This window comes from Oryx dammah, unplaced genomic scaffold (assembly GCF_014754425.2).
Source record: "Oryx dammah isolate SB20612 unplaced genomic scaffold, SCBI_Odam_1.1 HiC_scaffold_11050, whole genome shotgun sequence".
Lineage (NCBI taxonomy): Eukaryota > Metazoa > Chordata > Mammalia > Artiodactyla > Bovidae > Oryx > Oryx dammah.
Window position 1 is genome coordinate 7,734,623 of NW_024080444.1, and position 1,021,141 is coordinate 8,755,763.

Consider the following 1,021,141-nt stretch of genomic DNA (forward strand, 5'->3'; position numbering starts at 1 on the left):
TCTTGCTTCCACCCTTCAAACTGGCAATTAATAGACAGTGAAAGGATTAAAGGGCCATACTGAGTCCAAAGTAAATAGATGTAAACACTTCCAATGATTTTGCTAATGCTGTTCAAAACTGAGTTCGATTATTTCCATTTCAGTGTCATGATTCATACCCCTCCCTCCAGAAATACACACGTGCACATGCACACAAACTCTTTGTTGTTTGATGTGTTTTTTTTTTCTTTTTCCCACCAGTCCTTATCCACTCCCTCCATATTGTCACAGGTGGTCTCTAAAAATGAAAATCATTTATCCTCCTGGCAAAGACCAGTTCTTATTCTCATGCAAAGATAAAATGTTCACTTTTATTGTCTCTCTCATTATGGCACATGTATCTAAATGGAATTAATAAGGTACCTACCACAGGTTTTCTTAGCTGATTGCTTACAAGTTTGAAAATGTTAATATTCAAGGACATTAAACCCAGAGTAAAAGAAATTAGATCCTTTCAAATAGGAGATATTTTAACGTGTGGTCCCATAAAATAAAATAAACATTCTAAAAAATGAAGCCTATAAACATCAGGAAGATGGATAACTTGACACCTCATTCTGCATATCTCTGTTTAATAATATTATATTTCATTTCCCGTGCTAAGAAAACAGCCATTACCCAAAGCAGCCATTCGTAAACAGGCCTTGTGAACAGATTGCATCCTTGTTGGTGGTATGATAATTGAAATAAGTTTTCCAGTCTTTTATGAGAAAATACCAGATGTATAAAATACCTATTAATCAACTCACTCACTTTTGCAAACATAAGTTTCAGTACTGATGGCTATTAAAGAATAAATTCTACATGAAAAAGAGAATTGTGAGAAAATACCAAAGAATTAGCTAAGTGATTCATCTTTGTGCTGCTTTGAGTTGCTCCTGACTGCAGTATGGGGCAGTATAATTATAGACCCCCTCAAGGACAGACTTGCAAACATCATGCCCAGTATTTCTCCACTTTTTGTCCTAAAGGAAAATAGGGAAAAGTGATTGTCAGTAAGTACGTGAAAACTGTAGTCTGTCATCTAGTTTTATCCATGAGTCTACTCTATTCATTGACATTTCTGATACATTTTCCTTTTCTGTCATCTGTTGAAATTGTAATATTTAGGGTTAGCATGTCATAGTGCTATTAAACCAAGTCTTTTCAAATTCTAACAGCAACATATTTGCACTATAATTTATGTCATCTTTTCTAATCCAAATAAAGAAACAAAAGAATTGGGAGAAAGGGAAAAAAAAAAAAGGAAAAGGTCATGGGAAAGAGCACAGGGAAGCTGGCCTAGAAATGAAATATTAAAATGCCAAAAATTTTGCCCCAAAATGTAATTGTACATATTGGCGTTTTTAGCTAAAACTGTCCAAGGATATATTTTCCCTCATGCAAGAGATGAAAGACGTTGCATTCCTAGAGGAAGAAATAGGTAGTTTTAGTAACCATGATTTTCTTTTTCTGTTTGAATCATGGCTTTCAATATATTCCCTTTACAGCAGTCTCTAGAGTCAAGACCATGTGCTTCAGTCTCCTGTTCTTAATGTTCTCATATTTCAAGTTCAGGAATTTAGCTAATCTTTCATTCAGACTACTGTTCTGGGTTAAACCACTGGTTTCTTTTAGCCTTTTTCACTTTTGAGAGTCAACAGGCAGATGATTTTTATCTACTTGCCTTATTTCCATGTATAGCATTTATTTTCAAAAATATAGTTAGCAATGTCATTTAAAGCTAGCTCAAGAAAATAATTTTTCTTGTTGAGTTCTCTTCTGGTATCCCTTCCATTCTCTGTCTGTTAAATTCTGAGTAATTAGGGTGAATATCAGAGGACCATTTATCACTTGAGGTTTTCTCTTTGAAAGTCACTAAGGCATGGTCTAGGCCAAGGCTAGGAGGTTGAGGATGTTTTATCTTAAACTCTGTTTATGTCACTTTTCATAACTTCATCTTTCCTAGACATTTAGTGACCTCTGACTGCCATCCTTTGGGACATGTGAGGGAGGGAGGAAGAAATTTTCTTCTACCCTTCTAGATTCTTCTGGTTGGTCTAAGAAGTAAGGTGATGAGAGACAGATTAACAGCATAAAATCAAACAAAAGTTAAATAACATGTAAATGTGGGAGAGATGCAGTAAAATTAAATAACTCACCAAAATGGCAGGAACCCTCACCTTCAGTCATGTCTGACTCTTTGTCTATCCAGTCAGTAATACCATCCAACCATCTTATCCTCTGTTGTCCCCTTCTCCTCCTGCCTTCAACCTTTCCCAGCATCAGGATCTCTTCCAGTGAGTCAGTTCTTCACATCCAGTGGCCAAAGTATTGGAGTTTCAGCTCAGTATCAGTCCTTCCAATGAATATTCAGGACTGATTTCCCTCAGCTTGCTGCTGCTGCTGCTGCTGCTAAGTACTGCCTTTTTAACCTCACCTTAACTACAGCCTTTAGCTCAAGACAATACAGAATGTTGGGGGTTTGGAACCTAAAAGGGGAGGAAGGAAATTGACATGGAAATGGAAAAGCAAAAAGTTTCCTAAACGAAAGTTTGCTGAACCTTCCAGAGACAATAGGACTTAGAAAGGAATTTTAACAGAGTCTGCTAATTGCTGCCTGCCACACCTAGTGTATATTTTTGGGGCCCCAAAATCATTGCAGATGGTGACTGCAGCCATGAAATTAAAAGATGCTTGCTTCTTGGAAGAAAAGTTATGACCAACCTAGACAGCATATTAAAAAGCAGAGACATTACTTTACCAACAAAAGTCCGTCTAATCAAAGCTATGGTTTCTCCAGTAGTCATGTATGGATGTGAGTTGGACTATAAAATAAAGCTGAGCACTGAAGAATTGATGCTTTTGAACTGTGGTGCTGGGGAAGACTCTTGAGAGTCCCTTGGGTTGCAAGGAGATCCAACCAGTCCATCCTAAAGGAAATCAGTCCTGAATATTCATTGGAAGGACTGATGCTGAAGCTGAAACTCCAAAACTTTGGCCACCTGATGCAAAGAACTGACTCATCTGAAAATAAATATCCTGATGCTGGGAAAGATTGAAGGCAGGAGGAGAAAGGGATGACACAGGATGAGGTGGTTGGATGGCATTATCAACTGGATGGACATGAGTTTGAGTAAGCTCTGGGAGTTGGTGGTGGACAGGGAAGCCTGGTGTGCTGTAGTCCATGGGGTCACAAAGGGTCGTACATAACTGAGTGACTGAACTGAACTGAACACCCAGTTGTAGTGAGAGCTCCTTCATTGAAACAAGTCCTCTATCTATATTCTTAAGTCAGTTAGGGGAAAGGTCAATGTTTCTTTGAAAGTCCTTTGGCCTTGATTGTTTTCAGCTCAAAATAGTCCTAAGGAAATATTTTAGAGTGGCCAGTTTTACTCTGTAGACATTATATTCACAGATCTCTAGATCCTAAAAGTGCATTACTACACAATTCTCTGAACCTTTTTTTCTCCTTGCCACCTGTTCTAAACTTACTATTTCTAAGCACTTGGTGCTTATTGGTGATAATCATATAGAGTTTATATAACGTGACTCAGAGGGAGGCACTAAAGGCAGAACCATTAAGTTCCCCCAAAACCTTATAATGAAGGTTTTTTCATTACTTTCCTAAAGATGCTAGAGCTTATGCATTGTTCAGTGAGATACCTGAGGTGGATTTCTTTCAATTTGGTTACTTAAGGTAGTCATCTACTTCAGACCAGATTAACTCAATATGTGATCCAATATCTCCACTTAAACTTCCATTTTTCTGAGGCTTCTCACTTATATATGTAGCTACATTCATTGAGTAAGGGGGGGAAAGTCAGCTGCAAAATAAAGGCAAAGAATCTCTAGAAAATTGTTGTCAAGTTCCAGATCTTGAAATCATTAATCAAACATATATTTTTTTAAATTTTTTATTCTATTTTGGCATGCATGCGTATGCTAAGTCACTTCAGTCATATCCAGCTCTTGTGTGACCCTCTGTACTGCAGCCTGTCAGGCTCCTCTGTCCATGAGATTCTCCAGGCAAGAATACTGGAATGGGTTGCCAGGCCCTCCTTCAGGGGATCTTCCTGACCCAGGGACTGAACCTGCATCTCTAACGTCTCCTGTATTGGCAGGCAAGTTCTTTACAACTAGTGCCAGGAAGTCTAGTTGATTAACAACGTTGTGATAGTTTCAAGACTACTGTCAAAGAATTTTCACCAAGTCATTTTCATCTCCCTAGTCCTCAAGTGTCCTCTTGCAATCAGGGTAGAATTTTTAACAGTTCAGTGCTTGAGATTGAGTAAGAAAGCCATAAAATTCTTGAAAATCAAGGATTTTAGAATCATCTAGTGGAAATAGATGAGACTTAACTAAATGGTCCTTTCTCATACTCACCACAGGAGATTCTAAAAAGCTTTCCCTAACCGTTGAGAATCACTCTTATGATTAACAAAGTCCATAAACTTTTTGGAAAATGGGATATTTTGAAAAATTATATAGTGACTTATATTCTCCATCTCCAAAGAAATTAATTTATACACCAAAAATTGGAAACATTTTTAAAATTCATAGATACTCCTCCCCTGAGGTGCTGGCACTTCTAATGGTCTGATTACAGTATATCTGGTTGAGACTTCTGCTGTATAATATAAAACCATTACTTAGCCGTAGGTTTTATTGTTACTCTGCCTGTGTACAGTTATTGACTGTTAAGAAATATTTTGGAAAAGTTGAGTTAGAAATCCCCAAATTATACTTATTGACTATTAAAATGCTTAAATTATCATATTTTCAATATAATTCTGACCTCAATGCTATTCAAATATAAGCTATTATTACTGATTTTAAAATATGACTTCACTGCAACCTGAGGCTTAACAGCTTTTGCAAAAAAACAGCATCCTCAACTGCTGATATTTGTCTTCTTTCTTAATAGAAGCCTGCAATGAATTAAATGAAAAACTAACCAGAACAGCAATACTGATTACTAACCATAATAGCCAGCTTCATATGTGTATCCTGGGGTTTCAGATGATGTCATAAACTACTACTGCAAATCTAATAGTATTGTTGCCTGGAAGCTAAGCTATTATAGTATGTTTAATTTCACTAAGATGTAAATTACGTGCTTCAGCCTTGAGTAGTAGTGTTGGCTACTGTCACTTTCAGTTATTTTTGCAGCTGTCAGGCATTGCAATGTTTATGGCTGTTTTGTTTATCTAGTAGCCTGTTGTAGCTATTATTTTAAAGATATATACATATATATGCATGTTGTATATATAAGTTAAAAATATGTATTAATTTGCTCGTACTCTGCGTTACTCTTTAGATTCTTTCATAACCACTATTGCTAAAAGCCGTTATTTTAAGAGTGGGAATGAATGCCCCTCTACTAGCACTTCTTTTCATTGTGAAGTCCCTATTTCAAAGAGGATCAGTTCAGAAAGCTCTTCTTTAGACTGCTTGTCCTGAATATCCCCACTAATAGATAAACTTCACACCTTCTTTTCCCTGGCACAGAGGTTATTAAATATTATGTATAAAAAGCTTACTTTTTATCTTTCTATCACTCTTAAAATTAAGGTGTGATTAATTTAATGAACAAAAGCTTGGGCTTGGAAAAAATGAAAACCAGATCTTCATTCCCTAAATCATGTCTCATACAGTTTATATAACTACCATATTCTCAATATGTAAATTGGAAATGCAACTATATATTATCTATAATTTCCTGGCCATATAAAGAAATTGCATTCATTTTCTTTCTTCTCCTCAGATTTCTCCATAGACCTGGAATCCTTTACAAAATCACATACCTCCTCTAGAGTGTTATTTTTGACCCACTCAAAGAGATTTTACTAGGGCATCTGCAGGTGTCCTTTTCTTTTATCCAGGTGTCCTTTTAATATGACAACATATGGCCCACAATTGAGATATCAATAAATTTCTTTTGGATATTTTACATACATTCAATACATTATAAGGGAGAGAGAGAGAGACTGATAGAGGATGAATTGAATTATCTTGGAGAGTTGGGGCAAAAGTAAGGAGCTTTGTTTGTTCTTGGGATGTTAAATAAAACAACTTGATCCTGAAAGGGAAATAAATATAGTAGACCCACTGAATGTAGAAGTCTACAAAAGTTAGACAAAAAGAAATTTGATGATTTAATTATAAATGGAGAAGCAGTTTGGTCTTCTGTATTCAGGCTCTTCCTTTGTAAGAGGACAGGGAAATTGTCAATTTCATATAAGGGGATGGAATTTGATAGTGTAATTTTATCCATCTTTGGGATTCTTGGAATTAATCAGGACATTGTTATTTCCCTTACAATGTCTTAGAATAGAAGAACCTAGACTGGAACACAAGAAATCTGGGTTCTAGTCTCCAGACTGTCAGTCATGGGTTGAAACATTTTTGCACGTCATTTTCATTCTCATTCTCTTGAGAAAAATGATAAATTTTTATAAGGTCAGTGTTTGGAATTCGATTAGAAAAACATGAATCACTTAGGCAAGAATGTTAGAATCATCTGCAGAAAAAAATAAAATACAAAAAAAGAAAAAAAGGAAAAGAACAAAGGTAAGAGCCTGAATGCAGATATTCTCAGAAGAGAAAGTGAGAGATGAATGTGAGGGAAGTGAGAGGGGAATAATATGATTTGGGATATATTTTCAAGGGGTCTTTCAGTTGTATTTTTCCAGTGATGGAGTCTGAAAGTCTTGAGATCTTTATAATTTCAAAGGCTAGCAATGTTATTGTCATTTTTTTTTTGTGGTCTTAAAACCAAGCACCAAAGGAGTTGGATTCAGCAAGGGAGTTGGATTTTAGTCTTTGGCTTTATGATTGATTTCCAGAGTCACTGGGGACAAGTTGCCTTTCTTCTAATTTTTTCTTACTGTCAACAAGGAAGATATTAACTGGGTGAAGTCTGAGATACCTTCCTACTGTTTTGTTTTTTATTTCTTTATTTTTTAATTGAAGGACAATTGCTTTACAGAATTGTGTTGGTTTTTGCCAAACATCAATATGAATCAGTCATAGGTATACATATATCCCCTTCCTTTTGAATCCTCCCACCTCCCTCCCCATCCCACCCCTCTAGGTTGTTACAGAGCCCCAGTTTGAGTTCCCTGCGTCATACAGCAAATTCCCACTGGCTATTTAATTTACATGTGGTAATGTAAGTTTCCATGTTTTAAAGTTCAAGGCAGCCGTGTTCTTGCCTCGAGGGACTTTGCTCCTGGCAAGAACCTTTTTAAGGCTCAGCAGTTTATTTTATTTACTTATTTTAAGATAAGGAAGGCTTTATTTTCTCATTTCACCAATAATGCTGGTCAGGTTGGCTGCTTTTTGGTGATTAGTCAAAGAGACTGAATCCCATATCCTCCTCGGACTCCTCCGACTCCTCCGACTCTTCCTTTGTTTCAACCTTGCCTGGGGCTACACAAATGCAAATAGATCAGCCAAGAAGGCCTTGACCTTTTCAGCAAGTGGGAAGGTGTAATCAGTCTCCACAGACAAAGCCAGGACCCACTTGTACCCATTGATGGTAGAAAGGGGTACAGATGCAACAGTCGGGTAACCAGTCTGCAGGCATAGGCTGGGAACATTGCGGACACCCTCCAGGAAGCGGGAATGCAGAGTTTCCTCTGTGATGTCAAGCACTGCAGGGTTGTAGATGCTACCATTGTCAAACACCTGCTGGATGACCAGCCCGAAGGAGAAGGGGGAGATATTCAGCATGTTCAGCAGCGTGGCTTCGCTGGAGCCCACCTTGTCTCCGGTCTTAATCAGCTGCACTTCGCTCAGGATTTCAACGGTGCCCCTGGAGATCTTAGTGGTGATGCCTAAAGCCTGGAAGAAGGAGGTCTAGTCGGGCCCCAGACCAGTGTTCTGGGCCGGCACAGTGACTGCACACGGCGCTATGGCCCCAGCACGGGTGACAGCTGGCACCTTGCTGGCCAGCAGCATGTCCCTGATCTCAGGGAGGTCCTCCTTGGTGAACACGAAGCCCACGTTCCCCCGGATGTGAGGCAACAGTTTCTCCAATGCTGCGTTGTTCTCCGGATGCCCTCGGATGGCCTTGCGCATCATCCTGTCCTTGCCCATCAGCACCACAGCCTTCCCACAGAGGGACATAGGGTTCTGCTGCCTCTGCTTGGAGCCCGTGTTGTCTGCTCCCACAGTGAAGCATTTTGGATAATCATCCAGAAGTTGGATGATCTTAAGGAAGTAGTTGGACTTCCAGGTCACCCTGTCTTCCCCGGGCATCATGGCAGTGTGTCGGGGATCGCCATGCAGGGTTAAAAGATGGTGTCACTCACACGAGGACGCCTGGCAAGAGCGGGGCTCAGCAGTTTAAAGACTAAAGTCGTCGACCCACCTTCCTGGAATCTTAGGTACAGAGGTCATTGAAACAGAGGTTTGGGCTAGCTCTCTGAAGCATGGAGTCAAAGAGAACACTGCAGACCAACAGAGAAAGTTTGGGCCAGACAAGCAGGGTGTTAGTTTTTCCAACTAAAGACCTTTAAAAGCAAACTGAACTATTTTCTAGAAATAGTCTACCTTCTGCCCAAAGCAATAGCTTTCACTGTAAACGTGTATGTCTCATTACTCACATGTATAACACTTTTAAATGTTAATTTAGCAAAATATTTTGAGCACATATTTCATAAGCCAAGGATTGTTCTAGGTACAGGGTTTATAGTCAGGAGCAAAATGAACAAAGTCTATGCCCTCATGGCTATTTTTCTTCTCATGGTAGACAACTGGCTTACATTTTACCATCATGTTTCCCCTATTACAAACCTGTAACTTGGTGGTGGTTTACAATGTTTTTTAGTATTCGTGCCAGACTAATTCCCTTCAGACTAATTATTCTGCCTTCTCTTTATAAACCTATCAGTGCTAGGAGACAGTGTGGTTCAACCACTCCGTTTACATGACCACTTGCAGGACAGGAGAGAGAGTTGTCTCATGTTACATACCTTCTCTTTGTTAGAATCACGTTGTGAGTTTTCAGAGACAGTGAGATCACTGTCAGGTTGGATCATCATTTTATTGAAAATAGATAGTAATCCTTTGGATATACAAAGGTATTTTCATTATCCTTACCTCTCTTCAGGTGAGTTTATAAGTAGGCGTTAAAAACAGTATTTTCTGGTCAGCTTAAAAGGCAAATGGCTTTTAAGAAAAATGATTGATATAGATGAAGTCAGCAATACTGAGATCAAAATTTAAACAAAATCATCATTGTAATCAAAGCAAATACAGTTTTATTCTCCTTGAAAACCTAAAAGCAAATTAATGCTCCAATGGCACTGAACTATAGAGGTTCATTGTTTTTCTCCCATATCTGTTTGCATACAGCAAGATCTCGTCTATATTTGACTTGAGCTCTGTTTATTTATTGTGCTTAGTGCACTTGTTAGTTACCTACTTGAATTTTCTTCTTTATGGAGCTAGGAAAGCTTATTTATATCATGGAAGCATCAGAAAGAGATCTTTGTCAGAGTTTTACAACCAGTTTCTAAGTAATGAATACTGTAGAGTAGATATAAAACAGCAATAAATCAGAAATATTCTAACAGCCATGGAAAGTGGAGATATTATATTGTTGAGAATATTTGGTAGCTATGGTGTCTACAGATAGGGGAATTCAAATTTAGGACCTGTATACATGAACAAAGAGTGAATGGAGTAAGAGTGTGCAGGGTTTTATAAGACTGTTATAAAAAGAAGTGAATTATTTTCAAATGTTTGTATGCCTCTTCCATTGAGATTTATCCAACAAGAAACATGTGCTGATATTTCTCCTAAATCACTTCTAAGACTTCCAGATGTTCATCATGAATGTTATTGAAACCAACTCCAAATCCTCGTCATCTTTGGGATTCTATCCTTTCACTATTGAAAGTTATATAAACTGACAGATAATTCAGAAATGAAAAAGAATCTTCCATTTGGCCATCCTTACATGGTAAAAATATATCTACTACAAATAATTCAATTTATTATAAATAAAACTGCAATACTTTGTTAGGTAGCAAACAAAAAGATAGCAAATAAACAAGCAAACAAAAAGCAGCAATACAGAGTTCCTCACTAAATGAATTTATTTCTACAACCAATCTCATTTCTTTTGTTCAAAGTCCCCAAACTTGTGCTAATTTGTTATGGCAGTCCTGAAAAACAAGTATAGCATGAATTCTATCAATCACTGAATCTCAGTACAACTAGGACCATTTCACTAAAAGGAAAGAGAACTATTAAGATTGCAGTTCCTCATTCAGAATTATTCAAATGATTTCTTATTGCTTTGGCATAAATTGGAATTTACTCCAGTAGACTGTAAACCCAAATTAAATTTCAAACATATCAAAAATCACTCAAACTGAAGCAGTTTGAGAGGGATTTAGGTAAGGAAATAAATAAGGGTTTATACATACCCTTTTTACCCCCAAAAACACATGCAATTAAGCTCAAAAATATGATCCACTAAAATAGATAATGAATGTGATATTTGCCTGTAACTAATTTTAATGAGTAATTATTGTGTATTAATGAATAAAATAACATTTCATCAATAATTCCCAGACTCAATGTTGGCAACTTAGAACTTTAAAAAGTAGTCAATGAAGAAGACTTAAATTTTCAATTAATAAGCTTATACTGAAAGCTCACAGAATTCATAGATACTTTAGATCCTTTAGGGGAAAGATCAGATGTCATGCCTTTGACCTTCTGAGAGCATTTATCCTGGGAGAAAGCACACCTAAATACCAATAAGTGAGTATGTACTTCAAAAATTAAAATAAGTATGAGTTCTCAGATGTTGCAGCTAGACATTCCTGAAACTCTCTTGGCCTTTGCAAATTTTGTGATAGTTCTTTTTATAAATTTCAAAGTTATTTTACTTTTCTTCTATTCCCTAAATCTGGTCTTATTTGATAGGCATATTATTCCAAATATTTTTATTTTTGTGGAATGTTTTAAAATTTAATTTCCAAATGATTTTCAGATTTGTTTTTATGCCATTCTTTTTTTTTAAATGATAGGGCCCCCTAAGAAGCAAGGACTCCCATAGCAAAATTAGCTGCTAAGATAAAACGTTCCCTAAAGTAGAGGGTAAATGACATTGTACAACTTGTGAAAGCGACAGACAAGTTAGGTTAATGGTTTCTGGTAAAGACATTCTCTATAGAACATTGTATTTCACTGGGGAAAAGAAGACAATGAAATAGCATCAAAGTGGCTCTAGTCATGGTTGAGACTGTAGCAACATCTAGATCTGAGGTATTCCAAAGACATGGTAAACAATATTTCTGGAGAAGTCTCTCAAACTACCTATTTTTTAAAACACTTTATCCAACAATTACTTTTTGAGCATTTAAAATGTATGCAGTACCCTATTATTCTATTGATTGAGATGTAGATGAATAAGGCACCTTTCTTACCTCAAAGAGTCAGCCCTATGTGGAGAAAGACAAGAAAAATAAATATAGCAATATGGTGTGAGAAAATCTATAATGACACAATACTCAAGACATAATATTTTCCCAAAAGAAAATACATTCACCTGCTGTTTAGTTCACAGAGAAACAGATCCTCAAGCTAGCTCTTGAAAATTAATAGTAGCCATTCTATAAAGAAGGCTGAGTGCCAAAGAATTGATGCTTTTGAATTGTGGTGTTGGAGAAGACTCTTGAGAATCCCTTGGACTTCAAGGAGATCCAGTCCATCCTAAAGGAGATTAGTCCTGGGTGTTCATTAGAGGGACTGATGTTGAAGCTGAAACTCCAATACTTTGGCCACCTGATGCGAAGAGCTGACTCACTGGAAAAGACCCTGATGCTGGGTAAGATTGAGGGCTGGAGGAGAAGGGGATGACAGAGGATGAAATGGTTGGATGGCATCACCAACTCGATGGACATGGGTTTGGGTGAACTCCGGGAGTTGGTGATGGACATGTAGGCCTGGCGTGCTGTGGTTCATGGAGTTGCAGAGTTGGACATGACTGAGCGAGTGAACTGAACTGAACTGAACTGATTCTCAAAATGAAGAAGGAAGAAAAAGAGTTACTAGAAGGCAGGAATAGTGTGGGGCTTCTCCAATGGCTCAGAGTAAAGAATCTGCCTGCAATGCAGGAGTCATAGGAGATGAAGGTTCAGTCTCTGGGTCAGGAAGATGCCCTGGAGGAGGGCATGGCAACCCACTCCAATATACTTACCAGGAGAATCCCACAGACAGAGGAGCCTGGTGGGCTGCAGTCTGTAGTTCTGCAAAGAGTCAGACACAACTGAAGCGACCTAGCACACACACACACAGGAATAGCATACGTCAAGCCATAGAGCTGTGAAATTTGCTAGCAAGTAGATGTTCACACCTGGGGGTGTGTAAACATGTATTAGGATAGTGGGGGAGATATTGCTAGGAAAGTAGGCAAAAGTCAAGCCATGAGAGAACTTTGCACCATGGAAAAAAATGTTAACTTTACCTTGTGGGTAATAGGGAGTCACTGGGGGTCCTTTTACATGCTACTAGACTCAGGTGCTCATCCCTCTCAGGGAAATGCTCAGTGGGCTTCCTGATATGGATCTGAAATGGGATCATAACCCTGGAATCCATAATTGGCAACATCCCTGTTACAGGGCTCCACATCTTAGCCCTCAACCCCAAATCTGGCACTTCGACTTCCTGATCCTGAATTTCTTTCTTTTCCTATCACAAATACTATAAGGGGTGAAATAGCATATCAGAGGTCTTTAGACATGGTGAGGCAATAGAGGAGATCAATTTCAATGCTGTTCACTCTTAAACTGATCCACACTTCCTGAACAGGAAGGCTGAGTTCTCTCTTGTTTTCCTGAGTTTGCATCGACATGTGATCCAAAAATAAAAATCAGTGACTTAGACAGATGGACAGACAGACAGACTTTTTACAAGGCTGCTGCATCGGAATGCACTGGAGGATGATCATCTGGGGACTCGCTTTATTGCCAATTATGTCTGTTGTTGTTATTTTTTGTTTTTGCTTTTACTTTTATTGTTTTTAAGTTTTGGGTGTGAGTCTGCGTGCTCTCAGTCATGTCTGACTCATTGAGATCCCATGAACTGTAGCCTGCCAGGCAGCTCTCTCCATGGGATTTTCCAGGCATCACATTTCCCTAAATGAGGAATTCCCAAAACCCAGAGGTTGGTGAGCAAACCCAAGAGATAGGCCTTATTTTCTGATTTTGAAATGCAAATCATGTTACCCACTCAGTGCATATTAGACTTTAAATAAACTCGAGAAAAATGAATATCATGTCTCCACCTGCTGTTTGAAGAGACACTGGGTCATGTATGTTAATCTTCGGTCAGTTGGGAGTATTTGTTAAAATCTGGAGAGTTGGGTAACATGATTCATGGCAGAGGGTTTGCATTCCTCATCTGACCTAATTATAGCCGCTTGTGGTCAAAATGGCTGACTTATACCCTCTGAGAGATTTATTGGGCTAAATAAGGTTGGGTAGGTATTAGTATTTATATGCAAACCATTCAAGCAACACATACACTCCTTCACAGGTGAGGTGTTCTTACTTTGGGGTCAGAAAGCTCTATTAGCACTAATATGTGATGGGTGAAAACACCCCTCCAGGGAAGAGAAAAATATGAAGACACACACGCACACACTTTTGACCAATGCCCTAGAGCTTCCTGTAATTGTAAGGCTGTCAGCTTAGCACTGTGACCATGTATTGCAGAATCTGTTTATACAGCTGTTAACAGTGTGCTCAGAAGTTCTTCTGAGAAGAGGCAAGTTGCAAGGCATGCAGCTTTTTGCCTTTATTGGTCATGATAAAAATGATTTCCCTTAACTGAACTATAGTTGTTCAAATAATACTTAAAGTGAATATAGAACATTTAGACTTTTTTTCACGTTTTGCTCAATTTCTGCCTATTTGTTTATCCATTTTTATTGAGACAAAAAGTACTTTAAATGCATAAGAACTATAATTCAATTACCTGAGACTATGGAGTTAAAAAGAATATTTGATCCTTTCTGGTGATGCTCCTAATTCATTCCCTTACCTTAAGAAGGTCTGTGTAAATTCATGACCTTCAAACAAAAAAATGCAACAGAGAGCTCTTTGAATTTGCCTTTTCTGGGACAAAGGCAGTGACAGAAAACCACAATGGAGGACCTCTCTATGAAGAATACAGAACAGAAATTTTAATAATTGATTCCAATCATTAAATTAGGACAATGCAGGGAAGAGAAGAGAGAACTAGAGGTGGGCAGAGACAGAAAGGCACTCCAAGTAATTTTATGAAGCATGATAGGCACTATTTTTTCTTTGACCTGGGCAATATTTTTTGAAAACCAAATTGGTAGTTAAAGTTTGGAAATCAGGAAATTTACTCACAGAAATCTTGCTTTGCAATTCCCATGATCTGATAATATGGAATCTGTGGATTTGTGATACAATAGGCCATCCTGATAGCTCAATTGGTAAAAAATCTGCCTGTAATACAAGAGATTTGATTCCTGGGTTGGGAAGATATGCTAGAGAAGGAATGGGCTACCCATTCCACTATTCTTGGGCTTTCCTTGTGGCTCAGCTGGTAAGGAATCCGCCTGCAATGTAGGAGACTTGGGTTTGATCCCTGGGTTGGGATGATCCCCTGGAGAAGGGAAATCTACCCACTCCAGTATTCTGGCCTGGAGAATTCCAAGGGGTTGCAGAGTCAGACACAACTGAGTGACTTTCATTTTCACTTTCTTTCAGGCCATCCAGGGCTGAGTGCTTCATGTTATTGCTGTTCAGCCGCTCAGTCATGTCTGACTTTTTGTGACCCCATGAACTGTATAGTACGGCAGGCTTCCCTGTCCTTCACCATCTCCAGAGCTTGTTCAAACTCATGTCCATAGAGTTGGTTATGCTATCCAACCATCTTGTCCTCTGCCACCCATTCTCCTCCTGCCTTCAATCTTTCCCAGCATCAGGGTCTTTTCCAATGAGTCTGGTCTTCGCACCAGGTAGCCAAAGTATTGGAGTTTCAGCTTCACCATCAGTCCTCCCAATGAATTTTCAGGGTTGATTTCCTTTAGGATTGATTCCTTTAGGTTGATCTTGCTGCCCAAGGGACTCTGAAGAATCTTCTACAGCACCACAGTTCTAAAGCATCAATTCTTTGGCACTCAGCCTTTTTTATTGTGCAGCTCACATTCATACATGACTACTGAAAAAACAATAGCTTTGACTGCACGGACCTTTGGAAGCAAAGTAATGTCTCTGCTATTTAATAAGCTGTCTAAGATTGCCATTATTTTTCTTCCAAAGAGCAAGTCTTTCAATGTCATGGCTGCAGTCACTGTCTATAGTCATTTTGAAACCTAAGAAAATAAAGCCTGTCATTATTTCCCCATCTATTTGCCATGAAGTGATGGGACCAGAGGCCATGATCTTTGTTTTTTGTATGTTGAGTTTTAAGCCAGTGTTTTCACTTTAGAATTTCTCTTCCATTAGCCTAGCCCCGACCTGAGCTGTTTTACTTGCTTGTGTTAATTTGCCATGGTCCCTGAAGTCATTTAATTTGTGATGTCTGAAGGAATTGTGTCTTTTAATTTACAACACCCAAAGGTCACTATTATATTTTAAAGATGATAAGAGATGGAACATTCCCAGTATACAGGCCATGACTTCAATGGTGAACAGGACTATTTAATACTGAATCTGTATAGCCTCAGAATCTTCCTCAACACAGATCACCATATAACCACTAATAATCTGAGATTAATATAAGATTAACTCTATCTGTTATCCTGTGTATAGAGCCAAATTCAAATATTAGTGGCATTGACCATCAGCTGGATATTAACTAATATCAGTCTCCTCCAGTTCTTACTAGCTGTTGCCTTACTGTTAGAAAATTTGAGGCTACTTATAAGATGATATTTTAAAAGATAATTTAAAATGTTATGAAATGTAACTTCAATGTGTTAAAAAAAATTCACTCTGGAGCTCATTCATTCCACCGTATATTCAACCCTTACTCAACACCTACTGTGTCCCACAAAGGGTATAAAGATAGTAATGAAGACACTGCCCACCCTCAAGAACTGTCTTTAACAAGAGGTCAAAGAGAGATAATATAGTTCAGTTCAGTCGCTCAGTTTTGTCCAACTCTTTGTGAACCCATGGACTGCAGCACACCAGGCTTCCCTGTCCATCACCAACTCCCTGAGCTTGCTCAAACTCATGTCCATCAACTTGGTGATCCATCCAACCATCTCATTCTCTGTTATCCCCTTCTCTTCCTGCCTTCAATTTTTCCCAGCATCAGAGTATTTTCCAGTGAGTCAGTTCTTCACATCAGGTGGTCAAAGTATTTGGAGCTTCAGCTTCAGCATCAGTCCTTCCAATGAATATTCAGGACTGATTTCCTTTAGGATGGACTAGTTTGATCTCCCTGCAGTCCAAGGGACTCTCAAGAGTCTTCTCCAACACCACGGTTCAAAAGCCTTAATTCTTCAGCACTCATCTTTCTTTTACATCCATACATGACTACTAGAAAAACCATAGCTTTGACAATATGGACCTTTGGAGGAAAAGTACTGTCTCTGCTTTTTAATATGATGTCTAGGTTTTTCTTAGCTTTTCTTCCAAAGGGCAAGCATCATTTAGTTTCATGGCTGCAGTTACCATCTGCAGTGATTTTGGAGTCCAAGAAAATAAAGTCTCTCGCTGTTTCCATTGTTTCCCCATCTATTTGCCATGAAGTGGTGGGACTGGATACCATGAAATAATATAAATAATTGCAAAATAAAGAGGAATAAGTGAGATAGAGATGCAAACAAAATGGATGACAGTGGTTCTCAAATTTCAGTATACATACACATCAGTTTAGATAGTCGTAAAAGTTTAGCTGTCCTCATTGACTGTGATTAGGAAGATCCACAATGCATCTCTGACATCTATATTTTTAACCAGTGATGGAGAACTATGATTGTGTGGGATTTAAGAATCAATAGGGTTGACTTCAAGCTAGAGAATAGACTTCCTAAAAGAGACATGTTTTGAGTTGGGCCTTAAACTGGAGAGGACGTGGTCATGAAAAGTTAAAGCAGGGGCATTCCAGGCAGAGAAATTAGGAGCTGTATATAGAAAGAAATTAAAGATTCAATTTGGTTCATGCATATTCACAGATTCTGAGTGCCAACTGTATTGCTTATACTGTGTCATTTTATATACAGGACTTGAGCATCTGTGGATTTTGGTATCCGAGGGCACTTCTGGAAACAGTCCACTCAAGATACCAAAAGGCAACTGAATAAGGATGATAAATACTTAAAACTATACAAAGGGCTTTATGAAAATACAAAGTTACACATATTAATAATGCAATTCATTGGTTAGTGTATCTGTTTGTTTAGAAAGAGCTTGCATTATGAAACTTCCAGAATAAATGTCAAAAAGTAGCAAACTGTCTTATACTGTACCACAGTGATCTTTTGACAATTTATAGAAACCTGTAATTGTAACCTTTGTATATAGTGAATTGGTTAGAATTTAATAACATTGAACTAGATTTTACAAGGTAGATATTAGAATATTGTTGGCTTGAGTGGAACAACAAACCATGGAAAATTCTTAAAGAGATGGGAATACCAGACTACCTGATCTGCTTCTTGAGAAATCTGTATGCAGGTCAGGAAGCAATAGTTAGAGCTGGACATGGAACAACAGACTGTTTCCACATAGGGAAAGGAGTCCATCAAGGCTGTATATTGTCACCAAGCTTATTTAACTTCTATGCAGAGTACATCATGAGAAACACTGGGCTGAATGAAGCAGAAGCTGGAATCAAGTTTTCCAGGAAAAATATCAATAACCTCAGATATGCAGATGACACCACCCTTATGGCAGAAAGTGAAGAAGAACTAAAGAGCCTCTTGATGAAAGTAAAAGAGGAGAGTGAAAAAGGTTGGCTTAAATAAAGCTCAACATCCAGAAAATGAAGATCATGGCATCTGGCCCCATCAACTTCATGACAAATAGATGGGGAAAGAGTGGAAACAGTGGCAGACTTTATTTTGGGGGGCTCCAAAATCACAGCAGTTGGTGATTGCAGCCATGAAATTAAAAGACACTTACTCCTTGGAAGAAAATGTATGACCAGTCTAGATAGCATGTTAAAAAACAGAGACATTACTTTGCCAACAAAGGTTGTCAAAGTCAAGGCTATGGTTTTTGCAGTAGTCATGTATGGAAGTGAGAGTTGGACTATAACGAAAGCTGAGTGCTAAAGAATTGATGCTTTTGAACTGTGGTTCTGGAGAAGACTCTTGAGAGTCCCTTGCACTGAAAGGAGATCCAACCAGTCCATCCTAAAGGAAATCAGACCTGAATATTCATTGGAAGGACTGATGCTGAAGCTAAAACTCTAACACTTTGGCCATCTGATGTGAAGAACTGACGCATTTGGAAAGACCCTGTTGCTGGAAAAGATTGAAGGTATAAGGAGAAGGGGATGACAGAGGATGAGGTAATTGGATGGCATCACAAACTTGATGGACATGAGTTTGAGTAAACTCCAGGAATTGGTGATGGACAGGGAGGCCTGGCATGCTGCAGTCCATGGGGTTGCAAAGAGTCAGACACAACTGAGCAACTGAACTGAACTGACTGAACTGGCTTGTTTGTGATGATGGCACATAGCAAAAGATTCATAGTTCTTTAGTACTTGAGTGTTCTAATACTTGATAGTTCTCATCTCGTGTGATTCAAAGACAACAGTTGTTGTTCCACAAGTGATCTTTAATAGTTGATTTTGTGCAACTCTGCTAGAAACTCTTTTTCAGTAGCTTAAAGGATAAGTGGCCATAATGCACTCTATGTACTAGAGAATGTAGTTTTGAAGCTCAGCATACAAAAGGGTCTTCAATCTATGTATTCTACAGAGCAACTTTTGTCCTACTGTACAATAAAATATAGGTAAATAATGACATTGCCAGGAAAATATACTTTTTTAAAAAACTGGAAATAAAATTGTAAAGAATGTGAAATAACAAAAAGCAGATGTGTCTTTGGACAGTCATATGTTATTCTGCATATCACCTTTTTTTTTTTTTTTTGGCCTGCCTACCTATCTCTGTCTCTCTTAATGTAGTGTTATGTACTTTGGGGGAACTGCTTCTCTCTGTCAGGTTTAATTTTGGTATATGATTAATGGCCTGATTATCAGAAAAGGGAAGTACTTTCTGATATTCATTTAAGTTTCATACTATGACTCTTCTCTAAACTTTATTAACAGAGATGGCAAGTAACAAAAATGATATAGAGAATAAATAAAATATCCAACTTGGGTACATAACTAATTGTATGTACTGTGCAGATAATTATTGTTTGGGAAACTAGATAATTTTCAAAATGCTAAGTAGTACTTAGATGGGAAGCCTTGCTATTTTAATTATATATAATAGTATAATTTGTATATATAAATATATTAAGTAAAATACATACTTTGAATATACAAACACTAAAATACAAATGTTTTAAGCACCTCATTCTACCATTTATTGTATCACTTCTCAGGAGTTCTATTTGTCAAATTCCTAGACACATACAAAATCTACTTTGTCATCAATAATATACTCTAAGTAGTCATTCATGAAAATGTATTGCCTTGCTAATTTGGCTCTTCCAGCCAGAGAGTACAGTGTACTTTGGGGTTAAGTTTGAAGAGGGTGAGAGGTAGAATTCTTTTTGTGTATTTAAGTACATCTCATTAACATTTGTACTGAAACCATCCTTTTTACTCATTCTCTCTCCTGTATGTAACAGAGAGTAGAGAAATAAGTCTGTCACCAAAACTAGAAAACCAGGCATTTTAACTATGTCCTTAACTTGTTAGATCACCACCACCTACCTCATTGATAAGAATCTAGGAGATAGGATTTTCAAGTTTCACCTCTCGTAGTAGAGTAAGCAAGTGTGAGACTAGCTTTTTGAAGTATTCACATTTTGGGCTGAACAGTATAAAGTGATAAACATCTGTTTGCCTTAGCTCACAAGATTGAGCTGTTTGGAAGTGGGTTGTTTTAATTAGATTATCCAACAAAAGATGGTAATCTCAAGCTAAATTTCCCTAGTCAGAATCTTTTTTAAAAGAAAAGATACAGATTTATCCCTTTAGTATTTTTAGCCAGCTGATTATAGTATCTCTTGGTTAATTATGATTTAACATGCAACATAGATAAATATTTTATTGTTGCTTGAATGATATTTTTATTTAGAAGCACATTTTTTTAATAAACGAAATCTCAAAGACTCTAATATTTTCTAATTGTTCTCCATTCTAGTTATCTTAATTCAAATGTCTCTTATTTTCATATTTAATGTTTTTATCAGTGTTTTAACCAAACATGAAATAATTATAAAAATCTGCCCCCGCATTTCATGCTCCCTCTCGTTTCTGTAAACTTATTGGCACATGTAACTTCTGTTCCTTTCAAATGAATCAATCAAGACACGACAAGTTAGAGACTTAAGTCTTTTTTTTTTTTTGGCCTGCCCACCTATCTCTGTCTCTCTTAATGTAGAGTCATGTACTTTGGAGGAACTGCTTCTCTCTGTCAGGTTTAATTTTGGTATATGAGTAAACCCAGGTATCCGCGAACCATGATAGTAGCCAAAGGAGTCATATTCTTTTTCTCACTATTCTGGTACAGCCATGAGGAGACACATGACCTAAGCCCAGCAGATTAAATATAGGTTCACTGGGCTTTGCATCTGGGTGGGAGGTGCAGCAGCAGAAGAAAAGATTACAGATGACTTGTCAGAGCGGGAACAAGCTGACCAGACTTTCTGCTCTGAGCCATTGCTGCTCTTCCTATTCTCCCCTTACGTGGTCTCCTGTCTCCAGTAAACATCTGATCCCTCAGTGGCCTCCCAATAATTGGTCTTTGGCTTAAATCAGAGAGACACTTGCTTGAAATGCAAAAAAAGATACACAACTATAACCTATCAGTTATAGGCTATTTCTTTGTTTTATCCAATTTAAGTAAGCATAATTAAAAAAAAAAAAAAAGATGGCCCTTCAAGTTGAATATTGTCAATTTTTAAAAAAATTATTGCAATTAAACCAAGAATATAGAAATGAAATGTGGTATCATTCTACTGGAACAATTGTGTGGGATATGAGTATTATAGGGGGGTAAAAAAGCCAGTCCATGTTAACATTTTACTCCTAGGGTTGACCATTTACATTACAGAATAATTCCTATCATGAAGGAATGATATGTATGTGATTAAACAACAGTATTGCATTTAAAGATAAAACCCTTCATTCTTTCTCCTGAAAAAGCATGGGTGATAATGTACACATATAAAACTGTCTTCTCTTTGTATGCTTTTCATATACTGTTTGTGGAGACAGCATAATAGAATTCTTTCTTTTTGATTAGTAATGTCAGGTTCAGCTCAGTTCAGTCACTCAGTCATGTTGGACTCTTTGCAACCACGTGGACTGCAGCACAACAGGCTTCCCTGTCCATCACCAAACCTGAGAGCTTGCTCAAACTCATGTCCATCGACTTGGTGATGCCATCATCCTCTGTTGCCCCTTTCTCCTCCTGCCTTCAATCTTTTCCAGCATCAAGGTCTTTTCTAATGAGTCAGTTCTTCACATCAGGTAGCCAACATATTGGAACTTCAACATCAGTCCTTCCAATGTCTATTCAGGACTGACACCCTTTAGGACTGACTGGTTTGATCTCCTGCAGTCCAAGGGACTCTCAAGTCTTCTCCAACACCACAGTTCAAAAGCATCAATTCTTAAGCACTTAGGGTCCAACTCTCATATCCATACATGACTACTGGAAAAACCATAGCTTTGACTAGATGGACCTTTGGAGGCAAAGTAATGTCTCTGCTTTTAAATATGCTGTCTAGGTTTGTCATAGCTTTTTTTCCTAAGGAGCAAGTCAGGTTAATTAACTGTAATTAGCAGGTAAATTATAAAAGGAGCTTCTCAGGTGGCACTAGTGGTAAAGAACTTGCCTGCCAGTGCAGGAGATGTAAGAGATGTGGATTTCAATCTTTGGGTTGGGAAGATCTCCTGGAGGAAGACATGGCAACCCACTCCAGTGTCCTTGCCTGGAGCATCCCAAGGATAGAGGAGCCTGGCGGGCTACAGTCCATGGAGTCACAAAGAATCAGACATGGCTGAAGCAACTTAGCACATATACAAGAAACAAAAAGGAAAGGTAAGAAAAGGGAAATTTATACTTTATGAGTGATATCTATGAACAGGTTGCTCTGTTAGGCATTTGAGACACATTATAACATTTAATTTTTATAGTAACTCAATTGGAACTGATGATCAATTAACTTTTGAAAGATTATGTAGCTGGTATACACACGTACTCTAAATATCTACAGACACACACACACACATATATGTATATGAAGGTATAATTAAACAATTTACTTGTATATATTTAGAAATGAGTGAGTTTAAATTTTCTCTTGATGTTTACTTCATCTAGGAACTTTCCAGTGCCACTTTGAAAGAAACTTGATTATATCATATTTAATTGAATTCAATACTATGAATATCAACTTCTTCAAGTATTCAGTGTTGTATGAATGGAAATTATTTAAACAACTGAGCAAATATATAAGCATAGAAATATAGGTACATACTTATACAAATATATGTAAAAATAATTCAGCTATGTATTTATGATTTGCACATTTTACTGTGTAATCTGTTGTGCCCAGAGAGTTCAACCAGCGTGACCAAATGATGTGATTTAGACAGCCTACATTCTCCCACTACAGAAACAGAAATGCTCAAAAAAATATGGTTTAATTATCCAACACTGAGTAATAAATTATCCCCAAATATTATCTCATTATTTCATGGCCCTAGAATCTGAGAATAACTAAGATGGATCATTCTGACTCTCAGTCTCTCACTAGGTTGCAATCAGGTATTGGGTAGGACTACAGGATCCACTACCAAGATGTTTTATTCACACAGCTATTGGCAGGAGGCCTTTTTCTCATTACGTGGATTTCTCCATTAGTAAGCTACCCTCTCCCAGAGCAATTACTCAGAAGAAAGAGAATGACCAAGTTAGAAATCATAGTATGTTTTTATGACCTATTTTCCTCAAGGTCACACATGATCTTTTGTGCTGGGGTCCAGCCCTGGTGGATCCAGGGTAATTCAAAGCAGGGACAGCGTGGTGAGGAAAAACTTATTTATGTAAAGAGAGATTAGGAAGAAATAGTGTAGTAGGAAAATTTAGTGGAGAAAAGATGCTGAATAACTCGGTTTACGTGGAGAACTAATAAAACCTCAGGACAAGAGGTTTGCACCATCTATGTGAAGCCACTGGTGCCCGTCTGAATAGTGGAGGGTGCCCCACTTTGGGCTCCCTCTCTCGTGGGTCTTAGAAGCCAGGGCAAGTAAGTAAACATGGCGAGCCTCCATACCCCAGATGGGAATTCAGCCTGAAAATAGAGTAAGAAAAGACACAGGGGACCAGTCTTTCCAGTGACTTGACCATCCTCTATTATCCGGAAAGGTCTTTTATGCTTTTGATTGTACATAGAGATCAATGGATAATACAAAATTATGCAGCATCAGCAGCCCTGACTCATCGAGACAAGACTTTCTCTCTGCATACATAACTGTATACACAAGTCTTAGGTGATTTACATCATCTTCTGGCCAGAAGGCCAATTAACATTTTACGGCCCTTTTCTGATAAGGGTCTGTCAACCAGAGAACTTATTTGTGTTGTTCTTCCCAAAGTCTGGTGCCACTCTCAGAAAGCACTAAATAGAGTTACATTCTTACATAGCAAGGACACAACAATTTATAACAATGAAAGAGGTACAGTGATTTATAACAAAGAGAAAAGTAATTAACTCAAAAGTCTAGTATTGCTAACATCAAAACTACTATATTCCTGTTTCTGCATCCCGATTACATTAATTAATATCCTCCCAGGTGCCTGAAAGATAAAGGATATGGAGGCCTGGTGGCAAACATTAACTCAACCAATGAATCCCTTCACCAAACTAATTCTTAACTCTAAAAGGCTCTATATCTATACGATGTTTTAAGCTTCGTGCCTCTCGCTGTTGGGGGGCTGTAAACAATCACAAGTTGTAAAAGTCTCCAACTGTCAGGCAAGTTAGAGAGCCATTAGAAGGATTTAAGCCAAGACATTCCTTTCATATGCAGGAGATCAGTTGGAGCTCCAAGTTAACTTTTTCCAGAGAAAGGTGGTGGTGTGTGGAAAGCACAGTACAATAAGGCAGGCAGACTCTGGTTTTGGGGGGTAGATGCTCAGGCAGAGGACCCCTTGAGACCTGACTTGCCTTGCCCATCAGGTCTCTCCACATGACCTTGTCATGGGTGGGATCTCCCATGCTGGTTCCCAGCACTTTTGTGCTTTATTCATTAGAAGGAAGTCCACAAGTTCAGGCCACACTAAAGCCTCCATCTCTTGTAGGAAGAAGTATCAAAGAGATGCAGATGATTTTACATTACCAAAAGACACTGAAAGCCAAATCACTAGGAGGAAACTAGGGACAGAGAGTCAATGAGATTTCTGATGAATATAGTTTCAGGCTAGGGACTGAGGATTTAATTTTCACATAGGAGGAAAAATTAAACCCCCAACTTTGGTCTTCTCCCATGCCAAATAATGCTACCACTGACCCCACTACATAAACCCAGTCTTAGAGGGGTTGTGACATATATAAAAATAGGAATAGAAAAATTTAATAAAGAGCCTATTAAGTATTCAAGGAAGCAAGCCATATGTCCATGGTTGTTCATAAAGGGTCTTTGATTAAGCGTTTTACTTCACTTACTATAAAATGGAGATGATAGGTTCCTAATCTACTTCAGTTCAGTTCAGTTCAGTCACTCAGTCGTGCCCAACTCTTTGCAACTCCATGAATCGCAGCACGCCAGGCCTCCCTGTCCATCACCAACTCCCGGAGCTCACTCAGACTCACTTCCATCGAGTCCGTGATGCCATCCAGCCATCTCATCCTCTGTCGACCCTTCTCCTCCTGCCCCCAATCCCTCCCAGCATCAGAGTCTTTTCCAATGAGTCAACTCTTTGCATGAGGTGGCCAAAGTACTGGAGTTTCAGCTTTAGCGTCATTCCTTCCAAAGAAATCCCAGGGCTGATCTCCTTCAGAATGGACTGATTGGATCTCCTTGCAGTCCAAGGGACTCTCAAGAGTCTTCTCCAACACCACAGTTCAAAAGCATCAATTCTTCGGCACTCAGCCTTCTTCACAGTCCAACTCTCACATCCATACATGACCACAGGAAAAACCATAGCCTTGACTACACAGACCTTAGTTGGCAAAGTAATGTCTCTGCTTTTGAATATGCTATCTAGGTTGGTCATAACTTTTCTTCCAAGGAGTAAGCGTCTTTTAATTTCATGGCTGCAGTCACCATCTGCCATGATTTTGGAGCCCAAAAGAATAAAGTCTGACACTATTTCCACTGCTTCCCCATCTATTTCCCATGAAGTGATGGGACTGGATGCCATGATCTTCGTTTTCTGAATGTTGAGCTTTAAGCCAACTTTTTCACTCTCCACTTTCACTTTCATCAAGAGGCTTTTTAGTCCCTCTTCACTTTCTGCTATAAGGGTGGTGTCATCTGCATATCTGAGGTTATTGATATTTCTCCCGGCAATCTTGATTCCAGCTTGTGTTTCTTCCAGCCCAGCATTTCTCATGATGTACTCTGCATAGAAGTTAAATAAGCAGGGTGACAATATACAGCCTTGATGTACTCCTTTTCCTATTTGGAACCAGTCTGTTGTTCCATGTCCAGTTCTAACTATTGCTTCCTGGCCTGCATACAGATTTCTCAAGAGGCAGGTCAGGTTGTCTGGTATTCCCATCTCTTTCTTAGCATTTTCCACAGTTTATTGTGATCCACACAGTCAAAGGCTTTGACATAGTCAAGAAAGCAGAAATATAGGTTTTTCTGGAACTCTCTTGCTTTTTCCATGATCTAGGAGATGTTGGCAATATGATCTCTGGTTCCTCTGCCTTTTCTAAAACCAGCTTGAACATCAGGAAGTTCACGGTTCACATATTGCTGAAGCCTGGCTTGGAGAATTTTGAGCATTACTTTACTAGCATGGGAGATGAGTGCAATTGTGCGTAATCTACTTCACAGAGGTATTATAAAAGTAGAAGGAAATTATGATGATGCTACTTTGGAAAAACAACAACAACAACAACAAATATGTATAAATCTGAAGTAAAGCAAAAATAAAATCTGAAGTAAAGCAAGAGGCTCAAGTTTCTCTTACTGTCAAATGAAGTCCCCTTTTAGTATCTTGGAGGGAAAATTTAGATATAGTTATCATTTGGTGTAGCTTTCAATTCAAACTAGAAAGATAGTGCAATCATCATCTGGATGGGAAAAGTATCTTTAACTCAGTAAACACTTATCAAGTGTCTAAAATATGATATCCATACTTTGAGGACATACTGATAAACAGCATAGATGAAGAGATTATGTCCATTATAGTGTTTACAGTTTAGCTGTTCTGTTCTTATTATCTCCATAGATGGGAAGACTGTGGCTCATTCCAAGTGCCTCAACCAAACTCCAAGATCTAACTACTCCCCTAAACCTTGGGATTATAGTGTGTTCTCTCATCTTTGCCAGAATTTTTTTTTTCATTTTTACCTCCCTTCTTATTCAATTCCCTCACCCCCATTCCCTCACTTCCCACTTAACTCCTTCTGCTGATTTTTATCACCCTGGTTGATTTGGTATCATCAGTAATGTAAGAGTAAATATTTGTGAGCCAAATAAAAATAGTAAAAATAGTAAAGCAAAGGTGAGTCTTTTGAGACAGCTAGGGATTCCAAAAGTGATATATTGGTAGCAAGTAGACGGGTCTAAGTAAAAGTCAAAATTGCCTGAAAGGCTGTTATTAGATTTTTCATCCAAATCTTAGCTTTGAACCAAGGCCAATAAGCATTTCCTCATGAGACTACCCCTTTGACAGAGAAACAGACTGCTGTCTGCTACATTTCTCTCAAGGTATCTCCTAATCCCCAAATACAGCATTTTAGGGACCTGAAATGACCAGCATTCTTCCTCCACGTTGATTATCTCATATAAAGAAGCCATTAAAATGCATATAATGTCCTGGAGAGCTAATGTCAATTCATTTTTAGACCTAGATAAATTTCACCCAACTGGCTTATCATTTTCCTATGTAGGGTAGGAGCCTAGAATTCCAGAAGAGGGAACCATAAATTTTTCTCAGCCACAAGCCCCTGAGGTAGAGGGAAATGTCAAGAATGCCTGCTGCTGTCTGACCCTGTGAAGGAGAGGAGGTGTTCATGCTCATTTGAAGATGGCAAGTCTGGGTGAGGCACACCAGTGTGATTGCTATATGGTGACTTTCCTAAACACCCAAGGTAATCGTCTTTGTCTAGAATAGTCACAATTAAAATCTTCCAGTGCTTTCTTCTCCTCTCGTAATTTGCATTCACAGGACAGAATTTTCTGTTGATTTTCGTAAAAGCTGTCCTTTATTTCTGTCTTCCTTTCATGAAAACAATTCAAATATCAGAATCTATCTTTCTTAATTGTTCTGTCACCTAAACAGGAAGATGACTTCTCACCGTAAGTTTCTGAGCTAAGTGATATGCCAATAAGGGCTCTGGTTTGTCGTGAGGACCACACTGGACACAGGACACTGAGAGCATTGGATGATGTACAGGGAAGTGGATCCCCTAGGATCAATGGTACAGGGAACCAAGCATGCTTCATATTTCTTAATGTCTTTGATAAGGTACAAATGCTAGTTCGCCATGTGCTTTACTTTACCTGGTCAGGTGATTTCTCTGTGGTTGTTTCTTATGACATATTTACTGTTTTCTAAAGCTGACATATAAATAAATCAGAAAAGCTGATTATAAAAATAAAAAGAAATATAAGCATCTAGGAGAGTTTTATAGATCTCTACCCTGGTCCAACTTTTTTATTCTTTTGTTGTCTGATAATAAGATTATGAAATTATATATTTCATATCAAGAAGATTCACAAGATCTTTATCATGACCTTCCCTAGGAAAAACAATGTCTGGGAAATTTCAGTTCATAGCTACTATCATAGCTACTACACAGGGATTAGCAACTAGCAAATGTACTAATTTAAAGCCTGCTATTGTTATTTTATCATGAAGGATAACCATCTTTTAGGTTAAAAAAGGTCTTATGAATTCCCCCAAATTATTATGCTATAAAATAATGTATTTTCTTTAGAAAACATAACTCAGTAAACACTCAGAAAATTTAACTGCCGTATCTGTTACAACAGCTGTTAATGAATTTAATAAATTGGGTAACCCAGTTTAAATGAGTTACTTTTTGTCATGATTAAATACAAATAAAATAATTAATGCATGTATCCTCAATCATTAGTAATGTCTTGGTCTAAATTCCCAAATTTCACTCTGAAGTAGACTGTTAGAACCTCTGAGCCAGAACAGAGATATTTCTTGCCCCCATTCATAACTTTTCTTTCAAGCTTTTCCAACTCTAATCTTTGATTAGTCATTTTAGAATATTCTGACATACAAAACCAACAGTCTGCAAATCAGATGCAAATGAAATTAGTAGAAATATTTTTAATAGTTTTGCTTCCTTTGAATATATATAAACATGGTATTCTGGATTCAAGTTATTCATTTCTGTCATGGAGGCACAATACCAGGTGTGTAGAAGAGAGGACTGGACATTTAGTGAATAAAAATGGAAAGCTAATGAATATGTAATGTACTCACCCAAACCTTTCACCAGAGACACATCATTTATAATCCCTAGTTCTTCAGTTAATACACAATTATAATTAAACCGTGTGCATTTGATTTGCATTGTCAATGTATTTTGCCTCATAATCTTTTGGTTTTATCCTATTTTCCTCAAGTACCAGGTTTTTCAATAATACTAATTTAGCTTTAGTGGGATTGAGTCTACTTTCATAGAGAGATGTTCTTTGATAGTAACAGAATCCATAAAATACTTTAAAAAAATTAATGAAGGCATTTTCTAGACACTGACTGTCTCATCAGATTGTACCTAGTTTATTTTACAATGGTAAAATTGCCTAGACTTAGAGAGCATTCTGACTGAATCATGAATATTCCAAAGGGGTAGATTAATCTGTGTGAACTACAGAACTCTGCTGAAACTGCTGTTTAACATTCTAAAGTGTGGAATTCATCTTCTTACAGCACAAAAGAGCTTCCTATAATAAAGATTTTTTATAACAGCAATAAGGCAGCTCAGTGGGGTGTGGTTTCCATGAAATAATCACACTTCTGCCCTGTGCTGTACAATCCCCCGAAGTATATGATGACATGTTGATGCCTCCTCTCCATATGGCTCTATTGCTCAATTACTCAATGGGTCCTTCCAAATACCTGCCTACTTCAAGCTATATTATAAATAACCTAGGAGATCTAACACAGTATTAATACTGTATCACACTATAATATTCTTTACAGTTCTTATGAATACAAATCATCATAGCTTTACACTGTAGCTCCAATGCAAAACAGACCAAACAAAAATATAGTCAAGTATACAAAAAGTCACGGTTACCAACATGGACTGTATACTTGTTGAAGTTTGGCTAATAATTAATAATTATGCAAGTCATACCCTTAATAATCTACATTGCTTTTTTCCATGAACCATTCATTAAGAAGTCAAGCATAAATTTGAATATTGTGCTATAACCCAGAATGTGTACTAACACTAAAATATATTTCTTCAAATTCTTATTAATTATTATATGAGAAATATGTCACTTTTATTTTCCATTCTCCTCAAACTAGAATCTAAAATACATCTATTGATGATTTCAGTGATCTCTTTGTTTTAATATTTTGAAAAGTGATAGTTGGGTGTATCTTTTATTTCTCATTGTCAGAAAAAGTTGTAGTCTCTTACATATTTCATCCATTTTAGTGTGTAGGCAGAATATTAAGGAAATATATATAGGGACCTATAAATGTCAGCTATAAGAGGGCTTTTGATTTACTAAACACTTTTCTAGGAGCATGCCAAAATATTAAGCTTTGTGGGCATATTTCTACATTTTTGACATTATGGAATAAATTTTTAAAAGTTGCTTTGAAATGCTACATAATTGAAATTTCTGTTATAAGTAACGTCACACTCCCTGTGTTATAGAAAATATATGCCTACTTTAAAGAGTTATTTATTTCAAAAATAATATCATTTTTAACCACAAAGCACTTATAAAAGATGAATAGGATGTTTTCAAGCTAACAGTACCATTAACCAAGGTTTTAGTTTATGGCCAGGCGTAGAGGGTTTTTTCCTAAAATTTCTGGGCAAGGACTCTAGTGATCTATTGCAGACTATATTCAGAAAAAGTCAATGTTTGAAATTCAGTCGATAGATTACTTTTATCTACAATAGCAGAAATAATACTAATGAATTTTCTGACCAAGTTTTTCCTGAGAATATCAACATTGTTATAATATATAATTTTGCCAATTCCAGTTATGAAAGAGGTTCCAACACAATGGGCATAGTTGACTCTTGTTTTTATTATGAATTCTATGACTTTTCAAACTTTAATGTGTAGAGGAATCATCTGGGGATCTTGTTAAAATGCAGATTTTTGAATTGGTGGGTATAGGTGGGGCTTGAGATTCTGTGTCTTTAACAAGCTTCTAGATAATGACAATATTTCTAGTTCAAGGAGGGCCTTTGAAAAGCTTTATGTCAGACTCACCTTTCATTCCTTTGATTTGCCTCCTAATAATGCACATAACAGATTTCTTATGGTCTGGGTGGTTACTTTGGACTGAAGTGTGTCCTTCTAAAATATGTGTATTGAAGTCCCAACTCTTAATATTATTATATTCAGAGATAGGGTCACTGTGAACTAATTAAGGTTAAACTAGGTCATAAGGGTGCAACCATGGTATATGATAGGATTAGTGTTCTTGTAAGAAGATAGCTCTAAGAATTAGCTCTTACTGTTTCTCTCTGCAATGGAGGACATTGCAAGAAAGTGGCGATCTTCAAGCTAGGAAGAGAGCTCTCAGAATGGAATCTACTGTCGCCTTATCTGAGAATTTCCAGCCTCCAGAACTGTGGGAAATATATATTTATTGTTAAACCACCCAGTCTATGATACTCTGTTATTAGAACCTGACCAGACTGATAGGAGGGTTATTTTTGCTTTGTTTTTTCTCAGTCCCACATACCCCATGAAGAAATGTGATTAACCAGATTAGGAAGCTAGAGTAAGCAAGGCAGAAGCACGGTTTCAACTGTTGCTCCAAATTCTATCTTGACTTTATCATGCAGCAATATCATTAGACTGAAAATGAAGTGTGATTTTTTTTTAATTTGGCCTTACAAAAAAAATTAATTTTCTTTAATTACTACATTATTCATGTTGTCAAAGTCAATATTTGAGACTCCTTTCTAAAGCCCTAGCGAGGGGATCACCAACTGATTAGTTGAAGAGTTCCACCTGGTTGATTTGAGAGCATCAGCCTCTGCAAAATCCTCCCAATTCATATATGGACCAGAGAGAGGACTAGAGCTAGAGCTGTTACCATGTCTCTTTCACCTCTTGAAATACGGAGGCACCATCCTGGCTGCTGCCAATCAGTTAGCCTCCCCCTCCTTTCCCACTCATAGACCAGGCCATCAATCTGCAAGTGTCAGGGAAATAAATTACAGTACCTTCTCAAAGAAAGCTGGAGGGATCTGCTAAATAACATGGCTATAAAGAATATCTTATGAGTTATGAAGGAACAAAATGTCCATGGAACAAACTTATTTTGTGAAGTAGAAATTTGCCATGATGGATACAGTCAAACTCTTATTATTTTGCAGTGTATGTCAAATGTAGTTGACTCTGCACTGGGAACATTAAACATCAATATTTGAATTTAACCAAACATGTAAGTTAGTGCCTAATTCAAAATATGTTTTTTATACTTCAGAAAAGGCTAATGTTATATGCTATCATAGAGTACTTTGCTGTTAAAAAAAAAAAAAGATCTATTTCCAAAAGTTTCAGAAACAGCTTTGTAAGAAATATATACACAGGATACAAACAGGAAAATTAAAGCAGGGTATTGAAACCAATATCCTAGCTACAAGGGCTAATTTAGTTGCTGTATTGGCCTCCACTTGGCAAGATTTACCCACAGCCTTTTATGTCCCCCAGCACTAAACTCCCTTCATCAAAAGTGTTATTTGAAATATGAAGCCTCATGAATAGTGTGCTCAATAGCAAGTACAGAAAATATTTGCATATAAGTATTTCTTATAATTACAAAAAAGTTATAGATTTGATCTATCTGATGTATCTTTATCCAAATATTGATTTTAAGTGACCTAAAGAAAAGGTGCAGAGCATGATTTTTGTCCCATTTTCATCTGATGAAATTTCTTTAGCTAAGTCCTTCAATCTAAGCTTTTCCAAGCATATTCAAAATATGATTTTTCACACCTAAATATGAGTTTGTTCATCACTTTAAAAAGTCTGCATTAAAAGGATGAAAAAATTACCAAACACATATCCTGTTGAACTAATGCAGAACAAAAATCTTGCCTTTCTCATAGTACCAGGCTTTAGCTGAAAATGAGGCTGATGCCCATTTCCTACAGAGGGAATTGCAGACTTGGAACATGCAGCTGTCGGTTTTGACTCTCTGCCATGTGCAGAATTGGTACACCCCATGGTGTGGAGGTTGGGATTTTGATCCACCTTCCACCTTTACTGCACAGAAAATTCCTCCAAAGGTTCAGCTGTGCCAGTGTTGAATCCTCCCTTCAGAGTCGAGTTCAGTGTTGATACAGGTTTTATGGCTTACTGCATTCAGACGGTTTTTGTTTGCTTGATGGTACATAGTGAGAGAATCATTGGGAAGAGTTTTTAATTTATCTCTGTGATTTCTCCTGAATACAAACCAGACAGCTGCTTTAAACTTTTAAGGAATTATAAGCAAGTGCTGTAATGTTTCAGGACATGTTTTCGATATTAGTTTCCTGGATATAAAGTTCTTTAATTTAATAAACATCAGGAGATGCATTATCATTACGGAATAAATCTTCTGTGAAATTTGGTATTCTGAATGAAACAGTTCCTGAAATATAGTGTATTTTATTTCTCTTTAAACCAGAGCAATCTCTGAAAATTAGCTATATAGTATCAGTCTGTACATCTTGAGAACTATTTTTCTAAAAATATTTTTGAACAGTATTTTAAAATCTATAGCAATGTTTAAGTTTCTTATTTCACCTAGGAATTTTATTTTAGCAATTGTATGTTTCTAATATTTTCACTTGTAAATATCTCTAAATTTAAATCTGAAGAGGATATCTACTCACACTTATGCATATGTGATACTGTGATATATTTTAAGTGGCATGCAACATATAAAAAGGAAAGTCAGCTTAGTGGAAAAACTTTGTACCAAGGTACTCTCTTTTTTTTTTTTTTTTTGTATTTTCGTTGGACAACATCTGTGCTTTTTATTTTGCTACTTAACAGCTGGGCTACTCAGATGAAACATAGCTAAAAGGCCTATTTGGCTTCTCCTATTGAGGTAATGCCAAGATGATGCCCCAGGGAGGTCACAGTGTTGCCTCTGGAGAAGGTTGGTTGGGATATGATTGTGGTGTTTGTTACCACCACAGCTGCAACTGGCCGGCTTTCATGACAGCAGAGAAAGCTACTCTTTGCTTGTATTCCCAGACCAGAAGAATAATGCTGATGATACCACCACAGACAAAAGTCCTGGGTTTATTTGCAATGCCTTGCCTGTCCCATTATGCATGTGACTAGAGAGCTTGGCCTTAGTTTGTCTGATTTAGCAGCGTTGTGTAAAGGAAGAAAAACAGAAATGTCCTCTTTGTACCTAAGATTATCAGGTGTGTTCATATTGGAAATATACTTTATTTGATGTTTGTGGTCAGAATGAGACTGAAATATATTTTGTTACTGAGAAAGAGAGGTGCAGGATTAAATGCAATGATGAGATCTTAAGCCAATCGCCACTTCTCTTGCCTTAGCTTTGAAATATGTTTTAAAAATGAAGTATGACAAAGAGAAATAAGTTAAACTGAGCATCAAGCGATGTTCAAGGCTCATCTACACCTGGGTCTATGAGTTGCATAAGAGTGATTTTAAAATATATATATATATAAATTAAAAGCAAAAGGCAACAAAAACTTGACATTTTGTGAATATGGAGAAGGGTCAATAGAGCTGGAAAATGAAACAAGCAATCTCCCAGAGATATTTTATTTTCTTTATTCAGTATACCACAACAAGAATTTATTAAGCTCTTGCTGTGTTCCAGGCCTAAAGTCAGGTGTTCTATAAACAAGTATGTTTCACCCACTGACCCTGGAGGGTTTAGACGGGAACAGAGTGTACATGGAAGGAGTAACCGTCATACAATGGAATGCATGCTCTGTTAGCAACAGGAAGAAAGAGCTATTGCACTCAAGAGATAATAATGAATGTATGTCTTCTGTAAGAGAGAATAGGATCAGAAAAGACTTCCAAAAGGAAGCCATTTCTGAAGTATTTTGTCAGAAAACATGTGGAGAAAACAGTACAGGCCAAACAAAGGCAAAAAGGAAACTGGCTGAAATGTAAGGTGCTACTGTGGCATTTTGTTGGGAATGAGGTTTAATTGAGGAAAGTGGCTCTGAGGAAGGTGCTGTTAATATTGCTGGTGCTAGATTTCGAAGAGCATTGACTATTACAGGAGGAAGTTTGGATTTCATACAGCTCTTGGAAAATAGGACCTTAATAAGATCCTGAAAGATAGTTTTTTGGTTTTTTTTTAGAAGAGGAATAATTCATACATATTTGTGTTTTGGAAAAATAACTGTGTAGATGGAGCCCTGAATGAATTAGAGGAAGGTCAGAAGTAGCCAACACATTACCAGATGAGAGGGTAATGGCTGAGCTAAGGCAAAAACTGTGATATTGAAGAGGTAATAATGAATTTGAGGGTTTATTTGTTTTATTTCAATATTTCTAGTCTAGACTGATACACATTGAAAGGGGATTTTGAAGATGAACAGGTTTGGAAAATACTGAATCACATTTTAGTTCATTTTATTTATAGTGCACATAAAGCGTTTAATTAGATGCCAGTTACTCTTCCTAAGTAACTACTCGTATTGACTCATTTATTTAATTCTCATACTAAAACCTTATGAGGTCCCATGCCCCATTTTGCAGTTGAAACACAGCTTACCTACCTAGAATTCCACCTTAGAAAGATGTAGAACTGTGGTGGAAACTTGCTGGCTCTAAACTAGACCCGCAGCCTTCTAATAGAACCTCTTTCGGCCAAGGGGACTTTCAGTTCTCATCTGCATATTAATGCATCTAAGTGGATTTAAAGATTTTCTTTTAATTTACTAATTCTATCATTTCCTAAACACATTTTTTTTGTAAAAAAATTTCCCCCTGTATTTTAAAGTTCCATAGAACTCATGCCCCATGGGATTCAGTTTAGGAAATAATAGAAGAGAAATAATTCAGATGTAGAAAGCACTACATGCTGGTAATCATAATTGACTTAACTATTCTCTTTTAAATTGTTTTATTATATTATTATTTCAACACACTTATACATTATAAAGTCATTTGATTATATCAACATCTATACTCTTAATTTAATAAAGAAGAGAGGGTTGCTTCATTCTAAAATAAGAAAATTAGAAGAAAAAGCAATATAAAGCACAAAATAGAAAGAAAACACAACTTATTTTCTAGATCTAAGTCATTAGTGTAGCTAAAGTTTTATAGGAACTCCCATAATTTCCAAGTTTACTCTTAGGCTTGCTCCCAATCCTGTTTCATTGTTCTCAGCTTCTTTACTTCTCACTCTTACTTATTCAAACATCACTATGAATGTGGAAGTGGATGGCAGTGTGGATAATTAGGCTTAGTCTTTTAGGGAAGTTGAGGCAAAAAGAGATGAAGGAAGAAGGGGCAAATAGGAAGTCAGTTCTATATAGCATTTGAAATTTTAAGTTTCTAAACCCAGCATTACACATTTGATCCTTCTTCCAAGTAACCCTGTGAGGTAGGTATTATTATTAACCCATATTACAGAGGATGAAGCTGAGGTTGAAAGAGAGAAATGGCTAGGGCTTGGCAGCAGGTGGCTATCAGTTTTGGCGTCACTATCAAAACAGTTAACATTTGTTGGAAACATTTTCCAAGCACTGCAATGAGCTCTTTACATACATAAGCATATGTGAATTTTACAACTCTGTGAGGTAGGCTCTATTTCAATTCTCATTGAAAATGTAAATAAAAAAGCCTTAGAAGGTTAGTAACTATCCCAAGGTCACATAGCTAGCAAATCATGGAATCTGGATTCTAATCCAGGAGAACGACAGCAGAGTGCATGCTGATAATCACTCCACCAGTAATATGTGATACAGGTAACAGTCAAGGCAGAGGCAAGACCATCACATGAGCTTTTACCGACATGTTTGCTCCTAAGCCAGCAGGGTATATAGTACTTGTCTGTTTACTAATCTGCCTTCTCCACTATACTGTCGGCCAAATACGATGCTATTACACTACTGTGATGGTCTGACCTCTTAGCATGATTCTTGTTATCTAGAAGTCTTCATGAATGGTTCTTGAATGAATCAATGATTGATTGAATGAGGAAAACCATGGGCAACTACATGTGTTAGTTGTTAGTTGCAAAGAAGGGTTTTAATCTAATTGTTTGAAATTAACCTGGTGGCTTCTCCAAGACCTGAGGAGCTGGTTTCTTCATCCCAGCTCTGCCTTACAGTCTCTCTGCTTCATGTTTGTGTCTAATTCCCACAGCAGTGGGGGAAATTCCTCCCATGTCTGCCCCAACCTGCCCAATCCATGGAGCAATTCACCAATTTTACAATTTACCCATTGTAAAACCTCCCATTTTGTCAAATATTTTCACATATGTTATCACATTGAATTCATGTAGCAGCACTGTGCAATAGACAGGGTATTTTTATTTCTTTCTAGAACTGAGGGAAGGGATTGGCAGTAAGTGGCAGGTTATAAATTCAGTTCTCTGGTAGCTTCATAACTTTCCCATTGAATTTGTGTACATATGCAACTATTCCACTACAAGTACTGTAGAACCACTACAAGCCATGACTCACACAACTATCACACACACAACTATCACACACACAACTATCACACACACGACTATCACACACACGACTATCACTTACACAACTAATGAGTCAATGAAGAGACACGAGAAAGCAGGCATTATATGTTTCCTACCAGCGGATGATTTTTAAAGGAATTTCCTTCTCAAAAATGAATGGGCTGGTTTCACCAGGTTGTTGTTCATTCCTATCATTAGTACACAACTGAATCATCAAAATGATTCTGTACTGAGTGATTATTCCCCAAAAGTGGGCCCAACAGTAGTGCTGTATTTAAACAAATATCAAAGTACTGTGACTTCAAGAGGTGGCAGTGTATAGTGATTAGGAGCACAGACTCTGAACCCAGAAGAGCTGGTTCAAGCTGTGGTACTGTCACTTACAAGTCTGGTCTTGGTTATATTACTTAAACTCTCTGGCCCTTAGTTCTTTCATTTGTCAAAAAGTAGTAGTGTTAGTACTTGTCACAGAGGCTTACTGAGAGGATTAAATGAGTTAACATGTATCTATAGTGCCGACCACACAGGAAGCATTTTGAGAGTGGATCTATCAGTATTTCTGCTTATGGTGCATTTTTACACAGGGCTTTGCGGAAAAAATGAAAATACTAAATATTGAATTTTCCATCTCCTATTTCCCAGTTTAAAACTTTATAAATGTGCACCAAAAAAAAAAAAAAACCTCACGAGGAGATTTCATTGACAGGTTTCACCCTCATGAAGATGTTAAATGGCCTTATTTGCTTTCTCCTAATTGAGCAGCTCTAATAAGCTTGATCAGCTTTCCCTCTCCCCACCTCCCTGCTTTGTAGAAGTTAAAAAAAAAAAATCCTTCCCTTAACTGCTTTAACGTTTAACAGTCACCAAGAGAAACTGTTCCATCATGATGTCTTCCGAGTTAGTGGACTAGAACAAATTCAGCCCGTTTAATCGCATGGCATCAGGCAGTGCTGAAAATGCAATTTGTTGGGAAATTTGTTTTTGCATTTGCTATTAGAAGCCAAGTGTTCAGCTCTTTTGCAGCTCTCCACTGGACCTTATCAGAGAACACACTAGCTGGTGGGCATCGGTAGCACTGATCACTCAAAAGGAAACCCAACAGCTGTGTTTTTGACAGCTGGAGCAGGCCTGGTGTCCATCAACAAATATCCTGGATACCTTGCACTTCTCCTTAGCTACTAGGAGGCAGGCAGCACTGTGTTGGTTTGGGAATGAGATTTCTTTTATGGTTCCCATTTGGTTTGGGGGTGGTAAAAAGCACTAGAATCAGTTTACAATTATCTGTTTGCCAGATATTTGCTATCATTTTTATTATAAAAATAGGTAAGAAATAAAGGAAGATGAAAATGTACCAGGAACATGACAAGGCCTTACACATAACTACACCTATTCAAGAAAATAAAACTAAACAAGGGGCAAGCTCTGCTATGGAAAATGGAAAGGAAGCCCTTAGGATTTGCTGCATTTTTCTTGCTCATGTATTTTCTTCTCAGTGAACATTATTTTAATCATAAGAAGGCAAGGATCACCAGTTGTTCTTTAGTTTCTTTTAGCACTTCACTTTTATCTATCCATCTTATTTGAAAGTGGACCCATATTCAGGAACATTAGGGGCCCGCTGTTGGATGCTACATACATTGTTTAGCATGATGTGCCAGTATATCTGAATACAAAGGGACTAAAATTTACACTTTTACAATATGTTCTTAATAAATACAACTTAATCGCCCAAGTCATTTGGACCTAATCAGTGGTGGTCTCTTACAAATCAAGAAAGGATAACCAAAAAAAAGAAGATGAAAGGTAACAACAGCATTTGGTTTCTCAAGTGCAGCTTTAAATTATTTTTACTATAATTAAAACATAATACATTTAATTTAGCACAGAGTGCTTTAAATACCCATAACCATGTATAAACAATAGGGCAACACTATATCTTGTGTTCAGTTCAGTTCAGTCATTCAGTCGTGTCTGACCCTTTACGATCCCATGAACTGCAGTACACCAGGCTTCCCTGTCCATCACCAACTCCCCAAGCTTACTCAAACTCATGTCCGTTGAATCAGTGATGCCATCCAACCATCTCACCCTCTGTCGTCCCCTTCTCCTCCTGCCCCCAATCCCTCCCAGCATCAGGGTCTTTTCAAATGAGTCAGTTCTTCACATCAGGTGGCCAAAGTATTGGAGTTTCAGCTTCAGCATCAGTCCTTCCAATGAATATTCAGAACTGATCTCCTTTAGGATGGACTGGTTGGCCCTCCTTGCAGTCCAAGGGACTCTCAAGAGTCTTCTCCAACACCACAGTTCAGAAGCATCAGTTCTTCAGTGCTCAGCTTTCTTTAGAGTCCAACTCTCATATCCATACATGAGCAATGGAAAAACCATAATTTTGACTAGACGGAGCTTTGTTGGCAAAGTAATGTCTCTGCTTTTTAATTGCTGTCTAGGTTGGTCATAACTTTTCTTCCAAGGAGGAAGTGTCTTTTAATCTCACAGCTGCAGTCACCATCTGCAGTGATTTTGGAGTCTAAGAAAATAAAGTCTCTCTTTGTTCCCATTGTTTCCCCATCTATTTGCCATGAAGGGATAGGACCGGATGCTAAGATCTTATTTTTTGAATTTGAGTTTTTTCACTCTCTTCTTTCACTTTCATCAAGAGACCCTATAGTTCCTCTTAGCTTTATCGTCATTTAATCAATAGTTGTATAATAATAATTAAAATTTCAATCAGCATCTTACTCTTAACCTGACCTGAAAACATAAGTCACCATGTTGGAAGTTAGAGCCTCTGTATGGTTATAGAGTTCCAGGTCCATCATTCCTTTTAAGGTGAGAATTAAAAGACTAAGCGACTTACAGCAAGGCACATGGTCCCGGAGGAAAGCCAATCTAGCTCCTGCTTCAGTATTTTTTTTACACATCCACTCCCTAAAAGCAAAGGTGAAACTGTGTACGACTGTAACAGCTGAAAGATCGCATCATAGGAGAGTGATACCCTGAAAGATCGCATCATAGGAGAGTGATACCCTAACTGCTGTCTTAGTAGGATTGATATTGAGGACCGTACTCATCAATACACAATACACAGAACTCATCTGTGTATCACTTCCTTATCTGGCAGTCAGATCATGCTCATTGAGTCTGAACGGCCTTGGCTATGCCTACGAAATACTTCTTTCTCAACATGCCAGATTTCTTGCTCCTTCTTACATTTTTCTCCCAACCTTGTATTGATTGGCCATTCAGGGCATTTTTAAGATGGAATGAACTAGCAAGCAGTTAAAATAAGTATTTGCTTTGCTGCTCAATTGATTTGACCCAAGAACTCTTGCAGGAATACACCATCAATAGATTTAAAATCGCAAATTGTAAACAAACAGACTAAATCATAAGGAGGCATGACAGGAAAGTGCAAAGAGTGGCTGGAAACATCATAAGATCTAGCAAAAAATAACTACTTTAGCCTAGGGGAAAACTGCACAGAGGTCTATGGATGGCAGGGGACATTGCATGTGGTTTAGTGAATTTACTATGATTTTCCTAAGTCTTTGGCAGTGATGTTATGGCAGTTGTTAATTTTATTTTTTTCTACTATATATGTGCTAATATATTATTTTAAGTAGTAAAGAACATTGCTAAGAATACAATATTCACCAAACAGTGATAGATATTATTGTAGTACAAACATCTTCATCCATCTGAATAGCGGGTATTGCCCTTATTATCTAAAACAGCAAAATAATTCTTCTGTTTTCAGGCATACTGTAACTTTGGTGCTGTTGATTTTATGAAGATTCAGAATTGACTAGTATATTTGAGTAGCAAAAAAATGTGTGTTTCTAAAATTATATGGTTCATTACGTTGAGAAGGCAGCATAAACACTGGAAAGGGAAAAATTCAGATATTAAAATTTTATAAAACTGTTTCTAAATCCTGGCTGGCTGAAACACTTAAATAGTTTTGTAACCTAGGGTAAGTTACTTAGCCTGTCTAGGGAATAAAGTTCTTTATTTTTAAAATCAAATAATGAATACCTACTTCCTAGAGTAGCTGTGAGGGTTAAGAGAGATAATAAATCAAAACATAGCACAGAGTCTTTGACGGCATAAGTACCACAAAAAATAGTATTGCTACTTCACAAAATAGGCTACATGTAATTATTTATTTGAACATAATTATTAAGACTCTTTGATATATGTCAAAAATCCATCGCTTAAAAATCTTATAGTTTAATTTCTTTATGTTGCTCATAAGGAAACTCAGCCCTGGAGAGTTTAAATAATTTTTTAGTGTCAATTTCACGGTAATAATAGGGATTATTATATTTAATTTAGTTTTATAATTGTATAAAATATTTATGTAGTTTCAAAGTGAAAAACAACAAAAACCGACAAAGGGGACAGATAGTACATTTATCTGATTTCTTCCAAATGAGTTAAAATGTAAGTGTAAATCTTAATTTCTGTTTCTGCACTTTTTCCTCTTTCTCTTCTGTCCTACATTTCTCCATCAGTAAACTTAAAAATCTGATTTCTGGTTTGTACTCCCAGTTTAAAAAAATATATAAACAGATACATACCTATAGTCATACACTTTCTTTCTCAGATGATTAATAGAACACTAGGTACTAGTCTCTTCCTTGACATTTTCAATCAACAATATATCATGAATATTACTCCATAACAGTATATAGTGGTCCTTTCAGTTACATGGCTCTCTATCACATGAATATACCATAATTTATTCTACCAGTCCCCCACTGATGAACATCTGAGTTGTTTCAAGTACTTTACTATTGTTGTCATTGTTTTAGTCGCTAAGTCGTATCTGACTCTTTGTGACCCCATGATCTGTATTCTACAAAATAGGCTACATGTAATTGGAAAAGGTCAGTTTTCATTCCAATCCCAAAGAAAGGCAATGCCAAAGAATGCTCAAACTACTGCACAATTGCACTCATCTCACAGGCTAGTAAAGTAATGCTCAAAATTCTCCAAGCCAGGCTTCAGCAATACGTGAACCATGAACTTCCAGATGTTCAAGCTGGTTTTAGAAAAGGCAGAGGAACCAGAGATCAAATTGCCAATATCCACTGGATCATCAAAAAAGCAAGAGAGTTCTAGAAAAACCTCTATTTCTGCTTTATTGACTATGCCAAAGCCTTTGACTGTGTGGATCACAATCAACTATGGAAAATTCTGAAAGAGATGGGAATACCAGACCACCTGACCTGCCTCTTGAGAAATCTGTATGCAGGTCAGGAAGCAACAGTTAGAACTGGACATGGAACAACAGACTGGTTCCAAATAGGAAAAGGAGTATGTCAAGGCTGTATATTGTCACCCTGCTTATTTAACTTAAATGGAGAGTACATCATGAGAAACGCTGGCCTGGAAGAAGCACAAGCTGGAATCAAGATTGCTGGGAGAAATATCAATAATCTCAGATATGCAGATGACACCACCCTTATAGCAGAAAGTGAAGAGGAACTAAAAAGCCTCTTGATGAAAGTGAAAGAGGAGAGTGAAAAGGTTGGCTTAAAGCTCAACATTCAGAAAATGAAGATCATGGCATCTGGTCCCATCACTTCATGGGAAATAGATGGGAAAACAGTGGAAACAGTGTCAGACTTTATTTTTTGGGGCTCCAAAATCACTGCAGATGTTGGTTGCAGCCATGAAATTAAAAGATACTTACTCCTTGGAAGGAAAGTTATGACCAACCTAGATAACATATTGAAAAGCAGAGATATTACTTTGTCAACAAAGGTCTGTCTAGTCAAGGCTATGGTTTTTCCTGTGGTCATGTATGGATGTGAGACTTGGACAGTGAAGGAAGCTGAGCACCAAAGAATTGATGCTTTTGAACTGTGGTGTTGGAGAAGACTCTTGAGAGTCCCTTGGACTGCAAGGAGAGCCAACCAGTCCATCCTAAAGGAAATTAGTTCTGAATATTCATTGGAAGGACTGATACTGAAGCTGAAACTCCAATACTTTGGCCACCTGATGTGAAGAACTGACTCATTTGAAAAGACCCTGATGCTGGGAGGGATTGGGGGCAGGAGGAGAAGGGGACGACAGAGGATGAGATGGCTGGATGGCATCACCAACTTGATGCACATGAGTCTGCGTGAACTCTGGGAGTTGGTGATGGACAGGGAGGCCTGGAATGCTGCAATTCATGGGGTCACAAAGAGTCGAACATGACTTAGTGACTGAACTGAATTGAACTGAACTGAACTGAATTATTTTTTAAGAATATAATTATTAAGACACTTTGATACATGTCAAAAGTCATGTCCAGCTATTTGCAACCCCTCCAGACTCCTCTGTCTGTGGCATTTTCCAGGCGAGAATACTAGAGTTGGTTGCCATTTCCATCTCCTGGGGATCATCCTGACCCAGGGATTGAATTTTCATTTCCTGCATTGGCAGGCTGATTCTTTAGTGATGAGCCCTAAGGGAAGCCAAGTAGTCTTACAATGAATAACTTTGTACATATATATTTTTAGTTATTTTTGCCAGTACTTTTTGGGGATAGATTTTTAGAAATGAGATTTCTGGGTCAATTTGGCTAGACGTTGCCAAATTTTCCTGAATAGTAGTTGTAACATTCTGCATTTCCACCAGTAATGTAACAGAGAATAATTCTCCACAGAGATTATGTTCACAAAGTTCCATCAATACTGTATGTTGTCAAACTTTTGCATTTTGGTCAATCCAAAAGCTTTCATGTGTATTCCTTATGAGCTAGATTTGAGTCTTTATATAAGGCAAACAACCATTTGTATTTATTTTCCTGTGAACTATTTTACTAATACATTTTTCTATAGGATGAGATATAGATATAGATATAATTTTAGGAGCATTTTATATTTTAGGAAATATAAGCCCAATCCATATACTAACACCTCTCAAATTCATATGCCTAGCTTTGATGTCCACATGAAACTCCAGATTCATGTATCTAACACTCTATTCCACATCTCCACGTGGTTATCTATCATGCATCTAAAATTTAACAAGATGGAAATCCTGATTTCACACTGCATGCTTAAGACTTCCCTCTAGTCTTCTTTCACTCAGTAATAGCAGCTCCATCATACTAGTTTTTTCCGGCCAAAATGCTTATCCTTGACTGTCCTCCTTTTCATTTTCATGATGATTCCATCAACATGGTCAGATGATTTTATTCTCATAATATATCCAAAATCTTACCATTTCTCTTCCAATCTGTTACTTCAGCTCCACGTTGAGCTCTTATCTCAGAGCTGTTTCATTGCAAACGCCTTCCTGCTGATCTGTCTTGCCTTTCCCTGCCGTCTCCCCGGTATGATCGTCACATAGTAACCAGTGTCACTTTAAAAACACGTGAAATCATGCCCTTCCTCTACTCAGAAGTCTCCAGTATCTCTCCCAGGATAAAACTGAAAGTCCTTTGAGTGCTCTGTAAAGCTGCTTGTCTTCCGGCCAACCATATTCCATCGCCCCCTCTCTGACCGTAGCTCCTCCTCCCTTTCCTAGCCCTCAGTCAGGTCCAGCAACACAGGTCTCCTGTTGCCTTTTGAGCAAACGCATCTTATGTTAGCCACAAGCCTTTTAACCTTTGCCAAAGCACCTGTGTATCTGGAATGCTTTTCCTCCAGGGTATCGCCGTGGCTCACTCTCTCGTTTTCTTTTAATTTGTGCTTATAATGTACCAAGTCCCTAAGTATTTTCATGACATCCTCCCACCCCCAAATAATAAGCCTACACTGGTATTCTCACAGCTCCTCTTATCATGCTGTTCCCTTCAAGACCTTAGGACCAGCTGACCTAATGATTCGTTTACTCTGTTGTTTGTCCCCCCAACCAGAGGCTAAGCATGAAGATATGAACTTTGTCTACTTCACTGATGTTCTGAAGCTTCTAGAATAGTGTCTGGCAAAAGTAGGAACTCTAAATTTTTATACAAGAGTGAATGAATGAATAAAAGAACAGATGGATATAAAGTTTTATCTTGTATATCCTTTTCAATTATATCAGGCAGAAATAACTGTCAACCAGCCTAATGACAAAAACTAAAGTCTATAAGAAAGATCAATAAGTGAATACTTGGTTTTAGGAAAAACGTGGTCAATGTTACCTTGGATAATGCAAAGAGAATAAAAATCTCTTAATGACTACTTTGTTTTATATAATTATATGGAATGATCATTTACACAGAATCCAAATTTTGGAATACCTTTGTAGACTTTTTTTGGACCATGATCTGGGTGGGCATCATAATTATTATTACTATTATTCTTATTATTAGAAGCCATTGAGCATGGAGGATCCTGAGCAGTGCATTACTAAATATTTAGAATTAAACACACATTCCCTGCTCATTAGGTGGAAGGAGGTAGTATATAGTTAAATATGAACTGGAAAAGGTCCTAGTTGATATTTACAGAATTATATAATTACATGAAAGGCACCAGTTTGAGTTGTCTGAATCAAATATGGTTACTTAATGTTTTAGCATGAATATGAAACTTGATGAGAATTTATTTGGAAACAATAAGAATTCTTCCTACCTGCTGTTTGTTAGTTAAGAGAAGATTCAAATTCAATTCAAGAAGATAATTTTTTTTTCTTTCAATAAGTGATTTATAATTTCACTGGTTCTAATTTACTGTAAGCAAAGCATCAGATTAGTAATGTATTTAATATGAGTTATTAAGTTCCCATTAGACTAAATTACCACCCCTAGAGATCTGCAAAGCTACTCTGAATTAATTTGCATTCTTCAGGAGCCACACACTTCACCTTTTCTTAAATGCCACAGATAATTTAGGATGTCTTATGCTAACATGCTTCTCCAAGAACAATAATTTATTTTATGAACTCTGAAATTCCTAGTTCAGTGTATTGTTTTACAATAATACTAATTTTTAAAATTTAGAAGTGGTTCTTGAAGGTTTCTTTTAGTTTTTCATATGTGTATAGATACATATGTGTATATGTATATAAATGCACAGTTTCCAGGTAATGTATATCCAAACCCATGTTCACTAAGTTGCAGCAGGGCCAAGAATATATTGACTATATTCTTCCTAAATGCATTCAAAGCCATCAATTTAGAACCACCTTCTAACTGGCTGATTCAATATTTGGTTGCAATATCTTGTGTAAATATATACAATCTAAACAATTCATCTGTACATTTTATCAAAACTGACCTAGAACTATGTCAGGCTTACCTACTCCATAGCTGTAATTAAGGGGTTTGTGAGCATTGCATACAGAACTTGAGTTCCCCAGAATGCTTAGAAGTGAAGAAACTTTTTAAAGTGTCTAAAGTAGGCTTTGTATAAACATAAATGGATTAAGCTAGTCGACATAGTCTTAATAGCATACTAACACTATCAATGAATTTATGGTTTTGATTTTGTGATGATAATAAAGATAAAGCCAGAGAATGAGGGAAAAATCCAGGAACTGTTTATAGAGAGATATGTTTACAGTGAAAAATGTGGTCACTGGAAGAATCAGGCATATTAACTAATGAAACGGCCTGTGCATGTTTACGAGCCATGTTTCTGCAAAGCAGATTTACCAACTCAATTCCCCAAAGCTAAAGAGGATATCAGGCTGGATTAGAAATCAGAAGTCCCTATTCTTGAACTCACATGATGACCTCACATCTGTTCCCTAATGTACAGCATCAATTTTTAGCAGTATTTTAATCAGTATTAATCTGAGTTGACCCAGAAAGGCACTGGATCACTTGGGGCAAAATCCTCAGTGTTCTCAACTTAATCTGATCCCCAAATCAGAGACATATCGTGCCTGTATTTATCCACACTGTAAAGACTAAGAGTTTACTGAACAGAGAAAGCCAGCTTCTATAGCTTCATTTTCTTCTTCTTCCAATCCTTCTTTAACTCTATGTACAACTGATCTTTTCAGAGCATTTCTCTGAAAGAGGCATTTTTTTTTCCTATGCAAAAATTGAAGGACCTTCTTCTGTGTTTTAAATTATGATTTGTTTGGGTTTGTAAAAAAATACCTCCTTGATATATCAGAAACTCAAAGAAAAGTCAGGGTACATAAAGAAGAAAATGTAACTACCTGTAAACCAATGTGGATGCTTTAGAGAATACGACTGTGGCAGAAGTTGAAAGAATGGATTAAAGAGTGGAAAGTTCAGGGACAGGAAAAATGGCTGAAGGCTCAGAAAAGATGGAATAAGAACCTAGCTGTAACAGTGAGATTTAAGGAGAATTAAAATGATATTTAAGAGACTAAGTTAATGATTTATAGAGGGATAGGAGAAATAATTTCAAGTTTTCTAGTTTGAGAGAATTGATAAGTGGTTCAGTTCAGTTCAGTCACTCAGTCAGGTCTGACTCTTTGCCACCCCATGGACTGCAGCAAGCCAGGCTTCCCTGCCCATCACCAACTCCCTGAGCTTGCTCAAACTCATGTCCATTGACTCGGTAATGCCATCCAACCATCTCATCCTCTGTTGTCCCCTTCTTCTTCCTCCTGCCTTCAATCTTTCCCAGCATCATGGCCTTTTCCAGTGAGTCAGTTCTTCGTATGAGGTGGCCAAAGTATTGGAGCTTCAGCTTCAGCATCAGTCTTTCCGATGAATATTCAGGACTCATTTCCTTTAGGATTGACTGGTTGGATCTCCTTGCAGTCCAAGGGATCTCAAGAGTCTTTTCCAACACCACAGTTCAAAACCATCAGTTCTTCAGTGCTTACCTTTCCTTATGGTCCAACTCTCACAGCCACACATGACTAATGGAAAAACCATAGCTTTGACTAGACACACCTTTGTTGGCAAAGAATACCTCTGCTTTTTAATAGGCTATCTAGGTTTGTCATAGCTTTTGTTCCAAGGAGCAAGCATCTTTTAATTTCACAGCTGTAGTCACCATCTGCAGTGATTTTGGAGTCTAAGAAAATAAAGTCTCTCATTGTTCCCATTGTTTCCCCATCTATTTGCCATGAAGTGATGGGACCAGATGCCATGACCTTAGTTTTCTGAATGTTGAGTTTTAAACCAGCCTTTTCACTCTCCTCTTTCACTGTCATCAAGGGGCTCTTCTGTTCCTCTTCATTTCCTCCCATAAGGGTGGTGTCATCTGCATATCCGAGGTTATTGATATTTCTCCCAGCAATCTTAACTCCAGCTTGTGCTTCATCCAGCCTGGCATTTTGCATGATGTACTCTGCATATAAGTTAAATAAGCAGGGTCACAGTATACAGCCTCTAAGTGCTCCTTTCCCGATTTGGAACCAGTCAGTTGTTCATGTCTGGTTCTAACTGTTGCTTCTTGACTTGCATACAGATTTCTTGGGAAGCAGGTCAAGTGATCTAGTATTCCCATCTCTTGAAGAATTTTCCAGTTAGTTGTGATCCACACCGTCAAAGGCTTTGGTGTAGTCAATAAAGCAGAAGTAGATATTTTTCTGGAACTCATTTTTTCTATGATCCAGTGGATGTTGGCAATTTGATTGATGGTAATGATGTGAAAAACAGAGACAATGATACTTCTGTGAGATGTATGGTAAAACAATGGAAATTGCGTGGATTTCATGGGTTAGATTTTAGGATGGACTCTCATCCTAGTTTCACCAGCCGTATGACCTTGAGTGCATGACCTAGACTTTCTGATATTCGAATAAAAGAGGAAAAATGTCTGATTTTTAGAAGTCTTTGACATTTAAACTGAATGAAAAATGTAAAGTGCCCAGGCAGTGCCCAAGCACATAGTATGTGCTCTATAATTCATAGTTATTACCATGATTGTTATTTCTAGATTGAGATGGCCTATAGACAGCTGGAAACAGGTGTCCAAGTCTCAAGAGGAGGAAAAGGAAGGGGAATGTAAAGAAACATTAAAATTTAAGAGACAAATTAAAGAAGAGTCAGAAAAGGACTATTAATTAAATGGAGGTAAGAAGTTAGTGTTCAAAGATCAAGACCAGAGGGGCCATAAAGTCTCTGTGCTGTGCAACTGTGCTCTGTGCTAACTGAGCACATCTTTCTGAGAAGGTCATGATATGGGCTGCAGTTCAGCTGGTCACTTCTTGTATCTCCTCAATGCAAATATGAGTCATGCTGTGACTTTACACCTGTAAGACTGAAGTTCAGGGTAGCCACTAATAATACACCACTTTTTCCTCCAATTAGACAAGATTCTGATAAGAGAAGAGACTGTTAATCAAACTTGCATCTGATATAATATGACTTCATCAAAGTTTGAACTTAAAAATGTATGACAGTTTTCTTTGTGAATTTGGTGTAAGAAAAAATGTCAACTAGGTTCAACAGTAGTAGAAGACTGAAAAACAGCTATTAGGGACAAGTTTCATCTCTTGTGCGTGTGTGCTTTCTCAGCTACTTCAGAAGTGCTTGACTCTTTGCAAAGCTATGGACTGTAGCCCGCCAGGCTCCTCTGTCCATAGGATTCTCCAGGTAAGAATACTGGAGTGGGTTGCCATGCCCTCCTCTAGGGGATCTTCCCAGTCCAGGGATCAAAACCTGTCTCTCATGTCTCCTGCTTTTGCAGGTGGGTTCTTTATCACTAATTCACCTAGGAAGCCCATACCCAGTACAAAAGATTTCCAGAATAAAATGGAAAGCTTTTAAATACATAAGAATGCTAAGGGAAATACATAGTTAATTTCTAACCAGCTTACCTCAGACCTTGTCATCAATCTGTAGAAATGTAAGAGAGCAGTAGATCAAGCAGGAAGATCCATGTTACAATAGCGTACAAATTCAGCAGAGTGAAGAGATGCCACCAATATTAGTTATTCTTCCTGGAAAACTGGGATTCCTGAGCCCTAGTCTCTCTGCCAACATGATCCCTACATCTACATGTCCTCTCCATCACACAATCCAAAGTCCATCCAGATGCTGTCTCTACCATGTGGCCTTTACTCACGTTCCAATTGAAAATAAGCACTTCTTGCACCAGAACCCAACTAAAGTTCTCTTAGTGAACTCAACACATTCTGCTGCTTTTAATAATTACAAGTGTTTCATACTCAACAAAGTTCTTGAAGGTAAAGACTATAACTCCTCTCTGTGGTCTTTTTTGTACTGTGACTATTAGACCTGTGTTTTGTATATGTCGATGATGAGTAAACATTTGATGACTATCGTTAAATAATTTAAGGACTGTGATATGATTATCACCTCAAAATTAGTCAAAATAAACAGTTAATTTGAATTAAATTAATCAGAATTGTTTTGCATAATATTTTGGAGTCAATAGAACATTATGTTCACTTTTTAAATGCATTGCTATTCTCATAAGACATTTGTTAATTGTTTTTATTGGAAAGATTATTATTTTTTTTAGTCTGTTAGAGAAGTTTGACGTCTGAGCATACTCATAATCCTATAGTAACAAATCAATGTTTTCTTTCTTTTAAATCACAAAGCCTCCAATATTGTATTCTATTCACCACTGGATTTTCTATACTGTTGCTTTATTACCTAAAGACATTCCAGTTAATATTTGCATTGTTCTTAAAATGACTGATCAAAATAAACTTAGGATCAACAGAATTATTGATTTGGAAGCTTGATTCATTCACCTTTACCAAATATAACTTGTCTAGACAAACATATTCCATGCTTTTTTCAATAAGATAAATATAGGAAGGACCTTGACACCAAATGCTAATACAAAAGTTTATTTCTATTTCCTATTTTCCTGTTTCCTTCCACTCAGCTCAGCATTGCTTTTTAATGCTCCCTATTTTCAACATTTATTTTAGTTTTCTTCTTCTTTTGACATGTGTGTGGTAGAATCTGACAGTTTTATGTGTTGCTTACAAAAAAGAAAAGAATGCTTTTTTGAAGATGTCACTGTTTGTAGTTAAATAAGCCACTTTTCATGATAAGAATTTTCTTATATTATTCAGAGGTTTCTATTCTTTTCCCTTATGTCTTGATAATAGTCCTGCTATTCTAACCCTTCAGTGGAATCATGTTTAGTACACATTTTGAGATATTTGTAGCTTATACTGTTCTTCATGTAAGAGAAGATTAGCTTTTTAATAATAGCTTCTTTTGAATTAGGAGAGAATTTCTACAATAGAGAGGGAAACCACATGGGGAAATGTAATCAGTGATGGTTTTATGCAGGCTTTTAATAATTTCTTTGTTCTGAGGCTTTTTACAGTTTTTGGTTAGAAGGATAAAGCAACTGCTACCACTATCTGTCATTATTTTATTCACTGCAAAAGCAATAATGATTATCCAGGGTACTCCCTGATACCTTTTAAAGAATCAGTTTTTAGCAGACATCTACCAAATAGGAATATCTTCCATAAAGACTTATAATCTCTTTGATCAGTGGCATAATGAATAAGAATTTTTTTGAAAAATGAGATCTGTAACCAGACAGTCTTGGTTAAAATCCCATGTACCTTAGGCAAATCATTTCACTCTCCTTGCCTTCGACTGTCTTATCGTATAGTTTAGGAACTGTAAAGTTAAATAAGATTGCATATGTGAGGTATCAATTAGTACTTAGCCCATAAATGGGTCTAACATATATAGACTGTCTTCATTTGCAGAGATTTAATACCTGCTTGATCCAGACAGAAAGGAAAGAGAGTGCTCATTTTGGAAATGTAAGAAGAAACTACCAATAAAATGGATTGCACTTGTTCTTACGTAACAAAAAGTTTAGAGGTCAGAAAGACTCCTCCTGTAGGATATCATGGTTTCTGCTCAGATTCACAGTGATTCTTCCCTTCTCTCCTCCTCCTCGTGTTGGTGTTATTGCCAAGTTTCCTTCCTCATAGTCCCAAGATGGCCACCAGAAAGAACCAGGACAGCTCATTTCCTTGATCACAAACAGTGATGGTCAAAGTTCTGCCTCAACCATGGCCTATTAGTCTGCCCCTTTGATTTAACTGGGTCATCGGTTAAATGCCCACACTGGACCAATAACAATCTTGTATAGGTAAAGTGTTTTGTTGTTGCTATTGTTGTTATTGTTGTTATTGTTCAGTCACAAGTCCTGTCTGACTCTTTAGCAACTCCTTAGATTCCTGGTAGCTCACCAGGCTCCTCTGTCCATGGGATTTCCTAGGCAAGAATACTTGATTGGGTTGCCATTTCCCTTTCCAGAGGATCTTCCTGACCCAGGGATCAAACCCATAGCTCCTGCTGCATCTCCTCTCCTGCATTGCAGGCAGTTTCTTTACCATTCAGCCACCAGGGAAGCCAATATAGGTAAATAGTATTATCAATATACAGTCAGAAGTTCAAAGATTTGCTAGACTGCACTGCAAAAAGGAGGAAACTTGGAATCACAATGCAAGTTTCAATGTCATGTCCAGTGATCATAGCAGGGACATTCAGTTTCATCACTAGGATTAGAAATATATACATACATACCTATATATGTATTGTATCTGTAAAACAATGTTAGTGTCCATTTTCATAAAATCAATTTTGAGATCTTGTTACTTTTTAAATTATTTTACCTATTTCTTAAATAATTGACCTATATAGCTTAAATGTTCAAGAATTTTTTAGTCTTGGTATATCTCTGAAATATTTTTTTTGTTCAGATGCTTCATTCACCTTTCCAACAAAGTGACCCATGGCTAAAAATTTCCTTAGGTTTAAGTTTATCTTGGTCTTGTTTATGGTACTCTTGTCATTTCCTACCACTTATACTTTGGTTCTGATCTGCTTGTCTTTATTCCTCCTAGGAACCAAGGTATATAATTTGACATTTGGATTAATAGTTTTACTTAAGGTAATTAAAAGGTATTTTTCACAATAGAGTTTTGTTCTAGGTCCCTGAATGAGGGATTGTGCTTAAAGGTCTTCCTTGTTTTCTAAAGTCAGTTCCTATCCCAGCAGTAGCACATGCAGAGCACCCAGAACCCTTCTTTGAGGAATCAGCTTAGTTTTACATATATTGCAAAGTATTCTGGATACAACAGCCAATGATCATCGCCTCTTCTGTGTCTTCTTACCTGGAAGGATGATATTACATCTCTTTCAGCACTCATTTTCAGGGAACCCCTTCCAGTCTTAATCAACTTTCAATCTGTGCCTTCTGGATAACACTTAACCTGCAGGCCAATGGATACCTTTGGTGCTATATACATAATTAATCATAAGTTAGATCCTCCTCTGTGGCTGAGAAATTCTCTAAAAAGCACCCAAGCTGTGATGAAACTGGAAGCCAGAAGCTTGACCTCAGAATCAAAGGCAGACCTTATATAATAGAATACAGGCAGGGCTCAATTAAAGAGTTTGATACATCTGCCCCCAGTTATATGAAGTAATACTGTATAGTCATCCATCCAGAACAGAAGGGAAATTCAGATGTGTTCTGTTAAGATGAGACACTGCTTTTGGACACCCTCAGCCAATGGAACCACAAGGTCTCAGTCCAGTTCATTTTTATTTTAGAACATGTAGGAATTAACTTTAGGTTAAAACTACCTCCATATGTTTCCATTTGGGCCAATTTCCCTCAGTAACACTATCCCATTGAAATATAAAATCTTGGGCATTCCAAGTTGAGTTACTAAAAATATTTATGGAGAATATATTATCTAAAATTCTCAGGACTGACTTTCTTCAGAGTGAGAGAAAACTAAAGTGGTGTATTTCCACATCTCATGTGTCTACCAGCAGCTTTATCTATCCAAAAATATCCTTAACTTCTAAGTGGTTTCATGTTTACTAAATGGATAAAATTCAGAACAACAGCAAAAATAAAGATTTAACAAAGGGCTACAAACTCCCCACGTGAGAGCTAATTTCCAGTGAAATTTTAGTTGGATACTTAGGATAGTGTAGAAGAATTAACAAAATTTACATTTTAAGTTTGCTTTGATTTTATAATGCATGTTTTCAACCCAGTTAATTCCAAATGTATTTATAATCCCAAAAATCACCCACTGGAAGATTGAAGAAATACAAAGCCACAGATCTAAGTGAAATTAAAGTAACTGAACTCAAGTAAATATAAGAGATTTATAACTAAAAATATGAGTAAACCTATATGCTTGCTTTTATTCTCTTAGAGAAATTCAGAATCTCCTAGCAGTCTTCCAATGTTCTTTCAGTTCTTGCCTGAATTCTAAGAGACTTCAGTATCAGAGATCTTGATGCTGTGTAATCTCCTCCTTGTCTGACGGAAAGGGAAAGTGACATTGCTAAGCCATGTCCGACTCTTTGCCACCCCATGGACTGTAGCCTACCAGGCTCCTCCGTCCATGGGATTTTCCAGGCAAGAGTACTGGAGTGGGCTGCCATTTCCTTCTCCAGGGGATCTTCCCAACCCAGGGATTGAACTCGGGTCTCCTGCATTGCAGACAGACGCTTTACCGTCTGAGCCAGATGAGCCAATTTTTTCCTGAGGCAATTTTTTCACAACCTAGGCTAAGGCTATAAAAAAGAACCATAACGATTAGATACACAGAAAGAAAACATTCATTCTTTCTTTCAGGAACCATTTAACATGAAAGGAGTAATGACAGGAAAAGGAAGTTAAAGTGGTACGAAAGACTTAGTACAGCAGGGTAGACAAATAATAACATGCGGAAGCAAGAGAGATGGCACATAGATGTGTCAAGCCATCCAGCCAGTCCTCCAGAAACATACCTGTACTTGAAGAGTTGGGTATATTGATTTTTTTTTAAAGCCTGGGAAACCATATATCATGGAGTGTTATGGGATATTTTAGTAAAGGTGTGATAGTATTTTGGCTTGTGTTAAATACTTTGGGGGAGGGTATAAGAAATGGGTCCTCACTCTTCATTAGATGCTGCCAGAAAGTAGAGGTAACTCTTGGATTGGGTATCTTAATCTTACCTAGAAGGAGGAAAGACCAAGCAAGGCTTAAACTGTAACTAGACAGAAAGCAACAGTCCAATCACTCATATGAGCCAAGACGGGGAGTGTTTGGTCATTTTTTACTTTTCACAGAGTTCACATTTTCATTGATTTTCAGACATGATTATGGAGTGGTCTTATTTTTGACGAGTCCGTCATGGTCAAAGAATGGTCTTGTCTGATGTTGATACGGTATGAAAATAGATCACAGTAAGAAGAGGTGCAAAGAAATATAGCTATTTGTTTTATTGAACACAAATTGCATGCCAGGCACTATGCTGAATGCTTTGTGTGTATGATTTTAGCACACATACTAAAATAGTACTTATTTCATTGAACTGTTGTGAATATTAAAAAATAGCTGTATTTCTTTGCACTTCTTCTGACTCTGATTTTTATATGCTTCCTTTTAGGAAAGAGAAAACCAGCACCTCATGTCTAGGAGCCAGCATGATACTGTTATATAGGCCTTAGGGTTGGTCTAGTCTTCAGCTGTGAGTTTCAGAATTCTCTGGTTGAAACTAAATATTTTCATAGCATATCAACATCAGACAATATCACTCTTTGACCATGATGGTCTAGATGAAAGCAGAGATACTACATTTTTCATTACTGAATTTTCAAACAGTGACTTGTCTACAATGGTGCTTAATAAATATTGAATGATTGGTTAGATGGGTAATGAATGGATGAACTGATGGATGGACTCAAAGTTCACATTTGATCAGAATCATGACTATTTGATATGATATCTATTTTTATTATTTCCTTTTCTTTTTTCTTAGCACATGGCACAGCACGGGGGATCTTAGTTTCCCAATCAGTAGAGTTTTAACCTCTGGATTGCCACGGAAGTCCCATATTTGATACAATTCATTTTGTATCCCAGACAGTAGGAAGAAACCTTAAAATGATGATGATAGCAATTATTTAGCTTTTTGATTGCTTGTGATTTTTACCACACAATGCCATGCAGATATTCTTAAAGGTAGAAACATTATCTTATTTTCCACGTAAGAATGTGAAAGCTCAGATATGTTAAATATTCACTCAAAATCTCAGAACTGGTAAGTGACCAAACATAGGCTAGACTCCTGGCCTCCCCAATTTTCAGTCCCATGAACTATAGAGAAGTATTTTTTCCTCATATTTTCCAAAATAATTTATGTAAAGGAATGAATTTCAGGTTGCATAAAATGTTTTTCTCATGTTTCTAAACATCAGCATTTATGAAACCTTTCTATTTAATTAGTCATGATTTATCTATGACCTGCCCACAACTGTGTTTCCAGCATTACTTTTTAGGTAATTGTTCCCACTTGCCCTTGACAGCCTTCAGTTATTTCACTTCCTTAGCACTGTGAAAAATCAATAATCCATTTATATTTTTTGAAAAAGTATCTTTTCATGCACAGATTTTTTTTGCATTTAAATAATGTTTGTGATTGAGGAAAACTGTTAATACCTGGCTAAGAACAACAGTGTTGCATACTCTTTGAAAGAGAAGAATGTTCAATTCAGATGAAAAAGTTCAAGTTGTGTGATGACTTGAGGGGAAAAAAACCCCACAATATTGTTGTTTAACCAATAAGTCATGTTGGACTCTTTGCAACCCCATGGACAGGCCTCCCTGTCCATCACCACCTCCTGGAGCTTGCTCAAACTCTTGTCCATCAACTCGGTGATGCCATCCAACCATCTCATCCTCTGTCACACCCTTCCCCTCCTGCCTTCAATCTTTCCCAGAATCAGGATATTTTCCAATGAGTCTGCTCTTCACATCAGGTAGCCAAAGTATTAGAGCTTCCAATTCAGCATCAGTCCTTCCAATAAATATTCAGTGTTGAGTTCCTTTAGGATTGACTGGTTTGATCTTCTTGCTGTCCAAAGGACTCTAAGTCTTCTCCAGCACCAGAATTTGAAGGCATCAATTCTTTGGTGCTCTGCCTTCTTTATGATCCAACTCTCACATCCATACATGACTACTGGAAAAACCATAGCTTTGACTATACAGACTTTGTCAGCAAAGTGATGTCATAACTTTCTTCCAAGGAGCAAACATCTTTTAATTTCATGGCTGCAGTCATCATCCACAGTGATTTTAGAGCACAAGAAAATAAAAGCTGTCACTGTTTCAACATTTTTGCCATCTTCATGTTTAAAAAAAAACCACAATATTTTAATTAAAAACCTGAATATGGTAAAAGTTCATATTAATATCAACTTCATTGAGGAACATACTAAAACAGAGGCAACCATAATTCCTATGTGAACCCCTAGAAATAGGTCTTCCTCTTGGCGTGGTAGAAATAGGCCTTCCTGTAGGCCTCTTATTAGGTTGAATTTGATATTTTATTGATAATGGACACTGAGCTCCAATCACCAAAACAATTCTTCCATTTTCATAGGATCATTTTTGCATTCCACACACAGAATATTCTGATTCATTTTGTAAACCTGAACTTTAAGCTAAATTTATTTGCAAATTACTTGAGTAGCATTGTGAAATTGAGCTTCAGTGTGAATTATCTTTAGCTCAGATTTTGGGTAAAGTTTTCATAGCTTTGAATGCTGTCACAATGACAGCTTAATGTTTTGTTTTTTAAGGGGGGTGTGTGTGTGTGTGCATGTGTGTATATATATGTATGTATATATGTGTGTATATCTATGTATATGTGTATATGTATGCACACACATACATATATATGCATGTATATGCACACATACACATATGCAAATACATAGATGATATATGTAAGTTATGTTCTATCATTGTGATATATCAGGTTCATTTGTCAAGTGTTAGATTTGTCCTTGATGATATTATTCATTTATTTATATCTTTCATCTGGTGAAATGAGAAAACTAAAGATAAAAATGTTTCACTGATTGACTGAATATACCAGTTTGATAAGCTGGAGAACTCATATTAGAACCCAAGTTTTTAGATGCTTAGAGAAACATTTTGCTCCTTGGTTGTTGTTCTTAAGTCACTAAAATGTGTCTGACTCTTTGTGACCCCGTGGACTGCAGGACTCCAGGTTCCTCTTTCCTCCACTGTCTCCTGGAGTTTGGTCAAATTCATGTCCATTGAGTTAGTGATGCTATATGACCATCTCATCCTCTGCCAACCCTTTCTGCTTTTGCCTTCAGTCTTTCTCAGCATCAGGGTCTTTTCCAATTATTTGGCTCTTTGCATCAGATGACCAAAGTATTGGAGCTTCAGCTTCACCATCAGTCCTTGCAATGAATATTCAAGACTGCTTTCCTTTAGGATTGACTAGTTTGATCTCCTTGGAGTCCAAAGAACCCTCCACTGCAAGAGTCCAGGAGTCTTCTCCAGCCCCATAGTTCAAAAGCAATTCTTCAGCACTAAGCTTTCTTTATGGTCCTACTATCACATCTGTACATGACTACTGGGAACACCAAAGCTTTGACTATATGGACCTTTGTCAGCGAAGTGAAATCTCTGCTGTTTAATATGCTATCCATGTTTGTCATAAGTTTCCTTCCAAGAAGCATCTTTTAATTTCATGGCTGAAGTCACTGTCACCAGTGATTTTGGAGCCCAAGAAAATAAAGTCTATCACTATTTACACTTTTCCCCCTTCTGTTTCCCATGAAGTGATGGGGCTGGATGCCATGATCTTAATTTCTTGAATGTTGAGTTTTAAGCCAGCTTTTTCACTCTTCTCTTTCACCCTCATTAATAGACTCTTTAATTCCTCTTCATTTTCTGCTATTAGAGTGGTATTATCAGCATATCTGAGATTGCTGGTATTTCTCTTGGAAATCTTGATTCCAGCTTATAATTTACCAGCCTGACAGTTTGCATATAAATTAAATGAGCAAAGTGACAATATAAAGCTTTGCCATACTCTTTTCCCAATTTTGAACCAATCCCTTGTTCTATATCCAGTTCTAACTATTGCTTCTTGATCTGTGTACAGATTTCTCAGGAGACAGGTAAGGTGGTCTGGTGTTCCTAGCTCTTTAAGAATTTTCCACAGTTTTTTGCAATTTGCAGAGTCAAAGGCTAATGTGTAGTCAGAAAAGCAAAAGTAGATGATTTTCTGAGTCACCTTGCTTTCTCCGTGATCCACTGAGTGTTGACAATTTGAGCTCTGGTTCCTCTGCCTTTTCGAAACTGAGCTTGTACATCTTCAAGTTCTAAGTTCATGAACTGCTGAATCCTAACTTAAATGATTTGGATCAAAACCTTAGTAGCATGTGAAATGACCACAATTGTAAGGTTGTGTGAACATTCATCATTTAGGATTTTAAATAGCTCAGCTGAAATTCTGTTACTTCTGCTACCTTTGTTTGTAGTAATGCTTCCTAAGGCCTACTTGACTTCACATTCCAAGATGTCCTACTGTAGGTGAGGGACCACACCATGGTGGTTATCTGCTTCATTAAGACCCTTTTTGTATAGTTCTTCTGTGTACTCTTCTACCTCTTTTTAATATCTTCTGCTTTAATTAGGTCATTAGTATTTCTGTCCTTTATCATGCCCGTCCTTGCCTGAAATATTCCCTTGATATCTCTAATTTTTTTTTTGGAAGAGGTCTCTAGTCTTTCCCATTCTATTGTTTTCCTCTATTTCTTTTCATTGTTAATTTAAGAAGGCTTTCTTATCTCCCCTTGCTATTCTGTGGAACTCTGTATTCAGTTGAGTATATCTTTCCCTTTCTCTCTTGCCTTTCACTTCTATTCTTTACTCAGCTATTTGTAAAGCCTCCTCAGACAAACACTTTGTCTTCTTGCATTTCTCTTTCTTTGGGATGGTTTTGTTCCCTTACTCCTGTATAATGTTACATCGTTCTGCAGGCACTCTATTTACCAGATGTAATCCCTTGTATCTATGTGTCACCTCCACTGTTTAATTATAAGAGATTTGATTTAGGTCATACCTGAATGACCTAGTGATTTTCCCTACTTTCTTCAATTTAAGCCTGAGTTTTGCAATATGGAGCTCATGATCTGAGCCACAGTCAGCACCAGGTCTTTTTTCTGCTGACTTAGAGAGCTTCTCTATCTTCAGCTGCAAAGTGAATAATAAATCTGATTTCACTATTGACCATTTGGTGATATCTATGTGTAGCATCATCTCTTGGGTTGTTGGATGAGGGTGTTTTCTATGACTAGTACGTTCTCTTGACAAATCAATGTTAGCCTTTGCCCTGCTTCACTGTGTGCTCCAAGGCCAAACTTGCCTGTTATTCCAGGTATCTCTTGACTTCCTATTTTTGCATTCCATTCCCTCTAATGAAAAGGACATCTTTTTTGGTGTTAGTTCTAGAAGGTCTTCTAGGTCTTCATATAACTGATCAACTTCTTCTTTGGTATCGGTGGTTGGGGCATAGACTCAATTACTGTGATCTTAAATGATTTGCCTTGGAAATGAACCAAGATCATTTTGTCGTTTTTGAAGTTGTACCCAAATACTGCATTTGGGAATGTTTTATTGACTATGAGGGCTATTCCATTTCTTCTAAGGGATTCTTGCCCACAGTAGTAAACATAATAGTCATCTGAATTAAATTTGCCCATTCCCATGCAATTTAGTTCACTGATTCCTAAGATGTTGATGTTCACTCTTGCCATCTCCTGCTTGACCATATCCAATTTACTTTGATTCATGGACCTAACATTCCAGGTTTCTATGTAATATTGTTCTTCAGAGCATCAGACTTTACTTTCCCTATCAGATACATCCATAACAGAGTCATTTCTGCTTTGGCCCAGCCATTTCATTCTTTCTGGAGCTATTAGTAATTGCCCTCTGCTCCTGCCCATTAACATACTGGATACCTTCAGAACTAAGGGGCTCATCTTCCAGTGTCATCTTTTTGCATTTTCATATTGTTCCTGATGTTCTCCAGGCAGGAATACTGGAGTGATTTGCCATTTCTTCCTCCAGTGGACCACATTTTCTCAGAGTTCTTCAATGTGATCTGTCAGTCTTGGGTGGCCCTGCATGGCATGGCTCATAGCTTCATTAAATTACAGAAGCCCCTTCTCCACAAGACTGATCCATGAATGGATAATAATGCACAATATATGTATAATATTTAGAAATACTACACAAATAAGTTCTTCTAGAACCACTGTCTCACTAAGACTCTGGATCCCAGGACTCTACTTCAACAAGTAAAATCAAACCCATATAATTTGGTTGGGAAGCTACCTACTTCTTATCTTTGTACATTTATTTTGTCTATCCCTACTTGATAAAGCAACCTTTAAATATGTGTACAGGTTTACAAAATGACAAGAGATCATATGTTATGTTGTTCCCTTTTTAAACTAGACTTCAAATAACATAATTATCATTTTCATGTGGAAATTTTCCCTCTGGATATGATTTTTAAATATTATATTTGACCTTGAATAAAACAATATTCATGATCTCAGTCCTTCACTGTGAATATCAAGTTATATTTACCAAGCTGTGGATTTTAATTTAGCACAAAAAAAAACACATAAAAAACATGAGCTAGTCATTCATTATTATTTACTTACATCTGATGAAATATTTGTCTATAGAATTTCATAGTCAGGTCATATGCCTTTAAATAGGCAGGCAAAACAGAGGAATAGAACATTCTGTTGACAGGTAAATGTGAATCAATCTGGTTTCTTTCAAAGGAAAATAATCAAGCTCTTTTCAAATAATGTAAAATGCAAAATGATTGCCTGTTGGAGGGGGTTGGGGGGCTTATCAGCTTCTCTTCTCAGAGAAATGATTGCCGTATTCTAGCTGGAGGAACATATGCTAACAGCTTATCTTGTGATTTCTCTGCAGTCGCTGATATTTATTAACAGTTGACTTTCTGTCGTTGCTCTTCTTCTTCCTCTTTCCTCCAACAGTGTAAATTAGTTTCCCCAAATCTACATCTCGTCTTCATTTTCTTATCAGTCTTGCAGAAAGGGTGATTATTTCATTATTGGTTTTGAAGAGCCTTTCATATTAAGTGGTGCAGCTCTGGTTTCAGGCAGACATTTAACAGACTCTATTTGTTTTATTCTTTGTCTCATCGTCTTAATCAAAGCCCCTGAGATTGAGTCTTTTGTAGTAACAAACAAGAATAAAGGGAAATTATGAATTGTCGCTTCCACAGAAAATGCAGTATTCATCAGGAATGCCTGGTGGGATTGAAACAGGGTAGGCTTCAAACATGTGAAAACAATTGTATTCACCAATGAAAATCCTTTTAATAGATAGGATACCTGTCTTCCAATCTCTTATTAGCTTAATACCTAAGCAGTGTCCCTCTGTGGGGTTAAAGCCTTTTTGTATTGTCATAAGGTTGCTAGTGGAAAATTTTTCAGAGTGAGAGTTTATTTTTTCACATGAGACCTGCTGTCTTTCTTTCTCCAAAATACTTTGTAATTTTTTCCCCAGAGCTTTTTTTTTTTCATCTTTGCTATATAGATTTAACATTAACTCTGATTTACCGAATATGCACTGTCCTGGATTCTTGATATTGAACAGCTATGGGAAAATGTGTAGGTGTCATGACCTCATTTTCAGATTCATATGATTCAAAATAGCCTGAGAGCCCTCATTGCTTACTGTCCCTGCACTCTTTTGACCATATTTTGATAAATTTTTCAGAAGCAGTTCAAGAATTGGGTTAGCTATTTAGGTAAAATCAGTTTATATAGGGGCAACATGAAAAAGGTCTAATATAGCCCATGTTTCTTCTTAATGTACAAATCAAGTTTTATGGTATCTGGAAAAATCAAAGAGGTCCTAAATACCTGACTTCCTAGTATCCCAAATATTGATCACTATTATGTTTGTAATTATCTTACTTAGATTCAGAAATCCTTATTCACATCTGTACATTTTTTATATCATTAACTGATTCAAAAAACTAAAGTAAGAATTTGATTCTGATATGGCTTTGGATTCATATATCCATCATTAAGGTATAAACTATATTATGGTTCTTCTATAAATAAAGAATTAAAAGAGAAATTTTTAATTCTGACATAAACTAAATGCATTTTTCACTATTGTTAACTGTGTACTTACACAGGGAATTACAAAATGTGCTAGTTGTTTATTGCTGTACAACAAATTATCTCAAAACAGAGCAGCTTGAAACAATACATTTTTTTAATTGTCTCATAGTTTCTGTGAGTTGAATTAAGGTTGTATAGTTGGATGCCTCTGACTCAGGATCTCTCACAATATTGCAAAGTATCAGCCAGGAATGGGATCACTTCAAGCCCAAATGGAAGATGATCCATTTCCAAGTATACTATCATGACTCTCAGCAACGCTCAGGAGATCCACTTTCAAGCTCATTCATAAACCATTTACAAACCTTACATCCTCCTTGATGTAAACCAGAGTCAGTCATTAATCACTTGCCATGTAGGTTTTTCAATAAGTTAACTCACCAAATGACAGCTCACTTTCTCCAGACCAAGGGCTGCAAGAAAGAAAACATCAGAAGAATGATCAAGAAGGAAGCCACAGTCTTTTAAAAATCTAAATTCATAATCAACATCCTATCACTTTTGCATCCTGTGTGCATGCATGTATGTGTGTATGTGTAAAAACAAATCCCAGGTCTAACTCACATTCAAGGGAGAGGGAATTCCACAAACACACAAATGCCAGAGAGGAAGACCTTTGAGATACATTTTAGAAGCTGTCTACCACAGTCCACCCTTTGGACCCAATGGTTCATACCTCTTCCACATACAAAGGCTCACTTTCTCCTGGAGTCCCTGGTCTCTGCCTGTTCCAATTAAGCAGGTCATGCTAGGTTATACTTCAGTAGCAGCTCTAAAATCCTATTGACTTAAAACAATAAAATTTTACTTCTCAGTCATCCTACGTGTCTATTATGGGTTGGCTAAGGACTGTTTTCCTCACCCAGAGATTCTCCAAGTTCATTGGAACTAGAGGGAGGGAAGAGCAAGTTGATGGCAATTAAAGGCTTCTCATTTAAGTAACACGTGTTACTTCTGCTCAAATAGTACTAATTTCAAGGGCACAAGTAACTATATTTCTACCATGTGCCTGAAAAGAAGAGAAGTAGAAGTATCAATAAACAGCCCAAGAGACTAACACAATGGGTAAAATCTTGTCTTCCATTTCTAGCTAAATACATATCAAACTGATTATGAGCCAATTTCTCATACATTTAGCTCATTCTACAAATATTTAACAAGTACTAAGTTTTTACGAAATGATAAGGCCTAAGAGCAGAGAAAAAAGCAGTCCCTATCTTCTGGTTTCTCAACATGGTGGGCAAAGAGATAAGTATATAGATAATTTCAGGATAGAAGTCATGATAAAATGTCAGTTAAGGCATAATATGACATTTAACTCAGACTTGAGGAGAGAGGAGATCAGAGATCTTAAAGTAGATGAAAGTAAAGAGATCAGGACATCTTAAAGTAGATGAACTCTGATGAGTTCTGATAGATGTGTAAAAATAGGCCAGGTAAGGAAAGTCAAGAAAGACACTTTTCACTGTTTCTTTAATACAGTGAATTTATGATGATTATCTTATAGAGCAAAAGGCCTGGATTCTTCTGCATTAGCATTAACTAGTACCTTAGCCTGATCAAGTAACTGGGCAATTGTGCACCTAGATTGCTCATCTGTGAAATGAAAAGGTTTAACTAGATGTTGTCCAAGATCTCCTTCAACTGTAAAACCTGTGATTGCTCCTGCTCTAGAGGATATTTTTTAAAGGCAGACTTTATTGGATAATCATAAAATAACTACCTTATAAAGCAATCACTTACTAAAACAGTTCAGTAAGCACCAATGGGAAATTCCCTTATCAAAAAATAGTATAATTAGATATCCCTTCTGAGACACAATATGTTCAAAATTGATCACAAAAGAATAAGATGTATTCTTGATAGAATGATATTAAAGTAGTTCTTTGTAGCAAACTTACTCTTGTGATATTTTTCCTCTTTAATCTATCACTCTAGATATTTCTAATGATTCTCATGCATAGACTCTTCCTATTTTATCTGTTGGTTTTATTTACCTGTGAAAGAACATCAACTGTGTCTATTCTACACACACAATTTATTTTGCACAAAAATTATATTGCCAGATTAATTTGCACCATCATAATCCTACATATTACCATGCTTTTCACTTGACTCACCAACCCTTCTTGAGTTCTCCAACTTTTAAGGGAAGATACTTGCCAGTGACTTCAAATCTTGACCCCTCACTGCACGGTCATTGTTCTCTTACCAGTCAACAGGACTCTAGATCAGCAGTCTTCCTTTTTCCACCTCAAGCCTCCATTCCTTCTCTCCTATTTCACTGATATGATCTAGACATTTAAAGCAAGTACCCCTACCACGTACTGGCAAAGAACACGTATATTTCAGGGGAGTTTAATTGCTACAACCACTTTGGAAAACAGTTTGGCATTATCTACTAAAAGTTGAACATATGCATACCAGATGATCCAGCAATTCCACTCATTATATACAACACGTGTACCAAGGAATACTTACAAGGATGTTTATTGCAGCATTAATTGTAATTGCTCTAAACTAGAAAAGACCCAATGTTCATCAACAATAGAAAGGGTATAGGAAGTGTGGGAGACTTTCCTGGGAATCCAGTGGTTATGACTCTCCACTTGCACTATAGGAGGTGCAGTGCTGGGCTTCATGGCCACACACACACACACAAAAAAAAAACAGCCAGACACGATGCAATAAGTAATATGTGATTATATTTATTAAGGTTCAAGGCAGCTCTGAACTATAGGGTTAAAAATGAAGATAATGCTTTGTCTACCTTTGATGAAGAGGAGAAATGGACTTGTGGGGCAGCATGGGGTTTCTGTCGCAGTGGAAATATTCTATATTTTGACCTGGGATGTGGTTACGCTGGTGTCTGCTTTTGTGTGATTCATTCCTTATGCACTGTACTTTAAATGCTTTAAAAAGTACTTGGGCTTCCAAAAAACTCTTATTTAAAAAAAAAAAAAATACGTGAACACATGGTCAAAAAGCCTCTCATCCTTTAGTGATGAGAGGCCCACTTGCTATCCCAGTTAGTATATCCTGCCATATGTGTTACAAAACTCTTATACTACAGTACCCTTTATTACTGTAGAATATTTTTCCTCAGTTTCTATGTTAATTGCAATGTGGTTTAAGATAGGATTCGTTGTTCAGTTAATAAAGCTCTAAATCATTCAATCTACTACATATATAGTAGAAAAGGAATGAAATAAAAAAGAGAGAGTGCAAGAAGGAAGGGACAAATTATGTTACTTAGGGGTTCTGACATGTTTGACAAGACAAAACTGTAAAATATATTTTCTTCCTGATCTAACCTGCTTTTCTACTCTATGATATGCATATGAAAAACAGATCTGATACTTTTCAACACAGGTACTTTTAGATATTTCAAGTTTTATTTTTTCCTGAATGTTTGCTTACCTACCATTGCTCATCTGGTACCAACTTGAATCTATGAAAATGGCATCAAAGAAAAACATGTGCGAACAATTCCGAATAAAGGTGAATCTCTCCTGATGAATAAAACCTCTCCTGATGAAATCTTTTTAATATTGATATTAAAAGTCATTTTTAACTAATTTAAAGGGTCACGTCTACTTGTGTTAATGGTTAATGTAGAAACGGCTTTAAAATGACATGCTATTTTGATAATCAAGATTTGGAGGTGTTTTAGAATAGGGTTAACAGCAGAAAATTTTTCATATGAAGTAAACTTTTTTCTAGTTTAAATAGAGTTGTAAAATGCATCACACTAGAGCATATATTTGAATTCCAGATTTTCTGTTAAAATGCCTTTTTAAAGTTTGAAGTATTTTAATTAAAATATTCTTATTACATAAAATAAAGCTACAAGTCATTAATGAAACTTGGAATTTTCACATTATAACAGAAGGGATGCCATATAGCAAAGATAAAAATTACAGTGAGGAAACCTAAAGCATTTTTTATGAGTAAGAAAGTAAAATAATGTGATTTGATTCTAGCTCACTCTGTTTAAAAAATAAAATAAAAGATGATAGTCTTTGGATGTAAAACACACTAAAGGAAAAGCTATTTATGACATGTTTGTTTTTTCTGTGGAGGGAAAAAAATAAGCCATAGGGTTTTCCCAAAGTAAAGGGAAACCTTCAGAAGTTCTTAGAACAATTTTCAGTATATATCCGTAAATACTAAAAGTGCATCAGCCAAGATTTTACCTCACCATGGACAGTTCTGCTGTTGACAGTTATTGACTTTAGCTCTTACAGCTTCCTTAGCTGCAACAATTAGTCAGAACTCGGTTTCCTAGGTGGTGATGCTAGTGGTAAAGAACCTGCCAATTTAGGATGCTTAAGACATTCCGAGTTCCATCCCTGGGTTGGGAAGATCCCATGGAGTAACGTATGGAAACCAACTCCAGTATTCTTGCCTGGAGAATCCCATGGACAGAGGGGCCTGCCAGGCCACAGTCCATAGAGTTGCACAGAGTAAGACATGACTGAAGCAGCTTGGCACACACACATACACAGAGATGAAAGAACCTACCCCATTATTCTAGTTCCTTTCTTGCGTGTTCATTCTCTCACCTGCATCAGGCATATTCCATGAGCTGAAGGGCATGCTTTCTTGGTGAAATCAACTGCCAAAAATCCATTTTCTACCACTTAGGAAAGTTTGTGATCTATTTTATCCTCAGCCTTCAAAAAAGAAAAGATAATTGAGAATAGTTTGCACTTTGGCCACATGTACGAAGTTCAGTTGACCTAACCATGAAGCATGACTTAGAAAGAATTGAATCTTTGCTCTTTCTGGCTGGTGTTACATACTTTCTGTTGTCCCCTCTACTAGATCAATAGGTGATTACATTGATATTTGTACTCAGAGACGAAAGGTAGCTTTGGAATTGTCGGAGAAGCAAAAGAGTTGCATTCATGTCTATAAAAACTCTGAGAAATGGCTTCAACTGGCAAACCCAGTTATGCATTTGCCTGACACTAAAGAGACAAGTGCTTTGCCAGTGTAAATGATATATTAACACTGATGCAAGTGAACTACAAAAAAGCTATCATAAAATCTAGCCTAAAGGTGTCATTCAGCAATAATCTAAATGAGTTGTGGAATAGGGCTTGAGGATTTTTACCTCAGGTTAAAAGGCAGTGCAGTTGCATGTCAAGCAGGAAAAGCCTCCTCTTTTTAATTCTTCAGAAAAGAAGCAGGGAGATCTGACCATCTTCCCTATATTTTCCTTTTTTAAATAGGGCTGAGAGTAAAGGAACTATATGTCTGAAAGCTAGGTTCTGCCAAACAGAACTAAATTTAACCAGTATGTGGACGATAAAAAAAAGACAGATGGGTGAGATTTATGAAGAGCCCTTTCGAAAGTGGCCTCAAACAGGTGGTTTCCCAAAAGGAGCCAGTGTATAAAGTGTTTCTGGCTGTAGAATGAACGGGAGAAAGAGATGTGTTGGCAATAAGTATACGGGTGCTTGCTGACTGAGGCTCATATTGCTTGTCAGGTGTCTCTATTTTGTCTGAACTTCAAAAGCTATTTCATTGTACTATGAGAAGAGCAGAAGGTCTTGGATTCTGTGATTGGTTATTGTTTTGAAAAGGAAAGAAAATTACCTTTCATTTTCTCTCCATTGGCGCTAAATCCCCAGTGGCGGTTTGAAGGACATTTCAAATCACTGCAACTACGGCAAGGAGCTTTTGAGTCAGTTACTTCTGACTAATATTTTACAAATGCTCTCACCATCCCACCCAAACCTGCAAATAGAAGTCTGGAAAACAGTTTTGCAATTTTTTTTTTTTTAATGTTACCACTTGCTTTGAACTCTGAAGTAAAATCAAGTTCTACCTTTAAGATCTTTACTAAAAGGTATTTTGAAGACTGTGCCCAGTGAAGTCTTGCATCACCCCTCCCCAATGTAAAAACTGTGAACACTGTATTTAGGACAATATTTCCTATGAAATCTTCCTGGTACATTTTACCATACACTATTCAATTTACTTAAAAATAGAGAGAAATGGTCATCATGTGACATATACTGTGTTCCAGCCATAATCTAGAACAGAACAAAACCTGTTTCTATGAGAGTACTCTGGTTTATAGTAGGGGAGACCAAGCAGATTAAACAATCACAGTCTGTGCAGGCTAAGTGCTGTAATAATTTACTCACTATTTTAATGGCTCAAAGAACTATAATTTATCCATTTATCTATTGGCAAACTCTTACATCATTTCCATATCTTGGCAATTATAAACAATGCTGTGGTGAACATTGGGGTGCATGTATCTTTTTTAATTAGTGTTTTTGGTTTTGTTTTTTTTTTTTTGGATATATACCCTTATTGCAATTGCTGGATCATCGTTACTTCTATTTTTAATTTTTTGAGAAAACTTCATACTGTTTTTCACAGTGGCTGCATCATCGTACGTTCCTACCAACAGTGTATGAGTTCCCTTCCACATCCTTGCCAACATTTGCTAGTTTTTTAATTTTTTTGGCAGTGCAACTTGTGGGATCTTGATTCCCTGGTCAGGAATCAAGCCCTTACCCTCTGCAGTGGAAAGGCAGAGTCTTAATCACTGGACCACCAGGAAAGTCCCCTTGTATTCTTTTTGATGATGGTCATTCTGACAGATGTGAAATGATATCTCATTGTGGTTTTAATTTGCATTTCCCTGATGATCATCAGTGTTGAGCATCTTTTCATATACCTGTTGGCTATCTGCATGTCCTCTCTAGAAAAATGTCTATTCCAGTCTTCTGCCCATTTTTTTTTAAACCAGGGTGTTTTTGTTTGTTTGTTTTTGATGTTGAATTGTATCCACTGTTTCTATATTATGGATATTAAGCACTTATTGTTCATAGCATTTGCAAATATTTTCTCCCATTCAGTAGATTGGCTTCTTTTTTTTAAATGGCTTCCTTTGATATATAGAAAGCTTTTAAGTTCAATTAGGTCCCATTTGTTTATTTTTGCTTTTATTTTGCTTTAGGAAACAGATCAAAAAAAGAAAGAAAGTATTGTTATGATTTATGTCAAAGAGTGTCCAGCCTACATTTTCCTCTAAAAGTTTTATACTGTCTGGCCTTACATTTATGTTGTTAATCTATTTTGAATATATTTTTGAACATAGTGTTAGAGAATTTTCTAATTTTATTCTTTTACATGCAGCTATCAGTTTTCCCAACACCATTTATTGAAGAGACTGTCTTATTTCCATTGTATATTTTTACCTCCTTTGTTATAGATTAATTGACCATAGTGCCTTGGTTTATTTCTGAGCTCTCTATTCTGTTCTATTGATCTGTTTTTGTGAAAGTACCACACTGTTTTGATGACTACAGCTTTGCAATGTAGTCTGAAGTCATTAAGCATGATTCCTTCTTTCTCAATTTTGTTTTGGCCATTTTGGATCTTTTGTGTTTCCATGAAAATTTTTAAATTATTTGTTAAGATGTGGCATATATATATATATATATACACATATACATACACACACACACACACACACACATACATACATACATACACACACAAAGGACTACTTTTATAATCATAAAAACAAAGGAAATTATCCCATTTGCAACAACATGGATGAACTTCAGGGGTATTGTGCTGAGTGAAATAAGTCAGACAGAGAAAGTCAGATACTGCATGATATCACTTTATTTGTGGAATCTAAAAGCTACAGCCAACTAATGAAGATAACAACAACAGAAAAGAAATAGACTCACAGATATAGAGAACAAATTAATGGTTACCAGTGGGGAGAGGGCACAGTGGAGGGGCATTAGAGGGGTAGGGTGTTAAGAGATACAAACTATTATGTATGAAATAAACTGCAAGGCAATATTGTACAACATAGGGAATATACCAATATTCCATATTAATATTCAAAATAACTATGAATGGAATATAACCTTTGAAATTGTGAATCACTGCATTGTACATCTGTAAATTATATAACATTGTACATCAACTAAACTTAGAAGAAATAGCTAAAATTTAGTTCTTATTTACATGAAATCCCAGAGCCAATGATGTTTCTAGTCAGGGTCAGGTGATAGTCATCTTTGTAACACTCTGGTATGAAGATTTTATTAGTAGAAGTAAGGAGTGATTCTGAAAGATGTGACCAAAGGACAAGGTGGGCTTCCACAGTGGCTTAATGTTAAAGACTCTGCCTGCAATGCAAAGGCTGCAGGAGATGTGGGTTCAATCCCTGGGTTGGTAAGATCCCCTGGAGGAGGGCATGGCAACCCACTCCAATATTCTTGTCTAGAGAATCCCATGAACAGAGGAGCCTGGCAGCTACAGCCCATTGGGTCTCAAAGAATCAGACACAACTGAAGCAACTTAGCACGCATGCACAAAGGACTAAGCTCTTTCCTTCTTAGGAATCTTTCCTTCTGTAGGTCCTCAGGGATTGCAGCTACAGATAGGAACAAAGAATAAAGAATCATGTATAAGATGTTTTTAAGGCCTGGACTGACATGGCATGGTTTATATCTAGCTATATTCCCTTGTGAGGAATCAGTCACATCTCACATCTATCTGGGGAAAAAAAAATACATATATATATATATATATATAAAACCTGACTCTGTAACAGGAAGAAATTGAAACAGTTTTCTAAACAACTAGCCAATTTCTATGATACAAGATAATGTGATAAGGAAATACACAGAGCTGTTGTATTATCTAAAAAATACATTAAAGTATAACTTGGAGGAAGCAGGATGTTAAGGAAGGCTTTTTCCATGAGATGATGACTTCTCTGTGAATTGAAGAAGAAATAAGAATTGAACATGAGAAAAAAGTTTAGAAGAAGGTGGTCTAGACAGAAGGAAACTATTCTAAAAACAAACAGGAATCATTAGGGTATTCTATTCTAAATTCCATCAGGAAATTAAAACAAAGTGCTTTTTTATACATTTCAGTGTATGAATTTTGAAAAATTAATAATGAGACTATTTTCCATAAATATAATGCTGATAAGATTTAGAACTCTTCCATGTGAGTCAGTCCCAAGATCAGTAGGAAAGGCAAAGATGTGCTTTGTATTGGCTACTATGGTTTAAGTGATTCCCTTAAGAACCTTAGAGGCTTGAACCACCATGTATTATGTAATTTCAGGAAGCAACTATGACACTCGTTAGACTTGATGAAATAGATGTTGTAAGTAGCTAAGGTAACCATTTTATGTTAGACATGATAATCCCATTCAAAATTGCAAAGATGCTCAATAGTCATTACTTTCCAGCATGTGAACAAACAGATATTTATATTGAGTTGATATTTCACTCTTTCAATTAAAAATTGTATGACATAAAATTGATACCAACTTCTTATTAGCCATCTTGTTTTTTTTCTCCTCTCTGTCCCCCCACCTAAAAAAATAATGGTGAAAATATGATTTTGTGAAGATAACTTATGGTTTGAATTTTTTTTTCACTTACAATTTTAGAATATAAATAATTGTATTTATTTATTTATTTATTTTTTATTTTACTTTATAATTCTATATTGGTTTTGCCATACATTGACATGAATCCAAGTTTTTATTTCTTTTTTTCTAATTAGGTATTGAACTTCCTGAGGCCAGGGACTGTGTCTGAAACCACAGTGGCTATCACAAGGTAAGTCTACAACACGTCTGAACTCCTTCCTTTCATTAGGTCTTAGAACCAGTTGTAATGCCTGATATGAAATTGGCACTCAACAAATATTGGTTTGAATGGATGGATGGATGAAATATTTGAACATTGTATTATTCACTTGATATTCCCCTTATAAAATATAATAAGATTGAATTGTTTTTTACTCAGGATGGCCATTTCTTCTTTTTAAATAAAATTATAACACACTCAAAACAATGGAACAACTAGGAAAAGATTTCTCAATGAGAGATTTAATTTTCATTTCTGAATCATGGGTGGCGTTCATCATGAGTATGTGAGAAATCTAACAATGGGTTAATGTTTTGATCTGGAGCAGCAGATGCCTCTAGATTTAAATGTTGATTGAATTGAGCTGCTGCTGCTATGAAATTATTAGCCCTCAGCAGTGCTCTCGCCTACATACTTTATTTTGGTTCTTCTAGAAGCTACAAGCTATTTATTGTTAATGAGAGAATAAAGTGAGAAAACAGATTAGCAAATAGATTAAAAAATTTAAATGTCTAATCTCTGTTAAACAATTACAGGGTTATCAATTTTTACTGCTTTGCAACAAAACTTTGCTATTAACACAGCCTTGTTATCTTACATATCTTTTCTCTAATGTGTTATTTATCATAATAATACTTTTTGATAAAATTCTCTACCAAGTACGTTTTTATTGCAGCTTCACAGTTAGCTTCTAATCTTAAAATGATAATTCTTTAAAGTAATTATTTCCTATGCTTGCTAAGATATTTGATTCATCAGCTCACCACTTAAAACGATTACTAGTAAAAATATGTGATGAATTATAAAATAATCTAAACTGTTTTAATTGATGTTTCTAAATGCAGATTTTGTAAATGAAGGTTACAAAGTTTAGAAGTTCCCTAGCATACTCAAATACTCTTATCTGCTAAAAATATTGCATTCTCAACATAAAAGACAGGATCCCACCTCCCATATTCCCTGTGAACTTTATTTTGGGATTAATGTTTATGACTGTAATGAAAAAGCAAGTATCTGTATGTATAGAAAAGGTACACAAAGATCATTCAGAAACCAAAATGCCGTTAAAGTCAAATAAGATGAGGATTAAACAAACAAATGAGATGGAGATTGTAGAAAATTTAATTTCATTCTCTCCTGTTTCCCCTTTGGCTCCTCACTGTTTCTATTTTATATATTAAGATTCAGCTCACTTTCACCCTAAAGCTTTCTTGGATATTCCCCATCAAAACAAAGCTTTATTCTTCTTCTGAACTCCTATATGCCTTTGTTCATAATAACTTATGATACTGATGATTCTGCTTTATGGTTCAGCTATTATATAGAATCAGCATTTTCTGAGTACGTTATGTTCCGGAGTTAATTTAAAAACCAGTTGTTTGGGAATCCAAATGACTTATTCCCATAGGACTAATAATAGAAATAATGCTTCTGTCTTTTAGTTTTTTTAATTTCTGTTGCTGTCTGATCTAGTGCGAATTGAAATATTTCAAATATACCTCCATTTTGACATTGCTTCTTCAGAACAAATCAATTCTATTCTCAGGGGCAAATTGCATAGATTCTAAACCTGTACTTGCATGGATTCTTTGTTATTTACTAGCTGCTGAATCTTAGGCAAATCATTCAGATATATGTGTTTGAAATGTCTTATTTTCAAAGTACAGAAATAATTGTACCAACTTCTTTAAGCTGTTGTGAAGATTAAATGAGTTCATATATGAACAGTGCTTTAGATCAGTACCTGACTTATACTAGAGTGTGTATAAGTTAACTATGGATGTCATCATTATTGTTTTCACTGAATCTTGGAGTATCAGGAACTTATCCGCCCACATATAGACATGTTTGAAAGTAGAAATATGCAATACATTTTAGAAGCTCATCTTCTATAGATAGGGTAGATACTAGAATTATAGAATACAGTGTCTCATGTCAGAAAGATCATAACTAACTATCTCTTATATAAAATACCAATCAAATGCTTTTTTAGTACGCCTGTATTTCCAGGATGAGTTAAAATGGAAACAAAATACTGTAGCCATCTTCACCTCATCACAAATATGAAACGACAGTAAAAATAGCAGTGGTTCTTAATCATATGATTTATTGAACCCTTTGGATGTGCCAAGCAAAAGGTGGAAGGCTTTATATGTTATCCACACATCCTCCAATTACAGATGAAGATATTGGTAGTCAAGGAGGCAAAGATCTTTCATTGCTAATGAGAGTTAGAGTGAGAATACAAACCCCCTTTCTGACTTTTCAATCTTATGGTATTTCTACTCTACCCAAAACAGCACTCTAAGCCAAGTCCAAAAGTTTGTTGATATTTGTTGTTTTCAGATTAATATTTACATATTCTGAGGTCTTTTTAGGAATTGTTCTGCCACTTAACGAGTTTATCTAGTTCTTTGTAGTTCTGCTTTTTCTGTGTTTTCTACAAAAATCTAAGACATTTTAATCAAACCATTGGGTGAAGCCCAGTACACTTATTTAGGGTATGATAGTTGATCAGTATTTCCCAAATTGTCTCCTTGTTCATTTATCCAAGATCACCAGCTCACTCATAGTATTGCCTCAGAGCACTGAGTTAGAAATTCTTCTTTCCCTTTCTAGTCCATGAATTCTATATCATCCATCTTGAATGTAGGCATCTAAATCTAACACTTTACAAAGTGCTTAACTTCTTAAATCTTGCCAAAGAAAAGACAGCTTTATTATTTAATGTATCCCTTATTCCTTAAATATATTTAACCTTTATTTGTTGCTACACATATTATGTGCCAAGCAATCTGCACACCTATCTTATTTACTTTTCACATTAAACCTCTGAGGTCAGTACTATAATTATTTCCACATAAGGATGAGGGACCAAAGAACTGAAGAAACTATCTTACCCAAAGTCACACAAGTGGTACACGTATCAGATTTCAAACCCAGTGGAACTCCAGAGATGACAAGTGCCTCTGCATTTTAACATGGTCCTTCATTGCTCTGGGTTGAGAAATCCAAAACCATCCTACTAGATGGCAAAAGCGTGAGGCTTCCATTATCTTGCCAGTCCCTGCTTAACTGTTTGGATTGTAAATTTTTTTGAAAGGAGGGTCTGTGTCTTTTTATTCGTGTTTCTGCTCCTCACAATAATAAATACACTATCCTGTAATTAAAGGTTCATAACACTTTATCTTAAAGCCATTGATCAAGTTTAGTCAATTTGGTTAAATTAGTTTTCTTCTTCATGTAATTGTCAGTTTAACGTTTCATAGTTGGATCAAGCTAATGCTAGCCAGAAACTGTGAAAATGTCATAATCTGAAAATTCACAGATTTGTGGGGTGAACATATTATTGTGAATTCTATAGCCAAATGTTTTGCTTACTTTGGCAAACATGATTTAGTGTCTTGTTAATGAGAATATTTGAATATTTGCTGTGCCACAGCATGTTTTATTATAAGGACCAATGCCAACACCTATAAATATTTTCGTATAACTAAGAGTAACCGTCTGGAACTTTAGTCAATTTTGGAATCTCATCAGTTAAGAAAGTCAGAAATACTATGATTTCTTTAGGTGATGTTAAGAGCTGTTTATAAAATTCTGACTAGCACTATTTTAGAGAAACAAACCAACTCTGTTAACAAAGGCAGCCCATTTAGTGACCCTGATATTAGGGGTTTTTTAGTGAAGAAGTAACAATTATACAGTGGAAGTGACAAATAGATTCAAGGGATTAAATCTGAGAGAGTGCCTGAAGAACTATGGACAGAGTTTCCTGACATTGTAGAGGAGCCAGGGATCCACACCATCCCCAAGATAAAGAAATGCAAAAAGGCAAAATGGTTGTCTGAGGAGGACTTACAAATAGCTGTGAAAGGAAGAGAATCAAAAAACAAAGGAGAAAAGGAAAGGTATACCCATTTGAATGCAGAGTTCCAAAGAATAGCAAGGAGAGATACAAAAGACTTCTTCAGCAATCAATGCAAAGAAATAGAAGAAAATAATGGAATGGGAAAGACTAGAGATCTCTTCAAGGAAATTAGAGTTACCAAGGGAATATGTCATACAAAGATGGGCTGAATAAAGGACAGAAATGGTATGAACCTAACAGAAGCAGAAGATATTAAGAAAAAGTGGCAAGAATACATAGAAGAAATTAAAAAAAACAAAAACAAAAAAAAAAACTTCACAACCCCATATAATCAAGATGGTGTGATCACTCACCTAGAGCCAGACATCCTGGAATGTGAAGTCAAGTGGGCCTTAGGAAGCATCACTACAAACAAAGCTAGGGGAGGTGATGGAATTCAGATTGAGCTATTCAAATCTTAAAAAATGATGCTGTGAAATTGCTGCACTCAATATGCCAGCAATTTAGGAAAACTAGAGTGTCCACAGGACTGGAAAAGGTCAATTTTCGTTCCAATCCCAAAGAAAGGCAATGCCAAAGAATGTTCAAACTACTGCACAGTTGCACTCATCTCACATACTAGCAAAGGAATGCTCAAAATTCTCCAAGCCAGGCTTCAACAGTACGTGAACTGTGAACTTTCAGATGTTCCAGCTGGATTTCAAAAAGGCAGAGGAACCAGAGATCAAATTGCCAATATCCTTTGGATGATCAAAAAAGAAAAAGAGTTCCAGAAAAACATCTATTTCTGCTTTATTGACTATGCCAAAGCCTTTGACTGTGTGGATCACAATAAACTGGAAAATTCTGAAAGAAATGGGAATACCAGATCACCTGACCTGCCTCTTGAGAAATCTGTATTCAGGTCAGGAAACAACAGTTAGAATTGGACATGGAACAACAGACTAGTTCCAAATAGGGAAAGGAACATGTCAAGGTTATATAGTGTCACCTGCTTATTTAACATATGCAGAGTACATCTATGCAGAGTACATCATGAGAAAACACTAGGCTGGATGAAGCACACACTGGAATCAAGATTGCCAGGAGAAATATCAATAACCTCAGTTATGCAGATGATTCCACCCTTATGGCAGAAAGCGAAGAAGAGCTAAAGAGTCTCTGGATGAAAGTGAAAGAGGAGAGTGAAAAGTTGGCTTAAAGCTCAACATTCAGAAAATGAAGATCATGGCATCTGGTCGCATCACTTCATGGCAAATAGATGGGGAAAACAGTGGAAACAGTTACAGACTTTACTTTCTTGAGCTCCAAAATCACTGCAGATGGTGACTGCAGTCATGAAATTAAAAGATGCTTGCTCCTTGGAAGAAAAGTTGTGACCAACCCAGACAGCATATTAAAAATCAAAGACATTAGTTTGCCCACAAAGGTCCATCTAGTCAAAGCTATGTTTTTTCCGGTAGTTATATATGGATGTGAGAGTTGGACTATAAAGAAAGCTGAGTGCCGAAGAATTGATGCTTTTGAACTGTGGTGTTGGAGAAGACTCTTGAGAGTCCCTTGGACTGCAAGGAGATCAAACCAATCAATCCTAAAGGAAATGAGTTTTGAACATTCATTAGAAGGACTGATGCTAAAGCTGAAGCTCCAGTACTTTGGCCACCTGTTGTGAAGAACTGACTCATTTGAAAAGACCCTGATGGTGGGAAAGATTGAAGGCGGGAGGAGAAGGGGACAACAGAGGACTCAACCGACTCAATGGACATGATTTTGAGCAAACTGCAGGAGTTGGTGATGGACAGGGTAGCCTGGTGTATTGCAGTCCATGGGGTCGCAAAGAGTCGGACATGACTGAGCCACTGAACTGAGCTGAATTGACATTACACATAGCAGCGATCTATTCAGGTCTCTCTTCAAGATTTTTGATTACAGTGTTAACTTGACAATCTCAGATAAAAAACAAAATAATCAAATTAAAAGAAGGTTAATTGTGTATGCATACTCTATGGCCAGATGAAGAAAGCTCAGCAGGATGTTTTCTGGTCATTTCTACTGAGAGAATTACATTTTTTTTAAATTCAGGGGTGATAATCAAAACTTTCATATTATACACATAGTATTAAAAAGAAAGACTTTTTAAGATTTACTAGCAAGACAGTTTAAGAACTATATATATATTCTAATGATGTTTATGGGAGTTGACTCAATGCTCTCCAGGTCTCTAATTGTTAACAGTTCTTCATCATGAGTAGACTGAGTCAGATTTAATGTGTATATTTGTATGGTTAGATACTATTGGAACTGAAATACACCTTAAAGACTCTTGTCTAGGCTTTGTATATAAATTTAGACCTGGAGAAGAAAAATGGGCTACCCAAAATCACAGAGATATTTGGTACAATATCTGTGATTCAGATATTTTTTCTTCCTTTACTCTGCATTGAAAACAATATTATTCTTTGATGAATGAAAAAAGAGGAAAGAAAAGTTGAGACATAAAGACAAGGTCACATAATTCAGTCTCCTACTCTATAGGAAACTTCCTCATGATACATAGTCATTCAGTCTATGATTAAAACTATATATAAATCTCATTTTCATTACTGAGTAGCTCTAATTGTAAGAAAAGTCATCTTCATACTGATACAAAAATATACATACCTTTATTTCTTCCTTTAGCCTTTTGTTTTCTATGCAAAATATCCATACCTACTTCAACCATTCCTTTATGATGTGAGTTTCAGATATATTTCATCCTCTGACCCCTCCTTACAGTATCAATAAAATGTTTCATGTTGATGCTCAGAATTAAACATAATGTGACATATGGTACCTGGAGGCTACCATAAGCTTGTGGGAACACTATTATCTCTTGATCTGACTATTGTACCTTTAGTTCTTAAAATAAATTGTGCCTTTTGCATGAGTTTGGTTGCCCTCATGAAACAACTAAAACCTAAAATTATTTTTCTCATAGACTACTATGAAAAAAAGGCGGGGGGGGGAAGCTTCCCTTGTGGTTCAGCTGGTAAAGAATCCACCTACAGTGCAGGAGACCTGGGTTCAGTCCCTGAGTTGGGAAGATTCCCTGGAGAAGGGAAAGGCTACCCACTCCATTATTCTGGCCTGGAGAATTCCATGGACTGTATAGTTCATGGGGTTGCAAAGAGTCAGACACGACTGAGCAACTTTTACTTTCACTTTCTTTGCTATAAAAATAAGGTGTCCATACTTATTTTAAAATTGGATTGTTTGTTTTTATCATGTTAAAGTCAATATTGACAGAATTAAACATATTTCCTATCATCAGCACCATAAACATCAAAACAGGGTTATATAAGGAGAGATATGTTCCTTAAAATGAGCAGTAAGTATTATTTTGAGTCCTAAGTTTCTAAGAATTGTTAAGATAATCTTTTGTATGAATATGTATAAAAGATAATATTTTGATAAATATGCCATGTATGATCTTAGATAATTTAACAAAGATTTTATGGGTTAATTGCTTTGGTGGTGAATGGCATAGACCTAAAGATTTTTTTATATAAAAATCTCATTTTTTTAACAAATCTTGGAATGATTTCAAACTTTACGGAATAGAAAGACTTCTGAATCTGATCCCAGATTTTACTGTGCAAAACCATATTTTTTAAATCATATTTTAAAAGATCAGAAATCACTTGTAGTTGCAAAATGAAATTATGAAATTTCCTATGTAATATTTTTGGTTTGAAACAGCTGTCTACAGTTTACTTGAGATGTTCATATTACTATAATTTAAAACCACAGTAATGTCAAAAGAAGATTACATCTGTATAATATTTTCTCCTTGATTGCAAGGATTGTGCTCCTAAAAATCTTTGAGACAGATAAATTTTTATATTATAAATATATACTTTATAAGGTTATATTTATACCAATATAAGTTTGTATACATAATTTTCTCTTCATTAAAAGTAGGTAGACATAATAAAGGCATAGTTGTAATAATTTATCTTAGAGTAATTGTGTACAAAGTCATTTCTTCCTTCTTCTATTCATTGAATATTTATTAACTAGTCAGTGCCCTAGATGATTGAGATAAAAAAATGGGAAAAAAAAAAAGTGGAACTTGCCCTCAAAGGAGGAATTTACAATCTTTTGCAGGGACAACATGAAAGAAAATAAGTGAAACAGTGTTTTATAGTACTTTGGAAGTAAAAGCACACATAGGCTAAAACTGGGGCAAACCACTACAGTGCCTTTCAGTACACTGCTCCAGATGCTGGTGATACAGAGCTGAACAAAAAAATTTACATTAGAGTGGGGGAGGCAGATGGTAAAGAAAAACAGAATATATTACATAGTGACGAGCAGGAGTGAGATTTAAAATATTTAGTAACCAGCACAAATGGGTACCTAGCTGTCAAATAGACATGTAGCCACTCAGAAGGGAAGTTTATTCCACCTGCCAAATATCAGACTTGTTAGGGAAAATAGTCATCAGCACTGATAGGGAAAATAAAGGGAGGGCACGTTAAAGCATCAAGTTAAGAGAAGACTGAAAGTTTAGAAATGTTGGACTGAGAGATGATTTCTGAGTAAAACTCTCAAGAAGGGAGAAGAGGTATTCATGTAGATGTTGGTGGCAGACAGGGTAACAGCAGGTATAAAGGCCATGGGGGAAAGCTTACATGAACTGAGCTACAGCAGAGCTCAGCTGTAGCCCAGCATGCCTGTAGCTCCTAGTGAGAACACTGACTTTTGTTCTACATGAGATACTCTGTCACTAAAGGTTTTGAATAGCAGAGTGACGTAGTTAGTCATATTTAAAGAGGATTTTTTTTTTTTTTTTTTTTTGCTTCTGGGTTGAAAACTAATCAAGACAGAATCAGTGGCAGGTATACTAGGACAGGAATGGTTGCAATAATGCAGGCAAGGGGTGGACCAAATTAGGTTTTTGCTAGTTGGTGGGGTAGTTGAATTTTGGATCAGCATTGCTTTGAAAGAGCCACTTGGATCTGCCAACAAACCAGATGTGGGATATAGGAAAGTAAGGCCAGGGATGACTATCTGGAAAAAATAAGGAGTAGTTGTCCATGTGAAACTCTTTACTGGTGCCTAGGGAGCACAAAGGGAGATAAGACAGACATAATCTATCTAGGAGGGACAGCCAAGTAAATAAACCATCAAGAGAGTTCAAATAGTCCCTAAATATGGGAAGAACTGGAGATCATGATAAGGTTGCTTAACCTAGTCCAAATAGGTGGGGAACTGCTTTTTCAAGAACAAAAAATGATATCTCAGTCTAAGGGTGAAGCTAATTCATTCAATGAGGAGAGGGCTTTGGGGAGAGGGAAAATGTGCTGAACTTACTTGCTTTTGATTCCAAACACTTGAAATTTGCTATTAGCTTATTAATAACTTCATTGCTATGTTTCTTTAAGAGTAGTATATCCTTATCAAACTATTTATCACTTTGGGCAGGAAGTTATTTTAAAGGCTATATTCTAATACATTCTGTTTTTCAAAGAATATTTGTGGATCACCCATTTTGTGCTTGGGTTTCTGTCCTGGGTTCTGGGTGCCAGGATGAATTATATCTGAATCCTGCCCTCAAGGGGCTTAAGATACTTACTCTTAAGTTAACATCTAAATTGTTAAGTTCACTAAAATATGCATTTATTGTTTCAAATCTCTAATACACTACATTTATAATTCCGTACATGGTATGAGTTACCTAAGTTACTAACTACTTAATAGATTACCCTAAATGCATGCTGTTTGTTTTTATCACCCCCTGAAAAATATCCTTAGCACCTATTAAATGTTGTAGCCTACAATAATATTGTTAAGTAATAAATATATGGCTTTCCCAGCTCTAGCCTATTTTTGCTACAGATCATTGAGACAGCCATGAAAAGATTATATACTTTTATATTTTGTGGAGATTTATTATATGAACTTTACTTATAGGATCTATGCCAAGAGGCTCTTACATCATTGCTCCTATTAAGGGTTTTTTCATATATGTGTAATCAATCATTAATAATCTTGAATTTAGTTACCACTTAGAGAAGATTAATTTTCTCCTCATTGACACATTTACTTGCAATCTCTCTCCCCTTTCTAATAGCAAATACTTCCACAGAATTCTAATTTCTATCAGCATATATGACATTAATATATGCTTTCCATATATTCACAGTTGTTTCTCTACTTATAAATTTCCATTTATCATGCTTATTTAAACATTGATTTTAAAGCTTTATGATTCAGGAACCCAGGAATCATTTTCTTCAGTTTTTGTCATGATCATTCCCTTTACTTGAGGAATAAAGATTCTTCTTTCTAATTCTCTGTAAAATCAAGTATAATTGTGTTCGTATTGAAAAGAAAGACCAATAATGATTATAAATACACTTTAATGTGAATATAATTTTATAATCAGAGTTACTCCATCCCACACCAATTTTCCCTTCAGATTTTGTAGGAAAAAGGAATTGATCTGGCAGCAAACGCAAAGTTATGGATCTACGAAAGTTATTAACCTCTCAATGCCCCATTTAGCTTTTCCTATTTCACAAGAATCAATGATAAACACACCCATTCATTTTATGTTTCTCATTAAAGCAGAAAGTTAACACAAAATGAGTGCCTCTTGCTTTGTCTTTCCAGTTGATAATGTGTATATTATTCTAAGAACGTGGCACCACCACCCTGCTAGTACCATAGCCTGGCAGGTGCTCATTAAGCTTCCCTGGATAGCTGTACCTGTGATGTAGCCAAGTCAATAATCCAGTTTAAGTTGTACTTGATTTGAAAGTACATAGTCACCATGTTTCTTCTGAATGGACTTAATTCCACTGATCCAAATGTTGGCTTATTATTATTCTGGACCATCTTTCTACCCATTTGCTCTCATCCCCAAGTCAATTGTTACATAGTCAGCATGCTTCTTCTGAATGGACTTAATTCCACAGATCCAAATGTTGGCTTATTATTATTATGGACCATCTTTCTGCCCATTTGCTCTCATCCCCAAGTCAATTGTTTCAAGACTGGGAAGTCTGAGGTTGAGAAGTGATGTATTTTTTTTTTTTCACTTCCTCTCTTCCTGCCTGTTTCTCTAGATTGGAGAGAGATCATCAGTAAGTGAATATTTATTATATTTAGGGCAATCATTTTTTGTCCAACTGTCTTTTGAAAGCTTTTTGTTTCCCCAGCACCCACTTAACCACAACAGTGAAAAAGCGAAATTGCTCGTTGCCTTCCATTGAAAATTAGATTTTGGCCCTAAGCCAAGCTGCCTGAGCCAGCACTAATATAATTCACAACTGGAAGAAGACAATCAATTAATCAATACTATAATTTGGAACTGACCATGGTAGTAACACTCACAGCTATTAGACTCAACTGAATGACACCATTTAGAATTAATGAGGTAGCAAGAGCAGGCAAATCAAAGACTCATTTAAAGACTTTTTCCCCTAAAATCAAACTGCCCACTCTATTTTGTTATTTTTTCCCCTTATTTGGTGATACTGAAGTGAAGTTTAATGTAAGAATTTGAAGGACAAAGAATCATATTCATTACAGTGATTTTGAACAAGAATTTTAATGAACCTTTTAGGTATGGATTTCAGGAAAATAATTCAGTTCATCGTTAAGACTTTTTTCAGAAATCTAAAAAAAAATGACTTAAAATTAGTTTTTTAATCTTCTTTGGGCTTTCCTGATCCAATCTTATATAATCAAAAAATGGCATATATTGGATAAATAACCACCTTTGAAATTTCAAAATTTTAAAATAAGTTCCAGAAAACCTCTATGGTTCACTCTGTTTTAAACCTACAAAAAATAAATAAATAAAAATGTAAAAACATACAGGACCTGTGATGTTTGCAAAATGACAGCAAATACCAACTCCCCCCAGTACTTCCTGGCAAAACCATCAAGTCGTACAGATCTTGTTAATAAGACAAGGGTTTCTCTAAAGCCACTGACTAAATATTTATAATGATATGTCATTAAGCAAACCAGGAAGTTTGAGCCTTTGTTGGTGTATCAATTTTCTTTGGATTGGGCATCCCTAACCTCTGACTAGATAAATTTTTATTTTTATTTTATTTTATTTATTTTATTTATTTATTTATTTTTATTTTACTTTACAATTCTGTATTGGTTTTGCCAAACATTGACATGAATCCACCACGGGTGTACATGCATTCCCAAACATGAACCTCCCCACCCACCCCCCTCCCCACAACATCTCTCTGGGTCATCCCCGTGTACCAGCCCCAAGCGTGCCGTATCCTGCATCGGACATAGACTGGCAATTCGATTCTTACATGATATTATACATGTTTCAATGCCATTCTCCCAAATCATCTCACCCTCTCCCTCTCCCTCTGAGTCCAAAAGTCCGCTATACACATCTGTGTCTTTTTTGCTGTCCTGCATACAGGGTCATCATTGCCATCTTTCTAAATTCCATATATATATGTTAGTATACTGTATTGGTGTTTTTCTTTCTGGCTTACTTCACTCTGTATAATCAGCTCCAGTTTCATCCATCTCATCAGAACTGATTCAAATGTATTCTTTTTAATGGCTGAGTAATACTCCATTGTGTATATGTACCACAGCTTTCTTATCCATTCATCTGCTGATGGACATCTAGGTTGTTTCCATGTCCTGGCTATTATAAACAGTGCTGTGATGAACATTGGGGTACATGTGTCTCTTTCAATTCTGGTTTCCTCAGTGTGTATGCCCAGCAGTGGGATTGCTGGGTCATAAGGCAGTTCTATTTCCAGTTTTTTAAGGAATCTCCACACTGTTCTCCATAGTGGCTGAAATTTTTAGAATGTGTCTAAATGCGAAGTCTCAAAAGTTAGCCCAGGGACATTTAAGTGTGGTAATTTTTGTTTTTCAAGTTGGAAGCAAAATACAAAAGAATTTCCATTAAATCTGGCAGAAAACAGGAAGGAGGAATGACATAGCTGTGCATTTTGTATTACCAGGCATCTGAGGGCTATGATTTGACCAGCAACATATCAAAATCCATATAGACAGATGCTCCACTTTTAAATAAAATTATAATTGACATATATTAGTTTCAGGTGTACTACATAATGATTGGTATATGTATATATTTCAAAATTATCACCAGTTAATCAAGTTCATTGTTTTGAATTAGAAAACTCAGATTAGAATCATCCCTCTTTAAGCTCCTAATTTTATTACAACAAACTGAAGAAAGGTAATTGCAGGAGTATAGCCCTGTAATTTATATTTTTTTTCCAAATGCTTATCATATATTAATACCAAAAGGTCACTGAAAAAAATTTAGGAGCCCTCACAGTTGTAGATTCAGAGAGCATATGATATAGAGTTGGTTAAAAATCAAGATAGAATTATTTTTAATGTGAGATTTTAATATATTATCTGTGGTATATTTTTAAATCTTATAAATTAGTAAGTTTTTAGAAATATTAAAAATTTTAGATGAGAAAATTAAAGAAAAAAAGAAGGGCTCTAAGATTTGCTAAGCCAATAGCATATTAAACAAAATGGGAGCATTCGATTGGAAAGTCAGTGTAATTTTTTCCATATTTATTTCCATTTATATGAACATATATAATTTATATAAATTATATATGTATATTGTATATAATGTATAGCATCCAATGATTGTTTCCATAATACTAAAAGAAGCATATATTCTAAATAAATGACACTTCATGAAATGGAGCACATGTTCAATTTAATATATCACTTTTTATTGTGAAGAGACACAGCAAAGCATTCATTTTCATTCTACTTGACTTCACTAGATTAGGGGTTCCATGGTGGCTCATTGGTAAAGAATCGCCTGCCAATGCAAAAGACGTATGAGAGGCAGGTCTGATCCCTGGGTCTGGAAGATCCACTGGAGAAGGAAATGGCAACCCTCTCCAGTATTCTTGCTTAGAAAATCCCATGGACAGAGGAGCCTGGTAGGTTACAGTCCATGGGGGTGCAAGAAGTTGGACATCTCTTAGTGACTAAACAATGACAATAGTTCTTAGATTGCCAAGCTTTCCAGAACAAGGCTTAGTCATCTCTTTTGTTTTTAGAGAGCCACATCACAAATATTTTAAGACCTTGTGGGACATACACACTATGCAGCAAGAGACTTAGAGCCTGGTAAACTCTGCTAGTTTATATGAAAATAATTATATAAGAATGACTAGCCTAGTGGGCTGCCATCTATGGGGTCGCACAGAATCGGACACGACTGAAAGGACTTAGCAGCAGCAGCAGCAGACATGACTTTGCAACAATGAAACTATTTACAGAAAGAAGTAATAGGCCAAAGTTAACCTATGGACTGTGGTCTGCCCAGTTTTCTTGCAGAAACTAAAGCAGAGTCAGTTATCTGATTTTAAGATAAAAGTCTACTCCAAGGAATGGTAGCTTTCTCTGACCCCAGAATGTGAGCCAAAGCTCACTAAGGACAGTTTGATAGTGGAAAGTGTCCATTATATCCCTGCAGTGATTAAAAGAACATGTTTCATGCAGCAGCTGGTTACAGCACATGAACATCTGTGAAGTAAGTGTAAAATTCAGCATTAAATTTGTAAACCAAAATAATAGGTTGTTCTCTATTTTTAATTGGATATTATGGCAATGGCATTTTATGATTGGGGATCTTCGATCTCCTTAAGTCTGCTTCACTTTGCTTCTTTTGTTTGTCATTGTTATCAAATGGAAAGATGACTCTCCTTGCGTACGAAGCAATATACTATCTTGCATTATATTTAAAAAGCTGAGAACCACATCAGTGTTAAAACATGGCTGAGCATTATTATGGGATTAGTGAAGAGTATAAGAAAGGAATTAGAACCCGACAGGGAAGATGGGATTTAAATTTTTTAAAAAGTGTAATGAGTACTCTGATAATGAGGAGACTCGTGTTCTGGATTTGGACTCCTTGGTTTTGAATTTCTGGTCCACTATTTATAAACAATGTGACCTTTAGCATATTCCTTAACCTCTGTCTGTCTTGATTTCTTCATCTTTAGAATGAAGATGGTAACAATGCCTTTCTCACTGAGTTGAAAGTGTTGTCAAGACTTAGTACACTGGCACATTGCTGCTGCTGCTGCTGCTGCTGCTGCTAAGTTGCGGCAGTCGTGTCCAACTCTATGCGACCCCACAGACGGCAGCCCACGAGGCTCCTCTGTCCCTGGGATTCTCCAGGCAAGAACACTGGAGTGGGTTGCCATTTCCTTCTCCAATGCAGGAAAGTGAAAAGTGAAAGTGAAGTCACTCAGTCATGTCCAACTCATAGTGAGCCCATGGACTGCAGCCCGCCAGGCTCCTCCGTCCTTGGGATTTTCCAGGCACATAGCTAGTACTTAGTATTTAACTTAGCTAGTGCATATATTCCAGAGTGAGATTCTGGGCTGTGATGGAAGTTTTCAGAGGCAGATGTCTGTGATCCAGCTGAATGACTCCTAAATCTTTTACATCCATAGGTAGATTTTTTTGAAGAGATATTTTGTACAAGGTGTTTTCTAAATGTCTTCTTCTAGTGCACACATACAGACACACAAGCACACACACACTAAAGGGCCTCTAAAAAGACCAGTTAGGAAGCATATGTATCCCTTCAGTTAGAAGATGTAGTGGACAAGTGTCTGAGCCAGGCATAAGCAGTCTATGAAAGAGGAGCTGGTTAAGGTAGTCTCTTGGAGCAGAGGGGAATTTGAAAATGTTAATGGCACCTTCGGAGTTTATAGGGACAACGGGTTTGTGAGCATTTCCTCATGACCACTTTGGAAATACACAGGCAAGGAAGCCGCAGCAGAGTAGTCTAAACCTTCCCAAGCAGTTCAGCTAGAGGGCTGAAGGCCCTTGGACAGAAAGAAGGGTCTGAATTCCAAGTGCCTGGGAACTGTGCAAGAGAGCTCTCTGGGGCAGGAGTAGGAGGGGAACTCCCCCATATTACACAAATGAACACAAGAAAGTCAGCTTTGCTGCTGCTGCTGCTGCTGCTGCTGCTGCTGCTAAGTCGCTTCAGCCGTGTCCAACTCTGTGTGACCCCATAGACAGCAGCTCACTAGGCTCCCCCGTCCCTGGGATTCTCCAGGCAAGAACACTGGAGTGGGCTGCCATTTCCTTCTCCAATGCATGAAAGTGAAAAGTCAAAGAGAAGTCGTTCAGTCGTGTCTGACCCTCAGCGACCCCATGGACTGCAGCCCACCAGGCTCCTCTGTCCATGGGATTTTCCAGGCAAGAGTACTGGAGTGGGGTGCCATTGCCTTCTCCAGAAAGTCAGCTTTAGATATCTTCAAAGGTTCACAAAGTACTGAAATTGCCTCACCTCCACAGATTCAGCTAAGCAATGACTTTGTTTTGCTCTCCTGTGTTCCCTTTTCTCTATCCCAACTTCAAAGGAGTTAGAAACCTCAGTAAATAAGATAGGTGAGAGGAACAGAAGTGATACAACATAAAAGCAAACCCAGAATTTTGACACATTCATGAGATGAGGTATTTTAATTAACAAATTGAAACTGTGTTTTGTGATTTAGAGTCAATATAGGTTGTTTTAATGCCTAAAAGTGGACAGAAAAGCAGTTATGTCTGCCTGAATTTTCATCTGGGGACAGAATCAGAACTGACCCCTGTGAAAAATGTAAAAGGTCAATGAGTATGAAAAAAACTATTTTGTTAATACATTTGGCTATTTTAAGATTATACTTCATAATTTATACCTATTCAATGTTATAATCATTTATTATATCTGTTTCAGTGGATTAGAATCACATTTAGGACCCTGTATTTCTTTATGATAAATAAGTCCTGAACATTTCTTATGCTCCAGGCACCATAATAAGCACCAGAAATAAAGGAAGGAATAAAGTACATTTCATAAGTCTAGTAGGAAAAGTGGACATCTAAACAAATGTGCAAGAAAGAGTAATGCCCACCCCTTTCCAGATATCAGCATCCTAATCCCTAGAACCTATAAAACATTAACTTGCATGGCAAAGGGGATTTTGCAGATATGATTAAGTTAATCTCTCCATATTGAGATGGAGAGATTATTTTGGGTTACCCAGGTGAACCTGGTTTAATTATTAGGATCCTTAAAGGAAAAGAGGGAGGTGAGGGAAAGTCAGATAAGATGTGATAACAGAAACTGAGGTCTGAGAGAAATTTGAAGATGTTATCTAGCTGGTTTTGAAAATAGAGGAGGGGGCCTGAAGCAAGTGATGTAGGCAGCCTTGACAAGAAAGAAAAAGTAAGGAAATTAATTCTTTCTTAGACCTTCCAGAAGGAACACAGAACTGCTGACTCATTTTAGACTTCTGACTTCCAAAACTGTAATAATAATAAATTAGTGTTGTTTTAGCCCACAGATTTTGTGGTAAATTATTACAGAATCAACAGGAAACCAATACAACAAGCAACAGTAATAAAACATAAAAATATGATAGGAAAAAAACATAAATGTTTAAGTCATATTTCAGTATGATTTATTTAACTAATTCAAGAATCCAAGAAGGGCTACTTCAGAAAGTGATATATAAACTAAGATAAAAGGATGAATAAAATCACCTAGGAAAGAGGAGTAATGAAGAATATTCCAAAGAAGCCAAAGAAGGGAAATAATATGTGAAGGCTTAAAGGTGGGCAAGAGCAAATTATTAATATATCTCAAAAAATTGGAAGAAATTCAATATTTCTGGACAACAACATTTAGGAGGAGATTGAGTGATGAGGCTGCTGAGTGTACTAAGACCAGATCATGAAGAGTCTAATCATTATTATGTGTTTCAAAGCTTGAACTTAATTATAAGAGCAATGGGAAGGTTCTAAAGGATTTTAAGCAAGGGAATGTCATAATCCCTAATGCACTGTAGGGAGTGGAATAGAGGAGAGAGATGTTGAAGAAAGGAAGGCCAATTAAGAACAGGTGGGATTGATTGAGTGACCACAGTGTATGGGTTTATCTCTGAACTTTCTATCCTGTTCCATTGATATATATTTCTAGTTTTGTGTCAGTGCAATACTGTTTTGATTATTGTACCTTTGCAGTATAGTCTGAAGCCAAGAAGCTTGCTTCCTCCAGTTCCATTTCCCCCACCCCGCCTCAGGATTGCTTTGGCTTGTGATGGTCTTTTGTGTTTCCATACAAATTATGAATTATTTTTGTCCTAATTCTGTGAAAGTTACAAATGTAGAAAATAAGCTTATGGTTACCAGGGGGAAAAGGGGGGAGGGATAAATTGGAGGATTGGGATTGATGTATACACAGTACTGTATATAAAGTAGATAACTAGTAAGGACTTACTGTATTGCATGAGGAACTCATTACTCTGTAATGGCCTGAATGGGAAAAGAATCTAAAAAAGAATGGATATATGTATGTGTGTGTATATATATAATTCACTTTGCTGTGTGCCTGACAGTAGCACAACATTGTAAATCAACTCTACCCCAATAATTTTACAACAACAAAAAAAAGAGGTGGCAATCATTCAGAAGGGAGGTGGTATATGCTTGGATATTGTTTGTTGCTAGGGAATAGAGAGAAGAATCCAAAGAGCAATTTTACAACAGAATCTAAGACTTGGTAGTTTACTAGAAGTGAAAGTTGTTTTAGGTTGCGGGTGGCAGCATTTCAGGGAGACAGAATGCAAAAGGAAAATTAAATGTGAAAGATGAATAAGGATATCATGAGTACATTTCTCAACATATTAGACTGAAGGTGTTTCTATGAAATATACACATGGAAATATTTAGAAAGCAGTTGGAGGTGTATATATATATATATGTATATATATATATATATATGCAGAGCCTAGAAAAGAAGTCTGCTGGTAAGTATATTTAGCAGTCATTGTTTTACAAATCTTTCTTGAACCTTTGAGAATAGATGATTTATCAAGGGATTCCTGGATTAGCTTAATAAACTCTTCACAGTGAGATAGAAGAAAAGTCTGGAACTGAGTCTTGATGGTCATCAATATTTAAAGTGCAGGCAGAACCTTTAAAGCAGAATAAAAGGCCAGAGAGAGGCCAGGATTTTACCTTAAGAGGAAAGGAGATAGAAGTTCATGAAGAAAAGATTCCAACATTATCAAATGCTTCTAAAAAGTCAAGCAAAAAAATAATAAAATAAAAGCAAAAATAAAAAAAATAAAAAGTCAAGCAAAGTAGCTTAAAATTCTCCATATTTGCAGTATGTAGGCATTGAGAGCCTATGTGAGGACATGGCCCATGATATGCTGCAAGAAGAAATAACACTGGATGAGTTTAGGAAACTCATACAGAAAATATAGATAACACCATAAAGAATTTTTTACTGTGAAGGGGAGACAAGAGAGAGTAGGATTTGTATAGGTAATTTGGATTGAAGAAAGATTATTTAGTTTTTCTCTTTTTTTAATGTTTAAAACCCATATAGGATGAAATTCTGCTATGACTCATCCAGAAGTAAATGAAAAATTCAAGATGTAAGCAGATGGAGAACAGACAATTTACTATATTGCTAGGGAATCCAGAGAGGAAGAGTTTCAAGGTAAAGATAGATGGTATAACAATTATGCAGATGGAAAGTCAATTCTTCCTCAACTCAACAGGAAGAAGGGAAAGATGGATGTAGGTGGTGTCCTCTATAGTGAGAAGTCCAAGAGTTTCCCCCAGTGGTTTTAAGTAATCTTCTGGGTTTGAGGGAGCAGATGGATGAGCCGAAGATTTGAGGAGAGTTGGGAAGGTTTGACATAGTATCTGTGGGGAATGTGAATTACATTGTATAATGGAAAGCTAATAGGATTCACAGATGCTATGGAGAGCCTGGGTGAGATTAGCAATCAAGGGTGTATATAAGTACCAGTCTAACCCTTTGTGTGACATTCCTTAGCTCTGTTCAGCAGAGCTAAAAAGCCTTGTATGAATGTATAAGGAAAAAATGGTGCATGTATAAGGAAAAAATGTCACTGTAAATAAGTTTCTATTATATAACTTTCTGTGTAAAATGACTAAGGCAAATAGGTCATTGGATGCTCAGATATTGGCAAGAACAGAAAGGCAGGTCCTCATATTTCCTTCTTTGATGATGCAGAGTTATGTTATCCTGTGGCTCTTTTAGGATTCAAACCCAAGAATCTCAATATAAAATACCTTTTAAGACTCTACTATAAATTAATAAGCTGGATCCCATTTCATGAAAATTAAAAATTTTGGCTAATTATGATATGTGTGTGTATAGCTTATGCAACAATGTTACCATTACATGTTCCATTACATAGTTTGCCATTTAGAAATAAAAGTGTAGTATGATACACAAGTATAGATATATTTTATCTTAAATATATTTTAAATGTACCTATAATTTTGCCACTGATGTCAATATACAGCTTTGTCTTTATCACCAGTAGACGTGAGGAGAATAATGTGAAATGCTGATATTCTCATTCAGAAGTCTTCATAAATCTTTGTGTGTGCTCCCCTAGGATTTGATCTTATTTTTTAATTTCCATTTCTTTAATTTGGTTACCTCTCTAGCTTCTCCTTTTAATTAAAATTAAATTTAAAAATTAAATCTCTACCACTAAGCCACCTGGCTTGGAGCCCAAATAAGAGCCACACAGTATTTTCTCTTCATCTCTTGATCATGTTAGCAAATTAAATATAAATAGAAGGGAAAGTGTTCTATGTATGAAAAGGAAGCGTTAGCTCTCCAATTGTATCTTATGACTACTCTTTATGTTCTTATAGAGAAGAGGTTAATAGGTGAATAGCTTTGCTACTTAGTCTCATCTGAAAATCAGAAAATATACAAAGAGGCTTCAGCTAACCAACCTGTGATGGGGAGTGTGGAGTTGTTCCTGAGAAGCAGCTGTCTGCAGGGAATATATATTTTCCAACTCCCTTACCTCTAGATGAAGCCATATTACTTACTTGCACCAATGGAAAATGATAGGTACTGATGAATGACATTTCCTAGTTGAAATGATTAAGAATCAGGTATGTTTTCCCTCTGATTTCCTTCCTAATCTGTCCACTTGTTGAAGACTCTAAGACTCTTAACAAGATAGAGCCATAAGATGGAAGCAATCCAAATAAAAGATGACTGCATCTGGAATACCTACTATGAATCTGATGTGAGCAAAAATATATCTAGCCTCTGGGAATCATTAAAACAGATACCCCCAAATCTCTTTAGCCATACATTTACTGATATCTCTTGTTTACTGCTATAGACAACTTATTCTAATCAATTGTGTATTGGTTATATCCATTTTTCCAAAGCTTAATTTATTTCCAAGTTCTGGGTGCTTCTTACTTAATCATTCTTATATAAGTGTTTAATTTGTTGAAGATATAAATTTACTGACTTTAAAACCATTCTGAGGTCTTTACCATAAAAATGTAACAAGTGAAATTTGTTTAGTCATGTCCAACTCTTTGCACCCCATGGACTATACAGTCCATGGAATTCTCTAGACCAGAACACTGGAGTGGGTAGCCTTTCCCTTCTCCAGGGTATCTTCCCAAACGCAGGGATTGAACCCAGGTCTCCCACATAGCAGGCTGCTTCTTTACCAGCTGAGCCACTAGGGAAGCCCAAGAATACTGGAGTAGGTAGCCTATCCCTTTACCAGCAGATCTTCCCAACCCAGGAATCAAAGCAGGGTCTCCTGCATTACAGGCAGATTCTTTACCATTGATCTATGAGGCAAGCCCTAAATATGTGAAGATACATACAAATATCTCAGAAGGTAGAAAATGGAATTTTTACAAGAAAAATAAGAAAATAACTTTTCCTGCCTTGTGAAGTGGACTAGAGGTATTTTTCCTTTTAATTTTGGAACTAGTCTAGAAGCTTGAAAATATAGTCATAGTAGGTTGTTCAAATTACTTTAAGACATATGCATATCTGAAAGAAAGATTGCTTTTCTCAGAGCAATTTTTTGAATACCCTTCAAAGTGAGGTATTTGATTCTCATAGTGACTCAAATAAAAGGGATATCTACTTTACAAGTAAATAAACAAGAACTGTAGATAAATTTTGCCCAGTTCAGAAACAAAAGTTGAAGGCTGCAAAAATACTCTTCATTAATTTGTAGGAAAACTATTTTAGAGTTTCAGAAAGTAAGAATGGTCAAGTTATAAATTATGAGGTAGAAGCTCATCCTGAAGCCTCTACTCAAGGAAGCAAAAAGTAGGAGTAAAGACAAGGGCAAGGGTCATTCTTCAATATCTGCAAATCAATCAATGTACTACCACATTAACAAACTGAAAAATAAAAATCATATGATTATCTCAATAGATGCAGAGAAAGCCTTTGACAAAATTCAACATCCATTTATGATAATAATGATAATTAAAAAAAAAAACTTCCAGAAAGCAGGAATAGAAGGAACATACCTCAACATAATAAAAGCTATATATGACAAACCCACAGCAAACATTATCCTCAATGGTGAAAAATTGAAAGCATTTCCCCTAAAGTCAGGAACAAGAAAAGGGTACCCACTCTCACCACTACTATTCAACATAGTTCTGGAAGTTTTGGCCACAGCAATCAGAGCAGAAAAAGAAATAAAAGGAATCCAAATTGGAAAAGAAGAAGTAAAACTCTCACTGTTTGCAGATGACATGATCCTCTTCATAGAAAACCCTAAAGACTCTACCAGAAAATTACTAGAGCTAATAAGTGAATATAGTAATGTTGCAGGATATAAAATCAGCACACAGAAATCTTTTGCATTCCTATACACTAATAATGAGAATATAGAGAAATTAAGGAAACAATTCCATTCACCATTTCAACAAAAAGAATAAAATACTTAGGAATATATCTACCTAAAGAAACTAAAGACCTATATATAGAAAACTATAAAACACTAGTGAAAGAAATCAAACAGGATACTAATATATGGAGAAATATACCATGTTCATGGATAGAAGACTCAATATAGTGAAAATGAGTATACTACCCAAAGCAATCTATAGATTCAATGCAATCCCTATGAAGCTACCAACGGTATTTTTCACAGAGCTAGAACAAATAATTTCACAATTTGTATGGAAATACAAAAAACCTCGAATACCCAAAGCAGTCTTGAGAAAGAAGAGTGGAACTGGAGGAATCAACCTGCCTGACTTCAGGCTCTACTACAAAGCCACAGTCATCAAGACAGTATGGTACTGGCACAAAGACAGAAATATAGATTAATGGAACAAAATAGAAAGCCCAGATAAATCCACGCACCTATGGACACCTTATCTTTGGCAAAGGAGGCAAGAATATACAGTGGAGGAAATGCAATCTCTTTAACAAGTGGTGCTGGGAAAACTGGTCAACCACTTGTAAAAGAATGAAACTAGAACACTTTCTAACACCATACACAAAAATAAACTCAAAATGGATTAAAGATGTAAATGTAAGACCAGAAACTATAAAACTCGTAGAGGAGAACATAGGCAAAACCCTCTCTGACATAAATCACAGCAGGATCCTCTATGACCCACCTCCCAGAATATTGGAAATAAAAGTAAAAATAAACAAATGGGACCTAATTAAAATTAAAAGCTTCTGCACAACAAAGGGAACTATAAGCAAGGTAAAAAGACAGCCTTCAGAATGGGAGAAAATAATAGTAAATGAGGCAACTGACAAAGAATTAATCTCAAAAATATACAAGCAACTCCTGCAGCTCAATTCCAGAAAAATAAACGACCATTCAAAAAATGAGCCAAAGAACTAAATAAGCATTTCTCCAAAGAAGACATATAGATGGCTAACAAACACACGAAAAGATGCTCAACATCACTCATTATCAGAGAAATGCAAATCAAAACCACAATGAGGTACCATTTCATGCCAGTCAGAATGGCTGCTATCTAAAAGTCTACAAGCAATAAATGCTAGAGAGGGTGTGGAGAAAAGAGAACCCTCCTACACTATTAGTAGGAATGCAAACTAGTACACCCACTATGGAGAACTGTATGGAGATTCCTTAAAAGACTGGAAATAGAACTGCCATAAGCCCCAACAATCCCACTGCTGGGCATACACACCGAGGAAACCAGAATTGAAAGAGACACGTGTACCCCAATGTTCATTGCAGCACTGTTTAGAATAGCCAGGACATGGAAGCAACCTAGATGTCCATCAGCAGTTGAATGGATAAGAAAGCTGTGGTCAGTTCAGTCAGTTCAGTCGCTCAGTCATGTCCAACTCTTTGCGACCCCATGAATCGCAGCATGCCAGGCCTCCCTGTCCATCACCAACTCCCGGAGTTCACTCAGACTCATGTCCATCGAGTCAGTGATGCCATCCAGCCATCTCATCCTCGGTTGTCCCCTTCTTCTCCTGCCCCCAATCCCTCCCAGCATCAAAGTCTTTTCCAATGAGTCAACTCTTTGCATGAGGTGGCCAAAGTACTGTGGTACATATACACAATGGAGTGTTACCTAGCCATTAAAAAGAATATATTTGAATCAGTTCTAATGAGGTGGATAAAACTGGAGAGTAAGCCAGAAAGAAAAACACCAATAGAGTATAATAACACATATATACGGAATTTAGAAAGATGGTAGCAATAACCCTGTATGCAAGACAGCAAAAGATACACAGATGTATAGAGCAGTCTTTTGGACTCTGTGGGAGAGGGCGAGGGTGGGATGATTTAGGAGAATGGCATTGAAACATGTATATTATCATATGTGAAACGAATTGCCAGTCCAGGTTTGATGCATGATACAGGATGCTAGGGGCTGGTGCACTGGGATGACCCAGAGGGGTGGGATGGGGAGGGATGTGGGAGGGGGATTCAGGATGGGGAACACATGCACACCCATGGTGGATTCATATCAATGTATGGCAAAACCAATACAATATTGTAAAGTAATTAGCCTCCAATTAAAATAAATAAATTTATATTAATAAATAAATAAAATATAAAATTCTCTGGAGAAAAAAAGACAAAGGCAAGGGTCGGATCTGAGCTTCTGTGTTTTTGTGCTGAAAGGAAGCGTCTGTATTTTAGAGGGTTCTGAATGAATCAGTTCAGGTTATATTTGTTCAGATAAATTAGTGGTTTTCAAACTATGTGCAAGAGTTAGCACCAGGCCTGCAGGGTAACCTCTTGCTCTTACAACAGGCTTTTAAAAAATAAATTAATCTTTTTTAAAAAATTATGTATTTAGCTATTTAGCTAGTTATCTAGTTATTTGACTCCATCAGGTCTTAGTTTTAGCACCCAGATTTAGTTGCTCTGAGGCATGTGGGATCTTAGATCATGTGTTAAACCCACTTTCCCTTCATTGCAAGGCAGACTTTTTACCTCTGAACCAACAGGAAAATCCCTCACAACCGGCTTTTGATGTCTGTCGAGATTATCCATGGATTCAGAGTCTCTATTGGTCCATACAGCACCACAGATGAAACAAAGGATGGTTTCTTCTCAGGACAAATAGACCTGAAAGTGCTGTCTTAGCTTAGTGTCAGGCTAGAAATGCATAGTCATACTGAGAGGTCCTATGCTGAGAAGCTATTCTGACCAGGTTGATTGTTTAGTCAAATGTATCACTCTCATGATTTTAGCTACCAACATATAGTGACCCACAAAATTATTTCTGAGAATATTATCTTCCAGTGGGTCCTCTTTTGCCTTTACCTGCCCTTCCCTCAACAGTGTAAGTGTCCCTTAAATTCTTATATTTTAGGATGTCTGTGCCTACTTAGATGACATCTGCACAATTTAGATGATTCATCATATTGAGATCTAATTCTAGCATAAAGAGGACAATGTAATGGGAACACACAATTTTAATTTAAAAAAAAAATAGCACCCTAGTTACTAGATTTGTACGTGTGAAAATAAAGAAACCAATGTATTACTCAACCCCTGAAATCAAAAGAGAAACACGCTCCTCAGTGTATCTTAGAGTAGACATCTATAATAAAGCAGTAATCATTTCAGGCAATATAATAAACTGATATTATTTTGCATTCCTTGATCCTATTATTTGATTTTGAATATTACCCAGTTGCATTTCTGAATTCAACAGACTGTACTCAACAGATACGACTTGTTTAAAAAAATCCATGCAATCTCATGTTGCAAATGTGCACACATACAAGCACGCAAGAGAAAAATGAGATCAGTCTGGTTTTTTTCAGCAGTAAAATATATGTACCTCTAAATGTAGTGAATTCAATCATTTTACTTAATGGAAAATATTTTCTAATGGTAAAAATCATTTATATGAGTATAAAATATAAAAAATGGTATAAAACTAGAACTGGCCACATAAACCAGAATGATTTTGTTGTTTTCATTGTCCACCTAAGAATACGTGCTCCTTTTATTTCTCTGGTTCATTTTTTGTTGTTTTAGGAGAAAACTGATGCAAAGACCTAGGACAAGCCTTTGACATATGATTCTGGTTATGCTCTAATGAGAGGCTTCCCTGGTGGCTCAGACGGTAAATCCCTTGTCTGCAATGTGGGAGACCCGGGTTCGATCCCTGGGTCAGGAAGATCGCCTGGAAAAGGAAATGGCAACCCACTCCAGTACTCTTGCCTAGAAAATTCCATGGATGGAGGAGCCTGGTCGCAAAGAGGAGCCTGGTGGGCTAAAATCCATGGCGTCACAAAGAGTTGGACATGACTGAGCAACTTCACTTTCACTTTCATGCTGTAATGATACTGTGCAACTGTCATGGTTTGAATGATTCTGTCCCTGTAATATTCATACATTGAGTCCCAAACACAATGTGACTACTTTTGGAGGTGAGGCCTTTACAGAAGTAATTAAGGTTAAATGAGGTCATATGGATAGAGTTCCAATCCCATAGGATATTATTCTTATATAAAGAGATACCAAGAGCTGACTTGCTCTGTCTCATCATTTAAGAATACAATGAGAAGATGGTCATCTGCAAGCCAGGAAAAAAGTTCTCACCAGGATACAAACTCTGCTGGAAACTTGATCTTGCATTTTCCAGTCTCCAGAAATGTGAGAAAGTAAATTTATGCCATTTAAGCCACCCACTCTCTGGTATTCTATTATGGCAACCCAAGCAGGCAGACAGTAGCAAACAATTCTAAGCAATCTCAGATTATTACAATAAAGTATCAGTTATTATTGACAAGTCAGTGACCTATTGTGACAGATATATTCCAAGTTCAAGATCACACTTGGATCTTTCTGATGATCTGAAGTAGCAGCAGCTACCACAATTACCTTGTTCTTATGGTTGATGACAAGAGTGCAAGCAGTAAAATCAAGCTGCCTAAGATTCTGAAAGTGAAAGTGTTAGTCATTCAGTCATGTCCCACCCTTTGAGACCCCATGGACTGTAGCTTGCCAGGCTCCTCTGTCCATGGATTTTTCCAGGCAAGAATACTGGAGTGGGTTGCCATTTTCTTCTCCAGGGGATCTTCCTGACCCAGTGATTAAGCATGGTGCTCCCACATTGCAGGCAGATTCTTTACCATCTGAGCCACCAGGGAAGATTCTACTCTGAGGTATCTATGTCATGTCTACATACATTCCATTGACCAGAGCAAATGATGCCCTAAATTCAGTATCAGTGTATCAGGGTAGTATACTCATCTGGGAAGGATGGGAGTGCCAGAGGTGAATATTTGCTGAACAATAATATTATCTGCCTCAATAATCAGCAACTTAAATCAGATGAGAATTTGTGTTGTAATCGTTGTTGGGCCCTTAAAATTCCATGAGAGAGTATGGTCTGAGGAGATAGATTTTTATCCTTTTTATCCTTAATTTTATTGGCTTTTAGTTTGGGGACACTATAACTATAGTAAATGAATCCTGACTTTTTAAACTCTGATACCTATTAAACAAATGTGTTCCTTATCAGAAAGAAGAGTTTTGTGGAGATCTAGACACTTTTGTTAATATCTACAGAACATAAATTTTTAAATGTGTGTCTAATACCACTGTTTATTATTAATAAATTAAATAGATCACTTTAATCTGCCAAAATTAATTGATACTAATTTTTCTGCCTCATGGCATTTTGAGAAACTAAGACCTCACACTTTAAAAATTTGATAATTTTTATATATAATTTTATTTCTTAGCTTTGTAACACTTGAGAAGAAAATGATGTCATTTCTCGCTTTATCATCCTCAATACATACATCCACACACGAAAAACGTACACACTCATGTTAGCATGCATTCACTCACACACAAACCTATCATGCTGTGTATAATCCAAGAACATAAACTTATTCCATCCTGGCTAAATAGAATTTTATCTTTAATTAAAACAAAAAAGCTGTTAAATATGTCTGTTTTTGTTCATTCCATCTATCAATTAGGGAAGATTTATATTTAGTTGTTAGTTTACTGTGGCCATTAGAAGCTGACTTCAAAACTGACTGAGTTGCAGGTTTGGTTCTCATCTTCACAATTCTTAAAAGTACAGGAGGAAAGCCAGGTTTCCCCTAATCAGAAAGCCATTTGTAGACTAACATGTGACTTGCAAGAAAAGCATGGTCAATATTCCAGTGCTGCATAATGATGGGAAAATTCCGCAATGTGAAATAACCCAGGGTTTACAACTAGTGAATGGCACACCGTGGGGAGAAGCTAAATATACGTGTCAGCATTCGGTCCCAGAAAGATGTATTTGTTTCTTAACTCACAAGTAAATGTATGTCCCTCTCATCAGTTCTGGTTCATGGAGATTCTAATCAAGCAATTTATCTGGTTCACTTCTCATATGCCCTCATCAACTGAAGTGCAAAGTCTCCTCAACTGCCAGAAAAGATGAGGTCAGCCTTGAAAATAAGTCTTAGCCCATTTGTCCAAGGCCCAGAAGAAACCAGGATGAGACAGATGAAATCAGTTGCTTTTGGACAAGTCTCCATAGTGCCACAGCAATATTTGAAAGGTGAAAATGGCAGGTATGCCATTCATTTGGCACCACTTATATCCCCACCACCACCACCCAGTGATAAAATTGGTTGATAACTTTTCTTTTTTTCTGAATTACATGTTTGAATATTTGTCCTTAGCATTAATTACTCCCATTAGGATTCTACAGTCTGCTGGAAAGAGTGTGTGGATATCATAAATTCCTCTTAAGATTTAAAAGCAAAGCAATGAGTGAAAGTGTTCACTATTTACTTTAGAATGTACTTTCAGTGATGAAACAGGAGACAGTTTTACCTAAGTATACAGGAGAAAATACTAGGTTATACATGTTAAAATGAAGACTAAATAGCATATCATAAAGAGAAACTTGAAGTCAGAGGTGATGTCTCTACATGTACCTTCACATCAAATAACCATGGATGATGCCATGACTCTGATATGCCAGAAAGCTTGGCTAAAGGATTAGACATGGCACTAGTTGGTATTAACTGGTACACGCAAATGAGTGTAAGAGTAAATCAGTGACCAACTCTTCATTTACACACACGGGTATCACATAGAAGGACTCAGTCTAAGTCATCAAGGCAGGAAAAAAAAAAAAGTTGCACAGTACATTTCCTTTTAAAGAAATCTTCTGGCTGGCTGTGTTACCTTCCATTCATTCAACTATTTATAAGCAGTGAGATATAAATCCAATTCAGTCCTTACATGATTGATGAAAAAGTTACTCTCACAGGTGGATCAGAGAACAGTGATCACATCGTTAGCAAATGACAGCCCCTCCTAGTTCTTAGTGACACAGTGGGTGCCATTGCCGAACTGGCCCTGGTGTGATCTGAAGTACCACTTCATTTGCCTCTTTATATCACATTGTGATGAAAACTGTCACAATGTGCCTCCTTAGGCAGTAAGCAATCCGTGATTTATCAAAGTGCCATCTTGCTGATGAGCTGAAAAACAAACCCTGTCTCGTCAACAACCAAAGCATTTTACATTAAAATATATTCTCTAATAGCCTCTAAAATTAATCTTCCAGGATGGTTTCCTCAGAGAGAATATTTTCAGAGATTTTACTAGTCGATATTTGACCCCCAAATTTTAAAAAACTGCTTCATATAAACAGAACAGATTTGTAAATCCTTGATCTCAAGTTCTTCAGATGAAGTCCAATCCGAACTTATTGGGGAGACATTCTGTACCCCTCCCTAGATACCTGCCTGCAGGCATTGGCAGTATATCAGATGATCACTCCCACCCAGGAATAGGGGCTTCAACACCTCTGCCAGGCAAGGTCCTGGGGTCTAGAAAGCTTTAGAGGTGAGTGGGTGTGAATCATCTGCTTCTGACCTGCTAAGTTCAAGGATGAGGAAAAGAAAACCCAGTGCTATAGCACAGAAGATGCTCAAAATCCCCAGATGCTCCAAAGTGATCATAACTCTGAAGGGCTAGAATTCTTTAGGATCCAAGAAAGTACAAGAGAGAAAGTACACCATTTGAAAAGGATGATGAGAGTGGAGACTACAGCCCTTACTACACCTAAAGGAGGGTAATTGTCTTTGACTTGGAAGGCAGTGTTTAATGATAATGAATGTAGAGTGGTAAAGGATTTAGTCTGGTGGTGACGTTTAAAATGTGGTTACGTGTGATCTGGTTTTCAAAGTGTATCAGCAGGTACGTAGTAAACTTGTGCTTTTCAGTTTTCCACTAAAATATCCCTATGGAAAACTGGCCTGAACAGATTTGCCAGGGAGAATTTAATTGGGCTTCCTTCTTATATCAGAGGCACACATTGAAAATGTCCACTGTAAGCTGTAGCGTATCTGCCCAGGCTTGTTTTAATACAAAAATACACTTTAATTAAATGATTAAGCTCCATGACATGAGAAACCAGCTTATATTCTTTACCACTATATCCCCCAAACCCAGACTAGCACAAAGTATGTACCCATAGTAAATATTTGACATCTATGTTAGGACTCCAGGAAGATGCAGAATGGTCATCCTGGGGTTTCTCATGTATATGCCAGAAAACACAAGTTGTACCTTCTGATGGTAAGAGATAAGTGATAGGACATATGTGTGTTCACAGTAACTTCTGGTTAGGCATGATAGAAAGCAACCTTTTTATGTTTTCCAAAAATAAGGTACTGTCTGGCTCTGTTGCTACAATAGTCATGGATATGGGGATCAAATAGCTGTTGCCCTGGTGATGGGCAGCAGCCCTAGTTCAAAGCAAGGAGTTACCACCCATGTCCATAAAATGGGTCTTCATATATAGTAGCCTGCCTGAATATAAAGTTTTGCGTGTGGTTACTCTTTATACTAAGCCTTATGACCTCAGACTCTGAAACAGAAATTCTCTGTTGTGCCTGGGCACTGAGGTCAGGCATTAGAGCTGCCTGGATGACATACCCTTAGGACAGAACAGCACAGCAGGGCAGAGGCAGCATCCAGATGCTGCTCACCCCAAGGTGGAAACAGCTTTGGAATTTACAAGTCAAGGTCTAAGGGCAAGAGTGTTTTCACTGAGTCTGTCTTCATTGGGAAATTTTAGCAAAGAATCTGAGAGAACTTTTCTTCTCATATAAAAGTAACAGCTGTTATCACCCACTTGGATTGGGGTAGAGCCTGGATGTTTTCACCCAGATGATCTCCATATTTGATGAACATGGTTGCTGAAGCTGATTGCAAGGTTTGAGTTTTTCCTCTGAAGTCACCATGAACTGCTTGCTAACACAGCTTCTGTGGAAGAGGACCTCTAAATGGTTTCAAAGCTGATCCAGAAAGTATTTTTAGTGATCTGATTAATGAGAGAGCTCTGAGTTTGTTGGCAAAGTCTTTCACTTTGTATCTCCTTGTTTATGACCACTACTGCCTTACAGATAAGCGATCAACACTTAACAAGTGACAACAGCAAGAGCTTACACTCTTAAGTGGCCACTGTGTGTCCAACAGGGGCTGAGGGCTTTATATACATATATATCTTCCTCACAATAGATTTCTGATGTAGGCAGTGTTATTATCCTCTTTACTGGTTAGAAAACTGAGATAGGGGACTGCTTTTGGACCTTGCCAATTGTTAGAGATAGGAATGGGTGATGCTGGGACCTCCAACCTAAACAGACTGCAGAAATTGAACTTTTAACTACTCCAGTTGAAACCATCCTTCTAGCACTGAGAATGAAGCCTCTAATGTAAGTTTACAATGCTCTTCGAAACAGTAAAGCTATTGTCTCATTTGATTATCGGCTTCTCTGTAGGCAGTGCTCGCTAGCCTACTAAGAGCAGCACAACCCTTATGACAGTCTCCATTTTCAACTGCAATATTTTGTTCTAGCTTTAGTAAGCATATCATTTTCTTATTTTTTATCACCTCTGGTTTTATTGTACTAGTAACTATAACTGAATTAAATATTCATTAATATCCTAAAATAAATATCACTGAATGAGAATGGAATGGTACATTGAGCCATTCATTTCCTTAGAGCGGAGTATTAAGAATCATTAACGAGTTTTCTTTAGCATGCTTTTCAAAGCAATAGCCTCATTTAGACTGGATTATTTTCTTATATTTTGCTTTTAAATGATTAGTCTTTGTGCTTCCTTTCTTCCTCATCTGTCCCCACAGTTTCAGTTCAGATTAGGACCAAGCAATATTTTCTTCAGTAGTAGATGCAAAAATGTCAGCCATATGGGGGTGAGAACTTGGTGTTCACAGTGCGTGTGTATCAAATGACAGGACATCAGGAACAGGTTCTTCTGCAAAAAGAAGCTGTGTGTTTTCTTCCCTTCTACTGAAGTCAGTTTGATTTCCACATGTAATTTCAGGTTGGGTCCTTTAACTTCATATATAAATAATTGAAGCATATTGTATTTTCTTCTTTATAAACCCAATGATAAGCCCTTTTAAGTACCACTCAGATTCAGCTTCTAGAAAGGTTGCCATCTCATTTTTCTGATTTATCAAAGCTACTCTGAGGTAATTTTATAAAGGCTGTTAAAATTAAAGTAACCCCTAAAGCAAGATGTGCAATTTTTTTCTCTACCTATTTCTCTGCCAACAGAATGTTAACCAGTGTTCATCACTCTCTTCTATATCTTTTTATGTTTTCCTTGCAAATGCAGTATAAGAACTAAATAAATCACGTTTATGCATATTAACTTATAATTTTAAGTAATTTTGTTTATTGCCTCCTTACAACAATCCCTGGCTGACAGTGGTCCTCAAACAATAGCATGCCTCAGAATTTATTAGAAAGCTTACTAATGCACAGACTGCTGAGTCCACTGCCCATACTCAGACTGCTGAGTCCACTGTCTGTCTGCTATTTCTGATTCAGCATGTCTGGGATAGGGGCTGAACTTCTAGAAACAAATTTTCTTATAATACTAATACTGCCAGTCCAAGGAGTACATTGAAAATCACTATTTCAGAAGAGGAGACTACAAAGTTTTTCTGTTAGGTTCCAGATAGTAAATAGTTTAGACTTTCTAGGGTATTGTTTCTGTTGCACATACCTGCTCAAGTCTCTGGTTGTAGCCTAAAAACAGACATAGACAATAGATAAGCAAATGAACATGATGATTTTCCAATGAAACTTCCTTTATGGGCACTGAAATTTAAATTACATACAGTTTTCGCATGACAAAACATATTCTTTCAATTTTTTGCAAGCATTTAAAACATGTTAATTTATTTTAGCATGTCTTTAAGAAAACATGTTTTTAAATGTTAGTTTAAAACATTCCTAGCTTGCGGGCAGTGCAAAAACCTAGTCATGGGCTGGATATTATCCTTAGACTAGAGTTTGCCCACATTGGACCAAGAAGGAGAGAATGAGTAGAACCTTCAGTATCAAAATTCATGGCACATGATAAATAAAGACCTCATACTAAAAATATATTGATAAAATTCATGTCCTCAGGAGGCTCTTATCTACTACAAAAGAAAAAATGGGAAGTTCCAAATTGGCAGTGATTACTCTAATTTTTCCAATCTACAGATTGGGTCATTTATCATTATTCAAGTTTCCATACACCTATAAATAATAGTTTAAGAGTACTCCCTGGATAGGGAACTAGATTGAAATTTATAGTGTCAAGTGACAGAAAATAAGGATCATTCCTGTTAAGGTCTACTCTCAAAACTCAGCATATTAGGTTAATATTTTAGTTTGATGGTAGTTAAATATATATCTTCATATACAATGGGTTCAAGAATTTCAAAATCTATCGTTTTAAGAATCAATCAAAAACACAAAAACACCTAAGTGTGAATATTTTTGAATGACACCCATTATCACAATAGCCACTTAACATGCATCCTTAGATGTTATTGCTTTTAAAACTTTGTGGAATAAGTGACCCCTGTATGTAGTTGAAATGTCCATCAGTTTATAAATTACACTTCCTAAATCACTCTCCTGACTGAGGACTTTTATTAGTAAAAATGCCATACTACTTACCAAATATATTTTCAGTGCCTTATAAATGGTACTTACTACTTTTACTAGGTCAGAAACAGTATGTAAGGCTGGCTTCTCATTGAAATAATCAAATATTTCTGGAATTTCAAACACATCTTTATTTAATCATGTAGATGCTGAACAAGGTGATACCCAAGGTCCCTTTGAGCTCTAAAATAAATTAGTTGTGAAGATCTATTCATTGTGACTATAAGCCCTAATCAAAGGGAAATGTCTTATTACAGTGGTACTCAAATTTCAGTGTGTATAAGAATCACCTGGAGTTATTGAAAATGTAGACTCTGGGCTTCACCCTAGAGGTTCTAATTCAAAGGGTTTAGGGCTCCAAGTATTGCATTTAAAACAATACCCTAGGTAATTCTTATGTAGTTGGTCCATAAATCATACTTTGAGAGATACTGACTTACTACAACCAAATATATAATTGAGCTTGACAATGGAATTAAATAAAAAGAAAATTAACAAAGTTGCTTTGGGCCATGCACAGCAATGGTCTAGCACAACAACTACAGAATAAGTAATCTCAATCATAGGATTCAACAGGCAGGTTCTGGATCACTTCTGTTCAGCTTGATGAATTATGACTGGTGGAAATTGGTTTTCAAAACCACATTTTTAAACCACCTCTTTAAGCCACATTCATGGTCCGATATAACTGAGCACTTGTAAGAGTGAGGTGAGTGAGAGTGGTATCAAGCCCTGTTGCCTTATTTTCCATGCTGATTACAAAGCAGGATATCTTCAGTCACAGTGTTTTCCTTGAGTTGCATTGATTAGTGATGATTGTGTTCATTACCTTTCCTTGACTGTTGCTGGTATGTATTCTTAAGTGCATGTTCGCAAAGAGAAATCATATCCTATAAACAAGAACAAGGAACAAGCACATGTGCATGGTCCCAATCTTTGACTCTAAGTTAGTTCTATTTTATTGCACTCACTCAAGCCAAAGTAGCTAACTCCCCATAGCCTAGCTGAGATATGAAGTGAGATATGAAGATACATCACTCTATATTTCCTCCTAAGATCAACTCTAAGAAGACAAATTCGTATTATTATGGGCTCAGCAGTCAGTTTAGGGGAGGGAGTTAAATTTTAATTCATATTTTATTGAAATAACATTTAGCTTAGAAATGGAAGTGTTTTGAAGACCGGGTATTGTTGACCAGTTCAAAGGTATCCTTGATAATTACATAGTCTCACTTAAAAACACACTTACTAATTGAAACCTAAAGGCATTTAGTATATACCCTTTTTTCAAAGGAATATTATCATAAGCAATAATCATAGGAAATTATCTGGAAACAGCGTGTCACCTACTATCTTAGTTTCATTTTTCCAGAGACAGTGGTCTCAGAGAACTTTGAGAAATTTCTACCCATATTTGACAGGCACATAAATTGTTCCCTTGTGGCTCAGCTGGCAAAGAATCTACTTGCAATGTGAGAGAACTGGGTTTGATCCCTGGGTTGGGGAAATCCCCTGGAGAAGGGACAGGCTACCAATTCCAGTATTCTGTCCTGGAGAATTCCATGGACTGTGTAGTCCATGGGGTCGCAAAGAGAAACTTTCACTTTCACTTAAATTGTATGGTTTACTTGTGTGTTCAGTAACTTGGACAGTGATTCACAGAGGTCAGCATAGATATGTTGCATAGTAACACATGCTTAGATTCTTGAGGAAAAAAACAGGATATGAGCTATAACTTTACATTAGTAATATGTTCAGGAATTTAAGCTATCAGGCCTATGATTTTCAAAGATATTAAATTATGCAAATCATAGTAATCCATTTCCACTTGCAAATATTTGCTAAGAAGTTGCTTGCTAAATTTTCAGCATATCTTTAAAGTGATAGATTTCCCAAGTGGTAAAATGATGCAGTTATAATCAGAACATAATATAAACACTTTTAAGATGTGATGAAAAGATTTCCTCATGCTTTTCATAACAATATTGCTTTTGTGATATACCAAATTACCATTAAAGGGTATTTTAAATCACTTTAATAAATGTTAAAGTGATTTTCAGATATCACTTAATGTTTCCAGTTGACATAACAAATGAACCATTTCAGATTTCATTGAAAGCTCTTTAGTACATGTCAGCAGACTATTTTGGAACAGTTTCAAAATGTGACAAATTGCAGTAAATCATCTTGAGGCAGCTCAACACCACTGCAGCCATTACAAGGTGGACTGCGAGGACTTTGTAAATCACAGAAGATCACATATCAACTCAGTTTTGTCACAGAGCAGAAACAGCAAATAAAAAGCTGTCAGGGTGGGATGTTCCCTTTCCTAATACTTCAATTTATTTAACATTCATTTTAATGTTGACACATTAGATGGGTCTGTAATATAGGAAAGGAAATACTTCCTACATTCATTTATCAGACATTTGGCTGGGTTGCCAAATATCACTGTCATAGTGACAGTTGACCTTAGAAAAAGTGTGCCGTATAGCTCTATACAGAGAACATCTGTGCCTAGAAGGAACAATAAGAAACTTCTTAACACCCCTTGATGAATGACATAAGAAAACCTCACAAAACCTGTACTAAGATGTTACATGACATAAATTATTTTTGGTTCATTTCATACCACTTGGTGCACCAAGCCAAGTTTTTTGTTTTTTGTTTTTTTGCTTTGATTTTCATAATAGAACATGCTACTGTTCAAACCACAAGGACTGGTAGTATTCAATCTTCCATCCTCTGAAAATGGGTCAATTGTTCATTCCAAATTCATGACCAAATTATTGGACAAGTTATTTTCACATCACATTCAATGTTTGTGAATGCCTGATATACTAAACTTTTAACAGTAAAGATTTTGAAGAGATCTATGTTGTGATGATCTCTTATGATCATTAATTATGCCATTATAAAACATTCACTCTTTTAAAAATTACTGTGATTAATATCCACATTACCATAAAAGATTTGCATCAGTGATTTTCATTCTAAAAAAGCTTTCTTTTAATGCCTGATCTTTATTTGAGAAAATATAATAGAAGGTGATAACTAGTTCAACGTCTGTGCAGTAGAATGTGGTTAACATGATTAAATAATTGTAGTAAATGGAGACATTGCAGTTGTAGAAGAAACATTGTAATAAGAATCAAACTTTCCGAATTCCAACCACTGCCTAGCTTTGTGACCTTGGGCAAATCATTTTCTTTGTCTGCATATCAAATCCTTCTATTATAAAGTGGGGCAAATCTTTTGTAAAATGGACATAAACATCAAATGAGATGGTTGATCTGGCAGTGTCTCAAACAAATGACGTGATACCATCAGGATTTTTTTTTCTTTTTTTGTTAATTTTTATTTTATATAGGAGCATAGCAAAGTGACTCAGTCATACATATTATTGTTGTTTAGTCACTAAGTTGTGTCCCACTCTTTGGTGATCCCAAAGACTGTAGCTCGCCAGACTCCTCTGTCCATGGGATTTCATATATACATGTATCCATTATTTTTCAAATTATGTTCCCATTTGGGTTATTACAGAATATTGAGTAGAGTTCCCTGTGCTATATAGTAGCTCCTCATTGGTTATCTATTTTAGATACAATAGTGCATATATGTGGAGAAGGAAATGGCAGCCCACTCCAGTATTCTTCCCTGGAGAATCACATGGACAGAGGAGCCTGGTAGGCTGCAGTCCATGGGGTCACAAAGAGTTGGACATGACTGAAGTGACTTAGTAGCAGCAGTGCGTATATGTCAGTATCACTTCACACCCATCAGGATTTGATGGGAATGTAATAAAATGACAATTTGCAAAGGAGAGGAGTAGGGACCAAGGATAGTGAAGTGTTACCACCTGAAGGGATGAGGGGAAGCAGTGGGTACTGGAATCTAGAGACAGAAAGAGCTGTGTGGAGAGAGCAAATTCCAGGGAGCTCCCTCATTCCTTGGAGGGATACAGCCAATCTCTAGCAAGCCTTCCCTTCCTCTTTTCTTTTCAGTGCTTTCCAGTGGTTGGACATAACAGGAAGCCAGAGCTAAGAATTCCAACAATGTGGCCCCTTTTGGTCAACCTCCCTGGACTAGAGTAGGATGCAAAATGGAAAGAGTAGAGTTTGAGAAGCAAATGGAATGTATCCAGGACAAAGGGTGTGGGAACAAAGTTGAAAATATAAATCACCTGAGGTGTAGAATTTTCTAATAGAAGTCAGAGATTCTGAATACTCTCCTTTCCTCTTCTACTGTGTGACTTCAGATAAATGTTGTGGTTCTCTTTTGTGTCAAGCAGTCTATAGAAGATATAGGTATCTTTGCATGCTTGAATGCTAAGTCGCTTCAGTTTTGTCTGACTCTTTGTGATCCTATGAACTGTAGCCTGCTGGGCTCCTCTGTCCATCTTAGACAAGATTGCTGGGCACTGATTTCATAGCAAAAGGGTGAGTACATTTTAAAGTTATGGTTGGCAACCACATCCCCATCAAGCTTCAATACGATTACCAAGTTAATGAAGTTGTGAAGACAACATTTTTTTAAGAATGAGTCAAACCTCAAAAAGTTCTAGAAGAGCAGCATAGCAGGTATTCTGGTACCACCTCCAAAGGACTCTGATATCTCCATCCTTAGGAAGTCAGCATCAGGCCCGGTAGAATAGTTGCCATAAGGGACAGGAAAAGAGGGCTAATGGGCAGTAAGTTACAGTTTCTCTAGCTGAGGTGTTACACTCAATGTGTCAGTGAATTCAGAAAACTGAGCAGTGACCACAGGAAGGAAAAGACCAGCTTTCACTGTAACTCCAAAGAAGGGCAATCTAAAGAATGTTCAAACTACTGTACAATTGTGCTCATTTCAGACGCAAGCAAGGTTATGCTCAAAATCCTTCAAGCTAGGCTTCAGCGATACATGAACCAAGAACTTACTTTACAAACTGGGTTTAGAAAAGACAGAGGAAACAGAGGTCAGGCTGCTCTTTAAAGGCATTCTATTTTCACATTTTAAATTGCTGGAATTCCATCACCTCCATTAGCTTTGTTTGTAGTAATGGTTTCTAAGGTCCACTTGACTTCACAATCCAAGATGTTCTACTATAGGTGAGTGACCACACCATTGTGATTATCTGGGTCATTAAGACCTTTTTAATATTGTTTTCTGTGTATTGCTACTGCTTCTTAATCTCTTCTGCTTCTGTAAGGTCTTACCATTTCTGTCCTTTATCATGCCCATCCTTGCATGAAATATTCCTTGGATATCTCCAGTTTTCTTGAAGAAATCTCTATTATTTCCCATTTTGCTGTTATACTCTATTTCTTTGCATTGTTCATTTAAGATGTCTTTCTTATCTCTCCTTGCTAAGGACAAAACCATCCCAAAGAAAAAGAAATGCAAGAAGGCAAAGTGACTGTATGAGGAGGTTTTATAAATAGCTGAGGGGAAAAAGAGAAGGGAAAGGCAAGGGAAAAAGAACTAATGATGTACCCAACTGAATGCAAAGTTCCAGAAAATAGCAAGGAGAGGTAAGAAAGCCTTCTTAGATGAACAACGCAAAGAAGTAGAGGAATACAACAGAATGGGAAAGACTAGAGATCTCTTCAAAAAACTGGAGACATTAGGGAACATAACAGAGATAATAACATAATGAAGTTAAATATTATTGTTATTATTATGCTGCTACTAATCCCTAGTGTAGTTACAATTCAGTTCAGTTCAGTCGCTCAGTGATGTCCGACTCTTTGTGACCTCATGAACTGCAGCAAGCCAGGCTTCCCTGTCCACCACCAACTCCCAGAGCTTGCTCAAACTCATCTCCATCAACTTGGTGATGCCATCCAACCATCTCATCCTCTATCATCCCCTTTTTATCCTGCCTTCAATCGTCCCCAGCATCAGGGTCTTTTCTAAGGAGTCAGCTCTTTGCATTAGGTGGCCAAAGTAATGGAGCTTCAGCTTCAGCATCAGTCCTTCCAATGAATATTCAGGTCTGATTTCCTTTAGGATTGACTGGTTTGGTCTCCTTGTAGTCCAAGGGACTCTCAAGAGTCTTCTCCAACACCACAGTTCAAAAGTATCAATTCTTTGGCACTCAGCTTTCTTTATGGTCCAACTCTCACATCTATACATGACTACTAGAAAAACCATAGCTTTGACTAAGATGGATCTTTGTTGGCAAAGTAATGTCTCTGCTTTTTAATATGCTGTCTACACTGGTCATAGCTTTTCTTCCAAGGAGCAAGCATCTTTTAATTTCATGGCTGCAGTCACCATCTGCAGTGATTTTGGAGCCCAAGAAAATAATGTTTCTCACTGTTTCCATTGTTTCCCCATCTATTTGCTGTGAAGTAATGGGACCAGATGCCATGACCTAGTTTTTTGAATGTTGAGTGTTAAGCCAGCTTTTTCACTCTCCTCCTTCACTTTCATCAAGAGTAGTTATAATTACCAAGTACTATATTGAATATGTAAGAACTATCACTTCAGCCTATGGTAGCATTATATTAAACAGCTGCTAAAGAATCCGCCTACAATGCGGGAGACCCTGGTTTGATTCCTAGGTCAGGAAGATATGCTGGAAAAGGGATAGGCTACCTGCTCCAGTATTCTTGGGCTTCCCTGGTGGCTTAGCTGTTAAGAATCCACGTGCAATGTGGGAGACCTGGGTTTGATCCCTGGGTTGGGAAGATCCACTGGAGAAGGGAAAGGCTACCCACTCTAGAATTCTGGCCTGGAGAATTCCATGGACTATACAGTCCATGCAGTCACAAAGATTTGGACATGACTGAGTGACTTTGAGTGATTTGTCACTTTCATGACAAATATTTAGCAGTGATTATTATTGCCAGATATTAATAGTTGTCTATGAAAATATAGACTTTAATATAGTTCTATATTAAAATGCTAGTTCTCTATTAAAATGTATAACATAAACTTGTTCCCCAAGATGCTCAGCTGGTAAAATGCAGAGTGAGGACTACCTTTAAATCTTTGGATTTTCATCTTTCCTTCCCACATAAACACAGATCCCATGTGTTCATTCCCTTAGCACAATGAATACACTCTAATATTAGGGGAATTTTATTTTGAAAACAGTTGGCATTTATTAAAAGTAAAATGTATGGAAACTGTCAGGAGTCATCTTAAAAAGCAGTTAAAAAGAAATACATTTGATATTTATGAATTTCCAGTATAGCCATCCTAAAAATAGGAACTTCCTCTACTTCAGGATGAATTTCTGCTTCGTGTACAAATATGCTGAAGAATGATGATGGTGGCGATGATAGTAACTTTAGTAGTCATTGAGAACATTTCATGTCACATGGTTGTACTTATTTAACTTTCAACCCATTTCCTGTGCCATCCCCATCTTTGAGATAATAAAGCTGAGGCTCAACCTGGGTGATTTAATTGATCTTGCTTATTTCTTTTTTATAGTTTTCAGATAAAATAATTTACATTTTAGGTATGCATTTTTCCAGAAGATAAAAAGTTTTTAGGTACACAGTGTTTCCAGAAGGAAAAAAAAAAGGTGGGGGGGGTTGCAATTCATTCAACTGGTATAATTTATTTACATTGAAAAATCAAAGCCTAATATAGCAGAAGAGTCTTGAGCTTTAGCATCAGACAGTTGAGTAATAGCCAACTCTCCCCCTTGCTAGGTGTGTTGTTCTCATTACATGAATAAATATCTCTGAGTCTGTTTTCTCCACTGCACAATAAGATAATAAGAGCTATTTTACGAATAGCTCTCCCTATTCTTCCTAGGGAGAGTCAAGATATTATATACAAAGAGTGATGCTCAATAAATGGAAGATGGTATTATTTAAACCAGAATTGGGGCCAGATATAATGGAATAAAGAATTCCTTAATTCCCCTGAACTGCATAAATTTTTCAATCTTGTGAAATAGATTTTTGCACCAGGAATCTGACTATAATACACAACTGACAAAGAAACACTTTTAACAGAAGCATAGTATATTGTAAGATTACAGAAAAGGAAATATTAATTCTGACTTGCTTAACATTTTTTGTTTAATACTTATAGTAAATCAGCTAACCTCATTGGAAAAAAATCTGAGTCCTTAGCCATAACATTTATGAAGAGAGTCATCTACAGATTTGTTATGCTCCCGTAGTTATTCTATAGAGAGTTAAAAATAGTGGTTTCATAACCTCAGAGACATTAGGGAGAAAAAGAAACTATATATTAATTTGGCCAGTCTCCTATATGTTCAGCAAGAAATATAAGGACAAGAAAAACGTTTTTTGCACAAGTTTTCCAAGAAAGTTATTGGTAGATCTTTAACTTCTTGAGCCAGATTTGATAGCATCCGGTCAATAAAGCCTTTAAAAGAGAGAAAGAGAATGGGAAGTACAAGCACAATTGTCAAACCTGGTTTAAAACAACATAGACCAACAAAGTTGACACAGAAAACTAGAGGCTAAAATATAAATTACTGCTACAATAGGAATAAAATTCCATATATCAAAGCTGAAATGCACCTATTGTACCGGGAGAATCAATAATTCCTCTTCAGTAGCAATTTGCCTTACTTATTTGACTCTGCATTCCATAAATCGTGCAAACATTTTTCTGTGATTCCATTAGCAATAAATTACATTTTGAGCAAGTGAAATCATGTTATTGGGCTTTTGAAATTGTTTGTTGAAAAAGCTGATGCTTTATACTTAATGACTAAACAATAAACAAGAAAAAATACCACCTTCCTCTCCCTGTACTGCCATTAGAGATCCAGTTGATATCTGAGTGAGCCAAAAAGAGGATAAATCCCTTAACAAGTGACAAACCTTAAAAGTGATCTCAGATGGGCATTTCACGAATTGGAAATATTCTACTCATACTGATATGCCATTTATTTTGCTTCCAAAATTATTCCACAATTACATTCTCTCTTTACATTTGTATTAATCTCACCATATCAGCAAGAACCATAATGATTGATTTTTGCTCAGTTTCTTTTCAAAAAAGTTTTTTGCAGGGCCAAATATATACATTTAGCCTACTGATTCTTATTTGAAAGTCTTAGACAGTTAAATGGAAGCACTGTAAGTGGCTTACTAAAATTGCAAGATTTTAACCCAGAATATTTGCTTTGCCAAAGGAGAATTATGAACAGTTAATCACTCTTGATTTCATATATTATTATTAGATTTGCTAGTCTTTTTCCTTTTAATCTTTCCATCCTTAAAGCCTAATATTGGTTATATTCTGTTAATTGAGTTTTCCTCACCCTCAATCACATGTACACAAAGGAGAAATTCAGATAATGATTTTAAAGTATGTTTTATTCTATGAAACTATAATTTATTACTTGTATATTTAATAATCAAGAGGAAAATGTCATATAGAATGCTACCATCTTAGAGTAGTTAGATGACTTTAATCTAAAAACTACCTTGATTAAAAGTAGATGTTAAATAAAGACTTAAAGATCAAGGTGGAAATAAAATACTTGAGACCCTGATGCTTGCCATTTGCTTCTCCTTAATATGAACATAAGCCCCTTGCCACAGTGAATTACTCTCTATTCAATATTTGATGAGGTCACAAAAGCTGAAAATTTAACTTTGAATATCACAACACTACTTTATGGTATTGGGGCTTCCGTGGTGGTTCAGATGGTAAAGAATCTGCCTGTAATTCAAGAGACATGGGTTTTGGTCCCTGAGTCAGGAAGATTCCCTGGAAAAGGGAAGGGAATGGCAACCCACTCCAGTATCATTGCCTGGAGAATTCTATGGACATAGACCTTATGATATTGATATTAATAGAAATGTTTCATTAACAAAATAAATACCTTGTTCTCTCAAAATACTTTGGATAAGTGTCTGGGTGTGTGTATGAGTATTATGGTTGCACACATATGTATGCATGTACATAATGACCACATATAAGACAATTTCTTATTTAAAAAAATTGAATTTCAAAAATTTTACACTTTTACTACTTTACACTTTTAAATGTGTCTTAGACTAATGAACTTATTCCAAAATACCTAATCAACTACTGGATAATAAGAGGAAAAATAGAGAAAAGTTTTTTTTTTCAACCTGAATATTTCTAATTATGACCAGGTACAATTAACAGTCTACCTTTAAACTTTTAAAAATTAGTTAACAAAATAATTTCTTGTAACTTGTCATTAGTAACCAAATTTCTAACATATGACATATGCTTATAATATTTTGATCCAAAGAATTCTGCATAAAATGAGTTCAATGTTGAATTAATGTCAGCACTTCCTTGGTAATTAGTTTCAAACCCAATTGTTTCCCTTTTCAGTGTCCTTTATTATGTTTTGCATCCCTCTGGGCATGTAGCAGAGAAATAAAGCTTTGGAAGATTTTTTTTCTTTCACTTTCATACTGTCTCTTGCAATAAGAATTAGTTGACAGCAACATGAAGATCTCTTGGTGGCAGCCATAGCAGAGAAAATGATCCAGTCATCTTCAATATCTCTGGACACTGTGTATATGCACATCGATTTTGGCTGTTTCGCTCAAACAATTCAATCCAAAACTAAGGATGTCATGTTTCTCTGAACCAGAAGATTACATGGTTAATAAAGATCTAAGATAAATCAAGAAATAGTTAATGTCTTTTCTACTATATACAAAGCATTGTACTAGGTGCAAGAGGGATAATGTGAAGAAGTGTAAAATCTTCTGAGTCAAAAGTGTTAAAGCAGAGTAGATAGACATGAAATCCCCTTCTTAGCTCTCCTGAGAATGGGGGTAAAGCACTGCATTTCTCTCAACTGAGGTAAGTTGTAGTTCCAGCTGTGAACACTCATAACCTCAAGGGATTTACAGTCTGGTTAACGTAGACATTTTATATCAAATTAAAATAATACCCAAAGTGAAGCATGGTAAGGTTTCTGTGAGCGCCATCACTGCCATCGAGGGGTAGAGTAAATACAGTCACACATCCACACACAAAATATCCTGTATATAAAAATTCCTGATTGCATGCAGCTTGTAGTCTGTGGTGAGGAACCAAAACATAATGAAATAAGTAAGTAAAAGATAAAGCAAGGTAGATGATAAACAGTGATATGGATAAAAACAAAGTGTCCAGAAGGAAGCAGGGAGCACTATGGGGAGGAGGGATGTAGGATTGCTGTAGGGCTTTGTGAGACATTCCAAACGTCTAAGCCTTTACTCTCGGTAACTGGGAAATCACTGGACTTTCATTGAAAGGATACAGTGTCCAGTTATATCTATCATTTTGGCTAGGTCAACACAGAGAGGCCTATATGCAGGCTGTTGTAATATTCCAAGTGAGCAGTGATGGTTAGCTTGGACCAAGATTATAACCATGGAGGTGTGAGGGGTAGTGGGGTTATGTTTTGAAGATAAAGTCAACAGAATTGCTAAGAGATTGACTGACTGAAATGAAGAGAGGGAGGAATAAAAATGACTCTATACAGACTATTGAAATTGGCGGATTCATGTTGATGTATGGCAAAACCAATACAGTATTGTAAAGTAAAATAAAGTAAAATTTAAAAATAAATAAAAATGCACAAAAAATTATAAAGGTATATTAGAAAATATAGGGGAATATTATATACCTTTGGGGTAGAAAATGGCTATCTATATAAAAAAAGAAAGAAAGAAAGTGGTAGTTGCCATTAAAACTGAAGGACTAGTAAGATTTGGGCACAGAAGTGGGGCTTTGACAATATTCGTGGAAGTTCTAGTTTAACCTGAAATCTCCTTTTCACCTAAGCTATACTCTGCCTCATCCTTTTCATCACTGTTGTGGTTTGAATTTACTGGGCTTGTGTTAACATCCTCAGGAGGAAAAAGTAGGGCCCATCTTCATTCTGCATGGGCAGCTCACCCCCTATGCCTTAAAGCCCTGCTGCTGCTGCTAAGTCACTTCAGTCGTGTCCGACTCTGTGCAACACCATAAACAGCAGCCCACCAGGCTCCCCTGTCCCTGGGATTCTCCAGGCAGGAACACTGGAGTGGGTTGCCATTTCCTTCTCCAATGCATGAAAGTGAAGTCGCTCAGTCTTGTCTGACTTTTCAAGAAACCATGGACCGTAATCTACCAGGCTCCTCCGTCCATGGGTGTATAATAAGCCAAAAGAAATCTATGCTATATATTACAAATACAGTGACTGTATATGACCACTATTGTACAGTGACATAATGATTCTCAGATACCTATGTATCCGACAGTGATTTTAACCCAGTACTCACATCTTAAGTACTTATATATCTGTGTCTTCAAAATGAGCTTTCTTATAGTAACTCTCTGGATTTAAAAAGCTTATCATCACACACACTACTCTTTTTTTTGTTTGTGAAATATTTTGTGAAACTCCATTTGTTTTTCTTTTAGTACATACACTCTAATTCTTAGTTCCTTAGAATGAATTGATCACTATATATTAAATTAACACTAGATCAATGTCATTCATTTGAACATCACATTGATTAATAGTTAAATGGCTCCACGTTCTGCAAAATAAATGTCTCTGGGGAGGAGGTTGTTAGTGAAATACATGTGAAAAAAACTTGCCAAGTCTGGAATATCATCATAATACCCTAGGGAGAAGTTGTCAAATATTCAGATTCTATCCCCACCCACATATCTGCCATCCAGTTCCTCAGTCATACCTCCATGAAATTCTCTTCTGGTGATTCTAGAATGGGAATCTGTACTTCATACATACTTTCCCACATGTTCTGATCAGCCACACAGACACCACTAGACAAAGCATCCCTTTAATGCTTCTAAAATTAACTTGATAGCATGATATGAAATGGACCAGGAGCAAAATTAATTGATAAAATATCTTTTGTTAAATCACTACTCTTAAAGTACCTTAAAAACAAAACTAAAAGCAAAGTAAAAGCTAATGTCTTTTATTTCATATATCAAGCTTTATTTGATATGAAGAATAAATATAACTAAATTTATATTGTATATGCAATGTATTCTCACCTTCACTGAATTCTCATTCTTTGCATCATATTTTTAATAATACATCACCTTTTGGTGAAGAGAAGTGTTTATTTAGTCTTATATGTTTTCACACAAATATTCTGTAGCACATTCATTCCCTGAAGCATGGAAAGGAGAGGATTTGGAATCTGCAACATTGCCTACAGTTCATTTAATTATGATTGCATATTTGGTTAGGGACAAAGTAAATTCAATGAAGCATTAAAACCAAACATCCCTTTAATTAAACTGGAAAAGAGACTGACTTCATCTTAGATGTTGTTTATTTTCATTAATAGAATGAGAATACTATGTCTCCAAAGAAAGTATCATGATTTCTATGAAATAAAGATACTTCTATCCAGCCGCATTGTCTGTAAGCTTGAGTCTGACCCATGCCTCATCCAGTTTAATGTTTTCTGAACAGACTATGAAAGCATGAAATGTTATACAAATTATTGTTGTTATTCCTAATTTATATAGTATTAACTTGCATACTTTGTACAAATGGACTTTACCCAGATCATGAAGGATTTAGGAAAATTCACAACTTTCATAATGACTGGCCCTTTCTTAAGCTCAGTAGACTAAACAAGTCCTGCTCAAATGAGAGAAACTGTACAGCTGCCTTTCCAATTAATTAAAACAAAACTCACAAAGCCTTTATCTCACTGATAACTTGATTCTGCTTTTAACATTTTTGGTGTCATAGGGAGAAACACATTTTATTGCATGAACCCCTACCTACACACATCACCCACCCTACCTAATTCTTACAGTTAAATCATTTATCTTTCCCAGCAGATGTTTAAGTTGGCTATTCATATGTGATATTTACATTATAAAGAATTTGTCTATGAAGAAACATTTGGAGCATATATTGATCTTTTGGTTAATTTCAAAAACAATATATATTTCTCTATAAGCAAAATACAAGTGGTGATTAATGAATGTATATATATGTATATACACACATATATATATATACACACACACACATATATACAGATAATGCTAGTGACACACTCCTATGGCGTGTTCCATGTGATTTTAGTGTTTGAACATATCTGTTTATAAGCAATATTTCTGACATATCTATTTGCTGATTCCCTGATACACATTTTTAAGGTACACAATTGTACATACTGATTGTATAAACAGACAGTTATTTACAGAAACAGGATAACTACTGAAGAAGCTTTCCTCAAAAAGATATTTTTGTTCTTTCAGAAGAAAGAAAATCTAAAAGAAAAAAATAATTAAAATAAAATTTAAATTGTATCCAAATGTAAATAGCACAGACAAATGAGAAAGAAATAAGGCATTAAAAATGTCCATATATGTAGGCTTTTCCCTAAGTATCAGTTTTTATTGCCACAGCTTATTTTATTATCTCAGACTTTCCATTTCCTTTTTCCCTCCCCACTCTTCTTCAGATTTCTCTTGCATTCTAGAAAACCACTGGATTTGTTTTTAGGTAAAAGATTTATCTTGCATTAAAAAAAAAAAATCCAAGTTACAAAATTCAAATTTTCAAAGATAAATAAATGAAGTAAGAATGAAGTATTCATCATAGAGACTATTTTAAAAGCTATTTTTAAATGGACATTTGATTTATATGCAATTTCATAGCTTATTCCTGATGCATAAGGTGGAGTAAAACTCTATCATCATAAAACTGGCACTTGTTGAGGCCAGCTCAGTGAAATGACTAACCCTTTGTCAGCAACCAAATATTTCGTTTCACTTGTTTTTAATACAAGACACTCAGGTAATCTCAATACAGTGTGGCCAATAGAAAAGACATGTAGAACCAAATAATTCTACAAATGTGTGTGTGTGTGTGTGTGTGTGTGTGTGTACACAGAGGGAGAGAGGGGGAATATATGTGTGTGTGTGTGTGTGTGTGTGTGTGTGTATTCCTTACAAAGTTTACCCTTCACTTTAGGCTAAGTCTGAATAAGAGAACAAGAAATAGATGATTGAGACTCCATAAGAGCTTCATATGCAGTATCCCTACTTTGTTTTCTAAATAATGATTTCTCTGGGATTTATTAGAATACTTTGTCTCCACAAGGAATATATGACGCCTATTTTGCTTTAAGCAGAGATCATTAAATTAGCAAAACCCTGAAAGAGAACGGTGAAACTCTTAAAGAGTTGAAATGATTCCATTGGCATGATTTCTTGGAATTCCAGTGAAAATTATCTCAAGAAACTTTAATTTTTATCAAAAATTTGATGCTTAATTATAAACAGATGAGAAGTAAATGCTGCTTTTTATTATTAATCATTTCCTGTTAGCTTTCATCATTAAACCACTTTTCTGTTTTAGAGTAAATATTCCAAGATGTGGACTTACTCCTACAAAAATACACATTATTTTGAAAATAGGTATCATTCATTCATTTCCCATCCAGAATGAAAGTATTTTCAATGCAGGGTTGTCTTTTTTTAGAAATGTGTCCCTAACCTTTAATATAAGATAGATAAGCATATTTGAATAGTAACAATTAAAATGATAGCAATATACATTAAGAGCCTAATATGTCATATTCTTTTATGTATCTTAAATAATACTTAATGTATCTTAAGTATTATGTACTTATGCTTAATGTATCTTAAATAATACTTATCCTCAAATGCTATTATTATACTTATTTTACAAATAAATAAACTGAAGCAGCAAAAGCTTGTGTAACTTGCCTAGAGTTAAACTGGTTAAATGGTAGAGCTAATATTCCAGACTAGAAATCTATACTCCTATATACTCTGTAATATTCCTTTGAGTATAAGTAAATCCTTAATAAATATATGCTGATTGGACAAATAAATGTAATCTTACTATGAATGTAGAACACAGTAAAATAACACCTCTCAGTTACATAGTAGAAGGGAATAGAATGAGGCCAAATAACTACTAAATCAAATAACTGATATTCAGAGAGAGTATTTGTTAGATATGTGATATCTCCTACCTCTGTTGGGGCATTGCAGTTACCTTTTGAAGATGGAATATTACCTATAGTGATACATAAAATTTTAAAAATTCTATCAGCAATTGAAAGACATACCAGTTTTCAAGGCTGAAAGCCTTGCCACTTTCCATAGTTCTGTTGGAGGAGTAAGGGCCAGGGATGATAAATAAGAAATTAATTATATATGTAACAAGAGAAGAAGAAGAAAATTAAGTTTCAAGAATTGAATATTTACGTAATAGTTAAATAAAGTCTTGTGTTAGGACTATTTGTAAGAGTGGTAACCTCACTGAATGTGGTTGATATGGACATGCATTGAAACATTAAATTAAACTCTTTTAAAATTTCCCAAGTAGACTCTTATGTCTTGTTGCTAAGTACCTTGTTCCTTAGTACCGTTTGGAATTATAGAAATGATGTTGCCTTTAGCATTTTTTAAGAGTCATAATTTTTAAATTGTTTTCAGACCACAGTGAAAAATACTGCTGTCCTAAAGATGTGATTCTTGCTAACTTCTCTGTTCTGATAGTTCAGAGTGACCCACAGGAACATAGCTACTGGTACAATTTAGTCTTTTCTTTATAGGAAGCCCAAATGGCTTTGTATCTAATTATACTGAGTTCTTGAAATCATTTGGTGGGCATCAGTCACATCCTATGCATTATAACCTTAATAGTCAAAAAAATCATTTAATATTCAGAAAAAGTATATATGTTTTAAGAAGCAGATATATATGTGTATATGTGTATATATATATAATTATACTCAGAAATCCAAGATCTGTTCATTTTGACTCCTGAACATGCTAGGATTTACAAATGATCTCATCATTTTACATTAAAATAAGTAACATAATGGGCCATGATGCTATTGAACATGTGTACGTAATTGAATGTGTTTTTTATTTTTTTTTCATTTTTTATTTATTTATTTTTATTTTACTTTACAATTCTGTATTGGTTTTGCCATACATTGACATGAATCCGCCATGGGTATACATGAGTTCCCAATCATGAAGCCCCTCCCACCTCTCTCCCCATATCATCTCTCTGGGTCATCCTAGTGAGATGTGCTTGGCCAGCCCCAAGCATCCTGTATCCTATATTGAACCTAGACTGGTGATTCGTTTCTTACATGATAGTATACATGTGTGTTTTTTAAAATGTGCATTAGGATGTAGGTTTTTGCCATGTAATTCTGAATTAGAACCACAAATCATCTATTTACTGACAGCATATGGATGTTTGTCCATGTATGTTTAGTTCTCTGTCCATGGATGTATGGCTTGTAAAGGTAATAAGGAGGCTAGTTAGTTAATATTTTGAATTATAAATATATCTCTTATTCAGAGGGCTTCCCTGGTGACTCAGCTGGTAAAGAATCTGCCTGCAATGTGAGAGACCTGGATTCTATTCCTGGGTTGGGAAGATCCCCTGGAGAAGGGAATGGCTACCCACTTCAGTATTCTGGCCTGCAGAATTCCATGGACTGCATTGTATAGTCCATGTGGTCACAATGAGTTGGACACGACTGAGCAACTTTCACTTTCTCATGTCCAGAAGGACCTATTAACAATGGTCTTCATTTGTGAGTTTCATGAAAGAGTGAGACGGCCAAAGCATCATGGTCAAATACATGCTTTAAGCTGATGATCTGGCATCTATTTTGTACTTAAAACACAAACATCTAGGGTTAAATATTGGAGAAGGAAATGGCAACCCACTCCAGTGTTCTTGCCTGGAGAATCCCAGGGACAGGGGAACCTGGTGGGCTGCCGTCTATGGGGTCACACAGAGTCGGACATGACTGAAGTGACTTAGCAGCAGCAGCAGGGTTAAATAAACAAATATAAAACCTTTGTCATACCCACATATTTCAGACATGTGGTGTATTGATGAGTTTATGGATGTATTCTTCAATTTGCAATAAAACTAGCAACCAATTTGGAAGGTGCCAAGATGAATGGAGAGCTTCAGGTACTTTGTTAACGAGATATTCTGACCAGACCAAATTCTGACAAAGTTAGATAAACGAAGTTTAACCAGGGTGCTAAATTCCTGCCCCAAGGCATTCTCTCTACTTATCCTCATTGGTTTATTTTCTCTGAGCTTCTTTCCTTTGCTGTCTCCTGAAATGGCCTCATCCAGAAGCTTGAATAAATTCTGATAACTCTTAAATGTATATCTCCAGCCTTGGCCACTACCCTCACCTCAAATGTGGAAGCCTTGTTATTTATTTGACCTATTCATTTGAAATGGCATAAAGAGATCTAAATTTCTCAGGTCCAAAACAGACAAATTTGACTCTTCTTCATTTTAATGAAATATATATCCATGCATTTGATTGCTCAAGTGAAACCTTTCAGTTTTATTGACCAGAGATCCCTCCCTTGTCCAGGGATCCTTTATATCCATTCTATCTCTGCGTGCTTTCAGTAATACCTTACAAATATCTTTAGTATCAGTTCGTTTCTCTTCATCTTTATCCACTTAGTTCATGCTACCATTTTCTTTCACTGCATGCTACAACATTAGCCATCTATCTTGCTTCCATTCATGTATCATGTCCTATGAACCAGTGTCTGTCCTGATTGTTTGGTGACTTTTCTGATATGTGTCAAAGGCTATAGAAGTTATTAAATTATTCAAATCCCATTCCTAGTTGTTTTTCCTGATTCCTCTCTTGTTACCCTCCATCCATTTTCTACATCACTGATGACGACAGTATCTATATAAAACACAGTATCGGCTTATACTGCTCTCCTGCTTAAAACCTTTCAAAGTCTTCCCATTGCTTACAGAATAAATCCCAACTCCTAGCTTTGGTTTAAAAGTCCTGTATAATCTGGCATTGCCTGTAAATCTCTTCTCTCACTGTTCTTCCCTAATTCACAGCGCTTCAGGAAAAGCAGCCTCCTTTGTATGCCTGCCAGAAATAACTTTCTATGCCTGAAAGATATCTTTCAAGATCTTATTTATCATTATACTAACTGTCTCTTCTGCCTGGACCATTTTCTCCTATCTGTTCACTTGACTAACTCCATCTCATTCTTCAAGTCTCAACTCAAATGTCACCTCTTAAGAGGCTTCATAATCTAAAACAACCTTCCCCCATCAGACTTTATTTGATTATTCCCTTTATTTTTTAATTGCTGTTTCCACAATGTATTTGTCTTTTCTTTGTTACTTGTGTCCTCTCTTGAAGTATAGTTCTATGAGAAATGGATCTACTATATTGCTGTACCAAATGCTTAGAATATAGTGCATGCCCTGTAATATTCGTTGAATGATTTTGTCAGTGATTCTCAACTGGAGAATATAGTTTCTAATGAATTTCCTCACAAGTATTTCTTGAGCAGTTACTGTGTACCAATCAATATTTGGTTAGGTGTTGGGGACTGAAATGAAAGGCAAAGTCGGTGGCCTGAAAGCCTGTATCATCTGAAAGGGAGATCTCTCTCTCTTATCAGACGACTGCTACACAGAGGAAAATGCCAAGTTAGAGGTAAGCACAGATGCTATGGGAAGAAAGAGGATCAGACCAAAGCAGAATGGTAATGGAGCAGGAGAGCAAATAAGAAAAATGCCCCACAGGTGATTCCTGAGCCGAGGCGTAACGGCTCGTAGGAACGGCGCGAATGTAGAGGTATCTTCCCTCCTCTGACAGCATGGCACTTCCACGACAGGCAGCTCAATCGTGGAAGCTAAAGTGAAGCAGGGCTTTGTGACATCTTCTGCTTAGGAGTTGCCCAGTCTGTCTAAGTAAGAAGTCAGTTCTAGTAATAATTGCTGCCATACTGCTGAAACCCAGGCTCAAGTATTTTACACTTTAGCGTTTCTTTAGGGAGAGGTGTCTTTTCCTGTTAGACAGTGAGAAGCTTAAGAGAGCCTGGCACACAGAAAGAACTAGAAGAGGTGCCAGATGGATAAAGAGAAGGGAGGGAGAGAAAGAAAGAGAAGGGAGGGAGAGAAAGAAAGAGAAGGAAGGAAATTTAAAAATTAAAAAAAGATAAAGGGGGGAAGGGAGGGAGGGAAGAGAGGCGGGAAGGAGACACCAGTTGTGGAGTACAGCAGTTTCTTGTTATAAGGAGTGACAAAATAGCAACAGGGGTTTTCAGTGTCTGGGTTATTTTCTGCTATCAAGTATGTTCAGTGTTGGCAAGTTTTGTAACAATTTTGAAATCTGTGTAAAACAGGGAAAATTGCCCAGATTTGTGATTTCTTTGTGGTTTTCCTCCTATAACATTTTTGATGCAAACATATAGCCTTATAAACTGGCAAACAATGCAACAAGGCTGAATGGAAACTGGCTGACTTCAACTTTATTATTTGAGGTCAAAAAGAAATGAGGCTTGAAATAGCAGCCACAGGGTCTGAACTCACCAGGAATCAAATGAATCAGATTTGGTATGAGCTGAATAGTTTGGTTTTGTTCGTTCTTTTTACTAAAAGAAAAAGAAAATTTTAGAGCATAGATTCTATAATTGCTTGATTTCTTTAGTCTTATAATTGTCTTGAAAGTAATTATGGCCATTTTGTCATTCTGCTCTGGGCTAAATTTCAGTCTGCATTTGACCAACCATATCAGAAATGCATCAGTAAATATATTGATTACATCGTGGTATTTTTAAAATCTGTTTCAAGATTGTTATTCAGAGAAAGCCAGACATTTTCATTTGGGCACAAAGAAACACAGAAGGAAAGTGTGTGTGTGTGTGTGTGTGTGTGTGTGTGTGTATAATCTTCTTGGTATATGCAAATAACATCAATGAGAATGACTTTAGCAGTCTAGCTTCTTTTCTAGACCTGCTCAAAGTATTTACTATCGAATACCTCTTCCAGAAAATGTCTACTGTTGCGTCAAAGGCATCAACACCATAATACTTCATCATGCCTGATGGGCACTTAACTCTGATATGGCTAAATGTATTTGCTTCCTATGTATAGATACACAGAAAAAATTTCCTTTTCTTCTTGCCTGCTTTATGCGTCCTTTACTAGACATAATCATTCCGTAAGCAATTTTCATAGTTCCCTCCCTGATCCTGCCTTTTAAACAAAACGGTTACATCAACCTATAACTGTGCTGTGCTTAGTCTCTCAATTGTGTCCAACTCTTTGCAACCCATGGACTGTAGCCCTCCAGGCTCCTCTGTCCATGACGATTCTCCAGGCAAGAATACTGGAGTGGCTAGCCTTTCCCTTCTCCATAGGATCTTCCCAACCCAGAGATCAAACCTGGATCTCCTGCATTGCAGGCCGAATCTTTATCAGCTGAGCTACCAGGGAAGCCCCAAACCTGTAGCTGTACATGGGTCCATTTACTTTTTCCAAGGTGTGCATTAGCTTAGATAGATTCCATTTTTTCTATTTGTCTGATGTTACATCACTATTTATTTTGAGTGTCTTGGTCTTTCTACATGGTGTAGAAATATGTGAACTTTAATATCTTTTTAGAGGTTTAATGTCCATATCTACTACACCAGTTTTAGGCCCACCAACTTTCTTTTATTACTGTGATAAAAAAGAATGTGATTTCATATAAGTAACTTTGTCAGAAGTGGAAATACTTGCTATTTCTTAATAGCAAAAGGAGAGGCAGTGAACTGGTATTCAGCATTGTTTTTATTTTGCATTGTAACATTCTCTGACATTTAACAGAGCTACATATAACCAGCACCAAAAAAAAAAAAAATCACAGGTGTTTTGGGTTTACATTTTATTTAAAAATATAGTGCTCATAATTTCCTTTATGGTAGAATGAGCATACCATCCTTCATTGATCACATGGGATCAAAATTATGGAAACTAAAAAAATAAAAATAAAAGGGCATAGTTTATTGAGCTCACTGCTTTCTGATGACCTTATTAGTTCGACTAACAGCTGCCCATGCTTGCAAGTACCTTCTGGGCCACCGGCTCAACCCTGTTGTCTCAACAGAAGGAGGCTGCATCTTTCTGCATTTAAGAGCCTTATTCTCAATTTATTTTTAAAGGTTGGAGGATATGAGCATAATAGAAAGATTCTAGTCTCTTTGCATTGTGCAAGCCAATAGAGATGGCCATTTAGATGGAGAATAAAAATGGACATTCCTAGAAGGTAGATAGAAAACCAGAGTGTGACTAAAAAGTTGCTGGGCACTAAATCACAGCATGTACAGTGTGAAATCAGGCAGGATTTTTCTATTCCCACTTTAACTTCTGTATAAAATGGTCATTTAAGTGGGGCTAATGGGATTGCAGCTGTTGTTACTCAACCTGTGAATCCCTGTAGTGTTGGGATCAAGCTTGCCATGTATTCTTAGGGAGATCATTCAGTCATGCTAATAATTGATAAAGTATTTTTACTATGTTATTTTGTGCTGAAAACATATTTAAATACTTCTATAGTGTCTTTAAGTTTTCAAATCCTGCAGAGCCACTGTCAAAGGCTGTAACATTGATAGTTCTGCAATGACCAAAAGACACAAGGGTGGACAACTCTCTGGTCTAGGTGCCAGAGGCAGATTTGGCCTAAAGTTAATGAAGGTCTTGTTTCAGGTCCCTCTATTTCACAGACCCCACTAAGGACTTGCACCTAAATTTATAGTTGTAATTTTCAAAATTATTTTTCTAACCAAGGGACCTCCACATTATATAAATATCAGATGCCACAAAACCTGGGTCTATTCTTGTTTCTTTCTTTTCTTTACCTGCACCACTATATTCAAGGTAATATATCAATCTAATTTTTCAGGCAATGTAACAAATGACAGCCTCATTATTTCTGAAAATATTACTACCCATGATATTACAGTTAATTTCAAGCTGTAAAATACTTTTTTTCTCAACACATTAACATTAAAATAAATTTTCCCAAATTCATTTATTCTAGGAAAACCTAGGTATCATTTCTTACATTCATTTATTTCTTCAGGAAACATTTATTCAGTAACTGTGCTGCAATATGGGTCTAGGCCCATATACAAAGATAAAGTGTAATTGAATAAGAAAAAATTTGGCTCCTCAGTTTACTCACCAGCTCTGCATTGGGGATGGGCAAGGTACTTAGCACAATTCTCAATTACAAAATAATTTTATAATAGCTTTCATCCCTAATTTTGGTGGAATATCTCTATTTCATGTGCATTATCTCCTTTGGATCATTTTATTATGCTTATGACAATGCATGTTATGTTATTAAAAATTATAAATCAATAAGCAAAGCAAGATGTTAATGAAAGTACTAAGGCAAATTGCAGCTTTGTTTTACAAATCTAACAGTCTTTTTACCCTCAAGAATTATTATTTGAATATAAGTTGAGTGTACTCTGAAAAAAAACCTCAATTTCCTGATCTCTCAGTCAGAAAAAGTACTAATTTTAGATCAGATTTCACTTACTTATAACATGCTAAAAATTTATGAAGAATGAAAATCACTTCAAAGTTTCTACTCAGTGTCCAACCATTGCCCTTCTTTTCTCAGTCATCACCTTCCTTTAATATAGTTGGAAAGGAGAAAGTTAGACACATATCTGTCCTGCTACTCCCATCTCAGACTCTTCTCCACCACTCTGACTCCCTCTCTGGGGCATTTATCATTTATTTGACAAATATCTAATGAACTTCTACTGTGTATTAGCATTGCACTAAGTACTGAGGAGCCAACATTTATCAGACTATGCTTCTGGATTAATTATATAATCACAAACATATATTTTAATTTGAGGCAAATGCTTTGGATGAAAAAACCACAATCATGTCTGTAAGACATGATTGAAGAACTTCATCCTCTGGGCATAGGAGAGCTTTTCCTATACAAGTGATATTTAAAGTAAAATCAGAAGGATGACTTGAAAATTATTATGCCTCTCCAAAAATTAAGTCAATACAAGATTTTTAGCTATATCAGACTTTGCTATGATATGACCAACCTAGAGAGCATATTGAAAAGCAGAGACATCACTTTGTCAACAAAGGTCCGTCTAGTCAAGGCTATGGTTTTTCCAGTGGTCATATATGGATGTGAGAGTTGGACTATAAAGAAAACTGAGCACCCAAGAATTGATGCTTTTGAACTGTAGTGTTGGAGAAGACTCTTGAGAGTCCCTTTGACTGCAAGGAGATCCAACCAGTCCATCCTAAAGGAGATCAATCCTGGGTATTCATTGGAAGGACTGATGTTGAAGCTGAAACTCCAATATTTTGGCCACCTGATGTGAAGAGCTGACTCATTTGAAAAGACCTTGACGCTGGGAAAAATTGAGGGCAGGAGGAGAAGGGGACGACAGAGGATGAGATGGTTGGATGGTATCACCAACTCGATGGACATGGGTTTGGGTGGACTCTGGGAGTTGGTGATGGACACAGAGGCCAGGTGTGCTATGATTCACAGGGTCACAAAGAGTCAATCAGACACGACTGAGCAACTGAACTGACCGAGACTTTGCTAAAATGTGTTTAAATATGGAAATAATTATTTACACCATAAGATTGTTCCCAAAATCAATGAGAAGAGCATCTCAAATGAAACCAACTACTCATAGGGATATATCCCAATTTCTACTTTTGTTTCACTCCCCTGAAGACCTGCTTCTTCATTCTTCACCTCTAGCATATGTCCTCTCTTCAGGGAATCAGCAAAGAATAGCCACCATGAAGACATTTCCTAAAGTCATTTAGCTTAAAACAGCATCAGAGACTATGAATAAGGGAGAAGATCTTTCTAACCCTCAGCTCTTGACAGCAATCCAAGCTAGATTTGGTCACTCTGAATCTGGTCTTCTCTAAAGTCAGCATGAGATGCAGAGACCCCATTTTGTAACCAGTCTTCTGAGAACAATGCTCATCCTTGAGCTCAGCAGAGTTCATATTCAGGAGGAAAATATTCCTCTAAAAGCCTCATGATGTGCATAAAGGCCTCCAATTAGAATAAAGGTAGCACTTCACATGGTTACTCAGAAAACAGCTTGTGAGTTGTGCTCAAAATATGAAACTGGGAGTCATATCAAAGTCATCTCCCCTTAATGCCAGCCACCTATCTAGCTACACTGAAAACAAGGCAAAAGGTTTTCACTGATTTTTCCATTATGTTTTGGAGCAGGTAAAATTCTTGATCAGAGAGTGCTTTGTACTCTTTGTAGGGGAAGGGAGGCAACTCAAGCATTGTTTATCCCCAGAAGTGGATGATGGTCCAACACATATACAAAGATCATGCAATGCAATTAGGAGAAATGAAAATCCTCCTGCTGTTGATATGATTAAGAAGTTTTTCTCTAAGAAGAAGTCAGTCCACCCATCTCCTTTATTCAGGTGTTTTTGGATTGTGCCCACCTGTAGGACCAAATGTTCTCACTAAGGGATTCTATCTCTGACAGGCTTTGAATAGGATTCTCCCTGGGTAAGAGGCCTTTCCCAGGCTAAGCCTTATAAAGACAACCCTTGTGGTTTTACAACTCATCAGATTCATTGTTTCATTATGGAGCTATCAAATAACAGGGCACATAAGCAGACACTCATTTCAGCTGTTTTACCATCAATAACCATCCCTGTGTGCACCCAAATCACTCTGTAGAAAGCCTAAAGATCTGCATCAGACCTTATAGGGAACATAATTGGTCTGTGGTCTGCTCATTTTGTTTGCATTGAGTAAGCTTCAAATGACAGTTTGTGTTTGACACAGGCCAGTCAGGTGTGGGCTACAGCTCTCCTGTTTGCTTTCTTACACTGATTCTCACCATTTTATTTCACTTGTCTGAAGCAGCCCGTTCACACAGAGGAAACCTAGGAGGGAGACCTGAGAGCTTGTACCCTGAATAGTCCTTTCTTCTCACATTGTCTTGCCACAAATATCAGACCTTTTTATTGGTGAATACTAAGTCATTTGATACCTAAACATAGCACACTGTCATTTAGAAAGAACACTGAAGCTTTGTTGTCTCTTGGGCAGGATTTTTCAAAGTATGAAAGAATTGCTGTGCGTGCATATGTGTGCGCCCAGTTGCATCCGACTCTTTGTAACCCCATAGACTGTAGCCTACCAGGCTCCTCTGAACATGGAATTTCCCAGGCAAGAATACCGGAGTGGGTGGCCATTCCTCCTCCACGGGATCTTCCTGGCCCAAGGGTCAAACGCACTTCCCCCGCGTCTCCTGCATTGGCAGGCGAATTTTTTTTTACCACTGAACCACTCATAGTAGTTTCTAAATCTATTTGGCAGGTACTTGGTATTCCTGGGTGGTATCCTGGAAGCAATAGTAAGAATCTTGCAGTGTCAGTCCACATGCCAGCCCTAAAACAAAGTGTCACATGAAGAAGCTTGAATTACACCACTTCCAAATCACATATCTTATAGGTAGGCATGGAAATCTGTTCAATTGTCAATTCTCTAAATTTGGAACCAGAGTTCTGGATGTCACTGCTTTGAAAACGTCCCTTTGCTCACCACATTTCTTTTTCCCAGAGCCATAGGAGTGATTGAATCAAGGGAAAGCCTGACTTTGAATGTTTTGATTTTCTGGCCCTAACTCAGAATAGCTCTGTCAGTCCTTATTGTAATACCAGAGCTCCCTCAGGACAAAGTTCTTCCCATTCATGGTAGATATGTATATTTGTTAGTACCTTGTGCATGATCACTGTATATTAAATATCGAATCAATTCAATTTAAACATCAAATATCACGTGCAATGGAGAATTATACACAAATAAAGAGAAGAAGCCGGACTCATATGGGGGGTGGGTGGGTTGCCTTATGTTCATCTTATCTGAGAGAAAAAACACAGTTCTTTTCCCTCATCAAAAGTTAGTGATCCATACACCTGCTAAAGCAATTCAAAAAGTGCAAAACACATTTGGTATGGTCTCTTGGATTTTCTCGGCTTATAAGTTATTTCACTGGACCTAAGATTCAGACATCTGATTTCCTAATATTTTTTTTTCACAATTTTATTAAGACTAAAACGCTATGTGGTTTTAAGCCTGCACATTTATTCTCTTTCTTAAAAGCTTTTCATTTTGCTGTTTGATGAATACTGGAACAAGTGGATTATCTGGATAAAGAGAATTAGTTAAGGTTTGTATCAGTCAAGAGAGTAAAGCCACCAGAGGCTTTGAAGGGAGTGCCTTATAATATAAATAGTCCTAATCTCCTGCAGCACTGACTTTCAAGAAAGAGAATTTTCTCAAGACCAGTGTTTTTAATCAGCTAGATCTGCAACAAGATTGAAAGTAATGCTGGTGATAAGGGAAGCAGGCTGTGCAGGTGAGCAAGTAGCAAGCAGGCAATGATCTGATTAATGAGGAATGCTAGAAGTTGGAGAGGAGGGGGAAATTAGAAGTCTCTCAGACCCCCTAACTATTTTTACCTCTGAAACAACCATCTAAAGACATCCCTGCCTGAAGTGAAAATGCACCATTTGGACGGAAACAAGTTCTTAGCTGGAGGGGGGCACCCAGTGAGATGCTGGAAATGTAGACAGCGTTTTAACGGTCCCAGTGTTTCCATTTTTCATGCCAAAAGAGATCAGTGCCAGCCACAAAACAGGTGGAATTATTCTAGTATGGCTTTGTAGGCAGAAAAGAGAATGGGATATGTGTTTTACCTGAGATGATGGGGCAGCAGTAAAAGCAGATAAGGTTACAGCAAAATGAAAAGAAAAATGGCTCTGCTCTCAAATTGTTGGAGTCTCAACTTTCAGCAACAGTGGCGTGGACCCCCTGTTTTTGCTTTTTTTTTTTTGTCCTCTCTCCAAGAAGAAATAGGAAAGGGGCTTATGAAGTTCCCATTTTTGGTGAAGAGAGGAGAGATTTTTTAATTTAGTATCATGCAATTAAAAAGGGGAAAAAAGTAAAAGAAAAGTAAATGCTCTATAATTATTTCAGATATATTTTCCTGAGTCTATGAGGGTTTTTAAACGTTTCCTTAAGTGTCTCTACAGAGACAAAAAGACTTTTCAGTGGGGAAAGATGAATGTGTAACCAAAACCATTTCAGATCTTGCATGAGATTTATCTTGAAAAACCAGTGGTGCGTATGTATTTTTCTACAGACCCTGGGGGCAAAAGTGTTAGACCAATATTCTCTCTCCAGGTCACTTGGTAGCTGCTGTAAAATGCAATCTGATAGTCATTACTTTACGCAACTCCCGAAGTGTATATCGGGCTTTCAGGAAGAAATTTGTTTACTGTCTTAATATGGAGTGTCTCATATGCTCAAAAGTAGTGTTCCCACTGCTGCTCTGAGTCATGTCGAATCACTTCTAGAACTAGAATTCACTGTGCAGTAGGGAACCGCCTGGAAGGGAGTGATCTGAAGGTTTCTCCCCTAAACATTTAGAGTCATGCTGGATTATAAATTCCATAAGGACACATATGCTATCCATCTTTCTCTCCATGAATGCCCAGTGCCTACCACAGTGGTCAGACTTTTTCACTATGGGGCCAGATACTACATATTTTAGGCTTTGTGGAGCATCCAGTCTCTTTTGCAACTATTCAGCTCTGTCATAGTGCAAAAGAGGCCCTGGCAATATGTTAACAAATGAATGTGGCTGTATTCTAATAAAATCTTATTCACAAAAATACATCATGGCCTGGATTGATCCTGCAGTCATGAGTTTGCCGACTTCATGAGTAGCCTGACACAAAGCCTAGCATATATTACCGGTTTAGCAAAAAAGGCTTTTCAACAAGATAGCCTGAGTTTGATGGTAGTCCATGGGGAGAAAGAGAAGATGATATACAGTTGATCCTTGAACACAGGGTTTCAACTGCACAGATGCAGTGAAACACGATTCATTTTTTACTAGTAAATAACACAGTACTACACAATCCATCACTGGTTGAATCTGCAATTGCAGAACCAAGCTATGGATAGCAGCCTATAAGTTAAACCTAGATTTTTGAGTCCATGAAGGATCTGTGCTCCTAACCCCACACATTGTACAAGGGTTAACTGTATTTGAAAGCTATTGGGTAATTGGTGATTGGTGATCTGATATGAGGAGTCAGTAAGGAGAAGAGGACAAATACAATTTTCTGGCTTGAGCAGCCACCTTTAAGAAAGAGACATGGAAGTTAAAAGAGCGGAACTGGGTATATTAGCAGAAGTGGGGAAGGAGAGATGAATTATGTTTGGAGCATACTGAATGTGAAAAACCTGTCATCTATAACAATGGTTCTTAAACTCTAGTGTGTATCAGAATCACCTATAGTATCTCCTTGGACCCCCTGCTATGGTATGAAGCTCATTTGATCCAGTTCTACCCGATTTATCTCACATATCTTTTCCTCTCTTCCTGTGGCCTCTATACAAATGATCCTCCCATCTTCAATCTACATGTTGATTCTCAATATCTGAACCTTCTCTATAGTTGGTCCAGTGTTTCTGACACACTCTCTGACTTTTCCACTGAGATGGGAAATCTGCCATTTCTAGGATGAATCGAAAAGAAAATACACAAAAAATACACATTGGTATTAAACAAAGTAAGATGAAGAAAAAATATTGGAAAGATGTCAAGCGAGAGAAGTAAAAGAGGAGGGCTCAAGTCTCTGGAATTGCAAGCTCTGTAGTTAATATTTTTGTTAATATTAATTAAGTATTGACATTTGTAGGAAACTTCTTGTAAACTTTTCAACTAATAAAATCAGAAATATCTCTCAGGTCTAGACTGTCCTTTTTGTTTTCCTTTCTTTGTTTCTGTAGTTCTTCCCTTTCACTCTGTATTATAGCTATTATAGTTATTAAATTAACAAATATATCAATAACTACAATTCACTGAATGCTAAATGCTTTGCTAAGTATATGTACTGGTTATGTACACTTTCTTGTTTCATCTTCACATCTACCACTTAGATAGGTATTTGTACCTCCATTTTAGAGAGATTCTGAGAGGCTAACTTCTTATTGTTTTTCAATCTCTAGGTCATGTCTGACTCTTTGTGACCTTACGGACTCTAGCATACCAGGCTTCTCTGTCCTTCACTATCTCCTGGAGTTTGCTCATACTCATGTCCATTGAGTAAGTGATACCATCCAACCATCTCATCCTCTATCACCCCCTTCTCCTCCTGCCTTCAGTCTTCCCCAGCATCTGGGTCTTTTCCAGTGAGTCAGCTCTTCACATCAGGTAGCCAAAGTATTAGAGCTTCAGCTTGAGCATCAGTCCTTCCAATGAACATTCAGAGTCGATTTCCTTTAAAATTGACTTTTTTGATCTTCATGCAGTTTAACAGATTCTCAAAAGTCTTCTCTAGCACCATAGTTTGAAAGCATCAGTTCTTCAGTGTTCAGCCTCCTTAATGGTCCAACCTCACACCCATGAATAACTACTGCAAAAACCACAGCTAATTAACTTACTCAAGACCAAATGGCTAATAGGTAATGCTGAGAGAATTTAAGCCTAGAATGGACTGGCACAAAAGCCTATCCTCTTGACCAATCTTCAATACTTCAATACAGATTTCCTTTATCCTTCTTATAGTCATCTAAAGAAAATGCACAGATGCTGTGTTTTTAAGGACTTTACTGCTAATCTGTACATGGATATAGATAAGATGTAACAAGCTTAGCAAGGTTTCAAAATTAAGAAACTTTTACAATTCTCAAGATCCTGGTCCAAAACAGGATACAATCTTATAGATAACGAGGCCAAATTGGAAGACTTCCCTCATCACTTACTGCCAAGGAAAGTGCTCACCAAAACTGCCCCACCCCACCTATGCCTACATCATGAGTCTTGTCTAAAGGAGAGGAACAGGCTGACTACTGCTTTAAAAGAAGAGCCCTTTCCTTAGCACTTCTCAAGGAGTAGGGGTAGGGAAGTAGAAACTGAATTTGATTTGATGAGAGGCCAGTCATACATATCTCTAAGCAGATGTGCCAATTACAAGAATAACTCTGAACAGTGGATACAGGCCCATCTCAGGTAGTTGTTAGGGTTCCAGTGCTTTGAGTTACATTCCTATCAGAGGGTCTCAGCAGTCACACAACTCTTTCTCTATGAAAACATTAGGCAGAGGCAATCACTGCTCACCTGGTTTTCTTAGTTCCTTTGCAGTTAAGCAGGCACTGATGACTAGGTTTGAACCATATACTCTGAAAAGGAAGATGTATTGCTTATGGGTGAAGCACTTAAGGTCTAGAAGATCACCTTCTAACTGTGTCTGCCATGGACTCAGAGACCACATAAGGCAAGGATTTTAAGTGTCATAACCACAAGATTAAACACAGCCTTGATCCCTAAGTTACTAGTTGGAAGAGCTCTATCCTTGACTGTCCTTCAATCTTGGGTAGGCTTTTTTATAAGTGAAAAATAATACTGTGTGTGTTACTGTGGATTATTTTTACTGTAGTACAGCATCACTTATCTAAACTAAGGCAAGTGCTCTTGTTAATATTAATTTATTTTTTCTGGACTGGGTCAAAAGATTTCAGCTGGTTCCATAATATATCTTTACTCTTAGTTGAAAAAGATCACAGCTAAGCCCAGTGCATAAAATAAAACTAAAAGGGGAGGAAAAAAAAATCAAGAAATAACATTTTGAGTAGAGAATGCTTAATTCATATAGACAAATGCAAAGAACACAGATATTAAGTGAAAACCTATAATTCAAGAAAACCATGACTCTAAAGGCTTGGGAATAGTGCTGGATGATATAAGTCCTAACAGTTTGGAGAAGTATTTATTATATTGTTTACTAAATGGCTTTCTTATTTTAAAGACATGAGAAAGAAGCATGGCAACATTAGAAGAAATAAAAAAAGCAACAATGATAGAAATTTAGAGAAAGAAAAGTAGTTTGAAATTTGTCACACGTAAAAAGTAAAAAGAATAGCACTTAAACCAGATTTTCCATGAAATATACACAGCATGGGCTTTCAAAGAACAAATAAAGGCATGTCAGCTGAAGAGGGTAGACTAAAGTAGAGTGCATTTTAACTATCAATCCTAGAGAGGACAGAGATCTGAACAACTGTAGTTAAGTGTGGATCATAAATCACGTGTTACCATCTCAAGAGCGAAAAGACAAATGACTTGCTCACTGGTAAGAAATTCAGGAGAATTTGTGGATGAAAAACTTTCCAACCTAAGGGACAAGGATAAATAAGCCTGTATATAAACAGCTGGCAGCCCCAGTCTGTCTCCTACTCCATTCCTCCTGCTTCTCCATTCTCCTGTTAGTGTACCCTTGTGTATGTATGCACACACATGCACACTCATGTGTACTGGCCTGCACAAACTCCTGCTGCCAACTGATCTAAGGCTATCAATCATGCACAACTAGTAGGTTCCTTTTTGGGTTTCCCAGGTGGCTCAGCAATAAAGAATCTGCCTGCCAGTGTGGGAGACATGGGTTCAATCCCTAGGTCAGGCAGATCCTCTGGAGAAAGAAATGGCAACCCACTTCAGTATTCATGCCTGAGAAATCCCATGGACAGGGGAACCTGGTGAGCTACAGTCCATGGGGTCACAGAAGAGTTGAACACAGCTTAGCGACTAAGCAACAACAACAAGTTTCCTTATGATAAATAAGACTTCCAAGATTTAGATGCAGGTAAGAGTATTAAGGCTCCTATAACTTGCAGTAAAACAAGGCTAACAGAAGGAATTTTACTGTATATACAAATATGTATTAGAAAATAAGAATTCAGCCTATTTTGTAAGCACCTTCTTAGTGTTTTGACCTCACCTGTGTGAAAGATTTGCTTGAAGCATATGCAATAGATATTCTAGCAGCAAAATTTAGTATGATGACAAGTTTCCACGGGATCAGTGGGTGTACAGTAGACCATTTCAGAAGCTGGCCTGAGGCTTCCTGCCAAAAGGTACAGATAATCTGATTTCTAGATTCTTACACCTCTTTCCTACAAGGACAAGAAAGCCTACACGATATTTCTCTCACTCACGTTAGTAGCAAAAACTAATTTCTAATACCCATTGTGCTCATCTATACAAATCAGACATAAGAATATTAACAATAAAATAGCTGATGTGAATACCTTTTTAATGTGGACTTTTGATTAGAAAATTTTAAATGTTAGATACCATTGGAATATGTTCTCTCAAGTAGGCAATTGACCTCCCGTAGGGTATGAATTCACACACACACACACACACATGTATATCACACTGTCACTGCAGAAATATTTTCAAGGATAATAAGAAACTCTACATAAAAATTACAATCTATGGAGCTATGGGAATGGGAAAGGCATAGATATCATGATAAAATAAGGGGAGAGAACAATTATCATGTATTGGAATATATCTATTTTCAAGTGAACATTAAAATCACCAGTCACAGATTTTGCTCAATGACTTGAGTTGTTTTGCCGTCCTACTCTTTAGCATTAGAAGTGGTAGAAACCTTAAGTAACTGAAAGCAAAATATGTAAAAGTTTAAACTCCAAAATGGTACTGACACTTAAGCAGAGCCACATCAATTTCACTTTAGTTGAATAGATTTGAAAAGCTAAACTGATAATCCCCTAAACATTTTCCGTGTAGCTCTCTCATTCAGTATGTTTAATCCACTCTCCTAGATCATTATACAAGGGTTTTGTTTTTGTGCCATGGGAAATTCTGACTTTGGTTGATGAAGTACTCAGTCACCTATAATCTTGTGAGAGCCACAAGTGACAATAATTGCAATTTATTGAGTAACCTGGAATGAAGAAAACAATATGCTGAGTCTGAGAGCTGAGGCAATTGCGTTTTTACTTCAGATCAGCAGAAAATTCAAAAAAGGTAATGCTGTTTGAGCATCATTTCCAATTTCATTTTCTTGGTTTTTAACAACTATAGTCATTAAGAAATCACTAAAGAAAAGATAAGAGCTCTACAAGTTGACTAGAGAACCTACATAGAAAAGAAAAAATAAACAATGTACAATCAGTAAAAAGCTATGGAGGAGGTAAGAGAGGCTTGGTGTGGAGGACACAATATTGAACTGGCATAAAGAATTTAGAAGTTTAATAAGCCCACCTCTAAAGAGCTGGGTAACCTTGAACTTAATTTTCTCAGTGCCACGTTTTTCATTAATTAAGTGTGATAATCCAAATAAGTCACCACTAAGATATAACCCTAAAACTTCATGATCATACATGCAGGCAGTTGCTGCACTATTGTATAAATAATAAATATTCTATGTTTTATCTGAGGCTATTTGGCAATAAGTGTTCCCTTCTTTCAATATCTTAAATGGATTCTTTCTCTGAGATTTCCTTCATACTTTCTGTCTTGTCAAGACATTCTTTCTCTTCCATGGTATCCTGGGGCTGTCTTCTCATATCTCACACTTATCACAGTGAAATTCAGCTATTAGTTTGCTTGTCTCACAGCTATTATGAGTTCTTCCAGTTTAGGAATTGTCTAACTTACGGTCTCCCCAGTGCTTAGGAAAGGACTTGGCGTTGAATGTGGAATGATGGCATAAACAAAGGAATGACTAGGTATATAAATGAATGGAGGTTTGAGGTTTGTTGTCAGTAAGCCAGAAAGTAAATAAAAGAGACACTGAACATCAAATCATTCAATGCAATTCACCATGAAAGATTATCTTTCAGCTTCTATTCTTATTTTCAGGACCTAATAAGATACCATACAAAATGATTGTTGTTTAAGCTGACAGTAATGGCCTTCAGTGAAAATTATAGTAGGCTTGAATATCTATAGAAATAACTGTTTTACAAACCTTATTACCAGCAAACAACCTTCACAAAACACCTACCTGTGTAGGTAATCAAGAGTTGCATATTCCATCAGCTCCACGTAGTGATTCTTCTTAAAGCCCACGTGACTTCTCATTCCAGGATGTCTGGCTCTAGGTGACTAATCATACCACTGTGATTATCTGGGTCATGAAGATCTTTTTTGTACAGTTCTTCTGTGTATTCTCGCCACCTCTTCTTAATATCTTCTGCTTCTGTTAGGTCCATACAATTTCTGTCCTTTATTGTGACCATCTTTGTATGAAATGTTCCCTTGGTATCTCTAATTTTCTTGTAGAGATCTCTAGTCTTTCCCATTCTGTTGTTTTCCTCTATTTCTTTGCATTGATCACTGAGGAAGGCTTTTTTGTCTCTCCTTGCTAGTCTTTGGAACTCTGCATTCAGATTGGTATATCTTTCCTTTTCTCTTTTGCCTTTTACTTCTTTTCATAGCTATTTATAAGGCCTCCTCAGAAAACCATTTGCCTTTTTGCATTAATTTTTCTTAGGGATGGTGTTGATCCCTGCCTCCTATACAATGTCACAAACCTTCATCCATAGTTCTTCAAGCACTCTGTCTATCAGATCTAATCCCATGAATCTATTTCTCACTTCCACTATATAAGGGCTTTGATTTAGGTGATACCTGAATGGTCTAGTGGTTTTCCCTACTTTCTTCAATTGAAGTCTGAATTTGGCAATAAGGAGTTCATGATCTCAGCCACACTCAGCTCCTGGTCTTGTTTTTTGCTGACTGTATAGAGCATCTCCATCTTTGGCTGCAAAGAATATAATCAATATGATTTTGGTATTGATCTGGTGATGTCCATGTGTAGAGTCTTCTCTTGTGTTGTTGGAAGAGGGTGTTTGCTATGACCAGTGCATTCTCTTGGCAAAACTCTATTAGCCTTTGCCCTGCTTCATTCTGTACTCCAAGGCCAAATTTGCCTGTTACTCCAGGTATTTCTTGACTTCCTACTTTTGCATTTCAGTACCCTATAACGAAAAGGACTTTTTTGGGGGGTGTTAGTTCCAGAAGCCTTCATAGGTCTTCATAGAACCGTTCGACTTCAGCTTCTTCAGCATTACTGGTCAGGATACAGACTTGGATTATTGTGATATTGAATGGTTTGCCTTGGAAACAAACAGAAGTCATTCTGTCGTTTTTGAGATTGAATCCAAGTACTGCATTTTGGACTCTTTTGTTGACTGTGATGGCTACTCCATTTCTTCTAAGGGATTCCTGCCCACAGTAGTAGATATAATGGTCATCTGGGTTAAATGCATCCTTTCCAGTCCATTTTATTTCACTGATTCCTAAAACATCGACGTTCACTCTTGCCATCTCCTGTTTGACCACTTCCAATTTGCCTTGATTCATGGACCTAACATTCCAGGTTCCTATGCAATATTGCTCTTTACAACATTGGACTTTACTTCCATCACCAGTCACATCCACAGCTAGGTTTGTTTTTGCTTTGGTTCATCTCTTCATTCCTCCTAGAGTTACTTCTCCATTCTTCTCCAATAGCATATTGCACACCTATCAACTGGACAGTTCATCTTTCAGTGTCCTATCTTTTTGCCTTTTCATGGGGTTATCAAGGCAATAACACTTAAATGATTTGCCATTCCCTTCTCCAGTGGACCACGTTTTGTCAGAACTCTCCATCATGACCCGTACATTTTGGGGGGCCCTACACGGCATGGCTCATAGTTTCACTGAGTTAGACAAGGCTGTGGTCCATGTGATTAGATTGGTTAGTTTTCAATGATTGTGGTTTTCATTCTGTCTGCCCTCTGAGGGATAAGGATAAGAGGCTTATGGAAGCTTCCTCATGGGAGATACTGACTGAGGGGAAACTGGGTCTTGTTCTAGTGGGCAGGGCCATACTCAGTAAATCTTTAATCCAATTTTCTGTTAATGGGTGGGGCTGTGTTCATTCCCTGTTATTTATCTGGAAATTTTGGAAAACTCAGTAGTTGTCACAGGACGGGTAAAGGTCAGTTTTCATTCAATCCGAAACAAAGGCAATGCCAAAGAATGCTCAAACTACTGCACGATTGCACTCATCTCACGTGCTGGCAAAGTAATGCTCAGAATCCTCCAAGCCAAGCTTCAACAGTATGTGCTCTGTGAACCTCCAGATGTTCAAGCTGGATTTCAAAAAGACAGAGGAATCAGAGATCAAACTGCACATCCATTGGATCATCAAAAAAGCAAGAGAGTTCCAGAAAAACATCTCCTTCTGTTTTATTGACTATGCCAAAGTCTTTGACTGTGTGGATCACAACTATGGAAAATTGTTGAAAAGATGGGAATACCAGACTACCTTACCTGCCTCCTGAGAAATCTTATGCAGGTCAGGTACCAACAGTTAGAAATGGGCATGGAAAAACAGACTGGTTCCAAATAGGAAAAGGAGTATGTCAAGGCTGTATATTGTCAACCTACTTATTTAACCCATATGCAGTGTACATCATGAGAACGCTGGGCTGGAAGAAGCACAAGCTGCAATCAAGATTGCCGGGAGAAATATCAATAACCTCAGATATGCAGATGACATCACTGTTATGGCAGAAAGCAAAGAAGAACTAAAGAGCCTCTTGATGAAAGAAAAAGAGGAGAGTGAAAAAGTTGACTTAAAACTCAACATTCAGAAGACTAAATCATGGCATCTGGTCCCATCACTTCATGGCAAATAGATGGGGAAACAGTGGAAACAGTGACAGACTTTATTCTTTTGGGCTCCAAAATCACTGCAGATGGTGACTGCAGCCATGAAATTAAAAGATGCTTGCTCCTTGGAAAGAAAGCTATGATCAACCTAGACAGAATATTAAAAAGCAGAGACATTATTTTGTCAACAAAGGTCTATCTAGTCAAAGCTATGATTTTTCCAGTAGTTATGTATGGATGTGAGAGTTGGACTATAAAGAAGGCTGAGCACCGAAGAATTGATGCTTTTGAACTGTGTCATTGGAGAAGACTCTTGAGAGCCCCTTGGACTTCAAGGAGATCCAACCAGTCCATCCTAAAGGAAATCAGTCCTGAATATCCATTGGAAGGACTGATGCTGAAGCTGAAACTCCAATACTTTAGCCACCTGATGTGAAGAACTGAGAGACCCTGATGCTGGGAAAGATTGAAGGCAGGAGAAGGGGACAACAGAGGATGAGATGGTTGGATGGATGGCATCACCGACTCAATGGACATGGGTTTGGGTGAACTCCAGGAGTTGATGATCGGCAGGGAGCCCTGGAGTACTGCAGTTCATGGGGTCGCAAAGAGTCGGACACGACTGATCAACTGAACTGAATTGAACATTGTCATTCTTTTCAAATTTTTGGTAAAATTGGAGAGGATGTGTTAAACAATATAAGTAGTCAAAGGTTGTTTTTATTGTATTATTTTTATGAAATTTAAAATGAGAACAAGTGTGGACTTTTTTAAAACAATATGTTTAACTTTTCATGTTAATAACCTATTTATTTATTCATTCCACACTTTCTTTTAATCCAAAATGATTTACCAAGTTTCTTCTAATTTAAGAGGAAGTCTGATGAATCTTTTTTTAAAAGACATTGAATTGGGACAGTTTATGAAGTATCATTATGCTGTCCATGCAGTTGATGTAATGAAATAAACAACTCTCTTCCAATGAAAATAAGTGACTAAATGAATTCTTCTAAACCCCTTGCTCAAACTGTGTCTGAGAGTAAACCACTAGAAAATGTTGATTAGATTTTAAAAGTTAGTTAACTCCATCAAATTCTGGCAATTCACAAACATTTTTATAGTTATTTTATATGTGCCATTTTTTTTTTCTCAGTGTTGTTCCCAGAATTGAGGGAAAAATCTCCACCAACTTAATTCACTAAAATGTTCATTTGTTCAATGGGATCAGAATCACTTATGATAGATTACTTCCTTGTATGATCATATTGTAAAACTGTTGTAGTCTGTATAATTAAGAAAATATTTTACACATGGGCCAAACTATATCATGAACAACCATGATGGGAAAGCAAATCCTTCAGCTCTGATTCCATGCAAGGGTAAGTGGTTATCTTGCTGATTGATGATGATTAGGTTCCTAGAGCAAACTGGCCTACATGCTGGTAAGTGCCAAATGGCTGAAGGCCACCTCTCTGGACACTCCTTTGCTGGCAGTTATCTTTGCATGACTTGGAAGAAGCCACAGTTGCAGCAGCGTGACTCTGGTTCAGTGGTTCAAATTGGCTGTTTTTGTTTTGATCATTGCCCCTACCCAGGCACTCCCTGTTGGGGATCATAAAATGGTACATTTAAAAGAAAATAGGGAAAAAAAAAAAGAAAATAGGGGCATGTCAAGACTTCCTCTTTCTTATTCTCCTATCTGAATGACAGGAAGTAATCTAAGAGACTCTCTTAAAAATAAAAATAAATTCTTAGAAATAAAAATAAATTTATCAGAAATAATGTAGCAGCTATAACCTAGATATTTGTAAAATAAATGGAATAAACCCTAGCTGTGATGTTTAGTAATCATATAAATGTCCAGGCAAATATTTAAAGGAAGGTCCTATTTGCCTGCCTTTTAAACACTGATCAGTACAATTTTGTCTTTACAGATATTAATAGTTCATTTTGTATCATGTATGATAAGCACTAAATCAAATCAACTCCCAAAGGTTTGTGATTTTGTTTCCACTTTTTTTTTTTTCCAAATACCAAATATGGCCTTAAATCTTCTTGGCACATCAGAGACTGTCATTATTTAATTTACATCAATTACTCAAGATAGTAGATTTAGAGAACACATTTTAAATTTCTATTAATTCTAGAATTCTGGAATAATTAAAATGGGATTTTCTATGGGTATAGTCAAGGAATAATTTCCTCTCATATTAAAGATGAAAAATAAAAGTATACCTACTAGTCTAACTAGTTTAATCATATGGTTATTTAAGAATAACTGAGTGGGGTGGCATACATAAGTGACAGACATATGTGACATCTCAAGTCTTCAGCCTCACAAGTTGTTTGTAGATAAGGGCATGGTTTTAATGCTTCAGAATTTTTTTAAATTGAATGTTATGAAAGATAATAATTCTCTTACTAGTTTTCTGTTTTGTAAATGTCAGTCATGATAATCTCGTGTAGACACTTTGGTTTTATCATCACCCCTTGCTCTGCTGTCTCATTAATGCATCATGAATATCTTCAGAATCCTCTTCCATCCCCCCTCTTGATTTCATGGAAGGGGAGGATGCTAATCATATCTGTGCAGGTGTATTTTTGTTGATCTGCCAGCAAAATCCTTCTGCTCATTCAAGAACATCATCTGTCTATAATTAATATTCCATCTTCTTGAAGATGAGAAATTAATATCTGCCTAATATCCCAAATTTCATCCAGCAATTGGGTTCTCAAGCATCTATTTAAGCCTCAGTCTTTCTGAAAATACTTTATTACACCTACAATATTAGTTATTTGTTTGCTGAACATCGTGATCACTCATTTTGAGCCTCTCATTCTCTTTCTCCCTACTCTCTCTCTGTCTCTGTCTCTCTCTCTCTTCATTGATGTTGGCCAGTTGTTTCAAATTTCATATCAACTTCTTGGATACTCTGATTTTTACATGCTTTTCTTCTTTATTCTTTCTAAACAAGCAGGTATGATAAAACCTAACAAAATAAACCTGCTTTCATATCAAGGAGTTTATGTGAAATCAAATTATTGCATTGTGAAGTCTTAAACAGATTACTGTGAATGATTATAGACACAGAGAAAATAAGAATTTGGAAATCAAAGTAACATAATATGGGATCAGCAGGTCCTTCAGATTAAGAGCTATATATTACATCACTGTGAGTTCACTACAGATTCTTATCTCTAAGACTGTCAATACAAAATATTGAAAGGAATGGACCTGCTTAGAAATATCCCTGGAAGCAGGACAAGAACACTCCCTTCAGAATGTGGCTATTATTTTCCAGGACTTTTTACCCTACCTGTAAAGATGCTAATACATCCATTTTCGTCATCAAATTATTGCTTTGTTTTGTTCATTTCATTTATTTGGTACAAACAAATACGTGTGGTGATCATCTTTCTGAACAATGTCCTGTCTACCTGCTCATTCCAATAGGATGTTCAGTTTTCTGGGTCATGTCATCCTGTCCCAACATAGAAGAAGAATGGTGGGAGTGGTGCTCCCCAAAAGAAACAATAGTGGTTGAAGTAAAACAGCTATTCACACAAATCCGTGTCACTAAGTATATATTTTTCAAGGCTCTTCAGAAATCAGTGTATTTTAGGATGTCATACTCTTCCTCATAAATTTGGGTGCCAAAATGGAAAAGCTACAGGGTTTCAGGCATATTTGGGAGCAGATGGTAATACCTACTGCTGTGTCCAAATAGGCTGGTGGGCTTATTTATCTGATATGTTTTTGAGCTATGATAAGAAGCCAACCATCTCTTTTATTCACCACCCAGAAACATACACTTTCAAGTAAAGATAACCTTCTCTGTAGAGCCTGTTTGCCAGCTAAAAATAAATAATATATTGCTGAGATTTTGTGTCCATTCAATTACAGTCATCACAAAGAAAGGGATACTTTTATTGCTCTTTTAATGTTTTCTTTTGAAAGTTTTTCTTTAGAGCATTTGTATATAAATAAGATCATTGCATTAATGTTTTTGCTGATTAGAACACATTTTTCCCAGTGTTGCTTAAAATATAGACTTTTTCAAGTTTGCAGTGCATACTAACCCTGCAGTATAGCTCTCTCCGACTCTAATTAATTCGCATTGCAGAAGCAATGAGTTTGATCTCAGCTGTAGATGTCACAGTGACTTATCCCTTCGATGAAGTGATAATTGGTGTCTGGTTAATTCTATTCATAGAAACCATGGGGCATAAAAAGTAATCCTCACTTTCATTACACAGCATGAAGCTTCCAGGAGCACCTATGCTGTTCCTAGCAAGAATATTTTTATTCTTAAGACCATAATTCACAATTGCGAAAATGCATCTTATAAGCATATATCTACTGTCTGCTTGATAGTTACTCAAGAGGAGCTTTGAATATGGTCCTTTGGGCTATACAAAAGATTGTCAGTTACCTCCGAAACACAAAACCCAATCAAGCAAATGATAAGCTATTTCCTTGCAAAATAACTTCTTAGCACTAAGATAGATCCCAGGCCATCGACATTTATTCAATGCAAAGATGATTGGTGTTTATGCAAGACACTTTAACATGGATGCGTAATATTAATATTTTGACATATATGAAAGTATACACATATTCTTGCTGTATATATTTGTAAATTATGAAGCAAAAAAGAGAATGAGTAATCACGAGCCAGCACCTAAGTGAAGAACTACAGTATCACAGATGTGGCTGCATTTACTGCTTCTTAACTGTTCCATCACCTGCCCCAAACTAATATGTATAAGATCTGCTTGTGGTCAGATATAATTGTATTGGCATTTATAAAGTTTTGTCACATGTTTATACACACACAATTTTTTTTTAATTTCATTAAAGTATTTCTGTACTATCTGTCACTTGCCTTTTCTTTTTTAAAATTCATTTATTTATTTTAAATTCATTTATATTTTGGCTATGCTAGGTTTTTGTTATATCAATATAACACATGTATTGATATCATTAGAAATTCATTCAATTCTGGTAAATAAAGCCCTTGACAATCAATTCCAGTCCTCTCTCTAGCACTAACCTGTCAAGAATTTGGCAAGAAAACATTTCAGAACTTTAAATGATAATATCCATATTATATGCACTCTGGTAGCTCAGTTGGTAAAGAATCTGCCTGCAGTGCAGGAGATTTAATCCCTGCATCAGGAAGATCCCCTGGAAAAGAAAATGGCAACCACTCCAATAATCTTGCCTGGAAAATCCTATGGACAAATAAGCAAGAGTACTGGAGTGAGGTGCCATTGCCTTCTCCAATAATATGTTATAGATGTTATATATACATTAAAATATAGATATCTAATATTGTGGATAGTTTCGTGCACATGGTATTGTACCAGAAGCATCATATAACTTTACATCACTTCAGTTTTCTTCTGTTACCTAATATAGGTCCAGAAAAACTTCCCACTAAAGTATATATAGCTTGACCTCATTTCATATAACCAGTTGTTGTTGTTCTGTTACTAGGTCATGTCCGACTCTTTGCAACTCCATGAACTACAGCATGCCAGGCCTCGCTGTCCTTCACTGTCTCCCAGATTCTGTTCAAACTCATCTCCATTGAGTCAGTGATGCCATCCAAAAATCTCATCCTCTGTCGCCCCCTTCTACTCTTGCCCTCAGTTTTTTCCAGTGTCAGGGTCTTTTTCAGTGAACTGACTCCTCTTATCAGGTGGCCAAAGTATCGGAGCCTCAGCTTTAGTATAAGTCCTTCCAGTGAATATTCAAGGTTGATTTCCTTTAGGATTGACTAGTTGATCTCCTTGAGAATTGGCTAGTTTGATCTCTTTGCTGTCCAAGGGACTCTCAAGAGTCTTCTCCAATGCCACAGTTCGAAAGCATCTATTTTTCAGTGCTCAGCCTTCTTTATGGTCTGACTCTTATAATCGTACATGACTATTGGAGCTTTGACTATACAGACCTTTGCTGGCAGTGATGTCTCTGCTTTTTCATATACTGTCTAGGTTTGTCATAGGTTTTCTTCCAAGAACAAAGCATCTTTTAATTTTTTGGCTGCAGTCATCGTACACAGTGATTTTGAAGCCCAAGAAAATAAAATCTGTCACTGCTTCCACTTTATCCCCATCTATTTGCCAGGAAGTGATGGGATCAGATGCCATGATCTTAGTTTTTCGAATGTTGAGTTTTAAGCCAGCTTTTTCACTCTCTTCTTTCATCTTCATCTAGAGGTTCTTTAGCTCCTCCTTACTTTCCGCCATTAAAGTGGTATCATCTGCATGTCTGAGATTATTGATATTTCTCCCTGCAATCTTGGTTCCGGCTTGTGCTTCATCCTGCCCAACATTTCTCATGATGTACTCTGCATATAAGTTAAATAAACAGGGTAACAATATACAGCCTTGACAAACTGCTTTCCCAATTTGGAACCAGGCTGTTGTTCCATGTCCATTTCTAACTGTTGCTTCTTGTCCCGCATACAGGCTTCTCAGGAGACAGGTAAGGTGGTCTGGTATTCCCATCTCTTTCAGAATTTTCTAGTTTATTATGATCTACATAGTTACAGGCTTTAGCATAGTCAATGAAGCAGAAGTACATTTTTTTTTAAATTCCCTTGCTTTTTCTATGATTCAGCAAATGTTGACAATTTGATCTCTGGTTCCTCTACCTTTTCTAAATCCAGCTTGTACATCTGGAAGTCCTCGGTTCACATACTGCTAAAGCGTAACTTGAAGGATTTTGAACATAGTCTTGCTAGTATATGAAATGAGTGAAGTTGTGCGGTAGTTTGAACATTCTTTGACATTGCCTTTCTTTGGGATTGGAATGAAAACGGACCTTTTCCAGTCCTGTGGCCGCTGCTGAGTTTTCCAGATTTGCTGGCATATTGAGTGCAGCACTTTCACAGCATCATCTCTTAGGATTTAAAATAGTCAGCTGGAATTCCATCACCTCCACTAGCTTTGTTCGTAGTGATGCTTCCTACGGGCCACTTGACTTCACACTCCAGGATGTCTGGCTTTAAGTGAATGATCACACCATCCAGGTTATCAAGACCTTTTCTGTACAGTTCTTCTGTGTATTCTTGCCACTTCTTTTTAATCTCTTCTGCTTCTATTAGGTCCTTGTCATTTCTGCCCTTTATTGTGCCCAAGAAATACATTTCTTTGCAAGAAAAACATTTTTTGCATGAAATGTTCCCTTGGTATTTCCAATTTTCTTGAAGAGATCCCTAGTCTTTTCCATTCTATTGTTGTTGGGGTTTTTTCCCTCTATTTCTTTGCATTGTTCATTTAAGAAGACTTTCTTATCTTTCCTTGCTATTTCCTGGAACTGTGCATTCAGATGGGTATATTTTTCCCTTTCTCCTTTGCTTTTTGCTTCTCTTCTCTTCCCAGCTATTTATAAGACCTCCTCAGACAAGCACCTTGCCTTCTTGTATTTCTTTTTCTTGGGAATCATTTTGGTCCCTGCTTCCTATACAATGTTACCAACCTCTGTCCACAGTTGTTCAGGCACTCTGTCTACCAGATCTAATCCCTTGAATCTATTTTGTCACCTCCACTGCATAACTGTAAGGGATTTGATTTAGATCAGACCTGAAGGGTGTAGTGGTTTTCCCTGAAGGTGTATATGTGTGTGTGTACATGTGTTAGTCGTTCAGTTGTGTCTGACTCTTTGTGACCCCATGGACTATAGCTCACCAGGCTCCTCCTCTGTCCATGGAATTTTCTAGGCAATTATACTAATTTGAATTGTCATTCTCTTTCTGAGGGGATCTTCCCAGTCCGGGGATCGAACCTGACTCTCCTGCATTGCAGGCACATTCTTTACCATCTGAGCTGCCAGGGAAGCCCCAGCGGGTTTCCCTCCTTTCTTCAATTTAAGTCTGGATTTTGCAATAAGTAGCTGATGATTTGAGCCACAGTCAGCTCCTGGTCTTGTTTTTCCTGACTGTATACAGGTTCTCCGTCTTCAGCTGTAAAGGATATAATCAATCTGATTTTGGTGTTGACCAAAAAGTTCACTGAGTCCTAAAATGTAGATGTTCAGTCTTGCCATCTCCTGCTCGACCACATCCAGTTTACCTTGATCCATGGACTTGACATTCCAAGTTCATATGCAGTATTGTTCTTTATATCACCAGACCTATGACCAATAGCTGTCCTATAATTTAGCCATTATAAACATGTGTGACTAAGTCAAAGGACATTATATAGTTATTTCATGTAACTGATAAATGTTCTGTAATTTAGCCAATGATTTAGCCAACAGAGTTATCCTTTGTGTACATTTAAGTTCAAACAATGTTGTAATAAACGTACTAGTATGCCTTTATGCCTGTAACAGAATATAGCTCTAGATTAGAAACCTAGAAGGGAAATGCCTTGGTCAAATTGTGTATGCGTTTTGAATGTTAACAGTTAAAACCAAATGTCCCTTAAAAGGCTAGAACTGTAAAGGGTCTGACATTTCACCCTACTTGCAAGTTATTAAATTAGTCTACCACAGTTTCACAGATACTGGTAGAAGATACAATACTCCTGGGTCAGAGACAAAGGACTTTATTACTCACAGCACTGGCAGTAGCCAAAGGATTTGCATTTTCTTTTGCAGATTTCTCAGGGCCGTGTGAAGAGGGCCAAGTGATACCTGCCCATGGTAGTGTGTTACGTGACAAAAACCTTGAGCTTAGGGACTCTTTTATCATGGTTGGTAGGCGTACCTGCCCTGTATTCCAGAGCAAGATACTATCTTGATTGTGTTGGATAATATACAAACATAACCTTATTTTCTTAGGAAGATACCTCCTCTTCTCTTCTAAGGCTGTTTGTTCTACAAACATCTTGGAGAAGATACTCTCTAACACAGTTAAAACTTCTGCTTACAGAATGTGCAGAAGTAGGAAACCAACAAGAATTATTCCCAGCAGTTTCCCTCACAGAGGTTTTACACTGGCTTCCTTTGGGAATCGTGGTGTGCTCCTAACCTGTGGCTGTGTTAAACCCTTCCCAGATTAATCCGGCAGTATCCAATTCACTCTCCCCTAACTCTTGTTGCCACTCTATTCTGAATCTCCTAATGAGATTCAGTGCTGATACTACGTTTGCTTTCAAGAAAACCAAATTTTCCCAGGTGCTTAGCTACCATGCCAGTAATCAAGAAAATATAATTCCTGTTTTTCTGTGAATCAGAAAACATTTCTCTTATGTATATGAAACATATACCGCTCATATCCAGCTAATTGTTGCCCTGTATATATGCAAACCAAGCAAATAAAGTGTTGCCTTATATTCCAGTGTTCCAAGAGAAGAGAGAAATCTGTATTTTGATATGCAATCATCCAATTTTCAAATGTGAGTAAATTAATTCAAGTTGATTAATAATATTTTCAGCAATATGAGGGCTTCTCTGGTGGCTCAGATGGTAAAGAATCTGCCTGCAATGCAGGAGACCCAGGTTCAATCCCTGGGTCAGGAAGATCCCCTGGAGAAGGGAATGGTAACCCACTTCAGTATTCTTGCTTGGAGAATTCAATGGACAGAGAAGCCTGGTGGAACACAGCCCATGGAGTTGCAGAGTCAGACATGACTGAGTGACTAACCCTTTCACTTTTCAGCAATGTGACATGCAGCCACAAAACTGCAGGGAATAATAGAAAAAAGTTATGATATTCAGGATCTCACTGGTAATGCACCCTCCTATACTCATGAAATTAAAAGACACTTACTCCTTGGAAGAAAAGTTATGACCAACCTAGATAGCATATTCAAAAGCAGACATTACTTTGCCAACTAAGGTCTGCCTAGTCAAGGCTATAGTTTTTCCTGTGGTCATGTATGGATGTGAGAGTTGGACTGTGAAGAAGGCTGAGTGCCAAAGAATTGATGCTTTTGAACTGCAGTGTTGGAGAAGACACTTGAGAGTCCCTTGGACTGCAAGGAGATCCAACCAGTCCATTCTGAAGGAGATCAGCCCTGGGATTTCTTTGGAAGGAATGATGCTAAAGCTGAAACTCCAGTACTTTGGCCACCTCATGAGAAGAGTTGACTCATTGGAAAAGACTTTGATGCTGGGAGGGATTGGGGGCAGGAGGAGAAGGGGACAACAGAGGATGAGATGGCTGGATGGCATCACGGACTCGATGGACGTGAGTTTGGGTAAACTGCGGGAGTTGGTGATGGACAGGGAGGCCTGGCGTGCTGCAATTCATGGGGTCACAAACAGTCAGATACGACTGAGTGACTGAACTGAACTGATACTCAGTTATGGCCCCATTCACAAAGCTTCCATAACATTTTATATACCTTTCTCCTAAAGTGTATCACTAGGTTCCTGATTTTTTTTTTTTTTTGACAATTTAGATAAAATATGTTCACTGTCCTAGAGAAAATTAAACAGAAACCTTTGGGATTAGCCTTCTATACCAAACAGACATCATTTATCTCATCTGACAAATGTAATTTATATGTTATATAGTTTTTTGTGAGTTAATATCTACTTCCAGAATTATAAAAAGTGTAATGGTACACAAAAATTTTTAGTCAGTGTAGAAAATAGCATTCAGAAATTATTTTCAACACTTTGCTTTTAATTATAACGTCACATCCCATGGTGTACATAGTTGTCTTTTGTGGAGTTGGTGAAGTTTTTCTGTCGTGTTTTCTATAATTGCTATTGTATATTATTTTCAAAAAAATAATAGAAAGTGAGAGAAAGTGAAGTCTCTCAGTCGTTTCTGACTCTTTGAAACCCCATGGACTGTAGCCTACCAGGCTCCTCTGTCCATGGTGTTTTCCAGGCAATAGTACTGAAGTGGATTGCCATTTGCTTCTCCAGGGGATCTTCCCAACTCAGAGATCAAACCCAGGTCTCCCACACTGGTCTGAGCCACCATTGTATATTATTTTCAGAAGGAATTTAGACATCATCTTGAATCCTTGAGAATTTTTTAAAATTAAAATATAATTGACATATAGCAGCATATTAGTTTCAGGTGTATCACATACTGATTTGATATTTGTATATCAGTTCAGTTCAGTTCAGTTGCTCAGTCGTGTCCAACTCTTTGCGACCCCATGAATCGCAGCACACCAGGCCTCCCTGTCCATCACCAACTCCCGCAGTTTACCCAAACTCACGTCCATCGAGTCCGTGATGCCATCCAGCCATCTCATCCTCTGTTGTCCCCTTCTCCTCCTGCCCCCAATTCCTCCCAGCATCAGAGTCTTTTCCAATAAGTCAGCTCTTCGCATGAGGTGGCCAAAGTATTGGAGTTTCAGCTTCAGCATCGGTCCTTGCAATGAACAGCCAGGACTGATCTCCTTTAGAATGGACTGGTTGGATCTCTTTGCAGTCCAAGGGACTCTCAAGAGTCTTCTCCAACACCACAGTTCAAAAGCATCAATTCTTCAGCACTCAGCCTTCTTTACAGTCCAACTCTCACATCCATACATGATCACAGGAAAAACCATATAGTGAAACAATACATACAAATAATAATAAATCTAATTAACATCCATCATATTTTAAAGATATCCCCAGTAGGAGGCCACATGGAGGAGTGAAATAGGAATTCCAAGTTCTTGTTCATGGAACCAAAAAATGGACTCCAGGACCATGCAAACACTCACAGGAACAAGCAAATGGGATTTATTAGAGAGAAGGAAAGTACAAAGCTCACAGTGTAGACACTGAGAGTGGGTCAATAGTCCCCCGAAGGTGAGACTTATAGCAGTTTTCATATCCTAAATCTGTACATATCTGGTTGACTCCTGTCCTTATTTCTAAATGATCAGTTGAAAGGTTAAGGTGCTTGACTGAATACCTTCATGGCTTCTTCTGACCCCTTTTTCCTGCTCCCTGGCCACTTTACAATGGACCAGATACGTATGGGCTTGATTAACGATTAGCAGTTGTTTTTCCCTCAGGCATATGGAACAAAAGCTAATTACTACTCTTCCCTGGATCTAGTTCAGTTCAGTCGCTCAGTTGTGTCTGACTCTTTGCAACCCCATGAATTGCAGTACGCCAGGCCTCCCTGTCTATCACCAACTCCTGGAGTTTACCCAAACTCATGTCCATTGGGTCAGTGATGCCATCCAGCCATCTCATCCTCTGTTGTCCCCTTCTCCTCCTCCCCTCAATCCTTCCCAGCGTCAGGGTCTTCTCCAATGAGTCAACTCTTTGCATGAGGTGGCCAAAGTATTGGAGTTTCAGCCTCAGCATCAGTCCTTCCAATGAGCACCCAGGACTGATCTCCTTTAGGATGGACTGGTTGGACCTCCTTGGAGTCCAAGGGACTCTCAAGAGTCTTCTTCAACACCACAGTTCAAAAGCATCAATTCTTTGGAGCTCAGCTTTCTTCACAGTCCAACTTTCACATCCATACATGACCACTGGAAAAACCATAGCCTTGATTAGACGGACCTTTGTTGGCAAAGTAATGTCTCTGCTTTTGAATATGCTATCTAGGTTGGTCATAACTTTTCTTCCAAGGAGTAAGCATCTTTTAATTTCATGGCTACAATCACCATCTGCAGTGATTTTGGAGTCCAAAAAAATAAAGTCTGATATTTTTCACACTGAGGACACATTCCAGGAATTCAGGACAAAGGATATAGCTTTAGGCTAATATTTATTGAAAACAAGACTGATGTCTCAGAGTCCTACACTGACTCCCTAGCAATTTCTACCTCAAGAGGATCTCAGAACCTTCTGGATATTTGCACAAGTGTCCTTCACCACAAGGAGACCCAGGAAACCTTCTTGGGCCTTGCCTATCACCACACATATTCATTATTATACCACAAGTGTGTTGATCTTATATTAATAGATCAGTTTGGGGAAATTGGCATTTTACAAATAGAAATACATTTGATTTTTGTATATTGGCCTTGTATTTTGCAAGTTTTAACTTAGTTTAAGCATTGTTTTGTTTCTTTTTAAAGATTTCTTCAGACTTACTATGTATTGTCTGAAAATAAAGACTATTTTATCTTTTTTTAATTTCAATTAGCTATAGTTTTGGTTTCTTTGTTTTTGTAAATACTATGTATTTGCAAAGATACTCCTTTCTATGCCATTTTGCAGGTTCCCTGGTGGCTCAGAGGTTAAAGCGTCTGCCTCCACTGCGGGAGACCCGGGTTCAATCCCTGGGTCGGGAAGATCCCCTGGAGAAGGAAATGGCAACCCACTCCAGTATTCTTGCCTGGAGAATCCCATGGACTGAGGAGCCTGGTGGGCTGCAGTCCACGGGGTCACAAAGAATGGACACGACTGAGTGACTTCACTTACTTACTTACTTATTGTTTGTTTTTTGGTTTGTTTTATTTGCTTTACCATGAATGAATATTATCGACACTCCCAGGTTGATTTTCAAATTAGTAAGTCTTATATTCTTGAGATATGGCCATTCAATCTTGATGTCTTATCACTTTTATACATTGTTGGATTTGATTTTATTTAGTTTTGTTCAGGGATTTTGCATCTGGAATCATAGGAATATTGCTTTATAATTTTCTTTTTCTGTAATGTCTTTTTCTGATTTTTGGTATCAGCATGAGATGAGGTCACCCTCATAAAATAACTTCCTCAATATTTTGGAAGAATTTTTGTGGTATTTTTCTGGTGTTGTTATTGTGGTTTTTAAACATTTACTTGAATTTAGTAAGGTAGCCATCTGCACCTGGAGTCCTCTTAGGTTGAAGTCTTTAACTTCTGTTTCTTTAATTGACATCAAACTATTCAGGTCATTTGTTTTTTCTTAAATGATACTTGGTACTTTGTATCTTTAAAAGAATTAGTCCATTTCATCTAAGTTATTGAATTTATGGTCATTAAATTGTACCTGCTGCTACTGCTGCTGCTGAGTCTTTTCAGTCGTGTCTGACTCTGTGCGACACCATAGACGGCAGCCCACCAGGCTCCCCCGTCCCTGGGATTCTCCAGGCAAGAACATTGGAGTGGGTTGCCATTTCCTTTTCCAATGTATGAAAGTGAAAAGTCAAAGGGAAGTCGATCAGTTGTGTCTGACTCTTCACGACCCCATGGACTGCAGCCTACCAGGCTCCTCCATCCATGGGATTTTCCAGGCAAGATTACTGTCTGCTTACTCTGTCAATTGTTGAACAGACTGTTGAAGTCTCCAAATATAATTGTGGATCTATCTAATTCTCCTTTTAGTTCTGTTAGTTTTTGCTTAATATATTTTAAAGCTCTTAGATGCTTATACATTTAGCATAGTTACATTTTCTTGGTGGTCTGACCTATTTAGCACTATGCAGGTGGCACAGTAGTTAAGAATCTACCTGCCTGTGCAGGAGACATAAGACATACAGGTTTGATCCTGGGTTGGGAAGGTCTCCTGGAGTAAGAAATGGTAACCCACTCCAGTATTCTTGCCTGAGAAATCCATGGACAGAGAAGCTGGTGGATTACAGTCCATGTGGTAACAAAGAGTTCATGGGGTCGCAAAGAGTCAGATTATGACTGAGCAACTGACCACACATATACACCATGTGTACACATATACACAATATCACTACCTTGTTCTGAATCCTACTTTGTCTGATATTAAAATCATCACTTTCTTTTGTGCGTTTGAAGGATATAACTTTTCCTGCACTTTTAATTTAGCTGTGTCTTTGTATTTAAGCCAGATTTCTTTTCAACAGCATATACTAGACTCTTTTTTTTAATCCATTTAAAAATGTTTATATTATAATTGATGTGTTTAAATCACTTGTATTTGATGAAATTATTGATATGATTGATAATCATAATAACTTTTACTTTGTCTCTCTAAATTCTAAATTATTAACATCTTTATGTTTAATTCACCTTGCACACAATATGAACTTGATAAGTTTATTAAGTTTATACTTCTTTCAAATCAATTCTTTTTCACTCTACTCTTGATTTGTTCTAAATATAGTATGAATGTTCAAATCATAATTTTTCTCACGTAAGTTATAAATGAATAGAATATCTATTACAGGTAAATTTAAATCACATTTTATTATGATTGCATTTCTCATGTCTATGCAGGATAAAAGTAATATAGTAGCTGCTGAATATATCAATCAGTGAATATTAGATCACTTATCATTTATCATCATCTGCCCCTTATGTGTTTTACTTTTCATAATAACAGTATGAATCTGTTGAAACAGAAGAAGAAAAAAGGAATAAATTGATACATGATTTGGTGCAAAAATCAGTAGCAGCATATGGTCATGAATAAAGTATCGCCATTTCAATATCTGTGTCTGTTTTAGTTCCCAGTAGTATTATCTGCAGAGAAAACCTTTGCCTTACAATAGACAATATCCTTAGCATTTGAAAAAGGTGCACTATCTGAGAAGTAGGAGGACATGATAATGGTTTAACATTAGCATGTTTATAACAATAGTGAACCTAGTATTTTGTTTTCATCCAAAATACTATTAACCTTCCCTGTGGCAAATAAAGCTTTAATGGAAGTGTGAATGTTCTAAAGAGGCGTTGGTGGTACATTATTTTCTAACTAGAGGAGAATCCCAAAGGTGAGCTGAGAGAAAAGAAGTTTGCAGAGACAATCATTCAGTAACCAGTATATAATCCTGGCAGATGAAAGGTGGCATTATCACTGACTCGATTGACATGAGTTTGGGTAAACTCCAGGAGTTGGTGATGGACAGGGAGGCCTGGCATGCTGCAATTCGTAGGGTCGCAAAGAGTCGGACATGACTGAGCGACTGAACTGAACTGAAGAATATTTTAATTTAGAGGTTTTGTTGAGTCTTATTCCCATATTCTGCACAAAACCTGATAGATTTTTAAGCACTGCTGCTGCTACTGCTGCCAAGTCGCTTCAGTCGTGTCCAACTCTGTGTAACCCCATACACGGCAGCCCACCAGGCTCCCCCGTCCCTGGGATTCTCCAGGCAAGAACACTGGAGTGGGTTGCCATTTCCTTTCAGCACAATGGTATATAGTGAAGTGAAGTGAAGTGAAGTCGCTCAGTCGTGTCCGACTCTTTGCCACCCTATGGACTGTACCCTACCAGGGTCCTCCCATGGGATTTTCCAGGAAAGAGTACTGGAGTGGGTAGACTAATCTTGAAAGTAAGCAATATCCCAATTGTCCCAAACCTGAAAGAAAGTTCTTTCCAATTTTCCAATGGATCACAGACTATTACATTTGTTTGCTTTGTTAGGTTTTGTTTCTTATGACTTGGAATTTGTACAAATTTAGTGTTTATCACAGGGCTTCCCTGATAGCTCAGTTGGTATAGAATCCACCTACAATGCAGGAGACCCTGGTTTGATTCCTGGCTCAGGAAGATCAGCTGCAGAAGGGATAGGCTACCCACTCCAGTATCCTTGGGCTTCCCTTGTGGCTTAGCTGGTAAAGAATCCACCTGCAATGCGGGAGAACTGAGTTTGATCCCTGAGTTGGGAAGATCCCCTGGAGAAGGGAAAGGCTAACCACTCCAATATTCTCACCTGGAGAATTGCATGGACTGTATAATTGTTGGGGTTGCAGAGTCAGACATGACTGAGCAACTTTCACTTCACAAAACTGCTTTTTATGGCAAGAGCCCTATTCAGTATCTACAACAGTACCTAAAGTCCATAATAAAATATCTATGGAAAGAATAAGTAAATAAATAGTCATAGAGAATAGCTCAGATATACATCTGCATGTGATAAGATATGATTCTTGGGCCAAATCTGGCCCACTTCCTGGGCCAGATCTGAGATCCTTCCTGTAGGATCTGAGATTATGCTGACCTTTATATTCTTGATTTTCTATAGTCTTTCTTTGTTTCTCTTTGGTCAGTCTGGTTAGAAGTTTATCATTTTTTTTAATCTTTTTTATAGAACTAACTTTTGATTTTACCAATTTCTTTATCATCATTTATTTTCACTTTTCAATCTAGAATAATGTGTGTAAAGTGTGTAATATTTAAGAAACCATCACCCTTGTGGTCCAGTGACAGAATGATGTTCTCATTAAAGACACACAAGTCATTATCAAAAAACAATTCAAATGTGTTGCAATTTTCAGACATGTTGAGAAGAATAAATAGACCACAGCATCAGTACTTTATTTCTGTTTTACTTTTTCACATATTATATGGTATGATATGATACAATGTTGCATTTATAGATATTCTGTGATTTCCCACATGAAAACCTTACAGAAAACTATTTTCTTATCCCCCTGCCCTCTCCCTTTCCTACTTAAATCACATAAAAATCTTTAAATCATCTAGAACACAATTTAAGGGAGGAAAATCTAAGTAGGAATAGCAAGATTCCATTTTTGCTACAGGGGATTTCTAGGCTTTTGCATTCTTTAGTAGCATCTTAATCTTAAAGGAGTGTCATGGAGCATTTACTCCAACTCACAAATGAGAAACTTTTATCATAAAGTTTAAAGATCTGCTGCCAATTAGTAATAGTCAAGGTGTATCCAGGAAGCCAAGGCCCCAGAGATATATTCATTATCTGAGCACTGTACCCATCTTTGCCCACAGAAGTTTTCAAAAATTCTTAGGCCAAATCGGGTCCACTTCCTGTTTTTGTCAATAAAGTTTTATTAGAACTCAACCACATTCATTGTTCATCTGTTATCTGTGATTGACTGCATAGTCCAACAGCAGAGTATAGTAGTTGCAGCAGAAATTATATGGTTCACAAAGCTAAAATTATTAATGATCAGACCATTTACTGAAGGCCCCTTTTCAAAAGTAGACTATTAAATTGTCAGATCCTTCGATATAGGAATATCCTTCACCACCACCCCCCCAACACAGGATCACAGTCGCACTGTGTTCTGTCAGCTTACCAGGATTCTGTTGGCTGCCCTGATAAGTCACACATGATCTAAGAAAGGCCTACCCTTTCCTAAGAAATAAAGAATGGGAGTGATATTCAATGAAAATGATCTGAGGTTCCTTAAAATAGTTCACATTTACTTAATGCTTATCAATTTCCTGACGCTGTTCTAAATATTTCATAGTACTAACTAATTTAATATCCACACCAAACCTATCATCTATTATTAATTCTTTACAGTTCAGGAAACTAATTAAGTAATTTATGGTAATGCATCTGTGAAGTGGCAGTCAGGTTTCAGATACAGTCTCTCCAGAGTCCACAGACTTAAGTTCTAAACGAGTTTGTCTCTCCAAAAAAAAAAAAAAAAGTAAAAAATAAAAACCACCAAGCTAAGCTGCATTTGGATTGCCAAGGCTGATTTGGGGTAATCTGCAATAATACCTGTTAAATAAACCTCCTTTGAAGCATCTGTTCAACAAATATTTCTTTTTTTCTTAATTTTTATTTTTACTTTATTTTACTTTACAATACTGTATTGGTTTTGCCATACATTGACATGAATCCGCCACGGGTGTACATGAGTTCCAGTGTGACTGATTCCACTTTGTTAAGTGAAGACAGTCCCATCCTTGACAACACTTAGAATTTAGCAAAAATTTCCTTTCTGGAAAATTCAGTAAAGGAGTAAATACACAAAAATCAGGAGTCAAGGGCTCTAGTGGGAATGAGGTCAATGTGTTCTCTTTGATATCAGATGATTATGCTGAATGAAGAGCAGTCATATTGGTAAGATGAAAGGAATGTGGGCTTTAGAGCCAGAAAGTAATGTGTTTCAATTTCAAACGTGACTTTAGAGAAGTTACTTCAAACTTCCTGAGTCTTGATTTTCTTATTTTTATAATTTATAGTATAAAACTTCCCAGAATTTTTTGTAAGGATTAATTGAGATCATATATATGACGACCTCTAGTATAATGTTAGAAATTTACAGATGTGTATAGCGGACTTTTGGACTCAGAGGGAGAGGGAGAGGGTGAGATGATTTGGGAGAATGGCATTGAAACATGTATAATATCATGTAAGAATCGAATCGCCAGTCTATGTCCGATGCAGGATACGGCACACTTGGGGCTGGTACACGGGGATGACCCAGAGAGATGTTGTGGGGAGGGGGGTGGGAGGGGGGTTCAGGTTTGGGAACGCATGTACACCCGTGGTGGATTCATGTCAATGTATGGCAAAACCAATACAGAATTGTAAAGTAAAATAAAAAATAAAAATAATAAAAAGAAAAAAAGAAATTTAGCTTGCACTCAATTAAAATTCTCTCGTACTTTCCTTGAAAACTTTTATATATAATTTATCCTATTTCAGTGCTGACTCTGAGTTCTTCCTTCTTGAAACACCATGCACATTTCTTTATGGGAAAACATGCCCTGCCAGGTAGGCAGGGTTAGAGTAGCTGCTGCATTTGATAACATATCACAGTGATGCTGGTTCTTGGATTTATTTGTGGGTTTGTATGTATGTCTATATATCTATAGATTATTAAAAAATGATTAAGATGGATTATGTGTATATCTTTACCTCTATTATGTATGATTTATCTTTTCCTTTAAAAGTGTTAGTCACTCAGTCATGTCCAGCTTTTTGTGACCCCATGATCTATAGCCCGCCAGACTCCTCAGTCCATGGGATTCTCCAGGCAAGAATACTGGAGTGGGTTGCCATGCCCTCATCCAGGGGATCTTCCTGACTCAGGGAATTGAACTCAGGTCTCCTGCATTGCAGGCAGATTCTCTACCATCTGAGCCATGAGGGAAGCCCATCTTCTCCTTTAGGTATGTTCTAGCTATGATATTACAAACTTCAGTGTCGGAGATCTAAACTCTGATTTAGTAACTCACTAGGGCAGTTCATAAATATTTTGCACATTTGTCATAATGAAATATTTAGGCTCTTTCAATTGAAAGGAACAAAGACTCGCTAATTTCACCTTAAAATAGTGGATATTTACTAGAAGACTACAGTAGAAAAATAACAGAAAAATCTAGAAGCAGTTGCAGAGCCGACTTAAGAGATAATAGAAATCAGGGGTTTTTTTGGTTTGGGGATTTTTTTTTTTTTTCAGAAATTTGCACCTCTGATATAATTAGGGGAGAAATATGAGCTTGTCTTTCTCTCTGTGTATCACTTCACCCACAGTGACTGTATTTCCTTATTTATCTTCTCTTCTGTGTTATGTTGTCTGTATATTCAGAGCTTCAGCTGTGCAGTAGTTCCTGTGTACTGTCTTTCCTCAGTCTCTTTTTGTTTCTGTTTTCCACGGTGAACTTTCCACCTACTTTGATTTAAATTCTCCAGAGAAAGTTTGTGAATGACCTAACCAATCATCCTTGTCCATACTTGATCAAAGGTTTTGCTCAAAGCCACACCAGGTGCTGTTATTCAGCTAACAAACTGTCAAGCTTGGATAGGTGCTCATCTTTAGTCATTTCAGCTCTGGGTGAGGGGATAGAGTCCTGATATGTAGAATTTGAACACATATTTTCAAAAACAGACTGCGGTTGAGGGTAAGGAGTGAGGACAGGAGGACTGGCACTTAAATACAGGATATCCTTGAAAAAGCATTTAAGGATTTAGTTTTCATTCTGGGTCTTTGAATAGTTTATAAAAGTCATCATAATCCCTTGGGGAAGATAAAGACACATCATTACAGAGAGTGTCATACAAGACAGATACCAGCCTTTAGAAAACTCCTGGATTTCTTGAGAGAAGCAACTTTTTTCTTTGTTTCTCTAGTAACTAGCTCAATATGCAGTACTTAAAAAGATTATCAATATGCTTGTTGAACAGGTAATGAACAGTGTGACTTCTGAACTAAAATGAACATTTCCATGTTAAAACTACCATCATATGATGTTTTCATTGTCTAATATTCTCAATGGATGATATGAGCGAGCAATAAGTTCAATGTTTCATGCCCATAGACTTAGAATATTTTTTGTATTTGAGACCTCCCAAGCAGAGAGTCTGTGTGGAGGGCACATTTTGGTTCACTTAATGCCATTCTGGAATTGATCCTGATTTAAAAAGAAATTTTGATTCCTAGTTATGTCAGTTAGTTCATCTTTGATGACATCACCTTGACAATGTATTCAGTTTCATATGTAAGAGCATACTGCCATGTGTTGGCTGCATTCATATTTGCTCTTGTAAGACTAGGGCCAAAATGTTTCCACTGATCTAGAGAAACAAATGCACAAGCATCTGCTAAAAATTGAGCAGCTTGTAGTTGGAATCAAGTGACTTACAATTCTTTCTGGGGGCAGTTTTTACCTAAGCAGAAGACGTTCCCATGTCCAAATGTTTAAACTGGTTTAGAACTTGGAAAAATCCAGTAACCACAATACATGAAATCTTTAAAACTTTGAGACTTAATACCTTATGGAAATGCAGGAAAGAGATGCATTTGACCTTCAGTCCCTGTGTATGGCAATGAGGCAGCAAACAGACAATTACAGAGAAAAATCTGAAAGCCAGATGTCAAAAATAAGTGTTAACCCCAAGTTGTGACATTTTTAAAATGTCCTTGGCTCATATTGAAGTGCAAGTGCTAATGTGGTCATTTATTTGTCTATTTATAAGCAGAAAAAAAGCCCTGAGATTTCTAAAATGTTTAGAAATGGATCTTATTCTTCCTGAAAAATAACAACAAGCTGTTATTTTCAACCTAAGGGTCAAAACTAAGAAGTATCCATTAGTACTCATCAAAGCTTACACATACAGAGTACATGTCTCGAAGCAAGAATTTGCACACTATATTTTTACTTTGCTAATATTTCTCTGAGATATAGGAGATAATCTTTATAAAATATTTGAGCTTACTGGCAAGAGTAGAATATATTTTCTACTATGTGTGGTTATAAAATAATTTAAAAGGTAATGTGTACATATTTTCACTCTTTTTTCCCAGTCTTGATCATTAGTACAGTGCCATTATAATAGGGGGAAGTCCCTTTAAACTTGTTGTTGTTTGGTTGCTAAGTTGTGTCTCTTTTGTGACCAATGGACTGTGGCTTGCCAGGGTCCTTGGTCCATGGGATTTCCTAGGCAAGAATACAGAAGTGGATTGCCATTTCCTTTTCCAGGAAAAGGGAAAGAGATCATAGGACCTTTAACTCATGGTCAGACCTGTGACTCCTGCACTGTAGACAGATTCTTTACCACTGAGCCACTTGGGAAGCCCCTCTTTAGACTAAGTGTTGATCAAATAATCACTAAATATGTGTGTGTGTGTGTGTGTGTGTATTCTTAGGAGTATAAGAAGCTGGAAAAAAATGTTTTCTAATTAAATAACTATAAATTACAGAATTTCATACTTTAATCAATATCCTCATTTTGTTCTCGACTATTCTTTTGAACTGTTGTGTTGGAGAAGACTCTTGAGAGTCCCTTGGGCTACAAGGAGATCCAACCAGTCCATTCTGAAGGAGATCAGTCCTGCGTGTTCTTTGGAAGGACTGATGCTAAACCTGAAACTCCAATACTTTGGCCACCTCATGTTAAGAGTTGACTCATTGGAAAAGACTCTGATGCTGGGAGGGATTGGGGGAGGGAGGAGAACGGGACGACAGAGGATGAGATGGCTGGATGGCATCACTGACTCGATGGACATGAATTTGGGTAGACTCCAGAAGTTGGTGATGGACAGGGAGGCCTGGCGTGTTGCGATTCATGGGGTTGCAAAGAGTTGGACATGACTGAGTGACTGAACTGAACTGAACTGATTCAGTAAAAAGGAAAGAAACTTTAAAAAATATTATTTTTGTAGAATATACTATCTTGCCCTGTATGTGCAAAAATGATAGGTTAAACGTGTATTGCATGTCCTGTAGTATTAAAAAATACAAGATAGTGGCTAAAAAATATATATAAGCTTTAGAGAAAGTACAGTGTTGATATTTAGATAGATGCAGGGAATTTGGGGGGATGGGGGTTGGGGGGAGTAGCTCTTCTGATGAGAGCTCAAAATAATCATCCTTAAGCTGTGGTACTATCTACTCTTCCTCTCTCATTGAGTGGCCTTCTTCAAAGCCTTGCCCACTTTGGCTGTACTGTGTGTCATTTGAAGTGCATTTTTACTACCATTGTTAGGGACAATGGCTGATGCATTACCTCTGCTTAAAAATGACATTCTCAAATCCTCTTCATTTCAGTCCTTGAAATTTTCTAGATGTTATACACATTGACTTTGGCTCTGAGAAATATGTGTCAGTGGGAACACTTTTTTTTTTTTATTAAAGCAATGTGGTACACCAGCACTTAAAATATAATACATCAACACTTAACCCAAAAAGGTGTAGAACTTTGTAGTTAAGTGGAAGATTTTGATATTAAACTATAGGAGTCTGATGCCAACTCTACTGCTTAGTGTTGTGTAACCTTGAGAAATTACCTAACTCCATCTATGTCTTATTTTAATGATCTCAAAAAAGGGGGGGTGTGCATAATACAATGATAGTATATCCTTTCTAGACTGTAAAACATCTATTCAATTAAAGTCCTTCAGACAGCATGTGGCATAGAGTAGCAAGCTATATTTGCAATGGAATTAGTATTCACGTATAGCTTTTCTTCACTTCATTGAGCATAATTTTACATTATTTTTGCATGCATTTTGAAGGATTTTTAACAACATCTTCTGGACTAAAGTAGCAACGTGGTATATTAGAGAGGAAAATCTGGACTGTGGAATAAAGATGTATAGAATAAATTCTGTCATTCATGTCTTACAACTTATTTGAATTTGGCCAACTTATATCAACTCTCTAGATTTTGTTTCCTGTTCTTTACAGTAAGAGTCGTAAACTGAAAAGCAATTATGCTTTTAGGGTTCTAGCCCAATAAGAGATGCCTGATGGATAATAACAGATTATGATATGCCCAAGTTAGATTAAATCCAGAATTGTACATGTCTATTTTACACTATATGACAGTATTTCAGAATTTAGAGTGATCAAGAAGTCTTTGATAATTTAATATTGCATTGGTAGCTTTATGTAGCACACAGGTTACACTTTATATTAAAGTTCAATAGAAACCCTTACCCAGAAATACATCGTTACCATTGTATTAATCTGATAGACTAATGAACTGGGTGAAATCCCACCTCTCCCCTAACTTGCTTCTGTCTCACTGTAACATATGGGCTGGATTGTGCTGTGAGGTAATCTAACACTCCATAAAGTACATACATACGTGATTCTCCATGTCCACAGTCGCTCACTGAAGTGTTTTCCTCAGTGTCTAGAGCTGCTTGCCAAAAGTTATGTCCCCTGCAGGGGGAGTATGACCAGTAACTGGCTGATGAAGGGATCCAAAGGCTTTGCTTTCTGCCCCAGTTTGGGGACAACTCTGAAGGGCCATCCTAGCACCACAGCTCATTGTATCAGCTGGGTCATCTCTTGCAATCCTAGTGTAGAGAGCTTGCCTTCTGCCTTCCTAGGGGGTGTATTTCCTAGGAACACTTCACAATAAAACTTCTGACCAGACACAGCTTGCAGAGAACACAGTCCCAGGCCTACCCTAGTTTGAAAAGTTTTAGAGTAGTAAGGTGGCTTAGATGGTAAAGAATCTGCCTGAAATGCAGGATATCCGGGTTGGAATGACCCCTGTGAGAAGGAAATGGCAACCCACTCCAGTATTCTTGCCTGGAAAATTCCATGGATGGAGGAGCCTAGCAGGCCACAGTCCCAGGGATCACAAAGAGTCGGACATGACTAAATGACCAACACAGTAAATCATGGACCAAATACCTGTGTCTTACCCATCATGGCACAGTAGGCAATAGATCAATTGAAAATAGAACTGCTTTAAGAATTTGATCAGGCCTTTCAGAAGTCAGAGCACACATCATAGCAAGCCCAGGAAAGTATACCTGCATTCAACAGCAATTGTTTACTGTGAAATTTGGAGAAAGAAATGTTATATTGGTTTTCAAAATAATTTAAGTATGTATAACTGATATAATTTGTGATCGGCTATGATTTTTTACATTCTGCATGTTTGGAAAATCTTGCAAAGTGGAAAAAAATTTGTCTACAAAACTGTTTTCAAATGTAATAAATGTTCATGAATACTAAATTGAGTAATTAATGCAGTTTACATAATATTGTTATTCAGACATTTAATTAAACATTTATTCATTTTGATTTTGTGGTTTTCTTATCTTCTGGAGCCAATACATTAAATTATAAAGACTCAAATTTTGTATGATGATCTTTGAAAAGTCTCATAGGACACTGAAAATGTTAAGGCCCTTGAATATATCTGAACAAAAATCTAATATACATTTATAAAAGGCAAAATGTGAAATCTTCTCTTTTTCTCTTCTTTCTAAGTTAAAGCAGGTTGCTACATCCTCCAATACTTGCAACGGAGCTCATTCAAGCTTGAAAGAAAAGAAAAACAGACACAGGGCTTGGTGCAGGGCGTACCATATGAACACACAACTAACTCAAGTTAAGCTGCATCTTTCTCTTTCATTTTTCCAAATAATTTCCCATTTCCTTCAACTTTATCTTGTTCATATAAACATATCTGTGTGTTTAACAATAGCCAATCACATGTGGCTACTCCAGTGATGTGATATTTCACATGGCTCCCCAGCTATGGCTGGTTAAAGTAGAACATAGATACACCTGTCTATTCACAAATCTTTGTGTGACACTGTCCTCTATTAGTCTCAGAAAACTGTCTCTTTAAACTAGTCGTTTGAATCCCTATAAATGTATAGAGAAAAAGAATAGATTCTGCAGTGTGTGTGTGTGTGTGTTCAATCAAGCGCAGTTAACCACCTCTTATATTCATTTTGCTCAATCATAAGAATACCAAAGTCAACAGTGGAAAAGACTTAATATGTTAGGAAATTAGGTCCATCAATTTAGCAAAATATGTCTTTTGCAAGTATTTTCTCCAATTCTGTCTTCTAATTCTCTTGATATTGTCTTTCACACAGAAGTTTTTAAATTTAATGAAGTCCAACTTAACAATTTTTATTTTCATGGGTCATGTCTTTGGCATTGTATCTTTAAAAAATCCCATCATTATACCCAAGGTCATCTAGGTTTTCTCCTACGTTATTTTCTGGGAGTGTTATATCTTTGCATTTTGTTTTGAGTCTACGATCATTTTGAGTTAATTTTTGTTAATAATGTAATGTCTATGTCTAGATTCACTTTTCTTCACATGTACTTAGTTGTTCGGTTGTTCCAGCAGTACTTGTTGAAGATGCTATCTTTGCTCTGAGCTTCGCTGGTGGCTCTGATGGTGAATAATTTCCCCGTAATGCAGGAGATCCAGGTTCAACCCATGGGTCAGGAAGATCCTTTGAAGGAATAAATGGCAACCCACTCCAGTATTCTTGCCTGGGAAATCCCATGGACAGAGGAGCCTGGCAGGCTATAGTTCATGGGGTCACAAAGAGTCAGACAGAACTGAGTGACTAAGCACCACTTTGCTCCATAGTGTAGCTTTCTTATGTCCTCCTTTCCATCATATTCTGTTCTATCTATATTCTGGCTCAATCTTTGTGTAAAATAAATTGAAAAAGAAGTAATGTACACAAAGCCAAAGGTGACTCCATGTGATAGTCTAACACCATGTTTTGAAGTTTGAGTTCAGTAACCTAAAACTACCCAGCAGTTTTAAAGCTTTTCCTTATAAGAGTAGCTTCCAAGTGAAAATCTATAGTCTGGTTTTAATCTGTGACAATGTTATGTCTGTTCCATCGAGGGCAAATGGGAAAGTGAAAGAGTGAATGCATGTGTATGTATATGCGGGTGTGGGTATGACATGTGATGGTGTGTGTATGTCTACACAAGTTACAAACTTTCCTTTCTTGTGAAAGTCTCACCTTTATTCTGAGATCATATCCATAGTTTTGGTGTTATAGCTTACTTTTTAATGATAAAATGCTTAGATATTTTTTGATGTTTTAAAAATGCTGCTGCTGCTGCTAAGTCGCTTCAGTCATGTCCAACTCTGTGTGACCCCATAGATGGCAGCCTACCAGGTTCCCCGTCCCTGGGATTCTCCAAGCAAGAACACTGGAGTGGGTTGCCATTTCTTCTCCAATGCACGAAAGTGAAAAGTGAAAGTGAAGTCACTCAATCGTGTCCAACTCAGCAACCCCATGGACTGTAGCCCACTAGGCTCGTCTGCCCATGGAATTTAAAAATGATATTATGTTAAACTAATGGTTGAAAATACTGTGTTTATCCCCAAAACATTTTTAAATTATCCTGGTTTATGAAATCACATGTCTGGGAACTGCTGCCTGAGGGACAGTCACTTCCTAGCATACAGCACAGTTGAAGAAGGGCTGTGATGCAGAAATAAGACTCCAAACAGTGAATCATGTCTATATGTTACAAACAAGCAGGTTAGAAACACAGTTTACTCTCAAATGACAGAACTAAATGCTCTAATTTAGTTTTCTATAGCAGAGTAACAAATTATCACAATTTAACACCTTAAAATGAGACACACTTATCTTGCAGTTTCTGTGGGTCAAAATTTCAAATTTGGCTTGGCTGGGTCCTTTCTTCAAATCTGACAAAGTTGCAAAATATTGGCTTTATGTTTTCATTTGTAGGCATAATGAGAAGAATTTGCTTCCAAGTTCATTCAGATTGCTGTCAGAATTCACACCTTTTTTATCTGTGTGACAGAAGGCCCTCACTGGTTGTAGGCTAGAGACCAATCTCTGATGCTCAAGACCACCTGTAGTTCACAAGGACCACCTGAGTATCTTGCCACTTGTGCTTCCTCAGCATGACTGTTTACTTCAGCATGTCCGCTGGGAAATTCTCTCTTGTTCAGAGTCTAACTCAGGGAGGACCTACTCCCTTTTAATGTCTTTCCCTTGATTAAGTCAAGCTTCTCAGGATAATCTTCCTTTTGATTAACTCAAAATATATTTGGAAACTAAGTTACATTTCTGTAACATCTCTGTGGAGAAGGAAATGGCAACCCACTCCAGTTTTCTTGCTTGGAGAATCCCAGGGACAGAGGAGCCTGGTGGGCTGCCATCTATGGGGTCGCAAAGAGATGGACATGACTGAAGCAGCTTAGCAGCAGCAGCAGCAACATCTCTGTATCTTTGCTGTAGTCGAAGATAAGGAGCAAGTCACATGTCTTGTCTACCCTTAGGAGTAGAAGATCATACCTGGTGTGAACAGAAGGGAAGAGAGTAGATGGGAAAAAGCCATGAGAGTCACTCTAGGGTCTGTCCTCGTCAGAAAGGATTAAATATGTTTTCCCAAAATTTTTAAAGCTGGCATTAATAGTGTAAATACCAAACAGCAGCACTAAGATACTCTGTGAAGAAAGCTGAGCACCGAAGAATTGATGCTTTTGAACTGTGGTGTTGGAGAAGACTCTTGAGAGTCCCTTGGACTGCAAGGAGATCCAACCAGTCCATGCTAAAGGAGATCAGCCCTGGGTGTTCTTTGGAAGGAATGATGCTAAAGCTGAAACTCCAGCACTTTGGCCACCTCATGCGAAGAGTTGATTCATTGGAAAAGACTCTGATGCTGGGAGGGATTGGGGTCAGGAGGAGAAGGGGACGACAGAGAATGAGATGGCTGGATGGCATCACCGACTCGATGGACATGAGTTTGAGTGAACTCCGGGAGCTGGTGATGGACAGGGAGGCCTGGTGTGCTGCAATTCATGGGGTCGCAAAGAGTGTGACACAACTAAGCGACTGAAATGAAGGTACTCTGATTTCTAGCTTTAGTGTCACCATTTATTAGCTGGTTAAACTGTACTGGTTGTTTGGCACATTATGAATTTTACTTACAAAATAAATACAAATCTTGAACTTAACAGGTCTTGAAGTGTCCATAGAATGCCAAAATGCAATAATTGTAGGATCTTTAATGGAGTTTCAGTCAGATAGTAGAAGATGTATGTCTCTATAACAGATTTCCAAAGATTAAGTAAAAGAGTCTGGTGCTTTTAAGAGATTGCAACTAATCAAAAAAACTGTATAGAGCAAGATGGGTTTTGTGTCCTTTTCAAAATATACAAAATGGAATTTACCTTCAACTTTTAACTTCTTGCATTTAATGACTTTTGAACTTGGATAATGGTGACTGGATCAACTTGAAATTTTTAAATCATTTAGATCAGTTCAGTCACTCAGTCGTGTCTGACCCTTTACAACCCCATGGACTGCAGTACACCAGACTTCCCTGTCCGTCACCAACTCCCATAGCCTGCTCAAACTTATGTCCATTGAGTCGGTGATGCCATCCAACCATCTCATCCTCTGTCATCCCCTTCTCCTCCTGCCCCCCATCCCTCCCAGCATCAGAGTCTTTTCCAATGAGTCAGTTCTTCACATCAGGTAGCCAAACCTTGGAGCTTCAGCTTCAGCATCAGTCCTTCCAATGAATATTCAAGACTGATTTATTTTAGGGCTGACTGGCTTGATCTCCTGGCAGTATGGATACTTATAATCCAAGAAAAGTGAGAATGAGTACATGTAATAATTTATTACAATGATATTCCTATACTTCTATGAAAGAATGAGAGAAAAATAGTGTGTTATTTCTTGTAGAAGCCTAGAACCCTTCATGTAAAACTGGCTTTATGAAAATCACCTTGATTTAGTTTTTGACAAGTTGGCATCTTTGAATTGCAAAAATAGCTTCTCCAACCCCTGTGTAAATCTAGATAATCAAGTGACGACAAAGCAGAATCTGGCTAATTTAAGTCAAGATTTCCTTGTGAATAAATAAAATGCTGAGAGTAATGCAACTCAGCTGGTCTCCTAAGCTCTGCTGATACTTGAAATACATGACTGATTCCTCAAGGACTTTGTCCATGGAAGAAATATCTAGAGAAACATATTGTAACAAAGTGTTGATTTACTTAAAACTATATTGTCTGACAGATAATTGGAAGAAAATGTTCTTTTTCTTTCTTTTCATTTTATTTATTGACTTATTTGGCCGCATTGTGTGGAATATGGGATCTAGCCCCCAACTCAGGATCACATCTGTGACCCTTGCATTGGGAGAGGGTTTCCCTCAGGCTCAGAGGTAAAGAATCTGCCTGCAGTGCAGGAGACCTGGGTTGTATTCTTGTATCGGGAGCACAGGGTATTAATGATTAGACCAACAGAAAATTCCTTTTAAAAAATGATAATAATTTTAGGGATTCTTTTTATCCTTTGGTAAAATAATAAGCTATCAGTGATCCTCAAGCTAATTGTGTAATCCTCAAGTGATTACACAATCACTGGATGATTGACCTGTCACTGCTGGAGTGAACTCATATTTATACTGCTGCTCTTTCAGTGCTTCCAGCAGGATCAGTTGTGGATAAAAATTGAGGTTTCTATATTAAATTAAGAGGTGTACACATTTCTTTCATCTTCACATTCTAGCACTGTCTCTGTAAACTCAGGATTGTCAAGTTTAGGAGAAGCTGAGTCAGGTACTACATTAATTGCTACAAGAAGTTAAATGATGGGCATTTAATGAAAGAATTGATAACTTTGCTGGCTTGAAGTCCTCAGAAAGAGGCTCTATCCAGCAACCTAGGGTTGTAATTTAATAGCTAAGCTCTCATCATAACTTTTCTCGCTTTAAGTTTGTGACCACTGTGTTTTATCATTAAAACTTTGAAATCAAGCTTATATTTCTTCTAATCAATTATATTTCCTTTATAAATAATAACGCTATTTTTATTTTGTACAAATAAATAATTTGAAGATATTTTTTATTTAGCAATAGTATTTAAATGTCTTACTATTTTACCTAAAGTAGTTCTTGGGAATTTAGAGTTCCAACTTGGGAAAATTTATTTAAGTATAGTAATATTTGTATAACTTCCTTTAGGTCTTCATATATACTGTTTATTATAAAATGAAAGCATATTCTTAATTTATTTTTAAGTAAATGCTTTCTATTTTCCTTTTTATATGTAAAAAGTTATTATAAAACAAAAATAAGTCATTTTTATATCTCCTGAAGCTATTTAAAAGTTTTCAAGTAGTTTCCCATAAAGAAATTTATTGTACAATATAATTGCAAGACAGAGACAAGAAAGTCTCACTGAATACCCAATGAATAATCGTTTACAGTGACACCAAGTAAGTTATTAAAATATTGGAAGATAGAAATATCAGAAATTTTATAACAAATATGAGGTGATGTCTTATTGTGACTTTGATGTGAATTACCCTAATAATGATTTTGAATATATTTTCATGTATCTCTTGACCATCTGTATGTGTTCTTTGGAAAAATGTTCAGATCTTCTGCTCGTTTTTAAATTGGATTTTGGGGGGTTTTTTTGCCTTTCAGTTCAGCTCAGTTCAGTGGCTCAGTCATGTCCGACTCTTTGTGACCCCATGAATCACAGCAGCCAGGCCTCCCTGTCCATCACCAGCTTTCAGAGTTTACCCCAATTCATGTCCATCGAGTCGGTGATGCCATCCAACCATCTCATCTTCTGTTGTCCCCTTCTCCTCCTGCCCCCCATCCCTCCCAGCATCAGAGTCTTTTCCAATGAGTCAACTCTTCACATGAGGTGGCCAAAGTACTGGAGTTTCAGCTTTAGCATCAGTCCTTGCAATGAACACCCAGGACTGATCTCCTTTAGAATGGACTGGTTGGATCTCCTTGCAATTCAAGGGACTGTCAAGAGACTTCTCCAATACCACAGTTCAAAAGCATCAATTCTTCAATGCTCAGCTTTCTTCACAGTCCAACTCTCACATCCATACATGACCACTGGAAAAACCATAGCCTTGACTAGATGGACCTTTGTTGGCAAAGTAATGTCTCTGCTTTTGAATATGTTATCTAGGTTGGTCATAACTTTCCTTCCAAGGAGTACGTGTCTTTTAATTTCATGGCTGCATTCACCATCTGCAGTGATTTTGGGGCCCAAAAAAATAAAGTCTGACACTGCTTCCACTGTTTCCTCATCTACTTCCCATGAAGTGATGGGACCAGATGTCATGATCTTAGTTTTCTGAATGTTGAGCTTTAAGCCAACCTTTTCACTCTCCTCTTTCACTTTCATCAAGAGGCTTTTTAGTTCCTCTTCACTTTCTGCCATAAGGGTGGTGTCATCTGAATATCTGAGGTTATTGATATTTCTCCTGACAATCTTGATTCCACCTTGTATTTTTTCCAGTCCAGCATTTCTCATGATATACTCTGCATATAAGTTAAATAAGCAGGGTGACAATATACAGCCTTGATGTACTCCTTTTTCTATTTGGAACCAGTCTGTTGTTCCATGTCCAGTTCTAACTGTTGTTTCCTGACCTGTTTTCTCAAGAGGCAGGTCAGGTGGTCTGGTGTTCCCATCTCTTTCAGAATTTTCCACAGTTTATTGTGATCCACACAGTTAAAGGCTTTGGCATAGTCAATAAAGCAGAAATAGATGTTTTTCTGGAACTAACTTATATGAATTCTTTATATATTTTAGATATTAACCTCTTACAGTTTCCAAGAATTTTTGTCCAATTTAGGTTTCCTTTTCATTTTGTTTGTGGCTTCTTTTGCTATACAGAACTTTTTTGGTATAATATTGTGATGCTTTTTTTAATTTTTGCTTTTTTTGATTTTGTCGCTTTTGCTTTGAGTGTTGGATTTTTTAAAAAATCATGACCAAGACTTACATCAACAAGCTTACCACCTATGTTTTCACCTAGTTTTATTGTTTCAGGTCTTATGTTCAAGTCTTTAATTCATTTTGAGTTAATTTTTGTGTATGGTATAAGTCAGTGGTCCCCAACCTTTTAGGTACCAGGAAATGATTTCTCAGAAAACAATTTTTTCCATGGACAGTGGTGGGATGGTTCAGGCAAAAATGTGAGCAATAGGCAGCAATGGGGAGAGGCAGATGAAGCTTTGCTCACTTGCCAGCTCACCTCCTGCTGTGTGGACTGCTTCCTAACAGGTCGTAAACTGGTACTAGTGTGCAGCCTAGAGCTCAGGGACTCTGGTGTGACCTAGTGGTCAAGTTTCATTCTTTTGCTATGACAGTCCCGTTTTTCCAATACTATTTATTGAAAACATTGTCCTTTTCTTGGAGCATATTCTTAGCTCCTTCATAAATTAATTGATCATGTATATCTAAGTCTATTTCTAGGCTCCTAATTCTTTTCCCCTGATCTATGTATCTGTTTTTATATCAATGTCATACTGCTTTAATTACAATAGCTTTGTGTGTGTGTGTGCATCAGTTTAGTTCAGCTGCTCAGTTGTGTCTGTTTCTTTGCAACCCTATGGACTGCAGCACACCAGGATTCCTTGTCGATCACCAACTTGCAGAGCTTGCTCAAATTCATGTCCATCAAGTCGGTGATGCCATCCAACCATCTCATCCTCTGTTGTCCCCTTCTCCTCCTGCCTTCAATCTTTCTCAGCATTAGGGTCTTTTCCATTGAATCAGTTCTTTGCATCAGGTGGCCAAAGTATTGGAGTTTCAGCTTCAGCATCAGTCCTTCCAATGAATATTTAGGACTGATTTCCTTTAGAATGGACTGGTTGGATCACCTTGTTCTCCAAGGGACTCTAAAGAATCTTCACCCACACCACAATTCAAAAGCATCAATTCTTGGCACTCAGCTTTCTTTATTGTCCAACTCTCACATTCATACTTGACTACTGGAAAAGCCATAGCTTTGACTAGGACCTTTGTTGGCAAAGTAATCTCTCTGCTTTTGAATATACTATCTAGGTTTGTCATAGCTTTTCTTCCAAGGAGCAAGCGTCTTTTAATTTCATGGTTGCAGTCACCATCTATGGTGATTTTGGAGCCCAAGAAAATAAAGTCTGTCACTGTTTCCATTGTTTCCCCATCTATTTGCCATGAAGTGATGGGACTGGATGCCATGATCTTAGTTTTCTGAATGTTGAGTTTTAAGCCAACTTTTTCACTCTCCTCTTTCACTTTCATCAATATACATACATATTCTTATATAATTCACGCCATTATCATATGGATTAGTCACTGGTTTTAACCCTATGAACCAATAAGAAAACTGAGATATAGTGAGGTTAAATGAATTATGTCTATATCAGTTAATGGATTCCAATAGTGAGAACTACTAGAAAAACTTTTTAGAATTTTCCAGATACATTAGTATATGATTTCAAGGAAGAGAAACTATGTCTGTGAGATGAACAGTTGTGGTTTAAAACTTGGGTACAAGCCACTAACATCTCACTCCTAACTGAATATTCCTTTTCCTTTTTTCCATCCTAACCTGAAGCCCCATAATTCATTTTTACTCATTTTGAGATGAGTAAATTAAATTGTAATTCAGATATAGTCACTCTTCTGGTCAACACCTCTCCCCCATGCATTAACCTCACATTGCATTTGCATAAAAGACAATGTTTTTATGATGGTCTACAAGGTCCTACAGAAGTGATCTTATACAGTATTCCTACCCTGTGTCACTGCACTTCAGTCACACTGACCTCTTTACTGTCCCTCATAAAAGTCAGGTACAGTCTCGCCTCCTACTCTGTGCACTGGCTATTCAGTCTACATAGGACGTGTTTCCCACTGATGTCATAGATTGCCCTTCACAGAAACTTTTCAGTCTCTCTTCCACTGTCATTTTTAACAAGGTTTACAGTGATCTCTCTAAAATTGAATCCCTTACACCAAGGCATTCCCATCCACATTATTCTGCTTTGTTTTTATAACACTATTACTTCCTAACACATGATTTAATTAATTTCATTAATATCTTTATTATCTATCTCTGCCAAGTAGAATTTCCGTTCCAACAAGGAAGCGACTTCTGTTAAGTGTATGTAGGTATATACATGTACACACACATGTATATCCAGTTCTAGGAGAGTGCCTATTCCTTAGTAAGTGCTCAGCGAATATTAGTGGCATGAGCACTTCAGCCACAAGTTCTAATATATAAAAAATAAATTTGAGTGTGAAACTGACAGTTCAGAGGACAATCAAAGACTCCTCCACAGTATGTACATTTGTATTAAAACATGTGAGATTGCATGGCATTATATTAGATCTCTATGCTTATTGTCTTGGAGAAGGCAATGGCACCCCGCTCCAGTACTCTTGCCTGGAAAATCCCATGGAAGGAGCAGCCTGGTGGGCTGCAGTCCATGGGGTCGCTAAGAGTCGGACACGACTGAATGACTTCACTTTCACTTTTCACTTTCATGCATTGGGGAAGGAAATGGCAACCCACTCCAGTGTTCTTGCCTGGAGAATCCCAGGGACGGGGGAGCCTGGTGGGCTGCCATCTGTGGGGTCACACAGAGTCGGACATGGCTGAAGTGACTTAGCAGCAGCATGCTTTTTATCTGGGTTCATAAGCTGTGTGCTCATTTCAGTGTTAGTTTTTCCAAACCCTCTATTCATATCACCTTCCGAACACCAAACTACAGTTCTTTAAGGAACCATTATTACCATCATGATTTTCAGGAATTTGACTGAGTGTCCACACTGTGCAACTCCACCCTAAACAGTGCTGTCAAATGAAATTACAGAGTTACCATTATTCAGTTTTAGAGAGTCTCAGTAAATCTTTAAGCAAAATGATTGAGATGTATTTGGTGTGGGGCAGTTTTTGAATATAACGAACCCTTTTTATCTCTCAATGTTGCATGCCATGTCCATCAGTCTCAGACAGAAATAACCTGACCTTGAAATGTTTAGTCCAGGTGCCATGGATGAACTGAATACGATCAATCAAACAGCTGATTGGATCACTGTGTGACAATCAGATCTCAAGATGACCCGAGAAAGGCGTCATGGAACAGTGAATTCTCTGACTACATAAAATAAAACTATACATTCCCTTTTTTAAGAAATCCTGATGACCTATATACAAATTACTATGCTGTAATAGAGTGGTCTGGAGCAATGCAGATGATATTCATATTTTTAATTCTGCCAAACTTGGGATCCTTAAAAATAGATTCACACAATAAATAGCAGTAACAAATAGGACCCACATGTTGTTTGAGGCCACAGATGCTGAGAAAAATGCAGAAGTCATTTCTTATGTCTTAAATTTTGTTTTAAGCCCAGTAATGTAAATTATTTTTCTGAAATATAATATATAACAATTTGTATGTTATAATATATCATTAATACAAAATGAAACTGATTCAAACACTCAGCTGAATTTTTTTGGTAGCAGTTGGCATCTCACTTGTATATTTTTTATGCCACTATCAATAAAAGTGATTATTCTAGGCTTAATAACATCTTCTATTGAATTAATCTGTGTTAATGGATACATGTATATGTATGGCTGAGTCCCTTCACTGTTCCCTTGAAACTCACAACATTGTTCATCAGCTATGTTGCTTCAGTCATGTCTGACTCTGCAACCTATGGACTGTAGCCCAGCAGGCTCCCCCGTCCCTGGGATTCTCCAGGCAAGAATACTGGAGTGGGTTGCCATGCCCTCCTCCAGGGGATCTTCCCGACTATGGGACCACACTCATGTCTCTTACATGTCCTTCATTGACAGGTGGGTTCTTTACCACCAGTGCCACCTGGGAAGCCTATGCTCCTTGTATTACTGCAAAATCTTTTCACACACGCCATGTACTCTCCAGTGACCTGGAAAAAGTGATTTAGACTAGGAATCCTTCCAGATGTGTTTTATTGATCTAATTCCAGTGCATCATCTTTCCTTTTGACATGTCTAAGTCAAGTCTTGAATGTACTAGTATTCACTAGACATCTTTCTCTTAAACAGATCTAGCCTTATGCTATACTTTTTTAAATGATCCTGGTATGTATTAAGTTATTCAACATGCTGGGTTGTTTTTTTTTTTTTTCTTAACTTTTATTTTGTATTGAGGTATAGCCAATTAACAGGCTTCCCAGGTGGCACTGGTGGTAAAGAACCCAACTGTCAATGCAGGAGATGTAAGATACATGGGTGGTCCCTGGGTCAGGAAGATCCCCTGGAGGAGGGCATGGCAACCACTCCAGTATTCTTGCCTGGAGAATCCCAGGGACGGGGGAGCCTGGTGGGCTACAGTCCATAGGGTTGCAGTCAGACAGGACTGAAACAACTTAGCGTAGCTGATTAACAATGGTGCAAGTTTCAGGTGAACAGTGAAGGGACTCAGTGGTACATAAACCTGTCTCCATTTTCTCCCAAACTCCGCGCCCCCCCCCCATCCAGGCTGCCACATAACATCAAGCAGAGTTCTGTGTACTATACAGTAGGTCATCATTGATATGCATTTTAAATACAACAGTGATGTTTTTGAGCCGTATCATTTGCTAAGCTTTGCTCTCAGCACTAAACATTCCACAGTAAGCAAGACAGCCTAAACTCTATTTGAGAAGGTAATTTTTTTTTTTTTAATGGAGAAAAAGATACAGATTATGGTGAGTTGAGGGAGATAAATATGATGATGCACTGGGGTAATTGGGAAGGCTTTTCTCAAATCCCGAGTTACCATCAAAGCTAAATTCACTTTATTTTATGGGAGTAGGCACTTCAGTGAAAGTAGAAGCTTAACTCCTAACCACCATTTTTCTATTTACTTTCAAAAACAATTTCTTACCTTCTTGAGTATGAAGAATCACATTGAATAATAGAATTACAGAATGCTGAAGCTGGAAGCTACTGTCACCTTCATGTAATATCTAGTTCAACTTAATTTTAAAGATAAGGTACCAGATGCTCAGAGACATGAAGAGTTTTATAAAAATTTGCCCTGGTTGGAAGTAGAGCCATAACAAACACTGGAGTCTCCTGAGTTCTAGTTGAGTGTTCTTTTGTGTACACTTCTCTCTCATAGGACATACAGTTAAGGATGGCATTCCATTGATAGGGAAGCCCAAGATATCCTACCCAATAAATATAAGACTCAGGATCACCACGTGAAACCCAAAGCCATTGTAGTATCACATTTCTTTTACGCATTACCTTTGCTCCAACAACTTCAAATGCTTTCTGGCAAGTTATCACATTTATTCTTAACATATTCTTGTGAGATAATCAGAAGTCTTTTAATTCTGAAATTTTATAGCTTAATGGGATTGGGAAATAAGTCGTATCAGTTCAGTTCAGTCGCTCAGTCTTGTCCGACTCTTTGCGACCCCATAAATTGCAGCACGCCAGGCCTCCCTGTCCATCACCAACTCCCGGAGTTCACTCAGACTCACATCCAAGTCAGTGATGCCATCCAGCCATCTCATCCTCTGGCTTCCCCTTCTCCTCCTGCCCCCAATCCCTCCCAGCATCAGTCTTTTCCAGTGAGTCAGTGGTGCCTATTAAAATCAAGTCAGGAAGTTCATTCTGAGTAAAGGCAGAAATCAAATGATAGATATAAGCAGTCGTGTGATATTTGCACAGTAGCATGACATTTTAAATCACTTATACTGTGTTCACCATTGGCATTATTCATCCACTGAAACACATATTCAGTCTTGCCTTCGAAAGAGCTAAATATTGGACCTCATTTTTTCAAGCGTAGTTAGATGATAGATAGATATTCAACAGATAGACAATATCAGTTGTCCTTTTAAGATGGAGTTTCTGGGAACAAAGAGAAAGACTGTGATAATTAACAAGAATTGAGAAACGTATATCCAAATCATGAAAAATAATAATCCATCTATTCTATCACTTACAAAGTATGTAGATAAATTCTATGTGATATTTGTGCATTATCAGTTGTTTAATATTTTTTTCATCTCCCCAAATTATTAAAATGAGGGTCAAAGTGTGTTTTGACATGTAATCTACCTAGTTTCTTTTGTGATTTGGTTAGATTGTGTTCAAACTATGTGGGTTTCTGTGTGTGTTTTATACGTATATATACAAACAAAGCTAGTGGAGGTGATGGAATTCCAGTTGAGCTGTTTCAAATTCTAAAAGATGATGCTGTGAAAGTGCTGCACTCAATATGCCAGCAAATTTGGAAAACTCAGCAGTGGCCACAGAACTGTAAAAGGTCAGTTTTTACTCCAATCCCAAAGAAAGCCAAAGCCAAAAAATGCTCAAACTACTGCACAATTCCACTCATCTCACACACTAGCAAAGTAATGCTCAAAATTCTCCAAGCCAGGCTTCAACAGTATATGAACCATGAACTTCTGGATGTTCAAGCTGGTTTTAGAAAAGGCAGAGGAACCAGAGATCAAATTGCCAACATCTGTTGGATCATCGAAAAAGCAAGAGAGTTCCAGAAAAACATCTATTTCTGCTTTATTGACTATGCCAAAGCCTTGGACGGTGTGGATCACCTCAAACTGTGGAAAATTCTGAAAGAGATGAGAATACAAGACCACCTGACCTGCCTCTTGGAAAATCTGTATGCAGATCAGGAAGCAACAGTTAAAACTGGACATGGAACAATAGACTGGTTCCAAATAGGGAAACGAGTACTTCAAGGCTGTATATTGTCACCCTGCTTATTAAAAGTATATTGCTGGGCTGGATGAAGCACAAGCTGGAATCAAGATTGCTGGGAGAAATATCAATAACCTCAGATATTCAGATGACACCACCCTTATGGCAGAAAGTGAAGAGGAACTAAAAAGCCTCTTGATGAAAGTGAAAAGGAGAAGAAAAAGTTGGCTTAAAAAGCTCAACATTCAGAAAAGTAAGATGATAGCATCTGGTCCCATCACTTCATGGCAAATAGATGGGGAAACAGTGGAAAGAGTGTCAGACTTTATTTTTTGGGCTCCAAAATCACTGCAGATGGTGACTGCAGTCATGAAATTAAAAGACACTTACTCCTTGGAAGGAAAGTTATGACCAACCTAGATCGCATATTGAAAAGCATAGATATTACTTTGCCAACAAAGGTCCATCTAGTCAAGGCTATGGTTTTCCCAGTGGTCATGTATGGTTGTGAGAGTTGGGCTGTCTAGAAAGCTGAGCACTGAAGAATTGATGCTTTTGAAGTATGGTGCTGTAGAAAAGAGTCTTGAGAGTCCCTTGGACTGCAAGGAGATCCAACCAGTCCATTCTAAAGGAGATCAGCCTTGGATGTTCTTTGGAAGGAATGATGCTAAAGCTGAAACTCCAATACTTTGGCCACCTCATGCGAAGAGCCAACTCATTTGAAAAGCCCCTGATGCTAGGAATGATTGAGGGCAGAAGGAGAAGGGGACGACAGAGGATGAGATGGTTGGATGGCATCACTGACTCAATGGACATTCATTTGAGTAAACTCCAGGGGTTGGTGATGGACAGGGAGGCCTGGCATGCTGCAGTCCATGGGGTTGCAAAGAGTTGGACACAACTAAGTGACTGAACTGAAGCATATATATATGCTTCGCTGGTAGCTCAGCTTATAAAGAATCTGTCTGCAATGCAGGAGACCCAGTTCAATTCCTGGACTTGGAAGTGTTCTTGGACTTCCCTAGTGGCTCCGATGGTAAAGAATTCACCAGCAATGCAGGAGACCTGGGTGTGATCCCTGGGTTGGGAAGATGCCCTGGAAGAGGGCATGGCCACCCACTCCAGTATTCTTGCCTGGAAAATCTCCATGGACAGAGGAGCCTGGTATGCTATTCCATGAGGTCTCCAAGTGTCAGACATGACTGAGCGACTAAGCACAGCACAGCACACACGCGTGCGCGCACAGACACACACACACACACACATACATATATGTAGAATTTTCTGCTACTAACTTGAACCTCAGCTATAAAAATTTGAAACCTAGTAGAAAAGAAAGGACTGGAACACTAGGGACTGGAGTTGATTTTTGCAAAATGTCACTGGATAGAGGAAACATATTGTAATAATGCTTGGTTTGTTATTGTTTCATCTTCAGAGGCATCTTTCTGTTTCTGCTCCTGCAGCTGACTCTCAGTATCCACATTCCTCAAAGCAGTGGGGTTTGGTGTGTTTTCTTTGAACTTGCCAGGAATTTTGTTTGAAGGGGATTATTTGAGCTTGACAACTGAGAGCAATCCTGCCTTGTCTACAGAAGGAGAGGAGAGCTGTTTATTTGACCAGCTGAGAGAATTGTGCACAGAGGCAGACCTGCTAGTGTCATTGGGTCCCAAGGCCCTCAGTAGGATACAGAATAACAGCTGTTTGAAACAGTGAACAGATCAGAGGATTTTCATTTAATAAATCGGTGCTCTACTTTTATTAATATTTTTAATGGAGCCTGGCTTCATCCTGTCCTTCTGTGACCCTTATCTACATTTTAGTGGTGGTCAAGCTGACCAAAAAGTTGAGCCACTGATGAACAGCCTTGGGCTTCTTAGAAATATTAGCAGGCCTGGGCTATCTGTGGGTGAAAAGGAGGCAGATACCTAGAGTAACTGTTCTGAAGAGTTATGACATATACAGTAGTTATTTTGTTTTGTTTTTTTATGAGCCCTCATTTTCATTTTTTTAAATAAGTCAAGATTCTAAAAGCTAAGGTTCAGTTCAGTTGCTCAGTCATATCCGACTCTTTGTAACCCCATGGACTGCAGCATGCCAGGCCTCCCTATCCATACCAACTCCTGGAGTTTACTCAAATTCATGTCCATTCAGTTGGTGATGCCATCCAATCATCTCATCCTCTGTCATCCCCTTCTCTCGCCTGCAATCTTTCCCAGCATCAGGGTCTTTTCAAATGAGTCAGTTCTTCACATCAGGTGGCCAAAGTATTCAACATCAGTCCTTCCAATGAACATTCAGGACTGATTTTCTTTAGAATGCACTGGTTGGATCTCCTTGCAGTCCAAGGGACTCTAAGAGTCCTCACCAACCCCACAGTTCAAAAGCATCAATTCTTTGGTGCTCAGCTTTCTTCACAGTCCAACTATCACATCCATACATGACCACTGGAAAAACCATAGCCTTGACTAGACGGACCATTGTTGGCAAAGTAATGTCTCTGCTTTTTAATATTCTGTCTAGATTGTTCATAACTTTTCTTCCAAGAAGTAAAAGTCTTTCAATTTCATGGCTATAATCACCATCTGCAGTGATTTTGGAGTCCAAAACAATAAAGTCTGACACTGTTTCCACTGTTTCCCCGTCTATTTCCCATGAAGTGATGGGACCAGATGCCATAATCTTTGTTTTCTGAATATTGAGCCTTAAACCAACTTTTTAACTCTCCTCTAAATCTCCTCTAAATCTAAAATCTAAGGTTACAAGCCCACAAAATGTTATTTCTTGTGATAGAAATGGGAAATTGCATTTGAAATTTATCACATTGTAAGAAGAAATGCACTGTCAAAAATCCCATTCACATGTTTCTTTTTTTTTTTTTAACATTTTTTGTTGTTGTTGAAGTATAACACATATAGAGAAGTGCACAAAACAAATTTACAGCTGAAGGCATTTTTACAAAGTGAATGCTCTGTATAACCACCATCCTAGACAAGAGATAGGACATAGCCTCTTCCCTGAGAGCCTTTCTTTGGTTCTCTTTCAATTATGACTCTTCCCCTTCCTTCCTAAAAATGTTCACTGCCATGACTTCTTACAGGAGACTTCCAATAGACTTGATTTAGAGCTTTACATCAAGTTTAAACATGAACTTTAATAAATATATGCATTGTTTTGTGTTTGGATTCTTTTTCAACATTTGTGAGATTTTACATTTTTGCAATTAGCTGTAGTTTCTAATTTTTATTGCTGAATATGCTTTTATTGTATAAATATTATGTGATTTGATTTTTCTATTGTATTATTTATTGATGAGCACTTTAGTTGTTCCATATAGTCATCAACATATGAAACATGTGATATGTCAGTGATTTTAATTTTAGCCATCATACTGAGTAACGTTATCTCTTTGTGATCTCTCTCAGTACTGGAACTGAGTATCTCTTCACATGTTTATCAACTATTTGGATACCCTCTTTTAACGGTCCATTCAAATATCTTGCCCCTTTTTTATTCTCCCTATTGGATAGATGGTCTTTTTTTTTGAATGATTGCTAAGAGGCCTGTTTACTGTGTTTGTTGCATGTATTGAAAGTATCTTCTCCAAGCCTTGTAACTTTCCTTTTGACTTTCTTAACTTTGTCCAGTGAAGAAGTTCATAATATTCAGTTCAGTTCGGTTCAGTCACTCAGTCATGTCTGACTCTCTGCAACCCCATGAATCGCAGCACACCAGGCCTCCCTGTCCATCACCAATTCCTGGAGTTCACACAGACCCATGTGCATCGAGTTGGTGATGCCATCCAGCCAACTCATCCTCTGTCATCCCCTTCTCCTCCTGCCCCACATCCCTCCCAGAATCAGGGTCTTTTCCAATGAGTCAACACTTTGCATGAGATGGCCAAAGTATTGGAGTTTCAGCCTCAGCATCAGTCCTTCCAATGAACACCTAGGACTGGCCTCCTTTAGGATGTAATGGTTGGATCTCCTTGCAGTCCAAGGGACTCTCAAGAGTCTTCTCCAATACCACAGTTCAAAAGCATCAATTCTTCGGTGCTCAGCTTTCTTCACAGTCCAACTCTCACATCCATACATGACCACTGGAAAAACCATAGCCTTGACTAGATGGACCTTTGTTGGCAAATTATTATCTCTGCTTTTGAATATGCTGTCTAGGTTGGTCATAACTTTTCTTCCAAGGAGTAAGCATCTTTTAATTTCATGGCTTCAGTCACCATCTGCAGTGATTTTGGAACCCAAAAAAATAGTCTGACACTGTTTCTACTGTTTCTCCATCTATTTCCCATGAAGTGATGGGACCGGATGCCATGATCTTCGTTTTCTGAATGTTGAGCTTTAAGCCAACTTTTTCACTCTCCTCTTTCACTTTCATCAAGAGGCTTTTTAGTTCCTCTTCACTTTCTGCCATAAGGGTGGTGTCATCTGCATATCTGAGGTTATTGATATTTCTCCTGGCAATCTTGATTCCAGCCTGTACTTCTTCCTGCCCAGCGTTTCTCATGATGTATTCTGCATATAAGTTAAATAAAGCAGGGTGACAATAAACAGCCTTGACGTACTCCTTTTCCTATTTGGAACCAGTCTGTTGTTCCATGTCCAGTTCTAACTGTCGCTTCCTGACCTGCATATAGGTTTCTAAAGAGGCAGGTCAGGTGGTCTGGTGTTCTCATCTCTTTCAGAATTTTCCACAGTTTATTTTGATCCACTAACATCTAATTTATATGAAACTATTATGTGTTTGTATTTTTATGTATCTTTTATCCACCTCTATAGGTTTTATATATTTTAAGTCTATGAAATTTTTCCTGTGCTCCAAGATTATGAAATTATTCTAATACATTATTTTGGTGGTTTATTTTATCTTTAATATTGTGACACAATTTTTTTTTGGAAATGATTGTTTTATGATGTGAGTAGGGGTCAAATGAATTTATTACTAAGATATTTCTTTTTCCACTGTTCTGCTGTGCACTTTTTCATAAATCCAGTATCTGTATATGCATGGATCTCTAAGGCTTCTGATTGCCTCATTGGTCAATTTTTCCATCCATGAAACAATATTAGTTTTAATTAGTGTAATTTCAAACTCACACTTGATATCTGATTGAGAAAATCCTCCCCATCATTATTATTCAAGAATATTTTAGCTATCCTTATCCCATTGATTTCCACATAAATTTTAAAGTCAACTTGTCAAGTTCTAACAATAAACACAAACAAATAAATCTGTTTTATTTTGTTGGACTTGCATTAAACTTATAAAATGATTTGAAGAGAGTTGGCATCTTTACAACATTGAATCTTCAAATTCACAAGCATGATATACTCCTTATTTTATTTAACAATTATTTATACTTTATATAGAGAGATCCAATATATTTATTGAATTTATTTCATACATTTATAATTGTTTTTCTAAATATTTTCTTTATTATTTTATTACCTATCCTTAGAAATAATTTTTGTATATTGACCTTGTATCTAAGAAAGTTACATTCATTTATTAAGTGATATTTCATCTCTGTACATACAAAATAACACCAGACACTTCTGTTTAACTTACTGTTTTTTCCTACTCCATTATTATCATTAACTTTCAACTTTTTTTTTCTAACATATACTTTTAAGGACACAGTTATTTTTTTTTTAATTTTCCCAAGAATGATTTTAGCTTCATCTGACAAGTTTGACATGGTGTATTTTTATCATTGATAAATGTGTTCATTGAGTGGGGTTTTTTTTTTTTTTTTTTGAGTGTTATTCTTTATACCCCCTGGAGAAGGCAATGGCAACCCACTTCAGGACTCTTGCCTGGAAAATCCTGGAGGAGCCTGGTAGTTTACAGTCTACAGGGTCATATAAAAAGGTTTTTCTTTCCTTCTTCCTTTTCTCTTATTGATTTCTAACTGAACTTAGTGTGTCTAGAGTTTCTCATTTCTGACTATACCCATATCATGATCCAGCCTCCACCCTGACACTTCTCATCCCTTCAAAAACCTCTCACTGGCCTCTTAAGGTCTGAGGCTTTTTCTGCAGTTATTTATTTCTTATCTGGCTTGAGCCTGATTATGGTTTGTTTCTTGACTTTGTTGGGTGTTTACCTACTCTAAGCAGTTCATATTACTTTAGCTCTGACTAGTGAAAACATAATCAATAGAAAATTGGATTAAAGATTTAATGAGCATGGCCCCACCCATCAGAACAAGACACAGTTTTCCCCTCAGTCTCTTCCATCAGGAAGATTCCATAAGCTTATCCATCAGAGGATGGATATCCATCAGACAGAATGAAAACCACAATCACAGAAAACTAACCAAACTGATCACATGGACCACAGCCTTGTCTAACTCAATGAAACTATGAACTATGCCATATAGGGCCAACCAAGATGAACGGGTTGGAGAGTTCTGATAAAGCGTGGTCCACTGGAGAAGGGAATGACAAACCACTTCAGTATTCTTGCCATGAGAATGCCATGAACAGCATGAAAAGGCAAAATGATAGGATACTGAAAGATGAACTCCCCAGGTTGGTAGGTGCCTAATATGCTACTGGAGTTCAGTGGAGAAATAACTCCACAAAGAATGAAGAGATGGAACCAAAGCAAAAACAACACCTAGTTGTGGATGTGACAGGTGATGGAAGTAAAGTCCGATGTTGTAAAGAGCAATATTGCATAAGAACCTGGAATGTTAGGTCCATGAATCAAGGCAAAGTGGAAGTGGTCAAACAGGAGAGGCAAGGGTGAACATCAACATTTTAGGAATCAGTGAACTAAAAAGGACTTGAATGGGTGAACTTAACTCAGATGACCATTATATCTACTACTGTGGACAAGAATCCCTCAGAAGAAATGGAGTAGCCATTAGAGTCAACGAAAGAGTCCAAAATGCAGTACTTGGATGCAATCTCAAAAACAACAGAATGATCTCTGTTTGTTTCCAAGGCAAACCATTCAATATTACAGTAATCCAAGTCTATGCCCTGACCCATAATGCTGAAGAAGCTGAAGTTGCATGGTTCTATGAAGAGCTACAAGACATTCTAGAACCAGCACCCAAAATAGATGTCTTTTTCACTACAGGGGACAAAAACAGGAAGTCAAGAAATAACTGGAGTAATGGTCAAATTTGGTCTTGGAGTACAAAACAAAGCAGGTCAAAGGATAACAGAGTTTTGCCAAAGGAACCCACTGATCTTAGCAAACACCCTCTTCCAACAACACAAGAGAAGACTTTACACCAGATGGTCAATACCAAAATCAGAGAGATTATATTCTTTGCAGCCAAGGATGGAGAAGCTCTATACAGTCAGCAAAAAGAAGACCAGGAGCTGACTGTGGCACAGATCATGAATTCCTTATTGCCAAATTCAGACTTCAACTGAAGAAAGTAGGAAAAAGCAATAGACCAATCTGGTATGACCTAAATCAATCCAATACAATTATACAGTGGAAGTCAGAAATAAATTCAAGGGTTGAAGAACTATGGGTGGAGGTTCATGACATTGTACAAGAGGCAGTGATCAACACCATCCCCAAGAAAAATAAATGCAAAAAGACAAAATGGTTGTCTGAGGAGGTCTTACAAATAGCTGAGAAAAGAAGTGAAAGGCAAAGGAGAAAAGGAAAGATATACCCTTTTGAATGCAAAGTTCCAAAGAATAGAAAGGGGATATAAGAAAGCCTTCCTCAGTGATCAATGCAAAGAAATAGATAGAAAAAATAGAATGGGAAAGACTAGAGATCTCTTCAAGAAAATTAGAGCTAACAAGGGAATATTTCATACAAAGATGGGCACAATAAAGGACAAAAATGGTATAGACCTAATAGAAGCAGAAGATATTAAGAAGAGGTGGCAAGAAAACACAGAAGAACTATACAAAAAAAGATCTTCATGGCCCAGATAACCATGATGGTGTGATCACTCACCTAGAGCCAGACATCCTGAAATGTGAAGTCAAGCGGGCCTTAGGAAGCATCACTACAAACAAAGCTAGTGGAGCTTATGGAATTCCAGTTGAGCTATTTCAAATCCTAAAAGATGATGCTGTGAAAGTGCTGCACTCAATATGCCAACAAATTTGGAAAACTCAGCAGCGGCCACAGGACTGGAAAATATCCAGTTTTCATTCCAATCCCAAAGCAATGCAAAGAATTTTCAAATGCCAAAGAATGTTCAAACTACCGCACAATTGCACTCATCTCACACGCTAGCAAAGTAATGCTCAAAATTCTCCAAGCCAGACTTCAACTGTACGTATCCCATAAATTTCCAAATATTCCAGCTGGATTTAGAAAAGGCAGAGGAACCAGAGATCAAATTGCCAACATCCTTTGGATCATCGAAAAAGCACGAAAGTTCCAGAAAAGTATCTACTTCTGCTTTATTGACTATGCCAAAGCCTTGGACTGTATGGGCCACAACAAACTGTGGGAAATTGTTAAAGAGATGGGAATACCAGACCACTTGACTTGCCTCTTGAGAAATCTGTACACAGGTCAGGAAGCAACAGTTAGAACTGGACGTGGAACAACAGACTGGTTCCAAATCAGGAAAGGAGTACGTCAAGGCTGTATATTGTCATCCTGCTTATTTAACTTAAATGCAATTACATCATGAGAAATGCTGGGCTGGATGAAGCACAAACTGAGCATCAAATAATTGATGCTTTTGAACTGTGGTGTTGGAGAATACTCTTGAGAGTCCCTTGGACTGCAAGGAGATCAAACCAGTTAATCCCAAAGGAAATCAGTCTTGAATATTCATTGGAAGGACTGATGCTGAAGGTGAAACTCTGATACTTTGGCCACCTGATGCAAAGAGCTGACTCATTGGAAAAGACCTTGATGCTAGGAAAGATTGAAGGTGGGAGGAGAAGGGAACAACAGAGGATGAGATTTTTGGATGGCATCACCAACTCGATGGACATGAGTTTGAGTAGGCTCCAGGGGTTGGTGATGGACAGGGAAGCATGGCGTTCTGCATGGGGTCGCAAAGAGTCGGACGACTGAGTGACTGAACTGGACTGAGTGAAAACATACCTCTTGATTTCTAACCTCAGCTGGATCCTCAGAACTCCCCACCACCCTTTCTGTTCCCTTCTAGTATTTTCGTCCATCTTGTATGACTCACAGTCACTATTTCAAACCATGACTGCAAGGAGATCCAAGCAGTCCATTCTAAAGGAGATCAGTCCTGGGTGTTCATTGCAAGGACTGATGCTAAAGCTGAAACTCCAATATTTTGGCCACCTCATGTGAAGAGTTGACTCATTGGAAAAGACTCTGATGCTGGGAGGGATGGGAGACAGGAGGAGAAGGGGATGACAGAGGATGGGATGGCTGAATGGCATCACCGACTCGATGGACATGAGTTTGAGTAAACTCTGGGACTTGGTGATGGACAGGGAGGCCTGGCGTGCTGCAATTCATGGGGTCGCAGAGTTGGACACGACTGAGTGACTGAACTGAACTGAACTAACACTCAGGAACACCAAGTTTTCCTCCATCTCTTCTCCTTCATCGTAGTTCAGTTAGTTCATTCTTCTCCAACACCACAGTTCAAAAGCGTCAATTCTTAGCACTCAGCTTTCTTTATAGTCCAACTCTCACATCCATACTTGACTACCAGAAAAACTATGGCTTTGACTAGACAGACCTTTGTTGGTTAAATAATGTCTCTGCCTTTTAATATGGTGTCTAGGTTGGTCATAGGTTTTCTTCCAAGGAGCAGTCATCTTTTAATTTCATGGCTGCCTTCACTATCTGCAGTGATTTTGGAGCCCAAAAGAATAAAGTCTGTCACTGTTCCCATTGTTTCCTCATCTATTTGCCATAAAGTGGTGGGACCAGATGCTATGATCTTAATTTTATGAATGTTGAGTTTTAAGCCAACTTTTTCACTCTCATCTTTTGCTTTCATCAAGAGGCTCTTTCACTTTTTGCCATATGGGCAGTGTCATCTGCGTATCTGAGGTTATTGATATTTCTCCTGATAATCTTTATTCTAGCTTGTGCTTCAACCAGCCTAGCATTTTGCATAATGTGCTCTGCATATACATTACACAAGCAGGGTGACAGTATACAGCCTTCACCATAAGACCTACTCTTTACTCAGATAATAGTTCTCTGGTCTAGGTTCCACCAAGTCCTCTCTATTCCAGATGAACATTTTTGAGCAATTACAATGTATTTCTACTATAAATATATTATGTATCCTTCCTTTGTCTCCCCTCCTTTGTTCTGTCTTCAGAGGAAGCAGTCTCTTTTCTTTTCCAAAGCTAACATCACTGTCATCCATTCCTTTATGATTTGCCTTTTCACAATTCCTCTTTAACTCTCTTTCCTGTTGCTTAAAGGACCACCCCTTATAATATTCCTCTGACTCACAGTATTACAGAGAAATTATCTTCTAAGCTATCCTTACAGGAGATTTGAACAGTCCAATTCAAGTTTATACCAATTGGAACTGAAGCCAAATATCAGTGCTCCTTTAATATTTTATAGACCATTGCATTGCATAGAACATTGCTTTATTCTAATTTACTCCTCTTAGTTGATGGGTGAAGTGGTGACTCCATCATAAGCATAATGCTTAAAAAAAAAATAGTCATGAATGTAAGCCTTCACTGCTCCTTTATATTCTGTTCTTAGTATTAAAATATTTATTTAACTTTTAATGTTTTTCTTTCCAAACATGGTAAAGTAGATGATACATGTTTAAGGAGTTCTAGGAATTTCTTTTTGTCTTATAATTTTTGTTTTAGGTTATTCTTTGTAAATTTTAGGGAATTTAAATCTTTGTAAATGTTAGCAAATTTTACAATAAAGGAAGATGTGAATAGAATCTACTTATTTTGCCTTAAGAATGCAGCTTATGTTATTTTTTATGATTTTTTTGTCCCCAATAATGTCTTACTTAGGCTAATATTTAAAATTATTTTTCATTCTTTACATCCATTATGATTAATTATAGGGAATATGTACTCATAAGCATGTTTGGTGTACTGGAAAGGTTGGAATTAAGCATATACCCTGTGAACAATATGGTATAACATAGAATTAGGAATTTCACTGATGTTCTCCATATTCTCTGCAGCTCTATTCACCATCATACCTGTCAGATGTTATTTGACAGTGGCTGTATATCCTTTTTATGTGGAAATACTTGACCAGACATTATTATGGTAATGGTCAGATATATATTATGGTTAGATATACCCAACAACTTTCTATTTTAATCCTTTTCATTCATCACTTACCAAAATCCCTTAGGAAGTTTGATTCTTAATCTTGAATCTAAAATTTCAGGCTTCATTTGTGTCCTAGTAGAGTCTAAATGCATTTTAACATGTAGTTTTCAAAGAGAAATCCATTTAAACTGTCTAGAAAGTTTTATTTTATGTTCACATTAAATTTTACATTATGGTAAAATGGAGAAGCGAGTATTAAGGGCATTATGTTGGATGCTTTCCAAGGTTCCTTTCAGCTCAAATATACTCTGCTTCTGGAAAAAGACAAAAACATTGCCAACACTGACAATCCTGAGAAGAATGGATTACTTTTAAGCCTATGGCAGAATAATCTTTTTTTTTTTTTCAGAGTAATCTTTTGATTCATTTTAACTTGTTCATTGGTGTAGTGAGAAAAAAAAAAAAAAGAAACTTTACACGTTGGAATATATGATCCTCTGCTTCCTGTAACGAGATTACTGTCTGTACTGTTAACTGTATCTGTACAGTCCTTTAAGGTTTACGAAGAGCCTGTCAGGAACCTTTAATCATTGCAGCCTATCTACAACACATAATCCTGAGGAAAGAGAAAATATTAATATAAGAGTTTGAAAGTTTACAGATCTACTTAAGGTCATCAAGTTAGTAAATAGTGAAGTCAGTGCCCACAGAACTCTCTGAAAAATGCATTTATAGTTGATGGAAATATCTTCATAATATATTATTTTTACTTCCAACATACCTACTAGGCAGTTGTTTACTTAGATGATATAATAGATTATGATTTAATAAATAACACTAGCATTGTCAAATAAATAATGCAGAAAGAAATTCAATCAAGTTCACAACTCTACCTCAAACATGAAAAAATTGGCAATGGTGATAGTAAAACTTGGATGCCACTAAATATTTTATAGTCATAAACTTCATCCAGCCTAAAATCCCTAGAGTCTTATTGCCCAATAAGAAAGTAAAATGAGCCTGAGAAGCTTGAAACTTCTCTCTTCTTAAAAGGGAAATATACTCATTGGCATACATTTCCTGTAAATGACATTTAAAATCTACATTGAGAAGGAACTGGGGAGTGAACACTGAGAATGACCATGTTAACAGTTCTCTTGAGGAGATGAGAAACTCAAGTTGCAAAGTAGATTTTCAGCACTTATTTTACACTGATAATGTCTGTATTGTGCAAATTATGAGATCCAAACTTCTAAGCCAACCTTAGAAACTCAAAATCTATGACTCCTTTGCTTCATTCAACGATGGTGTTTAATATGTTCTTTGTACTTCTTATGAATAAGGTCCATGGTATTTCTGGTTGTCCGTAATTTTATTAACAGATAATTATCTTCTCCTGTGCTTAGTGGCTTGTCATGTCTGACTGTGAGACCTCATAGACTGTAGCCTGCCAGGATCCTCTATCCATGGGGATTCTTCAGTCAAGAATGGAGTATTACTCAGCCATTAAAAAGAATACATTTGAATCAGTTCTAATGAGGTGGCTGAAAATGGAGACGATTATACAGAGTGAAGTAAGCCAGAAAGAAAAACACCAATACAGTATACTAATGCATATATATGGAATTTAGGAAGATGGTAATGAAAACCCTGTATGTGAGACAGCAAAAGAGATACAGATGTATAGAACAGTCTTTTGGACTCTGTGGGAGAGGGAAAGGGCAGGATGATTTGGGAGAATGGCATTGAAACATGTATAATATCATATGAGAAATGAATCGCCAGTCTAGGTTCAATGCAGGATACAGGATGCTTGGGGCTGGTGCACTGGGATGACCCAGAGAGATGGTATGGGGAGGGAGGTAGGAGTGGGGTTCAGGATTGGGAACACGTGTACACCTGTGGTGGATTCATGTTGATGAATGGCAAAACCAATAGAGTATGATAAAAAACATGACTTTAAAAAAAAAAAAGAATACTGGAGAGATTTGCCATGCCCTCCTCCAGATGATCTTCCTAACCCAGGGATCAAACCCAGATCTCCCACATTGTGGGAAGATTCTTTACCATCTGGGAACCACTAGGGAAGCCCAAGAATACTAGAGTGGGGAGCCTATCCATTCTCCAGGGAATCTTCCCAACCAGGAATTGAACCAGGTTCACATGGATTGCAGGTGGAATCTTTACCAGCTGAGCTACCAGGAAAGCCCTTATCTTCTCCTACAATTATGTTATTCCTTGAACAGATAGCTCTTTTGTGGTCAGTAACAATGATGGACTTAGATGATTTTACCTTGTTGGAAGATTTTTCTGATTATTAAGATCTGTAGATGTAGAAAACAACTAATTTCCACTTGGCAATCTCAAAATTTAGTCTTTCTTTGTGGCAAGTCCAGCAGTACCCTAGTACATTTTATCAAATATTATGAATTAGAACTGTTCACCTGTACAACACACAAATGACACAGAAAGAAACCCAGCAAAATTAAAAAACCTGCAAAATATTCCCAAAGTGAGTTAATGAGCACTCAGCTGAGAATGTATAGTCTGCCACATTAATACATGGCATGTGTGGTGAACGAAACAGCAATCCACTCCAGTATTCTTGCCTGGAGAATCCCACGGACAGAGGCATGTGCTGGGATACAGTCCATGGGGTTGCAAAGAGCTGAACAAGACTGAGTGACTTAGCAGCTGCAGAGCAGCAATATTTACTGTTTTTGAGGCTCTGAATTACAAGCTTGGATTATTGTAGTCATTCTTTCTAATTAGTCTCCTATCTCTATTCTTAAGATGATTAATTTTATTTTTCAACTTGACTAGGTTTCAGTGCCCAGATATTTAATCAAACATTATTCTAGATATATCCATGATACTGTTTTGCATGCAACTAACATTTAAATGCAGAGTTCCAAAGAATAGCAAGAAGAGATAAGAAAGCCTTCTTCAGCAATCAATGCAAAGAAATAGAGGAAAACAACAGAATGGGAAAGACTAGAGATCTCTTCAGGAAACTGAGAGATAACAAGGGAACATTTCATGCAAAGATGGGCTCGATAAAGGACAGAAATGGTATGGACCTAACTGAAGCAGAAGATATTAAAAAGAGGTGGCAAGACTACACGGAAGAACTATACAAAAAAGATCTTCACGACCCAGATAATCATGATGATGTGATCACTAATCTAGAGCCAGACATCTTGGAATGTGAAGTCAAGTGGGCCTTAGAAAGCATCGCTATGAACAAAGCTAGTGGAGGTGATTGAATTCCAGTTGAGCTGTTTCAAATCCTGAAAGATGATGCTGTGAAAGTGCTGCACTCAATATGCCAGCAAATATGGAAAACTCAGCAGTGGCCACAGGACTGGAAAAGGTCAGTTTTCATTCCAATTCCAAAGAAAGGCAATGCCAAAGAATGCTCAAACTACCGCACAATTCCACTCATCTCACACACTAGCAAAGTAATGCTCAAAATTCTCCAAGCCAGGCTTCAACAGTATATGAACCATGAACTTCTGGATGTTCAAGCTGGTTTTAGAAAAGGCAGAGGAACCAGAGATCAAATTGCCAACATCTGTTGGATCATCGAAAAAGCAAGAGAGTTCCAGAAAAACATCTATTTCTGCTTTATTGACTATGCCAAAGCCTTGGATGGTGTGGATCACCTCAAACTGTGGAAAATTCTGAAAGAGATGGGAATACCAGACCAGCTGACCTGCCTCTTGAGAAATCTGTATGCAGGTCAGGAAGCAACAGTTAGAACTGGACATGGAACAACAGACTGGTTCCAAATAGGAAAAGGAGTACGTCAAGGCTGTATATTGTCATCCTGCTTATTTAACTTATATCATGAGAAATGCTGGGCTGGAAGAAACACAAGCTGGAATCAAGATTGCCAGGAGAAATATCAATAACCTCAGATATGCAGATGACACCACCCTTATGGCAGAAAGTGAAGAGGAGCTAAAATGCCCCTTGATGAAAGTGAAGGAGGAGAGTGAAAAAGTTGGCTTAAAGCTCAACATTCAGAAAACGAAGATCATGGCATCTGGTCCCATCACTTCATGGGAAATAGATGGGGAAACAGTAGAAACAGTGTCAGACTTTATTTTTCTGGGCTCCAAAATCACTGCAGATGGTGATTGCAGCCATGAAATTAAAAGACGCTTACTCCTTGAAAGAAAAGTGATGACCAACCTAAATAGTATATTCAAAAGCAGAGACATTACTTTGCCGACTAAGGTCCATCTAGTCAAGGCTATGGTTTTTCCAGGGGTCATGTATGGATGTGAAAGTTGGATTGTGAAGAAGGCTGAGCGCTGAAGATTTAACTTATATGCAAAGTACATCATGAGAATTGCTGGACTGGAAGAAACACAAGCTGGAATCAAGATTGCCGGGAGAAATATCAATAACCTAAGATATGCAGATGACACCACCCTTATGGCAGAAAGTGAAGAGGAGCTAAAAAGCCCCTTGATGAAAGTGAAGGAGGAGAACGAAAACATTGGCTTAAAGCTCAACATTCAGAAAATGAAGATCATGGCATCCGGTCCCATCACTTCATGGGAAATAGATGGGGAAACAGTAGAAACAGTGTCAGACTTTATTTTTCTGGGCTCCAAAATCACTGCAGATGGTGATTGCAGCCATGAAATTAAAAGACGCTTACTCCTTGAAAGAAAAGTGATGACCAACCTAAATAGTATATTCAAAAGCAGAGACATTACTTTGCTGACTAAGGTCCATCTAGTCAAGGCTATGGTTTTTCCAGGGGTCATGTATGGATGTGAAAGTTGGACTGTGAAGAAGGCTGAGCACTGAAGAATTGATGCTTTTGAACTGTGGTGTTGGAGAAGACTCTTGAGAGTCCCTTGGACTGCAAGGAGATCCAACCAATCCATTCTGAAGGAGATCAACCCTGGGATTTCTTTGGAAGTAATGATGCTAAAGCTGAAACTCCAGTACTTTGGCCACCTCATACGAAGAGTCGACTCATTGGAAAAGACTCTGATGCTGGGAGGGACTGGGGGCAGGAGGAGAAGGGGACGACCGAGGATGAGATGGCTGGATAGCATCATGGACTCGATGGACGTGAGTCTGAGTGAACTCCAGGAGATGGTGATGGACAGGGAGGCCTGGCATGCTGCGATTCTTGGGGTCGCGGAGAGTCGGACACTGAACTGAACTGAACATTTAAATTGGTGGACTTTGAGTATAGCAGATTGTTACCATAATGTGAGTAGGCCTTAGCTAATTAATTAGAGGCCTTAACAGAACAGAAAGACTTGATTTTCCCTGAGTAAGAAAGATTCTGCCAGCAGAAAGACTCCGACTTGATCTGTAGCATCGGCTCTTCTCTGACCTTCCATGCTAATGACTTTTGGACTTGAACCAAAATATTGGTGGTGCTCTCTCATGGGCTTCCAGCCTGTGGGCACACTCTGCAGATGTGGACTTGTCAGCCTCCATAATCATGTGACGTGCATGCATGCTAAGTTACCTCAGCTGTGCCCAACTCTTTGCAACCCCATGGACTATATAATCTACCAGGCTCCTCTGTCCATGAGACTCTCCAAGCAAGAATACTGGAGTGGGTTGCCATGCCCTCCTCCAGGGGACCTTCCTGACCCAGGGATTGAACCCACATCTCTTCCGTCTCCTGAATTGGCAGGCAGGTTCTTTACTACTAGCACCACCTGGGAATCCTATTCCTTAAAATCAATTACTCAATCAATTAATCTGTGTGTATGTTTCAATCTCTTGCTCTCTTTCTCTCCAGACATACAAACACATCCATCTTATTGGTTCTGTTTCTCTGGAGAACCCTAATACAACTCTTACACTTTCACAAGAATTCCTCAAGCAGCCATCTATGTGATCCTCCAGAAACGCTTATCTAATCATGGTTCTCCTCCTCAAAACAGGCTTCCCAACACCTACAGACACAATCCAAGTGCCTTAACTTGGCCTGTAAGGCCCACCACAGTCTGTCCATCCATTTACCTGTCACATATTTCCCACCCCCCCACCCCCCCACCCCCGCCATTTTCTCACTACTTCATGCTTCATACTCCTGAAGTGAATCTTGGACCCTCTGAAGACCAACCTTTCTTATACCTCTCTCTGCTTTTCCACCCTGTTGCCACTGCCCGGATACTCCCCTCCCACAACTTCAACTTTTCTCAATTCACCCATCCTGTTCTTGGGCTCACCCTCTTCTTTTATTTCTTTTCATTTTGAGATTTCTAAACATAATTTAGGATTTAAAACTTGACATTTTTAGTCTTTTTTATATTCTTGTTCTATTATTTTATTAAAAGAAATATTACAATGTTGATGTCCCTTTGAACTCTAGCTTCTATCTATAGTCCTTCTTCCTCCCCAGAAGCCACCTATGCCACATAGTTGTCTATTCTTACAGATGATGTTTTATTCACGCACACACACATGCAGACACAGACATGCACTGTGTGCTGTGCTAAGTCACTGCAGTTGAGTCCGACTCTTTGCAATCCCATGGGCTGTAGCCCACCAGGGGATTCTTCAGGCAAGAATGCTGGAGTGGGTTGTCCTTCCCTCCTCCAGGAGATCTTCCTCACCCAGGGATCAAAACTGCATCTCTTTTATCTCCCGCGTTGGTAGGTGGATTCTCCAATAATAGTGCCACTTGGGAAGCCTGCATATACATACCCACAATTATACAATATTGCTTATTTTAGACAAGTGTACTACACTGCATTTATCATTCAGCAAAAAAATTTTGCTCAACATTATGTTTTGAGTATTTGTCAATAATGAGGTATATGGAAGTGGGCGGGAAGTGAAAGTGAAAGTCGCTCAGTCGGGTCCAACTCTTTGGGACCCCATGGATTGTAGCCTGCCTGGCTCCTCTGTCCTTGGAATTCTCCAGGCCAGAATGCTGAAGTGGGTAGCCCATTCCCTTCTCCAGAGAATCTTCCCAACCCAGAGATCAAACCCAGGTCTCCCACATTGCAAGTGGATTCTTTACCATCTGAGCCACCAGGGAAGCCTAATGAGATATAAAATCTGTCTATTCCATCACTTTGAAGTTTAGTATTGTGTTCCACATATGGATTTATCTATTTACTGATGAATGCTGATGTTGCTTCTGATTTGGAAGTCTTATAAATGATGCTGTAATGAATATCTTCATATATATTCTCTTTTTTAAAGCATTTTTTTAAACAGATGAAATATAGTTAATTTACAAGTTATTTACAATGCTGTGTTAGTTTCATAGGTACAATAAATTGATTAGGTATATTTATATTTTTCAGATTCTTTTCCATTATGGCTTGTTAAAGGATATTGAATATATTTCCCTGTAATATACAGTAGGTCCTTGTTGTTTATTTTATACATAATTATGTGTATATGTTAATCCAAAACTCCTAATTTATCTCTTCCCCTACCCTCTGCTATCCCCTTAGGGAACCTTAAGTTTGTTTTCTATATATTTGAGTCTATTTCTGTTTTGTAAATAAATTCATTTATATTATTTTTTAAGATTTTACATACAAGGAAATATTATATGTCTTTCTCTGACTTGCTTCACTTAATATGATAATCTCTAGGTCCCTCCACGTTGCTGCCAGCAGGATTATTTTATTTTTTTAAGACTGAGTAGTGTTCCATTAGGTGTATATGCCACATCTTTATCCATTCATCTGCCAATGGACACTTAATTTGCTTCCATGTCTCGGCTATTGTAAATAGTGCCAACAAGAACACTGGGGTGCATGTATCTTTTCAAACTATGGTTTTCTCCATATATACACCCAAGAGTAGAGTTGCAGTATAGTATGGTAACTCTATATCTTTTAGATTTTTAAGGAACCTCTGTACTATTCTTCATAGTGGCTCTACCAATTTACATCCCTAATTATACATATTTTCTTAAATATTCAAGTGAACATTTATCTAAATGTATACCTGGGAAAGATTATTATCGCATATTTGCATTAGTAATTTTACTGGATATTGCCAAACTGTCCTTCACCATGGATGCAGTAATGTCCACTGTCACCAGCAATGTATGACAAGACTGAACCTTTGAAAATACTTGATATTATCAACTCTTTAATATTTCTATGTTGTGATTAATAGTTGAGGCTGGATATCATGTTGTATATGCATCCTCCTGATCCTATTTATGTATCAGAATTTAGTTCAGTAATCATCTCTTTCAGGACATTTTCACCAATCTCCTTTGCACTCCCTTGCACAATTCTAGCAAAGTACATAAAACAGAGTCTTGAAATTACCAGTTTTCCTTCCTGTCCGGACTTTAGGACTATGCCTTTTCCTGTTATTTATCTTTGAGTTTCAAGTTCACACAATAATGCCATACACATTCATGTATCAGTAAATGTATGTTTAAATTAACTAAAATGGAATCATGAATACATGACTTGGCACACACACGTAATGGGTTCCAAATGAAATATTCACTGAATCCAGACTGTGAGTTCTTCATGCCTAATACTGCATTACCTTAAAATTAGGTTCCCATATTTATATAGTGGTTCCAGTACTCTTTCATTGAAGAACGATTTTTTCAAATATCTCCATATCTCAACAGCATATAGAATCAAATTCCAAATAGATTTGGAGCATACTTCATGCAGACTCCTGGATGAAAGGATAAGAGGACATCAGGAGTAACCACCAGATCCCTGGCCTTGTATGCTCTCATCCACGGCCAAGAATCTTTCCATGAACCTACATTTAGGTATGAGATCTAGCAAGCCATGAAGGCCTAAGGGCAGGAGGGATCACAAGCAACAGCTAGTGAAAACCATGTAAAAATAATTTTACATCTAATAGTTCAGTTTTGTGTTTATTCAGATAGAAGCACTTGCTGAATGGCATCAAAAAATTGGAAAGTTCCCAAAGAGACCTCATATACTTTCATACACACTTTGGCTAAAATCTTTATAGTTTTGCAAGGTGTAATGAATACCTAAGTCGATATATTGAGTTGAATACCTAATTTATTAGCTTCATGACAATAGGAACATGATTGAATTCCTCTGAGCCTTATTTTCCATTATGTAAAATTGAGATAATGACAACTTCTCTCATAGGATTGAAGTGAGAATTAAGTGAGAGGTAGTGTTTAAATGTCTCACATGATATCTGGGACGTTTACCTCTTATACTGGGTACACACTACATTAACTGGTAGCTTTAATTATTGTTGTTCTTATTTGACTTTGACCTTAAAGGAGAAAAAAAAGAAAAAAAAATGTGCTTTTTTGTTTATAATATTACTTAATTGGCCCTTCACTTTGTGAGTAATATAGATCTTTTAATAAGGAAATTAACAGAGCATCCTTTCTGATCTCATGTACTTTATAAAAATTATCTAGCTAATAGTTAGATCTTGGCTTCAACCCATAATAACTGATTAGACCATGAATACATTAGAATTACTTTATAGAACCAATCTTCCAATTAAACTACTTCATTAATCAACATTTTTCATGGCCTCCAATTTTTGTTCCCAACAGAACCCAAGCTAATTTTGCATATGCATTTTCCTTTTCTTCTGTAATCATGGTGTTTCGGACATTCCAAACACATCAACCTTAAACCCATTGATTCAAACATGTTGAATTAGTTGTGTAGCATGAACATTATCAATTATCATCATCAACATCATCAGCACCATTAAATTTGTTACTATCATCATAGACTGAATGTTTGTGTCCTTCCAAAAATCACATATTAAAATTCCAATCCCTGATGTGACTATCTTCCCTGGTGTTTCAGACAGTAAGGAATCCACCTGCAATGCGGGAGACCTGGGTTGCATCCCTGGGTTGGGAAGATCCCCTGGAGGAGGGTATGGCAACCCACTCTAGTATTCCTGCCTTGAGAATCCCATGGACAGAGAAGTCTGGTGGGCTACAGTCCATGGAGTCGCAGATAGTCAGACACGATCGAGTGGCTTTCACACACAGCATTTCCTCAGCACTTGTATGACTAACACAAGGATTAGAATTTTCTAAATATTCTCTCTTACTAGCCCTGCTAAGTCACTTCAGTCGTGTCCGACTCTGTGCGACCCCATAGACGGCAGCCCACCAGGCTCCCCCGTCCCTGGGATTCTCCAGGCAAGAGTACTGGAGTGGGTTGCCATTTCCTTCTCCAATGCATGAAAGTGAAAAGTGAAAGTGAAGTCGCTCAGTCGTGTCTGACCCTCAGCGACCCCATGGACTACAGCCTTCCAGGCTCCTCCGTCCAGGGGTTTTCCAGGCAAGAGTACTAAGCATGTACAATTTTAAATGGAAAAAAACAGAATTTAATCTCTAGCCCTCTGTGATGAGATCCCATGATCTGAACCACTTTGCCTTACTATTATGTCAAACATTATGAAATTGCCAGTAAGTATTCAAACACTTTGCAAAATGTTCAACCAAATACATGTTACTATTCTTCAGGAAAAAAAATACCAGTATATTTAGGCTGTACACACATACCTAAGATATAAAACATCATTCTATAGAAAATACTTTTATATTTGTCATCATTATCATGGTATATAGGCAAATTTAAAATATGTATTTTTATATATATATATATATATATATAGTGTCCAAGGGCTTCCCTGGTAGCTCAGCTGGTAAAGAATCTGCCTGCAGTGTGGAAGATCCTGGTTCAATTCCTGGATTGGGAAGATCCCCTGGAGAAGAGATAGGCAACCCACTCCAGTGTTCTTGGGCTTCCCTGGTGACTCAGCTGATAAAGAATCTATCTGCAATGCAGAAGACTTGGGTTTGATCCTTGGGTTGGGACGATCCCCTAGAGGAGGGCATGGCAATTCACTCCAATATTCTTGCCTGAAGAATCCCCATGGATAGAGGAGCCTGGCAGGCTGCAGTCCATGGGGTTGCAAAAAGTCAGACACAACTGAGCGACTAATCACACAGGGTGTCCTATGTGATGATTAATAAATATGTACATTGTGAGATGAATACCATCAAGTTAATTAACACATCCGTCTCCTCCCAGAATTACCATTTGTATATAAAATGAGAACATTTTTGGTGATTTTTCTTTTTTGCGATAAATGAACTGAATATATTATAGTTCGTTTACAATGGTATGTCGGTTTCAGGTGTAGAGCAAAGTGATTCAGTTTTATATATATCATATATCCATTCTTTTTCAGATTCTTTTCCCTATAGATTATTAAAGATCATTGAGCAAAGTTCCCTGTGCTATACAGTAGGTCCTGTTGATTATCCATTTTATATACAATAGTGTGTATATGTTTTTCCTAAACTCCCAATCCATTTTCCCATCACCTTTCCCCTTTGGCAAACACAAGTCTGTTTTCAAAGTCTGTGAGTCTCTTTCTGTTTCATAAATAAGCTCATCTGTATCAGTTTTTTAGATCCCATGTAAGTGATGTCATATGATATTTGCCTCTGACTTATATCACTTAGTATGATAATCTCTAGCTCCATCCATGTTGCTACAAATGGCATTATTTCATTCCATTCTATGACTGAATGATAGTCCATTGTATATATGTATCGTATCTTCTTATCCATTCCTCTGTCAGTGGACATTTATGTTGCTTCCATGTCTTGGCTATTGTAAATAGCACTGTCATAAACTCTGGGACGCATGTATCTTTTTGAATGGTTTTCCCTGGATATGCTCAGAAATGGGATTGCTAGATCATATGGTAGTTCTATTTTTTTAAGGTTTTTAGGGAACCTCTATTCTGATCTTCATAATCGCTATGTTTACCAATAATGAGGACTTTTAATATCTGCTCTCTTAGAAAGTAGGAAATAATTTTTGATGCTACATTTTATTTTGCAGTTGGAAAATTCCATCTACTATCTAAAATTGCTTCAAGGGACACTAAGCTCATTACATAAGAAAGTTAGACATAAATTTTCAATAAGTAAAGTGATTTGCTATAGACGGTGAAAGATGGCAGTCAAACTCAGCCAACTGGCTAGAATGAACTTATCCTTTACAATGTTCATTCTGCTTAATATGATTATTTTGTAGTGCCATGAGGATACATATGCCTCCAATGGCATGAACTATCTAATGCAACTTCCAAAGGAAGTGTATAGTTACCCACACAGAGCCAATGACTCTTTTACAGCTTGGTTCTATGTGTACACTATACTCCAGTGGACAGTGGGTTTGAACCCCAGAGGCATAGGTTCTGATCTTGAATTCAGTCTAGAGTCATAGATAAGTAAATATGCTTTACTGGATTTCAGTATTCATATTTATAAAATGTGTTAGTTGTATTTATTTCACTTGTCTAGATGGCAAATTTGGTATGTTTATCTTAGATTCATTGTGGCATTGTTTTGTGGCAATAGAGCAATGAGATCTGGAATACATAAGTTTGGCTAGGTAGGAATAAAAGAGAAAGAAGATCCATTACCTTTTGAGTGCCTGTGTAAAGTTTGCTGCAAAACAATTTGGTTTAAATGAATTTGATAGAAAACACCTTGGTCAGTCCTAAAACTAAATGAAATAAAGACTTGAAGTCACTTGGCCTTCTCTTACCTTTAAATTCTCTATAACCATGGTCTCTAAAAGCAATCAAATCTTTTATTTTCCCCCTAATAACCATGTTACAACCTAAACATTAATTTATATTTTATACTTGCATAAAAAGTTTTCTAAATGGATTGGGTATATAAATTTCAAATGTTCTATTTTTACCAGGTTTTCCAAAAATTGCCATTGATTTCTGGATTTCTATGTTAAGAAATGAAAGAATACCTCTAAATTTTGATGGCAGAATGTAAAACCAAATGACACCAAGGTTGGATTTTACATTTAACTGCATTTGCATTTAGATCAATGTATTTAGAGATATGCAATATTCTGTATACTTTCACCTGAATAAACATGATGTACTGCATAATGAAGCATTTCAGGCAATGCATGTTGGGCAATTTGAAATCATTCCTTTTAATAAAGTAGTTCCTATTTTAAATAAATCCCCTTGATGCTCAAAAACAAATATTTTTATTATCCCTTTATATTTGTTAAATATCGAATATGTACCAAAAATGACCTTGATAGCTAGGAGATAGTAGTGAAAGTAAATGTGTTAGTCATCCAATCATGTCCAAATTTTGCACCCCCATGTACTGCAGCCCACCAGGCTCCTCTATCCTTGGAATTCTCTAGGCAAGAATACTGGAGTGGGTAGCTATTCCCTTCTCCAATGGATCTTCCTGACCCAGGAATCAAACCCAGGTCTCCCACATTGCATGTGGTTTCTTTACCCTCTGAGCCACCAGGGAAGCCCCACTTAGGTGACAGAATGCTAGGGTAAAAAATTTCCTATTTGGAAATCAGAATATTATGTCTTCTATGTTGAAAACTGTGCCTATAAATAAATTCCATGTAGCTGATCTAATTTTTGTTTTAGTATTTTTGAATGATAAGCAGTTTATCCTTGGTGATTAGAGACAGGGAACACATCTCCTTTTAGTGCTGGGAGACTATGTAGCAAATTTGGAAAAGAGAGAAGTCCTTTCGAACTTGAAGAAAAGGTTTAAGTTTGGGCCCATTATTTTCTGTTAACTGCATAACTTAACACTTTTGCACTTTACTGCTTTCCTCTCTAAAATGAAACTTCTATACTAATATACTTCTCAGTGTTAGGTCCCTATGTTTACACTGATACATTGAATACAGCTTTACCTCCAGGATTAATGTGAAAGGGAGGGCTTTTCAAATGTGGTATATCATCTATGTCTCCCTCCTGTGGCAGGACAATATGTTTTATAGCTTTTGAAGATGAGGAGGGAAACTGAAACTTAGTTTGAATTGCATGAGTAAGCATAGATGTCCACTATGTAAGGCAGGAATCTGTGTCTTCTCTTCCTAGCTCAGTATGGCTGCCTTCCTGTTGCAAAACTTCATATCAGAGCTCGTCACCTTCTAGATCAAAATGAGAAGTGATATAGGAATGTTTCCCAAGTACACATTCATCATAGTCATCAGTTCAGTTCAGTTGCTCAGTCATGTCCGATTTTTTGCCGCCCCATGGACTGCAGCATGCCAGGCTTCCCTGTTCATCACCAACTCCTAGAGCTTACTCAAACTCATGTCCATCCAGTTGGTGATGCCATCCAACCATCTTATCCTCTGTCATCCCCTTCTCCTCCTGCCTTCAGTCTTTCCCAGCATCAGAGTCTGTTCCAATGAGTCAGTTCTTCACATCAGGTAGCTAAAATATTGGAGCTTCAGGTTCAGCATGAATCCTTCCAATGAATATTCAGGACTGATTTGCTTTAGGACTGACTGTTTGAATCTCATTGCAATCCAAGGGACTCTCAATAGTCTTCTCCAACACCACAGTTTGAAAGCATCAATTCTTCGCCGCTCAGCTTTGTTTATGGTCCATCTCTCACATCCATAAATGACTACTGGAAAAACCAAAACATCATAGTCATAGCTACCAGCAGATAAGCATTGGAAACTTTTATGTCATTATAATATTATCACTTTAAAAAAATACCCTTGTATCCCATAAGCTACATTTTGGAATGATGTCTTTTATATTTAATCAGTTCAGTCAGTTCAGTCACTCAGTCATGTCTAACTTTTTGGCACCCTATGGACTGCAGCATGCCAGGCTTCCCTGTCCATCACCAACTCCCAGAGCTTGCTCAAACTCACGTCCATCGAGTCAGTGATACCATCCAACCATCTCATCCTCTATCATCCCCTTCTCCTCCTGCCTTCAATTTTTTCTAGCATCACGGTCTTTTATTTATTTCTCCACTCTTCTACAGTAGCATATTGGGTACCTACCGACCTGGGAGTTCACCTTTCAGTGTCATATCTTTTTGCTGTTTCATACTGTTAATGGGGTTCTCAAAGCAAGAATACTGAAGTGGCTTGCCATTTCCTCCTCCAATGGATCGCATTTTGTCAGAACTCTCTACTATGACCTGTCCATCTTGGGTGGCCCTACACAGTATGGCTCATAGTTTTTTTGAGTTAGACAAGGCTGTGGTCCTTGTGATCAGTTTGTTTAGTTTTCTATGATTGTGGTTTTCATTCTCTCTACCCTCTGATGGATAAGGATAAGACTTACTATGTCTTTTAAATCTAATAAGATGTTTAATCTGTGAAACAGAAGTGAAAGACACGTATTTACATTCATTTCATCCTGTCTTCAAACAGGCTGTCCTTGCTCCTGCAACTTGAAATGTCACCTTGAAGTGGGACTGAAACAGCAGAGGCAGGTTGTGCTGAGGCCTTACTCTCTAGGGTTTCCATTGACATGATCTCCATACCCATACCCCAAGGGCCACAAACCAAAATTGTATATTTAGTGATTCAGATAGTTTTGATAAAGCATCTATTTTTTCACGTCTCAAATAGAGTTCCATGAGAAAATTAAGCCTTACAGAAAATAATTTAGGTGACCTTTTCTCAGTCTTCCAAGGACAGTATAGTTACTATCATTTTGAAGGCATAGAAGAGAAGTTACCTATTTCTTCCACTGCTGCCTTGAAGCAGTAAGGCTTCATTCCCTAGAAGCAGGTCCCTGGAGATGGGGTGCTAGATCTCAGATGTTGAAAGGAAACAAAAACCCAAACCGTCTTGAGGAGAGCAATAATGACTAGTGTTGCTTTCCAGGTCATTAGATGCTCGGTCTAGAGCAAGGGTTGGTAAATTCTGGCCTGTAGCCCACCAATTTTTAAAAATAGTCTCTTTTATTTTTTAAAACATAGCCAGGCGTGCACCTGTGGCTCCTTTCCCACTACAACTATGAAGTCACTTGCATGTTGCAAAAGAGACCCCATGTTCTGCAAAGCCTACTATCTAGTTTTTTAAGGGAAAAAATACAGCCCATATTGTAGAGTATTCTCATCTATTTGATTGGTTTTAAATCCCCCCTAAAAAGTATCAATATAATGAATAGGAAGACATGACCAACAGAATGTACATAAATTTTCTCTTCAAACTATTTGGTGTGTAGATATGAATTGTGTTTTTCAGATATATCCTGAATTAAGTATCTGAACAGAAACAGGATTTATTCATTTCCCAATAACAGCCACCTATATTTTTAAAGAAAATCTCTCATTATAAGCACTGCATCTTCCACTTTGATCTATTGTTTAAATTACATATTATTGAATATCTTCTGTGTAGGATGGCAAATACTAGCATTTTAGTTAAGTAATTAGCTGCAATTTATGTAGACTATGTCTTTGTATAACTTCTAATTATAACAACTAGCCATCCTGTGTATTTGAAGCATGAAGTGTGCATTTAAGTAATTAAAGAGACATTATTAAGTGACTTCCACATTCTTTTGAAGCTGAAAAATACAGATAATAAGCTGTGGCATTTTTACATGAAAAAAGGCATGAACGCTATGTAAAAATAATTTTATCTTTCTTCATATTTTTAAGCTCAGAGTTTATCCTTTCTTTAGCACATAACAAACAAAACTGGATTAGTTTACAGACTGTGCAGAACCAAGACAGCTCAGAAGTGTCTAGATAAAACTATCTCAGCAGACTGTTCAACAGTATAATGATTGATGGAAGCCTAATCATTTCTTTTATGCAGGTCAAATATTCACCACCCTAAAACCTCTGCATATCTTAAGAGTTTGCAGTTTTACAGCTTTTTGATCATCTCTTTTTTTCCCCCCTTTAATATAAAATGTTTCCAGGACCGAACAGCTGGTGCTTGCTGGCTGAAGGAATGAACAGGAAGACAATGTGTTCACAGGATTATAGAACAAGCTGAGAGGGAGAATTTATGCAGAGTTTTATAAGCTTAGTCAGGCAGAAAATAGATTGGGGTGCACACAGGAAATAATGTGTCATTCAGAGCTCATCTCATAGGCATCACTTCTATAGCATAGGAGCCCCCATAGGCTGTCCTTGCTCCTGCAGCTTCAACTTTTACCTTGAAGTTGGGCTGCAGCAGGTTGTACTGAGATCTTTCTTTCCAGTGGCTTTTATTGTTCACCTGTCAAAGTCAGTCAAATCACCACCCTCCACCCTCCACCCTCTACCACCAATCCCCACTCCTAACACACACACAACAAAAACTTGCAGTAATGGCCAATACTCAAGCACCATATTATCTGAGAAATGGTGAAAAGAAATGGATTCTTTCTAAGGAACGTGAAGAGCACCCTCCACTCTGTATGACTGACCTCTAAAGCCTTGTTTAAAATGCTCTGATTTCCAGCCAGCCCCCTGGTACATATAACTTCACCTTTAATGAGCTCCCATATGTCACTTGTGATTCATCTAAGCGCTCTAAAATCCCCTAGGTTGTAGAGTGAATTTCATGCTTGTAATTTGGACCATAACAGAACATGTCTAGTTATGTGGCTGGAAAAGACAATCATGTTTCTTGAGTATCTTTTTTTTTTTTTTTTAATGACTTGTCTAAGTTTCTGTCATCAAGAGTCTGCACTTGATTCATTGCTAGTTTCTGTTCATTATCTTGATTATGTTTTATAAGCAAAATTATGGTCCTAGGTGCTTCTCAGCAAATCATCTCAATGGTTCTGTCTTAAGTAATGCTTATTTAGAAGCCATTAAGACAAAATATTCAAAGTTAATATTTCATTGGTATTCTTGAGGCTCAAAGTTATCCGTCATTCCTTCTGAAAGGTGATTAGCTTCCAGTAAAATAGGAATAAAGCAGAAGAGAAGAAGCTGGCAGCAAATATTTGTAAAAGGCAATCATTGTGTGTTCTCCCATGCTGAAAAATGATTTGAAGTTCCCAGTGTGGACAGTTTGTAGTGATTTGATAGCTCCTGATAAATTCCAAGTTAAGACCTACTTCTCTGAAGAACAGCCTTTATTTAACTGTGTCATTATTGTTAAGTTAGATAGCCACTCTTTTTACATTTTCTGCTGCCCTAGAAAAGACAGAAATGCCTAAACTAGTTAATGTTCACAAAATGAGCCAACCACCAAACACACATATGGTTCATAATCTGCTAGGTGGCAGTAAGCAGTCACGCATCATCCCGTTGGCTGTGAAAGTGTCCTCAACAGCACTGGGCCAACCAGCGTGTGTAGATACTTGGGGCAGATTAACAAGCGCCACTCGCAGGGGTCAATGACATTTACCCGTAGCAACCATGAGTGTAAGTATTCTTTTTCCAAACAAACAAAGTCTGGAGAGAAGATAAATTAATAAATCCTTTGGTGACATGTAGGATATTTTCATGTCCTATGTGTATTTGGCCTTAGAAACAATTTCCTGTCATTCCTCAGCAATGCCTGTCTAAATCTTACTTTCCACTTAAAACTTTAAAAAGAAGACTGGAAGTTCATGCTGTCATATTAAAGACAGCTTTTAATCTTCATTTTTGTTTGTGGCAATTTAAGATACACAGTTCTGTTACTACTATATCTGCCTAAGGAAAATATTATCTTATTTAAATTAAACACTGACTCTATATTAACAGTTTATCACTGAAGTTTTAGTGTTTCTCCTTGATGATTTTACTTTTAGTTTTTGAGGAGTTGGTACTCAGGACATTGGTTGAGTCTAGGTTACTTTTTTTCTGTCACAGTTGGGATGGCAGCTGAAAGTTGAAAATGGACTACTTATTCATATCGATGAATTAGTAGAACTAAAAGAGAAAAACAGAGGTTATGGTGACCCTGAGGTCATCCTGATAGTGAAATCCAAGAGAAATATTGAACTCCATGTGTTTAACAGTGATAATGCCTATATAATGCCCTGTGGATTGCATAGACTAATAGATATGATTTTGAAATTATTTGATATGAATTGACATAAATAACATTCATATTAAATATAACCTACACTTAATGTAAGCGAGTTGTTAACCAAAACTCCTCAAAGAAGAGAGATATTAAGTTTCTCAACAACACAGGATGCTTCCAGGGTTTTTTGGTGTTGGGATATTGAATTACATGATTTTTTTTTTTTTAATTGTAGTTGTGAGCCACAGAAACTAGTTCTAGATAGATTAAGCTGAGAACTGATTTGTAGTAAAGTTTCTGGGAATTTATAATATCACCAAGACGGCTAGAGAACCAGGTTCAGAAATGCTCAGGAACATACCAAGATGGGTAACAGGCATAATCACCTTCTAATCCAAACTACAATTCTGGTCCTGTTAGGACATCACTGTAACTACTCCTGAGTACTGGGTACCCAGCTTGTATTCATTGTGTTTACTGCTTCCCCTGGACTGGATATTGTAGCTGCTATTGCCTGTGAACTCAGTACTGGGATCACTATTCCCTGACTCAAAGTCCAAGACATTGGCTGAGTCTAGGTCATGTTCCTATACCTTAGTTTCAAAGCAGGGCAGGAAATCAAGTATTTGGCATTTTCAAATTTTCTAGAAAATAGGTAGTAGAAAATAGCTTATGCTTCCCATTAAGATTCATAAGATACATACATCCATGCTTCCATAAAAGGGAAGAAACTATAGGTGACAAGACTTTTAAAAAAAAAAAGATTGCTACTTGCCTAATATATACTCTGGGCTTTCCTAGCAGCTCAGCAGTAAAGAACCCACCTGCCAGTGCAGGAGATAAGGGTTCAATCCCCAGGTTGGGAAGACCCTCTTAAGTAGGAAATGGCTATCCACTTCAGTATTCCTGCCTAGGAAAGCTCATGGACAGAGAAGCCTGGAAAACTACGGTCCATGGAGTCACAAAGAGTTGGACACAAGTGAGTATCTAAACAGCAACAGCAAATATTCTCTAGGGTCAAAGTAGGTCTTCATTGAATCCAACTTCTCATTCAGCACCTGCTGTTTTGACTGGCCACACACCTTTCCTCCCTCCTCAGGTAACGTCACTCCTAGGTCCTTAGGGAAGCTGCATCTCTCACATCCCAAATGTGAGTTTGAGATGAGCGTCAGTCTTACTAGCCTGCTGCTTCCTGGCACATAATTACAGTCAGAGTTGTCCAAGAACCACCCTCTCAACCACAGTGATTAGTCCAGAGACGATTATTTGTTCTTAGCAGAATCCATACACATTTTCCTCCAGAATGTTCCTCATTATACACTGGCAGAGAGGAATTCTGTTTCCTGTTTAGTTAAGAAGCAGGAAAAATGAAGCCTAGAGCTACCTGACACTTTGATGCCAGCCTCACAGAGACAATTAGCCTCAGAGAATAAAACTAGCATCTGAAAGGACAGAGATGAAAGATGTAGAAAGACAGATCCTAAGAGTGTTTGAGTCTCTGGGTCAGATCACCCGTAGCCAGCACCACACATAATTTGGTTATATGAGCCAGTGAGCGCCCTCTTTAATATGCAAGTGAGGAGAAATTGGATTTCTGTTCACATCAAGAACATTTCCTGTAAGAAATATATTGTCCCTCTTCTGCCAACACTGTTAGTCATTCAGTCGTGTTCAACTCTTGTGACCACATGGACAAGAGATCTAGAAAAACTTCTTGCATTTTAGAGACTTCTTCAAACACTTCTAAAGGAACTATCAGTCAGTTCAGTTCAGTTGCTCAGTCGTGTCCTACTCTTTGCGACCCCGTGAATGGCAGCACGCCAGGCCTCCCCGTCCATCACCAACTCCCGGAGATCACTCAGACTCACGTCCATCGAGTCAGTGATGCCATCCAGCCATCTCATCCTCTGTCATCCCCTTCTCCTCCTCCTGACCCCAATCCCTCCCAGCATCAGAGTCTTTTCCAATGAATCAAGTCTTCGCATGAGATGGCCAAAGTACTGGAGTTTCAGCTTCAGCATCATTTCCTCCAAAGAAATCTCAGGGCTGATCTCCTTCAGAATGGACTGGTTGGATCTCCTTGCAGTCCAAGGGACTCTCAAGAGTCTTCTCCAACACCACAGTTCAATTCTTTGGCACTCAGCTTTCTTCACAGTCCAACTCTCACATCCACACATGACCCCTGGAAAAACCATAGCTTTGACTAGACATACCTTTGTTGGCAAAGTAATGTCTCTGCTTTTCAATATGCTATCTAGGTTGGTCATAACTTTTCTTCCAAGGAGTAAGCGTCTTTTAATTTCATGGCTGCAGTCACCATCTGCAGTGATTTTAGAGCCCCAAAAAGTAAAGTCTGACACTGCTTCCACTGTTTCCCCATCTATTTCCCATGAAGTGATGGGACCAGATGCCATGATCTTCATTTTCTGAATGTTGAGTTTTAAGCCAACTTTTTCACTCTCCACTTTCACTTTCATCAAGAAGCTTTTGAGTTCCTCTTCACTTTCTGCCATAAGGGTGGTGTCATCTGCATATCTGAGGTTATTGATATTTCTCCCGGCAATCTTGAATCTAGCTTGTGCTTCTTCCAGCCCAGCGTTTCTCATGATGTACTCTGCATAGAAGTTAAATAAGCAGGATGACAATATACAGCCTTGACGTACTCCTTTTCCTATTTGGAACCAGTCTGTTGTTCCATGTCCAGTTCTAACTGTTGCTTCCTGGCCTGCATACAGGTTTCTCAAGAGGCAGGTCAGGTGGTCTGGTATTCCCATCTCTTTCAGAGTTTTCCACAGTTTATTGTGATCAACACCGTCAAAGGCTTTGGCATAGTCAATAAAGCAGAAATAGATGTTTTTCTGGAACTCTCTTGCTTTTTCGATGATCCAGTAGATGTTGGCAATTTGATCTCTAGTTCATCTGCCTTTTCTAAAACCAGCTTAAACATCTGGGAGTTCATGGTTCATGTATTGCTGAAGCCTGGTTTGGAGAATTTTGAGCATTACTTTACTAGAGTGTGAGATGATAAGCTTTTGTTTATCCTAGAAAGACAGTAGAGTTTAGATTAACTCTTATAGTAGGAGATTAACTTGGATTCAGAAGTCCTGGTTGTTCCTTTCCATTGGGTTACCAATGAATCCTGTGGCCTTGAACTGATCTCTTCATGTTTCTAGGGTTCATGTAATGCCTTTGTATAATGGCTTGAATTTGGCAGTCTCAGAGGTGCCTTCCTGTACAAACTGTGTGTGATCAGCCTTTTCCAAACAACTTCTAGTTATTGACTTTATGGTTCCTCAGAGTTTAGTTCTGCTTCCCTATTTGTAAAAAAGGAAGGGAGAAACTAGTAAAATGAATTCTTCATAGAGTTTTCTTTCTGAGTACTTTCATATATTTTTCCACATCTGATCATTTTGTCTAAAGTCTTTCTAACAACAGTATTATGCATTGCTGTTGTTTTTAAACACCCACCATCTGCATAGCAGTAAATCAAATGTCATTGCGATACACCACACCTTGCCATCTAAAAGTTTTCAAACTAGGTAAGACAAGAAGTACACTCAGGTAGAATATTTACAAATCAAAACCAGGGCTGTGCACAGTTATTGTATGAGAGGGTAGGACGAGCTCTATCTCAAAAGGCTGGTTTCCTGTAGCATTGGAAAAATAATAACCAAAAGCTTTTCAGAGGTTCTGAACTCCTAAAGAATGGGTCTCAGCAAGCAACATTAACTTTACTTTTACCATCTATTTTATGTTGACATTTCTTTGAGTTTGGCTTGAAGAGAACATTTTAACTCTTTTCAGTGTTTTATTTTAAACAGATATTATGACTGTGATTATGCTCATATTATAGATAAACTTCCACTCTGTGCAGCTTTTAGGAATTCTGAAATATGTTCTCACTGCAGTGAATTCAAAGTACAACATTTAAATCACTTCAAGTACAAAACCAGTTTTGAAAAAAAAATTTTTCAGGAACTGTTATTTATGAACATCAGGCTGTGGTGGCACCAATTACTTTATGCAGGAGCATGCTTGAATATGTAAAGTAGTTGGCTAAGATTCTAACTCCAGTATGAATGTTCAGGATTTGTTTTAAAATTTTATACCTTTAAAATCTCTAGGATTTTCTAACTTAATGGTGTTTATTAAAGAGCATCAGTACACCTCAGTGGGAGGAAGTGACCTTGGCATATGGTGTTGCTTTCTTAAGCCTAGCATCAGAAGACTCTGTCAAGCATTCTAGGCCAAGTGAAAATGCCACAAAGTATTTGAGTCTGAGCACCTGGTTTCAGATCCTGGCTTTCCTGACAAATTAGTATGGCCTTATCCTTTCTAAGCCTCCAATTCCACATCTGTGATAATACACACTTGAGTTTTGTATCTCTTGTGTGGATTTGTAAAGATTAAATGTCATTACATAAGAAATAGCTATGAGCCTAGAAAAGAATAGATGTTCAATAAATGCTTTCTTTCTTCCTCTCTGAATTTTAGCTTCCTCATCTGTAAAGTAATCACTGAAAAGCATGCTGCCAGAAAGAAAAGATGCTCTATAATTTCCAAAGTTATCCAGAGAAGATGGACTGACCTCCAAACAGACCTAGGACACAATGTCCTTCTAGCCTAGGTCAAACTGTTCTCTGCCCAGTCCTCAGCTGGTTCTCTCCCCTCTCACCCCTTTACCATGTTATCAAGCATAGAGAACTTTCTCACTTTCTCCCTTCCTTCCCAATCATGCACTTTTGGATCTCTTATTCACCCTACATCCAGTGACTATTTAGAAATATTTTGTGTCCTTGAGGTTTTTGCATCCGGACTTGAAACAGGAAGCAGGAATGGAAAAGGAGAAAGGAAAAAAAGGTTCATATTTTATGTATTTAGCACTTGCTATGGGTTTGCAAATCTTATGCATTCATAGTTTGTTAATTTGAATACCTTATCCTATTCTGTGAAATTATTCACATTTTATAAATTATGAAACTAAGGCTCAGAAAATTTAATTGATTTTCCTAAAGGTACAAAACTTACACAAGTTACAATACCACACATGCCTACCACCAAAGTGCTTGCTTAAACTAGTCAGCCAGTCATTAGTTCTGTCTCTCGCTGTGCTCCTGGGTAGCCTGAAACCAGATCTCCTAACAATTTGGCCCCTGTAAAAAGCAGATTTGTCCCTCTCTTCCCAGCTTATTTAAATGCTTATTCCTCTAGTGATCTCTGGATTCCCCACTGGCCGTCTTTGTTATTCGGCTTCTCTCTACCACTTGATGAACTTTTCAAAGAAGGAAAGACAAAAAGAATCATTCCAAAGATATATGTATATTTTTTAATTTACTTATTTTTAATTGAAGAATAATTGCTTTATAATATTATATTGGTTTCAGCTATACATCAACATGAATTATGAATTAGTCATAGGTATACATATTTGTCTTTTAAGCCCCTAATTATGGGATTCAATTGATGTGGCCCACTAAAGAAATCTCAAAGTTCAGTTGGTAGAGTAATTTTTAGAGGGAACCCTCTTCACACTCTGAAGCTAGAATAGGCAATGCTCCGTATTTGAGTGAACCAGCCTGCTGTCTATCATATTTGTAAAACTTAGTACTTCTGTGAAGTTCCCACTTGAGAAGGTAATTTCAATAATTGAATCATTGCAGTAAATTCTGCTAACAAAAAGACTATTGTCTGTATATTCTTTTTTCATTCTACTTTAGTCTTTCCTCATACTCTTTATGGGACAAAGTGACATAAACATAAAATTTGGGGGATTTTTGATAAACAAGATAATCTCCTTGGACTTTAGTTTACTCACACATAAAATGAAGACACTGAAATAAGTAATCTCTAAGATCCTTTCTACCTCCAAAACTCTGTGTTTGTTCTATCCTGAGATACAGATTGGTAGGCTATCTACTTTGTACTTGGCTTAGATTTAAGGCCCCAATACAAGGCACAGGGTGAACTACTTCCTGATATTAATAGTTTTATTAAAGGGACTTATCATCATGTAGATAACATTTTATTTTTAATGCAGTGTGGCAATACACTCCAGTATTCTTGCCTGGAGAATCTCATGGACAGAGGAGCCTACAGTCCATGGCGTCGCAAATAAGTGGACACAACTGAACGATTAACACTTTCTTTTTCACACAGTCTTTCATACTGTACCATGGAAGCTTAAATCTTTGTACATTCATGTTCACACCAATTTAGCTTTTGTTTTCTTTGAACTATAAGAAAATAAGAGCCAAAGTTGTCGGTATAGCTATGTTCTATGCTTTATTATTTTCAAAACCTGAACAGTGTCAACCAAGAAGCATAGATTTTTATCAACAGCATGGAATGTATATGTGGAAAGGAACAGAAAATAAAGAGTAGGAGGAGAGGAAAAAGGGAGGATATTAAGCAGATTTTCATTCAGTATACACTATTCTGAGCCTAGGGATATTAAGACAAAGAAGATATTTTTCAGGGGAAGAGGGGATAAAGAATACATTCTAGGAAGACCCTGAGCTCACTTCCAAACATGGACACACAGAAACTACAGCAACATAGAATAGAAATCTATTACAGAAGGAAAAAGAAAAAAGGCAAACATGTGGAGACCAAACAATAGGCTACTAAACAAATTAAAATAAAAAAATGAATCATTGAAGAAATCAAGGAGAAAATTTAAAAATTCCTTGAGAGAAATGAAAATAGAAACAAAACTCTATCTATAGGGTGCAGCAAAAGTGATTCTAGGAGAGACGTTCATAAGGAATCAGGCCTGCCTCAAGAAACAGGTTTAAAATTTCAGATAAACAGCCTATGTTTACAGCTAAAAGGAATTAGAATAAAGCAGAACAACCAAGCCCAAAGTTTGTAGAAGGAAGGGAATAATAAAATTTAGAGAATGTAGCAGCAGCAGCAGCAGACTAAAAAATAAAAGAGGTGATCAATAAAATTAAGAGCTGGATTTATCAAAAGATAAATATTAGTAAACCTGTAGCCAGACTCATCAAGAAAAAATAGGGGCCCAAATAAATAAAATTATAAATGAAAGAGAAGGTAAGACTGATTATCACATGGGGAGGGAGGCAGGAGGGGGGTTCAGGATGGGGGAAGGGGACACATATATATCTGTGGCCAATTCATGTGGATGTATGGCAAAAACCATCACAATATTTTAAAGTATTCTCCAATTAAAATAAATTAATTAATTTTTAAAACTGATATTACAGAAGTACAAGGAGTCATAAGAAAATACTATGAATAATTATTGCTAACTGCTTGGACAAGCTAGGAGAAATTCCTAGGTTGTCCAAGACTGAATCAGGAAGAAACAGAAAATCTGAATAGACCAATTATTAGTAATAAAACTGAATTGGTAGTACCAAAAAACGTTTCAACAAACCAAAACCCAAGACAAAATAGCTTCACAGGGGAATTGTACCGAACATTTAAAGAAGAGTGAATATCTATTCCTTTCAAACTATTCTGAAAAATTGAAGAGGAGAGAAAACCCTCAAATTTGTTCTACAAGTTCAGCATTACCCTGATAGGAAAGCCAAAGATTCAATGCAATCACTCTCAAACTACCTGTGATATTTTTCACCAAACTAGAAGAACTGGTCCTAACATTTGTATGGAACCACAGAAGATCCTAAATAGAAAAATAAATCATGAAAAAGAAGAACAAAACAGAAACTGTAATACTCCATGATGTCAAACTATAGTACAAAGATATAGCAATTAAAACAGTATGGAACTGGAACAAAAATAGACACATATATCAATAGAACAGAGTAAAACCAAGAAATAAGCTCATGCACATATGGCAAACTAATATATAATGAAGGAGGTAAGGAAATACAATTCAGAAAAGAAATTCGCTTCAATAAGTGGTATTGGGAAAATGAATAGCTACATATAAAAGAATGAGATTAGATCATTTTCTCATACTGTAAAAATAAACTCAGAATAGATTAAAGACTTAAATGTAAGACTTGAAACCATGAAACTTCTAGAAGAAAATATAGGTAATATTCTTTGTGACATTGGTCTCAGCAATATATATATATATATATATTTTTTTTTTTTTAATCTGCTCAGGCAAGGGAAACAAAAGCAAAAATAAACAAATGGAACAAATCCAGCTAAAAATCGTTTGCACGATGAAGGAAGCTATCAGCAAAAAGAAAAGGCAAGTTACTGAATGGGAAAAAATACTTGCAAATAATATGGCTATGAGGCATAAATATCCAAAATATATAAAGAACTTAATATCAGAGAAAACAAATAATCCAATTTTTAAAATTGGCAGAAGACCTGAAAAGACATTTTTCCACAGAAGATACACAGATGTCCAACAGGCACATGAAAAGATGCTTGACATCACTAATCATCAGGGAGATGAAAATCAAAACTGCAATGAGGTACCATCTCACATTTGATAATGGCTATTATCAAAAAGACATGAAACAATAAGGTTTGACAAGGACATGGAGAAGAGAGAACCCTTGTACACTGTTGATGAGAATATGAATTAGTACAATTAATATGGAAAACAGTATGAAGTTTCCTCAGAAAACAAAAATACGATTACCATCTGATCTAGCAATTCCACTCCTTAGTGTACCCCCATAGACACTGAAACACTAATTCAAAAAGATGTATGCACTTCAGTGTTCATTGCACCATTATTTACAGTAGCTAATATGTGGAATCAATCCAAGTACTCATCGACAGATAAAGAGTTAAAGATGTGATATATATACAATGGAATGTTAGCCATAAAAAAGAATGAAATAATATTATTTGCAACAACAGTGATGGACCTAGCAGAATGATTATAAGTCAGATATGGATGAGATAAATCAACATGGATGGACCTATACTAAGTGAAATAAGTCAGACAAAGACGAATGCTGTATATTTTCACTTATATGTGGAATCTAAAAAACAAAACAGCAAGTATAACAAAGCAGATTATCAGATACAGAGAAAAAATAAGTGGTGCCAGATGGGAATGTGGGGGTTGGGCAAAATAAGCAAAAGAGATTAAGAGATAAAAACCGCCAGTTATAAGACAGGGGCTCTGTATCAACCTAGAGGGGTGGGATGGGGAGGGAGATGGGAGGGAGGTTCAAAAGGGAGGGGATATATGTATACCTATGGCTGATGCATGTTGAGGTTTGACAGGAAACAGCAAAATTCTGTAAAGCAATTATCCTTCACTAAAAAATAAATAAAATTTTAAAATAAATAAATAAATCACAGGGGTGTAATTGCAGCACAGGGAATGTAGTCAGTAATCTCATAATAATCTTTAAAGATATTGAATCACTGCCTTTTATACCTGAAAGTATTGTAGTATTGTAAATCAACTATACTTCGATTAAAATAAAAAGGTGTTTTAGGATTTTCACCTAGGGTCTTTGTCTAAATTTTACTCCCTCTCTGATAAGGTGTTCCTTGTACCTCACACTGTCTCTCTTATTATTAACATCTAATGCTAGAATGGCATATTTAATTACACTACAATTAATGGACTAATACTGATGCATTATTACTAATGCATCAGTAAAAGTGCATACTTTACTCAGCCTTCCTCAGTTTTTTATATAATGGCCTTTTTCTCATCCAGGATTCCAACATGTAACCATGTTACATTTAGTAGTCCTGTCTCACCTTGTTTTAGTCTTGGCTAAAAAAAAGACTCACTTTGTTTTAAAAATTATATATTTTCCTTTCACCTCAGTGTCTTCACTTGCTTAATTTCTTTGTGTAAGCAGTCTTAAGTCTTACTCTATCTAGCAGAGCATTACTGATTTCCCCCACAATTTAGAAAAGCTCTGGGAATCCCCATACTAACTGCCAAGCATTTTTTTTTAATTTCTAGAAAACTTGCAAATAATGAGGGCAACCCTAGCCAGAGACCAATGAGAATTTATGATTAGGGAACTGGGATTTTCTTTGTATGGCAGAATGAGAATAATCTTTATTAGTGAGTCAGTCAGTTAAAACTCTTAAATCTTAATTATAGAATAACCAAGTTAAATTTCAAAAGAAGTAGGCATGTTTAACTATATAATGTTTATAGTTAAATAAGGAAATAGCACTTAAATTAGCACTTAAACTGCTGTCATTAGTCTTGAAAAATCTCACCTCCTTAGAAGGAGTAAGCGTGGTTCACACCTTCTCAATTCTTCCCATTCAATCTGTTCAACAGATTTATTAAACTAGGTACGAAATTGAGTTTGTATCTATTTCAGATGGAAAGGCCAGGAACTCCAGGGCTGTCTATTCCCACTTCAATAATAAAACCAATGGCAGCTTCTGAATGAAAGATGCTAAAAAAACGCAGTTTATTGTGTGATACACAGCCTAGCAGAATGAGGTTGATATGAAATCCTGCAGGCCATTCTTTGTATCCATTTAGATTGGAAAACGTGATGCTCTGCTTAGCAAGTATTGGGTAAATATAATTTAAAAAGAAGCTTTTCCCAACTCAGAATTCCTCTTCACAAAGGTAATAAGTAGAGAAAGAACATACCCTTGTTAATAAATTAACATTAGACCAGTGTATGATATGCATCACAAACAATTTGCTGAGATAGCAAACAGAAAGAAATCTCACCCTTTGATACAGCCAAGCAGATACATCCCATCACATATGTATTTTCAAGGTCAACAATAATTATTCCTCGTGTAAGAGGACTTCCCTGGTGGCTCATATAGTAAAGCGTCTGCCTACAATGCGGGAGACCCAGGTTCAATCCCTGGGTCAGGAAGATCTCCTGGAGAAGGATATAGCAACCCACTCCAGTATTCTTGCTTGGAAAATCCCATGGACAGAGGAGAGCCGGGTAGGCTACAGTCCATGGGGTCACAAAGAGTAGGACACAAATAAATTACTTCACTCACTCACTCACTCAAGAGGACTTGATGCTGGAAAGACTGAAGGCAGGAGAAGAAGGGGACGACAGTGGATGAGATGGTTGGATGGCATCATCAACTCAATGGACATGAGTTTGAGCAAACTCTAGGAGATAGTGAAGGGCAGGGAAGCCTGGCATGCTACAGTTCACGAGGTCATACAATGTCAGACCTGACTGAACAACTGGACAGAGGACTCAACAGCATTATTGGTCACCCCCCATTCATTCTGGCTTTACGTCATGATTGGAATAACTGTCTGCATTGGTGGTGGTGGTGGTTTAGTCACCAAGTCATGTCCAACTCTTGCGATCCCATGGACTTTGCCCTGTCAGGCTCCTCTGTCCATGGGATACTCCAGGCAAGAATACTGGAGTGGGTTGCCATTTCCTTCTCCAGGGGATCTTCCCAACCCAGGAATCAAACCCAGGTCTCCTGCATTGCAGGCAGATGATTTACCGACTGAGCTATGAGGGAAGCAGCTTGACTTTATCCAAAAGGAGTATGGAGAGGAAACAAAACATTTGTATCTTTTGATAGGAAAGGATATGGAGCAAGGCCCCACCAAAATGAGGCTCCTACCTCCCCACAGAAACTAGAATGTAAGGGCACTCCCTCCCTAAATATTTACATTTCCAGGAGATGGCTGCCAGGTCCTTTAGAGAGATATTCTTAGGTCCTAATGTTAACAAGGGGCTTCCCTGGTGGCCCAGAGGTTAAAGCATCTGCCTACAATGCGGGAGACCTGGGTTTGATCCCTGAGTCAGGAAGATCCCCTGGAGAAGGAAATGGCAAACAACTCCAGTATTCTTGCCTGGAGAATCCCATTGGTGGAGGAGCCTGGTGGGCTACAGTCCACGGGGTCGCAGAGTCAGACAGGACTGAGCGACTTAACTAACTAACTAATGTTAACAAAAGGCTTATGTATCTAAATGTATTTTAAAAGATACGTTGAAAAAGACAGTGAATGTAATGGCATTTTTAAATTCCAAAGGTCAGTATTCTGACAAAAAGGAAAGAAAAGGAAATATCTTCCCTTATTTTCAATAGGAGGAATTAAGCTTCATATTTTTCATTCCAATTTGTCCTTTCACAGTCAAAAGATTTCTTTTCTCATCCTTGTAAAACATTTACCATGCATCTAGCTTTTACCATGTATGCCAGACTCTGTGCTAGCAACTGTGACTGCTAATATTGGTGGGGTGCAAAAAGTCTAATCCCATACTCTGGGAGCTTGCTCTCTAATGAATGAGATCCCATGGGCTGCAGTGTTTCAACAGTCTTCTAACAGGTCCTTAGACATCTCTCCTAAGAGAGAAATCTGAATAATTTTGGCCAATGCTTCAGACTATATTAGGCACCAAAATCTCTTGCTTGGTTCAGAACAAGGCAAGATAGGGATATCCCTGCATGTTTCAGTTATTCTCTGCTAATAATAATAGGTAACATTAATTGCATGGTGCTCACGTTCCATACACAGCACTCTTGATTCTCACCATAGCCCTTGAGGTATTACTTCTTTGCCCATTTTTAGGTGAGTCTTGGCTGTTGACTATCTTGACCCTGGACACAGAGTCCAACCATCTCATCCTCTGTCATCGCCTTCTCCTCCTGTCTTCAATCTTTCCCAGCATCAGGGTCTTTTCAGATGAATCAGTTCTTCACGTCAAGTGACCAGACTATTGGAGTTTCAGCTTCAGTATCAGTCCTTCCAATGAATACTCAAGACTGATTTCCTTCAGGATTGACTGGTTGGATCTCCCTGCAGTCCAAGGGACTCTCAAGAGTCCAACACCACAGTTCAAAAGCATCAATTCTTTGGTACTCAGCTTTCTTTACAATCCAACTCTCAACATCCATACATGACTACTGGAAAAACCATAGCTTTGACTACATGGACCTTTGTTGCTAAAGTAATTTCTCTGCTTTTTAATATGCTGTCTGGGTTGGTCGTAGCTTTTCTTCCAAGGAGCAAGCGTCTTTTAATTTCATGGCTGCAGTCACCATCTGCAGTGATTTGAGAGCCCAAGAAAATAAAGTCTCTCACAGTTTCCATTGTTTTCCTATCTATTTGCCATGAAGTGATGGGACCAGATGCCATGATCTTAGTTTTCTGAATGTTGAGTTTTAAGCCAATGTTTTCATTGTCCTCTGACTTTTTTATCAAGAGGTTCTTTAGTTCTTCTTCATTTTCTGCCATAAGGGGCCAAGATGGTAGAGGAACAGGTTGGGGAGACCAATTTCTCCCCCACAAATTCCTCAAAAGATCTTTTGAATGTTGAGCAACTTCCACAAAACAACTTCTGAACACTGGTGGAGGACACCAGGCACCCAGAAAGGCAGCCGGTCTCTTCAAAAGGGGACAAAATATAGAAGACAAAAGGAGAGACAAAAGAGTTAGGGATGGAGACCTGTCCTGGGGAGGGAGTCGTGAAGGAGGAGAAGTTTCCACACAGTAGGAAACCCTCTCACAGGTGGGTCTGTGGGGAATGTTGGAATCTCAGAAGACAACATAATTGGGAGGGAAAAAAAAAAAAAACAGAATACATACCTAACCGCAACTGCTGAAAAGAGAACTTTCCAGCGAAAGGCTCTAACCTAACAACCTAATGCACAGCCTGGCCCACTCACAGAACAAAGGATTGAGCGAATACCAAAGGAGAGCTAGCTGGCTGTGTACCGGCCCCTCCCCGCCCAGAGGCAGAGACGCAGGAGCCAGAGCCAGAAGGCAAGGGGCTGCTGCAATCTTGTGCCAGACGGCATCCTCCACCAAACTGTGAGCAGGCTCCCAGATGCTAACCACATCTTTCTGAGAGCCTGGATGGTTGACATCCACCAGGAGGTTCACAGCCGGAGATGAGCTCTCCAGAGGAGACATACGGCACACCTGAGGCAGTGCTCTCCCAGTGCACCCAGGAAACTGAGCAGCCGGTGATTAAGGCACGGCCCATCTGAGACAGTTCCCCCAAGAACCTGGTCACTGAGCTGCTCAGGCGTGGGAAAGGCACAAAAGGCACAGCCAACCCACAGAGACTGAGCCAGAGCTGTGTCTGAGTGTCTCCTGTGGAGGTACGGGTCAGCAGTGGCCTGCCGCAGGGGCAGGGGCTCTGGGTCCAGTGGACCTGGGTATGGCACAAGTGCTCTTGGAGGAGGTCTCCATTAACCCCACCATAAAACCACCAGAATTTACACAAGACTGAGGAAACAGACTTTTTGTGGAGGGCACAAACAGAACCTTGTGCACACTAGGACCCAGGAGAAAGGAGCAGTGACTCCACAAGAAACTGACGCAGACATGCCCATGAGCGTCCAGGAGTCTCCGGCGGAGGCGTGGGTTGGCAGTGGCCTGCTGCAGGCGCGGAGGCACTGAGGGCAGCAGTGCATGCATGGGACCTCTTGAAGGAGGTCACCATTTTCTTACTACCTCCACCATAGTTGGACCTCAGGCCAAGCAACAGGGAGGGAACACAGCCCCACCCATCAGAACAAGACCCAGTTTCCCCTCAATCAGTCTCTCCCATCAGGAAGCTTCCATAAGCCTCATAATCTTATCCATCAGAGGACAGAGAGAAAACCACAATCACAGAAAACCAATCAAACCGATCACATGGACCACAGCTTTGTCTAACTCAATGAAACTGTGAGCCATGCTGTGTAGGGCCTACCAAGACGTACAGGTCATAGCAGAGAGTTCTGACAAAACATGGTCCACTGGAGAAGGGAATGGCAAACCACTTCAGTGTTCTTGCTTTGAGAACCCCATGAACAGCATGAAAAGGCAAAAAGATAGGACACTGAAGGATGAACTCCCCAGGTCAGTAGGTGCCCAGTATGCTACTGGAGAAGAGTGGAGAAATAATTCCAGAAGGAATGAAGAGATGGAGCCAAAGCAAAAACCACACCCAGTTGTGGATGTGACAGAAATAAAATCCGATGCTGTAAAGAGCAGTATTGCATAGGTACCTGAAATGCTAGGTCCATGAATCAAGGCAAATTGGAAGTGATCAAACAGGAGATGGTAAGAGCGAACAATGACATTTTAGGAATCAGTGAACTAAAATGGACTGGAATGGGTGAACTTAACTCAGATGACCATTATATCTACTACTGTGGGCAGGAATCCCTTAGAAAAAATGGAGTACCCATCGTAGTCAACAAAAGAGTCCAAAACGCAGTACTTTGATGCAATCTCGAAAATGACAGAATGATTTCTGTTCATTTCCAAGGCAAATCATTCAATATCACAGTAATCCAAGTCTATGCCCTGACAGGTAATGTTGAAGAAGCTGAAGTTGAACGGTTCTATGAAGACCTATAAGACCTTCCAGAACTAATACCCAAAAAAGATGTCCTTTTCATTATAGGTGACTGGAATGCAAAAGTGGGAAGTCAAGAGATACCTGGAGTAACAGGCAAAGTTGGTCTTGGGGTACAAAATGAGGCAGGTCAAAGGATAACAGAGTTTTTCCAAGAGAACACATTTGTCATAGCAAACACCCTCTTCCAACAACACAAGAGACGACTCTACGCATGGACATAACCAGATGGTCAATACCAAAATCAAGTTATTATATTCTTTGTAGCCAAAGATAGAGAAGCTCTGTATAGTCAGCAAAAACAAGACCAAGAGGGGACTGTGGCTGTGGCTCAGATCATGAAGTCCTTATTGCCAAATTCAGACTTAAATTGAAGAAAATAGGGAAAACCACTAGACCATTCAGGTATGACATAGATTTAGCTGACTCCAAAGTTCAACTATACCTCAGCCATTGTGTATGAGGCCAGATCAGGAAAAGAAGGCCAACCTCATCATTGGCTGAAATTTGTATTTTGAAGAATTGTGCATAAACTCGATAAAAACAACTGACTCGAAAAAGGCACATCTTCCACTTACCAGTTTTCAAGTCACATTTTGTACATGGTTTTATCTGATCCTCACAACAATCTTGGGAAATGAGCAGGGTTGGTATTTAAAATCCAAATTAGGTCATTGAAACCTACAATTCTAGAAAGGTTAAATTACTTGCCCAGCATCATACAGCTAGTGAGTTAAGATATGGGACTCTTCTCCAGGTCTCCCAACTACTAGTTATCTGTGGCTTGGCATTAGAAAATCTCAAACTGTGAAATTATAGTATATGTGAATTTCTAATAGAGCCATAGAAGTTCCAGGATTCATCAGCAGCTCACTGTCTGTCTCAAGAATTAAGCTTGAATAAGTATGAGCTCTGTCAATTCTGGACTGCATCAGGCAGTACTCACTTAAGCATGCCTTTATGTGACTTGTAAATAAAATTCTGTTTGCTTGATATTCCCTGTGGCTGGAGAGTAACGTTTAAACGTCTTCAAAGTTATTTTTACTGTGCTTCCTGAAGCATCTTATACACTACTTACCCCAAATTGGGCCCTGTTCTGTAGTTTTTATTCAGGTAAAACTAATGGAGTTTCCCCAGAGTGAGAGATGTGTAATCAATCCCATTGTTTGATTTCAATGGCTTATTACTGGGTGGGAGAATTGTTATAACAGAGGCAATTTAGAAAATCAGGTACGATTGACTCTAGTCAATTTGCATACTGCAGTCCCAACAGCAAAAAGTCATGGTGTTTCATGCCTGAGAGAGTTCAGTCATTAATGAGACCACCTGGGCAACTAACTAATCCTGAGAGAGAACAGGAGAACTGTGTGTGTATATGTGTGTGTGTGTGTGTGCACGTGCGTGGAACTGTGCCCATGTGTTTCTAAACAACGGTGCATTCAAAATTGTCACCAATCAAAGAAGGAAAAAATAATCTAAGAAGTTAATGCTGGTATTTTCCAAAAAATAGTCACAATCAGAACTGTCTCTTCGCAGATCCTTATGTGACTGGCCTTGAATGTAACATTTGGATTTACTGTGGTTATACATTCTTCTTAAAAGTTGGCAAGATGCTGCTCTCTGGGAGGTATGAGAACAATTGGAAAGCTCCCTGAACTGAACGGCAGAAATATGAGTTCCAATCTGAACCCAACCATTAATTTTCCTTATGTCTTGGGCAAGTACCTTAGTTCTTAGGCCCCTGCTTCCTCATCTTTATGAAGAGTTCAGATCAGATATTTTCCAAGGCCTTTTCCAGCAGTAGCATTTGGTATCACATCCTTGGAAAACAAAAGCCTTTACCTGAAAACAGACTTGATCACTGCCAAGTTGTGTGTCATGTCTATGGAGTCAAATGAGAGATGAAGATTAAAAAAGAACAGAGGGAAAGAGTCCAGCTGCCTATCCTAGCATACAAATGTGTCTCCATCAGGAATGGAAAAGTACGGGCACAAACGCTACAGATGGTGAGTGCGTAGCGCCCGTCTTTGCAGTGAAGGATAATGTAGCCCTTATTCCAATTGTGTGCAATGAATCCACTGATCTGTGAAGTCCCTGACAGAGAGGTTTACTCATGCATTAGATGAGGAAGGGAAAGCTGGAGGAGGGGACACCAACATTGATGAACTGACTAGTTTCTGACGTTATCTCAAAACTCTCACTGCACCACTGAGAAATAATTAATACAAGCTCCATATGCAGGAACCTGAACTTAGAAATAGTAAGCAACTCAGCAACTTTAAAATATACTGTTAAAGGGGCAGAACTGGGAGGAAACCTTGTCCTAACACTCAAGTTCTTTCCAGCATAATACCATGTAAGTGCAGAGAATGCCACATTCTTCAAATCTTGTCTATTTTCCCTTTGCACTCATTCCCCACCCATACTTATGCATATCTTTTCAGAACATCATACAGAAAACATCACCTGTCCTGGAGGACAGGAAGGAAGGGCACTCATAGGTCTCTACTTTCCTCCCTAATTATCCTTTTTACTTCACGACTGCCTATTTCATCCATTTCAGCTTATTAAAAACAAGACCTCTTTCTTTTTGTGGAACACTTTATTGTTGGAAATGAAATATCTTAAACAGTTCAAAGGCAGGCTGGTGCCGATGACAGGAGCTGCGTCAGCATGGAGATAGCAACGGCCGCATCCTGAAAAGCAATTGCAGTTTTGAGAAGCAGCAACTATTTGCAATCCTCCTTTCAAAAAGATCACTTTCAGAATGTGGCATGGGCTGGAAATGGATGCAGTCATCATTTTCAGGGGTTTTGTTGGGCTCTGGCAGCTGGGAATTCTCTTTTCTAATCTCCTACAACCCACAGACCCTCACACAAAACAGGAGGTAAAAATGCCATTGTCCTAAAATAAAATGTGGCTGTGCAGCTACATATTGTAAGGAACTTTTTTTATGGAAAAATAACTTTTTTATAAAGGAAAGATGATCACATGAGTTTAAATAAAAACTAACCAGACATGGAAAAATAGGTGTTTTTTCTTAATAAATAAAAAGGGATAAATATTTTGGGGTAGGGCCAATAATTGCTGTTCCCTTTAGTAAAATGTCCCATTTTCACCCTCCCTCTGGCCTTGCTCAAATGCCAGCTTCTCTGGGAAGCCTTCTCCCATCCCTTATGTGAGGCATTGTTTTTTTCTTTCACTTAACTGCTAATATGGTTTTATCTGTGTCAGTAGCTCAGGCATGTCTGACTCTTTGCAACCCCATGAACTGCAGCCAGGCTCCTCTGTTTTTATCTGAGTATTTCTTTTATCAGGCATCTCCTTCCTATTTGTACTCTGGCTACTTATACATATATTGGCTTCTCTTCTCAGCCTGCAAGCTCTTTCAGAAAGGATTTCACACTTTCATTGATTTATGTATTAATTAAACAACTGTGAGTTGACAGTCTACTTGATGCCAAGAACTGTTTGGGCATTTAGAATAAAAGTATTGATAAAATGTATAATAACCAGTTCCTTTTTTCCAGGAGCTTACATTCAAATATGGAAGAGAGACATGTGAACATGTATATAAAAATTGCAATTGAAGGTATGTAGGATACATATGAAATTTATTTCTAAGTATTTTAGTACCTTGTTGAATGAACAAATAAATGAATGCAGGTTCCACTCTTAAATAACAGTTCAGTTCAGTTCAGTCACTCAGTGGTGTCTGACTCTTTGTAACCCTATGGACTGCAGCACGCCAGGCCTTGCTGTCCATCACCAACTCCCAGAGTTTACCCAAACGCATATCCATTGAGTCGGTGATGCCATCCAACCATCTCATCCTCCGTTGACCCCCTCTCCTCTTGCCTTCAGTCTTTCCCAGCATCAGGTTCTTTTCAAATGAGTCAGTTCTTTGCATCAGGTGGCCAAAGTATAAATAACAGTGAAGGCCCTAAATAGAAACCAAGCATCCTTGTGGAGATATGAACTGGCAGAGAAATGAAAAACCAATGATGACATATGGGTCCTTGGGAGCAGTGTTGTTCTCAGAAGTCCAGATCAAATATTCCTGCTAGCGTAAGCCCTGAATCTTTATCATCTCTGTTTCCTCTAAGAATGGAGTATTTTAAATATTAAGGGTGATCCTACAGAGAGCAAGGTGGAATATGAAAAATGTAGCTTTGGAATCAGAAAATGTACTATGCACAGAAAGAGAAAATAGGCAGCCTGATTGAAGTAGTGCTTATTGAGGATGCAATATTAAATGCTACAGAAAACAATAAATCTGACACTATTCTGGAGAAGTTTTATGGAATAGGTGTGCTTACCAGAGAATGATACGAGGACAAACACATGTAGAGAAAATGTGCCATGTGATCCAAAGGCAGAAAGACAGACCATGGAACATCTGGTGTCTCTTAGATCTCAGATGAGGATTGTGTTCCTACTGACTAATATATTGATGCTAATTAGTAAATGCCATCTACAGTCTTTTATACATTTCTTAAAACATTTTCTCTTGTTAGTCAGCTCCTTCTCTTGATATTTTTATAGTTTCCTAGGCGCCGCAATCCCACATTGTCTTTTTTCTTTTCCTACTTCCATAACTGATCAATTTACCTGAATAGAACATCCTGCTCCAACCTGCAAATGTCCATATTCTCTATGGCTCAGTTCTTGGCTCTGTGTTTGAAGTCTCAGAAAAATTACCACCTGAAATTACACTATCATCCTTCAATCTAGTATTGAATTCTATCAAGATGGTTATCTAATCATTATCATTAATTTGATTACTCCCTCCCTGAATTCCACTTGTATTTTACAGAAGCCTTGAGTACATTTACTCACTGATATATATAATATATCAGACTTAGCCATCTACCTGTTCCTCACATTCATTCCATGGAGAGATTAATCATCATCACAATTCCACCACTACAATACATTACAGGGCTTAAAACCTCTCCCTGCAAAACAGGCTCCCCTATCAAATCCTTCACTTTCATGGATGGCATCATCATTCTCTCTCTCTTCTCAGTTTGCAATGGCAGGCATATTGGAGTCTTCTCTCTTTCTACCTCCATGTCTAGGCACCAGAGTTAGTTATTCCAAAAGTCTCCTTGTATAATGTCTCTGGCATTAGGAACTTATATATATATAAAATTCAGCAAAAGTAACTAGACACAGAAAAGTATGTATTGCCATGCCATCTTTCCTCCATTGCCAACCCCTCACTTGTCATTTCATTTGTTGGTCTTTGAATAGGTGGTAATCATTCATATTTCTATTCTCTAGCCTTTCCCAATCAGTCAACACTTTTTTTTTAGCCTGATTACTTTTCTTTAAAATACATATTTAATAAACCCAGCCTCTTGACAATTAGTCAGTGACTTGATATTTTCCGGTAGACATATAATGCATATCACAAATGTGACTTGACACAAAAGTAGCTTAAATGTCCTAATAGCCACATTAGAAATGCAAAAAGAAGCAGGTGAAAATAACTTTAATAATACTGTTGTTATATTTAACCCAATATATCCCCAACATTATCATTTTAATATGGAATAATTAATATTAATGAGGTATTTCACTGGTTTTTTTCATACTAGTCTTTGAAGTCATACATCTCAATTCAGAGTAGATAAAGTTGAAACGCTCAAAAGCCATATATGACTAGTGGCTACCATATTAAGCAGTGCATCTTTACAATATTCCTGGTGCCTTCCATTTTCATCCTTTGCTCATGCTCTTACCCTTGTACCCCTTCTTTTACCAGCATTACTATATCTTGATAATATCCCAAGATTCTTGCAGTTTAAGTTCTGACTCTTCTGCGTGGAGAATCACCGCAAGACTACAGTCATTTCATGACGGGCGTTAGTTATATGTATTAGTTATGCTCTGTAGCTGGCATGTCTTATGTGCTCCTTTCTTTTGTGCACTACTTTTTTATAATTAACGAATGAGAACTACACTCTAGTCAGATTGTCACTCTCTAGAGGGTTGATAATTCTCTCAATCCCTGATATTGTTTAGCAGACTGCCTTTCACAGGGAGAGTGAAAATGAAAGTTCTTCAGTTGTATCTGGCTCATTGCAGCCCCATGGACTTCTCCAGGCCAGAATACTGAAGTGGGTAGGTATTCCCTTCTCTGGGGGATCTTCAGAGATAGAATCCAGGTCTCCTGCATTGCAGGTGGATTCTTTATCATCTGAGCCACCAGGGAGTCCTAGAATACTGGAATGGGTAGCCTATCCCTTCTCCAGCAGATCTTCCTGACCCAGGGATTAAACCAGGGTCTCCTGCATTGCAGGTGGATTCTTTACCAGCTGAGCTACCAGGGAAGCCCTTTCACAGAGAAAATATAGTAAATATTTGTTGATGAAATGTTGATAGTACCAATTACCAAAATATAAGTGTAAAAATAGACTTTATTAATCAATACTCTTTTAATAGTGTTTTCAGCTCAGTTCAGTTCAGTCGCTCGGTCATGTCCGACTCTGTGACCCCATGAATCGCAGCACGCCAGGCCTCCCTGTCCATCAACTCCTGGAGTTTACTCAAACTCACGTCCATCAACTCAGTGATGCCATCCAGCCATCTCATCCTCTGTCGTTCCCTTCTCCTCCTGCCCCCAATCCCTCCCAGCATCAGAGTCTTTTCCAGTGAGTCAGCTCTTCGCATGAGGTGGCCAAAGTACTGGAGTTTCAGCTTCAGCATTAGTCCTTCCAAAGAAATCCCAGGGCTGATCTCCTTCAGAATGGACTGGTTGGATCTCCTTGCAGTCCAAGGGACTCTCAAGAGTCTTCTCCAACACCACAGTTCAAAAGCATCAATTCTTCAGTGCTCAGCTTTCTTCATTGTCCAACTCTCACATCCATACATGACCACTGGAAAAACCATAGCCTTGACTAGATGGACCTTTGTTGGCAAAGTAATGTCTCTGCTTTTCAATATGCTATCTAAGTTGGTCATAACTTTCCTTCCAAGAAGTAAGCGTCTTTTAATTTCATGGCTGCAGTCACCATCTGCAGTGATTTCGGAGCCCAGAAAAATAAAGGCTGACACTGTTTCCACTGTTTCCCCATCTACTTCCCATGAAGTGATGGGACCGGATGCCATGATCTTAGTTTTCTGAATGTTGAGCTTTAAGCCAGCTTTTTCACTCTCTACTTTCACTTTCATCAAGAGGCTTTTTAGTTCCTCTTCATTTTCTGCCATAAGGATGGTGTCATCTGCATATCTGAGGTTATTGATATTTCTCCTGGCAATCTTGATTCCAGCTTGTGCTACTATTTACCCATTAACTGTGATAAAACATTATCCTATTACTAATTTTTTATAAGGTTATCATTACAGGTTTTAGTAAAGTTTTATTTTCCAAAATATAATACTTCCTGTTCTGGAAGGATACATATTAAAAATAGAAGAATAATATACACTAAATGGAAAATCAAGTGAGCCTCGTATAATTTCAACTCTGTGATTTATTTGTAAATGGAGTGATGAGAATGTTGATATTTAAAAGAGTATGCATGATGATATTATGAAAGACATACTTTAGTGACCTCCAACAAATATTGTCTGATTGTCTTATCAGTTTGGAGGAATTTCAGAAACACATTTAGAAGATTTAATAAAAGAATGTGTTGGGGTCCTCCATGTTTCATAGGGAGGCTTTGTACAAACACTCTGTGGGCATGTTTAAAGTCTTTGGCAAATGCTTATCAGGGATTGGTAAGATGTGATGATGGTTTTATAGGTTTACATATAGGAGAAGTGCTTGATGAGATTTCACACAAAGAATCTCTGATTAAAGTAATGAGTCCTGGGTATAGAGGATAAAGAGGCTGAACGTGGCTAATGTTTCCTTGAGATGGGGGTTTTGTTCAAGTTAATAATATTTTATATAAACTGAAACTATCAGGAGACAAAATGATTAGTTTGAAGGGCATGACTTACTAACATACTATAAAACATGTGATAAGTTTGATGAAACAGATCTTACATAAAATTATTAAATAAATGAAATATGTACTTTGAGACTCAATTTCAACTGTCACTAAATGTTCTGGTCTCCCTTCAAGCCTATTCATTCACCCCATGTCACCTCCATGATATGTGATAGGACTTTCTTGTGTATTCCAATTTTACTGAGAACTTTTGAAGTTAGATGATTTCAAGATACAAATGTAGAGTACACTGATTGGCATTAAGGAAACGAATTTAGGTTGAAGCCCCACAAACATGATATCACTTGTATGCAGAATTTAAAAAATAATACAAAGGAACTTATTTGCAAAAAAGAAAAGAGTCACAGATGTTGAAAACAAATTTATGGTTATTAGGAGGGAAGGAGGATAAATTGGGAGATTGGGATCAACCTATATAGACTACTATATAGAAAATAAATAACTATTAAGGACCTACTTTATGGCACAGGGAACTTTGGTCAATACTCTGTAATGTCCTACATGTGAAAAAATCTAAAAAAGAGTAGATTTATGTATATGTATGTGTAACTGATTCACTTTGCTGTACAGCAGAAGCTAACACGTTGTAAAACAACTATACTCTGACAATTTTTAAATTTTTTAAAAAGTCCTTTAACCATAAAAAAGACCGATGCCGAAGTCTAAAACTTATAATTTTTACAAGAGTAACTTAAAAGTAATTCAGAAAAAAATACTTTTTAAACTCAATGGGGAAGTTCCCAGGTGGTGCTAGTGGTAAAGAACTGGCCTGCCAGTGCAGGTAGACGTGAGAGACATAGGTTCGATCTCTGGTTAGGAAAGATCCCCTGGAGGAAGGCACAGCAACCCACTCCAGTATTCTTGCCTGGAAAATCCCTTGAACAGAGGAGCCTGACAGACTGCAGTCCATAGGATTGCACAGAATCTGACATGACTGAAGCGACTTAGCAAGCAAGTGAACTCAATGAGTGTGTGTGTATATATATACTCCTGTTGCTGTTGCTGCTGCTAAGTTGCTTCAGTCATGTCCGACTCTTAGCGACCCCATGGACTGCAGCCCACCAGGCTCCTCCGTCCATGGGATTTTCCAGGCAAGAGTGCCGGAGTGGGGTGCCGTTGCCTTCTCCGATATATATACTCCTAGATGACTGTAAACAAAATTAGAGTATTTATATTTGTATAGTATATAGATGGGTATGTTTCCATGTAGCAGTTATTGTCAAATGGATAAAACCCTAATTTGTGAATACGTGAGTTGTGTTTATGTGTGTATATATGTGCGTGTGGGTGTGTATTTATTTATTTATCTGTCTTCATATAATTGAGGTGGTTAATTTAAATGAGGACAAAGATTGCCGGGGTCAGGGGAAGCAAATTCTATCCTGGTTGACATCTAATTTGGTGAATCCAATTGGGAAATGGGAAGGTGTCGGTAGAAAATGGGCTGGGAAAGATGCATGGTGTGTGCCAGAGACTGTGCCCAAAAGCTGACGATAACCTGAAATAGTGATGGGGAGAACACGAAATACAGCAGGTGACAAAGCAAAGGATACAGAGTGGACATTACAGTAAAGGGAAAAAGCCATAATTGGGAAAAAGAAATAGGCATTCAAGCAGGTGAGACTTAAAAACACGCAAAAGGAATAGCTCTGGACACAATGCATTAGAAGGGGAGATTCCGTTTTAGATTGTCAGTTCAAGCTTTTGCTCTGTGTGTTTTGGCTGGTAGGGCTAAAATACGTGTGTAGGAAAGCCTGGCTTAAAATAAACTGGTTTGGGATAGAGTGATAGGTAAAGAATGAGCAAGCTAGAAAAATGTCTGTTAATTATAACTCATTAAAATAGTTTGAACTTCAGAAAATCTGTAGAAGTAATTCTTAAATAATTCTGTTCAGTCCTGTAAATGCTTCTCCAGGACTAAAATCAAGGCAAAACCTGGCAAACTCCTTGAGAAAATAAAGAGAGCCAAGCTTAAATCAAGAGCAGTTACCACCTTTAGGCTTCAAGGGTGAAAAACCATCACCACTCTAGGCAGGAACAAAATGTACAAAAAAATAAAACTGACTAGAGTCTGAACAAGAAACCAGACTCAATGACTGGCTTGCTATATAATATTTAGGTGAAAAACAGACAGTTTTCTAAACTGCTGAATTCATAGTCAACATGACCTTTATTATCTCCATCATCTTCATCTTCATCATTATCATCAGGGTAACTCCCAATTACCTTACTGTGGTCAAGTTCTTATGATAACTAAAAAGCCTTACATAATCTATGATCCCATCTATATCTTCTCCTCCACTCTTCCCACATTAGGCTCTTCCTAGCTCACTATGCTGCAGCCACATTGGGTACATTTGTGTTCTTCATACACTGAAGTTTGTTCCTGTGTCAGAGTCTGAACATATACACCCTTTCTAGGGATCTTCTGTCTTCTTAACATGATTGCCCTTTCTGCTTTTCAAGTCTAAACTCAGATTATTACTTCTCAACAGATTTTGCTGACTATCCTATTCAGCATTACCCAATACATTCCAAACTGTCCTACTTGAAAGTAACCATTCTTCTCCTTGTGTGTGTCTGTCCATCTAGCTACCTTTGTTGCTTAATACCTGTGTTACCTGTTAGCATATTATTTATATCAGAGCAGAAACTTTGACTGTTTTACTTCAAACTGTAATTAGTACTATCTATAATTGTAGATGCTCAAAAATACATGTTGACTCTATTTTAAGTGCTAAAATCCACTGCATTTTTCAAAACTCATAACTCAGATAAGTATCATTTTGTTTTTTAATCTAGTTTATTAAAAAGGAGATTGACTTTTTTGAAAGATTAGCTGACTTGACAAGATTCCAAGTTATTTAAAGAGTTGCATGAGATAGGAAACAGATTATAATGCATAATAGTAATGTAAGATATTTCAATTCTCATTATTGGTACAGCACACTTATTTGCTAACCACTAGTGAACATCAGCTAGTTTACAACCTCTGAAGCTACCTAAGTTCTTAATTTTCTAGTTTTCACCACTGATTAAATAGATCTAAGTTAATTCTAAAGAGCAGGCATAGGAATCACAATTCCTTTGTGATTACATTTGTGTTTATCTGCTGACCTCAAAGAAGTCACATTCTATGTAATGATGACAACACCAGACAGCGCATTAAGGTCCTGACTGAGCACAGAAAAGTCTTACACAAAGATAGTACACAGTTTCATTCTGCTCTTAACCTTAGCTACACCAGTAAGTCTTCCCCCTTAGGGTAATGCATCAAGAAATATTTAGTTAAGCCAGTGTATTCTTTTTGGGTAATCAAAAAAAAAAATGTTCATGCAGTTTCAAAAGATATTTTCAAAAGATAAAGTAAAATATAGACATAAGAGCGAATAAAAATATGTTTTTATAAAGAATCAAAAAAAAATTTCAAGGCACTGTACAGAATAGACTAAACTTAACATTTAACATAGATTCAAATTTGAATGAAAAATAGAGCAATAAAAATATGAAGCATAAAACTGAAATTCCTTAAATTTATTCATCTAGTTATAATCACTTTTGCTTCTCAGTAAACTAAGAAATCTATTTCATTTTCTCTTGGGTTTTAGGACAAAACTTTGCATAAGCTATCCTGAAAATGCTAAGGTTATCATCAGTCTTCTTAATCAAAATTTTATGTTTTATGAATAATAAGAATAATATTGTTAATATATAAGAAGTTATTACAAGTGATTATACCAAAGACATAGATAACTATGCAAATTATATAATCATTTCAGAAACTAGCAAATACAGAAGAAACCACACAAAAAAAAACTTCTCAATACAAATAGTAACCAAAGAAACATGTAATAACATGATAAAAGATATAATTTGATTTATCAAATTGACAAAAATGTAGACATTTTAAAATGATAACATCTACCATTAGCTATAGTGTGAGGAAGGAGGCACTTTCATATCTTGCTGGTAGGAATGTTGAATATTATGGAGTTCAATTTGGCAGTATATATTAAAATTTTTGTAATTTGGCATGCAGGCTTGACTGAGTCCTGCAATTTATCCTAAGGGTACAATCATGATTCATGCAGATATATAGCCTTAAGATGTTTATCACAGGACTGCTTATATAAGAAAAAAGAACTGACAACAACTTTTCTAACGGGTCTAAAAAATTATAGTTCATCCATAAAATTAAAATTTAAAATAAATATGTATGCAGTTCCTAAAAATGTGGTAGAAAAACCACTCATATCATTTAAAAATATTCATAGGATAGTAAGGAAAAGTGAAAGCAACAAGATGCCATTATTGAGCGGAGAAGGCAATGGCACCCCACTCCAGTACTCTTGCCTGGAAAATCTCATGGATGGAGGAGCATGGTAGGCTGCAGTCCATGGGGTCACTAAGAGTCGGACACGACTGAACAACTTCACTTTCACTTTTCACTCCCATGCATTGGAGAAGGAAATGGCAACCCACTCCAGTGTTCTTACCTGGAGAATCCCAGGGATGGAGGAGCCTGGTGGGCTGCCATCTATGGGGTCACACAGGGTCGGACAGCAGCAGCAGCAGCAGCCATTATCGAGTTCATAAAATATGTATCAGTACATAGAAATGAGGCATTGTGGCCATATACCAAAAAATCAATAGAAGTTATCTCTTGGTAATAAGATTATGAATGACTTTTTGAAAATTATTTTCTTCAGTGTATTTATATAAATTTCAGCAATGCATATTATATTATTTTGTATAAAAATAAAATGAAAGCTACACATAAAATTAATGATTTAATCTCAATCAAAGATGAACTAGTGTAAAAAACAGCAATATCACAAGGAGTAAAGAAGGAAAATAAATTAGAAAATTATCAAAGCAAGCACCAAAGGAAGAGATTCAGAATACTGTTTCAGTCCAAGAAATGGACTGTGAACAGGTACTAGATGCGTTATTTTTTTATTGTACATGCCAAAATTTTACAACAATTCATAAAAAAACTTTTAAAATGTGTTTCTTCTGTGTATTTTTTTATACCAACATCTGAAAAGATGATGTTATTTCTTTCTAGGTAGGCTTCATTAATGACTTGGAAAATTGTAAATGAAATTGAATACATAACATAAAATTAAATTCACTGAATATTTCTTTTGAGCAAAATAGGTTGCCACCATTAGCTGTGATGTATCATTATTACTATTGTAGTGCAGTCGATGGTTCTTTGCATTGTAACAATAATTTTTGTGCTCAATTCAGTTTAATCGTTCAGTTGTGTCCGACTCTTCACGAACCCATAGATGGCAGCCCACCAGTCTTCCCTGCCCACCACTAACTCTTGGAGTCTACCCAAACCCATGTCCATCAAGTCGGTGATGCCATCCAACCATCTCATCCTCTGTCGGCCCCTTCTCCTCCTGCCTTCAATCTTTCCAAGCAACATGGTCTTTCCCAATGAGTCAATTATTCCCATCAGGTGGCCAAAGTATTGGAGCTTCAGCATCAATCCTTCCAAAGTATATTCAGGACTGATTTCCTTGAGGATTGACTGGTTTGATCTCCTTGCTCTCCAAGGGACTCTCAAGAATCTTCTCCAACACCACAGTTCAAAAGCATCTATTCTTCAGCATTCAGATTTCTTTATAGTCCAACTCTCACATCCATACGTGATTACTGGAAAAACCAAAGCTTTGACTAGACAGACGTTTGTCGGTAATGTCTCTGCTTTTTAATAGGCTGTCAAAGTTTGTCATATTTTTTCTTCCTAGGAGCAAGCATCTTTTAATTTCGTGGCCACAGTCACCATCTACAGTGATTTTGGAGCCAAAGAAAATAAAGTCTCTCACTGTTTCCATTGTCTCTCCATCTATTAGCCATGAAGGGATGGGATCAGAGGCTATGATCTCCGTTTTTTGAATGTTGAGTTTTAAAGCAGATTTTTCACTCTCGTCTTTCACTTTCATCAAGAGGCTCTTGAGTTCCTCTTCACTTTCTCCCATAAGGGCTGTGTCATCTGAATATCTGAGATTATTGATATTTCTCCCAGAAATCTTGATTCCAGTTTGTGTTTCATCCACTCTGGCATTTAGCATGATGTACTCTGCATAGAAGTTAAATAAGCAGGGTGACAATATACAGCCTTGATATACTCCTTTCCCAATTTGGAACCAGTCTGCTATTCCTCTCTAGTTCTAACTGTTGCTTCTTGACCTGCATACAGAGTTCTCAGGAGGCAGGTCAGGTGGTCTGATATTTCCATCTCTTTAACAATTTTCCACAATTTGTTGTGATCCACACAGTCAAAGGCTTTAGCATAGTCAATGAAGCAGAAGTAGATGTGTTCCTGGAATTCTCTTGCTTTTGCTGTGATCCAACGGATGTTGGCAATTCGATCTCTTGTTCCTCTGCCTTTTCTAAATCCAGCTTGGACATCTGGAAACTCTTGGTTCATGTACTGTTGGAGCCTGGCTTGGAGAATTTTGAGCATTACTTTACTAGCATGTGAGATGAGTGCAATTGTGCGGTAGTTTGAGCATTCTTTGGTATTGCCCTTCTTTGGGGAGGGGGGTGGGAGTGGGGTAAAGGATTGGGAACTCATGTACACCCATGGTGGATTCATGTTGATGTATGGCAAAACCAATACAATATTGTAAAGTAAAATAAAGTAAAAATAAAATAAAAAAAGAAAACTGACCTTTTTCCAGTCCTGTGGCCACTGCTGAGTTTTTCAAATTTGCTGGCATACTGAGTGCAGCACTTTTACAGCATCGTCTTTTAGGATTTAAAATAGCTCAACTGGAATTCCCTCACCTCCACTAGCTTTGTTCCTAGTGATGTTACCTAAAGCTCACTTGACTTTGGACTCCAGGATGTCTGGCTCTAGATGAGTGATCACACCATTGTGGTTACTGGGGTCATTAAGATCTCTTTTGTATAGTTCTTCTGTGTATCCTTGCCACCTCTTCTTAATATCTTCTGTTTCTGTTATGTCCATACTGTTTCTGTCCTTTATTAAGCCCATCTTTGCATGAAATGTTCCCTTGGCATCTCTCATTTTCTTGAAGTTATCCCTAGTCTTTCCAATTCTATTTTTTTCCTCTATTTCTTTGCATTGATTGCAGAGAAAGGCTTTCTTATCTCTCCTTGTTATTCTTTGGAACTCTTCATTCAGATGGATGTATTTCCTTTCTCCTTTGCCTTTTCACTTCTCTTCTTTTTTCAGCTATCTGTAAGGTCTCTTCAGACAATCATTTTGCCTTTTTGCGTTTCTTCTTGGGATTTTGCTCACCACCACCTGTACAATGTTACAAACCTCCATCTTCTTCAAGCACTCTATCTATCAGATCTAATCCCTTGAATCTATTTGTCACTTTCACTGTATAATCATAAGGAACTTGATTTAGGTCATACCTGAATGGTCTAGTGGTTTTCCCTGCTTTCTTCAATTTAAGTTTGAATTTGGCAATAAGAAGTTCATGATCTGAGCCACAGTCAGCCCCTGGTCTTGTTTTTGCTGGTTGTCTCCATCTTTTTGTGTCCTTTCCCCATTTATTCTCATCAAAATACTTGAAAGTTGTTTGTGTCATTTCTACTTTGTACATGAAGCAATAAAAATCTAGCAAGGTTACATGCCTTCCCAACATCCCAGAAATGCTGAAAGCTTCTGGAAACAAAACCAAGCCTACCATAGATCACAATTCTCATACTGAGAAATACTTTTTGGAGAACATTCATACCAGACATGAAATTCTTTTTTTTTTTTCCCTGTGCTAATAAACTTAACTTCAAAATTTTTTGCTTTGTTTCTATGAGCAATCTCTGTGAGTTTGTAAGAGCTGCTGACACAGTACAGTAAAGAGTTTCCAACTACTTTATCAAATCATATCTTCACAGTTTTTTCCACATTTCCTATACATTTTGCATAAAGAATGTTCTCCAAAAATTTTGACTTCTTATTGAGAATTTTAGCAGAGTTTTGTTCTTCACCTCTAATTTTATTTTAAAAATTTGTATGTAGTAAAAGACATATCAAGATCATTTAACAGATGAACTTTAGGTAATTATAAACACCTATTAATTAATTAGATATCTAAGAATCTTTAAGGATAATTTTGAGATTGAACTGGAGATAAATTTGGTTTAATTTACTAAAAATACTGTATTTTTTTTCCCTATCTATGAGTGAAAGTGAGTGAAATCGCTCAGTCGTGTCTGACACTTTATGACCCTATGGACTGAGCCCACCAGGCTCTTCTGTCCATGGAATTCTCCAGGCAACAATACTGGAGTAGTTTTCCATGCCCTTCTCCAAGGGATCTTCCCAATCCAGGGGTCGAACCCAGGCCTCCCACATTGAAAGCAGATTCTTTACCGTTTAAGGTACCCAGGAAACCCTATCTATAGTGTGGTCTTTTCTAACCAAGAATTAGAAAATAGCCTCTAAGAAACATAAAAAATAATTAAAATCAGCCTCAAGCTCCTTTTCACCTTCACTGTAATTATTTAGAGGAAGGAAGAGAGATAGAGATATAACTATCCCAGTAGATAAGCCATGTACCATGCTGATCCTAGGTTTCCTTCTGTATCCCCATTCAGTGATATTGCCTCCATTTCATAGATTTATCTACACTTATATATATATATAAACTGGAAATTCTCAAAATTACTTATGTAGCTCAAACTTTTCTCAGAGTTCTAGAAACCTTTCTCCAACTTAACATTTCTGTTTGGTTGCCTCGTGGAATTTCACAAATAATATGGCCAAAATAGAACTCTTCTGTTCTCCTTCAGTATTAATATATTTTCATTTTTCAATATCTCAAGAAATGACAGCACCATACATCCAGTTGTCTGAGCGCATCATCCTTGCCCATCATCCTTGGTTCCTTACTTTGCTCCTACCTTCACATCCAGTACCTCAGGAAGCCTTTTCTTTGTACTTGCTAATGAATCAGTCCAGTATCCATTAGCTCCACTACCAATATATTAGTCCAAACCTCCTTACAGAATTCTATCTCCCCTTCCAATAACCATCTCCCCAAATTGGTCATCACACAGCAGCCAGATAATCTTTTAAACAAAAATTGAAATAACAGCAACCTCTATTAATCTTTCAGTGGACTAACCATGCAGTTCACACCCTAGATAAAATACCTATTTCACATGATTCTAGTTATTTTCTAAGAGCTTTATGAAGTCATACTTGTCATAAAATATACTGGACATGTTAAAGCACACACTTTGATGAGTTTTGACATAGGTATATATCTGTGAAAGTGCTGCACTCAATATGCCAGCAAATTTGGAAAACTCAGCAGTGGCCACAGGACTGGAAAAGGTCAGTTTTCATTCCAATCCCAAAGAAAGACAATACCAAAGAATGTTCAAACTACCACACAATTGCACTCATCTCATATGCTAGTAAAGTAATGCTCAAAATTCTCCAAGCAAGGCTTCAGCAATACATGAACCATGAACTTCCAGATGTTCAAGCTGGTTTTAGAAAAGGCAGAGGAACCAAGATCGAATTGCCAACATCTGCTGGATTATCTAAAAAGCAAGAGAGTTCCAGAAAAACATCTATTTCTACTTTATTGACTATGCCAAAGCCTTTGACTGTGTGGATCACAATGAACTGTGGAAAATTCTGAAAGAGATGGGAATCCCAGACCACCTGACCTGCCTCATGAGAAATCTGCATGCAGGTCAGGAAGCAACAGTTAGAACTGGACATGGAACAACAGACTGGTTCCAAATAGGAAAAGGAGTACGTCAAGGCTGTATATGGTCACCCTGCTTATTTAACTTATATGCAGAGTACATCATGAGAAATGCTGGGCTGGAAGAAGCACAAGCCGGAATCAAGATTGCTGGGAAAATATCAATAACCTCAGATATGCAGATGACACCACCCTTATGGCAGAAAGTGAAGAGGAACTAAAAAGCCTCTTGATGAAAGTGAAAGAGGAGAGTAAAAACATTGGCTTAAAGCTCAACATTCAGAAAATGAAGATCATGGCATCTGGTCCCATCACTTCATGGGGAATAGATGGGAAACAGTGGAAACAGTGTCAGACTTTATTTTGAGGGGGCTCTAAAATCACTGCAGACGGTGATTGCAGCCATGAAATTAAAAGACACTTACTTCTTGGAAGGAAAGTTATGGCCAGCCTAGATAGCATATTGAAAAGCAGAGACATTACTTTGCCAACAAAGGTCCGTTGAGTCCAGTGGTCATGTATGGATATGAGAGTTGGACTGTGAAGAAAGCTGAGCACCAAAGAATTGATGCTTTTGAACTGTGGTGTTGAACTTTTAAGAGTCCCTTGGACTGCAAGGAGATCCAACCAGTCCATCCTAAAGGAGATCAGTCCATATATGCTTCCTGACCTGCATATAGGTTTCTCAAGAGGCAGGTCAGGTGGTCTGGTATTCCCATCTCTTTCAGAATTTTCCACAGTTTATTGTGATCCACACAGTCAAAGGTTTTGGCATAGTCAATAAAGCAGAAGTAGATGTTTTTCTGGAAATCTCTTGCTTTTTCTATGCTGAAGCTGAAACTTCACTACTTTGGCCACCTCATGAAAAGAGTTGATTCACTGGAAAAGACCCTGATGCTGGGAGGGGTTGGGGGCAGGAGGAGAAGGGGATGACAGAGGATGAGATGGCTAGATGGCATCACCAACTCAATGGACATGAGTTTGAGTGAACTCCGGGAGTTGGTGATGGACAGGGAGGCTGGCATGCTACAATTCATGGGGTAGCAAATAGTCGGACATGACTGAGTGACTGAATGGAACTAAAATGAACTGATATATCTGTAAAGCCATCATCACAAAATAGCAAGATGTCTGTTAACTTCAAAAGTGTATAACCTTTTTAATGCCTCCCTCCTTTTTACCCATCCATGGTAACTGAAAGTGAAAGTTGCTCAGTTGTGTCCGACTCTTTGAGACCCCATGTGCTATACAGTCCATGGAATTATCCAGGGCAGAATAGTGGAGTGGGTAGCCGTTCCCTTCTCCAGGGGATCTTCCCAACCCAGGGATTGAACCTGCAATCGCCTGCATTGCAGGTAGATTCTTTACCAGCTGAGCTATCAGGGAAACCCTTTACCCACCCATATCTACATATAACCACCTATCAGCTTTCCTTTCTAGAAATTTATGAGAATTGATTAATACTTTTCTTTTACCTAAGCCACTCACTGAGTCCAGGTTGATTCCTCTGGTTCCATTCTTACCAAAGGTTGGGGGCGGGGTGGACTGGGAAGCAAGTTTAACAAAAATCATTGGGAAAATACCAACATGGTTGTCTAGTTTTAAAAATGGCTTATGAAACTTCGGAAACACCTTAACACTTTTATGTACTTGAATCTTTATCCATCCTAATAAAAATTTTATTCATAATAAACCCTCATTTCTATTTAGAAATTTAATGTGTCTTGGGGCTCAATTTTAAAATCTAGATTTGTCTCTCTCTTTTAACATTATCATCATGGATTGGTAAATTCTGTCTAGAGACTTTGCGATATTAGTGAAAGCAGTTGAGTGTGCTTTGTGTGTGTTTACCAAAGAACTAAATCTTAACAATGCAAGGAATTCTACACAATGCAAATAATATTCCATTTATGAGAATTATTCATGGACTTTTCAATAGAATTTTTTATTTAGTAATATATGATGATTATATGTGTCATTTATTTCAGAATATATATAGTTTTGATTATATAGTGTGTTCAATTAATATTCTAAAACTATAATTTCTCTTCCTAGAGTAATCACAGCATGTTTTACTTCTTGTTGCTTTAAAAGGTGGCTTTTAATTGTTCTTTACAAAAATGAAAATGAAGGAAAATGCCAAAATACAACTAATTTCACTTCTTTTTGAAATTTGACATTTTCTACTAGCTAAGTAATATAAAAACACATCACCTAAAATAGCAGTATTTTGATAGCATCAGTTTCACAACATTTTAATTATTGTCACATTTCTTCATTCTTTTAGGGAGACTTCTGGTTAACAGCCGTGGGATCTAAAGAACAAGTAAGATTTAAAGCATACTAGTTTTTTTTTTATTTTTCTGGTCTAGTTTTCACATTTTGTTTGTTTATTACTCAATAGTATTTCTTTACTACTATAAGTTGTAACTTCTTAGAAAATTGTTAGCAATTTTATTCTGGAGCATGAGGAATAAAGTGAATTTTCAACAGGTTCAGATTATTTGGAGGCTTTAAAAACCTACATGAATTTTCTGTGTATAGTAGGCAGATAGAAAAATATTACAGATAAAGTCCAGGTCCAAAGTAATGGGCATGCTTTTATGCTAAGTGTATAGAAACCCTTCAAGTGAAGTTTTGTAAGACATTTGTTTTTGTAAAATGTCTACTGCTGCAGTTGTCTTCTTCTTACTTGCCTACCAGTAGAATAGGTCACAGAATGATTCATTTGCTTCCCCAAACCTACCTCATGGAGAACCATGACTCAGAATCAGAGTTAGGGCAATGTGAGGTGCATCCTCCAAACTGGAATGAGATGTGTTGGGATGATGAGGGAAGGATCTTCAGTTAATGGAGTAGAAAAGAGAACAGGTGAAATAAGAGATGAAAGGAAAGCAAATGAGGAAGGGGAAAATTGAAAACAATAATAGGGAAGAAAGCAGGTCACTGTACAAATAAAGAAAGTGAACAGCTAGATTACATATACTTCATTGTCAATATTTAGAAGAAAGGAAATAGAGGTAGAACAAACTTAGTAGATTGAAAACTGAAGAGAGGTAGAGACAGGGTATAAATAGGTTGTAGCTGAGAAAAGGGGAGCGATAAAATAGTTAGTGACCAAAGAGGCAGAAAGTTCCTCTTTAATTTTTCCTACTTCTTTGACAATTTAGTCAGTTGAAACTAGAACTTGAGTGGTTTAAAAAATAGAAACATTGAATACTTTTATCTACTTCAATGAAGAAGAAAAAATTCTGGTCCTTATTTGCTGTCTCTGAGCATCTTGCTTCATGCTCAATTTAAGCCATGCTCAAATGAAGAAAATGTTTCTTGATTTGTTTCCAGTTTACTATGAGTGTTCTAAACCTGATCTACTCTTGCAATCACTTGACTTCTAAAAAGGGGAATCTCATGCATTTAGACAGGTGAAATAAGTCATTAAAATGTGTTTCTAATCTACAGAAAGCATATGTTAAACAATTCAAATTTATAGTCAGAAGAGTTCAAATTACTCCTGCATTCATGGACACAAAGCTCTAGATTCACCCCGTAGTTACCCTGTAACTGCTATTTGCAACCAAAGGAAAAGTGAACACAGTGCTGATCTCAACTGTAATGTACAGATTTACCAAGGAAGCTTGTAGAATTGACAGTCTTTCTATCCCAAAGTGTAAATCACAAAGATTCAATAACCTTCCCTTTTATTGCCATAAAGACATAAGTAAGTAAAAGTTAATTTCTAGCAGCATTTTCACAGTACTTTAATTGGGAAGTATAACCTTGAGTTTATGGTTGTTGCTTGAGGTTCATTGTTGTTGTTGTTGTTTGGTGGCTATTTAGTGTTAATCATTTATCATCATAATAAGAGGTCTCAATTTGAAGTATCTCAGGGAAAATAATTTGTTTATTTATGGTGTATATATAAAGTTATCATTAATAGTCCATCATTCATTATTTTCCTAATTATAACATAGACTTTGATGTTGGTAGAGTAGAAAGTGCATGTTGATTCCAACTCCAAAATACTGAGTAAAATCCCAACACCAAAATCCACTTAGTCTCCTGAGGCCTTAATGTTTTAACGTTTAAAAACAAGGACAATACTGCCTACACACGGGTGTGGTGGCATTTGAACAACTTATCAACCTGAAATTACTTGTGACTTGTCCAAACTTAGTAGATGACATACTTGATGACACTTGAATTCTAACTTCCTAAAGGTTCCCATCCAAAATCCCATGAGCCATACAAATGATTTTGCAAGGATTGTTGCATGTGTTTGTACTTATGGTTTGACTTTATCATCAAAAAAGTTGTTCTGGGGATAAATCAACCTACCATTTAAAAAGCTTTAGTCATCCTCATGTCTCTATATCTGGAATGCAGGCAAAGTCCTTTAGCATCATCAAAATTTCCACCTACTTTCTGCTACTTTATGCTTCTCAATGGAAAAAAAATCTAGAACTCTCTCTCTCTCTTATTTTAATAGTGCTCGGCTAGGTGGTTTTACAAACATCTTCTCAGATAATCTTCACATCTGTCATGTAAAGAATATCTGATTGTCCCTTTTCCAGATGATTCTCAAAACAGCTGAATAACATGACTGAGGTCACCTAGATAGAAAAGAGAAGCAACTGGAATTGGGACTAAGAACTCTGCCCACAGTTGGTGTACATTGTAAAACACTCTAGTACCTTCCTTAGTGAAATATAATAAATTTAATATGAATATTCATAGAAGTACTATCACAGTGATTTTATCCATATTTGTGTAAAGAAAGCATTTAATGAAAAAGAAGAGGGGAAGCAAAAATGGTTGCTAGTTCCGAAAGAGGATGGGGACTGCTGGAAGATAAATAGAAAGACAGTCTCACTAACTCAGTATTGTGCCAGGAACAAGCTCTATGAGGAGGCATCAGTCAGCATTTTGAAAAAGTGCTTCCTGCTTAGTTGACAGCAGAGTGAACCTGAAGTCCTCCCACATGTACCTTAAGAGCCAATTCATCTGCATTCCTCTGAAAGTTTAGCAGAGAGAAACTTTATTTTCTAATTGTTGGCATTCTTCTTCTTAACAAAACCCCAAAGATTCTCTTTTCTAACTCTGCTTTTGGCTGATGGTGTGAAGTGTGTGGTTTTTCCGAGTTGATCTAGGTATACTTGTTGAAGTCAGGAAAGAAAATAATTATTATATAAATGCACATTGAACAATCCCTTTGAGAGACTAGCCTCTTGAACATCATTAAGAAAGAAAAAAGAAGCTGTTAGAAAAAAATAAACCTGAAGTTCCTGCATGATTAATCAATTCATTTTTAAAATAATTGCTACTAATTAACTTCATTAAAATAAACCTGTTTTATTCTTTTGTTAGAAAAATTCTCCTAGACTATTAAATAAAGTCAACAAACACTTATCTTTCTGGTCCTTCACACACAAACATTCACAAGCACAGAAATACATACAAACACACACAACTGCACACATACTATGACAAAAATTTTCCACCTTCCAATGAAATATTCTATATTATCTGTTTTGTAGAATGTATAATGTTGAAAAAGTGATTTTTGGAGAAGAGTTGAAATGATTGAGCCTTAAATGTGTTTTGACATTTTGAAACTTTAATCTACGCCTATCTAAACACTGTGTTTTAAGTAGTCATCATCTTGTTTCATAAATGAGGGCTGCCTGTGTTTAGAAATACGCTTTCATTGTGCTGATATCACAGCTCAGATTTCTCTTTCCTCAGATTGTCTGCAGTGTAAACATGCTGCTTGATAAAGATGACAGGGAGCTTAACTTGATTGCTAGGCAACTGTGTTCTTATTACCATAGATAAACACACTTACTTCCTCTTTGGTGTTTTCCTGGTAAGGAATTTCTGGAGGAGCCTAATGCTTTCTTTTGGATAGATTATTATCTCATCCTTTCTAAGTAATCACATAGGTATCCTTTATTCTTTTGGATTTAATGCAAGGAAAAGTTCAGAGGCAAATGGTGAGGTATTAGATGGTGTGTATCAAGGCATGATGAGAAACAGGGATGTTGTTATTAGGAAACATTTTGAGTACATGAGAAAGAATCTGAATTATCCCACAGAAGCATGTTTCCATCTAGACTCTGAAAACTAAGTGTTATCTTGGGATCATGGGGGAGTTTTCTTCACATTATCAACTTCGTTCATGAAATTCAAATAAATGCTTCCAGAATGAAATGAGGTAATAGCAATGGACCAAACAGTTGTTTATTTTATATGACAGTTGCTTATTTACATTTTACATAATAATCTACCCAAATAATCTACCTCTTTATTTCCAAGGAGAGTTATTGTTCCTCTGTGAGTCTTACATAGAGCTTATAGTTTACTTGCTGTAGAAAAATGTTCATTATCCACAGGAACTACTGATTATGAGGATCCGAAGGCATCGAGAGGGCAAAAGTGCAGCAGCCAAGAGGAATTCAAGTCAAAGGGAACTCTCAGAGTGCAGTCTCATAGTCAGGCTGGTTAAACTATAAGATGCAAAAGGATTCATGTGACCCAGGAACCCCAGCTGCTGCACTAACCCCCCAGAGTGACTGAATGTCCTTTTGTGAAGAAGAGTTGAATTACTGGGACAGAGTAGTGGAACTAATGCTGGCAGTAGCATTTTCACCACCACTATGAAAAAGCAAAGTATACAACCCCCAGTGCCTGTGACACCCAGGAATTCCCTGAATTTTGATGTCAGTTTGACTATCTGGCTCAGAGCAAAGTTGTCCTGTCTGCAGTGCCCATATATCTGTAACCGTGCAAGTGCTAATACTCGAATTTTCCATATTCTCTTAGAGCCACATGTTTTTATCTGGAAAAAAATCAGTATCCAAAAAGGCTATTTCAGAATAGTGAATGAAGTGGCCTCCAGTGCCACTAACAATGCAGTAGGGAAAGGAAGAGGGAAGGAAACACAAATAAATAAAAACACCATTATTGATTAAACATGGATTGTTTCCAAACATAGACGTGAGTGAGGACCCTTTCGTATCTGAAGACTGTTGTTAGTTCTGTTTTGTGAGTGATTGCCTTTTGGCTATCATCAATGATCAATGATAGAACACAACAATGATGGTGTAACCCTAAGGTGTGCCTGTGGCACATTTATTTTCCCCATCACCTTGAGAGTGGTTTCCAAGATTAATTCTAGTGTCAGTGGCTCTATATATTAATTGTTACTGCAGAAGCTCTTTATAATATGTCAGAGTTTAGCCACTCCTGTGTTACCTTGGTGTAAAGTCCCTAAAGCCTCAGAAATCAAAAGCAAACAAGCATAAGACCTGGCAAAAGTTTTCAAATATCATTGCATAAATATTTTAAAAATTAACATCTGTACTATCTGCATCCTTATCTTTAACTCTTTTTCTTTCTGCCATTGTTAGTGTGGCTAGTTGCATTTATCTATTCTGTTCAAGACATTCATATACTCAGAAATCTTTGTTGAAAAACTTAATCTAGTGGACAACTTTCTGATATAGATTTGATATAGATATTTGACAGTATAGGCTAGTGGATTGTGAATGCAAAGGCAAATGACAGTAATCCATTCAACAGCACATAACCTAAAAATGGAACCATATAGATAATGTTCGCATGGACCCTGAGCAAAGACAAATCATGAGGTTTCTTTAAGCACCGCTGAGTTTTGTGCAATTTTGTGAAGTTTTGCTCTTCTATCTGATATTATAGGATGCAAGGGTAAGGATATATACCATCACAGATAATGGTGATCCTTTCTCCGAGATTGCAGAATGGCTAAAATACATGCATATGGCATTAGACTTTAACTGATAGAGCTTGATAAAAATTTCAGTATTATTTCATAAATCTACTTTGTTCTCATATCCGCTTAAAGCAAAACAGTCATTTGACACTGTAAATAGTTTCCCTGTATCTGTGTGTAAAAGTAAAGCATCTTACCTAATATAACTTCCTGGAATGCATGAATGTATCATTTTTGTAATCTTCTCAAGTACTGTGAATAATGCTTGGCTCATGGTCCTTACTCAGTATGTACTGGACAGATGTTTTAGTTTTCTATGCTGTATAACAAATCACCACACATTCACTGGCTTTAAAATAACATTTATTATCTCACAGTCTCTGTGGGTAGGTACAGGCATGGCTTAGCTGGCTCCTCTGCAAGGATGCAGTCAATATGTCAGCAAGGGCTTAGTTCTCACCTGCAGGCTAAACTGGTGACGGATCCACTTCCAAGTTCACTCAGGTTGTTGGCAGAATGTACCTCCTTGTTACTGTTAAAATGAGGACTCTAGCTTCTTGATGCTTGTTGTCTGGAGGTTTTGCTCAACTCCAAGAGGCTACCTGAAGTTCACTGCCTAAAGGCCCTGTCCAGAGCCTTCTTACAGCATGACACTTTGCTTCCTTAAAGCCGGCAAGGGAGAAGGAGAGCCCCTATGACCAGAGCAGGATGAAGTTTTATATAATATAGCATAATCAAGGTGGTGAAATCCTATCTCCTTTGCTAAGCTCTATTGGTTAGAAGGAAGTCATAGGTCCTGTCCACATGCAAGCGGACAGGATTATACAAGAGCATAGACACCAGGTGGAAGAGGCCCTGGGGACCACTTTAAAGCCTGTTTGCCAAGTAGGTATCATTATTAAAACTAGTATCAGAGCAACCTTGATTCTCGACTTTGAACAAGAATTTAAAATCACATTAGAGAAAAAAACATGTTTGGTTACTGAAGAAAATGTAAAATAATTGTTAAAATAGCTGTAGAGTTGTCACTACACTTGATTTACAAAGGCACCATATCCACAGCATTCCCAATTGCAAGAGGCTAAATCTTCAGGGAATAGAAACATATTCTTTGCTTACTTTGACAATGAGTAGTGTGTGAGCCTCTTTCCTTTCTGAGTATGTTCTGAGTTTCAGGGCTTTGAATAACACAGCTTGTTCTTAATGTACACCTCACTGTCTACTATTGTTTGGCCTATAGTAACCACTGAGGTTATTATATACTATGTAATTACAGGCTGCAGTGACTAAGCATTTTACCATCTATTTACCCATAGGTCTGTTTTCTCACATAAGCACTTAATTCTATAATATTAAAATCAAAAGCTCCAAGCTTACTGGTCTTCCAGAATATGAGAATAATAGTTGAATAGTAAGTCATTCCCCCAGGGAACAATGTACTGGGACATGTGGAACCATGTAACCTTGGAGCATATACATCCAGTGATCTCTATAAAGCTCCCCAAATTTATATCTTCCCAGAATTCAAAAACATACACTTTCTGAGGGCCCCCGCAGACCATAATTGCCACTTTCTACTTAAGAAAAGCAGTCTCTAAGGTAACCAGGATACACATTCCATACCAATCTACATCTCAGGCAATCTAACTTAAAAGCGTGCTACATATGAACCCGAATGCAAAAGGGAAGTTTTCCATGCTAAAATAATCAACATAGACCATTGAAATTTAAAAATAATTATCTTATCCATATTAAGTCTTGGGGATACGCTTTGCACCTGTTGCGTAGTACCCACACGACATTTTCAGTCCACCTCTAATCCTTGTCACATACAACAGTGACCATGTGACAGTCCAGGGTATATGTATTAGTCAGGGTCCTTTCAGAAAACTGATGGCACACTGTAAAAAGGTTGAAGAGCCTTTAGTACAGTGACTTATATGGAGGGATAATTAGGGTTAAAGGGCAGTGAAGTATCCCAGGTTATATAACTAACTAGTTATAGTTGTATTAAGCCTCACATAGTCTTAATAGAACATAAGCTTATAAAAGCCAGAGAGACCTGTATTATTAAAGACAGCCAACCAACAAGACCTTGACTAAGTTAAGAAAACAAACAAAAAACATATGACAATACGTGTCCTGGCAGGTAGAGAACAAGGAAAATAAACACCATGACTCCTCATTTCTTTTACCTTCTAATATTCTACTGATGCCTCACATTGAACCAATAAGAGACTGAAAGGCAGGGAGGGCCAGGTTGATGCCATCCTTAAATGTTAACCTCATGAAGCAGGGGTAAAAGGTTGAAGAACGGATCAGGAGGGACAAACAGGGTTTATCCTATAGCATGGTAATGTGCATCAGAACACAAAGAGAGCTGTAGATAATTTTGTCCCCTCCCCCTCCAACCTTTTTTTTTTAATTCTAACTTTTGTTCATCATCTGATTTCTAACAGTCTCTTCCTTTTATGCCTGGGAATATTGATCAAAGATATATTGAATCCATTGCTTATTTCTTAGGAACTATAGCAATGATATATTTCATTTATTGCTCATATTCTGACCTCTTTTCAGAAGTCATAGAGATTTTAGAAAGGATTGTTGAACTATTGAATGTTCTTCTAACCATTCATAACTGGAGTTTCTCCTGAGGCAGTTCCTAGTAATTTCCATTTTTCTATAAGCTGGCCAACTTTAAAACAATTCATTACCACCACACACTTTTGAAGTCTGCCCTGGCTACTCTTCATGCAGAGGAAAAAAATAAATAAATAAAAAATAATAAAAAACAGAAAAACAAAAACTTCAGTTTAGATGTGAGATAAAATTAAAAATGGCACATACAGTTCAGAATGAAATCTTCCAGTTTTACCAGTGAAGAGGCAAATATCTACTGTATCTACTGACACATTGTATTAACTCTAATCCTAATATTTATTTGACTTGTTTTTTACTTCTAAGCACTCATACACATTTTTACATCATGTTTTTCTCTATGCCAACTGACTTACCTTCATAAAATCTTTTGCCCTTCCGGTTTTAAATTAAAAGTTACCCTAGAAATGTGTAGATCATTTAGACATTAATGTTTGGACTGTGACAACTATGCAACCCAAAATTTTGATACTGTTAGGTTTAAATTTAGCCTTTGTATGTCTTAGCATAAGTCAAGTTTTATTAATTCTCAATTTCCTCATTTGTTAAATAGATATTTCTGGTATTCCTTTGTTGTTAGTTTTGATAATGTGTGTTTAAATAGTGTTTTGTAGATGTCAAGCAAACTATTGAGGATAATGGGAAAAAATTATAAAATTGCTATTAGGTGAATGGGAGAATTCTTTGTACTTCTGTAGAGAGGTCTACTAGACATATGTACATGAGCTTAATTTCATGTGTTTTGTTTTTGTTTTAAATTTTAAATACATGGATTTCTTCCAATGCAGTATGCCAGAACCTACTTTGGTTCCTCCTTTAACTATAAGTATGTAATTAAAGATTTTTCTCTTTCAGCACAATGTCATAAAATTTATCTTAAGCAAAATTGTTCTTATACTTTATCTGACATGATACTTACTCCATTATTATTATAGTAAAAGAAAGGAAAAAAATAAGACTGTATGTAATTCTTCAGAATGTAGATGTATTAATATAGTGTTTTTTTTTTAATTCTATAACTACCCATTCCCAGTATATGATTAATGAGGCTAGTTAATACTCTTGGCAAAATTTCAAAAATCATGTTAAACAGTGGATGAAATATTTTAACCCAGAATTTCACCATTCAATTTCTGTATGCTTCCTTTTCCTCATCAACACCAGAGACCAATGATATAAAAGATTCGTACCTTTCCTTAGAACTACCAGGTCAGAGACTCTGGAAAACACTAATACTAATAGGATGGAAAAGGTATGGGTCATTTGACAGATTATTGTGAACTGTGGTTTTCTGAGCTAGCACACAGGATAAGTGGAAACCCAAAATGTTTAAAAATATTAAAGATACCTTCTTGTGCTGCTGCTGCTGCTGCTAAGTCACTTCAGTCGTGTCTGACTCTGTGCGACCCCATAGACGGCAGCCCACCAGGTTCCCCCGTCCCTGGGATTCTCCAGGCAAGAACACTGGAGTGGGTTGCCATTTCCTTCTCCAATGCATGGAAGTGGAAAGTGAAAGCGAAGTCACTTAGTCGTGTCCGACTCTTAGCGACCCCATGGACTGCAGCCTACCAGGCTCCTCTGTCCATGGGATTTTCCAGGCAAGAGTACTACCTTGTCTTATTATCAGTTTTTTCATACATTTTTCCTCAAGATTTTTTAAAATCCTGATTTTTAACTGACGCTTGTTTTCCATTTTTAAGTGATTTTAATTAGCCTCATCTTCCATGACTTTGGTTAAGAAATTTTATTCGGGGGGCAATAAGAATGTAGTGACTTTCCCAGGAAAGATAGTCTCTACTCTTCTATAAGAAGGATTATCCATGCTTATACAACTGGGTACCATTCTTTGAATAGAATTGTCTCTATGGAACAAAGACTTGATTTCTCTCTATAATTATTTTTATTCTGCTAAAATTATGGTTATAAATTACATATTATTGTATATCTCATTCCTGCTTAGACACACACTGTCTACAAAGAATACAAGGCTTTTCGTGAACTGATTCCTTTCTCTTTGTCTAGCTTTATCTTTCTACCTTACTTTCACTTCCAGATATCCTATGCTTTAGCACTACTAAACTTACATTGCTGCCAGAAAAACTGGCTTCTCCTATGGTACACTGACTTATATATGTATCACCTTAGCTAATCCCATGGCATTCTAACTTCTAATAGCCCTACTATACTCTATATTAATGATATGTTTAAATGCCTGTACTTCCCAAATGTTGGAGAACAATTTGAAAGTAGAGATATCATTTCATTCTTCTTTGTATCACCATTGGGGTATCTAGTATACAGTTGGGTTCAAAAAATGTTTATAAATAAGTAAATTGTATCACAGACAATTAGAAGAATGCTTCTGAATGAGCTGCAATAATGTACTGACATTTTAACAAGCAAATAGAATCAACCTAAAAATTTTTATTATAGTCACAATTGTTATGTAGAAAAGTGAGTGAAAATTTGGTTAACTGATAGGAATTGTACTTTGTTGTTTCTGGTTTGAAATCAGATAGGTTTCTGGTCTGATCTCTAACTTTGAATAGTTTTCTAGGACAGCTGCTGTCTTTTCTAGTGACAAGAAGGAAAGAGCCTCAGAATGCAACATTATGCTTCACTGTTGTAACAGAGACAAAAATTACTCTTTGTCAATTTAATCATAACTTGTATTTTGAACTTTGGGAAATATAATTAGTAAATATAAAACAATATAAATGCCATATTGATTTAATGTCACTATTATAGCCAGTATCAGTCAAAAGGAATCCATAGGGATCCTTAGGCATACCACATACTCATTGTATTTATTTTTAAGTTTGTTTCCAATTTAAAACTTGGAATTAGTTTCCCTACTTAAATCATAGTTATAAACTCACTATTCAGGTCCAAGCTGAGGCCTTATAAGTCTAGTTGATCCTATTTTTTTTCTAATTTCTATTGGAATATATCTGCCTTACAATGTAGTGTCAGTTTCTATTACTGCAAAGTAAATTAGCTATATGGATACCCAACAGCTGTGAGTTGTGGGCGGTGAGGGGATGCTGTGCTAGCAGATTTGGACCACATTGTGTATTTGCTATATTTTCTACTTCTAAATGATAAGGTTGTGTTCTCCAAGTAACATTCTTATAAATATGATCTTAAACTAAATTTGATATATTATTAATTCAGTAAAACACTAAAGGAGGACAGAAAAAAAAGTATGTATATGTCACACACTCAGTATACACACCTGTACACACATAAACCTAGTATATTTACAGCATCTTTTCACCCAGTCAAGAAAATATAAAGTTTAATATGTGAAAAATAGTTTTAAAAAATTCAAGAAAATGAAATTTTAAAAAATAAAATAATAAAACAGGTAATTGTAGGAAAAAAGGAAAGTTTAAGTAAAAGAGTTTATTTTTGTATTTGTTCCCTGTAAATTCTTTGGTCATTCATATATTAGGAAAATTATTATTTAAGTACTTTTTGCAAAGAGGAACGATTAAATTACATGAATTGGTAAAGACATTTATCTTACTGGGTAGAAATGAAGTCATCATTTCCTAAAAAAACTCAACTTTCATGTTAAGTAATTCCCAGTCCAAATCTTAATATCATATAGCTAATAAAACTATTCTATCTCTTATTCTTTTGTTTCTCATTTGAATTTATTCTTATATTCCATTATATAACATATCAAGAAACATTTCTGTCTGGGTGGTATTATGGTATAAGGAATTAATTAGGATGCTAAATCTCAAAATAATACACATCATATGATCAACATGTGTTTAAATATAGTCTACAGTCTTCAGGTAAAACATGGCAAATGGAATTCAAAGTCTATCTCTGCTGCCTTAAAAAACACCTCTAAGATAAGAGTTTAAAAATTTAAAAACACAATAATACAAACAAAGTTAATAATAGAGGGATACAAATTATCAGAGATGTCAAAGAGTTCTGGAAGATGCAAAGTAGGTAAATCTGAAGCCTAGTGCCAGTAGCTTAGATAACTGTGATATTTGTCAACTCACTCACCACTCTCAAAACCTGGAAAGCCGCAGGCAGGACTTGGAGTTATCAAGTATGTAAGAGTAACAGAAGGTGCTTGACACTAAGAGGATTGTTTCAAAACAATAAGATTGTTTCTGGGATATGCTCAGTTCAGTTCACTTCAGTCGCTCAGTCGTGTCTGACTCTTTGCAAGCCCATGAATCACAGCACGCCAGGCCTCCCTGTCCATCACCAACTCCTGGAGTTCACTCAGACTCACATCCATCAAGTCAGTGATGCCATCCAGCCATCTCATCCTCTGTCGTCCCCTTTCTCCTCCTGCCCCCAATCCCTCCCAGCATCAGAGTCTTTTCCAATGAGTCAACTCTTTGCATGAGGTGGCCAAAGTACTGGAGTTTCAGCTTCAGCATCATTCCCTCCAAAGAAATCCCAGGGCTGATCTCCTTTAGAATGGACTGGTTGGATCTCCTTGCAGTCCAAGGGACTCTCAAAAGTCCAACACCACAGTTCAAAGGCATCAATTCTTCGGTCCTCAGCTTTCTTCACAGTCCAACTCTCACATCCATACATGACCACTGGAAAAACCATAGCCTTGACTCAACGGACCTTTGTTGGCAAAGTAATGTCTCTGTTTTTCAATATGCTATCTAGGATTCTCATAGGAGACTGGAATGCAAAAGTGGGAAGTCAAGAAACACCTGGAGTAACAGGCAAATTTGGCCTTGGAATACAGAATGAAGCAGGGCAAAGACTAATAGAGTTTTGCCAAGAAAATGCACTGGTCATAGGATATGCTAGATCACCAAATTGTTTCCTGTCTTTGTATATAGCTAGGAGAGTAGGAGACCAGAGGTATAAAAAATTAGAGAAATTGGATTAAAGATTAAGGCTATCAAAACAAAGAAGGCTAGAGATGAAGCACTGTTCAGAAATCATTTAAAAAACTCAAATATCCTCCCTGGACACCAACTCCCTACTCCCAAGATATCAGAACAATGAATAAATTAGAATGTTCTTTTGATAAACTTAATTGTCCTTGAGAAAATAACAACATATAATATGCAGGAATTCTTATCCCAGAGTCAAGCTATCTCATTCAGCATTAACCTTTTGTCAAACCTTGACCCGCACACACTAACACAGAATTTCCATAAGATCTTCTTAAGTCACCACTCAGACAGTCAAAGATGACCAATATATAAGGAACAGTTTCAGTGTAAAAGAGAACAAAACAAATAAAGGCACAAATCATAAAAAGAACAGAGGAAAAATTTTAATCCCAGATATTTAAAATTTTATAGTAGATATGCAGAAATACAAATGGAGAGATGGATGATGAAATTGAGAAAACAGGAGCAAAAAGGACTAGTAATGATCAAAAGTATTTTAATGACAAAATTAATCAAAGATATCCAACATCTAATATCACTTTCAGAAAGTGAGACCATAACTAAGGAATGAAAATAATAGGAATGAAAATAGCAAAGATATAACCAAAAAACTGCTGAATAATGAAAGAACTTGATCCTCAGATTGAAAAAAGTTCAATTACTTCTTAACATATTGTGTTTTCAAAAAAGGCTTACTATGAGGCATGTTGGGGAAATTATGGAGTAACCAAGTTAAAGATGTGAAACCCACAGAATGTAGACAGCAGAAAGGGTGGAGGTGATCACAGCTCACATACCAAGAAAGGGAATAAAAATGGCATTTCAATTTTTGAAACAATATTGAATAGTTGGATGCTAAATGACAGGAAACCTTCAAACTTCTAGGGTATAAAAGTTTCCCAATTTACAGTCTTATATCCATCCAAACTATCAATAAAATGTGAAGCTATAATAAAGCCAATTTCAGATAGGCAAAATAGTTTAAGAATTATGTTCCATCTACTTGTTCAGAAGATACAACTGGAGAGTATACTTAAGCAACACATGAGAGTAAATCACATGAAAAAAAAAAAAAAAGTTCCAAGAAACAAGAAACCAGACACAGAGGTGAAGAAAAAAGAGGTGAAATGAAGCCCCAGACTTATATTGGAGTAGGAAGGTAAAAGCATGAAGACATCCAAGAAGGGAATGGAATTGATGGAAAGTTTCCAGTCATTTCTGAATTTTTAGAAAGAAATATTAACAGGCTTGAGTTAGATCTGTAAAACCACATAAGAAAGACAAAAGTAGGGTGAAGCACACAAAAAACTAAACAAAAAAATTTAAAGCAGTCAGGGATGTACCAAAGGAATATACATTTGTATAATACTATAAAGATAAATACTGTATTATATCGTTTATATGTGGAATCTAAAAAGTAGGACAAACTAGTAAAAGTAACAAAAAGGAAATAGACTCACATATAGATAGAACAGTCTAGTGGTTCCCATTGAGGAGAGGCAAGAGGGAGGCACAACACAGGGGTAAAAGATCAAGAGGTACAAACTATTTTGTGTAAAATAAGTTTCAAAGATACATTGCATTTCACAGGACATAGAGTCAATATTTTATAATTATAAATTGGAGTATAACCTTTAAAAATTGTGAGTCACTATACTGTACACCTGTGCTGCTGCTGCTGTTAAGTCGCTTCAGTCGTGTCCGACTCTGTGCGACCCCATAGACGGCAGCCCACCAGGTTCCCCCGTCCCTGGGATTCTCCAGGCGAGAACTGGAGTGGGTTGCCATTTCCTTCTCCAATGCATGAAAGTGAAAAGTGAAAGTGAAGTCGTTCAGTCGTGTCCGACTCTTAGTGACCCCATGGACTGCAGCCCACCAGGCTCCTCCATCCATGGGATTTTCCAGGCAAGAGTACTGGAGTGGGGTGCCATTGCCTTCTCCAGTTGTACGCCTGTAACTTATGTAATATTGGACATCAACTATATCTCCATAACAAAATTATTCAGGGATTTTTTTACTGAAAGAATATACATTTGTATAATACATACATTATTTTCCCTTAGAATTTATTATTTGCAGAATCTTCAGGGATGATAAGATTATACTCTCCCTGTTCTTCCTTCACTCTGAGCTTTCTTTGGAACTGCCAGAAAACACAAAATAATTTGGCATGGAAAACAAAAACAAGTGGTTGAGGGTGGACGTGAAAGGCACTCAGTTGTGTACAACTCTTTGTGACCCCATGGACTATACAGTCCATGGAATTCTCCAGGCCAGCATACTGGAGTGGGTAGACTTTCCCTTCTCCAAAGGATCTTCCCAACCCAGGAATTGAACCCGGGGATCCCATGGACTGAGGAACCTGGTTAGGCTACAGTCCCTGGGGTCGCAAAGAGTCAGACACGACTGAGTGACTTCACTCACTCCTGCATTGCAGGCAGATTCTTTATCAACTGACCATCATGGAAGCCCTGAGGGTGGAAGGGTAGAGCTGAAAAGACCTATTAGAACTGAATTTTTATATTTTCCTAAGACCCTACACCATAAATTTCTGTGTATACCTCTACTCACAATTTTATCCATGGTTTGAAATGAAAATTAATTTATCTTTCCATTTTTATTTTTCTTAATGTATGTAAACACAGTTTCTTAATTTTATGCTTTAAAACAACCTTGAAATCAGAAGAGTTAATATAAGATGAACTTACATTTTTCCTATAAATACATCAGTCAGCTTCTTCTACCTCAACTTACCACAGGCTGCAGTAGAGGAAAAGGAAGCTATTAAGTTTACATGATGAGTCTACTTTTACTTCACTGTAGTAAATGTAAATATATCCCAGCAATCTTTCAAATAATCATTTCTCTTTTTTTCTCATAGACACACACTGCCACATTAAATAAGATTTCTCTACTATTAAAAAGAAAAGAATAGGAAAAAAATCTATCAGATCCTTTAAACGCCAATTAATTGTACCATTGATTCCTTAAAATAAAATGTGATTTTTTCCTTAAATATCAGGGATATGAATTTACAATATGATTAATGCTTCTTAAAATTAATGATTAGACCAGCAGGTAGATGCTTCCTTAATATCTTTTCCCAAATTCAGAGTGAAAATAACAGGTAGATTATGTGAATAAATATGGTAATTGAAGCCCAATGGGAATTGCAAATTTAGAGTTCAATTTCCATTTTAACAAGAAAAAACACTTACAGATAGAACTCTCGGGATCAGTGCTTCTTCAGAATAACGTTAGCCTCTCCAAATTTAAGTCATAAAAGCAAGGGAATTAACTCTTGCTGTGTCTGCTCCCCAACACAGAGTTCCCTTTTTAAAGGATATGTTTTGTTCATTCTTGAGAATAAGAATGACAAGAAAAATAAAAACAAGAAGAGAAGAGGAAGAAGAAAAGTCAAATTTATAAATTATTCATCATTATATTTGCTCTCATAGCCTTACTATTTTAGGAGGACCTGGAATGATAGATTCAGACTTTAATGTTAAAAATCATAGTATAGCACCAATTGGATACACCTCCAATCTTTTTTTGACAGCTAAATTCATGTGCTTCAGACAGGAAAGTGAAAGAAGTCTTCATTGAAACAATTGCTCTATGCTTCATTCTAAACCAGACAGCAGACAGCTTATCGTTCACTGATGCGTTTTGTTCTATGGAGATTAAAAGTCATTTAATTTACAGAGAAGAAAAAAAAATCTAGGTTATTCAGAGAAAAGCACCCAAAATTCTCTAACAAAGGAAATTCCAGAGCCCTATATTTTCCAGAGAATCAGTGAATGTCTTTATTTTTCTATATCAAGGACTATAGCTTAATGAAGCTAGTTAACTCTTCTAGAATAGTAGCCCAGCCACTGAACAATGAGAGGCATGAATTTGTCTTCCAGACATACCCAATTATGCTAAGAAATCTTGATTCACTCCTCTGAGAAGAAAAGGTATCTCTCATTTAAGAAAGTCGCGGTTATAGCTAGTGAAGCTTACTAAAATGTATTAGAGAATAATGAAGTGAACTTTATTGAAAGGTACCCTTGGGAGCAATCCCATCATCCTACAGCTGAGAACAGCAAAATTGTCTACTAGCCTTTCTTAGCTTTGTACAGAATGACTTTTCATGAAAAGGATTGGCAGAGTGTAATTGCAGTCACCTTTTTAACTCATCTATTAATGTTGGGTGGTTCACTTAGGAAACAAATTAATTTCATACATACTTATTTTGTTAATCAATTATTTTAGGCATGCTATTCTTTTCTCACATATGAGAATTATCATCATCAAGTAGATATTATTCATCAAGCATCTAATAAATGCCATTCACCATGCTACTTTCATTCACACATGCTGTTTTTGTTCCCACAACAGCCAGGCAAAGTAGATGCTATTTTATCCCCAATTAGCAGAGGAAGAAATTGTAACTCATACTTAATTTTCTATTTCTTCTCTATCATTGAAAATGTCTAGTAATGAACTAAGCAGATAGACAGTGATCCATCCATATTGTTGGCTGACTTATTACTAGTATCTCCTAGTTTGAATTTGCTTCCATTTCAGCAGGTACAAACAAACTGTAGCCATAACAAAACTATGTAGATCTTTCTTCCTGAAGGTCCACTCAAAATATATACACTGGAGGACATAAAGAGAATGTGGTTAATGAAGGGATAGATGATTCCAGCAAATGATGCTGTGGTCTGTAATGAGTTTAACACCTAGCAGATAATGCAAATGGCACTGAAAATTAGCTCATTTTTGGCTTCCCCATGCACTGTTCAGTTGAAGAAAATGTGCATTGAAAAGAAGTCCAATTTTCCTTTTTTTTTTTTTTTTTTTGGATACACATGTTTTAAATCTGAGCTATAGCTCAGTTCAGTGAATTTATTTAGAGTAATTTAATTAACTTGTTCCTCTTTTCTTGCTCCAACAGGAGATGAGTTTTACAGGTTCCAGGGAGGTTTGATTTTCACCCCTACTTGTTACTGGGCAGTTTTGCCTTCAGCCCTTTAATTTGCAACATGGTTGTTTTCATCCAAGCGTAAATTTCTTTCCTCTTTGGCACTTTTTCACCTTTTAAAAATGAGAATGATCCATATGGCTAAAGAATGTCAGGAAAGGAAACATTTGGGAAGAATTATATGGGATGCAGTCATTCCGGATCTTGATCATCTTATCCAGCAAAAGCCAAGTAAGAGAACAGCTATAGAGGGTTATGTGCCAAAAGTTTAGAATTCCAGAGTGTTTAGAGCAGATAGGTGACTTTAAATTATATAGCGCCAACAAGACTCATGTGAGATGCTTGAAATGTAGGAGGGAGACAGGGATATGTTTTTTATTTTATATGATAATTCATTTTAAATATTTCAGGGATAGCCTAGAGATATTTTAAAGCCTGGGGTGGAATATTCTTAAACTTTAAAGTGGATTAAGATAATATGAGTGTTTCCTAAATTATAGATTACAAATGATATTGAATGTAAAACATAATAATTTAGAGAGTTCAGGTTGACGAGAGCAGTTTACCTTAAATTCTTTTAAAGAACAATACTGTCATATGTAAGAGTCCATAAGGGAACAGACAGATTTCTCTAAAGAAGTATAAAGTGTGTGTATACTCCATCTTGGTCTTTGCAGCACGTGCTTTATGGTGGTGGGGTGGAGTCATTCCAGGGATTGGTTCTTTTAGGGGTGCCATGGCCAGGAAGTACATGACTTATTTGAAAGGTAACAAATTCACCTGAAAGTTTTTACTGATACATTTTCATGGCCCTAAATGTTATACGGTTATCAAGCATTCAGAAAATGTGATTTTTTTTAAATTGCTTATAAAGGTAAATCTTTAGTAAGAAAGATAAAGCAGAACAGCTTTTTTCCAGGTATCACAGGCCAGTTTAAAAATTATGGTTGTTAAGGAGATATTGCTTAAAAAAGCAAGTAGCCAGTTTTCTTGCTGATGGTGATATATAAGCTCAACCTGTCATCCACATTTTACTATCCATTCCTAAAAATACGCCCATGCTAGAGTTGAGTAGAAGACTGTTTAACTGGCATTGAACATCTAAAATGAACACTTAGATCCAGTTGACAGTCATCTCATAGGACCAGCCGTATCTTAGCTAACCTCCCTTGTAGTATGCACTTCTCAAAGCCATAGTCAGAATGTATTTATATTAAAGCACAATAGGTATTTTTAGGCTTTTACCACACCCTGGCAATTTAGTGCCTAAATACAATTAGGTGTATATTTTTCCACAATTTTTTTTTATATTGGAGTATACTTGATTAATAATGTTGTGTTAGGTGTATGTTAATAGATGGGGCCAGCAGAGGGAGGCTTTGGTTTACATGACAGGCCCAGCTATAAGAGATAAACTCTCCAAACTGCTCAGAGGCTCAAGTTTCATATTCAGCTCTTCATGTCTCAGTTACTCATGGAAAAATTGAGGAGAAAATGAGGGAACAAAAATATAAAACCACACGGTTTACTGAAGTGAGGTAGTCACTTTAAGGTAGTTCAGTTCAGTTCAGTCACTCAGTCATGTCTGACTCTTTGTGACCTCATAGACTGCAGCTTCCCTGGTGGCTCAGATGGTAAAGCATCTGCCCACAATGTGGGAGACCTGGGTTCAATCCCTGTGTTGGGAAGATCTCCTGAAGAAGGAAGCGGCAACCCACTCCAGTACTCTTGCCTGGAGAATCCCACGGACGGAGGAGCCTGGTAGGCTACAGTCCATGGGGTCGCAAAGAGTCGGACACGACTGAGCGACTTCATTTTCACTTTCTTTCTTTCAGACTGCAGCTCACCAGGCGTCCCTGTCCAACATCAACCCCCGGAGCCTACACAAATGCATGTCCTTTGAGTCGGCGATGCCATCCAACCATCTCATCTTCTGTGGTCCCATTCTCCTCCCACCTTTAATCCTTCCCAGCATCAGGGTCTTTTCCAATGAGTCAGTTCTTCGCATCAGGTGGCCAAAGTATTGGAGCTTCAGCTTTAGCATCAGTCCTTCCAATGAATATTCAGGGTTGATTTCCTTTAGGATGGACTGGTTGGATCTCCTTGCAGTCCAAGGGACTCTCAAGAGGCTTCTCCAATACCACAGTTCAAAACCATTAATTCTTTGGTGCTCAGCTTTCTTTGTGGTCCAACTCTCACTTCCATACATGACTACTGAAAAAGCCATAGCTTTGACTAGGTGGACCTTTGTTGGTAAAGTAACGTCTCTGCTGTTTAATATGCTGTCTAGGTTGGTCATAGCTTTTCTTCCAAGGAGTAAGCATCTTTTAATTTCATGACTGCAGTCACCATCTGCAGTGATTTTGGAGCCCAGAAAAACAAAGTCAGCCACTGTTTCCATTGTTTCCCATCTATTTGCCATGAAGGGATTGGATCAGATGCCATGATCTTATTTTTCTGAATGTTGAGTTTTAAGCCAACTTTTCACACTCCTCTTTCACTTTCATCAAAGGGCTCTTTAGTTCTTTACTTTCTGCCATAAGAGTGGTGCCATCTGCATATCTGAGGTTATTGATATTTCTCCAGGCAATCTTAATTCCAGCTTGTGCTTCATCCAGCCCAGCGTTTCTCATGATGTACTCTACGTATAAGTTAAATAAACAGGATGATAATATACAGCCTTGACATACTCCTTTCCCAATTTGCAACCAGTCTGTTGTTCCATGTCCAGTTCTAACTGTTGCTTCTTAACCTGCATACAGATTTCTCAGGAGGCAGGTTAGGTGGTCTGGTATTCCTATCTCTTTAACAATTTTCCGCAATTTGTTGTGATCCACACAGTCAAAGGCTTTGGCATAGTCAATAAAGAAGTAGATGTTTTTCTGGAACTCTCTTGCTTTTTTGATGATCCGGTGGATGTTGGCAATTTGATCTCTGGTTCCCCTGCCTTTTCTAAATCCAGCTTGAACGTCTGGAAATTTATGATTCACGTATGGTTGAAGCCAGACTTGGGTAATTTTGAGCATTACTTTATTAGCTTGTCAGGTGAGTGCAATTGTGCGGTAGTTTGAGCATTCTTTGACATTGCCTTTCTTTGAGATTGGAATGAAAACTGACCTTTTCCATCCTGTGGCCACTGCTGAGTTTTCCAGATTTGCTGGCATATTGAGTGCAGCACTTTCACAGCATCATCGTTTAGGATTTGAAATAGCTCAACTGTAATTCCCTCACCTCCACTAGCTTTGTTCGTAGTGATGCTTCCTAAGGCTCACTTGACTGCATTCCATTATTTCTGGCTCTAGGTGGGTGATCACTCCATCATGGTTATCTGAGTCATGAAGATCTTTTTTGTATAGTTCTTCTGTGTGTTCTTTAAGATATTCTATGTTTAAGCTAAGGCCAGTTCAAAGTACTAAGACAAGATCTACTAGAATATGACATAAACATTTCAGTAATCGTTCATGGTCCAGAGATTGAAACGCAGTTATCTAACGTCTCTAAAGATTGCATCAACTTACCTTTTGGCCACAATGATTCTGTGGTGTATTGATAAACCAGCCTTCCAGGGGTTAGAAGCATTTGATGATTTCCCTGCTTTCAATATTTTTACTGTGGCTGCTCTCCCCCTCACAGAATCTGTGAATATTTAATACCAGGCTTTTGCAAGCTAGGGCTTCCCAGGTGGTGGCGGTGGTGGTGCTGCTGCTGCTGCTGCTGCTAAGTCGCTTCAGTCGTGTCCGACTCTGTGTGACCCCATAGAGCCAGCCCACCAGGCTCCCCCGTCCCTGGGATTCTCCAGGCAAGAACACTGGAGTGGGGTGCCATTTCCTTCTCCAATGCATGAAAGTGAAGTCGCTCAGTCATGTCCGACCCTCAGCAACCCCATGGACTGCAGCCTTCCAGGCTCCCCCGTCCCTGGGATTCTCCAGGCAAGAACACTGGAGTGGGGTGCCACTGTCTTCTCTGCCAGGTGGTGCTAGTGGTAAAGAATTCCCCTGACAATGCAGGAGACACAAGAGACTTGGGTTTTATCCCTGGGTTGGAAATTCCTCTAGAGCAGGAAATGGCAACCCACTCCAGCATTCTTGCCTGGAAAACTCCACTGACAGAGGACCTGGCAGACTACAGTCCATGGGGTCGCAAAGAGTCAGACACCACTGAGCACATGGAGGAGCTGGTAGATTACCCCAAAGGTCGCTAGATTATGCCCTTCTAGGAATCTTTATTGGTGTCTCTCTCCTTAAGCCACGACCTCTTTTCAAGTTCCAGTGCCAACCTGACCTTTGCAAGCTGGTGAGAGTTGAGCCAATATATCACTGAAATTTACATAGAAAATCTAAGGGTGGAGGTTGCACTGAAAAGCCTATGTGAAAAGCATTCAGTCGTGTCTGACTCTTTGCCACCCCAAGGACTATACAGTCCATTGATCTCCAGACCAGAATACTGGAGTGGGTAGCCTTTCCCTTCTCCAGGGGACCTTCCTAACCCAGGGATCGAACCAAGGTCTCCCACATTGCAGGCAGATTCTTTACCAGCTGAGCTACAAGGGAAGCCCAAGAATACTGGAGTGGGTAGCCCATTCTTTCTCCAGAGGTTCTTCCTGACCCAGGGATCAAATCGGGGTCTCCTGCATTGCAAGAAGATTCTTTACCAACTGAGCTATCTATCGGGGTCTCCTGCATTGCAAGAAGATTCTTTACCAACTGAGCTATCTATCAGGGAAGCCTATAAGCACATAGTAATCCTTGGTGACTGTAGCCATGAAATTAAAAGACGCTTACTCCTTGGAAGAAAAGTTATGACCAACCTAGATAGTATATTCAAAAGCAGAGACATTACTTTGCCGACTAAGGTCTGTCTAGTCAAGGCTATGGTTTTTCCAGTGGTCATATATGGATGTGAGAGTTGGACTGTGAAGAAGGCTGAGCACCGAAGAATTGATGCTTTTTAACTGTGGTGTTGGAGAAGACTCTTGAGAGTCCCTTGGACCGCAAGGAGATCCAACCAGTCCATTCTGAAGGAGATCAGCCCTGGGATTTCTTTGGAAGAAATGATGCTAAAGCTGAAACTCCAGTACTTTGGCCACCTCATGCAAAGAGTTGACTCATTGGAAAAGACTTTGATGCTGGGAGGAATTGGGGGCAGGAGAAGGGGATGACAGAGGATGAGATGGCTGGATGGCATCACTGACTTGATGGACATGAGTCTGAGTGAACTCCGAGGCTTGGTGATGGACAGGGAGGCCTGGCGTGCTGCGATTCATGGGTCGCAAAGAGTTGGACACAATTGAGCGACTGAAATGAACTGAACTGAATCCTTCCTGGATGGGATACAAGCATGGCCTCAAATGTCTTGGAAAGAGGCTGTCAATCAAGAGCAGCTACTTTAAATTCCAGAGGGAGGAGTATATTAAGCAGATTACCAAGACATGGATTTAGGCAGGAATAGTAAGCAGGAGGCCTGTAGCCAGATTGAGGCCAAAAGGTAAGTTGATGTAATTAGAAAAAAATAATCCTATTATATACAAAATTTTAAGCAATGCAAATTACAAATTATACATTATAAAGTACCTTATTGTAGATGTAGAAAATTCTATTTATAAAGGCAGATATCATAAATGTTCCACTTCTATAAAATATTAGTTACTTAAAAACAGGTATAACCTCTAAAGAAGGCAAAAATACATTTATATAATAGGATAATTAATTTTATTTTTCACTCTTACTGATATAGCCTCCCTTTGAATTTTGCTTTTGCAAATGTATCTTTCATATGAACTAATAATTTTTTGTCACTAGCCTTACATTTAATTCCTTTTAATGTGTTAATTTGTACATGGCAATTTTTTATATACTTTAATGCCTTATTAATATTAAAACTCACACATTATTTTTCTGAAAAATCTTATAATAAGTACTTCTTTATATTAAACATTTTGCTTTTCCCTTTACCTTCTTTTTTCTCTAATCATTTGGAGAGGATAAATATCCTATATTCTATACAACATATAGTATATGATTTTATTTATCATACTTTATTAATAATCCTTATAAAGAAAAAAAACTGTAGTTTATGATGATTAAAGTAATTTTATTAGAGTTCCAGAATATTGAGATATAGAGGTTTAAGCCCTACCCCTTACACCAGGCATTAGAGACAGAAATCAATTATTGAATCCCAGAAGTGACATGGGAAGAAACAACAGATTGGTACTCATTGGGAAGAAACGACAGATTGGTACTCATTGGAAGAGAAGAATTCTGAAAGGAATAAGAATAGAAGAAAAAAAACTGTGCTGAGTTGCTCTTTTTGCTCAGATGGGCATGAATTGTAAACTATCATGAAAAGTAGATTTTAGAAACCAGACCATTAGAAATCAGAAATGGCCTTTCCATTTGGAGTGAGGGACTCCAAAAGTTGATTTGTGAATCATTAATTTAAAACTCTGAATGTATATTTCCCATAACAGCAATGTGGTTCAAAGTCATAGTCCAAAAATCTTATCATAGTCCTAAAATAGCTGAAATTAAGCACAGAGAGATTCTGCATCCCCTTCAGTTCACTTTAGTCGCTCAGTCGTGTCCAACTCTTTGCGACCCCATGAATCGCAGCACACCAGGCCTCCCTGTCCATCACCAACTCCCAGAGTTCACTCAGATTCACGTCCATCGAGTCAGTGATGCCATCCAGCCATCTCATCCTCTGTCGTCCCCTTCTCCTCCTGCCCCCAATCCCTCCCAGCATCAGAGTCTTTTCCAATGAGTCAACTCTTCGCATGAGGTAGCCAAAGTACTGGAGTTTCAGCTTCAGCATCATTCCTTCCAAAGAAATCCCAGGGCTGATCTCCTTCAGAATGGATTGGTTGGATCTCCTTGCATCCCCTTAATGTCTCCTAAATCTCTAATGTGTGAACTCTGATCCCAAGAAGCCTTATCTCAAGGTGCCTAGAGTAAATAAGGCAAGAAGTCCTTGCCTGAAGCATATTTCCTAATTATATAACAGAAGCTTTATGTTGGAATCTTAGATCTTAAAGCAGTTTCTAATGACCTGCTAGTTGTACAGTCTAGTAGAAGTCATTCAGTCTTCCTGAGTCTGTTACCTGATTTGTAGAAGAGGGAAAATATCTAATTCACAAACCCACAGATGGTCTAAAGGCTCCAACCTTCTGCCACCCCTTCCCCCAGGCTCCAGATAGAACTTAAGTTCCAAAGATGTAGAAATATAGTCTGTCTTGATTATCACTGCATCTGCAGGACCTAAAATTGTACTTTGCATGAAGTTGTATGTAAAATGTTACTGTTGATTATATTGAATTGGTGGATACATTAATCAAAAATGCCTCATACATAACAGATGACCTTTAACGTTAATGTTTCCACCTTTCCCCATAACCTGTGGAGGTTTAAGGAAGTACTAGCCAAAGGGATATCCTTTGGTACTAAAAGGCAGGATAACTGTGACTATTCATTGACTAGGTCATGTCTTAGCTGAGCTTTCTTTGCCGGATTTGATTGTAAGGCAAGTGATTATTCGTCTGCAATGCTGACATCTCCCTATGACCTCTTCATTGTCAGGATGCCTTTGTCCAAACTCCGGCAGGTTATTTTTCCCATGGTTTGGGTTTCTGGGACCATCACTCTCATTGTTATAGAGGGACTCTTCAATTTAAGTTTTCTTTATAAATCACTCATGTTAATTCTCTCAGTGTGATATTTCTGCTTTCTAAGGTATAACATGGTGAGATGAGCCTGTATGTTCAGCAGTCAGACCTGCATAATAGCCACCCAAGGTAGATTCATCTATTATGCTGAAATGCTTGTTTTTAAAATGTCAAGTATCCAGATGGTGCCATGGCAATGGGGGTCATTAAAAATGCTTAGACACACAGAGAGTCTTAATAGAGAAATGTTGTTACTGGTTGCACAAGTCTAATATTTTTTTTAAAAAAGGTTAATAGGTTGAAGCTTTCTTTTTCAAAAATGAAGTTGAAACAAACATCTTGAGATGAACCACAATGTGACTTTATTCCATTTTTGTGTCTCCTCTATCTATTCCATTTCATCTTCAGCCAAGGAACCCATCTCTCTTCCCCAAATTGTACATTAAAATGGCTTTGAAAAATAGAAAATTTATGTTGATAGAGTCAACATTGGTGCAGTTGCTGTTTGTGATTTATCTAATTAAAGACCTTTAGAGAGACTTGGGTATTAGCAAGACTGCAGTTCTAAAAGGTTGTGCGTCTAGAGTAATTCAGAAAATATCTCTACCCCTAGAGTCAATGATGGAATTTAAAATAATCAGTGGAGACATCTATACTCTCAACCTTCTTTGACATATCTCTTGCACAAGCCCATTATTATAGATCTTGCAATTACACACAGAGCCCCCAGTTAGCCATAAATCAGCATTTGGCCAGAGTACAAATTAACCACCAGCACTCTGGCATGGGAACTAATATTTCTGATCAGGAAATGAAGCCCATTGAAAAGTTATTCTGCTTCTCAGATGTTTTGAATCTAGTTATGCCAGATTCTTTTTGTTTAATAATTTGAGGAGGATTTCTTTTCCTTTGGGCATCTCTTGTGGCTCAGCTGGTAAAAAATCCATCTACAATGCGGGAGACCTGGGTTCAATCACTGGGTTGGGAAAATCCCCTGGAGAAGGGAAAGGCTCAGTATTCTGCCCTGGAGAAATCCGTGGACTGTATAGTCTGTGGGGTCTCAAAGAGTCAGACATGACTGAGCAACTTTCACTTCACTTCTCTTATTTTTCTTTAACTGTCAATGTTCTACCCCCTTATTTCATTCTATTACTCTACAAATGTTGGTTATCAAAATATGAATTTACAATGTTCTCGAAGTTAACAAGAATATTTTGAATATATTTTTTTCAGTTTCTGTAGAATCTACAAGTCCTGGTTCATAAGCAAATTAGAAATATCAGTTACATAGGACTGTCAAAATATTCCCAGCCATGTTAACATAGCTCAAGAGGAAATAATTCCATTATTCATGTATGTTTGTATTCAATTGTTTTATAATAGTGAAAAGATAGCTTAAATTTTCAAATGGAAGAATCATTATGCCAGTGACCATTCACCCAAATGATAGAATATTATATATCCTTTAAGCTTTTCTATAAATAAGGAAACAAGGGAAAAAAGGAAAATATGGAGCAGGAAATGGGAAGGATTCCAACTGCTTTGAATTTTTCTCTATCTCTTTTTGGTAGGTTTATAGATATATAAATTGCACATGGAAAATTCACCCTTTTTTTAGTGTATATTCTGAATACTGAAAAGTGTATACAGTCATGCAGCCACTATCTCTACCAGGATTTACAACAATTCAATCAGTCCCTGAATTCCCTCAAGCCTCTTGGTAGACATTGCCTCCCTTAACCTCTGTCCCCTGGCAGCAACTGCTATCATTTTCTGTCTCTAGCATTTTTTCTTTTCTAGTGACTTCATTTTCACTTTCATGCGTTGGAGAAGGAAATGGCAACCCACTCCAGTGTTCTTGCCTGGAGAATCTCAGGGATGGGGAGCCTGGTGGGCTGCCGTCTATGGGGTCACACAGAGTCGGACATGACTGAAGCAACTTAGCAGCAGCAGCAGCAGAGTGCTATATAAATATAATCATATGATATGTAGCCTTCTGGATTTGACTTCTTTCACTTAGCATAATGCATTTGAAATCCAGCATCATTGATGTGTGTATCAGTAGTTTGTTTTTGCTTTTTAAATAAGTAGTATTTCATGTATGGGTCTTCCTGGGTGGCTCAGTGGTAAAGAATCCTACCAGTGCTGGAGACATGGGTTCAATCCCTGGGAGGGAAGATCCTTTGGAGAAGGAAATGGCAACCCAGTCCAGTATTCTTGCCTGGAGAATCCCATGGACAGAGGAGACTGGCAGGCTACAGTTCATGGAGTCCAAAAGAGTTGGATACCACTTAGCAACTAAGCAACGAGAGCAACAACAGCATTTCGTGTATGGATGTACCATAGTTCATATATCCACTCACAGCTGAAAGTCTTTGGGGTTGCTTTCAGTTTGGAAAGATGATGAAGTAAAACTGCCATCATATTTGAATACATTTTTTTTATGAGAACATAACTTTTCTTTTCTCTTGAGTAAATACTTAGAAGTCACATGAGTGGAATAGTTGGATTGTATGTTAAGTGTATCTTTAACTTTATAAGAAGTCACCAACTCTTTTCCAAGGTAACTGTACTCTTGACCTCCCATCAGCAATGCTTAATGATTTCAGTTTCAGTTTGCCCACCAGTTTTCTCCACCAGTTGGTAATGTCCATTGTTTTTACTATTTTAAAAAGTCTAGCCATTCTGATAAGTATATAGTATCTAATTCTGCTGGTTAAGCAGGGGAAATATATTGAATCTGTGTCTAGCAGTACATATTTAATAAAAGAAGAGGTTTTGCTTTTCTGAGGCCTCACTATAATCTCATGCTAAGTCACTTCAGTTGTGTCCAGTTCTTTGAAACTGACTCTTTCATGTATACACACACACAGAGTCCTGGAAACTGGGGAAGGATATCTTGAGTTTTTCTCAATCTCTTTTTGGTCAGGTTTATAAATTGCACATGGAAAATTCACCCATTTTTAATATATATTCTGAATGTTGACAAATGTATACAAACAAATGATTTTTTACCACAATGTAGTGCCACTATCATTTCTAATGCACCAACATAATTATTTTACATTGCCTAATGCCAGCCCATGTCCCAATTTTCCTAAAACATTGGGTTTTGTTGTTGTGTCTCTTAAGTTTCTTCTCTTTTTTTAAAATATCACAATAAATAATTGAAGAATATTGTGTCTCTTCCTATTGAATTTCTCTCATTGCATCTCTGTGGTTTGTTGATTTTGTTGAAAATGTTTCTCTAGCCCCATGTCTCCTATATCTAATAGCTAGATCCAGAAACTCTTTTAATTACTTTAATTAGGAGGGCAGATATGGAGAGATTTTAAAAATGCACCACCACCACCATCTTCTCAGCACTGCAGAGTAATTGCAATGTATTCCTTTTAGCCAATTTTTGAGCCATGGGATGTAAATAGAGTAAACAATGATATTTTCTGTTGTGTATAAGATGAAAGCCAACTTATTTAACATTTATAAGAGTACAAACATGAAAAGAGCCATATACCTATAAACTTGATGAAGTCCCAAATGTCCTTTTAGGCCCACTTATAGCATCTTGTGTGAAAGTTTCATTCAAGACATGGCATCATTAGCTAAATTTCTAGTCATAACCAGATAACAAAATCCTCCAATAAACATTTAAATGAAGAACTGGATCAGAATCTTAAACCCAGAGTGATATTCTAAAAAGCATAGTCTCCTAGGCTCAGAGTGGCCCTGTAAAACTGCTAGCAATTCAGATATCTTGGAAACCCACACTTGTCACATCAGAATAATCACATTTTATATTCAGTGTGCTAAATAATCAAACTTCTGGTGTTGCAAAAGACCCAGATTCAATGCAGGAGACCAGAGTTTGACCCCTGGGTCAGAAGGATCCCCCTGAAGAAGGGAATAGCTACCCACTTCAGTGTTCTTACCTGGAAAACTCCATGGATAGAGGAGAATGGCAGGGTGCAGGCCATGCAGTGGCTGAGTTGGACATGACTGAGAGAATAACACTTTCACTGTCTGGTGTTGATCAGCAGTGAAAAGAGCAGAAGTTTTAATAGTAGTAGCCTCCCTAGTGTATGGGCTTCAGAGTAACTATCCTGCTAGAAAAAAAAAAAATTAAGCACTAGCTCAAATGCTAACTAACTCTCATCAGCCCTTACTGGAGCAGGTTGCCATTCCCTTCTCCAGGGGATCTTCCTGACTCAGGGATCAAACCCAAGTCTCCTGCATTGCAAGAAGATTCTTTACCCTCTGAGCTACCAGAACCACCAAAGCTCCTTACCAGGGTTAAATGAGCTCTAAAATGTAAATCTCACTCTTTCAGTATTGTAACATAAATTGTGGAAAAGATAACAGGTAAGAGTGTAGAAAAGCCAGTGTAAAAAAAGTCTTTTCTAAAAAAGGAGGGTGCTTTGTCAATTTTAATTTTTATTAGTTCAGTTTGATATGCTGACATGGCATTTCAGAATATTTCTTTATTTTTAATCTCCATTCTGGGTTAGAGTTATTTGCATCAGCAAGTCATAACAGTTATCATCAGACCTCAGTTTCCTTTCTGAGCCCCCAAACAGAAGACTGTTCATTGCTGCTGCTAAGTCGCTTCAGTTGTGTCTGACTCTGTGCAACCCCACAGACGGCAGCCCGTCAGGCTGTCCCATCCCTGGGATTCTCCGGGCAAGAACACCGGAGTGGGTTGCCATTTCCCTCTCCAATGCACGAAAGTGAAAAGTGAAAGTGAAGTCGCTCAGTCGTGTCCAACTCTCCGCGACCCCATGGACTGCAGCCCACCAGGCTCCTCTGTCCATGGGATTTTCCAGGCAAGAGTACCGGAGTGGGTTGCCATTGCCTGCTCCAGACTATTCATTAGGGGAAGGTAAATATGCAATGTAGGCATCTATGCTCCAACCTCTGATACTGAAGAAGCTAAAGTTGAGTGGTTCCATGAAGATCTACAACACCTTCTAGAACCAACACCAACAAAAGAAGATGTCGTTCTCATCACAGGTGTTAAAATGCAGAAGTCAAGAGATACCCAGAATAAAAGGCAAGTTTGGCCTCAAGAGTACAAAATGAAGCAGGGCAAAGGCTACCAAAGTTTTGTCAAGAGAACACACTGGTCATAGCAAACCCTTTTCCAACAACCAAGAGATGACTCTACATATGTACATCACCAGATGGTCAATACTGAAATCAGATTGATTATATTCTTTGCAGCCAAATTTGGAGAAGCTCTATACAGTCATTAAAAACAAGACTGGGAGCTGACTGTGGCTCAGATCATGAGCTCCTTATTGCAAATTTCAGGCTTAAGTTGAAGAAAGTAGGGAAAACCACTAGGCTGTTCAGGTATGATGTAAATCCAATCCCTTATGATTATACAGTGGAGGTGACAAATAGATTCAAGGGATTAGATCTAGCAGACAGAGTGCCCAAAGAACTATGGACAGAGGTTTGTAACCCTGACAGGAGGCAGTGAATAAAATCATCCCAAGAAAAAGAAATGTAAGAAGGAGATGTGGTTGTCTGAGGAGGTTTTACAAATAGCTGAGGAAAGAAGTGCAAGGCAAGGGAAAAAGGAAAAGATATATCCAACTGAATGCAGAGTTCCAGAAATAGCAAGGAGAGATAAGAAGTCCTTCTTAAATAAACAATGCAAAGAAATAGAGGAAAACAATAGAATGGGAAAATCTAGAGATCTTTTTAAGAAAATTAGAGATATCAAGGGAACATTTCATACAAGGAGAGGCATGACAAAGGACAGAAATAGTAAGGACCTAACAGAAGCAGAAGAGATTAAGAAGAAGTGGCAAGAATATACAGAATAACTATACACAAAAGGTCTTAATGACCTGGATAACTATGATGGTGTCATTCCCCTAGAGCTGGACATCCTGGATTGTGAGGTCAAGTGAGTCTTAGGAAGAATTGCTTCAAACAAAGCTAGTTGAGGTGATAGAATTCCAGCTGAGCTATTTCAAATCCTAAAAGATGATACTGTGAAAGTGCTGTACTCAATATGCCAGCAAATTTGGAAAATTCAGCAGTGGCCACAGGACTGGAAAAGGTCAGTTTTCATTCTAATCTCAAAGAAGGAAAACACCAAGGAATGTTCAAACAACTGTACAGTTGCACTCATTTCACATGCTATCAAGGTTATGCTCAAAATCCTTCAAGCTCGGCTTTAGCAGTACATGAACCAAAAACTTCCACATGTATAAACTTGGTTTAGAATAGGCAGAGGAACCAGAAATCAAATTGGCAACATTCATTGGATCATAGAAAAAGCAAGGGGATTCCAGAAAAAAAAATCTATTTCTGCTTCATTAACTGTGCTATAGCATTTGAATGTGTGGGTCACAACAAACTGTGGAAAATTCTTAGAGAGACAAGAATGCCAGACCCCCTTACATATCTTCTGAAAAACCTGTATGTGTGTCAAGAAGGAACACTTAGAACCAAACACAGGACAACTGACTGTTTCACAATAGAGAAGGGAGTATAGGCTGTGCATTGTCATCCCACTTATTTAACTTATATGCAGAGTACATCACACTAAATGCCAGGCTGGATGAATTACAAGCTGAAATCAAGATTGCTGGGAGAAATATCAACAAATTTAAATATGCAGATGATACCACTCTAATAGCAGAAAGTGAAGAGGAACTAAAAAACCTCTAAATGAGGGTGAAAGAAGAGTGAAAAAGTTGGCTTGAAATTCAACATTAAAGAAACGAAGATCATGGCATCTAGCCCCTTCACTTCGTGGCAAACAGAAGGGGAAAAAAGTGAAAATGGTAAGAGTTTATTTTCCTGGGCTCCAAAATCACTATGGACATTGACTGCAACCATGAAATTAAGATACTTGCTCCCTGGAAGAAAAGTGATGACAAACCTAGACAGCATATTAAAAGACAGAGACAACACTTTGTCAATAAACGTCCATATCGTCAAAGCTATGGTTTTACCAGTGGTCATGTATGAATGTGAGAGTTGGACCATAAAGAAGGCTGAACACTGAAGAATTCATGTTTTTGAACTGTAGTGCTGGAGAAGATTCTTGAAGATCCCTTGGACTGCAAGAAGATCAAACCAATCAATCCTAAAGAGGAGGATAATGAATTTACTTCTGAGTTAACCCTGAATATTCATTGGAAGAACTGTTGCTGAAGCTGTTTTTCAGAAAAGTAGATTCAGCTTTTAAAGAAAAGCCACTATTTTTTGGTATTAGCCTAACACATTAGATATTGAAAATCATATGTATTTATTTCTCTGAATTAAGACATATAGACAGAGTTCCAGAAGCTTTATTAAGAACTAGCAAATAGGTAATTAGCTATTTTTAAATATTGTTGATCTGATAGACAGGGGAAAATTACCTTAGTTAAAATTACCCTAACAAGTATATTGCACAGAACTAATGTGTACTCATAGTCTTTCAATTAGAAAAAATAAATAAATAAAGCAAGAAAGAAATTAGCTTTCCCAATCCATTTTGTGGAGTAATTGATGCTTTCATTTGCCTGTATTTTTCCACTTACTCCCACATATATGAACCAGAAATGTACAGACACATCAGTTCTTCACAGAGGACTGCCAGTATTTTTTGCTAAATAAACATTAATAGACTAAAATGAAAAGTTAAACCACACTGAGTGCTCACTCATTCAGATACTTACTGACCACCTTACTCTGTGCCAGGCACTATATTGGGCATTGTTGATAAGTTCAAGGTCCATGATCTCCATGAAGTACATTTTAGGTGTTAAGTGGAAGAACATATTCTATAAACCTAGGACCTATTCTCTCAGATGATAATATCTTACCATAGCTTACATAACTGACACAAGATCACTTTGTATTAGTTGTTTCTAAGCTTTCCATTGCTTCTGGATAGTTTTATTATCTTTCCTTTCTCAACGGATCCTTTAGTTCACAGACTAATTGAATTTGGTCAAGTGTATTCTGTGTGAACTTGTACTCAGTGTGCATAGAGGTTCTTGAAGATATTCTCTCAATGTTTTTTTGTTTGTTTGTTTTTTGCACTGTTAAATTTGCTTAAAAATCCTTGCTTCATAAATTATAGGGGGGGGTCTAAACTTGTTTTTACTACTTTAAATTCTGAGTGACGTGCAAATTAATATGATTTTATTTTAGTTTCTTTTCAAATACGTCTTTTATTTAAAAAGAAGTGTCTGAGCAAATATTGCAATTAAAATGTAGAAGTAAATTCATATTGGCAATTTGATATCACTTCAAGAGAAAATAGTGTTTTTTAAAGGTATCTTAATGTTTATCCTTGCAAAGTTCCATGATTTCCTGTCATGGCTATTAATTCTCAGGAGCACTTTATCTACCTTTATTTTTTTTAATTTAATTTAATTTTTTATTATTTATTTATTATTTATTTTTTAACTTTACAATATTGTATTGGTTTTGCCACACATCAACATGAATCCACCACGGGTGTACACATGTTCCCAATCCTGAACCCCCGTCCCACCTGCCCGCCCCACACCATCCCTCTGGGTCATCCCAGTGCACCAGCCCCGAGCATCCTGTACCCTGCATTGAACCTAGACTGGCAATTCGTTTCTTATATGATATTATGCATGTTTCAATGCCATTCTTCCAAATCATCCCACCCTCTCCCTCTCCCACAGAGTCCAAAAGACTATCCTATACATCCGTGTCTCTTTTGCTGTTTCGCATAGAGGGTTATCGTTACCATCTTTCTAAATTCCATATATATGCATTAGTATACTGTATTGGTGTTTTTCTTTCTGGCTTACTTCACTCTGTATAATCAGCTCCAGTTTCATCCACCTCGTTAGAACTGATTCAAATGTATTCTTTTTGATGGCTGAGTAATACTCCATTGTGTATATGTACCACAGCTTTCTTATCCATTCATCTGCTGATGGACATCTAGGTTGCTTCCATGTCCTAGCTATTATAAACAGTGCTGCAATGAACATTGGGGTACACGTGTCTCTCAATTCTGGTTTCCTCAATGTGTATGCCCAGCAGTGGGAATGTAAATAAATTAAAGCATATTCGTGAGGGTCACATCTAATTTTTCTAAGAGTGAACGCTTTCTCATGGTAAATATTTATCACACGTTCTGCAAACCTTTAATATCATGGAGTGTAGTTTAGTTGTGTAATTTTACAGATTAGGAACTGAAATATATATGGTGAAAATCCAGATTCATAATATTCACCAATATTAATTATGAAATTCAAAACAATTTGAATAAATATATTTGTACTAAAGAAAAAATGAACTCAATTTTTCCAATTCTGAATGAAGCTATTTCCATTAATTCATACCAGTTTTCCTCTGAATTGATACCCCTAAGAACTGACTTTGCTCCTTTGGAATAATTCTTTGTAGAAGAAAACATTGATATTTTCTTGTCTTCAGGAGAAAGATATTAAATTTCCAATTAGGACCACAAAAACAAACAAATGAAAACAAACCCCATGCCAATGAAAGAGACACAAAGAGTGAAATTTAGCTTTTCTCAGAAAACAATATGTTAGGGAAAAGACTTAAAAACAATTTTTGTGGTGTTCTGAAATTTGAGGATTATGATGTTAAAACATTTCTATGAAAATTAATAGAAGAGATTTCTTTTTGGAAATAAAACCCATCATGAGAAGGGCTGGTAAAACCTGTTTTTATCTCCAGTAGCATAAAATTCCAAGTCACACTGACAAATATAGTCATTAAATAAAATGCTTTACTATCTGAACTTAAAAGTGAACAGTAGGCAGTGATACCATCCATAGCTTTGATTATAAAAACTAGGGTTTTGTTTTGTTTTGTTTTATAGTTTTTCTAAAGAAAAATTCTGATACGTTACTGCAACAATCAATAAAGTAAAAGAAACACATTAATTGGCCTCCAGATTTAATATCTTAAATATAAGTATGCAGGGACAATGGCTGGTTAATTACTTTATTTAAATATATTTTGTCTGCAGTCTGGTTATTGATTCTTTTGACCAGTAACCTTTCTTTGCTGGCCCTAGAGGAGATTATGAGTGATATCTTTGATTTTTATAATTGGACTGCAGCTACTTCCATGACATGTTTTTTTATCTTAGCTATCATATATCTTCACTATTCTCGAGAATTATCTGCATTTCCAATCTCTTTCTCTCTTCCCATCCCCCTCCACCACCACAAATACCTACACAACAACACACCCCTTCAATAGTAACCAGTCATCTGACAGCCTATGAAATCTGACAGCCTATGAAATATGTCAGGAAAATTTAATAGCACTAATAGCAAAGGCATTCATAACAAATATCTTTCTTGTGAGGGTCCATTTAGTAAATGAAAAATATACTTCAAACTCTGGTAATGTTTAGAACATTTCTAAAGGTGGATAAATTCCAGCAATACCTTATTCTTCTAAGATAAATGGGCTCATGTTTTATTTTGTTTTCAGTGAGTAACTAATTTTTGGATTACTATTAAAAATATAAACTAGAAAGCAAACAATTGACAGAGAAAGAAATATTAACACCTTCAGTTCCGTTCAGTTCAGTCGCTCAGTCGTGTCCGACTCTTGTGACCCCATGAATCTCAGCACGCCAGGCCTCCCTGTCTATCACCAACTCCTGGAGTCCACCCAAACCCATGTCCATCGAGCCAGTGATGCCATCCAACCATCTCATCTTCTGTCATCCCCTTCTTCTCCTGCCCCCAATCCTTCCCAGCATTAGGGTCTTTTCCAATGACTCAACTCTTTGCATGAAGTGGCCAAAGTATTGGAGTTTCAGCTTCAACATCAGTCCTTCCAATGAACACCAGGACTAATCTCCTTTAGGATGGACTGGTTAGATCTTCTTGCAGTCCAAGGGACTCTCAAGAGTCTTCTCCAACACCACGGTTCAAAAGCATCAGTTCTTCAGTGCTCAGCTTTCTTTACAGTCCAACACTCACATCCATACATGACTAATGGAAAAACCATAGCCTTGACTAGATGGACCTTTGTTGACAAAGTAATGTCTCTGCTCTTGAATATGCTATCTAGGTTGGTCATAACTTTCCTTCCAAGAAGTAAGTGTCTTTTAATTTCATGGCTGCAATCTCCATCTGCAGTGATTTTGGAGCCCAGAAAAATAAAGTCAGCCACTATTTCCACTGTTTCCCCATATATTTGCCAGGAAGTGATGGGACCAAATGCCATGATCTTTGTTTTCTGAATGTTGAGCTTTAAGCCAACTTTTTCACTCTCCTCCTTCACTTTCATTAGTTCCTCTTCACTTTCTGCCATAAGGGTGGTGTCATCTGCATATCTGAGGTTACTGATACTTCTCCCATCAATCTTGATTCCAGCTTGTGCTTCTTCCAGCCCAGTGTTTCTCATGATATAAATAATTATAAATTGTCAAAACATATGTAGAAATACATATATACATATATATTTAAATCAACAGTTTGGGTAGATTTTTTATGATACTGTATTGAAGCAAAATGAGAGTACTAAACTGATTATGAGGTATTATACAAAATAAAAAATATACAGACATGCATATACTTCTAAAACATGTATACAGTTTTATTTTAAATATGGAAGAAAAATATATGAAATGAAGCCAGCTGTTTTCTCTTGATTTGAATTATAGGTAGTTTCATTTTAATTTCTACATTTTTGACTCTTTAGCAGTGATTCTATATCACTTTCATGAATAAAAAATAATATTTCTTTAAATTAAAAATTAAATCAAAGTCTATATATGCATTTACAAAGAACAATAATGTTGGAATCTTTTTAGAGAGTTCATAGAAAGTTGAGAGAGAGACACATCTGTAGCAAAATTAAAATAACAAACAAAAACCAGTTCTGCATTCAGCCCATGCTGTAAAACCTAGTTTAATTGTAGAGCTCACTTTAAAGTTTGATATTATTACAGACAGATCTTTATATAACTAAATTGTAAAGATCCTCCCAAACCCTTATGAACATACAGAAAATATTAGTTTTATAGTTTAAATTGATCACAAAAAGGTTATCATACCTAATATTTGATAGAAATTAGAAAAATATAAACAATAAAGTAAAAATACATATTTTGCTAATAGAAGAAAGTCATTTTGTTTTACAGTTGAATTTTTTTCATGAGAGTTTGTTTGTGTGGACATAGTCCTCTAATAAGTATTTTTGTTTTAAACCAGCATTTAATAACTTCATTAATCTCAGGTTTCAGGTGCACCACATGTTGTTGAAAAATAGGAAATTTAATCAAAGCATACATAACATCTGATAGCTATTTTTAAATTATTTTTTAAAAACGCAATAGCTAAAAATGTATAGACTCTGGAAACAGAGTGGCATGAGCTGCATCCCAATTTCACCCGCTAATACCTGTATATTATTTTTAACTTTTTATTTTATATTGGGGTATAGCTTATTAACAAACAATATAGTGATAGTTTCAAGTGAACAGCAAAGGAACTCAGCCATACATATACATGTGTCTGTTCTCCCTCAAGTTCCCCTTCCATCCAGACTGCCACAAAACATTGAGCAGAGTTCCATGTGCTATACAGTAGGTCATGTTGGTTATTCATCTAAAATATAGTAGTGTGTACACGTCCATCCCAAACTCCCTAACTCTCTCTTTGTCCCATCCTTCCCACCGGCAACCATAAGCTCATTCTTGAAGTCAGAGAGTCTGTTTCTGTTTTGTAAGTGTGTTCATCTGAATCATTGCTGTTTAGCTTCCACATATAAGGGGAGTCGCACAGTATTTCTCCTTCTCTGTCTGACTTGCTTCGTTCAGTATGATGATCTCTAGGTCCGTCCATGTTGCTGCTTTATTTCTTTTCTTTTTAATGGCTGAGTGATATTTCATTGTAATACCTTTATAATTTTGAGCAAGTGTTGAACCATTCTGCACTTAGAATTCTTGGAAGATTAAATGATATAAATAAAGCCAAATGCTCAAAACAGAGCCAGGTCCACACTCAAGTTCACTGTGAATGTTACCTGTTGTTGCTATTTGCTATTCCAACCGATATTAGCCAACCTATTGCTGGTCATAGTTAATCAATAATTATCAAAGGTTGATAAGTATGAGACTTTATTTCAAAATAAGTTATAATTTCACAGGATATGAGATACAAAATTTGATATTGAATAAAACATCTAATCATTCAGTTCTGCCACAAAATAGTATTTATCAGCAATAATTTACATATGTATACATGTTTAGTATATTCTTAGCATGTAAGATAGGCATTCTCCTATCTGCTTTTTAAAGTCTAAATGAAATATATTCTAAATCTAAACGCTTTAAGTAAATATGTGCCTGTTTACAACTTTGCATTTCTGATTACACAAGGGAAAAAATATCTCTAGTGAGGAACTTTTTTTTTCAGCTTATTGAAACAGGTTCTAAAAATTGAGCCTGCAGGAAAAGTTAGAGTAAATTTTATCTAGCTCATTTCAAACATTTCCAAAGCCCAAACAAAATAAGGCCCAAGTAAATAATATTAAAAATATACAACTATCAAATTATTGACTTAGTGTACCTCACAGTAGAAAAAAGAATCCATGTTAAAGGAATTAAAGATATTTTGTTTAAAATATGAACCCTGTATCCATGCTTTTTTAAAATGAATGATTTTCTGGGTCACATTCTCATCTTACATAAATTTCCCAAGTGGCACTATAAATACAGAGCCCCTAAAAAAAGGACTAAGACCAAGGAGAAAGAAAACAGTTAAACTCAAGGCTGTAGATGACTTCTGTGACAAGAGTGAGAGGTTAACTTGCCAATTGGCTGGATTTATTTCTGGAATTAGTTTAATGTGGCTAAGTCAAAAGGAAGATGGATTTCACCATGGCTTACTTGCTTGTGCTTCTAGAAGTCCTCACATCCAAAGGAATTTATTGTATGCTTCAGAACAGTTCATAAATTACGTTTCAGTTTCCATCATATGGTGCTTTATCATTTTGTGCTAAACTTCAAGTGAGCTAAATAGTTTTTAGGTTTATACATCTGGAAAAGAAGCATAACTCTCAAAACTGGAGGCTCTATTTAAAACATCCATTTTATTTTATTTATTTTTAGGGAGATTATTCACTTCTGCTCTTCACCTTTCCCCTTAGGACACATTTTATAATCCAGAACTCATTAAAAATTGCTAATTGTAGTATCAGATCTATACAGTTTTTGATACTAAAATGTTAAATAGCTCATTTCACTTTAATAAGATATTTTTATTCTTTTTTTTATTGTATTATTGCAGTTATGCTTACAAAGTGAACTTTTAAATATATGATACACTTTTTAACTGATATTCTATATTAAATAAGACACAAATATACCAAATGTATATTATAGTACAGAGATTGTCTATCATTATTTTGAAATACATTTATAGTTAATGGAGGTTCATTTTAGAATTTTTAAATATTGGTATTTAAATTTAAACAGACCAGTTTGAGACAAGACTCACATCATTTATCAATGATATAAAGTTTTGGCACCTCTCTTTTTTTTCTGGTATATTAAAAAAGCATGTTAATATTTAGTTTATAAATCTATAAAGATATTGTGGGAAAGTGTATAAAATAAATAACATGTTTCCTAAACATAAAAGAGGCATGTAAGCAATATCTTGTATTAAAGAAACAAATATGCTGAACAGGAACAAGTTGAGACTTTTGATATTGCTGAAGGAACATATAGTTATTCTCAATGAGATAAGAGTAAAAAAATATGAATTGAGGAAGTTTGATACCAGCATCAGAAGGTTTTCTTCTATTAGCTTGAAATTATTATTGGTTACAATTCCTAATGGAGCATTATATTTTTCATCATTCCCTCAAGACAGGAATATCTCAATGAAATTTTCATGATGTAAAGAATGTGGTAAATTTAACTCAGATGACCATTATATCGACTACAGTGGGCAAGAATCTCTTAGAAGAAATGGAGAAGCCATCATAGTAAACAAAAAATTCTGAAATGCAGTACTTGGAAGAAATCTCAAAAACGAAAGACTGATCTCTATTCATTTCCAAGGCAAACCATTTATCACAGTAATCTAAGTCTGTGCTGCAACCAGTAATGCTGAAGCAGCTAAAGTTGAATGGTTTTCTGAAGACCTACAAGACTTTCACCCCAAGACCTACAAGACCTAACACCCCAAAAAAGATGTCCTTTTCATTATAGGGGACTGGAATGCAAAAGTAGGAAGTCAAGAACCACCTGTAGTAACAGGCTAATTTGGTCTTGGAGTACAAAATGAAACAGATCAAAGGATAACAGAGTTTTGGAAGAGAATGCACTGGTCATAACAAACACCCTCTTCCAACACAAGAGAAAACTCTGCACATGGACATCACCAGGTGGTCAATACCAAAATCAGATTGATTATATTCTTTGCAGCCAAAGATGGAGAAACTCTATATAGTCAGCAAAAGAAGACCAATATCTAACTGTGGCTTAGCTCATGAACTCCTTATTGCCAAATTCAGACTTAAATTGAAGAAAGTAGGGAAAACCACTAGACCATTCAGGTATGACCTAAATCAAATCCCTTAAGATTATACAGTGGAAGTGAGAAATAGATTCAAGGGATTAGATCTGATAGACAGAGTGCCTGAAGAAATATGGATGAAGGTTCATGACATTGTACAAGAGGCAGTGATCAAGACCATCCCAAGAAAAGAAATGCAAAAAGGAAAAGTGGTTATCTGAGAAGGCCTTACAAATAGCTGAGAAAGGGAGAGAAGCGAAAAGTAAAGGGGAAAAGGAAAGATATGCTCATTTGAATGCAGAGCTCCAAAGAATAGCAAGGAGATATAAAAAAGCCTTTCTCAGTGATCAAAGCAAAGAAATAGAGGAAAACAATAGAATGGGAAAAATTAGAGATCTCGTCAAGAAAATTAGAGATACCAAGAGAATACTTCATGCAAAGATGGGCAAAATAAAGGGAAGAAATGGTATGGACCTAACAGAAGCAGAAGATATTAAGATGGGGTGGCAAGGATACACAGAACTATACAAAAAAGATCTTCATGACCCAGATAACCACGATGGTGTGATCACTCACCTAGAGCCAGACATCCTAGAATGCAAAGTCAAGTGGGCCTTAGGAAGCATCACTACAAACAAAGCTAGTGCAGGTGAGGGAATTCCAGTTGAGCTATTTCAAATCCTAAAAGATGGTGCTGTGAAAGTGCTGCACTCAATATGCCAGCAAATATGGAAAACTCAGCAGTGGCCACAGGACGGAAAAAGTCAGTTTTCATTCCAATCTCAAAGAAAGGCAATGCCAAAGAATGCTCAAACTACCGCACAATTGCACTCATCTCACATGCTAGCAAAGTAATGCTCAAAATTATCCAAGCCAGGCTTCAACTGTATGTGTACTGTGAACTTCCAGATGTTCAAGCTGGTTTTCAAAAAGGCAGGGGAAACAGAGATTAAATTGCCAACATCCATTGGATCATAGAAAAAGCAAGAGAGTTCCAGAAAAACATCTGCTTTATTGACTATGCCAAATCCTTGGGCTGTGTGGATCACAACAAATGTGGAAAGTTGTTAAAGAGATGGGAATACAAGACCACCTGACCTGCCTCCTGAGACCTCTGCATGCAGGTCAAGAAGCAACAGTTTAAAATGGACGTGAAACAACAGACTGGTTCAAAATTGGGAAAGAAGGATGTCAAGATTCTATACTGTCACCCTGATTATTTAACATACATGCAGAGTGCATCATGCAAAATGCCAGGCTGGATGGAGCACAAGCTGAAATCAAGATTGCCGGGAGAAATATCAATAATTTCAGACATGCAGATGACACCACCCTTATGGCAGAAAGTGAAGAGGAACTAAAGAACCTCTTGATGAAAGTGAAAGAGGAGAGTGAAAAAGTTGGCTAAAACTCAACATTCAGAAAACTAAGATCATGGAATCTGGTCCCAACATTTCATGGCAAATAGATGGGTAAACAGTGGAAATAGTGTCAGACTATTTTTCTGGGCTCCAAAGTCACTGCAGATGGTGATTGCAGCCATGAAATTAAAAGATGCTTGTTCCTTGAACAAAAAGCTATGACCAACCTAGACTGCATATTAAAAAGCAGAGACATTACTTTGCCAACAAAGGTCTGTCTAGTTAAAGTTATGGTTTTTCCAGTAGTCATGTACGTATGTGAGAGTTGGACTATAAAGACGGCTGAATGCCAAAGAATTGATGCTTCTGAACTGTGGTGTTGGAGAAGACTCTTGAGAGTCCCTTGGACTCAACCAGGAAATCAGTCCTGAATATTCATTGGAAGGACTGATACTGACGCTGAAGCTCCATACTTTGGCCACCTGATGAGAAGAAGTAACTCACTGGAAAAGACCTTGATGCTGGAAAACACTGAAGGCAGGAGGAGAAGGGGATGATAGATGATGAGATGGTTGGATGGCATCACTGACTCGATGGACATGAGTTTGACTAAACTTCCAGGAGTTGATGATGGACAGGAAAGCCTGGTGTGCTGCAGTCCATGGGGTTGCAAACTGTTGGACACAACTTAGCGACTGAACTGATTGAACTGAAAGAATGTGGATTTCTTCTACAGTCTATTAGGTTAATTTTGGCCCTTGAATTATTACAGGTCACAGTTTTCTATGTGCGATTGAAAACTACCAAAATATTATGTAACTCATGATGCAAGTAGATTCAGTTCAGTTCATTCACTCAGTAGATTAAAGCAAGTTAAAAAGGATTTATGAAGAAAAGAGGAAAATTGTATAATGACAAATAGTTTTTTTTCACAGTACATTACAAAGTAATAGAATATGATATCATCTGACTTACTGCAAGTGAAGTTAATTGCTGGTCCACTGTAACCATCTGACAAGTCATCCCTAAATGTATCACTATCCAAAGATTTTAGTCTCACTTCTCAAGTCACATCATCAGCAAAAACTTGACGCTTACTGGCCAGTGGTTTGCATGTGAATATTGACCCACCCCAACCCCACCAAAAGACAATATCTGAATATAATTACGTTGAACATTTTTAAAATTATGAAGAAAATGAATAATATTTGGGTATATTTATAGTCTACAGATATGGTATTCGCTGCACATGAATGATAATTTAGAAGGAAATAGTGAACGTGTAGAAAGAATGAACTAGACTGGTGTAATGGAATAATATTAGAAACTTCTTACCTCAAGAGCTATAGAATTGAAGGTAAAGATGATGATTTCTGAATTTTTTTGTTTAGCTTTGTTTTCTGTCCTTTTCCTTTAGGTAGTATATTCATTCTCTTAAAATTGAAGTAAGAATCATACTTTAATGTCATATTTAAAAACCATCCTACAAATGTGGCAGATCTCACTTATAATGATTAAAATGATGATTTTGGATAGAGTTACTGGGGAAACATTTCCTTAATCTAAAAAGTAATTTTTGGCAACAGAACAGAAATAAAGACTTCTCTTAAGAGCCCTGTAGAAAGAAGCAAATGAAGGTTTAAAACCTATATGATTTATTTCCTTAAAAAAAAAAAAAGAGCTAATGCATGGATTTGGAACAAATCCTGAGCATAAAATGGAAGGAACTGTCATAAAATAAGTCACTGAGTTATGTGCATTTCAATTAAACAGCATTCAATACTAAGTAAGTCAGATCATATGTGTGATTTGATAATTGCATAATAATACTTTTAACCTCTTCTCCCTTTTACAAGGCAGCATTATTGATTTAGTGTATTAATTTGATTGTGAAATAACTCTACTTTCATTTTCATTTTTGGCTTTTTGTTATTCAATTTGTAGGCCTTTTTGCTCTGACCCAGTGTGTGATGAATTAGAAATTTTCTTACTCAGACTTAATTCTCAGTTATAAAAGACATTTACTAAGTGTTTTACCTCTTTCTCTGATGAGATTAGCTGATTTGTGAAAATCAATGGAAAAAACAGAAATTTCAAACATTAAAAAGATCAATTATTTTGAGATTGATTCTCAATTTAGCCTATTCCTTAGCAGAAAAATTCTTTTTTCCAACTTTGTAGAAAGTTAGGAAACCAAATAATTACTTTACCTACTTACATGTTGTTGCTGTTTAGTCACTAAGTAATGTCAAAACCTTTGCACCCCATGGACTGAAGCCTGCCAGGCGTCTCTGTCCATGGGATTTTCCAGAAGGAATACTGGAGTGGGTTGCCATTTCCTCCTCCAGGTACATTCTTACATGGTATATTATAATTATATTGGATTTTGTCTCTTTTCAGTTCAGTTCAGTTCATTTCAGCTGCTTAGTCGCGTCTGACTGTTTGTAACCCCATGAATTGCAGCACGCCAGGCCTCCCTGTCCATCACCAACTCCCGGAGTTCACTCAAACACATGTCCATCGAGTCAGTGATGCCATCCAGCCATCTCATCCTCCGTCATCCCCTTCTCCTCCTGCCCCCAATCCCTCCCAGCATCAGAGTCTTTTCCAATGAGTCAACTCTTCACATCAAGTGGCCAAAGTATTGGAGTTTCAGCTTTAGCATCAGTCCTTCCAATGAACACCCAGGACTGATCTCCTTTAGAATGGACTGGTTGGATCTCCTTGCAGTCCAAGGGACTCTCAAGAGTCTTCTCCAACACCACAGTTCAAAAGCATCAATTCTTTGGCACTCAGCTTTCTTCACAGTCCAACTCTCACATCCATACATGACCACAGGAAAAACCATAATGTCTCTGCTTTTGAATATGCTATCTAGGTTGGTCATAACTTTCCTTCCAAGGAGTAAGCATCTTTTAATTTCATGGCTGCAATCACCATCTGCAGTGATTTTGGAGCCCAAAAAAATAAAGTCTGACACTGTTTCCCCTGTTCCCCCATTTATTTCCCATAAAGTGATGGGACAAGATGCCATGATCTTAGTTTTCTGAATGTTGAGCTTTAAACCAACTTTTTCACTTTCCTCTTTCAATTTTATCAAGAGGATTTTTAGTTCCCCTTCACTTTCTGCCATAACGGTGGTGTCATCTGCATATCTGAGGTTATTGGTATTTCTCCCAGCAACCTTGATTCCAGCTACTGTTTCTTCCAGCCCAGCCCAGAGTACATTATGAGGTACTCTGCATGTAAGTTAAATAAGCAGGGTGACAATATACAGCCTTGACATACTTCTTTTCCTATTTGGAACCAGTCTGTTGTTGTATGTCCAGTTCTAACTGTTGCTTCCTGACCTGCATATAGGTTTCTCAAGAGGCAGGTCAGGTGGTCTGGTATTCCCATCTCTTTCAGAATTTTCCACAGGTTACTGTGATCTACACAGTCAAAGGCTTTGGCACAGTCAATAAAGCAGAAATAGATGTTTTTTTGGAACTCTTGCTTTTTTGATGATCCAGCAGATGTTGGCAATTTGATCTCTGGTTTCTCTGCTTTTTCTAAAACCAGCTTGAACATCTGCAAGTTCAAGGTTCAAGTATTTTTGAAGACTGGCTTGGAGAGTTTTGAGCCTTACTTTGATAGCGTGCAAGTAGAGTGCAATTGTGCAGTAGTTTGAGCATTCTTTGGCATTGCTTTTCTTTGGGATTGGAATGAAAACTGACCTTTTCCAGGCCTGTGGCCACTGCCGAGTTTTCCAAATTTGCATGCAGCACTTTCACAACATCATCTTTCCCGATTTGAAATAGCTCAACTGGAATTCCATCACCTCCACTAGCTTTGTTCGTAGTGATGCTTCCTAAGGCCCACTTGACTTTGCATTCCAGGATGTCTGGCTCTAGGTGAATGATTACACCATCATGATTATCTTGGTCGTGAAGATCTTTTTTGTACAGTTCTTCTGTGTATTCTTGCCACCTCTTCTTAATATCTTCTGCTTCTGTTAGGTCCATACCATTTCTTTCCTTTATTTTGCCCATCTTTGCATGAAGTATTCTCTTGGTATCTCTAATTTTCTTGACGAGATCTTGAATCTTTCCCATTCTATTGTTTTCCTCTATTTCTTTGCATTGATCACTGAGGAAGGCTTTCTCATCTCTGATTGCTCTTCTTTGGAACTCTGCATTCAGATGCTTATATCTCTCCTTTTCTCCTTTGCTTTTTGCTTCTCTTCTTTTCACAGCTATTTTAAGGCCTCTCCAGACAGCCATTTTGCTTTTTTGCATTTCTTTTCCATGGGGATGGTCTCTATCCCTGTCTCCTGTACAATGTCACGAACCTCAGTCCATAGTTCATCAGGCACTCTATCTATCAGATCTAGTCCCTTAAATCTATCTCTCACTTCCACTGTATAATCATAAGGGGTTTGATTTAGGTCATACCTGAATGGTCTAGTGGTTTTGCCTACTTTCTTCAATTTAAGTCTGAATTTGACAATAAGGAGTTCTCTTTTAGTATTCAAAAAATTTCTATAAGTAAGCAGAAAGAGAAACTAAGTTCAGAAACAAAATTATTTATTCCTATTTTCTTTTGTAGACCTTTCTTTCCCCTAAATTAGCTATTATTTCTTCATTAACAGAGGATGTGAGTCCTGACTTGGCACGTATAGTTGTGCCATGTACATACTCCACAAAGGTGGATACCTTACAAAATGTTCCCATAATTCTTTTCAAAATATTTGAAACCCAAATCCTATGGCTCCATGAGAATGCCTTAAAGAATGTAAACACTTGGCTTTACCAAATGATACCAGTTCAAAAGCATTCAAACTAAAGAATTGAATCATATAACAGCGTATGCTTTGAAATAATTTGAGTACATTTGTAAATCTCTAGTATTTAGTGTATAGACACATCTCCCTACATTTAAAACTTTTCTTAAAAAAATTATAATCCCATTAACGGTAAGCAGTAAGGTCAGCAGTAATAGAAAATATATTTTTTATTATGCTCAACCTTTTATTAAGTACCTACAGAGAAGTATGGGCTCACCGAGGAACAAAATACAATTTATATTTTATAAACTAATTTGAGTGACAAATAACTCACATATCAGGATCCTGGAAGCACTTGGCTCTTGGAAATAAAAGAATAGGAAATTCTGTTAGAAAGTTGATGGAGACAAGTAATTCAGAATGCTGATCAAAGATTATGGGGAGATTTTAGTTTTGATTCCTATGAGGCTTATACTTATAATACTTATAAGTATAATCAGTCACTCAGTCAGTTCAGTCACTCAGTCGTGTCTGACTCTTTGTGACCCCCATGGATTGCAGCACACCAGGCCTCTTATAATAGTTATAATACCAAGGTTGATGTCAGTGGCAGTTTTATACCTATTATCTCCATATAAACCCACACAATGGAATCTTGGCCTGTAAAAATGCATATGTTATTAGTTCATGGTCCTTTTATTTCCTGTTTGGATCCACCCTTTGCCCTGTATGTTTCATAAATCTATACCATGAGTCCCCAGAGATCCTCTTTGAGAAAGTGCTCTAAGCTCAGAATTCACCTTCAGAAGGTTTAGCCTTTGTTATTACCTGTTACTCAAGGTAGGGGCTTGGGGCTACATATATTTAAGATGATGCTCAATGTCTTTTTAATGGAATGCTAGAGCCATTTTCTCTAATGGGAAAATTTCCTTTGTTTAGGAAAACATAAGTCTGAATCTGTCCATAGGGAACTTCCTTAGATATTTTATTATCCTTAAGAATGTTGATAAAATATCTAGAAATCTAATGTTACTATCCAATAGATTTTTGTATTATATTATTATCTGTTAGATTTATTCTCTAATACTTTGAAAATACTTCAGAGAATGTCTGAATATTTTAGAATAATTTCATTAGCTGTAGAGATTTTCAAAAGCCATCTAAAACTAATTTTGAAAAATGATTTTTTTTTTATTTAAAGGACTGTGGGCTTATCTAGTGTGTGTATGGACATGAGCAACTGAACTGCTTTTAACCTTTAAAAAGAAAAAACAAAAAAAAAAATGAATTGCAAATCTCGATTTATTGCCAAAGTTCAGATTTTCAACTTCACAAGAATCTGTAATCTAAAGTAAACAGATCTATGAAAAAAGATTTTTTAAAAAAAAGACAATAACCTCCATGGATTGAAATTAATGTCACTCAAAGCCAGTTCTAAATAACCAGATGTGCACTACCTTGTGATATGTTAGATACTGCCTGGAAACTCTAGTGGAAAAGAGTTTTTACTTTACTTCTAACAGTAAAGACCTTTTACTTCCAAAACTTTTCATTTAGGGGACCTGTTTACCAGATCACATAAGATTCTTTGTGGCTAATACTCTCCTCCATTACCCCTTGTATCTCTAACTCCAAACAGGAGCCTTCCACCTAAGGCTCTGTGAGCTATACCTGTGTGCAGGGCAAGAACAGGCAGGGTCTGGGGAGGAAACTGGCTAAAGTCCAGCCCACGCTGCAGCCACAGAACCTCTACATTGAATCAGGCCTATATACACCTGGATTTTTTGTGTTTTTTTTTTTTTTTTTTTTACCAGTTAATGGTGCCTCTCCCTAAAGAGAGTGCTTTTTCAGTTTTGCATGGAGGCAACCTAATGATCCTGATTCCATGTACCTAAATTTCCCTCTACAGTTTACCATTAATTCATTAAGTAGATATTTATTGAGAGCCTACTGTGGTCAAACTTTATGCAAAATACAAAGGCAAGTTCTGCAAAAGTGGACATTTGCACTCTAGGCTGATAAGGGACTTATACAGTAATAACTGTAATGTAGGCAGGAAGAAAACTAGCTATCAAAGATGTTCCCCATGCATCAGCTAAAGCCACACTGCCCTAGAGATTTAGACAAATTCAACTCAACATCCTATTCTATACCACTTGAGAATTTAAAGGACATCTCCACCGTCATGCCCAAAATTTAATTATGGAGGACCCTGGGCTCAAATTCACTTCTGGCTTCCAGTTTCTGTCTCCTTTGGGATTCATATCACACATGTCTCATCAGCCAGAATTGTTCCCTTCTCTCTGCGCCATGCCAACTCTTTCCTTGAATTATACGAAAGAAAATAAAATGAAACACCCTAAGGCATTTGTATGTGTAAAAGACAATATAAGAAAATTGAATATTAGGTATTTCTAACTAAGAATATTTTACTGGCCACTTTGTTTCTATATGACCCCTGCTACGTTACATCCTCATCCTCATTTTGTCCCTCCCTGCAATCTTTTCTTGCACCCTGTCCCCGCCCTCCTCTCCTCCTGCCCGCCAAAGTTGTCTCTTCATTTCTCTGATAGGTTGACTTAAATCTTTCTAAAAGTTGCCCTTGGGGCCTCACTTCCTATCTCTAAGTGGCTCACCAGGGTATTCTCCTAAACAAAGATGGTGATCTTCCTGAGAGACAGTTGAAAGAAAGCAGATAAAATAACATATTTTTTTACCTCCTTGCAGACTAGTATAGATTAAAATGGTTTATGAATTTTGAAAACTGAGAAAGTTTATTTAGGATGGAATTTAAACAGGACCTTAAGGGATCAAAGAATGATTGTATGACAAGATTGAATGGCAGAGAGTTATTCAGAGAAAATTGATAGCTTGTACAAGAGTGCTTGGAAGCCTTGTAGGAGCAGTCTGATTTAGTTTAAATGGAGCCTAGGTTAACTAATGTATGAAGAAAGCTAAAATAAGAAAAATTGGAAATACAAGGTAGAAATGGATCATCGAGGCTGGTATGTTCCATATTAGGTCTTTTGGAAAGCCTGGGAGATTTTAAAGTATCTTAATTAGGAAGTGATAAGGCAGTTTAAAACTATGAATCTGGCAACAGCATGTTGGATAAATTTTGCCAAATGGTTAAAATTTGAGTATAGTACACTAGCCAAGTAATAGAGGCCTGAGGTTTTTGTTTGTTTTTGAGGTCTGAGTTATTTTAAGTTGCTGTGGGAATGGAGAAGAGGAATGTATATTAGAAATTTTTCTAGTATAGACTCAATAAAACTTGGTAATTGATCATTACAGATGGTAAGGAGGATAAGTAAGAGAAGATGTCTAAAGAGAAGCATATTTGGGAGGTGAGAGAAAGAGCTCATGATTGTAGAGCTTTTATATTGTAAAGCCAGTGGTCAGGTAGAGGTGCCCAGCAGGCAATGAGAGGTAGAATTAAAGCTTGGAAGAGAAGTCAGGTTTAGAGATCAAAACCATCCCCATAGTGAAGACAGTATCTTTGCTTACACCTTTACAGGCAAGTAAAGTGTCCTCCTCTAGTTCAGTTCAGTCTCTCAGTTGTGCCTAACTCTTTGCGACCCCATGGACTGCAGCTCGCCAAGCTTCCCTGTCCATCACCAACTCCCAGAGCTTGCTCAAAGCCCTGTCCATTGAGTCAGTGATGTCCTTTTCTAATGACTCCACAAAATCAACAATATCCACTTCCAATCAAGGCAAAGGGCTAGAAATATTCTTCGGTCCCATTGCTCTGGGGAAAATCATATTTGTCTACTAAAAACCATGTTGTCAATAGGACATTAGCAAAATACAGATCAATACCAATAGGAGAAGGAAGAACACAGTTTCAAAACTGAATTGAACAAAATATTTCTTTACATTGACAATCTTATAAAATTGTTTTAAATCTGGGAACTACTTGGTATAGCCAAGATTAAACAAAGTTAATTTTTTGTGGGAATATGATCTTAATATGCTTGTTTTTACATTTTATTTATGAAAAGACTAGCTCAAATGCATTGCAAGTTATTATCACTCACGTAGTCCTTTTACATACTATCTTGGCCTTGCAAAACACCATATGGAGCTTCATGTTTGATGGTGATTATTTAGCCATTCTGGAAGTATGAATTAGATCCATGTGCAATCATGAAACTAACTCGTTATTTCACAAACATTTCTTAAGCACTTACTGGGTGCAAAACACTGTGCCCTTTCAGTTATAGTAGTGCTCAGTTGCGTCTGATTCTTTGCAACGCCATGGACTGTGACCCGCCAGGCTCCTCTGCCCATAGGAGTCTCCAGGCAAGAATACTGGAGTGGGTTGCCATGCCCTCCTCCAGGGGATCTTCCCGACCCAGGGCGGGAACCTGCATCTCCTGTGGCTTCTCTATTGGCAGGTGGATTCTTTGTCACTAAGCCAGCTGGGAAGCCCACTAGTTACCAGAATATGACTCAAAACTAATTGTAGTAATTATACAGGCTTTCAGAGAATGTAAACGTGGTGGATTCATGTCAATGTATGGCAAAACCAATACAGAATTGTAAAGTAAAATAAAAAATAAATTAAAAAAAAAAAAAAAACAGAGTGAGAGTAATCCAAATAGGGCAAAAGGAACTCAGGTTGTACAAAGAGAGTTGAACTGAAATGAGATATAATGACATTCATATAAATCTTGCATTTATGAGAATTGTTTTGAAAAATACTTATTTGCATCCCAAGAAAACAATGGCTAGTGAGGGCAAATTTTTCTTTTATTGAGTTATTTTATAACAATGGCAAAATGGAAGCAAGCTAAGTGTACAACCATAAAGGATGATTTAAATGAATTAAGGCATATTTATATAGTATAAAACCATTGAAAATCATGTTTATGAATATAATACTTTTTACTTAGTATTTACATACTTTTTATTATGATATAATACTAAGTATGTGATTTAATACTAAGTATGTGATATAATACTATTATGATTTGATACTAAGCTTTCCTGATGGCTCAGATGGTAAAGAATCCACCTGCAATGCAGGAGACCTAAGTCCGATCCCTGGGTAGGGAGGATCAGCCAGAGAAGGGAATGGCAACCCACTTCAGTATTCTTGTCTGGAAAATCTCATGGGGTCTCATGAGTCCATGGGTTACCAAGGAGTCGGAAACGACTGAACAACTAACACACACATACACAAAGTAAAAAGCTATGACTAGATAAAATTTATAATAATAATTTTAGACATTTATATGTATTGAGTCCATTTTATCTTCAAGGAAGATGTAAGCCTCTAACAATATTTTAAGATACCTAAAAATATCAGAGGAAAATATTAATCTAAAATATTTATTATACTGTAAATACATATATTAAGGTAACTGTGTGGGTATTAGTTTTTTACTTAGTCTTTGTAGATTGGAAAAAAACTCACTGAATTTTCCTGAAATTGTCATCAACATAATATTAATTTCAAATTTAAAAAATCTAAACGTTGTGAATATTTTGACTATATATCATGTAATTAAATAGTCTTGCTTAAAGTGGGACTTCATTTTGGAATTACATAGCTATATAAATGAATCATTGCCTTTAAATGGAACAGTAACACCTACTTTATGAAAAATACCTAAACTCCCTGGGCCTCAGTTTCTTTACCTGAAAAGCTGTGTTGAGAGCATGTTGCACCATTTTCAAAACAGAATGATCATTCAGTAATTATTAGCAATCATCATTATTTACTTTGTGAAGTTTTCTGATGACTAAAATACTGTAGATAGGCAACATAGGTAGTTGTTTATACAAAAAAAATATATCAATATATGTCCATTTCCCCATCACCTTTTCCATGGAGCTGCTTAGATGAATGACTTCTAAAAATCTTTCTTGATTCTTAGGGGTATGTTGTTATTTAGGTACTATTTCTGCCTGCATCTTTATTCTTTTAATGCATTTCTAAAGCTGGTTATAAAGAGCATAAACTAAGCAAATGGTTAAAAGTAACTAATAAATGAAAGCAAAATATGTGGTCAAGCCAGATAAAGAGGAAGGACTCTTCTCCAACTGATGGCAACAGGTGCCATCTTGAAAACAGTCCCTATGAACTTGGGAAAGTGAAGATTGTAAGGAATATATTCAGGAGTCCATGTAGTAATAGGGTGCAAATAGAGGCAATTTCCTTAATATGAATCATGATGCATATCCCTCCTAGCAATAACTTTCTGCTATGAGAAGAAATATATTCTCCTAGGAGTAGTCAGTGAAGAATAATATGCCTACAAATTAAAAGAGAAAGAAAATTAAATTTCATATAGTAGATCATTAAAGATCTCTAAAACACGGTTCCATCCAAAAATAAGTTGAGAATGTGTTTCCTAGTTGGATGTTGTCATCATTTTTTCTACAGTATATGTTTATTTCTCAAGAGAGAGAACATGCAAACATTTGTAAATTTTCTTTCATTAAATGTTCTTGGGAAATTTACAGACTAGAACCCAAGTCTCAATTTGATTGTAAAGCATCACTGGAAGCTTTAAATTTATCTTAGTCTCAGTGTCTTCAATCATAAAAAAGGAAATCATTTGCCTCAGATGAAGACTTTTTTGTAAGAATTAAATGAGACAATGCATGTTAATATCAAGATCCTTAATTAGCAGTTATTCCTCAATAAATATTCATTTCCAGCTCTTCTTTTCTTCTTTTTCCTACCCTTTCCTTCCTCTCTACTTTCCTTCTAATCCTTCAATATAAATTCTTCTTCCTGGTTTTGAATACCATATAAGATAAATAATATGTATATATGACTTCACTTAAATGTCTTTATTTTCATTACTTTGGGGGGAAAATCCTTTAAATTGGCTTGGTTTATATTCCTTCATTATATTTTCCATTATTTTGTGTATTATTCATGTCTAATAGAGTTATTGACAAATGGCTTTAGAAAATGTTATCAGTGGTCCTCACACATTTACTAAGTAGCAGACACTGTATTAGTCTGCTGAGAAAGACAGACATGTCAAAAATGTATGAGTAGATATGTTAATTTGACTATAGCCTCCCTTTTACCATATATATTAACATATATGTATACTTGATACACTTATATATCAAAATGTTATGTTATACCCTTAAATATATACATTTTCATTTTAAAAATAATTTTGAAAATGCAAAAGAATACATGAGAGAAGGTATAATAAATGCTGTCATAGACATACATCTGGGGTCAGTTTATCATTCTGTGAAATAGCCCCATTAGAACTGTCTCCTGATTGGGTTGTTTCATGTTAGGCTATTTAAGAATATTTTGTTTGTTTGTTTTTCTAACTAGCTTGCTATAGAACTGTATGGTGTTTACTGTAATTACACTATATTTGAATTTAAAAAATATACAATGTAATCGTTTGTTTGACCAAATTCTGGTATAGGATAAAATGAAAAATAAATTTTAATGAACTAGTATTCAGCTAGCAGAGAAAAAGTTTAAATCCCAGCTCCATTGCTTGCAAATTGTGTGACTTTGAAAGTTGCTTATTTCTCAGGCCTCATTTTCTTTATCTATAAAATGGGATCATGACAGTACCTCCTCAGAGTTTTATGAGGATTAGATGAAATAATATACACAAAATTCTTGCCACATAATAAATGTTTCAAAACAGGTATAACTGTCATTAACATTATTATGACTTCAATGTCTGTTGTTTCATTAAAGCCATTAGCTATGATGGTTGTTGCGAGGAAATTAGTCAGAAGAAACTTTGCCATAATTTTCCATTAAAATCTAAAAATATATGTTCTCAAGCTTTTCAATAACTACAGATCATATTCTTTTAACTTTTACTATGTACCAGACCCTCTGACACACTTACATGTATCAATTTGTTGATATTCACAATAACTCTGAAAGTCAGAATTAAGCTTCTGTCTACAATGTGGGAGACCAGGGTTCAATCCCTGGGTTGGGAAGACCCCCTGGAGAAGGAAATGGCAATCCACTCCAGGACTATTGCCTGGAAAATCCCATGGACAGAGGAGGCTGGTAGGCTACAGTCCATGGAGTCGCAAAGAGTCAGATACGACTGAGTGACTTCACTTCACAACCATCTCACAGATAAAGAAAATGAGATGCAAAGAAGTCAATTAGAAGACCATTTGACCCAGTGTGCTTAACAACTGTACCATAAGATGTAGACCGTTAACAGGCAGAGAGAGGTAGGGATTTTTGTTTGTTTTCTTTCAAGTTCAAATTTTTCTCAGTTGTGAATTATTTATATCTTAGCCATAATGATTGGCCATCATCACTGGCTAATGATTTTTAATAAAGACATACTTCTAAGTTTATTTATTTCTAATATAGTTTTGTTTTGTTTTGCTTTTATGCATGAGAAGAGCTTGGCTCAAGTTAAAACATTTGAGTAAAAATATATTTTTTAAATAAAATTATGTAGATTTGAGAGAAATACTACAAATTTGAAGCTTAGTCTTATAACATTTTAAAGTTGTAGAAGAAAAGAATAGTGGCATCATGATATTTCTTTGTCAACAACCTAAATTTCTATGAAGATGCTTTTAAGCTTTCTTAAAACCTTGGTAAATTAAAAATGTGCTAAAAACATATCTTTAGTCTTTATGCTGCCTCTGCTGGTATTGCTTCTCCTCCACACCTCTTTTCCCCTCATCTTCCCCGCCTCCCACCCTTCTCCTCCTCCTTTTTCGTAGAATGAACTTGGAAGTGTCTCAGAAATATGTTTTCAGATAACCTACTTCCATTATCACATTTTTTAAGGTTTCTTCCATTTGTTTTAGTTTCATTTTATTCAGTGTTCTTTCGCAAAAACCACTGAAATGTTTAGGTTGAATTTAGGTTTTCTATTTATCAAGTTCATTTTGAAATGCTTTTTCTTTACTTCACTGATTTGAATTTCTGCAGTGTCCATTTTATTACTTCAAAGTAGATTTTTTATCATCTTTTTAATCTCTACTTCTATGTCTTTCGGGGTAACCTATTGTTGTTTCCTTGTCACTGTTTTCTCTGTTTCATAAACTCATGAAATCTTATATTTTATAATCATTTTAAAAATAATTCTATTTCCTTGCCATAATGTTTTATGGATATGCAGACAGTAAGGCGTACCTTCTTTTATTTGATAAGTTAATCATGCCAGTAAGTGCATAGCATTAGCCCTGAGACTACAAGAGCAGTCATGTTACTTCATAACATATATTAAGTAAAATTTTGAGTTAAGCACTGAACACAAAGAAACTCCACACACCCCTCAGTTTTAAAATGGTAAAAACCATCTAACTCATAGTTCAGCTTCTTATATCACATAAGCATTTATCTAATGTCTTCTGTTTAACTGTGATATACTACTTTTTGCTTACACCTTACCATGCTCTCATAACACTTTGTGATTTCATCTCTGATAGCAGTTATCAAAATAGCAATTTAAAAAGCAATGTTATGATTAATTTCATATCTGTCTCCTTCCTTAGAATGCATTCTCCATAAAGTCCCAGTATGTGTTGGTTTTGCTTTATTTCTTTTTTTTTTCCTTTTCATCAATGTCAAGGGCAGAAGTAGGATTTTATCAGATTCCTGTACTGACTGGCATACTACCATCATTTGTTGATTTTATTCATCCATTTATTAATTTGTTCACTTCCTTTTATTTGCATTCCCCATTCCCATTTCTGTCCATCCACCCATAAGCAATGATTCTAATGTGTTTCATGTGTGCATATTCTTATAAAGTACATAAGAGCTCATTATATGACTTGCTATTTTTGCTCAGCACTGATTTAGAATTTCATCCATATTGCTGTAAGTCCATTGTCTATTACTTCTAACTGATTTAACATGGTCTGTTGTATGGAACTAGCACATTTACGATAACCCATAACTCTTCACTAACACTAACAACCTACTGATGAAGTTCCACGTATGTGAATCCTTTTGTATTTGAGTGGCATTGCTGGGTCATAGTCTGTGCATATTCTGGATTTGCCAAAGTGCAGCCAGATTTTTCTCCAGAATGTCTGTCTCAGTATATAACATCTACAGGAATTTAATGAGTGTTCTTGTATCACTGCCAACACTTGGCATGATTCAGCCTTCTAAATTTTTTTTCAATAGGATAAGTAAAAAGTGACATCAGTGTTTTAATTTCCATTTCTCTAACTACATGAATTTGGACATCATTTTCTTGATTGCCAGGCATTTTTCCAGGGGGTTTCCCTTTCACTTATTGAGTGTTCTTTATCCTTTGCTTGTTTTTCAATTGAGTTTCTCTCTTTTTTCTGTTGACTAGCTTGTTAATATAGCTATAAATCTTGTCTGGTTTGGACATTGCAAATTAAGTTTTCTCTCTCAATTTGCCATCTGATTGTGATTTTTTTCCATTTGGTCTTCAGCAAATAAAAATCTTTAATCTTTATTTTATAAAATTCATTATCTCTTTGCCTTAGTGTTTTTGGAATTCTTTTGGGGATATCTTTCCTCAAATCTAGATGATGAAAAGTTACTCTTATGTTTGTGGTTTTGCCTTTATAATATAGTAATTAAGACCAAGATTATTGCAATCCTTACTATTTGAATTTACCGTCTTGGCTCATTCAATTACTAGCTGAGTGTATTTGGACAACTTAAATTCTACAAATGGCGTGTATGAAAATGAGAATAGTAATACTAATGGACTTATAAGATTGTTGTGAGAGTCAAAGGAACTAACATATTTAAAAAAAACTTTATAAACTGTCCATCTGTTTATGTAAGTACTGCATATATGTTCCTATTTTGAACATATATATATTCAGTAGAAATGCAGTTTTATTTTTATACATACTGTAAAACATTTTTCTTAATATCATATGCTAAAAATTCATTAATAGCCTATGGATTTTTTTGATGGCAGATTATCAGATATTGACTTTCCAGATATTCAAAGATTGGTTAGTAAACTCACTATTTTGTTTCATTGTTTCACTTGGGTCTTCCTGAACCAAAGCCATACTGGTTTTATTGCCAGAACTTTTATCTTATTATATGAGAGAGCAAACATCTATTCTTCGCTCTTCTTTTCCAGAGGGGAAAAAAAAAAAAACCAGCTATTTGTCTTTATCTTTCCATATAAATTTTAAAATGATTGCACTGAATTCTAAAAATCATCTGGATGAAATTTAACTTTTGATTGCATTGAATTTATCTATTAATATGCAGGAAATTAAATATTTTATTATTTAGCAATTCTAAATAATGGCACAGAATGTTTTTGCTTTCAAATATTTGATGTTTTTTAAAAGAAATTAATGTTTCTTCATTGAAATGTTGGGCTAAGATTTTAGTTGTTAAGTTAAATCCCATAGATACTGTGTAATTTTGTACTATTGAAATTGCATTTTCGCTTTGGATAATGCTGATGTGAAAAGAAATTACTATTGGTTTTTTAAGGTTGTTTTTCTATCCAACAAGAAGATAAAAAATACTCAGAATTTAATCATGCTGACTCTTCTTACTATTCATATCATTTACTAGTAATGACAACTTTATTTCCTTTTTTCATTTTTCTAACCTTTTAGTTATTTTGCTTTTCTCATAGAGTTATCAGGACCCTCCAGGTCTCCTTTAAGCAGTTGTGATAATAATGAGTGTGATGTCTTTCTGCTGTGTGTAGAAGGAAAGTATCTAAGGTTTCCCTACTGAGTATAACTTTCACTTAGGTCTTGGTATGTAACCTTTATCAAGTTTCCTTCTTTGATAAGCATTTCTTTTTAATCACATAATACTGAAATCTAGAGAATTCTGTGAACATGTATATTGAGATAATTCATGATTTTTTCCTTATAATTAACTTTTGTGATAAATTATTATGATAGATTTTCTAGACTGAATCTTCCTTGCAATCCTGAGCTAAATACATTTGGTCATAGTACATTATTTTACTCCAAAGTATAGCACACATACCAAAAAGTTCATAAAACCTGCGTAAACATAATTCAATGAATAACTATGAAGTGAACACCAAGATCAAAAGATTTTATTAGCACCAGCTCCTTCCATGGGTTACTTCCTGATCTCAAACCACTCAAGTCTTAGAAGTAACTATACCCTAACTTTGCCGATGATCATTTCCTTGCTTTTCGTTATTGTTTTACCAATATGCCCAAATAACATTTTTGGTCTTGCTTTTTTAAACTCTAGATGAATGGAATGATATTTATACATTTCTTGGGTCTAGATTTGTATTTTCATATTATGATATTATACCATGCTCTCAAATATAGTTATAGTACATTTATTGTTACTGATGTATAATATTCCATTATATATTTCTTTATACATTTTACTCTTGGTAGACAGCTATTATTTCTAGCTTGTCTATCATAAACTGGTTCTGCTAAGAAATCTTCTGTGCATGCACTCTGATGTGTAGATATATACATATATACATAAAAGTATATATAGGGCTTCCCAAGCGGCACAGTGGTAAAGAATCCACCTGCCAATTCAGGAAATGCAAGAGATATGCTTTTGAGCCTGGGGTCAGGAAGATCCTCTGAAGCTAGAAATGGCAACCCACTCCAGTATCCTTACCTGGGAAATCCCATGGACAGAGGAGCCTGGCAGGCTACAGTCCATGAGATTGCAGAGTCAGACACAACTGAACACAAACATGTGTGTACATACACACACACATATGTATGTATACAGGTACCTAAGGAGATGAGTTGTTGGTTTACAGAATATACATGCCTCTGACACTAATGGATGATGATGCCACACCATTATTTTTTGAATAAATCTTGTATCAGTTTTTCAAAGCTCTGTCTTTGGTACCCTGAATCCTGAAATGTAGTAAGTATGGATTAACTGGTTTCTTGGCTGTAGTATAACCAAATTTTTGTAAAGAAGAGATGAATTATTTTCTCCATCCCTCCTCAGCTAAGATAATTTGATATTTTAAGATCTGACACTTGAAACATCCCACATTCAGATTCTCAATTAAAGAAACAAACTGCTATTAGAAGTCAATTCTAAGAAGTACGGATTTAGCCTCACTTGATACAAAGCTCTGCATATAAGTTAAATAAGCAGGGTGACAATATACAGCCTTGACGAACTCCTTTTCCTATTTGGAACCAGTCTGTTGTTCCATGTCCAGTTCTAACTGTTGTTTCCTGACCTGCATATAGGTTTCTCAAGAGGCAGATCAGGGGGTCTGGTATTCCCATCTCTTTCAGAATTTTCCACAGTTTATTGTGATCCACACAGTCAAAGGCTTTGGCATAGTCAATAAAGCAGAAATAGATGTTTTTCTGGAACTCTCTTGCTTTTTCGATGATCCAGCAGATGTTGGCAATTTGATCTCTGGTTCCTCTACCTTTTCTAAAACCAGTTTGAACATCTGGAAGTTCCCGGTTCATGTATTGTTGAACCTGGCTTGGAGAATTTTGAGCATTACTTTACTAGCATGTGAGATGAGTGCAATTGTGCGGTAGTTTGAGCATTCTTTGGCATTGCCTTTCTTTGGGATTGGAAGGAAAACTGACCTTTTCCAGTCCTGTGGCCACTGTTGAATTTTCCAAATTTGTTGGCATATTGAGTGCAGCACTTTCACAGCATCATCTTTCAGGATTAGAAATAGCTCAACTAGAATTCCATCACCTCCACTAGCTTTGTTCGTAGTGATGCTTTCTAAGGCCCCCTTGACTTCACATTCCAGGATGTCTGACTCTAGGTGAGTGATCACACCATCATGATTATCTTGGTCGTGAAGATCTTTTTTGTATAGTTCTTCTGTGTATTCTTGCCACCTCTTCTTGATATCTTCTGCTTCTGTTAGGTCCATACCATTTATATGCAGAGTACATCATGAGAAACGCTGGGCTGGAAGAAGCACAAGCTGGAATCAAGATTGCCGGGAGAAATATCAATAACCTCAGATATGCAGATGACACCACCCTGATGGCAGAAAATGAAGAGGAACTAAAAAGCCTCTTGATGAAAGTGAAAGTGGAGAGTGAAAAAGTTGGCTTAAAGCTCACCATTCAGAAAATGAAGATCATGGCATCTGGTCCCATCACTTCATGGGAAATAGATGGGTAAACAGTGGAAACAGTGTCAGACTTTATTTTGGGGGTCTCCAAAATCACTTCAGATGGTGACTGCAGCCATGAAATTAAAAGATGCTTACTCCTTGGAAGAAAAGTTATGACCAACCTAGATAGCATATTCAAAAGCAGAGACATTACTTTGCCAATAAAGTTCTGTCTAGTCAAGGCTATGGTTTTTCCAGTGGTCATGTATGGATGTGAGAGTTGGACTGTGAAGAAAGCTGAGTGCCAAAGAATTGATGCTTTTGAACTGTGGTGTTGGAGAAGACTCTTGAGAGTCCCTTGGACTGCACGGAGATCCAGCCAGTCCATTCTGAAGGAGATCAGCCCTGGGATTTCTTTGGAGGGAATGATGCTAAAGCTGAAACTCCACTACTTTGGCCACCTCATGCAAAGAGTTGACTCATTGGAAAAGACTCTGATGCTGGGAGGGATTGGGGGCAGGAGGAGAAAGGGGATGACAGAGGATGAGATGGCTGGATGGCATCACTGACTTGATGGACGGGAGTCTGAGTGAACTCCGGGAGTTGGTGATGGACACGGGAGGCCTAGCATGGTGCGATTCATGGGCTCGCAAAGAGTCGGACACGACTGAGTGACTGAAATGAACTGAACTGCACTGATACAAAGCTCAAGTATGTAATAAGATTTTCTCTACTATTCTATCTTTTATCTCATCCTCCAATCTTCCCTCCCCCTTTGTCTTTTTTCACTCACTCCCCCCAGGTCTCGACTATGGTCATTGTGTTAAAGCAAGTGACTGCTGAAATCACAGAGCACCGTTTTCCCACCTTAGCAATCGACATGGAAAGAGAGAAGCTATCCCGCATGTTTTCCTGGGAAAGTCCCAACATGCACACGTTAGTTTCTCTGTATCATTCACCTTGCCTGATTGTGAGGATTTAGAAGGATTGACCATCCAGACTGCCCACTTTATCAAGAATATGGAGTGGTTCCACAGGGGAAATGATATCTGTGCAGATACATCACTTGTTCTCATCAAGTAGTTCTTTGTTCACTTATATCTTGCTTCCTTTCCCCTCTTTATTCTCATTGTCCAGCAGGATGGTTAGTACATCAGGTATTCAAAAAAGTTTATTTATGAATGAAATATAAGAAATGTCTCCTTTTACTTTCCCCAACGTAAAGGATATTTTATGTAAAGAGGATAAAATCTAAAATTGCATACAGCAACCTATCTTTGACTAGACTTTTCCTTACATGATACATTCTATATATATTCTTATATAATTATTTCTGCAGATTCTGTAATTTTACTTATTTCACCTTGTTTGAGAGCTGAGGATTTGTGCTGTCATGGTAAGTAAATGTTTTCTAAACTGTTACATGACATACTTATAAAAATTGAAATCACAGCCCTGGATTCTGTATATTTCAAATAGTGCCAAATGCCATGAAGTCATATGCAGATGTCTTATATCTATAAAATTATCACAGCAGTTGGGTTTCTTTCATCTGAATATTTCTGCTTGGAAGGGTTAAGTAGCCTAGCAGGCAGTGGAAAACTGAAACCTTCTGTTTAGCCAGGGGGCTGAAATGAGGCAAACAACCACATCAGATGCTCAGTTAATATCCTCAACTGGAGGAGGGGCTGCCTCGATGAATGTAGAACTTGTACTTTGGAAAGATCAGAGAAGAGAATATGTTCATTGTTGATTCCTAGAGACAGTGATCTTTGCAGGTGCAAGGCTAATTCTGACCTAGTTGAATGAATTACAGAACTTTGCCAAACGGGAGGAATATTTCAGGATCAAGGTCAGTCATTTCCCGACAAATTCTACAACTGAAATGACGGTGATAACACTGGAAAAGATTGTAGAGCCTCAAGTAGCCTGTGGTTTGATTTACTTGCAACTTTTGTTTCTAATTCAGTCCAGGAAGATAATTTTGTGCTTTGTATACATTCTGCCCTTTCTCCTGGGGACATCTTTCCCTCCCCCATCTACCTGGAAAACGTCCAGTGCTCATATGAGCTCATGTTCTATCTCTTCTATGAGCTCTTGCCTAAGTTTCCCTAAGCAGATCTGGATGTTCCTCACACACTGGGTCCTTATGTATGTCTTTATGAAATCTGATATTTCATTATAGGTACTACATAATATAATAAAATACCAGATTTCATTAAGGACCCAAATATGGGGCTTCCCTGGTGGCTCAGCAGTAAAGAATTTACCTGCCATGCAGGAGCCACAGGAGACATGGGTTCAGTCCCTGAGTCAGGAATATCCCCTGGAGAAAGGAATGGCTATCCACTCCAGTATTCTTGCCTGGAGAATTCCATGGACAGAGGAGCCTAGCAGACTACAGTCCATAGGGTTACAAAGAGTTGGACATGACTGAAGCGACTTAACATGCAGTGTGTAGTATATAGTGTGGTTGATTATTGATATTTGACACACTGAATACAGCAGTAGAATGTTTCTTTTCATCTTTGCACTACAATCCCAGGAAAAGGATAAAGAGTCAATAAATATTGTTAAATGGATTTACTTGTAATTTAATATATTTTAGGTCTTTAACATTTTTCAAGTACTTTTTTATCCATTACCTCGTTTAAACAATCAAACAATGCTGTGTGGTAAGCAAACCAGATATAATTATCCCCATTTTATGGATGAGAAAACTGAAACATAAAAATGATATGTATTTTGCTTAGAATCAACAGCTTATAAGTATCAGGATTAAACTAGAAAGCAGGTCTTCTTAGTTTAGCCAGAGTCTATGTGAGCCTATAATTCTCTCACAGGCCGAGTCACTGTCTCAGGGCCACCAGATCTTTAAAATGTAGCTAGACCTGTTGGAACGCTTTCTCTAATCCTTCAAAGCCCTATCTTCTGTTCTTGTTTTCAGTGCCTGACATCTTTCTGCCCTCCACATGTACTTGGATTTTGGATTTCAGGTTTCTGGGTACACATGATATCATTTGCCTGGGTTGCTTTTGCTGATCCCTCTGCCTATCCAAAGCACAATGTCCTAGTATGCATCTTTGTTGCTGGCCCCACGTCTCTTTCTAAATATACCTTGTCTTCCAGTGCAGGGCAGCCCAATGACCTTTCCATTTCACTGTTGCTCCATATGGATTGATATTTCTACATGTTTTATGGATTAAACATAATGACTACTACTCATAATTACTAATATTTCTGAGAGCATGCTGTGTTCCAAGCAGAGTGTTCAATAGGCATTACCTCATTTGATCCTGAGAACAAAGTCCTGACAGAGAACTAATATTATATTCACTTTACAAAGGAAGAAACTGATGCTTGGAGAAGTTATATAACATATGCCCGCCTTGACACAGCTAGTAAAAATTTCAAGATGGTTCTAACTAAATGGAATCAAATTCCTGAAGGGTGTCTTTACAGTATTTGTGCATGCATGCTTAGTCATTCAGTCGGGTCTGACTCTGCAACCCCATGGATTATAATCTACCAGATTTTCTATAAAAACAACTAATATACAGAATGGTGTAACGTGAATAATATGACTGGGAAAAAAATAGGTGATGAAGCACACTCATCACTTGATAGGTGAGGTGCTCAAAAAATGCTATTGGAGTAAAACTTCATTTCCAATCTCTAATTTTATTAACTTTATAAAAGTGAGTATGCTTAAGTGGCCTCATTACATGCCCTAGAGGTAAGTGTTTGTTTTGAATATTCTAAAGCACCCAGAAGTTTTCAAGATCATGAAACTTTTTCCATCTGGCTATTAAAGGATTTGAGTTGCTTCCCATGGATATACTCATTTGATTCTTTTGTTAACATGAATTCCCAACTTCATATATGTAAATACAGATTTTATTTTAAACAACTAAAAAATGCAAATAGAACAATGTCGATCTTATGAAATTTGTGTCTGACATTTGCTCTTGTGGTATCTTTAAGAGTTTGGATGAAGGACAAAATGCCTGCCGTGACTCTCAAGGCCACCAGTGTCTTGGTGCTTCCCTCCTTTTCTCACTCTCTCCATTTGAGCTCTTCAGGTTTTTCCACACTCTCTTTTGTCCAAGACTTTACATGTTGTTCCTTTTGTTCCGCTCTTCCCGTAGCTCTCCTCTTTTCAAATCCAATCTTGGGGTAAAAGTAAATTTCCAAGGATTTTTTCTTAGAGCCCTTACCACAGGTTTGCTCTCCTATTAGGCTTCTTTAGCATCCTATTCTCCTTCCTAACACTCATAGCACCTATCACTACATGTTCAACATTCATCTTCTGGATGAATTCATGATTCATGGAATCCTTCACCATGATTGCACATAGTCAGTGCTCAGTAAATATTTGATAAATTGATGACTGAAGGCATTTCTGTGCTAAAGCCAGTGTTGTATAACCATTATTAAAACAAGACAATTTAAAGCAAACACATCTGGACTTAGTGAGCCAATTGGGCATTGGAAACATGCATACCCTCACTTTAAGATCTGTCTTAGTTGCCACAGTCATCATATTACTTAAGGGACCTTGGACTGTAATTCATAGAAAACCCAACTCAAACCAACTTAAGATAGAATTCATGGGCTCACATGGTAGGAAGACAGGAAGGAAGAGTGGGCTTTTGGATAATCTGATCCACCTCATGTCTCAGACACTAGCCATGGTACTAGCGTAATATCCTGTCTTGTTCCCTTATGGTTGGGGGTTGTAGTATTAAGGCTACATGCTTCTTTAGCCATGTCTAGTGGAAAAGAGGGAGAGACTCTCTCTTCTTTAAATTTCTCACAAAAACAACAAGTTTTTTTTTTTTTTTTTTTCTTGAAATAGCTAGGCTTACTTCATTTTGTATCTTACTGGCTCTAGTTGGGCTGTTTGCCTCTTTCTCATACTTTCTATAAGGGAAAATATCATTGATTTATGCCCTGGTTCCTGGGTCAACCATTCTCATCTCTTATATGGGAGGAGTGGGTTTATCATGATTGATTTTCTGGGCCTTCTTCTGGAGTATCATATTATTGATTCTAAATGGCCAGAGATGAGAGAAATGGCCCACTACTATCATACACTCACGATTACAGAAGTATTACTCTCATATCCACTAATAATTTTTTAAGCCTAAAAATCAAAGTTCAGTCAAATGTTGTATCAAAACCAAGATTCATTCTGGGAGAAACGTAGAAATTATCCTTATGAGGGAGAAGTCCAAGGAACATTTGTGACTCCATGACTTTCTTGCTTAAGACAGTCATGGTAAGCAGGGCAGGGAAGGCAATGAAGTGTTGTGGATCCACAAATAAATCAATTTGTTCTGTAAAACAGTCAATTTTAGCACCCCTCTCATATTCAAAAGAACACATGTAATACCAAAAGGATGGAAGGATCTTGAGTGGTCTCTCAGAGTGTTGAATTAAAACAAAGATTAATTTTTCACATAAGAGAAATCTAGTACTACATTTTAAGGAGCTTAAAATTGATGTTTCTTCTGTGCTGAAGTCATACTTTCCATCACTTGTTTTTTTTTTAAAACATGATCTTCTGGAGATCTAAATGCACTGTAAGGTTAAAAATGGTCTTCTTTTTCTGAGAACTTTTTTTTTTTTTCCTTTTTGGACTGTAACTTTCCTTTCTGTTTTGTCCTCCATATGTCCCCTCATAAATATAATTCTGGCACTGGGATCCAAGTAGCACTTCCCAGCACTTGCATAGTCAGCATTAAGCCACTAAGATATGAGATCATGTTAGCTCTGTGCCATTTAATCATTTTATATTCCTTCAGCAAATGAATATTGAGTACCTACTATGTGTGAAGCGCTGCACTGGGTTCTCAGAGCTCTAGATGAGATACATGTATTGTATGAATAGCATTAGGAACACAACCAAGCAAATTGGATGATGCCCAGAATAAGAGCTAAAGAGAGTGAAATGATGGGAGGTTGTTTGCATGGTTGAGAAATGCTTTAGGAAGGAATACTTGAGCTAGGATGTAGAGCGGACAGGGTTTGATTTGGACAGAGCAGAGGGTGAGCATTTCAAGAAGAGAACAGAGGAAAAAATTCAAAATGTAGGGTTGAGTAAGGCATTCACAAAATGTTGGATATAGACAAGACTAGAAGGAATTGAAGATCCCTGCCATGGAATCATGAACTCTCAACGTAGAAAGAAAATTGGGACCAGATCTCAAAGGGCCTGGAATGCTCTTTGTAAGACACTTAAATGTTTTTCCTCATGGAGTAGGGAGTCACAGAAAATTTGGTGACTATGTATAGGGAATAAAATGATAAAAGTCACATCTCCAGAAGATCTCTGTTTATGAAAAGCCTCAGTGAGGAAAGAGTCAAGATTAAAGAATATGTTCATAGTTCTAATATGTCAAGGGAAAGATTTGACTGTGAAAGTGACAGAAATTATTGAGGAAGAGAAGGATCACAGAGAACCAAGAAAGAATGAGTCACTAGAACTTAAATTTTTAGCTTATACGATTGAGTTATTCTTAATGAGATTAATAAAGTAGTAGGGTAATGGGTGCCAATGGGCTAATAGTTGCTCCCAGCCCTGCTGTCACATTATAATTACATGCAGAGTTTTTAAAAATGCTATTGTTTGAGCCTCATGCAGATAATGTCATGGTTGATGCTTGGGCATTGACTTTTTTTTTTTTTTTTTTAAGCAAACTATGTAAAGGATTAAGAACCACTGGGAAAGATGATGATGAGTTCAGTTTCTGAGAGAACATTCTCTCTTTATATCAGGGTATATTTTATCAGATATTTTAGAGGGAGAAAGGCAGGGAGAGAATGAAAGAAATGTCTGCTTCTGTCATGGTTAGTGGAGTTCAGGAGCTTGATGGCTGTTCCCCTATTGTGAGGCATATTACACAGCTCCAATCCTTGATCATATTACACAGCTCTGATCCTTGATCTTGCCTTTAAAAAATACAATCCAACTCAAGCAATTTGCTATTATTTTTCAAAAAAATTTGCACACAACCCACTAGTCACTTCTATATTCTAACATTAAAAATGCATTTTCACTTTCAGGATTGTTCATTTGCCTCTTCTTTGTTAAAAAAAAAAAAAAAAAGATTACTTCATTAGTTTCAAGGGGGAAAAACACTAAAATTGTAGTAATCAGATGCATTAAACATTTATAACTTTGCATATCAATCTGAAATATGGGGTTTTTCTATTTCCTCTTTTCCTTCCCTGGAAGGGAAATCATCTTGTACTTTATATGGATAAATATCAAGAGGTGATAGATTTTATTCATGGCTGTTTCCTTGCATAAATGCTTTATTCTTCAAGAAAAACATTTCTAATCAAGAGCTTTATCCTCATCACCACCCTCACTCTGTTCACACTGGGAGGTCAGCACCTTCTGTTTCTGACACTGTAATTTATTGCTGTTGGAGAGATTGAGTATTTGTATAGGATTTCTACCATAATTCAGCTTTGTTGCAAAGTCTTACCAAGTATAACTTCTTAAGAATACTTTCTGAAGAATACTTGGTAGAATTCAAAACCGACCAAATATATTTGGACTCAGCAAATGGGTATAAATATAAATAGGATAGAGACAGATTTAATGTAAAATAAGGTGTGTGAGTATATGCATAGATATGCAAATGGATGCTATATGTAGGTCTTAGACATGAGTTTCTTTTTTTTTCTTCAGCCAAAGGACAGTTACATTTGAGATGATTTGACGAATTAGCACTATATCTGTCGCAGGACTTAAATGTGTGTGAAGGCTTTTTTTTTTAATTAAAAGACACGTTTTAGATTTTAAATTCAGATTTTCAAATCGTGATGAAAATTGAGAAGATTTTTGCCCTTTTGCCTTGTGTTTTGAAAATAAACTTCTGTGGAAGAGAGTGAAAAGTAGAAGTAGCCTCTTCAGAGGAAATATCATTCTGTAAAAAGCTGGGGGAAATTTACAACCAAAAGCACACCTTGGAGGGAACTTGGAAAAGGGCACTTGCATTTCCCTGAGAGCTGAGAAGTATGCAGGTGATTGTCTTCCAAATGAGCCCTCTCCCCTTTACCAGTTACCCAGTGGTTTTGATACTAGAATAAGTGAGTCCAAGAGCCTGAAGCAATACCTCTGAGTATCTGTTCATCCAAACAGATGGTATCTCAAGATCTCCTGTTAAGAAGACAGCCTGTCTTCTGTCTCCGGGAATCTATAAGTAACCTTTACTTTCAAGGCGTTCTCTCAAATGTTTAAATAAACTCAGCCAACTTTTTCTTATTCTGACCTCAGTGGAGCTCAAAAACAGCTGGCCTACATTTTCCTAATAATAGCCCCTCATATATTTGAAGAGAGTTATAATATCCTTCTTCAGCCATCTCTCTTCCAGACAAAATGAGGCAAACTCCTCTAGCCTTTTATCAAGGGTCCTCTTCATCAATGTATTGCTCTTTCCTTAGATGTTGCCTGATTTTTCAACATCCTTTTTAAAGTATAACAATTCAGAATGAGCATAAAATTTTTCCACAGGACTACCGAAGATGAATCTGAAAATGTGGTTGTCTGTATTTTGCATCTGTAGTAATGATAAGTTTTGGTAGGTTTCTTTAATATAATTTGTATTTCTTAAATAGTTTATTTACATTATTTATTTATTTATTTATATTGCTTATTTTTCTTTAATTAAATTTTAAGTGTGGCTCCCTGAGGCCGTTGTTTTTATCCACGTTGTTTAGCTAATGAAGAAACCACCAGCAGTTAACCAAATGCTCAAGAAAACAGAAAGAAACAAAATTAAGACTGGGACCAAGGACTTCTTTGCATACTAACTAGTATAACCAGCCTTCCCAGTCCATGGTTTCACATCCCTGGATTTAACCAACTTTAGATCAAAAATATCTGAGAAAAATTCCAGAAAGTTCCAAAAAGCAAAATTTGATTTTTGTGTGTCCCTGCAGCTGTTTAGTGATACACAGCATTTACATTGTGTTAGATATTATAAGTAGTCTAGAGAGGATTTAAAGTATTTGGGAGGATATGCATAGGTTATATGTGAATACTACACATATTATTTAAGGGATTTGAGCATCTGTGGATTCTGGTATCCTTAAGGAGTAGACAGGGTCCTGGAATCAATCTCCTGTGGATACTGAGCAAAGAAAGCTTCATTTACCCATACTTTTGGTTTGAAATTGTATGTGAATATGCATGTATGCATGTGTTAAATTATCAGTCCAATACTTGTATTTATGTTTAGCTGATATGGTTTAAGATTAAAGGTGGAAAATAATTGTTGTATGGTTAATTCAAGAAAAATAGTCCTGGGCACTTTTATAGGATTGTACAAATGAAATGGAAAACTTTGATTATAATTGTTTACATTAATATACTAATGTTGAGTTATATGTTACAAGTTCCATGAAATTTAGTATATAAAAACAAACATTCACCATCAGTCTGTTTCTTAACAACTTATTTAGACAAATGAAGTTCTTGATGTCATTGAAGCTCACATGTTAGTAGAGAAGGAATTAGGTATATATAATGATTTGAGTGCAAACCTGAATGAAGTAAGGAAACATTATTGTACATGATGATAAGGACTTTGATAAAAATCCATTAGAGGTTTTGGAGAAAGAGAGCTTTTACTAATGTGCAAAGCATATAGGAAGCAAGAAGTAGGCGGCCCATTTAGGTGATTCTTGTTGTGGTCCATACAGGAGATGATAGTGGCTTGAACTTGGGTATTATGGTAAAAGTTCTGAGAAGTTAGTCCCTGGATGTATTGCGAAAGTAAATCAGACAGGATTTCTTAATTGACTGAATGTGGAATGGGAAAGGAAAAGAAAAGTCAAAGATGATTTCAAGGTTTCTGGCCCAGGTAACTGGGTGTATAGCAGGGCTATGTACTGCAATAAAAAAACACGGAGACAGGAGTTGGGAGATCAAGTTTGGCTGAGAACATACTATATTGGGGATGGCTCCTAGATAGCAAAGTAGAAATATCCTAGTATTATTAGCTAAATAAATCAAGATTATAGTAGGAAGTTCAGTGCTAGAAGTTGTGTGAAGTCAACAGCCTACAAGTGATATTGGGTTGATTACATAACCCAATAGTTAAGGAGGAAAAAGAAAAGAGATTGAAGACTGAGCACCCCCACACTCCCATGTTTAAAGAACTGGATAAAGAAAATCTGGTAATTAAAAAGGGGTGGCCCAAAGATAAAAGGAAAATTTAAGGAATGTGATTAAATCAGAGTGGGGGAGTAGTATATATCTAGCAACATTTTCTCTGTCTCTCTGTTCTCTTTCTCTCTCCACCACCAGTCTGTCACACACATACCCATATCCTAAATGAATGGCTTCATGCAACCACTCCAAAACTCATCCTTTAAATAAGGAGTGCTTCCAGGTAGTCCCGAATAGAATTAAACTATCAAAAGTTTTCTGAAATAACTCTGTACCACAAAGCAAGTTTCAACACAGAGCTGTCTTCCAAAGTCTATTTGCTATGGTTAGAAACTGGAATTAAAATAGGAATAAGAAGAGTAAGTGACTTGGGTTCTAGACTAGGTAATTATTAGCTTAAAGAATTCAACTGATCTCTCTGGTCTGTTTTATCTTTAAGAGATTCAGAGTAGCAGAGGAAGAGCTTTGACAGCCTTTCTAGCTCTGAAAGAACGTGATTCAAGTTTCAATGACTTCAAAAGAGTGTATAAAATTCTGGGGAGTTCTATATACTAGAAAAATTAGATGCTTTCTCTATTCTATATCATTTTATAACTGCATGTGACATCATGGTATATTATATTGTGATATCTAGAAATATATTTCCATTACAGATAGTTTCTACCTATTATGTGAGAAAACCTTCCTCCTCCAGTATGATGACAACCTGTTTAATAAACTGCATCACGCTCCTTATTTTTTCCAGAAGGTGACTGAATTGGTGCCTATAAGCAGATGGTTTTGCCCCACAGCTTTCTCCTCAACTGGACTCACATACCCTTCTCCATATGTTCCCAAATTAAAACGTTGGATGTCATTTGTGAGGAATATGCTGGAGAAGTTTTAACTTTGAGCATAACATTGTGTCCTAGCTTTTTTTTCTACTACAAGTTTCCTAAACATGCATAACCTCTAAATTAAGACCTAGCTAAGGACGTGTTGGCAGGCAGTCAGCAGAGATGTTCTTGGGTTCCATCCCCCACCTCATCTAGTGAGAAAAGTGGGAACAACATCAGAAACTCACAAATTTAGATTTCATTAATAGTTTCACCTTGGCCAAGTCACTTAATCTCTCTGCTTTTCCATAGTCTCATATGCAAATAGATGTACTGATATCTGGTTGTGGAATTGTCATAAGGGTTGACAAGTTAGCATTTTCAACATACCTCACAGTGTCTCAAACATGGGAGGCAATCAACACATATTAGTTTCTGCACTACCCTTCCTCCTACACCTCCATTTGCCTTTCAACTCAAGGATGGACAAATGGAAGCAAGCAAGGTGAGCAGATGAAAATTCCCTTCTGGATCAGTATTTTCATTCAGTTTATAATTCCAGGCAAAATAAAAATTCAAATAGCATCAATTTTATGCTATAATTCAAATAACAACACATGGAGGGCAACAGTGCCCTCCATGTTTACATTTTGTCTTTGCTAAATATTTGGATAGATGTGATCTTTTCAGTAGCAGTTGAACTCCTAAATAAGGACTTTTAAGAAAAAAAATAATAAAGCGTTCTTCTGTGGGTGAGATAATGTTATAATGAAAACCATAACTCTCTCATTTGCTGACCTTAATGTGTTTAAATTTGTAACCTCAACATCATATTTGAAGGATGCTTTGCATTTAATTTGTAACCTCAACATCATATTTGAAGAATGCTTTGCATTTAAATGGAGAAGGAAATGGTAACCCACTCCAGTATTCTTGCCTGGAGAATCACATGGACGGAGAACCCTGGTGAGCTACAGTCCATGGGGTCGCAAAGAGTCGGACACGACTGAGTGACTTCACTTTCACTTTGCATTTAAAATTGAGTGTATGATTTTAAAAGTTAGTAGCTGTCTAGGGATCTTTTCAAAGGTGTTATATAAATGGAAGTGATTATTATTTATGACTAATTCAACTTCATTTTTACTGTTTTTCCTACAGAGGCTCTTCATGCAGATTAGGCCATGAACTAGGGAGTAGAGTTGATAATGTCTTAATTTAAATAAAATAAAATGGTTTTTAGATGAAATGTAGTTTTAAAAATAGTAATACAACAGTTAAAATCATAAATTACTTTTACCACTTTTAACATGTATTGTCTGCCATTTAGTTCCTCTCCATGGTGGAAATAAGTCTTACTACACTATTCTTACAACTAGAAAAAGCTTTCTAGTTTCTGCTCAAACTAGAAAAAAAAAAAAACAAAAAACTGGAAGCCCTTATCCAGCCATGATTTCTATGGCCTGAGTTACATCTATCATGTCATCTATTATGTTAAATCTATTATATTCTTTTTGTTCTTTAAGATCCTCATTCTATAAGCAGGGGCATCTAATCTAACAGAAATTGTGAAAGACGCACAAATTCTGGGTCCTGTTCCTAAGGTATATTGTACTTTATAACTTGGTTTTGCGCCACCATGGAGATGTTTTATAAAATAAATCCAAAAATGTCCCACTGTTAAGATCAAATATGATATATATATATATAATTGTATTTTATCTAAAAGAAAACTAAAACAATGAACACCAGTTATAATCAGTCATACTGTTAAAGATGTATGGAAATGGTGGTTAAGAGTCCAGATTCTCTGGGTATACTGTCTGGACATAACTTCTTTATGTGTAATCTTGGACAACACACTGAACCCGGGCCCAATGGTAATAATAATAACACCAGTTCCTAGGTAGTTGTAAGGATCAGGCAATTCAGTAGAAGCCCAAGATTTAACATAGTGTTTGGCACATTGTAATAATTTCATAAATACAAGTTATTGTGTTGTTATTTTGCCAAAGATACATCTGATATGACCTGTCACAGCACTTTTTCCTTAGACCCATGGAAAGAATTATATAATTTGTCCATAAAACAGACTGAAAATTAATTATAAGCTGAGGTATTATACCACCTCCCTACCTAAAACAACCTAAACAGAAGTACAGACCTCTTAAGTTATCTGGACCCTATACAGTTTTTTTTATTTTTGTTTTTTCTATGCTGGGGCAGTGTGAATATCCATGAACACTGAACAGGATGAAGGCAATGTTGGTCACTTTTCATAAAGCTAAACTCAAGACTCAGTTCATACTGTAGTGATTTAAAAATAAATAAATAAAAACCATATAAAGGCACAGCTTTCTAGGGAGTCCCAGAAGAAAATACCAAATATAAGAGAGAATATTTAAAGGAGTAAAAGAAATATAGAAAGAGAAATTAATAAAAACAAAGATAAACAGAGAGAAGAGAAAAAGAGTGGTAAAAGGATAGAGTCAACAAAAAAGCAGAGATAGAGATGCAGGGAGACATACAGAGACAGAGGTTTAAAGATAAAAAGAGATCAACAGAGAAAGGGAGAGTCTGAGAGAGGATAGAGACAAAGAGGAAAGGATAAAGATCTAGAAAGAAAGGGATGAAGGGTCAGAGAGACTGAGCAAGGGATTGATCTAAGCACAGCCTGAACTGTGCTTTTGTCTTTTCCAAACTCCTGCAGGAGAGTAGACTGGGGATCCACTAACCTTTAACTCCAAAGCAGAGTAGAAGAAAACCAAATAACCCCACTGACTAGTTCTTTGCTCTCAAATCAAGCATGCTGGCACCTGCCTTCACCAGCACTCCGCTTTCTAGGAGACAGAAGGCAAGAGTGCTGAGTAAAGAGTTTTCTGCCTCCTTTGCAGGCCATCAGCTGCAGTCAGCAAGCCCACATTATATGATTAGGGCTTTCCTCATATTACATCATTTAATCCTTCTCCACATCCAGCATTAATAACCCCATAAATAAATTGAGGCTCGTAGAGGTTGAGTGACTTTTCTGAGGTCACCAAGGGGAGCCGGTGCCCCCAACAGCACTTCAAACCTATACTCCACTGACTCCTGGGGAAATTTTCTCCTTTTTGTTTTTAACTGACCTTTAGCCCTGATGAATTTTCTGACACAGATCATAAACTGACACCAAAATGAAGGAATAGAAACAAGCAGTAATTGATATAAAAATTTAAGGATAGCTAGGTCATAGTGTTGGTTTAATGGTTGGCTTTTTCTTGAACCCAAATGCACTTGAATCTATTTTATATTGTGTTATAGGTGTGCGATTAATTACATTTTACTAGCAAGAATGTTCTTAGTTTTGTATGAGTATATTAGATCAATACCTCACGCTCTTTCTACAAAAGTGACATGACTTAGGGATAGTTTTCCAAGGCAATAAGTCTGAGAAAACTTGAAGTGTTTTTTTTTTTTTTTTTTTTAAGCCGAGGTGAAGTGTATTATAGGAATTAAGAATAATGTGATTTTAATGTAACTCTGTAATTGTTCACTGGCTTATTCAAAGAAGATTTCCTAGAGGGAGTGGGCTAAACTGGGCCTTTTAAGAAAACATAGAATTTCGGGGACTTCCCTGGTGGTCCAGTGGTTAAGAATCCACCTTGTAATGCGAGGCATGGGGTTTGATTCCTGGTTGGGGAACTAAGATCCCACTTGCCGCAGCGCTACTAAGCCTGCTCTCCACAACTACTGAGACTGCATGACCCAAACTAGAGAGGTGGTGCACAGCAACGGAAGATCCTGAGTGTAGTATGCATAGCATCAGTGTGGATGGGATTGTGAGTGACGTTGTGGAATCATGTTGCCTAGTAAGTAGTGATCAAACTGGAAGATAGAAGGAGTTATCTTCTATCTTCTATCAGACAAACACATACAGCACTGGAAGGTCAGGGTATGGAGCATGGATCTGAATCCATTACTAATAAGGAGTTTATTAAGTCTTTTTGCAAGAGTGTTATATTTAAAGTTGTACTTTAGAAAGATTCTAGTCCACAGGATGAATTGCTGCAAGTGGTCCAGTGTGACATATTGAAGTGACAACAGTGGTGGGAATGAAGAGTAAGGAAAGAATATGAAATATGCTTTTTGAAAGGCAGAGCATGACTGGCAATGATCTGAAATGGGCAGGAGGTGAGAATCAGGGAAAGAAAGAGTTTTTTTTTTTTTTTTTTTCAAAAAAAAACTGTCTCTGACAAATTATTCATAATTAAACTGAAGCTCAGATTCTGAATGTGTTTAACTAGTCAAGGGCAAAAATTAGAGGGAAGTCACTTATTTGTGGCATCAAAAAAAAAAGTCAGACTCACAGAAGCAGGAGGAAAGTGGTTGCCAGGGGATGTGGCAGGGGAGAAGTGGGGGGACGTTGCTAAAAGGGTACAACCTGTCAGCTATAGGATGAATGAGGTCCGAGATCTGGTGCAAGCCACAGTGACCCTGTTGATGACACTGTGTTATATGGTTGAGGTTTGCTGGGAGGGTGGGGCTTAGATGCCACCATTTTTTTGAAAAACAAGGATAGATATGTGAGGTGATGGATTCATTAACTCAATGAATCCTTTCACAGTGTGAATGTGTGTCAGGTCACCATGATGTGTACTCTAAAAATCTTACAAGTTTGTTTGTCAATTTTACCTCAATAAAGCTGAAATTAATTTTTTGGAAAAAAGAAATCAGAGTCACTCAAGCCCATCGCATCCCCTCGACTTTTTTTTTTAACTTTGTTTTGACTGTGTGTAGCTGTTGCTGCTGCTGCTGCTGCTAAGTCGCTTCAGTCGTGTCCGACTCTGTGCGACCCCATAGACGGCAGCCCACCAGGTCCAGGCAAGAACACTGGAGTGGGTTGCCATTTCCTTCTCCAATGCATGAAAGTGAAAAGGGAAAGTGAAATTGCTGTCGTCTCCGACTCTTAGCGACCCCATGGACTGCAGCCCACCAGGCTCCTCCATCCATGGGATTCTCCAGGCAAGAGCACTGGTGTGGGGTGCCATTGCCTTCTCTGGTGTAGTTGTTAGATTTAATTAAATTGAAGCTCTTTTAGTAACAGGGATGGAATTGTCCTGCCTTCCTTTGCCTTTCCTCAGTGTTAATTTATAACTGCTGTTCTTTTCGTTTCTGAAAAGGATTTGCTCCTTGTTACATTCAGTCATGTGTCTGATATCATCACTGACAGCAAGCCCAGGCTGCTGATTCTGGCTGGTTAATGTCCTCTCCACCATGCGCCAGATGAAATTTTAATGTCCATGTCACCAATCAGGTGGGACAGTAACACCCTGTCACATAAACAGGGGTTGGGGGGAGGGCCCAAAAGTGGTGACTTGTACCTGTTTTAGACCAGCTTTATAAAATAGCTTAAACCTAACAACCGCAGGTGATAATATATTATTAAAATAATGACTAGCAATGGGAAAAGTGGACACAAACTCTAATTTCAGTCATTGATCAAAATGATGCCAGCACATTAAATTAAGACATTTATTATCTGTTACATATTGACCCATTAATTAAAGCACTTTAAGAAAGTCCTGTTTTGATTGGGGTTCCTGTCCAATATATTTCAGCCACCATAATTGATAGACAACTATCTTTCTATCAAAATTGTGTTATTTATTTTGTCAAATATAATGTTGTTACTTTTCACTACTATAGTACTTTGAATTTATACCTTCAGTATAAACTCCCTCCTCACAACGATACTTTAAGGAATTATCTTCCTTATTTGATAAAAAGGAAACTGAAATAAATGAGGTTGAACTAGTTACCCAAGGTTTATAACTAATAGAATTAGCAGAGCTGGGACTCAAATGCAGATTTGTTTTACTAAGAAATATTTTTAAATATTATATATATGTATATATATGGATTATATATGCAAATTATATGTGTGTATACCTATAATTATATACACACATATATGCATTTAATTATATACATATATATCACACATATGTATAATTTTGTTTGTACTCTAGGAGCAGTTGTACTTATAAATATAACCGCTATTTTGTTTTCATTTTACATTTTAAGTTCATTTTAGTGTAATAGAGGTATTTACAAACAAAGGGAGCATAAAAGTCATTTGCACCCTGGCCTGGTGGAAGGGTCAAGTAAACCTCTGCAAACGGCACTTTGAGATGGGTTTATCAGTAGTTCCTGATGAGTGATCACCGCTATGCCAAGACAAGGTCTTAATCTTCAAGCTCAAAGCCAAACCTTCAGTCTATAAACATTCTTTTTGTTTCCTTGCTTGAAACTGAGTCTTATCATCAGTATAAACAGGGTACAAGGAATGTTACATCTGGGCAGTAATATGAGTCACTAAGACAGCACAATGTCTGATGGACAGTATCATCATCATTATTGCCATTATTTTGCAATGGTAGTTTTGAGAAGAGACAGTGGAAGGTGCAGTGCCAAAGGGATACTGAGGTCAAGTTTATTCCAGAAAAGTATTGGTAAGAGAAAGATGGAGAGGCTCTCCAACCAGCAGATCAATCACTGCTTCAGAAAGTTCCTAATGGAGAGTACTGATGAAGTGCTTAACTTGGAAGAGATACTGAAGTATTTGGTATTACCTCTTTCAGAGACCCTTAGTCAGGGATTGAGCATATGAGGGATAAAATTTAATCTTGGGAAAAAGAAACTACTCGATTTAAAGCAAAGTATCAGGAACTAAACCATGTAGGCTGAGGTTGGAACCTCAGCTCTTAATGAATTGAGATAGAGATACAGGACATTCTACAGTCTCAAAACCTTTGCTTTTACAAGAATCCAACACTCTTTCTTTTGGCAAGTTAGATACATAATTGACCTAAGTTTTAGACACTAATATTTTAGCCTATTCTAACTTTATTTTTCATTGCTTTGTAAATGAGACCTAAAGACAGACATATCAATTTTGCATTTTTAAGGAAAACTTTACAATTTTTCTAAGAAAGCAACTATAAAAAATGAAGACTAAAAGAAGAATTTGAAGAGACTATTGGTGGGTACACAATTAAATGGACCTCAGTGATCATATTATTGCCAGTATTTATCCTGTTGATTTGCTTCAGTTTCTATTTAAATGGTTGATCATTTTTAAAATGAAAGATGAGAAGATACCTAGTTGTTATTCAGTTTTTTACAGTAGGAAAGAAATATTCTTTTTCAGGTTACATTTTAATTAGATTTGGAAGGATTTGCAGTACAGACACATTTGGGAATAAACAGCTATGTGTATGTGTATCTGTGTGTTCTTAGGTACATAACACACATACAGATATATAGATGAAGAACTAATATGTAAACGAAGAGCTAATATAATATGTTATTTCCACTGATTCTATAAATTTTATTTCTATAGTTCTTGATGGAGGAAAAAAATATTTCTTGCTCAAAGTAAATGATAGAGACATATTCAATGTTAGAGAATTTGTTATCCTTCAAAAATGAAGAACATGCCTCTGTATTTCTCCTGCCTATCTACTTGATGTAGTTAATCTACATCTCAATGCAAAAAGAAAACTTTGAAGTGACTCCAGAGCCTTTACTAATATTCTATTTTCTTCCCTGCAAGCAATGTAAAACACAGAACTTAAATAACCTGTTCAAATAAATACCAGTGGCAGTAAGGGAAAGTATCTCATTCTATGGGGAGTGAACAAGAGTTCCAGTGGCATAAACGACAGACTTAAATTACCAACATGAATAGTAGCAACATTATTATACCCATTAAGAGATTCTGAAAGATTCTGCAGTATTCTAAATTCTTAATCACATAATGGGCATTTAAAATTCAATTACATAGTCCAAAAACATAAATAAAGCACCCAATGGTCAGGAATCGTTAACATACTTCAGAAATTTTAGAGCAGAACTATAACCACCAGCAACCTCGGACAGATTCTATGTAATAGAATGGTGCTAGACAAATGTTCAGCATGTAATACTCATATAGCAATGAAGAGAAGAGGGCATTATAACTTGTCTTAATTAATATGCTAACTAAGCTAATGTCTTTACTGAAAGCTTAGGCAAGCTTAGCTCAAATTTACTTTGTAGAAAATTTGTCCATAATTTGTGTCTCGGGGAGAGATTTAAATCTTCAGAGTAATGGTCCTGATTTTTTTGTCTATTTTTTAGGACACTTAGTTGATTCTTTGTACTGAGAGAAATTCCTGTCTAAGAAAGTTCATGCTAGCAGCCTTCATCTTTGTCCTTCACTAATATGTTCTCAGATTAAACAACAGCATTTTACCAGCTTTCAATTATGAGTCAGTGTGTATCTAAATAGTGTATGTGCTATGCTAAATTTGACTTCCCTGGTGGCTCAGACAGTATAAGCGTCTGCCTACAATACAGGAGACCTGGGTTTGATCCCTGGGTTGGGAAGATCCTCTGGAGAAAAAAATAGCAAACTACTCCAGTACTCTTGCCTAGAAAATCCCATAGACAGAGGAGCCTGGTAGGCTACAGTCCATGGGGTCACAGAGTCGGACATGACTAAGCAACTTCACTCTATATTAAATACTATGGTAAATGTATTCCTAAAGCATAAATCAAGTATAAATCCTGACAAGTTCAAGAACACTTATGAACCAACAGGGAAGATACTGCGATATTGAGATTAACGGTAAAGATATAGGCTTCTTGGTTGCTGCATTTAGTATGTGATTATATGTTGCAACTCCTATATTACATATCTTAGTGAATGGTGCTTTTACCAAACTCAGCAATCCTAACTGTATTTTTAATTAGTTTCTCTGTCCTGTTTACCTCTCTCCTACCCTCCCTCCTCTGTCTCTCTCTCTCTTTCTCACCTTCAAAATTCAGTAAATTTACAACTCCTTTAAATCCTAAGTCTTTAATAACTCTCTCATCCATGTACTCCATAGCGTCTTACCATTAACAGGTTGATTACCCTGGACTTTTGTTAATTCTTACAAAACTTCTCCCTGTAGTCTCTTTTGAAATATGACATATTATTAAAATCATTCATGTATCTGCTCCCCCCTCTAAGCTGTAAACTTGTTGAGGACTGTATAAAACTAAGTCTATTCTATGAATATTAAGACTAGGCATTTGTTCTCCATCATCAGAGAAATTGGCACATAATGGGAAACTCAGAAACAAATGAATGAAAAGAGATTATACATTGACCTAATTTTCAGTGGAAAATGCATTATGTAAGTCTTTACTTATCATTTGAACCAGAAAATAGATTATGATATATAGCCATAAGATTCTTGGTCCTTCAAGTCTCCTCTCCAAATGTTCTAAGTCAATGGATAGAAAGATAAACTGAAACCAAACTGAAACAAAACAAAAAAAGCACACTTATTTAATTGTAATCTTTAGAGTAAAGGAGGAGGAAAGCCCAAAGTTCAAACATTTATATATTGTTACTTTAAGTCTGGAGTGATTACCAAGCATGAGAAGTCAAGATTAAGGACATTTTCATCAGCACATGTAAAGCTGTAGAGCTGAAAGGTATGGGCCCTCTCAGAAGGACAGCTGTGCTAAAACACTGCATTGGGTATATGAAGATGAGGACGGAGAGGCACAGCAAACATTGGAAATAGCTTGTAACAGTCACCTGAATATTTTCTTTCTGGATGAACTAGGGAATGAGTGGATGCAAATTATAGGTAACTTGAAAACCTAAACTCTGCTTATGTTTGTCATACTCAAACTGTGATTTTGAAAATGTGGCTTTATAAGAAAAGGAATCTGGTGGGAGCTCGCTTGAAATTAAACATTTCTTTGCGTGTGACTAGATGCAAATTCCGTGTATGTTCTTATATTCTGGACAGTTCATAACTGTCTTAACTACTGTAATGTTATGATAATAGTAATGTTACAGTGCTGCTGCTGCTGCTGCTGCTGCTAAGTCGCTTCAGTCGTGTCTGACTCTCTGCGACCACATGGACAGCAGCCCACCAGGCTCCTCCGCCCATGAGATTTTCCAGGCAAGAGTACTGGAGTGGGTTGCCATTGCCTTCCCACTCCAGTACTCTTGCCTGGAAAATCTCATGAGTGGAGGAGCCTGGTAGGCTGCAGGCCATTCAAATTGGACACTTTTAAAGTTGTTATTCAACTTTTTTGTTGTTCAGTTGCTCAGTCATATCTGACTCTCTGCAGCCCCAAAGACTGCAGCATGCCAGCCTTCCCTGTCCTTCCCCATTTCGGGGAGTTTGCTCGAATTCATGTCCATTGAGCCAGTGATATTATCTAACTATCTCACCCTCTGTCACCCGCTTCTCCTTATGTCTTCAATCTTTCCCAGCATCAGGGTCTTTTCCAATGAGTCAGCTCTTTGCATCAGGTAGTCAAAGTTTTGGAGCTTCAGCTTCAGTCCTTCCAGTGAATACTCAGGATTGATTTCCTTTAGGATGGACTGTTTGATTTCCTTGCAGTCCAAGGGACTCTCAAGAGTCTTCTCCAATACCACAGTTTGAAAGCATCAATTCTTTGGTGCTCAGCCTTCATTATTATGGTCCAACTCTCACATCCATACATGACTGCTAGAAAAACCATAGCTTTGACTATATAGACCTTTGTCGGCAAAGTAATATCTCTGCTTTTTAATACACTGTCTAAGTATGTCATAGTTTTTCTTCTAAGGAGCAAGTGTCTTTTAATTTCATGGCTGCAGTCACCATCCACAATGATTTTGGAGCCCAAGAAAATAAAGTCTGTCACTGTTTTCATTGTTTCCCCGTCTGTTTTGCCATGAAGTGATGGGACTGGATGCCATGATCTTAGTTTTTTGAATGTTGAGTTTTAAGCCAGCTTTTTCACTCCCCGCTTTTACCTTCAGCAAGATGCTCTTTAGTTTCTTTTTGCTTTCTGCCATAAAGCTGGTGTCATCTGCATATCTGAGGTTACTGATATTTCTCCTAACAATCTTGATTCCAGCTTGTGCTTCATCTAGCCTGGAATATAATATAGCTATTTGACACTTTTCTCAGGGGGTTTATAAATTATGATGATCATCATCTCTGCTGTCTAATATTAGGAATATGTATTATTGGAAAGTGGTAATGTATATAACAGGGGCTTCCCTAGTGACTCAGGGGTAAAGAATCTACCTGCAATGCAAAAAATGCAAGAGATGTGGGTTCAGTCCCTGTGATGGGAGAATCCCCTGGAGGAGGGCATGGCACCCCACTACAGTATTCTTGCCTGGAGAATCCCAGGGACAGAGGACCTGGCAGGCTACAGTCCATAGAGTCACAAAGAGTCGGGCACTACTAAAGCAACTGAACACACAGGCACATAACATACATAACATCCATCCAAGTATTTTATTTCTTACCCCGTTACCAAAACAAACCAAAAAATGTGTTCCTCTCACTACATCACTACATTGATAAAATAGATTAGTAAATAACATCTAAATTTCTCAGTACCATTGTTATTGTTTACTTTTCATTCTCTTAGATTAATGCAAATCCCAAAGGGCATTCAGTTCAAGAAATCATTTTTAATGTCCATGATTAGCATATAATCCTTATCCTTTGGATATCTATCAATAAATTGATTTTAGCTAGATCTAAAAAAGAAATTGGGTTAGTCATTCCTAGAACTGGAGCATAAAATTAAGCTAATATTATCAAATGATTATGAATATTTTACCATAGACAAATAAAGCTAATACTTCCATTCCTATCTCCTAGTGATCATTTCTACTCCACTTGAATAGTCAATTGAACTTTCTGGTTTCTCAGAGCAACACTGTCTTAGCGGTGAATTACTGAAAACTAAGTCAATTATAATCACCACATATGCTAAACACCAAATCGCTTGTTTCACACACCAAAGATTGCATAGATCAGAAATTATATGGAAGTTTTGTTTCTCTCAACCTTCCATCAGTTGATTTGAAGAAGCCTTCTGTCATCCAAGATAATGTGTCAGAAGCAAAGAGAACAACACACACCTCTCTAGGAGTTGATGGAGTGAATGTCAAGCCATATCACCAATAGGCTGGCCCTCACCAGAGCTGTGTCAAAACTTTGAGGGGGGGGGGGAAGTTTCAAGATTCACATCATAGATTGAGGCTTCCATCAAAATTTGAGACACAGGGATTGTATATCATTATTCAAATCGGTGATGTAACCCTAAGGGCAGTTGTTTGCGCACTTTTGGAAAGAAAGAAAAAGGCTAATTATGAGAAGAGGACTAAATTACTCAGAGTAAGACTGATTATACTGTTCTTAAGCACAGCTTTTGAAAAATATCTTTTTCCAACTTCTCGTTTCATACCACATTAAGTCTCGTGTAATTTCTCAGTGCTAGAGTTTTGTCTAGAGAAGCAAACAGTAGACCTTCAGATGCCTTCTCCTCCAGGGCTTCTAGGAAAGCGAGCTGGTCATGTGAAAAAAACATTCATTCTTCAGGCTTCCTCGAGATCTCTCAGTATGATTGCAAGGGCATGAAGATAAAGAATAGACAGGCTTTCTCTTTGAATGGTATTTTAGAAATCTGGTACTTATCAATACTTTAAATCCCCCAAATACCTTACTTTAAAGATAGGGACAAGCTAAACTTCGGGTCTGCGGGACCTGATTTGGGTTGTTCAAGTTGAGTTTTGAGCCTTTTCTTAATTACACATGATTTTATGTAAATAGCCTACGCACCAAAAAGCTTTCTGACCTCCCCATTTTGTTTTCTGTATTCCTATTTTCTCAATCTGCAAATATGTTACTTAATAATGTTTTCTCTCCCTCCCTCATCAGTTCAGCATTAGCCATTTGCTCATCTGGAGGTGAGAAGTGGAGCCTAGATGATAACTGGGGCCACTGGAGGCTTGAGTGACAAAACCATTGACCTTAAGTTTTTTGTCTGAAGCTCTAGGCTCTAATCTTTCACCTCCTTTCCTAGTCCTTTATGTATGTGATAAAAGTTTAATGCTGCCTCACTTATTTGAAATGAAATGCAAAGACCTAAATATGACCACCTAGAACACTTACCACAAGGAATTCTAGGTTTGTGATTTACTATTTTTAAAGTCTTTAAAGCTTTTGAGCATTAATGGTGAGGAAGTTTAAGATATAAACTTGTACCACAATTTTTTTCCTTACAGATGGTCAAAATGCTACCAAGTGTAAAGTCCTCAGCTTTCTATGAAGTGAAAGTGAAAGTTAGTTGCTCAGTTGTGTCTGACTCTTTGCCTCTTTGTGGCCCCATGTACTGTAGCCAGCCATGCTCTTCTGTCCACGGAATTCTCCAGGCAAGAGTACTGGTTGCCATTTCCTTCTCCAGGGGATCTTCCTGACCTAGGGTTTGAACTCAGGTCTCCCGCATTGCAGGTAGATTCTTTACCTTTGAGCCACCAGGGAAGCACTGATGTCAATATATCGAGCACAAAAATAGACTTGGCTGAAAGAATAAGAAGTAGCACATCAGCTGATGGCTTTGAGCCAAATATTCCTGTAGTTAGAAGCGTTACAATACTTTGTATTCACTTTTAAAATATATTGGGTTTGAATAACTGTATCAGGTATCCATTAGCTCATTGGAAATCAGTCACATGCATTAGAGGACTGATTCAGCTCATTCTTTTGCTGTGAACTTGAGAGGCATGTTTTTGATGTCTGATAAAATATAATCATGTATGTTATAGCTAATGCTTTTGAAATCATTCAGAACCAAAGCTTAACTTGGTATGACTAAGGAATAAATAATTATCTGTGTGTTACTCTCAAGCCTTTTCATGGGGAAAAAAAAAAAAACAGTTAATATTGAAGTACATCTTAGAAGGAGGGAGATAGAGGAGAAGAATCTTGCTTCACATTGTTAAACTGCAATGTTGCCTTGTTTCTGTGTTATTAAGAGTTGGTCCAAATGTAGCTACTAACTTGCTCTGTAATCTTGTACAAATCAATCTCTCTGGACCTCAGTCTCCTCCTCTGTTAAAAAGAGAAAGAGATTCAGAGAGAGATTGATTGAGAGAGGAATTAGATGACATGATTTAATAGCTCTGTTTGAGCATTTAAATTCCATATTCTAAAAGAAAGGAACCTAAACTATTTCAGCATTCTTTTCTGGGTCCAAGTGCCATTCCTACCATAGATAATCTTAATATTTAAAATTGTGAAATATCAGAAAGAGAAGATTTGAGTGGACATCAAAGTGTGATTCCCAAAGGTCTTGGAAGCTGCTGAGATTGTCAAAAAAGATAATAAAGAAGGAGTCATCCATTAACTGCATGGCCTACATAGGGCCAGCCAATTTATATATGTGAGAATATTAATATAAACAAAGGAAGAATGCAAATCCTGTCAAAGTGGAATTCAGGCACAGGAGTGATTATTGCTAATAGAAAAATAATCAGGAAATATCCCATGAAGAACATAGTCACAGCTGCCCAGGACATGCAGCCATTCAATGAACAATGCATTGAGTTAGGCTCTGAGAATTAAAAAAAAAAAATCAGTAAGACATAGGATCTTACTTTTTAGAGGTCAGCAGCTCATGGGAGATATCATCAAGTTGAGAGACATTCTCTGTAAAGTATTAAGAACTCTATTGAAAATGATTATTATAGTGTCTAGAATCTAACTCAATAACTATTAATTTTGACTATTATTACTATTACTACTATTTTTATTGAGGTGAGCATAAGAAACTTTAACCAGTTGTAGATGGAGAAATGAATCCAGATTGTGTTGGTCAGGTAGGGCTTCCCAGGGGAGGTAACATTTGAAATAAGTTTTGAAAGACACATCAAAAATGATTTGCCAAAATCTCACAGCAAGGACAAGGAAATACATTCCAGTCATGAGATACAGTCTAGGCAAAGGCAGTGTGATGAATAGGGCATGTCAGGTTAAGGAGCCTCCAAGAAGCTTGATGTGACTAGAACTTGTGATGGTAAGAACATCAAGAGGAAAAGCTATCATTCCTTCCCAGGGCAAGACTCTAAGTAGTTTTGGTTTTGCCTTGAAAGCAAGGAAGACATTGAAATATTCGAGGCAGAATTATTATTCTAACTATAATATAGAATATGGATTCAATGGGGGCAAACTTTTAAGCAGGTGATCAGCTGGATAGTTGTTGCAATAGTCTCTAGAGGACACATTTTTGTTTTTGTTCAGTTGCTCAGTTATGTTTGACTCTTTGCGACCCCCTTAAATGCAGCATGCCAAGCTTCTCTGTCCATCACTGTCTCACTGAGTTTCCTCAAACTCATGTCCATTGAGTCAGTGATGTCATCCAACCATCCTCTGTTGCCCCCTTCTCCTTTTGCCCTCAATCTTTCCCAGCATCAGGGTCTTTTCCAATGAGTCAGCTCTTCGCATCAGGTGGCCAAAGTACTGGACCTTCAGCTTCAGCATCAGTCCTTCCAATGAATATTCAGGACTGATTTCCTTTAGGATTGACTGGTTTGATCTTCTTGCCATCCAAGGGACTCGCAAGAGTCTTCTCCTGTACCACAGTTTGAAAGCATCAATTCTTCAGTGTTCAGCCTTCATAGCTCTCACATCCATACATGACTATTGGAAAAATCATAGCTTTGGGGACTTCCCTGGTGGTCCAGTGGCTAAGACTCTGAGCTCCCAGTGCAGGGGGCCCAGGTTCGATCCCTGGTCAGGGAGCTAGATCCCACATGCTACAACTAAGACCCAGAGCAGCCAAATAAATAAATAAAAATTTAAAAAAAATCATAGCTTTGACTAGATGGACCTTTGTTGGCAAGGTGATGTCTCTGCTTTTCAAAACACTGTCTAGGTTTGACATAGTTATTCTTCCAAGGAGCAAGTGTCTTTTAATTGTGTGGCTGAGGTCAATGTCCACATTAATTTTGGAGAACAAGGAAATGAAATCTGACACTGTTTCCACATTTTGCCTATCTGCTATGGAATGATAGGACTAGATGCCATGATCTTAGTTTTTTTATTGTTGAGTTTTAAGCTAGCTTTTTCTCTCTCCTTTTTCACCTTCATTCAAGAGGCTCCTTAGTTCCTCTTTACTTTCTGCCATTAAAGTGGTATCATCTGTATATCTGAGGTTGTTGATATTTCTCCCAGGAATCTTATTCGAGATTGTGATTCATCTAGCTCGGCATTTCGCATGATATACTCTGCATATAAGTTAAATAAGCAGGGTGACAATATACAGCCTCAACGTAGTCCTTTCCCAATTTTGAACATTGAGGAGAACTTAAACTTGGCAGTAGTTCTCTAACAGTGAGGCTGCAGAAGAAGAAAGTGATATTCCAAGTTGGAAGCACTAGGACTTGGTGCCTACTGGTGTGAGGTAAAGGAAAGCAAACATTGAGGATGACATCTAACTATTGAATTGTACTGCATATGTGCCATGTTGAATTTGTGGTCTTTGTAGATATCCATGTGGAAGTAAGCATCCTCATTTGATGAAAATTACTCGGGAGAGCACAGATTACCTAAACATGGTGGTGGTAGATTTTTGTTCTGTTTTGCCTTTTTTATCTTGCTGATTTTTTGTTTGTTTATTTATTCCATCAGGACAAATATATCCATGTCTTATGCTTCAGATATTAAGGTGAACTTGTGCACTTTTGAGTTTTTTAGCCTTCTGATATTTGCATTTATTTAATGTAAAAAATTTTAGAGAGCAAAATGTACCTTCCCCAATCTCCTCCTTCACTTCTACACCATCCTACTGATAAGAGCACCCTTTTAAGTAGCGAGAGTACTATCAAGTAGTTGTATGTATGTGTTTGAGTCTCAAGAAAAGAACTCCACACTGGAGGTAAAGACTTGGACTATGTTACCACATAGGGAGTAACAGAGCCAGGGAAATGAAATTACTCAGAGGAAAGATTGTCTAGGAAAGAGTTAGACAAGCACAGAAACCTGGGAGAGTATGAATACTCATAGATGACTGAGAAGGAGTAGTTGTTTTAGCTTTGTTACCTGAACCCCCAGAACTTCTTAAAGTACTTAGGGAACATTATACATGCTTCCTAACTAGTTATGGTGTTCATGTTCATTGCCATCAGCAGAATAAGCAAATGGCAACTGTAACATATCACAAAGGATGGCTTCTTAGGCCAATGTAGGTTATTCAGCATTTTGAAATTACATGAATGCTAAGTACTGTCATTTTTTTTTTTAACTGAGAAAAGTTATAAGAAATATATGTTCCACCCTATATCTCATCATATTTGGGTGGCTGATTCATGCCAAGCCCTGCTGGATGACCAGAAATGGAGGAGGATGAGGATGATAAGGTAGAATTGTACAAGGAATCATTAAAATGCCCTTCTCCACACAAGATCAGTCCTGCAATTACAAGTGGGAAGTTGGTGAACTGTCTAATGATGGAGAGCCCTCTGGACCCATCTGTCTAGGGAGCTGAGGTGATGAGAAGCTAAGACAAGAGAAAGGGGCTGGCAAGTTCTGTGAAATTCAAGTACTACTTTCGATTCCCTTGTTATTAAAGGAAATGTATTTGCCTCCCCAGATAAACTCTAAATTCCACAAAATGATGTGATGTGCTGAAAGTACCTAGCAGGAAACTTGACACACTCACTAAATATTTCTCTTTCTGTCCCATTAAGGACTAGATTTTGATTTGGGGGGTTTTGTTTGTTTTCTACTTCCTTATGTACTAAGCAGAGAGCTGAGCAGCTGTTAGGAGTTTAATAAATCCATGATTAAAGTATTGCTTGTTAGGGAAAAAAATCAAGAACATTTTTTGCATTAGTAGAATAATTAAAATTTTTGGTTGGTAGACTGCCAATGTTAATCCTTTACAGTACTGTAGACTTACTTAAGGAACTCCCTTTCTGAGAAGGCACTGAATCTTAAGAGTGATGAGAGAATGCTGAATTTAATAGTATCTTAGGCCCCTGGGACTATGGCTTATTAAGACAGATTATAGACATAATAATAAAATTAAAATGTTTCTGTTGTTCCAAATTTAGAAAATGACTCTCTTCTTTTTATAAATGATAATGACTTCCAAACAGTTCTGTGTTTGTTTTAGCTATGTAAATGGCATAATACAGTTTAAAGAATTTTTTTAATTAAAACATTGAAATATTCAAACATAGATTGTATCTTCCAAATTTTACAATGCTTACTCAAAAATGCAGGATATAAAGTCATATATGACCCATTGTATTGTTTTGAAGGAGTCACTGACTACATTAGAGATGTGTTACATCCATCTGGCAGGTAGAGCCACATGTGCTGGTATTTATCATTCCTCAATTAGATACCATGTGTTTATGAACAGTCTACCAAAGATACTGACAACATTAGGGGAACGTGGCTATGTTCTGTTATTGTTTAAAAGAGATTTAAGGTTGTTAAGCCACATTTTTATTTTACATGACTAGCAGCAATTTCTAAATTTAAAGGCGTCTAGGGAAATTCCCTGGCAATCCAGTAGTTAAGACTCAGTGCATTCACTTCAGTGGCCCAGGTTCAATCCCTGCTTGGGGAACTAAGATTCCACAAGTCTCATGGTATGGCACAGCCCCCAAAAAAAGCAACTAGAAGTTACAGAGTTATGCAGAACGTTCATTCTAAACCAAGCTCTCATCCCTTCCTGTTGGGCCTTGGGCCTCTGAACCAGTTCTCCTGCAGCTGGGGGCAAAGATGATAAATTAGAGCTACCTAGAACACTGCATGTTATTTTGACACTTGTGGGAGAAATCAGAACTTCCATGATTACCTTTCTCCTCTTCATAGAAAGTAAGTGATATGAGCAAAGAGAAATAGTATTTTATATGATATGTGCATGTGTGCATTTGTACGATAAAAGCATTAAAAAAAACTTTCTTATTCAAGGGCCATTGTGTCAGGAATAAGATGAGTTTATTAGTCTCTTTTCTAAAAGTCTTGGAATTGATAAAAATTTATCAATTGGATCTACTCATTTCATAAAGATTTCTGCAACAATATAACAGAAAAAGATATATAAACAATAGGTTTTAGAGAAAACAAACCAAAACCAAAAACATAGTTGAGAAAAATGCACAAAACATATGCTTTTAAATATATATTAACAGGAGGATTCGAAATAGTATATTGTACATGAATATCTTCCAGTTTACAGTATGAATCTGGAGTTAAGTACTAATTCCTTCTCACAATTCCTTTTTGCTAGTGTAAAAAGGACTGCCCCATAGTTAAGAGAGACTAGATTTGTTACCTATCTTGGCTTTTGGCCATATTTCCTCTTCTCTTGTTCTGATTATGGATCATCTTCCCTGGTGGCTCAAACAGTAAACTGTCTGCCTACAACGCAGGAGACCCAGGTTCAATCCCTGGGTTAGTTCAATCCCTGGGTTAGGAAGATCCCCTGGAGAAGGAAACGGCAACCCACTCCAGTACTCTTGCCTGGAAAATCCCATGGACAGAGGAGCCTGGTAGGCTGCAATCCATGTGGTCGCAAAGAGTCGAACTCGACAGAGTGACTTCACTTTCACTTTTTCTTTGTTTACCCTTAGATCCACGTCTCACTCTGGTCCATTCTAATTCACATTAAACTATTTAGTTTACCAAAGCTCATATGTTAATTGCACAAGACTATGGCTTCCTAACACTAGGCTGGATTTATCGTATCAGATTGTCAAGGGATAACATTTTTAAGATACAGATTCATGAGCCCTACACCCATATGTCCAGATTCAATAGGCCCAGAAAGAGGTACTGGGAAGTGAGCATTTTAAAAAGTCCCTCAATTGAGTCTGATAGGTAGATATGCCCAGCAGACAGTCTTGTGTGAATGTGTGTATATATATGAGCAAGTTCAAGCTTTCACACAGAGGGAATCACTGCACAGGACCGAATGAAGAATTTGTATATTATTGTACTTATATACTAATAATTTTGTCCCTACTTGGGATGATACAGTTCTCTTCCAATGTGTCAGTGCATGGCTGGAGAGATGCCAGTGGCAGCGTTTTTAGACTTGCCAGGTTTGAGAAGCAAAGTATAGCTTCCAGGCTGAGTAGTTACTGAAGGACTCATGTCACTCGTGCTCCTCACTGTGTGTTCAGTGAACATGCTGCCATCCCCCATGAGACACACAAACACACATACACACACCCCACAGTGACTAGGGTTAGTCTGTTCTATCACAACAAAAAGAAGTTTTGCCAATAGTTTTCCAACCTGCAAATTACAACTTTGAATGTATAATAAGTATCAACTAAACAAAGACTAGGAGAGTAATATTTTTTTATCCCTTGAAATGTGTTTTTTCAATTTATTTTTAATTGAAGGATAATTGCTTTAAAATATTGTGTTTTTTCTCTGTCATACATCAACATGCATCAGCCATAAGTACACAGATGTTCCCTCCCTCTTGAACATCCCTCCCACCTCCCACCCCATCCCAGCCTCTAGTTGTAACAGAGTCCTGGTTTTCCCTGAGTCATACAGCAAATTTGCACTGGCTATCTATTTTACATATGGTAATATACATGTTTCCATGCTGCTCTCTTCATTTGTTCCACCCTTTAAGAGTAATTTTTATCCACAGAGATATGACCATTGTCAATATCTGATAGATAGATATAGATGGATGGATAGATAGATAGGTAGGTAGATAGAAGGAAAGAAAGAAGGGAAAGAAAGAGAAAGAGCAAACAAATACTTGACTTTCATTTCAGATATCTCAGGTGTCATAGGATGGACCATTTGGATGCAGGTAACAAAAATGTACCTGATTAGTTTAAGGAGAAGCGAAAAAGGAGTTTCTTGAAGACATCCAAGAACATTTTATGACAGAAGAGCACAGGAAGTGTAGCCAGGTCATACACAGGGACAAGCACAGCATGGAAGTACTTTGGGTCAAAGTCAGAATATTTTTCCCTCCATCTCTTTCTCATTCTGGGACAGTGTGGTATCTAATCCCAATCTCTCTACACCTTCCCTAGAAACCTTTCTGTATACATTACAACCCCAAATATCTCTTCAGTTCAAGCACAGAGACAAAAGGGAATTCCTATGTTCAAATCCCAAGTTCCTGGGAGAAAAAATCAGATTCTCCCACTCTGTATCTATTAACTGAGGCTGGAAAAGTAGAGTCTAGTAGTGTATCAGCCAAGCTGTCTGAGTATATTCTCTGAGAAGGGGACTTCAGCAGTTCTTTATCAGGATGGAGATATGGACAAAAGATGGAATGAATGACAGGAGAAAATACATTCATTACTTGAACATCAAAATCAAATGCATGTCCATACAACGTTTATTGCCATCATTGAAGTTCCTATTTCTCTAGTAGTAAATTCGCTGTTGTTGCTTAGTTGCTATGTCGTGTCTGACTCTTTGTGACCACATGGACTGTAGCCTGCCAGGCTCCTCTGACCACAGGCTTTCCCAGGCAAGAATACTGGAGTGGGTTACCATTTCCTTCTCCAGGGGATCTTCCGGACCCAGGAGTCGAACCCCCAGGTCTCCTCATTGGCAGGTGGGTTCTTTACCACTGAGCCACTAGGGAAGCCTGGTAATAAGCAAGTAATTTAGCCACATGTATGGTGAGTGGAATATAAAACTTAATAACTAGTTAGCTAGATAGATAAGTGTGGAAAGACTTCAACATTGTCAACTAGCTGTAGGAAAACATTAAAGCCACAATCAAAATTATGCTACTTTTAGCTGATATTTGTATCCTGGCTTTCAACATAGATAAAAACATTTTCAAAATCCATCTGCTAAGACCAACAATATATAGATATTTAAGTAGAAACATGCATATGTAAATATGATCTAGGCTGTTGAGCACAAGAAGATGCTATGTATTGTGATGCAGGATAATGTTTCATTACACGTATTAACTGTCATTTCTTTTCTGGTGTTCTAAGATGCAGCAATAAATAAGTATTCCTGGTGCTCATAAAATAATAGTATAGCTAGCAGATCTATACATTTTATTTCTTCAGAAATATTATCTGAAGAATATTATCTCCCATCTCTTTCATTTAAAGATGTTTTGTACCTTTACCTAGTACTTATTCCAAGGAAGACAAAAAGGATTTTGTTGCCACAGGTTCTCTAGTTTCCTTTAGCAGCTGGCCATTCCTGAGCAGCCAATCAGAACCTCCACTTAGTCAAAATTGACAGAGATTAATAGGTGCCTTGGAGATCTACTTACTGATTATTTCCATCAGAAAACAAAGCAGCTTGTTGGGAATTATAGGCTCTGTTGTAGCTTGTTTTAGTTTTCTTTCTTCAGTGCATCAGTTGCATATAAGCGCCTAGGGAAAAGGTTTGGTTTGGCTGTTAATCATTTTGATTCAACTATAAAATATGACCTAATCAGATATTTTCGATGTTTATCCACATTTCAAATGTATTTGAAATATGAACATATTGTTTTGTTCACATTTTACATACAAATATATATATTAGTAATCATTAAATATTAGCATTTAATATTTTATAATATTGTATGTACATATATGTATATACACATATACTTTAGTGATTATAAAATGCTATAAATGTGAATATACCTGATGAACATCTGTACATGGAAAAGTTGGGAAAAGTTAAATATTCATACATGACACAGAGTATTCTCAGTATACACAATGCCCTCATTAGTCAGATTGTTTACTTAAGCCAGTTTGCCAGAATAAACACTTGAAAACAGCAAGTTTATATCTAAACAGGCAAAGTGAACTGGAGAAATAAATAGTAATTTGATGAATGAAGCTTTACCAACAGAATTTAGTAAGTTCATAAATGAGGCTTTTAGTTTTACAGAGAAGATCCACAATAAAGTGGTAAAAAGTAATTAAATGTATCTGTATGTTTGGAAATCACCAGAAACAAGCCTTATGCTTCTTAGGATGTACTATAGTTTGGAGTTGAACTTCTTAGTTGTTCTGAGGTTTTTCAACAGACCAGTCCTGGTTATAAAAAAAAGAAAATTACAATGAATGTGACTTGTGTTAGATAGAAAAATGACAATGCAAGTGGCCATAGTAATGCAATCCATCAAATAGACAAAGTTTGACTTAGAGAATTATGTTATAAACTATCCTTTGTTTGACACCTTTAAAATGTCTGAGATACGCAATATTCCTTCCCATCAGTCAGTATCTAATTAAACAAAATTGAATGTTTTGGGAAAAGTACATTTTATAATTCAGAAAAGGAAGATCTATAATACGTCTTCAAAACAGGTAAAAAGTAATACCCCAAAATTATATATGTATGTTCAATGCTACTTAGTCTCATCTCTACAGATCAAGCTGTTACTTGGTCTGATCCAGATTAAATAACTGTTGCTTTGAAAGTGAAACACCTATTTCCCCCCCACCCTGCTCTGGAATAAGAATCTCTTAAATCCAGTGTTTAAGAAACAGTGGAACATGTTAACAACCAGTCCCAAAGTTAATGCTGATTTCCTGACAATTCATTATGTACTTCCAGTCTTCTTTGCTTATCGTGTCTCCCCTTCTAGGCCATGGGAGGATCTGCTTTCTGTCTGTTTTAGGAGTTTGATTTCAGTACGTTTTGTTCGGCTGTGTAGGTCAGCAGGTGTGCATGAACACATTACCCAGGTGGCCACTTGATGCAGTGTGATTGAGCGCGAAGGAAATAAGCAACCTTTCCCAGCACATAGGGCTGTCTGACTGCTCCTGCAAGTGAACGCGATTAGCAACTGACTTTGGGTAGAGACTCCCCATATTCCCAACAGATGTCCCCCTAATTGAAAGCTTGCTGTGACGCTGTTGATTCTAAGAGGCCCCAATTCCCTTTAATGTCTCTTCCTCGTTAAAATTATACCTCCAGTCCCTGAAAGGAGAAGCTCATTTAACAACTACACGCATGTGGTAGAAGAGTCAGCCTTCACACATACACTATGCAAAGTCAGTCTTTAAACTCTAAATTCCTTTCTGCCTTTCTGTCAAATGACCTCTAGCAATAAGCTTTGAGGTCTGAATCGTGCCGTGTTGCCAAACATTCCATTTATAGGAGTGAAAAGAAGCCAATGCTATGTTCTAGAATAAAGCAGTGCAACACACTTAACAGGTCCATCCTTCCAAATTATACAGACTGCTGATTCTTTATTATTTATACCCTGTTACAGTACAAAAAATTAGGAAATATTGCAAAAATCCATAAAACAACAACTTTTTTCAGAACAACTAAGAAAATTGAAATGATGAGAAAATAAAGGTAAGAAAAAAGAAATCAGGGAGAAATGTATAGCCAAAAATCATGCTCTGTGGTTGCTATTTCTGATTGTTACAAATGGACTACAGCTTAGCCCTAAGCTTCCTTGCCCCAAAGTTAAGAGGAAACTACAAACAGTTATGCATTTCCCATTGCCTCTACAATAAAGCAAGTCTGTTCTATATACTGAGAAAAGAGAGACTTTTATCCCAGGAGGCCTCATAAAGAGAGTACTGTTATATGCAGAATCTGCCTGAACCCTGTGGTTTATGTGTAGTTTGCCTTGAGTATTTGATACCACAGGAGATTTTATGAGAAAAGTTTAATCATATGGTACATATAAATATTTGCTATAATTCATTATGTATAATAGAGTGCATTTTATAGCCTACCATTTCCAATAAAAATATAGCAAAGCCATGAGGTTGTGAATGGTTTTCCAGAGGGAATGATGTCAGATATTCAAGGATGTATTCATTCAACACATATTTATTGAGCACTTTGTGAGCTATCTTGCTGCTCTGATTATATTAGGTGGTTGATTTCACTGGATTTTGTAAGGAAGGATAATTCTATATCCTGAGAACCTTGGAATGCATAACCCTGTTTCTCTGGTCTCGTTTATAGTCAAAGTTTTCTAAAAGCTTTCTCTGCACAGTATCCAGTTATCACTGATCATTCCACCTTTCCCCTTCTCCATATTCTGCACGCAGCGAACCTCCCCTCAGTGTCACACCCTGCACCAATCCTGCCTTAGGTTCCATTACACAGTCCTCTCTGTGATGGGCCCACTACTTTTCTGGCTGTGATTCCCAGGTTCAGTTTGGTGTGGTTTGGTTTGTAGGAGCACATTCCTGATCTAGTCATTACATATCATAATTTCGCAAGGACTAATTTTAGGCCTTCTTCTTTGACTCTCTTCCTATATTGAGCCATTTCTTCTCTGCCCATGCTGATGACTTCCGTTATCATCTGTGGGCTGCTGATTCCCACATCTTTCTTTCTAAACCAAGCTCTTCTTCTGTGTCCCAGACTATATATCCATTAAAATACCCACTTAGATGTTGCTAAGCCATCTCAGATTTAGCAAGTCCAGAGTAAAATTTCTGATCTTCCACCTAAAACCTGGTGCTCTTCTAGTTTTTCCTAGCTTAGTGAATGCAACTACCCAGACAGCAACTTTTTAAAATCAGGAATAGAAATCTTTCTAAATGCCTCTATCTTCCTCACCCTTGAGTTCAGTGTAATGGTTAATTTTGTGTGTCAATCTGATGGCCACAATGTGCTCAGATGTTTAATCAAACATTATTCTAGGTATATCAATGAGTGTTTTTATTTTCATAGAGATTCCTTTTATTAAATGTCTGGTGGTTTGTACCATCCAGAAAATATGATCTTTATCAATTCTCTACAGAAAATTTACCTGCTTATTCTTTACTTATTTTTTAATAGTAAATTACAGTATAGTAGATTTACAATATTATGCTAGTTTCGAGTGTACAGCACAGTGACTCCGTATTTTTACAGATTATACTCCACTAAACATTATTACACAATAATGGCTATAATTCCTTATCTGATACAATATAAACTTGTTGCTTATCTATTTTATACATAGAAGTTTGTATCCTTAATCCCATGTACCTAATTTGTCCCACCACCCTTTCTTTTCTCCTCTGGTAACCACTAGTTTATTTTCTATATCTATGTAGTTGTTGCTGTTTAGTTGCTAAGTCATGTCTAACTCTTTGTGACCCCATGGACTGTAGCCTGCCAGGCACCTCTGTCCATGGGATTCTCCAGCCAAGAATATTGGAGTGGGTTGCTATTTCCTCCTCCAGAGTGTGTTGTTGTTGTTTTTTTTTAACTTTTTATTTTGTATTGAGCTATAGCTGATTAACAAACAATGCTGTGATGGTTTCAGGTGAACAGCAAAGGTACCCAGACATCCATATGCATGTATCCATTCTACCCCAGACATGCCTCCCATTCAGGCTGCCCCATAACACTGAATGTCCTTCCTCTCAGGAGCCATGATCTATGTGTGTGTTTTCGGACGAGTGGCATTTGAATGGGTAGGTTCAGTAAAGCAGATTGTCCTCACTAACGAGTGTGAGCCCCATCCAGTCAGTTGAAGGCTTGAATAGAATAAGAAGACTGACCCTTTCATGAGTGAGAAGGAACATCCTCCTACCTGACTGCAGGGAGCTGCAGTCAGGTAGAAATCAATTTTCTCCTTGCCTTTGGTTCCTCCCCAGTTTCAAGACTACCAGAATTTGGACTGGAACACTACTGGCTGTTCTGGGTCTCCAGCTTGCTGACTATAGATCTTGGAAGTTATTATCCTCTATAATTGTGTGAGCCAATCTGTTATCCTTAGAAAAAATATTTCTCTCCCTTTTAGTTTTTCTCACATACCCTGACTTATACATTAAATGAATCCCAAATTCTGTGAATCTTACTTCCTACAAATGCCTCTTGTCATGAGCCACCTTGTTTCAAGTCATTTTGTCACAAGTGTAATCCTATCTTCTACTTACACTAGTGATGTAGCATCTTTGACCTTCATTAACCCTGATTTCCATCCAATCTGTTCTCTGTAGCTAGAATGAATTCTTCAAAATACATATCTGTTATGATATCCCCTCACCACCCACACTATTCTCCCCACCAAAAATAAAACTTTCAAAGGCTTTTAGCTGTTTCTAGGATAAAGATCAAAATCCTGTATATGACTTATGAGGCTATACATCATCTCATACACATATTTCTACAAGCTGTTTTCATATTCCTCTCCGTTTTTCATATAACTGCCCTCATTGAATGTCTTGCACTTACTTGAAAATGTGTTCTCAGACAAGAGCCTGGCACATGCTTTGCAATTCAGTTCCTTTTGTTATTTATATGCTTTCATTGTATCTATGGTGTACCAAGGACAGGATGGTAGTCTTCCACAGTGCAAGCAATAAAGGGATGTATTGTCTGCAGAGAATTTAATAACAGTAATAAAACACATTAAATGTAAGTCTGCTTTTTCTTAGAGACTTGTGCCAGCAAATCTAAACAATGTCTTTCCTGAATAAAGCTTTTGTTGGTCTAAGTTCTCAACAATTGATGTGACTGCGATTGTGTACTATTTATGTACACTTCAAATTAGTATTTGAAAATTATCTTTCAATAAGGAATATGTTCTGCATGGAATTTAATTTAGAAAACTCCAAGTTCCATGTAAGTCCTCAACATGGACTCAGCTACACATGTTTGTTGAAAGAATAAGTTTACAGTGGTTCACAATCATTTTATCTCACTTCAGGTTTAACTCCTATTATACATATTTTTTAGTTTAAAGAATACATTCTAACAAACAACAATAGTCCAGTAATTATAAATAAAATAAACAATTTGAGTTACTTCAGTTTTACAATCCTGTGTGACCACTTGGAGTTTTGTTTTTGTTTCTGTTTCAAAACCATGACAAGGACATCCCTGATGGTCCAGTGATTAAGACTCTATACTTTCATAGCAGAGGCAGCACATTCAATACCTGGTGGAGGAACTACGGTCTTTCATAAGGCATGTCACAGCCAAAGAATAAAAACTATGGCAAAACCAAACACAAATGACATAGTATAATGCTTTTGTCTAGAAAGAACAGATTTTAGTCCACATATGAAATAACGTGCTGAATTTGAGTAATATCTGCAAAATTAGAATATATTCTTCTTTCTTGCTTATTTTAAAATTAAAGAATGACTGAAACATAAATTCTTTATAATTATAGTATCCATATTATTGGAAAAGTTTCATCATATGAGACAGGTGTTAAAAATATCTACTCCAGATGTGAAGTCTCTAGGAATGCCACTATGTGAATCATATTCCTTTCCTTCAAAGCACTTACTGTTAGTTATAGTCCATATTCATTAGTCTGATTGTATTATTAATATCTTAATCCCTGGTTAAACCAACTGCTACCTGAGAGTAACATCATGTTTCTTTTTACTTACTACTGCATTGATGCTAGCACAATGCTGACATAAAGAGAGTACTCAATACATGTCTGCTAAATGAATGAATAAATGAACAGATAGTACTTATATGCATGAGTTAGTCAGTCAGTTAATTCAATCATTCAGTCATGTCCAACTCTTTGTGACACCATGGACTGCAGCACACCAGGCTTCCCTGTCCATCACCAACTCCTGGAGCTTGCTCACACTCACATCCGTCAGGTTGGTGATGCCATCCAACCATCTCATCCTCTGTTGTCCCCTTCTCTTCCTGTCTTCAATCTTTCCCAGCATCAGGGTCTTTTCCAATGAGTCTGTTCTTCACATCAGGTGGCTGAATTATTGGAGTTTCAGCTTCAGCAGTGCTTCCATCTCCTCTTGAGATGCATAAGGCCTCTTGGAAGAGTTTGCAATTAACTCCCGCCACCCCCATAGAGCCACCAGAATTTACACAGGACTGGGAAAACAGACTCTTGGAGGGCACAAACAAAATCTTGTGTGCACCAGGACCCAGAAGAAAGGAGCCATGGCCCCTCAAGAGACTGATCCAGACTTGCCTGTGAGTATCCAACAGTCTCCGGGTGAGGCGTGGATCGGTGGTGGCCTGCTGCAGGGTTGGGGGCTCTGAGTGCGGCAGTGCACGCACAGAACCTTTTGAAGGAGGTGGCCATTATCTTCATTACCTCCACCATAGTTTGGTCTCAGGTCAACAACAGGGATGAAACACAGCCTAGCCCATCAACAGAAAACTGGATTAAAGTTTTACTAAGCATGGCCTGGCCTATCAGAACAAGACCCAGTTTCCCCCTCAGTCAGTCTCTCCCATCAGGAAGCTTCCATAAGCCTCTTATCCTTATCCCTCAGAGGGCGGACAGAATGAAAACCACAATCACTGAACACTAATCAAACTGATGACATAGACCACAGCCTTGTCTAACTCAGTGAAACTATGACTATGCTGTGTAGGGCCACACAAGATGGTCGAGTCTGACAAAACATGGTCCACTGGAGAAGGGAATGGCAAACCAGTATTCTTGCCTTGAGAACCCCATGAACAGTGTGAAAAGGCAAACAGATAGGACACTGAAAGATGAACTCCCCAGATCAGTAGGTGCCCAATATGCTACTGGAGAAGAATGGAGAAATAAGTCCAGAAAGAATGAAGACAGAGCCAAAGCTAAAATAAACGCCCAGTTGTGGATGTGACTGGTGATGGAAATAAAGTCCAATGCTGTAAAGAACAATACTGCATAGGAAGGTGGAATGTTAGGTCCATGAATCAAGGCAAATTCAGTTCAGTTTGTTCAGTCGCTCAGTCATGTCCAGCTCTTTGAGACTTCATGAACCACAGCACGCCAGGCTTCCCTGTCCATCACCAACTGCTGGAGTACACCCAAACCCATGTCCATTGAGTTGGTAATGCCATCCAACCATCTCATCCTCTGTTGTCCCCTTCTCCTCCTGCCCTCAATCTTTCCCAGCATCAGGGTCTTTTCCAGTGAGTCAGCTCTTCACATCAAGGTGGCCAAAGTATTGGAGTTTCAGCTTCAACATCAGTCCTTCCAATGAACACCAGGACTGATTTCCTTTGGGATGGACTGGTTGGATCTCCTTGCAGTCCAAGGGATTCTCAAGAGGCTTCTCCAACACCATAGTTCTAAAGCATCAATTCTTCAGTGCTCAGCTTTCTTTATAGTCCAACTCTCACATCCATACATAACTACTGGAAACACCATAGCCTTGACTCAATGGACATTTGTTGGCAAAGTAATGTCTCTGCTTTTGAATATGCTATCTAGTTTGGTCATAAGTTCCCTTCCAAGGAGTAAGCGTCTTTTAATTTCATGGCTGCAATCACCATCTGCAGTGATTTTGGAGCCCAGAAAAATAAAGTCAGCCACTGTTTCCACTGTTTCCCCATTTGCCATGAAGTGATGGGACCAGATGCCATGATCTTAGTTTTGAATGTTGAGCTTTAAGCCAACTTTTTCACTCTCCTCTTTCACTTTCATCAAGAGGCTCTTTAGTTCCTCTTCACTTTCTGCCATAAGGGTGGTGTCATCTGCATACCTGAGGTTATTGATATTTCTCCCAGCAATCTTGATTCCAGCTTGTGCTTCTTCCAGCCCAGCATTTCGCATGACGTACTCTGCATATAAGTTGAATAAGCAGGGTGACAATAAACAGCCTTAACATACTCCTTTTCCTATTTGTAACCAGTCTGTTGTTACATGTCCAGTTCTAACTATTGCTTCCTGACCTGCATACAGGTTTCTCAAGAGGCAGATCAAGTGGTCTGATATTCCCATAAATTTGAAGTGATCAAACAGGAGATGGCAAGAGTTCATCGACATTTTAGGATTCACTGAACTAAAATGGACTGGAATGGGGAAATTTAACTCAGAATTTAACTTAGAGGCATGATTCCATGTGGGTCTGTCTAACTCCAAAGCTGGTCTTAACTACTATGCTCCACTGACTTCCAGCACCTTCTCTTCATTGCCCACCAATAATCATAATTTAACTGAAGAATATTGGTAACATTGATTTCTTCACTGTTTTCTTCATTGGGGAAATGAGGGTGGGGGGTGGGAAAGGAGAGTATGTCTTCATGTGACTCTCATTCTTGCTAATCATATTCCTAAATTTGGGACAGAAGCTTACCAATATAGAGCAATTAAATGAAAGGCATTCATTATAACACTTAATTAAGGGAAAATATGAGCTATACCAGATGTACACAGACTCAGAATAGACCTTTCATGTGTAGATAATATACTTTACTTGATTTTTGAGGCTTTATAAAAACAGATTGATGTGGCAAAATGTGGTGTTTTTTGTTTTTTTTTTCGTGTTTTTAACCTCTGATACATTTGTGAACATCCACCAGAGGGATGCCTTTAGCAACATGTCTTATGAGGGTGGATTCTAAGTATAGCAATGACTCCAAAGGCTAGGAATATTCATATTTTATCTTACAAATAGCTATACAATACATGGTATTTTCCTTTTTATCTCTTTGCCAATTGCTAGCAACCATTTATCTGGTAAAGTTTTACTACACATGCTTTATGAAGATCAAGTTATGCTCATAAAGCTGCTGAGGGGATTTTTGTTTTGTTTTGTTTTGTTTTAAAGAAAATTCTATAGTATTTATTTTGAAGGAGGGGAAAGTATGTTCAAAAGTGACATTACGGAGCTTCACACCAGAGTGGCACATGTGACCACAGAGGCTTTAAGCTATAGAACAAAATAGACTTTTCAAAATTGATTCTTTAATAGACAATATCATCGTCATTATGATTAACATTTGTGTAGAGGTTGATGGTTTACTATGCTCTTTTATTTCTTGTTTGATCAGTACAACAGTGATCCCATAGGCATATAGTTATTAAAATCTCTGATTATACCAGTTAGGAAACTGAGCTTTAACCTTGGTAATTTGACCAGGTTTCTGTAGAAATGTACTGAACCAAGATTTAAACTCAGCTCCTCCACATTTGATTTCTATTTTATTTAATTTAACTAAACAAAATAATCATTAAGAAATTATACATTTCCTGAATTAATCATTTTCTTGATTTTAGTAGAACTTTTTTTTTTTTGTTAATTGGTTTATTGGGGGTATAATTTACATAGCATATAATTCACCATTTGTATGTGTATAACTCAATGCTTTTTCATAAGTTTATAATTTTGTATACATCACAATATTTCTATCACTTCAAAACTTCCTGCCTTCAGTAAATTTCTGTTTCTATCCTGGTACCAAACAAACCTCTATCTGCTTTCTCTACAGATGTGCTCTTTTTGGAAAGTTCATATAAATTGAATCATACAGTGTGTGATCCTTTGTGTCTGTGCCTGGCTTCTTCCACTTTGCATAATGTCTCTGCAGTTCATCTATGTTGTATGGTTTATCAGTAGCTTACTTCTTTTGATTGCTAGAAAAAATTCCATTCTATGAATATACTGCATAATAATGTTTCTCTGTTCAACAGTTAATAGGTTGTTTCCAGTTTGATTATTATTACGAATAATGCTGCTATGAGTATTTGCATACACATCTTTTATTATGACTTGTGTTTTTATATCTCTAAAGTAGACATCTAGGAACGAAATTCCTGGGTATATGGTAAAATCTATATTTAACTTTTTATAGAACTGTTGAAATATTTTACATTTTATCTATTTACTGTCCTATTTTTCATTCCCATGTGTAATGTAGAGACTTCCGCTTTCTACACATCTTCACACTATTGTAAGTCTGTTTTTACTAAGGATAGTCCAGCAGGGCTATCTTAGTACCTAATTGAAGGTTTAATTTATGTGAGAACCCCATGAACAGTATGAAAAGGCAAAATGATAGGATACTGAAAGAGGAATTCCCCAGGTCAGCAGGTGCCCAATATGCTACCAGAGATCACCAGAGAAATAACTCCAGAAAGAATGAAGGGATGGAGCCAAAGCAAAAACAATACCCAGTTGTGGATGTGACTGGTGATAGAAGTAAGGTCTGATGCTGTAAACAGCAATATTGCATAGGAACCTGGAATGTTAGGTCCATGAATCAAGGCAAATTGGAAGTGGTCAAACAGGAGATGGCAAGAGTGAACGTCGACATTCTAGGAATCAGCGAACTAAAATGGACTGGAAAGGGTGAATTTAACTCAGATAACCATTATATCTACTACTGTGGGCAGGAATCCCTTAGAAGAAATGGAATAGCCATCATGGTCAACAAAAGAGTCCAAAATGCAGTACTTGGATGCAATCTCAAAAATGACAGAATGATCTCTGTTCATTTCCAAGGCAAACCATTCAATATCACAGCAATCCAAGTCTATGCCCCAACCAGTAACACTGAAGAAGCTGAAGTTGAATGGTTCTATGAAGACCTACAAGACCTTTTAGAACTAACACCCCAAAAAGATGTCCTTTTCATTATAGGGGATTGATATGCAAAAGTAGGAAGTCCAGAAACACCTGGAGTAACAGGCAAATTTGGCCTTGGAGTACAGAATGAAGCAGGGCAAAGGCTAATAGAGTTTTGCCAAGAGAACGCACTGGTCATAGCAAACACGCTCTTCCAACAACACAAGAGAAGACTCTACACGTGGACATTACCAGATGGTCAACACCAAAACCAGATTGATTATATTCTATGCAGCCAAAGATGGAGAAGCTCTATACGGTCAGCAAAAACAAGACTGGGAGCTGACTGTGGCTCAGATCATGAACTCCTTATTGCCAAATTCAGACGTCAATTGAAGAAAGTAGGGAAAACCACTAGACCATTCAGGTAGGACATAAATCAAATCCCTTATGATTATACAGTGAAAGTGAGAAACAGATTTAAGGGACTAGATCTGATAGATAGAGTGCCTGATGAACTATGGACGGAGGTTCATGATGTTGTACAGGAGACAGGGATCAAGACCATTCCCGTGGAAAAGAAATACAAAAAAGCAAAATGGCTGTCTGGGGAGGCCTTACAAATAGCTGTGAAAAGAAGAGAAGTGAAAAGCAAAGGAGAAAAGGAAAGATATAAGCATCTGAATGCAGAGTTCCAAAGAAACAAAGAGAGATGAGAAAGCCTTCCTCAGTGATCAATGCAAAGAAATAGGGGAAAACAACAGAATGGGAAAGACTAGAGATCTCTTCAAGAAAATTAGAGATACCAAGGGAACATTTCATGCAAAGATGGGCTCGATAAAGGACAGAAATGGTATGGACCTAACAGAAGCAGAAGATATTAAGAAGAGGTGGCAAGAATACACAGAAGAACTGTACAAAAAAGATCTTCACGACCAAGATTATCATGATGGGATCACTCATCTAGAGCCAGACATTGTGGAATGTGAAGTCAAGTGATGATTTGGGAGAACGGCATTGAAACATGTATAATATCATGTAAGAATCGAAATGCCAGTCTATGTCTGATGCAGGATATGACACGCTTGGGGCTGACACGCGGGGATGACCCAGAGAGATGTTGTGGGGAGGGGGGTGGGAGGGGGGTTCATGTTTGGGAACACATGTACACCTGTGGTGGATTCATGTCAATCTATGCCAAAACCAATACAGAATTGTAAAGTAAAAATTAAAAATAAATAAATAAATAAATAAAAAGGAAAAAAAAAAAGAAAGCATCACTATGAACAAAGCTAGTGGAGGTGATGGAATTCCAGTTGAGCTCTTTCAAATCCTGGAATATGATGCTGTGAAAGTGCTGCACTCAATATGCCAGCAAATTTGGAAAACTAGGCAGTGGCCACAGGATTGGAAAAGGTCAGTTCTCATTCCAATTCCAAAGAAAGGCAATGCCAAAGAATGCTCAAACTACCGCACAATTGCACTCATCTCACATGCTAGTAAAGTAATGCTCAAAATTCTCCAAGGCAGGCTTCAGCAATACATGAACCATGAACTTCCAGATGTATAAACTGGTTTTAGAAAAGGCAGAGGAACCAGAGATCAAATTGCAAACATCTGCTGGATCATCAAAAAAGCAAGAAAGTTCCAAAAAAACATCTATTTCTGCTTTATTGACTATGTCAAAGCCTTTGACTGTGTGGATCACAATAAACTGTGGAAAATTTTGAAAGAGATGGAAATACCAGACCACCTGACCTGCCTCTTGAGAAACCTGTATGCAGGCCAGGAAGCAACAGTTAGAACTGGACATGGAACAACAGACTGGTTCCAAATAGGAAAAGGAGTATGTCAAGGCTGTATATTGTCACCCTGCTTATTTAACTTCTATGCAGAGTACAACATGAGAAACGCTGGGCTAGAAGAAGCACAAGCTGGAATCAAGATTGCCAGGAGAAATATCAATAACCTCAGATATGCAGATATGCAGATGACACCACCCTGATGGCAGAAAGTGAAGAGGAACTAAAGAGCCTCTTGATGAAAGTGAAAGATGAGAGTGAAAAAATTGGCTTAAAGCTCAACATTCAGAAAACTAAGATCATGGCATCTGGTCCCATCACTTCATGGGAAATAGATGGGGAAACAGTGGAAAGAGTGGCTGCCTTTATTTTGGGGGGCTCCAAAATCACTGTAGATGGTGATTGCAACCATGAAATTAAAATGTGCTTACTCCTTGGAAGGAAAGTTATGACTAACCTTGATAGCTCTTGATATTCAAGAGCAGAGGTATTACTTTGCCAACAAAGGTCCGTCTAGTCATGGCTATGGTTTTTCCAGTGGTCATGTATGGATGTGAGAGTTGGACTGTGAAGAAAGCTGCTGCTGCTGCTGGTGCTGCTAAGTCACTTTAGTCGTGTCCGACTCAGTGCTGAGCACCAAAGAATTGATGCTTTTGAACTGTGGTGTTGGAGAAGACTCTTGAGAGTCCCTTGGACTACAAGGAGATCCAACCAGTCCATTCTAAAAGAAATCAGTCTGGGTTTTTATTGGAAGGACTGACACTAAAGCTGAAACTCCAATACTTTGGCCACCTCATGTGAAGAGTTGACTCACTGGAAAAGACTCTGATGCTAGGAGGGATTGGGGGCAGGAGGAGAAGGGGACGACAGAGGATGAGATGGCTAGATGGCATCACTGACTCAATGGACATGAGTTTGAGTGAACTCCGGGAGTTGGTGATGGACAGGGAGGCCTGGAGTGCTGCAATTCATGGGGTCGCAAAGAGTCGGACACAACTGAGTGAATGAACTGAACTGAACTGAATGAAATTAAATACCTTTATTAACCATTCATATATCTTTTGTGTGAAATGTCTACTCAGGTCTTTTTCTGAGTTTTTAGTTCCCTAATTTTCATGTTTGAGTGTTTTTTTTTTTTTTACTTTATTTTACTTTACAATTCTGTATTGGTTTTGCCATACATTGACATGAATCCACCACGGGTGTACCTGCGTTCCCAAACATGAACCCCCTTTCTTATCACAAATATAGCTTGCAAAAATTTCTTCCCATTCTCTCAATATGTGGCCTTTTATTTCATTTTCTTAATGACCGTTGAAGATAAAAAGTTTTCAGTTTTGACAAATTGAACTTATTTTCAAATTTTGATGAAGTTCCTTTCATTTGTTTCTCTTCTGAGACTCACATTACACATATGTTGGCTGACTTTATATTATCTCATTGGTCTCTAAAATTGTGTTCACTTTTCTTTAATCTTTTTACTCTCTATTCTTCAGACTGAGATTTTCCTACCGATCTCTCTTGAAGATCACAGGTTTCTCCTTCTTCCATCACACGTCTTCTATTAAGTCCATGTTGAGAATTTCTGATCTTTGTTATTGCATCTTTCAATACAAAAACTGTTCTTTCAACAGTTTTTTCCTTTCAAAATATATAGTCACCACTTATTGATTCAATGTTATATTTCCCTATGATTCTTTAAACATAGCTTTATTCTTTGAACATATTTGTGATGGTTTTGCTTATTGGGACCCTTTGCTTTATAATCTAGTGTCTAGGCCAACTTAGACAATTTCCATTGACTGCTTTCCCCCCACCACCCTTGAGTATAATAAAACATCTTTCTGTTTCTTTGCATATCCTGGATTTTTTGTTGACAACTGGACCTTTTAGATAATACTATGTACTAATTCTGAATTCTGGTTATTTTTTCTCTGAGAGTCATCATTTTGTCTTTTTGTTTGTGTGTATGTGTTTGCTTTTAAGAAATTTTCCTGGGCTGAATCTACAAAAATCTCTTGCAGTGTGCAACGTACTGACTGGAAGTGTACTGATCAGTTATTCCCTCCCTATTTTAAAATTTTAGCCAAACTTCCAAAGCATTGCCACCATGTCTGCTTAGCTCAAGCATCTGCTTGGCTCAAATGTGTTTTCAGATAGTTGTAGCAAGGCTTCCACACTCTGCTGATGGATATGTATGTGGATGGGGGAGCGCATGTCAAAGTTCAAGAGATTTTCAATTCTAACTTTTCTTTTCCATGGATCCTTTGAAGTCTTCCCTACATATGCACAGACTTTGCAGAAGTTGATTTGTTTTTTCAAGATCATTGCAAATATGTCCACTAAGCAATATTCTGTGTCAATACAAATTATCCTGGGCCAATACTGGAAGGAGGAAGGTAAACTTATTCTCTGTTCTCCAAAGTGTGTCCATAATCCTTCATCTTTTTGCATATCCCAAGGAAATGCATCTGGAAAGCCATAATGTACACAGAAAGAATAACACTGCCGAGGGCAACCAGAGGATGCCCAAGGGAGGAAGGCCAAGGGAAAAGCCAAGTTCATACAAGTCTACAAAAATAGGAACAGAAAGGCAAACCTTGATAGAATTAAAATCACCACAGAAATCTTTACTTTAGAACTGATTGATTCACTTGAATCATAAACATTGGATTGACTTGCACATTACTGTAAGTCCTTAAACTTCATCTTGACTTTGGGTCTCCCAATCAGAGGATATGACTGGTAAAGGATGACCTTAATGATAGGCAGTGTTCCATTTAATATTTCCATGCTCATAATTCTAATCATTTATGTCATGTAAATTTTGAAGAGTTTTTCTTCTAACTCTGGCCTTATTTTCTTACAATCTTGCCAAGTTTCAAGTATGTATCCTTAGCCAATTTTAGTGTGTATGCACACCAGAAATGTGCAGACATGCTCATTTCAGTGGAAAAATATGTGTGTGTTTTCATACCAGAAACAAATTAGTTGGGTTTATTTTTACCACAATTTTATGAAAATGGGCATTGTAAACTCATGATCACAGATGGCAATTTCTCCAAAAGTGCATTTATTCTTTCAGAAAAATGTCAAAAGGTCACAGTAATACATGTTTATCTAGATTCTGGCAAGTAATATTTAACATGACCAACTAAATGTAATGTGTGACCTTTTATTGGATGCAAGGTTGAGAACTAAATAACAGTAAAATTGAAAATTTGAATGTGGATTATATATACATGATAGCATCATATCAATATTAAATTTTCTCAGGTTTATAATTTTACTTGTTATGTGAAAGAATGGGGCTTCCCAAGTGGTGCTAGTCGTAAAGGAAATGGCTGCCAAGGCCAGAGACACAAGAGGTGTGGATTCAATCCCTGGGTTGGGAACCCTGGAGAAGGACATGGAAACCCATTCTAGTATTCTTGCCTAAAGAATTACATGGACTGAGGAGCCTGGTTGGCTATAGTCCGTGGGGTCACAAAGAGTTGGATACGACTGAGGTGACTTAGCACACAGTATGCAAGTGACAGAATGGCCTAGTTCTTAGGAGATACATAATGATTTATTATACTCTGAAGTGTCATGATGACTAACTAACTCAAAAGTTATTCAGAAAGAAAGGAGTAATAAAGCAAATATGACAAAATACTCACAGTTGATAAAGACAATATGAGTGTTCATTGTAGTTTTCTTGCATATTCTGTGTAGGCTTGAAATTTTTCAAAATAAAAATGTTGGACGAAAATAAATAATTGAAACATAACATGCTATACACATAAATGGACAAGTTTAGTCTTGTTGCTTTAAAATTTTACTACTATAAACCACCTTGAATCAATTTTTTCTTATAAATGGAAGTGATAGAAATATATAAATAATTGAAACATAAAACAAGATTTAGTTCAAACATTATTGCCATGAACTTAATCTAATTCACTTCTGCCATATTGCATTATAGAGTAGTTTTTTAAACAGTAATTAAATTTCACAAAAAATTTTAAAGGTAAAGCTTCATAAAAGTTTCAGCTAACTTTATTGATATGGAAAGTAAGGCCCCTGGAAGATAATTGCTTAATATAATTAATTTATTCATTAAAATGTCTTGTTTACTTGTATTATAAAGAGGTTTACAAAATATTTTGTGATGTTTGAGGATACTTAATTTAGATCTGTTATTTATACTCCATATACTCCATTCATCCTGTGGTTGGGAACTATTTTCAAACGTAATGATTTGAAGACTGAAAAGTGATTAATATGGTCAAAATGTATATCCCTCCAGGAGAACATTTAACTTGGAAAAATATTCATTAAATGAATTTGGTTCAGTTCAGTTCATTTGCTCTGTCATGTCTGACTCTTTGCGACCCCATGGACTGCAGCACACCAGACCTCCCTGTCCATCACCAACTCCCAGAGTTTCCTCAAACTCATGTCCATTGAGTCGGTGATGCTATGCAGCCATCTCATCTTCTGTCGTCCCCTTCTCCTCCTGCCCTCAATCTTTCCCAGCATCAGGGTCTTTTCCAGTGAGTCAATTCTTTGCATCAGGTGGCAAAATTATTGGAATTTCAGCTTCAACATTAGTCCTTCCTATGAACACTCAGGAATGATCTCCCTTAGGATGATCTCCTTGCAGTTGGATCTCCTTGCAGTCCAAGGACCCGCAAAAGTCTTTTCCGAGACAAAGAAAGCCTAATAGGATAATGGATAACTAAAACTGAACTTCATGTATTTCTGGCAATAATACAGTTTTCCTTAGACATGTTCCTTATGTTACATTTTTCACAAGTCAGTTGTCCAGTATAGAGAACACAAGTAGATTTTGGAATAAGATAGACTCCTAAACCACTAACTAACTGTGTGACCTAAGGCACATTTTCTGCAGTGAAACTGGATTCCTGAAATTAGTGAGACTGTTTCACTACTGACTTCTCATTATTCAGACAATTAAGACAAGATTGTCTATTGTCAGCATATTAAGAAGCAGAGACATCACTTTGTCAACCAAGATCAAAGCGACTAGTCAAAGCTATGGTGTTTTCAGTAGTCATGTACAGATGTGAGGGTTGGACCATAAAGAATCAAAGAATTAAATGAGTGCCAAAGAATCAATGCTTTTGAATTGTGGTACTGGAGAAGACTTGAGAGACCCTTGGACAACGAAGAGATCAAACCAGTCAATCCTAAAGAAAATCAACCCTGAATATTCATTTCAAAGACTCATGCTAACAGAAGCTCTGATAATTTGGTCACCCGTGACTCACTGGAAAAGGCCCTGATGTTGGGAAAAATTGAGGACAGGAAGAGAAGAGGGTGACAGAGGATGAGATAGTTGGATAGCATCACCAACTCAATAAATATGAGTTTGAGCAAACTCTGGGAGATAGTGAAGGACAGACAAGCCTGGCATGCTGCAGTCCATGGGGTCACAAAGAGTCAGGCATTACTTAGCGACTAAACAGCAACAACAAAAGGATAAGATCAGATTTTGATTCTTATTCTAAATTCTTATGTTTTCCATTACTTCCTTTAGTCAGTTCAGTCGCTCATTCCTGTCTGACTCTTTGCGACCCCATGAATAACAGCACGCCAGGCCTCCCTGTCCATCACCAACTGCTGGAGTCCACCCGAACCCATGTCCATTGAGTCGGTGATGCCATCCAACCATCTCATCCTCTGTTGTCCCCTTCTCGTCCTGCCCTCAATCTTTCCCAGCTTCAGGATCTTTTCCAATGAGTCAGCTCTTCACATCAGGTGACCAAAGTATTGGAGTTTCAGCTTCAACATCAGTCCTTCCAATGAACACCAGGACTGATCCCCTTTAGGATGGACTGGTTGGATCTCCTTGCAGTCCAAGGGACTCTCAAGAGTCTACTCCAACACCACAGTTCCAAAGCATCAATTCTTCAGCACTCAGCTTTCTTTATAGTCCAACTCTCACATCCATACATAACCACTGTAAAAACCATAGTTTTGACTTAACGGACGTTTGTTGACAAAGTAATGTCTCTGCGTTTTAATATGCTGTCTAGGTTGGTCATAACTTTCCTTACAAGGAGTAAGCGTCTTTTAATTTCATGGCTACAATCACTATCTGCAGTGATTTTGGAGCCCAGAAAAATAGTCAGCCACTGTTTCCACTGTTTCCCCATCTATCTATTTGCCATGAAGTGATGGGACCAGATGCCATGATCTTAGTTTTCTGAATGTTGAGCTTTAAGCCAACTTTTTCACTCTCCTCTTTCACTTTCATCAAGAGGCTTTTTAGTTCCTCTTCACATTCTGCCATCAGGGTGGTGTCATCTGCATATCTGAGGTTATTGATATTTCTCCTGGCAATCTTGATTCCAGTTTGTGCTTCATCCAGCCCAGTGTTTCTCATGATGTACTCTGCATAGAAGCTAAATAAGCAGGGTGACAATATACAGCCTTGATGTACTCCTTTTCCTATTTGTAACCAGTCTGTTGTTCCATGTCCAGTTCTAACTGTTGCTTCCTGACCTGCATACAGGTTTCTCAAGAGGCAGGTTAGGTGGTCTGGTATTCCCATCTCTTTCAGAATTTTCCACAGTTTATTGTGATCCACACAGTCAAAGGCTTTGTCATAGTCAATAAAGCAATTACTTCCTTAAAAACTTATAAAATCTTCGGTAAAAAAAGAAAAACCAAAACACTAATCTCTTAATTACTACTATTACCTGCTGAAAAATTACAGAGATTGATGTTATACCTGACTTCAAATGAGTTTGTAAATCATGTGTTACATAGACAGATTAATAAAGTCTTGTGTCTCCTTCTTCCTAGAAACTCATGCTATATGACAATAGTTCTCAAACTTTAAAGAATACGCAAATCACCAATCATCTTGTTAAAAATGCAAATTATGGCTCAGTAGATCTGGGATGGACCTTGAGATTCTGAATCCCCCCAGGACACACTGATATTGCTGGTCCACCAGCCACACTTTGAATAACAAGGGAGTCTAATAAACTAGAAATGCCACAAACAAGCACATGGATGGAAATTCAGGTCAAAGATATTAGAATTAAGTAATATATGAATAAATATATGTGTAGTATGTAATAATATAATAATTTACAGCTGAATATATGTGTGTGTACGATTAGTTGGAGAAATGTTAAATCAAATGGCAACCCACATCCTTGCCTGGGAAATCCCTGGACAGAGGAGCCTTGTGGGCTAGAGTCCATGGGGTCACAAAGAGTTGAATACAATTTAGTGAACTATGATGTCAGATCTAGAATGAGAATATACTGATCTGAAACAGTGAATACTATGATGCTGTTCCAAAGTGACTCCAAGCAATTTAGTTTCTGTTTTAAGTCACGCTGCTGCTGCTGCTGCTAAGTCACATCAGTCATGTCCGACTCTGTGCGACCCCATAGACGGCAGCCCACCAGGTTCCTCTGTCCCTGGGATTCTCCAGGCAAGAATACTGGAGTCGGTTGCCATTTCCTTCTCCAAAAAGTGAAAGTTAGGTTGCTCAGTCGTGTCCGACTCTTCGCGACCCCGCGGACTGTTGTCTACCAGGCTCCTCCGTCTATGGGATTTTCCAGGCAAGAGTACTAGAGTGGGGTGCCATTGCGTTAGTTTGGTCTGTTGATGAGCAGTAGTCACAGAAGTTAGGGGAAAGGGCTAAGTGCTGGCAATCAGGGGTGCTATGTTCTAGCCTCAACTCTACCATTGTTATACTATCAGAAGCTTGAACAAGTTACTTAAATTTCTCAAAGCATTTTGTATTTTTTCCCCTCTGTTAAATGAAGATAAAAATCATTGCCCTACTTATCCCATGCTCTTGTGAAGCAAGAGATGTATGAAACAGATGTGCATAATTAACAGTGCTCTACAAATGTATCATTTTTGACATTATTATTATTTATGAATAATGTCCTTTCAGATACCATCACTGAGGAAAGGAAATTTTGCCATCTACCTACTTCTTTCTTTTCTGAGCTACTTGCTTCTCTCTTTTCTGAAACTTGTCCCTGCCAGTTTAGGTAACTCTCTGAGCTCAAGTTCCTATCCACCAGAGATGATCAGATGGATTCAGAAAGTACAAATGTTGGTTTTGTGTCATGGTGTACATTGCTTCCTCCCTGAGACATGTGCAGAGCTATTGAGTTCTAACGAAGCCATCAAGATCACTGAATGCTGTTCTTAGGCTTCTTCTCTCCCTATTCCTTTTATTCTCTTTTTCCCCTTTCAGTATTCTAATTTGCATTTTGCATGGCTCCTAATGTCTTCTTCCTCCTTTTTTTCTGTATCCTTTTTTCCAATCTGATAACACCTGCTGATATGAACACTATTACTAGTCAGTTACCTGTTCTTATGTCAGTAGGCTATTTTATTTCATTTTATTAAAAAAATATCAAATTGGAATGATTCGGCTTTCACTGTCAAAAATAGTTTTTAAATCAATATGGCTATTAACTTAAAATCAGCATTGCTGAATCTTATGTTAAACTGAACATTTGTTTTACTACTCCAACCCTATTTAATGATAGAGTCTTTGGGACTATATTCTCCCACATTTAATTTGCTTTCAGTACTAGTTTGGTTTATTACCTAAAAACATAACAATCTTTTCCTGGCATTTTGAAAACTCTACAGAAAAACACTGTAGCACTCATATTATGCTGTCTTTTCCACCACAACCTACTTAAACATATCAGTATAACAACAACTGGAAATTGGTGGAGTACCACCCTCTAGGATTAAACTCTGGCTAAACAGTGACCTGAGTGGAAGGTTGATGATTCTAAAGTTCATAGTAGTGTAACTCAACATATTGGGTTGCCCCAAATGTTCATTCAGGTTTTTCTGTAAAGTGTCATGGAAAAACCTGTATAAACATTTTGGCCAACCCAAATAATTTGGACCACTCAAGTTTGGAACATGGAATTTGTATTTCTTCTTTCTTAGGTATATGATTATGCTTTAAAATTATTAATTTACTGTTTTCAGATGGGCAGTTAGAAAATTTGAAAATTCTAAGCAAAATCCAAAACGTTCTTTTGCTGCCAGATTCTTGAAAAGTCAGTATCTCTATTCTTGTGCACATTTTAATGGTATGATAACCTGGAAAGAATGATGTTAAAGCTGAAGCTCCAGTACTTTGGCCACCTCATGGGAAAAGTTGACTCACTGGAAAAGACTGATACTGGGAGGGATTGAGGGCAGGAGGAAAAGGGGACGACAGAGGATGAGATGGCTGGATGGCATCACCGACTTGATGGCAGTGAGTTTGAGTGAACTCCAGGAGGTGGTGATGGACAGGGAGGCCTAGAGTGCTGCAATTCATGGGGTCGCAAAGGGTCAGACATGACTGAGCGACTGAACTGAACTGGACCTGTTGCCACCTTTAAGAATACAGTTTTGATTTATTAAAAGATACTTTTCTTTATCACCTTCTAATAATGTTTTTTCTCCATGTAATAACTCCCTTGAACCTTAATTATCATACTCACATAATATTAATAAATTACTTATATACTATTGTTGTCTGAGTTCAATCACTGCATCAGAGGTAGCTAACAATTGCTCAGTAGAAGAGCATATTACCATGCTTATTAGTGTTTTGATACACATCCACATTCACCAATTATCTTAACAAAACTTTGCAAAAAGTAAGAAAATTGCACTTAAAAAGAAAGATGTGTCCAAGCATGTTTGGAATAATTTGGATTTGTTTTCACAAGGGTTCATGTTTCCAAATCCTTTGTTTGTTCCCATCCTAAAAACTTTAGCAGACATTTATTGCTCTTTAAGAGTCTAGATTTCAACAGGATGAACTTCTCCCACTTTACTATCTAAGCCACCATGCTGACTGCCAAGCCGTCAACCACCAGGACACCTAAAACATGCACACACTAGCATCGTGGCAAGATTTAGCAATCCCCAAGGTGACACATTGCAAATGCTTAGAAGAAATGCTCATTTCTGCGGGTCCCAAGCATCTACTCCAGTCTAAACACAGGCTGTTTCCTTTAAACCACCCTCAGCAACCTTCCCACAACTGCTCTGGCCACAAAACTGGCACCACTTGCAGGGTTGGAAGAGCAAAAATGGAAACAATCTGTTTTGCAAGCACTTTTCCAGCAAATTTCTGCTTCAGTACCTTAATGCCACCATCCAAGAATCAACTGCAGTTGCTCTCTATCCACACTCAGAAATGGGAGATGCATTGAACAACAGAACTGCAGAAACCTAAATCCTGTTCGCTTGAATTGTGCCACTGCTTGAATTAAAGTCTCCGAGCACAGTCAATTTTTAAATTACAGAAATACCGGGTCTGTTATGTTCGACTCGCTTGCTTTCTTTCAAGAGGGTCTGTTACCTTTAGTTTTAAAGTGTTGTAAGTTGAAAGCGAAACACCACTTGAGGGACCCAGGTTCAGAATGATTATTATGGCGCTTCTGGATTAGACCTCTTCAAAGTGTACGCCAGATGACTTTATAAGCCACACTTAGCAGATGAACAATCCTTTCATCTTATCTAGTTCTCCATTAGCTCTGTACCAGAAGGCAGTAGCTTTAAAGAAAGAAAAAAAAATGACACAAGAGTTTATGTAGGGAGACATTTGATGGGTGGACCACTGATGCAGATAATTCAAAACAATAAATTTTCACAAAGTGCAATTAAACACTATATGACATTATTGCCAATTTTCCTTCCTAGTTATATTTTTCTCTTTTCAGTGAGTTGATATAAATGTAAAAAGTAGTTTCATATATATATATATATATATATATATATATATAAAACAATGCATTTTGTTGAATAGTAAAATCCAACGCTTTACTTCCCCTACTGAATATGACCTTTTACAAATTACATGTTTATCTGACACGCATGATTTTCTTCATTCTGTATCATCATGTCAGGGTTGGCAGTAATTGAACAATATATGTCATCAGTGGGGAAATTTAAGCTGATTGTTTCTGAGAACTGGAAAAATATTTCACTCAGATCTTATCCTCGCCCAAGTCTTATGGATTAGATATTCAATTAAAGTATTTGATGCAGAAAACATAAATCCCATCCAACCTCTGTTTTTCTAAATCTATTTATTTTTTTAATCCATTTTGTATGTGTATAATATAAAGCAACATGTTTATTAATTCTGTTTATTATTTTCAGTTGAGTATTCATTTAACTCAATTTATAGATAATGGAGATCTGGATCAACTTCATCATTTTTAAATGTCAAGAAAAGAGCCAGAATTGCTAGGCTGACTGTGATGGGGTCAGCCTGCACCTAGATTTTCCTCTCCCTGAACATTCAGTGTCCTTCAACTCCTCTTTATCCCCAACTCTTGGTATCCAAGTATAAACGAGTTCTAGTGTCATTTTACGGAGAAGGCAATGGCACCCTACTCCAGTACTCTTGCCTGGAAAATCCCATGGATGGAGGAACCTGGTGAGCTGCAGTCCATGGGGTCGCTAAGAGTTGGACAGGACTGAGCGACTTCACTTTCACTTTTCACTTTCATGCATTGGAAAAGGAAATGGCAACCCACCCAGAGTTCTTGCCTGGAGAATCCCAGGGATGGGGAAGCCTGGTGGGCTGCTGTCTATGGGGTCACACAGAGTCGGACACGACTGAAGCGACCTAGCAGCAGCAGCAGTGTCATTTTAAAAATAATAATAAAAAAAACTCCCTTTCCTTCAGGAGTTTATAATGCAATTGAGAGGTAATACATCCTTATATAACAGAGACATGAGTTAAAATGGATGTTGTTGTTCAGTTGCCAAGTCATGTCTTACTCTCTGCAACCGAATGGACCGTAGCACGCCTGGCCTCCATGTCCTTCACTATCTCCCTGAGTTTCCTCAAACTTATGTCCATTGAGTCGATGATGCCATCCAACCATCTCATCCTCTGTCATCCTGTTCTCCTTCTGCCCTCAATCTTTCCCAGCATCGGGGTCTTTTCAAATGAGTAAGTTATTCACATCAGGTGGCCAAAGTATTGGAGTTTCAGCTTCAGCATCAGTCCTTCCAATGAATATTCAGGGTTGATTTCCTCTAGGATTGACCAGTTGGATCTTCTTGCTCTCCAAGGGACTCTCAAGAGTCTTCTCCAACACCACAGTTTGAAAGCATCAATTCTTTGGTGCTCAACCTTCTTTATGGTCCAACTGTCACATTCATACATGACTACTGGAAAAACCATAGCTTTGACTACATGGATATTTGTCAGCAAAATGATATCTTTGCTTTTTAATACACTGCCTAGGTTTGTCATAGCTTTCCTTCTAAGGAGCAAGTATCTTTTAATTTCATGGCTACAGTCACCATTTGCAGTAATTTTAGAGACCAAGAAAAAAAAAATCTGTCACTACTTCTACTTTTTTCCCTTTTATTTTCCATGAAATGATAGGATCAGATGTCAGGATCTTCATTTATTTAATGTTGAGTTTTAAGCCAGTTTTTTTCACTCTCCTCTTTCACCCTCATCAAGAGGCCCTTTAGTTCCTATTCACTTTATGCCATTAGAGTGGTATCTATCATCTGCATATCTGAGGTTGTTGATATTTCTCTGGTCAGTCTTTATTCCAGTTTATGATTCCTCCAGCCTGGAATGTCTCATCATGTACACTGCATATAGGTGAAATAAGCAGGGTGACAATATACAAGCTTGCTATACTCCTTTCCCAGTTTTGAACCAGTCCAGTGTTGCAAATGTGGTATCAATCATGTGTATGATTAGAAGGCATGAGAAGTAAATTTGACAATGGAGATGAGATCTTCTTGGCAAAAGTGGATATAATACAGGGAAGTGAGAAATGGATGTGGGTTAATTGAGAAGAGTGGGAGAAGGCTTTTGATGTCTATGATTCAGCCAAGGAATCAGAGACATCATGTCCTGGATGTTGACTGCAAGCTTGAAATCAGTCAGTGCTTAATTTATACAGCATCTTATAGCTTACAAAGTACTTTTACCTACATTATTTCATTTGCTTTTCAGAATTGCATGATATGAACAGAAGGAGTGTTAATAAGCCCCACCTGGAAAATAAAGGATGTGAGGGGTAGGGAAGTTTGGGGTCAAGTTTTAATTTCCACAGTAAAAAAGTGCCAGGGCTAGAATCAAATGCTTGGCCATCCAACTCAGCATTCTCTCCTGCAGTGGGTGTCCCCATCCTTTCAGGTTGCCAAACTTTCCCCTAGATTCCAGAGGAGGCTCTTTCCTTCTCAGTCAGGCCCTTTCTTCAGAAACCCATCAAAGCACTGTTCAGCTAAATGTTGAACTCTGGGTTCACTCAAAAGTTTCCTTTTACTGTTTTTTACTTATAGTACAAAGTCACTCATGATCGAGGACCCCTTTGGTGATTCCTGAAATCTCTAAGTCCAGGTCCAAATCTTTTGCATTTCTTCTGCGTCTGCTTTTATGGCAGACAGGTGTATGGCAGTTCCCTCACAGCTTTTCTTCATGCTTCAGACCTCGGAAATTGCTTCCGATCTGTTTAGTCAGCATGTTTTCTTCCTATTTAAATCCTAGTAGCCCACCTTAGGCCATACCTTCATGAACATTCTGAAAAATACATATTATCTTTCTTTTCTAAGCTTCTCATATACTCATTGCCTTTTCATTCATTTAACCCATTAGTCTTCACGTACCTTTGAGAAGAGTGTCAAATCTTCTGCTGCTTCTATATTCTCCATAGCAGGGAGCCCATGGACTTTTAACAAATGTTTCTTGGTTAATGGATCTCGGTTTCTGTTTCTATGTCAACAAAATGAAATAGCATGGTTATACTGTGAGAGCTTCATACTAAAATTAAATTCATTCTTAAAATGACCATCAACAAATATGATTTATTATCATGCATTTAATAGGATTTTATATGTGTTAAAGATCCTGCTTTTTAAAAGCTTTTCTTTTTAACTTTTAAGAAAGCAGTATAGTTTCATTCACTTCAGTTAACTATATAAAATTGGAGCTAACCTATTTAGATCTCAAAACAACTATAGCTGTCCCTTGGGCTTTACCAGTTTGATTGGAATTATCAATATTCTGATCTACTTTTAGTGACAAAATATGAATCTATAATATAGATTCTGAAGAAACTAAAGGAGATTTTTTTGTGTGTCTGAGGGAAGCTATAGCACTATACAAATTAGCTGTACCTTTCCATAAGCTACCTGGAAGTTACATATTCACAGGCCAATTGAATTGAGAAATTAAACTAAAAATTTTGCAAGTTACACAGACCATATGATGATACTGTCTTAGAATAATCTACTCCTCTTCATTAATCTATTGCAAAAATAAAGAGTTTTATTACTTTGTTCCTAGCATTTGTGCATGGTGGCAACTAGTTCCAAAATTTTTACTAAATTTAGGTATTAGATTGTGATCCTTTACAATGATATTTCATTCATCACCAAGCCAGTGTTAAATTCCTAGTGTTCCATGCGCTATTTTAAGCTTGGGTAAAATTTCTACCATTTATATTAGTTTCAGCAAATGAACAAACCACAATTCTGTAGTTTTCCACTATATTATTTTAAGCTTAATGTTATTAGAAGCTATTGTGCTTGAAGACAAAGGCAATCATGTCCCACAGCCAATTCTGAAGGCAATAGAAAATTGAGAAAGTAGTTTAATAAACAGATGCTTCCTTTGCCTTTTTAAAGAAAATCATATTTATTTGAGCAGCTTTCTCTATATAATACAATCTGCATGTTTAAAAGGCAATCATTTTCCCAGTTTATTCTGTTAAATGAAATCACAACTGCTCATAGAAGTATTCCCCTGCCTCACCCCATCTCATCACTCTAATGTGTCAAGTTAGGTGGAAAAGAGATAGAGAGTGAAATTCCAGAAGTGCTTAGGATTTAGAAGAGCAATTGAAGTTTTAAATAGCTCTCTTGATTATGTTTTTTTAAGAATTTTTACAAGAGCAAACTACAGGGGGCAGCAAATATTAACAGGCTCTGAGGATCATACTAAACCTGGGAATTAAGGAGTGCAGGACTACTCAACTTCTGCTTGATGGAAATGCCCAACTTTAACATGAAACATACAGTATTCTCATAGCTTTGGTTTCGTGATACATTACAGTTAAATCTAGAAGGCTTTTCCCCATTCATCTTTGCAGAGTAAGTTGAAGTCCAGAGGAATCTGTCACATTTCACCATGGTTTTTTGTCTTCTTTAAATTCCACAATCGAGTGTGATGTGCTGAAGTGATATGGATTAAACAGCTTGGGGTCATCTGAGTGTTAAAGTAAGGGCAATCGCACAAGAGCTGTACACATGGAGGGATGTGAAGGGCATTTAGTATGTTTTATTTACACAGAGTGAGTTGTGTGCTGTTGAAATTTCCTGAAACATCTTCTGCACTCTTTGAGGGATTTATTATCTGAGAGACAGTTTCCAAACACTTGGCGTATTTACAACCAAATCCACTATCCCTGAGTCTCTCATATGAAACTCATAGTCTATTCTTAATAAAGATAGAGAAATTGAATACATATTACCTCTTAATAGTGTTGGAGTTGACTCATACTTTTATTTTGAGGACCAGAGAGAGAGAGAGAATGCCAGACTCTCTCCCAGGGCTTTGATCTTATATCTTGGTGCATCCTAGAAAATAATATATCACAGAAGCTTGTCGTGGTCTATTCTCTCTCTTTTCTGGGAAAGTGTAAACACCAGAGATGGAAGCACTGTCCTTCATCTCCCTCAGACTCTGTGTTTTAAAATCTCAGTGGCTACTAGGAAGGTTGCAATATTCTTTAATTGTTGATATGATTACATAGAGTAAGAGCCCCACACAAGACTTAGAAGCCAAATCTGTTTCAAAAATAAAAAATGAAAATGTCAAGCTTGTGACAACATCCATGCAAGAGGACAGCACAAAACTGGAGTAAGAAATGAGGAGACTGAATTCATGTTTTGGTTCTGCCTCGGCAGATCTGCTGTGATCCCTGGCTTCAGATTCCTAACACTACCAACTGACGGCATTACCTATCGACGGCATTACCTATCTGTAATTCTTCATTTAACTGGCTTCTGTGTTTCCTTTTTACTTGTAATAAAATATTACAAGTAAACATCAAGATACAGAAAGTATCATAAAAACACCTGGGAACCCATCAACTCAGAGTAAGTGAATGTTAATTTGCCATACCATCCTCAGCTCTTTTTCCTTTGTCAAATAGCATTTTTACACATTTTATTACAGTATAACATACATTCAGAAAAGTTAGCATTTAGAAAGTGTACAATTCAACTTTTTATAAACTGAAAACATCTATGTAACCAGAATCCAGATCAAGAAAGAAGACATTCCAGCACCCAGAAGACCTGCTCTGTAGGATACACTGGCTTTGCTTTTTTATTTTAATAAATCACAAGGAGGTACTCTTGGTCTCTGGTTTCATTTCTTCAAATTCATGCTTATGAGATTCTTCCAGACAGTTGCATGTGGCTGCAGATCACTTATTCTTGTTGCTGCCTAGTATTCCTTTCTGTATATATCTTCTAAACTACTACAAAATAAAATATAGGATGTAATAAAGTTTGAGGAGTACTTTTTATTTTTTAACTTGTTCTATGTAGGTAGATGCATTTATACATTGTATTTATACATTGTATGCATTTATACATATCATTCAAAAGCTTGCATTTCCTCTCTCAATATTTTGCTACAGATGTGCTTCCACTTTAATATATGCATACTTCATCCATTTGCATTTCTGAATAGTGTTTCACTGAAAGTGTACCTCATTTAAACATCTAATCCTGTCGATGGCCACTGAGGTTCCACTCTCCTGGTGCACATCCATGGCGCATACCTGGAAGCATAGTCATTGGCGAGGGAGTTTGCACACTTCACCTTTACTGCGCGGTGCTGCGTTGCAGAAAGCTATGGGAGCTCCTGCAGCTCCACACATGCCAACACTTAGAATTAACAGGTTTCTGTCTGTTTATTTGTAGTTTGTTGGTTTTTGCCAATTTGGGGAGTGGGCATGGAATGGCATACCTTTGATGACTGGTAATGTTGCATGTTGACTGTGTAGACCACAACAAACTCTGGAAAATTCTTAAAGAGATGGGAACACCAGACTACCTGAAAAACCTGTATGCAGGTCAGGAAGCAACAGTTAGAACTGGACATGGAACCACAGAGTTGTTCCAAATAGGGAAAGGAGTATGTGAAGGCTGTATATTGTCACCCTACTTATTTAACTTCTATGCAGAGTACATCATGAGAAACCCTGGGCTGGAAGAAGCACAAGCTGGAATCAAGATTGCTGGGAGAAATATCAATAACTTCAGCTATGCAGATGACACCACTCTTATGACAGAAAGTGAAGAAGAACTAAAGAGCCTCTTGATGAAAGTGAAAGAGGAGAGTGAGAAAGTTGGCTTAAAGCTCAACATTCAGAAAGCTAAAATCATGGCATCTGGTCCCATCACTTCATGGAAAATAGATGGGGAAACAGTGGAAACAGTGACAGACTTTTGCAGGGGGGAGGCTCCAACATCACTGCAGATGGTGACAGCAGCCATGAAATTAAAAGATGCTTACCCCTTGGAAGAAAAGTATGACCAACCTAGATAGCATATTGAAAAGCAGAGACATTACTTTGCCAACAAAGGTCCGTTGAGTCAAGGCTATGGTTTTTCCTGTGGTCATGTATGGATGTGAGAGTTGGACAATAAAGAAAGCTGAGTGCCGAAGAACTGATGCTTTTGAACTATGGTGTTGGAGAAGCCTCTTGAGAGTCCCTTGGACTACAAGGAGATCCAACCAGTCCATCCTAAAAGAAATCAGTCCTGAATATTCATTGGAAGGACTGGTGCTGAAGCTGAAGCTCCAATACTTTGGCCAACTGATGCAAAGGACTGACTCATTGGAAAAGACCCTGATGCTAGGAAAGATTGAAGGTGGGAGGAGAAGGGGACGACAGAGGATGAGATGGTTGGACGGCATCACCAACTCAATAGAGATGAGTTTGAGTAAACTCTAGGAGTTGGCGATGGACAAGGAGGCCTGCTTGGCGTGCTGCAGTCTGCGGGGTCTGAACTGAACCGAATGTTGAATATTATGGTTGTTTTTGGTCATTGCACTTTCTGTTTTTCTACAAGTTTTCTTTTCCACACATTCAGCCCCTTTCTCCTCACTCCTTGCAGTTTTTGCTGATGACAATGCGGGTTTTTATCTCCTCTCTACCGTTATTTAAGAAAAAGGAATTGTACTCTAGTATAACGCTAATCCATCCAGCATGATTCTGTTGACTTCTCTTTATCGTCTCGCTCTCGCCTCATGTAGTTGGCCTCTGCCATTCCCCTAAAATTGACAAGATTTCCAATGGCGTCTTCATTTCTGTAACTCCCTTTATTGTCCTCATCTTATTTCATTTCTACAGACTTCATATCTATACCTCCACTCTTCCCTCATTTATTAAATACTTCTTTGTCCTTCCATTTCTCTGGATCATTGCATAATCTACTACCTGGTAAAATTTCCCAACTCCTCCCAACCTCAGAAGTGTGGTTCTTTTTCTGAGCCCCCTAGAACCTTGCCAGCACTACAGATATGCAAACTAAATATCTGTATACATACACACATGCAACCTGTGTTTTGTACTTACAAGTAACTATGATAAGAGGAGTTCTGAAGGATTTACAGGTCTGCATCCCCAGTGCCTAATGGAGAGTCCTGACACATTAGTGGAATGAATCAATACGTTGGACAAACATTTCTCTGGGGTCTCTTTCAGTTCTAAGACACTAGTTCAGAGTCTACAATGATAAGAAAGGAGCCTCAAATCACTCTTTCCCTGGTGGGAAAGTCTTGTGTCAGAACCCAAGAAGTTCTACACTGGTTCAGACAAAATTCCTGTCACGAGTTGAGCATCTATGCAGCAGCCAGGGTAGAGGAGTCAGTCACACTGAATCCTCCCTGCTTTAGAGTTGGGGCTGGTAGAAAAGCAGATGAAACCCCTTGTGCAGTCCAGTTCTCTTCCATTCCCCAAGCTCCATTCACCGAGCAAAGGGAGACGGGAAGTAGGGCAGAGGGAAGGGTGAAGTGTCTGAATGAATAAGAGGAGAATTAAAGCTCACACAGGGTTGTTAAGAAGGTGATGATACTCACAAGGATTTCTGTTTGTTTGGCTGGTTGGTTTTAGCCTGCTCAGAGGAGCAGGAATAAAATTAAATCTATGAGACTTAGATTTTTATTTAAGTCACATAAGTCTGCCCAACTCTAAGACTGCTGAGTCCCAAGGTGATTTAAGCTGCCACATAGTGATGCTTTTTTGCTTCAAATGTTTCCTAGAAATCTGTGACCATTATTAATAAACACTGACTAATAAACATTGTCATGATCTCACACCTGGTGAAAGGCATCGTTAACGTATTACTTGGCCCAATCCTGCTGTGTATGGTATATGAGTAGATTTTGCTTTCGTCACTACGTGAGTTAGCAGCGAGCAGAAAATTCAGGCCATTGTGTGGCTCTTCTGCTGAGAAGAAACTTATTTTCCAGAATCATCACTTGCTAATTTTGAATTAAATTGTATGCTGCTAATTTGTGCACATAACAAATGGCTCTTTTATGTGTTAGTGTTGCTTTTTTAAAAATACTGTGCTTTTCCACATGTGCTAAAAAATGCATATCCAGGGAAAAAAAAAGAAATGTTAGACTGATTCAATGCGCAGAGAGGTGTACAGCACCCTGTCTGTTCAAATACAAGGGCTAATTGATTCCCCAGAGACCTTGATCCTTATTCTTAAAGCAATAAATTTCACTTCAAAAAAACCCTGATTTATTTACACTTTAAAATGACAAATGTCACCCCATCAGTAATCCTAAAATGCTGTTGAACCTGGTCTATGACTGCAAAGGCCTCTTTGACTCATTTACTCATTGAGACAGGCAGCTGCCAAATGTGGCCTCCTCACTCCCACGTTAGCCTGCTTTCACAATGAAATAACAAATGAAAATAGGCAATTATAACAGCATCTTGCCTTCTAGAGTCCAGCATTCTTGGAAAAACTGCTGTGCTATATAAATAGCAGATAGATTATCTGCTTGCCTACGGTGGTGTGAGAGACAGGATTCTCTAAAAGAAAAGAGTCAAATGTAGCACAGAATGGAAATGGAGATAGCTCTAGGAATCTTCAAGGGCATCTGAAAATAGGTATCTAATAAGTACATGAAAATAAAGACCTGTCCATGCAAAAGTCCTAAGGCACCCTTTGTTTCATGCACATTTTTAACCACCCTGCCACAGTGATTTGGCCCTGACCAGGAGGTGAATTCTACTTGGTAAGGGTTCTGTGTCACTTGCAAGTCTCTAACCAGAATCCAGTGACTTCCCAGATATGTATATATCCAAATAAGAATGGGGAATGGGAAGAATTAAGGCCACCTACTCCCTGGCATATTAAACCTAGAAAAGGAACAGTTTCCTGATCTAAGTAATGTCATCCTTCTGTATGTTTCCTTCTGAACTCATTTTATTTGAAATGCAATGCAAGTCCTTTATTGTGGCTGGTGATAAAAGCATACGTGCCAGGTTAGATATTTACATTTTCTGGTAAGAATAGTCAATGAGATATATATTATTCATTCAAACACAGTCGTAGAATTAGGCTGATTGACCTAGTTCATGTGTCCTTTGATCATTCATTCATTTATTAATTCCAAATATATGTATAGGGAAATATTATATACATATAATATTTCCTAATATGTGCCAGAGACCTGGTTACAACATGGGTGAAGAAGAGAAATGCATTATGTGATGTAATCTCTTTCTCCCAGTCTTGCTTACTCTCTCTCCTTCATATCCTTCTATTTCTGGTTTTACTGAATATCACCATCAGCATCATCTACATCCCCAAACTACAATCCAGGAAACCATCTTGACTAAAGCTCTTTTCTTCTCATTTCACTAAAATACATTCCTTGGTATACACCCTCTTGGATTTCTGTCTGGAACATTGCAATAGCAAAAATATGGATCTAATAATAAAATGGTAATGATTTTACTCATTATTTAATATCTTGGACCCCCACTAAATGTTTGCATTCAGTATTACAATCGATATTCACAATAATCCTATGAAGAAAGAATATTATCACCACCATTGTAGAGATAAGAAAACTAAGGCTCAGAGAGTTTACATGAGCTGTCCAAGGCCTTCAAGTAGTAAGTAGAAGAGCTTGGATTTTAATCAAAGGCATTTGGATTTCAAAGGCTGTGTCCTCTCCCCTCTGCCACATGCTTAGAGTCCAACCTGATACTTCTGGTTGTGCTTCTCATTCATGGAGTGTCCCAGTAGAAGCTCCTTCATACACACCATTAGTTCATCCCTTTGAGGTGATATTTTATATCTAAGGTGAGGCACCACAGTTAGAAGCAGTCATAAAAAAACCTCAAGGTGAAGCACTTAATCTTACAAGAACAGACTGTTAGACTGTAGCATGGTACAGTTGAGAAAGGCCCTTTAACAAGAGCCCCTCCTGTAAAGTTCTTGTAAATTTCACCATGGTTTTACAGTGGGTGATATACGATTATTCATCTTCTCTTTTCTTTGTCTGAAATCTCTTTGGGAATAGAACAGTATTATTTTATGTTACTTTTTTAATCAAGGCAGTGCCAGAGAAGCATATCTACCTCAGTTTAATACTCAGAAAACAGTTATAGGACTGTGTTTGAGGTATAATTTCAAGTGTCCAAATGATATCACCCAATTATATAATAAACGTGAAAGCAACTTGGAAACAATAAATAGCGACATAAATGAAAGGTGTTATTATGTTGGTAGGTAAACACAGTCTTTCATGTGGTATTTGATGAACATTCTTTTTAAAGAAAGCAAAACAAACAAAAAATAAAGAAAGGAAAACATCCTAACTAATGCCACGTGATTATTCTGTTAAATAGTGATCTATGTAATTATTCTTCCTTTTGAATCTTCACAGTGAAAAATGCAACCATTTGGCTAAAAATCCCCAGCTGTGTGGATGTGTATAATGACCTTTTTTTATTGAAGTGTAGTAGATTTACAGTGTTGTGTTAATCTCTGCTGTGCAGCAAAGTGACTGCATGCATATATGTATACATGTATATATGTATACCGACATTTCTATATACATATATATAGTTTTTCATACTCTTTTCCATTATGATTTATTACAGGATATTGAATAGAATTCACTGTCTTATACAGTAGGACCTTGTTGTTTGTCCATCCTATATATAATAATTTGTATCTCCTAATACCAAAATTCCAAGATTTCCCTCCCCCATCCCCAACCCTTGGCAACCACACATCTGTTCCCTGAGTCTGTCTCTATAGATGTATTTGTGTCGTATTTTTGATCCCACATATTATGTAGTATTTGTCTTTCTCTTTATGACTTACTTTGCTTAATATGATAATCTCCAGGCCCATCCATGTTGCTGCAAATGGCATGTATCATTTTATGGCTGAGTAATACTGCGTGTATAACCACATCATCTGTTGACAGGCACTTAGGTTGTTTCCATGTCTTGGATATTGTGAATAGTGCTGTTATGAACAGAGGGCTGCATGTATCTTTTTTAGTTATAGTTTTATCTGGCTATATGCCAGATAAAATGGATCATATGGCAACTGTATTTTAGTTTTTTGAGGAGCCTCCCACTATATTCCATAGTGGCCACACCAATTTACATTCCCACCAACAGTGTAGGAGGGTTCACTTTTCTCCACACCCTCTCCAGCAATTATTATTTGTAGACTTTTTAATGATGGTCATCTGACTGGTGTGAGGTGGTACCTCATCGTAGTTTTGATTTGCATTTCTCTCATAATTAGCAATAATGAGCATGTGCCTTCTGAACATATGGGTGTCCTTCCTCGGAGAAACGTCTATTCAGGTCTTCTGTCCATTTTTTTTTCTTTTTTGAAGTAGGTTTGTTTTTTTGGTTGTTGATTTGTATGAGCTATTTGTATATTTTGAAAATTAAGCCTTTGTCCATCACATCATTTGCAACTGTTTTCTTCTAGCCTGTAAGTTGTCTTTTCATTTTGCTTAGGGTTTCCTTGCTGTACAAAAGCTTATAGTTCTTGTTTGTTTCAGTTCAGTTCAGTTCAGTGGCTCAGTCGTCTCTCTTTGTGACCCCATGAATCGCAGCACGCCAGGCCTCCCTGTCCATCACCAACACCTGGAGTTCACTCAAACTCATGTCCATCGAGTTGGTGATGCCGTCCAGCCATCTCATCCTCTGTCGTCCCCTTCTCCTCCTGCCCCCAATCCCTCCCAGCATCAGTCTTTTCCAATGAGTCAGTTCTTCACATGAGATGGCCAAAGTACTGGAGTTTCAGCTTTAGCATCATTCCTTCCAAAGAACACCCAGGGCTGATCTCCTTTAGAATGGATTGGTTGGATCTCCTTGCAGTCCAAGGGACTCTCAAGAGTCTTCTCCAACACCACAGTTCAAAAGCATCAATTCTAAAAAAAAAAAAACAAAACAAACAAACAAACAAAAAAAAAGCATCAATTCTTCGGCGCTCAGCCTTCTTCACAGTCCAGCTCTCTTTGTTTAGTTTTGCTTTTATTTCTATTGCCTTGGGAGACTGACCTAAGAAAACATATAATGACATTGTTAATTTCCTACATGTTCAATGCACTAGAACCAGTGGTTTTCTGTGATGGTTCTTTCAGTACGTTCTAGTTTGAAAAGATTAGACTTGAGGTCAAAGGGCTGATTCACCATTTTTCCAACTTGTTTGCATACATCACTGAAATTAGTGGTGGAATAATTTAAAAAGGTGGATACTTCATTATGTACAGTGCGATTCGTTTAAATGGAAACTGCCAAATTAAGTGAGGTATCAACCACTGAAAAGCCTTAAAGTGGTAGTTTTCTGTTTAGCAGGTGCAGATTTCATAAGTGCTTCCTTTGAAGTAAAAATCTCATCTCTTTGTAACTGGAATAGATTCTGAAGAAACAAAGCTTCAAGAGGTTCAGATGGGCTATAAAAAATGTTGTAATCTCCTACAGGAGAGATGTGATTTATAAGGCACTGTATTTTTTATGACATGTCAATGTTTGCAACAGACACAGCCAGTAAGTAAGAAGCTCAGATTTAAAAGGAAAGAGCAGTGACATAACTTTCTTTTACAGGTGTCATTTGGCTTGAAACAACCTTTGCTAACCCCCTGACTGAATCGTTTTGAATGTGTGCAAGTGGGGTTTGTGTAACAAATGTATACTTCTTCCCTCTAGGTACAGGAGCTAGCAACTTTCTCCCAAGATGATAGGCTTAAAATGATCTGTGCATGTCTTTGTTTGACAGTGATCTTAAACTAGTCTTGGGGGTTTAGCAAAGCTGGTCTCTGCCATCATATACTCATTTTAAGAGGAGGCAGCAGATCATAGCAGGGGTTATGAAGTCAGATAAATCTGGGTTCAAAAGCCTCTTCTGCCGTATACTAGGTTGATATGACCTTGGGTGAGTCACTTAACATTTCTGCACCTCAGTTGACTCATAATAAATGAAGATAATAAATCCACTTCAGGGAATTATTTTGTGCATTAAGTAATACTTGGGCTTCCCTGCTGGTTCAGATGGTAAAGAATCTGCCTGCAATGTTAGAGACCTAGGTTTGATCCCTGGGTTGGGAAGATCCTCTGGAGGAGGGCATGGCAACCCACTCCAGCATTCTTGCCTGGAGAATCCCCATGGAAAGAGGAGCCTGGCGGGCTATAGTCCTCGGAGTCACAAAGAGTCGAACGTGACTGAGCGACTAATATTTAAGTAATACTTAAACTAATACATATGTAATATCTAACTAATACTTAAGTAATACTTAAACTTTAAATGTTTAACCCAGTCTCCAGTACATGGTAAGCAATCAGTTAAGGCTTGATATTATTTTTCAGGCAATTACAAAGCATTTATTGAAAACCTACTATGCCACAGAAAAAGGATACAAGTGCAGTTTGTGTGCATATCCTCAAGTAATGAAGCACACCCCTACACCGCCTCTGCATTATATGAAAATGTATAATTAGAGTTTTTATGCAGTTTCTAACCACTAGCACATTAGCAAACAACAAACACTATTGCATGGTGCAGAGTTTGTTTACTTGGCAAAATGCAGATAATGCAGCTGCTTCACACAACAGCCGAACCAAAGGGTGCACTGATTGCAGAATAAATGGAGCCCCGGGACTATCTTTAGTTAGAATGTGACACCATTTTAAAACGTGAATTATTTGAATCATTTTTTTAAATGTTTTAAATAAGTTTAGTTATTTAAGAAGGTCTAGGCAATCCAGGAAATGTCCCACTCTTCCTGCCTGCATCTAACCAATTAGAACTTGAAAAGGGCTATAAAGTAACTAACTTCAAAATCCATAATATCTACATCATGGCATAGCTATCCAGGTCAAAATATATGTCCTGGAACATAATAACCATATGCTATAAAATATAATTGATATAATAGTATAAGTCAGAGTCTTCATTCTGTCCACAGACATTAGCATTATGAAAGGGTTCCCTATGGTCATTACGTAGTGAAATACCATTTATGCATATCTTTCCATGTATATAGTTATGACTGTGTCTCTGTGACACTGAACATCTGTATGAAAATCAAAAAGTTCAATCAACTCTCCAGATGTCCCCAAATATCAATGTGCTTCATTGACGGACAAAACAGCTGGACTTTTGTTTCTCATTTTATTTTCGTCCAGATGTTAGTTTGTTAGTCACAGCTTCTTTTGGAGTTGTGTCCTATCACTCACCTTTAGGATTATAACTGAATTACTGAAAAACAAAAAGGTTTATACATAATATGTTTCTCCTGTGTTAAAGGAGGCTGTCAGTCAAAGACTTGCTAGATGATACATAGGTATCATTAGTCCAGGCAGCAGCAGTGGACAGCTTAACGGAAGAGACAGCATGAAGGTTATTTGATTTGTGAGATAAACATTTTGTTTGTATTTACAAAAAGCATGGGACTGGCTATTGCTAAGTTCAGGAGTTTTAGAGCTCAAGGCAGTGTGGTATAGTGGAAAGACACAGGTATGGGCATGAGGAAATCTTGGACATAAGTTCAGATTTTGTCCTTGACTTGTGACATTGTGATCTTTGGTTTTCTGGAAGGGGATCCACCACTCCAGTTGCCTTAGGTTAGCACTAAGAGTCCAGTCTCCGGGAAACCTTTCAGTCCCAGGCAAATAGTGTTTGGTCACTGTATTTCTTATCCATAAAACAAGGGTAGTAATAACTTCCTCAAAGGGCTGCAGTGCAGACTGATGAATAAAGTAAAGCATCTGGCAGTTGAGAAGTATAGGGTCCCCAAATGGGAACTATTATCATCATTGTAAATCTCATCCACATTTCCTCTTCTGTTTCCTCTTAGAATGCGGGCTCGTCTGTTTCTATTTTATTCAACACAATCAACACTTCACTTGCACTATGAGAGTCACTCTAATTGATCCCATATCATTCCCCAAAGCACTTACGTGTCTACATTGTATTCTCCATCATCAAGTCAGTGGTCATGAACTTGATGTCATCCTCACTGGAATCTAAGGGATGATTTTGTTTCTTCCATGCAGACCTGGTATGCTGCTTTGGTCCAGATGAACACTGTGGATACTCTGCTTCCCTCAGTGAGCCTGAAACACAGTGGGCCTACTTGTTAAATAAAAGACTGATGCATGAACAAAAAATAGAAAAATATTGGTTGAATTATGACGAACCAATAAAGGGAACACTGAACTATGGCCCTTCTCTACAAATTCATCTTTTCTATCATGGATTTCACTTTACTTACTGCACAAATTGCTTACTATTAATATCCTTTGAATCAAACAGAAATATTTCTTTTCCAGAATCTGCAGTGTACCTGTTGATTTTTACCAACTAATCAGTCTAGTCGGTCCCTTATCACTTTCTGGTTTCCATGCTGGTCTTTGGGTCTCAAGCCTCTGTTTGCTCTCCTGCTGTGTTGAAACAACTACAGGTCATCTCTAACTTTGTTGCTTGGTCCAGCTCTAAATCCAAAGAACTTGAATCTTTCAGATTTCTCTCTTCACTCCATCTTATTTTTCTTTTGGCTTATTTAAACTAAGACACGCCCTGCTTCTAGTCCTCCCTAAATCTGCAGTATCAGAGACCAGACATAACTAGCAATAGGAAATCAATCACATATTTTATCTTCTCTGCCTTCCCAGGGCCCACTTTTTCTAGGAAGGATTCCCTGATGAGTCCAACCCAGTGTCTAACCTACCATGACTATGTCAAGACAGCCATCCACTCAGAGTTCTGACTGCCAGGGTTAAACAGAGCTAGACTTTGAATAACAACTCTGTCATTTGTAGATGCATGGCATTAAATGGCTGTTTTTACTTCTCTAAAGTTTAATGGCTCCTTTGATGAAATGAGGATAAGAATTGTACTTGTGATAAAATGGAAATAATAATTATGGGAATTAACTGAGGTAAGATATATAAAGCTTGGGGGCAGAGCAGACAATTCATTCACTCTTATTCATTCTAATATTCCTATCATGTTTGAAATCACCTACTTCCCTTTCTTAAGAGTCTGTGGAAGAAAAAAGTTCTGAGAATTATTGAATATTTATCCCCAAGCACTGTGTGCTTCCTTTGGTAGACGCCTATATTCATTACTGGACTAATTCTAGAAGCTGTAGAACTCAAATCTGTTAAGAAAGAAGATGTTTATTTGGGATGGACATAGAACCAAAACTTTTAGTTTCTCCATGTTACTTTAATAGTGAAAATACAAAACCTAACTAAAAGAAAGCCTCAGTGGGGACTTTTCAGAACCACAGGGGAGAAAAAAGAAAGCTTACACCGCTGACCTCTCACCTAAGCATTTTTCTTCCTTCTACTTTCAAGTAGTGAATAATCAACATGTCAGAGTTCATTTGGATCTAAATCCAATTAAGTCTGACCAAAGGGATAGTTACTCATAGCTTCCAGCAGGTGTATGCTTGGAAGAAATCTTCATCTGTGCCCTTTGTTCCATTTTTAAATCACCTAAGTTTATGGTCCTGGCCGATAAAGCCTAGCAGCACCTCCCATTGAATATCCAAGGAGAACAGCTGCTAGTTTAAGCATCTAGATATTCGTGCTGTAAAGTATTTTAAGAAATCACTTCTCTCTATTTATCTGCTTAGAACAAGTCTGAGTTGAAAATTCTCTATAATTTTCTTCTAAATCCTCATGGTAGTTGCTAAACCATGGGTAACATAACCACTGTGCCTCTTTTTTTTTTTTTTTTAATCATCTGTGAAGTGTTTTGCAAGCTTGTTGCCAGAATTAAAATTAATGCATGTGATTCAAGTGACACACAGTAGGTGTTCAATTAGTGGTATTCATTATTAATATAATTGGCATTACTGACTCATTCCCAAGAATTTTAAACATTTCATTATTATTCACCGTGGAAAGAAACTGTGTGTGTGTGTGTATGAATTTCAATCAGTTCTCACATTTATCTTCCACTAACAATGTTCATGATTTTAGATTGACTTCAGAAGTCATGCTCTGAAATATCTTAATCACAGTTTCTCCAGTTCCTCAGCATGATTTTTGTTGGGTAAAGAGGAGAAAAGTGATGCTTCATAGGTGAGTAGCTACTAAGTTTTCAGTACTCTGCTAGTACTCTTCATGTATTTTTGTCATCTATTTCTCATCACTTGTCTGTAAAGTATTATTATTTCCATTATACGGAGTAAAAGCACACAGATATAACTAAGAGCCCAGAGTTAAACCAGTCTGAATAATTTTAAATCACTTTCCACTTTGGCAGTGGGGGAGGGGGGTACAGATCTGGTTTCTGGTTTCAATTTTGCCCGGAAGTAATTGTGTTTTTGAACAAATTATCTCACCACTCTGATCTGTAATTTGTTAATCCATGAAAAAAAGGGGTTGCATTAAACCATTTTAAAGATCCTCTCCAGAACTACAAGTGAAAACTGAGACGCTGCAAAATAAATCTAATCAAAGAGAAATAAAATGAAAGGGGCACCTCCCTGGTTTTAGTCAATAAATCAACAATATTTCTTCCAGAGCCAATCTTTCCTGATACTATAAATAGAAGGAAAAAAATAGAAGAAATTGTTGGTTCTTGCCCTAACGTGCTTTTTTCAGACCACTTTATTGGTGCTCTGTTTGACCTTGGAGGCCTGATCCTCAGGATCCCAGGGTTCTTTCCTCCCTGTCTTTGTTTTTCTACCAGCGTGTGTCAGTTAACACTGAATGGTATCATCCTTCTCCTGTCCTTGTTCTTCCGAATAAGAAGACAGGAAGGAGCCCAGGGAGAGTGGAGGATAATGTCTAGAAAGGTAACTGAGGCTTTCCTTGCATGAGGGGATTGATGAGAATGGCTGAGAAAACCATGACTTGATGTCTTTAATCCTCTGTGAATTTATTTCTTTTCTCACCATTTTTTCCTTTCTCTGCTCAGTTCTATTAATCCTTAAGATCTGGGTCCTAGAAGCTTTACGTTTTTACACTCTGCCCCACATTGCCCCACTTCTCACTCTTTCTGCTCAGCTAAGCTCTCATTCTTTTAGTAAAGCACATACATTGGATTGTGTTTACTTGTCTATGTGTCTGCTCTTTATGTAAATCTATACCACTGTGAGTTTTTCAGTGCACTGCAAGATACACTAAAACATCTTCCTTGTCTTGTATGAAAGCGTATATCTACATGATACTCTTTTGCACAAACCTTGTAGAAGGAAGGTATCCTCATATTTGAAAGGAAATATGTGCCTAGCTTTAATAAAGCCTGATATGTCTGTCCTAACCAAATAGATATGTTACAAGTCAGTGTTTTACCTTACACTAGTATTCATGGAGTACTCTGCTGTGAGACCAAACTACATATTGAATTTTAATATGAATGTATAAAAATTTGATCAATATACAACTTTTCAGGAATGTTCTCTCTCACTAGTCTTTTAACTCCATGAGAGTAGGAAACCTTTTCTATTTTTTTTCCATTGCACCCCTGATGAGAGCATAAAATAAGTGCTTTATGAAGATTATTGAAAGAATGAGTAAATGAGAAAAGGAATGAACAATTACAGCTATTCTTTTAAATGAAAGAGACCTTGTTCTGCTAGTCTCTGCTGCATATCAGAAATGACCTTAGTAGTATTATTTTAGGCTAACTGGTGTTTTCCTGGGTTCAGCAGTAAAGAATCTGCTTGCAATTCAGAAAACACAGGCTCGATCCCTGGGTCAGGAAGATCCTCTGCTGAAGGACACGCAACCCAATCCAATATTCTTGCCTGGAAAATCCCATGGACAGAGAGGCCTGGCCGGCTACAGTCCATGGGGTCGCAAGAGTCAGACACGACTTAGCGACTAAATCACCAATGAAACAAAATGCATTAAAATATGTTAATTCTCTTTATTGTGTGTGCATAAATGTGCTGCTATACACATGAATAGTCACTTCTTGTTAGTGCTCTGCAATGAGGAACAGCAGGCGTGAGTTGATAGACAAGTGCAGGGTACCTGGGCCATTTTCTTGTTTCTGTCTTTGCAGTAATAGCATTACTGTTAATAGGCGGCCTCAGATTAAAGTAATAGTTAGCTCTGAGCAGTTAGAATTTTGCTCAATAAAAATAATGACATTAAAAGCAGTGAGGATGAGTTGATTGGATGCTGTGCTGGGCCATCATCTTCATGAAAAAAAAAAGCAGACGCACGTGGCTGGTGATTTCCACAGATAACGCTGAATGGGGGTTGAGCCAAGACTTGAGGTGAAGCCTCGCTTAGAAACAGCAGCTTGAGGATCTAAAATCCTGCCTTATCTCTCAAACACTTGCCATTCATATGCTGTTTATTTAGTGATCGTCAGTGTGGCTACCATACCAGCATATATCAAATATCACCAGGTAGATTCCTGAAGAAGATACTGTGGGGTTGCTTAGGGATATGGCTGGAAAAGAGATGACTGTCTTAATTTTTTTCCAATTTGACCTCTTTTCACCCAGGAATCCCCTCCTGCCTTTATTTGGAAGGCTACATTCCAGACCCCACAGCAAACATACGGTGTATTTTCTCTGTAAACAGTGTTACAAGAGGAAGGTTGAAAGTGTTTGCTTTGAAAACTCTTACTTAAGCAGAGAGACCAAAAATGTTCACTCTGTCAATAAATTTCTCCTCCTCTGTGATTTGGAAAGATCACTCTTGTCTCATTACACTTTTTACTGTATCAGGAAACATAGAATGGGTTGTTGAGCAGTCTCAGAAAATGGATGATGAGAGCCTGGGCCACCAGATTTGGTCCAGCCTCTGTCTATTTCAATTTCTATGAGAAAAGTTGAAGCAAAATCTAATGAACTTTAATGCTGGAAGGTGGTCATGGTAGTTTAGTTGCTAAGTTGTACCCAATTCTTTTGCGACCCCATGGCCTATAGCCCATAAGACTCCTCTGCCTATGGGGTTTCCTAGACAAGAATACTGGAGTGGTTTACCATTTCCTTCTGCAAGGGATCTTCCCCAGCCAAGGATCAAACCCACAACTCCTGTATTACAGGTGGTCTGTTTTGCAGGCAGATTTTTTAACAACTGAGGCCCTGGGGAAGCCAATGCTGGAAGGTTGTCCTGCCAAATTAAAAGAAGTTAGCAGGACTCTTCTTAGCCTTCTCAAACTTTAGACTCTTAACAAATCTATAATTCAGAATTGGGATAAGGAAGAGGATGTTAATTTTAAAGAGACATCCAAAACCAAAATAATAATCAGAACTCTCACTGGCCAGCAAGTGGCCATTGAGCCCTATGATAATGGACCAGTGACCTGACTGTGCCTGTTTTTGCTCATTATTGCACCCTCCATGTTTTTTGGAGTGCCAGGTACCTAGTAAGTTCTCAGTAGATATTTGAGTAAATGAATGAATGAATGAACAAATGAATGGATGAACAAATGAATGAGTGCAGAGCCAAACCTACTGGGCCCAATCATGTTGTTTATTCACTACTGATATCCCACCTACATTCAGCACTTCTATTTATTGTGAAACCAAGGAAACAAACTTCCAGGACAGGTTTGAAGAGTGTTTTCCATCCCTGCCTTTCACCCATTTCATGGCCAACATCTTTCTTACCTGAGCTCATAATGGACCCAAGAAAGGATAGTACTTGCTTGCAGATACCTGGGGATATAAGCCTTTCTCTGGAATAATAAAGCTGTATTGTATTATGTAAGTCTGAATGCATATACCCTGTGCCTCCCAGTTTATTCCTTGACCAGTATAAAGGAGTTGTTCTACACCAAAGAGAGCAAAAGTTCATACTACTGACCATAGTAACATGGAAAATGTAGAGAGAAAACTAATAATGACCTGGAGGAGGTATAGGATTGACAATTACTTAGAATCCCTTAGGGCACTGATGTGGCCATTCTATCTTGTATTACATACCCTATGAGGGCTTATAGGGTACAAAGGATTAAATTAGCAGTAAATCAAACCACTTCTCTTTTTTTTCTTAAGCATTTATAAACCTTCTTTCTTTATTTAGTTTCCTTCTTCTATTTTTGTTCTCCAGCATCCCCTACCCTGCTCCCACACGCTGGTCCTGTGCCTTTTAGTCTCTTTGGATGGTTAGAGAGGCAGCTGAGAATACAGCAGGTACAGTAGTCATTTTATTTCCCTGCAAGTATTGTCTGTGCCTGAAATGAAGAACTGCACAGAAGGACAGAGTGGGGACCAACTCCACTTCTTTCCAATATTGTACAAATCATCCAGCTATTAGGAACAGAGACACAGTGTTTCAGAAAGTTCCTTCAGATGGCTTCCTGAGAAGTGAATGGCATTTGGCAATGTTAGCTGACTATCATTTCCAAGTGTGATTAATATATACCTCTTCAATTGCTGTAAAGCACTTAATAAGTGCTCATTCTTAGGGAACTCTGGTCAATCGGCAGAGCCAATCATATGAACTGTACACTGGTAGGTACTGTAAACGTCCCTTAGGATGATTTCTATCAATAGAAATAGGAGGAGTGGACCTTCTTTCTGTTCCATTTTAGGTGGATCATGAGCAACATTTCCACAGAGTTATGTCAGTAGACATCTTTATTTCTATCCCATGCCCTGAATAGGCTTCATCTTTAAGAAGTGGATCATCTGAGAAAAGTTGGAGGCGCTTGTTTGTAGTGTTTAAATGTTAAAGGGACAAAGGACAAAATGATGACCCCTGGAAGCTTTGTCTATTGGCCTGTCTCCTTTGTGAATGTGAAATGTCACTGAGGGTTATCATTCTTAGCAAACATTGCCAGAAAAAAATGTCAAGTGAGATCTGAAAGTTCTTTTGCATTTTTTTCCTGATAAACTTCTATCATTTTGTAAGTGGTAGCAAATGTGAATTTTTATAATTTGACCTATTGTCAGAAAAAGAGTCATCAAAAAAATACCAAAATAGCCAAAGACTATTTGCTCATTAAAATATGTAAATCTATTTAGACATTAATTTAATAAGCTAATTTATTGTTGCTCTGAAATTCTTTATAATAGGAGAAATACAGTACCATTGTAAAAGTCCTTGTATGTCAGTGTGTCATAAAATTCTAAAAACAGCTAAAAATAAGATGTTTACTTACTCAGGTAGATAAATTTCCTTTAGTTCTAATGGACTATTAATTTGACATAGAAGTTACTCTGGGTTATTCATGTTTGACTTTTTGGAACAAGGCCCTGATTAGGTTTTTTCTTCTAATTTGGCTAATACAAATTATTTAAAAAGTGAAACAGAATGGTAAGAAAAGGGACAAGAATGACATAATTAAAAGGATACATTTAAAATACGTTTGCATGGCCCATATATCATGACATGATCTTGAACTTTGTAAATTTTAAAGATGCATGCAAATATATTTGTGTTTTTCACTCACATGATTTCAAACCAAGTCCCTCTTTGCAAAGGGTACCAGGTCACTCAGTAAAGTTTTACTGCAGTCCTTAAAAACACCAAATGTGCTGAGTTATTTTTGCAAATGAATTTCCCAGATTTAAATGGTCAAAGTATATTAACTCAGAATTAAACAGCCAATGAATTCTTTCTGACTAGGTTTCTGCCAGGAGAAATAATGAAACCTTTAACCAGGAAATAACAAATCTCCAAATTCTTCTGAGGATATTGCAGTAAAGTGATTATCCTGTAATATTAGAGTACATGAACGTACAAAGGAGGTTTAGAGGCATAAGCAGTTTTCAGGATTCATAACATTTTTCCCACAGAAAACTGGTTTCCTGGTCTATTTCCAGAGTTGAAAGGGGAAGGGAAACTGATGTTAACTAGAATGCAGGCTTTTCATCAGTTCATTTGGTTTTATGACTACTCCCCAATATACACCAGGGGTATACTGTTCATAAAACCAGTCCCAGTGAATTTTTTTCAGCTATGTCTCATGAGTTGTTTAAATAACAAGAGGTACATGCATGTACACACTCACACACATATACTCACTCACTCACATAAACGCTCTTCATTTAGATTAACCTAGTAGAGAACATTAAAGCAAAAGTGGTAAAAATAGAAAATTAAGGTCATTCTGTGCTCCATTCTCTTTTGAGTATCCTCACTTACTGAAGCATGGAAAAAAGATGTACCTTGTAAGATAATTGGAGTTCCAAGTAAGAGAAAACCTAACAAGTGTTAGTTGTTCAGTTGTGTCCAAACTCTTTGTGACACCGAGAGCTGGTCTGCAGTCTGCCAGGCTCCTCAGACCATGGAATTCTCCATGCAAGAATACTGGAGTTGGTAGCCCTTCCCTTCTCCAGGGGATCTTCATGACCCAGGGATTGAACCCGGATCTCCTGCATTGCAGGCGGATTCTCGACCGTCTGAGCCATAACAGTGGTTCTTAAACAATAAGGACTATTATTATTTCATAGGGAATCAATGGATAGGACTAGGATTCATTAATTTGGTGGCTCAGCATCATAAAAAAATTTTTATCTGTCTTTCCACATCTCACCACGACAATAAAAAGTGAATCATGAGGTCCAGAGAGGTTAAAACACAGGCATAATGTTTCTCAGTAAGCGACTGAGCCAGGATATCAGGCCACTCTGTCTGAGTCTAGAGCCTATTCTTCTAATTACACTGAAACCATGGAATATGTTATCGATGTTAAACATTATCTAAGGAAATGAGTAATTCCTATTATTAAACGTAGTAATATACATGAGCACCCAAACAATTAGATTGCTTATTACACAACTCTTGACACCCTGGTCCTTTTAAACATGTTTGAAAATACACATTGCTTACCTATACTTAAAAAAGAGTTGTCAAAGATTATAACATCTTAGAGATAACATGAACTGTGTCATGAAGGAAGCAAAAGTAAAGAGTTTCTGAAGTCATTCTACTAGTCTTCAGTCAAGTTTATTGTGATTATACTAGGACTTTCAGAGAGATTTACCATCCACTAGAAAGAGCTAGACACATGAGCAATTATGTTATCATAATTACTGCTTATACATTTAGTGACTGGAGTCCACTATTTCATTTACTCATCCCTCCCAAGCCCAAATAGGGTTTTTTTCCCTCCATATTATCTGTTTCATAAGTATTTGTCTATCTTCAGTGTGCCCATGTATGGTTTTATAGGTTGGACACTGAACAACTATACCACATACCCCTAAATATTCTACTTTGTTCCCATGCTGCTTTTGCTCCAAGTGAAGGAATGCCCTCATCATCTGCTAGAAAAATATCCTTCATTTATCTGTTTTGAAAGTTTCCTTAGAATCACCATCTCAGGTCAGAACAAATATCTAGACATTGTAAGCTAAACATTTATCAAATATTTCCTAGGAGACAGGCTCTACATGACAGTTTCAAGTACAGTTTCAAGTACTACAATTGTAAGTAGTTTGTGCAATAACTCTATGAAATAAATATCATTATCTCTGTTTTACAAATAAACGTGGGCTCTGGGGATTTTAACAGCTCACCCCAAGATACAGAGCTATTAAGAGTTAGGGATTATGCACTTTCATCTCCAGTGCAATTTCCACTCTGGAAATGAGTGGAGAGATAAGATTCATTAGGAGAGCAAGGCAGCCAAGTGCATGGTTGGCCAAAAGTATTGACTGCATTGGGATTAAGGTAGAGAGTATGAGATGCTCGAGGGAGAGAAGGGGCATAGTGGGAAGGCCAATGACAGACTTTTTCTTAGTTAGCTTAGTTGTGTCTGACTCTTTGCAACCCCATGGACTGCAGCATGCCAGACCTCCTTGTCCAACACCAACTCCCGGAGTTTACTCAAACTCATGTCCATCAAGTTGGTGATGCCATCCAACCATCTCACCCTCTGTCGTCCCCTTCTCCTCCCACCTTCCATCTTTGCCGCATCAGGGTCTTTTCCAATGAGTCAGTTCTTTGCATCAGGTGGCCAAAGTATTGGAGTTTCACCCTCAGTGAAACTGATTGGAGCGTCACCATCAGTCCTTCCAATGAATATTCAGGATTGATTTCCTTTAGGATGGACTGGTTAGATCTCCATGCAGTCCAAGGGACTCTCAAGAGTCTTCTCCAAGACCACAGTTCAAAAGCATCAATTCTTCAGCACTCAGCTATAAAGTCTATAAAGACTTTTTCTACTTCTCTGTATATCCCAGAGTCAGACTCTGCAGCTAGGCCACTTTCCTATTTATCCCAGGTTCATTTGGTAGTAATCAACGTAAGAAATTTCAAAAGCTTGTCTGCTCAATTGTCATCACACATCGTGAGCGTCTACAAGGAACAAAGAACTTCTGCTCTCTATTGGCTTGAAAGAAAGAAATAATATCTGGAATTTGCAGTTGAAGTTTTTATATTTGGCAGGATCACCAATCACATGTAAATAATGGTCAAGTCACTGAACCATCTGGTCACTGATTTTATCAGCCATTAAATTAGGTGGTAAAATGAAACATTATTAATAGCTTGTGAATTGTTATTCATTCACATGTGGGGAAAATGCAGAAATGCTCAAGGGAAAGAGTATTACATTGTCTTATTAAAATTTTACCCTAAGTTTAAAAGTCATGTGTTAAGAGAACTCAAAATTTGAATAAGATGTTTTGCTTCTGTAAACCTGAAGGACAAGAAGACCCTGCCCAGTATAACAGAAAACCCAGTGTTTTTTTTTAATGATGATGTACACACACAGAATCTTAAAAATGGTGCACAAATGTGTTTTACTATTCATGTGGGGCAGCCCATCAGTTCATATGGCATCCACCACTGATAGCCTCCAGGAGACTCTTTTGTTTCTTTCCTCTCTCTTTCTTTATTTCTTGTCATTCATAGTTCTCTGCAAGTTGCAGACCCACAAGCATGGCACCAGCAATACCTGGTTTCCTGATTTTTCCATTCTTTAGAATAAATCACTATAGAATAAAGAAACTTTCTTCTGTTACTATTAAGTTCATAGTATAATTTTCAGGCTTTATTAAGATAAAATAAATGAGAATGAAGAGAAAAATTAAAGAAAAAAAGAATGTCATCCATTTATCATTCATGCTTCAATCAAAAATCAAACACATATTTATATATGATCTGTGATATGCCAGGCACCATTCTAGAAACCAGTGTAGAGAAATACAAGAAATCAGTTATCCAGTCCCTACCCTCAGGGAACTTAGATTCCAGTGGGGATAAGTAAATAATACACAAATAATAAAAACAACCACGTATCACATGACAGCTGGCAACAATACCTTAGAGAAAAAATAAAACAGTGCAATAAGGATGATGGAGGTGGTGACATTTTATGCTGGGGGTCAGAGAATTTGGCAATGCAGGTAAAGATTCTTTCATTCAATATTTATTGACTGCCTGTGAAGAGCTTGGTACTGTATGAGATCCAAGATGAATAAGACATGGTCCCTACCCTCCAGGAGCTGACAGCTCAGTGGAGAATCTTGCCACCTGCTCCATTAAGCAGACAGATTAGAAGTCTCAGGGCATATTGAGGCAGTAACATTGTACACAGCTACCAATCTGAACAGATTGTAAGTATTCCAAAACTCACAGTGGTTTCCATAAAATAATTCTCACTTCAAGTAAACATTTTCAGTTGGTGAGTAACTCTATTTTCCACCGACAGCCCTCATATTTGAGGGCTTCCTTAATGCAATGATGACTGGTTGTTCTGACTGGTTGCCAAGGATTGTTTGGGTCCTTATTGAAATGTACTTGCTCAACTCCTCCAAGGCAACTTGGCTGGATTCTTGTTGCTGTACTGGCAAACACTGCCTCCTGTACTGAAAAATTTGTTCTTTCTGAAAATCTAGACTGTCCCTGGATGGGTTTCATGAAAATCAAAGATAAAAAGAATTACAGATTTTTTTTTCAAGTGATGAAGCACTTTGTATCCACAAGGTTTACATAAATGTAGGTCACATCCTAGATGCTGTGGCATTTTATCCTCGTTCTATCAGGATTTGTGCAGATACCTTGCTCAAAATGTCCCAAATCATCAAGAAGACAGAAAAAGGTGTAATTACGGTCAAAATACTAGCTTGTATCAACAGCTGCACTTCTTTATTGTGCTTTTAATACAATCTCCATGACCCAAGCTTTACAAAGTTTGAAATAATATAACATTGTTAAAAAAGCTCAATCATGGGAGGGGACAGCCCTGAGTAGAGAAGTCTTTGTTTTCCTGAAGACAGAGCCTTTTTTGATAGGGAATGGGAGATGATATCACACACAGTTGTTCCAGAGTAAAGGAGACAGACTTGCTGATCTCCACCAGCACAGACCGTGATAATCCACTCATTCTGCAGGCTCCACGTTGGAACCTTCCTCATCTCCATGTTCTCACCATCTCATGCCTCACCCTTCACCACCGTTGGAAGACTCAGGAGAGTACATTATTGTGGCCGAGCTGAGACACAAGCACAGGGGCTACCACTTGTTATAAACTTTCAGTTTTTGTTGGGGCTATGAGCTGACTTTTTAGTGGTTTGCTCTTCAGAGAAACAAAAGCAAGGGCTGCAGCTCTGGCTATTGATCAATTGCACCGCTGCTGATTCCCACAGGTTGCCACCTTGCAGAGAACTTGTTTCTTTCCCTATGGGACCTGAGGACCATGGTGCCAGCCTGAATCACATCCAAAGATCCTCATTTCCTTACTGCTCCAGACAGTGCATTTGTGCAGTCCTGCCTATTCTATGTTGGGGAAATTTCACATCAAAATTGGAATTTTGTTGAGCTATTCCTTTTTTTTTTTTTTTGCTGTACCAAGGTAAAAATCAATTTATCATAAATTCTTTTTTCACATGTTAGAAACCTTCCCATTGGTAAAGTGTTTTTTTTTTTTCCCCTTATCATGGCCTCATTTATAGCAGCTTCCACTGCTGTGATCATGTCAGCTTTAGGGGTAAATGACAGACAGGAATTTTGCTATCAAAGTTACTTCCAAAGGCCACGAAAAAGTCAATCACTGGATAAGATCAAGAACTTAGTTCTAAATATAAACTTTCTCAGCACTTGCAAATAATAACTTCTGCCAAAGTTTAACCCTATGTTAAAATTCCCTTAGGAACTTTGCTCCTCTCTAAAAATTTTCTTTTCTAAGGATGTCACTCAAGGTAAAATTCACTCCATTGAATCTTAAGTAGGTGATTCTGTGGTTTATTTGTAGGTTGTACATTTCTTGGGTGATAGAGGTGCTAACATAAAACTTCCATTATCAGCTCTGTGAACTTCAATTCACAGAATATATTGCAATTAACTTCTGTGTGGCCTTCCAAAATGGGAAGGGTGTCCAGTTGTTGGTGGGTTTGGCTTAGTTTGTGCAGTTTATTTGTTTGGGTTGTGTGTTTTGAAAATGTGCCCAGGGCTTTTAAAAAGAGTGATGGGAACATTTGTATAAAATGGAATTGAAAACAAAGGAACAGGCATTGCCAACACTCTAATTATGAACCTAGCAAGGTGGGTACAGAGTTTAAAGGGTATAAGACAAAAATAGATGGAAAGGAGTGGAACCTGGGGGTCTCAAGTAGGATGGCTGCATTTTCTTCTTAGCATGCAGGAGATAAAAAGCACAAAGCTCTCATACCCTTTTGGATAACCAGATTTATGGCAAACTGGGGCCCTTTTCCCCAGTATCCTTGTCACTCTGAGGCACTGTCTGGACAGAGGGTAAAGTTCTGAGGCTCCTAGTCATTTATGTCAATAATCAGTATATCCACTTCTCCCTCCTTCCCATAGTGTTCCCTTCAAGGCCAAAAGAACCAATGCTCCATGGAGTGCTGAACTAGAGGAGAGAGAGGGAGGACGATCACGTTGGTGCCATAACCCTTATGATGTTCAGTTGCCCAAGAGGAAAAATACCAAAGTCTTTGGAAACTTTTGACAGACAAATTTCCCAGAAGCTGTAACCAGAATAGCTGGAGGGTTGTTAAACAAAGGGTATTTTTGTATTTTCTTTTTGTATTTCAAAAAGAATTTGGAAAGTTTGAGAATCAACAAGATACGGGTGGTTGACACACACTTTCTCTTAATTTTTGAGGTTTCTTTCCCCTTGCGTCGTCATTTCCAGGCAAGTGTGTTTCATTCCAGACTTAAAATTCTCTTCTTTCCAGTCGCTGCGTGGATTAGGAATAATTCTAAGGTAAACATAACATTGCCGCTTCCCCTTGAAATGCATAGTTTTATTCTAAAGAAGATTTCATTGAGGGTGTCTGTTTGACATTCCCCCTGCCCCAGGTTGTACATGAGATCATATTTCCAAGGTAGCTATTATGCTGTTCTAATATAATTTAAGGATGGGAAGTAGATATAGTTAGCTGAGAGTATCTTTTAAGGCTTTTTTAAAACAGGTGGAGAAAAACACACACCAACACAAATACTTCACGGCCAAGTCTCCCTGAATCCAAAGCTAGAACCAGCATGTTCCCAAATAGAAGGCTAAAGCCCACTGAAACCTCCCAGCAGGCTACTGGGTTTGCACTACAAGGTCCGGTAAATTTCATGTAATTACAGCTGCCTGCTGAAGGAGTCCTGTGGTCTCCACAGGCTGTTAAGACCTTAGTTATAGCCAGAGAGAGAGAGAAGGTGGGGTTCAACCCCCCAACCAGTGCCAGGAGCTAGGTACTTCCTGCAGAGCATGGACAGTTAGAAAAAGACAGCTGTGCAGAGTAGAATTTAAGACATTTCTCCAAAGAAGACATACGGATGGCTAACAAACACATGAAAAGATGCTCAACATCACTCATTATTAGAGAAATGCAAATCAAAACCACAATGAGGTACCACTTCACACCAGTCAGAATGTCTGCGATCCAAAAATCTGCAAGCAATAAATGCTGGAGAGGGTGTGGAGAGAAGGGAACCCTCCTACACTGTTGGTGGAAATGCAAACTAGTACAGCCACTATGGAGAACAGTGTGGAGATTCCTTAAAAAATTGCAAATAGAAATGCCTTATGACCCAGTAATCCCACTGTTGGGCATACACACAGAGGAAACCAGAATTGAAAGAAACACATGTACCCCAATGTTCATCGCAGCACTGTTTATAATAGCCAGGACATGGAAACAACCTAGATGTCCATCAGTAGATGAATGGATAAGAAAGCTGTGGTACATATACACAATGGAGTATTACTCAGCCATTAAAAAGAATACATTTGAATCAGTTCTGATGAGATGGATGAAACTGGAGCCGATTATACAGAGTGAAGTGAGCCAGAAAGAAAAACACCAATACAGTATACTAACACATATATATGGAATTTAGGAAGATGGCAGTGATGACCCTGTATGCAGGACAGCAAAAAAGACACAGATGTGTATAGTGGACTTTTGGACTCAGAGGGAGAGGGAGAGGGTGTGATGATTTGGGAGAATGGCATTGAAACATGTATAATAACATGTAAGAATCGAAATGCCAGTCTATGTCTGATGCAGGATATGACACGCTTGGGGCTGACGCGCGGAGATGACCCAGAGAGATGTTGTGGGGAGGGGGGTGGGAGGGGGGTTCATGTTTGGGAACGCATGTACACCTGTGGTGGATTCATGTCAATCTATGCCAAAACCAATACAGAATTGTAAAGTAAAAAATTAAAAATAAATAAATAAATTAAAAAAAATTAAAAAAAAAATAGAAATACAAGTAATTTTTGTATATTGACCTTGTATCCTGCAACTTGGCAGAACTTATTTGTTAACTCTCACAGATTTGTGTTTGTCCGTGTGTGTATTTCATAGGATTTCCTTACAAAGAGGATCATGTCATCTGTAAAAAAAAAAAAAAAAAATTTGTAGATTTAGATAAAATAGTGCCCTGTTTGTTTTCCTTTTAAGAAGTATAGAAGAAAGAAAAAGGCAAATCCTAGAAAAAGGCAGCTAGCCTTTTAGGAAATCTCAAAACCTGCTCCACTGTACAGGGTCATTTTTCTAGGAGCAATACGTACAACAAGTCATGGATTTGAATTGAGTTAATCATGGTGGTGTTCAGAATGACCCAAAAACATGCCCCGAATTCTGACTCCCAGGAACTAGCTCAGAGGTTCTAATTCAGAGCATCCAGATGAATTCATGGGTTATCTGGTTTTTTTTTTTGTTGTTTGTTTGTTTTGCTTCACTATGTGACATGCAGCATCTCAGTACTTAGAGCAGCCATAGAACCCATGCCCCCTGCCATGGAAGGACCTAGTCTTAACCACTGGATTGCCAGGGAGGTCCCTGGGTAATGGGTGTTTTACCATCCACAAATTATTAGGAGCCTTGCAAGAGGTGGTCATCTTAAAATTCTTTGTGAACTGCAAAGTGCCACATTAATATTAATATTTAACTAATATGGTGTGGACAGTGTTCCTCGAATTTGTTAGCTACTGTGCTAAGAACTCTTAGAGAAATAAAGGAAGTCTGCTCTAGTGGCGTAGTTTGCACAGTTGATCATTTTCTACTATGAGGGTTTACCAAGAATACTCTCCTCTCAAGAAAATGAATTCCTTAAGCAAAAATTTGTGAGCCACATCTCTCTCTCAAAGTAGTAGTTGTGTTGTTCCTGATTTAACTCACAAATAACACATGAACATCAAGACTTAATTCCAGATTTTTTCCAAGGGGAAAGGGGTTTCAGTCTTTCTGATTCTTTATTTTAATCACAGGTTTATTTGGGGGTGGGATGGCTAGAATTTAGGCTAATTTGATGACATTGCTTCCTCTTTAAATTGGATGGCAGGGAATGAAAATCATTAGGGGACATTTGCATTGTATTTGGATGAAAGGGTTTTCCTTAATATGTGAGCCTCACTCACAGAACACATTCTTTAGAATGACTTCAATAGCGCATAGTTGACATACCTCACACACAGCGGAGGCCTGAATGAGTGAACTGTGGGATGAATGAAAAGTGAAAACTAAGTACAAAGAAATACTAAAAACATCCCACCAGTATTCAAAATTTGGACTATGTTTCATTTGTAGTTACTACTTAAAAACGGAATCTAATTAAGCGGACATTTCTTTTTCACTTATAAAAGTGCTTTCACAAAAAATCCTGGAGCTGGGAAATAGGTTAGAAAAACTAGTGTTTTTCAAATTGTGTTTCCTAGAGTTGTAAAGCAATGTTACTTTACCTTGGTTAACATTTGAATCACTTGGGAAGTTTTTTTTTTAATTACACTAATGCCCCATTCTCAAACAATCCAATTCAGATCATATGAGTTGACTCTGGGCATATGGTTTAAGTTTTCCAGGTGATTCTAACGTATAGCCAGGGGTGGCATCCACCTTTCTAAGGGTTCAACACTCCCAACATTTAGACTTGTATTGTGATAAATGCAAGTATACTCTCTGGAGACAACATGATGGAATATATTAAACTGGGAAAACTGTGATATGTTTGTGCCCAGTAGAGTTTACACTCATATCAGAGAAAACACTAGACTTCTGAAAAATTCAATAGCATTCTCTCTTGCCCTCTTTGTATAGGACCTTCTGCAGGTATACAGCGGACACATGGATGATTAAGGCCCAGTCTCTCTCTTAAAGATTTTATATTCTTGCCATCTGAAAACATACCAAGGGTTTGCTTGTGGCAGAGGCACAGGGAAGGAATGAGAACAACAAGTATAAATATAACTTTAATAAAAAGCAGGTGTGTTATGGATGACACAGGAAGGATTGAATCATGGACAAAATACAGCTTTCAGCATTTGCTCTACTTTCTCATCTCTTCTTTCCCCAGCCTAACTGACCAAATTGAGCAGTTCTGACATGCACAGTCTGGGAACACAGTCTGCTTTGGGGCAGTGCAGGAATAAAAAGGAAAAACAATACAGGTGCCATGTTCTTTCTTTCCTCTACTTGCTGTGTGCTATGCTTAGTTGCTCAGTCGTGTCCAATTCTTTGTGAACCCATGGACTGTAGCCCACCAGGCTCCTCTGTCCATGGGGATTCTCCAGGCAAGAATACTAGAGTGGGTTGCCATGCCGTCCTCCAGGGGATCTTCCCAACCCAGGTATGGAACCCAGGTCTCCTGTACTGCAGGAGGATTCTTTACCATCTCAGCCACCAGGGAAGCCCACTTGGTGCAAGGAAGGCTATTTCCTAGAGCCTGCCACCAGGCAGAAGTTTCTTCTGGTGGAGAAAGCATGAGTGCCAAAGGTCCATTTCAGGATGGCTTCTAGATGTCTCACACATTTCTTTGTCAAGGGAAAGACAGAAAAGCTCCTGCCTGACTTGTTTTGCTTTTGTGCTTCTCCAGGTCAAAGATTGTTAATAGTCCCAGTTTTGTTTATCTCCTGGCATGAATAATGAGCAAAGCTAAGTGGAAGAGAGAGAGGGAGAGAGAGGGAAAGGAGGGAGGGATGAACGAAGGGATTAAGGGAAGAGAAGGAAGAGAGAGAGAGAAAAAGAGTTAAAAGCTTCCATAGTCTTCAACTCCTCATATTCGTCTTAACTCAGAATTTTTGGAATTTCATTGTTCTCTTCCTAAACATAGTCACCTGGCAAAAGAATTTCAAGGCATGATTAGACATAAGTTCATGTAATTTCCCACTGACTCTGTCCAGTGCATTCTCATATTTATAGTATGTTACGGTTCCAATCATTGATAGATACCAATTAAACAAGCCATGAAACACATCTTGGGCACGAGTGCTTTCTGTGATCTATCATCTTACTTCAGTAGACTAACAAAGAATCAGATTTTTTTAAACAAATAAATATACAAGTTTATTACCATGTGAGTTTCAAATCCAGCATAGAGAATTAATGCAACAGAGAAACAATGTTCTAGGGAAATCCAAAGAATCAGATGTTTTAAATGAAATAGTACTCATGCCTGGGTAGAAGAATCAGGAAGACAATAAATGCCCAGCTAGTTGATGAGATTTGATGAGATGGCCCTTAAAGGCTGGGCAGGGGTTCAACATGTAGGCAATCATAAGCAACTTGAGTAAGAAAAATGTACAGTTTTGTTCAGACAGTTCTGGAGTTTAAGGTATTGGTAGTAAAGCAGTGGAAATTTAGAATGGAAAAATGAGTCGGGTAGCATTCCATTTGTGGTGGCCTTTCAATGCTGTTAGAATATTTCTACTTAGGTTGGTCAATAGTCCTGAACCACTGAGATTTTGGGGTGTTTTTTTTTTTGAGCATAGAACTTATATAATTAAACTTGTGCTCTATTAAATTTAATTGTGCAGCACAATGGAGAATAGATTGGGGCCAATAAGAAAAACATTAAGAGCAGAAGAATATACAAAAGATTATTGTATGAGTCCAAAAAAGACATTTATATTAGAAAAATGGGTTTTGGTGGTAAGAAAAGGAAACAAAATGTAACCTTTAAAAACTGAAAAATAGATAATAACCAAGAATGATTTTTCTATATTTATAAAACAAGCACTGACTTGAATTGATGATTTAAAGTAATCATACATGTGGGAAATAATAGTTTTTGTTTTGCCTGTTTAAATTTTTGCTGGACTTGTTTAGTGTTACTAGTAATCTTGGACATGTGATCAATGAGTTTTGAAAATCAGGATGTTTTGGAATAATAGATGATGATACAGGAAAAGAATATTTAGAGATAAATGAATGCTTGATCTGCCTAATAGAAGTGTACCTAGTTAGAAATGAAAAGTTCAGTACCAATCAGAGATATGATGGATTTTCATTCTACTGAATTGATCAGTTATTCTGACATCTAGTAGGAAGCCATGGAAGTTTGTAATTATATTAAGAATTCTGTGGCACTATGAATTCATCCACTCCTGTTCAGATTCTACTATTATTTATCTGTGACATTTTGTGGTATCTTTTAGTTAGTGAGGCCTAACTCACGGTTATTTTACCTTTCAGCAGAGGCCCAGTAAGAGGGACTGTGAGGGTAACATCTGACCAGCCTCAGGGATATCTAAGCCCATGTTACCTTCCATTGAGTCATTCAGCAGAAGTCTTGAGATTTTGCTTGTTGATGGTGAAATATGAGTGTGGAGATGTTTAGAGATTAATAGGGTGCAAATATACACATACAAAATACAGAGAAACAGGAAATAAGAAGAAAAAGAATGTGAGACCAGAGGCAGGACAAATTCATTCTCTTTAAGTGAACTGCAGGAAGCTTTGTAAGTAAAGTGATGTTTCTCAAGGAAAGACTAATTGACAACCAATTCATTTCCTCTTTCTCTCTTCCTAGCTTCATCCTTCATTTCCTTTACTTTCTCAAATATTTATGGAATACATAGAGAGCTGAAAGTTCTATTATAAGAGCTTTCGGCTCCAGTCAGACATGAATCTGCTGTCAAACAACTAAAAAGAATATTATGGACACATCCAGTAGAAATTGTTAAGTGGCATAATGAAGTATAAGAGGAGGTTATAATGAAGATAGAGAAAGGTTTGAAAAGTGGCTGAAAAATAGTCATCTTAATGTCTTTGCTGTGTTCATTGTCTTGAAAACTGCTCCTGAATTTCTTCAGAAACACCCACAGCTATGCTGGGAAGCAAGGTGAAATCTGTTAACTGGGGGTCCCGATCGAGGATAAAAGCTCTGGTTGGTCACCAGTCATCTATAATTCACAGCCTGTGAAGAGGTATGCTGCTGCTGCTGCTGCTAAGTCGCTTCAGTCGTGTCTGACTCTGTGTGACCCCATAGACAGCACCCACCAGGCTCCCCCGTCCCTGGGATTCTCCAGGCAAGAACACTGGAGTGGGTTGCCATTTCCTTCTCCAATGCATGAAAGTGAAAAGTGAAAGTGATCGCTCAGTTGTGTCCAACTCTTCGCAACCCCATGGACTGCAGCCTACCAGGCTCCTCCGTCCATGGGGTTTTCCAGTCAAGAGTACTGGAGTGAGGTGCCGTCACCTTCTCCGGTGAAGAGGTATACTTCCATGGAATTCAACTTGTTGTGTTTTGCTTCTGAGTGAGTTTCTGAAAATCACTTTCTGAAATCTCTTTTGAAAGACCCTTTACAAACAACTTTGTGACTCTGCATGGTTTTCTAGGTAAAACTGTGGACTGAACTTGGTTTGTGGGCACAGAAGTCTTACTCATATTGAAAAGCTACTGCACTTTGGGTTTTACCTTCTTGGTCTTATTGTTTTTCGTCTCTCTCTCCAACCATTGAGTTTCAAAGCACATTCTTTAAGGAGATGCAGCACCCTCTACAGTAGCGGATTGTGAGTCATTAACATCCTGCAGCAAGTTCTAGTCTTGACAGATAAGAGTCAGCCTTGTGCACAAGAAATGTTAAACAAATGCTGCTTCATTTTTCTCTCATTCTCTTACACAATACCAACTTTGGTTGGCCAGGGACCCAATCATAAAACTGTAGTTTCAGAATTTAACGTCATTTCCAGGTTAGGTCCCATGACGTTGATATTGAAACCAAACTGTTTCTCTTTTTAAAGAATTTTGTTATCACTCCCAAGAAATCTCGGTGACTCATTTCCATTCTTGCCCCATTCTTGTGCCATTCAGCAAAATGGAGGTTGCTCCATCAGTTTTTGGTCTCCCTAGATTTCCCCCTCACTGGTGATTAATTACTGGCTTTCTGGTGACTTCTTAATCGTTTTTTTTTTTTTTTTGTATTTTAAAATAGTCTTTATTTTCAGAATTCCCTAGTGTAAGATACAAACCCTAAATGGAATGTAAGTAATGACAATTACTTTTCTCACCATTCAGCTTTACCTTTACTACCAAAGACACCATTTGAAAATGTGTACAAATCATAAAGTTTAAAATTTCAAAATAAACACAAGGCAATTAATTTCTTCAGTGAAAACATTAGCATTTAAAGGTTAAAGTCTCAGAAGAATGTGCTTATTCCTTAAAATTACTAACAAATTACCCATTTGTGTTAGCATGTGTTGTCTTTTTAAAGTTGCTGTACATATATAGAGAGGTGGCCTTTGACTATTTAAACACAATCGGTTTAAGTCAACAAAACTGAAACACACTTTTATTGCTGGAAATACTGAAATCCACAGCTTCATGTATGAATTAATGCAACTTCTTGACAAATCACCTGTTAAATTTTAGCTGACAGCTTGTCATATATTAATTATAAATAATTGTAATATACGGCTATCATAATGCATGCAACACAAAAAAATAGGAAAGGTAATTAGAGTCTATCCTTTGTTTCCCTCCTTCACTTCTTGCTCACAAGAAAAAAAATGACCCAATGTTTCACTTGGGTTGGTATAGTGCCAGTGGTTAATGGAATGCCCCACTCTACTAAAGAATTTAATGGGAATATCCATTTGTCACAGTCGCATGCTGTAATCTCCAGTAGCAGAGCCAATGGAAAATAGCATCGTATCATAACGTCCTCTACATACAGCAGGTGAGGCCAACAGTCAGGAGAGAGGGCCTGGCTTTAGAGAAAGATGTGGAGTTTTTAAAGAGAACATTCCTGCCTGACAGCAACAAGAAATGCTGCCTTGGAGAAAGAAGAAAGTACATTTCCTTCATATGGAGAAAAGCTGGAATGTTTGCATAGCATGTCTCAACATCTCTAACCACCTCTACTGGAAGCCCACCTGTTTGTAAAGAGACTTTAGACTTTAGGTAGTGTAATCAGAAAGATCAGGATTAGAGGCTCATTTTGATCAGCTCCTACTTCTGAATTTGAGCTTTCAAATCTGAGGAATGGGAATAACAGCACCTAAACCTGCAGTGTTAATGGTCTATAGAGTCTCCATGTAAGTTAAAAATAGTAGCATGGCATCTGAATTTTCTTCCTTTCTTCTTCACAGTTTACGTAGAATTATAGTGTCGTCTGAATACTTTATATGTGTATGTCTTGTGTTCTGAAATGAACAGAAATATTGTTCAGTTTAGGGACTGTGTTTTGCATATGGGGCTTCCTTGGTAGCTCAGTTGGTAAAGAATCCGCCTGCAATGCGAGAGACCCTGGTTTGATTCCTGTGTCAGGAGGGTCTGCTGGAGAAGGGATAGGCTACCCACTCCAGTATTCATGGACTTCGCTGGTGGCTATATTATCTTTCTCGTGTGCCAGGTCTGTGTTTGATCAATAAATAAGCTACTGAGAAATGCCATATGAATTAAATTTGGAAAGCTCTCGCAAACATTTTAACACTTGTAGAGATTAAGTTATTTGAGGATTAAAACCATTAATTGTTATTCCATGTGTGCATTTAGCAGCAAATTAATGAAATATATTAGGCATAAGTAGCACCTATAGGAAGAGGTCTCAAATACTCATTTCAGTGCCTTAGGAAAGGGTTTAATATCTTCAGAACATGCCATTTGAACCTATGTCATATTTCTCCAATCTACTTGGATTTACTACAGATCATTGCAGTCTTCACAAAGGAAATATGACCAACAATTAATGCAGTTCCTTGGATATTAATTTATAATCAGAATAGAAGTAAAAACACAAAATTTTGAAATAGAACAGTTGTTTCTAAATTCTAGCTTGGCCACTCACTAGCTGTGTCAGATTGGCCAAATTACTTATACCCTTGGCTTCTGCTTCCTCAGTTATACAGTGGGGCTAATGATACTTAAGTAACAAGGCAGTTGTTAAGATTGGAGGTTTTGAAACTTTTTCTTTTAATCACTAGCCGCATGATGGGACCAAAAGTTTTACAAAACAATATTTAATAGAGATAATGCACTCTTTCTTTCCTACTTTCATTTAAAAAATGTTTCATGACACACCAGATTCATGACCCAGAAAAGGTCATGATGTGCTTTTTGAAAAACAGTGGGCTAGGATGATGTTTAGTACATAATACAAGTGATTACTGTTATTGTCCTTAAACATTATTTTCAGCCTTTTTAGGATGCTTCATGATGGATAAGAATAAAATCTTCCCAGTACTTCTAGGAATTAACTTCCTTGGATGGGGTCCAAAATAGACTCATACTCATCGTATGCTGAATTCTGCACTAGAGGGGGTTGTGCTATAGCAAAGCTTCTGTGTGCTGTTCATCAAAGAATGTGAGAGCTAGAAAGGAACTAAGGAAATGTCTAGTACCATTCCTTCATTTCCCTTCATGGAAGTATTTATAGTTTTAAAATATTCTGTATTTATTGCTCACTGATAAGCTGAAAAACTGGCTTCTTGGATCCAGAACTGGGCAGCAATTAGGAGTAGCTGAGGCGGTGGGTGGTGGGGACACTGGACGATGCCATCTGGGGTTTTGTTCTCCTTCTGCCAACCAATAGTTGGGTCACCTTAAACTCTCTGGGACTCAGTTTCCTTACTTGTAAAATTAGGTGATTTGGCAGATTAGTCCCCCTCTGATGCTTTTTGACCTCAAAGCTCCAAATGGTTAACTCTCTCCTATACTGTAGTAGATGCCACAGGGAGCTATTTTGTTACAAATCTGATCTGAATATGTTAATATGTGTATATGGGGCTGCAGTCTTATTCCCAACATGACTTAGATGTACAGAGGAAGCTTGGCTCTTCTACTTGTGCATGCTCTCTCTCATATCCCCCTGAACAACACTCTTTTGTATTGGGTTGGCCAAAAAGTTCGTTTGGGTTTTTCTGTAAGACGTTGCAGGGGAAACCCGCACGAACCTTTTGACCATCCCAATACAATAATAGCTCAGACTCTCTAGTCCCTTCCTTTCATTGCTACTTTTTTCTTTAAGATGTTTGGTTGTAGCGGGGCAGGAACATTGGGGACCTCATGGTGTCATGAAGTTGGGTCCTTGGGCTTGTATCATTTATTTCTGCATCCCTTTTCTTTTTGCTTGTTGCTCACCTTGGTAACCAGCATCACTGAGTTCTCTAGGCTAGTTCTCATAGCCTCTAACTTGCTATGAGTGGAATATATTGATCCTATTTCTTCTTTGACAGCAATCAGACTTCCCAGCCAGGATCTCAAATAAGGTCAGAACTAGTCAGATCTTCTTAATGAGGTAACTGGATATGTGTCTCTCCTTCAAAGACAACAGCAGAGGAAATACCAGGGTTCTGAAAAACTTTGTTTGTTCCTCTAACACCCAACTTTGCAAGAGGAAAGTGGGCCTCACTGGTTTTCAATGAGAAAGCCAAGTTTGAGTTTATACCTTCAATGAGAATCACCTGTGCAGAGGCTCCACTTTCTGAATTCATCCTTAGGGCATAAGGAGCAGGTGTTCAGCAAACCTGCTCAGCCTTTCAGTTCCTTGGTTTATCAGAAAGTTCTGGAGGCTTGCTCAGGAATAGCTGTCTACTTCATTCTGACTATAAGGCTAACCATTTAAAAAAAGAACAAGGAATAGTCACGCTAAGATGATACTCCCCCTTGCCCCACAAATTGCTGGAAAACTAAACTTCACTTAGCAAGAAGCCTTTCAAATATGTGTGATTTCTTTCTAGAGCACAAAGGGGGCAGAGGATTACTGACCAATCCTTTAGTGGCTTTCAGGTGCTCAACATACAAAGAGTGGGAACAAATGGCAGCTTGAGACAACAGCTGAATCATTAGGCTGATTCAGTCTAAGGAGTTGGCTTACCTTTGGTCTTTCAAAGACTGCCTACAGCCTGCAGGAATAAGTATTATGTGTATATGCAGCCTTGAGCACACAGTGAGCAAGGCAGGTGACTGGAAACCTTGACTTTCCTTTAACCTTTCTGACCAAGTTTCTATTAACATTTTGGTAGGCCAAGTGCCAATGGTGGCTTCCAGCTGCTGACTTTTTGCGCTTGCTGGAGATCCTTGAGGTGTAAAAAAGGTAAAAAGGGTAAAAAGGTGCCTCTTCAGCTAACAGTCCACACAGTGTGTTCTGTTGATGAAGCCTGTGTAGCCCCACAACTGAGCGCATGTCTAGGCAGAGGGTTATACGATGTCCTTCAGACAAGCTGGGGAGTACTGCATGTTCAACATCATAAGAGCAAGTGGCATGGAAGCAAACGAGTTATTCCACTAAGACTGATTCGATACTTCCCTTTCTTCCTCCCTGATTCCAAAGTGGATCCACCAAACATCCCTGAATGGAAGCTACAAAGGTGAACCGGGGTTGTAGACACAAACCGTCTCATCACCGTGCGCGCCTTATATTGTTACCGCTGCTTGAATGGGATGCGACCAGAATCTCTCCTCCCTTGTGCCAGGACCCAGAGCAGGAAGCACCGGGTGTGCAGCTCTTAGGAGATGAGTGAATTTGTTAGAGGGGGTCTTTTCTGGATGGATGCTGGGAAGTGACGTCACCCAGCCCCCTCCTCTGCAAGTGTGTGTGTGTGTTTGTGTGTGTGTGTGGGTTGCGCGCCTCCTTCTCCCAGCTCTCCTGCCTCCTTCCTTCGCGGTCCAGCTCTCTGGCCCTTTCAGTGGGTCAGTGGTCCAGATTCAGGGATTCGCCAGTGGGCGCAGCGGGCCTGGCCCTCCCCTCGCCCGGGCGCACCCATACTCACACTCTCGCGCTGGCAACGCGCACGCACAATCCCTCAGCGCTGGGGCACCGCGATTCCGTGGGATCCCCGGCACGTTACGAGGATTTTCGAAATCACCCAGACAAGGAAACAAAGAGAGGAGCTTTTCCAATCACTTTCCTGAGATTTTTTCATTTAATTTCCCCTCCAAACCACCTCGCCTTCAACCGGAGCCGCCAGGTTCAAGCCAGGTCCGAGGACTGGGCTGGCCTGGCCGTCCCCTCTCCGGGCCCTTGACTCCGCGCGGGCCGGTCTCCAGGCGTCGCCTCGCCGCCTCTCCCCCGCCTCCCCTCTCCCCCCGTCCCCCGCCGGCCTCAGTTTCTGGTTACCTCTCGAGTGCGCTTCACTTTTTTGGGGGGAAGAAAAGAAGGACAGGGAGGCGTTGAGGGGGGCAGCCGAGTTGCTATTTGTGGCCAAAGAATCCTCTTTAAAAGAAGCAGCCCCGGGAAGGAGGAAACAGGAGAGGCGGAGGGAGGAGAGGCTCCGCGGCCCCGGACCCCCCAGCCGCGAGCGGCGGAGCGTCGAGGAGCGGGAGGAGGAGGCGACACACAGCGGCGGCGGCGGCCGGAGAGCGAGCGCAGGGCGAGCAGGAGGAGCGGGAGGAGGAGAAACCGCCGCGGAAGCCGCGGGCTCAGAAGGGCCGGGAGGACGGCCCGCGAAGAGGAGGAGGCGGAGGAGGAGGAGGAGGAGAAGAAGGGGGTAGGGGTGGAGGGAGGGCGGGGGGACGCGCTCCTCTGGATGCTGGATTTCGGCTTTTTGGACTCACTCGCAGACTCTCCTCCACTTCCTCGCTCTGGACTGGGCTGGCCGCGCGAGGACCGGGCGGAGGCGGCGGCGGCGGCGGCCACTGGGGGTGCTCCCGCGGCGGGGGCCGCAGCTGCGCGGGATTAAATCGGCCGCCCGGACTCCGGCGGCTGGGGCAGGCGCGGGCTGCGCGGCCGTGGCGGGGGGCGAAGGCGCTGGAGGAAAGTGCTGGTGGCGGCGCGAGAGGCGGTGGCGGCGGCTGCCCGGAGCCAACATGACCAGGTGAGTCCTCCGAGCCGACCCGGTCCGCCCCCCCTGAGTCCTCTCGGGTCTGCGCTCGCCAGAGCCAGGCTCCCGCAGCCCGCGCTCCGGGGGCCGGAGCTACACTCTCCCGCGTCTGCGAGCCCGGCGCCCCGGCACTGGAGCGAACAGTTTGCTCTTCTGAACCTCCTTGGGCAGAGGTCCTCCCCTGCACGGTTCGTTTCTCGCTGAAAACCTCAGACCTGGGAGTGTGGCAGTTGTAGAGAATGAGGGTGTTTGAGTCTGGGTGTTTGTGCCATCTCCGCTTTCTCCTCCTGGGGTGGGCGTAATATTGGGGAAATGGTGGAGCGGCGGGGCAATACGACCCTACCCAGAGATTCTGCCACTGCATTTTTTTTTTTTTAAGAGGCAGTGAGTACTGTTTTAAGGAGGGCTGGTTCGGAGAGGGGGGCGATTTCTTTTTCTTTCTTTCCTCTGAACTACTGGGGAGAAGGAGAAATAGCAGGAATGAAAGTCTACGCGGCTGCCAAAGAGGAGGGGGACTGTTTTGGAGACCTTTCCGTGGCAGGATCAAAGCTCGTAGTTTTGCTGTGGCGATCTGCCCTTCTTACACACTTATTCCATGGGGAAGGTAACGCAGAATTTATAATGCAAAGTCCAAGTTGTAGGAAACAACTTGAAAAGAAAACCAAGAACAAACCAAACGTTCTTTGCTTTCCTTATTTATTGTAGCTTTCTCACTGGCATGTAGAAAACTTGAATCGTTTATGTGTGAGGTTGATTTTCTTTTAAAAGCAGTAACAAATTAAGTCACTTTTCTTATGATTAAAAAAAAAATCTTGTGAGCTTGGCTTTCATTAATTGGGTGCTCCAGTATTGTTCCATTAGCCAAAACCTGGATGATCACAATTCATTTGTATTGTTTCCAGCTTTTCCAGTACATCACTTGTCTGATGTCTCCTCTGTTTTCTAACAGTGATCTCCAGAACAGCTTACACTTTGTAGGATGCCTTAAACCTCCAGGAAGATTCCTGAGGGAGTCAGGAATTTTCTCTTAAACTTTTTTCCTCCACCGTCCCCCCCCCTTTTTTTTACATGCCCACAGTCATAGTACCAGTGACTTAGAGCAGAGCACATACATTTTGAGCCTGTCAGAGACTAGTGACTGCTTGTGACTTGAGATAGATTCGCTGCTGGACTTCTAGAGCTTCAAACGTGGACCTTTCCTTTTGGTGTGTTCTTTCCAACCATCCTGTAGCACACATATGGGGAGTTAGTCCAACCACTGATACTTCTAACCATTTTGGCTATTCTATTTCTGTTTCAAAGTGTTCACAGTCACCACTCAACTTGAGTAAAACCAGAGTGATCTACCGCCAAGATTTGAAATATTCTGAGTTAAAGGAATATTTAAGTGATACCAACTTAAAGATTCTCATGTTGTTATTATGATGATATCCAGGACAAAGCTTAATAGATATTATAGGTATTTAGAAAACATTTTTTTGTATGCCACAGATGGATGTTACATTATTAGCTTAGCAAAGAGAGAATACAATTTAAATGCTCAATGTCCGAATTCTTGAAACAGATCTCCAAAATGGACAATAGAAGGAAAATTTTCCTACCTCCCACCTCCCATAATTATATACTGTACTTTGCTTTTCAATGGAGCTAGCAATTCTGTGACAGATTTCTTATATTCACCCTCATGCTATCAGCTATTATTGTACTTTCAAAGTGTGAAATTGACAAGCTGGTCAGTTCTATGAATTCAGCTGTCAGACTGTGTCCAGTTAAAAATTGCTAAAAGCTGTAAAAATCCCTGCCTAGAATTTTCTTTTTTAAAGGAAAGGCAGCTAGGAGATGAGGATTAAGTGGTGTTATTAATTGTAGATTTTTTAAAATAGGTGCACTCTAACGTAAGTTTTATCACTAGCTTTGTTTATAAAACATTGGTTTTATTTCTTGGGAAGCACATTTTAGATTTCTATTATTTTAAAAGTGGCATTCAGTTTGTATCTATATTTCATTTTAAATAGCACTTTATATAGAAATAATCTGTTCTTAAAGCTCTCAGTAATACTAGTATAATAGAAATAAGATTCAAAGAGGAAAAGTGTGTCTGGAATATATTTTATTGTATGAGTAATATATTACTTTTGTAATGACATGCAAAGAGGTGAATGAATTAAATATTTTATTGTGGAGGTTATGTAACAAATTCTTCTTAGATCAGTGCAGTTGTAGTTGCTAAAGTAATGAAATTCAGTGCTCTATTTAATATGTATGTATTTCAGTGGATAATCATAAAAGCAAAACTGCTTAAAGTATTAACTACCATGATTTGATTTTCTTTTTAAGATTGACATTCATTTATAGTCAGAATATCTCAAAGTCCAGAACTAAGAATTGGAATCCCCTCATCTGCTGCTATTTGCTAAACCACTAGGGGCCTGTATAACTGTTCTTATATCCAGGAGATAGCTTGGTATGGCATAAGCAAACCCTTCCTAGAGAAACATTTAAAAAGAATCAGGTAGGCAGTCCCCTGTGTTTTTGTTTTGTCTTTTTAACCTATTAACTCATGCTCTGATGTTAGTCATAGACATTGATTGAAGGGTTTTTCAAGACTATTGTTTAGAACATTACACTATGGTGGTGCAAGGATGACTTTTCACAGAGTGTGTGGAACATTGGAGAGGTATTTCTGCAAATTCATATGTGATCCAAGTTCTCAGTGTATGTCAAGGATAAACAAGTAGGAACGTTAAGAAGTTTTCCTTATTGGACTGAAAAGGGTGTTATTTGCATAATGTAAGGTTAAAAGAGAAAGGAAGCAGAATTACTTTAAGGAATGTGTAGTCATAGATTGATGGTGTGATTAAACTGGCTTTGTAAGTGCTGTGCAAGTTGTGTGGAAGGAGAATCTGAGGCTGTGACTACAGTTTAGTCAGCACTTGAGGGACCTGCACTGGGGATGCATCGTACATTTTTAAGTGTCAGTTTCACAAATTTGAAATCGACCAGCTGTGGCAATCTTGATAGACATTAGGCAATAAGGTCAAGTATTCTTACATTGTTCTTCTGTTGATTTTCAGTTTTTCAAATTGACAAGGGTGACTATTTGTAAAAGAGCACACTGTAAGTATTTGCATATTGAATTTCCTTCAGACCAAACTTGATTTATCAAGTCATTGAACATTTCTATTTTTAAAAGGATTCTATGGATAAATAATAATTCATTAACACAATCACGTATTAAAAGTGCCATTTCAGGAGTGATGGATTTCTCAAGGTGATTTGGCTTCAAAAATACCCTTTCAGTGTGTATTTGTAGGTAGTCAGAGAGTTGGAGTATGCATATGCTCTAATTTATGATTCTGAGAGCATCAAACTTTTAGGCTCACATCTTTAAATATGCTTTTAACCTTTGATCATGGGTGCCCTTTTCCCAAAGTTTCTGGTCTTCATGAAAATAAACTTTACCTTGAATGTAATATATTCAACTTAGAAGCCACAAAGTACACTTTTAGGATTCATTTTATAAACATGAATATATGAAATGCTAAATAGAAAGATATAATTATTCAGTTTTCCAGAATATTCAGAGACTGTTTTTTTCCCCTGTTTTCTTAAAGGGCCAGTAGTTTTTGATTGAAAAGGTTAGTTTGAGTAAATGAGTTATATTTTAAGCAAGGCCTACTCAGTGTGTTTTTGCCTTATGGAGTTATTTTTCAGGTCTTTGTACTGTTTGATTTCTTGGAAAAATCTTTAAAGAAAGCTACTTACTTGTGATGGCATAAAGACAACTTGCAGCTGCAAGCAAAATCAGCGTTTAAAGAATTTTTACATTATCAATGATTTGCAAAGAGAAGAGTTGTTTTTTTTCCGTGAGCTACAAGATTGAGGACTCCTATATAACGCATCAACAGAAGAAACCTGAAAATGTGGAGGAAGATTACTTAGGAGGGAATTATCAGTAAATTTCATTGCAACAAACATCCCTTGTTTAAGCTTCCATAATATCATGGCACAGTGACATTTCCACCAAAGGATAGGTTTGTTTGGGGATATGTTTTCTGTATGGATAATTTCATTTGCTTCTAATTAGTAGCTGGTAACACTTATTAAAATGGCATGTGTGGCTTGCATTTGTTTTGACAATTTATAGTGTCCAAATTCTCCCACCCCTATTTTAAAAATAAAAATGTGTTTCCAGCTCTCCACAGTCAAGCCCCTAAGAAAGATAGCTAAAAGAATAAGTGGTCTATGCTTACTGATTGTTCATTATATGAAACTGTAGCCTCAGATGTAAAAGTTTACTGTTTTCTTTACGTCATAAGTCTTGGGAGGTTAAAGAGCAAATGCTTATGCATTATAGAGGTCTCTGACCTAATGTAACCTAAATAATTGAGTCATGACAGTGGTGCAAGACTGAAACGTTAATGAAATAGAATTCTTGAAAGACGTAACTCACAAAATTACATTTCAGGCCTATGCCCCTCATTTTCCGTTTAATAAATCACCCATTTGCTTTTATGTAATCAGCGGTTTGCAGTTTCTTTTCTTAACATTTATAAGATATTCTTAAGACAGACATTAAGGTAATTTAAATATTGTGTCTGGTTATACTGTCAACTTGTTGGGAAGAAAGAATAACTGAAATAGCCTGCTATGTCCTGCCTCCTTCCTCTGAAACTAATACATTTGATTTCTTTCTGTTCATTGTTTTCTGTTTGATGCTGACATCTTTAATAGGGTCATATCAATACTTGTCAGTTACTCTATAACTTTTAAAAAATTACAAGAAACAAAGAGCAAAACGGAACTTTTTCTTGGCTTTTCGACCTCTGCTGCCCCCTAAATCAAATCCATGTATGTCATGGATCAGTAAATTAAATGAAAGAGATGCCAATTTAGAAAGCTAAGATGGCTGATTCTGTCTGTGAGGCAGCAGATCAGGTGCACCCATACACAGACAGTGTTGAGACCACTTGAATAGTCCTTGTGGTTCCTACCTGCAGCAAGCAAGTTCTGCTCTCCTTTGCAAATGGGCACTCTTAGGTGGCAGGCTCCCCTTTGGCTTCTTCAGCATTTATAACGAAATATAAGAGCAAAAGCAGCTGTCTGAAGCTGGATTTTCTCCTAGTTCTTTGAATCCACTGCCCAGAAGCAGGACTTAACTTTGACATTCAGGTAACAATGTCAGGGGCCTTGTGACCTTTACCACTTTGCTGTTGACTGACTTTAACCATTGTAACTGTCGGTGTCATGAGGCTGATTGAATTTATAAATTCTTAATTGTCTTTTTCCACAGTCCTCAAGGTATATTCTTTAATGTAGCAGTAGCTAACTAAATTGAGATTTGTGAATTGCATTTAGAAAATTGTGTTTCTCAGTATTGCTTCGGGACTAGGGGAAAGTGTGCTTTCAGATCTATGAAATGGTCATCTTTAATCATTGGGTCCCAAGTAACAAGTGACTTTTTTTTTAAGCTTCAGTAAGCGGATTCCTTTTATTAACAAAAAGGTTTATATTAATATTGATTTTATTAATAATTGAAAAACAGTTATTTTAATCTTGTTTAAGCATGTAGGTGTATAGTGTATGTAAATATAATGCTAAAGGTTGCAAAATCTGGACCAGCTTCTTCTTTTTTTTTTTGACTACAGTAAAAAAAAACATAAATTTGATGCAAGAAAAACTAAATTTATACCTTAGTTTTGTCACTTATTTTCTGTGGAATCTTGGCAGAAATTACATAACATTTTAGGGTCTTGTTTCACCATCACAACATGGAGAAAATAGCCATAGATGTGATGAAGATACAATTAGATAAGAATTTGTCTTATTTTGTATTTTAAATTAAAAAAAATTCCTGGATGCAGGAGTAATGTAACGGACATGCTGTATTCTATGACGCGATTTTGTATGATAGTGTCCTGCTATCTTTATCTACTATAAATTATTGCTTCCTGATTTGAAAATGAAGACTTGGGTATGAGTCGTGTACACTCTTGTGTACATGGTGTAATTACTACAGATTCTAGAATTACCTTTTCCTGTCCAGCACCGTTTCTGAAGTCTGTACACATCAGTCTGCCATAGTACGCTGTTTATCTCAGAAAGCTTTTAAAGGAAAAGCTAGAAATGATTTTACCTACAACGTACAAAGAGAAAATTTTGCTTAAAAGTGAAAAATATCTTAATAGATTCTTCATATTTGATGTTGAGCTAAGTCTCGAGGAAGAAATGTTTAGAAAAGCCTTTAATTAAAACACCGAACCGACAGAATTGCCTTTTTTTTTTTAAATGGTGGTGCATCTTAGAAAGCTCCTTAGCTCTTTGCCCATCGCAGCTGTCCTTCCATGAAAGATCAGGTTTCAAGAGCAATGATGGATGGTGGGTGCCTGTAGCCAGTTGTGGGGTTTGCTCTGAGGTCAAATGTATTGATGGAGGATAGGAATTTACTGCCTTCTGTCTGTCCCTAAAATCCACCAGTACAATTTAAATTAGACTAGACACATCAAATGCTGATCCAGTGTTCCATTATAGGCCCAAAAGACATTTGTTCACAAAGTTTAAAATATATTTTTTTTCCTCCAGTCTCCTTCCACCCTAACTGAAAGGACATATCATGCATGAGCTAATGGTTTCTTACTGCACAAGTGGAACTCAGCCTTTCTGCAAACACATATTTGAACTGCTTATACTAGTAACTTAATTAACAAACTGTTAAAGGATTTTAAGAGAGAAAATATGGCTACTCATTTTGACTTTTCTGATTGAAATAATTCAGTGTGTGATTTTTAGATACTTGGTTTTATATCCTTATTTATAAATTCTGTTGTATATCTTAATTTAAATGGAGTAGTAGGCTAATTGGTAATAATAGTAATCTACTGGAAATGTCTTAAGTATTCTAAATTCACTTAATGGCTAACTAATGATTTTCACATTTTTCTTGGGGGAAAAAGAAAGGCGTTATAATATTTTCCTAGAGGGATGCATTTTGGGGAGCATCTTCCATTGGAAATATCTCATGGATGGAGGGTGTCTCTGAGTCCTTTTTTTGATCCTCACTTTCTTCATCAACATTGCTTTCCCTTCATTGTATGCTTTTGGCCTCTGTGTCCCTTCTCCATTCTAAACTCTTACTGTTTTATCCCTGGCCCTCTTCAGATCACTGTCTATACTGTCTCATGAGCTGTTCCTATCTACTTCTCATAGAAGCAATAATTTCTGCATAGATGACTCTGAAAATAAAATTTATAACTTCTCTCTGGGGTTCCAGATCTGAATTTTTTAAAATCTGCTTGTTAGATAGTTGAGAAGTAGAAAGCTCTCCTTTGTCCCACATTCTGTATTTTATAAACCTAAAATATAATCTTTCATCCATACTTTTTTCTTGGTACCTTATTTTCTCTTTTTTCCTTTTCAGTTCTTCCTAAAAACTTTTGCTTTCTGAAACTCAAGGCTTTCAACTCTGCATCCTCAAGTGCTGAATTCCCAGCATAGCAGGCAAAGCCCCTTGCAGTCTAATCCCAGCTTGTGTGTCCAGCCTCCGTTCTCTGTGGAACCTCAAGAGCTCTGACCTGCTGCAGTGTCAGAGCCCCTGCCCTCAGGCACCTTTTTGGTTCTACCAGTGCTGTTCTTAGAATCCCCTGTCTCTTCTTGCCAGCTGTCCTAACTTGGAGCTGTTGAAATCCTAATTATTCTCTCATTTTCTGATTCTCAAGTGCTACATGTTCTTTGCTTTGAATTTATTTTGAGTAGAATTTAATTGAAATCATGAATGTGAAGAATAATTATTCAGTTGAAACCTTTGGTGATACTCAGGACATTGAGATAGGTGGAAAACTAATTTCTTTTTATTTTCTTTAAGTACAATAATAGTGATTGGTATATAAAGTTGTAATTGTGATGGTTGCTAAAATTTGCTGAGCACGTACATGTTCTAGACATTCAGCATAGCACTTTATTTTCACTGTCATGTTTAATGTCTAAAACAACACTAAGTCAAATGCTTTTATTATCATCAGTTATTCAAGAGGGGACTCCCAGGCGGTGCTGGTGGTAAAGAACCTGCCTGCCAATGCAGGAGAACTAAGAGAGGCGGGTTTGATCCCTGAGCCAGGATGATCCCCTGGAGGAGGAAAGGGCAATCCACTCTAGTATTGTCCTGGAAAATCCCATGGACAGAGGAGTCTGGCGGGCTACATAGTCTATGAGATTATAAAGAGCTGGACATGACTGAAGTGACTTAGCAGGCACATTGAAGAGACAGCTTGAGGGGTTAAGTATTTGCCTAAGGTTGCATAGCTAGATATAATAAAGATGTAACTTAAAGCCAAGATTTTAAGTTATGATCCCAACTATTATCCACTCCACTCTTATACCCTCAATATACTCTTGTGAATGATATGAATTTTTTTTTTTAAGAAAACTACTTCATATATACCAGGCACATATGCACAATAACATGGTACTTTCTTAACCAAATTCAGGAAGAATCTTAAACATTATGTAGGTTTTCCCATTATTGTTTCTGAAGAGTCTCTGTGTTTCTTTCTCTGCTTGGGACTGAATTTTTTTTGAACTTAAACTGTTTGGTTTGGATTGGTTAACTTTTTTTTTTTTTTTTTCCTGCAGTTGCCTTTCAGCTCTAAAATTATATGCTTTCAGGCCAGTCACACAACTTCCTGAGCTCTTGGGATAGTCCTAGAGTAGAAGTGGTTAAATAAAATATTTCCACCAAGAATAGTTTTTTTTTAAATCACCAAGGCTTGCATTTTCATAGCTGCCCAACAGGTAGGGAATCAAAAGCATTTTTACAAAGAGAACTATAGATGGAGCAGAGATATCTGATGAACAGCCTCCTGTCAAAGAAATGGAATTATGCCAAGTGACTGATACGTATGTGTTCTGTTTACTGGCAGCTTACCCTGCACAACTGTATCTGGGAAATTTTGCCAGTTATACTGTCTTCTAAAATATTCTTTTTGCAACTCACCTGTTAATTTCATGTTAAGTAATGGATGATTTTATAACATTTTTCTCATTTAACCCATCTTTATAAAAATTTAGCTTTTTTGGTGGGAGAGGGATCAGGTAACAGATAACCTATCTCTGGTTAATTATGGTCTTATAAATAATAATACAAGACAGGATGTTGGATTTGTTTGATTTGGAAAATTATTTTTTTCTCTGACAACAAGGCACCCTGAAGTTTTAAATCAGACATAGTACATAAAGTTACATGAAAAATGCTTTGGTCACTTATGGCTCTTACAGTATGTCAACAATTGAGTCTTCTTTGCCCAGGTTTCTGAAATGCCCAGGTCTCTCACATGCGTGTACTGTCCTATTTTGTCATGTTTTCCTGTGGGTTAATCTGTAAACAAAAATCTGTTAGGAGCCTGGAGCTGTGTGGACTGTGTAGTGAAGGTTTGAGTACTGTGTAGTGAAGGTTCTTCCATAATAAGGCTCATAATAAATGTCTTTTGATGATAATAGTTATAAATTAAGAGTGAGAAGTTCAATAAATATTGTTAAAAATATCCAGGTACTATAAGAAATGGTTGGCTAAGTGCAATTGAATAGAATCTGAGTTTTACTTTTGCCTGGACACACCTTGAGTCTGATCTCTTTTTATCAAAAAAACTAGGAAATATGCTATTTAAATCTTGATTTTAAATTTATCATTTAAAACTTGTTTTCTCTAAATGAGCTCTTGTTACTCCAGTATGCCAAAATAACTGTTAACTTTCTTTCAGCCAAATTATTCACTACCTTTTAATATGTTAGCTGGCGTCTGTTGGCAAGGCCTTCATCCTCTTTTGCCCAGACTGCAGCCTCTCTGTGTTTACTTGGGGTCACAGTGTGGTTGCTTTGGTGCTCTGTAGCCAGCATATTCATTAAGAAATTCACATCTGATTCTGTCACCCTTCTCCTTCAGATACTCCAGTGGCTCTCTCTTCTGCTCTATGTAAAGCTTGTAATACTCAACAGAAGTCATTTGGCCGTTGATGTCCTTCTCCCTTCCTTGTCTCTTGCCACTTTGCCATTCTCATAATTGTCTTTTCTGTTTCTTCTCCCTCACCCCCAACACACTTGCAGCCCAGCCATACTAAAGTATTTGCTGTTTCCCTGATGTGCTACTTTGACTCTTCTGTGTATAATTCTGAGCATGCTTTCTCCCTTTCCTGGAAACTCCTTTCTGCTTCCATCTTTGCCTGATTCCCCTCTTCCTTCAGGGCTTAGCTGAGCTGAAAACTCTTGCAGGAAGTCTTCTCATCCTGACAAACCTGGATACCCTTTCTTTCAGCACTTAGAGAAGCAATGCCTTTTACATATGGCATCTTTTCGTAATGCATTGTAATTGCTTGTTAATGGCCTGATTCATTACAAATTTCTCAAAGCCAAAGCCTAAATCCTTTCTCCCATTGCATTTCTAACACCTAACCCATGGCCGCCTGACTCAGTGTCCTAGTAATATTGTCATATTGTTACTGAGTAATTTGTGAAAAAATTCATGTACCTAGAAAAAGCAGAGGTCAGTTAGCTCATAGCCCAGATCTTACAACCCATATGTTTAATGTGTAACTTTACCAGTTATGATTATATTGTCAGTTGCTCTTAAGTAATTAATTTTATTTTACTTGAGCTAACTTCCACTTACCTAGCTCCCTACCAAACCAAGACAAAGCTAAATCTGTGTGTACTGAGTGTATCTCCTCATATGCCACTAGACAAGACAAATCTGCCTTTACATCTGGCTGTGGTAGGAATTCCCAGATGCACTTAATTCTGACACATGGTCATTATTGAACCAAAAGCCATTGCCTGGCATCATTGTAGCTTGTATTTGTTTTCTTTTTAAGGGGCCTCAATGAGGCTGCCAAATGTACAACAGGTGCCTTAGTTTTATACTTGCCAGTCTGTTGTTATTCAAATGACCGCCCTAACAGAGACTAATGGTATCTAATAAAATTGATCTCAGTTCTGGCAGGCCCGGCTTGGGCAAGCAGGAGCAGTAGGCGCTGCAGTGTGGAAACATGCTGGTGCTGAATGCTCCCGGTGAAGCAGGCATTTCTCAGAAGGTGACATGTGTCTCACACGTAGGCCCCTTGTTTATGTTGAGCCATGGAAATTTCCCACTGCCCAGTATTATATGAACACTAGGATTGGCAACCTCTAATCTTATTTTAGATGGGTTCCCTGGGTGGCATGGGGACAGGACTAGCTGTGCCAGCTTATCAATGAATGTCTGTGCCACGTCTGTAAGGCACAGCCAGACAGTCTTTTTAGGCCAAGCAGCTGGCTTGTATGACTGCTTGTATTTCCTGTTAGAAATTTCGCCTCACTGATTTCATAACGCCCTGCAAAGACTTCAATATTAAACAGAGAGCTGGGAGAGGACTATGTCAACTTGCAAACAGGAGCTGATGTTTGGACACTTGTATTTAAACACTGAATATCATTTTGTGGGTTTTTTTTTCCCCCATGCTTTATAGGAAACTGGCCTAAGGAGAGCTTTGTCACCAAAGGAAGTGACTTCTTGGCAGCTGGCCATCAGAAGGACTCAAAAGTTTGAGTGATAAGTGTTAGAACCAGGTCTCACAGGGATATGAAATGCATTTTTTTGTCTGGTAAGGATCTTAGAAATCTCATTTTATACACTTACCTGCTCTCCCATTTTTGTGTTTATTCTTTGAAGGATCATATATTTATCTTTCCTAAATGGCAAGGCACTGTGGGAATGTAAGGACGAGCCAAATGCTGCCAGGTACAATTTACACTGACAGGCGGAGATCTGAATTCTTAAGATTTTGGAAAATTAATTCTAGCATAATGTACATTTCTAATTGGAGACTGAAAGGAATAGCTACCCACTTCAGTATTCTTGCATGGAGAATGGCAATTGGACAGAGGAACCTGGCAGGTTACAGTCCTTGGGATGACAAGGAGTTAGACACGACTAACACTGTGTTGCCATGTGGAAAAAAAAGCTACTCAAATTACTGTGACAGGAAAGCTTACAGGTTTCACTAAATAATACTAATAATAATTGCTAGAATAAGAGGAGGTGGTTAGAGCCTAACCACTCTTGATTGCCTAACCACTCTTCACTTGGCTCCATAGTTAATTGAGCTCATCTAATTTCCTGTGATCCAGCATATAGAATAGTTCTTAGGTTAGGATTTGGCTATTATTGGACCATCTTTTTGTATTATTTATACCCATCTTACTTGAAAAAGAATTTGTGGCAGCTATTAAATCATATGCTTCATTATCCTTAATAAATCACCTTGGTAGAGCAGACAATGGATTATTGTATAGATGGTTAGTTTCTATGAAAAAATTTAAAAAATATGCATCTTCTTAGCCTCCTTCTAAAGGATATTTTATTTCAGAGCATTTAAAAAATAATATCTATTATTTTTTATCACTATCCACGTAGTGACTATTGGTAGTAATGGGAAAAAACTGTACTAAGTGAAAGTAGTATAGAGGTGAATAATACTTTTAAATTAATGTTTTTAAAAGGCCAGCTACCGTTTCTGTTTGTGTTATTTTTCACAGTAGTTTTCATCATTTGGAAGAAAAGATGCACATGATATAGTAGGATTTTATAGTAGTAACATTCTTTGCAACTAGAATTGAGAAAAATAATGAAATAAACAAAAGAATAAAAGCTGGCATCCACAAACCTACATGAATGTGGTATCACTGATAGCCAAAGGGTACATAAATGATTTTCTAGATATTTTAAACATAGGACTCTATTTTTTCCTTTTGGATTTTTTAGGTACCAGAGTGACACATTACATTATGTTTTCATATCTTGCGATGAGAACTAAACACATCTTTGTCTGTAAAATGGACCACAGTAGCCTCTTTGTCATAAAGATAGCCATTTCTCAGAGAGTGAGTGGGAAATCTTCCAACGGTGCTAGAAAGGATGTTAGTTTAAACTTTATGTTGAGGAGACTTCACTGTCCCAGCTAACCTTTCTGGCTTGGTCTCCAGAACCCAAGTGAATTTGTTTGTAGTTAATGCTGTCCCTCATATACTGCAAGAAATGGGGTTCTGTCTGACACGTTGCTGGTTCTCAGATGAAGGAAGGTTTTGCCTCAGACAGCATCTGCTTTGATGAGAGACCTACTGCTTTTTGTCAAAAAAGACTCAAGGGAAGAACAAGAGACAGATCTTTATGCTATATATTTTTTAACCATCAGGAAACAAATCTCCATCTTAATTAAAATTAAGTATAATTAAAAACTTAGTTGTAGTAGCTGTGTTTCAAGTGGTCAATAGCTACATGTAGGTAGGAGCTGTTGTATAGAATAGTATAGACAGAAAATTCTGTTGTTGCACAAAGTTGGTTTGGACAGTACTGAGCTGCCTAATGGTTCTGAGACATCATGTGATATTTTCAAGGTTACATATGTAGTAAAGATAAGCCATTTGTATACTGAGAATACCCATTGATCTTACAAGCAAAGAATCTACTTGTCACATGTAAGTGAAAGATGCTGTCTCAGAAATAATCCTCAAGGGAAGTGAATTAATAGCCGATTCTGTGCTTTTTGTCTAATGACATACATGCATACCCTCTGATTTTTGTATTTGTCCAATGTGGAGAAATACTCTTCTATGGAAGTCACATATGGAAACAAATTCAGTTTTATCAGTTCTGCCACGTCACGTCTCAGGTTTCTTCTTAGTGAGTCTTTTCTGTTGTTTTCCAAGTGATTTCTGTCTGTCTGCAGCTACTTTTCACTGACGGGCTGTAGGTGATCATACAGTTAGCGTTCAAACAGGATGCTATGAGAATGAACGGGGATGCTTTGAATGGGGCAGCTGGTGTAGACGGGCTGTTGTCAGCAGACCCATGAATCTGACATCTTAAAGCTTCATATGCAGAGTAGAGCAAATGTGTGTATTGTTAGGTTGGCCAGGGCTGATCAGGAGGGCAGCTTGACGGAAAACCTGGCGAGGCAAAAGCATTACAGAGCCTTCTCTAGTCATCGTTCCTACTTTCCCATATTTCCTCCTGTCCTTTTGCTTTATTACACACTCTGGAATTTTGTCAGGGATCAGGCCAATCCAGTGTCACATGTAATTAATGCTGACAGACACATATCACTGCAACCTGTTAGAAGTCATTGAAAGAAATGTGGGGGCAGATGAGCACCTCCAGACTCACCTCTGACAGTCCAGTGGGGATGAGAGGCAGGGCAGTGGAGGCAGAATTAAGGCAGTACTTTAACTGCTGCCTCGCATCTCTCCACTCATTTCCTGCCACTGAGGCAAGGGTTAAAGGCCCCACTTCAGGTTTCTGGAGAGCTGTCCTAGAGCAGCCAGGGGAAGGAGGAGGGATGAAAGCAGAAGGACTTTGTAACAATTCCTGGGAACAGAGCCCTGCTTTCTCCTAACTGGCTTCTCTCTTAGTCATGGAACCTGAGCTGATTGTTCCCGACTGTTCTCTTCTCCTTTCACATCATGAGTCACTATCACTTCCCATGGAGAGCATCAGCATGTCTGGTAATTTTGTTGTTCAGTCGCTAAGTCATGTCCGATTCTTTGCGAGCCCAAGGACTGCCCCACGCCAGGCTCCCCTGTCCACTATCTCTGGAGTTTGCTCAAACTCATATCCATTGAGTCGGTGATGCCCTCCAATCATTTTGTCCTCTGTCGCCTCCTTCTCCTCTTGCCTTCAATCTTTTCCAGATCAGAGTCTTTTCTGATCACTGGGCTCTTCACATCAGGTGGCCGAAATAATGGAGTTTCAGCTTCAGCATCAGTCCTTCCAATGAATATTCAGGGTTGATTTCCTTATGATTGACTGGTTTGATCTCCTTGCAGTCTAAGAGTCTCTGATAATGTTAGTTGCTGCATTTGTCTTTTTCAGGTAGCCTTTTTATATTGTTTTTGTTTTTGAATTGCAAAATGTCGACTATAACTATAGTTATATCGAGGAATTGTTTTGTTTCGGTATGCTTTGGAAAGTATGTAGCAGCAGCTAGATGTAGGTTTTTTGTTGTTGTTTGAGTCTTAATCAGTTCTGAGACTGTCCCCATGTACCTCCAGTTTTTATAATCAAAATGAACAAAAACAGGTTTCTGGGGGATGAGCGTTTTTAGAGACAGTTGATTAAGAAGACAGTTGACTGTGTATTAGGTGATGCTTGTAGCTTTGAAAAAGCTATGAAGAGGCAGGGAACTGCACACACGAAGTGCCGAGGGTGTTCTGGTGTTGGTTCAGAACCATGGACTGAGTCTGCCACTACTCTCCCCAGAAAATTTGTCCATTAAAAAAATGAAGCTTTTTTCTGTTTCTAGCAGATTTGTTATTATTACTTTAAATTTCCTTAGCAAAGAGGGTTTCTGGAAGGATGGAAGTGTTTCTGCTTCACGCATCCTCAGCCCCCATAACAAAATGGGAAAGTGCAGGGGCTCCAAGCACTCTGAGCCAATTAATCCATTGGAACCTGGGGACATAAACCTCTTGCAGCGTCTCATTTTTCAAGTCTTGGCTTTTTATTGTGATTATACGGACTGTCTCTATCAGTAACTGAGGTGAAAATCAGGGTCCTCTTGTAATTACAGATCTAAATCTTGATGATCACAGGAATATTAGGATTGGGTAGAAGCTGTATAAAACAGCCACACATTCTCACCCCAGAGAGATTAATATTCTAAATGCTCAGCCCCACCGCATGGCAATTGTGGGACACAGTGCTCTAGGTAATAACGTAGAACTTAAATTTGTCATTACAGAAAGGATTGTAAGAACTCTCAGTTCAGGTGACATGATGGGAGTCTCTTGTTCATATTGTTACATGCACTGTAGGAGATACAATATTGGTCTGGTATGGTACTGTAGTTAATTGATGTACTTGGTGAAAAAGGGTTGCTAAGTCTGTTAAAGGGCCAGTTTATCATTTTCAGTTGTTTAATTATCTGAAAAAAATTAAGGATGGGCATGATTAGGTTTCAGAAATGTGTAGTTTATGTTTTAGTATGTTAAATGTATGTAATTATAGCCTTACTGAATTAAATACTGAGCTCCGATGATAGCTCACACTCAGAGTAGAGAACGGAAAAGCACAGAAATATGGAACATTCTACTTGGGTATGTTTGACAAATAGCCGACTAAGAAAAGTCTTTCTTACTTTTTTATTGGGTTACAGTGAAGCGATTTGAAAGAGAGCATGAACCCAAAGTAGTTTTTCTAATATTTTACTCTAATACAGCGGTCAAGTGGTATTGTTTACACATTTCTATATGCTGACTTTTATTTATCTATTTTAAAGTCGTAACAGTAGTATAACCTCATTATAGGAAAGTTAGATACGAACTAAAAAAAGTCACTAAATAATCCCATCGCTTGAAAACAACCCACTGTTCTGACTTGAGAAAAATTTCTATACCTTTATACTGTATGGTGAGCTTGTTTTTTAGCACTTTGTCAGTTGTCATTTTGGCATAAATATGTATATATATATATATATATATTTTTCATCTTGCCTCATCATGATTGTCATCTTTAATGGCTACCCAATCATTTGTTGACTAGATTTATCTATTTTCCTGTCAGTAGCCATTGTTTTTGTTCTTTTCGCCCCCTTTTCCTCACTATTCCAAATGCAACGTTTTGAGGAACATTTAATCAGGATAGGTTTTTCTGTATTTTGCATTATTTCTTTTAGTATTGACACATAAAGTGGTATCCTTAGGTCAAAGAATATGAACATTTTTATGTCTTTTGAAACATTTCACCAGGTCATGTTCCAGAAAGCATGTATGTGCTAATAATGCTACCAGTAATTACTGAGTTTCTTTCTTCCAGTTGGTCAGTTTAAAAATTTTCATCTAGATTTTGTTGATTTAATAAGCAAAACATTGCTTCATTGTCTTAATATGAATTTCTTTAATTATGGAAGTGATGCTTTCTCCCTAATGTTTGTTTGCAAGTAATTATTCCTGTTACATGAAGTATCTGTACATTTCCTTTGCCTAAGGATTTTTGTTCATTAGTTCCCATTCTTTATCTATTAAGCATATTAACTCTTTGTCATGTTTGTAACAAGTGTGTCTTGAACATGGTTATTGATCTTACTTTAGTAATTGATCTACATATGGAATTTTATTTCTAACGTTATATAGTCAAAACAGTTGATCTTTTTCTGTGTTGTTATTCCTTGTACAAGAAGTGTACTTCTTGGACAGAAGTGGAGACTTTTCTCTTTTCCTGAGATTTTCATCTTGTTTTTCTGGTGTTTTATTCTCTTTGTTACTACTTGTTATTTGTTCTTTAATTATATAGTTTCCTGTATAAGTGGTAAAGTACTTTAAAGTATTAAATGATTATTATTTATATAATCACGTTTAATTCTAGCACACGAAGCAAGTACTGCTTTGCTAGAAAAAAAGTGTAAGTAGAGCATGTTATAAATTTCCAATGTAGAGTTACATGTATACAGATTTTTTTTAAAGATGTTGAGTTAAATGGCCAGTTTTTAATCAGTGTTTTCTGTCGCTATATATAAATGGTATCTTTTTAGTCTCAAGCAATTTATTAGAGAAAAGTGTTATGCTCAGTAAAAAGATCTGCATGAGTTAATTTTGAGTTGAATTTCAAAAGGATTTTATTAGTTGATTTTAAAAGTGAGACGTTTCAAAGTAGCTCATAGTATCTGGATGTTTTCAAAGGGAGGAATGTAGTTTAATAATCTTACCTTCAAATCATCTGTAAGGGACAAATAGTTGTAATATAGGGCAAGATTTTAAATAGATTTAAAAAAATTGCCAGTTATTTATCCTCAAACTAAACATTCCTTCCTTCCTCAGTTTATTTGCAGTGTTCCTTAAAATAATCTGAAACCATTGATATTTCAAGGCTTATCTCTGGTTTGCTCATTCAGTTTTATTTTTCTGTAGGTCCATGACTGAGTCAGTTATAATAGTCCTTCAATTACTGTGGGTTTTTCCTGCTATTATGGTTAGTTGGACTGAACCCTTACCCCTTGTGTTTATCTTATAGATTATTCTTTGTTAATTTCTCTGATTTATTTTTTACAATGAACTGTAATTGACCCTAAAATTTTGAGTTAAAAACCAAGAAGCCTTAAATCAGATTTTGACATAATATCATGCCAATTACTTATGTTCTGAGACATGGTAATATTATATACACATATATTTATACACATGCATGTGTGTATATGTATAATATGTAATTTAATTGTAGTCAAATGCTTAACTACAGCTTGAAATTTCTTATTTCTCTTTACAACCTCACAACAAAATAAGAAAGCAAATAAATAAAACTACTTTTGGTTTAAATGGTACAGTGTTGTTTCATTTTAAAGTTAGATACTAGATAATCGTCTACCTAGAAAATTCCTGTTTTGACTTCAAATTCAATTTTCATGATTTCAAAATCTTGTTTCAGTTAGTTGTTTTATGGTTAGAAGAAAAACAGCATATTAAAGTTCTGAACTTAGGACCTAAAATTATTTTAAGAATTGTATATAAAAGATGAGAATTTGAAAGTTAATTTCTGTATTTTTATAAGGCAACATTTTGATTATATCTGTCGTACATATTGGATTCCCAGATGGTGCTAGTGGTAAAGAACCTGCCTGCCAGTGTAAGGGATGTAAGAGAGGTAGGTTTGATCCCTGGTCAGGAAGATCCCCTGGAGGGAGGGTATGGCAACCCATTCCAGTATTCTTGCCACCTGGAGAATCCCATGGATAGGAGCCTGGTGGTCTACAGTCTGTAGGGTCGCAAGCAACTTAGCACATATGCACGTGGTACATATCAGTTGTTTTGTAGATGTCCTAACATTAAAGACCTTTTTATTTTTAACCAAAAAAAGAAAACAGTCCATGAGGAGTATGGGTTTTTAGTGATTAACCAGTAACTCTGGTCTTTTAGAGATGTGCCAAGGGCTCTCTTTCTTTGTGAAATAGAGCATATCTTGTAGTTTGCTTTGTCAGTATCCTATTAAACTATCAAAACATTCAAGTTCTGCATTTTGAGCAGTATTTACGCCTGAATTAATTCACAAGTTTCAAGGTCACTAACTTTGATTATATTTATTTTCATTTACCAATTTAGCCATCTCTTAATGTATATCATAGAACACGTACCAGCCCATAAAACCCCAAACTCTAGCAAAGGAAGAATGGCATTTAAACAATGTTGCTTTGAAATTTATCTTTGTATTAAGCAGATAACTACTTATTGAGTTCCTACTGTCTCCCAGACATGGATCTAGGCATTGTAGATACAGTAGGCATCAACAAAGATGAGATTATTTTTTTAGGGAGCTTTCATTCCAGTAGGGAGATAATCAATCGCAATAAACCGACAAGAGTGTGTAAAATAAATGAGATAGTGATTAAATGCTATGAAGACAACAGCTTGGAAGGGATATAAATGACTGAGTGTGGGGAGAGGTGGAAACAGGGCTCTTTTAATGAAGGTGGGTATCTGAGAAGGTGACTTTCTGGGAAAGAAGGTAGGCAGAGAGACTAGTGAATGCAGTATCCTGAGACAGGCCTTTGCTGGGATGGCATTCCTCAGCTCTTTTGGAAAGCAAATTTTATTCTTAGATCTGTTTATGGAGGCTACAGTTCTGGACTTAGCCCATTCCCTGTGCCCCCAGACCTTCAATGAAGTGCCAGGTCCTTCTTTGCTCTCTGATTTCCCCCCTGCTCCAGCTGGTGCCAAGATCCTGGGTCATGTCTATTTGCACAGAAGGGCCAAGGCCATCCAGTCCCCCCACCCACCCCACACTCCAGCTCTGCTTTGCTGACTCTCTGGGTCTGCAGCACTGGCCCCCGATTGAATATTTGCCTAGATCACTGCCTTTCCTGATTAATTCACTGTAACCTGCGGGTCCTTTCAAAACCTAGATTGTATCAATTTGGCCCTTTCCACGCAGTTGGATTCCTCAGGTTAGTCATGTTCACCCCTTTAGGCAAAAGCACCAGCTTTGCTCCGAGTTGTTATTTGCTTTGAATAACGCCCCCCGCACCCCTCCACACCCCGCCCCATAAATTCAGGAGTTACGAAGCTGCCTGCTATAAAGCAATTCTGTATTCACTTTCTTTTCTGCCTTTATTTTATATAGCAAAAAATCTGAAAAATGGGAAGTTTCAATGTCTTGTCCAAAGCTCTAGAGGGAATGCCCGAAGGTGTGTTTGTTAGAAATCTTTGATTTTGCATATCTTAGCTCATTGTATCTTCTCTACATGGACTGGAGTTTAAATTCCTGCTGTGTAATAGCCTCTTTGATCCCCTTTTTCTTATCTCTAAAGTAGGAAAGACAGGAACACCTGCTTCCCTCTTAATATTGCTGTGAACATTAAATGAGATAATGCATTTAATGAATGGTGTGCTCTGACATGTGCAGTTTTCAGTAAATAGAGCCATTTTTATTAGTATTGATGCTACAATTATTATTACTTTTGCTGCTATTGCCCTCTTTGTGGAAACTTTAGAACTTAGGTGTATAAGCAGTTATTAATAATAACATTATTTCTGAAACAAATGAAAACAAATTATAAAAGGTGGTGAGATGTTTAACAAAAAAAAATTGCAAAATTACTGAATTTCTTATACGATTCTGGATATAAAAATTATATCCTGTCTTAGTGTTAGTCTCTCAGTCGTGTCTGACTCTTTGCGACCCCATGGACTGTGGCCCGCCAGGCTGCTCTGTCCGTGGGATTCTCCAGGCAAGAGTATTGGAGTGGGTTGCCATTTCCTTCTCCAACCCTTGCCTCCTATCACCTAATTACTGTTTCTTTATTGTGGTGAGAGCATTTAAGATCTGCTTTCTTAGAAACATTGAACTATATGATGCAGTATTATTAGCTATAATTGCTGTGCTTATCGGAGAAGGCAATGGCACCCCACTCCAGTACTCCTGCCTGGAAAATCCCAGGGACGGAGAAGCCTGGAAGGCTGCAGTCCATGGGGTCGCTGAGGGTCGGGCATGACTGAGCGACTTCACTTTCACTTTTCACTTTCACGCATTGGAGAAGGAAATGGCAACCCACTCCAGGGTTCTTGCCTGGAGAATCCCAGGGACGGGGGAGCTTGGTGGGCTGCCATCTATGGCGTCACACAGAGTCGGACACAACTGAAGTGACTTAGCAGCAGCAGCAGCAGCAGCTATGCTTATGGGCTTTCCTGGAGGCTCAGATGTAAAGAATCTGTCTGCAGTGCAGGAGACCCAGGTTTGATCCCTGGGTCAGAAAGATCCACTGGAGAAGGGAGTGGATACCCACTCCAGCATTCTTGCCTGGAGAATTCCATGGACAGAGGAGCCTGGCGGGCCACAGTCCATGGGGTTGCAAAGAGTCTAACACAACTGAGCAACTAACGCTTTCACTTTCACCATGCTTATTCTCTGAAATTTTTTTTACAGAATCTAGAGGATAATGAGAATTCTTACGTAAGACCTACTAAGGTGATAAATGAGTAAATTAAAATACATTAATACTCACTGGACCCAATTCTGTCTCCATCTTTTCGCCTGTCCCTTCGTGTATGTAAGGCTTGTAGATCACCACAAGTAGCTATGCTAAGACATTCTGCAAAATTTCAAAGGTCACATGTTCAAATCCATGATAATCACCTCTTGGAGTACCATTCAATAAGATTAAATTTTAGCAAAGTCTTCTTAGATAGTAAGTCAGAAAAGCTGTAAACATCTTATCTTAACCTTTAAACCTTGATTGTTACTATTTTTTCTTCTCACCATTAGCTGTGTGGCTGTGGCCTCTAGATGAATTGGATATGTTACCACTGTTAAGATTTTTAGGACCCACAGAGATTATATCAGGTCAGTTGTACTACTGATTGTTTTTTTCTTGTGCAAAGTTAGAATAGGAAAGAAAATGTCTTTTTGTTATGTAGCTCTCTGTATAATGAACAGTGGCTATTAAATTTATGAGAGTACCAATATGAAGTGAAGGGTTGCATTTCTTTTCATTTAAGATATTTTCTGTTCTTTGCAGGGTATGTGTAGTTATTCAGTTCATGGGAAAAAATGAAGCCTCAGGCAACCTGGAAAAGAAAAAGATAACTCCAATTTAGAGAAATATTTAATATCCAACCTCCTTCAGACGTGATTACTTTTACAGTTGAAAGATTTCATATTTAAAGTAATCCTCTTTGTGAAGTCTTGTGATCCTGCAATGTGACCATAAACTCAATCAAAATCACTTTGTTAACAAAACACACATACTGGGCGCAAACACTGGTTAATTTTCTGTTTCAGATAACTCCAAGTGTATTGTGACCCTGTTCAGTCAGGCATTTCTGAAATGTTGTGTGGCTGTTTTGGTAATCGCCATAATTGACTTTCTTCCTTGTGATTCATTGCCTGTTTCCCCCATACTTTTCAAATTGTGGAATGTTTTTAATGAAAAACACATTTTTGTGTGTGTGGTTCTGCTTTCATGACTATGAAAACAAACGACTACCCGTCATCAGATTTCACTGTGTCTTGCAGGATTTTTCCCAAAGCAATCCTCCATTAAGGTAAATTAAAGTCAGATTAGGAGCTTTGGGGATTACTAGATCAATGCACACAATTTTACGTAACATTAATATTGCAGGATCCTTAAATACATTGAGACACTATCTTAGTACTCATCAGGCATGTGTATATATTATATATATAAGTATATATCATATATATATTTTAATCATGAGTTGCCATTTGCATTCAGTGCACATTATAGCTCTCAGAAGACTGGAAACACTTTTCAGTATTGGCTTTTATCTGTCATGCTGTTTGAATGATTTTACTGGACACTAGTAAAGTAGGAAATGGATGCAAGTAAATTACAACTTGTACCCATTTCCAACTGTCAAAAAAGCACTAAAGGAAAAATAGAATATGGCTTTTGTAAAACATTGTGATTTGAAAAGCAGTTTTTGCCAAATTAGTATATGTAAATGATCTTTGCTGTGTGAAACTCTCTCTGAGGTTTTGCAGTGTTTACAATACCGTTGACTCATAAAAGTAATTCACTGTTGAGATGAATAGCAGAGTGTTTTCAGAATCATCAAATTCATTCTAACTTGGATGAAAAAGACATATCTTGTATGAATTCTTTTTTGTTTGTATTTGGAGATGTCTGATTCAGGACTTTGAGTTTACATTTTAAAGGATTTAGTGTGCAGTTTTTAAAAATTTTAGCAAACTTTACTTACCTTGTGGTTTCTCCTCCTATTTTACATGACACACTTTCCTGAGGTTTCCATTGTGACAGTTCATCCAATTATACTTAAGATCTGTACACTTCACTGCGTGAATTCTACTTTAATTGTAAAAATATGAAAAAATAATTTACGTGAACAATCAAGAAAATGTTAGTGGTAAGTATTTATTCAACTTGGTAAGCGCTCAACAGTAAATGTAAAAAGGGTGCACAGGACATACGGTGTTGTCACTATAGTATGGTAGAGTCTTTCTAAGAATATTTGTTTTTTTTTTTTTTTTTGCAAGTGCTACATTATATGGAATACCCTTGCCGACATGTGCTCTAAAGATGAAAATGCCCTGAGTTATTCTAAAATACTAACAAATTTTTCATGTCTTGAGTTATTTCAGTTTACTTGAGAGTAGCATTTCAGAAATGTTATATGACTTCATTGTATCCTGTTGCAAATGTTAAAGATTTACAGTGACCCCAACAAACATGTCCTTGATGTTTTATGTTTTATGGTTTTAAAAATTTATGGACAATAATAACCTCTGTTACCATCTCACTTTTGACAACCAATTCTGCAACTTCCATAGAAATTGTTATCAATTCTTTAACAACTCTGTATATTCTTTAGTGACTTTGGATATTTGACTGTTCTATAGTACTACTAACATGCTCATGTTAAATGTCACTAGTTTCAAAGTATTGAATATCAGTCTTTTGCAGATGGAAGTGATTCCATTCCAGGTCCTGTGTGTTTCATAATCATTGCATGAAATTCATCACCTGCAGTTAGGCAAACAACAGACTTTCATAGGGTTTGCTTCCTTTTTAGATAATGGAATTGCTGGCAAAATAGATCTCAGTGCCCACCACATTATTAAATATCTTATCATCTTATTATTATATTTTTAGGGTGGTGATAAGTACTAATGAAATGTACTTTGAGGTATTACACTAATAATTATGAAAATGTAGCTTTCCAAAAAAGAAACTCTTCCACCTAATTTCAGGCCTATTATTTTAAATGGATCCTATTCAAGTTCATCTAGGTATTTGGCTTAACTGGTTTAGAACCATATTTAGTTAATTCAAAAATTTTAATAACCTCTAGAGAATGAGTACACTTTTGAGTGAAGGGACATGATAAGTATCCTGTCTGTTAAAGGTGTACTCTGTTTTGAGATGTAAATGGTAATTTGATTTACATTGCAAAGTCTAGGGTTGGGGGAGGATAGGAATTTGGTGACTTTTTTGTGGCAGGAAATTAAAATTCCTTGAGTACCAAATAGATTGGTGGGTTGATTCATTTATTCCTTTACCATAGAGTGTGCTGAGCTTTGGGAATTGAAATATAAATTGGAGATGATACAATTCTGAGATCTTCTCTCTGTACACTCTGAGAGAAGTACAGAGAGTACTCTCTGAAGATCTCAGAATTGGATCCCAGGAGTGAGCAGAAATCTACCAGTTTAAACAAGGAGAGAAAGAGGATTCCAGAGAAAAGGAGCAGCATATGCCAAGCAGGCATGTTCCTTGGGTCACCCTCAAGTCTTTTAAAGGTATGATGGGAATGGGAGTACGGGGTTGGAGGGTTGGGAGTGGTAGTCAGGGACCAGATTATGCTGTTGCAGGAGGATGATCATGTTCTAGGTCTTAGGTGAGTCTCTGGAATAGGCTGCCGAACGAAGGTCCTTGGCTTCATGCGAGCTGAAGTAGAGTGAAAACAGATTTCTTCAGGGAGATACACCCTCCATAGATAAAGTGTGGGCCATCTCAGAAGGCGAGAAGCCCCAAAATGGGGGATTAGTTTCTATGGACTAGGTAATTTCGCAGGTCAACAGGTGGGTGGGTTATTCCAGCCATTTTGGTGGAGGGGCAGAAATTTCCAGGAACTGGGTCATTGCCCACCTTTTGGTCTTCTGTGGTTTGCCTCAGAACTGTCATGGCCCCTGTGGGAGTGTCGTGTAGTATGCTGATGTATTACAGAGAGTCTCTAATGAGGTTCAAGGTCTGCTGTAAGTCCAGTCTTCTGGCATCTTGGAACTAATGGATTATAACCAGTTTTTGTCATACCCTCAGTGGCTAATGGGCTTCCCTGGTGGCTCAGATGGTAAAGAATCCACCTGCGATGTGGGAGACCTGGGTTCGATCCCTGGGTTGGGAAGCTCCCCTGGAGGAAGGCATGGCCACCCACTCCAGTATCCTTGCCTGGAGAGAGTCCCCACGGACAGAGGAGCCTGGCGGGCTACAGTATGTGGGGTTGCAAAGAGCTGGGCCTGATTGAGCAACTCAGCACAGCACAGCACAACGGCTAATGGTTGTGCCCTGCCGCTTTCCCTCTGTCTCAAAGGAAGGCTTTGAATTATAATATTTATATTTATTAGAATGCCTTCTATATATCATAGGCACTATGCTACAGACATTACTTTGCCAACAAAGGTCTGTCTAGTCAAAGCTGTGGTTTTTCCAGTAGTCATGTATGAATGTGAGAGTTGGACTATAAAGAAAGCTGAGCACTGAAGAATTGATGCTTTTGAACTGTGGTGTTGGAGGTGATGCTTGAGAGTCCCATGGAGTGCAGGGACATCAAACCAGTCAATCCTAAAGGATATCAACCCTGAATATTCATCGGAAGAACTGATGCTAAAGCTGAAGCTCCAATACTTTGGGCACCTGATGCAAAGAACTAACTCCTTAGAGAAGACCTTGATGCTGGGAAAGATTGAAGGTGGGAGGAGAAGGGGACGACAGAGGATGAGATGGTTGGATGGCATCACCGACTTGATGGACATGAGTTTGAGCAAGCTCCGGGAGTTGGTGGTGGGCAGGGAAGCCTGGCGTGCTGCAGTCTGTGGGGTCACAAAGAGTCGTACACGACTGTGCGACTGAACTGACTGATGCTAAGTACTGAACATTTACTAGTGGTCTAAGCAGATACCATTCTTTCCATTGGAGAACTTACCAACATACAATTATAAACTGCTTAATGCCTCTGACAAGAAAGAAAAAAAAAATGTGTTAAAATGTGTTGCCTGCCTTCTTAGAATCTTGGTCTTGTAAATTCTTTTCAGAAGCAATATGTGAGCAGATCTGAAGGTTGAGAAGTAATCAGCTGGATACGGATAGAGAGTACTATCAGTGTATATAAAGGACAAGAAGCAGGAAATATTAATAGCTGTTTGATGAACTGAAAGGAAACCAGCTGGGCTAGAGGCTGTTGGACTTGTAGAGAAACTGATTAAGATTGGAGGGAGCTGGTCAGGAGGTCTGGTGGCTCAGGGTCTGCAGGCCGTGGTGGGAAGATTGGATTTCATTTAGTGCACAGTGGGACACTATAGAAAGGAGGGCTGTAGATGGAGGAGAGACACATTGGATCTTTGTTGTAAAAAGATCACTCTGGCTGCTGTGTAAAGAATAGATTGGGAGGTACAAGAGCAGACATAGGCCGTTTAGGAAGCTGTTGTAGGCAATCCAGCTGAGAGATGGTGATGGCAGTTGAGATAGGATTTCTGATGGGCTGGGATATGTCCATCCTTCAGCGGTATGTGGTGGTGGAGGAGGAATAGCAGAAACTGAGGATAGATACAGGTTTTTGTCCTGAAATAGTGTCATGTACCAAGATGGGGAAAGCTGGCAAAGCGACATGTTGGGAGATGGGGAAGTCATTTTGGAAAACTTTTGTTTGGGGGTCCCTGTGAAATATTCAGGGAAAGGGGAACTGTGTATTGTAGAAGTCCGTAGATCAGAGGTGCAGTTTTCATGGAGATAAAAATTTGAGAATCACTGGGACATAAAGCTAGGTTTGAAGGGATGGAATGACCCAGGAATGTCAAGAAGGGAGGGTCGGTGGGACACCCAGTATTTAGAGGCCAGGCAAAGAAAGCATAAGTTGTAAGAAGCCGGGGAAAGAACTGCCCCAATGATAGAAAACTAGGATAGTATTGCATAGTAGGATACCAAGAAAGAAGAGGGACTCAAGAGGAGGCTGAGGGGAGTGGGCTGTTAGGTTTAGCGGGCTGGAAAAAGAACCCTGAGTGTTTGGAATGTTACTGGGACATTTAGTTGTTCTTTCTTCAGATGTAGATATGAAAGCATTGAAGGATTTCATGCAGAGGACTGACCTGACCAGAAGTGTATCTTAGAAAGATCATAATATGGGCTGTGCCAACATTGGATTTAGTGTAGAGAAGCAGAAGTCTGTTCATACTTCCTGCTCTCTAACCTGTTAAACTGCCTTATCCTAACATACCTGAGTACAACACCAGGCTTTGGGAGATGGGGAACTTTGCCGTTTAATGGAACCAGATTCAACTCATCTTCCATTGTCAGCTATGGGACATTGGGCAAATTGGTTAACCTCTGTCAGCTTGTGTTTCCTGATGTGTTTATGGGGGTAAAATATACCCCCACCAGAGAGTTATAAGGATTAATGTCTAGTAGGAATAGGTCCTCAATAACATCACTTATTATCATTGATACAGCATAGGAAGCAAAGGTAAGCCTTTTTAAAAAAATGATTTTACCACATTAAATCATTGCATTTCACCCATGTCTTGGGGAAGTATTTTAACTTTAGCCTTCACTAACCTTGTCCTTAACCTTCTATCCGAGGGATAAATGCAACATTTCTACTCTCTCTGGGAGAATTACTAAATTGTAGTGAGTGCCTGGCTGTGGACAATTTAAAGTGCACTTTCTCTGACAGAACACATGTTGATATTGGTTTGTACTTTTAACACTTTATTCCCATTTCTTATAGCCTTTTATTTCTTGGTCTACATTTACTTTTGTAGCACTTAGGATTCTAGAACCCTGGCTAACACAGACATTACCAGGGTGTGCAGTTAACTGTTTCAAGGGCAAGGTCAAAGAGGACAGATGTCCTAAATCACTGGGGAAATTGGCAGTGACGCTCCTTGGTACAGAATACAAGCATGGGAGGGGTGTCACCCGCGGTGCATTTAAGGAATAATGGAAGCTGGAAAATGCTTACTAAGGAAGACAAAAAGCAGGACAAGACAAAAACGACTGAAAACATGGTTTCCACTTTTGCAGGGACTTTCATGTTTAACACAGTGGTAGCAACCAATCCTGTAGCTACATGTGATCACAGAATATTGAAAACCTCTTGCTTTGTTCCTGCCTTAGCTTTCTTAGGAGACTAAGGAAATACAGCATAAGTAGAAGATGATATGTATCCGTGCAGGAATTTGTCACCTAATTTCTTAATATTTTTTCTGTAATAATGAGTCATTATTTTGCAAGACAAATGTGTGGAAAATACAGTTATGTTAATAAACAAAGAGTAAAAATGTAAACTATCAAATTAGTCTCAGAGATTTCCTTTATAATGACATATTCATAATTGATATTTAATATATTTCTTAAAGCAGTAACACCAGTGTCTAAAATATCTTACTTAAGATTAACCTATGGTTGAGACATCCCTGGTGTTCCAGTGTTTAAGACTCTGTGCTTCCAAGGCAGGGGATGAAGATTTGATTCCTGGTCAGGGAACAAAGATCCCACATGCTGCATAGCACAGCCAAAAAAAAAAATAATACAATAACAATAAGCATAATAAAATGTTTAAAAAGATTAACTTATGGTTTAAAATTGATTTCAAACTTAATTTGGATAACATCACAATGGCCATAGGATTAATTATTAGGACATAGGTAACAATATTAAAATGGTAGTTTTGGCTGTGATCCAGAGTAGAAAGACACTGGATACCAAATTCAAATTCCAAAGAGAGAGACTGATTTTCAAAAGAAATATTGGAAAAGTGTTTTAGGGGCTAGACTTTAAGGGTGGAATTCACAAAGACAAGGTTTTTGATAAGGGCTATTCTGAGTGCCTTTTCCAGCACCTTGTCTAAACCAATTAGGAAAAAAAAAATCAAAGGAACTTCTTTAAAGCTGTATGTTTCCTAAAGTTTAAAGGATCTGGTGAATAGTTATCCTTATCCCTGCTTTGAAGATCTAAAAGGATTAAGAGCAAGTCTGCTAGCTGTTTATCACAAAGCAGAGGAAAGAAGAGGTAACTGTGAGGATTGATCTCCCTCTGTTTCCTGTGGACAAGGTGTGGCCCACCTGTAAGAGAGATGAGGCCCTCTTTGGCCCTGTTTAGATTGCTGCCAAGAGATAGGAACAATCTCAACAGATGTGCCCTGGATTCCTAGAGGCTGTGTAAGAAGTGCGTGATGGGTAGGGGAGATGATAGCACCTACATTAAGTGTAACAGCGGGGTAGACTTCCAGGAATGAGTGCCCTGTGAAGAAGTCATGATCTGAGAAAAAGCTATTATCATTAGCCAGAACCTGAGGATATGTGGTCATGTACCAACTTCAGCCGCTTAAAAATATTCTCATTCCTGTTAAGTTTCCTCCTCCTCACCGTTTCAGCCTGGTGGTTGAGAAATGTAGCTGTCCATTGAAGTAGTAGTGGAAGAAAGGAGAAGTAGGAAGAGAAGAGATTGACATCCTTTTCTGTAGAGTGCTGGCCTATAGCCTACTCTAGTGTGGAAATGGAAGTAGCTTTAACTAGGATGCTTCTACTGTGGATAATGTATTTAACTGAGCACTCTCATTTCTTAATTAGGAATGTATTTGGTGAGTAAAGTAATTGTACATCCTCATGCTGTTCAATGGTTAGAAAAGTTATTGGACTGCTTTATTTTTCAGGCAGAGAAGAACTTTCCCTAGAGAGTAGATTTTAAAGGAATGGTGGAAAGTAAAAGCATTTTGTGATTATACTCCATGACCCTTTATGGATCCAGAGATGTATACAGTCATCCCTCATTATCTGTGGGATTGACTCCAGGATTCCCCCATATACCAAAACCCTTAAATGCTTAAGTCCCTTATATAAAATGGAGTAGTATTTGCATATAACCTATGGATATCCTCCTGTATACTTTAAATTATCACTAGGTTACTTATAATACCTAATATAATGTAAATGTAAATAATTTCCAGAACCTGGCAAATTCATTTAGGTTTTACTTTTTGAACTTTTCTTTAATTTTTTACAAAATATTTTCATTTCAAGATTGGTTGAATCCTCAGTTAGTTAAACCTCTGGAGTTGGAAGCCACAGATACAAAGGGCCTACTGAATATGTAAACAAATGTATGTGTGTTATATAGTGCGTGTTTTTTAACTTTAATGAGGCATTCATTGAGAAATAGAATTCTTCATTTAAATCCTAATAGTTTCTAATGAGCTAGTGAATATGATCATATTTTGTACAGTAAGAATATATTCTGTTTATCCTTCCTTCAAACAAAAAAGCTGGATTGAGGGCAAAAACTCTTCCTTCATCTTAAATGCTGAAGTTTAAAGAATGGATTTTGGAACTTCATTGCTTAGGATAGAATTCTAGCTCTACCACTTACCAGCTGAGTGGCCTTTAATCGAATTAATTTATTTGTGCTTCAGTTTCCACATCTGAACAATGGGCATAATAGCTGCATCTGCATTATAGGCGGTTGCATTAAATTTATTTGTGTATAAAAATATAAATATATGTAAAGTGTTAGCAAATTTTGTCTTCTATCTTGGCTGTTAAAAAATTTATTGATTTATAGCTCCTCCTCTGTTAGTACAGAGAGAAAAAGATATTTTAAGAATATCTAAAATATTGCCTCAAAAGAAATGTCTGCTGTGAAATGACTACTTTAAGAATCTTGAATCAAGGGCACTCAACTCAATTGTCATGGGGCTGACAATTGTTACTGTTATACTTTTATAATAGGCTGGCTTCCAGAGTGTATCATTGTGTAGACCAGGAAAACAGGACACAGGAGAGGCCATGAGGGATCTTTCTACTCATTTTGTGCTCTCTGATTATATGTCAGGGGAAAGAATTATCAGGTAATTCCAGTTATCAAGAATTTTACAATGTCTGGTAACAAAGGAATCTGGCCTTAACTAAGATTCTTCTGGATAATTTTATTGGAAATGATTAAGATGTCTGTAGAAGGTCAATATGTGTTCAAGTTTTCTAAAGACCTTTTATATTAGAGACATTTATGTAAAGTATAAATTATTACATTAGTAGTAAAATGTATCAATATAAATATATAAAATATATTACTTTAGAGTTTTTATATTTTTCATTTATTCAACAGAGTCAAATGTGTGACAAACTTTGATAGATATTAATCTTTTCAAATTAGTGATGAGATGGTCAGGACTCAGAAAGCTTGGTGTTTTATACAAAGCTTGTGACATATTACTAACAGGGTTAAACGTAATATGTTCTTGTTCTTGTGCCTTTTCATTTTGAAAGTGCAGCTCTTGTTGAACATCACTTCCTATACCTTGTTCTGGTATAGTGATATTTCATATTTAACACAGCAGTCAGACGTGGCAATTGGTTGGTTGTGTCTGTCTTTGTTGTTTGTAACGGTACTGTATATTCCTAAATAAAAACAGGGGAACCGGTTCCTTCAAGAATAATTGTTTTAATGTTGGTGAGAACAACCAGCTCTGTTTAGAATTACTGCATTTACATTGCTATAAAAATGGCCAGATGTATCCTTGAAAGGCAAAATTGCAGTTATCAGAGCCAAATTAACAATTTGTCTGAAATTTTATGTCGTAAATGTTTTGTGAACAACTATTAAATATCATATGTATAAGAGACAGTGATCTTGTAGGGAGCACATGTGAATATTTAATCTGTTCCTAGAATAAATGAATATACCAATTCAGTGGATCTGACTTGGAATTCTGTAAACAAAGTTTTTGGTTGTGTGGCTTTTGGCAGACTGTGTATTACCTCTGAACCTTAGTTTTCTCATTTGTAAAATGAAAATACCATATCTCAAAATTATTGTGAGAATTGAAGACAAAAGTGTATGTGAATATACTCATCACATAATACGTAGTAGACAATACATATGTTATCATGTATTAATAATTTAAAATATATTAACAATGAAGAGAAAAGCTCTTAGGACAGTATCTAGCCTATAATAGGTGCTTACTAAGTAGTTCTTAAAATTATTATTATGAAGGATAACATTATAAGTAAATGAGTTATTAAACCTAATTAAGCCTTATTTTCTACCCTGTTTGTTCCATACCTATCTCCTGCAGTTGCAGAGAGGATCAAATAAAGTGAGATATAGAATATACATTATAGAATTTCAAGTGAACAAACAAATGTAAAGTGCTATTATTATTTCATATTAAGTGTATAGTTTTATGTTTAAAAGTAAAGTTAATTAAAGTGATATTTTCTAAAGTTTTAAACTGACATGTAGCTTATTCATATGAAAAGCCTAGAACTTTAAATGAACAATCTTAATTTATGCAGTGTTTCAGATTTTAAAATTGTAATTCAGAGTTAGTTAACTCAAGCTAATATTTCTGCCAAACTACCAGTGCGTCAGATCATAGCCAGACAATTGTTTTGGAAGAGAGCTGTGTACCAGTATACATATTTAATGGTATTGAGGATGTTTAGCCTTTTAAAAACTTCTAAGCAGTTGAGTTTTATGTGGTCCAAACCCTTATCTTGGTTATTTTTTCTTATATGGTCACAGTTATAAGGTGTTTTGGAGCAACGTCTGCTTATCAGATGGAGAAGGAAATGGCAACCCACTCCAGTATTCTTGCCTGGAGAGTCCTGTGGCCAGAGGAGGCTGGTGGGCTGCTGTCTATGGGGTCCTGTGGGGTTGCGGAGTCGGACATGACTGAGGCGACTTAGCAGCTACTGCTGCTGCTTACCAGAAATCTTTAAATTCTGCCACTGAGTCCAGGAGAAAGACAATGCTTATTTAAAGCTGAAGGTGTTTGTTAGAGCAGAGGCTTGCCCCACTCTTCTTCCATAGTCAGTTTCCTTGTTCGGGCCCTAAAGAATTCCATCATTTATATTCTGTGAAAATAGTATAAGGTGTACTTTCTGTAAACATAAAATATAGGATGCGGATTTAGACCTTCTTTAGTATTTCTTAATAAAATTTTAAAAAGGAATATAAATTATTTTCGCAATACAGGGAAGTAATATTTTCTTATAAAATCCATTGGCTTTAAAGCTAAGTGTCAAATTATTAAATTCACTGAAGTTATTGTTAGAGTTTTTGTTATGCTTTTGATAAGTGAATTTAACTAACAGGAGGAGTATCCAATAGAAGTGAAGTTACCCTAGTGTGAAACCATGTCACTAATATAAAACAGTCTTCAGATTTAAGGCTATATAATCAATATTATAGCTTCATCAAGCCATAGTGAAGGAAAATATCCTTTAATAAAATGGATCTGCCTTGCTTCTCCATCTATTCTGCTTATCTTAAAAATGCTAGTTAGTAAATGCTGCAGTTTTTTCTATGTAAGTTATACCTATAGTCCATGTGTATTTGAACGCATATTTTTATTTGCAAGGAAATGACTATAAAAGATTCAGCAAGATTTAGGAATTCTCTTTGTGTTCCCTAGAAGATAGGGAAAGATTCCATTTTTAAAAGACCAAGTACTGCCAGGTGAATTTCTTTCTTTTTATTCCTGTTCCAAAATGCATGCCTTCAAGAGGCTTTTTTTTTTTTTTTTAAACAGACTGAACTTGACTAATTTAAGATGTTAATATGGAAGGAGTACATATTTCCCTAATTTTTAAACAGATTTGTGCCTCTCACCTATCTCTAATAAGGTAACAAATGTAGTGTTAATTTAGATGAGTTATACTTTCTATATGAGTTTGCTAACAGAACTTGACATAAAAGCCGTTGTGAAGAAGCGTGATTGGTTTGGTTACCATAGCAACACTGTTGTATGGAAGAATGATTTCCTTTAGGAACCTTTCCTAAATGCTGTTTTGTACCCTGTAACGATATTGCTGGCTTGCCATCCCTTGTGAGGAGGTAAGAAGAGATGACTTCAAGGGTCAGCATGGTGTCTCGTGTTTATAGATTATCCTCAGCCATCAAAAGACTGCTTGGCTCATCTTATTCTTCCCATTGCTGAACCAATTCTGTTCTTCAGAATACTGTGATAATAGGAGTCTTGAACAGACCTTTATGTGTTAGAATACACAAAAGGAAAAACTGGATCTAGACCAACGATCATGTTATGTTAAGCTCATTTCCTAAAGCTAATGTCTTGTTATGGATTTTTAATTCCTTGCTTATCTTTGAAATTCTGCAATTTATCAATAATTTGTCCTGTGAGTGATGTTATCCTTTGGAGGAGACGAAAGGGTTTAACCAACAAACAGATCAGCAGGGGCTTCATTTAAAATCCTTTAGTGGTGGTTTGGTATTCTGGAGTTACTATAAAGCCTAAGGCTTCCATTGAGATTTCCTTTGTTATGGGGTAAATGTCTGCTCCATTAGCACAGCAATTGTGTACAAAAATGCATCAAATCAGTCAAGTACCACCATAGGGTGTTTTCCAGTGGTTAAAACAGGCTAATGGTTATTTCACTTGTACCTTCAATAAAAACAGCAGTAAAGGCTATTATAACTATTTTTCTAATCAGCCACGTTTCTAATTTTTCATTTTCACCCCTTGGTTTAGGTCCTTGGTTTAGGTTCCTTGATTTAGATTCTTGGAATTAGATCCTCCAAAATAAACATCATGGTTTAACTAAAAAATTGTATCAGTACTGCTGTTGCTAGTAATAGAGTGATTTAAGCTGCTTAGGAATAATTTTGTGCAGAAGGTGAGGGAAAAAAACAACATAACCTCAAACTGATATGAATATTTTAAAGATTGTAATACATAGTTTCAAACAAAATGAGTAACAAAATAGGTATGATTGGTAACAAAATTCATATATAGTAATGTGAGGTGATTATATTAGGGTTATTGTTTTGTTTTGATGAGTAAATGCTAGAACTCAAGTTTTTTTTAATGACTTACGGATGTTCATTTTCAATTTCTAACCAGTTCTTTTATCTAAGTTATCTGAAGTGTCCCTGGCAGTTAAACTATTTTGAAAAAAGTGGTTCACACTCATCCAACTCACTCAAATATTTATTATTGTGTATTTTGGACTGTGTGGCTTCTCTTGGAAAATATATGTTACAGTAGCATGTCATTCTCTGATTATAGGTAAGCCAGTTAAGTTTCTGACAGTAGAGTAGCAGAAACATGGTGTGTGGACTGGGAAACAAGTTATAGTAGATGCGGAGTTTTCAAATGACCAGTTTACTTCATCTTATTTTTCCACATTGCCCTCCTACTGCTCCTTGCCTTAAGAAAAATGAGATGGACCTTGGCAAAAAATAGCCAAATTCTATAAAGTGATGTCCACTTTAAATGTGGCATGGGACAATTCCCATATATCTGCTGAATTGAAGCCACAAGAAAGCTGAGACAGATTTGGCCATATTTGAGAACAGAATTGATTGAATAAGAAGTGGTAGTTTCCGATAAAGTTTATATATTTGCTTGGAGTTACTCTACTGAAATGAACATCCTTTCCAGAAGATTACACAAATGCCCATGCAAACAGAACTTTAAGTTCATCCGGGAAGCCCTCTCCTCGATTAGGGTGAAGGATTGCTCTTCTAACTTGTGTTTATTATTTTTTTACCCTCAGTGCATTCTCTTAGTAGTTGCAGAGTTTATGCTATATGTATGTGAATGCACGCGTCTGTGTATGGACACCATTCTTTCCGCTAAGAACGTCTCTTCTTAGTCATTATTATTTAAGGTTACTTGGACCAGCGTATGCCACAGTTGGTTTTGTGTTCTCCAAGTCCATTCCCATGTCTTATCCTTGTCCTTGGATGTCTGTCTTCTCTTTTTACTCACAGTTTCAGCATATTTTGACTTCCTCCAGCTAACCAGAGTGTACTCCCAGAGTGCCACTGCTGGTCTCAGTCTTCCTGAGATTCTTATTGGTCTTAACCTTCAGGTTGCCTGCCTCCCCTTGTTCTCCAGGTTCCCTGAACATACCGTCTTTGGATTCTTCCCCATCTTCCTATTTTTATTCTCTCCTCCACTTAAAGCAGTTCTCCCACAGATCAGCTTTGTTTGTCCCACCTTCTACCCACATTCATCCTGAGGAGGGCTTCTCCACTGCTTTCCAGTTTAGTCACTCAGTCGTGTCTGACTCATTGCGACCCCATGGACTGCACCATGCCAGGCTTCCCTGTCTATCACCAACCCCTGGAGCTTGCTCAAACTCATGTCCACCGAGTTGGTCATCTGAGTTAAATTCAGAGAATGACCAACTCAATGGACATGAGTTTGAGCGAGTTCCAGGAGTTGGTGATATCACTTCATGGTAAATAGATGGGGAAACAGTGGAAACAGTGGCTGACTTTATTTTTCTGGGCTCCAGAATCACTGCAATGATGGTTGTAGCCATGAAATTAAAAGACGCTTACTCCTTGGAAGGAAAGTTATGACCAACCTAGACCGCATATTAAAAAGCAGAGACATTACTTTGTCCACAAAGGTCCATCTAGTCAAGGCTATGGTTTTTTCCAGTGATCATGTATGGATGTGAGAGTTGGACTGTAAAGAAAGCTGAGCACAGAATAATTGATGCTTTTGAACTGTGGTGTTGGAGAAGACTCTTGAGAGTCCCTTGGACTGCAAGGAGATCCAACGAGTCCATCCTAAAGGAGATCAGTCCTGGGTGTTCATTGGTAGGACTGATTTTGAAGCTGAAACTCCAGTACTTTGGCCACCTGATGCAGAGAGCAGACTCATTTGAAAAGACCCTCATGCTGGGAAATATTGAGGGCAGGAGGAGAAGGGGATGACAGAGGATGGGTTTTGGGTGGACTCCAGGAGTTGGTGATGGACAGGGAGGCCTGGAGTGCTGCGGTTCATGGGTTCGCCAAGAGTCAGACATGACTGAGCAACTGAACTGATTGAGTAGTGATGGCATCCAACCATCTCATCCTCTGTCATCCCCTTCTCCTCCTGCCTTCAGTCTTTCCCAGCATCAGGGTCTTTTCCAGTGAGTCAGTTCTTCACATCAGGTGGCCAAAGTATTGGAGTTTCAGCTTCAGCATCAGTCTTTCCAAGGAATATTCAGGATTGATTTCCTTTATGATTGACTGGTTGGATCTCCTTGCAGTCCAAGGGACTCTCAAGAGTCTTCCCAACACCACAGTTCAAAAACATCATTTTTTTGGCGCTCAGCTTTCCTTGTGGTTCAGCTCTCACATTCATACACGACTACTGGAAAAACCAGGGCTTTGACTAGATGGACCTTTGTCGGCAGTGTAATATCTCTGCTTTTTAAGATGCTGTCTAGGTTTGTCATAGCTTTTCCTCTTAGGTTCAGTCACTCAGTCGTGTCTGACTCTTTGCGACCTTATGAATCACAGCACGCCAGGCCTCCCTGTCCATCACCAACTCCCGGAGTTCAGTCAGAGTCACGTTCATCGAGTCAGTGATGCCATCCAGCCATCTCATCCTCTGTCGTCCCCTTCTCCTCCTGCCCCCAGTCCCTCCCAGCATCAGAGTCTTTTCCAATGAGTCAACTCTTCGCATGAGGTGGCCAAAGTACTGGAGTTTCAGCTTCAGCATCATTCCTTCCAAAGAAATTCCAGGGCTGGGATCTCCTTTAGAATGGACTGGTTGGATCTCCTTGCAGTCCAAGGGACTCTCAAGAGTCTTCTTCAACACCACAGTTCAAAAGCATCAATTCTTCGGCGCTCAGCTTTATTTATAGTCCAACTCTCACATCCATACATGACCACTGGAAAAACCATAGCCTTGACTAGACGGACCTTTGTTGGCAAAGTAATGTCTCTGCTTTTCAATATGCTATCTAGGTTGGTCATAACTTTTCTTCCAAGGAGTAAGCGTCTTTTAAATTCATGGCTGCAGTCACCATCTGCAGTGATTTTCGAGCCCCCAAAATAAAGTCTGACAGTGTTTCCACTGTTTCCCCATCTATTTCCCATGAAGTGATGGGACCGGATGCCATGATCTTCGTTTTCTGAATGTTGAGCTTTAAGCCAACTTTTTCACTCTCCTCTTTCACTTTCATCAAGAGGCTTTTTAGCTCCTCTTCACTTTCTGCCATAAGGGTGGTGTCATCTGCATATCTGAGGTTATTGATATTTCTCCCAGCAATCTTGATTCCAGCTTGTGTTTCTTCCAGTCCAGCGTTTCTCATGATGTACTCTGCATATAAGTTAAATAAGCAGGGTGACAATATACAGCCTTGACGTACTCCTTTTCCTACTTGGAACCAGTCTGTTGTTCCATGTCCAGCTCTAACTGTTGCTTCCTGACCTGCATACAGGTTTCTCACCACATACACAGAAGGTGTCCTGCTCTACACTTTTAACCTTGACACTCCGTCGGTGTTGAGGGCATTAACTCTTGAGTTTCAGGACAGCACCTCTAGTTTTTTTTTCGAGTTTCATGAAGCCTACTTTGCATTTGTATAGTTTCAGTTCCAAATCAGTAAACATTTATTGAGTATCCATTAAGTGTCAGGGAATGTGCTCTGGGAATACAAAGGTGCATAATCTGTGGCCCATGCCCTTTCTTAGACTAGCAGTTTAGAGGGCAGACACATAAATAAATCTGATTACACTGTAGTGTTCAGTGATGGAGGAAGAAGGCCAAGAGAAATATGAAAGCACCTAGGAGAAGAAACTGACTCAGCCAGGGAAGGGAGGAGAAAGATTGTGAAGAAAGTCTTTCGGACAAAGTTCTATCGCTATTGTAATATTCCACCCTTTACACTGTCACTTCCTTTCTATTGTTTTTCTCAATAAGCAAGCCATTTCTGTAATGTTACGAACTAGAACCTGTCTCATTCAACAGAGTTCATCTTGGCGTCTCATATATATGTACCAAATGAATTAAAGTGGTCATTTGAGAAGACCTCAGAGCCTGTGAACTGAAAATGTTGGGAGAGAGAATAGCATGCATTCTGCTTGTTCCCCGAAATGCATTTTGTTTGTGCTTCTTCAAACTCTCAAGGTCGTTTTGAATTCTGATTCTGTACTCTGTAATGGCTGGTAACTCCCTCTTGCCTCTTTCCTTCCCTTCCCCAACCTTTCCTTCTAGTCTGGTCTCTTATGCAGATTTAATGATGGTACTAATTATTCCATGCCCCACATCATTAATGAAAAAGATCCACCAGTGTGCTGCCCAGAATTGACCACAGTGGAACCCCATTTGTTATGCTCCCTCTGAGGCTGACACTTCTCCATCGATAGCTCCTTGCCGGGCATGACCTTCTGCTGTTTCAGAGCTGCTCAGCGTGGATCCTATTTTCTCAGTTTATTGATGATTATGTCATGAGGAACATAATCAAAAGCTTTGTTAAAATCCAAATATAAATAGTCTCTAGCTGTTGTCCCTTGATCTACTGGGCTGGTCACTCCATCAGAAAAGATCAGGTTATTTGACAAGACTGGGTCTGCACCAGGCTATCTGTTATTACTCAATACTCTGTTTTCTTGAAGATGTGCCCAGCTGCATTTTTAAAAAATGATGTTTCTGAGGTAATGCCAAGATCATAACCTTTAAAAATATGTTTACATAGTTTATTAGCCTTTAAGGCACACACAGTCCCCCAAAGAGTTTATAATGTTTATCACTTTGCAGTGGGATGGGCTAATTCCTTTAACAATGGGTTGAAGGTCAGTGTGGACTACAGACTAGAAGATTAGAGTGAAGTTGGTTTATTGAATTCTTATCAAACTTCTTCCACCCTCTATCAGTCTTGATTGATCTTTCTGAAGGAGTTTCACATGTTTCAGAATCTATTAGAGAGTATTATTATCAACAGAAATTATGTCTTCCTACAAGAGTAAAAATAATAATATATAGGACTAATGGACATAAGTTTACTAAAGCAGGGGATTGTTAATTTTTTAAAGCAATTACAGGGAAGCTTTACCCAAATCTTCCTAGTTCTATAAATGTTACTTTTATTCAGAAATGATCTAGTTTGTTTTTTCTTTAGAAAATCATTTATATTGATTCTTATGTGTGTATGTATGTGCATGTATATATTTACTCTCTGAGCCACCAGGGAAACCCTATATATACACTCACAGTGTTTCTAGTTGCTAAAAACAGTACAACAGGTCTGTAACCTGGACTCCTTTCCATACCTTTTTTCAAGAACAGAAGAGCGTAGGGCATATTTTCATTGTGTTTTAGGCTTTCTCTATTAAGTACTTAGTTTTCTGTTTTGCTTTCACCGTATGTAGAAGTAAGAGAAAAATCAGCCTGTTCTGCTGTTTATGTTGAGGTACCCGCTCAGTTGATAGAAAGAAATCCTTTATTTTTGTGGAATGTTCCAGACTCCCCTCACTTGGGTTGATCTCTCTGAAGCTTCCTTATGCAGATCTGTCACTCAGGCTTTTCCCTTGAGGGCCAGCCAGACCAGATGTCTTTCAAAGAAAACGCTGTCAGAGCCTTAAAGGTAAAAACATCAAGGTAGAGTTAGTATGGTAAAGAAGGTGAATTTCTAAGTCACAAGTAAAGAAAATTCAGGTTCAGTGGTAGAAGATGATGAAACTGAATTATAACTGTTTTGTTTTTCTAGGGAGGAGCAAAGATAATTTTTCTAAACATTTTAATTAACATTTTTGAAAAAGCACACATGTTTAAAACATATATTAGTTGAAGAGCTGTAGCCTTTTCAGAAAACAAAGTTCATCTTTGTCAGTGATTAATGATTTTGAGTCATGAGGCTCTTTGGGTACAGGAGTCAAGAAATGATTGTTTCATTCATAAGTGACCTTAGCACTGTTTCTCCTTGTTGAATTTGGGTAATAGTTCTAGCTAGTTGAGCAATTAAAAATTATGTCATATTTGTTTATTTAGTCCCCAAAGCACTAATGGTCCTTTTCTGTGAACTAATTCAGTCAGTAGATTTTTACTGAACATTCCAGTATTCTTGCCTGGAGAATCCTAGGGACGGGGGGAGCCTGGTGGGCTGCCGCCTATGGGGTCGCACAGAGTCAGACACGACTGAAGCGACTTAGTAGCAGCAGCAGCAGCAGGTTAAACCAGGTCCTGGGAATAATGAACAGAGTAAGGAGTCTTTCCTCAGGGTGCTCATGGTCTAGGACATCAGTAGTCATGGCCAGCTCAGGGTGTAGATACTGATAGTGTGGAGAGTGGGCAAGCTTCTTCCAAGGGCCTTTGTTCCAGGCGGTGATCAGGGAGGCTTTACTCCAGATGAAAAGCAGAGGGACCCATGAGCCAGATCAGGCCTGTGTCCATGAGTTATGTGACCTGCCCTATGTTTGCAGTTTTATTAGTTGCTGTAGTTGCTGCTTTCGGTGCAGTTCAGTCGTAGCTGTGGCTGTATGTGCGAACATCGGCTGCATCCCACATCAGGAGCAGTCATTGCCTGTCATGTCAGGACTCTCTTTCAAACTGAGGAAGCCACTCGGCACTATGGCAGGTACAGTTGGAAAGTGTAGGGGAGTTAGGACTCTGAGGAAGAATCCTTAATCGAGAGAGGACAGAAGCTGGGGGTTAATGTTCCTGCTGTCCGTCATTCACAGGGAAGATTCTCGGAGCCATCAGGTGACAGGGCTCTGACACACCCTTGGTTGGTTTTTGTACATTTTATGCCTCACTTTTCTCTCTCCTGCTTCTTGGAATCATTTCTAAAATAATTGACTTGCAAGTCCTACTTAATTTCAGGGGAAAACAGTTGCAAAATTAAAAAAAATGAAATGGAGGGTAGCAAATAAAAATTCAGATTTCTGATTATGTTCTTGAAACAAGGAGGATCTAGTAACCCTGAAAACAGATTCCTCTGGTGACAGCCAGCTGAGCAGAGGCATGGCTGTTGATTAAGATGAGGTAATCTGGCTTCTTTGGTCCAGCCTCATCTCCATCCAAGGAGTTCCAGTGCCTCGGCTCTGAAAACAGGGGAATGTTACACCCAGGATAACACTTGGGTTGAGTCTTTCAGAGAAAGCAGGATTTGGCCCGGCAAGAGGGATCAGGCACTACGTGGTGAAAAGAAGATTGGTGCAGAGCCAAGGAGATGGTATAGGCACAGCGGCACACCTCAAAGACATGGTGGGCCCTGTTCCAGACCACTGCAATAAAGCAGACACCCCAGTAAAGGAAGTCACATGAAGTTTCTCGCTTCCTGGTGCATGTGAAGCTATGTTTACACTATAGTGTAACATTTTAAGTGTGTAATAGCACTATAACCAGAAAAGTACATACTTTAATTAAAATTGTATTGCTAAAAAATGCTATCTTATGAACCTTCAGTGGGTCATAATCTTTTTTGCAATATAACATCTAAAATCACTGATCAGAGATTACCATAATAAATATAATAATAGAGAATAAGTTTGAAGTATTGCAAGCATGACCAAAACGTGAAGCAAATGCTACTGGAGAAATGGTACTGACAGACTTGCTTGACAGAAGTTGCTACAAATCTTCAATTTGTTTTTTTAAAAAAAGCAACCCAAAAAAACCCCTAGTATCTGCAGCGCACAAAGGGAAATGCAATAAAATTAGTTATAACTGTATATTATTTATATCTTGGCAGGATTCTGTGTCTGTACGTATGCTGCACACATGTGTAGTAGTCTATCTTGTTCTTTACAAAGTCCATCCCACTGTGGCAATGAATATAGTCATTCAATACATTTATGTAATTCTGGTTTTCCATCAATTACCAAAAAACATGATTATCAACACTGATTAATTGGATTGCTATACAAACAACCCTGCAGTAATAAACACCCATGTGTGGCAGGGAGGCATATGTTTGTCATACCCATTAGGGGAGCACTTAGGGCCCAGAGGACTGATGAATTGGCCCGCATTGTCTTACTCCACAGCTGTCATAGCAGCTCTGATAGCAGGTGATAGTTCTGCAAGAGCATGTCAAATTGGTGATTATCTGTTATGACATCCACTGATGGAAGCTCCCTTTTAGGTTTGATCCAGACAATGACCTTGATATTCCCGGTGAAGAATAAAGACTCACAATTATTGTTTTAAGGAGGAGAGACTTGTCGGTTGTGCCTCACACCCGTCATATCAAATTATCAGACTGAAACTGATAATACAATGAACACTACTTCTTCGTCAGCAGTGTAGTATCTGCTGGATTTGTACGTGCATGAAACCTTCCCCCAGCTCTTTTATAGAAATCCATTGAGATCACATGTAATCATCACCCAGAATTTCAAGTATGTGCATGGAGACTCTGGTGGAGGATAGTTGTATCTGTTTTAGGAAGAGATGCTTGAGAACTGAATGTTTAAGAAATGAGAAAAATTTTATGGTTAAGCTGAGAGTATGTATAAATTTCAGTATAGTGTGAGTAGAAGAAAGACTAAACTTTGAGAGAGATGATCCAAATTGGATTACTGAACTGGGTTTTAGGGCTCTGAGACTTTAGGGAAGTCACTAAACCTTTGGAAACCTCAATTTTCCCATATCTAATATGGAGATACTAATACCCATCCTGGCTATCTTACTCTGGTACCTCAGGGAATTTTAAGAAACTTGGAAATATTTTTTGGGGGGAGGATTGGTAAAGAGCATAAAATGGTGCTTTGTTTTAGTCCTTTTAATATGGAGATATTAATATAATTGACAGTGAAGTTTAAACAAGTAGTGTTTTCAAGCTGTTATTTTGTAGGGAGAGATGGAGAGTAGGCAGCTGGAATGGGTATCACAACCAGAGTCTGGGGATCTGGTTTCAAGTTCAAACAATATAACAACTAGTTTGGTTAGCTTGGACATGTGTGCTTTGCTCTTCCCTAGCTTCCTTGGACCGTGGTCTCTGATTTTCCTTCCTTTCTCTCTCTCTTGTTTTTTTTTTTTGTTGTTGTTCTATGGCTCATGGCTCCTTTTGCTAACCTGGCTACCTGGGCACTTCTCTTCCGTCTCTCAGTGTTACTTCCATTTTTTTATGATCATGAAGTGCAGATATTCTGCTCATGCCAAAGTCAGTGGTACTTACTTGCATAAAAAGTATCTGTGAAGCTCTTTAAATGTGTGTATTCCAAGTCTCCACATCCATAAAGTCTGATTCTGTGAGTCCAGTATAGGTCCCAAGAATCTAAGTCTTTATAGGCATCCCATTTGAATCTGATGCAGGTGATTCTTTGAAAAACATTGGCTGAGAACATATGTGTATGTTTTATAAAACATTATGATTTGCAAAGTCAAAATGATATGGTTTTGATGACTTGCTCTTTTGAATAGAGTCTACTTATTTACTTGCATCGCTGAGCTAACTTTAGATAAATACAGTGGGCCAGCTGATTAACAAGATTATTGAGTGTCTCTGAGGTTTACTGTAGCATATTAAAGGTTTGTATACTTAGTTATAATCCTTACATTTTTTTTTGCCATGAAAGCAAAAACAAAAAAGCCATGAAACCAATATGTGCTTTTAAAATTCTACTAGCACGTGAATTTTGTGTATGTGTTTGGTGTTTCATTATAGACATGAGAGTGAGTAAATGTGAAATTGGCGTAGTTCTTTCCCAGAAGTGCTTACCATGAAAAAAGGTTGTGATGCATTGTCTGCAACGAGTAGTATTATGGTGAAGGGAAGGAGTAGGGGCCAGATTGTGGGTGCTTTTGGTTAATTCTCAAACAATCCCCCTCGATTTAAGAAATCATGCTTTATGGTGGCATCCTTTAATGAACTGTTTTGAACTGCGAAATACCAGATCAGTTAGAGCTGTAAGTGGGATGCTGGTAAGAGTGAAAGAGGGAAAAGCAGTTGATGCTTTTGGGTTTTAGGTAGTGTCCGAGATGAAGAAGCAGAGGCAAAGCCACTGGGGACTTCCACTGCCTTGTGCAGAGTGTATATGATTTTTATTTTGTAGAGCAAATGTGTCCCAAAGCACTGTTTGACATTTAGGTTTCTAATTTATGTAAAACTTGATATGCTAGAGTGAACTAGAGTATTTAGTGGAATCTAGACTCTATTTAGATCCATTATTGCCTCCCTGTCTCCTCACACCACACCTGCCCATTCCCATTGTGTATTTTGTTAAGGTAGGTGTAGCTCAAATGGTAAAGAATCTGCCTGCAGTGTAGGAGACCCTGGTTTGATTCCTGGGTCGGGAAGATCCTTTGGAGAAGGGAATGGAAATCCACTCCAGTATTCTTGCCTCAGGAATCCCATGGACAGAGGAGCCTGGTGGGCTGCAGTTTACGAGTCACAAAGAGTCAGACATGACTGAGCTACTAACACTACCACTACCTCTAAGGAAAAAAGACTGTCGATAAATGCAAATCAATGAAGTCACAGACCACGGTTGTTGGACTTTTTAGTAAAATCAAGTTCTGAGGGACTGTGATGGACTTTCGTGTTTTATTTTATAAACTCACAGGGGGACAATAAAGATATGAAGTGAGCTCTGATTAAGTCCATATTAAAAAGCCAAATCCTTCAAAAAACAAAGCTACTCTTAACTCATTAACGATTCACAAGTAAAATTACCCATACAGAAATGGAGTGAAACTTTCTAAATAATAGTTCATTTCTCTCCTAATGTGTAGTTGCTTTGTTTGTTTGATTATAGTGATTATAGTGTTCATTAGTACTGACTGGGTAGGTACAGTGGTTCATATCTGCAAATAAATTATAGTTAGTGAGTGCTCACAGCTTCTCTTTTCATCTTTAAAACCATACTTCCCACTTTGTTCAGTGTCAGCAGCTATTCCCTTAACATAAATATTTTTCTCACTGTGATTGTGATGGAACAAAGGCAATTCATGGGTATTTCTGCATTTCCGTTGTCCTAGTTACTCCTATAACAGAATTAGGTTTTATTTCCATTGACTAAGTTGTATCAGTACAAATATATTTCCGGCACCAATATAGTATATCTCAGTAAGCAACCGAAAGGAGGGAGCAAGTCTGAATACTTAGTTTTAACAGAGATTTTAAAAAGACATTTTCATTAGTAATCCAGGTATTTCTTCTATCAAAACCCCTTTAATCAGATGGAATGCATAAAAAAAAAAGGTCTGAATAAAATCTGTGTGTTAGTTACAGAAGAGTAATCCCCCATCTCTAAGCCAGCCAGAATGTGAAATTAAAATACTGTATTGCCTTAACCCGGGTCTCCTGCTTCACAGGCAGATTCTTTACCATCTGAGTGACCAGAGAAGCCACTATATTGACATAAACATATACAGTTAATTTCAAGAATACTTTGTCAGTACATGCTGGTTATTTACAGGTAATCTCAGAGCATGTACTCTTTAAACTACATAACTCCTAGAAGGTAATGTAAAAAGGGATGAGGTGATTTTTGTCTGTGTGTGGAAGGTACTGTTTAAATCTTTAGAAGTGCTGATGAGTGGTAGGTTTGAATCTGTTTATTACACGTGAATATAGGTTCTGTGTTAAATAAAATCACCTTGTAATTTGAATTTTAAAACTAACCTACTGATAGTGATGTCAGGGTTTTAAAATCTTTGAAAATGAAAGTGTGATATTTATGTACATTAAATTGGTTCAGTTATCTTCTAAGATATCAAGAAATGTATGCATTCATAGCATTGACATCCAGAATTTCTGTCTCTGTCTGTATATTTCTATTATTTTATACTGCAATTGAGGTTTATATATATATATATCACTATACTATTCACTGTATATATATATATGTGTGTGTGTATATATATATATATATAAATGACAGACTAGTGGCTTTCTTACCATAATCACTGTATGGAGATGATTTGCTTAAGATATTCATTTCTGATATTGAGGTTGGATTACTTTGATGTCTGTGTGCCTTCAAGGATACATAGCTTTTAGAGAGAGATCACTTGACCTGAACTATCGAGTGGGGAAAATGTGAATTTTAATCCCAGCTCTGTCTTACTGTGTGGATTTGAACTGCTCAAACTTTCTGAGCTTTAGTTCCTCTATAATAATTTGGATTATACCAACTTCAAAGAATTATTATGAAATTACATGGGGCTTTGCACTGAAGGAAGATGATGTTGATTGGCTTTTATTTCACTCTTCTTATATTTATAGATAGTATCTGAGTGTACAGGTTCTGATCCTATGACTTTGATCTGATGAGCACATCTGTCATTAACGGAACAGAAGTCTAGTAGAAACAGAAGTTTCTACCATCAGGGTAATAAAGTCCCTTTTCAGTCTCCCTTTTTTCCCTCTTACACTAGAACCAAAAAGCATATCTCTAATGGAATAGCATCATCAGGATTCTTTTTCACATTTAGAAGGCTTATGATGTTATATGATCTGAGAGGTATTAAAATATCTCATTGGCCAACACAGCCCTTAGGCTTACTTATCTGTCTTTTCTACCAGGCTTCAAGCTTCCTGTGGCCAAGAATCATGCCTTAGTTCCTCTTACTCCTCCAGGATACTGCGAGGCAGCCACTGTGTAAGGTCTATGGAATTAAGAAGTAGAAGGAGGAGTGCAGTATTCTGATTAAGAGAAAGTTCATGCCATATGCTTTTCAAGGTTAGTTGCTTTTAAAGTACCTAGAGTTTGTTCTTTTAATGATAAATGGTGGCTATCAAACATACTGAAAAAATTTTAAAAAGATCAGCCAGTTTTGGTGTATGCTTTAGAGTATTTTTTAGCAATCAGTGGGTTTTTGATGTTATTTTTGGCTGTAGGCTTTCTTTTTTTTTTGACCAAAAATATTGCTATGTATAGGCCTATATCCAGTCTTCTCTTCTTCCTTTCTTGTGATGTATAGTGTCTCTAGTGTGCAAAGAGGAGAAGGCGATGGCACCCCACTCCAGTACTCGTGCCTGGAAAATCCCATGGGTGGAGGAGCCTGGTAGGCTGCAGTCCACGGGGTCGCGAAGAGCCAGACACGACTGAGCGACTTCCCTTTCACTTTTCACTTTCATGCATTGGAGAAGGATATGGCAACCTACTCCAGTATTCTTGCTGGAGAATCCCAGCAAGACGGGGGAGCCTGGTGGGCTGCTGTCTGTGGGGTCACACAGAGTTGGACACGGCTGAAGTGACTTAGCAGCAGTGTGCAAAGAATTGTGATAATACCATTAATGTTTGAAATTTAGACTCAGGAGAGGTCAAACATGACACAGTGGAGCATGCAATGCTGTCAGCCAGGCACCCTTACTTCACATCATCAGAATTAATGAAATTTATTCAGAGTGTCTCATATGTTTCCTAAACATCAGTAAAATAATTATCCAAGCACCATTTTTAATGCTCTCAAGAGAATACCAAACGATCAGTATGGAAAATGAATTAAATATAGCAAGGTTTGAGAATTAGTAATTACTACATGAGTTAATAATAGCTTCTAATGCATTTTTATTTCTGGATTTATTCATACATTTGTAACCTTTGGAACAATAGTGCCTAATACCACCTTCATGATCTTATGACCTCAGCAAGAGAAATTCATAAGGGAGCAAATATTTGTTTAAGAGGCAGGTTTATGTAATGTTTATCCCTTGCAAAACAAGTGTAGTTATTATTCTGCTTTTCAGGTGAGAAAACTCTTGCTCAGATAGATTAAATATTTATTTCAAGGCCCCATAGCATTGATGTTTAAATACAGATCTGTCTGACCTAGAATTCCATGCTCATTCATTTGTGATATCCTTCATACAGTTTTTACTAATATTATTTTCTATCATCTATCTTTTGATCATTTCAGAAAAAGAATTGAATGGTTTGTATGATGTACTGTAGAACAGGAATAAATTTAAAAGTCATGTAGTGTGTAAGATAGAATATTATTCAGCCTTAAAAAAGAATATCCTGCCTTTTGTAACAACAGGGATGGACTTTGAGTACATTATGCTGAGTAAAGTCAGAGAGAGAAAGAGATGTTCTTTGTGTTCTCAACCACAGGTGGAATCTGAAAGAGTTGAACTTGTATAAATAGAGTGTTACGAGTAGAAATAGAGAATGGGAAGGGATGGGGGAAATGGGTCAAAGGCTAAAAACTTCCAGTGATAGGATGAGTATGTTCTAGGGATCTTACGTACAGTATGATGACTATAGTAAACAATACTGTGTTATATATTTGAAATTTAATGAGAGAGTGAATCTTAAATGTTATCACCACAGAAATAAAAAAAGGTATTTTAATTGTGTGAGCTGATGGAGGTGTTATCTGACCTTATTATGGTAATCATTTTACAGTATAAACATGTATGAAATCATCACATCATACACCTTAGTTTCACACAATTAACATGTTAATTGTATCTCAATAAAGTTAGAAAAAAATTTAAAAATAAAAATATGCATATATTATAAGCCAATAAATAAGTTAATAAATTTATTAAATAATTAAGCTCATGAAAACTGTTTGATGTCTAGCAGTCATTAGAAATCCATGCATGCATACAAACATTTATACATATATGTAGAAGGCAAAAAGGGATGAAATTGTCATTATTCTCTGATTACATATCTGTGCCTCTGAAAAATAGTAGAACCATCTCCCTATACTAGTATACTTTTTTCTTGAAAACTCATGTATATGAACCTTTTTTTACCATCTCACACAAGATTATGGTGTAGTACTATATTTCTTATTTTTTTAAAAAATTTATTTTAATTGGAGGCTAATTACTTTACAATATTGTAGTGGTTTTTGCCAAACATTAACGTGAATCAGCCATGGGTTTACAAGTGTTCCCCATCCTGAACCCCCCTCCTTCCTCCCTCCACATACCATCCCTCTGGGTCATCCCAGTGCACCAGCCCTGAGCACCCTGTCTCGTGCATCAAACCTGGACTGGTGATCTGTTTCACATATGATAATATACATGTTTCAATGCTTTTGTCTCAGATCATCTATATTATTAATTTACAGCTGTCTTATTTTTATTTGCCTGGAAATAAGTGGAGATTCTTTGTTTGAAAAAAAAAACAATAAAAAACTGAGTCTGAAAAAAATCTGCCCTGGCTTGGCTTGGAATCACGTACCATTTTGGGGAAAAAAAAAAAAATTCTGTGTGTATGTGTGTTTTGAGTTGAAGGGAACAAATATTAAAACTGTAAATAAGGAAGGATGATTTCTTTGTGAAGAACCGGTAGAGTAAGTAAGAATGATGGATATTCATTGCAGAGTGCATCTAAACACAAAAGAATAAAAATTACATATTAATTGGAGCTGACTGCTTCTGCTACACCATCTTTTTTGAGAAGGGCAGAAGTTAGGCAGGCAGCTGGGATTTTCAGTTGGTTGCTAAGTCGTTGAGCTTGATTGTTCAATTCTGGGAAGAGATATAAGCAAATTTTGACTTTGCTAATATTAAAGATATTAGGAGTTTGCAAGGTAACCCTCTCTTTCCCCCAACTTATGTTTCAGTCAAATGGTTTCCTTTTCTTTTAATTGGGGTGACATGGTTAGTGCTTATATCTTCTAAACTAGGCACTTCTTGGTCTACTTCACCTGGGAAACTTTAAAACGCCTGAGGGACTGTTTTATGAATTCTGAGATGGCTGCCGAAATTCTTTCTCATACCAACCATAACCAAATTGAAACACATTCCAGCATCACCTACATGGGGGTTTCTTGAGGAATATGAACCTTTGTATTTTGCTACCAGACTGTTGATAATATATGCAGGTAAACAGATGCATTCATTTAAAAACAAAAACTCAAAAAGTAAGTTTCTTACAGATACCTATGTGCTTGGACATGTAGATGGCAAGAGTATTTTATTGCAATAGCGTAGGACTGTAATTAGTATTAAAGTAATGTATGTAAAGTTAGTACTGTATCTTGTTCATTGTATTATCACTTCATAACATCATTTTATTAATCCTCATAGTCACCCTGTAAGGAATGCAGAATGAAACTTATTCACCCAACTTTACATGTTAGACTGAGGCTGGGAATTCTCATGAGGCTTCTGAAAGATTACTCAAACTGCAGAAATGAGACTAGAACCTAGGTGCTCTGACTCATAGCTAATTGTAACTAAAGTGTAAATTTATATCAATGAGAGGTCTGTGACCAAAATAACTATTTCTTTAAGACCGGCAAAGCCTAGTAGGAGTCAGTATTATAGATTAAATATAGTTAACTTCTTGTAAACTTCAATAGGACACAACTTGTTGTATTATTAATAACTCCTGAATTGCCACCCCACCCCCCCCACCGCGCAAGCAATACATAAGATAGAGTAAGTGCTCAATAAACATGTATTAAATGAATGGGTAAGTAAAAAATGTCACCACTTTTAGATGACTTGCTATGCTAGGTTTAGAATGCAACAGGAAGCTTCTCTTTATTAAAGATGATTCAGAATGATTTTGGTAGATTTAAACATCTTCTATTTATAATCTGTTTCCTGTTAGTAAATATCAGAATTCTGCTGATTTATTGTGCTTAGACCAGCAAACCCAGAATTGTTTGGTTTGGCATTCTCTAAATAATCTCTGTTTGAAAGCAGTATTAACCACATTCTTGGCACAGGGGATGACAGGATGACACATTGGTATGATTTAAACCTAGATAGCATATTGAAAAGCAGAGGCTATGGTTTTTCCAGTGGTCATGTATGGATGTGAGAGTTGGACTATAAATAAAACTGAGCGCCAAAGAATTGATGCTTTTGAAGTGTGGTGTTGGAGAAGACTCTTGAGAGTCCCTTGGACTGCAAGGAGATCCAACCAGTCCATTCTGAAGGAGATCAACCCTGGGATTTCTTTGGAAGGAATGATGTTAAAGTGGAAACTCCAGTACTTTGGCTGCCTCATGCGAAAGAGTTGACTCATTGGAAAAGACTCTGATGCTGGGAGGGATTGGGGGCAGGAGGAGAAGGGGACGACAGAGGATGAGATGGCTGGATGGCATCACTGACTCGATGGACGTGAGTCTGGGTGAACTCCGGGAGTTGGTAATGGATAGGGAGGCCTGGCGTGCTGCGATTCATGGGGTCGCAGAGTCGGACACGACTGAGCGACTGAACTGAACTGAAACTTTAAGAAGTATTTTAAATGATTATTATATTGATATTTCTTTAAAAATTTTATAGAGAACTGGACTTAATGATCCTAGGTTTACCCTACATCATCAAGTTGTTCACTTATTTAAAGGCTTAATGTATTAAGATTTGACTGGAAAAGAAATACCAAGGAATAAAAAGGAAACTTTGTCATACAGGTGAATACTTCTTGATTTATGTAAAATGTTTAATTAGCATATTAATGAAGCCCCAAAGGGAGGAAATCGAGTCTGTAAATTATAAAATGTGTAACTCCATGTAAGCCCATCATGGGCTATTTTATACAACTTTGGTCTGAGAGTTCTGAGCCTAGTTGCAATGCCTCTTGAAAGAAACATCCTATGACATTTATTTTTTGAGAATCTGCACTGTTCCAGACACCCGAAGAGAGTAAGTGTAAACATGAGAATTCATACTCTCTGTTCTCAAGGACCTTACCGTCTATCAGAGAGCAGAAGCCAAACATAAACATCTCTAATACGAAGTACAGTGGGTTCAAAGTGACTCAGCTTTTGACCCATGTGAAATCAGCAAAGAGGGAATCAGATACAACAGTGGGTAAAAGTGAATTTCACCAATGTGGTGGTGTTTGAGGGAGTCCCATGGAGTCTGCGGGATAGTGGGGTGTTTGACAAGAAAGTTAAAAACCTCTTTATTGGGAAGTGCCCTTCTTTGCACCTCATCACATCTAGCTTCCTTTTAGGTCATTTCACTAATTCTGGGACTTGTGTTGACATAGAATGAACTTAACTCAAAGCTAAGCAATTTCTTTGATAACTTTGGAAAATGAATTGGTGGTAAAAGAGTTTGGAACCCATGCCTAACCAAGGTTTGGGTCTGACTGCATATTACAGCTATAGTCAGGACAAGTGAGAGTAAATCTCTTGACCACAGCACAATCATGTTAGGATTTACCTTCACTTGCAACTTGAATTTATTTTATAACATTATCAATTTTGTTTGCCTAAAGTCATGGCAACCCACTCCAGTACTCTTGCCTGGAAAATCCCGTGGATGGAGGGGCCTGGTAGGCTACAGTCCATGGGGTTGCGAAGAGTCGGACATGACTGAGAGACTTCACTTTCACGCATTGGAGCAGGAAATGGCAACCCACTCCAGTATTCTTGCCTGGAGAATCCCAGGGACAGAGGAGCCTGGTGGCCTGCCGTTTATGGGGTCGCACAGAGTTGGACCCGACTGAAGTGACTTAGCAGCAGCAAAGTCTCTTGAATGTGGACTAATATTGAGCAATAATATGTGTTATGGAAAATTTCAGTTTATTTTGAATAAACATTCCATTTGGGAAATGGAATGTTACAGTTATCTAATATGGTAGCTAGGAGATTGCAGAAATATTTTACATAGGTTATTCAACTCCCTATATAAGAAAAAAAGAAAATAATGTTTAAAATATTATGAACATAACTTGAATTTAATTTCTTGTTTAATTATTCAGAAAGCTCTTTGAAATTCTATAGGTGTTCTAATTTACCAAAAGATGTAGGGGCTGTCATTCTTTATTTTCTAGGAAATAAATCATGGCCATTTGGCTTTTCTGGTAATTTCAATTCTAGATTAATGAAACTTGAATTTCTCAACCATAAGATTGGAGTGTCTGGTTTTAAGCTACTATGTAAATCTATTATGTGAATTATATTTTTCTTTTAAGCTTTAAATTACCAAGCTCATGGTGATTTGATGTGATAAATATGGCTTTTAAATTAAGTTAATATAGCCAAAATCAAGAAGCCAAAAATTCTATGGAACTTTTGACAGAATTAAATATTGGCAGGGGTTAAGTCCATATTTCTGTTTCATGGCTGCAGATACTAGGATGACTAATAAATATTCCAGGGAGTGCACTATTCACTTTGTCTAAGGTATTGATAAGTGAGGGTCATTATAATTTAGTGAGCCCATTCTTACATCTGAGTGTCAGCCTGATGAAGAGCATATTGTATTAATATTAAAGTTCAGCTATAGAATACTGTTCATTCTCAAATACTTAAATACCCTCCCAGAAAGTATAAAATATTCCATTCCAATATTATTAAATTTTATTTTTCAATATTTCTTGGCAATTAAAAATTCAGGCAGTTTGGTACTTAATTTATTCAGATGTATTTCCTGATCAGTGTTAAAGGTTCTTTGCTATCTCATATATGAGATAAAAAGTGTCTTTTTATTTTCTTATGTGCAGTTTGGCGGATTCTTTCTGTACATTTTGTTTGAGTTTATTTTTCAAAGTGACAGTGCATTAAGAAGATATATTGCTATTCTTTAGATCTTACATATAACATGGTGAACAATAGCAGAAATTGCTGCAGATACTTTGACTTTGGGATGTCATCCATTTTTCCTGCAAGAATCTGATTTTGTGGCAGTTTTCTACCACTAAAACTTTTGGACTGTTCTAAAAGGATAACTCTGGGAGATAGTGAAGGACCGGGAAGCCTGGCGTGCTCCAGTCCATGGAGTCCCAAAGAGTTGGACATGATTTAGTGACTGAACAACTGAAAAGACCTTACAATTTATTCTAAGGTGGACTCTGATTAAAATATTACTGAGATAGTGATAAGCATGATAATGGTTGGTAGTATTCATTATTCATTCAATGAAATTTTTCATTGATTAGTCCAGTGACTCATAAATTAGTTGTATTATCAAATATGTAAAAAAAACTAACTCACAGTCATTCTTTATTTGTTGTAATTTTTAAGTAGCCTATTTTATAACATAAAATAAATAAGCACAGTACTGGGCAATTGTACTATTTCTAATTCGGTTGTGCCAAAGAAAATCTAACAATCTTCAGATGACTTGTGAAAATGTAAAAAGATTCCATCCTTTAGGATAAATGATACTGTGAATTAAAGAGACTTAAGTATATGCTGAAAAGATAATCAACTTTATTGTAAGATTGAACCAAAAATAAGTCATCTGCTATAGAAAATTTCTTTGTATACTGTCAATCATTTCAAAAGCATTTGGACTATTTGTTGGTTTTTTTAAGCTAATCATAAGATTGCATAGCGTGTCCCCAAATCCTGAGCCATTGCATTGTTGGCTGTCAGTTATCTAAGATATTTCATTCCTTTATTTGCTCTTTCTTGTTAAGTCCCTGTGAGGCAGATTAGTGGAATTAAAATTTCTTTGAAACCAAAAGACAGCTCTAGAATTTCTTTCTTATTTTAGGGGAAATAATGCTGCCCCCAAATTTGGCTTCTGTCAAATAATGTATAAACTGTAAACACCATTAGATAATCTATGGTAATTATCTGGAATTCTTTCATAAGAGTTTGATACAGTTGAAAGGTCATTTTCTATGTATCTTCTTACTAAGTAGAGTGTAACTTAATAGGCAGCAGTATGTAAAATGGGCTTTAGTATTATTTCTGTACTCTCTGGTTCCTCAATTGCATCTTTTCTCCCCTTAAATTAAACATATTGCACTTCCATCTGCTGTAGTCTATAGATGATTCACATTTATTTTTGCAGGGATATTTTTCAAATGGGTTTAGGGAGCAGATGTTTTTGCATTTGTACCCGCCTTCCTAGTCCTCACGCTTTCTGTCTATACATGGGAAAATGCATTGCTCCTGTCCTTGGCGAATTTTGCATCTCTCTTTGATTTGGGCTGCCGCACTGTAATGCATGATAATGTGGCGACTGCAATGAAGCCAGACTGTTGCTTAGTTTACTAGTCCTCGATAGCAGTATCCTAGTTGTGCTGCTGAGATTTGAAGAACTTCATCAGCTCTTGGTAATTCCCTCCAGGATTCTTGGGCAAAACCCTGAATCCTACCAAACCTCTCCTCTGCTAGTCTTCTGTTTCAAACCTGAGTTTAGACAATTTATGGACTTATAAATGAAGTCATAAATACAAAGATTCACGCAGGATGTATTTTTAGCACAGGTACTTTTACCATGTATTTTTTCCTGCTCTAGGATACAATTAAAACACCTCCATTTTTAAAGATTGCATGTACAAATTGTTGTCAATCTTACCTATTTTTCTAGAACATGGTACCTACCAGAATATTTAGCAAACCTCTGCAACCAAAATTGTGTTCTGAATACAGGTGTAGTTTGATAGGGTCAGAAGAGGGAACTTAGTTTGATAGTTATCCATTGATGTCTAACAAATTACCCCAAAGTTAGCAGTTAAAACAGCTCACGTTTTTTAGCTCATATAGTTTCTGAGAGTCAGGAATCCAAAAGTGGTTTAGCTGGGTGTTTCTGGCTCAGGATCTCTCATGAAACTATAGTTAAGATGTTAGGTGGGGCTGCAGTCATCTGAAGGTTTGACTGGTATTGTAGGATCTGATTTCAAACATGCTTGTTGACAAGAGTCTTTAGTTCCTTGTTGTCTGAAAGAACTTTTAATTCCTTGTCCCTCAGTGGGCTGCCGTCTATGGGGTCGCACAGAGTCGGACATGACTGATGCGACTTAGCAGCAGCAGCAGCAGCAGCAGTGCCAATGAGTACCTTTTGTCACTGGCATTCTCCAAAGTGAATGATTCAAGACAGAGAGACAAAGATGGGAGCTGCTGTGCTTTGTATAACTGATTTGTGGAACTGATGCATCATTGTACTACATGCTATTGGAGCAACCAAGTTACAGTGTGTATTTATTACCAAAATGCAGGGATGATTAAGGGCCAACTTGGAGGCTGTCTATCATAGTCATGAATTCATCTATATGCCACTTATGACCTTAAATAAGTCACCAACTTTAATGAACTTCAGTTTCCTTATCACTTCTACTGATGAGCTGAAATGTGATGATGTTATCAGATGATAGATGCAAAATCACTCTGTAAACATAAAATAGCATCCATTTATGAGGGTTAATTAAGGGACTGTCCTTATTTTTCGGAGTGATAAAAGAAATAAAAGCACGAGGGAGTGAGGAATATAGGGAAATGGGAAAAAAGAAGAGAGAATGACAAATTAGAAAAGAAAGCATCTCAGTTAGCAGGGACCAGAGGTCTTTACCCTGTTTTTGCTTCTCCTCCTTGTCTGTAAGTTTGCACACAGAATGGGTGCTTATGTCCTCAAAATTCATAACACCATCTTTTTGAGCATTACACAAAGAAAAGCTATTATGAGCTCTTCTTAGCTTGGGCAGATTTGATTAAAATCAAATGAATGTAAATCAGTCATCAAAAAGGCTGGATTTAAATCACCAGTGGTCATACTCCCTCATTACTTCATCAGAACCAGAATTGAATGCGGACCTCCATTATAAATGCTCTGCCATTTGTTAGGAAAGAACAGTAAGATAGTCATTAGTGTTTCCGTAAGCCACTGACCTTGGCTCAGTATAAACTAGAATCTAGAAAGTGGCTGTATTTATTATCATTTTTAATGTGTTTTCTGGAACTCATTTTCCCTATGGATGACTTTCCGCTTCATTTTAGCATCTAATTTGTGGAGACATCCTCTTAACTTTTAAGACTGTTTTACCTTTTGCTTTTCCCCTCAAGAAATAATTACAACAGATAATTCACATATTGTCTGCTCTTGCCTATCTCTTGCTTCTTAACGTACTCGGTCCCTGACCTTCACATTATCTCATATCTGAGATACATATTAGGGAAAGGATGAAAATCTGGGCATACACTGCAGTCATTCCCTGGCCTTAAAACATATTTTTGCATTTGATTTGACCTTTTTGAAATGTCTTCTAAGTCGAAAAGCCTAAGTCAAAAGAGCCACGTCAGCCTGCCCAGTTTCCATCCAGTAAAAACAGCTTTTTCTCACCAGTAACCTACTTAGCCAGCCTGTATCCTTAGTCAGCTTGCACTCCTTCCTTCCCTCTCAGCTCTCTAGTCAATGATTCCTGATGATGCTGATGCTAACTCTGCAATTCCTTTAAATTTCCCCCTTCTTCCACCTCTGACTACTTTGTCCTTTTCTCTCACCTGTTTGCCATTTTAACAGTCATGGTATTCCTTTCTCTTTCTTTTCTCTTCGTCCATTCTCTCCATTTTAAGTTGCCTTAAAACACATAAACACACAGTAGCCTTAAAACACACACACACACACACACACGTGATGTTATTCCCCGGCTGAAAATACAGTGATGTCGTTTTACTGTCTGCATCAGCACTAACCACTAGAACATTCTGTAAGGATGGAAATATTCTCTATCTGTGCTGCTCGGTATAGTAGCTGCTTACCACATGTGGCTACTGAGCAGTTAAAATTGGTTAGTAAAACTAAGGAACTGTATTTTCACTTTTATTATTAAAATGAAACGGCTGTATGCTGCTAGTAGTTGCCACTCTGGGCAGTGTAGATCTGTCAGATAAAAGTATAACCTTCTTGTTTGTATCACTTTTTTCTTTTTTTACACACAAAGCATATATACCAATTATATTTTCTAATGTAGAACTTGAAACCTTTTTACTTTAATCCACATTAAGAAATCTGTTTTCTGTTGTGATTAAGACAAGCTTAGATAGTCGTATATGTACAATATATATTTATTGAGGCACCTACTCTCTGTAAAAGTGGGGATGTATGTATACTTATTTAACTTCTATGCAGAGTACATCATGAGAAATGCTGGGCTGGAAGAAGCACAGGCTGGAATCAAGATTGCTGGGAAAAATATCAATAACCTCAGATGTGCAGATGACACCACCCTTATGGCAGAAAGTGAAGAACTAAAAAGCCTCTTGAAAGTGAAAGAGGAGAGTGAAAAAGTTGACTTAAAGCTCAACATTTCAGAAAACGAAGATCATGGCATCCGGTCCCATCACTTCATGGGAAATAGATGGGGAAACAGTGGAAACAGTGTCAGACTTTAATTCTTTGGGCTCCAAAATCACTGCAGATGGTGACTGCAGCCATGAAATTAAAAGACGCTTACTCCTTGGAAGCAAAGGTATGACCAACCTAGATAGCATATTGTCAATGTATGGCAAAGCCAATACAGAATCGTAAAGTAAAATAAAAAATAAATTAAAAAAAAAAAAAGAAAAGCAGAGACATGACTTTGCCAACAAAGGTCCGTCTAGTCAAGGCTATGGTTTTTCCAGTGGTTATGTATGGATGTGAGAGTTGAACTGTGAAGAAAGCTGAGTGCAGAAGAATTGATGTTTTTGAGCTGTGGTGTTGGAGAAGCCTCTTGAGAGTCCCTTGGACTGCAAGGAGGTCCAACCTTTCTATTCTAAAGGAGATCAGCCCTGGGATTTCTTTGGAAGGAATGATGCTAAAGCTGAAACTCCAGTACTTTGGCCACCTCATGTGAAGAGTTGACTTATTGGAAAAGACCCTGATGCTGGGAGGGATTGGGGGCAGGAGGAGAAGGGGACTACAGAGGATGAGATGGCTGGATGGCATCACTGACTCAATGGACATGTGTTTGAGTGAACTCCGGCAGTTGGTGATGCACAGGGAGGCCTGGTGTGCTGAGATTCATGGGGTCGCAAAGAGTTGGACACAACTGGGCGACTGAACTGAACTGATGTGTACTTATAGGTGATTCATATTGTTGTACGGCAGAAACCAACACAACATTGTAAAGCGGTTATCCCCCAATTAAAAATAAATTTAAAAACCTTGTAAATATATCTATGAAGAAGATAAGATTCCCAGCTCTCTTGAATCTAACACTTTATTGACGAGAACTCATGTACAATAAATAATAATAATGAAAGTCAATTATATAGTGTTAGTGGGTGATGGAAAAAAGAAAAAGCAGAATTGGATGGAGGGAATCAAGACCTCTGGTGAGTTGAGGAGCAGGTTGTAGTATTAAAGAGGATGGTCAGGGTAAGCCTACCCAAGGAGAAGCAAAGACTTGAAGGAAGTGGAGTTAGCAAGCAGATGTTTAGAGGTGACTTATTTGTTCCACACACAGGGAGGGGCCAGAGCAAAGGTCCTGGTCAGGTATGTACCTGACTTGTGTAGAAAACAGCAAGGAAGGAAGGGTGGCTAGATGGAGGGGGTGGGGTGCGAGGAGTGGTGAGTTTTGGCGAGGGTGGACGTGGACCAGAGTAGTGGGAACAGTGGCAATAGTGACTATATTTTTATAAGCTTGAATACATGTGTCTACTGTTAGGCACTCTAGAAATTGTGTCTGTCTGATCCATCAGAATCCTCTCCCTTCCCTCAGAAGGAACCACCATCCTTGTTCTTATAATTATCTCATTCTTGCTTTTTTCATCAATTTATTTTTATAGATGCATTCTTAAATCTGTATACAAGGAATGGTGGCGTACGGATTCCTTTTTGTAACTTTTTTGTTAAAGATTATGTTTGTAAGATATATTGATATTTTTGCATTTATCTCTAGTATCTTCATTCTCGTGGGTATATACTCTTCTATCGTATGCATATCCCACAGTTTATCTATTCTGCTATTGATAGTTCTGTTTAGTTTTGAATATTTATGAATAGTGTGGCTGTGAGCATTCTTGCCTTTATTTTGGGATTCATAAGCACACATATCTCTATGGTGTGTCCTGAGTGACTAAATTCTGAGTCATAAGATCGGATATGCAGCATTCAGCCTCATTAGATAACACCGCACTGTTTTCCAAGATGGTTGTGCAAGTTTACATGTATGCAATCCCTTTTGTCTTACATTGTTGTCAATACCTGTGATTGTCAGACTTAAATTTTTGTCAGTTTGACCAATTCATGGTAGTATCTCTTTGAAGTTTTTCTTTGCATGTTTATTCTCAGTGGACTCGGTTATAAACAAAATCTTAATCTGATATCTAAAAACGAAAGGCCAATAACAAAAAAACAGAACAGGGTTCCCCAACCTCTGGGCCTTGGACTGGAACCTCCTGTCAGATAGCGGGGGCATTAGAGTAGAAACATATTGAATTTTGAATACCCTTTCCTATGTGTATTAGCTATTGGATTTCATCCTGTGTGAAGTGCCTGTTTAAGCTTTGGTCCGTTTTTTTATTTGATTGGCACCATTTTCTCATTGATTTGTACAAGTTCTTTACAGTTTCTGCATACCATTCTTTGTAAGCTTTATGTATTGAATATATATATTCTCAATATATGTAGCTTTTATTACACTCTTTAGTGACACTATTAGTGTCTTTGGATGAACGATACTTTAAATTGTAATGTAGTAGAACTTATCAGTTTTTTCTTTTATGGTTAGTTCTTTTAGTATCTTGTTTAAGAGATCCTTTTCTATTCTTCAGCTCCAAAGGTGTTCTGTAGTCTCTTCTAAAAGCTGTATAGTGTGAATTTTCACATTTAGGTCTTCAGTTCATCTGGAATTGATTTTCGTATATGGTGTGAGGAAGGAGTTGAATTTTTTACTCAGTATGTGTGGCCAATTCTATTTTATTTTACTTCTAAAATGTTTCTGATTGTGACTTATTAACTTTATTTCATGTTCTACTAATAATGACACTGCTTCAGTCTTACCTAACCACCTTTTAAAATTCTCGGTGGAATCAGTTATAAACAAAGTCGTAATCTGATATATCTAAAAATGAAAGGCCAACAACAAAACAACAGAAGAGGGTTGCCCAGCCTCTGGGCGGTGGACTGGAGCCTCCTGTCAGATGGCGGTGGCATTAGAGGAGAAACAAAGTGCACACTAAATGTAATGCACTGGAATGATCCTGAAACCATTCCCCTCACCCTGGCCTCTGGAAAAATTGTCTTCCATAAAACTAGTCCCTGGTGCCCCAAAGGTTGGGCCTGCTGAAATAGAAGATAGGAATATGTACATAGCTAGCCAGATTGGAATTCTGCTGCTCTTTGCACATCTGATTCACATGTGTTTCTCTGCAGAGCAGGTTAATGGAAATTATGGCTACTGATAGTTCTTGAACTTTACATACCACATGCACAATTACTGTGGGGAATTTATTTCCATATATGTCCCGCATTTTCTCCGGAACATTTTGGGTCGGGTGATCACTTCTGTGCTGATCAACTGTGAAAGCTTCTCCTGTTGGGGAAAAGCTTTGTGGGTGATGGGGAGAAGCGAGCAGCTTCTCCAGTTACTGGACAAATAGGTGAGGCATGGAATACGTCCATGCCACCGGTGCTCTCACCAGTAGAGCCTCTGACTGAGATTCTGCCCTTAAAATGGCATATTTGGTGGCGCTTTCTTAGTTGTTCCAAAGGTAGTCTGTTGACTTCCTCTGCTACAGAGGCCTCTTAGAGTTGCCTCCAGTAATTGAAATGACTTACTTGTGGGTCTCTTTTAGCTATACCTGAGACATAGATAGCTAGTTATTTTTGTGAAAATGTAGCATGGATAATGTCCAATAAATATGAAATTGGCAATAGGAGAACATTATAATATGTGAGACATTTTACCTGCATTCGATTAGAATTCCCATAAACTTCCCAAGTTATACTTTGCACCAAGTTATAACTTCCCAAGTTATACATTGCATCAGCTTCTGAGTATGTAGTTGATTACTAAATAAATTCTATCTTCAAAGATTGGTTTTATATGTTAAAGCAATGGGTTTGACTCAGACTCAGTTTCCCAATACATTTTTATTGGATTTTGTGTTTGAAAACAGTGATAGCTAATTTAAATGGTAAGAAATGTCATCACTGTAAGTATTTGTTTTTACAAATGCTCTATCAAAACATTTTTATTTTTGATTTTATGAAAATTATCTTTAAGTTCAAAAATATTATCTTATGTAAACTTTTTTCCACCATGACTGTTGCTACTCATAAGTGTTTGCTTCTTGCCAATTCAATTGTCCTAAATGAATTTTCAATGCAGAATAACATAACAGATGTGATCAAGCACAGAATGTTTTCAGTACGTCCTGTTATTAAGAAAAGAAAATTCTGCCTTATTTTGGCATAATTATTTTCAGTCACTAAACTGCATCCTTTTGCTTTCCAAAGGTAACAAAATGCATCTTTTAAATGGGAATGGCAGTGTAGATAGAACTTTAAAATAATAAAAAGGGAAAGTCTGTATCTAGGGAGCAAAAGGGCTTCCTTGGTGGCTCAGATGGTAAAGAATCTGCCTGCAGTACAGGAGACCCAGGTTTGATCCCTGGGTAGGGAAGGTCCCCTCGAGAAGGGAAGGGCTACTCACTCCAGTATTCTTGCCTGGAGAATTCCATGGACTGAGGAGTCTGGCGGTCTGCAGTCCATGCGGTCACAAAGAGTCATATATGACCAAGCGATTAACACTCACAAGGAGCACAAAGCTTCTTTTCTGTAGGATGAACTTAAAACCACATTTATCAGCCATTTATTTGATTGAGAGACGTCAGGGGTTTGAAGCCACTTGTGCTGGTTCCCTGGGAACTCAGATCATAAGGGCCAGAGTCTGTGTCCTTCTTCTTTCTCTGCTCCTGCTCTTTTATCATCCTTAGCTTTTGGTGTTTTGCATACTCTTCTATGAGGAATGAGCTATTTCCAGATGGATCTAGGCTTTATCCAGCATCTTTTGTAGCAATATGCATTACTGTGCACACCCCTGTTCTGGACTTTAATAGACTAGAAAAATGTATTGATTCCACAAACTGAACTTGTCAGTTGAAGAAATGTGAAGACAAAACTCTTGTGGATGAAATGGAGAGAATGTTATCGTTCTTATTAAGTAGGGAAATGCAGAATGTTTTGGGAGGTTAGTACCCGTTTCTAATATTGAAGAAGCAATGTTAATCAAATAATCTTTGACTCCATATTGTTGTGGCTCAAGCAGAGAAACTAGAAGCTGAATAAAGCCAGCAGATGATTGTTCTCAAATGGTAGTGCTGAATTGACAGAACCGTTCTCATTAAGCATCATGAATATCTAGCTTCCCAAGATAACCATGGTAAAGGGTTCAACAGCCATAGGAATGTGTAAGTTCTGGGCTGTTTGGAATGGTTTTCTTACCATGCCTTATAGTTCTTCAGCAGAAACCTGGGTGTCACAGTTGAAATAAGTATTTTTATCTATCTTAAAATAAATATTAGGTGTCAAACACTGGGAATAAGTTTCTAGTTGTCAGTGAAAATATATATACTTTTTTCCTGAGGATTCAGATACAGAACTCTAAACTTTTCATTTTCCGTCTTTTTGCGACAAATCTCAAAAGGACCTAGTACCTAACACCTGCAAAAGTAGGAATGACTACAGTATTGACCACATTCCAATAATTTTAAGTTGAGCTTACAAGATTTTGGGGGGGAATTTCCAAATTGTCTGTTTATCAAAACTAAACTCATACTCAAAACAGGAACTAGTGGAAATGGCAACCCATTCTAGTATTCTTGCCTGGGCAGTCCCATGGACAAAGGAGCCTGGTGGGCTACAGTCCATGAGGTCTCAAAGTGTCAGACACGACTTAGTGACTAAACAGCAAACAGTAGTTGTCTCTGAGTGCCATGGTGATTTACCACAGTAACACTAACTTTCATATTGTTCCCCTCATGTTCTGGGTGAGTATCTGAGACAGCGCAATATCTATATGAGGTGTGTTTGTGTGCAGACACGGTGCGTGTGCGTGCACACACACATATGTACTCACAACAAATTAAAAGGCTTCTCAGACTCTTTCCTGTCTGGGGTTCGTTATCCATCTGTACCAATTAGAAATGACTCTGGGGAAAAAAAAAGAGAAATGACTCTGTTTTACAATCTAAAGTGCACATGTTATTCAGAAAAAAGATTTAATAGCCTTCTTTCCATATTAGGAGCATTAGAAACTGTATTTTTTTAACCTGGTAATACATTACAGGAGAATTTTCTGTCCCTTATATATTTGCTAGTTTCCCTTTGTACCATCCTTATTTTGACTATAACCTCAACTAGCCTAGTGGGAAGCTTTACCTTAAACTTATTGGACTTTCAGGGCTTGTAGGTAATTTAATAAAATCCCAGCATAACTACTCCTTGTTTATTTTCCTTAATCTTATCCTGTCAACAAAGGTCCATCTAGTCAAGGCTATGGTTTTTCCAGTGCTCATGTATGGATGTGAGAGTGAGAGTTGGACTATAAAGAAAGCTGAGTGCCGAAGAATTGATGCTTTTGAACTGTGGTGTTGGAGAAGACTCTTGAGAGTCCCTTGGACTGCAAGGAGATCCAACCAGTCCATCCTAAAGGAAATCAGTCCTGGGTGTTCATTGGAAGGACTGATGTTGAAGCTGCAACTCCAGTACTTTGGCCACCTGATGCGAAGAGCTGACTCATTTGAAAAGACCCTGATGCTGGGAAAGAATGAGGGCAGGAGGAGAAAGGGACAACAGAGGATGAGATGGCTGGATGGCATCACCGACTCAATGGACATGAGTTTGGGTAAACTTCAGGAGTTGGTGATGGACAGGGAGTCCTGGCGTGCTGTGGTTCATGGGGTTGCAAAGAGTCGGACACGACTGAACGACTGAACTGAACTGATCCTGTTTCAGTGAGGTTTTATTTTATGCCACTTCATTCATTAAGCCAATTGACAAGAACTCTGGACGTGGCTTTGACTAGGGGAGTTGACGCTGGTAGTCAAAGCCCATTTGAGGAAGGACATCAATATGGAGACAGAGGAATTGGCAGAAAGCAATGGCAAATCCATTCAGATTAGTTCCCCTTAGTGCAAGTGTGAATACAAACTGTCAGTCCTCAGAAGGGTATTCAGGATGTTTATTGTGGTTTGGATGGAACCATGACTACATGAATTTACTGAGAGGGTTGTTGTTTGCCTCCAGTTGTAGCTCATAGTATGTATTAGAAGTCAGCGATCCTTCCTGGATTAAAACGCATGCATGAATCCTTTTGCACTAATCAAAGTGACAATACAGTCAGCCCTGAAACTCCTGCATCTTGGGTAGCTGTGCCAGATTTGAATGTGACAGGGTGTCTTTTCCACTGATTAGCCTCTTTCTTCCCTGCTATTCATTGTCATCTTATTTCAGTTCTCTTTGAAATATACACTCCCCCTTACCGAAGCTCCTCTCCCGTGCATTTCTCTGTCTATGCACCAAGCCCTTATTTTTGGTGGGCTGTGGGAGGCCTAGTCTTTTCTATTGAACAGCTTCATAAGGAGCCCAGCTGTTAGCTGTCAAGGGTTTTCTCTTTTATTAGTCTCAGAAGGCAGGACTGGCAGGGTGTAGCATGTTGGTACAAGATCCCAGCTGTTGTAATGGTGCTCTCGGAGTCCCTGATCATTTGAAACTTGAAAAGAAATTTGACCTTATCTTAGCAGTTGTTTCCGTGTGTTCATTTGTTTATTCTTGATAGGCTCGCAGTGCAAGAGAAAGAGATGTGGATGATAACTATAAAACATCAAGGCAAGAGGAAGGAAATTTTGTTTAGCTTTTCATACGTTTTAGAAGTCGACATTTTTGGTATGGAGTATGTAATATACTGGAGGGAAATGTTAACTCATGTGAATGCAGGAAAATTAATCTTGGCGTACCTTTATTTGGTAAATGGGCTAAGCAATCTTGGCAACATTTATTCGTATTTTAAAAACAGGGAGATAAGAAAGCTAATTATTTCTCAGAGGCACACTCTGAAAGTTTAACAGAATTAAAAGTTTTTGATGCTGTTTAATTAAAAGAAAAAAAAATGCAGTAAAACCAGATTCTGCTCTAAAGGGACTTTGCTTCTTTATGCCGTCTTATCTCTCTGGAGGTTTTCTTCATGCCAGGATCCTTGGGGATAGTTTAATAAGCAGACCAAATTGTTGAACGATGGAATCAAATACCTTAAGCAAAGACAACATCTGCTTTTACTTTGTTGTGAAAGATTGACAGACAAGAGCGCGCATCGTAGCATAGATTTTATATTGAAGAAACGTAACTTATTTAAAATGGAGAACCTTGAGAGAAATGCTTGGTTGGGACTGAGTCATTACCCAGTTAAAAATAACCTTTCCAGGTCATGTCGTTTTGTTTGCCGCAGTGAAATAAGTTTATTTCAGCAGAATGAAGCCATTATTAGCTTGGCAGAGTCCACTTGTCAGAATTTTATGGAGCAGAACACCGTTTGGCTGGGAAATTCAATAAATACTGTAATGTGAGAGGAGTTAAACTCCAAGGGCTGAAGGGGCAAAGAGTGGGGGATTTGTCGCTAATTCATTGTTTTACAGCCCTGGTAAGAAGGCATTAGGATATATGATGAATTATCATTAGAGGTCAGACACACAAACCTTTTGCGGGATACCAAGACAGCAGAACGTGTGAATAAAATCAAAACCTTAAAGTATGTTAAGATGTATCACACTGGTGGGTTAACATAAATATTGAAGTGTCTTGATTCTCGAGTTTTTTAAATTTTTATTTTTTAATTTTTCCATGTTTGGAAAGTAATATATTTTCTTTACCTTCTCTCCTGCCCCTTCTGAGAATCTCTAGAGGAACAAAATATAAGTGAAAGGCCTATGATAGTATAACCCAGTCATCAGACCAGTACTGCAATGTCAGAATGGAATGGAGTCATTTGTCACCTTAACAGTGTAAGAGACCAAGCCAGTGGCCACTCTCCAGCTACAGGAGACTTCACCTTGAGGCAGTGTCGGAATGACTGGTGTGGGGAGACTGAATTTCCAGCTTTGCCCTTGTGTCATCCTAGGCAAATTAACTTCAACAAGTCTCAGTTTCCTAATCTGTGAAGTGGAACTAAATAGTACTTATCTCACAGAATAGTCAGTAGGAGATATAACGAGAGAGTACGTACCAAGTTTTAACACAGAATCTTGTTGTTGTTGTTTAGATTTTAAGTCCTCTTCTACTCTTTTATGACCCCATGGACTGTAGCCCACCACGCTCCTCTGGCCGTGGGATTTTCCACGCAAGAATAGTGGAGTGGTTGCCATTTTGTTCTCCAGTGGCTCTTCCTGACCCACGTCTCCTGCATTGGCAGGTGGATTCTTCACTGCTGAGCCCCTGGGGAAGGCCTAACGCAGAACCTAGCCCATAGCAAAAATGGCAGCAACTGATTACTTGTAACACTAGGAAGAGTCTTTAATTTTGTGGTGGGTAATTAATGTATGATTATGCTCTACTTATATCATTCTACATTCATTTCTGAATGTCACTGTACAAATGTACTTTAAAAAACATTATTACAGTCATTTTATAAGTACTTTTTTGTATTCTTAACCTTTATGAGCATGTCTATTTGTTGCTAGGATTGGTAAGATTCAGTGGGCTAGAGAAAAATGGGCAAAGGTTAGAGTGGAAACTTATTTTGAGGTAAAATGTCACTGCTTACGGATTTGGAGATTATTTCCGACTGTGTAGGCTGTTGGGTTTCATATGAAGAGGATGTATAAAGTCTTTCTGTTTTCATGCATCCTCATTTCAGCTCTCGATCAGTTGAGGCTTCTCTTCATGTTTGTCCTTGAAAGGAGTATATTGGGCATGTCTTAGCCATGTTATTAAAAGAAATCAACAATGTTGGCGGCAAACACCATATGTTTAAATAAAATGACTTACTGGAAAGTCTCCTGGACTGACCGTGGGCCTGATATACTTGCTGGACATACCTGTTAGACATACAGAGTGAAGTGGAAGGTCCTTTCACCTTGTCAGAAATTATTAGGACTTTAAAGATAAAGCGCTGAACGTCTTTAGGGAAAGGGTGCTTGGTGTAATATGTAAGTATAGCTTGCATCATTTGCTCTGCAGCTTGACCTTCCCACATCCCCTGCACAGTCTGATTAAGATTCAGAGAGCTCTGGAATTCATTTAATTAAAGCACTGCCCTGGAGTCCATTATTGCAAAATATTAGCATAGTGCTCTGTGTGACCTTTAAAAGTTTAGAAATTGGTAGCAAAATACAGAGGTTCACTATTTATTCCTTCCTGTGTAATACTTTCTCCCTATTTTCCTATACTAATTAGTTGTACTCTAACGTTCAAAACCTGCGTTTCATTTTTGGTAAATATTTTAACATCTTTTCCTCAGTTGGGGTGCAGATCTCTTGACCACCTCTCTCTTCTTTCACTTAGTACCTTTATCTCCTAAGGGTATTATCCTTGAAACTGATAAATTTAACTCATATGGAACAGTCACCTCACTCTGGGCTTCAGAAACCACCTTTAAGCTTTCCAGAGAAAAGATGATTAAAAAGCAGCCCCTTACCCCCTGAGATGCTTTAGATAGCGCCTCTTGACAGCTGATTGCTGCCTGCTACAATACATTGTACTTCCTGTGCCGTTCCTTCAGTCTGAAGGTGTGCCAAGGCAAGGCGTGGGGCAGCTCGTGCACTACAGAATCTTTTAATCAGGGATGTAAGAAGTGATCAGGGAAATCAGAGCTCACCATCCCCCACCCTCCCATTGAATTCTTCTAGTAATTACAGTTAAACCTAAAGAGAAGATTTCTTCAAAGTGGAATGGCTCCTGTGGGCATTTTTCAGTGGAGCAGGTTAATTTATACTTACAATATCTGACCACAGCGGATCAATAACAAGTCTGTGATGTGCAGGAATGCGCGCAGGAGATACTGTAAGCAAACACAGCTCAGGAATTGATATGTATCCAGCCGCTTCTGAGCTTAATTTTGGCATGGTCTCCTTCCTTTTCTGGCATCTATAAACTGGGTTTTAGGATTCTTTGCTTGCTTCTATTTACTTATATCAGGCTTCTTGGGAATATAGTATCTCTTGGCCTTAAAGGTCCGACACGATTATTCATGTTCATTCGAGGAAGATCATCAGACCTTGCCCAAGATTCTAGTAGGTCTTTCTAGGGATTGACACTGAAGTGCCCACCTGACTATGAGGTGACTGCAGGTACCTCCTGCAAAGAAGAAAAGCAGAAGCGCTATGGACATTTTTCTTAAGACGCCTTTGGACTCCACTTCTTCCAGTGTTGTGAAAGTTAATCCCCAGTGTCTGAGGGAGCCATCACCCAGTCCTAGGGCAGACCAGGAGGCTCCTGACAGTTTGTAAACCCGAGTTTAGCAACAGTGTTCTCATTCTTTGCAGTCCTCTGCAGTGCCTGGCACAGTGTGGCACTCAGGATTGATGCTTAAGGAATATTTTTACCTGTTTGTGTCTCATCTCAAAGGGAAATGGTTGGACTTGAAGCAGTCCCTGAACTTATCAAATGAGATCCTGTTGAATAGATGGTCTGATCTGGTGTGGTGGAATAATTGACTGGATTTTTTATTGAACACCGAGTATTATACTTTATAATTTTGTGTCCATAATTATGGTCTGGTGAATTTAGAATAGTTTTACTTCCATTTATTTGGAAGAATCTTATTTTAGTTTTTCCCCCAGACGGAAGATGTTTTCCAGATTCTCCTAGAACTGGAGCAGAGGTTTAAGACTGAATATGCGACACTAACTCCCTACCCTCACTAGGCTGTTGATATTACATTGTGGGGTGACAGTCAGAGAATGTTACAGTTAATAATAGTAATTAACAGTTTACCTGGTTACCTACCACAGCTAATCCAAACCCAGGGAAATTAAAGGGTGTATAAGTTAAATGTCATCTCTTGTTGAGCATACCCTCTGTTCAAGAAGTATCCCTAGGACAAAAAAAAAAATCGTCAACATAATGTGTGAGCAGATATGCCTTCTTGGGGCCCCACTGACTGCAGCCTTTACAAAACCCGGGAATCTGGCTGAGTTTGTGGAATGCCAGTCTGAGGCACAGAAGCTTGTTTACTGCGCAGATTAAATGGAAAGTCTGAAATAACTGAGGAGAGAGTGACATTTTGACTCGGGTATTGTGTGTGCTGGGGGGAGGGGCTCGGTAATGGTATTTGTAGTTGTAATCGTGTGTTTGACACTCCTGGATTGGTGAATGCCGGCTCTAAATTATCCCTAAATAGGGGAGGAAAATTTACCTGGGGAATGCACATTCTTTGTTGGCTCTTTTTGACCCTTCCCTCCCCCTCTCCCTCCTCTGCTTATCTTTCCTGAAGACCTGTGAGGTTGAAGGGCTGAGAGATGGGTGGGAGAAGGTTGTTAGTTCCTAAAGAAAGGGTTGAAGGAGGCTTCCGTTGCCTTGGTTGAAGATACAAGAGGCTCAGAAAAGAAGAGAACTAGACACTGTGTATTAAAAAAAAAAAGAGGGTGAATTAAAGTTGCTTCAGTTTGTATTTTGGTTATCAGATCAGTAAGTAGTTTTTCACCATTTCTTCCTTCCTTCTTCGTTTCCTTCCTTTCTCTCTGTCTTCCTTCCCTCTTTCTTTGTTTCCCCCTTCTTTCTTTCCCTCCCCTCCTTTTCCTCCCTCCCATCTTCCCCTTCCTCCTTTCCTGTCTATCTCCTGTTGTGAACTGTGGGTAGATTGCTTTGAGTCTGGGCTAAAGGGGCTCATTTTCCTCTCACTTAATACATTTATCTGAGATCTTGTCTTCCTTGTCCCCTTCTCCATTACTTCATTTCAGAGTGGATCATTTCATATAATGTTAAACAATTTGGGGTGAAGGTGTAATAAAGAATCAGAGTTTTGGCTTTTTACCCTGGTCTTGAAAAGTAGTAGTTTTGTTGGTGGCGGTGGTAATAAAATAGCTTTTGAGCCAAGTACTATGGTGAATTCTTTACCTGCATTACCTCTTTTGATCCCACTGAGCAGTCCTCTGAGCCCTGTTTTGTGTAATCTCCACTTTCCTGTGATAAAACCAAGGATTGGAGTGGATGAGTATTGTACCCGAAATCCCAGAGTGGTAAGTGGCACAAATTCAGACTGACTGAGTCTGTGTAGCTACTACAAGCCATGTTGTGGTATTACTGGTCTTTCTAAGCACAGATGTTCTTTCTGTTTCCAGTGGAAAGCGGGATGAATTGTAAACTTAGGCAAACAATGGAATAAACATCTTCTAGGTATTCAATAGTGCTTCCATTAACAAAGCCAAGTTGGTCATTTGGGGCTGGGACTTTGTGGCCCAAGATCTAGGGTAAGGGTGAGACCAGATCCTGCAGCATGGATGCTTCTTCAGCGCTGGTTAGATCTAGGGTCAGTCATCTGTCCAGATACTGTCACTGTATTAGCCGAAGGAGAAGGGAGCATCTCACAGTGAGAGCAGACTGAGCTGTGTGGACTGTGACAGATATTGCCAGGCTGAAAATAGGAAGGAGGCTTGATGATTCCGATGACAATAAAAAGGCAAATTATCTCAGGTTGTAAGCATGGAATACTTTTTATTACTGATGGCTGATTGGCTTATCATTGTCAAAATGTTACCCATTGTACATTAGCTTGGGTGGTCCAGCCTGTCAAGCTAGCCTAAATTTAGAGAGTGTGTATGTATATGTGTATATATGTGAATAGAAATGAAAACATGTAAATACTAAAAAGTAGAATGAAGCTTTTAGAGGGAAATGCAAGTTATTAGCACATGGGACACAGTTGTTTTAAAGCTGAGAGCCTATGTGAATTACTTCTTTTGAGAAAGTAAATAGCCCAATCAGAGTCATCACCTTTTATTCTGAAAGCTTTGTTCTATAAGATGCTCTGTGGACTGGTCCATACTTCAGGATGTGCTCAGAGTTTTTTTTTTTTTTTCCTGTTGTAGTTCATGTTGACGATGTTTCCATGATGAATTGTGGAAGGCTTTTATGTGAGATGACAATTGAATAAAAAACAAGAGTTATATAATATCCTTGAGTCCAGTCATTAAAATTAGGTCCTGTCAGGCCATATCTTAGGTTAAATGAATGTAGGACTACATAAATCAGGAAGTGTAGTAAACAGGATTTCAATGAAATTGAATTTACGATCATCTCTCTTTTACCTCTGATGTTTATACCACTGATGATTACAGATGCATAATTTATATAAGATTTCTAAGTGCTGGAATGACTTATAAAAATCAAAGTATGGCTCACTCACAATAGCAAACACATTCCCAGGACAGTTTTGGGTATTTTTTAAAAGTAAAAATGCCAGCTCTATTATCTTTCCTAAGTTACAGATTTTTTTTACACAGAAAACAAAATAATCTTTCTTACCACATTTAGTGAAGGAGGCTTGTCAACTATGTGCAAGGTTATGTAAAAGTCTTGCTGTTAATTAATTACTACTATTGTGCCTTGAACTCATTTCCCCTTTAATGCCTGTTTTTCCCCAGAAGGAAATATAAAGGACACATGTGTTAATTTGTTAACCATTTGGGCAATGCTTCTGTTTAAATTTAATTCTAAAATGTATTAATTTAACAAGAAAACTGAAATGCTTTAAGGAGTGCGTGTGTGCATGCTAATTTGCTTCAGTCACGTCCAGCTTTGCGACCTTATGGGCTGTAGCGTGATAGGCTCCTCTGTCCCTGGGATTCTCCAGGCAAGAATACTGGAGTGGGTTGCCATTTCCTCCTTCAGGGGACCTTCCCGACCCAGGGGTTGAACCTGCATCTCTATGTCTCCTGCATTGGCAGGAGGGTTCTTTACCACTAGTGCCACCTGGGAAGCCTCAATTTAAAGGATAGGACTTATTCTAACGTTTTAGACGTGTCTCCCTAAGTAGAGTCCCTGCCTCCCATTTCTTCTGTTGTATGGATATCGAATATACTGTTGCTAGAATAATCTTACAGAGCATCTTGGATCATCACCATTGTTGCTGCTATTTTGTTGAATGCTTGTTGCCTGTAGTATCTCATTTAATTTCGGCAACATTCATTTTGCCCATAGCGAACTGAGTCTGAGCACAATTTCATGGCTCACCTAGGACCTGATCCTATTTTCTTACTGTCTTAACATCTGGATGCTTCTAGTTTTCCATCAGAGCTTCCCTAATTCTGTTTGGTTGATGAATCAAGAAAACTCTGTGATGGTCTATGTAAACATTTGCTATTGTCTGCCTTTAAAAATTAAAAGTAAATAAGACAGAACCCTCAGAAAACTATAACTTCATTTCTTTTTGTTTTAACTCATAATAATTTTCAACATTTCAATCATTTTCAAATTCAGTCTTCACAAATTTTGGCTGCTACCCAGATTTGAATTGTGCAGCCTAAATGATGTGCCCTGCTATTTATGTGCATAAAAATTAATAACATTGATACAGTCCTTCATGCCTACAAATTTTTGCCTCTTAGAAATTGCTGGTTTTTAATAGAGATCATACAAAGAATATGTGGTTGAGGCCTTTGCAATTTTTGGTTCTTAACCTGAAGAGTGTGTCTATTTCACACCTACGATGTATGGTGCCTTACCTAATTGGCATTTCCGGGGGAATGGCTTTCCTCTACATATTGTGTAGGGAGTTCAAAGTTATCCATCCTTGTTCCCATCTCAGGCCACAGCAAGAAGAATGTCTCAGTGTCCCCAGTCTTACAGCCTCAGGAAGCGTGAAAGCTTAGGGAGCATTTTAATTAAATGTCGCCCAAGGCTTTTATTCTTGCTGAGAAAGTAAACAAATCTTAAACAGACCCTTTCAGGGAAAAAAACAAAACAAAACAAAAAAATACCTCTTCCCTTACTTTTTTTTGAAATTGTGCTTTACCTTCTGCTGTTTGCTCTGCACTTTTTTCTTTTTTCTTTGCTCTGACTTTTTTCTAGCTATGTATTTTAAATACCAATATAGTCAATTGATTAGAAGTTCCTTTTAAAGTTGTTAGAGTGTCTGCTTCACTTAAGGCATTGGTGGATAGAACAGCTAATGGACGTAGGCTGATTGATTTTTGTCTGTGACTCACTACCAAATATTGCTCTCCTCTGTTCCCTATCCTTGCAATATAGAGTGGATGGGTGGAAACTCCAATTTTGCCTTTAGATTCACTGTTAATTCGTTTGATAATATATGTTGTTTCATTTGATAATAACTTATTTACCTAAGTTATTATGTAAATAAGTGTTTCTGTAATCAGTAACCCGATTATTGCTCACCTCTCATGTGTGTATTTTTTCCTTATTCTTCACATGTTTCATGACCCTTGCACACAAGAATGTACAAGAATGGTGACATCCTTTGCATGGTCACAGCTTGGTCTTGTCAGCTCAGCACTGTGGTCTCTCAGTTCAGTTCCGTTGCCCAGCCGTGTCCAACTCTTTGTGACCCCATGGACCAGGCTTTTTTGTGACCCCAGGATCCCATGCCAGGCTTCCCTACCCATCACCTGAAGTCACTGAAGTCTTTCCTATTTTAGGAAATTCCCTGTAGCATTTTTACTACTTTTTTAAAAAAAGCATAGCAGTTGGACCCAATTTTAAGGTTGTTGCTGCTCAGTTGCTCTGTCATGTCCTACTCTTTGCGACCCCATGGGCTGCAGCACGCCAGGCTTCCCTGCCCTTCACTGTCTCCTGGAGTTTGCTCAGATTCATATCCACTGAGTCAATCATGCCATCCAACCATCTTATCTTCTGTCGCCCCCTTCTCCTCCTGCCCCATATCTTTCCCAGGATCAGGGTTTTTATTTTCCAGTGACTTGGCTCTTCATGTCAGGTGGACAAAGTATTGGAGCTTCATTCAGCATGAGCCCTTCCAATGAATATTCAGGGTTGTTTTCCTTTAGGATTGATTGGTTTGATCTCCTTGCTGTCCAAGAGACTCTAAAGAGTCTTCTCTAGCACTACAGTTCAAAAGCATCAATTCTTCAGTGCTCAGCCTTCTTTATTATGGTCCAACTCTCACATCCGTAAATGACTACTGGAAAAACCATAGCTTTGACTATAGGGACCTTTGTCAGCAAAGTGATATCTCTGCTTTCTCATACAATGTCTAGGTTTATCATAGCTTCTCTTTCAAGGAGCAGGCGTCCTCTAATTTCATGGCTGTAGTCACTGTCCACAGTGATTTTGGATTGAAGAAAATAAAGTCTGTCACTGTTTCTATTTTTTTCCTATCTATTTACCATGAAGTGTTGGGACTGGATGCCATGATCTTTGTTTTTTGAATGTTAAGTTTTAAGCCATCTTTTTCACTCTTCTCTTTTCACCTTCTTAAGACAAGAGGCTCTTTATTTCTTCTTCATTTTCTACCATTAGTGTGGTGTCATCTGTGTATCTAAGGTTATTGATATTTCTCCTGGCAATCTTGATTTCAGCTTATGCTTCACTCAGGCGGGCATTCTGCATGATGTACTATGCACATAAGTTAAATAAGCAAGGTAACAGTATACATCTTTGAGATACTCCTTTCCCAGTTTGAATCAGTCCGTTGTTCCATGTTCAGTTCTGACTGTTGTTTCTTGACCTGCATACAGGTTTCTCAGGAGGCAGGTAAAGTGACCTGGTATTCCCATCTCTTTAAGAATTTTCCACCATCTGTAAGACAAACAGATTAAATGTAGTAGTTGAAAATGTAACTAATACATTTATGGTTTTAAAATAAATTCAATCTGTGTGTGCGTGCTAAGTTGCTCAAGTCTCCAACTCTTTGCTACCCCATGCACTGTATGTAGCCTGCCAGGCTTCTCTTTTTATGGAATTCTCCAGGCAAGAATACCGGAGTGGATAGCCATTCCCTTCTTCAGGGGACCTTCCTGACCCAGGGATTAAACCTGGGTCTCTTGCATTACAGGTAGATTCTTTAGTGTCCAAGCACGTCTAAAGGCCCCAAATTTTCCACACTCTGTATCATTTCCATTTTATGGATGAGAAAATGTTTTAAGTGTGTGAGGAGCTTTCCAGGGTCATAGCTAGGGAAGTAGATGTTTAAAATATAGCTGTGGTACAAAGTAATGAACAACTAACAGGAACAGGGATGTTAAATTTTCCTGTGCATTGAGGAGGGCTTATTAACCCCTCTCTGGGTGGGAGCAAAGGAGAGGGAAGATGGTGGTTCCACATATGTCAGGGAAGGAGAGCTTTACACAGAGGTGCATCTGTGTTGATTATTTATGAATGAGAAGGACTTTTTCAGCCACAAAGACAGGGAAGAGCATTCTCTGCAGAGGGAATAGCAAATACAGATGTACTAAAAGAATATTTTGTATTTGTGAAACTGTAACTTATTTTGTTTGTGAACTGTGACTGTTGAAAGTAAGTGACAGAAGATTAGAGAAGCTAGAGAAGTAGACAGGTTTAAATTATGAAGTCATTTTCTAAGTCTGGTTCAGGAGCTTGGACTTTATTTTAATGATGGAAATTCAATGAAGTGTACAGGAGTTGTGAAAAGATAATTCTGATTTTAGCTTTGGGGAAGTGGGATGAGAGTCGAAGTTATTCTTCCACCTGAAACAAGCCAAAAGCCCACTAAGTATATGAAACAATAGTGTTTAAGACAGAGGACATCAGTTAGTAAAAGAGAGTGATCCCCGAGTGATGAGAAACCTGCAGTGAATCCCCCAACTGTTCCAGGTGAGCTCCTTGAGAGAATCTGGAAAGTGACATGGGGATATGGGAACCCTGTTGAAACCTGGCAGACTCCTGAGTTGAGGGAGTGGGGTTGAGAGTCAGGGGAGACCAGAGCACCTAGTGTTTTTAGGACATGGGACCAGAGATTAGATAGCTGCACAGAGAGAACTCCAGAGATCTAGAGAGGCTCCCCATTGAACTTTTAGCAGAGAGGAGACCAGATAATGTATGTGAGGGAACTTTGGGAGGCTGGAGAGAAAAGTACTGAGAAGTTATATTATTAAAAGAAACAGTCCCCACAGGGGCACAAGACAGGGAATAGTGCCTATTCCTACCAACCAGAAAGGAAATACCAACATTTATAGGGTACTATGAATGTTGAATACTCAGAAAGTTAGAGTACTCAGAAAGATCTAGCTTCAGAAACAGAGAACAATTTCTCTAGGTTAAATCCTGAGCTGATCCCATCTAATGAATCATAAAAGCAAGACCCAAAGGATCAAAATGTTTCCAAGAAGTTTAATCACATCCCAGAACCAAAAGTCAGAGTCTTTACAGGAATACAAAAACATCCAACATCCCCAGAATGAAATTAATGATATAATGTTATCATTAACAGTTAAAAATATCCAATTAACTTTTATTGAATATCTCATATTGTTATCAGAAAGCAGAAAAATAATACCCATATTGATAAGGAGAAAAATCAGTCTATTGAAACTGAGCTAGAATTTACATAGATGTTAGAGTTAGCAGACAAAAAAGTTTAAACATGTTTTCAGCTGTATTCTGTGTTCAAAAAGTAAGTAAGAAACATGTAAATATTAAGATGACCAAGAAAGGATCTCTCGAGTTGAAAATTATGACATCTGAAGTGAAAACATATTGGGTGGGGGCAAACATCTAACGACATTATCGAAGAAAAGATTAACGAACTTGAAGCCATAGTAATATAAACCATCCAAAATAGAAACAATAAGAAAAAGAATAACAAAATAATTCTTTCATCAAGTTGGGTTGTTGTCATTTGTTTTTCTTAGGGGGAATAAATTTTTTTCAGTGGTTAATAAGTCTTACATTCTGATATTTCCTAGTGTTGAGTAACTGATGAAGCTTTGTGAAGAATAGCCCATTTATTTGGTTTTGCTTGTTGGGTAAACTGAGATCCTGGTGTTCTGAATAAGGCATTCTGGGTGGCTTCATGAGGTGATGGTAGGACATGACTGATGCTTGAATTGACAGTTTTCAGCCATACACACTCAAGCTGTGGCTACTAGTTTTATCATCTGAACAAAGGTCAAATGCTTGTCACTAAGCATGTGTGTGTGCGTGTGCTGTTGGAGAAGAGTGTTCCACCATAATTATCCTCTAGATACTAGTTTTCTTATTTTGAACATTGGAACTTTGAGTAATTTTTCACAGGAAGTTCAGTTCAGTTCATTCGTTTAGTGGTGTCTGACTCTTTGCGACCCCAAGAATTGCAGCACGCCAGGCCTCCCTGTCCATCACCAACTCCTGGAGTTCATTCAGACTCACGTCCATCGAGTCGGTGATGCCATCCAGCCATCTCATCCTCGGTCGTCCCCTTTTCCTCCTGCCCCCAATCCCTCCCAGCATCAGAGTTTTTTCCAATGAGTCAACTCTTCTCATGAGTTGGCCAAAGTATTGGAGTTTCAGCTTTAGCATCATTCCTTCCAAAGAAATCCCAGGGCTGATCTCCTTCAGAATGGACTGATTGGATCTCCTTGCAGTCCAAGGGACTCTCAAGAGTCTTCTCCAACACCACAGTTCAAAAGCATCAATTCTTCGGTGCTCAGCTTTCTTTACAGTCCAACTCTCACATCCATACATGACTACTGGACAAACCATAGCCTTGACCAGATGGACCTTTGTTGGCAAAGTAATGTCTCTGCTTTTCAATATGCTATCTAGGTTGGTCATAATTTTCTTCCAAGGAGTAAGTGTCTTTTAAAAGCAAATATCAAATCCCTGGGCTCACCCCACAAATTCCCCAGTGACAACTCAGGGACAAGATTTACACTGGAAATTTGTAAGGTCTTTAAGTCTTTTTTACTGCATACACATTGCTACTCTGATTTAAACTCATCATTTGTCACTAGTGGGAAAAGATATATTTCAAGTGTTACTATGACAGGTAAAATGCTATTAGTTGATATATTAAAAGAATAAATACTTGATTATAAATTCTGAAAATTTCAGAAAGTACAGTGATGGTCTTTAGAATCATGTGGATGTACACACATAGACATGTATATATTCTTGGTATTTTTCCTATAATGGGAACTATTTTGCAAAAACCTAGGAATATATTAAGGAAAAAAGACATTATACAAATCAATGCATTTAGCTGAAATGGAGACCGCTTTTAAAGAACAAAGACTTATGAAGGGAAATATGCAATGAGAATTTTTATTCAGAACAGAATACTGATTAAATCTTACAGTTTAGATTTCTGTTGTTTTGCCTTTTAATTGAGTTTGTATATTTAAAGTTTTAGCCCATTAATATGAATATTTTAGAAAAATACTACATGAAAATAATTAGGAAAATATACAGTACTTAAAAAGGCTTTCCATGTGGCGCTTAGTGGTAAAGAATATGCCTGCAAGTGCATGAGATACAAGAGATGTGGGTCCGATCCTTGGGTCAGGAACATCCCCAGGAGAAGGAAATGGCAACCCATTCCAGTATCTTTCCTGAAAAATTCCATGGACAGTGGGCCCAGCAAGGTACAGTCCATGGCGTTGCAAATAGTTGGACACAACTGAGAGGCTAAGTGTGCGTGTGCGCATGTGCGCGCATGCGTGCGTGCGCGCACACACACACACACACACACACACACACACACAGTTTAAAAAGTACAATATATATTTCCATGAGAGTATTCAACTTAAAAAAAAAATCAGGGACTTCCCTGGTGTTCCAGTGGCTAAGACTCCGTGCTCCCAATTCAGGAGGCCCAGGTTCGTTCCCTGGTCAGGGAACTAGATCCCATATGCTGCAACAAAAGATCACGTGTGCTCCAAATAAGACTTGGCGCAGCCAAAAAAAAAAAAAAAAAAAAAAAATCAAGCAAATACATCTTTGGGTTTTCTTTGAGTTTAAAGTGTAATACTTTAGACTCAATGAAAGCTTCTCCATCAGTTTCCTAGAGTGAGGGTTTGATGTTTAATAATCTTTGAATCTTCTATATTATACAGTTCAAAGAGATCATATTTTATGATAAGAAGATGAATTACCCTTGAATATAGACAGAATTCATTGCACTTATTTCTTCTTTAAGGAAATCATCTCCTTATTTTTTCTAATTATTTTGTTGGGTTAGAATAGACGCATCCTGTCGATCCTGTTTCTCTTATACTCATGCCACATTGAGGAGATGCTTTGAAGCAAACTTTTTAATCTTAGATAAATTACTACTTTAGTATTTGGCAGACCACTTCTTGTTTTCTGTGTATCTGAATATCCGTTTCTTAACCCTTTAGATATCTACCAGCTTGTCATTACTGGCATCCTTGAACGGGGAATGAGGGATTAGGGTTGGATTTCTATGTATTTTTCAAGAGAATCAAAGTGTGAATTTCATCCATTTATAAGGAAAAGTTCCTTATTTTTTTTCCTTTTTAAAGAAAAGGTAAACCATAACCTTTTCTAAGTGAGGTCGTTCAGTTGTGTCTGACTCTTGGCAACCGCATAGACTGTAGCCCGCCAGGCTCCCCTGTCCGTGGGATTCTCCAGGCAAGAATACTGGAGTGGATTGCCATTTCCTTCTCCAGGGGATCTTCCCAACCCAGGGATCAAACTCCGGTCTCCCACACTGCAGGAAGACTCTTTACCATCTGAGCCACCAGGGAAGCCCACCTTTGAATATAAACTGTAATGGAGTAGGTTTTCTTCTAAAAATTAGCTTTTTTCTTTTACAACTGTAAAAATATATATATATATTAGTTTTTTTATACAACTGAAGAAAACTGTTCTTTCTTTGTGACATCAGTATCCTCACAGTAGGGCAATTTCATTTTCACACTGAAAGCTAAGTTTTAGAAGAAAACCTGTTTCATTAAAGTTTGTATTCAAATAAGTGCTGAGGACACATTTTTTAACCTATCATGTTAGATTTTTGGCAGTTTTCCATCACGTTCGAGAAGGGAAATCCACACAACTACCAATGTCTTTACTGTCAACTGCCTAGGCCAAATCAGGTACTCTGAGTGTTCAATACATATTGATTGATATGCTCTTCATCCCAGACACTCTCAGGTTAAAACAGAGTGAAAGCTTAACATTCTCATCTAGCTGTAATTACGCTTCTGCAATTTCCATTTAGTTCTCTGCAGTCCTGTTTGTACAACGGTAGCATTGTGAGGAACCTAAACAAGGCATATAAAGAAATTTTGAATGAACTCAGACAGTAGACATATAAATGTTTCCTAATATGATTTTTTAGTAAATGTTATAACATGGACCTACTTTGTCATCTTTATGAATTACCGTGGATGTTAGAGATTCAAATATTTCAGCTGTTACATAGTATATTATCCTTGGATGATTGATTCACAAATCAATGGTAAAATTTGGCCTATTTTAGTGCAAAGGATGGGATTGGTTTCTTTTGAATGAACACCTTCCATGTGCCTCCCTGCTGTGTCTCCCTCCCCACCCTTGAAACATGAGCAGTATATCTTTCTTATGCAGTATTATTATACAATGGGAATAGTATTGGACTAGTGTAGGTCAGTCAGTGTACTAGTCTCTTACAAACTATTAAGCAAGTATTTTATTCTGTGTCAATTTCCTTATATGTATCTTAAAAGAAGAGCTAGAATGCTTTATCTCTATATCCATGTTCTATTTCTATGCATAGTTTACTATTATTTTTTTTCTGTTCTAGTGTAGGACTTTAGATGATAACTTCACATCATCAGAACTAAGGGAAAATGATTTATAAAGAAAAAAATCAGAAAGACTAGTCTTTTATAGTGTTAATTAAATATATTTTTTTATTCTTTCTACTGAATATTTTGTCATTTTGTAGCTTAAGGTTTCAGTAACTTTCAAAAATGCAAATTGAGGCCATATAGTAGTAACTGTCTTTGTTCCTCCAGATTCTATAACTATTTGAGAAATTTGTATTTCTTTCTTCCTGACCTTTTAAATTCCTGAGAGTTAGAGCAATGACATGTCATTGTGAAAAAAAGTTAAGGGGTAAGTGATTTTTGCCCTCCAGTCTTCACTATCTTTAGTTAAATATGTTTCCTTTAGAATCTTTTTCTATACATGGACAAATATACACAAATATATGTGGATAAATATACATACATCAGTGGACTTGTTTTTTTTGGTAACTCAAATGAGACCATTCTCAAGTAGTTCTCAACTTTGGTTTTATGTTGGAATTACCAAGTAGGCTTTAAAAATATACTAATATCTGGGTCTCACCTTGAGAAATTCTGACTTAACTATTCTGGTATGTGTTCTGAGCATCAGAATTGAAAAAAGTGAGAGAGAAAAGGAAAAAAAAAGAAAAGAAAAATTTAAAGTCTGGTGATATGTGGCTAAATTTGAGATCTCTAACATAGCTTTTGCAGTTTGTTCTTTGTATTCACGATGAATCATGACCACCTTTCCATAAGTAAATATACCCTCACTGATGGCATTCACATTTTAAAATAATTTTGCCATTAAAAAATGCTTTCATAAATGTACATGTATCTTCAGGGTTTTATGTAAATTATCTGTGGGTAAGTCCCATAAGGGAAAGTATCAATTCAAAGAATATAGAGAAACATTTTAGCTAACTTCCTATTTATGTGATTATTTTGGTTTAATTTGATAAGGGGCAATACCCCTTTTCTTTGTTCTGAAGGCTAGGTCAGAAATATAGCATACCAGATTTGTAAGAAATAGTATGTTATCTACTTACGTTTCCTATCCAGTAGAAGAAAAGTCTTGGTATGGTCAATACCAATGATGATTCAGGCTCTTCTCAAGGGGGCCTGAAAAGCAGCTAGCTCTCAGTGCCAGGAAGTTCCAGTGGTCATCTTTTCTTATATGGAGATTAGAGCGGCCCCTCTATAGCTTGGAGTTTTACATTTTCTTGGCCAGAAGGAATCTTGGAAATAATTTTGATTAACACCTTTCTTGTGTAGATGGGCAAAAGATGCCTTGAGGAGCAATGTGATCTTGTTCACTGTCCTACAACTGAAAAGTCATAGTCCTTGGTTTGGAGATTCAGATTCATTCTCTGGCCTTGTCTCTGTTCCAGCACACTTTATTCTTATTACATATTGTAATAGTTAGCTACTGCTGTGTAACAAATCATCCCAAATTTAATCACTTAACATTTATCATGTCACATTTTTTGTGAATCAAGAATACAAAGTAACTTAACTGTGTGTTGCTGACTTAGGGTCTCTCATGAGGCTGCAGTCAAGGTAACTACAGCTGCAATTATCTCAAGGCTTTACTGGAAGAATATTAGCTTCTGTGTTACTCACATGGCCATTGGCGGTACTAAGAGTATCTACTTCCAAGCTCATACACAGTAGCTAATGAACCCTGATTTTTCCTCATGTAGCTCCCACCAAAGGCGGCCTGTAAGTCCTCAAAAGAGAGTTAAAGCAAGCAGTGGAGTAGACACCCAAGTTAGAAGTCATAGTCTTTATATAACTTTATCTTGGACACATCATCCTATCACCTCTGTTATAATCGGTTCTCTAGAAGTGAGTCACTAAGTCCAGCCCACACTCAAAGGGAGTAGAATTATGCCCTATCTCTTGAGGGGAGGAGTAGCAAAGAGATTGTAGATATCTTTAAACTCCTACATATGTGTTTAAAATTTATTTAGTATTTGGTGATCACAAGAGTCATAATTTTAGCTCAAAGGGCATTTCCTTTTACCTCCTGGTCCTAAAAGGAACCTACATAATTATTTAATCATTGGCACACAGCTAAAATAGACTTCTAAAATTAAGATGATAGCTTAACAGTGTCTTAGAGGTTGCCTAGTTTATAAACAAGGGATAATACAGGCACTGAAATTTTTAACCTATATGTCTTCATGCTCAATCATGAGATGTGTTTAATCATGAAATGATTATGTGTTAATTTATTCATCACATGATCCCTTTCTCCACCAAACAGCCCATTATTTTGAGTATTCCATAATGGTCTGTATTTTTAGCATCAGACCCATAATCCCTAAAATCTTAATGCCTAAAATCCAGATGTTTTTAATCTCTAAACTGTCAGGGTGTTACTGGGAACATAAGGTAAATGCCTTGAAGCAAAAACAGTAATGCGTTTTTAATGAAGAGTCCTTTCTATATTGCTGATTTCTGAGTCAAGAGTTTGCCTCTCTAGCAATAGCCTTTTCATACCACCCTTTGTAATGAAACATATGGCTTACATCACAGTAAAACATGTAGAGTTGGAAGGAGAAAAAACATGTTTCACATATGTGCCATGTCTAATGTAATGCCATATGCCTAGCAAACACAGAACTAAGACTTGCCTTCAGTCCTGAAATAATTAGAGTAATAGAGTATTCTTAATTTGTTTTAAATACTGCAAATGGTTTCACATTTTCAAGTAATTAACACTCCATTCACTTTTAATATGTGTATTTTATTATTTAAAAAATCCCCCAGTAAGTTTTAATGAACCCTCAAACTGTGACATTTAGAAAGCATTAGCTTTCCCCAAATAAATTATCAAGAGAAAAATAGTTCAGCTTTGACTTTACTATGTTGAAGTGAGCTTAAAAAAGGAAAAGTATTTTGTGCATTTTATGAAATGTGGTTGTTTGTGTTTTGCTTGTCTTTGTGCTTATGGTCTTGTTTTTGATGTCAAATTTTCATCTGATACATTGACAGTGGTAACTTAGGACTATTTCCCCTTAGTAAAACAAAAAAGGAAAAAAAAAGGAGTGCTTTCAGAAACTTAAAAAAGATGGTACCTACTTTTTGTGGTCTTTAAAATGGAGTTAATTTGGTTGTTTTTTCTGTAACCATGGTTTATACGTACTCAATGCAAACAGTTTTTTAATTTGCAACTTGGAAATAATATATAGCAAAAGCACTAAGGATTTAAGTTTGGTTTATTACTTACCTGTGGCTGTTGTAACATTACTATAAACTTGGTGGCCTAAAACAACAGAAAATAATTCTTTCATGATTCTAGAACCTGGGGTCTGCAGTCAGTTTTACTGGCCTACCATCTTTTTTATTTTTGTGAACACCTCTGTCTCAAATGTGTTGTCTTTTTTCTAACCTTTATATGAGAAATGATAACAATGCATTATATTTATAATATTGCATTTATACTTTGTATAATATATATTAGTATACCAATGCATTATCATTGCCACTGTTATTTATCATTGGAGTTCTGTATTTTGATTGTGGTACAGTCTGCTCTACTCTCTTGAAACAAATGAGTACAAGCAGAATGTTTTCCTCTGGTAGATCTTAGCTAGCTGGAATTCATCTTTGTTTGACAGGAAGCCTAATTGGATTGATGCCTACTGCTGGCATCTGTGTATCTGTCTAGACCAGGATCCTGAGATTCCTGAACCCTCAGACTGGTTATTAACAATAGAGGTCTGTTGGACAGTGTAGAAGTTTTGTGAGTGTTTTAGTGTCACTCTGCAAAGTACCTCTGTCTTAGCTTGGGGGTAAGCGGACGTGGCAGAGGCCACTGACCCTTTGTCCCAAGGCATTCTGTACTTTTCCTCACCATTGGAAGGCAACTTTTTAGGGATGCTCTGTAATGGTTCACATATATATATGTATATATGTATATGTGTGTATATTTAGCTGTATCTCTGGGTATCATAAAAATTTCCCCCTGCCATAAAGAGAGACATTTTTCCTACGGGTTAACTGGAACAGAGGAGGTGGAGAAAGTGCTTTTAATTTCAAGGGTCAGAAGTTAGGAGAAAAACCATAAATATTTCCTTTCCTGGGCACTCATCATGCTGAAGCAGGCCATTAATTTTGAAAGAGCCTGTTCTATTGAAGGAGCCTGTTCATCTGGCGACTTGATAGGTTAGTCTGTATTACTTTCTTTCCTCCAAGCCAGAGTAATGATGTTGAGGAACAAATTATTTATTTACTAGTGTATTTAAGGAAAATGCAAGGAATTGGATTAAATTAGAAAAATGATAAATGATTTATGCTAAGGAGCAGTTGTTATTATTTTGGTAGTGAATCTGTATCCTGTCAGCATAGCTGCTTTCTCTGAGGGTTTAAGAATTCCTATGAAGGTAATGTATACTATTTTTACTGATATAGTCCCCAAAATAATGAAGCTTATTTTATACTCTTCACAGGAAAATAAAATCCAAAAAGTCAGTCTCATTTTAGTGTTTAAAGCTAAATCTAAATCTCTCTTGCTTCAATGAATACCAAAAAAACTATCACTGAAAATTACACTGATAATTCAGTCGGGAAAGCTTTCCTATAAAGGTTTTATTATAAATTATAGACAGACAGACGTAGATATCCCTTGAATTTATGTAATTTAGGACTGTAAAACAAATGGATATAATCTTCAGTCTTATTCTTCTTAATTTTTGCCCTCCATACCATTTCTCTTGTATCTAAATTGTACAACTGGGTGTACATCTGGGTTCATTTGACCCTCTATGATTCCTTTGTTAATGACACATCTGGGACTACAGAAGCAGGGAAGATGTTCCCACTCTTAGGATACTTTGCACATATATTTAAAACTCAAACTTTGTAACTGCATCTCTCATATTCCACCACAGTGGCAGAATTTAGTGATCTTTAAATTTTTTTTGTCCTTAGGTTTCCTTTTTCCATTTTTTGGGGGAAACCTTTATCTTTTTATTTATTTTCCTTGCACCACAATTATTTTAGCAGTATTATTCAGTTCAGTTCAGTTCAGTCGCTCAGTCGTGTCCGACTCTGCGACCCCATGAATGGCAGCACGCCAGGCCTCCCGGTCCATCACCATCTCCCGGAGTTCACTCAGACTCACGTCCATCGAGTCCGTGATGCCATCCAGCCATCTCATCCTCGGTCGTCCTCTTCTCCTCCTGCCCCCAATCTCTCCCAGCATCAGAGTCTTTTCCAATGAGTCAATTCTTCGCATAAGGTGGCCAAAGTACTGGAGGTTCAGCTTTAGCATCATTCCTTCCAAAGAAATCCCAGGGCTGATCTCCTTCAGAATGGACTGGTTGGATCTCCTTGCAGTCCAAGGGACACTCAAGAGTCTTCTCCAACACCACAGTTCAAAAGCATCAATTCTTTGGCGCTCAGCCTTCTTCACAGTCCAACTCTCACATCCATACATGACCACAGGAAAAACCATAGCCTTGACTAGATGGACCTTAGTCGGCAAAGTAATGTCTCTGCTTTTGAATATACTAACTAGGTTGGTCATAACTTTTCTTCCAAGGAGTAAATGTCTTTTAATTTCATGGCTGCAGTCACCATCTGCAGTGATTTTGGAGCCCAAAAGAATAAAGTCTGACACTGTTTCTACTGTTTCTCCATCTATTTCCCATGAAGTAATGGGACCAGATACCATGATCTTCGTTTTCTGAATGTTGAGCTTTAAGCCAACTTTTTCACTCTCCCCTTTCACTTTCATCAAGAGGCTTTTTAGCTCCTCTTCACTTTCTGCCATAAGGGTGGTGTCATCTGCATATCTGAGGTTATTGATATTTCTCCCGGCAATCTTGATTCCAGCTTGTGTTTCTTCCAGTCCAGCGTTTCTCATGATGTACACTGCATAGAAGTTAAATAAGCAGGATGACAATATACAGCCTTGACGTACTCCTTTTCCTATTTGTAACCAGTCTGTTGTTCTATGTCCAGTTCTAACTGTTGCTTCCTGACCTGTATACAGATTCCTCAAGAGGCAGGTCAGGTGGTCTGGTATTCCCATCTCTTTCAGAATTTTCCACAGTTTATTGTAATCCACACAGTCAAAGGCTTTGACATAGTCAATAAAGCAGAAATAGATGTTTTTCTGGAACTCTCTTGCTTTTTCGATGATCCAGCAGATGTTGGCAATTTGATCTCTGGTTCCTCTGCCTTTTCTAAAACCAGCTTGAACCTCAGGGAGTTCACGGTTCACGTATTGCTGAAGCCTGGCTTGGAGAATTTTGAGCATTACTTTACTAGCATGTGAGATGAGTGCAATTGTGCGGTAGTTTGAGTATTCTTTTGCATTGCCTTTCTTTGTAATTGCGAAATGCAGTACTTGGATGAAATCTAAAAAACGACAGAATGATCTCTGTTCGTCTCCAAGGCAAACCATTCACTATCACAGTTATCCAAGTCTATGCCCCAACCAGTAACACTGAAGAAACTGAAGTTGAACAGTTTTATGAAGACCTACAAGATCTTTTAGAACTAATACCCCCAAAAGATGTCCTTTTCATTATGGGGGACTGGAATGCAAAAGTAGGAAGTCAAGAAACACCTGGAGTAACAGGCAAATTTGGCCTTGGAATGCGGAATGAAGCAGGGCAAAGACTAATAGAGTTTTGTCAAGAAAATGTACTGGTCATAGCAGTATTATTACTTATTTGTATAAGTTTCTTTGTAAATGAGCTTTGCAATGAGTGACTGTGTTCTTATGAGTGTGTATTCTTAGAAGATGTATCTTAGCTCTTTTCAGCTTATCTTGTACCTGCCAATTTTTGTGTAAAGACTTTGGGTTATAAAATCCTTTGGAGGAGCATTTCTACTGTAATTATTATTATTTTTTAAAATTGAAGTATAGTTGATTGAAAATATTATGTGAGTTTCAGGTGTGCAGCTAAGTGATTCACTGTTTTTACAGATTATACTCTGTTAAAAGTTCTTATAAGATAATGATTATGGTTTCCTTGTGCTGTATAATACATGTTTGTTGCTTACCTGTTTTATACATAGTAATTTGTATCTGTTTATCCCACACCCCTATCTTGCCCCTCTCCTCACTGGTAATCACTAGTTTGTTTTCTATATTTGTGATTATGTTTTTTATATATATTCTTTTGCTTTATTTTCTATATTCTAGGTATAAGTGATAACACAGAGTACTTATCTTTCTGCAGATACATTCATGGTGCTGAAAGTGGCAGAATTTCATTCTTTTTTTTTTTTTTTAAACTGAGTAATATTCCTCTGTGTGTGTGTGTATCTTCTTTGTCCATTTGTCTATTGATGGACATTTGGTTTGCTTCCATATCTTGGTTATTATAAACAGTGTTACGATGAATATTGGGCTACATATATAGTTTCAAGTTGTTGTTGATTTGTCACTCACTCATGTCTGACTCTTTGTTACCCCATGGACTGCAGCAAGCCAGGCTTCCCTGTTCTTCACTATCTCCTAGAGTTTGCTCAGACTCAGGTCTGTTGAGTTGATGATGCCATCCAACCATCTTATCCTCTGTTGCCCCCTTCTCCTCCTGCTCTCAAACTTTCCCAGCCTCAAGGTCTTTTCCAGTGAGTCAGCTCTTTGCATCAGCTGGCCAGAATAATCTCATTTTTTCTCAGTTATATACCCAGGAGCACAATTGCTGGGTAATATAATAGATCTCTTTTTAGCTTTTTGAGGAAACTTCATACTGTTTTTCATAGTGGCTGTACCAGTTTATATCCCCAGTGTTATTGTACATGGGTTCCCATATCCTAAGTAACTGGTATTTGTTACTTGTAAACATTTGATGATGGCCATTCGGACAGATATGAGGTGGTATCTCATTATTATTTTAATTTGCATTTCTCTTATAATTAGCAGTGTTGAGCATCTTTTCAGGTTCCTGTTCCATCTCTTTGTCTCTGGAAAAATGTTTGTTCAGATCTTCTGCCCTCATTTTGATTGTATTTTCTTATGCTAAGTTGTAGAGCTCTTTATATGTCTTGAATATTAACCCCTTGTTGCTCATGGTACCATTTGCAAATGTTTTCCCCTATTCTGGAGGTTGTGTTTTTGTTTGGTGGGTAGTTTCCTTTGCTGTGCAAAAGCTTTTAAATTTAATTAGGTCCCATTTGTATATTTTTCCTTTTGTTTCCTTTGCTTTAGGAGACAGATCAAAATACATTGCTGCTGCTGCTGCTAAGTCGCTTCAGTTGTGTCCGACTCTGTGCAACCCCAGAGATGGCAGCCCACCAGGCTTCCCCGTCCCTGGGATACTATTTTATTAAAAAGTATTCTGCCCATGTTGATTCCCAGTCTACACTATGTATCAGTGTTTGCTTTTCCTAGTGAGACTTTACCTTTCTATAGATTTTTACTTATTTACCAATTAGAGAAGATCCTTTAACACTTCTTTGCAGGTAGATTTAATATTGATGAACTCTTAGATTTTGTGTTTCTGAGAAGTTCTTTATTTTTCTGTTTTAAAGTGATAATCTCACTGGGTAGAATGTTGTAGGTGGAAGATATTTCCCTTTCAGCACTTTGAATATATCACGCCAGTCCCTTCTGGCCTGCAAGGTTTCTACAGGGAAATCAACTGATAGCCTTATGGGGGTCCCTTGTATGTGACTCTTTATTTCTCTATTGCTGTCTTTAGAATTCTTTCTTTATCCTCTGCCATTTTAATTATGGTATGTCTTGATGTGGGTCTTTTTTAGTTGATCTTGTTTGGTACCCTCTGACTTTCTAGTACCTGGATATCTGTTATATTTCCTTCTTTGGGTTTGGAAATTTTTGGCCATTATGTCCTGTAACACATTTTCAGTGTCCTTCTCATTCTTCTTTCTAGGATTCCTATAAGGTAATGTTGGTATCCTTAATGTTATCCCAGTGGTCTCTTACATTTCTTTCATTATTTTCATCCTCTTCTGAGTTATTGAATTCCATTGTTCTGTTTTCCAGATTTGGCTATTGAATTCGTCATTTCTGATTGAGTCTTTCTTACGTTTTCTAGTTCCTTGTTAAAATTCTCTCTGTATACATCTTTTTTCCCCCATAATTTAGTTAACATTTTTTATTACCAATGCTTTGAATTCTTTATCTCATAATTATTTCTGCATCATTTATTTTTCAGCCTTTTTTTCCTATTGCTCTTGTAATTGAGAGCAGTCCCTCTGTCTTTTCATTTTGCATAACTTTCACCGCCTCTATGAACTTAGGTCATGGTTACCTATTTTGGTATTGATGGGGTGTTCTCATGTGTGAGCAGACTCCTTTGGAGGGAGAGCTGGATTTGATGTGGACACAAGTCATATCTTTCCTCACGGTGTATTGGCAGCTACCAGTTTGGTAAGCGGTGAGGCTGGAGATGGCGTGGCAAGATCTGGACCCTGGTGTGAGGCAGGACTTCCCTGCCACTCAGTAGCCATCGTCACCCTCTTAGGGTTAGGGTCCGGTCCAGATTGCTGGCTCAGAAGCCCTTAGTGTTGGGGCTGAGTTGGCTCTGTTCCCTGTAATTGTGCGTTTTCGCTTTTCCTTTACCTTATAGACAGGGGAGTGCTGAAAGGCATGGGGCCCGTGTGGGCTGTCAGCTCATGCCAGTAGCAGACAGAGGCCTGAGCTTTCCCCAGTGTGCTTCCTGTGCGGGCACCAGTGTTGTTTCACTTGCTCTGTTCATACACAGCCTCAGGTGCCGGTTGCCTTTTGTGCCTTCCAGCCAGACACTTCCCTGCCTTCTGCCATCCCTGCCTTGTTGTGGGTCCATTATGCAGAACAGGAGGGGTCCACATGGACTCTCCTCATTTACTGGTAGGTCAGCTGTGGTAGAGTGGCTGTCAGCAGAGGGCTGGCTTGCTTCTATGTGCTGCTTGAATCTGACCCCCTCCTCCCCTACATCAGCTTCAGACTGTGTCCTGGCATCAGGTCCCATCTGCATCGCACAGTGGAATCTCCTCCCTGGTCATGGCAGCTAAATCCTGTGCTGCACCAACGTAGCTTAAGCGAAACTGGCGTTTTCACTTGTATCCGACTGGGCTACACTGAATTGGTGGTGAAATCCTGGTAGTCAGTAGAGCAGACCTCTGTCCACCCTGCCTCAGAGGCAAGGCTGTGCTTGTGTACTACACATGAGAAGAGCCAGGCTTCCCACAACCAGATGTTAATACAGTGGTCTTACAGCCTGACAGTGGGGTTTGATTACGCGCATAAGACCAGGACTGGGGTGCCCAATCTGTGACTCTTACCCCTCAGTACCCCTGGGCACATGTCCACTCTTCAAACTCCTTTTCCTCTGAGTCTCTTCCCAGGGCACAGATCTCAACCCAATCACTTTCTTTCTTTCCTACCTGATTACACGTGTAGAGCTCTTACAACCTTTGTTGTGTAGAAGTCCTGCTGCCAGTTTCCAGTTTGTTTTCAGTGAGAGTTGGCCCACATGTAGATGGATGTTTCTTATGTTCGTGGGGAACATGAGCTTCACGTCCTTTAATTCTACCATCTTGATCAATCTTTCTTCTCCTATAGTTTGATTGGCCTCTCCTTCCATAGTCATTACAACAAGTATCAATATCATGTGGAACATAGCTTTATGAAAAGAGTCATACAAAGAAATGTCACTGATAATGAAAGAATAGAATGTTAAAATTTTATCACTGACAGTATACTTCACTGCTGCTGCTAAGTCACTTCAGTCGTGTCCAACTCTGTGCGACCCCATAGATAGCAACCCACCAGGCTCCCTTGTCCCTGAGATGCTCCAGGCAAGAACATTGGAGTGGGTTGCCATTTCCTTCTCCAATACATGAAAGTGAAACGTGAAAGTGAAGTCGCTCAGTTGTGTCCGACTCTTTGCGACCCCCTGGACTGCAGCCTACCAGACTCCTCCACCCATGGGATTTTCCAGGCAACAGTACTGGAGTGGGGTGCCATTGCCTTCTCCTATACTTCACTAGATTATTCTTTATCTAACCACTAGTGTTTCTTGCCTTTTTTTTTTTTGCCTGTTAATCATAATATGTTGCCTTGACACAATCCTATCCCAATTTTGAACCAGTCTGCTGTTCCATGTCTGTTTCTAACTGTTGCTTCTTGACCTGCATACAGATTTCTCAGGAAGCAGGTAAGGTGGTCTGGTATTCCCATCTCCTTAAGCATTTTCCAGTTTGTTGTGATCCACACAATCAAAGGCTTTAGTATAGTCAATAAAACAGAAGTAAATATTTTTCTGAATAATTGCATTACCTAACATTTATTGGGCATTATTCTGTGTCTCTTTCATTAATCAATCTGTGGATAGATCATCCAAAAGGACATCAAATGAAATAGATCTTATTCATTATCATTTTGTCATCATCTTCACTTGTAAAAATAATTATATTGTGCTCTTATCAATTAAAAGACAGTACAGAACTCAGAATATAATGAGGTTAGAAGATGATATCTTTTTGCAAAGAGTATATAGTTACTTGGAATAAGGAGAATGTTCAGTTGATTTAGGTTTTAAAATTATAAATTATATCTAGTATTAAATCTTGATATGGTATGTAGAAGTACCTTTGTGGATTAAGTAGATAATTGGAAAATAGGCCTGTTTAATGTACTTCCCAAAGCATATATATTGATTTTGTATTGAATAATAAATTTAAATATATAGACATTCCATAATATTACATATATGTAGTTACCATCTGTTCAGTTTAGTTGCTCAGTTGTGTATGACTGTTTGGGATCCCATGGATGGCAGCACTCCAGGCTTCCCTGTCCATCACCAACTCTGGGAGCTTGCTCAAGCACATGTCCATTGAGTCGGTGATGCCATCCAACCATCTCATCCTCTGTCATCCCCTTCTCCCCCTGCTCTCAAGCTTTCCCAGCCTCAGGGTCTTTTCTAACGACTCTGTTCTTCGAATCAGGTGGCCAAACTATCGGAGCTGCAGCATCAGTGCTTCCAATGAATATTCAGGACTGATTTCCTTTAAGGTGGACTAATTTGATTTCCTTGTAGTCTAAGGGACTCTCGAGAGTCTTCTCCAGCACCACAGTTCAAAAGCACCAATTCTTTGGCATTCAGGTTTATTCATCGTCCAACTCTCACATCCATACATGACTATTGGAAAAACCATAGCTTTGGCAATACAGACCTTTGTTGGCAGAGTAATATCTCCGCTTTTTAATCCGCTGTCTAGTTTTGTCATAGCTTTCCTTCCAAGGAGCAAGTGTCTTTTAATTTTATGACTGTAGTCGCCATCTGCAGTGGTTTTGGATTCCAAGAAAATAAAGTCTGCCACTGTTTCCATTATTTCCCCATCTTTTTGCCATGAAGTGATGAGACTGGATGCCATGATCTTCGTTTTTTGAATGTTGATTTTTAAGCCAGCTTTTTCAGTCTCCTCTTTTACTTTCATCAAGAGGCTTTTTACTTCCTCCTCACTTTCTGCCATAAGGGTAGTGTCTCTGCATATCTGAGGATATTGATATTTCTCCCGGCAAACTTGATTCCAGCTTGTCTTTCATCCAGCCTGACATTTCTCATGATGGATTTTGCATATAATTTAAATATGCAGGGTGACAATATACAGCCTCAATGTACTCTTTTCCCAATTTTGAACCAGTTCATTGTTCCATGTCTAGTTCTAACTATTGCTTCTTGACTTTCATACAGATTTCTCAGGAGGCAGGTGAGGTAGTCTAGTATTCCCATCTCTTTAAGAATTTTCCACAGTTTGTTGTGATCCACACAATCAAAGGCTTTAGTGTAGTCAGTGAAGCAGAGTAGATGTTTTTCTGTAACTCTCTTGCTTTTTCTGTGATCCAGTGGATGTTGGCAAAATTTGATCTCTGTTTCCTCTGCCTTTTCTAAATCTCTCTTGAATTGAACACCTGGAAGTTCTTGGTTCACGTACTGTTGAAGCCTAGCTTGGAGAATTTTGAGCGCTACTTGGCTTGTGTGTGAGATGAGTGCAATTGTGTGGTAGTTTGAACATTCTTTGGCGTTGCCTTTCTTTGGGATTGGAATGAAAAGTGATCTTTTCCAGTTTTTATGATGTGTAATTATGATAATTTTTAAAGAATCAGACTATCACTATAAAACATGTGTATTAGCATTCACCATAAAGTGAATACTTTAAAGTATGTAATCCTATAATCTAGGGTTAAATGTAGTCTTTTATTTTTACAAAAGTATAAATCTATTTTTTTAAACCAAAACAGTAGTGAGATTTTATGTTATTGCCTTAGATAAAGTGTTCCAAAAAGACTTAGTGCAATTTTAAGCTTTGGTAGCCTCGGAACCAAATTTACGGAAGAATTCATTTTGTACTTATCTGGTTTTTGAATTTTGAACCAATAAATGTTTAATTTTGGTTTGGTCAGCTTTCTAGGGTTACCACAGACAAAGTACCACATACTGGGTGGCTTAAACAATAGAAATTAAGTGTCTCAATGATGAGAAGGCTAGAAGTGCCAACTGTCTGTAGAGCTGGTTCCTGCGAGGCAGGAGCTGCCCCAGGCCTCTGTCTGCTCAGCGTGGAGCCGGTCATCTTTCTGTTTGCACCTTGTCTTCCCTCTGAGTGTATCTGTATCCACATTTTCTCTTCTTATAAGGATGCCAGTTATGTTGAGTGAGAACTCACCTAATAACTTCTGTAAAGATGCCATCTACAAATTAGGTCACATTCTGAAATTCCAGAGATTAGGTTTTCATGTTATAAATTTTTGCAAGAACACACTTCAACCCAGAGAAGCCATTTTGAAGTACTGTTTTTTTTGTCTTCAACCATGGCCTTGCAGGTTATGTAAGATTCATAGTCAGAAACTTGTTAGCACTGAACTTTGGGACCAGACGCTGGTGACTCCTCTGAACTTGTTGTCTCATCTGCCCATGAGGATAAATCCTGTTTTGAGGAGTTTTTGTAAAATGGCTGTAAAAGGAACCGCTCTCTTCTAATTGACTGTACTTGAAATTGAACCTCTGTTTCACATCAGCTTTAGGTATCAGGGAGGTTATTTTTCCCTGGTCTCATTGTCCTCATCTTGAAAACAGGAAGAAGAATGTTTGTCTTTCAGAAGCATGTTTTGTAGAATTTTTAATGAGCCACACAAATATTAGGTGTTAAGTCACAAATTCTCTTCAAAAAATGTTTTATACATGGTAAGGTATGAGAGCATTTACTCTTTTGTTCCTTGTATGTAACATCTCCAGATTTATAGGGCATTCATTTTAGCATTACTCCAGACTATTTTATTTTTCTTTAGAATAGGGGGAGGCTTTGAATCTATAGGGCTGCAAACATAGAGGTTTGTTTTTTTTTTTAAATATGACATCAAATACTTTGGCCTAATTTGTGTATCACATACAGTGTCAGCTCTTTCCATCCTGAGTTCATAAGAAAATTCAGTGCTAATGATCTAACGCATTTATTGTGTGTAATGAGTTAACTTCTGGCCTGTGTATCTACAGTGGTACCAGCTTTATAACATCCTTGGGAGAATTGAAAAAAGAATCCTTCAGATTATACTCTGTAGGGCCTAATTACCTCATGGAACCCCAGATGAGTTAGGCTGGCTAAACTTTGTTTTGTTTTTTTAATGACAATGGACAGAAGCTTTTTTCCTTTCAATCCTTCCTGCATCCCTGATTTTAATGTGCTTTTGTTGCTCATTGATTTCGATGAGGTGGGGAGGAGGCAGTCATTATTTCATTTCACACAGATGGGAGTTGAGCATGGAGATGTCAGGGATTGTCTCCAGAGCCTTCTTGAAATAAGATAATGACAAAGTGAGGAAACTAACACCCGCTCAACCCAAGCACTCGACTGCTTCTGTGGGATCAAGATTTCAAACTGTAAAATGGATATCCTGTGTTTTATATGGATATCATTCCCAAGGAAATCAGAACTGTGCAATGTCATTTAGGACAAAATTGAGATTATATTATCATGGCAGTGGGGTTCCTTGTATAAGTAATTTGTGAATACAGTGTACTATGATTTATAATTACCTCATTCACTAATATCCGAAAGAAAGTCTTTGCTGTCAGCAGAGTCCTTTTTCCCTTTAAGACATTTGAGGTTTATATGCGCACTTTGAGGGGTAATAACTCCAACTTTATCTCTACTGTTTCTGCTGATGGTTGAGGTTTACTGCCCTGCAGATCAACTCCGCTTGCCTTAAAGGCCTACCACAAACTGGCTTTACCCATATGTCAAATCCTTGGCATACCAAAACTATGCAATGGCCAATTTATTGGTTCCTGAAAATATTTTGAATATATCCACCTGTGAATATTTTTCTTTTAGTTGGAGTACAGTTGCTTTACAACTTTGTGTTAGTTTCTGCTGTACAGCAAAGTGAATCGGCTATATATACACACATATCCCTCTTCCCCAGATTTCCGTAGGTCACCACAGAGCACTGAGCAGAATTCCCTTTGCTATACAGCTGGTTCTCATTGATCATCTATTTTATACATAGTAGGGGATAGATGTCAATCCCTATCTCACAGTCCCCCCATCTCCTTTTCTCCCCTTAGCATCCATATGTTTGTTCTCTACATCTGTGTCTCTGTTTCTGCTTTGCAGACACATCTGTTCATCTATACCATTTTTCTAGATTCCACTTATATGTGTTAATATACGGTTTGTTTTTCTCTTTCTGACTTACTTCAGTCTGTATGACAGTCTTTAGGTCCATCCACATCTCCGCAAACAGCACAGTTTTGTTTTCTAAGCATATATGGATGTTTATTATTCAAACCATTTATTTGGTGGTTAACACATCATGCTCTTCTCATTTTTATGTTCCTGTGTTTCCAAACACACAGCACATTTCTTAGAGGTGTTGCCCTCGTCTAATCTTCTTCGCGTCTGACATGTATTAGCGGGATGTCAGATACAAAGAGTTGATGTTGAATAAATATTTGTTTACAGATTCTTCATTGAGTTTATCATTAAACAAATTGACTTTATCATTAAACAAGTTTCTTCCTATTACATAGAAGGAAAAGAAAGAATGTGCTCTGAAATCAGGTCATTAGTTGAGGATTACTTCCTTTTACCTGTTTATACGTACATACTTAGGGAGGACCAGAGTAACATTGATGTTTGGACAGTAATTTTACAGTGTTGTGGTGGTCTCGATCATACATCAGTGTGAATCACAACGTGAATCAGTGTGAATATATATATATGTATGTATGTGTACATATCTCCTTCCTCTCGGGCCCCCCTCTTTTAATAAGCATACCACTCTGTGTACGTGCCCAATTTCTCAGTCGCATCTGATTCCCTGGGACCCCAGGGACTAGGGCTTTGTGAAACCTACTCTTGAGTAGCTCAGTACTGTGCCCTTCAAAGAAGAGAGTCAGGACAGCTACCCAGCGAAGAGACGGTGCCTCTACCCAAGTCACTTCTACCATCGTCACCCAGTGAGCCTGGAAAAACTGCAGTTGGGTTTCCTGCACTTTTTGATGTTTCTTGTGAAATAAGCTTATCCTATACATATCTCATGTATATATTTTCATGTAAGTTGTGAATATTTAGCTAGGTTTTAAAAACCTTATCCTTGTGGCTGCTACTGAAGATGAGGACAGTAAGTAATCAACATAATCAATACATTTGATTATAATATTGCTGGTGATGCAGGCTATAAAATAGAGCAGTTAAGGAAATTTAGGCAGAGAGCAGGAATGATTTGCCCAAACTGAATATGAAAGTGAGGACTGAAGCACATCCAGAACTCTGGTCCCTTGACTGTGTCTGCACTGGACTGTATTGCCTCTCCTGGACCCAGGAGCCATTCTTCTTTCTCCACACGGATTCCTTCATCATGTTTCAGGACCACTTCTTTATCCTGAGAACTGAAGGCCATATCTTATCTCAGTTACTGAAAATCATGACTTAAATTTTCAGTGTTTTGGGCTGATCGCTTGCTATTTCTGTCTTCTGAGTGTTTCCAAGAGAATTTGAGCTCAACTCTAATTTGCGTGTAACTTTAATTTGTGCTAGTCTTAATGACAAATTCCTTTTGTTTTCTTCAGAGTGATTGGGGGTAAGTAAGGTAAAAAAAAAAAACACCTGATAAACAGGTTTTTATAAAAACTATCTTAAGTTTTCTCAGCAGAATTTAAAAATTTTTCATTGCTCTAATCAAGTATGTGATTTTATGACTATACCGCAATTTATTTATTCACGCCACTGTTGAGCATTCAGGCTATTTATAGCTTATACCACTTTTTATAGTAACAAATTATTAGTGATGAGCATATAAGTTATGTGTGAAAATGAATGAAACTGCTGGATGATAGGGTTGGTGTATATTTAGCTTTATTAAGTGCTACAAAACACTTTTTCACTTTTTACTAGTTTGAACACCATCAATGATTTATGAGTGTTCCTTTGTTCCACCACCTCACCAACATGTATTATTCAATTTCTAACTTTAAATATTCTGGTGAGTGTATTGTGGTTTCTCATCGTGATATCAATTTGTGTTAACTACCATGACGAACACTGTTGAGCATCTTTTTGTATGTTCAGTGGCCATTTGACAATTTTCTTTGTCAATCCCCTGTTCAAGGCTTTTGCCTCCACCTTCTCCCTGCAAAAGACAGATAACACAATGAGAAGTGAATAGATAGTATCAGACCTGTGGTGGATGTGTTTTGCAAATACCTTCTTCCATTCTGTGGAATGACCTTTTCTAATAATGCCTGTGGATGAACACACATCTTTAATTTTAATTAATTCCAACTTATTAATTTTTATTGTTATGATTTTGCCTTGTTTCAGGAATCTTTGCCTATTCCAAGGCTGCAAAAACATTTTCTGTGTTATTTTCCATAAGAATCACTGTTTATCTTTCACATTTAGGTTTCTAATCTATGTGGAGTTGATTTTGTATATAATGTGAGGTAGGGGGTCAATGGAGAAGGCAATGGCACCCCACTCCAATACTCTTGCCTGGAAAATCCCATGGATGGAGGAGCCTGGTAGGCTGTGGTTCATGGGGTCGCTAAGAGTCAGACACGACTGAGCGACTTCACTTTCACTTTCATGCATTGGAAAAGAAAATGGCAACCCACTCCAGTGTTCTTGCCTGGAGAATCCCAGGGACAGGGGAGCCTGGTGGGCTGCTGTCTATGGGGTCGCACAGAGTCGGACACGGCTGAAGTGACTTAGTAGCAGCAGCAGGGGTCAATATATGTTATTATTCATATAAATATCCCTTGACTCAGTTCTATGGATTGAAATTATTATTCTTTTCCACTGCATAACAAGGGCACAGTTGTTTATAAATCAGTTGTCTGAATGCACATGGTTATATTTCTAGAGTTGTTATTCTGCTTCACTGGTCCCTTTTTCCCTGAGTCCAGTACTTCACTGTCTTAATTTCTGTGGCTTTGTAGTAAGTCTTTTAATAAGTAACTAGTATGATTTAGACCTCCCTGGTGGCTCAGACGGTAAAGTGCCTGCCTACAATGTGGGAGACCTGGGTTCAATCCCTGGGTTGGGAAGATCTCCTGGAAAAGGAAATGGCAACTCACTCCAGTATTTTTGCCTGGAAAATCTCATGGACAGAAGAGCCTGGTGGGCTGCAGTCCATGGGGTTGCAAAGAGTCGGACATGACTGAGCGACTTCACTTAGTATGATTATCTTAAACAGGTAGTCTCTTGACATTTATTCCTCTAAAAAACAAAGAACAATTTTGATATTGATCAAGTAATTGTCAGCCTTGATAAATTCACTTATTAATTTTAGTATTCATCGTCTCCTCATTTTTCACACATTCTAGTAACTTGTAACGTTGGCTACTTCCTATCCAAAGACAGACACATCCAGCATGCTGTCAGAAACTGGTCCAAGGAACACACACTTGACTGTTCAGAATGCCATTCATTTAAAAAACTTGAGTGAAAGCTTACTTCTTTTAGATGGTTAACCTGACTGGAATAGCAGGCTTTATCCCTGGGCGGAAACTGTGCAAGGAAACCAGCATCTGTGGAGATAACATGATGCTCAACACTACTTGTCATACAGTGGCGAGGTCAGCTGAGATCTCAGACACATAAGTCACTTCAGTTATATCACCGAGAAGGAACATCGTGCTGCGTGGTTTTAGCCAATGGTTCAAGGCATTTTAAAACAGTTTCCTCCCTCCAGTCTGTGTGGCAGCATATTTACGATTCAAAGAAGGAACAGAGAGGCATGCATAGTTCCAACATACTCATTTTCTTAAATCACAGAACAATAGACTACTTAAAAATTCTGAAATCTCATGACAGTGATTTTATTAGTGATTACTCTCAGAAGAGGACCAAAGGTTCTACGGCTCCTTTAGACTCAGGGTCAAATGTACACAATGCTGTTTCTGTCATGTTCTGCTGGTCAAATAAAGGGATGAGGCTAAACAGTGAAGGATAGGCTCCCCCACTTGATACGGTTTTAGGAAGGTGGCATTTTGGGGTCACCTTCTACACCATCCAAACAACAGACTACAGTGCTCTATGATGTGTTTTAAAGCCATATATGAAATATGGGTAGTTTTCAACTTATCTTACATGCTAGCAAAGTAATGCTCAAAATTCTCCAAGCCAGGCTTCAACCATACATGAAATGTGAACTTCCAGATGTTCATGCTGGATTTAGAAAAGGCAAAGGAACAAGAGATCAAATTGCCATAGTCCGTTGGATCATCGAAAAAGCAAGAGAGTTTCAGAAGAACATCTACTTCTGCTTTACTGACTATGCCAAAGCCTTTGTCTGTGTGAATTACAACAAACTATGGAAAATTCTTCAAGAGATGGGAATACCAGACGACCTAACCTGCCTCTTGAGAAACCTGTATGCAGGTCAGGAAGCAACAGTTAGAACTGAACATGGAACAACAGACTGGTGCCAAATTGGGAAAGGAGTATGTCAAGGTTGTATATTGTCACCCTGCTTATTTAACTTATATGCAGAGTACAGCATGAGAAATGTCAGGCTGGATGAAGCACAACCTGCAGTCAAGATTGCCAGGAGGAATATCGATAACCTCAGCTATGCAGATGACACCACCCTTAATTGCAGAAAGTGAAGAACTAAAGAGTCTCTTGATGAAAGTGAAAGAGGAGTGTGAAAAAGTTGGCTTAAAACTCAACATTTAGAAAACTAAGATTAGGGCATCTGGTCCCATCACTTCATGGCAAATAGATGGGGAAACAATGAAAACAGTGACAGACTTTATTTTTGGGGGCTCGAAAATCTCTTCAGATGCTGACTGCAGCCATGAAATGAAAAGACGCTTGCTGCTTGGAAGAAAAGTTATGACCAACCACAGCATAATAAAAACCAGAGACATTACTTTGCCAACAAAGGTCCGTCTAGTCAAGGCTATGGTTTTTCTAGTGGTCAGGTATGGATGTGAGAGTTGAACTATAAAGAAAGCTGATGTTCATGGGGTTTCAAAGAATCGGTCACAACTGAGCGACTGAACTGAACGAGTCAAAACTATGGTTTTTCCAGTAGTCGTGTACGGACATGAGAGTTGGACTATAAAGAAAGCTGAGCACCGAAAAATTGATGCTTTTGAACTGTGGTGTTGGATAATACTCTTGACAGTCTGTTGGACTCCAAGAAGATCCAACCAGTCCATCCTAAAGGAAAGCAGTCCTGAATATTCATTGGAAGGACTGATCCTGAAGCTGAAACTCCATATTTTGGCCACCTGATGTGAAGAACTGACTCATTTGAAAAGACCCTGATGCTGGGAAAGATTGAAGGTGGGAGGAGAAGGGGATGACAGAGGATGAGGTTGTTGGATGGCATCACTGACTTGATGGACATGAGTTTGAGTAAGCTCTGGGAGTTGGTTGTGGACAGGGAAGCTTGGTGTCCTGCAGTCCATGGGGTTGCAAAGAATCAGACATGACTGAGCGACTGAACTGAACTGAAAATGAGATGAAAATATACAGACATAGAAGTTCTATAATTTTTTTCCTAGGCCACACCAATCACTGGGGTTTCACTACCCTAGATAATTTGCAGTGTGGATATTTTTCACGTATATTTCATGTGACAGTAGATTAAACAGAAAGCTTTTACTGATAGGCAATTTGCTTTTTGTCCACCAGTCCCCTTCTAGAATCAAACACTTGCTGTAAACACCAGACATTAAAGTCACCATGTGACAGCTGATGTCAACATGAGGTAACACACAGAGGAGAAAAGAGATTATTGTTGTTCGAGATTTTCATACAATGTCCTCAGTGTCTAGGCTGGTCATAACTTTTCTTCCAAGCAGCAAGCGTCTTTTCATTTTATGGCTGCAGTCACCATCTGCAGTGACTTTGGAGCCCCGCAAAATAAAGTCTGTCACTGTTTCCATTGTTTCCTCATCTATTTGCCATGAAATGATGTGACTGGATGCCGTGGTCTTAGTTTTCTGAATGTTGAGTCCTAAGCCAACTTTTTCACACTCCTCTTTCACTTTCATCAAGAGGCTCTTTAGTGCTTCTTCACTTTTTGCCATAAGGGTGGTGTCATCTGCATATCTGAGGTTATTGGTATTTCTCCTGGAAATCTTGATTCCAGCTTGTGCTTCATCCAGCTCGGCGTCTTGCATGAGGTACTCTGCATATAAGTTAAATAAACAGGGTGACAATATACAGCCTTGACCTACTCCTTTCCCAATTTGGCACCAGTCTGTTGTTCCATGTCCAGTTCTAACTGTTGCTTCTTGACCTGCATACAGGTTTCTCTGGAGGTATGTCAGGTGGTCTGGTATTCCCATCTCTTGAAAAATTTTCCACAGTTTGTTGTGATCCACACAGTCAAAGGCTTTAGCAGAAGTAGATGTTCTTCTAGAACTCTCTTGCTTTTTCGATGATCCAACAGAGGTTGGCAATTTGATCTCTGATTCCTCTGCCTTTTCTAACTCCAGCTTGAACGTCTAGAAGTTCACGGTTCATGTATGGTTGAAGCCTGGCTTGGGGAATTTTGAACATTACTTTGCTAGCATGTGAGATGAGTGGTCCAGTTTGGTAGTTTGAACATTCTTTGGCATTACCTTTCTTTGGGATTGGAATGAAAACTGTCTGATTTTACAAGTTATTAATTGTGTGTTTTTGGCAGTATTTATACTTCATTAGTATAATGGGAATATATATGAATACATATTTTGAACATGTGCTGTATGTATATATGGCTGTGTACACCATGTTTTTGTATAGTGTGTATTCACCCATCTAGATTTGAAAGTGATGAAGATTTATGCTATGAAGAGTGTTGACTCTAGTAACAATATCTGTGGAGGAAATGATAAAAATTTCTAAAAGCATAGCTTTCAAAAAGGGTTTTATAAAGTAATATGATAATGCATCATATTTAAATCTATGCTTAAAAAATATTGTGTAAGTTGCTCAGTCATGTCTGACTCTTTGCGACCCCTTGGACTGTTGCTCACCAGGCTCCTTTGTCTGTGGGATTCTCCAGGCAAGAATACTGGAGTGGGTTGCCATTTCCTTCTCTTTTAAAAATATTAAAGGAAACATAATAAAAGCAAGGGCCCATATATTCAGTTTGTGATGGAAGTGCTATTGAGCATACTGCAAATGTAATGAAATTTCTAAATTGTTGACATTTTAATTTGGGACTTGATCCCCCACAAAATAAAAATTAGGGATCCCCCCCACACACCACACTGTCCTCACACACCTGCTGCCATTGCCAACTCGTGCGTGCTCCTACTGTGGTAGTGCCTGGGTACTCCTTTACTTAAAAATATAGATGTCTGTGTTTTTGAAAGGTTCTAGGATGATGCCTAGATCCAGCGGAGAAATTTGGTTGATGCTCTTATTTTGCATTTCCTTTTGTTTTAGTCCTATGGGTCATTCGAATAAGATTCAGTCAGTATCTAGGAAGTGTGCTATTTAGAAAGTTACTACATCTCCTTTGCAAGGAGGCTTTTAAAGACTTTAAACTCATTTTTTAGATATCTGTGTTTTACTGTGTAGTTTGAGTATTTTATAGATGTGTTATAAAAATGACAGTATTTTGCAATGTCTTTTTCCAGAAATCTCAAATATAGTTTCTGAAAGAGTGGCTCTGGGAAAAATATATATATTTTTTTCCTTCCTAGACTGACACATTTTGGTATGGGAAATGCATAGTGCTTTTATTGCTGCAGGAAATTTTCATACTTTGTTATCAAATCACTTTATAATGCCACTGCTTTTGAAAAATAACCATTGTGTGTCTTCATTTCTTCTTTCAATATGGCCGTTTTGCCCTGAGCAACTTTATAATAAAGTACACTCTGGCTGGCATCTTTCCTCCTGGATAACTGCCCCATATATCTCTGTGAATTCACCATCTAATGCATTACTACCTACTCCAAATTAGTCAACATGTAATTCTGCTAAAATTTAAATGAAAGAGAAAAAAAACTCCATAAGAAAAAGAACTTAATGACAATATATAAAATAAATGTGTCTCAGGGTGTTATAAATGTGTGTTTGATGTTATGAATTCTATTATTGTTAATATCATGTGAAAATTAAAAAAATCTATTTTTGGTTAATCATTTCTACTTCTAAGAACACCTATAAACTCGTTGACTCTAAGATACTTAAGTACATAATGTGTGTGTGTGTGTGTGTGTGTAAGTTGCTCAGTTGTGAGATCCCATGGACTGTAGCTTATCAAGGTCCTCTGTTCATGGGGATTCTCCAGGCAGGAATACTGTAGTGGGTTTTCATGCCCTCATCCAGGGATCAAACCCAGGTCTCCTGCACTGCAGGCAGATTCTTTCTGACTTAGCCACCAGGGAAGCCCCAGGTACGTAGCAATGGGTACCTAAGTTAAAGACTGTTTTTTGAAAGGATTTTTGACTCATGGGATAAATTTTCTTTTGTGCATTTAAGATGACGACTCTCAAATAATTTTATTCAGTGAGCTCCTCTCATCATTCCTTCCTGTACCCAACTTTTAAGGTTCTCTTCCTCCTCCACTGGGGCCAATCTTAGATTGTTTCTCTGCCAGTTGAAGAGGAGTACTTTTCTCTGTGTTGCTCATTTTATAATTAATCATGGCCTCATGTAAATTGGGCTTCCCTTCTGGCTCAGCTGGTAAAGGATCTGCCTGCAGTGTGGGAGACCTGAGTTTCATCTCTGGGTTGGGAAGATCCCCTGGTTAGGAGAATGTCAACCCACTCCAGTGTTCTGGCCTGGAGAATTCCATGGGCTATATAGTCCATGGCGTTGCAAAGAGTTGGACACGACTGAGCAACTTTCCCTTCACTTCACTTTCTCTAAGCTAGCATTATAGTAAGTCAGAGAAGAAACAAGCAGAATGCTGTACAGGAAAGAAAATTAGTTTGGATCCTAAAGCCTCTCCTGAGACTAGCCAGATGTGTGTCCAGAGGTTAGGAATCTCATTATGCCCTTTCCCTGTATTGTCTGCTGCATGGGGAGGTTGCCCAAGATGATGTATCAAGTTTCTGATTTTTGTCAATCTTCGGTTTCATTCATGGAGAAAGGTAGATGTGAAGAAGGCACTAACGATAAATAAGAGTATAATATAACAGGAAATAAATATGCTGGGTAAGGGAGGAGGAGAGTGCATAATGTATGTGTGTGATTGATATTGGTCCTCTTTACCCTTTCTTTAGGTTATGTTTCTATTTGGTTAATCACCATTTATTTGGTTTCTTCATACAGTTCTTAACTACTCTACTATATGTGATGTTCATAGATTTCCACAGAGACATGGGATATATCTGGGCTTTGCTAGTGGCTCAGATGGTAAAGAATCCACCTGCAAGGCGGGAGACATGGGTTCGATCCCTGGGTTGGGAAAATCCCCTGGAGAAAGGAATGGCTACCCACTCCAGGATTCTTGCCTGGAAAACCCCGTGGACAGAGGAACCTGGCAGGCTACAGTCCATGGGGTTGCAAAGAGTCAGACACAACTGAGCAACTAGGATGTACATGTGCACGCAGACACACACACACACACACACACACACACACACAGTAAGTCATAAGGACAAAGCGAGGAAATGGAGAGAAGATGCTTTAATTTCATATTCTGCAGCCATTCATGATGGCCTCTCACAATTCCACTAGATGTCTTTGTTGCTGGCAGTGACGTGAAAGAACATTCTTTGGAACTGGATGTTTCTATCCTGGGAATGTTCCCTCAGAGAAGAGCTAAGTGCCCATCATGAAAATGGAAACCACAGCTATTCACTAACAGACATCAGTGCAATCTCTGCCCCATTTAACAGATCCATCCTTTTAATTGGTGACAATATTTATGTCATCTAAGTCTGTGAATTGCCCTTCCCATAAGGCAAGCCAGCTCCAGTTATAACTTAGGACAGAAAGGGAAATTTAGGAGCATCCATAGTGTTTTGACTTCCATGCCCAGAAATTTAAATTGGCTCTGAATTTATGCACTCAAGCTATACTAGAAACACCTAAAATTAGTGGATTTAGAAAGTAGTACACTAGATTTAGGAAGTAATATTCTAGACACAGGCCTTGAAAATTCTCATTTTTAATGGAAATTTTTTCTTCAACATTAATGAACTCTTCTAGGATGTTGTTTCCCATCTTTGGCACTATTGACATTTTGGTCCAGATAATTCTTTGGTGTGGAAAGCGGTCTTGTGGACTGTAGGGTATTTACCATCATCCCTGGGCCCCTCCCCTTAGATGCTGTTATCACTCTCCTTGTGTTGTGACAACAAAATATGTCTCCAGACTTTGCTTGTTGTCCCTGGGGAAGGGGAAAAATCATCTTTAGCTGAGCGTGATTGGTCCAGGGCTGTGATCATTCTGAAGATGAAATGATTGATGTAAACACCTGTGAGTAGGGAAATTAGTTTCTGTTGAGCTCTAGTAATGAAGTGTTTAAAAGCTATTAAATACTGTTATTTAAAGACTCTTTGTTTTAAAAATAATGCTAAGGAAAAAAATAATCATTGCTAAAGTATTAACACTCAGTCATGTCCAACTCTCTGTGGCCCCATGGACTTTTCCTTGCCAGGCTTCTCTGTCCATGGTATTCTCCAGGGAAGGATACTGGAGTGGGTTGCTAATCCCTTCTCCAGGGAATATTCCCAACCCAGGGACCAAACGTGAGTCTCTCACATTGCAGGCCGATTCTTTATCATCTGAGCCACCAGGGAATCCCAATGATTGCTAAAGGGAGTGATAAATTCTCCACAAAATTCATTTTAATATTTACTTTTCATAGTAATTAAGTAAAACAATTGTCATGTACTGCTAGATTTTTACTATGTATTGATGTAAATAAAACAAATGGACATAATAGCTAAAACTTTATTACTTGTAATGTATTTTAAAAGCAAGATATATTTTAAACAGAAATTACTTTGATGCATTAAAAAAGATACTCTCTTGTTTTTTAATATAATGAAAAAGAGAAATGAGTTAGGAATGATGGTTTCACATCCATTTAGCAATACCCAAAGATTAAAGTGTTTCCCTGATGGCTCGGAGGTGAAGAATCTGCCTGTCAATGTAAGGAGATGTGGGTTCGATTCCTGGGTTAGGGAGATCCCCTGGAGAAGGAAATGGCAACCTACTCCAGCATTTTTGCTGGCAAATCTCATGGACAGAGGATGCTGGCAGGCTACAGTCCATGGGGTTGCAAAGAGTCAAACACAACTTAGCCACTATACAATAACAATGACAACAAAAGATTGAAGTAATATAATCTGTGTTCTGTTTTTTGGGTAAGAAGTGACTTGGTTACATATCTGTCTATAACTAAGATTGATCTATTTCTCAGTTTTAAAGCATATTTTAGGAAGAATGGAACAAATAAAAGACTCCAGCAGCATATTGAATAGACTTGTATTTTAACTTTCCCATTGCAAGGTTTCACTAGTATTGTATAAAACTGGATAGAAGTTATCTCATGTAAGAATCACTTAAAGACATGAGATGCTTTTTCTAAAGCTATCCTACTTTTCAAATCAGAATTATGTTTCTGTTTGTAAGGAAAAAAAATAGGTAGACAGGGAGATGAGGTTTCTTGTTTTCCCCTTCTCTATCTGTTCATTTCTTGTGGCATACTTCATTTTTATTTCCTGAAGGAGAAAGAAACTATCAAAGTTAATAATGTCATTTTGCCATTTTTGAGAGGAACTAATATTTATGTGTGCCTCAAATGTAAAGTTATTTGAAATCTTTTAGAGATTCTACCAGGAGTAATTTGAAAAGTGAAATTACAGACACTCAGACCATTGGCTTTTCTATGTATCAAAACTAAACATATGAAAAGTCACTAATGTGTCCATATTGATAGGCTTTGTTTTACTCTTCAGTTCTTATAATCCAGTTGATTTCACCAGAGTCGTCATGTACTTATAGTCACCAGCTGTCTTCAGACTAAGTCATAGTCTAAGCCAAAAATGAGATGATTGAGTTATTACTATGTATTTATATATAATATCTCATAAACCTTCTTGAGGTTTTTCTTTTTTTCTCCAATTTATTGTCATGAATACATGTTTGGGGCAAAATAGAATTATGACATGGTGTGCTGTGATGTAAAAGAGTATAATTTGAGTTGAGTTTATTTTATAAAAATAATTCTTTATATTTAAATTCAGAGGTATATTGGGTGTGTTTAATAACATTCTGTTTAATTGAAAGACATTGTTCTATTGCCCTTTTAAAATCTCAGCACTGTTTTCTATAGTTGAAATGAGGCTTTTGGTGCTGCAAGTATTTAAGAATACATTTTCCATATCCCTCATTAATTAAATGAATGTGGCCATTTCATAAACATTATACATATGACTTTATATGAATGTATAGAAGTATCCTTGCCTTTCTCATCTATGAAATGTGGTGTGTCTTTGCTGTCAAGAGTTCCCATTTCTGTTATATCCCAAACAGGAATCTTCTAGTAGCGGGGAATGCAACACTTAAAGCTGTGACATGAAATAGCTGGGTTTTTTTGCTTTTAACTACAGTGTTTCTATTTGGACCTTTTTTTCAGTTACACACCTGACCATTTTTTGATATTCCACATTATATGAATTAGTTTGAAACACTGTAACGATTGTTCTGGCAGGGTGAGGGTCAGGGATGAGGGACTGAGTGACCCAGAGGTTGGGTGAGTTTCCTTGTCTAACAGAGTGAATCCTTAGGGTCTACTTATTTGGGAGCCAAGGTCGACATGGACCCAGGATTCCCACCTCATTGTTTCAATTTACAGCCCATACAACCTAGGCATTGTTTACAGCTGTGCTGTCCAGAGCTGTTGAAAAATGAAGCTATAGTCTGAGTTGTACAGTGGGGCACCCATTATGCTCATGGGAATATTTAAACTTAAACTTAAATATAGGAAAGTGTTTATTTCCCCAGTTCCACTAGCTGTGTTTAATATAGTCAATCATTAGTGCAGATAAAGAATATTTCTATCTTACATAAGGTTTTATTGAATAGTGCTAAAGGATTCTTGTCCTAGACCATGAAAAAAATATTTAAGGGACTATCTTCTGCTGCAAAATCCTCATGAATAAGCGAAGTGTTGAAAGTTTATTTTGTTTTTTCTTTTTGTTTCCTTGTGTTATAACTGTGTACTGAGGGCACAGGAAATTCACGAAGCACCATCAGCATTCTACCAGACTCACTACAAAGTTTGCTCCAGCCCTGCTTTTGTCTCATTAATCAGAGTTCCCTGGTAGCACATCCTCCTCACAGATTTTTTTTTTCCTCTTACATAACTGAAAATCTGTCCTAGTCAATTTATAGACGCCTGATGTGTTTGACTATGTGGTCCACTGGAGAAGAGAATGGCAAACCACTTCAGTATTCTTGCCATGAACAGCATGAAAAGGCAAAATGATAGGATACTGAAAGTCAAACTCCCCAGGTCGGTAGGTGCCCAGTATGCTACTGGAGATCAGTGGAGAAATAACTCCAGAAAGAATGAAGGGAGGGAGCCAAGGGAAAAACAATACCCAGTTGTGATGTGACTGGTGATAGAAGCAAGGTCTGATGCTGTAAAGAGCAATATTGCATAGGAACCTGGAATGTCAGGTCCATGAATCAAGGCAAATTGAAAGTGGTCAAACAGGAGATGGCAAGAGTGAACGTCGACATTCTATGAATCAGCGAACTAAAATGGACTGGAATGGGTGAATTTAACTCAGATGACCATTATATCTACTACTGTGGGCAAGAATCCCTTAGAAGAGATAGAGTAGCCATCATGATCAACAGAACAGTCTGAAATGCAGTACTTGGATGCAATCTCTAAAACAACAGAATGATCTCTGTTCGTTTCCAAGGGAAACCATTCAATATCACAGTAATCCAAGTCTGTGCCCTGAACAGTAACGTGGAAGAAGCTGAAGTTGAACGGTTCTATGAAGACCTACAAGACCTATTAGAACTACCACCCCAAAAGGATGTCTTTTTCATTACAGAGGACTGGAATGCAAAAGTAGAAAGTCAAGAAACACCTGGAGTAACAGGCAAATTTGGCCTTGGAATATGGAATGAAGCAGGGCAAAGACTAATAGAGTTTTGCCAAGAGAATGCACTGGTCATAGCAAATACCCTCTTCCAACAACACAAGACTCTACACATGGACATCACTAGATGGTCAACACCGAAATCAGATTGATTATATTCTTTGCAGCCAAAGATGGAGAAGCTCTATACAGTCAGCAAAAACAAGACTGGGGGCTGATTGTGGCTCAGATCATGAACTCCTTATTGCCAAATTCAGATGTCAATTGAAGAAAATAGGGAAAACCACTAGACCATTCAGGTATGATGTAAATCAAATCCCTTATGATTATACAGTGGAAGTGAGAAATAGATTTAAGGGACTAGATCTGATAGATAGAGGGCCTGATGAACTATGGTTGGAGGTTCCTGACATTGTACAGGAGACAGGGATCAGACCATCCCCATGGAAAAGAAAGGCAAAAAAGCAAAATGGCTGTCTGGGGAGGCCTTACAAATAGCTGTGAAAAGAAGAGAAGTGAAAAGCAAAGGAGAAAAGGAAAGATATAAGCATCTGAATGCAGAGTTCCAAAGAATAGCAAGAAGAGATAAGAAAGCCTTCCTCAGCGATCAATGCAAAGAAATAAAGGAAAACAACAGAATGGGAAAGACTAGAGATCTCTTCAAGAAAATTAGAGATACGAAGGGAACATTTCATGCAAAGATGGGGTCGATAAAGGACAGAAATGGTATGGACCTAACAGAAACAGAAGATATTAAGAAGAGATGGCAAGAATACACGGAAGAACTGTACAAAAAGCATCTTCACGACCAAGATAATCACGATGGTGTGATCACTCACCTATAGCCAGACATCCTGGAATGTGAAGTCAAGTGGGCCTTAGAAAGCATCACTACGAACAAAGCTAGTGGAGGTGACTGAATTCCAGTTGAGCTCTTTCAAATCCTGAAAGATGATGCTGTGAAAGGGCTGCACTCAATATGCCAGCAAATTTGGAAAACTCAGCAGTGGCCACAGGACTGGAAAAGGTCAGTTTTGATTCCAATCCCAAAGAAAGGCAATGCCAAAGAATGCTCAAACTACTGCACAATTGCACTCATCTCACACGCTAGTAAAGTAATGCTCAAAATTCTCCAAGCCAGGCTTCAGCAATATGTGAACCAGGAACTTCCAGATGTTCAAGCTGGTTTTAGAAAAGGCAGAGGAACCAGAGATCAAATTGCCAACATCTGCTGGATCATGGAAAAAGCAAGAGAGTTCCAGAAAAACATCTATTTCTGCTTTATTGACTATGCCAAAGCCTTTGACTGTGTGGATCACAATAAACTGTGGAAAATTCTGAAAGAAATAGGAATACCAGAGCACCTGACCTGCCTCTTGAGAAACCTATATGCTGGCCAGGAAGCAACAGTTAGAACTGGACATGGAACAACAAACTTGTTCCAAATAGGAAAAGGAGTACGTCAAGGCTGTATATTGTCATCCTGCTTATTTAACTTCTATGCAGAGTACATCATGAGAAACACTGGACTGGAAGAAGCACAAGCTGGAATCAAGATTGCCGGGAGAAATATCAATAATCTTAGATATGCAGATGACACCACCCTTATGGCAGAAAGTGAAGAGGAACTAAAGAGGCTCTTGATGAAAGTGAAAGAGGAGAGTGAAAAAGTTGGCTTAAAGCTCAACATTCAGAAAATGAAGATCATGGCATGTGGTCCCATCACTTCATGGGAAATAGATGGGGAAACAGTGGAAACAGTGTCAGACTTAATTTTTCTGGGCTCCAAAATCACTGAAGATGGTGATTGCAGCCGTGAAATTAAAAGATGCTTACTCCTTGGAAAAAAAGTTATGGCCAACCTAAACAGTATATTCAAAAGCAGAGACATAACTTTGCCAACAAAGGTCCATCTGGTCAAGGCTATGGTTTTTCCAGTGGTCATGTATGGATGTGAGAGTTGGACCATGAAGAAAGCTGAGTGCTGAAAAATTGATGCTTTCGAACTGTGGTGTTGGAGAAGACTCTTGAGAGTCCCTTGGAATGCAAGGAGATCCAACCGGTCCATTCTAAAGGAGATCAGTCCTGGGATTTCTTTGGAAGGACTGATGCTAAAGCTGAACCTCCAGTACTTTGGCCACCTTATGCAAAGAGCTGACTCACTGGAAAAGCCTCAGATGCTGGGAAGAATTGGGGGCAGGAGGAGAAGGGGACAGCAGAGGATGAGATGGTTGGATGGCATCACCGACTCGATGGTCGTGAGTTTGAGTGAATTCTGGGAGTTCGTGATGGACAGGGAGGCCTGGCGTGCTACAGTTCATGGGGTCACAAAGAGTCGGATGTGACTGAGTGACTGAACTCACTAACTGATCTGTTTGAGAAGTTGAATAAAAGAAGTCACAGCATTTAGGGATTTCCTTCTTACCCCTCCATCTCCCTACTTTAATGGGCATATGCTCAGGTTAAATCCCATTACCATATTTTTCCTTTTAAGATGTCTAGAACTGAAAGTATACGGTTATTTTAAGACAGAAAGAAGCAAAATGTATAGGAATAAACAATATCTAGTTTCTAGTGAAAGCAACATTCAGTTCTTATGGAGGTTAAAAAAACCTAATTTTTTACCTTTGTCTCCCTCTTTTCAGAATAATGGTTTCCTTCTTTAACTTTCTCCTAGATTGACCAGTATAATTTTTGAAAATAATTTTTAAGATTACAAACTCATGTAGTTTGATGTCATGTGTTCCAATTTATTGCAATTGTTACTCATTTTGCCACTCAGATTTTCCTACATTTGACTGTTAGAAGCCTCATCACCGTGGCTTCCTCAAGATCCTACTCTGTAGCTCAGTGTTAATGTGGCAGCCAGGCTGTGAGGGGAGTTTGGGAGAGAATGGATACATGTGTATGTATGGCTGAGTCCCTTGCTGTTCACTTGAAATTGTCACAGCATTTTGTTAATTGGCTATATTCCAGTCGAATATAAAAAGTTAAAAACAAAACAAAAACCCTGGTAATGCCCGAAAGCCTCTTTGCTTGCTGGTATGGCGAGATGTTCCATGTTTATTTTGCACATTTCCTTCAAAAAACCTATAATCACCATTTCTCTAGGAACTTTAAAGATTTTTTTAAAGCTTTTTTTCTCTTTTGTTAACATAATCTATAGAAATACCAACAATACAGAAAGCTGAAAAAATCCTTAAGCATTTTATCAATTTGAATATGAATATACTTATTACAGAAAAGGGTTCTAATGTTAACTCGAAGTTAAAGTGTTAGATAGGTGTCAGCTAATGAGACCACTTGAAGCAGTAATTCAAGACTCAGGGCAAATATATTGTTCCATTTCAAATTAGATTGCACACACTGGCCCTCTGAACTGTTAGTTTCTCTAACCACACACGTACATAATAGAAAAGAAAATGGAAATTAGCAAAATTATTGCTAACATCTTTGTCCTGTGAGCAGTAAGAAACCATGGAGTTTTAAATATTTTTAATTTTATGTTCAGCTCATCTAGATGGTTCAATTTTATCTGCCTGTCCCAGTTTATAAAAGACACAAAGGGCAGGGTACTTAAAAATCACAGAGTTAGCCTCTGCTGAGGGCTGTTGGACAGATGCAGAATAATTTGTGCCGTAAACTAGACCATGGTACTTTTAGTGTCTCCAACCCCCTTTTCTTGCTGTTTTTATTGCAGAGTTCTTGGCTACACATTCTTTAGGCTAATTGAAAGTACTTGTAACATTGATTCATCTGCATTATTTACATTGAAAATATTTCCTTAAAACTCTCTTGTCCAGGTACTTCCCTGGAGGTCCAGTGGTTAAGGCTTTGCTTTCTGGTGGGGGTTTGATCTCTGGTTGGGGAGCTAAGATCCCACATTTTAGCCTTCGTGCCAAAAAATAAAAAAAAAAAAAAAAAAAAATCCCTTAAAACAAGTGATATTGTAACAAATTCAGTAAAGACTTTAAGAAGGGCCCACATAAAAAAATTCTAAAATAGGAAAGATCTTTTGCCCATTTTTGTACCAAAATTTAAATTCCATCTTACTGATACACAAGCCAGCATTTTCCTTTCGGCAAAGTTTCTGTGATAAACAAGATACAGAAGAGAGATTGGCCAAAATGAACCTCTAGAACTGGTTTTATCTTCACACCTCTGATCTCCTCTTGTCATATCTCGGCCAAGGGCATAGCCTATTTAAGTGAAAATAGGTATATTCATATCTGTGTCTATTTCTAGATCCTGTCACTGGGTCAAGTCCAGAGGTAACATTTGTAGTTTCATTGGGAAGAATTTAGTCTTCTTATGTCCCTTTAGTCAAGCAGGGGGAAAACCAGATCACCTCTTTCCTAAGAGAGTCTTTCATACATCTCCATCTCTGAGATTGCACGGAGGCATTATGTAGCAGTTGGCTCTGATACGCTCGCACAGACACAAATTGAGTCTGACAGGACTGATGTCTCCTGGACTTGCTGTCATTTGAAATGCTGGCGTGAGGATGGGAGTGGTGAAAGGGGGGCAGGGGAAGAGCTGATTCCTTTAGCACTTTTACTATGAAGTTTGGAGAATTTTAACATTTGATAGCTGTGAACTGCTTGATAAGTTGTTTTCCAAATGAGATTGATAACAATAGCTGATTTGGAGTAGCTGGCTAGCTTTTGGTTTCAAGTATGTGCATTTCAATGTACAATTTGATTCTTCATGCCACCCACAAATCTGTTGAAAAGAAAAAAAAAGGCTATCTAGTGGAATGGTACTTAGAATGATTCACTCCTTTCCTTTCAGTTTTGTATTTCTTGGATTCACACCATTCATGTATAGCACTGAAAAAGATAGTATCTTTTTAGAAAAAATTTTATTCTCGTGCTCAGTTTCATAAAAGACGCACTATGGTATCTGTATTGCAATTCTTTTTTAAAGTACAAGTTATTTTAAGTTTTTAGGGTATTTCTGGCTATCTCTAGTATCTTGTCACAAGTTTTGTATGTGTTTCTACATATTCCAACAGGCAAAACTTAGAGATAACCATTTCATGGGCAAACATGTTCTGGTTGTCTGTCTTAAGTTACTCTCACAGTGAAAGGAGAAGGCAATAATGTTAAAAATGCCTTCTTTCTTTATTAAGAGCCTACTGTGTATAAAATGTTGTGTTCAATTTACTGAAGGTTCTGTAGGAACTGTTATTTATTACCTAAAGAGCCATACTTCCAGTTGTTGCTTGGAGCCAGTCAGTCATCACTTCCATTTTTTCTGTTCCCACCAGGACCACCATCACTCTTATGGTCTGTGTTACTTCTTACTTGTGACTCTTGATAATAGTGTTCTGTAAATCATCCCACATTCAGCTGTCACTTAATCTTTTCAAAGCTTCATTCTATATTGTTCTTCTCCAAAGCCTTAAATAATCCCCTTTGTGGTTTGCTGCAAAAAGGCTGGTGGACTTAGATTAGTATCCACGGCTCTCCATGATCTGTTGTTTTTTAAGCCTGAGCCATTGTGTTTTGCCTCATCCTCTTTTGGTTTCCTAATGGATCCATCACACCTATCCTGTAGTGTCAGTGTGGACCTGGGATCAGCTGCTTCAGCATCTTTCAAAAACTCGTTAGAAATGCAGGTTTTTGGACCCCTACTACAGCACAGACTGGTGGGAGGGTGCCTTGGTGTAAGCATGCCAGGTGGTTCTGATGCATATAGATATTTGGGAAGTCCTGATCCAGGCCAGTCGGGTGACTCACCTTTGCCAGGGTTCCTTTTTCACTGTCCTGCTTTTTGCTTAGAATTCCTGGAATGCCTTGCCTTTCTTTTGGTAAAATCCTGCCAGTACTCCAGGGTCTAGTTGGAGACACTGCTTTTTTCCATGATGTCATTCCTGCTCCCTGTATTCCATGGCATTATTTGGCTTTCCTCCCTGGCACTAATCACTTATTAACTTGTACTCATCATCCAACGTACCTGGCTTATTTTCCCTCCTAAACTGGAAAATCGCAGAGGGTGGAATCTGACTCATTTGTGTATCTTGAGATGCACAAATGAGTAGCAGTTCTGATGTTTTGCACGCAGTAGGCTCTGTAAAAGTAGTCTGTGGCTTATTGATTTTACATAGAAGATTGAGAAAACTAAGCCCTTGCCCAGGAGGCATATAAACATCCTGCTAAATCAAAGTGGCTTATGCTAGCTATTGTTTTGACTTATTGAAGCCAAACTAGACCTAAATTTGATGTGTCTTTAGGGAAGAAGCCAAATGTGCTGGTGTAAAACATTCTAACCTCTACTATTTAGCTGGAGAAGTTGAATTAACACTGTCATTTCACCTGGTGCCAAAAAAGCAACTTCCATTATTCTGCCAATAATAGACTTTTATCCTGCACGGTGGAGCATCTCTTAAATCTTACACATAACATTGATGTGCTTTCTTCCACCGATGTATTCATGTAATATTTCCTAAGATGTGACAGTTTCTTCTCATAAAGCATTGCCCAAAAGGTGGCCTGAGCAGAGAGTAAAATTCAAAATGGTTGGCTTCAAGATGACCTGAACATGGGAATAAGATAAGCTTGGGCTGCCTCATTTCACAAACCAGGTTGTTTGTTTCCTAATACAAAGGCATCACGGTTACAGTTGATGGGCTATATACAGTGGTTTGCGTTTCTCATGGTGGTGGGATGGGACAAGGTGAAAAGAGTGAGGAGTCTAAGTGTCTTTGTCTTTCTCTCCTTTCTTCTACCACCCCCCTCACAGGCTCTGAAAGTGTTCCAGCTGAAATTTCAGATCAGCCTGACTTGCTGCGGTTTCTGAGGCAGTGATTCCAAGCTGCCAGTGTGTGCTGGTGCCAGGCTGCAGGATGGTGCACATAGCCAGGCCATTGCTGCTGCTCCTTGCCTTCTTCCTCCACGCGGATGCTGAGAGTAAGCCATCCTCCCCTTCCCTGGGGGGCTGGGACCATAATGAGTGGTTTTGTTTGCAGTTGGCACCATGCTCAGGGCTGCTGAATATGTTTCCTTTGGAAGTAAATCCTGAGACACTGTGGGATCCTCCTTGGCTACCAGCCAGCCTTTCAGAGAGATTATTGATGTGACTTCCTTACCATTTCCTCTCTTGCTTAATGCGCTTTTTCTTGTGCATCTAACTGCTCCTACTGTTTTGGCTTTTTTTTTTTTGGATACTCTTACCAGCCCAGTGGCAAAAGATACTATGAGACCGATGATAGAACACAAACTGGGATTAACCAGTTGTTGGTGTCAATAAGTAAACATTGCTCAGACCCATTAGAAATTTCTTTAGTTTTGTGGCTATTTCTATGTTTAGAAAAATGCACAATGTCACATTGAGCCCAATTAAACTTCCAAGCCCTTGTAGCTGTCATAGCAGCTGTTCAAATGTACCATTTCCGACAGCTGTCGTGGAGTACAGTATTCAAACAAATCAAGCAGAACTGACAACTTTGTGGCTTGATGAAGAGTGTGGAAGTGTGAGGAGAATTCTGTGGCATACAGACCCCAAAGTTTGGATTATGGGACTCAGTTTGTGAAGCCAAGATTGTGGTCAGTTAACTTGCCAGTTAATGAGACTGTCATATCTCCTTTGTAATTCAGAAGTCATTAGACCTACCTTGTTTACTTATGTCTCTTTCTCCATCTGTCCTTTGGCTTTTGGGGAAGAGACAGTACTGGAAAAAGGCACGTCTGGCTTGCATTCACCGACATGTCTGGTTCTTGCTAGTGGTTTAGCTCTTATGAGAGTTGACCATTCTCTTTGGAGTCCCCTTGGTACTATCAAAGTGTGTAACATCTGTAGTCGTTAACTTTTACTTACACCGACTATTTCAGATTAAACTTGATTCATGTTAAAGATGTTTCAAAGACAGTGATCCTGCATCCTGTTGGCCCTTAGCTATTAATTGCATTTCAACAAGACTTTCCTCAATAGCAGCCAATTTCTTTGTTTAAATAGGGGCTCTAGTTTTTAAAGAGAGCTTTCCAGGAGTGAAAGGAATATTGTTAATGATAGGATACATATGGAACATACATGTTTTAAGCACAACATTCTCTGGTTAATAATGTATATAGTCTCCTAATTAGCACTTGGGAGCGCTGGTTTAAGGTGAAGCCAAGGAATTTCTAGTACAATGCCAGCAAATAATTAACTGGGAAAAGACCCAAATGAAAGACGCTTGTGTTATTTTAAAGCCGTTTATGTCAAAACCTATTTTAACATTGAAATATAAATTTAGTGTATTAAAGAAATAAGGCATATGGATTTATTTCTCTGTTGTGGCTAGAGTGAAAAAATAAGTTGTTCTACAATTTTTAATTTTTGGCAAAAGCATATTAAGACCGTGGGAATTCACTTTAATATCATATCTTAGAGATTTTCTTAAAGTTACTACACCTAATTATCATATATCCGTGAAGTTATCATTCTAGATAAGTAAGCATATTCTTCTACTGAAAAGCTTTGCTTTTGCTTGATTCTCTGGTGAAAAGTGGCAGACAGATACCAAGCACTGAAGAACAAGTACTTTTAAAATTTAAAATTATCTTTTAAAGACAGTCTGCTATTCCTCCTCTTGTTCTCCCTTTTCTTTTTCTCTTCCACTCTTTCCTCACATTTCTTATCCAGTAGAATCTTAAGCAAGAAATAGCAAAGGCCTGAGTAAGTGATTATTAGTTACATTAAGATATTTACCATGTTATATATGTATGTGATACCAATTTTCAACCTCAAGATGTAATCTGGAAAATAATCCTTACTCTCTCACTCTTCCCTTTGCACTACAAGGAGGGGCAGGCTTCTTCTTGGCCAAATTAATTTTTTTAGTGTTTGTGTCTTCTCAACCTTACTTTAGGATATTTTCCCTTTAATACATTCTTTTGCCATTGTTGAACAGCATATGTAATCTGAGTATTCCTGGGGAAATGAAGAATCAGCCATGGTTTTTCTTTTTTTTTTTAGGTACATTGTAAAAGAAGAAAGAACATCCCTTAGTAATCTAGTGGAGGATATTCAGGGTGCATGTAAACACATATAGAGCCTGAGATATAATTTTAGCCACTAAGAATTTTTAAAGAACAATGGATAAAATAGGATTTAGACTGTAAGCCATTAAATTGTGCCATTAGCATCACTTAAAACACCGAAAAAATAAAGATAGAAGTTACAATGAAGAAAAAATGGATTCTTCACCATCGTATAAAGATGGTATTTCTCAGGCCTGTATTACCTGAGCCACTGATTTGTTTCTCTATGATTTCTTTAGAATATCTAGCTATATTTTTTTCCTCTTTCCTAACTGTATTTTTTATTTGTACAAGGCATTGGGAGTTATATTTCAAAATTTAATAGTAGCTTGTCAAAGCCATTCAGTTACTATGGAATATATATATATTTTTTAATATTATTCTCTTTTGAAGAAGGGATGATATGTTAGTTTGGGAGTGGAAAGCAGCCACTCTGGTGAACTCTGTTAACTCTGTGTGTTCAACTCCCTCCCTTTAGAAATGACTAATTCCAAAGAGCCGTGATGTTAGGCTTATGATCTGTTGTGTGGAACACCATGGCAAAGTGCTGGTGTGATGTGGCATTTAGTAGAAGAGCTCTCACGAGCCTTGGTTCAAACCCAGGTTGAAAAATTGTGATAATATCCCTTTAGCAGAAATTTGTAGTTTTTGCAGTGCCTATTTAAAGTGCCTGATCAATCTCCACTGTGATTTTTAAAGACTACACGTGTGCATGGATCCTATTTCTTTTTGTCCTAGGTGTGTAACACTTGAAATGTTGTCGCTTATTGCTTCTTGAATGCACATACACATGGTAGAGCTGTGGTCTCAGGGAAGAGTCAAGTGGGACTTCTCTTTCAGTATTAGGAGTAGCCCTTCTGCATGCCAGGCTGACCAGTTTTCTGTCATGGTTTGACTGAGATCAATTTGGTATTAATATGCGTGCAAATTCTAGATGAATTTAGAATATATTATATTAATATAATACTGGGGTAAATATCTTTCTGTTGGTTCAGTTTTCATAATAGTTTCTGATAATTTTATTTAGTATTAGTTTGCTATTTACCAGTCTTTTGTTTGTTTTTTAAACTAAATGCAGACCAAGAATCTGCTGTTAAATCTTCTTCTGTAAAACTGGTTTCACTACAGTGAAATCATTTACAGTCTAGACCTGAGTTTATGCTTCTTGGCCACTGTCATTGGACATGAGTGTTACTGGATCTTTATTATAAACACAACTGTCGACAGATGAATTCCTAAAATGGTTTAGGTCCTCTTTTTCCCACTGCTTTTTGCCACTTTGCTGTCTCAGATGGTGAACATACCCTCATTTTCCTTCTTGCTGTTAATGAACCTCCCTGTAGTCTCCAACAACTTGCAGCACTTCTGTCCTATATGAAAACAACCAGGTCTCTTTTATCCCCCCTCTGGTAGTATATCTCTCTGTGCGGTGTAACTGCATTATTTCTTTGACATGAGAGAATAGGTTGACATTGGTATTGTAAGATGACCATTTTTTCCTTGCTTGTTTTCTGTGGTGCTCAGTAAAGTAAGCTCTGAAACCAGAGTCTGGTTTTAAATTCTGGCTGTCCTTTTGTAACCTGGAGCATGATGCCTCGTACTCTTTGCCTCAATTTCCTATCTTAAAAATGTGGATGATGAGTGATGATGGTGATGGCATAGAATAGTGCCTTCTCGGGTTTACTGAGGATGTAAAACACACATCAGCAGATAACACACAGTAGATATTTAATAAGTGTTACCTATTACTATTCAAAAACATTCAGCTAACATTTTTCATTGAGCACTTGTGTTTAGGTACTGTGCTAAAATTATTTAAATTTGATCTACAGATTATCAAAATTTGGATGATTGATAAACCAGATAAACGAGATTTTCCTGCAGTGTGTTAAAGTCCCCAGCTTGCCTCTCTGTTAAAAAAAAAATCCTATACATAGCTGACTCATAAACTCTGTTCCAGGAGTTAATCTGAAGATCAAGAGGGAAAAATTTGAAGCATATCTGCTTTTTCAAGCTTAAGATATTACCAGTTTAAAATTAATTTGGCTTGGGTCTATTGGATAATGGAAAGTGTTTCCATCTTCCTGTTTTGTTCCTTCCTGTAATGAATTTTCTTGAGCTGCTCAGAAGGAGGAGCTGGAGATATTTATTCTAACCAAATACAGGAATATATGGGCCCCTGGTCCGGAAAGTTCAAGATGGAAGTAAACACAGTAATGAAGAGAGTAAGTGGCTTTTGATATGGCCAGAAATTATTCTTCAGGAAGAAAACTAAAAAATAGGAAAATGATGAGTTTGAAGGGCAGGGCAAATGATTCTTTTGTATTTTGCAGAAATTACTTCTGCAAAGAAGCCTAACTCAAGTAGTTAGATCACCAAAATGAAGTTAGGAATGGAAAGACTGTCTATTTTCTGTCATCAAAATGTGTTCCTTCCAGTAGACAGAGCTATTTCACTGAGAGGATTCATAGCTCATCAGAAATGTCCTTTAGTTTTTATTTTGGATTATGAGTGTTTACATATGTATGATATATGTATATATGCTTGCATGTATTTATGTATTTAGATCACAAACCATTTAACCATCTATTAAAATGTATTAATTTCTAGGGATGATGAAAATGTTCTAAAATTAGATTGGGGTGCTGATACTAATTGGATATACAGGTACAAAATACCATTGAAGTAGGACATTTTGAATGGGTGATCTGTATGTCTGTGAATCATATTCCAGTAAAGCTATTTGAAAAATAAAAGGTAAACTGCTGCTTAGCACAGCTCTCTGGTTAGATTCCCTTTGGTGTATGTCACCTGAATAAAAACTGTACTGGTTCCTTGGGCCAGTTAGAATAGACATGCTCATTGACGAAAGCAGGAAGAAAGCCAGTTCATTTTCCATGCTTATCAATGCCTTCCTTGTTTTCCTTTTCTCTGAATTTGCAGAGATGTGACAAAATACAAAAAACCTTACTGCTCCCTCCTTCCTCCCCTCACAGTAAAGTAGCTAGCTAAATTAGCACCATCCAGCTGTCTGCAGCAAGAAAAGTATTCCAACTATTTCACTTATCCTTTGCAGACTTTTCTGTAGCTTTCTCAATTAATTGCTCCCAGCAGAGCTGTACCTATCTAGTAAGGTTAAGAATATGTCACACAATCAACAAATGTGTATACTTCAAAGCATTTTATTGTGTATAGAGGGACTTGCTTTATTTTTAGTCCAAGATACGACATATTTGTTATCTCTGATCTCTACTTGTGATGAGGCCCTTAAGCTTGACAGATGGAACAACATCTGAAATATTTGTGAATTGCTTCTTGTTACTGCTCATAGCCTGATGATATTGACTATACCGTTTTATGATTCCTTAATTTCTTTCCCAGGACATTCTTAGTTTCTTTAATTTTCCTCACGTAGTTACTATTTACCTGATAAGTTTGATCTGTTTGGGAGCCTCCACTCTTCTGCCTTTGTTGTCCTGCTTCAGTAAATTCAGAGAATTCCCAACCAGTGTCCATCTTGAAATAAAGAATTAAAAGTACTGGTGCTTGGGTGGAAATTGATTCTCTTACCTATAATTTTGCTTTTTCTCATTTCCTTAGCTTGCTTTAGATTTATTTATTCATTTGTGATGCAGTGTGTGTGTGTGTGTGTGTGAGAGAGAGAGAGAGAGAGAGAGAGAGAGAGAGCTCTAGTGAGTGAGCATGTACTCCATGGAAAGCTTTGTGTATAATGGTGGGGATACAAAGATTTAAAGAAGTGTGGTTCCACATCAACTTGTAATCTTTCTTTAGATTTCAAAGCTCACTTTTCAAAACTCTCTCAAGCAGCACTCCCAGGCTTTATCTCCAGGCAGGAAGTCATAAGAATATAGACTTGGAAGCCGAATGTGCTTAGTTGCTCAGTCATGTCCAGCTCTTTGCGACCCTATGGACTATACAGTCCATGGAATTCTCTAGGCCAGAATACTGGAGTAGGTAGGCTTTCCCTTTTCCAGGGGATCTTCCTAATTCAGGGATTGAATTCAGGTCTCCTGCATTGCAGGCAGATTCTTTACAAGTTGAGCCCCAAGTGAAGCCCTGTGTTCAAATCTTGCCTCTGCTGTATAAATGTTCTGACCATGTACAAGTTACAAGTCTATAGGCCATTTTCATATCTGTAAAATGAAGATGAAAAATGGCATACATTCGATGTGGATATCTTAAGGATTAAATAGAGAACTGCTTATAAAGTATTTTGAAGAATAGGATTAAATAGTCACTAAATGTTAGTTGCTGTTGTGCTTTTTTCTCATTGATTTGCATCATTTCCAAATTAGAATCATATATATGTAGATCTAAACATTTAGATCAATATTTAGAACATTGATGATCCCATTAACTTCATAATTTGAGCAGTATCTTTTGAAATTGTAAATATATATTATTATATATACAGTTTTGCCACCAAAATGCATTGACTGATTGGTACATTCATGTATTTAATACTCCCTTTAATAATTATTTATTGGACATATTTCCTGTGTCAAGTATTGAGGTAACTACTGGCTAAACAAGGATGAGGTAAAGAAATAGGATCCTTAACCAACAGAGGGATGATTAACCTCAAAATTTTTATATGTTCAGTGATAAATATTATGAGGGAAGAAAATAAGGAGGCTAGTGTCTCAGCTATTCAGAAGAGTAATAAAAAGTTTCTGAAGCAGTGATTTATTTTTTTTGCTTATTGTGAAATAATTTTAGACTTGAAAGAAATTAAATTGTAAAGTATTTTCCATGTAGACTTAACACATATTTCCCCAATAATGATGTGTTACATAATTGCAGTACATTATCAAAATCAGAAAGTCAGTATTAACACAAGACTATTAACTACAGGTTTTACTAGTTTTCACATCATTTTTTTAAAAAGGTATAGTTCTGTTAAGGAAGATCAAATGCATAGCTCTGAGGGAATGATTTTTGAGTTAGCACTTGATGGATGAATAGAAGTTAACTACACCTGAAGAGCTGTTAAAGTTCAAGGAACTTTTATACGGCAAGACAGGCACAACCTACTGCATTCTGGGGGCTTGAAAGAATGGGTGTAACTGGATCCCAGGTGGTGAGGAGGAGGAAGTAATCAAGTAAGAATATACAAGTAAGCAGGGCTATCTGATGCAGGCTTTAGAACTTGTTCAGGATCTTGGGTTTTACTCCAAGGACAGCTGGAAGAGTAACAGAAAGAGAGGTGAACAAACAGCAGTGTGATGGTAGCAGGGATGGAAGAGTCTTTGGAGCCAGGCCAGCAAAAATGTCCTTGAGATCTTTGAAGAGTCTTGTTGAAAGTTAAAAGATGGGAAGCAGGAGAGAAGAGTGACAGCAGTTAGGAAGACCAGATGGCCTTGAAACTGGAAAGAAAAGTTAGTTGATTTTACTGAGATATGTTCTTCTAAAGCTTGAACCAACAACAGATTATCATAATTCTGAATGAAAGTAGAAGCTAATGAGGGACATGTAATTCTTTATTTTTAGCATGTCCTTTTTCTCCTAAATACATCATTGCTCATAATTTCTCTTTTTGGTTGTTTAGACAATTTTATTTAAACTTACCTTTATATTAATGTATTCGTAAAAAAAAAAAAGTACCTTGGAATCCAGAATTAGTGTAAAACTGTGAATGAACTTTAAAACCTCACTAGAAAAGGTATTTCAATTTAGTGTTTGTTCTCTAACGAAGTTTTTAAATTCACTTTACAATGTGATGGATTTTGTATAGTCACAACATAGTGTTCTGACGGTTCTTTTATACTACATTTATTAAATGTGACATTAAAATACACTAAGTACTTATATTTTCTTATTTAAAAAGTAGTGCATAGTACGTTACTTTTGGGCTATAAGTGCGGGAAGTAAAAGGAGCTGATTAAATACATTCCAGTAGTTTATTTTCTCTCTTAGTTTTTCCTTTGTTTGTTATTTTTGCTGAATTGCTTCCCTGTGGCTCAGCTGGTACAGAATCCACCTGCAATGCAGGAGACCTGGGTTCGATCCCTGGGTTGGGAAGATCCCCTGGAAAAGGGAACAGCTACCCATTCCAGTATTCTGGCCTGGAGAATTCCATGGATTGTATAGTCCATGGGGTCGTAGAGTTGAACATGACTGAGTGACTTTCATTTCACTTCACTTCATAAAGGAGTGAGAGAAAAATAAATTGTGGTTGTTTGTTTACCACAAAAAATTGCAGACCTTAAGTTCTGCATACCACTGACCAGATCATTAGAACTATCTGTATTATTCATGCAGCATGGGACTTTTTATTTTTCCTAAAGACAGATATTTTTGGTAATGACAAACATGTTTTAAAAAGAACCTGTTTTTTTTCTCAGTACACCTTTAAAGATTTTTAAATTGTTTTATATCTGGTCAACTTAAGATTTTTGTGAACCTCATTTTAATTGGTAACAAAAGTTTACAACATGATTTTCAAAAATGTTGCTGCTGCTGCTGCTAAGTCACTTCAGTCGTGTTCGACTCTGTGCGACCCCATAGACGACAGCCCACCAGGCTCCCCTGTCCCTGGGATTCTCCAGGCAAGAACACTGGAGTGGGTTGCCATTTCCTTCTCCAATACATAAAAGTGAAAAGTGAAAGTGAAGTTGCTCAGTCGTGTCTGACTCTTAGCGATCTCATGGACTGCAGCCTACTAGGCTTCTCCGTCCTTGGGATTTTCCAGGCAAGAGTACTGGAGTGGGGTGCCATTGCCTTCTCCAAATGTTACTGCAACCACCTATTAATAAAAATATTAGCTATTAAAAAAAAAGACTAAGGGAAGGCGTTCATCGCTTTCAGCTGTAGTGATTTTAGGTTGTTACAAAGAGCACCTCTTTAATGTCTATGTGTATCCTTTAAAAGTAAATTTAAATCACAATGTTTAGTTTAAAATTAATGTTTAATTCAGTAAATGCCTACTATGTGTCCCAAACAAGCCATAGCCTGGTTCTTGTTATCACAGAATTTACACTCTCGCTGGGCAGGGAGGAGAGAAGCATACAGCACAAGGTTATGAACAAGAGATAAATGAACGGTGTGACTTTGATAGTTATAAATGCAGCAGAGATAATGAAACAGGGTGATGTGCTGTGAAAGTATGGGGGGTATTAGAGGAGGGGACAGGGCATTGCTTCATCTTCTATCAAGGAAGGTGTTGCTTAGAAACAACACTTAAGCTGAGTGATGGGGAGCCACCAGCTGTGAAAAAGTAGAGTTCAGGGCATCCAGGCAAATAGAACAGTGATTCAGAAAAGCCTGAAGGAAAGAAGCCTCCTATGTTCAAAAGACAAAATAAGGCCCAAGGGTCTGAAACACAGTGGGTGGGAAGGCAGGACAGCAGGGTGGGGCTAGACCATGTGGCCCTATAGGCCTTAAAAGGTGTTGGATTGCTCCAGTATGTGGGAAACACATGTGTTCTTGGGATATCTATCTATGAAACCTTAGTTGGGAACACTGTCCTCTACTGGGACAAAGTAAATGTTTCTTTCTCAAATAGTTCATTGAAGGGTTGGTGCAATCTCTGATTAGGTTCTAAATTCATTTTCTAATAAGCTCCTTGAATGAAATTTCCTTTGTGCCATCCAAGTAGACTTTGGACACTGAAACCTTTGGTTAACAAGAGCAAAAATAATCTGCTTTTAGCTCTGGCATAATTTGTTTTTATTTTGAAGCAGGTGATATTTCTGCATTGGAAATATGCAGTGAAGTCTACACTCCCATCAGTATCCAGAGCTGGAGAGGACTAAGGAGGTACATATGAAAACAGAGCTTTTTTTAATTGGAAAGTGATGGCCGGCATACCTTTGCAGGGAAGAAGGGAGATTCTATAGGCCTTTCATCTATATGGTTCCACTTAGTTAAGAACCCTGGTGTTCATTTGGTAAAGAATATGCCTACAGTGCAGGATACCTGGGTTCAATCCCTAAGTTGGGAAGATCTCCTGGAGAAGCAAATGGCAACCCACTCCAGTATTCTTGCCTGGAAAATCTATGGACAGAGAAGTCTGGTGGGCTACAGCCCTTGGGCTCACAAGAGTTGGACACGTCTTAGCAACCACACCACCACCACACGGCAATAGGATTCCTAAGTGACTCCTGTAGGGAAAGTATGTCCTCTATATAGATGAAATAATTTTAATTCAATTTTTCATGGTAAATTTCTTTTATTTGAAGGAAATCTATTGCTTATGTGATTTAACATATTGGACTTAGTTTTAAGCCCAGGGGAGTTATAGGATAATAAATAAATTAAGGATTATTAAACTATAACTTAAATATGTTTTCTCTAAAATAGTACACGGGGTTAGCAACCAGATATGGTTTTAATTCTGGTTCCTCTGCTTACCTTGAACACTTTTCTCAATTCTTCTGACCGTTTGGGGATGCTCATGCTTGTAAGCAACTCTTACAAGTTGCTGTGAGATTCAAATGAAATCCTTTATGCGAAGTGCTATGAATACCTGATGCATGGCAGGTAAAGATTCATCTTTATCCCATTGTAGAAACCAACTTGCCTGATGTATGTATAAATCAATTATCTTGCATTTTCTCCTAGCTGAGATGATTTTCAGCTCAAGGAATGAAGCAATAGCTTGAACAGCAACAAATAAAGCATAATAAGAAAAGCATCCATGTCATGGATTTGTTTTATAGCTTATATGCTGAACTCAGTTAAATCTCTCCTTGCTATATTTGTGCCATCAGTGTAGCCCAGAGTTTGTCAAGCTTAACACTGTTGACGTTTTGGGCTGGGTAATTCTTTGTGTTGGGTGGGGTTTGCTCTGAGTGTTGTAGAATGTGTAGCAACATCCCTGGCTTATTCCCAGTAACATTCTAGCCCCGAGTTGTGACAACCAGAAGTCTTCAGATATGGCTAAATGTTCCCTGAGGGGCAAAGAGACCCTCGGTTAAGAAGACTAATAATGTGTAAGTGCTGGTGCAGGATGGGCTTCCTTGGTGGCTAAGACTGTAAGGAATCCGCCTGCAATACAGGAGACTCACATTCAACATCTGGATTGGGAAGATGGCAACCCACTCCAGTATTCTTGCCTAGAGAATCCCATGGACAGAGGAGCCTAGGGGGCTACAGTCCATGGGGTCGCAGGGAGTTGGGCACGACTGAACGACTAGTACTTTTCACTTTTCTGGTGCAGAATGCTGGTGCAGAGAATAGAAGAGGCAGATTCTGCCCTTCTAACAGAAGGGGGAAATTTTGTCAGAAATATGTTAGGCATTTTGTGAGGTCTTGAAATCAGCTATGCAAACTGATAAAGCTAACTGTGATTTCTGTTTAATATCTGTAAACCAGGAACTGATTGCCTAATTTCTTTATGTCTCAATTTGTTATGTAGAGTATTACATGATAATTGTAGGGTTGCTGTGAAGATTAATATTAACCAATATAAGGTGCTTAGAACTATACCTTACACATAGTAAGCACTAAATAAATATTAGCCATTGTTATCACATCAATAAGTTTCTTTATAGTATATTAATTTTGTTAATTTATTATTTTGATTTTACTTTGTTTTAGTAATAAAATCCACTTTATCTCATAGCAGTGATCATGGAAATACCATCCCCTTCTATAATTTTTAAACATTTTATATCTTACCTTATTCCTAAATACTCTAGGAGTAGGGAGGATACCTTTTATCATCCGCAGTTCAGTTCAGTCGCACAGTCGTGTCCTACTCTTTGCGACCCCATGGACTGCAGCACACCAGGCCTCCCTGTCCATCACCAACTCCTGGAGCTTGCTCAAACTCATGTCCATTGAGTCGGTGATGCCATCCAACCACCTCGTCCTCTATCATCCCCTTCTCCTCCCGCCTTCAGTCTTGCCTAGGATCAGGGTCTTTTCCATGAGTCAGTTCTTTGCATCAGGTGGCCAGAGTACTGGAGCTTCACCTTCAGCATCAGTCATTTCTCAGATAAAAGAAACCAAGGGTCAGAACAGATGACTTGCCTGGAGCAAAAAGGTGAGAAGGTGATGGAGAAAGCCCTAGAATTCAGCTCTCTTGATGCTTTGTCTGTGGAAGAGGCAGAGTGATTAAAAAGAGCAGGCACAAGAACAAAATGCTTAGTGACCAGAAACCTGGACAAGGGGACAGAGGGGTGTCACCACCAAGGGAGATTTCAGAGGCCCGTCTCCACTGCAGTGGTGCTGGGACTTCATTCATAGCAGAGCGAGGATTCAGAATCACGGAGGAAAGGTTACACCATACCCATAGTTTATGCACTGTGTAAGAACTAGAGAACCATTGAATGACTTTTAGGAAGGCTTCTGTCCTGTTTGAATTTAAAAAAAAATACTATCAATTTGGAAATGTTTGCATCCGTGCAACTAGTATTTTATTATAAAATGATTTTCACTTATCATTAGGCTTCCGTGTTGCTCTCATCTGCCAATTTGAATTGAAATTGTCAGCAGTAAGTTCTGACTTTAAGCATGACTTTAACCACCGTAAGCATGGTGTGATCATCTTCTTAGTCATTTTCTGGTAGATTGGAAATCATGGACAAACTATTCTATAGCTCCTCTCAAGGTGGAGTCAGGTTCTCCTCCCCTTGAATTGGGCTCGTTTTCTTGAGGTGCTTTGACTAATACAGTGCGGCAGCAAAGATGCTGTCCTTGTCCTGGGCTTAAGCCTTTTAAGTCTGGGAGCTTCCATGTCTACTCTGTGGTGCCTGGAGTCATTGTAGAAAGATGCCCAGCTGTTTTGCTGGAGGGACCCCGTGGAAAGAAAGAACTGCCCAAAAGGCCTGCACATATTGTGGCCTTCCAGGTATTCTAGCTGGAGCCCAGCCTCCTGGTGTCATGAGAGTGATCTCAAATGAGTTGAGTAGAACTGCCCAACTGAAGCCTGAGGCAGAATCCTGGGCAGAGAAATCTTTGTCTTAAGCAAGTTTTGAGGTGGTTTGAAACACAGCAATAGGTAACTGGAATGCTAGTGATTGTTGTCAACAAAATGAAACACCTACTAGGTTTAGGAACTAGCTTGGACCTGTCATTTATTCTGTTTTCTCTTCCGGCTCCGTACCACAGATGACATTCTAAATAACAGGTGTTTAACGGTAGTCCTTTCTTGAGGAGATGAACATGTTGATATACACTAGTTAAAGCCTGGTCTAGTGGTAAACTTCTGAAACCTTTTCACATTTTTGCATGCCTTTTGACTAGAGGTCGATGAATGGTTTTTGTGAAGGACCATATATATAGTAAACATTTTTCTTTTTTTATTTTGTGAGCCAAGCAGTCTCTGTGACAACTATTAAACTCTGTGTTAGAACAAGAAGACAACCACAGACAATTCATAAATATGTGGGAGACGTGGTGTTACAGTAAAACTCTATTTAGGTACCCATGCAGTGAGCCAGCTTTGGACTGAGGGTCATAGTCATGACCTCCGCTTGTGCCCTTGCACACAAGGTCTCCTCTAAAAATAGTAGGACTAGAGAATATTTATTAGCAGAAAACTTTGTTTTAACCTGGTGGGATTAGTCAGGGGAAAGCGATGTGTTTGATTAGCCTCTTTTAGCACTTTACTTTGTTAGTAACGTTTATTGGGAGCAGATTAATTAGAATAAATGAGTTCAAGGAGCACGTCTCTTGATAAACAGAGATGTTTAATAGCACTTAACCTTTAGAATTTATGCAGAACAAGCTTTGCATGTTGTTGTGGTTTATGTCTTTGGGGGGTGCTTCAGGTACTCAGCTGTTTAGTGCCACTTCAGATTGTAAACTCCTGACAAATGAATAATTTATCAGCTGTGGGATAGTTTTCATTGCACTGTGAGCCTGACATTTGGAGCTATGAACATCTTAGGATAAAAAGTGTTGGGAAGTGTTATGTTTGATGGGAATGTTGTAACACGGTCTGTAAAGAAACAGGTTTGTAATCATGGGTATTGAAGCCTGATACTGGTTTCATAAAGGCAAGCAAAAGCAGAAATATCATGGTGAATTTGATCACTTCATGGATGCTTCTAGTACTGATGGCCTCTGTACCGTCTCAGCACTCATAAATCAAAAGCAAAATAAAACTCTTCACAAGAAAGCACCATTGATCCAGCAGCAATGCTCGGAAATAACACTTTGATCCACACTGTCATCAAATGGAAAGGCCTTCATAGGGCATGGAGAGAGGGCAGTTTGCAGTTGATAGCAATTGGAATCCCTGACTTACTTGGGAAAATTTAAATTACCAGCTATTGCCAGTTTGTCCTGACAGCTAGTAGAAGGCACAAGTCTCTGAAAATGTAGGAAGGGCCTAACCATATTCTCATAAGGATTGGAGCTTGTTTAGAGTTGCATGAAGAAAGAGTACTAATTAGATTAGACAGAAATCTTGGCTGAATAAGAAGGACGATGAGTAATGGTTAAGTCTGTTCAACTATGGAGTAAAGTCTCAAGGGAAAGAATGAGATTCCCCACCGCATGAATCATTTGAACTAAGTGGCAGAAACCACCGTGGAAAACTACTGTTTCTGAAATAATCAAGACTACATCAGCAAAAGGATATAAAAAGATCATTTAGCAATTGCAAATCACATAATTCTTTTTGCATTTTAATTGTACTGATTTGGAATGAGAGATAGAAACAGGAAGGGTATTATGATAATTATAATAAAACAATTGCTTGTATTCTGGGATCTGTTCCCTCTAGAGAGTTTGCAGTTTAACAAATGGATCTGACACCACTATTGGGCAGGGGATAAATTGGCTCTCTGTCCTTTGGTGTATTTACTCAGGTCACTGAAAGTGAAAGTTGCTCAGTCCTGTCCAACTCTGCGACCCCATGGACTATACAGTCCATGGGATTCTCCAGGCCAGAATACTGGAGTCGGTAGCCTTTCCCTTCTCCAGGAGATCTTCCCAACCCAGAGATCTAACCCAGATCTCCCACATTGCAGGTGGATTCTTTACTAGCTGAGCCACAAGGGAAGCCCAAGAATGCTGGATTGGGTAGGCTATCCCTTCTCCTGCGGATCTTCCCGACCCAGGAATTGAACCTGGGTCTCCTGCATTGCAGGAGGATTCTTTACCAGCTGAGCTATGAGGGAAGCCCACTCAGGCCACTAGTCTCCTCTTTGTGGCCTGAGAGAAGCTTTCATGCATTACTCACAGTCACCAACCTGTTTAGCTCAAAAAGTGCTTTCTTTTTTTCCAGCTTTGCTAGTATTCTTTGCCTCTCCCTTTCTGACCGAACAGCTTTGGCACTGCGGATCTTACCTACTCTTTCAGATCCATCTTTTCTGCTGACTTTGGCCACTCTTACTTAGGCCCACTATGTCCCAGGTAACTTATAGATAACAGGAAGACTGAGCTAAGTCACTGCTCTCAGAATAGTGGGGGAGACATAAAGAGATAATTACAACATAGGGGGCTGTGTGCAGTAGTAGACCCGTGCATATGGTGTTGCCAGTAGCAGGCTGTTGGAATTTGTAGCGAATGTGAACAGAGATGGTAGAGACAGAAACATACTGGAGGGTGTTAAAGCAAAGCTAAAGAGCTTGGAGCTTGCCTGGTAGATCAGTGGTTCTCAACCTGATGATACTTTATAATCACTGGGGATAAAATATAGCTGTCTAGGGCCCACACTGAACATTTAAATCAAAATATATGAATTTAAGGACCAAGCATAGGTATTTTTTTTTAATGTTCCCCAATTGATTCTTAATCCCAGCTTAGCATTACCAGCTAATAAGGGAAGCAGTGAATTGTTTTAAACTAGAAAGTGATGTGGACTAAATTGCATTTTTGGTAGGTCACTGACAGCTGTGTAGAGGATGAACTTCAGGGTGAGTTGCTGTAAAGCCGAGTAGGATAAGAGTCAAGATGGTCTGAACTGTGACTGTGGCTATAAGATAAAGAGGGGCCAGATACAAAATTTATTTAAGAGGATTAAAAACTTGCAGGATTTTGTGATGGATTGAACTTGGTAAGTACAGAATGAGTCATAGAGGAAACAGCTAGAGAGGAGAAGTAGCCAAAAAGTATGTACTTCTTTGTGTATTTCTCTTCCACCCTATCCCTCCTCTGCCAGTGCATCTAGTGCACTGTATTATGATATTTAAGTTTCTCCTAACAGTTACGATAGTTGCCATACTTTTTTATTCAGCCTTTATAGACAAACTAAATCTAAAATTGTCTAAAATTTCCATTCTCTATGCACAGGGAAAGTATATTTGCTCATTTCAGATCCTGCTTCTTTTCCTCTTCCCAAAACTGAGCCTTGAATGCAGCCAATGGTAGCAAATTCAGTTCCCATAGTGACCAGTCTAGTAAAATTCATATGGAAGCAGCAGTTTAGCTCTTTGGAAAGGCTCTGCTGGATTTCATGAGGGAAGCAGCCACCCAGCGTCTTCGTGCCATTTGAGAATGCATGTCCAGGGTCTTCTGATTTTCCTAGAGAAAGTTGAAGTCCAGATTTATAGGTGAAGTAGCCCTACTTTTCACACATTTAAATTAAAAATCATTAAGTACCAGTAACATAGAGGCCAAAGGAAATGGGGATGGATCTAGTCCGGAGTCAGAGGTTTTCGATCTCTGTGTTGAGTCTCCATAGACTTTTCTAAAATAGAAATGAGAATTTCTAAATCCCAAGAGTTTCCAGCCCTTTCAGTGGTTAACAATAGCAGAAAATGGTTAAAAAGCAAAAACTTCCAGAAGGTGGTTAAAATAGCAAAACATCAGCAGCAAACATTTGGGCTGATTCTGTTTGTGGAAAGTGAATTAGAGAATGGATTCCATTACCAGGTATCTCACACTGAAATATAAAGCAGAAGGGCAAATTTAAAGTCCTTTAACTGCAATTATATAGATACTGCTGGTGAATGTGAATTGAGGACAATGAATTATTCATTTCAATCCCCTGCTCCCCAGTTTTGTACATTCTAAGGAGGCCAGGTTTAAGGACCTCAGGTGGTCCCTCATCACTGGGGGCTGGAGAGAGAGGCCCCTGCGCCCTCCTCCAGATTTCATCCATCCCCTGGAGTCAAGCCAGCCCGGTTGCTGGAGCTTTGTTCCCTCAGGGGCTGCTCTGGCTACCCAGTGTGCTGCTTCTGAATGTTTAAGGCTAAAGAGCAGTTGAGCAGTTGTTCAGCCAGTGAATTAGCATTTCAAAGGCCTATGCTCAGAGGACACTGCCCAAGTGAGCAGCTGGGTGGAGGCAGATGAGTTTACTCATACAGTCCTGTCTGGGTAATACGATATTTCTGTGAAAATGACTGTCTCTTTGTAGGAAGACTAGGGATGTGGTAAAATTGATTGCTTTATCAATTTTGATGGAATTCTTTCTAGAATGTACCTTGCCCTTCTTCATATTAAACAGATCCAATGAAGTGTGATTGTTGCTTGATCATTTGAGTGACACTCACTAGGAATATTGATTTTTCTATTTCCTTCTGTTATATTGAAATGCCCTGAAGAATTATGGTGGCATATAGTTGGCCAGACTGCTGCATTTTTGTAGGTCCATATATGTTTTACAGTTTCATTCTGAAGAAATATGGTATAGTGGAAAGGCATTAGCTTCTAAATAAAAAATATATGGCTTTAGAGCCTGCCTTTTGCTGTTTACTAGGTGGGTGGTCCTGGGGAAGTATATTAATCTCTCTGAGCATAGTTTTTTATTCAGTTAACATATATTCTACCCCTGCTACCTGCCAGCAGGTTGCAAGTTGCTGGGAATGTGGTAGTAAATAAGATGAACCCATGCCCTACTGTAGCTTCTGATCTAATCTGAGGTTTTTCTTCTGTAAAACAAGGATAAGAACCGTATCCTACACTTGTTTCATGGGGCTTAACTGTGATAATGTGGGTGAGGTACCTGGTAATGATTAGGGGCTCATAATTGGTAGATATAGCTGCAGGATTTGCTTCTCTCTCTTGTGCTTATTTGTCAGTACCATCCAATTCATTACCTTAAATTTACACAAAGCTATTTTCTTCCAGAAATCTTTTTTTTTTCTTTTTTTTAACTCTCACATTGGAATTCACAGATGTTGTTCAGGTCTCGAAGTCTGAGTTTCCTCCCTTTCTCCTTTCTGAATGTTTTGCCTGCATGGTCCTTAAGCAGTTCATTCATTCCAGCGAGATTCCTGTGCTAGGTTTCTGGGATACACTGTTTAGTGACCAAAACAACAGAATTTTGCATCATGAAGAGCACCTTCTAGGGGGCTCAAAATTGTGCAGAGGCCAGAGTAGAAGAATCAAGACTCTGTGTGTGTGTGTGTGTGTGTGTGTGTGTGTGTGTGTGTAGGAGGGGGAATTCAGATACTGTTATAATTGAGTGGTCAGGTCAAGGTAAACTCGATTGAGAAGGGGCCAGTTAAATAGTTTTGAAAGAGGGTGGCAAATTAATCATGGAAGGGGTTAGTATTCTAGGCTGGGAGCCAGTTCAGTTCAAAGAGACTAGGGCAGGAGCTTGCTTGGCATGTTTTAGGAAATGCAAGGGGAATAAATGAACAAGGGCTTCTAAGAGGCATCTGGTACAGGGAGTGTGTAAGGAGGAGAATCAACCTAGTTGGGAATTCAGCTTCCCTGGACACATTAGTGAGTTAAGATCCCGCTGAGTTGTTGAGAGCCTGCAAGCAGGAAAAAAGAGCTTCTGCCAAGGCCCTGAGGCCAAGGGAGTATGACTAGTGTCTGGAAAGGACAGAAAAATGGGGACTGCAGCAAAGGAAAATGATAAGTTATTAAAGGAAGAAGGTGGAGATGATTATATTTAGGTCTCATGAGGATTACTCTGGTTACAGTATGGAAAATCTGTGATTGCTCCTGATGACAGTAATAAGTCGGACACAAAAATCCTCTCCTAAAGTTATGGATTTCTATTCATACAGAGCAAGATCTTGGGAAAAAAATGGATTATGTAGACCATCTCTTTAGGTTTGTGGCCCACTTTTTCCCTGACCACTCATATTTCCTTAGCTGTAGGCATAGGGCCAAGCACTCATTATTATGGCCAGTGTAAATTTCCCAGGATACTGTTAGTTGTAGCATTCTGATAGATTGTCTGATGCAAAGTTTGCACTGGAGTTACCGTGGATCTCACAGGGAAGGCTTCAGCAATTCTCACCATAGTCCTGTAGGCTGAGGCAGTGAATAAAGGTTTTTAGGTGGGCAAGATGGGGACTCAGTTCAGAAACAAACCAGACACCAGAGTTTAAATTCAGTTGTTTGTATGAGCCTGGAATTCTAGCACTGGACTAGTAGTAATGCAGGAGGAGTTGTGAGGATTTTTTCCCTCAAACCTTTAACTTTTTAAATTCTCTCAAATCCTATTTTCTAACTGAACAAAAATACTTTCATAGGTGTCTAAGAATGGGTTTATTTATTCTGACGTTTCTGACATACTTAGGAATCACTATTGTTTCTGTATATTCAGATTTTGCTAACATAAAAATCTAATACAGTGGAATAAAGTGCATTTTAGCTAGAGGTTCAGCTATCTGGTTAAATAAGTTGATTGCTGCTGGGACTGCATTTTCAGCTCACTTTGCCCTGGTCTCTGTCACTGTCTGTGGTTCTGGATCTATGAAGCAGTCTCTGTACCTTTCACACTTTCAGGGAGCCTTTCATCCCCATGCTGCCTAGCACCCTTCTAAAATAAAAGATAAAAAGACAAACAGTGGTTAAAATGATACCTGTAAAGATTTTTGCAAAAAAACTTTCAGATTTTAAGAATACCTTATGTTGTTTGTTATTAAATATAGCTATACAATCAATAAAGAATAAATCAAAATTTTGCTATAGAAATGACAAAAATACAAATCTTTTATTAATAATGACTTTTTTATTGATAACACAGAATGCCATTATTATAGGCTATGTTTAGCCTTCTAGTATCCAGTCAAAACACTGTTTTTCCCCAATTACTTAGGACAGCTTTTTCCTTCTCTCCAGTCTAGTTATGTGATACATTTGTGAGGCAGTTTAGATTGATTTGTCATAGTCTACATTCCATCTTCCCCCTGACTTCCTGGTTGATTTTTAAAAAATGTATGTCCAGTAAATCCATTCTTTGTGGTATATAGTTCCATGAGTTTTGACAGACGCATAGGTTGCATATAGACTGCTCCAATTACATAGCAGTTGCTTTACCCCAGAAATTCCTTCACAGCACCTTGCTATGTAGCCTTTGGGGTTCAGCATTTTTTCATTTAGCAAAATGCTCTTAAGGTTCATTCATATTTGTTGCATTAATCAATAGATTATTGCTTCAATGGTATTGCATTGTATATATACACAGTTTGTTTATCCATTTACCAGTAGAAGGACATCTGGGTTGTTTCAAATATTTAGTGATTATGAATAAAGCTGCTATAAACATTTACGGACTGGTAAAAAGTAAATTTTAATCAGTCTCTGGTGCAGTGGTTCTGGGGACTTTCAAAAATAACAAAAAACACAGATGTCTGGGCCCCACTCCCAACCAATTGAATCAATTTCTTTGGATGGGGCTTGGGTTAATGGTTTTGCAAAAGCTCCCCAGGTGGTCCTCTTGTGCAGTCAGGGTTGAGAATTAATGCTTGGAAACACGTGCTGCTGCTACTGCTGAGTTGCTTCAGTCGTGTCTGACTCTGCGTGACACCATAGACGGCAGCCCACCAGGCCAGGCCGTCCCTGAGATTCTCTAGGCAAGAACACTGGAGTGGGTTGCCATTTCCTTTTCCAGTGCATGAAAGTGAAAAGTGAAAATGAGGTCGCTCAGTTGGGTCCGACTCAGCGACCCTATGGACTGCAGTCTACCAGGCTCCTCTGTGATCATTGTATTTTTGGTAAATCAGCTCTCTAGGGGTTTCCTTATTATTTTTACTTGGCATGGTTTAGTAATTATATTTAGGTAGTATAAGATTATGCTTCAAATTAGTTGTTTCTCTTAAGGATTTAATTTCATTTCGAGGCGAGAGTTAGTGTATGCAGATTAAACCAAGACCTTTTTAAAGGTGCACTTATTGAGGTTTTAAGTATTCATAATAGAAATATATTATTAATATACCAATTATATCCCTCAGAAATATTTTAATAATTATATGTTTGATTAAAAGGAGTGCTTGTTAGTGATATCGTGAGATTATATGTTTGAATAAACTAACACTAGAATGAAATGAGCTTCCTTAATCACCAAGTCAATTATTTTATATTGATGAAATATATTATTATCTTATATATATTGATAGTTCTTACAATGTTTTATCACAATATTTAACGACAAATATGTTGAGTTAAAGAGTAAAACAACATTAAAATCATTATGAATTGGGAAACAGATATTTCACATTAAAGACATTTCCACGTCAAGTATAAATTACATACGAACACATGGGGTTTTAAAACATTTCTCTGAACTAAAAATGCTTTTTTTAAGCTACTTGCTTTAATGATCAAAATGCTTACCAAGATGAATTTTCATTTCTGTCTTAACCCTAAGCCTAGTTTTATTCAGTTGATGGAGAATCTGAGAATAATTCTATGATCACCAAGTGTTAGGAGGTCTTTCACAAATAAGGTTGCAATAAATAGAGCCTTAAAAAAAAAAAAACTAATTGAGGAGCACCCCACCTAATAACTGGAAGGGTCCTCTAGAAATAAAGTCTTTTTAATAAAGTACTTCTCCATAGTGTTTAGTAGATTATGTTTGGGCTTCTCTGATAGCTCAGAGAATTGGTAAAGAATCCTCCTGCAATGCAGGAGACCCAGGTTCAATTCCTGGATCGGAAAGATCCGCTGGAGAAGGGATAGGCTACCCACTCCAGTATTCTTGGGCTTCCCTTGTGGCTCAGCTGGTAAAGAATCCACCTGCAATGTGGGAGTCCTGGGTTGGATATCTGGGTTGGGAAGATCCCCTGGAGAATGGAAAGGCTATTGACTCCAGTATCCTGGCCTGGAGAATTCCATGGACTGTATAGTCCTTGGGGTTGCAAAGAGTCGGACATGACTGAGCAACTTTCACTTTCATTTACATGAATAAATGTTAACTCTGATTTTAAAACACATTTATGATAAGAAATGAGATATAATGTTGATATTCTCTTGATTTAGCTCTTAGATTCTAATTGCTATTTACATACTTGGCCAAGAATATTTGGGGGCACCAGGACTTTCAAAGATGTGCTTTCCTGCAAAGGGTGGTATGGAAACTAATTACCAGGGGCACATAATGCCCTCTATTGCCCCCTCCCCCTGAAAAAAACATACACACACACAAAGCAATGACTTTAGTACTGCATTAGAAAGAGCTAAAATGTATTTAGCAGATAGAATGTTCATGCACTGTGCTGCATAATTATCTCATTTAATCATTCCAACACATGTGCTTTAAAAACCTTTATTATCCTCAACTATAAATTAGGGTAAATCACAGATTAGAAAGGTTAAGTTACTTGTCCTTACTAAGTTGTTGTTTATATTAAGTGGTGAAGTTGTGAATCATACCTAGATAATCTGACTTCAGAGACCACAGGCTTCATTGCTACGCCACGCTCTGTTAGGCATCATTTGCCCCATCTTTACTGAATTTAAAGAAACCCTATTCTGTGCTCCCTTCATGCATCTTACTTATTTTATAATGCTAGACACATTCTGTTTTATTTGTGATTCTTGTATTTGTTTATATACACATACCCTCCTGTTGGTGTCTAGATGCTTTCTTTCTGTTCTGGGAGTATTTGCACATTGCCTGACACTCCGTAGGCTCTCAAGAACTGCTTGGCTGATTAAAGAACAGATGTAAAGTTCATACAGAGCACCCATTATGTTGGGTTGGGATCCCCTCTTCATTTCAGAGGTACCCCAGGAGACTTTTGGAAACTCAGCCAGTTCTCTTGCTTGGTGCAGTGCTAGCTTAGGTGTAATATCTAAGTACCTTTTGTCCTTGGGTAAGTTTGAACTTCCTCTGTAAGCATAATGCATTAATAATTATAAAATGTGGTACAAGGAAACCTACTCTATAACTTGATTTTGTTCTGGAAGAGAAAATGCACAACCCCAGTACAGATAAACTTAGGGATGATGTGAGTGGGACCAGTTATGGTAATGTGATCTGCATGGCAAGTGTTTTTGCTGGGGAAGAGTTACTTAAAATGTTTCATTCTAGATAATAATAATTGATCACACTATAGTAGTGACCATGATTAAACATGATAGTATAAGGTCCTTTTTCTCTCTGAGGAACACCTGTTGAATTACAGTGGGAATGAGACCATAAAACCTTAAATTTGAAAGTAGAATTAGAAGGCGGAGAAGAATGTCTAGAACTTTGATTGCTCTTATTTCTATGGTTGTGTCCTCTCGTTTTTACTGTTTGCTTCTTGGCTGTGCTTTTTTCTTATGAAGTAAGGCTATACTAAGTAATTTAAGGAGTCGTATTTCCCAAGAACAGTGTAATCAAGGAACACTGCTATTTTCTCATAGATTTTGAAAGGCTTTATATTCTTACATGCTTACTTTGAAGTAACTCAAATCACAGAAACAGGGTAGCCAAACGGATGTACTTCTCTCTTTGGTCTATTGCTTGCTTTAGAGAGATGTAATTCATTTAAAACCTGCAATTCCGACACAATGTTAAATATACACTACCTATTCAGGTAACACCTTTTCACAACCTTCTGTTGCCAAGAATCAGTTGTAGGACCTTACATTTTTGCTTAAAATTGTGTAGGATTATACCCCCTTGATTTATTTTGTAATAGCTCCATGCATTTTACTGTAGCAACTAAGAAAGAGTGTTGTCCTTAAGGCCCTATCCTCAAAATAGAAAGTTTGGACAAAGCTAATTGATTGTAGGTTTGCTGTTGTTCATTATCTTAATTAGTCTAGGTAATTAAATCATTAATTGATTGAAGCTGATCCCTTGCTAACAGTAAAACTCAATGCTTTTCTGTTTGATCCCATGAGAACTACCTCTTCAGTTCTTCACTCACCTCTTTTTTTGTGGTGTTGACAGACTCCGACGGTGGGCACAGGGGCACTAGAGGGTAACAGTAACCTGTGGACAGAGTTGCTGTGAGATGCGTTTCAGTGGAAGCAGACAGCAGTCCAAGCCTGGCTGAGGCTAATTAACACTGGACGGTAAACCACCGCGCAGAAGCAATCCATTATGCAGACAATCCTGGGGAGGCAGTTAACTTTTGTTGTTCGTTGTGCTTCGCTTGGGTTCCTTTCTGAAACTGTGGATTTCCATCAAAGGGCCCTGATAGCCCTTCCTGCCCGGCGTGTGCCCACGTGTCTTTAGTCTTGTGCCGCGGTGTTTCTGAGGTGAGCACTTTTTCTTCTTACTCAAGATTCATGAGCCTCTGGATAATCACTCTGTTTCCTAAATATATGAAGCTCTTTTAAAACTTCAAAGCTGCCTCAGGGCAGAGGGAAGGAGGGAGGGAGAGAAGATGCCGACTTCGAAGGCTTCCAGTGAATTGGCAAAACCATGAATACTTGTCTTCAGGTGCTGAAATATGAGCTGTTTTAACAGAGCTATTTCAAGTCTAAAAGTTGGCTTTTAAAATGAATCACTAATCCGATAATTACAATAACATTAGAATCAGACTAAACAAAGGAAAAGGTAAGGCAGTAAGAAGCTGTTGTACCTTGGAGTGCATTTCAAACCTCCTTGTTAGTCCTGTTCTATCTCATTTTAGAGAAACTTCTCTGGTAAGCTTGGTTTTATCAAAACTCCTTCAATACTGTGAGGGTTTCTTTTCTTCCTTCCTTCCTTTTTTTTTTTTTTTTTTTTGGTGTGGAAGTAATGAAATTCATAACTGGCTTCTTTTCTCTTTTCTTGGATAAACTGAGTCTGGCAGGTCTTTGGAAGAATTCAAGTTCTTGCTTTTTCTGATTGATATGATAGCAACAGTAAGGAAGCAGAAGAGGTTGAAAGAATGTCTGGCATATGGATATAATGCTCCCTGCATGCTCCTAATTAGTTAGCTGGTTTTTTTTTTTTTTTTTAAATCATTGTTGACATAGCTTTCAGACAACTCTGCTTGTGGAAAAATATAGCGAACAAATGAGTCCTTTATGTCACTACCGAAATAAATTCTTAGAGAATTATAATGTTCTATCATGCATAGTTTACTCTGGCTACAGTTATATCCAATAAACATTAACATGTGACACATAATTATAAAACATTTTCTATCTAGACATAAATATACTCCCTTTAAAACTGTTGCGTGAATCTGATAAATTATAATTCTATATTCTGTATATACTATGTGCTTAATTTCTTTCTAACCTGGAAAGCAGATATATCTTGTATATCTCTCTTTGTTGTTGCTTATTTTATGTAATGTTGAGACAAATGCTGATTCCAGAATGGAAAAATCACCTATTATAATCAGAAATAATTTAAAATTCAAAACTATTATTTGTTTATATTTTAACAGTTAAGAATTTGTTTCTTATAGGTATTCTGTTCATATTTGTTTTAAGATGAAAAGATACTTTTGTTTCAGAATAGTTTTAGAAAAGTGATTATACCTTTTGGGAGAACTGATGTATTGATATTTTACTTGCAGGAAGAACATGAACTTAACAGTTTTGGGGATACCTGAGAGGTCAGAGGCTAAACCTTTTTACAACTTAATTGAAAATCAGAAGGTGTTATGAGAGGCATTGGTATGAGTTCAGTTCGGTTCAGTTGCTCACTCATGTCCCACTCTTTGCAACCCCATGAACCACAGCATGCCAGGCTTCCCTCTCCATTACCAACTCCCGGAGTCTACCCAATTCCATGTCCATTGAGTCAATGATGCCATCCAACCATCTCATCCTCTGTCATCCCCTTCTCCTCCTGCCCTCAATCTTTCCCAGTATCTGGGTCTTTTCAAATGAGTCAGCTCTTTGCATCAGGTGGACAAAGTATTGGAGTTGCAGCTTCAACATCAGTCCTTCCAATGAACACCCAGGACTGATCTCCTTTAGGATGGACTGGTTGGATCTCCTTGCAGTCCAAGGGACTCTCAAGAGTCTTCTCCAACACCACAGTTCAAAAGCATTGATTCTTCAATGTTCAGCTTTCTTTATAGTCCAACTGTCACATCCATACATGACCACTGGAAAAACCATAGCCTTGACTAGATGGACCTTTGTTGGCAAAGTAATGTCTCTGCTTTTTAATATGCTATCTAGGTTGGTCATCATTTTCTTTCCATGGATTTTATTTACTTATGACTTGTGACTAATAGTGAGAAAGATTGCTCTTTGTTTATCAATGGGAATACAGTTGATCAGAGGATGGTGACTTCTACTCTGGTGGTGGCAGTGGAATTGGAGAGAAGTGGATAGATGCCAGAAATACTAAGAGATATGAAACGAAAGAGAAGTTAAGGATGATTCCCAGATCTCTCTTATGAACACCTAGTTGGGTGATGGTAGTATTTATTGAGATAGAAAGCACTAGCAGGAAGGAGGACTTGTTTGGGGTGAATGGAGAATCAAGAGCTTGGTTTGGGACATATTGGATTTGACCTGACCTTGAATAACCTAGTGGCAGAATTAAATAAGCAGCTAGATATATGAACTTCCGTATGAGAAAAGAGTTATGGGCTGAAGTTAATCTCTTGAAGTTATAAATGAGAATAGACAGTATCACCAAAGGAGAGAATAAACAAAGACTGAGAATTTAAGAAGCAACCCCTGGGAACTCTTTATTTATAGAGGATGAGTACAGCAGGTGAGGTCAAAGGGGGAAAGGAGAAAGATAACGATAGAAAAAGGAGAACATTCAGGGAGGGGTGTGTTTTAGAGACCAGAGGCATTGACGTTTGGAGGAAAGATGCTCTGAGAATCTACTGAAAGATCTGGAAAGTGTGTATTGAATTTGATGACTTCGGGAACATTGATGACATTAGGAAGAGTTGAACTGAAGGAAAACGAAGGAGTGGAGTGGATTATTTAAGGGAGAAGTAGAATACACATAGGATTCTGAATCTGAAAGTGTTCATTCATCCTCAGCTCATAAACTCAAAGCAGAATCCTTTTTATGCATATCATAAGTATGTATTCAACAAAAAAGAAATATTTAAGCATCTAGGCCTCTAGACTTTATTATTTTTCTTCCCTTTTCTGCTGATCTCGTTAAAGAAGAGTCAGTATATCACCATGCTGCATATTTGGTCTGGGGAGGAGGTCTAAAGAGTTTTTTCAAAATCACGATTGGTATCATCACCAAAATGTTTTTTATGGTCCGGTCTCTGACCAGCTCTTATGTGTTTTGTTTGATGACACACACTTATACTGCCACTCCAATTACGCTGCACTACTTAAAGTTCTCCAAATAATTGGAGATTACATTTATAAAGGTTAAAAATTTCTCCAATCACTATTGTTGAATCTGACTCAGGGCTGTTGAATCTGCCTGAAATGTTCTACCTTTTGCCTGCAAGTGCCCCTCTTTATGATGCCTTCCCATAAAGAACCTCTTCTGTTCCTATACTGTATAAATTTCTGTAATAAATTCTCCAAATGTCCTTTTCTTCCTCTCTTTCTCCTTTCCTTTCCTTCCCTCTTCCTCCCTTCCTTCCATCTTAGGCTGGAACATCGTGAAGTGAAGGAAATTATTTACGTATTCTCATGGCCTAATGTAGTAAGTAGGGCTTCCCGTTTGGCTCAGTAAAGAATCTACCTGCAGTGCAGGACACTTGGGTTCGATCCCTAGGTTGGGAAGATCCCCTGGAGGAGGGAACTGCTACCCACTCCAATATTCTGGCCTGGAGATTTCCATGGACAGAGGAGCCTGGCAGGCTACAGTCCATGGGGTCGCAAAGGGTCAGACATGACTGAGCGACTTTCACTTACTCACAGTGTAGTAAATAATCGCTGTTTGTTGAATGAATAGATGAACTTCAACTAGGCTAATCCAATTGAGAAACAAGATATAGCAATAGCAAAAAAAGTCCTCTGAAAAGCAGGAAAGTAAAAGGAAAGGAAAGGAAAGTCGCTCAGTCGTGTCCAACTCTTTGTGACCCCATGGACTGTAGCCTACCAGGCTTCTCAGTCCATGGGATTTTCCAGGCAAGAGTACTGGAGTGGGTTGCCATTTCTTTCTCCAGGGGATCTTCCCGACCCAGGGATCGAACCCGGGTCTCCCGCATTGTAGGCAGACGCTTTACCCACTGAGCCACCAGGGAAACAGAGATGGTACAAATAAATAAAGTACTTCATTAAAAGTTAAGGCCCTTAAGCCTCACTCAGAGCCTGTTTTCATTGACTTCACATACAACTCTAAAATGCTGATTTATTTGGCAGTCACACTGACCTGCATAAACTTAGACAAACTCCTGACCCACTGTCAGATCTCAGAAAAAGCAAGTCACTGACTGACAGGGAAATGAAAAACTATACAAAATAGATAGGAACAAAACCCATGAAAAATAGCAGAGTGAACTAAAACTGTACAAAAGAAGGGAGAGAGCTCATAAGAGAAGGAAAAAAGTGGCCTGCCAGGACCTTCCCTCAGGTCTAAAGCCAAATGAATAAACTAATTTACTAAAACAGGGTATAAATAAACCTGAGGGCTTTTCAGGTGCCCGTAGTGGTAAAGAATCTGCATGCCTACTCAGGAGACGAAAGAGATGCGGGTTGGATCCCAGGGTTTGGAAGATCCCCTGGAGGAGGAAATGGCAACCCACTCAGTTATTCTTGCCTGGGAAATCCCGTGTACAGAGGAGTCTGGCGGGCTACAATCCATGGGGTGGCAGAGAGTCAGACATGCCTACGCGAATGAGCACACATGCGTACACACACATACATACTGTCGGTTCAAAAACGGAAATGCATTTAATACATTAAAGATCATTAATTAAAATCAAGTATGGAAGTACATAGAGTTTATTGAAAAAAATATTGCTTCTGTGTGGAATTGTTATTGTTCAGTTGCTCAGTCATGTCCAGCTCTTTGCCATCTCGTGAACTTCAGCATGCCAGTCTTCCCTGTCCTTCACTATCTCCTGGAGTTTGCTCGAACTCATGTCATTTTTTGAGTCATTCTCTGTCACCCTCTTTCCCAGCATCAGGGTCTTTTCCAGTGAGTCAGCTCTTTGCATCATGTGGCCAAAGTATTGGAGTTACAGCTTCAGTATCTGTCCTTCCAATGAATATTCAGGGTTTATTTCCTTTAGGATTGATGGGTTTGATCACTTTATGGAATACCTTATTCCTAGGGATGACAGTAATAAACACATAGAGCATTCAGGTAGGCTAAAATACTTTGGAGGGAAGGAATGGATATTATGAGAATTAGGATAAAAAGGAAGAACAGTATGTAGCAGACTTAGGGATCTTTGGGAAATTATCATTCTTTAACATAGATACAATTATTTTCTCTGACTATAATAATTGAGTTAACATTTTAAATGTGCTATTTTACCTTTCTAGGCTGGGACACTTTGTTTTACCCCAGGTGACTAAGATGATTCTCATTCCTTCTTTTTCTTAAATTATGGTACAAAGAAAAGTTTTACTTTCACTAAAAATCCCCACCTTGTGTATTTCTTATTTTCAGTTTAGGTTAAATCATTGACAGACCAAAAGGCAATGGTATTTACAGGATTGAAACACCTCAAATAAACATGATTAGTGTTTTAGCAACTCAAACACTGAGCAAAAGTTGTTTGAAAGTGGTATGTCAGATTTAATGCAACTTCGGTTTTTGTTTTGGTGTTTACTATTTAGTGGTGTTAAAAAAAAGGACTTTTCTCTAATTACAACCCATGAAAAAAGTCTCCTGCCCCAGCCTTCTCTGAACTTCTAGATTCAATTGCCTATCTGTTTTTACAAATGAATGAAAACGTTGACTGTGACTGAAGCTCTGTATTACAATGTATTATTTTTTCCCACTCCTTAGAAATAATAAAAGCACATCATAATACATCTTTGCTATTAACAACTGACCTCCAGTGTGCTATGGAACTGTGTAGTTGAATAACACTTTTTGCAGAGGGAAATAGTCAATAGAAGAAATGAATTTAAGTACCTTATGACGATAAAGCGATCGCTTGGTGATTGTGAAAGTTCTGAAATAGAAAAGCTGCTTTTGATTCCCCTTGGCTGACCTCTTTTCTAAGTGGAATTTGAGAGTTTACTACAATACAGAAAATAATAATTTAGATGCATTTTTACTGATGGCAGCACAGTTTCCTAAATGAAAGTAATATTGTGGTATGAAGATAAAATTACATGGTTTCCATTAAAATAAATACTAGGAGAATGTCACATGCAGTGATAAAAAAAAAAGTGAGTGAAATCTGGAAAACAAATTATTTGAAATAGCACATTGGATAATAAGGGATTTTTAAAAAGAAACATTACTGAGCATTATATTGTTACTCAGAAATTACTGATTTATTATTACATGCCCATATTTAAAGAATTCAGCTGTTAAAAATTTCAGAATTGTTTCTGACATTTCTGACCTTTGAAAAAGATGCACTGCCAATAACTTGAAGAGCAGAAAGGATCTCTTTCATAGGCTTGTTTAAATAGTTACAGTAGTCTGTTGTTCATTTGCTAAGTTGTGTCTGACTCTGTGACCCCGTGGATTGAAGCATGCCAGGCCTCCCTGTCTTTCACTGTCTTTCGGAGTTTGCCCAAGTTTATGTCCATTGAGTCAGTGATGCCATCCAACCATCTCCTCCTCTGTCATCCCCTTCTCCTCCTGCCCTTAATCTTTCCCAGCATCAGGGTCTTTTCCAATGAGTCGGCTGTTTGCATCAGGTGGCCAAAGTATTGGAGCTTTAGCTTCAGCACTGCATTAATTAGGATTGACAACATGACCATTTCAGTTTATCCTGTTTTCATAACAGGTAAATCTGCTGTTTTCTGTAGAGTTTAATGTAAAATATACTTCTAATAACACAGAATATTACCACAGAGAATGAATGTTTTGTGGCCATTGCACTGGCCTTTGTTTTCAGTAAAGATTGCACTGAAGTGCTGTGATGGGTAACATTTTAGAAAATAGCTCATTTCTTCCAACTTGGAATATAGCAAGCTTTCATATCAAGAATGTGAAATTATAGTCATGAAACTTGCTGACTTAACCAAATAGAATCATAAATCTGAAACACTTGGTTTTAATTTCTATAAATTTTCTTAAGGTTATTTTCAAGTGTCCAATAAAATTAGTTCATTTTTCCTTTTCCTTTGTAAAACAATATTATTAAATGTACTCTAAATGGCCTATTTAATAGTATTTGATTCTGGCTTTTTAGGGTAATGGGAAATAATGTCCCCAAATGCTTATAAGGAAAAGAACTGGTTAATTAAGAACATTGACCATATATTTAAATTTTTGAGGAATTAATCTTTTAATTATATGGAATGTTTTGATATTTTCTTGGTCAGCCTCATGTTTTTGTCAGGGATATGTTGAAAGTCCTTGCAAAAAATCAAATTTATTTTATAACTAGCCAGAGCAACGTTTAGTATCTGTCTTGAAGGCACAAAGTTGAACTAGTTGGTTTCAAATGAGGAGTCATTATACAGTTCCTCTGAATTTCATTACTTGTTAGAATTTTACTTAAAGGATCATCAATTCTTTATTTTTTCACTATTTAGAAGTTATGTAAAGGTGTAGAGTTTGTGATAAAAATTGTGAAAGAGTATTAGAAATTCATCCTTTATCAAAGAATAAAGGATTAGCAACTTCAGATGGATGCTGTTTCCTCATGAAGGATTTGCTAAGTGTCTGGCGTATACTCCCGGTGTTACACATGCTGATGCTGGTTTGGGGGTGATATGTATTAGTTTTATAATATTTTTGTTAGTATTTTGAGTTTGGGATTTCCCATATAATAGTCACTTATAAGTAAGGAATGCTTTCCAATGAAGCATAATTTCTCCTCACATCAGTGCTAAGTTTTATTAGATTTAGCCTTTTTGACTCTTGAAATATGACCAAATGTCATTCATTGTATCAGATTAAAAAAAAAAGTCAATAATGTAATGAAGTCCTATAAGGCAACTATAAAGATAGATTAGTCATCTGTAAATTAAGTAGTATGTTCAGTAGATTTTGAGAAATATGTATGTTTATAAGTTATCCCATAATTTAATCCTTTACCTAAGATTACCTAAGTCCACATCATGGGATTATTCCTCTTCTGCTCTTAATGCTCTTATCATCAGTTCAGTTTAGTCGCTCAGTCATGTCCGACTCTTTGCGACTCCATGAATCGCAGCACGCCAGGCCTCCCTGTCCATCACCAACTCCCGGAGTTCACTCAGACTCACGTCCATCGAGTCAGTGATGCCATCCAGTCATCTCATCCTCTGTCGTCCCCTTCTCCTCCTGCCCCCAATCCCTCCCAGCATCAGAGTCTTTTCCAATGAGTCAACTCTTCACATGAGATGGCCAAAGTACTGGAGTTTCAGCTTTAGCATCATTTTTTCCAAAGAAATCCCAGGGCTGATCTCCTTCAGAATGGACTGGTTGGATCTCCTTGCAGTCCAAGGGACTCTCAAGAGTCTTCTCCAACACCACAGTTCAAAACCATCAATTCTTTGGCGCTCAGCCTTCTTCACAGTCCAACTCTCACATCCATACATGACCACAGAAAATGTCTCTGCTTTTGAATATGCTATCTAGGTTAGTCATAACTTTTCTTCCAAGGAGTAAGTGTCTTTTAATTTCATGGCTGCAGTAACCATCTGCAGTGATTTTGGAGCCCCCCAAAATAAAGTCTGACACTGTTTCCACTGTTTCCCCATCTATTTCCCATGAAGTGATGGGACTGGATGCCATGATCTTCGTTTTCTGAATGTTGAGCTTTAGGCCAACTTTTTCACTTTCCACTTTCAGTTTCATCAAGAGGCTCTTTAGTTCTTCTTCACTTTCTGCCATAAGGGTGGTGTCATCTGCATATCTGAGGTTATTGATATTTCTCCCAGCAATCTTGATTTTGGCTTGTGTTTCTTCCAGTCCAGCATTTCTCATGATGTAATTGCATAGAAATTAAATAAGCAGGGTGACAATATACAGCCTTGACGTACTCCTTTTCCTATTTGGAACCAGTCTGTTGTTCCATGTCCAGTTCTAACTGTTGCTTCCTGATCTGCATACAGATTTCTCAAGAGGCAGGTCAGGTGGTCTGATGTTCCCATCTCTCCAACCCAAATGAATATGCCATTGTTCTTTAACTTAAAACTAACATCCATGAATTGACTATTACAGTGTCTTATCAACTGGACATTGTGATGACAGTAATGTGTGTACGTCATAGCCATCTACCTCTAAATCTCTTTAGTTTGTAATTAAATACATTTTTTATATTCACATTATATGTGGCAGTGGTGGCTTGGCTGTTGTGGATCTTTGTTTGTCTTTTAGTTTGGGGGCTCATACCAAAGAAACAGCCCTTATTTGGCATCTGCCATTCTTATGATAACAAGTGGAAGCAAGATACTGGGCTGAACCACTCCATTACTCTTAAAACCAATGCTTAGATCTATTGTATGTTTTGTCATATTCCATTGGCTGCAGTAAGATATGTGGCCAACTCTATGACTGGGAGGTGTGCTCTGCCTCCAGTGAGGCAGCCTGAATCACGTGCTTATGAACAGGACTGTATAATCCTCTCTTATAGGCAAGAAAATGAAAATATGGAAATAACTTCCCAGAGATGTTTAATACATTTGATTGCAGCCCTTGTAATTCTGTGTTTGGTTAATTGTGAATTTTATTTTCCATTCTGGACACTCAGAGAGTTCCAGAGACTGCTTCACTTTCCCTTGGTGACTTCGTAGGTTCCCACCTTTGGTGACTAAGAAGAAGTTTGCTGTGGTTATTGAGCAGTGACAAGCTGTTTACTGAGCACATTGAAAACGGGAAAAAGGAGAGAAAGAATAGTATTGCTTGGTACTATACCAAATTGAACAAACTGGTACCAAACCACCCAGTTTCTTCCAAAAAACCTGGTTCTTCTATTGTCCCGAATATTTCCGCATGCTTTCCCTGGGGTCAGTTTTCAGGCTGTTTTAACATGAGGTCAGTTCAGTTCAGTTCAGTCGCTCAGTCGTGTCCGACTCTTTGCAACCCCATGAACTGCAGCATTCCAGGCCTCCCTGTCCATCACCAACTCCCAGAGTTCACCCAAACTCAAGTCCATCGAGTCGGTGATGCCATCCAGCCATCTCATCCTCTGTCGTCCCCTTCTCCTCGTGCCCCCAATCCCTCCCAGCATCAGAGTCTTTTGGTGAGAGGTATGCAATCCCCTCAGAATGCAATTGAACATAAGCTCATGGTAGCATGTCTATGTTCAATGATAAAAATAATTATTTTGTGATTTCTGGGCCGTTAAATAAAGCTTGGTAGACTGCAAGCATAGATAAGACTTTCAACGGAAAATGGCTGAGCGATATTGAGATCTGGCTATTCAATGATAAAGGCACATCACCTTTACAGTAGTTTCGTGGATCACAAGAGATATACTTAGCACAGTTGAGCAGTCTGATACATCTTTCTCAGGAACTTGTGCTGTGACTACAGCTCCTATTTCTAGCTGTTCCCCGCCTCTAATCCTTCCTCTTCCTGGTCCCTGAGTTTTATCTATGTTTCCAAAAGGTTATGCATTCTTAGAAGCTCTAGAGCAATTACTCAGAAACTTGCGTAAAGCCCTGAATAACACATCTGACATACAGTAGGTGTTGAATATATAGTAGCTATTTTAAAAGTATTGTTATAATTACAGTTTTTATAATTAAATGATCAGCTTTGATCCTTGTTTCTTGTGTGAGTTGTATTTAAAACTGCTGGCCTTAAACGGAAAACCATGTAAGCCTTACCTTCATATATAAATTTTGCAGTTTGTATTGAGTGCTTCCTGTGGACATGATGATTATTCACTCACAGCAGAAACTGGAGGAGAATGTAACTGATACTGTCCATGAACTGAGAGGTTTATAGCCACCCATGGTTGCCTGTAATTGAATAGTTTATGTGCTTGAAGGTAATGGATGGGAGATTAAGTGACAATAATACTGCATCTTTACCAACAAGTTCAGTTAGAAAGTCTTGAGAAGTAGTTCTAGTTGTTTACTCTATCAATACTTTTGTGGCTATAAATTTGTGTGCCTTCTTCCCCAAATGGATATACAAACAGTAAACTTTTAAACAGCCAAAATCAACTTAAACAGCCAAAATCAACAACTGATTTTCAGTCTGGAAACCTCACCAAGAAGGCTTTCGTTTGTATTTAAAGAGCCCCATGATTCATCTCATTGGACTGCCAGATTTCTCTTCTTATTAAACTAATAATGGTATATGAAGGATCCTTAAAAATCCTTTTCCCCCTTTTTCTTTCCTAAGTATAGTCAGTCCTCAGAAATGAGACTCATTCCTTTTTTTCCCCCCAGTCAGCTTTGTTATTTAATTTTGACTCCAGTTCCAAGGTTATGATTTCCTGGGTACTAAGGAAAAAAAAAACCAAAAAACCAAAAAAACAGCCAAACAAATATTAGAAAACAGGCCTGTGTTTATAGAGTGGGAGAAAAATATAATTTTAGTAGGGCAGAAAATGTTAATGTTGTTTTCATGCTTCCAAGAGTGTTTGGTTAGCTAACTTGATTTTAAAAAGAAAGAGAAAACAAACGAAAATGAAGAAACCATTACTATGAATTCCAAAGGAGTACCTTACTCTTTTGTACATCTCTGACTATAGCTGAATGTTTGATAACAAATTTGGCAGATATATTTTTTAAAAGAGAACAAATTTTATAGTTCTCAGGACCTGAAGCAGGAGAAATTTGACTAGATTCGTAAAATTGTTAACAGCTCTCTGTTTAATTTGGAATAAAGTGAAAACTCATCATGGCTTACAAGGCCCTGGGTGGTCTAGCTCCTATATTTTTCTATGCCTTCATCTTGCATCAGATTCTCCTTCGCTCGTTGTATTTTGATTGTCTTGCCACCTTCATGCACAGTCTTCCCTGTTCCTGGATTTCTTCCTCTGTTCATCCTAATTCAGTCTTTCTCATTCTTCTTCTTCTGTGGGGTCTTCTTTTACCGTCCTAAATAGGTCTCTCTTCTCCATCATTGTGTTTATCTTATTCCCAACACTTCACATTTTGATTACTTGGTGTTTACCCCTTCCTCATCCACATACACCGACACCCCCGACAACTACAGGGTTGTGGGGGAGTGTCTTTCTTTTTCTCCACCACCTAGAATTTTATGCATTCGTCATTCAAGTTGTTGTTGAGTAAGTGTTCGTTAATTAAATGAACGAATCAGTGAATTATGGGAAAGTGTTGGATTGTGTTTAAGATATTCCCTTACCTAAGATATTCCCTTACTTAAGATGAGAGTAAAGGACCTGACCACTGTGAATCTCGTGCACAACAAGGATAGCTGTGGCCAGGTCTCTTGGTTTTCCATCCAGTGTCTCTTTCTCTTCACTGGGCTGTGATGTTACCTTGTAAAACCTATCATAAGCATGGACTTTAATCTACCTTCCAGCTGAGTTCTGTTGCCCTTGAACAGCCTTGCTGTCTACTTGCTGAATGCTTCTTGGATTATACTTTTACTCCTTAGGTCAGATGTGGTATGGGTGTTTTTAAGGGATCAAATGAAAAACCCATATATAGTAAGGAACCAACAACATTTGATCAAATCTGAATATTGGTTTGGAACAGGTGTTTGAGTAAAATGTCCAGCAAGATATTGAGAGAATAAATAATATATGACTGTTCATGCATCACTTTCATGTTTATGCAGAGTTATTTCTACTTTAAGAAAAATGGATATTTAGAACATTTTCATTTGTAGCAAGCATTGCTGATAAATTTAAAATATAGTTTAATTTATCACAGATCAGTTTATCAAATGTCAGGTATCTCCTATCTTAGAATTTTGTGATTCTATAAGATACAACTTAGTTTCATTTACAGGTGAGAAACCGAATAAAATGTATGTCACTTATCCAGAGTTACCTGTAATCATTTATGCAACTGACTTACCAATAAGAAATGCTCTTTATAATGTAAATGGATAGTTGGTAGCACAGATGAATATGAATAGACTATATGACAGACATTGGTTCCCTAACTGGTAGACAGTTAAGTTTTGCTTACTAGTAACAGAACCCAGACTTTACTGCAATATAAATGTCTGTGTCTGACAGAGAAGTCTGGGCACTATGTGGTTACTCTTACTGGTTTAAAATACATATATGCAGTGGAGTTACTTTCCCTTCTAACGGCTGCACTTAAACACAGGCATGCAATTGGATTGTGGCCAGTAAAAATGGAGTAATTGCTGGGGAATCTTTGAGAAGAGTTTATTCACTCACAGGAGAAGGATACAAGAGAGGGATGTTCCCTGAATGGTCCTTCTGCAGGTAGTGTTGGGAACGATCGCACACATCCGCACGGGAGGAGTGAATCAGCACAATGAGGGGGTGGAATGGACAGATGGACAGGGGGAGGCCGAGTGCGTGAGGGTGTCCCTGATATGCTGAGGAAACTATTCTGCCTCAGGCAGGATAACGTCCTTGTTATTGAGACCACTTTGAGTAGGGGCTTCTTCTACATGCAGCCCCCCAGTAACAACAGATGACGGTCCTTTAGGTGGACTAATGAAAACTTAGCAGAAGTGCTTCCATGTTGTAGTGGGGAAAAAAAAAAAAAAGACCTGGCAGAGCTTACAGTCTCAAATCAGTAGGCTTCAAAGTGAGAAAGAAATCAATGCAAACGCTATTTTAAGATTTAAGCCACTCTAAAGGCTACCATCGAAAACTTGAACTAGTATGAAGACTACCAACATCAATATTTAGTATACACAGCTCGAAAAGACATCTGGATTTAAGTTTGTGAACTTTGTTTTCTGAATTTTTGTAAAAATATCTAAGTGAAAGGAATTAGTTTATCTTGGTACCTGCAGGAAACAAATGTTTTTAATCCTGAAGAAAATGTATTGTTCTTTGGCATTTTTATCTTTTGCCAGTAGGCGTGTTGAGATCTTACCTATAAAATTTTTTTCCTTAATTCAGCTTTTCTAGGAAAAATACCAAATCCCTGAACATTTCTGTTTCAGTGGTACTGACTGCAAATCAGATTTTCCATCAGACTTCTACTCTGGAAGTTGCTGTTAGTGTGAATGTAATTGGTTTGAATTTACTTTGGGGTTTGAGGCTTCTCTAAATTGGGTACCTCTGTGGATTTCACTTTCTTTTGCTAAAGAAGGAAAAAAAAAATCACAACTTTTCCATTTCTCTCCCATGGCTATTTTCTATTTAAGTTTCCTGTTTCTTTTTGAGTCAATTTAGGTATTTTATGTCTTTACCAGAAAATTATTTATTTCATACAGTTTTAAACATTTATTAGCTTTGTGTTGTAAGTATATTCCCTTATTTTAAATAAATTTCATTACTATCTATTGTTAGATCATCTTTTCATGTCTAGGTAAAATATCATGAGATTTGCATAATTATTTAAAATAAGACTTAAAAGTAGTGCAAGCACTAGAATATTAATTAAACAAACTTGTCTTTCAAAAAGCATACTGAGAATTGTGCCTAGAAAGATGTGATCTCAAATACTTTTGAAAAGCAGAAATTTACTTTTAAATTATTAAGGCATCTGCTTCCTTTTTGATCTTCAAACCTTGTTATGTCCTAGAGCTGGACTTCTCCACTTGGTGTTTAGGAAAACCTAGGTCCTGTTAACAGGTATGTGGAGGAAAATGTCACCCTACATACATGTATGGAAGAAGCACAAATTAATTTGTTTTGTTTTGTGTGGAGGAATTGCCTTTTCTATTTTGTTTTGCTTTTACTCTGAGACTTCTCAGAGCAACTAACATAAATGTATGTAAAGCAGTTTCATAACTCTGCTCCGTAGAACAGCTCAATTAACTCAGTTAACATGTTACATTTCCTCATAAGCACAGAGGGTTTTCTGAGACTCCTATCACCTACACTGGATGGTTGGTTGATGTGGGCCCCTCATGGAGTATGAGTTCTTTGGGGAAGATGAACCACTTTTGTTTCCTCTCTCCTGGCAATGTGCTTGTGAAGAGTAAGAATTTAGAGAAATGATGTAACATAGGGAATGTTTAAGCAGTGCCTATATTCTGCCACATGCAAGCAGGATATTCTTCCCACGTTCTCCCAGGTAGCCCAGTCTATTTTGACTGAGAAAGATGATCATGGAGAAAAAGGATATGTTTGTCATGAGAGGGGAGAGTGAATGGTCCTCAGAGGGAGAGTTTCTGTTAGGTCCACAGGAGACAAGAAGATTGAGGTTTTCTGCTCTTCAGCTGAGTAAGGTTTTAGGAAATAGGATTTGTTGCTTGAAAAGTAAGGGTGAGAGATGTGGTGAACTGGGAGGCAATGGAAGAGACTGTGACACTTAACATTGAAATGTTAGTTGCAAAAGACGTGAGTAAGTTTCTCCAAAGTTCCGAGAGCATAATACCATGTAGGCATAACAATCATAGACTTACCATGTGTAATTTTGATTATTTTTAAGCTCCTGTGAAGTTCTATGACATGTGATAATGGTTGTCCCTTGGTATTCGACGGGGATTGGTTCCAGAAACCTCTTGGATACAAAATCAGAAGATGCTCAAGTCTCTTATATAAAATGGTGTGGTATAGTCAGCCATCCGTATACATGAGTTTCACATCTTTTGCTAATCTTTTGAATCTACATTTGTATCACTGTCCTATTAAACATGCTATGGGTAAGTGGACAGGACCCAGACTTGAGTAGTGAACTTCATTTACTCTCAGACATTTGCATCTTGATTTAACTTTTTTTGTCTTTTTGACTAAGATTATGGTAACTCTTGAGACCTATTAAAATGGTTTCTTTTTTGAAAACAGCTGTCAACAAGGAAGTCGACTTTCAGTTGAAGAAGCAAGCTAATTGGTAGTGTGAAACTATGAATAGGAAAGAAATGACTTCTCATGGAAATATGGCTCAGGAAAAGACTCAAAACTTATTAAAATGTTTATATATTTATAAATTGGAGTATTCTGAGAAACCTGAAAAATTATCTTTTTTGAATGGCTAGAACTCAGTGTGCTGTATATTTACAATAACACTTTACAGTTTATTTATTTATTTTTAAATAAATTACTCCATATCATAAACTCTGCAAAAATAGTCTTATGAAACATCTAGAATTCAGATACAATTGCCATGAAAGAGAGAGCAACTACTTTAAACCTCTGAAATGTCTATAATTATGATTAACCATATTGTTAAAAGTGTTTCTGTCCCTTGTTTACTTGACCCTCATAGAAGTTCCTGGAGATTGACAAAACAAATATCAATGCACCATATTTTTGGAAATCAAAGCTCATGGCTAAAAGTAGCTTTTTATGATAGAGTTTATTAGTGCTCACTGATGTGTTCTCTTATTCATGAGTATACCATCAAACCAAATTTCCCAACTTGCCTGGCACTTCGGTGGGACCATGATTAATGGAATATGGTTGGAAATTATGTGGGAGTGAGTTGTGCCACCTCTAGGCTAAGTGTTTAAGAATGGAGGGTGACTTCGACATGCTCTCCCTGTTCCCTCATCTGTTGGCCGGAGGTAGAGGATCCATTGGAAGGTTTGGGGGAATAGAGGATGATGGAGCCACCAGATGGAAGAAACTGAGTTTCCTGAATGTCAACAAGGGACAAAGCCTACCTACAAATTACATTAGACTGTGACATGAATGAAATACAAATTTTACTTTGCCAAGGTTTTACTGAGATTGTGGGTTGTTTATTATGGCAGTTAATTCACCTTCTCACTCCCTATTCTGTTTTATTTCTGTTACTACACATTACCCATCTGTACTAGTAAAATCTTGTATTTTCTTTATATATGAATGAATGTAAAGCAGTTTGAGAACGTGAAGAAGTATAATGTAATCAAGCAGACAAAGGAGAGGACTTCTTAGATACTATTAGATGGGGTCTGAATCTTCCAAAGGGAGATAATCCAGGAAATAATCCACTAAATAGATGCCTCAGTTCTGAGCTCAGGGGATATGCAAGAGAATGAAAGAAATAGGTATATAGGAAGAAACAACATGATTATCAGTTGAATGGCACCATTTCCGTGCTTTCATTTTGAAACCTAAGCCAGTCTATTCTTGGCATGATATAGGGCTAGTAGGGAATGGAACGAATAAAGTTGCATACAGTTGCTTTTGGTAGAAAGTTAGTATTAGATTACAGGACTGTTTGATCATACCACAATAAAAATATGAAAGAAGTCATGACCAGGTTATTTTAAGTAAACTGGCAGATCCTGAAGTAAAAACTGTTTGGCCTCCTGGAAACTGGTTACTATTTTACAACTTCAAGGATGGTTTAGAATGCTGTTTGTACCAAAAGTATGTTGAAGCAGAGTACCTTCAAATTCAGTAGAATTCTTATAAAACTGAAGATGCCAAAATATTTGTGAAATTCTAGAATTTATAAAAATTCTGACTAGGAGCAGCTTTTTCATTTCTTTCTCCTTTTCAAACAGCTGCCACTTTTCTCTCCCTCCTTTGCTCAAGACAGACACTACTAATTGATTATAATAACTTCTTTTATCTCTAAATGAAACTGCATCACAGTCATTCTGAACATGGTACTCGAGACTCTCCCCTCAGGAATATTATCCTTGGAAGCAGGAGAATAGTGTGCCCGGGGAGAAATAAGGTGGATACTCGTTCTCCAAACTACCCCTTTAATCCAACTGTTGCTGGGTTCTTCTCCATTCAAATGAGACAGTACATATTCTATATGGGAATATTTGAGGTTGAGGCTGTGAGCAATGGTTATATCAAAAGTTGTGTAATTTTTTACATCTTTTTTTTCCCCAATTATTTTCTAAATTGTTTTTTGCTCTGCACTCTTAATTAAGAGAGGATTAGTAATTTCCCTTCAGTTGTTCTTAAAGATATGCCTTTAAAGACTCATTAATGCCTCCGTTGATATGGAAAGAGAAAGGAGACATTGCACTCAAATTCATTTTTCTACTTGTTATCAAGTCTGCTAAAGAGAGCAGATTAAAATTTTTGACTGTAAAAAAAGCTTTGGTACTTGTATATTCAAAGTACTTTGTCATGTTTTGAGTATTGAAATTAAAAAGCAGGTTCTCCATCTTCAAACTTGTATAGAAAGAAATTTTACCCAAATCAAATATTTACACAATTTTTGTCAGAATTTGACATGTCCCAAACATTTTTTCCAGCATCATTGTAAAATTGATATTTCTCAGTCTTTTCTCTCTGATTTTTGCTTTCTCTTTCCCTTTCCTTCACTTCATTACTGTGTTATTTTTAATTTTAACATCACTTTGAGGCATTTTGTTTCATTGAGGAATATGCTGTGTACTCTCTTGAATAAAGTAGCCCATTGCTAAACTGGTGAATTTATTTTTAGGTTTAAATATTTTAAAGAAGACATTTGCTAAGTCATGTATATGAGAAAATAGCTCAATGTTATTATTTTGAGAGGAATTTACAGATTTTGTCCAAATAAGTATTCCCCACACCCTTTGATTACACAGATCAGGTAGCAGAAAGTGAACTAATCAGCCTAGAGGGAAAGAATAAATACTGACTTATTCATACTCTGTTTCTACCTGTATTTTCCTAGTGACTCATTTTTTGGTTATGTTTTGGCCATAACTTAGAACTATAATCTTTTTGCTGCTGCTGCTGCTAAGTCGCTTCAGTCGTGTACGACTCTGTGCGACCCCATAGACGGCAGCCCACCAGGCTCCCCCATCCCTGGGATTCTCCAGGCAAGAACACTGGAGTGGGTTGCCATTTCCTTCTCCAATGCATGAAAGTGAAACATGAAAGTGAAGTCGCTCAGTCGCGTCCGACTCTTAGTGACCCCATGGACTGCAGCCTACCAGGCTCCTCCGTCCATGGGATTTTCCAGGCAAGAGTACTGGACTATACTTGAGCAAATTTCCTTTTTGTAAGAGAGTTCCAGAAAAACATCTATTTCTACTTTATTGACTATGCCAAAGCCTTTGACTATGTGCATCACAATAAACTGTGGAAAATTCTGAGAGAGATGGGAATACCAGACCACCTGACCTGCCTCTTGAGAAATCTGTATGCAGATCAGGAAGCAACAGTTAGAACTGGACATGGAACAACAGACTGGTTCCAAATAGGAAAAGGAGTACATCAAGGCTGTATATTGTCACCCTGCTTATTTAATTTATATGCAGAGTACATCATGAGAAACACTGGGCTAGAAGAAGCACAAGCTGGAATCAAGATTGCCGGGAGAAATATCAATAACCTCAGATATGCAGATGACACCACCCTTATGGCAGAAAGTGAAGAGGAACTAAAGAGCCTCTTGATGAAAGTGAAAGAGGAGAGTGAAAAAGTTGGCTTAAAGCTCAACATTCAGAAAACGAAGATCATGGCATCTGGTCCTATCAGTTCATGGGAAATAGATGGGGAAACAGTGGAAACAGTGTCAGATTTTATTTTGGGGGGCTCCAAAATCACTGCAGATGGTGACTGCAGCCATGAAATTAAAAGACGCTTACTCCTTGGAAGAAAAGTTATGACCAACCTAGATAGCATATTCAAAAGCAGAGACATTACTTTGCCGACTAAAGTTGGTCTAGTCAAGGCTATGGTTTTCCCAGTGGTCATGTATGAATGTGAGTGTTGGACTGTGAAGAAGGCTGAGCGCTGAAGAATTGATGAGTTTGAACTGTGATGTTGGAGAAGACTCTTGAGTGTCCCTTGGACTGCAAGGAGATTCAGCCAGTCCATTCTGAAGGAGATCAGCCCTGGGATTTTTTGGAAGGAATGATGCTAAAGCTGAAACTCCAGTACTTTGGCCACTTCATGCGAAGAGTTGACTCATTGGAAAAGACTCTGATGCTGGGAGGGATTGGGGGCAGGAGGAGAAGGGGACGGCAGAGGATGAGATGGCTGGATGGCATCACCGACTCGGATGTGAGTCTGAGTGAACTGCGGGAGTTGGTGATGGACAGGGAGGCCTGGCGTGCTGCGATTCATGGGGTCGCAAAGAGTCGGACATGACTGAGCGACTGAACTGAACTGAAGGGTGATTCTGAGTTGCTTTAGCCTGACTTAAACATCTCCATTGTTCAAGAGGAGTGGAATTAAAGTATTTACCAAGAGAATAATGGGTTATAGGGAGAGAGAAGGATAAGAAGGAAATAAAGGAAAGTTAAAAATACATTTATCCCTTGCATATATAAACTTGGTACATTATGAGGCATTATAAATTTATTTATTAGAACCCAAAGTAGATTAGGATGATTTATACAAATGAAATCCCAGTTTTTAAACCAACAAATTCTCATATTGTCACTATATAGTGAACCTTTTTCCTTATTACAGAGACATAATTTTTCAGGCATCCAGAATTTCAAAAGACAGTAAAAGTGACACACCTCAATTGTTTATTTTTTTTGCCTTCCAAGAGGTTACACCTATGGTTAATTAAAGAGCAAAGATTTCGGCCCAAGCCTCTCAACTGTTAAACAACTTCACTATCTACAAAATAAAGAAACTGGTATGTATAAAATTCTCAGGGGATTTGTACATTAAGAAGAGCCAAGTATCTGCTCCTGCATTACTGAAGGTCCTCTTATTTTGTTTAATTCAGAACTTGGTGTTTGACTTTTCCCTAGCCCACATATTTGCTTTGGATAGTGATATTGTACCCCCAAATGTCAGATTTCTTGGTTGACATTAAAAAAATTAGACTGAGGCTCACAGAGCCCACACTTCTGTCGACCTTGGCTGTAACTGGAGTCACAGTAAATATTGTTGCTTGTTGATATTGGCACTTCAGGTGAAGCGTGTTGAGTGCAGGAAACCTCATAGACCATGTGGCTCATACCACATACCTGGAACGTATGGTTTGTGGTGTCCCCACTGAACTTTCTATAAAGGGCATACATCTTGGTTTTCTTTGGGGAATGTTGTAATTTTTTCTGAGTCAATTTGAAGACTTTTTTTTCCCCCATCCTTCCATAAGTTTCTGGCAGAGTTTTGAGACAGGCCATGACAATGTTTAATGTAAGAAACTGGGAAGGCTTGAAGGAAAATATTTTAAAACCTAGTATAGGATTCAATATGTTTATGTGTGTGTGTGTGTGTGTGTGTGTGTGTATATAGATATAAATATGTGTGTGCATTATGCATATAATGCTTTCTGTCAGGTGTTCCACATATTCCCTTAAACTTGTAAAATGCAAGGACTGAATTTGATTTAACAAACAATATATATAGACCATTTCTTGAGTAGACTAGCAACTTGCTGCTTTCAGAAGTGTGTCCAGGGTGTTTCTTGTTCTTTGAAATGGTATTGGAAGTCTCCCAGGAGAACTTTAATTTACTTTTTTTTTTCGATCAGCAGAGTGAAAAACCAATCTTACACAGGCTCTTCTCTCCCAAAGGAAATACTGTATCTTATACATTAGCTTCATAGATAAGTTTAAAAGTCTTAGTGGTTTGCTCTGGCTGATCTACTTTTGTTTGGCTCTCTGACTTGATAAAATATAAAGTCAAAGTCCTAATAGGTAGCTTTCAACATTTAGCTTATGCCTTAGGCAGTTATTTTTAAATGCATCAAAACATATCTTGGTTTTCTTTTTACCATATGGTTTCAATAAATGACAGATAGTATTTCATCTTTTCCTTCTTTTGGTACTATTTATTACTTATATTAGGATTAGGCTGCTTGTTAGGGCTGAGTTCCTGAGCCTCTCAGTCAAAAGAACTTTGGTCTATATCCTAGCTGTGCCATTTTTAACAATATGAACATGATTATGTTTTTAACTTCTTTGACTCTCCTTTTACTTATCTCCAAAATGAAGCTGCATCTCACCTTACAAAATTTTTGTAAAAATCAAAAAACCTTATGGGTAGACAATGTGTGCAATTGTGTCTGAAGTGGATTAAGTGTTGAGTAACCTATTTGGATCCCTTTCGTCAAGAATTAGATTATGTATTAATTATTTGTGAGATAGTTGTGTTGTGGACCTGAACTTGGAGAATTTTCACTTTACACCTGCATACACAAGTCTAAAACGTGAGTTTGTGTATATGAATTGTAGAAAAACTCAGATTCCAGCTTAGCTGTGTTCAATCTTGAATGTTCTCTGTAATATTCTCTGTAATCTTAGGCTCAACCAAGATTGCCTTTAAACTGATTGGTCACTGAAGACTTAGGTACTTAATATGAAGACAACATGATGTCTTAGAAGGTGTCAGGGAAGCACTCAAAAGTTTTTTTTGATTCAGGGTGAAACTAGGTCATATTTTGCACTGTACATGAACTTGATTAAGAAGTTCAAGGATTGTAAATATTTTGATAGTGTTTGGTTGCTTTCAAAGGACTATCCTGTCCCTTAGGAGAGTCCCTTAGGATTCAAACGAGGACATTCATTTTTGAACATCTTCGCAAGAGCCAGACTGGACAGATGTTTCTTAAAATGAGCTGCTGAGAACAACTGAAACTAGAATTTAAAAGAAAACGTCTAATGTGGCTTCAGTCTTATTTTTAAAGGCAGCTACTATAAGTGTGGCATGGTGTTGATATGGTGGGTTTTAGAAACAAGAACTCCCTTCTGTGAAGGTACTGTTGGGGATAGATTTCAGCCTGAAAATGAAGATGTGATTAGACTTAGTTCATTTATATTGGCCTATTCCTCTTGTGTGGCCATAGTTTTGCTTGACATTTTTGAGCATTACCAGTTCTATATACTTCTCTGTCTTTCGCCTTAGTACCGTACTTATACAAGTCTACCATTCAGTCAGCTTAAAAATAGGCCATTTATGGTAAAAATCAGCCCCACCAGTTGATTGACATCATATAAAACCAAAATATTGGCTGATTTCCAACTTATTCCTTATTCTATTGCCTTGAGATAGATACCTCACGTTCAGTCTGTTACCCATGCAGAGTTTGCCCACAGGAGTTCTTCTGGAACCCCAGCAGAATGGAAATGTTGTGGCTGTGAGTATTTTAAGCTCCTGGCTGTCAGTTTTGTTCATGGAACCTTCAAAAGTGATTTTTTTTCCCCAAAAAACTTTAATAATAGTAAAGGAAGACAGTTGGTCCATTGGGCTTTCCTACTTCTCCAGTCTCACCAAAATATAATGCATTCCCCACCCCCCCACTTTCTACATTTATGCACTGCTTTGTAGAGGCCTTTTTATTTCCTTTAAAAGATGATTCCTTTCATCTTTTGCCTTTGTTTTCATTCACTGCCAAAGAAAAGCTTTCTCTTGAAGGCTCCAGAATATAAGGATGACTTCTTTTTAAAGCTTGATCCATTGGAATAAAAATACAATGCTTTTGCCTTTGAAGATACCAAGACAGAAGGGTATTCTGACATCCAGCTTCTGATGCCAACATGGCCCACTCCCAGAAGAGCTTCTTTACAGGGGCAGAAATTCATTCAGAACGACCCCAGACTGGGGGAAGCTGATCACTCTTTTTCTGTCTCTAGGACCAGGAAGTTTGTGAATATTGTTTGAGCACATGCATATTAATAATATTCCCAGAGAGAGCAGTAAAATTCTTTGAATGAAAACATTCATTGTGAAGTAAATGAATGTAATTATAATTCATAGGAGCACTTTTGTCAAAGTGCAATTTGTAACCGTTAATATCAAAACACAGCAGGCATCCTTAAATATTGTTCAAAATAAGTCTCTTCTACCTAAATGATTTCCTATTAATCAACTTTAATGTTACTCCCTAATTTGTATAATATTCTACTTGAGCATATCTAGGATAACTATAATATACTGTTTATCTATAAATGATATGATTCATTGTCTTTGATTTAAGACAATGATGTTAGTTCAATTTGAGGTTAGTTAAAAAGGGAGACGTGAGTGAGGTTAGTGTTTCTAAGCCCAGAACAATAGTTGGGACATTAGTCTCAATGGTTTCTTCTGCCATGTGGACTTTTACGGTAAGGCAAGGAAGGGAAAGAGGGTCGTGGGCATCATGGTCAGGAGAATCTCAGTTCTAATCTGGGTTCCAACCTTCTCTGACAATGAACAAGCTTTTCTCATTTTTTTCTTATTTTCTGTAAAGTAAGAATGATTTGCAAAAAATGGTTGTGAAGAGAAGTAGCAATATACAAAATACAGTTCTTGTATGTAATGAATGTGTTTGCGTGAAGAATTGGGTTTGCTGATAACATAGCATCGAGGAAGTGTTCTAGTTACCATAACTGTTTGATAAATTACACAAAAATTAGTGCCTTAAAAAAGAAAGCCATCTGTTATTTTCATAGATCATCTAGGTCAGGAATTCAGACAGGACACAGTAGAAATGGCTTTTCTCTCCTCCACAGTGTCATAGTCTGTGGCAGGAAGACTCTAAAGGGGCCAAATGGACTCCTCTGAAGATTTACTTGTTGGTTCATCCTTTGGCGGGTGTCAGGAAATGTATAGTAAGAGAGATGTAACAGCTAACATGCTCTCGGTCACTTCAGTTGTATCCGACTCTGCGACCACAGGGACTGTAGCCCGCCAGGCTCCTCTGTTCTTGGGATGCTCCGGGCAAGAATACTGGAGTGAGTTCCCATTTCCTCCTCCAGAGGATCTTCCTGACGCAAGGACTGAACCTGAGTCACCTGTCTTTCCTGCATTGCAGGCAGATTCTCTACCACTGAGCCACCAGGGAGGCCCATAAAGGAGGCAGGCCTTGCTTGTTGGAGTCTGGTACAATTAGGTGTCCTAGAGCAGCTCTCCCTTGATCTGTGTTTGTGACCTTTCCACGCGTGCTCGTCAGCATGGCAGCTTCAAAGTGGTCAGAACTCTACATCTTATCTCAGGACTCCTAAAGCAGCTGATCTGAGAGGATTGTGCATCGGTGAGGGGAAAGGAGGGACAGGAGACACTGCCAGGAGGTTTACTGGCAGAAGCTGTATTCTTTTATAACCTAGCCTCGAAAGTCATGTAGCATCCCTTCCAGTATGCCTGGTGGCCAGTGCAGCCCCAACCCCTCACTCCAGATCAAGAAGTGAGGACCAGATGGGATATGTGAATCTTTGGAAAATACAGTCTGACGTAAGAAGACAGTGTTTGGATCAAGAACTTTATTATTTTATTATTTCTCCTCCTCCTCCTCTCCCTCTCCCTACGTCTCCTCCTCCTCCTCCCCTTTTTTTTTTTTTTTGGGTATCTGTGAAGATATGTTCTGAGAGGCATACTGTGGCCAGATATGGAAACTCATTAATGCTCGGTTGCATAATGTGAAACTGTTCTGCAGGTGATGGAAGGCTACTGGAATTTTTTTTCTAGGTGTATGTCTGTGTTTATGCACATATGTGTGTGTGTATCGATATCAATACAGAAATATATGTAATTTTTTGAGACAGGAGTGATTTCATGAAAGAGATGCTTATCCAAGTTAGGAAGTTTCATTTGTCAAAGAAGCTGACCTCATAGGGTCTCAGATTTCCCCTGTGTTTCTGAAAATTTGGTGTTCAAACCTGACAGCCCAATCATGAATGCAAAGTCTGCCTGGAATAGTGTTGAAGAGAATCTCACTGGACAGACATCATAACGTATGCAGAAAACACAGCTTCATGTGTGGCAGCTAAAAGTGGCAGGTTTTCTTAACTAGGCCCATCTATTCCTCCAAGCTTGCTGTTCTTTATAGTCCTTTCAGAGAAATCAAATGTGGAGCATCATGGAGACTTATTAAAGCAATAATTTGAAATGTTACTGTAGAAATTATAGTGAAAACTCATCTACTCAGAATTTAGGTTTAAATGCCTTTAGATAATTTTGTACTTAGAGTCTGAAAGCAATAGTCTTGAATGTTAAAAACCATCAAATGCTAAAACCAAAACAGCCACAGCAAAAACTCCTCCATTATAAAAATCAAATAATAACTTGACGGAACCTCAAAATAACGATCATAGGACCACATGAGAGGAGCTGGAAAGTGTCTGATCCCTGCAGTTAAAGACTAGAACAAAAACACCTCTTGATGTAGTTTGAGCAAATCTCTGATATTTAATGAGAACATACTTATGCAGATGTTTTGTACCCCATTTTACTCTCCTTAATTTTCCTTTAATGAGTTGTTCTGCCCAATATGTTAATAAGGGGAGAGCTCCACAAATCAGCTGCTATAATGACTAGGCTGACTTTTTGTTTAACTATGGACAAAGCAATCTCCATAGGTGTAAGTTAAGGGAAGAGAAAAGTGTTAATTATTTAAAGCCCATGTTCAAGCTTCCTCTGTGGGAGTTCTGGTTGTTGGTTTTTGTTTGACATGCTAAGAGTGTATGTCCCTGCAGGAGTCAGAGTCCTATTGAAGGGGCTTAATAAATAAATGTACCTTCTTACTGAGGCTTCTCCAGTGGTAAAACACAGTTTGTTGTTTTTCTTAATAAAGAATTTTTATAGCGTTTAGATGAACCACATGTATACATCGTTACGGCCCCTTTTGTACTAAATGACAAATGTGCCCTTACTGCTGTTTTGCTGCCGTGTTGACCATGATACACGTGTTACGATCATAAGTGCAGGACATAAAGTGGTGGTGTATATATAAATATATATGGCCTTCCCAGGTGGAACTAGTGGTAAAGAACCGGCCTGCCAGTGCAGGAGATATGAGACGTGGGTTCAGCCCCTGGGTTGGGAAGATCCCCTGGTGGAGGGCATGGCAACCTTCTCCAGTCTTCTTGCTTGGATAATCCCACAGAGCCTGACGGGTTATGGTCCATAGTGTCACAGAGAGTCAGATGTGATGAAGCGATTAACACTTTCACACATATATATATAGAGAGAGACACACACACATAACTATTTATTTTATGTATATATGTATATATTTATCTGTGTGTTTTGTGAGGAAATAGTGTCAGAACTTTGTGGAGGTCATCGTGCATTGTCTTGTCCTACCGTCACCGGTTCCCCCAGCCCTTTTAAAGCTGTAGCGGTTCCTAAAAATATAATAGAGTTTTATGTTCTTTAAGGTGTGCAGGGTGATCACTGAACAGGTATTGCTGTTTTTTTTTTTTTTTCATTGAATATTTAGCTACAGATAGCAATGACAGTGGAAAAATGAATTTATATGCTAGGATGAATATTACAAAGTCATTATTAAAAGAATATTTACAGTGGGGGCTATTTTAGAACTGACTGACCTGTTGCTCCCACACATCCCTGAGGACTGCAAGTGTGGCACCACCATTTCCTTCTGCTGCTAACCTGGTCTTTGTTGGAGAAGCTTCCCCTTAAGTGTGTTTTTGTGTTGTGGGGTGTGGATTGAGAAATGAAGCTTTTAAAGATATATTGATTTTCTCAATGGAAAGGTCAAAGCTGAAAATAACAAGATCATCTCCAAGTTAGTAACTTCATGGTCAGGCCTTTGGTCAAACTAACTTGTGTGTAATCTACTGAATCTATTCTCTCTCTCTCTTTCTTATTATTTTATTTTTTTGTTTACTAGGGTTCTTTCAAATTCTTTTCTTTATTTACAAAAATGTGGGTTTTTTTTTAGAAATATATAAATGTATTTGGTGTGATTATAGTGTTTTAATGAATTGAAAATTAATCCCTGACATCTGTGAGAGTTCAGTGTTTGGGTCTATGAATTGTGAGTCAGGGCAACTGAAGAATTGTTGGCATAGGAATGATTGGGAATGATGTGACCTCAGTAAAGGGTGACAGGCTGACACGGAGGGTGCTTGAAGGCACTTCACAAGGTCAGGAGACAGGGTGGAGGAAGGGAGAGGAGAGATGTCAAAAAAGTGACTGTATCAGAATTTTGAACCAAGGAAACAAGAGGACATAATCTTTCTCCTCATTGTTTAACCATCCTCCATGGTCATACTCATTTTTTCACAACATAGCTTCTTTTTTCAGGGCCCTGAAACCTAAGTTAGTACTGTGGGGCCTATAGTATAACTACCAACTAGGTTTATAGACTTTGAAGGGCTAGCCTAGGAATTTGTGATACCGTTGCCATAACAAATTAGTTCTCAGTATCAGATAATGCACATATTACAGTTTGTCTAGGGAATGGCAAAATACAGATATGGAAATGTATGGGTATAGTATATTTAGCTAGTTGTTTAGTCACTAAGTCATGTCCAACTCTTTTGTGACCCCTTAGACTGAAGCCTACCAGCCTCCTCTGTCCATGGGATTTCCCAGACAAAAATACTGGAGTGGGTTGTCATTTCCTTGTCTAGAGGACCTTCCCGACCCAGGGATCAAACCTGTGTTTCCTGCATTGCAGGCCAATTCTTTACGACTAGGGAAGCAATATTTAACTAGATAGCATAAATATAAATGTATGTATATAACATCATAATATATACCACACAGATGTGCATAAATGTTGTATACATTTTTGTGTATATATACATATGTACATGAAATATCAATAATCTCAGATATGCAGATAACACCACTTGTATGGAAGAAAGTAAAAAAGAACTGAAGAACCTCTGATGAAAGTGAAAGAGGAGAGTGAAAAAGCTGGCTTAAAACTCAACATTCAAACAACTAAGATCATGGCATCCGGTCTCATCACTTCATGGCAAATAGATGGGGAAACAATGGAAACAGTGACAGACTTTATTTTCTTGGGCTCCAGAATCACTGCAGATGTGACTGCAACCATGAAATTAAAAGACACTTGCTCCTTGGAAGAAAAGCTATGACCAACCTAGACAGCATATTAAAAAGCAGAGACATTTCTTTGCCAACAAAGGTCCATCTAGTCAAAGCTATGGTTTCTTCAGTAGTCATGCATGGATATGAGAGTTGGACCATAAAGAAAGCTGACCGCTTAAAAATTGATGCTTTTGAACTGTGGTGTTAGAGAAGACTCTTGAGAGTCCCTCAGACGGGAAGAAGATCAAACCAGTCAATCCTACATGAAATCAGTCCTAAATATTCATTGAAAGGACTGATGCTGAAACTGAAACTAATACTTTGGCCACCTGATGGGGAGAACTGACTGACTGGAAAGCCCTTGATGCTGGGAAAGCTTGAGAGCGGGAGGAGAAGAGGACAAAAGAGGATGAGATGGTTGGATGGCATCACCAACTCGATGAGCATGAGTTTGAGCAGGCTCTGGGAGTTGGTGATGGACAGCCTGGCATGCTGTAGTCCATGGGGTTGCAAAGAGTCAGACACGACTGAGCGACTGAACTGAACTGATTTATGTAGATGAGGAGGGCATGGCAACCCACTCTAGTATTCTTGCCTGGAGAATCATTTGCAGGTGGTTTCCTTACCACTGAGTCACTAGGGAGGCCTTATTTAATAAGACAGCATAAATATAAATATATGTTATAACTGTATAGATGTGCATGCATGTCGCATACATTTGTGTGGTTCCAAACAGGAAAAGGAGTACGTCAGGCTGTATATTGTCACCCTGCTTATTTAACTTCTATGCAGAGTACATCATGAGAAACGCTGGACTGTAAGAAGCACACGCTGGAATCAAGATTGCTGGGAGAGATATCAATAACCTCAGATATGCAGATGACACCACCCCCACCCTTATGGCAGAAAGTGAAGAGGAACTAAAGAGCCTCTTGATGAAAGTGAAAGAGGAGAGTGAAAAAGTTGGCTTAAAGCTCAACATTCAGAAAACAAAGATCATGGCATCCGGTCCCATCACTTCATGGGAAATTGATGGGGAAACAGTGGAAACAATGTCAGACTTTATTTTGGGGGGCTCCAAAATCACTGCAGATGGGACTGCAGCCATGAAATTAAAAGACACTCCTTGGAAGAAAAGTTATGACCAACCTAGATAGCATATTCAAAAGCAGAGACATTACTTTGCCAACAAAGATCCGTCTAGTCAAGGCTATGGTTTTTCCAGTGGTCATGTATGGATGTGAGAGTTGGACTGTGAAGAAAGCTGAGTGCTGAAGAATTGATGGTTTTGAACTGTGGTGTTGGAGAAGACTCGAGAATCCCTTGGACTGCAAGGAGATCCAACCAGTCCATTCTGAGGTAGATCAACCCTGGGATTTCTTTGGAAGGACTGATGCTAAAGCTGAAACTCCAATACTTTGGCCACCTCATGCGAAGAGTTGACTCATTGGAAAAGACTCTGATGCTGGGAGGGATTGAGGGCAGGAGGAGAAGGGGACAACAGAGGATGAGATGGCTGGGTGGCATCACTGACTCGATGGACGTGAGTCTGAGTGAACTCCGGGAGTTGGTGATGGACAGGGAGGCCTGGCGTGCTGCGATTCATGGGGTCGCAAAGAGTCGGACACGACTGAGTGACTGAACTCAACTGAACTGAATATATATACATAAGGAGGGGGTGGCAACCCACTTCAGTATTCTTGCCTGAAGAATCCCATGGACAGAAGAGCCTGGCAAGCTACAGTCCATGGGGTTGCACATAGTTGGACATGACTGAAATGACTTAGAATGCACATAAATATATACATATACATAGAGAAAGAGAAGAAAGTATAAATGTAAAATCATTACTGAATTTAAAAGCTCTAAAATTATGCCTTTACTGGATTTTGAATCTCATAATTACACCTATATGAAAAGACAGGCAGCCACTCGTGATATCAGGAAGAAAGAATCATTAAGGGAGAAGGCATACTGGTATTGGAGTGAGAAAATATACCCTGGGTGTTGTAGTCCTTTCTATTTTGAGGAATAAAGAAAGGGAAGAGATGTAATTAAAGTTGTAGAAGATTATGTTTCCTAAGGTGCATTTTAATTAGCCTTTGAGAAGGAACAGGTGGTATAATTGAAAACTGATTTTTTTTCAACATTAGTTTCTGATATTAGCTCTTTATGCTTCTTATACCTTTTGCAGCAATTTGTCTATTTTCTCTTATTTCTTCTGTAGTTAATTTTACAACATATTAGTTATTATTTTAAATGATATATTTCCAATTATATAGTAGAAATAATAGTTGTTTTAATATATAAAATAATAATTATAGAGAATGTTTCAATGTATTTAATTTCCTTGTAATGGATTATATTAAGTATTTGAAGGAGATTAATTTACTTCCGAGAATTAATATTATGGACTATTAATATATTTACATATCTGTATCCTGGCCAATCAATTATCTTTTCTCTAATAGAGATGCAGCATAAAGTAAAATATATTGGTAATTAGAATTAAGTAATTTATAAATTTGAGAACCTTTTATTAAATGGTTTAAAATGCACATGTTACATGGTATTTATTCAGCCCTTTTAGTCTATTCAAAGACAAAGGTATAACTGTAGTGGAGAAAGAGCGGGCAGGAAGAGCTTATGAGGAACAGAACCTTCTTTGGCAACAGTCTCAGCAAATGTCTGATTAGAACATCATTCATGATTTGTTCTTTCACTTCTGAATTTCACTATTGGTTATAAATACTTATTTCATAATCCACATGTTGTTTCAGCAATATAATTTGGTGATTCCTTTGAGAAAGAATATATTTAATGTTTAAAGCAACATTACTCAAGAGTTGAAGGCATTTTAAAATTGCAACCTTATATATACCCAGTAAGACTTCCCTGGTGGCTCAATGGTAAAGAATCTGCCAGCAGTTCAGGAGACATGGGTTGATCCCTGAGTTGGGAGAATTCCCTGGAGTAGAAAATCACAACTCACTGCAGTAGGCATGCTGGGAAATTCTGTGGATAGAGGAGCCTGGCGGGCTACAGTCCATGGGGTTGCAAAGAATCAGACACTACTTCTTGACTAAGCAATGACAAAATTATGCAGTAATGGTGGTAGGAGTCATGGTTACAGATTGCAAAGTTGATCACAGTGAAGGAGAGGGAGCCATTGTAGCTCCCTTATTTTCTCATAGTTGTGAAAAGTTTAGAAATTTTTAAACAGTTTTAGAAATAGGAATTTGGAGAACAATGTAAATATCTCAATTTCCAGGTCAGAAATCAAGTCAATGTGATTTGTTTACTTTGTATAATAATGAACAAAATTCCTTTGAGGTGGTGGGATGTTGCTGTAAATCTGATGAGAATTCATTACTCAATTCCCAGAACTGAGTAACAATCAACTTTGATTTGCTCTATTAAAGATGGAATGATTCTGATAGGCTGTTGAGGCTATATGGGTTTCTGTCCCTGTGCTATCATCTTCTGGTCTTCTGCATACCGGTTTCCATCCCAAGACTATGCGTGTCTCCAGCACGGTTATCAGTTTAACTCACAAATTCCTGAGAGGGCTCTTTTCAGGTATGTTGTAGCATATATTCTGAGTGACTTCACTTTCCCTTTTCACTTTCATGCACTGGAGAAGGAAATGGCAACCCACTCCCGTGTTCTTGCCTGGAGAATCCCAGGGACGGGGGAGCCTGGTGGGCTGCCGTCTATGGGGTCACACAGAGTCGGACACGACTGAAGCGACTTAGCAGCAGCAGCAGCAGCAGCATATGTTCTATCTTTGGGACCCAGTACAAGGAAATTAAATGCAGCGTATGCATTTGTGTACCTAATTTCATTTTTATTTTATCAAATCTTATTTCAGGTTATTTAAATTACTTTCACTTTCACACTGAGATGTGGGTTACAGCGATTTTGTTATTCAAAGGGGTATAAATGTGCTGTGTATTTTTATCATGTATGCCTATATATTTGTAGTTTTGCATATACAGGAATGTTCTGACCTGCATTCGAAAATACAGCTTTTCAGAACCATTTGTACTAAAAAGGGCTTTAGGGAATAGGGCTTGATACTTCCTCCTTCTCTCCTCTGGAATTTTATCCTATTGAGAGCACACATGGATCAAAAAAACTGTGATCCATGTATTATGATTGAAATTAATATATGGTTTCATTATTGAAAATATTTATTGGGGACCTCAGCAAGGCTTTCTGTCCCTCTCCTTGCACCTGGGCTCTGGAACCCTCCTAAGAGAGATGTGGAGAAAGACCTGGGGTGGAAGGGCTGCAGGGAAAGCGTGAGAGCTGGAGCAAGAGAGGAGACATGAGCCAAATTATTAAGAAATAGAGAGTTTGGCTTCTTTCATCGCATTTTATTCCAAAAGAGTGTTTTTTAAATTTTAACTTCTGTTTAAAGAACAAACCACATAACAAAAGAAATATAAGCTCTGGGACGCTCTGGTTTTGAAAAGGTCAAATAGTTGACACTGACTTAAGTCAGAACAGTTAATCAAGGAATCCGGAGAGTCAGGGCAGTCAGGGTGGCATAGGGCATGGCTATGAAATGATGCCTGAATTTTGTCTTTGTTTATTCTTCTTCCCTATCCATGAGCCCTACCACAGAAGCTATTTTCTAGATGCTTAATACATTCAAATCTTTAAAAACTATAACTGCGATTTGAGATTTCCATTCCAGTTGTTCCCTGTGTTTTATTTTCACACTTCACTGCTGGGGTTCCAAGTTGTCACACAGAGAAGCTGTCAGCAAAGACAGCAAGAGCGAAACATAGCGGCCTGCCGGCCTGCACCCACAAAGAGCACAGAGCCCAACAGAAGCTCAGATACAAAAGGCGCCGAGACCCCCAGCCGATCAAAATAACTGCCTCCTCCTTCCCTCCTTCCTTCCCTCTGAATCATCAGTCTTTGTGCTAAATAGGTGGGGTGTTCCCTTCCCAAGTGCTGTCCTCACTGCTTCTGGTGCCAGGGTCTGTTAATAATTTAGGGTGTATTAGAGTATGTCACAAATAAGTCAGACATTTTGGAATAAAAGTCGTAATTGACAATATCAGTTTTTATGTCTTGCTGGCTTCTGAGAACAATCTGGATTGTTGGGACTTCCAGTTTAGAAACTGTGAGATGGAACTTTGCAAATCAGTTCTGTACTGTACATTTTTAAAAATTAATTTAAAAATATTTAATTTTATATTAATAGGCAGGATATTTTATGGCTACATCAGATATATGAGCCATTTGTCCATTGTGGTCCTTCAGAAACAAAATGGAACTTCTTAATTTCCCCAAATATATATTATTCATTTGTTTCATTCAATGAAACATTCTTTATACAAAGATACTTGGGTGCCTTAGTTAGCATACTAAGCACACAATTTGTGTGTGTGTGTGTGTGTGTGTGTGTGTGTAAGATAGACACCAGTTCAGTTCAGTCGTTCATTCGTGTCCTACTCTTTGCGACCCCATGAATCGCAGCACGCCAGGCCTCCCTGTCCATCACCAACTCCCGGAGCTCACTCAGACTCACCTCCATCGAGTCAGTGATGCCATCCAGCCATCTCATCCTCTGTCGTCCCCTTCTCCTCCTGCCCCCAATCCCTCCCAGCATCAGAGTCTTTTCCAATGAGTCACCTCTTCGCATGAGGTGGCCAGAGTACTGGAGTTTCAGCTTTAGCATCATTTCTTCCAAAGAAATCCCAGGGCTGATCTCCTTCAGAATGGACTGGTTGGATCTCCTTGCAGTCCAAGGGACTCTCAAGAATCTTCTCCAACACCACAGTTCAAAAGCATCAATTCTTTGGTGCTCAGCCTTCTTCACAGTCCAACTCTCACATCCATACATGACTACTGGAAAAACCATAACCTTGACTAGACGGACCTTAGTTGGCAAAGTAATGTCTCTGCTTTTGAATATGCTATCTAGGTTGGTCATAACGTTCATGAATCTCATTTAGTTCTGTATTTTATTTTTTGTTGTATTTGACATCATAATTTTTTAAACAAAAATAGATAAAAACGATGCTATTGTCCAGCAGAATCTTTTAGTGCAGGTGATAAATGAAAAAGCCAATATGTAACAACACAGTAGTCAGCTTCTTAAGGTAGGTTCAGGGAGTTGTGGAGAGGAAATATAAATGAAGGACCATCTTTTAGCCTTAGAGGCTTCTGAAACCGCTGCAGGGAGGAGGTGGTGCTTAAAGACCTCAAAAATGAGCTGGATCACAGGTGCACAGAGATTGACATGCCAGGCAGCAGTCCCAATGCATGCAAAGGATTAGGAAGGATGTCATTTATCAGGGACCTGGAGGTAGTTTGCTGTGGTAGGCATATGGGTTTATGTAAAGAGCACTGTAAGTCGAGATTGGGTAGAGAGACAGGGCTGAACTCCTGAAGTCCTGTTACCCTCTATGGGGTGGAGTTTATCATAAAGGTTGGGGACAGGATGGTACCTAACAATATATCGTGGGGAAGTCATGATCAGATCTGTTTTAGAAAAAAGTACTTTGACTTCACTGTGTAAGATGGATAAGAACTGGATGTTAGATGAATTAGTTCCTATAATTCTCTCTAGATCATAGAAGAAGAGGGGCTTGAATCAGATTTGGGACAGCAGAGATAAAGAGGAGATGACAGATATAAGTGTGTCTGAAATGTTGAAGGTGACATGAGATGATGGAGATAAAAGCCTAGTGCCTGGAATGTTAGTGATGGTGTTGATGGGGAGGTACTGGGCGTCGTTTCTTGGGTGGGAAGTGGAGGTAGTGAGCATAATGAAGGGATTTAAGATTATCAGGTTTTGGTCTTTAGCTGGAGGAAAGGAATGATAGAAGTGCAGGAAGACACTGATTTGGGAGGGAGAGCTCGCAGTTTTCAGATGAGAAAATATTGACTTTGAAGCACATTGATTGATCAGGGAATCTGTAATGCTGGTTAACACTTCTCTGTGTGCAAGGTATGTCCTAGTATGTGCTAAAGCTTTTATTTTCCAAATTTATAACAGTTCCATGAAATAAGTTCAAATATTATTGTCCTTTACATGTGGGGAAACTGAGACTTAGAGATGCTAACATGCTCAAGATCACACAACTAGTGAGGAATTGGACCCTGGAATTCAAACCCAGTTCGAGTCAACTGCTTCTGAACTCTTATGCGCTACCTCATGAGCACTCAAGCACTGCCTCTGATGAGACCTGAGTGTCTAGGATATTTATTTCATGCTTTCTGCATTAGTGCCTAAAATAAAGAAAGCTGATGTTGAAACATGTTTACTGACCATTGGGAAAAAACTTAGAAGAAAAATAAAGAGAGAAAAGGTTGTGCCTTGGTTATTTTGGTTGTAATTTACAAGGCTTTTCAAATGCGTTGCAGATTAGATGCTTCTTGACAATATCCAGATTTATAGTAAATTTCAGAAGTAGGAGGACCTTGGCTTAGTTTAGTGAAGGAAACAAAGAAATCTTTGGAAAATAGTGAAGTATAGCTCATTTTGAAATGTACTGTGACCTTGTGAAATGTTTCATCTCCGAATGTACCTTAATCATAATGTAGCCCAGGGGAGGCAAACATTTTATATGTTTTAACAAGCTAAGTGATTTTATAAAAGTGCTGTTAGAAGGATTTATTTTAATTGAACATTAGACATACTAGTCGTAAATCATAGCTAGTGCTTTGCTTAGAGCTCTATTTCAGGTTAGCTTTCATAAGTAAAGTAGCAGAAATAATTTTTTTTCAGTAAAATAATCCTTGATATTGGAGTGTTACTTATTTTTGCTTGTATGAACTTTAGGCTTTTTAAATGCTTAAACTGCACATGCAAAATACTTTTAGGATGTGTGTGTATGTGTGTGGGAGGTTTAATATAATTTTTATTTCATATTTATCTCATTTTTACTCTGTTTAATTCCAGCAGTATGACATACTGAGAAGAATAGTTTTACCTTATTACAATAGGTTTCCTCTTTGCAGTGGTTTTCTAGGGAATAGATGGCAGTATTTGGAGACATTTTTGGCTGTCATACCTGGTAGTGGGGTGGGGTGAGGTATGCTGTTGGCATCTATCTAGTGGGTAGGGTCCTGGGATGGTGCTAAAAAGTGAAGTGTTAGTCACTCAGTCATATCTGATTCCTTGTGATCCCGTGGACTGTAGCCTGCAGGCTCCTCTGTTCATGGAATTCTCCAGGCAAAAATACTGGAGTGGGTAGCCATTCCTTTCTCCAGGGGAACTTCCCAACCCAGGAATCGAACCAGGTCTCCCACATTGCAGACAGATTCTTTACCATCTGAGCCACCAGGGAAAGCATGTTACAATACATAGGACAACTCTCCACTATATAACAAAAACTGTGCAACCCGACATGTCAGTAGTGCTGTTTAACCCTACTTTAGTACAATAGTTAAGCCAATTAAGCATATACAAACAGATATTTTCCTTAGCAGCTAAGTGTAAAATACTGATGCTATTTGGCATTCAGGAGGAGATAATAGGAGTGGTGGGTAAAGAAAGCAGAAGAATAAATTAAAACAGAGGAAAAACAAGTGAGCTACAGGGAAAAAAATGCGAAACTAAGTTTGGAATAGAAGGAAGAGGTAATGTGATCTTAGTAACCATCCCTCCAGTGTGCATCATCAAGACAAAAGGGAGTGTGGATAAGTGACAGTTGTGATGTCCGTATTTTCCTTTATATTAAGAAAAATATATGTCATTACTACTGTTATTATTAATAGTATATAGAGCATGAAAAATGTGTTAAGTGCAGTGTAGAATGTAGAGTCATTCACCACCCAGAGGGTTTTGAGCTTACAATTAGGCAGATGGAGCAGACTCAAGCCTAGGAAAGAAAAAATAGGTGACAACATTACAGCTCCAAGGCTGATTTCATATGATTTTTGCCTGCATTTCAGTTAAACTCTTTTGTTTTAAATGAAAGCAGCTACTGTATACTATAGAGAAAAGGGCTTTGAGAAATTATTTGATACCATCAAAGAAAGAAACTCAAAGATAGCAGTTAATATGAATAAGCTTGAAACATCCATCATAAAATGTATAAGGAAATCTAGAGTGAGTGAGTGAAAGGCACTCAGTCGTGTCCGACTCTTTGCAACCCCATGGACTATACAGTCCATGGAATTCTCCAGGTCAGAATATTGGAGTGGGTAGCCTTTCCCCTTTTCAGGGGATCTTCGCAACCCAGGTCTCCTGCATTGAAGGTGGATTCTTTACCAGCTGAGCCACAAAGGAAACATAAGGAATTCTTAATAGGAAGTAAATATCAAGTGGTTTTTTTTTAATACCTAAGTTTCTAGTTTGATACATTCATTTTAATATAGGAGACAGATGGGAGGTTTCCGATTCCTTTCAATATGAATTTTTCAGTTACTTTATTTGCTATATCTATTGTTTTTAATTGGTAGATTTAGAATAGAAAGATTAAGAGGATTTAGACTTGTGAAAATACACACAGAAAATACCAAAAGTAAAATGTTGGAAAATGAAGACATGTTATCTTTTGCTTGCTAACCATGGATATCATATTTAAGTCCTTAACTAAAAGTTCCACAATCAGTTTGCATTTTAATGTGTTTGTCTGAAAGGAATACTCCTTAATTATAAAATGATGCTTCCCTAAGAGTACAATTGAAGTTTTATCTGTTAGAAAGTAATTATTTAGTTTCTAAGTGTGCATACTTTATTCTTTATTTTTTAAGATACAATATAGCAAATTAATGAGTAATTGCAAGAAGAATTAAGTTTGTATTACAGGACACCCCAGAATGTCATTTATCAATATGAGAGTTCCTGTTATACCCGAATAAAGCATGAGAAAATCACAATCAGACAAAATTGGAGAGCTAAAATGAAAATTTTGTAATCACTAGGCTCTGTAAATATGTTTTGTGTCAAATTCTTTGGGGGAAAATTAACGTTCAACTCAGGTAAAATTTTCTCCCTTTAATCTTGCCTTTGGTATTGAATGATGAAAACTTATTTGCATTAACTACTTGAATCTCAGTCTGTTTAGTTACAGAATTTCTGCCCTAGTAAAATTATTTCCCAATCTCAGTGAAGAAATGGACATAGTGAGAAGACCTAGCAATAACTTAAACAGAAAAGATTATATCAAAGATTTTTTAGTGTTAGATTGACTAAATTGTCATGAACATGAACATTAAATGGGCAAAGAGATGGTACAACATAAATAGATTACTTAATATAACTTTGAGGAGGATAGCATTAAATGATAATTTAGTTCAGATGAAATTTGTGGTGATTTATCCATGAATGTTTATGAATTTGTTAGATATTTGCCTTCCCTGAATAATTCTTTGAACATTGGTTTGGGAAAGGCATGTTTGCCAGTGTTCCTCCAGGATACTTGAAATTAACCAAGATCACTTTCCAAAGATTTGGGACACATATTCCTAGGACTGTTAAAGATAAACTGAAGCATGTTAAAATTTTTATTTGAGCAAGCATCCATTAGAATTGGTCATCATGCATCTGGTCCCATCACTTCATGGGAAATAGATGGGGAAACAGTGGAAACAGTGTCAGACTTTGTTTTCTTGGGCTCCAAAATCACTGCAGATGGGGTCTGCAGCCATGAAATTAAAAGACACTTACTCCTTGGAAGAAAAGTTATGACCAACCTAGATAGCATATTGAAAAGCAGAGACATTAGTTTGCCAACAAAGGTCCATGTAGTCAAGGCTATGGTTTTTCCAGTAGTCATGTATGGATGTGAGAGTTGGACTGTGAAGAAAGCTGAGCGCCGAAGAATTGACGCTTTTGAACTGTGGATTTGGAGAAGACCCTTGAGAGTCCCTTGGACTGCAAGGAGATCCAACCAGTCCATTCTAAAGGAGATTAGCCCTGGGTGTTCTTTGGAAGGAATGATGCTAAAGCTGAAACTCCAGTACTTTGGCCACCTCATGCGAAAGTTAACTCATTGGAAAAGACTCTGATGCTGGGAGGGATTGGGGGCAGGAGGAAAAGGGGATGACAGAGGATGAAATGGCTGGATGGCCTCACCGACTCGGACGTGAGTTTGAGTGAACTCTGGGAGTTGGTGATGGACAGGGAGGCCTGGCGTGCTGTGATTCATGGGGTTGCAAAGAGTCAGACACGACTGAGTGACTGAACGGAACTGAACTGAAACTATAAGTAGTTTGGAGCACTCCTGTCTGCAGACAGGAGCTATTCAAGATTTATATAAAGAAAGTGCAGGTGCAAAGAAAGGAAATTATGTGATTGGCTAACTAAAAGCCATTTTGTAGTTGAGAGTGTCTTGTAAGCCTCATAGGCTGCCAGCTTTTGAATGAAGCAGTCTCTTTAAGTGGTAGATATGTAGAAAAAAAAGAAAGAAAGAACTTTCAGAGTTTGTCTTTAGGTATAGTGTAAGTGAAGTAGCTCAGTCGTGTCCGACTCAGAGATCCCATGGACGGCAGCCCACTAGGCTCCTCCGTCCATGGGATTTTCCAGTCAAGAGTACTGGAGTAGGGTGCCATATGTTCCTTTACATTAAATACATTTTATATGACCAGAAATGACTGCATTTCCATATTAAATATAGACTTTTCTCCCTTATACTATTTGGCTGGGGGTTTTTTAAAAAATAGACTTTACAACATATTGCTATTATTTTCCTGAATCTATTTTCAAACTGTTTTGATACTTAATAATTCCTATATCTTGGGAAATTACTCTTCCTCTTGTACATACATGTTAGTTTAAGTGATTTACATTTGCTACCACTGATATCCTTCACCTTTTCAGAAACACCTTTCCAAGCCTTGCTTTTTTATGTGCTTTCCACTTTCATTTTACTATAGTAGCATTTTTAATTAATTTAGTGTATATCATTTCAGGGATTTTACCTTACATTTTTAAAAAGTTAAATTAGAAGGATTGTGTTTTTTGGGCAATATTAAGCAGCTCAGATTGGAGATGATTCATTTCGAATTCATTTATATTTTGTTTTTATTTTTAGTCATTCTTTGCAATATGAAACTCTCCCAATTCTTCTGTATAGGTATAGTGGGAGTATGTAAGCATGGCTACATTGCCGCGTTATTGAACAAAGGAGACCCCTCCCCTCACACACAGGCAGTGTTTGTCCTTACACTTTTAAAAAAAATTGCCTCAGTTCCTCACCACCCACTTCCCTTCAGTCTGTCTTCATCCACAGAAAGTCAGCCGAAGCTTTGCTCCTGATGTCACCAGTGAACCTCTGAGTAAAAACATGACTTTCTCCTGGTCCTCATTCTCTGTAATCCTCTGCAGCATTTTACACCCCGAGTGGTTGTCTCACCTCTAATTTTAGTTCTGTAGTACCTTCGCAGATGACCTCTTGCCTTCGTTCCTTCATGGCACCGAATTTCTGCCCTTTTTGCTGCCTTTTCTTCCTGCCCAAACCAGTGGGTAGAGAAGAATTTCAGGTATTTAAAGAGTACCCACTCCCTTTGGTAGCTAGCTGAGTGCTTTTAGATAATTTATTCAAAGCTCTTATTTGTTAAACTGAAGGAAAAAAAAATCAGAAAACACCTAACCTAGTGATTCTCCTCTTCAGCAATCTCAACTTACTTGGCAAAAATAAGAAAGAGAGGAGAAAGAGGAAATCAAGGCATAGGATCTGCAAAGCTCCAGTTTGGTAATTGCCTGCCTTATTTCTCATTTCCATCCATGTCTCTGCACCTTCATGCACCTCCGTGGTTCATAGCCTTTATGACTGGTATTCCAGCTGACCTACGTTCTGATCCCATCCTGCTTTTCCTGGTTTATCATTCACTTGTCTCTTACATGAGCCTATTGTTTTAGCTACACTCTTCTAATTTACTCTGTCCTGAAAGAATCTTTCAGATTTATGTGCTCTCTGAATTGTGGTACCTGCTCTCTGAATTCTGGTCCTTGAGATGACTTGAACAGCACAGAAGTCCATGCCCCTCCACCAACATTCAGGTCTGTTGATACAGGTGGATGGAAAATACCATGAGTTTCTTCCAGATTTTCAACAGAGTTTCTTACATCTACCTCCCAGGGACACTTCTCTGCAGTCCATTTCAGTCTTTCTGGTTTGGCTAACCCACTAGGTCTTGCCCTCTCAGACATCACTGTAGTAGAAATGAGCATCAGTGTCCGTGTTCAGGGCTGCCCCAGCTTTCCGGATTTGCATACTAAGAGACTTTTCTTCCTAGCAGTAGAAGGATGATAAAACAGACAAAATGACTTATTTCTGAAAATGCTCCCTGAAATTCAGTCACCGGAGTGCGACCATAGGCATTTCACCAAGGAATGAGAGGCCTTCTCACTACCTGTAGGCACTCCTACTCTTGTGAATGCTGATTCTGAAATTTCCTCACTTTGTGGAAAGGAAATCATCCCTCTCTCCTTTCCATAGAGAGGAAAGAAACTGGACTCTCTCCCTGAAACACTGAACTCCCCATAAAGCTGATTCCTACCCGTTTTGGAACCTCTTCTTACGGTGACTGGGAAAGGGGTTGCTCGTTGGAATTGGGTACTGGATGGAGGAGCCTGGTGGGCTGCAGTCCATGGGCTCACTATGAATCGGATACAGCTGAGTGACTTCACTTTCACTTTACACTTTGATGCATTGGAGGAGGAAATGGCAACCCACTCCAGTATTCTTTTTTTTTTTTTTTTTTATTCACTTATTTTTTTACTTTATTTTACTTTACAATACTGTATTGGTTTTGCCATACATCAACAGGAATCCACCACGGGTGTACACATGGTCCCAATCCTGAACCCCCCTTCCACCTCCCTCCCCATACCATCTCTCTGGGTCATTCCAGTGCACCAGCCCCAAGCATCCTGTATCCTGCATCACCACTCCAGTATTCTTGCCTGGAGAATCCCAGGGATAGGGGAGCCTGGTGGACTGCTGTCTATGGGGTCGCACAGAGTCGGACACGACTGACGCGACTTAGCAGCAGCAGCAGCTGCAGCAAGCCCTGCTCTGGTGTTCTTCAGTCCAAACTGTAGTTCTGTGGTTGTTTTTAAAGGTTGCTGGCTTCCTCTCTACAATCTCTCTCTTACATCTGGGATACGTTATATTTTTATTCTCAATTTCAAATCACAGACATAATTCTGAGGCAGGGAAAATTCAACTTGGAATTCTACTGTGGTAAAGTTCTGAATTTTAATTGAAAAATAGTTTATATAAATCACTTAACATGATGACAACATATTGCAAGCTACTAAATATTTTCTACTATTGTTATATTGTTATTTGCATGTTGCTTATAATAATTTCAGTATCTCTTTATACAACTAACTTTTTAAGCATGTAATCTAGAGTCTATCTTTTGATGCCATTTGTAAGTTTTTAATTACGACGGAAAAACAATAATTATTTTATTCTACATAAAGTGATATTTTCTGGAATGCTACACAGAAGAGTTTGGCTTAATCCTACAACTGTCTTTAAAGGAAACACATAGAAAACCCTAGTGAACATATGTGTCTCTATGTATTTATCCACATGTACTATGAATGAAACCTGCCTAGTTTGGCCAAGTTTGCAAAAGAATTTGATATAATTTGGTGTATTTTAAAATATCATAAATCCTCTTTTAAGTTAGAAGAATTAGATGTGATCTTTAAAAAAGCAGATTTCACTACAAAGAACAAACTAACACTTGGCTTTTTTCAGATGTAGTTCTTCATTAAGATTACTGAGTATGACACTGCTCTTGGTAGCAATTACTCTCAAAGAAATGGTGGTGAAAGGGCCAATAGCCCCAGCACTTCTTTCCCAAATGCTCTACTATATTTTCCTTTATCAGCACAGTAGCTAGTAGGCATCTGGTAATTTGCAAGAATTTAAGTAAAAGTGTCCAACCCAACCCCAAGACTTAGAGGTTGTTTCTAATTGGTAGCCTACATATTTTCTTAATTTGTATCTTGAAGCTACATTCATGATACAAAAGGGTGTGTCATGTAAAGGATGGACTTCCCTGCTAGCTCAGTTGGGAAAGAACCTGCCTGCCAATGTGGAAGATTCAAGAGACTCAGGTTTGATTCCTGGGTTGGGAAGATCTCCTGGAGAAGGAGATGGCAAAACACTCCAGTATTACTGCCTGGAGAATTCCATGGGCAGAGGAACCTGGCAGAGAACCTCTACAGTGTGTGGAGCTGCAAAGAGTCAGACACGAGTGACTATGCACACACATGCACACACACACACACACACACAGACACACACACACACACAGACACACACACACACACAGAAAGAATTAGACATAAACAATATGGAAGACAGTTGAATTTTCCAGTTTTGTATAAAACCTGTGCTCTCAATCCCCTTTACTAAGTGTTAAAATAACTTGTTGTAGACAGTATGTGACACAAGGCAGAAAGTTTGTGGTTTGGGTGGACAGCAAAAATCAGAAATCTTCACAGCATGGCAGGTTGAGGATGGATGTTGTGGACGGCTGAGATGACATGCTTTGTTGACTGCAGTGGGCATGGCATGCATGCCCAGGGAGGACTGTGTGGCCTGCTTGATGTCTACAGAGAACAAGGCTCAGGATATTCAGTGTACTGGGAACTACTGAGATTTAGAAATTACAGAATTTAACGTGTTGTACAATTTTATCTTTTTTTCCTGAGTCATCTAAAACTTTGCACACGTATTGGCTAAAAAAAGGATGCATGTATTTCCCCTTCCACTTGTCTTAGACCACAGATTTATAGGTATTTTTGCAGGAAGAAGTTTCTGTGAAAGGACAACATCTAATTTCAACTTTATTGCTTGGATTTTATGAGAAAGTGACAACTGTAGGGCTGTGAGATAAGAAGCCACATTAACTCCATTATAGTTACGGTCTTCATTTTTAAAATTTCTTTCTCTCACATAAGACATGTATGGTTTATTTCTGGAAGACAACAGAAATGGAAGGAGTAATAAGGAAATATCTTACTCTTCATTCTGAACAAACCATTTGTTTGCATCCTTCATTGAATGTTTACCTAATACTTAAAATATTCAACATGAATCATAGTCACCCTTTGAGTTGTAGGTTCTTGTTCTAGGATGTTTAATGATTTGCTTACATGTTAACACTCTTCTTCAGTGAGGAAGAAACTTTGCCTTAAAACACTAGATTTACAACTAAGTCCTTCAGAGTAAAAATATGCACAGAAATAGCATATTCTATTGAAATAAAACACTATAAATGCTAATAGTTTTAACTATAAAGTGTAATTCATTCAGGAAAAGGAAAAAGCTGTTATAAAATGCCCAAATGATTGTGCAGTAATAATTAGGAAATAATTGTTCAGTTCTTTAGTTAGCATACTTTATTTTAATGGAACACTTTGAATTAATAAACATATGCATAATTTTTTTAGTGGTAGTAATAACCACAGTGTATCTTATCAGATAATTAACTTGCACAAACATAATAACAAGTCTGAACAGCAATGACACCATCATAACAGAATATTTCTTTGGATATTTAAGTCTTAAAAGGGGAACAACTGTTTAAATTTAAGCCACTTGCTTCATGCAAAAGGGCTTTCACTTTTGTTAAGATGTATGAGGTAGATAGACATTTCTGTGAAGAGAAATAAAAGGAGGGGAGGAAGGATACAAAAACAGGTAATAGGAAAAGTGTGCAGACAGGTTTAGGAGATGCACAAACTGCCATGTTGGGCGGTAACATTACAACATTAGATGGTAGAACGACTGTCTCCCTGGATCACCATTGATCTTAATTAGGATAAGTGACTTACAGGGTCAGCTTTTCTGTCTAATTCAGGCAAGCTATCCTCCTCACAGTAGCTCTCAAAGGGTAAACTCATGAAACACAATGGCTGTTTTTTATTTCTCTTCCCTCTTTGGAAGTAATATTATTAAAAGGAAGCTCCAGATTATACAGTTCTACTTGGACATCATGTATCCTATCAACGAAATGCTGCAAGGTCTGTGGAGAGGAAGGGCAGCAGAAAGTAGTTGTCAGAACACTGGGAGAGGATTACAGCCTTTTGCGTTATGGTGGGGACTTAATAGCTAGCTTAACATTTGTTTCTGTTTTTGATATGCATTTCAAACAAACAAAAGTCTACCTGCTGTTTACAACTGCTTGAAAAATAACTGGCCCTTATGTCTGTGTGTGTTAGTCACTCAGTTGTGTCCAGCTCTTCATGCGCACAGCCCCATGGAACTGGCCCTTATAAAATTAAATAAGCAAAGAACCCAAACTCAGTTTTTGAGGGGGGGTGTGTGTGTGCCCACGCACGTTCGCTCTCTTAGTCGTGTCCGACTTTTGCGACCCCATAGACTGTGGCCCACTGCTAGAGCATGTGGCCATTTCCTTCTCCAGAGTGTCTTTGTGACCCAGGGATATAACCTGCCTCTCTGCATCTCCTGCACTGTCAGGCAGATTCTTTACCAACTGATCTACCAATGAAGCCCAGATTTTGAGGAAAAACAAACGTGATTTTTTCCCATTCCCTCCCTTCTTCTCTTCCTCCTTTCCTCTCTTAATTTCTTCCTTCCTTCATTTTTGGTTTCTTTTTTGCTGCTTTGCTTTAACTGCTGTAGTCTGAAAAAATTTAGGTGCATTCTTATTGATTTTACTGTTTTGCTAAGAAAGCACGAATTATTTCTTATACTACCTAATCATTCAGTTATGTGCAGTTGGCGAAAGTGTTTGATTGTGCTTATTGAATTATGCCTCCATCCATTATTGTTAGAAGTTGTGCAGTTAATTTTCCCCTCATTAGGCTGAAGTGTTCATTTTTGATATAGCTATGAGGTTTAGTGAAAGAGATTTAGTGAAAACCTGTGAAAAATCTTTATATATGACTATGAGTAGGGAATGGAGAAGGCAACGGCACCCCACTCCAGTACTCTTGCCTGGACAATCCCATGGACGGAGAAGCCTGGGGGGCTGCAGTCCATGGGGTCGCTGAGTCGGACACGACTGAGCGACTTCCCTTTCACTTTTCACTTTCATGCATTGGAGAAGGAAATGGCAACCCACTCCAGTGTTCTTGCCTGGAGAATCCCAGGGACGGGGGAGCCTTGGTGGGCTGCCGTCTATGGGGTCGCACAGAGTCGGACACGACTGAAGTGACTTAGCAGCAGCAGCATGCATAGGGAAATATATCAAAGCAGCTTCTGACTGTACATAGGAATAGTGTAGTGCAGGATCTATACAGTATGAATCATGATTATATTTCAGAAAATGTGCATTTAAGATAGTTGTATTCTGTTCACACTAGAGTCATACCAGAGGTGTCCTGAGGTATATGACCTGGTGTTTTTTTTACCCCCAGGAGTGTACAAATGGATTGTCAGGTATGATTTTCATGCTGGTTGACTGATTCTGTGCATATGTGGGGCTCTTATTTTTCTTGCTTCTTGATGAGCTTTTTACGTACCTGACTCTTGCTCCTACCCATGGTATTTAACATGGAGACTTGCCTTCAGTGAGGAAAAGATGGGCCTGGCCCCACTGACAGAATTATGTTCTCTAAAAGAAAATACCCTCCTCACTAAGAGCATCTTGAACTTTGACAAGCATTGGTAATACGGTTCAGAACATGTGGTAGATACATACTGTGGTAACTGAAAATGGAATGGTATGTATTGTGTGGTCAGTTTTTCTTAAGATTATTAAGATAGCTTGAGGCATAGATGTTCCTCTCAAGTGGATTTATTTGATAATGGTTGTGAATATTTAAATCTCCATTTCTACAGAAAGTTCAAAGTGATTGAAAAGTAGATTCGTTTTACCCTGTTCTAGTGTTCAATTTCGAGATGATGTTGGTGATAATAAAAATTAAGATCGTCATCATATAGATGAGATAATGAAAATGCTAGGGGAAATATCATTTGGCCAAAGCATCAGGGAAGAGTTGTAAGCATTGAGAAATATCAGAGTGACTCTTGGAGCAGGAAGCTACAAGATTCTTGTGAAACGCAATGATTTTAAAAATCATACTGCCCTATGGCTGATTCACGTTGATGTTTGACAGAAAGCAACAAAATTCTGTTAGCAATTACCCTTCAGTTAAAAAATAATTGAAAAATCATAGCCCCTAAGGATTTATTCATTTTTATTTTACCCTTTAAAGATTGCAAAATGAAATATTTCCTGACATTTCCTGATATTGCCGTATCAGTAAACAAGAATGTCACCATTGCCAGTGGTTGCAGCCACCACAGGTGGTGAGCTAGTGAGCCCTGAGAGAACTCAGAAGGAAAGGAATACCTGCCACACAGCAGCCATTAGACTGCAGCCACTCCTGACGGTGAGCCCTGAGGAAACAACGCTTAAAATGTGAAAAGAGGATATTGGTCCCAGGTAACTGAGGTGCTTTTCAAAGGAATGATTTCAGTGAGCCTAGACTCTTGCATCTTTCCATACATGTTATTGTTCAGTGACTAAGTTGTGTCCAGCTCTTTGTGATCCCATGGACTGTAGCATGGCAGGCTCCTCTGTCCTCTCCTATCTCTCAGAATTTACTCAAATTCATATCCATTGAATTGGTGATGCTATCTAACCATTACATCCTCTGCTGGCCTTTTGCCTTCAGTCTTTCCCAGTATTAGATCTTTTCCAATGTCAGCTCTTCCCATCAGGTGGCCAAAGTATTGGATCTTCAACTTCAGCAATAGTCCTTCCAATGAATATTCAAGGTTGATTTCCTTTAGAATTGACTGGTTTGATCTCCTTGTAGTCCAAGGAACTGGGAAGAGTCTTCTCCAGCACCACAGTTTGAAAGCATTAATTCTTCAGTGCTCAGCCTTCCTATGGACCTGGAAAAACCAGTTTTGACTATAAGGACCTTTGTCAGCGAAGTGAGGTCTCTGCTCTTTAATACACTGTCTAGCTTTGCCATACCTTACTTTCCAAGGAACGTCTTTTAATATCATGGCTGCACTTCACTGTTCACAGTGATTATGAAGCCCAAGAAAATAAAATCTATCACTACTTCTACTTTTTCCCACTATATTTGCCATGAAGTGATGGGGCTGGCTGCCATGATCTTAGTGTTTTAAGTGTTTCAAGTCAACTTTTTTACTCTCCTCTTTCACCTTCATCAAGGGGCTCTTTAGTTCTTCTTTACTTTCTGCCTTTAGAGTGGTATCATCTGCACATCTGAGATTGTTGATTTTTCTCCCAGATACGTTGATTCCAGTTTGTGATTCATCAGCCCAGCATTTTGCATGAAGTACTCTATGTATAAGTTAAATAAACAGGATGACTATATACAGCCTTGTTGTACTCCTTTCCCAATTTTAAACTATTTACTTGTTCCATATCTGGTTCTAACTGTTGCTTCTTGACCTGCATCCAAGTTTCTCGGGAGACAGGTCAGGTGGTCTGGTACTCCCATCTCTTTAAGAATGTTCCACAGTTTGTCGTGATCCACACAGTCAAAGGCTTTAGCATAGTCAATGACGTAGATGTTTTACTGAAAGTCCTTTGCTTTCTCCATGGTCCAGCAAATGTTGGCAATTTGATCTCTGGTTCCTCTGCCTCCTTGAAACCAAGCTTGTACATCTGAAATTTCTCAGTACACAAACTACTGAAGCCTAATTTGAAGGATTTTGAGCATAACCTTGCTGGCATGTGAAATGAGCGCAGTTACATGGTAGTTTGAACATTCTTTGATGTTGCCCTTCTTTGGGATTGGAATGAAAACTGACCTTTTCTAGTCCTGTGGCCACTTACAAGTTTTCCATATTTTGCTGACATATTGAACACAGCATTTTAACAGTGTCATCTTTTAGGATTTGAAGTAGCTCAGCTGGAATTCAGTCACCTCCACTAGCTTTGTTCCTAGTAATGCTTCCTAAGTCCCACTTTATTTCACACTCCGGGATGTTTCCATGCATAGAAAAGTGCTAGATTCCTTAACTTGGGATAGTTGATTTTCTTTAATTCATTAAAAAAAAAAAAACAAAAAACTTTGACATTCAGACTATCTGCCCTTTATATTGGAGAAGGCAATGGCACCCCACTCCAGTACCCTTCCCTGGAAAATCCCATGGACAAAGGAGCCTGGTAGGCTGCAGTCCACGGGGTCGCTAAGAGTCGGACACAACTAAGTGACTTCACTTTCACTTTTCACTTTCATGCATTGGAGAAGGAAATGGCAACCCACTCCAGTGTTCTTGCCTGGAGAATCCCAGGGACAGGGGAGCCTGGTGGGCTGCCGTGTATGGGGTTACACAGAGTTGGACACAACTGAAGCGACTTAGCAGCAGCAGCAGCAGCAGCAGCCCTTTGTATTACCTGGCTGCTCCCCACTGCCCTCCTACTAGGAGCAGTCCTCTCAGGGTTACTTCAGATGCTGTCTCCTGGGCTTGAAGTTCTCACAGTTCCCACGAAATAAAATATAACTCTCAGCTTTTAGGTTGTGAATATTTTTTAAGTTGACAGGATGTTACTGGAGATAGCCACAATGTGTTTAGTTATTATTTTATTTTGATTTCCTGTAATCGAGTATACTACTATCATATTTCAAATATACTATCAAAGTAAAATCTGCATTATAGATGTGCTTTTACAGTTAAAAGCAGTGAATCACTTTTACAGTGAATTTCCTATACTGACATTCAATGATAGTATGATTATTCTAGGTTATGGAAAAATTAATTAAATGAATTTAGGATTTTCTTAATACTAACATTTGCTCTGTGAGCCTGTCTTTTAACTTTTGGAGCTCAGAACTAGCAACAGAATTAGCCAGGCTGCTGGGCATGATGGAACAAGAGGTAGAGCTGTATTGAAAGTGAGTAGTAGGGGACAGAAGAAAGCAGCAGGATGAAGAATCTTTGTATCTCCCAACTGGTTGAGGGCTTGTCTAGGGTTAGAGTTTAAAATAACTGTAAAGAAAGTGGAGAATTGTGTATTATCTCTTCCCTGTGACACCCAGGCCATGCCATTGTTGTTCAGTCGTGAAGTCGTGTCTGCCTCTTTGGGACCCCTGGACTGCGGCACGCCAAGCTTCCCTCTCCTTCGCTATATCCCAGAATTTGCTCAAACTTAGGTCCATTGAGTCAGTGATGCAATCTAGCCAACTCATCCTCTGTCACCCCTTCTCCTCCTGCCTTCAGTCTTTCCCAGTATCTGGGTCTTTTCCAATGAGTCAGCTCTTTGCATCAGGCAGCTAAAGTAGTGGAGCTTCAGCTTCAGCATCAGTCCTTCCAATGAATATTCAGGGTTTATTTTCTTTAAGATTGACTGGTTTGATCTCCTTGCTATCCAAGGGACTCTGTACCACAATTCAAAAGCATGAATTCATTTGTGCTCAGCCTTCTTTATGGTCCAACTCTCACATCCATACATGACTACTGGAAAAACCATGGCTTTGACTACATGGACCTTGGTTGGCAGAGTGATGTCTCTGCTTTTCAATATGCTGTCTAGATTTGTCATAGCTTTCCGTCAGGAGGAAGTGCCTTTTAATTTCATGGCTGAATTCATTGTCCATAGTGATTTTGGAGCCCAAGAAAATAAAATCTGTCACCGTGTTTAGGAGGGCTTTAGGAAGAGTAGCACACAGAAGGAGTTCTGCTGTCTTTTGTACAGCTGGGGCTTCTCCCAGGCTGAAGGATCCCTTTGAGCCAGCCCCGAGGCCCCATCTCACCTTCATAATTTATTTATTTAAATTTATTTCCTTCTAAGTTTGGGCTGCAGTGGTTACCTTTGCAGTTCAGTGTCAGGTCTCCTGATCTCAAGATTGATGTTCTTCCCTAGAGCTTCTCTGGTGTCCTCATTCTTGGAGTCTGAGTTTTATATTTAACATACTAATGATCCCTCTTCCCCACACCTCAGTAACAAATACAAGGTCTGGTTTTTATTTTCCACTTGGATTGACAGTTTTCAGCCTCTTCTAGGATCTAGTCTAGGACTATATATTTAGAATACATGCCTTGATACATGCTTTGAACATTCTGAACATTTTAATTGTTGTCACTCAGTCATGTCTGACTCTTCGGGACCCCATGAACTGTAGCCTGCCAGGCTCCTCTGTCCATGGAGTTCTCCATTTGAAAATACTGGAGTGAGTAGCCATTCCCTTCTCTAGGGAATCTTCTCATCCAAGGATCGAACCCTGGTCTCCTTCATTGCAGGTGGATTCTTTACCTCTGAGCCACCGGGAAAGCTGATATAATTTACATTATTGAAGTTCCAGTCATGACTGTGTGTCTACTTATCTATGTAAAATGAATATATTCCTCATAAATTATTTATCTACTTTTGGCTCTTGCCTAAACCCATATTGTGTACTACGTTTGTAATTCATTGTCACACATTCAGTTTAACATACAGAATACTGTGAAGCTTTAGAATTAACCAGAAGAAGGCTTTTGTTATTCCTTTACTATAACTACATAGGTCATAAGTACTCATTAAGTGCTTGTGGTTGGGGAAACAAAACAAATGCAGAAATAACTGTGAGAGTATGAATCAACATTTTCATAGTGCTTTTCTAAACATATGGCAGAGTTATAATAGGATATAAAAACTGCTGGTATTGCCATTTTTTGCTCTCTGCTTCTCTCTTGTTTTGGTTTTATCATACCCAAAATATTCAGGATTGGGAACACATGTACACCCGTGGTGAATTCATGTTGATGTATGGCAAAACCAATACAATATTGTAAAGTAATAAGCCTCCAATTAAAATAATTAAATTTAAATTAAAAAAATAATAAAAGGTAAAGTCAAACAATAAATGGGGTAAATTTGCCATTCATCTTTTTTTTGATTGCGTGATAGTGCATTTTCTCTTTCTTTTGGTAAACTTTTATTTCTTTGTAAATATTTTATATTCCAATACTTCTATTGCTCCTAAACTTTAAAATTTCCCTTTGGAATACAAAGCTGTATTCCAGTAACTCAACAGGTTAGAAATTATACAGCCTTCATCCTAGACGTGGAAATGCTGCCTTTATAAATAAGACCTTCTGTTGAAACAGTAATAAGAAATAAGAGAATGATTTTGAATATTTAATATTCCTTCAGCATACTTCAAACAGTGAATCAAATTTCTGGACCTAACTAAGAACTGACCCAATAATGCAGAAAAGATATCTCCTTGGGAATTTTCTCTAAAGATTTTATTGAGGTGTGGTTCTCCTTACTTCCTCTGTTGCTTTACTGCTAGAGTGATACTGGCATTTATAGTAAGAAATATATAGTTTATCTTATGTCCCCACCTAGGCAAAGAACTCTCCAAACCCTTGGAATTTCCTAAGTGATGAGGGCAAAATGGTATCCTTTGTTATGTTAATGATGACTTTTGGACCCCATCTATTGGTAGGGTTAGTTGCCAGTGTAGCCAACTGCTGATGAGAGAGTTGGAGCTTTCAGCCCCACCACTGGCTTCCTGGAATGGGAGAAGGGCTGGAGGCAGAGTTGGTCCCAAAAGGCCAGTGAGTTAACCAGTCTTGCCTATGTCGTGAAGCCTTCATAAAACCCCTAAAGATCAGGGATAGGAGACATTCCAGGTTGGAGAACAATTGGAGACACAGGGAGAGTAGTACCCTTGGAAAGGGAGCAAGGAAGTATTGCACCGCTTCTATACACCTTGCTCTATGCATCTCTTTCATCTGGCTGTTTCTGAATTATACCCTTTTATAATAGCCTCTTGATGAAAGTGAAAGAGGAGAGTGAAAAAGTTGGCTTAAAGCTCAACATTCAGAAAATGAAGGTCATGGCATCTGGTCCCATCACTTCATGGGAAGTAGATGGGGAAACAGTGGACTTTATTTTGGGGGGCTCCAAAATCACTGCAGATGGTGACTGCAGCCATGAAATTAAAAGACGCTTACTCCTTGGAAGAAAAGTTATGACCAACTTAGATAGTATATTCAAAAGCAGAGACATTACTTTGCCGACTAAGGTCCATCTAGTCAAGGCTGTGGTTTTGCCTGTGGTCATGTATGGATGTGAGAGTTGGACTGTGAAGAAGGCTGAGTGCCGAAGAATTGATGCTTTTGAACTGTGGTGTTGGAGAAGACTCTTGAGAGTTCCTTGGACTGCAAGGAGATCCAACCAGTCCATTCTGAAGGAGATCAACCCTGGGATTTCTTTGGAAGGAATGATGCTAAAGCTGAACCTCCAGTACTTTGGCCACCTCATGTGAAGAGTTGACTTATTGGAAAAGACTTTGATGCTGGGAGGGATTGGGGGCAGGAGGAGAAGGGGATGACAGAGGATGAGATGGCTGGATGGCATCATGGACTCGATGGACGTGAGTTTGAGTGAACTCCGGGAGATGGTGATGGACAGGGAGGCCTGGCGTGCTGCGATTCATGGGGTCGCAAAGAGTCGGACATGACTGAGTGACTGAACTGAACTGAACTGATAATGCACTGATGACCTAATGAACAAATGAGTTTCCTGAGTTCTGCGAACTGTTCTAGCAAAATCAGTGAAACTCAAGGAAGGAGTCATGGGAACACTGACTTATATAGTAGTAAGTCTGAAGCACAGGTGACAACCTGGACTTGTAATTGATCAAGTTTTAGGGTGGCAGGCAATCTTGTGAGCCCTGCCTATGGAATCTGATTCTTTCTCTGGTAGATAGTGTCAGAATTCACTAAATTTAGTAAACTCTTAAGACCGTCTGTTGGTGTCCTGAGAATTGTTCTGTGGTTGTGGGGAAATTTTCCACCTCTGATACATTGGAAATGGTTCCAGAAACTCAAAATAGATTGTTAGGTCTTTATGTCCAGGTTATTTTTGTTTCCTCAGCTTGTAAGGGCTTGATTTAGTGTAAAGGGTAGGGAGATTGTAGACAGAATCTGAACCTATGACTCTGCTCTACAGCTACACAATTGTGTGACTTTGAAAATAGCAAGCCCTATATTTATCAACTGTAAAAAGGAAATAATATCATATCCTTCAGAGTCCATGTGTTAGTGTGTGTGTAGCTCTTTAGTGATAAATATGATGGGATTCTGTGAATTTAGCAATGCTCCATGAAGGTTTTCATATTCATATTTCTCACTGCAACACTCGGCCAGGTCAGCTGGGAGAGTTGGAGGAGATCTTCTAAGATGATGCAAAGAGTTAGATTCAAGAAGGTAAGGAATAAGCTGGAAACCAAGAGTTCTTGCATATAAACTCCTACCCCTCTGTAGGTTTGTTTTTTAACTGATGTTCCTGATACAATATAGGGCTTAGCAGGATCAAATACAGGGTAAGTTGAGGTCATTGCTGAAGAAAGAACAAGTCCAGCTCAGTTTGTGGTCTCAAAGGTGGAATCATGGCAGTCAACCAGGATCAAAACTAGAAGTTCCCTGAGAGGCTGGAAGCCAGGAAGGAGAGAATGCTGGAGACAGAGCAGAAATTGGGAGCCAAGGATCAGTAAGCAAGAAAGCAGACCTATAACAGGAGACAAGAGTGTGGTAAAGAGATTTGTGTGGAGTCCAGCTTGTTTAGGTGGAGATTATCTTGTTTAAAGCATCTGACCCAGCCATTGGCACCAGTGGGACTCACCCTGAAAATCTCTGCTACGTCCTGAGCCATAGATTATCAAATGAAGGAAAATAAAACAAGGAAAACACAAAAACCATTTGATATGTGCAGCAGTAAAAAATAACCCTCATTTAGACATATGGTTTTCATAGCTTAGGTTATGGATTCTTCAGCATTCCGTTCTTCATTTTCTTGGCTCCTCACTCTGTTTAGCACAACTTGGACACTGTAGCTTGAAATCAGGGTATGAAGAGGATATGGATCTGTGTGGACACAGAATTGAAAAGTTGTCATTAAATATGTGATAGAAAGTGGAAACGTAGACATAGACCTTACATAGGAAAAGTTCAGAATGATGACCTACAACTGTGCTGATAGGTGAAGTTCATTTTGGTATTCCTTGTCTAGAAAAAGAGCATGTTTATATTCTAGGAAAAGATTCCAATCAAGATTTGCCAATGTTTGGGGAAACTGAGATAGATATGTTGGCTTTTTCAGAAAATCATTTCTGAAAAACATCTTCTCCATTCGTTAGGAAATGATGACTATGTTAATCGTGTACCTGAGGAGCATAGAGTGTCTCCACAAATTTAGATGATGTTATTTTGATCATTTTTGTTCTTATAGGATATCGAGTGTTACCAAATTATCATTCTCACTGACCTCTTGCAACATTCATTTTTTTGGTGAACACTTCCTTTACCCTGCCACTGGCATATTCTTCCTCAAATATAATTGAAGAGAAATAAATGTTAGTAATCCAAAGGAGATGGATATTAATTATGACATATAATTTAGATAGACATTTTTTAAGTCTCAAGTCTTTGTTCTTAGACGTGCATGTGTGCTCACTCACTCATTTGTGTCTGACTCTTTGCATCTCCATGGACTGTAGCCTGCCAGGCTCTTCTGTCCATGGGATTTTCCTGGCAAGAGTGAGTTGTTCTTTCCTCCCCGAGAGGATCTTCCTAACCCATGGATTGACCTGCATCTCCTGCATTGCAAGTGGATTCTTTACCACTGAGCTATTTCCCAGGTACCCCTTGTCCTTAGACAAATCCCCTTAAAATGAAATGGTGTGAATCACATTGTATTTTCTTATGGAGTCCCCCTGTCTCACTGCTTGTCCCAGTCGATTACTCTCTGTATTCTTTTTGGTTCAGGATCCCATGGATAGGAAGCTGGGAAGTTTAGGTAACTTGTTTCTTCAGAACATTGTATGCAGTAGGTTGGATGTGATAGAAATCTTGAGACACATACCTGGATGGAGAGTATTAGAAACCTTTCCTTTTTGATTGGTTTTTATTTAGTATTATTATTTTAATGTGCTGCTTGTCATGACAGTATCAAAAAATTTGGAAAGTACTGAAGGGATATTGTTGTATTTTGGCTCATAAAATATGTGCAAGTTTTCCTGTCTTAAGTCAATTTTGAGTTGGAACATTTCATGACTTCTCTGGAATGGTAGCCACCATCTGGCTAATATAATCTTTCAGGATTCTTGAAGCCATAATGTTGCATCATTCTTGGAAAGAAATTCATTTGCAAACCTCTCCAGGACCTCAAAGGGTCACAGCTACCAAACATGAGGAAATGAATCCTGTTCCTCTCTGTTCAGTAACATCTACTTCAAAAGGTGACACACTTTCCTTTATCATTGCCTTTCTTTAGCTTCCTCTGTCTCCTCTTTTGAGAGCTTTTCTGCTTGCTGTAGCCCCAAGGCCACATGGCTGACTAGGGACTGGCTCTTTGGTAACTTATGTTTTAAAGTATTGAGAAAGAATATCTGATAGATTACTTTGAATAAGGTGTCTATTTTCTGGACCCAAAAGCCATTACTTGGAAATGACTGGATCATGTAATACCTGGTTGCATTCCTCGCAGACTTTGTGGGCAGGTGTACAATGAGAGCACGGCTCTCAGCTTTTCTTCTCAGCCCATCTTCCATTGTCCTTTCATACGTGTATTTTCATCTCATGCTCCAGCCACCCAGGCCGACTTTGCCATTCTCCTTAAAAATCATATACTGTGATTTTTTGCTCATATTGAAATTGCCCTCACATCTTCCTTCTTCATTTTTTCCTCTTTATCTTATAAATTATACCTCATGTAAAAATTTAGCCCTCAACAAATAAATGGACACAATATATATAAAGTAGAGGAGGAACTTCCCTAGCAGTCCAGTAGTTAAGACTCTGCGGTTCTAATGCAGGGGGCGCAGGTTTGATCCCTGGTCAGGAAACTAAGATCCCACATGCACGGTGAGTCCTAATTAATTAATTAAAGTAGTACTTAAAAATAGAGATGATGGCATTAGTAAAAGCATAGAAGCTTCAAACTGAATACTTCTTTCTTTGGAATTCATCAGAGTTAACACATATTTCTAGAGTATTTTATTTGTCATGGCTAATAAATTTTTAAAGTATAGAGACTAATATAATGTTTTTTTGCTTGTGAGAGTTTTGTTTAAAGAGATACCATTTTAGTTGAAGGAACAAATCCTTTTTTTTTTTTTTAATTGTCAGTTATTTCTTCAGAGAAACAGGTCACTGATAATTCTCACCTGGGCAGCATTTCTCAAATGGAGATTTATGGGATAGTAGATGTTAATTAAAGTAATACTCAATTGATTTGTGTTGATGAAACAGTCTTCACGGGAGGCAGGTAAAGTTGGGGCTTCCTGTCGGAAAGCCACTCCACAGGTACACTGGAAACCCAGGTATGTGCTGGTAAGAAGGCCCCCTTGTTTCATGTGAGTTAGCCTCTCTGAGCTGGCAGACCTACTGCTATTATTTACTAAGTGGCCTTTATCATGAGGCAGTTGAGAGACTCCAAATGTAGGCATTGCTCTCTTCTTTTTATATGACTCATCTTGCCTTCTTCACTAGATTTAGATAGGTTAAAAAAATGAACCCCCTGTGTTATTGGTTGAGAAAAGACAGTCTTGGAGACTGAGCAAACTCAACTTACTATTTGATAGAATACACTCCTCTGCCAGAATCACTGAGTATTTCAAGTTTAATGTACTTTGCCATTAGTTCAGTGCAGTCACAGTACCAAAGGTCTCCTTCCTGAGATTTGTCTTTCTGCACAGAGTCATTATAATCAGTGGTAAGGTAAACTATTAGTTTTCCAATGAAAGCTAATTGTGACAATGACCATCTGGTTGTTTCAAAGGATAAACTAGGAATTAATGTGATGGGCCATTCATTTATAGTCTCAGCTTCCTCACATTTTATAGGTCTGCAGTGAAGGTCAAATATGCTGAAATTCATGAAATCCTACATTCGTGGGGCATGGTAGTGGATTAATGAATGTGAACTCTCTATTTCCTTTTTTCCTCCTTTTATTTTTTGTCATATGTTATTAAAATTAAATACATATTGACCTAGTGATTTTCATAACTCTTTAGTGAATGCCTTTTGTATGGTGACCCCAAAGATATTCTCAAAATATCTCCAGAACTGAACACAAATTATTAAACTGTGATTAAAACAGCAAAACTCCACAAAGTATGAAAATAATCTGAAAGAAGGAAAACTCTAGTTCTCTCAAATGATTTTAAATCACCAAAACCATGAGACTTAAGGTTTAAAAATAATTCAACAGCAAAGAATGCATAATCTCAAGTATGCCTAGGGCCAAAATAACTTGAAAAAAAACCTTGGACCTGCTAAATTTAAAAAAAGAGACTATAAGTAAGCTAAGAACAGTGATAAAAACTAGTGTGATGTGGTTATAAATAAAAATGAAAGCTAATTTAAAATCTACTCAGGATTAAACCTGGACCTGGAGTTTTGACAGAAAGCTTTCAAGGTTACAGTCATCTGCATCTGAGAACGTCTGGGCAAGTCAAGATGTCTATTGACTTTAGGGTTCATTGTGCTGCAGATTTACAAATGGGTTGGGTTTCCCTGGTAGCTCAACTAGTAAAGAATCTGCCTGCAATGCAGGAGACCCCGTTTCGATTCCTGGGTTGGGAAGATCTGCTGTAGAAGGGATGGGCTACCCACTACAGTGTTCTTGGGTTTCTCTGGTGGATCAGATGGTAAAGAATCCACCTACAGTGCGGGAGACCTGGGTTTGATCCATGGGTTGGGAAGATCCCCTGGGGAAGGGAACAGCTACTCACTCCAGTGTTCTGGCCTGAAGAATTTCATGGACAGAGGAGTCTGGCGGGAGTACAGTCCATGGGGTCGCAAAGAGTAGGCCTTGACTGAGCGACTTTCACTTTCACACTATGGTTTCTGGAGCCTGCTAGTGGGCTGAGAGCTGAGCAGAGGGCCATTAGGACCCAGGGCTCAGTCCCAGGGTCTTTGAACAACAGGTAAACCCTAGTCCTGGTAGAGTTCACTTCTAAAGCCCATCCTGGTCTAACAGCTATATAAAATCACCAGATATTTCCTGAGAATCATCAGCAATTGGGTTGACCATCTTTCGTAATCAAGCTTTTATAAAAAGATGGCTAATGAAAGAATTGTTCCTTCTTGGTTTCTGTCTTTTTTCTCTCTCTCTTTTGCTCACTTGCCTCTTTTGAAATTGCTGAAGGGTGAGAATAAATAAAAGTCTTCCTAAGGGTGAAGAAAACAAAAAACTGCAGAGAAAACAAACAGTTTTTGAATAATTGGAGTAGACACTATGTAAAAATACACAATGAATCTGGATTTAGGAGTGTAGCTTGCATTTTAGTTAATTTAGTAGTTGACATAAGAACAGCATCTGTTCTTATAAAGATTAAATTCCTATAATCTCTAATACTAGCCATATTATTAATGGATATTCACTTAATGGAAAGTAGACAACATGCCAAGGTCCAAACTAAACTGGGGAAAAAAAAAGTGCAACTTTTACATATTCTATATTATTCTATTAATTTAGATATTTGGAAGAAACATAAAGGAACAAAATGCGTTTCCTGTACATAATTAATTAACATGACAATATTTTGCTGTCAATCTGATCATGAGAAAATGAATCCATTATATTTGCCAACACTGGGAGTTTATTTTAAAATATTATGAAAGGATATCTAATAACATAATGAGGAATTATTTAAGTTGGAATCTGTAAATTGATATGACCATGTAAATAAATCAATTTGTGAGAAATAGACTTTTAATGAGAAACTACTACGTACTGTTTTCTCAAATAAGTAAGTATGAGATTTCCAGGGGATGCAAAACTTAATAAGTGTGCCCTCCCTTTCCATAGTCTGTTATTTTGAAAGAAAGTAGAGATAAGAGCAAAGAGCATATAATTTGATATCATAGACCTTATTTTCAGGAACAAAATTAAGGGTGGCTATAGAGTTGGGAGGTCTTAAACTTATGCAATTTGGTGAGCTTGCTTTAGAAAAATAATTTAAAATTACAAATAAAGGAATAAGGTCAACAGTTAAAATAACTTTGAATGAGAAAATAATAATTTATCAATTTAGAAAGCTGACAGATATCATAGAAATCTAGAAAAATATTTTTAGTAGCTCCTTGTCATACTTGTAAAACTATTTTCCTTTTTTTTTCAGTTATAATCTTTCATTGCTTCCTCATTTGGCAGCTTTGTAATACCATTTTTCATATAGAGAATAGAAAAATAGTTCAGACCTCTCTACAGCAATGCTGTTGAAAATTTATATTTTTAAAACTGTTTGAAAGCTCTCACTTTTATGACTTTATTGGTGATCTGATAATCTCTGTGCTATTTCAAGGCATTCTAGATTTTTTGCACAGTTTCAAGTTATAATATTCCTTGACTTTTGGATGTGAATGAGTCAGTTTGTCAGTGGTTTCCTCATAGAAGGAACTGGATGAGTTGGTAAGACGAGCAGCAGCAGGAGACCTAGAAATTGTCCATATACTAAATGGCCAGTAATAATTGAGCTGTGAACCACAATCCTATATTCTGATAAATCCAGACTAAATACATCCCTATTGACCTTCCCTAACTGGACCCTCTAAAGTGGCCTGTAACCCCTCTAACACTACCATGCATGAAGAGGAGCATGAGTAATGTTAAAGTGATTGGGAGAGAAATATCTGACTGTTGCAGATTTTACAAAGCATTTAACCCTGTCTGTGTGACATATGAGATCTATCAGGTCAAGGGCCCTGAAGCTTACACTTTCTTAAGTTCCAGGTGAATCTGCTTCTGTCACGGAGAAGTCAAATGGTGATAAAGGAATTCAGGATCCTTAGAACTCCTATTTGACTAGGGATTAGAAAAGACCTCACTCAGGAGAGGACATTTGGGATAGCCTTGAAGGAGCAATAGGCTTTCAAGAAGTAGATGTTTCAATGAAATTATTTCAGAAGAATGGAACAGTCTTAACAAATACACAAAAGTTCTAACAGTTTGGTATATTAAATATCATCTGTTGGAGATATTAGCAATATAGATTATCAGCCCTTACTCTGATGTTCTAATTCAGATCTGGACTGGAACATAGAACATGTTTCTTTCTTTCTTTCTTTCTTTCTTTTATTTTTTAATTGAAAGATAAGTGCTGTACAATATTGTATTGACTTCTGCTGTATAACAGTGTGAATCAGCCATAAGTATACATATGTCCCCTCCCTCTTAAACCTCTCTCCCACCCCATCCCACCCTTCTAGGTTGTCACAGAGTACTGTGTTGAGCCCCTGTGTTATACAGCAACTTTCCATTCACTATCTATTTTACATATGATAATGAAGATATTCCAGTGCTGTTCTCTTTATTTGTCCCATCCTCTCCATCCCCTACTGGGTCCACAAGTCTGTATGTCTGTGTCTTTATCTCTGCCCTGCAAATAGGTTCATCAGTACCATTTTCTAGATTCCATATATATGCATTAATATATGATATTTGTTTTTCTCTTTCTGACTTACTTAATTCTGTATAACAGGCTCTGAGTTTACCTGCCTCACTAAAACTGACTCGAGTGAGTTAATTTTTATGGCTGAGTAATATTCCATTGTATGCATGTACCACGACTTCTTTATCCATTTATCTGTCAGTGGACATCTAGGTTACTTCCATGCTGGGTAATATGGTAGTTTTTTTTAAAGGAGTCCCCCTACTAGGATGTGTGTTTTTAATAAGCAGTGAAAGGTGGTTCTGCTGCAGATGACTGTGCTCAGTATTTTGAAAATAAAATGTGATGAAATAATGATATTTTTGGCAAAGTCTCTAAGTCTGACATGTTTATGAGTAGTGAGGATTGTGGTCATGGTAGGCAAATTAGGGATCTAACGTATAAGGTTGTGTGTGTGTTGGTTGCTTAGTCGTGTCTGACTCTTTGCAACCCCATAGACTGAAGCCCACCAGGCCTCTCCGTTCATGGAAGTCTCCAGGCAAACACACTGGAGTGGGTTGCCATTTCCCTTTCCAAAAGGAACTATAGAAAGAAAGAAAGTGAAATCACTCAGTCATGTCCGACTCTTTGCATCCCCATGGACTGTAGCCTACCAGGCTCCTCCGTCCATGGAATTTTCCAGGCAAGAGTACTGGAGTGTGTCGCCATTTCCTTCTCCAACGTATAAGATTAGGTTTACTTAATTATTTCAACAAAGCTTCTGGCCATATATTTAGTAGGCAGTAGTGAGGAGTAGTGAGTAGTGAGAAGAAAAGCTATGACCAACCGGCTGCTGCTACTGCTGCTAAGTCGCTCCAGTCGTGTCCGACTCTGTGAGACCCCATAGACGGCAGCCCACCAGGCTCCCCCGTCCCTGGGATTCTCCAGGCAAGAACACTGGAGTGGGTTGCCATTTCCTTCTCCAATGCATGAACGTGAAACGTGAAAGTGATGTCGCTCAGTTGTGTCCGACTCAGCAACCCCATGGACTGTAGCCCACCAGGCTCCTCTGTCCATGGTGTCCAGGCAAGAGTACTGGAGTGGGGTGCCTTTGCCTTCTCCGATGACCAACCTAGACAGCATATTAAAAAGCAGAGACATCACTTTGCCAACCAAGGTCTGTCTAGTCAAAGCTATGGTTTTTCCAGTAGTCATGTACGTATGTGAGAGTTGGACTATAAAGAAAGCTGAGCACCGATGAATTGGTACTTTTAAATTGTGGTGTTGGAGAAGACTCTTGAGAGTCCCTTGGACTGCAAGGAGATCCAACTAGTCCATCCTAAAGGAAATCAATCCTGAATATTCATTGGAAGGACTGAAGCTGAAGCTCCAATACTTTGTCCAAATGATGTGAAGAGCTGACACATTGGAAAAGACCCTGATACTGGGAAAGATTGATGGCAGGAGGAGAAGGGGACGATAGAGGATGAGATCGTTGGATGGCATCACTGACTCGATGGACGTGAGTTTGAGTAAGCTCTGGGACTTGGTGATGGACAGGGAAGCCCGGTGTGCTGCAGTCCATGGATCACAAAGTCGTACATGACTAAATGATTGGACTGAGACTGAGTGAGGAGCTATTGAAGATTCTTGAGCAGGATCATGGCATGATTGCAGCTGTACTTTAATTGAACAGCTCTGTTAGTTAAATGGATTGTGTGAGTTTGGGAAGACCAACAATGAGGGATCTTGTTAACTGAAACTTATCAAGAGATGAAGAAGTCCTGTCAAAGATGTGATCTGTAAAACAGGTGGGTGAAAGGGATATTATAAAAAGGAAAAAAAAATAATTTCAAGGGAATAGAAAGTGTCAAGAGTGTTCATGCTCCAGGGAGTAAAAGAAATGTGAAAATGGAAAATGTTGATGTATATGGAATTTCAGGCCCTTTTGGTATTGATGGAAATACATCTGCTCATACATCGTTGACTTTTTTCAGAGCTTTTCAATCCTCTTTATGTTTTGATATCTATACATTCATATTCCTATTATTGTTGCTTAAAGTTTAAAGTTTAGAAATTCAGTATCTAAAGTAGGTAAAACAAAGCACACTATTTCTAGAAAATGCTTTTTTTTAAATAATTTGGGAGTGAGGGGGTCACTTTGCACTTAAAAGAAAATTGTGTTGTTGATCACTTTGCTATTTCAACCCTGCTGCTGCTGCTGCTAAGTCGCTTCAGTCGTCTCCAACTCTGTGTGACCCCATAGGCAGCAGCCCACCAGGCTCCCTCGTCCCTGGGATTCTCCAGGCAAGAACACTGGAGTGGGTTGCCATTTCCTTTTCCAATGCATGAAAGTGAAAAGTGAACACAATAAATTCCAGCCTCCAAAGCCACATTAGCCTTTCTTCCATTAAAGGATACATTCTACTCATAAATTTCCCTTCAGGGACAGAGGAGTAAAGCAGAGATTATGTTTGTAGATTTTTTTAGGTGCTGTTTTTAGGTGTTGTTTTAGGAAAAACAACGTGTGAAATCTCCTTACACACCAACCTTCCATGCATTTTGGATAACCACAGAATTGAGTACTTTTAACTAGACTGGCTTTATAACTTGATGATAAACATGTTCTCATCTTTCCTTAATTGTTTTTTTAAACTATTGATTATTTAATTTGATTCTCATTACTTGTATATTGGGCTTCCCTGGTGGCTCAGCTGGTAAAGAATCCACCTGCAATGCGATCCCTGGGTTGGGAAGATCCCCTGGCGAAGAGAACAGCCACCTACTCCAGTATTCTGGCCATGGATTGTATAGCTAATATAATTCTACTTACCTTTCCAAAGCATGCTTAGGAATCTTGAATAAATTAATATTGTTCTATGTGCATATTTGTAAAATTGTTTTACTTAAAAAAAATCTTGCCAGAAAGACTGATAAAAATACTGCCTGTAAAATACCTAACAGGGAAAAAAATAAGATAGAGAAGAGAGAACTAATGGTATCACACACCACAATCAACTTTAGAAGCTGACCTTGCAAGTTAATGGTCTTGAATAATAATACTGTCCTCATGGCTAAAATCCAAGGATGCATTTACGTATATAGGAAGGGAAACCAATTACCATATTCATGTATTAAGTTTATTTTTACCAAGCATGATTATTGGTTATTTCATTAAGATACTTTTTCTTTATTACAAGCTTTAGTATTTATGAAGAAGTGAAAATCTTTTGGAATTTCCACTAGTGTTTGAATTTGAAAGAATAATATATATACACACATAAATATATATATATTTGTGTATGTGTATCTATGTGTGTGTACGTATACACACATATATGTATATATGTAAATCTATACCCAGGCTTATATTCGTAGACTTTAGTAAATAATTTCTTTAAGTAGGTACCTAATTCATATGTATTTGTTTGCTGCATTTTGACCATAACCAAAATATATTCATATACAAAAGGTGTACATATATTGAATCTTCTGAAATCACTAGTAATTTAATAAATTTCAGTTGAGGCATAATCTTTGGTTGGAGTTATGTATTAAGGAGTGCTTTATAGGTCATGCCATTATTTTGTCTTACAGATTAGCAGGGGAGAGAGAAGATGAACAGATCGTAAGCCATGTGAAATGTGCAGCAGCAGGAATATTTAAAGAAGTAGCGTAGTATAGGGTAGGGCGTTATTGACTGATGAGGTCTCAGCTAGGGTCCAGCCTTCCTGTTTCTCTAGGGATTGTGGAGATTCCTGGGGTGCAATACTTTTGAGGGGTTATAGTTGATTTACAATATTATATCATTTTCAAATGTACAATGTAGTGATTCAAAATTTTATAGATTATATCCCAGCTAAAGTTATAATATTGGCCACATTCCCTGTGCTGGATGTTATATTCTTGCAGTTTTTTTGTTTTGTACATAGGTTGTACCTCTTAATCCTCTGTCTCACCCCTCCTTACTTCCGTCTCCCCATGAAAATCTAAAAAAATGAAACAAATAAATATAACAAAACAGAAACAGACTCGAGATACAATACATTGTTGGTTCTAAAACATAGAAAGTCCTTCCAGGGGACTTTGGCAGTGTTTCCTTGTCATGACTAGGGGGAAAGAGTGTTAGTAACATCTACTGACCGGAGGCCAGGGATTTTGCTAAAGCTTCTGTGATGCACAAAGAAAGAAGGATTTGACTCGGGATATCAGTGGGGAGAGATCCTGTTCTAAAGGGAGGTGGCTATTAGGGAGAGACTGAAGATGTTGATTGTGTAGACAGCAGTGACATTTGATATAGCAAGTTGTCTATGATGGTGAGAGGGGAAGTAGAAGAACAAGTGAGGCAATTGGGGCCTGAAAGAGGATAAACTGAAAGGAAGAATTGTCTCTGTGTTAGAAGTTCTTGTACAGCAGATCGGATGTGGCTGCCATCAAGTTCACACTGGGTGGCATTATTTTCTCTTGTTGAAGTAGGAGGTGAGAGCATCAATCTCATGGAGGAGAGAGGCCAGTGCCGGGCAGACTTCTGGAGAATGGTGAAAGGTGGGCAGATGATTGAGAGGTGACACAAGTCCCATGGAGGCTGTAGGTCATGAGTTGGCATTGGCTTCCAGCCCTTACAGTATCTCAGGCAAGGCTCAAGCATTCAGCACGGGAAGGGGGGAAGGCACTCTGCAGACGTGAATGGGGATCCTTAAGGCAGATGCCTCGTGTGGGGGCAGCACTGGTGGGGGCAGTTGGATGGTTAAGACCCTTGCCTGGCTGGTAAAGGGGAGTATAAGCCTTCATATCAGCTCTTTCAAAAATGATGTCTATATTCCTAGATGCTTTCCATTTTTACTTCAGTCTCTATCAGTGTTGGGATTGCTTTGCTTTGCTCTGCAGATTTTCAGTTCAGTTGTTCAGTTGTGTCCGACTCCAGCACGCCAGGCCTCCCTGTTCATCACCAACTCTCGGAGTTTACCCAAACATATGTTCATTGAGTCGGTGATACCATTCAACCATCTCAGCCTCTGTCGTCCCCTTCTCCTTCTGCCCTCAATCTTTCCTAGCATTGGGGTCTTTTCAAATGAGTCAGTTCTTCGCATCAGGTGGCCTAAGTATTGGAATTTCATCTCCAGCATCAGTCCTTCCAGTGAACACACAGGACCAGTCTCCTTTAGGATGGACTAGTTGGATCTCATTGCAGTCCAAGGGACTCAAGAGTCTTGCAGATTTTAAACACTAGTTTTACCTTTCTCTGTAGTTTATTTTGCCTTCAGAAGGCACCCTGAAGCCCCGGACTCCGTTTACCTGATGAATTGGAGTGACTGATAACATATTTAGTTAGTAATGGTGACCCATTCCTTTAGACCCCTCTTTTGTTTTTCCCCTCTTGGCTTTGAAAGATCTACTTTCACGGCATTTTTAGATCCACCTCAAAAGCAGCTGGCACTCTCTCTAGGTTCCCAGAGACTTCAGATAGCATACTTTGACAAAGGTCCTACAAGGAACTTTAAAGCAACATTTCCTTTGATTACATTAGGGACTGTGGCTAGTTATGTCATGATTCAGGGTAGGAATTAGTCTGCATCTCTTAACTTTTGGCATCCTGGAGCGTTTATCTTTTCATTTGGTACGGCGTAAAAGCTTCTCAGGAAAATCTATAGGCCTTTTTTCTAATTCTGGAAAGTGAGGTGCTCACATGTGGCCTGGCGTGTATTCACAAATGCCCCTGTTACACAAATACAAAAGAAGCATTTTCTTCCATCCATAACGATCTGGAATCACTAATGAAAACACTTTCAGGCATGTGTCTAGAACTTGAAGTGCTTAGCATTATACCTTGATATTTTGGTATGATGCTCAAAGGCCATGGCTGTTGTTCAGTTGAAATTGTTAATAAATAAAACAGTATTTTTAGCTTCTGAAGCTAGGCCCAACCTTGTAGGAGGTCCTGAAATGGTGTCCCTTGATTGTTCTCAGCACAGGCTGGTCAGTGCAGCTCTGTTGGATGGAAAGGGTGGCTTCTACATGCCTCCGTCTGGCAAGAGGCCCTGGGTATCTGCAAATGTGCTCTAAGGATAGCAGGGGACTGCGCCCATCAGCTGTCAGGCACAGCTTCTGCTTCTGCTCTGAACAATAGCCATGTGCCAGGGCAGTAATTATTGGTTGATTTTCCTTCTAAAATAAGTGTCCTAATAATTTGTCAGAAAACCAACTTAAATTGCTATAATGTTGCCTGCAACAGTTAGAAAAAAAAAAAGCCTCAGTAAGAAATGTTTCAGTTTATTTCTGTGTGCAGTCTATAACTGGTAAATAGTGTAATTAAAATCTCGTTTGCAGGTTGTTTCCAAAAGGTTATTTCTGTGTGGGAAAACCCTTTGTTTTCTTCGTTAATACCCTGAGCTGTAAATTAAAGAATTAATAGCGTTTGGGGTTGGGGGGGGAGGGGGGAGTCAGTTGGCAAATAAAGGTCCTCACTGTCTGTGCTCTTTTGGAATACCTCCCATCTTTCTGGGGCTCAGAGAATGTATTCTCTAGAAAAGCATGCATAATCTGCACCAAAATGAGCTGGTACCAGGGGCTGTACTGCCCAGGGATACAAATCAGGGACTTGATATTTGAAGATTAATTCAACTGAAATTCCAGAATATGTGAGTAGTATTACCTTGTATCTAGATTCAAGTGTTACCTATTTTTTTCTTTTAACCAAGAGAGGTGAGATGGATATTTATGTAGATAAATCTGATGCTGTTTGGAAAATGGGAACGAAAGGACTGGCTGGAGCATAACAGATTTCAGTGAGGATGGGACAGAAAAGGTCCTCCCCCTCCTCTTGTTGGTTTTCTACTCCTCAGTTTGGCATGCTGTTATGGAAATGATGATAGGGTTACTTGACAGAGATGTAGCATATTAAAAAAAATGTAAATTACATTAGTGTATTATACCCTCTTCCGTTTTGGACTCATTTTATTAAAGTTCTTTAAAGGTTTATTTTCATCTACAAACCAAGGAATTATACCCTATTCTTTCTTGCCAGGATCCAATTAATGTCAGCTTGAGTCTTCTGTGTGGACAGGGCCAGCGCATGGCCCTGGGTGATCATCTATTATTATCATTGCTTGCCGGTACATGACTTCACAGCCTAGCATAGAGCCAGTTGTCATCTTTCCATCTTTTGTACCCCCAAATAGCTCACTGGGGAGAATTTGAGAATGGGCGGGTGACAGGCTACTCTTTCAGAATGCAGAGATCAATCGTGGTTGGCAAGATTAAGCTCAGTGAGACATTTTATGGAAGAAACACTTTCCCCATATTCAGCTTGCTTGTATGGGTGTTAATTTCTGTCTCTTATTAAAAAATTTTTTATTTTAGAAAGAATGATTTAATATGTAAAATAAATACCACTCTTGCTTGCTACATGTGCTCAGTTGGAAGGATATCAGATGAGTATTTTTATTATCCTACAAATTGTTACTGGTTCTGATAGTTACCTAATATTGAATGAGTATGTTTGGAATTCTGCAGATCATTGCCAAGTAATTTTTGGCTTTGAGTCTACAGGGAAGTGAATTAAAAAAAAACTAATGGAAGGACATAGATTCATATCTAAATTATCCATATGACTGAAATAGTTATACTTTATTTAAAATGAATCAAATATCTACAATATGCTAGGCATTATACAGAATGAAGCTATAACATAAGTCTTTTAAACTTAGAATACCTTGATCTCTAGCAGATTATTGGTTCAAATTTGAATAATGCTGAACTTTTTAAAAGCATTTTAAAAATCATTTTCAGTCAAACAATTCTGGTGTATAGGCAAATCAACCTTTTCATCATTTTTCTTTTTATTTTTTTATATTATTTATCCATTATGTGTCTACATGCTTATTAACAAATGTCAGTACCCCTTAATATAAAACATTGAGTTGGAAGAAAATATTTTTAAAAAATGAAATTTTAAAATGTATCATCTTTGGGAACACCTAAAAATCATTGCATCATTTATTTGGAAGGTAGTATTAATTATGGACTTTCTTTAGGAAATACTGTCATATTTGTTATAAAACTCTCTATACATTATAATTAACATCGCCTTTGTAATAAAAACACAGGCAGCTCATTTTCTACAATATTCTGTCCTAGACAGAGTGCTCTGTAACATACGAAGACCATGTATCTGTAGAGAGGCTATTTTGTCTATAAACAAGGTTTTCTTATGACAGTGCTTCTAAATTTCTCCAGTAAGGAGAGAAAATCATTTTGCAATCTGTTTTACCACTAACTGAAAGTACGCACATGTGTTTGCACATATACCGTTTCTGTGTTTAGCACCTGGGAATATTTCAGCTATTCTCCAAAACTACTTTGCTAACTTACCAGTATGAAATTGATAGATGAAAGATTGTGGTCACATTTATTCCTGGAAGATGTATCTATCCTACAAAAAATGATCCAGATCTTCGCCAGTTGTGGTAACATCACACTTTGATTGGAAGATGAGAGTTATAGCAGTTCATACTGGCTCTAAGCTTACGCTTTACTAAACACTTAAATGGCAGCAGTAGGTCTCCTTGGGGAACTGGTTTGCCACTGGTCTCTAAACTGAAGCCAGTACACATATCACTCTGCTGCTGCTGCTAAGTCGCTACAGTCGTGTCCGACTCTGTGCGACCCCATAGACGGCAGCCCACCAGGCTCCCCCGTCCCTGGGATTCTCCAGGCAAGAACACTGGAGTGGGTTGCCATTTCCTTCTCCAATGCATGGAAATGAAGAGTGAAAGTGAAGTTCCTCAGTCATGTCCAACTCTTCACAACCCCATGGACTGCAGCCTACCAGGCTCCTCTGTCCATGGGATTGTCCAGGCAAGAGTACTGGAGTGGGTTGCCATTGCCTCTCACTCTAGTACCCCTTAATAATAATACAAAATTGACATAGTTGACTTACTGGAAATTTCTTAGAGGGGAGGTTAAAGAATCTGTATTCTGGAATTTAATAACATAAAATTGAGAAAGAATTAGAAGAAAAAAATGCCAAAGATGAGATTGTTTTTTCATTTATCCCTTTCTTTGCCACTTTAATTATATCTTTGCATTTTCCTTTACCTAAGATTTTATTTTACCTTTCCGGTGTGATCCAGTTTACATGATAAGCATCAGGTTAGAAGGAAATATAAATGATTACTTTTAATGATGATCAGCACAGCTGATGTGATAAGTTATGATTAATGAGTAAATGAGCAGTGAATGATGTAAATGAATCTGATTTCAAAACTTAACTATGAAAAGATGCTAAGGATGCTAAGATGATAAGAGTTTCTTTTTTATTAAATATAGTGTCTGTGTTAAATAACCTTGTGAGTACATTATCATTTAGAGGAAAGGTGGAAAAAAAAACCAATAAATAATGTGTTCTTCATCTACATCTTTACCAGTGAGCAGAGATTGCGAGACTTTGTCTGTCAGTATAAGGGCCTTTATCACTCCATTGAGCAAAGATGGATACACAGTCTGTGTATTATGTACTTATGTATTTTGAGTGCATAAGTAGATGGTATGTGGACCTAGAGTCTTGAAGTGGAAAATGTTAAGTGAATATCTAAATAGTGTTGCTGCTAACAACTTTTCATTAAGGATGCATGAGTCTGACATAAGGGATGGTAAGAATGGCACCACTGATTCTATCTAAGAGAGATTCAGGACCACTGGTACTACCTTTCTAAAGTTTGTGTTCCTAAAGCAGTGTTTACAGTGTCTTATTCCAAAGTGTATGGTCAATCTTGCTAAGAATGTCAGTAGTTCAGAGATGTTTCATGGCCCTAACACGGTGAATGTAGGGGATTGTTTGTTTTGGTCATTATACCCCATGACTGTATATTAAATAATGAGATACAGTAATGAGACCACACAACTTTTACAGCTGTAAAACAAGTGTTTATGGCCCAGGTATTAATATATTTTGAAATAGGACAAATGCGAAACTTATTTTACTACTGTACACTGACTAATTCATGTGAAACTTCATCTCAATTGTTATTTGGAAAACAGTTTAAAAGACTAAAATGGACTTCATATCTTGATTGTCTTAAATCAAAAATTATTTTCTATAACATTTAAGTACTACTTTCAGTAGTTTCAGTTTGATAGATATTCTTCTTCCTTGTCCTCTTTCTTCATTGGCCTTTGAGTATTCACCACTAAGAATTCTTTATATGTTCTTTTGTCCCAAGAGGAAATGGAAAAGGCAGGATTTGAGGAGTATCTGAAAAAGATTCTTTTTCAAGGTGTAAATTTTCTAATTTCTTCCTCTCTAAACTCTCCACCCTCTGACCTCTGCCTTCTATCCCTCTGTTAAAAAGGATAAAGATTTTACAAATGAGTAAGTGATAATTTTCAGCTTTAGCAATGGTGTAGGTAATTAGACACTCATATATATTCCTCCTATGAATATGAGGTTTTTTTATGATAATATGTTGAGATGTATAAAACATCTTAGAAATGTAGAATTTTTTTAATCCTTTAATTTTACATATAGGAATTCATCATGATTATGAGTTTTATATGTAGAAATGAATTACATATAAGAATGACATATGTATAGGGATATAACTATAGGAATAATCACTTAAGTGTTTTTATAACATTAAAAAATTGGAAACAACCTCAGTGTTTAACAGTAAATAAAAATATTTTTTTATGCTTTATACTATAAAATACTCTTCCATTTAAATATGTATGGGCATAAATATGTTCACAATATATTTTAAGTAAAAAGCAGAGTATAAAATAATCGTACAGTGTATTAATCTCTTTTGTAGAAAGTATAAGAGAACAGACATAACAAAAATCTTTATTCATCAAAGGGATGTCCACAGGAAACATTATAAACCATTGGAAAAAAGCTTTAAAATACCTTCCTTTAATTTATGTTTTCTAATTTACTTATATTAAGAATGTACAGTCAGAACAATAAAGTCAATTTATTTATAAAAGCACAAAAAGTAGCAGAAAATAGAAGAGCTCTGTGATAACAGTGAGATTAAAGGATATTCATGAGTGAGGTGAGATCCATTGTATTAGACTCAGTACATTCAGTTGATTACTCAGTTCATACATTGAGTCCTACCGTAGGGTGCATGACTCTGTAATTTGGATATGCTGTATTTTGCAACCTTAAGGCCTGGTATGGATCCATTAGTCTCCCACTGTGTCACATCAGTGCTTTGCCGTGTCAGTGTACAATATATTACATGAAGTTTGTATTTTTCAGTTAATTTATCAAGCTCTAAGCAAATGTAATCAAATGAAAGCAGGGTTTTCATGTTTATTACAGTATTAGCCATCTTAAGTACTGAAAATGTACAGCCAAAGATTAGAGGGTATAGTAACTTGGGAAGCCCTTTATCAGTTCTAAGTATGTATTGGACACTTACTATGTGCTTGGTGTGACTAGGAGTTAATGAGACTTCAGAGTTGACCAGATCACAGATGCTTTTCTCAGGATTCAGTTAATGTACAGAGAGAGAAATACATATGTATAAAAGAGCTGTAATAAATGGTAGACTGCTTAAACTCACAGAAGAGATACAGAAGGTATGATAAGAAAGTTTAAAGGATAGTGAATCTTATCCACATGGGAGGATCAAAGAAGACGTCAAGATATTTTATTAGAGATTGAAAAATGGATAAATTCTATAAGTTTTTAAATGGACGAGAAGGTATTTTATGCAAGGGAACAGCTTGTACCAAGGCATCAAGGCAGGATTTTAGGTTCTTGCTGGGCAATGGTGGAAACGTATTTGGAAAAATAGGTTGGCAACAGCTCTAAAAATTCTTAAAGGCCAACAAAAATTCTGGTTTATTTGCTAACAGGAAGTTGTTAAAGCTTGTTTGTTTAGTTATTTTGAGTGGAAAAGGGCTTTAGTCATAGATGTATTTAAAACTCAAATAAAAAGAATGAACAGGAAAGGAAGGATCAGCTGTGATGTGAGATACTGATTTCCAAGAAGACAAAAGGCTGAGGCTTCAGGGCTGGGTGTTGGTGGGAATGGGAGTGCCGCAAACACACATGGAGACTTAGGAAGAGAAGTGGGACGGGGACACAGATGGCATGGTGTGGTTTCAACATAATGGTTTGGAGATGATGCTAGATAATCTTTCCAACATCAGAAATAAGGACCACCTGGCACTGGGGAAAAGTTCAGGTGGGGGATACTTTTTCATGAAATCAAGTCTCTTCCTGTCTTCTTTTCTTCCTTTCCTTTCTCCCTCTCCTTCCTTTCTGTTGTATACATATCAATCTTTAGTTACCTTAAATATTGATATTCGTATAGAGGCATAGACATCTCTATCTGGTGGGAGAATATTGTAGTAGCCATCTTAGTGGTCAGGGATTGGGAGTTGAAACCTTGATAAATTAATGGTCTAGACATGCATAGAATATATTGTTGAGATGCCTAGAAAAGGAAGAGAGGGAAAGGGTGTCAAGAATTTTCTGGTCTTTTGCCATCGTGAGCAAATTAAATGTATATGCAGAACAGTACAAAGCATTCTACCATACTACACTTGGAGCTTGTGTGATTTATTTATGAATTTTATGGCTTTAATGTTTGTCTTTTGCCCAGGCTTCATAGTGAATCTATTCCTGATTTCAACTGGCTACTCAGTTCAGTTCAGTTCAGTCGCTCAGTCGTGTCCAACTCTTTGCAACCCCATGAACCACAGCACGCCAGGCCTCCCTGTCCATCACCTACTCCTGAAGTTTACCCAAACCCATATCCATTGAGTTGGTGATGCCATCCAACCATCTCGTCCTCTGTCATCCCCTTCTCCTCCTGCCCTCAATCTTTCCCAGCATCAGGGTCTTTTCAAATGAGTCAGCTCTTCACATCAGGTGGCCACATTATTGGAGTTTCAGCTTCAACATCAGTCCTACCAATGAACACCCAGGACTGATCTGCTTTAGGATGGACTGGTTGGATCTCTTTGCAGTCCAAGGGACTCTCAAGAGTCTTCTCCAACACTACAGTTGAAAAGCATCAATTCTTTGGCGCTCAGCTTTCTTTATAGTCCAACTCTCACATCCATACGTGACTACTGGAAAAACCATAGCCTTGACTAGATGAACCTTTGTTGACAAAGTAATGTCTTGGCTTTTTAATATGCTGTCTAGGTTGATCATAACTTTCCTTCCAAGAAGTAAGTGTCTTTTAATTCCAAGGCTTCAGTCACCATCTGCAGTGATTTTGGAGCCCCCCAAAATAAAGTCAGCCACTGTTTCCCCATCTATTTGCCATGAAGTGATGGGACCGGATGCCATGATCTTAGTTTTCTGAATGTTGAGCTTTAAGCCAACTTTTTCACTCTCCTCTTTCACTTTCATCAAGAGGCTCTTTAATTCAATTCTTCTTCACTTTCTGCCATAAGAGTGGTGTCATCTGCACTTCTGAGGTTATTGATATTTCTCCCGGCAATCTTGATTCCAGCTTGTGCTTCCTGCAGCCCAGCATTTCTCAAGATGTACTCTGGCTACTAGAAACGAGGAAAAAGAACACCCATAGACATTCTGAGTGAACTTTCTTGCTTATCAAGTGAAAAATAATTGCTGTCATAAAGCACAAAGTACTCACTAAACCCTTGAGAAAGCAGCCAATATACTTCTTATGGTTAACTAAAACAGACTTGATTTGAAAATATGCAGTAAATTGAGTTATACCATATTGTCTGTGTAGCATCTTTGTGACTTTCCATCTTCTAATTTGGCACAGCAAAAATATCAGGACTTCACAATTAGATCAAAAGTACATGACTCACTGTAAACCTCAGTGAGCCTTCCTTCCTTTCTTTTTCCTGTTTGCCTCTCTTTCTTTCTAAATGTATGTAGTACTCTAAAGCTTTCTATTATTCTATGAAGAAAGACTGATGGTATAATCTTACAGGGCTCTGGAAAACCTTGCATATAGATATGTAAAATATTCAGTCCAGTGCTTGGAGTTTTTTAGAATTTTGGCACAAGACACCAGGCTGAATGGTTTCTCGAGCGGATGATCTTCTACATAAACCAGGACTTCTGGGAACATCTGTTCTATCGCATGGAATATGAACTGGGTCCCCTCTGACATCCCTGGCCAGGGTGGACCTTCAAAGACTGTTTTTGAGCCATCTGAAATACTTTCTTTTTTAATACAACTCCACTATATTTTAGCTTTTAAATATGATTTAAGGAGCATTATACGTCAAAATGGGGTGAAGAAATAACTACTCTTCAGTGAATCCTAAGCACTGGACCAAATGTTTTATGTATCTTATGTGCAATTTATTCCATAGTCCTGTAAGATTATACCATTACTCTTATTTTATAGAATAATAGAAAGCTTTATAGTAATACATACATTTAGAAAGAAAAAAAATGAAAGTGAAAGTCGCTCAGCCGTGTCCAGCTCTTCGTGACCCCATGGACTATACAGTCCATCGGATTCTCCAGGCAAGAAAACTGGTGTGGGTAGAGCCTATCCCTTCTCCAGGGGATCTTCCCAACCCAGGGATAGAACTCAGGTCTCTTGCATTTCATTGATGACTCAGAAATAGTCTTTGAAGTCCATCCTGGCCATGGATGTCAGAGGTGACCCTGTTCAGATTCCTTTTGATAAAATAGATGTTCCCAGAGGTCCTGCTTTATGTAGAAGAACAATTGCTATAGAAACCAGTTCAGCCTGGTGTCTTGTGCCAGGATTCTGGCTCTCTAAGGAGTTATACCTCCCCTCTCTTCCCTTGTCATGAGCCTCTGCAGTTCTACTGCTGTGTTGGCCGTATTTCCTATCTGCTCCAATGAGTCACAACAGAAAATCCATCATCCACACAGACTTTGGCCATTTTGTATGTTTGGGCCAGTGATGGTAGAGTGCATTATGGCTGGACAGGAGTATAAACCCTATGAGAATGGTTCTTCTCCCCCTAAACTTTCAGACCTGGCCATGGCTCTTAACATCATCCCAGATTCACCTCCTGTGCTTTGCATTTCTCACGTCTGGATCTTCCTTCCTGAGCTTCCTTTCAGAGCCCCCAGCCTTATTCTTCCAGAGAAAGAAAGAACAGAGATGAGGTCAGCTGACAGTCTCATAAATTCAACAGACAGCTTTTAGGGAGGAAGTGGATTCCTAGAGACAGGACTGCCTATTTATTTTTACTAAATATTTCCTCATCCTCTCCCTCAGTATCATTTAATGACATTATTAACCTTCCCCTTTCAAGATTTTAAGTACATTATTATGACAAATGCGCCTTTAAAAACAAAACTTTTTAAGAAAATGTTAATCAGCTGAAAGAAACAAAGCCAGTTAGTTACATGCCGTTAGTTTTGTTTCCCATGCGACAGACATATTTCTTTGATGTCTGCAGAAGTGGCTTATTCATTAGAATTAAATTAGACAAATGGCACCATTGGCTCATGTCTTCATTTCTGTAGCGCGTGGCCCTTTGTAAGGGCCTGCTTTAGAGATGATTCTCAGTTTGCCAATCAAGTTACCACAAATCTGAGTCATTTTTTTAACCTTTAAGAATTTTTCATAAATCCTTTCCTTCCATGGATGTTGCTAGGGTATTTAAATGGTTCTCCCCAGCTAACATCTAGCTCTGTATAACATAACGTACTAAAGGGAGGTTTTGTCAATAGTGCAGTTTGTTTAGGATGGTCAGAGGCAATTTGTTGGTTTTGGTAGGATCACCTGAATTTAAACACCTTGAGTGTTCTTTGGGCTTATTATCATCTTGTCTTCAGAAAGCCTAACAACTGTAGACCTGATATAGCATCAGATATTACAATAATTGCATTAAGGGCATCGTGCATTGCTTGTACTGTAAAAAGCAATATAACCTCTTGGAAGAAAAAAATCAGCAGCCTGTGGCTCATCTTGAGCTGTGTAGGAAATAAAAATCTACTGGAATCCTGGAGCTCCTGTCTGTTCTGTGAATGCATCCCAGGAATGTAGTCTTTGAACAACACGTGGGCATGGCAGACGTGTTCTAGAATATCCACCATGCCTCTGTTCTGACTCATATGCATGTTTGGCTTGTCTGTTTTCCATTTAGAAAATAAACTTTCTGGGTCTAACAGTAATTTGACCTCTGCTTGGCATTAGTTTAATAAAAGGTCACACTCCTCACTTGTCAGAACCATCTTGAGCAGACATGCACAGTGCTGGCAGCTCTAAGTGGATAGCCATGGCAGTTAGCTACAAAAATGGAAGAGTGCCTCTCTGAATATCAGAAACTGTAAAATTTAATTTCTTTCTCACTATCTTTTACAGACTTCCCTGGTGGCTCAGACGGTAAAACGTCTGTCTACAATGTGGGAGACCTGGGTTCAATCCCTGGGTTGGGAAGATCCCCTGGAGAAGGAAATGGCAATCCACTCCAGTACTATTGCCTGGAAAATCTCATGGACAGAGGAGCCTGGTAGGCTAGAGTCCATGGGGTCACAAAGAGTCGGACACGACTGAGTGACTTTCCTTTCCTTTCACTGTCTTTACACTCCTGATATTTCTCTTTTTCTTAAACCAACTATAGCATTTGTGGTTGTATTTCATAGAATAATCGTCTGGACTTCCATTGTTCAGACCTGAGGCTAACCTATTGTGTGACTTTGCAGTGGAATTCTTTGTTTTGTTCTTTTACTTGGGTTTTCTCTTCTTTCTTCCCACCTTCGGAGCATTTAAGTCTGAGCGTGACTTAAATTTGAGTATATCCATGACAAAAGAAGCCAGAAGATGCATTTAGTTTCTTCTATTAAGCAGAGATACAGAGAAGGGGGAGTAGGCGCTTTGTGTTGTCAGATTCCTCCAGGAATAAAGATTTTTTACTTGCCTCCAGTGTTTGCTGGAGTTAACTTTACTCTTCTTTCTTTCTCATCTCTTACCTTTTGGCCATCTGCCTAGCATTGACAATGTTACTGTTATAGGCTGACCAACCAAGATTATTAGCATCCTAGGATGCTACAGACATGCTTACTGAAAGGATTTACTATATTATCTAGAATCTTAACTTTGTATCATAGAGTAATGGTTTTTATCCATTCTGTGGTTTGGATTTGGTGGACAAACGTAGAAAAATTGACATCAGATTCCATTAGAAAGTGATGATTTTCTTTTCTATGAAAACTAATGTTTCTATATTTAGAAAAAAGTTGAAAATTATGTGTGCAAATGCTTGATATGCCTTTTTAAAAACACAGTGTTTTCAACTTCATTTCTTGTGTTTGTTTTTAAAAAGTAAATTTAAGGGCTGTTTTTTGAAGAATGCTGAGTCACTACAGTGGTAGGTAGTGCGATATAGGAAAACAGTCCCAGATTTGAAACATATTCTGTTCCCCCCACCAAAAAAAAAATGTTCACAACTCATTAGGTTAACTCTACTGACTTCATCTTTTGAAATAAAATTCTTACAGCATCTACTTAGTACCTTGTAATGACCTTTATGGGAAAAGAATGTAAAAAAAGAGTAGTTATATGTATATGTACATTGCTATACCCCTGAAACTAGTACAACATTATAAATCAACTATGCTCAAATAAAAAATTTAAAAAATTGTCAGTTAAATTTAAAAGTAAATAAAATGCTTACAGTAGCATCCAGTGATTATATCTTTGGTAGATTCTTAAGCTTGTCAATGTTTGCCTGAGAACTGTAAGGTATGAACAGAAAATGAAAAACACATCTGAACATTCTTTTTGAGAAGATGGTAACTTGCCTCCTTTGCTTTCCATTTAGAAATAAGACTTATAAGTTTTATAGTAATTTGGCTCAGTATCTAGGAAGCACTTTGCTGAATAGTTTGTTGTGGTTATTCGCTAATATCTGACTCTTGTGAGCCAATGGACTGTAGCTCTCCAGGCTCCTCTGTCTATGGGGGTTCTCCAGGCAAGAATACTAGAGTGGGTTGCCATTTCCCTCTCCAGAGGATCTTCCCAACCCAGGGATCGAACCCACATCTCCTGCACTGGCAGGCAGAATATTACCTCTTTGCAGATTTTCATAATCTCCAAATTAGAATACAAACTAGGATACTATCCCTTTAAAAAAAAATCCCAGTGCAGGAAAAATGGCATCCTACCTTCTTTTTTTATTCAGTTTCTGATTAGTATAATGTATACAGCATTGTATACAACAACTCTCTGCCCAGTCCATACATTCTTGCAAGAAATTTCAACTTAAATGGGAGACTGGGTTATTAAAATTGGTTTTCCAATTTTTAAGCTATGGAGTTTGAAAAATAAAGTACCTAAAAACGATACTGTTTTATCACTTAATATAGCAGTGCAATATGTTTTTTTCAGGGAAAACTCCCTAGGAATTTCAATTCCATAATTATAATTTCCATATTAGAAGCTGACAAGCATGTGGTTATTATCCATTTACATTGTTTGGAACAGCAGAATGAAAACATAAAAGTTTAGTATCTTTTTTGTTCGTGACAGACAGTTGACATCAGTATACTGTTATTTTTTGTTCCTCTCACTGTTGGTCAATTTGAAATCGCTTTAAACGTTACTCGCAGTTCTGGTAATCCTCTAGTTTGTGTTGCTACCCTGAGATGCTCCTGGATGTGATATCTAGCAGCATTGTCAGAGTTCGCTTTCATTCCTAGGGTTTCTGAACGAATGGGGGCCTGGGTTTCACCAGCGCTACTATCAAGTTGAATTTGCTGATGAAATTGCACGACTCCCTCACTTCTCCATTCTGTGCCTTATTGTGGAAGTTATACCTTAAACCCGAAAGGCATCTCTGCAAAATTATTTCACAATTCATATTTTTATAGTTAAGAAAGAGGAAGGTTTTGCATCTTAAAATGATGCATGTGTGCGTGTGTGTGTGTGCGCGCGCACGCTAGGTCACTTCAGTTGTCTGACTCTGTGAACTGTAGCCCAGTGGAGCTGAGAGGGCAGTCTGGCTTCCCTGACTCAGGAAACCCGAGCTGAGGGTCAGGACACACATCGTTGGGCCAGCAGGAGCGTCACATGGGAAACGCGAAAACAAGGCAGAGAAAATAGTGGTGATGAGCAAGTAGTGATGAACTTTGCTATTTGCTTCTTTCTTAAAATCTAAGGAGAGTTTTCAAAATAAGCATTAGCTATGGTTACTTAAAACCTTGTCTCAATGACATACAGGTGAACTATGGCAAGAGAGAAGAGAAAATTCTTTTCTTTGATCATAGGGATAAGAAAATAGAAAATAAAATAGTGAGGTTAAATGTTTTTGAGTTAAAAAAATGTCCAACTATAACATAATTGTAAAAACTCAAGGATGCAAGAACAATGTGAAGAGGAGGAAAAATAATTAGAACACCTTCTCCCCACCCACCATTGTTAATATTTTAGCATATTTTGTGCCATCTCTTTTGGGGTGCGTTTTTCTTTACCTGCTATCCCTCATGTATAATTTTGTGTGGTGCTTTTCTGGCTTACCATCGAATCATAAGTATTTCTCATGGCATATGTTTATAAATATAATGTTTGCTATTTGATGGTTATGCCTTAGCTGATCTCACTACGGATTCCTATAAATACCCAAATTGACACGTGTGTATTTATGATCTTTGTAAATAAGAGATACGGTGAATATTTTGTCCATAAGCATTTATCTACATTTTATATAATTCTCATTTAATGAATTTCTAGACCTGGAAATATAAGATGGATAACGAGCAGATTTTAAGAAGGAAAATAAATATTAGGAACATTTAAAGGAGATGGAGGGCATTTCAAAAACCTCCCACTTTTAGCTTTTGTCCTAGAGTCTTGAAGTGTACATTTTTCTTTACAGAAATTATTTTCCTTGCTATGACTTTGGAGACTTCTTGACTCATCTTTTTATGCAAATTGTGGAGTTAAGTTTCAAGTAAGACAGCACGCAATATCTGGGTTAGAGTCACTGTACCATTTTCTTCTATTTCTGTTTCTTGCTAAACCTTCTAACTTAGGGCTGTATTTCCAGTCTCTTTAAAATTTCCTGGAATTTCTCTTAAATGTCACTTATTTTAATAGCTTAGCAGTGGCATTGCTGCTTTCTGGCAGCATCCTGATAGCAGCATCAAAGCAAAGAGCTAAAATTTTACTCACTTTGATTGATGAGCTCATTTTGTCACAGAGGACAAATTGGATTTTTTTAATACTGGTAATAAAAATTAATGTGTGATGTTGCTTTTCAAATGTTATTGGATCTCTGCCTTAATATGGGTTTCAGCATTAAAAGTGCTAACAGATAACTTGACCAGAAAGTTACCTCCTTCCCCTTTTATCTACCCTCAAATTAAAAGGTGCTTTCCTAATTTTTTCATCCCAGTATATTTATATGTGTATTATATCTGTATTGACTGAAATAGGGTTGAGGGCTGTGGAGTATATTTATATGTGTATTATATCTGTATTGACTGAAATAGGGTTGAGGGCTGTGGAGAGAGCAGTGCGGTGAGATAATAATCTGTGTTTCAATTTTCTGTCTAATTATGATGTCTATTTCTTTTTTATTTTAGCACCTCCAAGATTTACGCGAACTCCCGTTGACCAGACAGGGGTCTCTGGTGGAGTCGCCTCCTTCATTTGCCAAGCTACAGGAGACCCAAGACCTAAAATTGTCTGGAACAAAAAGGGAAAGAAAGTCAGCAATCAGAGATTTGAGGTATTAGGTCCATTGTTCTGTTTCTCTGGGGGAGGAAGGTATCTGTTGGAGTTTTGGTTTGTATGTTACTTGTTTTACTCTGATACAAGATGTTATAATCACTGAGATGTGTCATTCTTTATGTTGTTTGGCATGGAAAAGTTCACTCTAAGTGGCTCTGACTTTTTTAAAAAGAGAATTTGATGGTTAATAAGACTGTTATCCTACTTGTATCAGGGCTCAAATAGTGTCGTTAACATCCATCTGTATCCTCATTTTCAGACTGCTTCCCCTTAAGATGGCAAGATGCAGTCTCCCATCCTCCCACATCTAAGACTAGAGGACGAGTGAGAACTTCCTCTGCTATTGAATCTTTCTGAGTTACATGTTCATTCCAGAACCAATCTTTGTGAACAGCTGGATGGTACAGGCTGACTAAGTTAATCAGAATCTACCTCTGTTACTGGGAATGAACTCAGTTCCATTCAACCCTGTGGTTTGAAATGAAGGAGCAGTGTTTTCCTAAAGGGAATTCAAGTTCCTGTAATCTAGAAGGAGAATGGATACTGGGCAGCAAGTTTAGTTATCCACTATACTTCACACCTGTGTTTTAAAAGTAGCATGGACTAGAATGAGAACTTTTAAGAACTGCTCTGGAAGAAACATACTCAAACAGGTTGATAGTTGATAAACCTGTTGAAGAAATCAGTTGCATTACTCAAGAAAGCTCAGTGCACTGAAGATGGTAAAACATACATCAGATATTGTTTCTGCAGGGTGTTTTGAAGAAGCCTTATGATATATAAATTTACTCATTCTGGAGGTGTAAAATAGGTGATAATCTGCACAGAAGAAAATTAGAAGAAGCATAGAACATCATGCCTGTAATTTATAGACTGGTTCTTATAGGGTACTGGAACCTCCAGCTAATACTTAATATAACATTCAGTTCCTCCTACATGAGTTTCTGGTCTACTTCATAGCCTAATTTACATTTTGGCAAATTAAAGTTATTCCCAGTTAAAAGAAATATAGCAGCTACAAAACTCAGAACATTGAGATTTTACTCACTTTTCAACAGTTCTCACAGAGAAATAAATGGACCAAATGCATAAAGGGCCTAATTAATTACAATGGTAAAATTGAAATCTGGACTGTAATTTATGAATGATAATTTAAAATTGTGTTTGAAGATCAATATTTATAATGATTTAAACATAAAAGAATATCTTAATCTTTAAGAAACATTTCCTACATCATATAGAAAAAGATGTATATGTATGTAACCTCTGGTGCACATAGACTTTTTAGTTTAAATTAAATTGAACTTTTTTTGTCAAAGAGAATTTTGACATCAGGCTTGCTAGTAATGATGACTTCTTGACAAACTCTTGTAATAAAGATTAAATTATAATAGTAAACATTTCAATGCACAGATTCTGCTCAGTACATAAATCCTAATGAGCATCATATAAACACATCCAGAAAATAATCGTTTTAACACAAAGCAGATACATCAAATAATATTGAGTCTTGGGCTGTGACTCTTTCGTGTCTGTAACAGTATATTGTCTTTTTTGGTTTTACTGGTTTCTAAAGCCCGTGAGAGTGTGAGTGCGGCTGATTTTGTTACGCCTTCTGTCTCCACTGGCAGGTATAGCATCTGGCCTAGAGATGCTATAATCAATACCAGGTGTTAAATAGGATTTTCAAATTGGAAATTACAACATTAGCACCTAATGGGGTGCTAATATGGGGTATACAGTTCATTTGTTGAACTGTTCAGGCCTAAGCCTAGGAAATAGTTCTGAAATATAATTATACAATGACAGGTAACAATGAATCAAAAGTTATTAAGAGATTAGATACTGAGTTCTCATCACAAGAAGAAAAAAAATTATTTTCTTATATCTATATGAGATGATGGATGTTAACTAAACTTATTGTCGTAATCATATCACCGTATATGTAAATCAAACTTTCATTCTGTACACCTTAAACCTTATGCAGTGATGTATGTCAGATATTTCTCAATAAGCCCAAAAAAATCAAAATCAAAATTAGTATTAAAAATGTTTAAACCCTTCTCTACATTAAGCCATGGGAATTCTCTCACTACACACACGCGTGCGCGCACACACACGTATATATTAAATTATGGCATATTTGACAAAAAATTCAGTCTCAAAGTAACTTTGAAACTTTATTCTCCCAAGATGCATAGTAGATTCCTTCTAAAATGTGTGATATTTTTAATAGAGTTGAAACTAAATTCTGGTACTTTGAGAAGTGGAACATTTGGCTATCTCTGTGAATTTAGAACATAAATGGAATGTGAAAAGGACTTGAAATGGATATATTTTAAAAACTTTCAATCCCTTTTCCCCCATATGTTGACACTTATACACAAAATCTGGGATTGAGCATCTTGTAAATATATTTACAAGGCATTCTTTATTCACAGTTTTTTAAGCACATGGATGTATTATTCATAGGAAAATGGAAAAAACCAGAATCACAGTGAACAGATTAAAAAAAAAAAAACCATCATAGTTAGAGAAAAGTATAGGACTACGGTTTTGTGTACATATTTATCAGTATCTTCATATTATCATATCATTATCAACATCATCATCATATCCTCAATATCAATGTCATCATCATTTTTAAAAAGTACTACTTGAATTTGGTGACAAAACCTAAGATTTCTTAACTGTTTCAGAGTACAGTCCATAATGATAGTGAATTCAGGCTTACTGTTTAGAACATTAATTTTCTGCCTGCTGAAGCAAGCCTCCATTTTACAGCAAGAATGCCTTAAAAATGCAGAAAATGCTAAGCTAGAACAAATACTGGAATGATTTATTGCAAAATTAATGCATGCCATCAGTCTCTTGGGCTGTGAAAGACATCTCATTGGCTGCCTAAATACTAGATTTATGCAGTTTCTCTTCATGGTTTGCTCATCTATACTGTTTAGGATGAGACATTTTAAAGCAGAGTAGCTATCAGTGGTGGTATGCATTATCTCTTCACCTTACATTTCAGTTACTGAATGGGTCCACATGTGCATTTGTACTATCAAAGACAGAATAATTTAAGAAGTTTACCCATCACAGCAGCACGTTTCTTGCAAAATTAATACCAGGATCACAATGCCCTAGATGCACGTACTGGAATATTTTCCTGAGTAAACCCTGAATGGTTTTTTGTAGTGACAAGAAATTTACATTTTTTACATATGTAGTTTCATGTCTTTCCATTGTTCAGTATAGGACTCATTACATTAGACCAATTATTCTGTTTCATCACTGTATCAAAAGTAGTCACAAAATGCTTCCGAGTTTATTGTGAGCCTAATGGCTGGTCCACCACTGCCTTAGGAGCTTTAACTGAGACGCAGATGATAGTAACAACACCTGTGACAGCTATTGTTTCCTCTAATAGGTAATAGAGTTTGACGATGGATCTGGATCAGTTCTCAGAATACAGCCCTTACGGACTCCACGTGACGAGGCCATTTATGAATGTGTGGCCTCGAATAACGTGGGAGAAATAAGTGTGTCCACCAGACTCACAGTTTTACGTGGTAAGTATTAAAGTACAAAGCTGCTGCTTGTGTCACTGTTGAAATTCTGAACCCCAAGTATTCTTTTGTAGGATCATTGAAAAGACTGGCATTGTCATGTCACTTAATTGGAAAATGTATGGAAGTCAAATACTTGTTAGGGTCAAACTTTAAATAGACAGTGGGCACTTTCTCTCATAAGACTTAAAAACTGCTAGTCAGGGAGAGGAAAGAAAAATAGAGAAGTACTGATTTCAAATGTCAGATACCATTTTGATTTTTGGTAAAGAATCTCGAAAGCAAGCAGGTTATGTTACTCTTTTGCCTGTTAACTTTACTCCTGTGTGGATTTTTCATATATTGGTCAGCAACTACTTTTGCAAATTACCAAAACTGACATTGATGCTTATAAAATTAAAGGGATATCTTCTACCTAAAGATGATTGATATTAATGAGAAGAATCATGAATGACAAATATACCTTTCTTATGTCAAAAAACTAGTTTTCTTCCTGATTTTATATTTCTTGAACTAATATCTGTTGGTGCAAAGGGACTGGAAACAGTGTACATACCTTCTGTGTTTCCAGCCATGTGGCTTATGCAGTTTGTCCAAAGCATGGGATGATTTGCCAGCTCTTTAGTTCAGTGTGTCTGCTTTCAAGACTTCCTTTAGAATGGCAGTGGAAAAGAAGAAAGGCTAGTGATGAATAATATTCTGTTGTATAAAACGCATATAATTTGGTCTTCTGAGTAGAGATAAGGACATAGCCTAATTGGGTTTCAGCCATAGTTGATATTTCTAGATGAACTCTACTGTGCTTTTGTTTCTTCCTTTCTCATACAAACCTGCATTTGTTCATTTGTTTCCTTTGTATTGCTTTGAAATTCACTTTGCATGACTCCACAATTTAGGAGAATAGCCTTCAGATGAGAATTAGAGAGAAGAGACCATAATTAAATAATCTTAGAGAAACATATATAGATTAAGAACATTTCTCCTCCATTCTGTCTCCCCCAGCTTTGAGAGATATATTTTCTTTGTATGTTTAATAAAACCAAAAACATTTCTTTTAAGATCTACTTAGTACCAGAATTAATCAATCTGAGAAGCCTAGAAAAGAAGATTTATGTATACATCCTAAAATGTGTTTTAAGTAATAGGAACATCTGACTAAGTCTTAGGGGAAATATTGATCAAGTAGATAAAGATCTTTGAACTTCGTATAACAGAATGCTACTTAAAAACAAGCAAGTCCGGTGTGAGGTACATTTCTTGTCGTTATGATAAGCTATGTTCAATATAGAATGTTCTCTGTCCCTCTATAAACACACAGAGCGGATTCATGTCAACGTATGGCAAAACCAATACAGTATTGTAAAGTAAAATATAGAAAAATAAATTAAAAAAAATTGAAAATAAAATTAAATGCATGGTTAGGCTTATAAACAAGAAAGGTATTTCCAGGTACTGAAAACAAAGAGAGAACCTCCAAATAAAAGACAATTTGTAATCTTACAAACCAAGATAATAGCAAAATGGACTATATGATACAGGGCTGGTGATTTAACTCTCCAGTATGACACAGCTCTATATTAAATAGGATGGTGGGAAGAAGAGCTAGATCAGCTTTCTGTATAAGATAAGAATTCTAGCACTATTTCTGTACAATACTTAGAACTCAGAAGCTAATGAAAAAGCTGATTAGAAACAGTGAATCCCATGGAGTGTGGAGCATGCAGCCATGTAAGGATCCATCCAATTAAAGACGCCACCACAGTCCAGGACATACAACCCCAGATAAGGTCATTTATTCATAGATGGGCTCATTGGTATCCATTCTAATAAAACATGAATGCCAGTTTCAGCACAGGAGAGCCAGGAAGCCCAGTTGTTGAGAGTAGAAGTTATAGTCTGTGAAGTTGTAGATAATTGAACTCTATGAATGGGTTCTAAAAGAAATGAATTTTGAATACTTGTAAGGGTAAAGAAAAGAGTAAAATCTGTTAGGTAAAATAAGACATTAGGGAAAAAATAGCAGTTAGGAGAAGCTAGATTTTGGAGTTGAAAGGAATCTTGAAGAGTATGTTTATATGTACTATAATATGTACTAATATCCATATGTGCACGTACTTGTGTATGTTCACATACTTAGGTGAAAGGTCCGAAGACTGTTGAGTAATTTGGGAGGAATATTCATATGGGGAGCAAAACCAGATTGATTTCTTGGTCTTTAAAAGTTTAATCTTCTCTTATTCACGTGGTTTATAACTAGTGCTATCATGTAGAAAATGTATTACGAAGATGCAATCAAGTAAAGTTTATTAGAAACTTTTTTGGATGTTTTCACCTTCTGAGTTTCCTGAACAAACCCCTTAAGAGGAAGCAATGACAGTTGTTTGGTTTGACTTAATCTTTATGTGTTTGATGAAGACATTAATAAGAAATTGGAGGAAACTCTCACTTGACATAGACCTGCATGTGGATTTATATCGGTCTTCCCTCCAGCTGATTGGGGTCCTCCCATCTCATCTGCTTTTATCCAGCTAGCTCCCCGTAAAGCAAATACATTTGAGATTTTAATTTGATCTTAGCTTTCTATGTGAATATCTGTCATATATAAGTACATTTGTATGAAAATTTATGACTCTAGTAAAGTACTTAAACCTTATTTTTTAAAGATTATTTTTAGCAATTTGGAAATGTTTCATGAGAAAAAACTCAAAGATATTTTGGATAATGAAAAAGTAGTCTAAACATAACCTTAAAATAGAATATTTTCATGTTTCCTTACAGGATGAAATAAATGGGCTTGAGAAGTACCTTTGTTTTTTAGAGTTGCCTCTTTGTTTAAAATTTCTAAATAACTATTGGTAATCTTATTAGTAATAGTCTTTAAAAATATTCCAGTTGGTAAACTGCATTTCTAGACTATGAATGTTGTAAACAGTTAACTAGATGAACATGAGGAGATTTACCCTATAGTTGATGGGCACTATGCCCATTTTAAGTTCACTTTCCCTTGAAAATCATGTTGGCAGATACCCAAGCTCTCTGCTCTGCAGTGGGTGGAAACTGCTTTGCACTTTTTATCCATTGCCCCTTGTCTGATGCCCATTTTGTCCACATGGGTCATTTACTTTTTACCCACTTTGCTGACAGTGCCAAAAATGTGCCAGCTGTCGTGGTGGGTTTTGTCTAAGTGGACTGGATGGAGAACACTAATTTATTTCACACAGGCCACTAGAGGACCTGATTAATTGGAGATTTAGTCATCTGACCTGTGCAACTAATGCAGAAGACACTGAAATAATACTCTGACCGCTCATGTGTATCGAAGGGAGTATTTCAGGGAAAACTTGCCTTGTGTAGCTCATTTCAAATTACCCTCATGCTGAAAAACTGTTTTCATAAGGAAGGATAACTTCAAACTTGGGCAGAACATGCCCCCCTGGAATGAGATGTTTGAGCAACTACCATTTATATGAGCAGACTGCAGTTCCTAGAAGTAGTAGTGAATGTGGTATTTATAGACTCCAGGTCATTTATTGATTTATTTTGGTTGCTTTGCCTGTGGATACATAGGCAAATACCATCCCTAGTTCTATAGCACTTTAGGGGGCTGAGCATAGCTGTCGTACATGTTTCTATCCTATGCAGAACTTTAAGTGGAGGCCTCACATCTCACTGAGAGTTATTAAGGGCTGAGCCTTGCCTAATGTGGGATTCTACTGAGGACTTTGGATTTGATATTAGACTTCCAGTGAAGGGCAAAGTATAGGACCAGAGAAGGTGTTTTAAGAAGAGTGATTATCATCCAGATGGAATTGGTTCTTTCTGAATCTTTGGTTCATGGGCCACCATTTCTTCCTGACCAAAGATATCAAGGGGAAAGCCTGAAAATTTGGGTAATGATAACCAGAGATGAAAATGTTCTTTCAGATACATCTTATCACCTGCTGGTCAGGGAAAATGAGTTATCACCATCCGTAGACTTTTCTTTCCTGTAAGAATCCAGGATTATATGCCTGTTTTAGGCAAGTAGAAAGACATCAAGAATCCTTTTTTTCTTACATAGCTCCCCTTCTCTAAGAGAAAGTTCTAGAAAAATTTAGTCAACTCTCTGTGACTAAATATCATGTTAGTTGAATTTAGAATTTTTTAAATGTAGTAATCAGAAGATGGACATTTTAGCATCCAAAACTTCATGTACTATGTCATTTTTCTAAATTTAGTGGATTACTTTCTGAGACTTGCCCATTTTGAAATAGTACTGCTCCTCAAACCCGCACCAGCACTACCATAACCAAACAGCACCTGTGTGTGCTCAGTCACGCCCAGCTCTGCGACCCCCTGGTCTGTGGCCTGCCAGGCTTCTCTGCCCATGGGATTTCCCAGGCAAGAAGACTGGAGTGGGTTGCCATTGCCCACTCCAGGGTATCTTCCCGACCCAAGCGTCGAACCCGAGTCTCTTGCATCTCCTGCGTTGGCAGGTGGATTCTTTACCCCTGCACCGCCTGGGAAGCCCCACAACAAAACAGGGCATGATATACAAGATTGTTACTACTAGCTTGTTCCGAGATCACACACTAAGTAAAATTATTGTCTACAAGAAGTTAGCTGACAAAAGATGAAACAATTGAGTTGCTTAGTTTTACAGACATATTTTAGGAATTGACACTTCGATTTGAGGATCTACTCCGCGTTAGTGCATCGTAGTTTATAAATGATCACCACCAAGGCATAAGATAATACCCAGAGTCCCCAAGTTCAGGTCTCAAATAATTTGAGTCCCAACTCCGGCTAGTCCCCGAATTTCTGTGACATCTTGAGCAAACTTATTAACCTTCCTGTACTTGTGCTCATTTATTTATCTTGATGTCATGTGCATGAGGAAGGCACTGAACTGGTGATCTCTCAGATCTCTGCTCTCTGGCTCTCTCTGTTTCAGTGACATCCCTTTTGCAGCAAGTCAGTTCCTGCAAGATGGCAAAAATATGCTCCCTGAAGGCGACTGTTACTAATATAGTAAAACACACAGCTAGCATTTGGGTGAGACAGAAAAGGCAGTTCATTGGGAAATGGAGAGAAATGTTTGCATAATATGTCTGTTTTAAAAAATGTAAGCCATTATAGCAGTTTAAAAAAAAAAAAACAACAGATTTACCATCTTTCAGGGAGAAGACAGTCGACTCTCTCTGCCATTGTTATACTACCCTGTGATCAGAATTAGCATGTTCATTACAGTTTCATTTTATTAATGCCTCTTTTTGAAGATGAACACAGTTGTCCCTGCTGTGAAAATGGTACTTTGCCGTTTATGTTATAAAGTGGTCTCGGCTGGGGATCCAGGCTAGGAACATTAAAGAACAAAGCACAGCTGCTTGACTGTCACACAAAAAGATTTTTATGAAAGACTGAAACTAAAGGAAGGATGGCCAACACGGAACAAACGTGCTGACAATTATGGTACCAAGTGAAGATTATTTGGAAAGGTTTATAAAATAGTCTTGTACTTGGAATAAGTTGATACAACATTATAAAGCCTTCCTGACTACTGCATTTCCTGGCTGAAAAGAGGTGCAGAACCCTACAAGTAAACAGAAACTTTTGACTTTCAGGAGTACTTACAAATAAGTGTTCTTTACGTATCCGTATGTATCAGTGTTGACGGAGGCAGGAGCCTACACGCACAGTTCCGTGGAGAAGGACCGAGAGACACCAAACCTGATGATATCCTGGAGAAAGTGCGTGTGTGAGCTGAAGATGAAGATACTCATGTTTCCTTGTGATCAGTCTTTTATGGATCTTCCTGTTGGAGATGCATATTGCTTTATTTTAATCATTATCATTTGTTTTTCCCTGTCGGGGAAAGAGAGAGAATGGGTGCACTTGTGAGTTGTTGCATTTATGTGAGTGCACGTTTATACTTTTGGCTTCATATTATATCATTTAAGATAATTTAAAAATGAATATTGAGTCATATGAGCATTTACTGTTAATTGGTTGGTTGATGGAGATATGGAAATGTCTAGTTGGAAGGGAGTTTGGTGAAGCAAAGAGAATCACTTATGTTTGATGGAATAAATCAATGTCTAGAGAGTTTGAAATGATTTTTTTTTGAAATGATTTTTTTCTTGGTCAGACAGCTGAGATTTCCTTTGGCTTTTACCCAGTCAGAAATGATCCCTGCTTTATTATGTTGTGACAATTTATTGCAGCCCTTCAGATATTCCCTTTTGAGATATAAGAAGACAATTCACATTGTCCAGGAAGAACTGTGTTCTTCCAGCTTACCAGTCACAGACAAGCAGATATGAATGCAAATAGTGCTAAACATTCTCTGGATGTGTGAAGTGGGGAAACTCTACTTTGATGATGCATCATGGGGAGGAGGTCTCTGAGTTGGGGCTTGAAACCTATGTAGGATTTTATCAGGCAGAGCTAGTATGAGAGGCTTTTAGGGATAAAGTTTCATGAGCATGCTTGCATACATAAGAAATTGCTAAATATTTGATGGTGGTTGTGGGTGGTATATTAGGGTTCTCCAGAGAAACAGAACCAATGTTAAGTGTATGCATATTTATACTTATTTTGTTTATATATGTAAAGAGATTTATTATATTGCATTGGCTCATACTGTTAAGGAGGCTGGAGAAGGAAATGCTAACCCACTTCAGTATTCTTGCCTGAAGAATCCCACAGACAGAGGAGCCTGGCTGGGTACAGTCCAGAGGGTCTCACAGAGTCAGATACAACTGAGCGACTAAACAACATTACGGAGGTTGACAACTCCTGAGGTCTGCAAGTTGAGTCAACAAGCTGGAGGTCCAGGAAAGCTGATGGTATAGTTTGAATGCCAACAGGCTTGCCACCCAGGAAGAGCTGATGTTTCCCACTTGAGACTGAAGGCAGGAATATGCGAGGATCCCAGTTTGAAGGTTGTTAGGTAGGAGGAATTCTCTAATGTGGGAGAGGGTCATTCTTCTTGTTCTGTTCAGACATTCAACTGATTGGATGAGGTCCACTCACACTAGGGAAGCCGATCTGCTTTACTAGGTCTTTTGATTTAAATGTTAATCTTATCGCAAAACACTCATATGGCAACACCCAAAATAAGATTTAACAAAATGTCTGGGCACCTTGTAGCCCAGTCAAGTTGATACATGAAATTAACCATCACAGGTCAGTATAAACAATAGTAGCTCAAAGTAGTGTAGAAGTTAAAAGGGCAGTAGTAGAAGAAAATGAGACTGGGACATACTTCATTGGCCAAAGAGATTAAGCTACAAAAGTGAGAAATCATGTGACTAAGTTAATATGAAATCATCTCTACATGAGTTGAAATTTACAGAGGTTTACTAAAATACTTAAAGGAACATACCAAACAATTCACGTTCCTTTAAACAAAATTGATGTTTAAATCAGTACTTTAAGTCTGAATATTTGGTTGTCTTTCACTGATAAAATTTGAACAATTTTTAAAAATTCAGTTTTCTGGTTTTCAAAATTAGTTTTATTTTAAGCTACTAATTAAGATGTAGTTTTCAGAGTTGTGCATGCATAATTTATTGGGATTTAGGGCATAGATATACCAAATGCCTCATCTAGGATTTAATTATCAAAATCCTAATTATGTATCTCCTTAGAACAGCAAGTAGCTTATTTTATCTTATTAAAAAAAACAATGACTTGTGAATTAATGCCACATTAAACACAAATATGATGACATACATTCAAGTGTTCTTAATATATTTTATTAAAGATAGTAAGAAAATTTAAAGACTGTCTTATCTGTGATTTTTGTAAATGACCTTGTGTTTTAGTTTATATCTCAAAATCTTCCATGCTTTTATTTTTGTAACTTTAACATTTATTCTTGATTTTTAATGTTTATAGTTGTATTAAATATGCATATATTGTTTTCACATAGTGGATTTTTTTTAACTAATAGATTTTGACCACATTTTTGCATATTAATTTTTTTTCTCACATGCCTGATGATTTGTGTGTGTTCAGGTAATAAAATTTGATCTCAGTTTGGGTTTTTCTAGAAGAGATCCTACATTTTTCAGAACGTAACACCAAAAGAGTTTAAAAGAGTGAAATTGCATCAAGAATGAGACTAGCAAATCGGTAATACAGTTTTCAGATATTTTATATACTTCTAAGTTGATATTAATACTTCTTTTTGTATATTTGTTTAATTCCATGGGCAACCACAGATGGATCATTTATCAGACAACTAGAATATTAAATATGGTAGAAAAGTATTAGCTCATAAAAACTTGATAGCTTTTAATATATGTGATTATTATTTATCAATATTTATACCTTGTATAGTTAGACTAAAGACTCTGCTTGGGAAATATATATATACTCATACACACACATATATATATATTGTACATGGTATATAATGTGGTGTGTGTCTGACCTATTTGCTTTGTAGCACTTTTCACTATATGAAATTATATTCTTTATTTCTTGAAACTTTCCTTTCCTGTGCCCCTCTTCCCTTTGCATTGTAGCTCCATTATATTTTTCTCTGGCCTAGAAATGTTCCTAGTATTTACTGGGCATTCAACAAATATTTGTGGGATGAATGTATACTATAAAGAAGGATATATAAATATGGTTATATAAATACATGCAATATAGTAAGAGACCATTTGGGCAGGAATTATTCTCACTTTACATATAATGGACAAAAGTGATCATCATTTCATTAGTCATTATAAGATGGCGAGTGTAATGAGAACCAGAAAACCAAGACAAATGGAATAAACACTACAAAGAGAAAGAGTGAAATAGAGGGATTCACAATGGAAGAGAATGCTCTTCATAGGCTAGATAGACGTGGGTTCGTATCAGTAGTCCACTGTTTCTGACTGTATGGGTTTAGACGTATTACTTATGGCTAAACTTGAAGCTTCTCATCTGTAGAGTGGAGGATGATCCTAACTACTTTTAAGGGTTATTTTAGAAATTAATCACAGATATGAATAGAACATGTGGCACAGTGACTCAGATGCAAAAAATGCTTCCTTCTCTGTTATCCCTCTGAAGCTGAACTCTTTGCTTTGGCCCTCTTACCACTGCTGAATCCTCAGCATCTAGAATAGTCCCTGGCTATGATGATGGGAGAGAGGATAGGGTCAACAATTCTGGAAATGAGGGTTTTGGTACCTTATAAAACATTGCTTAACCTGAAGTCCAAAATATCAGCTTTCCACATGGAAATAAGCTACTATAAGACTCTGAAAAATATATATGCATTACCAAGTTATTTGGAACAATTGAAGTGTGTTGGTACAGTGCTCTCTAATATGCAACACCTAAGAATTTGAACTTCTTTTTCCCCCCCCTCATACATTTTGGAGAAGGCAATGGCACCCCACTCCAGTACTCTCGCCTGGAAAATCCCATGGATGGAGGAGCCTGGTGGGCTGCAGTCCACAGGGTCGCTAAGAGTCGGACACGACTGAGCGACTTCCCTTTCACTCTTCACTTTCATGCATTGGAGAAGGAAATGGCACTCCACTCCAGTGTTCTTGCCTGGAGAATCCCAGGGACGGGGGAGCCTGGTGGGCTGCCGTCTATGGGGTCGCACAGAGTTGGACACGACTGAAGCGACTTAGCAGCATACATTTTTGCTTAATTTTGTGTTAACACACATCCTCATAGTCTTCAGAATTCTTGAATGTTGGGATCCAGCAGTCAATTGCTTGGACTACCTAGGTCAAACTTCTGTTCCGTTACATCTGGATTATGGCAGGTCACAGAATAGACTAAAATTATTAATTTCTTAAACATCTATGAAAATGAAGTGTCATTAGTTGTTCATTTTAGAAGCAAGAAAATCATACATCGTTTCAACATTTAAAGAGGTAATAGAAAATAATTTTTTCCCTTCTAATTTTTTTTGCTAATACCTTTTTTTGTAAGAAGTGATAAAAGGTGTGGTTACAGGTTCAGGTTCTACCAACAGACTTCTGAGTACCCTGACTCCACTATTTACCCTATAGTTTTGCTCACATTTCTCTTAAACTTCAGCTGCTTTGTTTGTCAAGTAGATTGATAATAAGACCTAGTACCTAAACTTGAGAAGGTAATTCTAGGAGATGATCCACATAAAGCTTTTAGCAAAGTGCCAGGTCTTCAGTTAACGTAAGTATTTGTGGAGGATATGATTTGTCTCACCAGTGATTTCTACTAGTAATGCTACAGGTGTCAATAATTAAAGAGCACTACCCTATTAGTAAAGTAGAATTTTCTGGCACAGGCAAAACCATCTCTGTAAGGCTAGAAAAACACATACCTTATAGTCATTAAGTTGTGCTGCTTTGGTCCAGATGCATGCACCACCAATTTGCTGTTGTGGTTCCACAAAATATTGGGTTGGCCAAAAGATTCATTTGCGTTTTTCTGTAAGATCTTACGGAATATTTAGTGTTTAAAATTTGAATGTTATCCTGACATAAGTGATTGGGGAGTGTACTTAAGAGAACATGGGAGGAAACTTTTCTTTTATCCTAAACAGAGTTTTCTCTCCATCCGTAGACTAGAAGTGTCATATAAGCAGGACTTTGTTCTGCTCAAGATGGAGCACCCAGCATAATGTTTGACATGCTGTAAGTTTTCAGTAAATATGTATTGATTGAGTGAGCAAAATAACAAGTTTGACAAAGGTGTTTCTGAATATTTTTTCCTTCAGAGCTACTTTATTGAAGGTTTTATTTTTAAAAATCAGAAACAACAGTCTATATTGCTTCCACATTTAGGATAAGCACACAGTTGCTGAGAAGCCATTTGTATTAATTCATGGATTTCTTCATTTGATAATATGTTCTCTGTATGCCAGAGATTGTGCCAAATGTTGGGAATATAAAGGTGGAAGAGACATTGTTACCACCTGCCTTCAAGAAAGCTACAGTCTCTGCTTGACTAGAAAGTGTAATTTTGGTTAAAATGACAAGGCAGTTATATACTGTAGTTGGAGATAATGAAGTCTATTTTTAGAGGTGTGCTCCCAGTAATTCAGCTTTTATCTTTCTAAGTTAGTACTTGTATAAGAACTAATGTCTCCTTGAGTATTCCATCACTATGACAGTAAAGTCTTGAAACGTAAAATGTGTTTGACATATGAAGCCTCAACTGACAGAAAAATTAAACTTGCCTTTTTTTCCTGATGAGTAAAATTGTTCTGAGGAAAAATTTTATTTGTGGAAAGATTTCAGATATACTTTGCTTGGGTTTTGAGAAGATTGGTACAATAAAAATACTTAAATAATTAGCTTGAAAGTAATATTCCCATTTGTTTCTCTCCCAACTAATAGTAAGAGGAGTTTTTATTACTGCACCATTTTATATGACTGCTTTTTGCTCTGTGTTGAGATGACAAAGAATACCTAAAAAGGAAATAATTTTAACATGTGATAATAAAATACCTTAAAACATCATCTTCCTCAGAAAACTTCCTTCAACAAAGTTGATTCTCATAATAAAATATTTATGTATTGAAAATGGAAGTTTAGGTGTTTTTACCCATGAGGAAAATCCATTAGCTTATACTTCAAAGTAGGAACATTCTTAGACATGTTACTTCCTAAGGCCTAACAGCTTAGATTAGAGCCCTGTACCGTTTAGAACCTTCTGTTTACACTTGAGTTTTATGAATGTCATTATATCTTATGATGGTAGGTATGAATTTCCAGGTATTGCCAAGCCTGTTATAAACTGACAACAAATACCACAGCTGACTTCCTGGGGATCCCATTAATCTTTGTTGAAGATGTATTAATAAAGGTAACACTTTTCCACTCACCAGCACTTAGACTTCTCTCATCTCAGCTTATCTAATAGATAAATCATTGCCAAGAAGGAAGAGTTCACCCGTACTTAAATTATTCTTTACAGTAATTTACCATAAACTGGCTATAAAGAGCCAGGGAGGACATTAAATGTTGCTCAGTAAGACTAGGGTTTGGCTAGTCTTGACTTAATTTCCTATCAACATGTTTACAATATGACTCTGCTAGCTTAAAAACAAACAAGAAAAATGTTGATATAATGTATTTTAAACAAGCCCGGCCAACTGCATGCAAACAGTGTTTATTAAGCCTAGAGACCCTCTTTCTTGGGTCTTCCAGGGATGACTTTTTGGTCAAAGGCCCTCGCCAAACCATCACTGTGGTCTGGTGCCAGAAAACCTCTATGGGAATGGTGGAGGGGAAGGCGTCTGATGTGGACTTGAGGTAGGAACGTAGATTCACCTAGAGCCAAAGATGCTTCACTATCAAGTGCCTCACTTCCATAGTGCCTACCAAAGCCCTGGGAGGGCCTAGAAGGATGTTCAGTTGATGGTGTGTTTTTTCCTGAATTTACGGAAGTAGTATTTTTGTGTTTGTTTTTGTAAAGTAAACCTCCAAAATATCCTAGGTTTGAGATGTACGGAACCTAGATCTACCACTAAGCTAAAACTGAGTCCTATTTGATATATAATTGATAAAGAATTTCAATTGAGGATGTGAGTCTAAACAGGTGGGGGACAAATAACTTTTCCAACTCACCCTCCGTTGATCAAGAGGCTTTAAAAACCTTTGCCCAGTGTTTATAATTCTGAGGCCCTAATTTCATGGAGAATATCTTTGTTTAGTTTTAGTGTACTCATAGACTGAACACAGACTACTATCTCCTTAAGAATGGTTGTATACGTCACAGACGATTCTCCGTCCTACCTCTGTTAGTTGTGCTTAATCTGGTAATGGTTTTCTTCCTCCATTCTGAAAGACCAGTTTTTCTCTTGTTTCTCTTTCTATCTGAACAAACAACACCAATACCATCCCTGAAGCAAAATAGTCTTTTCTGCAAGTCACTGACTGATTCATCATTTTTATTTTAATATAATTTAGTTATAAAGTTTAGAGTTGTTAATTACCAAAATTCATCAGATGAATTTCTGAACTGACTCTCTGTGACTGACGTGTTGCCTTGTATGCCAAAGAAGAGACCAGGAGGAGGACTGGCATGGTGGAGGCTGCTTCCTTGAGTTTTTCTGTAAAATGAATATTTACAGGATCTTCAGATTTCTTTTCTCTCTGAGCAGACGTTACAGAACCTATTTACATGTTCATGTTTTACAGACAATTGGAAAAGCAAAATAATAAAAATAATGAGAGAGAAAAACTCCTGTGCAGTTAAGAATCACCAAACATGCAGCTCAGCTTGGGGGATGGGTAAAGCCCTCTGTGGGCTTCCTATGTGCACAGTGGTAAAGAATCCACCTGCCCATGCAGGAGATACAGGAGATGGAAGATCCCCTGGAGGAGGACACGGCGACCCACTCTAATAGTCTTGCCTGAAGAATCCTCACGGACAGTGCAGCCTGACAGGCTACAGTCTATGGGGTCACAGAGTTAGATATGACTGAGCACTGATGAATGAGCGCCTTCTCTCTGAGAGCCTGAGAGATCCGCAACCCTGAAAGACAAGGCAACCCGGTACTTGACTAACTTACCAAGAGAAGATCTATCTGTGCTGTGGAGGATTTATAGGTTCACAGGAGTCAGAGTGTAGAATTTGCTTGACCAAAATTTCATGACTATTAAATGAGGTTGATTACCAAGAACAAATCCTATGCTGTATCCACTACTTCGTGTTGCCCTCTGATGCTGTGCTGCAAAGGGCACAGCTGGATATACAGTCACATGGAGAGTAACAGGGGTTGATGTTTTGGATCCCAAGTACAAGAATGGGACTGTGTGAAAATAATTGCTTAATGGCAGCAAGCAGGACCACTGGGTTGATAGTTTAGGGGAGATTTTTGTCATCAACCTTGAGTTCTCTTATCAGGGGTGTAAAAAGAGCTATGAGTACATTATAGCATTGGATGACATGGATATAAAAGTGTTTACTTTAAGGAAGACTTAGGAATCTCCCAAAAGCTCACTAAAAGGGTTCTTCCCAAATGTTTTTCTGATGCAACCCCAGGAAGAGAGGAGGTCAGTGCTAGTCATTTTAGTCATGTTGGAACTGAGTTGGGTTAGTGTTTATGATCCTGTGACTTTCTCTTTCAAACCTCTGTCTCATGGAGATTACCAGAACCCCTCACCCTCAATCTGATAATCTAACAAAAAAATAGTTCTCCGTTATTAAGAAAATAGTTCAAAGAATCTTTGGTCACAATTCAGGATTTTGTACACAGTATATTTCTATGAAAATGAACAGTCTATAGTCTGGTTTGTTTGTTCTTTTTGAATGTTGTTCATTATTAAAATTGCTGAGTTAATTAAGAAGGTCCAAAGCCTTTATATATTTGGTCTTTATTTAATCTTTATCAGGGAATTAGGGGCATGATAATCTCTTTTTCAGAGCTCAGCTATCTTATTTTGGGAACATATCCCTTTGCTGTACTCCACAGAGGGTCGTGGTGTGAAGCAAGTATTTGTTCATTGTCTGTCTTAAATAGCAGTTGGTGGAAGCTTCTGGTTAGGTCTTATTGTTGAGGAGGTGATTTTAAATTCTTATTTTAGGTAAAAGAATCTGCAATTTAAGACTGCAGAAAGCAGCAGTGTGAAGATCCTAACAGTTCTACTCAGTTGGACAATTCTTCATTACACTGACAGTTTAATTGGGTGTAAAAAGAATGGCAATTTAAAATCAAGAGCTTTAAGTGTGATAACCTACCAGTTTCAGAGTTAGTATTTAAAAAAAAAATCAGCAAGACTCAAAGACAGCACATCTTTAGTTCTCTGGTTAGTTACTTCCTATTGAGTATGTTCTGTGCTAAAACTGCCCTATCAGATGTGCCTTTAATGGTGCCTTTTGCAAAAATAATCTGAAAATGAAGAGAAGAAACTGATTTGACCCTTTTATACATGTGGATAGATATACATAGAAATACTTGTTTTTATAAAAGTTTATTCACTCAGTTTTATTATTTCAGTGTGTCCATGACTCTGCCTAATGTTCTAATTCTAAAGACTCAGATTTTTTTGATCCTTTTAAACAGAAATGAATTTGGTATTACTTATCTCATGAGGGTAGGGGTAATGTTTGACTTATCCATCCATGCTGGTATCCCCAGCACCTGGACAGGAGAGGTTACAATGTGTTCAACTATTTGTTAAAATACTGTGTCAGTAAATTTGACAATTTAAGATTGTCCAAGTGACATGTCCAAGATTGACTTTAGCCTAGTAATCAAGACTAGAAGTAAATGACCTCCTTATTTTAGGCTTTGTACATCCCTTTGATGAGAAGCCATTAGACATTTCTCCAAAATAATACTTCTATTCCTTCTCCTGAGAAGTGTAAGCAATTTGAATTGCCTCTCAGCTCATGAGATGGGTGTACCAGAGACCAGCCCTTATCAGAGATATGAGTAGACATTTTCCTCCTCCTTTTCCCTTTTCCCAAATTTCCTCTCTCTATTCCTCTTTCCAAAGGGTTTTAGGTAAGTGTTACTCAGTTCAGTTCAGATCAGTTCAGTCACGTCTGATTCTTTGTGGCCCCATGGTCTGCAGCACTCCAGGCTTCCCTGTCCATCACCGACTCCCAGAGCCTGCTCAGTCTCCTGTCCATTGAGTCTGTGATGCCCTCAGTTTGCATGATGCCTTCGCTTTTCGTGACATCGCATGACATGTATGTTTCACGAATTCTCAGATGAAAATTTCTCTTATAGAGACTTAAAAATATTTTAAAACTATAAAATAGAAATAGATTCACAGACATAGAGATTAGACTTGTTGTTAAGGGGAAGATGTGGAGAGGGAGGGATGGACTGGGAATTGGGGGTCAGTAGATGCAAACTATTACATTTAAAATGAATAAACAAAGCGGGTCTGCTGTGTAGCACAGGGAACTGTATCCAGTCTTCTGGGATAAACTATACTGGAAGAGCGTATTTTAAAAAAAGATTGTATATATGTTCATTTTAGGTAAAAGTTATAGAGAGTATGGTTGTGCTTATGTGGGTGTTTGAAAAATGTCATTTTATACACTGATTGTCCCCAGTTAGACTGTTACCAGCTAAATTACTTCTAAATAAGGAATTGACTATGTCTGTGCCAGTCACAGTTCTGGATGAGTTTCGGATTAGCTGGTGAAGATAGTCTTGGCAATATAGAAGACATAATTACTCCAGAAAGATTCATAGCGCACCAAAATTGTTAGTAGATTTAGCCAGAGTATTCCTAGCCCATAGTTCTAAGAATTAAACTGCCTAGGCCCTCTCTAATAACATCAATAGTCTTTTATCTTGCACTTGAAAACTGGTTTTGGGTAGGAGGTATCCTTTGAAAAGAGGATATTTTTACTTGAGAATATCAACTTTGTGATTTAAGTTGTGTATGTGACAGAATCAGTCTACAATCTTTTTTGATAAGAAATGATAAATCTTCTCACATTTGCTGTCGTTAATAATTCTGTTAACTGTAATATCTCATCTGTTTATCCTTCTTTTTTCAGTCTTCCATAGAATCTGAAATAGAGGATCACTGTGTTCAATTTTGAGATGCTCCATTCTTTAATACGTTGGCTTTAAAATTCTGTGAAGAATTTTAATTGCTAGCAAACATGTAAGGCAAAGTATTAAATATTAAGTACAAAATGATATCATGAAGACCACATACTTGGTGAAATTAAAAAAATGGAATTTTGACCTAGCTCATCTACCAGGTTACACTTTGAAAAGTCTCCTGAGAGCTCAACACTCTTGTAGGTTTGAAGGGGCCAGTATTGTCTTTCTGGCAAGTTCCTTGGCCTATTGCAATTCAGTTGATTTATAGTTATCATCCAGTACCTTTGGAAGCCTTAATTTCTCATGTAATTAGAATGTTCAGACATGATATTTCAAGGACAAAAAGGTTAATAATATGTGTCACTACTAGATAAGTAATTTATTTTTATACCTTTGAAGTTGCTTGAGTAAATGTTCTTTATAAAATATTAAGATTATTATTCATGAATTTTCCTTTAAGTTTTGGGGAGAATGTGTGAACAGCAGAAAATGAATTATTTTAAATGGTATTCATTCATTCAAGATTATTTTCTTCATGGAAGTATGATCAAGACTGTGAATGTAGCACAGACTACCTAATATATATTGATATTTTATTGAAGCTGTAATGAGTATTGATTCCATAGTTGAAAACTATGGTCAAGTCTCTAGAATGAGGTCAAGAAAGAAAAAAAATCATTATTTCCCAATATAAACTAATTTATTATTTAAGGCAAGCATTTTCTTCTCAAATTGATTTCTTTTTGGATGTGAAATTAGTTTTTTCCTAACTTTAAATTACAATAAATTTATCAAATAGAAGACAGGAAAAGGCACTGGATGTATGTAGATGCCATGCTGGACTTTCTGTGTAGAAAATTCACTGAAGACAGTCTTGGTCTTATTAGATATCTTTACCCCTGAGGTTAGTCTGTTCAGCAGCATGGAATAATGCTTCTGAAAACATACAGACAAACTTTTAAAACTGAGGAGTGACTCTTTTTCTAAAACATCATGAAAGTCCACTGTCTACACCTAAGGGGGATAAATGAAATGAAATAGACCTAATTTGGACAGCTCCTTCTTCCTGTTTAAATAGAAGTGATAGCTTTCTTTTTCAAAGTGAATGCACTCGATTTTGCTTGAGGACTCAGTGTACTTACTATGGCCTCCTTGAAAAATTTGGGCCGTAAGGTTTAATTGCATGCTCATCGAGCAAACAGACTTGGAGGTACACTCTCTGAGCTGTGGTCCCCCACAGCTCCCATTAATGCTAATGGGAGTTACACGTGTGTGTTGAGGAGAGCATAATACAGCCTTTGAAGCTGAAGTTGCTAATTGAGTGTTTTCTTCAGCTCTGCGTAGCTTCAGTGGCTAAGCTGAGTTCAAGTAGTCTAAAATGTCATTCTCTGCAAGGCCAGCTGATTATCAAAGCAGACTGGCAGTGAAAGAGGCAGCTTTAAAAAAAGAAAGAAAGAAAAAGAAAAAAAAAACACCTTTCTTTTTCCCAGAATGGACAAAGAATTAGCAGATCAAACAAAAGAAGGAGTAAGAAGGATCCAAGGATGGACACTCCTTTCCTCTAAAGTGACTTGAGCTGGGAAACCAGAGAGTGAGAAAGAGGGCCTCTTCTTCAGGGGAGGTGCCTGCTGTTTGCACAGTTTTTTGCGAGTTTCTGTGAAATGTGAGGACTCCTCAGAGCAGAATATTGTGCAGCTCTGCCTTGCACTTTGGCCACCAGACAGCAGAGGAACTACTTGCCCCTACTACTTGTAAGTGATTTGATGAATGTAGGGGCATCCTCAGTGTCCATGATCCTACATTTCCATGCTCCTTGCTTCCCCTCTTCTCCTTTGCCTCAACTCTTTGGCAGAAGTTGTCTTTGTGAGGACAGTCTTTGTAGACTTCTACATTGTTGGCTTCTGTAACAAGAGAGAGAAATGCAATTGACGTGTGCTTATCAAAACATTTAAGTGATTATGTTCTCTAGTAGTTGATTCTTATGTTCATAAATTTCATGTTTATGAATTCAACAACTTGTTAAAATTTATTTGTAGCTCCCAAGTCAGTACTCGTGGCTCTTTCATGATTATTTCTTAGAGCAGTAAAAATTTATGTCACCCAATGCATGTGTTCCTGGCTGAGGTCAAGTAAAGCAACTGACTTCTGCAGTTGTTGTCTTGAGACTCATGAGGTCAGAGGTTTGATCATCTTCTGACCAGGTATAGTTTTGTCCATAGTGAGAAACTTTTCGACCTGTATTCAGTCTGACAGATACCACACAGTTGAATAACGAATCCTGTGAGGACAGCCAAAGCAAAATTGTGGTTCAGTCAGTGTGACGCTCTTGCTACTTTTTGGAAACTGAATTGGCTTAAATAGCATTTACTAATAATGTATTCATTCACATAATATTTGTGTCTGTGAAATGAAGTTGCTTAGTCGTGTCTGACTCTTTGCAACCCCATGGACTGTAGTCTGAAGGGCAGTATATTAAAGATAATAATACAGTACAAAAACTAAAAAAAAAAAAGAGAGGAACTCATATTCTCGTTAATTGCCTTCCAGATTTACCAAACTACAAAGGCCTTCAATTTTACTATGCCATAGGGAAAAAAAAAGTACAAGAATAACTATATACTTCTTTGAATAGGAACTGTTTCTAAGAAGACATACCATTTATTCATTTCAGAAAGTTCTTATTGAGAATATAGTTGGTTTGAAAATGTAGAAATGTAATTCTTCTGGTCCCTCAGGGGCTTAAAAAAAGTAGCACAAACCAGTTATGGAGCTGGTGGCTGCCTCTATGGACTGTCACATGGAGGAGGAATTAGAGTTATAGTGGCCTCAAACAGCCCAGTGAGGATCAGAAAGTGGCAGGATTCTGGACTGATCCTAGGAAGAACTCGGGAATGATCTCAGCTTCCTGAAAATTAGCAGGGCAATTTTAGGAGGTAGAGATTGGCAGTTATTTTCTGGGGGTTCTGGAGATGTAGAGGATTCAAGCTTTGGCTAGATGAGAGCATGATGATGTCAGAGGTTATGTGATGCTGTAATATATTACTCTGCCTTTATTCCCTCTTAAATTTATTTTTAATAAAAGCTCACTACAGGAATAGTCTCTAAGTGTGGTACAGTCTCTAAGTATCACAGGGCTCTGTTCCCTAGGATGAAGGCATGTAGTGTATAGTAATGTTTACATCCTTAGCATTAGGGTCCATCCTTCTCTCTTCCTGCTCTTCTCCCTTCTTCCAGAAATGGATAAGGCCGCTGAGACAAAAGAATGCAGTCTGTCCTTTAAGATGTTATCTATGTAAGTTTGTCTTAACATGTATGTAATTTTTACATTTGTTACTTGGTCTTTTCAAAAGCCATGTGTGTTGAATACCTATTATGTGTTGGATGTAATAGTAAGCTAAAACTAGGCCACACACAGACAAAATATAAATAAAATATAAGCCCTTTATTAATTGAGTAAATGTTAGGTCTTTATTATTCATTGAGAGAACGGTAAATCTAAACATGAAAACTTAGCTATTGATGTGACATTAATAATTTTTTCATGTAAATTTTGAAATCTAGTACTTTGTACTAAGTCTTATTAATGCTATAGCTAATTATAGAATATTTCATCATTTAAAATCATTTATTCTAATTTTAAGTAATCACACCTGAGATAATTGTTAAACCATCTGAATAGTCTTTCATAGAAAATAATGCAAAATTCCTCATTTTTAATATATTTCTTTTTACTTTTGAAACATAAATGACCCATAAACACATTCTCTCTGAAAATATTTCAGATCATCTATAAATAAAACAATGAAAGAGCTCTTCATCACCTCATTGCTAAGAAGTAGCAGATTGTTTTATATCTTCCTAAAGCATCTTCAGTATACTGTAGTTGAATAGTGGTGGAACGCATACATAGGACTTATAGTTGAGGCTTGTTTTGCTTTAACCAGTAGAATCATATGAATTGTTCTTCAGTTTGGGTTTATTTTTGCAGTACAATATATTGCCTGTGTTTCCAAGTCAGATCATATAGATCTACCACTATGAGGCTACACTGTATAATTCACTGTAGTTTATTTTATTCTTAATGATACTGATCGGAGCATGCTACAAAAACCCTTAAAAGATGTCTTTTGAATACAACATTTCATTTTATTGATTTTATTATATTTTTAATTTTTTATTGAAGTATAGTAGAGGTACAATATTATGTAAGTTTCAGGTGTTAGGTGATTCACAAGTTTTAGAGGTTATACTCCATTTATAGTTATAAAATATAGGCTATATTCCCTGTCGAGCACAAGATATCCTTTATATATGGTTTTAATCATTAATTTTTTTAGCTTTTAAAAATTTATTTATTTTAATTGGAAGGTAATTGCAATATTTTGATGGTTTTTGCATACATCAATATGAATTGGTCACATGTATACATGTGTCCCTTCCATCCTGTACTCCCTCCCACCGCCCTTCCCACCATATCCCTCCAGATAGTGAGTACACCATCTTAAATGTTTCAATTTTCATTTTGTCTAATGAGAGTGAAAAGGGGAAAGCACTGTCAACCCTGTGTTAGGCCTGGACTCAGACATTTGCAGGAGGCCGTATGGTATAGGTGCAGCTCTGGACCTAGACTAAGCAGTGTATGGTGGAATGGTGATAACTAAGCACTTTCAGTATTTCACGTTTTTTTTTCTTCTGAAGACTGAAATTGATAGTAATGGTCACTTTACTGAGTGTGTACTGTGTTCCACGCACTATATTAAGTGCATTGCAAAAGTATCTCTTTTGCTTCTCACAGCAGTCCTGTGATGTATTTCACCCAATGAATGGGAGACAGACCTTCTGAAAGTGGAATGTCTATGCCACTAATAATAATAGCAACCAACAAAAACAATAGACGTAAAAAACTGAGCTACTGTTCCAAAATGCTTGAAATGCGTATTGTTCTTATACTTAACAAGCCACTTTTCGGGTGTCATTCTTCAGTCGCTAAGTTGTATCTGACTCTGTGACGCCATGGACTATAGCACACCAGACTTCCCTGTCCTTCACTTTCTCCCAGAGTTTGCTCAGATTTATGTCCGTTGAGTCAGTGATTCTATCTAAAAATCTCATCCTTTGCCACCCTCTTCTCCTTGGCCTTCAATCTTTCCCAGCATCAGGGTCTTTTCTAGTGAGTCAGGTTTTCGCATCAGATGGCCAAAGTATCGGAGTTTGAGCTTCAGCATCAGTCCTTCCAATGAATATTCAGGGTTGATTTCCTTTAGGGATGACTGGCTTGATCTCCTTGCAGTCTAGGACTCTCAACTGTCTTCTCCAGCACTATGATTTGAAGGCATCAATTCTTTGCCGCTTTAATCTACATATTAGCCCATTTAATCTCAATACCAGTACTGATGTAGAGAATTTTTTTAATAAGGAGCCTAAAGTACAGTGAATCTTAGTAACTCAGTTCACAATCTCCTTAATAAGCTTGTCTTATTCAACATTTGTGTTGACATTTTAAATGTGGGAAATATCCTGAAATGTTTTTCTCTGTACATTATTTGTATAAGAAAGGAACAGGTATGATTAAAAGAAAGGAAATGCCGAGTGATTAAGAGGGAAATAGGCATTGCATGATGCTGTTTATTTCTGTGACTTTTTGGCAAACCATTTATTGTATGGTTATTTAATTCTTACAACCATCAAAGTTTCTTAGTAAAATAAAATTGAGTTAAATAGTGATGAGCAAAATTGGATTTTTTGTTGATTTAATGTTTTTATTTTACTTTTTAAGTGCCCCATTTTAGGAGAAATGCTGCATTGCTCATGTTTTGTAGATTCTGTTCTGCATGATCAGAGACCTTCACATAGTAATGAGAGATACCGGGCGTGCTTTGAACATCTACTGTGTTTTAGGTAGCATGTCGACTTTTTGTCACATATTAGCACAGTTTATTCTCGTGATAAGCCCACCAGATGGGTCATATTTTCCACAATTTACAGATGTAAGAATTAAGGTAAGATGAGTTGCCCAAAACCCACAAAGTAAGGTGCAGAGTCTGGCCTTGAAAAAACTCAGACTTCAGAGCCTGCATCCTTCCCCTGTATTGTGCTACTTACCTTTTTGAAGTGACCTACCATCCCTAGTGGGACTTCCCTGGTGGCTCAGACGCTAAAGCGTCTGCCTACAGTGCGGGAGACCTGGGTTCGATCCCTGGGTCAGGAAGATCCTCTGGAGAAGGAAATAGCAACCCACTCCAGTACTCTTGCCTGGAAAATCCCATGGACAGAGGAGCGTAGTAGGCTACAGTCCATGGGGTCGCAAAGAGTCAGACATGACTGAGTGACTTCACTTCACCATCCCTAGTGGTAAAGAATCTGCCTGCTATGCAGGAGATCTGGTTCATTCTTTGGCTTGGGAAGAACTCCTGGAGAAGGGAATGGCAATGCACTCCAATATTCTTGCCTGGATAACTCCATGGACAGAGGGGCCTGGCAGGCTGCAGTTCATGGAGTCGCAGAGAATCAGACATGACTGAGCGACTAACACCCACACATACCAACCATCTAGTCCATTGCTGCCATATTAATGTTTTGAGCTCCTTGACTCAGCCTGCATATGTGAAATTACAAACTTAACGTGGCTCATTTCCCTTAACATCAATTTTACTCAAATAGAGGAAAGCAACATTATTTTAACATTGAATATTAACATTTAACATTAACATTTCAATCCAGAGTGAAACCAATTTGGATTTATTAAGGAGGTGAGTTTAAACTTCTCATTCATTGTTAAGGAGAAATCTCAAAGAAATTTTGATGTTGATTTTGTGGTTACCTTGGGTTTTGTTCCTGATGACCTTGGCCCTCCGGCTTTAGGGATGCTGTGTGAAAAACACGGATAAGCCTGTACTTCACCGGTTTCTTTCACTGAGAAGTTATGTCAGAGTCTCAGCAATATGTGAAATGCCTCAGCCTTGTTGACCTATGCTGATTCTCTCTGGGCTACGTATTCTTTATTACTTGTGCAGGTAAAGAACATAGGACCCTACTCATGATGACCCCTGAAGAAAAGTGCCCATTAAAGCCTCCAGAACTAAGATAATCAAGAGAGCATTTCTCTTCTTTAAAAAAACAGTTCTTAGGTTTATTTTGTTTTTTCAACAGACAGTATCTGTTCATTAACAATGAACTATCTAAAAAGAAATTAAATAAGCAATCCCATTTACAGTAGCATGAAAAAGAATAAAGTACTTAGAAATAATCTTAAGGCAGTGAAAGACTTGTACCCTGAAAACTGTAAATCACTTATGAAAGAAATGAAAGAAAACACAAATAAATATAAGGATATCCATGTTCATGGATTAGAAGACAACATTTTAAATAGTTTATTTGTATCATCCATTTGCCATCACTAGTCTAATTGGTGTCATTGATCATTCACTAAACCCAGCGGAGATCGGCCTGCTTTCTGGCTAATTTGTTAAGTGTGGCCGACTAATCCGATCCTAGATGCTGTGCAGCAGAGAAAGGGTGAGCCAGAAGAAAATGTGGGAGAGACTCTCAGGGTCTGTGAGTGACTCTCAGTGACTGAGAGTATGACAGTCACTTAGGATGTGCTCTTCTGGGTGACAGCATCCCTAAAGTGTACTTTTGTGGGTGACAGGCAGTCCTAAAGTGATGCTTTGCTAAGTGGCATACCAGGATTTGAGACTATCTCATCTTCCCCTTACCCAAATTCCTACTGGGATACCTTACGCTGTTTCTCCTCTAGCAAGAGCAAAATGCCTTGCTAAAATTTTATTCTACGGAATTTTTCATTTCTGTTTAAGATAGCTGAACTGGACAATTCAAATCTCCAAATTTTACTTTGGGGCTTAATTAATTTAATTCAATTGTTTATACTGCCCAGGTGAATACGGTAATGGTAAGATCTTCACTTTGTAATTGTGTAGATACATTTTACATGAGAATCTACCTAGTTTTATAAGATTTCTGGAAATCCTAAGTTTTGTTCTGAGCTCTATTTTGAATTAAATAACAGAAAAGCATTGCCCTGGGACGTATGGTTACAATGCAGTGTTTTAAAGACTGACATCCTGTAATCACAGATATTTGCAGTCCAAGTGTGGTAGAAACTCTCCATGTTCACTTGAATCAGGTTACATCTGATGTGTGAACATGCTGCAAAAAAAAAAAAAAGTTTCTCATAAAGTCAGCCACGACATGAAAATATTCCTCAAGGTTATTTTAGTGCTTCTTTAAAATTACAGATCCTAGATTTACATTACACTCTAATGAAATGAATATTTGCTTATATTATTGAAATAGTTTTTCGACAACAGAAATAGCCTAGGGGTTGATCATTCTCCACTGCAGGTGGCATTATGAGTAGGAACCATGCCCCTTCCAACTTACTTTGGCATTGTTTTTATGGATTGTTCTATTTCAGCCCCTATCAGACTATTATCAAGTGTTCAGATAGGTGTTTCCTTAACTGAGGCTACTGTCCTTTTTTGGGGTGTGCTTGCCTGAGTGCCAAGTCACTTCAGTCTTGTCTGATTCTCTGTGACCCAGTGGACTTAGCCTGCCAGGTTTCTCTGTCCAAGGGATTCTCCTGGCAAGAATACTGGAGTTGGTAGCCATTTCCTTCTCCAGGATATCTTCCTGACCCTGGAATTGAACCCAGGTTTCCTGCATTGCTGGTGGATTCTTTATTATCTGAGCCACTGGGGAAGGACCCCCTCTAGGGTGAAGGATTCTTAAATCAGTCTAAGGGAAAGTTATGACTGTTGTGTGAAAGAACTTCCCTGTAAAATTTGGATTGAACTGTAGTCAAAGTGATGTGCTTTCTAAGTATTCTGAAAGCTTCTGAAATTTAAATTGTGACCACTAGACAAGGAAAAGAGATAAGATTATTGTACAGACATTAGAAATGATCTTTCTAAGATGGTACGGATGAACGTACTGCAGGGCAGCACAGAGAGAACAGACTTGTGAACACAGTGGGGGAAGGAGAACAATTGAGAGAGTAGCCTGGAAACATACATTACCATCACATTACCATCGTCAGATAGTTGTTGCTGTTGCTCAGTCGCTCAGTTGTGTCTGATTCTTTGTGACCCGATGCCCTGCCGCACACCAGGCTTCCTTGTCCTTCACCATCTCTCGGAACTTGATCAAACTCACGTCCATCGAGCTGGTGCCATGCAAGCATCTTGTCCTCTGTCATCCCCTTCTCCTCCTGTCTTCCATCTTTCGCAGCATCAGGGTAAAATATTCAGCCAGTGGGAATTTGCTGCATGACACAGGGAGCTCACATCCCGTGCTCTGAGAGAATTGGGGTAGGGTTGGAGGTGGAAGGAGGTTCAAGAGGGAGGGGACTTATATATACCTGTGACTGATTCATGTCGCAATATGGCAGAAACCAATACAACATTGTAAAGCAATTATTCTCCCATAAAATATAAATTAAAAAAAAATGATCTTTCTAGAAGAAAATAAAATTAATATGTAGTGTGATCTTGTAGAACAAGGGGTTGGGGGAGGCTTAAAAGAAAAGGAAGAAGGGCAGGATGGATTTCAGAATATCAAGCACCAAGTAAATCACTCTTGGTCCACTCACTGGCATCTGGGGCTGGTTTTTCTCCTCCTAGAATTATTTATTTACTCCTTGGAAGTAAATTGAAAATGTATTTCATCTCTCTTAATTGTCTTGTGACCTGGATTCTCGATGCCTTCACGTAAGTAACAGATGTCTTTACATGTACTTCACATCTTGGGTAAGGTTGACAGATCCACATAAGATGCTATCATTAGGTAACGATTTTCTTTCTCTTTGTCGCTGTTTCCTTCTTTATAAAACGAGAAGGCTAGCCTGAGGTGATTTCTCTCGGATCCCTGCTGACATTAGTATTCTCTAATTACAGAGTAATTTTCTTCAGAATCCCCTTTCTTCTTCCCAGGGTTCAGACATTCCTTTATAGAGATTATATCCACATATATGGACCCATTCATTGTACTTGGATATAAAAGGCATAAAATGCAAGTGGAAAGACTCATCCTTTTAGGTTTTTGAGGAAGGTATAGTTTTCTCTGCACTGCTCTCTTTCCCTGGGAAAGGATTCATCCATGCTATGGTTTTCCTTATGCTTCTTAATTTTAGGCCACCAACTGTATCGCAGAGATAGCTATAATAGCAGCTGGATGGTGGACAACTAGTAAGTAGAATACGGTTATATTGCTGAATTTCATGGTGATGAGCAGAAAGGCTTCCAACTGGGTTATGTTCTGTTGAAGCAGAAAAAGCCGTGAGGACTACAAAGAGCAAACAACATGCATTGACGGCTGCATGACACGTGCAAAGGCCTCTGTTCATCTTCATAGTAATCTCGATCCGTTGACATCTTTCATTTTCTCAGAGAAACTGAGGCTTGAGGGTTAGTAACTTGCAGAGTGTCTTACAGTAACTTGCAGGGTGTCTCACAGTAACTAGCAGATCTGGAATTAAAACCCAAGTTTTCTGATTCTAACCTCTGTGTTTTCCGGTGATCTTCACTGAAGCTCTTCCCTTTTGTGAAATGACCCGTAGATTTCAGGTCATCTTAGTTGTTTTGGGGAGGTAGAAAGTTGCTCTCCACATTTTCCCAAGTTCAGTCGAATGAGCTCAGAGCACTGGTAAATTATGATAATGAAGTTAAATTCACATCCCATTAAAACTAAGCTAATAGTTAAGTCCAATTATGCTTAGCACTTGCAGCTTACATAAATATTAAATTGTCAGGTTTAATAAACTTCAAAATTTGCTCACCCCACATTCTCCCAACTTCACTGTGTTAAGCTGTAGTGAGACATATTTTGTTGACGTGTTATTTCTTGCTGAAGAGGTTGATGGAAGAGTTCCTTTGTGGACTTGAGTTGGAAAATACCAGCACTGACACATTTGACAGGCCAGAGGTTACCGATGGTTATTCAAATGATAGATTTAAAGATAAAAGTTTTGTTTGGTTTTATGAATAACTTAGGAACCCAGAAGCCAATTGCCATTACTTATAAATAAGTTGCTTACCTAGTCATGCCTTCTCCCCCCTCCCCTGACTAGTTTTTAATGGTCTGGACCTTGGGGCCCATGTTTCATATATGGTGTCACCACCCCCATGCTTCAGGGACCAAAGTCCCTTTTTTGTTGTCAATGTTGGAAACTATAAATTTTGTTTGTTTTACTGAAGATCATTTACTGTGTATGAGACCTTTCTCTGTATTACTGAGAAATAATTGATATACATCACTGTATATGTTTAAGGCATATAGCATGATCATTTGATATATGTGTGTTATGAAGTGATTACTACAGTAGGTTCAGCTAATATCAGTTTTCTCAGAGATACAATAAAAAGGAAAGAAAGAAGAAATCTTGTGATGAGAATTTTTAGGATTTACTCTCTTCACTGTGCTGCGTATTGTAGAGCAGTTTTCGCTGTAGTCATCATGTTGTACATTACATACCTCGTGTGTATTTATCTTTTAACTGAAAGTTTGTGTCTTTTGACCAGCTTCCTCCAATTGCCTCTCCCGTTTCACTTTGCCTCTTGGTAACTTTAAGTTTGATCTCTTTTTCCTATGAGTTTGGCATTTTGGTTTTTGTTTTGTTTAATTCCAGCATTCTCTTTCTTTGCATGGCTTATTTCACTTAGCATAGTCCTGCCAAGGTCCATTCATACTGTTACAAATGGTAGAATTTCCTCATTTTTTATGGTTGAGTAGTATTCCACTGTTGTGTGTGTGTGTGTGTGTGTGTGTGCCACAATTAATTTATCCTTTCTTCCATCAATGGACACTTAAGTTGTTTCCATGTCTTGATTATTATAAATAATGTATCTATGAACAGGGTGGTACAGGTATCTTTTCAAGTTAGTATTTTCAAATTTTGAAAGTATTCTTGGAAATGGAATCCCTGTATCATACAGTAGGCCTAGTTTTCATTTTTGAGGATTATCCACACTGTTTCCCATAGTGACTACTTGTTCAGTCTCCAAGTCATGTCTGGCTCTTTACGACTTCATGGACTGTGTCATGCAGGGCTCCTCTGTCCCCTACTATCTGCTGGAATTTGCTCAAATTCATGTTCATTGAGTCGGTGGTGCTATCTAACTGTCTCATCCTCTGCCACACCCCCTTCTCCTTTTATTTTTTTTCTTAGTGGCTTCAGTTAATTATAATCCCATCAATGGCGCACATAAGACCAAACTCTTGATTTTTTTTTTTTCCCCTGTGCTGTGTCCAGTATTTCCAATAGCCTATTGGATTTCGGTACCTAAATATATTGCAGTAATCTCAGACTAAATTTACACATTAAGGCTAGACTTATTCACTCTTGCATTTCCTATACTTTCCATCTCAGTAAATGAAACCATCGTTCTCCTGATTATATGTGCCTGAAAACTAACAGTCTTATTGATTCTTCTTTTGTCCCTTATTCTACATAACTACATAGGCAATAACTTTTGTCAGTTTTACTTCTTTCATTTGATCTTTTCTTTATATCCTACCTTTCAATGTCTTAGCTTGGGTACACATTGCTTTGGGTACTTCTGCAAGAGATGTTTTCTGGTTTCTGTTCTTGGTATCTGTTCATCTATTGCCAACTTTGATATCATCCCCAGTGCCTATAGAATAAAACCCAATTCCTTACAACACGCAGAGCCCCTCAGCAGCCTTTTCTTGGGATGACCCTCATCTCATGTAATATATTTCATGCTGTTTTCAGACTAAATTGCTTTCTGTTCTCTACTCTCATGCTCTCCTTCCACAAGTCTCTGTCTTATCACCTGTTATTCATTCTTTACTCTCCTTTCATTCATCCAGTGAATATTTATTGATTGAAAATCTGTTATTCCTCTAAAAAAAGATCCCAACTCATGTGTTTCTTCTCCAGCCATCTCTGCAATCTGATTGTCCACTGTGATACTTTGCTCCATTGTTTTACTTCTTCCTACATGTGTCTCCCCTAGTCCCCTGGGTAGATCTTCAGATTAGAGACTATACCTTGCTTGTTTTTGAGTGTCTTACTTTTCAGCAGTACATGGCACTTAGTACATTATCAGTGAGTTTTAATAAAGAATGGATACTCTGGAAACTGAGTTTCAAAGAGCAGCATCAGCAGACATTTAATATTGAATGTCCTCAGTGGTGAGGATAGTTGTATTATGTTTCCAGAATAATTAGTAGAGACTTTGATGCACAATTGGTAAAAAATATTTTCTAGTGCTGACACTTTTTAATTCAAAGCACATGTTGTTATTATAAGGAGCCAGGGAACCACAAAAGTATGCTCTGTGCTTATCAGTGGTCATCCTTCTAATCTGTTAGGCTATTTATTAAGGAATTTCAGTAAAATTTTAATATGATGATACTGTATATTTATATAAATGTTTGCACTGAAAAATCATGTATAATACTTTGTTTGCTCCAGACTCCCCAGAATCTATATAATCAGTATATATTTATTGATAGATTTATTACATCGGTGGATAAGAGTGTTAGGACATGTACTTTATGTCAGTTTCCTTTATAGTTAGCAGCTGTTGTTGGATTTATATTCTAAGTGGGATCAATCACCTAATTGCTTGATGAACTTAGGCGACTATAATTGAGAGCATCTCCTCAAATAAATGAAGTATTTAATTTAGGAAATGGGGTTTGGGGTGCTAAGGTTCTTCTCTCTTTATATTCAGGTCATGGACAAATGTTCTCAAATTAGTGAGGAAGCAAACACATTAAGAGGTGGCCACTCTGGTGTTACAAAGTAAATAGTCTTGAAACTAATGACTGGAGAAAGCTGTCTGTAGGGCCACACAGCAGCCTTTCTACCCGTTCTACCCTTTCTACCAGAGTTTAAACCTCAGACTAAGTACAGTGTAATATTTAAGAAAAGGCTGATGTTTTTCTTTGATTTTTTTTCTTTCACAATTACAATAAAATCATCTTTAAATCTAGTTTAATCTGATAATTGCCCACATAGTTCCCTTGCTGATGTTTGCAAGGAGTAATGAATGATTTTACTAAGGCTAAATAAGGCAACTTATAAATGTTGAAACCTCCACTGTCAATGCAATTTCATTAAAATCATTATTAGTTTCTGGTGTAGATTATAAAACAGTCTCCATGGAATCACAAATAAGCTTGGAGGTAGTAGAATGCTATTTATGATTAAAAATGCTCTTTGAAAGCAAACAGTTTATTAAGTTAGACTTAGGTGCTAAATTTTATTGCTGTGTTGTCAGAATCTTTATCTTCCTAAGGTAGCAGCATGAGGAAAACCAAGTAATTCACTGATGGGTTTGACTAAAGAGGACTATTTTTGAACAAATATTTATATATATGTATATACACACAGATGCATCAGTTCAGTTTAGTTCAGTTCATTCGCTCAGTCGTGTCTGACTCTTTGCAACCCCATGAATCGCAGCACACTAGGCCTCCCTGTCCATCACCAACTCCCAGAGTTCACTCAGACTCACGTCCATCGAGTCAGTGATGCCATCCAGCCATCTCATCCTCTGTCATCCCCTTCTCCTCCTGCCCCCAATCCCTCCCAGCATCAGAGTCTTTTCCAATGAGTCAACTCTTTGCATGAGGTGGCCAAAGTACTGGAGTTTCAGCTTTAGCATCATTCCTTCCAAAGAAATCCCAGGGCTGATCTCCTTCAGAATGGACTGGTTGGATCTCCTTGCAGTCCAAGGGACTCTCAAGAGTCTTCTCCAACACCACAGTTCAACAGCATCAATTCTTTGGCGCTCAGCCTTCTTCACAGTCCAACTCTCACATTCATACATGACCACAGGAAAAACCATAGCCTTGACTAGACAGACCTTAGTTGGCAAAGTAATGTCTCTGCTTTTGAATATGCTATCTAGGTTGGTCATAACTTTTCTTCCAAGGAGTAAGCGTCTTTTAATTTCATGGCTGCAGTCAGCATCTACAGTGATTTTGGAGCCCAAAAAAATAAAGTCTGACACTGTTTCCACTGTTTCCCATCTATTTCCCATGAAGTGATGGGACCAGATGCCATGATCTTCGTATTCTGAATGTTGAGCTTTAAGCCAACTTTTTCACTCTCCTCTTTCACTTTCATCAAGATGCTTTTTAGTTCCTCTTCACTTTCTGCCATAAGGGTGGTGTCATCTGCATATCTGAGGTGATTGATATTTCTCCAAGCAATCTTGATTCCAGCTTGTGTTTCTTCCAACCCAGCGTTTCTCATGATGTACTCTGCATATAAGTTAAATAAGCAGGGTGACAATATACAGCCTTGACATACTCCTTTTCCTGTTTGGAACCAGTCTGTTGTTCCATGTCCAGTTCTAACTGTTGCTTCCTGACCTGCATACAGATTTCTCAAGAGGCAGGTCAGGTGGTCTGATATTCCCATCTCTCTCAGAATCTTCCACAGTTTATTGTGATCCACACAGTCAAAGGCTTTGGCATAGTCAATAAAGCAGAAATAGATGTTTTTCTGGAACTTTCTTTATTTTTCCATGATCCAGCGGATGTTGGCAGTTTGATCTGTGGTTCCTCTGCCTTTTCTAAAACCAGCTTGTACATCAGGAAAGCTGTGATACAGTTATAGATAGATGTGCTTACAGCCTTATTTTGCATATATCTATGTTTGTAAATGTACATGCATTCCATAATTTCTTAGTCTGGGTATAGGGCTGACTTCAAAAAAATTAATACAAATGAATTCATTTATGTTGAGAGTCTTTTACTCAGGGTTATCTGGAGTGTTTGAACACATGGGAACATCATAAAGGGAGGTTGAAGAGAGAAACTTTTGCTTTCATGTCAGATGAAACATGCCGATTCCTTCTGTAATTTGGATTATTAGAAAAAACTTAAAAAAAATTGTGTTTTGTTTATTTTCTCTCATACAAGTTTAAGGAATTTGTCATCTCATAAAGTTATGGTCTTTTGTATCCTCATTCCTGGTAAACTTCATGGTTCATAAACAAAGACAAGGTGTTATAAATTCCCAGGAATCTTGGGCAGAGAGGAATGTTCACGTCAATGTTGTCTGTTCAAAATGCTTTGTGAAAATGTGTTACCAGTTTCGTATTTACAACTCTCTGCCTAGTTGAATGGGTAGAATCCCAAAATGATTTATAAAACGCATTTGGCTTCCTGACTTTCAAACAGTTTATTGGGTATTATGCCTCTAGATGTGTGGAGAGAGAGTTCCCTTCATGTTATTAATACATTTCTCGCTGCTTTGCATCTTCTGTTTGTAGCCCACTGCTGACTCTCAGTGAGTAGGTATGACTCTGGAGGTCTGCTATCTCCTACTCTTTCCTGTCCTTGCACATACTACATTGTATCAACATTATAGGAACCTCTAATTGTCTTCGCTAGACTAATAGTCCTTGAACCTCTAATTGTCTTTGCTAGACTAACAGTCCTTAAAGACTTGTCCTTTTTTGCCTTTTATCTCTAAATTCCTAAACTTAGCACAATGCCTGGCACATAATAGGTGCTTGATATGTGTTTCTTGGCTGATTGACCTAATTGGTAAATAAATAATTTTCCTAAATTTTATTTTTCAACCCTGAAAGTATGTGGTTTTGATAATTTGAATTCTGTGCAGTTAAAAAATTTATTCTATTACAACACCAAGAAGCAATTGGAAGAATACCACCACCAATATGATAAAGCTAATTCAAGTTATAATTGTGCAGTGTTCCCCATTAGGGGGTAAATACTGCAACTCAGTCTGAAATTTACATGAAATTAAGATGGACCTGTTAATTTGGAGGAATAATTGAATAAGAATGTTTGGTAAAATGTAAATAAGGTGATACTATTTCTCTTTTATACATCTCAAGTCTCTGTTTAATTTAGAAATATTAAAATGCATTATGCATATTGTGGTTTTCTCAAATGACCAGAGTTGGTATGTTAAGTTTTAGAGCATAGTAGTTCATTCAGACACTAATTACAAATTCACTTATTGAATTAAATTTAAATCTTATAGCTTTTGTTATAAACAGAGTTCCAAAGCTGAGAAAACATAAATAATTGAACATCTTTGGGCTCTGTAAAGTTTGTGTTTTGTTAATTTATGGAGTAGGAATTGAGAAAAGAAACAATAATACTAAGGAAATTATTCAGTTTTCTAGTCTTACTGCTTGCATCAATTCTATAGATATAGCAAGTATTTCATAACTACCTTGTACTTAAATGATTTCTGCTGGTCTTCACATCTCAATACCCTTAGGACCTTTGGCTTTTGCTTTTCAATTAAAGTCTAACCTTTTTCTCTTTTTCCCACAAAGGAACAAAACTCTATACTCAAATATTCTTTGCAATCTTTGCATCAAGATCTTTAAATGTCTAGACCTGGGATTAATAATTCCAGCTCTGCTTCTAGATTTATAACCTGAACATTTTAACTCCTTGGAAGACAACAGTTCTCTGAGAAGGTCAGACACTGTGGTTTCTTTAAGAGAGATTCTTCCACTGAACGGTCCTCTCCCTTTGGAGGGTATTTCATGGTGCCCTGAAAACAAGCTGGCCTGTGGATGTGATTGATTTTATGAGAGAACAGTTGGGGTTAAAACACGTGATCTGAGAGAAGGACCACATTCCTAGCCAGTTTCCTGTCTGATGCATCAGTGGCTAAAGTATCTGCTTGCAATACAAGGGATACAGGAGACGTGGATTTGATCCCTGGGTTGGGAAGATCTCCTGGAGAAGGAAAGGGCAACCTACTCCAGTATTCTTCATGGAAGAATACAGGCTACTGAAGCTAGCAGGCTATAGTCAGTGGGCTCTCAGAGTCAGCCACGACTGAGCACATAAACTCAGCTCAAAAATAGGCTGTCTTCAATGTTAGCTGACAATATATTCCATCTTATAATATTTTTCCAGTACTTAATATTTTCAGATACTCATTATTTTTTAATGATGCCCTCATTGCAGAACATTTGGAGAATGTAAGAATGTCTAAAGAAGAAAATTAAAATAATCCCAATCCTATGTATCTAGAATAAATATTGTAAACATTTTGGTAGATATTCTTAGAGGCTTTTTTCTATGCATGCTTGTTTAATCCTACTCTCGCTCTTAAAGAGATTAAAAAGGCTTCTTTCTACCTTATTCCCCAAAACAGATATGCTAAGAGATGATATAAAAATTGATAATTCATTTGAATTTTTTGAATGAATTCAGTTGAATCCTTTGTGTCTTTAAACATGTTGGCTCAAGAAATGTGGGTCTAGTTTTCTTTTAAATAATAAAAAGCCAGAATCTGAGATAATGGATTATATTTATCACAAGAGTTTAATGAAGAATCAAAAGAATTATCTGAATGTTGTTACCAATTCAGACTCTGTAGTTATGTCAAGCCACAAAAGCCTTTGGGAGTATAGATAATACTCTAGGTAGGGTTCACAGTGTCCAGGGCCACATTGGATAGAGCTGCTTGGGAACGTCAGTGAGCTTGAAATTGATATTGATTTAATGCCCGAGCAAAAGCTTCAGAAATCTGAAATGTAGTTCTAAAATGTAAACTTGAATGCATTCTGGATTTATTTTATTTTTCCTTATTTTCTCTTTGTTCTTGTTTCTTCTCCCAATTTAGTATTTTTTAATCATTTTTCTCATTGTTTGTATAAATGTAAAGTGTTCTGAATTGTTTCTGGAACAAGGCGTGTATATTAACAAATATGTAAGTAAACAGACAAAACCAAGAGTAATGCAGAGTGGGGATAATGTTAGTTTCTTTGAACTGAAAGGTGATTGGTGAGAGGAGAAAATTACTTTACCGAAAGAGGAATAAGAGAAGTTTAGATATTTGGATATTCCTTTGCTCTTGATGTTTTTTTCTCCTTTCTTTCTAGTTTCTTGACTAAATATGGATCCCTGTAGCACTCATATTAATGAGTGCTAGCACAAAGTCTGTTGTTCCAGGATTAAATCTAGTAAAACAAACAAAATTTCCACTTAATCCCTTACTTAGAAAATAAATGAAAAGTAGGAATTGATAATGACAGCAATGTGTAATTTATTATTGTAATTTAGAAAATACACTTTGTTGTCCCTATTACAATTGATTTCTTTGAGCAAAGACATCTACCATTTTTTAGTGTAATTAATAGAAGCTATAAATCTTTGCAAGCTGTTTCTGTAGCATTACAGCAGTATAGGAACATGAGGTTTTAGGATGACATCTTGTTAGATATTTAGCTAAAAATTGCTTGCACCATTTAATGAAAGTGCCAAATGGAGTCCACCCACAGCAAACTAAAACTAAAAATTAAAGCTATGCAAAGTTTATTTGGTTTCCCAATACTTTACATAGTGAAGCTATATTTTTCATAATAGTTATTATTAATTTATTTACATTTATAGCTGAAATGGGAATTGAGATATAGCATTACTTAGGTCTTTTGTCTAAATTTTATTAAATGTAGCCTATCTGTGTAAATTTCCTGGTAGTATTTTATGTGTATTATATATTTCATATAATGTGAGAAAGAGTTTCATAATGTGTATATTGCAAGTACTTTCTTTGAATTGATTATAATATCTTGATAAAAACCCATTTTCTTAAGATGGGAAATTTATGTATCTCAAACAACCTCATTTTTCAGAATGATTTAATATTTCTGTTTATCACTTTCTACATTGTTTTTGCTCCTCTGGAGGCCTCTGTCATATATTTTGTCTTCTCATGCTTCTAAGTAAACAACTACAATCATGAACTCTATTGTAGTTTACATATGGTTGAATAACATCATATATTATTATTTTTTCATATCTCTCACAGAATGACTTAAAAGTAATTATTGTGTTTGTTTAGTTAATATATTTTTGAGGCAGTATTACTGGTCTAAAATCAGTATTTATTTTTTAAATTGCATATTATACTCATTAATTAAGATAATTCATGATATGGAAGATAATATGCATTATTTTCTTCTTTTTCATAGTGATTAGTGACTCACATATTCATAAAGTGCTTCAACAAATTCTACGGTTTTATCAATGGAATGGCTCCCTTTAAGAAAGTAACAGGTTCAGAATATGATATTTATACCTTTTTGTTCATATTGAAGCCTTTAAGAGAGCCATCAACAACATCTTATTTCCTCCCAGGGAATTCACCCAGTGGTTATTAGTGATATGCAGTGACAAGTACAACATAGAATTTTCCCTGCTCTACACACTGATTTGTGTCTTTACAAAAAAGATACATACATAGGGCTGGAATTTTTTTTTAAATTAATGCACATGGATTAGTTACCTATATATTTTACTTATTAAGAAGACTACATTTTCTTTGAAAGCAAGAACTTTTGCTGATACATTTTTATGCTTTCTAGTATATTAAACTTGGGAGAGAATGTAATTTTTTTTGTTTGTTGAACTAAATTAGCATTGAAATACATTTTGTATAGAGTGTTAAAACTATCAAAAGTCTATCTTGATACTTTCTTAATCTGTTGTTAGTAGCTTTGTCAGATATCGACCGGTTATATTTCATACATATGAAATACTATATGTATAATTGTAAATTCATGACTATGCATAGACATACATAGCAATACTGTATATATATTCATATGTATGAAAGATCTATGCATGTGTGTACTGTGTTTCTATATTCCCAACTTATATCCAGGTGACAGTTAGAGTAAAGGTGTTTAAATACCATATCAATACTTTTTTTTTTACTTCCTCTAAACACTGTATACCCTGTGTGACACTTAAAAGACTAAACTGTCTTTCTGGACTATAGGTTTGTGGTCTTTGAATCAGTTCTGAATGACCGGATGGTTCTACATCTCACACACACACACACAGACACACACACACAAACACACCCCCACACACACACACACACACACACACACACACACACCCACACCCACACACACACCGACACACACACCCCCCCCACACACACACACCCACCCACACACACCCACCCACCCACCCAATGTCTGGTCTTTGAATCAGTTCTAAATGATTGCATGGTTCTACATCACACATACACACACACACACGCCCAAACACACCCCCGTCCCCACCCCCACCCACCCACCCACCCAATGTGAATCAGCGTTTATATACCACTGAAATAGCACCACCTCTTATGCAAATTTAAGAGGTTTCCCCTTCAATTCTTTGGGGAGTTGGTTTTTACAAGGGAAACTTAATATAGTTCAAAGAAATAATATTAATAGTATCATGTGCTCAGTTGTCTGGAACTTGCTACTTACTTGAAAGTAGTAACAAGAAGATGAGTTTTCAGTATGCAGAGCATGAATGTTCATCAGCTCTGAAAATCTTGGCTCCATTCTGGTTCTCTGGCCAATAAAATCAGTGGTCCAGGGAGACTACAGATACATTATGAATTAATAGTTAATCATCTTCCTTACTGGGCTTCTCTGGTGGCTCAGATGGTAAAAATATCTGCCTGGAATACGGGAAACCCCAATTCAGTCCTTGGATTGGGGTGATCCTCTGGAGAAGAGAATGGTGACCCAATCTAGTATTCTTGCAGGGAGAATTCTGTGGACAGAGGAGCCTGGTGGGCTTTGTGACCATGGGGTCACAAAGAGGGGGGCATAACTTCGTGACTAACACTTTCTCTTTGACTTCTATCTTCCATATTAGGTGGTAAAGTTTACTGTCTCATTTCTTAGCAAAACTTGACCTCCCCAAAGAGAATAACCAGTTGTGCAAGGCTCATCTTGAATCAAAAGCTGTCAGTTGAAAATTGAGTTCCTTGGATAATTTTCCAACACTTGTGAGAGTATCTTCATCAGTAAAGTAAATAGGTCATTTCTTTGGCCTCAGCTTTCTTTTCTGGCATCGGCTTCTGCTATGCCTTTTTTCTTCCTTTCATACCAGCCATGTAAAAGCATCCTTGATTTCCCAAATGTGCTACATTTATTTATATTTCTGGGAAATTGCTTTTATATTTGTCTATGTTATCATCTTTTACTGTCTCTGTCAAACTCCTACCCATCATTCAAACTTCAACTCAACTATTACAATCTGTTTTTCACTTTCTTTGGTAGAATTTATTCTCTCCCCCTCCTTAAGTCCATACTACTATATAATAACCCCTTTAAAATTAGCACACAAAGTTATAATTATTTATCATTAGGCATCCAATAAGCCAAGAGGTTTAGTCACAGCAGTGATTATGCTATAACATTTTTCTCTGTACCCACTGCTCCGTAACCAGAAAATGTAACATTTCTTGGGTGAATGTAGTAAACACTTTAAACTGCTCATTATGTATCCGAGATATGTTTAAAGAACTGTGAACTCAGCAGAGTCAATATCTCTAGTGTGTATACCATTGGTGTTGACTCTAATCGAGATGAAAGATGTGCACCCTTTGGTATATCTACTCTCCAAATGAAGAGCTGAGCACATCCAGAGCTATTCAGGTCTTTGTATGTGAATGTCAAGCACTTACCTAAGAGTAAGGTATACTTCCTTAGAAACAGTATACGTTATTGTTCATTATCATTGACACACAACTGTTTTAAAGTTTATTCAGCTAAAGGGAATAAGCTGTTGTATGTGATCAAGTCAGGTTTAGTGTTTGAGGGTGATTTTGAGGGAGTGCTTCTACATTTGGGTAATAATTTGATGAATTGAACTAATTAAAAAGCAGAGACATTACTTTGCCAACAAAGGTATGTATAGTCAAAGCTATGGTGTTTCCAGTAGTCATGTATGGATGTGAGAGTTGGACCATTAAGAAAACTGAGTGCTGAAGAATTGATGCTTTTGAACTGTGGTGTTGGAGAAGACTCTTGAGAGACCCTTGGATGGAAAAGAGATCCAACCAGTCCACCCTAAAGGAAGTCAGTCCTGAATATTTATTAGAAGGACTGATGCTGAAGCTGAAACTCCAATACTTTGGCCACCTAATGTGAAGAACTGACTCCTTGGAGAAGACTGATGCTGGGAAAGATTGAAGGTGGGAAGAGAAGGGGACGACAGAGGGTGAGATGGTTGGATGGCATCACCGACTCGATGGACACGAGTTTGGGTAAACTCTGGGAGTTGGTGATGGACAGGGAAGCCTGGTGTGCTGTAGTCCATGGGGTTGCAAAGAGTTGGACATGACTGAGCGACTGAACTTCAGAAAGAACCTGGAAAGAGGATATTGTTTCACTTGGAAGAGTTTAGCATCAATACAAGTGTGTCTTGCTAAAAGTCTGCACCACTTATTTTTAATTATCACCACAAATTCTTTTAAATATTAAACTCATATTTTGACACTTTTGACCTTGTGTCATCTCAAAGTTGTTTTGATAAATATATGATATTATGAGGCTGAACTTTGATTAATTCTGTAAAACCAACAGCCAGCTGTTCAAAATGTGTTTCTTCTCTGCTCAGAAATTTGTTCAGCTTGAGCAAAATCCAAACTTTAGGAGAACTGAACTTAGACTTGTTAATGGCCAACTAGCTCTTTAGAGTACAGTCTATAGAATTAGAATATTTTTATTATAAATACAGAGTTCAAATTTAAAGCTTGATTTAGATTTGTATCCAATGCTTAAACTGAAATTCTGTGATATAAGTGAGGTTGTTACTACAGTTTGGTTTGCTCTCCAGGCTCATGGAAAGGCAACTTTGTCATTACTCTCAGACTTGTCGTTTTAGCTAACTAAACTTACTCTTATGAATTTGATCTTTAGAGAGTCTTAAAATAATCTCCAGTTAAATCACTGGAAAAGAATCCACTCCCTCCCACATTCTTTCTTCTCTTACTCCCATTTTCCATAAATTATTGTTTGATTTTGATTGCAATCAAGCAGCTATCTTTCGAAAATTAAAGCAGAGCTGCTAATAAACAACCACCTTGGATCAGTGGATAGAAAGACACTGAAGTTAAAATTAGGCTTAGTGAATTCTCCCAGCTGAAGAGTGGCAGGTGTGGCTTACTTTGAAGAGGTTTTGCCCAAATGCAGAACAGAAGTAAAATATGACTTTGATGACAAAGGTTGTGATTGGCTTAATAGTGCCCCTTTCCCGTCAAAATGCCTAGGTCTTAATGCATAGAAACTGTGAGTGTATTACTTTGCAAGGCAAAAAGAATTAAAGTTGCAGGTAGAATTAATGTTATTCATCAACTGACCCTGAGGTAGTCTAGGTCATCTGGGTGAGTCTAATGTAGTCATAAGGTTTGTTAACTGGGAGGCAGAAGATTTAGTGTCAGACTGATGAAATCTGAGGAACACTCAGTTGGCCTTTGCTGTGTTTAAAGCTAGAAGTAGGCCACAGACTAAGACTTGTGGGCACTCTCTAGAAGCTGGAAAAGAAAACAGTTTTTCTCCCGTAGACTCTCTAGAAAGGACTACATTCCCGCTGACACCATGATTTAATGAGAGAATGATTTTGGACTTCAGATGTCCAGGATATAAGGTAATAAATTTCTGTTGTTTTTAAGCCACTGGGTTTGTGGCAGTTAATTACAGCATCAGGAAGAAGTTAATTTTGTACTTTAATTTTTCTACTGTTCAGTTTACACCTTAAGTCCTGATGCAAATCTTTAGTATTATTGGCATATTTACCTTCCATGTGCTTTTTGGACCCCTGCACTGACATTGAAAAGGCATCCAGAGTTTTTTTTGAATCATTCATTTGTTTGGAAACATCCATTGAAATCATACCTAATGCCAACCTAATGCCAATTATAGTGCACACAGAATCTCTGATGGGCTTAGGTTGGAGTTGAGTTAGTTACAAAGCAGCTTTAGTCTTTAAATTTAGAAATAAGTCTGGGAAGAGGACATAAAAAAAATGGTAACATATCATCCGTAAATGGAAAAGATTAAAGCATGAAAAACTACTTAACTACCCACCCTCTAATAAATCTGTTGCATATCCATATTTCAGGATGTAGCATACAACTGTGATGGTTTTCTCCAGTTAAAATACCTGGAGATAAAATACATGGAAAGCATGATCTCCCTACTGCAAAACAAGGCATTATTCTTAAAAGCCTTCACGGTATCACCCGTGTATATCTTAATGTTGTATTAAGAACTTGATTCCTTTTTTCTTGAGCTATTTTCTAGCATAGCTTAAGGGAAAGCTATATCTGTTTCAGACACTTTGACCGTCTGGTTTCTAATATCAGCCTTAATAAAATCAATTCCAACTTACTATGACTGTACAATATCCATATACCCTTAAATATGACCATATTTGATTTACAAGAATCAATGTTCATAAGCCCAGTAATCTTTGACCAGTCAGTATTCATTGACCTTGTGAAAGCAAGTACTATGTATTGTTTCCAACATGATTTTCTTTCAGGAAATTTCTCAATTTAAATTTCCCAAATTGGCAGCTTCACTTTTGAAATTGCAGCTAGCCACCATGAGATTTTCACAGTGTTCATCATAATTTGCAAAATGTTGTAACAGGTTGTGTGGGCACAGTTCAGGAATCAGAGGAATGTGTCAAGTTTCTCATTCAAACGGAAGCATGACTTTATTGATTTGTGAGGTGGCAGACATGCCAAGCCATCCAAGTACCAGGATTCTATCCAAGGCAGTTTTCTGGAGAAGAACAGCCCATGCTGGGAGCTCTCTGTCATGTACAGAAATTGAATTGTGTTCTGAACTCCATGTTCTCATTTTTGAGTCACAAATAGCTTATGGTGACAGTAAATTCCTATTCCACGTATCATTTTTTTAAAAATATTTTTAGTTCAGATACTTAGAATTAGGTTCGTAGGTTTTCATATTTTCTTTCTCCCATGTTTCTTCTTGTGTTTCCTGAGAATATACTCATAAAAATCAAGATACAGGTCAGAAAATAAGTGCCATTCTGCTGTATTGTTTATTATTCTATCCCAGGATTAATGAGAACTCTGTCTAGAGTAGTTTGGTGCTTAAAATGTGACTGCATGAGATGCCGACTTCCAATGTTTGTCAATTAAAAGTTGTGCTTATTCCAAAGGCAGGAGAGTGTATATTTAGCTTCTTGAAAGCACTTTTTTATTTGGTGGTTCGATTGATTCATTTACTTTTCCTTACAGTGTAAACGTTAACCAAAGTAAATTTGTCGATATGATTTTTTTCTCAGTAGTACTTGGTAGTAGAAATTCTCATTCTGAATAATGTTCCTTTATGCAGATGTCACTCAGTTTTTTTTTTTAATAGAGCTTTCACATTCCTTATATTCTAGTGTATAGAAGCTCAGTAAGAATCACTTGTATAACAATACTGATTCCTAAGCTCCTCAATGGAAATTCTAATTCAGTAGGTCCAAAACATGGTCCAAGTATCTCTTTAACAATTAGCCAGGTGATTCTTATAAACAGGTTAATTGTCTAAAGACTCATCTTCAAAAGTGTTATTATATCTACTGCTTGATGAAGAAACTAAGGCCAAAAGCAACTTTCTATAGTCACAGGCCAAGTGGAATCAGGTTCCATGTACCCTTTCCATTGGTTGGTGTTAGTTGCAGAGTGTGTGTGTGCGTGTGCGTGTGTGTGTGTGTGCATATGTGTGTGTGTGTGTGATAGAAAGATGATGAAAATACCTTTCCTCTTAGTTTTTTCCTTTCCCCCGATACCTGGTTCTTTGAAATGTAATATGTATAGAATGTAAGTTACTATAGCACTAGTTGTTGTGTACTGATATATGAATATACTTTTGCCAAAGAATCATTAGTTCTATAACAACTGCTATGAAAAATCTGTGGTTTAAAAAAAAAAAAGTATTCCTTTTCCACTGGTGTATCTGTTATATGTCTTTAGTATTAGAAAATGGGGCTTTCAAAACACATTTTGGTTATTGCAGTTGCCATGAGCTTAATATGACTGTAACATAACAGAAATGTCAGCTGGTATGATTTTCCTCAAAATATAAAGAGTACAGCTGGCTTCTTATTTTTGTCCATTCTAAAGATACTGTGGCTAGCCTAATTTGTACGGGCCCACTGGATCATGCCTAATTGAGTTAATGAAGCTCTTCTGTAACAAGAACCCTCTAAAGGAAAATAAAACACAATGAAATTTCAAAATGCAAATTAGCCTAGCTTTACTGGGTTTCATTCTCATGGGTAGAAGGCACAGTAAAAGAAAATCCTTAAAGCCAATTATACCACATATTCAAAGATCAGGTTTACCTAAAATTCTCACAGGCATGGTGCATGTGTTCTGGGGAGAAGAGCCCAGTCACTGGTTGATTGTTGTCACTTGACCCTGCCTGGGATACAGAAAGCTATTATTTGCTGCTTAATCCTAGTGGCTTGATTATTTCCAGCGTCTGCTGACATCTTCGAGAATTTATGGTTTTCATCTAATCAATGGAAAGATACATTGAAAAAATTATTTGCCAGTGGAAATTTACACTTATAGAACTTTGTTTAAGCTTTGTCCTGTTTCACTAAGTGGTTTGTTCCTTTCTTGTAACACGTGTTTCTGATTTCTTGGTTCCTTGGCTGCAAAGACCACATACAGCTTTCCAGGGCCATTGAGGTCAAGGTATTTCAAAAGTAGCCGTGTCTTTATTTTCCTCCTGGGATATAAGAGAACTTTCAGTCTATTGAATTTAATTTGATTTTTCCCTCTCATTCAATTTTCCATTAAAGTTTATATGATTAGGAAACTTGTAAGGAGTATGATAATAGAATGGCTATATTTTACTAGTTTTACTCAAATTATTATGTCATTACACACTTTCAGATTTCATAAGTGTATTTAACTGCTGCAGTGGCAGAAGCCAATATAAACTTATTCTCTTCCTGGAGTACTGGAAAGAGGTTAGTGAAATTGGAAGAAATTCTGGCATTACTTTAATTGTTTATTGTTTAGAAGTGAACAGACTTCCTAGAAACCTAAAAAAATCAAAGCTAAAATCTAAATAATGATAAGAAATGTGCCAGTGCCTGTAGCTGCTGCCTGTGCTGACATATGGTTTGCAAGTGGTTGAATAACCTAAAATAAGAATGAAGGATGACCCTGGTCTCTTGCTGTGTCTTAGTTTCAGGTTCTCTATGGGATCAGATGGACCTCTTTGAATTCTATGTCTAAGACCTTAAAATCCTGTATTAATATTAAAATTTAAGTGTATATTGGGTCCAACACTAGGCAAATATTGTGGGAAGCAATAGAAACCAAAAGAATGTGCAGTGATCTTGAGGGGAAAGCAAGTTGTTTGTTGAGGTGAATAGTGGTTAGAGAGAATTAGAATTCCCTTTCTGATTCCTACTTAATGAGCTCTCTGAAGAGTCACACTGTCTTGGGGACTTACCTTTTGAATACTTAAAATGGAATAATTTAACCAAGTCAGCATGTTACTTTATTTATTTTTTCTTTTTTTGAATCAGCTATCTTTGATCTCAGTCTAGAAGAGGTGGGTGAAACAAGGCCACTACAGAGAACAGTATAAGTCTCCATTGTGAGGTTGGTAGTACAGACTACTTGTTCTGTGGAACACAAATCAGAGAAGAGTACACACAGGCTGCTGGAGACTAAATGAAGAAGCAGCAGTGTGGTTTATATGGTCTTTTACTTGATAACCCACAGGACGTTATAAATGATTTAAAAAATTAGTGTCTATTAATATTCACAATTTGTTTACAAGTGTAATTGGTTACAGTAAAATTTTACTCAAGTGGATTTATGAGATGATTGGATCTGCCACAACTTCCTGATCTATAAAGTAAGATTATGGCCCAACCCATAGGACTTTTGAAATGAAATAATTCAGGCAAAGACTCAGAAGTACCTGGTGCATTGCAAGCATTTAATCAACAGAATTGCCTCTCCCTCTCTCTTTTTTTTTCTTGTTTATTCAGTTCAGTTCATTAGGTCAGTCATGGCCGACTCTTTGCAAACCCATGAACTACAGCATGCCAGGCCTCCCTGTCCATCACCAACTCCTGGAGTTCACCAAAACCCATGTTCATCGAGTCGGTGATGCCATCCAACCATCTCATCCTCTGTTGCCCCTTCTCCTCCTGCCCTCAATCTTTGCCAGCATCAGGGTCTTTTCAAATGAGTCAGCTCTTTGTATCAGGTGGCCAAAGTGTTGGAGTTTCAGCTTCAAAATCAGTCCTATCAGTGAACACCCAGGACTGATCTTTTTGTTTATTAAGGTGCCTTTTTAAATTGGCAAAAATTCATGATTTTACTAGAATATATGCATTTCATCTGGGCAAGCAAAGACTGTAATGAACATTGACATAAAGTCTGTTTTCAAAGTAGGGTGATGGTTATGGTGCAGAAGAATCATCAATGTGACTCAGAATATCTACTCACATCCTAATGGCATCCAAACTCTGTCTTCATGCCTTAAACATTCATACCTGAGACTCTTCAAAAACAGGAGACAATGTTGTCTGAATGGCTCAAAAGGAAACCAGTAATAGAGTGACTATTGTTCAGTGCAGCACGGTGACTGAACCTTGCCAGAGCCAGGTCACAGAAGACTGACTCTGGACAGTGACGCTCTTTCACGTTGGGGCCCAAGAACTCTCTAGCCATCAAGCACTTTCAATACTGTGCCTTTACTTTTCTCTCCTTTCGTCACCCTGCAGTTAAACGTTTAAAGAATTCAGTTCTCTAGAGTGAGCTAAGGCCTCCCTGGTGGCTCAGACGGTAATGAATCTGCCTGCAAAGCAGGAATCCGGGGTTCGATCCCTGGGTTGGAAATATCCCCTAGAGAAGGGAATAGTAACCCACTCCAGAATTCTTGCCTGGAGAATTCCATGAACAGAGGACCCTGGCAGGCTACAGTCCATGTGGTCCCAAAGAGTCAGACACGACTGAGAGACTTTCACACAGTAACTAAACAAAGAAGGACTATCCACACCAATATATATTATAGACACACAAGCAATTGAAAAAGGGGCTAGGATCTGAGCTTCTTTTCTATTCACCACAGTGGTCCAGGGCTTCATTGTAAGCTGTAACTGAAAGTCTTTGTTTATAGGTAAGGATTTCTTTTCTCACTGATATGACTGCAGAAATAGTTTAGATTCCTATGGTTGAGTATAGAATGTATATTTTAGGGAGGTGCTGGTAAAATAAACTTTGCTTTCTGAATATAAAATTTAAAAAGTACAGAAAATAACATAATGGACAGATATCTATTAAATCCTACTGTTGTGTCACATTAGATTTAAAAAAAAAAGCCATTATAGTTTGTCCATTCTCTTTTTTTCACTTCTCCCACTTCTCTCACCAAAGAACAGAAGTGACCTAATCTTAGTATATATTATCTGTATGAAAGTTTGCATACCTAATACATATGCATTTGTCTTAAATAATATTTAGCATAGGTTTTCGTGTTATAAAGCTTTACATAAATTGACATAATTTACATAAATGGTGTTCTACTTGGTTTGTGTGTTCAATATTACATTTTAAAAATCCATAAAATAATCAGACTATAAAGAACAAAATTATGTGCAAATGTCAGTTCCTTTGGAGAAAATATCCTTATTAACACCTATAGTCCAGCTCATTGATTTTTATTTCCTTAAATATTTCACTGAATTAATAAATCATAGTTTGTTAATCCTTTTTAAGTTAATTAGCCTCTAGGTGATTTCTGGTTATTTTGAGCTCTAAATAGTACTGTAGTTGTTATTCTTATATGTGTATCTTTATTTACATAAGGGAGAAATTCTCTAGAGATTTGCCTGTTTAATTTGTGTAACTGAATAGCAAAAATAAATAAATAAATAAATAATATTAAAAAGACTCTTCAACTTTAATAGATATTTCCAAATTTGTCTCATTAATTGTTTTCATGGTTCCTAATGAAGCTGTGCTTATACTTAATTTGCATTTCATCTTCTGTAAGTTGTTAGTTACTGTCCTTTTCCATTTTTCTGTATTAGATCATTATTCTTATTAGTGTATAAAAGTTCCTTTACTAATTTTGAGTTAGATACATTGCAAATATAGTCTCTAGGTCTAAGGCTATCCTATTACCTTGTAATAGTTTGTTTTGCTTAACCGATTTCAAGTTTTTAATTTTAGTTTAGTCAAATATATCAGTCTTTCTTAATGATTATTGCTTTCTCATTATGTCTAAGAAACTACTTTTGTGCTAAAGTTATACATATATTATAATCAACAAGATTGACTTTTTCATATTTAATCTTTAACTCATTCGAAGTTGACTTTCCTCTGGTATGAAGTGGTGATGTAATTTGGTTTCTTTACATGGATACATAGTTTTTCCAACTCTATTTCTTGACTAGTCCATTCTTTCTCTGATTTGAAGCACTGCTTCTGTCCCAAACTTAGAGTGAGTTCCCAAACTTTTATGGGAACCTTTTCTAGTTTCTTTACCTGACCATTTTTAAAACCTTGTCACTTTCAGTAATTTACATCTCTGGGACCTTACTTTCATTTAACTTTTGAAATTTATGCACATACTTTTTTCTTATTATTCTGTTTAATATTTTAAAAAGTAAATTATCTTTTGCTTTATCCCTCCTTTTATTTTTTGAGTTATATTTATTCCTATTTCCTTTTTTTTCTATTCCATTTATTTTAACCAGAGTCATTAGAAGTTATTTTTTAATTTTTGTGTTCAATTGATAATTTTGTTTTATTATTCTTTTTAATGTTTTTTTTTTAATATTTGACTAGTTTTTAATCTTTCCTATTATCCTTTGTTTTCTTTAGGTTTAGTAAGTCTTTTTCTACTTCTTGATCTGAAAGATTAGCACATTTGTTTTGGGTTTATCTATGTGTATCCAGCTTCTGGGTACTCACTGTCCTAGAGCTGATTCTTTGGACTGTTCTCAGTAGCAATCAGTTATTGAGCTAAAAACATTCTTTTTAGTACAGTGTATGCCATGTAAATATGAATATGGCAGTACAATATCTAATTTTCAAATTATTGAAAATTAGAATATTAATATCAACCACAAAACTGCTTTTCATCGTTTGTTCACCAAGTCTACTGGAGAGCAGGATAAGAGTGCATATATAATCAACCATGTTTGGCTTCCGACTTTTATAGCACCACTACAAAAGCAGTTGTTTCTTCCTTCATTGCTCAAGAAAATTTCAGCCCAGTTAACTACCCATTAAAACATTACACACACACACACACACACACACACATCCATGTATATAGGTGGGGCAGTGGTAAATAATCCACCTGCCAGTGCAGTAGACACAAGAGACAGGAGTTGAATCTCTGGGTAAGGAAGATCTCTTGGAATAGAAAATGGCAACCCACTCCAGTATTCTTGTCTGGGAAATTCCATGGACAGTGGAGCCTGGGGGGCTACAGTCTGTGGAGGAGCAGAGAGTCAGACATGACTGAGCAGGCACACACATGAACGCACACACACATATGCATGCATATATTTATATGTATACACATGTGTATATGCATATATATAAATAGGTAAAATGCATAGTTTATGAAAGAAAGAAAGTGAAAGTGTTACTTACTGAGCTGTGTCTGACTCTTTGCAAATCCATGAGCTGAAGCCCATAGGTCCTCTGTCCATGGGATTCTCCAGGCAAGAATATGGGAGTGGGGTGCTATTTCCTTCTCCAGGGGATCTTCCTGACCCAGGGATTGAATGCAGGTCTCCCACATTGAAGGCAAATTCTTTACCATCTGAACCACTAGGGAATTCCCCATACATATTTTATAGGGTTAGCCAAAAAGTTTATTTGGGTCTTTCCATAACATCTTATGTGTGTGTGTGAGTGTATAATGATTCTATGCAAAGGTCACCTGACCACATGGACATCCCTAGATGGTCATGCTATGTACATGCTAGTACAGTAATGCTCAAAATTCTCCCAGCCAAGCTTCAAAAGTACATGAACTGTGAACTTCCAGATGTTCAAGCTGGATTTAGCAAAGTCAAAGGAACCAGAGATCAAATTGCCAACATCTGCTGGATCATTGAAAAAGCAAGACAGTTACAGAAAAAATATCTACTTCTGCTTTATTGACTATGCCAAAGCCTTTGATGTGTGGACCACAACAAACTGTGGAAAATTCTTAAAGAGATGGGAATACCAGACCACCTGACCTGCCTCTTGAGAAACCTGTATGCACGTCAGGAAGCAACAGTTAGAACTGGACATGGAACAACAGACTGGTTCCAAATTGGGAAAGGAGTACATCAAGGCTGTATATTGTCACCCTGCTTATTTAACTTATATGCAGAGTACATCATGAGAAATGCTGGGCTGGAGGAAGCACAAGCTGGAATTAAGATTGCCGGTAGAAATATCAATAACCTCAGATATGCAGATGACACCATCCTTATGGCAGAAAGTGAAGAAGAATTTAAGAGCCCCTTGATGAATGTGAAAGAGAAGAGTGAAAAAGTTGGCTGAAAACTCAACATTCAGGAAACAAAGATCATGGAATCTGGTCCCATCACTTCATGCCAAATAGATGGGAAACAGTGGAAACAGTGAGAGACTTTATTTTCTCCTTCTCCAAAATCACTGCAGGTGGTGACTGCAGCCATGAAATTAAAAGACGCTTGCTCCTTGGGAGAAAATTTACACCCAACCTAGACAGCATATTAAAAAACAGAGACATTATTTTACCAATAAAGATCTGTCTAGTCAAGGCTATGGTTTTTCCAGTAGTCATGTATGGATGTGAGATTTGGACTATAAAGAAAGCTGAGCACCAAAGAATTGATGCTTTTGAACTGTGCTGCAGGAGAAGACTCTTGAGAGTCCCTAGGACTGCAACGGGATCCAACCAGTCCATCCTAAAGGAAATCAGTCCTGAATATTCACTGGAAGGACTGATGCTGAAGCTGAAACTCCAATACTTTCACCACCTGGTGCAAAGAACTGACCCACTGGAAAAGACCCTGATGCTGGGAAAGATTGAAGGCAGGAGAAGAAGGGGTAGACAGAGGGTGAGATGGTTGGGTGGCATCACTGACTCAATGGACATGAGTTTGAGTAAGCTATGGGATTTGGTGATGGATAGGGAAGCCTGGCGTGCTGCAGTCCACGGAGTCTCAAAGAGTTGGACAGGACTGAACGACTGAACTAAACTGATAGTGCTTTTATACAACTGATTATATAACAACCATTTTGTTGTATTTGCAAGTAGCTCCATGGTCAGTTAGCTATTTTCTATAATTACACAATTTTGTAAATCATAGCTCACTACTTAAAATAGGGCTGAAAATGGTGTCATAATGGACAACTCTCATTTAAGATTATTTTGTATTAACTTATCAAAAACAACCTTGACTGTTTGATGCCATCATGTTCTATGTTACCTTTATGTTCAGGTGTTCTTTTTATTTGCCACAATAAGAAATTTATTTGGGATGGCAAGCTGCAGCATGTGTTCAAAACTGAAGAAATAAAATATCTTGGGTCAGTATTGCACAAGGAAAACTTAACTGCTCTCATCACTTCACTTTTTAGGTCTATTAATTTAGATGATTAAGCTGCTGTATTCTAAGCTATTTTCTTATTGCTTCAGTGTTTTAAAGTTGTATATTACTTCAAATCTGTCTTCATTTGCTAGTTATCTCAACTGCAGTGCTTTTCTTTGCATAGTATCTTATTTAGTTTCCAAAGGCAAGTCTACATTTTCTTTTCTCATATCTACTGCTAACGATAACACTTTTGCCTGAAATATTTAGTTAATTTCATGTATTCCCTCTTAATGTCTGACATTATCAGGACACATTTGTTGTTAATAGAAATGTATTCCTCTCTTTACACTGACTTTCTTGCTGCACATTTGTAGAATAACTTAAGATCTCTTTAAGTCCCTGAAACACTTTAAATGTTTATGACCATAGCACAGGCATGAAATCTGATCATGTCACTGCCTATTTACATATCTTTGATGGTTTACCAGTGGGATGAGGAGCAAACTGTTTAGCAGGACCTCTGGGCTCCCACCCACCCCAGCAACAATTTTTTCCCATCATAAATGCTGCCCAGTCCCACTAAGTATTCTTTCTCCCAGTGTATACATCCACCTGCTAGTCCTTACACATAATTCCCTGGTCTTCTTTTGCACAATCTGGTAAATCTTTCCTCTCAGCACCTGAGTCCTTGAAACCTCTTTTGAAAACTTAATGCCTTTGATAGATATGGTCAGTATCCTATTTTGATGTTATTAATAGCTTTATAAAAATACCTTATATTCCATTAATGCATTTTAGTCTGCAACTATATATGTATTCCTTTTTTCCTCTAAAATATGAGCTCTTTATTGTGGGTACAGTAGGTTTCTTGTTTTTTTAATTGCCTAATAAGTACCAAAATAGTTGACATGAACACATGTGATCAATAAAATCAATCTGAATGAATTAATTGTGAAATGCACTATTCCTATTGCCACTTTTTTTGTTGGGCATATCTTGACACAAAGAATCTTTGTCCAGTATGTGGTGTATATTTAGCAGCTTTGAAAGTGTGTGCATATTGCTTCTCTTATCTTGTTGTTGTTGTTCAGTCGCCCAGTCATGTCTGACTTTGCGACCCATAGACTGCAGCAGGCCAGTCCTCCCTGTCCCTCACCATCTCCCAAAATTCGCTCAAGTTCATGTCCATTGCATCGGTGATGCCATCCAGCCATCTCATTCTCTGATGCCCTCTTCTCCTTCTACCCTTTATTGGTAGAAGCTGGAGCTGGACTCTTTTCCAGCTTCAGGGATTTTTCCAGTGAGTCAGCTGTTCGTATCAGGTGACCAGTATTTTGGTCACCTGGCCACTTCTTTTATCTATCTTTCTTTAAAAATATTTAGTATATTCTAAAAAATATATTATAAATAATATATTCTTATGTATCATAAAGAATGATTCATGGAAACATTAAAATGAATACCCACTCAAACGTTAGTTAAGCAACACCTCTGCATTTAAAACAAAATGCTGTTCTGTATCAAATGATTTTATAAGGTATTATGTCATAGAATATCTCTTTTCCTCTTATTTCCCTATCATCATTTGTTATTCAAATTAATATTAGTTGAACTTTGCCCTCATATCCCTCGGAGACATTTATGTGATGAGAAGTTGCCACCTTGTACGTCATGTTTGTAGACCATTGACTGAGGATGCAGCTGTTCAGAAGCCCCAAACTCCTCTATATCCTTTGTGTTTATTAGACATAGTTAACGTTTGGCTTCTTAGAAGTCTATAATATTAAAATGCTGTAATTATTATTTGATTTCGAATTCAATCCAGTGGTTGCAAGCATACCAAACTGCTCTCTCAGGAAATCTCTGTAGGGTATCAGCACAACAAGTTCTGTAGTGAAGAACTTGTAGAGATCCTGGTTATCAGCGATGGAGTAGACATGTGTGGAGGAGACGAAAGGCTGCAATTTTTTGCCTAAGCAGTGTTAATCAGGATCTTACCACAACAGTTAAAATCTTTCAAGTTGTATTTCAAGAAGTATTTGAAGTTAGGACTGGGTGTTACATCCTGTGCTCTATTTTCCATCCCCAAGTGCGATTTACAATGCCTTTGCCCATGGTAATTATTAAATAAAATGCTGAGGTAAACAGGATTACCATGTCATTCTTCTCTACTAAATATTTTTAGTAGAATGGCAAGAATTCCTTTCAAATAGCATGGTGTTATTCCTTTAAAAATCAGTTTCTACCAGGTAGTAACTTCTGCCTGTATTATGTTTTAGTATTTTCTGCCACGTATCTCAGTTTATAAACTTATTAAACTGGAGTTAATAATCCTGATCCTATGGTCTTGCATAGAAGCAACTTCACAGATTCTTAGTCATTATTCATGGCAAATCTGTCCTGGGATAACTTCTGATAATACTTTGTGTATACTACTGTTTAATACTGATAACCTTCAGATTTCAAAAGAATAGCCTATACACAGTGCTTGGATGTGTTAAGAGCCTGTATAAAGTACCACTGAATTCATGATAAAATCCCAAACTAAACGTCAGTATATTTACTCTTACGTTCAACAATGTGCATTGTATATTCAGAGAAAAGGAAGGGGGATAAAAGTCATCAAGGTCATCTCAATTAGATGTAGAGATTACACGGAAATCATGATTTTAGTAGGAGAGGAGTTATCAGATATAAATATGCATCAGAATCGCCTGGAAGGCTTGTTAAACCATAGATGCTTGGGTTCTGTTTCTACTTTTTGATTCAGTAGACTTGGGTTGGGGCCCAAGAATTTGCATGTCTAATAGGTTCCCAGTGATGCTGAAACTGCTGCTCTGGGACTATCTCTAGAACCACTGTGGTTGGGTGTAAGTAGAATGACAAAGATGAATTAAAGATGCTGCCAGAATGGAAATAGGAGATGATCAAATCATTTAAGAAGTTAGGGAGGCTTTTCAAAGAATCTAACACTTGAGCTAAGGTATGAAAGATCCCATGGAGTTCTCTAAGCAGACCAGAATTAAAGTACTCCTGGCTGAGAGAATGGCATTTGCAGAAGCAATGTGGTATATTCACAGAGCTCTAAGTTTTAATAGTTGGCAGTTCAAGGCATGTAAGGGAAAGTGGAAAAAGGAAAGTAAGAGACGTTGGGGGTAGCCTTTAAAGGAAAAATATTCCAATCAGGAAAACCCAGGTTGAAGTATTTGCAGTTTTTAAAGATGGCTCTTACTGCAGTGTGGAGGCAGAATGGATGGGATGAATTCAGTACTGAAGTTAAAATAGACTGTACATGATGAGGGTTAGTAGCAGTGGGGATAAAGAGGAGAGAGAGATGGGGTGACTCAAAAGGCAGCATCAGTAGCAATTGGATATGGCCACAAAGGAAAAATAACCCCTGAAGGTACTTTTTAGGTTGGCCTACTGGTTTGATGGAGGCATGTACTGAGATTGGGCCTTCAGAGAATAGCATATATTCATGAAGGTTTGGCGGTGGGGAATAATTTAACTTTCTGTCTGTGAAATGTGCAACTAGAGATGTTCAGGGAAGAAACACGGATGTGAAAATATGGATTATTTTGTCAGTGTATTTAGATATTTATCTAATACCAGAATATTGCTATACTTGTATCTAGCTACCTAGACACAAAAACAGAATCACACATAACACTAAATTAATTATTATGGCCTCAATCTACAGAAATTCTTTTTATTTTGACTTTATAATATTAGGAGCATCTGAAATGTGAAATTGTAGAAAACATCAGAAAGAACATAAAATATAATAGGTAATTATTAAAGTTTCAAATCATAACCATAAAGCCACTGCCATTTTCCCCAGCAAACATCATATAGTATGAATCTATTTTGGAAGCCTGTTTGAAATGCAGAATTATTCCAGTAAGTTGGAAGTGGTACTATAACAAAACTTAATATCATGTGTTTATAGTTATTATAGATATTGACATTATGTTTTACAAACACTATAGAATCAGAAATTGCTGCAGGTATTATGTGCCAACAATTGCTTGAAAAGTGTGTGCATTAATATTTAAGAGGAAACAAAAAAGCCTTCAGTAATCTTCCAACATTTTGGGATTTGGTGTTAGAAGAATAGATAAATAGTTTGTGCAAATATTATTCCATAAGATACATGCATATGGAATTCTATCCATTATAATATTGGAGGATTAAAAGGCTATTGGGGATATCTTATTTGTAAATATAAATTGACACAAGTCATTTTTCTGCTAAAATGTTTGCAGCACCTTTCCTGTTAAGCAAAACTACATCCAAAGCTCAGCCTTGTGAGGAACCAGCCCCGGCTCGTCTTTTCTTCCTTAATACCTAACACAGTGCTTAGGGAATGTTAGTACAATACTGTAGGGTCCAGGGAACTGTGGATATGTAGATACAGAGGAACCTCGTATATGGGGGACAGAAAATAAGTTATGTATGGATTCTTGACTGTGCAGAGGTTCAGTGCCCCAGCCCCCACATTGCTCAGTGGTCAACTGTATTTAATAAATGTTTAGAATCACTATATTTATTGCAACCATTTTCTTTTTGTGACTTAAACACCTTTTGAAAACCTGGGCAGTTAATTTTTCCCTGTCTAAATTATTCTTGAGCAATAGATATGCTTACTAATTTTTCTTGCATTTTTAATGGAAATTTTGTGGGCTTAAACACTTCTTTGCCACTCACAAAATAAACAGACTTAATCTTTACTTTGGAGCCACATTTTTAGAGATGTCAGTCCAGACTGAAATTTTCATCTAATAAAGGCAGATAGGGTAGGGAAAAGGACAGAGTCGTAAGTAATGCTTCAGTTCATTCAGTCGCTCAGTCGTGTCCAACTCTGCGACCCCATGAATCGCAGCATGTCGGCCTCCCTGTCCATCACCAACTCCCAGAATTCACACAGACTCACGTCCATCGAGTCCGGGATGCCATCCAGCCATCTCATCCTCTGTCGTCCCCTTCTCCTCCTGCCCCCAATCCCTCCCAGCATCAGAGTTTTTTCCAGTGAGTCAACTCTTCTCATGAGGTGGCCAAAGTACTGGAGTTTCAGCTTCAGCATCATTCCTTCCAAAGAACACCCAGGGCTGATCTCCTTCAGAATGGACTGGTTGGATCTCCTTGCAGTCCAAGGGACTCTCAAGAGTCTTCTCCAACACCACAGTTCAAAAGCATAAATTTTTCGGTGCTCAGACTTCTTCACAGTCCACCTCTCACATCCATACATGACCACAGGAAAAACCATAGCCTTGACTAGACGGACCTTAGTTGGCAAAGTAATGTCTCTGCTTTTGAATATACTATCTAGGTTGGTCATAGCTTTCCTTCCAAGGAGAAAGTGTCTTTAAATTTCATGGCTGCAGTCACCATCTGCAGTGATTTTGGAGCCAAAAAAATAACGTCTGACACTGTTTCCACTGTTTCCCCATCTACTTGCTATGAAGTGGTGGGGCCGGATGCCATGATCTTCATTTTCTGAATGTTGAGCTTTAAGCCAACTTTTTCACTCTCCTCTTTTACTTTCATCAAGAGGCTTTTTAGTTCCTCTTCACTTTCTGCCATAAGGGTGGTGTCATCTGCATATCTGAGGTGATTGATATTTCTCCGAGCAATCTTGATTCCAGCTTGTGTTTCTTCCAGTCCAGCATTTCTCATGATGTACTCTGCATAGAAGTTAAATAAGCAGGGTGACAATATACAGCCTTGAAGTACTCCTTTTCCTATTTGGAACCAGTCTGTTGTTCCATGTCCAGTTCTAATTGTTGCTTCCTGACCTGCATACAGATTTCTCAAGAGGCAGGTCAGGTGGTCTGGTATTCCCATCTCTCTCAGAATTTTCCACAGTTTATTGTGATCCACACAGTCAAAGGCTTTGGTATAGTCAATAAAGCAGAAATAGATGTTTTTCTCGAACACTCTTGCTTTATTGACCTATAATTCATTTTGAAGAATTAAGAAAGAAACAGCACACAAAAGGGTCCTTCAGTATAACATGAATGTGTATGTTGGTTGCTACATATAGAATTATTTAATGAATTTGCTATACTCTTAGAATGAAATCACTGTTTGTTTGTTTGTTTGTTTTCTGTGAAAATATAAGGCAAGGTGTTAGGGAGTGAGGAGAAAGTGTAGGAATGTCCCAAAACTCAATTGTTGATTCTGTGAACTAAATTTAGTCAAGCCCTCTTTGATGTATACAGATAAATAATCATATTCTTTCATTCTCTCTCATGTTCACATGCAATCTGAGTTACATTCAGGAAAAATCTAAGTCACTCTTCGTAAATAAGACCTGTAGTTTAAGTACAAACTTTAAAACTTTGCCTTATTAAGTTCAGAGTTAGAGATCCTCTACTTGTTTGCAGTCTAATGTATGGAAGGTGTTCTCAGAGTGCAATAACTGTTGTCATAGCTGATGTGTGATAAAATTACATCACTTTAATAAAATAGGTGACCAGATTGTCCCTGTGACTTTATGCCTGATGCTGGATTAATTTGCTTTTACCTGTCTTTATTTATATAATAGTGATTTTTTTTTAATTTCAATCTCAGTTTTATTTATTTTTTTTAATTTACAATATTGTATTGGTTTTGCTATACATTGATTGAATCTGCCACGGGTGAACATGTGTTCCCCATCCTGAACCCTGCTCCCACCTCCCTCCCCATCCCATCCCTCTGAGTCATGCCATTGCACCAGCCCCGAGAACCCTGTATCATGCATCGAACCTGGACTGGTGATTCGTTTTCACATGTGCTAATTTACATGTTTCAGTGCCATTCTCCCAAATCATCACATCCTCGCCCTCTCCCACGGAGGCCGAAAGACTGTTCTATACATCTGTGTCTCTTTTGCTGTCTCACATACAGGGTTATTGTTACTATCTTTCTAAATTCCAAATATATGCGTTAGTATACTATATTGGTGTTTTTCTTTCTGGCTTACTTCACTCTATATAATAGGCTCCAGTTTCATGCACCTCATTAGAACTGATTCAAATGTATTCTTTCTAATGGCTGAGTAATATTCCATTGTGTATATGTACCATAGCTTTCTTATCCATTCATCTGCTGATGGACATCTAGGTTGTTTCCATGTCCTGGCTATTATAAACAGTGCTGTGATGAACATTGGGGTACATGTGTCTCTTTCAGTTCTGGTTTCCTCAGTGTGTATGCCCAGCAGTGGGATTGCTGGGTCATAAGGCAGTTCTATTTGCAATTTTTTAAGGAATCTCCACACTGTTCTCCATAGTGGCTGTACTAGTTTGCATTCCCACCAACAGTGTAAGAGGGTTCCCTTTTCTCCACACCCTTTCCAGCATTTATTGCTTGTAGACTTTTGGATCGCAGACATTCTGACTGGTGTGAAATGGTAGCTCATTGTGGTCTTGATTTGCATTTCTCTGATAATAGTGATTTTCTAATTATTAAAAATCATTCCTCTCTTGGACATGAACATCCTTCTTTTTAAAATTTATTTTAAAAATTGTGGCTACTTATGAAAGTCAGCATATCACTTGGTTTTAGATAAAGTTTGCTTAGAGTTCAGCAGTGAGTCATTTAAATGAGATTGACAATTAATTGAGTGAATGAGTTTTAATAGCTCTGGGGGAAGAGTGCATGTCTGGTGAAAATGTATATTCATTTCACTGAGTGGAGTAAAGTGAAAAGAACCCACAGGAACTGTGTGTTGAGCTCTAAGTAGTAACAAAATATCTGAAAGTTTAAGAAAAATATCTCTTCTCTCAGATATTAACTTTCCTTTTGCTATGTAAAAACACCTAATAGATAGAATGTCCCCTTGGTGCTTTCAAACTTCTGAGATTAAAATGGTTTAATGGACATTTTGTTATTTCATGTCCTTTTGTCTTATTTAATTCATTATTCCTTATTGAAATAGTTAAGGCAGTTTTCAGGGCCTTCTAAATATTGCCATCAGGAAATAATGTATCCCCATGAATCTATTGGAGGAGGGAGGTCAGTGTTATAACAGCTGTAATAGTAGATAATATCCAAATTGATTACCTTATAGTGATACTTCTTGGGAACTGTGTGCTTCTTGATTGACACCATCAGTAGCTTTTGTTATTATGGGACACTACTGTCCATAGGCTCGCACAGAGCTGGACACAACTGAAGCGACTTAACACACACCAGTTACTGATATTTTGATCAGGATGATTTTGGTAATTTAAAGAAGTGGCTACTTTTTTTTTCTTCTAGTTTATTTTGAGACCAGTCAAGACTGCTTTCAATCAGAAAGACTAAAAGGTAAATGGTATAGCTTGTCCTTGGCAGTATCTCTAGGCATTAACAGGTTTGCACAGGAGTTGAGATGGCATCTGAAGCATTAATAGAATATGACAGAAATGGTTTTATACTGAGAAAGACTGAAGGTTGTCTCTGGAACTGCCAAGTATCAGCACAGATAAGGATGAAATGAAATATAAAATATTCATTAGATTATTTTCTGCTAAGTTTATGCACACATGAATTCTAAAATTATTCTACTAGAATTGAAATATAAACAAAATGTAAATATTAGCCTCATTCATATTGTAGTCATGATATTGAACAGTAGTTAGAAAATGTTTTGCATAGGTGAAAAGTGCAGAATAAATAGCAGTGCTTCCTAAATACTCCTACTAATGTTTTTACTTAAGTGATACAAATTATGCAGCATTTTTAGGGGAGAGAGAAGAGCTTTTATTACTTCCATATTATAGGTAGAAAAAGTGAAACAAAAGCAATTTCCCTGAAAGTTAGAGATATGGTTAATAGTCAAGAAAGATTGCTCCATTTATTTTGAATTGAGGAAAAAAAAAAAAAACACATTCAATCTGACTTTAAGCCAGTTTTAATATTAATGGGACTTATCTGGCTAATTGCTACGGACCCAGAATGAACTGACTTTTGAAGAGGGCCTGCAGGTTTGTATGAGATAATTCGGGGTCTCCCCAATCTCCTGAAACCCAACAAACTGAACTTTTCTTCATTCTTTTGATGATGGAAATGTTGTTACATTGTCCTTTAACGGTTTTTTTTTTTTTTTAAGCCAGAAAGTACACATGTAATTCAGAAGGGGCTTGTCTAGTCTTCCCAGTAGGTTGTTGTCTAATCTATTTCTCAGTGCCTCTAATGAGGATGTCTCAGCTACCTATCTGAGCAGTTCGTCTGTTAACCCCCCTTGTAGAATTTTTTGTGATGTTTAATCTTAATTTATTCTCTTTGTAGCTGTGGACCATTATTCATCTCAGCCTTTTATTACCATTTAAAAAAATTTTTATGGTCCTTGCAAATTACTCATAATTGCTTTTTCCCTAAATGAGGAATTTCCCTGAAGTCATTTCATGTACATGACTGTCCTGTGGATGTGGTGCAGAAAGTTGTATTTCTGCAATGCTGTTGATAAGCAAACCCCTCTCTCTTCAGATCATAAACCCAGACCTTTTTATGTTAAGAGAACATCATAGAAGATTTGGGGGTGGCTTGGTTTTGCTGTTTGTTAGGGTGGAAGAGATCTTAGAGATTATTTTCTGACTCTTACTAATCTTTTTGCTTCACTTTCTTTATTTGTAAAATAAAGTTCTGAGTCAAACCCACACCTCACTGGTGGCTAACTAAAGAGTTTAATCCAGCTTTACTGACACCAGAACTTGCTTATTATATTTAATAAGAGAACTCACAGAATACTACTCGTATCTGTTTATAAATTATGTGGGGGGAAAAAGTATTTTGTATTCAGAGTCACAATTGTTGACTGCTGGGTTTAATTTCTGTATCACCACCTAAAATGTAATTTTTATTCCCACCAACTTTGGTTCTTTTCTAAGCTTAGCTTTTTGACATAATTTCCTAGTGCCATATAATCAGCCTGAAAGAGACCGTGAGCAAGAGCTGTCACCAGAAAGTCCTCTCTTGATCCTCAGGATGAGTTTTGGCTTTGTGTTGATAGACTCTTATCAGAGCATGCTCTCGGAGATAATGGGCGATTTCCTCAGCTTACAGAGCAGTTTATTTATACAGTTCCACAGGCTTTACTATAGGGACAAATCATAGCTCTTAACAATGAGTTTCCCTTAAAACAAAGCAAACACAAGGGGAAGAAATTCACTTATCTATTCATCTCATACTGGTTTTCTAAATCTAGAAAGACAGATTAAAAAAAAAAATTCCACTGTGACTTTGCTTAATTGTTACTGCCTCAGAAATGTAATATTGTTCTCCTAGCAAGGTACATGAAGAAAACCAGTGGTTTTGAGTTACTTCACTCTGCAAAATACTTTTTTTTTTGCTATGTTTATGTATAGATACTATAAGTGATAATTGAAACTCATGAATGGTTTTTATTGTAGAATTCTCATCCTCCCTGCACCCCTTAATTTCTTCTTAGTTTGCTTCTATATGTCTGAAGTTGAATATTCCAGAAAATAGAGTGCAGCTGTTCACTATGAAGCGTTGCCCTTGTTGGAACCAGCTCACCTTACCCCTTTACGGAGACTTAGCACTCACCAGGAAGTTGGGGTGGAGCAGTAGAGAGTATTAGTAGGAAAGCCTTAAAAGAGGAGTTTACTATAAAAGAGTTTACTAATGACAAGAAAGCATAACTTGTTCAACCCTAGCAATAAACAGCAAATAGGATTATTGCTTATGGTAAAAAATAGGCTTATTGCTTAGATGGAGTATGCCATGGGAACCCAGGAAAAGGAGCACTTTGTGCATTCCTGTGGGCTCTTTGTGGCAGCTCGGTGCTTTTATGAGAGAGCTTGGTGCTTTTATGTGTTAGCCTGTGGAAACGATTCTACTTCTGAAATGCTTCAAGAGTGTTTAAGTGTAATGGGCTTTGTACCGCCTGCCTGGTCTGTACCCTGTAGAGCGCACTCAGACCATTCAGCTTGAACTCCATTTTATCTAGCTCTTTATCCATTAATTTTCTCCTGACCTTGGGCATAAAATATATGCGCTTTTTATGCTATGGCGCTTTGTGCAGACAAAGAGGAATAGCATAACCTATCCATCACTATTATGAATGATGCACTTTAAAACAAACACAGGTCAGAGACAGATATTTTAAGAGCAGATTTGTATTGATTCCATCACAACACTGAGCTAAAAGGAAAAGAACTCTGAGACTATAAGTGATGAAGCGAATTTTGACAAATAGCAGCAGCCATGCAAGTCGACTTAAGAATGTGCCTCACGGGCAGTCATTGGTGAGAAAACAGAATTTGTTATTGTTATTAAAATCCACCTCTCTTACATATATTTATTACCATACTTTACACAGCACATTTGAACAGTATGATTTTCTCTTCCTCAGTGTCTCCTGAAAGCTTTTTTGTTAAGAAACTGTGAAAGCTTATTAGACTCCTTAATCTTTATTAAGCTGTTGCTTTTGAAATATTCAAACTACCCTTTAACAGTAGGTGGTGGTTTATTTGTTTTGCAAGTTGGTTTTGAGCACGTCTGTGGAAGATTTTGCAAGTGTTTGTGTTACGGCAAATAGCAGGTTATTGAGCATAATAAATTAGGATTAGTGTATTTATTATCACCTTTACTGTTAATAATCTCAATTCACACATCAAAGGTCCCACTATTTAATATAATAGTCACATACCTTATCAAGTTATGTAGTCTTAACCCACTTCTCCAGACATTAAGATTCTAATGGACTAGATTTCTGCTAAAAGAACAGACATCCTGGTTCTTAAAAGAGACCATACAACTGAAGGGAATATGTATTCATGTTACTGCAGTTGTACTTCAGCTACAAATTCACTGGGCAAAATGTTTTTCCCCCTAACAATTTACTGTATTACATACTCAAATGTTATTATGTCAAAAATGACAGCAGATAGCTAGAGAATAGATGCTGAAAGAAAAATCTATCAGGTAGCATATGTCTCTTTGACAATTCTGAAAGGACAAAGGAAGAATCTGTTTTCTGAGAAGTGGGAAAGTCTAATATATAAATTGCATTTTCCAAATTCTGAAATATGGCCTTATGGAGGATTTGTAACCAGATAGATTTCTGATGTTTAAAAAATTAGCATTTTTATGGATTTTCACCTAATATTGCTACCTATTTCTGTCAGAATTACAGTGGCAGAAATGTGCCTACCGAGTTTTGTTCCATTCATATTTACTCTGGGATTTCAAGTGTGCCATTCTGTTTTTGTCTAGTAGGTAGTCTTTCATGCAGTACTGAACCCATCTTCTTATGCTAATGCTCAGGATTCACTGGTTACATTTTCGTGCTCCCACACTGTGTCTCCTATTTCAGTTTTTGGTTCTAAGCAGTAAATTACTTTTTAGACTTTTCCACATTTCTTTTACTAATTCACTGTTAAGATCAGTATTGAAAACTAAAGAGCCCTCCATTGCAAGTTACAAGATTTTCTTCCAGTACTGAATCCGCCATGACCACAGGGTCATTATCTCTGCTTTGCTTCCCCACTGACAAAACACAGGGTTGAATCATTCACTTCCTCCTACATTCCCGTCTCCTCTTCTCTTTCCAGTTCCTTCCTTTTTTCCCCTTATATGTAAAATAACTTCCACTATCCAACTACCACTGGGTTTTCTAAGAAGTAATAATGGAGAAAAAGGGGCTAGAGCAGTACTTGTGCTGTAAATTCTGCAATGACTGCTCAGTAAATGGTATCCACTATTTCTTCTGTTTTATTTCTCTCTGCCCATCATTTATCTTTGTCCCAACCAACCTGCTATGCATGAGGGGCATCGTGTTCAAAGCACAAGGTTAAGTGCACTGTGAATGATTTGCTAAACCTGTCCAAATAGTTTTCATATTCTAGTAGAGGGAGAAAAACTGCTCTTATACAGATGAACTCTTTTAGGTTCATTTACTTTAATATTAATTGAATAGTATCATTGTGGCCCCCAAAATCAATAACCTTAAATCATTTTCTTTAATAGATTAATTATATTTTATTCATTGCTGGTAAATTAAATTTTAACCATAGACTTGCATTTTATCTAGCTATAGTGAAGGTTTTAAAAAATAAACCAAGAAAATATTTGCTAGTATTTTTAAATTAAGATATACACTAGTAACACAAATAAAATTTAAGTATAGTGGGCTTAACTTGAATGTGAGATGACAAGTGTCTGAGACCAAGTCATGGGATCTCACAAAATCAAGCCGTCTGTTGTGGTTCAGTCACTCAGTCATATCCATCTCTTTGAGACCCCACGTCCTGCGGCACACCAGGCTTTCCTGTCCTTCACCATCTCCCAGAGGTTGCTGAAACTCATGTCCATGGAGCTGATGATGCCATCCGACCATCTCATCCTCTGCCATCCCCTTCTCCTCCTGCTGTCTGTAGCTGTTAAAATGTGAATAACAATGTGTAGGACCCAACATGGTCTAAACTTCTCAATCAGGTAACAACTTAGGATAGTGAGAGACTAGGAAATAAGGTATTTGTTCTGAGGCAAGTTTGAAATTCCTGATCCAAGACCCAGAGAAGGAATTCTAGATCCCTGAGTGGAGGCACGTGGGCCTTCTGTTCTGTTCCTTTTCCCTGGTGTCGACAATTAATAGTGCAGTAAAATCTCCTCTAGTGGGGCTTCAGCCTCACGGAATTGCCTCTTGGATGGCAAGAGGATCCCATTCAGATATAACTGTATGCAGACCCAGGGATGATATTCCATTACAGAGCTGCTTGGGGAGAGTGTCTTCTTGAAGTCATGGCTCTATAATTTGTCAGGAGTATGACAGAAACAAAAGGCAAAAAAGAGCAAGATGGGAATAATGTTACTGTCTTTGTTATCTTAAATTATATATGTGAATGTTCACCCCTTGGGGTTTCTGTGTAATATATTATTGTAAATGTGTACTGTAGTCCAGTGTCCAAAGTTAGACCATGTATATTGGTTTCTAAGTTTGATGCAGGGTGCAGGATGCTTGGGGCTGGTGCACTGGGATGACCCAGAGGGATGGTGTGGAGGGGGAGGTGGGAGGGGTGCTTGGGATTGGGAACACGTGTACACCCGTGGCGGATTCATGTTATTTTTTATTCTAAAAAAAATTAAAAAAAAGAAAACAACAAAAAACAAAACAAAAACAACAAAAAAATACTATAAAATCTCTAAAATGCTTTTAATCATATAAAATATGATTCATAAAAATCATTTAAAATATTATCAATTGCATTTACAGATCATTTAATTAGAGACAGTGCTTCATTCTTAGAACAGGCCTGATTTTTTTCATCTTGACCTTAATTTTTGAACTATATTGACGTAAGTTTTTATCATTGGGGTCTGCTTTAATTTGACTGGCTATGCTTATTTTTTTTTTTTTTTGTAAAATAAGAGGAAAGCAAAGTAAAAGACACACATTATTGCCCATAGGGTATTGTACAAAGAAGAGCCTGCCTATAGGAAGTGTTGCAGTAGGTTTTTAGTCTTAGATGTAAGGAAGGCCCTTGTGGCTCAACAATTGTGTGTGAATCAAAGTTGATATTTTCAAAGTGAAAAGCTGCCTGTAGTACAAACTACTGACTGGCAAAGCCAGTAAGTTCCAGAAGCATGATATGTAAAATATGCAAAAATAAGGACTTCTTACCCCAAAGCTCCACAGAGTCACTTCCTGAAGTAAAACTTTGCTTCATCTGTGCAGCTTTCCTTATCCTAAAGAAGAGTAAGGTCTAAACATATGTACAAAATAATCATAACGAACCATGAGGGATAATAACTTGAATCATGAGCCTTTATTATCAAAACTATTTTATCCTCCTATACAATCAATCCTTGAGCAAAGTAGGGGTTAAGGGCGCCAACCCTTCGAACAGTCAGAAATTCACTAATAATGTTTTGTTTCCTCAAAACCTAACTACTAAGAGCCTACTGTTGACAAGAAACCTATAGATAACATAGTCAAGTAACATATTTTATATATTATATGTATTATGTGCTATATACTTGCAATAAAGTAATCTAGAACAAACAAAAGGGTATTAAAATCATAAGGAAGAGAAAATACATTTACAGTATATATACATGTTTATTGGAAAATTCCACATATAAAGTAGACCCATGTTGTTCAAGGGATCAATGAAAAGATATAGACGAAAACAATAGACTGGGAAAGACTAGAGATCTCTTCAAGAAAATTAGAGATACCAAGGGAACATTGCATGCAAAGATGGGCTCAATAAAAGACAGAAACAATATGGACCTAACAGAAACAGAAGATATTAAGAAGATGTGGCAAGAATACACTGAAGAACTATACAAAAAAGATCTTAATGACTCGGATAACCATGATGGTGTGATCATTCACCTGGAGCCAGATATACTGTAGTGTGAAGTCAAGTGGGCCTTAGGAAACATCACTACGAACAAAGCTAGTAGAGGTAATGGAATCCCTGTTGAGCTATTTCAAATGCTAAAAGATGATGCTGTTAAAGTGCTGCACTCAGTATATTTGGAAAACTCAGCAGTGACCACAGGATTGGAAAAGGTCAATTTTCATTCCAATCCCAAAGAAAGGCAATGCCAAACAGTGTTCAAACTACATCACAATTGCACTCATCTCACATGCTAGCAAAGTAATGCTCAAAATTCTCCAAGCCAGCCTTCAATAGTACATGAACTGAGAACTTCCATATTCGAGCTGGATTTAGAAAAGGCAGAGGAACCAGAGATCAAATTGCCAACATCCATTGGGTCACAAAAAAAGCAAGAAAGTTCCAGACAGACATCTATTTCTGCTTTGTTGACTATGCCAAAGCCTTTGACTTATGGATCACAACAAACTGTAGAAAATTCTTCAAGAGATGGGCATACCAGACCACCTTACCTGCCTCCTGAGAAATCTGTATGCACATCAAGAAGCAATAGTTAGAAATGGACATGGAACAACAAACTTGTTCCAAATTGGGAAATGAGTACCTCAAATCTGTATATTGTCACCCTGTTTTTTAACATCATGTGAAATGCCATACTGGATGAAGCACAAGCTAGAATCAAGATTGCCTGGAGAAATATCAATAACCTGAGATATGCAGATGATACCACCCTCATGGCAGAAAGTGAAGAGGAACTAAAGAGCCTCTTGATGAAAGTGAAAAATGAGAGTGAAAAAGATGGCTAAAAAATTCAACATTCAAAAAATGGTGATCCTGGCATCTGGTCTCATCACTTCATGGCAAATAGATGGGAATCAGTGAAAACAGTGAGAGACTTTAGCTTCTTGGGCTCCAAAATCACTGCAGATGGTGACTAGTTGCCATAAAATTAAAAGATGCTTGCTCCTAGGAAGAAGAGCTATGAAAAATTTAGAAAGCATATTAAAAAGCAGAGACATCACTTTGCTGACAAAGGTCTGTCTAGTCAAAACTATGGTTTTTCCAGTAGTCATGTACGTATATGAGAGTTGGACTATAAAGAAAGCTGAGTACCGAAGAATTGATGCTTTGAACTGTGGTGTTGGAGAAGACTCTTGAGAGTCCCTTGGACTGCAAGGGGATGCAACCAGTTCATCCTAAAGGAAATCAGTCCTGAATATTCATCGGAAGGACTGATGCTGAAGCTCTAATACTTTGACCACCTAATGGGAAGAAATGACTCATTGGAAAAGACCCTGATGCTGGGAAAGATTGAAGGTAGGAGGAGAAGGGGACAACAGGATGAGATGGTTAGATGGCACCACTGACTCAATGGACATGAGTTTGAGCAAACTCTGGGATTTGGTGATGGACAGGGAAGCCTGGCGTGCTCCAGACCATGGGGTCACAAAGAGACAGACATGACTGAGCAACTACACTGAATTGATGTTGTCCAAACCCATGTTGTACAAGGGTCCTCTGCACTTTTTTCTGGGTTGATATTTACAAAAGGCTTCTGCTTATTTAAAGCAGTCTATCTAGGTTCAAACATCAATTGTTATCAGTGGTGAACTAAAAACTAACAACTTTTTAAAATAAGAATATTTTTAATGTGGTCATAGATATAAATTTATTGACCTGTACAAATTAATGCAGGAAACGTGGTATAGGGACAGGAAAACAAGGTGTAGAGTATTAGACATTGATAGCATTACTCTCTGTTTTTATTCACTAATTTAACAATAGCATGTAACATTTATCATCAAAACTCATTTGCTTGGAATAGTCCTTCACTTGTTTTTGGAACTGATTCATCTGAAGATATACACAGGAAGAAAATTTACAGTTTGGACAGAAAAAGGAGGGTAAAATTAAGGAGATAAAAGGTGTAGATTGTTTTTTTTTTTTTTCTTTCTACTTTTTCCTTGATAAAGCATATTTGATGGAATACTTTTTAAAAAATGGAAATATCTTCCTTTTATCCAGAAGTTTGCCTTATCTTGAACTCTGATGTATATAAAAATATGTTTGAATATTCTGTCAGTTTTAATCGTGATTTATAATTCAAGTAGGAATTTTACAATATTTCTCATTAGAAGCCTTGGTCTTTTTGTTTTACGAACTAATATCATCCTTAAGTAAAAGCAGTAAATTTTCTTTGATGGAGGAGATTCACAAGATCTTTTTAGAGAATTTTTTAAGCATTGGGAACTTTAAAGTCTCTCCTAAGAATATTATGTGACTGCTCAGTTTTAGTAAATCAAAAAGAATGAACAAGCCAAATCACAAGGTGTGAGTCTTCTTAATTTTTATCCTTTCAAAATGAATTGCTCCTACATAAAGGGGATTGTAGATTCACTAGCAGTTGTGGGTAAAGAAGGAGATGTGTGATAATTAGAGAGCTCAGTTTTTCTTCCAATTTTTATAGGAAGTTATATCAGAGATGTTCTTTAAAGAGAGAGAGAACTTTTCAAAAGGAGCGGTTAATAAAGATCTTTTCTTTGCTGGTCTGCAGCAAGGACTGTAAGCATTTTGATTTTACCATTAATTTCTATAGATCCAAAACTGTAAATAAGTTGGAGGGTAATTGACTGCCTGATAGAATTTTGGCAATGTTGGGTAGGGTGGACTATTTTCTGCTAAATATTGGTCCTGTTGCCTGTAATTGGACTGTTACAGTTCTTTCTTCTGGAAGTCTTGAGGCCCAAAGAGATTATAACTCTTGGGGTAGGGGTCAGATATGTTTCTGAACTTAAGTTTGGGAAGCACATTTACATGTAGTGAGATGATATAAGTGCTTGTACGGCTGCATCTGAAGTGTTAGATTTGTGCTGATGACATACAAAAACTCACCAGGAGGCAAATATTATCAGGTATACTTTAGCAAGTACCTAGAACTGAGAAGATTAACATTTTAGAAACTTTCTAAATATTAACATTTCTTCTGAATTCTGTGAAAAATAGAGTCCTTTGTATGTCTCTAAAATTGGGGAACACTCTGATATATGCTAGAATTTTTCACTTGGCTTTTGATTTTAAATTCGTTTGAATTAGTGATTATTTTTACCACATTAAAAATAATCTCGAATGTCTTATAGTGGTATAGAAAAACCAAATCTACCTAAGACATGCAGTTCTGATCTTCTCTTTCTATTCAATCTGTGAATCAGTCTACTGTGTTCCCTTATTTGTGTTTTACCAAAGGTTAATAATCAGCCTTTCAAAACTACTTGGTTCACAATGCCTTTAGCCCAATTGTCTCTAGCAGCCTAATTACCAATTTCTTCATAGCTGATTTAGGAGAGATAAGGATGCAAGGTTCCAGAGAGATCCACTCTGAGTCTTTATTTTTGACAGGTAATGTTCAAGTAGCTGTCACACTGCCTTAAAGTCAGTTTGAGCGGGAAGAGAGAGAGGTAGGGAAGGAGAGACCTTCTATCTTATTCATAAAATTTCTGGTCCTAGTTTAATACTTTTGAGATTTTCAGGCCCAAGTGCTAACTCCTTATGATGTTGATGAATTGTATTATTTGTAATTTAGCACCTCCAGAATCTATGGAACCCTTGTACGTAAAAGATTTTGCTGATTAAGCAAAAACCTGTTGTATTTCAAAGTTATTTTTAATGGTTCAATTGCAGTACTTTGGAAATAACATGCTGCTGTTTCTATTTTAATGAATTACATATAACTATCAGGCCTTCATAGATCCTAGGAGAATTCATAAAAAAATGTTGGCAGCAGCAAGTTTATTAAATTTTCATGAAACTGAGGTCTCATTTCTGAATATCTAGTCAGTGATGACTTCTTATAGCTTAGTGTTCAGATATGATTAATCATTCATTTGTTCATTTGATTCAGTCATTCATTCAAAAATGTCAAAGACTTATGCCTAGATTTTGATTCCATGAATAAATTGATGTAACTTAGCTTGATCTTCATATCTTCTCTGTGAAAGAGGCAAGTTGTATCTCAAGTATCTATAATTACTTCTGTCTTGAAAGTTATATGATTCATTTATTCATTGATCAGATATTTTGAATACCTGCTATGTACAAACATATTGAATTGGGAATTTCTTGTCCTCAAAGAGCTCACAGTCCGATACAGGTGATATATAAATACAGATGAATCTGTGTATTCATAAAATGGTAAGCAACCACTATGGTGCCTGTTAAAGTGATGACTTCATGGTGACTATGGTGCCGTCCCTTTCTTCAAGGGACTTGGTTCAGTGAGAGTCGTTTTCCTTTTTAATTGTAGCATACTTAATAAAGAAGGAGGTGTTCTCATGCTATTATGGAAGCATATGAGTGAGTGCCTAATTCATCTGGGATTGGAGATACAGAGGAAGTTGGGGAAGGTAATTTTGAAGAAAACGACTGTCTAGCTGGGTCATAGAATACTTGTATGAGGGAAAGGGCAGAATTGGGGGCTAGTAATGATATTTTAGGCAAAATGAATAGAAAGAGTAAAAAGTAAGAGCAGCATAGAAACTGAATGTGTTCATTATGAATTCATCGTGAAACATGTCCTCATTGCTTTGTACTTTTCCCCTAGATTTTTAAAAATTGAATCAATGTGAAACACTCCTGAAAAACTACTTATAAAATATTTTATCATTCAAAAAAATGGAAAAATTACTTACAGCAAGAATAAACAGGAAAGGCTTACTGGTGAAAGTAGTATTTGAAAGAGATGGTTATATAGAATTTATATGGGGAGAGACATAGGAAATACATTTAGAGAGAGACTATTCCAGGTGATGAGAAGACCCCAAGGCAGGGATGACATTTTACACAAGACCTAGAACTGAGATGATCAGAGCCATCTACATAAGGAAGTGCTGAGGCTGGAGACTTTGAGCACTATAGCCTTAACATTTGGCTTTTGGAGTCCACTCTGGAATTTCAACAGAAAAAGGCTGAACTCTGTTTCATAGTCATTCTTCCTCTTAAAATGTTATAGCTTCTAGGCAGTTCACATCACATACAGTTTTTTTTTTTTTTTTGGATTCCCCCTTTCATTTCATAAATAGGTGCAGAGTACTTACCATGTTTTAGGATCTGTGCTGGGCATGTAGAATACAGTGGTGAATTAGACAGTCCCTGCTCTCAAGAAGCTTCAGATACTGAGGGTTACTGATGGTCTACTCAGGTCTGTTCTTTCAGATCTTCTCATCTTCAGACATGGAAGTATGGCCTTAATGATTCACCCTTGGAACCAACCTCTGTCATTCACTGAGCTGTTTTCAGTGGGCATATTATCAAAATAGTAGGGTTTGATCATCAGCTTTTGATATGCTGCTGTTATTCTTATATTTGAACAGCAAAGCTACAATTCATCTCTCAGACTTGCCAGTCTGTTTTTTAGGAACATGATTGAAGAAAACAAGGGAGGCTCAGCTGTTCCTACAGATTCCTAAACAGTGATTTCTTGGCTGACTTCTTTCTTGAAGTAGAAATACACCTAAACCCTAGAGCAAACAGTACGCCCACATGTATCCGTTTTCATAGGTTTGTGACAGTAGTTTTAAAAATGGCCTTTGCCAAAGAGAGTGTATTGGTCTATGAATGAAACTTGCTATATATACATTTTACATTCACTGTATTTCTTTTCAGAGGAGATATTTTCAATTCCTATTCCACTGGTGATTTTGTTCTATATTCAGCTTTCCTGGGAACCCTGGTTTATAACCTTCACATACATGATCCATAATCCTTCAAAGCTAGTCCTAAAGAACTCAGAGTCTCAGAAAGTTTGTCTTCCAGTTTTCTCTCTGTATACAAACAACAGCTGAACTGAGACTTTCTATTTCTGTAGTATACTCTTGTTTCCAGAGGTATATTTTTGCTGATAGTGCTATTAATGATGAAACTGCAGTGATTAACCTGCCCGATACTTCATGATATGTATTTCAGACACCATGAAGATCAATTACTGATAAAGCTGAAATATTTTAAGATGTGATTAGCAGTTTAAAAGTATATTGAAGGGAAGAAAATAAACATTCTGTACTTTCTTCTTCCTGTTGATAACAAAATGGTGTACTCTTTGTTTATAATTTTTGTTAGGTCAAGCATTATATTTATTCCCAGTGTATTTAGAAAAAAAAAGCTGTTTGTATTTTCTACATCATGGCAATATAGGTTTAAATTATAAAGTGTCAAGGAGAGAAAAATGTGAGAGGGAAATGCTTCCTGGAACACTACCCATGCTTAGGAATCACATTTCATATTCAAGTCTAATGCAATGTGCTGCACTTAATATTTGATGAGAAAATAAATCTCATCCTTTTTATGGGTAGTGAATTAATAGCTTATTACTTAAGCAACCAAATGTGGTTCTCATACAAAAACAGTGGTGTAGGAAATTACTATTCTAGGAAATAGTCACATGTTTAAATAGCAGTTCAGTGATCACAGAAAAGTGTGTAACCTCAGGGTAAATATCCAAGTGTGAAGAGCTGTCACGCCTGCAGTGTGAGCTTACAAGTCCTCCAGTCCAGCCCTTTCTGGGCCTCCCCTACGTCCACATCACGTGATTTCTGGTGCTCCAGGTCACTACAGTTAGCTCAGAACGCCATCAGACCTTGCTGCCACATTCTGATCTTTCCCTCTTATATCAACTTTTTATTTTTGTCTTTTTAGCTATAATAGCTTCAGAATTATCTTCAGTGGCATTTTCCAGTGACAAATCTATTATACTTATAGTGACAGAGTTTTCTAAAGGTTTTCATCTAACTAGTTGCTAAGTGTTGCTGATCTCATCATTTTCCTGAACCTTCTGACTGGTGATATAACTAAACAATGAGGAACGTAAATGTGATTAATTAAATGATAGCTAATTATATTGCTTACATTGTTCAGATCTGTTTTTAAACCCTTCTTCAAATTCTTCTTTCAGGAAGCAAGCTTGCAAAGCAATCAACCACACTTAACCACACATTTAGATGAACAAAAATTTTCTAAAGATTGTTGCCTTGTTGAGAACAGTGTGACAAGACTCGATTGTGAATGTGAACTATTAAGAAGCACTTGTTTGTATATTCGTGTTTGTGTGAATATATACACATATCAAATGTGTGTTTATGTCTCTTGTTGTTTAGTTGCTGTGTTGTGTCCTACTCTTTTGTGACCCCATGGACTCTAGCCCACGAGGCTCCTCTTGTCTATGAGATTTCCCAGGCAAGAATACTGGATTGGGTTGCCATTTCCTTCTCCAGGGAATCTTCCAGATCCAGAAATCGAACCTGTGTCTCCTGCATTGACAGGCAGATTCTTTACCACTCTGCCACCAGGGAAGCCCATATATATCTGTTGACATATAATTGATATATAATATGTCGCACATGTTAAAGACCTACAATGTGATAAGCCTTAGCATATGTATATACCTGTGAAACCCTTATCACATTTGTAATTCCTCCATCTTGGCCCTCCCTCTAATAGTTTGGCTCTCAGCATTCCCTAAGCAAACACTGATCCTCTCTGTCACTATAGTTGATTTTTTAATGTCTAGAATTTTATACAAATGGGGTCATGCAATATACATACTTTTTCACCTGTTTTACATAAAGCATAATTATTTCAAAATTAATCCAGGTTGATGTGTGTATCAATAGTTAATTCCTTTTTAGTGCTGAATAGTATTTCATTGTATGTCTTTATCAACTTGTTTGTCCATGCAATTTTCCAAAAAATGGTACTAGAAAAGGTGCATACCCATATGTCAAAAAACAAAACTTTGAATCATACCTTGCTCCAGATACAAAATTAACTCATAGATCCACATTTTAAAAGGCATAAAAACCATAAAACTTCTGAAAGAAAGCATAGAAGAAAATCTTTGTGATTTGAATTAGTAAATATTTCCCCATAACCACAAACCCATAAAACCACAAACCTTACAACCCCAAATCACAGTTTCTAAAAAAATTGCATTGATGACTTGAGTATTATCAAAATTAGCTTTGCTTCAAAAGATATTATTGAGTAAATAGAAAAAAAAATCAAGCCATAGATGTTGAATAAAGTTTCAAAAATATTTAAATTTTAAAGCATACAGAAAAAATACAAAGAAGAACATAAGTAATACTTACATGAGATTATTTTAGAGTGTGTATTTGGCTTAAAATTTGAATAAACTAAACACACTGAGGAATGAGGGTTGATAGCCCGTCAATAAGCCCTGAGTACTTTTAACTGTGGAATTTTCTGTCAAATCTGTAACCAATCGAAGTCCACAGGAAATTCTGATATTTGTCACCCAAAGTTGAAAAATGGGGTGTTAAAATATCTCTGTCTTTGATTTCCGCTTGTTTCCATCTAATAGCAATTGGCTTTAATGTAGTTTGTTCACAGTTCGTTGGTTCAGTGGTTTAAAAAGGAGAAAACTGCTTTTTAAACTCTATAAAGTATATTAGTAACCTTCTGGTGCTCTGACCCATGTACTTTTTCAAAATGCACATCTTTTAATGCGGTTGTAGTTTTGCTAAGTTTCTGGCTTGAGCATTGGAAACGTTTAGATCATTAAAAAATATATATATTTAGACATTTCCAGTATCACCCTTCCCGTCTATAAGAGAGCCAACATTGCTTTCCAATCTTGCATTTCTTAGACTTTGTAAAAGTAATAAACCCTTGAAATTTGAACTCATGTATCACTGAGACCGTTGTATCCATGACCATAAAAGGAAGGAGAAATTCTGCGTCTTTACTTGCCCTTGGGTAGGGCATGCTGAAGAATTTATTTATCATCTGAATCCTATCAACATTAAACTGAAAAAACACTAGTGGAGATCCCCTTCTTAAGCACTGTTTAACTCTGTATTGAAAACTATTTTATGCTTGTCTTACAGACACAGCATACTGAGTAATAACTTTAAGAAGCCATGGCTTAAAGCCTTGGAAGGGTATTGTTGGTTTGATGGCTTGAGGGAAGGAGTAACTATAAAAATATTTTTATCCTTAGCATTGCTACACTATCTTACTGATTGACTAGTCAGCTCTTTTCTAGGGTTATATAGACACTCATCTTAACTCTTCATATGAAAGAGCCTCAATTGCACTGAAACAGTATATGCATTTAAAGTTTATATTGACCACTATCCATGTAAATTGTTTCTGTCTAAATTACCTAGTTTGTTTATTCCCCATTCCCCATTTTACATTTGGCCTTGTTATCAACAAAGTTTTAAACTTTGGTCTATACAAATACAAAATTTACTTAGATTCTAAAAATCCACCTCTTTTTAACTTGATTTATTTCCATGTATAGATGATAATTTACTGAATTGAGAGATTATAATCTATGAAAGTGAGTATAATATATAGTAAAAACTTAAAAAGCAAATTTTAGCTCTACTTTTAAGGTTATGCAAATTGCTGCTGCTGCTAACTCGCTTCAGTTGTGTCCAACCTGTGCAACCCCATAGAGAGCAGCCCACCAGGTTCCCCTGTCCCTGGGATTCTCCAGGCAAGAACATTGGAGTGGGTTGCCATTTCCTTCTCCAATGAATGAAAGTGAAAAGTGAAAGTGAAGTCGCTCAGTTGTGTCCGACTCTTAGCGACCCCATGGACTGCAGCCTACAAGGCTCCTCTGTCCATGGGATTTTCCAGGCAAGAGTACTGGAGTTGGGTGCCATTGCCTTCTCCGTATGCAAACTGAGTCATGCTTAAAACAGAATCTTTCCCTCACTGAAAAGAGAAGTAGCATCTGTTTTGCAGTTTATACCTCCCTTGATATCCACCTATCTTGCTTGCTTACTGCACATAGGCTTTGCCTAAGAATTTCCTGTTGTTGATAACAGTCGAAGAAAGTAGAAGTGAAATCAGTGTACTGTTACTTTGTTGAAATAATTGAAGTGTTGTCAGTGAAGACGTCTACAAATTCATGTTAATTGCTCTAATATGATTTACATTCACATAGGCAATGTGTTTTGAAAGTCAAAATGGTATTCTTTAAAACCAGCTGTTCCTGGGCCTGTCAGTAACAGCTGTGAGAGTTAACCAGGGGGATCAAGGAGTCAGCATAGGGGTTACTTTGAAATATGATGGGAGAATTTCTTTGCAGGACAACTCCACAGCACATTTCTTAAAGTTATGACTGAAATGGGCACTGGAATTATTGAGCAGAAATGGAAGGATAAATCTATTAGGCTTTGTATCCGGTCCCATCATTTCATGGCCAATAGATGGGGAAACATTGGAAACAGTGAGAGACTTTAACTTCTTGGGCTCCAGAATCAGTGCAGATGGTGATTGCAGCCATGAAACTAAAAGACACTTGCTCCTTGGAAGAAAAGCTATGACCAAATCAGACAGCATATTAAAAAGCAGAGACATTACTTTAGCAACAAAGGTCCATCTAGTCAGTGCTATGGTTTTTCCAGTAGTCATGTATGGATGTGAGAGTTGGACTATAAAGAAAGTTGAGTGCCGAAGAACTGTTGCTTTTAAACTGTGGTGTTGGAGAAGACTCTTTAGAGTCCTTGGACTGCAAGGAGATCCAACCAGTCCATCCTAAAGGAAATCAGTCCTGAATATTCATTGGAAGGACTGATGTTGAAGCGGAAACTCCAGTACTTTGGCCACCTGATGCAAAGAACTGACATTGGAAAAGACCCTGATGCTGGGAAAGATTGAAGGTGGGTGGGAGGAGAAGGGGACAACAGAGAATGAGATGGTCGGATAGCATCACCGACATGATGGACATGAGTTTGAGTAGGCTCCAGGAGTTGGTGATGGACAGGGAGGCCTGGCGTGCTGCAGTCCATGGGGTCACAAAGAGTCAGACACAACTGAGCAACTGAACTGATGCTGGATAACTGAAATTTATTATATCATGGAACATCTACAAAGGGTAACTTCTGTCTTCTCTATTCAAATAAAATAGGCATAAATATTGCCCCTGAACAGTTTTTAAAGGGAGAAATCTTTGTGTTAAATATTATGTGATAATAAGTGATTCAGTATAAATATTTGAATTATTCTGTGTTTTTCCTCATTTATTTTTTTTTAAAGAAAATCCATTAGGAGTTACCAGTGGCATTTCAATGTGAATAAAAGCCAGTTTGGCTTAAATGTAATAGAAATACCTGTGGCAGATTCATGTTGATGTATGGCAAAACCAATACAATATTGTAAAGTAATTAACCTCCAATTAAAATAAATAAATTTATATTAAAAAAGAAAACAAAGCAAAACTTTACTATCAAATTATCTATTACCTCAGACCTATCATTGTTTTTGGAAGCACTGATACCTCTTATGAATATTATTATTAAATCATTAAATTCCTTATCATCTTGGACCTTTTAGGTATTTAAATATATTCATCCCCAGGCACTATTTTGTGGCCATTTACCATTTTATTTTGGTTTCATTATTGCATGTAAGCAAATTAATGATTAGTCTGAAGTAAGTGACCACAGCAAAAATAAAATGGTATATATTTTTGATTAGGAAAAGTTTTGTACAATAACCCAAACCAGCTGATTTGATAGATTCAAGGTTTCATCTGGCCCGTCATAAAAACTGTTTAAGTATACCTTTCAGAGAAGTGAAAATTTGACACAATTTAGAAGGCTTTTTTTGGTCTCTCCATCAGAGCAGGCCTGAAGATGTGTGGGTTATACAGACTTTCTGGGTGGTGCTTGATGGAGAAGCTGAGGTTAGAATATGGCATGTCTGTGGGTACCATGCCCTGACAGGGAGAAATGGAAGACGTGATTATGTCACTGTTATTTGGAAATAAATCCACAGTAAGAGAATAGTGCAGGTGATTCAGCTCATGTTTATTCTTCCTGGCAAGGCTAGATGAAAAACAAAAAGGAGAGAAGATACAGGGGAGGAAGATGAAGCATCTTTAGGTTGTTTCCATTTGCTTAAGGAAATATCTAATTACTGATCCTGGGGAAATGATGAGTATTCAAAATTTGAAGTTCAAAACAGTCAAACTTCAGTAAGAAGAAGAGGAATAGTTTTTCTCATTTTTGGCATTGTCTTAAGCATGTTGCCATTATTTCAAAATTGGTAGAAGACAGAAGTAATAGATTAGTTAGATTATAGTTATAATGTTCTCCCCCGGTATCACACTTTATAAACTATAAAGTTTTCCTAAATTTAAAATGTTGGCGTGGAAGAAGCTAACTTTATTTGCTTCCCTGGTGGTTCAGAGGGTAAAGCATCTGCCTGTGATGCAGGAGACCCAGGTTCAATCCCTGGGTTGGGGAGATCCCCTGGAAAAGGATATGGCAACCCACTCCATTATTCTTGCCTGGAGAATCCCATGGACAGAGGAGCCTGGTGGCCTACAGTCCATGGGGTCGCAAAGAGTCGGACATGACTGAGCGACTACACTTACTTAAGGGATAGTGGTCTTTACTTTGTTTCCCTAGCTTTTTTGTTTGTTTGTTTAAATATATATGTATTATCCACATAAGTATGTTATGAATATATGAAATATATTTATAGATTTTTATAAATATATGTTATAAAACAAATTTATGAACTACAAGGCTTATTTTTTCAATTTTTTGGAGTGTACCTTATTTACAATGTTGTGTTAATTTCTTCTACTGTACAGCAAATGAATCAGTTATACATGTATGTATATCCACTCATTTTTTTTTTAGTTCTTTTCCCATATAGATCATTATAGAGCTTTGAGTAGAGTTCCAGATGCTATACAATAGAGTCTTATTAGTTACCTGTTTTATATATGGTAGTGTGTATATGTCAGTCCCAATCTCCTGATTTATACTTCTCTTCCTTTCCTCCTTGGTAACTATAAGTTTGTTTTCTACATCTGTGACTCTATTTCTGTTTTGAAAATAAGTTCATTTGTCATGGCTTTTTAGATTCCATGGATAAAGCTTAATCTTATAACAAGGGAAACAAAGGTAACTCATCTTTGTATGGTCAGTGACAGACACAGGTTCAGGTCTGTGATCTGTACCATCTCCTCTAGCCACCTTACCAATACAGTTGCTTTAGCTGCAGGTTTTTCGACCTTAAACCCTTAGTTTTTTAACCTATCAGAAATGATTATTTCCTACATTCTAAGCCAGAAGCACTTATGACTATGTGCATAGTGAAAGTGGCCCCAAATATACTGTAACTTTGTATATGTAGGAGTGGAATTTGTTAGACAGGAAGTAAATGCATGATTATATTAATTGAATGCATATTTATCCCAACAGATATAATTATCAAATACCCGTGTATAGATGCAAGACACATATATACAAAGCATCTTCAATTTTGGAGAAATTTACAAATACATTTTGCTTCAGTGACAACAGTATAAGAATGGCCGAAGTTAGGCAGAGTGAGAGAGCTTGGAATTCTTGCCTTCTATTCTATGAAACCCAGATGTTTTCCCAAAGGATAGCATGCTCCGTCCAGATTAGCCAAGGCACATTCTTTACATCCATCTTCCCCTGTTCCATGTGAGAAATGAGGATGTTTTCACAGATCTGCATCTGCCCTGTCCCATTTCTGTGTTCCCGTGCTGATCTGAAGGCAGAAATGAGAAGTCTAGGGTGAACGTGACCTGTGGCAAGTGGAGTGTTTGCAGTATTCTTGATTGGTGCCCACCTTTTGTCCATTAGCATTTCTGTGCTCAAGTGCTGCGTCTCCATGTGTAGGCTCTCTAGGAAGTGGACAGGGTATTCTTTCCTCCAGCTTCAGATTTCATTGACAGCTTCACGGTCCCTTCAGGAGCATTAGGAGCTGCATTCTAAGTTGTGTCTGGAATAGAAATAAAATCCCGATTTTGGGAGGTGTCCAAAGGAAGATGATGGGAACCCAGATGGCAGCAAGCCTTATGACACTCCTGCTGTTCAAAGCCAGTGCTTCCTCTGAGAAATGTGGATTTAGGATTTTATATTCGATTTCTCCAGGGGAAATGTAGCAAGGAGGGAATTCATGCAAGTTAAAATAAAAATCTTCCTGACAAAAAGCATAGTAACTTCTTTTACATTAACTCTCAGCTTGCTGAAACTAAAGTATGGGGGTGATTACCAAGTAAAAGTTTTGTTTGCTTTTTTTTCTCTTTGAGTTTTAAATTTGAAAGAACTGTTTTATTCTGGGAGTTTAATATATCAAAAGAGAAGAAAATCATATATTTTGATATGTTAAGTTTTAGCCAATTGAAAGCTATTGTCTTGAAGAAGCAATGATGTGTGTGTATGTGTTAATTTATAATTACTAAGCAATTGAATCTGTCAAAAGATAAATCATGTGCTCATTCGTGTAATGAGACTTCAGTTTCAAGATGATGAACTCTGATCCTGGATCATTTACTCTTCTCACACCAAAACCTGTAAAAATGATAGAAAAGGCATAAAAACTCAAATATGTTTGTTAAGAGGTTTGTGGACCTAAATTTCCTTCTTGTAATCCACTGACTCCTCTACAGTACTTATTCCAACAGGGTCAAAATGGACATCTGTTGGATAATGAATGGATTTCAGTCTCAGGGTTAACTTGATTTATTAACATAATGTTTGTAAAATTATATTTCAGTGAATACCTAGCCATCTAAATTCACCTCATTGCATGTTGCAGTTGATTAGCCTGCGACCCAGTGTCCATATTTTAATCTATTGAAGAACATGCATCACCATTGCCCTATGGGTGGCTTCTTTGTCAGTCAAACCAAACTACCCGTTGTTCTTTGTCTAATCTGTTCACATACCTCTTTGAGTGCCCTCCACATAGTATACTCCAAATTTAAGAACTTTGATCAAAGGTTATCCATGGCTGTATTTAGGTGAATATGAAATTTTTCTCTACTATATATCTTTCTATCTTTGAAAATTTTCTATATTAAAATATAGTTCCGTAATATGAAAAAATGAGAAATTGATCCTTCTCCTCTGTTTCCAATAACATTTGATATTTTTTCTATTCTTCAAAGCCTAACTCAAAATCCTCCCTGTTAATAAAGCTTTACTTTTGTAATCTTCCCCTTCTTGACTATAATTTATGATATTTTCTTTTTAGAAATACTTAGGAGCCCTGCCTTTTCCTCTCTTGTATCATAGTGTACCTGTCCCATCCTCTTCAGAAGGATAGAATTTGGGGCTAAGCTAAAGGTCAGACCTTATTAAAATAGAATCATGAAGCTTCTCTGAATCTATTAATACAACTGTAAGAATGATGGTTCTTACAGGTTTTGTGGCTATTGAAATGAATTATACATTTTACAGTGCCCAGCCTTCTACTTATCATAAATATACACCTCAGTTCCCCTCTTCTACTTCTTTTCTAATCTGTCTCATTTATTGTGATTTCTCCTTGTAGGTGGTATGTATAGTGGCTTGCATGAAGTATGTGTCTAGTGAATGACTGATGAATGAAGGATTGAGCTAATTAATTCAGGATGGGATGAATACATTCCACTTCTTCAGCTCACCAGAAGATAAGCTAAAGCAAATTGCTCCTTACTTTTATACCACCTCATGTGATTTAGATCCACTGTTTGAGTTGTTCCATATCAACCAAGGTCAAAGGGACTCTACATAGATTATTACCTACTTTTCCAGAAAGCTTTCTTATATTCGTACATTTATCTTCTCCTAACAGTTCTGTAAGGGAACAGTTTTTAAATAACTTTGTCATAGCATTTTTAAGTTGATTCAGGATCAGAATGCCGTTGACATCTGTGAAATGTTTGCAAAGCGGGGCATTTGTGTTTTCCTCAACTCTGGTTACAGGAAGATTAACATGGCAGCCATTCTAATAATCTTCCAAATCCTGTTATTCTGTTGGGTAGTTATGTTAGTCTGGGCCAGTTCGACTGAGCGATGCCAACTGTCTCTTGCATCTGTGGCCATGAGGCAGGATCACTGATGGTTGGATGATGTGGAGTAGGATCATTCACATGTCTGGGGTTTGGTAGGCTATTGTTCCTCACAACAGAGGCAGTTGGGCTACGTGTCTCTGGAGGTCTTTTTCACATAGTCGCCATCCTCAGGTTCCCCAATGCACAATATGCCAAGTATCTGTTTGTGGCATACTTACTAATGTCTCACTGACTAGAGCTAGTTATATGGCCAAGTCAAATTTAAGAGTTGATGGCCATTTTTCTATCTACCACAAAATGTTGGGGAAGGGGTTCAGTTCAGTAGCTCAGTCATGTCTGACTCTTTGCGACCCCATGGACTGCAGCATGCCAGGGCTCCCTGTCCATCACCAATTCCCTCAGTTTACTCAAACTCATTTTCATTGAGTTGGTGATGCCATCCAATCATCTCATCCACTGTCGTCCCCTTCTCCTCCCACCTACAATCTTTCCTAGCATCAAGGTTTTTTCCAGTGAGTCAGTTCCTCGCATCAGGTGGCCAGAGTATTGGAGTCTCAGCTTCAACATCAGTCCTTCCAATGAATACTCAAGACTAATTTCCTTTAGGATGGACTGGTTGGATCTCTTTGCAGTCCAAGGGACTCTCAAGAGTCTTCTCCAACACCACAGCTCAAAAGCAACAATTCTTCGGCGCTCAGCTTTCTTTATAGTCCAACTCTCATATCCATACATGACCGCTGGAAAAAATCATAGCCTTGACTAGATGGACCTTTGTTGACAAAGCAATGTCTCTGCTTTTTTATATGCTGTCTAGGTTGGTCATAACTTCCTTCCCAGGGTGTATGCGTCTTTTAATTTCATGGCTGCAATAACCATTTGCAGTGACTTTGGAGCCCCCCCAAATAAAATCTGCCACTGTTTCCACTGTTTCCCCATCTATTTGCCATGAAATGATGGGACTGGATGCCATGATCTTAGTTTTCTGAATAATGAGCTTTAAGCCAACTTTTTCACTCTCCTCTTTCACTTTCATCAAGAGACTCTTTAGTTCCTCTCCACTTTCTGCCATAAGGGTGATGTCATCTGCATATCTGAGGTTATTGATATTTCTCCTGGCAATCTTGATTCCAGCTTGTTTACATAGCCTTTTGCCCTGTTTGGCTTTCTCTTGTTTCTGATATTGTTCATGACCTTTGCAGAGAAGCAGAGTCCTGTGTATTTAGTCCCTGGCAGTTGTGCACGCTGCCCAACCCCTCCTCTAGTTGAATTTCCTGTTGCTTGGACCTTCCTTTATTATCATGACTCTGCTCATGAAGCTGCAGGAATTTTTTAGGATTATGTCTCATCTTCTGAAGAATGCAAGGAGGTGGGCTGGTGGGAATGCCTCCATTTGCTTTCCATATCCTTAAATAAGGCTTCTTTTCTCAGCACTCTGGGACAGAAATGGACATCACATCCAAGAAACACATCATATTCTCTCAAAAACTGTCTCACCCTGGTCGACTCTAACAATGAGAAAAACCTGTTCCCTCCCTTTCTGGCAGGACCCCAAACTAGACCCTGATTCTCCCTGAAAGGAACAATCCTGTACTTCCCAAGTATCTATTGACTTTCCTTCCTCTGCCTTTCATGTGAAAATTAGAGATTGAATTTGGAGTTACTGGGGTTGTGGTTATTGGTAATAGGTCAGTAGATGTCTATTGCCATCACCTGGCAGGGCAGCCTGATGAATGCTTCCTTTATCTATCTATGTACCTATCTTATCTACCTATCTATATAGTTTTAAATATATATATCTTTTATATATATCCAAATTGTTTTTTTTGTTTTTTTAGATTTCTTTTCAATTTTGTATTTAATATTGGAGTATAGTTGATTAACAATGTTGTGTTAGTTTCAGTTGTATAGCAGAATGACTCAGTTATACATATAAAGTATCTTTTTTTTTCAAATTCTTTTCCATTTAGTTTGTTAATGCACTTATTTGCAAAACAAACACTCATAGACTCAGAGAATGAATTTATGGTTACCAGGGGGAAAAAGGTGTCAGGGGAGGGATAGATTGGGAGTTTGGGATTGACATGTATACACTACTCTATTTAAAATAGATAACTAGCAAAGACCTACTGTATAGCACAGAGAACTCTGATCAATATTCTGTAATGATAAGTTCATTTTAAATAAGTGGTGGGGAGGGCCTGGATATTCCCGCTAGTTGTTTTCCGCTTAGGTCTTCGCTAAGATTGAAATACAATGAAAAAGTTCTACCCGAAACCTATCATGCATTATTTTTCTATATCTCTTTGCTTAGTTCAACACATAGTCCTCTCTTAGATTGGAACAAGCTGGCTGGATTCTATTTCTGGTTTGGTCCATTCCAGGGCTTGATTTTGCTTTTTTGTGTATTCATGAAGTCCGTTCATGTTTATTGCAAGCAAAGAGACGCTTCTTTGATTGGAACTCAGAGTCAACACTGGGAAGATCTTTGAATTTGGAAATTTGAATTATTATACCCATGAATTCTTCAGAAATGTTGTTAACAATTTCCAGGGAAAGCCAATTAATGATTTTCCTTCATAGTGAAGTGACTGAAAATGATCACGTTGTCTCCCACACAGATTGGGATCTGAAGCCACTTATAAAGACTGATTTGTCAGGCAGCTAAATAATTCTGTCAGTCTTGCATCCTAGGTAATCTTTCAAGAATCATTAATTTTTGTGTTTAGGTAAAGGAGGAGAATAATATGACCGGCCATACATGCTCTTACCCATAATAATGAGAGTTTTTACTTTTGAAAACAATAAATTTATGAGATATGGAGCACATAGAGATGGAATTGAATGGGTTTAGTGTATAAAAACTCCCATATTGTGTGCCACTTGATGGATAAAAATCATTCAAAGCAGAAAATTTCTTACATGACCTCTGGAATTTATCAAATAACTAATGGCAAAATACATTTGTTCTATGAGTCATGAAATCCAAGTCTTGCAGAATTTAAGATCACTTAGATAATCAGTTATTGGAAAATATACCTTTTGAAGTAATTAGGTAAGAGAAAATACTTGAAGGGTATAAGATTCAAAACCACCCCCAGATATGGTCTTATTGATTATGCTTTTAAAGGAAATTTGTCATCGAGGTATCATGGAAATGTCAGAGATAAGTTTATTCAGCCTTACTTTCAATCCAGAACTGATACTTGCTCTTGCTTGTGATGAATAATCATTATGACAGTTTTAGAATAAGCTTACTATCAAAGGCAGGCCCATAGAAGGAACATTCTTTTCACACCCTGTTCAGATGCTGCTTGCTTCGTAGCTAAATTTAAACAATTGTTGCTTTTGAACTGTGGTGTTGGAGAAGACTCTTGAGAGTCCCTTGGACTGCAAGGAGATCCAACCAGTCCATCCTAAAGATCAGTCCCGGGTGTTCATTGGAAGGACTGATATTGAAGCTGAAACTCCAGTATTTGGCTACCTGATGCAAAGGGCTGACTCATTGGGAAAGACCCTGATGCTGGGAAAGATTGAGGGCAGGAGGAGAAGGGGACGACAGAGGAGGAGATGGTTGGATGGCATCACTGACTCAGTGGACATGGGTTTGGGTAAATTCCAGGAGTTGGTAATGGACAGGGAGGCCTGGCGTGCTAAGATTCATGCGGTCACAAAGAGTCGGACATGACTGAGCGACTGAACTGAACTGAGTTATAGAATGTTGACTATAGTTTTAATTTTCCTTTTTACCTGAGACGGTATTATGGTATTACTAGTAAACATTAAGTGTTTACTGTATGACACATTAAATCATTTAATATTAGCAACATTTTGAATGTGAAGGTTATTGTATGCATGTAAAATAAATGTGCTAATGTTAGAGAATTGAAAATGTGTATATCATCTTATTTTAAATAGTAGAACAATATATAAGCCTATAGAACATCAAGGACACGTACTTGTGTAAAAGAACTGCTAGTTTGTTTTTAAACAACATAGATTGGGCCTTCAGTTTTCAAGTTTATAAAAATACAGTACAAAGTGGGCAAACTCCATTTGTCCCCCTCAACTCTAACTGATTTCCATTCTGGTTTTTGCTTTGAGTTTGACTCTATTCATGCTAATCAGTGATATTTGTATTGATGTAACACTCCTAGATTAACTTGCCTGGCTCTTATTAATCTCCTTTCAGATGCTTCACATAGTATGTGAATGGCGATCTGAGTATAGATACACTAAATGAAAATGTTTGAAACCTTGGCACCTTCTTTGGATGATTTACATTGCTGAAGCAATTGTTGAAAAAAGCATACTTCTTTCTTTTGAATGTTTTAAAAAAACAGTTGATTTCACCTTCTAAATTAACATTAGAGGTTTTTGCTGTTGTTTCCTGGGTGATTTACAATTTGAATAATTTTATATTGCCTATTTAAATAATTTCCTATAGATTTTATTTCTCACCTATTTTGTTTTACTTCCTTTTCTCTCACAGTTTCATTGTTTTCTCATATGCCTCTCCTTATGAGGCAGATATTCGTATGTATTTTTATCTGTGTCTACATAGTTCTAAAGTCTCCAATCTTGAAAAATGTAATTACTCATCACATTTGTTGATATTTAAGAGGAATAAATAAATATGCTATACTGTAGGGAAAAAAATACTTGGAGCATTTGTCAACAGATTACTTGATTTACATGTATAAAAGTATTGCACATGATATAATGGGTCAGGTATATACAACAAATTAGAATCAGCAAAGCAAATCATTTCATCATGCAAAACCCTTAAACATGGTTATTTCCCTATTCTTCTTACTGTAAATTCTTCCTTGCATCTACTCATCCATCATAGAATTCCAACTGTTGTTTTCATATGAATGATACTCAAAACTTACATTTTAAATCACGAGCTTTCCTTTTGTCTTCCTGTGTCTGTTTTATTAGGTGAAATCAGCCGTCCTTGCCTATCCACAGTTGTTCACCAAGCAACTAGGAGACTAAAAACTTGAAACTCACTTTTACCCTGGCTCCTTCTTAAATAAAATAAATATTTCCTACACCTGTGAAACATTTCTCCAATGTGTATCTAACTCATTTCTTCCATTCTATACATTAAACTTCTTCATCTTACATTAAAACGAATGCATCAACTTTCTATTGATCTTGTCTTTGTCCCCCAAAACTAAACTTACTTGACAAAGACTGTATTTTAGAACAAGAATACTGCATTGTTACTTTCCTGATTTAAAAATATTTGGCTCCGTACTTCCTTACCAAATAGACCCAGAAGCCCTTTCAGTTTCTCACACTCACTGAGCTGACCCTCTCTTTGTCATGCTGCCACATAAGTTGCCACACTGGCCTCTTAATCCTGTCCCCTACATGTACCCAAGCAGGAGCCACACTTCACTCTGAATATACTATCTATTCACTGTCCCTGCATGTGTGTGTGTGTGCGTGTGTGGGCTAAGTCACTTCAGTCGTATCTGACTCGTTGCAACCCTGTGCACTGGAGGCTGCCAGGCTTCTCTGTACGTGGCATTCTCCAGGCAAGAATACTGGAGTGGGTTCCCATGTCCTCCTCCAGGGGAACTTCCTGGCCCAGGGATCAAACCTGCATCTCTTAAGTCTCCTGCATTGGCAGGTAGTTCTTTACCACTAGCTCCACCTGGGAAGCCTTGCACCTTGATTTTACTCTTCCCCGTGCCTCAAAGCCTTCAAATTATATTCATGCTGTTAGTCTTGGCTTTCCTGATATTCTACAAAGGTGATTACTCATCCCACATGCTCTCTTAGCTATTTTTTATAATTCATCTCTCATGCTCTCTTAGCTATTGATTCTTTCATTTATTTCCTTCTGCTCACATGTACATTTCCACCATTATATTGTAAAACTTTGAGGGACTTTCTTGTAGCCCTCCAGTGCTAAATGTGTTTCATACAGAGAGTCTGAGAGGTGTTCAGCAAATGTTTTCTAAATTGAACAAATAGTACTATAACTTAATGTGTGTTAAATGTGAATATAATTATCTCCAAATAATGTAAGAATGTGCTTTATACAAATGCGTTTGGGGATGTTATTCATATATCTCCATAAGATACATTTATTTAATTTTATCATGGGGTGAATATTTAAAAGTGATTTACCTAAAATAGAAATAAAACACTTATATAGTCACTTTGTTCTTTTGACTCTCTCAATTTCTTTTTCCTTTTTTCCTCCCTCCAAGTTAATGTTCGTTAAGTCAAAAGTTTTATGCCCTATTTCTCAGAAACTTGTTCCCTGAGCTCACTGTTTGATTCATCATAACTGTATGCAACTGATATTTCTCATAGACTATGGTGGGCAGTGAGGATTGATTTGTTTGGATGTCTCTTGATGCCACATGGATTATCTCTTTTGTTCATTATATATTATTATTTATAATATTTGTTGAAATGTTTTTATTTATAATACATATATGTGTCTATAATAGCCTAGCTTCAAAGGGATGTATGACTAGTTTACAGATGAATGTTTACTATGATGAGATAAAATGTGATGGCACAACAGGAAAACATGGGCTTGAGAGAAACCAGTTGTCAAGAGTGCGTTTGGAGCACGTAGCCCTACCATGGACTTCTGTACCTTGGCTAGAAGGAGACCGCAGTTTTAGCTCTAAGAAAGTTGAAAGTGTTAGTCACTCTTCGTCTGACTCTTTGTGACCCCATTGACTGTAGCCCACCAGACTCCTCTGTCCTTAGGATTTTCCCGGCAAGAATACTGGAGTGGGTAGCCATGCCCTTCTCCAGAAGATCTTCCTGACCCAGGGGCCGCACCCAGGTCTCCTACACACTGCAGGCAGATTCTTTACCCTCGGAGCCACCAGGGAAGCCCGTTAGCTCTAAATCTCCTAACAGCTCTGCAAATGAGAAGGAACAAACCAGTGACACGTACATACATTATCCATAAAATAAAAACAAATCTGTTCTTCAGAAGAAAAAACAAATCATAACTATTCCTGAGACTGAAACCAGCGGGGGGAAGATTCCTTACATAGTTCCTCAGAACAAGGACATTGTCATGTTATAAAGAATATTCTCTTCTTCATTTGCATGTTTAATTCTCTGCAACTTCACAGGACACTTGTTGATTAAAGTCCCTCAGTGTAAGCTGGGGAATAATATCCAAGGAAAACTTGGGAAGATTTATTCTCCAGCAATCGATAGAAATTTTTTCTGGTATCCTGGGCTCTGATCCTCTTGACAATCAAATGATTATTTTTATGTTATGTGGAGAAATAGATGAAGTTGGATTCTTTTGGCTAATTATCTACAGTCATTGCTTCTCTGGTCAACCTGCCATAGGCTTTGTCCATCAGTGTGAGGTCCAAAGCCTTGATAAGTATAGATTAAAGCAAGACGATCTGGTTGGTTAAGTGAAGTTTCAAATTCTAACACTGCCCTCTGTAAAAGCCAATTTTGCCCATCTTCTTAAGAAAATCAGGAAGGGTGGTAATAAGTACTTGGATAGGTCAGCCACCCTCCCTGTTAAAGCATATAGAGTGAGCACCCGTAATTTTAGCTTGGGTTTATATGAAGTAGGTTGGATCTCTCCTAAAATAGGATTTGTGAGAAATTAAGGCAAGTAACAATCTGTGCCATAAAGTGTGAATATCAAAACTTGAACCTGAAAAACAAGTAAGAATTTATAGCAAGTGTCCATCCTACTTTTAAATTTTGTTAAGTTTAAAACAAAAGACCTCCACACAACACCATTTGATCAGTCATCATTGAAGCACATGAACTCTGGTAATTGAATGAGGTAATGTCTATAGAAGCAGTCACTGAAAACAGTCAAACACATCAGAGTATCTACCAAAAGACGTGACTTTGACTTTAGTTGATCTGCTTAGCCATTTTCTTCTGAAAATCACTCTGATAAGATTTGTTACAACTGACTCTGTCATAGGGGCTAGTATCATATATTTTATCAGCATGACATAGTTCCCCTGAGAATTATCTAATATTCTACAATTCATAAATAATTTTAGTGAGGAATTTTCCATTTAATGTCTGCCTTTTGAAGAATAACCTAGAAGGAAGACGTTTTTCTCATTAACACAGTAGGGATTCTGCAATCCAGGTACCTCTCACGAACCCTGCCATGGGTTAAATATAATGACTAGCAGTTAAATGATCAGTCAGAAATGTGTCACCTTATGTTTGAACAAACAGTAGGCTTCCTGACATATGTGGAAAAATAAATATTAAGACAAATATTTCCAGGTATTCCCTGGCAGTCCAGTGATTAGGACTTGGTATTTTCACTGCCAGTCCCTAGGTTCAATCTCTCGTCAGTGAACTAAGATTGTACAAATCACAATATGTGGCCAAATTACAAAGAAAAAAAGTCAAATATTATCTGCCAGGAAATGAATTCAAAATATGAAGGAAGAATTTATGTCTGGGAGTAAAAGAGAGGTGAAGGTGGGCCTACCTAGTCTTAAATTTTCTGCTTCATTTCTTTCGTCTTAAAACAGGAGAAACATTTCAAAAACAATGGTAGTGTGTGCTTGGATGTTCTTAAATCTCAATCATATTCAAACCCATCAAGATAACTGATATCCTAGAAAGCTTTTTTTTTTTTTGCTAGAATTTCACTCGTCACGTTTCAGGAAATTAGCTTAGGCTTATGTAAGTGTCACCAAAGATTGTCTTTACTGTGTGACTTAGCTGCTCTTGGCAAAGGAGCAAATCAGTCAGGATTCCAAAGCAAAGTTCCTCTGCTGTGCCCCATTGGTACTCAGTAAACAGTGGTCTGTGTACTTTCAAGACCAAGTCAAAAGCACTGGAGGCAAGGGCTGTGATAGCCACTAGAAAAAAAAATGGAAAATATATTTTTCCCCCCACTGAGTAAACACTTTTGATTATATTTTATATGCTTCTGAGTTAATTCCTGAAAAGCTATAAAATTTGCCAATTTGCTTATAATTTGCCCATGAAACCTGTCATGCACATTTTACAAAGCTGTTTTGCATATTATTTTCTCTCTATAACAATAAGCACCTAAATTACGCTGGTTATTTTAGGGATCAGTGGCTGAAAGTACACATTCTCACTTCCTTTTGTCAATGCACACACATTATTTACTCAGCAGCCTCACAGCCATTATCACTGAGCAATTGAAAGAGCATTTGTCTTGCAGTGAACATAAAACCATCCACTTGTGCTGCGCGAAGAACTGGAGGATAGGTTGGCTTTCTATGCTAGTGAATTCAAAACTGAGATAACTTTTTCACTTGTCAAGTTGCTGTCACTTTGTTAAGGAATTAGAGACTGTATGTTTCTTAAATTTATACCAATATGTCAGTCTCTTGCAACTAAATGAAAATGAACAACTCTGGGTTGTTTTCATTATGTAAGAAAAAGGTTTCTTGAAATGCGAGTGAGTATCTTGTCTTTGGAAACTAGTACCTGTTTAGTGTGCAGTGTATTAAAATGCAACAACTTTAAGTTACGTTTAAGACAAGTCTTAATTGCATGTCTTCATAGGAGTGTAACTCAAATTGCTTTCCCTTTTATTCAAAGGACATTGACTGTCATACTCTGATATTTAGTGCGTTTCTTCTCTGGCTAGAAAGAAACCCTGCTGGCATGCTCGTCTGTCTTGTTTGCAGGGATTGAGTTGGTGAGGGAAATTGATACAAACCATTTATATCTCCAACCCATTCTAGACTGATGCCAGGGAGCTACCAGTATGCTGCTGGTGAGAGGGCTGAGTTCGTGTGTGTAGGCAGACAAAGTCATTTATTGCCTTTACCCTGAGACAAATGACTTAATATTCCAGCCCCTTCTATCAGTTCACAAAATTGAAGGTGTGTCAGTGCTTATCTGGTGATTAAGTTACTCTGTGGTTGGTGCTCTGCTCCACCCCAGGGGTGCCTATACTGGTGACGAAAAAGCAGGGGTCCAATTTCCAGGGACAGCTGCTCTTGCATAGGTCCCTCAGACGTTTGCCATTGTTACCAACGGGAGAAATGCCTGGGAATCTATTACACGAATCATCACTTGTTTTTAGAAAACCAAACTTGATAATTCTTCATCATCCTCATCCTTTGAGTATCACCAAGCCCTGGAAAAATTGCCTTCAGCCTCTCTCTCAACTCTCACAGTTTATGCCTATATCAAGTATCAAGATGATGTACACTTTAAATATCTTATAAATCTTGTCAGTTATACTTCACCATCAGTCCTTCCAGTGAATATTCAGGGTTGATTACCTTTAGGATTGACTGGTTGGATCTTGCAGTCCAAGGAACTCTCAAGAGTCTTTTCCAGCACTGCAGTTTGAAAGTATCAGTTCTTTGGTGCTCAGTCTTCTTTATGGTCCAACTCTCAAGTTCACACATGACTAATGGAGAAACTATAGCTTTGACTGTATGACCTTTATTGGCAGCGTGATGTCTCTGCTTTGAATACTCTGTCTAGGTTTGTCATAACTTTCCTTCCAGGGAGCAGCATCTTTTAATTTCATGCTGCAGCCACCATCCACCATGATTTTGGAGTCCAGGAAAGTACAATCTGTCACTGTTTCCACTTTTTCCCCAGGTATTTGCCATGAAGTAATGGGACATGCCAAACCAGATGCCATGATCTTAGTTTTTTGAATGTTGAATTTTAAGCCAGCTTTTTCACTCTCTTTGTTCACCTTCATCAAGAGGTTCTTTAGTTCCTGTTTGCTTTCTGTCATTAAGGTGGTATCATCTGCATATCTGAGGCTATTGATATTTTCTCCTGACAATCTTAATTCTAGCTTGTGATGCATCCAGCCCAGTGTTTCACATAATGTACTCTGCATAGAAGTTAAATAAACAGGGTGACAATACAGTCTTGACGTACTCTTTCCCAGTTTTGAAACAGTCCACTGTTACATGTCTGATTCTATCTGTTGCTTCTTGAGCTGCATACAGGTTTCTCAGGAGGCAGGTACGGTGGTCTGGTATTCCCATCTCTCAGAATTTTCCAGTTTGTGAGCCATACAGTCAAAGGATTTAGCGTAGTAAATGAAACCCAAATAGATGTTTTTCTGAAATTCTCTTGCTTTTTCTGTGATCCAGCAAATGTTGGCATTTTGATCTCGGGTTTCTCTACCTTTTCTAAATCCCGTTTTTACATCTGGAAGTTCTTGGTTCAAGTACTGTTGAAGCCAAGCTTGAAGGATTTTGAGGATAATCTTGCTAACATGCAGTGGCTACAGTTGTGGTAGTTTGAACATTTTTTGCTGTTGCCCTTCACTGGGATTGGAATGAAAGCTGACCTTTTCCAGTCCTGAGGTCACTGCTGAGTTTTCCAGATTTGTTGGCATATTGAGTGCAACAATTCATCAGCGCCATCTTTTAGGCTTTGAAATAGCTCAGCTGGAATTCCATCGCCTCCACTAGCTTTGCTGGTAGTAATGTTTCCTAAGACCCACTTAAGTTCACACTCCAGGGTGTCTGGTTCTAGGTGAGTAATCACACCATTGTGGTTATCCCAGTCATTAAGACCTTTTTTGTACAGTTCTGTGTTTTCTTGCCACCTCTTCTTAATGTCTTCTGCTTCTATTAAGTCCTTATCGTTTCTGTCCTTTATTGTGCCCAACTTTGCATGAAATGTTCTCTTGCTATTTCTAATTTTCTTGAAGAGATCTCTAGTCTTTCCCATTCTGTTGTTTCCCTCTATACCTTTGCAATGTTCACTTAAGAAGACTTTCTTATCTCTCTTTGCTATTCTTTGGAACTCTGCATTCAGATGGGTATATTTTTCCTTTCCTCCTTTTGACTTTAGCTTCCCTTTTTTTCTCAGGTATTTGTAAGGCCTCCTCAGTTCAGTTCAGTTCAGTCGCTTAGTCGTGTCCGACTCTCGCAACTCCATGAACCACAGCATGCCAGGCCTCCCTGTCCATCACCAAATCCCAGAGTCCACCCAAACCCATGTCCATTGAGTCGGTGATACCATCCAACCATCTCATCCTCTGTCGTCTCCTTCTCCTCCTGCCCTCAAACTTTCTCAGCATCAGGGTCTTTTCCAGTGAGTCAGCTCTTCACATCAGATGGCCAAATATTGGTGTTTCAGCTTCAATATCAGTCCTTCCAATGAATACCCAGTACTTATTTCCTTTAGGATGGACTGGTTGGATCTTCTTGAAGTCCAAGGGACTCTGAAGTCTTCTCCAACACCACAGTTTAAAAACATCAATTCTTCTGTGCTCAGCTTTCTTTATAGTCCAACTCTCACATCCATACATGACCACTGGAAAAACCATAGCCTTGACTAGACAGACCTTTGTTGACAAAGTAATGTCTCTGCTTTTTAATATGCTGTCTAGGTTGAACATAACGTCCCTTCCAAGGAGTAAGCATCTTTTAATTTCATGGCTGCAGTCACTATCTGCAGTGATTTTGGAGCCCAGAAAAATAAAATCAGCCACTGTTTCCCCATATATTTGCCATGAAGTGATGGAACTGGATGCCATAATCTGTTTTCTGAATGTTGAGCTTTAAGCCAACTTTTTCACTCTCCTCTTTCACTTTCATCAAGAGGCTCTTTAGTACTTCTTCACTTTCTGCCATAAGGGTGATGTCATCTGCATATCTGAGGTTATTGATATTTCTTTCCCCCGGCAATCTTGATTCCAGCTTGTGCTTCCTCCAGCCCGACATTTCTCATGATGTACTCTGCATATAAGTTAAATAAGTAGGGTGACAATATACAGCCTTGACATACTCCTTTTCCTGTTTGGAACCAGTCTGTTGTTCCATGTCCAGTTCTAACTGTTGCTTCCTGACCTGCATACAGATTTCTCAAGAGGCAGGTCAGGTGGTCTGGTATTCCCATCATCTCTTTCAGAATTTTCCACAGTTTATTGTGATCCACACAGTCAAAGGCTTTGGCATGGTCAATAAAGCAGAAATAGATGTTTTTCTGGAACTTTCTGCTTGTTTGATGATCCAGCAGATGGTAACAATTTGATCTCTGGTTCCTCTGCCTTTTCTAAAACCGGCTTGAACATCTGGAAGTTCACCATTCACATATTGCTGAAGCCTGACATGGAGATTTTAAAGCATTACTTTAGTAGTATGTGAGGTAAGTGCAATTGTGCGGTAGTTTGAGCATTCTTTGGCATTGCCTTTCTTTGGGATTAGAATGAAAACTGACCTTTTCCAGTCCTGTGCCCACTGCTGAGTTTTCCAAATTTGCTGACATACTGAATGCAGCACTTTCACAGCATCATCTTTCAGGATTTGAAACAGCTCAACTGGAATTCCATCACCTCCACTAGCTTTGTTCGTAGTGATGCTTCCTAAGGCCCACTTGACTTCACATTCCAAGATGTCTGGCTCTAGGTGAGTGATCACAGCATTGTAATTCTCTGGGTCATGAAGATCTTTTCTGTACAGTTCTTCTGTGTATTCTTGCCACCTCTTCTTAATATCTTCGGCTTTTGTTTGGTCCCTACCATGTCTGTCCTTTATCGAGCCCATCTTTGCATGAAATTTTCCCTTGGTATCTCTAATTTTCTTGAAGAGATCTCTAGTCTTTCCCATTCTGTTGGTTTCCTCTATTTCTTTGCGTTGTTCACTGAGGAAGGCTTTCTTACCTCTCTTTGCTATTCTTGGGAACTCTGCATTCAAATGGGTATATCTTTCCTTTTCTCCTTTGCTTTATGCTTCTCTTCTTTTCACAGCTATTTGTAAGGCCTCCTCAGACAACCTTTTTGCATTTCTTTTTCTTGGGGAAGGTTTTTGTTATCTCCTCCTGTACGATGTTATGATCCTTAGTCCATATTTTTTCAGGCTGTTTAAATATCAGGTCTGATCCCTTAAATCTAATTGTCACCTCCACTCTATAATCATAAGGGATTTGATTTAGGTCATACCTGAATGCCTAGTGGTCTTCCCTACTTTCTTCAATTTAAGTCTGAATTTTGCAATAAGGAGCTCATGATTTGAGCTACAGTCAGCTCCCAATCTTGTTTTTGCTGACAGTCTAGAGCGTCTCCATCTTGGGCTACAAAGTATATAATCATTCTGGTTTTGTCCATGCATAAAGTCATAGTTTGTGTTGTTAGAAGAGGGTGTTTGCTCTCACATCCTTTTTTTTTTCTTGATTTCTTTCTCTCTCTCTCTTTTTTTCCATGCCATAATGGATTTTTCACACTGCAGTTAAAATGGTGTTCATGAAAATTTAATGTTAAACAGCATATCTACCCAGTACACATCTGCAAGCACTTGAGTGCCAACTCACTTCAGCCAACCTTGAAAACTTTTCTTTACCTTCTACTTCTTTTAGGGAAAAGACCATAGTTTTTATATATGTCATCAGTTTTGCCTGATACCCTTTTTCTAATTTTAATGAGTTTAACTCTCTATTAAGAAAAATCAAGATTTAGAATTTTGTATGTGGAAGCCTGATATTTCTTCTAGGAACAAAGACTATGATATTTTTTTCATGTAAAATTTTGATGGTGGTTTTGGCCATTTTGGGTAGTTTTTCTTCTATTTGGTTATTTTCCAGATGTCTCACCTTCCACTGAGTACTATTGTATTTTTGTTATTTCAAAACTATTGCATAATTAGGTATCCTATGTTTGCATGTAAATGTAATGTAACTTTATATGATAATTTTTATTAAGAGAGAAAAACTCAAAAATTGAAAAAAAGAAAACAGTTATATATATATATTTTTGGCTGTTTTCCCATATTGACAGCTTGTTTTTCCAAAGACTTAAGACTGACAAAGATATAAGTAGTTCCTTTTGGTAGTTCTTTGGTGTTAAATTCAGGCTCACTTTTGACATAGAAAATGATTTATATTTAGGGGGAGAGTTCCTCTGTGGATAAATAATACATTCTTGAAGCACACATCCTATTTTAAAGATTTTTTCATGTGCCCTTGTAGTTTTCATTATTTACAGTGAAATACCATATATATATTATTTTTCCACAATACCCTACAAATAAAACTGCCATTACCTCTGTTTGCAGAATCTGTCTTCTCCACTCCAATAAATACTAGCCACAGATTGCCTTTAAAACTGTGAGAAATACTACTGAGTAGAGTTAAATGATGAAATAGTCTCTTCAGAAAATTTATTTATACAGATCTGAATCATGTTATTTTTGTGCTTACTCTTCTTGCGCCATTCCCATACATGATTAAAGACGACAGGGTGATGAACGCCTGTCTTTACCGTGTTGTAGGTCCAAGGGGGGAGCTGTGAAGAGGTGGAGGGAAGGGCAAAGGTAATTTCTGAAATACTATAAAACTCTGGCTTAGGAAACTGCTCTTGGATTTTTGAAACAACTCTGGTTTTTAAGTTAAGTTGGTGATGTTTTAGTTGGAAGGAAACTCATCAGAAAATTCATCTTTTATGTAAAACTTTCTCACACAGGTAGGGAAAATGTGTTTGGTAAGCTTATATAAGGAGTGCATGTATGTGTCTATATGCACACTCAACACAATATTTATTTCTGCATTAGGATGCAAACCATGAGTTCATACTGATACCTCTGATTTGAATCCAAAACCACATAGTTCATTCTACTTTTTTATTTATGGAAAATTTGATTGCATAAACATTTATTTTTATTTGCATTTACCACAATACAGTGAGGCAGCCAAGATGGATGTTTTCCTTGGCTTTATTTGATTTGAACTCATTAGAATTCCTAACTTTTACAAAGCCAGCGAAGAATGGAGACAGGAGCCAAACTGAATTCTCTTTCCATGTTTACTATTCCTTTGTCTATTTCTAAAAGCAAAAATAACAAACAGGAATTCAGTTCCTGAACCTTAGCTCTATTATACAGTTTTGCTTTTTTTTTTTTCTTTAAAAAAATTCTTGGTGTGATTTAATATAAATATATATGAAGTGGTTAATTTAATGTTCAAAATAGAGAACAATTTGGACAAAGTAGAGGATGAGTATCATGACAACAACTTGTTAGTAAAAATAAATTATTAATAATAGAAAGCAGTGAGGTTTGTGAAAGTGGATGTTACTGGATTTTTAATAAGATTTGCATTGCCAGGAATAAATATATAACCCTGATTTCTAAATATTTACTTAAATATCCAAGTATTAATAGAGTTGCTAAATAGGAAGACCTTTCCCCTTCTCCCAACCCTCAATGCATTTTGGATCACAAAGAGTATTATCATTTGCTAAGACCAGACACTAATCACAGTGGGGATTAACATAAAGCCATGTGGAATTGCAGCTACTACATTCATACGAAGGGTAATTTAATCTGAGTTTGTATTCTGCTAAATAGACAGTAGACATTACTTTGCGATTTATAGGATAATTACATACATTGCTTCTAAATAAGTTTGCTTACTTTGTGCCAAGAATTCCTTACACTCTCCTCTACATGTGAAGATTATTTCAGAAAATGAAGCTTTGCTCTGGAATGCCTGTGTGTTGCTTGTTTGTTAGTACGTTGAATATTTAGTAGCTGCTAAGGAGACTCCTATCAGCTTATCAGTGTCCAATTTCCTATTCTTGAATGGCATAATTGTCTGAGAAATCTTTGGAGACCCTTTTCCCCAATAACTATCCTTAAGAGATACCTAAATCCACTAAGAAATAAAAGCTTTTCTGATTGATTTATAGCCGTATTAACACAAGCATACCCCTCTGTACATAGTAATTTTCAAAGAGGATCTTCATTGTATCTTGTTCATAATTACTTTGGAAGACTAGATCTTATATTTATTATTCCATTTGACATATCATTTATTAACTGGCAGTTTCTTCCTGCTTTCAATCATTTCTTTCTGACTTAGAGTAGCCTTTTACTTATAATTAGACACCATTTTCAGAGAAGGCAATGGCACCCCACTCCAGTACTCTTGCCTGGAAAATCCCATGGTTAGAGGAGCCTGGTAGACTGCAGTCCATGGGGTCGCTAAGAGTCGGACATGACTAAGCAACTTCCCTTTCACTTTTCACTTTCATGCATTGGAGAAGGAAATGGCAACCCGCTCCAGTATTCTTGCCTGGAGAATCCCAGGGATAGGGAGCCTAGTGGGCTGCCGTCTGTGGGGTCACACAGAGTCGGACACAACTGAAGCAACTTAGAAGCAGCAGCAGCAGACACCATTTTATTTATATATATTTTTTCAGTTTCATTCGTATGCATGTCATTTTGATAGTGGCCCAGAAACCTAACTTTGCTAGGAAACATTGATTTAACTTTTCTTTCTTTTCCCTTTTACTTTTCTGTTTTCAGTCTCTTACTCACTTCACTCGCAGAAAGATTGATTTTGAATAAAACGGTCATGATGTCAAAACAGTATAAATTATATCCTGCTCTCATCTGAAATGGTGAAAATAAAAGCCTTTACACTGTTTTCTTTAAGAAAAGAGTAATGAATGTTTTTCCCCCTCTTCAGGAACTGTATTCTGGCGGGGGCGGGGGGGTCATTCTTGTTTGTAGCCTGAAAGATTTTGACTTAAAAACTCATTTGCTGTTCAACAAAGTAGCAAATACTCCAAGTATTTACCCTTCAGCTTTCCAGCCTCTGAGACAGGATCTGTCTCCTCTCCCAGACAAAGGCATTTTGGGTAGTCGTTCCTCGTCCCGTATTACAGAGGAGACCCCTGTGTGGTGTTAGGTCATAGGGTTGATCTGCTGAGTGTGAATCTGGCTCCTTCTCTGGTTTGTGTACTGTCTTTGGGTGTCTGCTCAAAGGGAATTTTTTGCCATTTATAACCCTTTGTAGATAACTGAAATAGAAATTATAGAAGGGTTAAAGACATAGGCACAGTGCTGAATCTGAGCTTGGGAAGGAAATTGTTTGACATTTATCGTCATTTTCATAATCTTCCATTTCTCGTCTATATTTTATTGGCTAATATACATAACAGAATTCTGTTGCTACCTGAAATCAGTGCTAAAAAAAAAATGAGAAGTCAATTGATATATATTAAAGGATGAATCCTTTTTATATGAAAATATTATTACATCTCATGAAACTTTAGTCGTTAGTGCTTTCTGTTTAAAAAAAAAGGATGACCAAGTATTTGGAATTATTTTTGTTGTGTTTTCTGTTATGAGCTGATTATAACTGAGTTATGGCACTGTTTATGATGAATATTTGTTCAAAGAACGTAATTGCCATAGAGAAAACATGATGCATGATGACGTAAAAGTACACTGAATCTTAGAGTTAAAAGAAATGAAAAAATTATTTTTTACTGTGTGTATAACCAAGACCAAGTAACAATTTTGCTGAGTCTTTGGTTTGTGTCTACGAAAAATGGTAATTATTGTATCACCCTTGCCTACTTCAAGCAACCCTAGTAAGTCTCCAGTGGTATCAGTGCTTCCAATTATTAACAACAAAGCTTTGCTGTCCCAAACATTTAGTATTACTTTTTAAGTTTGTTTTGGGGAACAGATTCAGTGACAATATGATTTGTTTCATTTGTTCTGTTGGTTAATCAAAGAGCCTAAAATCTTGTTCAGAGTGAGAAATGAAATGAGCTAGCTTTTTACTACCTTTTAAGAAGTTATTTGGCACAGACACCACCCCTCTAAATTCACTTGTATGTCTATATAATCCCTGTTTCTTTATGATTCTTGTAGAAAATTTTTTCCATTTAGTTTATTGCTGCAGCTCTTGTTACAGTCACTTGCTTCTGTTCTATTTAAATCTTTTGTGGGAGCTTGGGATAGAGTAAGTACATATAAGCTGGTATTTTACTAGATGTCAGGCACTAGTGCCAGGCAGTACTAGGAATATTTAATGTATTATCTCATTCAATCTTCCAGTCTATGAGTCGGGTACTATTTTTACTCCCAAAGAATCTAATTATCCTACAGATAAAATTAAATCACAGCGATATAGAGATTCTCTAGTTTACTTCATACCCGATGCCTGACCCAGTCTTTGCACAGAGAAGTCTTTCAATAAATATCTGTAGAATAAATGACAGTCTATTGGCTGTCCAGTAGATTTTTGAAACTAGTAGTTCAGAAGGTCTTTTTCTTTCAGCCTAATGGAACTTTCATAAATCTGAAGATACTTTCTTATTTGTCTATCTTAAGACTAATATATATTTACATTTTTCAAGTGAATTTTTTTCTATCTTAGATAGTACTGTTTCTCTAACAGGTGGCTATAAATTTCAACATATATAAAGAGTATAACACTTTATTTAAGAAAATATTCTTCATACTATCCATCTACTATTTGACTTAGGTTAAGACAAACTTACCTTATGCAAATGTTTCATCCTTTGAAAAGATAGTTGTACTTCTGTAACATTACAAGATGAATGCCTAAAGCTTCAAAATATCCAGCCACTGTGAAAAGTTTGATCCTGAAAGTGAAAGAAGACCCAGCATCTGCCTCACATGCAGCTGACAGATTCACTTGAATATTATCATTTGTTTGAATATCAAGAATCCTATTATTCTAAAGATAGGATAGCACAGTAGAGATACACATTCTATTGTGTTCTTTTGAGTTTCATTGTGTTCACACTTAAGGTTTTTGTTATGTGGTTGCCGTTTTGACTTGTAGGTATTTACAACCAACATAAGAAGGAAGGCTTCCTGTAAAATCGGGCTTCCCTGATGGCTCAGATGGTAAAGAGTCCACCCTACAATGCAGGTGACCTGGTTTCAATCCCTGGGTCAGGAAGATCCCCTGAAGAGAATGGCTACCCACTCCAGTATTCTGCCATGGAGAATTCCATGGGCAGAAGAGCCTAGTGGGCTATAGTCCATGGAGTCACAAAGAATCAGACATGACTGAGTGACTACCACTTTCCCTTTCGCTTCCCTGTAAATTAAGAAAGCAGGATCTGAACCGTGTGTTTCCCAGTGCAGCAACTGCACTAAATTAAAGGAATAGCCAAGCATAAATTGAACCTCTCAAATGAAAGTTGTTTGCTAATTAAATAAAACCTATGACTATAAAAATGTGAATTAATAACTATTTTGTGAATTGGTAAGTTTAGTACTACTTGAGACACTATAGTTGCAGTGATAAAGAGTCCACCTGCAGGAGATAAAAGTCTGATCCCTGGGTCAGGAAGATTGCCTAGAGAAGGAAATAGCAATCCACTCCAGTATTCTTGCTTGGGAAATTCCATAGACAGAGGGACCTGGTGGGCTACATATGTACAGTCCATGGGATTGCAGATTTGGACATGACCTAGCAACTAAGCAATGAACGCTGCCAAAGATAGTTTTGCCTCCTAGATTATATTTAAATTGAGAAGACCAATTCTATATCCCCAGAACAATTAAATAATGATTAACTGTTTAAATAGGTGCCACTGAGACTTCCCTGGTGGTCCAATGGTTAGAACACCATGCTTCCACTGCTGAGGTGGGTGCTGGAGTATGTGGGGGGTGAGTCATGTTTGTCTCTGGTTGGGGAATTAAGATTTCACAGGTCATGTAGTAGCCAATAAATAAATAAAGTTACTTTATAAAAAGTGTTATTTTAAGAAAAAGTTGCTGTTAAATAAATCCAGTAGAAATTCAGAGATACCACATGAATGAATGCAGACATGATTGTCAAAGTTTCCTAAGCATGTCTAATTCGAAGTGTTTATGAATACTGTGATGGTTAAAAAGGAAATAACATATAGTCATGCCCTCTGTGAGTTTTGAAAGCATTTAGGAGGGGCCGCTATGAACTGTTTACTCTGTATTGTCAATTACACCTAGATGATCAAGTGTATTTGGCATATCTTTTAATATGTCTTTTGGAAGAGCATACTGTTGATATAAATGGCATGTTTTTTCCTTCATAAACATGTTTGCTATAAATTCATAAATTATAAAAGTGGCATCATGGTAAACAGCCCTTTACTGAAAACTCTTTAAATAATTTGGGACCAGAGTCAAAGCACCTGTCTGATTGACTTCACTGAGTCCTAGCAAAATTAGGCAGGAAGAACTGCTTCTGGCCACCTCGGAAGGAGGCTGTGGTCTTAGCAGGCAATTCAGTTTTGTGTTTCCTGTCAAATGAGAGAGATTGAATGTTTGCAGAATTGGCGCGAAAGCAAAGCATCATTAAAATTGTTTATGGATGAACAATGAAAGCAGTTTGAGCAAATTATGCAAAAGCTATTACTTGATCATTCACAGATATCTAAAGCATAATTCTGTACCAAAAAAAAAAAAAAAGACTCTTTTCCTCTCATATTCCTTTCAAGTTTTGGGGCGGGCAAGGGTTTTTAACAAAAGTTCCACAGCAGTGGGAAGTTAACTCTGAAAATTGCTGATGTTCATTTTTCTCTTTCCTTAATGGAACTGAAAGTTTCATATCAGCATGTTTCATTAAGACCCCAAACAGATTCAAAGAATGTGCTATATCTCCAGGTCTATTATAGCTGCCATTCCAAACAAAATATGTATGACTTCTACGATTCACTAAGCACAAGTATGTAGTAATCTGCCCTTTAATGGCCTCTCAAAATGACAGACGGAATGGCTTTGTGAAGGTCAAGTCTGATTTAAATTGTTGATGAATTAGTAGCTAATTCTACGAGATTGAATATTAATATGGAACAGTGATAAGTAAGGCATTTTAAATCTTAATGAGCACTTTAATGAATAGGACAAAATGTTTTTCTTTTCAACTCACGTAAAAGTTTAAAGCGACTAACATAATGACAATTTGTTAATTTTTGATTCTGTATTTTCCTGTAAAAGTTCATGTGGTTAACATATAAAGGATATTGGGTTTTTCTTTTCTCAAGTTTTTGGTAACGTACATTTGATGATCTGTCAAATTGATGTAATCAAATGGCCAAGGCAGTTTTATATAAATTATTAATAAATGTAAAGATTAAAAAAAAAAAACAGTTAACATCTTCTAAACTACGCCCACTGAGATAAGCATACCAATTAGAAATTTCGTCATTTCTACCATTCATTTTATGTTGAATACTGAGTTTTATTGCCAAATACCTGACAGTCCGATTGGAAACAAGCCACAACTGTCAATGTGTAACAGCTCTTGCTATATAAATCTGTTACATTGTGATGTTTCTCATGAAAATTTAATGAAGAATATGCATTCAAATGAGTTCTGTGCAAAAGGGGGATGGATAGAATGTAATTACCCTTATTAAAAATAAGAAAGGCGCTCTCTTTATATTCTCATGTGATTAGGATGCAAGAATCATTATCTTTGTTGTGCATTGTGTCTATGGAGAGGGAGCTCTGGAGTGTTCTTTATAAGCCAAGAAGGAAAAGAAAGGTCATGCAGACGTTTTAGCCTGCTTTCCATAGGGCACAAGTCGGTTTTATCAGTGCTCCCCAAGGTGAGGTCTTCATTTCTTATAAATGGTTATTAATTCTAAATTTCTTTGGTAAGAGCCTTTAGTAAGTGGCTCAACGATCTCAAGTCTTTGACACTTGCCGCCGATGGGTATATAGAATATTGGCATGGTTTTCTAGAGAGAGAAACTTGTTGAAGAACAGTAATGACTGGTAGAGCAGTGTGCATGTATGCTGTTGTGACTAGTAGTTGGATGCCAGTGGAGGAACTCGGTGCCCTGGGAAAGACAAGAACAGCTCAGGAATCCCAAGGTAATTGTTTTATTAACAGAAGTCAGTTGCTTTAAATATGGAAATTGACAATAACAAATTCTAAGAGATTTTTTAGAAAATGCCTCATTTCTAAGAAGTTAGGCATGTAGTTGACTTAGGGGCACTTAAGGTAAATTATTCTATACTTTGAAGCAATCCAGACCAATGGCTGCCAAGTGAGATGTTTAATAACGTAATGTGTGTGGTGCAGTGGTTTTTGAGCGTTTTTCTTTATTTTCTTTATTCTCCCTAATAACATTAAAACTAAGCTTTAGATTTACAAATACACTGAATAAAGCTTTAAAGCCATTTAAAAAAGAAAAAGCCTGATGAAATTCAAGTGGAATAGAGTATTAAAAGTAGGACTTCCCTGGTGGCTCAGACGGTAAAGCGTCTGTCTACAATGTGGGAGACCTGGGTTTGATCCCTGGGTTGGGAAGTTCCCTGGAGAAGGAAATGGCATTAAAAGAATCATACCCTAATTTTCAAAATACTCTTTACCTGATTTGTAATTTTAAACTTTGCTTGGAGCCTTGAAAAATCATCTTGAAATTCCACTCTTAACCACTGTTTCTGGCACTTGTCCACTGTAGATGTGGGTCTGGCTGACAGCGTATGAGCAGTCAAATAAACAGAAGGTATTGCTGCTTCCTCAAAAGAGCCATGTCTTTCAAATTAAGTAAAATGTATAATAGCTCATTGAAGTTAACTCTGTTTTAGTCTCTGGCCATGGGACAGGAAAATATTCTCTTGTGAATCCATGTGTCAAACCCAATTGCTTTAGCAACTTTTTTTGGACTTTTCGTCGATCACGCTGTAGGACAGCTAGAGTCTACTTTTCCCCATTAACCACTGATTTTCTCTTATAGTCACCCAGGTTTAATGTTCAGGATACTATCCATTTCTTGGGAGCTTTATTCTTGAGTAGTATTTTGACATTCTTTTACTATTCACAATCAAAATCTCCCTCCCTCGTTCTGAACTATTCCCTCTGATGAACTCTCTACCATAAATAGTTTTGTACTACGTGTAGTAGAAATCTTTATAATCACTGTGATATATTCATATTTAGGCTTGGGAATCACAGATTTCTCAAACTCTGTTAATTCAGACTAACTTTATGGGAAGGGATTTGGATACAACTGAGGCATGGAAAAATCTGTGTTGTAGCAGGATAAACTTAGGAGATAAATTGGATTCTCTGGTGGCTCAGACAGTAAAGAATCTGCCTACAATGCTGGAGACCCTGGTTTGATCCCTGAGTCAGGAAGATCCCCTGGAGAAGGGAATGGCTACCCACACCAGTATTCTTGCCTGGAGAATTCTATGCTCAGAGGAGCATGGTGGACTATATAGTCCATGGTGTCACAAAGAGTCAGACACGACTAAGCAAATATACATATATTTAAACTAAACAGTATTTTAAAAACACAAGACAGTGCATCTAGGTACTTCCTACTACAGTTAATCTGAGGAGGAAACGATTAAGTCTGTTTGAGTGAGTTTTGAAAAGCTTTATAATGAAGAAGATTTTGATTGTGTGGCTTTAAGACACAGATGGAGTACTCATTGGATATGATTTGTATAAGGAATGGTGAGAATTTCAGTGTGGGCAGAAGAAATGTTTCCTCTGAAGAAGGTTATCCATGAGAGGCTAAGAAAAACGGGCCATGATTTTAAAAGACTTCACTAGCCAGATTTCGCAAATTTGATTTACCCTTTAAGTATTGGCAACCCACTCCAGTATTCTTGCCTGGAGAATCCCATGGATGGAGGAGCCTGGTATGCTACAATCCACGGGGTCGCAAAGAGTCGGACACCACTGAGCGACTTCACTTTCCCTTTCTTTCACTTTAAGCATTGAGACAGTAGAGAACACATAGATTTGATCAGCAAGGCAGTGGAGTCATCAAAATGTAACCTTTTCCTTTGAAATTGTGGATGTTTAGCAGGACACTGAGGATTATTCCAGAAATTGTCGGGGACATCCAAGTGGAAGATAGGTATCATCTCTATCTCTATGTTTCCGTTTGTCTCATGGTTGTGCTTTTGAGTCATTTGTAATTGGTGGCTGATGACAATTCATCAAAGGTCATGAGAAAGTGATGATTACATTAACTCCAGGGCCCAATTGAAAGTCAAAATGTTTCATAACAGTCTTCAAACAGCCAAATTCTAATGCAAATATTATTGCCCATATAACTAAAATGCCTTCAGTGCCTCAACAGAATATACCTTTCTAACACTGACTGGAAGAACTGGTCATATAGGATATCAATGTGGGTCTTGCTTGAGGGACTTAAGAGGAGTTTAGGTTCTCAAGATCTAAGATATGGAGAAATTTTGATTAGGGATAGGGAAATGGCAACCCAGTCCAGTATCCCTGCCTGGAAAATCCCATGAACAGAGGAGCCTAATGGGCTACAATCCAGGGGGTCACAAAGAGTTGGCACGACTTAGTAACTGAGCATGCATGCAAGAGAGAATGAACTTGGGATGAGTTGAAGATTCAAAATTGACCCATTTCAACTTTTTTTTTTTTTTTTCCATTTCAACTTTTTAATGACTGAACGTGGTTCAGGACTTTGGAATGGAGGAAGGTATTCTCTTACCCTGAGGAATGGATGTTTCCATGTTGCACTCTTGAGTTGCTTTTGTTCTTTTCTTCTTTTGTAAGGGAAACTTTCAGATACTTTTCTGACAAATTAAAACTCTCTACAGAGGGATTAATTCAGGTTGAACCTGTACTTGGGTTAAAAAAAAACTACATAAGAGTTTTACTTGAAAGTTAAAAGAAAACCATAATAGACTAAAATAGGAATAGCTTAGTCCAGCTAACCTGCTTGTTCTCCATGCCCTCCTAAAACTAGCTGTGCTACATCAATGATTTTCCCTAAAGGAAAAGTTTCCTTCTGAATATTTGCACTTCTAATGTGCCTTTCTTTCTGGCCAACTTGACTTTCCTTTAAGAATTTTCCACAGTTTGTTGTGATCCACACAGTCAAAGGCTTTGGCATAATCAATAAAGCAGAAAAAGATGTTTTTCTGGAACTCTCTTGACCTGCCTCTTGAGAAATCTGTATGCAGGTCGGGAAGCAACATCTAGAATTGGACATGGAACAACAGACTGGTTCCAAATAGGGAAAGGAGTACGTCAAGGCTGTATATTGTCACCCTGCTTATTTAACTTATATGCAGAGTACATCATGAGAAACCCTGGGCTGGAAGAAGCACAAGCTGGAATCAAGATTGCCGGGAGAAATATCAATAACCTCAGATATATAGATGACACCACCGTTATGGCAGAAAGTGAAGAAGAACTGAAGAGCCTCTTGGTGAAAGTGAAAGAGGAGAGTGAAAAAGTTGGCCTCAAACTCAACAATGGATGAGATGGTTGCATGGCATCACCAACTCAATGGACATGAATTTGAGTAAACTCCGGGAATTGGTGATGAACAGGGATGCCTGGCATGCTGCAGTCCATGGGGTCTCAAAGAGTCAGACACGACTGAGCGACTGAATTGATACTGATTCTGACTTTCCTAATGGCTCATTTCATAGCTTTCTTTTGGTGCTCACTGACCTCCTCAGACACACGTTGTATAATGACTGCTTCCGTGCTGCCAGAGAACTTGATTCATCTCCTGGTCATGGTTTTTAATCACCTTTGAGCTATTTGTTAGGTTTTCGGCCTCTTCCTGGACTACACTTCTCTTGCCAGGAACAACATTGTTACCATACACTAACCTAACAGTGCAATGCTACTTGGATTGTGTTAGTTTTTCAACAAATGCTAAGTAATGGGAAAGGTTAACAGTCAGTACCTCTTGAATCTTGGGTATCTGCCTTCATGACATGTTTGTATCACCTTTTGTCTTGCAGAGGATCAAATTCCCCGGGGCTTCCCTACTATTGATATGGGCCCACAGCTGAAGGTGGTTGAGCGTACACGCACCGCCACCATGCTTTGTGCAGCCAGTGGGAATCCGGATCCAGAAATCACTTGGTTCAAAGATTTCTTACCCGTCGATACAAGCAACAACAATGGCCGTATTAAGCAGTTACGATCAGGTAGGGTCTTGTTACTGTTTCCATGATCTCCTAGAGAATTTTAATTTTTCTTTTTAGTTTTCTCTCTATTTTTATTTTCATTTTATTTATTTTTATTTTTTAGGTATTAATTTTTCTCCCTCTTCTCTTTCTCTGTTATTTAATGTGTTGTCCACGTCTGTGATGTCATAGCCTGTTTCAGAGTCTGTCTTTCCTCTCTTCTCCGTGTTTTGCAGCTTCTGTTTAATCCACATTGCTCACTGCTGTGACTGTATTTTTGATAATTTATTTTTTAGTTTACTGCTTTCCTGCAGTATTTGATGGATTCATTTTCTCCTGTTTCTTTCTTATTTCTCTGTTTTCTTTTAAAACAAATTTATTTCAACATTGGACTTCATTCGAAACTTGCAAGGAGTTCCAATGGTTATATCCATTAAAAATCAAAAATGTTCATATTAAACACTAAAATGATTCCGTTTTATTGAAGTGTGTTTCTCTGTCTTCTCTACATTTTAACTCATCAAACTACCAACGTTTAGTAAGTTTGGGCACACCTACTTTCTTTTCACTAATACATAAAACACAGAAATGTTATCTCATAAGTATCCAGATGTATTTTTTATAAAGTCCTTTACAAAGTACCAATGAAAGGAGGGGATTTTTATTAATCTTATTATAATATTATTATGAGTGAGTATTTTCTACACATTTGCCACAGTAGTGTGCGCCCACACTAAAGATTTTTAAACCCTCCATTGACTGGATCTACAGAAGTCTGCTTTTGATTGGTGTAGACTCCAGCTTTTGCTTCTCTCTCTCTCTTCCTATCTCTCTCTCTTGCTACCTGTTGCCCTTTCTCCCTCTCCCATCCCCACCCCAAGTTTATTCATTTGCTCTCTTTAGACTAAAAGTAGAGACAATTCTAAATCTGTTAATTTTTAGAGCCTGTCCCTAGGTAATTTCACAGGGATGTATACTAGTAAGCTGTTTATTTTGGCATGGGTAGTACTATTGATAATATAATTCTAAGTTGTTTAACTGCCTGTCTTCCCAGAATTCTCAGCTTTTGACCTGTCCTGTGATGTTAAAGCGTCTTGTTAACTGCCTCTTTTGCTTGTTGTCAGCAGAATTGTGTAGATTAGCATTCTGTTATTGTAAATAAAGAATTAATTATTCACCTGTAACATAGATGATTTAGTATATAAAGCTTTAACTCTGAAAAATTTGTACCAAATTATAAGGAATATAATAATATTTTTATGCTGTCTTTCTTCTCTCCGTATTTAAATCTCCAGAATCTATTGGTAAGTGCTTAGTTCTGAAGCGCACTTCACCCCCACTAATTTCCATATTCAGATTACTATTATTATGATTAATAAAATGCATGGCATGCATTTTACTAACTGTCAGTGTAGACACAAGATTTCGTTAGTGGCGTGCACATTCACATATCCACGGAACTGTTGTTGTAAGAACACTATGTAGAAAAATAAAATAATACACAAGTTATATCACACAAATGTAGCAATGTAAGTAGTGGAAGATATATCCAATGAACAGTGTTTGTTTCTAGTTAGTCTTTAGTATTTCCTATAACAGTATATATATATGCATATCTATATATATACTTAAATAGATTAGCCAGTATTTCCCCCAGTTATGTCTTTAAAAATATTGTTTAGTTCTTTTTTTTTTTAAGAGTATGAGGCATATAAGATATAATTCTAACCCTGTATAATCCCAGACCTAAGAACTCATTTGCTTCTCTGATAAAGGCAATGCTGCCTATTGTGGTCTTTGCCCTCTGTGGTATAATGCAACTTGCTTTTATGATCTAATAATACTATCTAATATATTCCTGTTTTACCAGTAGAGTAATTCAAGTTTCTTTTAAGACCTTATTTAATTCTGTAAATCTAATTTAATTCTTCTCCCCAGCCCTAGCCTCCTTCTTCTCGTACTAATGCTTCTTCTTTCTAATCTTATTTGCATTCATATTATCCACCCAGGTGGTACACCAATAAGAGGTAAGAGTGCTGAACTAACGTTCACAGAATGATCTTGCTCATTCTTTCTGTCCTTTCATCACTCTCATCTTTGTCCTGTTTTCAAAATCATTCCAATAATGTCCATCAACTTTATAATTTTCCTTTGTACTGTTTGGTTATGATTGGTGACTCTCATCTTGTGAGTTTTTCTTTTCTTTTTCCTTTTTCTCTTTGTTTTGTTCATTTCTTTCTTTATGAAAATGATTCTTTAAGTTGTGATATGCTTCAAAGAAAGCATATCCAGGTCTTTAGACCACAGACCAGTCACAGCGTACCATCTGTCCCTCTTTTTTTCTTTTCTTCTTCTTCCTTTTTCCTTTTTTTCTTTTTCTTTTTTCTTCTTTTTCCTTTTTTTTTGTCCAACTGGAGAAAAAAAAAAAAAAAGATCATTTTTTTTCTTCCTTAGCTGTTCTTGTTCTGGACCAAAGTCAAGATGGTCTGGAGAACAGTGGCAGACATGCAGAAGACAGCCTGGAACACCTGCTTTTTGTCTTTATCTTTCAAAAGGTTTTTGCTTTTGTTCTTCAATTCTTTTTTCTCTTACTGTCTTAAAAGTCAAAGAATGACTCCCCCTTCCACCTGATCACACTCGCCTGCAACCTGACAACAGTGCTTTTTTCCCCTCCCACTTCTTTTTTTTCTTGGATTACTCGCCTCTGGATTTTTCGAAGTTCTGTCCTTCAGGCTCTGGAGACAAAAGGTGCTGAGTATTCTTGGTGGTATGTGGTATTGATGGTTTTTCAGACTTTGACTCAGTGTGCATTTCTTTTATAATTCTTGTTTTGTATTTTTCTTGGGGTTTTGTGACACCACACTGCTAATCCCACTGGTGGATTTTGATGGGTGTCTTAGGGGATCCATCTCGAGGTCCTCAAGCAGTGGTTGGTTGGCTCTCCGGGCTGGCATAGGCCGTGCTTTTTAACTTTTTTAAAACCTTCTAATTCAATTACTCTTTGTTTTTCAGCAAACGTAATAAATGATTGTAAGTCGTGGCAAACTGGTCTTTCTTTTCTCAAAAAATCTGCATGTCTTAAGGGAGTTTTGTTTCTTTAAGTAATATTTTCATGATATATAATGACTAATTTTAATTTTTTTTGCTTCATGCAGCCTTTTTTGTGCTTGCTGCGTATTTTTGGCTTTCTTCAGCAGAAGACTTTCTTGAAAACCCGGCCTGGTTTTTTTTGAGAGTACCTCTCTTTTGCGCCACTTTTGCTACCAAAATGAAACAAAACAAAAACCAAAAAATTAATCTTTTGTTTGATTTAAAAGCCATACTTCCTTGAAGCAGTCTCACCCATCTTCATTTTATTAGTCTAGGAAGTAAGCGTATTAATTATGAGTAGAATTCTTGCTTGGGAAAAGATAAGTTTTTATTATGCTAGCATTGATGATGTAAAAAATTTTTTAAAAAAGAAATAATCTCTGTATGTTTTTCTCATCGCATCATTTCTGTCTGTGCACCTTGGCAAGAGATTGAATCGACGTTGAGCGGATCTTCCTTTGCAGGGCTTTTCATATTGTTAAGAGGTTTAGCTTTGTGCTCTGAGAAAGCTTTCTCTGACCATCTCTTTGGCAATATATTTTATATCCATGCAGGAGCCCTTCAGATCGAACAGAGCGAAGAATCTGACCAAGGAAAATATGAGTGTGTTGCTACCAACAGCGCGGGCACTCGCTATTCTGCCCCTGCCAATTTATATGTCAGAGGTAGGAATGACGTAACTGTGGCATCGCGTGTTCATTCAGGCTCAGGGGGAATTGAGATATCCACAGGGTCTGTGTGACTATGTCAGGATTTAATCAGCTGATGTGCTAATAATGACAGTAGCTGAAGCATTTTAGTGGGTAGAGAATTAAATATTTTAAATATATGGTTAAAAAAAAAAAAAGGTGGACCACTCTTGAGTACAATCTATCCTGAGGCTTGAAGTTTGTAAGTATATTTGCATTTTGACATCTTGATTATTACTTTAAGTGCATTGATTGAACTGTGTTTTGCATTGGTTTGAGGTTTTCTTTTCCTTCTCCTTTTTTTCTGTTGCTGTGACTCTTCTGTTTCCTTATCAAACCCTGAGATAATTGCTTGGTGTGCCACTAATCAGTTCTCTGTGCAACTCCAAGCATAAAGGTGTTTATGTCTTCATGACCTCTGTGCAGAGTTGTAAGGATATAACTGCTAATCTATAAAAAAAAAAAAGAAATAGGTGCTACATGCAAGTAGCACAGTTGTATTGTCTTCTTCCTTTTTATACTTATTTATAAACACATAGTATTATCATGTGCATATGCCTATGCATATATATATATTTATTTATACACACACACAAGGTTTTTTTTAATTATTCATTTTCTGAAAGGTTTAATCTCTTGATTGCCAGGGAACAGTGATTGTATTTTAAATCATGATACCATTGTCCTTGGGAGAAGAATGAGTGAAGATACATCCATATTTTCTTAAAAGTAATAGAAATGATTAAATTTTGAGCTTATGAATGGCTGTTCCTTTCATTTCAACTAGAAAGAAATACTTCTTCTTCCCTGGAGTTCTCAAAGCTGCTTCCTGTACTTTTATTGTCCAATGAAAGCGCTCTTATTCCTGATCTCCATGCCTATGAATAACCACAAAAGGTGTGGGTGGGGGGTGGGGATATGTAAAAGACAGGAACAGCTCTAAGTTACAGTAGAATGAGTTCCCTTAGGAAAATATCTAGCTTGATTTTGAAATTTTTGTTTGAGATAATTTTGTTTCCTTGGGGATGTTTTTCTCTCTTGTCATTCTCTGGAGTCTGGGGTGGGAGAATATGAAGAAAAACTATTTCTTCTCCAAATTCTTTGAAAGCCCCTTGATCCTTTTTCTCACAGTGGTGACCTCCTTTGCTGCATGAGGCATGTGTACCTTCTTCAATGGAAAAATTTCAAAATGATGCTAGCTATTCTTTCTAATACTGTTGTGTTAGTCCTTGAAGTGTTGCTAACGTTTTCAGCTGAGGTAGGAAAGATTAAATAAACCAGATAAAGATGTTCAAGTAGCAGTTGAAAGCCTTGATATGGCCTTTTTACTCTCTCTGTGTTTCCCTTGTTTTTCTCCTTTCCTCATTTCATTGTGTTCTGCATCAAACCCCCTACATCCCTCAGAGCTGCGAGAAGGTTGGTGTGTTTTTTACTTTTTACCCACCTTACAAAACTATTAATTAAACCAATAACAAAGAATACAAATGAAATGAATGTAGCTGCATTGTGGTCTTCTTTTGGTTAATGGTATGTTCTAGCAGAGAATGCCCTTGGCCATGGCCTCTGGTGCTTGCTGGTGGTTCCTAACTGTGGTGCATGATGGGAGAGAATGAACCTGGGTGCATGGTAACGGGTAACACTTAACTCTCCGGTCCGGTGAACTTGGTCAGTGTTCCTGCTTTCCTTCCTGCTCCACTTTTCCCGTCTCCTGCCCCACGTTTAATTTCTGTCTCACAAAGATGCCTGCTGCCCATAGAATGACTTTGTAGTGGTTCCGCTAATCCCAAGCATGAAGACTAAACTCTCCTCCATTTTTCTTGACATGTTATTTGACACCTCGGAGTCTACACTGGCTCCTGTCTGCTTTGTGTAACCTGTGGATTGGCTGCAGGAGGCATGCCTAGCCCTCTCTTTTTCTTCTCCTATGCCTGTCATTCACCCGTGAGGCCATTGCAGCAAGCCCTCTCAAATCCATGGAGGTTTCTCTCATTCTGAAGGACAGCCAAAAAGTTGACAGACAGAATGATTTACTTACTATCTTGGGGTTATGTGGTTGTTTGTTTATTAACATTTATAATTTTAATAATCACTTGATTATCCATATTTAAGGTATGCTCTAAATGATTACCTCTTAACCTAAAATGCTCATGGTATAATGTTTTACCAATAAAAGCCCAAGATGAATCCTATGTCTCTTGCCCTCTCCTTGCACCATGTTTGAGACACATGTACTTAAACACACATAAATGTGCAGATTATCTGAAGCAGGAACACTGAACTGTAATTGCTTGTTTTCTTCTGTGTTGTATTGCTTTAATGTGGTCTCCTGTCTTCATGTCATGTCTCACTGTATGGGTTAGATCCATTGTCCCTCAATTTGAATGTAGGCATAAAAAGCCTCCGACTAGATTTGTGTGTCATCGCCTATATTATTTTATCTTAGATATGAACTGAATGGAATCTTGAATGTGAACTCCCCAGCTCCCTTCCTGAACTTGCAATCCATACCTTTGACAACCTGCCTTCGTCTAATATCTTCTTCCTTTTAATCCTACTATCCTCCCCTAAATCTCTGTCTTAGTCACTGTACTTATCCCTCATCCCTTTGTGTTTAGTTCTTCCCTGTTATTTCCTTTGCTGCCATTGCTCCTGGATGCCAGCCATTCTCCCGTCATCCTAAGCATGGCCTTGAGATCACCTTGTGCATGCCTTGCATGTCCCAATCCAGTATTTCTACTGGCATTGGCTTTGTTTCTTCCATGCCTATAAATGGATAAGTGTATATATTTCTGTGTTTGTTCTGGTGTTAGTGTGAGGTCTTGAGGCTGCATCTCCTCTGAGTCTGAAAGCAAATAAATTGCATTTTCAGTGTACTCTAGATGATGTTTTCCAGGACTGGGATGTGACAGTGTGGTCCCACACATGCATTCACGTCACCTGGAAGAGCACAGCACTGAAGTTGGCTTTGATACTCAACATAAACCTACTGATGGCCTTCCAGCCCACTTTCCTGCATATACATGAATGCATAGAATCCTTGTTATATGCATGCATGTATATGTTTCTGTGTTCATCTTATGCATGATGTTTGTGTATTGTTAGTTTGTAGATAGTTTTTTTGTGGGGCCCTTGTAGGTCTGAATCAACTTTTGTATGAATGTGCCTAAGATATCAATGACTAAAATAATGTTTTCTGTGTATACACATACCATACTTGTATGGTGTGTATTATCCACAGTTTTACATGTTTTGTTTTTGGACAATCCACAATATGTTTCAATATGTGTCTGTACAGTGCATGTCATGTGTTGAATCAGGCTGCTTTTTCTTGCCTTGTATATTTTATCATCTTCCTTTGTGTTTTGTTCCAGTTCGCCGTGTCCCACCAAGATTCTCTATCCCACCCACTAATCATGAGATCATGCCAGGTGGAAGTGTTAATATCACCTGTGTGGCTGTGGGGTCACCAATGCCTTATGTGAAGTGGATGTTGGGGGCAGAAGATCTGACACCTGAAGATGATATGCCAATAGGAAGAAATGTCCTAGAACTGAATGATGTAAGACAGTCAGCAAATTATACCTGTGTTGCTATGTCAACACTGGGTGTCATTGAAGCAATAGCACAGATCACTGTCAAAGGTATGCTCAGTAGATCATGCTTGGAGGATCTGGGTCCCCTCACATCAACTGACTAATGCCTCTACAAAGCCTGTTCTTGAAATCCTAAAATGAATCAGTTCATTGGGCAGTGTTTCACATAGTCTTATTTGTGGTATCACGTTAGATACACATATCTAGGTAGGCAGATTCTCTCTTAAAAGTACTGACAACCTAAGTCATGATAATTTTCAAAATATTTAAGTGGTAGCCAGGCTCAGGCACTGACAGGGCAGGATGAGGAATGCTCAACATGCTCAGCTGTAATGGTCAGGATGTTGTGTACAGGTTTTACATTCATCCAGAACCTTGAGAAGAGGTACATGACAGAAAAATCCAAGTAAGTGTTAATAAATGCTCAAAATCCCATGAGACAAAAAAAATAGAGTGGAAATCAACATGGTCTAATAATAGATGCTTTAAATTTTTGATAGACTCTGCCATTAAAATGCAAAATGCAAGTGTGATTATATTCTGTTTTAGCTTCATCTCTCACCTTGTGTAGGTGAAGTGCTCAACAATTGTTTTTTTTCTTGAAATAAGGCTACTGACTATAACCAATGAATTATATGCCTTGGTTACTTTTGAATCAAAGGAGGGGAAATGAATATGTGAGGGAACCAGCTGTTTTTACACAGTATTTATAGAATTTTAGAAAACTTTGCTAAAATGAGTCAGTATGAGAGTAACTTTACATTTCTGCAAATGTCTGGAACTATTGCAAAATGAACACAAATTATCTTCCCCTTCTAGGAATTGTGACCCTAAAAAAAATAATGGACCACACATAATGTAATCAGTGCCATACCTTTGACTAAATATATATATACTTACTATATACCATATAAAAGCAATAATGTGACATAAGAACAAGGTACACACTGTTTTCAATATTTCATCATTTAAAATATTAAGAGTAATGTTTCATTACATATAATTACTGTACTAAGCATACTATTACAGACACAAAACCTGTACTGTATAATCGGTGTCACTTAGTGAAACTGAGAGTATCTGTTAAATATCAGTAAACACACATCTTTAATTAGCAATATTTTTACTTGCCTCAAGAATACAGAAAAGCATCTAGGGAAAATTCAGATTATCTGCTTTCTTGCAAAATGCCAGACCAGAATAATTAAACAAATGTCTTTTTATTATTATTTTCCATAAAATCCCTTGGCCAAATATTATCATTCCATGGTTCTTAGAGTCGTATGCAAATATTGAATCACCTTTCCCATACTAACCATGTCAGCTTTAAATATTTGAAGATTTACTAAAGACCTTCAGGAATGCAAAAGCAGGAGTCACATTAAACTAATATCTTGTTCAATTTCTTATCTTTGTTTTCCTGACTCTTGCTACTTCCCTACCCGCTCCTCCTCCAATATAAATAATAAAACATGAGGGTGAAACTTGACGGCAAAAAGTGAATCGAAACTAAAAGCACCTTAGAGAAAGGACTCATTTATTCAGGTAGTCATTTCACAATGCTTCTTAAAAACCTACTAAGGTCTAGACAGTGTTCTAGGTATTGTTGGTGTAACAGTGATTAAATACAAGTTTGTTATTCTTGAAGAGTTACCATTGTAAGGAGTGTTTTATTTTCTTTAAGTTGAAAAGGAAAGAAGAGTACTAAAGAGCTGTTTATAGGAGTGTTACTTTCTGAGTTTTTTCTAAAAAAATCAGCTTGTGAAATTCTCCTTTCTTCCCTAACACCATACCTTTCTGAATCACTGTCCAGGGGAGGTGCTTGAATATGAGGCCACTGGAGTAGATGGCTTAGATTCTTAGTAGCATTTTGAGTTGTGCTTTTTTTCTAAAAAAAAAGAACATGATTTCTAAAATATGAAGTTAATTGAAATGTTTTTCATGTAGCTATAATATATTACTGATATTGGATATAGAATATATATTATGACAATAAAATATTTTAAAAAGAGATTTCTGGATAGGCTTTAATTTAGTTCCTTCAGCATATTTTGAATATTAAGTAAAAAAGCATGAATTTGAAATTGATTAATTTGAAATTGTTATTCTTTGTTAACCTTAAAATTATTGGTTAGATTATTTAAAAAATTATAATACTGTTGTCTGTGTCATACATCTTGAAAACATAATGAATACTCTTATAGCAATTGAATACCATTTCATTATATTTAAAATTTTGCTCTTTTCAATGTTTATTAGTATTTAGTTGTATCATTTTTTTGAAGCGAGAATCTCATTGGCCAAGCTTTTGGTTATAATAATTGTAATAACTGGAACCACTGTTTTCTCAGGGTGCCAGATACATTCTAAGAGCATTACTGGATTAGCTCATTAATCTTCACCACAAACTCATGAAATACAGTTACCCAACTGTACAATTCCAATAATACATTTTTTCCTATTTTTCACATGAGAAAACTAAAGCAAACTGAAATTAAGCAATGTATCCAGAATCTCATAGATAATAAGTGGTGAATTTCGTTATCAGCCCCAAAATGCAATGCTATATAATACACTTCTAGTCACCTGGGGTTTGCCACCTGCGCATGTCTTACTGTACATCCTGACCACTTAGAAAACTGTACTTTGCTATGATTTCATCTAATTAAATCTTTGCTAGATACATAATCGCATCACTCTAATACTAGAGTTGTGGAATCTTGTGATTTCTTAAAGATGATGGGTGTTCATGGCCTTTTTTCTCCCTCAAGCCTTACCCAAACCTCCAGGAACGCCTGTCGTGACTGAGAGCACAGCTACAAGCATCACGCTGACATGGGACTCTGGGAACCCCGAGCCAGTCTCTTACTACATCATCCAGCATAAACCTAAAAATGCTGAGGAACCTTACAAAGAAATTGATGGAGTGGCAACAACACGCTACAGTGTCGCCGGACTAAGCCCCTACTCGGATTATGAGTTCAGGGTTGTTGCTGTCAATAACATTGGGCGGGGGCCTCCCAGTGAGCCCGTGCTGACGCAGACCTCAGAGCAAGCACCGTCCAGTGCCCCGCGGGATGTCCAGGCACGGATGTTGAGTTCAACCACCATTCTGGTACAGTGGAAGGAGCCTGAAGAACCAAATGGACAGATTCAAGGATACAGAGTTTATTATACAATGGACCCCACTCAGCATGTCAACAACTGGATGAAACACAATGTAGCTGACAGCCAAATCACAACTATAGGCAACTTAGTGCCCCAGAAAACGTACTCTGTCAAAGTTCTGGCTTTTACCTCAATTGGAGATGGTCCTCTTTCAAGTGACATTCAAGTCATTACTCAGACAGGAGGTAGGTCTGCTTCGGAATGGGGAGTAGGGTGGAGAAGAGTTGGTGCGAAGAAATGGCAGGGGCAAAAACAAAGAATAAAGATAGACGGTTTAGTTTTTGAGATTTAGAGCTTCTAAGTAAGGAGTTAAGGCATGTGAAAAGGAATAGGCATGGACACTGAAAGACTATAAATAATACAGTCCTTTGAAAAGAGGATGTATTAAACATCTTTTTTTATTTGAAATATGGTTGCTGTACAATATTACATAGATTTCAAGTGTACCATATAGTTTTTTCACAATTTTTAAAGGTAATGCTCCATTTATGGTTATTATAAAATATTGGCTAAATATTCGCCATGTTGTGCAATATATCTTTATAGCGTATACGTAATAGTCTATAACTCTTACTCTCCTACCCCTATATGTAGCATCCTTTCTTTTTGTATCCAAATGACTTGAAGACTTTGCAGGAGATGGATGAATGCATCCACCATGCAGCATTTAGAGAATAGAAGAACCGTGCTTCTTTATATTAGCAACTCTAATAGAATAGTCCCCAAATTTAATCTGTGGAGGAGTGGATAATTCAAGATAAAGTTAAAACTAAAACCATTTGTCAGGAGGCCTTGGATATTTAAATGGTTTATATTTGCCAGGAAGCAGCTTGCTTAAAAATTAATATTCTGTTAATGTTTTTAATTTTTTTCTTTGTATGGGCTCATGGGTAAAGACAGTTGCCAATATCTGAAATCAAACTTTGGGGCCTTATTCACCCATTTTACTGGATGTTAGAGCAGACAGCAGTGATTTTATGAAGAAAAACTTGGCCCTTCTAGTAGTTTTATTTTTATAAGAGGATGTAAGATTCTGTGATCTTAGATTCAAATTGATCAGTTCATCATGGGATGAGTTTTGCCTGGGAAATCCCAAGGGCAGAGGAGCCTGGTGGCTGCAGTCCAAATGGTTGGGCATGACTGAGCTTGCACACACATACACGGGAATAAACCATAGTGGGTTTCTTTTTAAGTTGATTCTTAAACATCTGAGAACTGTTCATGTGACTGTTTATTTTGGAGCCTCTTAAACTTGTTTTGGGGCTTCCTGGTGGCTCAGATGGTAAAGAATCTGTCTGCAGTGTGGGAGACCCGGGTTCAATCCCTGGGTCAGGAAGGTCGCCTGGAGAAGGAAATGGCAACCCACTCCAGTATTCTTGCCTGGAGAACCCCATGGACAGAGGAGCCTGATGGGCTACAATCCATGGGATCACAAAGAGTTGGACACAACTAAGTGACTGACACTTTCAAACCTGCATTAATCTGTGATTGTCTTGGCGGCATGCCATTGGTTTGTTCTGAAAATCCACATATGGACCATATAATTGGAGATCGTGTCTATAATCTGTAGTCAGCTCATGGGTAATCCTGAGAATGAATTATTACATTTTCTCAGCTATCAAAAGTCGATAAACTTAGGTTTAACCACTGACTTTTTTTTTATGTTGTGGACTTTCTGAATCTTGTGGCTGAGAACGTTTGCCTTGGCTACTAGAAATCTAGTATGTTTATAGCTCTCCTACCTTTATTTTCATACTATTTGGTTCTTATTGGTTTGTTCATGGATTTATCAGTAAAATATCAAAAAGATAACTGTAGAAGTGTTTTATCATAGTTATACTAAAAATTTCCATATATCTTCTTGATTTGGCTTTTATTGTGTTCACAGTTCTGTTTCTTATGTTAATATGCATGAAAGTATTATAGAGTAAGTTTTTCATAAGTTTCTCATTAAAAAATGTAGAAATCAGTGAATCTCATTCTTTTTCTTGATTGAAAATAGTCAACTGTTGAGATTATTTTTTATTATACTATTCTAGCAGTTAAATAACTATTAAATATATAAGAAAGTATATAGGAAGAGTATATACCTATACTCCAGTTCTAGGTTTTTAGGTTTTTCAGCTTTTATACTGAAAGAAACTCTGATCTTAGAGTAATGTAACCAAGGTTTGAATCCTTAAGTCCCATTTTTAGCTCTATAACCTTTGACAAGTTACTTCATCTCTCTGAACTTCAGTTTTCTCATCTAAAGTAATAACCCCCTTGTAGAGTTTAGGAGTAGTAGTTTTTTTCTGTTTTTGTTTTAGTTTTCATAAGGCTGCTGTACAAAATGCTACTTCCTGGGTGGCTGAAACAACAAAAATGGATCATCTTTTGTTGTAGTGACTAGAAATTTGAGAACCAAATGTCAGCAGGCTTGGTTCCCTCTGAGAGCTATTAGGGAGGCCCTGGGGCTCGCTCCTAGCTTTTGGTGGTTTGTGGGTAATCTTGGCTGTTCCTCAGCTTGTAGAAGCATCACTGTGATTTCTGCCTACATTGTTCATGGCCTTCTCCCTGGGTGCATGTTTCTCTGTCCAAATTTCCCTTTTTCATAAGGTATCAGTCATAATGGATTAGGTCCCAACCTAATGATACCATGTAATCCTGATAATGACTAATTACATCTAATATAATGACTGATTATATCTGCAGTAATTTTATTTCCAAATAAGGTCACTTAATAAGGTTCTTGGTATTAGAAATTCAACATATGATCATTTTTGTGGGAGACTCTTCAACCCGTAACAAGACTATCAATTAGATAATGGACAGAAATATTTTATAACTTCAGTTGTATATCATCATCATCATAACTAACATTCTGGGCAGTCTGCTTCTGGGTGTATTAATTCTTCCTACTCATTTAGATAGATACGGAATTATCTCAAGTAAATTGAGGATCAGTAAAGGTAAAAAGAGTCAGTAACTTCCTTTGGGTCATAGGTTATTATCTGGATACTCTAGATTCTTTTTGGAGAAGGCAATGGCACCCCACTCCAGTACTCTTGCTAGGAAAATCCCATGGACGGAGGAGCCTGGTGGGCTGCAGTCCATGGGGTCGCAAAGAGTTGAACACGACTGAGCGACTTCACTTTCACTTTTCACTCTCATGCATTGGAGAAGGAAATGGCAACCCACTCCAGTGCTCTTGCCTGGAGAATCCCAGGGACAGAAGAGCCTGGTGAGCTGCCATCTCTGAGGTTGCACAGAGTCAGACATGACTGAAGTGACTTAGCAGCAGCAGCAGCAGCAGCTAGATTCTTTTAAGCACCATTATCTTTTCTATTACTTTTCAAAATTTTTATTTGGTATGGGCTTTAGCTGATTGAGAAACAATGTTGGGATAATTTTAGGTGAGTGGTGAAGGAATTCTGCCATACCTATACATGTATCCATTCTCCCCCAAACTCCCCTCCCATCCAGGCTACCACATATCATTGAGCAGAGTTTCATGTGCTATGCAGTGTGACCTTGTGGGTTATCCATTTTAAATATAGCAGTGTGTCTGTGTCCATCCGAAACTCCCTAACTGCCCCTCCCCTGCGTCCTTACCCTTGTCAACTGTAGGCTTGTTCTCCAACTCTGTGAGTCTGTTTCTGTTACGTCAGTTCATTTGCATTATTTCTTTTTAGGTTCCACATATAAGGGATGTCTTAGGATATTTCTCCTTCTCTGTCTCACTTATTTCACGTAGTAGGACCTTCTCTAGGTTCATGCATGTTGCTACACATGGAATTCCTTCATTCCTTTTATTGGCTGGTTATATTCCATTGTATATATGGAATATGTATATATGTCTCTTTATCCATTCCTCTGTCAATGGACTTTTAGGTTGCTTCCATGTCTTGGGTATTGGGTATTATAAACAGTGCTGCAATGAACACTGCTGTACATATATCTTTTTGGATCTTGTTTTTCTCCAGATACAGGCCCAGGAGTGGGATTGCAGGGTCATATGGCAACTCTGTTTTTAATTTTTTTAAGAAAACTCCATACCATTGCTGTACCAGTGTATATTCTACCAGCAGTGTGGGAGGGTTCCCTTTTCTCCACACTTTCCCTGGCATCTATTGTTTGTGGAATTATTCATGATAGCCATTCTGGCTACTATGAGGTGATATCTCATTGTGGTTCTGACGTGCATTTCTCTAATAATTTGCAACATGGAACATCTTTTCATGTGCCTGTTGGCCATCTGTATTAGGCCAACTTTTGCACTCTCCTCTTTCACTTTCATCAAGAGGCTCTTTAGTTCCTCTTCACTTTCTGCCATAAGGGTGGTGTCATCTGCATATCTGAGGTTATTGATATTTCTCCTGGCATTCTTGATTCCAGCTTGTGTTTCTTCCAGTCCAGCGTTTCTCATGATGTACTCTGCATATAACTTAAATAACCAGGGTGACAATATACAGCCTTAACGTACTCCTTTTCCTATTTGGAGCCAGTCTGTTGTTCCATGTCCAGTTCTAACTGCTGCTTCCTGACCTGTATACAGATTTCTCAAGAGGCAGGTCAGTTGGTCTGGTATTCCCATCTCTTTCAAAATTTTCCACAGTTTATTGTGATCCACACAGTCAAAGGCTTTGGCATAGTCAATAAAGCAGAAATCGATGTTTTTCTGGAACTGTCTTGCTTTTTCTATGATCCAGCGGATGTTGGCAGTTTGATCTCTGGTTCCTCTGCCTTTTCAACATTCAGAAAACAAAGATCATGAAATCCGGTCCCATCACTTTATGGGAAATAGATGGGAAACAGTGGAAACAGTGTCAGACTTTATTTTGGGGGGCTCCAAAATCACTGCAGATAGTGATTGCAGCCATGAAATTAAAAGACACTTACTCCTTGGAAGAAAAGTTATGACCAACCTAGATAGTATATTCAAAAGCAGAGACCTTACTTTGCCGACTAAGGTCCATCTAGTCAAGGCTATGGTTTTTCCTATGGCCATGTGTGGATGTGAGAGTTGGACTGTGAAGAAGGCTGAGCACTGAAGAATTGATGCTTTTGAACTGTTGTGTTGGAGAAGACTCTTGAGAGTCCCTTGGACTGCAAGGAGATCCAACCAGTCCATTCTGAAGGAGATCAACCCTGGGATTTCTTTGGAAGAAATGATGCTAAAGCTGAAACTCCAGTACTTTGGCCACCTCATGAGAAGAGTTGACTCATTGGAAAGACTCTGATGCTGGGAGGGATTGGGGGCAGGAGGAGGAGGGGACGACAGAGGATGAGATGCTGGATGGCATCACTGACTCGATGGATGTGAGTCTGAGTGAACTCCGGGAGTTGGTGATGGACAGGGAGGCCTGGCGTGCTGTGATTCATGGGGTCGCAAAGAGTCGGACACGACTGAGCGAATGAACTGAACTAAACTGAACTGATTCTTCTTTGAAGAAATACGTATTTAGGTCTTCTGCCCATTTTGAGTGGATTGTTTTGATACTGTTAAGCATCATGAACTATTTGTCAATTTTAGAGACTAGTTCCTTATCCCTTATCCTAATACCAATTGGTGGGTTATCTTTTTATTTTCTTTTTTGTCTCCTTTGCTGAAGCACCATTGTCTTTTAAATTAATAATTTACAAATATCTTTTTTTTTTTTTTTGGTTCCTACTGGGTTTTTGAACAGAGGCAGGAAATACAGGGTTTTATGTATTGTATCCACGAATTAAGTATGATTTACTTCTGAAATACCTGCAGTAGCTATTTGATTATCCCAGTACAGAGGTCCACTGAGCCATTTACATAGGAAAAAAATATATATTTGTCTAAAAGAAGAAGGAATACCTTTTTATTTGGAGGTTATTATACTTGATCACTAAATCTGGTTCTTAATTTTCTAACTACAAATTTTAGCATGAATATCAAAGTGTTTTATTTTTTTTCTTATGACAGGAGGATTTAGCTAAGAAACCAAATAGTTTCTGAAACTAAATTCAACCAAAACATAAGAATCCTTGAGAATCATGAGATCCTTATCTTAAGAACATGGAATGGCAGACGATAATGCTTTCAGTCACAATTTAATGAAAGATATAGAACTGATGTTTCAATAGACCATATTTTGATTTTCTATATTACCAGGGGACATAATGTAACATAAGTCATTACTCAGTGAAGGTAATATTGTGACAGGAGCAATTGAGTTAATGTGATCCAGGGACTCTGTACCTAAAAAAAAAATCTAGATAAATGGGTCACAGATGCATTAGAATAGCTGTTATCAATTTCTGTTTAACTTTTTTTTTTTACATTGAGATATTTCCAAGAACCTTGCATAATAGTTGTGATTTTAATACCCATTGATTGAGAAGATATATAATGACATGATGACTTGTGCCTGCCAAGATCAATAGGCTAAGAAAACCTTCTGAAATGGCACAATGATTTGATCTGTTCTCCAGACTTAATTAACAAAGGCCATTTGATGTTAGTGGACACCTGCCAAATACAATGATGTTAGTTCTGATATAATTAATGCTGAGATGCTCTTGATTAGCTAAATCATAGAACCACTGCTCAGCAAAACATAAAACCATTATAAAATATTATTTTAGTTAGGTTATATAAAATTTAAGTTTATGATTATTCTCACTAATATTTTGTCTTTTCTGAACCTAAAAAAATTCACAGGTCAGTAATATATCTATATAAACTTCTCAAATATATTTTAATTTTATATCCAGAGAGATATATATTGTATGTCTACTTAATCAGAAAGGTACATTCATTATATTAGCTTTAATTCTCTGACAATAATATTTGTTTTTGTTTAAAATCAGACTCTGCAGAAATGGTAATTAGAAATAAAGTGAGTTTAAGAGAGACATTATTACTTTTGATCTTTTCTAAGAGTACTGTCATACATTGATATAAATGGAGTTGATGTAAATTCGTAATTTCTATTAATATAGACAATCAAAATATCTATCTATTGTTGTTGTTCAGTCACTTAGTCGTGTCCGACTCTTTGCGATGCTATGGACTGCAGCACACCAGACTTCCCTGTTCTTCACCATCTCCTAGAGCTGGCTCAAACTCATGTCCATTGAGTCGGTGATGCCATCCAACCATCTCATCCTCTGTCATCCCCATCTCCTCCTGCCTTCAATCTTGCCCAGCAAAAGGGTCTTTTATAATGAGTCAGCTCTTTGCCTCATATAGCCAAACTGTTGGAGCTTCAACTTCAGCATCAGTCCTTCCAATGAATATTCTGGGTTGATTTCCTTTAGGATTGACTGGTTTGACCTCCTTTCAGTCCAGGGGACTCTCAAGAGTTCTCTAACACCACAGTTCAAAAGCATCAATTATTCTATGCTCAGCCTTCTTTATGGCCAACTCACATCTGTACATGACTGCTGTTAAAACCATAGCTTTAACTATAACTATATGGACCTTTGTCAGCAAAGTAATGTCTCTGCTTTTTAATAAGCTGTCCAGGTTTATCATAGCTTTTCTTCCAAAGAGCAAGCATATTTTAACTTCAAGGCTGTAGTCACCCTCTACAGTGATTTTTGAGCCCAAGAAAATAAAATCTGTCACTGTTTCCATTGTTTTCCCCTCTGTTTGGCCATGAAGTGATGGGACCAGATGCCATCATCTTAGTTATTTGAATGTTGAATTTTAAGACAGCTTTTTCACTCTCCTCTTTCACTTTCATCAAGAGGCTCTTTAGTTCCTCTTTGCTTTCTGCCATCAGGGTAGTGTCATTGCAAATCTGAGGTAATTGATATTTCTCCCAGCAATCTTGATTCCAGCTTGTACCTTATCCAGCCCAGCATTTGGCCTGAGGTACTCTACATAGAAGTTAAATAAGCAAGATGACAATGTGCTTGGAACCAGTTCCTTGTTGCATGTCTGGTCTAACTGTTGCTTTTTGGCCTGTATACAGGTTTCTCAGGAGTCAGGTAAAGTAGTCTGGTATTCCCATCTCTCTTTAAGAATTTTCCACAGTTTGTTTCGATTCACAAAGTCAAATATTGTAGTGTATCAATGAAGTAGAAGTAGATTTTTTTTTTCTGGAATTCTATTGCTTTTTCTATAATCCAAAAGATGTTGGCAATTTGACCTCTGTTTTCTCTGCCTTTCTAAATCCATCTTGACCATCTGGAAGGTCTCGGTTCACCTACTATTGAAGCCTCGCTTGGAAGATATTGAGCATACTTTGCTAGCCTGTGAAATGAGAGCAACACTGTGGTAGTTTGAACATTCTTTGGCATTGCCTTTCTTTGGGATTGGAATGAAAACTGACCATTTCTAGTCCTGTGGCCACTGATGAGTCTTCCAGATTTGCTCACATTTTAAGTACATCACTTTCACAGCATCATCTAGGATTTCAAATAGCTCAGCTGGAATCCCATCACCACCACTAGCTTAGTTTGTAATGATGCTTCCTCTAGCCCACTTGACTTCACACTCTAGGATGTCTGGCTCTAAGTGTGTGATCACATCATTGTGGTTATTCAGGTCATTAAGATCTTTTTTGTTTAGTTTTTCTGTGAATTTTTGCCACCTCCTCTTAATATCTTTTTCTTCTGTTAAGACCATACCATTTCCTTTATTGTGCTCCTTTTGCATGAAATGTTCCCTTGGTATCTCTAATTTTCTTGAAAGTTCTCTTGTCTTTTTCAATTTTGTTGTTTTCCTCTCTTTGCATTGTTCACTTAGGATTTGTTATCTCTCCTTGCTCTTCTTTCGAACTCTGCATTCAGATGGGTATATCTTTCTTTTTCTCATTTGCCTTTAGCTGCTCTTCTTTTCTCAGCTATTTGTAAGTTTCCTTGGACAACCACTTTGCCTTTTTGTGTATCTTTTTCTTGGGTATCTATTTATAGTCAGTAATATAGTCTCTTAATTATGAATATTAGTGCAGATGAAACTATCACATAATCTTTAAATGATTTTAAATATAAAAAAGTTTTGGTTTAAATGATTATTTTCTAAATGTATGGATTAATCATCCAGAGTTTACATCGCTTTAACTTCTGGCATTATAATTACTTGCAACTAGTTCACCTTGAAAATACGTCAACCGTATGGTCATTAACAAGAGAAGTATTTGCGTTATGTTGGGAAAAAAACTCTGCAATAGAAAAATGCTTCGGAAAAGATGTCTGTTATAGATTTCTCATGTATGTAATTATATAAGAATGTAGGATAACTGTATTTTACAAAAGAAGTACAAATAAAACTCTTCTAAAGAAATGTAATAAAGTAACACCTTAAACCTGTGCACTGAAATAAATGTATGTTGTTCATGCTAATGGGACAGTCATAAAGCTGTTAAATCCTAATGCTTGTCTTTTTTCTGAACTTTCTTTAGAAAACACATCTGACCTCTAATTCTTCTATGCATTCAATAAATTCTTGGAGAAAGTACTGATTTTTATGTGCAGACCTTAATAGTATAGGTCTTTGAAAGGAAAATAATTATATGCATTTACTAAGTAAATATTAATGAGTCATATCAACTTTAAATGTTTTGAAGGAGCAAAGTTGTTATAGAACTATGACATTTTAGAGACATTGTGCTTTAGATTTTCAGAATTTTTAAGTCATTTCATTACTATTAAATATATATCAACAAGTCAATATAGGCAAATTAAAAAAGACTGATTTCCAATAACAAAAATTTAAATGCTTTTTCTAGGTTATTTTAGCAAGGAGTAAAGGAGCTATGGCTATAAATACAATTGTAATAAAATTTAACTCTTTCTTATTGATGTTTAATGACAGTTGAGAACAAGATTTATGCAGGTGCGTGTGTGTTAAGTACTACTTTTGTCAATAATATATCTGTGGCACTTAGAAATCTGACTCCTTGTTTGAATTTGGTTTTGTTTTACCACCACTATAATTCTGGCTGTTGTTTTATTGTTGTTGTTACCATTTGTCAATATGCTAGATACTCACATTTTAAACTATGTACCTTATTAGAACACTAGCTATTTTAACAATAAGTTATTTGAGGTTTTTTTTTTTGTCTCTTTGGTACATTTCATATTTATACTATGGTGAGGTAAAATTGTTTTTTAGCCAGCTTATATGTGTGCTAACCTGTTTCTCTTCTAAAATCTACTGAAATTTGATTGCTTCTAATTATCAAAGTTTAGATGTCATGCAGACTTTCTTCTCACTTTTTATTCATTCTCCATTCTAAGTTGCCTTCAGATATTCGTATTGAGTATAATTGTATTACTATGCAAATATTTTACATTTCTCAATGGGTTATAATCTTATTTTAGGGAATTGATAACCCATATTTATATTTCTTTGTGGACATTAAATAAGCAATCAAGAAGAAGGATATAACAGCAACACTTCACCAAATATAAGGATTTATTAAATATAATTTTAAAGAAAAACTATTTTTCTACATTCTTTTTCTCTTGCCACATGTACATTTTTTGGTTTCTGGTCAGTTACTACACTTACATTTCTGGGTGAGTTTTGTTGTTTTTGTTGTTGTTCTTCTTCTTCCATATATTTTCCAGAATCAGATTTTCCCATAAAAAGAATCTTAGGTTCATTAGTGAGAGAAATGGTACAAACAGGAAAGCTCTTAATAGAATAAAAATTAAATATACATAGTCTAACATGAAGTAAATGAGATAAAAGAATGTCAACAAGTTTGTGGTGTAAACATTGTGAGAGTATTATATATATATATATGCTGCTGCTGCTGCTGCTAAGTCACTTCAGTCGTGTCCGACTCTGTGCAACCCCATAGATGCAGCCCACCAGGCTCCCCTGTCCCTGGGATTCTCCAGGCAAGAACACTGGAGTGGATTGCCATTTCCTTCTCCAATGCATGAAAGTGAAAAGTGAAAGGAGAGTCGCTCAGTCATGTGTGTATAGATATATATATGCATGTATATATCGAGAAGGAAAGGGGAGAGGGAGGAAGACAGTCAGGGAAGGAGAGAAAGAGGAGAAAGGGTATGGAAGAAGACAAATGTAAATGTTAATAGAGCCTTTGTAGCATTGTATTTGGTGTAAAATTCTGACCAATGATGAAATTTCCCTGTGTCTCCAAGTGGCACAGACAAAATAAATATGACAGTTGGGAGTCCACTAAAGTGTTTTCTTCTAAACATATATTATGATCATTAGGACTAATTTGTTTGGGGAATATGTAAGTAAATACATTACTATCATAGCTTTTATTTTCTTTGAAGCCTCAGCTTCATTGTGGATGTTTCAGCACTGACTAAATGATACTGAGGAAGCAATATCTTTATAAGGTGAACCCACAGTTCCCTGGTGGCTCAGACAGTAAAGAATCCGCCTGCAGAGCAAGAGACATGGGTTCGATTCCTGAGTTGGGAAGATCCCCTGGAAAAGGGATAGGCTACGCACTCCAGTATTCTTGGGCTTCCCCGGGGGCCTAAACGGTAAAGAGTCTGTGTGCAATGCAGGAGACCTGTGTTCAGTCCCTGGGTCGGGAAGATCCCCTGGACGAGGGCATGGCAACCCACTCCAGTGTTCTTGTCTAGAAAATTCCAGAGAGAGCGGAGCTTGGAAGGCTACAGTCCACAGGTTTGCAAAAAGTCAGACAGGATTGGGTGACTTTCACTTTCAAATTCCCTAGAAAGTCTGAGTAGTGTGGGCACAGAGCCTGATATAACAAAAAGATCTTTTAAGCCCTGGTCCATATGCTAGATTTTGTCTGTAGATATCTTTTGCCCAATACAGTATTTTTTATTTCATTTCAACTGTTTCAGTTTATTTAAGATTATAAAGAAGTTGAAAGATTTTACCTAGAAGATTCATTATCAACTTCTGTTGAAAAATCAGAAGCTTGGGCAAGACTGAACCCACATCCCACAAGGCAGCAGTCTACTGGCTCAGAGCATCACTGACTCCTGGTGGCCCAGGCACTCCCGTGACCCTGTGTCCATATGGCCTTCTCATCCGCCTGGCATTTCTAGGCACTGGTGTTTCTACTACAAGTTTACAATCTAATAAATTATCTGCCAGCCCACTTCAAAAGAAGATGGTGAAAGCAGAGGAGGAGAACCTCATTGTATTATGTAGCAGAGGAGGACAACCTCATTGTACTATTTAAAAAGTCTTAACTATCCAGTTGCGTGATCACTACTTACTTACTTTGTGCAAGGATAAAATGAACATTTACACCCTCTGAGACTTTGGTGTAGCTATTTCATTATTTAGAAAGAGAGGGCTTTGAATAGAACCAAACAGAATTAGGGGATTAAAGGAAGTGTATGGCACTAAACAAGGATGAAACATCGGGACCTACCAGGAATTTGTTTGAGACAAATTAAAAGCAAAAAAGTAAACAGTTTAAGTAAGAAAAAGTTAATTAGATTCCCACAATGTTTTCAGTCGCTGTCACTCAATTTATTATTAGCATTAGCAGGGAGGAAATATATAACCAGCATTTATTATCCTGAGAGCAGCCTTTCAATACTGTCTGTGTTGTTAATTCTTGACAGTACTTTATTCAGTTTGGATTATGTCAGAAGTTATCACAAGGTGTTCTTTCCCAGACTTGTGGAAGTTGGAATAAAACTAGAGAAAATGAAGTGACTGCATACATATGCATAGGCATGTGTATTTTTAGGTTGAGAAAGCATTTCATCGTCTGAATATTAGAATTCAAACATCATTCCCCCATCTGTCTGATCATTCTTGGCTTCCACTGTCGCTCTTGCCTGTGATTTTGGTATTTTCCTTTTAAAAATAATGCATTTTCTCTTTGGTTTGCGATTTGCCTGATTGTTTTCTTATTTCCCTCTGTTCTACCTTCTCTTGCTCTTGATCTCTTCTTTTGTCCCCACCTCTCACCTCTCAGTGTGAATGATTGTGTTAGGTCACCTATTGGGCAGGTAATTTTAAAAAAATAGATGTCCAGTTCAGAAAGTACATTCCTGGAGGCATCAAATTAATGAGTATCTCAAAGCCTGTGGTACAACAGGGGAGAAAAGATTAATTAGAAATATGAAGCACTGATTATTGGTGGCCTTACGCATCAGTCCAGACATGAGTGTGTGCACTTGTTCACACACACAGACACACACTTACAGGTTAATAGACCAGATGAGGAATGAAATGATAATTAGGGATCCCAGAAACCATTGTAGATCCTTTTAAGCTTGAATCTCTTTTTCAAACAAAAGGCAGTTTTTTAGTCATACTGCAGAGAGATGACTACAGAAAGAAAAGGAAGCATTATATTTTATATTTCCAACGACTTTCTTTCTGAAATTGATGCTTTAATTATTGTTTAAGAAACTGATGTCATACATCAGCTACAAGTTATGTTGTTTGTACATATTTTTGAATGCTTATGCTCATTTGCCAAAGAAATACTTGAGGTGTTCTTTTCCCCTCTGGTGTGGAGTATTCTTGTCTTTTTTTAAATTTAAATATACACACAATTCTCATGTGAACTTGTGGGCATACGGACATATATTCGGATATGGCACTTTGAAACATACCATAATATCAGGAGTAATGATCAAAATATTTAATGGCCACAGGACATGGGCGTCAGCCAGAGTAGACATTGGGCAAGAACATTGTAAGTAAGGGTAATTGTACCACTGATGCCCTGAAGTGCATTAGCCTTGTATATAATGGGTAGAGGACCTTGTGGGATTAGGTGCTAACTAGGAGGTTGGTGTTGGTAAAATTTATTCTAATTCAACATTTGTGTAAGGTGTTTTCAACTAGATCCAATTCTTGATTTCATCTGATATATAGCTATTCCAAATTGTTTATTGCATGGATTACATGACCAAGGTACAAATTATAGTTGACCTCCATTAAATTCCTATGAAAGTGAAAGTGTTAGTTGCTCAATCATGTCTGATTCTTTGTGATCCCATGGACTGGAGCTTACCACGCTTCTATGTCCATGGAGTCCTCCAGGCAAGAATACTGAAGTAGGTTGCCATTCTCTTCTCCAGGGGAACAGCTCAACTCAGGGATCAAACCCTGGTCTCCCACATTGCTAGCAGATTCTTTACTGTCTGAGCCACCAGGGAAGCCTATATTAAATTCATATATTTGTGATTGTAAGTGTAGTCTATAAACTTTTTAACTTGTGTAGTAATTTAGCTCTTTATCACTTGGGACAATATTAAATTTATATTGAGTCTAGTGTATTAACTCATATAAACTCATTTAGAGGTTAGAAAGAATTGTTAGTGTTAGGTTTTTAAATTCTCTTTATTTTACATCTGTTTAAAAATGGGTTGGTAACAAAAAAAATACTAATCATTATGCTTGCCTATAGATTGTGCTAATGGAGTGAAGGTGAGATTTTATAAACCTAATTGGAAATTGTTTTGAAAGTAGACTATAGTACTAAAAAATAAGTTCCTCCTAAGCTGTAAAATAGCAATAGCTTTTATGTATTTAACATTTTATGTGATTTAGGCAATATTCATTCCAAGTACTCTATATAAATCATGTTTATTGCTTACAATATCATCACATTTATTGCTTATAACAATATTATAATAAATATTATCCTTAAAGTTGAATTCAGAAACTGATATATTTACATTTGCTAATTCCACATCTTACATATATATTAAACCACTCAAGGACAAGGACAATATTCATAACATTGTCCTCATCCCTTAAAGGAGAAAAAGTGGGCTTTGTACACATAGGTTAACTTGGACAATGTAAGAAACCTTACTCTCCACTAAACTAATACATGTGAACACTGAAAGGTTAAACAGTTAATGCAAGAATTTCTGATTATTTCTGGTGACGATGAGCTTAATCCTTTGCTTTCTTGTTTTTAGTCCCAGGGCAGCCACTAAATTTCAAGGCAGAACCTGAGTCCGAAACAAGTATTTTGCTCTCTTGGACGCCTCCACGTTCAGACACCATCGCCAACTATGAACTGGTCTACAAAGATGGGGAGCATGGAGAGGAGGTAGGACTGCGCTTCTCACCTTGTCACCATTCATGGCATCGAGACACTACTCTCATTCTGTTTACTTGCCCAAGTTCCATTAAAAGGTCAGATAGCTACTGGGGACATTGGTGGAAAAGATTTATTCATAAAAAGAGAAAATTGACCAAAAAAAAGAAAGAAGAGTGTTTGGAGACTTGATGGGGGTAGGACAGAAGAGACAAGAAAACAGCTATTGTCTCTAATGGATTTCTTGTTTTAAATTCTGGTTTCCAAGATACTTAGGGAAGTATTGGGTTGTAAAAGAACATACTCCTTGATATTTGGAGATTTACTTTCTTTGTCTTCTGCATTAAAGTACTTAAGTCACAGTTAACGCTTGACTAAGTGAGCTCCAAGGCTTTGGGTAGATGAATTTGTCCCAACTGGTTTCAAAGAAAGATGCCCCAGAGCAAATGTTCATTCGTATGCCATTGATTGTTTGATATGAGTGTGTATGTATCTATATCTATATCAACACCTATTGGCTTCCCAGGTGGTACTAAAGAACCCATGTGCCAATGCAAGAGACACAAGACATGTGGGTCCAATCCCTAGGTTGGGAAGATCTTCTGGAGGAAGCCATGGTAACCCACTCCAGAATTCTCTACTAGAGAATCCCCATGGACAGATGAGCCTGGAGGGCTACAGTCCATAGGATCACAAAGAATCAGATGTGAATCAACTTGGTGCACACACACACACACACATATGCACACACATGTAATTTGGTTATGTTATGCAAATAAGTATAGAAAACTAGTAATTGTTAATAGTTACTAAAAAGAGAAATAAAAATCAGAATAACATACATTTCCAGGTACTATAATAAGGGTTTCACATATATTAACTCAATCCAACAGTAGTACTTTGTCTCAGCCTCTATTATTAATCTGTTTCACATATTAACAAAATGGATACAAAAAAAAGTTGAAGTATTTGCCCAAAGCCTTATATAGACAATTTCTAGAATCTGTTCTCTTGATTTCATGATACACTGGCCCGTGGATATACTTTGAACAGATTCTATAAATCACTATTAAGATACATCTAATATTTTCAGAAAGGGGATATATGATAATAATATATATTTCATTTATCATTAGGTAACATCAGGACAAAAAAGTTTATAAAACTGTATGTGAAAACTCGATTCACCAAGCCATTTTATTATCTCTTAGCATTATTTGTCTTAAAAAAAGCCAACTTCACAAAGCAAAACAGCCCTGATTTCTAACAAAGAATACTTTTTTAAAAGACTCACAAACACAGTGAACTATTACCAATTAGCTTGTAGCTCATCACTTTGAATGCTATACAAAGTTAATGTTAATAAACCTGTTTTATTACATCCATTAAGTGAGCAGGTTCTAAGGGCAGTGCTTTTAGGTTTAGCTAACAAAGCCAATTCCAATTAATAACTCAAAAAATTCTAGAACTAAAGCATTGATATAAGTACTTGTGTTACAAATGTTTGTAGTACAACATAAATTAACGTTAAATTGTTTAAAATCCTTCAGTTCAGTTCAGTTCAGTCACTCAGTCTTGTCTGACTCTTTGTGACCCCATGAACCACAGCACACCAGGCCTCCCTGTCCATCACCAACTGCCGGAATCTACCCAAACCCATGTCCATTGGGTCGGTGATGCCATCCAGCCATCTCATCCTCTGTCGTCCCCTTCTCCTCCTGCCCTCAATCTTTCCCAGCATCAGGGTCTTTTTAAATGAGTCAGCTCTTCACATCAGATGGCCAAATTATTGGAGTTTCAGCTTCAACATCAGTCCTTCTGATGAACACCCAAGACTGATCTGCTTTATGAGGCACTTGTTGGATCTTCTTGCAGTCCAAGGGACTCTCAAAGGGACTCTCAAGAGTCTTTTACAAAACCACAGTTCAAAAGCATCAGTTCTTTGGCCCTCAGCTTTCTTTATAGTCCAACTCTCACATCCATGCATGACTACTGGAAAAACCATAGCTTTGACTAGACAGACCTTTGTGTACAAAGTAATGTCTCTACTTTTTAATAGGCTCTCTAGGTTGGTCATAACTTTCTTTCCAAGGAGTAAGCGTCTTTTAATTTCATGGCTGCAGTCACCATCTGCAGTGATTTTAGGGCCCCCCAAAATAAAGTCAGCCACTGTTTCCCCTGTTTTCCCATCTATTTCCCATGAAGTGATGGGACTGGATGCCATGATCTTAGTTTTCTGAATGTTGAGCTTTAAGCCAACTTTTTCACTCTCTACTTTCACTTTCATCAAGGGGTTCTTAGTTCACTTTCTGCCATAAGGTTGGGGTCATCTCCATATCTGAGGTTATTGATATTTCTCCCAGCAATCTTGATTCCAGCTTGTGCTTCCTCCAGCCCAGCATTTCTCATGATATATTCTGCATATAAGTTAAATAAGCATGGTGACAATGTGCACCCTTGATGTACTCCTTTTCCTGTTTGGAACCAGTCTGTTGTTCCATGTCCAGTTCTAACTGTTTCTTCCTGACTTGCATACCGTATTAAAAATAAAAACAGTTATGAGACAGGTGGTCTTTTGGCAATGGTTGGATACTTGACTGTTGGCATTCCTACTCTGCTTTACAAATGTTTATTTAGGAAATTCCTTTTTTTTCTTATTATTTGGTAAGTCTAAAATTTGTGAAAGCTTTTTTATTTGCAAGCCAGAACACCCTAAGGATGTTTTCTCTAGTTTTATACTTGAATTCCCCTTCCCCGATTTCTGGTTTGTGTGAATGCCAAACACTGTTTAATAAAAAGCCTTGTAAGCTTATTGATGCCATTACAAGATTACATATTAGTATGTTTTTTAAGGTCTGCTACAGACTCATGTTCAATCTGAGATTGATTACCCATAGATAACTATGTTTTTACTAAAATGGCAAAGGCAGATTTCAAGCATGAAGATAAGAGTTACAACATTCAATTAAAAAAAAACCACTTATTTCAGAAGCCCTTTTTGATGTCAGGTTATAGAAAAATTTGTGGTTTCTTTTTCCTTCCTGTAGGCCCTATGATGCAGGGAGCTCAAATCTGGTGCTCTGTGACAACCTAGAGTGGGATGGGGTGGGAGGAGTGAGGGAGGTTCAAGAGGGAGAGGACATACATCATACCTATGGCTGATTCGTGTTGATGTAAGGCAGAAACCAACACAATATTGTAAAGCAGTTATCCTCCAATTAAAAATAACTTTAAAATTAATTTGAAGTCAACCTAGAGTAATGATATGGTTTCATATACATAGCCAGCTTTCTTCAGTAACTAACATCTGATTTTTATCCCTGCCAACCTTGGCAATTTCAGATCTCTTTTGTAACACCGTCATGTAAATTGTATGCCAGTTTCCATTGTTATGTTACTTCTGGCCATATTTTCTTTGCCCATACTTGGGTTTCAGGCTGTCATGGGAAATGAGCTAGACATCTCTTCAAATGGACTGTTGGGCATGGCCACTGTCAGGAATGGGTGTCAGTCTCTATGGTGGACAATGTCACAACCACACACATGCCTTAAAGTTTAAATGCCTTCATGGGTGGTGGCCTCTCACTGTCTTATCTGGTGTATTTGAAACACTGTGACATCATTAAATAGATCCTTGACTTCCTTTTTTCTAGTTGTCTTACTTGTAGAAACTTACCACTCCATTATTCTTGCCTGGGAAATCCCATAGACAGGAGCCTTCTTGGCTACAGTCCATGGGGTCACAGAGGCTGGACACAGTTTAGCAACTAAAAACAACAATCTTCATTATGTGATGCCCTTAGTGGGGTTCTTGATACTGACTGTTGATTCTGTTTGTGATATTTTGAGAACATTATAACCCTCATGACAGAAATCTGATGTTCTGAGCAGTGTGATAAAAATACATGCACAGATCTTAATGAAAATGATCAAGTTCCCTTATTACATATCCACAGCAACGGATCACCATTGAGCCAGGGACATCTTACAGACTGCAAGGGCTGAGACCAAACAGCTTGTACTACTTCCGTCTGGCGGCACGCTCTCCCCAAGGCCTGGGTGCTTCCACAGCTGAAATATCAGCCAGAACCATGCAGTCAAGTAGGTGTCTCTCTTTGCTTATTTTCTGCCCCTTTTTCTCACTAGGCTGTGTTGCCGGCTTTTATCCTCACCAACAGACTTGCTAATTTATATTCTTTTAATAGTTGGTAGTCTGTACCAGCAAGTGTCCAGTTTTAGAGATTAGAGTTATCAAGACCTTGGTTTTCAGGCTGGGTCCAAATGACAGATCCCATTCTCTCACTTCTGGAATCGAAAGTCATTTAGAGAAGTTAGGAAACCTCCGGGAGAAGGCAATGGCAGCCCACTCCAGTGTTCTTGCCTGGAGAATCCCAGGGACAGGGGAGCCTGGTGGACTGCCGTCTATGGCGTCGCACAGAGTCGGACGCGACTGAAGTGACTTAGCAGCAGCAGCAACAGTAAACCTCCTTCAGAATAATGGGTAAAAGCGTTGAATCAGGCCCCAGTTCATGAATTATAAAGCTGTAAAGCAAAATTCAAGTTGAGAACACTGCAAAATAATCAGAGGAGGGCTTAGCAAAGATAGCAAAAGACCAAACTTTCACCTCTTTTAAGGACACAGATTTTAACTTTGCTAATGACCAAGTCATCATGCCCCGTATTTGTTCCTAGTTTGTTGATAACTTTGCAAGTAGTTCATATGGAAATTTGAAACATTCACAGAAGATCTGTATTTGGACAAATTTAGGAACAATGGAATAATCACAAGTATAGTGGCAATCCTAAATTGTATTTTGTTTCCTCAGGTTTCTTTTCATTTGAGGACTATTACTCTAAAGCATAGTTGTATTTATCACAAATGGAGTTCATTGTATCTAGGGAGGACTGTTCTGTATAATGTGTTATATGGCAGCTTGTTTTTGATGGAAAGTCTGGCGGCTTATATAACTACTGTTTGCTCTTTATTAATAAGTTTCTATAATTTATTAAACAACCATTTTTATTGAATGGTATTTTGGAGTTTCCTTAGATTTTAAAAGTATTGTATATTTTATGTGATTTGTGATATAGTGACATAGATATATATAAAATGAATATGTGGAATTTCATAAAGAGGATGTTCTATTGACCTAATTTTTAGACCTATCAGAAAACATGAAATTTACAGTTTTTTAGAGAATGAGTTTCCTTTCATATAAGTCTTCCAGAATTTCATTTTCTATAGATAAATCTTTTCAATTTTTGATGATAAAATTCATAGTTTTCCTCAACACATGATTATTCATATGAAAAGTATTAGTATTCTGTTGCTTAATCCCTTACTGATTATAGCTTATTCCTATAACATTCCCTTTCTTCTAAAACTGAAACATGAAATCAGTGCAGTATTGTATGTCTTCTTTGAGTTCCAGGCAGGCTAATAAGTAATATTGCAGAAGATAACTCTTAAAATCAGACATTTAATTAATAGGAAGGTGACATGCTTTATTATATTTTGCATGCTTTTTTTTTTAAAAACAAACAAGTTTTTTTTGTATATATACATCTAATGTATACATGAATGCTTCCCTGGTGGCTCAAATTGTAAAGAATCTGACTGTACTGCAGAAGACCTGAGTTTGATCCCTGAGTTGGGAAGAACCCCTGGAGGAGGGCATGGCAACCCACTCCAGTATTCTTGCCTGGAGAAGTCTGTGGACAGAGAAGCCTCATGGGCTACAGTCCCTGGGGTCCCAAAGAGTAGGACACAACTGAGCAACTAAGCACAGCACAGCAAATGCATATATAGATACTTACATACAAAGAGACAGAATGGACTTTTTATAACCACATCAAAAGCTTATCTACTCTTGATTAGAGTTTCAAGTGGTATTGCATATACTCTTGCAGAATAGGAGGTCTGAAAGTAGGAATGCAGTGAAAACCAAATCAGTTTTTTAAAAAGAATTACAAATGAGTCTTTGCTGTTACATGAACAACTCAATTTATTATGAATGATAGTGCATATGAAATAGTTTCATAATTTGAGATATAAGAACCTATAGTCAGAATCAATAAAAATGATGTTCTTGTGATTTTGCAAATCTTATACCAGATTTACAAGGCTGTTTAATGATAATTTTCTTTTTGTCTGTACAAAGATCTTTTCATTTTGACTGCCTATAATGAAGAACACAAGACATGTAAATTAAGAAAGACTGATAATTGTCTATATAATAAGATATACCTGACACTACATATTATTAAGGTTCACAGAATATAAAGAACTACTTAAACTGCATGTTCAAATACAAAAAAAATAGAAATGTTTTACTCTTCAGTCATATATATTGTCTTATATAATATATATATGCATACATATTTACATATATTTCATCTAAATTCTTTGTGCTTCTTTAGGAATATATATTACTAACTTGAAAGAGTAACTTATAATAGTAGTCACATTGTTCTTTCTTGCTTTTTTTCAAATAATGATATGTTTGATTTATTTGATGGAAAATAATTACTCAGAGGTGACTAGTTTATATTAGAATGGGCATTAAGAAAGTTTATCTTTTAACCCTCATGTAAATTCTACTTTATATGAATAATTATGTACAAAATGAAAAGAGCTACATACAAATTGGAAGATAAGTCATATCTTTCCCAGATGGTTCTCAGGATTTTTTTAAACAGTTCTTTTTACTGGCTGTGTTATTGACATTTTGTAAGGGATAGATGATTTTCATTGATTTTACCAAAATTTGCTGGTGGGATCTAATTCTTCACTAGCAATGATGTCCCAAGAAGAGTTAAATTAAAAAAAAAAAAAACTGGAAGCTGACATAGGGTAAGTACAAGTTACAGTCAGAATCAACCAGCCTGAAATTTACCCTCGGGTAGGTAAACCTTGGACTACATTTTCATCCTTTATCGATCTGCATGCTCACTGTATATGGGCTATGATCAGTATTAGGCTAGCACTTCTCATTAGAACTGGTCAGAATACTGATTTTCAGATAGTCAGAGGGAACCCTTTTATGTTTGTTGGGCTTTTATTTATTTCTCTTTTTAAAATTTTAATTGGCAGAAGGGCATCTAACAGTTATTGCCACTTTTCAACTGAAGAACGTTTTTGCAAATAAATACTGTATATGAATCAGAACACAGTTCAGTAGCCAAAGCTTGAAATGGCGTCTCTTAAACATCATCAGACTCTCATGTAACAAATCTTGTACTGTTTGCAGCTTTTTATGAAGTTCGATAGTCTGTAAAATAGGGCTGGGGAATACTGAGGGATTGTTTTAGAAGAAGAATTTAAATTGCAGGTAGGTAATTTTATTTGAGGCTCTGTTACCTTAAGATTTCATTTTCACATATTCCCCCCACTCATTATTTAACAATTATTTTTGGTCATTTATTCATTTTTTGGTTTATTCATATTACTAAGCCAAGGTTCATAAATTTATCTTTAAAGTTTTAAGTTTCAAAGTCTTATTTTCATTTTGTTGCCCTTCTTGTTCGTCTATTTATTTTCGCCTTTTCTTTTGTTTTATCATTTTTTTTTCCAACCACTCCTGTCCTTTCACTCAAACCCTCCTTTAACTCACTACCAAAATAAGAGCCGTCAGCTCCTCCTCAAGACATTAGTTGCACCAGTCCAAGTTCCACTAGTATTTTGGTAAGTTGGCAACCTCCACCAGTGGACAAACAGAATGGCATTATTACTGAATACTCCATCAAGTATACTGCAGTGGATGGAGAAGATGACAAACCTCACGAGATTTTGGGAATCCCTTCGGACACTACCAAATACCTTTTGGAACAGCTGGAAAAATGGACTGAATACCGGATCACTGTGACAGCCCACACCGACGTCGGCCCTGGCCCTGAGAGCTTGTCCGTGTTGATTCGAACCGATGAAGATGGTATGTTGCCTCTGCTCCATCAGTTTGCACCCTTCTACCACGGTCTTGCTCTGCTGTCTTAGGCTAACAGTAATGTGCTTTTCTCTGCTCATCTTTTTTTACCCAGTGTCACTGTAACTTCAGCAATTTTTGCTAAAGACCTATCTTTGCTACAGCCTGGGAATCTTTTCTTTTTGTTTTTTTTTTTTTTTTTTTTTTAAATCTCAACACAGTCATTTGCTTCCTTTTTAAAGAACAGTTTGCTCCTGTGACCTTGCAATCCAGGCCCTTCTCTGTACCTCCATCTAATGTCTTCTGCGTTTTTCTTGGCTTTTTGTAGTCGCTACTTTTACATTTTGATGTTAACTTTTCAAAAGCGCCTTCTTATCTTCTTGTTGCCTTTTTGTCTTGAACATTTCAGAGACAGTGATGCTCGACATTCAATTTTTGGCATCTGTTGTATGGAATACCTTTGATATGAGAAAAAAAGAAGAAAATCCATATAATCAAGAATCTTTTTATTCTGCTAAAAAAGAAACCTAAAAAACACACACAGCAATCAACAACCAGTTTTTGTTATTATTTCAATGCTATACTTCTTTGTGCTTTAATGCTTTGAACCTCAAAGCATCTTCCTTGGCTTTTGTACATTTTTTACATGTTTTTCTATTTCTCTGATACTCTTTTTTTCTTCCATTTTTTTTCTTTTTTTTGGCATTGGTCATGCTTTTTGATCTTTTCTTAAAAGGTAGAGCAGATTGGTTGAGCATTTTCATTGGTTGAAAATGTTTGTATTCCACAAACAAACATGGTGGGGTCTACCCATATTTTTTTTTTAAACCTAAGTAAAGAAAATGCTCTGACTGGGTGGGACAAGTGCCTATAATTTTCTTTTATCCAATGATGTTGTTCCAGTTCCTAGTGGTCCTCCTCGCAAAGTCGAGGTAGAGGCTGTCAACTCAACATCTGTTAAAGTCTCATGGCGCTCACCTGTGCCCAATAAACAGCATGGCCAGATAAGAGGATACCAGGTGCATTATGTGAGGATGGAAAATGGTGAGCCCAAGGGCCAGCCCATGCTGAAGGATGTCATGCTGGCTGATGCACAGGTAAGCATCTGAGAAATTATATAGGTATACTTTTATAGGATACATCTATTTTAGCCTGTACCTTAAAATGGGCCCCGTTTTCATTTTTTCTTTGATATTTTAAAGTGTCTATACAAAATTCTAGATTTTTAAGAAACTTGAAGTATAATTGATTTGCAGTGTTGTATTAATTTCTACTGTACAGCAAAGTGATTCAGTGATACAGATATAGACAAAGATACAAAGGTTTGCCTCTGCTAATCCCAGTCTCTCACTCTATCCTTCCTGGACCCTGCATCCCACTTAGCAACTAGAAGTCTGTTCTCTATGCATGTGGAGTCTGTTTTCTGTTTTGTAGATAAGTTCATAACATTCTAGCTTTAAAAACACACAATCCATATTTATCTTTTCAGTCAGAGTTGACTTGAAGTGAGGAAGTGAATTGAAATGACACATCTGATTCAAAACCCAGAACATTTTTTTTTTTAAATACAGATACTTGGCTCTCTACAGCTGTTTCTGAGTTTGCCTTTCTGACTTAAAAAAAAACTGACTTAACTAAATCAAAGGGAAGAATTTTAAACAGCAGTTTTGCTTATAGTCTACTTTCTGCTGTGCTAAAAGTATTTGAAACTCAATTAATCTGTAATTTCTAAATGAATGCCTTCTTTCACTGAAGAGTAAACATTTTTGGGGGGGGAAATGTATCCAGACAGTATTTTTATCTGTCATTTATTTACCAAATTACATATTTAATTAAAATAATTATTTCATTTCCCAGAAAATGAAGATAATGATAATGACAAAAATTATAGAATTTCCCAGGGAATTAATGAGATCCTGTATGTTGAGCCAGTTAAAATTATTAAGTGTAGTTTGTGAGAAATTCTTTCAAGCCAAAGGCAGTGATTTATAACCATATAGTCACAGCTTGGTTTTGTAATAAGTTATTTAAAAGAGGACTTTATATTTTTTTCAATTTTTAAAATAAACTAGAAGTGAATCAAAAGCAATACCATAATAAATCTACCTGTACATATTTTTCTGAAAAGGAGAGGAAGATTGTAATTAATAAGCATCCTGCTGGGGATTATACATATCCCATGGACTAGTTTACCTTGTTCTAGTAGTGATGGGGTATGAGAATGGAGTGTTTTGCTTATTCAGCAAAATTGGTAGCTGGGCCTGGAAATAGATGGGATTAATGCAAATTTGAAATTCAGTCGAATTCAGTCGAAAATTCCTTCTTTTGTATGAAAGTAGGGAAGATTATGAACAAAGTGGAAAACTGTTGTACTGAATTGCTACATTTTGCCTTCTTTTCTCTGTGAAAATAACAGGGTAATAAATATCCCAACTTTTTACCCCAGAGTCTTTACTTCGTATTTATCCCAAAGTCTTAACTCACAAAGGTGCTTATTTGCTCTAGCTATAAAGCATTCTAACTAAAAGGGTCTAGCTTAGTGACTCATTTACCTCGAAAATCCAGTTGTATGGTTTTTGTTTGAAGGATATTTCTGTAAATTTAGTTGGAGATTCATAGTGTCCCATAATATTCTGGAGAAAGCACCACTGATTTGGCTTTTAATAAATATTTATTTTGTACTACCCGTGAAACAGAAAGTTTTTATAAAGTATAAAATAAAAAATGCTTATGTTTTATTTGGTACATCTATAATTTTGAAAAATAAAAGTGATATGACCATCATGTTTTGATGTCCTTCCTCAGTTCTTAGATAAGCTTACATTATGGAACAATAGTTCTTTTGCTGTTTTCATTGGGAATATGGTAGTCAATGAAACTATATAATACAAAATGCCTTAAATGTAAGCTCAGTCTTTTTTTTCCCTCCTCTTATACTTTGGCTTTTCTTTCTTATTTTGCTAATTTTCCTTGTGGTGTTGTTCTGGTTTTTGGTTGATTTGTTTTTTGCTCATATCATGTTCTGATAATTCACTGAAATTTTTTTTACATATAGGACTTCATTGATGTACATTTTCAATATAATGAAGATGTTAATCTAAATAGTAACTTGAATTGCATAATCTAGATAGAAATCAAAATAAACGTCACAATGTAGTGTACATAGCATTTTGTATGCCTTATTGATCTGTTCCAATGAATTACATATTTAAAAAGTTAGTTGGTTTTAATGATAACAATATAGAGTATATTTACTTTAAATTTCTCAGTTAGGAGTGGAGGTGGCAGCATAACACTCATATACTGTTTGGGATTTTATTGTACACACCTCTTCAGTTGCTTATTTTTTCTATTTTTTTTTTTTAGTCTAAGGAGGGCACCATTGCCTTTATCAGGCTACAAACTTCTCTTCATTTCTTTTTATTTTGTTTCCCTCCTCCCCAACCTCTTAATCTCAATCAGTGGGAATTTGATGATACTACTGAACATGTGAGTAATTTTTGGCTGATCTGTCGAAACAGATTATAAATGGTTGTTTTTTACTGATACTCCCCTTTCATTTATTTGTACTGTGACATAACAGTTTGCTTGGATGCATGAACTAACAAATTATTTTTTAAAGTGTTTTCACTACATGGTATACTTAATTTTTTAAATTTTTTCCCCTCGTTGTTTTGTGAAATTGATGTGGTGCTATTGATTACATAAGAAATATCATGAGTTCATATTGTTTGATGGCTGTTACTAACTCTGCCTTGTGACACAGTTAGAGGAGGCATGCTTTAAGTGGAGGTATCACAGACTGGAGATGTCTAGTCTGTTCTGGGCTGCTCATAAATCCTGCTCCAGGGTTGCATATTTGGTGCATAATATGATCTGAATCTGGCACCAATTAACGCTATCTAGAAATGGCAGTTCTCTGTTGAACTCACACAATTTGAGTGAAATTGCGTGAGTGGAAACACCAAGAAGTAGGAGCTATCTTGCTGAGTGAAGAATTCTTTAAAAATACTGTAATGAGTGGACTGTGTTAGTCTGTTTGTTTTTATATTGTTCTTTTATATTGGATGACACTGCCTACTAAGTGCTTATAGTCTAGCTGGCTAGGCAGGATGTAAAGTTCAGAAAAGTTCCATGAATACAACCAATGTGATGCCCTCAAGCAATGTAGGAATAATTAGTATTTAAATGACAATATCAGTTAGAGCTGTGAGCTTAGAGACAGAGCACCAGGATGGTAGACGTCCTGAAATTTATGTGAGAATTCATCCCTGATGAGTAGAGATTAAAGAGGTAATCCCTGTGTGTCTGTGTATGTTGCAGAGTTGGAAGTGAGAATGTGCTCTGAGCTCAGCAGGAGTAGCCATAGATACAAGAGCGCGACAAAAGTCAGCTGACAATGAGCTTGGCAGTTTAACAGAACTGAAGAGTTCAAGTTATTAGACACATTATATTTTAATATGGTGCTGGAAAAATCCAAAGTGAAAAAGTGAAAGTCGCTCAGTCTGGTCCGACTCTTTGTGACCCCAAAGACTGTAGCCTGTTAGGCTCCTCTGTCCATGGAATTCTCCAAGCCAGAATACTGGAGTGGTTAGCCCTTCCCTTCTCTAGGGGAAAAATCTAAAGTTTGAAGCTAAAGACCTGATCTCTAACTCTTCAGAACTTGAGAGATTTTTTAAACTGTTAAAAAAGAGCAATAAGATAAAGACTGGTAGGAGGTTTTCTTTCATTTAGTAAATAAATATTTTTTGCCAAAACACAGGTCCCTTATAGGGGTTCTTCGTAAATATGATGATCAAGTTATCACTTCTCGTGAAATCAACACTGTAACAGTGTTTTATAAACTGCTTTGATCATAACCCATAGTAAAACATGCATTATTTGCCATGACCGATGCATGTGTATGTTTAAAATAAAGGTTTCACAAAATAATACCTTACTTTTAAATATATTCACATTTTAATGTTCAAGTATATCCATTTGTTTAAAAAACGCTGGTCTAAAATGGCTAAATTCATTTCATCAGCTACTAAATGGGTCATTACCTGCAGCTTAAAAATCAATAACTTCACGGATAGATTAAGGGAACTAATACAGTTGGTAAGGAAACAAGTAAACAGTTCTTTTCCTAAATCATGAAGTGATGTTTTTTAAAAAGTGGAGTATCAGAAATGAAAAAGGGAAAGTTATGATCAATATTTTAAAGGAAGAATGAACAGAACTATACTAACTAGCTAAGAATTTGAGGGAGACTATTGGACCAAAGACTGTTCATAAGTTTTGAAGATGCTTTGTCATTTGTTAAAATATGGAAATATTTTATGGAAGAAGGGGACTCCACTTCTGGGAGTAACATGTGCTTTAGTTAAATTGAATTTGAGGTACCATTTGACAGTTAAGGGAAACTGTCCAGCAGATACTTCCAGTGTATATACTGCTGGGGCCCTGGGGGAAAGTCAAGGCTAGAGATGAATTTAGGATATAGACAGACAAAATTCTCTTAAGTTTTAGAAATGAAACTAGTTTTTGTTTTTTTGTTTTTTAGGACTAGGGAGAAAGGCAGAAGATAAATGACTGTGTCAGGACATTTGGGAATGACAGCTATTAGCAAGCAGGGGCAAGAATTAGGGTGCAGAATGGAATAGGAGGATACAGAGAGAGGAATAGTGATTATGATGTCAGCCAGAGAGGGTGTGGAGACGACCAAGGTAGTATAGCCACAGCTTAAAGAAAGTGATTCAAGCTAAGAGAGGTATGCTAGAGATGAGCCCACTGAAGTGAACATTTGGACTGGCACTCCTTACATTATCCAGTCACAGCCTGTGTGGAAGGAAGGTCATGTGCAAATGGTTAACTTCAGTTTTATAAATGAGAGTCTTAGAGAAGGCTCAGTATTTGTAAATTACTTGCCTCTCAATTTAGTGATAGAGTCAAGCTTCACTTCTTTTTTCTCCCAACCTAGCCTGTTTCCATCAGTAGTTCTGTGACATGAGGGAGACCTTGGAAATAACAATGTTGAGATTTACCCATCCTAATTTTTGGAATTTCCAGTGTGCCTACCGTAATTTTAAATGTCACTCTGGAGTGGTTCACTTAATTTTTATATTCTCTGTGATGTTGGTGAAACCATTCCTGAAGATACAAATCTATCTCTCAAATTTAGTCTGTTCATCTGATAGAATAATTTTTCCTGTGTCTCTTCAGGATGGTATCTGAAAGTTTTGAATTTCCACACTGGTGAGATTCCTACTCTTTTGAGAAAAGCACATTGTCAAAAGCTGTCATCCCTGGGTTCAGATTCAACCATTGATTTCTATGCTGCCCCTTACAGCCTTGCACAAAAAAAGTCCCACTGTTTTCCATTCACACAATGAAATCCATTCACTAAACTCTCACACGCATTGTCTTTAGATGTAAAAGATGACAGTCAATATTTTCTTAAATTTATCCATATTGAATTTGAAAACATAGCTGTGCCAGAAATCTGAAAAGTTACTTTTTAAATTGTTGTGCCTGTGTGTAGCTCCAAAGAAAATACCAAAACATTAATAGCCAGCACTCTATTTAAAGAATCATGTAACTTCTAATTTGGAAAAATAATTCTTAGACTATCTGCTCTTACAACCATCACAACTTTGGGTCCTTACTAAGAGAAAGCTAATAGTTTTGATGAATAGTTGGTGGTATTTAACATTTTCAGAATTGATTGAGCATATATCCGTGATGTGATAGAACAAGATCCTGATATGTGGTTTTATGACAAGGCCTCAAATCTATAGATTGTTCTCCTTAGTTTATAATAATTTTAGTTCATAACCTATACAGCTAACCAGTAATATATTATTTGAGTCCTGAGAAACTTCTGTGGCTGTCTAGGCCCAACAGACAAGCCACTTGGCAAGATATCAGTATTTACATGATTAAACATACTGTTTGGCATCAGCGCCACTAACAGTCTGAGGACCAGACTATGATGGAAGCACATGGATTGTGGCTGGAATAATATCATAACAGCTAGAGTATGAACTGCTCACTACAAGCCAGACATTGTTTTAAGTGTTTACCCGGTATAACTCATTTAATCCTTTAATAGCCTAGAGGGTCCTAGCATCCCAACTTTCACATAGAGAACTGAGGCACAGATGGGGTGAACTCACTTGCCCTGGGTCACCAGACTGGTAAATAAGGAAAGGCAAGTTTAAATCCAAGCATTCGGGCGGTCTGACTCCAGTTATTGTGGTTTCGATTATTACCCCTTAGAGCTGCCTCTGAGGATGGCTGAAGACCCCATTTCAGTGTCAGCATGAAGACCGATCTTCCACAGCATGAGCTCTAGGCGTGATGCGTCCAGTGCTTGGCATGGCTGCGGGGAATGTTCATGCATGCACGGCTTGAGGGCGGATGCCTTAGTTTCCCCCCAGGGCAACTGTAGCATAGTCTTGAATCATTGTTCTTCTGTTATATCATTTCAGGACATGATTATATCTGGGCTACAGCCTGAAACTTCCTACTCCCTCACTGTCACAGCTTACACCACTAAAGGAGACGGAGCTCGCAGCAAACCCAAGCTGGTGTCCACCACAGGGGCAGGTAACCACGTCTATGCATATATATATCTTCAGTATGTTTCAGGCAACAATAATAATTTTCCAAATGGTATGGGTGGCTTCTATCAGAGGGGAGAATGGACCGTAGTCAACTTTTGTGGATTTTGATATATCTTAAGTAAGGTAAAATAATTGAAGAACCCGCTTTGCCCAAATTATTTAATCACTCATTCACCAAATATTATTTGAGTACCTACTGTGCATCAGTAACTATACCGGTACTTGAAGAACAATAAAAAATAAGCCAGAAAGAATCTGGCCTCTTGAAATTTATTTTCTGACTGAGATTGGATAATTAACAAGTGAACAAATGAGTTTTATAATAAAATGCCGGGAAGTGATAAATTATGAAAAGAAAGATATGCAGGCATACCTTTAGGCAGTTCCTAGGGGCAGTTTTAGAAACAGTGATGTCTTTTAGAGGCAGGATATTTGAGCTGAGCCTTGAATGGTGTGAGGGAGCAGATCCCATGAGGGTCTGGAAGGCAGATCATCTAGGGAGGAAAATCATGTGACAGCCTCAGCACGCCAACCCTCCCCCCTCCGCAAAAAGAAAAGAAAAACCTTGCTAGAAGAGCTGCCATCTTGAACTGGGTTGATGACTTAATATTTTATTTTTTGTCATTTTCTCCTCCTGACCCCTTGTTCTGGGGTATCAAAAGACAGCAAATTGCACAAAAGATGGGAAACAAAAAAAGAGAATGAAGAAAGCAGAAAGACTAATATAGATTTGCTCCTTTCTGAAGAACAAAGCTTCTTAGCGCTATTGAGACTTACACATTGGTCTGCCACGTTAGGAAAAGTCAGCATGAAGGAAGACCTGACATTGTAAAACCAATAAATTAAGAGATAATTACAGAAGGATTCTCCTTCAATCCCTTTATATAGAAATCTCCCATGGAACATTTAAACTATGATTTGATTTACTCCTCCTGAATCACTTCTGGCACAACTTTTTAGGAACACACCTCTATGTCAAGGCATAAAGCAAAGAACAGCTGTGATGTTGAGTGCCCTCCTGGGTGCTACGCTCACTTCCAAATTTGTCTAAATGTCATAAGATTTGCCTCACTCATATCCCGCCACCTGGAACTGCCTCAAGCTGCAGGATTACAGATGGCAAAGCTCCTTCAAGGCAAAATCTTCTGGGCCTTGTTTTTTTTAATACCATTGTATCAAGTTAATCCAGCACCCTGCATAGGAGATACAGTACATGTTAAGTGGGACATGCTAACTATCTAGCTATGGAACCAGCTTCCCCTGGAATGTAGCCAACTAAGAGTGAACCCCTAAAACTGAACCCCCAAATGAAAAAAATACACTTCCTTCACCCATATTTTTAATTGTGTCTTAAGAAAACTGAAGTGTCTTACATGAAGCATCAACCTCCTATTGCTCATAATATGGGGAGGGATGTCTTATAATGAGGATGAAAAAATAGAGGATTTATCTCCAAGGGATGTGAATCCTAGAACAAGAATGCTACTGCATACTTTAACGTCACTGAGATAAACTCGTCACTTTTTAGTCGCTGTACAGAAAATTATTTAGAATTGTGGATCTTACACACAGAATTATTTCACAGTTTACATTCATGATTTCAGATCTTCCTTAATCAATGGAAACTTCATTATTGAGGAAATGCTTATAATTTAGATGTCTGCATGTTTATTTTCTTGGGATCTTCTCACTGTTCTTGAATTGGAAATAGGAGAATCCATCTGAAGAATCCATTTATAATCTTCTGGATTATAAATCCAGGAGATTGATAATCCTTCAAAGAGAAAAGCTCTAGTGTTTTCTTTTTTCTTTTTGCCACCAACCTGTAGTAAAAAAGCATTCCCTGGTCATTAGTGAACAGATTAATTTGCTTTGTTTTGTATACTATTTTAAAAAAACCTTGTATTTATATGACTATGAAGAATTACTGAGTTTATCTCACAGATGTGAACTCCTAATAACCATAGTTATAAAGGTATTTAATTATAGCTTCCATTGAAAATTCACAAATTCCCATTAAATTTTACTTTAATCATAAAATTCCTGGTTTTAGGATAGGTTTATGTATAATACATTGTTCCTAGAATCTGCAAACAATCATATCTTTGAAATAAAGAGTACAGGCCATAACTTAAGCAATCCACATAGGATTCATGTAACCTAAGCGCTGCTTTTTAATAAAATGTTGGATTTTATGTTTCAGTGATTATGACATTTTTGTAGTTTCTTTGTTAATACTCCCATGCTCTGTATCATAATAATTAGTCTACTGCCTGAAATCTTGCAGTTTTAGGCGAATTCTTTTGTTTGAAATTTTCTCTGTATTTTTACATGGATTTCACTACTGTACTGACAGCTGTGTTTAAGGATGAGAGAAAAGTGACTATGATATGGAGAATTTGAAAGTAATTCTAGGCTTCGGTCAGTCAATTATGACTGTTGATACTTAGGTGCTAAGTTAAATTAAAGCTTAGTTTAGAGCCATTGGGACTGAGTGCCTTGATGGATTTCCAGTGATTGCTGTTACTAAGTAATAGAGGGCAGCAGCACATGTGTGCCATTTCTGAAGTCCTGACAGATTTTTAAGAGGGAAGAATATAGTAAGCAAATGAGAACTCAAAAGGCAAAAGGGAGAATAGATTATACATCGTGACTTAAGAATTAGCTTATTTGCTCTACAGAAGGACCCTCTCTGCTTATTCTAATATGCTCACTGCTAAAAATGCCCTCCAATCTCCCCAGAGTATTTAAGACGTCTTCATTTTTCCAATCCTCCAGCTTTTAAATTGGAACAGGCAGATCCATTGAGCCTGCCACTGTGTGCTTAGTCGTGTACGACTTTTTGCGACCCCATGGACTATAACCCACCATGCTTCTCTTGTACATGGAATTTATCAGACCAGAATACTGGAGGGAGTTGCCATTTTCCTCTTCCAGGGGATTTTCCAAACCCAGGAATCAAACCTGTGTCTCTTGCATCTCCAGCATCTGTACACAGATTCTTTACCACTACTGCTACGTGGGAAACCCTGACTGCCACTGGATGGCCTTAAAAGTGGTCCAGATAGTAACCCTAAGGCATCACAGACCTTGAACCCAAACTCCACACGTGCGGTACCATCTACCAGTTGTCTTCATTTCTCTGAGTATGCACTGCTCAGAGGGCAAGGTCCCTGCATTACCCATCTTTCATTTTCCCCACCGAAATGCCTGTGTGCCAGTGTATAAGTCTTTCCACAAAGTTAGTAGTTGGTAAATGTTTCTACATAGAACTTCTGAAAGCAAGAAGTGGAGTGGGTTCCATTGTCAATATGTACAGTTTTGTAGAATTCTTTTTAATCACACATGCAATGTTATAGAATTCTCCTCATTCCTTTTTCTTCTTTTCTGCTGTTACTCCCTGGATGAAATACCATGACTGCCCACAATCATTACCCTAGCTGATTTATACTGTGTTTACTGTTTACACATTTGGGGAGATTTCAGGTATTCTCTTCTTGTGTCTAGCCTCTACGGAGCTGTCCATCACCAGCTCCCGGAATTTACTCAGACTCATGTCCATCGAGTCAGTGATGCCATCCAACCATCTCATCCTCTTCATCCCCTTCTCCTCCCGCCTTCAGTCTTTCCCAGCATCAGGGTCTTTTCCAGTGAGTCAGCCCTTTGCATCAGGTGGCCAAAGTACTGAGTTTCAGCTTTAGCATCAGTCCTTCCAATGAATATTCAGGACTAATTTCCTTTAGGATGGACTGGTTGGATCTCCCTTCAGTCCAAAGGACTCTCAAGAGTCTTCTCCAACACCACAGTTCAAAAGCATCAATTCTTCGGCACTCAGCTTTCTTTATAGTCCAACTCACATCCATACATGACTACTGGAAAAAGCATAGCTTTGACTAGATGTACCTTTGTTGGCAAAGTAATGCTTTTTAATATGCTGTCTAGGTTGGTCATAGCCTTTCTTCCAAGGAGCAATATCTAACCTACTTTTTAAGTTACGTACTTAACTTAGTTAACTAACTTATTTAACTTAGTTAAAGTAACTTACTCAAGTTAGATAAGCAGTATCTAACCTACTCAACATGAAAGGAAATTATGTACTTATGAGAAATGAGCCCCTTGCCACAAAAAGCTTAATATTCTGATTATTAATAATAATTATTATTAATGAAATATAAAATACTATTCTAAGGCTTTTACATGCATTTTCTCATTTAATATTCACAACAACATGGGGTGGGTCTTAATATAATTCCCATTCTAGTAGATGCAAAACTTGATGCGGGTGACTGGCGTGGATGGTATAAATAAAAATTGCAAATTAGATCCACAGAAAGTCTAAGCAACATTTTGTATTACCTTTCTTCTTCCTAACTTATAATCAGTATAATAGTTAACTGTTCGGCTATGGATTCAGATACACCTGTGTTTGTCTCATAAATTTCTCACTTATTACACATCTGACTATGCAGTTTTCCATTTCATTTTCTTACAATGCAAAGTGAAGATACCAACTAATCACATAGTCAGGAGTGAAGAGTGTACTCAAGTGAGACACTACAGGTAGTGCTCTTACCTGATACACTGCATATACACAATGGTTAAACATATTTTCATTATTATTCTTATTAGCTGTATGTTGCTGGCTAATCCTTACTTAGCTTCATTTCTGTGTGGCATGAACCTCTATGTATGAAGAGTTGAAATGTGATGATATTTTTTAAAAAATCTCCTTAAATTATCATTTCAGTAATATTTCTTATTTTCTCTCCATTATCACATTCTAATATTCACCCTCCCTTCAAGAGTATGAGAAGGAGCATGTTTCCACAAAGGCATATAGACCAAGCCTTGGACTTTTTACCAGTGAAGAAATGGGAATGCCTGTGGAATTACTTGAAATAAGTAATTATTAGTAAAAACGGGAATGCCACTCCAAGGGGATTCCCATTCAACAGTGATTGAAATATGAACATCCGTGTAGGTTGGTCTTACCCCTCCGTCCTGTGTCTCCAGTTCCAGGGAGACCCCGGCTCGTGATTAACCACACTCAGATGAATACAGCCCTCATTCAGTGGCACCCCCCTGTGGACACATTTGGACCCCTCCAGGGCTACCGTCTAAAATTTGGCCGAAAGGATGTGGAACCGCTTACCACCCTTGAGTTCTCCGAAAAGGAAGATCACTTCACAGCGACAGACATCCACAAAGGAGCATCGTACATCTTCAGGCTCTCGGCCAGAAACAAAGTGGGCTTTGGGGAGGAGATGGTGAAGGAGATTTCCGTTCCAGAAGAAGTTCCAACTGGATTCCCTCAAAACCTCCAGTCGGAAGGCACCACAGCAACCTCCACCCAGTTATCTTGGCAGCCACCTGTTCTGGCCGAGAGAAATGGCATTATCACCAAGTACACCCTTCTCTATAGGGATATCAACATCCCTCTCCTTCCAGTGGAGCAGCTTATTGTTCCAGCTGACACCACTCTGACACTCAGTGGCTTAAAGCCAGACACCACGTACGATGTAAAAGTCCGCGCTCACACGAGCAAGGGGCCCGGGCCCTATAGTCCCAGTGTTCAGTTCAGGACACTGCCTGTGAATCAAGGTAGGATTTGTCTGCTGACGGCCTTTCTCCTTTAAAGGAATGGCGGTCTTTGGAAATCAGTATTTTGAAGCTATAGATAACTGATCGGCTCATTCGTATTCATAGGTTCAGCAAAAGCCAAAAGGTAAGGTCTGTAAAACTTAACATGTTTTGGATACCTTAAATTTCAGTTAGAGAATGCCAAGCAAGTCTGGCTGACAGCACCCCAATGTTCCCAGGTAAGGAAAACACAATAGAGTTGACTCAGTTGGAGAGAAAGGAGAGATCTTGGTGAGAATGAGGTAGTAAAATGAATGCTTTTAACAGGTAGGCAAATCACACTTCTCTCTCTGATCAAAGTAGATGGCATCTAGCTTAAGCCTTCTTGTCCAGGGAAGAGGACTGGCCGAACGTTTTTAGGAGTAGTTTAAATACACTGTTTTTCCTTTTCCAGCAGTGTTTGCAAAAAATTTTCATGTCAAAGCAGTAATGAAGACTTCGGTGCTGCTGTCTTGGGAGATTCCAGAGAATTATAATTCTGCCATGCCTTTCAAAGTAAGTTGTTTCCTAATGTGTAAGGTATCACGGGTAAACGTGGAGGGTGCAGGTCACCCGGGGAAATCACTTAAAAACCACACAGACTGCTTTGGTTCAGCCACACGTATGTATTGTTCTCATTTGTGGCTTTCACATCACAGACGAAGTCTGGTTCTTGGCCAGTGTGACCTTTCCCCTCTCAGGAGGAGGCAGGGACTGTATTCCTTGTGAGTAACCTAGCACTTCCAAGTTGAACTTTTTACATCTGAACTAGTGCTTTTGATTTTTCATCAGAAAATGAAATTTACATGGTTTCTACCTATTTATAATGCAGCATCCTGGGATTTAAGTAATTTGTTTATTGGCATATTTTAAACTTTAGTTTGCCATAGAGAGATACTGAAAAGTGTTAGCAAGAGGTACAAGTCTGTGAAATAAAGAATAGAGAAGCATCTATAAGAGTATAAAAAAAAAATTTGGGAACGAGAATGGAAGTGTTTGGAAAAAAAGTGGTGTGTAAGATGCCTTGAAAACTTAGAGCATTGCTGCATATATTCCCTTAAGATCACAGACAACTGACAGGCCAAATATTGATAGGTTATTGCACATTTGTGTTTTTTTGGTAGACTTATAAAACTTATATTAATATACATAAGAAAAAAAAGGAAAATTAATGCCATCTCTAGAATTTGGGGAGCACTTAGAGGCTTACGAAATGCCCCAAATTAGAAATGACCCATATGTGTTTTCTGTAAGCCGGTACACATTAGTTTAGAAAATATTCCTTGCCTGCCCGAGAGCCAAATCCTTTTGATTGGTTGTGTCTCTCTAGATTCTTTATGATGATGGGAAAATGGTAGAAGAGGTGGATGGCCGTGCCACCCAGAAGCTAATTGTCCACCTGAAGCCTGAGAAGTCCTATTCCTTTGTGCTGACGAATCGTGGCAACAGCGCCGGGGGGCTGCAGCACAGGGTGACTGCTAAGACCGCACCCGACGTTCTCCGCACCAAGCCTGCCTTCATCGGGAAGACTAACTTGGATGGCATGATTACCGTGCAACTGCCCGAAGTACCTGCAAATGAGAACATAAAGTAAGTTGACTGCAGGTCAGGGCTGAACCACAGAAATGCATGTAAACAAGATAAAAAAAGGTTACCTCTTGGTGTTACCTGGTTATAAAAGAATGTGTAGAATATATTGCCGCATATAGAGTGAAAGAGGCTTTTGCATAGGCTCACAGTTTTATTATTCATGTTCTGTTGCATTTCCTAGAGTTCATTTTGACACAGATTCTCATTAATGTTGCATTAATGAGAGTGTTTTATGAAGTGGAAATTAAGTCCAGTCAATTAAGTAGTTTGTTGGTTTTATATAGCTAGTTGATGGTAGCCAGTAGAAAATAAGTGTTTTCACCAAAGTGTATTAAGTAGGAGTATTGTGGTAAACCCTGGAAAAAAAAAAAAAAAAAAGAGGATATTGTCCCTGTCTTTAGTTTACCATAGGGTGACGGGTACAGAGAAACAGAAAGATGTAATACATGCTAGTGATAGAGTCTGGGTCAAGAAAGTTTCTGAATTTAATCTTGATGGAAAAATAAGAGGTCCAAAAGTCAGACTGAGGAAATTGTACATAAAGGCTCATGAGTACGGGAAGCAAGCAATTCTGTAAGCAGGAGCTGAGAGAGCCAGGGCAAGAGTGGTGAGAGGTAGGTGTGCAAGAGCCAAGTCGTGCTCAGAAGTGGGGATGGTATCCTGTAGACCAGAGGTCCCCAAGCTCCAGAATCTAAGGCTTGATGATTTGAGATGGAGCTGATGTAATAATAATAGAAATAAAGTGCACAATACATGTAATGTGCCTGAATCATCCTGAAAGTATCCCCCAACCCCTGGTTCATGGAAAAAGTGTCTTCCATAAAACTATTCTCTGGGGCCAAGAAGATTAGGGACTGCTGCTGTAGACAGTGAAAATCCATTAAAGGATTTTATGCAGCAGAGTGACATGAGATCGTCTGTGTATAATAAAACCCAAGTTTCCTTTATTACCATTTTAGGAAATATTTATTGTGTGTCTGCTGCATGTTAGAACCTATGCTCCCAGCTTGGGATAAGACTAAACCCTTTGTCATTTCTTCTATTCCACATGATCAAGTTTGGATGGAACTTGCTGTGAAAGGTTTGAAGGTCAAGCAGAGGCATTCAGACATAGTTTATGGATGGTTGGAGCCTTTACATTTCGTAGCAATCTGGTGACATAATTTAGGACAGTTCTTAGGGAAGATGGCTCCTGAAGGCATGTCGGAAGATTGGAGCACCACAGAGAAGAGTTTTGAGCAGTCACTGAGCACTTAGTTGCTGCTGTTCAGTTGCTAAGTCGTGTCCGACTCTTTGTAACTCTGTGGACTGCAGCGCACCAGGCTTCCCTGTCCTTAACCATCTCTCTGAGCTTGCTCAGACTCATTCCATTGAGTCAGTGATGCCATCTAACCATCTCATCATGTGTCGCCCCCTCTGGCGTGCAGTTAGTTATTTCTAGACAAATAAGATTCTGAAATGAGATGGTGATGCTAGAAATGGGATGTAGAGGCAGAGAAGTAGGAAATGGCAACGGCCTTCATGGAGCAATCAAGGGAGAGGAAAATGTCATAGATGGCTGTGAGATTTGAGCTTGGATAATGAAACAAATGGTGCTGCCATTCATCCTGAAGGGTGAGAGATCAGAAGAAAATTAATGAGTTTAAGTCTGTGTACATTTTACATGAGGTAAAAGTGAAATTAGTCTCCATTTTGCCCATTATTCTTGTTGTGTCATTCATAAAAATAGAATCAAGAACGGACTATTATTATGATTTTTATTCCAGCAAAATTTAGTATGAAAATGAGATTATTTATTTGTTTAAATAGCCTGTGAATATTACTTGATCTCTCACCCTAGTGCCAGACCATGTTTCATGGATTCAGTGGAGATGATGCAGACTTTCTCACAGCTCTTACACAGGGTAGTTAATTGGGGAATTTGGACAAGTAGAGAGTCAAGTGGAGTGCAGTCCTATGATACCAAAAATTAGATAGATAAGGGAGGCCACAGGAGGAGCTCCCAAACCCAGCTTAGTAGTTCAGGAAAGAAGTCCCAAACATCTAAGCTGAGGTTTAAAAATGACAAGAAGCTGGTCTGGGGCTTTAGAGGGGGGAAGACACTGTTTCAAGCAAAGGACAGCACATGTAATATTTCACAAACAACAGGAAGACTAGCACCTGTTACTTAGCCACATCGTCCCCATCCACTGAGCCTTTTCAGCTGACATCCAACAAACATATATTCTAGACATACCATATTGCCAGCGCTAGGTCTGAGAGTAGGAAGATGATTGAGATAAAACCCTACCCTACAGTGGGCAAACAGATACAGGGAATAGATAATTAGAATATAGTGGAGCAAGTACTGCCAGGTACTGTGGAAACATAAATACAGAATTCTAGCCCAACTTGGATGTCAAGAAAGAGATCCAGAAGGAGCTGATATCTAATGAGTCTTGAACAATGAGAAAGATTTAAAGAAGGTAAAATAGTTGCAAACAATAAAGAACTATAAACAATGGGCTGTGAATTCAATCTGTTAAAAATATGTACTGTCTATTCTGGGAAAGAGTAGATGAAAGGCAAAAATAGTATCATATAATCTATGGTTTTAACTATTAAATGCCAAATTTTTCTTTATATAGTTAAAAAAAAAATCTCAATGCCTATTTACCAGATTAGCTTAGTAGAATGTCTTAGACATCACTGGAATGACATTTTAGTCCATGGTAACATATTTCTCTTTAATTTTCCAATTTCTGAGTAAATTTATACTACAAAATCGAGTTTCTCTCTTAGTATTTTTCTTTAGGTCGTTCAGTTTTTCTTTTTGTTTTATTTATGTACTTACTCTTTGTAACATTTGAAATGGGAGTCAGGAAAAGGGATTAAAATGTTTGATAACAAAGATGAGAGACTATTACAGATCAGAAAAAGAAAGCAGACCATTATGGAAAAAAAATATGCTCTAGAAATTCCCATAAATGTATTCTAAACACTGGGGAAAAAACAAGAGCAAAAGACAAAACTGGGGAAGGGTATAAGAACCATAGGAAATGGAAAGCAAATATGTTAGCAAAAAACTCCAGATAATTCCTATTCATTATGTTTCCTAAAGGAGCAATAGCATAAAGTTACCCATCTAGTCTTCTAGGTTGGTTCATGTGGCATCATCAGATATGACAAAAAGCTGTGTGCCAGGCTGTGCCACTTGCAGTCATTGGCAAGTTCAGATATTAGAATGGAGGTTTCTGTTAAATATTCTACAGGAAAAATGAGGGACGAGAAAAGAATTGATTCCAGAGCTCTGGAGCAGGTTGCTAATTTGGATTTATGTAAAAGCTAACTACAAAAATGAGTCCAATTTGTTTTTCTATCAAAATACAATTGCGATTATTGAAAGGCTGTTTTGTTTTATCAACAGAAACTGTGCTTTCCTTGTTTCTGGGCAAGAAAGCTGAGAGATCTTAATCCCCAGACCCGAACTCCTCACCGTCTAAACATAAATCTGTCTCTTGTAAGCATAGTGCAGGTAGAGCTCCTTGCTTCTGGGATTTCACACTTGGCTTTTGTGTGGAGAAGCTGCTTCTGGGATTTCACACTTGGCTTTTGTGTGGAGAAGCTGAGCAATCCTTTAGGGAAAGGCCAGATTTCTTGTGGAACAGCCATGGGAGGTACTGCAGGTTCTAGTATTAGGGATTTTGTGGGACTTCACCCTTCTGTTTGAATACACTAAGGGGACAGAATGCTGATCAGGAACTTGAGCAATGCCACCATCCTATAGTAGCAAGTTGCGGTAACAAAGGGGACTTCTGTGACTGTGTGGAGCAGGACTTTACTCTGGTTGGTTAAAAAAAAAAAAAGAAAGAAAAAAGCACCACACAGATTGTACTCAGAGAAAAAGCTGCCAGAAGGTACCTAATGTAAATTCACTCCATAGCAACAATTTCATGTTTCTGAAAAATAAAAATGAAGAAAAAGAGCATTCTATAAAATTTCAGATTTCTTTGATCTTACTGATTTGGCTTTCAGATTATCTTTCTTTACAAAAATAAAAGTAGACATTCTTAGAGCAAAATTGATTCATGACACATGATACGACTAGTAGCAGCTCAGTGTTTTAATTTATAAGCTATTTAGTGTTTAATTGATTAAACATATTTTTGTTATTGACATGGTAAAGGCTTAAATACGTATAGCACTTTACAGTTTACTGAATGTATTACATCATTTGACTTAAGTTTCCCACCTATAAGGTAGGTGTTCTCCCCTTTTACAGGTGAGTAAGGTGAGACTCAGAGACACTAAGTGGCCCAAGCAAGATCAGAGTTGCTACTGCTAATAGTTAATAAGGACAGAGAACTTCCTAGGTATTCTTCAAAGTACACGGCACACAGTAACTGCTGTAATCTTCACACCAAGGGCCCTCATCATTTTACAGCTGAGGAAGCTATAAGGTAGTATACTATCAAGCTGGCTAAAAAGTTTAGGCTTTTCTGTAAGCTGTTATGGAAAAACCCGAACAAATCTTTTGGCCAACCCAGTGATTTGTCCTGGTAACACAATAGCAGAGAGGAAAGATTTGAGCTTAGGCAGTCTGGCTCCAGAGTCTACATGTTGAACCACAACTGTGCCTCTGACCATGAAATGTATTGACCAAACAAGGACATTTTTTCCTAAGACCATCATAAACGCGTAAGAACTCCATGATAATTAGGCATCAATAGAACAGCCCCAGACACACCTCAGAATCAAAAGGAATCAGTTACAAATGCTCAGCCACAGATTTTAGAAAAATATGTTAAATGTGGAACACTACAATTGGTAGGTTGTCATGTGAATTTAGAAGCGAGAAATAAAGAGGCTACCCACAGAACAGTACTATCACCTGCCATTTTCTAACTGATGAAAATGGAACTTAAGGCAATTAATAATGTCTGACAACACATAGCTTAAAAGATTAGAAACCTTAATTTAAACACAGAAACTGGAAAGATCATTCAGACAGCTTTGGTTTTTCTGTGGTTAATTAATTTGAGTTAAACAGTATATATACCCAAATGACCATAGCAAAATATATATATATAAATCAAAAAATTATGCAAGGCATGACATTCATCATTAAAATCTGAGACAGATTTTGACCTCCCAGTTAAATAATGAGTTCAAGAATGCAATATGGACTGTTAATACAAAAAGCCTTCCTCAATTTGAAGTGGGACTTCCACAAAGACCAGAGCTCACCTTCCCATATAATTATATGGAGCTGGGCCCCTTGATGATAACATATTAAATAAAATTAGTAAAACTTTACTTAGTATAATTAAAATTCTGAAGGTTAGATTTAACTTACCTAATTAAATCTAATATACTGGGAAAATGCAGCTTGCTTTATAAGTAGTCCAGGGCTTTCTCAAATATACTGATTCTCAAGTTATTTATTTTTCTATTAGTTTAATAGTTAAGGTCTGTGTTGGAAAGAGTATTTGAAGGCTAAACTCCAAGCTTGAGTTAGACAGGCAGAGTGTTTTCACTGTTGTTGATGTGTTAGTGACTCAGCTGTGTCTGACTCTTTGCGACCGAATGGACTGTAGCCTACCAGTCTCCTCTGTCCATGGAATTCTCCAGGCAAGAGTACTGGAGTGGGTTGCCATTTCCTTCTCCAATATAAAGCTGATCTATGTCCAAAAGCATTTTTTTTTTTATTTAGATCAGGTTCTGAGTTCATATGATTTGGTTGTTACGAACTTGTAGGGACATGTTAGTTCCTCATTTTACTCTTCCTATCAGTTATCTTACTTTCCTTATATCCTGTGAGATTGTAACTAGGGTCACAACTTCGCTGTATCGAAAAGAACCTTTGCAGTAAGGAGTTATGTATTTTACAAATTCTGTTCAGGTATGTTGTTGCTGGTTTGGATTGAAAGAAGCTTGATGAGGTTTCAAGTTGGAAAGTTCTAGTGCAAGAGAAGAGTTCTAAAATGTTTTTGACCACCCTGATCTAGGAGAGGCATAAATCCCCAAGAATTACCCACTTTACCCACTTCTACTTTTCAGTGAAGAATTCAGTGATAAAATGGCAAAGTCAACAAATTTGGGGAATATATGTATATCTGCTTTAGGAATGCATTTTGAAAAATGCAAACATGTCTTAAACATAGACGAAAATTATCAATAAAAAAATGGTTCCTTAAAGACCATATAGTTGTGATCATTGATCTAATCAGAGGTCAGGAAAGGTTTCAGTCTGTCAGTAAAAAATGAGTTGCTATTTGAGAAAAGAGAAGAGTTAACTTGGAATTTGTTGGGAGTGGCAGAAGATTCTAAACAGATGGTACAGAATGATCAAAGATGGAATGGACCAAAGTAAATTCAAGAAACTAAAAGCCCAGCAGGGTATAGCTCACAGGACACAGAGAGATAAATTCCAGGATCCATTGAAAAGTTTTTTAAAATGGAAATGTTACAGTTGATTTTCTATTGTAAAATATTGTAAAATTTCAGAGATTGGACTAAAGGAGGTTAAATTCAATGGAGAGAGAAATTTAGGAGTAGTCCAAGCATGAGACAATGGAATAAAGCTGAAGCAGTGGCGGTAGGGAGGAGGAAAAATGAATGCACTGTAGAGAGTTTGGAAGTAGTAGAGTTTGATGGTAACTTGGGTATGAGAGAGGGAAAGAGTTAACACAGATTGTCACTGGTAACACCTAGGTTTACAGTGTGCACTAAAATGGATCATGGTGCAGTACTGAAAGAGGATTTATTTTGGAGCCACATTTGTTGTTGTTGTTTTATTCTCACCACAGTAAATCTGAGGTCCTATTGTGACATAGAAATGGAAATATAAAGTTGGAATGGGAGACACTTGTGGAGTTCAGGGGAGCACTCTTGGCTGGAGATACGTATCGGTAAAGGATCTACACTGAGGGGTTAACTGATTCCCTGAGCTGGAATGAGATCACATGGCAAGAAATGAGGAAGGAAAGAGAAATCCTTGGCCAGATCCTTGAGGAATTCCACCCCTGTTGAAAAGCTGGGCAGCAGATAATAAATCCTGCTAAAGACATAAGGTTAACATGGTGAGAGATCTTAGTAGAAAACTAGGAGAGTTGGATACAGAGGAAGAACTGAAAATGTTTCCTGTAGGGTCTTATAAATCCTCAGATCAAGTAAGAGAGTCCAAAACTCTCTTTTTGATGCAAGCTTGAGGACCCTGGTGAAGGTGGTGAGGGGGCAGATGGGGCAGAAGCTAGAGGACCATTGACTGGGGAGTGAATGGAAGGTAAAGTCCTAGAGAACAGCAAGGACTTTCTCAGTACTGGGGCCGCAAGAGGTAGGAGAGTGATGACTGGATCGGGATGTGGTTTGTTTTGTTCTTCCAGTGATTGAAATCTAATGGATAGAATCCAGTGAGGATGGAGATATTCAGACATATGGGAAACTAGAACCAGTCAATCCTAAAGGAAATCAACCCTGAGTATCATTGGAAGGACTGATGCTGAAGCTGAAGCTCCAATACTTCGGCTACCTGATGTGAAGAGCTGACTCACTGGAAAAGACTCTGATCCTAGGAAAGATTGAAGGAGAAGAAGGGAGCAACAGAGAATGAGATAGCTAGATGGCATCACTGACTCAATTGATATGAGTTTGAGCAAACTCCAGGAGATAGTGAAAGACAGGGATGCCTGGCATGCTGCAGTCCATGGGGTTGCAAAGAATCAGGCAGAACTTAGCGACTACTCAACAAAAGCAAGGAGTATGATGTATGGTCAGCATCCAAAGAGTGAGATGTGGAACCCAATTCAAGAAAAAGTAACTGACCTTGAAAAGTGGAGCCAGCCCTTCTACTGTACCAGTGAGAAAGACTACAGTTTGCATCCAGATATAGGTGGTCTTGTAGTTTGTTAGAGAGGGAGGGTATTCTTGTCTAAATTTTTTTTTTCCTCTGTATATAAGACATAAAGCCATCTTGTAGCAGAGAGGCATGAGCATCCAGGATTTGAGGCCAGGAAAGAAAGTTTGAAAAAGTTTCTGTGAATATTGAAACTGGGTAAGTGGTGGTCATATTGATAGGCATCACTGAACTTCTCTTGGAGTTTGCTGAATACGAATTTATAGCATCATTCTACCCTGTTCATTACTTTTCAGACTGTATACTGCTCCTTGTGTTCAGACACAGAGAAAGGCAATGATAGATTTCAGCTAAGGTGGAGTGGAGGATGTGGGTTTTGGAACAAAAGAGTTCAAGGAATTTTGAATCTTGGGTGGTTCATGGTACAGCCCTCTGACGGGTTAAATCACCCAAAATGATGGCAGTTTGGGGTGGGGGGGAAGACCATCAAGCCAGGGTGGGTGGTGCAGAGGTAAAGAATCCACCTGCCGATGCAGGAGATGTAAGAGATGTAAGAGATACAGGTTCAGTCCCTAAGTCAGGAAGAGACTCTAGAGTAGGAAATGGCAACCCACTCCAGTATTTCTGCCTGGAAAATCCCATGGACAGAGGAGCCTGGCAGGCTACTACGGTCCATGTTGTTGCAAAAAATCAGACAAGTCTGAGCATGCACACACAGATGCATGCACATTGTATTTTGTAGCAAAAGGGTGGAGGGAAAGACACCTGCGAGAAGCAACAGGGGACTAGGAAAGAAACCCCAAGCCCTAAACGTGAGGCTCATGGCTGAGGGAGAGGGGTAAATTGACATGCCACTACTGGAGAAGTCTACAGTGGAAGCAGTATCCTGAGGGGACAGTTAAGCTTCAGGAAAGGCAAATGGGTGGTGGTTGATGAAACTGTCATTGCTGAGAATACAACTGAAATGTATGGACTTAGACCCAGGAGTTCCAAATTCCCACCTCCTCATTTCTTCAGGAGGTGAGAGCTTCTTTGAAGCAGGTTCCACTTTGCCTGCCCTCGTTGAATGCTTTAGAGGTCTTGGAGAGAAAAGGTTATAGATATCTGACCACACTGTTAATTAATTGTTATGGGGGAGGCTGTTCAATTCTTATCTGAGCCACAAATGACGTGGGTAGTCAAGGAGTGGTGCAGAAGGAAGAATGAGTTCTTTTTCCATGTACAAGAATGGCAACTCGGAGTATGAAAACAGAAATAAAATTATAGAATTCATCAGCTTAACCTGGATTTAGAAGATTCTGAAGGAAAACAATGGGAACTCCCTGATCATGTGCAGTATCATCGCTTTAGGCAAAGACAAGCTGTTCTTTGTGCAATTGGTAGTGAAAAGCAAGAGTTTCCCTGACAAGTGTGTTTATGAAGCCCACCTGCAGTGTCATTTTGTACGCTAGGTTGCAGCCCTTGTCATTCTTCTCCAAGCTGATTTAACATGATGGACTTGTTTGGCAAATCCTTCAGGTGGTGGGAGGACAAGAAGAGGAGGAAGCTTACTCTGGATCATAAAATAAAAGATATTGGCCTCGCTCATGTACTCTCCTCTTCCTTCTCCTCACCCTCCTTGCTCATCAAGATTATTTGTAGGAAAGAAAACGGATGGCCAAGTGATGTGATTCCATGAGCCTGCTGATGAGTTGTTCAGAGCACCATGGAGAGAATGCAGCTACTGCTGTCTGGTTTGACCTGAATTTCTAGGTCAGGGAGAAAAAAAAGTTTGCTAAGTCCTTTAATCTGCATCTGAGGGAATTTCACTGTCCCCGTGTCTGCGTTCTCGTCCATCTCTCCCGCTACGATGGTCAGTACCAGCCAGTAGCAGCTGGCTTCTGTTAAGTGCTCTGTGATACACACTGTTCTGAGCACTTTGTGTCCATTTATTTTCCCTCAATAAGTCTGATATTATTTACTCACATTTTCAGAATGTGCAGCTGAGATTCAGGGATGTTAGATGATCAGCCCAGGATCACATGGCTTATTAGTGGCAGAACCTACATTCTGGGCTAGATGTGTCTCTAGATGCCACATTCTTTACTAGAAACCACTCTAGATCTGCACAGCCCAGCAAATGTAATGAGAGCCACATGTGAAATATTGCACTTTCTAGCAGGTATGGTGAAAAGTACAAAGAAATGGATGTGATTAATTTTAATTACATATTTTATGAAGCCCAATATATCCAGAATATTATCATTTAACATGTGACCATTATTAAAAAATATTGCTATGATATTTTACATTTATTTTTCATGCTAAGTTTTTGAAATCCATTGTCTTGTATAGAGCAGCTGTCAGTTCAGACTAGCCACATTTTAAGTGCTTGATAGCCACTGGAGGCTAGTGGCTACCATACTGGATAGAGTTGCTCTAGACTCTGTTTGTGGAAATGAAGTTCTTAATCACACAAGATTTGCTGAGTTTATTACAGATTTTGCTTTAAGAACAATGAAGGCTCCTGTGTGTGTAATTAATCTCTGTAATAGAATGTGACACAAGCTTGATGGAGCCCATCCTTCTCTCATTCCTTTCCTGAGTGGCAGTCTTCTCTTCTAAAGGTGTGTGTTCATTTCCACAATAAATTTCCACAAAATGTATAGAGTCTAAGAAGTGCTTTATGATACAAAGTAAATGAAACAAAAGCAGACTCTTGCCATAGTTTATACACACACACACACACACACACACATACATACATACATACACACATACATACGTACATATGGGCTTCCCCAGTGCCTCAGTGGTAAAGAGTCAGCCTACAATGCAGCAGATGTGGGTTCAATCCTTGGGTTGGGAAGATGCCCTGGAGAAGGAAATAACAACCCACTACAGTATTCTTGCCTGGGAAATCCCATGGACAGAGGAACCTGGCAGGCTACAGTCCATGGGGTTGGAAAGAGTCAGACATGATTGAGTGACTAAGCACAGCACACACACAACACACATATATGTAAATATATGTATGTAGGTATTATATATAGTTTTATTTCCCCTTGGGCTTCCCTTTTGGCTCAGCTGGTAAAGAATCTACCTGCAATGCAGGAGACCTGGGTTCGATCCCTGGGTTGGGAAGATCCCCTGGAGAAGGGAACGGCTATCCACTCCAGTATTCTGAACTGGAGAATCCCAGGGACTGTATAGTCCATGGGGTCGCAGAGTCAAACATGACCGAGTGACTTTCACTTTCACTTATATCCCCTTACTGTTTTATCTTGAGCAATTATTCAGTCTCTGTGAATTTTATTTATTTATTTATTTATTTGGTCAGTTACCTGTTCTTAAAGTTTTTATTTTTTTTTAAACAGGGCAAAGTGAAATTATGCATTTCCTATAATACATGAACAGTAGGAAGTGATTAATGTGCTAATTGTTATTATACATCTATGTTCAAAGTCTTTGTATAGGAACTACCAAAAATCAGTATGAACAGAGTCCCTGTGAATACCAGAGCAGGGTATACACTATATAGAAGTCACAAAATAATTTTACAAATAACCTGTATCTGTTTGGGGACAGGTACTGTTATACATAAAGTGAAGTTGACCATTCTCAATGTGAGGACTTGCTTATTAATCTTTTTGTCTTTTCCTGTAAGTGTATTGTATTAAAATCTATTTTGAAAGCCTCAGATAGTGACTGTCTCAAAATTTCTGCAGTTCTACCTTAAGATGTGCAATTTGATGGGTAGAAAGCGAGGAGAACCTTTATGCCTTTATATATTTAATAACTGTGAGATGACAAGTAATTTTTATGCTTTTATTTTTTCCAAATAAAAAGTACTTATATGGTATATAAACAAAATCATCATCATTGTACAGGCATTTATATGAGCTTAGAGTAATTTTTGAGGAGGGCGTGGCAACCCACTCCAGTATTCTTGCCAGGAAAATCCCCATGGACAGAGGAGCCTGGCAGACTACAGTCCATGGGATCACAGAGTCGGACACGACTGAGCAACTAAGCACAGCACAGAGTAATTTTTATTATACATCTTCTTTTTAAAAAACGCTCTTATAAATTAATGTCATAGAAAATTCTTGGCTCAGCAGCCTGTGGTGGTGGATTTCGATATACCTGCCTTGCATGTGTCCAGCAACAGGGTACTAACAAACTCTTTCTGTTCTGTTTATGATACCTAATAAAGGGCAGTCAACCATAGTAATATTACCATACAAGATCATTGAAGTTACACATAAATGTCTACCCATGTTGTTTTTAAAATTGAACAAACAGGTGGTTATTTGTCATTGATAGACAAGTCACTCCATATTCATAATTTGCTTTCAATCTCAATCACTGGTCTGTGGAAGATTTAAGGATATATCCATCTTCTTTTCCCTCTGAACTAACCTTATTTTTATCTGTCTATTCTCATGCAGAGGTTACTACATAATAATTGTGCCTTTGAAGAAATCTCGTGGGAAATTTATCAAGCCATGGGAGAGTCCAGATGAAATGGAATTAGATGAGGTAAACTGTGTTTTGGGTGGTATCTTTCATTAGTTGCTTAATTTTTAAAATAAGTGTCTCCTGTCTGTGGAGACCTTTCAGCATCTGATCTGGGCGGATCAGCTCCTACATGGCTGGCTGGCTGGTCAACTGCCTAGTTGGATGGTTCAGTGCTATGGGCATGCTAACCTCTTGGGATCCCAACAAAGAGCTTTTTCTTTAATTAAAAGACATTAAGCTGCTGTAAAGCTTACAACCTATCTAATCTTTGTTGGCTTTAATATTTTGCCCCTTGTTCCTTGTAAAACATAATGCAGAGGTGTGGAAGGAGAAGTGAATTGTCAGCAAAGACTTAATCACCACTGTTAAGAATTCCAAGGTCCACTTCATTAGTGCAGTGGTAGTTGAGGTTGTTAAAAATGCTAAGTTACAGTTTGCACCAGAGTTCAACACTTGACCTACTATGTGTTCTTGACCAGTTGCTGACAGAATTGTGCTGATTAGCACATTTTTACTACCTTCTGTGTTTTATAGGATTTCAGAATCAAAAATGCATATAACTTTAGGAGCAAACAAAACAAATCACAGAATTTTGAGCTGAGCAAGAAATATGGTACAAAAGTACCATAAGGTAGTATGATTTTAATTTCTAAAATCTTACAATAACAACAGTAAGTACATTGGTATTGTTTTTGCAAAAAACTTTTTTTTGAAAGTGAATACATACAATACAGAACAAGAGCTAATTTTTCATACTTCCATTTAGATAAGAAAAGTGTGATCGGAAGGGTTAAGCCAGACCCTCAGAGGACCACAGCAAATTAATGGCTGGGGTTCACATTTTGAAATACCATATAGGAGAGACTTTATGATTTTAATATGATTCTAGTCTCAATCAGTTCTGAAGTCAAAAGCCAAAAGTCCCTATTTGGGGAAATATGATATTTTAATGTACTGAATTTATTTACAGCATGTTGTACATCTTATAACTCAACCTGTTATTCTTAGGTATTTTCTCTCCATCAAATTAGTTCATACAAAGTAAAGAAAAGCAGAAATTTCCTAACTGCGTTACAGGGAAATGTTTATTTCATTCATGTCTGTACTAAGGAGACTATGATCTTGAGAGATAAGGACTGTTAACTTCTTTTGGCAAACGTATGTCATCCCTAGAAGTATGGTTCATCATCACCCATTTCATTTATCTGACTTCAAGTTGATCAAGTTTGGAATGGGAGATGAGTTGAAGGTTAGGACTGTATTTTGTGTCAACGTGTAGTGATTAGATAAGCATTGAAGGAGTGTAAAATGAGGCACATTTCTATAATGTTGTCAAGTAATTTAGGCTTTATATTTTACGTTTCTTTTCTGCTGATATTAAAGGAACTAAACTCTTTTTATGCTGTCAGAGGAGTCTATCTGAAAATGCCAGCTGATGAACTGTTCTGTAAACATTCTGAAGCAAGTCATGGTTTACTTGCAACTGATCAGTTAATCCTAACATATTCTTTATTATTTTAATCAGTTCTCAGCTAAAATACAGAATTCAGTTGGAATTGGATTTAAAATGGAAAAGCAACTTATAAAATCTGACTCTTTCTATCTATTGAAAAAAACAGTTTCCAAGGAGTTAAGATCCAAGCCAAAAATGACATAAAATACTTTAAAAAAAAAAAAAAAAAGGCTTTCCTTAGAAGTAGAGCCATTTGATAGTAAGTAATAACAGGCTGATTCTCTTTTATAGCCAGGTTTTAACCTCCAAAATGTACAGCAATTCTAATGGATTAAAGTATAGAGCTATATGACATTGAACTTTCTTGCAATTAAATTCTATGGGTCTCTGCTGCTGATTCCCATAACAAAGGGTCATTTTAATCATCCCACAAGTTGTGGTGCATTAATCTGTATAATAGTTCGATAAAGAACATTTATTAATTCAAAATTTTGGGGTCAGGATGGGTTCTTTCCTACTTTTGTTACTGATATAATTGAGACCACATTGTAGAATTAATGGTGGAAGAAATAAGATATGCATTGACTGGAAAATGAAAATTATTTCTGATAAAAAACTAAAGCCCTTGATATATCTTCTGGAATTACCTCCAATACATCTTGTAACTATTGTGGAGGGGAACAAATGAAAGTAGGCTATGGCCTCACTTTGTGCTTACTCATCCAGTTTCTGATTCCTACAGACAGATTTTTTTTTTCCTACCATGGATAATAAAAGCATTGTAGTAATTTTATCTATAGCTTGGTACTGCCAGGTTTGACAAAGCTGTGTTCCTCTCTTAAATGTATTTGACCAAGTGATTTTTTAGAAAGGCCTATAATTCAAATCACTGAAACCCTATCATTGAATAGAATGGTGGCCTAAGGGGATTTCCACATGTGTGCTTCACATCGAGGCCCATAAAAAATAGAAAGAGGCTTTCTAAACAGAGTCACTCTCAGTATTGTCTTCTGAGCTCATTTATCCTTTGTCTGGGGATAATCTTCACATAATAAATTCATAGACTGGAAGTCTTAGTTGTCAAGGTCAGACTAGGCAGAGCAGACCTTGATAGTCAAAATGAATTTTGGACAGAATGACTCCTAAAAATATTAGTTATATTTAATTCAGGGCAAGTCTTGTAATATATCATAAGCTTTTCATCGCATTGTACTTCAAAGGCTTGCTATAAAATAATGTGGTCATTTGTGGTTGTAACTTGAACATATTGGCTCACTTCATGTCATCTGAGCACACTTGACCCATTTAAAGTATAACACAGGAAGCATCCCACAGAGGTTAGGGCAGCCTCAGGTTCCAGGTTTGACCTTAGGGAATGGCAGCATTGGGTCTAAGGAGGACCAAAACACTGAAATATTTTAAGGTACTTCCTGTAAGTCTTCTAAAGAAACCCCAGCAAAAGGTACTCACTCATGACAGTGATATGGATGAATTATGACAGTTGCCTACATCTGAAGTATGAATAAAATCAAGGTAGAGTTTGATCAGTGAAGTAGAAGAGGGGACACAGTTGCATAAACAACTGATGGTAAATGTTTCTGATTAACCAACTTCAAAAAGCTTTTCAGCTCATCTGTACTGCATTTGTCCTTCTCAAAGTAATGGCCCTTCATCTCCTACATATCAACAAGAACCTGTGTAGCGACTTTTCAAGTATATATTAAACATTTACATCAGAATTTTAAAAAATATTTAAAGAATCCAGAAAAAAAAGAAAGTATGCATTTTTCTGTGTTAATGAAAGCAGATACACAAAAATTATATATTTAAGTATAGACTCAGTTAAACAATTAAGAGTATTAATTTAGCCTAATGTTGCATTTGTGTTTCTTTAATATTGTGCAGCCTCCAAGTAAACAAAAATATGGTTGGAAAAAATATCTTACAAATAATTTCATTTTACCAATTGAATCCAATATTATTACTTTCTGTTGTGCCTTAGTTTCCTCATTTGTATAGAGTAATAATAATCTATCTTATAGAGTTTTTATGAATAAATGAAATAAGCTATGTTTAGTCTCTTGAGAATGGTGCCTGGCACCTAGTAAGTGCCTAACAAATACAATTATTATTGCCATTATCATTATTATAAGAAAACCTAAATTTGACAACAGGATTGAAAGATAGTGCTATATTTCTAGACTAGCTTTATTTTAGGCCAGCTGGTCCATAACTGATCAGTCTATCTGAATTTATCATGAGATGGTCCAGTTTTGCTAAAGAAGTCTATTGTGGTTTCCATAAAAGAGCTTACATGTTAAATAATTTTAATTGTATCAATAAACTCAAATTTTAACAGAAAATTTGAGAACATTATAAATTAAATATTCAATAACATGGGCACAAATTATATATAATAATTACAAAAGAGTAATTTTTACATTTTTAGGTTATAATTTTGACCAGCTTAGCACATTGACACCTTTGTGTTAGAGACAAGTTTACCATCAAGTTCCTAACAGAAGCTCTTGGTATTTGCCGTGTGTATAGTCTGCAGCTATTATTATTACAGAAGCCTGGCTTTCCTTGTGTAGGGTCTCAGATAAACAGTCTTCTCTATAAAGGTAGTAAAATCAATCAGCATTCTTTCAAAAAAACAGTTAAGTTGCCTCTTAGATTCAAAGGCATCTCAGACTGCTATAAACTTTCCCTAAGCCCGATAAAATATCAGTATTTAATGGGAGCAGTGAGAACTTAGTCATCATGTTGAAATTGTCATATCATTAACATGATTTTCTCCAAATAGTGACTCCAAAAACAATAGAGTATCAAGCCATAATTTGTACTGTTTTTTCCTTTTCAAAATACATGAAGGATTTGTATATATGCGTGTTTATGTTTGTTTCATTCTGGGTAATATAATTATTTTATCTCTAACCTGCCTTTATCACCTAGCTAGATAATTTAATATCTCCAGAGAGCTGTTAGCTCTGAAAAAACTTGCTGTCATGATAAATGCAAGGAATTGTACCCTAAATGGTTAATCAAGGAGACAAGTCAAGCCAAAAATTGTTAAATAAATGACAATGTCTGTTTAAAATGTTAATTAAAAATTGGTCATCAAAGTCTATTTTATGCTTATTTGAGGGACTATACATCATACAAATTATGTCATTACTAAAAGCAGTCTAACATGGTACTAATCTCTTCAAAATGTTGGCCTTTGACTTTATCTGAGGTTAGTACTTGTTTAATAAATCACAGTGATAAAGCCTGCATGACAGGCTTTTGTGAATCAAACTGACTTTTTTTTTCCATAGACAAGTTGTAATGCTTTCTTGTCCCTTGAAAGGATTTCATTAGAGTGGACAATGATGTGAGCTACCAGTAAAGGATCTAATTGCTCTGTGTTTATGGCCGGAGCCTTGCAACCGCAATACAGTGTCTTACCTTACCAACAAGACAGGCATTTGGAAGACAGACTGAGATTTAGTAATGCTGACACGCATGAGAAGTGGACACATTGTATTTGGGTTGTTCCCAGCCCTGAATTAATTTCCCTTATTAAACTGTCATTAAGTTGGGTTATTATTGTTTACATTTCTTTCTCTGTTTCCCACTTTTTTCTTTAAGTTGCTTAAAGAGATATCTAGGAAACGCAGAAGCCTCCGTCATGGAAGAGAAGTTGAATTAAAGCCATATATTGCCGCTCATTTTGATGTCCTTCCCACCGAGTTCACCCTGGGGGATGACAAACATTATGGTGGATTTACAAACAAGCAGCTCCAAAGTGGTCAAGAGTATGTCTTCTTTGTGTTAGCAGTGATGGAACACGCAGAGTCTGTAAGTGAAATGTGATGGCATCTGTCTTATTTTCTATGGTATTCTTAAATACGTGTTTCACCAGAAAGGGGGATACGGAGCTACATGCATCCTAATTGTTTCTCATGAGATTTGACCTCAATGTAGTAACAGGCTGTCTACTCTTTGACTGTTGCTGAGTAATCTGCTTGTGATTTCATTACAGATAAGGCTGTGTTTCTAATCACAGGACATTTAGGTGGCTTTCTAGTTTATGAAGTCCAGATCAATAGTGCATGGTGCCGTTTGTTTCTTGTTTTTTTTCTTCTTCTGGCATTTGTATATCTTAATCCAAGACCCCCATCTTGCCCCAGGTCCCTTCTTACTCTCCACTGGTAACCCCTAGTTTGTTCTTTATATCTGTGAGTCTGTTTCTGTTTGGTATTCATTAGCTTGTTTTACTATTTTAGATTCTACATGTAAGTGATATCTTATGGTATTTGTCTTTTTCTCTCTGACTTATTTCACTAAGCATGATTCTTCCTAGGGTCATCCATGTTGTTTAAAATGGCATAATTTTTTATGACTGAGTAATATTCCATTGCATATATATATATATATATATCATATTTTCTTTACTCATTCACCTGTAATGATTAGAGACGTTGAGCCTCTGTTCATATGACTATTGTCTGTATGTCTTCTTTCAAAACCATGTCTATTCAGGTATTCTGCTCATTTTTAACTGGATTATCTTTTTAAATAAAAAAAAAGAATGTTGAGTTGTATGAGCTGTTTATATTTTGGATAAGGTGAGGTGAGGTAAAAGTCGTTCAGTCCTGTCCAGCTTTTTGTAATCCCATGAACTGTAGCCTGCCAGGCTCCTCTGTGCATGGAATTCTCCAGGCAAGAATACTGGAGTGGGTTGCCATTCTCTTCTCCAGGGAATCTTCCCTACCCAGGGATCAAACCCAGATCTCCCACAATGCAGGCAAATTCTTTACCAGGGTATCCCTATATTTTGGATACTAAATAGTTAGCAGTCTTGTCATTTGCAAATATTTTTCTCTCTTTCAGTAGGTTATCTTGTTTTGTTGATGGATTTCTTTGCTATGCAAAGTTTAATTAGGTCCTTTTTTTCCTTTTTATTTCTTTTGCCTTAAGAGAGAAAAAAAAAAAGATATGATTTGTGTATTTCCTGCCTATATTCTCTTCTAGGAGTTTTCTGGTTTCAGGTCTTACATTTAGGTCCTTAATCCATTTTAAGATTATTGTGGATATAATAAGGGAGGGAATAAGAGAGGGAATGTTCTAATCTCATTCTTTTATATGTAGTTGTCTAGCCTTCCTGGAAAATCCTATGGATGGAGGAGCCTGGTAGGCTGCAGTCCATGGGGTTGCGAAGAGTTGGACACAACTGAGCAACTTCACTTTCACTTTTCACTTTCATGCATTGAAGGAGGAAATGGCCACCCACTCCAGTGTTCTTGCCTGGAGAATCCCAGGGACGGGGGAGCCTGGTGAGCTGCCGTCTATGGGGTCACACAGAGTCGGACACGACTGAAGCGACTTAGCAGCAGCAGCAGCTTTCCCAGCATTACTTATTGAAAAGACTATCTTTTCTCTATTATATATTCTCACCTCTGTGGTAAAATAGTTTACCATAGGTGCATGGACTTATTTCTTGAGTCTGTTTTCTTTTCCATTGATCTGTTAGTCTGTTTTTGTGCCAGTACCATGCGATTTTGATTACTACAGCTTTATTATGTAGTCTGAAGTCAGGGAGCAAGATTCATCTAACTTTGTTCATTTTTTCCTCTATCATTTGGCTTTTCAGAATCTTTTGTTGTTTCATTTAAATTTTAGGGTTATTTGGTTTTGGATCTGTGAAAAATGTCATGGGTAACTTGATAGGGTTTGCATTAAGTCTGTGGATTACCTTCGGTAGTTTGGACATTTTATAATATTAGTTCTTCCAATCCAAGGACAGGTGACATCGTCCCAATTCTTTTTATCATTTTCAAATTCTTTCATCAGTGTTTTATAGTATAGGTCTTTCACCTCCTTGGTTAAGTGTATTCCTAGGTTTTATGTTCTTTTTGATGCAATTTTAATCAGGATTGTTTTCTTGCTTTCTCTGAGAGTTCATTATTTGTATATAGAAGAGCAACAAATTTCTGTATATTAATTTTGTATCCTGCAAATTTATTGAATTCATTTACTAGTTCTAATAATATTTTTGGTGGAGACATGAGGGTTTTCTATATATACTATAATATCATCTACATATAGTGACAGTTTTACTTCTTCCTTTTCAATTTGGATGCCTTTTATAGGAATCTTAATGTGACACACGTCTGGATAGAAAGGTGACAGCTATCATTGCTCATCTCTTTTCTCATCGCTCATCCTCTTAAACTGACTGTTCTCAAATATGTATATATATGTGTGTGTGTGTGTGTGTGTGCACTTAATACTAGGTATGTTGTTGCAAAATACCTAATAGATCTTAGCCTGTGTGATTACAATAGGAACTAACAAACTCTGAGATTAAACATAGTATATTTCCAAGTATATGAAAAGATCGACTGAGAGGGGAGTGGTGATCGTATGTATTTTATTCTCCTAGAACTGCCAGTGAGCCCATAGTGCTTTCTGCCCAGATTCAAGGGAAGTTCTTTCTAGGAAAAGGCAAGCATAGCCTGTATCTTAAATTACAGCAATTTACCAGTGACTTTATCAGTGAAAAGCCAAGGAAGTTAGAAAATAATTCAATAAAACAGAGGATTCCTAAGGTACTCTAAATAATGAGTTGTCTTCTTTTATGTAATTCATCTTGCTCTTAGGTTGTTTTGTGCTTCCGTTGCTTTGAATGTTAAAAAGACAGAGAGAGAGGGCGAGAATGTAGATGGGAGGGAGGTAGATTTTGAAGTGGCTGGTCACATTAACATTTAATATATATATTCTAAACTGTATCTTCTTTGGGGGCCTAAAACTGACAGGTATGGCAATTAGGTAGAGCCAGGCCCTTCCACTCTATAGGAAGTCTAAGATATATCAAAGATTTCTCCACATCAGGTGTTAGCATATACAGTGGGGCTTCTCTGCAAATGACTGAAGGAATTCCCTTGTGGAAAATCAAAACACAAAGGTAGCGTTTCTGTCTGGTTTACCTTTGTGCACAGGGTGTCATTTGAAAACAAAGTGACAGGCTTCCTGGAATTTTAATGTACGGATAAGCTTTCTCTTTCTAGTTGAAGGTTTTAAGTCAGAGCATGGGATGCTGGAATCATATTCTTTTTTAAAATTATTTTTAGATATTTAAAGAAATTTTCTTTAAATAGCTGTAGGACATTTCCTAAAGCACGTTCGGAACATTGAGGCAGATCAGAGACTCCAACGAAAAGGAAATCATGCACTGTCAGAGACTCTGGTTTCTAATGTCTCCCAAATGTTTCTACTAGTGTTGGAAAGTATCACCATATGAATAAATTATATAATTAGCATTTCCTTCCAAATGTAAATTGTCTAAATTGCCCCTTTCTTCATTATCCTTTTCAACATCACTTTCAAAACTAACAGTATTTCCTTTGTTTTCTATGTGTCCATGTCAGCATTTATTAGAAGAGACTTGCATTCAACTCATATAATGCTCTTGTAGGGATACAGTCTTTTGTAAACTCCAGATTTTCATAAGTGATGAAAGGATGGGGTGGTAATTTGCATACAGAAAATGTCTACCTTCCTACCAGTGACGTGATCTGTCCCCCAATTAACTGCCTCATTAAGAGTATCAAAGGACTGGTTTAGAATGACTAACATTTAACCTTTTCCATTACCCCCACATACTGAACAAATTCTTCTTTTCATAAGGTTGGTATAATTTTAAATTTTTCTTTTCATTTTCACATGTCTCTTATTTCCTGATTTGGGTTGGAAATCAATGTACTTTGGGAAAAATCTCTGGTTAGATTTCTGTCTTGACTAACCAAGATTATTATCTCAAAGGCTCTTGGTAGAGAATTTCACATCACAGAGTTTTGCTTACTTCAGTCTCCCAAATAGTTTGAATGTGACCTACTAAATAGGGGAAAATTTAAAGCAAAACAATTATATAAAGAATCATGTTTCTTGGATATAAAATGTATTTGCCAAGTCCTTTGTGTAAATCCTTATACTGTACATATCTTTCCTTTTTTATCTACTTCTAAGAAGCTTTGGAATATATTGAGTTTTTAATCTTTTAATGCCAAGAGAAAATCTGAAAGTCAAGTCAATCTTTTTCTTGGACATAGTAAGGAAAATGGGAAAGGAGACTAGCATATATGCATTTAGTGAGCATGTATTCTCCAGAATGACTGCAGAGCTTGTCCTACTTAAATTCAGAAAATATGCCCTACTTTTTAAAAAATGCAGACTGAAAATAAGTATATTTACTGATCATGGAAAAATAAGTATACTGTCTCATGTTTTAATAATGTCACTCATTTGACAAAAATGAGCATTTTATTCAACAAAGATTTTCTGGGAACCCACTAAATGCAAAGTCCTGTACCGGCTGCTTTAAGCATACAAACATAAATTTTATATAAATCTGTACCTTCAAGGAGTTTATAGTTTCATTAAAGAAAATAAGGCACATACACAGATCAAAACACAATATAGTTTGACCACTATCATTAAAAAACAAATAGTATTACCTCAAATTGTTAAAATTATTTTACTTACATTTTGTGAAATGACTGATTATTTCCAGTTAAAGCTTCAACGGAGGCAAAATTTAAATGAGGTGTTGAAGATGAGTTGAATTTCAGGAACTAAATATTATGGAACTGGAGACAGCAAAGAGAAAATAGAGCATTTTGGTAGTAGTAACAAGACGTCTATTTTTATAGAATATGTTAAAGCAAGAGAGTTCCAGAAAAACATCTATTTCTGCTTTATTGACTATGCCAAAACCTTTGATTGTGTCGATCACAATAAACTGTGGAAAATTCTGAAAGAGATGGGAATACCAGACCATCTGACCTGCCTCTTCAGAAACCTGTATGCAGGTCAGGAAGTGACAGTCAGAACTGGATAGGGAACAAGAGACTGGTTCTAAATAGGAAAAGGAGTACGTCAAGGCTGTATATTGTCACCCTGCTTATTTAACTTATATGCAGAGTACATCATGAGAAACGTTGGGCTGGATGAAACACAAGCTGGAATCAAGATTGCTGGGAGAAATATCAATAACCTCAGATATGCAGATGACACCACCCTTATGGCAGAAAGTGAAGAGGAACTAAAAAGCTTCTTGATGAAAGTGAAAGAGAGTGAAAAAGCTGGCTTAAAGCTCAACATTCAGAAAACTAAGATCATGGCATCCAGCCCCATCACTTCATGGCAAATAGATGGGGAAACAGTGGCTAGACTCCAAAATCACTACAAATTGTGATTGCAGCCATGAAATTAAAAGATGCTTACTCCTTGGAAGGAAAGTTATTACCAACCTAGATAGCATATTAAAAGGCAGAGACATTACTTTGCCAACAAAAGTCTGTCTAGTCAAGGCTATGGTTTTTCCAGTAGTTATGTATGGATGCGAGAGTTGGACTGTAAAGAAAGCTGAGTGCCAAAGAACTGACGCTTTTGAACTGTAGTGTTCTAGAAGACTCTTGAGAGTCCCTTGGAATGCAAGGAGATCCAACCATTCCATCCTAAAGGAGATCCGTCCTGAGTGTTCATTGGAAGGACTGATGTTGAAGCTGAAACTCCAGTACTTCGGCCACCTGATGCAAAGAGTTGACTCATTTGAAAAGACCCTGATGCTGGAAAAGATCGAAGGTGGGAAGAGAAGGGGACGGCAGAGGATGAGATGGTTGGATGGCATCAGCAACTCAATGGACATAAGTCTGAGTAAACTCGGGGAGTTGGTGATGGTCAGGGAGGCCTGGCGTGCTACAGTCCATGGGGTCACAAAGAGCCGGACACGACTGAGCAACTGAAGTGCACTGATGTTATATGTGGTAAAGTTAAAAAAAAAAATATTGTGGAGGCCCTTAAGAATCATGCTAAGATGTCTGATTTTTATTTAGGAATCACCAGAGAGCCTCCTGAAGGTTTTACAGTTGCACTTTCGGATAGTAGCTCTAGAAGCAGTAGAGACTGCTAGAGGAAAGAACTTCTTGGTATGGTTTGGGTGAGCATGAATGAGGTAATGAGAAAAGTGCTAGTGTGACAATGGAAAGAGGACCTGAGGGCTGAGACTGGAGGGAACTGATCAGATAAAATCATTCAGTTTTCATTCCTAGATGTTGAGAGGAAAGAGAAATGAAATTAGCAAGTCGAAAGGAGGGTATATCTGGAAAGCAGAAAAATAACCCGAAGTTCTTAATTTGAGGATAGATTTAGGAATCTCTAGGAACTGAATTTGGAAATGAAGGTCTGGGACTTAGCAGAGTCCCTAAGTTAAGGACCATTAATGGGGAAGTAATCTACATGGTGGTTGGAAATTAAAGCTGAGGATCACCTTGCTACACAGGAGTGAAAGAGAGATGGCAGAGAATAGAATCTAAGAATACTGGCTCATAAAATGGATTCAGAGACAGTTAATAAGACGTAGTCAGTTGGAAAGATCAGGAAGGGATCTGTTCAGTATGGAATTAGGAGAACCAAAGAAGAGCATTTTTATTTTTTAAATTGAAGAATAGCTAATTTACAATGTGTGAGTTTCAGTTGTATAGCAAAGTGATTCTGTTGTACATGTCTACATGTATCTATTCTAGTTCAGATTACTTTCCCGTTTAGATTACCATAAGATACTGAGTAGAGTTCCCATCCCAGTCTTTGTTGATTATCCATTTTATATATAATAGTCCCTAACTAATTTATCCTTCTCCTGCTTCTTTCCCCTTTGGTAACCATAGGTTTTTTTCTATGCCTGTGAGTCTATTATGTTTTCTAAATGGGGTCATTTTTATATATATATTTTTAATTAGCTTCCATGTATGGAGTGGTATTATATGATATTTGTCTTTCTCTTTCCAACTTTCTTCAATCAGTATGATAATCTCTAGGTCCAGCCATTTTGGTGCAAATGGCATTATTTTGATCTTTTTTATGCTTGAGTAATATTTTGATGTATGTGTGTATATATGTATTCTTTATTATCCATGGACATTTAAGTTATTCACATGTCTTGGTTATTGTAAACAGTGTTGCAGTAGACATTGAGGTGTATGTATTTTTTTGACTTATACTTTTCTCTGGATAAATGTCTTAGAGTAGGGTCACTGTGTTATATGGTAGTTCTATTTTCAGGTTTTTAAGGAACCTCCACAGTTCCTGTTCTCCACTGGCTGCAGTTTACATGCTCACCAATAGGAGTGTTTATTTATTTGTAGACTTGTTGATGATGGCCATTCTGATTGGTGTGACGTGATATCTCATTCTAGTTAAGATTTGCATGTCTCTAGTAATTAGCACTGTTGAGCATTTTTTTTCATGTGCCTCTTAGCCATCTGTATGTCCTCTTTGGGGAAATGTCTGTTTGGATCTTCTGCCCTTTTTTAATTGGGTTGCTTGTTTCTTTGATATCAAGCTGTATGAACTGTTTAATTTGGAAGTCACAATCCCTTGTCAGTCACAAAGGAAAACGTTTTTTAAAAAGGTTTGGTCAACTGTGGCTAATCTGGAAAAGGTGTCTGGATGTATAAGAACTGTATAAGGTGAGATTAGCAAATGAGAAAATAGGATCTATGGTGGTGCTCGACTGAGAAGAGGAGAAACAGGTTTTTTTGTTTTAATTGAAATAATAGGTGATTTACAATGTTGTATTAATTTCTGCTGTACAGCTAGTGCTTCAGTTACATATATAATGTATATATGTGTATATGTGTGTGTGTGTGTGTATATATATATATATGAGAGAGAGAGTTGTTGATTAGTTGCTGAGCCATGTCTAGCACTTTGTGATCCCATGGACTGTAGCCTGCCAGGCTCCTCTGTCCATGGGATTTCTGGAGTGGGTTGCCATCTCCTGCTCCAGGGCACCTTCCCAACCCAGGACTGAATCTTCGTCTCTTGCAATGGCAGTTGTGAGTGTATACACATATACACACACACACACACACGTACATTCTGTTTCATTATGGTTTATCCAGGGATATTGAATATAGTTCCCTGCTATATACAGTAAGACCTTATCGTCTGTCCATTCTAAATGTAATAGTTTGCATCTACTAACCCCAAACTCCCAGTCCAACCCTCCTTTACTCCCCTTGGTAAACACAAATTTGTTCTCTGTGTCTGTGAATCCATTTCTCCTTCATAGATAGATTCGTTTGTGTTATATTTTGGGTTCCCCATATAAGTGCTACCATATGGTATTTGACTTTGACTTATTTCACTTAGTATAATAATCTCTAGGTCCATCTATGTTGCTGAAAATGGCACTGTTTCATTCCTTTTTCTGGAGAATGGCATGGCAACCCACTCCAGTATTCTTGCCTGTCAGATCCCATGGACAGAGCCTGGTGGGCTACGGTCCATGGGGTTGTAAAGAGTCGGACACTACTGAAGTGACTTAGCACATTCCTTTTTATGGCTGAGATGGCTGGATGGCATCACCGACTCGATGGACATGAGTTTGGGTGAACTCCGGGAGTTGGTGATGGACAGGGAGGCTTGGCGTGCTACGATTCATGGGGTCACAAAGAGTCAGACATAACTGAATAACTGAACTGAATATTCCATTATATACGTACCATTTCTTCTGTACCCATTCCTCTGTTGATGGACATTGAGGCTGTTTGTTTCCGTGTTTTGGCTCTTTTGAATAGCGCTGCTATGGACACTGGGTGCATGTGTCTTTTTGAAATAGTTTTTTTTCTGAATATGAAGGTTGTGGGACTGCTGGATCATATGGTAATTCTATTTTTAGTTTCCATGGAACCACCTTACTGTTTCCCATAGTGACTGTTCCAATCCACATTCCCACCAACAGTGTAAGGGGGTCCCCTTTTTCCACAGCCTTTCCAGCATTTATTATTTGTAGATTTTTTTGATGGTGGCCATTCCGATCAGTGTGAGGCGATAGCTCATTGTAGTTTTGACTTGCATCTCTCCAACAATTAGTGATGTGGAGCATCCTTTCTTGTGCCTGTTGGTCATCTCTGTGTCGTCTTTGGAGAAATCTCTGTTTAGGTCTTCTGCCCATTTGTTTACTGGGTTGTTTCTTTTTGAGCTGTATGAGCTGTTAGATTATTCTTAAGATGTGGGGCAGCTCATGACTGTGGACTGGTCTCTATTGGAAAAGCCAGTATTTTAAAGAGGGGCAGAATCAAGAGAATCTTCTTCTGAGATAATCTAAAATAGGACAGAACAAAACTAGATGTTAGAGAAGCAGAATTTATGTATATTCAATCCCTTCCTTCACCAAGTAATTTTTTTGCATATATCTTTCCAATGGTACTGAGGACTAATTGCCAAATATAGTGGTACATATTTAAAATGTACACTGTGATGATTTTATATATTTATTTATATACACATACTGTGAATGATTACCAAGATCAAGATAAGTAACTCCTTTGTGTGTATGGTGAGAAAGTTTAAGATCTACTCTCAGTAACTTTTAGGTATATGATACTATGTTATTACTATAGTCACCTTGCTGCACGTTAGATCCTCAGAACTCATACTGTAATATGTATTTCTCTGTCTGGCTTATTGTACTTAGCACAATACCCTGCAGATTCATCCCTGTCATTGAAGATCTTGGCAGGATTTTCTCCTTTTGATGGCCAAATAATATCCCACTGTGTACATATGTATATGTGTATATATGTAATCACATTTTATTTGTCCATTCATCCAAAGGAAACTTTTAGGTTGCTTCCATGTGTTAGATATTGTGAGTATATTGCAGAGAACACAAGTATGCAGATATCTCTCTGAGATAGTGTTTTCGTTTCCTTTAGATATAAACCTAGGAGTGAGATTGCTGGGTTATATTGTAGTTTTATTTTTAATGTTTGGAGGAACCAAGAACTACTTTCTATAATAGCTGTGCCAATTTACATTCCCCTCAACCGTGTATAAGGTTTTCTTTTCCCTTTATCAGTTTTCTATTGGGAATAATCATATCAACCTCTGAGCAGTACTGTAATAAAATTATATAGAAACTGCTAAATCCTTTTAAGTCCTCAAAATTTTATGTTCTAGAAAGCCATATGATCACTTTCATATATCTTGCATCTATATAATTTGAACACTGAACTTTTCTTTTGAAGTTTTAGACTTTAATGTGCAATACTTAAGACTGCACATATAAATATATATAATGTATAATATATATTTCATAATATAATATTTAATGAAATACTTATATTTTGCTATATAAGTATTTAATGAGTGATTATATCTTAAGGGTTGGACTATAATATTTTTGTTTATTTTTCATATTGTATGTAATACATTGGCACAATGTAAGTTGCTCATTGAACATTTTGTGACTGGTTAATTTACTGTACTTACACTTCATAAGATCATTTACTATTCCAATATATAGATCCCAGTGAAAAGGCATCTATGAAAATGTATACCATCAAAAATTATTATTAAATAATTTATAAATAAATTTAGATCGCAAAACCTCTTTTTTCCTTCCTTTCCCTCCACCTTTTAAATAGTTTAAAACTACTGTCAAATCCATAATGTCTTAAATCTCTGCTTTTTGTAATGCTAAAGATACGGTCTAGAAAGTCATTATTTTGTAACTAACATAGACTCTGTTTTTCCTCAGAAGATGTATGCAACCAGCCCTTACTCCGATCCTGTTGTGTCAATGGATTTGGACCCACAGCCAATCACAGATGAAGAAGAAGGCTTGATTTGGGTTGTAGGTCCTGTGCTCGCAGTGGTCTTTATCATCTGCATTGTCATAGCTATTCTTCTTTATAAAAGGTAGGTTTGCCTTACGCCTCTGTTGCAGTCTTGGGGGCTGCCTTGTTTTTAAAGACTTTATCATCCTTCCATGGTCATTATGTGGTTGATCTTGGTAAAAATATTTCCAGTAATCACTGGGGGGAGAAATGTATCCATTAGTGTTAGAATAAAATATAAAGACTGGGCTCATTCAGAGTGTGGTATAGACTCTGCTGCCCAGCAGGCATGGATCCAATCTCCATCTTCTGAGGTACTTACACAGTATGAGTTCTTTTCATGACGGTTGAGACGTTGTTACATTCCCAAGCAGATAATCCGAAGCAAATTAGATCACTAATTGCTCCATGTCAGCATGGATTCTGAAACACTATTAAACTTGCCCGAGTACTGAGATTTTTTTCTGTAGCTATTTCTCAAAATTTAGCAAAAGTAGCTAAACGTTGAAGAGCAAAGAAAGGAAAGAGAGGAAGGAGATGAACTTTTTCCCCTTTCCCATTTTTCTTCTAATGCTTATTCCGCATCTTCAGTATTGAATTCTCATCTGTGTCCAAGAGGAAATCCAAGGTATCATTTTCCTTCTTAGTGTCTTTGACCACAGGTGGGATGCAAATAATCCACACTAACCCATATTTTCTAATGTACTGTTTTGTCAGTCCTATATCTGTCTCCATTACATGTAAGATTTTGTCCCGTAGGTCACTGCTTAGTTGGATAGAAAACACAGTAATTATTTTTCCTCTAACTTCTTCCTGAACTAAAAAAATATGATATTCAAAATGACTGAATTACCTTCCTTTATATCAGTTCTTCTTCCAATCCAAATTTTATTTTCATGCACTTCAATCTATGTTCCTGTTTTCCTTTGTAGTGTGTCATCTTTTAGAATGCTACTGTGAAGTTACTCGCTTCCTTCTTCTGCAAGATAATTTTTCTCTTTGAGACCCGAGTTCGATTCCTGGATCAGGAAGATCCCCTGGAGAAGGAAACGGCAACCCACTCCAGTATTCTTGCCTGGAGAATGCCTATGGACACAGGAGTCTGGTGGGCTATAGTCCATGGGGTCGCGAGAGTTGGACATAACTTAGCGACTAAATCACCATCCATCACCATAACCTTGACCTTCAAAATTAGATGAGAGTGTCTTCATTTTGACTCTGGCTTACATGTTTAATCTGACAGTCTTATCTTCATCATTTCTTTTTCCTACTCCTGTAACTCCTTTCATTGGTTTACATTAATTATTCCTACCTGCATTCCTTTGTTCTCTGAATAGATCTTTTTTTTTTTTTTCCTTTACTTTTCAAGACACTGCTCCTTTGAATAAGTCTCTTCTAAGGCTGTTTTCCAATTCCATTCCAGGGCTGAGGAAAAAAAAAAAACAAGTCAACTTGAAGAAGTTTATAATCCTAGTGCATTAAATTACCTATCCTCTTTCAGAATTACAAAGAATGAAGAAAAAATCATTATTTTTCCTAATCATTACGATTGCTCAATTGTCTACCCCCTACAATGGCTGCAAAAGCAAATGACTGAAGGCCAGAATATCTTAGTTGATGGTTTCAGTCTCCGCCTTCCAGTTTGTATCTAATCAGTGTGTATGGTAAGGAGCCTGTTGTTTTTGCTCACTTGTGTCTTGTGTAAGAGCTAAGGCCTGAAAGCTCAAGGTTCTCACATGCTCCAGAACAGTAAAAGATCCTATGTGAGTCCAGGGGGGCAAGAGCTGGTACCCTTTGCTTCTTATGTACTGCACTTATTTCCAGAGGAGAATACAATAAGAAAAAAGTAAAAAATACATGTTTTACAGAAAACAACTCTATGTTGACATCCTGCTGTGGGGGGTCAGAGCAGAAAATTGCTTGTTGACAACTGCGTTTCTAGATCACATCACATGACATTTGTTATTACCCAGGATGAACAAGATGCTTACCTTTTTAAGTTGCATTTCATTAGGATCTATTTGGCTATCATTAAGGCATGCCACTTAATAGATATGTGCATGGCCTTGTAAACTAGTTATGTAAATATGGAGAAATAAGATTCTAACCTTGGTAATTAAGTTTTCTTTATCCACATGTGCTTGAAAAATAACAACTCAGTTATTTTAATTTTTCCTAATCCTACAGACATCATATTTAAAGATACTATGGCTATTTAAGTTGCATTTTAGTGTATGCATATGTGAGCATTGTCTAAAGCAATTGTTGGGAAATGCACACATCCTCAAATGCTAAGTATATTTAGCTAACCATCTGAAAGCCCATGAAGCATTTCTGAAATAGAAATGCTTGCTTCAGCAGTAAAGAACATTCCTGACTTGAAACTCAAGTAGACCCAACAATGTCCTTCCTGATTATCATGAAACAGTTCAAGAGGAAATCTTCTGTAAGCAATGAATAGTGTCTCTAATAGCTTGGAATCTGAGCAAAGAAAATTATATAACACTATACCTCTCTTTTTAGGTGCTTTTGAGTTTATACACAGGTCATTGGTAATCACTCAGAATTCATTATCATCATTACTATTCTTAAAGTATTTTACTTCCTGTATGCAAATAATACTTTAATAAGGGGGAATGAATATGTAATACTGTTAACTCCACAGTATCTTGATAATCCTGTTGGTAATATACACCTGTTTACAAGACTACCTTTGTTAGGAATAGGTCTATAGCTGTGGATGGTTTGTCCATATCAAAAAATAAATCTCACTGAGTTGGTTGAGGAGATTTACTTCTATTAATTATAGTAATATGGAATAGCAGTTATTTTAATTTTGCATTCTGTTCATTTGACTTTGTTTTAAATGTGCTAAAACCCATAATACATTGATAATCAATAACAAAACATATCACTGAGGCTTTGTAAGGGTCTTAAAGGGCCATCAGAATAGTATTAATGAAATGTTTGGTAGGTTTTGTTAATTTTCCTGCACTAAGATTTTTTTTTTTTTTTAATTCTGGACTGTATCTGTGATACATGTGCAATGATGTAACAGTTTAAACTTCAGAGAAAAGATGTAGCAAGGTTTAGAAAAAAAGTAAATATGGAAGCAGGAAACCTGAGTTCAAGTCCCAGCTTTGTAACTAGCTGGCTGTCGGGGATAGAAAGTCACGCTAACACTCCAGGCCCTGGTTTCTTCACTTACATTGTATTAGTTTTACCTTCAGCGCATGTGTACATTTTCTAAATGCCTCTGTGTTGCCCTTCATCTGTCTTCCCCTACATAGAAAAAAGAATTCATAAAGTAATTGAATGTTCTCTGATGTTTATCTACCCTGCACATCTGCTACATCTGTAAGACTTTTCAATCATTAGTTCTAAAACTGTTCAGGAATTATTTCTATAGAAACTATTCTTAAAATGTAAATCTATGAAAAGCATTTCAAAATGGATAAGTATTTGTTATATACTAGAAAGGGAAAGAAATGGATTAGGATGTTAGAAAGCACTAAGGCATGGTCTAGGCCAAATTCTCATTCTTGAATAGTAATAGTCTAATGTGAATGGACACTGTAGAGAGTAAATCATTTCCACCCCCACCTCTACATGTTCATGTGTGAAGACCATGAGGAAGAGATGACTAAGGTATAGACCTTTCCTATTTCTCCTTTTCCCAGACCCAACAGTGGCTCCCTGTGGACTCGACCTCTTTAATCTTCTTTTTTGAATCATCCCTACATGTATTTCCATGGTATCATCAAGGAAAAAAATAGAGTCCAGAATATTTTGAGATGCTATGAAGAAATAGGCATCCACACTGGGCTATGCCTTCTCACCTTTGAGGAGGTCCTTCCGAAAGCCTTTCTACTCATTCCACAGGCACTTGTCTTGACCCAGCAAACTCTCACTCACCCTTTAGACGTAAGCTAAGATCCACTTACTAAATGAAAGCCTTTCTGAGTGTCCACCTCATGTCCTCTTTTAGCAGTTAAGGCTGCCTTTGGGTCCCCTTCTCTCTGCTGCTAAAGCACTTTCTGCTTATCTTTATCATAGAACCTACTGCATTACTGCCATTGCCCATTTTCTTGGCTTTCTGCGCCCACTAAACTGTAGGTCAAGAACTCTGTCTTATTCCTCATGGTACTTCCTTGTGCCAAGGCGAGTGCATGGTGCAGAGGGCTACTGAATAATCTATAAGCGTCAAACAGTGATAGATAAACTTCCCTCCTATTTATTCCATCTCTCATTATCACCTTCATCTTGACTGGCGAGAGCTGTAATGAAATCCTTAGCCTGCAATTTAAATTCCAAAAGATTTTAAACTTATAGATATTTGCACAAAATATGTACCCATGTGCAGTAAGGCTGACATTTCTGTGGCAGAGGAATGAAGTGGAGAGTACGCACTGGTTCATTCTAGTATTCAACAGCCTTTCCATATACAAAACTGGCAGTTCACAAAGTATTTCACTCTGTCAGAGAAATAGGTTTTCTTACAACGGATTCACTGATGACTTCACTGATTAAAAATAAGCCAAGTTAGGAACACTTGTAGGATTTTTAAAAACTTGGCGTAACTAACTAAATCACTTTAAGAATCAAAAGAACCTGTGTGTCTGATATCATTTCATTATTCACTTTGTGTGTGTGTGTGTGTTTGTACAGTTTAAATGTGGACTTTGTACTTTTCAAAAGCTATGGACTGGATTACCTTAAGGGAAGGTATTGTAGCAATATGGGTGTATAGTTCGTTGGCAATGAGGTAGACCTGGTACCTTTGTTTCTTGCAATTGAGAACTCAAAATATTTTGTAGTTTGCCGCAACATGAAGACTATTTAGATGAATTCTTTTTTAGGTGAAGGTTATACTTTCTGCATAAAGAACATGGTTAAACAGTCCACATTATCACAGGTGAAAGTGCCAATGAGAGTGAGCTGGAAGTGTTCACATACAGTAGTGCCTCTGTGACTAGGAAAAAATGGGTCATGTCAGTGGCGGGTAATAAATTGCTTTTTCTGGATTAGCACAGCTATGTAGATGGGTTATGCTCTGTAGATATAATGATGAGTATTATATTTTCCAAAACTGAAAATGTATTTAAGCTTTTACTGGGAAAAAAAAGATTTATAATCACCTTACTTGCCAAAATGTGTTTGAAGAACTCATCTCTGCCACTTCATTACCTTGTGGTATATTATACAATTGTGCAAATTTTTTGCAGGTCAGTGCAATTTGCAGGTATTTTAAAGGAACAATGTACCTCTTAACAGAAGACTGTTTTTAATGAACTAAATTTCTTATATGGGATAATGTTATTTTCCCATTAAGTACATTAGTTGTTGTCTCATGGCATGTTTTTTAAAAATCAAATAATATCTCCACCACCAAACTCTTCCTAGGATATAATTAATTGTGGCAGCATTTTGTAGGTTGATGAATAAAAGTGAATCTGACATTAATACACACACAAATGCTTTGCTTAGCCATGTACTCGCATGTCCTGCATTTGCTTCATGATTAGAGGCCTTGAAATATTTTGATATGCTATCATTTTCTAATGTGTGTCAGTGTATGTCCCTAATTATGAGCTGTTAAATCTTGGTTGTCATGGTTACTCTTGTTACCATTGGCCAACTAACATTTAGCCTCTCTTTTTCTTTTTTGCTGCATTAAAATGGAGCAGTAAACCTGACAGGTGAGGAATAGAGAACAAACCCCTTTAATGCTCAGTACAAAAAAAAAGAAAAAGGGAGACTTTGGAGGTATTGAGGGGGTAATGGTGGAGGCTGGATATAAAAGATGAAACTGGCAAAGGGAACATGGACAAAGCCTAGGTATAAAAAGTAATTTTGATATTAAAATGATTCAGGAAGAAGTAGTTTTATCTATATATGATGATAAAATAGATTATTTAAAGGTAGATTTAGAAGGCAGTAAAACTTGTCTCTGAGTTTTGTTTGTAGTCAAGGTTAAATGAGCATTTGTACGTGTTAATGTGAATCATTTTCGTTTTGTTTTGTTTGTTTTTACTGAAAGTATGATCTCAAGACCCTTTGTACAGGAATACTAACATTTTTATACCCTGCTAATATTGATGGCAGTACTTTAGCAAAAATTTTTATTTAATTCCAAATTATTTTCCCTGTCCTCCAGCCTTGAAGAATAATAGCAATAATAATCATTCCCATGTTGCTTGCTTATTTACTGATCAGTCCAAGCTAACCTTTCAGCTTTCTAACACACACACACACCTATATATGAATTCCTGATTAAAATTAAGCAAAGGATCTCAATGCCCATCTAACCTGCCTCCCTTCCAGTGTTGTCTCCATAGAGAACCACTGGAATACAAGTAGCAAGAGCATCAGCATCACCTAGGAACCTGATAGAAACACAAATTGTTGATCCCACTGACCTCAGACCAGTTTCTGACCTCAGAAACTCTGGGGAGTTGGTCCAGCAGCCTGCAGTTTGACAAGCCCTCTTAGGTGACTCTGATGCATACCAGAGAATCACCGCTACATTATTTTCCTTAAAACCACGTAACACTGGTCAACAAGCTGTGTTACACTTTCACCGAAAGCAAACTTTGAGTACCTCAGAGAAGCTATGCCTGTCATTAATCCAGCAGAAAAACACATGCAAAATAGTTTTTTTAAGGCAAAAGTCAAAACACTTTGAATCCATTTAATATGCTCAGAGATCTACCTCTCACTATAAAACTGTCCACATTTCACAATTTCATCAATACCGTCTTGTTCTATCAAGAGAGTTGGACCAAAACTTAACATCTAACCCTCCTCCCCTGTTTTATAAGTGAAGAAATTAAGTAAGTCAGGTTTGTAGTTGACTTACCCGAGGAGATACAGACCAGTAGTGGCAAAGTTGGGCTTCTGTTCTTCTTGATGACGTCAGAATCGTTGTGAAATGATTTCTTTGAAATCTCTATTAATAGTAAATAAATACATTTCTTCCAAAAGCCTGTAGGTATATGTCTGAATATTTTTGTTCCAAATACAATAGATATGATCTTCCACACAGTGTCCCTGCGTTTTTGCTCCCCACTTTCCATGTAGATCAGGTGAGACTAGATGAAAATAAAACCCCACGGAGACCATTGAGCAGCGGTTTTGTTGTACATTATTCACAACCCAAATAAACACATACTTTTATACAATTAGCATTTTCTGCCGTATCTGAAACGTTATGTACTTTTGTATTTTCACACAGATAGCGCTTGCCCATGTTAGATACTCCTCACTGTGAGAAATAAACTTACCCTAGGAATTCATAATTCTGATAGAAAAAATAGCAAGGCAATATTCAGAATCTGTTTCTAGTCACTATTTGTTATTTTTTTCTAGTTGACAATAATGAGATCTCCGAAAACTTAGCAGAAAAAAAGAAATGTCACTCTTATATGTTCATACTGGGCTTGAGTTAGACCATTATATGCCATTTAATACTTTGTAACAGTAAATTTCATTTTTAAAAACGATCGTTGTTTCTGATGATGATCAAACTCTTCATCCTGCAAATCTTCCCTAGAAATTCTTTGTGAGAAAACTCACATTTTAACACATTTCTGTTTAGAAACCATGTGGTAAAGTGTGGGCAGTCAGAATTACCCGTGTGGTGATCATCACTACTAAATGAAGCAGAATGAAATTTAAACAGCTGATTTTCCTAGCTGGCTAGGAGTTTTGGAAACTGGTTTCTTAGAGATTATCTTATTTCGACAGATTGAGGGACAAGTTAGTTATTAAATGTCAGGACACCCCTCCCACTTATTACAAGAGTGACTTGTCATTTTAGTCTCATGATATGGGTTTCTCAAGACTCACTGGGCAACCAGATAGGATTTTAGCTTTCCTGTTACCAAAGAAATTGACTAAATGTCTTTACAGAGTGTTCTTTTTTCTCCCTCTGCCTCACTGCCACTCAATCTTGTCCTTAGTGCAACAGAAGATAAGGAGGATGTCCCCCAATACCTGTAATAGTCAGTGTCTTGCCCAGATATTTCTTCATGTGGCTTCCATAATACTGCAAGAATGACTGTAGAGCAATTCTGAAAAGGGATACAAAACCAGATTTTAGGCATCGGTTCGGGCACATAAGTGGGAAAAAAAAAAAAAAAAAAAGTGCCAGACTGTGAAAAGATCAAAACCTGAGAAGGGCTACTGGGATTACTTGGAAAAGACCAACCATATGTTTTTCACACTTGAGATTGATTGACTGGCCAAACTTGGTGGTGTTTTGTTAACCAATTTATCTTCGATAGTAAAGCATGTCTCTGTATCATGAGGCTAATACCCACAGCATAAACACAGTCACATTTTCTACTCTGCAAGTGGTTGTCCTCTCCTTCTTTCACATGGTCTTCTTAGCCCCTTTTTCTCTTCATTCTCATCTATCTCTCACCAGCTCTCCATCTCTTCCTTTTCTTTCCTTCTCATTTTCCACTCCATATAACTGGAGCTGCCAGTTCCTCTAACACGCCTCCAATTCACTGCTTTCCCCTAACTGGTAGTATATTTGGCAGTATGCTGTGTCCTAAGGCTATACTTGAGAATTTTAGGTAGAAACAGTAAATCCTGAGACAGGTTAATCCAAGGTTCTGAGAGAACAACGTGTCTAACAGGACTCACCCCCCCCCCCCCAAAATTCACCGCACTGAGAACGTTTTGCCAAAGGCACTGCACTTGATCAAATCAAGTATACTTTCCCTTCGCATCAATCTCCCCTTCATCCTCTGGTTGGTTTCATTCTATACAGATGAGCAGAGATGGGAAGGAGGGCTATTTAACAGGAGCCCTCTAGCTAACCATGGAACAACCTAGGTGGCACTGAATGAGAGCCCATTGCCACAGCAACACTAATGAGCTGTACCACAGTCATATCAAAAAGGGACAGAGAGAGTTCCTACACACTGCTGCACCCTCCTCCCAGATAAGAATGTCTTTGCTCTGAGCAGGGTGAGAGGCTATGATTATGACTCCAGCCTGGAGATTGCTGGAATCTGTATTGGGAAGAAACCACTGTTTGAAAAGTTCTCCCTTAGTTAAGTGAGTTTCTAATCTAATTCAACCTTAAGGAAAATATTTAGGTACCACTCTGTGATTATTTGTCTGGAAAAAAACATGGATAAAGCAATCTTATGAAAAACCCGACATTTATTGCATAGACATTTTTAAAAATTACATCATGACACCTTAAGCAAAGATACTTGCCTTGACACCATAAACAGGCAACATGGCTTTTTCCTGGGAATTTAAAAGAGAAAAAGGATGTTGGTTTGGTGTGGTCCTGATTCTCCTTCCAGGTATTAGGGTAACTTGAACTCTTAGAAATACACTTACTGTATTTATCTGGTTATGGGAAAATCCAATGCAGGTCCACTTTGTAGTCACCGGTCATGAATCCTGCAGGAAAAAGGAGGGGGGGCAGGTTTAGCTGTTTAGCTTGAGGCCAAGTAGTTTCTGAGTTTATTTCCATGGTAACTACAATCATAGTATTGGTTATTAGGGTCACTCTATCCTTTTCCTCCCAAAGAGAACTAGTGGACAAGGAAGAAAAGCTGAACAAGTTTCCAAACGTATCTCACCAGCACCTCCTTATAAAGGCAGAGTCTCTGAATTATTTAATTCTAGAGCTAAAGGAGGACTTAGAGATCATCCACTTAAGATTTTCAGATGTGAGGAAATACTGTAGGCCAGGAGAGAAAAAAGTTAGCTTAACAAAGTCAGAAAGGTCAGAAAGTTTTCAAACTACAAATGGGGACGGGGGTGGGGGGAGCAGGGGGGGCAAAGGTTGGGTAGCAACTCATGCATAATTGTTTGCTTTTCTAAATTGGTTTCAGGTTTTTTTGGTTGTTTTATTCTTAAATCTTTATTTTCTCCCTATAGGAAGAGGGCAGAATCTGACTCTAGAAAGAGCAGCATACCAAACAGTAAGGAGGTCCCTTCACACCATCCAACAGACCCAGTAGAACTGAGGCGCCTTAATTTCCAAACACCAGGTAAGAAGCACAATTCATCTTGTCCAGAACACAGTGTTTCCTGAAAGTTTTATAGCCCCAATGACATCGCCATGAGAGGTGACTATATCACTTTATTTCAAACAGTTGTTTATCTTCCTTCTTTATTATTACTGAGACTCAGCAAAACATATGTCTTGAAAGGAAATTATATTCTTTGTGAAAATCTGAGGTGGGGTAGAAAAAGGAAAAAAACAATAATTTCCCTTCAAATTTTGGAAAACCTAAAGTCTTAAAAATATTTGCCATTTTTATGAGCTTATTATTAGCACAGTTGATTATTTTCAGTGACACCTATCCGGAAAGAATCCAGTTTCTTATCTTATAAAGTGAATGAGTGGATGGATGGAATGTTACCTCATTCGTCTCATTGGGAAACAATACATTTTTTAAAATCTATTTCTCTATTAATTTGTGTCTGTGTTATTCTGAAAGAAAGGGGAGGGGAAGAGAAAAACAAGGGAAAAAAATTTGTATGTTACCTTTACTAAATTTCAGTAACCAGTTTAGGTTTCTTGCTGAGGAGATGCTCAGAGTGATTGAGGATAAGAAATCTATGCTTGTTTCTTAAAGAACATTAAGTGCTTCAACAGAGGAAAAATATTCCTGCTGAGGTGTGCTTTGTTCAGCATTGTTAATGCAAGGCTAACTCCATGTTGCCTTTTTTCACCTAAATCTTATTTATGCCAAAATGATGAATGGTAGAGAGAGCTAAACTATACAACTGAGTAGCATTGTCTCAGTACCTAATGAAAATGAAATAAATTAGAGAGCTGATCTAAGAAGTCCATTTGATGACAATTTGATGGTAGTATTGTATGCCAAACTGTTTGAAAGTTTTCTGTGTCAAATGGATATTCTACTCATTATGGTATACCACAGATTTACTAAACTACACATTTTCAGTGAATTGCTTGGAATTGAAAGGACACAGTTTACTGTATTTAGCATATGTGTTATTTTACATGTAGATATGCCGTAGTAACTAGTAACTATCCAGTTAAAAGAAATGCCTGGAATTTTAAATGTGGCTCTACCAATCACCATAGATGTGGGCTTTTAAAAAAAAATTTCTATCTCAAATGAGGTTTATTCTTTAAAAAGCAAAGATATACCTTCATCAGCATGAAAGTTAAAAGAAATTTTCCATGTAACTAAATTTCTCCTGATGGTCATTTATTTAAGAGGCTTAGTATAAAGGCAGGGTTAGCAGCAAAACAGAGCCAGTGGGAGTGCTATCCCTCATCACCCCAGCACCGAGAGTGACACCTGAATGGCCACAGTGCAGAAAGGGTTACTAGCAGAGTGCTGGTGGCTACAAGGGCAATACCAGTGCCTTCCACCAACATAGCTCCATATTCAAGAATGCTAATAAGAATCTAATTTCCCCAATGTATGTGGGAATAATAGATCCCTTTTTAGAGTAGAACATACTAAGTTCATGTAAGTCACTAGAAAGAATGAAGGGGTACAATTGAAGTGAAATTGCTTTTATCAACAACAGCTTTAACAAAATAAAATGGGGACTTAGTCATGTCCAACTCTTTACAGCCCCATGGACTGTAGCCCATCAGGCTCCTCTGTCCATGGAATTCTCCAGGCAAGAATACTGGAGTGGGCAGCCATTCCTTCTCCAAGAGATCTTCCTGACCCAGGGATCAAACCTGGGTCTCCTGCATTGCAGGCAGATTCTGTACCATTTGAGCCGCCAGAAGATATCATTTGACTAAGATTAAACTTATCTCAAATGGATAGTGGAGTAAAGTGGGCAAACAGTAAAAAGGAGAGAGGTGGTTTAAGAGGAATAGAATAAAACAGGAGAAATTGTCCCAAGATCCTAGCACGTGTATTCATCAAGGCAGCGCTACGCTGTCACCGCCTGCTCAGTTAAGCAGTCTAGTTAAGTCTTGGTTTGCTGAAATAATGTGTGTGCCTCCCAAGCTCTAGGATGTGGCCTGCTGTCCTGAAAATCTGACCAGTTAAAGAAAATAGACTCACGTGTTAATGTGAAATTCGTAGAGAATGTTTCCGTTTGCTTCAGCCAGTGTGGATTCTAGCCAGTGGCTATGAATTTAATTACTTGCTGATAGGATAAGAGCAGAAGTTGGGATTGTTAACCAAGTAGCTTTATTGTGCTAATCCTCCCTGATTTGTACATAATCAAGGGCTTTGCTGGATGATCAAATAAAATGATTCTTTTATTCTAAAACACTTTTCTTAGGTATTGCACAGGAAGCAATTTTAATTTTTACTTATATTTTTGGATTTTAAACCATTTACGCTTCAGTTTCTGAAATGTGCTTTTATATACATCATACCTTTGTGTATATAGTTATGTACAACTATTATATAATATGACCATGTTACTTAATGGTATACATAAGTAGAGACTTAACAATCCATGATTTTCAATGAAATCAGAAACTTGTGATTTATGTAACCAGCCCCTAGCACAGAATTTGATCTTGAAAGCAAATTGATTTCTACTTCTGATGAGTCTGTTGTGGATGATAAAATGTCAAACTAACATTATCATTTGAAATTCAGTAGATCTTTCAGAAGGTAAAGGAAGCTTATTGCTTAGTTCACTGATTCTTAATTCTACTTTCCTTTAAAAAAAATCATCTTGTAAATTAAAAATCTATTTACATTTTGAGTTACTTATTTTTGTTGGAGCATCTGGGTTTAAAGAGCCAGATCTTTTTTCCCAAATTCTGCTTCATATTCAAAAGATATTGAAACATACATACAAAATTTCATATAGATACAGTATTTGGCATTAAGTACTTCAAAGAATTATTTCCCTAATTGTAGTACCACAAACACATATGTCTCTGGGTCTGGGAAGGAAAAAGGGTCAGAATTTTGTCTCTAGGCAGTCAGTTGGACACAAAGTGAAAACAGAGAAATCTGTTCTTCTCATGATACTGTCTCTGTGAAGTTGTGGGATGTGGAGAGGAACTTTGCTTTAAGCATACTTGCCAAATTTGGGGTGATAATCAGGTCCTTCTGTTTGTTAAACACTGTATTCAAGCATCTAGACGGGATTAGAAATGCTCGCCCTTTGCAAATTAAGAGCAGGTACCTCTGCTTGTAGGTATTTTCCACAAATATATTTATCTGTCTGTTAAGGATTTCAGATGGCAGTATGCAGCCAGGTTATAATTGTGAGAACCTGAACTGCCTAATCTCTTAAGAGACTATGGTTTACAACAATGACATCACTTAATGGTCTGCAGGGACAGTCAGAACTGGTGTGGAATATGTCAATTGAAGGGATCATTGAGCTAAGGTGAGACTTACAACCTCAAGTGGATAAAGGAATAAAATGGACACAATGAGTAAGTGAGGGAAGAGATGTAGTAGAAGAATGTTCTAGAATTAGTAACTAGTCATCAATTTTTATAAATCTTTAAGATGTGTGAAGGAAGGGAAGGTAATACTCACTTATAAAAGATGCTTTTAATGAAACCCCTCTTTAAGCCTTACACATCTCTGTGGACAGTGGTAACTGGATATGTGTTAGGACGGCTGATAGATGAGTTACATGTTAAACAAAAGTGAACTACTTTTTTGGTGGGAAGAAAGCTTTTCTTATAAAAAAAAAAATTCCAAGTTACTTTATAATCTGCCCATCAATATTTCTTATTTATAAAAGTAGCACATGTTTACTGAAGAAATTTTTTTTTTAATAGAAAGTAAGCTTAACAATGGGAGAAGGCCATGACACCCCACTCCAGCACTCTTGCCTGGGAAATCCCATGGGCGGAGGAGCCTGGTAGGCTGCAGTCCATGGGGTCTCGAAGAGTTGGACATGACTGAACGACTTCACTTTCACTTTTCACTTTCATGCATTGGAGCAGGAAATGGCAACCCACTCCAGTGTTCTTGCCTGGAGAATCCCAAAGACGGGGGAGCCTGGTGGGCTGCCGTAGTTGTGCAGTGTATTATTTAAATTTTGTGTGTGATCTTTCTAAGTTGTAAAAGGCAAAAAAAAATACTTTTGGAAAAGAAAAATTACTCTTTATCTCACTTTTTCTTCTTTTGACATATTTAAAATAAAATGTAAATGATTTCCTATACTCTCAATTTTACTCTGCAGAAATATCTACCATAAGGAGTTTCATGCATATATTTCCAGAATTTTTTGTGTATACAGGTCTTTAAATGATAATATATATAGCAGGTATATAGTTACAGATGCATTTACATGAAATTTCCTATTTTAATATTTAACTACATTTTCCAAGCTAATACATGAAGTTTTATCTCCTTTAACAGCTGATGGCATTGATGATATTCTGTTCAACAGATGTCACAAAATATATCATCTGAGTCCTTATTAATGGAGGCTAACTCATTTCCTGCATTTTGCGCTTACAAAACATACTATACTGAGCAGTGCTGAGCCCAGACCTTTTCACATTGCTGTTATTTCTGAATGATGGACGCCTGGGAGTGTGATGGCTGAGCCCTAGGGCAGGCACATTTTACTTTACCATTTTGATAGAGATCGTCAGTGATGGATATTTTTGAAATACTGTAAAAAGCCTTACCTACTGAGTAGCCCATCTGGGAGGTGGCCTCTAGAATTGGACACAATGACTAAAATATAATATTGTCAAAAGATGGTGATTTCTAAGAAAACCAAAACATTACTGGTATGTGGTCCTATTTCTGTTTTTTCCAACACAGCAAATTTAGAAGTTCAGCATCTTAAAAAAATAAGCTTTCTTTCTAGCATTAAAAACAAATGTAAAGGAACATGTTACTAATACCATCATGTGGCATGCTAGCCAGCATCTTTCTTTGTGCCTGCAGACTTCTCCCTCAGACCAATCCACTTTGCTCTGAATTGTTTAGATTTATTTTTTTCCTAAAAAAATTTTTTCTTCCAGTATCTGTACCCCTTACTTAGAATCCTCTCTCCCCCTACTCCCAATTTTTATTTTTTTTTCCACACAAAAACAAAACTCTAGACTTTGTACTTGCACCTTTTAGGAAAAGAGATTTAAAAATTGATCAGATGGTACAATGTAAAAACCTCATTTTCATTCCATGAATGACCTTAATATGTTTTGCCCTAAAGCATACATGGACGGTAGATGATTGATGGGCTGTGAAAAACAAAAACAAACTCATAAAATGTTAACGTATCAGAAATAGCAGTATCAGCAACAGAAACATCTGCATAGCAACTGAATGATTTTGAAAGCTCTTGAGGCATTTCTTCTGATGCACTAGTAGTATTAACTGGATCAGTGCTAAAAAAAAATCAATTTTTGTACGTATCTCCTTATATTTTATTTTGTATTGTAGGAAACGTAGGCATATACCTAAATGAATAATACTAGATATACTCTTTTTGTATTTCAGAAACATTGGTTCTTTTCATCTAAATGCTAAATTTCTGATATAAAGGAACACGGTTTGATCAAATCCTGCATTTTGAGAAATCCTACATAAAAATGAATTTTATGTCATTTAGTGCTTACCTGAAAAAGCACTCTTGGCGTACCTTTCCCTTAATGATGATCCTAGTCATGGATTAAGTCAAAATGTCATTGTCGTACTAAGAAGCAATTACACCTTACAAATCAATGTTCTCTTTTGTCTTTAATTCACCATTCATTTGTGAGGCAAATTGTAAACATAGAGTATAGTTATTGAAGTTATGCTAAGTAGTTCATAAATGATGTGAAAAGCTGTCAAATATTTTGTAAACTAAGTTGCTATGATTTATTAAGTCAGGTAGGTATAATTCTGATTTGATGAACAAAATAACATTTCTCTGTTCCATGGCCACGACCTGTTCTTCAGTCTTTATCACTATATGTTAAGGAAAACCATGAAGACAGTGTTACTACATTATCACACATGAATATTAACAGCAAAGTCATCTAAGAGATGTTCCACCACTATCAGTGACCCCAAAACCTCCAGTTAACAAAGTTGTTATGAGGTTTTAAAGTATCTACTGGCATTTAATGCAGTGTTTAAAAAATAAGGCAAGTATTTGATAAACATTTCTCTATATATAAAAAATTCATTTGAAACTTAATATTGGTTAGAGAGTACTGGCCTCATAAAATAGAACATTTGAAAAGCAAAAACATGATATTTCGGGGGGGGGTTGAAAACGTGTGCTGTATAGCACTACAGTTTTTAACATGAACTAAATGTATACATGTAAAATATTTTCACCGAAGTTCACAATGTCTTGGAAAGACATAACAAAAAATACAGGTGTGTGTATGAGTGTCCTTTACTTGTTCCCCACCACCAACACAAACATACCTTCTAAATGAAGCTAATACATGATTTTAGTGTGACCTTGGTCTGGCCTCTGTTCTACTGGGCCATGAGCTTCAAGAGACCCTGTGCAGAGAGGTGACGGGCCTGAGGCCAGCATCTTAACTCAGGTAGTCCTGAGGCCCATCAGGGTTTAGCTGCTGACCAGCTGGGTTATTAGGCAAGCCACTTTCCCTGTCTGAGCTTCTGGTTTCCTCAGATGTAACTCAGGATAATCTGGTAAAGATATACCAAAATAAGGCATACTAAGCACCTGGTACATAGTAAGAGGTAATTCCTTTAGATTTAACGTTCAGTTCACATTTATTGGGCTTCCCTGGTGTCTCAGAGGTTAAAGCGTCTGCCTGCAATGCGGGAGACCTGGGTTCGATCCCTGGGTTGGGAGGATCCCCTGGAGAAGGAAATGGCAATCCACTCCAGTATTCTTGCCTGGAGAACCCCATGGACGGAGGAGCCTGGTGGGCTGCAGTCCACGGGGTCGCAAAGATTCAGACACGACTGAGCGACTTCACTTGCACTTTCTCAAACTGAGAATAGTTTATGATGCCATGTCACTGCATGAACACTCCAGTTTCACAACTCCATATTTATGTGACACCACTCTCCCAGAGATGTTCAATGATTTAAGAGATAGCATTGCATAATGAGAGGTTCCCTGAATGAGAACTGGTAAGGTGTGCCATAGTCTACTGATAATGATGGCCTTGATCAAGTCCTTCTGCTCCTCTGAGCTCCATTTGCCTTCCTAGTGGACTTAACTGGAGAGGAGCGGGCATAGAGGGTGAGCCATGGGGGAAGTACACATTGCCCAGCCCCACACACAGTACGCAGAGGCTCTCCTAGTGACACAAATATGCTGCCTCTCACTTTCAGCATTCTTAGATTTTAATTCACACACCAAAGGAACATTCCGCTCTTCTAAAACAGAGGTCACTGTTAGCCAAACGTGGCCTCCAAAGGTCTTTTCTTTGACCCCCACTGGATTTCAACAAGATTTTTAATCAATAGTGGAAATGGAGGGAAGCAACATAATTGTCTGGGTTTTCAGTTGCTACTGAAAGCCTGAGAAGCCTCACCCTCTTGGCTCTGTAGTACCACTTGGAAGATATCTGCTAGAGCTTTCCAACCTAGAAGCTCTCCACAGTCTATAGCAGCCCTGAGGATAATCCTGACACTGAAAGAGAACATCAGCTGCCATTCATCACAAGTATATATATTTTTTTAAATAGGGAAATATTTCTCTTTCCTGAGACTTCATATTGAAAGTAGAGAAATGAAAACCAGTCCTAGGCGATTCCTAGTTGCACAAAAATGGGGAGGAGTACATTTTTTGTGAGTGTTTACTATTCAGTATCTGTTTACACTTTTACTTCTTTTCCTATCTGACTTGGGCCCTTTAGCACTGGAAACTTTGCCCCCTGCTTTAGACAATCATAACCTCAATTCCAGAAATAAAACAGTAGAAGAATGCCAAAATCACGTATGATTTTGTTACTTACTATGGGCTAAATAATAATGGGCTAAAATATACAAATCACTTAACTTTCCTAGTCTTCAGAACTCTTTTATAAAATGAAAATGCTGGACTAAGTAATGTCTAAGGCATCATTAAAGTTTTACATCTTATAAGGAAGCCATTACACAGTTACTATCAAAAAAAAAAAAAAAAGTAGCCATCCTGTTTTCCCTCCAACCTAAGGCAGATTTCATTGACTACATCTGTCATTTTTCATGTTGACAGTGTGCACTGTTGATATCATAACTCCATAATGAAAGCTCTGCTCTGATGCAATGGGTGCCTTCCTTTAAAATGCGCTTTATGTTATGCATTTGTAGCTTTGAACTGATGAGGTCGAGACCCTAGCAAGTCCTCATCAGCTGTGAGCTGCACTTCAAGTTCTTTGCTGCTAATAATAGCTAAAGCACGAAAGCTTCCTAATCGAGTCTTAGAGCAGATTCAAGGGTATCACCAGGAGAAAGCTGATCTCATTCCTATATACTCTAATATGATTTTTGAATGAAAAAAGTTACAGCACTCCCCCCCAAAAAATCCCCAAAGGACTGAAAGGTATTACTGGGGAATTCTAAAAATGTCAATGTCTGGCTCCCATACCCAGATATTCTGAGTTAATTGGTCAGGTGTGCAACCTGGAAAGAAGGGATTTTAAAGCACCTCAAAAGATGCTACTGTGAAAACACTGTTCTAATAAAAACATTTGTTCCCAGACTGTGAGCAGTGACCAGGTTGCCAAACAAAAGAGTGAAAAAATACTTTGGTGAGGTCAAATTCATAATTTTCTTAGTGTCTCCTGTTTCATTCAGATTCTAACATACTTGATTATATCCTGTAAACTTTATTTCCACATTGGACAATGGAGAAGTTTAGGGAGAATTATATAATAGCATTTTGCAACAGATCCTTGGTGATTATTTTCTGAAATGAGCTAAAGAGTTTCATGTTAAATAATAAATGCTGGAGAGGGTGTGGAGAAAAGGGAACCCTCCTACTCTTGGTGGGAAAGTAAATCAGTGCACTATGGCAAACGGTATGGAGGTTCCTTAAGAAAAAGCTGAAGATATAGCCAGAGAAAACTAATTCGAAAAGACACATGCACCCTCAATGTTCATAACGGCACTATTTACAATAGCCAAGACACGGAAGCAATCTAAAATGCTCATTGACAGATTAATGGATAAAGAAGATGTTGTGTGTGTGTGTGTGTTTGTATACTTACACACACACATACACACTGGAGTATCTTACTCAGCCATGGAAACGAATGAAATACTATTTGCAGCAACATGGATGCACCTAGAGATTATCATATTGTACTAAGTGATGTCAGACAAAGACAAATAACATATCACTTATGTGTCAAATCTAAAGTATACAAATAGACTTATTTACAAAACAGAAACAGCTTCACAGATATAAAAAGCAAACTTATAGTTACCAAAGAGGAGAGGATGGGGGGAGGAGTAAATTAGGAGTTTCAGTTCAGTTCAGTCGCTCAGTCGTGTCCGGCTCTTTGCAACCCCATGAACTGCAGCAAATACAAACTTGCTCGGTCGTGCCCCACTCTTTGTCACCCCATCCAGCTCCTCTGTGCATGGAATTCTCCAGGCAAGAACACTGGAGTGGGTAGCCATTCACTTCTCCAGGGGCTCTTTCCAATCTACGATTGAACGTGGATCTCCAGCATTGCAGACAGAGTATTTTACCAACTGAGCCACCAGGGAAGCCCAACATGCAAGTTTCTAGTCTATAGCACAGGGAACAATATTCAATATATTGTAATAAACAATAAGTGGGAAAAAGTGTAAAAAAGTATATATATACATGTATAACTGAATCGTTTTGTTGTATACCAGAAACTAACAGAACACTGTAAATCAACTACACTTTAATTTAAAAAATAATAATGAAAATAAATGAGTTTCATGTTAGAGGAGTTTCATCCCAGATCTATTCTTTAGCATAATTTTTATGTTGACATTTACTTATTTTGAATACATATATGATATGCATATATATACATCATATATTCTTATGATTGATATAAGGTAATTTGGCTAGCTAAAAAAATGTGTTAAACTTCATTCAAAAAATTGACAATTCAATGGCATAAGTTTCTATTTTGTAGACTATAAATGTTCCTCACCCCTCAAAGAAAAGATACAGTTACATTTAAAACCTTCACATATGAACTACCTCCATGAGACCCTTCTCAACTCAGAAATCCTGAATATTTTGAAATGAGTTATAAAGAAGTGACTCCAGAATTTATCTAGCTCCTCACTTTTATTTTTACACAAAAAGAAATTTAGGTGCTTGATAACAAAAGGTTTGTCTCTTATTAGTAGATGGCAAGCCTAGAAGTAGAAGTCCTATTCAGTATACTAGCCTAGGATTTCTTCTCCCGAACCATCAGATTCCCACAAGCTCTCCTCCCCTTTCTGTGGAACATCCGTATTGACATTTTTACTTGTCCTAGTGCTTTGGTGCAATATTGCCAGATCATAAATAATGATTCTTGAATGCCATGATATCTTTGCCTGTGATATGTACATATGCTGAATTAGAATGTAATGGATCAGTACAGATTTGCTTGGATTTCTCTGTCATTAGCTTCCAAAGTAATACATCCAGACCACGTGCCAGTGCATGCCAGAAGTAAATATTGGTTGATTATGACGGTCTTCTACTGCTGTTATACTAATGCTTTTCCCATCTCCAACCGGCTTTACTTTTGCAGCTTTGAGCAGTAATTCAGTCCCCTACGCCTCTCTGATTGGCTCTGTGTCCTCCCTCTCTAGCCAAACCACCACTCAGTCCATATATGATAATAACTCTCTCCCACGATTCGCTCGAAAAGGTCTAAACATCTTTGTCTCTATTATTTTCTCTGTTAAAGCACTGTAATGGATGTCCACATCATTTCATCTCCACCTGCAGTCTCTTGTGCCGTTGCATTTCCATTCTTGTCATTGGGGGTGCCTCATCTGGATAAGATCACTATAATTCTTAGAGCACTGTCACTCAACTGCTCCTCCCACAAAATGGAGATGAGTTCAGTGCTACCATCTACAAGGAAACGTTCTAGAAACGGGTTCCAACATTTAGGTCCAAGTGCATAATCACATCAGCAACAAAGAGTTTCTCCTTCCAAGCTGACTCATTTTTATCGGATCTTCCGGATACTAGAGTACTGCCTATCACAGCACAGTGCTAAAATGATTGTCTGGGAGAAGCAAGATAGTTTTTTACTTAACTTACCAAACCATTGATAATTTGGCATTAGAGACAAAGGAACCCATTGGCTTTCAATATCAGTACAATATTTGAAATACCCATAAAGTCATTAATTACAAAGTAATTGCATGTTGTGCTGACTTAATGATCACCATACTTCAGCCTGACACCCTCCAGAGAGTCCCGGGGACAGCAGAATGTCCACAGGGACAGGGTTTCCAGCTTGAGCCCCTCTCTTTTTTTTTTTCCACTTTAGAGGCCTCCCTGGTGGCATGCTAGTTCAAGTTTTTCTAGTCAGCTGGAATTTGCACCTATAAGACATGAGTCAGCAATGGTCTCTTATGGTGCTTTTGAAAAATTAATCAGAAGTAAAATATAAATCATATGAAAAATGAAAAATCATTATAAAGACATTGGAATCACCATAGTTAGTGGTGGTTTACTTTTAACAGAATCGATGAATACCTTCAGCTGGCAGACTGAACTAAGATGTATCACCCCCATGTCACTGCTTTCTTTTACCACCACCTTTTTCCTCTTCATCCTTTCACAATTTGCTCCCTTTCCTGCATTCAATTCCCATTCGTGGACAAAGATGTTTACACCTGAAGTAGATTGTAGGTTTGCTAGGGGTTGAATAATGGGGACTTGGGGCAAAATATCACCAAGCTGTCAGTGTGGCCATTGATAAATGTCCAGGAGAAGGCTGCACCCCCAACCTCTACAATCTGCTACTAGTGGAAACATTTTTGAAACTCAGTTTTGTGTCTGATTTTGTCATCAGTGATTATTGTCTATAGTCTGTGGTGCATGTCATTCTTTGTGTTCATGTTTGCATGTGAATGTCAGTCACCTACAGGTTTGTGAAATATTAAAGCTATCTTAATCTAGTCACAATGTATATGAATCCTGTTAAAACCTGCAGCATTTTTATTAGTGCTATTTAAAAGTATATCAGGCTATCCATTTCTTTTTTTTTTTTTAACAAATTTGTTCTGTTTTATTTTATTTACACCATCATTTCCTTTGCAGGTTCAGATGATTCCGGTTACCCTGGTAACCTTCATTCTTCAAGTTAGTTTTCCTTGATTCTGCATAAGTCACTTTATGTTTCCTATCAAGCTACAACTCTTTCCCTTTTTAGGCCTTTCTCAGTGTGTATTTTCTTAGTTCACTTTACACCATTTAATTCCACACAATTTCCATTTCACACAGTGCAGGAGAAGGAGTTTGAAATGACATAACAGTCATTACTCAAAGCAGAAGTTGACATCAAGCCTGACTGTCAGTTTTCTCCGCTAGCTAACTGCATTGACTCATAGCACAATAACACTTTCTTTCACATTAGGAGTGTTAGTTTGGAGACTATGCTTGGTGACTTTTCATTTGGCTACAAAATTCATCCTTCCAGAGCATGTCCTGCTTTGAGTAACCAAACTATCTGCCTGCTTCTTCACATTAAACATCTTTACTACTCACGTATTTTCAGGCCATTTCTAACTATAGTATTCTCTGTATTTTGGAATAGTTAGCATTACTTTCATTTGTTTTCAAATGTCTGTATTCTTTCCTTTTAATAGGTATGGCTAGCCATCCTCCAATACCTATCTTGGAACTTGCAGATCACATTGAAAGGTTGAAAGCAAATGACAACTTGAAGTTTTCCCAGGAATATGAGGTAATTCAGTGTGTTTATACTTGACAGTATTTTCAAGAATTGTCCCCCTCTTCTTTCGGATCTTATCCATCAGTTCTTTTTCCTTTAAATATGACTCAGCATCTGATACAAAAGTTTACAACAAATAGCCAACTTAAAAGTATCTGTATAATTAATAGAATAGTTGTACTTTTAAAAGTATCTAATTTTTTATGTTCGTTCAGTGTTATTTAATGAGGTTGGTTTATCTTTCCTGATTTCAAATTAATATACTGAATGTATAAGCTTCCCAGTATACCATATGAGTGCCAGATACACTAAATTATGGTGAGGAAGCTTACTGAAAAAGAAATTACAGAGAATAAGCAGATTTCCCAGTGTTCTTGGTCAGTTTCCATGGCCTGAAAACTGTAATTATTAAGTACATACACATGATTTTACCCATTCGGTATAAAATAATATTTGAGCTAATATTAAGATAGTAATGTGTTCCCAGACTGTTGCGTGTTTCTGAAGCACTGGTGAACTTAACAGTATCTTACATTTTCAGAATCCTTAAAGGTTTTGTGTTAATCCTTGATGAAAATGAATAAAAAAGTGTTGTTTATGTGTGGGTATTTAGATATTGTGTCATTTATCAAGCAGAAGATTGTGAAACTATTTATCATATTCCTCAGAAACAGGGACCCATAATGAACCAATTCATGGATTATTTATAACTGAATGATCGTTTATCTTTTAGATCAAGTTTAACTAGCATAAGAGTAAAATGTCCAACTAAAATCTTATAATTGTGCCAGATAACAAAACTGAAACTGTTTAATTTCTACCATAAAGAGTTTCTTCTGGTTTACTTAATGGGAATCTTAAAACACATCCTTGTTATTGCCCTTGATTTCTCTATTATCAGCCTGAAATGAGGCTGATAATAGAGATTTCTCTCAGTCCCTACCAACTCTAACATTTTGCCCTGTCATATTTGGTTAAAAAACTCTGAGAACAGCCCTAACCTCAAGTGGCTAGAGAGTTATCAACCACGTGAAGAAGCTCCACGTAAGAGTGTGTGGAGCAGTGGGGCCTGTGGCAATCTGGACATTTGCATGGATTTTCTAATCTTTAAACATTCAATTTTTTATTATTTTATTGTGCTTCCTAAGCAAAACATATCTGTAGCCCCATATACATTCAGTCTCAAGAGCTGGTAACCTTTTACTCAATTTACATATTCCAACATCTTTATTGATAGAACACAAAGGAGATTTTGTTTGCTCACTCATTGGTTAAATTATATTTTCACTTATTTTCTTTCAAGCATTTAGGGGAATATTTCAGTTTTAGGAAACACATTGGATTGTGAATTATTTTCTAAATGGTCTGCTTCTTATTTCTTTCCTGTTCTTCCTCTTAGTCATAACGGCTCTCTACATTGTACAGTATTCTTGAAAATAGTTTCTGGTTTGAGGCTTCAGATTGAAAATTGAGTTTTAAAAAGAAAACAAGGCATATAATGAATGCCATTTGGGGCAACATAAAATCACATAGTTAAGTGTTAGCTTTCACTAGCCAGAATTTTTAACACTGCCAACCTGCTCTTGGTTGTTATCATGAGTGTTGTTATTGTTATTCTTAGTGTGTTTCTATGTGTGATATTTTCTTCATGGCCCCACTTTAACACATTATGTGTGATTATGAATGATACAGTGGGTCACAGAAATACAGTTGATAGCTCAACTTGTTAATAAGCCATTAATTAACTTTCTACTCTTATAAGTTTAAACCATTAACAATATCTGCATTATTCAAGCAGTCTCTGTTGTATGCATTGACTAGAGTAACTTGCCTCCTTTAAATACAAGATTTCTCTAGAAATGCTGCATGTAAAGATACTCTAATGACACTCATTTAGCCATTAGATTAGAAGTGCTCCTTGAAAGTAGTTATGAACTTCATGCTGGCAGCACTCCCATTAAGAACTCCCCGAGTAGCCGTTGACATGATAGCCCACACTGACTTCGCCGTTTATCATGACGATGATCTGTGATTAAAGCTCCCTGGGCATGAATTGACTCTACTGTGCCTTAACAGCCATGAAGGGGATATTTAAGTGTTGTGTTCATCTGTGATAATATGATAAAGACTTCTGCATAGTATTTTACCAGAGAACAACACACTGGAAGAAGTTTTTTTAATCTTTTTTTTTTTTTGACATATTATCTCTATGTAAACTTGAATAGATTTTTCACTGTTTTTCAGTGAGGAAAGACAAGTCATATTACTTTCAAACATAATTATTTTAGCATAATCACTATGGATTAATGTTTACTCAGACCTCTCAAGATGGGTGAAGCTAAATCTGCTACTCTGATTCTAAAATTAAAACAGGAGTTAAATGCATGAAACCTTTTTACACTGATTCTGAGGTTAGACTAGGAGGAAGTGAGTTTAAATTATAAAGCAATATTATTAGATTATGTGAAAGACTTCCTTTACTATAAAGAAAATTGAAGTCAGATTCACGACAGTTGGAAGAAGGAACCTGAGGAATTAGTATAACTGCATCTTGAAGGTCTTTACAATTACTTTAGGCTTTTATTTTCTTCAATGAGACAGTCAAGTCCTACTAGAATTTAAGTGGCCAGAATATGAGGATAGCATCTAGAATTCAGAGAAATTAAATTTGGTATCACTGTCAAAAGTCAGTACATCAGGGTGGTGAATGTTTCGACTGATTTAGAATAGATGTGTACATCTTGCCAAACAAACTCCTAGCTACTGTTTACATATGGATCATTTGGAAGCCCAATTAAAATCCGAATTCCTTGTCTAAACTTCAAAAATTGTAGTCTAGTAATTCAACCATGCTCATTACAAATGTTCATTATTTCTTTATCTCAAGTTATATTGAGACATCACTGAAATTTAACATTGTATTAGTTTATCATAGAATGTGATTTGATATATGTGTATATTGCAAAATGATTACCACAATAAATTTAGTTATAATCTATCACTTCACTACAAATTACTTTTTATTGTAATGAGAACTCTGAATATCTATCCTTAACAACTTTCAAATATACATCACATTATTGTTAAATAGCCACCATGTTGTATATTACATCCTCAGGACTTACACAGTTAACCCTTGAACAACATGAATATGAACTGCACAAGTCCATTTATACATGGATATTTTTCAATAGCAAAACCCAGTTATAAATTATAGTATTAACTGCTGCATTGTTCAAGAGTCAGTTGTAAAATGGAAGCTTATACCTTTTGACCACTTTGACTCATTTCTTCCATCATCCGCCTATGCCTCTGACAATGACCAATCTGTTTTCTGTTTCTGAGAATTTGGTTTTTTTTAGATTCCATCTAAGTAAAGTCATACAATATTTTTCTGAGTGGTTTATTTCCTTTAGCATGATGCCCATGCCCTCAAAGTCTATCAGTGTTGTTGCAAATGGCAGAATCTTATTTAAGACTGAATAATAATATTATTATTATTATTATAATCTTATTTAAGATGAATCTTATTTAAGACTCTGTGTGTGTGTGTACAATACACATATGCCCCTCCAATCTTCATTTTACCATTTCCTCAGATGGCAAATATATCTGTGTATGAGATCAGTTTGACAGCCATCACAGTCAGCATTATGAATATCATATACATGAATCCTGTTTATATTAGATTGACTGTAAGTAACTAGACACAGGTTTGATCCCTGGGCGAGTAAGATCCCCTGGAAGTGGAAATGGCAACCCACTCCAGTGTTCTTGCCTGGGAAATCCCATGATGGGCTACAATCCATGGGATCACAAAGAGTCAGACACGACTTAGAGACCGAACAAGAACAAGAACTTAACTGCAGCTCCTAGAGTCTGCTTAAAGGAAAATAAAGGGCCATTTGTTGTATTTATTGTATATCATCTATTATACATGTATTATAAATTATGTATTTATATAGAAGCAAATGCTATCCATGCAGTTATGCTTCAAAAACTTTTATCTGAAGTAAGATAAATATCATATGATATCACATATGTGGAATCTAAAAAATGATAGAGATGAACTTATTTACACAACAGAAACAGACTCACAGACATAGAAAACTTACGCTTACCAAAAGGAAGCAGGGACATAAATTAAGAATTTAGGATTAACAGATACACACTATTTATAAATAAAATAAATGAGATCCTACTGTATAGCACAGGGAACTATATTATCTTGTAATAACTTATTATGGAAAAGAATCTGAAAAAGAATATAGGTAGATATAGATATATAACTGAATCACTGTGCTGTACAGTAGAAACTAACACAATATTGTAAACCAACTATACTTCAATAAATTAAAAACAATTTAAAAACAGAACTGTTATCTAACACTGGAAGACTGTAGAGATTTCCACACCCACTCTGAAACTCTCCCCCTAGTGTTTTTCTCTGGGCTGCACTGTTCTCTCCCCTGTACATGCCAGCTTCTTCTGTTTCTCCCACCCGCATACAGAAAATAGATCCTTTGATCATATATTCTTTTACATAGAGAATCCCTAAAGAAAGAGAATTTTTCTTGTCAAATTGCAAATGCCAGAAAACAAACTGTGAACTTAAATGGACTCACTGGGTTGTTAGGGGCACATTTTAGGACATAGCTCCTAATAGCCCATGCCTATATATCTGATTCCTTCCTTGGATCGAAGAGACAAAGTTACTTCTGAGCTGGAGGGAGAACCAATAATTATCCACCATAGTGCTGCAGAAAAGCATCATGCTAAGTACTGAGAGGAATATAAAAGTCACAAGAAACTTCTATTTCTAGGAAGTCGAGTAGGCAATGTTAGCTATATACCTTACTCCCCACCCCACCCCACAAAATACTAATAAGAACATCTAGAAGCTAATCCATAGTACTAATGCCTTGTTGCTGAGTTTCAGTAAAGGGAGAGAGTGGTGACATAAAGAACTGGAAAAGGTACTGAACAAAAGGTAGTACTGATTGTACATTTCATGCAAAGTTGGGTGCAATAAAGGACAGAAACAGTAAGGACCTAAAAGAAGCAGAAGAGAGTAAGAAGAGGAGGCAAGAATGCACAGAAGAACTGTACAAAAAAGATCTGCATGACCCACGTAACCACAATGGTGTGATCACTCACCTAGAGTGTCCAGACATCCTGGAATGTGAAGTCAGGTGGGCCTTACGAAGCATCACTACAAACAAAGTTAGTGGAGGTGATGGAATTTCAGCTGAGTTACTTCAAATCTTAAAAGATGATGCTGTGAATGTGCTGCACTCAATATGCCAGCAAATTTGGAAAACTCAGCAGTGGCCATAGGACTGGAAAAGGTCAGTTTTCATTGCAATCCCAAAGAAATGCCATGCCAAAGAATGTTCAGATTACAGCACAGTTATACTCATTTCACATGCTAGCAAGATAATGCTCAAAATCCTTCAAGCTAGGCTTCAACAGTATGTGAACTGAGAACTTCCACATGTACAAGCTGGGTTTAGAAAAGTCAGAGGAACCAGAGGTCAAATTGCCAACATCTGTTGGATCATAGAAAAATCAAGGGAATTCCAGAAAAAGCATCTGCTTAATTGACTATGGTAAAGCTTTTGACTGTGTGGATCACAACAAACTGCAGAAAATTCTTCAAGAGATGGGAATACGAGACTACCTTACTTGCCTCTTGAGAAACCTGTGTGCAGGTCTAGAAGCAACAGTTAGATCTGGATATGGAACAAAGGACTGGTTCAAAGTTCGGAAATGAGTACATCAAGGCAGTATAATGTCACCATATTTGTTTAATTTATATGCAGTGTACATCATGCAAAATGCCAGGTTGGGTGAAGCACAAGCTGGAATCAAGATTGCTGGGAGAAATATCAATAAGCTCAGATAAGCAGATGATATAACACCCTAATGGCAGAAAGTGAAGAGGAACTAAAGAGCCCCTTGATGAAAATGAAAAAGGAGTGAAAAAGCTGGCTTAAAACTTAACATTCAAAAAAACAAAGATCATGGCATCTGGTCTGATCACTTCATGGCAAATAGATGGGGAAACAATGGAAATAGTGACAGACTTTATTTTCTTAGGCTCCAAAATCACTGCAGACAGTGACTGCAGCCATGAAATTAAAAGGTGCTTACTCCTTGGAAAAAGCTATGACAAATCTAGATAGTATGTTAAAAAGCAGAAACATCACTTTGCCAACAAAGGTCTGTACAGTCCAAGCTATATTTTTTCCAGTAGTCATGTATGGATGTGAGAGTTGGACCTTAGAGAAGGCTGAGCACTCAAGAATTGATGCTTTCAAATTGTGGTGCTGGTTAAGACTCTTGAGAGTCCCTTCGACAGCAAGGAGATCAAACCAGTCAATCCTAAAGGAAATCAACCCTGAATATTCATTGGAAGGACTAATGCTGAAGCTGAAGCTCCAGTACTTTGGCCACCTGATGCAAAGAACTGAAAAAAGTTCTTGGAAAAGACCCTGATGCTGGGAAAGATTGAAGGCAGGAGGAGAAAGGGGTGACAGAGGATGAGACGATTGGATGGCATCACTGATTCAATGGACATGAGTTTGAGCAAAACTCCAGGAGATAGCAAAGGACAGGGAAGCCTGGTGTGCTGCAGTCCATGCGGTCACAAAGAGTCAGACACAACTGAGTGAACAACAATAGCTGATGGCATAAATAGGAAGAACAGCAGTGAGGAGCATTTTGTCAGGGGGCAATGTACTTCAGGTACATTATAGAATCTATACCTTTGTTTTCTACATTGAGGAAACCATCTCCCTTTTAAAGGTAGTTAACTCAGCTGATTTCAAAGTTCTAAGCAGGTGACTTACAAATTACTTTTTGGGCCACAGTCTATCTGCCCATGGCAGTTACATAGACATAAATACTTATCCAATATCTATTATATTTTCAAAGTTGTCATCACTAGGCCTTTTTGTGGTATCATCTTAAATACACACACATGTGTACACGTGCACACACACATACATACATACATGTATGTATATACGAGTTAGAGCAAACTCCAGGAGATAGTAAAGGACAGGGAAGCCTGGCGTGCTGCAGTCTACAAGGTCGCAAAGAGTCGGACACGAGTGACTGAACAACTATATGTATATATACACACACACATACCCTGAAACTACTAGTATAATCCAATATCTTATAATAAACTATAGTGGAAATGAATCTGGAAAAGAATATGTATAGCCCTTGCTGTACACCAGAAAAAAAAAATCAACTATACTTCAATTAAATAAATAAATGTAGAAAGAAATAAACTATTCTGAATGGGCATTGATAAAGAATCCATCAGTTAATGCAGGAGACACAAGTTCAATCCCTGGATCAGGAAGATCCCCTGGAGTAGGAAATGGCAACACACTCCAGTATTTTTGCTTGAGAAATTCATGGACAGAGGAGGAGTCCATGAGGTTGTAAGAGTCAGACAATGAGTGAGCACACACACACCCCCTCTGAAGATCAGGTTTGTTTTGTTTTGTTTTTGCTGCAGTCAGAGAAAGGTGAACACCTGATTCACAAAGGCCTATCAGAAGGATACTTTTGACCTATTTTGTTGCTACCCGGTCTAGTCCAGGATCTTTGCTGCCATCTGTACAAGTGTATTATCTTTAATCTCAGCGCCCGTGTGCCCTCCAACATTTAGCATCCTAATGTGTTAAGAGTTTCTTCCTGTACTCATGGCAATGCTCTCACATCTCCAGTCTGGGCAGAGGATAATGAGCCTCTTATCTGAAACATTCCAGATAACAGTGCCCTGTGTTTCCATTTTAATGACAGCATGTATGCGGCACCTTTGTCTAATAGGCTAAAATCTTCACAATACTGGTGAGACAGGTAAATTTAAAAGATACATTATTTCCTCATGAAAGATGAAACATATCAAGAGATGCCAAGATATATAGAGACGTTAAAAAAACATTGCTTAGATCCTATTTTTAAATGGCTAGAGCTGGAATAGACCTCAGGGATCATGTAGATTAACCTTCTCATCACAGGGGTAGGGAACAAAAGACTGAGAAAGAGCAATTTATTCAAGGTCACACACCGGGTACGTGGCTGAAACAGTGTACAAATTCATGACTTCCTGTTCTTAGAAGAACACTATTTTAACTCACCTGCTCTAGACACCAAAGATTTTACTGTTGTTTCTTAGGTGTTGGTTGTAGAATCCAGAAATCTGAGTCTTCAACTCTGTCAATATTTATGCTAAAAATTTTGTAAAAATGTCTTAGTCCCCAGTTTGTGTTGCATCATTATCCCTGGGCAAACCCAGTGGTTTTTCCTTTGTCATTTTCTACATTCTCCATAGATGTTTCTTCATCTCCAATGGTAAACTTTGTCTTTCTCCACAGAGGGACAAAACTATCTGTCATCAAAGCAAAGATCCCCAAAGAAAACATTTCTGTTTTCTCTAGAAAAAGGCTGTAGGTGTATCTGACCGCGTTTGTGTGCCAGAGTGCATTTGTAGGCAGAAAGCCTTTATTGCTCATGTTTTGTAAACTTCCAGGCATTCATAATGCAAAAACTACTTGTCATATCCGCTTTCAATTAATTTATAATTTATGTGTAAACTCATTACAGTGGACACTCATTAGGGCATTACAGAGATGTAAACAAGAAACCAAACATACATATATGCACATTTGCCTTTTTGTCTAGCTTTCAATGCACTGAATTTTTCTACAGAGTGGCTTCCCTGCTTTTCTCAAGTAAAAAAGTGGTGGCTGACAGATCTATTTTCATCTTTTAGGCAGAGTTGACAAGTAAAATTGACCAGGGAAAATTTTTAATTATGTTTGACACATGAGTCACAGGGATAGAAAGTGGTTTGTCTTTTTTGTTGTTGTTGTTAAACTTTGAACACATCTTGGTGGTTAGTGTAATGAATGAGAAAATGAATGACTTTATAATATAAAAACTAGTATCCTTTTCATACCTGGGCTGGATAAACCAATTTAACCTCCTTTGGGGGAGATGAATGGCTGAATTTACTATTCCAAAGTGGAATATCCTGACTGGGGGTAAGAGTGTGGGAATCATTACCTATTTCTTTAAAAACACAGTAGTTTTCCTGTTTCAGATTAGGTCTAAGGCCCTCTGCGTGCCACTCAGAGCCTTGTACTCCCTGAGCTAACAGTGGGGTGGGAGGACACCAGTGGCTGAAATCACAGCTCGTGGAGTCAGGCTGTTTGTCTCAAGCTGTGTGACCTTGAGCATATAACTGAACCTCTCTGTACTTTACTTTTTTCATTTCTAAAATAGAAGTAAACCTACCTCGAAGGTAATTAAAAATACATACATACATACAAAATGCTCACAGAGCCCCTGATACAAGCGCTCAGCAGTCTGAGTAGGTCCTCTTTCATCAAAGAGATGCCATCAATTTTAAGATGCACGTCAATTTCAGAGAAATTAAAACGTGAAAAAAAAGTCTTTGAATCAATGAAACTCTGGCCTCTTCCCATCCCTGTCATTGATCATACCTGTACGGCTTTTCTGAACTCAATAAAAAAGAAAAAAAAATCATCATCATCATCATCATCATCAAGAAAAAAAGAGAAAACTTGCTAACTTAAACCAATGCACTTAGCACTAGGCTGTTGTTTCTTTTAGTCTACTCACCTCCTGCGTTCAAATATTAACTTCTTCTGGTCAGGTGTTAGGCCTTCTCTGTATGCTGTTGGCCACCCAGCAAACCACTCACCACTGGCCCCACGGCAGATGATTAACCAAAGTGTGTGTCTGGATCAATTTCTAACTGAATTTACAGTTCATGGAAGCTCTTTGTTGTGGTCAAAATTGCTAGTAGGAACAACAGGAGCAAACAGAACAAAGAATGTCTTTCTGTAAAAAGAGCTGCTTTTCTCATCCCCACCTGATTTATCAGCAGTTGAAACCTTATTTTCAGACCCTTTTCTCTCAGAAAATACACTGTTATTATCTTTAGACAGTACAGAAGTGAATGCATTTTAATGCAGACCCCTCAGCTTTAACTCAAATGTATCTACTGATTAAGCTCCCAGTGCAGTGTTCAGAGTAAAAACAAGCCTGCCAGCTGGCAGTCTGAGAAGACAACTTTCTTTGTTCATAGCTGAGGACTGGCCTCATCAAGTAAGATATGAAGGTGCAGAGAGTCCCTTCCCGGCTGGCTGCCATTCTGCATCTTGTAAACAAATCTAGTAGGACACAAAGACACAGCAGCTCACCTTAGAAGTTAATGTTGCATCCAAAACCAGGGTGTGTAGATATGTGTTTATAGTCTTTTATTCTTTCTGTACTTTTGTAGCTGTTAGAATTCAAATTGCAAGCAAATTCTCAAGTTCCAAAACTTACTTGAATTTGGACTTCTTTAATGTTCACAGACCCACTTTTTGTTTTAAAAAAAAAAAAAAACCTTACACAGTTTCCATAGCAAGGTTAAACTCCATATCTTTTATACTTAAACTTCTCATTTTCTTCTTCTGGGAGTCATAGCAGCATTTGGGGGCAATCTCATGTAACTTCAATTTTCTGTCTCTCCATCCTTGTTCTCACACTAGTCTGTCCTAACTGATTGGCTCTTAACCATCACTGGACATTGTCCAGACTCTTTCTACTGCTCCTATGTGGAGCCCAAGGCTCTCAGGAAACAGTTAATCCTGCAGTGTCTCTACTTCCAAAGCAAGCTTTCAACTTCAAAGAGATCAATAGCGAGAGAGAGGCCACTTTGGAGTTTTATTTTGATTTTAAAATGAAGTTGGGGTTTTAGGGCCTGAGTGATAAGTGTGTACTTTGAGGGTTACAATAGCAGATGCAGGAGAGAGCTTTGAAGTCAGGCAAAACAAGGTTCCTATTTTCACTCTGCCAATTAGCACTGTGCTGCTTGACTTGAACCAGTTACTAGACCTCTCGTGGCCTTGCTTCTCTCTTACTTAGAATATTAGTCTTTACTCATAAAGTTGGTATGAAGGTGAATACATGTTAGGCACTAGCACTGAATTTGTTTCAGAGCTCATCTTGTCTGCTGTAACATTCCTTTCTTCCTCCAAAAAGCAGCTCTGTGAAAGCAATTAGAAGGTGAGTAGTGATGAAGACAGCATGGTTAAGTTCTTTTGGGACAAATGGAGAGAGGAGCATTGAAACATACACATTACCATATGTAAAATAGATAGCCAGTGGGAATTTTCAGCATGACCCAGAGAGCTCAACCCTGTGCTCTGTGACAACCTAGAGAGGTAGAATGAGGTGGGAGGTGAGAGGGAGGCTGAAGAGGGAGGGAACACATGTATACCTGTGGCTGATTCATGTTGATGTATGACAGAGACCAAAGCAATCCTGTAAAGCAATTATGCTCCAATTAAAAATAAGAAATATACACACTGCTATGTATATAGATTATATAAAATAGATTATCAAAGTAGATAATCAGAGGACCTACTGAATAGCACAGGAAGCTCTACTCAATATTCTGTAATAACCTAAATGAAAAATAATATCTATATAGATATAAAATAGATACATGTATATGTAAATCAAGTATACTCTAATATAAAGCAAAAAGTGAAAAAAAAGGAACAATTTGAACGCCTTCATCTGTTTGGCAAAGATGACTTGCAAAACGATCACTTTTCAAGTAACATGAACGAGTCCCTGAAGAACCACTAAGTATCACATAGATCAGGAGCTCCCTTCCCCCTCATTGTGCTCAAGCCCTACCCCATCCCACAGACTTAGAACCAAATCTGTAACTTAGAAGTGCAGGCATGGCTGAAGTGATTGAGAAACTGTAATTAGTACAGTTAACGAACTTTGAAATGCTGCCTCCCTTTGTATTAGGAGCAGTTACGGTGTCACATTAGCGACAGTGGAAAAACTTGGTCTCGTTTCCCCCCCCCAAGGTAATTAATTGGCCTCCCTGTCATCAGTTGAGACATGAAGAGAAACAAAAAGTTTCAGCCTGAGCACTGGAGTTGGTGGGTGTTGCTGTGCAACCAACTGGGCATTGATTCCCTTTTTTCTTCCTTTTCTATTCCTTCCATATTGATCCTTCTGTCACAGCTCAGGGAGTCTCCCATTATCTTAGAAAACAAAAAACAGAACACTGTCCTGAAGTTTCAGAAGTTTGAATCTAGTGTCATAGAATTCCGCTGGGAATATTTGAGGATTTCCAAAAATCTTCAAATCTAGTCTGTGGTTTCACTGACGAGGTAACATTTTACCACAGGTTAAGAGATGGGGCTGAAGTCACTCAGCCAGTTTCTCATCTGACATTAGAAACAGCTGATGTTTCCGGGATAGACTCCCTAGATACAAATAGACTAATATTCAAAAAACAAAACACTGTACATTACTGCAAACAAAAAGTTTTGCTATCTATATGAGAACCCTAATTATAAACAGTGCTATATATTCAGGAAGCTGTCAACGTTTGTGATAAAAGAAGTGGTTTTTATTTACTGGAAGAAATAAGGTGCTCTTAGGCCAAAAGGAAATTTCTGTGATATATTTTGTGTAGTTTTCTTTATTATTTTGAGAGAGAATTCATATATTATAATATAAAGTACAGTTTTCTAAAGTGAACAATTCACTGGATATACTTTATATTGGAATAGTAGATGGATACATTATCAAGAGCCAAGGAGACCTAAACTTTTTTCCCCTACATTTTTATGAAGATTTATGCTGCTTCTGTTTGTATCACGTTTAAACACCTGACAGAGGGAGCTCATGTCTCTGTGGAGTTGTTTGAAAATACTCCTGTCAGAGTCTGAGGGAAGCTTGAGTAAAAGGCCGGTGTTAAGGTGGGACAGTGCCTGTCCCTGGCTGTGGCAGCGGATTCACTCTTCACCATGCTTGAATCCACTGCAAGGGATCACAGTCTTTATTGTTTTACTGGTGTGCCTTCCACTGGAAGCAAAGCTTTTTCGGGGCAGGGGAAGTTGCTGTATTTATTGGGGTATCCTTGTGACTAGCAGATAATATTGGACTATTAACCTATGAATAGCATGATAAATGTTTCTGGGATGAATATAGGAATAAGCTTAAAACATGAAGCAGGAACATAGTCTGCTCTTCACATCTCACTCTTCCCAAACATAGTCGCACAACATCAAGATGGACATCATTTATCAAGTCATGAGTAGAGATGCTTCATTCAGTTAAAATGTTCTGTACGACAGCATAGATCCTACGGGAACAGAGGACGGCAACTTCACGGCCAACAGTCCTCTATCTAGGTGGAAAATCCACCTTTGGCTTTCCGTGGTGGACCCCTCATGGGTAGTATATTAGTGGGACAGTACAGGAGATCGGGGGCTTCCCTGGTGACTCAGTGATAAAGAATTTGCCTGCAATGCAGGAAACAGGAGTTCGACCCCTGGATGGGGAAGATCCCCGAGGGGAAGGAAATAGCAACCCACTCCAGTTTTCTTGTCTGGGAAATCCCATGGACAGAGGAGTGTAGCAGCCTACAGTCCATGGGGTCACAAAAGAGTCAGACAGACTTAGCAACTAAATACCACCACCACAACAGGAGATCAAGTATCTGATGGGGATTCTGTGCAGAGATAGGGACGCCATTTGTTCGTTCATTCCTGTGCCTGACATAAGCACAGAAGAATGCTCCTTGCAGAACTCACTTTTCCTATTGTCTATATCTATAAAGAAAAATGATCTGTGCTATTCATATCTCAAGGCCAGCTCTGGGCGGGGAAATCATCTTTCCTCAAAACTAAAAATCTGCCGGCAAGTTTCACAAAGACTAGTAGTTTCAGTATTTATCTCTCTCTAGTTTTATCATAAACACATTTGCATGAAAAGAACGTCTTTGTTTCCTTAAGACTTCATCTGTTCTTGCTACTCATTTGCTCTTGAAAAGGGATATAATCTTTTTGTTTTTGATCTATAATCATTCCCACAACAAACAATTGTGGTGCCACAGACCGAGGATTATAGTTTTCCTTAGAGAATAATCAAATGAACTCTGTGAAACAAAGCTGCTCATTTCTTCCAAATATCCCTGTGAACAGTGGAAGACCAATTCTAAAAATATTGGCTAGCTCTAAAAAAAATTTCCAAACACATGCATGTCCATTCCTTTAGAGGTCTGTCTCCCCTTCTAACTTTATATTCAGTTCATCTCATATTATAGTCATTTACTGAATTCTTACTGTGTACCAGGTACTTTGCTAAGCTCAGGGGATACAAAAACTAATGGTACACAATCCTTGCCCTTGAATTCTGAGTCTAGAGTTTCCTTCAGTTTATTACCTAAATTTTGACCACAACTTCAGCAACTTGATTTTGCCAGGATTCCAGTAACATGCAGCTCTGAGTTTTACTCCACTGTAATAGGACTTGGTTTTTTGTCTATATTTGTTATAGCTACCATGTGAGACATGATTTTTTTTTTTTTTTTTTTTTTTGCTTTTCTAACATTCAATAAACTTCAGAGATTTAGAAATCCAGTTAGAGTTCCAGCAGCTATCTAAAATCTATTTTCCAAAGTCTGTATTTGCTAATTTCTTGGACTAAAAAATAAATCCTTTAAACTCATAGGTTTTTGGACCCATTTTAGAGAAAGCATATTTCTTTTTCTCATAGTCTGTTATTTGAATGTATTTAAATAAGATTATGGAACAGAATTTGTTCTTTATTATATTTCCCCATGACAGAATTTTTAATGTTTCTGTAAGCAATGAAAACAAGTATCAAGCACAGTATTTTGTGTTATCATTTTAACCAAAATTCCTTAATGGGATGAAATACATACCTCCAGGAAGTAGTATGAGCTACTAAAATGTCATATAAACTTTTTTTTTACTTCCCTCATTGTAAAACCTACTTGCTTTATATTGTATCTATATTGTAAAAGAGATTATATCTGCTAGTACCTTTCCTTTGTATTTGGTACATTACCCATATTGCTATTTATAAGACTGTTTAGTCTCTTTGTATTTTGTTTACTATCTTCTTAAACTATCAAAGTGTACCCTCAAGTTGGAGTAAATAAGATTTGTGCAGTGTGATGAAAAGAATGTACAATATTTTCTTAACAATGGATATTTTAAATAAGCACATACATAATTATCTTTCAAGAATAAAGCTGTATGGATAGCTTGATTAATAATATCTTTACTTTGGGAAAAAAATGGTCTTTTCACAGTAATATCAGTTGTAAATAGACATACATAGATCCCCTAGAAAGGGTGTATCTAGTCAGCTTTTTCCAGCATTAGATAGGGAAAAGGGTCTTATTATTCCTCTAACATTCTGTGGACCTTGTTTAAACTGTGCAATTTTATGGACCATAGCTTATCCAATAGGTTATTTTTAGTAGTCTTTCAAATCAATATAGATTGTTGTAAGGTCAATGAATTTACAGTTTTCAGCTTTGATGAGAAGATTATCTGAAGAGGGAGGGTATCAGCCTGTTACTTCCAGATTCAAAATATTTGTATATATTTACTCAGCATTATAAATCAGGTGAAAGTAGAATTACAAAAGAAATGACTTTCCTAATTTCAAAAGACTTTCACAGCAACTCAGACAAAAATTGTTAAAATTATACCAATATATTTTACTTTCACCTGTCCTGTTTTATAGACTACAAAGAAAAATAGTAAAGTACATTTCATTCAGTAACTTATAGTGGAGGTGGAAAACTAAGGAATTATTAAATGAAAGGATAATTTATAATAATAAATTTAAAAAACTTTAAAAGAGGCAATGCTACAAGGCTAAGCATAACTAATTGTCAAATGTATAGGCAGTGGTGTAACATATACTGATGGTTCATCTGAAAGCACCTAAGAGACATCTCCAGGTAGCAAGGAAGTAGAATTGCAGGATTTGAGCTGAACCTTGGAAGAAAGGTAGGATTTAAAAAAACAGAAGTGATAAAAAGTTCTCTCCAGACAAGAGAAGTATTCTACTATTTTTAGAGAGTCAGAATTGCAAGTCTCTGACAGAGAAAAATGGAGCCAAGGGCTGGAATTTGGGGCCAGAGGTGGCATACACAATGAGGAACACAGCATGGCAATCCTTCACTCTAAAGAACTTTAAGTCAGTACAAGAAATATGTCAGTGTAAAATAATATGGGACAAACGTATAAATGGTGCTCAAGGGACTCAAAAACTAAGAATTCAATAAGCCATTTCAAAAAGAACACCGGTTAGTCTCTAGAGTCTCAGTATTCACACTCCTATGGGTCTGGATGGCAATGACTGTTTCTACTTTTTTCCTCATACACATAATTGTGAGCTTTCTGTCCTGTTTTATTTAATGTCCACTGCATCTCTGTAGCATAAAAATCTCTCTTTCACTGACAGCCTCCCTTTTGAGCATGTAGTTTTCTATCTCACAGTCCAGATGCGGTAAACTGGTTATGTGGTGAAGCAATCCAGTTCTTTGTAATGATAGATTTATTGAAGATGAGTTTACAGAAGAATTGTACCAGAAATGTTGTTAAAGTGCCATCTATTAGACTGGTCATTAAGACAGTTATTGCAAACTTGCTATTCATGAGTTATTGGTCTCGTAATATTCTCGGTCATCTCTGCTAATACTATTATGGTCTTTGCTCCACTGTGATTATTCACTTCCAAGCAATGAACTCTCTTCATTCTCTCTTTTCTTGAGAAGGTATGTGGTTGTGTGTATTGGCGGTGGGAGTGAGGGGCTGTATGTAAGACAGAGGCACAGATAGAAGGAAAGGGGGCATGGTTGGCAGAATGGAAACCAGAATCCTGTATCTCTATGTTCTTAACTGTATAGGGTGAATATTTAAGATTTCTTTTAAATATGATATGAATTGTGTTAAAAATTAAATTATAGAGAAAGCTATAACTTTTTACATTCAGAAAAGTTTGGAAGTGAAAAGTACAGTAGGATGAATGAATCATTAAACCAAACTGACAGGTATATCTGGTGTTTAATCTATTTTCTTTACTGTCCAGAGTTTCAAAATAAGGAACTCAACTTCATGATAGTAAATTCAAAGTCATAATTTATATATATGCACTAGAGTATAGTAGTTAAGAGCTCAGACTTCAAAGTCAGGAAACTTCGATTCAAGTCTCAGCTCCAGTTCTTTATGGACTGTCGGCGGTGCGGGAGCGGGGGTGTGGGGAGGGGGGAGTAACTTAACCCCTTTAGGACTCCATTTCTTTATTCTTAATACACACATAACAGTATCTGACAAATAGCTAAGAAAAGAAGAGAAGCAAAAGGCAAAAGAGAAAGGGAAATATATACCCATCTGAATGCAGAGAGTTCCAAAGAATAGCAAGCAGAGATCTCTGCTTGCTGAGAAAGCCTTCCTAAGTGAACAATGCAAAGAAATAGAGGAAAACAATAAAACAGAAAAGACTAGAGATGTCTTCAAGAAAATTAGAGGTATCCTTCAGGGATACCTGTGAAGGGAACAGTTCACACACAATGTGAGCACAATAAAGGACAGAAATGGCAAGGATGTAACAGAACCAGAAGAGATTAAGAAGAGGTGGCAAGAATACACAGAAGAACTGTACAAAAATGATCTTCATGATCCAGATAACCATGATGGGGTGATCACTCACCTAGAGCCAGACATCCTGGAGTCAAGTGGGCTTAGGAAGGAAGCATGACTACCAACAAAGCTAGGGGAGGTGATGAAATGTCATCTGAGCCATTTCAAATCCTAAAATATGATGCTGTGAAAGTGCTGCACTCAATATGCCAGCAAATTTGGAAAACTCACAGTGGCCACAGGACTGCAAAAGGTCAGTTTTCATTCCAATCCCAAAGAAAGGCAATGCCAAAGAATATTCATACTACCACACAATTGCACTACTACACAACTGCACTCATTTCACATGCTAGCTAGGTAATGCTCAAAATCTTTCAAGCTATATTTCAACAGTATGTGAACTGAGAAATTCCAGATGTACAAGCTAGATTTAGGGAGGCCAGAAGAACCAGAGATCAAATTGCCAACATCCTCAGGATCATAGAAGAAGCAAGGGAATTCCAGAAAACCATCCTCTTCTGCTTCATTGACTATGTGAAAGCCTTTGACTGTGTGGATCACAACAAACTGTGGAAAATTCTTAGAGAAACAGGAATACCAGACCACCTTACCTTTCTCCTGAGAAACCTGTATGCAGGTCAGGAAGCAATAGTTAGAACTGGACATGAAACAACATGCTGGTTCCAAATTGAGAAAGGAGTACTTTAAGACTGTATATTGTCACCCTGCTTATTTAACTTACATGCAGAGTACATCATATGAAATGCTGGCCTGGATGAGTCAGAAGCAGGAATCAAGACTGTTGGGAGAAATATCAACAACCTCAGATATGCAGATGATACCACCCTAATGGCAGAAAGCAAAGAGAAACTAAACAGCCTCTTGATGAGAGTGAAAGAGGAGAAAGAAAAAGCTGACTTCAAACTCAACTGTTAAAAAACGAAGATCATGGCATCTGGTCCCATCATTTCATGGCAAACAGATGGGGAAACAAAGGAAACAGTGACAGACTTTATTTTCCTGGGCTCCAAAATCAGTGTAGATGGTGATTGCAGCCATGAATTTAGAAGATGCTTGCTCCATGGAAGGAAAGCTATGACCAACCTACACAGCATATTAAAAAGCAGAGATGTCAACTTTGCGAACGAAGGTCCATAGTTTAAGCTGTGGTTTTTCCAGTAGTCATGTATGGATGTGAGGGTTGTAGCATAAAGAAGATTGACCATGTAGGAATTGACGCTTTCAAACTGTGATGCTGGAGAAGACTCCTGGGAGTCCCTTGGACTGCAAGATCAAACCAGTGAATCCTAAAGGAAATCAACCCTGAATATTCATGGGAAGGACTGAAGCTGAAGTTCTGAAGTTGAAGCTTCAGTACTTTGGTCACTTGAGCAAAGAGCTGACTCATTGGAAAAGACTCTGATGCTGGGAAAGATTGAAGGCAGGAGGAGAAGGGGACAACAGAGGATGAGTTGGTTGGATGGCATCATCGACTCAATGGACATTAGTTTGAGCAAACTCAGGGAGATAGTGAAGGACAGGAAAGCCTGGCCTGCTGCAGTCCATGGGATTTCAAAGTCAGACAGGACTTAGTGTCTGGACCAATAGATCTACCTAAATTTGTTTTAAAATTACAGGAGATTCAATGCATAATGATGATGCTCTCATCATAATCAAAATCAGAACCACTTTAACCTGATTACTTCTCAGTGCCACTCTCTGATGAGGTCAGAGGGAAATGATTAAGTCCTGTCTTGGCCCTTTCAGTGTTTTTTCTTGGTTGTAATCTACACTGAGGTTTAACTCCATAGATGGCCATAGAAGCCAGTGGAAAACTTAACATCAGTTCAGTTCAGTTCAGTCGCTCAGTCGTGTCCGACTTTGCGACCACATGAACCACAGTATGCCAGGCCTCCCTGTCCATCACCAAATCACGGAGTCCACCCAAACCCATGTCCATCGAGTCGATGACCATCCAACCATCTCATCCTCTGTCATCCCCTTTTCCTGCCCTCAATATTTCCCAGCATCAACTGACTCATGACAGTGAGTCAGCTCTTCACATCAGGTGGCCAAAGTATTGTAGTTTCAGCTTCAACATCAGTCCTTCCAATGAACCCCCAGGACTGATCTCCTTTACGATGAACTGGTTGGATCTCCTTGCAGTCCAAGGGACTCTCACGAGTCTTCTCCAACACCACAGTTCAAATGCATCAATTCTTCAGTGCTCCGCTTTATAGTCCAACTCTCACATCCATACATGACTACTGAAAAAACCATAGCCTTGACTAGACGGACCTTTGTTGGCAAAGTAATGTCTCTGCTTTTTAATATGCTGTCTAGGTTGATCATAACTTTCCTTCCAAAGAGTAAGCGTCTTTTAATGTCATTGCTGCAGTCACCATCTGCAGTGATTTTAGATCCCCCAAAATAAAGTCTGACACTGTTTCCACTGTTTCCCCATCTATCTGCCATGAAGTGATGGGACAGATGCCATGATCTTCGTTTTCTGAATGTTGAGCTTTAAGCCAACTTTTTCACTCTCCTCTTTCACTTTCATCATGAGGTTTTGAGTTCACTTTCTGCCATAAGGGTGGTGTCATCTGCATATCTGAGGTTATTGATATTTCTCCTGGCAATCTTGATTCCAGCTTTTGCTTCCTCCAGCCCAGCGTTTCTCATGATGTACTCTGCATATAGGTTAAATAAGCAGGGTGACAGTATACAGCCTTGACATACTCCTTTTCCTATTTGGAACCAGTCTGTTGTTCCATGTCCAGTTCTAACTGTTGCTTCCTGACCTGCATATAGGTTTCTCAAGAGGCAGGTCAGGTGGTCTGGTATTCCCATCTCTTTCAGAATTTTCCACAGTTTCTTGTGGTCCACACAGTCAAAGGCTTTGGCATAGTCAATAAAGCAGAAATAGATGTTTTTCTGGAACTGTCTTGCTTTTTTGATGATCCAGCAGATGTTGGCAATTTGATCTCTGGTTCCTCTGCCTTTTCTAAAACCAGCTGGAACATCTGGAAGTTCACGGTTCACGTATTGCTGAAGCCTGGCTTGGAGAATTTTGAGCATTACTTTACTAGCATGTGAGATGAGTGGAATTGTGCAGTAGTTTGAGCATTCTTTGGGATTGCCCAAGAAAAAGAAATGCAAAAAAAGCAAAATGGCTATCTGAGGAGGCCTTACAAATAGCTGTGAAAAGACCGGAAGCAAAAAGCAAAGGAGAAAAGGAAAGATACACCCATTTTAATACAGAGTTCCAAAGAATAACAAGGAGAGATAAGAAAGCCTTCCTCAGTGATCAACACAAAGAAATAGAGGAAAACAATAGAATGGGAAAGACTAGAGACCTCTTCAAGAAAATTAGAGATACCACGGGAACATTTCATGCAAAGATGGGCTCAATAAAGGGCAGATATGGTAGGAACCTAACAGAAACAGAAGATATTAAGAAGAGATGGCAAGAATACACAGAAGAACTGTACAAAAAAGATCTTCATGACCCAGATCATCACAATGGTGTGATCACTCACCAGAGCCAGACATCCTGGAATGCAAAGTCAAGTGGGCCTTAGGAAACATCACTACAAACAAAGCTAGTGGAATTCCAGCTGAGCTATTTCAGATCCTGAAAGATGATGCTGTGAAAGTGCTACACTCAATTTGCCAGCAATTATGGAAAACTCAGCAGTGGCCACAGGACTGGAAAAGGTCAGTTTTCATCCCAATCCCAAAGAAAACTTGACATAGATTTCACAAGACACACTCCAGAATGTTGAGTCCTATAATCTGTTGGTTTTGCCTCTGACCATAGTAAGAGGAAGTCAGACATGCAGTTGTAAAGAATGTCCTTCAATACCCTTTTCTTCCTATTTTGGACATAGTACCATGTTTACAAGATGAAAAATTTAAAAACAAAATAAACATAAAATATTAAAATAATTACAGTTAAATGATAAACAGAGATACATTTAGAATTATGAAGAGTTTGAGCGAAAGTTTATGCAAACAGGGCAGCACCAAACCAAGAGTGGTTAGGAATACTCAGCAGGCAGCAGCTGGGGAGAGACATACAAACAAAAGAATGGAAGCAAAGTAAACAAATTATTGATGGGCTGTCGCTTAAAGCCTCGATGACTGTGTGTGATTGGTTTTCCCTAGTATTTTGATTTCATAACCTTAAAGTACATAGTTTAATCACTCAGTCGTATCCAACTCTTTGCCACCCCATGGACTGTAGACTACCAGGCTCCTCTGTCCATAGGATTTTCCAGGGAGTGTGGGTCGCCACTTCCTTCTCCAGAGGATCTTCCCGACCCAGGAATCAAACCTGGGTTTACCACATTGTAGGCAGATGCTTTACCGTCTGAGCCACCAGGGAATCTTAGAGGCTTAGATTTTGGTTTACTTATGTAGACTACCATGGGTTTAGAGCCACTCAATCTAATTTCCTCCTTGTTTAATTAACATTATCTATCCTCACATCCAAGAAATAAGTGCTGGTAGCATTGATGTATAACATTCATTCTAGCTTTTTATACTGATCTATTTATCTATATCCATATCTGCAGTGTGTGTATATATTTTAATAATTTGGTTTGTTTGTGTTTAGTTGCTCAGTCTTGTCCAACTCCTTGCAACCCCATGGACTGTAGCCCACCATGCTCCTCTGTCCATGGCATTCTCCAGGCTAAAATACTGGAAGGGGTTGCCATGCCCTCTTCCAGGGGATCTTCTCAATGTAGGGATTAACCCAGGTCTCCCACATTACAGTCAGATTTTTTACCATCTGAGCCACCAGGGAAGTCCAAGAATTTTAATAATAGTACTGTTTTATAGTTTATGTTTTTAAACTTCGTAAAAGTGGACATCTTTATGTCAGTAGGTATAGAACACTTCAATAGTTTCATACTTTTTAAAAATACCATAAGTGACCATCTGTTATATATTAAAACTATTACCTATTTTTTCCTGTTGCAAAGGACTGTATAATGACTGCCCTATACATTTGTCTAGTAGACAAACATGTTTTTCACTTTCAAGGCATTTAGGCAGAGTTTAGTGCCTGATGGTGTCTAATGTCTAACCCTAGGAGATGATGAATCAGTGACTAGCTTAGTTTGAAGAAGGTGCAGGGTAAGATGAATGGGAGTCAATTGAGGAAGGCAAAGTGATCCTAAACTAATCTTCCAGGTCATGAAATTCAGTACCTTTGATAAGGTCACTTTACTCCAGAGCCAGATTCTTGGTTTTCTAAACTTCTTATTGTTGACTTATTTCCAGGGACCTCACCTTCATTAGTTGTGTGATTTTAACAGCCATGTCATCAAGCTGTGATGACTGGATGCCACCATCCTTCTGAGAGGACCAGAAAGTCATGATTGCCATCCTCTCTGATCCTCCATTTTCTGTGCATCTATAACTTAATTTATCTACCCCTGACTTATAATTTAAGTACGTTAATGCAGATTTTAAAACACGTTAATGTATGTTCTAATACTTTAAAAGATGTATTATTTGAGGATGTGATGGTGGAATTGAGTGATAGTCAAGCAACAGACTAAACCTATGATTCCAGTTATAGAGCATAAAAAAAGAAAGGATAGCTAATTATACCTGTTTTCATAATAGTTTAAAAATATATGTTAGACACAAAAGATTATAGGTTTGTATGGAATGATCAGTATATAAAGTCAATTCCTTAACTCCATTCTTTTCCTTCACAATTGAACATACCAACCAGCTTACATACCATCAGGTTTCTCCCTTCTGCCAGCCTGCCCCAGTATGTATGTGTGTGTATATATATATATGTGTGTGTGTGTGTGTGTGTGTGTGTATGTATATGTATATACACACATACACATATAAAATCTGAATAGGCTAAATTGCTGGACTAGTAGAGAGCAAGGTAAATACATATTAAGAATCAAGTTCTGGTTGTTTTTTTTTTTTTTTTTTTCGTGTCTTCTGTGCAGTTTCATAGGAATCCCTGGGTCAGTCCAGCCACTTTCTATCATTCTGGTTTTCATATCCCACTCTTGTGTAAACATAGGAAATAAGTAGAGTAGCTCTTATTCTGCAGAAATTGCTGTGTTTACTTTTCCCACATGATAATTTGTATGTGAACTTAGTAAGCAGACTTGCCATCTGTCTATTGTCTCTCTTTCCATATATATGTACTCCCCTGGCTGTGATGGTTGTAACACTGTATCATGAAAATCACCAAGATCCCAAGATGTAGATGTGGTTGTAGAAGTGGATATGAAGTACTTAGAGCCTGCTCTAACCTTATAATTTATTCCTCAAAGTGAGAATGAACACAATAAGGGTGAAAGATGGTCCTATTGACAAGTAAACTGGGATAGCTGGTATAAACTGGGATAATAAGATGCCCCTAACTGAAACACATGTTTGTACTTAAGTCAGTGGGTAGAAACACTTAGCATTTCTTTTAGTGATAATTTTGCAACAGGTGTCTTAAACATTTTATTTTACTTACTACTTTTGCATCCAAACAGATGTGTCAACATTTACAAAGAGTGTTGAGAAATAAATGCATTCATCTTGTTAAATCAGTACCAAAATCCAGTGCTCTTTTATTCATGGAAAAGAAATGCCACTTACTCAGTTACATGCTGCGCATCAATTGCATTTAGTAATTTTGTTTGTTACCTATAGACAATTCTCTTTATAAACATTGTAATTACTTTCTACCAATTCAATCAACTTTATCTCTTTAATCAGAGCAGTTAATACATTTCTAATAACATTTTCTTGCCCCAGATAGTCTGGAAAATTCTTAATTCCTTTTGCTTTTCCAAATAACAACAGAAATCCTAGTCTGTGAATCATAAAATGATTCTCCATGAAGCTCTATTCTATAAGATCAACTATAATTGTCCAAGCAAGCAATAAACAGCTGAAACCTAAAACATTTGGTTTAAAAGTATCATGTTTTTTTTTTTTAAATTTGGGCTTCTAATTCTTTGGATATTAACACTATATCTTCTTTTTTGCTGAACTATTTGAAAGAGTCACTCAAAAAATAATCTTCCAGAGTCACATGTATCAAGAGAAAAAAATGTATCTGCATACTTGAGATCACAAAGCTTTGTCCTACTGAGTGAAAAGAATCTACTATTGTTGTTATTACTGTTTTTGTAATTTTGAAGCCACAGTAAATTTGGGTAAGTCACATGTACATGTAGAAGTAAATGCTATCCTCAGGAAAGAAACTAATTCAACCTCAAATATTTACCCACCTAATATTGCTGAATGTTTACTATGTGCTTGTATTTAGTCGCTCAGTCATGTCTGTCTCTATATGACCCCATGGACTGTAGCCTGCCAGGCTCCTATGTTCATGGGGAGTCTTTGGGCAAACATACTGGAGTGGGTTGTCATGGGATCTTTCCTATGCAGGGATCGAACCCAGGTCTCCTGCACTGCAGGCAGATTCTTTAACGTCTGAACTACCAGGGAAGCCCTACTATTATATATCCTTTATGCTTCTCTACCTATCAACTGCAATAATGTAAATAAAGACATTATTAGTTGAGGTAATTTTTTATAACTATTTGTTACACAATAAGTTATAGTCATAATTTCATTTCAAATCTTTAAACAGCATTTAAAGTTGTACAGTATTATCACTTAAAGAAAAAAATTAACTATATACAAAAAACACCTGACTGAAATACTTTTTGATGCCTCCAGTGAGTGTGATATGTTTATAAATTATACATACTTCTACTCTTAAAGGGAAATACCCACATCCATTCATTAGTTAATAATGAGAGCCTTGAAAAGTCCCTTCGGACTCTGAACAGTGGCCTACATGAGATGCACATTTATAGGAAAAGATTTAGGAAGTTCTGTTAAGTAATAAGGTAAAGAGAGAAAATGAAGGCACAAACATGATGCTTGGCTGACATTAACTGAGAAAAGGAACGCAAAGCAAACAGGCCCAAGTACATGATGTGCCAAAGCTAACTAGGGTCAAAGGGAAAGCAAGCACCCTAGATTCTGAATCCTAGACTCTGCTCATTACCATACTTTCCACCCCTTCCTCACATTTCAGTTTATAAAGTATCATTAGATTCGACAGAACTCAGACTGTTTTCTTTGAAGCAAATACTCATTATGTCGATTGCAGCTCTCTGCTAATTGTGCATAATACAGTCCTTCACAACCATGTGAACATGGGTCTTTTTCAAATGGATACATATTAATTTACTGTTCTCAAAATGGAAAGAAAGAATATAAATGCATGAGAATTTTTAAAAACAAGGTTTCATAAATGGCACAATGTATTTAAAGTGATGAAAGGTAAAAACCTACAATAGAGAATACTCTACCTACCGAGGCTTTCATTAAGATTTAATGGAGAAATCAAAAGTTTTGCAGACAAGCAAAAGCTAAAATAATTCAGTACCATTAAACCAGCTTTAAAACAAATGTTAAAGGAATTTTTCTAGGCAAAACAGAAAAGGCCATTAGAAAAGGAAAAAGCTCACTTAATAAAGGCATACATGCAGTAAAAGTAGGAAATAATCCACACACAGAATAATTAGATGTGAAATATGATATCAAAAGCAGTAGTCATAAGCAGAAGAGAGTGAAAATGCAAAGTATTAAAAAATGCACTTGAAATTAAGAAATAAGCAAAATCATTTTGTACACACACACATATACACAGGGCTATAGAAAAACCTCATGGTAACCACAACCAATGTCTGTAACAGATATACATACAATCAAATGAAAAAGGAATCCAAAGATAACACTAAAGCTACTCATTAAAGCACAAAAGAACAAAAAATTCAAAACAACAAAATGACAGTAAGAATATACATATAAATGATTACCTTAAGTGTACCTTAAATACAGACTTACACCATGATATAATAAAAGTTAAAGATACAGAAATGATTCTAAAGGCAACATGAGAAAAACAGAATTAATAACAAGGGAACCCCATAAAGCTATTAACTGATTGCTCTAGAGAAATATTGCAGTCTAGAAGGGAACAGCAAGGTATATTCAAATCCCTGAAAAAGAAAATCCTGCAACCTAGGATACTCAGCAAGATTATCACTTAGGAGAGAGAAAGAAATTCTCAATCAAAAACTAAAAGAATACAGCAGTACTAACCCTACCCAAAAAGAAATATTGAAAGGTATTGTCTAAATAAAAAAGAAGCAAGAATCTATAGGAAAAAGAAAATCACAGCTGGAAAGTAAATCATTTCAATAAGGCAGTACACAGAATTAAAATACAAATTTTGTGAAAGTGATGATAACTGTAATGAATAGCAAAAAGATATACGAGGACAGTAAAAAAAAATCATAAAATGTGGAGGGAGTGAGAAAATGTAGATTTTCTTTCTTTATTTTTAAAGAATGTGTTTGAGCTCATATGACTACCACTCTAAAGCAAATAAATGTAATAATGGGTTAACATGCTTGAAAAGCCACAGTAACCACAAATTATAAACAGACAATATGTTCACAAAAAACAAAGAGAAGAGAACACCAGCATAACAAAAAAGAAAATCACCTAATCACAAAAGGAAAGGAGAAAAAAAGAAGAAGAAATATAAATTAACTGGAAAACCTGTTAAAGCAAATAGAGCATTCAGCAGGGGTCCCCTCTAGCCACAAGAAGTAGAATATTGGAACCTAATTGGAGAATCAAGTAGAAAACATCCTGGTATTCACTGTAAAAAAAAAAGGGGGGGGGCAGATACTGATTGAAACACTCAAAATCCAGAGTATATAGATATCCTGCCCTTAGAGAGAGGGCTACATAGAGTATCCATGGAATCCTCCAGGCCAGAATACTGGAGTGGGTAGCCTTTCCCTTCAGGGGATCTTCCTAATCTAGGTCTTCCACATTGCAGGTGGATTCTTTACCAGCTGAGCCACAAGGGAAGCCCAAGAATACTGGAGTGGGTAGCCTATCCCTTCTCCAGCACATCTTCCCAACCCAGGAATTGAATAGGGGTCTTCTGCATTGCAGGAAGATTGTTTACCAGCTGAGCTATCAGGGAAGCCCATAGAGAGGGGGCTACAGTATGGAAAAAAAAAGAAGGTTGGGAAATTTTGCATTGCATCATTGCATTCCAGAGACTTAGCTGGCAAAGATTTGGCCTTTAGGACTTTTCCACGTGAAACCATTAGACAAGAATCAGAGCCTTCAACACATGCTCAGGGAATTGTGAAATCTGAGACTGGGGACAGTATCTCCAAGAATCAGCACAGGTGTTGCTTTCCATCAGGACTTGATGTGGAGAAAGATGTCCAGTATCCACAAGAGAAGGAATAGAGGCTACCATGATTACAGTGATTACAATTGGAATGAATGACCACTCTGGGTACCTACAGTGGGTGTTATACACACAGCCTGATCTATGCAGGACTGTGTTAAGGCAGTAAGAGATTTTAAGTCTACATTAAATAGGAACAGATCTTGTGGGACAAAACATAAACTTGTAGTTCCTCAGTAAATAAGCTTGTATATGATTAGGATGGGTGATTTCAGACATATAAACAGTGAAGCACAATTTTTTTGTCCTTTTAAAGTTAAGAGTACATTCTGAACAATTTCACAAAGTCCAGTAAAATTACCTACAAACAAACCAGACACAATTTCACTCAATGGCATCATGAGTTGAAATACTTAAGCATGAAATGACTTCTTAGGACTTGACCCCCAGATATTTGTTGCCATTTTATTCCCAAGCTCAAAATGTAAGGTACTAACTATCTGCCCTTTAAAATACTTGGGGAGGTTGACTTCTAGTTTTTCTCTCATGGTTAAATCTCATTTAAAATGACTTAGTGAATCTCGAAATTCTTTTACGTGTAGTGATATCTTGCCTGATTCGTTTTGGTTTTTGTTTTTTCCTGATCGACTTTCTCAGGATTCTTAATAAAGAGGCAAAAGAGAAAAAATTCCAGTCACTGATCTTTCCTAGTGGTGTAAATGGGTGACTTAGTGTATCGATTCAAGTGTTCCGGACTTTCCTGGTATGTTATTGTTAAATATTGACAAGAACTTTAGGTCTTGAAAAATTTCTGTAAGTCAACAATAATAAACCTTGTTTTGGGGATAATGGAATAAGTGGGCTTCCCTGGTGGCTCAACACTAAAGAACCACTCACAATGTAGGAGACACAGGTTAGATCCCTGTGTTGGGAAGATCCCCTGGAAAAAGAAATAGCAACCCACTCCAGTATTCTTCCCTGGGAAATCCCATGGACAGAAGAGCCTGGCTGGCTATAGTCCGTGTGGTCCTTAAATGTCAATGGGCGAAATGCTCCAATCGAAAGACAGAGTGGCAGTTTGAATAATAAAACAAGAGCCTACAATATGCTATTTACAAGACCACTTTAGCGCAAAGAACAAACATAGATTTAAAGTGAGGGGATAGAAAGAAAAAGACATTTTATGCAAATGGAAATGACAAAAAAGCAAAGGTGACAATATTCCTATCAGACAAAATAGACTTTAAAACAAAGGCCATAAAAAAATGATAAAGGAGGACACTGTATATTGATAGCAGGATCAATACAAGAAGAGGATATTACATTCCTTAACATATAAGCACCCAATAAAGGAGCACCTACGTAAATAAGAAATTGGCAGGAATACGGTTATACCGGCAGATATTAACCCTCCATCAATGAACATATCATCGAGGCAGAAAATCGGTCTGTCATTTATCTCAAGGCATTTTTTAATTTCCTCTTTTTCATCATTGATGTAATATTTTTGTTTTTTACTGGCATATTGTTCAGTCTCTATGTAATCATTGTTATTGCTCCTTTTTCTGTGGTTTATTTCTAGTTTTATGCCACTGTGGTCAGAAAAGATGTTTTAAATAATTTCTACCTTAAACTTGTTGTGGCTAACAAAGGCTAACAGAATTTTGCCAAGGGAATGCACTGGTCATAGCAAACACCCTCTTCCAACACACAAGAGATAACTCTACACATGGACATCACCAGATGGTCAATACTGAAATCAGATTGATTATATTCGTTGCAACCAAAGATGGAGAAGCTCTTTATAAAAATAAGACTGGGAGCTGACTGTGGCTCAGATCATGAACTCCTTATTGCCAAATTCAGATTTAAATTGAAGAAAGTAGGGAAAACCACTATACCATTCCAGTGTGACCTAAAAAACTCCCTTACAGTTATACAGTGAAAGTGACAGATAGATTCAAGGTATTAGATGGGATAGAGTGCCTGAAAAACTATGGATGGAGGTTCATAACATTGTATAGGAAGGAGTGATCAAGACCATCCCCAAGAAAATGAAATGCAAAAAGGCAAAATGGTTGTCTGAGAAGCTCTTAGCAATAACTGAGAAAAGAAGAGAAGCTAAAGGCAATGGAGAAAAGAAAAGATATATGCATCTGAATGCAGAGTTCCAAAGAATAGCAAAGAGAGATAAAAAAAAAGCCTTCCTCAGTGATCAATGCAAAGAAATGAAGAAAAACAATAAAATGGGAAAGACTAGAGATCCCTTCAAGAAAATTAAAGGTATCAAGGGAACATTTCATGCAAAAATAGGCACAATAAAGGACAGAAATGGTATGGACCTAACAGAAGCAGAAGACAGAAAAGGTGGCAAGAATATACAGGACTATACAAAAAAAGATCTTTATGATTCATATAACCATGATGGGGTGATCACTCATGTAGAGCCAGACATCCTGGAGTGTGAAGTCAAGTAGGCCTTAGGAAGCATCACTACGAACAAAGAAAGTGAAGGTGATGGAATTCCAGTTGATCTATTTCAAATCCTAAAAGATGATGCTGTGAAAGTGCTGCACTCAGTATGCCAGGAAATTTGGAAAACTCAGCCATTGACTGGAGTTTTGGACTGGAAAAGGTCAATTTTCATTCCAATCCCAAAGAAAGGCAATGCCCAAAATATTCAAACTACCACACAATTGCATTCATCTCACGCACTAGCTGAAGAAAAAGAAAGTAAAAAACACTCAGTCATGTCCGACTCTTTGCAACCCCATGGACTGTACAGTCCAAGGAATTCTCCAGGCCAGAATACTTGAGGGGTTAGCCTTTCCCTTCTCCTGGGGATCTCCCCAACCCAAGGATCAAACCCAGGTTTCCCACATTGCAGGTGGATTCTTTACCAGCTGAGCCATAAGAGATGCTCAAAATTCTCCAAGCGAGGCTTCAACAGTACATGAACCAAGAACTTCCAGATGTTCAAGCTGGATTTTAGAAAAGGAAGAGGAACCAGAGATCAAATTGCCAACATCCGTTGGATCATACAAAAAAGCAAGAGAGATCATAAAAACATCTTCTTCTATTTTATTGACTATGCCAAAGCATTTGATCACAACAAACTGTGGAAAATTCTGAAAGAGATGGGAATACCAGACCACCTTCCCTGTCTCCTGAGAAATCTGTATGCAGGTCAAGAAGGAACAGTTAGAACTGGATATGGAACAACGGATTGGTTCCAAATTGGGAAAGAAGTACATCGAGGCTGTATATGGTCACCCTGCTTATTTAACTTATATGCAGAGTACATCATGTGAAATGCCGGGCTGGATGAAGCACAAGCTGGAATCAAGACTGCCAGGAGAAAAATCAATAACCTCAAATAGTCTTATGACACCACCTTAATGGCAGAAAGCAAACAGGAACTAAAGTATCTCTTGATGAAAGAGAAGAGTGACAAAGTGGGCTAAAAACTCAACATTCAAAAAATGAAGATCATAGCATCTGGTCCCATCACTGCATGCCAGATAGAGGGGGAAATAATGGAAAGAGTGACAGACTTTCTTTACTTGGTTTCCAAAATCACTGTAGATGGTGACTGCAGCCATGAAATTAGCAGACACTTGCTCTTGTGGAGAGAAGTATGACAAACATAGACAGCATATTAAAAAGCAGAGACATTACTAACAAAGGTCCATCTAGTCAAAGCTATGGTTTTTGCAATAGCCATGTATTGATGTGAGAGTTGGACCACAAAGAAAGCTGAGCGCTGAAGAGTTGATGTTTTTGAACTGTGGTGTTGAAGAAGACTCTTGAGAGTCCCTTGGACTGCAAGAGATCAAACCAGTCCATCCTAAAGGAATCAGTCCTAAACTGATTGGAACAACTGATGCTGAAGCTGAAGCTCTAATACTTTGGTCATGTCATGCAAAGAACCAACTCATTGGAAAAGACCCTGATGCTGGGAAAGTTGAAGGCAGGAGAAGGGGATAACAGAGGATGAGATGGTTGGATGGCATCACTGACTCAATGGACATGAGTTTGAGCAGACTTTGGGGGTTTGTGATGGACAGAGAAGCCTAGTGTGCTACAGTTCATGGTGTCGCAGTCAGACACAGATGACTGAACTGACTTTGTGTCCTAGTATGTGGTCTCTCCTAGAGAACATTCCATGTCCACTGGGCAACAGAGGCCCTAAATAACACAATAGAGCAGTTTGACATAATTGATATTTTCAGGACACTGCATCCAAAAAAGTATAAAGAAAATACATATTATTTTCAAGTGGACATGGAACATTCTCTGAGAGACCATATAGTAGGACATAAAATAAGCCACAACAAATTTTAGAAATTATTTTCAAATATCTTCTGACCACAGTGGCATGAAACTAGAAATTAACCACAGAAAAAGGAGAAAAAAAATGATTACATAGAGACTGAACAATATTCTACTAAAGGAAACAAACAAAAAATAGTGGGTCAATGATGAAAAAGAGGAAATTAAAAATATATATCTTGAGACAGATGGCAGTGAAAACACAAGACAGACTCTATGGGAGGCAGCAGAAGCAATCCTTAGAGGGAAGTTCACAGCTACAGCAAACCACCCCGCCCCCCGCCCCCAAAAAAACTGCCCTACCACCAAAAAAAAATTAGAAAAAAATAACAAACAACCTAAAGTCAGCAGAAGGAAGGAAACAATAAAGATCAGAGAGAAAATAAATAAAGATTTTTTTAATGGGAAAAAAATAAAATCAAGAACTATTTGAAAGGTTAAACAAAATCAACAAATCTCTGTCTAGACTCAATAAGAAGAAAAGAGGGAGGACCCAAATAAGCAAAAATAAGAAATGAAAGAGGAGGAATAACAACCAATGACATAGAATCACAAAAACCATAAGAGAAAACCATGAGCAATTAAATACCAATTGGACAAGCTAGACTGGACAAGTTTCTAGAAATATACAGCCCACCTAAAACTGAATCAAGAGGAAAGATAGCTTGAACAAACTTATCACTAGAAGTGAAATAGAATCTATAATTTAAAAAAAACTCAGCAAACAGAAGTCCAGGACTAGATGGCTTCAATAAGGAGTTGTATGCAACAGACAAAGAACTTATACTTATCCTTCTCAAACTCTTCCAAAAGAGTGGAGTGGAGGGAACACTCCCAAAGTCATTCTGTGAAGCCACCATCACCCCCACTTGATACCAAAACCAGACAGAGATACTACCAAAAGACAAAGTTATTGACTAATCTCTCTGGTCAATATAGATGCAAAAAAAAAAAAAAAAACTCAACAAATTATTAGCAAACTGAAACCAACAACACATGAAAAAGATCATATACCATGATCAAGTTGGAGTCATCCTAGGATCCCAGGGATGGTTCAACATACATAAATCAAGCAATAGGATACACAACATCAATTAAATGCAAAACCACATAATCATTTCAATAGATGCAGAAAAAGCATTTGATAAAATGCAACATTCATTCATGATAAAACTCTCACCAAAGTGATAATAGAGGGAGCATATCCTAACACAATAGAAGCTATTTACAACAAACTTACATCTAACATAGTACTCAGTGGTGAAAAACTTAAAACCTTTCTGCTATAATCCAGAACAAGACAAGGATGCCTACTCTTCCCATTTTTATTCAACATAGTATTGACAGTTCTAACCACAGTGATCAGACAAGGAAAAGAAATAATAGGTATCCAAGTTGGAAGGGAGGAGGTAAACTTGTCATTACATGTTGACAGTAGGATAATATATGTAAAAAATCCTAAAACCTCAACACAAAAAATACTGGAATTGATAAATAGACTTAGCAAGGTAGCAGGATATAAGAATAACATACAGAAATTGGCTAATTTCTTTACATTAGCAATGAAATATCAGAAAGGGAAAGTTAAAAAAAGATCATGTCAGTGTATGGCAAAACCAATACAGTATTGTAAAGTAAAATAAAGTAAAAAAAAAAAAATCCCTTTTAAAAAACAAAATAAAATACTTAGGAATAATCCTGACCAAAGAGATAAAAGGCTTATATACTGAGAACTATAAACACTGATAAAGGAAATTAACAATGATTCAAAGAAATGGAAAAATATACCATGCTGTTGGATTGGAAGAATTAATATTGTTATAATGGTCATACTACCCAAAGCAATCTACAGATTTAGTATGATCCCTACCAAATTTCCCATGACATTTTTCACAGAGCTAGAATAAATAATTCTAAAATTTATATGGAACCATAAAATATCCAGAATTACCAAAGCAGTCCTGAGGGAAAAGAACAAAGTTGAGGGCATAATCCTGCCAGACTTAAAAGAGTACTACAAAGCTACAATAACCAAAATGGTGGTATCGGCTCACAAATGACAGGTGGTCAGTGGAGCAGAATAGAGAAATCAGAAATAAACTCACACACCTATAGTCAATTAAATTTCAACAAAGAAGGAAAGAACAGTCAATGGGGAAAAAAGTCTCTTCAGCAAGTGGTATTGGGAAAGCTGGACAGCTGCACATAAATCAGTGAAGTTAGAACATACCCTGACATCATACACAAAAGACACGACATGATAAAACTCCTAAAAGAGAACATAATCAAACGTTCTAAGATAAACCTTGGCAACATTTTCCTTGTTCAGTCTCCCAAAGCAATAGAAATAAAAATAAACAAATGGGACCTAATCAAACTTGTCGTCTTTGGCCCAGCAAAGGAAACCATAAATAAAATGGAAAGAGAGCCTATGGACTGGGCGACGAAATTTGTAAGTCATGCAACCAATAAGGATTTAATTTCCAAAATACACAACAGTTCATACAACTCCATAGCAACAATAATCAACCCAATAGAAAAATGAGCAGAAGACCAAACAGACATTTCTCCAAAGAAGACATACATATGACCAAGGTGAAAAGATGCTTGGCATTATTAGACAAATACAAATCTAAACTAAAATGCAGTATCACCTCACCCTGACCAGAATGACCATATCATTAAAAAGCCTACAAATAATACATACTGCAGAGGGTGTGGAGAAAAGGGAACTCCCCTACACTGTTGATAGGAATGTAAATTGCTATATAGCAGTATAGAAATTTCTTTTAAAAAAAAAAGAGCTGCTATATGATACAGCAGTCCCACTACTGGACATATATTTGGGGAAAAAAAAAACTACTTTGAAAAGATACCTGCACCCCAGTGTTCATAATAACACTATTTACAATAGCCGAGACATGGATGCAACCTAAATGTTCATCAACAGATAAATGGATAAAGAGGATGTGATGTGTGTGTGTGTGTGTATACACACACAAACATACAATGGAATACTACTCAACCTTAAAAATGAGAATGTAATAATGCCATTTGCAGCATCACGTGTAGACCTAGAAGTTATCATACTAAATAAAGTGAGTCAGACAAAGACAAATAGGACATCATTTATATGTGGAATCTAAAATATGATACAAATGAACTTCTTTACAAAACAGAAACTGAATAGAAAACTGAATCTGGAAAAAAAAATATACCTATGTATAACTGAATCACTTTGATATATACCTGACACATTTTCAATCAAGTATGTTTCAAGTTTAAAAAAGAAAGACATGCCCAAAAGAGAATTATATTTAAAAAAATAAAAAGGCTTCATTGCGAAAATATATAGTCAATGGCAGATTCTTCTTCTAAACCCCAATAAATAAATAAATAAATAAAAACTTGAGAATATCTGGGGGCAAACCACAGCGAAGACGAAATGAACCTATTGATGGGGAACTATGTGGAAAGATAGTATTTTTCTGAAGGTTAAGGTCAATGAAAGTTCATCTCCCTGTATAAAGGATACTTAGTCTGACCCATAGTTTGGCTAGTCAAGTAGCTGTTTTTTTAGTTCTATATAATTAAATGTTGTTAGTTTCAAAAGTTACAAAAACAGGATGTATCTTTTTTGTGGTTTCTCTTTTGAGTTTCTAAAGGGAATATTTTGAGGTTTTCTCTTGGTGGAATGAGAAATGAAACACAGAGCAACTTGTATGGTGTTCTGCACATGTGAATTATATTTTTCTTCTGGATAGAGAAGTTGAAATTTTAAACCATAGTTAAGAGCTTTGCTGTAAAATGACTTCAGCTTTGTCAAAAAAGGTCACTCTCATATCAAGACGTAATTTTACTCAATGACTGTAATCTGATTTGCAAATTTATGAGCACTTTCTTGTTTTGAATTTAAAATTATAAACACAGATCAGAAGCGCTACAGAAACTTTTGTTCCTAGACTTCCCATTGTGTTTCAGGAGAACAATTGATAGGTACGTGTGAAGCAGTCCAGAGCCTTTTCAGCTTGGCCAGAGACACATATCATGGTGGCTAGTCACTCAAATGAGGGCAGGGAAAGGGTGCAGGGTGCAGAATACCTCGGCACCAAATCTAAGTTCCTTCCCTAGTAGCTGTCTGAAACTGAGAAAGTAATTTAACTTCTCTACACCTTAGTTTTCTCATCAACAGAACTGTGATAATGATGATAACTATTTCCCGAGTCTTTGTGAAGATAAAATGATGGAGATAGGTAAAGCACAAAGAAATGTAAATGAAAACTAGATGTTCCATTCCATAAGTGTTAGTTACAGTATAAAATACTTATATATTTTAATTCTAACTTTTCATCAAGAACACAGGGAAAAATGGTAAATCTGTAAGTTAAAGGTAGCTTTTATCTCCACTTACATATATATTTCTCTTACCTATTTTAAGGCAAAGTTACAGTTAATTAAAGAAAAAATTAGAACTTTCAGACCATCAAGTTAAAGACTGCATAGATTCAAAGTATTTGATATTAGCACGTGTTTAGTTGGGGTTTTCCCTTCTCTAAGCTACAAGGAGATCTTCCTTTTGTCACTTTTTCTCAGTATGGTTAAGCCATTGAGTTGAAGGTGGCTAGCCATCTTCTGTCAGCATTAGAGTGATTCAGCCAAAAACTACTGAGATCCTCAAAAACTGTTGAGCATCCTGACACTCACAGGAGTTTCCTAGGTCTCCTGGTCTCTCTGCCAGTTGTTGGGCTGCACCCGGCAGGCCCGCCAGACCCGCCAGACCTGTGCTTGCCCAGCCCCAAGACCAAAGAAAGAGCCCAGAGTCAGTGACAGAGACATCAGTGGTTTAATGGATGGAGGACTTACATGTCTGAAGGGGCCTGTGTAATGTACCAAGTGTGCAGATAGGGAGGTAGTGCAGAATGGTTTGGCATCTTGGTAAAGTTTTAGATACCACATAGGGTTCATCCAGCACACCTTGAAGAGCCGTACTGATTTGGAGAAACAAAAGTAAATATTATGAAATAGCATTGTTTATAAATTCTGTGACAATGTAATGTGCACATTTCACACAAATTATTTAAAAGCCCATTAATCAGCTTTGGGTTGAATACATCAACCTTTCTTCTTTTCCAACTTGCAAAACTCTTAGGGGAGGATGACGACCTGGTCAAGATTTTGGTTCAAGAGGGTAGAATTTTGGATTGAGTACAAAGAAGGAGGTGGATCCCACTCAATGTCTGGATAAACAGACACAGAAGGATAAGTGGAAATATCTGAGAATCAAAACCAAACACTCAGGAAATAAATCTAAATACAGCAAGAAATGACTGGATACATTAGGAACATTAGGAACAAGGGTGCTTATTTCAGATTGTTTTGAATAATATTAGGAAGACTTGAGCCTAATTTTATAGTAGGTAGGGGTCATGATGGATTAGCCAAGATATAACTCAGGTATCACTTAAGACCTGTGTTGCTCCTTGTCCACTTGGCCATTTCAATCTTCCTTGGTAAGATCTCAACAAGAGAGGCCAGAGAACGAAGAAGCAAAACAATGCCATCATCATTTATCACTAAGGAGAGCCTGAACATTGGGTTTTGAATATTAGAGTCCTATTCATCCATGGTATATTTGCTTCATTAACATGGATAATTGAAATTTGATTTTCCTCAATTTTTTTAGTATACAATCTCTTTTTATACTTCATCTACTTTCAGTAGTTATGCTTTTTTACTGAGTTGACTGCTCTCGGCATCCTGACAACTCCAGAATAATGACCTAGGCTGTGTATTGCTGAACATTCAGTCAGACAGACAGATACAGATGGATGAGTGTGTGTTGCACAAAGACAAGTCAGCATTATTTAATCAATGTTTGTTTGATCTGTGTAAGATGAGTATAAATGTAAGCCGCATCCCATCTGCTTTATCATCCATGTGAAGCCAGCCTCATTTTTAAAACTTGATCTCTTATGTAATTGCCCCAGAATGACACTTTGGGGCTGCACCCTGCACCCTGTACTTGCCTACAAGGCCTGTAACTCACCCCACTTCAACACCAAAGACAAAAAGCCCAGAGTCAACAACAGAGATATCAGTGAATTTATATACACACTTAATTTCTCTTAATAGTTAAACAGATCATCCACAAACCAGTCCTCACCATGCCCTTTAGAGGCAGAGACCCATTTCTAAGGTACACACAGATGTATATCCATATAGAAACAGATTTCACAGGTTTTCAGCCAGAGTTTATTTTTTTATTTTTTATTTTTTCAAAAATTTTTCTTATTTTATTTTCTCCATTACCATATTTCAATGACTGTGATTCCCAATACTGTTTATTTTTTTTTTTTAATTTTTACTTTACAATTCTGTATTGGTTTTGGCAGCCAGAGTTTAAAAAGGCCTCTTAAAGTTCCTTTGAACCCAGGTCCATTACTTAACATCAAAGGAAAAAGAAGAAAAATACCAATTCCTTCTAGAAAGCTAACTTCCTCTTACCGCATACACAAAAACCGGTTTATAATGTCAAAAGAATCCCACCTTGGACATTTTCAGTGATTTTTTTGTTTTGTTTTTCGGTTTCTAAGTAACCAATTCACTTTAAATAAATAGCAGTAATAGACAATAATATGTATCATTCACTCACATTCACATGCTCACTTTTGAGAGGAACTCGAATCAACACTTAAAGTTAACCTTCTAGTAGGCTGTTATCTGAGCACAAAACAACAATGGCCAGCCCACAGCCACCCGCCTCTTTTATCCCACTGTAATAGGACCCAGCATCTCCCCAACAGCCTTGGGGTGTCTATGAGTTCCTGTACTCTCTTGGTGGCCCCCATTCGTCAACAACAGCTACCACAGGGCCCCACAGACAGGTGGATGGCCACCCCAGAATCACCCCTGCAACTTTCAGGCTCCCCATTAGTGGACAGCCACCCGGGACCATATCTGCAAGTTTCAGGCCCACATATCAGAAGGTGGGCCCACAGCTTCCCATTCCCAGGCCTTCCTTCCCTGCATCCTGGTACTCAGAGGAGTTTCCTCAGTCTCCTGGTCACTCACCGGTTGTTGGGCTTCACCCCACAGGGCCACCAGACCTGTGCTTGCCCAGTCTCAAGACTGAAGAGAGAGCCTGGAGTTGGCAACAGAGACATCAATGGTTTAATGATTGGGGGGACTTACACGTCTGAAGCAGGGTCCTGGAGCAACACCCCACTGACGGCAGGTGGCAGACAGTAATGGGCAGAACATGGCAGCAGCCTTCACGATGGGGGAGGGGATGGTAACTAGTTACAGGTGAACTGACTTCAGGTTGCCAGGGAAACTAGCAGAGGGGCATGCCCCTAACCTTCTCTCTGATAAGCCATCAGGTGGAGATGCTCTGATCTGAAGATTAGAACAATCACTGGCTGTGGCCTGGGGCAAGCGTGTAGAAGGTCAGACTCTGAATAGGGGTAGATGAAGCAGGCATTGGTGGATCAGGGAATATACAGACAGCAAGAGAACAGACATCTTGAGTGGCCTGGTCATACACGCAGGATGATCAGTTAGAAGAAATATTTGGACTGATAAGATAAAGGATGGGCTTCTTTACTTTGCATTGGCTTTCTAGATAGTGAAGTGGTGCCTTGGATTAGGAATTACCAGCTGTTAATCATCAGTGGATTTTGAAATCACCCAAACCTGGGTTCCAGGGTTAATGTATGGAATTTCACCATGTGACCAAATTAGTTAAGAACCAAAACGCCTGCCTCAGAGAAGTCCCTCAGTAAAACTGATTGAATTAGTCTTTCTTTGCTTCCATTTCCTTATCTTCATAACAAAAAAAAAAAATACTAAACCTATTAAAACGTGTGAAATTTAAACAGGATACTGCATGGAAAAGCATAATCATCTGGCAGGTATTACTATCATTATCCTGTTGCCTACAAGTCTTCATCTCATGGGTCTCACTTTAAGCCTAAATATATTAACATACATGATATACAACTTATATTTCCATTACCAAGTTGTAAACTTTACAAAGCCTTTGACTGTGTGGATCACAACAAACTGTGGAAAATTCTTTAAGAGATGGGAATATCAGACCACCTGACCTGCCTCCTGAGAAATCTGTGTGCAGGTCAAGAAGCAACAGTTAGAACTGTACATGGAACAACAAACTGGTTTCAAGTTGGGAAAGGAGTATGTCAAGGCTGTATATTGTCACCCTGCTTATTTAACTTATATGCAGAGTACATCATGCAATATGCCGGGCTGGATGAAGCAAAAGCTGGAATCAAGATTTCCGGGAGAAATATCAATTACCTCAGATATGCAGATGACACCACCATTAATGGCAGAAAGTGAAGAAGAACTAAAGAGCCTCTTGATGAAAATGGCTTAAAATTCAACATTCAGAAAACTAACATCATGGCATCCGGTCCCATCCCTTCAGGGCAAATAGATGGGGAAACAAGAAACAGTGAAAGACTTTATTTTCTTGGGCTCCAAAATCACTGTAGATGGTGACTGCACCCATGAAATTAAAAGATGCTTGCTTCTTGGAAGAAAAGTTATGACCAATCTAGATAGCATATTCAAAAGCAGAGACATTACTTTGCCAATAAAGGTCCATCTAGTCAAAGCTGTGGTTTTTCCAGTAGTCATGTATGGATGTGAGAGTTGGGCTATAAAGAAAGCTGAGCACCGAAGAATTGATGCTTTTGAACTGTGGTGTAGGAGAAGGCTCTTGAGAGTCTCTTGGACTGCAAAGAAATTCAGCTAGTCCATCCTAAAGGAAATCAATCTTGAATATTCATTGGAAGGAGTGATGTTGAAGCTGAAATTCCAATACTTTGGCTACCTGATGCAAAGAACTGATTCATTTGAAAAGACCCTGTACTGGTAAAGATTGAAGGTGGGAGAAGAAGGGGACGACAGAGGATGAGATGGTGGGATGACAGAGGATGAGATGGTTGGATGGCATCCCAGACTCGATGGACATGAGTTTGAGTAAGCGCTGGGATTTGGTGATGGACAGGGAGGCCTGCCATGCTGCAGTCCGTGGGGTTGCAAAGGGTCAGACATGACTGAGTGACTGAACTGACTTAACTGACTATGTAGGTATCAAATAAATCATGTTGGCAAGAGTGGAAATGACCATGAATTCACAGTGTCTTTGAGTTGATAGATGCATTTTCACTGGTCTAGTTAAATGCAGGCCATTTACACATATGAATGACCATAATCTGAGTAACAAGGCCTTCAGAGGGAGTAATGTCTTCCACCAAAGGAATGTCTGTGTATCAGTGAGTTTAAGAACTTCGTGAAATATTTGGAGAATACTGTGTAAAAAGCTTATGTACTCAGTAATGCTCACCAGTGTAAAGTGGAATATCAGTGGTAGTTGTACTTTCATGATCACATTCTTAATTACTAAGTCATATGATAATGAATATTAAAGTATTAAACTAATTAATACATTGCACATTGCAGTCTCCAAAGTCTGTTCTCTAACACCCATGCTATAAGAAAGAATTACTCTATGATTTCTCTTTATGAACTTTTCTCAGCAACCTTTTTTTTTATTGTTGAACCATTTATTGAGCCATCTTTGTAGATACAAAGATGACTAAACGTGTCTAGGTAGGATGGTGGCTAAAGGACTTCAGAGTTTTAGCCGAAGGCCACCCAGAGTCTGTGGAGAGTTTTAAACGTGGTCCTAATCTATTCAGAGCTGTGGTTTAGAATGTCTACTTCAATATGAAGAATGGATTAGAGTGAGAGTTTAGAGAAGACATCAGCTACTGAAGGGCTGTGACTTAGGGAATGGTAGACTTGGGATGGAGTTGAGAAGTTTTGAAGACAAGGCTTGGTCACTAAATGGAGCTGCTTTGTATGGAGAAGGCACAGGGTTGGGACATCTGAATGCTTCAACTCCACTTAGCTCACAGCTTACTCAGAAGGGAGTACATTCTGCAGGGAAGATGATGAGGTTCTCTGGAAGAACAAACTAGAAGGACCCCTAATCACTTTATTCTTTAGACTTTTAAGACATGGATAATTATTTTGCTGAATACTGTTCAGTGATTAACTAGTTTATATACAGATTAGCACAGGCTAAGAAAGGAAAAGGGGTCTTATAATCTGTAGTAAATTAGAGGCTGCAATCTATACTGCTGAGAATTTCTGTATGTGTAGAGGCTATTCATGACTGTTTAATAGGCTTTACTCTTTACACTTGTGAGTTTATTATTGTGCTGAACTCTATCCATTATATACAAAGTATGTGCACCCTTAATATTATAACAGCTGTTGGATATATTTTACTTTCAAGTTGTAGATATCAACATAAAAGCATGGAAAATACCCAGTATCGAAAATAACTGTTACAAATTCTATGAATTTAGCAAAGTGTTTTTGCTTTTTAAAGAATTTCATCTTGGGAATATAAACCTAATATATCATTAGTTCCAAAAACTTGATTTTGGTCATTTAAAATCATGTTTCTATAATTACTAAACTCATGTTTCTGCATACCATGAAATTATATCTTAAAAAAGTATCAGTATGCTATGATGAAAGAAAAAATACTTTCATTTCTATAACACTGCAGGACATTAAAAGGTTTTCCATATTTTATAATCAAAGCCTGAATTCAGTCTCAAAATAATGGTTCTATATAAAAATAAATTTATATATCATTTTATAGCTATGTAAGATATATTTTATAGAACAACTTGGTTGAATTAAGGCATCAGGAAAGGCATTAAAAATCAGAAAAAAATGAGTTTAAAATGAATAAAGAGCAAACTTTATAAACATAATAACATATAATGATGAGTTAAAAAGTGATTAGATCCTATCTGTATTAGATTATAAATGAGTATTCTAAGATGATTATTAGATTTAACTGACTTTCCTTCTTACTGTTATTCTTACCTGTTTTAATTGTACAAATTGCCTTGTGATGGTGGTCATAGTATGTTACAGAGACGCAGACAAAATACTAAGTTGCCATCAAGATGTAAACATGCAGGTGAAAGAAGAGTTTGTGCCCAGTGAATCCAGTGAATGTTCTGTCACCTTAAAGAGTGAGGTTAGGTCCAGAAAGGAAAGAATAAGAAAAAGAATCAGGATAAAATAATGTTCACAGAACTGGAAGGAATATTGAACCAAGATAACTTGTAAACTACAGCAACAGAGAAGAAAATTGAAAAGTTTAAAAAAAAAAAACAAAAAACCTGCCTTTTCACTATTAACAGAACATCTATATTGATTTTTTTCCCCCATTTGAATCAATGTTTGTGACTATCACTGTTTTTTCCAATGACTAATCACTTCATCTTATGCTGATTATATCAGTGTTCAGCTTCACAGCTAGGATCATCTTGATGAGGTGTAACTTCAAAATTTTCTTTTTAAATCACATTTGTTACTTGTGATAAATGCCTATAATCTGACATTATTCAGTATTGATTTTGTGTATGTGTGTTTTTCTTTTAAAGTCGATTGACCCTGGCCAGCAGTTCACATGGGAGCATTCAAACTTGGAAGTAAACAAACCAAAGAATAGATATGCAAATGTAATCGCTTATGATCATTCCCGAGTTCTCCTATCAGCAATAGAAGGTAAGGAAATGCAGATGATATTTATACCTTTATTTCCATGGCTTTAAATGTGTGCATGAAAATACAGTTTTAACTAGGTGTTCAGTCATCTATGAACATAGTTACTTAAGATTTAGACACTGCTTATTCTCACTTTTTTCATACAAATATACCAGTCCTGGAGCACACAGTATTCTTGACATAGGGCATCCTTCAATACCTTCTTGCTTCCACCCTGGATGAAAGGTTGATCATTTAGCTCGTGTTCATATAAGAGAAGCAAATTGAGGTTGCCTGTTTTACTGATGCTTCCTGATGGTTATGAATGAACAGATGATTATCAGAAGATGCCCATGGACTGTAACAAAAATGGTGAGAAGCTTGTTTACATATAAATCTGGATAATCACTAAGGGCAATCAAAAGTTTAGGAATCAGTGATGTGGTGATTATTAAAAACAAAGCACATTAGAAATGTCTGACTCATCTATTTGTGGACTGCTTGGTAATCAGTTGTACTAAGGATTTTATCCCAGAAGGAAGGATTGCTCCTAGAAGATGAGGAGTACTCCTCAAATATACCTAGCTGCTCTGAAGATTCATGAGAGTATTATCCATTCGTCTCTTTCCAATAATAAATCCTTCTCACATGGCATATTAAAAAATACCTAAGAGCTTGTGTTCAACACTCAGCATTTTGTTAGTCTTTTTGGCTGAAGCACTGCATTGGATTGCTAATCTTAAAAGGTAGTTTACAATGTCACCTAAATCCTTCACTCTGTCATAACAGCTAACCTGGGCCACCAACTGCCGCATACCACATTCATCCTCACTGGCATCCGAAAGAGCGTTGTAGGCTTTTTCATACTTAAAAGTTCACTGCTTACTCTCTTCCAGATGTTTTATAAAACATTAAATAATACCAGCTTCAGACCCAGTCCTTTTCTAGAATAGTACAACTGAAATATTTTCACCTATAGTTGTTCAAGTATCTTTCCCTGTTTTCTGCTTCCAAAATCTATTACTACCACTTTATCTCATAAGCCTGACCAAGTCCTACCTGCCTCCCTAGTATCCAGATTTAATCTGAAAATGAGTCTCTGCTTAAAAACTTTCTAAGTCAGCACCAAAGGCAACAGCACATTAAATTCGAGTTTTAGAACAAGAACTATTATATCTTTCAGCATTTGAGCAGGTCCATACCTCAGTCCCATTTTCTCAAAATGGTATTATGTGACCTAGATATAGTTTGTAAAACTCTCACAATTGATTTTACTTTTGATGTTGGAAAATGTTCTAACAAAACAAAACAAATAATAAATCTTTTTGTGGAAATTAAAGATACTAGTTGTTCAGGGGTTAACCTTTTTTCATACTGAAAAAAAAGATCACTTTTATCAAAGTTTCACCAATGCTAGTTCAAACAGGATAGTGTCATATTGGTAGCTGCTTCTTTTGAGGTCCTGGTTAGAAACTGTGAATGGTATATGTGGATGATTACCATGTAGGGCTTACACTTTACTTCCCATTTTAAAATGTAAAAAACAACAGCAATTTCTTGTCTTATATCTCTTAAATTATCTTCATGGTAAACAGAAACTAAACCAAGTCACACATAGAGGAGAAAAATCTTTTTTGTCATCAGCGAAGTAAGGTAAATGATAAAAATAAAATAAATGAATAGAAATGGGGAACCCATTTGGCATGATCTTGGCTGAAGAACTTGTCAAGCTGCCTTTGTTGCCCTGAAGCATTGTTTCAAACCCCTCAGAATTAGGTCACTCAATACTACCACTTCCCTATGCTTTTGTCTGCTAGGTCATTATTTTCCTTAACCTGTTATTTTCCACCATCATAACAGTAAAGTACGTCAAAAGACAAAGAATATTCCTCCTTGTACATTTATTATAATATTTGGAAACTATGTACATTTCATTCCCATGCTATTTTTACAGTATAAGATCCAAAGCACTTGAATCAGACTAAAATGTGCCTTTTTATAGTTTTATATCCACAAATACACCCTAAATCTAGAGCTGACCTAGAAACCAAAAGTTTTTTCAATTTTAAGTGTAATGCAAAAGGTTAGAAGCATTTAATTGAAGTTTATGGGCTATACAGAGAGCTTAATCTAGATTACAAGCATGAACAGAGTTTTATCTTAGACTAAGCCCTAGCCAGCAGATATTTAAGGGGAAAAGCAATCATCCTATATCTTAAGCACAGAAAAATGCCAGCATCTGGAACCACAGAAGCAGTAACTGAGGCTTCTCCTGTAAAGGGATCATTGATAGCTCAGAGCCAGATTTTTAGACTATATTAAAATGCTATGTGACTTCATGTACAATTTATAAAATTTAATGTGCTTGTTTGGGTTCCACCCATGGTGATAACTTACATGATGTGGTTGAATGTTTTATATGGGATCCATTTGTTGTTCTTCTCAGTGTTTCTGATCACTCTCTCTGTATTACTTTACAGAGAGATCTGATGACATTAAAGAAAAAACTGGGAGTTTCACAGTGACTTGTGTTGTCTTTATCTTGGTTTAATAAAGCAAAACTTTTAACATTCTTCCATTGAGAGATGACAAGGGAAAAACTTAAAAGAATAAGGAATTGTGTATGGGCACTGATGTGCTTACTGAACTTGAAAATACTGACATTTCATGATGTATATTTCCAAATTACAATTATTTTATGTATGCTGGGAAAAATGCAAAATAAATTTAAGAGAGTCCTAATTACAGAATGCTCACAATTATTGAATTAGATGGTAAGCAGTATGAAAACACAATTGAATTTCTGACCAGTGCAGTTCCTATTGGCATCCCAACATGTTTAGGCAGTACTTAAGAGAAAATAATAATTCCTGAAAGAGAGATATGATAGGACTTACTTCAGTGACTTAAAATATTGTCAAAAAAGACTAAATGGAAATTAATATTTATATGTGCATAATATAATATATAATAATATGCTTAATCTTATAGACTCCAAACTTGTCTAAAAAGTATAATTCAAAGTAGGAAAACAGAAAGGGACCAAACCAAAATGTAAAGAGCAAGGAAATCTGGGTTTGGGTCACAACTCTTTCACTAACTCGTTATGTCACCTTGACCTCTCTGAGTATCAGTTTTCACAGTGCTAATGTCTTTCACTTTTGAGTTCTCTAAGTTAGCTCTATGTAGTTTTCACATCAACTATCTTATTTACTATACTCATAACAGTCTGATGAAGCAACAGTATAAATATTTTATTGGTATAGATAGGTATCCATGTTTAGAGATGAGAAAACTGAAGCTCAAACAGAGAATCAGCCCTGAGTCTCAGTGCAAAAGATGAACAACTAATACAGCTTACATTTGAATTGAATTCTTCTGATTCCTCGATCAAGGCTTCCATAGGCCCACATCACTCACCCTGCTTTCCTGCTGATACAGAATGTGACTTAACTAAGTAACTTAGCATGGATGCGAACACCCGGCCTTGCCTTTCTGACTAAAATAATCCATTTTATCATTTCATATTAACACAAAGTTCACATTTTAGTATTTCTTTTCTCTTTTTATGGTCTAACTTTCCTGAGGCTACAACATAAAATAGGGAATCATCAGTGACCTGGATGCATCAGACTCCTACAGCTGCAGAATGTTACATCTGTCCCTAATGGGTGATTTTCTTAGCTCAAATATCTTCTTTTGTATCTTAAACTTCTTGTAAGTTCAGGAGTATCAATTAGAGGCAGATTATTTATTGTAATGCCTTGTATGTAACTATCCATCACAGTCCAGAATAAATTTTTTTTTTTTCCCTAAACTGTGATTCTTCACTGCTGCTAGTACCACATTTCTCTTAGTAGGTTATAATTAGCATTTCACCTTAAAGCCATACTAACATGGAATTTTTTTTTTAAGTCATTGTCCAGGCCTATGTCAAGAGCAAAATTTAAAATTCTCCTTTTAAATTAAACAACAAAGACAAGACATTATGATAGACATGACTGTCTTGGTATTTACCATTTGTTGGGCATCATGTCTTAGATTTTATATATAGTGTATAAAGTCATGTATAGATTTTATTGATAGTATAGAACAACCTCGAAAGCTAGTCATTATCATACAAAATTAAGAGACGAGGAAACTGTTAAACTTTTTCAAGTCGAGTAACTTTCTTATAGGCATTAGCTAGTAACTGGCAGAGCCAAAATTGTCACATATGAGTCAAATGGACTCAAGACGGCTATTCTCTCCGAAAGGCAACTTGGGACTATAGCCACTTTTGAATCATGATAATGGAGCCTATACATGTCAGCCTAATTCAAAAACTGTCCTTTTGACTGGGAAAACTGTCTAGGAATTTTGAAATATATATTTTAAAACACTTATGGTAGAAATCTTAGAGCCAGAGTTCTTCAATTGTGTTCTTAGACTTAAGCTAAAGTGAATTTTTCCAAAGAATGAGCAACTTATAAAAGGCTTTCAGATGGATAATTTGTTTAATAGTACTATATTTTTGGAGGTATCTTAAGAAGAAAGAGAAATAAGACTGAAGACTGGAAACTAAATCCCGGTTTTAGCAGCTATGTGACCTTGGGCATGTCATTTACTTCATTTAACCCTTTGGGGGAAGCTGATTCCTTCTTAGAATGTGATGAACATTTCAAATTCCACTTGCAAACAAAAGGCACATACACACATCTGTATACTAATTTCATAGAGATCACGGACACAGTCTCTTTGCAAGTGTCTTCTTCAATTTAGGGAGCACTGACTTAGTGTCCTTTCGTTCTGGTTCTACCTAAAATGAGAACATACACAATTGTCCCTGCTCTTCCGAAAAATTATGAAGGTTGATTCTAAATCCAAAGATCATAGATAAGTATTAAATCTTGGACATTAAGAAATTATTAGCTCTTTTGAATGGGGAGGAGGGCACATTTAATCCAGAGGGTTTACCCAAATGGAATTATTGGCTCGTATGTGTCTCTCCTACAAAACCAGGTTTAAATGGTTTTATCTAAGAGTTAGAAATGACAAAGAATAAAGCACTTCATGCCATACTCATTTTTAACACTAGTGTTTGTAATCTGATAAAAGCAGTTTAGTAAAATATGGGTTTGTTTTATTTTTTCCTAGTTTGGGGGGAATATATTTAGTTTCAAACCATTCATTTATCATTCACTTCATCTCTGTAATGGGTACCTTCCTACAAGGGCCTGTGTGTATTTCTCAAGAACTTCTTTCCTATTAAAGTATCCCAGGCTCTTTTTGCTTCTGAAAACTTGTTTGGATAAGTTACTGTGCCTTGGTTTCCTCATCTGTGCAATAGAATTAATAATAATAATGCCTGCCTCCTAGGATTATTAGGAGAATTAATGAATTAATACATATAAAGCCTTTAGATGAGTGTTTGGCAAAAAGAAAATGCCTAGTAAATACTGGGAAATATCATTACTGTTGTGAATTTTATTACTACTATCGATAGTTCCTTTTATCCACAGATGGAATATCTTTTGTTTATGATCTATGGAAGAATTAATACTATCCAAATGAAAAAGCTGCATATATTTGCAGCACTCTGTGAAGCAAAAGAAAACATTGGTGCTTGATAAATGAAAACCAGATCTATAATAGCATTACAGATTTCAACAAGGGAAAGAATGTGTTCTTTTAAATGGAAATCCAAAATATATTATCTGCTATTTGATTTGCATGATAGGGACAACTCAAAAAAAAATTCCAACTGTAAAGAAAATAGATGATGTTACAACAACTTGATTATTTGTGAGATGGGCAGTTTAGCACCTTTAAAATGAGAGAGCAGCTCTCAGAATCACTGCTGCTACGATAAATCTAAATTTAAAAAGTAAAAGAGAAGAAACTACTGATACTCTCCTGTACTGTTGATTGCTGTTTGCCACCACACTTGTGCTCTACATTTAAGCCCTATCTCAGCCTCCTCTGTACAGTGTTAAATGGTAAATGTCCACTGATTCATTCAAACAGCTGTCAGCACATGGTAACGTTCTCCAGTTACATATCTTACCCATGCTGGGGTTATCCTTTTTTTTTTTTCTACAGGCCATATCTAGTAACCGTATATATTTTCAATAAGTAAAAACAACTAAAAACAAACACAAGAAAATCAATAGCTGCAATCTATCCAAAATTTTCTAATAATTGTTTAATTATACTGAATATAAATGTTCCATTTGAAGTACCGACATTAAAGAATTAAAATCATTTTCCTCAGTCAAGAAGTCCTTAAATAGCTGTCATGTGATATTTCCCACATTAACTCAATTAATATGATTCCTTTTCCTCTCTCCTGGTTCATTCTCTCTCTCTCTTCCTCACTCCTCTCCTCCCATACCCCAGACACTAATGACTAATTTGTGGGCACCTGGGTTTGTTTTATTTTGCTCTTGAAATTCTGCTTACACCACTGAAGGAAGTTGGTTAGAAAATATGCCTCATCTTAAAACACACACACTCACACATAAAAACTTGTCTAGTCTCACCCCATATTAGTTAAGTTCATTTTTCTCACATTGTTTAGAACATCAATCACTGAGTTAGCTCCATTTCTTTAACATTTTCAGTCTTTCCGTTTTCAAGTTAATTATTTACAAGCATGACAAAATTTAATCCTTTTATTGCAGAGTGATCCTTTTTTTAATAAATAAAGACGTCTTTGTTTTTGAGGAACAGTGCACAGTCAAATTTTTATAGCTTAATTTGTCTTAAATTGAAAGCTAGATGGGATTTAACCTCTGGAAACTTGGAACGATTTCACAAGGTGCTTGCAGCGTTCGTAAAGACTAATTAGAGCTATTTAAATAGCATCTCTCTCCTTTGAGCAGCAGAGCAAGTGTGTGAGGATCTGTTATTGCCAGCACCTACCTCAGCCTGCCCCTGTAGTGCTTCTTACCTAGAAAGGAGAAAAAACATTTTTAAGGCATGGTCGGTTGTGTTGGTTTTTTCCTTTACTTTTGGTCCCAGGAAGCTAATCGAAGAGTAAATCAGAAAGCTCTGAGTTTATTTTTATCTCCATTGTCTTTGTTCAGTTATTGGGATTTCTTTTCATTTGTATGGTACATCTATGCAGGTTGTGCTAATGAAGCTGCACTCCATTACTCTAACGCTGCAGAGAGACCTATGTCATCTGTGGTATGGCTCTGTTTTTAGAATATAGGCACAGGTTGTACATGACTGGAAAGTTAAAAAATGACTGTTTTTGTCCGCTCCATTATTTTTTTTTAACATAAGAATAGGGAAGAGGCCTTCCAGATTTGCAGTTTCTTTTTGTCACTCTAATATTCAGAAATGAGTAGGTTTATTTCATTTTTGTTGATCACATCGATCATAAGAATAGCCAGTATCCAATGTGTATTTTAGACGTTTCAAATTAATTGACTCATTTGAAACTCTCACAGGGGTGTTGGGTAAGCATGTTATGATAGTGCTGCTCATATATAAGGATGTAGATGAGGAGACGGGCACTTTGAGTGTCCTACAGACAGAACTCCTGCTGATACTCTGCATTTGATTTTAACTACTTCATTGTGAAATAAAACCCTACAATAATTGTAGCTCAGTTGGTAAAGAATCCACCTGCAATGCAGGAGACCCAGTTTGATTCCTGGGTCGGGAAGATCCGCTGGGGAAGGGATAAGCTACCCACTCCAGTCTTCTTGGGCTTCCCTGGTGGCTCAGCTGGTAAAGAATCCACCTGCAATGTGGGAGACCTGGGTTTGATGCCTGTGTTGGCAAGATCCCCTGCAGAAGGGAAAGGCTAGCCACTCCAGTATTCTGGCCTGGAGAATTTCATGGACTGTATAGTCCCTGGGGTCACAAAGAGTTGAACATGACTGAGCAACTTTCATATATGTATATGTGTATTAATATCAGCTAAGTTGACCAAAACTCTGTGACTTAGCTGAACAGGCATACTGCAATGGCCCAAACACTGCTTTATTTCAGGGCAAAGTGTCCCCTAACTAGAAAGGAGTCCCTTCCACCACAATGCTGAGAAGTCCCCAATACGTGGCTAATCTTGGAATCCTTCTCTGTAGGCACTCTCATGACCCAGCCTCCTCAGCAGAGCCAAGGTATAGAAAACCAAAGAAAGGAGAACACACTGGGAGAGTGAAGGCTGGGTTCACAGACTCTCTGAAAGTATCCATTCCTCCATAACTCAACAGTGGTGATGAGCTGCAGTACCCACATAGAAAGGCACACTTCTAAAAAGAATCACCCTAAAAAAATAATACTAAAAATAAAAAATAAAAAGAATCACCCTGCATTTGGTAGAAGCGCGGAGGGTCATTGGCCAAACTGCAGTCATATCCAGGGAGACTTCTGCAGATAATACCCTGTGCCTTTACAAGAAGCATTTGTTTTTTCTGGTATGTTGCAAAGAGAAGCCTTCGTTTTGCTAGTTCTGATGCAGCTCTGAGTGGCTGCCATGGTGTAAGTTGAAGGAGAAGGAAGGCCTGTGTCCCTTGAAATTAAATAAATTTACTAGTAAATTATTATTTGATTTTGTTTATCTATTTTCTGTTCTATGGTTTTGCCGGTGCCAGCAAACAAAGTAAACTTTTTTTTTTTTTTTTCTGAATTGTGGGTTGTAAAAATTACAGTCTAGGTCTTACCTGGCAATTCATTGTTGTTACACAGTTTTTCTTTTCTATTTGTGTATTGAAGTGGAGCAGGAGACGTTACTGATTAAATGAAAGGTAGCTTTTGTGCTCTAGTGGGTCTTGAGTACTTCTGTCTTATAACAGGGAATAAACTGCTTTACCCAAAAAAAAAAATTATTTGACACAAACTTCACAGAGGGTTTGTAGAAGTGAAAGGAAATGAAAGTACTAGAGCTTTGATGCCACACTGTGAGCTGGAGCAGAGCCAGCCGATGAGCTAAAGTTCTGGTGCCCACTGTGGGTTGCTGCGGTAGTCTGTCCTCTAGAGCCATGAGTGGGGCTCCCCACCTTGCCTCTAACTCTGCCTCTTACTCATTCTCACCTCCACAAGTCAAGAAAAGCTGCTTTTCCTGAATAGACCATGTGCTATCCTAGTCCTACCACCTCCTCATGCTTTTGAATCTGTTTATTTTTCACCCTACTGGGTTCTAGTCAAGATTTAAAGTATAAATCACACCTATAAATCTCATCACAGCTCATCAGAGGTAGAAGAAATAGGAACCAACTTGAACGATCATCAGAATGCGTTCCTACCTACTCTGACAGCCACTGAAGGCTCTATATAGCTTAAAATCACTTTGCAGAGATTTCTGAATCCAAGAAGAACCCCGCAGAGACACAATCTTATTTTAGAACTTAAAGGGACTTGAGGAAATCAATTTGTCCAGCACACCTTGTTTAGCAGATAAGCAGTCAGAGGTCTGGACAAGTTGAACCACTGCCCAGATGTCAAAGAGCAACTTCCCAGCAGCCCTAACCCAGAGTTTCAGTTTCCTGGTCAATGTCTCTGAAGTCTTAGCATGTTCTTAGTATTGTTTCATGAATCACAACTTTTATGATACTGAAGTACACACTTGACCTGTATGATTACTTACTTTCACATTAATAAAATAATTTATGTACTATTTTCGGTCCTGCTTTTTCACTGAAGAGCATAAGGCCTTATTATTAACATTTTGTAGTTATAAACACCTCTCAACAAGAGAAATCTTTTCAAATCAAATTATCTACTGACCTGAAAAATTGAGTGCAAAACAAGTTGTTTATTTATTTAGTTTTTTTTTAATGAGACCCACATGACCCAATTATTTCTCATCAAACTAAAAAGGGAAAAAAAGAAAAGAAAAAGTATTTTAACCCAGTCAAGACAAAACAGCTCAGATAGTATGTTCTTGGACATTTCAACATGCTTTCAAGGTTTTAAAGCCTTTCTCAGTATGAGTTAATTATTCATCAGGAATATTCTTTCAAACCAAATAGCTTCATCTTTCCAAGAATTCCTCTCCATTTGTTAATATTCAAATAATATGGGAGAAAATCATTATAAAGCTCTAAAGTGTTAATCCTATGCTTAAATGAAGAAAAATGGCATTTCCTCTGCATGTTGAACTCAAAGTTCTCAGAATTTTTCAGACAGAAAAAACAAGGGAGCCCAAATTTCACACCCAGGCTTATTTTTCCACCAACAGTGTAACTAGCAATTCCCAGTAAATAAAATGAGAGCCTAAACCTGACCCAACCATGTTTGAATCACAATCTCTCTTAAAGGCTTGAGTTGTATAGTTCCAAGGTTTGTCCAAAACACAAAGACCCAGTGGAAAACATGTATGTAGTATTTTTAAGTACCACAAAAAATAAGTCCATTAACTGATGAAACAGACTAGAAGATAGGAATATGGAATATAGTGGGGTAAAATATGAAGACAAGATCTAGCCTGTTCTCTCACTTATTAGATGATTAGATTAGAATGATAACTGTTATTGGTATTGGAATTGCATACATGACTATTATTAATTGGAGAATACACACGAAACAATACATAGGAGATCAGGACTTACGTGGTTGTCCAGTGGTTAGGAGTCTGCCTGCCAATGCGGAGGACACAGGTTCGAACCCTTGTCCAATATCTTACTTCCCATGGGGACAACTAAGCCCACGTGCCACAACTTCTAAGCCCACACTTCGGAGCCCTCAGGCTGCAGCTACTGAACCCATGCACCATAAACACTGAAGCCTGCATGCCCCAGAGCCTGTGCTCCACAACAAGAGAAGCCACGGCACTGAGAAGCTGCTGCTGCTGCCAAGTCACTTCAGTCGTGTCGACTCTGTGCAGCCCCATAGACGGCAGCCCACCAGGGATTCCCCAGGCAAGAACATTGGAGTGGGTTGCCATTTCCTTCTCCAATGCATGAAAGTGAAAAGTGAAAGTGAAGTTGCTCAATCATGTCCAACTTAGCGACCCCATGGACTGCAGCCTACCAGGCTCCTCCATCCATGGGATTTTCCAGGCAAGAGTACTCGAGTGGGGTGCCATTGCCTTAGCTGGCACACCTCAAAGAAGAGTAGCCCCCCTCATTGCAACTAGTGAAAGCCTGTGTGCAGCAATGAAGACCCATCGCAGCCATAAATAAATAAATATTTTTAAATGAAAAAAAAAAAAAAACCGCATAGAAAATCATGAAAACTTACTTTTAAAAATGTAGTAAAGCCATGGATGCCTAGGAAAGGACAAGGTCTAGCTTTAAGCTGTTTTTCTTGGACAATGACCTTAGGACCAATTGTGCCTACAGGACCTAGGACCAAGAGAGTGCCTACAGCAGGACCAGTCCTCAGATTCTACTTATGATGAGTTTCAGACATCTTTTTTTCAAGTTCTTGCTATTTCAATAACTCTTCCCTCTCAAAAGAAAAAAAAAAAGCAAGGCACCATTACCATAATTTTGGACAAATCTTCACAAATCCAAGAAATAAAAGCAATCAGCTGATTGACAGTAATTCTGTATTCTTTCAGTTCTGCATTTTAAGTTAGATTTCTACTTAACATAGCCCCAGAATTCAGTTAATTCTTACACATTTCTCATGAATTAGTAGTGCACACTGATTTGCACTGCATTAGAGGAAAGTCAATATAGTATGTTTTTTTTTTCATTGGAGTTGGCTGGAAAATCATTCTAAGTATGTCAGATTGAACATGGAGGTCTTGTCTACTCAAAACACATTATTCTTTAACCTTAGCTTTCAATATGAGGTTACTGTTTTTTTTTTAGAAGTACAAGCCACCGTTATTTCTCAGATCTTTCTCATTCATCTTTCTGCGCAGCTTATTATGTTGGGTTGTATGGATATAAGACACACTTGGTCTTAGAGCTGCTAGAGAACACAGTAGTCTCTCACATCTCCACATTGCAAAGAACATGTGATAGAACTTACTGGAAGTGTCTTTTTGTCAGAGTGTGTAAAGCACTTTGCCAGGATTCTTTTATTTTAGGTATTACCTACTTACAGACAAATGTCAAAATATATAAAGAGGATCCTCACATTATTTTCAGAATATAAATATTATCCTCACTGCAGATGGTGACTGCAGCCATGAAATTAAAAGACGCTTACTCCTTGGAAGAAAAGTTATGACCAACCTAGATAGTATATTCAAAAGCAGAGACATTACTTTGCCAACTAAGGTCCGTCTAGTCAAGGCTATGGTTTTTCCTGTGGTCATGTATGGATGTGAGAGTTGAACTGTGAAGAAGGCTGAGCGCCGAAGAATTGATGGTTTTGAACTGTGGTGTTGGAGAAGACTCTTGAGAGTCCCTTGGACTGCAAGGAGATCCAACCAGTCCATTCTGAAGGAGATCAGCCGTGGGATTTCTTTGGAAGGAATGATGCTAAAGCTGAAACTCCAGTACTTTGGCCACCTCATGCGAAGAGTTGACTCATTGGAAAAGACGCTGATGCTGGGAGGGGATTGGGGGCAGGAGGAGAAGGGAACGACCGAGGATGAGATGGCTGGATGGCATCACTGACTCGATGGACGTGAATCTGAGTGAACTCTGGGAATTGGTGATGGACACGGAGGCCTGGCGTGCTGCCGTTCATGAGGTCACAAAGAGTCGGACACAACTGAGCGACTGAACTGAACTGAGCTGAACAATTAGCTCTCCTAGGTGCTGAAGTATTGTTTTCAATTCTCTTCTTTGCACAATATCAAGTCCCAAATTCTTAAAGCATTTGGTGATACAATATGGATCCAATAATAGTTTTCAAGCAGAAGTTTTGTACTTTTGTCCCAACTATTATTCAGTATCAACCTATTCCCCATAAAATATAATAACAACATATTGTTCAAACTTGAGCAATACATCAAAAAACAATTCATTATGTAATAGCTGATTAAAGTTTATGCAAGAATGCAGGCTAGGTCTGATTCTGCTTCTTTACGTGTGTGTCTCACATTCACCACCTCTGTCCTCAGATGCGTTATTCAGACACATTTGTTACCCTTGATAAGGAAGAAATGGCACAGTGCCCAGCTGATGTATTTTCTGAGTCATTAAACCAGATTTCTCCATTTTTGAATTTTCTTGGGAAAAAAGTTTTCTGTGTATTGGTAGCTGAGTGAGGCCCTTAGCCAGAATCTTTTCTATCATTTCTTTAATGTTGCCTGCTAAATTACATTATTTAAAGTGAGCTTTCCCTGTGTTATAAAGTAGACTCATTGTTGGCTCAGAACCAAATCCTGCAGACATGGAGATGTGCATGCTTCCCAGTGGCTGCAACCTGAGGACTTTATTTAAACTGTCCTTTGAATCTGCAGTAATGTGGTGTCAGGGAGGAATAGGATCTTTATCAACAAAGGGCTGCCAGAACCCCAACAGCTTCTTGAGTAGCTGTGATAGATGAATAATGTTACAACCAACCGTGCATTTCAGTTTTTGCTCAAAAGGCTTTTCACTGATGCTGCTGGTATTTCATATCCATGTGTTCATCTTGGAACCCAGTAGCCTCCATCTGACTTTCATTACTTTTCTTGAGAGGATCGATTTTACAACTGGAATCAGAAAAGCAGTCAAAGTAATTGCAAGTGGCAATCACTGAAATATAGTAATCTTAGCTTGGGAACATATGTTCCATTATAAAGAATATATAGTTTTTAAATAAATCCAAGACTCATATTTTCCCAAAGTAAGCAGGGACCATGTACAGGTTCTTGTGCTATCTCCTGTATCATGCTAATATCCCAATAAAGTGTTTGTTCCTTCAGGAATAGGCAACTCATTACATCTGGAGGAAATCTATACCCTTTCTGATAATGACTAGATGAAAATGCTTTATTATACTGGAGATGAAACTCATCTCTCTGTAGTTACATCCTTCAGAACTGAAAGATTTGGGTCTCAACAAAGTAATCCTCAACCTCTCTTGACTCATGGGCAACTCTTATGTCCAACTCCTATTTTTTTGCTGGGTTTTAATATATATTCCTTTCTCATACAAAATAGCTTTGATTTCCATCATCATTCTGGTCACTCTTCTTCGAAGTTCAGACTTCCCTGTAACCCTTATAAAGGCACTGTGCTGAAGGAAAATTAGACTTTTAATCAGAATATCTGTATTATGTTACAACTTTGCCACTTATTCAATGTTGGAACTTGGGCAAATTATTTACTCTTTTTGTCACCAGGGATAGCAAAGGTAAATAAAAGATATGTGGTCTAGAGGCAAATAACACAAGCAATATGCAAGTGAACAATTAAATTTATAATTACAATGTTGCCAAGAGAGTTCTGAGGTCCCAGGGTATGAAGAACAGGCCCCCTGAGATGGAGGCTCAGTGTTTTCTGGTGGGAAGGAGACAGAGAGTGTGTTGTGGGACGTGGGATGGCACCAAGCTAGCGGAATAATGTTTTCTAACAAAGCCAGCATGTAGAAGCAGGACAGGGTCTAGAGACTGGAAAGTGAGTAGATGATCGACAAGATGAGTTGGAGAAGTACAGAGCTTTGTAGCCATTGTTGAGAATTTGGGTTTTATTTAAAGTATAAGGAGAAGCCATTGTTGGGTTTGAAGAAGAGACATTCAGTGTCTGAAATATATTTTTATAAACTGCTCTTATCGAAATAGAGAACAGACTGCAAAGGACAAAAGTAGAAATGAGACAACCAATTAGGAGGCAGTTGTCATCATCCAAAGAGCGATTTGTGTGATTCAACAACCCGTTGACGTTTAAGGGAGAAGCAGTACCCTGCAGAGGTTAAGACACAGATATAGCAGACTGCCTGCCTATAATTAGACCAGACTCCACCAATTCTGGCAATTTTTGCATCTCTGTGCACCTTAGTTTCCTGCTTTGTGAAAGGAAGATCATGACTGAACTTCTGAGAGTTGTTGCGAGGACTAAATGAGTTTATATATGAATTCCCCGTTAGCTAAATCTGGAAAGAATTTTTTTACTGTTAGGACATGTTCCACCCTATACTGCATTTTCAGACTCAGGCATTGTTTTATTTGGTTTTTGTCTGAGAAAGAAGAGAATGAATGTGGAATATGACCAGATGATTGCTTTGCAAGCTGTATTTTTCTGATGCAATGGAGAAGACATGTGAGAGAAAAGGCAGTCCATGAACAATCAGTTGTGTTTTCGTTTCTTTGGAGTCTACCTTGTCATGTCACAAAGATTGAACACTTCAGACATTGTATTTCTTTAACGTGATGGTCCCAATAAGAACCATTTTTAATCCTGTTTAAGACCCAAACTTTAATACAGTATGAAACAATAATATAACACTGTCATCAGGCCATGTCCCAGGCTGTTTCCTCTTGTGATATGTTAACGTAGTTGCATACCACTCCTTGCTTTACAGGTATCCCAGGAAGTGACTATGTGAATGCCAATTACATAGATGGCTACAGGAAACAAAATGCCTATATCGCAACACAGGGATCTCTACCGGAAACATTCGGGGACTTCTGGAGAATGATATGGGAACAACGGAGTGCCACAGTTGTTATGATGACAAAACTAGAAGAGCGATCCAGGGTAAGGATGAATATCTACCTTCTCCCTCTTAAAATCTTCCCTCAGATAGTTTTGGTCAGAATCTAAGATTTCAAGTTTTGACTCTTTAAAAGCCACTAAATATGACTATCCGGAGAAGGCAATGGCACCCCACTCCAGTACTCTTCCTGGAAAATCCCATGGACGGAGGAGCCTGGTAGGCTGCGGTCCATGAGATCGCTAAGAGTCGGACACGACTGAGCGACTTCACTTTCACTTTTCACTTTCATGCATTGGAGAGGGAAATGGCAACCCACTCCAGTGTTCTTGCCTGGAGAATCCCAGGGATGGGGGAGCCTGGTGGGCTGCCGTCTGTGGGGTTGCACAGAGTTGGACACAACTGAAGTGACACAGCAGCAAATATGACTATCAACAGCTTAGACTAAATCATGCTTTAACATTCTTTTGTATCTTTCAAAAAGGGAATTATCTCATGATGTGTATGATCACTAAAAGGAAAAACAAATAGCACTCAGAGAAGTAGGCACCTTGGCTAGATAAATAAATATCAACTTGGATATCTTTTTAAAATTCACATTTAATAGCAATGCACAGATTTGGGGGGAAAACCCCAATAATATGTACTTCCTGACATTTTCAACTTTTTCTTTCTCATAATCTGCAGTGAAAATCTAAAATTCTGTGAAAGAGGGTCCTTTCAAAAATTATTCAAATTATCATAAATTAAGTCAGGGCAGCCAGAAAAATGATGTGGGTTAATACACAGCTGAGAAAACATGTAAATATAGAGGGCATTTTGCTAGTTTAGCCTTCTTCAAAATGAATAGGTTTTAATAACAGAGTCACTGCTTAGTAAGGTCTAAGAAAGTAATTTTATTCATCATATGGATCCAGTATTATGAAGCATGGCATATTGGTTAAATGCTCTTGATTTGCAAAACTAGAACATAATGGGTAAGCAGTATCCACATTCCCAAGTGTACATGCAAATATTGTAGCCATTTGATGAAAATCAGTCTGTAACCTTGAGAATTTAAGGAATAAGTCTGACAAATCACTGAAGACAGCATATACTCTCCCTGAAGTGTGGGGCATTCGGGGCAGAGTTTGAAACTAACAGTGAGAGGGCTCTTTTACTGGGGTCACAGTATTCTCAAAAAGGATATTTAAAAGGAAGTCAAAGCCTGAGTCCTCATTTGTTGTGTGACAGCCAGGTTTTAAACATTCTTCTAAGCTCAATACATGGCAGTTTCTCTTAGCCCCAGTGTGTCTATGAGAGAGGAGTTGAAAACTGCCCAGGAGATCCCTAAGGAAAAAGCTCAGACTTCGGAGAAAATAAAAAGTCCCAGCTGTTACTTTAAAACTGGGAAATCAATAAACATGGAACACAACTGGTTTAGCAAAGCTAAAAAGCAATCAGATCTTTTCAGAATATGAATTCTACAAAAATATTGTCTGAAATGAATTTAGATTAAAAAAAACTTGTATGACTGTGAAGACATATATGTGTTACACATTACATTCAAATACCATTTGAAAGATGTAAATAGATCTTTATTAACTCATACTCAAGGTAAACTCTATATAACCCCTATATATAACCAGCCCTTTCCTTAAAGCAACTCCTATCCAAATGATTCTTGGATACAGTTGTTAATAATTTTAACAATGTCTAACATATACTGGGTACATTGATATTTTACAACAATCCATGAGATAAACACTACTATGATTTCCACTTTATATATGAGTAAACTGAGGCCAGGACATTCCAGAAGGTCACCCAAGCTCTTTCAGTTACCAAGGTCAGAATGAAGAATTGAAAACAGACAGTCTGTCTCCACAACACATGTGCTTACCCACGAGGCCATACTGCCTGTTAGCACATCTGTGAAGCAGAGGCAGCTGAACTATTATGTTACAGTATGCATGTAAATCCAACCTACCCAGACTGCTCTGCCTAGAGATACTGGCTGGTAACAAGCAGTCATTTGCAAAAGCTGTTTTCAGTAAAACACACATTTTTATCTTGACACTGCAGGCTTTCATTAAGCCATGCACAGAAACTTGTTTTGAAATAACCAAATGAAATTCTGCCCCTTTTCTCCCTAATTGCTTCTAATAATAAAGTTAGTTCTAACTGGCCCCACTGCCAGTGCAACATGTGATGGTAATGAGCAGTTCTTAGTGGAAGGCATTGTGACTTAAATACCCACAGTTTATCTTTCTGTTGCAGGCTACCTTTTTTTCTCCCACCTCAGACAGAGAAACTTATTTGGAAGTTACTAAATGAACTCTGTTTGTTCCCTTCATTAATTACTCTTTGCTCTTGCAAGTTAGCTCTCTCCTTTGTTAAATGACCTGAGGAGGCCGAATAAAGTGCTGCCTTGTGCTTTTTATTCTGTGATGGTTGTCTGTACCCAAACTTATGATGACCCACATAAGCCAATACTGAGAGATCTCAATCATCATCAACCCTGGCTATACAAATGATACTCTGATCCCCAAAGCCTTTGTTCTTCAGTCTAGAACACTTGAAAATAAATGACCAAATGCCCTGGAGAGATCCAACAAAGCACTGAACCCCCAAATTATCTCACCTGCTCTTCATCTTCCTCCCCCACATCCTCTGACCTCAGTTTCCCCTGTACACTTGCTCTTTCCCCTAAAGTCCCAGGAAGCAAGGGGAAAGCATCCTGGATTTTCAAAACAAGAACATAGGTTAAATTTTGCTATACAGTGTTTTAAACAGTGGTTAGTTGTTGCTGAAATATATAGCTCCATACTTGGGGAACTTTTAGGGTTATGTGGGCTGACCTGCAACTCACTGAATTCTCAGTTCCCAGCAGCCAACTTCAAAGCAGTCATATTATCTACTTGGCTTTATTTAGAAACTGCTGTAGTTTCTCTCATAAAGGTCCAGGCAGCTTAAACAAATCACTTCTCCAAGGGCTAAAGCTTAAAATTTCGTTATTTTGATGAAGGCTTGCTTGGGTTCCTAAAACAAAGTTCATCCCCTTGGCTTATTAAAAAAAAGGCATGTGTATGTGTGTAAACACTTCTGTGCATTACAAGTAATCAGGAATACCTGTTAACTGAAGTGGGAAAGAGAGAATAGGAAGAAGAGATTGCATGATACTGCCCAGAATTGCCTGGGGACACCACCATCAGAGGAATCTACCTGACAGTTCCAAGCAGGGAACAGTCTGGGTTGCAGTCACATGTCTGAGTTTAGAGCCCAACTTTAGTGCACACTAGCTATGTGACTTTAAGCAAGCTGCTGGACACCTCAAAGTCTCCTTTCTGGATTACATGGAAACGTTAATGTGGATATTACCTTAGATAAAGAATGCGACAAGGTGTCTCAATGAGTCTACACTATTATTTTTTGGTTGAAATAGAGAAGTTAGAGCCCTTATCATTATAGCTTTAGTTTCTCCTAAAGCTGGCTTCCAAATAAATCAAGTTTTGTTCCCAAATGAAGTGAGTCTGTTTCTTTGTGGTTGTTGGCGAACCCTAACCAAACACAAGAGTCACTCCGCGTAGTCAGTTTTGCCCCCTGTTCCCAGCCCAGGGTTGCACAGCCATGCACCCTAGTCAACAGGAGAGTGTAGCTCAGAACATGGGGTCCCTTTGCATTTGCCTTTGACAGACTCTCCAGAATGGAGACCCTGACACAGGAAGTGTGTTAATCTGCCTGTAAAATGTCTATAATAGAACATGCTGGCTGCTACTTGCACTTATCTTGAAGCAATACAATGTGAAAAGAGTATTATTATGAACATGAGTTACGTAACAATTACCACTAAATGTAGTTTTGATGCCACATTTCCTTTTGGTTCAGCTTTTCATTCTCCTTCCCTTTCTTATTTATTTATGATAATAGGGAAGTCTCTTCTCAGAACCAACCTCCTTTGTTTTCTAGCCCTCTTCTGTGCCAAGGCTCACTCCCAACTTCTCTCTGTGGTTGACACAGCAGCAGGGCTTGTAACCCTTGCTGAATTAGAATAGTTCACTCAAGAAAAAATTTACCATCGCATGTGTTAGACATTTCCCTGATCTTTTGTTAGAGAACTGACTATTATTTGCGCTTGGAAGGCTGACAAAGGCTTACAAGTGTAAGGTAGGGCTTAGGGCTTACGGTGGCCATTTGAAAACTTCAGTTCTTTGATTTTTTTCAAATGCCATCAGTCTCCCTTAAATGTGGCCTTGCAAGAATCCCAAACTTAAATCTGGAGACTGTTTGCACAGTGTGTACATTCATAGATCAAGCCTGAGGAGAAAATGTGTAAGTTGAATATTTTCTATGAGTTTCATTAGGATATAGGATATATTAAATACATATATATATAATGCTAAAAACTAGAGATTTTGAAGTTGAAGTTTGATTACTGCCTGAAAATGCACAAATAAATTTAAAGACTTGTATACTGTGTGACATGAGATATGGTTCGTGGGTTTTATTCCACAGTTTCCATGTTTTTTTGCCAAATCGTCTCAAGTTCTGCGTAGTTCACTGATTCTGCAGCAGCTGCCCCAGAATGTGGTCTTTAATTGTTTCCATGTTTCATAACACGCCAATAAGCACATGAATTGGTCTGGGTAACCACATGGAGGGAAGAAAGAGTTCGGAAAAAATGAAGCACTGGTAGGAGAGTAAAATGTATACAGCTGGGATTTCCACTACAAGGGTGTTATTTGTGGGCAACTGGGATGCATGGCTGGCACGCCTAGGTTGAAGAATGGGGGTCTCCAAGGGAGGATTCGCAAAGACCATTCCTGGCTCAGGAAGCTCTATTATTTGATGGGTGATTGTTCACTTTGTTCCCCCTTTATCTCTCTCTGCTTTGAGGTACAGAAGGGACCGTGTAGGCCTATCGTTGACAAATTCTTGAGCAACCTTAATTAGTGTTAAAAATGAGGTTAAGGGGCATTTGTCTTTCACTTGTCCTCCCAGCCTGCCTTCAGTCAGTTTCCATAGTTGACACTTACTGTTGCTTCACGTCTTGCAAGCTTTATAGTGGGAGATGATTCACTTAAAGAGTTAGTATTGTAGTGGGACTTAGTGCTATAAATGTCAAGGATGAGAGTAAAATTTTGACACACCCTGACATGGGAAATGATTTGAATTGTCATCATCCAATGTGGGCCACATCTGTTAGTGGTAAAAGCCTAGAATAAGATGTGAAGAAGTCCGTACTCAGTTTCCAAACTCTCTAAATCCCATTTTCTGTTCCCAAATAGATAACCAGGGAACCTGGTTAATGGCATCCATTGCTCGAGCAGATCAAACATTTTGTGCAACACGACTTATTTTATGATAGGCCAGGAATGGGAAAATCCATAATCCAGTAAATTCGGTTGTTAATGGATGGAGGTTAGATGATGCCAAGGCCGAAGGGGTCAGGCTGGCGTTAACTACACTATGCTAATGGTTTAGGGAGTTAAACCTGACGCTTGGCCACTGGAGCACTTCAGACCTAAAGACCACCCACTCTTCCTGTTTTCTCTCCATTCCTGAATGTCATCATAGTAAATTTACCCCCAACAGAGAGTGACAGTGAGATGGAGACATATTTCACTTGCTTCTGTAGCAAAGAGGGAAATGCTGGACAAAAAGCAGCAAGAAAGGAGTTTCTGATCAAACACTTTCTTGTTTTTCTATAGAACAAAGCTTGAGATACTTTTCAGATTGTGAGGTCCTTTTGGGTTAAAAGTTGGCAGAATCCCTTTGAAGATTATAAATGGCAGTGTTATTGTTTTCATTGTCGTTATCGGTTTTGGAAGGCCCAGCCTTGGCTGGTGGCAGACTAATTCCTGGCCCCTCTGGTTTGTCAAGGTTCAGTAAGTTTAATGGAGAGCAAATGCTTTCCAAATGCCAGGTCTGTGTCCTCTTCCAAACAGAACTGGAAGCACCAGAGGCCTTGAACATTTAATTTCTCAAAATGTAACCTGAAGCACTGCCTATCTAGGGCTACAGAAACTGCTTTTTCCTTAAGCAACTGTTGTGATTGTAGCACAAACGTTGCCTTTGGAGTCTGCATGATGTATGGGATTGTTTTTGAAAAAGCAGTGGATACTTAATGTATATAGGACACTGGCAACAAAAAGAAAGATACTCATGTTGGCAGCCTAAAGGATGTTTGGGTCCTTATCTAGCAAGTTCCACACTCTTGGTTTTCTTTTGTCAACCGTGTCAGATAACAGAAAAAGGATCCCACCAATTTCTTACTGTCTGTTAGCTTCCTGGAATTTCTCCCTTCTTTGTCCATCCCACCTCCTCTATTTAGGATGGAAGACTACAGATGGTGGCTCAGAACATCCCTACTGAAGTGAATTATAGGCAGCACAACCTAAGGAATGAGAAAGAGGTGCAGCTTTGCTCCCAATGGCAATGTGCAAAGCCCCTGTGATTCTTCGCAGTCATGCTTCCAGTGCTCCGGGCTGGTCTAGGCTATTTCTAAGATTTTGAGAAGTGCGAGTTAATCTCTGTGCCCAGGCAAGGCAGACATTCAGCTGGTATGCACCACTGTAGTTTTACTGGGAGTTACTATATTGAAATGTATCCATATTGGCTGGTATACAAACATTATCTTTTTATTGAAACTTTAAGTCACATAAGGATATCGCTCGGTGTCAGTGACACTGGAGCGCTGTGGGAACACAGGCAGCCACTGGGCAAACGAAGGCAGGTGCAGAGGTGACAGTAAATCTGTGTGGAGTACCCAGTCATTGCCAGGAGTGACGGGCTGAGGGGCAGAGAGACTCCAGTCATGAGGGAAGGCCTGGTATGCAGGCACCACCTGGCCATGACAGGGACCTTTCATACATTTTCCCTCAGGTTACAACAACGTGCTAGAAAGTGGAGATATAATGGGAGAAGTCATTAGAAAAGTTGAGTGCAGCTCCATCTGTTAATCCGAGCAGATGCATTGTCTTATCCTGTTCAGTTCGCTATAACAGAATGCTATAGACTGGATGGTTTAGATACAACAGAAACTTAACTACTTACAGTTTAAGGTGCTGCTTCCTGGTTCATAGAAAACTGTCTGTACAATGCAGGGGTGAGAGAGCTCTCAAGAGTTTCTCTTCTAAAGCACTAATTCCATTCTACCAGGCCTCCGCCCTCATGACCTAAGGGCCTCCTCAAGCCCCCACTTCCTAATACGATCACATAGGGAATCAGATTTCAACATAGTGCCAGGAGAAATATCCACAACCTCAGATATGCAGATAATACCACCCTAAATTGGAAAACTCAGCAGTGGCCACAGGACTGAAGAGCTCAGTTTTCATTCCAGGACCAAAGAAAGGCAATGCCAAAGAACGTTCAAACTACCGCACAGTTGCACTCATCTCAGACGCTAGTCAAGTAATGCTCAAAATTCCCCAGGCTAGGTTTCAACAGTACATGAACCAAGAACATCCAGATATTCAAGCTGGATTTAGAAAAGAAAGAGGAACCAGAGATCAAATTCCCAAATCCGCTGAATCATCAAAAAAGCAAGAGAATTCCAGAAAAACATCTACTTCTGTTTCATTTACTACGCTAAAGCCTTTGACTATGGATCACAACAAACTGTGGAATATTCTTAAAGAGATGGGAATACCAGACCACCTTACCTCCTGCGAAACCTGTATGCAAGACAAGAAGCAACAGTTAGAACCAGACATGGAACAACATACTGGTTCCAAATTGGGAAAGGAATACATCAAGGTTATATATAATCACCTTGCTTATTTAACTTATATGCAGAATACATCAGGTGAAATGCCAGGCTGGATGAAGCACAAGCTGGAATCAAGATTTCAGGGTCAAATATCATTAACCTCAGATATGCAGATGATACCACCTTATGGCAGAAAGTGAAGAAGAACTAAAGAGCCTCTTGATTAAGATGTAAGAGGAGAGTGAAAAAGTTGGCTTAAAACTCAACATTCAGAAAACAAAATTGTGGCATCCGGTCCATCACTTTATGGTGAATAGAAGGGGACCAATGCAAACAGTGGCAGGCTTTAATATTCTTGGGCTCTGAAATCACTGCAGATGGTGACTGTAACCATGGAATTAAAAGATGATTTCTCTTGTGAAGTGAAGCTATGACAAACCTAGAGAGCATATTTAAAAGCAGAGACATTACTTTACCGACAAAAGTCCATCCAGTCAAAGCTATGGTTTTTCCAGTAATCATGTATGGATGTGAGTCTTGAACCATAAAGAAGGCTGAGCAAAGAAAAATTGATGCTTTTGAATTGTGGTGTTGGAGAAGACTCTTGAGAGTACCTTGAATAGAAAGGAGATCAAACCAGTCAATCCTAAAGGAAATCGATGCTGATTATTCATGGAAGGACTGATAGTGAAGCTCGAATACTTTGGCCCCCTGATGCGGAGAACTGACTCATTTGAAAAGGCCCTGATGCAAGGTTGAAGGCAGGAGGAGAAGGGGATGACAGAGGATGAGATGGTTGGATGGCATCACAGACTCAATGGACATGAGTTTGAGCAAGCTCCGGGAGTTGGTAAAGGACAGGGAAGCCTGGCATGCTGTAGTCCATAGGGTTGCAAAGAGTCGAACATGATTGAGTGACTGAACAATAGCAACCCCCCTAATGACAGAAAGTGAATATAACTAAAGAGCCTCTTGATGAAGGTAAAAGAGGAGAGTGAAAAGCTGGCTTAAAACTCAACATTCTGCCCTGTATCAACATGGTTCAGCCACAGATATACATATGTCCCCTTCCTCTTGAGTCTCCTTCCACCCCAATCCCACCCCTCTAGGTTGTCACAGAGCCCTGGTTTGAGTTCCCTGAGTCATAAACCACCACTATATTGTAATTATCTTTCAATGAAAATAAATACATGTTTAAAAGTAGAAAAAAAAAACAGCATGAAAAATGTAAAATAAACAAAACAAAACTCAACAGTCAAAAAACTAAGATCATGGTATCCAGTCCCATCACTTCATGCCAAATAAATAGGAGGAAAATGCAAATATTGGCAGATTTTATTTTCTTGGGCTCCAAAATCACTGTGGATGGTAACTGCAGCCATGAAATTAAAAAAAAAAAAAGCCTGCTCCTTGGAAGAAAAGCTATGACAAACCTAGACAGCATATTAAAAAGCAGAGATATCACTTTGTCAACAAAGGTCCATAGAGCTATGGTTTTTCCAGAAGTCATGTATGGATGTGAAAGTTGGACCATCAAGAAGGCTGAACACCAAAGAACTGTGGTGCTGGAGAACTCTTGAGAGGTCCTTGGACTGCAAGGAGATCAAACCTAAAGGAAAGTCAGTCAATCCTAAAGGAAAGCAGTCCTGAATATTCATTGGAAGTACCGATGCTGAAGCTGAAGCTCCAATACTTTGGCCACCTGATACAAAGAGCCAACTCATTGGAAAAGATGCTGATGCTGGGAAAGATTTAGGGCAGGAGGAGAAGGGGGCAACAGAGGATGAGATAGTTGGATGACATCAAGCTCAATGGACATGAGTTTCAGCAGACTCTGAGAGATAGTGAAGGTCAGGGAAGCCTGAAATGCTGCAATCTATGGGACCACAAAGAGTCAAACACAACTTAGTGATGAATAACAACAGCATGAATGGGGGGAAGGGGCACAGATATTCATTTTAGAGCACACATCAAAAAAAAAAGAAAATGACTATCAAGTTTTTAAATTAATAAATGGTTTAGTAAGTGTTTGAATGGTTCAGTGAACTGATAAGCAGCAAAATTTAGTTTATTTGGAGAATAATATTTTTGACATTATAGTTTTATTTATGAAAAGCTATGACTGTACTGATAGTCAAATGCTTTAATATCACTCTCATTTCAAGGACTCCATTGCCTTTGATCCTTCACTAAATAGTGGTCAGTAAAGAGAAAACGAAAGAAATTCATAAACCAGGTAGTTTTGCCATCTGAAAATAGATATGACTAAATATTAGTTGAATGGAGGGAATGACACTGTTATTCAAAGAGAAGAGAATCATTGAGAATTATCTCTCCTGATTTTGGAAAATCAAGTATGAAATCTGGTCTTTTAAAAAATGCCAAAAAGAGATATAATAGCCTACAGAATCAGCTTGGTGTGTAATTTTTCTGTCCACTAAAATATATCCTAATATTTACCTGAAACTTTCTTTCATTGTATTCTTCATATTAAATGTATATTTAGTCATGGTAACATTTCCTTTTTCCCAAGAACAGCCTTGATTTGCATTATCTAATGTTAACATACTGTCCCCTCTTTACAGTAGAATCCTTTGCTCAAACGTACTAAATACTGATTTCCAAATATCATTTATTGTCTCTTCTAAGTCTTTCTTTGACTAAATAACCCTAGGCAGGCTTCCTTAAATACTATGTGGCGAATGTATTTGGGTTCAATATTGCTGGGACTCTTTGGAGTATTGCTTTGTTACATTTGGAATTCTGATACCTTCTGCCATGCTGCCAGGCTCAATAAAGCTTTGTTAAATTGAAATGAGGTTTTGTTTTCATAAAGTTTCAGGCTGTTTAAAAATAAGCCAACCTAGACCACAGTATAGTTGATTATAAAGTTGGCTTGCATGTGTTGAGTGCCCTTAATGTGCCAAACCACGTCCAAGATAAGCCATGTGGAAGTAAAAACGAAACAAGGAGAGCATTTCCCCAAAGCACAGTCAGTAGACCTGCTGGATCAAATCCTATGAGATATTTCCAACAATGAGTTGCTCTTTTGAATACATTTAAATATGTTCCATCATGCCATCAACTTACTTTTAATAATTTGCCATGAAAGGGAGAAAATGAATGAACTCCACAGCATACATGTAGCAATGGTCAACCCAGTCTTTCCATAATTTTGGAAAAAATGAAAGCTTACCACATAAAGGGATTCTCTTCGTGATAATAAAAAGAAATATCTCCCCTATATTCAGCCAGGAATCTGAACTGTCTCATTCAATTTGGGCCTCAAGTAGAGTTACAGGGTGATGTTTCTAAACCACAGCCTGGTTGTACTTTATTCCTTTTCTACTCTGATTCTAGTACATTCTCTCTTCACAGCCAGTTGGGGGCCAGGTCCATTAAAGGACTGTTTGGAATGTCACAGCTACCTATTTGATGAACCAGGAGATATAAGCACATACCTACATATTTAGTCAGTATGGTAGATGGACTGGGGACAGGACTCTTTTTCACTTTGGTGTTTTCATTGCCACTGGCACCTCACCTCCCATCTAGAAAATCCTAAATACATATCTGCTAGGATTAACAATATATTCAATTTTTCACATTCAGAATGATTTCAGTGGTTTATAACAACAAACACAAAAAGCTGAGAACATGGTTAACTAATAATAAATATTCCCACCGGATACCTATTTGTGTTGGCCATTGGGTTCAGATGGAGAAGGCAGTGGCACCCCACTCCATACTCCTGCCTGGAAAATCCCATGGACGGCGGAGCCTGGTAGGCTGCAGTCCATGGGGTCACTGAGGGTTGGACACGACTGAGCGACTTCACTTTCTCTTTTCACTTTCATGCATTGGAGAAGGAAATGGCAACCCACTCCAGTTTTCTTGCCTAGAGAATCCCAGGGACGGGGGAGCCTGGTGGGCTGCTGTCTATGGGGTAACACAGAGTCGGACACGACTGAAGTGACTTAGCAGCAGCATTGGGTTCAGAGTTTCAGGTATACAGTTTCCAACCCTTATAATAAACCTGTCATGCAGGAGATAATCATTCCCATTTTACAGAAGAGGCCACAAGGCTTTGGTCCTGGAAACAGAGAAGCAGCTTACTGGTCAAACAGTGAAACTGCCTGACCTTCCATGAATCAGTCCTGAAGGCCACTTGTAGTCACTTCAGAAGCAAATAAGAAAAGACAGACATCAGTATTTGTACTGTAACTCCCACCTTCTGTATACCCACAAAGGGAGCCTTCTGTACAGCACATCTTAACTGTCACACTCAGCTCTATGCATGAAGCCTAACAAGTAGTAACTCTCTAGATTCTTCTCTGAGATTCTTCTCTCAGAAAAAAAAAGCTGGTGGTGGGGGAGGGTTATTGCCAAAGAAAACATTTCAAGAGAGGGAAACAGTGATCCAAAAGTTTACAAGCAATAAACGCTGGAGAGGGTGTGGAGAAAAGGGAACCCTCTTACAATGTTGGTGGGAATGCAAACTAGTACAGCCACTATGGAGAACAGTGTGGAGATTCCTTAAAAAACTGGAAATGGAACTGCGTTATGACCCACCAATCCCACTGCTGGGCATACACACTGAGGAAATCAGAACTGAAAGAGACACGTGTACCCAATGTTCATCGCAGCACTGTTTATAATGGCCAGGACATGGAAGCAACCTAGATGTCCATCAGCAGATGAATGGATAAGAAAGCTGTGGTACATATACACAATGGAGTATTACTCAGCCATTATAAAGAATACATTTGAATCAGTTCTAATGAGGTGGATGAAACTGGAGCCGATTATACAGAGTGAAGTAAGCCAGAAAGAAAAACACCAATACAGTATACTAACACATATATATGGAATTTAGAAAGATGGTAGCGATAACTCTGTATGTGAGACAGCAAAAGAGACACAGAGGTATAGAACAGACTTTTGGACTCTGTGGGAGAGGGAGAGGGTGGGATGATTTGGGAGAATGGCATTGAAACATGTATAATATCATGTAAGAAACGAATCTCCAGTCTAGGTTTGATGCAGGATAGAGGATGCTCGGGGCTGGTGCACTGGGATGACCCAGAGAGATGGTATGGGGAGGGAGGTGGAAGGGGGGTTCAGGATTGGGAACTCATGTACACCCGTGGTGGATTCATGTTGATGTATGGCAAAACCAATACAGTATTGTAAAGTAAAATAAAGTAAAAAAAAATAAATAAAGATAATAGATGAAAGACAATAAACAGCATTTTATATTAAAAAAAAAGAGAGGGAAACAGCTAGCACATGTGTATTAGCTGGTTAGGAAAAAGTATATATAATTCATATTATTATTCTGTATCCTTTTAATTTTTTTCCTCAGTAGACTTCTGACTCCCTCTCTAACATTACAATCAGAAATTATTTGTTTAGTATATGGCTAATAATGCAAGGCTTAAAGGAATATTTGTCAGTAAGTCTAAGCCCTTAAATTTAGCCCTCAGGATGAAACCTATACAGTCTACTCAGAGAATGAGGTGGAGAAAAGCAGTATTGCAGTCCTTGCACTGAAGGGAAGCCTGTGTTGCTGCTCAGAGGGCTCAGGCACCCCTTCTAATCCCACTGCTGAGACTGTGGGAATGTGCGCATACATTAGAACATTTATTTTTTCATAAACTCCCCTTGCAAAATACTTCTTGAGAAAAACACAGATGTTTAAATATATTGACTTTTTAAAAAGTTGCTCCTAGTTTTTGCAGTTTCACTTAAAACATTTTAGAGGGTTTTTTTTTTTTTAGTAAAGAGTAAGGCTAGAATACATTCTTTAAAATGAGTACAAGAACTATTTCTTTATTCTTTTAGCTAAAAAATGTTCACAATATTTACTCCTTATAGTAATGTTTTGTGGAATTTTTTTTTCCTAAAGAGGTCAGAGTATAACTAAGCCAAAAATAGTTACAGTTCTCAAACTTTAATCATTATAAGTTTGAGTTTTCCTACGTGTTAGGGATAGAGTGGATTTGTAGATGGAAAGTCACTCAATAATGGAGTCATTTTTCCAGAGGTCACATAAAAGCTGGCTTATGGTTCTTTTCTTGTTTTCCTTTGTCTTACCTCACCAAAAGGTCTAAGGATAACCATTCTCCAGCATTGAAACATAATTACATTAAATTGGGTTTGGTGAATTGTACTGAACTTCTAGTTCATTTTGTTGCATTAACTTGCTATTTCGGTACCCATCATAGTGGTATTTGTCCTCCTGGGATATGACCTGTTGGTTTTGATTTGAAAGGACTCGAGTTCAGCTGAAACTCTTAAATCATGAGTTTTGAGTTTCTCTGTTGATTCCTAAACTCAGTACATTGTTGGCATCCCTTCAAATGTTACAATAAGAGGCCTCCAGTTTCTTTTGTCTTTTTCAGCAAGACATCAACTTGACATCTATTTCATGGTTTAGAACAGATCCTCTGACTTCATTTTTGTGATTTTTTTTTTCTATCTGAATTAGGGTTACTTAAGTAATGTTGGCTCTATGAGGGTAGTAGCCTTTGCTAAGTTTGTGCAAGTACAACTTGGATTGCTATGGCAACCCACTCCAGTACTGTTGCCTGGAAAATCCCATGGACGGAAGAGCACGGTAGGCTACAGTCCATGGGGTCTCAAAGAGTTGGACACAACTGAGTGACTTTGCTTTCAGAGAATACACAGAGGTACCCAACCCTGGTCTTACTACATCAATATTCTCCTTAAAGAACTATCTTTCCCTTGTATTATTTTTAAGTTAGAACATATGATAGAAATATGAAACAGAAGAATATTTTGTGCATCTAGAAAATGCAAGCCTTTAAAAATACTCTTCCTAAGACATAATTCTCCATTTTTACGTTACCACTTCTGTTCGTTTTTCTTGAAATAGATAATGTTTGTGTGGGTCTCACAGTTGAGATAAAGGCACAGGAGTAGACCTTGAGAATGCAATCTCTGCCTTCCTGTGTAACGGTACCTTTTCTTTTATCTTGTCTAGGAAACTGTGTAGAGGATTAACCCTCTCCCTTTTCACAGGGTCTGATATCTACACAGAAAGAGGCTGACTCTGAGCAGCAAATGCTTTAGTTGTGAAACAGAAAATTACAATATTATTTACAGAATGGTAATCATATTTATATTCAACATAAAAGCAAATGATTACCTATAATTCTATTTACTAAGCCAAAAATCCAAGTACCTATGATAATGCCTCACTGCTTTTGTTTAAATCCAAAGATCATAATTTTCAAGTATTTTTTGAGTAGAAGATGTACTAATATAAAATAGTACTAGATTTCTTTACCTAGAGACATGCATTTTAATTGGCTTCAACTAACAACTACTCCCATTTTTTTTCTTTTAATCTGAGATGGAAAAGGGTAAATATATTCTGATGTATCATCTTACTAGAAAATACAGTGCTGTCTTTGCTATTTTTCATTATGGTTTTTAATACCCAAAGGCACATTCAGTAAATTCGAGGCATATAGCAGATTTGGAATTATTCTTTGTTGCATATTAAACTAATTGCATTGAATACTTTTTATGTGCTTTTCTTGTCCAACTTCACATAATCACTGTAGATTATTCATCTGAAATGAATGGGTTTTAAATTATTTAAACTTTGCCACTGCTAGTGTGTGACCCTCTGAGACTTTTTAAAGAACAGACAGCTCTTTTCCCCCAGACTTTACATATTTCATTTGTTTTTGATATACATACACATTTATCTTGTATTAAAGAAAAATGCTGTGTTGTTTGTTATACTTTGACAGATTTACAAATTATTTCTACTCTTCTTTAAACAAGCATATTTCGAGATAGCACAAGATGAAATCGTTTGTGCCTTTTAAACCTTGATGGATGAACACTAACTATCTCACCATGTCATTTAAGTGCCTAAGTGTAATCTTTCTGAAGCGATTCTTAACGTCTATCCTAGAACAATTTTCTGTTTTCTTTTCAAGTCCTCCAAAGTTTCAAATACCTCTCTCCCTCCTTATTCTACTTGGCGACAGTCTGCAATTTATTTTTCTCCAGGAAAATTGAATCTGTTACTGCTTAGTATTCCTACCAGTTTGAAAAATGTGGTTTACATTGGCATCAGAGCAGTAATTTACATATATTGGGATAACAAGGATGCATGCCAGAAAAAGATCAACATGAAATGCAGAAAAGCTGCTTTCCTTCAACAGCAACTCAAAATAAAGCTAATAGAGAAATTGATGAGGATCTGCCCTGAATGTGTCGCTTGTGTCTTCTAGGTGAAGTGTGACCAGTATTGGCCCAGCAGAGGCACAGAAACCCATGGGCTGGTCCAGGTGACGCTGCTAGATACAGTAGAGCTGGCCACGTATTGTGTTCGAACATTTGCACTTTACAAGGTTTGCTTTCTTCCCCCTTCTCTTTCCCCTTTCCATTATTTAAAGAAAGCTTCTTTTGAGAAATCAAAGATTTCAAGGCTTTACTTAAATCTTGATTCTGCTGGCAACAATGAAGAATGAAATGATTCTTCCATTATCGCTCAGCAGTTTTTCTCCTTGTTAGTGATGTGTCAATAAATATGGAACTCTTGCTCTGAATGAAAGTTTCAGCAAATGAAGACTGGATGAAGAACTAGTTCTTTTGGTAAAATATGACAGGAGCGCTCCTGATAGTTAAACCTGAGAAATGGAATGCTTCTCACCTAGGAATTTTGTCTTCCTGAGCAAATATTTGTCATTCACAAATAGTTTGTAGTTATAACTCCAAAGAGTATTCCCAAGAAATACAGGATAGGGGAAGGAATTAAGATAGCAATCTACATGTTACCTTTCCCATGATATTACACATCATACCACTTGAGGCTAAGAACACAGAATTTCAATCACTGTTCTTACTTCACAGAATGGTTCAAGTGAGAAGAGAGAAGTAAGACAATTCCAGTTCACTGCCTGGCCTGATCATGGTGTTCCAGAACACCCGACACCTTTTCTAGCTTTCTTACGGAGAGTCAAAACCTGTAACCCTCCTGATGCAGGTCCGATGGTTGTACACTGCAGGTAAGAACCTCTGAGAGCATTTTCCTCACAGTCAGAACGTTTGTGGGGAAACGCAAAACTGAATGATTTCTCACTGGATATTCTCTTTCTAACCTTTTGATACTCTGGGAGAGGAACTGCCTTTATAAATGATATAGGGAGTATTTTTTAGTCAAATGAGGCCTATACTAACATCAATAGGAAGGATTTGATAGAGTGCATAGCTGACTTCCCAACCCTGGGAGATAAAAGCAACTATGGTTCATGATGTTGTCTCTTTGGAGAAAACATAAATACATTCTTTCAAAATATATATGTGTATATGTGTATAAATATATATATATATATATACACAAATTATTGTTTGATAGACTCTTGTGGGCTGGGCTGATACAAACTTTTTACTATTTATAGGGAAAAATGCTGAACAAAATAACATTATAAACATACAAGCTTACAGAGATCATTTCTTACTGCTTAAAGATGGCTTCTGCATTTAGTATTATCAAGTCACATACAGAAATATCCTATTTTGAGTTTTAAATTTTTATTTAATAAAATATGTACAAAGACCTAGAGTTTGGAAGAATTATTTTATGTACTCAGAAGTAATGAACCTGCATTTTTCTTAATGTATAATTTATTATTTTGTACTTAATTCTAACATTCTCTGTATCACCACTCAGATTCTACTATAAATGTGTTCATACATTTTTAATACTAAACTGATTTCTTCCAGTTTTCTGAATTCCCCTGAAGTACCATTACTAACAAATTATTAAAGATATCTGGTCAGTTGTTTACTGCTACATAAATTACAGTTCATGTAACTTCATAGTAGTCTTTTGTAACCTAAGTATTTCAAATACTTAGAAACTATATAAAAGAAGAAAAGAAGCATCTATCATAAACCATTTTTATCATGACTTAATAGTATAACTTTCATTCATATCCCATTTTATACTATAGCATAATATAGTAGATTTTAGAAATAGGGTCTATTTTTATAAAAAGCTGGATACCATGGATAGGTCAGAATAAAAACAATAAAATTTACCTGACTAATCCATGCTAGAGGAGTGATGTTAAACAATGGCCTGGCAAATTCCAAACAAAATAATATTTTATTTCTCTTTTCCAGCATTTTTACCCTAACAAAAACTGATAATAACATTACTCTTTATTCATTGAATATTTTACAAATTCCAAAGCACTGCACCATGCTTTACTTTTACTGTTTGATGTTCTTAGCAACAGTAGATCAGATCAAGAGATGAGAACATAGAGTTTGGCTCAAGTAAGATAGTTGAGAAGTTGGAGGTACAATCAGCCTCACCTTACAATCAACTTCTTGCTCCTCTTTAGCAAGAATAGGGGTCTTTGAAAATCTGCCACTATGTTGAAGTTGTTGGTTTTTTTTTTTTTTGCATGATTCTGAAATACTATAAATTATTGTTATTAATTTGAGCAAATTAGTATTAATTGAGCAAATGCTTTTATATCATGAAATCAGATTTCTGGTTGGTTTTAGCAGGCAGTCTGTGTGTTCTGTTACACAAACATCTTTTCAGACCTCAAAGAGCCATTGAAACTGGTTGCATGGTGCCCCTGCTTGGCACAAAATCAATTTAATTATGAAAACCACACATGAAGCATTTGTAGATGGAGTTTGGCCGCAGGAGAGAAAACAGGAAGTTTGGCCTCACTCAAGAAATGTTGCCCTCATAAGTCTCCTGGCAAAGATGCAGTTCACACAGATGCATACATACATACACACAGGTGTATACACTTACACACACAAAAAAAACACATACATTTATATATACAAAATAATAGAAACAAAAATTAGAGAAACCTCACATGTATGATAAGATATCTTGGCCTCTTGATTTAGAGAGCAAACTTCCAGAGCATCATGAATCTTTGACTTGGTTACCTGTATGTTAAAACCCACAAGCATAAATTTTTTGATGGAGTGGCAGAGGATAGTCATTTCAAATAGCAACTGCTCCTGTGGTATTCCAGCAATGCTGGTTTAAAAAGCTTCTCTAGGCAGGAAGGAAACTGCAGAAAGTGACACCATCCATGTCACAAAGGGGTCCTGATTAGTTACAATGGGCACTGTTGCAAATAATCACAGAAAATACTCTGGAGTTTGAATACTCAACTTCATGATTTCTCTTATGATGGACTTGAATTTTTTTTTTTACTAAATGATGAAGTAGTAACAAACTCAAAGTAAGTCTAAGCCTTCTGCCAAACAGATCCTGTGAGAAAGGAGAAGTTTCTGAAAGAAGGCTGGTGGCAGGCAACAAAAATGGGATGGGACTGGAAAAGGAGAAAATTAATTTCCCTTAAATAGTTTTGTCGAGGCAATAAAAGTGGCAAGACTAAAAAATCATTATGAGTAAACTAAATTCTAATGATCAATAATATAAAGGACTCATGAGAACAGATTAGTACAAGCAGAGACAAGACCTTAGAAGGAGACGGACAGATTTAACAGCATTCCTAAAAGAGCTAATGTCTGGTTCAACAAGTATGGGGAAAAAAAAAAGTCACTTCATACAGAACATGGAGTCTCCACAATGAGAGTGCACACTCTGATCTCGGGAGCTAAGCAGGGTTACTACTTGGATGGGAGAGTGCACACTCTGAGAGAGAGCCTGCCTGAGTAAAAACTTTGGTTTGTTCACTTATTGGCTGTGTGCCTCTGGGCAGTTCCTCCCTGTCTATGAGCCTCTGTTTCTTCATCTGTAAAATGGGGTAACATTAGTCTTAGCAGTAAGAATTTGATGAAGATTAAATGAAATGATAGGAAATGATACACATAAAGCACTTAGGACAGAGCATTTTATAAAGTGTGCAAGAATGTTATTTATACGTGAATTGTGGAATGTTTTCGAAGATATATGTGTATTTCTAACTTTAGGGAGAAAAATTCAACAAGAACTTGGATTTTATCTATATGATATGAGTCATTCATCCTATGAATAACCAGTTGTTTATAAATATTCAACTATTTAATTGAATAAAAATTTAGATATTTTCCATCAAAGAAATACCATCAGATATTTCACAGTGACAAGAGAACACTTTAATGCTATGGCTTTAGAATCTTCGATAGTAATAAATATGTTTTCAAGAAAGACCAAAGAAACCATTGAACTCTTAAAATGAAGCTGTTAAGGATACATAGAAATTAATCCTGTGGTTCTAAAGGCCTTCAAGATAAAGACTGAACTTCTTAGTATTACGTTTATCATCGAGGCCAATCTCACCCTTGGTGCCTCGTTGTTCACTCTCGCACCACCCACCACTAGGTATATATTTCAAGCATAATACTTTCATCTCCGACTCTCAGCAAATGACTTTATCCACTCTAGCATTTTACCTGTTTCCTTTTTCTACCTGATGATGTGTAACCTTACTTCATAATCTAACTTACATCTTACATAGTACTTCCTATGTAAGTACTGTAGCAAAGGCTGCAGACCAGCCTTGGATGATCCTGCTAATATACATGATAATTTTTTCTTCTTAACTTTGAACTTGAATGTCTTTAAGCTGGCATGCACTATCCAGTTTTCCAAACTCTCACCACTCATTTTTTTTAACATATAATTCAGTTGATCTATTTATAAGAACTGTTTCATCTTATAGACATTTGAGTTGAAACCCTGGAGAAGACTTTTGAGCTCATTCCCCACTCCTTTTCTCATAGGAAAAATTGAACCTTTTATTCTCTGAGCTCTCATAAAATAGGTTCACACTTAGCGTATTCAGCTCTCTGTTTGCAGATCACATATGTCATGCAGTCACAGAGGGCATGGACTATATGGATTATGCATGACCATATCTCAGCTTTTACATTGTAGTAGGTGCTAATAGTTGCTTGATGAAGTTAATTGGATTCCATATGGCATTTTAAGGAATATTTACAGAAAGAGTGTGATAATTTCAAGGCTGGACTGTTTCTGGTTTTTTAACAGGAGACTATATTTTTGTCTCATGTTGGAGTAACTTTTCAGTAACTTTTAAGCTGCCTGTATCTTTCTAATACAGATTTCTGAATCCCCTTTTCTACTGCTGTGTCCTTTATGTTCTTTCCCACATACCCTTTCATTCTTCAGTTAAATACAGACATAGATCTCTGCTTTTTTAGCCACACTAACAGTTCAGGATATTGTACCATTCATCCACATCAGATAATCTTCGCTCTAACTGGAGAGGCCTTTCTCTAAGTGCTTTATGTGCGTTGCTGTATTTTTCTCCTTATCATTTACAGAGGTAAGAATCCTGATTCTTACCTCACACATATACAAAAAAAAAAAAAAAAGAAAGAAACCCACAAGGCAAGAAAAGTCAACCTAATTGTCTAAGCTCCTGCCACTCATGGTGCCAGAGCCATTATGTGCCGAGGGTTACCGGTCTTATAAATCAAGTAACTTTTCCAGTTTATAGAACATGATTGTTCTCAGCTTCTCCTTTGGCCAACCATATGGAGGGCATTTCACTTTTAGACTTATCCTGATGACTTGATCAGCAGCAGAAACTTCTTCCTTTCTGACTCCACATCACATTGAAATGCTAGCCTTTATTTCACTCTTTCCATGTGAAAGGTGATTGCTAGCAAATGAGTTTCTTCTACCACTTAATCTTTTTAACATAATCACAACAGTTACAAATTAGTGCACCATTACTATTTTCCAAGTAATCCTAAGCCCTTAGGTGTTCACTCATTTAATCTACTAAACATTATATTTTACCTGTGAGTCATATTTAAGCACAGGGAAGTTACAGATAATTTGTCCAGAATCAAACAGCTCATAAACTAAGGCCATATTTCAAAGTCCATGACCTGCTTACCCACCATTATATCCAGTTCAGACTTTTTCTTGTCGAGTTTACCTTAGTTTCCTATATTAAATGTTGTGTAGATATCTGTTGACCACATGGTTGCCAGGTGGATATTTGCAATTATCGCTACAAATATCTTCTCAGTGTTAGGGACATGCCATATTTCTTTCCTTTTTTATAAAATTTGGTTTTGAAAGAGACTAAGGAAGGGAAGTTTCAGGATATTTCATAAAGTTATACATTGCATTTAAGCATATCATATTATTTCAGTCATCCTCTTAGGAAATAAAGACACTTTCTTTTTCCTTTTTCAGCCCTATTTGTGTTGTTTCTTAGAATTGGTGGTTTATTTCTGTTGGTATAAAAGGGATACAACAGCTGATTTTCTCTAAGTACTTGTTTCTTGTTAGTTCAGTTCAGTTCAGTCACTCAGTAGTGTCTGACTTTTTGCGACCCCATGGAATACAGCACGCCAGGCCTCCCTATCCATCACCAACTCCCAAAGTTGACACAAACTCATATCCATTGAGTTGCTGACACCATCCAACCATCTCATCCTCTGTCGTCCCCTTCTCCTCCTGTCTTCAAGCTTTCCCAGCGTCAGGGTCTTTCCCAATGAGTCAGTTCTTCTCATCAGGTGGCCAAAGTATTGGAGTTTCAGCTTCAGCATCAATCCTTCCAATGAATATTCAGGGCTGCTTTCCTTTAGGAAGGACTGGTTGGATCTCCTTGCAGTCCAAGGGACACTAAAGAGTCTTCTCCAACACCACAGTTCAAAACCATCAATTCTTTGATGCTCTGCCTTCTATATGGTCACATCCATACATGACTACTGAAAAACCATAGCTTTGACTAGATGGACCTTTGTCGGCAAAGTAATGTCTCTGCCTTTTAATATGCTGTCTAGGTTGGTCATAACTTTTCTTCCAAGGCAGCAAGTGTCTTTTAATTTCATGGCTGCAGTCACCATCTGAAGTGATATTGGAGCCAAAACAAAAAAATAAAGCTTGTCACTGTTTCCGCTGTTTCCCCGTCTATTTGCCATGAAGTGATGGAACCAAGATTGCCGGGAGAAATATCAATAACCGCAGATATGCAGATAACACCACCCTTATGGCAGAAAGTGAAAAGGAACTAAAAAGCCTCTTGATGAAAGTGGAGAGTGAAAAAGTTGGCTTAAAGCTCAACATTCAGAAAATGAAGATCATGGCATCTGGTCCCACCACTTCATGGGAAATAGATGGGGAAACAGTGGAAGCAGTGTCAGACTAGTCAAGGCTATGGTTTTTCCAGTGGTCGTGTATGGATGTGAGAGTTGGACTGTGAAGAAAGCTGAGCGCCGAAGAATTGATGCTTTTGAACTGTGGTGTTGGAGAAGACTCTTGAGAGTCCCATGGACTGCAAGGAGATCCAACCAGTCCATTCTGAAGGAGACCAGCCCTGGGATTTCTTTGGAAGGAATGATGCTAAAGCTGAAACTCCAGTACTTTGGCCACCTCATGCAAAGAGTTGACTCATTGGAAAAGATTCTGATGCTGGGAGGGAGGGATTGGAGGCAGCAGGAGAAGGGGACGACAGAGGATGAGATGGCTGGATGGCATCACTGACTCAATGGATGTGAGTTTGAGTGAACTCCGGGAGTTGGTGATGGACAGGGAGGCCTGGCGTGCTGTGATTCATGGGGTCGCAAAGAGTCAGACACGACTGAGCGACTGAACTGAACTGATGGGACCAGATGCCATGATCTTAGTTTTCTGAATGTTGAGCTTTAAGCCAACTTTTTCACTCTCCTCTTTCACTTTCATCAAGAGGCTCTTTATTTCTTCTTCACTTTCTGCCATAAGAGTGCTGTCATCTACAAATCTGAGGTTATTGATATTTCTCCCGGCAATCTTGATTCCAGCTTGTGCTTCCTCCAGCCCAGCATTTCTCATGATGTACTCCACATATAAGTTAAAAAAGCAGGGTGACAATATTCAGCCTTGATGTATACCTTTCCTGATTTACTACCAGGTTTTTGTTCCATGTCCATTTCTAACTATTGCTTCCTGACCTGCATACAAATGTCTCAAGAGGCAGGTCAGGCGGTCTGGTATTCCCATCAGTTGAAGAATTTTCCGGATTTTGTTGTGATCCACACAGTCAAAGGATTTGGCATAGTCAATAAAGCAGAAATAGATGTTTTTTCTCTCTTGCTTTTTTGATGATCCAGTAGATAATCAAATTTGGCAATTTGATCTCTGGCTCTTCTGCCTTTTCTAAAACCAGCTTGAACATCTGGAAGTTCATGGTTCACGTACTGTTGAAGCCTGGCTTGGAGAATTTTGAGCATTACTTTACTAGCGTGTGAGATGAGTGCAATTGTGCCATAGTTTGAGCATTCTTTGGCATTGCCTTTCTTTGGAATGGGAATGAAAACTGACCTTTTCCAGTCCTCTGGCCACTGCTGAGTTTTCCAAATTTGCTGGCATGTTTAATGCAGCACTTTCACAGCATCATCTTCCAGGATTTGAAATATCTCAACTGGAATTCCATCACTTCCACTTTCTTTGTTCGTAGTGATGCTTCCTAAAGCCCACTTGACTTTGCATTCCAGGATTTCTGGCTCTAGGTGAGTGATTATACCATCATGATTATCTGGGTCGTGAAGATCTTTTTCATATAGTTCTTTTGTGTATTCTTGCCACCTCTTCCTAATAACTTCTGCTTCTGTTAGGTCTATACCATTTCTGTCCTTTATGGTGCCCATTGTTGCATGAAAATTTCCCTTGGTATCTCTAAATTTCTTTAAGAGATCTCTAGTCTTTCCCATTCTATTTTTTTCTTCTATTTCTTTGCACTGATCACTGAGGAAGGCTTCCTTATTTTTCCTTGCTATTCTTTGGAATTCTGCATTCAAATGAGTATATCTTTCCTTTACTCCTTTGCCTTTTGCTTCTCTTCTTTTAAAGCTATTTGTAAGACAACCATTTTGCCATTTTGCATTTCTTTTTCTTGAGAATGATCTTGATTCATGCCTTCTATACAATATCATGAACCTACGTCCATAGTTCTTCAGACACTCTATCAGATCTAATCCCTTTAATCTGTCTGTCACTTCCACTGTATAATTGTAAGGGATTTGATTTAGGTCATACCTGAATGGTCTAGTGGTTTTCCCTACTTTTTCAATTTAAATCTGAATTTGGCAATAAGAAGTTCATGATCTGAGCCACAGTCAACTCCCAGTCCTGTTTTTGCTGACTGTATAGAGCTTCTCCATCTTTGGCTGCAAAGAATATAATCAGTCTGATTTCGATATTGACCATCTGCACGTTGTGTCCATGTGTAGAGTTTTCTCTTGTGTTGTTGGAAGACGGTTTTTGCTATGACCAGTGTGTTCTCTTGGCAAAACTCTATTAGTCTTTGCCCTGCTTCATTCTGTACTCCAAGATCAAATTTGACTATTACCCCAGGTATTTCTTGACTTCCTACTTTTGCATTCCAGCATAAATTGGGATGAAGCTATAATTTCACTGAGTCTACTTAAAATCTTGACTCATGATACTTACTCTAAGTCATAGTAACCCCTTTTAGGATCAAGGAAGTATACTTTCTTCATAGGAGAAATGTATTCATTTATGAATAAATATGAAACAAGGTTAGACCAAGACCTCTCTGCATCTGTCTTTTAAATGAAAGAATTCGCAAAGAGAGTAAAATAGAACTCCTGAGAGTAATTTAAATCTTTCACATCATAGAATCAAACCAGTCTTCAAAACTGAAAGGAGCAGGAACTGTGGGCCAGATGTAGCTAACGTCCTGGAAGCATCAGTGGACCACAAAGGGTGACCCAGTAAAAATCAAATGACAAGGTGGGATTGGAACCATTCCTCAGATCCAGTCTTCAGAATACTTTCTGACTTTATAGGTGAAAGCATAACCCAGAACTACTTAGGTCATATTCATAACATAACCCTTTACTCCTAATTCCTACCCAATTTTCCTACCCAAAAGCCTTTTCAAGGTCAAAGGATTTTAGAAGGTATTGTATATGAGCATAAAAATAAAAGACCTTGTAATCTAAAGGGGCTAGGAGGGCTATGGAAAATTATTTAATCCAGTTTTAACCATTCATTCTAAATTTCATCCTTTATTCTTCCCAGTTCCATTCAAATATCTCTTTAGATCAAAGCCCATAAGTATTGCCAAAGCATGTGATAGTTTTGAGATGCTGACAAGTATGAACCATAGACCCATATTTTCCTTAAAGCTGGGATTCATTTTCACATATAAATTAAGTAATAAGAGACTCTAGCCTTCTACAGATGAAAGACTGGATTGGTAAAAGTACCAACATCTCTGGATAAGAAAATGAGTAGAGTATACAAATTTATGGAAACATTTTAAGGAGAGAAGAAATAATTATGCCATGTGGAAACTATTATGCCAGATTCTGTTCTTATATATCAATAATTCTGCATTAAAAAAACAAATTTTTAGCTAATGAAACAACATGGTGATATAAAACAGGAGGCCAGATCCTCCATACTGTGATGGCACAATCCTGTAGGAGAACAACACCTTGCCTCCCTGAAGTAGTTTAAAAGTAAGTGAATCAAAAGAAAGCATTAAAGGAAATTATATAGTGGCCCCATAGACATAAAATTTAAAACACAAACTGAAGGAGTTTGGGGTACTGGCTATCTAAAATGGAAAATTTGCTTGAAAAGAAGCATTATAAAGGCAGTAGAGGAAAAGTAAGACCAATATTACAAGGAACTAACTTCAAAATCATACATTAGGGTTTATAATATAAAAAATGCCTTCCACAGCAACTGAGAAACTATCACCTTTCCGTTCTCATTCCATGCCCAAAAACAAACAAATCACTTTTATGTAGGCATGTGACAATTTACAGAGCATCTCCCACTATTTATTCAGTTTAATTCTAATAAGGAGAATGGTAGATTGCAATATTACTATCTACACAGATAAGGAAACTGAGACTGAACAGTCTTAATTTGCTAGAGTGACTTGCTGTATATCTCATTTTTAACTAGTTAGTAGAAAATCTGGGCAAGAACCAATATTTTATGATTCCAGGTCTTCTCTTTGTTTGTACCTTAACTGCCATTCTCTGTTTGTACCTTAACTGCCATTCTCTGTTTTGCTCAATTTTTGTTACACATGAGAGCAGACTTGGCCCCAACCCATAACAGAGGTGGCTTTTTAGCAGATCTGAAAGCCCCTTTGGAGGCAGCATTGCATGATGGTGAGTGCTGTGCATTTGAAATCAGCTTCCTGAAGTTCAAATCTCAGCTGCACCATTTAATACACCTATAACCTTTGGCAAGTTAATTAAGCTAAGACTTGACTTCTGTTCAGTAAAATGGGGTGATGATAGTATATCCTTCATAGTATTGTCTATAAAAATTATATAGGATGATAGAATATTTAATACTAAAAATGCAGAAGTACTGTAAGAATTATTTCATCGCACCGAAAAAATTTATTAGAACAGATGGTGACTATAAGACCAGTTTTCTCAATTCAACATTGTTGAGATTTGAGTCATGCAATTTTTGTTTTGAGGAACTGTCCTATTCATTGTAGGAGGTTTAGCAAGATCCCTGGGTTCTGCCCACTCCCTACAGATGCAAGAACCAAATATGTCTTCAGCCATTGCTGACTGTCCCCTTGGGGGTAAAGTCAATCTAACTGAGAACCATAACTATATGACAATGAAACTGATTTTTGATTGTAGCAGAATATACGCATCCAAGTGATAGCCCACCTCAAAGCTTTAAATCTTGAAAACCCTTCTTTGAATGGCTCTCTTATTTTAAGCTTTAGGAGAACTTCTCTCTGAGACTTATATTAAGAATCATGTTTTAACTTTTACAGAGAACTAGACTAATTACTTGAAAAATCATCCAACAATACTCCCTAGCTTGATCACCAACCATGCAAACCAAGACTTGACTGTAACTGTCTCTTGGTACTTAAAAAAAAAAAAGTAGCCAATTCCAGTATCACTGATTATCAGAGAAATGCAAGTCAAAATTACAATGAGGTATCACCTCACACCAGTCAGAATGGCCATCATCAAAAAAGTCTATAAACAGTAAATGCTGGAGAGAGTGTAGAGAAATGGAAACATTCCTGTGCTGTTGGTGGGAATGTAAACTGGTATTGCCACTTTGGAGAACAGTATGGAGGTTCCTTAAAAAAAGTAAAAGCAGAACTACTATAGGATCCAACAGCCCCACTTCTGGACATATATCCTGAGAAAATCATAAATCCAAAAAGGTACACGCACCCCAGTGTTCACTGCAACACTATTTACTATAGCAAGACATGGAAGCAACCTAAACGTCCATTGACAGAGGAATGGGTAAAGATAATGTGGTACATATAAACAATGGAATATTACTTAGCTTTAAAAAGAACAAAATAATGTTACTTGTAGCAACATGTGTAGGCCAAGATATTGTTTATACTAAATAAAGTGAAGTAAGTCAGACAGAGAAATATATATGTCATATGTGGCATCTAATTTTTTAAAAAGTGATAAAAATGAACTTATTTACAAAACAGAAACAGACTTACAGATATTGAAAACAAAGTTATGGTTATCAAAGGAGAAATATTGGGAGGAGGGATAAATCAGGAGGTTGGGATTTACATACACACAGTACTATATATAAGATAGATAACCAAGAAGGACCTACTGTTTAGCACAGGGAACTCTGCTCAATATGCTGTGATAACCTACATGAGAAAAGAATCTGAAAAAGAATGAATATATGTTTATGTATAGCTGAATCGCTTTGCTGTACACCTGAAACTAACACAATATTGTAAAACAACTATACTCCAATAATTTTTTTTTAATTCCACCTTCAAGGACAAAAATGTACCACCATTAGGCAATTCAAAAGAACAGGTGATAGACCCTCAACTCTGCTGCCAAAAAGGAGACACGGCAGTACAGCTGCAATCAATCTTCGGGCTCCAAAGGTGGCTACTTTTATGGGCTATGCTGATCTTTCTTGCTAGGATATCATTCACATTGCTTCATGTTCACGCTTGGTATGAACGTCCTGCATTCTGGCAGTTCAAAACAGTAAGCCCTCGGAATGCTCTTAAGTGGCCTATGACTCAGTGGCTGTCCCCCTTTTTCAAAAATCTAATGGAAGTCAAAATAAAACATTAGATGGATATTAGAAAAGGGAGTCATAATGTCAGACCCGCTGCTCAAACTTGCAAGTCCTGAAATCCCTTGCTCTTTTTGGGGGGTAGATATTTCTGAGACAGCATTCTATTTTTTAAAATCATAGATTTTTATTGAAGATAAGCTTTTTTGTAAAATAATCAAACACTTTTATTATTTTCTATACTTTCTTCCAAGGGGACCTGAGAAGTCTCTCCTCATCTTACCTCCCTCTATAATTCTCCTTCTCCCCTTCCAAAAATATCCTTTCTTTCAGTCCACTGAGAGAGGGTCAGTAGTTGAGACTTTTACTGGCCAAAGTGGAGCTTGTAGTGCCTATGGTTTCTGATATAAAAAGAATTAGATGAGATGGGGCGGGTTTAACTGTGGTTCCTTCATTTTAATGATAAAGGCTAAAGACCTTCTTGTTCAAATTTAATATTTTAAAGGAGAGGATTATGAAAATTATAATTATGAGAAAGTATTCCTTCTCTATTCTTTTATTTTTTTTTTCAGGTTGGTTTGGTTTTGAGCACTGAGCTTTTTTTTTTTTTTTTTTTCAAATTGTAACCATATTTCTGTCTGGTAAATCTGTGTGTCTTAGGAGCTGGCATCTTTTCTGAAAAGGAGAGTATATCTATCACTTAACCATCACTGCTATAATTACCAACCCAAACTTATAGGGTTAAAACCACCAGAGTCTATTAGTTCTTATTGTTCTGTGGGTCCACTTGGGGCCTGGGCAGGAGTCATCTGCTGGTGTCTCCTGAGTTCTCTTGTGCAGCCAGCTAGAAAGGCTGACAAAATGGGGCCTTTGTGTCCCCATGGCCTTTCATCCTGGTCTGTTGATCTCGGGGTTCTGGGAATCAAAGGAGAAGCTTCCAAGGCTTTTTGAGGCCAAGGCTTGAAGGTCACCTATCATTCCTTCTACCACATTCTTTCGCTCTGAGCAAGGCCAGCTTAGATTCATGGAGTGATGAAACAAGACTCTACTTCTTGAAGCAGAGAGAAGTAACAAGTAATGTGTGGCCTCATTTACCCCACCACCGAGTACTGCCTAGCAGAGCCTTTTTTCTTGCCTGACGGAGCTCTCCTCTCTCCTCTTCCCTCTCACGAGCTTGGCTAAGTCCACTGTGGCTTTCCCTCCCGAGGCTGCGTGGGAGGGAAAAAAGTACTCCCACCCTCCACCCCCAACTCCTGTCCACCCTAAAATACAGAGGTTTTTAAATATATGAAGTAGTTTTTTGCTTTTTTTTTTTAAGTGGAGGAAAAGTCAATGTAATTTGTTTCACAACTGCAACTGATTATTTTTGCTGAGATATCAGCTTGTGTGGTGAGAGAAAGTCATATTCTTGACTCCCCTTTCATCCTGCCTCAAAAATATTTCCCTTACATCTTCCTATAATTTAGGATTTATTTGGGTTAATAGGCTTCTCCTTAAATTCAAAAACTAAGGGAGCATTATTTACTCACAGTAAATTATAGATCTGGAAAGGATATTTCAAGCCTCCCAGACACTCCCCACTTCTTTCTCTCTCTGCCTCCTTCCTCTCTCTCTTTCCCTTCCCACCCTCCTTCCTTCCCCACTCCTCTTTAATTTCAGAGATAGGAAAATAAAATGACCTCTAAGAAGGCTGACAACTTTCCCCACAGATTCTTACTGGACTCAAGTCTACCAACTGCTAAGCCAGTATGTTTCCCACTGCATTATGGTCCTTTTAATTGTATTCAATCAATTTAATGAAGGACTCCCCAGCTTATTTTCTAGCTGAATTAGGAACATAATCAGAAACCACCTGTATAACCTGTGTAATGGCAAGGAGGCGCTAGGGTGAGAACTAAGATGATCAGAGTAGATAACTTGGCTGCGTTAAGAGTTCATTAAGTATCGCAGATCTTCAAAGTTGTGACTGATTGGAAGAAGGGGCAAGTGCATAACCGGAGAGCACCCTGAATGTGCTCGGGACCCAGGTGGCCAGTAAGGCCAGAGCAGGAGAAAATAATAGAGGGAGGCCAAGAGAGACAAGAGGCTGTCAGAGAGAAGCTTATCCAGCTATGAAGTGAGGTCTGGAGCCGTGATGGTGGAAATCCCTTCAGGCCACTGAGAATGGCTTTGCATGCTGTCTTTGGTTGGCAGTGGCTGCCTCGTGTATGTGCTTCTCCCATTGGAACTCTCGCTTGGCTATGCCTGTGGCTGTAGTATGAGCTTTTATGGTGGCCATATGCCTGGGAGGCTCCTCATCTACAATTTCCTCATTCCAGGCTCCAGCCAAGAACAGCAGATGCTATTGTTACCTCTTCTATTGAATAAAGTAGGAAGCAAAGAGAGAGAGAAATTTGTCAATATTGTTTTTCTGCTGGAACGGAAATAAAAACTGTGTGTGGTATATTGTCCAATAGCAGCCCATGTGTCAAATCCCCATTTTGTGTAACACACTTACAGAAGATAAGAATCTGCCCTTATGTTTCTTAACATAATGTAAATGACCTTCCTCCTTCTACTATAGATGTGTTACAATTATAGCCATTCAGACTCCTCAGCTTGGATCTGTGCAGTTGCTTGCATTTGCAAAGCCTTTGCCTCTGACCATGCCATCTGCTGGGATCACTCATGTTTCCTTAACACACTCATGGGGTTTGTTGTATGCCTGAAATCTAACTGTGCAAAACTCTGAAATCTTCCGTATAAATAAACAAATGTTTAGCAAGTATTTTTAAACCTTTGCTTGATAAGTAACATTAACAAGGTACATTTGCATTTCTAAAGTCAGTACAGCTGCTGAGAGAATTTCTTGTTGCAGAAACATGAAGTGACACCAAAATCAGAAGAGAATCCCTTTTGAAATAAAAGCTTGCATGGAGAAATGCTCTCTGTGCTGAAGACAAACCACACGATAGTAAATTAAGCTAACAGAAAGGCCCTCATTTGGAATAGGACATATCAGGTTGGGGGTGGGCGGATAGTCTTAAGACTCTATGTCACTGGACCCCCACCACATGCTAGTATTAAACCTTTCTTACAGCCTAAATATGAAATGGATGGGCCTACAAAACTCCTGTTGATGTCCTGTACAATTATTGCTCTGCTCTCAGCAGCCTAGTTAGGTGTAATGTGAATTTCTTTCACAGAACGGGATAAGAAGAAACCCTCAAGTGTAACCCAAAATACAGGTTCATTTTACCAATCTATGAAATAAGTAAGAAAGCAGACAAAAAGGGCATTTAATTTCTTGCAGAACTGCTACCTTCTTTTTTGCCATTGTCTCCTGTTTTTCTATTTTCTGATTTTTTTTTTCTCCTCTTGAATCCATAACTACCCCGAGATTTGTATGTAAGAGATGCAGGTTGAGTGCCTTTTTCTATCTGTATTTTTTGACCTAACTGCTGTGGTGTCTGGCCATAAAAAGCACTGCTAAGTGGTCAGCGCTAAGGTCATTAGGTCCTTCATGCTACTGAGGTAGGACTGTTACCGAGATTTGCCCTACATTCTACTGCCTGCCTGAAAACATATTTGAAGGTGCTAGGAGTTTGAGTACACTATCCATTAAGATAAGATTCAGGTTGGGTATTTTAAGTGAATACAGAAAGTAACAAAAGATAGAACCTCAGTAGGTCACTATGCTAAGCCTCTAAATTTTATCCAGAGCCAGGGGTGTTAGATTGTTATATAGACAAAGGTAGACCATGAATCACAAAAAATGAGGTAGGTTTCATATACATCCTGGAAGCCCAGATGGCAACTCTTCCTAAAGTAATTCATACATAGCAGCAAATTTAAAAGTGCAAAGTAACAAATGAAGGTCCTGGAGCTTAATGCTTTCTTGGTAAGTGTGTGCTACTAAAAAAATCAGAATTCAATGACTTTCACCACACGTTTAGGTTTCAGGCTAAGAAAGGGAAATGGTGTACACAGAAAATTTGCCCTGAAACTTTGAGATCTCATACAATCTTTTACCTGAGTTTCTACTTCTCTAAGAAGGTGAAGAACAATCTAGTCATTTGCCAAAGACATCTTATCTACAAGGGAAAACTGCATAAAATTTGGTAGATTAAATGCTTATTTACTCACAGTTATGATGACGAGAAGCAGGAGGAGGAGGAATTTTGGTCTTATGGAAACCATAGTAACAAGTTTTATCTGACTGCCTTCAAATTACTCCCAACTTGGTTCACAGGTGATCAGTCATTCTAGAGAAAAACAAATACTGTATGATCTCTCTCATATGTCAGAAACAAAAACAAAACACCACAATTTCATAGATAACCAGAACAGATAGGTGGTTATCAGAAGGAGTGGGGGTGGAAGTTGGAGAAGTGGGTGAAGGGGATCAAAAGGTTCAAAAACTAAATGACAGTGTTAAACTTTGTCAGCCTACACCCAACTCCAATTCTAATCAATTGAACAGAGAGCCTTGCTAAGTCTGGACCCTTGCTCACTACTTATGTTTGAAAAACCATAACCAATCATGTTGCAAACCACAAAAATTCTTTATAACCTATGGTTAACATTTCATCCCTGCTTTGTGTGTCTGGAAATGATTGACCAGGCTTCAGACTATTTTCTCTGATGTACTGCAGCCTGAAATCCAGTTGTTATCTTGGTTCAATTAAACTCAAACTTATTGGTTTGTAGGGCACAATAGTAAAGCCCAAGCTTAGCAAAACCTTTTCAGAATTCAGTAAGAAACTCTGTGAATGCAGTCCAGTTACCAGAGCTATGCCTCTGTATGCATGCCTCTGTTGTTGTGTTTATATTTCCTAAAGGCTTAGGAATAAATATATTTTTTAAAAATCTGAGATGATAGTTCTGCATGGATGTCATATTAATAGTGAATCTTTGTGGCATATATAATGTACAAAGGTACAACCATTCCTAAGGTGGTCATCATGTCTTTTGCTGGATTCTCTGCCTATATTTCATAGAGATAATCTTATCAAGGAGCATTTCTAGAATGGTCACTTAGCTCATATGTCCTTTTAAAGGTACGTCACAGTTTGGCTGTAACATTAAAAACTTAGGTACAGTCTTTGCTATTATAACTAAATTAATGGTTATAAGCAACATCTTTTTTTGTTGTTATTTCTCTCCCTTAGGGATCCTATATTTGGAGGGGGGAGCTTTATATTAGGGGGATAAAAAGGGGCTATTTCCTACTCTTTTCTTAGTTTGGACATTTCCAACATACCCAAGAGAATGTATAATGAACCCTCAAGCACCTATCACCCAGCTTCAGTTATCAACATTTCAGGCAGTGTTTATTAAATGGCAGTTCATTTTCTGTTTTTTTAAAGGAAACTCATTACATAACTGCCATTCAACATTTGAGGTTTTAATAACCTGAGCAGCCTTATCTCAGGCAAGTGCTCAAATTCTGTGGACAGATTTAATGTAAAGGGCACTCATTACCACTTTCTCAGCTTCATTTTAAGTACTCCTGGACTATATCTCTTATGCTAGTACAATCTGTTACTCACTCTGCTTTTCTAAGTCTAGAGTCATATGGCCTCAAGTTTTAAACTGATTCCAGACTATGAAAACCAAGTCCCTCCATGGAAAACTTGTTCGAAAACTGTCGTTAGCAAATTTTAGCTTGCAGACATTTTTTTTAAGAGTTTTTATTTTGAAATTAATTTTTTTAAAGGTTCAGTCCATCCTAGGCCCTACCACTGTTATTTAACATCTATGCTTTATACTCCCCTGACTGAAGCTGACTTCTTTTGATCTATGAGAGTAGAGCTGAATTCAGAAATGATTAGCTATCTTATTTAGAAAAAAGAAAACAGAAGAGAACTATAAACAGCAGTTTTATAAATCCAAATTTTGACCAGTTCCCAAACAATTGTTGTATCCCAAACAATTATCCCACACTCAATCTGGGTTCTATGACAAGTCTGAAGAGTCTACAGAAACAGAATTATGATTTGAATATAAAAAAGCCAGTCACTCGGAAAATTCAAGAAACCTCATCAAGGTATGTGCACTCTGAACCCTGATTTATTACCAGATGTTATGTGGAAGATATTGTCAATAGTCAAATTAGAATGGGTTAAACTAAGTTAACTATTTTACAACAGAGTTTCTCAACCCTATAAAATATAATTTCTACTGAGAATTTCCAAGAGGGGATTTCTGAAACCTATTTAAATATGGAACTCTTCCCCTTCCCCTTGGATTTTCTCAAAGTATTCTAGAAAATTCTATCATAAGAGATAATTTGGCTCAGTGATAAAATAGGACCATGGACATTAAGAGTAATTATCTAATAAATCAGTAAATACAATGTATAGATAAATATAAGAAATATTTATTAAAACTAAACAACGCAAAGATTCAAACTATTGAGTATGGAGATGAAACAATGTGTCATCTTCCTCAAACAGCTTATAATAACCTATGGGGAAGATGCCTAAAACAATCAAGCCCATTCGCAAGAAACCTTGATATATATATCAAGAAGCCTAAGATATCACATATTCAGTTATTAACTTCAATGCATAATTATATGTTATATTAGTTAATTAGTTTTTACATTTAGGACTAAGAACTTTGAGTATGACATGGTTACTAGACTAACACTTTCAGTTTCAAAACTTTGAGTGTGACATACAGTTAGTACAATTAGTCTATTTAATATAGACAATATTCAATAACTTTTCAACAACTTACATATTAGAATTCTTCTAGATTTTATATAAACTATCTTCCATTTATTTATAGATATCTTACCAATGCCTACCATATGTCAACTGTACTTTTAAGGGGACAACAGAATGTCTTCCCAAAGCAGTTAATTTAGCTTTCATAAAAACAACTCTTATTTTGTAATCATATCTTATTACTTAATATATACTTCAGTTATTTCACTAAAATAACTGACTGTTTTGGAATAAACACCATGGCATCAGAAAAGAACATAGCTATCCCAGAGAACAGCCTCCTAGTCTTTGCAGACCTGGTGCAGTGAGCGCTAGACTGGGGCTTTTCGGAGGAAAGGGGAATTTGGGTGGCTTGGTTGGTAAATGGAGATCAACTAAGAAAATGTATACAGATATCTATATGCATATATGAATATGAATTAATAGTAGGCCATATGCACATATTAAGGAACAAACAATACTCAGTACTTGCGATAAGGGAACTGTTTTGCATTTCTACCAAATTTGCAGATGATGCTAACGTTGCTGATCATGGGACTGCACTTTGAGAACCACTTTAATGTCCCTTCCAAGTCTCAAATTTGATTCCATTGTATATAACTATTCCCCCCTGCCAAAGGATAGAAATCTGGAAATGAAATGGAATATTAGTTTCACAAATTCATAGTGTTAAATCTTTAGTATAACCATGCAAGAATAGGAAGGTTGCATATCTATTCTGCCATTATTAGGCCAATTGATTTCAAATATTCAACTCTAGGTCCTCAATTCATAGGAAAAGGAAGTAAGGAAATTAACATTTATCAAGAATTAGTTAAAAGACATTTTGCTAACAGTAGCCTTATAGGAGCCTTAAGGAATGCTTTTACATTTTACAGATGAGAAAACTAAGCCTCAGGGAAGATAAATAACCAAATATAATTTATCTACAGTTGAAAAAGCCATTTGCCAAACTGACTCCTCACAAAACAAACATATCATAACAGATTACTTTCCCTATCACGCTTATGTGAAAATAAAGTTGTTTTTTTTTCAATTCAACTAACACTTTATGTTTAAATTATTTTAACCAGTAAAAAGTGAACCTTCAAGGGAAAAAAGAAATGGCATTTCAAATGTGCTATTTAGTTTTATGGGCAAAAACTCAATTTCTTCCCCAGACTGTAGTGTCCAAATCTAACAGCTATGAGGTGAGAAATGGTGCCTAGGAGTTCACCATTGCGTCCTTTTTTCCTGGAGCTATGTCTACATGAAACAGATACTCAGTAGGTATTCAATGGATAAGTGGACATTGAGTGAGAATGTCAGTATCCAAAGCAATTCCATGGGCAAAGCCATACAAGAATGTGAAATGCTATAATCTGTTACATAGGTAAAAAATACTAAGAAAGCACAGTGGCAGTATTTTTAAATGCCAAATAAAATGTTTTCCATTGTTACTGGGGGAGAGGCTGGGAATAGGTTATGGGCTCAATCTTTGTGGGTACCCAGCCCCACAGGTTACTTTACATTCACCATGTAAGGCTTTGTAAATGTTGACTCTGGGGTTTGCACTCTGATTAGCATTACGTCTGGTGTTCATGGAAATGTATGCCGCATCCTGGAGAGTTATCGGGTTAATCAGCATCCCGTTCCCAATATCTTCCTCCCTATATGAGGTAGATTAAGTCTGAAAAGAGAAGCAGTTACTGCTTCCAGAAAGGGAAGCACCATATAGTGTCCCTGATGTTAAGAAAAAGTTCATTTCCCTTGAATGGGTTCCTTACTAAGGAGCAGTTTGCTCATCCCTCATCACATTCCCTCCGTATCCAGAACCAACTGACAGGAAATAAAACGAGCTATTGCTCTTCTCAAATGCAGTATATTTGCAGCTTATATGGTCTCTACTGAAACCAGGCCTTGCTTTTCCCCTCTTCAGGGGATTCCGGTCCACTAAGGAAGGCAGCTTGGGGTCCCCAAATTGGCCTAGATTTCATGAGCGAGGCTGCCGAGGCGTTTGATGGAATGAACATTGCCAAGCTGTTCGTGTACCTCTTGGGGAGCTGCTAAAATGGGGCATTGCCTTTGAACAGAATCTTCCAGAGGAAATAGCTCTGATTTCAACAAACTTGTATTCCTCTTCTGGTAAACTTAAAGGAAAGCAGTTTGTCCATAGCAGTGATTGGAGAGCAAGGAAAAGAGTTGGTTGTTCCCAGAAACTCTCCCCTGCAGAAATAGGATTATCTCCACAGCGGCTTCCCTGGTAGCTCAATGGTAAAGAATCTGCCTGCCAACGCAGAAGATGCACAGATGCAGGTTGGGAAGATCCCTTGGAGTAAGGAATGGCAACCCACTCCAGTATTCTTGCCTGGAAAACCCCATAGACAGAGGAGCCTGGTGGGCTGTACTACAGTCCATGGGGTCGCCAAGAGTTGCACATGACTTAGCAACTGAACGACAACAAAAGTGATCTCACAGCACATTTGATTCCTCAGGATGGGCGCTGATTATGGCAGGCTTCTTAGTTCTGTGGAGAGTCTAATAGATATCCCTGAGCTAATCCTTCAGTGCATTAAATGCCCTGTCAGTTACTTAAATGTAGTAATTTATAAGTTTCTTTAATAAAAGGATAAATTTTCAGATGCTGCCACTCATCATCCCTATATTTGAATGCTTGTGAATATTTCTATATAATTATATTTAATACTCTAAATTGTAAATGCTATAATTTCCTTTGACCTATGTTGCAGTTAGAGATATTACTTGATCAGTGCTCTCAATGCTTCATTTTACGTGCACGTATTTAGTTAATTGGTTATTTTTTTTCCTGCCTGTGTTTATATGTAATATACACTATAAGGGAAAAAGAAATCAGTCTGCTCACAGCTGAGTCTAGTAAAAGAGCAATTAGGTTCTATCAGAACAGTTGTCAATAATGAGTTCTGAATTAAAATTACTAGCAAAGAAAGGAATCTAGACATCTGCAGGAAATGTGAAAATATTTTTATAACCAAATAGCTGATATCTGGACAGGGGTATCACTGGTTTTCCCAGCTGTACCTGCAAGGTATTTTGAAATATTCCCAGACTGAAAGAACACTGAAATTCACTGCGTAAACGAAGCTGCATATTTTTTTAAATGTTGGCTGCCTTTGAACAGTGTGTATTTTGATTTCATGTAATCAGCATGAACACTTTTTCAAACTATTTTGCTGTGCCCCCAGTCATAAAAGGAAGCTTAAAAATAGTTCTCTTTGTATTGTGTCTTTCCAATCAGGGTTCTATTGCTTGGATATTTTTCTTTCTGTCTTTGGAAGAGATACTTTTGGGTCTTATTACATGGTATCTGATTTCTTTTTTTTCTAAGAAAACTTGCAAGGTGGGCTTCTGGCATCCGAGTTTTATTACAAGATAATTTAATACATTTGCAGGTATCTGGAGGTAGTAAAGTATTTGGCCTTTTAAAAAAAAGGCAAACTATACATTTTTGAAAGCAGATGTACATTTTTGAAAGCAGACTTTGTGTTCCGCCATTTGCACTGAAGTTTTAAGTCAGTTAGGTTAAAAAAAATACAATTATTAAGAATGGAGTTCAAGATATTTTTTTTAAGTATGTATATGAACACACATACATACACTCATGCATAGATAATTAGTAGCAGTATATTTGATACATCGTTTGGCCCTCGTTTACTTATGGAAATATTGGAAGAGGAGTACCTCTGGAGCATTGATACACAAGGTATGGCCCATGAACCAGCCTATCAGCATCACTTTGGAGCTTGTTGGAAATGGACAATCTTGAGTTCTATTCCACACTTACTGAATTAGAATCTCTGGGGGCAAAGCCCAGGAATATATGTTTTAATACTGCCTAGGTATGTGTACAGAATACTTGGATTGACATATAATGCCTAAATGCCTAGGGATGCATCACATGGTGATTGAGATCTTAATACACAGAAGAGGAATCTCTCTGAATTTATTGAGTTAATGAATATTACCTTTCATCTCTTTGGTGTCCCTGTCTTGTGCCTGTTTTCCATCTTCTACTATTACCCTGAATAAGAGGCAAACCTCTCCTTTCTACTCCCATCCTCAAACATGACCCTTATGGCCTCCTAAATACACTTAATACTGGTTTTCATTAATTGATTAGTTATCATGTATGAATACTATACTTAATGAAAGTATTTCATCCATCTGTCTCAAACAGAGATGTCATCAATCTAACTAGTTAGTACATAGTCAGGTGCATGAAGATCTATCTTGACAATGCTTGAAAGCCACTTAATTCCTTTCTCTTTGGGTAGTTGAATAGCATGCGAGAGCTTATGTTTTATTAATAAAGGACAGTTATAGGCACAACATAGACCCTTTTAGAACCAACATTGTTGTGGCCTAAATTGATGGAATCATGGTCCTTGGGTCTGTCCAGGGAGCTCGAAGGAAAACTATAACCTTGTTTTCAATAAAATCTCATTGGTGGAAGCATGAGTTTGGGAAGAGTAGACAGAGACCCAAGTCTTTGCTCTGCTAGTAACAGCCACATTTCAGTTTCAGTTCCGTTGCTCACTCATGTCCGACTCTTTGCAACTCCATGGACTGCAACACACCAGGCTTCCTTGTCCATCACCAACTCCCAGAGCTTGCTCAAACTCATGTCCATCGAGTTGGTGATGCCATCCAGCCATCTCATCGTCTGTCACCCCCTTCTCCTGCCTTCAGTCTTTCCCAGCATCAGGATCTTTTCCACTGAGTCCGTTCTTTGCATCCAGTGGCCAAAGTATTGGAGCTTCAGCTTCAGCATCAATCCTTCAATGAATTTTCAAAACTGATTTCCTTTAGGATTGACTTGTTTGATTTTCTTCCTGTTGAAGGGACCCTCAAGAGTCTTCTCCAACACCACAGTTCAAAAGCATCAATTCTTCAGCACTCAGCTTTATGAGAGTTGAACAACTCTCACGTCTGTACATGACTACTGGAAAAACCATAGCTTTAACCATATGAACCTTTGACAACAAGGTAATGTCTCTGCTTTTCAATATGCTGCCTAGGTTGGTCATAGCTTTTCTTCCAAACATCTGCATTACCTGGTCAAATTCCTAACCCAGCCTAGGTCCTCAGTTTCCTCTTTCAAAAATCTAAGTAGGTAGAGGAATCAGAAGAGGCAGTGAGCAGTATTGATGCATTAATTCAGAGTCTAAGAAGATCAGGCCGTGGGAACACCAATGCAAAGGCCTGCTGGGGTTCTTTGGAGTGATACTGATACAAACAAGTGAAGTAGACCCTGGCAGCCGGTAAACTGTATTTGAATTGTGATTCTCACTGCCTTACAGAAGCTTGTTTGAAGTGAACAAAGGACTAAATAAAACATAGCTATCAGTCTGTGACCTCTGATTAGAGCCTTGAAAACCATTGGATCATTTATGTTTGTATGAAGATAATTGCATTTTAAAAAAGAAAAACACCAAAACAAAATTCCCTGAATCTTGCCCTTGTGGGAAAACACAGATACACTTGGCAAAACAATTGAAATAAAGTTTCTAAAGTTTCAGTAATTTTCAAATATCTTTCAGTAGCTCTTCTATTGCTACTGAATTGCAGCACGCAGCCTGTGTAGTTTTATCTGGCAGGGCTGGTTAATGGCTGTATCCACTCAAGATGTGGATAATTTTGTGTCATTTTAAACAAAATTTAGAATATGGATTGAACTGATATAGTTATTTACAAAGAAAATTTCAGTGAAATGATATAGTTCTTCATAATTCCATAGCATCATCCAATTGACCTCATTCAGATTCAAGTCAGCTACCAATAAGGGCCAGCTGGGTCTGTTTTATCACTGCCCAATGGCCTCCTCTATCCGTCTGTAAAATAAAACCTGCCATGACATATTCAGGTGTTCTTTATATAAATATATTAGCCTTCTACTTTATCTTGAGCATCACATTTTAAGAATAATAAGAATGTATTCAGCAGATAATGTTGGGACAGAGCCAAGATTATACAGAAAAGTCTCTGCAGGATTTTTGTTTAAGTCAGTATGTTGGCGGGGGGCAGGGCGGGTAGTCAGATTAGGCCCATGTGGATTTTGTTTTTTACAGGCTTAATTCACTTTAAGAAATCCCCCTTCACCCATCTGGAGAAATTAAATGCCCTGAGGAAATATGATGGGTACTGACCTCTCAATATGCTGAACTAGGATCCTTGTCAGATCAGTTGTTCTCTGCTTAGTCTCTAAGCATTCTCCTCTCTATGCTGTCTGTCTTCTTTCTGGAACCCACTCCAAAAAGGCCAGCACATGATGGCAGGATCAAGTCCAGGCTGCACAGGCCCAGTATCACCCTATCGTCTCCTGAGAATCCATGTCTGGGCGGTATTCCCAAGCTAGAGTGAATGAGATTTCACTTTCTCTCTCTACTTTTTTGAGTCCTCAACTATTAACTGATCTTTCATATTTTTATAATGGTAACTTTTAAAATCTATTACATTAAATTTCTTTTTAATTCCATTATTACTGATTATTAATATATTGTCCTTGCTTAAAAAAAATCATGCATTTCAACTGAAGTGAAAATCTTCCTTACCACCTTTATCACCAATTCCATGCTTCATTAAGAGGTTACTATTGGTATAATTTGTGTATCTTTGCAGATCAGTTTCCATGCATCAATAAGTACGCATATAAAATATGCTTAATTGTATTGTGTGGACTTGTGAAAAAATATATTATCATGATATGTATAGTGCTCTGCAAAATATTTAGTTTTTTGGAGGGGTCATTACATGGATTTACTTCATTCTTTAAACCGCTGCATAGTATTCTGAATATTTATATGCCATCATTTATTTAACTGTTTCCTAGCTACAGTACTTTGCTATCTCAAATAATGCTGAAGCAAAGATCCCTTTCTAACATTCTCTGTGCATTGTGGCTTAGTCGAAGTCATGTCTGACTCTTTGTGACCCCATGGCCCTGCCAGGCTCCTCTAAGATTTCCCAGGCAAGACACTGGAGTGGGTTATCATTTGCCTATCCAGGGTATCTTCCCGACCCAGGGATTGAACCTGCATCTCATGCACTGCAGGTGGATTCTTTACCACTGAGCCACCTTGTAAGCACCTCTCTGTGCATATGTGTACATATATCTTCATGAAAGTTGTCTGGAAGTGCTGTGTTAAGGGATAGGTGCAATTTTAAATTTTTATGAACACTGAAAAATTCCCTCCCAAACAACTCTAAATAGCATAGATACATTCTACTGCATTTCACTGACAATTTGTTGAAACATATTTTTTACATTTTAGTTCATAATAATATATAAAAACTGATTAGTCAGATGAATACTTATATATAAGGGATCTATATAATTTCTCTGTCACTCAAGGTACAAAAGATGCCAGAGGATGTAAAAAATAAAATGGTTATGTGTCTATTTTTGTATAAAGTCCTAAATACTCTAGAGATGGTCAAGTACAGCTGTATACTAAGTTAAAAGTTAATTTTTGTCAGAAAAGAAAGAGTTTCAAAACGGCAGCCATATCAGGATCACATCACAGTTTCATCAGGAGAGTCATCTCATTAATCTTATAAAACTCAGTCATAAAACCCATTCTATTAGATTCCTTTTTTAATAAATAGTCTTGCAGTTCATAAATGCCATTCTTGTTATAGATGAACTATAATATCCAATCAAAGCACAAGCTGATATATGTACAAAATGCTCACCATGGTTTCTGCATCATATTTCACTGTCTTTGCACCCAACTAAACGATCTGTAAAATCTTCTAGTTCTATTCTTTCTTTGCCAGATCTTTGAAGTATCAGTAAAGGGTCAGCATTAGAACTCCACCAGATTAATCAGAAAAGCCAACTTTTAAGCACATACCCAGAATGATTTTAGTACAAAATAGCCCCCTCATGCCTCTTAATGTTTTCCTCTTGCACATTACTACTGTATCGCATCACGGGACATTAAGCATATTTCAGCTCGTGGGACTAACTCAATCATGTTTTTAGAAATTGAAAACAAATGTTGTAACTGGATGGATGATAATATTGAAGTAATAACAATTTCCTAGTAGGCATACTTGTTTAATGGATTGCATAGTTTTTCAGCTTGTAAACACTGGAATGTCTATCACTCTCTGAAACCTTTTTTTTTTTTTTAATCAAGGCAAAAGTTTGTCAATCACTTGGTTTACTTTAGTGGAATTACTGTCTTCACTAGAAGTAACTTAGAAAGTTGGTTTTACTCCAAGGGTAACAGAGACCAACCTAATCCTAGACTTGATTTAAAAGTGCTGTCCTCTTCCCTTTTTGTTGGAATTTTCTGTAACATAATAAATGTACCAAATTGTGCTGGCCTCAGCCTGAAGCACAGGGTTATGCACTCTTTTTCTTCCCAGAGATATTTAGAAAAATCTGTCTTTGTGCTTGGCAACTACTCTGACAGAAAGCAGATAAAAATAAGGGTGGTTTATCAGTTTTGCTGTTCTTATCATGTTTCAGGTTGAAAGCTGTTGAAATGATGAAAAACAAACAGCACTAAATAGGGTTCCGTCATTATTGCTGCTATGAGAAGCTAAGTTTTTCAGGATCAAAGAAAAATGCATTTGCTTTTAGAACTACAATCCTTCATTTTGAAAGGTGCACTGCACTCAGATACTGATGGGTGAAAACTGGAGTAAATTGGAGAAGGAAGTAAAATATGTGTTGCTGCGGGAACTTGGAAATTCAAACAAAAGTAGACTGACATTCTTTTAAAAGCTCTGAATGTACAGTGTTCAGCTTCTTAAGAAAAATCTGGTACCTCAGGTCTGTTATTTCTGAGTAACTGGAGTACAACATAAGCACAGGCAGTCTCCATCTCATCAAATTACAAGAACTCCCTTTATCTGTGTAAACATGTGTCCGAGTAATACCCCCATGCATTGTTGGCGCTAGTGGTAAAGAACCCACCTGCCAATGCAGGAGACATAAGAGAAGCAGGTTCAATCCCTGCATCAAAAGATTCCCTGGAGAAGGCAATGGCAACCCACTCCAGTATTCTTGCCTGGAGAATCCCATGGACAGAGGAGCCTGGCAGGCTACAGTCCATGGGGTCGCAAAGAGTCAGACATGACTGAAGTGACTTAGCACGCATGTATGCATCCAGGGAATGTCCCCAAGCAGGGGCCTTTGAGGGAATGTTCCTGTGCATGTCATAGAAGGTCCAGAAAGAGACTTAAAATTTTTTTAACTTAAGTTTTTTAAAATTTTGCAACTCAAAGTGAATGCCTCTGATTTCCCCAGCATAGAAATTGACAAGAGAAATTGTCAAATGCAGTAGAGACAAGGAAGCTGTTGTTCTTCCCCTCAAGGAGCTTAGCAACTTTGCATAAAGATAATAAACAGAAAACAAAAATAAGGTATGGCAGTTACCAATAAAGAGGTATAAACTGTCATAAGGATACAAATAGAGATAAACCAAGGACAAAGTCCAGATCGAGGGTGCAGAATGTGAGACGAGTCTTGAGGGAAGGCAAATATCAACACATATATCTTAGGAGGAGGACACAGTAAGGAAGAGGAAGAGTCTGGTAAGCAAAAACCCAGAGAGGTGGGAAAGCTATAAATACATCTAACTTTCCTGGAGCTGAAGGAAAGCTGTGACTCTTAAAGTAAATGTATTATCTGAGAGCCATGTGGATTTAATGATGAGACTGGTGCCTAAATCACATCCAGATATTTTTGAACTTCTACATTAAAGAAAAAACCCACCCGTATTTGGGGTAAAATTGCTACTGAAAGACCAAAAATAAGACTGGCCTATTACTTCTTCAAAATACAAAGACAGACTGTGGGGCAATAGATTTAGAGTTTGAGCAGATAATATTATAGCCCAGTAATCATGCACATAGCCAAGTTGTTGGCCCTATGTAAAGGCAAATAAAGAACTTCTCAGGAAGATATCAGAAATAATGCTAGCAAAGATGAATGCTAGCAATCCAATAATTGTATCAGAATAAAGAACTCAAGATTAGATGAGCCATGTCATAAAGGTAGTCTATGAATAAGTAAAACAATTATTTTAAATAATTGCTGTTAATAGTTATACATATAATAAAAATATTAAACAGTCCTTAAAATGGAAAACAAATAAATATAAAAATAAATATGTCTTTTTTCCCTCACTGCCTTCCAGGCACCCTGGCTTTCTTTCCATTACTCCAATATTCTAAGCTATTTTCCATTCCAAGGCCTCTTCTTGGGATATATTTTTCTCCTCGGAAGCTTTCCCACCCTTCTTCACTCTGCAAACCATGTCTTATCCTGTAGGTAGTATATTAGTTTACTGCTGCTGCTGCTGCTAAGTCACTTCAGTCGTGTCCGACTCTGTGCAACCCCATAGATAGCAGCCCACCAGGCTCCCCCATCCCTGGGATTCTCCAGGCAAGAACACTGGAGTGGGTTGCCATTTCCTGCTCCAATGCATGAAAGTGAAAAGTGCAAGTGAAGTCGCTCAGTCGTGTCCGACTCTGAGAGACCCCATGGACTGCAGCCTACCCAGGTTCCTCCGTCCGTGGGATTTTCCAGGCAAGAATACTGGAGTGGGTTGCCATTGCCTTCTCTGTATTAGTTTACTAGGGCACCATAATAAAGTGACATAGCCTAGGTGCTTCAAATAATAGAAATTTATATTTTCACAGTTCAGGAGGCCAGAAGTACAAGGCTGAGGTGCTGTTAGGGTTGAGTTTTGGTGAGACCTCTCTTCCTGGCTTAATTTAACATGATCTCCTTCTAGCTATGTCTCTGCACAAGCTTTCCTGTGCGCCTGTGCACAGAGTGCAAGATCTCCAGAGTCTCTTATATTCTTACAAGGTCACCAGTCCTCCTGGACTAGGGACCCAGCACTATGACCCCATTGAACCTGACATTACCTCCCTAAAGACCCTAGTTTTGAATAGTCACAGTGGGGGCTTAGAACGTCAACAAATGAATTTTGAGGAGACACAATCCAGCCCATAAAAGGTATCAATTTAAATGACACTTCCCCAAAGGTTCTCTGCCAGGATTCTACACATTTACCTCACAACAGCTGTTGGGACTTCTAATTCTGTATTTATTCATATGATTATTAATATCAGATTCCCGCACTGCACTGTCATCTTCATGAGGGAAGAATCATGTTTGTTTCGTTCGCCAATTCCATGATATCTTAGCGCATGATAGACACTCAGGAGATATCTGTGGGATGATAGCCTGCAGTACGAAAGAGTAATATAGCAAATGTGGATGGAAGAACAAAGTAATGAGCATTTCCTGTCTGTCCCAGGGTGGTGGTAAGAATGGATGAATCAGGATACTCTGTGTGCTGATAATAAGTAGCCACCAGCTCGGGGTGGTGGGGAGTAGGTTGGGTGTAGGCAGTAGTATTTGTCAGTTTCCTTGGTGTAAGTACTCCAGGCTATAAATGTGACATCGCTGAATCCAAAAGTTGGGAGAGATACTCAGTTGCACACCATTATATAATATTTTCACCTGAAGAGCATGAACGTAAGATAATTAAGACACAATGCGTTTTGAGGTTACCTTCATTTTTAATTTAATTGCTTAAGCAGGATTTCTGAGAATTCATCAGTTGAGTTTTGCCGGCTCCAGCACACCCCTGATGGATCGTTGAACAAAACTGTAGAAATTGAATGTGTAGAAATTTATAATTTGTTATTGGGCAGGGCAAAAGGCAAGAATAATTCAAGATGATCCTTCAGTTTTAGATCTGAATGACAAGGAGGAACATGGCAGTGGGAAGAGCAGATCTGAGCAGAGATGTTGATGATTCTTGGGATATGTTCATTTCTAGAGAAACCTGAGAACGGTTTGAAATATATATGCTCAAAGAAAGAGCAATTACTTTAGCAGTCATTTATTTGAAGATTATTGCTGAACCATGAAGGAGAATGAGAGAAAGGAGGACAGAACTTTGGGGACATTATGTACATTTGGGGGCCTGGCAAAAATATGTAAATTAGAGAAAAGAGTTCAGATGGAAAAATCCAGAGAGGAAGAAGAGCCAGCACAGGAGTCAAATAGAAAAAGCAAAAAACATTATGTACTGAGGCACAGTCTGAGAGCTGCCTATAGATTTCTGAAGATGACATTTAGGATTGATCTTTGATTTTGGTTTCCAACTTGAGAGAGATTCTACCCTGTCATAGAGACAATGGAACCATTATACACATGAATCAGATCTTTCTGACTAATTTCATATGCTACATGTTTCAGGCTATTTTGTATTTGATATCATTATAAAATCTTCTCCCTTACTTCCATCAACCCCAAGAGGAGTATTTGATATTCCCTGTAATCCCCCAATTAGCGTCACAGAAACCAAGGAAGAGAGACTTTTTAAGAAACCTTCATAAGGATAGTTAAATATTACTAAAGGAACATTGTTGGAGAAGGCAATGGCACCCCACTCCAGTACTCTTGCCTGGAAAATCCCATGCATGGAGGAGCCTGGTAGGCTGCAGTCCATGGGGTCAGACACAACTGAGCGACTTCACTTTCACTTTTCACTTTCAGGCACTGGAGAAGGAAATGGCAACCCACTCCAGTGTTCTTGCCTGGAGAATCCCAGGGATGGGGGAGCCCGGTGGGCTGCCGTCTGTGGGGTCGCACAGAGTCAGACATGACTGAAGTGACTTAGCATAGCATAGCAAAGGAGCATTGCAGAGGGGTAGGTCACAAGAAGGTATCCGTTTTTAACCCAGATGGCAGAAATGGTGATGCCCTATTGAAATGTGGTGCTAAAGCTCAGCATCTCAGAACCTGCATTTGAGTCCCTATTTGGCCGTTTACCATTAGCTGTGTGACTTCAAAGAAGTTCCTGAATGTTGAGAATCGCTGAAGGGGAAAGGAAACTGACAGAGAATGTCCAATGCCCCCAGGATACCCAGGACTGTGGTGAGAGGCCCTTCACGGCCATCTCATTTACCTTGAGAATAAATGTGACAGCACAAACTTCCTCAAACGTAAGGTCTTATTATTGGAAATCGGGGAGAAAAGGAAGAAAAGCTAGAGGGAGTAGTTTAAAGCAAGATTTTGAGAGCCTAATCGCAAATGATCCTGTGCTGATTGTATAAAAAATTTCCCGGTATTAACATTGCCTGTTTCTTGTTGTCAGTTTCAGAGGTAGAATCTTTAAATGGAATTTCTACCTACAAAGCAATTGCATCTTCCTTTATGTTTGCAAAGCAAACATGTTTAAAGCAGTCTTAAAACTTACTAGATAATTAACAAGTTAATTAACATTAGAACAACAGAAAACCCAAGAGAGGTTAAGTGACTTTCTCAAGGACACCCAATCACTGATAGCTGAAAAAAGTATTTTGAACTTCACAGTCTTGCTTAAAGCTAAGAGACACCTCCAACATTTAAAACCTCTAAGAAATCTTCATCTTTGAAAAGAGGTAACATGTTAAGTTCCAAGGAGCACTTTCTTCCTCTCTTCCATATAAACAGCAAGATTGGGCTGTTAACAATGTTTTATGTTTAAAGGAGAAAAAATAGCTTTTGCACAAGTCAGAGCCTCTGTTCCTGTTTTGTTTTCTTCCCACAGTGCATGAGTTAGACACAGGCACATGTTTTATTATTTTCCCTCTTCATTTTTGTTTTTGAAAAAATGCATTATTACCACCATGAAGAGGTTGAAATTGTTAGGATCTGGAGTTATCCCTATCAGTTTTGTAGGATTCTGTAGTATCTTTCTGCCAGAACACAGAACCATGCATCATTCAAAGATTAGGAATGGCCTCTGATGTATACTTGGAGAACAGACTTGATACATCATTACAGTTATATGGCTTACAGTATAGCTTCCATTAGGAAGAACTACATGATATTGTATCTAGTTAGAAGCAATGAACAATTAGGATGAAAACAGTTTAGAAAGACAACACAGGGAAAAGGAAAAGATCTACTTAATCTTAGGACCTACCAAACAAGGGGGGCTGCCTCCCTTTTCCAGGCTAAGTCTTACCTAGTTTCTTTTCATTGCAATGCCTTGGCTCATCAGGAGACCAAGATGTGGAAAACCACTCAAAGCCTTTTCCTGTCTCCCTCTTCCTTACCAGACACTTTGTGAAATCATCTTCAGGCATTCTTCGCACAGTTCTGAACCTGTGTCAAATATACGATTTCTTTCGCTGACTGAGGGGTCTTATTACCAAACCTGGGTGGGCTGCTCATTACACAAGGCCTCTCATGCCAATCACTAATTTGTTCACTTTTCCACAAGCATTACTGCACACTGACTGTATGCTTGGTGCAGAGCAGAGAAAGATAACAGAAAATGTTGTTCCTGCTCTCAAGATATGCTCATTATTTGTAGACTAACTAATAACACACTGTGACTTAGACTGCAGGGTGGTATTGAAGACACCAAGGGATCCGGGACAGAGAGTGGTTGTAATCCTGCCTAGGGCCTAGAGGAGGGACGTGGCGGGGTGTGATGGTAAACACCATCTTACTGGTTTCTTTGGTAAAACTAAATAAAATGGAACTCCATGGATCTCACACATCAAGCTACTGATCATTCTGTGCTAAGAAATGTGCTATCATGTCTCTGACTCTGTCCCGGAAGGCTTTTGCATTACTTCTCAATGTCATGTCACTTTGTGGTTTAATCTCTGAATGGCGTGTCTTAGAGTCAGTATCCAGAGGCTCTCTAAGACACTGACAGTTTCTGTGTCTAACAGAACACAAAAAAGTAAATATTTTTTAAATAGTGGTTATACCCTATTTCCAACTGTTAGTGTACAAACCACAGGACTCCTACAAACCCAGGAGGCTGGGTTCAATCTGTACTGCGCAGGAGTTAAATAAAGGTAATATATGTTACAAAATGCTCACTTACTGCTTGCAGCCACTTGGCAATTGAATCAAATACCCTCTTGCTCATTAAGCTCATTTATATAAAGTTTGGTACGTTCCTTACACTGGAGCTTCACTAGGTCTATGAAAATTTTACATGCAGCTCCCAGAGTCAGTAGTATGACTGCAAAAGCCATTCTGTTTCTTCTGTTATTCTAGCCTCCTCAGTTCTTCATCCTTCCTGTCCTTCAAGACCAGGTTCAAATGACACGTTACCCACAAACCAGCATGTCTTTTTTTTTTCTTGTGTTGTAAATAGTTATATAAAGTATTATCTCTAACGATAGTATGAGCTCTAGGTGGGATACAAGTCACCTTTAATGTTGTATCTCATATGTTAGTTGGCAGAGTACTTCACTGCTCATTGAATGAAGAGATGGATATATCAATGCATAGACAGACAAATAAATGAGCACAAAGAAATACAAAAGACGGGAAACAGTGGCACATGGTGAATGAAGGGGGTTGGCTGTTGCCTGGCGTCTAAGGTGCTGATATATATTTATATTTCCATTGATTACATGTTTCCTAGCCATGTTTCCTCCATGATTGGAAGAAAAACATTTTGGATTCAGCCATACTTCACACAGAGACAAGGAAGGGCTTACCTTGGATTTCAGAACACAGATGTGTCATTTTGTTAGTATTCTTTCCCACACTCAAGGAAACGCCAGTGTTCCCACCATCTGCCTCTGTAATTTAGTTCAGTGAATTAGATTGTCTCCTTGGAGCAGCAGAACTTGTCGCTGTGTGTTGTTTGATCTTTCACCTCCTCTTCTTTGAATAGGTTTTCACCAACTGGAAAACAACCCATGAGTCTATGAGTAATAGAGTTTAAAAAAATGCCTCAGAGCTTCTCCAGTAACAAAGATTGAAGCTTTTATTTTCCCACACAAGAATACTTGAGTTTAACCTGAAATTCCAAAATACATTCAACTCTGGAAGAAAAAGGAGTAAAAGCAAGAAACACACCCACACTCTCTAGTGATTGCTTTTTGTTAAGAATGTCTTTCCATCGAGAATACACTAGCTATTTTGAGTATGCAACAACATGTTAACATTTTAATTATATACTTCTCACTAGGTTGGTTTTAAAACTTCCTTGCTGAGTTTTAGATTATGAAATGTTTCAAGTTGAATGATTTACTAGTTTTGTTTTTTTTTCCTTTTTTATAAATTGAACTAAAATAGCCTGAAATGGTTTGTAAAAGATAAGTCTAGTTTGATCTTGACCAGATTTTTTTTTAAATACCTTTAATGTAAAAAGCATAAATGTAACTATTTCATAATGATTTCAAAATAATACTACTTTGTGTTACATGATCAAGGAGCATAGTAATTACAGATTTAATATTTTTATATTTTGAAGCCAGTTAAATTTTATTTGTTAATTTGTTCCCTGCCCTTTGGTTTAAAATGCTCCAAAACCATCACAGTAGCTATTTGAGTAGAATTACTGGGTTTAAAATCTAGTTAATTAAAAATAATCAAAATAATTTTATGATGTGTTGGTTTCTCAATAGATTCATTTATACTTTTCTCTCTCTCTCTCTCTCTTTTTTTTTTTCATTTTTGTTTTCCTTGTAGCGCGGGAGTTGGCCGGACTGGGTGTTTCATTGTAATAGATGCCATGTTAGAAAGAATAAAGCATGAAAAAACTGTAGATATTTATGGCCATGTAACTTTAATGAGAGCCCAGAGGAATTACATGGTTCAAACAGAAGACCAATACATCTTTATCCACGATGCACTGTTGGAGGCAGTGACTTGTGGAAATACCGAAGTGCCAGCTAGAAACTTGTATGCCTACATTCAGAAGCTGACACAAATAGAAACAGGAGAGAATGTCACAGGAATGGAGCTCGAATTTAAGGTATGATATTGGATGTGATGTGGTAATTCAGAAGCAAGTCATTCTGGAATTGTCTCTCTTAACCTTTCAAATGGGTGAAGTTACAGGATTCACTTGACCTTCTCCCTCAGGTGTCTGACTATAAAACACCTTCTTCATCTTTCTCTTTTCTATTTTTTGCTTCCTCCTAATACCTTGAGCTCTTTTGTACCCTAATTTAAATTGAGAGAACATATTCTTAGAACATAATATTTAAAACTTCCTTAGTCTATATGGAGTCATTAGGTAGAAGTGAAAAGCAGTGCAGTTGAAAGAGTGACTGGGTTAAAAATAAACAGAATCTTTGTATCTAAAGAGAAAATCTTGGGTTCACTGCAGTTACACCACAGGCTAAAATTATCTTTGTTGGATTTTTCTTTTTTTGTTGTTTTTCTGTTCAACAGCGTCTAGCCAGCTCTAAAGCTCACACCTCAAGATTCATCAGTGCCAATCTTCCATGTAATAAATTCAAAAATCGCCTTGTTAATATTATGCCATATGAATCCACAAGGGTGTGCCTGCAGCCTATCCGAGGTGTAGAAGGATCTGATTACATCAATGCCAGTTTTATTGATGGATACAGGTATATACTCTTGCTCCCCTGACAGCCTAAACTCTTGGTATTTACATGTGCCCTAGTTTCATAGCCAAAATGAATTTCATCTCAATTTAAAATGTTTTCTTTCTGCACTGGTCAGCATTCAGTCCCTTGATATTCATTTTTTGTTATTTTGGATAGGAGTAAGAGGAAGCAACCATGGAATTTATAATCTGCACTCTACTTTCAGAAGCCATTTGGATATGGAAGGAGTTAATATAGAAATTGTTTTGAACCAAATTATATAAATGTCATAGATTGTATGAGTCATTTCTACAAAATGAAGCTGCACAACTGTTTCTTAAGTGATTTATATGAGACATGAAATTGAACTATTAGCATTGCTCTAAAGTTTAAATAACAGTGATAAAGACATACATCATAATATTAACAAAACAATTTCTTTTGCAAAATTCCTAAAATGTCTTAAATGTTCTTATTTGATTACATAATCTTAATGGGAATTTACTGCAATAGCATTAATATTTTCATTTTTATTACCTGGATTTGATATTTACATATCAAATGTGAAGCCTTTGCATATTTTCTGATTAACATGCTATCTGTGATTCAGACAACAGAAAGCTTACATCGCTACCCAGGGGCCCTTGGCAGAGACCACTGAAGACTTCTGGCGGATGCTCTGGGAACACAATTCCACCATTGTCGTGATGCTCACCAAGCTGCGTGAGATGGGTAGAGTGAGTATCTTCACATAAGACCTTCACTCCACAAAGAAATGAGGATTCCATTGAAAAAACCCCAGTGCTAATGTCGTTTCTTTGAAATGTTGAGTACTCCAGACATGTTGTGGGTCATTCATTACTGTATGTTGGTTTTTAACTTGCAAAGCCACATCAAGTTCTTTCATTTTTGTGTTTTGAAGAAAAAACAGGTACTTTATTTCCAGTGTAGCACTGTCATAGAGACTAATATTGCTGACTTGTTCTGATTCTCAATGTAGTCTTACTTCCTTTTGCTCTGGACAAGCCATAGCTTAGGTGCCATCATTACTCTGTATGAAGGAATTTGACTTTCTGTCATCTCTGAGGCAAATTTTTGCTTGTTCATCTTCCACTCTGATTAAACTATCGGAAAGTTACATATTTTTTCTATGAATAAATCTGATCATCTCTGCTCTACTTAAAAAAAAAGGTTATTCTGAAAAATACCATGAAATAGTATTAGAGCCACCTAGTTCATAATAGTATTAGGGCCACTTAGATTCAGCAGATACAAGCACTCTGCCATATTTGCTTAAGAGGCTTTTCTTTTCTTGTCTTTGTATAAATTCAATGGTAGAGATGTATCTAAAACCCAAATTTTAGAGCCCAGACAGAGAGTAAAAAAATACCAAACTGAGAAAGAAACTTGACTTTTCTGATTTGGTTACTGAAGTCACTAAAACTGCATGTGCTCCAGGTTCTTCAGCTGACGAAGGAGATTGGACAAGTTCAATTCAGAGGTTTCTTTCTGTGTTCACACTTGGCGGTTGTCTTCATTCAAAACCACAGTGGTGAATGTCAATACATGATTGACGTGGCTAGCATTATGCCTGAGTACTGATGTAATTATTTGTCTGAATTAAGCATGAAGATGCTTACCCTATTGATGTAGCCAGTTCAACTTATGTGTATTAGGCATCTACTGTATGTCAAGTACTCTGCTTGGTACCGTGAGCAAATAGTGACCCACACATTCTCTATCCTGAGGAAGCCTATGCTTTCAAAGAGAAGATGAGTCACATGTAATGGAATGGTCTTAAATTCTAAAATGGTGTTAGTGAAAGAAAGACATTAAATATATAGACGGATGATAAACAAAACTATTTACACTTTACATAGCTCGTCATTAATCTTCATTTTTCTTAGGAGAAATGTCACCAGTACTGGCCAGCAGAACGATCTGCCAGATACCAGTACTTTGTTGTTGATCCCATGGCAGAGTACAACATGCCACAATATATCCTAAGAGAATTCAAGGTCACAGATGCCAGGGTAAGTTGGCATAGTCTTATGCTCTTAAACATTAGCTGAAATACAGTCTAAAAGACATCTCTGGGAGAAAACATTTGCCAAGCGACCATAGTCCCAAACTAAAAGAAATCACCCATTTTGGAGAATTTTTTTTTTTTTTTTTAATATAAGAGTAACTTTGCCTGTTTGGCAAGTTTTCTCACAAACCCAGGCTTGGCTCACATTCAAAGGGAACATCTGGCAGCCCAACTTTGGGGACGCACTTGGTGAATGTGTGTGCCAGGAAGCATTTACTGATTGGTTGGCTGCGCTTACATTCACCTTCTTAGCTCATTCTCTTTGGAGCTTTTTTGACTTCTTCATTACTTGAGGCTGTAAATATGTTGTTGTTTTGCTAAGCCCTTTAGGTCATGTGGGCTTGGAGGTTAATTTGGTATGATTTTAAAACTGCAGAGCAAATGACATTCTTTAGAAGAATCTGACAAGCTTTGCACATTCTAATTTGATTCCTGGCATGGTTTATTCCTCCGTGTGCTAATATATCTGTCCATGAGAGCTGTACACCCACGACCCTTCTTGGCTAATTTTCATCCTGCATTTCTGATCTAGATTGCTGAGTCCAAAGTTCAGCCCTGATGTAAGATGTTCTATGCATAAACTTTAAAATCCTTGCCTTTGGCCACTTTTAAACCATGATTACAAACACATCTTAGGAGAGATTGGGTCAGTGCAAAGCCCTGCTTTGTTTTTGGAACTGTCACAGTGGGTGGGTTGAATAAAACTGTACGGTAGAACTATTTACTTGATCCATTGTTTTTTCTGGAAAGCAGCTTTCTCAACCAAGACTCATGTTTAGAGATTGTCCACTAATCCCCAAAGCCTGGCCCTGGCTGTTGACCTAAAGTGAAGGAGAAATTGGTTAGCAGGCTGCTTGGCTCAGGTGACAGACCTGTTAATCCTAGAAAGTCTGAAGTCTTAACTACTCTGAAGGTGACTATACTCAAGACAGTAGTTAAGCCCTTAGGTCTCATTTTGAGTCCTACTCCATGGTTTAAAAAAAAAAAAAAGAACACACTTTCAGAATTTGAAGCTAGATATCTGAGTGAAAATTTTGAGTGCATTCCAAGGAAACACACCAACCATTTCTGACAAAAGTATAGCAGCAGCCAGGTACCACAAACAGCAGAGACAACTTCTTTATTACCCCTCGATTGCCCAAATTAAATCTGACCATGATAAGTAAAAGAAACCTTGGAGGAACTTGTTCACATGTTTTGTTTTGAAGCCTCCTTGTGACTATATAATGTTTTTAGCTGCCGTAGCATGTGCTATTTGTGCTCCTAATGTGTTTCTAATTTCAACTTTCCAGTTTAAAAAATAAGTTGGTACTTGAAAATACAGTCTCGTTAAACAGGTAGCCTTTAAATGCAGTCACGTGGTCTCTCTTCCAAATCATAAAGGTTTGTACATATGACTTCTTGCTGCTAAAAGCAACTGTGGTCAGAAATGAAATCACCAGGACAGTCAGAGAAGACAAATCTGTATCACCTAGCCACTGGCTTCCCTTCCTGTGCTTTTCAAACCCTTTTCAGAAACCGAGGGAAGTAAATCATGCTTCTGTAGTAACAATCCATAAGTTAGTTATGGGGCCAAACAGTTATTTTTATATTCCTCAGTATTCTCACAAAGTTGATGTGATCTATGTGTTTTATCTCAATTCCCAAATGATGCCAGTCAGGAATATGCCCTGTTCCTATGGAAACCACCCGACTTGGTGATGTGTCCAGCTCGAGTTGGGCCATGCTTTCTTCTCCATACAACTCAATGAGAAAGACTGGGTCTCTGTTTACTTCCTCAGAGGGCTTCTCAGGTGGCGCTAGTGGTAAATAACCCACCTGCCAATGCAGGAAACATAAGAGAAATAGGTTCAGTCCCTTGGTCAGGAAGATCCTCTGGAGGAGGAAATGGCAACTCACTCCTGCATTCTTGCCTGGAAAATTTCATGGACAGAGGAGCCTGGCAGGGTATGGTCCATGGGGTTGCAAAAAGTCAGACACAAGTAAAAACGACTTAGCATAGATGCTACTTACTCAGAATCTTGGGAACATGAATATCTGTATCAAAAAGGACTTGATTGAGGAGAAAGTTATTAAAGAAGTGGAAAGAAGAACCACATTGAAGCCTTAACTAGGAGCAGGGCCTCCTCAAATGGGATCCACCCATCTGAAGTTGGAATTTAGATTATCTCTGTCTCTGTAATTCAGGGAAGAAAGTTGATGGTGATAGTTGTTATTCCTGCTTCAATAAACAGAGAGTCCCTTCTGCTTTTGTTATCCTTCCAAACACTATAAAATTCCAGAATGAATCCAAAGTCTTTTAGTATTTTCTTTTGAAGCCATTTATACTTCAGAGTACTTCTGCCTAATCACTTGAAAGAAAGATTGCTTCTGCATCTGGCTTTTGGTTTGTCTGTGTTAAAGCCACGCATGGACACCTCAGCTTCTGTGATCAGCCAGAAAGAGTCCTTTTTCAGAACACAGCACTTAGTCATTAATAATCTCTCCTATCTCCTTGAGGGACGCCTCACTTCCTGCTCAACGGCACAGTCACCTGGTACACGCTGAGGACACCGCCTTGGCTAGATAGTGTACCTCTGAGACGGGGGGCATCCAGGTTAACAGCCGCTACCCAATTTGTGTCCGATCCTTTCAGTGTCACTGTTTGTCATCTGACAATGCTGCAAATAAGCAAGCACAGCAGATGCGACGGTGCCATGACAATAGCAGAACCTCTGGTCTGGACCACTTGCCTGGATGCTCCTGTCAGCATAAGAGGTTATTGGATTCTGAAAATTTTGAAATGGAATGTCTTTGTTCCACTTTGGTTTTGAAGACAATCTCTGGGGCTCAGAATCATATTTCCTAATATGAGAATGAGGCAGCTCTTTTTGAGAATTCTGGTTTTTCACTGGGCATTGTGAGAGTAAATCAATTTGCAATTTAAATAGATGTGAAATGTAGACAGTGTTAATAGCAGGTAAGATATGAACGTGACTGATTTTCTAGTTAAACATGTTTCTAACTTTTTCTTCCCTGTTTTGGAAAAAATCACGCCTGCTCTTATGGCCTGTGCACTGGCTGAATCCTCCTGGCGTCCTCCTCTGTGGCTGGGTGTGTGGCTTTCGTTCTGAAGGACGGGCAGTCCCGAACCGTGAGGCAGTTCCAGTTCACCGACTGGCCAGAGCAGGGAGTGCCAAAGTCTGGAGAAGGATTTATTGACTTCATTGGCCAAGTCCATAAAACAAAAGAGCAGTTTGGCCAAGATGGACCCATTTCAGTCCATTGCAGGTGAGTTAAGAATCAGGAATGATGAGTTTCCATTTGTGCTTAATGCAGTGATAACTTTGAAAATATGCACCGTTGTCTGTTCATTATTGATACCAGTTTTCTGAGAGTCTGCATAATCCAGATTTTATTTTTCTCAGAAATCTATTGTAAACCCTAAAGCAAGGACTCATTTCTCTTTCTTTCCACAAAGTGAAAATAATCAAGGAAGATTTCTATCTTCAAATTTTACCTCTTGTAGCAAAGAACCAAACTATGTTTATCCTTGCCTGTTTTACCATAGCAGGAATTATTGGTATATCCCTGAGTGATAATTTGTTCAGTTTATCATTGCTTAGCTTTTTTGCTTTCATAGCATTACCCTGATAACTATCTTTCTGTATCTTTCTCCTGTGTTTGTCTTCTTTTAGAAAACCATAAATAGTTATTAAGCCTTAATGACAATACTAATTTCTTGTCAGTCAATAACTGATTAGAATGGTACCTCAGTTAACATTGCAATGTGCTTGAAAATTGTTGCTATATCAGAAAATGAAGCACCTTCAAGTTAATTATTTTCAATAGTTTCCACAGCATTTTATAATTCAAATCATTGAAGTTAATAGAAATAGCAAGTAAATGGTTCAGAAAGGACACTTGCAATAAATGTAGTGCTTTTGGAAGTTACTATGCAAAAACCTTCTAGCAAAAGGAATTAACTCATTTTTTTTTTAAAGTCTTAGTTTGTAATTCTTTAGAGTCAAAATCTTGAAAGACTTTATTAAAAAATTTATTTGCTTTCCCCCTGCCCCAAATCCAAAACTACATTTCTTAGTGATAAGGGTGATAGTGTGTCAAAATAGGGGAACTATTACACATGGGCTTCAAAATACCTGAGCTTCAGTCCCACTTCTGTCATCATGCAATAGCTCTGTGACAAAAGGGAAACTTCTCTAAACCTCAGTTTTCTAACTGATCTCTGTGACCCTTTCTAGCACATTGTTTGCCAGGCATGGCATGTTACCTGAGAAGCAGATCTCATTTCTACGTATTGGCTATGTGTTGAGTTTACCCAGAATCCTGTGCTCTAGACAACCAAACAGCATGTAGGAAATGATGCATGGACTCAATATTCAGACTAAGTGGATGGTATACACTGGACTTGAATTACCTGGATACTCCCCTTAATTTTCCACATAATTTACCAAAATCCTAATTCACATTCTCTAATATAAACTATAAAGAAAAGCCTATATTTAACTCATTTTTCTTTACCTTCAGGCATTCCCATAAGTATAAATAAGTGTGCATATGCGTGTCACTTTTCATTGCTTTTGTCACAAAATTATTTGGATAAAGAGTATATACAAAGACCCCTTTAGTAAAATACCATGACGAGTTAGTCACATATCTTAAAGACCTCTAGATATTTCCTTTTATCTGAGAGTATTTGTAAAATACCACTTATCTTATTTATAGCTTATTAATAACATGACAAAGTCTATAAATTCAGAAGTTATAAGGCTAGTGTCTATTATTTTCTTGAAAGCACCTCGTGGAAAGTCAGAAGCCCTGTATTTTTGTAACATTTGAGCAATAAAATCAAGGTAAAATAGATCCTGGAGTACTTGAATCATTCAATGAAAAGATCATAAATCACAGTCTCTTGGGATTAAGAGAGACTTTCAAGGTTGAAAGCAACCCTGAAGGTCATCTACTCCATTTTGACAGAGAGCCTTGTCTGCCCCTGGATATCCTTAGCCACTGTGTAAAACCTGCCTGTGGATTTACATTTCTGTTAGGACTCTTTAGAAAAAACACAGTTTATAAAAGGACACACTATTTATATATCAATTTCATCCCCAAGTAAATGAATCCATCCAGTTTCTACAGCCTGTACCCAAGCGTTACACATGCTGTTTAATTAGGATCCAAAAATGTAGGGATTTTTCAGATTATTCACTCTTCTCCTCATTACCTAAACCTCCAGATGCTTTCCTACTTCTTAAGAGCACAGAAGCTATGAATTCATTTTCTTCTCTTGCTACAATTACGATTCTGGAATTATCTTAAAACAATAAAGAAAACAGAAACCCCAAACCTTGCTAACATGGTGGAAAGAATCCTGATATTTAGCTACTGAACATCTAAAAATAGTAGATTAAGTGTATGTATATAGCTCAGTGGTTCTTAACGAACATTTTTTTTATTTTTAAGTTTAGAGACCCATTTGATAATATGCTAAAGCTATAAGTTTCAAAAACAGAAAATATATATATACATTCATATAATCCATACATAAAAAAATATTCATAAACCCTTATGAAGACTAAATGAAGTCTTATGAAGATCCTGTGTCAGAAAATCCTGCTATAGAATCTCTTTTTGTCTCACCTTATCTGAATTATTTCATAGCTTAAAAATGTTATGCAGGCAAGGCCCAAATTTCAGGATCTGATGAAGAGTGTAAATATATATATCTTATTCACTCTTCCTTTAATCAATTTACTTTATATTTTTATGTTTCCTGGGTCTTTCCACAATGATATATAATCCCTGTTTGAAAAAGTCAGTTACTCTATATTCATTGTCACTGTTATCATGGCACACTGTCCTAAGAGTTAATCATTTTGTGAACCCAATAGCACATTTTCTGAAACATTGCTGTAGAAGAACCTGATGTAATATGGAAGCTGGTGGACATATGTCCACCTCCAGGAAAATGTAGCCATGACTGTGCATGTCTCATCTAGTAATATTGCCTTTGTTATTATGACAGTGCGGGCGTTGGAAGAACTGGAGTCTTCATAACACTAAGCATTGTTTTGGAAAGAATGAGATATGAAGGAGTAGTAGATATCTTCCAGACTGTCAAAATGTTAAGAACACAACGACCAGCCATGGTGCAGACAGAGGTGAGAAAAATCTCCAGGAGTATGTCACATCTCAAGAGCCAGATAATAGACTTTATTTGCCAATTCTCCTAGAGTCCAGAGACTTTCAACACCAGAGGCAAAATACAGGGAAATACTGTGGGAAAAACATCCAATTGTTTAATATTTTTGAACCTTATTCCCCCCCCCCTGTGTAAATGGGAGTGGTAGTGTCAAATCTTAGAGCTAGTTTGGAAGTTATCTAAGATAATATATCAGGTTGAAACATGTCAAATTGTCAGTATTTGGTCATTCAGGGCCTATAAAAATGGCAATTCATATAATTAATTATGTACATATTAAGGTGATATACATTGCACATAATTAATATATGTAAAAAGCACAAGGGTAGATAATATACCTGGTAGATAACAGACCCTTGGCCCATTTTACTTCTCCATTCCCCTTCTGTTTGCCTAGGTGGTATCAACTGCTCCATATTTCATTTCTTAATAATGATATTTTTAAATATTTGCATCCTGGATATGCCCTAATGAAACTAGCCTGCTATTTTCTACTCCAGTAATTGATATGAAAATTCTCATATTTCTCAGAATAATAGGAGTTCATGATTTAGTCAGTCTGGCCTATTGACTTCATTTTAAGGATAATTTAAGTGATAGTGTTTCTGTTTCTCAAAAGGCCACCAAATTATACAATTTATATGTATTCCTAAATTCATCACCCACAGTATATTCCAGGCTTTGATTTGAAAATAGTGCAAGCATTTGGCTTGCAATACCCAAAACATTATGTCAGCCTGACAAACTTAATAGGTATTGGGGGTGACAGAGGGAAATTGGACTTTTAAAAAGCCTTAACACTTAGCCAAGCAACTTACTGTGACAAGATAGGAAAGCAAACTCCATTTATTTTGCATTACCATTTTTATTGTAAAAAAATGCACATTTAAGCAAAATAGAAACTATCTGCTTTCAGCCCCATTGGCTACTGAAAATAAGTTTCTTTTATGGGAAAATCCTACTTTTTCCTCATCCCTTCTCATCTGTAAATTATAATTTTTCCATCTTATAATGCCCCCACGTACTCCAATCTGACAGTGTTCTTCCCTGTCTATAAAAGGACATGTTTCACGCTGTTTTAGTTTAGTGTAGGTCTTTCTAGAACAGACAACTAGCAATCACACTGAATTAGGCCAAATGGCACAGGTATTTTTTGACATGGGCAGCCAGTCTTATGATGCCATTTTCAAGGGATGAAAAGCTTAACAGTTCAACACTCTGTGTATTCAGCTTTATATGCCTGATATTCATCACAGAGATACCTTCTGGCTGCCTCCCTCACTTACATAAGCACATCAGAAACAACAGTGAGTAATTCTGATTACAGGCAATAAGGATTACTGTCTGATAAGATTTTTTTTTTTAATTTAGATGTTTTTGGCAATAGCCCAGAAAATAAATGAACCCATGTTTTCTTCTGGACAATGTGTATCTGCATCAGCCTCTCTTAAATATGCAAACTGAGAATTACTTATCACAAATAATGAGATAATTATAAACGACAGCTGTGACATATAAGGAGTTGACATGTTCAGTTGGTAGTACCGTCTAGTACTACTGGGAGAACAGTTTACATATGTCTGGAAGATAATCTTCACACGAGCTTTCACTACTTTGGGATTAGGAGACGATTTTAGTCAAATTGGTAGAGTTAATAAATACCTATGTGGCTAATGGTTCTTTGCTTAAAACAGTCGGTCATTGGATTGAACTGATTGACGAAAGTAGTGGTTTTGCCCTCCACTAGCTGTAGCTGAGTCTTCCCGCATCGTTTCCATTTTTCTGTCACAGTGGACTCATGGCCTCTTTCCTTCCCCCCCGGCCCGCGCTTTGTCTCCTGCAGGATCAGTATCAGTTCTGCTATCGAGCCGCACTAGAGTACCTGGGCAGCTTCGATCACTATGCAACGTAGAAACCCCTGGCCCACTTTGGATTTTTACTACAGGCCCTTCAATATCCATGGAGTCTCTTCTGAGCCATACAGGGCACTTGAGAAGTCCTTCTTAACTTCTAGCTAACAACCACTTAGTGGGACTATCACACACAAAACAAATTTAAAAAACACACACACACACACAAAACAACGAACTCTTCTGGGTGGACCAAGAATTCACTGTTTAATAATCTAACCTGAAAAATAATAAAGAGAATCCTGACTGAGGAGGCATCTGAAGGATTTTATTTACAGATACCTCAAGGATTCAAAATAAAGGGAAGAAGAAATCACAGCAAAGAACCGCCATCTTGTTCAGGATTGTGTGACGGGTGTGAGGAGAAATGGCCTGAGTGCAGCAGCTCAGGGCAAGATCTTTGCTGGCTTCTCATGACAAAATGGACTTGCTTCGACATCGCCCCTTCCCACCATACTACTCATAATAACATTGTAGGGGGTAAGGGGGTGGGGAGTGTTTAAAAAGAAAGTCTTTGATTTAGTTTTTTAGTATTGTAAAGATACTGCTGACCTGTGCTTCATTTTTAACTGTGTAAACTTTTTTTTAACAAAATGTATCATTCGATAAAGTGAAATTTTAAAAAGTTACATAACTGTTCATTTTTTATTTCCAAATTGTAGGTTTTTTTAAGCTGTAGAACTGTTATCTGTAATATCTTGCTGTAGAAATACTGAATAATTTGAAGATTTGCACATTTTTGTGCAATATTCTTAATCTACAGTATTGGTCTCGTCTGATATTATTTTTACACTTCTGTTTGGTTTTCGTTGCTGAGAAAGTACCCATTCTCTTCAAATAATCAAAGAGAACTTTGTTTTGTTTTGTTTTTTTGGAATCAACAGGGAGGCGCAAAGTATAAAGTTGCTGCTAACATATATACATATATATCCATATTTTATAAGGGTGTCTATGTATATATACAGTGTGTCCACACAAAAAGATAGATATAGCTATCATTCAGTTCTTCCATGATTTAGTTTTTAATTTTTTAAGGTAGAAAAGCTATTGTAACATCTTTTTCAATTTGTTATTTTATGACATACTGATATTTCTTAATATCACACAATTTTAATTTTTAAGGGAAATGAGGAATGCACATCAGTGATTGTCAGACCTCACCCCCTTAATTTCCTACCCAATCTCCCCCAACCCCTCACTCACCCACCTAATCATAATGACAAATACTATTTTGTTAGCCAGGCTTCCAACAAAGTTCAATCTTTCTAACACTCTAGTGCAATAAAACATTATTAGATATTTAAGAGGTGTGCATGTGGGAAAGGTCAGTGCATATCCCTTTAGGAGGGGAGAATGTTGTAATATATCAGCTATCAAGATGTTTAAAAACCAGTGTATTCAATCGTATATTGTCTATAGTATGTGCTATGAAATTTGCATTTATGATATGTAACAGGGGCAAAGCCAAACTCATGTTACTCTGTTCAGTCAGAAACTTTTTCTTTTTTATTTTTTTTGTGGCATACAGCATTCCTGGGAAGTGCTGTACTTTGTTTTCTTTTGGTTTCAGTTTGCATTTAGAGTGCCTTATAATTGATGCCTATTTTAATAGCATTTCTTTTTAGCTTTTGGTTCATATTTTCATTCCTTGTTCATATGTGTTTCTCTTCCAATTAAAGTATTATCTGTTTACCACATGTACAAAAACTCTTTGAATAATATGCATTCCTAGTTTTAACCAAGTCGGGGATGTTAGTGATTGTACCAGCCCAAAGCACTTGGATAAGCAGGGCCCTTCTTCCTTTCATAATCATCAACATCAGGAAAAGCTACTTGTTTTATTTGTAATCCCTTCCAAATCTGCTCTGAAACATTCAGTAACTGCACCAAATTTATTAACAAACACCATTGTCAACTTTGAACATATTTAGTATTCCATTCAGATTTTTCTAAAAGAATTAAAAACATATATATATATATTTACACATATCCCCCCAAATTTTTCAACACAATTTCTATAGGAAGCCATGAATGATGGCATGAGTTTGCCATATCTTACATGATTTTAAAGAACACTCAAAATATTCAAGGAACTCTTAGAGTTTTGGTATAATATTTCGATTTAATATTAGCTTCATTGATGTTCTGCATGGAAGGATTTTTGTTTTCTACATTTCCCATCACTGGCAGAATGAAATCCAAGAGACCAAACACTTGCAAGCATCATATTTGAGCACTTTTTTAAAAAAGAGGAAAAAAGCTGAGAAAAAAAAAAAAAGAAAAAAAGAAATAAAAAAGAAAAAAAATATATAATACTAAAACAAAAAAGTATCTAGAAGGCTACCTCAGAATGAGACTCTCTAACCTACATCAGAACCAGAGAAGAATGTGCACTTATGTGGGTCTGTTGTTTTCTTTTAGTTTGTATCTATGGAGAATGATCCAAGTGCCAGATTACTCAGTGCTATAATTTTCATTCAGTGAAACCAAGGGGGTCAGAGAGACATTGCATCAGGCAGACGTGCCGTGTTGGACATGTAGAACCTGATGGTGTACTGCACACCAGACCATTGGCCAATGAGCAGTATCTCTCCCTGAAACTGAAACTGCTCATGTGGCAAAGGGAAAGGGGAGAATAATCACAGGAAGGAAATATATGGGATGCGTACCACAGACGAGCAAGGAGGAGACTATTCCAGATATCTTGCTGTTCAGGAGCTGTTCCGAGAACTAACTCCCTTACTGTCATTGATGTGCATTCCACTGTGCTTTTCTGTGCAACTATTCTACTTTATGTTCCCAGGTAAACATCTTTATCTACCATTACCATAAACGTTCAAGTTTTCAGTTATTTTCATCATCATAACCAGTACGGTGCTATTATTTACCTATGTATGTGTAGTTATGTATAATTTTGTAATTAGTTACAATGGTAAAAAAATCAAAATATATAAAAAGTGATTTGTACAGAACTTTATTTTAGCTCTTTTTTAAAAATGATTTGCATGGTTAGACAACGGCAAGGACAGCCAGGGGAGGGAAGGGCCTCTAGGGAACTTTGCACTTTCTATACCTTTGTACTATGCACTGCCCTATTGATTCTACACCCAATAATGTTATTACTTGAACCCATCTGTAAGAAACTGCTTCAGAAATTCATTTGTGTGTATGTAAATAACCCAGCATAGAAACAGGAAAGGAAAAATTCTGTGCTAATATACACGTTTTTTTCTTTCCTGTTTTTTTTTTCTTTTTGGTTTTGCTTTGTTTTAGGCCCTTCTTTTTATTTTTAATAATCTTTTCTTTTTCCTGTTTTGGGTTTTAGTTTCCTTTGGGTTTATGGGTGCCCTGATACTCCAGCAGAGATCAGAAGGCTACAGATCCATCCTATCCATCCGTTATGTGGCTTTGCCATCCAAGCTTGGAGTGTCTTTACAAAGATAATAACAGTTGTGTTCTTTGCTCTCGTTTTGGATGCATAGACTGAAAAATTAAAAAAAATAACTTGTAAAATGGCTTGTTAAAAAAATACAATTACCTCTAATTAGTAGTACGCGTAAATGTTTTACAGAATGAAAGGCGTGCTTTTTATTTTCTTACTTCGTTACATTGGTGGCGAAAGAAGTCTGTATGAAAATCAGTTCTTTGCTGACACAAGTTCCATTTGTTACAAATGAATTCTAATAAAAACGTCAGTGTTATGCAGCCCTGGCTTTTGCTTCTGTCCACTCAAGCACTTTGGTTTTGAAATGGCTATATATGTTCCCTCTTCTCCTTTGGTTATCTAGTTAGTTCCTTGATACTAATAGTAATTCTTCTTACCAAGAGGCTGCTATCTACAGGTGCCTGCACTGAGGTGAACACCTTTCACTGGTAAGCAAACTGATGCTTAAAGAAACAGTTTGCTCAAGTTTACAAGCAAAGAAAGAGATCTTGGTATCTCTCAAATAATAGATGATGGGCAATCTTTAATTCTGATGAAGATAACTACTATATACATATAGATGCATTATATATATCCATGTATACACATAATGTATATACATATTATCTTGAAACAACTGGCATCTCTCAGGCACATAAAAAAAATGTTTGGGAACATGGCTAAGAAAATACTTGGCTTAGATTGTTTATGCAGTTATGGGTCAGACCTGTTGTAGGCATTTGGAAGGCAATGCCTCCCAGTCAACAAATGAGATACTACATAGAGACTGCAATCTAGGGAGAGAGGCTGGCATTAAATGATAAACTTATACTCTGACAAGTATTATAAGAGAAAGTAGAGATTCATAAAGTTAGGACTTTCTATTGTGAAGGACGGAAACCCTGACTTGGCTTAAAAGAAAAGGAAAGTATTTTTTGGCTTATGTATTTAAAGATTAGGAATGGACTTACATTGCAAGAGTAGGAACATATACTCTTCAGAAACAATCGGCTCAGGTGCTATCTTTAGCAGCTGGCATCTCTCTCGTCCAATCTGGTTTCTACTTTCAAGTGTCAGTTCTAAGCAATCCATGTGGTCCCTGGAATCTTTGGGATTTTAACATGAAAAAGCAGGCAAGTGGAAGAGTTTACTTCCCAACAGTACAAACGGAAACCCTTGAACAGAATGGATGCCTTTTGGCCTTCAGTGATGTGACCTGGGGAAAGTGAACATCTCAGGATCACAACTAAGGATAGGAAAAGATAATGTGCTCATTGAGTTGCCAAGTCAAAAAGGATGTAAGGTCTATCATGAATAGACCTAGAGACTGTCATACAGAGTAGAGTAAGTCAGAAAGAGCAAAACAAATATAAGATTGTTTATACTTAGAATCTTCCATATTATGTGGAATCAAGAAAAATAGTACCGATGAACTGATCTGAAAAGCGGAAATAGAGACAGAGATGTAAAGAAAAACTTATGGATACCAAGCAGAAACAGGGATAGGGGTGGGATGAATTGAGAGACTGGGACTGACATATATATGCTACTTTGTTAAAACAGATAACTAATGAGAACCTACCATATAGCACAGGGAACTCTACTCAGTTCTCTGTGGTGACCTAAATGGGAAGGAAATCTAAAAAAGAGGGGAATATATGTATACATATAACTGATTCACTTCGCTGTACAACAGAAACACAACATTGTAAAGCAACAGCTATAAAAAAAAAAAATGTAAGGTAGCTGTCACCTTGGCAAATAGCAATCAATGTGGTGGGACCAACACATAACTGCAAATAAACCTAATGAATTAAAGTAAGGCAAAGTACAGGTATGCTGGGTAATGTTACAATTACTTGTTGCCATGGAAATGATGAGGGAATGAAACAATACCATTATCCAAAAAGTATTTTGTAAATGTTGATACTAAATAGACAATTAGACTCTTTTCTCCTCTTTCTTTCTTGTTCTCACCTGAACTGTTTCTTGATTTTATAGATTTAATCACTCTATTGATTGATTGTGTAAGCATACAATCCCTAACCAGAAAAAGAGACAAAAATTTCAAGATGAATCATACTTAATATTCTTATCATAATGATGCATTAAACAGATGTCTGGAATGCCAAAAACGATGAAATAGCTTATTTCACACATGTATACACCCCACTCCAGTACTCTTGCCTGGAAAATCCCATGGACAGAGGAGCCTGGAAGGCTGCAGTCCATGGGGTCACTGAGGGTCGGACACGACTGAGCGACTTCACTTTCACTTTTCACTTCATGCACTGGAGAAGGAAATGGCAACCCACTCCAGTGTTCTTGCCTGGAGAATCCCAGGGACGGGGGAGCCTGGTGGGCTGCCGGCTATGGGGTCGCACAGAGTCAGACACGACTAAAGTGACTTAGCAGCAGCAGCATACACGTGCAGCAATTATTAGTTAATAATGGAAGAACCCACTCCAAAATTTTTGCCTGGAGAATCCTAGGACACAGAGCCTGGCAGGCTACAGTCCATGGGGTCACAGAGTTGGACACGACTGAAGTGGCTGAGCACACATGCACAATCATTCGTTTAGGTCTGTTTTCTTAGTCATATTTATGGTTAGACTTTGTAAGAGGATTTCAGTAAAGTATAATAACTCATCAAATTATAAATCTAAAACCTATTTAACATAATTTTTTAAGAATTTCTGAAAATTCTAAGAAAGTAAATACAGTAAGGAAACACTATGAATCTGAAATTATAGATTTTATCATTATTTGTAGTAGCAAAATAAAAGTGAAAAACCCTAAATGTCCAATAATAGGAAATGATTAAGGACAAAAGTATATATGTGGAATAATATATATAATACACTTCCATTTAGTCATTAAGTTGTTGAATAGTTTGTGGGGAAAAAATATAGCATGAAAAGTCATTAAAGGAGTTATCAAATTATCTATACACATTAGAATAAATGACTAGAAAGAAATGTATCAGTTACTAAATGATAACTATGTGATAAAATTATATTACACTTTCTACATTTTCTAAAATTTCTAAAATTTTATAATTATTTTAATAGCAAAGTAGGGGTGCTTTAAAATATATGAGAAGATAGAGTAATTTTTAAAAATCAATTTAAAGAGGCAAGAATGGAGAGAGAAAAAAAGAATTCAGGAAAGAACCTAGGACAGGTGGGACAAGTAGAAAATAATAATATGATTTAACAAAACAAAAATTACATTAAATGTAAATGTAGTATATCCAACTTAAAATGTACATTGTAGTCTAGATATATAGTGCTTATAAAAGTATAAGAATGATAACGTAAAAGAAGGCCAAGAAATATGCCATCCAAAAATAGCCAAAAGAGTGCTGTGCTATTATTAATTTTAGCAGTAGCATTACCAAATAATAAGTCAATTCCCAATGGAAAAAGCTTCACTGCACCAGAAAGATGTAACAATTATATGTCTTTATGTACTTAACAGCTTCAAAACAGAATAAAATTAGAACTAAATAGAATTATATGCATAAATCACAATCATAATGGGAGTTTTAAAACACTTCTCTCAGTAGTAGCTAAAATTACTGTTTCAGAGCAGACCAAAAGTATTTAGTAACCTTATAAAGAACTATAAATAACCCAATTAACAAAATTAACCTATGTGACCTATATAGACCACTAGTCAACAACTTAAGAATATATAGTATTCAACAACTTAAGAATATACAGTATTCAACAACTTAAGAATATATTCCATAAGAACTGAATATCTTTTCAGGAGTACAGTTACCAAAATTGATTAGGGACTGGACCATTAAGCAAGTCTAGACAAATTTTGAGTGTTTTAATTCTATAGAGTATATTATACCATATTACATATTGACTACATTACAGTTCAACTAGGAAGCTATACCAAATATATTTGGAAAATTCTCATGGTAATTAAGAAATACCCTTCTAAATAGCCAAAGTGTCAGAAAATAAATCACAAGGGAAGTAAGAAATTACAACTGTGAAATTAGAAAACACTGCATATCAAAACTTGTGGGATAAAGCTAAATTGTACTTTAGAGAGAAATGCATAGCCTTAAATGCATATATTAGTAAAAAGGAAAGGTTGAAAATTAGAAAATTAACTGTTAATTTTATCCCAAGAAAGTAGAAGGAAGAAAATAAGAAAAAATAGTAAAATTTAGTTTAAAATAGTAAAAAAAATATATATAGTAAAATTTAAAATAAATATACAATAGAGAGTATCAATAAATCTTATAGGTAAAAGGTGATTCTCTAAAAGGGAACAAAATTGGTAAACCCTAGAAAAATGATGTAAACAAAAGATGAACAAACAATACTAGGAATTTGAATAAGAGCATAAAACTTTAGAACTTACTAACATTAACTACTATAAGCAACAAAGGGTCCATATTCACAATATATAACCAACTCCTATAAATATATGTTAAAAATGCAGGCACTTCAACCCCCAATAGAAAACTAGACTTGTGTATGTCAACAATTAGGGGGGGAAAAAAGGAAGCCATATTGGTCAAAACAAATAAAAAATTAATAAATCATGGAAATACAAGTTAAAGCCACAATGTAATGCCAATCGATACACACCTATCAGAACAGCTAATATTTAAAAGATGAACAACATCAAGTGTTGGTGAGACTCCATGAGGTCTGAGTGAACAGTCCTTACACATATACACTTCTAGGGAATTTGTGTGTCATTCCCTGTTAGAAGAATGCACTCTCCTTTTTAGGATGCAGTTTTACAGATAGTATAGAACACAGTTAAGCACTCTAAAGTAATGCAGAATATATACATTCTGCATTATATATCCAGAATAATATATTACATATATATATGTATATATATATATACACTTTATCCAGTAGTTACAGGTTGTAACTACATAATAGATAGAAATGCATGCATATGTGAATAAGAGACTAAGAAGAGAATTCAAGATTCTATCCATTGTACCGTAATCATAGAGCCAAAAATTCTAAATAACATAAAAATCCACCACAAGAATGGATAAATAAATTTTGATGTAGTGGCACAATTGACTACAGTGATTAAGCATGATCAATATAACATCAAGCAAAACATGCCACACATAAAAAATATACACTATATGATTCTCAAGTGGTTCCCTCTTGAGAAGTAAGAGGTAAGTAGTAATTAGGAGGGCAGAAAGCAAACTTCTTGGGCTGGCAATATTTTATTTCTTGACCTAGATGTGGTTCCATAAATAGTTGTTTTTGATAAATTTCTGAACTATACCGTTACTTTCATGTATTTTTCTCTACTTGTTGCATGTCAGTAAAGTTTTATTAATGGCTATTATTTATTCACACATATACATATATTAAATCACTTAATTTTCAAAATGTAAGTTTTATAGCAATGTTTCTCAATGTACAGGATCCAGCCCACTCTTGGACCACAGAAATGTCATGCAATTCCACAGAAAATTTATATGGGTAAGGACCACTCATTCATAACTTGGTGAGCTATTCAATGTTGCTAAAATTTAAGGTAGAAATACTTGTTAACATTTAGTACAACCAAAAATATTTTTTTAGTTCTTATCATTTTTTTTTTTCCTACTAGGACTGGAAATAAAAGAGCTAGACGGGATATAGTGACTTTTACTCTGGGTTAGACTTGTCTCATGGTTCTAAATTGTGCTGCTAGCCTGTTCAGCAAGTTGAAAGTATGGATCATTGGCTATCAAGACAGACAAGCATCAGAGTACAGATGAATCAGAGCTGGATTTGTAACAGTTCAGGAAAAATAAACTTCAAGTGCAAAGACTATTGATTACGACAATGTCATGTATCAGAAAGAAAAACAAAACCCTGGAATCATATCTGTGGTCAAATACAACCTTAATCAAGTATGAGCTGGGTTGGTGGTAATCAAGCAACTTAATTTTTTTTTCTTGATTATGTGTTTATTATTAATGATGAAATAGTGGCTAGTAAACCAATGCTATATCCACTAACAAAACTGTCACTAAAAGGCAAAAGTCAAGATGCCAAAGAACGTACACACTTCATTTAACTAATATTATTTTTCAAGGTGATTAATTTTCTAAGCCTTTATTTTCTCATCTATAAAATGGAGATGAATTATCTACTTTCCAGATGTATTATACACATTAAAAATAATACAACATGCATACCAGTTGTGATTCATGGAAGACTGATGCTCATTGTGAATAAAATAGCATTTCCATAGTCCCATTAAAAAGACACACATGTCTTAAAGAACAATATTAAAGATGGAAAACAAGTCATCTACAAAACATTTTTTAATGAATTAATATGCAGTTTGATTCTTTATCCTGGCCATGGGACAGTCTTTCAAGATATAGAAAATAGTCATCTCTGCAAAGTCATTCAAGTATTGCTCTACAGATCTCTCCTTTACTGTATGCTGAATTAATTACTGTGAAATAGACTCGGTTGTGCCATGCTGGTGTTTGGATAGTGCTGTGTCTTGCAGAGTGTTTTATAGCTATTAATTACTGTCCTCACAATATTGGGAAATGGACCACTGCAACCTTCTTGGAGCACTAATTAGACTCTGGCACAAAAAGGTCATATAACCTGCTGTAGGTCATTCACTGAAGAAAGATTTGAAGACTGCAGGGACTGAAGGGACCCAGTTGGGATTCTAATACCAAAGCTCAGTTTTGTCATTCACTCTGTAATCTGGGCAAGTCACATAATCTCTCTCAGTTTCACTTCCTCCTATGAAAAATAATAAGAATGACTCACAGATATTGAGATCTAGATTCTAGGACTATAAAGGCCTAAAGTCTCCTGAATAGAAACATACATTGACAATTTTATCTTTAAAAATGTATCTTGCCATTTTTTTTAAGTCAATAATTGTCTGAAACGTTGGACTCAGTTGCCAAAAGGAACTAAATCCAAGATTGAGTAGAACAAGGCTAGAGGGAGCCCTACAGAATTGTATTTAACCTTCAAAAGACAGTTATGTCTAGGAGACATGGGATTTAGAGCAGGTCAACCAGGCTCCTGTGAGTTTGGCTCCTCCACTTAATAGCTGCATGACTTGGGCAATTAACTTCACTTTTCAAAGCTCGTTACCTCCTCTATAAAACAGGGATAATACTTCTCTTAGGAAGTTATTGTAAAGAGTAAAAGAGATGGTATAGACTAAATACAAAGTAAAAATAACTAAAAATACTTGTTTTGTTTCTAGTAAGGAAAGTACCTGGTGGCTCAGATGGTAAAGAATCCACCGACAGTGAAGAAAACCCAGGTTTGATCGCTGGGTCAGGAAGATCTCCTGGAGAAGGAAATGGCTACCACTCTAGTATTTTTGCCTGGAGAATTCCATGGACAGATGAGCCTAGAAGGCTACAGTACATGGGGTCGCAAAGAGTCAGACACAACTGAGTGACTAACACATTCACTTTTCTTCAAGAACAAACTAAATAATAACTAAGAATATTTGCTTTGTTTCTAGTAAGGAAAGTAAAACATAGGATGGGTGAACTTCTGCTCATCTATACTGACATAGTAATACCTAACACTGCATCTGGTCCCATCACTTCATGGGAAATAGATGGGGAAACAGTGTCAGACTTTATTTTTTGCAGCTCCAAAATCACTGCTGATGGTGATTGCAGCCATGAAATTAAAAGACGCTTACTCCTTAGAAGGAAAGTTAAGACCAACCTAGATAGCAAAACAAAAGCAGAGACATTACTTTGCCAACAAAGGTCCATCTAGTCAAGGCTATGGTTTTTCCAGTGGTCATGTATGGATGTGAGAGTTGGACTGTGAAGAAAGCTGAGCACCAAAGAATTGATGCTTTTAAATTGTGGTTTTGAAGAGACTCTCAAGAGTCCCTTGGACTGCAAGGAGATCCAACCAGTCCATTCTGAAGGAGATCAGTTCTGGGATTTCTTTGGAAGGAATGATGCTAAAGCTGAAACTCCAGTACTTTGGCCACCTCATGTGAAGAGTTGACTCATTGGAAAAGACTCTGATGCTGGGAGGGATTGGGGGCAGGAGAAGGGGACGACAAAGGATGAGATGGCTGGATGGCATCACTGACTCGATGGACACAAGTTTGGGTGAACTCCGGGACTTGGTGATGGACAGGGAGGCCTGGCGTGCTGCGATTCATGGGGTCGCAAAGAGTCAGACACAACTGAGAGACTGAACTGAACTGAACGCTGAAAAAATTTTCAATACTTTTAGTAAGAAAATAGGATTCTTCTGTTCCTTCTCTGAAATGTTCTGAACTAAGAAAATGTGTTTTGAGTAAACAAAGATCATTTTAGCATCCCAACTGTATACTCTGCTGCTGCTGCTGCTGCTAAGTCGCTTCAGTCATGTCCAACTCTGTGCAACCCCATAGATCAGGCTCCCCCGTCCCTGGGATTCTCCAGGCAAGAACACTGGAGCAGGTTGTCATTTCCTTCTCCAATGCATGAAAGTGAAAAATGAAAGTGAAGTCGCACAGTCGTGTCTGACTCTTAGCGACCCCATGGACTGCACCCTACCATGCTCCTCCATCCATGGGATTTTCCAGGCAAGACTGCATACTCTACAGGTTGTTATTAGCAAGGGGCTTGTGATTATTGATAAAGTCACCTGCATGGTCATCTGGACTATTTATTCCTTCCTTCATTATTTATTCAGTTATTTAACATTCATCTTGTTTCCTTTTACTGAGCAAGTAATTGGCATGCATTTGATGGACCCTGAAAAGAACAATATCACAGTAATCCAAGCCTATGCCCCAATCTGTAATGCTGAAGAAGCTGAAGTTGAACGGTTCTATGAAGACCTACAAGACCTTTTAGAACTAACAACCAAAAAAGATGTCCTTTTCATTATAGGGGACTGGAATGCAAAAGTAGGAAGTCAAGAAACACCTGGAGTAACAGGCAAATTTGGCCTTGGAATGCGGAATGAAGCAGGGCAAAGACTAATAGAGTTTTGCCAAGAAAATGCACTGGTCATAGCAAACACCCTCTTCCAACAACACAAGAGAAAACTCTACACATGGACATCACCAGATGGTCAACACCAAAATCAGATTGATTCTATTCTTTGCAGCCAAAGATGGAGAAGCTCTATATAGTCAACAAAAACAAGACCAGGAACTGACTGTGGCTCAGATCGTGAACTGCTTATTACGAAATTCAGACTTGAATTGAAGAAAGTAGGGAAAACCGCTAGACCATTCAGGTGTGACCTAAATCAAATCCCTTATGATTATACAGTGGAAGTGAGAAATAGATTTAAGGGCCTAGATCTGATAGATAGAGTGCCTGATGAAGTACGGAATGAGGTTCATGACATTGTACAGGAGACAGGGATCAAGACCATCCCCATGGAAAAGAAATGCAAAAAAGCAAAATGGCTGTCTGGGGAGGCCTTACAAATAGCTGTGAAAAGAAGAGAGGCAAAAAGCAAAGGAGAAAAGGAAAGATATAAGCATCTGAATGCAGAGTTCCAGACAATAGCAAGAAGAGATAAGAAAGCCTTCTTCAGCGATCAATGCAAAGAAATAGAGGAAAACAACAGAATGGGAAAGACTAGAGATCTCTTCAAGAAAATTAGAGATACCAAGGGAACATTTCATGCAAAGACGGGCTCGATAAAGGACAGAAATGTCTGGACCTAACAGAAGCAGAAGATATTAAGAAGAAGTGGCAAGAATACACAGAAGAACTGTACAAAAAAGATCTTCACAACCCAGATAATCATGATGGTGTGATCACTAATCTAGAGCCAGACATCCTGGAATGTGAAGTCAAGTGGGCCTTAGAAAGCATCGCTATGAACAAAGCTAGTGGAGGTGATGGAATTCCAGTAGAGCTGTTTCAAATCCTGAAAGATGATGCTGTGAAAGTGCTGCACTCAATATGTCAGCAAATTTGGAAAACTCAGCAGTGGCCATAGGACTGGGAAAGGTCAGTTTTGATTCCAATCCCAAAGAAAGGCAATGCCAAAGAATGCTCAAACTACCAAACAATTGCACTCATCTCACATGCTAGTAAAGTAATGCTCAAAATTCTCCAAGCCAGGCTTCAGCAATACATGAAGCATGAACTTCCTGATGTTCAAGCTGGTTTTAGAAAAGGCAAAGGAACCAGAGATCAAATTGCCAACATCTGCTGGATCATTGAAAAAGCAAGAGAGTTCCATAAAAATATCTATTTCTGCTTCATTGACTATGCCAAAGCCTTTGACTGTGTGGATCACAATAAACTGTGGAAAATTCTTCAAGAGATGGGAATACCAGACCACCAGACCTGCCTCTTGAGAAATCTGTATGCAGGTCAGGAAGCAGCAGTTAGAACTGGACATGGAACAACAGACTGGTTCCAAATAGGAAAAGGAGTATGTCAAGGCTGTATATTGTCACCCTGCTTATTTAACTTCTATGCAGAGTACATCATGAGAAACGCTGGACTGGAAGAAACACAAGCTGGAATCAGGATTGCCGGGAGAAACATCAATCACCTCAGATATGCAGATGACACTACCCTTATGGCAGAAAGTCAAGAGGAACTAAAAAGCCTCTTGATGAAAGTGAAAGTGGAGAGTGAAAAAGTTGACTTAAAGCTCAACATTCAGAAAACGAAGATCATGGCATCCCGTCCCATCACTTCATGGGAAATAGATGGGGAAACAGTGGAAACCGTGTCAGACTTTATTTTTCTGGGCTCCAAAATCACTGCATATGGTGACTGCAGCCATGAAATTAAAAGACATTTACTCCTTGGAGGAAAAGTTATGACCAACCTAGATAGCATATTCAAAAGCAGAGACATTACTTTGCTGACTAAGGTCCATCAAGTCAAGGCTATGGTTTTTCCTGTGGTCATGATGGATGTGAGAGTTGGACTGTGAAGAAGGTTGAGCGCCGAAGAATTGATGCTTTTGAACTGTGGTGTTGGAGAAGACTCTTGAGAGTCCCTTGGACTGCAAGGAGATCCAACCAGTCCATTGTGAAGGAGATCAGCCCTGGGATTTCTTTGGAAGGAATGATGCTAAAGCTTTGGCCACCTCATGCGAAGAGTTGACTCATTGGAAAAGACTCTGATGCTGCGAGGGATTCGGGGCAGGAGGAGAAGGGGACGGCAGAGGATGAGATGGCTGGATGGCATCACGGACTCAATGGACGCGAGTCTGAGTGAACTCCGGGAGTTGGTGATGGACAGGGAGGCCTGGCGTGCTGCGATTCATGGGGTCGCAGAGAGTAGGACACAACTGAGCACCTGAACTGAACTGAAAAGAACATAAAATCCCTATCCTCAAGGGGCTTCCAGACTATGAAGGAAGCCTTTTATCAACAGATTATTGCAACAGAGCAATAACTTAACTCTACCCGGGAAAGTCCATTTAGACATCTTCTCCTCTGCAAAGCTGCAGTGCATCTTGAAAGATGAGTAGGAATCAGTTGGATAAGTTTGGGGAGCACATTATAGACAGAGAAAATAAGGTGCTAAAGGACAAAGATCAGCATGTCAGGTTAGAGAACTGGGAAGGGTTTTCTCATCAGGGCTGCATGGGGAGAGACTGAGGTCAAGGCACAAATCAGGCTTTCTAACTCTAATTATACGATCATTTGATTCTGTCCTTAACTTCTAACCACATCTTATAGATCCTCACTAAATCTCTTGAGGATGCACTGGTGCTCTATCCTCTGCTCATTAAAAGAAGCTAATCCTAATAGAATGCGAAATGAGAATTTTAAAAGTTCACTAGATATCACACCATAAGCAATACACTTGCCATATTTAAATCATTCAGATGATCTGCTGTGAAAAGTACCCTGAAGATACATTTTAAAAATGGTAGAGAATATGACAATAGATATCCACTAAGTGGGTGGTATTTACCAGACATTTTTGCTTGGATGAGGATGCAAAGATGAGTTAAATGCAGCACCTGCCTTAAAGGAAATTTTGATGTAATACAGTATACTAAGATAACTAATACAGGACTGAGTATGACAACAGCCTTAAGAGTAGTACAAGCAGAATATGCTATGACACAGGCGATATAAATGGTGAGATCAGAAAGGTTAATCTTGTCACGCCAAACATCCAACTCTGAGATTAGAATCTCTTTTAATTGAAAATGTCTATCTCATGCACAAACAACCTCAATGTCAGCATTACCATGAGCCCTACAGAACACACAGCATTTTAATGGATAAAATCAAGGGATAGTGAATTCTAAGTAGAGGAAGTGAAGACAAAGTTTTGAAAGCAGGAATGTGGGATCAGTTCTCATTGCCAAGAAGTCATGGGCATGAAGCCCCAGTGAAGAATCTGTTCTCCTTGATGCTCCCATTCCACCCTCACTTTTCCACAAGGTTCTCAGTGTCTCTTCCAGGTGTCACACTGTATCTACAACAGGCCAGCTTATCCCCAGGCTTCCTTCCAGTTTTCATCCAGATAGTACTATAAATCATCTCCATTTATCTCCCCTGGGTTTCAGGAAATGACTTCAGTTTCAGATAAATATTTCTTAGGACGATTCTCTCAAGCTTTCTTTTACTAACCAGATCACTGGAAGGTATGCCGAATAAAAGATATCTGCAGGATAAATTTTCTGTGTGTTTCCAGAATAAAGTCTCCTTAGAGAAATCAAATAAATTCAAAGAAATAACAAATCATTGTTTGCTCTAAAAACACTATTCAGAAGTGTACCTGTGACAGATATCCAGTTCTTAGGTTAAGATAGGGTCTGTAATAAAACTGGGAACCTTTGACCTGTGAAAACTCCTTTGGGTGGACCTGCAGCCTACCTAATCTCTGTGGTTTGAATGCATCTCAGCTCCATTCTTGATACAGGAGAAAATATTTTGTTTAATCTCCAAGGATATTTCCCAACCTATTCTGCAAAAGTAGGTAGGGACCAGACGTCCCAAGTTTCCCTTTACTGCCTCAGCCAGGAGGGCCCCTTGCATGTGTGTTTGCCTGCCTTCATAGATGGAGAATGAGAACCTGCAAGTGCAGCATTGCAATGAATAGGGATTATCTGGCAATGGGACTATAAATAGGGTGCTTTAGAACCCAAAGCACATTCAGCCAGCTACTGTCAGCATAGACTAAGAAAGGAGGCTTTATTATTATAGCAGAAGCAAGCAAACAGGCTTTCCTTGTGAGTAAAAGCGGCACATAATACACTCAGCATGCTGACTGGAGTTAGAGTACAAATCACAGGTCAGTTCTAAACAGCATAGAGAGAGTTTTCTCTCATCTAAAGCTAAAAAGCACACCTGGGCCACTCGCCATTGGGAAAAAGAAATTAGGCACTTGGTCTTCCATATGTTCTTGTGATGTTTTAGTCATTGGGTGGGATGGATGTAGACATGTCTCCACAGTCTCCAGTGAGAGAACGAGATGGTGTAGGTGAGCAGGTAAGACAGTGAGTAAATCGACCTGGGGCTTCTGAATACAAGGGAGATAATATCAGCCTGCCCTTGGTGGCTGGGATAAGTAGATCTAGCAGCTCAGGGTGGAGCGATGGATTAAAAGAGCTTTCTATAAATGAGACATGATCAAAGAAGGACTGACCTTCACTGGAGCTGTCCCAGCAGAAGGCAATTGGCCACCAAGTCAAGGATGCTGGATTGATCATGTATGTGAGAAAGGAGAATGAGATAAGAATGGGTGGCCTAGATGTTTACCTAATGTCACTCCCATCTTCAAATGCTTTAATAAATCAGTTTCTCAGAATACAAAGTAACAGTGCCTATGGAAGAGCTCATTCCTTTTCATCCAGGGAAATGTGCCTATTCTTCCATAGCCCCATATAGGTTCACAGCTCCCTTGTCTAACCACCTGGCAAAGGCACGCTCCTCAACTGCAGCCAAGAGTTTGGAATATTTTCTTCTTTTAAAAAAGGTTAGTGTTGCCTGTGTTTCTATTACAAAAAAAATGTAAGTTCTAGGAAATCTGAATTATAAGTGCTATTTTGAATGCACTAAGGATATTTATTACATAAAGGAATCCTGTGAAAAAATTAATCAGGACTATGAAAGAGATGGGAATACCAGACCACCTGACCTGCCTCTTGAGAAACCTATATGCAGGTCAGGAAGCAACAGTTAGAACTGGATATGGAAAAACAGACTGGTTCCAAATAGGAAAAGGAGTACGTCAAGGCTGTATATTGTCACCCTGCTAATTTAACTTATATGCAGGGTACATCATGAGAAATGCTGGGCTGGAAGAAGCACAAGCTGGAATCAAGATTGCCAGGACAAAAATCAATAACCTCAGATATGCAGATGACACCACCCTTATGGCAGAAAGTGAAGAGGAACTAAAAAGCATCTTGATGAAAGTGAAAGAGGAGAGTGAAAAAGTTGGCTTAAAGCTCAACATTCAGAATACGAAGATCATGGCATCTGGTCCCATCACTTCATGGGAAATAGATGGGAAACAGTGGAAACAGTGTCAGACTTTATTTTTTTGGGCTCCAAAATCACTGCAGATGGTGACTGCAGTCATGAAATTAAAAGACATTTCCTCCTTGAAAGGAAAGTTATGACCAACCTAGATAGTATATTCAAAAGCAGAGACATTACTTTGCCAACAAAGGTCCATTGTGAAGAAAGCTGAGCGCCAAAGAATTGATGCTTTTGAACTGCGGTGTTGGAGAAGACTCTCGAGAGTCCTTTGGACTGTGAGGAGATCCAACCAGTCCATTGTGAAGGAGATCAGTCCTGGGTGTTCTTTGGAAGGAATGATGCTAAAGCTGAAACTCCAGTACTTTGGCCACCTCATGCGAAAAGTTGACTCATTGGAAAAGGCTCTCATGCTGAGAGGGATTGGGGGCAGGAGGAGGAGGGGACGACAGAGGATGAGATGGCTGGATGGCATCACTGACTCGATGGATGAGAGTTTGAGAGAACTCTGGGAGTTGGTGATGGACAGGGAGGCCTGGCGTGCTGCAATTCATGGGGTTGCAAAGAGTTGGACACGACTGAGCGACTGAACTGAACTGATGGGGGGGGGGTTGCTTTTTTATTTACCAATTTATTAATCTATATTATGGTCCTGTAGAGGCAGAAGGAGCCTCATCCAGCTTTGGTTCACTGTCCTGGATGATGATACCACATACACCTCAAAAGAATATGAGTCTACTACTAACATAACCTCAGGTCTCCAGGAAGCCAGGGCATTCCTCCCAAGCAGGTCAAAATGGTTTAAGAGAGCAAGGGAGAGAGGCAGACCTGGGCTGATCATGGTTAGGAGGTGGGGCCAGGCTGAGAGTACCCACCTTGCAGTGGCCTTGTGGTTTAAATCTCCCACTGGCACCAAAGGAAGAACTGCCCAGGATTTCTCACCACACGTCCAGAGGTGAGGCACAAGAGGGAGGGGTGAGACTTAAAAGCTATCAGACATCAGACATTAAAAAAAAAAAAAAAAGGAGTCAAACTCCTCATTACAACCCACTACAGAGAAAGCAATGGCAACCCACTCCAGTACTTTTGTCTGGAAAATCCCACGGACAGAGGAGCCTGGTAGGCTGCAGTCCACGGGGTCGCTAAGAGTTGGACACAACTGAGCGACTTCACTTTCACTCTTCACTTTCTGGCACTGGAGAAGGAAACGGCAACCCACTACAGTGTTCTTGCCTGGAGAATCCCAGGGACGGGGGAGCCTGGTGGGCTGCCACCTATGGGGTCGCACAGAGTCGGACACGACTGAAGCGACTTAGCAGCAGCAGCAGCAGCAGCAGCATAGTAATACACACTGCCTTTGCTTTGGTTAACTCACACTTGAACCTCTTCCTAGGTTTGGAGAATCCACCATCTTAGGCATCTTGTATAGAAATAGGCACCTGCCTTCTAGCCCTCAGGAGCCAAAAAGTCCCAGACACTGGCTCTCTCTGAAGCCTGGAAGCTTGAGTGTAGGTATGTAATCCAAGCTAATTCAAGCAGGAAACAAGTTTCATTCAGAGGTCTTGGTTAACGTCCAGCACTGGCAAAAGCAGAAACACCAGTTGTGGTGACCTGCTGTAGAGGCTGTGGTGCCCTGAGCAAAGTCTTTTCAAGGTGTAAAATTGGCTACAGTCATGGCAACCTGCCTCCCTTGGTTCCTCCCTATAAGTTTGGTTCTTCAGGCCTCCCCTCTGTGAGCCAGATAACATCTTCCCACAAATTCTCTTCTGTTCAACCACCTAAAGTCAATTTCTGTTGTCTGAAATGAAGAATCCTGGTCACACACACATGCAGAGGCATTCACATGCAGGCATATGTGCACACTCTTGAGTAGGGATAATGCACTGCAGAGCAAACATAAGGATAGGCCAAGGAAATAAGCAGTCTAACTTTGGCTTGACAATAAGTCTTTGGTATGGTGCTCAATAACTGGAGTGGCTGTTAGAAATATTTTCTAGTTTGCATTCCCACCAACAGTGTAGGAGGGTTCCCTTCTCTCCACATCCTCTCCAGCATTTATTGCTTGCAGATTTTTGGATCGCAGACATTCTGACTGGTGTGAAGTGGTACCTCATTGTGGTTTTGATTTGCATTTCTCTAATAATGAGTGATGTTGAGCATCTTTTCATGTGTTTGTTGGCCATCCGTATGTCTTCTTTGGAGAAATGTCTATTTAGTTCTTTGGCCCATTTTTTGATTGGGTCGTTTATTTTTCTGGAATTGAGCTGCAGGAGTTGCTTGTATATTTTTGAGATTAGCTGTTTGTCAGTTGCTTCATTTGCTATTATTTTCTCCCATTCGGAAGGCTGTCTTTTCACTTTGCTTATGTTTTCCTTTGTTGTGCAGAAGCTTTTAATTTTAATTAGATCCCATTTGTTTATTTTTGCTTTTATTTCCAGAATTCTGGGAGGTGGATCATAGAGGATCCTGCTGTGGTTTATGTCGGAGAGTGTTTTGCCTATGTTCTCCTCTAAGAGTTTTATAGTTTCTGGTCTTACATTTAGATCTTTAAACCATAAATTGCAAATAGAACTGCCTTATGACCCAGCAATCCCACTGTTGGGCATACACACAGAGGAAACCAGAATTGAAAGAGACACATGTACCCCAATGTTCATTGCAGCACTGTTTATAATAGCCAGGTCATGGAAACAACCTAGATGTCCATCAGTAGATGAATGGATAAGAAAGCTGTGGTACATATACACAATGGAATATTACTCAGCCATTAAAAAGAATACATTTGAATCAGTTCTGCTGAGATGGATGAAACTGGAGCCGATTATACAGAGTGAAGTGAGCCAGAAAGAAAAACACCAATACAGTATACTAACACATATATATGGAATTTAGGAAGATGGCAATGATGACCCTGTGTGCAGGACAGCAAAAAAGACACAGATGTGTATAGCGGACTTTTGGACTCAGAGGGAGAGGGAGAGGGTGTGATGATTTGGGAGAATGGCATTGAAACATGTATAATATCATGTAAGAATTGAAATGCCAGTCTATGTCTGATGCAGGATATGACACGCTTGGGGCTGACGCGCGGGGATGACCCAGAGAGATGTTGTGGGGAGGGGGGTGGGAGGGGGGCTCATGTTTGGGAACGCATGTACACCTATGGTGGATTCATGTCAATCTATGCCAAAACCAATACAGAATTGTAAAGTAAAAATTAAAAATAAATAAATAAATAAATAATAAATAAATAAAAAAAAAGAAATATTTTCTAAAAAGGAAGTATATAAATATAAAATTATAAGCCCTCAATTTTAGATCCAGCAGTTTTAAAAACCTATTTTGCATTAAAACCATTGATCACAAGTTATAATAGTAAGTTAGTGAGAAATCTTTAGAGAACAACAAGATGGATGATGCAAGTATCTGAGAATGCAAAGTACTGGTTGTGTGAATATCCTGAAAGAGGTACATATAAACATCACATGTACCTCAGCAATATAAAAATTGAGTGTGTAGGCAGTTTATTTGCCGATAATGATCAGAACTTCTCCTGCGACAGTCTGCTCTTTAAGTACATGTTTTATTTCATTTCTTATAGAATAGAATTCTTAACCTCGAGGCTACAATTACTGCAAAAATGCTTTATATATTTGTTATTGGATATTGAATTTACTCTCTATATGTTGTTAGAGAACACATTTGTTAGACGATGTTTGTTGTAGCAAATTGAATTTAACTATCTAAGTTGAAATGTACACATCAGCTCTGTGATGATTTTCTCATTAAAAATGACTGTGCTAACTTTATGTTCTACAAAAATATAAATGTCTTGAAGTTACTGCCTAGTCAAAGAGCAAACTTGTCTCAATCCTTCATGCAATTTCAGAAAACAAAGCTTGTGGTTCTAAAAGACTTATTTATAAAAGCAACAAGAAGCTTCTTTCAGTCACAGAAGAAAATGGATGTCATTGTCTTCTAAATTATGAACAGTGAAAAGTTAAACATATCCATGTGTATAGATATAACCATAATGGTATTATGCTATCTAGGTTTGTTATAGTCTTTCTTCCAAGGAGCAAGTGTCTTTTAATTTCATGGCTGTCTTTCTCCTAGAAACACAGAGAGGTATATTATACCCAGGGGCAGAGGATTTTTATTCAGAGAGAGCCCCTGTGGACCTGCCTGAAGATTTCCTCAGCCGGGCCAAGGAAGATTCCATATCAGTATGCATGAGTAGATTACCCAAGCTGGGGACCAAAGGAGAGCATGGCTGCAATTTACTAAAGATTGCCAGCATCATAGAATTGAGAGAGCATGCTGAATGAATATTTGCAATCTATTCAGTTACTGCCTTCTGCAGCAAGCATTGGGCATTCCTGGAGACAAATACATGCTGGATTCGACATCATCCATGATTGAGTGGAAATAAAACCAAGAAGGAAACCCTTTTCTCTCCAACACCATCACTGGACTATTACCAACATGCTTTCAAATTTTTCAGGGACCTAGTTATTATCCCAAAACATATATGAATGTCCATAACAGCATTATTCATAGTACTTAAAAGTAGAAACAATCCAAAGGTCCATCAATTGGAGATAAGCAAAATGTGGTATATCCAAACAATGGAATATTATTCAGCAATAAAAATCAAGGAAGTACAGATAGAGCCTATAACATAGATGAATATTAAAAACATTGCATTAATCTGAAGAAGCCAGACATGAAAGGCTATATACTGTATGATTCCATTTATATGAAATGCCCAGAAGAGGCAAATTCATAGAGTCAGAAAGTAGATTTGTGGTTGCCAGAGACTGGGTATGTTGGGGGAAAAAGGGAGATTGCAAATGGTGATGACGTTTCTTTTTAGAGTGATGAAAATGCTCTAAAATTGATTATGGTGCTGGTTGCACAGCTTTGTAAATATTATAAACATCATTTTATTTTAGACTTTAATAGACGAATTGTATGTGATGTAAATTACATCCCAATATACATTATTGTGAAATTATTTTAAAAAAGAATCTTGGTGGGGGTTAGAGGGAACTCTGGGGAGGAAGGAGATGGTGAGGGGCTGATTAGAATTAATCATAAACTGGAAATAATTAAGTTATTATTTAATCAGCTAAAAAAAACACCTAAAAGAGATTTAATATTTTTTCCAATTATCAGCAATGGGGGCTGGTCATGTACTGGTTCTTTTGGAAGGCTGACTTTGTGATACAAAAGCCAAATATTTTGTTTAAAGGTAGAGAGTTGAGTTAGCTAACAAAAAAAGGCGATATTCTTATCAAATTCTCTGGAAATAAGGAATTTTTAGAATCTCATGTTAAAACCAGATTTGTTTAGCAAGATGTGTGTGTGTGTGTGTGTGTGTGTGTGTGTGTGTGTAGTAATCAGAGAGTGAAGGTGTACAGAAAGAAAAGGTGGATAGAAGATAATTATTTCAGACTTAGGCTTTCAAGATAACTCAATCTTGAATTAATTAGGCAATTGAGAAAATATAATTTCTTTCTTCCCTTTTTTCCTTTATTTTCCTCCTCTTCTCCCTTTGAATTTACCAGCAGAAAAGACAATTCAGGACCAGCACTCCAATAGTTTGAGTATGTATGACCTCTCCTCTCTCTTGCCTTCTCTATGAGGTAATTTCAACCTATCAGATTTCTTGAAATCTTCTTTGTGTCTTCATGCTCAAGAATACCATCAGCAAAATCACTCGTTCTTCATTTAATCTGGAAAAGCTACAAAAACTCCACTTGAATGTTCTTTCCCAGTTAGAAACTCCATCAGCAGAAAATATGCCATTCCTCAGCTCAGGTCCAAGTCTTATTGAACAATCCTGAGATGCTGCTGCTCTGGGACATAAGTGGCAGTGCCAAAAGGAGCACTAAAAATTCATATGCACGATCTCCCAGAATTGCGGAATTATTTCAGAGAGACTTCAGGAATGGAACTGCACAACAGTGCTGAGGAAAGGGAGGAAAAGAGGCTCTTTCTTTTCAGGCCTTTTGTCCAAAAAGATGACAAGAAAATGAACAGACACAGTGTCAATTCTGAAAAGAAGTTACATGGCTGGAGAGCATGACAGGCAAGAAGTAGAGGCTCTAACCAAGAAGAGACCCTTTGTTCTCAACAACAGTCCTTTCTATCCCCTAAAAATTCATCTAAAGTGTCAACATGAAGTCATCCTAAGTCTCCTGTTTAAATATGTCCTAGTCAGAATTCTTTTCTGCTGGGCATCTTGGAACACCTAACATGAGTTTTGTTTTATATTAAGTACCAGGGACAGGGGAGCCTGGTAGACTGCTGTCTATGGGGTCGCACAGAGGTGGACACGACTGAAGCGACTTAGCAGCAGCAGCAGCAGCAGCAGCAGCAACATGTTAATAGGTTGCCCTTTAAAATCTTAAAATGCTGAGACACCTAAAACGGATTGGAAACCATGGGTAGGAGAAGGAAAAGAGTAAATATGCAGTTTTTCTTAATCCCAAACGTTTTTGACCTTAGAATCCATATTCCTCCAGAATACTGATTAAATTCACATGGAAGTCTAGTGTTCCAAGACATGAAGCCTGAAAAGTATTGATAAATATCAAACTCCCATGGTAAAAACTGATAGTCACTCCGTCATGTCCAACTCTTTGTGACCCCATGAATTGCAGCCCACCAGGCACCTCTGTCCGCAAGAATCTCCAGGCAAGAATACTGGGTTGTCATGCCCTTCTCTAGGGGATCTTCCCTACCCAGGGGTGGAACCTGGGTAACCCACATTGCAGGCAGGTTCTTTACCATCTGAGCCACCAGGCAAGTCTGCCCATGGTAAACAGTAAGCCAAAAAGTTGACTGCATTCACTTCCCAAAGAGTGTCTCTTGGAATTTTAGTCATGCACAGTATTCCTCTATTGATATTCCACAGAGGAATTCCATGCTTAAGCAGATTTTGGGAAAAGTGCCCTTGCTAGAAATTATTTGACTTTTTTATACTACTAAATACTTCCTATTAATTTATATTGCCTCCAGGCATTACTTTATCTGAGGGAAAGGGCTTTAATATTTGCTTGAGTGAAATAATCACACATATTTGAGAATGTTACAATTAATTTCTAGTCTAAGATATGTCAGCACCAAATTAGATGACGAGCCTGCCCCCACCCTTTTTTATAATTGAAATAACTTGTATTTCCACTGGTTGCAAGAGAAGTTTCACATATGATTTATCCATGGAGCTCCTCTCCTTCAATAACACCTTGAATACAGAAGATATGCAAGAAATTTTTGTTGAATAAAAGAACAAAAGATAACAAAAGAGCCACAGCTGACCACAAAATATAGACCTAGGTGGAAGATAGGTTTGACTTATATTTTTCCTGATAACCTATAGTAGCCATCAGACCTCTGCCACTCATGACTGTGTCCAAGCACTTTTAAAACCCACAATATGGTCTGCCAGTTTCTCATAGGTATATATTCTACATATACCTGGAGAAAACAAGCAAAACCCTTTGACTGAGATTAAATGATGTCCAGAGGCTAAAATCAAACTTCTGGGATATTGTCCAAGGAAGGCCTAGCATGCAGGATTTTAGCCTTGAGGACTGGCAGTAATATCTCCACCGTGGAGATAATTGATCCCTCACCCAGTGAGGAGATGTTCCTAGAAGGATGATGTTTGTAGCAAAGGACTGCCCCAGGCATTTTATAGCTTCCATGGTGGTTTCAACAAGAAGCTAAAGAAGCTGGCACTAATGGTCAAGTATTATCTACTTCTCTGCATCACCCTTGTGCTAAGAAAGCTACTCTACTTAACATGGTAAACTTCTAGAAGTTACACTCTACTGTATCACCTTCCCTCAGTGTAATTTGTCATTCCACTGCTCAAATATGGCTGTGAAAGAACAATTCACCAGATTGGTGGTTATCCGGCCCAGGATTCAAAATTATCCCAGTGTGTCATGATTCCTGGTATTTTGAGCTATTGAGTTGTTGAGAAGGAAGATAAGGCAAGGGTTGATCAATTCCTTCACAAATTCCTGTACTCATTTGTTCACTCAGCAACATTTATTGAATGCCTAGTATGTCCCAGGAGAAGGCAATGGCACCCCACTCCAGTACTCTTGCCTGGAGAATCCCATGGACGGAGGAGCCTGGTAGGCTGCAGTCCATGGGGTCGCTAAGAGTTGGACACAACTGAGTGACTTCACTTTCACTTTTCACTTTCATGCATTGGAGAAGGAAATGGCAACCCACTCCAGTGTTCCTGCCTGGAGAATCCCAGGGACGGGCGGGGGAGCCTGGCGGGCTGCCGTCTATGGGGTCGCACAGAGTCGGACACGACTGAAGCGACTTAGCAGCAGCAGCAGCAGCATGTCCCAAGAATTGCGAAGTTGATTCCTTAATTTAAATATGACCAACTCACACAAACCTTAGCTTCTACATGTGCTTACATTTCACATCTGGAAGTTGCGTAGTTTTGGCCAGTCACTGTCTCTGCTATTCCTTGTTCCGTACATTTCTGGTTTCTTTTCCCTACTTTGACTCCATACTTCAGCTTTTACTCTCTTTCTAGCTAGTTGGTTTACATATCAAAAGGTTTCTTGGAAAAATAGAATCAAGAGGAGATTAATATGAATGCTTATTTTAAGGAACTGGCTCACATGATTACGAGTGCTGATGAGTTTGAAATTTAACCAGCACACTGGAAACTCAGGTAAGATTTGATGTTCTAGTGTTGATTTTGAAATCTATAGGACAGGCCAGCAGACTGGAAATTCAGGCAGAGTAGCTGTTGCAGTCTTGAGTCTAAAAGTTGTAAGAAAGAGCAGCAAGGTAGAAATTCAGACAGATTTCCATGTTACAGTCTTGGGGCACAGCCCCTTCTTAGATAGGAAATCTATTTATGTTCTTGAGGCTTTCAACTGATTGGATGAGGCCCAGAGACATAATCAAGGTCATTCTCCTTTACTTAAAGTAAATTTACTGAAGATGTTAATTACAACTATGAAATGCCTTCATAAAAACATCTTGACTAATATTTGACTACACTAGGTACCATAGCCTTGCTAAATTAATACACAACATCTAAGCATCACAGCTTGATATCCTAGATTTTGTCTTATTTTCCTTTGGGGAACACGTAGGATTTGACTTTCTGTTCCTGCATATCAGTTCTATACCTTTGAACTACTAACTACAACAGGTTTGTGGGTTGAGAGGAAATCTAAAAGTGGGAATGCATATGTGGAAGAGATTTGGACCCAACCCTTAAGGAACTTCTGCTGTTGGTAAAGAAACATTACTTAGAATACTGTATTTGATCATAAGCCTAAGTCTCTATAACGGGTATGTGTATGCAAAATGCTAGAATGACACAGTGGAATGAGGGATTAGTTCCATCCACTAGAGGGAAAGTGTGGAAGTGGTAGTTGTTTAGTCACATCTCACTCTTTATGACCCTATGGACTGTAGCCAGCCAGGCTCCTTTGTCCATAGAATTTTCCAGGCAAGAATACTGGAGTGGGTTGCCATTCCCTTCTCCAGGGTATCTTCCCGAGCCAGGGCTCAAATCAGGGTCATCCACTCGAATCTCTGACAGGCAGATTCTTTTGCCATCTGAGCCACCAGGGAAGCCCGGTGGAGGGAAGATAGGAGGGAATTCACAAAGTTGAAATGCTCTGTCTTGAGGAAGAATACAATGACTTGTGGTAGGAAAATGGCAAGAAAACACTCTGGGTAGAGGAAACTGAAAGAATAAAGCCTGGGTAGAATACTATGGAGTCTAGTTGCTCATTTATCTGGAGAGAGGGAGGAGCAAGTAAAATGATCAGAAAGAAGATGGGAAAAGAAGATGGGAACAGAATGAGAAGGACTTTAGCTGTCATAATTAGTGGCTGTCACCTTACCCTATTGACAACAAGAAGACAAAATCTTCACACAAGATACAGATAGACTGGGAAGGTTCCCATTTATAGGGACTTAGAAGATAAGGGGTAACTGTCTCAGAAAGATGATATGGTGAAAGATACAGAGGCAGCCTTGCCAAAGGGCTGCGTCATCTGATTTTCTGGAGTAAACTTCATCACTGCATTGTCAGAATTAGATATTTGCATCAGCTAGCACCTTCCCACAGGAACCCTATTCTCTTTCACCAGGAGGCCAGAGGCAGCTCACCCAATTTGTAGCTTGTCATCGGTTGGGATTTGCAGCTTCACCTGATCCACAGCCTCATTAACATTGTGTGCAAAGGCCTTGGGATTTTTATGACTTGGTGTAAACTTTGTGACTGCTAGGGAGGTGAGCTTGAGTTTGTGAGTTGCCCCTGACTTATCCACCCCCTATGAAACCTTTAGCTAATCAACTCAGTGTATAAAAAGGAAAGTGACTTTTTCCTTTCAATTATAAAAAAGGGGGAGGTATTTATTCACCATATGACTTGGTCCCAATTGTAGCTTAGATGAAAATCAGGTTTAATTTTCTCAGATATATATGGTTATATAACTCAAGCAAATATGAAATAAACTTTCCTGAGATGAAGTAATGCCTAAAGGCTAGAATCAAGGCTGATGTCAACTGAGGTTTTATGTTGCCTACTCCAGGGGTCGCCATAGAGCATGTTCCATAACGTGAGCTTCAGGAGGTTGATCCTGAGGGCCAAGTTTATGTGGAATAGTGATCTGTAGAAGGGAGGGGGTCACCGTGTGTAACCTGTTCCCTTGTTCTGACAGTTCAGAGTATGGATGAGGCAACTAGTTCATAAACTTATGCTAAGTATGGAAGACTGAGTCATTGAGATGCCTTAAGACATTATTATTTCTAAACTTTTTTTCAAAGGACCTTAGAGTGGAGGAATTACCATTCTGCTTTCTCCCAACACGGACTCTCTCTCCTTCCACCTCTCTGTCTCCACTTCCTTTGACCAATAACAAAGGAAAAAACAAAAAACATAAAGGTGAGTACTACCTAGTCTACAAAACACTGTGTGTTTACCACACTGTTCATAGGGTACCTAATTCAACGAGAGATTCCACATCTTTAAATGGGGTTCAAGAACGTGGGTGGAATAAAGATTCACTCTAAGTCTTCTGACAGTAAAGTCCAGTTATTTCCATGCAATATTCCCACCCTTAAAAGGGCAACATACTTAAGAGAAAAGGGATCAGTTGTAATTACTTCGAGTAACAGTGCCTTTTCAATTCCTCAAACAATATGGTGAGTGCTAAGCTAAGAACAGTTAAGAAGATGAAGAGGAAGCAGTGCGAACCCACGACTGTGCAATACATAGAAAAGGTCCTGACAGGGAAACATTCTTTTCTGTGCTTAATTTCCTAACCTGCAGTAGCACAAGGATCCCCTAGCCCTCCCACTTTCAACTCCTCTATAGTTAGAACTCTCTTCAGCTTCTGCCTACCTTCTTTTTGTGGGATAGTTTCACAAGTGACGTCTGCTGTAGCTCAGCTGGTAAAGAGTCTGTCCTCAATGCCAGAGACCTGGGTTTGATCCCTGGGTTGGGAAGATCCCCTGGAGAAGGGAAAGGCTACCCACTCCAGTATTCTGGCCTGGAGAATTCCATGGACTGTATGGTCCATGGGGTCTCAAAGAGTCAGACACGACTGACTTTCATTTCACTTCACAAGTGACTTCCTGAATACAGAGCTGCCCACAGGGCATGTTTCATATTGAAAAGTGTACCATTTATCTAACTATTATCAAAAGCTTCCGTCGGTCCTCTATGCCTCATTTAGTATTCAAAAGTTAGAGAAATAAAAGTTTAGTAATACCAATCCTACCCCCTGAGAAATTATTTCAACGAGCCAATTAGATACAAAGTTTCTTTTCTAAAAATTATTTCTACTTACAATAGTCTCCAGAACAGTCTTTATCTTTACCAGGTATGCACTGGAGAAGGAAATGGCAACCCACTCCAGCGTTCTTGCCTGGAGACTCCCAGGGAAGGGGGGAGCCTACTGGGCTTCCATCTCTGGGGTCGCACAGAGTCAGACATGACTGAAGCAACTTAACATCAGCAGCAGGTACCTATTTAAGCATAGCTTCCCTCAGAAAGCAAAGTCACTCAGTCGTGTCTGACTCTTTGCAACCCTATGGACTGTAGCCTGCCAGGCTCCTCCATTCATGGGATTTTCCAGTCAAGAATACTGGAGTGGGTTGCGATGTCTGTTTCCAGGGGATCTTCACAACTCAGGATGGAAACGAGTCTCTTGCATTGCAGGCAGACTCTACCATCTGAGCCACGAGGAAAGTTCCCCCCAGAAGGCAGCATGTAAAACCTTCCAGGAAATTGCAGCTAGCTTCATTAGACCATCACACTAGAATGGTCAATGCATGACACTTTTGGTTATCTACACTCTTGTTTAATCCTATATCACATTGACTCTAAGTAGGGAAAACCACTAGACCATTCAGGTATGACCTAATTCAAATCCCTAAGGATTACACAGTAGAAGTGAGAAATAGATTTAAGGGACTAGAATTAATAGAAAGATCACCTGATGAATTATGGACAGAGGTTCGTGACACTGTACAGGAGACAGGGAGCAAGACCATCCCCAAGAAAAAGAAATGCAAAAAGGCAAAATGGTTGTCTGAGGAGGCCTTACAAATAGCTGTGAAAAGAAGAGAAGTGAAAAGCAAAAGAGAAGGGGAAATATGTACCCATTTAAATGCAAAGTTCAAAAGAATAGCAAGGAGAGATAAGAAAGCCTTCCTTATGGTCAGTGCAAAGAAACAGAGGAAAAGAACAGAATGGGAAAGACTAGAGATCTCGTCAAGAAAATTAGAGATACCAAGGGAACATTTCATGCAAAGATGGGCTCAATAAAGGACAGAAATGGTAAGGACCCAACAGAAGCAGAAGATATTAAGAAGAGGTGGCAAGAATACACAGAAGAACTGTACAAAAAAGATCTTCATGACCCACATAATCACGATGGTGTAATCACTCCCCTAGAGTGTCCAGACATTCTAGAATGTGAAGTCAAGTGGGCTGGGCCTTAGGAAGCATCACTATGAACAAAGCTAGTGGAGGTGATGGAATTCCAGTTGAGCTATTTCAAATCCTAAAAGATGATGCTGTGAAAGTACTGCACTCAATATGCCAGCAAATTAGGCCAAACTCAGCAGTGGCCACAGGACTGGAAAAGGTCAGTTTTCATTCTGAACCCAAAGAAAAGCAATGCCAAAGAATGCTCAAACTACCACACAATTGCACTCATCTCACATGCTAGTAAAGTAATGCTCAAAATTCCCCAATCCAGGCTTCCACAATACATGAGCCATGAACTTCCAGATGTTCAAGCAGGTTTTAGAAAAGGCAAAGGAACCAGAGATCAAATTGCCAACATCTGCTGGATCATCGAAAAAGCAAGAGGATTTCAGAAAAACATCTATTTCTGCTTTACTGACTATACCAAATCCTTTGACTATGTGGATCACAATAAATTGTGGAAAATTCTGTAAGCAATGGGAATACCAGACCACCTGACCTGCCTCTTGAGAAACCTGTATGCAGGTTAGGAAGCAACTGTTAGAACTGGACATGGACCAACAGACTGGTTCCAAATAGGAAAAGGAGTACGTCAAGGCTGTATATTGTCACCCTGCTTATTTAACTTATATGCAGAGTACATCATGAGAAACGCTGGGCTGGATGAAGCACAAACTGGAATCAAGATTGCTGAGATAAATGTCAGTAACCTCGACACCATCATTATGGCAGAAAGTGAAGAAAAACTAAAGAGCCTCTTGGTGAAAGTGAAAGAGGAGAGTGAAAAAGTTGGCTTCAAGCTCAACATTCAGAAAACTAAGATCATGGCATTTGGTCCCATCACTTCATACCAACTAGATGGGGAGACAGTGGAAACAGTGGCTGACTTTAATTTTAAGGGCTCCAAAATCACTGCAGATGGTGACTGCAGCTATGAAATTAAAAGATGCTTACCCTTGGAAGAAAAGTTATGATCAACCTAGACAGCATATTAAAAGTCAGAGACATTACTTTGCCAACAAAGTTCCATCCAGTCAAGGCTATGGTTTTTCCAGTAGTCATGTACGGATGTGAGAGTTGGACTGTGAAGAAAGCTGAGTGCCGAAGAATTGATGCTTTTGAACTGTGGTGTTGGAGAAGACTCTTGAGAGTCCCTTGGACTGCAAGGAGATCCAACCAGTCCATCCTAAAGGAAATCAGTCCTGAATAGCCATTGAAAGGACTGATGTTGAAGCTGAAACTCCAATACTTTGGCCACCTGATGTGAATAGCTGACTCATTTGAAAAGACCCTGATGCTGGGAAAGACTGAAGGCAGGAAGAGAAGGGGAAGGCAGAGGATGAGATGGTTGGATGGCATCAGCAACTCAATGGACATAAGTCTGAGTAAACTCCGGGAGTTGGTGATGGACAGGGAGGCCTGGTGTGCTGCAGTCCATGGGGCCGCAAAGAGTCAGACACGACTGAGCAACTAAACTGAACTGAAGATTGGCTCTGGTCTTGGTCATATGACTTGCCACAGCCAACTGAGCAACAGTAAATATAAGGTCTGACAGTGATTACTCATTGTGGCTTAGCCTATCAGAACATGGCTATTGCAACGTGAAGAAACTGTCTAAATTTAAAGATGAAATATCAAGTGAAGATAAAATTCAACATTAATTCACTTTTTCAATGAAGCAGAATTCAGGATGGGATTAGATGTGCAACACATTTATTGAGGGAAAACACCACAGGGAATAGAGGGGGGGCTAGCAATCAGAAGACCCATCATGATGTTTTACAGAGACATCTGGCCTTTGTAGGAGAGGAGGAAGGAAGGGTACTAGATATGCTAAATGTGATTCCAAGAAAGTCTTAGCTATGCAGATACAGATTCCTGGGCCCAAATTGGCCTGTCACACAGAAATAGGCCTGCCTTCCTGTGCCCTCCATGCTTACTCACTGGCCCTTGGGAAATGTGGTCTCCATGTTAACAGGCAAGTGGACACAGAGCCAGGAGCTGGGCCTGGAGGTCAATAACCCTTCCCCAAGCAGGAGGTCCTAGTAACCTATTGTCAGGGCCACCTCAACAGATCTAGAACTTCACATTACTCAGTTTCCACTGCCAGAGAAAGACTAATGTGTGCCCCATAAGTTTGGTTGAAGTAATTCAGTAGAAGGATCTAAATGGCCCAGCTTGATCTGGAACCAACACCTGGTCTCATTGGCCCTATCCAGAAAGGCAGCATCACATGTGGTCACAGAAACATGTCACAGAGAAGCCATCCTACATGTTGGTGAGAAGGCTCCTAGAAGGGGAGGCATCGTGAGCCAGCCAGTCATCAGTGCTGGGAGGAAGAGGAAGATGCAGCCAGAGGACTGTAGCTCACACCACCCATTTTATAAGATCAGGATTATAAAGATGGTCCCTTCAGTCCATGAGCTTCCATCTGTGACAACAGTCCTTGAAGCCTTCCTAACCTCCCAACTCAGAATAAACCATTCCTTCTCCTCTAAGTGCATAGTATTTCTCCCTTATTACACTATGCTTTATGTGAGGATTAAGTGAGTCAACACATTTAAGGGGTTTAGAAGAGAAAGGGACCTCAGGTCAGTAAGTGTTCAAGTAGTGTTAGCTCCAATTATCATTATTACTATTGTTAAATTCAGTGGGATCTGTACCCATCTCCTTCACTAGATTGTATATCCCTTGCAACCAGGGACTACTTCTTGGACATTTTAGCACATTGCAGAGCAAATCAGTCTTCCAGGAATGCCTGGTGAATTGAATCAAATCTACTTTCAAGATCTCTAAGGATAGAGCCTCTGAAAAACTGGAGAGCCCCATGATACCACAATGTGTGAGCTGTTGTTCCATGGTCAAATCTTAATTATCAATGTGTAGAGCCTTCACTTGGATTAGCCACAACACATGTTTAATCCCCTGTCACCAAAATGCTTCTGAGACTCTGCCCTGAAAAAGATCAGTTGGGACTGGAAAAGTAATTTTAGTAATTAGCCTATGCAGAACCTGATCAAAAGGTTAATTTTCTACTCTCCAAAGCACACAGCACAGACAGAAATGATTTTCAGATTCTCTACCCTTATCTCTCTGTTACATTAGTATGAATGATTGAGGTTCCTAAAAAAATCACAATTATTGTGCTAGAATCAACGAAAATGCTAGAAGTGATGGTCTCTAGGTGGTAGGATTAGGCATTTTTAATTTTTTTTCACTTTTGTTTATATATATTTTCTTTTTTTAAAAATGAGGATGTTCTCTTAGTATAACAAGAATGTTCTCTCCTTCCCTTACCTACCTAATCACTGTTTAACTGTGTTAGAATAAATTTCATGGTAATGATAAAAATTTCATTTGTCAAAATGCTGAGTCTCAACTTTCTCATCTGTAAAGTAGAATAATTCCCTTAAATAGTGGCATGAGAAACACATAGCACAAAAAAATAAAAAAATAAAAAAAAAGAAACACATAGCACAGCACACAGTTCATGTTCTTAAAATGTTTTAACTTATTTTTTAACCGAGTTTTTGTGCTTGTGAGGAGCACACACCTCAACAGAGGATATCCATGCATGTCAGACATTAAATTGGTAATAGAGATCCTCACATGATATATTTAAATTGTACTATAGCACACAGTCTTTTTCTGAGGTATTTTTGTCATAAATGTAGTGTCTGAACACATGATACACATAACTCAGGCTTACTGCTGAAAAGTTTGATTCTTCATCTAAATAAACACATTTAAAAAAAACACATTTTTGAGGCAATTGCAAAAAAGAAAAAGTTTTTCCCCATGTATATTTGTCCTTACCCTTTGCTTTCTTTCTTAAACAATTTATTAAGGTAGGGTTGACATACCTCAAAAGTTGTACATATTTAACATGCAACATGATGAGTTTAAAGATAAGTATGTATCCATCAATATATGAAAACCATCAGTATAATCTATTCCATAAATATATCCATTGCCTCCTTTTAAAAGTTTCCTCCTGCCTTCTTTATGCTTCCTGAAGCGTACAGGAAGTAACCCTCCAAGGCTTGTAGATTTGGAGTGCTATAGAGACAACAATTGTATCTGTAAGGAGACTAATAATAAAAGACTAGTAAAAAAAAGATCTCAGATCAGAGAAAGTGCATTAAGTAATGCAAGAGTGCTAAGGTATTCAACAAATGGAAATTAGAAATTTTTAGAAGAGCCTAGTTATAGGAGTAACAGTAATAGCAATTATGATCAACATCCAACATGAACAAATATTTGCCGAGTAATTGCCATGGGCCATGCACTGAGACAAGTGTCGTGTCCTGATTTTACATGCATAATTTTACAAGAGCCCAGTGAAGTATGGTCATGTCCTTTTGCAGATGCAAATACTTAAGTTTTGAAAGGTTAAATGATACCCTTAAGCTCATGAAACTAGTAAATATCATGGCCGATTTGTCTGGTTGGGGAACCTCTGCACCAAACCAACTAGTGTGGGGTAGAAGAACTGCATAGACCTTGGAGGCCTATAGATATCCTTGGCTTTGGATACAAGAATGGGCCCATAGAGAAGGCTGAGTATCCCAAACTATAGGGGAGAGACAGGTTTTGTATGGAATCATACAGTAAACTTCTAGCAATGATGCATGATCAGGGTAGCTATTTCTGTAAGAAATTTTAAAGACAGTGAAAGTCTCTCATAGGAAGGAATTGCAGCAGGAGGATCCAGGATTGGGGCACAGCTATGTACGTGAAATCTGTTTATGTTTAGTTTATTAGAGGTGATTTGAAGGAAGTATTAATTTTCTAGGACTGCCATAACAAAATGCCTCAGAATAAGCGACTTTAGGAAATTTACATTTTCTCAGAGTTCTAGAGACTGGAGGTCCATGATAACAGTGCTGGCAGGGGAGGTTTCATCTCAGGGCCATGATGAAGGATTTGTTCCAGGCCTTTCTCTTGAGCTTACAGACAGTCACCTTCTCCTTGCTTTGTCCTCAATGCTTGCCCCTTTATGTATCTGGTGTCTCTTCCTCTTCTTATAAGGATACCAGTGATACTGTATGAGGGCCCTCCTAAAAGACCCCAAATATAGTTACATTCTGAAGTACTGGGGGCTGGGATCTCAATGCATGAATTTGGGAGGTACATGAGTTAGCCCCATTATATTGTCTGATTGAAATAACTAGGAGGAGGGCACACTAGATCTGTGTAAGACATGCCCTGTGCGTCTCCAACAGTGAAAGGCAGCAGCTGCTGGGGGTCACCATCCCGGGGGGCTGCATTCAAATACATCCCTGTCATATCCCATCTGTCCACTGCAAATCTACTGTGAGTTGATGTTCTCTGTCAAACAAAACTCCTTACAACACTTGAAGGCATGTAGTGAGAACAAGTTGTCCAGTAGAGAACAGTGTCTGTGTTTGATACTGGTAGGGCTCAGGGCAAGTGAATATGATGGTATGACCCCTCCATCCTCCTTACCAAGCCAGCATGAACCAAGGTCTACCAGAGGGTTGTGTTTGAGGAAGCAGAGTGATGTGGCGACAGAATTTCTGTCTGACATCTGATGGAGAGATGGATTGACCCTGATCCAGAGTTAGCAAGGAATCCTGGCCGGTTCTGCCTTCTATCTTAATTCACACAGAGATTTACTAGCATGTTTGGCTTCCATATCTTCCTTTTCTGGTTATCTTATACCCTGGGTTCCTTTGAGATAGGTTTTAAATGGCACATCCATGGAGGCAGATTGAAACAGTGGTTGATCCAGGGTGTCTCATGTTGATCACAGTTGGCAGGTAAAGCTATGCACTGCCTTCTCCCCTTCACCTTTCCAATCTCTCTTTTGCAGATATTGCCGCAAAAGAACCTCCAGGGAGGATGATAAAGGGACTCATGTAATGGCTTTAGAATTGGAATTCAGACTTGTAAATGCATGTGTGGAGCATGGGGCAGGAATGGAAGGACATATTAAAAGGCAGTTTTCGGCAGAATCTTCTAAAAACCCAGACAGAAATATCATCAACAGGGAACCTTGATACACTGAAGCAGACTCAGTAACCTTGCAGGTGCCTCAAGCCAATGGTTGTTCCAAGTATTACAGAACTTGAATTGAGCCAAATAGCATCACTCAGATAGTATTTTTTTGTGCTTCAGTAAGAAATAGGCTATGTGTGTGTATCCTTAGTAACTTAGTGAATGCAAAACACTTCATGACCAAGCAATGTTACTTATCAGAGCACAACTCTTAGGTTGCAACCTTCCATTCTGAACCCCTAGACAGCCCCTGCACTATGACAAATTAGGGCCCAGTGATTGGAATAATTGTCCAAAATTTACATCTAGAGATGCCACTGGAAAATCATGTCTCCCCATGTTTACACAGAACCTCTATGGGGAATTAATAGCCTGGGGCACTTTATAAGGAATCACTAAATTCAGGCTTCAGGCAAAAGTGAGGTGAAACATTTATGTGATAACATCTCTTGCCATCTGCTGGTAAAGCCTGAGTATGTTGGTACCATAATTAGCAAGAACAGTTTTTCTTCCTTATTTCTATCAGGTGAAAATGTTTCCCATTTCTAAGCTGTTCTTATTTTGTTTGTATTTATCATCAGACATAAACTGTCCATTTGATGCTTGACCTTAAGCCTAGGAGGTTAATTTAAGTCATTAGGACAAGATTATGGCAAAATAAGTATCATGGCAAAGAATAGTGAGGAACCCTGAGTCTAGGAAAGTAGAGCCCTTTGTAGGACTTCTAAGAATCTAGTAAATGGAAAGAATGAAGTATTTAATACTATGAGGTAACACTCAGGAAGCTGAGCAAGTGCTTGGCACAAGAGAAACACACCATAACCCTTAGTTCTTATGAGTGTTATGTCAGATGTCCATGCTTCCCTCCTGTTTTTCCAACCACCACAGGATGTCAAGACCTGGGATTCCACTAGCTATTAATACTCGAGATGCTTTGAACGAAACCCATTATTGTCTGCAGTGAAGCTCCCTGGATGCTGGTAAGTGGCGGCACAAGGATTTGAACCCAGGTAGCTTGATGCTGAGATTCACACACTTAAACCATTATCCTATACTGACTCTCCAGCTCAGGCAGCCTCTTCATATTTCAGCTTCTCTAAGTCCTCCTTGATCCTTTCTATCTCATACCTTTCCTCAGCCTGAAGGATAAATAGGGACTGAACTCCATCTCCACGGAACTCAGCCAGCACAGAGGAGAATATATTAAGTGGCAAACAAATGGTACAGACAAGTTCCTCAGAGAGAGAATGAAATGTGATTTTTAAGGTCACAGTTTTGTTTAGGTTGTTTTGTTTCCTGCAGGAATTCACAAATGAGCTCTCAGCTCCTCACGTCTGCAAGGAGTTTCTTTCATTCCTGGACTTTCCACAGACTTCTGATTTATAATGTGTGTTCTCTGCAGATTGTCACAGAACAAGAATCTTGCCTAACCAAACATAATGGAGGCACCAGACCTCTGCTGACATTATTGGGGAGCATCAGCTTGCCTGCCATGGGGTGTGAACAGTCATCCAGAAAAGAAGAAAATAGCATAAAGGAAAGGGTGGATGACAGATTCTAAAGGGAAGAGCGAACTGTTTTGAATAGCAGTTCTAAGAACGACTTCCTGCCCGGGTTTGTCTGTGTTCTGGTTTGTGTACTGCAGGACTGAGCAGATAAACAGAAGAGGGTATCTGTGCAGTGTTGCAAGTAAGTGGAACTGGATTCTAGCCCTGTTTCTTTTATTAATTAGTTTTGCAACTCTGAGCAAGACCCTGACCTTCTTTAAGACTCAACTCGCTTTTTTCTCAAATTGATATTATAACGTCTGCTATGAAGATCAAAAGATAAGAAAGATGTAAATTGATTTAAATTTATTCATATATTCAAGAAATATGTACTGAGCTCCAAATAAGATGCAGTCTCTGTGGTCTGAGATTGTAGGAGGAGGCCCGTATGCTAGAATCTGATCCTTTCTCCCTACTCTTTCCATGTCTAAGCTGAATCCAATATTGTTTTCTTCCTTGACACTCAAAATCAAAGTATTTTACATTTAAGAGAAAAGAGTGAACAAAAAGAAAAGGAAAAGCTTTGAAAGGATATATAAAACCACTATTTTTAACCAATTTAAGTATTCTGTTGAAGCCACTTCTGAAGAATCTAGTAGTCTTGTTGTCAACATCATCTCTGGAGAGAGATCACCATGGTTTAAATTCTACTACGTATTGGCTAAGTAATCTTGGAAAAATTATTTAGTCTCATAAACCTCTTCTTTCCCCACTTAAAGGGAATGCGGATGACATCTATATCACAGAACTGTTCTAAGGATTAAATGAATATATTGATGAGTATAGATAGGAAAGAAAGGAAGCAAAATTTAATGACTCACTCAAAAATCTAAGGCAAAACAAGACCTGAAATATATACACTCATTCAGCATGCTGCTAAGTCACTTCAGTCGTGTTCGACTCTGTGCGACCCCATAGACGGCAGCCCACCAGACTCCCCTGTCCCTGGGATTCTCCAGGCAAGAACACTGGAGTGGGTTGCCATTTCCTTCTCCAATGCAGGAAAATGAACAGTGAAAGTGAAGTCGCTCAGTCGTGTCCGACTCTTCGTGACCCCATGGACTGCAGCCTTTCAGGCTCCTCCATCCATGGGATTTTCCAGGCAAGAGTACTGGAGTGGGGTGCCATTGCTTTCTCTGATACTGCTGGTTAAATGCCTTAAATTATATATTTGTGATATGTAAATACACATTGCTCATGTAACTGTACTCCAAGGAAATCTAACTCCAACTTCAAAAAACATGGCCATGAGAGTGATAATAATTACAATGCTTTGAATGCCCCGTTCTTAGTGCTACGCTAAGTAATTTACATATATTACTTCATATAACTCTTTAAAATGTCAGTTACAGAGATGTGAGTGGACCTAGAGACTATCATACAGAGTGGAGTTCAGTCAGAAAAACAAACATTGCATATTAATGCAGGTATATGGAATCTAGAAAATGGTACAGATGGGCCTATTTGCAAAGCAGAAATAGAGAGACACGGATGAAGAGAACAGACATATGGACACCAAGCGGGGAGAGGGGGCGGGATGAATTAGGAGCCCGGGATTGACGTATATACTCTGTCGATTGTTGTTGTTCAGTTGCTAAATCATGTCCCACTCTTTTGCAACCCTATGGACTAGCCCACCAGACTCCTCTGTCCATGGGATTTCCTGGCAAGAATACTGGAATTGGTTGCCATTTCCTTCTCCAGGGGATCTTCCCAATGCAGGGATTGAAGCCATCTGCATTACAGGTGGACTCCTTACCATTGAGCCACCAGGGAAACCAACACTACTGATACTATATATAAAATAGATAACTAATGAGAACCTACTGTATAGCACAGGGAGCTCTACTCAGTGCTCTCTGAGGACCTAAAAGAGAAAGAAATCTAAAAAAGGGGATATCTGTATATGTAGAGCTGATCACTTTGCTGTTCAGCAGAAACTAACACAGTGTGGTAAAGCAACCATACTCCAATAAATTTGTTTTAAAAATACCAGCAGATTTGATTGTTATCACCAACTTATAGATGAGAAAATTAAGGTGAAGTGAATTTAAACATCTTGTCCAAAGTTGTACAGGTGGTCGGTAGTGGAGTCGGCCTTTGAACTCAGGCGATTTTACTATAGCATCTGAATTCTTAACCACTCTGCAGCTTACAGATTTGATCTCCTTTTGAGCTTTGTGCCCCTTGTGGCCTGGTGTACCCTCATCTTGTGAGCCAGACGGAATTACTTGATCAGTCCCTGGGACGGGGGGGCCAGGCTTCTCATTGTCTCCTGTACTAGACCTGAGTGACTGCAGAGGCTGTGTCTCACCTCCCATCACTAGGAAGGACGGGGCAGCAGAGGTGAGGGAGTCGGGGGAAGAAGCTGCAGCATCCTTACAGCTTCCATCTGGAGTTAGCTCCTAGATTTAAGGGTGGTGATGCTGGGGTCAAATTTATTATTCAACAGGGCAGCTGAACAAAAGAGTTCCTTTTGGTAGGGCCTTGATGAAAGGTTCTTCAAACATTTGAAGATCAGAGTGGTCTAATTCTTAAAAGTGGTTACCCTTTAAAGAAAGTGAACTTTTTTCTACAGGGGAGATGGATGATTAACTTTGGAAGGAGTTAAAACGCAGAAAGTTAATGGGTTAACTGGTTAGGTAACAGAAAATGAGAACCCAGATCAAAATTTACCATTATATACTGTGGAAATGAGATTTCATAAAAAAGGGAGGGAAATAATCAGGGGAAACAGGAAGAGAGTAGCCGAGGACCTGTTCTGACTTCCCCCTTAGTCAGACCCTGTTCTTTGTGGGTTAGCAGGCAGGAGGGCAGGAGGACAGGTACCACTCTGCTCCTCTACAGCCTTGGCCTCTGCACCTGTGTTTTTTCCCCTCCAACGCTAGAGTCTTTCATATCTGCATGAGAATGCAGAAGAGAGAACACATTAGAATGCAGAATATCCACTGACCATGTCAGCATCTCCAAACAACTATCTACAGAAACTTCCTCTGATCTGGCCAGCATCTGGCTAAACCCTCTGTTTCTCTCTCTCCTCTCCTGACTAACTTCTGGGTTGCTTATATTTGAATGGATGATATTTTACAGGATTGATAATAGTCAGCATTTGATGGTAGGATGCTCATAAAATATACTGTCTAAATCACAATACTTCTGACAGTATCAAGGTGCCACTGATAGGCATAAACCAAGATAGTCCTGGGCAAATGCAAGCCATAAGGTCATTCTATTTATTGAATATTTACTGTGTGCCAGGCACTGGACAAGGACTTTGAAGGTTTTAGCTCATTTATTCCTGCCAACAGTCCTCTAAAGGAAGAGTTAGTGTGATCCTCATCTTATAGACAAGGAAACTGAGTTCTGGAAATCTCCCCAAGGCTGTCATTCAAACCCAGACAGAAGTGCTGAGTGTGTGCATGAGCCTGCGGCAGCCACCACCCTAAGGACTAACATGGCTCTGTGGAACCATTGATTCAGCCATAGCTTTGCCATCAGCTGCTCAGCCATCTTTCAATCTAAGCTAATGCCTCCTTTTCCCACTAGGATACCACCTCCCCACCTTGACCACCTGGGCCAAGTACACAAGAAGCCGTAAGTGACAACCTGAAGGACTCAATATTGTACTAAATTCAGTAGCTACCTGATTAGGTACCACAATTATTCCCCTCACAGGCACAGAAACTCCTGAAATGTCTCTCCTTTTCTCTTGGTAAGTAAGGAAAAACTTCTCAGAAATGATTACACTGTAGCCCAAGAGACAGCAAACAGATGGAATGGGAGAAGGGTCCTTCAGAGGAGAGTCATGTGCCCTCTTATAAAATTTAAATACAAATTAATCTTCAAAGAGGGCTTCTACCTGTTGAAGACATGGCCTCATTGTGATAACTTCAGAAGACAGAAGGGAGAATGTGATGATAAATGGGAAAAGGGGGGAACACCCTGCAATTTCCTTCTTCATTCATACACTAAGGAGGAGTGTATGGCTGTGCTATTCATCAGCTTTTTGCACATGGGCAAATTAATCTAATTCTCTGAAATTCAATTTCCTCCTCCATATAAAGGAGAAATAACATCTCCTTTGAAATATAGGAGATATTATTATCTTCTATAATAGGGTTCAAGGACATGATCTAGATATACCATTTGACTCAACAAACTGTAGCTACAAGTATTTCTCACACAAAGACAGGCAGAGGTTCCAACCCTGGGCTTTTAGATTCGTTCCTGTCCACAGCCTCCCAGAACGCAGACATCACAAAGACCAAAATGCTCTGAAGGAGCCAACCAATCCACAGCAATGAATCAAGTGAAGCAGAAGGTACTCCCTAGATCTGCCAGCTATGGAGCCTGAAGCGGGTCTTTGCATGTCTGAAAAACACAAGGCACTCAAGAAAATGAGAACAGAAAACCTGTCAGTCCAGAAAGAGAGATAGGGCTGCACTGGGGAAAGTATTTTTGAACGAAATAGATGTACCTATGAATCCAACCAAGTTCAGCTCCTTAGTAGCTATGCTTTCCCAAGAAAGCTTTCCATACCTTACTTTTTTCATCAGTGAGAAGGGATGAAAGAAGAACCAACAGGACAATTGTGAAGATTGAAGAGAGTGTATAGAAAGCTCCTGTGAAAGTGAAAAGTGAAAGTCGCTCAGTCGTGTCCAACTCTTTGCCACCCCATGGACCCCTAGGCCCCTGGAGTGTGTAGTCTTTCCCTTCTCCAGGGGATCTGCCTAACCCGGGGATCAAACCCAGGGATCGAACCCAGGTCTCCCGCATTACAGGCAGATTCTTTACCATCTGAGCCACAAAAGAAGCTCTTAGAAAGCTCCTGTAGTTCATTCAATTAATTATGAGTGTGATTTTATTTCATCTTTGCACACAAGGGAAAAAGACTCCTCTTAGAAATATTTGCATATTCTCTTACATATAATATGAAACAAGAATATTCATACAATCACTGTATGATGTATGAGACACCATACATTATGAGATATCACTGATGCAAAGAGACAAAATTGTTTGGTTAAAAGTCACCGGATTCTTGACTGATTATCAGCTGACAGTTAAACTAGGAGGATGAGTAAGGACTTATCCTTAAAGGGTATTAGAAACTTATTTAAGCATTTTATCGAGAAGCATGTTTTCCTCCCAGAGGACACTGTGAATAAAACAACCCAAAATTTTCTGACCCACACAAGGTGGCAAACAAATTTTCTTTTACCCTGCCTAGCACTGTTCCTGATGTATATAGAGAGCCATTATATATCAAGTATTCCTATGGCAACTAACTGTGTGAGTGGAGGACTACTGTTAAATAGTTAAGCCTCCAGAATAAAACATAGTCTTCCTTCAAACATCATCAGCAGAGACGAACTGAAGCATAGATAATACCAAGCGGGGAGAAACGGAAAGAAAAAAATCAGAACATGGTTTAAGAAAAAAACTAAAAAAGTGTTCTAGCAGCAGAATTAAATGATTAAATCTATCAGATTTAATTGGGATTGTTACCAGGGTATGTACCAACTTATGGTGAAGAATAGAGGGAAATGGCTTTGATTTTTATATTTTTCCTATCTTTAAATGTAGAAAACCTAAACAAGTAAGTAATAAATATTGCCTGCAGCACTATTCAGAACTTCTCAGAACATCTGAGAAGACCCTGGGCTAATCTTCTGACCTTCCTTCTACTAACAGGATGTCAAGGACTAGGGCCTGAACAAACAGGCATGTTGTAGGAACAAATTCTTTTCCAAAAGCCGTTACTCTTACAAAAACTCTTTTTTCTCCTCACTGCTAAATATTTTTTCTCCTCACTGCTAAATGCAGTATCATTGTATCAGTCTCCTCCTTGATCCTACTATGCCTTGTTTCACATGGGAAACTTTCAGCACTAAAAATCTGGTCAAAGCATTAAATGGCTTTTTCTACCCCTGCGCCTTCCAGAATGATGAACTGTGATGGTTAAGGACTTGTAAGTGTTCCACACTATTGAATCTGAGCTCAAATTTGACAGGATGTCTGAGGATGTCACATCCATGCCCAGTTTTCTTCCCATGGCAAGCACTTTCATTCATTATTTGTGAGTATTAATGGATACACATTCAAACTTTCATAAAACAAAAGTGTTTAATGATGTATCAGTTCTGTTTTATATGCTTCCTGGGGGGTCAGTTGTCACTATTCTAAACCAATCCGGAACTGGTGACCCATGGACTATCTTTACTCAGCTTTCAGCTGTGGCTCAGCTCAGATTCAGCCATCTGGTTCTCTGCTGCTGTCCCAAGCATTGCACAGTGCCTAGCAATGGGTAGGCACTCAAGTAATTGATGAATGAGTGTGCTAACACTCAGCTATTTTCAACACGGAAACCAGAGTGCACGCTATTTTCCAAGGCTTCTACTTCTCTAGCCCCAGGCCTTAAATCATGGCATTTGCTTGAGGCATATAGGAACGACATTTCCCAGGATTATAAAGCTCACCTCCTACAACCTCCTCTGGAGTGATGGCATGTACTAATCATCAGTCTTTCTGACTAAGACTGCTTCAGTCTCAGAATCCTTCTCAGCACAGGGCTTCAAATAACCACTTACCACTCAGCGCATGAGAGAAACTTATTTGTTGTTACCACTTGAGAAGAAACATGGCGTTTTACCACTGTCTGGAGCAAAAGAAGCAGATGGCTTTCCAACAGAAGACCTTAGCTCAAGAGCTAAATAACTCCCACTTTTAATTTCTGTCTCTCTTGCCCCCACCTCCATGTGTATGTGAACATGTGCACATATGCACATACCTCCACATCCATACAGCTACTCTGAACACATGGCCAAATATCCTGCACACCTATATCCTGAAGTGTCCTGGGAGGCAAAAGACATCAATCCTGTGGAAACTCAACAGCTGCATTTGATGGCTTGGCCCAACTTTGCTCAGCCAACTCATTGTGGGTGATTATGTTCTCATTTTAACCCTCAAACTGCAAAAGGAGAAAGGTCAGCTAGTCTGGGATCCCTTATACAGCTGTTACAGATGATTATGGAAGAACTTGATATACCAAGCCTTTCCCAGAAGTTACAAAACAAGAGAGAGAGAGAGACTTGTGAATGGGATATTGAAAGCTCTAGATTAGTGGAAGTGAAAGAACAGATTTCTTTGTTAACTGACCCAGAACATTAAATTGATTATGTAATTTAACACTACTGTTCTATTTGATAGCTGCCTATTAATACTGCACCCTCCTACATGACATTCAATTGCAAACTCCAGAAATGGAAGAACATATTTATTTTGCTTGGAATTTGCAATTTTCTGCCATATGAACTATTAGTAATTTGCAATTTCTTTCTCCAAGGGGAGCCTATTACCCCAGGAGGAATGATGATCACTCTTACATGAAATTTGCAGTCTTTGCCTTCTCTTTTCTCATTCCTTGCTACAGGTGGATGTGGGATTCAAAGAGCTCAAAAGTGTACCCATGTTTGGAGGTGTGCTTTCTAACTTTGGGAAAATTGTACTCTACACAGATTCCCTGCCCTCCATCTCAGGGACAGCCGGGAGGCCAAAGAAGACGACCTCAGAGCAGAGTCACCATCAGCCAAACAGAAGCAATGAGCTACTAAATTCACCTACAATGCAGTTCAAAAATGCAGATTCCTGGGCCCCGTTCCTGATCAGCTGAGGCAGAATATCTAATCCAGATTATTCTTATGTACAGTAAGTTTGAGAACTATCTCATCTAAAGATGAAATGCCTAGCGAAGGACTGGGAACACAGGGAATATGAGCATTTTAGTCAATAAGGAGACTTTTCAGGTAAAACAACTCTAATGCCATATGTCATTCTCAGTAGAGCCCTACCTCAGATAAGCCAGTCCCCATGATGATTTTTCACTCAAAGACCCAAGATGCTGTGTGATTCTGCATCCTACCATTCCTTAGGTTCCTTCAAAATTCCTCTGAATTCAACTCAAAATTCAAATAATGTACATGTCTTTCCAAGGATGATCATTCTCTCGCTGATTATATGCTGTGTGGGCTGAGTTTATGAAGATACTCTTTTTTGCTTTTACATATTCTTAAACAAATAAAATAAGAAGACTGAGAACTGGCATGACAATCCCTGATGGTATTTTCCACTATGGGTATTATCCTTCCACATTGTTTCAGCCAGTGATGATGGCTGGGAACTGACCCCAGGCAGAGCTCTCCAAAGAGCACACCAGCCAAACTGTGCTTCCAAAATTCCCAGCAACAGCTGAATAGAGCCAAGGAGGCCAGGTGTTGGGCAGGAGGATATTTTAGGCTCGATTGATGGTCCAAATTGGACACTTCCTCTGCCCCCCAGAACCATCCATTAAGAAAGAGAGCCTTGTGTCTTTCCTCCTGCGCTCCTATCTCCTCTTTCCCTTGTTGCACGTTGTACTCCTGTCATTTCAGTGTGAGTTGTGGAAATTATCTTTGTACTATGTAAAACAATGCACATATGCAAACGGTTAATGGGAAGCATCTGAGTGTCAGAAAGGAAGGACTGGTGGTCTAACCCTCTAATTATGCTTCTTTTCCTTGGTAAAGACTAGGGAGCACTGGATGAACAATGGGAATAAGAAGCACTGATGAGTTGTATATAAATCTAGAAACTGAAGTAGCTCTGAGGTAATTAGTGAGCTTGGAGCTTAGGGACATAGCAGTCAAATGCCTTAGTAGTTAATGCGGGCTCATCCAGTAAAAGGAAAGCTAGTCTCCACTCTCTCAGTACTGAGTCTTCTCTAGAGAGGGCAAGAATTCTCCTTTTTTCTTCAAAATTTCACCACATCCTTGAGACCAATTGGTTCCTTACAACAATATGCTATCAACTGTCCCCTTTCTCTTCATCTCCACTACCGTAATTCCAGCACAGGTCCTCATTAAGTCTTGCATTCTCTGTATTTCTTACTTGCTGAATGAAATAGCTTCTGGTACAACCTGCTACAGTCTACACTGCTGCCAGGGTGACTTCTTACAACACAGTTTTTATCATTTCAGCCTAAACACCTTGGATGACTCTCCCATTGCTCAAAGGAAAAAGCCAAAAATTCTTAGGCCTTCATCAGGTTCCAAAATATCTTTTCAAACTTATCTCCTAAGATCCTTCTGCACATTCTATATTTCTGTATATCCAACATCTCAGGCCTTGCAAAAATGCTTTTCTCTTTCATATTTTCAGAATTCTGTCTTGAATCCCCCTCACCCTTGTAACCAGTTGGAAAGTTTCTTTGAATCCCAGCTGAAAAATCATTTCTTGTGCTATGTTTCACTGATTTTCTTGGTAAGAATTACTCCCTACTCTGCATTATATCACACATAACTATAGCATGTATTTTCCCAACTGCTTCAACACATCTTACATTATAGTTGTTTGGCTATCTGATTACCTAGTTGGGGGTGAGTTGATTCATCCTCATGTAAGTAACAGTGTCAAGCATAGCACCCTGTCCATAGGACACTTCAAGATATGTTGGTTTGTAATAAATGAATGATTCATGCTCATAGCAGGCAGCTACTTTCCACTGTCCGCATAATTAAGCTGTAATTTTCACATCTGCAGAAAGCCTGCAGGATAGAAAAGAAAAAGCAAGCCCAGGGTAGGAGGCAGTAAAAAATTTTAAAAGACATTTGCTCTTTAAGGTCTGTCTTCATAACTCCCCACAAGACCTAAACAAAAACCCTTTTCTGTTTTCTCTCTTACCTCCTTCCAGCTTCTAGACTTCTTTCATATTCTTATCTCAGTTGCACATAGCTTCTTGAAAGTAGTTTTATTAAAATGTATGTGAGGAAGTCACTGGTCCATTAGCACCTTCTTGCACCCAGCTGTGTCAGATAAGCACTGAGAATTTTATTTTTCTCAATTAAGAAAATTTGTAGCTTCAGAGACAAGGGAGAGGCTTCTGGGTCTACCCAGGATGCAGTAACACCACGACAGAAATGGCACAGTTGCTATGCCTTGGTAGCTGGTACTCATGTGGTTATACTGAGACCCTGAGCCCAAACCAGAGAAACTTCTGCAGTTGCCAAATCCCCCTGACAGAGTTCACAGCAGTTTCTAGATCCTAAATATCAACTAAAGGATTCACCTTCAAAACTGAAGTAAAAGCGTAAAAATATGAAAGATCCAGAAGCAAAATAACCACAAGAGACAGATATTTCTAGTGCTAACCCATTATGCCCTTGATGGAGGATGGGTAACATTAAGTATAAGATTAAGGATTCTACTGCAGATCTTGAGGGATTGGGCACCAGAGCTCATGCCAGAAGCTCAGGCAAACTCAAATGCCTTCCATAATAGAAAGGAAAGAGGTGAGAGTTCCCACACAGAAATTCATATAGGAAGAAAAGAGGGAAAATGGGAGAATTATAACAGGAAGGGGATTAGAAGGAGGCAGAAGACCATGTTCTCTGTCACGTGAAAATGTTTCTTGTGGAAATTCATGAATGTCCTAAGTTTCTCAGCCCAGGTTGAAAATAAAAGAATTAGAGTTATTATGTACAATTGCCCAAGACAATGAAGCCAAAGGCCTGGACAATCTTGCCTCAGAGGCCACAAACCTTGAACCTTAAACATGTGAAAACCCTTCCTTAATCAAATCCTAAAAGATGATGCTGTTAAAATGCTACACTCAGCAGTGACCACAGGACTGGAAAATGTCAGGGTTTGGAAGGGCTGTTTATATATGGTTCATGACTTTGCTGTCACTGAAATCTTTTTGCCTGCTTCTCCTAATACAGAGCAGATAAGCCTCAACTGTTTGACTATTTGAAACAAGGACAGAAACCTCCCTAGCACAGACCTGACAAACCAGGATGGGAAATACCTTATTATTACTTGATATTCTCTTGAGTCAAAAATGAAAGGAACTTTGTTGGAAAAACTCTTTGACTGCGTCTATCAGAGATCTAAAACATTTGTTCACACCTTTAAGAAAAGAGCCAACTAATTGATTTAAGGCCTTGCAAGAAGGGAGTTTCTTTTGATCCTTCCTCATGAATGCTCTTCATCAGCCCACAGGGCTTTAGACCTGGGGACTCACCAGACATTTAAGGGAGGACTGTGGAGTCTGTCATTTCTGAGACTGAATCAAACATTCTAGAAATCGAGGAGAGAAAGGGCCCCAGCTGACATCAAGGTTACATGCAGAAGATTAAGGGCCCATGAAAGAGAAACAATCACAGCAGAATAAGAGACAATGGGGCAAACTATGATCATTCGCCTGCAATCCTGACAATTTAATGTAATAGAGAATGTGATTGATAAAGGGGAATTTCAGAGACAGAAGATAAGTCGATTTGGGAAGGGATTTGAAGGTCAAGAGTAAGATTCTGACATGTGGCCCTTGTTTCTCCAGACCTCTCTAGCCTTTGGGACATTTGAGTAATTGTGTGCTGAGCTCCTTCCCAGTAAGGCTGTTGTTACAGCAGAGCCCTGTGTTTCTTCCCTTTTCCCTGTGAGCCTTAGACTCCAGAGACTCCTGGCAGGTTATACTCAGGCTTCCTCCAAATGGCATCTTTCTCTCTCCTCTGATCAATTGTGCACAGGATGGCTTCATGGCTGCTGCTGCTGCTAAGTCGCTTCAGTCGTGTCTGACTCTATGCGACCCCATAGATGACAGCCGACCAGGCTCCCCCGTCCCTGGGATTCTCCAGGCAAGAACACTGGAGTGGGTTGCCATTTCCTCTCCAATACATGAAAGTGAAAAGGTGCAAGTGAAGTCGCTCAGTCGTGTCCAACTCTTAGTGACCTCGTGGACTGTAGCCTACCAGGCTCCTCCATCCATGGGATTTTCCAGGCAAGAGTACTGGAGTAGGGTGCCATTGCCTTCTCCACAGTTGTAGCTTTTTAGATTCCCCCTTTGTACCTGGGCACTAATAGTAAGGAGATGGGGCTCTGTGTGCACTCTTGGTACAAAATTGCTTACCTCCTCCTTCCCTACCTCAGCCCTGGCAACAGATATCATTCCCTGTTCAGTTTGTGACATAATACTGAAAACCTTGCCCTTCCTCTGTGAAGCTGGATTTGGGATTGACTGTTTGAAGCTGGATTTAAGATGGTTACTATTTGTTCACCCTAAACCTCTGTGTATTCACTGGCACCTACCTGTGTGTGTCCACACACATGCACACACAGACATGCACACACAGAAACATCTCATGACTGATGCAAAAGAAAAAGAGTTACATATTCTATGTAAGGTGATTGTTTTGGATGCCCCCTGCTAATGCTCTTCATTTATTATTCTATTTCAGCATCCAGCAGTTCTTTCCCTTCATCTTTGGGTTCTGACCACCTTCCTTTACCACTTTCCTTTCTTTTCTCCTGGACTTGATGATGGCTTAACTGCTTGAAATGAGGCCCCACACACCCAGGGCGTACCTGATCTTTTTCCTCTAACTCCTCATGATCCTGGCCACTCTGACAAGTATCCTGCCCACACCTCAGCTTGGACCCACTGGGCAGCACTCCTGTTGGAGCTTCAGGCCAGAAAGTTCGGGCCCTAGAAGGGTGCTAGGTGACTGTACAGTCTGCAAAATGTTGTACTTGGAAGGGTGGTATTACCCCTATAAAAAAAAGTCTGTGTTCAGTCGTGTTTGACCCTTGCAACCTTAAGGACTGTATGTAGCCCGCCAGGCTCCTCTGTCCATGGGATTCCCCAGGCAAGAATACTGAAGCAGGGTTCCATTTCCTTCTTCAGGGGATATTCCTGACCCAGGGATTGAACCTGTGTCTCCTGCATTGCAGGCAGATTCTTTACTGCTGGGCCACTGGGGAAGCCCTACTCTCCAAAGTTGAAAACTCCAAATTCACAAAATTGAAGCTCAACAAAGGAAGGAAAGAAAAGAAAGCAAGCTTCAACATATTTGTCTATTACAGACTGCACAGACACCACTTTCAGTTACTGTGACCAAGCTCAGATGGGACACTCTTTTGTAAGGCAACACTCAGGGCCTTTTGAATTTCCCTTTCCAAATAGAAAATGGCACTTCAAAATCACTTCAGGAACCACCAAGTAGATTAGAACCCACAGACTGCTGAGCTCCAATGACAGGAACAATCCTGGACAAAGAATGTGTGTGTGAAGAAGACAGAGAACACAAGGTTGAGGGAAATTATGCCTTTGAATAGAACCCTGGTCAAATCCCAACCACTCTACGCCAGCTACTCCAGAAAAATCACCTCCAGAAAAGGTGACTTTGATGCTAGTCTCCAGAGTCAGGGTTAAGCAAATGGAAGCTCTCCCCTAGAAAGCCCAGGCAACTCTGGGGAATGTGTCTTGTCTTCCCAAACACTTCCCTGCTGTTCAATTCCATTCTATAAAGGGAGGCTATAAATATTAGGTCTTAAAAAGAGCTCATGTCACAAAGAATTAAAGAATATCCAGGCTGCCAGCACCTCCAGGGTACAGAAACCACTGACACACTCTCACCAGGGAGCAGATGACTGACAGCAAACCCATCCAGATAGAAGCCCTAGTTGAGACACCCGGGAAGCTGGCCCCTGGCCTTTGAGACGGGAAGACAATGAGAACTTCAGGGTTCAGAAGGGGCAGTTGCGAAAGTGGGAGAGCAGAAAGCTTCAGGTGACTGCTTGAGGCTACTCTTCCCACAAGTGGAGATTCAGGATTCACCTGG

At 37.7% G+C, this 1,021,141-nt stretch overlaps 1 protein-coding gene, 2 long non-coding RNA genes and 1 pseudogene across 6 annotated transcripts; 3 read left to right on the forward strand and 1 right to left on the reverse strand.

The window, feature by feature from the left end:
- Window positions 1-7,317: 7,317 nt before the first annotated feature.
- On the reverse strand, window positions 7,318-8,321 carry LOC120860192 (annotated as a pseudogene).
- Window positions 8,322-64,573: 56,252 nt separating this feature from the next.
- Window positions 64,574-76,718, forward strand: LOC120860260. Its single transcript, XR_005720291.1, has 2 exons — window positions 64,574-64,607; window positions 76,592-76,718. It is a non-coding gene; the product is annotated as an uncharacterized LOC120860260 (long non-coding RNA).
- A 332,736-nt stretch (window positions 76,719-409,454) lies between these two features.
- LOC120860261 (receptor-type tyrosine-protein phosphatase delta) lies at window positions 409,455-972,766 on the forward strand. Of its 4 annotated transcripts, XM_040236052.1 has the most exons (36): window positions 409,455-409,872; window positions 528,303-528,469; window positions 634,998-635,143; window positions 638,570-638,711; window positions 747,243-747,431; window positions 749,420-749,437; window positions 751,055-751,165; window positions 752,594-752,605; window positions 754,561-754,830; window positions 757,554-758,135; window positions 772,774-772,907; window positions 776,852-776,996; window positions 780,521-780,826; window positions 781,721-781,914; window positions 784,280-784,306; window positions 788,290-788,407; window positions 793,438-794,025; window positions 794,459-794,559; window positions 795,374-795,633; window positions 807,898-807,988; window positions 813,054-813,263; window positions 824,011-824,171; window positions 833,999-834,111; window positions 846,227-846,268; window positions 846,775-846,872; window positions 890,498-890,621; window positions 905,943-906,118; window positions 922,041-922,160; window positions 922,663-922,817; window positions 957,995-958,280; window positions 958,703-958,881; window positions 959,471-959,597; window positions 960,768-960,893; window positions 964,065-964,219; window positions 966,975-967,110; window positions 968,995-972,766. In XM_040236052.1, exons 2-36 carry the CDS (start codon window positions 528,406-528,408, stop codon window positions 969,061-969,063), a joined length of 5,775 nt encoding a protein of 1,924 aa, XP_040091986.1. In that variant the 5' UTR covers window positions 409,455-409,872; window positions 528,303-528,405; the 3' UTR covers window positions 969,064-972,766. The 4 variants fall into 4 exon arrangements, with proteins under 4 accessions (XP_040091986.1, XP_040091987.1, XP_040091988.1 ...); XM_040236053.1 differs by lacking the exon at window positions 846,227-846,268 and having other exon boundaries at window positions 968,995-969,213; XM_040236054.1 differs by lacking the exon at window positions 846,227-846,268 and having other exon boundaries at window positions 794,462-794,559; window positions 968,995-969,213.
- Window positions 530,895-556,280, forward strand: LOC120860262. Its single transcript, XR_005720293.1, has 3 exons — window positions 530,895-530,905; window positions 535,263-535,271; window positions 555,005-556,280. It is a non-coding gene; the product is annotated as an uncharacterized LOC120860262 (long non-coding RNA).
- Window positions 972,767-1,021,141: the final 48,375 nt, after the last annotated feature.

Coding starts and splice junctions, on each gene's coding strand:
- LOC120860261 (XM_040236052.1), top strand. CDS start 528,406: ATGGTGCACATAGCCAGGCCATTGCTGCTGCTCCTTGCCTTCTTCCTC. Junction 772,908..776,851: donor ATGGGGAGCATGGAGAGGAG/GTAGGACTGCGC, acceptor ACATATCCACAG/CAACGGATCACCATTGAGCC. Junction 958,882..959,470: donor AGTTTTATTGATGGATACAG/GTATATACTCTT, acceptor TCTGTGATTCAG/ACAACAGAAAGCTTACATCG.